The sequence below is a fragment of the Microcebus murinus genome, chromosome 2 (genome assembly GCF_040939455.1).
Source record: "Microcebus murinus isolate Inina chromosome 2, M.murinus_Inina_mat1.0, whole genome shotgun sequence".
Lineage (NCBI taxonomy): Eukaryota > Metazoa > Chordata > Mammalia > Primates > Cheirogaleidae > Microcebus > Microcebus murinus.
In genome coordinates this window covers 119940238-120999296 of record NC_134105.1, presented here as the reverse complement: position 1 = coordinate 120999296, position 1059059 = coordinate 119940238, and the positions used below count along the sequence as shown (strand labels likewise).

The 1059059-nt window shown below is 38.4% G+C and overlaps 7 protein-coding genes, 2 non-coding genes and 4 pseudogenes across 24 annotated transcripts in view; 5 read left to right on the top strand and 8 right to left on the bottom strand.

Annotated features, from left to right (window-relative positions):
• The first annotated feature begins 77003 nt into the window (after nt 1–77003).
• Nucleotides 77004–112062, top strand: KIAA0040 (KIAA0040 ortholog). 4 transcript variants are annotated; one of them, XM_012765056.3, is made up of 3 exons: nt 77004–77229; nt 92345–92417; nt 108589–112062. In XM_012765056.3, the coding sequence occupies exon 3, from the start codon at nt 108721–108723 to the stop codon at nt 109009–109011; it is 291 nt and encodes a 96-aa protein (XP_012620510.1). In that variant the 5' UTR covers nt 77004–77229; nt 92345–92417; nt 108589–108720; the 3' UTR covers nt 109012–112062. The 4 variants fall into 4 exon arrangements, with proteins under 4 accessions (XP_012620510.1, XP_012620512.1, XP_012620511.1 ...); XM_012765057.3 differs by lacking the exon at nt 77004–77229 and adding an exon at nt 77274–77428; XM_012765058.3 differs by lacking the exon at nt 92345–92417.
• Nucleotides 112063–121841: 9779 nt separating this feature from the next.
• Nucleotides 121842–183277, bottom strand: TNN (tenascin N). Its single transcript, XM_012765061.3, has 18 exons — nt 182850–183277; nt 181105–181479; nt 180379–180642; nt 176992–177177; nt 175395–175484; nt 167587–167850; nt 163513–163779; nt 158540–158803; nt 148838–149101; nt 145523–145786; nt 144631–144894; nt 142295–142425; nt 141286–141418; nt 140383–140534; nt 133105–133201; nt 132118–132285; nt 124299–124462; nt 121842–122014 (listed from the first exon to the last, which is right to left on the bottom strand). The coding sequence occupies exons 1-18, from the start codon at nt 183256–183258 to the stop codon at nt 121874–121876; spliced, it is 3897 nt and encodes a 1298-aa protein (XP_012620515.1). The 5' UTR covers nt 183259–183277; the 3' UTR covers nt 121842–121873.
• Nucleotides 183278–229459: 46182 nt separating this feature from the next.
• Nucleotides 229460–231420, bottom strand: LOC105871638 (charged multivesicular body protein 5 pseudogene; annotated as a pseudogene).
• A 4255-nt stretch (nt 231421–235675) lies between these two features.
• Nucleotides 235676–242473, top strand: MRPS14 (mitochondrial ribosomal protein S14). The gene is made up of 3 exons (XM_012765065.3): nt 235676–235829; nt 239122–239280; nt 242119–242473. The coding sequence occupies exons 1-3, from the start codon at nt 235785–235787 to the stop codon at nt 242299–242301; spliced, it is 387 nt and encodes a 128-aa protein (XP_012620519.1). The 5' UTR covers nt 235676–235784; the 3' UTR covers nt 242302–242473.
• A 1740-nt stretch (nt 242474–244213) lies between these two features.
• On the bottom strand, nt 244214–257723 carry CACYBP (calcyclin binding protein). 2 transcript variants are annotated; one of them, XM_012765083.3, is made up of 6 exons: nt 257482–257723; nt 252604–252823; nt 249862–249958; nt 249476–249575; nt 247653–247750; nt 244214–246404 (listed from the first exon to the last, which is right to left on the bottom strand). In XM_012765083.3, the coding sequence occupies exons 2-6, from the start codon at nt 252794–252796 to the stop codon at nt 246248–246250; spliced, it is 645 nt and encodes a 214-aa protein (XP_012620537.1). In that variant the 5' UTR covers nt 252797–252823; nt 257482–257723; the 3' UTR covers nt 244214–246247. The 2 variants fall into 2 exon arrangements, with proteins under 2 accessions (XP_012620537.1, XP_012620535.1); XM_012765081.2 differs by lacking the exon at nt 257482–257723 and adding an exon at nt 257014–257302.
• A 4870-nt stretch (nt 257724–262593) lies between these two features.
• LOC142869774 (U6 spliceosomal RNA) lies at nt 262594–262701 on the bottom strand. Its single transcript, XR_012918338.1, has one exon. It is a non-coding gene; the product is annotated as a U6 spliceosomal RNA (small nuclear RNA).
• Nucleotides 262702–264453: 1752 nt separating this feature from the next.
• RABGAP1L (RAB GTPase activating protein 1 like) lies at nt 264454–954371 on the bottom strand. Of its 12 annotated transcripts, XM_076000395.1 has the most exons (28): nt 954216–954371; nt 906597–906641; nt 905606–905676; nt 893287–893457; nt 890994–891186; nt 873810–874020; nt 870564–870738; nt 855835–855992; nt 853975–854085; nt 834150–834216; nt 829423–829525; nt 826515–826681; nt 801561–801702; nt 749859–749952; nt 728738–728888; nt 540073–540186; nt 510784–510858; nt 499329–499454; nt 497610–497753; nt 460350–460391; nt 409154–409282; nt 301326–301418; nt 290533–290643; nt 282534–282638; nt 279795–279878; nt 275959–276030; nt 271406–271603; nt 264454–270402 (listed from the first exon to the last, which is right to left on the bottom strand). In XM_076000395.1, exons 4-28 carry the CDS (start codon nt 893422–893424, stop codon nt 270250–270252), a joined length of 3156 nt encoding a protein of 1051 aa, XP_075856510.1. In that variant the 5' UTR covers nt 893425–893457; nt 905606–905676; nt 906597–906641; nt 954216–954371; the 3' UTR covers nt 264454–270249. The 12 variants fall into 12 exon arrangements, with proteins under 12 accessions (XP_075856510.1, XP_012620520.1, XP_075856511.1 ...); XM_012765066.3 differs by lacking the exon at nt 906597–906641; XM_012765067.3 differs by lacking the exons at nt 264454–270402; nt 271406–271603; nt 275959–276030; ... (2 more) ...; nt 290533–290643; nt 906597–906641 and adding an exon at nt 300856–301144.
• LOC142861147 (cytochrome c, somatic pseudogene) lies at nt 286885–288446 on the top strand (annotated as a pseudogene).
• Nucleotides 654412–654962, bottom strand: LOC142869599 (cytochrome c, somatic pseudogene; annotated as a pseudogene).
• Nucleotides 655056–663305, bottom strand: LOC105871642 (dnaJ homolog subfamily A member 1 pseudogene; annotated as a pseudogene).
• On the bottom strand, nt 675429–728731 carry GPR52 (G protein-coupled receptor 52). The gene has a single exon (XM_076000397.1). The coding sequence runs from the start codon at nt 690320–690322 to the stop codon at nt 689237–689239; it is 1086 nt and encodes a 361-aa protein (XP_075856512.1). The 5' UTR covers nt 690323–728731; the 3' UTR covers nt 675429–689236.
• A 77657-nt stretch (nt 954372–1032028) lies between the features above and the next one.
• Nucleotides 1032029–1032191, top strand: LOC142869623 (U1 spliceosomal RNA). Its single transcript, XR_012918218.1, has one exon. It is a non-coding gene; the product is annotated as a U1 spliceosomal RNA (small nuclear RNA).
• Nucleotides 1032192–1056686: 24495 nt separating this feature from the next.
• Nucleotides 1056687–1059059, top strand: part of LOC142876318 (uncharacterized) — a 30324-nt gene continuing 27951 nt past the window's right edge. Inside the window, exon 1 of the mRNA XM_076010455.1 lies at nt 1056687–1056725. Coding sequence (XP_075866570.1) covers nt 1056687–1056725 — 39 coding nt within the window. The remainder of the gene's footprint in view (nt 1056726–1059059) is intronic.

Below are 1059059 nucleotides of genomic sequence, written 5' to 3'. Positions count from 1 at the left end.
CGTTTCTATTTTCTTCCTAAATTTACATTTAGAAACAACATTTAGTAACCTCTGAATTTAGACAAAATTATTCTTTTCTTTAATGAATAATATATTTTATGCCTTTCTTATAACTTTTCTCATTGAAAACATATCTTACTTTTGGGGGATACTTTGTATACAGAATTATATACTAATTAGAATTTTTAACTCTTTTAATCTTAATTTCTAGTGAAAACCTAGGTAGCAAGAAATTTTGACTGTCTGCCACATATCAGTATTTTATCTTATTTGAAAATGACTTAGACATGTAATGAGTATCTATCATTTAATTTAATATATCATTTAGACTTTAAATTACATGAAAAGTTCATTTATAAACATTTATGACATTTATATTTACCTAATTTAAACAATTTACATAGATTATTTATAAAACTGAGATATTGGATATTACTTATGAAAACTGAGATTAGATATCAGTGATCATTTCAAGTTATTTCCCTGTTGCTAATGGGAAAAGACCTAAACTCTGTAAAATAATTTACAGAGGTTTATTCTGAGCTGAATGTGTGTGACTAGCTGGCAGCACATGGCCTCAACAGGTCCTGAGAAAATGTGCCTGCGGTAGCCAGGTTACATTTATACATTCATGGAGACAGGAATTACACACAGGACCCTAAGCCAGTAGAGAGCACATATTGGTTTGGCCTGAAAAGGCTGTGCATCTCACAGCAAGGGCTTATGGGTTACAGGTGGGTTTAAATATTCTTTGATTTGTAAGAAGAGATGATGCTTTGTCTAAAGGCTTGGTTGGAATACTTTAACTTAAGATAAGGATGTCTGTTGATCAGAGACAAGTCACAGGACATGATCCATGTGGTTTAAGCTTTGTCTTACATAGCCTTAGACCTGTTAATGAGTTATAAAGGATATCTCCAAGAAAGGGGAGGAGGTGGGAAGTATGTTTGACCTCCCTTCTCATGGCCAGAAATTCATCTTTAGGGTATTTTTGGAGCTTAAGATTTTATTTTAGTTCACACTGTTTTTATAGCCTGTGAATATCAAGTGTTCACCTAAGAGTGAACATTAAAGTTAAATATGTGGGGATTTTGCTGATAACTCAGAGGATACAGCTGTTTTCATTAAACCAACAATATTAAATTAGTCTTATCTATCAAAGAGTTACACAAACAAAATCATTCTATTTTTAGGCCAGGTTTATAGTTTTATAATCTTTGTGTCAAACCTTGACACTTTAAAACATCTAGCAGTGACAAATATAATCCTGTCTGACCAGTAAAACCAGGCAAAAATGTATGCTGAGAATTCTGAAGACACTTTTATTTTTATCAACAAATTTAAAATTAGCTTATTTATCAAAGATTTACTTAAGGCACATGAACTAAAAACATTTGGGTTAGTTGCTATATTTTAATAAAATACTTTTTTCTTTTAAATTTATTAATCAGAGCCTTCATATATTTTGGTAGAAAAATACTACATACACACAACATAAAACATATAAACAACACAAATACAGAGACAGAAGCAGATTTCCTACCTTTGATTTTGAAATTTGAGTCATAAGACAGAAAAACATAGTAAGACAAACTCACCAGTTTATAAAAGGACAGTTGTATCCAAATTACATTTTTGACGAAATAGGTCCTCTTTACATGTCTAAATTTTATTTGTCTCAATAAGTAATATTATGAGGACTATGGACCAAAATTTTGGGTAAAGCAGTTTCCATTGTACCTTGATTTTTGATTTTTAAAAACCTCTTTATATCTTTTTTTTCCAGTTTCAAATGAGTTTAGAGTTAAATATTCAAATGTTTACATTTTAGCTAGGACTGGCTGAATTGTATGAGAAAAACAAAATCTCCTAATGGCCTTCAATCAGTAACAAATCTATATTTTGTTTGCTGGTAGTTTGCTTGACTAGTCAATGCGGGCGAGGAAGCATTTTTTAAAAGCTATTTGCAATTTTGTTTTTTGGGCTTTTGTTGTTCAGTGCTTTTTGTTTGCTTGCTTGCTTTTTCTTCTCCCTAAGTGGAAGATTAAGCAATCTTAATGCTGGACAGAGATACCTTGTATTATTGCTCTGAGCTCAAGATTTTGACCTATTTGATCTGAGATCCTAACTTTTATAAACATGTTTTTAGTTCTTCTTCTTTTAGAATATCAATCCTTCAGTTAACTGTTCCATCACCCAATGAAATTGTTAGGGACACTTAAATTTACATTTCCAAAAGATGTCTAGGTTGTTGGTTGCCATGGAGTTGTTGTAATTTGCAAAGCCATTAATTTGAAAGCCCTTTAAGACTTTTTAAAAAATCTCATTTAAAAGGCCATAAGCAGTGAGACTGTCACAGCACCAGCAGAAAAAGCGGCAGATTTAAAGTAGGCAGGAAAAATAAATAAAGAGAGAAAACTTAGAAGGCTCTACATATTAACTCTATAGTTGAAGTTCCTAATTCAGCCTTAAGAAAAGGACTTGAGGACTTTGAATAATCTCCATGATGTGCATGAGGAAAAGCCACATAGCCTGCTGGAGTGACAGAAACTTGGCATGCCATAGAATTTTGAGAATCTCACTCCATGTCTTATTAATCTCTCAAGAGCAAAGAAAACCCTCTAAATCCTGTCAAGAAATATGAGGAGTTTGCACCAGTGTTTTAGATGGTGATGACTGTCTTAGTGGCTTTTATTAATAATTAAATCCTGTGACCACCACTTAGATTAAATTTTGCTCTCTAAAGATGTTCAGAAGCCAGCAAGAAAAAAATGGCCAAATAATTTACAGACACACGTAATCAAACTAAAATGAAACCAAAATCAGTGTGTTCACAAAGAATTTAACCCAGGTGTCCAGATTAAACAAAGCAGATTAAATTAGACAGAATGTAAATTCTGTAAAAACAAGAAAGACGCTTGTCTCTATACCAAAAAGGGCTTGCCAAAAAAACAAACAAACAAACAAACAAACAAACAAACAAACAAACAAACAAAAACCAAAAATAACAAACAAAACTTCCATGGTTCCAAGAGGGATACAAAGTCCTTTATTTAAAGTAGCTTTAAAGCCAAACCAAATCCAAACCAAATCCCAGATAAAGGAAAATAGCCTCTACCAAAAACAAGGAGGCTCAGCCTGAGAGAAGACTCACCTGAGCAGAAAGGCCAGCCATGGAAGCAGGGAGCTCAAAGGGCTCCAGTGAATCCTGCACACCAGTTCCCAGAATCTCCAACTCCCTCCAGAAGTGATCATGCTTCAGGCTCCACTTCTGAACACCATTTACATCAACCTAAATAACAAAATTCTTTTAGAGAGGAGAGCCTCTCTAAAAGAAAATTGTATTTATTCAGGAATAAAGCATTGCAATAAGAATGCCCATGCTGGAGTAAACTGTGCGTATTCAGGATGGCAAAGGGAGACAAAGGTCTATCAAGGAACAATGAGGGGGATTCCATAACTGTTTGGAGATCATTATCCTTGGCTGTAAGAATCAATAGCAAGGTTGGCACTATTCCAGGGTTGAATAGGCAGTTGCTGGGCAGATGTCCTCACAGAATTTTTTTTGTGAGGTTGTGATGGTGCTTGTGTAAGGTAGTGGTTTTCACCATCTTTTGTGAGAGTTCTTGTTATCAGTCATTTACGAGTGGGACCCTTCCCTTCATGGCCTTCCCCAGCTCTATTTATCAGATATCAGAGTTTGGTTTTGTTTTTAACACAAGTGACTCCATTTAGAGTCTGACAACCTTCTCAGTGTCTGTCTAAGATAGAATCTTCTGTTATTTTCACTACAAATACTATCATACTTATTTAATTTTAATGTAAAGTTCTCAAAGGTAATCAATAACATTTGAATCCCCTTTCATATTCCTAATGAAAACAAAAAAAATTATACCCAATTTCCTGAGTGGGAATTGAGGCCAAATGGAAGATATTTAATTTTCCATTGGGAAGGGTTTCTAATGGACCATAAGTGGGAAAATACATCCATAATAGACATAATATTTGCCCCCAAACACCCATTCCCTTTTTTCTTGCTAAATTCCCCAATTTCATTCTCATATTTACATATTCTCTTTGCACAGAGTTTCTCAGTCTTGGCACTATTGACATTCTGAGCCAGACAATTCTTTTTTTTTTATTTATATATTTTTTTATTTTTTTGTTAATTGATTTTTTTTATTTTAGCGTATTATGGGGGTACAAGTGTTAAGGTTACTTATATTGCCCATGCCACCCTCCCCTCTCGAGTAAGAGCTTCAAGCATGTCCATCCCCCAAACATTGCACATCTTACTCATTGTGGTTGTATATACCCATCCCCTCCTCCCCCCTCCCCAGCCAGATAATTCTTGATTGGGGGCTGTTGGGATGGGCTGTCCTGCGCATTATGGCGTTGTGGGATATTAAGCATCATCCCCTACCTACTAGATACCGGTGGCACTCCTTTCTCTCCAAGTTGTTACAACCAAAAATGTCCCCTGCAGCCAAAGTTGTTCCCCCTTGAAAATCACTGCTCTAGGGGCAGGGCACAGTTGTTCCGGCCCAGGTTAACAGACAAGATCCCAATCTGGCCCACCGTTAGCAGTTCAGGGGTGAACACATGTCCCAGTTTTGCCCAAGAATATCATAGCAAATGTTTTTTTGTTGGCTTCAAGGAATGAAGCTCTTGCTCCGTCTGCATTGTGTGGTATGTGGACAGAACTCTTAAGCACTAGTGCATCCATTTTCCCTCCATGAAAAACCCGGGGTTAGAATGAAGCTGACACCACACAAGGCTAAACAGAGACACGGAAAGAAACTGGGTCTGATTACATTTTTAAGTTGCTGAATCAAATTGGACCTGGAGTTATGAGTACATCCCCTTTTTTGTTTAAGCCAGATTTAGCTGGGTTTTCTGTTACTTGATACTGTTAAAGAAAAACTTTAGACAAATTAAATTTAACAGAGTTTAACTTAGCAAAGGACAATTTGCAAAGTGGACAACCCTCAAAACGAGTAGAGAGCTTTGCTCCACCACGTGGGTGGGCAGCGTTTATGAACAAAAAACAGAAGTGAGGGTTACAGCTTGGAATGTACCTTATCTGAACATTGCCTGATCAGTTGTCCACCTGTGACTGATGGAAGTTTGGCTGTTGTGATTGGCTGAGACTCAAATATTTGTCCCAAACTTTGTCAGTTTGCACAGTAAGTTAGGTTGCAGATCATTGTGTAAGAACTCAAAGTATAGAGGCATCCTCAGGCCAAATTTAGTTTAATTTAATATTTCTAAAGGCATCTTAACCTATAAAATATGATAAGTAGGTTTATGACATTTAGACCAGGAAAATTTCGACCCAGTCTACAAAACAAAACAAAACAACACAACCCCATTATTAACTTCCAGTTTTGTGGAAAAAAATGAAGAAACATTGAATGAACATAGCCTCTTTTCATCTTTGAGCTCACTGTATCCAACCCCAAAGTCATGTCAGTTATATATTCAAACGGGTTATGTCAAAAGAGCTCCATCATCTAGACCCCATCAAAACATACTGATCTAAAGCTCAGCCAGAATGGTCCTGAGAGATCTTATGACCGAAAAGAAAGATAATGACCACCTGAAGCGTAGGTTTATTATCGACATGTTGTTGACATTGAGAAAATCACCTACCAAGGGCAGCAGTTATCAAACTGAGGTTCACAGATCTTTAGGGGTCTGTGAGACCTTTTCAGGGAACCCACAAATCCAAACTATTTTAACAGTAATATTGAAAAAATATTTCACTGCATTGACATTTGCATTGATGGTAGGCAAAACTACAGAGGCCTTAGCACAAATCAAGGCAATGGCAACAAACTGTACTCAGAGTCATTATATTCATTACTCACAGAAAAAAATAAAAGCTAGTTTCACTTAAGAATGTTCTTGATGAAAAAGTAATTTAATTTTATTACGTCGTGACCCTGAATACATGTCTATTTGGGTCTGTGTGACTAACAGAAAGAATAGCGAGAGCTTCTGCAGCATACCCAAGTACAACAATCATCTTGAGGAACAGAACATGTGTAATTGCTTGAGTCACCAGCTGAACTAGTTGCTTTTTTCATGGAAACAATTTTTACTTGAAAGAACAACCGACAGACAAACCCAAGTCTTTTAGACGTGGGTCTTTGGCAGACATTTCCTTGAAAATCAGCCAAGTGAAACTGTCACTTCAAGGAAAACAATCTTGATAAAATTTGAGCTCTCAAGAGAAAATGAGAATTTTGAAAAACTTGTATCTACCACTGCAGGCTTGACAGCTTCCCAACACTGAGGAACTTTTCTGATGAGACCAGTGGTGATGTTAAAAAATGTAATTTTTTGAAATTGTGTAACAAAATATGTCAAATTGGAAGATCTGCATAACTCATTGAACCATTTTTCTATTAGGTTCCTTGTCACTTTCTTATTGATCTTAAGAGTTATTTTTATATATTCTAGATGGAAAGCATTAGTCAGTTATGCACATTTAAAATATCTTGCTGTACTCTGCTTGTCTTTCCACTGTCTTTATGATGTCCATAATAAAGAGAAGTTTTTATTTCAATGTAGTCAAATTTATATATCTTTTCCTTGATGGCTAGCATTTGTTGGTTTTGTTTTCTGATCCTGACACCAGGATATATTCTCCCATGTTATCGTCAGAAGCTTTGTGGTTTTACCTTTTACTTTTAATCCACCTGGAATTTTTTATTAGTTAGAATTACATGAAATTACCTATATTTGGCTAATTTTGACCTACAAAGTGGCAATTCTATATAGTTCAACACAATATCTGATGTGAGGCCGGGCGCTGTGGCTCACGCCTGTAATCCTAGCTCTTGGGAGGCCGAGGCGGGCGGATTGCTCAAGGTCAGGAGTTCGAAACCAGCCTGAGCAAGAGCGAGACCCGTCTCTACTATAAATAGAAAGAAATTAATTGGCCAACTGATATATATATAAAAAATTAGCCGGGCATGTTGGCACATGCCTGTAGTCCCAGCTACCCGGGAGGCTGAGGCAGAAGGATCACTTGAGCCCAGGAGTTTGAGGTTGCCGTGAGCTAGGCTGACGCCACGGCACTCACTCTAGCCTGGGCAACAAAGCGAGACTCTGTCTCAAAAAAAAAAAAAAAAAAAAAAAAATCTGATGTGAGACAGGGATATATTTTCATTTCTTTCCATATGAATAGGATATTTTCCCACTACTATTATTTAAAGGTCCATCCTAGCCCGTTGATTTGCAAAGCCAACTTTAAAATGTAGAGGTAGTTGTCAATCCCAGCTCAATTACTATGGTTTTATAATAACTTTTGATATCTCTAGAGCAAGACCTTTCATATTGTTCTTTTTCTTCAAGAGAGTTTGGCTACTCTTGACTCTGCATTTCCAAATAAATTCTATAATCAGCTTGTAAAGTTTCACCAAAAACAAACAAAAAAAAAACCTATTGGAATTTTTCTTGGAAATGTGTTAACTCTACATGTCAGTTTGGAAGATTAGCCCTCTTCTCAGTGTTGGATCCTGCAATCGACAACCACAGACTATCTCTCGACTTATTATGGCTTCTTTAATGTCTCTCAATAAAGGGTTATAATTTTCATCTAAGAGGTTTTATACATATTTTATTAGATTCACTGCCAGCTACTTTTGGGGGTCTGTGATTTGATTTTATACCATTTATAAGCTAATAAGTTGGCTTATTATTGTTTTGCGAATGCCGGCAGAAGACATAAGACTTCTACACACATGAAAGCTCTATTACTCGTGGCATGGCAAGTGGCGTGTGCATTGGTTTTCCTCAGACCAGGTCCCACAAAGGAACTCAGGTGGATGCTATACAGAGAGAGTTTGCTTTACAGCTGAGAATCACTGAGCTTGGGAAACCAATTATTCTACTGCAAGCAATAGGCAGGTTTGCTTTTTTCCCATCCTTCAAAATTGTTCACTGCAAAAACAATCCTAAGATATGACCCTATGACCCATGTGAAGAGCTTTCAGGGCCTTGCATTCTTGGCATACCCAGAAAGAAATTTAGGAGTATGAAGGACTCGTGGAAACATATCTCCTAACGGTATTTCACATGATCTTATAAATGATCACTTTTGTAAAAATTTCATTTCCTGTATGCTGATGATGTATAAAAATACAATTGAATTTTGTATATTAATTATCAAGTAAGCTTACTAAACTCATTAATTCTAATCATTTATCCTTGGATTCTATAGAATTTTCTACATACAAAAATAATATTTTGAATGATGAAATGTTTCTTTTATTCTAAAACTTATATTTTTTTCTCCTTTATTTTATTGGTTAAAATTTCCAAAGCAATGTTAAGAGAAGTGCTGAGAGAAAGCACACTTGTCTTATTTTTGTATCAAAGAGAAAGCTTTCAAAGTTTTACCATTATAAATGATGCTTTCTCTTTTCTCCCTCCTTTTGTTTTTGTTTTTGTTTTTTGCTTTTTGTGTTTTTTTGCAGATATCCCTTATTAAATTAAATAATTTCTTTTTACTCCCAGATGGCTCAATGCTTATAAATCATGGATAACATATTTTCTGCCCCTATTAAGATTATTACGTGATTTTCCTCCATTTATCTAGTAATGTTAAAATAAATTTAATTGTCTATATTAAAACTTTTTATTCTTGAGATAAACTCAACTTTGCCATAATGTATTATCATTTTTATGCATTGTTAAACTTGATTAACCTCTCTTTTTACTTAACTTGGCATTTTAGGTATAAAATTCTCTTTAATTCCTGCTTTAGCTTCATCTCACACACTTTGATTTGTAGTATTCCTTATTATCACCCAGCTAAAAATACTCTCTAATTTGCATAAGCATTTCTTCTTTGAACCAAGGATTATTTAGAAGTGTTTTTTAATGCTCACTAAATGATAACTCTTCTACTTATCATTTTATCATCGATTTCTCACTTAATTGAATTGTGCTCAGAAGACCCCTATCTACATTTTTCAGCCTTTTAAAATTTATTCAGGTTGACTTTACGGCTTAGCATATAGCAAATTTTTGTAAAATATTCTGTATATTTTGAACAAAATGCATATGCTACTCTGGTCAAGACAATGATACTTGTCCATTAAGTCAAGTTTTTCCATCCAGTTGTTCAAGTACTCTAATTCTGATTAATAATTTTAGCTGCTTGTTCAATCGATTACCGAGAGAAGAATATTAAAATGATTCATTGTGCTTATGGATTTGTCTATTTCTCCTTAGAGTTCTGTCAATTTTTGCTTGAATATTTAGAAGTCCTATTACTAAGGTATACATAATTTAAAATTATTACATCTTTTGGATGAACTAAAGTTTTTGTTTCTATGTAGTGATCTTTTTTACTTCTAGCAAGGATTTTGGCTTTCTTTATCTTAAAATAATTGCACCAGCTTCCTTTTGGTTAGATTTTGCGTGATATATCTTTTTTCATTCTTTTTCCTTTCACCCTTTCTATATTCTTATATTTTAGATGTTTATTTTATAGGTAGCAGATAGTTGTGTTTTGTTTTACCCAGACCATCTTTCTTCTCTTAACTATAGCACCTATTACCTTTTTTATTAATATACTTTATTTTTTAAAACAGTTTTAGATTTATAGAAAAATCACCAAGGTAGTACAGAGAGTTCCTGTACATCCTACATTCAGCTATTATTAACACTTTACTTTAATATATTATATATTTGTTATAATTGATGAATAGCTGTTGATACGTTATAAGATGATTATTATTATTGTTAACAAAAGTCAGCTTTCTTTAGTTTTTACCTAATATTCCATTCTATGATCACATCCAGGATATATTACATTTGGTGATGATGTCTCCTTAGGCTCCTTTTGGCTGTGATGATTTCTCAGACTTTCCTTACGTTTGATGACCTTGACAGTTTTGATAATTACTGGTCAGATATTCTGTAGAATGTCTCTTGCTTGGGATTTGTCTGATGCTTTTCTCATAGTTAGACCAGGGTAGTTTGTGTTGGGGAGGAATACTGCAGAAATAAAGAGCCATTTTCATCCCATCATGTCAAGGCTACATACTGTCACTGTGATCTATCACTACTGATGTTGACCTCAGTCACTTGGCTGAGACAGTATTTATTAGGTTTCTCTACTACAAAGTTATGCTTTTCTTCCCCCATCCATATGTATTCTTTGAAAGTTGCTATGCAGTCCACTTAAGGAGTAAGAGATTCATATGGCATAGGGCTTGAAAAAAAAGAGAAAAAAAAAATAAAAAAATAAAAAAAAAAAAAAAAAAAAAGGAGTAAGAGAGTTATGCATCACCTCCTTGAGGGCAAAGTATCTACATAAATTACTTGGAATCCTTCTGCAAGGGAGAATTGTCTCTTCTCTTTATTTATTCATTCGTTTACTTACATCTTTACAGAATCATATATTTTATATTATACTTCGGGTTATAACCCAATACTATTTTATTTATTTTCTTGCTCAGATTGCTCCAGTTTGGCTAGTGGGAGACCTTTTTCATTTGGCTCCCTGCACCCCTTTGATCTACCTACATCCTGTGGAGTTTTCTTTTTTTTAATTTGTTTGTGTTTGTTTGAGTACTTTCTTACTTTTTGGCACTACAAGATGTTTCAACCTCATCTTATGTATTTCCTACCCCAGTGTTTGAGTCGGCCATTTCTCCAAGGAACCTGAATTTTTTTTATTGTATATGGTATCATAAACCAAGATCTGGATGCTAGGTGTGTTCATTTTTATTGGGGTGTCATTTCTCTTAAGCCCTGTTAGCTGACAGAACAGAGAGACATGTGTGTGTATACTAGCCCCTATATAACCATTTTAATCTATATTAGGTTAAACATGAGTTCCTACTAATGTCTCTGACTCTAATCCATTACCATATAGATCATTCCAGTCTCCTCCCCAGATTTATTTGTAAATTCCTATTCCAACAGCAAGAAACCCAGCTTCCACTACCTGCCATCCATGTAATTAATGGTCAGATTCCAGTATACATACATAGTACTATCAGAATTGTTAGCCTATCCCTCCATGAGAAGCAATCTTATAAACTAGAGTACAGTGCTTATGTTCAGTTCCTTTTGTCTTTAGTCTTATAGACATCATTCATTTCCAAAGCTACTTAGATATCTCTCCTTCTTTTTCTCTCACTCACTTCAGAGCGATCTTTAAAAATACATTTGTGATTTAGTTAGATTCTATTTTCACAGTTTACGTTCTTTCCTGAGATCCCCCAGACTCCTAAATGATTTTTTCTTAATTTGCATGCAATGAGGTTCACTGTCTGTGTTATAAAGCCTTATAAGTTTTAAGAAAAGCATGAGGCCATGTATCCACTATCATAGTATCATACGGAATAGGTTCACTGCCCTAAAGAAAACCCATGCTTTATTTATTCATTCATCATTTCCTCTCCCTAATCCCTTGGCAACTACTGATCTTTTTACTGTCTCTATAGTATTGCCTTTGCCAGAATTTAATGTAATTGTAGTCAAACAGTATGTAGCCTCTTAAAACTGGCTTCTTTTATTTAGCAACAGGTATTTAAAGTTCCTCCATGTCTTATCATGGCTTCATAGCTCATTTTTTAAATCACTGAATATTCCATTGCATGAAAGTACCAGTTTGCTTATTCATTCACCTATTGAAGGACATCTTGGTTGCTTCCAGTGTGGGGTAATTATGAGTTATATTGTTACAAATATTTGTACAAAGATTTTTGTATAGGCATAAGTTTTCAGCTGAACAGGATGAATATGTAGAAATGTGATTGCTGGGAGATACGGTAAGACCATGTTTAGCTTTGTAAGAAACTAAACTCACAGTGATGTAGGTAGATCAAAGCGGTACAGTGAGCCAACTGAAAGATCTCCCACTAGCCAAACTGGAGCAATCTGGGCAACACAATAAATAATGTATCACTGGGTTATAACCTGAACTACAATATAAAATACATGATTCTCTAAAGGTGGAAGATGCCAAACTCTTCCAAAGTGGCTATACCATTTTGCATTCCCTCTAGCAATGAATGAGAGTTCCTGTTTCTCTGAATCTTAGCCAGCATTTTATATTATTAGCAATAGGTGTGTAGTTTCATTTCACTGTTTTAATCTGCAATTCCCTAGTGGCAAATGATGTTGAGCATCTCTGTATATACTTACTTGCCATCAAGCTTCTTCTATCTTCTTTGGTAATGCATCTGCTCAGATCTTTTGCTGATTTTTTAATTGGCTTATTTCTTATTTTTCAGTTTTAAGTGCTCTTTGTATACTTCCACTTATTCTTTTTACATTTAACGAAATTACTGATATATTTCCACATACATTTTATTTTGTGCTTTCTATTTGTTCCACTTGTTGTGTTTTTATCCCTCTCATTTTTTTCTGTTTTTTGAAATGACTGAGGATCTTTCATCTTCCCATTTTTCTCCTCTACCAGTTTGGAAATCATACACTATTTCTTATTCTTTCAGTGACTATCATAGAAATTACAACATGCATACTAATTTATCAAAGTCTAAATTTAATGACTATGTTACTCTTTGTGTGGACAATACATGAACTTTATAACACTTTAATACTGTGGTCCCCAGCCCGTGGACCATGGACTGGTACCAGTCTGTGGCCTGTTAGGAACTGAGCCACAGCCGCTCCCCATTGCTCACATCACTGCCTGAGCTCCGCCTCCCCGCCTGCCCCCTCCCTCTCCCCGCCCTGCATCTGTGGGAAAATTGTCTTTAGGAACTACTTGGGTAGCAGAGTAGGAGGTAAGTGGTGGGCAAGGGAGCCAAGCTTCATCCGTACTCACAGCTGCTCCCTATCACTCACATCTCCGCATCACCGCCTGAGCTCTGCCACATCCACATCCCCGTCTGTGGAAGAACTGTCTTCCATGTGACCTGTCCCTGGTGCCAAAAAGGTTGGGGATCACCGATTTAATACAATTATCTGCATCCAGACTTACATGCTATTTTAATGGAAGTAGTTTACTTTTATCACTTTTTAGGAAAATTTGAATTGTTCTATATAGTTAATGAATATCTAGTTTTACCTATATATTCACAACTTTTCTCACTCTTTATTCCTTCTTTTATGGTAACCTGGGATTGCATTCCTTTTGCCTGAAGATTATCCCTTAGAATTTCCTTTAGAAAGGATCCTCTGTTAGCAAATTCTCTTGGTTTTGGTTTTCTGAAAATGTTTTTATTTTGCTCCTCTTCTTGAAATATACTTTACCTGGGTGCAAAATTATAGGTTAAAAGGTCTTTCTTTTTCCTCTCTTTCAGAACATTAAGTTCTGATTCTAGTTTTCTATTGTTTCTGTTAAAGAAAATCAGCATTCTCTCTGAGTGTTGTTCCTTTAAAGGAAATCTGTCTTTTCTTTCCCTCTGGTTGTTCTCAAGATTTTTCTGTTGTTAGCATCCTTGAAATTTCATTGCAGTGTGCCTAGATATATATTCATTTTTATTTATTCTTCTTTGGATTTCTGGGAACTTTTGAATCTGTGCGTTTTAGTCTTTAGCAGCTATCAAAAATTCTCATCTATTATCTCTTCATAGATTTTCCCTATCCCAATCCCACCTCTCCTTCTGAATTCTGGTGAAATGTTTATTAGATCTTCACACTCTATTCTCCATGTCTCTGAATAGCTCTTTCTTATTTTCTATTTTTTGTGTCTCTATGCTACATTCTGGATAACTTGTTTGACCTATCTTCTAGTTCACTCATTCTCTCTTCACCTCTATCTAATCTGATGTTAAACCCATCTATTGGGTTTTTAAAATATTTTTACTATAATTTTTATTCCTAGAAATTATATATGGTTCTTCTTCAAATGTGTTTAGTCATTCATTATAATTTTGTGTTCCCTACAGATATTTAAGCTTGTTTTTATTTCTTTAAACATAGTAATCATATTTATTTTGGGTTATGAACTTGATAATTATAATATCTAATTCTAAAGTCTCAATCTAAAGTCTAAATATCTACTATCTAAAGTCTATATACAGTATCCAATAGTCTAGCTAATATCTAAAATCTTTGCAGATCTGTTTCTTCTATCTATGTATTTAGTAAAGTTTAATTGTTAGCTGTTCCTGTTGCCAAACACAGGTTTGGCTACCCACCACCTGAGAACTAAACACAAAGGAAAGGAGGTTTGTTCCAGTGCCAGCAGACTGAGGAGATGGCAGACTATTGTCTCAAAGACCACCTCATCTTTCTCTGCTTACTGACCAACTTATAAAGGAAATGGGTAGAGGGGGTATGTAGCAGAAAGCAAGCTTTGTGCAAGTCATCATGACTTGTTTGTTGGTTATCAACAAATAATATGTTGCCTGGTAGATCTTGTCATCGGCTATCTGCCGTTGGCCTGTTCCAGACTCTTGACCTGTTTTTCCACAAGGTTTCTTTCTAATCTTGTGCCCAGCAGCTGTGTATGCAAGCAGCAGGTTAATTCTAAACTTTTAAGACAGAACAAGCTGAAAGCATACTGTAAGCAAAATGGCTTCCCTTTAGCTAGCCTAGCAATATAGTCTGAATGGCCCTTGGGGTGCACTTACACTCCTTTTCCTTGTGAGAATTCTTTAAGGCCATAGATGAAAGTGGATTTTTCATAGAAGATTGATGCTTGCCTTTACCAGATACTTAGGGCATGGCCATTCTGGGAATACTTTAAAATCTGACTTGAAGTTTTTTGAACTACCAGGTCACATGAACTTGACTAATATATCCAGATGAAGGTCAGTTTGAGAACCTATTGGGGTTCCAGAATTTGAGAACAGGCACTGGACTTTGCTTTGTGTCTCTCTGTCTCTCTCTTTCTCTCCCTCTCCCTCTCTCTCTCTCTCTCCCTCCCTCTCCCTCCCCCCCTCTCTCCCTCTCTCTCTCTCACACACACACCCATACACAGGAACTTGTCCTAAAAAAAGAAGAAAATTGAAGCTCAAGTTCATCAGGTTCAACAACAACCCTCAGGGTAAAAACAGTTTCAGAATTTTGCTTACTTCTCTTGGTTTCTGGCTTCCCTTAGATGTTGGACTGATAAATTCTTGCTACTGTATTTTATCAGTTATTCAATGCTTTTAAGTTTTTTTTTTTAATATGCATTAGCTAGCTTTTTTATTGTTATTGCAAGAAGATTGTTCCAGGTACCTAGCCATTATATTGCTAGAAACAGAGCTATGCATTTCTGAACAAGCAGGTTTATGGCAAGGAGATAATTTAGAGTGAATTCCTACTAACCAGGACAGAGCAGAGATCTGTGGCTTGACAATTTTTTAAAGGGAACATAAAGAAATATGATACCAATTGTTTTTATACACATGTATATACCAAACCAGAAGTTTCAGTCTGATGAGGATTAGAGGTTCAACCTCTGCCTGTGGGGCCCAGCCAAACTAGTTCTTCTCTAAGAAGACAGATTTCATTAATTCAACAAATATTTATAGTACAACTATTCTACATCCTGGGGATATAGCAATGAAAAAACCAAGTCCTTGTCCTCACTGAATATAAATTCAAATGGAGATTCATGTCTGTGCCTTTCTTAGTACGTGTTCTAACCAACAGAGTTATGTAGCACAGTTAGGATATAGCTATCACTGAGTGTCATATTTCCTGGGGCCAACTCAGCAGGTGAAAAAAAATAATACAGTGAAAAAAAATTTTTTCTTCCTTTAAGGGCCAGCGTTCCACAGATGATCCATTAGTTTTCTTCCCTCTGAGTTAAGTTTTCTTAAATCTCTGCCCTGGGCATAATTGGGAGCAACAAGGATACTCTATGTCCATTTGCATAACAAATCCCACTGCAGTTAGTTATGCTTAAGTTTCTTTCTTTGAGGAAAATACGAGTTTTCGTTCTTCCTTTATAGTCTTTGTCAAATCACTGTAAGAGGTCTCACCTTTAAACTGGGGGGAGTGGATGGGAAATTGAATATGCTCTGTAGTGAGTTGCAAATGCCCAAATAAATTAAGTTTATGTCAGGATTGGGAGGTCTTGGCCCTAATGTCAAGCCCTGCTTCTGCCAGAATACACATGAGCAGAGACTAAGTACCAAGATGTGGTCTGCTAGCTCAGGGCAGGGCTTCCTATTTTCTCACTTGCTGGGCAATCTCAGGTTAACACTTAGAGACCCTAGAGACAAAAGAAGAGAAGCTTTGTCCATGCAAAGTCTTGCCCTCAAAGTCTCAGGATACAATACTAGAAAAAGAAAGCAAGGCACAAAATTGCATGTGCTTTGTAATTACCATTATGTAGATTGTCACTTGGATGTGCAAAAAGAGCATAAGGCAGCATTTTGCAGCATGTGTTCCCCAATGTCCTTTGAAATGTTCCCAGAAATAGTGTAGTTGTTTATCCCTTTCTTGAATCTTCTCAAAGGACATTAACATACTAAAGATTTTGAGAAGTTATGTAATGAAGTACAGAAAGCTATGTAATATTATCAGAACATTTCCCAAATTTCTAAAATCATTTTATGATGGAGCTTTTTTCTGTTCATACAACTTCTAGTGTTTGATGAAAACACTTGGGGAGGGTGCCCTTAATGTGGGCATGTTACTGAAAGCTTGACCACTTGTCCATGAGGTCAAATCAGAAGAATGAGGACAAGTAGTTTAGAGAGGAAGGAAAGAGAATTTACTTTGCTGACAAAGGAGGAAATATGGTAGACTTTCTCATCTCAAAATCCCAAATTTCCAGAACATAGGCAGAAATACAGAGCTTTTAAAGGGAGGGTTCTCAGCTTAACTATTCTAATCTTCCCATCTCTGCCAAAGACACAGCCTGTGACCTCAGCCAGTGACCCACCTGGGGGATGGCATCACCTGGGAGTTTTAACAAAAGACTAAACCTGCTTCAGGGATGCTGTCCAGAGTGCAGTTCCCAAAAAGAATGGGGGAAGTTTTGAGACAGAAAAAACTCTTTGCCATTTCCTTTTCTTTAGGACATTCCTTCTGTTACATATTCCCCACTCTCAACATTTCCTTCCATATCTATGGCAGGAGGGGCAACTACTCTGCTACAGGATAAAGCAGAGAAAAGAGGTTTAGAGACCCTGAGACCAGCCATTTTGACCCATACCAGACCCTGCCTACCCTGAACAAGGAAGTCACCAGCAGGTTGCCAGCCCAGGACCACTTGAAGAGGGATGAATCACTAAGCCAGACACCTTACAAATTGTGTGTACTTACCTTTCTGTGACAGCAGTTGGTGATTAACCTTTATGGCCTGACCTCAAAACAAACCTGGTCACATAAGGGGTTTCTGAACATTTAAAAATATTATCATTGCCCCATGAGGTGGTCCCCCTCCTGCTCTGGAAAGATCCCCTACTCTGTCTGTGGAGTAGGATCTATTGTCTGTCTCTCTCTCAATAAACTTTCTGTGGCTAGTTGGCTTGCTCTTGAACTCTTTCCAGCATGAAGCCAAGAACCCACTTGGGAAGTTCAGGGGCCTTTCCTCCCTTTTTGGGGACACTCCATGTCACACCCTGGGGGAAACATAGAGGTGGTTATTTTTATGTTAAAGCAATAGGATTTATGGGTGCCTTATTTGTGGGTGCCTTTCCAAGCATGCTGTAATCTTGTTACAGCAAGTGTCACAGTAGGTGATCCTAAGGACAAACTGAGCGGCACACAGAGAGCCAGGGAATCAAAGTTTATTTGCAGGTGGACTCCAAGGGGCCTCGCCACCAAATTCTAAGCACCATCTACCCGATTTTTCCCACTTTTATTAAGTTGTGGTGGTCTGAGGGGATGTGTCACGAAATAGCTTAATATTATGTTGATGCACCAGGCAATAGGTTTAGTGTTATGGTGACTCCAGGCAATAGACTAGTTGATGGGCCAGGAAACAGGTTAGTATTATGTTGATGTGGGTCTTCCATGAGTGGTGGGGTCTCTGGTACCTGATAAACCAAGTAACAGATGGGGTTTCCCTTATCAATCTAAATGGTTTTGATAATTTTGTTTGATTTTTTACTTTGGTGTCAAAGTTCTTAGTTGCAAGCTGAGTGATTGAGGCAGAAAAGGAATTATTAAAGGATAATTGTGTTGCTCATGGAGGCTCTAGGAAGGCATCAACTTATATGCCACCCATCCACATAAAACACCCAAAATTCTCTCACAGAACTGATTCTGTGAACGCACAGTTGTTTCTTCTACTGGACACAGACTCAACTGATTGTTCTGCTGACAGCACTGATACTGGACACTGGCCCCCAATGCTAGAACTTTTACCACCATGAACTCTGGACACTGGATCTTGCTACCACTAATGCCCTCAACCTCATCAAGGTGGCTTTCTGATTCTTAGCTTCCAAGTTAAAATCCACCCTGGGCCGGGCGCTGTGGCTCATGGCCGGGCGCTGTGGCTCACGCCTGTAATCCTAGCTCTTGGGAGGCCGAGGCGGGCGGATTGCTCAAGGTCAGGAGTTCGAAACCAGCCTGAGCAAGAGCGAGACCCCGTCTCTACTATAAATAGAAAGAAATTAATTGGCCAACTGATATATATATAAAAAATTAGCCGGGCATGGTGGCGCATGCCTGTAGTCCCAGCTACCCGGGAGGCTGAGGCAGAAGGATCACTGGAGCCCAGGAGTTTGAGGTTGCTGTGAGCTAGGCTGACGCCACGGCACTCACTCTAGCCTGGGCAACAAAGCGAGACTCTGTCTCAAAAAAAAAAAAAAAAAAAAAAAAATCCACCCTGGATGAACCTTCTCTCTGCTGAAGTGGAGAATGTCTCAAAGGTAAAAGGGGAGAAGGTTGAGTAGGCACCCAAAAATAATGACAAATGTCCTCTTCCCTCAAATATTTTTATCCCCTCAACTTCCTCATTTCATATTCAATTATACTTTGCTCTCCCATCCCCCTACATATACATTCTATCTCTTCTGTCTAGTACAAATTTTACAGTAATATGAAAAGCTTCAGAAAATAATCCACAAATAGCTGAGGCTCTCAACCAAGCTATAACAGCATGTTATCTAATGAGCCAAACTCACTGAAACCTATGGCACTGCCATTGCTGGTTTGAAAATACCTAGAAATACACTTAACTAAGGAGGTGAAAGATCTCTACAAACAGAACCATGTAACATGGGGAAAAGAAATCATAGACAACACAAACAAATGGAAAATAATATCATGCTCATGGGTTGGTAGAATCAACATTGTTAAAATGTCCATACTAAAAGTGATTTACAGATTCAAGGCAATCCCCATGAAAATGCCAACATCATATTTCACAGATTCAGAAAAAATAATTCTATGCTTTGTTTGGAAGCAGAAAATAGCCCAATTAGCCAATAGTTATCTTTTTTGTTGTTTATTTGCTTAGATTTCTATGAAAATGTCCTTAGTTTTTTCTGTGTACTCACCTGTAATTCAGCTTATTGGAAGCTCTAAGTTTATTGGTGTATTCATAGTCTTCATTGTTGGTATTTCCACTAATTGTGCAACCCCTCTTGGTATATGAAGGATCCTATCAATTTCACTTTCTTGAAGAAACCATCTTAAAGCGTTCTGACTAGCTCCATTCTTAGCTTCCTATTCTCCAATGTGTTAAAAGGTTGTCATCTTGTCAACTCTACTTACCATCATCGTGGGGATTCCACTCACCTCTCTCTGGTGCCAGATCCTTTGTTTCCTGAATTGCATAGTTTTCTCTTTCATAGTTTTAATCCCTCATTTTTATGGATCACATTTGCCAATAGCTTCCTGAAAAGGATGAATTACAGGTAGATTTTAGAAAATTTTTATATTTGAAAATGTCTTTATTTTACCCTAAGTAGGAATTTGGCTGATAGAGTTTTGTTTTTTGTTAAGTTTTATCACCTTCCCTCAAATATTTTGGAGGCAACATCCCATTGTTTTTCATCTTCCATTGTGGATAAGGAGAAGTCTGATGTCATTCTGAATCCTGATCCTTTGTATCACATCTTTTTTCCCTCCTCTCTCTAAAAAATTGTACATTTTCATTTTTCTTCCTATTATTCTGAAATTTCACAGTGATTGGCCTCTGTGTGATTTATATTATTCATTATACAGGACCCTGGTACTCAAGTCCTTCTAAGAAATTTTCTGATTTACTTATTGATACTTTCCTCTTCATTTTATCTGTTCTTTCTTTCTGGAACTCTTTTATTTGGATTTTTGACACATTTAAAAATATTTGCTCTCCTATTTCCTCTGTTTCCATATTCTTTTTATTTAGTTCATTTTTATCTTCCAAAGCTTCCAATGCAATTTGCATTTCTACTTTCACACCTTTAATTTCCAAGAGCTCTCATTTTGGTTTTTGGGTGTTATTTTTATAGCATCATATTCCTGTTTCTTGGATGCAATACTCTCTCTTACCTCTTTAGGGATAATTAATAATAGTTTTTATTCAAGTTTTCTTCTCCCTTTGTAGTCTATATCTCTTCTGAATGCTCATCTGTTTGTTTTTGTCTCTGTCTTTCATGATTGTTGCTTTTCTCAGCTATCACACAATCCTTGATGCTGTAAGAAGCTGATTGGAAGCTCTAAGCCTATGGATGACTTCTGGTCTTCATTGTTGGTATCTCACTGAGCTCCCTAAGGAAGCCCTGATGTCAGTATCTTTCAATCATTTTTCTTGGGTTGGTCATATTTCCACAGAAAGCTTTTCCAATCTCTTTCCTGAGTATAAACATGTGGTTGTTAAAATTCTGAGAGCCTGGTAGGAGATGAAGACTGTCTCAATTTTGATATGTAAACTTTTGCTAACTCACCATATTTCCAATATGGTATCCCCACACTCATCTCTACATGGTATCTAATTTATTACTTTAAGAGACTAACCCTCTCACCAGTCTACTGTCAGAGTGGAACTGACAAGTCATATTCTTGTACAGATGGAGAAATAATTCAGGAGTCTAAGTCTTTCTTTCAAATAATTTAAACCAATCCTCCTGGTTTTATATCCCTCTTTACTCCTAGTTCCAGAGTGTCCATTATCTCTGACTCCTCAGATTGTTGTGGGGGCAATCTCTGCCTCCAATCAGCTTCCTTTTTAGTTTTTCCACTGCTTAATTAAGATTGAAATTACTTTCCCCAGTCTGCTAAATCAATTGCCACTCTTCCATCTATAATCTAGCTTCTAAAAATTTTGTTATTGTTGTATTTTCTCCTGTTCTGTTTGTTCTAATGGTTTATGTCTTTATAAAAACCCTGTCATCATCTCTTTAATAGAGATTTGGCAAGGAGGAAATATAATGCATGTGTTCAATTTTTCTGCTTTAAATAGAAGCCCATTGACCTTTTAATGACATTCCTTGATAGGCTTCCAAACACACTCTACACTTGCACTTCCCCAAATGTACTAGATTATCCTCTCTCTCCCTCTCTCTCTCTCTCACACACACACACACAGACACACACACACACACACACACACTTTTATACGCTATTCTCATTGCTCAGATAGTCCTTCTTACTCCCCACCTCATCCCCATCTCTACCTGAGGAATTCTTGCTCATCTCTCACCAGGAGCTCTCAACTCCACCAAGACACTTCTCAGACTCCCCCCTATGATTCCATAGCTCCTTGGATATCTCCCTATCACAGTACATATATTCCTGTATAATAACTGGTTATTTACTTTTCTATCTTACCCATTTGACAACTTTGAAGACACTTCCTGCTCTCTCACAGGCCTTCTTCCTCCAGAGATGCCTCTGGCAAAAGAAGTCTTTTCACCAAATGGGAAACTAGAGACTATATGAGATGTTCCCCTAAAGCAGTGTTCCAGACCAAGAGAAGACTTCAGCCCAAAACATTTAAAAGGTATTATTATTTCTATCATAACTGTAAAAATCACTTTCCTAGACTGGTCCTCAAAGTTATACCAGACATTAACTGCCTTAAAATTGCATACAGTGCTTTGTTTAGTCAAAGCACTTTAGCATTCATCAATTAATTATAATAAATTACCATCATTAGGTAGCTAATTAAATTTGAAACTGAACTTCCAGAGGAGAAAAACTAATTTGGAAATATCACTTTTGGCAGATGTCTATAGGCCCAGCTCCTTATTTCTTGACCTTCCATTTAAAAAAAATCATAGGTTCTGGGATGGGATTTGGCCCAGCAATGATCCCATGGGTTCCTCCTCTTCATTATACAGTCCCAACCCTGTGCTGGTCCTTTTCAGAGCTTGTACAATAAACAGCCTTGAGTGTGCCCACCCAGGTGTCATATTTATCAAAATCACAATGTTCTTATTTTTAGTTAGAAATAAGAGGCTGTTTCTAACACAAACACACACAAATTTAGCTCTTCTGTCCCTCGCTCTTGCAACAAAAGAGGGAATAAAATGGCTAGAGCTGTAAACAAAGCAAGTATTAAAGTTTTTAGAGGCTGCCTAAGAAGGGGTAGCAATGGACTGAATGTTTGTGGCCCCCTAAAATTCATATGTTAAAATCCTAACCTCCACTGTGATGACATTGGGAGGTGGGGCCTTTTGAGAGGACTAAGTAGAACTCTCAGAAATGAGATTACTTCCCTAACAAAAAGGTCCCCAGAGAGCTCTCTCATTTTTTTCTCATCCTGTGAGGATTTAATGAGAAGACAGTAGTCTGAAACATGGAAGAGGGCTCTCACCAGAACCTAACCATGCAAGCACCCTGGTCTTGGATTTCTCAGCCTCTAGAACTGTGAAAATAAATTTCTACTATTCACAGAAATACAGTGGAGTTAAGCTCCTAGATTTATTTATCTTCCATGTATCAGAGACATGAACTTTCACCTGAAATTTGTGGAGCTCTCCACTTCCCACGGCAAAGGAAAAGGGAGAGATAAGTTACATGGTGTGTGTTGCAGCCCCACATATGCATTGAAATGCTGAAAAAACTCTCATGGAACATTAGTCCCAAACACAGTCTGATTAGCCCCCTTTGGTTATAATGAGATATTGCTTTCATATGCCATTAAGGAACTCCCCCATCCCAAATTGTAACCAGACTGGCGTTTTTCATGTGCTCTTAGGGAAAAGGGAGGTGCAAATGTCCCAGCATGCAGTGATTTTCCTTGAAAGCATTATCACTGCAGATTGCTTATGATGGATCCTGATATAGTGCTTTTATTATTATATATCATATAATATTAATAAATATAATAGCAATAATAATTTTAGGTGTTTTTATATTTTATGTTAGAACTTCTACCTTGTAAAGTTGATATTTTATTATCTCCATTTTTGTAAGGAATTAGGTTCTTGGAGAGAAAATAACTTGTCCAAGTCCAAGTGTCCAAGGTCACAAAGCTAGTTGGTGATACAGTTGAGAATCTAATCCTGGTTGTTTGATACTGGTTATGACAAAATGAATCCAGTCACTCTATATTCACTGGCATGCTTTTGGCTGAAAACAAAAGAAACCCCAAATAAAGGTCTGAAGGAAGAGCAGCGTTGGGTTTGGTTGGTTCGGTGCCTTAGTGACATCATCCAGGGAAAGTCGTTCCCTTTGTCTTCTCTCCTACCCTCATTGTGTCAAACGTCTTCTCCTTATGGTTCTAAGATGTTTCCATTGTTCCAGGCATCAACTGTAGTAGATAAAGTCCAGAAGAAGAAAAGGGACTAACTGTAATGTGTGCCTTTTTAAAAGCAGAAGTAACTTCCTTTTATGTCCGGTCACAATTTCACCAAATGCCCTCAGTGCAACCATCATTTGGCAAGTGATACCATATTGATTAGCATGGATCAATTAAGATTCAGTAGCCTAAGGCTGGGAAAGGGTCCAGCCTCTGCTAAAGAGTGTGATTTCTCAGAGGAAGATCTGTAAAATTTATCAGCAAAGAAGAAAGAGTAAATGCTCTGGGATTGGCACTCCCACCAATATTGGAGACTATTTATTTTCTAAAACATTTTGCTATCAGATAATGAAATAAAGTATCTGGTAATTATACAACCATAATGGATACGAAAAGTTAGTAGAGTATGAGAAAAAAGCCCAAGTCCAATATGCTTAATTATACGTGGTTCTGGGTACTTAACACTGCAGAAGGATGAAGAGACATGAGTTCTAATCCCACCTCCAATCTAACTAACTGGATGATCTCAACCTACTTAATATTGATTTCTTCCTTTTCTAAATTGGATAACAATGCCTGCCTCTATATATCTCACAGAATTTTTTCTTAATATCAAATGGCTTACTAAGTCATTGTTGACATGAAACAGAAGTCAGTGTTCCAATGAATAAATTCAATAGGAAGTTTTCTGGTTTTGAAGGTACTTTGAGTGCTTATCTTGCTGGGTCCTCCCTACCCTCTTCCTTTCCTCCCTAGTTCTCAGACAAACCTGAGACTTGTGTCGCAGATCCTCTACTCTCAGTGCCCAGCCTAAATCAAGGACTAAGATGCCTGTCCTTCAACATCTGAGTGGGTCTTTAGAATGCACCGTAATGTAGACATATGAACCCATTGTCTGTCTTTGCATTTTAGAGAATTTAAGTGATGCGGGAGAGGGTGTCAAGAATCATAGTGACAATATGTCCTTCAAATGAAGCCAGGGACACCCAGAGGGAACTGAAGGAGGGCTAACAGGGCTCTAGCCTCTTTTCTTTGCAATATAAGGGATGTGTCATTAAATGCTTTTATTTTCATAAGATTTCTGAGTATCTTTCTCCATTGCTCTTCCCTCTGGTCACATCCTTTGGACTGAGGTTTATTCCCTGATTTTATCTTGGCTCTGTCTCTCTTACTCACTGAGTCAAACTTCACTGATCCATCCTACTAAGATGGATCCATCCTACTAAGTGCCCACAGTTCTTGATTTTTTTCTTATTTACTACAGTAGTTCTTATAATTGTTTTACCTTCATCCCTACAATACATAAAGATTTTAGCTGATTGCCTTTTGAAAGATTATATTACAAGACCATGCTCAATTAAACAGGAAGAGACATAGAGATCATCTTAGGCTCCTACCACTCAAAGTGTGATCCACAGAGCAGCAGCGCTGGCCTCACCTAAAGCTTGTTAGAAATACCAAATCTCAGGCCAGCCCCAGATCTACTGAACCAGAAGCCACATCTTAACAAAATCTTCAGGTGACTCATATGCATATTAAAGCTTAGGAAGTGCTGATCTAGAGCAGCCACCTCAGTTCACAGAGAATTTAAGTGGCTTCTCTGTGGTCCCACAGCAAATTAGTGACTGAGTCAGACTAGATTCCAAGTCTCCTGATTGCTAAAACTGCACCACCACGCTATCTCTTGAATACCATTGACTCATTTTTATACACATACAGCTTTCATTTCCAAATCAGACAGCAGGCACTGGCATAAAGGTATGCTAGTATTTGGCTTGAAAATTCACTTTTCTTAACTATTACTATGTATTATTTTATAATATAGCTTCATAGTTTTCTGTAGCCTTCTTCTTTTTCATTTCTTGATTTAATTATCTCAAAAGGGCCTGCTCTGATCTTAGCAATAAAATGAGCAAAGCTTGCCTTTACTGTCTTTCTATTCACCTCTTTTTTCCCCACCCACTTTTTAGGACTCCCTAGACTGGTTAACCAACTAGTCACTCTATCTGCTAATATTTTATTTAAAATTGCTATACCTATATATATAAATGAAAATAATCTAAACCTTTCTTTTTATTTTAGTTCTTGGTTAAGATCTTGAGATTAAAATTATGATTCCTCCATAAAATGAATTGGGGAGTTCGATCACTGATTTAAAACCTACGGACCTCCTAAGTGAGGGATTTGGTGGGTCATAGTCTGTGACTCATCTGTATTAACACTTTTACAAGATTATCTTATTTGCAGGATCATGAATACCTAAAATCAAAAGCAGAATAATGTTTTCTTAGACAAAACACGCTGTCGTGCTTGCACCTTTGAGATTTTTAGTACCTCTTGAGCAGACTGGGGCAAGAAAGGGGGGAAGAGGAAATATGCCTCTCAGAACTCCCCCTCCCTCCCCATTGCCCAGATCCTGCTGTGGACAGCCGCATGCAGCTGTAATGCTGCTCCTCTGCCCACTGCCTCCACCCATGGTGCATCCATCAGCATTCTTCCCATTCCTTTCTTCATACACCAAACAGCTAAGAAAACCTAGCCTAGGAGCCCTACAATCCACTGCAGTTCATTCTTGGGATTTTCCATTTGAATCCAGTGTCCTAAAAGTAGGGAAAGAACATTTGGAGCATTCCCAGTCATACTCAGGTCATCTGACAAGGTACGTCTGAGAGCATTTCGGGGTGACTCTGAGGCCCTCCCTGATCTGGAAAGATGTGGTCATGACTTGTGCTTCTATAGCAAATGACAAGAGGAAGAATCAGTCTGCCACATATTAGCAAGTGTTCCTGCTGTCCTTATCTTCACACATTCTCTTTTCCACTTTAGAATTGTTTCTTAACCTCAGGAATAGCCTGCATTCTGAAGTTCCTGGATAACAAAGAAAAACCTATGATTTTATCACTACCACCTCCACCCCTTCAGTTTGCTTTGAGAAGTCTTTGTGCTTGGAAGAAGCTAAGGAATATATAGGAAGTCTGAAGAATCTTAAAACTTATTACTGAAAGACAAATATTCCCTATCCTGATTAACAGATCAAGCAGGCAATTGTGTCTGTGATGTGACCTGAAGACACGAATCAACAAAAGTTCCGCCTGCCCCATACATTTCCCTCTCTCTGACCTGAAATTCTGCCACTAATTTACTGATGGAAGGTTCCTCCTTCTTTTTCTGTGTTTCAGTGGGGAGGAGACATGAGGCAATGCATCTAAATCCACGTATTCCATAGTTTTCCCAGGACTAACCTTGGTCTAAATTTTTCACATATGTTCAAGAGGGTACAAAGGAACCCAGGTGGGCATTTGGGGCCATAGGTGGGTAAATAGTAGAGGGAGAGGAGCAGTCACAGAGAAAGGAACATTTCTAAGCTGGAAAGGACTCCATCCTAATGCAGTGCTCTGCAAAATCCAGAGAGAAGGAAAGTTTGCAGGGGCCATTTCCAGCTCAATTTCCTTCTCTTGGCAAGGGATCTCTTCTCATCCAGCAATGAGAATGAGAGAATAAGGAGGTGCAAAAAGAAAGAAAGTCAGAAAACAACAGTTTATTTATGCATATGTTAGTCTTATACAAATAATCCCAGAATTACAAATTGCTTTTACTATTTCCTCCACATGGAACCAGGGGAAAAAATCTTCCTATATTCCAACACCAGAAGAATGATAAAAACAAAGTAAGGATTACTGTAGAATTGGAGATGTGGGAACAGTGACAAGGTGATCTCAGAGGTATCTGTAGGCACAGTTATTAGTTCACTCTTCAAGCTCTGAGTTGAAGGCACAGAGGGGCCTAATCTACAGTCAAATCCAGGGGCATGAACTTCCTAGAGGATATGTCTATTCATCAACTCATCCATTCAACAAATATTAAGGAATCCCTACCAAGGGCCAGGAAGTCCTACTAATGGCTAACCACTGGCAGCCCAGATATTAATATTAGACTGCTCTCAAATGGCAGAGTCTTGAGACAGAATTTAAACAACGGCATCCTGCTTAAAGAATAGATGGGCAAAGTTGTGTGCATGTGTGTGTGTGTGTGTGTGTGTGTGTGTGTGTGTGCATGTTGAGAAATAATATGGTATGAATAGGGGCAAAAGAAACTTCTTATTGCTGGGAAATAAGTTGTCAGGCAGGAGACCGAGAGATAAACCTGGAGATGCAAGCAGGAATTGTTCAGGAAGAACCTTGTGTGCCCTATTAATGCATGTTCACTTCATCCTGTAAATAAAAACTGGGAAGCTGTGGACAGAAGTCAATCAAGAGTGACGTCTATCAGACTTGATCATGAAGATGCAGCCTTCCACTGGCTGTGTGCAGAATGGGTTGGAGAAGGTAAGTAAGAATGTAGCTAGGGAGGGCACTAAGGAGGCCGACACTGTGGTCAGGAGAGAGGTCCTGGAGGCTGGGACTGGAGGAGGACCTGTGGGGATGAGGAGGCAGGAACAGAACTGAGAGCTGCAGGAAGTAAAACCTACCACATTTAGTAGCAGATTGAATGATGAGAAGGGGAGAAGGGAAATGTTCAGGACAGACCTCCAGTGTCTTACTTAAGTGACTAATACATGGTGGGGCTACTAACCTACTTGAAGAATGCAGGATGGAGGAGGTTTATTGGGGAGATGATGAGTTCAGCTTAGCCATGCTAGGTGGAGGGGGCTGAGTGGCATCCTGGTATTGATTTTTCACAAATCATTCAATAGAAGGATCTGAAGGTCAGGCAAAAGGTCTGAGATTTGGAAGACAGCCCCACCAAGGTGGAGACAATTTAAACCATAAAAGTGGATACGGTGACCTAGAAAGAACAGGTAGAATGAGAAAATATCTGAGCCAATGGCATAACCTTAAGGAAGACCAAAATGTCAGAGGCAAGGAGAGAAAGGAGTATCCATCAACAAGAGACCTAAAAGAAGGGTTATAAAGATAAGGAGAACCAATCTTAAACAGCTCACTGGACATGGTGGTTAAGAAATCATTGGTAACTTTAACTTGAACATTTTACTGGAATGGTGGAGACAGAAGCCAAATTGAGTGACTCAAAAAGAAATGGGAAGTGAAGACGTAGAGATAGAAAGTATAGCCCACTCTAAAAATGTTTGTAAGAAGAGAAAAGAGGGGTTTGTTGAGAACCAGAAAAAGATACAGATTCAAGGGAAGCTTTTGACATTGGAAGCAACTTCAGTAAGTTGACAGACTTAGAGAAGGAGCAGCAAGGATACAGGATGGAGGGGGGATGAAAGATGTAGCAAAGTTCCAGACGAGGCACAGAGCCACAGGATGAAGGGCACAGGGAAAAGGATTGACCTTTAAAAGAGGAGAGTTCCTTCAAGGACTAGAAGAAAAGATTGGTGTAACATTTAGAATGCTTTTGCTTGCAAGCAACAGAAAATTCAACCAAAAGAAGCTTAAACAAGAAAACTTTATTATTTTATATATCAAAAAGCCAAAGAGTTGGATGGTGGTTACAGGTAGGGTTGGCTAATTCAGTGGCTTCACAATGTCATCAAAGACCCAGGTTCTCTCCACGTTTGCACTGGCACCTTCAACACATCAGCTACTCCCAACACAGGCAAAAGCTCCAGGGATAAAGAGCTCTTCTTTGGGCTCCATTCTGTGAGGGAAAAACACTTTCCCAGAGTTCCTCAACTGACTTTCATTCAACAACCAGAATTTCTTCACATGGCTAAGCCAAGTGCACACAATGGAAATGAAGTAGTCATAATTGGGCTGGAATAATTATCACCCATCCACTGGGGCTTAGCAACAGCCTGATCTCCCTGAAGAACATGGCCACCAGATACCTAAAGCACATCAGGGTTCTGTTATCAAGGAATGGGTGGGTGCGGCTGCAACCAATGGATGGGTACGGTAAGCAGACAACAAAAGTGTGGGTCACAGTTGGGGTAAGCATGGAAAATTTTACATCCAGGGGTAGAAATTATGCTTCATTTCTTAATTTTCTTGATTGTCTGCTGAGAGTGAAGGAATAAGGATTGAATTAATAGGTAAGATTTGAAAATTATTGGAGCATTGAATAAATAGGTATGATCTTAAAGCCATTGAAGGAAATGAGAGAAAGCATTGACTAAAGACAAAAGACTGAGAGGTAAAAGTATGGGACAAGCTGAGATGGGAGACCACAAACTTTTCAACATGCCAACCTGTATGACTCTATAATTATTTTTCCAGTATATTCCCCTCCTCAGGTGCATAAACAAGGGCGATAGAGAGTAAAAGATTCTTCAAAGTTAGGTCTTATCAGGTGGTATGATGGAAGCATAGGAGATAGAAACGAATCAACGATGCTCCTACAATAGTGGCTCAGATCTCTGTATAGCGCAAGGGATCTAGATTGTGTACAGAAAAAAACAGAGTCAGAAAGGTGCTAATAAAATGTGATAAAATGGAGTGATCGAGGGACAGGAAGAACATATGAGGTCAAAGTGTATTGGGAGAAATATTGTGAGGACAGGACATTGTGATCAGAGGGTAGGATCCAGGAGTGCTGCCCAGAGGTGGGTTGACAAGGAGAGAAATGAAGGGCATTGGAGTCAATGATGTTCAGGAATTTGGAGACTGGTTTGTTGGATTCATTGTCTCACAGGCATCTCAAAATCATCAGTGAAGGAAGGAAACTAACCAGGACAGAGGCAGATGTCTGTGACCAGGAGGAAGAGAACACAGTATCATTGGGTGGCATGATTTAGAAGGAAAAAGACTTTCTACCTGAAGGTTGAGGCGTGTCAATCTGGAGGTGGAGGCGGGAGTCAGGACAGCAGCTTTCCCCTGCCAGGGTGCTGCGAGGAATGTAGGAGAATGAGCAGCTTCTATTGGTGGAAGCTACAAAGGAAGTTGAGACTTCAAGGAGATCCAGGTTTCAGTTAAGAAAAAGGGGATGAGGAGCCTTCTAAAACCTCCTTGGTGATGTAGAGGAAGGTGTGTTAGCAATTAAAGGGAGACCAGAGGTCCAACATGCCCAAAGAATTCTCAGGTCCTTGGCAGGGTAGATGACTGCCCGACCCAAACTCAGCATGTGTCTTCAGTAAGGGTAAGAGTTTCCCATGTACGGGGAGGATTTCAATGTGACCATGACTTCTGCACCCTATAAAACATTAACAGCATCATTGCTAATGCAAGGGAAAGCTTCTTATGCCAGAGTAAATAAAAAATAAAGGTGTGAGTTTAGAAATGAGACAATGTGGCTCTGAGCAGGAATTGATGTTTCCACTAAGCTGGCTCCAGCTCTCTCACGCTCTTCATCTTCCCCCATTTGCATTTCTGGTTTCTTTTCTCATTATGGTCACTATTTACTTGACAGATGACAGAACCCCAGCCGAGGGTGGAGTACAATTAGCATATAAACAAGATTTTATAAGCGCTGGAACGGGAAGGACTTTAGGAGCTGCTAATCCCTAGAGACTTGACCCCAAAATAATCAAGAGAAAGGGTATGTGGGCAATCCCCAGCCAGCCTTCAAAATGCCCCTGCCCTGCCTTGGGTGACCTAGGGGCCATCACCATTTAACTTGGCTGCAAGCCGCCACCAGATCTTTTTTTTTTTGGCTTTAATACTCTAAATAACAACTTGCAGCAGGTACGTAGTACTTAACTGAAATGTGGTGGAGTGGAAACAGTGAAGACATTAAGACTCACACAAGCCTGGTTCTGAATGCCAGCTGCCACGCCACGTTTTCTTTCCATGGGCAAGTCACTTGAACTCTGGATAGTAATAGCAGAAGTCACCATTTGAGCTAAGTCAGCAATAGGTCAGTCAAGCCCTTTTTGTGCGTAACTGGAATATCACCAGCTCTACCAGCCTCCTGTGGTCAGCCTCCCTCAGTAAAACTGTCTGAGCCCCTATCTCACACAAAATCAGAGGAGGCTAGTCTCTTCCAAAGTGTCTAAGGTGGGCTCGAATGTTCCTCAGATTCCTCCCGTTAGCCCATTTCTTACCTCCTCTCATCTTCCTCCCGCCATGCTGCCCGGCTCCTCTTCCAGCGAAGGCAAACACGCGGCTTCTCCAGAGGCCTCTCCCTGGCACCAGCACAAGCTTTCTCTGAAGCCTTGGTGACAATGGACGCAGTCACAGAAAAGGAACAGACTGAAGGTTCATATCACAATCTCCCAACTCTCCTAGAATTTAAGCCTAACCGCCATGTACTGGAATCTCAGCCTCCCACTCCCAGCTTTCTCTTTCTCTCTTTCCTCTGAGCTCCAGGGCTGGAAAACAGACATGTTCTGTTCCTTTGTCATTCGGGGCACTTCCACGTCCCCTCTGCCTCGCCTCGTGGACTTTGCCTTCAGCACCCCAGAGCACCTTTAGTGTGAGTTTCTACTCTGGGCTGAACGATAGGAAGCTATGAAATGGCAATTGTTCTCGCACATGCCGGGATCACGTTTGCAGCCAGAGATCCCTCTCCTGTTGCTAGTTCTTGTGAGTGGGAAGCAAGGGAGTCGGAAAGCGATTCCTCTGGGACCCCACTCTCCTCATGCAGACACGGCTCGACAGCATTCTAGGATACGTGTTATTATCCTCATGTTACCGATCAGGAAGTTTAAGTTTAGAGGATTGAAATAATTTGCCCAGTGTCACAAAGCTAATAAGCCATAAAGCCAAGATCAGAACTCAGGGCTTGGCCTGCTGCTTCCTCTTAGAACCAGCTGCCGCATAAGCACTCCAAGTGCCCGAGCCCGCCGTGCGCGATGCAGCCGTCACCCGCGTGAGGAGAAGAAAGCCTTTCGCAGAGCGGCGGGAATCAGACGTGTGCGAGATGCCTTCTTGGATCTTCCATTCCAATTTATCCACCAGCTGCATGCAGGTGAGTGAATGACTCCAGCCAGTGTCACATGACACAGAAATATCTGGCCAAACTCTATCCAAATTGCTAACTATGCCTGTTTCAAAACCCAAAAGGTCAGAGGCCTTCAGGAGACTCCCCTAGGGGAGACGGGTCATTCGGAAAGTTTGCCTCCTCACACACAAACTTTCCCGAAGAACCTGCCTAACAAGTGGCCACAAGTGACACAGCCCTCATAGGGCAGAAGGAACACCCAGAGGTAGAGCAGATTCTGGCTGAGAACTGCCGCAAACCGTGGTTTTTGAATCGCAAGAAAGAAAATCTAATTACACTCTGTCTACTCATTTCATTGCTACAGCGTGTGTGTGCACGTGTGTGCACACGTGTGAACCTATGCTCCCTGTCCTCTACTTAGACACTGCTAAGGACTTCAGAAGGTCACCAAGAAATAGCCTGTAACAGAGAGGCTGCTGGCTCCACAGCAAAAATCAGTAAACAAAGCCGTTTTACTTGTGTTCCATCTCCGTAAATGTGAGAACAGCCTCATACATTCGTTCATTCATGTAAAACACAGTGATTAGCGTTTACTGCCTGCCAGGCACTGTTGCAGGCCCGGTGGATTCCACCGCAGAAAGGGCAGACATGGCCCTTTCTCCAGGAACTTCAACTCTAACGCTAGGAAGACAGACAAACATAAGGAAACAAATCAATAGAGTATAAAATTTGGGGGAGTAATAGCATCAATAAGAATTACAAAGAAAACTCCAGTGTGATCTAGGGATGGGGTGGGGGGGTCAGGAAGCAGTGTCTATTTTTCTAGTCCTCTCTGAAAAGTGACTTTTGAGCGGACTTGAATGAATCAGGGAAGTGAACTACGTGGCAAAATGGAGGAGGAACACTCCAGCAAGAGGGAGAAGCAGGCGTGAAGTCCTTGAGGAAGAAACAGGCTCGGGCCATCCTAGGAAGAGCGAGAAGGGCGGGTGGCTGACGTGACGAGGGGGCGAGACTGGAGAGCGGCACGGGGCGGCGTGCCGGAGGGCCTTCATGGCACACTGGCATGTGGACGCTGTCCTGGTGTGTGCTGGAGGCTCTGGAGGGCTTTGAGCATTCGCCGTGGCTGCCGAGGGAAGAACAGACAGGAGGGGGAGTGAGGAAGCAGAGAAACCGGGTCAAGGTTATTGCAGTCGTCCAGGTGAGTGACAACAGTGGCCTGACCTGCGTGGTGAGAAGTGGTAAGACGCAGGATATACTCTGAATGCAGAGCACCTCAGTCACACACGTGTAGTTAGTATTCAGAGTGAGTCCTCAGCTCTGAAATTTGGAAGCCTTTCCATTTGTAAACTGATGACCAGAAGAGCTGGGCAGGGCACTTCCCCAGCGCCTGGGGAGGCGACGCTGGCTTGGGCCCCCAGCTTGCCGCCAAGCGCAAGTAGGCCCGTCGCCGGGACAGGCTCGGGCGGGCAGGCTGGTGGGCTGCACAGGGGAGGCCCAAGTAGGGAGGTGCCAAAGCTGCCTCCTGCTTCTCTGCCTTGGTGGACAACCAGGTAACTCGCCAGTCGGTCGTGCAGCTGACTGGAACAAACACGATCTATCGTGTCTGTCCTCGTTGCCATCTTGGAGGAGATCCTGGTTTTGTAGCATGTTCCTTGGAAAACCATGTCATCAAACTTTTTGTATCCTGACAAATACTCCTTGATATGCAGAGCTGGTTTCTAGGGAAGAGACGGGCCAGTCTGCAAAAGGGATTCAGGATCTTCTGGGAGGGACTAGACTTTTATACCTTTTTCCCCAAGGTTTCAAATCAGGGAAATAAATAGTAGCGGGTTGACCGTATTTGTTGGCAGAAGAAGATTCCAAAGGCCCCAGCAACAAGAAGGGCCTCATCATGGAAGCCCGAGGCTTGTGGGTTTGGGCCAGCTCTGGGCTAGTGTTTGGTCGAGACGGGAGAGCCCCGCAGGGCAGCCAGCAGGAGCGTGGTAGTGCTCTGGGAACAGTGCTCGACAGTGAGCGTGTGACTTAGACACCTGCAACTGTGGAGCCCAAGCGTGGGTCCCTCAGTGGTAGTGACACTGAGGGATTGGTGAATAGTTTTCAGCAGTGATACCAGGTGGCAATGAGGAAAGCCAGCATCATTGGAATGACCCGACTCTGCCTTGTCACCTGCTGTGTCTATGCCCAAGGTCTGGCCCCGGTGAGGGGGCCCCGGTGTTCGGGACAAAGGAAGAAGAAAGAGCCTCTGGTGAGATCCCGGACTTCCTGCAAGTGCTGACAGTGCACACCTAGGGAGTGACTGAGGAAATGAAAAGCACCACCTATGTGGCCGTGGCCGTGTACGCGGCATGGGATCTGGCAGAGCATACACATGGTAAGTAACGTGTGCACTTTACACAGACTGCCTTACAGTCATGAAAATCTGACACCAGCTCTCTTTACTAGTAGGGCAATGAGTATTTTTATTTATCTTTCTAATGGTGTTTTCAAATACTCTCCAAATTTTCTACATGCAATACTTTTTCTAAAACAAAGAGTAAATTCAATATAAAAGAAGAGAACATTTCACTCATATTCCTCACCCTGCCAGACAAAAACACCCCTGTGGGCGACCCCAAGGCCTTGTCACTAATGACGACTTCCACATGCTGCTGTGACTCCTGTGATGGCCACAGGTGGTGAGGCCAAGGCCAGGGAGTGGCCAGAACCTGTGCTCCCCCAGAGGAAATCCTGGCTGGCCCGTCTTCTGAGCAGAAATGAGCCTCCAGCTCAGAGCAGGATGAGTGGGAGGTCCCCCCTGGCCTCCTGCCACCGATCAGGACTCCTCCACAGTCCAGGGGCACCAGCGAGGTGACCACTCGAGGGTGTCAGGCGGCATTTCCCACACAGCCCCTCCAGCCCCACCTCTGTACTTCACAACAGAGTTTCAGTCCAGGTGCCAGGTGGCACACCCACGCGGCAGCACACAGCCCCGCCCTCGTGTGATTTGCATTTCCCAGCCTGTCCTCCTGGGACGCTTCACTGTCACAACATTCGTACCCTGCACCCACGTGGTCAGAGCTCTGCGTGGAAGGCTGAGGGGCACACGAAGATGAAAGCCCCAGCCCTGCCTTCCACGAGCCCCCAGTCCAGAGGCGACCCAGGAGACACAGGAGCGTCTCTGATACAAGGTGGCACCTGCTAAGTGTTAAAATAGAAACGAGCCGATAAACACATGACTGACTTTCTCCCACACCAATTTCTTCTTCTGTCTGCTACCAGGTCCTGCCTTCAAAACTTCCCTCTAATGAGCGCCCTCAGCCCGTTTCCACCACCTTTGCCGTGGCCGGCACTCAGCCTGCTCTCACCAGGACTCTGGCGCCGGCCGCTGACCCAACACGTAGTGTGTGTGTGTGTGTGTGTGTGTGTGTGTGTGTGTGTGTGTGTGTGTGTGTGTGTGTTTGCATGTGCTTCTCTTCTCCTTAAAAACAGTCAGCAGCCCCCCATTACCCTCAAAGGGAATCTTAACTCTTAGCACAGCGTTCAATGCCTTTCTTGATGTAACCAGAAACTGTCTTTCCCAATGCAGCTCTCTTTAGATTTTTCCTTCCTGCATCCTAGCCCCAAGAAACCCCATCCTCTCACAAACACACACACACACACAGACACACACGAAATACTCTAACATGGACAGATTTATCAACACTTCTCAAACACAGCACAGCCTGGAATATCCTTTTCTTTAAACTAAGTTTGTCAAAATTCTATTTACTGTCCAAAGTACAGTTTAAATGTCTCCTTTTCCATAGAGCCTTCTTCAAACTCCAACTCAGAATTTGTCCTATCTTAGACCACACAGCACTTTGCTTATATCTTCTTAAATGCATTCATTATGTTATGCTTTGCCATCCTTAACTTAATTTTAGCTCCCAGAAAAAAAAATGTCACATGCCATTCTCCTTCATGTACCCACAAAACAGGACATTGCACACAGAAGATGCTTGCTACTGGTTGAATCAAGAAGTCGTCCTTATCTTGTTTTCAATACAAAAATATATTTAGGAAACATGATTCAAGCAATGGTCCCCATATGCCAGATGACTGTGAGGTACTAATTGATCTAAGGATTGATAACCTAATATAAATCTTCATAATTTAATTCTGATCAGTGAATTTACTTACACTGATGTCTCTCTCCCTCCCTATCTCTCTCTCTCCCTCTCTCTCTCTGTGCGCACACATACACACACACACACACACACACACACCTCCTATACACTCCATTGGTTCTATTTCCCTGGAAAACGCTGGCTGACACAGCAAGGAACCTCCAACAGGCCAGTAAACTGAGCGACTCCTGCCAGTGTGGAGGCGCGGCCCAGCAGGCGCTGCGCGGGGACAGCACGGCTGTCGGTACAGGAACGCGCTCTCCAAACTCGGAAGTTCGGGCGCGCGGAGGGGCGTGCCCTGGTGTGACTCCACTGGCCCTCCCGCCCCTCACTCACTGGGCTGGTGAGTTAGATGGAGGACCCAGAGTCGCCCGCCCGCCCTGCTCCCTCTAGTTCCCTCCTGCCTTTCTGTGCTCAGTCTTACTGGAAGAACGCCCTGCTGTGCGGGCCGGGGCGGGCCGGCCGCCCAGCTCTGCTCCGTAGCGGCCGTGTGCTGCGCGCCATCGGGGCGTCTCCCCGCCAAGCCTCTGGCAGTAACGAAGGTAACATTCTCCCCAAGGCCTTTGCTGTTTTGTTTCCCGTGGAGAACCCTGGCAGGGAAGAAGCCCAGGCAGTGCCTGTGCCGCGACTGCACAGCTTCTGGAATGTTCCTACCCAAGCTAAGGCGCGGCCCGCAGAGGGCCGGCAACTGCTAGGGACCTGTGGAGCTGAGGCGGTCTCGAGGGCGCCGAGCCCTCCCCCGGCTGTACGCGGGAGGGTTGCTATGCTTGGCTGCACCTCACGGGAGGCTGTGAGGAGCACAAGGACACGCATGCGCACGATTCCGTAAAGCGTGCAGACGGGAGGTGGCGGCGACGCAGCGGGTGTCGGAATGCTGCTGACGTGGATGCCGGACGCCCACCCTGCCCGGCTACACCAGCATTTCTGGGTGTCCTCAGGGGCCGTCTCACACGCGCTCGCTCAGCGTCGGAGCAGCCATCATGTCGCTCCCACAGAGCAAGTCCCAGGACATCCTCCGGCACCCGCCGGCGCAGAGTCATCTAAGGCGAGCCGTGGAGGAGAGCGCCTCCTCCCCTCGGGCGTTGCAACTCAGGACTCCCGAGGCAGAGGCGCCCCTGCCTGGTGTCATGTGCGGGACACAGGAATCCCTTGCAGCTAGTCCTCTCTCTCCTTAGGGCGAGGCCAGCGCTGGGACAGCTCTGCCTGACAGACACTGGCTCATCCCATCACTCCTCCCCTCAGAAGTCTAAGGCCCTGTCATGTGGCTAGGATTGTGGTGCTTGCTTCCGGAGGATGAGAAGGCTTCTAGTAGGTTCCTGAGTCCTTACCTAGTTCACTGGACCAATTTTCCAGGGAAGCCCAGACATGTCTGAATTCCAGTGGTGAACACAGTACACTTGCATCAAAAATAGTGATTGACATGGCCAGGACTCACGTCCCCCTAAGGCGGTTACACTCGTGCCCTCGGAAAAGATGACTCTTCCAATGTCACACCCGTTTCCCAGACAACCCACTTCCAAACCTGACCTTCTCTTCTCTCTGTCTCTCTCTCTCTCTCTCTCTGTCTCTCTCTCTCTCTTTGTCTCTCTCCCCTTCCTTTACTTGTTCAAGAAGAGGTGGTGGGGTGAGAGATGTGGAGAAGGCACAAGCAAAACTCAGCCTGGGGATATTATTTTTCCTCCGTTGCTCAAGCAGACATTGTATTTTATAGTCTGCCAGTTCTCAGAGAAAGCTGAGAGCTTTTGGGTTTTCCCCCGCACTTGTGCACGCTCCTCTGGAAAGAAGGAGAACATTCGAGAGAAGAGCGGTCCCCTCACGGGAAGACCTGCAGCCTTGCCCACAGGCGCTCCAGTCTCTGTGGGGGTGGGGGAGCAGGGAGAGGGGCGTGCTCCTTGCACTGCCCTCGGGACTCTCCCCAGAAAGGAACTCTGCTTCCCACATGGCAGCAGCAATGTCCCTCTAGCTTCTGGCCCCCATTTGGTGGAAAATTCTCTGCACAAAAATCTCATCCTGTCTGCCAGCTTGAGCCAGCTGGTTTCCTTCTCTCTGGGTCGTTCTCTAGGGAGAGGAGGAGGGAAGAGGACCGGGAGGATCAGGGTGCTTGGGACTTGAAAAGGATTGAGAAAGGTTTTGTTCTCTCCCACAAAGGACAGAGCCAGCAGAGCCTAGCAAGTCTCCTTCACAGCCAGCATTGCTGAGGACACGGCCGAGGGATGCTATGAATTGGCACAGGGTGTCCCTCATCTGGGCCGTGAGAGGCCCGGGTGCCTTAACCTCGCCCCTGCTGCTGGACACACGCAGCGAATGGCGCGACTGCAAATGCCTAACGGACAGGCTCTGGAGCGAGCGGGCCCTCACTCTGGGCGGGCGAGTTCAAACCAGGAGACACATCTGCAAGGACACTGTCCAAGGGTGAGCTGGAAGGTGCCCAAGAGAGTTCAAGGGGACCAAGACTAGGAGCCTGTGTTAGTGCTCGGTCTGGTGTTACGCTTTCTCCCAACACCCTTCCCGGCTGTCCTTCTCACTTTGACAGAAACAAAATGTCAAGTATTAATAATAGAAATGAATATTAGTCCACAAGCTTGGTTGTAGAAAAGTCATACTTTACCTTAATCTGACTGTCTGCCCCCTGCCCTCTGGCCTGGTGGGGAATCCAATCCGGTTACGACACAGCCCCCAGCCCTTAGGGCTCTGAAAGGGCCCTGGATGCTCGTGCTGCCCAAGAGTTTGGCAAGGCCCCTCCTGCCTGTGACTGGGCATCGTGCCTGGGGGTCCAACCCTGGGGGGAGAACCCTGGGGGTCTAACCTCTCTGCAACTCTCACACTGTGAGCATGGCGCCTGGGATCCCACCTGCTTCTGAAATCTCACCCCTTGCCCAGAGACATCCTCAGGAAGAGGAGCAGGGGTCTCCACTCTTTGAGGGGCTCTGACTACTGAGAAAAAGTCCTCCCTTCATCTCTCCCCTCAAACGTCCTAGCCTCTCCCTGTCCCCCCTGAGGATACTTAGCATAGTGTCTGCAGTGAGTTGAGGGCAGTGACCCCAACCTGGAAGCTGTCAGGAAAAATAACCCTGCAGACATGAATTATTTGACTAACACAGTATCTTAAAATTTTTAAATAAAGTGCCACATTGTATTGGGAGATGATACATAAAATATTAATTTCTGGCTTTTCTTGAAAAATCAGAAAACATGGAAAAACAGGCCCTGTTGATGTGGTCTGAGCTGTCCATTCAGTCAGCAAATATTTACTGGGCACCTACTGCATTGTAGGTGAGAATCTTCCAGGCCCTGGAGCTATCACAGACAGATGAGTTGGGGGTTTCATGGAGCGTACGTTCCATGTTACGCTGCGCAGGCAGAAGGTGGGAGTGTGTGTGGCTGAAAAGCCTCCTGAAGGAGAAGTAGAACCAGAGGGAAGCGTGAACTTTAGATCACATTCGGAAGACTAGAACTGATCTCCAAACAAAAGGCAAAGCCTTCTTTCAAGAACTTCCTGTGCTGAGTAATCTCAAAGCTTGATATTAATAATGAAGTTCCTGAGAACATTTACGAGAATAACAGCGTGTGCCCCTCTCTGACGTGGCCGCATTGCTCTTCCTGTGGGCTCCACAGGAAGGACGGTCTCCACGTGGACCAGCGCTTGGAGGACCTGACAAATCCCCCGGATACAATACCAAGGGTGAGGCTCCAGAGAGGGACAGGGGAGGTCAGCTCAAGCAAAACCCTGAAAAGACCTGACGTAGAAACGGGGCGGGTCAGGACGACTTTCCAAAGCTCTCACTGTAGTCTATTAGCTCATCCGACAGGCACCGCGCTGGGTGCTTGGGATGCATCAGCGATTCCTGCTTTCCTGGAGCTTACAGTGTAGCAGGCGATGACAGATAATGAATAGTAAAACGTAATTAGCCGACCGGATAATATGGTAGAGGAGACACATGCTTTAGAAAGAAAATGTAGAACACGATGAGGGAGATCAGGAGTATTGAGAAGAGGGCCAGTTGTACTTTTAATAGGGAGGTCAGACAGTGGAGTAAAAACTGAACGAGGTGAGGGAGGAGAACAGTTGAGGCAACAGCTGGGAACAGCCAGTGCAAAGGCCCTGGGGTGGGAGTGTGCCTGGTGTGTTCTATGGACAGCAGAGGCCAGTGCGCCTGGGGCTGTCAGTAGAAACAGCTGGAGTGAAGAACAGGGGCCAAGTCACACAGGGCCCTGTAAGCCATTGTTAGAACTTGCAGTGCACCAACCAGAACAGGAAGCGCTGTGGGCTCCATTATTAGCAGGGACGGTGTATTTTCATGTCTGCATCCTCAACACCTGGCACGTTACCGGCACGCAGTAAATACTTGTTGAACAGATCACTGCAGGTGAAAGGCACTCACATGACAGCCAGTGCGAGCCTCAGCGCTGAGTCATCACAGCCAGCAAGCGGGGACGCCATGGCCCCCTCCCACACCTCCACACTTCCCTCCGGCTTGTCACTTGTCTTACACCTGTCACAGCTCAGGTGTCCTCTCCCACCCTGAAGGGAGACACCACAGGTCTCCAGAGGTCACTTTATATCATATTCATGTAGAAGAGGCTGAGAATGCTGGTCAGTGTGACCAAATGAAATGGGTTGGCCAGACAACTGAACTTCAGGCCCTGCACCCCCAACCCTACATTTCATGGCTCCACATCCGCCTCCCCATCCCTCTGACCCTCCCTCTCCCACAGTCTGTTCAAAGAGCAATAAAGATTTCCCCAGGAAGGGATTCCTGTGCAGAATCAAAGCGAGTACAAGGCACGCCAGTAAGCAAGAGTGAGGGGAGGTACTTACTCTATTTCTGACTGAGATGGTGCAAATCAGCACACCAAATTGGTCCCAGGGCCCAACGTTGTCAGAGAACAATTGAAGGAAGAAGAGGGCTCTCACAGCCCACTCCCCTACCTCCCTCCTACCCCACCACACGGCCTGGCCAGCCCCTGCTCTGTGCCCCACAAAAGTCAGGGCGCTACAGACCTGGGAGAGATAGGGGTGTCAGCTCAGGTCAGGATATTCTTACAGGACCTTCTCTCCCAGAAAAAACTAGAGTGGCACCTCTGGACCCAGGCCTGTCATACCTGAGAACTAGACAGGACTGAGCTGGGAATCTTGTCAGGAAGCTTTGAAATACTTTTCAAATTATTAGGCCCCACCAACATTTTTATGTGACTGGCAGAGCTGCGTTGATCTCTTACCTCCATGCATTTGCTAAAGGCACTTTTGTGTCCTCCCTCAGTCACTCCTTCCTGGAGCAGGTGCCACCTGAGAAGACCAGGAGAAGGCCAGCACCCGCCAGCCCTGCAAGGACTCTGCTGCCCGTGTACCCTGAGTCGAAGGAGAACAAACAACAGGAATGAGCATAAAGGTGCTCTGGAAGGTAAATGCTTCAGACAGATGTTACTCGGAGGTCAGTGGGGGTGACTATGCTCCTTGAAATCTACATCTGTTTGGCTTAAACCTCTGTTTATGTCCTAGGGAAAAACCTAACGCCTGCCTTGAGATTCTTGCAAATTTCAAGGGAATCTGTATTCTCCTCTCACCTCTGACTCCAATTTCCTGGCCTTACTGCCCTCTCTGCTTTCTATAATTCTGCACCTTCTTCACCCAAACCTATCCTTTCTGCTAAAAGCAATCATTTTTACAAGCATTGCACTTTAGCAGAATTTTTATTGATGGTTTGTAGGTCATGAGGAACGGGTTACATTTTCTCACTACACAGCAAACAACCTAACATCTGATACTAGATGTCCCATTTCTTGAACATTCTCTAGGGATTTCTCACTGGCCATGCCTTAATGTGCAACACCGCGGCTCCTCTCTCCTTCTCTCCCCCAGGAATTCTCCCCGCTTCTGGCTTGGAGCATGGCAGTTCTCTCCCTGCTTTGCATATCTCAAGCTCACGCAGGTGTGCAATGGAACCAATATCCTTTGGCTCCTTTAGAAGCATCAGCTTTCAAAGACAGCTGCTTTAAATGGTGATCCTTTTTCTCCATTTCCCCTGTATAACTTTAATTCTAATTCATTAAAAAGCAGAGGAACAGTCTTTCATTTTCACTGTATAAGTTCACTCTCTGATTCGTAGCACCCTCTGTCCTACTGTCCTCTAGGCCTTGGGCCTCCAATTACATTCATGGCTGATAAAATGAACTTCTCTGCCTCAACCTCACCACCCAAATAGCATCGCACACTGTGTTCTGTGAGTGATCCAAGACACTGCTACATCACATTGCTGCAGATGCCTCTGCCACTAAGTAGTCTGACCCAAGGGCCTCAACCAAGGGTAATGGGAACCCTAAGGAAGCTAGGCACAACCGCAGGCTGTCTGTGACACTACTGGAACTGCATGCATCTATGTGCATGTTTCTGAGAAGAGGGTTTATAACATTATTTAATAAGATATTTACATACATCTCCAACCCCCTCTCCACCCCCAAAAAGTCTTTACCACTATCATATAGCCAGTGAATGGGACCTCGCTGAGCTCTGTATCAATATTACAGCCTAAGGTGGTAAAGTAGGCTTAAACCAGGTCAATATTTAATGGGCAATTTGAGAGAAAGAAGAAATCATTATGAAAAGACGTAAATTTTCAAAAACACCCACTAGAGAAGTTGTGAAAAATCAACAGGAGTTAAGAGCAGGGAAAATAAAAATATAGTATCCTTTTTTTTTTAAGAGAGAAAGATTTTTTAAAATGTAATTCAGTAAGTTAATGCCTAACAGCTAATGCTTTTGCTCAGACATTGACAAAGTAATTCTGAAATGGAGATTTTACTCTTATATGTCACATTCTAAGGAGTCTGGTTTTATAATTTTAAAATAACCATAAAAACAGAAATGAATCAGATAAATAGATTTATTGTATGCAACGGAGTAGGACCTAGTTCATATAAAACAATTGCAAGAAATCAACCCTAAGTTAAGGACTGATGGAAGCCTAGAGCCAATTAAAACTAAATGGGAAAGAGATTTAAGTCTGAAAATTGAAGATAAGGGCTGGCAATTTTCCTGTCTTCTAACCAAACACACACAACTGCTACTGTTCTGAGTGACATGATGTATTTTTAATTATCATATTAAGCATTTGACTCTAGTTAAAAAAATAAAATTGACCACAAAAAATTCAGCTCTTTCTCCCATAATTCAGGAGGAGAAATATCCCTCTCTGTCTGCCCACGCAGTTTCTCTACACAGACACACAGTGGTACAGTGCCATTAAAATCATATCATAAATTATAGAGAAAGAACTCTCACCATCTCCTGATCTGTGTTTACTGCATATTAATTCTCAATTGAATGTGGAAATGTTTAGCTTTGCCTCATTTACATTGTTAATAGTCTTACACTAGATTACAAGAAAACAGATGAGAACAAAGGCCCTTAAAATACGGCAAATAGCATAACAGTCTTAGCCAAACTTGTCCAGTGGAAGACAACATTTGCTTTAGGCTCCAGGCAAGAGGGTCTCTGCCCCAGACCCATGTGTTAGAGGGTCTCCCCTTCTCACATCATACCTCACATACACGTATGGTGATCATGTGAATACCTCTGTTACTTGGAGTCTGGTGCTCAGCTCTGATGCAGAGCAACCCCCAATCTCAAACATCCATTCTTGTTTCCAGTACTCCTCAGGCCCCAAGGAACCACTTCACATCTCTTGCCCACGTCCTTGAAACAAGGCAGCTGCATCCATACGCCATGAAAGGTTTGTGTTTTGTCCTGCATTGAACCTTTGGGAGAGTTTAAGCAGCAGAAGCATTTAGGTGTAAGAGAAAAGACAAATTGATTTATCAGATCTTTCTTTTCAACATAAATGCAGCACTTCTTGCATGTCAAATTACTGTTTCCTAATAAGTGCCATATGTCTGTTTTCTTTCTTCTTTCTATGTTCTAATCTAAATTTCTAGAAATATTCACAAATTGTCACAGTAGTTGCAACAGATGCAAGTAGCAGCCAAGGAACATTTTGCAATATTAAACAAATCACATTGCCCTTAAATTTGTATATAGGACTGAAGCATGATACTAATATTTTTATTGGCATCTAGAAGAATCTTAAATACTAAAATTATAAGTAGGTTTATTTTTATAAAAACACTTAAGATATATAAATAATTTTTTTAAAAATTCAGCTTTATACAAAATTTTTATTTAAAACATTTGTATTCAATACTTCTGCCTCCAGGAAGATGGAATAGATATACATAAACATATCTTCTCCTCTTATTAAGTACAACTAAAAACCCTGGAAATTATATATAAAATAAAGATAAGAAGACACTGCAAGGTAGAGAGAAGAAGGCAGTCTGGCTGAAGACTTCAAAACCCAAGGAATTGACAGGAGGGTGAGTTCCCTGGATTTCTTTTTGCCTCCATAAATCCCAGAGTTGGAGCTAAACAACAACAACAACAAAAAAAAAAACCAACAGCAATCCAGAAACACCAATTGGCACAGACCGAAAAAAGCCTCAACAAAATTTTTCTCTCTTTCTAGTCAAAGGACCAGAAAAGGAGAAGCCTAGTAAGAAAAAAAAAAACGTTTTACGCAATAACTACTCTACTCCCACCAAACACCACAGAAGAAAAAAATAACTATGGCCTCACTCCCACTCGTGACAGCAAAGGCCAAGTGGGAGCCTAAATCTCCACCCATGATAGATTGTAATTAGGTGTCCAACACACCTCTGAGGTGGTGTCACAGAAGGTCACGTAGGAAGCCTAGACTTGCATCCCCACTGGCCAGTAACAAGTCCTCCTCCCCCCTCCCACCATGGTGCCAATGGACACCACATTGAAAGCCTGGACTTCCACTCCATCCAGCAATAACAGGGGCCCTTTTCTCTCTCCCCTCAGGTGGTACCAGTGGAGGAATAGTGGAGAGTCCAAACTTTCAGGACTGCCAAGCAATAACAAAGCCACCCTTCCTGCAGAGTCAGTGGAGACCACATGGAGAGCTGGACCTCCAATCTGCATCTGGCAGTGATGAGGAGCAGCCCCCTCAGGTGTTAGTCGACAAAAGAGGACACTAAAGATCCTGGAGTTTTCCCTCCATCTTGCATTGACCAAGTGGTGTCGCTGCTTCCCCTGTCACAGTGGTACCAAAAAATCCAACAAAACAGAAAGTGTAAATCAAATACAGAGTTTCAGAACATGATATGAAAATGTCCAGGTTTCAATTGAAAATCACTCATCATACCAACAATCAGGAAAATCTCAAATTGATTGAAAAAAGACAATCAATAGATGCCAACACTGAGATGAGAGAGATGTTAGAATAGTCTGACAATGATTTTAAAGCAGCCATGATAAAGGAGCTTCAATGAGTGATTATGAATGTGCATGAAACAAATAGAAATATAGAAAGTCTCAGCAAAGGAATGAAAGAGATGAAGAACCAAATTGAAATTAGAAAACCGAAAAATATAATAACCAAGATTTTTTTAAAATTTCAGGAAATGAGCTAAACAGTGATCTATAAGATAGAAGAATAGGAATTATCCAATGTGGACAGCAAAGAGAAAACAGACTAAGAAAAAAAAAACTGAACCCACGGGACTATAACAAAACATCCAACATTCTTGTCAATGGAGTTGGAGAGAAAGAATGTGGAGCTTAAAAAGTTCTCAAAGAAATAATAGCTAAAAAAAACTCCACAAATTTGGCAAGAGACATAAATCCACAGATTAAGAAGGGGGGGGGCGGAGCAAGATGGCAGATGAGAAACACCGCCAGAGTGTCTCTGCAAAAAAGACAGTTTCTAGAAGAAATTAGAAGAAAGAAGCAAGCAGACGAGCATACATCAGACAAGGGTCGGAAGGAGGGGTACCGGAGACTACAGGAGACTCCATGGGAGGAGGTTGTGGAGGAGAACTGGAAGCAGAAACCTCCAGATCAGCCTGGAGACCAGCAGCAAGGGTGGGTGAAGCAGTTAACTTTCTCCTCCCTTGCATTCCAGACTGCTGGGGGGCTCCCCAACGGGGTGGACAGACCTGTGGACACCCGCCCAGAGAAGGCCACCGCCAGTGAGCGGTAAGCCTGTAGTGGACGCACTAGGATCCCAACCCCCTCAGGGCACTTCCATGTGCACAGACCCCAGCCGCGCGACAGGCACCATATTGCTACATTTTCCCCTCCCCGACCCTAACCACAGCTGCTGAGAGAGACAATATAGCCACACACCGGAGGCATCGCCAGGGAATGGGACCTTTCCTTTTGGGGCCCTTCAGCTGACTGAGGGGTACTCAGACAGTGAGCTCCCTACCCGCCAGCCCTCCCAGGTGCTGCTGGCCCAGTGACTCCAGGAGCGCAAGGCAGACCCTGACGCTGAGAGACATTGACCCAGCTTGGGCTCCCATGAGTGAATTAGGACTGGCACTCCTCTCCCTGGTGGGGATCAGGGATTGAATTCCGTGGCCCAGAAGTCAGACCTGCGGACCAGATCCCCTGCACCCAGGTTTCGCACTGCCCGGGACACAGAAGGGATATTCATGAACAGCCTACTGAGGTGTGTGTGCCTTCAGGGGCAGATCAGTGTGCTTGAGCATGAGGGCAACTCTCCTCCCAAGACCGGGCCTTGTGCCCAGCCCAGGTGGCAACCCTGTGCAGGGAACCTCCCGGCCTGCATCAAATCCAGGAGAGGCCCGGTGGCATGAGGTCTGGCCTACTGGCAGAGGCCCAGGAGAAGCCACGGAGTCGAGGAGGGTGGAAAGAAGCAACCCCCACACGCAGACTTTATGACTGAGTGGGGCCATTCCAGCCCCTCCCTGACAGCTTTTCCTGGAAGCAGAAAACAGAACTTTGACCCCTGCTAACAGTATTTGTGGTGCCTGAGGGCAGGTTTACCCAACCCAGCTCTACCCAGACTCAGTCCAAGACCAGCCCTCACCAAGGGAGAGAATAATGCACACCTGGAAGTCCCAGGGCCCCACACACCACCTGAGGCACTAGAGTGCCTCTCCAGAGGAACAAGAGCTGGTTACAGGCCACAAAAAAAAAAAAATAGTGTAGCCTGCTCCTCCAAGCAAGCACCACCTACTGAAAGGGAGGACATTCTGCACACCCTTTTCACGGCACCTACTGATTCATCATACAGGGAGTGGTCAAATCTCACCCACAAACACCACCTACTGACTCTGAGACTAAACAGGGTGTGTCATTACCCAAACGAAAACCTAAACGCAAGAAGCAACAACTGATCCAGATGGGAAGAAATCAGCGAATGAACTCTGGAAATATGAAAACTCAAATGGAAAACACACCCCAAGAGGAATACCAGCCCCTTAGAAATGGACACCAACCAAAATCAGACCACTAAAATGACAGAAGAAGAATTTTGAGTGAGGATCGTAAGAAATTTCAACAAGTTGCAAGAAAAACTGGATAATCAACACAAAGAAAATGCAAAAATGGCCCAGTGACTCCAGGAGCGCAAGGCAGACCCTGACGCTGAGAGACATTGACCCAGCTTGGGCTCCCATGAGTGAATTAGGACTGGCACTCCTCTCCCTGGTGGGGATCAGGGATTGAATTCCGTGGCCCAGAAGTCAGACCTGCGGACCAGATCCCCTGCACCCAGGTTTCGCACTGCCCGGGACACAGAAGGGATATTCATGAACAGCCTTTCCAGGACCTGGAAACAAAAATTCACGAAAGAAATTGAAACAATGAAGAAAAGTCTAACTGAACTGGAAATGAAGAATCAATTCAGGGAACTACAAAACACAGTGGAAAGCCTCAAGAACATGGTAGATCAAACAGAAGAAAGAATTTCAGATATTGAAGATTAACACCTTCCAATCAAATAAATCAGTCACTGAGATAGAGCAGAGAAACAAGAGAAAAGAGCAAAGCCTACAAGAAATATGGGATTATGTGAAGAAACCTAATGTGAGGGTCATAGGGTTACCCCAAGGGGAAGAAGAAAACACTCAAAGGTTGGATAAGTTATTCAAAGATATAATAGAGGAAAATTTCCCAGTCCTTGGTAAAAATCTCAATATACAAGTTTAAGAAGCTCAGAGGATCCCTGGGAGATTCAATGCAAACAGAAGATGTCACGACGTGCAGTCATCAGACTGACCAAAATATTAACTAAAGAGGCCCTTCTATGAGCTGTAAGATGAAAGAAGCAAGTAACATACAAAGGAAAGAAAATCTAAATAACACCAGACTTCTCTACTGAAATTTTACAACCAAGGAGAGACTGGGGCCCCATTCTCACTCTTCTGAAACAGAAAAATACGCAGCCTAGAATCTTGCTGAGGGAATTCACCAAGACAAGACCAGCCCTTCAAGAAGTACTCAAAACAGTGTTACCCACGGATCAGCACAATAAACACTCATGAATGTAAATCTACTCAAAAGATAAAGATAAAAGACCAGAAACCACAATGGCTCGAGAGAGAAAACAAAGCAACAAAGTTCAACCCAACGTAATGAATATAAATCTGCCCCACCTATCAGTTATCTCAATAGATGTGAATGGCTTGAACTCCCCGCTCAAGAGACATAGGCTGGCAGAATGGATAAAAAATACAAGCCAAGTGTCTGCTGCCTTCAGGAAACACATCTAACCTGCAAGGATGCATATAGACTAAAGGTAAAGAGATGGAGAACAATATTTCAAGCCAACGGAAGCCAAAAGAAAGCTGGCACGGCAGTGCTGATTACAGATAACTTAGTTTTTAAATCAACAAAAGTAATAAAAGACAAAGAAGATCATTACATAATGGTGAAGGGTACAGTTAAACAAGAAGACATAACAATTCTAAATATATATGCACCCAACCTTGGTGCACCCAGATTCATAAAGCACACTCTACTTGATCTAAACAAATGGATAAATAACAACACCATAAAAGCATAGACGTTAACACCCCACTGACAGCACAGGACAGATCATCCAAACAAAAAATGAACAAAGAAATAATGGACTTAAGCGGAACTCTAGAACAAATGGGCCTGACTGACATTTACAAGACATTCTACCCCCAAACCACTGAATATACGTTCTACTCATCAGCTCAAGGGTCATTCTCTAAGATTGACCATATCTTAGGACACAAAGCACATCTCAAACAATTTAAAAAAATAGAAATTTTACCATGTATCTCTTCAGACCACAGTGGAATAAAAGTAGAAATCAACCCTAATAAGAACTCTCATTTCTACACAAAGTCACGGAAACTAAACAACCTTCTGCTGAATGACCACTTCATAAATGAGGAAATCAAGATGGAAATCAAAAGATTCTTTGAACTAAATGACAAAGGAGACACAAGTTATCAAAACCTGTGGGACACAGCTAAAGCAGTCCTGAGAGGAAAGTTTATTTCCATAAGTGCCTATATCCAAAAGTCTAAACAATCACAAATAGACAACCTAATGAATCACGTCAAAGAGCTAGAAAAAGAAGAACAGACTGACCCTAAACCCAGCAGAAGAAATGAAATCATCAAGATCAAATCAGAACTAAATGAAATTGACAACAGAGAAACCATAGATTAACTAAACGAAAAGTTGGTTCTTTGAAAACATAAACAAAATTGACATACCTTTGGCTAGACTAATGAAAAGCAGAAAAAAATCTCTAATAAGCTCTATCAGGAACAATAAGGGAGAAATTACAACGGATGCCACAGAGATACAAGATATAATTCATGAATACTACAAAAACCTCTATGCACACAAACTGGAAAATGTGGAGGAAATGGACAATTTCTTAGAAACATACAGCCTCCCTAGGCTCAACCAGAAAGAAATAGAATTCCTGAACAGACCAATATCAAGTACTGAAATTGAAACAGCAATAAAAAACCTTCCTAAAAAGAAAAGTCCTGGACCAGATGGTTTTACACCCAAATTTTACCACACCTACAAGGAAGAACAGGTGCCTGTCCTGCAGAAATTATTCCACAACATTGAGAAGGATGGAATCTTCCCCAACACATTTTATGAAGTGAATATAACCCTGATACCAAAACCAGGAAAGGATGCAACAAAAAAAGAAAACTATAGACCAATATTCCTTATGAATATAGATGCAAAAATCTCAACAAAATCCTAGCCAATCAAATCCAGGTGCTTGCCAAGAAAATAATCTATCACAACCAAGTGGGCTTATCCCAGGGATGCAGGGATGGTTTAACATAAGCAAATCTATAAATGTAATTCACCACATAAGCAGAAGCAAAAACAAAGACCATATGATCCTCTCAATAGACGCAGAGAAAGCATTCAACAAAATTCAACACCCTTTTATGATAAGAACACTCAACAAAATAAGCATAGATGGGGCTTACCTAAAAATGATACATGCCATAAATGACAAACCCACAGCCAATATCATACTGAATGGGGAAAAATTGAAAGCATTCCCACTTAGAACTGGAACAAGGCAAGGTTGCCCACTATCTCCACTTCTGTTCAACATAGTGCTGGAAGTCCTTGCTACAGAAATCAGACAAGAGAGCAGAATTAAGGGTGTCCAAATGGGAGCAGAAGAGATCAAACACTCACTCTTTGCTGATGGCATGACATTATACCTAGAAAACCCCAAGGATTCAACCATGAGACTCCTTGAACTGATAAACGAATTTGGTAAAGTCTCAGGATACAAAATCAATACCCAGAAATCAGAGGCATTCATATACGCCAACAACAGTAAAATTGAGAACCAAATAAAAGACTCAATTGCCTTCAAAATAGCAACAAAGAAAATAAAGTACTTTGGAATATATTTAACTAAGGAGGTAAAAGACCTCTACAGGGAGAACTATGAAACACTGAAGAAGAAAATATCAAGGATGTAAACAGATGGAAGAATATGCCATGCTCATGGGTCGGCAGAATCAACATTGTTAAAATGTCTATACTACCCAAAGTGACCTACAGAGTCAATGCAATCCCTATCAAAATACCATCATCATTTTTCACAGATATAAAAAAAATAATTTTACACTTTGTATGGAATCAGAGAAGACCCCGTATAGCAAAAGCAATCCTAGGCAATAAGAACAAAATAGGAGGTATCAATTTACCAGACTTCAAACTATACTACAAGGCTATAGTCATTAAAACAGCTTTTTACTGGCACAAGAACAGGGACACTGACCAGTGGAACAGAACAGAGAACCCAGATATAAAACCATCCTCATATAGACAACTAATCTTTGACAAAGCAAACAAAAACATACACTAGGGAAAAGAATCCTCATTCAATAAATGGTGCTGGGAAAACTGGATAACCACATGTAGAAGACTGAAACAAGACCCACACCTTTCACCTCTCACAAAAATCAACTCATGCTGGGTAACAAACTTGAACCTTAGGTGTGAAACTATTAGAATTCTAGAGGAAAATGTTGGAAATACTCTTCTAGACATTGGGCTAGGCAAAGAATTGATGAAGAAGACCCCAAAGGCAATCACAGCAGCAACAAAAATAAACAAATGGGACCTGATCAAATTAAAAAGCTTCTGCACAGCCAAAGAAACTGTCAAGAGAGCAAACAGACAACCCACAGAACGGGAGAAAATTTTTGCAAGCTACACATCCGATAAAGGGCTGATAACTAGAATCTATTTAGAACTCAGGAAAATCAGCCACAAAAAATCAAACAACCCATCCAAAAATGGGCAAAGGACATGAACAGAAACTTTTCAAAAGAAGACAGAATAATGGCCAACAAACATATGAAAAAATGCTGAACATCTCTAATCATCAGGGAAATGCAAATCAAAACTAAAATGAGATATCACTTAACTTCAGTGAGAATGGCCTTTATCAAAAATTCCCCAAACAATAAATGTTGTTATGGATGCAGAGTGAGAGGAACACTCCTACACTGCTTGTGGGACTGCTAGTTCAAACTAGTTCAACCTCTGTGGAAAGCAATATGGAGATACCTCAAAGCAATACAAATAGATCTACAATTTGATCCAGCAATTACACTACTGGGCATCTACACAAAAGATCAAAAGTCACTTTATGGAAAAGACACCTGCACTCGAATGTTTATAGCAGCACAATTCACAATTGCAAAGCTGTGGAAACAACCCAAGTGCCCATCAATTCATGAGGGGATTAATAAAATGTGGTGTATATATACCATGGAGTACTACTCAGCTTTAAGAAACAATGGTGATACAGCACCTCTTGTATATTCCTGGATAGAGCTGAAACCCATTCTACTAAGTGAAGTATCTCAAGAATGGAAAAACAAGTACCACATGTACTCACCAGCAAATTGGTATTAACAGATCAACACCTAAGTGGACATATAGGAACAACATTTATCAGGTGTCGGGCCGGTGGGAGGGGGGAGGAGGGCATGGGTATATACAAACACAACGAGTAAGATGTACAACGTTTGGGGGATGGACACACTTGAAGCTCTTACTCTAGGTGGGGGGGACATGGGCAATATACATAACTTTAACACTTGTACCCCCATAATATGCTAAAATTAAAAAAAAAATTTTTAAAGAAGCCAAGCAACTCCTAAACAGGATATACTCAAAGAAATCCATGTCAAATCACATCATAATTAGCCTTTGAAAACTAAAAATAAAGAAAAAAATCTTGAAAGGAGCCCAAAAAAGTGACACCATTTCTATAGGGGGAAAAGAATTAGAATTACAGTGGACATCAAAAGCCATGGAGGCCAGAGGCAGTGTCACAATATTTTTCAAGTGCTTAAAGAAAAAAATTGTCAATCCAGAATCATATCAAACAAAAATATTTTCTAGATATGAAAGGGAAATAAAGATATTCTCAAATGAAGGAACACTAAAACAAATGTCTAAGCTTAGACATGGAATCTTAAAAAATAAAATAAAAAAAAATGTCACTAGAAGACTCATTCTAAAAGAATGGCTAAAGGAAGTTCTCTAAAGATAAAAAAAAAATTCTAAAAGAAGGAAGCTTAGAATGTCAGAAAAGTAGAAAAAATACAATAAGCAAAAATATCGGTAAATACAATAGGCTTTCCTTCTGTTGAATTTCTGAATTACATTTGATGTTTGAAACAAAAATTATAATACTGTCTGATATTCTAAATGTAGAGGAATTATTTAAGACAAGTATATTATAAATGGGGAAGGTAAAAAGATATAAGGGAGCTAGTCTTCTATATTTCACTCAAAGTAGTAAATTGACAACACCAGTAGACCGTGATAAGTTATGTATATTTAATGTGATCAATAGAACAACAACTTTAAAAGCTATACAAAGAGATACACTCAAAAATACTATACATTAATAAAAATGGAATTTTAAAAAATGTTCAAGTAACCCACAGGAAGACAGAAAAAAGAAAAGAGAAAAATGAAAAAACAGAACAGAGAGAAAACAAAAAAGAAAATGAAATACCTCAGTTCTATCAGTAGTTATATTAAACATAAATGGTTAAGATATACCAATTAAAAGACAGACATTGGGAGAATAAATTTAAAAACATGACCCAAATATATTCTGTCTACAGGAAACTCACTTCAAATATAACAATATAGGAAAGTTGAATGTAAAAGGATGGAAAGAGATATATCATGCAAATACTAATCAAAGGGAAGCAGGAGTGACTATATTAATAGCAGATAAAGTAAATTTAAAAGCAAAGAAAATTACCAGACCCAAAAGAGGACATTATATTAATATAATAAGAAAAGAGTTAATTCCTCCAAGAAGATAGAGCAATCTTAAATGCATATGCACTAAACAACACAGCTGCAAAATCTGTCAAACAAAACCCAATAGAACTGAAAGAAGAAATAGGCAAATCCCAAATTATAGTGAGAGACTTCAACACCCCCCCTCAACAATTGTTAGAATAACTAAACAGAAAATTTTCAAGGATATAGAAGAACTCCTCAACACCATCAACCAAGAGAATCCAGTTAACACTAATAGAACAGTCCATCCAACAATAGTAGGATATACATTATTTTCAAGTGCCTACAAACATGTACAATAGTAGACCACGTACTGGGCTATAAAATAAACCTCAACAAATTTTAAAGAACTGAAATCATACAGAGTATGTTTACTAACCACAATGAAGTCAAACTAGAAATTAATAATGGGAAGGCAACAGGAAAATTACTAAACACTTGGAAAGTAAACAATACACTTCTAAATAATCCATGGGTCAAAGAAGTCTGAAGGAAAATTTTCAAAATACACTGAGGCTGGGCGCGGTGGCTCACGCCTGTAATCCTAGCACTCTGAGAGGCCAAGGTGGGTTGATTGTTTGAGCTCAGGAGTTCAAAATTAGCCTGAGCAAGAGTGAGATGCCGTCTCTACTAAAAAAATTAGAAAGAAATTAGCTGGACAAAATATATTGAAAAAATATTAGAAAATATAAAAATACATAGAAAAAAATTAGCCGGGCATGGTGGCACATGCCTGCAGTCCCAGCTACTTGAGAGGCTCAGGCAGAAAGATTGCTTGAACTCAGGAGTCTGAGGTTGCTGTAAGCTAGGCTGACGCCACAGCACTCTGGCTCGGGCAACAGAGTGAGACTCTGTCTCTAAATAAATAAATATACATTGAAATTTTAAAAATTTAAAATATAGTATACCAAAATTTGTGAGATAAAGGTAGAGCAGTGTTGAGAGGAAAATTTGTAACACTGCAAGGATACATTAGAAAAGACAAAAAAATTCTGTGAAAAGGCAAGTTTAAAAAAAAAGAGAAAATGTCTCAAATCAATAGTCTTACACTCAAGACCTAGAAAAATCTGAGTAAAATAAACCTAAAGTAACTGAAGGGAAGAAAATACCAATAATTATAAGCAAAAATCAATGAAATTGAAACAGGAAAAATTAATGAAACATAGAGTTGACTTTTGAAAAGACCGATAAAATTGGCAAAACTCCAACAAGACTGACAACAAAAAAAGGGGAGAAGACTCAAATCACAATATCAGGAATGAAATGGGTGATATTACTACAGCCTCTGCAGACATCAAAAAGATAGAAAATGAATACTATGAACAATTATACACACTTAAATTTGACAAATAGACCCATTCCTCAAGAACACAAAATACCACAACTCACTCAATATTAAATAGATAATTTGAATAGCCCCATAACTATTAAGAAAATAGAATTTGTAGTTTAACCCCCCCCCCCCAGAAATCTGCAGGACTATATCATTTCACTGGAAACTTCTACCAAATGTTTAATGAAGAGTTAATACCAATTCTACACAATCTTTTCCAGGAAGTAGAAGAAGAGGGAACACCTCCCAACTCATTTCATGAAGTTAGTCGTATTACCCTGATATTAAAACCAGATAAAGATCTTTTCAAACTCTATACCTTGGCATAAAAGGCCAATCCTGGTCCAGATCCTTGCCCACCACCTGCACAGACCCCTTCACTGCCGCCCACCTGTACACACCCTTCTCTCTAACTCTTAATCACTTGAAGTTCCTCAATGTGCCTTGCTATTTCATGCCTGTCTGCCAGCTCACCCTGCTCCACAAACACCCCAAAAATATCTTCATATCTTTGAAAACTCAGGTAAACCCACCTCCTCTAGGAGTTCTTACCTGTTCCTCCCCAAGGACCCAGCCCAGAGTGAATACGACATCCCTTTGGATCTGTCCTGTAACTTGTACATCGATCTTGGTACTTAACACTCAGTTGCCTGTGTGTCTTTTCCCCTCTTCTAATCTGTGAGTGCCTTGAGGCCAGTGACTGTATTACCCATCTTTGCATTTCCAGTACTTTGAATAGTGCCTGGCACTTATTAGGTGGTCAATAAACATTTGTGGAATGGTAGAGCATCCAGCTTAAATGATACCTCCAGTCTGTTGATTTCCATGTTCTCCCCTTTTCTCACCCTTCCCCCCTCCATATAATTATTAATTTCTTGCTCTCCTGAAGCCCCTTAACTTTATTCACAGGACTCATATGGAATACATATATCATCTTGCAATCAGCTGTGTGCGTGCTTGCCTAAGAGTTCCTCAAAGGTGGTCAGTCATCAAAGGACTAGAAATTGATTGATGAATGAATAAATGAGTGAATGACCGTGCAATACCTCATATAGTCCACAATGTTGGTTATTGTTTACCTTTTATACATACACACAGAGAAAGAGAGAGAGAAACAGGAGAGAGAGTAGGACAAAAAGACACATAAAAACCATATAACCCACAACAGGGAAGAGCTCTATGTAGCAGGAGCATGAACAAAAAAGAATGACAGCGTGGTTGGAATCATTGTACAGCTTTTGAGGATGGGGTTAGGTTTTAAAAATTGTTCTTTAGGACTGACAGAAGGAGGGAAGGTGTGAAATCTTCACATCGTTTCTGAGTTTAGAGAAGAACCCAGTGTGAGTCCTATTTTTCACATGCAGGGAAAAAAGAGACACAAAGATGTGCCAAAATCCTCAAATGGCACATTTCAGTTTCTCACACAATCCCATTCTTGAGGGATTTACAATCTACTTTCAATTGTAATCATTCCAAACATTTGCCTTTAATACAATTTTGGAAGTTTAATGTAATAAGAAAATAACACATGGGAAAGAATGTGGGCTTTAGTTTTAGATGGGCCTGAGTTCAAGCCCCTGTTTGACCTTCTGTAGTTATAGCAACCTGCCATTTCTGAATCTGTTTCCTTAGCTGTAAAATGTGATGTTAGAGCATCTACCCCAGCTGGGTGTGAGAATTAAATAAGATAATGTATGTAAATTGTGAAGCATAATGCCTGACACATAGTAGGCCAATAAATTATAACTGTTCCTTCCCCTGTCAAAGGCACCAATCTCTGGATTATGACTTTCAAAACACCTTCACATAAAATATTTTTCTCATTTAAAGTGTATTAGAAACCAAAGTTATAACACCAGGAGAATACTTAAGAAAAGAATGATGTGCATAAAAAATGTTATGTTAGACACCCCACAGGGCTCTCAGTAAATACTTGTTGACTGACAAATGCATTGTCGGAGCATAAAATCACATAGATGGAAAAAGATAACAGCATAAAAACGTAATTTGGAATCTGCACAGGATAATGATTATACTTTGATAAGTATTTTATTTTTTGAAAGCAACAGTAAGGGTAACTGGAAATCATTTGGAAAAGAAAATCAAGTTTTCTTTTACAGCCATAAGTTTATATGAACACTTATACACACCGTACATAAAATGCTGGCACCTTACTGGCAAAATTGCTAAACTGGAAGCAAAAGTGTTCCAGGTATGGAAGGAGATGTGTATTCATGACATCTGTGACCACTTTTTCCAAATAACCCAGTAAGCAGGAGACCTAGGCACCATATGCACCCGTATCTAAAGAGCCTGCTAGAACACATCCTAGAAGATCATCATCCTAAAGACAGGCTTTACCTAACAAAGTTTATTTAAGCTTCCAGGTACCATGCTTAACTCTGGGACACCAAGGTGGATGGATCATGATCCTAGTCCTCAGGTAGAGAGATAGACCTGTAAACAAATACTTGAAGATAGAAGATAGTGACTGGCTATATTGAAGATATGTGTGGGGCTCATGGGGCACAAAGAAAGGAGTGGTCTGTTTTACCTGAAGGATTCAGGAAACATTTTTCAGAGGTGGTAACAATTGAGTTGGACTTTAAAAGATAAGAAGCTTGCCATGCCAACAGAACAGGGCAGTCCCTGCAGGAAGAACCCCTTGGACAAAGCTCAAATAATGGGGGGAAATCAAGGAATTATGGGCAGCTCCATAAAAATTGGGACATTGATATGGTTTACATTATGTCTGTGTGTGTGTGTGTGTGTATGTGTGTGTGTATTAGGTTATTAAGCATAAAATGTCCAGTTTCCTTAAGTACTAAGTTTGACAGTTGGTATCTCTGACATTTCACTTTGACACGTCTTGTTTTATTTCTATCATGAAGGTAAATCCTCAGTCTTTCAAATGCAAGTTTTGGCATTATTTTGTGATTATCTTTTTTTTTTAATTTAACAGTTTAATTGAGCAAAGAACCATTTGTGAATTGGGCAGCTCCTTGAACCAGAATAGCTTCAGAAAGGCTGAAGCTGCCACGTGATCAGAGAGGATTTATGGACAGAAATCATGTACAGAAAACAGAAGTGAGACGCCAAAGGAACCAGGTTGGTTACAGCTTGGCATTTGCCTTGTTTGAGCACCTTTTGAGCAGTTGGCCACCTATGAGTGATTGAAGTATGGCTGCTGCAATTGGCTGATGCTTGGCTACTTGTTACAAGAGTACTTACAGTCTCTGTATATATTCAGTTAGGCTATAGTTCACTACGTATGGATAAACAGTTAGGCTAGAGTTAAAATATATAAGGAGGCAGCTTTAGGCTAAACTTAATTTAACACTGATTTAGCCAAGCCATGTGTCTTTCAATTTATCTTTCACATTTTTTAGAGCAATTTTTGTGAAACTATGGATAAGTCAAAAATGCATGTTATTTTCAAATACAAGTTCTGTCTTGGAACTAGTGCAGCACAGACAGCTCGAAATATCAACGAAGTGTTTGGGAAGGATGTGGCTAATGAACTCACAGTACGTCAATGGTTTGAGGAGTACCATTCTGGTGATTTTAATCTTGAAAATGAGCCACATGGGTGACCTGAGACCAAAGTGGATAATGATGAGCTAAAAGCTGTAGTGGAAGTGAATCCATCTCGACCTACATGTGAATTAGCAGCAAGGTTTGATATTACTATTCCAACAAAATAGGACCATTTGAAACAAATCGGCAAGATAAAGTAGCTGGATAGATGGATACCGCATGAATGAAATGAGCATCAGAAGAGAAATTGTCTTGAAGCTTGCCTTTCTTTGTTTTCATGAATAAAGGCAAACCATTTCTACACAGTATTGTTACAGGTGATGAAAAATTGATTCTTTTTATATTATTTCAGAATATTATAGGGTACAAATGTTTTGGTTACATGGATTGCTTTCATACTGCTTGAGTCAAAGTTATAAATGTGCCCATCCCCCAGATAATATAATTGTACCTGGTAGGTATGATTTCACCCCATCCCCTTCTCCCCCTTCCACTTGCTTACTTCCATCTGTGCACATGAGTGCTGATCGGTTAGTTCCAATTTAATAGTGAGTACATGTGGTGTTTGTTTTTCCATTCCTGTAATACTTCATTTAGGAGAATGGTCTCCATTTCCATCCAGATTATTGCAAAAGGTATTAATTCAATTTTTATGGCAAAAGACATGAGTAGAAGCTTTTCAAAAGAAGATAGATTAATGGCCAATAAACGTATAAAAAATGCTCAACATCACTAATCATCAGGGAAATAGAAATGGATTATTTTTGACAATTGCAAGCATTTGGCACAATGGTTAGATAAAGATGAAGTGCCAAAATACAGTCCAAAACCAAATATTCATCAAAAAAAGCTAATGGTGTCTATTTGGTGGTCCAGCACTGGTATTTTCCACTGCAGTTTCATGAAACCTGGTCAATTAAAGGGGAATTATCACAAGAATGGGAAAACACACACCACATGTACTATCAAATTGGTATTAACTGATCAACACCTAAGTGCACATATGGTAATAACATTCATCGAGTGTCATATGGGGGGTGGGGGGAAGGTATGGGTATATTCATACCTAATGGGTGAGGTGCACACTGTCTGGGGAATGGACACGCTTGAAGCTCTGACTTGGGTAGGAAAAGGGCAATATATGTAACCTAAACATTTGTACCTCGTAATATACTGAAATAAAAAAATTACAAAAATTCAATTACAGGGGATGTCTACTGCAACAAATTGGATGAAATGATAAGGATGCTTGCAATTAAGCAGCTGAGATTGATCAATAGAGACAGGCCAATCCTCTTTCAAGATAATGCTCAACCACATGTTGCACAAACAACGCTGCTCAAACTACAGAGGCTAGATTTGGAAACTCTCTTGTCATCTACCATATTTATCAGACTTTGCACCAATTGACTACCACTTCTTCCCGGCTTTGGACCACTTCTTGCAAGCAAATATATTCAATTCTCAACAAGCTGTGGAAAATGTCTTTCGTGATTTCATCGCCACTTGCTCTGCAGTCTTCTTTGCTGCTAACATAAATAAGCTACCTTTAAGATGGCAAAACTGTGTCAATAGTTTAATTGTACTTCTTCTTTTTTGAGATATAACAAACTATACTTTTGGTTCGAAGTTGGACGTTTAACGACCTAATAGTATCTTCCATGTATAGTATAAACATATAGTAATAGACTTGTGCAATTGGCAGCAAATAATTGTTCCCATTTTGTTGATGCATGTCCCATAAACTTTCACTCTGTATTCTGTGATTTGCCTAATTACTCATCGGATTCATCTGATATTTCTGTATTAAACGCCTGAAGTGTAGTCAGTTACAGGTTTTCATAAGGTCCTCAGTCATCCATGCCTTCTCCTCATAGGTTCTTAAACTCTTGTGAGACAGGCCACCCACAGTTACGAAGACCCTGCGGAGGAATGGGTTAGAAGAGGGCTGAAGGACAGATAGACAGACACAACTTCCCAGTGTGGGCATCTCAAAGGCCCAACAAAATCATCCAATATCCTGGAGGAATAAGTATTTTGGAATTGTCAATAATATGATAAAACTATGAGCAGTACATGAGTCAGCTATGTACATTGAGAAACCTAAGACATAGGTTCTTTATGGAATATTTTCCTTCAAGATAAAAACAAAAACAAAGACAATGTATGACAATTTGTGGGGGCCCCACATCACCCGAGGGGGGTGCTACAGATGATCTTACCTGCTGCAGAAATAACCCATGTGCTGCACATGGGCCTGCACTGCAGATGCCACCAAATGATCTCATCACTCAGTGTCTCACTGAACCTGAGAGAAGGGGATGAGTGAGATCGAAGAATGGAGTGAAACTAGTCATTGTGCACTGCGAACTAAGGCTGTTTTGGTGTCACTCTAGACCCTATGATTGGTTAAAATTATCACTTTGAATGTCATCTACTCAATTTCATGTCCCAGACCTGCCACAAAGTGGTTATGTGACCCCTTCCCAAGGTCATGTAGTTTCTGTGGGCTTCTAATTTCTTTTCTGTAAAATGAAAAAAAATTGGCCAGATAACCTCCAAAGTCAGTTCCCATTCTGACAGTTTCTGATTCTTTCCTTACCCTACTTCTAGTTATCCCAAGCCTCTATCGGTTTTAGGAACCATTTAACTTGGACAACAAGAACTCTAACTCCTAATCCCCGTAGACACAAGCAGATTCTTGGCCTAAAGAGCATAACTCATTTGAAGTATCCTGGGGCACAGCTGGCCAGTGTCTTTGCCCGAACCTCGGGCAAATGTATGCTGGATGTGCGGCTGCCGAAACAATGTCTGCTGCCCCAAAGTGGCAACTTGGAGATCAAGATCTCACTCGCACTCTGTGGTTTCATTTCCTGCCCGGAAACAGAGCTCAGTGTTGCAGATGGGGCCCTTGAGATGACAAACTCTACTAAGACGTATTCTGTGTTCAGCATGGTTTCCTCTGTCGGGAGGTAGTTGGTAAACATCACAGAGCCTGTTGTCTTTGTGGGGTCAGGCAGAAAGCACAATTTGAGTAAATGCTACCTTGGATTCCTACTTCTGGATGAAATGAGTATGAAGTACCCCCTGGCATGTGAAGAACACCCTTGTTGTGGTGTTGAGCAGGACTCCCTAGTCGTGGTTTCAGCCTCCGTGGGCCCCTCTGGCTGGGGAGAGAAGAGCCCCCCCAAGTGTTCCAGTCAGTAAGCAGCAGGTGCAAGGAGCACAGCGGCCCTGGGCACCCCTCCAGGAGGACCACAGGGTTGCCCCAGGCCAAGACCCCCCCAGCTCAGCAGCACAGGGGCACTGCCTTCCACCAGGGTGAAGACTGTCTGTGCATTTGCACGGGCATATAGGACAGTGCCTAAAAACACAGATAATAAAGCCAGAGACCTGGACTCAGGTCTGGCCACTTACGACCTCTATCATTTAAGCTTTCCAAGCCTCAGCTTCCTCATCCATAAAATAATGTTAATAGGTAGAACCTAATCCTAAGGCTCATGTGAGGATTAAACAAAGCCATAAGGTACATTCTCTGGAGCACAGTGCTGTGCTGAGCCTCGCCGGAGCCTGAGACAAATGGAAAAACCCGTAAAAATGATCCAGTCTCTATTTAAAAGTTTGATATTTTGTTCATCACGAAATTTTTGTATTAATTTTTATTTTTAAACTATTGCATTAAAATATTACTTATCTTGATTACTGAGAGGATTTTTTACACCCACACAACTACATAGCATAATTTAACAATTATCTAATGTCTTGTATTAGTCATTGTTTCAAGTTCTTATGTCCTGTTTTCCCAATTAATTTGTATACCTATTAAGGGCAAAAATTATGACACATGTCTTTTATCCCTAAAACTGCTGAGTGCATAGGAGGCTCAAGTACATTCTTGTCCAGTGATTGCATATAGCCCGTGGTAGGCAATTTACCACCCTACTATTCTCTAATTGCTGCATGTGTTTGAAGGTTTTGTTTCATCCTTGAGGGCAGGGATGACATCTGGCATTCATTCTGTCCTATGTCAGACATAAAGCTGGGGACACAGAATCAAAGACCTGGCAGAGACCTTTGAGTTCAGTTAATCCCAACTGCTCACTTTACAAATAAACTATCGGATGCTCAAAGAGGTTGCATCATGCAGCCAAGCCAATCAGTGATTGATCTGGGATGAGAATTCAGGTCTCCTGGGCTCTTTTGACTCCAGTATTTTGTTAATTTTCTTTGATCTGTCTGTCCCTTTTGAATATTAAGCACAGGAATTGAGAATGTAGGATAAATTCAATAAATTACATAGACTATTTATTTCTGGAACTTGCGTAATCTTGCTTAAAGCTAGTATAAGAAGTCCTTGCCTGGAAAGGTGTACATGTATTTACTAACTATTCGCATATCCTAACTCAGTGTGACAAATTAGTTCAGAGAATACTGGATTTGGAGTTAGCAGCTCTGACTTCAAGTCCTGGCTTTATTATTTCCTATCTATGTGATTTTAGATGAAATTTAGTTTTTAATTTAATTTTTCTCACCCAAATCACGAACATAATAATGGTATCTACCGTATAGTCATGAAAAATTGCACACACAAAAAAACATATAAAGAATATAGTACACTGCCTCACACATAGTAAATTCTAAATAAATATTATCAATTATCACTATTCTAAAAGGAAGCCCCCAAATTAGATGGGCTATAAGGGCAGATGGATAGATTTATATGCATGTTTCTGTAATACCTACATTTTTGCATTACAGTAGATAAAGATTGGCAATGGAGAACTAAATTATCAGTCAAGCACTTATTATTATGCTGTATCTATTCAATGAAGCCTGATAAATATCTCTTATAAGAGTTATTCTGTGGGATCTTGGTTCCATGTAACCATGTCAGGGACCCCCAGAATCCTAGCTCCTAAAATTTTACAGATTTCCACAAGCACCAGGAGTCCAGGTGAGTAGAATACTTCTTTAAGGGACCTGTCATAGACTCAAGAATACCTAACAGTTCCATTTTTAGTTCTCTTTCAAGAGAAAATAAACTACGTTGGCAAGCATGCCAATCAATAAGCCGGAGCCCGGACAGATAATAAGACACACCATGACTTGGAATATTGCTAGCACAGGCCTGGTGCTGTGAACAATGAGAAACTCAGAGAAACCAATCGCACAGTTGAGTCCACACAGCACCTCACCTGCTTTTATTCTCTTTTGCTCTCCATACGAAGCAAGAGTCCAAGCCCAAACTCAGATGACTCCACAGGAAGATGAGAAGAGGAGGTCTTTGTGAAAAGTATCCTATGTTTTAAGACTTAGAACTAAAGTGGAAGAAAAACCTGGATGCTCCAAACTTCCAAATAGAGACCACGGTTTTTGCATTTTTGCAGCATCTTTATTCTAAAATCTTCAAACCACTTCACCTTGTCTGGCATTAACATCCCAGTGAAGCACCTCACTGAGTCCGTCAATCTTTAAAAAGCACTTAATGTTCAAATCTCTTTAGTAGACAAAGAGGAAAAATTATAAATAAAAACCTCTTTTTCATCCTAAGCCAAACCCTCCATTGGCAATCTGAAAGTTTTCTTAAAATTCAAGGTTTTCCAAAAGCAATGTGGTATCCTAAATTGGATCCTAAAGCATAAAAACAAGAACATTAATGGATAAACTAATAAAATCCCCTAAAAGTCCATAGTTCAGTTAATAGTATTAAGCTAATTTCTTAGTTTTGACAAATGCACCATTGGTTACATTAAATGGCAACATTAGAGAAAGCTGAATGAAAGGCTGACAGGATCTCTGTATTTATTTTTGCAACTTCTCTGTAAATATAAAATTATGCCAGAGTTTATTTAATTATTTATTTTTAAAATAGCAAAAACTAGTAAGCCAAAGTTTCTTTGCTGAAGAGTCTTTATTTGGAGGGTGGGAGGGATGGGGATTATCATTCTCTCTCCTAGCGAAAAGTATATTAAAAGGAGAACCATCTCCAGCTTTTCACTAGAGGTGGAACAAAAGATGGTGGCCAACTGCTTTTCCCATCAAGGCTGGGCAGGCAGAGGGGATTGGAGCTGGGCTCTCCAGGGTGTGAACGGGGCTAAGAAACCTCCCACAAGCGTCATTTCGGGGAGGAAAGGAGACAATGGATGCGCAGTGCAGCACTCGACAGTGTCGGCCGGGCAAGGGCACCACAGGCAGCTCCCGTCAGCCCCCACCGGGGAAGCTCTCAGACACAGTCGCTCGGGGCGAAGGCAACTGCTTCTCCGTCTTGTCACGCGAGGTCCCCTGCATGCCCGGCCTCCGTGGAGCTTCTGGATGGCTTAGTGCCTGGACAGCAAGGGTGGCCTCTGGACCCGCTGCTAGAGGGCGGCTCACACTCGGCCGGGCTCAGCAGGGCCCTGGCAACAGCTCCGTGCTAGCACTGCTTTTTAAAGAACAGCCCCTCTCCTCACTCTGTTGGGGGAGGGAGACCAAAAACCCTACCACATACTGACTGAACTACTTTTCAGTGGAAAGAAAGAAGGGAACGTGAGCCACGAGCTGGGGCGGACCCAGCCCTGCTCCACGCGGTGCGGTGGCACTTCCTTTGCCACACCACACGATGGCTCCTTTCTAGAGCAACCCTTGCTCCCTTTGGCCTGGCCCAGCTTTAAGCATTGATACATCCCTACTGACTCACTGTCTTTTGCTTCAAGGAAACTCTTAAATTAAACCAGCCCTTGTCATTTTGTGGCAGTGTGGAGCCCATCTGTTCTTCCTGGCTTTATCTGGTCTCGTGGATATCTGGCGAAAGTGCCAAGTCTCGACGTCCTACCTCCATAAGGTTGCAAATTTTCTTAAATAATCTTTATTCCAAATATTCTGCTTTTTTGTTCCTAGAAACCATCCACGTGTGCCAGAAATTAAAAAATATTTCAGCATGTAAAGTGTTTTCACCCAGACAGTCTCATCTACCTAAAGATAGCCACACAGTCTGTGCTAGCCCATAGCCTTTCTTTAGAAGTGGCCAAGGTATACACTGGGGTCGTGGGTTCTGTCAAGGACTTTAGTCATGCTTTCTGGCCACTTAACATCTGAACCCGCTTCCTGTGTGTGGGGAGTCCTTCCGCCTGTGAGGAAGAGCTGACCTCCCTCGCTAGGGTTAGCAATGACAGATACTGGGTTCCCCAGCCTCCCTCGCAGCCAGAGGGCAGGCCCTCGCTGGGCTCCACCATTCAAATGCACCCAACCCAGACTTTAAATGAGAGACTAGTGAAACAAAAAAGCAAGAGTCACACAAAATCCACTCTGGCAGTGGGACAACTCCATTCAGCTTGCTCAAGTGCCAGTGGTAGCAGACGCAAGGGCAGTTTCCAGCATCTCCTGGCAGTGCGGCACTAGGAAAAGCTGTAGTATCTGTCCCCAGCAGGCCCAGCACTGGGTCCTCACCAGACAGTTCACCAGCACAATTTGAGTATTGTCTCTGGCTGCATAGCCCCTGGGTCTGCCCCTTGGACCTCTCTGGAAACTCTATGAGCCGGGTCCAGCTTCATAGCTGTGCAACGTGTGCTGTAACACGGGGCCCCGGGTTCAGCAGGGCCCTGTGCTTGGTTTAATGTTCTGCTGTTGCCATCTTGCAATTTTTAAATTTTTTTGGAACAAGAGACCTCACATTTTCATTTTGTTTGGGTCCTGAACATTATGTAGCCAATCCTGCTTTGAGCTAGCTAATAATAATAATAATAATAATAATAATAATAATAGGTCAGGGAGTTCTTAACCTTCTATGTGCATGAGTTGGGCTCATGGCTGGTGCAGCTGGTGGTCTGGTGAAGCCTAGGAAGCCTGAGAAGAATGTTTTTAAAAGCACAAAATAAAATACATAGAAACCAAATTATACTGAAATATAGCTAAAAATCTTAAAAAATAATACAAAAGCAAAAATAAATACTGGTGCATCAGCAAGAGAAATGGAGTTGTCCCCATTGCCAGAGTAGATATTGTGTGACTCTTGCTTTTTTTGTATCACTAGTTTCTGATATAAAGACACATGTGTGCCTTTTTGTATTAATCCATTAAATAAACCTAGTGATTTGTATTTTTGCATTAAATAAGTCTAACTTCCATTACTCAGAAATAGTAATGAACATGAACAATATTAGGAATGTCTGGGACAAGTGAAATATGACTTGAAAATATCTATGATTTCCAAAGATACCTGGTTTGTTGTACACTTTCCCAACTTAAGAAAATGCTAAACTCAGTGAAAGACTATTAAGACAAAAAGGGATCCAGTCACAGAGCCCCTAAACTTTAAGCAAGATAATCCAATTAAGATCCCTGATTTAAATAAATTTCTTTTCTGCTTATATCAGCCAAAGTTGTCATTTTGTGACTTACAACAAAGAACCCTATTGAATACAGGTATCCAACGTGAACCAGGTGCCAGGACCAGCCCTGGGTATTCCATGGTTCTCCACAGAAAACGAGCACATGTGATAGTCTTAGTGGCTCCAGGTGACTCAGAGATGCACCCAACGCAGCCCTGCCCTCAGCTGTTTGGCTCTTAGAGGAGAGAGAAAGTGTTTATGATGGCACTCAAGGATGCTGTCTGGAAAACATGTCACAAACACTACGTGTGTGGTGCGAACTGAGCAAGCAGGATGACCAGCTACTAATAACGGCTCTACACTGTGAGGAGGGAGATGAGACACAGTAGGACAAGCATTACCCCAAAGGCACAACAAGCTAACAGAATGATGAATATTTCCCTTCCTCCATTTCCCAAATCCTAGCCCAGGGTTCCTTATTCTAGCCTAGATCACCTTTGAGGTCTTACAACATGAGTTCTGTTTTATGTATATTTCATAGGAAATGTGATCAAAATACTCCTCCCCAGGTCCTGTTCTCCTGTTCCCCTTCCACTCCTCTTTTTGGGAGAGGGGAGCTCAAGAATCCTTTGGGGCGAAGGAAACATCTATCTTTTGGACACACATGAGAAGCTTGGGTCTAGCAAAAGTAGAAAAGGATCCATTTGCAGATACTTTGAACTTCTTGAAGTTGTTTCATATCCATTACTATACTTGAGTTCTAGGCATATATTTTTATCCCTATTTTATAGATGAGGAAACTGAGGTTCAGAGAAGTTGTGACTTGCTCACGGCCACAAGGCAAGGCAACAAAACTGGAAGAAAAACCCCGGTTTCTTGCCTCTTAGCTCAGGGTCCTTTCCTCCGGTCACACCTCTGCTATGAACACATCATACCACAGGGAAGGCTGCACCTGAAAGGGAAGTACATTCAAGCAGATCATCTAAAAACCAAGAAACACACACCCCAAATTCTGGAGAGCAGGTGTTGGCTAAGAGAGGAGAGTCTCAAAAAAGAAAAGAGATCACTGACTCCTCTGGCCCCTAATGGGGCTGATCAGATCCCTCTACACAGGGTAGAATCCACTTGGCCGGGGGCCAGCCCAGCGTCCACCCGCTTCCTGCCTGGGAGCTACGCTCTCAGGAGCGTAGGACAGCAGGAAAAGGGCTTCATGAACATAAAAATAAACAAACTCTCTATTTTTAGCAGGGCTGCAGCTGTGAGAGCGCCCTGCGTGCCGTGCAGCTGCAGCCTCGGAGGGAGCACGGCAAGGGGGTGGGGTGGGGGCGTAGGGACGGAGGCGCTGTGGCCACATTTTCCATTGCTGAGCTAATTGCCTGAGGCCACAGAAACCAATGTCCAGCCTGGAAGTCCCTGGAGTCTGCAGGTCTGGAAACACTGGAGAGCGTCCGCCAGGAAGCCAGCCCCATGATTGGGCTATTTTCTGGCCATATATAGAAATAAATAATCTTTCACCCACATAGTTTTTAGAGCCACTGAAAACTGTGTTGCCTAGTGACTCCATTGGAGGCGTGGAAGATAAGCTTGTAGATTTTTCCCCCTCTTCCCTTAGGCTCCAGTTGAAACCTGTGCGATGCTCACAGGAAATCAGACCCAGCGTCGTTCAGGCTCACTCTCTGTGCGCGGAATTCCTGATGAGGCTCAGCGTCTGCCCCGCCCATCCCTCGCCGACAGCTGGCGACATCAGGAGCTGGAGGTGGGGAATGACAGGTGTTGCGGTTTCTTCTTTCTGTTTGCCTGGACCAGGATTAGGTTGCGAGAAGGGAGTCCCAGGGCTCCCACAGAGCAGGGGCAGAGAGGTCCTTTCCTATAAATGTCACAGCCGCTGTAGGAAAAGTGTGCACCTGACCTGCTTGCAGAAGTGCCTCTCTAACCTTGCTCCTGCCATACCCTGCGCCCACGTCACATGCGATTCGGTACTTTCCCCACTCGTGACCCGTTTTGCACCTAGTTCCAACTAGACTTTCAGTTCTTCATGAGGGGACAGAACTGCAAACCCCAAAGGAGTACTGAGGAGGGAAAGAGCCCAGTGCTTGGGCACTGACAAGCAGGAAAGTGCACGAGGAAAGGCTCCACGTTCGTCCCTGCTCAGAGAAAGTGCCCGCAGCTGCCCAGACCTGGCCTTGTGGCCTAGGGTCTTCTTTCACTACCAGATGTTGACTGAGCAACTCAATATCTGCTAAACACTGTCCCAACTCACAAGAGCTTAGAATCCAGTGTGGAGAACAGATAAACAGGTAGTCCCATTGTTGAGAGGCAGGTGCTCTGCCGGGTCAGCACAGAGTTCCGTGGAATTCAAAGGACTGGCTTCTTTCTCAGTCTTGGGAAGTCAAGAGGACCTTTTCAAATTAGACAGTGGCTGAGCTGGGACCCAGGCAGGTAGAGGTTGGGTAGGAGCAAGAGTTGGTCCCCAAATGTGCACCATGTAAGAACATTTGAGCTCTTTCAAAGCTCTCAAATAGGCCAGGCATGGTGGCTTACACCTATAATCCTAGCGCTCTGGGATGTTGGAGACTAGCCTGAGCAAGAGCGAGATCACATCTCTCCAAAAAAAATTAGAAAAAATTAGCTAGATGTTATGGCAGGTGCCTGTAGTCCCAGCTACTTGGGAGGCTGAAGCAGGAGGATCACTTGAGCCCAGGAGTTTGAGGTTGCAGTGAGCTATGATGATGCCACTGCACACTACACAGGGTGACAAACGGAGACACTGTCTCAAAAAAAAACCCAAAAAAACTCTTAATAACATAGCACTGCTAAAAGCAACTCAAAGTTAGTTGATTTCTACTGCCCAACATTTACCATATTACCTAATAATAATAATAATACCTAAACAAAGCAATTGCTATTGAATAAGAAAGAGAAGAGAGTATCACAATTTATTTGAATGTGAATTTCCACAGCCAACAATGTAAGCCCTAGACTCCTGGGGATGGACGAGGTCATGCAGACTCCTGAATCCTCTCCAGGCATTGCAATCCCTCGACAGCACTCCACCAGGTGGTCATCCAGCCCCTGCGTGAATTGTTTCAGCGAGAGGGAACTTGTCCCTGATCAAGGCAACTAGTTAGTTTTAAAGGCAAGAGCTAGAGTACACAAGGTCTGTCCAGAAAGTATCCAGCCACTGTTAATGCAACCAGAAAGGTTTGCGCAACATCGACGTAACTTGGCAGCCGGGGAGAGTGGACTGGGATGTGCACGCGTGAACGATGACAACTTCGCTGTACTAGTCAGTGGGGTGCTAGATGCTGTTGAGTGAGCAGTGTATTGTATGGCCATTGCATTCAAAACGATAAGGGAGCAGAGCAATAAATCTGCCTCAAATTTTGTGTTAAGCTTGAACATTCCTCTGCGGAAACTATTCAGATGATTCAAAAGGCCTTCGGGGACCATGCAATGAGTGCAGCACAAATAAAAGTGTGGCACAAATGCTCCAAAGATGGTTGAGAATCTGTTGAAAGTGATCTGTGCTGATCACTTTCATGTTGAAACAGATCCCTGTTCTGGAAGGCCTGCAACAAGCAGAACACCTGAGAATGCTGGGAGAACTGTGTGAGGTCCCAAGGTGCCTACTTTGAAGGGGACTGAGACATCATTTTCCTGTGTACAGTGTTTCTTGTATTTTGTATGTTCTTCATTAAAGATCTCTATTTTTCATATAATGTGGCTGGGTACTTTCCAGACAGACCTCGTATAATGGCTTTTTACCAGGTTGGAGTTCCTGATTTCAGTCTCCTAGTCTCTCCCCATTCTTATAAATCCTACGAAAAGCCACCAGCTTAACTTTCTTTGAGAGTGGCCAGTCCATTATTCAAAATCTGCAGTAACCCCAACTACCTACATACAAATTCTAAACTCCTTCTAAAAGACTAGAATAGCCCATACCAAAATGTTACATTGATTATCTTTGGCCACCGGGATTATGGATGATGTTTTGTTTTAGGTTGTAAATTCCTCAAGAGCCATACCATATATCATATCATAGTGCCTACCTAGCACAGTGCAGAGGTTATGGTAGGTTCTTCATAAATATTTGATAGTAGATGGATGGATGGATGAAATCCCATGGGCTGTAGTTACTAGCTCAGTTAGAGCACAACTCTAAGGCAGTTTCATGTCATCTGATCCTATACTTCTCAAACTGTGATGCACACATGCCTGGAGGTGTGTGAAAACGTGTCAAGTGCATATGAAACCACAAGATATTAAATAATGTCTCCCTAAAGTAGCAATTTAAGGATATTCCAGTGGGAAAAACTGAGAAGCATGTTTGTAGCCATGCTTTCCCAAGGGCAGGGATCCCTTCCAAGGCTGATACCATACTCTGCAGCCCATTAGTCTAGGCTTTGCTTCTAGATACTTTCACCATGAGATGTTCCTGGAATGTGTCATCCATCTCGCATACTGAAAGCAGAGACTGCTGGGATAGAAGTCTACCTTGGTCTGGTTCAGTTATGCAACTTTGACAGACAGCAGCCTCTGCAAGTCCCAGTTACTCCTCAACCTTGCTCGCCAACAAAGGTTGGATCAAACTAACAATACATGTGAAACATCGTTGTACATTGAAAATTTACAGAGCTCCAAGAATTACTACTATTGTTGTTATCATCCCAGAATCAGTTAATTTGATTCTGTCCCACAGACATCTCACACCTGTCCAGGTGATTAAAATGAGCAGTAGTGGAATCTGAATTCACAATGTTCTGGGTTGAAATCCAACTCTAATGTAAGCTTTACCAGACCAGAGTCTTGTTTATTTTGTATATCTAATATTTTGCATGGAACTAGGAACAAATATGTGCTGAATAAATGTGTTTCTAGCTATTTATTAAAATCTCTGCTACTTACTTGATCTTTGACAAATTTTTAAGTTTTCCATATCTCAATTTCTGCATCTATTAGAACTGGTGTAATAACAGTACCTCACAGTGCTGTTAGAAATTTAAGGGCAATATATTTAAGCTGCTTAGCACAGAGCCTGGCACATAGAAAGCAGTAAGTCAACAGTAGCTAAGACAGAGAGAGTCTGAGTGTCTTTCTGCAACTCGATAAATGAGGGCTATCCCATTGTTTCAGGATGTTTTTACAAGCCCTTCCTTTTACCTGTTATGAAAGAGCCAGGCTTGGGAGAGGAAGTTTGTTTGTGGCAACATTGATGTTCTGAGTCACTGAGCTAGTTAAGGAAGCAAATTTCAAAGCCACAGTTGCTATGTGGGCCCTAAGGGCAAGAGGAATGAGCAATTTCAGCCTTCACAAAAACTTGTGCCAGAAAGAATGTGCTGGGCAGGGCAAGCTGGGGTTTCCCAGGAGTCTCTCTGATAAAGTGACAAGAAATGCTCTACCTAGTCCATGCAAATGCTAACGAAACCCATGCAATGAGCTCACTCAATAAATCGATAAGTAAATCCACCCCCAAGAGAAGAGCAGACAAAGGGAACCACAGGGAGAGGCAAAATGAGAGCTCTGTGGGGCTGTCCTCCCTCCCTGAGACCCCTGCGACAAAAATGGGATCCACAGGCCCCTGTTTACCTTTGAACAAACCCGATGGTGAATCCCAACAAAGAGCCCAGAACAGTAGGGCTGGCCTGTTTATAACTGCCATGGATGGTGCTATAAAAATAGCTTTAAAGACACAACTCTGAGGGGCTGGGAGCCAGAGCTGAAATGAAAACTGAGCCCCTTCTCACCCCAGAGGTATAAACAAAAGGCCTTCCCAGCCACCACTCCACCCTCACCCCCATACTGGAAGAGGTGAGGCATGATGCTCTATCTCTAGAACTCACAGGAGCACTAAAGAAAGCACCAGGTGCATGGAGCTGAGGGGGGGGGGTGTGTTGCGGGGAGACATGTGTATTATTAGTGGAGACATGCAAGAGTTTCCCAGAATTCACCCAATGCCAAGATTTGGAGCTATGGTCATCAGAGTAACATGCTTCCAGGCATCCTGGATGCAGCATTGAGGACGTGGGATGCTACATTAAAAAGAGGTCCCAAGAAAAGTATATTGTTACTGCTCTTCTTAGAGGAGCTTTCATAATTAGAGTAATTTATGTCAGAATTAGATAATTTAGGAAAGAAAGTCTGAACAGAAATCTAATTGCAAGAGCTAAATACAATAACTGGTATGAAAGCAGATACTCAAAATCTCTTGAGAAGTCAAAAGCCAAAATAAAGAAGGAATGCATTGTAAATGGGCTGTAAGTCTCAGGCGGAAGGAACAAGGTTTTGCTGCCTTTGTAAGGCAAAAACGAAAGAGAAGGTAGAATTAGGGAGGGTGTGTTGGCCCTGCCCACTGGCTCAAATCCAAGCTTTATGAAGGCCAGGACTCTGTTGTCCACAAAGACCCCCAGGTAGAAACTGTGTAAGAGCACACCCTGAACTCCAGACCACGTGGAGTATCGCTCAGCTTCCTGTAGTTCTCTTTATGGCTCTACCATTCATCCTTCTGGAATCCATTTATGTTGCCAGTTTGTGCCAACTCTGGGAAATAATCCATTCCATAAATTCATTACCTGCTGCATGAAGTAGTATTTCCGCTGACTTGTCCTGAACTTGCCTCGCTTGTGGTTCCAAGGCACTGTTATATTTCAGGATCTGATGAGCAAGTCTGTGCTCATCTTATCCACACCATTTACAGTCTGATCATTTGCTCCTAACATCCTTCTCCTCGTCAGCAGCCCTTCTGTCTGCAGTCAGTTCTTCAGAGCATCCAGCGTGCTGTCCAGGGACTTTCTCTAGCCCTGTTCAATCCTTCTAGAGCCTCACACAGTGTTGCAGGCAAGAATACACCACAGTTTCAGGTAGGAGTAAGATAGTGTTCTTAATTTAATATTTTCCACACCTGAAGAATGTGCCCATTTTTAAGCAGCTCTGTCCTGGGTACAACCACATTATATTAGACATGGCTTCTAGACCCAGGGAGTTTGCAAACTGATGGGAAACTTCTCCAGGTAGCATGGGTGGATGAGTTCTGACCAATACTACAAGTCTACCTGTTGGAAACAGGGCATTACCAAGAAAGAAAAACAAGTGTAGTCAGCCTTATCTTTCAAACAGGCTAAAGTGCAACACTTAGTACCCATTGATTTTCACAATATCTGAGAAGGAGGCAACACCTTTTGTCTGCAACATAGTAATGTGTTGTTAGTGGGGGGTGGTCACTCATAAAAGGGGTTAAAATGTCCAGTCTCAGTTGAAAAATCTGCTTATTTTTGGCTTCTTTTTTAAAAAAATTAGTTGTTAATAGTTTGTTTCATTCTATCTAGTGCCAACTAAGCTCTTGACCACCTTCAAATATCCTTACTGAAAACAAAAAACAAAATAATGAGGATTAAGCAAAATGTAATATCACCAAAGCTGCCTGGGGCCATTCATTAGTTCATAGGAGTTGGGATTTCACTGCCAAGGGAATAAAATAGTAGATGGGTGCTCTAACCTGCTTTTCCATAAGAGATGCATCCTCCACCAAGAGTGAGAACATCCTGGCCAGATGCCCACTCCTCTTCTTCTGCCATAATTGTATCTTCTAGTAGTGTCAATACCTCAACAGACTGCAGCTTTGGCAATCCAAGGTGAGCAAATCCACCATCTTGCCCACTTATAATTATGTCCCTGAGTTGTCTTCCACAGAAGCTATTGCCTTTCAGCACTAGACTTTTCTCTCTACTAGCCGAAATAGCCAGAGATATCACCTTATAAATGAGCTCCTGGTTTTCTTTCTACTGTCTGATAGCCATGTCCATGATGCCCTGAGCTCGAGCTGACTGCCCCAGTTTCTCTCATTTAATTTCTTCCTATTTTCTCTTAAAAGCAACCCTACACACCTGTCACCTTGGCCAGGAAAAATCTGTAATGTTTTCCTAGATTTGCAGGAAAGTATTTCTAAAATCTTCCCCCAATAGGCGTCAAACCCAAGCCTACACATTATCCCCGATCGTGTGGCATTCCTTCGCAGAAGGCGATTTCCTCCTCTACTACAGGACATAGCAGGGACAGGATGGACTGCGGGGTGGAAACACCTGGACTCAAATCTGGGCTCCACCATGTATTCGCAGTGTGACCCTGAGGAAGTTACTTAGCTTTCTCTGAATCTCAGTTTTCTTATCTGTGAAACTAGGATAATACTACATCTTGTAAATGTGCTATGAAAGACTGAATCCTCTACTATGTGTAGAGCTCAGGTGCAAGGCCATTCCCAAATCCTCAGGCCAGCATTTAAGGCCCTACTGTCATCTACCCCAGGCCTGTCTTCCTCAACACCCTGGTACACTCTACACTCTGGCCTTAGGCTCCAGGAGTTTTAGAAGAACCAAATATATGTAGGTAGATGATTATAGGCTCAAAGTTTCATAACAGATTGACCTTTTCCTAGTTTGGCAAACACATCTACCCAGGGAAGGCCCTCATTCTGTATGCTTGCAAGCAGTGGCCTGGGCCCATGTCTAGGCCTCCTCTTACCTAAGACTCTGTAACTTCTTTCAAAGCCCAACCTGTCACTCCTGCCAACCCTACCTGACTACTTCTCAGCTCACCTATTCCTGGGACCCCTCTTCCCCTTCTTGTTCAAATCCAGACTGAGTTCTCTCCCCCTGCATTTCTAGGAAGGAGGTCTTATCTAGTTTTCTTTTGAAAGAAAACATTTTTTTCTCTCTTTCTCTTGCCATTCTTGGCATTTCTGGCTGGAGTGCTGGGGTTTTTGTTTGGCTTTTCAACTCAAGGCCGTGTGGTTTCTCCTGAGTAAACAGAAAGGCTCTCTCCATCCTCAGTTGTAACAGTTGGTTGCACCAGTCATTTCAATGCCCACACGAAGAGGCCAAAGGACACTGCTGCTCAGGCACAGTTGGTGGAGGGCAAGTCCCAGCGCAGTACCTGGCACCTGTGCGCCTGGCAAACACAGTCAAGGAGGCAGACTCTCAGGCCCATGTCATGGAAGGACCTCCCAAGATGACTCTGAGGAGGCCCCCACACGCTCCACAGCCAGGTCCCAGCATCACTCCCTGTGCCCCTCACAGCAACCTTGGGGACACTGCACAGCCCCCTGGCTGGGTCACCAGACCCCGACGTCTGGAGTACCGTGGCCAACGCTGGCGCAGGCCTTCCCACGTCCCAGCGTCCCAGGTGCTCGGAACTAGACCCGAGAATGCCGGGTAAAAGGAGATCCCGAGAGAGCTGAATAAAAGCAGATGGACAACAACCGAAGGCGAGAGGGAAGACCCCCTGAGAACCTTTTAAAGTCAGCTTTCCCCTCCATTTTTGCTTTGACCGCTCCTGTGGGTGCGCAGTTTTCCTCAGCGCCTTCTGTGAGCGGTGTGAAGTGTTTTTGGAGGTGTTGCCTGCACCCCTTGGAGCACTGAGCTCTGACCCTTCCGCTTGTCCAGATGAGCACTGGAGCCTTCACCCCCGCCCGGTGGTCTCCCGCTCCAAGGCCGCCGACGAGGCAGCCCTGGCTGTCTTCCCTTAGGCGGGTGTGCCCTGGCGGCCTCGGCCGGGAACACTGGTGCGTCTGTGAAGGAAACTGGGGCAGCGCACGGGGCGCCGCCGCGTCCTGAAGGCGGCGCGCTCCGCGACGGCGGGGCAAACAAGCGGGGGAGGGGGCGGTGGCGGGAAACGGCAGGGAGGGCGCGTCTGGGGCGTGGGCGCCCACGGCCGAGGGCACCGCGCTCGCCTGGCTCCGGGTGCAAAGCCTGGGCCAGGCCAGGGCGCGGGCAAGGCGGGAGCCCGACTCAGGAAGTTGAGTCTGACTTCGGCCGGACGGAGCGGAGCGGACCTCAAGTATGCGAGGCGGGACGCGGGCGCGCTCGCCTGAGCGGCAGGTACGCGGGGCGGGCGGGCGGGCGGGCGGCGCCGCGGACCGCCACTCCGGCCGGGCTCGGTGGGAGGGCCGGGCTGGAGAAAAGCAGAAGCGGGGAGCCCAGCCCTGGCCCTGTGCCTGGGTCGCGGCAGACCAGGGGCAGCGGAGATTCCCGGGCGGAGGCGCCTGCAGGAAGCCCTCCTGCCTCCTGCGACGGAAAGGTGAGTTTCAAGACGTTGTTTTTGCTGTTTTTTTTTTTTTTAAATACATTTTAAGCCGCCCTCTGTTTGGAAAGGGACGACCCACCACTTTCTTTAGAAGGATAAGACAAGCCCCAGAGAGAACGAGATTGAAAGATGGTTTCTAAATAGCCTCTGCCCCTGCGCAACTTTAGTTCTGGTTTGTTTCCTCCTTGGCGAGCAGGGTTCTCGGCAGGCTTCCATCTGCTTCTGGGCTGAGTCCACACGGGCTCCTCGGGGGTTTGGGTGGAGTTGACAACAGCTGCCGTAGGAGCGGTTTAGAAGGGACAGATGGACTTTCTGTTTACTACTGAGAAAGTCAAATCCTGAGACCCTCTGGAAAGCATCACAGGGCTTGGGTGTTTCTTAATCATTCTAAGCGAAGCCAAATTTTCTAGGGGCTGAGGAACTGGCCAGAACGAAAATATGGGCTGGAGCCAGGGGCGGAGTGGGGACCTGTATGCTATTCTCAGAGTCTCCGGGGAGTGTGCTGTGACACAAATTGCTTCCTAACTTCTTTGACTGTGTAAATGGTCCTCCTCCCAGACCCCATCCCACCCATGGAGGTAGAATGGGAGACACGACAGGGCCTGTTTCCTCAGCATTCTGAAGAGCTTTACCGAAATACATTATGAAATGATAGGGCCAAGTATACTGTAGATCTGTGGTCTCCAACCCCGGGCGTGGACATACCAGGTCCCTGGCCTGCTAGCGACAGGGCCCCAGAGCTTGGCCACACACACCCCCACCCCCGGCCCCGCTGTCTGTGGAAAAATCGTCTTCTGTGAAACCGGTCCCTGGTGCCAAAAAGGATGGGGACCGCTGCTATAGATGTTAGCCAGCATGAATGCCAGTCCTGCTAACCGAAAGGGAAACTGAAGCAGAGATAAGAGCTTGCCCTAATTTAACAGAGAATGCTGGCATGCGGCAGCCAGCATGTGGTGCTCCCTTGCAGAGCCGCTCCACTGATCCTGTTGAATGAGGAAGTGGAGGAAGAGTGTACAGGGGCATCTCGAAGCACCCCCCTTCCAAAGCTGTGGGATTTCATTCACTCAGCTGTAGTGCGTAAGAACCTGAAGCTAGTTTTATTGAACATTCATTCTGAAGTCTTGTTAGATAATGGGAGAGCCTTCAGTTACAAAGAACAGGATTTAAAGATACCATTGATGTGTCTCATTCCTAACCCTTTGACAAATGGTTTGCAAGTTCTGCCTAAAGAATTCTGCAAGAGTCTTACCAACCCTTCAGCTGATGCAGTTCCATCAACCCCTTAGTCTGATGTGTCTTGTCCAGAGCTAGGCTGGGCAGGCAGCTGTACAGGAAAATCTGATCGAGTCTTTTCTTTTGTCTGAAATTCTGCCTCTCCATCCTACCCCAGATACAATTTTAGAAAAGAGACTCATTGCAAAACAAATGTTTCTCTGGCCTCCATACATTGTATTTTGCCTGTGAAATGAAAAAAAGGGATGACTTTTGTCCTTTTCCCTCAAGACTAAACCCAAGAGAACAATGAACACTCAACAAGCTAAGTTACTGATTTCATCAAAGAGGGAAGTACATTCAACAGTTACCGTGCCTACTGTGTGCTGGGCAGTATGCCAGGGCCTTAGAACCCAAAGATCATGAGATGATTTCTGCTTTTGAGGAGCCCCGGTCTGGACTGGATAATTCCTCTCCCAGGAATTATCTGTGGCATCAACACTGCAGAAGTGATGGATGAGCAGAGTCTTGAAAATGACCATGAGTCCCCAGGGAAAGGGTCCTGGGAACAAAGGAAAGAGCACATGAAAGTCAGTGGCAGGTGGGGAAATGGCATGCACTGGGGACTATGCTGCTGCACTAAGTAGGGTGAGCTCCCGCCCTGTAGCAGTGGGAAGCAACTTTTTTTTTTTAAAACATGGGAAGGATCTGGTCAGATTTGTGTTTGGAGAGAGAATTAACGGCCATATGGAGGCTGGCTTGGAGAGATGGGATGCAGAGATAACGAAGGCTTCAACTAAAACGATGGCAGTGGGAACTGAGGAAAGGGAATGGATTTTAGGAAGTGTAACCAGAAGTACCTGGTGAGCAAGTGAATGTGGTAGGGAAGGAATGAGTGGAACAGAGAGTGATGGTGAGGTGTTGAGCAGGGCAGAGTGGGAAGGTACCTATTAGAGCCATTAATGGAAATCTTATCAACTAGAGAAGTAGTGGGCTTGGGAAGCAGATTGTGGGAGAAGGTGGCAGTTAACACTTTGGAAATATTTAAGTTGGGTATTTCCAGATTTCCAGATGGGGATAGATGGTAGGCAGTGGGGTATACAGATCTGGAGCTCGGAGAGGGGGAGCCTGCTATAATTTAACTGTCCCAATCTTGTACATAAGAGCAGTGTTGAAAGCAGCTAAAGAGGCCTGTGATCACACTATCAGTGAGACCACACTGGCATTGAAGAGCCTTGTATTTGTCACTAGTGACCTATGTAGATATCATTTCACATCATATGGTGACTTCCCAGGATGCCTTGCAGGGCAATTCCAAAAATGGTGGCAAGAATTCTGGGTTAATGGCACACAGGTAGTACAGATGCCTCTAACTAAACAAGAGAATCCCCAGGAATCCCTCCCCCATGTGAAAAATGAATGTTTAGTTCAGTTATAAGATCTGCCAAGACTTCTCCAGAACCCATATCTGCATGAGAAATTCCTGCCTTCATAAAAGCAAGAAGGATGACCCGCTCAGACCAATTCCAGACCCTTACAGAGTAGTTCTTTAGGTATGACTGCCAATGCCCAGATCAGGATCATGTGTGTGGAAGAAAAGGAACCTTCAACTTGGAGCTGGAAAGCTTCAATTCCTGGCTTGACCACTTATTAGCTGACCTTGAACACGTCTTCAAGTCTCTCAGCTTCATTTCCCTTATATTTAAAATGGGGATAATTATTAGTCACCAGAGCAATGGTTAGAATCAGAATCAAATTGAAAAAGAAAGTACATTTAATGTGCTACATAAATTGTAAGACTGTAAAAATGTAAGGAGTTTTATTGTTATTACTAATCTTGCCTCTTGAAGCTACCAAAATCAGATGGACTGTGTAGTTGTATGAACTGGGCAACATCTTAGGCCCAGACTTGCAGCTTTTTAATTGTATGAAATATTTTAAGGCAATAATTATAAAAGTCTCCTTCCATCATCTCAATGATATTAATCCATTCTGGCCTTTTCCTCTTATGCTCCTGAACTAAAGTGGCCAGAGCCCAAAGAAGTCGATGCTCCCAACACTTATGCAGGTTGCACCGTGCACTGCACAAGGCCTCCAGGGAGCTCATGGGGCTGAAGCAGCCAGTTTTCCACTTGTCAGGCCATAGACCCACCCCACTTGCAGCTGAGTCCACCTGAAAGGGATTTTTTTTCTAATCCTCATCAAAGTGCTGGTTACACCAGCAGTGGCCTGAATCTGAGCATCACTTCATGGCTTGGATATATGTGTGGTTTTCTTCTGTCCCAAACATGGAAGCCTGACATATTCCCTCCCAGTGAAGCTCGAATTTTATGCCAACATCAAAACTTTCAAGTGAACAGAGTTCTAATAGGGGCTGGCTGTTGATGAAGTAAAGGAAGAAACCACAGATTTAGAGACTTCAAATAGAAAAACACTTTAGAGAGGAGCCAACCCCACCCCCTCCCTTCACAGATGAGCAAACTGAGGTTCAGGGAGGGGAAGGGTGTGCCCAGGTCACATGGCTGGTTAGTGGAGGGACCAGAATCCAAGTTCTGCCTCTCTCTGTCCAGGAATACCCAGCACTATCTAGGGTCACTATCACCTGGGCCTTCTGTAGCCCACACACAAGGACACCGCCAGGCACACAAATGCTGGCAAAGAGGTGAAACAAAAAGATTGCACTTGGAGGCTGCATCTCCCCCCAGTGGCCTGCAGGGCAAAGCAGGAGCAGGTCCTAAAGAGAAGCAGGTAGCTCTCAATCTTAAAGGCAATCTCCATACAACCATCCATCTCTTCTGTTTCCTCAGTTGCAATCCTTACACTTTTCTCAGGAGTTCCCAAAGTCTGCTCAAGAAGGGAAACAGCATCGGGTGCCTTAATCAATTAAAACCCTTTTAGCATTTCCTCAAATTTGTCAGGAAGAGAGTTTTCCCTCAGAGATGAAAATGTGCTGGAGACCAGAGGACAAGTTGGAATCACACATCGAATATCCAAGTGTGACTTACCATTCGATGAGAAAGGCTCCCTGTGAGTACTAGAGGCTTATGCCACCCCAGACAGCAAAAGGAAAATCTACTGCCAGCTCAAGTTTCTGGCTTTTCACCCACATCAGTCTGAGCCATCTGAACAAAGCATCATCTGGGGACATGAGTGGACATTTAGTGGAGATCAGGAAAGGGTAGCTAAGTTCCAAAATGAGCCTCATACGAACACAAGATTCCTTTCTCAGGGGCAACTCCCAAGGGACCATGGCAGTATCCAAACCCAATCCCTGCCCCTGGGAAGAGACTTGCTCCCACGATTATAAAGCAAGCTGCTGCATGGAGTTTGTCGCTAAGAAATAAAACAAAACCTAACCACTGCTGTATTTCGTGGTCAAAATTGAAAGGATTGTGCTTGCAAGCCATTGCGGACTTGTCCTTGTTTGACCATCTATGACTTCCTCTTGATAGGATATTTTTCAGTTGAGTCTCATTCTCCTCAAATACAACCCTAATTTCAAGCTGGATAGGATTAGGGAAAGCTCATCAGCACTTGTTTTCTTTCTTTTTTTTTAGTTTTCCAGGCAAGTCATAAAACAAAATGGGCAGAAGAAAGGGAAAATATATACAGTAATAGCAATAGGAATAGTTGCATGTTACAGTATTTTTAGACTCCAATTGTTCTGAGAGGGAAAAGAATTGTGGGTCACGGGTTCAGAGATGGGTGTGGAGGCTGGGGGTTGGGAGCAGGGAAGGGAGCAGTAGGAACTGGGAAGTCCCATGAGCTTTAGCATTATGGGAATGGAATGGAATGGCACAGTGGACATGCTGTGTATTAACCTAAATGACATGTGACAGTGGCCACCATAAATAAGTAAGAGAAAAGAAAGCTGCCCTCTGAGTCAGGAGCCTTACCTACTCCTTCCCTCACCCAAGTGAGATACTGAGTCTGCATCCTTCTGCTTGAGGTTTCAACTCTCAGATTCTTACCAGCTTCACCGGTTGGACAAAGTGCAGACTTGCAGAAGCCTCTCTGCATGTGGTTGTTATGTACCCAAAGCCCTGGCTTTATAGCCTGGAGCTCCAGACAGCCACTTCTACATGCTGGCCTGATGCCACCCAGGTGCTAACACTGGGTCAGATTGGCCTTCCCAGTGATTAGGAACCCAGAGTAAACTACTGTCCATCCCACCTTTCTTGTCTCCCACGAATTTTCAGTGTGCGTGCCAGGCTCTCAGTAACCATTTATTAAATTGTGGTGCTAAGGATTTGAGCCACACAAAGAGGACAGCCACTGCTGCCCCCACTCACCAGGCTGCTTCATGAGCATATCACAACATGTCTTGGTTATTCAGCATTATCTGGGGAGAAATATCGAAGCCAAAAAAGAATACATCACTCTTAAGGCCACCCCTGCAGACTGAGCCCATCTGTCAAGGCCCTTTCTTATAAGTGACTGATGGCTCCAGCCTCCCTTCTCTCTCTCAACCTTCCATTCCTGACTTGAAACTTCCCTCCTGCCCAAGGTGCGTGATCTGCCGGGTAGCAGTTGCACAGCGGTGGCCTAGATAAAAGCCTCCAGGCTCATCACAGGGATGACCCACACTATCCCATAATGAAACCTCCACTGGGAAAGGGGAGCACGCTTGTATACCACACCCCCTAGATGCGACTTGCTCAGGGCTCTCCTAGTTTCCAAATTAGGAACTCAGATCCTGGCCTCCAAGACACTTGGACCAAAGCCTTCACTGGTTTAGGAAAAACGCACTGCTTTGCCAGGTGCTGGGAATACTTGCTGATTTCCAACGACTGTGCTCTTCTCAGTTGTGCATGAGGACATTATTGACCCCTGTGAGGATAGAGCTAGATTTGGGATATTTTTAATAGATGGACGGCACAGCTCTCCAAAGCTGGCCTTGGAAAGAATCCCTCATTTCCAGACAAAGGCACTACAGTCCCCACACTGTCTGGGACAAGGAAAGAGACACAGTCACAGAACATATGCCGCAAGGGGAAGAAGGTCAGATGCTCCTGACTGACATTTTCCGGGAATAAGATTTTAGTGGTTTATAAAATATTATTTTTTCAAGGTGGGGCCTGAGGGTAAGGGAAAAAATACTTAAGCCACTGAGTATTTGAGTATTCATTCACTCAATATTGGAGTGAATAAATAAATGCACAATAAAAAGATCATTGATGACATTCTCAAGTAATAATTAGAACTATACCATTTTTTCCATGTGCCATCTCTTAGTTTTCAAGAAATTTTGCATCATCTCCTCCTGCATTGTTTTATTGAGGTAATTTCCACACTACATAAAATTAATCATTTTAAATGGAATAGTTCAGCGGCATTTAGCACATTCAGAATATTGTGCAACCACTACCTCTATCTAGTTTCAAAACATTTTCATCACCCCAAAATAAAATCCTGTACCTATTAAGCAGTTTCTCCCTATTGCTCTTTCTTTCCAGCTGCTGGCAGCCACCAATCTGCATTCTGCCTCAGTAGATTTACTTATTCTAGATATTTCATATCAGTGGAATCATACAATATGTGACCTTTTGTGACTGGCTTTTTTCACTTAGCATAATGTTTTCAAGATTCATCTATGCTGTGATGTGTATTGATATTTCATTCCTTTTTATGGCTGAATAATATTCCATCTTATGTATTGACCACAATTTGTTTATCCATTCATTTGTCAATGGACACGTGAGTTATTTCCACCTTATGGCTATTGTGAATGGTGCTGCTACCATAAAGGATCTGTTTGAATACCTGTTTGCAATCCTTCTGGGTATATATATATACCTAGGAATAGAACTGCTGAATCACATAGTCATTTTATGTTTAACTGCGAAACTACTTTCCCTTTCCCCACATTTTTACCAACATATTTATAAGTTCATTTTCCTTTCTTGAGGATAATATGCATACTAAGTGGCATGCTTTTCCATGCCTGATGTCTTATTTGATGCCTTTGGTTTTGTGCTTTAATGAGAAATGTTAAATCCTGCCTCTCATTATTCTAGAGATACAGAATTATTTGGATGCTTGAGATAGAAAATGTTTGGGGTAAACTAAAAACCCTTTTGGTGTAACTGAGTAGGAAGCAACAACTAACAACAGCAACGTTTATGGGTGTGCCAAGCATAGCATGAAGCACTTTACCTGTTTCCTCTTATTTAACCCTCCTGACAACTCAGTGAAATAGGTACTACTATTTGGTTGAGTATCCCTTATCCAAAATGCTCGGGTCCAGAGTGTTTTAGATTTTGGACTTTTTGGATTTTAGAATACGTGCCTTATGCTGGACCCACTGGTTCAGCATCCACAATTCAAAAAATCCAATGAACATTTCTTTTGAGCATGATACTGGCACTCAAAAAGTTTAGATTTTGAAGTATTTCAGATTTTGGATTAGGGATACTTGACCTGTATTACCCCTATTTTGCAGATGAGGATGCTGAGGTCTCAGCCAGGAGCTAAGTACTCTTCCTCTGGCTCCTACAAAGGAACTCTGCAGCGGCCACCAAGAATGAGTAAGGGGCTGTGGTCTATTTTGGCAGAAAGTTAGGTAAAGAGGCAGTTACAACACAGGGTAATAAATGCTATGTCAGGTGCCATGACAGGAACCCAGAGGCAGAGCACTGGGCCAGCCCTAGGCAACAGACTTCCCAGAGCAGATGAAACCTAAGTGTGTTGTTTTCCTAATAACTCTTTGGGACCCTCTGTAAGGTTTGACCCTCCTGGGCACTGGTTGGCACCACCATTCCGTCATTGCATTCCCAGGGCTCAGTATCTAGTACATAGTTGCTGCTCATTAAACGCAGGTTAATAAACACGGGCACTTCTGTAGTGGGAACTGCCAGCCCAGTTGCATTGTGACAGGACTCCAATGCCTGGGACCTATGTTTCAACTCACAGGCTTTCTCAAAACAGGTGTGGCTGGGGGTTAGGGAAGGAGACGGGAAGAGGCCTGCCATGGCTCCGGCTGTCCTCTCCGTCTCTGAGCAGGCTCTGTGTGCCTGAGAAGATGGCGCAGGAAGGGTAGGGAGAGGGACAGGAGGTCTTCCAGTGGCCTTGTGTGAGGTCTGCCTGTGCCAAGGGGAGGAGACGCCCATGGGATCCTAATGAAGAAATGAACTGACAAACTTCTCTCCAAAACCAGAATTTCTCCATTTCATCTCAAGGTTTATTGTTGTTTCAAAGACTCCCAGCCCGTGGCCGTACAGCACCTGAGGCGAGTCACCGCAGCCGGCAGGCACAGCAGCGGAGACTGGTCATTCTCGCTCCTCTGGCCCAGGGACTGTTGGCGGGTTCTGGGTGTATCACTTACCTCTGGCCAGTCCCCTGCAGCTCCTCTTTGCGAAGGAGAGTTGTGAAACCTCCCTAGGAGGCCCAGCAGCCTTGCTTTAGATAGCAGAAGCTGCCCTGACATGACTGGCTGCATATTTTTCCATGCACAGAGGTGTTTAAGGGAGTTCTTGGACACTTCTGTATGTGCCTCACACTCTGCTAGAGGCTGTGGGGAATTGTTAAAACAGAAAACAAAAAGCAGGCACAGACTCCTCCCTCAGGGCCCCGCCACTCAGGAGCCTGCAGCGCTGGGCTGTGCCCCTGCCCCTCTCGCTTAGAGCTGGGGGAAACAGCCTCCCCCAGGGATCCGTCTGTCCTGGCCCTCCGATCGCTAGTGCCGCCATCTCTTCACCCGCCGCCCAGGCTCGGGGCTGTGCCATTCTGGAATCCCCGTGCCTGCTTGTCTCTGCCTGGCTGGCTCCCCTGACGGTTGGCCACCTCACCTGAGCCCTAGGCCGCTCTTTGGGCTGCAGCTCCTACTGTGAGAGCCCCACCCACTGCAAGGCCTTCCTGTCTGCCCAGGCCCCGTGCAGGCCTCCCCTGCTCTGCCCCCATCTTCTGGCCCTGCAGAGGCCTCTGGAAAGCTGTACAGGGATGAGGGTGGGCGGTGCCAGCGCTGAGTGTGGGCGCGCCGGCACTGTGGAGACGACACAGGCCTCACAGAGACACTCTTCACTCCGGTTCTTTTGCATCCCTCACGACCATAACCAGTCGCGCAGTTAGTTAATCAGCCGGCATTCATTGCGCATCTAGTATGTGCCAAGGCTGAACCAGACCCTGGCGACACCCAGAGGAGAAAGCTCTCAAACAGTGCAATGTCCGGCGGGCAAGCTGGCGTGAGCAGCATCTGTACCAGCGGCAAACAGTGACCGCTCGCCCACTGTCAAGGAGGCGAGGTGGTAGAGAAGGAAAGAGACTTTCAGTTATGTTGGTGTCTGCCTAACACGCCCCTAGGCTACCAGATTCTGTTTCTCACCTGCATTGGGTGGGGGCCGTACACCGGTCAGTCTTGGCTGCAGTTTTACAGACAATAGCATCCCTCACTGGCTGTGAAATAAGGAAATAGTGAAAGATGTCTTTCCGCCATGCACACAGCAGTTGTCAGAGTGGTCCCTTTGTGCACCTGAGCTCCTCACAATTGGGCCACAGCAGGGATCGTGGGCTCAAGTGCCTGCAGGGCACCTGACAGGCACAGCTAATACTCCCTGGACATTCAGTGTGTGCCAGGCACCGTGTACCCACAATATGCAGGTTATCTAGCTCATCTGATTCCCACAGCATTCCCATGACAGAGGGTCTATTCTTATCCCTGTTATAATTGAGGAAACTGAGGCACAGAGAGGTAAAGGGACTTCCCACATTGAGACAGCTAGTGAGTGAGCCAGGCTTCTACCCAGGTGGTCCATCTGGAGCAGCGACAGGTGGCAGGCAAACAAGGGTCAGGAGGGCGCCTGTGCAGGCTGCGGGCCGCAGGTCGAAGTGTCCACTCGCTGGGGCAGTGGCCTCGCGGGCTTCCAGTGCAAATAGTGATCCCTGGGTGGACCGAGGCTCACCATTCTTCGGGAAGAAGCTCATGTGGCTTCCATAGATCTTGTGCTAAATGTCGGCAGTGCTGCCTGGGAGCAGGCTGGGAGTGTGCGTGTGTGAGAGACAGAGAGAGGGGGGTGCTGGTGGTGGGAGGGATCCCTTTGAACTTGAGCCAAGTACGACCAGCTTTGGTTACCTGTGACACCAGACTTGCAATCAAGATTGTCACCAAATGCAAGGGTACACTGTACAAAGAGGTGAAGTGTGGTTGGGGGAGGCAGAAAACGTCACTCTGCTTTCCTTAACACAGCAATCTGCCTCTGTGTTTTAACGTGAAAACCACCCACTGAAGGTCCTTGGGCCCAGTGTGTCATCAGTCTCCCCCACCCCCAGCTCTCTCCCTGGACATTCAAGTCATAACGCGCCATGAGATGTGGAGGGAGAGAAAATGTCCCGGTGGCAGCCCTCTTCCTGGGGCAGAACCGTGAGGACTCCCGCCATGTGTCTGTGCTGCTCCCCGGACTGCCACGGCAGAGAGGAGAGGGGGCGGGAGGAGCAGCTGTTTGAGTGTGGCCACCCTGATATTGGAACCTCGGAAGCCTCCGGAGCCGGGCCGGAACGTGGGCCCCCTTGACTGGATTCTTTCTCTGGGCCCATTGTGCTTTCTTGAGCATTCTGGAATCCCCTTTCTTTCCCACCCTCGCTGCCTTTAAATGTCCTATTCACCCTGCAGGTGCCAACTCAAATCCCTCCTCGAAGCCTCCCGTTGATTCACACTGGGATTAACAGATCCCTACTTATTGCTCCCAGGACCTTGTCTTTGACTTTCCCTTGAGTCATGTCATATGGTACCCTTCCTGTGCTCACCCATTTTCCCCCAAAAATAAATTCCTTGACTTTATTCCTAAAGTCTCTATCTTTAGTTTGAGTTTGAATCTCTTACCCAGATAGCTGGTAGGCTTTAAGAGAAGTTCTTCATGTACATAGTATGAATTGAATTGAATTATCTGCTGCTACACTGCAGAGAATGGGAATGGCCATTCTTGGCTTCCTCAACCTCAATGGTATCAACAACCCAAAATCAGTGAAGGAAGAACAAAACCAGCAAAGGAAGTTCCTCCCTCTGGGAACAAACAGGGAGGTGTTTTTGCAGTACCGATAATCACAGTGAGGTAGTGAGACGCTGAGTACCTCCCCCCCACCCACACACACACACCTGCTACTCAGTTGACTTAGTGGCCAGAAATTGCCAAATGGAATGATATCAACTCAAGAACACCAAAAAGTCAGGAGCATAACCAACCAGAGCTTTCCGATTACCTGAGGGTGGTCTCACTTCCAAGCAACATGTACATATGGCACCCAAGAGAGCACGGCTTGCTGTCCACTTGAGGCCGCCGATCTTTAGAAGTCAAGTCTCACCTGCTCTCATGTCTGCTGCCTGGTACTGACAGCCTCACTGGAGAGTTAAAGGGAGCCAGTCGCCAAGAGAGAGCTGCAGAATGTGCCTACTCGGAATGCCCGAGAATGCCTGGCATTCCAGCACACTCCCAGGCTGACAGAGTTCTCCAAACACAGAATATTGAAATTCCAATTGGAAGATTATTTTGGTTCCTGCATATCTTCTTATAACTGACCACAATGCTCTAGAAACCAGCGTGGCAGAGTGAAAGGAGCCCTTGATATTTAGAGGTAGAAGAATTGTCACATCATTGTTTCTTAGCTGTAAAAGCTAACACAAGTCATTTAATTTCAGTGAGGCTCATAGTTTCCTCATGTATAAAAATGTTCATTCATTACTTCAACAAATATTTCCCAAGGGCAAAATATGTCCCAGATATCGGGGATGCAGTGCTGGGAATAGATTCTGTCTAGCAGGGAAGAAAGATGGCTACAGAAACAATTACCCTGACGCAGATTATGGGCAGTGGTGACAGTGGAGGTACAGTGAAGGGCACAGGCAGGGGCTCTAACCCTTAATGAGGTCAAGGAAGGTTTCCCAAAGGGAGCAGTGTTTCAGCTGAGACTTAGGATGGGCAGAGGCCGGAGATTCGGTGACGGCAGATGAGGGCAGGGCTGGGAGACAGCTGTGGGTTCCAGGGGGAGAAGCTTGTGTGAGGCCCCAGAGCCAGACGGGAGCCACATGTCTCAGAGTCTGAGAAATGGGAGGCTTTGCAAACTGTGAAAGGGATGGGTTGCCATTGCTCGCTCCTTTTTTGTGCTGCCTTTTAGGAGCTAAGGTAGTGCAGAGAGCATCACACTGGGAAACTGGAAAACTAGAACCCTGTCTGTTCTTGGTCACTGACCAGATTTACGATTTTGAACAAATTTGCAATGAATTTTTGCTCTTTAGATTATTCATCTGTGAAACAGGACAAGAAATCCCTCCTCTGTTCACATTACAGTGGATTGAAGGAAGAAATGTTTGCAAGAGTCTTTAAAAAATTAAAATGGGTTATAAGTGTAGGGTCTTGATAGGGCTTTCCCTGATCATAAACAACCCAGTCTCAATCCAGTGCCAGCTCGAAGACTGGAGAAGTGGTTGCATCCGTGTTTTTATCTCCCACCCCCCATTCCCAAGGGATCAGGAGATAAATAGTCATTTCTTTCTGATCAGTTGGTGTTATTTCATTTCAGTTCATAATCAGATTTTGTCTGAGGGAGAACGGATGCTATTAATAAACATTTTTTAAAATTGTAATGTCTGTGATTGCCCTGCCTGACTGGTTAGGGCAGATTGCCAGCGAGCCCAGCGGTGGGGGCTCAATCCTGCACGATCCCAAACTCTGGCAAGGGCGACTTCGATTGCACTTGTGGTCAGGGAACAGAATGTGGCCACCGAAACCGTGATGCTGTCAAGGCTCCTCTGCTCCCAATTTTTGGGGCCCCTCTGAGGTCCGTTGCACCAAATCTATGATAGGCCTTCAAAGCTCTCTGTAATCTCACCAGCCTTGCCCGTGCCACCTCATTTCCCACTCCTCCTCAGAAGCCCTCTTCCCTGCCACCCCCGTCCAAAACTCTGTGTGTGCTGGCCTGTGTGTCTCGCTGCAGCTCTCCCAGCCTGTCAGCTCACCCGTGTCCCTCTTCCCCACCCTCATGGGACACCGTGCAGCACCGGGCCGGCACAGCCTCCACCACCTCCAGGCCGCCTGTTGGTCCCCCTCCTTCCCATCAGTGCACACGGTTGGGCGCTTTCTGATGTTTAGTTTAGCATTTAATTACTACCGTGTTTCCCCAAAAATAAGACAGGGTCTTACATTTATTTTTCCTCAGGAAGACACTCTAGGGCTTATTTTCAGGGGATGTTATTTTTTTTAAGTACGGCACAACAATCTACATTTATTCAAATATAGTTAAGCCGTCTTCTTCTGGAACATCATCATAACTCTCCAAACCCCAAATTCCATCCTGAATTTCTTGCGACTCTATTTCCTTTAGAACCATCGGCCCCGATCTCTCATGTCGAGCAGTAGAGCTCTCATGGGGCAGATGAGAAGGGCTGCTCGTCTTCTTTACCACTCTGTGAGGAAATGCATGGGTTGTGCAGATGCGCTGTGTAGCCACGCCTGTCACTAGGTCTTATTTTCAGGGTAGGGCTTCTATTGCGCAAATGCTTAGAAATCCTGCGAGGGCTTATTTTATGGTTAGGGCTTATTTTCGGGAAAACATGGTATTATTATCTGTTAAATTAAACCTTGCAGGGCATTTTCAGTTTACAAAGAACTCTCATATATATTATTGTTTGACTTTCACAACCACACTGGATGGTGAGTGCAGTCGACGTTATTATGATTTTCCCATCTTAGAGACAAGGGTCTAAGGCTTATGAAGTTCCATGACGCGCCCTACCACCTGGCCAAGCAGAGCGGGACTGACAGTGTTCTAAGTTTCATGAAGAAACTCTCAGACTAGCAGCCAGTTCATACGCTTCTTCTTTTCCTGCTCAGCACCATGTCAGTCACATAGCAGATACTTCGCTTACACTTTCTGAAATGAAATTCATATTCAACTACAGGGAAAATAGTTCCAATGGCATATTTTACTGATGCAAATAATTGTTATTAGCATTATTGGCCTCTTCATGTATGAACAACAGTATGCTTGCAGCTTTATTTTTATTATAGCAACTCAGCAAACAACCTAAGGGGGGCCTCACGCACATTGCATACAAAGCTCCCCAACCCCAGGGCCTCATCAGAGGGCGGCCACAAACGCAGGTTCCGCTCCCTGTGCTGGGGAGCAGCACGACCCCACTGCCTCCCGGCCACGGATGGAACGTGCCTGTCAGAACTTGCTCAGCAGGGTGGACGTGCCCGGCCAGTGCTGGGACATCTGGGGTCATGTGTGCACACGGAGATCCAGGCCCCCCGGCAGCAGCCAGCAGGTGAGCCTCAGCCCCCCACATGGCCGGGTGCAAGAGCTGCCCTGACAGGGCGCCCGCCGGGCTGGGGCGGAGACAGGAAGACCTTCCAGCATTGGAGCAAATTTCCCAGGAATTTCAGGCCGCTTTGACCACCTGGGGGCACTGAGAAGTGATTTTTTTTTATCACACTCCTACATCTGTCTGGAATAATACCAAGTATGGCTGTAAATATTTGTGCAGCCCTCACAGCGCAGGCGCACATTCACCGCGTTATCCGCTGCGCTATCCGCTGCGATCCGAGGCCCAGTTGTCCGTTTGCTCGCTCGAGGAGGTGAGTGCGTATGATCAAACATCCAGAACGGCACCCAAGGACTGAGAGAAAAGCTAGTCTCCCTTCTGGCGCTGCACCCAATTTCCCTTTAAAGAGGCAACATGTGCTGTTGTTTTCTTGTGTATTCTTCTAGATTTTTGCCCATTTTGGAGATGAAGAAGCTGGGGCTCCAGGCAGCTGAGTGACTTTCCCAGGGACACACACAAGTAAGTCGTACCTGCGTCTCACCACGGGCTGTAAGTGTCCCACACCGCCCTTTAGCCAAGACATAGGCTCGTAGGAAAACTTACAAGATAAAAACAAATAAAAGCCGATAAAAACCAAAGCCAGAGCAGGAGGCTGGAGCAGCTGCCTACGCCTGGCAGGCACTAGGAGGACTTCCTCCTCTGGCAGCCCCACGCCCACCACCCTCCCTCCCCCTGACGAGCAGGGGCAGCGCCCAGTGTTCAGGCCGTTCTGCCCTGTCAGAGCATTCCCACCCGATGTCCCATGCCCTCCAGACCCTGAGACCCTGGCGGTTGATCTGATAAAAAGTGCATTCTGGACTGCGAAGGGCCGATAACGTCCAAAGCCTGGTGTGCAGCCTGCGGTCAGCCCAGCCCCGAGGCCACGCCACAGAGAGCCCAGAGACAGGGCTGAGGTCCCTGGCCTCCCCGCCATCCCACCCACCCCCTAGTGGCCCGACTGCTTTCCAGAAGGTGTCCCATAAAGCCAAAAGCCTGCTCTAGGCGTGGAGTAGAGGTGGTGGATGGGAAGCAATAAAGGGGTGGGGCCGCGGGAGCCGTGTGTGTGTGTGTGTGTGTGGGGGGGGGGTGTCTATGGGACACCCTGCAATCCAGCTTAAGCAGTTTCTTCCATCCACACTCCCAAATCACTTACTCGCAGTGCCCTTTGGGAAGGGCATTTCAAGGCTGGAGAGGGAGGTGTTCGGGCACACCGAGGGGACTAGGGAAGGGGTGAAGCCAGTGGAGCCGCAGTCTATTTGCAAGAGGCAACTCGAGCTGGATGTGACGAGCCTAAGAAATGTCATCTGTATCCAAGGAAGTAGGTGCTGGAAAAAAAAAAATAAGTGCTCCTTACCTGGCACTGAATGGGTGCTCGATAAATATTGTAGTTCACTCATGTATGTCCTCTGTATTCTTCAACTGTTGTTTATCCAACTTAAAAAATGTTAGGAATGAAGATGTAAATCCCTATAGAGAGGCAGAGAAGTTCATCCTTTGGCAACATGAACTTCTCTGCATAGCCCACCCTCTGGGACCAAGACTGCAGCCCAAAGTCTGGCAAATCTGAAATATATACCACACGGAACATTCCACAGAAGTGAATTACTATTGGAATGAGAATATTTCTGCTCACTCCCTCTATGATTTTATCCTTGTATTTAAAGCTTTAATATTGCAATAAGGTAGCTTTTGGCTTTTAATTGCCCTGAACTTTTGCTAACATTAAATGAAGGGAGGAAATGGAAAGTAAAATAGAAACGTATCTGTATTACTTGTGAGTTGCATAATTGTGTATTTTTGCCACTCCATTAGTTTTCAGCTATTCCAGCCTGTAAACCTCTCCCCCATCACCACTGAGAAATAAGTCAGTCATTCTGTTATTGCTACGAAGTTTGCAGAACTCAATGTTCTCTTCTCTAGCATTAAAGAGAATTATGCAACTTTTAATTTGAGGTCTATTTTTTAATTACCACCTGTGTGGGAGACCTAAATCACATAAGCATTTGGTTGTTCTCTTGCTTTTTCAAAAAACACTTTTCACCTCCAAGAGGATATGACGTTTAGAGACTTAAGCATCAGTTATTGGAGCCAGCAGAGCTTTCCCGTTATTTGTGGAAGAGAAGAGGCACCGCCCCACCCAGCCACTCCTAACTCACGGGTGACCTCAGAGCCTTGGCTCTCACTTTCCAAAAATAAAACTTTACCTAGACGCTCTACCACACCCAGAAAAATTGGCTCCAAAATCTTTCACCAAACAGTTTCAAAGAGTGAAAGTGAGAGCTGCCTAAGCAACGCATTTCACTGTAACCATGGCTACAGGTTTTATTAGCGCTAATACCAGGATATGGTCAGATCGGATATATATAGACGACAAACAAAAGTGTGAGTGGTGTCAGAGTGTTCATCCATGAATTCTCCACATTGGAAATGTAGCTCCTAATAATTGCCATGCATAAAAGCCCAGGGGAAAGGGAGGGGAGGGCCAGGAGGGCGCAGGGCTGCATCAGTAAGAGAAGCTTGATGTTCTAATTTTAGCTTTAACTCAGCTTTTTAATATAATCCCCTAAAAATCCCACTACCTTGCATCAAAATTGCAATTTTCCCTCTTTCGCATTTCTCGTCTGTTCTTCATAACTATCTTAAGACGTATCCAGGATGGGTAATAACCTCATTTCTCAGAAAGCTTGACTGACTTTGCCCAAGGTCAAAGGCATGGTGGACAACTGAACTGGATGAGGACTGGGTCCTCTGACTCCTGGCTTAATGTTCTTCCTACTCTGCCCCCATGCCAGCCTTTCGTATTGTGCCCAGGGATATTTTGATACATACCAATTCCTCTTGCCAATATCCTTCATCCTTATCGTTTGTCTGATTAGCCACAGATCAAGATCAGTCAATCAAACTGTAGGTCACAGCTGCTAAGGTGCCTTTTGTCCTCACTTATATCTTCCAAGCCCCTGCATGCTTCTCCCCTCCTTAGGTTACAGCACTGAGAATAGGTGATGTAGTCCCTACTCCTGAAGGGGTTTGTAATCCAGAGGCTGCAAACTTAAAATGCCTCCAGGGACCAGGTGGGTGAACAAGACTGGGGGAAACGGGCAGGCTGCGGCTGGGGTAGGGGATGGGGGCAATGGAGAGAGCACAGACCCTTTTAAAGTTCCAGCAGATTGTGGATAGGCAGAAAAATAATAAAAACTGAAGGTGCCTGTGGGTGGGCTGTAGCTCCAGGACTGCCAGTGAGCGCTGTGCCTACTCAAAGAAGTTATCCTTCGGGCCCCCAGACCCACTGCCCTGTACCATGTTGCGTTGCATTTCTCTTCTGACATGTTTGCTTCTGTTAAAATGTGAGCTCCTCAAGGTCACAGAGACATCTCAATCGAGAGTGTATCCATGGAATGTGGCGGACATGGCAAGCTTTCAGAGGCTGATGGATGAATGACTGGGTGAACATTATCTGAGACGGAAGCCCTGAGCCCCCTGCGAGTGGTGGCCGTATAGCAGAGTGGTCACAGCAGGCCCTTTGCACTCAGACAGGACTAGACTCAAACCTCTCCCTGCACTTTAGTGGCTTCATGGCCTCGGGAAAATTACTTAATCTCTGCTTTCCTCGTTTCCTCGTCTGTGTAATGGGAATACAAAGTCCTAGCTGTTGAGTTGTTGAATGAGATCACGTCTATAAAGCCTTGATTACACACAGAGTTGCGCACTTAGTGAGAACTCAACAAACGGTGGCTTTTTGATTCAACAGCTCGTTCACTATTCCTGAAAAAGTGATAAGACATTTTGCCAACCGTCTGTTTTGCGGCGTTGGCCTCCTAAAATATCAAAGTCAAAAGAGGCCAGCCAAAGGAAAACAAGTGTGCATTCTAGCTGAATTGAAGAGGAGAAAATTGATAGTGAGGGACACTAGACTCCCCTGAGAAGCTGGGTCTGGAGGTCAGGAGAGCTGAAAGAGGAAGAAGCAGCTGGAAATAAACAGAAATAAAGTTAGTGAAAGAGCAGGGGAGAGGAAAATTGTCTGCCCTGATTCCCTAGAGTTGGTTAACTCAGTCTTTAAGCCAATTCAATGAAAAACTGATCAAACTCCAATGAGGACAAAATAATTATTTAATAGGTGGATGTTTTTACCTCTCACACAACTGAATAGTATAATAACAAATGCAGTGCTTCACAGCTGTCAAGGAATGTTCAAGGCACCCCTGGTTTGTGGCATACTTAAGCCACATGCTCCACACACATCATCTCATTTACTCTGCCCAGCGACGCATTCATTCATTCATCCATTCAGCAGACACGGCCAGCCCGCTCTCTACCAGGCACTGTTCCAGATACTGAGAGTAAAATGACGTAGCACAGTGGATAAAATGCCTAACCCTTTCAGGAAGATGCTAATATGTCTGTTTACAGAAGAGGAAACTGAACTCCAAGCGCTTAAGTGAATGTTCCACAGACTCCACACCAGGGGTCCTCAAACATTTTAAACAGGGGGCCAGTTCACTGTCCCTCAGACCGTGGGGGGGCCGTTAGAGAGTGTGGCGGCGCACATTCCACACTTGCGCACTGTGGGCCGGGACGAGTCGGCTGCTAAGCAGGATGGGCAGCGGCGGCAAAAACACCGGGCGGGCCAGATAAATGTCCTCGATGGGCCGCATGTGGCCCTTGGGCCGTAGTTTGAGGACACCTGCTCCACACCATGTTGGTTGGAGTGGGGCCAATTTTTTAAAGCGATTTGTGCTTTAAAGAGCAAAAATTCTTGACTACAGGTTTTCTAGTTTGTGAGAAGAAAAACCATAAGCCCTCAATGATCTGAGGGAGGTAAACTGAGGAAGGTGACTTGCCAACAGGCTGGAGATATTGTATTCGATCATGTTAGTACAGTTAGAATTTTCAGGGAATCAGAGAGACGTAATGTCTCATAGTTAATCCTAAAGTAAGCTGAAAAGGACGAATTATTCTCAGTGCATGGCCTGGGCCCTTTGGAGACAATGTAATTAGGGATGAGAAGAGAAAAAAGGATGGAAAGAGGGAAAGGGAAAGAGTAAAAGAGAATAAAGGAACTAGAGATTCCAGGCCTTCCAGAATAGAAAAATCCAAGAAAGTCCAAATGAAACCTTCTTAAATTATTTTCATTGTTCTTAAATCATTCTCTAATTATTTCCCTGGTATCATCCTTGAGAAGAGAGGGCATGGCTTCATTTCCTAGCATGTTTTAATTAATACTTGATTGATTGGACGATTGACTCATTTGAACCCGAAGTGAAATGGAGCTTTTTAATTTTCTTTTCTGCTGAACCTGAAATAGCACATATAGTGATTAGGAAAGGATCCTTTGTTATCAGGAAGTCCCAGCTACAATGGGCTCTTTGTAACTGAGCAAAGGGAAGGTAGGCGATTATTTAGGAGCTGATAAAACACCCCCCCACCACTCCCTGCTGCTTTCAGTGATACGGGATTTTCTTGATCATTATTTTCTCCTCCAGTGAGTTTCATGGCTGGAGGGCCTGGCTGCACAGCGCACTACCTGGGGGTGATCGTCACCCCAGTCCAGCCACACATGTGCCTGATGGTCACTCTCCTGTGCCCTTCAGTGCTTCTTCCCGTTCTCCCCAGTGACCTGGATTGGCTGATTGACGATTAGTCAAGATCTCATTTGTTTTTTCAGAACTTCTGAAGTAACTTCATTCATTCATTCAGCTATGTGCCAGACTCTAGACCTCCAAACAGAATAAGACAGGCAAGGGCCCTTTTCTTGTATAGCCCTGGAGGTTATAGTCCAGTGGAGGGAGACAGGCAATAAATGTGGAAACCACTGTGACAATGAGAAACCTTAGAGTGGGGAGAATCACCAAGGCCATGGCCGGGCTGGCGGGGGTTGGACCACGTTAGATGACTGTACTCAGTTAGGAAAGGCCTCTTGCTGAAGTAACGTGAGGAAATTTGAATGGAAACACATTTGAGCTGAGCCCTAATGTTATGAGATAGTCATGCTAAGATCTCAGAACAAATGTACCAGGCAAACGGGCGAACCAGGTCCTCAGCGAGCGGGCAGTGCTGACAGGTGTGGCCAGGGCTCAGTGAGTGAGAGAGGAAAGGGCAAGGTCAGAGACGGGGCAGGCCCAGATGATGGCAGGACTTGTGGGATACGGTCAGCGTGGGTTTCACGCTGCGGGGATGGGACGTCACGGGTGTAGACAGGGCATGGGGTAACACTGCGGTTTGTGAGGGGAGAGCACGCCAGCGCCAGCGAGCGGTCAACCCAGGGGGACTGTTTGGGGAAGCTGCGCCGTAACCCCGGTGAGAGACAGCGGCGCCCATGGCCCAGCCATGGAAATGAGGACGGCACGGACTGGGGGCGTTTGGAGCCGGAGCCGGTAGGACCAGCTGGCGGGGCGGGGTGTGAAGGGAAGGGGGGGCAGGGTGCAGGGTCTGCGTAGTGCGCGTGTTAACGCAAGTCACTCATTGGTCAGCGTGTGTTAGCGCCTGCCGTGTGGCGGGCACAAAGCCGGCCTTTCGGTCACGCGGAGGAGTGAGACCCGCTGCAGCTCAGGGCTTGAAGCGAGCGTGAGAAACATCAACAAGGACAAGAGAGGGTTTGAGATGTGCATAGCCCCTGTACTCTTCTCTATTCTTTTGATTTTTCAAGGGAAACAAATAATTCTGTTGCGCTGAGATCAGGGCTATGGCGGGTAAATGCCTCTCCGGTGGCTCAGAAGAGAAAGGGACGGGAGCTGAGAGTCCCGGGGGCCTCGCAGAGGAGGCTTGAAGGACAAGGACTTCCTGGTGACAGAGGGAGGGAGGACGGTGAGACATGCCGGGCGAGGAAAGGGCACGTGCGAGGGCAGGGCCGTGGGGAGAGCAGGGACGCGTGGGGGGCTGAGGGCAGTGCGGCAGTGGGGGACAGGCTGGGACAGGTCACAAGCGGCGTGTCCTCCTTGCGACGGAGCTGGGACCCTCAGCCCCTTAGGGCCAAGCAGGGGTGGGTGACACATGTGGATGTAAGAAAGATGACTCGTAGGAAGGAAAAACTAGAGACCCTCTCAAGGGGGGGGACAAGTCCGATAACGGTGGGGGTGAAGAGGAAGGCGCCTCTGCCCTCTGCGTCTGTGGACCCTTTCTCTGCCTTCCCGCCCCGCCCTCCGCTCCCGCAGGGCCACAGCGCCCTGCCCTACCCCTGCTTTGCGTCAGTGCCCACGGGGTCCAGCCGCACCGCGGCCGTGTCTCGCACGTGCCCTGCTCGTCCCCCTTCCCCGTGCTGTTACTGCCACCTAAAAGCCCTGCCCTTCGCACTGCGTGCGCCTGGACACTCGTCCCCTCGGATCTCAATCCAGACTCGCCCTGCAGAGGCCATTCCACTGCTCTCCGCACAGCACGGACAGCACACCTGGCTCTGTGTGTCTGCGCACTTGTCTGTCACGTAGGGAGCGAGCAGCTTTGCCACGCCTGTCTTGCTCGTCACCGCAGTGCCCGCCCGGGCACGGCACGCCCGGAGCCCACGGGCGCACTGGCGAAGGAGAGAGGGAAGGCAGAGGGGTGGAGCGGGCGGTGGGGTGGGGAGGGAAGGGGGCTGCGTCCCGCTGCACCCAATGGGGCTCCCTGGGCAGGGGGCGAGCGAGCTGTACCTAGCCCTGATGATTCGGCTCCTGAGGGAGGCCTGTCCCTACTCTGATTATGGAATGGTCGGTCGGGAAAGAGTGATGAATGAAATAAGTCAGTCTCCTTACTTACAGGAAAACTAGAGAAAGGAGGGAAGATGCCTTTTAAGGGAGACCTACAGACTCAAGTCACGACCCCAGAACTGTCCCAAGTTAGGCAAAGGCAAACACAATCATCATCAGCTGAGGAGGCAGGTGTTTTACTTTGGCCGGCCTATTTGTCTGGGGTCAAATAATCAGGACTCACTCCTACTGCCGAGTGGGGCCTGGGGCGCCCTCCCCCTGCTGACTCGTTAATCCTCACAGCGCCCCACTACTGTCAGCTCCGTCTTACAAATGAGAAAACTGAGGCCTAGAGAGAGAGGTTAACCTGCCCCATGTGACACAGCTAGTGAGTGGCATAGCCCAAATTCGGACCCAGGATATTGGTCCCAGAGCCACTGCTGCAAAGCACTGAGGCAACCCCGCTCCAGGGCCAAAGCTGCTCTAGAGGAGGCTGTTCAACTCGGCGCACGCTTGTTCTAATCAAATTGTCATCGTGATTACATATGCAGTGGTTATAATCATCACCAACATTAGCTTTTTTGTCCCTTTTATTTGCTAGTCCGGATAGTCCAACAACTACAGCAAAAGAAAAAAGAATCCCCCAGTCTCAGTGGCTTCCGTCAACAAAAGTTTACTGCCAACTCGTTTCCCTGTGGTCACAGGGGGCTCGGCTCCGCACAGTCATTCAGAACTCGGGCCAGCTCTGCTAGCCCCAGGGCTCTCGGAGTCCTCCCTGGGGTCCTTTGCCAGCCAGTGGGAAGGGGAGAGAGAACACGAGGGCCCAGGGGGAGACTTCAGGAGCCAGGTTCCCTCGGCCCGAACTCAGTCACAGGGCCTCACAGAGACACGGTCTGAGGAGTGTGATCTGGCCTGTGGCCAGGACGAGGGTGTAGGGGACACCTCACAAAGCGCGACCTCAGTGCCTGTTTCTAAGGAGTTCCTAGGGAGGCCTGGCGGGAGGGGAGCGGTGCGTCAGGGGACACTGGCTCTGGCCCTGGCTCCACCGGGTGCCGGTGAGCTGGTCTCCAGCTAGATGCGGCCTCTTCAGGCCCCAGAGTCCTCATCAGCAAAGTCAGATAATCCAGCCAGAGGGCCCATCTCAGCATCCTGCTGATCCAGAGAGTCCACGTGATAAAGCATCATTTTATTCTTTTTAATAATTCTGATGCCTTAATCGTTTCTATATTGATGCTCTATTTGTGCTTTTGTTCAAAATTGCAACCATAATTATAACATCAATTCTGAGGGAAAATACTATCTGTTTTCCTTTAATACGCGATATCTAGTTACACATCATATATGCATACGCTAGGGGAAAAAAAGAACCTCCAACTTTGTATTAGGACTAGTTATTTGAAGCAATTAATTAAATTGGGAACAACATAGAGACCTACTTCATAATGCCTCGAGCCAGATTTAAGTAATAAACGTAATGTTCTACAAGCAGATTGTTTGCTATGACTTGGCAATTTTTGTACAAAACAGCACTCACATCTATTAGCGGGCATCTGAGCGCGCCAGGTTAGCGAGGTGAGAACCGTCAAGAAAATATACGTCCAGAGCAGCCCAGTTAATAACCACCACCGCGCTGCACTCCCCGCTTCCTGCGCGTGCCGTGTCAGCGTGACCACGGGGACTTGCACGGGAGGGTTGAGAGCGGGCGAGGTCTGCAGAGAAAGCGTGGAGAGGCCGGGGCTGAATAAGACGCTGTAACCCAGGAGAGATGGCGGGAGTCAGGTAGAGGCCGATGGGATTCCTGGTTTGGACAAAAAGAAAAGAAGACGTGTATATATACATCCCGGACTCAGAGACCTCAGGGGAGACTCGGGCTGACAGAAGGACAGTGGAGCTCCCCCAGGGACACCTCCTCTTGTCCCTCTGCCTGAGGGCTCTCCCGGCCACGTCCCCTGCAGGACACGTGAGCAGGCCACGTCCCGCCTTCCTCCTCCAGCAGCCCCTCCGCCCGCCCTGTCCTCCCCCACAACTGTGTCTCCTCCTCCTCCCCTGCCCCCCGCCTGTCCCTCGCCCCTCAGCGAGACGCGCATCGATTATCGCCTCTCAGCTTGAAACCCGCGCCGTCACAGCACGCCCCGGCCTCAGCTCACCTGCACCCACCCAGCCGCGCTGTCCTCTCAGGTCATTTCAGGGACAGCAATGGGTCCCGTTGTTCAGCTGATAAAAAGCACAACAAACGTGTTATTTCCCTGTTTCCAGACTTTGGGGGGCACTTGATCGTGTATTAGCAGTTGACCTGATCGCCTTACATTTAAAGACACTTCACCTGAAAAGGTCCCTGAGGGTCGAGGAAAAGCCTGTCAAGCATATCCCTTGGATAAGTGCATCCTGTGTTTCAAGACTTCTCGACATCCTGAACACGAGTTTGCTGTTTTCCTAGTTCAGATCTTAGCTCCGTCATCCCCCGTGGGAGCCTGGCCTCCCCGTGACCCCTTTCGCAGCATCGCGGGTTTCTTGTCCACAGCCCTTCGCACACCTGTGCGGTGACGAGTGGCGGCACGGCTCTCTGGAGAATGTCTGCTTCCCGCACTGGGCATGGAGCAGTGAAAGCGCGGGGCTCTGCGCTGCCTGTCCCGGATACCCAGGGGCAGCGGGTGCTCGGTGAGTAGTCACCGCACGATGACAGAGCAGACTCTTGTCCTGGTCGTCATCACCTTTAATCACTTTTCTCTGCCCCTCTCCAGGCAGAATCGCCCCTCTCCTTCTGCCATGCTGGCCCCGTCTCCCATTACACGGAACTTGACCCCAGGACGCACGCCCACTGCACTGCTGCTATTTCTGTTTCCCCTCCTTGCCAGGTTGGGAGGTGACCAGGGTCCGAATGCACGGGGCTGGGTACGTAGTGGGTGTCCAGTGAACGTTTACTACATTGGCTTGTGCCCCCCAGGAAAGCAGTCTGGCCCAGATGCTGCTCTCCCCACCGCTCCGGGCCGTGATTCTTTCCCTCATTCGACACAGGGTTCCTGCACTCCTAGACGAAGGTCATCTGCTCAACTTGCTCATACAATAGTTCTCAGACGTGACAATTGTGCAGAAGCATGTGCGTTGTTTGTTACAAACATAAATTCCTAGACCCGCCCTAGACCTACTGAATCAGGGTCTCCAGGAGTAGGGCCCAGGAATCTGTGCCTCTAAGTGACTCCCTAAGCAGTGCTTCCTGCCAGCAGCCCATCTGCTGTCACCTGGGACCCCTGGGTAGAGGAGACAAAGCAAGCACAGTGCAGAACGCCCAATGCAGTCATGTGAGAAACGGCCCATGGGGAGGTCTCTGCCCCAACTTGCAATTATAAGAAAGCCCCACACACGTACCCAGGAGTTGGCAGCTGCAGCAGAGGAATCTCTTAGGATCCTGGTAGAGGATGAACCGCCCACCTCACCCCACCCTCCACAAGAAGGCCGACGATTTGCACCATCTGGAGCTCGCTCTGGAGTTGGTTTCAGGGATGTTAACTGGGTGCCATCGTGACCCTTACTGTTAACGTTTCCAGAAGGCATTTACTATCTGATAGACACTAGAGCTTACAGGTATTATTTCACCTAATAAACAGGAAAAATGAGAGGCAAAGTAGAATGGCCTGTCTTCTCTGGGAGCATGGAAGGAACACCAGTCCCAAGGCCAGCCCTGGACACAAGCCTGGAGCAGCTTTTGGCTCTGAGATTGGATCAGTCCTTCCTGTGGAATGACCCACCCGGTACACTGCCAGGAGTCCCCAAGCCTGTGAGGGAGGCTGGGGCCTGCAGATGGCTAATTGCTCTCCTCAGGCCTCACCTGTGAGCACACAAATCCTCCAGACACTGTCAGATGTTTCCCGAGTGACCCTTTTGCATCCTCTGGCTGGTTGCCAGCTCTAGAATTACAGTCACAGACCTGCAGAGCAGCCACCAGCAGGGGCATTACTTGTGAAGCCCTTTTCGTGTGAATGGGTGGGGGCCTGTGGTTCTTTGGCAAGGAAGATTGGGCTTGGAGGTGAGGGATGGGGAGGAATAGCTCAAGGCTAGAATTAGTCCATTGTTATTTGGAGATGACGCTATTGTATCCATTGTGCGTGTATAGTATTTTACAGTATACCAAATGCATTAAGTTATTGAGCCCTTTAAATGCTCACAACAGCATTATGAAGGAAGCTTATTTAGCTTCATTTTGTAGCTGAGGTTGGGAACTCGCCAAGGTCAGGTGGGTCGACCCAGTGCTCAAACCCAGGTCATCTGGCTCCAGATCACTGTTTCCCATCAACACCTCATACATGAGCAGATAGAAGCTTATGGCAAAAGAATGAATGAATGACTCTCTCTCCTCAGCTAGATACTACAAATCGTATACAGATAAATAATACTTGGTTTCAGCCGGGCACAGTGGCTCACACCTGTAATCCTAGCACTCTGGGAGCCTGAGGCAGGAGGATCACTTGAGCTCAGGAGTTCGAGACCAGCCTGAGCAAGAGTGAGAGCCTGTCTTTACTAAAATTAGAAAAATTAGCTGGGCATGGTGGCGCATGCCTGTAGTCCCAGCTATTGAGGAGGCTGAGGCAGGAAGATCACTCTGCCCAGGAGTTTGAGGTTGCTGTGAGCCATGCAGACAGCACTGCACTCTAGCCCTGGCAACAGGGCAAGACTCTGTCTCAAATAATATTAATAATATTTGGTTTCAAAGAAATTAAAAGTAACTTTCCTCCTCTTCTCTCTCCACATACCCACCCCCACAATCACAATCAAACAAATGAGGTTGGTTGGCACCTATTGTTGGTTTTACAAGAATAGATGAATTACTTTTCAAACAGTGTCAGCAATATGAAAGCCAACAAAAGGAAAGGGTCTCCCAGAGTGCATTCCAAGGGCCCCGAGTGTGGCTTCTTTTGCAAAACATTCCATGGAAGCTCTAACTTTTTAATTCATACCACCAAGGAGATATTTGATTGTTTTCTGGAAATGCTAATAATGCAAGGCTCATAAATACTAATGAAACACTATAGATTAGCAGAGCTCAGCAAGTAACCTGGGGCCTAGAAAAGAATTCTTAGATTAAAAAATATAAAGAATACCTTTTAATCGAATTTTTCCCCAGACCAGGTTCCCAAATGTTAATGAATATTCTCTTTGGCTGTATGTAGAGCAGACTCAAATAAGTACCTTCAGGAATCCAGAAGTGAATTATTGACTTAGCTTTAGCTTGAAAAGAAAATTTATTCAAAGGCCATTTTAGGTTCCATGGGATGGACAAGTTTAAGACAAAGGTTGGGAGGGGTAGGTGGGCCTGGGATGTTGAGATAAACACATAATTCAAATGCATGCTTTTATTTCAGCCAAGTAAGCAATCTAAGCTGGAATGTGCTTATTATATTTGTCTTTTATGACTTGATCCTTCAATAATAATAACTCCCCTGGAATGGACCAGGCTCCACAATGTCAGAAACCATCTCCTTGTCATTCATTACTGTATTCTCAGCACCTAGCAGTGCATGCAACATGTTAGGTGCTCAGTGAATGTTTGATAAATGGATGAAGAGCTTCCTTAGAACATTTTCCAGAGCTTCTCTCATCTTGTTACCTTTTCCTGGAGGACAGCTCTGACCGCAGCTTTCTCCTGCTGTAAAGTCCCCAAATAGGCACAAGCCCCGTGATGTGTCCGAGTGCACATGAGCTTCCTACCTGGCCACGCCCGCTTCTCCAGCTTTCCTTCCCACCCTCCCCTTTCCCATGTGAGCCCCAGGCTCACCGGAAGCCTCTCTGTTCTCTTGCTCCTATTGTTCTAGAAGTTTTTCGGGATGTTGAACCACCCTTTTCACCCACGTCTCTCTGTCAAAATCCTACTTATCTTCAAGGTCCTCCTCAAGTGGCTCCACCTACATGAAATCTGCCCTAATACTCTCCAAGGGCTCGACCTCCTTCCTCTGTCTCCCAGGAGGGTCCCCGATGCCCTTCTGCCCCCCGCAGGGACCAGCACGACCCCGGGCACAGAAGCATTTGTGAATGACTGTGGCGGTGTCGTCCAATGTGAGTCAGGAAAGCTAAGTGTAGGCTCAAATTGGAGAAAAGCACCTGGAGTCTTCCCACAACAGAGCAGCAAGATCCCTCTAAACAGGCCAAAAATGCCGGCCACGCAGGCGGAGGCGAAAGCAAAGGCCATGGCAAAGGGAGCAGGAAAATCCAGAAGCAAGACGCGTGGTGTGACAGCAGCAAGGCTGGGGCTCCTGGCAGCCAGGGGCTGCTTTTCTCCACAGAGAGCCTGGTGGCTTGATGGCATGTGGGCAGGTCCACGCCATGGGATGTTCCAGACCCTCACGGGGCTTGCCCAGAGCCTCCAGCGAGGCGCAGGACTTCTCAGAGCACTTTTCTTTGTGGTGCGTTAAATTCAGGCATCCATATGCTTTCAGTAAACCTGCACTGAGGCAGGACTTGATTTTCATTTTATGTATCTTCATGCATTTCAGAAGTATCTAACGATGGGAAGTAAATCTCTTTGCGGTCTTTTCTGCAATAGACTAGGATAAGCATTTAAGCCAGTCTGGGGAATGGCCAAGTATTGTAACATTCCGTAAGTCCTGGGCTGCTTGCCAAAATGGGTTAATTCCACACAAAGGAATGGGAGGCCACAGAGCAGTGCATATAAACAGCTCACCCCGTGGGGACCTAGAGCCAGAGTCCCCAGAATGAGCAAGGCCAGCCCGTCCACTCACCTTGTGACCTGTGCCTCCGTCTCTTCAGCAGTAGGATGGGGGAATAACACTACCTGCTTGCTAAGGCTGTAATGAAGATTAAATGCGCTAATAGGTGTAAAGTGCCTGTACAGTGCCTGGCATACAAGAAGTGCTTAATAAAAGTTAGATCAAATTATTTTTTTTTCTTTTTTCTTTCTCTTTTTTTTTTTTTCTTTTTTTTTTAAGACAGAGTCTCGCTTTGCTGCCCAGGCTAGAGTGAGTGCCGTGGCGTCAGCCTAGCTCACAGCAACCTCAAACTGCTGGGCTCAAGCGATCCTCCTGCCTCAGCCTCCCAAGTAGCTGGGTCTACAGGCATGTGCCACCATGCCCAGCTAATTTTTTCTATATATATTAGTTGGCCAATTAATTTTCTTTCTATTTATAGTAGAGATGGGGTCTCTCTCTTGCTCAGGCTGGTTTCAAACTCCTGACCTCAAGCAATCTGTCTGCTTCGGCCTCCCAGAGTGCTAGGATTACATAGATAAAATTATTGTTGTCATCTTAGAGCATGACTTCAGGCTCGATGGGCCAAATGGCACAGCAGTAGGTGCCAATTTATACAATTGCAAAAACTGTATAAACAATGTCATGAAGGGGTGGGGCCACATGCCAGCAGACTGAGACCGAGGCCAGCTGGGGCTTGGATGGGCACATGGGCACTGGGAACACAGGACATTGATAGGACATGTTATCCAGGGAATTAGACCTCCAGGGACAACCCTTGGGATACCATGTGTAACACGGCACCCAGGAGGCCCTACATGTATGCTCCAGGGCAGGGCAACAGAATGAAGCCTGAGCCAGCCTTGAATTCTGGGCCCAGGCCCTGCCCCCAGGGCTGCTCTCCATAGACATAGCACCATCTTGTCCTCACTTACAAGATAAAATTCATGTAAAGGTGAGTTAAAATGTATCAAGTGAAATACAAATATAAAGGGACATCATTGTCATCCTTAGTTCCTCCACTTGCCTGGCAGCCTTGGGAAAGTGCTGGACCCGTTGTCCAGAGGTCTGGGTGTTCATGGCAGCTCTGGGTGGCTTCAGATGTCACCTTGCCACTGTGGACCTCAGAGTCTTCATCGTCAAGTGAGAGAGTTGGTCAGGGTGGTCTGTAAAGTGTCCACCCTGAAAATCAGTGACTCCTTGATCTTTGGGTTTGGGGTAATGTCTTACACCAAGAGGTCTCTTAAATTTCTTCGAATCGTGCCTGTCCTTGAAGTCTTGTTCAGACACGAACACCTGCAATTCCAGAACTGAGGAGAGCCTCTAAGACCTCACACTTGAGCGCCAAGCCCTGCGCCACGCGTGGAGAGGTGGAGGGTGACAAAGGAAGAGGGCCGCTCTGCACAGGCAGCCGCACAGCCCCGCTGTACGCCACGCTCGGGACGGGAGCAGGAGGCACCCGGGAGCCCCACCCCGGTTTCCAGGCGCGTCACCAAGCAGCCTGCAAGGGCCTTTCCCACGGAGAAGAAAGGGAGCAGGCAGGGAAGGAGACTCGGGAGTATCCGCTTGCGGGATGGAAGGCAGACACGAGGTGATGAGGGAGAGGAAGGCAGAAAGTGGAGAACCAGCAAATGGGGCCCCCTGGTCCCCCCAGCCTCCTCCTCCCAGGAGGAGAGGACCCGCAGGCACAGGAGTGGGATGTAAGGAGGGAGAAGGCGTGGAGCAGGGAGGGGGCAGGAGGGACGGGAAGGACGCGTGCGGGAGTGAGCCAGCATGAGGACTGATGCGCGACCGGAGGAGACCCACGTCCTACGACAGGCAGCACCACGCAGGCATTTCGTCTTGAGCTTAAGCTTTAACAGGCTTTGAAAATGCTAAGAGAAGGTCACATACAGAACTCCCTGCGGGGAGTGTGTGTTCAACACCTGTCAGGTGGGCTGCAGGGCACAAAAGATTGAGAACCGCTGTTGTTGGGGGGCCAGGCAGCCAGCCCTGACCAGAACACTGAACGCACACATTGATTCACTTGTCCAACAACTGAGGCGCACCTCCTACGTGCCACCCCTGATAGAACTAGTTATTTTTATATCCTAAGTCCAATATAATGTGTGTACATAGCAAGAATTTGTTGATGCTTATTGACTAAGCACATGCATTTATCTTGTTTATTGAGTCTCAATATAATTTTAGTGAACTCTGGAAATCTCCAATTCCTTCCCCTTTACTAAGCCTATGCTGCTATTAAAAATGTAGACCATTCCCACTGCATTTCTTTTGAATTGTCTCTTTCAATCTCTTCAGGTGCCATTGGTGGCATGCCCAAGCCCAAAGCCGGAAGAAGAATAAATTACAAGCAGTCGAGCCTGCATCCTTGTGAGCCCAGGACTTGCTGGTGAGCTGAGAGGGTTCCCTGGCTGCATCCAGCCGAGCGCCATGGAGAGAATCAGCGCCTTCTTCATTGCTATCTGGGATACCATCTCGACCAAACACCAAGAGGGCTTATTCAACACCATCTGCCTGGGGGTCCTCCTGGGGCTGCCACTATTGGTGATTGTCACCCTCGTCTTCATCTGCTGCCACTGCTGCTGGAGCCGGCGGGGCAAGAGCGGCCAACAGCCAGAGCGAAACAAGAGGAAGAAGAAGAAGAAGGGTGAAGAAGACCTCTGGATCTCTGCTCAGCCCAAGCTTCTCCAGCTGGAGAAGAGGCCATCACTGCCCGTCTAGTTAGGCAGAGTGTCCCCTCGCTGGGGCTAAGCCTCTTGCAACCACACACAGACTAAGAAGCAGGAATCCCTGAAATGACACTCATGTGCACAGAGTAACTACTCAACCAAGGAACAAACCTCAGACTCCAAGTCCCGGCTTAGGGCACTCCCAGGGAGCACGTGGACGATCCGTGGGCACTGTCTGGGTAGCTGCGTGTCCCATAGCGGTGCTCTCACCACAGACCCGGCACCTTCCACCTAGCTCCAGCACAGCCATGTGCAAAAGCACAGAGAACATGTATCCAGACATCATAGGGCTCCCAAGTGTGCACGCCACTCACACCACACACACACACACACACACAAATTCAGGCAACAGGTACACGGGCAAGTACATTCTGTTCATCAAATGGTCATTGGATGTGTACTTTGTGCGAGGAAGTATATTATCTACAGTTGCAAAAAATATCTCATGGGAAGGCCTGGCCAGATTCAAGCATATGTAGTACAAGTATATAACCAGACGAGGCCTTACGCACTGCCTATTCCTTACACCACTCAGGTTAGAGGTGTGTCCTTTCCTGTGTCTGTCTCTACATACCCTTTTACTGGAAATGCTCGCAACTGGATATTCCAGCAACCGAGTACATCCCCCACCCTGTGTATGTTGATACGGACACGCCAAGTTCCCGTGCTTCTGACCCCTCACCTGTGCTGAAACATTTAAAGTGTGATGGATCAAAATTGATTGAAAGCTCTTTTCTCATAACTCACGACAAGGTCCTCATGACCACTGATAGGTGTTTGATGTGGCCCAAGACCTCTTTTTGAGATGCTACCCCCAAAACCACTCAGCAAGATGCCCTTCTCCAAGCAAAAACAAACAGCTTTCGGTAGTGGCTGCTAGAAAGCTATGGAAACCCGCTCATTCGCGTCAGTGTACTGCAGTGTTGTACCTGCGCACTGTGTGCTACAGATGGAAAGGACAAGGAGAGGCTCACCTGAGCCGCTGTCTCCCGTGTACCCTATGTAACCGGAGGTTTCTGGCAGGGAAGGATTGCGACAATCACCGCACAGTCTCACAGAAGGCACGCTGGGAACGATTTCGCAGGACCGCAATAGGTGCATGGTATGTTGCAGAAGGGATGCAGAAGTAACAGAGCTTAAATGAAAATAGGATGAAACTATAGCCAGGTTTATTGACACTTATCTTGAAGCTCAGGCAAGTGCCTTGCACACAGTAGGTACTCATAACTGTCTGTGGTCGCCCTGGATATGCGGTGATATTAAGGGTAAACTCAAACCTCACCAGCTCTCCTCAAGTGACCTTCTCTTCTAAGTAAGCTTGCTGACTGCGGAGTGGTTGAGATTAAGTTGAATGCTGCCAGCGCGTACAGGAAGAACCAATGGTCAAGGTGACACGCGTGCCCTCGGCACCTGCGGACGCAAAGACTAGATCCGCAGTGAGTTGGGAAAAGCTTCCCCCACCTGGGCTGAGGGTGGGAGGCAGAGTGAATCCACTTGTAGGATGCACTGGTTGGTATTTTGATTGTATTGTGACCATATTACAGAGATGGACAATTCTCAACTTGGGATCAGGCTGTGCTGTAAGAGTTCATTTGCAAATCTACTGGGAAGTTCTCCTGAAATATTTCCCCAGGGAAGCTGTTCTAAACAGTGGCAAAATCACTGTCTAATTAATGATGTAGCTAAACTATTATATTTATAGTAGTGAGAACCAAAGTTTTATAAGATTGTTTTAATGGAAAAATGTAGTTTATTTGCTCACTTGGGCTCACCTGGTACTCACCTGCCCTCCAGGTGTACTCCAGGCCTGTGGAGGGTGGGCATCTAGTGGTGACTCCCGTGCCAGGGTTGTCTGACAGGTGACCCTGGGATTCATAGTTCAGACCCCCACACATTTTAGAGCCAGTCATTATCACCCTATGCGGCCATAAACTGCCTGGGCACTCAGCACCCCTACTCATAACCCCTTTAATTTTCTGATTCTCTGTTCCCTTGTCATGTGGAGAGCTTGTCATGGAGCCTCTGGCTGTCCCCTTCACATCACACAATGACTAGGTGCCCACCATTTCTCCCGCTGCCCACCAGGACGAGCTACCCTTCCTGTCTCCACCTCTGAGTCCCCCTAAACTGGACGACATGGGGAAACGTGGAGGCTGACATCAGCTGTCATCTCAGCGACAGAGTGTCAGATGTGATCTAGGAGAGTGGACCACCAGGATCAGGGACCAGACAAGTAACATGGTTTCCATGGCAACTGGTCGTTCCTTTGAATTAAGACAGCAGTCAGTCATCGTTGCCACCGCAAGGCCCCGTCTCCAGGCACAGCGCCCGCTGCCTCCTCACGCGGACTTGCACAAACACCCAGAGACTCACTTCTCAGTTGCTCCCAGGGCCTAGGACCCAGAAGACCCCAACCCTGAATGGGGCCTGCCTGTCCCCCACCCCAGCCTCCCCTGATGACCTTTACCCGAGTACCTAGAACAGTGCCAGGTACACAGCAGGCCGTCAAATCTCTGTTGGTTGAAGGGATCCCAAGGCAATTGCTGGTGTCCACGCTCTTGTCCCCACTTTATTCTCGTCTTTCTCTCCATGTTCTATGCTTCTCTTACTCCCTCTCCTCCCCGGCCCACAGTGCTTGACTCTTTACTCTTCTCCATTCTCACTCCTTCCCAGCTCCTGTCCCAGAACTGCCACTGGCAGCCAGTGGGACCTCAGGGCTGGAGCCTGCTTCACTCATCTGGGGAGGTTTCTCTTCAAGAAGAGGCTTCCTAGACCAGCACAGGCTCGGGGGGAGGCCCCAGGCCCGGACTTCAGAGCACGTACGCCGGACTGGCCGACGCTCAGAGGAGGTCTCCCCGTGCCCAGCGGGGCCACAGTCTTCATTCCGGAGTGGGGGGGGGGGGAATGTAGGGAAAGGGCTGTCACCTCTTCAAGACTATAAATGGTCCAAGCTGTATAGTATTTGTCAATATTTTTTCTTTTGTAAAATCCAAACACACACAAAAGAAAAACTTATTTAAATAAAAAACTTTGAAAATTAAAAGCCATGCCGATGCCTTACTTGCTGGAGTCAGTTACTTTCTTAACATGAGGGCATGCACGACCCTCGCTCAGACGTGGCTCAGGAGGGGTGGGCGCAGGGACTGCGGGCACGCAGAGGCCCAGCCCTCCGCGGCACGTCCTTCCCGCTGGTGGAGTCGCGGGTCAGAGGACCAGGAATGTGGCTGTCTCGCCCGTGTTGGTAAGAGGCCACCTCGGAGGCTGATGTCCCCCAGAGGTGCCAGCTGCAGAAGGGCACACCGGTGTTCCTCGGCACCACAGAGGACTTTCCCTCCAGTGCAGCCGAGCGAAGTCGATGTCATCTAAAGGAAGAGGGAAACAGCAAAAACCTAAGAAAAAACAGGCCTCTGGGGTAAACAGAGTTGGGAAAGGAGGGATCAGAAATCCCTATAGCAGCCACTCGGGGTGGAGACGCGTGTGCGTCTGTGTGCGCGCAGGAAAGCGTGCCTCCTGTCCCAGCTGGCCAGGGCGCCCCCTTGGTTAGGACTTGAATCCAGGCCCTCCTGACTCCTCTCTCGATGACGCTAGCTTGCCATTGAAGCAGAAACCATCTAGAGCAGGGCCGTTGGGTGGAACCAGGAATGGTGGAGACGTTCTGCAGCTACCCTGTGCAGTTCGGTCCCATTAGCCACATACGGCTACTTAAAATTCTTTAAAATCAAACAAAATTAGAGGTCCACTAGCTCGGTCATGCCAGCCATGTCTCAAGTGCTCCAAGGCCACGTGGGGCCGGTGGCTGCATCCTGGACAGCACGGTCTGTCAGCTTGTGGAGGGAGAGGTCAAACGCATCGGCAAAACCCCGGCCGACTGCACTCCGAGGAGGGCCTGGGGCGGAGAGTCTGTAGCACAGGCTCACCCCCGCCTTGTCTCCCCTAAGGCGGTCACCACACAGGAATCGCCACACACTCACGACTAGAGACAACTCGCTGTCCATCCAGGACATTCCAGAACTTTCCAGTGCAGAGGAGGAAGTGTTGCCCAGAAGCCCCGGTCGGGGAGGCGGGGCAGCGGCTGCTGCACTCCTGCGGGGTTGCCGGCTCCAAGAGCCTCCTGCCTGGCTCAGCCCTGGCCGTGGGTGTGAACGCGGATTTGGGCAGGCCGTCATTCCATCGGCATTCTTAATTCACCGGAGCACTCTGTGCTGGCCCCTTGCCCTCTGACCTTAGTATTATCCCCAAATTCAGGGTCACAGGATTACAAGCATGAAAAAAGAATCCCTTCAAGCAGCTTTCTGTCTCTACTGGGTTTAAGGAGATGTTTTCAAACACTCCTGTGGGCAGAGCCGTACGGTACACTTCATTCAGGAATGGCCACGCACATGCCCACCCAGCGCCTTGGGGCTACTTATTTCACTCACATTCTCGACTGTTTATTATGTGCCAAGCACACTAGGTGCCAGAGATGCCAAGTTGCCCTGGAGGGCTCAGCCTGGCTGGTAGAACAGACAAGCAAATAGACCATCACGATTCCCTTAGAGGGAGGCTCCCAGGCTGGCTTCCAGACAGGCCGGGAGAGATCACCCAGGAGCTGTCTAGAGATTTGCACAGGGAGAAACAAGGAAGGAAGGCACCATTTGCACATCCACAAGGTGCAAGGGTGCCCTGGAGTAGTGACACCCGGTACAGCCGGGTGAGGACCATTCAGAAACCATCAGACTCTCTGGGGCCACAGTGGGCTGGGACTCAGGACGAGGGTTGTCCCGATCCTGATGTTAACTCCAGCTCTCGCTAGTTAAGTGATTTGGGCCATGACTGAATCTCTCCGTAAAGACTCGCCTATGAAGTGCAGCTAGTGAGAGTGCCGGCCTCACAGGAACGAGAGGAGTAAATGCGGCGCTGTATAGAGCCTGGCTCAGAAGCGCCTTAGAGCTGTTAGTTGCTATTAAGGGTGGAAGGAAATCACGAGGGAGCTGTGTCCTGGGAGGCAAAGAAGAAGAAACTTTCAAGAAGAAAGCAGCAGTCCATAGAGCAAGTGATGCAGACAGGTCAAATGAGATGGAGAATGAAAATAATTTGCATTTTCTATTCCTGTTGCTGTAATGTGTTCCCTAATTTCACCGCACACTGCATTATCTGCAGGATTACTGATACTCCACCAATTAAGATCTTCCAATTTGCAGCATGCAACAGGCAAGGTTGCTTAATTACTTGTCTCACCTATACCCTCAACCAAGCCATCCTGGTATGATGGTGCCAACTGGTGGCCAAATCAGGAAAGAATCTAAGGCAACACATTTTCCACTATACAACAATGTCTCACTTAGAACTGTGGTTCCCAACCCCTAGGCTATGGACCACAGTCCATGGCCATCTCCCCCCAACCTTCTGCAGAAAAATTATCTTCCATGAAACTTAGGAACCAGGCTACACAGCAGGAGGTGAACGGCGGAGAGTGAGCGAAGCCTCACCTGTATTTGTAGCCGCTCCCCATTGCTCACATCATACCCTGGGCCCCGCCTCCCCACCCCGCCTTCCCTTCCCTTCCCTTCCCTGTCCACCCTGGAAAAATTGTCTTCCATGAAACCAGTCCCTGGGGCCAAAAAGGTTGGGAACCTCTGCCTTAGAACATCAGTCCAACTAGTTCACTTGTTCTCAAACTGAATGTGCAAAAGAGGCACTGGGTTTTATGTGACATTCACAAATCTGTCAAGGTCTGGAATGCCACATTCATTCCATATATGGGGCATTTCCATAATCCTAAGTCTTAATTGTTGTTACAAACATATTTTTGGTGAAATGTTCTGTATTTAGCATCATTGCCTATGGTAAAGCTTCCCGAACCACCGAGTCTCCCCGTCACGGCAAGTCACACCCTACTGTGACTGCATGCTCCTCGTACCCCCAGGACCCCACCCCCATTCCTCCCCCACTAGAATTAGCCTTCATGAGGCTAGAATTATAACTGAACTATTCTCTGCTATATCTTCTAATATCTACCATGAAGGCTGGCACATACCATATGCTAAATAAATGTGTTGATTGGAAAAAATAATCACTGGGTGTTTCTTATAAATTCAGGTTCCCAGTCCCTGCCTGCCCTTCTGGCTGATTATTAAGTCGGGGTGATGCCAGACAACCTGCTCTAGTGTGAGGCATTCTAGGTAAATGCAGGTGGTCCCTGAACCACACCTTGAGAGACATTATCTAGATACTCAGAACAACAAAAGAAACCATATGGTCAAATAAGTTTGCAAAACTCTGTGTACTATAACGTCCCCACTTCACCCCTTGAGCCCCTCAATGCATGTGTCACATTAAAGGTTCTAACAGGTACTACAATAAAGAAATTTACTTAACTCCACTTAACTCGGAGTTTTCCCAAATTTATTTGAGCATAAGTCCTCTTTCTCTTTTAGCACATCTGGAGGAAGGGGAGCGAGTTGGGAGCGTGCCGTGGAAGGTGAGCGCACACGCCGCCGGCATGACCTGCCCCTCCCCGCCCCTCCCCGCCCCTGCCTGCGGCTAATCACATCCTCTCCAGGGAAACCCTCTCTGAACTGCACACAGAGTCTCCTTGACCTTCACTGACCTTGCTTTCTCACTCTTCCTTTTCTCTTGCTTCCATTTGTGATCCATAATAATCCCGTTGGTGGATATTCACAGCAAATACATTTTGACCTGGCTAGAGATACATCTCTATGGAGGAAAAAGAAAGGAAAAAAGAGAAAGTTTTGAATGAAACTATAAAGACTAGGGATCCAAGCCCAGTATCTTACCATTCCAGAGTGCCTTATAATACATAAAGAGCACTTTCATTATCACATTTGATTCCCACTTTATAAAAGAAGAAAATGAGGCCCAGAGAAAGTAAGACAACTTACCCAAATATGGAATGGAAACCAAAGTCTTCAGACTCCTGTTTCAGTGCTCCTTCTGTCCACCGGGCTTGGTGGCCCAGGCTGACCTGCTGATTTTGCCTCCTCAGAGATGGCTGAACATGTAGGAGCACCTCCTTTGAGTCCAAAACTTACTGAATACAGTCAAGGGTCTGCCCATAAGCCTTCACATGCCCAAACGTCTCCTTCAGATGTTCGGCAGCGAGCGCCATCTGCCTCCTTATCCTTCTCTAACCAAACCTAATGTTCCTAATTCACCAAAATAAAGAACTGCTTCTGCTCCATTTTGTTTCCTTCTTTTATTTAAATTATCATCTTGCAATACTGTTTTCTACTTTTGTCATGGGAAGTCTACTGAAATTCATATGAATAAACAGGGTTTTATGGTATGGACTAACCTGAGAACATTTTTGTCTTTTTCTTTTCTTTCTTTCTTTCTTTTTTTTTGAGACAGCATCTTGCTCTGTTACCCAGGCTAGAATGCTGTGACATCATCATAGCTCACTGCAACCTCAAACCTCTGGGCTCAAGCGATCCTCTTGCCTTAGCCTTCCAAGCAGCTGGGACTACAGGCATGCGCCACCATGCCCGGCTAATTTTTCTATTTTTGTAGAGGCGGGGTCTCATTCTTGCTCAGGCTGGTCTCAAACTTCTGGTCTCAAACGATCCTCCTGCTTTATCCTCTGTCCTAGGATTACAGGCATGAGCCATCGTGCCAGCCCTAGCTTCCCTATATAACATGGGAATTGGAACTTGAAGCATTGCCCCCACAGAAACAAGAAGAAATTGGGGAAGTGAATTCACTTACAGATTAGGAACTGGGTGGCAACCCCCCAGGGGCACCCTGTCACTTTCCATCAGCGTGGCCACGTCTGCCCACTTCCCTCACCACCAGGGCTGGGGAGGGTCCAGCTCTCACGGGCAGTCTGTTCAAGGTGGCTCCCAGGTATTTTTTGTGCATTAATCCAGCAACGGCACTACCAGAGCAACCACCAGCGCAGGCTGGATGCTGAGCTGGACTTCAGTGGCTGACTCTGCAGACAATATTGCCCAAGAAAGAAGGAAAGCGGGGACCTGTTCACCCAGGATTCCCCTTTGGGGTAGAGAATAGGCGCTGGAGTGAGAGGCTCCGGATGGGACAACACTGCCACCTCCTGGCCAGGCCGAGGGCAGCGCGCCTCTCGCACGGGGCTCTGGGCTGAAACCTACTGATGAGCTCATCCCTGCCAGGAGCCCCCTCCTGCTGCTCCCCACCGCCCTGGCCAAGGGCTTAGGTAATGACTTGGAAATTTCTTCAGCTGAGGACCTTTTCCAGCAACTGACTAAATTTCTCCAAGAGCCCTCGCTGTCTACACTTGTTTTTCCTTCCGCCATGCCATCCAGTCCTTTGCATCTCTCCCCGTCCACAGCTCTTTCCACACGGCACGCCTGGCTCCCTCCTGCCCGGATCACAACTCCTTGAGTCATTCTCTCTCTTCCTTCCTTACTCCCTCAGCGTTTTCTGGCGTTAACAACCCTTGACTCCCCAAGAATTCAAAGCCAAACACAGAGCTGTCATCCTCATCTGAGAGCCACCGTCCAGAAGCCCAGCTCTCGCTCTGCCACGCAGGGGCGTCTGCCCCGCACTGCCTGCCCCCAGACCGCCCGTTCTCCCTCTGTGCCCTCCTCCCCTTCCCACCATCTCTGCCGCCGGCCGAGAAAGCCATGACCTCTTGCTCGAACTACTCCATTAGACCTTAATTCGTCTGGGCATCTCCATCCTTTCCCCAGAACTTCCCTTCACACCCCCCCATTCTCTGTCCTGCCACCGGATCGATATTTCCCACGTGCCAGCCCGGCCTTGTCTCTCCCAGGTTTGAACCCTCTGAGCGCTGCCCCTGTCCAAACGCTCTCGCCTGCGCAGGGCCCCCGCACGTGAGAGACCCTGGGCAGCTCTAGAAAGCTGATGCACAGGACTCGCCTGAGTGGTGCCGAAGCAGAGACTGTGACAGGGACGTGAGCGTTGGCACACGTAAGGGCTCCCCACGGACCCCGACGGGCCGGTGAGAGCTGAGGACCTCAGCGCGGCCATGGCAGAGGGAATCCTGCCCACCGCTCCAGCGCGGCCCCACCAGCTCTCCTCACCCACTAAGAAACCACATCGCCTCCCTCAGACACGCCACGCTGCGGGCCTCCCAACCCTGCCACCAGTGTCCTTGCCACAGGTGCCCTGCCCCCCTCAGGCCTCTGGTCTCTCCCCTGGCGACTCACCCTTGCTGGCATCACGCCCCCGTGAGACTTTCTCTCTCCGGCACCCCGGCAGGATTCACCCCCCAGCCCCTGCTCACCATGCTCAGTCCATGCCGGTCAACCCTCCCCGCGCCTGCACCCACGGGCGTGGTCTGCTTCAGCGGCTGCCCCTCCGCCACCGAGGGCTGCTCAAGGGCAGCTCAAGGGCAGCAGTTGTGTTTGTTCCCCACTGCCGGCTCGTGTCCCGCGTGGCGTGGCCAATGCTCTGAAACTTTGCCAAGTGCTGGTGAGACTTCTGTCTTCGCTCCTGCCCCAGTGCCTGGCTTATAGTCTGTACCTTCCATGAGAGCTTTCGCTAGCTTTAGTTTGTCCTAAAGGGCAGTAATTATTCCTGTAAGCTTCAAAACCTTGAAGGCTCATAACCTGCTCTATGAAAAGTGTTTGACCCTCTCTGAAAAGAAACCCATTCCATGGGCCCATATTCAGCTACCAGAGCAGAAGCTGCCAGGGCTGGTCACGTTAAAATGAGATTAGGCACGGAAGTTTAGGGTTGGAATGTTTTCCTCAGTCAGACAAAGACCCTTTGAAAATGAGCTTCCCCTGATTTCCTTCCCTGTCCCCAGCAGAACCTTTGAAGGGTCAACTGAGGTTTTCTCTGCCCCCCCCCCCAGCACCATGAGTCCTACAGGCAGAAGAATATAATAAACTCCAGTTTTCCAAAAGTCCTCTTCTTGGCCAGTGGTGGAGAAACCCTGGGGTCAGGGAACGCAGGAGTGTGTACTTTGTCATCTGCTGCCATCACAGACTGGTGGTACCCTACGCCACAGCTACTCAAAGAGTGGTCACCAGGCCAGCACAGCCCCCGCCGGGCCTACACCTACTGAACCAGAATGTCTGGGGAGGGGACCCAGCAAGCTGTGTGTTAGTAGGACAGGTAGCAAGCATGTGCCACGCTGAGAAGCACCTCCACCTTCCACCATCCCTGGCTCTGAATCAGATCCACTTTGCAAAGGAGGCATTTTCCTAAAGGGCCTGGACCACTGGTAGAGCCCAAGGCTTCAGAATCACAAAGGTGAGTGCTCCACATGCCCACGAGGCACGGAGCGCAGAAGGGAGCTCCAGGAAAGGACTTAGAACTGGGAAGCTGTGCAGGTGGACCTTTAAACACTTCAGCACGAGCGTCCACTACAGTCGACAGCCACAGATGAGCGCGCACAGCGACTTTAGCTGACAGCCAAGATACGAAGGCACAGAGCCGAGCGTCGACTTTAGCCGACAGCTGTGATATGACTTTTCTAATTTTTCATTTATCAAAATAAAATTGTGAACATTTAAAAATAACGTAATGAAAACATGTATGTATATATTACCTATCCTGATTTACATTACAAGTAAAGCTGCCTGTAAAGTAAAACAAGCTTCCAGTGCTTTCAAGCTTTCCTCATCACACGAGAGCAAAACAGATTCGCACAGCATGGAGGGACGTCGTCAATGCACAGCACAGACTATCGTGAGGACTGTGAGTGCGGCTGTGGGCAAGGTTTCCCGGCCGATGAGCGCCGGACCGAAGTGGTTAAGATAGACAAGGGAGGTAGCTCAGGCCCAGGCCCTGCCAAAGCTGGATCGAGACTGGAAGAAACCTGGCAGGTTTCTGTCAACTTCTCATGACAGAAGGCTTCACAGTCCACTACCATTCACCTCCTCATCTCTTAATCCTACTTTTTCTTCTATGGCACTTATCACTTCTTAAAATTATACATTTATTTGTGGTTTATTGTCAGTCTGCACCAATAGAATAAAAGCACAAAGGCAGGAATATTATGTTTTGTTCACTTGTATGACACAAATGCGTAGAATAGTACTTGGTAGTAAGAGGGCTTAAGCTATACTTGCTGAATGAATGAACCACAGCACACGAACTCTACTGGTACAAGGACCGTGTCTGCCTCACTCATAGCTACGAGCTCACCTCTTGCTCACCTGTTTCCTCAGCACCCGGCACACTGTCTGATACAAAGGAGACACTTAATAAATTCTTGTTGAATCAACGAACGACATGCAAGCACATTTTAAATGATCAGCACCAACACTCAAGCTGTACTGCACTCAGAACGCCCCTTGTCAGAGCGAGCAGTTACCATGACACTGCTCGGTGTGTCTGTCTGGGGAGGGGGAGGGATGGGGGGCGAGAGAGGGGGATACTGAAAACCCTAACAGGGGTCCTCAATCTACGGCTCGCCGAGGACATTTATCCGGCCTGCCAGGTATTTTTGCCGCCGCTGCCCGTCCTGCTTAGCAGCCGACTCGCCCTGGGGCCCACAGTGCTCATGTGTGGAATGTGCGCCCCACCCTCCAACGGCCTTCCCACGGTCTGAGCAACAGTGGACTGGCCCCCTGTTTAAAAGGTTTGAGGATCCCTGCCCTAAGAGCTGACAAAAATGGTTTCAGGAGTATGGCTTGGCATTCACCCAGAGGCTGAAACCTGGAGCAACTTAGGCAATGAGCTTTTAGGGCCTTTGCCTGCCTTCCCACTCACTTCTCCTGCATTCCAAATATCATTATTTGCCATCACGCAAGTAAGAGACCACAGCCAACCAAATTCCATCACAATGCACAAATTGTACCTTCACTGGCACTTAGGTTAAATTTAGAATTCAAGTGCACTTATGTGGGGAAAATAACACAAGGCAATTTTTTTAAATCATGTGGTTTATTGGTTTTTTCCTTGACTAGGAATTTATGTTATTTCAATGGTCACTGCCTTCACTACAAAAAGCCTTCCAAAATGATAGGAAATAAGCAAGAAGGACCTGACCTTGCCAAGTGTCCAATCAAACCGTGAGCCTCACAGTGCCAAGCAGCCTCAGACACCCAGGAGCCTGGCAGTGTGGGGAGCCGGGGCAGGAGACTGAGGCCTGACAGGCATGGGAAAGGGGTCACAAGAGGGCCTTGGGGAGGTACCAACCATCAAGAGAGTCAAATTAGTTAAAGTTGAAATGAGTGAGAATTTATTCACAACATATGCAGATCTATGAAAGTGATTATGCAAATGGCTGGAAAGAGGGCACTTAAAAATAGCAGTGAAATGGGAGCTTGGGTTTCTAGCATGCTGGATCCTCATCAGAACTTAGCTAACTGTGAATCTATCTTGGCCCCTTTGTATTCTCCGTATTCTTCCTAACACCAGCGATTTGAGAGAGCGGGAATTCACACTTCTTTTCCTCAAAACCCGGTGGGAAGGGGAGGTGACACATGGCAGGTTGCCTCAGCCCCACCCCTGGGTAATCGGAACCCCTGGTGGTGCTTCTTCCTAGAGAGAAGATCTGGACTCGCAGAGCTTCAAATGTCTGTATGTGTGCATGAACATGTCAATTTCTAGAAATTTACAATCGGTAAAGTGCTGGATTAATTCATTTTTTTGCCCTACTCCAGCATATCTGTTACTGAAGACAGGCTAGAAACCCCTGCGGTCCCAATGCCGTCTTTCCCTCACGTCCTGTGCAGCTACTATTTTGTTGGTGTTCAGGGGCAAACACGCGGGTGACAGGAAGGAAGCCCTGCGACTGGGAGCTGGGAGACTGATGTGTTCTGTGGGCTGGCCCTCGTCCTCAGCAGCTGGAGCTCTGAGCACTGCACCTTCCGGTCCCCAGGCCCCACGCCCGCCCACCCCAAGCTTGCGCAGCCCCAGCCCGGCTGGTCGCGTCCCCCAGCGATCGCTCAAATGGGCCATCAGAATGTCCTCGTCTTTCCTCCCAGCGTCCGCTTCTTTCTGCCCAGGACAGGCTCTCTGCCGTAGCCGTGAGGGCGGATTTTCAACTCCACATAAGGAATGGAAAACTCGTGTCCTTTCCATGGCTCCCAGTTCACCCCCTACAAACACGCAGAAAAGCCACATCAAGAGGAGATAGGGTGGGTTGTGGTACAGAAGAATCCTTGTTCACCAGTGAAACCACTCCCTCCCTGCTTGGGGGTGGGGAGAGAGGGAGAGAGAGGAAAGGAGAGGAGAAAGGAGAGGAGAAGAAAGGTGAGGAGGAGAGAGGGAGGGAGAGAGAGAGAAAGGAGAGAGAGAGAGAGAGAGGAGAGAAAAGAGAGAGAAAGATGAGAGAGAAAGAGAGAGACAGGAGAGAAAAGAGAAAGAAGAGAGGGAGGGAGAGAGGTGCCTTGGCTACCATAAGGGGGAGGTGGGGTGGGGGAGCACACGCCCTCTGCTGGACAGGTGGGGTGAGACAGGCGGGGACGTGGAGCCTCTGGGGGGGGTGATGGGTGGAAGCCAGGAGGTGGGCGGGGCCAGAGCTGTGGCAGAGATGACATGGGGTCAACCTGGCCAGCAATGAACAAATTATCTTCGCTCACTCTTTTCCTTTCCAAAAAATTAAAGGCAAAAATAAACATATTAATTGGCCAATTGTGTAAAATCATTTTCAATTTAGACTGTTTAGATATTAGCTCTGGGGTAACAAATAGCCTGCTGAAAACTAAATTTCATTTTATGTCTTTTGACTGGTGAGCGCAATAATATTTAATTCACTTAATAACCTTGCAACCTGGCCAATAAAGAGCCCAAGTGACCAATTTTATGTATTTTAATTTGTGAGGTAAATAATAAACAAGAAGCTAAATGCCTTGCAGACTGTGAAAAGCACATTAACCAGATGAATGTCTTTTATTAGCAAATATGGGATGGTTTAGGGCATGCTGGCTGCTCATTTCAAATATTTGATCTCCTATCACTGGCTTCCCTTCGGCCCACAAGCTGCCACCGTGATTCATGGGCCCACCCTACTTGGCTTCCCCGGGGGCGAATTTCTTCTTCCGCTTGAAAAATCACAGAAGGATTGGGAGTCCTCGCAGCCCAGTCAAGGCCAAAGTAATCAAAATGTACCTGGACTTCAGACATGCTAGTATTTATAGTAACACTGGCACAAGGCGAGTTCTGCGGAGAGGTGGCTTCCTGAAGGCTTAGGATCAGGGCGTGGGAGGGGAAATTAAAAACCCAGGATGGGGACGCCAAGGGGCTTTGGAGGGAAGAGGATTAATGGTGAGGAGAAGCAAAGCTGCAGTTTTCAAGGAGCTGTGAGGGAGCAGGCTGGAGGGGCCTGTAGCTGGCAGAGCCAGGACAATATACGGCGGCCGAGGAGGGTCGGGAAACCGCAGGTAGGAAAGTTTCAGAAGAAGGGAGGGGAGAGGAGCCTGCTGGACTCCCAGCCGGTGTGCACACCCCTCCAGTGGGAGGCGGGGCTGCCACAGTGCTCTGGGCAGGTGCTGGGTAAAAGGGACCCAAGGATGAGTCTGACCTAAGGCAAAAAAGACTTTGTTTTCCTGGTGATCAAAGAACTTGAAAGAAACAGCTCTGCTTCAGCTAGGACAACTAGAAAGGACTGGGAAGTGTCTGTTATGAACTGAATGTTGTGTCTCCCCAAAATTCCTATGGTGAACCCTAGCCCCCAGCGTGATGGTATTTAGTGTTGGGGCCTTTGGGAGGTAGTGAGGTTTCCATGAGGTCATGAGGGCGGGGCTCCATGAAGGGCTGAGTGCCCTTATAAGAAGAGGAAGAGACCAGAGCTCCTCTCTCTACCATGTGAGGATACAGTCAGAGACAGCCATCTGTAGCCAGGCAGAGAGTCGCCGTCAAGAACCGAACTTGTCAGCACCCTGATCTCAGACTTCCCAGCCTCCAGAACTGTGAGAAATAAATGTCTGTCATTTAAGCCCTCCAGTCTGTGGCATTTTGTCACAGCAGCCCGAGCTGACAGTGTCCATGTGTGAACCAGTAAAATGAGATCCCATATCATCTGCTTATACACGGCAATGGCAGCCGAGAGTCCCGCCACCTGTCCCTGAGTGTGCGGCACAGGTGGGAGTGCAGAGCAGGCAGCCACCTGTCCCTGAGTGTGCGGCACAGGTGGGAGTGCAGAGCAGGCAGCCACCTGTCCCTGAGTGTGCGGCACAGGTGGGAGTGCAGAGCAGGCAGGGGCCACAGCCAAGGGGCAGGAGGGACGTGACCTCAAGGCCATGGAGCCTGGAGGAGAAGCTCTACTGCCCAGACCAGAAGCCTGGGGAGGAGAGGGGCTGCCAGACTGGCCTGGAAGGTGTCCTTTTGGAAGCTGAATGTGGGCAGAGCCTGGCACAGAAAAGATGTTCACCTGTCACCTACCTCACTGTGCTTGGTCTCCCCATATCTGCCGTTGGGGTTGGCTAGGTGGCAGTTCTTGTACCACCAGCCACCGTGATGCGTCAGGGCACAGTTGCTGAGTGCAATATCATTGTCTCTGTCAAAAGTTGTAAATTTCCATCCATTGTGGTAAGTAAGAGCATCCCCTGCAGGAGAGAAGAAAAAGGAAGGGAGAACCCAAGTCTAGCCACTGAGGGTGATCAAAGGGACCCGGCAAAAAACTCTCTAGGCGTGAAAACAGCAAGGATCCAGTCAGTTGTGTGCCACAGGTAGTCACTGCTCTCTCGAAATGGCCAGCATGAGGATGTGGCAGAGGCGGTGGGTTCTCTTTCCTGGCCTGCTGCCCAAGCTTCAGGTCTGTCCCCCCAACCATCTCAAGAGCATTTTCACTTGGAAGGCCCACAGTCACGTCAAACATCCAAAACCAAACATGTCAACTCTCCCCATAGTCCCTGACATTCCTCGCATGAAGAAACCACTCTCTGTCCTGCCCGCCTCTGCCACAGGTCAACCCTCCACCCTGCCACCCGGACCTGAACCCCCGAGCCCTAGGCCCTTCTCCCAGCCGCCTGGCCCCTAGACAGCCACTGTCATCATCTCAGACCCGACGCCCTGCTGCCGCCACACGGGGTGAGCCGCTCACCCTCGCTTTGCAGGCCTGTAACTGGCTGTACCTGACACACAGTCTCACGTCCCAGTGTCCCCACCAGGCACCCTCTGCTGTGATCAGTCCTGCTCCCATGGGTTTCTCTCTGCCCTTCATCGGTCCAAACCCCTGCTCCTGAGAAGATTCTTCTTACGGATCCTCCAACCCACCCTCCTGACTCACACTCTCACACACACACACACACACACACACACACACACACACCCTTGAACTTCTAGAGCCCTTCTAGGCACAATGGACAATGTAGTGCCTCATTGCATCCTGTCTGGAAATCTGCTTTATTTCACTCATATTTCTCCTATTTCCCTATCGTATTTGTCATCCTTGTATAAGCTTACCTCCTTTTTCAGCTCATAAAAGGCAATAAGGACCCGTATCAGTCACTAGCTTAATCAAGTTCCGTCCTTGCAACAACGATCCTTACATTTATCTAATCTCTGCGTTTACCGATCATCTTCACGCGTATGTTCTCGCTCGACTCTCCCGGCAAGCCTGAGAGGTGGGCAGGGCACCTCTTAACCACAGGGAAACAAACTCACAAAGGTTAGACTCAAAGGACTTGTTAAGGCCCCATAGTCCACAAGTGGCAGAGCTGGGACTCAAATCTCCACCCTTAGGGTCTAAGTCCAGTGTCCTGAGGCACCACTCCACCGGGCTTGCTTATTTCAATTAGGGGCTTTGATCATGCTGGCATGAATGAGCCTCTACAGCCGTGGTTCTCCAAGTGGGTCCCCAACCAGCAGCATCCACATTCTAACAAGCCTGGGAACTTGTTAGACATGAACATTGCCAGGCCCCACCCAGACCCACAGAACCAGAAAACTACAGGTGGGACCCAGCAATCCATGCTTCGACAAGCCCTTCAGGTGGTCCTTGTGCAGGCTAAAGCGTGAGAACCTCTGGCCTGCAGCTTCATTCACTTATTATCGATAAGCGCGTGCTAGGCTCGGGAATGCAAACTGGGGAGGTCCTTGCTCCCAAAGACTTAGCTGGGGTGGGTGAGGCAGGCGAACAAAGAGCTGGTAACACGCTGTGTAAAGGGAACGTCCCAATCTGCCCCTCTGACTCTGAGCCCCCACACCGCGGCTCCCTCACACCCCACCCAGCAAAGGCGGGAGGGGTGGGCGCAGGGCCCCTCCCAGGCCAACGCGCAGGACCACTCTGCCCAGTGGTTTTCTCGGCTCAAGAAAGGGACGCTGTCACTTTGGTCATGTACATTTCCTCCCCCCTTCAGATTTCTTACAGAAAATTAACTACAGCTTGAGACAACACACGATGTTTCCTCCATGACATTCTGTGAACGAGCACACCTCACCTCACCTGTACAGAAAGTTCCAGAACTGTTTGCTAAGAATCTGTGCAGAGGCTTCCTTAAAGATATGTTTGTGATTATCTAAATTTGGGCACTGGGACAAACATGTGAAAAAATGCTCAACATCTCTAATCATCAGGGAAATGCAAATCAAAACTGCAATGAGATATCACTTATCTCCAGTGAGAATGGCCTTTATCAAAAAGTCCCCAAACAATAAATGCTGACGTGGTTGCGGAGAGATAGGAACAGTCCTACACTGCTGGTGGGACTGCAAACTGGTTCTGCCTCTGTGGAAAGCAATATGGAGATACCTTAAAGCGATACAAGTAGACCTACCATTTGATCCAGCAATCCCACTACTGGGCATCTACACAAAAGACCAAATGACACTCTACAAAAGGGACACCTGCACTCGAATATTTATAGCAGCACAGTTCACAACTGCAAAGCTGTGGAAACAACACAGGTGCCCATCAATACATGAGTGGATTAATAAAATGTGGTATATGTATACCATGGAGTACTACTCAGCTCTAAGAAAGAATGGTGATATAACACCTCTTGTATATTCCTGGTTAGAGCTGGAACCCATTCTACTAAGTGATGTATCCCAAGAATGGAAAAACAAGCACCACATGTACTCACCAGCAAATTGGTATTAACGGATCAACACTTAAGTGGACATATAGGAATAACATATATCAGGTGTCGGGCAGGGGGGCGGGGGGAGGAGGGGCACGGCAATATACGTAACCTTAACATTTGTACCCCCATAATACGCTGAATATAAATAAATAAATAAATAAAATAAACTTGGGCCCTGTGATAAAGAAAGGTGTAGCAAACTTTGCCCCAAAGGTGGGAGCTTGTTTCTCAGTAGATTTTCTGCCTTCTGTAAGCGGAAGCCACCCTAAGTTCAGAGTGTACACAGTGAGAGCAGGGGCTGGAGAGGTTGGCAGCAGGCCCATAAAAGGTCTGAACCCAAGCTCAGGGTGGGTTCAAGCTACCCATCATCCTTCTGATCAAAATGTCACCCTGAGGCCCACTCTCCTCCTCCAGCAATCCATGGGACAGGAAAGCTGACCCAGGTGGCTGTGCTACCTTGGACAAGGAGAAGCCATTGCCATCACATCCCCTGTAAGCCACGCACAGATACAGGACCATGTGTCCGGGCCTTGCATGTCTTTTATTTGGGATCAGAAGTGGGCAAATGAGACAGTGATCTGTGCTCTTTCTAGCTTTCCCTTTTGCCCATGTACCCATTAACTTTTTCAAGTGCCAACATTTAAAATTCCACTTCAGAACAAGTAAGACACTGGCATTTGGGTAGAATAATTCTTCAGTGTGGATATTTGGCATCCCTGGCCCCAGCCCACCAAATGCTCAGAGTCCCCTACTCACATTTCCAAGTGCTCCCAGAGGGTGGACCCATGCTGGGTTGGGCACCACTAAGTCCCACACACATGGGACTTGAAATCACCTGTCAACAATTGGTCAGCCCATAGAAGTCTTTCTGCACCATTCTAACATCTAGTTCTTTCTGTTTTCTTTATAATCTCTGAATAGATAAATAGCATCTTGAAGGTAGAGCTTATAAGACAGCCTCCCTGCCCCACTCCAAGACTCAGAATCAGACACTAAACATACACACCATTACCTTGCTGGTGTTGCTTCATGAAAGAACGACTTTTCCAACATGACTTTAGTGGAAGTCAAAGTTCAGAGCCCACCTGGACAGCCTGAGTGGGGGACAAGCCTTGAGCTGCACATTTCTACAAGGCTGCACACCTGTCAGTTCCAACCAGAACTATAATGAAGTTAGAAGCTGGGCAGAGCCGGCTCGCACACGAGGTATCAAAATGTTCACCTTCCACCACTTGAATCGCTGTGTCCTCTAAACAGCACCTCATCATTTAGGACATGAGTAGCCAGAAGCTTCCTAAATTTTAAAACACTCCTCACGGATGAATCAGCATATATAAGGAAAGCTGAAACTCCACTGACCCCACCATTGTAATTCAGAATTTAAAAGTGGGAATGATAGTACACGTGGGAAGACCAGACTGCTGCCTAAGTGCTGTGTGAAAGTCTGCTATTAAAAAATGCGTCCTATTAAAAAACACATCCTCCACTGGCTGGCACTGTTGGCCTGAACAACCATAGAACAGGAATTAGCCCCTAATCACAGTTAAAATGCAAATAGGGTACCTGGGAGGGGAATCACATTAATTCACGAATATGTTGACTCCCTTTCACTCACTTTCCCATTAGCATCAGTTCATTACTGGATCATTTTAAGACAGACTTCAGAAAGGCCAATTTAACGGGGAGGAAAGGGGAACGTGCAGCCTGGGAAGATGGGCCTCGGTGAGGTCCCCAAGCAGGCGGCCAGTGAGGGCGCTGGGCTTCAGGTACAGATGTGGGCACCGGGGCCAGAGGGAAACACCCAGCTTCATACCCTGTCCCGGGAGGGCCCCAGGAACGGAGCCCGTGAAGACTGACGTGCTTAGCCTGCAAAAGAAAGGCTGAGACTAACTGGTGTTGCAAACCAAAGGGATGACCAGGCAGGCTCCAGGAGGACCGAGACCAGAGCAGGAGGCCCGCGGGCCGAAGGGAGACTAGAATGTGCATGCCACTGCACCAGGGCGAGCCAGCCTGCAGTGAGCTGCCAGGCGCGCAGTCTGATCTGATTTAAAGGCGAGGCAGGGGGTGGGCAAGAGGTGGGCAGTGTGCTTAGTCCTACAAAACAGCATGTTTAAGTCTCCCCTCATTCTGTTAATATCCTTATAATTGCACGAATGTCCATCTTCATTTCCCAATTGTATTTTTTTCTATGCTTGGCTTTCATGTTTTGTACAGACATGCACCACATAAAGACATCCCAGTCGACATGTGACCACATAAACGTGGTGGTCCCGTAAGATTATAATGGAGCTGAAAACTCCCGGTCACCTAGTGACGTCATAGCCATCCTCACGTCCTAGCGCAAGGCATCCCCACGTGTCTGGGTGATGCGGTGTAGAGAAACCCACTGAGCGGCCAGCCAGAATTATGTATAGTAAATATTACCGATAATGATAGTAAATGATTATGCTACTTATTTATGTACATAATACTATACTTTTTATCATTATTTTAGAGTGTGCTCCTTCTAGTTATTAAAAAAAAAAAGTTTCCCTGGTCACCGAGTAGCTAAAAGGAAAATATGAAAAATAAATTTTAAAAAGAGTTAATTGTAGAACAGCCTTCAGAAAATGTTCCAGAAGAAGGGATTGTTGCCACAGGAGATGACAGCTCGTGTGTGTTACTGCTCCGAAGACCTTCCGGTGGGACGAGGTGTGGAGGAGGAAGACAGTGACATTGATGATCCTGACCCTGTGTAGGCCTAGGCTAAAGTGCGTGCTTGTGTCTTAGTTTTCACAAAAAAAGTTTACAAAGTAAAAAAATAAATAAATAATTTTTAAATAGTAAAAAGCTTATAGAATAAGTATATAAAGAAATTATTTTTGTGCAGCTATACAATGTGTTTGTGTTTTATGCTAAGTGTTACTACAAAAGAGTCAAAAAGTTAAAGATAATTTAAAAGTTTATAAAACGAAAATTTTACAGTAAGCTAAAGCTAATTTATTATTGCAGAAAGAATTATTTTTTATAAATTTAGTATAACCTACGTGCACAGTGTTCATAGTCTGGAGCGGCGTGCGGTAGTGTCCGAGGCCTTCACATCCACTCCCCGCCACCCACTGACTCTCCCAGAGCAGCTTCCAGTCCTGCGAGCTGCATTCATGGTAAGTGTCCTAAACAGGGTACCATTTTATCTTTTATACTGTATTTTTAATGTGCCTCTTCTATATTTGATATGTTTAGATATACAAATAACATTGTGTTACATTTCCCAGTATCCGGTACAGCGCCATGCGGTGCAGGCTTACAGCCAAGGAGCAATAATAGGCTGAACCACAAAGCCTAGGTGTGCGGTGAGCTCTCCCGTCTAGACTGCGTAAGTACACTCTAAGATGTTCACACAAAGACCATTTCTCAGCATGTGTCCGTGCCATTAGGTGACGCATGACTGAGTGGATAGAGTGCAGCTGTTTCCCGCCCATGGAGACCCAGGACCACTGAAGGAAGAAGCGACAATGCCCAAAGCAGTGCAGGCTCTTCTAGCTGCAATGCCTTTTCTCAAGGATCATATTTTCCCTGAAATAATTATTTGCACACTTTTCCCCACCCAACCACTACTCAGAATCCTTGAATAGTTTTCTGGCATCTGTAGCCCAAACTCCTCACACTCTGGTAGGTGCCCACACCTCCCTTTTGTCTCCTCCCATGTCGCCATGTCACCAAACTCACCCCTTCCCTGACTCCTGTGGAAATGACTTGAGTCTCAGGGGCTACTCTTTAAATTATTAAAAATAAGATTACATATATAGAAAAGTTCTGCTGGTGATTTCATTTTTTGAACTCGCCTTCTCTGTGCCAGGTTCCATGCTAGGCACTGGGAAACAAGAACAAATGTAAAATTCGTGGGATTTTTTAAAAACTGAAATTACAAGATCTCAAAGAAATTGCATTAGCAGTTGGCCCCTTCAGATCAAGCCCCCAGACATTCAGAGGTCCCGTTCACAGTCTTCTGCCACCAGGGTCCTTGAGTGGACAGTTTGAAGCAGTGCTGAAGGCTTCAAGAGTGCACCTCGCTTCTTGCTGCTCAGCCTTGCTCACACCTGCACTCCTGCAGGCCTGGAGAGCCCCTCCCCCGCCACCTGAGTCCCATCCTCCTTGCAGATCCAACTCCAGCTCCCAGCTTCAGGGCGCCTTTCAGCCGCTTGGATGATGTCAGAGCACCCACCTGCTCCACACTCCTGTGGTTCCTTACGTGCCTTACCACTCAGCTCACTTTCTGCAGAAGCTACCTTACATCTTTATGCATCCATCTGCGTGCGAGTCTAAGTACATCTTATAGAGTCAGCTGATTTGGTGGGTGACGCATTTTGACGTGGTTATACCAAAGTTAAAAACATACAAAAGTCAAACAGATTTACTTGTTAGGGTTTAAAAACCATAAATACAGGTTTTAAAATATTCAGTATTAAAATAATAACCTCACTCCCCCTCTTAAATAAAATGTTTGCTGCTATAATTCCACTATTTCAGTCACGTTGCTTAATTTTGTTCCTTTCCTCACAAATGAACACACTATCCACTGGCTTAAGTCCTACGAGCAGCTAACGGAGGCTAAAGAGTCCCTGGCTTCCCGCTGGACCCGGCATCTCCGCGTTGTCACAGTCGTGCCAGTCAAGGAGACCGGACTTATGGTTTGAATCAGCACTTCCATCGTCTGTCTTTACAGCACAGTACTACAAAACGCTTATGTGATCTCTCCCTCTCTCTCTCCTTCCCTCTCCCACTCTCTCTCTCTCACACACACACACACACACACACACACACACACACGCACGCACACGCACACACAGCTGTGCAGACAAAGATGACAGCCACACTGCTACAGCCAAACGAAGGACTGACAGGAACCATGAAATTGCTCAGAATGTGGATTCATCAGTCGATGTACGACAGCCTGAACTGGGGGAGTACAAGAAAAGGTTTTTCTTGGGGGAAGGACTGGATAGAAGTATATAAAAGTTCCAATTTCCCTTTGTTCAGCCCAGCACCCTGCAAGGAGCAGGCCCTCCATTGTCAGCGGGGCAGTTCACCCCTGCAGAACAATCTTCCACCCCCCAGGGCCACTGCAAACCCAACCCTCAGACGACAGACAGCGAGTGTTTCCTTTCCTGGCAGTAGGGAAGCGTTTTTCTCACCTGCTGTGCCTCTGTATTTCCCAACTGTCAGCTTATACCGCTCCTTGCTGGAGGCCACCTGGAAGAGGTCGTAGGTGGCGTAGGCAGAGTCATTGGCGGTCTGTAAGTCCACTCTCACCTCGTACCGGGTAGGAGTGCCCGTGGTGAGGTTGTGCAGCTTGTCAAGCCCTAGAAATAATCAATGGCATTTCAAAAACTGATCAACCCTGTGTGCATGACACAAGTCACCTGAGCCGCTCCCTTCCCTGCTAATACGGAGCCTTCCCAACGCCTTCTCTTTGGGGTGACTAGCTTGCTCATCCTGTTGCTCCTGAGGACTGTGTGGAAACCACGTCCTGCAGAGGGAGCAGTGAGGAGGGCGGCAAATGCTGACCGGCTCTGCCTCTGTGGGTCCATCTCTCTGAACAGAAGCACATCTACTGAGCACCCGTTTGTCTCACTAAGTAGAGGAGCAGGGCAACCACTGGCTCTAAGATCTCCGAAGAGATTCTGTACTGAGAAAACCACAAATGTCATCTACTCTATTAGACACTGAGTATCCAGATTATGATTTTTTAATTCTTCATTTCTCAATAGAAGCTTTTGGCCATTTCACTCTCTGTGAACATCTGCTCCAGAAGCAAGCAGAGGGAAAGGGGAAAAACAATGCCCACAGTGCCGGGCAGGATTTGAGAGACTACCAGAATGGCCTCCCAGTTATAGCCTAGAATCCCAATCAATCAACTATTTTTCTTCTACTGGGGTTTCTGAGGAATTTCAGGCTGTGGGCAGATCCTGTAGAGCTTAGAGACACATCAAACCCCCTCTGACAGTCCTACCTTGGGGCTAGTCCCGAGCATGAGGCTTGCCCACCAGGCCCCTGCTGGGCAGGCTCAGTGTCCCTGTCTCGGGCCTCTCCCTGTGTGTGGTGAGCTCCCTTAAGCTGCCTGCCCCACTTGTCAAGGGGGAAGTCACAACCCAGCCCCCCTGGATTCTCAGAGACCATACCAAGCCAGAACTCCTTCATGGGGTCTCCAAAGCCTTCCACGTAGCTCCGCCAGCGCTTGAAGAAATCCAGCTGCCCGGTGTTCCGCCTCTGGAAGACCTGAGAAGGGAGACGGGGGCTTGCTTCACTCTGACACATCAAACACGCGTAACTGAGCGGCAGGGGAGCAATGCTTGCATTTCCCAAGGTGGTCCCAACGACAAGAGGGGTTCAGGAGCCTGCACATGCGCTGACTTGCTCCAGCTAGCACACCTTTCTTGCTAAAGATCATAGAAATGATCTTTATTTATATACCAGTAGATTCACTACATTGGTTCTACTATATTAATAAGCATTCTTCAGGTATACAGCTGTATGCTAAGTACTGAAACGTGTACAACAAAAGCAGAGAAGGTTCTGGTCCCCAAGAAATTTCAATTCTTTCGGTGCCCCAGGAAGCTGGGAGCTGCAGGCTGAGCAGGAGGGTCAGGCAGCAGGACGAGAAGCCAATGCTGGGGTTGCCGGGGGCTGAGGAAGGGATGGGAAGGGAGGCTGGAAAGGCAGCAGGGGTCAGTCCTGGTGGGGCTTGAACAGGAACTATGTCGGCCCATCATCAGAGCGATGGAAATTGTTGAAGGGTTTAAGCAGGAAGTGAGGTCTTAATCAGATTCCTCTCGCTGCAGTGTAGAGAACGGACCAGCTGGAAGAGAGTGGAAGTGGGACTAGAACGACAGGCGACCACTGCAGGGGACAGGTGGGAGGGGACGGGAGCTGGGACTGGCGGCTACCCTGAGGATGGACAGAAGTGGTAGGAGGTCAAGTTACAGACGTGGCGATAGAACGTGGAACTGAAAGAGGAAGAAGTGGAGGGTGACTCTCATGGTTTGGGCTTGCAGATGACTATTCTCTCAGCTATTCACCAAGACGGGCGGTTCTGAGTGAGGACGCGTCTTATGAGCGCATCAGGGGCTCATCTGAGACATGCTCAGTGCGACTTATTTCTGAGGCATCCTCATGAACAAAGATGCCACATGAGCAGTTGACATAGGCGGGAGTTCTAAAGAGAGGGCTCAGCTAGACCTGGGGCGGGAGTGTGTCTGAGACAATGCTAGGTTCACCGAGTCCCAGCTCACGCTCCTCTTCCCAGGATCACAGGAAGATGTCCTTTTCCAGCTTCCCCTGCATTCCAGTTGGAGCCATATAACTGTTTCTAGCCAAAAGGCTGTATGTGTGAGCACGGGAGAGTGGGTAGGGCTCTCCATGCTCTCTTTCCCATCGCCAGGTGCCTCGGTGAGGGTCACGTGCTGACGCGGCAGAGCCACAAGATAGAAACAACCTGAATCCCTGCGTCATCACTTATAAGTGGCTGCAAAACTACAACGACATTGCACATGTGAGATGAAAGCTTCACTTGTTGAATCACTGGATTCTGGGGTTGTTTTGTTACTGCAGCATAGCCCGTCCTGTCCTAACTCACACAGAGAGCCACTGGGCCTAGCAAGTAACATGAAGTCCTGGAAAGGATTCCACCACCTGGGAAGGAAATAAGAGCTGAAAAGAGAAAATGGCCCAGAATCAAGCTGTGAGGACCTCCAGTCTATGACACATCAGGAAGGATGAGTTCATTAAGGAGAGAGAAAGAACAACTCATGTAGAAAGAAAACTAGAAAAATGTGGAAACACAAAAGCTACAAAGAGAAAGGTGTGGTCCGTAGTGTCAGATACTGATGTGAGGTCAAAGAATTTGAGGCCAAAACTGTCCCTCCAATTTAGTGGCGCAGAAATCCCTGGTGACTTTGCAGAGTCTGTGCTAGTGAGAGACAAGGAAGGAGCCAAACCAGCATGGGCTGCAGGGGGATGAGAAGTGAGAAGACGGAGGCGAGAGGTGGGTACTATTTCACAAGAGCATGGGCTGCTTCCTTTTTAAAAATTCCTCATTTGGAGAAGGAAGGCAGTTCCAGTCAGAGTAAATTGGATTCTTTTATATGAAGTAAACCTGAAAAGAATCGAAAAGCTGCACACACCTGTGCCCACTATTGGAACTGATAATGTGCATAATTCCGCCTGACCTTGGGAGCCGAGCTCACGCCATCCTGGCCAACCTCAGAAACGATCCCCGCGGAGCAAAGGCTGGAACTGCAGCTTTCTCGCTGCCTGTTCCCTTTGTACTCATTCAAATGCAGAAGCCCCAACACAAAATCTAATCTCCTTCCTTCCAGACAGACTTCACAGCATGTGCCTTGAAGTCAAACACATTATCTTGAATTTGGTAAGGTAAACCACCTGATATTTGTGCCTTCTTTATATTTTTCTCTGGAAAGAAACAAGGAGGGAGGAGAGACCAGGTTCCCCTGTGACAATGCTGAAAGCTCCACCTGGGAGCTCACACATAACTCCTTCCAAAGCACAAGCCATGTTTGCTGGCCCAGGAGGCGGGCTCAGACCACGCCTACCTCCTGGCAGGGGTTAGCGAGGGAGTCACTTCTATCTCAACCCTGGGCCGGCTCACTGTAAAACAGGAATGGAAATGGGAAAGAAGAGTCTGTCTCAAGAGCTGCTGGGAGGACTAAATGAAATGGTACGTGCAAAAATGTTCTACAAATGGAAAAGGGCTGCGGAACAGAATTTGGGACTGATTGTGACAATGACACACTGCATTAACACTGTTCACTGCCCCCCTGCGCTCAAGTGTGCATCTTCGAAAGATACCCTATTGCTTTCTTGGCTTCCTTCATTTTTCTTCACTCATTTATTCACTTACATAACAATCATTTAGTGCTGTGGTCCCAACCCGACTGCAGACGGGATATGGTCTGTGGCCTCGTAGGAACCAGGCTGCACAGCAGGAGCTGAGCAGCGGGCAAGTGTGCGAAGCGTCATCTGTATTTGCAGCCGCTCCCCATCGGCAAGCTGTGCGTGCGAGGGATCTAGGCTGCGCGCTCCTTATGAGAATCTAAGGCCTGACGATGTGAGGTGGAGCTGAGGCAGCTGGGGAGCGGCTGCAAGTACAGATGATCATTAGCAGAGAGGTCTGACTGCACAATAAACACAATGTGCATGAATCATCCCGAAACCACGCCCGCCCCTCCCCACCCCGTCTGTGGAAAACTGTCTTCCATGAAACCAGTCCCTGGGCCAAGATGGTCGGGACCGCTGACTCGGTGCATGTTTGTGGAGTGCTGGCCCTGGGGCGAGTATTTGTGATACCATTTTACTTAGTGGCTGATGCAAGGATAACACACAAATCTTATCTGTCAGTCAGAAAGTTTGATAATACCATCACTACCGAGCCTTTTTCTCAAACAGCATTTCTTAAGACCCTCGGGACTTGTTAATTTCCTAGCAAGGTGCTGTAAGGCTGGTGGCGGCCCCCTCCCTTCCCTAGATCAAAAAAGAAAAGGCTCATGAGACCAGACCCACCAAGGACCTGCCAAGGACGACTGCCCCGCTGAAAACTACCACACCTGGCTAAGAAAGTTTTGGCTCCTGGATTCTGCAAATACCACCAGCCCCTCCTATTTCTCAATGACCACCAAAGGTCGCCCCAGCTCTTCCCACCAAAAGTCCCTAGCCCGCCCAAACGGTATAAAAGGCCTCACCCCCTTCAAATGGAGGTGACTCCTGGGCCCCCCCTCTCTTGGGGCCCCAGAACCTCATCCGGGAGCACTAACTAAAGCCAGGTTGTTTGGCCCCACTCTTTCTCTCTCTCTGTCTTTTCTTTTTGCTGCCGCAGAAAAACCTTACAGGTGCCTGTTGCAAGCCCTGCCCTCGGACTCTTCCTATGTCTTGGACAGTGGAATCCTAGCACAGATGTGGCACCAATGTTTGGTCCACACCTGTCATGTCAAAGCACATTCCCACCGCAAGGTCAGGCTCAAATCCAATCCTGAACAGACACACTACAAAGGCATTTGGTCTCTTATCTCCAGTCAATAAACACAGTGCCCAAGCTTGATAGGAGTGTTCCAACTGATTTTTTTTTTTTAAATAATGCTTCAGCTTGGCCAGGGAAGCTTCAAAACATGACTCTGGTGCTGTTTGCATCCCTGTGTAGACCCAGCTCTACACTTGCTAACCATGTCCTTGGGCAAGTCAGTTACCCTTGACAAGCCTAAACTAAACTGTTAGATCAAAATGTTAATAGCCCCTCCATCACGGGCTTAAATTAAGGCTTCAGCAAGATCGTTAATCATAGTAAATCATAAAGTATTTAAGCCAGAGTCTGGCATATACAGATATAATAAGTTATTATTATCTCTCAATAAATGTTGGTTTACATTTCATTATATCAGCTTCCAAATGAACTTACCCACAGGGATCATTTATACATTTTGATCAGGCAGCTTTAACTGACTCACTCAGAATCTAGTCCATTGCCATTCTATGAGATGAAAACACCCTATAAGGAACTATTTGGGAATAACAAAATTCTCTCCCAGATCATCCTTCAGGGAAAAAAAAAACCACCTCTTTATATCTGGTTCTACACTACAGAGTTGTCATTGCATTCTAGAAGTTAGTTGATGTCCTGAATGACTAAGTCAGGAGGGAAAGGCCAGAATTGCATTTAAATGCCTGTGGGGAGAGCCTCTAATGCAGTCCTTAAGACTTCCAAGTTTGAAAACAAGGATGGAAATATTTGAGACAGTTAAGCTTTTGCTGATGTTCTTTCCAGCCTCCCACCAGCACAGAGTTTACCTCAGGGCAGAGCTCTTCTGGCCTAGTCATCAAATTGAGTTCCTGCTGCCTGGGATGGAGAGGAATTACCTTAAAAGGGTTTTAAAAGCACAATAAAAAGCAGCAATGTGCTATAGGTCGTTCTTCAGGGGCAAAAGTCTCTAGAACTTAAAAAAACATGAAACCTGTCAGTAAAATATTTGTTGGAGAAGTTTCCAGGACTCCACGTGCTTTCCGGAGCATGGCGGCTTTAGGAGAACCCTATAGGGTCTCGGCTCATACATTCCCTCCAGGAGTCTGGGTCAGAAAACAGGACTTGGGGTGGGGTGGCAGGCTGATGCGGATTAGGATGCAGAGTGGTTTTACTACTTCTGGAACTGACCTCTGTGTGTGAGTAAGGGACAATTGCAGGGCAAGCTCCCTGTGGGCAGGGATTTCAGTCTGTTTGCCTCCCTGCTGGATCCTGAATACATGCAACAGTACCTGACACATAGTAGGCAGCCAATAGCTGTTTCTACAGTAAATCATGGATATTCCCAGGCCGACAGACTGACAGATCTTTTTCTAAAGGTTGCTTAGACAAAGGACTCCTTCTCTACCCCTATGCAAGCTTGGCTTTCAAAAAGCCACACTAGATGGTTCAAGCATCCTGCCAATAGTCAATTACAGGCACAAAGGCAGGAAATTGGGCTGTAGGCCTGGAGGGGCAGAATGCTTAGAGTTACAAAGGTGCTGCTGAAAAGCAGCAGGAACCACCCTATGGGTCTGGTCATGTGGAAGACCTCCCATGCTACATTCTGTTCTGCTATTTTTATAAATCAATCAGGAATTTCCCACAGCCAATCCAATTACTGCCTTTCAGCTGTCAGATGCTGCTGTGCAGATAATAAGTTTTCTTCATTGCGGCTCATCAGATGGTATCATTTTATTCATGGCTGCTCAAGTGTGTTTGGTTTCCCAGGCCCCTGAGCAAATGTGTAAATGAATCCAGTTTGAGCACTATGAGATCAGGCTTTCTCTTTGCCACAGTGAGCTGCGGAAACGGCAGGTTGCACGCTGGTTTTGGGCAGTGAGAGCCTTTATCAGTTCGGGCACAGGGAGAGGCAGGGTGGAGGGATGGAAGGATCAGATTGCAAGCCTCGAGCACAGCTCATCATATAATTGGATCGGGCTGATTCAATCAAAGAAGATGCCATGTGGTTTAAGCTGACAATGACCCAAGAGAATAAAACCCCTACACAGAAGAGGGATGATTAGAACATTGTCCAAATTTCCCTCTTTCAGGCAGCTTTAGTCTTTCAAAGCAAAGTCCCAAAGGCCTTGTTTCTGTACCATGGACCCAGGGTACAGAACCTGGGCAAGAGACTCTAATTCAGACGACTGAACCCCCCAAAGAGGCTGTGCATCTGCATGTGGGGTGACCTGAGATGACCCACTGGCAAGACCAATGGGTTAGGAGGCTGGGGTCCCAGCTTTGTCACTAACTTATGTGACTTAGCCAAGCAAGGCACTTCCATCTGTTGGCCTCACTTTTCCCATCTGTAAAACAGGAAAAATAATCCTCTGTCACTCTAAAGCTATTGTGTGAGCATAATATTTATGAAAGTGCTTCGAAGAGGGTTAAATATAAGTACTAATAATACATATAGATAGGGTATTATCAGATGATGATAAACCCACAAGCCTTCATAGTCATCAGCCTTAGTTTAACCAAGTTTATGTAAACTAAAAATAAAATCCTAACCCCCATCATCCCTGCCCCACTGACTGAACAAATCCTTCTTGGCCAAGAAGACCCCAGATAAACCTTAAAACTGAGTTCCTGGCCATGACAAGATGGAAGGTTGGACATGCCTCATTATACCCCCTCCATTTGGAGTTTAGACACAACAATTGATCAGCATTACTATTAAAATAGAGATCATAAGACTGACAGAACAGACTCTCTGTGGCAATAAGATACCAAATTATAATATGACCTAAGGCCATGCCAGGCAAGGGGTAAGTGACCTTACAAGTCACTCTGACACAGTACATAATGGCTTGCTCTTGCAACCTGACTCTGGCATAACGTCACACGATGATTAGCAGACTTCCTTATCTTAATTTAAATGTTCCTTTCTGCTAATTCCAAGCTTGTAGACAAAGCTTTGTTACTTTAACCAATTGCAAAATTAAAAATCTCTAAATCTACCTGTGACTTGCAATCCCCTGCTTTAAGGTAACCTGCCTTTTTTGTCCAAACCAATATATACCTTCCATGTAATGATTTATATCTTTACCTATAACTCTTGCCTCCCTGAAATGTATCAAGACAAACTGTAATCCCACCACCTTGGGATCACTTACTCAAGGCTTCTTGGTTTGTTTTCCTTGGGCCATAGTCACTCATACTGACTCAGAATAAACCTCTTCAAATTATTTTGTAGAGTTTGGTTTTTCCACTAACACCTATTCTAAGGACAGGTGTTAAGTACAGGCCCTCTCCTTACAGTGAGCTGGGATCCCTCTAAACACAGCTGTAAGCCACAGAAGCCCCTCTCTTCCATGGATGAAGAAGAAATAGAGCCCCCAAACACCCAGCAGCAGCTGTGACCAGCTCCCCAGGGCCCTGCGTGACTCACAATCCAGCCGCCTCCATCTGTGTCCATGTCACAGTACACCTGCAGCGGCTGGCTGGTGTCCCCGTGCAGGTAGATGGTGTACAAGCCACTGGCAGTGTTGCTGTTCTGCTGAACCTGACTGCAGTCCGCAGGGTGTGGAAATCGGGCACCAACTGGGAGCCAAGCAGACGGACAGCGTCATTAGGAGAAGGGCAGGAAGAAGGAAGGTGAGGCTTCTTCCCTTTTTAAAACAATTTATCTTGTTTGGAAATTATTTTATAACCTCCTACTATTTTGTTTTTTCCAATGCTTCACTCACATCTTGTTCTTCTCACTCATTCTGTTCTCATCAAACTCTCCAAATGTACCAGAAATAAGGTCAAGTTCACATCCCTTCCTCCCCCAACCCAACCCCCCCCCCACTGGGTATATAACGCTCCATTTCGCTTTTCTCTTTAGTCTCCCCACCCTGGGGCGGGTTTCCTTTGCACCCACAGCCCCTTCTCCATTTTCCCAGGCCAAGAGAAATCCCTAACTCTGTATGCGCTTGGTCATCCCTGGACACCTTTCCTGGCCTCTCGACACCTGTCCTCTATGGCTGCAGTCCCTAAGCCCCAGGCTATGAACTGGTATGGTCCATGCCCTGTTAGGAACTGAGCCTCATCACCACCTGAGGTCCACAAGCCCACCCTGCGAGATCCATGGAGAAATCAACTTCCATGAAACTTAGGAACTGGACCACACAGCCGGAGGTGAGTGGTGGGTGAGCTGCGGGCTGGTGAGCCAAGATTCATCTGTATGTGCTGCTGCTCACGTCACTGCCTGAGCACCGCCTTCCCTTCCCCTTCCGTGGAAAAACTATCTTCCATGAAACCGGTTCCTGGTGCCAAAAAGATTGGGGACCACTGCTCTATTCCATGTTACCTGTGGAGAGGGCGGTGGACACACTCCTGCTCCGGCGATCACCCTTGAAAGCAACCAAGGACACAGGGTAGGTGACGCCCTGCTCAAGGCCTTGCAACTCAAACCTCTGGTGGTCCCGTCCCAGCTGCACCTCCTGCCCAATGAAGGAGACAGTAGTGAACAGCCAGTTACTCATGCTCACCCCCAGCACCCCAGGTGCCAGTATCATTCCCTGTGCTAGTGACAGAAGCTCTCTGAGGACACAGTGCTCCGCCTTTCCGAAGGCAGCGTGGCAGTGCAGGGGCCTAGCGGGCCCAGCCGCCCGGGAGGGCTACGCCAGGGAGACCGCACTGCTGGAGCGCTGCCGCTCCCAGAAGCCCGGCCGCGTTTCCTGCGGCTCCAGGTTCCCACTGGGGCTCTGGCTGCAGCCACCACGGGCAGCAAAAGGCTGGCAACGCTAAAGAGACGTTAACGGAAGAGGGAAGCTGGCCGTGATATCTGTGAGACACGGAGACGGCTGGTGTGTCAATGAACTTCCTTCTGAAGCCGTCTTACTTCCCCCAGGAGCAGGGGCTTTCCTAGTAGGGTGTCGTAAGTATTGATTAAGATAACGAACACATTAAAATGCCCTTCCTTTCCCCCTCCTCCCTTCTTTCTTCCTTGCTAAGGAGAGGGAATAATAATTTTTAACTGTGACAAGTTTTGAAACTTTGCTGGCTTTCAGATTCTGAGGAGGAAATATAGCCCTTGAAATGAGGGCCAATCGATTCATCAATAAATATTTATTGAGCGCCTCCCCTGTGCTAAGCACTGCCCTAAGCACTTTAGATACAATGAAAGTGAAGTAGACAAACACTTCCTGCCCCGTGGAGCACAGTCTACTTGGAGGACCAACAGTCAGCAAAATAAGCTGGGGCGGACGTGCGGCCAGCACGGATGAACACGCCGGCAGCAGCCAGGCTGACCGGCCCAAGGCAGCTCCTGGCGGAGGCTGCGAGGAGCAGGCGCCAGGAGCAAAGGCGGTGCGCACCTTAGCCGCGCCGTCCGGGAACTGGTAGGTCAGAACGTAGCCATCGATCTGAGCAGAGGGGGGTGTCCAGGTCAAGCCCCCACCAGACTGCGTCACAGCAGACACACGGAGGTTCCTGGGAGGGTCGATTTCTGAATGTAAAAAGTCGGGTAATTACCGTCATTATTACAATACACAACTGAGGCAGGATAACTTTCGAGAAATCAATTTGTATTTTCTCCCGACACGCCCTCCCACTTCAAGCGGGCGGCAGGCTCTGTTCTTCCTTGCCACGCAGCCTTTCTGACCGTGGCTTCTAGAAGCACAGCCCCATCGAGGACAAGAGGAACAGGGCACTGGGTGGGTCCCAGGGTGGGGACCTGGGCCCCACCTCCCGGCAGATTCCCAGAGAGTGGCGGACAGGAGCGGACTAGATCGGCAGATGGACTCTGGGCTGGCAGCCTCAGAGTGGCGTGGAGATATGAGAGGGCGGCAGAGTTGAAGGGGCCTGCCACGAGACCAGGTGACCCAGCAAACCCCTGCCTGCAAGGTCAGCGGAAATGCCTGCCATCGGGAACCCACCCAATTCAGCCCTGAGGAAGGAGCAGACCCTTCATTTACTGAGATTTCCGACCAACAAGCAGAATGGGGGCTTACGGTGGAAATTAAGTTGGTATAGAAATATTAATATAAAGTTATAGTTCTTACATAGCTAAGTGTGTGGCCTTAGATACAAAACCAGTACAGAAAGGAGTGGGAGCAGGTGGGGAAGACTGTGCTTGTATAAAGGGGTGGGGAGAGAAGGAGAAAGAGACAGAGACAGAGAGACAGCGAGAGAAGGGAGGGAGGGAGGACGGAAAAGAAAAGCCATGCAGGAAAAGCAGGGGCTGTTCTTCTGTGCACTTCCCCACCCAAACACCAGAGGGCATGCGTGGGCATGCGTGTGTGCCCTGCAGAGCAGGAAAACCACAGCTCAGCAAAAACCCAAGTCAATATCGTTAATAACTGGTCAGACGGCTCATTTTTTTTAACCAAATAAGATATGAATGGAAATTTCCATTTTGAAAAAAAAATAACATAGAAGGTTATTTTAATTTAGAAGTTCCCAAGAAGATGTCTCCAGGCTATTTTCTACCCAGTAGCAATTCAGCTGAGAACTGAATTGCAGTATTTTAATAGAAGTCACAGACAGCTGTTGTTTTGAATTAGGATGTTTTGACAAATTTTGAGTTTCTGTAATATCAGCTTGGTTTGATTTTCTAAAGCATGGCATCTGGCACAGATTTTAGTCTCTCTATCACATGGAAAAACTGAATTTCCTGCTTTCATAATGAAAACAAAACTGTAACTATTTAAATATCTCTAGCTTCTGCCACCTCTTTGACTGCCCAGCCCTCCCCTGGTTGTGGACCTGAGATGTCTGTCTTGGTTATTTTCACATTTCTATGAAGTAAGTAGAAAGATGATAAACTCATCTTAGCTGTCTTAAAAAATGGGAAAAGCAAATCTAAGAGAAAATGAAGAAGGAAGAGGGGAAGAAAGGAACAAGGGAGAGAGGAAGAGAGGAAGGAGGGCGGGAGGGAGGGAAAGACTGGTTATGGGGCCTTTGGGAGCGTCACTGGGCACTAGGGATGAGGAAAAGCCGTGTGTGTGTGTGTGTGTGTGTGTGTGTGTGTGTGTGTGTTTTACAAAACCTTTAATTTCAAAATTTTTACAATAAACATATATTACTTTTTGAATTAAAAATGCTAATTTTCACTAATAAAAAGCATAAAGAAATTCAAGGCACCTCTAACTCCTGTGGCCACACTGGGTGCCCTGGACCAGGGACAGGACAGACGGCCCTTGCCCACGCAGCCCGAAGCCACCCATGGACCTCAGGGTGGGCACAGGGCCATTTCCCAGGTCCCTCTGAGGGCTGGCCTCCAGGACGCTCCACCGTGGAACGGGGCCACCACACACACACAACGCCAGTAGGCCCCGCACCTTAGTCCACAACTGGAGACGGAACGAAGGAAGAAGCTGCACCACCACCCCGCCCTGGAGGATGGGGATGGAGGAGGCGCCTGCCTCTCTCTGAGCTGACACCCACTCATTTCCCGACAGCAGGGTCGGGGCCTGAGAGCCGGGCTGGTGGCGGGGCACCTCTGCACCTCCGTCACACCACTTTCTCCACGTTTGTTCGTCTTTTCCGAACTGCCATGCTGGCATACTGCCTCAAAAAGGTAAAAGTCAACCAGCCTGGAGACTGTCTCAGGGGCGGCACCTGCCCTCTCTGCTCCCCGCCCTCCCCACTCGTGAGGAAGACCCTCTCCCGGCGAGCGTGAAAGGTTCCCTGTCCAGGTCCCTCTCAGTACCTGTCCAGGCCGTGGTGTCGGCCTTTCTGCTCTCCCGGGCCCCCTTCTGGGCCCACACGGACACCGTGTACTCCACGCCCGGCCTCAGCCCCGTCAGGACGGCGCTGCTCTGCTCCTTGCCCACCGGCACCTCCTGGGCCTCTCCATCCACAGAGGTGTAGCGCACCACGTACCTGTCGATGGCGGCCTGCACCGGCTCCCAGGAGACGGTGGCCGTACTCTCTGTCACCCGGTCAGTCACCAGGTTTTTGGGGCTGTCAATGTCTGGAAGGGAAACGTGTGGAAAAGCCTCAGCCCTGAAGCCACACGAGACGCATCCACCACCCCGCCATCGTGACCTCCATTTCCCAGAGCTCCTTCAGTGCCAGGCAACGCCGTGCCCACCCTGCGTCTCTGGTGGGAGCTGAGGGAGAAAGCAACCCCTGGCTCTCAGTTTCAAAGGACAAATCGTTATAAGCTTTGCATTCTTTCTTGGCTTTCAGCTCCGTGAAATATGAGAGGGCCAGTGTCTTCTTAGCAGCATATGGCACATCAAGACCACCAGTTAAACAGCTGCCATGATGTTCAGGGCACCTAATTTATCATTTTATCAAGGGCTACTTCACTGGTGTTTACTCTAAAAGTATTATCACAAGCATTGCCACGACCAGACCTTACACAAATCTTTGCTGAGTCTGCCAGAAACATTGCTACTCCACAACTTGACTTCTCCCTTCCAGGGGCCAAGTGGTTTCAGGAACAGCTCCTCACGGTCAGGGAGAACTCAGTCTTCTTTCATCTCTAAGACTTCTAATCACAAAGTCTCACAGCTAGGGCCACATCTTTTGGTACCAAGCACACTGAAATCCACTAGCTCAAACTCAATTCCTATTGACCATCTCTCTTTTGTTACCTGTCGGGGCCGTGGTGTCGGCCTTCTTGCTCTCCCGGGCCCCCTTCTGGGCCCACACGGACACCGTGTACTCCACGCCCGGCCTCAGCCCCGTCAGGACGGCTCTGCTCTGCTCCTTGCCCACCGGCACCTCCTTGGCCTCTCCGTCCACAGAGGTGTAGCGCACCACGTACCTGTCGATGGCGGCCTGCACCGGCTCCCAGGAGACGGTGGCTGTACTCTCTGTCACCCGGTCAGTCACCAGGTTTTTGGGGCCGTCAATGTCTTTTTTAAAAGATTAAGAGAAAGCTAAACTTTAGAACCCAGGAAGGGCATCCTACCCCCATGTCCAAGAGCTCCCCACTCGTTATCATTAATGACAGTAGAAATCCACTTAAATGAGGAGTCAAAGGCTCCCAGGTTCCATTTTCTGGGGAAGCAAACCACTGGATATTAAAACTGGAAGGAATAAAAAAAAAAACTGGAAGGAATCAGATCTTCTCTAAGTTTACCCATATGGAAATGTTCTGCCCTTGTAGTTCTCCCCAAAATAACAATACAAGTCTCCTGGAGCCACAAGATAAGCCACCAAAACTGCTGTTGGAATAACCTCTTTTAAGATCTCCACAGTATCTGGTTATTTTGTTTCACAGAATTCAAGAGCTGGGAAGTCCTATCTTCCAACCTCTTGACGCATATAAGGGGAGGATAGCGGAGGCCCAGAGAAATGAAGAGTCCCACCCGCATTTCTGCTGAGTTCTTGTGTTAAAACTAAGAGTAGACCCTTTCTGCTCTGATTTCGAGCCCTTTCACCTTCTCAAGAACTTCGGCCCTTTCATCCATCCTCTCCCTCCTGCATCATCAGTCTCTTCTCTACCCCCAGTCCCAGCACACGAGCAGGCTCTAGGCTCTCCCGTCCCTCCCACATCATTCCATTTCTCTACTTCCCTGAACTGACAGACTGTCTCAAGAGAAATGTCTGCATACCTTAACTTCACTCCTCAAATCAGTCACGTTTGGCACCTTTCTATGCCACACCACTAAATCTGCTAGTCTAGGTCACTAACAACTTCCATGTTACCATGACTAACAGACACTAACTAACAGACACAACTTTCGAGTAGCATTTGGCAGAGCTGATCCACTCGCCCCTTCTTGAAGCGCTCTCAGCTCTTGGCTTCCATGACTTCACACTTCCCCAATTTTCCTCCTAACCCGAGCTCCTCCTCCTCAGTCCTTTGTAAGCATCGTTGAAATGTTAGAGCATCCAAATCCCCTCTTTTCCTCTCTCTACATTTCTCTCTAGGTGCTCTCACTCAGGTCCATGGTTTTAAACATCAATTGGATGCTCACTGCTCCACAATGTGTGTCAATTCTGAGCCACTGACTGTTTCTACCATACCTGCCCTGTCTCTTCATGTCCACCGCAGTGCCTGGCCTGCATCAGACACTCACTAAATATTGGTGGAATCAATAAATAAACCACGCAATTAACCAGGGAATCTCACAAGTATCTCAACTTAAATATTTAAAAATCTTAATGTTCCTTCCCCAACTTATTATCTGTCATCTTTTTCCAAAAATGGTACCACAATCTTGCATGTTGCTCAAATCAGAAACAAGTCATACTTGATTCCTCTTTTCTTCTTATCCCACATCTCAACTACCAACAAGTGCTGTCATTTGTACTTCAAAAGAGACTCCCAGACATTCCCTCTTCTCGAACCCCTCTGCCTTCACACTTGTCCAGACCATCACCATCTCACACCCAGACTTTTCTAGGAGCTTCTTTATTAATCTTCTCACTGCTACACTTGTCATCTCCTCCATCTGCTCTCCTCACTGTGGCCTGGAAAATGTTTTTATTAAACTAACACCGCATCACATCACTCTTCTACTAATAAACACAACACACTTGGTCTATCAGGCACCGTGTGGTTCTGCGCGATCTGCCTGCTCCTCTTGCCACACCTCAGGCCCTGCTCTCTCACCCTCCATGGCCAACAGCACCAGCCTCTTCCACTCTTCCACCAGCTCAGGAGCTGTTCCGGCTGAAATCCATCTCACAGACTCTTCCCTTTCCCAGGAATGGCCGCTTTCCCCAATACCCATTCTCCCCTTCTTCTACAAGCACACTGTCCAATAGACCTCTCTGCCATGATGGAAATAGTCTATAATCTGCACTGTCCAATACTGTAGCCATTAGTCACATGTGGCTACTGGCCATTTGAAAGGTGGCTAATCCAAATGAGAAAATAATTTTTTTATTTTTATTATTTTAATTAATTAAAATTTAAATAGCTACATGTAGCTAACAGCTACTGTGTTGGCCAGGACAGTGTACCAGAAGTTAAAGCTGGGCACACGGCCATCCACTAAAGACTTCAATTCCCAGCCTCCTTTGAGCGAGCTGTGGCAGTGGAACGTGAGAAGACGGATGTGTGTGCAGCATTCCAATTGCGTCCTGCCTCTCGCCATGCCCTCCCCACCGGCTGGAGTGCGGTCGGGCTGGAGATCATGTAAAGGCAGGCAACTTCCTGGGGATGCCTGAGCAAAAACACAGAAGGAGCCAGCATGGCCCAGCCTGGGAAGCTACCACTGCAGCCCTGGACATGTCCTCAGCCATTCCACAGAGACGAATACCCTCCTTTAGTGTTTAGGCAACTACTATTGGGTGTTTCTGTCCATATGTACCCCATTACTCCTCACTCGTCCCATCTACGAAACACTCCTACCCGTTATTCTCTCTACCTACCCCATGTTCATCTCCTTCATAGAACTTATCATAATTTACTGTTAGAAATTTGCCTTCTCGTTTACTGTCCGTCTTTCCCACTAGACCTCAAGAGAGTAGAGATCATATTTGTTTTGTTCACCACCATATTCTCAGGCCTGGCACTTAGATGATGCTCATTAAAAGCTAGCTGCCTGTTGAAATGAACACAGGACTCCAGCTGCCCAGGTTGATACTTGTTCCTTTATACTGCACAGCATCTATTAAGTCAAACCTACACACCTTGCCACAAAACAGTTTTTGAAATAGTGGTTTTAGAAATTTTATATTGGTTTTACATGATTTCCTATAATTTTCTATAGCTGAGAGACACAATTGTTCAAAAAAATTAGCTTTGGAAAGTTTTAAGATATTCATGGGACTACTCAGTACTAGGTCCATTACTATGCTTTTTGCTTTCTTTAAATGAATGAGTTTTTTACAGCAAATTCTCCCAAAACAGTCCACAGTCCCTAAGATTACAAACCCCAAACACAGCTGTATCATCATTTAGCAGCAACAGGTCAACCTGCATTAATTACCCAAGTCTGCCCTCTTGTTACCTGTCTCGGCTGTGGTGTCGGCCTTTCTGCTCTCCCGGGCCCCCTTCTGGGCCCACACGGACACCGTGTACTCCGCGCCCGGCCTCAGCCCCGTCAGGACGGCGCTGCTCTGCTCCTTGCCCACCGGCACCTCCTGGGCCTCTCCGTCCACAGAGGTGTAGCGCACCACGTACCTGTCGATGGCGGCCTGCACCGGCTCCCAGGAGACGGTGGCCGTACTCTCTGTCACCCGGTCAGTCACCAGGTTTTTGGGGCTGTCAATGTCTGGAAGGAAAAATGCTGATCAATACACACTATTGGGGGAACAGAAAATGGCGGAGTAGGGGTGCCATCCTGGCTCTCTGCTCCCAGAGCAAATAGTGAAGAAAGCGGATAGCCACACTCCAGCCATCTACACTTCCACGAGACCAGCTTTGCCAGCCTGCAGACACTCAACAGGAAATAAGACCATCTACAGCCTAAAGCAAAGGTGAACCGACCATTCTTCCGCAAAACTCGGGGATTCGGAGGCACACATCAGGGAGGGAGCGAGGCGCGGCTTAAGCCGCTGCAGGCGGGCAGTGGCGCCAGCCTCTAACCGGCGCTGAGAAACACCCCTTCCTACACCGAGCTCCACTCCCACGTAGGCCGGGAGGTGCCTGAAGTTGGTGAGAAGTGGCAGCGCGGGATTAAGCTGTGTGGAGAAGAGACTAGAGCAGGGAACGCGCTGAGTTCCCAGAGCACACAGCGGCCGCGGTTTAAGGCGGGGGAGGGTCCGCGCGCAGCAGCCAGCCGCTCTCCGCGCAGCAGGAACCAGAGCCCACTCGGGCATTTCCCTGCCGAACACTCCCAGGTCAAGAGTAAGGGGAGTTTACACAGCAGGAGGCTTTGACTTTGGATTTGGAGGAGGTTTGGGATAGCACTGAGAGGTCAGAGTGCACAAAGTTAGACTCCTTGATCCATTAGGACCCCCCTCCCTCTGCCCCTCCGGCACCACCGCTCCGCCCCTGCATTCCGGCGCTGACTCGGCATTCCAGCGCGGACTTGCGCTCGGGGTTTGGAGAGGCTGCGCAGAGACAGCGCCGGTACGCGCCGCTGCTCCACCAATTTGATATTGGACCATCACTTGCTGCACAAGCGGCACTGACTCTGTGCTCAGAGAGTGGACCCTGCCTGGATGGGGCAGAGCTACAGGGGAGATTGATTGCCCTTGGCGAATTTAAGGCAGAGAAAGGGTGCCTTCCACACTCTCCTGCGACCCGGTGCCCCGCCCTGGGCTCCAAAGTCTCTGCCCCAGCCTTGGGGGCGGAGCTGAGATAGAAACTGTTCTCATTCCTGCCGCTTATCTCCACCTGGGTAATTCAAGAGACAAAAGGCAGGGACAGGTGGGTCCCATTGACTGCCTGCCAGCTTTTGGTCAGTCTCACCCTGCACAGGTCTCCTGCGCGCTGCGCCCAGAGTGTGGAGCGCTGGGCCTTGCAAGAGGCAGCCGTCAGTGGCTATAAGGCAGAGATATTTTACGGACCCCCATATCCGGGGATTTGGGGCTAGGCCTTTGGCTCCAAAGTTTGTATCCCCGCCTTGGGGGTGGAGCCGAGATAGAAACTGCTCCCGTTCCTGCCGCTTATCTCCACCTGTGGAATTAAAGAGACAGAACAAGGGGCCTGGTGGGTCTGGCTTCAGGACAATCTCTCACTGCACAGGTCTCCTGCGCTCTGTGTCCAGAGTGCAGAACCTGCCCGGCAGGAGACACCCACGAAGGAAGTTACCCTTAGCTGCTATAAGGCAGAGCGTCTTTACATCTACCACCGTCCTGTTTCTTGTGGTTGAGCCTTGGCTCTAAAGTTTCTGTCCCTGCCTTGGGGGCAAAGCTGAGATAGGAACTGTTCCCATTCCTACCGCTTATCTCCACCTGTGCAATTAAAGAGACAGAAGACGGGGTTCCCTGGGTTTGGCTACGGGCCTGCCGGCTTCAGGCCAATCTCTGTCTGCACAGGTCTTCTGTGCTCGGTGTCCAGGCCCTGGAGTTTGCCTGGGCAGAGCCGAGCCTTGTAGGAAGCAGGCTTCAGCGAATACAAGACAGAGAGACGTTACTACCCACACACTCTGGTGACCTGGAGCTGGGCCTTCGGCTCCAAAGTCTCTAGCCCCACCTTGGGGGTGGAGCTGAGAGAGGAACTGCGCCAGTTCCTGCCATCTATTCCCACCTGTGTAATTAAGGAGACCAGCAGGAGGGGTAGGGTAATTAGCTGTTTCCCCTCCTCTACATCTCGGACTGCTGGATCCCCAGCGGGTTGAGAGACCTGCAGACACCACCCCAGCGAAGGCTGCTGACAGAGAGCAACTCCACCTACTGGCTCAGAAAATAAATAAGACGTGTGAATACCCAAACGAAAACCTAAAGGAAAGAAACAACAACTGAGCAAAATGGGAAGAAATCAGCGAAGGAACTCCGGAAACATGAAGAAACAAACGGAAAACACACCCCCAAAGAGGAGCACCAGCCCCTTAGAAACAGACAACAACCAAAACCTGGCAACTAAAATGACAGAAGAGGAATTTCGAATGTGGATCATAAGAACACTCACTGACCTGCAACAACAACTCAATAACCAACACCAAGAAAACAGAAAAAGCCTCCAGGAAATGGAACAAAGGTACAACAAAGAGATTGACACAGTGAAGAAATCTTTAACCGAAGTCCTGGAGATGAAGAATCAACTCAGGGAACTACAAAATACTGTGGAGAGTCTCAAGAACAGGGTGGATCAAGCAGAAGAAAGAATCTCAGAGCTTGAAGATAACACCTTCCAATTAAATAAATCAGTCACAGAAATACAGCAGAGAAACAAGAGAAAAGAGCAAAGTCTACAAGAGCTGTGGGATTATGTGAAAAAACCTAACGTGAGGGTCATAGGGTTGGCCGAAGGGGAGGAAGACAACACTCAGGGGCTGGACAAGCTTTTTGAAGATATAATAGAGGAAAATTCTTCAGTAATTTTGATTGAAAAGTTAGCCATCATTCTTATTATCGTTCCTTTGAAGATAATGTGTCTTTTCCCTATGATTGCTTTTAAGGTTTTTTTTCTTAATCATTACCTTTCAGCAGTTTGGCCATGATGTACCTAAGTATGGTTTTCTGTCCTCTAATTTTGCTTAGGGTTTGCTGGGATACTTGCACCTCTGGGTTGATGTCCTTGATTAGTTTGGAAAATTTTCAGCCATTCTTTTTTTTTTTTTTGAGACAGAGTCTCGCTTTGTTGCCCAGGCTAGAGTGAGTGCCATGGCGTCAGCCTAGCTCACAGCAACCTCAATCTCCTGGGCTCAAGTGATCCTCCTGCCTCAGCCTCCCGAGTAGCTGGTACTATAGGCATGTGCCACCATGCCCGGCTAATTTTTTCTATGTATTTTTAGTTGGCCAATTAATTTCTTTCTATTTATAGTAGAGACGGGGTCTCGCTCTTGCTCAGGCTGGTTTCGAACTCCTGACCTCGAGTAATCTGCCCGCCTCGGCCTCCCAGAGTGTTAGCCAGTCTTAAAATATTGCTTCTGCCCTATTCTTTCTCTTCTGTTCTCCAATTACATGTATGTTAGACCTTTTGACTGTATCTCACCAATCTCCATATGCTCTGTTCAGTTTGAATATTTTCCATTGAGCTCACTATCTTACTGTGTTCAATCTGCTGTTAAACACACCCAATGAGATCTTAATTTTAGATATTAAAAAATATTTTTAATCTTAAAAAAAAAAAAAAATAGAGGAAAATTTCCCAGGCCTTGCTCAAAATCTCGATATACAAGTTCAAGAAGCCCAGAGGACCCCTGGGAGATTCAATGCAAACAGGAGGACGTCTCGTCATGCAGTCATCAGACTGACCAAAGTATCAACTAAAGAGGCCCTTCTAAAAGCTGTAAGACAAAAGAAGCAAGTAACATATAAAGGAAAGCCAATTCGAATAACATCAGACTTCTCTAATGAGACTTTACAAGCAAGGAGAGACTGGGGCCCCATTCTCACTCTTCTGAAACAAAACAATGCCCAGCCTAGAATCCTATTCCCTGCAAAACTAAGCTTCATATATGAAGGAGAAATAAAGACATTCCCAGACAAGCAAAGCCTCAGAGAATTCACCAAGACAAGACCAGCCCTACAAGAAGTTCTCAAAACAGTGCTACACACCGAACACCATAATAGAAACTCACGAATATAAAAAAAAAAAACAAACAAACAACAACAAAAAAACCAACACCCAATGATTAAAGGCCAGATATCTCTATGGCTCAACAGAGAAATCAAAGCATCAACATCCAACCCAAGAGAATGAACAGTAATTTACCTTACCTATCAGTTCTCTCAATAAATGTGAATGGCTTAAATTCTCCACTCAAGAGACATAGGCTGGCTGAATGGATAAGAAAATACAGGCCAAGTATATGCTGTCTTCAGGAAACACATCTAACCTGCAAGGATGCATATAGACTAAAAGTAAAAGGGTGGAGATCAGTATTCCAGGCAAGTGGAAGCCAAAAGAAGGCTGGTGTGGCTGTTCTAATTTCAGACGATTTAGTTTTTAAACCAACAAAAGTAGTGAAAGACAAAGAGGGTCATTACATAATGGTGAAGGGCACAGTTCAACAAGAAGAGATAACAATTTTAAATATTTATGCACCCAACTTAGGTGCACCCAGTTTCATAAAGCAAACCTTACTAGATCTAAGCAAATGGATTAATACCAACTCCATAATCACTGGAGATTTCAATACCCCACTGACGGCTCAAGACAGATCCTCCAAACAGAAAATTAATAAAGAAATAATGGACTTAAACAAAACTCTAGAACAATTGGGTCTGACTGACATCTACAGGACATTCTACCCCAAATCCACTGAATACACGTTCTTCTCATCAGCTCACGGGACATTCTCTAAGATTGACCATATCCTAGGACACAAAGTAAATCTCAAGAAATTTAAAAAAATAGAAATCATACCATGTATCTTCTCAGATCACAATGGAATAAACCTAGAAATCAACCCTAACAGAAACTCACATTTCTACACAAAAACGTGGAAATTAAACAACCTCCTACTAAATGATTACTTCGTAAATGAAGAAATCAAGACGGAAATAAAAAACTTCTATGAAGAAAACGACAATGGAGAGACAAGTTATCAACTCCTCTGGGACACAGCTAAAGCTGTTCTGAGAGGAAAGTTTATCTCCATAAATGCCTATAATCAAAAGTCAAAAAGATCACAAATAGACAATCTAATGAAACGACTCAAAGAGCTGGAAAAAGAAGAACAGACCAGCCCCAAACCCAGCAGAAGGAGTGAAATCAACAAGATCAAATCAGAACTAAATGAAATTGAAAACAGGAAAGCTATTCAGGAGATTAACAAAACAAAAAGTTGGTTCTTTGAAAAAATAAACAAAATTGACACACCACTGGCTAAGCTAACGAAAAGCAGAAAAGAGAAATCTCTAATAAGCTCCATCAGGAATAAAAATGGAGATATCACAACCGATCCCAAAGAGATACAAGATATAATTTATGAGTACTACAAAGATATTTATTCACACAAACTGGAAAATGTGGAGGAAATGGACAAATTTCTAGAAACACACAGCCTCCCTAGGCTCAACCAGGAAGAAATAGATTCCCTGAACAGACCAATCTCAACAGCTGAAATAGAAACAGCAATTAAAAATCTCCCTAAAAAGAAAAGTCCCGGTCCAGATGGCTTCACACCCGAATTTTACCACACTTACAAAGAAGAACTAATACCTATCTTGCAGAAACTATTCCACAACATCGAGAAGAATGGAAACCTCCCTGACACCTTTTATGAAGCGAATATTACTCTGATACCAAAACCAGGAAAGAATCCAACAAAAAAAGAAAACTACAGACCAATATCCCTAATGAATATAGATGCAAAAATTTTCAACAAAATCTTAGCTAACCGAATCCAGACGCTTATCAAAAAAATAATCCATCATGACCAAGTGGGCTTCATCCCAGGAATGCAGGGATGGTTCAACATACGCAAATCTATAAATGCAATTCACCACATAAACAGAAGCAAAAACAAAGACCACATGATTCTCTCAATAGATGCAGAAAAAGCTTTTGACAAAATTCAACACCCTTTCATGATACGAACACTCAAGAAAATAGGCATAGAAGGGACATATCTAAAAATGATACAAGCCATTTATGACAGACCCATAGCTAACATCATACTGAATGGGGAAAAACTGAAAGCATTCCCACTTAGAACCGGAACCAGACAAGGCTGCCCACTATCTCCACTTCTATTCAACATAGTACTGGAAGTCCTGGCTACAGCAATCAGACAGGAAAGTGGAATTAAAGGTATCCAAATAGGGGCAGAAGAGATCAAACTTTCACTGTTTGCTGATGATATGATATTATATCTAGAAAACCCCAAAGATTCAACCAGGAAACTTCTGGAACTGATCAATGAATTTAGCAAAGTCTCAGGATACAAAATCAATACACAGAAATCAGAGGCATTCGTATATGCCAACAACAATCAAATCGAAAACCAAATTAAAGACTCAATACCCTTCACAATAGCAACAAAGAAATTAAAGTACCTAGGAATATACTTAACCAAGGACGTAAAAGACCTCTACAGGGAGAACTATGAAACACTGAGGAAGGAAATAGCAGAGGATGTAAACAGATGGAAATCCATTCCATGCTCGTGGATCGGCAGACTCAACATCATTAAAATGTCTATACTACCCAAACTGATCTACAGATTCAATGCAATACCTATTAAAATCCCATCAGCATTCTTCACAGATATAGAAAAAATAATTTTACGCTTTGTATGGAACCAAAGAAGACCCCGAATATCAAGAGCAATTCTAGGCAACAAAAACAAATTGGGAGGCATTAATATGCCAGATATCAAACTATACTACAAAGCTGTAGTAATTAAAACAATCTGGTATTGGCACAAAAATAGGATTATTGACCAGTGGAACAGATGTGAGAATCCGGATATAAAACCATCCTCATATAGCCATCTAATCTTTGACAAAGTAGACAAAAACATACGCTGGGGAAAAGAATCCCTTTTCAATAAATGGTGCTGGGAAAACTGGATAGCCACTTGTAGAAGGTTAAAACAGGACCCACACCTTTCACCTCTCACAAAAATCAACTCACGCTGGATAACAGACTTAAATCTCAGGTATGAAACCATTAGAATTCTAGAGGAAAATGTTGGAAACACTCTCCTAGACATCGGCCTAGGCAAAGAGTTTATGAAGAAATCCCCAAAGGCAATCAAAGCAGCAACAAAAATAAATAGATGGGACATGATGAAACTACAAAGCTTCTGCACAGCCAAAGAAACAGTCATGAAGGTAGGCAGACAACCTACAGAATGGGAGAAAATTTTTGCATCCTATGTATCCGATAAAGGACTGATAACTAGAATATACTTAGAACTCACGAAAATCAGCAAGAAAAAATCAAATAACCCTATTAAAAAGTGGGCAAAGGACATGAACAGAAACTTTTCTAAAGAAGACAGAAGAATGGCCAACAAACATATGAAAAAATGCTCACCATCCCTAATCATCAGGGAAATGCAAATCAAAACTACAATGAGATATCACTTAACTCCAGTGAGAATGGCCTTTATCAAAAAGTCTCCAAATAACAAATGCTGGCGTGGTTGTGGAGAGAGAGGAACACTCCTACACTGCTGGTGGGACTGCAAACTAGTTCAACCTCTGTGGAAAGCAATATGGAGATACCTTAAAGCGATACAAGTGAATATACCATTTGATCCAGCAATCCCATTGCTGGGCATCTACCCAAATGATCCAGTGACACTCTACAAAAAAGACACCTGCACTCGAATGTTTATAGCAGCACAATTCATAATTGCAAGGCTGTGGAAACAGCCCAAGTGCCCATCAATCCAAGAATGGATTAATAAAATGTGGTATATGTATACCATGGAGTACTATTCAGCTCTAAGAAACAACGGTGATATAGCACATCTTATATTTTCCTGGTTAGAGCTGGAACCCATACTACTAAGTGAAGTATCCCAAGAATGGAAAAACAAGCACCAGATATATTCTCCAGCAAACTGGTATTAACTGAGTAGCACCTAAGTGGACACACAGGTGCTACAGTAATAGGGTATTGGGGAGGTGGGAGGGGGGAGGGGGACGGGTATATACATGCATAATGAGTGAGATGTGCACCATCTGGGGGATGGTCATGCTGGAGACTCAGACTTTTGGGGGGAGGGGGGGAAATGGGCATTTATTGAAACCTTGACATCTGTACCCCCATAGTATGCCAAAATAAAAAATAAATAAAAAAAAAAAAAGGGAAAAAAAAATACACACTATTAACAGGCTTCAGAGTGCAGTAACTGGTGGCCATTTTGCTCGGGATGAAACCTTTTCACGTTTTGTGTGCTTTCCATTCCATATGCTCTAATTTTGGTTTTAGCTGTTTCATGGACATACTTCTTCTCTTCCCAGATATACTTGGCCTCTCAAGTAGAAAGAACAATATACCAGAATCTAAAAATCTGAGCTATTACCTCTACAACAAATCTCTTTATTCACTTAATAAGGGTATATCGAGCCCTTGTTTCATGCAAGGCATGTTCTAGGCAGTGTGCAGGATTCAGAGTTGAAGAAGACACAGTCTCTGCTCAAAAGAAACTAACAATTTTGTACCTAGCATCATAAAGACCTCCATTTTATACTAGAAGATTCTAAAAGCCAGAGCCAAATGTAAGGTCCTGGAGGAAGAGGGCTACATCCTATTCTCCTCTGTGTTCCCAGTGCCTAGTAGAGGGCAGAGGACATGGAAAGTGCTCAGTGCACATGTTACACAAATCAGCAAAAAGTAAAACCTTGTTTCAATAGTCTTTGGCATATCATATATTCACTTGTCATGCTGGTTTGTTTGCTGGTTAAATCACCGCATAAAATACGGTCATATATCTCCTTCATATAATAAGAATATAACACAGAAGTTATTCTTATCCTCCAAAACTCTAGCCCACAGACACTCGGCCATTCCATAGAAAGGAATATATTCCTTTCTTGTTTGAGCACCTGATATTAATATTTGGGTGTTTCTGTCAATGTATATCCTAGTACTCATTCCATCTGTGAAACATCCCTATCCTGTTATTCCCTCTACCCACACCATGTTCATCTTCTTCACAGAATTTCTCATAATTTATAGTCATAAATTTGTTTTATACTTACAACATGATTGAATTGTAGCAAAGCAAACCACAGACATCTCCTTGCTATGGCAGATGTGAATTCTACATAATTAAAGTCAAATTTTCAACATGCTACTATTAATATTAATAATATTTGATTTTCATTTTCTGTTCCCACTCATGAACTCACCAAAGACCCTCAATACTGTCTACAGCAAAAGACCCACACAATCGGAAGAGGAGCTAACGAGCCTGACCATGCAATCACAGAGTGGAGACTGCCATGTGGACCTGACTTGTAAGGAAACCAGTTAAAGGGAAGCAAGGGACTGTGTGTGGAGTCTGCTATGAAGGGATACCATCTGGCTCCTCCATAAATCACTGGTTTCTGCCAACGTCAGAGAAGGAAAATAGAACTTGACCACCATAGGCTTAACATGACAGGTCTTAGGTTTTGAAAGAACAATGCTACATTACCTGTCGGGGCCTTGGTGTCGGCCTTCTTGCTCTCCTGGGACCCCTTCTGGGCCCACACGTATACCATGTACTCCACACCTGGCCTCAGGCCCGTCAGGACGGCGCTGCTCTGCTCCTTCCCCACTGGAACCTCCTTGGCCTCTCCGTCCACAGAGGTGTAGCGCACCACGTACCTGTCGATGGCCGCCTGCACCGGCTCCCAGGAGACAGTGGCTGTATTCTCTGTTACCCGATCAGTCACCAGGTTTTTGGGGCTGTCAATGTCTGAAAGGAAAATGCTGATCAATAAACACTATTAACAGGCACCAAAGAGTGAGATCTTATGGCCATTTTGCTTGTAGTGAGGCAGTTTCCTGTTCTTATGGTTTTCCCACAGAATACATTGGTTTTCAGTTATTTCATGGATATAGACCTTGTCTCCACAGACGGATTATTGGATCTTCAAGGAGGCAGGACTGGAAGTGGAATGAATACTACACCCAGAGTCAAAAGAGCTGGGGTCTAGTCCCAGCCCACAGAAGTAAAGCAGAGGGAAAGGACAGCAGACTTGATCAAGCAGAAGAAAAAAAATCTCTGAATTTGAAGATAGGTCATTTGACATTACTCAGAGGGGGAAAAAAAGAATTAAAAAATGTGAAGAAGTCTACAAAAGGTGTGGAACACCAAAAAGCAAATAAATATTCATATTATAGGAGTTCCAGGAAAAGAAGAGATGTAAGATGGCATAGAAAACTTATTTAGTGAAATATTAACTGAAAACATCCAAACACTGGGCAGAGATATGAACATCTAGACCAGGAAGCTCAAAAGACAATAGATTCAACTCAAAAAAGTTCTTCCTAAGGCACATTATAGTCCAATTATCAAAAGTCAAAGAGAATTATAAAAACAGCAAGGAAAAAGTATCAAATCACATATAAGGGAAATTCCATTATACCAATAGCAGAAAACTTTCTCAGCAGAAACCTTACAGGCCAGGAGAAAAGGGCTACTATATTCAAAGTACTAAAAGAAAAAAATTGCCAGATAAGAATACTAAACTGAGCAAAGCTATTCTTCAGAAATGAATGAAAAAATTAAGTTTTTCCCAGACAACCAAAAGCTGAGGGAACTCATCACCACTAGAATAGCCTTACAAGAAATGCTCAAGGTAATCCTGCATCTGGAAGCAAAACAAAAATAATAACCATTATGAGAATATGTAAAAAATATAAAACTCACTGGTAGAGCAGATACACAAAGGAAAAAGAGAAAAGAATCAAACCTCATCACTACAGAAAACCACTAAAATTCAATAATAAACAATAAGAGAAACAATTAACAAAATAACAGAAGTCAGTCCTCACCAATGAGCCCAATCTATCGATTGAATGTAAACAGATTAAATTCCCACTTAAAAGACTTAGACTGACTGAATGAATGTTTTTAAAAATGACCCTACTATATGCTGCCCACAAGAAACTTCATCTTTAAAGACACATATTGACTGAAAGTGAAGGGGTGAAAAAAGATATTCCATGCAAACAGAAACCAAAAGCAAGCTAAAGTAACTATACTAATATCAGATAAAACAGACTTTAAGTCCAAAACTATAAAAAGAGACAAAGAAGATTGTTATATAATGACAAAGGGATTGATTCAGGAAAAGGATATAACAAGTATAATATATGTGCACCCAACACCAGAGCACCCAGATATATAAAATAAGTATTATTATATCTAAAGCGAAAGATAGACTCCAGTACAATAACAGTTGAGAATATCAATACCACACTCTCAGCACTGGACCAATAATCTAGACAGAAAATCAACAAATAAACATTGGATATAAACTGCACAATAGACCAAATGGATCTAACAGATATTTATAAAACATTTCATTCAACGGCTGCAGAATACATTCTCTTCATCAGCACATGGAACATTCTTAGATAGACCACATGTTAGGATACAAAACAAGTCTCAACGAATTTAACAGAACTGCAATCATATTAAGTATCTTTTCTGATCACAATGAAATAAAACTAAAAATCTATACAAAGAGGAACATCTAAAACTGTACAAATACATGGAAATTAAACAATATGCTCCTGTACAATCAATGGGTCAATAAAGAAATTAAGAAGAAAATTAAACAATTTTGAAACAAATTAAAATAGAAACAAAACTTACCAAAACCTCTGGGATACAGAAAAAGGACAGTTGTTGGGGGATTTGGGGCTTTTTGTGTGTTTTTACTCTAAGAGACAAGGTCTTACTCTGTTGCCCAGGCTGGAGGGCAATGGTGAAATCATAGCTCACTGCAGCCTTGAACTCTCAGGCTCAAGCTATCCTCCTACCTCCATATCCCAGGTATCTAGGACTACAGGCATGTGCCACCACCACACCCACTTATTTTTTTTTTATTTATTGCAGAGACAGGGTCTCATTATGTTGTCCAGACTGGTCTCAAACTCCTGGTCTCAAGTGATCCTTCTGCCTTGGCCTCCCAAAGTGCTGGGCTTACAGGCATGAGCCACTGCGGCCAGTCAAGAGGGAAGTTTACAGCAATAAATACCTACCTCAAAAAGTAGAAAGATTTCAAATAAACAATCTAACAATGCACTTCAAGTAACTAGAAAAGCAAAAAGAAAGCAAATCCAAAATTAGTAGAAAGAAAGAAATAATCAAGATCAGAGCAGAAATAAACAAAATTGGAACTTAAAAAAAATACAAAGATCAATGAAATTAAAAGTTGTTTTTTGAAATGATAAACAAAATTGACAAACCATTAGACAAACCAAGAAAAAAAGAGAAAAAAAAACCAAATAAAGCAAATGAGAAAAATGACATTACAATGGAAATCACAGAAATACAAAGGATTATTAGAGACTAATACAAACAACTATATGCCAACAAATTGGAAAACCTAATGGAAATGGATGAATTACTAAACACATACAACCTACCAAGACTGAACCAAGAAGAAATAGAAAATGTGAATAGACCAATTACAAGTGACTACATCAAATCATTAATAAAAGTCTCCCATCAAAGGAAAGCCCAGGACCTGGTGGTTTCACCGGTGAATTCTACCAAACATTTAAAGAAAAACCAGTACCAATTCTTCTCAAACTCTTCCAGAATATTGAAGAGGCAGGAATTCTTCCAAACTCATTCTATCAGGCCAGCATCACCCTGGTACCAAAACCAGACAGAGGCACAATAAAAAAAAGAAAACTACAGGCCAATATCTCTGATGAGCATAGATGCAAAAATCCTCAACAAAATACTTGCAAACCAAATCCAACAGCACATTAAAATGATCATTCGCCACGATTAAGTGGAGTTTATCCCAGGGATACAAGGATAGTTCAACATGTACAAATCAATAAATATAATGTATCACACCAACAGAATGAAGGACATAAACCATACAATCATCTCACAGATGCAGAAAAAGCATTTGATAAAATTCAACATCCTTTCATGATAAAAAAAACCCTCAAAAACTAGGTATAGGAGTGTACCTCAACACAGTAAAGGCCATATATGACAAATCCACAGCTAACATAATACTGAATGGGAAAAAACTGAAAGCTTTTCCACTGGAAACTGGAACAATACAAGGATGCCTACTCTCACCACTTTTATTCAACATAGTACTAGAAGCCCTGGCCAGATAAATTAGGTAAGAGAAAGAGATAAAGGGCATCCAAATTGGAAAAGAGGAAGGCAGATTGTCCCTGTTTGCAGACAACATGATCTTATATATAGAAAACCCTAAGAGCTCCATCAAAAAACTCTTAGAACTGATAAACAAATTCAGTAAAGTTGCAGGATACAAAATTAACATACAAAAATCAGCAGCATTGCTACCCACCAACACAGAACTTGAAGAAAAAGAAAGCAAGAAAGAAATCCTATTTATAATAGCTACATAAAAAAATAAAATATCTAGGATTAAATTTAACCAAGGAGCTGAAAGATCTCTACAAGGAAAACTATAAAACATGGATCCAGTTGAATGGATCAAAGATATGTGCAAAGTTCACAGAGGGGGCCCACCTGGGGTTATATTAGGAGCTATCCAAGAGGATCCCCTACAGGGGCAAGGTGATCCTACCAGAGAGGCATTGGAACAGAGAAGAACCTTCTGATGTATGGACAGAGGAAAGAGGGTAAGAGACCCGTAGGAGGCAGGCATTTGCCATAGCATACTGTGGTGAGAGACACCCCTCTGCCAATGGAAGAGGACCACAAAAGTCCTTCATAACAGAGTCAGCTTTGACACTTGCAGCCATGACGGGCCCAAACACCTGTGACTGCTACAGTCGAGCGAGATCTTCCATGACCCCTGGCCCCTCCTCCTCTTGGTCTCTCCCTGCAGTCCCAAACATAGATGGGTCCGACACTGCAGGGAGCAAGCTGGAATGACAGTGCTGGAAGCCCAAGGACGGAGAGAGAAGAGAAGCAGAGCTGGTCCCCTGCCCCAGCAGGCAGCCCGCAAGTGACCCAAGCTGAAAGACAGAAGTTTAACTATAAATGAAGTGTGCAGGACTATACAGAAACGGGCATTTTAATTACGAAAATGATATATTGGGGACGGGGACTAAAAGTGACTAGAAACAAAAACAAGCACAGAAAGGGTTTAAACAGGTGAGAAGTTAAAAAAAAAAAAGTGTTTATTAACCCTGGCAAGGTGAAGCAAGGTGAAGCATTTAATGTGTCAATAACAAAGCATGTGCATAGACAGAGGAAGGACAAAGGACTATAGCAGTAACCACCAATCTTTAAAGGCCAAAGTTTGGAGACCAAAATCTGAGATACGCATTTTAAGAGAAGCCAGTAAAAGGCAGTGAGGGGTACACAAGTTATTATGGGAAATACCAGCCTGCCCTTCCATGAAGCCTCCCTTTATGCCAAGGTCAGAGAAGGAAAAACCAGCATAGACGGACCATGAGCACAGCAGGTGATAAGGTACGCTCCGTTACCTGTCGGGGCCGTGGTGTCGGCCTTCTTGCTCTCCCGGGCCCCCTTCTCGGCCCACACGGACACCGTGTACTCCGCGCCCGGCCTCAGCCCCGTCAGGACGGCGCTGCTCTGCTCCTTGCCCACCGGCATCTGTCTGATCTCTTGGTCGTCGGCAGAGGTGTAGCGCACCACGTACCTGTCGATGGCGGCCTGCACCGGCTCCCAGGAGACGGTGGCCGTACTCTCTGTCACCCGGTCAGTCACCAGGTTTGTTGGGCTGTCGATTTCTTTAAGAGAGAAATGAAAGCAGAATGTAGCCTTTACCATGCTGTTCCTGAAAAACCAGCACATACACAGCCAAAACGGTGATCTCAACAAACTTCAGAGTCTGTTATATGTCAATGATTGAGAATAACTAAAAGGTTGCATTAAACAAGGGGTCTGAAATTCAAAGAATGAGCTTGTAATATTTAATGAGAAGTAGAGTTTTCAGACAAAGCCAACACATCGACTCTATAAACTTTTCCCACAAGTTGCTTTGGGATAAAAAGACTCAGTCTTCACATTCAAATTTCTCCTTTACCCTGGATTTATTATAACACATTCTTCCAGTTCCTGACTCCTTGTAAGTGAAAACAATTACACTTAATAAATCTCTGTATCTGCTCTTATATGTTCTTTGGGAAGAAAAATATCCCGGAAGTAGAAGCTGCCAGTTCTTTTCATGTAAAACATTCTATCTGTGGCCAAGGAACCAGCAGATGTCTTAATCAATGGTATCTGAGCTCTGAGTTAATAAAACTAATCCTACATGTAGACTCTGTCTGGGTTTCTATGTGATTAAACTGGGTTAGAACCTGGGCTTCACGGTTTTCTGGTTGCTAACCATGGACAAGCAAGTAATTTAAGTCTTCATCTCCTCGCCCCTCCGATGAAGGAGATTAGTACCTTCCTCATAAGTTACGGTGAATAGTAAATGAGATATTGCATAGTAAATGCTTAAATATGCATTGTTATCACTAATGGCATTTAAGGTATGAAACACGTTCACATGCCACTCTTTTCAAAATGTCGACCCTAGAGTCAAAAATCCAGGCAATCGGGAATATGGTCGGCATGCCTTCATTATCCTGTCTCAAAACCTCCTCAAAAGGCTGCATTTTCTGTGACAAAACCCGTATTTCAGAACTGCACACGACCACTCGCCAAGTGGCAGGCCAGCCGGCTGGGAGGAACGCACAGCCACGTGCAATGACCCGCCTTATGGGCACAGGGCTCAGCACGCACCTCGACATCTGACACGTGAGGGCGAACGACTCAGCATGGGACTCTGCGCTGCGCCACTCTGCCCCACTCGCACAGACCCCCACCGCCAAACCATTGGCGACCACCTACCCTGTCACGTCCTTGCACCGCGGGCCTCTGCGTATGCCACCTCCACTGTGAACTCCCACCTGTCCCTCCAGGCTCTGTCCAGGTGTCACCCCCTCCCACAGCCTGCACGCCCCCTCCTGCCCGGTCTGTGGCAGGTATCTATCAGGTCATGCAGCTCTAGGGACATCTGCTGCTCTAGAACAGCGGTCCCCCACCTTTTTGGCACCAGGGACCGTTTGCATGGAAGACAACTTTTCCACAGACAGGGTGGGGGGATGGTTTCGGGATGATTCAAGTGCATTGCATTTATTGTGCGCTTGATTTCTATTACTATTACACTCTGATACATAATGAAATAGTTCCACAACTCGCCATAGGTTGGGGACCCCTGCTCTAGAACGTAACTCAACATACTTCCTCGTGTTTGCTTGTCTTCTCTACCCGAGGACTGTGAACGCTCGCCACTCAGGCGCGACCCACGTCCTCCATGTTTGCCGCCCAGAGCCCAGCCCCGCCTGCAGCAATGCCACCCCTGGAGGCTCCCGAGCTGGGGACTCGCGCCTCCCCCACCTGAGAGAAGGGAAGGTTCTTCTCTGTCCGCTTCCATGGACTCACATGCTCTTTCTTTTAGCAACACTCAAAATCCCAGTAAACAGACAGTCATGTGTGCTGTGAACCAGGAGGTGCAAACTATAGTCCATGGGCCAAATCTGACCCACTGCCTGCGGACTTTTATCAAAAACAGTTTTACTGGAACCCAGGGTTGCCGGCGCGTGTACGTGTTATCCTCCGTGGCTGTCTGCACTCCTGGGTGGCAGAGTTGAGTAGCTGCAACACAGACCACCTGGCCCCCAAAGCCAAAAATATTTACTGTCTGGCCCTTTATAGAAAGTTCACGGTGCTGACTTTAAACACATTTAGATCTCACTGTCCTTACTGTCAACTTCTTCCCTCCTCCCCTGGAAGAGAGGTCAGCTCTCTGAGGCCCACCTGGATTTACAGGCTGTGCACCATGAAATACTTCAAGGGCCAAATGCTAACTAACATTCTAGGAAATCATCATTGCTATCACTATGTAGCATTCACTACGTGTCAGGCATTTTGTATGCATTAGCTCATGTAACCTTCCCGATAATCCTGTGATGGAGACACTCAGATGCCTCATTTTACAGATAAGGAACTGAGAGGCCAGTGGCAGTGGCTCACACCTACAATCCCAGCACTTTGGGAGGCCAAAGCAGGAGGATCACTTGAGGCCAGGGGTTTGAGACCAGCTTGGGCAACATAGCAAGACCCTGTCCCTACAGAAAATTAAAAAATTAGCCCATGTGGTAGCATGTGCCTATAGTCCCAGCTACTCAGGAGGCTGAGGCAGGAGGATTGCCTGAGCCCAGGAGTTTGAGGCTTCAGTGAGCTACGACTGCACCACTGCCAAATTCAGAGAGGGAGGAAGGAAGGAAGGAAGGGAGGAAGGAAGGGAGGGAGGGAGGAAGGGGGGAAGGGAGGGAAGGGAGGGAAGGGAGGGAAGGGAGGGAAGGGAGGGAAGGGAAGGAAGGGAAGGAAGGAAGGAAAGGAAGGAAGGAAAGGAAGGAAAGGAAGGAAGGAAGGAAGGAAGGGAGGGAGGGAGGGAGGGAGGGAGGGAGGGAGGGAGGGAAGGAAGGAAAGGAAGGAAGGGAAGGAAGGGAAGGAAAGGAAGGAAAGGAAGGAAAGGAAGGAAAGGGAGGAAAGGGAGGGAGGGAGGGAGGGAAGGAAGGAAGGAAAGGAAGGAAAGGAAGGAAAGGAAGGAAGGAAGGAAGGAAGGAAGGAAGGAAGGAAGGAAGGAAGGAAGGAAGGAAGGAAGGAAGGGAAGGAAGGGAAGGAAGGAAGGAAGAGAGAAGAAAATAAAAGGAAACTGAGGAAGAGAGATGAAGTAACTTGCCCAAGGCCACTCAGAGAATAAAGAGCAGAGCTGGGATTAAAACCTGGACAGTCAAGTTTCCAAAACCACATTCCTAACTACCCAACTGCTTCTCTGAGAGTCTCTACACTCCGTGACTGTTCAGAACAGAGCCCAAGCGGTAAATGGATCCTTTTCCTCTGATGTCCTGCCAAGTGTTTTGGAACCTAAGTGGGCTGCAGGATCAGAATGCTCTGAATTCTGGGATGCACCAAAGGATTTACGCAGAAAAATGGGCAGCCTACATCCCAGTACAGACCCAGGACCCCTGTGGGCATGAGCTGAGTGGAATGACTGGGTGAAGTATGGAGACCTCACTGTTTCTGAAAAACTTAAAGGCAGAGCTGGGACATTTGGTAAATGTTGACTCAGGATGCAAACCATTTCCACGGTCTGAAAGAGAGCTTCAGATTATATGCAAAGTGCTTGTACAGCCACTGCAAACTGAGATAAGCATTCAAATTCACTGTCAGCCCAACGTTTTGAGTTTTCACATCTAAAAAATGAAGATTAGAAGTGTTACTCTACTCCAACAGAGTTTGCATATGGAATTCCTACCCAAATAAGTATGACCATCTGTATCAAATACAAAGGCTGGTTTCTTTTGTTTGAAGTTAAAAAGGAAAAGATTCATAATTATGAAATTCAAAATTGCTTTTGTAACCTTCCCCACCACTCCTGCAAACAAAATAGCTGACACCAGGTGAGCAATGACCTCCTGCTTCAAAAATCAGCCTTCTCCCTGCCATGAGGAAGCCTGGCTATGCTCCTATTCTGCCGTTACCTGTGAGGGCCTTGGTGTCAGCCTTCTTGCTCCCCTGGTTGCCCCTCTCGGCCCACACGTAGACTTCGTACGCCTCCCCGGGCTTCAGGCCCGTCAGGATGGCGCTGCGCTGGTCCTTGTGCACTGCCGTCTCCTTGCTCTCCCCGTCAGCGGAGGTGTAGCGCACCACGTACTTGTCTATGGCAGCCTGCGCCGGCTCCCAGGAGACAGTAGCCGTGTCTTCTGTCACCCGATCAGTGACCACATTGGTTGGACCATCAATTTCTTCATAAGAAGACATGAGGAAGAAAAATCAGAGAAACCATTTGGCTGGTCAAGGTCATAGATGCGACCTAGTTCAGTGGTCTATACGATGCAAGAGGGTCCCTCCACCATCTGTGACAGTAGACAACTGGCCTCTGCTTGGACCCCAAACCGAGAAACACCTTCCTGATGGACGAACAATCCATTCCACTCACAGACCACTGAACCATCAGAGAGAAAACACCTTCAAGTGTAGGGACTTGAACTGTAACTCCTTCAACTGTGTCTACCCCAGGTGGACATACAGAATCCATCTAATTCCACTTGCACAAGACCACTCAGCAAGTATTCAAGAAGAGCTATCATTCTCCTTCCTAACTCTCTTCAAATCAAACAATACCACCTCTCCTATCCATTCCTTCCAAATTATAGTTTCTAGACCTGACACCTATATCTAGACATCATCCTCTCTTTCTCTTCTCAAATAAAAATCCTCAAAACTCAGTTCATTCATTCAACAATTCATTGACTGTCCATATGTGCCGAGGAACGTGAGGACACTCAGGAGTCATCAGTGAGCAACATCGTCAGAAATCCCTGCCCCTGTGGAGTTTAGATTCAAAAAGGACACCCAGAGCAACATGCCAGCCACGTCCTGGACACCGTGCTGAGCCCACGGCCTTAGAAAATACCTAATTTTTTCACATATGTCCCTGCTAACCCACAGCCGCATCACCCACTTTTTTGCATGTCAAATACATTTTCTGGACCCAACATTTATTCTTGTTACATTTTATCTTATAGATTCCATGTATAATTTAGTCTTTCATCCAACATGCCCACTTTTCTTTCCAGCCTCTTATCATTTGGGAACTGAATAAGCGAGCCATCTGGGCACATCCATGACGGTCGCTGACAAAGACGACGCACAGAACGGAGCTGAGACACGCCAGGAGAACCTCCCTGCCTGCAGATTCGTGCCCTGCTGGTGACGACACCCAGACAGCTTCTTGCTCTCAGACGCCCACGCACTTCTCCTTCCCTTCCACGCTGCGCTGGTTCTCTCGGCTGAAGGCTCTCCAGAGAGAAGTTACAACTTCACATATTCTCACTTTTCAAAAAAATACTTTGTAGAGATGGAGGTCTCGCTATGTCACCAGGCTGGTCTCAAACTCCTGGCCTCAATCTATCCTCCTGCCTCAGCCTCCCAAAGTGCTGGGATAACAGGAGTGAGCCATCGCGTCCAGCCAACCTCATTTTTTAACTCCAGCTACAATGCACCTTTCTCAAGCACAACAGCAGCGTTTCATTTGTGTGCAAGGAAATGAAATATATTCATTCCGTCACTAGAGACAGTGCAAGTTTCATTTAGTAAATCAACTGCCATTTATCGAGTACATGCTAAATTCCACATACTTTTCATGTATTACTTTATCAAATCTTATAGTAACAACACAAGGCATTTATCAGATTTCCCGTGTACTAGTTTAGGAAACGAATGATGGCTACCATTTTTAGAGCACTAACTACTTGCGAGACCCAGAGAGGTTAGATAACTTGCCCAAGATCACTCAGTTCATAAACGGTCATCACTGACTCATTCCACAAACATTCGCTGAGTACCTTCTTGGAGCTGGGGATTCTGCAGGGCCATGGGTTGAATAGTAGGGCCAACATTTGAATCCATTCCTATCTAACAAAGACTACACATTTCCACTTTATAGCCTAAGGCACTATCATCCACCTTTTCTTTTGAAATAGCTTATAAATAAAATCAAGTGTGATCTGAAAGGTTGCTGTCATGTGAAGTCCAGCAGCAGTAATAGTTTAGAGCTTCTGGAGACAACTAGAGAAAGAAAACGGTCTTGTTCTCTTGCCTGTGGGAGATGAGCACCTGGCACACCTCACTGGCAGGGGTCGGGGAATGGGGGTGGGCGACCAGGATGCAGACACCCACGTCCTGGCCCCAAGGACATGTCAAGGACCTCTGCAGGCTCAAGCAGGCTCTGAGAGAATGTTCAGGAGAAAGAGTGCACAACAACAGAGAGGAATTCCTTCGTGGCCTATTGCTCCTTTCAAAGTGAGACATAATTCTGCACGCCACAGGCAAGGGATAGCGAGAGCACTCCAAAGGCTGGAGAAATTAGTGATAAACTAGGAATGGAAGAGATAGGATGCGGGAAGAAGAGGGCAAGGACACCCTAACATTTCTGTTTGTAAAGTCCCTGGCCCTCACCATCTGCAAAGCAGCACACATCCACACAGCCCCAGCCCCCAGGGTGCCTCCCTCGCTCTTCCCTGCCCCAGGTCAGCGCTTGCTACTGCTGCTTCCGGAACCGCAGCACAGGCCTGGCCCACCTGTGTGCTGAGGGCTCTGTCACACCCACATGGGCAAGGGAGGAAACAGCAAGCAGCTCTGGAGCTCCCTTTTCCCCTAACAGCCCCAGAACCATCAAGGGACAGAGAACAACAAGGAAAAGGCATCTGACTGTGAGCAGTGGGCAGGTAAAACATACCACGCCAGAGTTACAGGAGATCTGGACATTAAGCCCAGAGAGGAGACGTGACTTCTGCAAGCTCAAGGGCAGTAGGGGCTGGGCCAGCCTAGAACTCAGGCTCTCTGCCCTCTCCCTCCCGCCTTCTCCACTCCCTAACCACAACAACTTAAACGAGAAGGGGGCTCCTCACAGAGCTGTTCTTCTTGACAATTCTCAGGATGGGAATCTGATGCTGAGATACAGGAATGGGAGGAAGGTCTCAGAGATGAGACTCCACAAAGGCCAGATAGCTGGGAGAGGCCAGCTCCGCAGGACTTAAACCTCCCTCTCCGCCAGTAAAATACACAGGGATCATTAGCAGTTTTTCCACGCAATGAAGCCTTGCAGTAGCTGCAGTAGCTGGCCAAGTCAAAGATGAGTCACAGCTGTAGCCGCAACTGCAAACAGGCTCTGCCTCGCCCAGCCCCAACCTCCTTTCCTTGTCAGGCAGCAACTTCCCACCTGCTAGACACTAGCAGCCCTGGTGTGACCTCTCCTAGGGCCGTTCAAGGTCGGAGAGATTTAAGGCAAAATTTGTAAGGCTTGATAAGTGGCACTTTGAGCACGCATGTTAGTTAGAATAAAGGTGAGCCCCACTTCAAAGACATCTAATTTGCAAAGACTGAACACAGTATACAGAAGAGGTTAGTTAGGAGCTCTGTTTGCATCAGGAAAGTTTATTCAGCTTTATAACAAGATTCACCACAGGGTTGGATAGGGAATGGCTGTTCTTAGTCTAGGCTGTAACACAGCCTCATTGACACCCCAGCACATGGCCACAGGCACTAGGAACCAGTCTCTCTATTCACAGCGACCACCTGTGAATTACCCAGTTGGTGTAGTAGAAAATGGTGCAGCCAGGTTATAAAATCCATGAGATATGAGCTTAGGGGCAGAGATAGGGGACAGGGCTATGTTACGGATTTGAAGGTTGGTTCATAGACAAGGTTCCTTTGGACTACAGTACCTACGCATTGCATGACCTTGCTCTCATGAGCCACCTCTCCTGCCTTTCCATTGTGGCAACAGAATTATTCAAAAGGCCCCATTTGTAGAGCGTGTGTTCTGAGAGATCAAGCCCTCTTCCTACTGTCCTCTAGTTTTGCTTTTGGAAAGGTTATCAATGTTAATCTCAAGCAAACCTAAGTGCACATGCCAGCTCAGCTATTTACTAGTTCACCTGGAGTCTCCTAAATGTTGTAGGTTTCATCTATCAAATGGGAATAACAATGCTTGCAACACTATCATAAGGAGCAGAGATAATATTTATAAAGCCTCACAGTATACAGAAGCCCACTAGAAGACAGTGGCTACTCGGATGATAGAGACCATTATTGCTCTTCAGCCACTGGCGGTGTGAGAGACAGGAGTTCTGAATGTTGACCGAAGCTCAGCTTGGGACACGGAGTGTGGGAAGGGACATTTTAGGAGGCTAAGCCATTTCAAAGGAACATTGTGTTTGGGTATCAGCAAAAAGTGAAAAAGATAAGAAGAGAAGCAGATCTGCTATTTCATCATAGTACAGTCTAATGGGAAAAGTTCTGAGAAAATGGTTGACAAGTGAATATGCCAGGCTGCTGCGCCTGGGCGCTTGTGAAATTAAAACAAAGCAAGCGTGCTCTGTTTTATACCCACCACGGGGAGGCATGAATTGTAGAAGTTATTAAAAGAATATCGTAATCATGAAAAAGAATGAGAGAGGACTTTAAATTCATTCAGCCCAAACCTTCGTCTTACAGATACAAAACCTGAGGACAGAAGAATGGCGTCACCTCTCAGTCAGTGGCCGCTGAGCTGAGACGTGAAGAGTGGCTGCAAGCGGGGGAGGGTAGGTGGCGAAGTTCGGGGACATCACCCCTGAACACAGCAGCCTGGCTGTGCTCGCTGCCCTGGAAGCTGGCCCACTTCTGAAGGCTGGCCTTTCTGGAGGCGCCCCAGCACACTTGGAGTGTGTTAACAGGGTGAGGAATTTCAGTCAGCTCTTTCCCTTCCGTGGTATTGGTTCCACCAGGTGACTTCTTAAATGGAAAATACCTGAACTGTGTCATTTCCCCCCTGCACATGCTTATGCTGTTGTTAAGATCCACTGTCTTTTTCCATCTTGTGGGATGCAAACCGTTTGGAGAAAATAGAGATTCTTTTATTCCCTTAATTTAATTAACAGTCTAGCCAGGTTTCAGAGTATTTCCTGACGTTAGAAATTACAGTGTCTTTTCCTTTTTTATGGTGGTAAGACATATGACACAAATTTATTTGCAATCCAATAAAATATTCCATCCTGCTTTTAGGATATAATTGACAATAAAAACACTACTTGAACAGTAACGTTCTAGTTGGGATAATATATTTGAAAGGTTAACTAGCAAATCAAGGCCATGTGTGATTAAATGCTCTAGGAACTCAGAGGCAAAGATGGCTGACATTTAATGTGGTCATAGAAGGTGCCAGTGGAGACGTTAAGTTTTAACCCAGCCTGGGAGGACGAGTGGTGTTATTGCTGAATTGCTGTGAACCCCTGCAGGACAGGGACCATGGCTTATCATCCTTGGAAGTTCCTAAAGGGACCACATCTCTTTTGCCCAACTGTACCCTGCAATAAATGTTTGTTGAATTGAATTAATTGGTAGCTAAAGATAATAGCAGACGGCTTTCTAGGCTAAGGTAACAACATAAATCCACAGTGCAGAGAGAAAGCTCCTGTGTTAGGAAACCCCAAGAACAGTCTGGCTACAGGAAGTAGTGAGAATATCAGTGGCCCAGGTTGGACAGGCCCACTGAGGGCAAGATAAAAGGATTATACCCTATCCTAGCAATCAGAAGTCACAGAAATTTTTTTAGTCAGGGAGTAAACAGTATGAAATTAGCAGAAATAATGAATAAGAAGGATAGGCGATGTGATATTGTGATTTATAATAAGAAACATATTTGGTCTTGGTCACCTGGATTCCTGGCACATGGCTCCTAAAACTCTTGGAATCTTTAAAGCGGTGAATGTCTTCTTGTATGCTACTGAGAGGACTGATGGCTGGGGGCTCCTGGAAAGTCTCAGGATGAGAGGGTGGTTGCAAGAGAAGCCAACCATGTAATAAGAGGAACTTTCAGCCCTACCCTTGCCCCTACCCCCTTCCCCCTACTGGGGAGGGAAAAGGTGCTAAAGGTTGAGTTAATCACCAGTGGCCAATGATGTAATCAATCATACCGACATGATGAGGCCTCCATGAAAACCCAAAAGGACAGGATTCAGAGAGCATCCAGGTTGCTGAACACAAGGAGGTTCCTGGAGGGTGGCTTATCCAGAGAGAGCATGGAAGCTCCGTGCCCCCTCCCACGTACCTTGCCCTATGCATCTCTTGCATCTGGTATTCACCTGGATCCTTTGTAATGTTATTTATAATAAATGGGTAAACGTAAGTAAAGTGTTTCTCTGCATCTGTGAACCTCTCGAGCAAATTAACAGAACCTGAGAGGGGTTCTTAGGAACCCCTGATTGACAGCCAGAAGTCAGAAGCCCAGGTCACAGCAGGGGATTGCTATTGGCACTGGGAGTGGGGGCAATCTTGTGAGACTAGGCCTGTATCTGATACTGTCTCCAGGTAGATAGTGTCAGAATTGAACTGGATGACAGGACACCCAGTTGGTGTCTGATGAAGAATTGATTGGTGTGTGGGGAAATCCACTTCCAGAGGTGGAGTGCTCTGTGTTGTGTTGACTGTGTAAGAGAAGAAAAGTATTGATCTCTTGCAGGAAAGTAAAAATGGGAAACACTTTAGCTTTGTAGCTAAGCCCAAAGGCTTCGACTTGGACATCCTGGGTTCAAACCCCAACTCTGTCGTTTCCTGGATAGTCAATCTTGAGCTCAACTTCTCCAAGCCTCAGTTTTCTTACATATGGCCTAAAAATAATAATAGTACCTACTTCATAGGATTGCTGTGAGAACTAAACGAGATAATTCATGAAAAGTGTTTAGTGAGTATAATGCCTGGCACACAGATAGCTCTCAATTCACAACTACAGAGAAAGCCACCGAAGCAAGGAAAAACTTGTTTTCAACCTACCAAACATTTCATTAGTGCACTATTTAGCCAGGCTGCACAGTTTATGTAGTCTAGTTTGTAAATTAAGTTGTATCTTGTCCTTTGTAATTGTCCAGCCATAACTCTTTCATACTATAGGTAGGCAATCTGTTAAGCAGCTAAAACAGGGATTTCAATTCTCGAACCACCTCACCCCTTATTCTCACCACCCCAACACGATACTTCCAGGACTGAATTGGAAAGAACCAAAGAACTTTTCAAGAAAGACTAAAAATTCAACCTAGCCCCTTCTTTGCTGGCTTCACCAGTGGTGTTACATCCAAGAATACAGGTTCCTAACTTAAAGAAACGCAGAAGCTCAGAGCTGTTGTGGGGGGCTCACAATTCAGACATTGTTTAAAAACCAAAAGTTACATAGGGTATCTTATGTGTGTGCCTACAATGTGCTCAAATTCTGTTCTGATTAATAAATTACAAATTCATTGTCAAATGTTACTGATTTATAATGTTTGACCATCCTATATTTTCTCAATATGCAGGTGTTAAACATACCACTGTTGCCACGTGGGGGTCCTTAATACCTTTTGACATCCCAAAACAGACTGTCTGAGTGTGGTCATCAGGAAAAAATATAGGTGTGGTGAGAATAAAATTATACATCACCTGTCTTTACGTAATACAGAGCTGTGTGCCTAGGTCCAAAACAGTAAGAGCCTTAAAAATAACGCAGTGATTGAAGCTATTAAAATAACCAGCAAGGTGTCAGCGATGGTCTTTTGCTTCGATCCCAAGATGCTGGGGAAGATTTTCAAGGGCAAGAAAAAATTTGAAATAGGAAACGGTTTTTTCCCCCTCCCCTGCCCCTTTAGTACATAAAGGGATAGAATCCTCTACATGCAAATCCCAGAATTTTCATCCAGAGAGGAGTCGGCCAAGACAAATATCAGACTGTGACCATGATTAAACGTTTATAGTGCCTCCAAGCAGCTCTCACCTGTCCTGCCATTCAGGAGAATCGGCTTTCCCTCCAGCTCCCCTCGCATGGGGACAACTGTGATCTTGTACTCCGTCCCGGGCTGCAGACCTGGAACCAAGCAGCCAGGCTGGGTGTGAGCGCAGGCTCCAGGCACCCCGCCCCCAGCCAGCGCCTCCCACGGTTTCTCCTCTGAGGGGTGAGGGGTGTGAGCGCAGCCCACAGCACAGCGGAAGGTGAGGCCCCACTTAGGGCCCATCGGCTGGGGTGGGGGAGGGGTTGGAGCAGAGGTGATGATGACGATGGTGCTCCCGTTCTTTGCTGGGCCACCTAGCAGTTAAGTCCCAATTTTATTTATTGCTCCAAATGTTTTCCTCATTGTAATAATTAGCCTGGATTTTATGTATTTATTTATTTATTTTGAGACAGAGTCTCGCTTTGTTGCCCAGGCTAGAGTGAGTGCTGTGGCGTCAGCCTAGCTCACAGCAACCTCAAACTCCTGGGCTCAAGCGATCCTGCTGCCTCAGCCTCCCGAGTAGCTGGGACTACAGGGACATGCCACCGTGCCTGCCAAATTTTTTTTCCTATATATTTTTAGTTGTCCAGCTAATTTCTTTCCATTTTTAGTAGAGACGGGGTCTCGCTCTTGCTCAAGCTGGTCTCGAAATCCTGAGCTCAAGCAATCCTCCCGTCTCGGCCTTCCAGAGTGCTAGGATTACAGGTATGAGCCACCTCACCTGGCCAAGCCTGGATTTCTTTCCTTTTTTTTTTTTTTTTTTAAGTTATTTCTCTGTAGAAGCAATATGAACGATTGTTCCCATTGCACAGATATTCAGACTCCGGTGGCAGAATGCAAGCAAAGAGCAGCACATGTGAGGCACACAGCCTCACTCTCCACTCCACAACATCGAGAACCCCAAATGTTCTCCCAGGACGGAATTCAGGGGGTAGACCACACAACTCGGCCCCAGAGGAGAATTTACCCTGAAACTAATAAGACTCAGGGCCCTTCAGTTTCCTGAGCCCCTTCTAAGGCCCCATGCCTGCTTGGCTATTCACGATTAGATATTTTTCTTTAAAAGAGCCCCGGAAACTGTATGAACTCCAAGCATTGTAAAACTCGATCCGTCCTGCAGCCCTCTGTCCTCAGCAGCTGTGTGAGCTCCAGCTCTGGGCGGCCTCAGCTGAGGCAGTAGGACGGGCAGCCCTGCCCCGGCCTCCTGACACAACCCTTCCGTGCATCGCGCTCGACAAACCGATCTCAAAGTCCCTCCCCCTCCCACACCCACACACGCAAGTTCCTCCAAACGGAAAGTCTGTACCCCATCAAGACCACCTGAGACAGAGACGGGCCTTCAAGGGGGTTAGCTGACTTGGAGAACGTCTCAGAAGTGTAATCTGCTAACAAGGGCCCTGGGCTTCAGCTCTGACGCCCCAGCAGAGTGTGCAGGCCTCCAGGGTGGGCTCATGAATGGGAGTTTCAGGGGTCAGGGGTGAAAGGTGATTCCTAAGGCCCCAGGACCCTCTGTGTACACTTAGGCAGGGCAGAGCTGATAGCTTTTGAACACACTGTCCCCATCCACAGCAAACATCTCACATCCTCAGTGTTGGCTCTTACCGGTGATGTCATATCGGCTCTTTGGGTCACTGCTCTTGGGCACAATGACCTCAGCCACCTCCTGCCCTGTCATGGGGCCATACTGCAGCTTGTAGTAGTCCACCTCGGTTGAGGGGTTCTCCCACTCCACATCAAGGGAGTTCTCTGTCTCGTCTGTCACCCAAGCAGTGCCAAGCACAGCAAGATCTAGGGCGGGGGCAGGGAGGCAAGAGAAAGCAGTGAAGAGCAGAAGCCCCGAAGGCCTGTGACAGGCCACTGGCTACCAGGTCAGCTCCCTTTCTTGACACATTGAGAGCTGGCTCAGCGCAGGTGTCTTAGAGCTACCAACGTGAGTCTGTACGGAGGGCAGACTGTCTTCCGAGAAGGCCTCGCTCGCCCTCTCATCAGGCGCCCCGAGGCCCTCCTTGTCCCGCGCTGACTTTGCTCAAGCCCAAGCTGTACCTCTCAGGCGGCCGCCCAAGCCACTCAGCCCAGGTCTCAGACTGCTCTGGACTGAATGCCCATCCTCGGCCGCAGAGGCCCTGCCCTCAAGATGACCTCAGGATGAGAAGTGCAGGTTCCATGCAAAGTTAAGGAAAATGCACTGCAAATTTTCTAGAGTATGACACTGATGATATAATATAACCAGATAGGGGGGAGGGGGGCGGATATATACATATATAATGAGTGAGATGTGTACCATCTGGGGGATGGTCATGCTGGAGACTCAGACTTATGGGGGGATGGGGGAATGGGCATTTATTGAAACCTTAAAATCTGTACCCCCATAATATGCTGAAATTAAAAAAAAAATACAACCAGCTCCTTCCTCCATCTCCCAACTTACAGCCCCTGCCTCTCAAACTCCCCTCTAAGCATGAACCCTAGGCAAACTATAAAGTAGATGAATTTGAATGTGGTCCCTCTCAGTATCCTTCCTGCACCTTCTACCACATTTTAGCACTTCCAGCAGGTACCTGGCATTCTCCTGCTGCCCAGTCTACCTGCCCGTGAAGGAGGAGAGTTGCTGCACACATTTATTCATAGTAACATATTAGCAGCTTAGTGGTGACTACAAAGGAATGGACCACTGCATATGGCTCTAAGGGGAGAGCCTTTTCTAAGGGGGGTGGGAGGGTTGAGGTCTTCTGGGAACACTGAATTCCAACAGCCAGGCCCCAGGCTGACGGAGCCTGGCTTGTAAGTTTGTAACAGGGGAGACAAGTGCCCCGATTCTCAGCCTTGCCCCCTTCCTCGGTCACAACCCCACCTGCTCCTCCTCGGAGGTCTTTCCCCCCAGGCCCCGGACCCCTTGTCAGGATGAGGACAGAGAATTTGTGTGTCAGGCAGGGTGTGCACTCAGTGACCTCGAGCCCCCTGGCTCTGACCGCCCTTGGCTCGCTCTGCTGCAGACACAGCGGCTGCCGGGGCTGTCCTCTGAAGCAGGTCCCCTCGCCCACTGGCTTCCATCTGCCAGCCTCCGGGTTCTGTTCCTAGATTTCCTCCAGAGACGGAATCCCCTGAGGGACAGGTCAACAGGTGAGTAATGGAAGTGACTCCAGGTCATAGAAGGGGTCCTGCAAGGCTTTGGAGAATTGGACGGATGCACAAATGAAAAAGCGGGGACATGATGAAAATGTTCACGATTATGATGGGGATAAGTGTCTCTCTCATCTGAGGCTCCCCCGAGGAGCACGTAAGATTGGGTTTAACTTGAATCAGATCAGACAGGAAGACAAACTTCCCACTTGCCGGGTTGCACAAGTCCTGAGAGCAGGACGCATGGGGGTTGCTATAACTTTCAGAACAGACGCCTCCGTCGCTCGCTGGGAGGCTCTGGGCGCCATCCTGGCCGGACTGCTCCTCCTTTACCAAGCACAGCTGTAGCTGCCTCTGCTCTGCCCTCTCCCAGACTAGAGTCACTAAGATCGCCACCCACAGAATCCCCCCACTTCTTGCCAGCATCCAATCCAAAGCACATCCTTGCTCCTTAAACCTTCCCCCAATCACCTAACACAGGCCCAAATTCTATAACCAGGCCTTCCGAACACCCTCTTCCTGAGACGCCCCTCCGGCTCCCCATGGTGTGCAGCCTCCATGCTAAAACAACTGAGAAGCTGAAGGTGTTCAACTACAGAGTGGTCTGTTCCTAGGCGTCACTGGCTGGAGGGCATTGTCAAAGGCCATCACAAACTGTGCCCTTGGGACGCCAACTCTCATCCCTTTCCAACACTGACCCAGCCCTAGCCCCACCCTATTCCCACCACCAAAAAGGACAGGCAGCCTGACGTTTCTGCAAAGACAACTGCATGCCGAAGTCCCATCCATCTGGATGTCCCTGGATCCTTCCCCAGGAGTTTAGGGCAGGATGGAGGCAGTGCGTTTTTATCAGCACCTAAAACAGTGTCTGGTACGTGGTAGGCTCAGTACAAATGTATTGGGGTGAAGGAATGAATCAGAGTCACTCACCCAACAGCTTTCTCCAAATCCTTCAGGATCTAAGCTCTTTAAGAACTTTCATGAAGAAACAAGAATTTCTAAAGAATAAGCAGTGTGCTTATCCCTTCCAAACATTTTGGCGGCATTGGGTAGTACCAGAGACTCCGTTCCCCCAGATCCAGCCTCCACCACCCTCCACCCCACTCTTCATGGCAGGTTATGACTCCTATGAACGAGTCAGCCAGGTGCCCTGGCCCTCTGGCTTCTGCGTTCCCAGCAGATCAGAGCACAGAGAGAGAGTTTGGGCAACTGATCTTCACTCCCTCCCTGTGGGGACACAGTGGACTGCCTGCATCCCCCTACTAAAGTCACCCCCTCAGGCAGCCCTTTCGTGCAGCCCCCTCTGAATCCAAGTGCCATCGTCTATGCCTTGCCCCTCCAGGCTGGGGTGTATCCCCATTGCCGCTGGTCCACTGTTTCACCACCCAAACCCCACCCACACCTTTGTAAACAACCTCTGCTTTACACTTTCTACAGTTATGCCATGCGTGGCTGTCTTTCCTGCTGGGAAGAATCTAACCAACCCAGGTGGCTCCAGCAGCCTCACCCATGCCAACCTGAGCTCGCTGAATGGCCTCGGAGGCTCAGTGCGGGGCTGGGGGGCCGGAGTACCCTTTGGCTGCTGGTGTCAGGGTGCAGACCTTACTAATCTCAGGGACAGAGAGGACTCGTTGGGCCCCAATCCAGCAGGTTGCCACCCCTGGCTTGGAGGACCCAGTAATCACGAAGCAGGGATAGGGCAGGGAGAACCGGGACTCTTCCTCGGAACTAGGACCGCAGCAGCTCTGGTTTTCAAACCCCAAATCAGGGCAATGGCCTGACCAGTCGAGGGTGTTTGTGGGGACAATGGGAGAAAACATTTAACATGGGGCCTCTTGAGGGAAACCTGGGCATCTGGCTACTCCTCACCTGTAGTGGCCAGCAGATGTTGTGGGCTGCTGGAAACTTCTTTCTTCACGTTGCGCAGGGTGACTATGTACTTGGTTCCAGGCAGCAAACCGGGGATCTCGTAGCTGTGCTGCTCCTTGGGCACTTGGACCTGCTTCCCGGAGAGCTCCTTCCCCAGGGGGTAGTAGCTGAGCAGGTAGTGGTCCACCTCACTGGAGGGCTCCCAGCTCACCAGCAGGGACTCCTCTGTGCTCCGGAGCAGCTGCAGGCCCTGCGGGGCCACCACTGCAGGCAGAACAGGGACGGGGTGGAGCGGGTGAGGAGGGAGGGAGGCTGGAGTCCTCGCCAAGGGCCTGCACCGAGCTGACGGCTTAACACCATGACCGCGAGAGGGATGCAGGTCAGCGTGGGGCACCATTCGCCATCGCCCGGAAGCGATTATGTGGTGGGGAGTTAACACACACACAGCACACACACACACACACACACACACACACACACACACACAGAGCCATTAGAACACAAACCAGTGGTCCCCAAAGTTCTGTCACCCGGAAACGTGTTAGAAATGCAAATTCCTGGGCCCCACCCCAGAACCTTAAACTCTGGGGGAGGGCCCAGCAATCTGTGTTCACCAAGTCCTCCAGGGGGTCCGGTGTAGGCCAAAGAAACAGGACCCCCCCCCCACCCCATAGGGCCACGTGAATTGCGGTAAATGCTCAGGAGGAGGAGTGAGGGCGCGCTCACCCTGGGCGCAGTCCAGGCCCGTGAAGCCGTCCTCGCAGTAGCACTCGCCCGTGTCGCAGAAGCCGTGGCCGCTGCAGTCGCCGGGGCAGCGCCGCTCGCTGCAGTCCTCCGCCGTGAAGTCCTCGTGGCACTGGCAGGCGCCGCGCACGCACACGCCGTGCCCGCTGCAGTTCTCGGGGCAGGCGCGGTGGCCGCAGTCGGCGCCCGCGAAGGGCGCGTCGCACTCGCAGCGCCCGTCCACGCAGCGCCCGTGGCCGCTGCACGCGCCGGGGCAGGCGGGCTGCTCGCAGGCGGCGCCCTCCCAGCCCTGCTCGCAGCGGCAGCCGCAGGTCTCGGGGGAGAAGGTCCCGTGGCCGCCGCAGCGGCCGCTCAGACCTGGGAGGCAGAGGGAAAGGGGCTGGGTGGAGGGGCCGTGGGGGGGGGTCGCCTTCCTTGGAGCCCCTGGCCGCGGCTGGCGGGCTCTGGGTCTGGCGTGGCTCTTTCTCAGGAGGATGGCCCGCTCCACAAGGGAGACAGGCCCTTCCAGCCAGACCCCTGACGCGCAGAGTCTGCACGCTTTTCTCCTCTCTCTAGCTGGAAAGCTGCACGAACCACCCGCCTTCCCTCCTCCTTCCCAGGTGAATGCCCCTGGTTCCTTCCCGTCTGCCTGCTGGTCATTTTTTGGTGCCTTTCCATGAAGGGGCCTTAAATGTCCCAGCCCTGACAGTGTCAGCTGGGGGCCAGGGCGGCAGGTTGAGTGTCTTAGCCTGGGGGACGCGCCTGGACCCAGCAAGGCTGCGACCTCCTACGATGAGCCTAACTGAAGCCTGGAAAAGAGAAACTGCAGAAGCTAACAATTAGCCCAGTCTCAAGTACGGGCATGAGAGGTGAGAGAAGGGGGTTCCCAGGCCCCTCTCTGGCCCTGCAGCAAGAGGCAGCCCGAGGGCAGTCCAGCCAGAGCCACCGCTTCTCTGGCCCCAGCTCCTGCCTCTTGTTTCCTAAAAGCACGTGCAAGGTGGAAGCCCCTCAGAGGCGATTCCATGCTACGTAGTAATGGCAGCGTCCCTGGTGCCTAGTTCCGTGTCTGGCCTATAGGAGATGCTCCTAACTTAGCAATTCCTTTAGGCACAAAAACCTATGTCAAAGTACTGTTCGTTATTATTGGATCAGCCTGGGCAGTTTGTGTTTTAAAAGGTCGGGGGAAAGGCAGGGAACTCTCATTATTTATAAAATTAAATAGTAGTACTCTATTACTAATAAAAATAATTACAATTTGCTAAATATCTTCTACTGGCCAGGAATCTTCTATATCACATCTCTAGCTCTCAGAAGTGTACTAGTTGATAGAACTATCCTCATTGGACAGTTGAGGAAACATAAGGGTAATTGCCCCAAGTCCCACAGCTAAAAGGTGGTAGAACCGAGATTTGAACCCAGTTCTGTCTAGCTCCAAGGCCCTCTCTCTCTCCTCCACATCCCATTGCTTCCCCTTTGAGTAGAGATTGGATGCACAGGTAAGACAGCCCCTGGAAGCATTTGTCCAGGAGTCTAGACTCTCTTCAAAAGCCACTAGTCCCTCCCTGATCAAGCTTCCAAATACCCTGTGGAGCTACTACCAATGAATAATTGAGTAAATAGCAGGGTTGTGGCCCCCTAGGAAAACCCATAGTGGGAGGTGGCAACACACCAGATTCATAGAGTGCTCATGAGGCTGGTGGAACACCTCATCAAATGTTTGTTGAATGAATCCCAGGTGGTGAGCTCACCGGCAGCTCCTTGGCAGCAGCGCTGGGCACTGCACTGTTCCCTCATCTCTGCCATCTCTTCCTCCAGCTTCTTCACCCGAGCCAGGAGGTCCTGGACACTGCCTGCCAGCTCACAGTCCTTCTGCGGTGTCTGAAGGCGGATGTTGTGCCTGAAGATGAGGTTCTGTTCCTCCCCAGCTTGCCCCAGGGCCAAGGCGGACGCCCCGTCGTCGCTGAGGGGCTGAGGGTCGGCCTCCACCTGGACCAGGGCAGACTTGGGCACGTCGATCTTGTAGGTGTGGCTGACGGTGACCTGTTGCTCCTTGTTGCTGCAGCCGAGAGGCTCCAGAGTGGCTGGGGCTGAGGCCACGAGGAGCACGGAGCCAGCCAGGAGCCCCAAGGGGAAGCAGAACATCCCTTGAAGACCCATTCTTGGAAAGACAGGGAGAAGCCCCTCCAGGAAGCCTGTACCCAGAAAAACATGCAAAAGAATACCATGGAGATTTGTGGAGGGAAATTGGCCTTTTTAACAGATCCTAAGAGGCCACAGGAAGCTGAGAAGCAGCAGAAAGAATTCATCCTGCATCTCCTGAGTATCCAAAGTAAACTCTTCTCTGTTCCTTCCTCACACATTGCCTCCCGTCTTTGCTCACACTGCTCATGGGGCATGAGACGCCCTGCTCTTCTCTTCTAACTCCAGGTCACATACACTTTAACAATAATAAGGATAACCTCTCTCTTGTATTGAGGGCCTACTCTGCACAAGGCTTTGATCCCCTTCATCCCTAATCTTTACAATAACCCTAATATTATGCTTCTTCTTAACAATATGAACCATAATGGCTGCACACAGAGCACTTGCTATGTGACAGGCACTATTCTCAGTGTTGCGAATTTATTAACTCATCCCATTCTCACAACAATCCTTTGTGGAATAAACTATCATTAACTCCCATTTTATAGATAGGGAAACTAAGGCATCACTACCCTAAATGTCTTACCCAGAGGCACTCAGCTAAGAGTGGCAGGATTTGAACCTAGACAGCGTGACTTCAGAGTCCAGGCGTGTCATGACCAGCCATGCTGCTTTGCACAGGTGAAGAGCAGAGGCTCGAGAGGTTGAACGGGTTGCCCTGAGTCCCGCAGCCAGGAAGGGTAGAGCGTGTGCTCAGACCCAAGTCTACTACTCCGGTACAGAGTCCTGCTCACAACCCCCACTCACAAACCAGCAAAATGGAAGTTCTAATAAGATGCCTTCTCTGCAAAGTCTTTTCTCCTGTCCCCCTTCTCCCCAGCTGGAATCTAGCCTGGTTTCTGCTAAGTATTCAGAGAAATGTACAGGTCCCTCTCTGTTGCTCTCTTGGCGATTCCCTCCGTGTCACAGTTACTCTTGAACACACCTGTCTGCCCACTGGCTGTGAGTCTCTTCAGGACAGAGCCCTGGGTAGAGGCACCTTGGGGCCCCCTGAGGCAGGAGATAGTCAGACCCATGCTAAGGGGTTTGGTCACTGTTTCTCAAATCCATCTGTGCACGGGGGCCTGGTTTGTCAGTCAGGCCAGGCCACCCAGGCTGGGGCAGGTAGTTAGGTTTTGCCTCCTCTGCCACCAGGAGGAGGCGTGGCCGTCAGTGAGCAGAACACCCCCCTCCCAGCGCCCTCCCCGCGCCCCAGCCCCATGGGTGGCACCAGCAAGCCGAGGCAAGGCAGACCACAAGAGACCTGGTTTCCACCTCGCATTTGCTCACAGGAACCTCAGTCACAAGGACACATCCCGGCTGGTCTTGCAGAGCAGCAGTTATCTAGGGATCGATCTGCCTCTGCCCACGGGCTCTGTCACCAACTCCGGATTGTCATTACTCGTGCCAGAGTCAGAGGAAGCGAGGAAGCCTCGTCCTTTCCCGGTCTGGGTCCTACTCAAGGCGACCAGGGTGTGGTGGGAAGACAAGCCGGGCAGGCTGGGACGCGCAGCCTTGGGAGGACACCTTGCCCGAGCTTCCGCCCCCTCACCTGTGCAGGAGACGGGATGCCGGAGCCGACGCCCGCATCCCTGCCCGATGTGACGGCACTGAGCGCCAAGCCCAGAACTTAACAAGTTGCTCTTCCTGTCACCCCTTTGCCCGCCCACTCCCTCTAGGCTCTTCCTGTCGTCGGAAGCACGTGTTACTGACGATGATGATGACAGCTCATCCTTTCTGAGCACTCACTGCATCTTGCACCCTGGACTCCACACCGAGCAGGTGTCATGGAATGGTCAGGGGACGTTTCTTGTCCTAGGCTTTGGACAGTAGGTTACAAGTGCTCACACATTTCAAAGACAGCTGAGCTACTAGCGGTTTGGGGAGTTGGGGTGGGGTCAGGGTGAATACGGGGTTGTGGGCAAAGAGACCCGTACACGGCTCTGACCCAGAGGAGTTCGGGGTGGGGGCTTGGCTGCAGCAGGCTGCTCGGCAGAGAGCAGGGAGGCCACCGTGGGAGAGGCCTGTGCCCAAGACGCTGGTGGTGCCAAGTTTGAAGCCACAGAAATGAAGCCTGTGAGAGCCACCAAGAGGGCAGCTGCAGGCCGGGGCCAAGGTGCAGGCGCACAGCTCAGCCAAAGTGTGCCATGCCAGGGGCCAGTGACAGGCAGAGGTGCCAGGCAGGTAGAAACGGGAATCTCTGAAGAACACACAAAAAGTTCCCACAAAGGAGGATGGACCAGCGAGGGAGCGTTTGCCATAACAAGGGCATCCAGCGCCAGAGGGAACTCCACCAGCCCTGGCAGAACACGAGCACCCTTGCCCTTCTTTTCTGACCCCTGCCCACCCTCAGCAGCAGCCTGCTGACGCCAGGAGCAGCCGTGCCAGTCGGGGAGAAGTGGCGGAAGGAAAGCGCCTGGCCGCCCGCCGGCCCCTCCCTCCCGCGTGCCTGCGGCTTCCAGCAAGATGGGGCCTGGTGAGAAACTGAGTGAAATGGATCTGCCTTCACAAAAGTGCGTCTCTTCTAAGACCAAAAGTGACTTGGAAAGCTCTGGAATCTGCTTGAGATTTTTGTCAGAGGATGGGGCAAGTGGGAGAGCCAGGAGAGTGAGTCAGAAAACAGGTGTAGGATAAAAATAAGGATTTCCACAATTGCCTCTCTCAAATGCTCAGCCCAGTGATGAAATGGCCCACACATATTCTCCGCTTGATCCCCAGATGGGAACTGAGGCTCAGAGGCCCAGAGCACCCTGCGCTGATTATGCACCCAGTGGGCACAGGGCCACAGATTCAAACCCAGGTGCTCAATGTTGTACTTCTGCCATCCCCGGTAACAACACATACCAATCTCTAAAGCACCTACTGTGTGTGTGGGAGCACAGGAGTTTTTGCTGTCCAAAACCTCCTTCCCAGACAGCAAAAGCACTAAAAATGCAGACTTCTCTGCCCATTCCTACCATAATACCCCCCACCCCCCACCCCCAGCCCGTGACTCACTGTTCTCTAAGACATAAATGGAGTGCAGATGGTTTTCTGAAGAAGTTCTGAACAAATGCAAAAAAACCACGGACCCTTGCCATGAACCACAGCAAGGCTGCCCAAATCCCAGTTCTGCAGTGTTTGTTTTTGAAGCCTGGAATCTGAGAAGCCCCGGGAGCCCCTGGAGGAGCCCTCGGTGCCGCCCGTCCTTCTGGGTTCTAACAACATGCCCTTGCTAATTATCGCCACTCAGATCCCACCAGTTGCGCTCAGACTTTCCTGGGCAGGGTAATTGCTCAAAAGAAGATGAGAGCAGGGGAATCCTCACCCTAACACTCTGTCAAGTGTAATGAGCAAGAGGAGCCCGCTGGCTCTCCAACACGTGGCAGGAGAGACTCCCTGTTTAACAGCATCAGGAAGGGATGACTCATCAGCTCTTCCAGCACGCGGCAGACCACAGGCTGGGCTCCACGTGGTGCGGAGGGGCAGGGAGGGCACCAATTCCACCAGAAGATGCAGGATGCCACGTTTCCGAATGGGGATTATTCATCGAGGGGCAGTTTCCCAGGGAAAGGAGGGTAAATGCTGTAGGAATGTATGAAGTGAAGGGCATTTACATATAGGAAATGTGTGTGCAGGAAACCAGGTGTCCCTAAGAATCACTGTCTTGTTGAGGCTGATCCTGTCTTTAATTCTGACTGCAGAGGGGCGTTGGGTAGCATGGGAAAGTGGGGGGCAGAGGCACACTAAGACTCAGGGACAAATGCTGCCTCGTACTGCTTTTATGAGAAAGGTCTTTGGGGGGCATACTGCTGACCGTGAGCTGGATGGACGGTCCCCCGGGCTTGCCTTCAGAGAGACACTGCTATTGCAGGACTCTACCTTTGTGCTCTCTTCTCTCTTGGTAACTGTGGCTTTAATTTTTAGCCAAATATTGACAGCTGCCAAATCCATATGTATGTTCCTAGCCCAGACATGTCTGTAAGCTCAGAGACGGCAGCCACCGTCCTGTGTCGGTCCCCTCTGTATCCCCAGCCTCACAGCACAGTCCTGCAAAAGTAATGTTTTGTGACATAAGTCATAATAACCACTGGATTTTGTGTGTGTGTTTATTAGATAATGGGCATTGTGCCATACACTTATGAAAATGCATCTCATCTAATCCTCAAAATCTTGGTAATCAATTGATGTCATTCTGTGTTACAGGTGCTCAGAGAGGTTAAGTAAGTTCCCCAGATTATACAGCTAATAAGCAGCTAAGTTGGCATCACATACCAGGTCTGTCCACTACCCATGTTTATATTCTTCATCTCTCTGCTATATGTCCTTTATATGAGGAAAAAGCACCAAATGTCCTCTTTCCTGCCATATACTTTTGAGAGAGTTTCTTCTGAAAATAAAGGAAACCTAAGGCATAGTGGGCGCTCAGTTAAACACTGACAAATCAATAACTAAACCCTGCGCCTGCACTTCCTCTGAGCAGTGCCACAGATGATCCCTTTAAAAGACGAATTGTGTGATAACTAGAATATACTTAGAACTCACGAAAATCAGCAAGAAAAAATCAAATAACCCTATTAAAAAGTGGGCAAAGGACTTGAACAGAAACTTTTCTAAAGAAGACAGAAGAATGGCCAACAACATATGAAAAAATGCTCAACGTCCCTAATCATCAGGGAAATGCAAATCAAAACCACAATGAGATATCACTTAACCCCAGTGAGAATGGTCTTTATCAAAAAGTCTCCAAACAATAAATGCTGGCGTGGATGGGGAGAGAGGGGAACACTCCTACACTGCTGGTGGGACTGCAAACTAGTTCAACCTCTGTGGAAAGCAATATGGAGATACCTTAAAGCGATACAAGTGAATATACCCTTTGATCCAGCAATCCCATTGCTGGGCATCTACCCAAAAGATCCAATGACACTCTACAAAAAAGACACCTGCACTCGAATGTTTATAGCAGCACGATTCATAATTGCAAGGCTGTGGAAACAGCCCAAGTGCCCATCAATCCAAGAATGGATTAATAAAATGTGGTATATGTATACCATGGAGTACTATTCAGCTCTAAGAAACAACGGTGATATAGCACATCTTATATTTCCCTGGTTAGAGCTGGAACCCATACTACTAAGTGAAGTTTCCCAAGAATGGAAAAACAAGCACCACATATACTCACCAGCAAATTGGTATTAACTGAACAGCACCTAAGTGGACACATAGGTACTACAGTAATAGGGTATTGGGCAGGTGGGAGGGGGGCGAGGGGCGGGTATATACATACATAATGAGTGAGATGTGCACCATCTGGGGGATGGTCATGCTGGAGACTTAGACTTGTGGGGGGAGGGGAGTAAATGGGCATTTATTGAAACCTTAAAATCTGTACCCCCGTAATATGCCGAAATAAGAATAAAAAGACAAATTGTGTTTCCCCCACAGGGAGCTTAAGTCCCAGTCATTTCTCATGAGAAGCTGGAGAATTCTCTTCCTAAGAAACACCAAAGTGCACAAAGACTCTGTCTATAAGGGCAGCTGTTGGCCAGGCCTTGACCAGGGGAGAAGGACAAACCCTGAATCCGCATGGTCCTGTCCAACCCTAAGGCTGGATGGTCTCTGTGTCACCTCATTTTTTTCCAAAGACAGACACACACCCAGCGTCAGGGAAAAATACTATCACTTATACCAAAAGGAGCATTAGCCAATTTCTAGCCACTATTACAGCTCTTTCTACCTAAATTCAGGGTTTTCTCTGGTTCCCTCATTACCTCATCCTGCCTTTACAGTTAACCACAAGCAAATTAAAGCACTGCTTTGGGTTTTAGACAAAGTATTATCATGGATTTCCAGTGGAGTCACTTAAGAAGGTACTCTTCCCCAAATGACAGGGTGGACATAATTGAACCATGAAGGGAAAAGAGGGAGGTAGCAGCTGGGAATGCATCAATGTCACAAATGTCACTGGCAAACTCCTCTCTCCTTCCTTAACATCGTAGGCATATTTCGCTAGTGATCCACAACCTGAGCCTTGGGTGACTCTGGGGTCTTCTGACCCACATACGTGGTCCAGGAGAGAAAGTTCTCAGGTGGCTGAGGAATCTACACTAGCTCAGCTCATCTTGGCCTGGAGACCTTAGACAACCAGTCTCACCTCTGTGTCTCTGTCTCTCTGTCTCTCTCTCTCCCTCTCTCTCTCTCTCTCTCTCTCTCTCTCTCTCTCTCTCTCTCTCTCAGTATGGAGGAACCTACGACATACAAGGCAGGTCTGCTTTTCCTAGGTCAAGCTCCACTTGAACCAAGTACATATGAACATTTTTATTTTAGTCTCTGTGGCATTGAACTCTGCAGAGTCATTTCATTTAGGATATGAGACAGCAGGGTATGGATAAGAATGAAAATTTGATTTTATGTGATAAGGCTTAGTAGGTTCACATTCCCGGCATCAATCTGTCCCCCTGCTCTCCTAGTTTGGTGGGATATTCCCAGTGAGTGCCTGGGGAGTCCTCAGAGACGACTCCCACACCGCTGAGAAATAACTTTTCCTGGAACATCAAGTCTGCCCACCCAGCATGGGTTAGAAAAGATAAAGGATGCTGTCCTGACCCCACCACAGGGCTCAATCACTTTTTCAGGGGTGGCTACAGCCTTGTTTTCTTTTGTTTTGTCAACTAAATCTTAATCTGCTTTGCAAAGGCTCAGACGGGTGATGAAATGGTGGCTAGCTACCAGTTTCCATGCATTTATTATGTGCCAGGCTCTGTACAAAGCACTTTAAAAGCTCTTCCTGATCACCAGGAAAGATGTTCACTTTCCTGCAGAAATAACTTCCTCTAGCTTTCATGGGCCCAGGCTCGTGCTCAACAAGAAGAAAAAATAGACACAGGGTGTAAATTCAGGGACCCTCCTCCTCCATGCCCAACCAAACACTGAGGCCCCATGACTAGTTACTGCTCTATGTACAATTATCCCTATTCCCCGTGGGCAGGAGAGGCATCTGATGAAAACTCCGCTCCAGCTGAATGATGATGAAGAGAGGCACAAAATGAAAAGTCGCAATTCCTTTCTTTAGTTTAAAGTGTGGCTTCCTCCCCAAACAATAAATGTTGGCGTGGATGCGGAGAGAGAGGAACACTCCTACACTGCTGGTGGGGCTGCAAACTAGTCCAGCCTCTGTGGAAAGCAATATGGAGATACTTTAAAGTGATACAAGTAGATCTACCATTGGATACAGCAATCCCACTACTGGGCATCTACCCAAAAGATCAAATGACACTCTACAAAAAAGACAACTGAACTCGAATGTTTATAGCAGCACAATTCACAATTGCACAGTTGTGGAAACAACCCAAGTGCCCATCAGTACACGAGGGGATTAATAAAATGTGGTATATGCATACCATGGAGTACTATTCAGCTTTAAGAAAGAATGGTTGTAATCCTAGCACTCTGGGAGGCCGAGGCGGGCCGATTGCTTGAGGTCAGGAGTTCGAAACCGGCCTGAGCAAGAGCCAGACCCCGTCTCTACTATAAATAGAAAAATTAATTGGCCAACTAATACACATAGAAAAAATTAGCTGGGCATGGTGGCACGTGCCTGTAGTCCCAGCTACTCGGGAGACTGAGGCAGCAGGATTGCTTAAGCCCAGGAGTTTGAGGTTGCTGTGAGCTAGGCTGATGCCACGGCACTCACTCTAGCCTGGACAACAAAGCGAGACTCTGTCTCAAAAAAAAAAAAAAAAGAAAAGAAAAAAAAGGATGGTGATATAGCACCTCTTGTATATTCCTGGATAGAGCTGGAACCCATTCTACTAAGTGAAGTATCTCAAGAATGGAAAAACCAGCACCACATGTACTCACCAGCAAATTGGTATTAATGGATCAACACTTAAGTGGACATACAGGAGTAACATCTATCGGGTGTTGGGCGGGTGGGAGGGGGAGGAGGGGATGGGTATATACAAACACAATGAGTGAGATGTGCAACATTTGGGGGATGGTCACGCTTGAAGCTCTGACTCGAGGGGGGCATGGGCAATATACATAACCTTAACATTTGTACCCCTATGATATGCTGAAATAAAAAAATCAATAAATAAAGTGTGGCTTTTCACATATCCAAATAACTTTTAAGTCCCAGCCTCTGTCAAGAAGAGGCTTTGCTAATTTCCAAGGATTTGCACTGTCCCCCACACTCGCTGGGCACACATCAGAGGGAGCTTGGTGGCAGTGAGTGCACTGTGGTGGAGCCAGGCGAAGCCCTGCCCATCTCAGGACGGGGCCTGAGACCCCGGCATCGGCAGCTCGCGGACTGGGGCTCCGGATGCTGCTACGGAACCTAAGCCCTGATCTCATGTCTCTATCCAGACCCAGAGGAGCCAAGGCTCTGGAATGAGCGGTGCTAGACAAGAGTTTCCACTGTGCCTGGGCACCGTTTCCTCAGGCATCTCCTCAGGAACGGAGCTCAGTCTACCCTCCATTTCAAACCGCAGAACGCTGCTGGAATGGAAAACCAGAAGCCACAAGATGATCTGGAATGGTCTGTTCTATTTTCTCTCCTTCAGGAGTCAGCTGCAGCCCACAACCTTGGGGACGTAGCAGGGTTCGAACTTGTATAATAGAATGTCAGGTATTTTTTTCCCTCCTCTCTGGGAAAAGTGATACCCATGCAGATATTCTGCTATTTCTTCCTGTATCTGACACTGCACCTTAATTCTGAGCCTGCAACAGGTGCCCAGACCCCGAAGGCTCCGATTGCTTCCCTGCAGATCCTATGCTCTGCCAGCTGCCAGTGGATAGACCTGGCTGAGCAGGTACCACCTGATGCGTTGGTGGCACCCTGGCTTTTCCGACAACCCAGTGGGCTTTGGGAACTGTGGCTAACCTGTGTCCAGATGTGGGTAGTTTATTTTTATGTTGAGACTTGTTCTTTGGTTAATGCTTATATAAGCAACTCAAGTTTTGTGCTTTTAAGTAAAACTCTGCCTGTTCTCACTCATTCTTTCCTCCTTCCTCCAGATCTCTGCCAGCCACAAAAATTAATCAATAAATAAAAAGTAAGACCTCCAAAAACTGGTTTAACCATATCATTTCTTGAGATGTTTCAAAATGTTTCCTTTGAGATATTGTGAGGGTAATAATATGGGGCTTTGAAGAAAAGAAGTTTTCCTCTTATGGATAATAATGAAAACCTTTGCACAATCAAATGTTTGGGTAAACTTCAAAGCTGTTCAAGTGTGTTTGCAAACATCAATTTAATTGATTCAAACAAAAGCCAAAAAAAGAAAGTTATAATAGTTTCCTGACCACAACTAAAAAGGTTCTGTTTTAGGATTTAAAAGAACAGTGAGATATAACAGATAAAAAAATTACCAACAAAAGGAAAAAAAGCCTTTGACATCGTAAAGAAGTCAACAAATAAAAAAAGATGAACAAGACATGCTAGACTTAAAGGCAACATTTCATATAGAAATGCGTTACTCCAAGTAGAAACTGCTACAGCGCAGACTGCTGTAGTCCGCGGCCAGGTAACAAGGCAACCAACTTGGCCCTGGCAGGGAACAGCAGAGTATGATACTAAGGACTCAGGACGCAATCCTGGGAAATATTCCTAACTCCTTAGTAGCATATTAATTACACTACCTGGATTTGGGGGCTCGGGAACTGAGGCATGTGAACCTCACTTTGAGCCCACCCCCGCCTGGCCACCTTCCTTCCTCTCAGAAACAAAGCCCGGGCACCTGCGTTCTTACCTGGGGGCTGCTGGGCTGGGCTCCAACACTGCCGCCTCCTGCGAGCCTGGCCCTCCGTGCTGCAGACCTCGGTGCCGGTCGGCCCTTTCTTCTTTTCTCTCGCTGGCTTCCCTCCCTGGGTTTAAATCCTGTCTAGGCCAGAGGAGGAGCAAAGGGGGACTCGGGGTGTTTTCCTCCCTTCCTGGCACGGACTCCATTAAGAGATAATGAGCAATTCGTTCTCTTATTCTAAGTAGGAAAGAAAAATATATACATTTCCCCTTTCTTTTTTTTCTTTGATTACACAGCAGCTAAAAATACTGGAGGCTTTTCCCATTTAAGTGGATCCAGAATAAGGATATTAAGGGAGTTTGCAAGTCTTCTGGCCAGGAGCTTGGTCTCAGAGTTCCAAAGTGCATTTATAAAGTTTCTTTCTCCTTTTCCTGTTTCAGGTGTTTGGGGACTTATTGCCTACAGCTTTTAAAATGGGGGAGGGGGAGGCGGTAAATCCAGAGCGAATGGAATTGGCGCGCACTGTATGGGGGAAGGGCACTCTTGGAGCCCTGGCTTGGGCGAGGCAAATGCATTACATGTAACCGAAATGTTCCTACCCCCATGATATCCTGAATTTAAAAAGTTTAAAAATAATAAAAGCCTTTAGCACAGAAAGAAATGAGCAGAGACCCTCAGGAACAGCACCTCCTGAGACCCCACGCCTGTCAGCGGCAGGGCTCTAAGGTGGGCTGTGAGTGACAACAGCTGACCCAGGGTACTCAATCCGACAGCCCACTCCTCCCCTTCCCAGACGCCTCCTACACACCAGCCCCATAACCAGGAAAGGACAGCAGTGCCACTTGGGGTCACCCTTCCTCTTTTGCCATCAAGTGGACAGACCTTTATCCTTTCCGTGCACCAGAGCCGTTGCAACAGGTCACGGCCGACACCTGCTGCCCTTCCTTCCCCTCCATCCCTCTCCTGTCCTGCGGGAAGTGGACTCTGAAGATCCACAACATAAGGGAAGGAGCCCGTATGTTATGAGTTCACCTATGTCCACATCAAATCTTGTCGGAGGGAAAAGAGAAGGAAGAGAATAGGAAAGATGGAGGATCAAAGAGCTGCCCCAAGAAATTTGAGGGTGGGCCCAGATCAGATTTCCTGTACCTGGAGCTTGTGTCTGCTACTTGCAAATGACTTTTGACCTTCTTTGTGGCTCAGTTTACTCATTTCTAAAATAGGAGCAATGTATTACGGTTATCATGAAGATTAAATGAGTTGATACACGTAAAGACTTGGGACTAGTCCTAAGGACACAATGAGGACTCAATAAATATTAGCTGCTATTGTGATTATCATTTTTTTATTCTTCTTATATATCCCACTAAATAGTCTATGATAATTTCCACCTAAGTCCAGATGGGGTCATAGTTTTTTGCCTTTCTTCACTTATAACCACAAAGAGTTCTGTTATCCTCTGTAGAGCCAGCTATACACAGAGGTAACTAGAGTAGTAGGAATTAGGGTCACCAGAAAGCCCCCCAGCCCCCAAACATCCTTCTCCCTTGGACCTTTTTTGTCTGCTTCTTAAATAGGAAAATCTGCCCTGCGGCTCCTAGGCCTCTGCTGCCCCCTCAGGTTGCTCTCCTATTCCTAATTTCCTTTCACCAATTCTCCCCAAATGAGGGGTCTTCACCAGCTCTCTCCATGACCCCATCTTCCACGCCCTCAACGGGTAGAGCTAACCCAGTGCAACAAGCTCCCAAGAAGCCCCCTTCCTCCAGCCTCTCCTTCTTCCAGCCTGTGTGAATCAGGTGCGGGACACGGAGCTGGAACAAATGAACACACCCCCGCCCAATGCAGTAGCTTAATGAGAGGATGATTTTGCTAGAATAACAGCAGAAGGTGGTTCAGGGATGGTAGGGTGGTGCTACCATCCACCACACGTGGCCACCATTCTCTAGGGTCATCTCTCCGACAACAGGAATGGCAAAAGGATGAAGGCAGAAGGACATGCATGCTCATTCCTTTAAAACACAAAATCAAAAGCTTTTTATTTTAGAATAATTTCAGACTTGCAGAAAAATTACAAAAACATTACCAAGAATTCCTGTATACCCCTTACCCATGTTCTCCAAATGTTAATATTTTACCATATTTGCTTTATCATTCATTCTCTCTATATATTTTTCCCCTAAAACATTTGAGAACAAGTTAACAACATGATTTACCTTTTTACCCCTTTATCACTAAATAACTTCAGTTTGTAGTATTTCCCCAAAACAAGGGCATACTCTTCCTTAACCTCAATACAATAAAAGTCAGGAATTAATATTGACATAATGCTATTGTCTAACTTACAGACTATATTCAAATTCCATTGATTGCCTTTCTAATGTCTTTTATGGTAATAGAAAAAAACGTCCTTACCCAGAATCCCATCCAGGAAAATTCATTGCCTGCAGTTGTCCTGTCTTCAGAGTCTCCTTAACCTGGAACAGTTCTTCAGTCTTTATCTTCGGTGACCTTAGCATTTTCGAAGAGTGAAGGGCAGCTATTTTGCAGAATGTCCTAGGTTGCATGTGCCTGGTGTTTCTTGAGTAGGCTGAGGGTATATATCTTTGGCAGGAATGCCGCAGAGGTAGTGCGTCCTCCGCACGTCCCATCAGCAGGCACCGACAGCAGTCTGTCCTGACCGTGGTGACGATACCTGGGAGCACTTGGTTAAGGTGATCTCTGCCAGGCCTCTCCATGGTAAATGTTGCCCCCTTTTGTTTAATAAGTATTTTGTGGGAAGATGTTTTTAAACCACGTAAATATCCTGCTTCTTTTTACAGTTTCGCCCACTAGTTTTAACACCCATTGTTGACCCTTGCCTGCAACAGTTACTATAATATTATGGTGGCTGTCAAATGGCGACTTTGCTAATTCTTTCTTTTTATGTTTATTAGATGGAATTTACTGTGAAGAAGAGCTTTTCCTCCCTCACCGTCATTTTATGAATTGTTTTATTTATCTATATTCAAATTGACTCACATTCTTTCTTTATTCTATAGGTTATATTCCTTTGCTATCACTATTTATTTTCTTGCTCAAAGTGCCCCAGAGTTGGCCTGGGGAGCCCTTCAGGCTGGTTCCCAGGTGCTTTTAACATGCCCCAGTGTTCTTTGAGCATTGCCTTACCTTCTGGCACCAAAGGCTCATTTTGCACTTCTGCCCCATCTGGAGAACCAGCCATTGCTCCAGGGAGCTCTGTTTCTTTTTTATTTGATTTTATTTTACTTTTACCCATTCCCTCCTCACTCCTCCCACCCTCCTGCCACCCGATAAATGTTACTCCTGTATGTCCACTTAGGTGTTGATCAGTTAATACCAATTTGCTGGTGAGTACATGTGGTGCTTGTTTTTCCATTCTCGAGATACTTCACTTAGTAGAATGGGTTCCAGCTGTATCCAGGAATATACAAGAGGTGCTATATCACCATTGTTTCTTAAAGCTGAGTAGTATTCCATTGTATACATATACCACATTTTATTAATCCACTCATGAATTGATGGGCACTTGGGTTGTTTCCACAGCTTTGCAATTGTGAATTGTGCTGCTATAAACATTCGAGTGCAGGTGTCTTTTTCATAACGTGACTTTTGATCTTTTGTGTAGATGCCCAGTAGTGGAATTGCTGGATCAAATGGTAGATCTACTTGTATCGCTTTGAGGTATCTCCATATTGCTTTCCACAGAGGTTGAACTAGTTTGCAGTCCCACCAGCAGTGTAGGAGTGTTCCTCTCTCTCTGCATCCACGCCAACATTTGTTGTTTGGGGACTTTTTGATAAAGGCCATTCTCACTGGAGTTAAGTGATATCTCATTGTAGTTTTGATTTGCATTTCCCTGATGATTAGAGATGTTGAACATTTTTTCATATGTTTGTTGGCCATTATTCTGTCTTCTTTTGGGAAGTTTCTGTTCATGTCCTTTGCCCATTTTTTGATAGGATTGTTTGATTTTTTCTGGCTGATTTTCCTGAGTTCTAAATAGATTCTAGTTATCAGCCCTTTATCAGATGTGTAGCTTGCAAAAATTTTCTCCCATTCTGTGGGTTGTCTGTTTGCTCTCTTGACAGTTTCTTTGGCTTTGCAGAAGCTTTTTAATTTGATCAGGTCCCATTTGTTTATTTTTGTTGCTGTTGTGATTGCTTTTGGGGTCTTCTTCATAAATTCTTTGCCTAGGCCAATGTCTAGAAGAGTATTTCCAACATTTTCCTCTAAAATTCTAATAGTTTCACACCTAAGGTTCAAGTCTGTTACCCAGCGTGAGTTGATTTTTGTGAGAGGTGAAAGGTGTGGGTCTTGTTTCAGTCTTCTACATGTGGCTATCCAGTTTTCCCAGCACCATTTATTGAATAAGGATTCTTTTCCCCAGTGTATGTTTTTGTCTGCTTTGTCGAAGATTAGTTGTCTATATGAGGATGGTTTTATATCTGGGTTCTCTGTTCTGTTCCACTGGTCAATAGCCCAGTTCTTGTGCCAGTAAAAAGCTGTTTTAATGACTATAGCCTTATAGTATAGTTTGAAGTCTGGCAAATTGATACCTCCTATTTTTTTATTGCCTAGGATTGCTTTTGCTATACGGGGTCTTCTCTGATTCCATACAAAGCCTAAAATTATTTTTGCTATATCTGTGAAAAATGATGATGGTATTTTGATAGGGATTGCATTGACTCTGTAGGTCACTTTGGGTAGTATAGACATTTTAACAATGTTGATTCTGCCGACCCATGAGCATGGCATATTCTTCCATCTGTTTACGTCCTTGATATTTTCTTCTTCAGTGTTTCATAGTTCTCCCTGTAGAGGTCTTTTACCTCCTTAGTTAAATATATTCCAAAGTACTTTATTTTCTTTGTTGCTATTTTGAAGGCAATTGAGTCTTTTATTTGGTTCTCAATTTTACTGTTGTTGGCATATATGAATGCCTCTGATTTCTGGGTATTGATTTTGTATCCTGAGACTTTACCAAATTCGTTTATCAGTTCAAGGAGTCTCATGGTTGAATCCTTGGGGTTTTCTAGGTATAATGTCATGTCATCAGCAAAGAGTGAGTGTTTGATCTCTTCTGCTCCCATTTGGACACCCTTAATTCTGCTCTCTTGTCTGATTTCTGTAGCGAGGACTTCCAGCACTATGTTGAACAGAAGTGGAGATAGTGGGCAACCTTGTCTTGTTCCAGTTCTAAGTGGGAATGCTTTCAATTTTTCCCCATTCAGTATGATATTGGCTGTGGGTTTGTCATATATGGCTTGTATCATTTTTAGGCAAGCCCCGTCTATGCCTATTTTGTTGAGTGTTCTCATCATAAAAGGGTGTTGAATTTTGTCAAATGCTTTCTCTGCATCTATTTAGAGGATCATATGGTCTTTGTTTTTGTTTCTGTTTATATGGTGAATTACGTTTATAGATTTGCAAATGTTGAACCATCCTTGCATCCCTGGGATGAAGCCCACTTGGTTGTGATGAATTATTTTCTTGACAAGCACCTGGATTTGATTGGCTAGGATTTTGTTGAGAATTTTTGCATCTATATTCATAAGGGATATTGGTCTGTAGTTTTATTTTTTTTGTTGCATCCTTTCCTGGTTTTGGTATCAGGGTTATTTTCGCTTCATAGCATGTGTTGGGGAGGATTCCATCCTTCTCGATGTTGTGGAATAATTTCTGCAGGATAGGCACCAGTTCTTCTTTATAGGTGTGGTAAAATTTGGGTGTGAAACCATCTGGTCCAGGACTTTTCTTTTTAGGAAGGTTTTTTTATTGCTGTTCCAATTTCAGTACTTGATATTGGTCTGTTCAGGAGTTCTATTTCTTCCTGATTGAGCCTAGGGAGGCTGTGTGTTTCTAATAAATTGTCCATTTCCTCCACATTTTCCAGTTTGTGTGCATAGAGGTTTTTGTAGTATTCATAAATTATATATTGTATCTCCATGGCATCTGTTGTAATTTCTCCTTTATTGTTCCTGATGGAGCTTATTAGAGATTTTTCTTTTCTGATTTTCATTAGTCTAGCCAATGGTGTGTCAATTTTGTTTATTTTTTCAAAGAACCAACTTTTTGTTTTATTAATCTTCTGTATACTTTCCCTGTTGTCAATTTCATTTAGTTCTGATTTGATCTTAATGATTTCATTTCTTCTGCTGGGTTTGGTGTTGGTCTGTTCTTCTTTTTCTAGCTCTTTGAGATGATTCATTAGGTTGTCTATTTGTGATCTTTTCGACTTTTGGATATAGGCATTTATGGAAATAAACTTTCTTCTCAGGACTGCTTTAGCTGTGTCCCACAGGTTTTAGTAACTTGTGTCACCTTTGTCATTTAGTTCAAAGAATCTTTTGATTTCCATCTTGATTTCCTCGTTTATGAAGTGATCATTCAGCAGAAGGTTGTTTGGTTTCCATGACTTTGTGTAGAAATGAGGACTCCTGTTAGGATCAATTTCTACGTTTATTCCATTGTGGTCTGAAAAGATACATGGTATAATTTCTATTTTTTAAAATTGTTTGAGATGTGCTTTGTGTCCTAGGATATGGTCAATCTTAGATAATGACCCATGAGTTGATGAGAAGAACGTATATTCAGTGGTTTTGGGGTAGAATGTCCTGTAAATGTCAGTCAGGCCCATTTGTTCTAGGGTTCTGTTTACGTCCATTATTTCTTTGTTAATTTTCTGTTTGGAGGATCTGTCCTGTGCTGTCAGTGGGGTGTTAAAGTCTCCAACTATTATAGTGTTGTTGTTTATCCATTTGTTTAGATCCAGTAGAGTTTGATTTATGAATCTGGGTGCACCAAGGTTGGGTGCATATATGTTTAGAATTGTTATGTCTTCTGGTTGAACTGTACCCTTCACCATTATATAGTGACATTCTTTGTCTTTTATTACTTTTGTTGATTTAAAAACTAAGTTATCTGTAATCAACACCACCACACCAGCTTTCTTTTGAATTCCATTTGCTTGAAATATTGTTCTCCACCCCTTTACCTTTAGTCTAATTGCATCCTTGCAGGTTAGATGTGTTTCCTGAAGGCAGCAGATACTTGGCTTGTGTTTCTCTTATCCATTCGACCAACCTATGTCTCTTGAGTGGGGAGTTCAAGCCATTCACATTTATTGAGATAACTGATAGGTGGGACAAATTCCTGTTCATTATGTTGAGTTGAACTTTGTTGCTTTGTTTTCTCTCTTGAGCCATGTGGTGTCTGGGCTTTGATCTTTAGCTTTGAGTAGATTTACATTCGTGAGTGTTTATTGTGCTAATCTGTGGGTAACACTGTTTTGAGTACTTCTTGAAGGGCTAGTGTTGTCTTAGTGAATTCCCTCAGTCTTTGCTTATCTGAGAATGTCTTGATTTCTCCTTCATATATGAAGCTTAGTTTTGCAGGGAATAAGATTCTAGGCTGGGCATTGTTCTGTTTCAGAAGAGTGAGAATGGGGCCCCAGTCTCTCCTTGCTTGTAAAGTCTCAGTAGAGAAGCCTGGTGTTATTCAAATTGACTTTTCCTTGTATGTTACTTGCTTCTTTCATCTTACAGCTCTTAGAAGGGCCTCTTTAGTTGATATTTTGGTCATTCTGGTGACTCCATGTCATGACATCTTCCTGTTAGCATTGAATCTCCCAGGGGTCCTCTGAGCTTCTTGAACTTGTATATCGAGATTTTTAGCAAGGCCTGGGAAATTTTCCTCTATGATATCTTCAAATAGCTTGTCCAACCCTTGAGTGTTTTCTTCTTTGCCTCCTGGTAACCCTATGACCCTCACGTTAGGTTTCTTCACATAATCCCACATGTCTTGTAGGCTTTGCTCTTTTTTCTTGTTTCTCTGCCCTATCTCTGTGACTGATTTATTTAATTGGAAGGTGTTATCTTCAATCTCTGAGATTCTTTCTTCTGTTTGATCTACCCTGTTCTTGAGGCTTTCCACTGTATTTTATAGTTCCCTAAATTGATTCTTCATTTCCAGGAGTTCAGTTAAACTTTTCTTCATTGTATCGATTTCTTTAGTGAACTTTTGTTCAAGGTCCTGGAGGCTTTTTGTGGTTTCTTTGTGTTGGTTATCGAGTTGTTCTTGTAGGTCATTGAATGTTCTTATGATCCACGTTTGAAATTCCTTTTCTGTCATTTTGGTTGCCTGATTTTTGTTGGTGTCTGTTTCTAAGGGGCTGGTGCTCCTCTTTGGGGGTGTGGTTTCTGTTTGGTTCTTCATATTTCCGGAGTTCCTTCGTTGATTTCTTCTCATGTTAATCAGTTGTTGCTTCTTTCGTTTAGGTTTTCATTTGGGTATTCACTCATGTCCTTTAGTTTCTGAGCCGTTAGGTGGTGTCTGTGGGTGAGATTCGACCACTCCCTGTATGATGAGTCAGTAGGTGCTGTGAAAAGGGTGTGCAGGATGTCCTCCCTGTCAGTAGGTGGCACTTGCTTGGAGGAACTGGCTATGCTCTTGTTTTTGTGTCCTGTGACCAGCTCTTTTTCCTCTAGAGAGGCACTCTAGTGTCTCAGGTAGTGGGTGGGGCCCTGGGACGTCCAGGTGTGTCCTTTTCTCCCCCTCGGTGAGGGCTGGTCTGGGAGAGAGTCTGGGCAGAGCTGGGTGGGGTAAGCCTGCCCTCAGACACCACCAATGCCATTAGCAGGAGTCAAAGTTCTGTTCTTTGCTTCCTGAAGAAGCTGTCAGGGAGGGGCTGGAATGGCCCCGCTCAGTCAGAGAGTCTGCGTGTGGGGTGGGGCTGTCTGAGACCTGCAGTCTGGAGTGGGCCTCACTTCATTCTACCCTCTCCAACTCCGCAGCAACTCCTGGGCCTCTGCCAGCAGGCCAGACCTCATGCCACCAGGCCTCCCTTGGCTCTGATGTGGTGGGGAGGTTCCCTGTGCAAGATCTCCACCTGGGCTGGGCACACAGCCTCCCTTTGAGAGGAAGGTTGCCCTCAAGTACACTGATCTGCCCCTGAAGGCACACACACCTCAGTAGGCTGTTCACAAATATCCCTTCTGTGTCCTGGGCAATGCGAGACCTGGGTGCACGGGATCTGGTCTGCAGGTCTGACCTCTGGGCCCCAGAGTTCAAACTATATCCCCACTAGGGAGAGGAGTGCCAGTCCCAATTCACCCACAGTGAGCCCAAGCTGGGTCTATGTCTCTCAGCCTTGGGGTCTGCCCTGTTCTCCTGGAATCACCGTGCTAGCAGCACCTGGGAGGGCTGGCAGGTAGGGAGCTCACCATCTGAGTTCCCCTCAGTCAGCTGTAGGGCCCCAAATGGAAAGGTCCCATTCCCTGGAGGTGCCTCCGACTAGTGTCTATATTGTCTCTCTCCGCAGCTGCAGAGAGGGTGGGGGAGGGGAGAATGAGACAATATGGTGTCTGCTGTGCAGCTGGGGTCTTTGCACAGGGAAGTGCCCTGTGGGAGTTGGGAGGGTGGTGCTGCCTCCGCTACAGACTTACCGCTCACTGGCGGCGGCCATCTCTGGGCTGGTGTCCACAGGTCCCTCCACCCACTGGGGAGCCCCCCAGCAGTCCGAGATGCAGGGGAGGGGAAATTTAATCGCTCCACCTACCCTTCCCGCTGATCTCCAGGCTGCTCTGGAAGTCTCAGCTTCCAGTTCTCCTCCACAACCTCCTCCCGTGGAGTCTCCCGTGGTCTCAGGTACCTCTCCTTCTGACCGTCGTCCATTGTGTGCTCGTCTTCTTGCTTCTTTCTTCTAATTTCTGCTAGAATCTGTCTTTTCTGCAGAGGCACTCTGTCTGGCGGTGTTTCTCATCCGCCATCTTGATTCCCCACTCCCCCCCCCCCATTTCTTTATGTTGGAGAATAATGCACATTTTGGATAAGGGTACATACAGCCTAGAAGAGGCATAAATTGCTTCTTCTGCATCCCGATGGCCAAAATTTGTCACATGTTCACACACAGCTGCCAGAGAGGCCGGCGCATCTCTCAGAGGTGGTCCTGTGCCCAGCGAAAGCTCGGGAGCTCCGTGAGGAAAGAAAGGAAGAGAGAGGGGCGCTGGCGGGTGGCAGGAAGTCTGCCACGGAGCTCACCCATACACACCGGCAAATGTCCTCCCGGAATCATAAAATCTAATCAGGTCGCTCCCCTGCCCAAACCCTCCAGAAACTATCATGATTTATAGAATTCGGCTTCTGAAGTTCTCCGTACTTCCCCATCACACACCTTCTTGTGCACCCTGCATCCGAACTCTTCCCTGCTAGGACAGATGCAGACCCCGCCCAGACCCTGGTAAACAGGGTGCCCCTCCCTGCCGGTGTTGTGCCCCCACTTCTTGAAGTCAATCCCTTCTCCATTTCCACGAGGTCTTCTCAGATTTCCCTACTATGATCGTCTGAAGCAAAGTGAATTTTTTACTGTTTTAACTGCTGACAAAGTTTCTTTTAGAGAGGTAAGTCGCTTTGTTCAGGAAAATACTTAGGCTCCTAAGGATGGGTTTGCAATAAAACAAATAAACCCAAAAAATAAAGTAAAATAAGCTCAACTGCTCTGCATGAAATGAACAGGAACTGGCTGAGCGAAAACAGAAAGACTGTGGAGGGGGTGAGGCCACGGCCTGGGGAGGAGTAAGGCCAGTGAGATAGTCCTCAGAAATGAAACTACATTTAAGAACGAGAATATCTCAGCAGATACTTTGTGGCCAAAAAAATAAAAAAAAAATAAAAAAAATAAAAAAAAAAAAGAACGAGAATATCTATTCGATATTACATTGTTTGCATGGCTTTATGTAAACCCCCCTTCATGGTCCCAAACCTTAAGTTGAGTCTTTCACCCCCACAAATACTTTTTCAACTTGTTTGAAGGAGGAAAATAAACCAATTGAAAGGAGAGAGCTCACACACCTAGGTCAGCACAGCACGAAGAGAAGGGGATGGCTGTTAAGATGTTAGACGGCGCGGTAGAGTCTGAAGGAAGCAAGAGCCGGGAGCAGCCGGACTGTGGGGGTGAGCCCCTTCTCCCGGCAGGACGGAGTTCACAGCAGCTGCTGCTGGTCGCGGAGAGGGGCAGCGCTTTGCAGTTCCCACAGGCTGTGGGAGCAAGGTTGGAACCAATCGTACTTACCTCTCCAAGAAAGGTAACCTCACTGACACCAGAGCTTTGGGATTTCTTCTCAGAATCCCTCATTCGGGGAGTTGCAGTGTGGGTGGCTGTTAGATGTGTCCATGCAGAGGCTCCTTCACGTCAACAAGAGCTCATGGAGAATGAGGACTATGTTTATTTCCCACACTACCTATGGTATTGCAAAGTATATGGTAAGTTCCCTGAAATTCCATCATGACAGATTTCTTCCTCAAGATGCCCAAGGACAAGGCAAATTCCTTGGACCTGAACCATGGTGGCAGGCACTGTTTTGTCTGCCTCTCCCAAAGCCTTGTCCTTACTCTTGCCCAAGAGAACCCCAATTTTTTTTACTTACATTATTTTAATTTGGTATTTGTATAAATTTGTGGGGTGCAAGTGTAATATTGTTGCACTGATATATTGTATAGTGGTGAAGTCAGGACTTCTAGCATATCCATTGCTGGAATAACATACATTGTACCCATTAAGTAATTTCTCAGCATCCACCCAACCTGCCACACCCCCCACCTTCCCTAGTCTCCACTGTCTATCATTCTACACTCTACTACCATGTGCACACATCACTTAGCTCCTGCTTGTAACCGAAAGCAGGCAATATTTGTCTCTCTGTGGCTGAGTTGTTTCACTTAAGGTAACAGCCTCTGGTTCCATCAAGGTTGCTGCAAAAGACATGGTGTCATTCTTTTCTACAGCTGAATAGTATTTCATTGTGTATATACACCACATTGTCTTTATCCATTTGTCCATTGATGAGCACTTAGGTTGATTCCACCAACCAGGGGAATGTCATCACCCTTGCCAGCAACTAATTTATGTAAGAACATGCAATAAATCTGGGGTCAGAGAGACATAAAGGAGAGGATACTGGCAAGGATTCAAGGAAAGATCTCTTCACTAAAAAAAAAAAAGAAGAAGAAGAAGAAGAAGAAGAAGAAGAAAGAAGAAGAAGAAAGAAGAAAGAAGGAAGAAGGAAGAAGGAAGAAGGAAGAAGGAAGAAGGAAGAAGAAGAAGAAGAAGAAATGGATAATGTTACCTCTGCACACAACATCTGAAACTGTGGCCTTACGACACTATAGCCAACCATAAGGGGTGCTAGCCAAAGACCAAGAAAACACACCAAGGGTGGCAGAACAGACAACAGAAGGAATCCGGGTTTTTGATGATGTTGCTAAGCTGCTGAATTAACTACCTCTCAAGTATTCCTATTTGAGAACTCTCTTGAAAGAAAGCAGTTTATTCCTTAGAGCTGCAAGCATTCTAAGGGATTCAACATTGATCAGCTAATTTCTCAGTAGCAAAGCACTTTATTGGCATGCCGCTGAGAACATGGAGAGAGCTGTGTAGGAAACTCCAGGACGAAATGGAGAGCCACAGTCAGTGGCAGGCCTTGGCTTGGAGACATGGAACTCAGGTCCAAAGCTTTCTGTTCTTTAGCTACACTCTGTGGTCTTCAGATTGTGAGTCCATGATAGATTCTTTGCAGTTTCCCCTCTCAAGAAGTTGAGTCTATTTCCCCCTGCTTGAAGTTGGACTAGGTTTGTGATTTCCTTTCCCCAGTAGAATGTGACTAAGTGATACTGTCATTCTGAGCTTGGGGCTCAAGTGACCTTGCAGCTTCTGCTCTGTCCCTCTTGGAATGCAGTGCCTCTGAAGCCTGAACGCAAAAGGAGAGGGAGGCCCGGACAGCTAGGAGGGCCCAGACAGATGAGTGGGCCCAGATAGAGCCAGGTGAGCTGTCCCTGCTCAGCCCAGACCAAACTGCCAACTGCAGAATTGTGAGTACACAAATGGTTGTTTTAAGTGACTATATTTTGGGAAAGTTTGCTATGCAACAATGAAAAAATGATACAACAGTCTTTATATAAACTAGGAAAATAAATAGTTTAACATGAAACTAATTTCAACTCATTATCTTATCCAAATAGTATAACCCATTCCAGAACAACCTGGAAAAAAGTCACTGGTTCAAATGGTGGTTCAACCAACACGTTATTATATCATCTTCTTCTGTTTAAGAAAAATGCAGGAAAAAGCATTCCGACTGCAGTCATCGCTAATTGTATTTGTCCTAAGAAATCATCAAAGACCCAGTAGACTAACGTGCTGGCTCTGAGGAAGGCTGAATCATTTGCATCTGGTTGGGAGACCTAGAGCTGGTCTCAGCTTTTTTTGGTCTGTTTGAGCTGGTTGGAAGATATGTCTCAGTGTCTTGAATTAGGATTCTGCTGAATCTATAGGAACCGACACCAAACCTGAACAGACCTCTGCTGTCAAGACCTCGTCCCTCTCTCTGCTATAGATTATATATATTCTGTGCCCATAGGATCATCTTCCCCTTATTTCTCTTGTAGTAGCTTCTGAATTCAAGTCTCTAATAGCGCATGCAGAGATGTGCCATCTCTGACTTTAGATGTGCAAGTACCTGTAACAACAGACGGCAGAATATGGGATTCAGCACAGAGGAAGGTTTATTACTCCCTCCAAGGCAATGAAAGGCCTTGATTCTCCTCCTGTCAATATTTTCTTCTCTTGGGTCAATATTTTTTGATATCTATCTCAGTAGAAGTCAATTTCTTCTTATTAATCTCTTTTGGCAATAACAGATGCTACGAGCCAGTGATCTGAAATGTGTGGGATCGGAGGGCTGGATTTACAGCTGGGGGCTTGGAACCTTGTAGGGGTGACAGTTTGGTTCTTAGGAGGCTCTTCATGCATCACTTGCCCATTGGTTACTATTTTTTTCCTACAAATGTATGCATACATGGAGAGAGGTACATATCTGTGAACATACATAAAAAATTAAGCAATTAAGATGATATTACATAGAGAATCTTTCTGCTTTTTGCTCTTTACTCAGTAAATTTTTTTCTCCATTGTCCTACATACACTTTCAAGGACATGCTTTTTAATGTTGCATAGTATCTAGCGCATGTCTCTAACATATGGGAGAAGGGATTGGTTGCAGAAAGACACAGGAATTTAGGGGAGTAATGGGAATGTTCTGTATCTTGATGTGATGCTTGCCACAGGTCTGTATGTGTTTGTCAAAACTCATTGCACTATACACCTTAAAAAGGGTAGATTTTAATATATACAAATTATACTGCAATAAACTCGACTTAAGAAAAAAAAAAACTTGCTAACGGATCACCACATAATCTGACCCAGGGTTGCCCAGGTCTTGGTCTACTCTAATTCTCTCAGTCTAGGCAGCACATAGCAATCACCTGGGAGGTTTTAATAAAAGGAGTTGGCAGTGTCAGGGGGAGGAGAACCAGAGATTATGATTTAATTGGCCATGGATCAGGCCTAAGAACCGTATTTTCTAACAGCTCTTATAGTTGTTCTAAAATGTGCAAGTATACAGCCAGCACTGAGAACCACTGAGCTACACAGTAAGTCATTTAGACCAAGGAGGTGGGAGGAGATAAAATGGGATATGTAAAATTCATAAGCATAAAATAGTTGTATAAATGCAAACTAAATATTTATTAGCCCACTGATTTTCTTTGTCCTATTTCCCTCAAAGCCCTGAGTTAGTCAAATAAATATTTTTTATTGAAATATAATTTGCATGCCATAAATTCATCCTTTTAAAGTGTATGATTTAGTGGTTCTTAGCATATTCACAAGGTTGTATAGCCATCACCATTATCTAATTTGGTAACATTTTCATCAACCCACAAAGCAACCCCACACCTATTACCAGTCGCTTCCCGTTTCCCCTGCCCCTGCCCATGACAACTACTAATCTGCTTTCTGTGTCTATGGATTTTCCTAATCTGGACATTTCATATAAATGAAATCGTACAATATGAGGTCTTTTGTGCCTGGTTTCTTTCACCTAGCATAATGTCTTCAAGGTTTGTCCATGTTATCGCATGTATCAATACTTCACTCCTTTTCATGGTTGAATAATATTTCATCATATAGCTATGCACGTTTTGTTTATCCATTTATCAGTTGATAGAAACCACTTTGGCTATTATAAATAATGCTGCTATGAACATTTGTGTCCAAATTTTTGTGTAGATGTATGTTTTCATCTTGGGTATTTATCTAGGAGTCAAATTAATTGCTAGAACATACGGTAACTCTATCTTTTGCTTTGTAGGGAACTGCCAAACAGTTTTCCAAAGTGCTTGCACCATTTTACATTGCCACCAGCAATGTATAAAGATTCCAATTTTTTTCATGTTGCTACCAACACTTGTTACTGTTTGTCATTTTTATTATAGTTATCTTAGTGGATCTGAAGTGGTATCTTCTGGTTTTTATTTTCATTTCTCTAATGATTAATGACATTGAACATCTTTTCATGTGCTTATTGGACATTTGTGTATCTTTGGAGAAATGTCAATTCAAATCCTTTGCCCATTTTTTAATTGAGCTGTTTTTTTATTTTAGAGTTGTAAGAGTTCTTTGCATATTCTGGACTTTATATATATTATATATATAATATACATATTATATATATATTTGCTAACATTTTTCATCCATTCTTTGGATTGTCTTTTCACTTTCTTGATAGTGTCCTTTGAAGGACAAAAATTTTTAATTTTGATGTGGTCCAATTTTTTTTTCTTTTGTTGCTTGTACTTTATGTGTCATATATAAGAAACCATTGATTAATCTAAGGGCACAAGATCTGCAAGCTTTTTATAGTTTTTGCTCTTACATTTAGTCACTGATCAATTTTGAATTAATATTTGCATATGATGTGAAGTAAGAGTTCAAGTCCTTTCTTTTGCATGTGGATATCCAGTTGTTGGAAAGACTATCTGTTGCAACATTTGTTGGAAAGACTATTATTTCCCCATGGAATTCTCTTGGCACTCTTATTGAAAATCACAATCACATGCATTTTTTTTTAAATATTTACCTCTTGCTTATCTGAAGGAAACCTTTACATATTCTGTAAGTTGATAAGTCAAATTGCGCATGTCTACATACCAGTGGGTCTGGTGCCTAATAGACATTCCAGGTTCCCACTAGGTCCTTAAATACTTTTTGATAAATTGATCTTCAGCTTAATCAATTTAGTACACCTAGCATAATTTACTTCTGATCAAGGTATTAGTGTGGCTCAGGTGGATTGTTCTGGTCAGCCAAAAGGACAAAACTGACTTTACAAGGTGACAGTCTTAGAATCAGAATAGTGGAAGAACCCTCAGAGGCAGCTGCTCATCGAGCAGGGCCACGTTTTGTCTGGGTGTTCACCACTCCCCCGGGAGATTCATGTTAAATCCTGATTTATTCTAAGTCAATTATAGTAACTCCAGTCCCCCGACATGGTTTGATTTAGAAAAGGATGTTTGACCCAATTCCATCAAACAGGGTTTCTGGAAAATGTTCCCGTATGGGAAGAGTTGTTCCTTCTCTGTCCAGTGGCAGCTGTCGAATGTGACAGCCACCTGACAACCATGAGGGGAGCCAATGGGACAAAGGACAACACAATAGAAATATGGGGGGAATCTGGGCCCCTAATGACATTTTTAACCCCTAAATTAATCAATCCTGCTGCTCCCTACCAAGGAATTTCTCATTATCTGAGATCCTTTATTTCTTCATTATTTGAGCAAATGGGGCCAGGGTGTTTTGTTTCTTGTACTCAAATCATTCTAACCAATACAGACCTCCTGACTTTTTACAGAAAATTGCTCTTCAGATCACAAAACTTCAAAGGGATTGTACCACTGAACACAGTTACTCGGGGATTTGAAATTCTCCGAGTAGACTTTCCAAACTTAGTCTTAGATAAAGCTGCCCTGAGATCTGCAGAGAGACCCGCCTGCCTGCCTGGCGGAGGAGGACGGGAAAGCACTGCAGGCAAGTGGAAATCCGTTAGCAGCAGTGGGCCAGTCACTGGCTTTTTCAGGGAGGACACTTCGTCTCTATCGTTTTCCTAAAAAAGGAACAGAGCTTTGGTGTTAATGTGCTTAATATATTCTTATCCTCTAAAAGTGTTTGGCTGTCAAGGAGTGCTTTTACACTCCACGTGGACTGTCAAGGAGTGCTTTTACACTCCACGTGGAATGATGAAATCTCCACGTTTCTGGATTGAGAGGGGGACTGAAGAGGCCGTGGGTGCAGCAGTCTCCTCGCTGACAGAGGTCATTCCCATGTGGCTGAGACCTCCAGCTGGGGCTCACCATCCTGTTAGGAAGGAAATCCAGCGGTGATGTAGTTTGGATATTGTCCCTTCCAAATCTCAAGTTGAAATTTAATTATTTTAAAACATACTTTTGGCATTTATTTATTAGTACATTTTTTATTTATTTTTTAACTTTTATTTATCTATTTATTTATTTTTAGAGACAGGATCTTACTCTGTTGCCCGGGCTGGAGTGCAGTGGTATGATCATAGCTCACTGCAGCCTTGAACTCCTGGGCTCAAGTGATCCTCTCAACTCAGCTTCCTGCGTAGCTGGGACTACAGGCGCACACCACCACATTCCGCTAATTTTTTCCTTTGGTTGGAACAGGGTGTAGCTATATTGCTCAGGCTGGTCTCAAGCTCCTGGCCTCAAGTAATCCTCCCACCTCAGCCTCCCTGGGTGTGGGATTCCGAGTGTGAGCCTCATGTTGGAGGTAGGGCCTGGTGGGAGGTGTTTCCTCGTGAAGACTTTGTTCCCCTCAGTGATGAGTGAGTTCTTGCTTTATCAGCTCACAGGAGATCTGGTCGTTAAAAGACCCTGGCGCCTCCCCAGCCCCCCACCCCACCACCACCCCCCCCCCCGCCCAGCTCCCTCTCATTTCACATGGTGATGTGAAATGCCTGTTGCCCCTTCACCTTCTACCATGAGTAAACATTCCTGAGGCCCTCAGCAGAAGCAGATGTTGGCACCATACTTCTTGCACAGCCTGTGGAACCACGAGTCAAATACACTCTTTTCTTTGTAGATTACCAAGCCTCATGTAGTCCTTCATAGCAACACACAATGGACCAAGAAAAGCAGTCTGCTGAATCCAGACTGCGTGGGCTTCCAGAAGCTGACGATGAGCATCCCTTCCCAACTCCACATTCAGTGATGTCTCACTGGTAGCTTAAAAACCATCCATTGTGGGAGTATCTATGCTGTGGAAATCAGCAAATGGCTTTCCTCCTGCAGAGCCGGCTGTTAGATTACCAGCACAGCCCTGGAAACCCCCTCTAAGTCAGTTCTGGGAATTAGAGGCTCTTTGGCACAGCCACGGTATCATAACACTGCCCAGACTTCATAGGTATAAATCAAAGAGACGAAATACCACACTGCCCCTTCCTGAAGATGACTAACTGCTAAAAAATGATAGGAAAATCCAATCATTTTCCTTCCCCACTGAGTCGTGACCTCCCATCACAAATTTTCCTCTGAGGGCCATGCTGCTCAGGCTTTTTTTAAAAGCACAACTTTGATTCCCCCTAATAGCCTAACTGCCAAAATTTGGGTTTTAGTTTTTAGTTTTTTAATTGTTGTTTTCTCAAAGGGTAGGATTACAGCAAGGCTGCCGTGTGTGCAATTGTTCCATTCCATGCAAGACGAAAGCCACAGGCAGTGACGGGGTCTTGCTGTGGAACTGCTGAGGTCACCCATTTGAGGCCATCTGTGGTCCCTGAGAGATGAGTGTATGGGTGGCTCCCTGAGTGACTGAGAGACAGGCTCCCGCAGGGCATCTCTGCACCTGCACCCCTCTGCCTGCCTCCCCACCTCCCCCACCCCTTCTCCCACATGCACCCCAGCCCAGCTCCACCAGCTCCTCTTTCTCCACCCTCTTGCCAAGTACAGGTCTGGGAAATGTTGCAAAGTGAGCAAAATTCATCGTCAACACAATGGCATTAGCCTAAAGACAGGCTTTTTTTAAAATTATGAAATATTTTAGTTATACAAAAATATAGAGAGAAGTATTATAAACATTGTTGTATCTTATAAGCTGGGTAGGGACCCAGGTTAGGAAATAAAACATTATAAGCACTGTTAAAGTTCCTGCGTATGCCCCTCTGATCATATTTCCCCTTCCTCCAAAAGAGAAGCACTTTCCTGAAATTGAGATTATTTTCCCAATACATATCTTTATATTTTTACTACATATATCTATACGTAAGCTTAAGAGTATGCAGACTTGGTTTTGCATGCTTTTAAGCTTTATGTAAACAATATCATTGTATGTCTCTTGCTGCAACTTGCTATATTTCTATCAATAGTGTCTTTATCCATATTTGTACTCTTTTTTTATTGCTGCATAACAAACTGCCACAAATGTAGTGGCTTAAAACAATACCCATTGTCATCTCACGTGGGCCAGACGTTGAGGTGTGGCGTACCTGGGCCCTCTGCTCAGGGTCTCACAGGCTGCCAGCGAGGTGCTGGCTGGGCTGCGTTCTCATCTGCAGAAGATGGCTGGGGAGGACTTCACTTCCAAGCTCATTCAGATTTTTAGCATAATTCATTTCCTCGAATTTGTCTGGCTGAGGGTCTCAGCTCCTGGAAGTCCCCCACTGTTTCCTGCCATGTGGCCCTCTTCCTAGGCAGCTCCTGTCACCCTAGTGCTTGCCTTTTCAAGGCCATGAGAAGAGCCTCTTACTCTAGTCTGCTAAAATGAAATCTCATACCTCTGGTAAGACTTATCCCATCACCTTTGTCACAGTCCATTGATGAGAACCACGTTACAAGTTCTGCCTACACCCAAGGGGAGCGGATTGCACAAAGATGTGCACACCAGTAGCTGGGAATTATTGGGATCTGTCCGTCTGCCTAGGGTCTGTCTGCCACGGTGTTGATAGGTGTTACTCTAGCCCATTCATTTCTCCTGCCATGTACTAAGCACGGGGGAGCCAGGACACAAACGGGCAGCCGGCCATCCACAAGCCAAGGAGAGAGGCTTCAGACAAAACCGGCCCTGCTGACTGATGCCTTGACCTTGGACTTCCACTCTCCAAAACTGTGAGAAAATACATTTCTGTTGTTTAGGGCACGCAATCTGTGGCAGCTCTTGCAAACTAGCGCAGGAAACATTGACATAATATTGAGTTTTCCTATCTGCAAACATGTGCTCTCTCTCCATTTATTTATTGTTATTTATTATCTTCTACTGACAAAGATTTATAATGTTTTTTGTAGGGATCTTATGTATCTTTTATTAGATTTATTTTAAGGTACCTTATATTTTTGTTTTTATTCTCTTATTAATTCCAATAAATTTTTGGTAGATTTTCATAAGTTTCTCTATAAAAATGATATAATTTGAAAAATGACACTTTGATTTCCTTCTTTTCTATTCTTATGTTTTTTGACAAAATTGAATAGAAGCACTCAAAGCTGGTGTCCTTGCTTTGATCTTGATCTTCAAGGGTATGCTTCTAAAGTTTCAAGGTCATATGTTTTTCTGAAGGACTTTTGCCCCCTGGCCACCGACCAGCAGGTGCTTAGTAAGTCCGCCCCCATCATCGCCTGTCTCCGACCCCTTGCTCTCCTTGCCCTCCACTACCCTCCGTCTGCTCTCAGCTCCACGTCTTGAAAATAAAGCACATCAATGTGCTAGTTCACACTAAGATGATGATGACTGATCACTGACCAAATGACATATTCACATTTGGGGGGAAAGTCTAGACTCACCACCGTGACTGCTGGGGCCCAAGCAGCAACGTCTCAGATCACAACCGTAATGGAAAACACCCACAGGCCCCTCAGCAGCTCCTCTTAGAAACATCAGTGCTTCCGTGGCACTTGCTCTCTGGGTCTCCAGATCAAGCCAGCTCACAGGGAACAAGAGAAATGCCGAAGGATGGGGAATTAACCTCTCCCCTTCTTTTGATCAAGCTACCCAGAGTCACACCTCAGTCCCACTGCTGATGGCCTTGGGCAAGGTTCTTCTCTTCTCTTGCCTCAGTGGTCCGACCATCAGATGGGATCACAGCAGCACCTTCCCATGGGTGCTGTGCGAATTAAATGGATCATTAATGTATAAATAACTCACTTGGAACAGTGTCTGGAGCTTGTAAGCCACTGATAAACATTAGCTAAGTCCACCGGATGGTCACCTTTGCACTGTCCTTCAGTTACTCAGCAGATTTTACATTTCTTTTTCCTTAAAATCTCAAGATGTGGCATTTAAATGTCACGTTACCCCACCCTGTGTCCTGGCACAGAATATCTCTCTATATAAAAGTTCATTCAACCTCAACTGTCAGCAGTCATATTACTACTCGCCTTGGCTCTTTTCCCTAGTATTTAGGCTCGACGCCACGAGCCTCCAGACCAGCTTGCCACAACTAATGGAGCACTGAGCAAGAAGCAAGCAATCTGGAAAGGACCAAGCTGAACCTGACCGTAGTCCATGAGGCTAAAGATGCCGGCGTGCTGGCGGAGCCCCTGGTAAGGCCTGGTCTGCAGCCCCTTCTTCTAGAAATTCTAGCGTTACGCTAGGGGCTCGCTAGGCCTCATGACCTTGGAGACATTTATGCCAGGGGCACAGGAGTGAGGGTGGGAATGGGGAATGACCAGCCTCACGTCTTTTCAGTGAGACCCATCAAGCACTGACATTGCGAGGCCATAGTCTCTGGGCGGACAGAGAGTGTCATCCCAACGCCTAGCACCGCGCCTGGCACCAAGGCACTTAGCAAAGGGACACGAGTTTGTGATAATCTTCCCCTGTGTCAGGCCCCATCAAGGGCTAATGCAGCAACAGATGGTTAATAAATATCCGTGCATTCGTCAAGTAGTAATTGCTTGTGCTACAAAATTGGTGCTAACAGCCTCAGTGAGCTGAGTCACTGACAGGTATTCACCTGTCTTGTAATACTCTTCTGTCACATTTGTATACATGCACACATCCTCAATAAACCACTGTAGAGAAGAAAGTTAAATTGCTAGAAAAATACAGCTGTGTCCACTACGATAGATGTTTTGCCTACAGCAATGAAAGATTGTGTGTTACCGTCTTTCTCGGCAGCAGCAGGTAAGTACTGAGGAAGGAAGCCAGGCCAGGCACTATGCCAGGTGAGAAGGTAACAAGAGGCACAGGCACAGCCCTCGCCCATGGGAAGGTTCAGTGAGGCTTCAGAAAAAGAAGTGCTAACACAGAAGGAGAGAGGAAGGGACAAGGTGCAAAGATCAGAGCTCGGGTTTGCCTCTAACTTTAGAAAATCTAGAGCTTCCAGAACTGCAGGAAACCACCACTGATGATCCCAACTGCCTATGGCACCAAAGCAGGAAATTGTTAGAGGAACACACGGCCACACATGTGCCTCCACAACCAGAGGGGCAATGAAACACTTCTGCCTCTCTTTCTCGCTGCAAATCTCAGGTGAATGCCTCTCATTGGTGGGATCTAATTGGGATCAGTGCCAGCAAGGGGTTCTGGAATTGAGACTCTGTGGTTTTCAACCCCTGCGATGAAGGTGGAGTGTGGAAGAGATGGCATAATGACATCAACAGGCATTTAAGCACAATAGACTTGTAAGTATAAATACCAAAAAAGCACCATTCTAAGGCAGCTGATCTTTGATGAGGACATGAGGAGGACAAGAGGACAGTCTGTGCTTAAAGAAAATGTGATCATGAGAGCTGGAGCCTTTGAAGAAAGCTTTGGGTATAGTCAGAACCTAAGACGAGGCTTTGTCAAACCGGTAAGGAAAAAGAGGAAGAGCACATGGAGGCGAGACTCATGCATTCATTCTCTCACTCACTCCTGCACTTAGCCCTCCATTCAGCAAACATTTATCACTAGGTGTTGGGCTAGGCACTTGGGCTCCTAGATAGTGAGAAGCCACAAGAGCTTTTATGAAAAGAAACACTAGTATGAGACTCATAATGTAGCGTGATCATGTTGGGCATGCATACATGTATCTTGGAGGTCTCTGAAAGGACATGCACCTTGGTGTTAACCGTGCGTCTCTCTGGACTGTGAGATTGTTAGTAAATGCTTTTTTCTTTTCTGTATCTTTTATAAAATTCATTTATTGAAGTCTTAACCCAGAATGTGACTGTAGTTGGAGATAAGGTCTTCAGTGAGCCAAAATGAGGTCAGTAGAGGGGCTCTAACCCAATATGACTGGTGTCCTTACAAGGAGAGATTAGAACACACACACACACACACACACACACACACACACACACACACACATACACACACGAGAGACCGTGTGAAAATATGAGGAAAAGGTGGCCATCTACAAGCAAGGAGAGAGGACTCAGAAGAAATCAACCCTACTGGCACCTTTATCTTAGACTTCTAACTTCCAGAACTATAAAAAAATAATTTTGTGTTATGTAAGCCCTCCAGTCTGTGGTATTTTGTTATGGCAGTTATATAGCAAACCAATATACTTCCTTCCACCCCCAAAGTAAAATACTTAAGCACAAATATAACAACATATACAGAAACTGCATGCTGAAAGTTACAAAATACTGATGAAAGAAATTTTAAAAGACCTAAAGAAATGGAAACAGACCATATTTGTGGATTTCCAAATATCCTAAAATGATTGTGCATTACTTTTTACCAGAAAGAAAAGTTTTAAGTGAAAAGAGAGAAAGATCAAACTTTTAAAACAGCATGGAGGAAGTTCCTCACATATTTTGTCATCTGATGATTCCTCTGAGTAGAATACCCTACCTCACCCTCACCTTCTCCTTCACCTGGTTGCCTCCTATTTATTCCTCAGCCTTCAGTTGAAACTTTCCTTCACTGATAACCCTTTCTTGACCCCGAGGGCTAGGTGTGGTCTCCATGTTTTATGCTCCCAGCCCCTGAGGTTCTCCCACCACTTGCCATACTTACGAGTATGGAATGTCTATCTTTCCCACCAGAACATAAGCCCACGAGGGCAGGCATCATATCTGCCTTGTCTGCAGATGTTTCCCAAGCACACTGGTCACTCCATATATATGGTTGGAATGAATCAATCATGGTTTTAAAGGAAGCAAGTCTGGAGACAATACACCAGTAGGAAGGCAGTTATGGTGGTCTGGACAAGGCAGGGAGAGAGGGTCTAAACTGAAGACGGGACAGTGCAGTGGAGGTGAGGGAACAGCTGTGAAGTTATGGGACGGAATCTGCAGAACCCAGTGACTACTTGGGTACACTGAACAAGAAGCAGAGGTCTGGGGAGTATTTCAGAGGTAGAACTGATAGGATTTGCTGATGGATTAGATGCAGGAATGGTGCAAACGGAGATAGCAAGGAGGCTTCATGCACTTTGTCTTGGGAAGCTGGATGTATCATGCTAAAACTTCCTGAGATGGGGAAGGCAATTGTTAGGGGAGGGATTACGGGTTCTAATTTTGGATGAGAAGTAAGGAGTGGGGAAGGGAGAAATGCAGGGTGAATCCCAGATTTTGGCTTGTGGATCATTCTCTTAGGCTAGAAATATAGAAAATGAACCAAGCTTAAGGAGAAACATAAATGCAGTTTTGGACAAGTTGATTCGAAATGCCCACTGAGATATACAATGAGATTATAGGGGTCTAGAATTCAGAAGAGATTTCTGATGGAGATAAAGATATAGACGTGGTGGTGGTAGTGAAGCCATCAGGGTAAATAAAAACATGTATAAAATGCGAAGAGCATAAAAGGACCAATATCGAAACTTTTGGGAAACCAGTATTTATGGCGGAAGAGGTGCCCTAAAAAATAATTGAGAATGAATTGTCGGGAGGGAAAGAATATCGGGAAATTATATGAAACCAGAAGCACCATTGTGATCAAAGCAAGAGTTTAAAGAAGTGAGAAGTACTTTGGAATAATGAGTAGGAGCCAGATTTTGCAGATCCTTAATGCCAGGGAAAGAGCTGACTCTCTACCCAGCACCTTGGTGCTTAGCGGTGCTGATAAGTGAAGGTGTGTTATTGTAGCCAAGCCTCCCTGCCCTGCAGGGGAACTCAGAAACAGTGTGGGCCAAGGGGCCAGAATCCGAGATTTGGAGGCAGGAAGTAGAGCATGACCTTTTAAGAATGTATTCCTCATCAAAAATTATGTCATCTAAATCAAATCACCACTGACTTGAATAAGCTGGAGAGTAAAACCAAGAATTTCAAGAGTTATCATTATTTTTGCTTGGTATAACTAGCCCCTTGGCAATGACAAAGGACAAAAAATATCCCCCAGGAATCCTGCTGGTCTAGCCAAGTTCAAAACCAACCGCAGCTCATCCAACAGCCTTACGATGAGCCTCTGTCACAGAGTTCTGGCGCCACATGACACATGGAGTTTTTCGTTTATGTTCCAGAAGAAGCCATCAGACCAGGGAAGAAAATCCTCTGTCTACCTTTCCATTACAATGTTCCACAAGAAGGAGAAGTTGGCCTGAGGCAAGGGGAAAGCAGACATCATGACTCTTTTAAACTTTGGCAGCGTCACCTTCTACCATGCCACTGTGATTTCGGGAAAGACTTAAAGTTAAGCTTCAGAAACAATTACAAATGAAGGATCTGGCTAAACATAACCACAGAGGGAGGCAGAGATGAGTTGGATCTTTGCAGAAGGCATCAGGGTGCACGGCAGGTCCATGAACCTGAGTGGGGGAGGAGCACCTTTTGGTGGACGGCACGTATTAGGGAGCGTGCGTGTCAAAGGAGGATGTGTGGATTGGAAAGTTGAACAGTGATTTAGACTGACAGGAAGATGGTTGGTAACTGGCAGCATGTCTGGGAACATCTGCATGAGATCGAGCTTGGCATAAACACTTTGCAGACACACATTGTGCGGTTACTTTTCGAAAGGTTCCAGCCACTGACAGAAGCCAGAAGCTGCAGAGACTCAACTGAGGGGTGAGCAGGAGAGGTCTGCTGCCCCCGGGGAATGGCTCACCCTGAGAACTCTGTGCTCAGGAGTCTGGTGGGGAGACCAGGGAAGAAATAGTAACATAAACACAGTTGTTTGTGAACTTCTTTGATCAAAGCTTGGCAAGCCCCCTTCCAACCCCCCAATTTCACTCCATGCTGGGTTACTCTTCTCATTGGAAGGTGGGTGAACAGGCAGAGAAGACTTCTGAAGACAGAGACCACCTCCAAGGGATGCCAAAGCCAGATCCCAAGTAGCTGATGTCCTGGAGCACAAGAAGCCTGTGGTTGAGCCCTCTAAGCTTTCTCAAGGTGCCCCACGTTGGAGAAAACAGGTCCTTCCTTTGTCTTGGCTTGGTGGTGAGGCCCAATGTGTCCAGTCAGATCAAAGAGGCAAAACCACCAGAAGGAAGTTCAAAAGTGAACAGGTACCAAGAAGGGTCAAAGACAACAATTAGTCCTAGGAGTGAGGTCCAAGGCTAAGGGTATGACATCAAAGCCAGTGGAAAAGGAGGAAGAGCCGCACCAAAGAGACAACCTCTGCCAGCTCCGTCCACTCCTGCCCTGTCCAGCAAACACACTGCGGGGTGCTGCAAAAGCCGAGAAGACACGATTCCTAAGCTTGTGGAGCTCACAGTTTTCTAGACAGCAGGCGGTTCCAAAGCCTGTTACTATGACGGGTGTTGGAGGTGAGCTCAGATGCTAGGCGTGAACAAGGAGCAGCCGTAACTCTGCCCGGCGTCCCCAGGGAAAGCCTCCTCGAGAAGAGGGGCATAGGCGCTCTGCGGGCAGAAGCCATGCTGTGTGTGCGCACACTCACGCACACGCACACGTGTGTATCGCACACACCCCTGCAGACCCTGTACGATATTTTGCATATGGCGGATACGCGATAAAGGCTTTTGAGTGAATACAAGAATTCATTGCTTTTCCTTCGTGTATCTCTTTGACCACTCCTCTGCTTTCTTCCTAAATCTTACTCCTTCTTCTTCTTTTCTTTTGCTGGAAATGCTCAGAGAGTTTCATTTTGGAGTAAGATCCAGTAAACTGGGTGTCAGTCAGGTATGGAAATTGACACTTTGTGACATGAGGCAACATGGAGGACAGGGTGCTTGTGCCGACAGTTAGAAGGGGAATCGTTGCCGTTTTAACCATCATAGAGCGTTCACTGGACACTCACTGCGGGCCAGGTGCTGTTTTACGTGATTCAGGTATAAAATGTGCGAAATCCCTTAACCCCCACAGTACGCAGTGAGCTGGGGGGCACCACAGATGAGACCAGACGCGCGGGGGCGCATGCAGCTCGCTCAAGGCCAGGGTGGTGGAGCCAGCAGTCTGGCTCCTACGCCTCCCCCTCAGGACTGAACACTAAAGGCAAGAGCGTCTCGAATCTAAACCCTAGTGTCTAGACCAGAGGCTGCTAATTATTTAATAACCTTTTTAAGCTACATAATGTCCACCAGTTCATTTTTCTCACCTGCTCTGTTTCCTGTAGGGGTTGGCAGGTCCTAAATTCAAAGAGCTTTATAGATGGTCACTTTTGCCCAGGCTTTTATTATAGTGGCAACAAATGTATGCCATAAAAAGCAAGATAATGTTAGAACCACTGAACTCATCATTTTCTCCATCAGACTGCAGGAACAAGTCAAGGTCCCACTGCGTTCTGGCCATAGGCCGCCAGGAGGAGGATAAAAGACCACAAGGGCAGGACTGGCTCTCTCGGCCTCATGCACGTGCTCTGCTTTGGTCTCACCCTCTGAAAAATGGAGCTGATGACCTTTGGGCCTCATCAGAGCACTGCAAGATTGACAGACCCATGTGTGTATCTGGGAAGTGTGGATCTTCTCAGAGGAAATGACGATTACCAAGACTTATTGGTTCAAATGATATCATTAACAATGACTAGTGTCAACACTCTTTGATTCTTTCACAGTGTTAAAATCAACATTAATTGAAATCCAACCCATTACAATAGAGGGGTAGAGGATAACTAAATGAAGCAAAAAGGAAAAGAAGAACCCTGTAAAAGGCCTGCGTGGTCACTATGGACAGCCACCCAGACAGAAGTATGCAGCAGCCAAGTGTCCCTGTGTGTGGCCTGTTCTCTCATCCTCATTACATCAACTTTTCCTACGGAGTCACCATCCCCTTCATTACTGAAGCGCTCCTCTGCTGCCGTTAACAGAAGCAGACCCCCGTGGGTACTAAGGCATGCGGCGGAGGCTTTGTACAGAATCTCAGCTCAGACCAGAGCAGGAGTCACAGGCTGATGTCAGACCCCAAGGGCAGACTTCAAATGTATGAGAAGACGAGTCTAATTTCTACTTTGCTGATGACCACAGGTTGTAAGATTATATCAAATAGAACATGAACTCCATTCTTTCTGCAAATATTTATTGAGTTTGTATACTATGTGCTAGGGATTGTTCTATGAGCTGGGGATACAGACTTGAACAAAATAGAATAGACTCATCATCATCATCATCATCATCATCATCCACTCCCCTTCAGAGTTCACATTTCTAGAGGGAAAGATAGATTGGTACTTGCTGTAGCAGAAGGGAGTCAACATTAAGGAAGCATTGACCTGTAGTTCTTTGAAAGAAGTAAATGAATTCATGATAGTTGGTATTATTCATGAATCTTTATGCCCATTTAAGGAATATACACTAGATTTCTCAATGCTGTACAGGATACTAAGGAGTGTTAAGAAGACATGACCCTGCAGCTTATATCCTATGGAGATGGAGCAATTTGGGTTGCTACTATTGTACTTTTTTTCCTGTCCTCTCATCCTTATGTAGGATAGAGACACCAACGGTGCTAGTTCATTATGATTTACATCCAAGGAAGAGAAAAACAAAACCCCAAATTGAAGCCTGAAAGCAGATGTCCAACAAGTGGAACCCAATCCGGTAACTGGATTACCTGATCGAAAGGGGTTTACTGAGTGCTGAATGCCTGCTGTGTGCCCAAGGCTTGTGCTGGGTACTGTGATAAACCCCAGGAAGCGTTGTGACACCAATTCCAGCCTCAGACAAGACAAGAAACAATCAGTGAATAACACAGGGAGATTATATTAGCTCTTTATGACAGCACAATGCAAAGGATAAAAAAATACACCTAGAAATACAATTTTAATCTCCTTTTCTAAAGTAAATCAGGACAAAATACAAATGTACCTGGTTTGACTGACAGCTGGTACACTCAGCAGGAGATCAGACATATCCCGGAACATTTTCTTACCCTAACGTAAGGTAGCCTGGGGCCTGGAGACAAGGTGGAATTTTATGATCTCTTTGGGTGTTTTAGATAAGGCCCTGGGAGAAAACTACTGCGAGGGTGTCTTTAGCAGACATGCAATGTGAACAGCGTGCTCTTCTCCCCTGGCTCCTCCAGGCCCCAGTGTGGACGCCAGACTTAATGACATCCACGCACTTCTGCTCTGGGGCTGCTGGGTGGCCTGCAGGATCACACGGACCACAAATCTTCTCCAGAAAAGGGGACAATCTGCCTTGTACTGGCATCATCAGGACTTGCCCTGTGGCTTGGCAGAGGTTTTCTACCCTTGAATCCCATTAACTTATGGCTGTTTGATATTTTTGTCCCCATGGCTACTAAAAGCAATGCATTTGAGCTAAATTGCTAATATTTTGCCTTTTTATCAGATGAGTGTGGAATTTAGAAAAGCCAGGAAGAAGAGAAAGAAAAAAAAGAACAAGGAGAAATGATATGAAAGAAAGAAAAAAAACCTGTTTTCCTATCAACAGTTTATTCCCCCCAGTGACACTCTATTAAGAACATTGCAAAAGAAAATGGGTGTGACCTTTTCCCTAAAACCACACAAAACATTTTGTTTCAGCCTGGGCCACAGGCGACTGGAGGAGAGTGCCTTGAAGCACACTGAGTGGGATCCTAACCTCAGAATAAGTGTAGACTTCCCTCTGGTGAGGGTGGGGAGGCACCCACATCTGTCTGTGCAGCTGCCAGCACCAGGGTCAGCTTCGCCGTCCAGAAGACCGTAGTCCTGGGCACCAAGGCAGCAAGGAAACTGAGTGCTGCGGCCCTCCTGGAACTTCACGGGGACACGAGGTCTGCAATCCTCAAAGGCCAGCTAGCCCTGGGGGTCCTTGTCTCTCCAGGTGGTAGGCAAGGCTCTTGGAATGGAAGATCCCAGAGTGGCCAATCTGCTTGGCTTTCGGGCCAGCTGTTGAGTGTGCTTTGTAAACATCACCGTCGTCACCATGACCCTAGGTTTGTTGGGAGCTGGCTCCGTGCAGGGCGGCCTGCCTGGTCCCAGAAACACAGGGGCCGAGCCTCACTCTGTCCTCTGGACTCTGCTTTCTTACTAGAGGGACAAGATTTATCTTTTATGGTTGTGTTTTTTAAAACATTATTTCATTTTTTAAATTGGCATATGAGTGTTGTATATATTTATGAGGTATGTAGTGATGTGTCAAGATATATATTGTGTAGTGATCGGATCAGTGTAACTAGCATATCCATCAACTCACACTTTCATCATTTCTTTGTGTTGACTATGTTTTTAGAAAGACTCATGGAAGCCCCTCCCTCTCCCCATTATCCTTTGAGCATACTCTTGTTCCTCTCCTTCTCCAGTAGAGACAAAAGGTCACCCCCATCATCATCCTAAGTGTGGTCTTTGCCATGCCTGGGAAAATAGAGGCAAAAGGGCACTTTGTTCTCAAGTACTCAGCCAGCAGCTTGTGCCCATAGAGGCTGCACTTGAGGGCAAGGTCCTTGAGCAGTGAAAAGAGAATTTGGGCCAATCCAGGCCTTTCCCACGCAGAATGGAAATGTCTGGTTAGGACATGGTCAAAGGTAAGAGCCTGAACCACCTAAATCCAATTTATGAGCACCTACTACACACTAGACACTCTGCTGGGAACTGGGATATTAAGTTGAGAGCAACATATTTCCTCAAGGAACTTTCAAATAAGTTGAGGAAATTAATACAAATACAATAATAAAAGAGTTGAATGTGAACATATCAATCCTTCCTTCCTGACTTTGACTTCCCTTTACTTCTATAAGAAGTTCTAATAAATATGTACTTACCTTTGTACATCTCTTTAGAAATGCAGAAAGCCCAAGTCTTGTGCACACAAATTATAAGTCGCTTCCAAAGGGGTTAATTAGGAAAAGAGTTGAGACTAGAAGGAGGTAAAGCAGATGGCATAAGAAGTAGAGACGCTTGCACTGAAGTCTTGATAAAGTTACAGTGGACGAGTGTAGTGGGGCCAATAGTATCTGCTCAACATTCACGTCCACTCACAAGCTCAGAATGTGACCTTACTTGAAAATAGGGTCTTTGCAGATGCAGATCAGGTAGAGATGGACATGAGATCATACTGGATTAGGATGGGCCCTGAATCCAAACGAAAATGTTCTAATCAGAGACAGAAAAGAACACAGAGTCACAGACACGAGAGAAGGCCAGGTAAAAACAGAAGCAGAGACTGGGTGCTGCTGCCGCAAGCCAAGGAGCCCCAGGAGTCACCGGAGGCTGGACAAGGATGCGGCAAGGAAGGCCTCTCCCCTGGAGCCCTCAGAGGGAGGGTGGCACTGCTGATGTCTTGACTTCGCACTTCCGGCCTCCAGAACTGTGAGACAATAAATTTCTGTTGCTTTAAGCCACTAAGTTTGTGACAATTTAGTCTGGCAGCCATAGGAAACTGATATAACAAAGAAAAGTAAACCAGACCCTTCCAACTGGAGTCAGCCTGAGAAGATAGAGGTGGCTGAGACTAGAACGAGGAAAGGACAGCACGTGCTTCTGCACAGGAAACCAAGGCCACGACTGGGATCATAAACCTTGGGAGCTGGGCTACGAATTACCTGCTGAGCTGTGCCTCACTGGTTAAATAAAATTATCCTAAACCATTTCTAACTCAAGCACCAACGTACTTGACATCTCTGAATCATGGCAGGATTATAAAAAAGTAATGCGGCAGTGAGCCAGGGAGCCCAACCCTGCAAAGCTTGTGGGCTGGCTGTCAGGCCCACGCGCCCCACAACACCAGTCGCTCACTCTGCCCTCCGCCCCACAGGCCGCACGAGACAGGGGGGAAATTAACCATGCCAAGTCCTCAAATCAAGGAGACATTGAATGTGTGCATAGAAAATGAGACAGAGAAAAAGAAAACTTTTTTGCATGCATATTATCTGCAACAACTCAAAACAAATAAGCAAGCATCTCCTCAAAACTGCAGGGAAGAAAATTTAACACCTTTTTTTTTTGAAGTCAGGGAAAGGAAGTGGAAATTGAGTGCCATATCCACTACTACTAATTTAAAATGTGCAAAATGTCAATTGCATTGTCTTTATTTAGACATCAGCCTTCAGGATTAATGTAGAAATGAAAAGACTTTTTCATACACTTATCCCCACTCACAACCTTATTTTTCCACAAGATCTCAAGCCCTGCAAAAACAAATTTTCCTTTTTGCTTACCAAAACCCCAGAAGTGATTCTAGCCTCGTGAAAAAAAAGAGAAAAGAAAAAGTATATTCAGTTTCCTAAACTGGGGCAGACTAGCTAAAAACATTTACATGCATTGTGTTGACGTGTGACACATTCTGTACCACTACCTCCCCTCATCTTGTCACCTGCTCCTCACCCCCTTGATTGACAGAAACTGGCATGTGCCTGGTGTTCAGTTAAGCATTCACTGAACTAAACTGAATGGAATGGAAAGGCTGGCAGAAGGAAAGGCCTCAGGAGGAAGTGCCCCTGAAGGGGAAACCCGAGGGATGGATGAGCCAGTGTGGCCACGGGGTGCAGGGGCAGCGGCGGGAGTAACGGAGCTGCAGGGATCCACTGTGATCATAATGTCATGTTAAGGGGTTTGGACCTGATTTTGCAGGTGATAGGGAGCTACCAAAAGGGGGTAGTTGTAGTGTCTTAGAGAATTCACTCTGGCAGCAGAAAGGGGTGAATGTTGGTGGGGGCTCGGGTTAAGTAAAAAAATGGGGGGCAAGAAGAGCAGGCAGGGATCCAGTGAGTGTCAGTGCAGACGGGAGGTGGCGAGGGCCTGCCCCGGGGGAACAGGAGTAGGAATGGGGACACCAAGGAGAGAGATGGAAGTAGAATCAACAGGATTTGGTGATCTGTTGGGTGGAATGTTTTTTATCTGAGCCTCAGTTTACCCCTACCACCTGCAAAAGCAGATTCCAAGACAGAGACTTATGTGCAAGCAGTTTATTTGGGAGGAAGAGAGAGGCATCAGGTAAGTGGAACAAGAAAGAATGAAAAAGAAATACAAGGGTACCACTGAGTTACTACAAAGTCAGCCACTGCTGCAGGTGACTGGTGCTTGAGATCTCTCTCAGGCCCTCTGAGGAGCCACGGGAAATGTGTCCTCCATAGGTTTTCTCCCCCATTGGTTCAGGGAGCCCCACAGGTGTCAATTCCCCCGACTTGGTAGCCCGCGCACGTGCAAGGGCTGAGCAGGCTCTTGGCTCCTTGCGTGTCCGCATCAACATCAGGGAGCCCAGGGCAACAAAGGAGAGTAAACCAAGGCCTGATGTCAACCCAAGGCATGTCTTACTGCAGTTGAACTAAAACTGGTAGCAGCCCGCTTGGAGCTAGTAAGTCAAAGGTAGAGGGTTCTGGTGGAATGGGCACATATCAAGAAGTGAAATAGGCTGGGCGCTGTGGCTCACGCCTGTAATCCTAGCTCTCTGGGAGGCCGAGGCGGGCGGATTGCTCAAGGTCAGGAGTTCAAAACCAGCCTGAGCAAGAGCGAGACCCCGTCTCTACTATAAATAGAAAGAAATTAATTGGCCAACTGATATATATATAAAAAAATTAGCCGGGCATGGTGGCGCATGCCTGTAGTCCCAGCTACTCGGGAGGCTGAGGCAGGAGGATCGCTTGAGCCCAGGAGTTTGAGGTTGCTGTGAGCTAGGCTGATGCCACGGCACTCACTCTAGCCTGGAAAACAAAGCGAGACTCTGTCTCAAAAAAAAAAAAAAAAAAAAAAAAAAAAAGAAGTGAAATAAAAGCAACCAAGTTAGTTTTTATGCAATATTTCCACTGTTCTGATAAGAACAAGATGCACAGGCATGTACAAGTTACAAAATAAAAATTGTGTCATTTCAATGATTCTGCATGTGCATTAAATGTTCCTTCCTACATTTGCATTGTGAACTAGCATTATACACTATGAGTGGTAAAATTCATGGTAATGATTTAAAATTAAATTTAATGATTTTGTTTTTCTTTACTTAGAACAATGTTAAGTAGCAAGTAAAAAGAACCTGTGGCCAGCCGAGAGTCTGGAAATAAAGGGAAAAGCTTCATATTTATTACCTTTAACATCACCTCTTTTCTGCTTTTCTAACAAGGGGTCCTACGTTTTCATTTTCTCTAGGACCTACAAATCTCAAACTCAAGTCCCACTTGATGATGGACAAAGTGACATTTTATTTGTAGGACAGCTGTGTGTGTGTGTGTGTGTGTGTGTCCATCAGTTTGCATGGCAGGTGTTGTGTGGGAACAGCAAGAGGATGGCGGGTGTTGGAACTCAGATGTCACATTACTGCCATCTTGTGTCCAATACAGTGTACAGCACACAGCTCCAGGGGGAGGCCCACAGGTGTGTGGCTGCTTCCAGAAGTGCTAAGACTCCACACCCTAAGGCCAAAATGGCACACCGACAGGATGCCCCTGGGCTGGAGCTATCTAATGGAGGCAGAGGTGCGATGAGAACAGAGGTTTCACCCGCCGCTCACACACACCACTGCAGAGTGGTTGAAGCTGAAATGCATGTGTGCATGCATGTCTGTGTGGGGGTCCCTGTGCCTTTCTCTCCCCTTCCACAGGTTCTCTTCCTTCATTCCCACCCTCCTCCTCTTTGTAGGACCCTCTCATAAACCAAGAAGTCTGGTTTTTTTATGAGTCAGACCACATCCAGCTCTCCTGTGGAAGACCTGGCCGTCACGCGTGGTCCTTCTTGGAGAACAACGTCACTGGGAAGCACCGAGAGGTAGATGGGGAGGGTGTGCAGGTCCAAGGATGCCGGTGACTCACATGGGCCAGACTCTGGGGACAAACACACACCAATAAATATTCTTACTATGTGACTGCAGGGCTCCGCCAAGTTAGTTCTGTTACTTACCAGCTACAAAATAACAAAAAGGAATCATGAATTAATCCTCCCCCAAAACAGAGAAGTTAAGGAAATGATCAGTCCTGCATTAGGTATGGATTAGACACCAAGGGGCCAACAATTTACCTGATGGCAGACACAGAAGCCAGAGAAATGAGACAAAGGGGAGAGGGAGCGACTTGGTACTAAATATGAACGAGGCAAGCACACCGAGTTCTTTACTTCTTGCTGCTTTAATCAGGGTTCCGGCTGCACCCATCCCCAAGGACAAGCAGGGGGTATTGATGGGGACCAAGAATGACCCCTTCCTTCATGCCCCTTAAAAAACACATTTTTCAAACATTTTGTGTGAAGTAATAAATGGACTTCAACATATTTTTCAGTCTAAAAGTAATACATATAAATTAATGGGGAAAAGGGAAAAATTTAAAGACCATAAAAATAACCCGTAATCTCCTCACTCATCTTCACTCTTAGTATTTGAGTGTGTTTCTTTCTAATCTTTTTTCTATTTATCTACCTAATCTATACCTATACCTGTATCTATAAATACATTAAGTATATATTTTAAAAAGGGGAACCCCTCAGATTAAAACATATTATTTCTTGGCCGGGCGCTGTGGCTCACGCCTGTAATCCTAGCTCTTGGGAGGCCGAGGCGGGCGGATTGCTCAAGGTCAGGAGTTCAAAACCAGCCTGAGCAAGAGTGAGACCCCGTCTCTACTATAAAATAGAAAGAAATTAATTGGCCAACTGATATATATATAAAAAAATTAGCCGGGCATGGTGGCGCATGCCTGTAGTCCCAGCTACTCGGGAGGCTGAGGCAGGAGGATCGCTTGAGCCCAGGAGTTTGAGGTTGCTGTGAGGTAGGCTGACGCCACGGCACTCACTCTAGCCTGGACAACAAAGTGAGACTCTGTCTCAAAAAAAAAAAAAAACATATTATTTCTTAATTCATTTAACTCTCTTCTTACTGTTGGACTTTTTTCTTTGTTCTTGTTGTAAATAATTCCACGGTAAATGTCCTTATATATAAATTTTAGACATTTTGAGTATTTCCTTAGAATAGATTCCTTAAAGTAGCATAACTGGGTCAATAGTTATAAACTTTGAAAAGATGCTTGCCAAATTGCTTTGTAGACAAGTTATGCTAAGTTATATTCCTACCACTAGGGCATAAAATTAGTCATTTCCCCACACCTATGACAACACTAAATTTTTGTTAAACCTTTTCTAATTTGCTAGCATAAATTGATCTCATTGTTTTAACTTGCATTCTCTTGGAAAGTAGTGAGGTTGAACACTTTTTTTTTTTCTTTTTGAGACAGTGTCTTGCTTTGTTGCCCAGGTTAGAGTGAGTGCCGTGGCATCAGCCTAGCTCACAGCAACCTCAAACTCCTGGGCTCAAGCAATCCTGCTGCCTCAGCCTCCCAAGTAGCTCAGACTACAGGCATGTGCCACCATGCCCGGCTAATTTTTTCTACATATATTAGTTGGCCAATTAATTTCTTTCTATTTATAGTAGAGATGGGGTCTGGCTCTTGCTCAGGCTGGTTTCGAACTCCTGACCTCCAGCAATCTGCCCGCCTTGGCCTCCTAGAGTGCTAGGATTACAGGCATAAGCCACCGCGCCCGGCCTGAACACTTTTAATGTTATTAGACATTCAGAGAATTGTCTACTGGGATTTAAATGCTTAAAAATATTTTCATCTATATTTTCTTTTTTTTAAGGTTTTGTTAGTAGTTAGCTTTTTTTTTCCTTTGGAAAAGTATTTATTGAGTATAAATAAATGTTCTATACATTAAATATCAAGAAATATTCATTATTGATTATAAGTCAGGCTGTAATACTGAGGGAACCATAGAATCAAAATATCTACTCATGATACAGCAGTGATAATTCCATTCCAATATTGGACACAGTAATGATTTGCTCACAAGACACAACAAAATTCATCAGAAAAAGGCTATCACTTTAACCAACCTATAATACCACAATAGAAAATGGTTTTGAATCAGAGTATGAACAGCCCTGATAATTTCATTTTCCTTTTATGAATTTATCAGGTCATTTTGATACTGTAGCATTTTGATACTGTAGTACACTGTCACAGATTTTAAAGATTCCCATTTCCTTGGTTTTATTTCAAGTGATTATTAATGAATGAAAATGAGTCATACAAAGCCGAAGATACATTTAAGTAGTTAGTATTTTGTAAGAGAAAAAGGAATCAAAGTTTAGTACAAAGAAAGCATCTCCCAAGTGATGAGTCTCCTACTGGGGGGGCGTGTGGGGGAAAGAGCAACGTAATTGACCTTTCCTTCAAAGGAAAGAAACCTAAATCTGTTATGGCAAATTTGGAATGATAAAATATTTCCCAGTCCCATCATGTATGCTTGTTTTGTACGATGTACTTGAGTGATGTAAGTCTATGAAGCAGGGGTCTGTGGCAACCCAAATTCATCCACCAGAACTCCATCCTTGTTTTTTGTGTCAGCGGGAACACCTTCTGGAATTGCAGGTGCAGATGCTGCTTCATCCAAGTAGGAACTATCTTCACCAGCCAGGAGCTCATCGCCCAACGCATCCAGCTCTGCTTCTAGGTCATGTTCGTCTAATGCTGGGGTGCCGTAACTGCGACTCTGTGCTTCTTGGATTTCGTTTGCATCTCCCATCATATCCTCTAGCTGGTTTTGTAAATCCTCAATCTGGTCTATTTTCACCTGCTTGTGTGCCTTTTTCATTTCGTTTACTCCCAGTTTCATAGCATCAACCATGGTCTTGGTGTTCTTCAATGGCTGGACGGTGTGATTGGCTTGTCCCATGCTGAAAGACCGCTGGGCGCGGCTGGCCCGCTGCTGCTCATGCATCTGCCTTTGCTTTAAACCCCGCAAGGCTCTCTGCTTGGCCGTGTTCTTTGCAGGGCCCTCTCTCGTCTTCTTGATCTGATCCTTATACTTCACTAGCTCAGCATCCAATCGAGAAATCTTCTTGTCAGTGGATTCTGCCTGGCTGTCCACTGTGCCAACGCAGTCTGGGCGGTGGAGTCTTGGGTTTCGCTTTCCCGAAGAATTGGTTCATCTTGGGCGGCCATGAAGAAACCCAAACACTGGAGCAAAACCAGACCGTACTTAGCTTTTTAATTTATCTAACATTTATTTTAATATACAGTAACAAATGAAAGCATAATTTTAAAAGTTCTCTCAAATCTTTACCCAGTTGTTCCAATACCACTTGCTCAATGATTTTAATGCTTCATTTAATATATAACCAAATTCTAATTATACTGGGTTTTCTTTCTGGCCTATGTATTCTAGTTTATTTACCTGTCTGTTGGTTTTGGTGCCAGTACCACACTAGCTCAATCACAATGGCTCTAAAATATACAGTATATTAATATCTGGCAGGGCAAGACTATTCATTAACTCTCTTTTTTAAAAAATTTCATAGCCTACCTCCCTCCTATCTACTTATTCTTTTATATGTATTTTAGAATTATTTCATTAAGAAAAATCCCATTGGAATACTGATTGAAGTGGCACAAAATCTATACATTAATGATACATTTTATAAATCTATACATTAAGGATACATTTTATAAGTTAGGATTCCGTGACAACAGTCAGGCCTTTATCCTTGAGCCAACACTTCTTCAGAGTACAACATGGAGTGAAGATTAAGAGCACAGGCCTTGGGGAAATTTAGGACAAAACATGAAGCTTAAGCATCTTGTATTAATAGATAGCCTGTGTAAGTTGGGATAAGATTCACAAAAGGGAATTTATGAAGGAATTTTATATGTGACCAAGTTGGTTATAATTAAAAAGGAAATTTTTTTGTTAAAATAATAAAGATTTCTTAAAATATTAATTTGTTCTTAGTGAAATTATATGACATATTAATTTTAATTCTATAACCTGTTTCCTTTTTTAATTAAAAAAATTATCCAGTGGTTCACGACTGTAATTCTAGCACTCTGGGAGGCTGAGGTGGGCAGATAGCTCGAGGTCAGGAGTTTGAAACCAGCCTGACCAAAAGCGAGACCCTGTCTCTACTATAAAATAGAAAGAAATTAATTGGCCAACTAATATATATAGAAAACATTAGCCGGGCATGGCGGCGCATGCCTGTAGTCTCAGCTACTTGGGAGGCTGAGGCAGGATTGCTTGAGCCCAGGAGTTTGAGGTTGCTGTGAGCTAGGCTGACGCCACGGCACTCACTCTAGCCTGGGCAACAAAGTGAGATTCCGTCTCAAAAAATATAAATTCTCCAGAAAAAAAATAAAGAGCATAGGCCTTTGACCAGCACTAATGCAATGAGTTTGGCAAGTTTCCTAACCTCTCTGTGTCTCAATTTCATCATCTATACAATCATTCTTATTATTTTATTAGATCTATAATCAATATGGCTACTAGAACTGTCTCTCACAATCAAATTTCAAAATATTTAACTCACATTTTACTCTGTCCACCCAAAAAGTACGTTAAAGCCTCCAAATGAAAGAATATAAGGAAAAAGCAAAGGGAACATAACAGGCACTGGGAGATCTTTCCACCTGTATCTAAATCTATAATCCCTAATTGAATATAAATATCCGAAGAACAAGGATTTTTTTCCAGTTCCCCCACCTCCCACATAGTTACACACTGGTACACAATGGGCACTTAAATATCTGTTGAATGGTTAAATGAATGAATGATGATAATTCTCCTGATTCTAATATTCCAGGACAGCAAGGCCAAAAGTCTTCCCCAAAGGCTGTCAAATGGCCAAGGAAAATTTCAGACTCCTTGGGAGAACTCCAGGTAAAGTGAATCTTCTTTAGGCCCTGCTAAGCTTCCCTACACACTAAGGGAGGAGGGTGCATTGAGGGAGAAATCTTAGGCTGTTATAGAAAACCAACACAGTTAATTAGAAAGAGATTCCTGTCTCACTCACACTGTTAAATTGCTTTGATCTCTTCATAAAGTGAAAAACAGCCGAATAAGATATTAATGCTGTATAAGGTATTTGTATACCCATGTCCAGAGCAGCATTATTCACAACCACCAAAAGGTAGAAGCAGAGCAAGTGTCCATCCACAGATGAATAGAGAAACAAAATGTAGTATAGCCATACGGTGGAATATTATCCAGCCACAAAAAAGAACGAATACTGAACACATGCTGCAGTATGAATGAATCAAAGCCAGACACAAAAGGACAAATACTGTGTGATTCCAATTATATGAGCTACCTAGAGGAGTCAAATTCACAGGGACAGAAAGTAGAATATTGATTGCCAGGGGATGAGGAGAAGAGGGAATGGACAGTTATTGTTTAATAGTACAGAGTTTCAGTTTAAGATAAAAAATTTCTGGAGATGGATGGTGGTGATGATTGTACAACAATGTTAACATAATGTCTATGAACTGAACACTTAAAATGTCTAAGATAGTAAATTCTATGTTATGCTATGTGTAGTGTACCACAATTTTTTAAATTAAATTTTCTCCTAATACTGTTTAAAGAGGTGTTCAGAAGTTTCTAGATAGTTGAACACGTGGAGGTTCCTGGAGAGTGGTGCGCCAAGAAAGGACATGGAAGCTCCACACCCCTTCCCACATACCTTGCCCTATGCATCTCTTCCAACTGGCTGTTCATCTGTGTCCTTTATAACATCCAATAAACCAGTAAAGAGCCGGCAGGGCTGCACCAGCATGAACTCCCCATTGCCAGAAGAGCTCTGGCAATGCCTCTTTGTCCTAGGCTGCCTCTTTGTCCAGTAGTGCTTTGCTGCCTCTGATGGGGCAAACACACAGGTCGGCCTGGGCTCCAATGTCTTAAGCCTGAGTCCTTCCAGCCACTTCCCAGGGAGATATAGTTGAAGTCCTGTACCTGCTTTAGAGGTATATAATTCTCCTAACTAGTCTTCCTATGGGATTGTAGAGGTGGATTTCTGGCTCCATTCCCTGTCATACCAATAATATAGAACAAAAACACAACCTACAAAGAGAGAGAGACAGAGAGAGAGAGGGAGACATGCTTTCAGAACTAGGTTCTAAAGAAAGGAGGCAAAAGGCCACAGAGCATAGAGCTGGCTCACCCATTTCATTAGCTGATTACCGACAATGGCCCTTGATTGTGGGGAGGGAGAGAAGGGTATCACATGGGCTTGAGTTAGAAATGCATGTCTGCCTGATGCTGGTCTAGGAATTTTCTAACATTATCATTACAGAGTGAGGTTTTGTTGTATTTTCCTGCCAGCTGGCCTCAGGCAGACCCTCCCCAGTCCATTACACATGTTCCAATAATCTTGAACCTCTAAGGCAGGGGTCCCTAACCTATGGTGAGCTGTATAATATTTCATTATATATTACAGTGTAATAACAATAGAAATAAAGTGCACAATAAATGTGATGCACTTAAATCATCCCCAAACCATCCCCTGCTCCCTGGTCTGTGGAAAAATTGTCCTCCATGAAAATGGTCCATGGTGCTAAAAAGGTTGGGGACTGCTGTTAAAGAAAGGAGCCTGGGCCAGGCAAGGTCGTTCACGCCTGTAATCCTAGCACTCTGGGAGGCCGAAGCGGGAGGATTGCTCAAGGTCAGGAGTTCAAAACCAGCCTGAGCAAGAGCAAGACCCCGTCTCTACTAAAAATAGAAAGAAATTCCAACTAAAAATATATAGAAAAAATTAGCTGGGCATGGTGGTGCATGCCTGTAGTCACAGCTACTGGGGAGGCTGAGGCAGGATTGCTTAAGCCCAGGAGTTTGAGGTTGCTGTGAGCTAGGCTGACACCATGGCACTCTAGCCCTGGCAACAGAGTGAGACTGTCTTAAAAAAAAAAGAAAAAGAAAGGAGACTGCATTCAGCTCTCCTTCCTCCCAGAAGGCTCCTGTGTAACAACACAGATGTAAACTGCACTTGAGTATGTCCTCACTCTATCCACCAGTATATCTAAGATACAGGTACTTGCCAGGCTAATACATATTCCTTGATACTCTTCTACCAGCATTGCAGGTGGCTGGTACTTGCCTTACATCCATAAAAGAAAAGGGGGTCTCTCAAAGGGTCCATTGCAGAGGAAAGACAGCTGCTGTGAAAATAACCTGAAAAGTTAGTCTCCCATACTCCAGACTGAAAGCAGCGGTTTTAAATGGCAATTCCCCCCTCCCCAACAAGGCAAACAAAATGTTAAGGCCCTATTCACCTAAAACACCAATGCAGACATATATAAAAAAAATAGACATATAGACTATCGTTGCCATCATCATCACCACCACCACCACCACCACCGTCATAGCGGAAAGAAGAGCTCTGCGCGCTCTGCAGGAGGTGATGACAGACACGAAGGTGTCAGTAATAATCCCGTTTCCGGCAAGCAGCGCCCTCAACTGAGCGGAGGATGCGGGAGGAGAAGCACGTTGAGCGGGACGGAGAAGGACGCGAGCGTACAGGAATCGGTGCTGATGAACTGGTAGGTGGGGCGAAAGGAAAGGACGAGGGTAGGACCAAGGTAGTTTAAGAAAATGTGTAAAAATGACGGGAGTAGGGCACCTAACGACCAGCGTCCCGTAAGCACTCAGTACCAACACCTACTCCCCCACTTTGTAATTTTGCCCAAATTCTGTGGGATATCGCGAGAGCTCACATCCCGTAACTAACCCCTCCTTCCTGCGTGCGGCCCACCCGCACGCTGCCCCGCCCCCAGGGGCCAGGCCCCGCCCCTTCCGTGTTTCAGGACTGGGCTTGTTAATAAAGTTGCAGCGGTTTGGCGCTTGCGGCGGACAAGATGGCGGCCTCCATGCTGGGCTCGCTGCTGCGGACGCTCCGGCAGGTCAGGCCCGCGCGATGGTTCCCGCCCTTATCCCTCACCCTGGAGCCTGTAACCCGCGGGTTCCCACGGCTCCTCCTCGGGCTTGCCTCAGGGGAGCTGTGAGCTGCTGGTGTACATTTGGTTTTCGCGAGCATGTAACTGGCATTGAAAGATGCGAGACTGACTCCGGTTTATAGGGTATTCAGTTTAAGTAGAGAGGAGACGGTCCGAGCACTGGGCCTCAGAGCACTGGGCCTCAGAAACTGCGTCGATAAGAGAGGAGAACCTCGCAAAGGAGACTGGAAGGGCCTGTCAGCGAGTGCTCTTCTGATTCCTTCTAATTTTATAGTTAAGGAGAACGTGAAGTCATCAGCTGAGTGTGAGGATGTGGGAGCAGGTGTCATGGTTTTAAGGAAAGGGAGACCATGTAAAATAGTTGGGAATGGACAGGAAAAAATAGTTGAGAGAATTGGAGTAAGTACAGAGAAGTGAGAGATGGCCAGGAAGTTGAGAGTGTATTCAAGAGAACATTGTATTCATGGACCATGAAATTCAGGCTGGATGTGAGGGAAAGACAGGAAATCAAAAGCTGAGAGACAGTAAAAAGATGGTAGGATCAATGGATTGAAAGTCCCAGAGGAGTTGTCATTGAGGAATTAGAAGGAGCAAGCTGGAAAGAAGTGATAGAGAATAAGGTACACAAAACTGAGATAATAGAGGGGTTGCATTTATTGGTAATGAAAGACCTAGGGCATGTAAGTGAATAAAGAAGAGTGGAGAACAAAAATCATTTTAAAAGGGGAGTTCAGAGATCAGAGTGATCAGGGTATGATTTCATGTATATTGAAATCACCAGGAATTAAGACGGAAGAATATTGGAGACAGTGACTGTGAGCCATGATCCAAAATCATGGAAAAATGAAAGGGCCGTGGTAGACGGCTGCAACAATGAGAGGTGGCAGGAGGTAAGCCCAATGGCATGAGAGCCAAAGCCCAGGGGGTTTCAAGAAGGAAGGAGGTCCAGAAGCTGCAATGAAGAGCAAGGAGAACACCTATCTACCCTACCTCCACACCCAATCCTGGAGAAAAGAGCTACAGGGGAAGCTGTCAGGAGGGATTCAAGATTAGACCAAAAGGTGAAGGAGATGTTAAATTCAGGATTTAGAAGATTTTGATGATGATAGGCCATGAATTGAGAGGGCCCAGTGGAAAAGTTTTAGGAGGTGAAGAGGGATAAGAAATGGGGGCAGGATAGGGTGTGTACAGAGCAGAAAAGAATGCAGTCTTAATAAAGCACTGTTATAAGCTGATAATGAAATACAGTAGAAATGTAGGCAAAGGAGATGAAAACATTCATAGAAGAAATAATACAGACCAATACATATTTTATTTTAAAAGTATATTACTTTTATAGTCATAAAAACAGGTGTTCAAAATAGAATGAAAGATTATTTTAAAAAATAAATAGAAACCTTTAAGGAGACAGTAAAGAAGGTGATTAGGCATAGTTTGAAAAAGAATTCAAAGAATAAATGTTTAATCTTGTTTTATAAATCCCCTTTTTCATAGGTGAAAGCAAACTTCACATGGCCCCTCACATGAATTGTTTCTTCCAGTCAGAATGATTTCTCCCTGGTCTTAAGAATATATTTTGCACTTTTCTGTGTTTTGTTTGGACAAACTGTATCTTCTCTTCCCTCTCCTGCCCCCCAGCTGTATCAAAAGTCTGTCAATCTTTCAAAGCTTTGCTTAAGCCTCCCTTCCCATAATTATTTCCAGCCATGGTTACCACAGTATTAACCGGACTCAGTCATATGCCAAATCAATATTTAAATTCTATCTGCTTCTCTTTTTTCTAAAAGGTGATTGTGAAATCATTATATTTCCCCATAGGATTTTTGTTTAGTAATGTGAGCATAGAAGGCGCTCAGTTTATCTTTTGTTAATAGATTGAAAAAATGTTGACTTTCTATTTAGTATTCTTATTTTCTGTTTTATATTCTGCTATTCGTATATTTCTTCTATAAACATCAGTTATAGGAAGCTATCGTTAATTTTGCATATCTGTAACTTAATTAGCATATAATATTTCCTCTGGTTTGAGGGAGACTTAAATTTCAAGTGATCTATATCCCTTTGCCTGTGTTGTCTGTCAAAACTATTACTATCACCATAAAAATGTATGACAATAAACAATGTACTATCTTATTACTGGACAACTAATGCTAAGAAATATTAGGTCAGTGATAATTTCAAAGTACTCTTTGACTCAGCAATTGTGCTTCCAAGAATGTATCTTGCAGATATATAATAATTTATATAAGACATTATTTGTTGCAGCATTGTTGTAATGATAGTGAGGTTTAGTCTAGCTGTCCACCAGTTGGTTGTACATTATGATGCTTCCAAACAGTGGAATATTATGCAATCTAAGGAAAATGAAGAAACTTCTTTCATACGTATATAGAAAGATCTCTGAAAGATATTGTTAGGTGAGAAAAATGGGAATGAAATGTGAGAGGCAGATTGTATACATGTATCTGTATAGATAAAACTCTCTGGAAGGATATACAAGAACTAGTAACAGTGGATGCTTATGGGTTTGAGGGTGTCACTGGGCAGGTGAAGAATGAGATGGGCCGGGCGCGGTGGCTCACGCCTGTAATCCTAGCACTCTGGGAGGCTGAGGCGGGCGGATTGCTCGAGGTCAGGAGTTCGAAACTAGCCTGAGCAAGAGCGAGACCCCGTCTCTACTATAAAGAGAAAGAAATTAATTGGCCAACTAATATATATATAAAAATTAGCCGGGCATGGTGGCACATGCCTGTAGTCCCAGCTACTCGGGAGGCTGAGGCAGGAGGATTGCTTGAGCCCAGGAGTTTGAGGTTGCTGTGAGCTAGGCTGACGCCACGGCACTCACTCTAGCCTGGGCAACAAGCGAGACTCTGTCTCAAAAAAAAAAAAAAAAAGAATGAGATGGGAGGAAACTTTTCACTGTATGACCTTTTATACTTTTTTATTTTTGAACCATGTGACTGTTGGCCTGAGTAAAGGTCAAACAGAATTATATTAGAAATTTCTGGAAATCTTTCACCATTCAACACATGCTATTGGTATTATGTTTGACTTAATGTATATCTATAACAGTTATTTATTCTGAATTAGGAAGCCTATTTTAAATTGCTAAAGTGATCCAAAACAGCTTTAAAGAAAATACTAGGTCATAAATAGTGACCAAAAGAGGATTGCAGAGTTTGGGACCCTCACAGAGCCTGGGCCTGACTGTCCATTACATGTTCCTTGTCTCTTTTAGATGGTTCCTTCATCAGCTTCAGGCCAAGTTCGAGGTTACTATGTAGACTGGAGAATGTTGCGTGATGTGAAGAGACGAAAAATGGCCTATGAATATGCAGATCAGAGGCTACGTATCAATTCACTCCGGAAGAATACAGTCTTGCCAAAAATTCTTCAGGTTAGCTAATTAAGATGAGTCCTTCTACTACAAGATCATTGACTCGCATCAGATCACTGTTGATGTTTGTTGTGAATTAGTATAATATAATTTCTAGAGAATGAGATACTTTAAGTCAATATAAACAAATAGCCTTGAAACTGATTTTGATAAATTTCAGATTAAAGACAACTATTCACTCCTAACTAGCCTTTCAACCATTTTGTTATGTCATCCTTAAAAGTTCTGGTGAATGGTGACCACACAGAAATTGGGCAATTATTTTCACCTAAAGTCTCTCTCCCACTTCATCTCAATCTTTCAACTCTCAAGGCATTGGGAGGCATTGCTGACTGAGGGAGCCATGTGCCTTGCATGTGGCCTCTTTCTTACCCAGGCCTATTGCTAGGTAGCCTGTCTTCCTGAACTCCCTCAACCACCTCTGTGTGCTGAGGTACCTTTCCATTTAGGCTTACTTTCTTGTCATGCTCTTCAAGTTGAATAAGATGATGTCAACCCTGCCTGGCTTCCTGAAGCATAAGGTCCTGCACTGAAGTGGTGACACACAATATCTACAAGAGGCTTGTCAGAGAGGATAAATCAAACTCAAGGCCACTCAACTTATCAAGAGCTCAGATTTTTAAAAAACAGTATTTATAGAAGTTGGCAGAATGATTTACATCCTATTTATTACAATGGATTCTTTTAAGTCTTCTCTTGATTCAGCTAGATAAGCAGAAAACTGAGGGCCCTGGACCACTCTGTTATGGCTTTTACTGGGACGGCATGAAGCTATCTGCCTCCACGTAGGGAGTAATAGGTGGCCTCTCAGAAACTCAGCTCACGACATTGTTGATCACAGGAGCAGAGAGTAGAATGGTTGTTACCAGGAGCTGGGAGGACTGGGGAGATTTTGGTCAAAGGGCATAAACTTTTAGTTATAAGATGAATAAATTCTGAAGCTCTAATTACAACATGGTGGCTGTGGTCAATATTACTGCATTGTATACTGGAAATTTGTTAAGAGAGTAGATCTGAAGTGTTCTTTGTTTTTATCATACACTGGTAATTATGTGAGGTGAGGGATGTTAATTAGCTTGATTGTGGTAATCATGTCACAGTGTATATGTACATTGAATGTGACACTGTACACCTTAAAATATACAACTTTTATTTGTCAATTATACCTCAAAAAAAGGTGGGAGCAGGGTGTTATTGAGTACATTATTTATGAAGACCTCCTCAGTAGCTGTGCAGAGACTGAATCATGGAAACTGACCATGGCTCTCTGTTGCCTGCCACATGGCTCACAAGTCAAATTTTATGTCCCACTTGTAACAAACTTGCAGACTTTCACAGCATGCACTTTTGTGTCCTGAGGCTTTTAACTTTTCTACTCTCATTTCTCTTTGCCGCAATTTCCTCCTTTGCAAACTGCCCTAAATCTTTTTGGGAATGAGTAGAGATGTGTATAAATAAATAAACTGTGGCCATTCTTTAAGGTCTGCCTCCATGAAACTGCTTCAATCTTCCAGCCCAGTCATTTTTTCTCTCCATTTCCTTCTACAGCACTTATTGTCTACAACTCATTGACTTAATCATGCTGATTTATATAATGCTCTAAGTATTACATAATGGCAATACATGCATAAGCTTTTAGTTTACATTACTGTAGTGGCTTTCATGTGTATTCTCTCATTTAATTTGTATCCTTTTAATGTGTTAGAGTAATTACTTCGCTTCCTTCACAGGCTATCACAGGGTCAATCATACTTGTCAGCACACTTGTCAGGTTAAAGTGAATATTACAAACACACATCTTAACTCACACAGTTAAAGCACATGCATGAATGAATCTCAACCGACAAAACCTTAGCCCAAGCTACTGCTATACTCCTTGCTTTTCTCCCCTCTATTCCTGTGCCCTTGCCAGATTCATTCTTTACGTTGCAAATGAATTTTTAAAATGGCAATTTCATCTGATCACTCCCCCTTCTCTAGCAATCAGAAGCTAATTTACCATACACTTATAGGGTTTGTGTGAACCTGCTCTTCCTTCCTCTCCAGTCTATCTCAGGCCACATTTCCTCGTACTTGACAGGTAGCCCAGAGATTTCAAACTTTTGTGATTCAAAAATTGTACGAGGAGGCAACAGAAGTACATTCACATGTTTCCAGATGACTTAAGAAAGAATGTATGTAGCAGCACTCTTCACAGTAGCTCAAACTGGAAACTACCCACATAGCCATCAGTTATGGAATGGATAAATGAATTACAGTATACTCATGCAATGAAAATTGCCAGCAGTGAGAATGAGCAGCTTAACACGTGCAACAATATGGGTGAATCTCACTATATATTGTTAAATGAAAGAAGCCAAACAGAAATGAATAAATAGAATACATACTCTATGGTTACATTTTATATACAGTTCACAACAGGAAAAACTCATCCCTGGTGTTAGTAATTAGGTGAGCTGTAGGCAGAGCATTAGTGACTGGAAGGAGACACAGGTAGGGCCATGGGTGCTGATAACTTCCCTTTCGTAATCTCATGCTGGTTACACAGGTATGTTCTGTTGTGAAAATTTATTGAGCTTTATCCTTACGGTTTGTGGAGTCTTATGACTGTGTTAAGTTTCAATATTTAAAAATCATATTGGGAGGATGTCAGACATTTCTGGCAGCTTTCCGGTGTGTTTCTACTTAGAAGTTAAGGTTCAGTACTGTGTCCAGGGTTCTTTGGTTAAACTCTGGCTCCATTGATGAATCTAGCCCTTTGTTTTCCTCTAAGCATTGACTTAAGCATCTAGAATAAATAAATGCATGTGATCTATATGATAATGTGATCTCCCTTAGGAAGTGGCCGATGAAGAAATTGCTGCCCTTCCACGGGATAGCTGTCCCGTTAGAATCAGAAACCGATGTGTTATGACATCCCGTCCCCGTGGTGTGAAGCGGCGCTGGAGGCTCAGTCGTATCGTCTTCCGTCATTTAGCCGACCATGGGCAACTTTCTGGGGTCCAGCGAGCAATATGGTAAATCTGCTCTGCAACCTACTGAACTTGCAGGGAAGCCAGTTCTGCAAGAAGAGACTTTTCTAACAGACAAAACCCTCGTCTTTATAGGGGCCTAGTATAGTTGTCTAGTCTACCTGATGCTGTCTATAGTTGAATTGCTTCTAAATTTTAAATAAAGAAATGTGGATGTTTCATTCTCTCAGTGAATTATCCTTTTTATTGGATTTAACAGATTAAATATACTGTTCCTACACATGGTGCAAAGAATAGAATAATAAAAAATATTTTCTGTGAAAATATTGTCTGAATGCCTTTCTTTTCCTTCACATTTAATCTTTTAGTAACATGTAAGGGTTTCTGGGAGTTCTTGAGTTTTTTTGAGATAGTCTTGCTCTGTCACCAGGCTAGAATACAGTGGTATCATCATAGCTCACTACAACCTCCAATTCCTGGGCATCCTCCCACCTCAGCCTCCTGAGTAGCTGAGACTACAGGTGTATACCATGTCGCTGGCTAATTTTCTTTTTGTAGAGATGGGATCTCACTGTATTGCTCAAGTTGGTTTTGAACTCCTATCCTCCAGTGATCCTCCTGCCTTGGCTTCCCGAAGTATTACGAAGTATTACAGGAGTAAGCCACACCTAGCCAGTTTCTGCATTTTTAACCATTTCAGTACCAGCATCGACTATAATCATCGACAGCCACAGATGAACTGGCACATCGACTTTAGCCGACAGCCATGATATGAGTTTTCTAATTTTCCATTTATCAAAATAAAATTGTGAACATTTAAAAATAACGTAATGAAAACATATATGTTACCTATCCTGATTTACATGACAAGTAAAGCTGCCTGTAAAGTAAAACAAGCTTTCAGTGCTTTCAAGCTTTCCTCATCACACAAGAGCAAAGCGGATTTGTTGTCAATGCACAGCACAAACTATCGTGCTATGAATGCTGACTCTGAGTGCTGGCTGTGGGCAAGGTTTCGTGGCCTGTGAGCGCCCTACCGAAGTGGTTAATGGTGCTTAGGTTGACGACTGGGTTCATGTAGGGTCAGCCTGGTCCCTGCATTTAAAAAGTTCACCATTGATTACCCTGTCACCTAATGGTTTTCACATTTCATTGATGATTGTTACCCTGATCTATTTCATTAAGGGTTTCAATGGTGATTTTCTAATTCCGTTAATTTTTTTCTGTATTAGCTGGATTTTTCTGCCAAGAATATTCCCTTATCTATAGTTTCCTGAAATAAACTGTCCTTCAAGGCAAGATAAATGCATGATTCTTATAAATTTTCAGAGTAAATGTGTAGGTGCTCTAGCCAGTGGAATGGATTAACGTTTTTCACTATCATTATGAACTTACAGGGTTTTTTATATATTTAAGGTTTCAATCCACTCATCATTCTTTTTGATGTTCAAATTGTCTCATCCATTCCTTAAGTTGGCTCTTGTATTGTTGACTTCGTACAGGATTATTCTATACTTCCTTGCTTTCTAGCATAAGATAACTGAAGCTTATCTTGTACATTTCCTGCCTCAATTTTTCCAAGGGTTCCTGTTCCTATTAGGACATGGTGTATAGAGACCACACTGAGCACTTAGGGGTGCTCATTGCTAGTGAATTGTTGTTGCATTTAGGTCCTTTTGGTGGGCCTTGCTAGGAAGTATTTTTGTAAAGATTATTTTGTAAAAATAATGGTGAGTTTATATTGGTTTTATAGTTTTATGTAAACATCCTAGCTCCTAATGACATCAGCCTATTTACCTTTTTCATAAAATATATAAAAAGCTTAAATATACTACTACATACTAAGACAATGTTAAGTTTTGCTGTCAAATTTTAGAGTTTTTACTCACTTTTTCAATCATGTTAAATTTTAGATGGTTCTAGAGTCAAAACTGTAGAAAAAGGTACACTCACAGTACAGCTTTCATACCCTATTGGTAACAATTTTTATTAGTCTGAGGTTTACTCTTCCAGTGTCTTTTAAAAATATAAACAAATATGTACATGTATTCACATTTCATACCCCTTCTTACACACACAAAGGTAGTATGTATACCATAAATAATGTTCTATATTTACTTAGCTTTTCCTCTTATTCTATCCTGGTGATCATACTATATCACTACACAGAAGCCATCTGCATTACTTTTTGTTACTAAGTATTCCCTCCTTGGATGTATCATAATCTATTCCCCAATAAATAGACATTTGGGTGCTTCTAATCTTTTGCATTTATCATTCCAAATTTTTGCCAGTATATCCTTTAAGCCTAGAAGAATTGAGTCAGGGGAATAAATGCATATGTAATTCTGATGTTACCAAATACTCTTTCATGAATATTAACCAGTTTATTTTTATTCCATTCCCATGTATATATGTCCTTTTCCTCCTTAGATTCAACATAATCAGTATTCTAAACTGGAGTTTTTCCAGGAAAAGGTAAGCAGTGTGGTTTTTTTTAGTATTTCTTATCTGAACAAGGTAACCATCTTTACTTATGTTAAAGATTATTTACATTTATTTTTCTATGAAGTATTTGTTCATAAATGTTGGAATCCTCAATGTGTCATTTGATTTTGGTTATGGTGGGGTTTTTCTTGCCATGTAAGCATTTATTTTTATGTATTTAAAAATTATTAATATGTAGTTTTACTTATAGGTTTTAAGTCACATAATGTAGTTTTCTCCTACTCTTAGGTTATAATGGAATCTCACTTGTGTCTTCTAGTACTTGTATCCTTTCATTTTTACAGTCACATCTTCAGTCTGTTTGGAATATACCTATATGGTTATTTTTAGTTATCTTAAAATCATTAAAAACCCATCTTTTGTATTCTAAAACTTTCATATGCTTTGTGTCTTTCTACTATTCAGTTCCATTGGTCTGTTTATTTATGTGCCAACACTACAATTATAGAGGTATTATACTGGATTTCAGTATTTACTAACAGCTATATATAGGCTGTTTCTGTATTTTAACTTTAAATCCTACTACTTTTTCCAAATTCTCTTATTAATTGTAGCAGTTTTGGTTGATCCTTTTGGATTTTTCCTTGTGTCTAATTGCTTTCTCTTATCTAAAGACATTGGCTTATACCTCTAGTACAATGTAGTAATGCAGATTGTAGGCACCTTGCTCTGGCTCCTGATTTCAAGGGGAATAAACAATTCCCACTAAAAACCTGACTTTTCTGACATAATGCTGGATAGACAGTGAAACTATTCCATTGAAGAAAATTTTAACTTTATTGAACATAGGAATAAGGAATAGATGGACTTTCATATTAATTACTTTTTGCTTTATGTTTATTACTTTTGTAAACTATCTGATCTATGGCAAGACTTACTAACTGGTACTATACAAAGATGTTTATGCTTGTCAAGTTTAGATTTTGTTTCTATTCTATATTCATAAACAAATATATTTAAATCTACATAGAAATATTTATGATTGGATTATTAGTGCATGGCATATGCATTGCTTAAGCCAGTAACATGGGATTAGCTATTCTACAGTAACCTTCAGGTACAGATTTGTATTGTATGCAAAAATTCAGGTTTTACTCTTACTTATTCTTACATTGGTGGGAGCTGATGTCAGTAACAAAGACAAACAAATACTTTTATTTTCTACCTCTTAGCTTAACAAAAATACACACAATGTAGCATTTTCATCAGGCAAGACTTGCTTTTTACATTTCACATGTGAATGCAATATAACCCTTTCTTGAACAAAATGACCAAGGTACTAATGAAACCATCTTTGCAGGAAATGTTTAATAAGCATATTTTATTTAAATAAATCCTCCAGTAAGAAATGGAGAATTCCTTGCCTTTACTTAGAAGGCTAGGTAAATAGTCAAATCTGTCAAATTTATATGTGTAGCTCACCAGCATTCCCTTACTGGAAACATCAGTTATTTCCACATCACAGTTCCCAAAAGGACTTTAAAGTCTCAAAATTCTGTGTCTCCTTTGGCTTGCTTCTCTCTTGATTCCACCCAGGCTTTATTAATGGTTCGCTTCATATCATCATCTCCATCTTCATAAATTTTCTTTAGAACATTCATCAATCCCTCACTAGGATCTGTTTCAGTGTCATAGGAGGGCTTTCTGTTAAAAAGAAAACACAAAATAAACAAGAAATGAAAGTATGGAATGATACAATTCAGGTTTTAACACTGGTAGGAAGTAGAGAGATAGAGAAAGAAGGATAGTGTATCTAAAAATCTTCACAATCAAAATAGCATGCACAAAGCCACCTTAATGAAAACAGTACAAACCCACCAAACATCCACACAATTGGTAATTAAAGACTGGTCACATCAAAACATTACGGGGTTGGGACTATGGGATTTCCAGTGATCCTTAGCAGGTAAAATAAGTATTTACTTTTCTGACTTAATTTTTTAAAACATGTGTCCTCATAATGTGGAAAAAATACTTTTATTGAAGGAAAAAACAAACATATATCACATGTGGATACATACTGAAGCTCACACATTTTTTATTAGAAAAGCCCTCCTCTTAAGCCTGAGACACATGGATCTGGGCCTGCTGGTGAGAACACTGTGTTTAATTAATGTGGCCAGTACCTCTAGTTCAATGAATGTCCAAACTGGGCCAGTTAACAATTAGGTTTAATTAATTCATCCAATTCATTTAATAAATGCCAGATTCTGTACTGGGCACTGAGGATACAATAAGACAGGGTCCTATACTCATGTAATTCACTCTAGATTTAAAATCAATTCCTGACATAGTCTAATATACCTAACTCTAGCTAACCACAGCCCAAATGCATACTGGCTATCAGAGGGGAAGAGTGAGAGAAATGTGGACAGCTCACTGACATAATGCAGTACACTACCACTGCAGGAGAAAATTTAAAGCAGAGGACAACTGACCTAGGATGGAAGTATATTTGTATATACATTTTTTAAAGCAGTTATTATTAAGAAGGATAAAAATATTCTATGTTTTTCAGTCTAAACCAGTGACAGTGATGCTACATGTTCAGAACATCCGAGGAATTAAACATACATGGGTATGTGGGTCTCCCTGAACTACTGAAATAGAATTTCTGGGAATGGGCACAGTATCTGTACCCAGAGTTAAGAACCTTTACTCTAAAGAGCCAACCACAACAAAGATCTTAAAAAGCAACTTGGATACATGCCCTCTTCAGGTAGATTCTGATAGTTAAAAGCAGGTATATAAGACAATCATCTTAGTGGACATCAGAGGAAAATGGTCAAACCAGACTATACAGCTCTACTATCCATAAAGACAAACTATTAAAAACCTATAATCCCAGGAAAGAATACATTAAAATTCTTAAAGAAATGAAAGTAGACGCACTCTTTTTCTTTGCATTCTTTTTCAACCTGAGTTAGGTAGTCCCATCGTGTGTTTTCTGCTTTTTTTCTACATAAGATAAGAACTGTATCAGTCTTGACCTGGAAGAAAAGCAGGAAAACAGGTTACAAGTTAGAGCACATGGAGATAAGCATGACTATTTACAAGACAATTATTTATTCAATTAATGAAGTGCCAAGTATATAGAAGACTTATCCTAGGTGCTAGTAATACTTTTATGAATAGGCCAGAATCTGAACACTCATGGAGAAAGACTGTACATAAGTAGAACTTGAATACCTTCAAATACTAATAAATGCTATCAAGACAAAGAAAGTGTCAATGGGGCATGGAAGCAGAAACTTCATTAGAAAGTGTCTCTGAGGCAAAATATGAGCTGAAGCCTAAGATCCAGGAGAACTTTCTAAGCAGATGGCACAGCAAGGAGAATGGCTCCAAGATGGAATGATCTTGATTTGAAGAAAAAGAGGAGTGATGGATGATAGTTTTTGGAGGAGAGAGTAATATAGTAAAAGGGGTGCAAGGGCAGGCAGGAAACCAATCATGTAAGGCAGTACAGAACAAGGGAAGGTGTATGAAAGGTGAGAAAATACAATTCTGTCAACAGTGATGAGTATAATTCCTTGGAATCTTCTGAGTATTCCTTCAACTATGTGATCAGCGGATGAAGAAAGATGCAGTAAGGCTAATCAATAAATTACATTTCAGTATCACCTTCAAGCTGCTACATAACTATAAACCAACGGCAGCACAGCATCTCTATATGCCTGATGCATTAAACCTCATTTATTCAAATTAGGTAGAAAAGAGGGATTTCTGAATTAGTGAGAAATATGAAAAGTAGTTTTTTAAAAAGCAGTTTCATTATTTTTATGTCTTCTACAAACTCCAACTAGGCCAAGTGCTTAAGACTTCCTTTTATATATCAGTATCTTACATATTGTGCTACCATTATTTAAGCACCTTACATGTATCATTTCATTTCAATGTATCATTTCAACTTTGTGAATAAATTATTATGACTATTGCATAAATGGCAACACTGAGGCATGGAGTGATTAAGCAAGCTGGCAAAGGTCACAATGAGTAAGTGGTATAGCTGGCATTAAAACTCAAAGTCTTGGCCAGGCGTGATGGCTCACGCCTGTAATCCTAGCACTCTGGGAGGCCGAGGCGGGCAGATTGCTCTGAGGTCAGGAGTTCAAAACCAGCTTGAGCGAGACCCCGTCTCTACTAAAAATAGAAAGAAATTAATTGGCCAACTAAAAATATATATACAAAAAATTAGCTGGGCATGGTGGTGCATGCCTGTAGTCCCAGCTACCTGGGAGGGTGAGGCAGTAGGATCACTTGAGCCCAGGAGTTTGAGGTTGTTGTGAGCTAGGCTGACGCCACGGCACTCACTCTAGCCAGGGCAACAAAGTGAGACTCTGTCTCAAAAAAAAAAAAAAAAAAACCCTCAAAGTCTTAAGAATATCGCATTAAAATCACAAGGGAAATAATCTATTCTTATAAAATAGTTGGCTAACTTTATAGAAAGGGTCAGACAGTAAATATGATAGGTCTCATGAGCCACATGGTCTGTTACAGCTACTTAACTCTGCTACTGTAGCACAACAGCAGCCACAAACATCACATAAACAAACATGGCAATATTCCAATAAAACATTATTTACAAAAGAGGCGGCAGGCCATAGCAGGTCCCTATCAGAGGATAAATTAATTCTAGTTCACCTCAATTTAAAATCAACCAGGTTCAATTTCATGAAGTTTCACAATATTATGACAAAAAAAACCACACTCACTTTTTTTGAACTGCCTTCCACAGAGATGGGTTTCAAGAGATTGTTCACAATCATGGAGTAACTTTTCCCATTCAGATTCTTTACCAAAAGATCAAATGACCTACAAAACAATAGTGAGTACGTTATCTTTCTGGTTCTATGAAGGGTACTCTATAGTTCTTGTGGAAAAAAAAAAAAAAAAAAAAACCCACCAGCTTTACTTCAGGGTGTGCATTTGGCCATACCAGATGATTTTAATACTCACCTCTTTAAAGTAAATGTAAAAGATAATTAATTTTAAATTTAAGCAGAATTTTAGAATGTAAACTTAAAGAAACTGCAAAGAAAAGAGTACCATAAGCAATCTCTTAACGATCACTGTCTTTCCTATTATAATGGGAACTCACCTCTCTGTGAAATGCACCTGCACATTTTCAGTGGGAACTTGGTGAACTCCGGTTAAGGTAATGTAGATTTTCACAAACTTATCTGACTGATCCCATCCTAGCAACAAGAAAAACAAGATGGGGCACAAGTCAGTCTCTGAAACTATCTTTAGAACAGCAAATGCACATGGCTCTTAATAAAACTCAGTAAAAAAAAATGAGAAACCAATGATAGAAACATAAAAAAATAAAAAGAAATTTTCTAGACTGAGAAACTGAGCCTCAAAGCCCTTTGCATAACCCCAAATCGGGCATCTAACAAGAGGTACAACTTAGATTCAAGTCTAGGTTTCTCAACACACAGCCCATGCTCTTATTCCTTAGAATAAAAATATGATTATTAAATACGTTCTTTAAGATTAACTCATTTAGCCTTTTTGTGGAAATAATTTTTGCCTACACCTAAATACTGGTAGTTCTCCACTAAGCTGGATAGCTAAACATCAGTATTATCTAATTTTATAATCATTTCTACTTCTGTAATCAGTCTAACAAATGCAATCCTAGCTTCCTCAATTCCTTTCCAGAAGGGGGAATATAAATTCAAAAGATCTAATTCTTCATCCAAACCAGTAATTTGACTAACTTACCACCGTCTATAAAATGCCATTTCAGTATATATTATCACTATACAATAGTCTCTAACCTAGAGGAACTCTGCCAACCACATAAAAACCATTTTATGTTTATCAATAATGTATATACACACACATATCCCTGACTGTTCCTCACTTAGTCTTATAGAATAGAAATGTAGTGTTAATCAAAAAAGATGAGCTAGAGGTTTCTATAGAACTTTATCTACTTTCTTCCCATTCATTCAATCCATCCTCCAACTGACAAGTTTCTCTCTGAACAAAGATCTATGTTCCTGGTTAAAATGCCATAATTCTAGACATCTTAAGACCAGTTTCCTACAGTCAACTGAGTATATACAGTGCATCTCCTACAGTACTATATAGTACATTTATTACTTTTTTTTAAGAGATGGATTCTTGCTATGTTGCCCAGGCTGGTCTCAAACTCCTGTTTCAAGTAATCCTCCTACTTCAGCCTCCCAAGGAACTGGGATTACGGGCACAAGCAATTGCCTCCAGTTTACAGTACATTTTGTAAGCATGACATACACATTGCTTTTCACTGTGACAATACTCAAAACACATCATGCCTTTCAAGTCTCTATTCAAGTCCTTTGCTCATGCTGTTCCCTTCCTTTTCCACTTGCTGAACATACTACTTAGCCTTCAAACTCAAACTTAAAATCTTCTAATTCTGCCGGGCGCGGTGGCTCAAGCCTGTAATCCTAGCACTCTGGGAGGCCGAGGCGGGCGGATTGCTCGAGGTCAGGAGTTCGAAACCAGCCTGAGCAAGAGCAAGACCCGTCTCTACTATAAATAGAAAGAAATTAATTGGCCAAATAATATATATATAAAATTAGCTGGGGGCCGGACGCTGTGGCTCACGCCTGTAATCCTAGCTCTTGGGAGGCCGAGGCGGGCGGATTGCTCAAGGTCAGGAGTTCAAAACCAGCCTGAGCAAGAGCGAGACCCCGTCTCTACTATAAACAGAAAGAAATTAATTAGCCAACTGATATATATATATAAAAAATTAGCCGGGCATAGTGGCACATGCCTGTAGTCCCAGCTACTCGGGAGGCTGAGGCAGAAGGATCACTCGAGCCCAGGAGTTTGAGGTTGCTGTGAGCTAGGCTGACGCCACGGCACTCACTCTAGCCTGGACAACAAAGTGAGACTCTGTCTCAAAAAAAAAAAAAAAAAATTAGCTGGGCATGGTGGTCCATGCCTGTAGTCCCAGCTACTCAGGAGGCTGAGGCAGAAGGATTGCTTGAGCCCAGGAGTTTGAGGTTGCTGTGAGCTAGGCTGACGCCACGGCACTCACTCTAGCCTGGGCAACAAGCGAGACTCTGTCTCAAAAAAAAAAAAAAAAAAAAATCTTCTAATTCTCTGAGTGTTCCTCACTTCTAGAATTATTTCTTCAGGGTTCTTCCTTTGATACTTTATAAATCTTGGTTCAGTTAAGCAAATATTTACCAAGTACATATTATGTGCTACATACTGTGAGCACAAAGAAAAATAAGACTGTCCCTGTCCTCCTGAGAGGTCATCACTCAGATTCAAGTTGCAGTGCTTCCAAAAGTAAAAAGTTTACATTCTGCTGAGGGAAAATGGTATTACTATGTTGTTATGGTATTAATTGTATGTCTGTGTCCCAACCACACAATGAGCAGAAACTGGGTCTAAGTCCTTGTTCTGTATCTATTAAAACAAGCCCAACCACAATAGTGGCATAGGTGGAGCTCAAAATTATTTCTTGAATTTTTTAAATGGATTCTTTTCCTGTTAATTTTGGTGGTGGTTTGGCAGAGTGTAACATAAACGTGACTGAACAACACAGCTGTGTTCCACATATACTGGATGTATTTCAGAATAGGGTTTTTCCTTGTTGCTACTCATCATCTTCATACTAAGTCATCTTACTCTCTTGTTAATAGCTTCTACAACATATCCTTTCCTTCTTATCTCTTAAAAAATAAAGCACTTTGTTAAATAAAAACCAGGAGTCCTCTTCCAAGCCACCCAAAACACACAATGAAAACTATTTTAAAAATTAGTTTCTCAGTGAATCACTACTGAGGAATAGGATGCTCAGAGGCAGAAGTGGACAAAAGGGTGCAAGTCATACCGTAATTACTGATTTTCACTGTATATCCCGTTGTAATGGGAGCAACCACAGCAGCTGGCTTTTCATTGTCAAGATGTTCTGCTTTCCTCTGTGATTTCTGTTGCATCTTGTTCTTGATTTCTGTTTCAATCTTGGTCTTTTCAGCTGTAAGGGCATCACGTACTCTTTTCCTACTGGCTTTTTCAAGCAACATCTTTACCTCTTCTAGATCTTTCTGTAACTGTGTTAAAATAAAAGGTAAGTTAGCTGTATGATAAATAAGGCAATGGTTTGATATTGTACTTATTAATTTTAATTTATTGCAATAAAAGCTAAGAATTATGAGGTTTATCTAAATTTTCTAGGCCTGAGTTGCTACTTGAATCCTCTCCTCCAGCCTGTTGAATTGTAAGTAACTCAAGCTTCCTCTTTTAAAAAGAAAACTTAATCTTTAACTAACAATAGGTAATCAAGCCTAATCCAGTTTTGTAGACTGTTACACAGCTTTGTTTTCAGGACATTTTATTGACAAGAAATTTTTATGATTTATAAAGTAGAACATAGAAATTTTTTTTAAAGAAATTCATGTATTTCTTTATAACACCCAGTCCTACTATCATTAGATGTTAGAAATTTTTAGAATATTAAAACAAAAGAGATGAGAACACATGCTGACCATGGTAAACTTTACTGAGGTAAGGAATGCTCTCCTTTCTGTGAGTGATTAGTCCTCACTCATCTTTCTACCACACAGAAAAAGTCTAAATTCTTATGATAAAAGTTTTTTTTTATAAATTCTGTTTTTAAGAAAAAGTCTTGTTCCAAAGTTGGGTCCAGCTTACAGTCAGAAGTCTATGACTTTGTTGCACAGAAGGGAAAACCTAGACAAAAGATCCAAAACAAAATACTTTCTTGGAAACTAATGTGAAGAGCCACCCTGTTTCTTGTTTTCTTCTCATGCCAGTACATCACCTACCAAAGTCTTCTACCTTCTACAAATGGAGCTAGCATTTTATGAACTTTAAGGGTTAAAGACACTTAGAAAATTAATAGGCTTTTTAATCCCCCCCCCCAATTATCCTCTGACATACTGCAAATAATCTAAGATCTTAGGCTGGGCGCAGTGGCTCACGCCTGTAATCCTAGCACTCTGGGAGGCCGAGGCAGGCGGATTGCTCGAGGTCAGGAGTTCGAAACCAGCCTGAGCAAGAGCGAGACCCCGTCTCTACTATAAAATAGAAACAAATTAATTGGCCAACTAAAAATATATAGAAAAAATTAGCCGGGCATGGTGGCACATGCCTGTAGTCCCAGCTACTCAGGAGGCTGAGGCAGCAGGATTGCTTGAGCCCAGGAGTTTGAGGTTGCTGTGAGCTAGGCTGACGCCATGGCACTCACTCTAGCCTGGGCAACAAAGCGAGACTCTGTCTCAAAAAAAAATAAAAAATAAAAAAAAATCTAAGATCTTTCCAAGCTGATTCATTTTTCTTACAATGACTTTACATTCTGGCTAGACAACTAGCAACTTGACCAGAAAAACCTTACATTATAGCCTGAGATTATATAAAAAGCTCAAAATAAAAATGATTAAGTGCTTAATAACTCAGTATAATATCAGAAGTCCAAGAGTTTAAAAAAGCCTTTGTTTCCTAATAGTCTTATAAAATGCAAAAACAGAACTAATGCTTTTCTTTTACCCCCAAGTCTTTTATTATCTCATTTAACTCAGAGGTCTTAGTTTTACCTATCTATAACAGATAACATGGTATAAAAAGTTCAACTGTGCCCAGCCTCCTGTCCACACTCCATCCTCCCAAGAAAAGCTCATTACTAGGACAAGAAAATTTTTTTAAAATGCAAACTCATCTTTTGAGCATAGAACCAAGATGTTTTAGTTCAAAGTAATCTTTTTATTACAATGGTTTCAAAAAAAAATCACATTGATTCTAATACCAATAAAAATACTAATAAAAATACTGAAAAGTAAAATGAGTTTTTTCTACATGGAGTATGGATTTGGCTAACAAAAACAAACAGAAACACACCAAGTCTAAACAAAAGGTTTTGCTTTTTAACTGGAATAGGAATCCTTTTTTCTAGCAAATTCAGAAAAGAACTGAGAATTAAGCAAGGGATTCCCATACTGGCTGAATTCCCAGGCCCTCTATAGTGCCAGTTTGAGCTCAAAAGTACTGTTTTGTAAGGTATCCACTGAAGCAACTTACAACAAGCCCCTTTTAGGCAGTTCCTCAGTTGTTATTTGCAGACTTGAAACCAGCAAAGGTGATCCTTTTGGTGCTTTTTCTGCACACTTACTTTAAGATGTCCCAGATACAGCAGTTTCTATCTATCTATCTATCTTGTAATTTTCCTTGCAGCCTTAGCATGCATTTGTTTTCCATATGCAAAATAGTATCTCCCTTTCATCCTAGTTTATCTTATAATCTGTTTCCATATTCTTCACTTGGAGACATTAAAATCAAAGTGCCGCAAAAATGGGCAAAGGAGTTGAACAGACATTTCTCCAAAGATATACAAATGGCCATCAAGTATGTGAAAAGATGCTCAACATCTTTAGTCATTAAGGAAAGGCATATCAAATCCACAAGATACCACTTCACACCACTAGAATGGTATCATAAAAACAAAAACACCCCATGCGAAAAACTGGAACCTTCATACATCTCTTGTGGGAATATAAAATGGTAAAACCACTTTCTAAACAGTCTAGTTTCTCAAAGAGTTATAGTTACCATATGACCGAACAATTCCACTCCTAGGGATATTATCTCAGAATTAAAAACACATCCATACAAAAATGTGTACACAAGTATTCACAGCAGCATAATAGTGAAGTGGAAACAACTCAAATGTCCATCAATTGATGAAAGGCTGAACAAAATGCTACATATCCACATAATGTAATATTATTCAGCCATAAAAACCTTGTGTACTGATACATGCTACACCATGGATGAACTGGAATGCATGCTAAGGAGCCAAAAACCAAAGGCCATACATAAGTTTGAGTCCATTTATATGAAATGCCCAGAATAGGCAAATCCACAGAAAGAGAAAGTAATCAGTGACTGTTTGGGGAGGGGGAGGGGTTAAGGAAGGGAGGAATGGGGAGCAATTGTTTAAAAGATACTTAATGGCTTTCTTTTTGGGGTGCTGAAAATGTTCTGAAAGGAGACAGTAGTGACAGTTGCATAATACACTAAAAACCACTTAGTTGTACACTTTAAAATGGTTAAAAAGATGAATTTTATCTCAAGCAAAAAAAAAAAAAAAAAAAATGAAGTGCCCCTAAATGCCTATTTCTAAGTACCCAAATTGAGAAAGTTCCTTACTTTGAACAGAATATAACACTGAGCTAGCCCTATGTGTGACTGTAAAGCCACCTCAGAGTTCTCACGGTACATGGTACCCAAGGCTTATCTTAAACTTGTGGCAAAATACCCAGATTAATACTTAAAACATACAAACTTCATTTTTCTTTATTTAAAGCAGATTTGACTTAAAGACACATTTGAGATTTCCCAGTACTTGTTCTTTGTATTGAAGGGAAAATTACCTGGAAGCAAATCTAGTTAATAGATACCCAACACCTTACTGTGAGTAACAGTAGCTCGTCTTTATAGCCTACTGAGGGCCAGGTAAAGAGCAATGTTATTACTTACATTTTGTAACTTAGCAAACTAAGTCTCCAAAAAAGTTAATTCCCACATTCAGTTAATTCTCACAGAGATTTTTTAAAAGGTCAGTTTCCTACCATTAGTTACAACTAACTTTCCAATTATTTATTTAAAAAAAAAAAAAGGCATATAGCAGATTGCTGCTTGCCAAGTACTGGTTTAAACACTTAGAAATAATACTTATTCTTTTAACAATCCTATTAAATGGATACTACTGTGACAGAGAAGCAAAATAACTTGCCCTAAGTAACACAGCTACTCATGTGTACGGGAGATATGACTAAGAGAAAGTGCTGGGACCAAAGACCTCTCACCTTCCAGCTGCCCTCTGCCTTGAAATGACACCGAGTTTTTGCAACCAGCTTTAATTTAATGACGCGCCCTGTCCTAGAGCTAGTAAAACGGGAGCGGAAAAGCCCGAGGAAACGTGGAGGAGACCCGCTCTCACACATCCACCGCCGGCAGCACCTGCACTCAGCAATCACGACACACCCCTGCCGCTCGCCGCGCCGCGGCCGGCCGGCGGGCACAGGGCGGCGCAGGTGAGGGGCGAGGCCGAGAGGAAGCGCGGGGACCCGGCAGCGCGGGGACCGCGAGCCGCAGGCGGCCCCAGGGGAGTGCGCGGGATCGGCTCGCCGAGGGCGGCTCGGCACGCACACGGGGCGGCGGAGCGAGCGCCCGGCGACGCAGCTCCGGCAGGGGCGGGTGGGGAGCACGAGGCCGGACCCCTTACCTCTTCCAGAGCTGAAGCCATGGTCGGGCCGGGGCCGGCCGAGGGCCAAGCTGCAGCCACGCAGGGGAGGGAACAGGAAATGCGCACCGAGCGCGCTCACCCGAGGGCAGGCCCCACGGCAAGAGTCGCAAAGCCCGCAGCCCGTGCGCACACCCGGCGCGGGGCGCGATCACCGCCCGCCCTCCGCACGCGGTGGCTCTAGAACCTTCGCTAGGCTGCTACCGCCGCCGCCGCCCACCGGGAGTCCCGCCCGCCGCGTTCAGCCCCGCCCCATCGAGCCTTGCCCCGCCCACCCGCCGAGCCTCCTAGCGACGCCAAACTCTCGCGAGCGAACCAGTATTTCGAGAAGAGCAACACCTCTTCCTCCCGCCCCGACAAGTGTATGTATTATACTTTAACCGCGCTGGCTCAGGGTGCGCGGTTGCAACTCGGAACGGCTGCCTTAACCCAGCCCCGGAAGTAACGTACCGGTCTTTGGAGTCCTAGTCGGAAGTTGGCTAGAGAGTCGTTTGCTTCCGTCCTCTCTAGGACACCATACCAGCCAGGCAGCCATCTTGTCTAGGCTAGTGATCCTGCGCGAGAGAAAGGCAAAACGGTGGGGAGATGGAGCAACCTAGTTATGGTGAAATGGGAAAGAATGAACGCGTTAAGCGTGGACGTTTCCTGAAGAGAATAGTTTGACTTTCAGTGAGCTTTGTCGCACTGGAGACGTCACGGCGGTCTAGCATCTCCGACGTGGTGGCGTCATCACGGGCCGCGGTAGGAGGTGGGGCTGCTTTGGGCACGTGACCGGGCCCGAGGCTCACCCCGGGGTTACGGCAGCTAACAAAAGGCCGCCTTGCTGTGTGAGCGACCTCGGTCCCGCCTTTCCCTGTGGGACTCTTGAAACACCCTTTCCTGGTGCCTTCGACCTTTTCAGACCGTTCCAACAGTCTGATTCTCAACTGGGTTTGCATTCGTGAGCCTGTTGACCGTCGAAGGAAATACAAAATTTTCTTGCGGCAATGTTCCTTCCTGGTTCTAGCCTACCCAATTCAGCAAGACCCCGGAAAAACCCACTTGTCAGATTATTTTAGTCTCTGGCGTCATCAAGATGCCTACCAACACAGTTTAAATTATAACCCCTGAGAAGTCAGATAGCCCCCACTTCGCTTTATAGATCGCCCAAAGTAGCAATTAGAACATGCAAGTCAGAGAAGGAAAAAGCTGTTAGAAAAATGGGTGCTGACCATTATCGTAGTAAAGAATCAGAAGTGTGGTTACCGAAACGAAGCATGCATGAGTTTCATAAAAGATAGCGTTGAAGGAAAGAAGCCAGATAAATAAAAGTTCATATCGTTTGGTTCCTTTTAAATGAAGTCTAAAACCAGCAAAACTAGCCTACAATGTCAAAAATGAGAATAGTCGTTCCTTGGATGGGGAGCACAATGACAGAAATGAACCACCAGGGGGCTATTGAGGTCCAAGTTATGTTCCTTTTCTTGATTTGAATACTGGTTAGATAGGTGGGTTCACTTTAGAAATTTGAGCCATAAATTTGTATTTGTGTGCGTAGTTTCTTTTTGTAGGTCATACTCAAGGTCCTAAGAGAATTGTCCAGGGTGATAAAAATGTTACACTGATATATACAATTGTAAAAGTTCATGAAATGAACTCCTAAGAGCGGTGTATTTTATTGTATGTTAATTATACCTCAGTTTTATAAAAGTGTCCGACCATTGTTTAATAAAAACAAATATCCTATTGCATTGGATGAAAGCTTGACCTAATACAGTAAATGGTCATCTCCTTTTCTTAATAGCTCAGGCCAAAGAGTCATGCTTGAGTCTTCAATCTCAGGCCCTGTATCCTATCTTATGGCATGTCTTGCTGGCCTAATTTTCAAAATATGTTGAGAGTCAAACCACTTCTCACAACCTTAACTACTACCACCTGATGGGTTTCAGGACATGCTATCCCAAAATATGGCACCTTGGCATGTTGAAAACTTAACACTGAAGGAATTTGAGAAACGGCATGTGCAGGAATGGCTCTCTGACTCTCCTTCAACCTTCTCCCCTGAAGCAGGGCATAAGACCCTCATGTGAGAGGTGCTCTCCTTATACCTGGAGGAAAGGAGCATCCTTATTTCTGAAAACACAGGGACAAAAAAGGAATATGAACATCAGGCCTGCTAAGTCTCCCTAAATTTTTTGCCCTATCAAAATTTCCCACAACTCTACATTCTTCACCAAACCTACTATAAAAAACACTTAAGGTTTAACTGTTTCTTTGGGTCTTCATTTCCTTATGAAGGTTCCCCTTGTCATGCAAAACTTATATTACATAAGTTTGTATGCTTTTCTCTTGTTAGTCTGTATTTTGTTACAGGGGCCCCAGCCAATAAACTTAAGATGCATGGGAGGAAAAGTTATTTTTCCTAGCCTACACACCCAACTAAAGCTGAATGTTTAGCTTCCTAACTGGTTGCTCTGTTTCCTCACTGTGCCTTTATAGTTAGTTTTCCACAGAGCAGCCAGACAAATCTTTTCAAATCATTATATCCCTTTGCTTAAAAACCTCTAACAGCTTCCTATTGGGCTTAAAGTGCAAACTCCTTACTGTGAACTTTAAAGTTTTGCATGATCTTATCTCACCTTTATGAGCTTCCTGTCTTATTTCACAGAACTCATCTCCCACCCACTACTCTTCCCTCTCCCATTTCCCTGGTTTATTAACACTAGCATTTTGTTATTCCTTGAACCCACTGGGTTTGCTCTCACTTTCAAGTCTGTACTCTGTGCGTTCTCTCTGCTCAGAATGCTCTTCCTCTAGATCATCACAGATCATTTTTTCACTGTCTTTAGGTCTTTCAAAAGTAACACTAGGGAGGCTTGTCTGGACTGTTAGTTTTCAGTTGAAGAACAATCAGTAGGAGGTAAATAGGTAGATATTTATAGCAAGGAATTGGCTTCCACAATTGTGGAAATTGGTTCAGCAAGTGCAAAATCTGTAGGCCAGGCAGGCTGTGCCCCCTGAGAACAGACTGAAGCTTTCATCATAGGAAGTCAAAGAGGGAAGAACACAGGCCTGGTGAAACTCCATTCTTCTCAGGAAAACCAGCCTCAGCCCTGCCTTTAAGGCCTTTCAGCTGATTCAATCAGGCACTCCCAGGTTATCCAGGATAACCTTCCTTATTCAAAGTGAACTAATTAAGGGTTTAATTGCCTATGCAAAATATGTTCACAGCAACACTTGACTGAATAACTTGGTAGTAGGCTACCCAAGTTTCACATCAAAACCATTAGACCAACCATTCTACCAGTTTCACTCTTACTGGCCTTACCATTTCTCTCCACTCTCTTACCCTGTTGTTCTTTATACTTATTACCACCTGACATTTGTTAGTCTTTTTCCTATTTTAGCAGTCATTCTCAATGAGGGGCAAATTTGGGTATTTTGCTGTCTCTTGTCCTCATATATTTGCCTTTTTTGGTTGTCACTACTGGGAAAATACTGTTGGCATTTAGTGGGTAGAAGCTGGGAACACTACTAAACATCCTACTACATCCTACATAGATTACCCCAAGGAAAAAAAATCAGCAATGCTGAGATTGAGAAACTCTGCACTAGAGCTTAATTTAAGGATCTCTTTGTTCACCTTATTTCTAGCACTTAGAATAGAGACCAATACAGTAGACAATATTGCTTTAATGAATTTACTAGACCTGGTAATCTATTTTTAATACACGTCCAAATGATTAACAAGGAAGTTTGGGAAGTAATCCCTAGATATTGAGAAAAGGCTTCAGATTCTTGATTTCAAATAGTTTCTACTACTTATTAGCTGTGACTTGGGGCTTGTTATTTAAACTCTCAGAGGCCTCTATTTTCTATGTTTAAATGGGGACTAGAATATCTAGTAACATTGTTTGGGAATTAAATTCAGGACACTCACGTAAAACTGTTTAGCATAGTCCCTAAAAATAGTAAGCAGTCTATAAATATTAGCTCTGATTTTATTAGCCACCTACATCCATGACCACACCTTAGACCTTATTGTGTCATAGAGCTGCCCCTCTCTAAAATCTGAACCCTTAAAAGCCTATGTTCTGAAGGCAGGTTTCTCGGGTTTTTTCCCAGCATTCCTACTTCCTAATTGAGACTCTAACCCTTCTGCTTTCCTTTCCTTTAAACAAGGCTGGTGATTATCTCCAGTCTCTCCTTTCTTTCCTTTTTGCCGGCATCTAACTCAAATCTCCCATCCTTGAGAGTCAACAAAACAAAATCAATTTGGTGTCTACTTGCATCCTATAACTGTCCTTACAAATAACATGTAGAAGCAAAACCAACTCCTTGCCCTGCTGCCATTCTGAGTAATTGGTACATTTGGATCCCCAAATCAGGAAAAACAGAAAACTTTGCATCCTGAGATAAACCAAAAATGATGACATTACTACCACCACACAAACACACACACACTCACTGTCTCTTTGGGATTATCCTGTCTAGTTGTAGTTACACGTATAAATGAAACTTTGAGCCTGAGACTTTCCCATAAAATTAGATTCCCTAAAATCAATCAAAAACACTTTAACTTTTGCAATGCTCATGTTTGAAAACGTGTTAGTTAATATGACAGTGTGAGACTTGTTTTTTTCTACCATGAAGAAACTAATTCTAGACTCTATAAACTTGGAAGTTGTGTTTTTCCTTTAAATATTTAGTGTAATTTCTTTCTGGTGAGCCAGTTCTTCTAAAGCAGGGGTCCTCAAACTTTTTAAACAGGGGGCCAGTTCACTGTCCCTCAGACCGTTGAGTGTGCACTGTGGGCCTGGGACGAGTCAGCTGCTAAGCAGAACAGGCAGCAAGTGGCAAAAACACCTGGAGGACGAGATAAATGTGCTAGGCCGTAGTTTGAGGACGCCTGTTCTAATGCATGGATTTCATTGTAAATTTTCCTTCCAAGTAAACTTTTAAAAGACACTCATACAAATATAAAATGAGCATGTGTGTGACAAATATTTTATTCAACTTATTAATGAGGGAACTAGTAATATATTAAAATTACTTCAAAGTGTATTTGAGTGGCTGGGTTTATAGGCAATTTAGCAATGGAATGTTACTTTAAGGTTACAAGGTTGGATACTAACTGGTTAATGTCCCACAGGGTAATAAACTATAACCTTTGGTGTATCTGTTCTGCTGGAAAGAAAATAGTGATTTGTATTCCTCCTGGACAAAAGCTGTAAATTAATGTGCAGATTAAGTGTAGGGACCTTTAATCAATAGTAAATGGTGAGATGTACAAAGTGCAATACCGTAGTCCTTGGTTGGACATAGAAAGGACTTAGTACTCATCTTTTTGCTTTGTTTCCAAGTTTTGGAGAATTTTCCTTTCAAAATAAAGTTCTCTTAGTTATCCTATTGCAGTCAGCTTTCCTTCCTCCCCCACTTACTGCTCATGTCAAGACCACTCATGACCTCCTGACTGCCAAATTCAATGGATATTTTCTGAATAATTTTTTTTCCTTTTGCTTTTACTCCCACTGTTTCCATTGAGCTAGTCAGCAAATAGGGGAAGGACCTTCCAGGGAGTACACAAGATATGGAATGTTCATGAATTTGAGTGTTGTCCTGGCACAGGGGGCCACACCAATCTTCTCTATATCATTTCGATTTTAGTGTATGTGCTGTCAAAGTGAGCACTTCTGAATAATTTTGACTATTTTACTTTTTATGTAAAATTTCTCTTTGTTTAAAATACCACATGGGACAAAAAAGAAATGTCAGTGGTTCTGGGTTAGGGCCACAAGTTGTAATTTTACAATCTCTGATCAGTATTTTTTGATGATGAATTCTAATAGCAGGTGACCAATCTTTTGGCTTTCACTTAGGTTCCGTGGATTTCTAGAACAAAATGCAAAGGCAAATTAGACATCTTTGGAATTCTAATCCCAAATGCACAAAGCCTCCACTTTCAGGAGAGCCTCTGGAGTTCTATTTGAATTATATAATATCACCCACCTTGCTGTATCGTGAAGGACTAGTCACCTGACCCAGGATTAGCCAATCAGATTTTTGTAAGAATGTGGAATTGGGACACTGAGATGCTAGTCCATCTCTCCTGGTAATTTGGAGAGGACATGTAAACTTGGTAGTTGTATACTTAAGAGCAGAGAAAGCTTGTTTTCAGAGATAGGAGAATGAAGCAGATAGCATCACTTGGAAGGGCAAACAGGAGTGAATATAAGAACAGTTGTTTGAGGTCCTGGTGACATTCCAATCCCTTGTCCCAGTGCCTCTTCAGACCCAACTATTTGGCCTTTGGGATCCATGATATAGATATCCCTATTTCCTTTTAATTAATTGACTTTTAAAATTATTAAGCTGGCTTTCAAGGGTTTCCATGATTTGCAACCAAGGAACCTCAATAGAGAGGAAAATAGGATAGTTGTACTCAATAGTGCCCCCAACCTTTTTTGGCACTAGGCTCCAGTTTCATGGAAGACCATTTTTCCACAGATGGGGGTGGGGTGGGGGCAGGAGGCAGAGCTCCGGCTTCGTGGAAATAAGCTTGGCTTGACCACTGCTTGCTTCCAGCTGTGCGGGCCTGGGTTCCTAAGTTTCATGGAAGTTTTTTTCCAGGAAAGGGGGTTCAGGTGGCCCCCAGATTTGCAGCCCAGTCCCTAACAGACCATGGACCAGGACTGGGTTTGGGGACCTCAGTACAGGATATCATTTTGCAAGGTATATTCTGTAAATGTTTTGTTTTAAAGTTGACTGGAATGTAGTGTCAGGTAAGAAGTGTTACATAAACACTGGGTTCTGTTATGGTCGGAGTGCGAGAAAAGACCACCTTAGAAACTGAATTGGATCAAATTTTGAGTCTTTATTGGCCAGGACTACTTCTGCCCTGCAGAGTGGCAGGCATAGAAAGTAGTGATGAGCTAGGAAAAAACGGCCCCTTTTAAAGGCAAGAACTGTATTTTTAAAAAATTATCTAATTGCTCAAGCACAGTCATAGAAGCTAAAGTCTAGCCAAGATACATTCTTATCTTGTTTTAGCAGGATTGGGGAGGGGTTGGGAACTTTTCATAGCCTTGAGGTGGGTTTTGTAGGAGTCACTAGCCACAGCTAAAATTTTAACTCTGAAGCAGTATGATTACAATGGGTGCCTCAGTATTTCAGGGCATTTTGACTCTGGGCTAGCTATTATTTCATCTTGTGGACAGCTGTGTGTAAGGCACGACCCCCCCCCCTTATTTTCTAAGCTTAAGCATTCTAGCAGAAATGAGATGGCAGGCTCAGAGTAGGCTGAAAGTTTTCCACTCCCCTAAGCAAGCAAGCACAATACAGAAGCTAATGGCTGGTTATTGGCTGCCTATGGTCCCTAGGCCCTAACAGGTTCAAATGAATCAGAATAAAGCCAACTAGAAAAAAAAATCAGAAAGACATATATGGACTTGAGAACAAATGTTTATTACTGTTTCATGGGGCCAAAGGGGCAACACAAAGCATTGAAAACATCACTGGCTCACAAAAACAGTCACCTTGTTACATTCTTGGTTACATTTGTTTATTTCACAAGGCTTCATTCACACATGAAAACAAGATACTAATCCAGTTCAAATTCATAACGATTATAAAAGTAAACATTTGTTGGGACAATGTACAATAAATTGCACTTTTTTAACAAGCAATACATTTACATTTATAGAGTATACTATACATAATACATGGAGTTATGGAAACATCTGATTGGTCAGAGTAATTGAGGAAGAGGTTGATCACTACATTTTTTTTTTGTAGTCAATTAGCACTGTTTAGACTAATCAAGTACTTTATTCTAGAACCTGTTTTCATTAGAGATGTAATGAGCAAAATCATAGAATTCATAAAAATAGTACAGAATTTCTACTACTTCCTCGGCAAGGAAAAGGTAGGAGTTGGAAAGAAAGGAAATGGGGCTGACTGAGAAACTTTTTCCCTCATTTGAACTAAGGATCCATGCATTATGCAAAGTACCAAAAATAGAGAAACTGATGCAAAAGGCTATTGGGACATCTTGGATTCTGGGACCATCTCCAGCTTTATTCTTGTGCTTTCATGACACCAGAGTCTTTTGATGCATTTATATTCTCACAAATCAGGTTTTATATTTTATTCCATATGTAATATATAGTTATTAAAAGTTACAATGTAATGGAAAAGATTTTACAAGTTAACTAATTGCCAATGAAAAAGGAAAGTAACTTAAAATGTTATTTTTCTACTAAATGATTCTTTTAGATTAAGCTTTTCAGAATATCGCTAATGATAAACCAGAGATGGGGGTAGGGAGAATGGGATACATTGTTGAAGATGTTTTTATAGCAGGTAGCAAATTCATTTGGAGATGAGCTTGACATGTAGTCTTTTAGATGGGAACTGAGAGAGGAATGTCAGACAGCTGACTAGTCACTAAAAGCTCGTAAACATCCACTTTTCTCATTACGACTCAAGATCAGCATCTCATATTGAGGTGCAGCCCACATTGAAGTCCTCATTTGGGTACATTTTGAAAGATAAGGAAGTTGCTAAGGTAAAGGGTCTTGCCTGTATTATATAGAAGCCACTGTGGGAGAGGAAGAATGTTTTGGGACAATTCTACCTCAATGTGACCATCACCATGTTTTCCAGAAAGAATTGTATTATGTATCTGGTGGTAGGAAACACAGACCACAGAGCTGTTGTCTGGCCTTCCAGCTTTGATCACCATGTCTTGAAATCTCAATGTATATTTGGTTGCATGGTACCTGGGTAAACAAAAGAGGCAGGGATACTCTATATAAAATTCCACCAAGCACGCACGCACGCATGCACACACACCCCAACAGTGTTCAAATCATACAACCAAATTTGTTCATTCTCTCATTTACTTGTAATTAAAGCAAGAGACTCAGAGCTATTTTAAGAGTGTTGTTAAGGGCAAGTTATACAATAGAATCATCTTGCTAAGTAATTTAAAAGTGTTCAGCCTGCCCTGTAATCCTAGCCCTCTGGGAGGCCAAGGCGGGAGGACTGCTTGAGCTCAGGAGTTCAAGATCAGCTTGAGCAAGAGCGAGACCACATCTATACTAAAAATAGAAAAAATTAGCTTGTAGTCCTAGCTATTCAGGAGGCTGAGGCAGGAGGATCACTTGAGCCCAGGAGTTTGAGACTGCAGTGAGCTAGGCTGACACCATGGCACTCTAGCCCAGGTGACAGAGTGAGACACTGCCTCAAAAAAGAAAGTGTTATTTCCCAGAAGATAAAACAAACAAGGTATTTAATTTTTTTTTTTTTTTTTTTCTGAGACAGAGGCTCTTTGTCGCCTGGGCTAGAATGAATGCTGTGGTATCAGCTTAGCTCACAGCAACTTCAAACTCCTAGGCTCAAGTGATCCTCCTGCCTCAGTCTCCCCAGTAGCTGGGACTACAGGCCTGAGCTACCATGCACGGCTAATCTTTTTGTTTGTTTGTTTTCTATTTTTATTTGACTAATTTTTTTTTCTATTTTTAGTAGAGATAGGGTCTCTCTTTTGCTCAGGCTGGTCTGGAACTCCTGAGCTCAAGCAATCGTCCCACCTTGGCCTCCCAGAGTGCTAGTATTACAGGTGTGAGCCATCACGCCTGACCAAGGTATTTAATTTTTAAAAAGTTCTTTTTTTCCCCCTTAAAGGCCCATAAAAATCAGACAAACACATTAGTATCTGATGCACAGGGTTGGTGGAATAGTTAGTAGTAGACTGATTTCAGCTGAAGGAAAAGAAGCTCAATCCCTTACATTAGTTACATGTAATTCTCATCCTAGGTAACTAACTCTTTTAAAGGTCTCTTTATTTCCTCTGCCCAAATCTCTGTATTCTCTGAGATTTCTCACTTCAGCTAGGAAATGAAGACACTAGTTATTAAATGAAAAATATTTTAAGAAAATAGAGTAGGGGTTGGAGAAAAATACATACTAATATATAGCAGAAAAAGATTGGAAAAAAAATTTTTAAATGAAACAAGATAAATACTATTAAATATCCTAACATCAGTGCAAAGGTTGCTTTTATACTTTACCAGGGAAATTTAAGAAAGCCAATGAAGTAGAAATTACTAATTCAATAGCTGGGAGGGGAGAAGAGAGATATTGGTTGTATGGAAAGACATGGCGTTCCTATTAGTGTTTCCGATGGGCACTCATACACAGAACATTAGGTAACAATTTATTTTCATTAAATTATATGCAACTAAATATAACCAAATTGTGACATGGCGCAGGATGTGGGAAGCTAGCAAACACATGCACTGCAAAATTCAGCTTGGTTTCTTTCAGCTTTAAAGAACGTGTTAAACAAGATTCTCAAGATATAAAAGCTAATGAACTGAATTGTCAAGTTGAATTTCATTCACTTAATTTATTCTATAGACTTTAAGGAAAAGATAAATGATCACTTTTCAGATATAGCAAATATTGGATTTTTAGAGATATATTTTATACAGACTACATTCTAGGAACAGATGAAAAACAGTAGAATGTTTGAAAATTTCCTGGATATTTGGCTGGTTGATCTCTAAATGAAATTCAAGAGAAGAGTTATAATTCTCAAATATATCTTAAAATAAGTGAATGTAAAACTAGTAGAGATGCATGCATCTTCAAACAATAGACAGTAAATGACACATTGTTTGGAATATTGGTGTTACAACATATTGTATGAACAATCATATCACATACTAAATTTTGAATTTTCTTTCTTTTCACTCTTTCACTATTGATACTAACTAAAGGCATTGCAGTGAGGGACAGTTTAGATTTATGGTACCAAAGACATACCGAAGTATGATATGAGACTGGAGAAGAAAAAAAAAAATCTATGTTTTACCCTCATAATCTTTTGAAAGAGTTAAAAGAAAACCCAAAGACAACTCTGGGAGGCTGAGGTGGGCAGATCGCTCAAGGTCAGGAGTTTGAAACCAGCCTGAGCGAGACCCCGTCTCTACCAAAAATAGAAGTTAAAAAAAAAAAACAAAAAAACCCAAAGACAGATTTACCAAACTTCTGGAATGTATGCACCAGGTGATTTTGTTCAAAGAAAAAAAGGAAAGGGACTATGGAATTGAACCAGGTCTACAGATAAGAAATTGACCTAGAGGCATTCTATTTCTCCCTCACCTACAATTTAAGGAAAATTATACACTTTAGGCATTCTGTGGAATGTACTTATTTCTGGAAGTTAAAGCAAGCTCTGTACAGAACTATGAAATTCACAAAAGAGCATCTTTAATTTAGCTTGGCCATTTGATAAGGCAACTTGTACAGAGCTTCTTAGAATCAAAGCATCAAGTACCGGTAAAGCTAACAGACTATACTAAATGATTTATAGAAACAAGTGCCAAGATAAAATTTTCTAGCCATTATATTTTACAAAAACAAAAATAGCTTATCACAACCATCATGTGGAGAATGTTAAAGTCAACCTAGACACTTGGAATTCTGGGTTATTTTTCCTTTGGTAAAAAGAAAATAAATGTTATGATGAAAGCCGTCAGAACAAAAGAAAAAGATTTCCGCAAGAAAAGTATTATTTCATGAGTGTAACAGCTACCAACCGCGTAAGTTTTATGGGTTGTAGATATCTAAACACATGGAGATGAAGGGGGTTTCACTTTTTAGAACTTAAAGATTATTTAGAGGAAAGGATCCACCATGAGCAAGTTGGTGCACCCTCCTGGGGCTGTGAAGGCTCTCGTGGGATTCTTACTTCTAAGAGTGCGTTACTTTTAATTGCAATGTATGGCACAAATGAGATTCACTCTGGCACCACAGAGTTTAAGATCCTTTGCAAACAATATGTTCAACAATGAAGCCAAGGATGAATATCAATAAATGTAATTGTACATACCTGACCATAGTTTGGTTGATGTGAAAAGATCAGAGGCCTCCAAAATAGCTTAGGAAATAGGAAAATTGCTTTTGCTCTTACCGAAGAATTTCCTGCAAGAACTATTGATCTAAGCATGTTAAATGTAATTGAAATATATTTCCACCAATTTTTAAACAGTAGCTTTTTACCTTTCTGTGAGACAAGTATTTCTATAAAGGTTTTATATTCAATCAAAATGTTACAAATGCATTTGTATCTCTTTATCTATAGGTACCAATGCCACATCTTTAGGGAGCTACAGAAATCAAGAAAAGTTGCCCAACATTAAACTAAGATTATGTGAAGCTGACTTCTATTTCCCATTTCAATAGCATGGCCTTTAACAAAGTTACAGCATATTAGTGTTTCCTTGGCAAGTACATGTCAACATTAAAGGAAATACTCTGTCTCTGGTTCTGTACTCCACGCTGAGCACAACGGCTGAAGGTAGACCTTTCTAGGCTTCTCTGGTGAAGGTCCCCTAAGTCTGCAGGTTGCAATATCCACCTCTAACTTTACACTTGCCAGAAGTCACATCTGTGTTCATATTTAGGCATACTTAGGAACATGCAAGTCCCAGATGGAGTTCTTAAAAGGATCTGTTAGAATATCAGAGCCCAAATGATTTTATCCTGCATTTATCAAAACCTCAGTTCCACTTAGTGTATATTCTTAATAGCCCATCTGCTACACAGTTCTTGGTACTTCATTCCCAGATGTACCCAACAGAAAAGGAAAATAAACCAGTTATCTTTAGGTACTGTTCAATCCCTGGTCTGTTCTTCAGACAGGATTATAGCTACCTTGGGAATCACTTTCAGGTGGAAACCCGACAGTGGTCATGACTGGCCCCACAGTGTGCTTTATCTAAATAAATCCTGAAAAATTAAGAGGTTTAGGTTTCAATTTTTGTGTGTGTGTGTGTGTGTGTGACAAAGATATTCCCATCACTTCAATCTTGGAATAAGAGATGTCTCCATTTTTATGTACGATAAAAATAATTATGAATAATTAGTTCTAAATAAAAAGCATTTAGTTTTGAATTACTTATTTCCAACGAAACATCAGGCATTTAATAATACTATGATGGATCTGAACATGGCCTTCCATGAAGAAGCTGGAAAATAGGTATTCAACATAAAGCTGGCCAGTTTAAACAACATCCCTTTGAAAAATGTCATACAAGAAACAGTGAGAGCTACTGAAGATTCTGGCTTGCTTTCTGGCCTCCTTGACTTTCCTTCAAAGGGACACCAAGAAGAATCCTCCTAGGTTTCCGCTGCTTTGATCATTGTGCTCTTGGTGCTCAGGTGAGGCTGGAGCTATGTGCTCTCCTTGGGTGGCTGGGTGGCCTGTGGTGGCTGGAGGGGCTGGGTGCCTGTGGCTGTTTTAATAGAGTTCAGGGTTTTGCTAAACCAAGAGTTTTTTGCAGCTTGGATTTCATTCATAAGAGCTCCTCTCTGATGTTCAAGTTCCTAATTAAAGAAAGAAAATCATCTGAGTTATATAAATGTTTTCTCTCTGCCAAAAAATATTAGAATACAGATTTTTGGAATCCCCGGGTCTATGTAGCCAGTTTTCCTCCCACAAAACCCAAGAAAGATTTAATGGGCTTCTTAATGCAAGGAAAAAGGTTAGAGCCAAGAGTTACCACTAAAAACTGGAATCTGTGCTTTCTCTGGACAGTGAAATGAAACCTTTATTCTTTTCTTCCCCCCTGCAATTTAAGTCCAAATTTAGGTTTAGGTTGTAACCTGAGAGAACATGTTTAAAACCACAAATACATGTAAACAAATGGAGGGACTGCGTTTTTAATGATAACATAAGCTTGAATGAGTTCCAGTTCCAAAGACAAGGACTTTGCCCCTGAGAACGCACAAGGTCCAGAGCAGATACAGGGCGGAGGATCGTGGGTGCGATGGAGGTTGGTGCCGTGGCGGGACACGGCCATGGGCCAGGATCACTGGTGAAAACGAAATGGAGGAGAGTCCATCACAAGCCAAGACATTTTTCTAATTGCGTTATCCTCCAGCATGGAGAGAGATAATGGGGAAAGGCATTTGGCAAAATCAGCAAAAGATAAAAAGAAGCTCCAAAGTAAAGAACGGGGGTCAGCCAATGTTCAACTGTCAGGGTGGGGACAGGGTTTGGCTTTTCATTTTCAGGATTACCAAAGTGAACAAATTCAATGAGAATGGACTCCAGTGAAAAACCTCACGGTAAATGAAAAAAGATTATGCCTAAGTTTTCACAATATATAATTTTAATTATTAAAATTTCATTTAAAATTATGTATTTGTTTATATCAGTGTTGAAAATACATGATGGAAAAAGTGATTATGCAGGCACATTAGTGGATAGATAATGTATTCATCATGCATCTTATGATTCTCACCTACATAGTTATATTCCAAACTACTGGAGTCCATCCTAGACCACTGTTTATTTTTCTTGATGTTCTCTTAGCAAATCACCAACCTGGATTTTACACTTGGCTTCCACCAGCTGCAGTTTGGTTTGTGCCAGTTCCAGTTCCATCTCCCTCAGCTGCTTCTTAAGCGAGTCCTTCTCATCGTCCGTTTCAATTCCCTGGTCCTCTCTGCTTATGGCTGCTAGTTTCACAGTGCCCTCCTTGCTGAAAATGTCACTGCAGTGTTTGCATGCCATCATTTTACCCTAAAATGTCCAAAAGAGATAACCAACATCAAACTGTGGTTCATAAGCTAAATAACTTCCTGAAACAATATATGCTTTCTTTTTAAGATACTGCTTATTGTCATAAAATAATTATTTTTCTTGTGTTGTAATCAAAATGGTTACAGACAGCCTAAAACCCAACTAGCTAAGACAGGTGCTCCTTTTCCCTTAAGGTATCTATAGAAGTACCCTAGGAATAGGAAGTATTATGGCATCCCATTGAAATTTGCTCTAGAAATTTTGTGCTATCATTACTCTCACTAGATGCTGAGCCCTGTGCCATATGCTTTACTTGCTGTATTTCATTTAATCCTAGAGCAACTGCATAAGTAAGCACTATTATCATCCCCAGTTTATAAATGAAGAAACTCAGAGATTAAGGAACTTGACTATGGTAGACTAAGGAAGGTCATCATAACTAACCTAAATCTACCCTTGCAACAAAGTTCATGTCCTGTTGTTCAGTTTTAAGCAATGATGATCATTACTGATTAATAAAAGTAACTCTACCACATGCTGAGATTGCCAATCAAGCACACAGCACTGAACAATAGCAACTCTTGCTATTGTAGCAACAATAGCAACTCAAAGACAATAGTGTTGTTTTCTTAATATCTTCAAAAGTAATTTGCTAGAGATAAAAGATATTACACACAATTTCTATTTTGCTGTCCTACTGTTACGAGCTCAGTGTGTCCATAACCATAACCATATGCTCTCTTCACATGCATCTAGAGCAGCTCTCCACCACGCTTTGTGTCACTGTGCATGTCTCCACCATCTAGGTCTGAAGACCTTGGTGTCATCTTCTCATTAGCTCCTCCTTCATCCCATGTCCAGCTGATCATTAACTTCTTCCTCTGACATGTCCAAACTCTTCCCATGTCGGCCTGAATCCCTAAGAGTCACCTCAGTCCACATCGGCTTCTTTCTTATCCCATCCATGATCCACTCTTCATATTTCTGCTGGATTCATATTCATTAGATACTTTAGAAATATCTTGTCACTCTCTTACTTAAGAACTTATGTGAATAACTACCCCCGTATAGGCACACTGTAAACGTTTGTTCAATATTTATTGTTGACTAAATAAAATATTAAGTAGCTTAAATAATCAAAAGTTTACCAAGGGGGGGGTGGGCAATTTTATTAGGTGGAACCCTGTGAAGGAATAGACTGATCTCACAGGAGGGGTGACATTTCAGCAGAGAACGAGACTGTATGCCAGACCTGACACCATTTCAGAGAATGTCAAGGAATTAAAATGGCTCAAGCAGAAAGTAAGTGATGAACAGTGAGAGGAGGTAATTAGTGAGGTGAGAGTTCTCTGTGTCCAGGTCATCAACATCCTTAAATACCATGCTACTAAATCCTGATTTTATCCTACAGAAGATTTATTCTTTCACTCCACCAAGCCTTGTGCTGCGTGTCGACAGAACCATGAGCTGCGTGGAGCTGGCTGCGGTCCGGCCTCTGTGCTGACACGTGTGGAAACGGCTGCTCCCGCCCAACACCCGCCTCTCCTCCTCCCTTAGTCACAGAACCCTGATTTCACTAGAGCTGGCAATGTGCCTAGGTAAAAAGTGACATTTCCCAGATTCCCTTAAAGCTAGGTATGGTCATGAATTAAGTTCCTATATGTAAGCAGAAATGTGGTGTGGAACTTCTAAGAAGGCTGCTTAGAAAGAGCTAGAATGAGGCCCTTAAACCTTTGCATCTCCTTAGGGCCTAAAATCCTGCCATGGAGTGTGGTGTGTATTAATGGAAACTCCCATTGAGGTTTGGTTTTTAGGTGACCTTTGAGGATGGAAGTCCATGCTGAGGACGTGAGTCACTGATGATTGATGAGCTTGGGTCACTGATGACACCAAGTATCTACCTGTCTAGTCCTAGACTGTTTTTACATGAAAAAATCAACACTTTTTGTGTTTAAACCATTTGGAGTTTCCTATATGTGCCAAATCAAATTCTAAACTGATACACAGAGTAATATCATCTAATTTATATCTAGGGATGCTCATTCTGATTAGAGAGTAGAGGATGAACTGGAGGGTGATAGTGACAGAGGAAGGTAGTTAGAGAAGACTGGAAAATCCAAAAGCTGTCACATCAAACCAAATGAGATGAAGAGCAGCAGCACTGGAGAAAGGGGAGGTAGTATACTCTCCATAATGTCCATAGGAGTATGGACATTAGAGTTGACTCCTTGGGTTCAAAGCCTGCTTCTACCAGCTGTGTAACCTTGACCAAATGAATGACCTGTTTGGGGCCTCATCATCAATAAAAAAAAAGATACAATAGTGTCTATTTTCTAGGATAGTTGTAGGGTTAAATGGAAAATATAAAGCCTTAGGACAGTGCATGTAGTAAGTGTTTAGTAAATGTTGGTTGTTGTTCTTGATTCTGGCTAAAATAAGTTTATAGTCCTCTTCCTGAACATCATGGCCTTTCAAGAGGTAGTTCTATCTATTTATCCAATATTTTCCTCTGTTCTTTAATACATATTCTAATTATATCAGTCTCCATAATGAGACTCTGAAATGCTCATTCCTGGATCTGGGTCTTCACATACATTGTTTCTTTAAGAATGTCCTTTTAAAATCCTTCTAACTAAATTTTACCCATCCTGCTTTAGTCCAATCTCCTCCATAAAGCCTTCTTTGGTCTGTAGCTCTTGATTTTACTTTCTCTATAACTCTGATTGTCATTGTGAGCCAACTTAGCACTCTGGAACTGCTTCCTAAATGGTTCATGTACATATGTATGAAACTTGTCCTACAGGGAAATTTTAAGATCTTTTTCATGTGTAATTTCTATAACAGGATGGCAGTCTAATAGCGGTGTACACAGTAGATGCCCAATAAAACCTTTATTAAGTGATTGATATAAATCCTTATTTCATTTTTATTTCCATAAAGATTTCAGTTCAGGATAGTTAACTCTTTTATGCCAAAAGACTTTATCAGCTAAATCCTGGTCAGTGTGCCTATAATGTCCAATGAGTGATAAATGCTATCTAGAAAGAAGTACGAAGGTAGACCAGAGGGGGGAGATATAAACCTGAAATTTGAGCAGGTTCGGAGAGGACACCACCAACTATATACTCTCCAATAATTTCAGATTAATGTTTCTAGAATAAAGAAAAAACACTTTTTGAATACAAGGTCTTATATGTCAGGTACTATTCTAAACACTATATATGCATTATTTTAACCTTCAAAATAATCCAATGAGACAGGTAATGTTATCTTTGTTTTACAGAAGATAAAGCTTAGAAAGGTTAAATAAGTTTTCAAAATTAAGTTAAATTATAAGCTAAATTGCTTACAACACATTTATTTACTAGTACGAAACCCAAATATATTTGAATAGGATGATTTCCAGTTGCTGTAGCACTGGTCTCAAGGGTTGACTGTGCCAACATTTCTTCTTCAAAATGCCAATCCAGCTGGGCACAGTGGCTCATGCCTATAATCCTAGCACTCTGGGAGGCCATGGTAGGAGAGTCGCTTGAGCTCAGGAGTTTGAGACCAGCCTCAGCAAGAGCAAGACCCTGTTGCTACAAAAAATAGAAAAATTAGCTGGGCGTTGTGCCACATGCCTGTAGTTCTAGCTACTCGGGAGTCTGAGGCAGGAGGATTGCTTAAGCCTAGGAGTTTGAGGTTGCTGTGAGCTACAATGATAATGCCACTAGCCAGGGCCACAGAGCGAGACTCTGACTAAAAAAAAAAAAGAACACCAATCCATTTGGTTTACCGTTGTTTCCATAGAATAAGCAATCACTTTTTTCAAATAGAGCGTCAATATAATGAAACCACCAGGGGCAGCATATAAATAAATGCTACAGATTTTCTTTAAAATCAAACCTCTAAAAAATTTGGTGGAAGAATTAGTCACTCAACATGTGTTTTTCCAGCCCAGTTCTATATTGCCACAGGATTTACTGTTACACAGAGTGATGAGATGATCCCACTGCGCCCAAGCTGAAGCCATACCAGTTCAGGCACGGTCAGGTGGGGGCTGCTGAGGGCTCTCGGGTTCACACCAGCCAGCAAAACTACGTGGCTCATCCGAAGTTCCGTGGCTCAGGAACTCTGTGACAGTGCTCAAATCCTACCTCTTTTGCTGCTATCTGCCTCTGACAGCCCACCTGATGTATGGGGGCATAATAACCTTTCAGCTGGCAGGGAAGACGGTCACACCCGGGTCAGAAAAGAAGTATTAGTATTCCACCAAATTCCTAAGTCCTTTAGGTGATGGTGGTGGGAGTCCCTTCAGCACGCGCAAGGCCGTGCGTCTTTGGAGGACGTGTCGAGAGCTGCTCCCCTCTTACCTTTACGGCTTCCAGCTCCTCCTTGCTGGCGGCTTGCTGCTTCTCCAGCCTGGTACTTAGCTGGGAACAGATCTAAGGGAAAGAGGTTTTTTTACTAGAAAACAGAACAACTCTTGCAGCATGTGCACATAATTATTTATCAACTCATACATTACTCTAGCATCTCTGATCCTAGAAGAATCTCGCAAATGAACAGCACTACCAATGCCAGTCGTTTCTGAAATGAGCAGCAGAACGCCTGAGAGTTCCCTGTGTAAAGCACAACTCTATCTTAATTAGTAGAAACATACATGGGGTAGATTTGGTTTCTTTCTGTCACTAGCCTTCCATGACTGGTTCCAGTGAATTCCTGGCCTCAGTTTGGGATCGGTCTATAGAATGAATCTTCACTGAATATCTACTTTGTACAAGGTACTATGCTGGAAATCTGATCAAAAGGGTTCTGAACTGGAAACATCTGTCTATAGCCACAGAAAGAGTGTCTGTTTTCAATCACAAACTGTTCCTTAAGAAATGACTGAGTGAATAAAACAAAGTTAAAATGACCAGAAAATAATAGACTAACATTCTTATTAAGTGGTTTGGCAATATAGCATAGAAATTAAAAGTTTGGGTACTAGAGTCAAATGTGAGTTTAATGCTAGTCCAACTTTATACTTTGGAGACTCTGTCTCTAAAAAAAAGGGAAAGATCACCCTGATAGGTTTTGCAACAAATAAATCCTTTTAAATAAACCAAAACATTCTGAAATATAGCCAACAATAGCCAATTCCAATGCTAGTCCAAGTTACTTTATAGCTTTGTGACCTTGAGCAAATTTATTAATCATTCTAAGACTCAGTTTCCTCAGTATTCATAAATACTGTACTGAAAAAAAATGTATATAAAGAGTTTAGTATAGTAACTGGCCAATAGTAAGTACTCATTAAATAAAATCCATTATTATTATTATGATTCTGAAATAAGATGCTACCAAGTATTGGAAACAGGTAGAAATAAATGCTTCAAAAGAAAAAAATATGTTTAAATAAATATTGGATGTTAAAACTGAAATAAGAATCTTTTATTTACATTTTACAAAAATGAATGAAAATCAGTTAGGGGATGTCAAATTTTTAAGTACCATTTGGGCTAAAAACATACATTGTCTACCTCTGTTATCAAAACAGACATTTTAGAAAATCCCAGCCTACTCAAAAATAGCTCTGGAGACCAGGGCTTGCTTTTCGAGGGTGGTTTCCAGTTTCTCCAGATCCAAACCTCAGGAACAGTTAGTAGGACTGGACCGATGTAAGAAAGAAGAGATCAGGCCAGGCACCATGGCTCAAGCCTGTGGGGGGAGGCCAAGGCGGGAGGATCACTTGAGCTCAGGAGTTTGAGACCAGCCTGAGCAAGAGTGAGATCCCGTCTCTACTAAAAATAGAAAAAATTAGCAGGGCATGGCAGTGCACGCCTGTAGTCCCAGGTACTTGGGAGGCTGAGACAGGAGGATCACTTGAGCCCAGGAGTTTGAGATTGCAGCAAGCTATGATGACACCGCCGTACTCTCGCTGGGGTGACAGAGCAAGACTCTGTCTCCAAAAAAAAAGGAAAGATCACCCTGATAGGTTTTGCAAACAATAAATCCTTTTAAATAAACCAAAACATTCTGAAATATAGCCAACAATAGCCAATTCCAAATACAGAATACATTTAGATTATGTTTCATATCCAAATTATCTTCAAACAGATGGGTGTATTGCCTTTTACGTTGCTTGAAGTGCTTGCCAGATAATATTCAAGAATGGTCCCAAGAATTACTGTTTAAAGAGTACTGCACATGGTGGCCATCCATGGCATAACGTGGCTATGAGAAAAAAGCATTTGCAATGATGGCAAGTTCCACTGCACATGGTTTTCAATGTTCCTTGTATTGGTTAATGTCTAACCATCCCTTCTTCTAGTTATCAGATTCAAAATCTCAGGATCAGCTTCAATGTTTTCCCTTGTTTAACAACAAAAAAAATGACTATCTTTTTCTATTTTTTTTTTTTCCTGAGTAGCTGGGGTTTACAGGTGCATGCCACTGTACCTGGCAAATAAATGACTATCTTCTGGGTCTCCTTCTTCCTCATTTTCATTATTACTTATTCAGGCACCTGTTTCTTCTCACGTGGACTCTGGTATTAGCCTCTTAACTGATCGATGTCCTTACCTGTGGATCTCTCCACTTGGTTCCACATTTTTCACTGGGACAGATTAGTGCCAACAATATTTCCCTGATTATGCCACTTTCATGTTCAAAAAATCCTACTATCAAAATAAAACCCAAACTCCTCAGTCCAGCCCTGAAGACCTTCCTTGATCTGATCCCCAACGTATGTTTGCTTCTCTTCTGTCCTTGAATCTCTTACTAAATAACATTTCTTTTCTGTTCACTAATCTACCTCCATGCCTTTGCACATGCTGTTCCCTCCTTCCACTGCTTCCATCCTCTCCTCAGTTTCCACATAGCCAAGTGTCACCCAGCCTTTGAGGCACAGTCCAAATAATCCCTTTTCCAGGAAAGGTTTCTCCATTTCCCACACCTAATAAGTTCCCTTTCCTCTTATACATACGTTATCATCTCCCCATTACAAGATAAGCTTCTGGGGGAAAGAACTGAACTAATTTATCTTTCTGTCTGCCAAAACATTAAGCCTCACAGGTTAACAGGCATTAAATAGACATATGCTGATTGTCAACGAAGGGTAAGATAGCTCTGAGGTCTTAGTTCTACACAATCTTTCAGCAATATCATGACTCCTCGTAGAAGGGTGTTCATAATCTATTAAGTGAATTAAAGCTACTTCCAAAGAATAGGATGAATAATACAATCATCCTATTTATATATTTTAAAAATTTATTTATGTAGCATTAATTTATACAGCAACAATGCATACTCAACATATTACAATGATTTTCTCTAGTTATCAGGATTAAGGGAGAGTTGTTTTCTTTGTGCTTTTCTGCTGTATTCTAATTTTCCACAAGGACATAAATTTCATTTACAAGAAAGCAGTAAGTATCAGACGTCTAAGTCCTAGGTGAGGTAGAAGACTCCAGGGAAATCCTAGGGTCAGAAGATGGCATATGGTGTCTTAATTAATTCTGGAAACCTGGAACTTGAACAGTCCACTCAGGGCCTCTCAGATATGAGAGGAACCCTTGTCCTGTCCAGCCAACAGGAGGAACAGGAAGATACCACTGGAGCTGGAATGAGGGCTTTCTGAAACTACTCTGGTAATGGGGCCAGAAACATCCTCGGGAGAGTGAGCTCCCTGTTAAAAGAGCATTTTAAGGTTCACAGCAGAAAGCTTTCTGCTGGCGCTGGCCTGCAGTGGGTAAGGCCACATAGCCATGCGGGAAAAAGAAGGCCCCCACTCTGTACTGTGACAGCAAAGGACACACTGACCCCTAGCTCTTGCCATTTAATACTATCACTAAACCTTGCAAAGAGGCAAATGTTACTAGTGTGATTTACTGGAAATTAGCTTCTGAGTAAAACAGAGACAGGATCTCAATGGCAATCATAAGGTTTCCTATTCCACTAAATCGACCAAACATTGTAAACAACCAATAGATTTGTTTTGGTCAGTTAGACCTCCCAAGTTATCAGCAAGTACGCAACAGACAGCAAGTATCCAACCACTGTCTGTCTCAAAAGAGAGAGTGAGCCACTAACTTTAATCTGGAAAACTGTTCTGAAAACTCTAGAAACAAAAATGTTTTTTCTCCCCTAAAGATAGACAACAACAAAAAGTTACTTTTATAGCAAAAAACTGTAACTAGCACTGTGTGCCACAGTGATACCTTACCTGTTTATACTCAGCAATGATGGCCGTAGTCTTCTTGATTTCATATTCTGCCTTCTCGAGCTGTTTTCTGAAGACTTCTTTTAGCTAGAAAGAGAGAAACATTAGAATTCAGCCAAAATTAATAAATTTTCACAAACGTCTATATTTAAGACTTCCTGATTCATAGTCAATGACAATGGTAACTACAATGGTAGTTCATTCATAGTCAATGACAATGGTAAATTATCAAGATATAGTTATCAAACTGTAGTTATCAAGATGTAATTATCAAACTACATCTTGATAATTTGAAAAACCCAACCATCTCCAGAGATGCAGAAATCTTACTTTCTTTTTGGTAAAGTATAAGATATGTGAGCAAATGTGTCATAAAATTGCTTATGTTTGCTACTGCTAAACATGTTGCTAAATAAGTATCCATTTGGATGTTATCTTTATCCTTGTAAGAGTCTAAAACAAAACTTCAAGGCAACACTGAATGCTAAATTTGTTACTCTTGATGCTATATTATAAATTACAAAAAAAGGCGTTTTAGGCCTTCCTGTTCATAGTCCTCCACTGTTACTGCTGGTACCTCTCTGATGGTAGGAACAAGAGGCTTTGGGGACTGGAGTCAAAAAAGATGGAGGAAGATGAGAGCTCTTGAGAAGGAGATTCAGGGATGAAAGAAACAGTGACTTTAGAAGCTGAAGTGACATACAACACAAGTACTTGTTACCATCCCTGAAAAGCTAAATTATGAATGTATACTTAAAACCACAGTTATTTTTGTAGCCCACAGCTCTGGAATTCTAGGTCCAGGGCAAGGTTAAGGTGATGAAAAAGCTCAGGTGCTACCAGATAAAAAGAAAAAAAAATTCAATTCTGCCTTCTGTTTGGGACAAATAAATAAACAAATAACAACTCTGCTTAATCTTTAAGCACATCATCAGAATAAAGAGATGCACTTTGTACCACAGCATCCCAAATTACTAATGGAGTAACAGTCTGTACTTTTAATTTACAAATTATTGCAATTTATAATTAGACTCTTTAGCATTAGAAAATTTCTGAATTTCTTGATATCTGCTAGATTCTAAAATTCTAAAAGCAATTTGTAGGTTATACTGATTCACACTTTTGTTTACATTAATCTCTATTCCTTATCTGACATAATTTAAGGACTTAAAAAATAACTTCCCTGTGATAAGGCCCCATTGACTTTAGGACAAACTTAGATAGCTGAGAGGCTTTGAGCAAGTACCACTAAATTTCTCTAAACCATAGTCTCCTCATCTGAAAACAAGAATAATCTGCATCTCACAAAAGCACTGTAATGACTAAAACAGGTGACACACACACACACACACACACACACACGCACACACACGGGCGTGGGGGTAGGGTAGGGAGTGCAAAGCGTCTTGCTTGTTCTTGCCATACACTAGGTGGCACGCAAATGTCACCTTCCTTCGCATTTTAGGTATCAGTTATCCAAGGACCAGCATACATCTATGGAACCCTGGGGCAGGTAGAACATGGGTTAAATTCATTCACCAAAAACTTCATTCTTCACCTAAGGTACTAAAGTGGCCCATAGAAGGCAGGAGGCAAAGAAAAAAACAAAACCGATCAAGAAGCCTAATAATCTATGAACTGAGTAATCAGGCCCTCAAAAAATTTGAGTAGGTGAAAAAAAAAATGCCAAAAGACTCATTTCATCAGATTCCAAGGGGGGGATTTACTCATGGAACACTTTTTACAAATCCCGGAAGGTGCTCAATAACACATTCCTCCACGTGTAACTTTACTGGAGCATTTTTTCTGCTTGCGCGGATGTGGGTCTCAGAAATCCTCTATGCTCTGCTTTATATTTAGTATTACTGATGTCTCAGAATGAGACTCATTAAACTAAGTTAATCATGATTTCAGAAGTTGTCTCACTTTATAAGTTAGTTATATTAGTTAAGTTCGACAAGTTCTTGGCCGTGGACTTCAACTGTGTGAGAGGAAAATGGCACCCGTCATCTAGTGTGTTTCTCGCGGGCAGGCCCCACAGGAGGGGACATCGGCGACGTGGCCGTCCTTCCCTAGTGGGGACGCAGCCCCACGCCCTAGGGGAGAGGCCGGCCCTGCCCCGCACTCCTTCAATGGTGGCGTCTTCTGCTTATTAGCCTCACCGCTCACAGGAAGAGTGTGGGCTGCTAATTTCTAGGCTGGTTCCCAAAGGGTTTCTTTATATTCCCCCAGGAAATAGGTTTAACAGCTTTGCCAGGAATGCCAAAGCTCCTCAGGCAGGAATCAGGCAACTGAAGCGTGACTGGCTGAGGTGGAGGCTGTGTGGCAACTCCCAGCAGAGATCTCTGTGGGCTTCCAGCTCCACAGTGCTCATAAGCCGCTTCAGAGAAGTCAGCTGTCTTGGAGATACGGCATGAAATCTGCAGATTCGTCTAAGCTCTTGGATCATAATTTCAAGTTACTAAACTTAGAGAAAACTCAACACTCCTGCTAAACATCTCAGCAAAGGCAAATTCCTAAAAGCTGTTCAAGGGTAGAAACACTGCTTCCTCTTCTTACACCCTTCAAAAGAAATGTCAAAAATGTCAAACAAAAATGTTGAGTAGGTAGACTCAACAACTTACATTTACTGGTTCAACATCACCCTTGATTTAAAATGTTTAATTTTACTTCGTTTTTATACTATTAATCAACTCCCCACCAATGAACCCCTGCAGGGAAAAGCCCGTGTATGCCCTTTACCTGGGCAGTCTCCTCCTCTTGCTTCCTCTTCTCTTCTTCAGTCTCCACCAGCCTCTGCTTGGTCAAAAGGAGCTCCTTATTCAGCACGTCTGCCTTGTCTTCTGCCTGCAAATGAGCGTCATCAGAGTCATAAAAAAGGTGAAGAAATTTCTTCAAACCCAATCTCCAGTTATTCCTCCTCCTCCTGGCTCACCTGGGCGGTGGCGGTGGGGTTGCTGCTTCCACTGAATGCCAGATATGTGCCAGGCACTTGGCACGCATTATTGCTAATCTTCACAACAACGATAATTTTACAGATAACGGCAGTTAGGCTTGGAAGACCAAATACACAGTCTGGGGTCACACATCTAATATCAGAGTCATGACACGAATTCAAATTTGAATAACATCAAAACCCACGCTCTTTCCAATGCTTCTTATTCATGTTTAGCTGTCGCAACAGCATTCACTCTGTGCACATAGGGCTGGTGAGGGGCTGGGGCCTCACAGAGAACCTTCTAACTAGTGGTGCATGGAGGTGGACTCAGAGAGGAGGAGCGGATGGGCTGATCCCTGGACAGCACTTAGGTGAGAAATTCAAGGGCACGTTGAGGTAAACTGGCCCACAGGCCACTCACATGTCAATGAGTTCAGTAAGGAGAAATTACGCCTCAAACCCTGTTATAGAGAGAGCCATAAGGAAAACTGAAATATGGACCAGGAATCCAGGAAGAAAAGACCATATTTCTAGAATGGCCTAGAAGAACTCAGAGAGAGAGAGCACTCTGGTTCTAACTTGGACACTGAGCCAAAGTTAACTATGAAAGCGCTGTGAGTATATTTCACTTGGCTAATGTTGTGACTTCACTCTCTGAGACTCTTACCTCGTCCTTTAGGCCTCAGCTCCAGGCTCACATCGCAGTGAAGCCTGCCCTGAGCCCTGCTCCACTCTCCCCATCTAAATCACTTCCCCGTCTGAATCTCCCATGTCTCCCTTGGTGGCACTGTACTGACATATTGCATGTGTGATTCATTGTCTTACTCCCTAGACTTTACGCTCCAGGAGGTTCTGAGGAACCACGTCTCTTTTGTTCCTCTCTAGATCCCAGCACCATGCCCAGTGTCTAGTACAGAGCAGGTGTTCGTAAGCATTTGGTTAATGAACGTACGTGGCTTAGTCGCTGTAGAAGCAGACTGAGGAGTGGAGGTAGCAGAGGGCCACGGGATGATCAGCAGAGAAAGCCCACATGCAGAGGAGAGGCACTTATTTGAAGAAGCTATCCCTGGCTGACAGCAGCAAAACTTCATTCAAGTAATGGTGGAAACTGGCCAGGTGGCCTTCTGTCTGTCTTCTGCCATGTCTCCCACATGTCCGGATGGTCAGACCAGCACAGTCTGCGAGCCACTGCAGAGAAGCTGCATTCCAGCTGCTCTGTTCTCACCATCTTCTAGCTCCTGATGGCCCATAGCCCAATGGTTAGAGCCCTGTTTGCAGATCATTTTGAACTACTGGATAGCCAAGGTGAAAAAGCCCCTTAAAAGTCCTTAAGACTCTAAAATTTGTACTGATGCATAAGATTTTAGGGGAGAAAATCTACACAGCAATGTTTTCATAAATGGCAAGGTATAAAATATCTTGCAATTTATGATTTATTAAATATATTATGATGAATTAAATATATTATAGAGCCTCAAACCTTCCAATTGTGGAGCTGCAAGCCAGATGACTGAGACTGCTGTCCACAAAGCAAGGAGACCCTCCCCAGAGTCTCTGACACATGTTCATAGAGTGGCATTTCACGTGCAGCTGGACTGATCATTTCAACATTCTTAAAAAATCTAACCAAATCTATCTCCCTGTAACTGTAGTCCACTGATTTAAGTTCTACCCCAGAATGTCTGAGCTCTGCTAATAAAGAAGACTGCAACTAAACCTCCTCCTACAGTAACCCCAGCAATATCCACTTTGTGAAGAGAATAATCCTTTCATAATATATACCATGACACTCTGAAATAAACACTTTCAAAGTTTGGTCTTTTGAAAACAGAATTATCTAAAATGTTTACCTTTTGTAAACTTTTAAATAGTCAGTGCTATCCTGACCTTCAGTAACAAGCTTCTTGAGTCCTACAGCATATCTAGCTGTTTCACAGTTTTGAAAACCTCTTTGTAAGAAAAGGAGAAAAAACACTTTCCTGAGGATTTTTTTTTTGAGACAGAGTCTCTCTCTGTCGCCTGGGCTAGAATGCCGTGGCGTCAGCCTAGCTCACAGCAACCTCCAACTCCTGGGCTCAAGGGATCCACCTGCCTCAACCTACCAAGTGGCTAGGACTACAGGCATGAGCCACCACGCCTGGTTAATTTTACTATTTTTAGTAGAGATGGGGTCTTGCTCTTGCTTAGGCTGGTCTCAAACTCCTGAGCTCAAGTGATCTTCCTGTCTCGGCTTCCAGAGTGCTCGGATTACAGGTGTGTGCCTAGCCACCCTGAGGAAAATTTTAAAAATACCTAAATATCTATGCTTATGCTGAGAAGACCTATTTTTTTATTTGTACATTTTTTGCTGGACAGTCTTCATTAGGTCAAGATAAGGCAACTCCGCTCATTTTTACTGTCATCATGTGCAACATGTGCAGCAGTTCTGGAGGGTCCTATCTGGGAACCTCTAGCTTTCCTGGAAACTTCATCCAAAGTTTCTCCTGTATGTTAAATTGTGAAGTAGGAGCAATTCTGTTCATCAAAATGGGACCAGATCTGAAATAACTTGACTCTCCCTCTACAAATGGTTTTCTGGATCTTTCTTTGAAAAGCCAAGCACACTATACCTCACTTAGGTAGAAATTATTTTGAATGTTAAATGAACATAACACCAAACAGATGGATATTCAAACTCTATCTTTGAATTCATGTTATAAAACCTTTACCATAATATGCTAAGAAGACTGAGTGGAACATTGTCATTATTAAATCTTCTAATCATTTACCAACATCTTATAATGTCCTATTGATAATGAAAGTTCTAATTGCAATCTAAGGCTCCTATAACCTATATTGAGAGAAATAAGCATTGCAATGTGTGATTTAATCATGAATCAACTGATAACTAGATCAAAAGACTTGGCTGTAACATCAGGAATGACGATCTTTCAGAAATGATTTCTGAAAAACTAGCCAAGCCTGTTGTTCAACTGAAAACAAAACAAAATAATTCGCCACTTATAACATGTAGCTTCTGGTCTAACAGAACTTGCTATGTTTAGAGGAAACCTCAACCTGTGATCTTCGGCGGGAAAGTACTAATTATATCTCTTCCTTTTTGTTTCTTAAGAACAGGGAAGGACAGGAAGGGCCTGAAAACAGGTGTCAACAGAAGTAAAACAGAGTTGTATCTTTTTTCATTTCTAATTCTTGAGAAGTCTTCGCGTAAGGAGTCTGAGAGAGTGAGTTCTCGGGAGAGAAAGCTCTGTCACAGAGGAAATCTAAAGAGCCTTTGGTGCCCAGGAAGCCTGAAGCCTGCACTAAAGTGACAATGGTAAGGAACGATTTCTAAAAGTACCTAATTAGTATTTGTTTACTTATGTATCATCTCAAATAAAATCTGCTTTCATGTTTGCTTAAGATTTGCCAAAATTTTGCTATCTTATTTAAGAGATCTGATTTTGATAAACTGGGAATGGAAAAGTAGTGGGCAAATTGGCAAAGGCAGGCAAAGCCCATACTTCCGCTGTCAGGCCAATGCCTTCCTTGAGGACCAGAGCAGGGGCAGGACACCTAACCTGCAGGGACGGGTCCCTGATAGGCAAATAAACCCCCTGAAGCAGAAACTGCAAAATGAGAAGCTAGGAGGAGATATGCATGAAATAGCAGTTTTTATTCTTTCACCTAGATAATTAGCTCCAAAATGCAGAGTCCAAGTCTTTCTTAGTTTTTTTTTTTTTTTTTTTTTGAGACAGAGTCTCGCTTTGTTGCCCGGGCTAGAGTGAGTGCCGTGGCGTCAGCCTAGCTCACAGCAACCTCAAACTCCTGGGCTCGAGCGATCCTTCTGCCTCAGCCTCCCAGGTAGCTGGGACTACAGGCATGTGCCACCATGCCCGGCTAATTTTTTTATATATATATATCAGTTGGCCAATTAATTTCTTTCTATTTATAGTAGAGACGGGGTCTCGCTCAGGCTGGTTTTGAACTCCTGACCTCGAGCAATCCGCCCGCCTCGGCCTCCCAAGAGCTAGGATTACAGGCGTGAGCCACAGCGCCCGGTCAGTTTTTTTTTTTTTTTAAAGAGAAGGAAAGAGAGGTATAGGAGGAGGAAAGAAGGCAGAGAAGGAATGAAGGAATGATGGAATCTTCTTCAGGGACTGATCTAGTACCCACATGAAGTACCTAGGTACTCAATAATCAATTATTACAGGGGTTCCCATAATAGCAGTTATTCCAGGCTGATTCACAAAAAGAATTCTCTTGGTTGTGAAATAATTTTTAAAATAATATTTTTTCTGATAATTAAAGATATGTATATTATTTATTATATTCATATATGTAATATGCATATTATAATCTACTTTTCTGATTATTAAAAGTTATAATGCTCATTTTAAGGCCTTTCTACAAACTGGAAAAAATATATATAAAGATGAATATAGGCCGGGCATGGTGGCTCATGCCTGTAATCCTAGCACCCTGGGAGGCCAAGGTGGGTGGATTGCTCGAGGTCAGGAGTTCAAAACCAGCCTGAGCAAGAGCAAGACCCCGTCTCTGCTATAAATAGAAAAAAATTAATTGGCCAACTAATATATATAGAAAAAATTAGCCGGGCATGGTGGCGCATGCCTGTAGTCCCAGCTACTTGGGAGGCTGAGGCAGGAGGATTGCCTGAGCCCAGGAGTTTGAGGTTCCTGTGAGCTAGGCTGACGTCATGGCACTCACGCTAGCCTGGGCAACAAAGCGAGACTCTGTCTCAAAAAAACCCCACAAACAAACAAAAAAAAAAACAAAAAAAAAGATGAATATAAAAATTAGATTTAATCTTACTATCCGGACATAGTGACATTTTAATGTATTTCCTTGTGGGCTTTTGCCTTATGTAGGTATAGTCTGGACCATGACCCATTGCCAGCCAACAGCCCTTGCAATTTAGATGCCAACATTATAAATGTTTACTGTTTACAGATAAATTTATAGTTTTTTAAAAATACTATATCATTACCTCCCCATTGTTTTAAAAAGTTATTCCAAAAAGATATTTATAGACATACCATCATTCTCCCCTACTAGTGGACATATACATTATTTCTATTTTTATTCTTATAAGTAACACTGCAGTAAACAACTCTGTATATACATTTTTTTTTACCAAATCTCTATATTTTGGAGATAGCTTTCCAAGTCAAGAGCACATAGAGAGAGTGGGACATCCATCTTCCACCCAGGAAATTTCATACCAATAGCAACCAAAGAGAGGATTAAATGTAGGTGATGTTGAGAAAGGTAGATGATTTTTGTTCAGAAGTATGGCCAGTGCCACAGCTTGGAAAAGGGAGACAAGCACGAGGCTGGGCCAAGTCTCCACGTTCTCTTGGGGAAAAGACAGGTCAGGCTGCGGGATTCCCTTACACAGATACCAACAAGGACAAAGGCATCGCCTGGGGAGAGGGTACACGCATGGAGTATTTGGAGAATCCAAGAATTACATCCCTGGAACAAAAATGATCTTCGCCAGCATAAAGAAAAAGGCAGAAAGAGCAGACTTGATAGGTTATCTCAAAAAAAGCTACTAATGAGTAATGAGTGGCCACTGCCTTATTTATTACAAAACAGAACTGTCTCATGGCTTTTTTATGTGTATCATAATGTGATTGATCTCATACACCAGAATTCAGATCATGAATGAGTGACAGAATATTTTTGTTGGACAGTCCTGATTTATAATAACTAAGACTGGCTTGTGGTTAAATGAATATGATCAGTTTTTTGAACTTTGATAGTAATTCTAATATCTTTGTAAATGCTACCACACTATTTTATTTTCTCCCTCTAAAGATACGATTGGACTTGATTAGTAATGTTCAACTTTTCCCAAAGATGGTAAATTGCCATCTCAAAACCTACTGAAGATTGGCTTTATGTTCAGATTTATATAACTGGTTATGTAAATACATTTAAATACTAGGGAAATCCTTTTACTACCTCAGAACCAAGCAGCACTCACGGGTGTTTTAATTTGTGTGCATTAGTCTGTTAAAGGTGAGGGCTGGAGATAAGGTAGCAATGTCTACTTTATATTTTTGGTCTTAACTATGCCATTCTAATTCCCTATATCTATTAATACTAAAATGCTGCCTTTTATTTACTGGAAGGCATTTTAGTGTAGTTTATATGTAATATCAAATAAAGAATATTTAACACTTCTCACAAAAAAGAGTATATATGTGTCAGTTTCCTCATTTATAAAATGAGAGATTAAAATAATACCTGCTTCCTAGAGTCATTAAGGAAATTAAATGAGATAATGCTTATATATTGCTATATTTAATGCTTGGTACAGCCAGCTCCAGGAAACTATTAATGGATAAATGATTCAAAATGGCAGGATTAAGTGCGAGTTTTGGAAAGCTAATATGTAACCAAACTTTCATTGTAGTGCTGACTTACCACAATAGTTGTGTTAACACAAAAACATGGCAGGGGTGGTCAGGCTGAGTCTGGCCCTGCTTGAGTGGGGATCCCTCTATCTTCTTTGGTTCTGACTCTCTTAGGCTCATGTTTCTCACACCACTTCTAACAGTCTCCAATTGGACTGGCTGAGTGGAGTTTATGGTTAAAAGGGCCACGATTTAAAAATAAAACTAAAATAAAATTATTCATTTTCTCGGCTGTTTTTTCTACCTTCTATATCCTTTGTCCCAAGCAACACAGTTTGGGTTTTTCTCCAAACTCCATTTAGTGCTGACTCCTCTGTTTCCTCCTCTCCCTGTTGGTAATATCTTCCTAAACAATGGTCTTATCTCACATCTTACTGTGGTTAAAAATTTGAGCTGCAAAATTAATTGTTTATATGGGAAAAAGGAGTGTGGCAGGGACCACTTTCTGGCATCCTTCAATTTTAAACATTTAAGCAGATTTCTATTATTAATGGATTTGTATTTTAAGTACTGTCAATGCAGAGTTACACCGCAGGTAATGACTCTTTTTTACAGGCTCAACAGCCCGAGTCTAAATTTTTCTGACCCTGTACCATCTGTCAGGAATATTTACTCTTTAGAAGTCAGAAAATAGAGTGGCAATTTTTAAATCTGCACAAGACTGCTTCCCTACTGCCAATGATCTATGAAAATGCCAGCAACAGAAAACAGGAGGTCCTAAGACTGTCAGCACTGGTGGAAAGAACAAGAGAAGTTAAACATTTAAGGTCTTACTAGCAACAGCTAACATTTATGAACACATACTACTGAAGCGCTTTACTTTATTTAATCCTTATATCATCCCTATGAGGCAGACACGTTTTTCTTCCTATAGACAGGTTGGGAACTGCCCAGAGTCTCATGGTTCACAAGTGGTAGTGCCAGGATTCACACCTAGGCAGTCTGGCTCTTAGCCACTATGATGCCTGCCAATCCAACCTCCCATCCCACTCTTAAGATAAGTGCCTCATATAACACTTCATGTTTATTACAGACAAGAATTCTTACTGGAACAAAAAGCAAGGTGCCCACTAATGTTAGAGTGGAATTAGTACTCGTGTACTCTCGGTGACTGATATTCTCAAGTAATTATGCTGGTAGCCCTTGGTTTAGGAAAAGCACTGACAAATCAAGTCACACATGCTATGTGAGAAGGACCCAAGCCGCTCTCAAAGACTTGCATTTCCCGCTGTCTCCAATCAGCCTAAGCAACCCCCTCCCACCTGCCACCTGCCCATTTATCAGTCGAGCAAGCCTGGGGGCCCATGGTGGGAGCACTGGGTCTTTGCCCTTGAGGAAGTCTGTCTCAGTCTTATTCCTGCCTAGTGAAAGACAGCTTTACCTGATCCAGGTCATTCCGTAGAGCAATTTTGCTGGTTACTAGTTCATGGGCGAGGTCATCGTTCTCTTGTTCCAGCCTCATGCTGGCCTCCTGTAATCTTCGGTTCTCCCTCTGCAAAAAGAGAGCAACAGCCAGAGGTGGGCATTAATGCCTGGACAAACCAGCAGAAACTGACGGAACTGGTGAGGAAAAACAAGCAACAACAAAGTGAACTTTCAAAGGTATAAAAGGAGAAGGCGCAGTGGCACAGCAAGGCAGGACTGCTGTCTGGGAAACAACAGTGAGTTGAGCGAGCGGTGCAGATGCAGTACTCTACCCTGCGAAACTCACAGCTGTCCCTTAAAGCTCCAGATGGAACGTCATTGTAAAAAATGTGCCGCAGAGAGCAAAATTTTCAAACATACCCCCAATCCTGTTAGGTTTTTATATAGACCTAGAACACAGACACAAGCAACTCTTTGTTTGAAACATGCATAGCAGTCCCACCCTTGACCTCAAGAGAAATCACAAGACACAGTAGGAATGGAATGGGGAAAAACTATTAGACATTTCAAGATCAGGGTTCAAATTAATTGAGTATATTATATTTAAGAGTACTAAATTAAAAATCAAGATACATGGGTTTGTGACTTTGCTATCAACTGACATTTTTATTCTTTGCCTTCCTGCACACCTATTTTTGTGTTAGTGAGAGCAAGAGTCCTTATGATAAGGTCTCTAAATATTTGTTTTGGTTTTTTAAAACTTCAGATTAGAACATTCTGAATAGAATAAATTACTGAGCTATTTTTCCCCCATTGAACTCCCTTGCAAAAATCTGAAACAATGTTACATAATTGAAGTACCAAGTCATTAATCCTTATGAAGCAAGGTCTCCCCTTAACTAGCCATGATGAACTTGGTATGTTCACATCTATTTTTAGAATAACAATTTTGTGTCTTCCATTCCCAAATATCAAAAGCTCTTTCTTTGCTACTGTTAGCAGTTACAGGAGATTCAAAAGAGAGCTGACAGGAAAGGCTTCAATGTGATGAGACCTTCCTGTTTTCGGATTTACACTCCTAACAGTCTTTTCTGCAAGGGTGGCAAAAACTCAGACAAAGCAGTGACACAAAACCAGAAGACAAATACATGTTTTGGGAGATAGTGTATCATAGCATACTTGGGAAGGTGAGGTTAATTTCATCTTCTATAGAATAAGCTGGTGTTATATACAAAGAAGAGAACCTAATCTCTTTCCTTCTTTTTTTTTTTTTTAAATAAAGGCTAAGAAGCGGATGGTAAGGGAGAAGTCTGAGACTTTCCTGGAGGCAGAGGATCCATAAACAGGGAAGCCCATGAGAATCGCTGAAGGATGAACCTGCACTTTGATTACAACCAGCTACCAGGGCCCACTTCTGTCTTTTCTTTTGGAAAGAATAGATTGGGATAGTTGAGGAATGTCAAAACAGTCTTGAAAAAGATATCTGCTAAAAAAGATTAAAAACAAACTTAAATACTTTTAAATAAATTCATGATAGAATTTCACTCAGTGCTAAAATATTAGATAAAAATATCTAACAACAGAGGAAATACTTATATCATCTTGAAGAAAAAAATAACTGGAAAATCCCATTTTTGTAACAATATAAACAACAGATATTAACTGTGGTTAGTAGATTATTTTTGTTGTCCTTATCCTTTTAAAAATGTTTTCAAGTTTTCTACAGTGAACATGTATTTATAATAGTTTTTTAATGGTTTTTTTTTTAAGTAATTTGAAATTTCAATTCCGCTGGAAGGATAAAATGCCAAAATAAGAAAATTTTTAAAGCCCACTCCTGTTAGAAGGTCATATTCTACATGAAACCATACAGTCTTTTCCTTTGTGACCAAGATATAATGTACCCCCTGAGTGCTGCCTTGCCAGGAACCTTTTCCTCGGATATTCCTGGAAAGGTAGTTCCTACTTGTAGGGCAACTTGTACTCATCAAATTCTGTCTGTTCCCTCAGTCACAGAAGTTCTACTCTCCCACAGAAGTGCAATAAATGTGGAGGCTAAAAAATATATTTTTAAAAAGCATGGACACTTCTGCAGTTGAAATAACACAATTTCTAGCATGTGCTAGAGAGTTAGTCTTTATTTCTGATACAACTATTACTCCCGTTTGTGGAAACAACTTAAATACTTGTAGAAAACTTAGATTTTAAAAAAATGAGAAACTTTTTCAATAAATTTCCTCCTAGCCAGGAAAGAGCAACAATACCCAGCACAATTTCAACACACCGTATTTCACAACACAGACTACTTAGGCAGGGGAGAGATTTTTCTCATTTCTTGATAAACCCCTTTAAGAGACTAAGATAAGACTACTTCACTACCTATTCCTGAGTTAAGTATCCTGTTTCTACTCAAATTGTACTTGTAGAACTCTGAAGTACAAAAAGTTCCCTCAACTATTATTTACATTACATTAATTTGGCACAAGTGAAAAAGCTGTAGCTACCAGTTTTTCAGGTTATAGTTATATGCTTAGAATTGCATTTAAAAAAAACCCTCCAGGTAAAGTCATAGGATGTTTGTGGAAAAGTACTTTGTTCAAGTATTTTAAAAATACCAGGTAGCTACTTCACTATTGATTAGAGATGAAAGTCTGATGGATCATATGATATGTAAGAAAGAAGTGGAGCTCAGCTGAAATTCTGACTGGTAACTTCTCATTACGATAACTAGCGACTTGAACCCTCCTTGTACACACACATCTAAAGGAGCAGCAGTAGGGGCAGGCTGGGGAAAGATCTGGGAGACATGAGTGTCTGAGGGTCCCTACAAAGCAAAATGGCCTACAGGGCACACCGACTGGCTTCTGCTTTAGCAAGCAGCTTTCAACTCAGTGTCTGCAAAGCAAGCAGCACAGCGGGCAGTGTCGGACTGCTGCTCCGCACTCACAGACAAGTGGGGAAGCAAGCTACGGCCAAAAATGCAGTATCGTCCTCCAAAGTATGAAGCTGGCGTGGCGGCAGGGTGTCCTCCCAAGTTCTCCAGGGCCACTGAGTGCCACGCTGACACATTGCTACTGAGATGGAGATTTTCGACAGAGAAGAACTTGCCCACACTTACACTGAGGGTTAAACACATTACATTACTTTAGCTGTCTTTTCCAGCCCTTCCCAAGGAGCCAAAGCTATTTTCAGTCTCGACTAGCCAAGAAAAAGTTTGCCTTTACACTAGAATGGAGAAGAGAGTTTAGTTGTTGACAGACTTGGGAAAGGCAGTAACCTGGCTTGATTCATTCTGAAATGTTGACAAGGGCTGCCCACGGGAGGCTGACTTAAAGTCAGCCCCGATAACCTCCGTCAGCCCAGAGACATTCACATGCTGTGGTTTGTACAAGCAGATGTGCAGAGCGCTCAGAGCCTGTGAACAAGACAGGCAAATTGCTTCCCTCTTGCCTTTCAGCAAAGATCACAGGAGATACTGCTTACATAACCCTTAAAACTCACATTGCACTGTCTGAAACACACTCCATCTCACACAACTGACACCACTTGAACAAAAAGCAGACAACTGTCCTAATTAGTTCCCTCCCCTCGTGCACAGAGGATGTACAGCCAGAAAGTTTGGTTAGTAACTTTTGGGAGGAGGATACTGCATTTTTCAAAGAGACAGACGCTTGTGTTACAGACACACATAGATGAAAAACTTACCTCCTCAAAAGTCATAGACCAACTACTGTTTTCAATCATAGGTACAAAGACAATTGAAAAAAAAAAAAGAATATCCAATGAAATCGAACACCTACGAATACAACTATGAAATGGCAATAACAAAAACAGACACTTGTTAATGCTCTGTGCCTTTTCCTTAGAGTGTCAATACTCTAAGTTCTCTCTGTGACTGCAAACATTCAGTAGAAGAAAGTAACTCAGGAAGACTCATACACTAAAACTCCTCCCTCGCCACACTGCTATTTGCAGTTTGCATGAATGATGCAAATGCTGCATGTGGAACTACTAGCAACTACAGTGTGAGTTGTTGATACTATGTTATTAAAGCTGGGAGGAAGGAACTTCCTTATAAGACAAAGTCAGAAACCTTGCAAAATAGTTCATCTTCCGACAAAAGAATGAAATTGCTGGGCAGAGGAATGCAAAAACAAAAAAAAACTTATCCCAGATCTCATTTGTATCTTGGCGCTGAAGTCTGGGTGAAGCAGTTCAAGGGATGGTGAACGTCATTTATTCCAAGATGACAAACCAGACAGATGTGAACTGGCGATCAAAAGAAAATAAACTAAGCTTTAAAGGAAAAAATGATGAGAGGGAGTTGGTTTTATAAACCCTAGTTCAATATTTTGGGTGTGGTGTATGCTGCTATGATGAATTCTTGGCATATGTTTTTAAAGACATTTAAGGGTCACTAGAAAATGTTTTTCTAAAACATTTTCCAGTGCAATTTGATTAGTAACAACACACTCAGCTCTCACATGCTTTCTTTTTGATACTTCTTTTAAAAGAGTTGATAATCACCATATTCAAATTTTTAGCTGGCAGGTTTTTGACATACAAAGACAAATGCCTACAGATGAAATGTTTAAATGACTATATAGTCCATAAATGAAGATTTCAGAAAGAAAATCTGGATATTTGAAACTGTTTTATACTTCTCTTCTTTACCTTTCACATCCAATCTTATCTTTCTGGTGGAACTTTAAAAAATTTTAAATGTCAGACTAAAAACAAAATCTTGTCAGTAATAAATGACAGTTGACAAACCATACTGAATTTCTTTTAGCATTTAAAAAATAATCTTAGATTATAATGTAGCACAGGGGTCAGCAAACTTTTAACATAAATAGCCAGTAGTAAATATATTAGGTCTCATGGTCTGTGTTGAAATTTCTCAACTATGCCAGCATCATGCAAAAGCAGCCACATACAGTAAGTAAACAAATAGGTATGGCTATGTTCCAATAAAACTTTATTTATAAAACTTGGCAGCGAGCCAGATTTAGCCCACAGGCCATGGTTTGCAGATCCCTATTCTATTCTAGTACACAAATCAATTTTTTTTTTTTTGAGACAGAGTCTCACTTTGTTGCCCAGGCTAGAGTGAGTGCGGTGGCGTCAGCCTGGCTCACAGCAACCTCAATCTCTGGGGCTCAGCGATCCTATTGCCTCAGCCTCCCGAGTAGCTGGGACTACAGGCATGCGCCACCATGCCCGGCTAATTTTTTGTATATATATTTTTAGTTGGTCAATTAATTTCTTTCTATTTTTGGTAGAGACGGGGTCTCGCTCAGGCTGGTTTTGAACTCCTGACCTTGAGCAATCCGCCCGCCTCGGCCTCCCAAAGTGCTAGGATTACAAGCGTGAGCCACCACGCCCAGCCACAAATCAAATTTTTAAAACAGCAAATAGGGCCAGGCATAGTGGCTCACACCTATAATCCTAGCACTCTGGAAGGCCAAGGTGGGAGGATTGCTTTAGCTCAGGAGTTTGAGACCGACCTAAGCAAGAGTGAGATCCCATCTTTATTAAAAATAGAAAAACTAGCTAGGTGTGGTGGTGCATGCCTGTAGTCTCAGCTACTCAGGAGGCTGAGGCAGGAGCACTTGAGCCCAGAAATTTGAAGTTGTAGTGAGCTATGATGACGCCACTGCACTTTAGCTTGGGCCACAGAGTAAGACTCTTGTCTCCAGAAAAAAAAAAAAAAAAAACCACAAAAAAACGCAAATGGGTATTAACGTCATATAATTTTCTCAGTAATACTTTCTAAGAAAGAAAACTTTCTAAAAATTAAAGAATGTTTTTGGGTAATTCTGAAGATCATCAATAAATATATTTAACACACTTCTCCCAAGTGCTAAGGTATAATGAAATCAGCAGAACAGCACTGTAAGAGACTACCATTCCTTTTTAGCTACATTGCTTGAGAAGCCTCCAAAGGGCTTAGGTTTGCATCCTCACCACCCTACAACAGTGAATTTACTGGGTTATCCAAGCTCAAAATATTGGCAAACTTCTGAAGTTGATCGTCAAGTTGTCACAGGCATATAGAAACCATCCTCTTGTCTATTGCTATACATTGACACGTTAGTCCATAACATAACATTTCCAAAACCAACAACAGTTTCTGTGATGTGGAAAAAATAATGGTTGAAAAATATTTCTCAAAGGTGGATTCACTTATCTTGACTTCCCTGAATAAGGAAGGGCCCAACAATGAAAAAAGAAGTCCTTCCTCCCTTTTTTACAGGTAAGAAATTTAGTATAATTTAAACTTCTTCATTTGTCAAGTTAAAAAAAAATGTGATAATCAATCTAAATCATCCTTACATTAGATATGTAAGGATGGCAAAAAAGTACAATTAAGCTTTACTTCAAATATTCTGTTTGTACTATTTTTACTATGTGTAATTAAATAGCTCAATTTTAAATTACACGTAGTGACAATTGCTCTACAACAATTAATATGTGCAAAAAAACTTTGTGTAAACTTAAGAGGAATCATTTTCTCTTTCAATTACATTTTGATAAAAAAATTTACTATAAAAAATTTACTATGTGTAACTAACCTAAAGAAAGAAGTTAAACCTTCTAAATTTAATTATGCTGAACATGGATAAAACAGTTCAATTATAAATTATGTATTTATAATACCATCTGTGTCCCAAACCCAAGAGAATTTAAACATTCCAGATTCTTTCTAGTATTTTCCCATGCAGAACAAGTAACCTTTATTGTGCTTTGGGAGATTCACTGAATTTAATTAATTAGCTGTGTTTTTTAAGGCTTAGCCCACATTTGTGCAAGCAGTTCTTTAATTAAATAAGAAAAGACAGACTCCAAAGGTACACTAAGGCTGCAGTTCTCTAAAAAGTACCACCAATTGATTACATTACTAGAAAACTAACTTCTCCCACAATGGAAATGATTCATTTCCTTAAGTGAGAAAACATTATTTTAATTTCTGAAATTGTTAATTGCTTATTAGTTACTAATTTTTAGAATATACTAAAACAGCTACACATATTGATGAATGTGTATATTCTGAAGACCTGTATAAAATGAAAATGTACTCGATGTATTTCTACAACCAAATCTTTATCATTTGAAATCAATCGATAAATTTACAGACCAAAATATCAGAGTAAACAAATAACATTACACAAATTTGGCCAGATCCAAGTTAAGAGGGATGATAAAAATGAAATTTAAAATAAATTTCTATATTCTCCTTCCAATTAAGTTTCCTTTCTGTCTCTTTGAATCTAGTCATGAAGATAAACAGAAGGAATACACTAAAGGCTATAAGCTGTAATTATAGGGTTCCCCGAATTTCAAATACAAACTGATGCTAAGACTAGGTAGCATAGATAGTGTGTATATATGTATTACCTATTTATATATGTATATGTCTGTGTCTATACATACAACATATATTCTATCTGGAAATTAATAGGCATCAGTAAAAAAAGAATGTACTACCCACTTGTGTTGGCTTTTCCCCTATAAACCAATGACCAATAATCATTAATTGACTCCAATTCAACAGGAAGGTCTCCCTCCTATAAGTACAGCTTCTGCACAGGTACTACTGGTGTGACTTGGGGTTCATGAAAGGAAGAAGGTGGGCTAGCTGACAATCCATTTGGAACATTTGATTTTGCTTGGAGTTTTGGGGTTTTTTTGAGAAGTAATTCACATACTATAAAATTCATGTTTTTAAAATGTACAATTCAATGATTTTTAGTATATTCACAAAGTTGCATGATCATCACTGCTACTGAATTCAAGACATTTCCATGATGCTTAGGGTTTTAAAATTTAAATTTATGCCAACACTATATCATCTCTTTCTTTGTAGTTGAGATTTAAGTGTTGGATAAAGGTGTGTACAGTGGTATAACTTGAGAATGTAGATACTTGCATATGCCATAAAAATAGACACAACATACATGTTTAGATAGACGGACCGAGAAACATGACTGCTGAGAGGTGCCTCTGCATTGTGGGATCTTTAACCCCTTCTCTAGCTGCCCTGCAATATCCATTTATGTATCTCACTATGTCCAAGACAATAGCTTTGCTCTAAAATATTTATTAATAGAATATCTTATTTTATGACATTTAAAAAATAAATTCGCATAATCTTCCTAACCCTCTTGCCAGATGGCAAGCTAGCAGGTAGACATGGCTTTTCAAGCAGTGTTAATTCTAATATTCAGGAGAGGTTGTTACTGAACAAGTGCAAGTTCTCAATGCCCTCAAAGATCTTCCCAACTCATTCTTATGAGTTTTCATTAACAGGGTTGCTAGTCTAAGACCTATGAATTATAACGCGTTCATTCCCAGGATAGATATCTTATTCTTCATGGGATTAAATTTGGAAGATGCTAAAAGGTATTTTCTAAGATACTTTGCAACTTTAATTAATTATAATTAGCTTATTTGTTATTTATTTTTTTATTTTTGCAAAAGAGCTTTACAAGGAAGATATTTATAATTAGCTTCTTAAACTACATATTGATCATCTAAAGAATTCATTCTGTTTCTGGATACTCTCAAATAAAAAAAAATAAAAAAAATAAAGAATTCAGTCTTTTAATGGTTGGAAACTGTATTGTTAATTGACACATTGAAAATGTAATTACAGTTTGTGGACATAAATTTGCCAAGTATATCACCAGGACAAATGCCTAAACATTATTAAAATGGTATAGAAAAAAAGGGGTTAGAGATATTAGTTAATGTATTAGAGATATTACAACAGTCCAAAAGAAATATCTATAGAAGGTATCTGATATGTGCAATTAGGAAGCCACAGCACTTGAACTTAAAAGTAATATCTGCTTTCAAAACAGAAACAAAGTTTAAATCCACTTTGATCCCTCAATAAAAACTATACACATTGACAGTCTTACATGTTATAATGTTATAAGTACTTAAAAAATAATATACTTCATACTATTTATACATACCTGTTTTGAAACAAAAAGGATTTCATTCCCAGCCTGCTCTTCTATTTTAAAGCACTCTCCAAAGATTTTATTCATAATGATGGTGGCAATAAGAAAATTAGAATGATACAAGCAGTAGAAGGGCTTCATTCTAAATGCTTAATAATATTTATTTTATAATTACTACCTTCAAACCTTTTTAAAGCAGCATGCTATATGACTTATATTAAAATTGGTTTTATTGAGGGGACAGTAGAGTTGGGAATTAGCTTCAAACCTTATCTTTTAACACTGTGTCTGTTAATAATTACCTACTATAGCAGTATGTGGGATTTTATCAGTTCTTCAGACAGTTCTATAAACAAGGGGAGACCACTGGGTAGCAACAGTTGGGAGAAATATGAGGCTGATCAGTGAAGACCTGGAGAACAGACCCATATAAAGTGATATTATTCTAGTAAAACTTGAGTACTTCATAGTAGTAGGCTTCATAAAACTAACACCAACCAAAACTAAGAACACCAAAGGTTGTTTGGTGTTCAAACAACCACTTTGAACACCAAAGTGTGCTAGGTACTTAACATACAACACCCCTCATCCACACAACAATCTGCCAAGGAATCATGTACAGTACACATTTTATAGATGAGGAAAGATGTTCAATAACCAGCCCAAGATGCTGAACAGTGGCATAGGCATTAAAATGCCCAATTTGGATTCCAAATCTTGTGCTCTTAAAAAAAAAAAAAAAAAAGCAGGATTTGAACTCAGGTCTGTCTGACTACAAAATCCACATCATCCTTCTACCATGTCCCTCGGTACACATCCTATGCCATTCAGTTCAGCAACAGAGACAAGATGTACTGTGCGACTGTGCTACCCAAGGCCACTCTCTGACCACATAAAGGCAACTCTAGTTACAAAAGTGGAAGTCATCCCACTGTGGGTGACTTAATTAATAATGCCACCACAGTACTTTTCTTGGCAGAACATTTTAGCATTGGTGCTCAGTGCTGAAAATGCAATATTCTTTTATTTTAGTGAACTGATGTGGAGAGTGAGGGAACTATTATGCATCTGTATGAATCTATAAAATTAAAACATGTTGAAGAGAGACAATAATATTTCATCTGAAAAAATAAGTTGGATATCCTCATATCCCAACACTGCATCTAGGAACAGTGTTGCTAATCACTGTTGAAGAAAGAGATCTATCATCGTAAGTGGTCTAATTTTAAAAAAATACCACAATTAACTAATATATGAAACTGAAATTATTTTGATTCTGAAACTGTGTACTATAAGTCAAATGTCACTGTTATTCATATATTTATTTGTGGAAATAAATGTGGCAACAAACACCATTACTATGCTCCATATACCTTTGTGGTTTTTATTTTTCCTTCCAAGTGAGTTTGTATTTTTAACATTTGCTACAGACAGAGGTAAGTTTGAAACATCCTTGCGCCAGTCTTGAAATAGTTCACCTTCTAAAAGTCTTTGTGGATGTGACCATGAACAGCTAAAACAGTACTTTGCCAATTTTCTTTTTTTTCCTCATTTTTGAAAGTAGAAAGCCACTTTCTTTCTTTTCCCCTCTTTCTCTCAGCTTCTTATGAAGATTCCCCGTATAAATGCAACAGCTGGAGTTACCTACAAATATACAAACTGAAAGAAAAGAAATATTATGGGTTGGCTACTTGGGAGTCTCCTGAAATAAAAACACACCTGGACAGTTAGAATGATCTGAGAGTATCTAAATCAATCAAAGAGAAACACAGGGAATCGAACTCGTCACAACTGCTGCTTTAGGTACATTGCTCTGATAGGCACCGAGTATTTCCCATACCTTGTATCTATCCATTGGGTCTTCCTGCTGTAGCTGACTCTCTCGCATTGTCTGATATTCTTTCTCATATTTCTTCAGCTTCTTGGTTGGTACCTGCAGGGATCAGAGGAAAGGCATGTTAGACAAAGATATCATTTAGGAAAAAAAAAAGAAGGCTGATGTGTTTTGCAATTAAGTATCTGGCATTCTAAGGGAGCATGCCCAACTCAAAGTTAGGAGGAAAATCTAGATTCTAGAGCCAGGGTTGGCAAGCTTTTCCTATAAAGGTCCAGATGGAATATATTTTAGGCTTTTGGGGCTATAGGTCACAACCATTCAACTCTGCTGTCATTGCATAAAAGTTGCCATGGCTGATACAAAAATGAATGAGTATGGCTGTGTTCCAACAAAACCTTACTTACAAAACAGGCCATAATCTGTCCACCTCTGTTCTACAATACTGATGACGCCATAACCTTTTCTTGTGAATGTATTTAGTAGAGTTATTAATTTTAACTATCTTTCTTTAAATATAATTCACTCATAGCAAATTATTTTATAGAAATAAGAAATTGAGCAGCTAGAAATACTTAAAAAGTGGAATATACCAAAAAGAAAGAAGATTCTAAAGCTAGACACTGAAAACTCAAAGAAATATTGGATTATTGTGCTTTATGTAATAATAGAAAATCATCTAAACAACTCATCTATTTCTTGCTAAAATTATGTCATCCTCAAAAGACAGTTTACTCTTTTCTGAAAAAAGACTAGAATCCTACAGAGCCTTAGAATGCTAACAATAAACAAATAAGCATAGCACAGTATAAAGGCTCTCAGTAAACATGTATGTAACTAACGTCTCTTAGCTAGGTGCAGTGGTGTGCACCTGTAGTTCCAGCTACTTCAGGAAGCCAAGGTGGGTGGGGAGGATCACTTAAGCCCAGGAACAGAGATTGTAGTGTGCTATGGTCATGCCTGTGAATAGCCAGTACACTGCAGCCTGGGAAACACAGCAGGACCCTGCCTTCAAAAAGAAAAATAAACAACCTTTGTTAGCCTCAGTTTCTTCATTTGCAAAATGGCAGGTAAACACAAATTTCTACCTCATATTGGTGTCAGGAGAATTAAGTATAGGTAAAGTATCTAAAACAATGCCTTGTACATGGAAATTAAAAAAAAATTTAATAAGTATTCAATCAAAATGAAGGTATTATAACCTATTCAGTTCCATATTACAGGTTAAATCTACTTTCAGCCTTTCCACAATCAGAATCATATTAATTCCCTTAAACAGCAAAAATTTTTCCATAATGTTTAGGTCCTAAAATAAGCGACTTGAAATCAAGGATAAGTTTTTTGTTTGTTTGTTTTAAGATTACAAACACGCTATTTTGCCAACTTCCTGAGGACTTGGGAAAGGCAGGGGTGAAGTGCTGCCCTCAGCACCTACCCTGATACCTACCGAAGTATTTGGCCCATACCAGCCCCTCAGCAGAATGTTTCCTACTGAGTTCAAAGTATGGTATTTAGAAAACATGTACGTGTGTGAGAGAGAGCAAAAGGAAATGGAAAGCGGCCAGCATGAATATAAAATTATCTTACAGTTTTCTGGGATGAGGACAGTTTTGATTCTATGGAATCTAGCCAGAGAATTTGTTAAATAAAAACCAAAGACCACAGGTGTCATTCCTCATCTTATTCTAATTACTTGGTTTTTCTCATCCAGGAGCACTATGAAGTACTAAAATTATCTGCTTCTGAGCGCAATTGGGAAGTTTCAGAAACTCGATCCAACCTGGTAGATGGTGCAAAACCGTTTGATAACCACAGTACGAGAATATTCATCTGGCTGACTGGGGAATGTCTCCCCTATTAAACAAGGAGTGAGGACATTTCCCAAGGTGTAAATGAATTGCAAAGCCACTGTTGAATGTTGTCATGCGAAACACTAACCCTTTATTACTGAACTCCAGAGACCCTCAGCGGTATACTGTGACCAACTAGAGCACAATAGAAAGGAAAGCACCACCTGCCAACTACGCCCGGCCTCACAGATCACTAGATAAACAAGGGAAATACACACCATCATGTGCTAAGGAGACAACCACATCATTTTTCTATGCCTTGACAGTGGCCTCAAGTTCCTCTAGTATTCTTTTCTCTATATGCATTAATCATATACTCAGAAAACCAAAAATAGACTCTCAAGATGAAGTTGCAAATCACTAGCACTGAAATAGCTCTGGATCTACAGAAAACAGGGAAATCTCAGGGTTTTAAGCAGTGGCAAGGTATCTCAAGTGTCTCCCCAGGAGCAGGAGCAGGGGTTAGGGGAGGAGCAGATAAAGGCATTATGAAAGCCTATGCAGCAGCCACTCACCCACCAGATCACGAGTATTTCAGTATTTTTGTAACTGGAATACCATACCAGGCTGAATATCACTCTTGTGTGGAACCGTATTTTCTACACGGTTCTAAAATGGATCCATTCACCAGTTACTGAATTACATATTGCAAGCTTATTCCTAGAGAATTCTTCTAAAACATATTTTTAAAATTCAAACTACTACCACCAATTTATTTTACATGTAAAAGTGTCCTTTTAAAAGTCAATCTTGCTACTTATGTTAAGAGGTTTATATTTCAAAGTGAATTTTTTTTTAAAAAAATGCATTAAACACTCTCAATAAGCTAATCTTTTCCCATCTGGCTGAAGATTCTAGGATGTTTGGCTTCATCTTGTTCAGGGAAACAGAGCAGGCTCCCAGAACAATATGTTGCTAGGAAACCTTCCAAGCTTATTTATCTTGTGCTGTGGGGTGATACTGAGCATCCACCTGTGACTGGCACAGTGCAAACGTGGGGGAAAGGGTGGAGGAGGAAGAGACAGGAGAGCTGCTATGAAACTCTTGTTATTTATGAGGTAATCAAAGAAAATATACTTTCAGTTTTAAAAACTATATTTCAGGACAAAATTGATTTTATTTTAGATAATACTGAAGGTTGAAATTTTTTTATTGGAGAAAGGAATAAAAACCTCTTCACTATGTAGTTTTCATTAAAAGAGCAAAAAGTCATTAAGAATTATCAGAATTGAAACAACCTATAAGTGCGCACTTGAAGAAAGTGTCAAGAATCATCAGTTCTTTTACATGTCTACCTAATTTAGGGGTCCTATTACACCAGCAGTCCACCCCCTGGCCTTTCTAGCACTTTCTACTTTGCTCAGTTTAGGAAATGTTCTCAAAGAATCCATAATTGTTTGATGAGTGCCAGTGATAATGAGCATTCACCACTCAAATGATATTTATCAAAAACAACCAAACAAATAGAAAAAGAAAAAGAAAAGGATACCCAATCATGATAAGACAGTCCCTAACAAGTATGACAGCAATCATTTAAATAATCGGCTAAGGCTTGGCATTTTGTACTTGACAACTACATTTAGGGAAGGCAGCATTTAAGACAGAGCCAGTGTTTTTACCTTTTGAATTGTTTACGATGTTTATAGATATTTCACACTGTGTTTGCCCCTGACATTTAAGTTCCCAACATAAATATCTATTTGCACAGAATTAGCAAACTGGAGCTGGAGGGACCTTCGGACACTGCCTGTCTGGTGCAGTCCCTTTCTTCAGGATGAAGGCACTAAAGCACTGTGGTGGAGCCCTGGAAGGAGCCAGGTAGCTGCAGCAGAGCCAACTGGAGTCTGGCTGGGGCTATGGGCTCTCTGGCCTGCACTCCACCCTTTCCTGGCACTGGGCCAGGTAAAGTGGTTCCCAAACTATAGTCATTTGAATACCACTTTCATTATTTTTGCCACAGCCACAGACATTTTACTTACTATTTTTTCTTTAAATCAGCTATTTTTTTAAATGTACATTGATTTTACAAGGAAACAATCATTTGGAAGCAGGAGTCAATACAGACAATTGGGGCAGGCAGAATAATGGCTTCCCAAAAATGTCTGCATTCTACTCCCCAGAACATGTGAATATATTACCTTTCATGGTAAAATGGATTTTGCAAATATGATTAAGGTTAAAGACCTCAGATTGGAGGATTATTTTAGATTATCTGGATGGGCTCAGTGAAATCATGAGTCATTAAAAGAGGAGAACTCTTTAGGACTTCACTCAGAGGGAGAGGTAACTACTGCAGAAAAGTCAAAGAAATTCGACATTGCTGGCTTTGAAGATGGAGGCAGACAGAGGTCCATGAGTAAAGGGATGTGGGCAGCTTCTAGGGGCTGGAAGAGACTGGGAAATGGGTTCTCTCCAAGAATTTCCAGAAAGGAAGCCCCGCGAATACTTTCATTTCAGCCCAGTGAGACTCATACAAGAATTCTAACCTACACAACTGTAAAATAATAAATTTATGTTCTTTTAAGCCACTAAGTTTGTAAGTTATTTGTTATGGTAGCAATAAGAAATGAAAACAACATAATATATAAATAAGTTCAATTAATTAAGCTACAAAATGTTTACAAACAAAATTCAGTTGAAAGTCTTAACACTTCTGCGGAAAGCAAGATAAAAATTCCCATGCCCTTTATTTTATAACCAACTTTATTTTACAACCAAATTATGTCAATATAAAATAAACTGTAAACTGTTAAACCTTATGCTATAAGTACCAGAATACCAAACTAGACAGCAGAAATCAAACGTTAAAAACATTCCTCCAGCCAATAAGTAGATTCACTTGGTCCTTTTCTGCTTTCTTTCTCTTATCATGGCAACTGGCTGTGGTATTTGTTAAGCTGTACCCAGTGGCTGCCAAGGATCGGCGCAATGTCCACTGATATTTTCTATTATGTTTTATTGTATTCCATTTTTTAAATGTCTCTTCAGGACCCTCTAAACTGATTTCCGGACCAGAACTTTGATGGACACCACACTAAATCAAAAGGGCTTTCTCATCTACTCCCCTGATGACAATACCCAGCGGGGTGTAATTCTAAATCACTGGGGAAACTTTATTAACTCCACTCCTCATCACCAATACTCTTACCTGCCATTTGCTGATGACAGTGGGTCGTATTCAGGTGTTATCAGGAAATACAAAGAAAAGAGTCTAACAAGTTTGAGGCAAAGGGGAGTGGTAGGGGAACGGTGAGGGAGTGTTATGCAGTGACCTTTAATAACAGGAAAAGAGGGAGCACAGTAATTACTCATTTGTCTTACTCTTTCTCAATGTTAGTCATGCTGGCCTCCCTCGGGGATATGGGAGGGGAAGACTGAAAAGGATACACCCAACTTTCTTCACTCCCCATGCTCTCTCTCTTCTATAGGTCATTAAATATGAAATGTCTGATTTTGAATCAAAAGTGTGGTTTATTATATCTCAAACAAGAACCAGTACAATTAATCAAAGTATGTGCCTAGTATGTGCCTAGTATGTGCCTATCAACACAGTTTTGCCATTTTAACAGTAGCTTGTTTCTGCCAGCAGTGAAGAAGCCTGGAGAACAAGTGGGGATGAAATCACAAAAGGTGTTTTCTAAAGCTTGTCGAGAATTGAATATTTTTCCTTGTAAGAAGTGGTCCGAATCCTGGAAGAAGTCAGTCAGTGCAAGGCTTGGTGAATATGGTAGATGATAGAGAGTTTCCAAGTCCAGCATCTGTAGTTTTAGCAGCGTTGTTTGTGAAACGTGTGGTTGAGTGTTGTCTTCCAAGAGGATTGACCCTTCTCTACTGGCCAATCTCGGCTGTTTAACCACAAGCATCCTCATCATTTCATCCACCTGGTTGTAACAGACATCTGCTGTAATTGATTGACTGGGTTTCATGTAGTTGTAGTGGATGATACCAGCGCTGGACCACCAACAGACACCATTAGCTTTTTTGATGAATATTCAGGTTTGGAGTGTGTTTCAGCACTTCATCTTTATCCAACCATAGTGCTGAATGCTTGCGATTGTCAAAAAGAAGGTCACATGTAACAATACTGTGTAGAAATGGTTTGCCTTTATATCGTGATGATAAAGGCAAGCTTCGAGATGATTTCTCTTCTGATGCTCGTCTAATTCACGTAGAACCAATCTACCCAGCTTCTTTTACCTTGCCAATTTGTTTCACCTAGTCCAATATTGTTAGAATAGTAATGTCAAATCTCGCTGCTAATTCCCATGTAGGTTGAGATGGATTCACTTCAAATACAGCTTTCATCTCATCATTATCCACCTTGGTCTCAGGTTGCCCACATGGCTCATTTTCAAGATTAAAATCACCAGAGTGGAACACCAATGTATCCAAGTGCTGTGTGTTCAGTAGCCACTTCATTCCCAAGCACTTCATTGATATTTCAGGCTGTCTGTGCTACACTGGTTCCACAATGGAACTCATATTCAAAAATAACACAAATGTTTGACTTATGCATGGTTTCACAAAAATTGCTCTAAAAAAATCTGAAAAGATAATCACAAGCCAAACCATGCATTTCAAAGACTGAGGTTGTACCTTCACAATAAAAATAAAACAAGAAGTGCCAAAGTGAAATGTCAGAGATATCAACTGTCAAATTTAGTATAATACTTAAGGAGATTGGACATTTCATACTTAATAAGCTAATAATTTAAAGTGTATCTTTTTTATTTTTATATGTGACTGATAGATTGAATATGTTATTTTTGTTGCATATTAATTAATTTTAGATGAATTTGGTTAGGTTTCCTGATTATCAAATGGGACCTTTGTACATTTAGGAGCTCAAGTGCTTTTCAACACCACTTTAGATAGTAGGTAATAATTAATGGGATAACAAATCTCTTAAGTAACAAATTTGGAACACATCTACTTTATTAACTTAAGGAAACTTACACACAGAAGACAGACAAATGATATAGCAGAATACAAATATGAATATTTTTCAACATGTTCTATGCTCATAATGTATATGGCATGATCTTCGGCATATCCTGATTTTATAGATTAGTATATCAATTTTACGAAAAGTTGTTTTTTAATTTAAGTAGAGAAAAGAACCTAGCCACTACCAGTGTTTCTCAAGGTAAGGTACTACTGGCAGTTTTGGTGGAATGGTTTTTGGTTGTATTGACTCCATTTCCCATTTCTGAGCCCCTACATCCCTGGCCTCCATTTATCATTTCACTGTCAGTAGTACCCTCCTGTCACTGTGACAAATAGGATGCCCACATACCATTCCAAACCAGGGGCAGATATCCAGGGCTGGGAGGTTTGAGGGATAGAAGCTTGAGAAGATGTGGTATTTGTACTGAGAACCACTGAGCTGAACTATCAGTGAAGACAAAGGGGGAAGCTTGGACCAGCAAGCAAGGTTTTTAGCACTGCACTGTTCTGATGTCCACTTCTCTCTGCTCTGTTATTGACCAGCAGTAATTGGCATTAAGAAAGGTATGGAGTCAGGTGTGATGGCTCTAACTTGTTATCCTAGCACTTTGGGAGGCTGAGGCAAGAGGATCATTTAAAGCCAGGAATTTGAGGTTGCTGTGAGCTATGACAACACCACTGTACTCTTCTAGCCTGGGTGACAGAGCAAGACCTTGTCTCAAAAAATAAAAAGAGAAAAGAAAGTTATGGAATTCCTTCATGTCAAAAATTTTTCTAATAGTTTTAAATCAATAACTTAGAAAAAATCTATATTTAATCCTCCCAACAACTCTGCCAGGTAATTATTATTTTACAAAGAAGGAAATAAGGAAACCGAGGAGAGGTGACATATCCAAGATCATACAGCTGGCAAACAGAGTCAGAGATAGCATCCAGTGGCCTCCAGAGCCTGCCCCGAAGGAGTGGGGACAAGGAACATACGTATCTCTTGTTGCAACTCTAACATACTTCCGAGACTTAGACATCAAATTACTAAGTGTTCTTTTCCGGAACTCACAGTAACATACAGTCCATGGCGCTGCGCTTGTTTTCATCTGACATGTCCAGCTTTCCCAGTTACTCACCGTTAATGGTGCACACACCTGTGACAGGTTCCTAGACTCGCTCATGAGTAATTGTATGATGTGAGCCACTTTCCAACATTCATGGCTCACTACACAATGTAGTGTGCTCGTCAAGGTGCCTATGAGAGCTTCTGAAATACTGATTTCTATTTTCTTTACCATGTTCTAATATAAGCTGTTTGGCGCCAATGCTGTAGCAACTTTAGGAAGCTCTTGAATTTTATAGAATCTCTTTATCTGTTCATTTCTAATTCATCATCTCCAGTTCTATAAATCTAATCCTATATACTATTTTTGTGGAATTCATGGCACTTCCGCTTTAGAGTTCTCCTGTTAATAAATAATATCTGGAGGTAGAGGAATTTCTGAACTATCTGTGTGTTGATAACTCCCAAATTTATAGTTTCCAGCTTGGAACTTCTCTGGAACTCAACACACATATCCAACTGCCAACTTCATGTTATCATTTGGATGGTTCACATTTGAGACACTTTAAACTTGGACTAATGCATCACATCTCACCCCAAATTTGTTCTTCCATTGTTCATCTCCCATCCAGAAGTTCAAGTCAGAAACACAGAAGTCACCTCTTACCTTTTCCCCACCAATGCTCATGCAATCAATCACTGATTTTGTACAGTATGCCTCCAAAGTATCTACCTTTTCTTCTGAACTTCATTAGCAATGCTCTAATCAAGCCATACCCACCCCTCATCAGAACCACCACAGTAACCTCCAAACTGGGCTCCCCGGGTCCATGTTTGCTCTATCCAAATCTTTTTGGCCACTGGGCAGCCAAAATAATATTTTTCAGGATGTAAATCTGATGTCATTCCCCTTCCTAAAAGTTTTCATATTTTCCCATTGCATTCAGGATAAAGAAAGAAATATCTGACATTGCTCTGTTGCTCCTATAGAATCTGGTCTCTGCGTCTCTCTGTCCCCCTTGCTCTCCATGCTCACATTTTGCAAGTGTGGTTAACCTACCCCAGGGAGGGCGTAAAATGATCCAAATAGGTACAAAATACAAAATGTGATTAGAATTTCTTGTTCTATTTCTTTTTTTAACCTCATCTTTTAAAAGTATCTATATTTGTGCATATTTTATTATAGTGCAATACATAGTTTATTAAAAAATGAATATACAGACATTGGCATATGGGTTCAAATGACTTCCACTGACAAGGGTGCACAATTAAGAGTTTAGAGACAACCAGTCTCTGCTCCAGCCACACTGGACTCCCATAGTTCCTTTACCACATTGTGCTCTGCCCCGCCTCAGAGTTCTGCCAGGATGTTTCCAGCACATTCACCCCAAGGTTCTTATTCAGAAGGTCTGAGGTGTGGTCAGGCACCTCTATTTTTACAAAGCTCCTCAGGCAATTCTGATACACTGCGCATTTGAAAACCACTGCATTAAATCACTGAGTGCTAGAAAGGGAGGAGTAAGAGACAGGCTAGAGAGGCTTTTATGAATTGGCCTGAGAACACAACCACCAGTTCCTAAGGGAATATGCATTCTGAGTTTCAAACAACAAATTTATAAATAAACTTCAGGAGAGCATAAATTTGTAAGATCAGGAAGGACTATTTTTAATGTTCTAAAATATCTCAAGACTCTATTTATATAAACAGTTTGGATATAAGGACAAAAGCAAGTTTTAAAGAAGGGAAAAACCATACTTTTCAAGAAACTATTATTTGGGCAGCACAGTTTCTGATACTGTAGATAGGGTGGTTTAGGAGTTAAACAGGCTTGCTCTGCCAAATACTAGCTATTTAATTTTATAAACAATTCACTTAAACCTCTTACTCAGAACTTCAATTTTTTATGTTCTGTAATGGGATGACACAAACAACTACTATGACCGCCTCCTTTTGTTGAGCGCATAAGGCATGTTACAGCACCGGCCTGAGCACTTAACACATTCTACATTACTTGAGCCTCACAAAGATGAACTGGGTGTTACTATACCCATGTTATAAATTGAGTAAACTGAGAAAGACTAAGTAACATGCACAGGCACCATAATAATGACAGACCCCACAGGCATTTTCAACACCAGAGCTGCAGCCTTAACGGCAGCATGTTTCCTGCCCACCAGCCGCACGCGCTGCCTGACGTCTAGCCACACGCAGAGCGCTCGGCCCTGCTGCAGCTGAGCTCGTCCACTCTAGGATGGGGTGCTGATATTTCAACACCTGGCTTGGAGATAATGAACCCAAGTTACCTGCCACATTACCTGGCATAAAGTAAGAGCTCAAAAACAAACAAACAAAAATATGAACACTTTCACCCTGATCTTTCTGGGCAAGCTAGAAAAAAAAAAGAGATGGTCTAATAGACCCTTGGGTGGCTGAATCAGGAATTTAACTCTGAGAGAAGCTTGCTTAAAATTCCATAAAGTTTTAAGAGGGAGCAGATTGAAATGATATGTTTTCCTCCTTGTGTAGCCTTCTGAAAAAAGAGCACTGAGAGCAGAAACCACCCAGGAGATTTACAGCTTAAAGCAAATCACCTAAGGCATTGGACTCAGTCAGTGCCCAGGAGGAACGTTGTTTGAGGCCTGTCTGTATCTTCATGGAAGGCACCTTTCTTCCCTGTGTATTTTTCCCATACTTCTTTCTTTCTTTCTGTTCTCACTGCATCCTGTACTGATTTGTAGAAATAATGCTGGGTTCTTTTCTTCACCCACATGGAACAGTTGCTGCTGGATCATAATAATTTCTTCTGTTGGTTTTTAAATCTATTTTTCTCAGATTCTTTGCACTTGAAGGAGAGAGGAAAGACATTTAGCCTGTTTTTCCTTTAAGCAATAAAATTCTTCTCTGATTAAATTGGTTATTCTCAATTAGGGGCTAAATTATGGAAATTCTGATACTTCTTCTCTTTGTAAAAATTAAGAAGCAATAATATCTTAAGTTTGCATACCATGTTGGATGTTTTTATTTCTTTTGAGGGAAGCACTCAAAATTCACTGTAAATATCAAATAGAATTCTATTTCTAAATAAGTTTTTTGTTAGAAATATATCACAAAAAAATTTTAGTATTTCGTTTGGAGAGTAATAGAATGACTACCAAGTGCTAAAAGTTAAGATTGTAAAATGATAGGTAATACATTAAATCTGGCTACATGTTGAATGGTATTGGTTTGATTCCAGGGAGTAGATTAACCAGATATAGTTCCAAAATTGGGCCACAGAAAGCTGATACAGCTATGCATTCAGAGTGAGTTAATTAAGCTTATTAAAACTAGACAAAGAGAAAGGAGAGAAAGAATGATTGGGGAGCCAAGTAGGACTCTGTCCTCTATTATTACCAAATGCTACATTCATTTTAACTGTGCTGGCCTTTCCACCACAGAGTGCTAAGAAACCTGAAGCAGTACTTCTATGTCAGTTGCCATTGGCAATTAGATCAAAAGAAAATATACAGATATTTCTTGCTAAAAATATTCACAGTACGTAGAAGGCTATAGACATTTATGCTATAAAAAATTTAATTTGAGACAAATGTATAAGATAATTTGAGTAACTATATGTTTAAAGAGATTCAACTTTACTATACCTGAGTATCAGAAAAGGATAAACAGTAGAAAAGAAAGAAATGGGGAAGCTTTACTGTATTAATCTACCTTTAAAGGCAGTAAGTAAAATGGATTAAAAGTCATCACCAGCAGTATTAAACTGCATGATGACTACACTGCCATTTTTATACATAAACTTTTTAACTTTGGAAGAAAAACTTATCTCTACAACTTCACATTTGTAAAAAATCATCTAGTCACTCACTCAGTCAACAAGTATTTATTGAGTATTTTCATGCGGCAGGCATGCCCATCTCAGAACAAATGCACAGTCTGCCCGCTCAAGGAACTTACAGTCTGGTGGGGAGAAAGTCTTCAAAGAAACAATCATACAGTAGAGTATACTTTGAAGTTAGGTGACGTGATGCCTCCAGATTTGTTCCTTTTACTTAAGACTGCTTTGGCTATTTGGGCTCTTTTAGAGTTCCAAATGAAGCTTAGGATTATTTTTTCAAGATCTGTGAAATTCATTGCTGGTATTTTGATGGGGATTGTGTTGAATCTGTAAATCACTTTGGGCAGAATAGACCAATCCATGAACAGGGAATGTTTTCCCATTTGTGCCATCGATTTCTTTCATCAGTGTTTTATATTTCTACTTGTAGAGAGCTACCATTGGATCCAGCATTCCCAGTGCTGTGTATTTACCCAAAGGAAATTAAATCACTTTATTAAAAAGACACCTGCACTTGAATGTTTATCGCACCACAATTCACAATTGCAAAACTGTGGAATCAACACAAATGCCCTTCAATTTGTGAGTGGATAAAAAAATGTGGTATATGTGTGTGTATATGTATACACACACCACGGAGTACTACTTAGCCATAAAAAGGAATGAAATAATGTCATTTGTAGCAATGTGGAGGCAACTAGAGACCATTATCCTAAGTGAAGTATCTCAGGAATGGAAAAACACCACATGTTCTCACTAATAAGTGGGAGCTAATATATGGATATACATGGGCCCAAAGTGATATCAAGGACATGAGAAACCAATAAGTGGGGAGGGTGGGAGGGAGGGTGTGGGATAAAAACTTACCTACTACTGGGTACAATGAGCACTACTCTGATGATGGGCACACCAAAAGCCGAGACGTAAGCATTATATAAGATATCCTTGTAACAAAAACACTTGTACCCCCTTAATTTACATTTTAAAATAAAAAAATTTTAAAAAGAAATAATCACACAGGCTAAACAAATACTGTACTTATTAAGTAAGTTAAGTGCTCTGGGAGAAGTAAAGATGGAGGGATAATAACACGGCTCTAATTCTGCCCGCTTCCCTGGGGGATGATAATGAAACTGAGCCCGAAGAGTAAGTGAGCCAGTGAGGAGTGGGAGAAAGAGTGTTCCAGGCACAGAAAACAAAGAGCACAGGTTGTGGAAGGACAAGACAGGCCGCACAATTTGCAGGCTCAGTGTCAAATAAAAATCGAGGGCCCTTGTTCAAAAACTAAGAACTTCGAGAGCGTGATGGAGCATTCGGCCAAGCACGAGGGCCTGTGTGTCTGCATGGGGTGCACACCCCAAAACTGGCTGTGGAAAAGCAGGGCACACGTGTGTGGGAATGAAGGCCAGCTGCTGGACCAGTGAGGGCAGGAATTGCTTGCTGAGGCTGAAGAGGCATGAGAGGGGCACAGGACCTAGTCCGAGGTGCGGGGCCTCCAGGGATCAACCTTACAGAGGTTCACAGTTCCCCCAAATAGTTACCAGAGAGCTACTGTGCAAACAGGGCTGTTATGTAATCATTCTGCTGAGTGCTGAGAGGAAGACAAAGACGACAGTCTCTGCTTTTAAGGAGCTTACAAATAATTCCACCACTGAGGGTAGAATGTGTGCATTCCACAAGAAAGGTACAAGCACCAATTTGTGGGGGCTTCAAGGCATGAAAATTACTCACTTGGGATAGGGAACCGTAAGACACTCAGAAGGACTGCGAGCTCACTGAAATTGGCATTCTTCTGTCTTTAGAACAATGATGTGACCATATCACTGCAGGAATAACAAACACACCCAGCTAAATGTGCCAGGCATCTGCTTTACGCAAATTAATTCATTTTAGTCTTACATCTCTGAGGTAGGTGCTATTGTTATCATCTTCATTTTATGGAGAAGGAAAGAGGCACAGAAATGTTAAAGAACTTGCCCAAAGTCACACAGCTGGCAAGGTGGGGTTTAATCTGAATCCAGGCAGTCTGGGCTCTGAACTATAATACTATACTGCCACTTTACTAACATTAAGCATTTTATTTTGCTTTGTTTTTTACATTTATGTGTTAATTGTGCCTCTTTTATTTTTTCTCCTGGTCTTCTATTGCCACTTTAACCTTTTTATCTACTCAATTAGTTATATACACTGTTTTGAACTGGCTAGGAGATATGCAATAAGAAAAATAATTGTCCTTAAGATTTGTCCTTTATCATCTAGAGCCAGAGTTGGCAGGACAGCACCATGGAACACATTTACGAATGCATTTCTGAAAGAAGCCACAGACAACAACACTTTCTTCTGTCATTGATGACAGTCCCGGTGTGTCCTTGTACTGCTTATACCAGAGCTCACGCAGTTACGGACAATTACTACTGAGCCCTGAGAACCGTGAACACTGAATTAACATAACTCTGGGAGCACACACATTGGCTCCCAGTGTCCCCATGACCCAGTGCTGGATCTGCTCCTTTGGGAATTGGGAAGTTCATGCATGAGCTCACTGATTAAATAAGTGCCTACTATGTGCAAGGTGCTATGCTATGTGCCACGTGGGATACAAAGTTAGTTACAATGCTATCCTTTCATCAAGAAACTTACAATAGACTTATTTTTATTTTTTATTCTAGAGTATTATGGGGGTATACAAATGTTTAGGTTACATGAATTGTTTTTGTGCCATTTGAGTCAAAGTTATAAATGTGGCCGGGCGCGGTGGCTCACGCCTATAATCCTAGCTCTCTGGGAGGCCGAGACGGGCGGATTGCTCAAGGTCAGGAGTTCGAAACCAGCCTGAGCAAGAGCGAGACCTCGTCTCTACTATAAATAGAAAGAAATTAATTGGCCAACTAATATATATAGAAAAAATTAGCCGGGCATGGTGGCGCATGCCTGTAGTCCCAGCTACTCGGGGACTGAGGCTGAGGCAGGAGGATCGCTTGAGCCCAGGAGTTTGAGGTTGCTGTGAGCTAGGCTGACGCCACGACACTCACTCTAGCCTGGGCAACAAGTGAGACTCTGTCTCAAAAAAAAAAACAAAAAAAAAAAACAAAGTTATAAATGTGCCCATCACCAAGACAGTGTGCATCATACCCATTAGGTGTGAATTTACCCATCCCTTCCTCCCCGCTCCTACAATAGATTTTAAATTTTATTAATGCCATAACAGAAATATAAATCTTATTCTATAATGGTTTGGAGGAAAATGATTTCACAAATCCATCAGGAAATTTAGGACAGACCTTAATGAGGAGCTACCATGTAAAATTGTCCTGGAAGGGAGGTTTTGCTATTGATCATTCAAAAGTGTCAGGATTTTTTTTCCCCCCTGAGGAAGGAGTAGATATCAGTAGTCTCCAAAGATTGGAGACAGGCATGGACATAGGGTTCTCCACTACAATCCTATAAGGCAGGAAGCATCTTCTGAAGGTGGTAGCCAATAGGCCCAAACAGAGTACTCCGCCTCAGGTATCATTCTGCAGGTGTTAGGCTGCCTGGCCTGTCAGAATCTTCCATGCAATTTATGTGGGGTCAGGGGAGCCCACACAGCATTTCTAGCCAATCCAATTTAAAATTATTTCTGACATCCTTTATGCTAATTTGAAACCCTTCTGGTGTAGATTTAAATATAAATAGGTTAAATTTATAGTAGTTACCTCCTTATTAGGATCTTTCCAATGCCAACCCCTACACTGTATTTTCCCCTATCAGTGTGTTTCAAATGTTATTCACTCATGTCCAAGGTGTAGACTACCGCACACATTGTGCAGGCTGGAGTATTTTCATGCAACTTACAGATAGTATCATGGTAGAGTAGGACTATGAGAGGTACAAGGAAAGGCAAGATGTTCCAGATGGAGGGAACAACTCATTATTGCTTATTTCTTTCCTTATTCCTGAAAGAAACATCTGTAAGCAAAGGAATGGGGCTGAAAAAGATGGGGTCACTAAACGTGCTAAGCCGTTATGTTTGCCTGGGTGAGGAGACAGATGACCTGGCATAAGGCACCAGCAGAGCAGGCTGGAAAGAACACACTGAAGCCGGATCAAGATGATCTAGGCTGCTGCCAATTGATGAAAGCATGAACCTATTTTGGTAACTGCTAGTTCAGTGACCGTATTTTCTGAAATAAAAATCAGGCAGATGGTCTTAACAGATGTTTGCATCCATTCTGGATATCGGCAGCAATTTGGAATATGAAAGAACCTAAAATACTAAAAGTTTTTGAATTGTTTTGGTAGCTTATAGGGCTAATGAGGCAGGATATTTGACATCAGAATTGTCTTTTAAAAGGAAGTCTTATCAGAGTATTGATAAGTCACTGAGGTTTTAAAATAGGGCAGTAAAAAGATCAAAACTGTGCTTTTCAGAATGTTAATCTGGAAATGGTGTATATGCTAAACTAGAAAGGAGGATAAAGAAAAAAGAGAACGGTAGTAATTGAAAGAACATTTAGGAAGTTAAAAAAATAGATCAGGAGAAGAAAAGGTCTTTGTGAAGAAGGCAGCAGCGGACATGGAAAGGAAGGAACCAAAAAAATAGAGGTCTTTAAAGCAAGTCTTTGCTGGTCAGTTAAACTAAGAGATCTCTCTCCCTGCCTTGAACTTGACATGAATTATTCTATACTACTCATTTAATAATCACATTTGACTATGATGAGCTTTTCCTGGGGTAGGAATTGTCCTAACTCCACTGGGATGCTTTAAGGCAAAAAATTTTGCTTTACTTAAACTTGGTACCTACTTCAACTTAACATATTTAGTAAAATACTGAATACTTAGTAGATGTCTAAAGCAGATTCAGTTAAGTATGTTCCTACTGTCTCATCATTCAAATGGAATCTAATTAGTTAGAATGCTGAAATTAAAGAAACATATGAAGACTATACCCATATATTTTCCTTGAGTACGAGTATTATAGAAGATATGTGATGACATAGGGCTGATAAGTAGAAAGACATAGGAGTCCACTTAGGATATTTTTGTTACCTAACTGAGAAAATTGTGATAACCAATTAAAATTTGCAGTTTTCCCTGATATGTTTGACAGAGCCAATAATTACCTCTGTTCTGTGGGGCAATTTCTAAAATAATGCATAAGAATGAAACTAGTTGAGAAGACATTTTATGCTAAACAGTTGGAGTATTCCCTAAATCAAAATTCATTTCTTTAATCCTGGAGGGAACACACATAAGAGGAAAGTAAAAACACCACGCATGCTAAATTCTTAACACATAAAGAACAGATATATACCTAATAATCAGTAAGAGTATGTTCAAGAGAATTCTCATTTTGGAAAAAGGTAATTATCAAAATGACTTTCTAAAAATTGAAAATATTGAATCACTGTTTTTGTGGAGAGCATCAAATGAGAATATATTTGAAGTTAAGTTTGGCCTGTGTGCCTCTCTAAGGTTCATCTACTGCAATTTACATGTGAACGACTGCCCTTCAAAGTTTGGGGGGGCATTTATGTTCCCATTTCTAAGAAATCTGTGGGAGGCATGAAAAATAAGGCATTGGGAAATATGCATTGCAACTCTCACTTCCCTTCCACCCACCGGCCTCCTCATCTATATGGGAACAGGAGCTGAAAGATCTCCGGCAGTTGGAAGTAAAAGCTCACTTATAGATTGCAGCTGTTTGAATCTCAGCTGAGAGCTGCAAATGACAGTTTATAGCAGCTGTTAAAATTTTTAAATGATGTTTTCTCTAATAAATTCCCCACTGTAATAATTTACAAGGAGGAAACTGACTATAAAACTAGTAAGAGGAAGAACACTCAAAGGGATCTTTCTGTTGCTGTCTTTCGTAATCCCAATATCACTGATCATTTTAAAAAGAATGACTGTGATAGGAAATCAAGAGTACACTCATCAACTCTGATGTCACCACTTCCCCCAAATGGTGGATGTGGAAAAAGTACTAAGGAACTAATTAAACTGAGGATGGATGGAGAAAGGGAGAGGAGGAAGAATCTCATTTAATATTTAAATGCTAGTTATATTTTATTGCAAAACACTATGTGAAAATTGTCAGATACACCCAGAGTTGGAACACTGAGCCTATCTAGATTCAAGTCGTGGCAGAGAATTCTGTGCACATGCAGCATTGCTATCCAAATCACCTTGATTCCTGAGTTCGAGTAGAGTAGTGAGGTATACCTGTATTTCTTCAGCTACTGTAATCTAAAAGGGCAGACCAGACTTGCTAAAGATTACCCACTTCCCCTCTATAGGCAATTAGAATACACATATAGAATTATTAAATGGAAATCTGTGTTATAAGCTTTTAGCTTAAGAAGAAAGAGCCTCATCAATAAATTAAAATGAATGCCATCAGATAAAACATGCAAAGGTTGAGAAAGAAAAAAAAATTCTTTTTGTCTTGTATGTCCATAACACAATTTTATTTCTGAGGTACACTTGACTGTTTTTGGAAAGGTTGTTATCCACCATAACTTGGCTTCTACTCACACATGCCTTGGGCAAATACAAAACCTGAACATTTTCTACTATAATTCAACAGAATGGTGTCAACAGCATTAGCTAAAAGGGTAAGAAGGAAGTGTTCCAGTACACCCTTGGGGCCTAAGTGGGCTTCTAATCTCACCACAATCTCAGGTGACATTTTCAAGACAAGAAGATGAGAACAAACTATGGAGACTACCATGTTAGGTCTATACTGCTGATTCAAGTAAAGTCTGAGTCTGAGACTGTTTATTTCAAGAAGCACATATTGAGAACTTACTTATCACCTAGCACCAGGTACTGTAGTACCAACATCTATGACAGAGTTTCTAATTGCCAGGTATCTATTTTTTTCAAATGAAATATTGCTATTTTAAAGCTAGTCTTATAAAAAAAATATGGGAGCTCTCTTTATCCTCACTACCCCATACATTTTGATGTACATGAAGGTTGTCCTAAGACTTTTTTACTTATAGCGTAACACATTACTTCATTTCACAGACTTTATAAATATGAGTGGGTATATATTTATGTATCAGTTATTTTAGAAAAAGTCAAAGACTATACCAGATAGTCTCAAAACTATTAATCACATGAACTTAGAAAAAAGGGAACCCAAAAACATTTACAAAAAAATTTGTGGAAAAATAATAAAAGCCTTCCTTGAGAACAAAAAAAGTAAAAAATCATAAATATCAATCACATTTTAAGAAAGGAATCTTTAATTTAAAGGAAACTTTAAATTGAAAGTATTTTTAGGCCGGGCATGGTGGCTCACGCCTGTAATCCTAGCACTCTGGGAGGCCGAGGCAGGCAGATTGCTCGAGGTCAGGAGTTCGAAACCAGCCTGAGCAAGAGTGAGACCCCCGTCTCTACTATAAATAGAAAGAAAACTAATTGGCCAACTAATATATATAGAAAAAATTAACCGGGCATGGTGGCACATGCCTGTAGTCCCAGCTATTCGGGAGGCTGAGGCAGTAGGATTGCTTGAGCCAAGGAGTCTGAGGTTGCTGTGAGCTAGGCTGACACCACGGCACTCACTCTAGCCTGGGCAACAAAGCGAGACTCTGTCTCAAAAAAAAAAAAAAAGTATTTTTAAATTCAGGTGCTATGTCATAATTATCCATTTTTGCTGATAGAAAAGCTAAAGGATACAGAATATATCTGGCCCCGGAATATAAACATAGAACATATTCCTGGCTAATCCAGTTGAGATGAAGTTGCAATCGTGAATTTGATTCTGCTCTGTTCTCTGTTGTAAATAACAGATTTTTTGCTTGTTTTCATGCCACTCATGAAAAAGAGATAAGATTTTCTTATTGTCAAATTGTTTTCCATAGAACCTCTTATTCACCTGAAATGTAAATCTCCGTGTCTGTAGAGAAGTCAAATTTGTGACGCATATTTTTGATACTGCAGAAAACACAGCCAGTATTAGTTTATTAACTGTTCATTCTTACATAAGACATAAACTTAAGATAAATAAAAACTATACAACTTCCATTGCTTTGATATTGATGTGATCATCGCTGATACTAGTTTAACTATTTCTATTGGGCTTTAATAAAGAAGTTTCTAAACCAAAAATGCAAAGCTAAGTTTAATTCTCCCACAATTCCTTGAGCTTTCCCTAGAGGATTGGGCTTTCTCCATGGATGGTGGGTTGAACTGAATAGATATTATAGTCATGATCTATAATGAGAGGCCTTCATTTCTAGGATGGATCCCAAACCCTAAAAAACGTCCCAAGGCCTTGACAACCAGGGAGTCTTCATTAGGCCAGAGATAACCTAAATGCAGGATACTAAACTGAGACACTCTCTCTCCCTAGGACAGTGGGTCTCCAACAGTAGTGGGTGTCAGAATCGTCTGGGTTCCACCCCCAGAGTTTCTAGTTCAGCAAGTCTCAGCTGGAGCCTACGAATCCGCATCTCTAAGAAGTCCCGGGAAGCTGATGTCTGGGTCTAGGCACCACACTTGGAGAACCACTGCTCTAGTTTTCCTCCCTGCAGGGTAAATCCGTGAGTACTCTTCAGTCATCCAATTTTCTTTCGTATGCAAACCCATGCAAACAGTGCGCTGTGCCTAGAGTGGGAATATTGGGCTCAAGTGAGGTTCTATTCAGTTCAACCCCCAGCCATGGAAAGCCCAATCCTCTAGGGAAGATCAAGGAATTGTGGAAGAATTAAACTTTGCTTTGTCTTTTCAGTTTAGAAACATTTTTAGTAAAGCCTAACAGAACCATGCAAAGGGATGGAAGGCCCTGTATCATGTGTCAGAGCCCAAGAAGGATGAGGAGGGTGTTTATGCAGAGTGGCAGGTGGCATGGGCGAGTTGGACCTCAAGCAGAATGAGGAAGGCATCCATGGGAGGGTACAATCTGGCATGAAGGGTTAGAAATAATTAGAAGTTTGGCTAGGAATTGTATATTTACATAATTTCAAAGTACTTCCCCACAAAATTCTTCTTAGTCATAAAGGGGAATACAGCAACTTTATATGTAGAACCTTGAAGGAATCACCTCCTTCAAGGAATTAAGTGAGTATCACTAGTAACAAGACAAATTAAAATTATGCTACATCTGACAGAATGGATGTGATGGGAGAAATACAGCATCACCTCTATAATTTTCTGCCCCAAGATTCATACCCTAAATCTAATTATGGGGAACCACTAGACAAACTCAAATTGAGGGACATTCTACTAAATTAGCTTGTAATCTTGAAAAGTATCAGTATTATGAAAGTCACAGAAAGACTGAGAAAGTGTTACAGACTAAATGTGGCAAAAAAGACAGTTGAACACAGTACCTGGCTCAGAATTCTTGGGCGTTGGGCAGATGGGAGTGCGGAGGAGGGGATGGGCATATACGTACATAATGAGTGCAATGCCCACCTTCTGAGGGATGGATATGCTTAAAGCTCTGACTCTGGGGGCGGGGGGAAGGCAACACATGTAACCTAAACATTTGTACCCCCATAATACTCTGAAATTTAAAAAAATTCTGTTAAATAACACAATAAATATCCCTCTTTGGAAACTTTAAAGAAAAGGACTGACTTTCTAGAGTGGTTTTGATAGAATCCTACACAGAGAAGGAAAAGTACCAGATGATTCCTCTGCGTCCTTCCTAGTTTACCAATTCTACCCTCTTTATTATCTAACTGCTTATCCGTCATTCAGACCTCCCAGAATAGCAGAGTTTTGAACAAGTATTGCTCAGCACTTCACTAGACAGGTAAAAAACCATATATCAAAAACACACGGTCAGTCTAAAGAAACTTTAATTTAAATCCTATCTTTGAAAGCAAGTCTCAAAAATCTACACTTAGACATAAAATGGAAGGCAAACAATGTCTTCAACCAGAGAGGCCAGCAGGCACAATCTTTCACATGGTATTTCTGCCACTTGACTGTAGGTTCAAACAGGAAGCAATAAAAGGCAATACATTTAAATGTTTTTTAAGTTAAATATTAATGAAGGCTTCTAGTATAAAATAGAAATCATCTTTTTGCTTCTTACAGTGCCTAGGAGACTAATGGAAAGTCGTAAAATAAATGTTCATATAAAGTACCATCAGTTTATAAAACCTGACATGGCTATAGTTTACTAGTTAATCAGCATCTTTAACACCTTTAGGCAAAGAGCAAAATAGAGCTACACATGCTGTATATAGATATAAAAATTCCCTGCCCTTCCTCCTCCCCTCATAAATACTCCAATTGGTTGAGATGACTAATTCTGGTTTAGGATAGCCTTGTAAAACACATGACAATAACTGTCTCTTCCCTAACTAATCTCTTTTTTAAAAACCCTGTAAGTCTTTCCAGGGCCAAAGCAAGCTTTGATTTGGCTCAAGAGTACTGGGTTCCATTAAGCTTGAAAAGCTTCACAAAGAAAATTCCTGAAAGAGGATCAGTGGAAAAAAAGCAGTACCTGTTAGAAGTCATAAGGAATGACTTCTCTTATTCAAAGCATTCAAAGCTAGGCTTTGAACTAAAGTATTAGAATATAAATTTCCCCATTAGCAGCAGGGATTCTGAATTTTATTCTTAAAATATAATGCAAAACACAATCCCATCAGCTTTCCCTTTTAGAAGAAATGGGAAATGTTTATCACATAGAAAAATACCAACTTTCGCTGGATACATATATCTATTCTCACCACTCAGAGCCTGGACTGAAAGAGGTAAAAGCATATTGTGAAATACCCTGAGAATAAATGAAATTATGCATTAAGAGCAACAAATCTGCTTACTTTGTTACTCTGCTTTAGAAGAGGTGACAATGATGGAATGATTTTTAAATTTTTCTGGTTATAACCAAAACAAAAAACCCCACTAAACTTGGGGGTAAAAAACCAAACTGTTCCCTACTTGATAAGCTGGAACCTGATAAATTCCTTTACTTGTATTTTGGTTGTTTCATATTCATTTGAATTTTTTTTAAATGTACCCCCTATTGGATTATTTTTAATTTCAGTGGGTACTCAATAAATATTAAGAGTGAATATATGAATAAGTTTAAAGGAAATAAATTTCCAAAAAAGGGGGGGAAATAGAAAACATTTTTGTATAAAGAGAGAGGAAAAATGGCAATAAATTTGGAAAATATTGTAGGTCAGAGAATCTATTTCAGTCAATCATTTGACAATCATTACAATAATTTCTGGAGTTCTTGAAGGCTTCCTCCCTGCAAATGCTTATGGTAGATAATTAACAGTCACAGCTAAAATTAACAGTCACAGTTAAATCTTTATAGCCTTTTTCCTTATTTTATTATTATATTGTTTTCCTTGGGAATAATCCCTTTCTGTTTTGTATTAGTTGTTGCCTATCTGCTTGTTCTTTTGTTCATCCATCTTCCCCCTATACATGAACTGAATACCTATACTGTGCAGGGGATACAATGAGTAACTAGGCACTACCTTCAAGATACTAGGTACAAGTCTAGTAGAAGATATAAATGCACTATAAAGACTACAAATTGTCAAAAGACTGAAGTCTGTATGGAGTAGAATGGGGCACAAAGATGGTCAATGGTCCACTCCATCTGGGAGTTAGGACATGTATTACAGAGGTAGATAAAGGCTGGGCCTGGAGAATGAGTAACTGCTAGACAGCTGGACAAAGGGAGCACCCTAAGCAGGGCCTTAAGCAGCGACTGATGTGTAGGGAATCGGTGGGAAGTGAGATGCAACAAGAAGGGCCTTACAGGACATGGTAACGAACTCAGACTACCCAATGTTATGAATGAGGGAATCACTGAAGGATTTTAATCAAAGTAATTTCATGCTCTGTCAGGAATATGGAGAATGACTGGGCAACCAGGAAAGAATAGAGAGGTGAGGACAATATTAAGAATGACAGGATCTGAGGCCGGGCGCTGTGGCTCACGCCTGTAATCCTAGCTCTTGGGAGGCCGAGGCGGGCGGATTGCTCAAGGTCAGGAGTTCAAAACCAGCCTGAGCGAGACCCCGTCTCTACTATAAATAGAAAGGAATTAATTGGCCAACTGATATATATATAAAAAATAAGCTGGGCATGGTGGCGCATGCCTGTAGTCCCAGCTACCCGGGAGGCTGAGGCAGAAGGATCACTCGAGCCCAGGAGATTGAGGTTGCTGTGAACTAGGCTGACGCCACGGCACTCACTCTAGCCCGGGCAACAAAGTGAGACTCTGTCTCAAAAAAAAAAAAAAAAAAAAAAAAAAAAAAAAAAAAAAAAAAAAGAATGACAGGATCTGGTCACTGAGCAGGGGTGGGCAAGACTTCTAAATCTTTGTTTATATCAAATATACTCAAGCAATTAACATTATGATGTAATTTGACTATGTATCAATTATCCAGACAGGTCTTTGAGTTCTTGTTCATTGAGAAAGGTCTGGAATCTTTTTTATTTAGACATGGGGTCTGGCTCTGTTGTTCAGGCTGGAGTACTGTGGTATGATCATAGCTTATTGTAGCCTCCTGAGTAGATGGGACCACAGGTGTGTGCTACCATGCCTAATTAATTTTTTAATATTTTGTAAAGATGGGGTCTAGCTATGTTGCCCAGACTGGTCTCGAACTCCTGGCCTCAAGCAATCCTCCCACCTCAGCCTCCCAAGTGCTACCATTATAGGTGTAAGCCATAGCGCCTGGCTGGGTCTAGACTTTGAATTATGCAGAGTTCAAGACTGTGAAAATTGTGGCAAGGTACCATATACTTAAAATAAAAGCAACTATTTAAAACCTTTCATTGCTTTTGAAAAATAGTAATCACTCAATAAAGCCTCCATGTACACTTTATATATCTTTATCACCCAACACACATTGACTTAACATCTACTATAGTTTATACAAATTATCAGTCTTAAGGTTGATTTCCGTTGTTTTCAGTATCCAAATACCCAACAGGTAACGGTAATGGTGACTAGCATTTACTGAACCTTTCCTATGTGCTGTGTACTGTTATAAACATGTAATGGCTTCATCTTATTTAATTCTTACGACTCTGTAGGTATACTTTAATTAGCCACATTTTACAGGACAGGAAACTGAAGTACGCGACAAGGTTAATGGCACGGGAAGGATGTGAACCCAGACAGAGCCCCCGCTTGTAGCCACTACCCTGAATTTCTTTGCCAGAAAATAAAAAGGGTTTGCATATTTGAAATGTGAATAATACGTATAAGTTCCAGTTTTAGAAAAAATGTTGTCATATGCTCTTTCAGAGAGGGGGGACGATGGATATCTTACAAAATGATCAAATTCAGAAACATTTCTCTTCTGATACATGAATAGGTCATGTTCTTAAGCTCTCTGGTAAGAAAATAGTGCTGGGAGAGAGAGTCGCTGCCTAAACAACACGTGAGGGAAAGAAACGGTAGTTTTAAAAATCGAAAGGCAGCTCTCGAGTCCTCACTAACAAGATGCCAAAGGAAAGAAGGAATAACGGTCGTGCCAGAAAGGGCTGTGGCCACAGGCAGCCTATTTGCTGCATGAACTACATCCAGTGTGTGCCCACGGACAAGGCCATCTTCAGAAGTTCATCACATGAAGCATAGTAGAGGCCACAGCTGTCAGGGATATTTCTGAAGTGAGAGTTGACGCCCAGGTGCTTCCCAAGATGTAAGTGGAACTGCACTAACGTGTAAGTTGTGCCACTCACAGCAAGGCAGTCTGGAATCGTTCTCGTGAAACTGGAAAGCACTGAACACTCACCCAGGTAGAGCTGTGGGTGCTGCCCCAGGACCACTGCCAACCCACGTAAGGAGCGAAGAAACACTACCCTCCGGAGAAAATAAAAGAGTACATTATACTGTAAAAAAAAAACTGAAAGGCAGAGTGGATGTATCAAAACAGTACTCCTCATATTGATTTCAATAGTGTTTCAATAATGGTGTTTAACCATTTCGGTCCGGCGCTCGCTGGCTGCGCCGCCTCGCCCACAGCGCGCCCACAGCCCGACGGCGGTCTGCCTGCGCGTCGACGACGCACCGTCTTGCTCTCGTGTGATGAGGATGAGGAAAGCTTGAAAGCACTGACAGCTTGTTTTACTTTACAGGCTGCTTTACTTGTCATGCAAATCAGAATAGGTAACACATACATATATGTTTTCATTACATTATTTTTAAATGTTCACAATTTTATTTTGATAAATGAAAAATTAGAAAAGTCAAGTTTTGTTATTAATGCTAAAGTTGATGCTTGGCTGTGCGCGTTCATATCGCGGCTGTCGGCTACAGTCGCTGTGCGTGTTCATGTGTGGCTGTCAACTATAGCCCACGGGCTGTGCACGTTCATCTGTGGCTGTCGACTATAGGTGACACTTGTACTGAAGTGGTTACAGGGACCCAAAATATCTAAATTTGGAAATCACAATTTAGTTGAATATGTATTTAGTACCTACCTACAAAGGCAGTCATTAAATTTTACTAACCAGAGAGGATTCAAAAAGATGCATCTTTAGGAAGTTCATTGAAGTGACAAGATATATATATCACAAGACAAAAAATTTGCACATGTCAGACTATAATAAAGTAATAAATATATGGTTCAGGGAGTAAAAGTTATGTTGTGACGAAGTTTAATTTCCAGCATATTTAAACAGTTCTTAGCAGCTGTATAAAACCAGAGATTTTCATGTTGATTTCTGGATTACTTTGAAACAACCTTAATTAAACCTTGACCTTTGAGGAAATAATCTCCTTAAAGATAATTAATGCTCACATCTCAAAAGAAGGAAGAACTCTAATTTTATCCTATAGGAAAGAATATATCTAAGAGGACATATTTTTACCTTGAAGAATTGTACAGCTTTATTATATGCCTCAGTGTGTGATATCGTAAGAATTTGTAAATCCATAAAAAACAAACGTATCTGTGGATATCTTTGCCAGGGAGAGGATAATCTGAAGGACGGCACTAAATCAGACAGATTAAAACAGATAACACACATTAGTAAAGTGTTATCAGTGACTGTATTAGTTTGCTAGGGCCACCATAACAAAGTATGACACACCCTGTGGCTTAAACGACAGGAATCTATTTCCTTACAGTTCTGTAGGTATGAAGTTCAAGGTCAAGGTATTGAATGACATGGTTATATCTTCTGAGGCCTCTCTTCTTGGCTTGTATAATAGATGGCCATCTTCTCCCTATGTCTTTACCTGGTCTTTCCTTTGAGCATATCTGTGTCCATATTTCTTCTTCTTATAAAGACACCAGTCATATGGGATTAAGACTCCCCTAATGACCTCCTGTAACCATAACTGACTCTTTAAAGACCCTATCTCTAAATACAGTCACATTTTGAGGTACTGAAGGTAAAGACTTCAACATATAAATCTGGGCAATGGGGGAACAATTCAACCCGTAACAGTAGGTAAGCCACACACAGACTTTGGAGTTAGATCTGTTTTAAGTCACAGTTCAGCTACTTAACAGCATTATGACCTGGACAAGCTGTTTAACCTCCCTAAGCCTTGGTTTCTGCAAAAGGTTGCTGTGAAGAATAATTGAGATAATCAATAAGAGAGCTATGGCACAGTGTCTAGTATAGAGTATACACTATACACTCAATATGTGCCAGTTTTAGAGTCATGGTAACTGCAAACAAGCTTTATAACTCTACTTACTTGATACTTAATGCTTTTCATGAATTAGGTTTTAAAAATGATTAATTTTTTATTCCACTAAAATATTTTCTGTTATCTCATAAGATAAAAACTTTCTCTTGGAGAACACCAGCTCCTGGAGCTCTTAGCTGCCATGCAAGACACTCAGGGCACCATGCTGTGAGGAAGCCCAAGTCATATGGAGAAGCCAAAGATGTTTCAGTTAATAGTCCCAGCTGAGACTTGTCTTTGCGTCATCTCACTCAGGTGCCTGACATAAGAGTAAAGAACTTCCAGATGATTTTGGCCTGGCCCCCAGTCTTTCAAGTCAACTCCAGCTGTTTGAATCTCTCCAGATAAATCCCCACACATTGTGGAACAGAGATAGGCCATACCCACTATGCTCTGTCTGAATTCTTGATTTACAGAATTTGTGAGCGTAACTGCCATTGTTTTATGAGTCTGTGTTTTGGAGTGGTTTGCAATAAATACTCTAAAACTATAGATTATAGACAATTGGAGCTATAGAACCATAGAAATATACAGATTATAGATAGTACATTACAAAATATATTACATATATATAATAGATAAATACAGCTACAAAATCATAGAAACAAAGGAGACTATAGAAAGTACATAATCAACCTCTTTATTTTAAAGTTGAGGAAACTAAGGCCAACCCACAGTTGCCTCATGAGTGACAGATCTGGGACATGCACTTAAAGTCTCTTCACTTGTGGTCCTGAGATTTTTCCAAAACACAATTATTTCATAATACACTTCTAAACTATGAAGCCTTCTTATTATTATTCAAACTGTGATATTTCACAATGGAAACACTCTGCTTTCTGTTCAACATAACTGTATTTCTGGATACACTTTACCCTAGCATCCCTGGCACATGACAGGCACTCAATAGATGTTTTTTGAAGTGAAGAATTACTAAGTCAAGACAGCTCAAAAAAGCTGTAAATGATGTAGCTGGGATCTGTAGTGGTTATGTTTGGAAAACAGAAATGGCATTTTCAGTTTTGAAATTAAATTTGTAAGTCATAACACCATGATTGTTCCCCCTACTATCAATTATTAAATTCTGGAAATCTCACTGAGGACAATCTTTGCAATCCCCACAACAGTGCCTGAAATGTAAGTGCTCAATGTTTTTCCTCTGATGTATACATAAATATAACTGTTTATCAATACATATTTATATTAATAAATATAACTAAACATAATGCTAATATAATTGGAGCATAACTTCCTGATTGCCTCTAACTATGCATTTTCCCTGATATAAAATGAATGTCTGTGTGTTTCCCAACCCCCAATTGAGATGTTGAAGCCCTAATCACCAATGTGATGGTATTTGGAAATGAGGCCTTTAGGAAGTAACTGGGTTTAGATGAGGTCATGAGGGTGGAGCCCCTATGATTGCTAGTGTCCTTAGAAGAGGAGGAAGAGAGACCAGAACCCTCCCTCTGCCATGTGAGAACACGATGAGACGGCAACCACCTGCAAGGCAGGAATGGAGTCATCACCAGGAACTGAATCTGCTGGTATCCTGATCTTGGACCTCCCAGCCTCCAGAACTGTGAGAAGTAAATTTTCATTGTTTAAGCCATCCCAGTATATGGTGTTTTGTTGCAGCAGTCCAAGTTGACTAAGACACTCTGCTCGTTCTTTAGTAATGTAAGTTGTAGCTGGGAACATGGCCTTCAGCTAAAGATTATGCTTTCAAGGCTTCTTTGCATCTAGGTATGGCCAGTGACAGGTTTTCACCAATGGAATGAGAATTAGTATGTAAAAAACTTCCTTCAAAGGAAGAGGCACGCTCTCCCTTTTCCACTTTTTCCCTTTCCTCCAACTGGAATATGGGCCTAGAAAATGTCGTGGTGAGCCTGTTTGACCCTGGAGGTGGGGGCAACGCATCTGAAGATGGCAGAGCAACAAGACGGGAGTTGTCCGAGTTCCTGCCCTCAGGCAGCCACCACATCAAACTTGGATGGTGTGCACTCAAACTGATACTGACAGAGAAAAATGAAGAGCTCTTTGGTTTAAGCTGCTGTCGGCTTACGTTTCTTTATTAACCAGTTGTATTTTAATACAACAAATACTTCAATTTTGTGACTATAATTTTTCTCCCCAGTATTGGCCTTTTTGCTCTCTGAACTGACATGCTTCTTAATCTTCTATTTATTTATCTGGCCTTTGTGAATATAAAACCTTGTTCTGCTCCTGAATCATTCTCTCCAGTGATACTGAAGTGTTATGAGATCATTTCAGGTCCCTTCATTGACAGGACTGGAGACAAAGCAAGAAGGTAAGTTCAGAAATACTACTGAAAGTCATGAGAGTTCTTTATATCGTCTACATATGGTCCAGAAAGTCTTAAAAAATCTAGCCAGGCAAGGATAGACATATAGATCAATAAAACAGATTTGAGAGTTCAGAAATAAACCCCGTATTTATGGTCAATTGATTTTTAACGAAGTTGCCAAGGAAATTCACTAGGAGAAAAAAATAGTCTCTTCAACAAATAGTGCCGGGACATTTGGCTATCCCTATTTAAAATATGTATGTAGACTTTTATCTCACACGGTACAAAAAAAACAAAAAGCAAAATGTATCACAGATCTAAATGTAAGAGCTAAAACTATATAATGTTCAGAGGAAAACATAAGAGAAAATTTTTGTGACCTTGGATTAGGCAAAGATTTCTTAAATAGGACAATGAATGCATAATCTATAAAAGAAAACAACTGGTAAATTAAAAGCTTTGTCTCTTTAAAACATACCACAAATAAAAAGAAAAACCACAGATACTGTGTTTCCCCAAAAATAAGACAGGGTCTTATATTTATTTTTCCTCAAGAAGGCACCCTAGGACTTATTTTCAGGGGATGTTATTTTCCCTTCAAAGCCTCAGATTGCAGCACGCACAGGATGACCGGGAGCTGACGGGGGAGCCGACCTTGTTGGTGGGGCTGCCCGCACCTTTCTGGTCACCTCCAGGATAGTAGCTGTCACAATTGGGCAGATGAGAAGGGCTGCTCGTCTTCTTTACCGCTCCACAACGAAATGCATGGGTTGTGCAGATGCGCTGAGTAGCCACGCTCGTCACTAGGTTTTATTTTCGGGGTAGGGTTTATATTGTGCAAATGTTTAGAAATCCTGCTAGGGCTTATTTTATGGGTAGGTCTTACTTTCGGGGAAACATGGTAGGAATAAAATATTTATAAATCATATATCTGATAAAGGACTATAGCCAGAATATATAAAGAACATTCATAATTCCATAGGAAGACAACCCAATTTAAAAATGGGCACAAGCTTTGAACAGATATTTTATCAAAAAAAAATACAAATGGCTAGTAAATACATTAAAAGGTGCTCATCATCATTAGAAGTGTAAACAAAAACCTCAAGTAAAATACTATTACAAACCCACTAGAATGTTTATAATGAAAAAGACTGGCATCAAGTATTATTGAGGATATGGAGAAATTGGAATCCTTATACATTGCTGGTAGGCATGTAAAATGTTATAGCCACTTTGGAAAAAATAGTTTGGCAGTTTCTTAGAAGTTAAACATAAACTTACTCTACGACTCAGCAATATCACTCCTAGGCATCAAACCAAGGGAAATGAAAACATATGTTCACATAAAAACTTATGTGGGAATGTTCATAGGAGCATTATTTGTGGTAGCCAAAAGCTGGGAGCAAGCAAAACATCCATCAACTAGTAAACAGATAAACAATATGTGAGCTATCCATACAATGAACTTTGCAGCAAAACAAACTAGTAATAGCAAAGATGAACTTCAAAATCATTATGTTCAGTGAAAGAAGTCAGGTACAAGACTACACATTGTATGATTCCATTTATATTCCTCGAGAAGGCAAATCTACAGCAGATTAAGGGTGACTAGGTCTGGGGGTGGCATGGGGACTGGCTGCAAATGAGCATGAGGGAGCTTTTCTGTGGTGAAGGAAATGTTCTAAAACTAGATGTGATGAATGATGCACAACTCCGTAAGTTTACTAAATCTCAAATAGCAAATAGGTGAATTTTATGGTATATAATTATACCTTAATATAGCTATTGAAAAAAAGTTAAAAAAATTTAGCCAGAATCTTTCTGCAGATAATGAGGAAGATAAAAGAGAGTATCATCTATTAATATAAAGCTTCACCAGCTCTTTCCAGCCCTATTCTAAATCGGTGCCTATAGACTCACGTGCATTCATTTAGAGGTATTATTGTGGCAGAGACTACTAAAGTTGTACCCCAACATCTATTCTCTGCTTCTTCCTTTAGTAATAATCCTTCCTGAGCGCCAACTGGGCTCATGGCTGGTTATCCATCTAAAGACTATCTTTTCCAGCCATCCGTGCAGCTTGGTGTGGCCATATCATTAAGTCTGGCTATAAGCAAAGGTGATACATGCCATTTCATACTTGTGCCCCTAGAAGGGAAGGGGTGTGTCCCCCCCTTCTTCCTCCCTATTGTCAGGGAAACTGCAGGAGCTCAGCAACTCCTTGAATCCATAGATGGAAGCAGCTGTGAGGAGGGCAGAGGTGCTTCTGGCCTTGGCCTTCTCAGTCCTAGACTATACGTGAGGAAAACCACTGGATTTTAGGACAATATAATCACATTTTAGAAAATAAAAAATGGAGTTCATCCCTCAACATTTGTCAATTGTAAAGTATCTTAGGCAGCAACTATCTTTATGAACTGTTTGCAGACCAGCAATAAGAATGTTCTTATCTAATTATAGAAAAAATTTATGCAACAACTTCTGTTAGTTTTCAATATTTAAGATCTGTTGTAGATAAATATGCTGGGAAATCTATCCTGGACACTAGTATGTATCTAAAGTCTACGTATTTATAAAGAATGTGCCATAAAGTTATTGAGTCTTTGTATCTTTTGGGTGGTAAGGCCTATTTTCTAAAACAATGAGTTGCCAGTCATTTTCACTTCATACAAACACTGGCATTAAAACAGCACTAAGTAAAAATATGTCCTTTTTCTTTTCTTATAGTTACTCCGATGAAACTTTAAGATAGTGATATAGTAGGAAAAACCCTTTGCAAACAGCTCATTTATAGAGAGAAGCTAGGTATTTACTTACTTGCCACCCAATTTAAAACAGAACCATGGTAGGTAATCAACCAGATGAGCCACAAGTCAGAAGGCAATGCCCTTTTCTTCACTGTAGAAGTTACAGGGTTAAGCCTTAGAAGAAAGTTTCCATAAAGTAAGGGTTTGCTAAACATATTTACCTTATCAGGAAGATTGTATCTCAAAAAAGGTATGTTGTTCTTCTGGCAAGACAAGAGAACTGCCTGTTCTAACTGACAGCCCACAGGGACTAGCTTCTATCTTTAGAAATACAAGGTTTAGTGCTGCTACCTTATTTACAAGGCGATCATATGCAAATCAAAACCTATGGGAAAAACAATCTAAATCCTTACAGTTATATTGCTTTATATATCTCTTACAAATAAGCATGTAGAGAGTGAACTATGCCGGACACCGCTACTTAGACCCAGGAGTACAGTCTGTGGCATGTATAATAAAGGGACAAAAGCTTGCACACAGTGCTGAGCAATAACTAAACTTTGCATACTGGTGCTGTTTGATGAGGGGTATACCAGATGAGGATGCAAATGAAGGCAATCAGAACCGATGCCATTTAAATGGCACATATTTCAATTGTTTTCAATATTTTCTAGGTTAAAAAATCTAAAACATACAGACTATGTATATCTGAAATAAGTTCTATTGTTAAATGGATCCATTTCTGACAATCTAGAAGAGACTAGAATTCAGTTATTTTCAACTAATTGGTATGCCTCGTCTCTTAAATTGACATAAATTTTCCATATGAAATAAACTTAGCTAATTAGACACAGCTGGCACTGTCTCAGATCGTTTGTGCCCTATTCATCCACACTCGGTTATATTTGCTTTTAAGTCATAAGACATTTCTAGATGTGGGTGTATTCTTTTCTGAAAATACTGGAACTTCTTGAGGTCGAAGACCATGTATTTGGCTTTTCTAAAAATCTCTTGCAATAAGGCATGATAGATCCTGGCCACTTATAAGTAGATAGTTCCAGCTTACACAAAAATGAAACAAGAATCCAATTATTTGGGCATATCTTTGGGTTACTTTTACAGGACAATGGATGTGTGCTCATCTTGCCTGGTCCCTTTTGTATGACAAATTTGAGAGGCTACTGGCAGGGAAAAGTAGTAAAATCTACAGAACAGAACACAATTATCTGTCTCATTTGGATATGGAGCACATGGCTTGTATCTCGTTAAAACCTGCCAGCCATGGACAGTGCCTTCAACCAATCTTTTATGTTTTTGATGTTATCTAAAACAATGAGTTCAAAAAATCATACATGCTTACCCAACTCAATATATACCTTCAATTTTCAAAGGTAAAAATCAAATCTTACCAATTTACTGGCTTGACCTACAAAGCAAAAACAGGGCTGCCAAGAGCAGGAGCTACTGTGAATGGGAGTGCCAGAAACACTGCAACAAAAGGAAGTTTCCAAACTGAGCAGGGCTTTTTGTATTACATTGAGCCTAGTCAGCACATCACAGAAGCTGCAGGGGGAAACTAGGATATCTGGAATAAAACAGGTCCTGGTCTGAGAGTAGGTAAAAAAGACCCCTGTCTCCACAGTCATCTTTATCTCCATTTACACCAGGCGTCCTCAAACTGCGGACTGCAGGCCACATGTGGCCCGCCAAGGACATTTATCTGGCCCGGGTGTCTTTGCTACCGCTGCCTGTCCTGTTTAGCAGCCGATTAGTCCCTGGCCCACAGTGCGCATGTGTGGAATGTGCGCCGCACTCTCCAAAGGCCCTCCAACGGTCTGAGGGACAGTGAACTGGCCCCCTGTTTACAAAGTTTGAGGACCCCTGATTTACACCATCAAGGCAGGCACAGCCCCACACCTGGAAGCAGTAAGCACCTCTTGGTGCTCAATCACGTATATCCAGCAGCTTAGAAGAACCATAGAATTGTCAAGGGAGCTTTGATTTTTATAATAATAATGATTCAATTACATAACAAGAGTATTTGAATGGGATATTTTCAACATCTTGACATCTAATATGAAAGATCATGTCATTCATTAGTAAGTAGATTAGTAAGTAGATAAAATGTTCATAAAATTTATCACCAGTATTGTAACAGGTTTTATGCTCTAATGAAAAATTCCCCCTAAATGTTTATAGGTGAATGGCACCCTATTTCACAGAAAAATAAAGCTTAGTAAAGGTAACAAAATTATTCAACTCACACAAATTTGTATCCAATTTAGCTATTATATTATTTCTGTACATACTCAACAGTTTATCCTCATTATTAAATTATATAAAGGCTTGCTTTCTTAAAAAAATAACTGAGACCTCCTGAGAATTAAAAACTTTTATACAAAAACATTATCAAGAAAGTGAACGGGGGGAAAGGGCATTTATTGAAACCTTAAAATCTGTACCCCCATAATATGCCGAAATAAAAAAATAATAATAAAAAAATAAAAATAAAAAGTAAAAAAAAAAAAAAAAAGAAAGAAAGTGAAAAGACAACCTACAGAAAGTGAAAAGACAACCCAAAGAATGGGAAAAAAATGTTTGTTAAGTCATAAAGCTGATAAGGATTTGCTATCCAGAATATATAAAACACACATATTAGACAACAGCAAAAAGACAATCCAATTAAAAAATGGGCAAAGAATCTGAGTAGACATTTCCCCAAAGATAATATACAGATAGCTAACAAACGCATGAGAAGATACTCATCATCCTTAGTCATTAAGAAAATGCAAATCTGAACTATAATGAGATGCCACTTCACACCTACTAGAATGGCTGGAACCAAAAAATGGAAAATAAGTGTTGGTGAAGAATTGAGAAATTAGATTCTTAGTACATTGCTGGTGGGAATATAAAATGGTTGAGCCTCTGTGGGAACAGTATGGCAGTTCCTCAGTTAGTTAAATATAGAGTTACCACATAAGTGAGCAATTCTATTCGTAGGTATATGCCAAAGAACTGAAAACAGGGACTTGCACAGATGGGCCCCAACTTACAACTGGTCAACTTACAATTTTTGACTTTATGATGGTATAGAACTATTTTGGTTTGAACGTTCAGTATTCAATAAATTGCATGAGATATTCAACACTTTATTATAAAATCGGCTTTGTGTTTGATTATTTTGCCCAACTGTAGGCCAATGTGATGTTCTGAGCACATTTAAGGTAGGTTAGGCTAAAAGCTATAATATTTGGTAGGTTGGTGTATTAAATGCATTTAAAAGGCCGGGTGTGGTGTCTCATGCCTGTAATCCTAGCACTCTGGGAGGCTGAGGTGCGTGGACTGTTTGAGCTCAGGAGTTCAAGATCAGCCTGAGCAAGAGCAAGACCAAATCTCTACTAAAAATAGTATGAAATTAGCTGGACAACTAAAAATATATAGAAAAATTAGTTGGGCATGGTGGTGCATGCCTATAGTCCCAGCTACTCAGGAGCCTACGTCCCTCCTATCTACTTATTCTTTTATATGTATTTTAGAATTATTTCGTTAAGAAAAATCCCAGTGGAATACTGATTGAAGTGGCACAAAATCTATACATTAATGATACATTTTATAAGTAAGGATTCTGTGACAACAGTCAGGCCTTTATCCTTGAACTAACACTTCTTCAGAGTACATATGGAGTGAGGATTAAGAGCACAGGCCTTGGGGAAATTTAGGACAAAACACAAAGCTTAAGCATGTTGTATTAATAGTCTGTGTAGGCCGGGCGCTGTGGCTCACGCCTGTAATCCTAGCTCTTGGGAGGCCGAGGCGGGCGGATTGCTCAAGGTCAGGAGTTCGAAACCAGCCTGAGCAAGAGCGAGACCCCCGTCTCTACTATAAATAGAAAGAAATTAATTGGCCAACTGATATATATATAAAAAATTAGCCGGGCATGGTGGCGCATGCCTGTAGTCCCAGCTACTCGGGAGGCTGAGGCAGGAGGATCACTCGAGCCCAGGAGTTTGAGGTTGCTGTGAGCTAGGCTGACGCCACGGCACTCACTCTAGCCTGGGCAACAAAGCGAGACTCTGTCTCAAAAAAAAAAAAAAAAAAAATAGTCTGTGTAAGTTGGGATAAGATTCACAAAAGAAAATTTATAAAGGAATTTTGTGATCAAGTTGTGATCAAGTTGGTTATAATTAAAAAGGAAATTCTTTTGTTAAAGTTTTCTTTTTTTTTTTTTTTTTTTTTTTTGAGACAGAGTCTCGCTTGTTGCCCAGGCTAGAGTGAGTGCCGTGGTGTCAGCCTAGCTCACAGCAACCTCAAACTCCTGGGCTCAAGCAATCCTGCTGCCTCAGCCTCCCGAGTAGCTGGGACTACAGGCATGCACCACCATGCCCGGCTAATTTTATATATATATCAGTTGGCCAATTAATTTCTTTCTATTTATAGTAGAGACGGGGTCTCGCTCTTGCTCAGGCTGGTTTCGAACTCCTGACCTCGAGCAATCCGCCCGCCTCAGCCTCCCAGAGTGCTAGGATTACAGGCGTGAGCCACCGCGCCCAGCTTGTTAAAGTTTTCTTAAAATATTAATTTGCTCTTAGTGAAATTATATAACATGTTAATTTTAATTCTATAACTTGTTTACTTTTTTAATTAAAAAAAATTCTCCGGAAAAAAAATAAAGAGCATAGGCCTTGGACCAGCACTAATGCAATGAGCTTGGCAAGTTACCTAATCTCTCTGTGCCTGAATTTCATCATTTATATAATCACTCTTACTATTTTATTAGATCTATAATCAATATGGCTACTAGAACTGTTTCTCACAATCAGATTTCAAAATATTTAACTCACATTTTACTCTGTCCACCCAAAAAGTATGTTAAATCCTCCAAATGGAAGAATATAAGGAAAAGGCAAAGGTAACATAACAGGCACTGGGAGATCTTTCCACCTGTATCTAAATCTATTATCCCCATTTGAATATAAGCATCCGAAGAACAAGGATTTTTTTCCAGTGCCCCCACCTCCCACATAGTTACACACTGGTACACAATGGGCACTTAAATATCTGTTGAATGATTAAATAAATGAATGATGATAGTTCTCCTGATTCTAATATTCCAGGACAGCAAGGCCAACAGCCTTCCCCACAGGCTGTCAAATGGCCAGGGAAAATTCCAGACTCCTTGGGAGAACTCCAGGTAAAGCGAATCTTTAGGCCCTGCTAAGCTTCCCTACACACTAAGGGAGGAGAGTGCATTGGGAGAGAAATCTTAGGCTGTTATACAAAACCAACAAAGTTAATTAGAAAGAGATTCCTGCCTCATCCACACTATTAAATTGCTTTGATCTCTTCATAAAGTGAAAAACAGCCTAATAAGATATTAATGCTATATAAGGTATTTGTATACCCATGTCCAGAGCAGCATTATTCACAACCACCAAAAAGTAGAAGCAGAGCAAGTGTCCATCCACAGATGAATAGAGAAACAAAATGTAGTATAGCCATATGATGGAATATTATTCAGCCACAAAAAAGAATGAATACTGGCCGGGCGTGGTGGCTCATGCCTGTAATCCTAGCACTCTGGGAGGCCAAGGCAGGCAGATCATTTGAGCTCAGGAGTTCAAGACCAGCTTGAGCAAGAGCGAGACTGTGTCTCTACTAAAAAAATAGAAAGAAATTAGCTGGACAACTAAAAATATATAGAAAAAATTAGTGGGGCACATGCCTGTAGTCCCAGCTACTTAGGAGGCTGAGGCAGCAGGATCGTTTGAGCCCAAGAGTTTGAGGATGCTGTGAGCTAGGCTGACGCCACAGCACTCTAGCCTGGGCAACAGAGTGAGACTCAAAAAAAAAAATAAAAAATAAAATAAATAAATAAATAAACGCATTTAAAACAATTTTAAAAATTTTTTTGTAGCAATGGGGTTCTCATTGTGTTGCCTAGGCTGGTCTTCAACTCCTAGGCTCAAGCAATCCTCCCACCTTGGTTTCCCAAAGTGCTGGGATTACAGGCATAAGCCGCTCCACCTGGCCTATTTAATATATTTTCTATTTAAGATATTTTCAACTTATGATGCATTTATTAGAATGGAACCCCATCATAAGTCAAGGAGTGTACACTCATGTTAACTGCAGCATTATTCACAATAGCCAAAAGGTAGAAACCACTCACATGTCCAACAACATAAAAATGTATAAACAAAATGTGGTATATACATAAAAAGGGATGTATTCAGCCATGTAAAAGAATGAAATATTGATACATGCTATACCACAGATGAACCCTGAAAACATTATATGAAGTGAAATAAGCCAGACACACAAGTATTCAAGTATACAAGTACACATTGTATACTTCCAATTATACGAAATACCTAGGATAGGCAAGGCAAATTCATGGAGGCAGAAAGTATATTAGAGGTTTCCAGGGACTGGGGAAAGAATGAGGAGAAAAATGGTTAATGGGTACAATTTCTATCTTGAGATGTGTGAGAAATAGTGATGATATTTGCCTAACACTGTGAATATGATTAATGCCACTGAATTGCACACTTAAAAATGGTGAAAAAGGCAAATTTTGTTAGACATATTTTGTCACCAAAAAAAACCCATAACAAGGTACCACTTCATATCCACTAAAATAACAATAATTAAAAAATGTAAAGTAGTAAGTATTGGCAAAGATGTAGAGAAATTGGAACCTTAGTCTATTTCTGGCAGGAATGTAAAAATGGTTCAGCCACTATAAAAGCAGTATGACAATTCCTACAGTCTGAATGTTTATGTCCCTCCAAAATTCACGTGTTATGTGTTGAAATCTAATCCCCATTGTGATGGTATTAAGAAATGGGGGTCTATGGAAGGAAATTAGGTCATGAATGGGTTAGTTCCTTTATAAGAGACTCCACAGAGCTGAGCTCCCCTTTCCACCATCTGAGGATGCAGAAAGAGGCAACATTTTTGAAGCAGAGTAAGCTCTCACCAGATACCAAATCTCCTAGTGCCTTAATCTTGGACTTCCCAGCTTCCAGAACTGTGAGCAACAAATTTCTGCTGTTTACAAATTATCCAGTCTCTAGTAATTTGTTATGGCAGCCTAAAGGGACTAAGATAACAGTACCTCAAAAAGTTAAACATAGAATTACCACACAATCCTGCAGTTTCACTCCTAGGTGTATATCCAAAATAATAGAAAACAGGCATTCATAAAAGCACATGTACATGCACATTCATAACAGCTCTATTCACGACAGCCAAGAGGCAAATCAATAGATGAATGAGCAAACAAATGGTAGTATATACATACAATGAAATATTATTTAGCAATGAAGGAATGAAGTAGTGCTACATACTACAAGTTACAACACGGATGAATGTGAAAATATTATGCTACATGAAATAAGCTGATCACAAAAGGGCACATATTGTATAATTTCTGTCTTTGTTTTGTGCTGCTATAACAGAATACCATAGACTGGGTAATTTATAATGAACAAAAATTTATTAGCTCATAAATCAAAATTGAGGGGCCCACATCTGGTGAGGGCCTTCTTGCTATGTCATTCCATGGAGGGAGGAAGGAGGGAGGGAGGAGGAGAGAGAAGGGGGGAGAGAGAGAAAGAGGGAGAGAGAGAGAAAGAGAAAATGAGAATGAGCGAGCAAGAGAGAAGAAAAGGGGCCAAACTCATCCTTTCATAGGAACCCATTCGTGTAGTATGGAATCTATTCCCCCAATAACAGTGTTACTCCATTCATGACAGTGGAGCCTCATGACCTGAACATCTCTCATTAGGCCCTACCTCCCAACACTGTTGTACTAGGAATTAAGTTTCTAACACATGATTTTTGGGAGATACATATAAACCACAGCAATTTCATTTATGTGAAAAATCAAGAATAGATAAATCCATAGAGACAGAATATGGATTGGTAGCTCTAGGAGTTAGGGGAAATGGGAAAGGAGGAAAAGGACATGGGGAGAAACTCCTTAATGGGTAAGGGTTTTACCTTGGAGTGATGGAAATGTTTGGAACCAGACAGAGGTAGTGGTTGTACAACACTGTGACTGTACTGTCACTGAATTGTTCGCTTTAAAACAGTTAATTTTTAAATTTTATTTATTTAAACAATTTTTTTTTTTTTTAGAGATAGGGTTGCATTCTCTCACCCAAGTTTTTCAGTGCAGTGATGCCATCATAGCTCACTGTGGCCTCAAACTCCTGGGCTCAAGTGATCCTCCTGCCTCAGCCTTTTGAGTAGCTGGGACTACAGGTGTGTACCACTCTGCCTAGCTAATGTTTAAAAATTTTTTGTAGAGAAGAGGTCTCACTGTGTTACCCAGGCTGGTCTCAAGCTCCTGGCCTCTGCCTCCTGCTGCCTCAGTTTCCTAAAGTGCTGGTATTATAGGTTTGAGCTACTGTGCTGGGCCTAAAATAGTTGATTTTATGTTATGTGAATTTCACCTCAATAAATTATTAGGAAAAGAAAATCTTTGCAAGGACCTAAGAACTGAAAATACTAAAGACTACATAAAGAAAAGTTAAAAACCAGGAATAGTAAAATAGTAATTATAATTCACTGTTTTGAGGTTCAAAATTCTAATTATGTAGAGTTCTAGACTAACAAAAAATAATGGCTTTGGCTTGTTTTTCTATCATAAGATATCCTTCACAGAAAAATTAACAATCCAAACTCTCTGAAATATCCTATCAATAGCAGTATCAGTCAACAAAGGGGTGAAATACACATTGCTTCTCAACTTGATATGAATTTTTTTTTTTTGAGACAGTCTCGCTTTGTTGCCCAGGCTAGAGTGAGCGCCGTGGCGTCAGCCTAGCTCACAGCAACCTCAAACTCCTGGGCTCAAGCCATCCTCCTGCCTCAGCCTCCCGAGTAGCTGGGACTACAGGCATACGCCACCATGCCCAGCTAATTTTTTCTATATATATTAGTTGGCCAATTAATTTATTTGTATTTATAGTAGAGACGGGGTCTCACTCTTGCTCAAACTGGTTTTGAACCATGACCTTGAGTGATCCGCCCACCTCGGCCTCCCAGAGTGCTGGGATTACAGGCATGAGCCACCGCCCCTGGCCTGATATGGAATTTTAATAACTTTACCTTTATCATCCATACAAACTGTGACTGAGTTAAACCATCAGCCACTTCACTTGCTGCCACATCCTATCTTAGAGCTTTCTAAAAAGTATGCCACATACTTGATCCAAACTGCTTAGCTTTTTATTATTCAAACCTTTTATCACGATAAACTTTAAATTACTTCCTACAAGCAACAGTTTAATAGTTGCCTCCCAAGCTAACTCCATGATTATTCTCCACCAAATCCAACAGTCTATATCCAAAAGTGCCTGTTTTCAAGATTCCAGACACCTCTTTCAAGATCATTTTAGTCCAAAGGCTTTAAATTGTAGGAATTTTTAAAAATCCATTTGTTATCCACCTACATCCAGTACTATATGGCTTTATATGATAATAGCACTAATTCATTTGCTCAGAATTCTCTCTCCCCATCTCCTATATGAACATTTTCATTTCCCGGTTGTACTGCCATGCATCTCAAAGGCCATCATCAAATACTCAAATCATAGAATTTGCAGAAGGTCTGTGTCACAGAAAAATACATATCTGATATTGAGTTTATCATTATATACTCAGACATATATTCTATTCATAATCTCAGTATAAAAGCTTATGAATTTCACTAGATGCACATTCCATAAATCCGGAGTTTTAAAGAGACAACCTCAACTGCAGAATGATACTGTGTATCTGAGTGCTGAAGCTTCAGGTATAGGCAAATGTACTCTAAAGAATACTTACGCTTACTGTACATGCAAGTCTCTGAGAATTCTAGGAAGTTTCCGAAACTCTCCAGAAGAAAGAATTGCTCTGTGGCCTCTATACCTGTACAGGCATCCTCGAACTACGGCCCGAGGGCCACCTACGGGCCGCCTAGCACATTTATCCAGCGCTCTGGGTGTTTTTGCCACCACTGCCTGTCCTGCTTAGCAGCCGACTCATCCCAGGCCCACAGTGTGCACTCTCCAATGGTCTGAGGGACAGTGAACTGGCCCCCTGTTTAAAAAGTTTGAGGACCCCTCATCTAATATATGAGGATTTATTTTAGAGGATGAATATAATGAGGAAATACCGTAGCTGCTAGAGTCATAGGTTGTAATTTGTAATATAAATTCCAGCTTTGTTAATTAATTCTGAAGTCTTAAGCAGTTTCCTTTACGTCTCATACCCTTAGTTTCCTCATCTTTTTGATGAGCATGTACCTTTCACCTCAGGAGGTGGTGAGAATTAAATAGGAGAATGTAAGTTCTTAGCACTTTGGGACAAAGTAGGCACTAATCAAATAAATGTTAGTCCTCTTTTTCCATTTTCTCTTGTATTACATTAGTTGTTTCCACCTCCCATTCTCCTTAACTTGAAGGCAGGTTTGGATTTTATTTATTTATTTATTTTTTTCTTTTCCAAAATTTTATTTTGAAGATTTTAAAACACAGAAAAGCCAAAAGAGTAACACAATAAACACTAACGTGTCCTCCACCTAGAACCAACAATGATTAACGTTTTCTACCTTTATTTTATTTGCTTTATCTCTCTCTTTACATATATATGCAAGTGTTTGTGTGTGCATATACACACATGAACACACACTTAGTTTTAGTTATGCAATTCAAAAGTAAATTACAGGCATTAATAGATATCATCTCTACAACTTCAGCAAATATTTCTTACAAAGAACAGTTCTCTCACATCCTTTCAACACTATTTTTACAACCAAGAAAATAGGCAAGAATTCTTTGTATCATCTAATTTCTGTCCCATATCCAAAGTTCCCTAAAAGTCCTCAAAATGTTTTTTTTAGAGCTGTGCCTATCATTGTCCAACATCACTCTACTCCAGCATCCAATGAGGATTCATGTATTGCCTTTCTCTTTGTCTCTCTCTCTTTTAATTTAGAAGAATCCCCCACATTTTTAAGTAATACTTGCCTTTTGAAAAGATCACTTAGTTTTCTTTTAGAACGTTCCATGTATATAGGTCTGTTCTCCAATGGTGCTCTTAATTTTTCTTTTTTTTTTTTTTTACTTTTATTTTATCATATTATGGGGGTACAAATATTGTTAGGGTTACATATATTGCTCCTGCCATCCCTCCCCTTGCCCCCCGCCTTACCAAAACAGATTTTATTTCTTTTCTAGCCATACCATCTGGCATATGTAAATTAAATGAACATAAATTGAAATATTTATTTTTATGTTTTAAGAAAGTTTCCTCTGTCTCAAGGTTTTATTCCTTGTTTTATAGTCCTAAAATGCCCTTTACTAACTTTGTTGGCACAAGTTTACACCTGGTTCTTACATGCATACCCTATATTGGTTCTAATTTACACCTGGTTCTTACATGCATACCCTATATTGTATATTTACAATTTTATATTTATATATTTTAATATCACTTTATTTATATATATATATATTTTTTTTTTTTTTTTGAGACAGAGTCTGGCTTTGCTGTCCAGGCTAGAGTGAGTGCCATGGCGTCAGTCTAGCTCACAGCAACCTCAGTCTCCTGGGCTCAAGCAATCCTGCTGCCTCAGCCTCCCGAGTAGCTGGGACTACACGCATGCGCCACCATGCCAGGCTAATTTTTTCTATATATATTATTTGGCCAATTAATTTCTTTCTCTTTATAGTAGAGACGGGGGTCTCGCTCTTGCTCAGGCTGCTTTCGAACTCCTGACCTCGAGCAATCCGCCCACCTCGACCTCCCAGAGTGCTAGGATTATAGGTGTGAGCCACCGCACTGGGCCCACTTTATATTTTAATATCACTAATACTGATAATTTTCCTTGGTGGAGGCAGATCAATGCTTTTAAAAGTTCCAACTTCTCGGCCGGGCGCTGTGGCTCACGCCTGTAATCCTAGCTCTTGGGAGGCCGAGGCGGGCGGATTGCTCAAGGTCAGGAGTTCAAAACCAGCCTGAGCAAGAGTGAGACCCCGTCTCTACTATAAATAGAAAGAAATTAATTGGCCAACTGATATATATATAAAAAAAAAATTAGCCGGGCATGGTGGCGCATGCCTGTAGTCCCAGCTACTCGGGAGGCTGAGGCAGGAGAATCACTTGAGCCCAGGAGATTGAGGTTGCTGTGAGCCAGGCTGACGCCACGGCACTCACTCTAGCCTGGACAACAAAGCGAGACTCTGTCTCAAAAAAAAAAAAAAAAAAGTTCCAACTTCTCTTTCTTTCCGTGCATTCATCTTTTCCTTATATTTTTGTCCAGCTCTTTCTGCTTATTTATAACATACTTTTTTTTTTTTTTAGAGATAAGGTCTTGTTCTGTCACCTCGGATACAGTACAGAGAATGGCATCATCATAGCTCACAGCAACCTCAAACTCCTGGGCTCAAGTGATCCTCCTACCTCAGCCTTCCAAGTAGCGGGACTATAGGCACACGCCACCATGCCCTACTAATTTTTCTATTTTTTGCAGAGGTGAGTTTTTTTCTATTGCCCAGGTTCATCTTGAACTCCTAAGGTCAAGTGATTCTTCCGCCTTGGTTTCCCAAAGTGTTAGGATGTCTGTGAGCTGCTGCGCCCAGCCAATATAACAGACTTTAGTCAATGCATTCTTTTGGTTAAGAAATTAAGATGGCCAGGTAGAAATGGGTGTTTTTTTTAGCACAATTAACTATTTATTTTAATTACATAATGGTTAAGAACTTTTATAATCTCACAGAAGCAGATATGTGTAGTGAACTTCCAATATACAGAATCCAACTTCTCCCATTCTCATAAACACTCTTCTCCCTCCTGTTCTCAACATTTTAATTTGAACAATTTCAAACATACAGAAAAAGTTAAAGAACTTTACATTGAACATCCATGTACCTACCCACCACTCAGATTTTACTTTTAACATTTTAATGTATTTGCTTTATTATATATCTGTCCTCTATCCATCTATCCACTTTTAACTAATGCATTTCAAAGTGGCAGACATTAGTACACTTCCTTCTAAGTACAAACATATATATACATACATATGTACATATACATATATATATGAAATTAGAGATTTCTCATTGTTTTTTGTATTTTTGGAATAAAATTTACACACAATGAAATGCATAAACACTTACCAAGATGTAGAACACATACATCTTCTATTCAGTCCTTTTTGGACTGGCTCTTAGCAGGCCTGGCTCCCCCTACCCCCACCCCCAGTTACTTCCATTAGAGAAGCTGAAGGGTTGATACAGGTAGAGTCAGATAGTGATCTAACTACCAATCAGATACTCACTTCCTGAATTTTGAATGTTAAGCACATGATGCAGAATACCTGTGATACTGTGACATGCTAAGAAATACATATTTTGGTCTTTATCCTTGCCAGAGTCCTTAAAACCCTTATAATACCTAAGTGATAAGAATGAAAGGAGCATCATTCATTTAATTACTGTTTCTCCAAAACTAAGATCTACCCATAAAATAAGCTCTAGCAGGATTTCTAAGCATTTGTGCAATATAAGCCCTACCCCGAAAATAAGACCTAGTGATGGGCGTGGCTATGCAGCGTATCTGCACAACCCATGCATTTCGTTGTCATGGAGTGGTAAAGAAGACGAGCAGCCCTTCTCAGCTGCCCAATGAGAGCTCTATTGCTCAACATGAAAGACTGGGGCCAATGGTTCTAAAGGAAATAGAGTCGCAAAAAATTCAGGATAGAATTAGGGGTTTGGAGAATTGTAATGATGTTCCAGAAGAAGATGACTTAACTGTATTTGAATAAATGTAGATTGTTGTACCGTATTTTTAAAAAATAACACATCCCCTGAAAATAAGCCTAGGGTGTCTTCTTGAGGAAAAATAAATTTAAGACCCTGTCTTATTTTCAGGGAAACATGGTAGTTGTTAGCACCCATTTCCTGAAATAGCTCCAGAACATAAAGCCAGTGTAAGAGTGTCTTTTGTTATTCATAACAAGCCCCTTTGAATCACTCCTGGTTTACCTTACCCAAGGTGACTTGAAAAGCTCCTAAGGAAGGGGAGCTGGTTGCTAGGAGACCCAGACATGAGATTAGAGGGTTGAAACTTTCACCACCACCCTCCTCACCTCTGAGGAGGAGGGGAATTAGAGATTGATTTAGTCATCAGTGGCCAATGATTTGACCAATCGTGCCTACATAACGAAGCCTCCATAAAAACCTAGAAGGATGGGGTTCAGGGAACTTTCCAGTTGGTGAACATGTGGAGGTGCTGGGAGACTGGCATGTCCAGAGAAGTCATGGAAGCTCCATGCCCCTTCCCCATACCTTGCCCAATGTATCTCTTCCATCTGGCAGTTCCCGAGTTGCATGTTTTTATAATAAATCACTAAAATGTAAGTAAATGTCTCCCTGAGTTCTGTGAGCTTTTCTAGCAAATTATTGAGCCTGAAGAGGTGGTTGTGGGTACCCTTGATTTATAGCTGGTTGATCAGAAGTACAAGTCACAACCTGGGACTTGCAACAGGCATCTGATGTGGGAAACAGTCTTACGAGGATTGAGCTCTTAACTTGTGGAGTCTACCCTAATTCTCCGCTACTTTCAGAATTAAATTGTAGGACACCCCGTTGGTGTCTACAGAGAATTGGTTGTAGGTGGGGGGAAACCCCACACATCTGGCTGGCATCAGAAGTATCTGGAGTAGTAGTAGAGAGGCAGAAAAAAAAGTTTTCCTTTAGCTGATCTCGAGAAAAAAAAAACACAGTAGTTTTTCCTATATACTGCCCAAACAATGTTTGGTGATTCACTGATGTTACAACAAACAGCAGGGCTCACACAAGATTCCCTTTGATATCTGATCTCCAGAACTTGCCTCTCAACCAAGCATACTCCTCAGAACTCTTACTGAGTCTGGAAGCTCCAAACAGCTTTCTAGCAAATTCCCTTTTTTCCATCTAATTGCTAGCGTGCTTATCTTCTGCACACAATCAAGAAAACCCAACTGGTTTACTGATATTAAATTATTTAAATACCTCTTCATTAACAATGAGAAGTTGTCTTAGAATCTAAAGACATTAGAGATTTGGAACACTAAAGTAGACCAAATGGAAGTACACATCACATGCAGTTTAAATTTACACTGTGTTATTTTTACTCTGTGACACACCAAGGAAGCAGTTAAATACTTCAAATATCTCGTCAAAGTTGAGACACCTAACAGCTTAAATGGCTTTTCATTTTCAAATAGGTATTATTCTTGAAATCAATTATGTGTTCATCAATATATGTAATGAATGAAGATTCCAATATAAACTCTTAATTATAGAGTCAAAGTTCATATAATTTAACTTTCTATCTGATGATTGGGTTTCCTCAGTAATACCCCTAAGTTACTAGATAGTGCTTGAACATATGTAGTAATTCATTGGAACACCTACAGGCATTCAGAGGAATTCACTAAATTTCTGGTAGACAATTCTAATTGCTAGTTTTGTTTTGCCAAATATTGAGTTGAAATCTGTATCTCTAGTAGCTTCCACTCATTAACCACAATTCTGCCTTCTGGTCCAACTTCTACACAATTGTCCTTCAGGAATCTGAAGATTATTACTAGACCCCCAATATTTTCCACTCCCAGTAAGCACTCCCTCTTCTGATGGGATTTCTTCTTTATTAGCCTGAATCCTCCACTCTAGCTATATTCCAAGTGTTTCAAGTACCACGGCATCTGTGATTATGATTTCTTTCTTGTTCATTTTCTACATTAAACAAATCTTCCACAATACATTTATATTACCCTTATGATGACAAAATGATTTTTTTTCAAAAAACACATCATAGAAATTATCAGAGTACCTTCGCTAAAATGATGACTAAAATACGTCTCACGACAAAATTTATATTCAAATCTGAAAGGAAGAGTAAAAGAGCAGAGTCAGAGCAGTGCGGATGGGAATACTCCTACTGCTTTCGGGACACGATGCCATAAGGATGCTTACATGCACATTACAGATCTTGCATCTGAAAGGGCTAATACAAGTACTTTACTCTAAAGGTGAGAAAATTTAGAACTAGAAAGATGTAATTGCCCAAGTTAAAATCATTACTCTAGTGTTTTTGACAAAGCCATAAAATTAATGACTTCCCTGCTTAAAATCTTTTAAACAGTTTTCCATTGCCCTTTGCATAAAGCTCAATTTCCTTGTCACGGCCAGTAGGGCTCTCCATGATCTGGCTCCTTCTGTCTTCTCTAGCCTGATTTCAAGATGTTCCCCTGCTCCCCTCACCCTGCACCCTATGTCCCATTTCTTCAGCTGACTAAATCCTACTCATTCCTCACCTCTTCCCCGACTCCTAACTTACACTAGTTCTCCCTATGTTCCCATAGCGCCTAGGACCCCTCATTTAGATGAAGTTTCACTATATGCTCCCAGAAGGCTCAACACTCCTCTCTTTGCAAAACTCATACCCCATTTTAGGTATGTGTTTAACACCTATCTTGCCTGCTAAACTGTAAGTCCTGGGAAGGCAGGCACTGCATTTACCTTGCTCTTTAGTCTTAGCACTTACACGTTACTGGGTCCAAAGTAAATAATAAATATTACATTTTTAAAAGGCTTAAGTTAGCTTATAATTGCTAAAAAGAGCTTGTTCTTGCTATAGAACAAGAGTTCCTTTTCTATGTATAAAGCACAAAGCCAAACAGGAAACTTTTGAAATTCAGACAAACATGATTACTTTACTATTCAAATAACTTAAAGTAAATAAAAATCTGATAACAGTGCCAATCATTGTTAAAGCAATCATTCATTTCAAGATCCATGCTTCAAAAATTGAAGAAACTAGAATTGACATCTAACTTAATTTGACATCTAACTTAATCAACTTCCTGAGGAATTGCTGAAGTATAGAAAAGTTCAGATTCTGATAATCAAAGGGAGATAGAATCAAAGGAATATTGAATATACTATCTAATCAGTGAGTACAAAGCACAAATGTGCATTTTGAATGAGGATTAAGAGCACAGCCCTAGAGCCAGAGAGACTGTGTTCAAATCCTAACTTTACTACTTCCCAGCACTGTGACCTTGAATATGTTTCTTAATCTGTGCTTTAGTTCTACCATCTGTAAAATTAACCTAAAAATCTATACCCACCTCATAGAGTTGTTGGGGGGATTAAATGAGTTAATACACAGTATGTGTTATTCTTTTTATTCTGTATATATATTAGTGCTATTAGGATGAAACCCAGGCGATCACACTGCAGGGTTTGTGGACTCTGCCCTTTATGTTTCTTATTATGTCAATTCTCTTCCATCTCAATTCATGAGCATATTAATTTTCTTTCCCTACTCCAACTCTCCTAATATGAAGTCAGTACAGAATCAAGAAATGAAATAATTTTTTCCCTTTAAAGTGGTACCAAACATACTAACAGGCAAATATGTTTCACTGTTATATGGGAAAGTCTCTGAAAGCAGAGCAAGACTAAACATCTACGCAAGCAGACGGGCCATGGAGACACTTAGAACAAGGTGGGTCTGTACAATGCCAGCAACGCTGTTGTCCCACAGTCATCGTCACACTTATCCTGGCACTGCTGGGCCCGGGCTCCTGAGTCCAGAAGCATGCTGAAACCTACCGCTGTGGTCTAAATAGATCAGAGTTGAGTAAAATTTTTTTATATGAATTCATAATGATTTCATATAACGTTCAAACATGTTCAATATATGAAAAACCACCACCTGGAGTAAAGGACCAGAGTAGGCTGAATGTCTTCATTTCACCCCAGATAGAATTATTACTTTTGTCTTAAGTTGTTTTTATTTCTGTTTTCCTCTTAAAGATTATTTAGGGGGAAGAAACAAGTGACATTTCGTAGTAGGATGCTAATATCAGATTTGTATAGTCTTTAAATATTTTCAATACTGTATACTTAAATCCACAGAGAGTTTAGCAATTTCTATTATTTCCCCTTACTAGAAACTTAACAGAATGGAAACTCTTCATTCATTTCTTCTATTTACTTATTTGACCAATTTTAGTAGAATATCTACCATATTTTGACCTGATAAGAGTTGAGAAATAGCCCTTATCTATTGGCAGGTGTCTGTTAACAAGCAACCTGGGGCTAGTCTCAATGACCCCATCTTACATCAAACGTAGTGCTCCAAGCTCCAATTCTATCAATAATCAATTATTCTATCAATAATTCTATCAATGTATGAGCACCTGTCCTAAAGTAATAGGTGAAAGTCTTTCCTAGGAGAAAAATGACCTTGGCAGCTCAGCTAATTCAGCCATGCCCTCTTAGCTAGATTAAATATATTTGATCTTTTCCAGCCTTCTTTCATCTTCCTCTTTACACCCTTTCCATTACCAGAAAAGCTGGCCGTTGAAAACATTTACTTCTTACATAACAATCTTGAGCACCAAGTTACACCTTGTTTATCAAATCTTTGAAGAGTTCAAGTCAAAGACAAACTGGACTACCCACTTCCAGATGCCATTAACACTTTACATGGCAGACGCATTTTCTGTCTCCTTAAGAAGGAAGCTGAGCAGCCTACACTGGAGAGAGAAAGCAATTTGCACTTTCAGACAGTAGCAATAAAAATGGTCTTTTTACATGAAGTAATCAAATTAATGTAAGTTTGACTGTTAGGATGGAGAGCACTGTAGCACTTTTGGTTAATTTTTAACTATTCAGAGGAATTATCCTGATTCCAGCATTTATCGCATATTGTGTAGTTTTAACATTGCTGGCAGATACAGAATCCCAAATAATCAAATTGTGGTCATAATCTATCTGCTTGGAGTACTTTGACAGCTCACTAAATGCACCTGGGACTTCCCTCCACCAATCCTCCCATGAACCATCCTTCCATTATAATTCTCAGGATGTAATAATGTAGCAAAAACTAATTTGAAGGTAACTTAATGTACTTTTCTACAGTAGGACACATGTGCTAAAACAGAACATTAGTGACCTGGAGATATTTTTAACTTCTGTATTCAAAGAACACCCAGGAAAGGATTTGCCACAAACTGTTCCAACAAGCTCCACAAGTGGAAGACTTGGCCATTAATAATATTAGGATTATTCCAGAAGAGGACTTTTGAGTATAAACAAGGGAGTCCAATTTTCTGAAACTTATCCTTCCAGGCATTCTGTGTGGCTGACAATTGTTGAGATCCTGGTTAGGAAGTAACTCTAGTGAAGTGTTACAAAGAGGAAAAGTAGCACATGTGATTTGGATCTATCTAAAAAGATTTGCAGTAAGGCGGCCCTTAAAAAAAATGAAGCATTTCTTTAATTCTTTAAAAGATTTCCATATATTTAAAAGAATACATTGTTATATTCTTTATATTAAAAGAATTATATTATTATATTAAGAGAATATATTGTATAGCTCTATGTTAACAATTACGCTATGACTTATGTAGGTATATGTTATCAGTTTGGGTTTTTTCTTTCTTACTACAAAGAATCACAAGAATCTCTTAACAAGTGGTTGTCTTTGGAAACCACTTGGTCTGTATTTTCTAACTTATCTAATACATATATTGATTTTCTTTTATTGTTATATGGACAACAGGAATTATTTGGATAGAGAGATTACCTCCGAGTAGTAAATTTATCGGTAAATAAAATGTTTTATTTCTGTGTTTTGGTTTTTATTTTTATGTATTTTCCAAATTTTCTACAATCAACATATTAGTCCTTAACCAGGGAAAAAACATTAAAATGCGAGAACAGGGAATAGACCTTTTTGGCAAGATTCACTTTAAATAAATAGATAAAAGGCTATTCTTTTTGTAAAATGCATTAATCAATCTTATTACATCATTTCCCTAATCAAAACCTTCATCTATAGAATTAAAAATATCAGTTAGTATTACACACAGAAGCTTTCATGATCAACACCCACTGTATCACTACCTTCCTGGTCCTCCCCCAGGCCCCCAATTTTAGCCAGATGGAACAAATTAAAATTCTTCTCATGCTACCTCTCTCTCTCCTGTGTGCCTCTTAAAGTGTTATTCCTTCTGTCTGGAACATCTTTCCCTCCCCCTGACAACCTGACAAATTGCTATTTTTTCTTTAGAATTTTGCCTAAAAGTTTCCACCTTTAAATAAGCCCAGATATGCATTGCTGGTGAGTATATTAACTGACACAACCTTTAAGGAAAGTAATTTGGCCTTATGTATCAAAATTATGAATGCATGTATTCTTCAACTCAGTAATTCCACTTCTAGGAATTTAATCTACAGATATACGCAAACACTTCTGTGAAATTATGATATACAAGATAACTCACTGCAGCATTGTAGCAGCAAAATATTGGAAGACAACCTACCACATATTGGTAGTGTTAAACATATTAAAGAAATCCATACAGTGAAATACTATGTAGCTTTCAAATGAACAAAGACATCCTTCGTGAACTGACGTGAAGAAATCTCCAATATGTATAAGTTAGAAAAGAAAAGTACAGAACATAAAATGAGGCAGCAAAAGTTCTGTAGAAAAAAGGAAGAATCTATACAAATTTGCTTACACGTATAAAAATATTTCGCAAAGGACACCTTTTAAAAACCTAGTAACACTGCTGGGACAACAGGAATGGATGGGAAACTACACTGGATACCATTTCACATTTGTTGAAATTTTGAAACCATGTGAATGTATTACTTATTTAAAAAGTAAAATTGTAAAGCTATAAAAATCAAAATACCTGTATTAAAAAAAGTGTCCACATCTTTATGAAAATACCTCTAATTCTAATACCCTCTTCCCTCATTCCTTTATTCATTCATTAGAATTTTACTGACCGCTGACACTACGTGCCAGGTACTATGGTAGGTAAAAGGGAGAAATAAAAACAACCTACAAGGAAAACGAACTTTAGAATACAACTCAGAAAAGCAGACAGAATATCCCATTTCAGGGAGTGCCCAGGGTGGAGGGTATGACAGGAGCACAAGGAGAGGCGACACCTATGCATTTCTGACAGCGCTCACGTCACTGGCTTACACTGTTTCAGTGGCTGTTTCCAATACTACATTGTCATCTCTATGAAGGTTTCTCAAAACTTAACAAAATGCCATGCATGTAGGAGGTATGCATGTTACGTGAACCACTGAATAAATTAAGGCATAACAGAAATAACCACTGCATTATTCTTTTAACAGTCAAGAGCTAATTAAGTACCCAGGTAACTAACCTGATTCCACAATCTGTTTTATAAGAATTTAGTATATAGGTCTAAGGATAAGAAGATTTAGAGACAACTTTCCATATCTTATGTGTACACATACTTATGAATGTATTTACCACAAAACATAATGCAGACCTTATTATACCTATGTGGTACTTCATTTCTCCCCAGTACTATTCACTAAATATGTACAGACTATGCACCACAATGTTGGGCTGCAGATACAATGGTAAACAAAAACAGGCATAGCTCTGCTCTCATGACGGTTACAGGTTAGTGAGAGATTAATCGAATAATCATATAAGGTTCACAAGTATTTTTCTATATGGTCAAGAAGAAGAGAGAAATTGGAAGGCATGGTCAAGATATCTCCTAGCCAGCTGTAAGGAAAGAAAGGTATCTAAAACTTCTGTACCTGGGATAATATAAAAGAAAGGTTATGTGAGGGGATTGTGAAGAGCTTAGGTGGAAAAAAATATTTTTTTTCCTGAACCTCTAATTTATCAGTTCCTTCAATTGTAAATGTAGGCAAAAAGCCACTGTATTATTTCTGATGTTGTCACCAACAGATATTATACATATTTTCATTCACATTTTAAGTATTGCATATATATCAAAAAATTGGTTTATATTTATTATTTTGGAGTTATAGTTATATTTGCTACCATATCTTATTCAATATGTTAATAAAGGAGAACATATTAATATATCACAAACCTGATTTTTATCTATTTTTATATTTCAATATAATTGGTTTCCTTTGTAATCTTATATATTTTATTTTATGCATTTTAAAATGTTTTCTGATAAGAGGTCCATTGACTTAACCAGACTGCCAAAGAAATCCATGATCCCCCCATCAATTTTTGCAAATCCTGGGCTATAAAGATGGTTCAAGGCTGGGATAACAAGGTTGGCACATCCTAGAATTTCATTGGCAAGAGATTTCTGTTTTTAATTACCTTTGGAAGGGATGGGAAAGAGGAGTGCCAATTAATTTCAAAGTTTCAAGTAAAATGAAAAGGGTAATTGAGTGTTTGGTAAGTCTGAATTTCCAATCATATTTTATTGCATTTTTCATTGAGTATGTGTCATTTTCTGATGACAAATTTGTAGATATACCGTTTTGGTGAATATTAGCTTTGTGTGCTATTGAGAGACAGAAATGTTTATATGTTTTATATAGCTAATCTAACCATGATGACCACATGAAGGGCCAATTATATAAGCAGATGATTGTTTAGCAAATATTCACTTTCCCTTCCCCCAACCTCTATGGTGGAGTATACTTTCCTGCTCCACTATGTTGGAAGTGGCCTTTTGATTTGCTTTGGTCAATGGAACACAGACAAAAAAATCAAAGTGTGCTAGATCCAAGCCTAGGCATTCAAGAGGTATCAAATGTTTCCACTGATCCCTCTAGGAACTTCCAAACTCTGCCACAAGAACATGCCCCGGGTAGCCTGCTAATCAGAGAAGAATCAAAGGTGTGGAGCTGATCTAACTAAATCTGTGGCCTGGACTTAAATTCAGCTATGCTCAACTATGTCCTGTCTTGCCAAGACCAGCCAAACCCTAGTCACCCAAAGACTCATAGGGAAAGATAAATGTTTATTCTTTATGCATCACTGGGATTTATGGTTGTTTGCTATGCAGCAATATCTAATAAAGAAAATATGATACAAGTACTCTTTAAAACTTTGCCAGACCGACTAATGTTCTCCATTCCCTCTACAAAGAAATTTGATACCCTGAGCATGCTGAACTCTTGTGGCTACTAGACTGTTAAATGGTTAAAAGGAGTTAATTGGGCCAGGATGGTGGCTCATGCCTGTAATCCCGGCACTTTGGGAGGTCAAGCCTAGGCAGGAGGATCACTTGAGGCCAGGAGTTAGAGGCTGCAGTGAGCTATGATCGTGCCACTGCACTCCAGCCAGGGGGACAGACTGAGACCCTGTCTCTTAAAAAAAAAAAAAAAAAGTATTAATTGCATTTGTTCCCAAACCTATGTTCATAATAAAATGAATGTAAAAAGAAACTAAATTACTGCTTTTATAAAAACTAAGGTGAATGGCTTAGAAAGACTTGACAAAGATGAGTGGTTAAATACAAGTCATTGTCACATTAAATGGTGGCAATGATATTAAGAAAAATGTAAAAAACAGTTATAAAAATCTCTATAAGTTTTGCAATTAGGTTGCTTCACAAGTTTATTAATTTATTGCCCCTCTTAAGGAAACTGAAATTAGAAAGCATATGGATTTCAGAATTCCTATGTAAAGAAAGGGAATTAAAGGCTCCATGACAAAATAAAGAATAATTTATGTTTTATATTAAAATAAATATTTAAGTTAGCATGTACCACTTTTTATGCTGCTTCTCCTGAAGCAAATATTTTTTTTTTTTTTTTTTTTTTTTTTTTTTTTTGAGACAGAGTCTCGCTTTGTTGCCCAGGCTAGAGTGAGTGCCATGGCGTCAGCCTAGCTCACAGCAACCTCAATCTCCTGGCTCAAGCAATCCTCCTGCCTCAGCCTCCCAAGTAGCTGGGACTACAGGCATTCGCCACCATGCCCGGCTAATTTTTTGTATATATATATTAGTTGGCCAATTAATTTCTTTCTATTTATAGTAGAGACGGGGTCTCGCTCTTGCTCAGGCTGGTTTCGAACTCCTGACCTCGAGCAATCCGCCCGCCTCGGCCTCCCAGAGAGCTAGAAATATTTCTATTAATCAACCAACTACAGTCCTAACTCTGTCAGATAAGAAGGCTTCTATAATATTCCAGTCTGCTAGAAATCCTACTGTGGGCATAACAATCATCAGGGCTACAATGTTTTGTTTATTTATTTATTTATTGCTGCAAATCCTGCTTATAAACCAGCTTGAAGTCCTTGCATTGAGTTTGAGTACTACAATTTGATTTCATATTGAGCTTGAGCACTGTGGTGAGTTTTGATATAACACTGGTTTCTTTAATCATCATTTTAAATTTCTGTAAAAATTTGATCCATTAGATTTTTTAAAAAACATTATATAAGGAATAAAATTTCAACTACTTCATCTGACTCACAGAGGCCTCCATCACATCCTGGCTTGGAACTTCTTCCCCAGCCTCACCGTGCCAGTCTGCCCTTGCTCACAGTGCTCCGACCACACGGACTCCTGGGTTTGCTAACACATGAAGCTCTTTACCACTCCAGGACCTCTAAGAGGTTCCCTCTGCCTGAGATACTTTTTTGCCTAATTTTCCTGTGGATATCATTCAGATCTTCAATGACACCAGTGAGGCCTTCACTGACTACCCAGCATAAAACCTCCAGTTAATCAGTTTTGATTACATCACTCCATTTTAAGTCTCTCAATGGCACTTATCACTAGCTAACATTTGTGTCTTACCTCTCTTAAGTACAGTATAAGATTCACAGTAGTTACCATGTCTTTTTTGTTCATACCTAGATTCCCAGTACCAACAATACAATATAGCACGAAACAGAAAAATGAATATTTTTGATTATTAAAATGAATACAAATGGGTGGCTAAAACAAAACAAAAAACCTAGAGTAACATTTTCAACCATTGTGGACAAGCTATGATTATATAAAACAGTGAAATAAAAATCAATGTATGTTTCATGACAACTGTTCCTATAACACTTTCTGTAAAAAGATATTTTGCACTGACTTACAAATCAACCCCGTCTCTAGTATCAAGTGAAAGATTATTTGTCAACATCTGAAATAACATTAAATGCAGAAAATCTATAATTAGAATAGAAGCTGGTTTAATAATTTCATAATTTATAGCAAAATAACGTAAATAAAGTCTTGCTACAAGTTAATCTCTTTTTATTTCAATATCTTTGAAGAGGTAGGACCAGTTTGGAATAATAACTAATATACATATATCTTTTTCTATGTTCTAGGTATTCTTTTTTTTTTTTTTGAGACAAAGTCTTGCTTTGTTGCCCAGGCTAGAGTGAGTGCCATGGTGTCAGCCTAGCTCCTCAAACTCCTGGGCTCAAGCAATCCTTTTGCCTCAGCCTCCTGAGTAGCTGGGACTACAGGCATGCGCCGCCATGCCCGGCTAATTTTTTCTACATATATTAGTTGGCCAATTAATTTCTTTCTATTTATAGTGGAGACGGGGTCTCTTGCTCAGAGCTGGTTTCAAACTCCTGACCTCAAGCAATCCCCCCCACCCCTTCAGCCTCCCAGAGTGCTGGGATTACAGGCGTGAGCCACCTCGTCTGGCCATGTTCTAGGTATTCTTAAGTGCTTTACATATATTAACTGATTTAATTTTCTCGACAATCCTATGGTGCTAATAACATGATTTCACTTTTACAGATGAAATCTGTAAAAATGAAGCTCAGAGGGGTTAAGTAACCTGCCAAAGCCACAGAGCTAATAAGGGGTGAGGTGGGATTGGACTTAGACAGTTTGGCTCCAGTTTGTGTGCAGGGGCTCTGATTTATAGTATTTCAGCTCACCTAACACTATGTAATCAGATTCTTGCCAAAGGAATCTAGAACAGTGATTCAGGGATAGCAACTTAACTCTCTCTGCATATGGCAGAACTATAAATCTGGATGCTATGTGGCAGCAAAATTCTGCCATGGGATTAAAAAAGCCAAGAACTCTGAGACAGAGAGATATAAATAAAGTAGAAGTAAAGAGAGGAGTTATGCAGGCGTGGCGCCTCATGCCTATAATCCCAGGGCTTTGGAAGGATCACCTGAGGCCAGGAATTTGAGACCTGCCTGGACAACATAGTGAGACATATCTCTACAAAAACACAAAATAAATTAGGTGGGTGTGGTGGTGTGTGCCTGTAGGCCCAGCTACTTGGGAGGCTGAGGCAGGAGGATCCCTTGAGTCTAGGAGTTTGAGGCTGCAGTGAGCTCTGATCATGCTACTGCAGTCCAGCCTGGGTGACAGAGTAAGATGAAAGGTGGGGGGAGGAAGGAGAGAGAGAGAGAAGGAAGGAGGGAGGGAGGGAGAGAGAGGGAGAGAGGGAGAAGAAGAGGGAGGGAGGGAGAGAGAGAAAAAAAAAGAGGGAGGGAGGGAGGGAGAGGAAGGGGGGGAGAGAAAGAGGGAGGGAGGGAAAGATTAATTAGTTGGCAAGAAAGAGGGAGAACGCCTGCCAGCTCTGCCACCTAGCTGAACTGCCCTTGCATTTAAAGGAACAGATTCTGGTGCCAAACCGACAAAACCTCTTTCTTATTTAAGATAGCACAAGATTTTATTACTTGCAACCATAAGAACTCATCAGAAATGATAAACCAAATAAGAAAAGATTTTGCTCCTTGGACTAAACCAAAATTGATAAAACAGTGCCAAGATGTGCATATGCTAAATCACAATGAGAATAAAATATATTCAGATAACGTTTTTTAAAAATATGGATGAATCTTAATTGGTTTTATTATATTTTATCCTAATATTTCAATTTTACATCCAGTGAAGATTTAGAAATAACTGTATTGATTTTATTGCTTTCCCCATCTCTGACATATGGAATTGCTCTGAATTTTTTTTTAATTTGGGCGTGCTTGATAAAATCTCTTTGCCAACCCAATAAGGAGGAAGTAATTACAGAATGCTTACCCTCATCTTCCATTTACAGACAAGAAAAACTGTAGCACCCAGAAAGAGCTCCCTTCCTTTGCTGGCACAGTGCTGCTATTTTGGTATCTGTCAGTTAAGAACATCTACCCAGTGCCAATATAGTGCAGCCATGTGCTAGTCTGGTTAAACAGCTTTTGTTAAAGGACAGTGTTCCAACCGCTGGACAATCAATTCTTTTACAGTGATACCTGAATTTCTAGATGTGGAACATAGTAAAGCCAGAGTGCGTCATATCTTTTCTCCATTGTATTCTTGATATCTAACTTTCCCATTCCCAAAGATTGACACCACAACAATCTTTCCAATTTTACATGATGGGAAATTTGCAGTAATTTGAAACTTTTATCATTTATTTTTCTCATATAGGTCAGTTGCTGCTTCTTCCTAAATTAGTATTAGTATACCTATGCATTGCAAGAATTAACCAACATGTATGAACTAATTTATTTATTCATGTTGCCACTATCAAGTGTCTTAGTCCAGACATTAGTGAAACTTTTTAACCTGCATTGCTCTAATGATCTTTTTTTTTCCCCTGTGGGCAATGTGTCCCCTGTCAATCCACTTCTGCCAGATTACTGCTCAGCAATCAATCCCACCTACTCAGCTGGTGGTTTATTCCATACACACTCCCTTCTACTGCTTTGACGTTGCCTTCTCACCCTCCTGAGTTCAAACCTAAGATCTTTGGCACTATGGCACTATCTTTGGGGCAGAAGGTTTCAGGTTTCTTGTAGGACTGATATCCTGATAGTGATTCCCTACTCAAGCAAAGTAATTCTCCAGGGTCACCCAACCAGTCCATTTTCTCCTCCTGTCCAAGCCCCTCCTTCTACATCCCTATGGTGCCTTATCCTCTCAGCCCACTCTTTCCTTTAGGCCTTCTCCAGTTGTTATAGCCCTTCCCTTAGTAGGAGACAATCAGTAAGAGCTCTCGTTATGCTAAATACTTAACAAGTGTTCTCGTTTAATCCTCTCAGCAATACAGTGAGGTCGTACTGTTATGTCTCTCATTTTTCAGAGGAGAAAACTAAACCTTAGGGGAATTAAGTAATTTACTGCTTAAGTAGGAGATCTAAAACTTGAACTTGGCCGGGCGCTGTGGCTCACGCCTGTAATCCTAGCTCTCTGGGAGGCCGAGGCGGGCGGATTGCTCAAGGTCAGGAGTTCAAAACCAGCCTGAGCAAGAGCGAGACCCCGTCTCTACTATAAATAGAAAGAAATTAATTGGCCAACTAATATATATAGAAAAAATTAGCCGGGCATGGTGGCACATGCCTGTAGTCCCAGCTACTTGGGAGGCTGAGACAGAAGGATCGCTCGAGCCCAGGAGTTTGAGGTTGCTGTGAGCTAGGCTGACGCCACGGCACTCACTCTAGCCTGGGCAACAAAGCGAGACTCTGTCTCAAAAAAAAAAAAATAAAAAATAAAAAAAAAATAAAACTTGAACTAAGACCTGTGTAACTTTTTTTTGAAACAGGGTCTTGCTCTGTCCCCTGGGCTAGAGTACAGTAGCGTCAGCCTAGCTCACAGCAACCTCAGACTCGGGCTCAAGAGATCCTCCAGCCACAGCCTCCCAAGTAGCTGGGACTACAGAATTCGACACCACGACGGACAAATTTTTCTATTTTTTTTTTTGTAGAGAAGGGATCTCGCTCTTGCTCAGGCTGGTCTTTACTCCTGACCTCAAGCAATCCGTCCCGCCTCCGCTTCCCAAAGTGCTAGGATTACAGAGCCAGGCCAGGACTGTGTAACTTTAAAGCCAACCAAATAGTTTTAACCTCTCAGCCTCTGCACTAGCTGTTGCCCTTCTCAGCAAGGTTCTACCCTCTTTATCTGGCTGGCAAGCACCTGGTGAGCCTTCAAAGCCTAACAAATGTTCCAATCCCCTTTTGGAGGCTTCTTCCACATTGTTCAATTAATGGTAATTACCCTTCACTGCATTTTACTCTATGATAACAAATAGCATCCCCATAAGTATTTATTTTGCTTCTGTAGCTTACTGCAGCAGTCCCCAACCTTTTTGGCACCAGGGACCAGATTCATGCAAGACTATTTTCCATGGACAAGGTGGTGGGGGGAAGTGGAGCCCAGGCGGTGATGCGAGCCATGGGGAGTGGCTGAAAATAAAGATGAAGCTTCTTCACTCACACTCACTGCCTCCTGTGCAGCCCTCAGGTTCCTAAGTTTCATGGAAGACAGTTTTTCAACAGGGAAGGGGGCATAAGTGGGGGTGGCGGAGCTCTGCGGCCCAGTCCACAGACGGGTACCAGGCTGCAGGCTTACTGGACTGTGAGGTCTTTGAAGGAAGGGACATTCTATTTACACTCAGCACATTAGAACAACCCCAAAAATGTTTGCAATGTTACATATTGGCCCCTACTGACATACATCTGAAGGCAACGTTCCCTTCATAGCTACTTCACAGATAGCTACTTACAGACTAGAAAGTTGAAATAATTCAGAATATAGATTGGCATTTAACCTGAAACATTTAAGCTTGCCAGAGTATGCATTTGTTATTAAGACTGTTCACTGTTGACACATTAGATCATGCATTTTGAATCTAAATACATATTCAAAGCCTCCTTTGGAACTCAAATATAACAGGCGTGATCTTTTCCCTTTATTTATTATCAGTCACGTATAAAAATAACTGAAAATGGCAGAGGTGGTAGAGAGAAATGTTGGCCTTTCTACTCAGAGACAGAAGGCCCTGACAGGAAAGTTCTAGAGATTTCAATCCCACTGTTGTTTTTATTTCTTGTATGAGCACCTTGAGCTGAATTTAAAGATGCTTTTGTATGTGTTTGTGTTGGGGGAGAGGGGTGATGGTAAAATTTTGCCTCCAAATATAAGCCAGTTCATTTTAGCCAATGAACAAATAAAGAAAAGGTAATCTGTTGGATTTAAGGGGAGGCAGCAATGTTGTGTCCATTAAGGCACCTTTCTAAATGTTTCTGGAGTCATTTTGACTACAGTTGATTTTCACCCCATATGCCAATTTATTCATATTAAGTTCCAACAGTAGCAATTCTAGGCTTTTATTTAGCTTACCTTAGTAAATACAATATTGGTCTAGGTAATTTCTTATTGTGCATGTGGATGATATAGAAGACATGAGAATTTATTCTTAGCTTCCTTAACCTTTTTCCTTATCTGTTTATGTAAAGGGTTCTGTGCTTTTCTTGCATCATCATTCATTTTTAAGGGATCAATAGGACGTAACCATATTTTTCACAGTGTGGATTGCGAGATTTCTGAAATCAATTTAGTGCCTCAAAAACAATTAAAACTTTTTTTTTTTTGAGACAGAGTCTCACTTTGTTGCCCAGGCTAGAGTCAGTGCCGTGGCGTCAGCCTGGCTCACAGCAACCTCAAACTCCTGGGCTCAAGCAATCCTGCTGCCTCAGCCTCCCGAGTAGCTGGGACTACAGGCATGCGTCATCATGCCTGGCTAATTTTTTCTATATATATTAGTTGGCCAATTAATTTCTTTCTATTTATAGTAGAGACAGGGTCTCGCTCTTGCTCAGACTGGTTTTGAACTCATGACCCCAAGCAATCCGCCTGCCTCGGCCTCCCAGAGTGCTAGGATTACAAACATGAGCCACCGTGCCCACCCAACAATTAAAACTTTTAAGCAATTAAAACGGGGAAAAAAAAAAAAAACTCTGAATACACCACATGTAGCAACAGTAGGTACTATTTAGTCAGATTATCTTTCAGTCTTGTGGGTATAACAGTTTACAATGTATTTTTTACTACATGTGTCCATCAAAAATGTTAGAAAGATACAGGACCACTTATTAATAAGAAAATTCAGTATCCACACCTGGGAACCTCTACACTTAGCACAATTTTTACCATTCAAGGAATCAAAACACCTTCCATCATGAAACAAAGTCCAATTACAGAAGGATATTTAATTAATTCTGTACTAAGCTTCTAAATACCCTCATAATAGCCAAACTAAACCTAAAGAGGATTTTATGAGTTAGTAAGAGTGTCATTTGCTTCATAGTGTAGTAATAAATCAGATTGAGAAGCAATTTATTTTGTTCTGTAGAATGAGTATTGCATACGACTTAAAGGGTTCATCTTAGACAAAATAAAAAATTCAATGTTAATTCAATATGGAATCAAAAGCAAATGATGAATATTTTATCTTAGTACAATTTTAGGATTTTTCCAGATGAATCAAAACCAAATATTATCTCCAAAAGACTATTTTAAATTTCAAATCTGTTAAAGAAAAATAAATATCTTCAGAAAGTTGTCTAATTTCTGGCCAGGCATGGTGGCTCATGCCTGTAATCCTAGTACTCTGGGAGACTGAGGCAGGAGGATTACTTGAGCTCAGGAGTTTGAGATCAGCCTGAGCAAGAGTGAGACCCTGTCTCTACTGAAAACAGAAAAATCAGCTGGGTGTCATGGTGCGCACCTGTAGTCCCAGCTACTTCAGAGATCACTTGAGCCAAGGAGTTTGAGGTTGCAATAAGCAATGATAACACCACTGCACTCTACCCAGGTCACAGAGTGAGACTCTGTCTTAAAAAATAATAATAATAAAGAAAGTTGTGTAATTTAACACCCCAAGTCTATATTATTTAAAAGTTTAAAAGACACACAATGCAAGAATTTGTGTGTCTATCATACCCCCAAGGCTTTCCATATTAGTGACCAAATTCTTTTTTTTTTTTTGAGTCTCACTGTTGCCTGGACTACAGTGCCATGGTGTCAGCCTAGCTCACAGCAACCTCAAACTCCTGGGCTCAAGCAATCCTCCTGCCTCAGCCTCCTGAGAAGCTAAACTAAAGCTGCGTACTACCACGCCTGGGTAATTTTTTCTATTTTTAGTAGAGATAGAGTCTCCCTCTTGCTCAGGCTGATTTTGAGCTCCTGACCTCAAGCAATCCTTCCGCCTCGGCCTCCCAGAGTGCTAGGATAGTGACCAAATTCTGGATCAAATAAGCTACAGGGTTGGGAGTAGCAGTTCCCGTTGGGGAAGCTGGGGTTGCCTCATGGCACGATATATACCAACATATATATACAACTTACAAATGGAGGACTGTTTCCTAGTAGGAACATTAGCATTCACTTATTCATTTTTTTCTCTCTCCCTGTTTCTTACATGTACCCACACACACAAGCACAATGCCCTACACTTGCTGAGTACAGGATATACCCTATGACTCAGGAGGCTGCCTCCCTCTTCAGCCTCCTCTGTCTTCTGCACTCTCTCACTTCAAATCTGTTTTTGTTTCTTTTCTTGTTTGGCCTGGAAAACTCCTAAACTTTTTGAAGATTCACCTCAGACTCCTTCAGAGGATCTTGACAGGACCATCAAAAAGAAGTAAAATAGAATTCTGAATTCTTTGGATAAGTTTTCATGGTGAAATACTGTGAAATTATAAACATTATCTACAACTATGGATTATCTATCCTATCCTGACTCAGTGTATATATACCGTATATTGTGGTTAACTAGAAGTTGGCATAATACATAATGCATATAATTATAAAAATAGAAATTATGTATATTCAATAAGAAAAGCATGCAATATTTCTGTGTTAACATATTATGGTTTTGTATTGGTTCTGCTTTTGCTTTTTTTTGGTTCACCTGATTCTTTTAAACTGCATCCATAAAACATCTACAAAAGTGGAGAGAATATAATGAATTCCTATGTACTTAACACCCAGTTTTAACAATTGTCAACACACAGTCATATGATTTCATTCGTATCACCAATCCTACTGGATTATTTTGAATCTCTGTAGACATTTCATCTATAAATCTTCAATATGTATCTCTAAATCACCATTTAAAGAATATCATTGCCCCCCAAAATTAAATAATTCTCTTAGTATCATTAAATATCTAATTAGTGGCTAAATTTCCCCCAATTATTTCATAGATTTTTTTTTATAGTTTGTTCAGATCAACGTCTAAACAAGATTGACACATTGCATCTGGTTTATATAACCCTTAAGTGTTTTTAGATCAATGTATGGGTTTCTCTTTTATTTTTTTCTTGCAATTTATTATTTGAGAAAATTGTCATATTTTTGAGGTACTGGTGCCTTAAAACAGAGAAGTAGGGTTTCATATTAGAAGGTTTAACTGTTATGATATGTTCTTTCATTCTGTTATTTGTGATGAGTTCTATTAAATATAATGAACAGGAGTCTACAACAACTATAGTTTAAAAAGTTTGTTCAAAAGGTATGGATCACTGATATATTAAATTCAATAGCCATTATAATGATGACATCAAAGAGAAGAAACAACATACCCTAGCAAGAACCTCACTGTTCTATTATGCCAGGACATGTACAATAAGACTCATGGTAAATAAAAAATTTTTACAAATATTAAATCCAAAATAAAATTGTACTATGTTGTTTTTGTAATAGTTTTTCTTAGTAATAATTTAAGACCCTGAAATTTATCTAATTTTTAGGTAGCTCAATTCTCAACACTGATATTATGGCCCACTGGTAGAAATGTTCCACTTCAAAGAGAATGAATTGTATGTGTGTGATTGAAGGTAGCCCTTACCTAATCGTATACATATATATATATGTAAGCAAACACTAGGGACAAAGTGATATTTGGCACTATAAAATTCCTCTCAACCTCATCACACATGAAAGCATTAGCCCAACACTTTAAATGTACTACTGATGTGTAAGAGTGTTTAATTATGTAAATAAATTGTTGAAAACTTGTAGACTTTGCTGCAGCCTGTAACACAAAGCCAACAGCGATACTTCTATTTCAGCTCCCAAGAAGTTGTGCCTCAATTGCTACAGAGCATAGCTACCGTGTTAGAAAAGACAACGCAGCCCCAGAGTAGTGTGCACGGCACCACCTACCATAGACCTGGGCTTGCTGATGGCCACCAGACTGGAGAGGAAGTCTTCATCGTGCAGCTGGCTGAAAACATGGGCGTCATAGGCTACCGTAATGGAGATTTCTTCCATCATCCTGCCAGCTGGCCTTTCCACAGCAGCAGCTGCTGCCCCAGCTCCAGACCAGACTATCCAAGGAAAAATCCTGCTGCAGCTCAGTGCCAATGCACACACCCACCTGAGTTCGAGGGGGTGGAGTGTCAAACATCCAGAAAGAAAAAGAGGAAAAAAACAAAACTAAACAAAACCCCAGCTGCTATCACAGGCTTGTCTAGCAATTCACCCCCAGTAGGAAACTAAAGGAGGTTTCTTATCTATGCAGGAGTATATGCTACAAACACCTTCTGCATTCTTAACACGGAAGCTGGAAAATTCAGTTTTTGGAAATCTTTAAACTTCAAAAAAAGAAATAAGAAAAAGTTTCCTAACTAGAAATATCCTATAGCAAAAACCAAAACAAAACAAAAAATTGATTCTTGGTAATTAAAAATTTTTGTAATAGTTCATCTTCTTACTTCGGTATTATTTATGTGAAGATTTTTCTTGAACAAGTAGATTTTCTTAATGTTCTTATTGCTTATTTTTTCATAGTCTTATGAATTAAACAGACGACAACCATTTTAATTTCTCAGAATTTATAGAATTCTTGGTGCAGTTAATTATCTCCTGAAGTATGAAAAAAAAGATTCTTTTTTCCCTCTGAGTATTTCTGTTAAAAAAAGGACCAAAATATAAAAATGAAACACGGACAGCAATATCAATTAATAATTATTTCCCCTTCTTCCACTAAAAAAGTATTTTAAGCAGAACTTAGTTTTCTGTTGTTACTCAGAAAACAACACAAGGGTCTCATTTATAAACTGTTTTTCTCCCATAGATAAAAGTTCGCTTCACTGTTTATTTTTAAGGTTAGAGGTTTCTTTTAATTACCCAAATAAGCAGATAGCCACGAACTGTTGGTGCCTTAGCCACCAGAAGTGATTTTTTTTTTTAAAGTACAGTTGAAGACCATAAAGGAACCTCCGTGTTTCCAGATGAAAAGTTTGAAAGCTGACCATAATTATCATTACAAAGTTGTCTAAATTACCAGGAAATATACACTAATTTCATGGAAAAAGTATTAAGCAAATAAAAATGTGTGGAAGAAGATAAAGCTTGTTTAAAAGTTGTTTTTCTAATATTCCCAATTAGCCTAATATTTTCCTTGCTTTTTATAGATCATGACACTGCAGTACTATGAGAAATATTATTTGTTAGATAGAAATCAATTTGGCAATATTTATCTAAAATTAAAAGAAATAAAGCAACTGGTTGGAATGTTTAGTCCTCATTACCAGTAGCAGGATTATGTTGTCTACATTTGTTTGCTTTTCAGAAAACAAAACTCAGAATGAGACCTACAGTGTCTATTTTCCCATGTTTTCCAAAAGTATTTTCATCTAGATTAACATGGTTACTTAAATAGTACACTGTTCCATTTAAATGTAATTAGGAGAGTTTTGCAACTTCTATAGCATTCTAGATTAAAAGCACGCAAACAAAAAAGGGGGGAAACACCTTATTGCTAGGAAACAAGCAAGTCTAATAGGCTTATTTAAACAAAAAATGCAATATTTTAAATAAATCCTCAAGATTAAAACAGCTTCAAACTGTGTATGACCCTTGTTGGAGCCAGTAAAGCATTTTTACTTCATTTTTTTCTACAATGCAGCTTTGTCTTTTAAGCGCTATTTTTGTTAAAACATTTTTCTTGTATTTATCCTCATGCTGACTAACCAGGTAAAAATTAAATGATAATTGGGAGACAAGGCATTATAAGGCATCTAGGCAGTTCATACCTTTTAAGTTCCTTTTTATCTTTTCAGAAGGACTTTAAAGGATACTGTGAACCTCTTCATGCATTCACTAGCACCGGAAGATTTCAGATTTGTCCTGCAGCACCATTTTCTAGATGTTAAAGCAATTCCTCTCGCTTTCATATTTTTCTTTGCTACAGTGACTCAGTGCTTCCCCACACTGATATCTGAATAAGGTGCACTGACAAAGACACCTGTTGTGGAAGGTAAAGAAACTACTTCCCACAATGCCTTACTCCCTGCTGGCAACCACCCAGGGGCAAACAAGAATTATGACCGCATTTGAGCAGTTGCCTGTGCACCCTGACAAAGCACATTCAGTATAACCACAGGTAATCTTCTGGGTTAAGAAGAACACTTATAACTCAGGAGAAAAGTACGGGGAAAACAGTATCAAATAGCACCTAGAGGTGCTGTGTATTAAACTCATAAAATATTTAAGAGATCAGACTACAAGAGTGCAAAAACATTTTTGGAAACATAATGAAAGGCTGTAAAAAAGTCTTAATTTTGTATAAACAAGCTAACACCTTCAAATAATTCAGTTCTTTTAGAATTCTACATGAGTTCTTAAATATTTTCAAAAGCTTCTGATTTATTACCTTCAAAAGATTGTTCTAATTCCTCAAAGTGACTAGAATTACTAATAACATTTCATTTCTAAATCCAAGAGATACTCTATCATAGCCACAATGTAGATTTTCTTGGGCAAGGACCTTCTAAGTTTGATTTGCAACCTTTATTTTTGTTACGCTTAAAATGTTTCTTAAAATTTACTTCAAAATCTGGGACAGAAAAAATATTCAAGTTTTTTTTTTCTTATATAATTAAATGTACTATACTTGTGGTTCCAACAAAGAGTATGCTCTTTGAAAACTGATGATCTATTATAAAAATTGCGGCTGACTTTTTCTCTTAAGATATTTTCTCCAGTCTCAGAAATAACAGCTACCCCAATACCTCCCAAACTTCAGGAGCCACTGCACACAGTCACATTCACATACAGTTCTTAGGTCCCAAGCAAGACACCTTTCTTACCCTTACCTTACACCCGAGTCCCCTAGCCCCAGCAGACCACTGATCTTCCAGGATTGTTTACACCTGAGTTTTTACTTGACACCATGCAATTGCACTTAAAACAAATAGGCAGGGGAGTGAAGAATTACCTGAGATCACGGGGTGTGGTGTGGACAACACCATTTGCAGCTAAAATTTACCAGGAGAGAGAGCACCGTGTATCAAACAGCAGAAACTGAAGGCATTCCTAGTAATCAAATGGATGGTCCCCAGTTCAAGCAGGAACTAGCTAGCTGTCTGTCCCAGGGCAACTGGTTTAACTTCCCTAGGTTTCAGTTTCCTTGTGGTCATGTAAATTGAGAGGGACAGAATAGATCACTAGTTTTTACACCTGTGTAGAAAGAGTCAAAAGCAATGTGTCCTATTTCCTTCTTCTAATAGTTTTATTAGGGGATTGGAAGATAGAAATATCTTTTTAATCCATATCAGAATAAAAAGCAAAGGCTAACATTAACCCTAGATATTAAGAAAGTTCCCCCAGGATTGATATAATGTGTTTCAACAAATGTAGTCTACTTAGTACCCTAGTTTGATTTTTCTAATATCAACTCTTTTGCCTAAAATAGAGAATTCAATGACAGTAATTGTATTTTTTATTACTAATAGTTACATTAGTCCTTCAATTCAGAGACCAAACTGGCTATAAAATAATTTTCAAGAGCCTTTCCAGATCTTATAAGAAATTTTAATGAATAAAATGTCTTCAATGGTTTTTAAATGCTGCTTTAAGATTTTACACTGCAAGAGTATCCCGTTCCAGTGGCTGATTATGTCTCAACAGTCATCCTTCTAGGACTATACTTTTTTTAATAAAAGCATACCTGGGTCGTACTAAGTAAGCATGGAGTCAAATACACCATTCCCTGGCCTTCAGAGGACATCTGTTCTCAAGTGTCAAATTTTGAAACAGCCAAAACAAAAATCTAGAAAGAAAACATGTGTATATTTTTCTATTCTGTGTTATTCCCAAATGTAGCAAAGTATTCTCATTATGGGAATAGTATTTTGTTATCTAGTCAAAGCAATAAATATACTACTAAAATGATCCTACCTCATAAAAAATTATCTCAACTCAGGACAGAGGCTGTAAAGACCCTTTTCCCATGTCTCACATTTTACTTGTTTCGTTAAGGATCTCCCAGATCACAAAATGTTTATAGTGTTCACATAGAAATAAAGAACTATAAGAAAGACAAAGCCAGGCACACTGGCTCAGGCCAGTAATCCTAGCACTCTGGGGGGCTGAAGTGGGAGGATCACTTGAGCTCAGGAGTTCCAGACCAGCCTGAGCAAGAGCAAGACCCGTCTCCACTAAAAATAGTAAAAATCAGCTGGGCATGGTGACGCATGCCTGTAGTCTCAGCTACTCGGGAGGCTGAGGCAGGAGGATTGCTTGAGCCTAGGAGTTTGAGATTGCTGTGAGCTAGGTTAATGCCATGGTACTCTAGCCCAGGCAATAAAACGAGACTCTGTCTCAAAAAAAAAAAAAAAAAAAGGAAAGACAAAATTCTGTAAGTACTTTCTCAATCACAGAAAACCAATATTCCAAGCAGGCTTCTATTTATACTTAGGAGTACACATTAAAAAAAACCCTGTGCCCTCAGTAGGGGAAGAAAAGATAAAATGTGAATGAGAAACCATAGAAGTATCAACAGAAGAAAGCTTTTCAGAATATTTTGGATCTCAGGATAGTCTAGTGACACCTCCTGAGTTTTCACAATGGGAAAAGAACAAGTAAAAGATAAATAAGCTTGCCCTCTTTAAAATCATGCAAAGGTAAATAAAGAACACCATTATTCTTGTATTGAATTCTAGCCATTCAGCTCATTATCTTTTCTATCTCTCCTAGCAATTGCTAGGAAAATTCAAAACCTCAGAAAACACAGATTCTTAAAAAAAGAAAAGAAAAGAAAAAAAAAAAAACCCCAGCCTTAAACTAAAAAAAGAAAAACCAGTGGGACATAAATACTTGCTTAGCAGGTATACTCAGTATCTTACTGCCTCATTTGCATCTCACTGCAAAGAATGAGGGTGAGGTAGATTCCAAGTAAAGAAAGAATAGCTGCAACTCTTTAACAATTCAGCTTTTTACCTCATTTGTAACTAAAATCCACAACCAACACATTCACATTAAACTTTACCTAACCAAATATAAGTATTCCAAGTGCCTGTAAGCATTCACTGATATTTGCTATCACTCAAAAGGAAGACAGTTTTAGCTATATCTGAAAATGTAAGGCTTCACCTTGTCTCATTTTGAGCAGAGTGTACAACTGAATTCCAATTACAAATAACTAGACTTTATTTCTAAAGCATTCGAATAATTATTTTAAAAATTTTACTAACAGTGAAATCAAGCCATTCCACATGATGTATTATATTCATTTTTTCACAAGATCAGAAGGTAGGTTTGGGGAACAGCAATAGGGTTTTGTTCAAGTGGTCATTTGTCTCACATTCTGATAACTCCCTTTCCAATGGGCCCTCCTGCATTACGTTATATATATAAAGTCAGCTTGCAGCTGTGGATGTGGCTGAAATCCTGCAGCGAAAACTTGATACATGAGATGGCACGTGAATTACATCTTAATTTTTAAAAAAGCAACCCAACATTACTAAATGCTTATAATGTACATAAGAGCACTGTAATATAGCAATATATATAATATAGTTATAATGATAATACTAAAAATTTTATGATGATATAATAATAGCAGCTAATATTTAGTAAGTACTCACTATGTCTAAGACGCAAAATCTCATTTAATCCTCACAGTAAGTCAATAGCTAGGTAGTATAATTATCCCTATTTTATAGATGCCGGTAACTAAAGTATGGAGAAGTTTAGTGATTTGACTCAATTCTAACAGCTAAAAATAGAGCTTATAGGATTGAAGAATCATGTGTGTGGCTCTAACATGCATGCCCTTCATCACTATAGGATGATAAGGAAAGTAAGCGAACATATACCAGAATCAGCCATGTGCAAGAAAGACTATTGCTTCTCAAACACTAATGTCTCCTTCACACACACACACACACACAGGTTACAAAATATAAAACAGACTGTCATGTAATACAGTAAGAAATGACATAGGATTGTAACAGAACGAAATCCCTCTACACAGAGGGAAGCCTTCATGAAAAAGATGGATTGGATTTTGATAGCCAAAGTGAAATATTTTTTTACAGGGAAGATGAAATTAGCCTGGCCAGAATGGTGAATTGATGCTGGACACGGATGGAGAGGTTTCAAAGTCAGATTTGAATTGGCCTGTGGTAAGTTTAAAATGTCAGGCCAATAAATTAGGCCAAGAGCAGGCATTGAAGACTAGAGGGGGATAAGGGTCCCTGCCTTTTAAGCCTCCATTTTTGTCATCAGAGGAAAGAAGTGTAGTGTGATATAATGATTAACACATGGGCTTCAGAGTTTAGAAAAACCTGGTTTGATACTTGGCTCTGCTACTCTCTGGCTAGGTGACTGTCTTAGCCCATTTGGGCTGCTACGGAACAAAATACCATAGGCTAGGTGACTTATAAACAACAGAAATATATTTCTTATAGTTCTGGGCTGGGAAGCTCAAGATCAAGGCACCTGCAGATTTGGTGTCTGTTCGTCCTGCTTCTATATCCTCACATAGTGAAAGGAGGAAGAGATCTCTCTTGAGTCTCTTTTATAAGGGCACTAATCCCATTCAATAGGGTTCCACCCTCATGACCTAATTGATGCCCAAAGACACCACCCTCCGAATACCATCAGACTGAGGTCAGGATTTCAACACATGGATTTTGGAGAGATATAAATATATTCAGTCTATAGCAGTGACCATCAGAAAATTACATAAGCTCTCTCACCAGAAAATGAGAAAATAATAACAGTGCAGATATTATGAGGAATAATAAGATAGTAGACGTAAAAGCCCATAGTACGGTACTGGCTCTGGAATGCATTTGATTAATGTTAATTGCTGTTATTATAAATATTAATAAAAATGATGTCCAGAAGGGCAAGATTATCTGCCAAAAACTGAAAAGAAGATGGAATTGTAACCTTTAGAAATAAGGTGGGGTGAGGGATGTTCTCAGTATAGGATAACATCACAATGCCTCCACTTGTTTTTTCTATTTCCTTTCTGTTCAATTAATAAAAATCCAAGGTGTCACAAAACTTCATTCCTCTACCAGTTTTCCCTACGCAACTAAATCCTTCTGAATGTTGCTTTATTTGGGAACAATTTGGTCATTTACATGAGTCTTTCGGTCAGAATGACTGAAATAGGTTAGGTGAAAGCTTGGTAATGGGGGGGGGCACAATCTCCTACAGCTTGCTGCCCTCTCCAGTTTCCTGACTACAATGCAAACAGAATTTAATCAATTAACCTCTTATTAAATCAAGCAACTGTGACAAGAACAGAGAACAAAGAGAGCATTTGTTGTATAATGATATTCATCTGTTGTAACCTGAACAACCAAACACCATTACTATGGATTATCATGTGGAAATAAATAATCCTTCTTCATAATTTGTACTATAATAAGGTTTTCCACTGTTCATTTGTATCTTAGAGTCAAAAGAAATATCCTGTGCAATGGTTTAGAGTAGCAGCTTATCCTGAAGCTTAGGACTGACCAATAAACCTGTAATCCACTTCACTGCAAAGGTACCAACTGAGTTTGCATTAGGGGAGCATGGGGAAGGAGGGCAGAAGTAAAACATATTTAACCCTACTGTACTGGGGAGGAGCTATAACTACATTATCTCTTTTAGTTCTTGCATAATACTATGCCACTGGTTTGATTATCCCCATTTGACAAAAGACGATACCTGCCTTAAGAGTTTAAATAATTTAAGGACATACTACTAGTAAATCATAGCTATGATAAACCCAAAATATGTGATTATAAAGGTTTTTTTTTTTCCACCTGCATCAAGTTCATCATAAGATGAATGTAAGAGAGAAGGAGATTCAATTCATTTTTGAATAGCTCACATGGAAATCCTGAAATAGAAGTTTTTGAATTTCCAAAGCTGGAACTCTGTATTTCTTTTCTCTTAGTATTTTGCTCTTAATATTATATCATTATATATTGAAAATATGAGCTGAAAACTTATATTGCATCTAAAAGTGTTTATATTGCATTTCCAAATACAAAGACAAAGAATATTGAAGGCAAATATCAATTTCTCCTCCAGTTACTGAGGAGTGCCATACAATTTGCTACAACAGAAAATATGTGGATTAAAGCAGCATTCTTTTTTTTTTTTTTTTTTTTTTTGAGACAGAGTCTCACTTTGTTGTCCAGGCTAGAGTGAGTGCCGTGGCGTCACCCTAGCTCACAGCAACCTCAAACTCCTGGGCTCGAGTGATCCTCCTGCCTCAGCCTCCCGAGTAGCTGGGACTACAGGCATGCGCCACTATGCCCGGCTAATTTTTTTTATATATATATATCAGTTGGCCAATCAATTTCTTTCTATTTATAGTAGAGACGGGGTCTCGCTCTTGCTCAGGCTGGTTTTGAACTCCTGACCTTGAGCAATCCACCCGCCTCGGCCTCCCAAGAGCTAGGATTACAGGCGTGAGCCACCGCGCCCGGCAAAAGCAGCATTCTTTGAATGACCTGTCAGTGGTGGCATCCATGATGTTAAAAACTGACTTTATATTTGTTTTAAGGGTAATAGTAAATTGCTTAATTGGCGAATAATAAAATAATTTAAAAGTCTTCATAATTTTTAAACAGTGGCCATAGTGTATTTGAATTTCATTCATTTGGATGACAGTTTTCTTTTATGTTAACTCTAATATATTCTGTATTTCTATATTTAGATACATAGATGGGAGAAGAATGGAGAAAAAGGAAGACAATGTATGTTATGGTTAAAGTTTAAACTCTTTGAACATATTGGCATATCTATCTCTCTGTCTCCCTCCCCTTCCACTTTCTCTCTCTCTTTCTCTCAAACACATATCTCTTAAGAGATTATTTTTTGTCCTGAACTATTTGGCACATATTACATTTATATCAGATAACTTTACTAAGTATATATCTTTAAACTTAACTTCAGTTATCCTAAATTGTTCTCTTTTTACTATGGTTGACATTATAAATGAGATATGAACATGGTGTATAATGTCTTCCAGATTGTAGTTTATAAATTAGCCCTGTATTAGCCAATTGTAGATGAACTGTTCTGTTATTGCTGCTACAAATAATTCAATATTGCTTTAAAAAACCTTTATTTTGTGCTAGGGTAACATCTTACTAAAGGTATTCCATTAAGAAAAAAAAACCTCTGATATGTATAGAGGATAATTAACCATGGTGCAAAATAATATCTCAGGAGTTCTTTTCTTCTGAAAGAAAATAAGCCATAAAATGCCCCAAAGCCTCTCTGCAAGACAGAATTCCAAAGCAGCCATTTTGTAAAGGAGCTTCATTGTAAAACAAAAGTTCTCTTTGAAACCCAGTGTCACTTTAATGCAGACTTCCTTAGCTCTGTTAATAAAAGTTGCCTGTGTTCTTTTTGTTCATTTTTTTTTTTTTTGTACAAGTGATCTTTAACTTTCCGATATCACAGATTACAAAGGGAGCAGTAAGCAAAGTTGCTGGTGTTTTGTTTTTACCTTAGGGCACTTGAACAGAAGCCAAGTGAAGAAAATAAGTCTGAGATTTGGATAACAGTAAAGTTCGGTATGTTGTAATGGGAAGACTTAAACCTCAGACAAGTGAGCACACAATTGCTAAGTGGAGTCTGATAGGCCATTGCAATATGACAGCACCCAAGCCTTAGAACACCTGACTCAGCTCAGGTGACTCTTCTGAGATACCTCTGGGGCAAATGACCAAAAATGAAATCATTATATGTAGGTAATATCAACCACTTCAATTTAATCTCTAAGTAATTCCCTCTCCTAAACACCTTAATATATTTTCTCTAAAAAATTAGCATAGTATTAAAAAGCAATATTATAGAATTCTGTATCCAATGAATTGGAAAACATTTCTTTACTCAGCATATATCACTGATAGGGAATTCTGTTAGCAAATAGGAACTAAATAACGAACACAGCAATGCTACTAAGAGGTTAAAGGGAGAAAAGAGAAGTTTATGATAAACATTTTTTTTTTGCTACAAACAACCCACATATAAATTAGTTATAAAAATGCAGAAATCAGAAGAAATAAAAAGTGAAACAACTTCCTCTTTGTTTTGATGGTCAATACACAAATATGTACATTTAAAATAAATAAGTCCTTCAGGCCTTTACTAAGTATAGGCCTATTAGTTATTTAGGTAGTTGCTAAGCAACATTCTCTTGTTTAGGGCTAACGTGCATGAAATTAGGAGGTTTTCAGGAAAAGATAAATTGAATGAAAAATTAGGGAACAGCAGAAAGGAAAAAGCATTAACTTGCTAATGAGGCTGTAAACAAAGTTTAGTGACTTTCAACAATAGTGGTTAAGCATTTCCTTTTCTACTAGCACCAAATGAGATGATACTTTAGCACATTAATATTTTAATTTCATTGAAATACTGACCATTACACTCACTTTTACACTCAAAAGCTTAACTGTCTAATTGGGATATCATCAGATCGGGATAATTGGGGTATCTTGATATGATATCCTAATTACTACTTCTAACAGTGATCTCCACAGTTCTCTTTCTTTAGGACCCTGTGTCTTTAACAGGTGTAGAAAACAAGATCCATAGAAGTGGAATGCTTACTTTAAGATTCTATGAAATCACAGGTGGAATTTAGGCTCATATCATGTAAGAGCTGTACAGGCCCTGTAGAGTCCTCTAACTCAACTGCTTATAAGTTAAAGGCCCCACATCACAGAGCTGTTCAGTGGCAAAATTAAGATGTAAATCAGTCCTCTTCTTGACTCTTAAGCAAAGGCCCTAACGAAAGCTAAAAGCCTGCCTTGCCTTTGGCCTATGTCTATGATACCTAGTCTTCCACAGAGCACATCTAAACTCTTGGAGCTAACTAAGGTGGAAAGAATCTTTCTCCAGTGCCTTTTAGACTGGAGAAGCTGTAGGCTTAAATGGGGCTATCAGAGTGGTCCATGTGGCTGCCCTGGTTTAGCCTTGCTATAGACTCCCGGAAAAAGGCCAGAAATGGATTGGTCTTTACTACTGGAACATATGACTTAGGCTCAACAGTAATTTGACTCCCCACACTTAATATAAAATAAAGCTTCCTTCCAAATATGATTTTAGGTAATCTATTCTCTTTATTGAGGATATCACAAGGAAAATATACCTTAAAAAGGACTGGCATAAGAAAGGAAGAGAGAATATTAAGAAAAAATTTTCTTTTAAAGGCATTTATGTTGGGTCTATTATAGTCACAATTTTTAGAAGGGAAAAAATTTTATTTCAAGTTCACGGTGGAATCTATAAATCTATCATTCATTTCCTGGTTGCTTAGGCCCTTAACGGTCTAATCTATTTCCTGAGCTGAAACTAGCTAATGGAAAAATATTTAGAATAGTAATTATCCACTAAGATGGGAATTTGGCATCTATTCACCCAAAACATATTCTTGCTGATAATTTCCTTCAGTAATTTATGTGGTTTCAAAAGGAATAATCTAATCTTACTTTTTATAATGAAATCTCTTTTCTTAGCAAAACATGATAAGGCTTGCCCTCTCCTACTGGTTTATTAATGAGGCTACCCCTCCATGATATGCTTTGGCCTCAGCACATAGGTAACATGATGTTTGGAAGTGTTTTATCTGCTTTCCTGCCAAGCAATTCATTCATAAAATCAATGAACAAAAAATAAAAATAAGATATGAGGTCAATGTCATTACCATGACCAAACTGAGGTATTTAAGTGATAGAAATCTGTTAAATAAGCTTATGCCACCTACATGCAATACTACCCCAAGCTTCAGAGGCCCAAGTTAGTGAGCGCAAACTACAATGTGCCGACTGAGGCTGAATTTACCATGCGCAGCCCACAATATGACATTTGCTATACTTCTCAAAGTCTCATTCCCACGGGTTTGTTTCTCTTTGTGCACTGCACATCATTACCGACCATCAGAATACCTCTGACACATCTGTTATGACGTGGGGGGTTCAGACAGAAAACTATATTTAGCCTAGCAGAAGCATTATTCAGGAGATAAACATGCTAGAGGAAAACTCTAAATGCAGGAGAGAGCTAAGGATGGCTTTGGGTGATCTATAACACTCCTCTCTTTCCTTTAGCAAAGTTTGTCAAGAGGTATGTCTGAAAATAGTCCGCGAGAGCTAGATTTGGCCTTTGGAGCAAAGCTAGCCTTTGAGTGGAGAGACCTAGGAGGGTAGCTCTCAAGAAACTCGCTTCACACAGCTCACTCACAAGTTACGCATAATTCTGAAATCTGAGCCCACCAGATTTAAATTTCTTTTAAAACATTATTGTGAAGTATGCTTTTTACAAAGTTAATCTCTTCGTAAGATCTAGTTTGACTAGATAAAGAGATTACTGGACTTCAAGAAAACCAGCTTGTCTTCCTTCAGGCAGCATTCTTATCCTATTATGCAAGTTATTACCTTTTCATAACTGTTTTGACACAGAGCATTAATATAATTTTTACTATAACTGCCTCAATCCACTACAGAATTAGCAATAATACAGTTGCACTCCTTTTAGAAACATCTCATTAAAAACAAAATAGAGAAAAATATTTAATTTCCATTTCCTAAAGAAAAATAACATTTCTAAAATGACCAATATTATCATTATGAATCTTGATTATCAAAGCAAAATAGAAACTTTTTGTCTGCCATGCACATTCCTGCACAGTCATTAAAATCAGTTGTTTAAATTTTCCTTCATGGGTTTTACATTTATTATAGATAAATCTTTTCATAACACAATGTACATGAGGTGGAAACATTTCCTGACCTCAGCAGGCTTAGGACAAGCCCCTGCAGTCATCCAAAAAAAGGAAACTGGACCATGTAATTTACTAGCAAAAAGAAAAAGCATCAATACTCAGTATCAGAGATTCATGTATTTTATTGCTATGAAGTTGGCCCCCTGACACATTTGTTTTGTACTTTTCTACTCAGATTTAACGTTATGGAAAACACAGAAACAATTCCCCATACTCTTGAAACTTCCTACTCTTCAGTGGCCTTAACAGGTATGTTTCTTCTTCTTCTTCTTTTATTTTTTTTAATTTTTTGAGACAGGGTCTCACTCTGTCACCCAGGCTGGAGTGCAGTGCCATCATCATAGCTCACTGAAACCTCAAACTCCTGGGCTCAAGCAATCTTCCTACCTCAGCCTCCTGAATAGCTGGGAGTACAGGCACACGCCACTACACCTGGCCAATTTTTTTATATTTTGTAGAGACGAGGTGTCACCATTGCCCAGGCTGGTCTCAAACTCCTGACCCCAAGTGATCCTCCTGCCTTGGCCTCCCAAAGTGCTATATAATCACAGGCATGAGCCACTGTGCGTAGCCTTGTTTCTTCTTTGTAATTTTCAGAGTTAACGTTTCCAGGTAGAAATTTATAAAAGTACAATCAATTAAATAAAAAGAAAACAATTACTTCCCCTACTATTAAACTAAAATAATTAATTGAAAGGTAAGTTGCAGCGTATGGCAACTTAAAAGGTAAATTGTCTTTATTCAGTCTTGTATAAAACTACCAATGGAACAAAATTGGGTTAACTCAAGTAAAACCCTAGAAAAACTAGTCAAACACTTCTAGTGTCATTACTACATTAGCATAATCTGAAATTTCTCTAATGACAATTTAAAATATCAGTCATATAAGCCCATGAATTTTTAGAATGGTAGGAGTTAATTTCCTAAACTATCCAAAAAAAAAAAAAATCCCAACTTCTTCATTGAAAACAAAGCTTGTTTTAAAACAGACATGTGAAAAGGGAAAAATGAGACAAGTATAAAAAATGTATTCTCTTCACTAAAATAATAAAATTGGACTGCTAAACAACTGGAGAAAGTAATGAAAATAAAGCAGAGTACGTTTTAATGACAGCCCAGTGGAGATGATGCAGCCTGACGGGACAGTGGCTCCGTGCCAGGGGCTCCAAAGCTGCTCTGGCACCATCCCTCCACACTCAGACTGAGGGACATGGCCCTCATCTCTACGTCCTCTTAAAGCCCCACATGCACGGAAGTTTTAAAATGAAACTTCGCTCTATTAGTTTCTGTTACTGTATAACAAATTATCATAAACTTAGCAACTAAAAACAACCACCATTTATCATTTCACAACTCTACAGTCAGGAGTCCCAAGTGGGCTCTGCTCAGGGTATCATAAGGCAGAAATCAAGATGCCTGCTGGGCTGGGCTCTTATCTGGAAGCTCTGGGGAAGAATTTACTTTGCAGCTCTTTCAAGTTGTTGGCAGAAGTTAGCTCCTTGAGGTTGTAGGAACTTGGCCAGTTTCCTTGCTCGCTTCAGCGGGGAGCTGCCTCAGCTCCTCAAGGCCGCCTGCCCTCTTTCTCCTGGGGTTCCCTCCATTTCCAAAGCCACACTTGCACATTGAGCCCTTCTCATACTTCCAATCTCTTTGACTTTCCCTGCTGCCATCATCCAAAGAAATCTCTCTGCTTTTAAGGCTCATATTTGATCAGGCCCACTCTGGTAATCCAGCATCGAATCTCCCTATTTTAAGGTCAACTGTGCCATATAACATGATACAATCACAAAAGTGATAGCTCATCATATTCACCAGTTCAGTGGGACATCTGGTGGGGAGGGGCATTTAAGAAATTATACCTATCACCTTTACTAAAAATTTAAGGTAAATGAAACAAAACAACAAAAGCCAAATGTTGTGAACTTGTCCAAATGTAAAGCAAAGATACTTTAAATCCTTCATACTTGGATAAGTAGCATATGCAAACGGTACAAAACACAAAATATAAAAGATAAATCATAAAAAGTAAGACTTCTTTCTAATACTGTCCCTCATTCTGAGTTCTGTTTCCTAGAAATAACAACTGTTTACTAGTTCCTTATGTCTCTTTCAAGAAGCATCCATCCACATTTATTAAAGCATATATATTTGGGAGGAGTAGATTTATCTGTTCCTGAAAGGTGTGGTAGAAGTTCCCTATTAAATCACCCAGGCCTCAGGCTTTTAGGAAAGAAGTGGACAGAAGTTATTCTGTGATAAATAGTTTAGATTTTCTAATTATCTGAAGTTAGTACTGATCATTTCTCTTTTCCTAGAAAATCATCCCATTTCTTCCCGGATCTCAAATTAATTTGCATAGAATTGAGCTAAATATTTTCTTATAATTCTCTTATTCTTTTCTATAAGTTGCCCATTATTTCTCAATTTATCTTCTCTTCTCTACCTGCTTTTCAATTTTATAAGTTGATATAGACATATCAATTTAATTATATATTTTTTTTAAAAAGAATCAACTCTTTTATTATTCTGATTGATTTTCTTTTTCTAATTTATTAACATTTATCTTTATTCCCTTCTTTTATCTTTTAGGTTTTTTTAATTAATCATTTTTCTAACTTTTTTTTTTTTTTGAGACAGTCTTGCTTTGTTGCCCAGGCTAGAGTGCCATGGCATCAGCCTAGCTCAAAGCAAACTCAAACTCCTGGGCTCAAGCAATCCTTCTGCGTCAGCATCCAGAGTAGCTGGGACTACAGGCATGCGCCCCCATGCCCGGCTATTTTTTTCTATATATATTAGTTGGCCAATTAGTTTCTTTCTATTTATAGTAGAGACAGGGTCTCGCTCTTGCTCAGGCTGGTTTCGAACTCCTGACCTCAAGTAAGCCACCTACCTCGGCCTCCAGAGTGCTAGGATTACAGGGGTGAGCTACTGCACCCGGCCCATTTTTCTAACTTTTTGAGTTAAATATTTAATTCAGTTCATTCTTTCTTCATTCAGACAGGTACTTCTTTTTTTTTGAGACAGAGTCTCACTCTGTTGCCCGGACTAGAGTGCCATGACATTAACCTAGCTCACAGCAACCTCAAACTCGTGGGCTCAAGCGATCCTCCTGTCTCAGCCTCCCAGGTAGCTGGGACTACAGGCATGTGCCACCATGCCTGGCTAATTTTATATATATGTATATATATAGTTGTTTTTTGGTTGTCCAGCTAATTTCTCTATTTTTTTAGTAGAGATGGGGTCTCGCTCTTATTCAGGCTGGTCTTGAACTCCTGAAGTCAAACAATCCACCTGCCTCAGCCTCCCAGAGTGCTAGGATTACAGGTGTGAGCCATCACGCCCAGCCCATAAGTTCTTATACGTAGTGTTTTCATTATGCTTTCTTTCTAGATTGCCTATAACTTGTTTGGTTAAGTCTATAGATTGTTTATAGACTTATTTAAGCAGAAATTTTAAAATGGCCAAATGATACAAATTTTTTTTCTAATTCTTTTCTTAAGTTCTATTAATAATTTTATTGCAATGGGATCAGAGATGCTATATGTATTCATTTTTCCTTTTGGAATTCATTGAAATTTCTTTTTTGTCTATTTTTGTGAATATCGTATTTGACATTTAAAAAGGTCTGTTAAGCCAGGCATGGTGGCTCATACTTGTAATCCTAGCACTCTGGGAGGCTGAGGCGGGAGGATAGCTTGAGCTCAGGAGTTTGAGACCAACCTGAGCAAGCATGAGACCCACTCTCTACTAAAAGTAGAAAAATTAGCCAGGTGTCATGGTACACACCTGTAGTCGCAGCTACTTGAGAGGCTGAGGCATGAGGATCACTGGAGCCCAGAAGTTGGAGGTTGCCGTGAGCTGGGATGATGCCACTGCACTCTAGCCAGGGTGACAGAGTGAGACTCTGTCTCATTAAAAAAGAAAAAGGAAATCCCTCTCTTCACTCCCCTACCCTTCCACATTAATTTAAAAAGTAAATAAATACAAAATAAAAAGCTCTATTCTTAGTTTTCAGGATACGTAGTCTGACAATTACCAACTATTTACTTTATTCATTATATTTATTTGGATTTTCTCTTTCTTATTTTGATCTCTTATAAACTAAGACAGATGAATTCATATTTCTTATCACTTTTATGTAAGTATTTTCCTTCTTATTTCCTGTAGTTTTTGCTTTATGGATGATAATGCTATAGTGTGCTTTGAATCATCTCTTATTGTCCTACTTAAAGCTTTTCCTCTAAATTCAGTCTTGTCTGATATTAAAGATACAATGTTTACTTTTTCCTTGTGTTTTCCCATGTTTTCAATCTTCCCTGTGCCAGGCTACACTGAGAGCATTATTCTGCTTCTTCTTTCTATCTCACTGGGGCCAAGGAAGCTCCTGCTGCCAGTCCACAACACCATCCCATCAGTCTCAACTGGGCATTGCTGGCTTTGCCCCTCAGAAAGTTCTGCCACCTTTGTCTGAGATTGGCAGCTGTGGGCATCTTTAATTGCCATTTATCTTTTCTTCATCACATTTCTACTTTGGGATTGCACATGTCTCCTACTTTCTTCATGTTTCTTTTTTGTTCTCCTAATACAGTTGGATGATTTGTAAGGGAGATGAAAAATAATGCTGTGATCTTTGCTGTCATTAAAATTAGAATCTAAAATTTATTTTTTGCCAACTCTCCTCCACTACCCCATTCCCTGCTTCATGCTCTCTGGCCAAGACTATGCTGTACTGTGCTTTGCAGATGTTCTAGGTAACAGTAGGTTCTGGTCCTCAGTCCCCTAAATGAGAAAGGGAGTTTCTTATCTGGTTCCTTGAAATTCTTCCCATGATTTCTTGGCTGTTCTACACTATCTCTGCCTCTCTTAGAAGTTTCTGGAAATTCTACTCTAGTCACTGACTCATATCTCTCTCTTCAGTTCAGTTTAAAATACGGGGTGTCCCAAAAGTCTCCATACAAAGGAAAATTATGTAAAATTTTGTAATGCATATTTTGAAAGTAAAGTTACATTAAGCTACGATTTCCCATTTTCCCTATGTATGGAAAGTTTTGGGACACCCTGTATTTTTACCAGCCAATTCAAAGCTGCTACTAAACTTTTTAAGAGAAAACCATAGCTTGGCCAAATTATGTCTCAGTGTTTCACCTATGATGTACAAAGCTCTCTCCTGGGCACTGGTGAGGCATACCAAAATGAGTGCTTCAGGAACTCATAAATCTAGTAGGAGATAAAGAAGAAATATTATTCTGAAGCTTTTTTGCTAAATGTACATTTCCTTGTAGTCTCTCAAAGCCAAGTTGTGTTACTCACGTTAGCCATCTTTATCTGGGCTCTCCCTATATCACATCACCTTTCTTAAACAATTAGAAGTATATATACTGCTTTTTCCTGCTCAAAGTCAATACCTTTAATTGGATGCACAAAACTGCTATGTTCATCAGTCCTTGCTTCAGTCACAGAGCCGAAATAATAAAAGCTGCACTCATAGAACAGTTGTGTAAATTAGGATCCTTTGGCAAAAAAGAATAGAGGCTCACTCGAGTTATCTCAAGTACCTGTGTGTGGATGTGTGGATGAGAGAGGGGTAACAGTGCATACGGGCGGAGGTACTGTAAGGTTTCACAAGAAAATAAAGGACAAAGGTATGCCATGTGGCTAGGCTTAATGGGAGCTCATGGAAAGCAGCTTAACCAGGCCTCATGAGAAAGCACAGGAACATAGATGGAGAATTTCACGTTGTAATTTCAAGTTGTCCAGGATCAGATAAGTAATGACGTGGTTAGTTCCTTATCCCCTTGGCAGCAACAATTTGTCGACCATCCTCTTCCCCTACAGATATAAACTCAAATCTTTGTATCCACCCCCACCGACACCCAAATACTTTAAAAATTTCATGATTTAGCTCCTACTTACTCATGGCTCTTGCTTACTCATGGCTTCTGCTGACTCATGTCACCTTTGTCTGCCTTTTTTATGATTAAGCATTTGACTTCTGTTCCCATCAAATAGTTTTCTTTACCTCACATTAAAAATCTCCTAAGAGAGAACATCTGATCAGTCCACTATGTCACCATCATCAGTTAGATAAAATACTTGTATCAGGTCATTAAATGGGTCAGCCTCCAAACAGCTTGACTACTTTAGGTAAAATGTGCAGAGACATGGTCAAGATGGTAAGGTAAAGCAATATAGAACATGGTCACCTATGTGTATCTGCCTAGAGCTGATGTCCTTAGCAAGAGGCTATAGGTAGGACCCCTTAGAAAGGGACTCTGGGTATACAGGTAGTCCTAGATTTGGCCTAATACAGTCGTTAAGCCTTCTTCTGTTCTGATGACCAATATTATGCATTTTACCCCAGGTTGTCTATGGTTACCAAGAAACATTAGTCAAGTGAAATAGATTTGCTTGTTTTACTTAATTTCAAGTGTTTCTTTTATACTTAAATGCAATCACTGACAAGATAAATGTCCATATGCTATACCATACTACCAAAGGCATGAGAATTTAGCCTAGCCAGCTAGAAATTCTTGGAAAGAGTTATATCAAATAGCTTCTCTTGCTAGTTTTCCAGAAGGTTAAAATGATTAATAATATATAAAGGGACTATCCATCCTCTAGGGTCAGACACTAGTATGCCTAGAAGAAATTAGAGCTTATTTATGATAATTACATTTCTGCAACCTAAGACCACACAGACAAAAGCCTTTTTATTTCACATATGACAATTCTAAACTGAATTTAGGTTTGCTCATCACAATCCCTATGAGAACAGGTTTTATTATCATCTTGTAGAATAGGAAAGAAAATAATTCCAGAAGCCAAAAATGCCATCATTTTAGATTAGAGGAACACTAGATTCAGAGAATAAACTCCCATTGCTTTAGGATTTCCACTAGGACCATGTGCCACTGGAACTGAAGGGGAGGCAATTCTCACAGGGCCAGAATGTACTCCCTTAACGTTCCTGCAGAGCCATGTGTTCCACCTGTCCCTGTGAGATTTGCCTAATTCTTGCAAAATTATAACTCTGCCAGTCATAAGAATAATCTGATAACATTTGTAGAGTACACAAATTGAAGATATATTCATCAAACAGAAGGGATATAAATTTAGGTAAGCTCCTCATGTAACAAACATTATCATGGTGAGAAGTTTTTCATAAAACTATTTTCAGTTGCCAGACAATGACCTGTATCTTATGGACACATTAGTGATGTGGTTAAAAAGAAATTTCCTATAGTGAATAATCCAGAAAATGTGCACTCTGCAAGGAGCACTCTTCTTATTAGTCAGACACATAACTGCTTTCAGCGTTCATTCGGTTTCCATCCAAGGAGTTACACTTACAATACCAATTTGCCAGGAACCGTGCTGGGTATTTAGCGTATGGGACTAAATTTACCTCATATCCTCCCTCAAGAGAAGGAGCCATGCAGGTCCAACAACACTAAATGACTGACAAGTTAATACAGTAAGAAAGCAATGTAAGAGTACGTCTGAGTGGCTAATCCACTGGCCAAAGATTTAAAGGGGATGTTCTGATTTCAGTGTGTCCTATTAGAGATACACACATCCTCTAACATATTTTGCATCTCTCTCAAAAGTGTTTACCATGAGACATTCTATGACATCTGCTATTAGATGTATAAAGGACGAAAAGATATTTCTCAGTTTTTATTTATGATTACTTTGGTATTCCAGTGTGTAAATTTGATTATTAAATTAGGCAAGAAGGGAGAGATGATCGAGGTTGTCAGGTTGTCAACAACTCTGTTTTGCAATGAGGGTGCTATTAGCAGGTAGAAAGAAGTGGCTACAGGAGGCAAAATATTTTAAATGAATTATTGGGTCAGACAGAGGGAAACAGGGTTATTTTATATGGAGAATAGAAAGCAATTATATCTGTCACCTTCTCACTCATAGCTCAAGCATCTCAACTTCCCTCATTCCCTGTACAAATCTCCCAACAACCTAATCTACCCAATTGCCTGGTCATGTATGACAGAAATATAAATAGAAAAAAAAAGAGAGAAAATAAATGAATGAGAATAAAATTATGTTCATTAAAAAAATAAACATCTTTCGATGTGAGGATTGCTGCTGAAGCAGTGAAATCACAGAATTTTCGTGATTTAAAACAACAGGAGTTTATTTTTTGTTCCTGCAAAGTTCAACTGGCAGGACAGTGAGGAGGGGGATTCTGAACTAGGTAGTCAGTCAGGAAGTCTGACTGATGGTGATTCTGTCATCTTCAACATGTAGCTTCCAAGGTCATTTTGGGTGCCAATATTCAGTTGGCACAAGGAGTAGCATGAAGCTATATGAGAGATTTTTTTTTTTTTGTTCGCAGACAGACCAAGGAAGAAATATACCATCACTTTTATTCTCATTCCTCTGCCCGGACTTAGTCGCATGCCTACACTTAACTGCAGGGGAGGCTGGGAAATACAGTCCAGCTACATCAGCAGACAGAAAGGAAAATAGGTTTGGTGAATAATTATCCAATCTCTGCCACAGTTTTTCTCAGAATATTGCGCTTTATCTGCAAATTCACCCAGCTTTTGTGTCCTAGGAATATGAATTTAAATAAATGGTATATTCATTATGATGAAATTCTACTGCTTAATAAATTGGCCTCCCAGTGAAATTTACTATAATTTGGATTACCTATAAAACATATATTTTCATTGTCATTATACCCTGGCTTGTTCAATTGTGAGTTCAACTACACAAAAATATTATAAAACCTCTCTAGTTGTATTATATCAAATAGTGGTACTATCTCCATTTGTATTTCCAGTCAAACTTAATAATTCTAAAATTCAGTATATCTAAAACTGAACTCTTGGGTCTTGCCCCCTCCATAGCCCCTCCTGACTTCCTCAGCTCAGAAAAAGACTTCCTGGATAACTAGCTGCTCAGAGCAGATGCTTAGGAATAACCTTTTAGATCGTACTTGCTCTCAAGTGTCCCATCCAATTTACCAGATTAGATATACTTCTCTTTCAAAATCTATTTTGAATCATTAATTTCTTCTAATTCCCCCTGGTCCAAGCCAAATCTCTCACCGGGATTACTGCTGCAGTTTCCTCTCTACCTCTACCTTTAGAGTGGCTCTTACTTTTATATTCTCTCAATCTATTCTTTCTCACAGAATTCAGATAATGTTTTGAAAACCCTTCAAAAGGTATTTAGGATAAAATCCAAAATCCTAACCAAGGCCTGTGAGGCCCTGTGGGAATCTGGTCCCACCTTTAGCTCCACCCTCACTTTCCAGCACTTGCTTTGCCCTGTCTATAACAGCCATTTAGTTTCTTGAAAAGGGTCAAATTAATGCCTGACTGAGGGCCTTGCAATATAGTATTTCCTATCCAGAGGGTTCTATAGCTTCCTTCTACCATGAAATATATTTTCATATAAAAATGATAGATATGACTTCCACTCATTCAAGCACTAAGACAAAGCAAGACAGTCATCCCAACTGTATCTCTGTGGGAAGAAGAGGGGTATGAAGGGGACGGTTTTATTCCCCTAGTTCTCCTATTGACGGAGAAGCCATTTCGAGGCCCTGGCTTTGTCTTTTGTCTCCTGCACAAGGCCTATTAAAGCCCATGGTCTAGCCCACCAGGGATTGGCAAATGCTCAGAGAACAAAACACAGGTGTAGAATTTACTTACATCTCAGGATTCAGGTTTTCCCATAATTTCCGGCTTTTAAAGATTTTCCTTGTTTTCCTAACTCAACCACACATTAAAAACATATTTAATCATATTTTATCCAGAACTTATACCGACATCTCATCCACTATTTTATCAGAAATAAAAGTCCCTGTATAGCATACTTAACTACTCCCCTTCATCGGGCTAGCTATTATACTATCGCTCTTTTAGGACCTCAATTAAAAATGTCACTCTCTCAAAAAAATTTTCCTTGATCCTCATTCCCCAATTTAAGTTAGCTTCCTACTATTTTCTCTCTTGTGAAAACCTACTCTTTCCTTTTATCACCTTTATCACAACTTGAAATTAAACATTATCTTGTGTGATCTGTCTCTTTCACTGTCCTGTAAGCTTGAGAAGGGCAGGGATCTTTGCTGTTGTGGTCACTGCTGAACAGAATGTTTACTGCAGTGCTAGCACATAGGCAGACAAGGAATTCTAGATACTTATTAAATAAAAGAATGAACGATGTGATTTAATATGATCATACTGTATTAGAGTAGTTTTAAATCCTGTAAATGACTGATAAATACTGGCAACATTAAACAACTTTTAAATTTTGATTGCCTTCAAAAACTATGCAGTATAATATAAAATTAATACAAAAAATAGTGAGCAAACAGGGGTAGTAAAGCACAGCCTCTAGAACCAGACTGTCTGGATTCAAAATTGGGCTCTGTTACTGATCAGCCAAGTAGCCTTTGTTAGGGACTTAAAGAGTCTGTGCCTTTTTTCTGATCTATAAAACTGAGTCAATAAATGTACTTCCTTATGGTGTTATTTCTGATAATTAAATGATAAACATGCCAGGCATCCAAGGAAGCAGAATATAATTTCTATGGTAGTTGCTATCATTACAAAATTAATGCTAGCAATGCAGTGCCTTCAAATAAAAATGGCAAATTATATAGAATCATACAGGAAAAGTATGCAGGAGTAGCAAGCCATAGGAAGGGACGTAGGGTTACAGATGTGCCAGCACGAGGCAGGAACGCAGAGACACGCAGGAGGAAGGCAGGGAGCAGGCTGCATGGGTGCCCGCGTCCACACACGGACCGGACGGACGCAGAGGTCAGGGGAGAAGGGGCTGCTGGAGGGAGCCTGAGCTGGGCCTATGATCTCCTTTGCAACATGCTCCTAGCACTTAGTTCATCTGATCCATCACCAACTCTGCGGGGAATGACCTCTTTGGATCTGTTTTTGGACTCAGTTCATGTAGAGTATTTGGGAAAATCAGCCAAGAAGGCAAGATTAAGTTGTGCACCTTTTGACAGCAGCAAGTATCTCTGGGCATTAAAGTGAAGTTCTGTCTAACTCAGCAGTTTTCCTGACAAACACAGTGCTCTACTCATGGATCTTATTCTTTAAAAGACAAAATACTAGATCTTTCCAATTTTCTTTTATCTTCCTTCTTTATTCAACTGCATTTTTCCCCAATACTGAGAATATATTACATAATCTCCTTTCCTGTGCCCACTCCCACTCGCCACTCTCCTATCCCAGGTCCTAGACTACATAGGTCGAATTATTTGATAAGGAACAAAGTTGTACCCTTTTACCTAAATATAAAACTAGTTTTTTTTAGTCACCCTGTGACCATCTACCTATAGACCCCCTGAAAAATTTATATTAAGATGAATTTAAATATATTACCCATAAAAAATCTAAACTTACATCTGTTGGGCTAAAATGATTAAAGCTAAACCCTGAGATGAATTAAAATAAGACCTGATTAACTAGGTCCAATAAAAGAACTAGGGCCAATGAAAGAGTCCAACTACAGCACTGAATAGTTAGGTTGGTTATCATGTAGAAAGCTATCATTTGGTTCAATATTTTCAACTAGTCAGTGTCAAAGAAAGAATATCAGGTTGTCCTTTCTTTAAAACAAGGTGAATTCATCCTCAGAAAAAAACCGTGGAATATTTATCTTGAAAAATCAATTATAATATTCAAACATAACTTCCTATTAAAATTGAAATATGTGAATTTAAAGATCAACTGCTGCTCTGTTTTGGCTAAGAAAGTGGGTATTTTGGGAGATTCAGATTACTTTCTAAATCTTTGATTGCAATATTCTCTTGTGCTATTTTCTTAAGAAGGTGTTGGCCGGGTGCAGTGGCTCACACCTGTAATCCTAGCACTCTGGGAGGCCGAGGCAAGCGGATTGCTCAAGATCAGGAGTTCAAAACCAGCCTGAGCAAGAGCAAGACCCCGTCTCTACTAAAAATACAAAGAAATTAATTGGCCAACTAACATATATATAGAAAAAATTACCTGGGCATGGTGGCATATACCTGTAGTCCCAGCCACTCGAGAGGCTGAGGCAGGAGGATTGCTTGAGCCCAGAAGTTTGAGGTTGCTGTGAGCTAGGCTGACGCCATGGCACTCACTCTAGCCTGGGCAACAAAGCGAGACTCTGTCTCAAAAAAAAAAAGGTGTTCATGTTCAAAGGCAAATGTATTCTTTTCTTTCTCATTGATTTACGCTGTCTAAGCCATTCTTTTTAGAGCCAAAATTGTTCAGTAGATTGTACACAGTGTAACTGAAACAGACCAAAATCTAGTGAAAATAAAATTCGATAAACACTTAATTGGGAATTTTCCTCAAATCCCCTATAAGTTTTTAATAACCATGAGGTAGAAAACTTTAAAAATTTTGAGCCTCCTCTGAACTCTGGGCACCCAATTTTCTATATATGATAAAATCAGTATCATAGGCTAGCTGTTCTTTGTAATTAGAGTACCTCTACTCAAGTTTTATTAACAATTCATAAGTATTTATTGCTTCTGCTATCAGGGAACCTAAATTGATGCCAGATACACTCATTCACTTGTTTTGTGAAGTGTTTTTGGTTTTGTTTTATTTGAAAAGTAACAGCTCATGGCTAAAAATTCAAATTGTATAAAAGGATATTATTAAATAGTATTAGTAAATAAATTTTATTAATGGGCAAGGAAGTCTCCCTTCTACACAAGACTTTTAGCCCTCTCATCAGAAACGAAGTTAATGTTTTCTTTATGTACTGAAACACAAAATTCCCATGCATGTTTATGGTAGATTGTTACAGGAATGGCTTCCAATCCATCAGACCACCTGGTACCCATTTCTGTCACGTAGTGTTTGAAACAGCTTGGTGAATGTGCACTGGTGAAGCCAGGACATACCTACCATAAGAAGAATCACCTAGCCTACTCACAGAATGGTAAGAATTATTAATGTTGTTTTAAACCAGTAAGTTTTGGGATGGTTTGTTACATAGCAATACAGAACTGATACATTGTGCAAGGATAAATATGCAGATATACTCATCATATTCCTTAAATTTAATTTATGAAGAAATATAACTGATAATTATGAAATGCATAAAGAAAATTTTATATCAAAATATAAAATGTTATTAATACTTCATACATAAAAAAGGAACTGAGATCTGTCATTTGAGACATATATCAGCAGTCTTTTGGTTACAAACTCTGTTAATGTGATATTCTACTCTGTTTTAAAGTCTGTCACATATAAAACTTTAGCCTTAATTCTTTAAATCAGTCATTTTACTTTGAACATAAACAACTAAGAAGTTTATATAAATGAGACTTGAAAATACTTTGAGTATTCTAAAATCACTGAATAATGATCCAAAAAAAATCTAAGAGAGATAAAGAAGGGCATCTGATTACCCAGAGCTTCAAGGAAGAAAATTATCTTTCTATCAAAGTCTTAAAGGTCAATAAAGATGGAAAATTCACAAATACATATGTCATAATCCCTGTAAACTACACAGTATGATAGACACCATTCTTAAAAGCAGAAATCAGACCAATTTCACTTATTATTTGATTTTTATAGGAAGAAACCTTCAATATCATTCAGTGTAACACATGAGGATTTTTCTGTTTATTTCCAGAAATATTTTTGGGGAGAATTTAAAACCCAACATTCTTCATCTTTTATTAACAGGATTTGTTAACTGAATAAATATAAATAAATAGTAGATGAACTGTTTTGATCCATCTACTGCGCTAGGTGTTGGATCAGGTACAGGCATCTAGAGAGGAGCAAGGTACAGCCAACACCCTTGAGGAACTGATAATGAGAGAACTTACCCAGGATAACTATAGTAAGTATAGTAAGAACAGTTAACATTTTTTGTATGTTAACTATGCACTGCATTACATTCAGTTTCTTATCTATATATCCTATTTAATCCTCACAGCAATCCTATTTCATAGATAATATTATCTCCATTTTACAGAAAAGATAACTGAGGTACGGTAAGTAGAAGTAACTTCCAGAGATCACACAGCTAATTATTTAATGACAGAGAAGTCAAGATTTGAACTCTAACAACATGGCTTCCGAAAGCCAAGTTCTTAATTTCAACAGTGGTGGTCTAGTACAGGAATTGCTAGAATCAGAATAAATAACAGTGTAGGTTCCCAGATGTCACAATGTCAGACCTGGGTCCTAAAGGTCAATGGGAGTTTGCTTGGCTGCATGGCTACAACGAGGAATGAATAATAAGTTAGCCAGTGCCTCACACGCATGCTCAGTTTAATTTTTACAACACCCCTGTGCAGTAGGCATTAGCCTCGTTTCATGATGAGGAAAGTCATACTCAAGGAGATTTTTTTTTATTTATTTATTTTGAGACAGAGTCTCGCTTTGTTGCCCAGGCTAGAGTGAGTGCCATGGCGTCAGCCTAGCTCACAGCAACCTCCAACTCCTGGGCTCAAGAATCCTCCTGCCTCAGCCTCCCGAGTGGCTGGGACTATAGGCATGCGCCACCATGCCCGGCTAATTTTTTCTATATATGTTAGTTGGCCAATTAATTTCTTTGTATTTATAGCAGAGACGGGGTCTCGCTCTTGCTCAGGCTGGTTTTGAACTCCTGACCTTGAGCAATCCGCCTGCCTCCCAGAGAGCTAGGATTACAGGCGTGAGCCACCGCGCCCGGCCTTCAAGGAGATTAAGTAACCTTCTCAGGATCATTCAGTCAGTAAGAACCAGAGCTGGAATTCAAACCTAGACTTGTCTGCTTCCAAAGTCTCCGCCTTTTCCAGGGGAAAGCGTTCCGGGCAGAAGAAATAGGCTTTGACAAGGGCATGGCTTATTGGTGTAAAAGAAGGGGAAATGTGTCACACTGAGGCGTGTGGGATTCATCTTGCAGGTAACAGGGAGCAGCAGTGTTCTCTGCGCCCACGAGTGATGAGGCTGGTTTTCCAGGCAGACAACTCAGGTGGTGGCGTGTAGAGGAAACTAGAGATGACAGAAACTAAAGCCAGAGAGACCAGTTACCAGGCAGTTACAGTCCAGACAAGTAATGTGCTCCAAGAAAATCCTACTATGTCAGATAATCTTCAAAATTTTTCCTTTGCAGGAAAAATGCCATCTGGCATTTTGAAACAATGGCCATCCTAAAACATGGTAAAATATTTTAGGATAAAAGTTTTTATGTAAATGATTTTACAAAATAAACTAAGTCCCTGTGTCCTATTAGTATTCAAATTATGTCATTGCTTAAAATATTCTTTTTATTATTTAATATAATAGCATATAGACTTTTTTCTACCACGGGACATTGTACAAAGATATAACTTATTTACTTGTGTAATTCACTGCCTCTCATTTAGGAAAAGAGGGGAATGAGGAAGGATGTAGTTTGTATAAGACATGATACAATATAAAGGCAGGACTGTAAGAAAGTTAATGTAACAAGACCGTACTAGAACAGGGTATATAAGGTAAATTAGAACTTTTAACAAGCTAACATACATGCCAGAGGAAATTCCTTGCCAACCAAGTGGGCTGATGGAAGTAGAGGGTGGAACTATAAAAAAAATAGAATCTTTTAGATCATCCGAGAGTTGGGAGAAAGTAGGAGAGCTTGAGTGTGCTGACAAAAATAGGAAAGTGTCATGTGTAATAAGATGCTGGAGGTACAGCTTGGAGCTGCTCAGCCAGATTCATGTTCAGAAGAGAATGTCTTTAGAAAAATCGAGAAGAAATTTGCACTCAGTTGGCTATGAGAACAACACTGTTATGGGCTGATTTGTGTCCCCCCACTACCAAAATTCATATGTTGAAGTCCTAACCCCCAGTACCTCAGAAGTAACTGTATTTGGAGATAAAGCATTTAGAGAAATAATTAAATTAAAAATGGAGTCCTTAGGGTGGGCCCTCATCCAGTACGTCTGGTGACCTTATAAAAAGGCATTAGAACTGGCTCAGTGTCTGTGCCTATAGTCCCAACTGCTAGGGGAGGCTGAGGCAGGCAGATCGCTTGAGCCCAGGAGTTGAAGGCCGTAGTGTGTTCTGATCACACCTGTGTGATCTATTGCTGCGCACGCCAGCCTGGGCAGGGCAACAGAGTGAGACCCTGTCTCTTAAAAAAAAAGAAAAAAAAGAGAGAGAGAGATTAGGACACACACAGAGGAATGACTATGTGAGGACACAACAAGAAGGTGGCCATCTGCAAGCCAAGGAGAGAGGCCTCAGGAGAAACCAACCCCGTCAACATCTTGATCTCGGACTTCTAGGCTCCAGCCCTGAGAGAAAGTAAACTTCTGTTGTTTGCCTCCCAGTCTATGGCATTTATTTTGTAACGGCGGCCCTAGCAAACTAATACAAATACAAAAAAACAAAAGTATGGCTTCTTCAGGAACCAACTGTGAGAGAAACTTCAGCTTAAACTTTTCAGGACAAAGTAGTAAGCATTAATAGGAAATACAGTGACCCAAAGGGTAAGGGATAATAGGGGATAATGCAGTGACCAGAAAGAGAATGAAACAGACTAGAAACACTGATAAAGTCCCCAAACCTAAACTGTGTATCAGAACACAAGTTTAACCACCTCTTCATATGCTTTGTACTCACTCCAAAGTTCCTTCATATTATAATCATCAAATAAGCAAAAATAAAAATGAGTATTTCCTTTTTTTTTTTTTTTTTTTTTTTTTTTTGAGACAGCATCTCACTCTGTTGCCTGGGCTAGAGTGCTGTGGTGTCAGCCTACCTCACAGCAACCTCAAACTCCTGGGCTCAAGCCATCCTTCTGCCTCAGCCTCCTGAGTAGCTGCGACTATAGGCATGTGCCACCATGCCCCGGCTCATTTTTTGTATATATTTTTAGTTGGCCAATTAATTTCTTTCTGTTTTTAGTAGAGATGGGGTCTTGCTCTTACTCAGGCTGGTCTCAAACTCCTGACCTCAAGCAATCCACCTGCCTTGCCTCCCAGAATGCTAGGATTACAGGCATGAGCCACAGCGCCCAGCCAAAAAATGAGTATTTCCTTTTTTAATTTTTTCATTTTTTTAATGCAGGTTGGAGTGAGGTTCGATTTCCTTTTTTTTTTTTCTTTGAGACAAAGTCTTACTCTGTTGCCCTGGGTAGAGTGCTGTGGCATCATCATAGCTCATTGCAACCTCAAACTCCTGGGCTCAAATGATCCTCCTATCTCAGCCTCCCAAGTAGCTGCGACTACAGGAGTGTACCAGGAAGCCCAGCTAATTTTTCTATTTTTAGTAGAGATGGGGTCTCACTCTTGCTCATGCTGGTCTCTCCTGAGCTCAAGCAATCTTCCTGTGTTGGCTTCCCAAAGTGCTAAAATTTCAGGAGTGAGCCACGGTGCCCAGCCCGAAACTGAGTATTTGAAAGAGACTATGTGAACTATAGAGTAATGATTTGATTAGGAAGTTCCCCAGGCAGAGAAAAGAGAAAAAGCAAAAGACTAGACATTTCAGAGAAAAGAAATAGCTCCCTTCTTCCACGAGGGCAGTAACAGAGTGTCCCCAACCCAGAAGACTTGGCAATGAAAAAGATTGCATGTTTAATCACAACTATTAACTATAGCAAGGAATATAATTTTCTCCTCTGCAATTTGTTTGCCTTTAAGTAGAGCTTCAGAAAATCTGACAAACAGTTGAAGACATGTGAACACACTTAAAATTTCTGACTATCTTTTTTGGGTTGCTGTGTTCCTTTATCTGTTGCTTCTACCATTTAAAAAAAAATCTGCAGGAGTGATGGGGAGAAAGAAGAAATAAATAATTTCTCCAGAGTATTAATTAGACTTAGTTATTTGCCTACTAAATGCTAAATGGATCTAAGAGTTGGAGAAATGAGAACATAAATAATAATTCAGTAAATATAATGTAATTATACTTTATATTCCCCAGAGTGGAGAAACAGTTGTGGTTTAAGTGTTGGAAAGACCAAACACGAGGATCCAATGGCCCAACCTAACCCAATCAAAATACCTAGAACATTTACATTAGTTAATTTTTACTGATGCATAATAATTGTACATATTTATTGGGTACATGTGATATTTTGACAAATACAATATGTAATTGATTAAATCAGGGTATGTAGGCTATCTATTGCCTCTAATATTTATCATTTCTTTGTGATGGAAACATTTCAAATATTCTCTTCTAGCTATTTTGAAATACACAATTGTTAACTATAGCCACCCCACTGTACTATTGAACACTAGAACTTATTCATTCTAACTGTATGTTTGTACCCATTAACTAATCTCTTTTCATTTAAATTTACTCTATTGCTATCTAAAAAAGTAAAATTAAATTTCAGTGAGCAGCAATATGGACACAGAGGAACACTTTACCTATTTTCCTCTCTGAATCAGATCTCCAAACACAAACAATGAAGCACACATTAAATATAATTTTAATATGAATCCAAATAGTAAAAAACTAAAAATAAAAAAAAAAACTCAAAGAAATGTGGATACCATTGTAACTTGTGGGAAAATTATTGATTACTGTTGTTCCCAACAGGAGAGAAAAGTTCCAATTTTATTCACTAACACTGACAAATGCAAATCATAACTGCTATATGAAAGGTAATTGGCAAAACACCTCAAAAGGTACAAGAAATATAAAAGCTCCCATTTATAAGCCTAACCATTAGTCATACGAAGCCTTTACAAGAGTACTGGTAGTGAATTAGGTGCAGGGGAAAAAAGAATAAAATTTTTGAAGAGAGAGAAACTACTTGGTGAGACAGCAATTTTGGTGTTCTTTTTTGTTGCTAATTATAAGTGGAAAGCACAGAGTTCCAATTTTGGAATGTATAGAAAGGCTTAATGCTTTATTCCTATGGTTTACTATTCTTTTGCTAATAAAAGAGATGCCTTAAATAAATTAATTTTTTATCTGCTTATCTTAATTTTCTTTGGATTAGGAAAATTTAATGACTTATATGTTTATGGTACAATACCCAGTTCACCCATCAAGTTAATTTTAAAATGTCTATATGACTTTCTTTTTAATGAACTGACAGAAAATGACTGGCAGAAGTAGGAATAGGGTAGAAATAAAATGGCAGAAGCAAATAAAGGAGACAAATGCATTCTAGTCAATTAGGAACAGCAATAAAAACTGAGTTTTGTAAATGTGGAAGGTGCCTGATGACTGGGCATTTGGAGCAATGGCCTGTTTCCTCCACCAATTATCAACTGTTTTAGAGTATGTCCAATATTTACATCTTCCCTGCTGATTGGGAAAAACCTGAAACAATATCCCGAATCTGAGATGAACTGAGGATTATGAATGTTAATAGAAGCCTCAAAGAAAAAAAAGAGGAAAATGCTTTGATATAGAAACTACTTCATTATCAACTGTTTATCAAATCTCTGTATCCTACAATGTAATAAACTTTCTCCAGCAGAAGATCATGATACTTTAAACCAAATTTCCCAATGGTGGTTGTCAACATACATATGTCTTCACAGGAAAGGAACATGAGATGTGGTTTCATCAAAAATGAACCTTTTCAATGGTGTACATAAAAGCACATCTTCTAGATTTATGGAATTGACAAAAGCTTCTGTGGAGCCTCTCTGCTAATTCAAAGAAAGCCTCTATTTCAGAGAGCACATTCTTCTTTATATACAGAAAAACCAGCCAGCAATAAATAGCAAACACCATGAAGAAATTAGAGGTAAATTGCTTTTAATATAAATGTTTTTTTATAGTTTTCCTCTAGTGTGAAAGTTATTGTCAAATCAATTCAAATCCATGGTTATAAATATGGAGGATTTAACGGGAAAAATATTAAATACTAGATAAAGGAATCTCCCACTATCCCATTAAAAACATGATTTGTGAGGAGCACGATCAAACTGTATTCATCCACTCCAGGACAGTGGAAAATTGTCCAGCACAGGATACAGGTAATTGAGCTAGAGCAGAGCTTAGAATTTTCTGAGGCAAGTAGTATCCATAGTAACATCTTGTCAGCAGTAACTACCTCTCCCCAGCATGGAGCAGGAAGACAATTTGGTATGTGAGAGGAAGATACCATCTTGGGATTCTGCTTTTCACCACTAGGGGCCCTCTTCTTACCCCCTCATCTCACTGTCTCTGCCATCTTTGTTTATTCCTCCTATAATGCATTTCAAACCTTTCATCATGGGATCAGAGTAAAATGGTAGTGATAGAGGCATTGCTAATAGGACAAAGAGAAGCAAATCATAGGAACTGGCCATGAATACCAAAATAGCAATTGCCATGGTTTTGCCGCCACTAATTAACCTGAGCTGATAACTGGAAAAAAAATTTTTTTTGAGACAGAGTTTCACTCTGTTGCCCAGGCTAGAGTGAGTGCCATGGCGTCAACCTAGCTACAGCAACCTCAAACTCCTGGGCTCAAGCAATCCTCCTGCCTCAGCCTCCCAAGTAGCTGGGACTACAGGCATGTACCACCATGCTCAGCTGATTTTTTCTATGTATATTAGTTGGCCAATTAATTTCTTTCTATTTATAGTAGAGATGGGGTCTCGCTCTTGCTCAGGCTGGTTTCGAACTCCTGACCTCGAGCAATCCGCCCGCTTCGGCCTCCCAGAGTGCTAGGATTACAGGCATGAGCCACCGTGCCTGGCCATAACTGAAAATTTTGAGTACAGGTTAGTATTACCTTCTAACATCAGAAAGCTGTCTTTATAAGAATTTGTGAAGAAAGATGCTTTTCTCTTGGGTAACCACTAACCCAAGAAATCTCCTTGTCCACTTTTCTTACTGTTCATGGAATTCAACAATTCTTTGTTCACTGCCTTCAACCTCTTTTCTTGCAGTCTCTCAGTCCCCACCTGTTTTCACTTTCTTTTCTACTAGTTAGACTCCATTTTTCATGTCAACCACTCAGCTGCTACTAGCCTCATCTTCCTGATCCTGTGGCATGCTGTAGTCAGCAGCAACCAGAAGTGACTGTTTATCTTCAGAAACTGTGGGAAGTAGTCGTCAAGTCATTGGTAGCTTGAAATTCGGCCGTGGTGGGAGTATGTGTACCATGGAAATTGGCAAAAGCTACAAATTAGAGATGCTTCTTTCTCTCCTCCCTCTTATCCCCAGACCAGGACATAGTTTACAATAGTTTACAACATTGCCCTGGCCCCACTCCCTTCCTTTGCCTCATGCGAGCAAACTTCAACTAGGGTTAAAATAACTGTCTGCTTTCTTCACATATACATTTGGACTGCTGAATGTTTCTAGAGAAACTCATGAAACATTGCAGAATTTTGCTACTATGAATTCACGGTTTCCAGCAATATAGCTCAGCTGTCATTTGTGGTTTTCTTTTGTTCATTACAATGTTTATCTAAAAGCTTTTCCATGTTTTCAAACCTCTCACTTCACTATATGCCCTTCGTTCTAGATCGTGCTTACTGGAAATAATAGAAAACTTCAAAAGGAATATCCTCAATTTTCTCCTCACCAAACTATACATTCACCTTTATCCACATCCATCCCTTTCTTATTTCCTCCTACTATGATGAAAGAAAGGTCCATTTTTTTCAGGTTAATCCCTTACCCTCCCAGGAGGCCTCTCTCTGTTGATATATTCCCCTTTTTTAATTTAATGGTTAAATTTCTCTTTCTGTGGGCCTTTCCTTCTTCCTGCCAGACAGAATGGTCTGGTCCCTAAATATCAACCCTCATCACTCTCTGAACTATAGCCACATTGGCCTTCTCATAGTTTCTAAAACTTACTATACTCTCTGTGCACATGCTGTTCCTTGAGTCTGGAATGCCTTGTAATTTTACTTCAAGAAAGCTTTCCCTAAATAACTGAGTGAAACTCAGGTTCCTTTGCTGTTTGCTCTCATATATCCTTATTATATCCCTTCTGAGCATTTACCTCACTTTGAAAATAAGTATATATTATTAAAGTGATTACCTAATTAACATCATCTTCACAACACTATAAATTCCAAGAGTTCAACCTCATATTCCCTGTGTCTAACACAGTGCTTAGCATATAGTAAGTGTTCAATGAAGAAATTAAGAGTTGAGATTTGAGAATAAAAAATTTGAGATCTTTTAGCATTTAAAGACTCACTTTTCCCATTCTCCAAAAATCCATCTTAGCCTCCTGTCCTCTTATCTTTCTCTCTTGCATTGATACTCACTCTCTTTGGCTCGCCGGACATCTCCTCCATTTCCCAGCCTGTCCCCATACTAATCTTCTTAAAAAAACTGTTTCTGTTTCATCTTCCTTCTCCATTTACTCATCTACTATATATATTTTGAATCATTGGCTTTTATATTTCATCAATTCCTTGAAACTATTCTCACTAAGGCCATCAACGACCTCTTGATCATTAAATGTTGCACAATGGCCACTTTCCATTCCTCAGTAGCTTACAAGACCCCTAGGCACCAGTGACACTTGTTCAACTCTTTACTCTTGAAAACCAACACTTTTCCCCCTAGTGTTTACACTTCACACTCTTTTGAGTTTCCTCCTGCCTTCTTAGTTTCACCACTTTCTATACCCTAGCCCATATTTTATATGTTAATGTATCTATCCTCATCCCTTCTCTCTGCTCACTTTCTACACTCTATGAGAATTCACCTGTTCCCATGGTTTCAATGCTGATGAATCCAAAATGTCTACTTTTAGCTCAGCTATCACTTCAATATCTATTGGCCTATTAGATATTTCTATTTACTTGGATATGAGTCTACAGATATGTATCACAAACTTAACATATTTAAAACTTAACTATCAACTTCCATCCTTGTAATTTATTCTCCTTTATTTCCTTTCCCCATGTGATTACTATAAAGTTGCCTAAGCAAGAATCCTGAGTGTCATCACTGACTCTCTTCCTCTGTCCTAATGTTCACATTTAATCACTAAAATTTGTTAATATTATCTCCTGAATATTTCTGGAATCCATCCATATAACTTCAGCCTATAACAAATACTTTGATCACTTCTCACCTAGACTACTGCAACAGACCCTGAACCTTCCTAAAACACAAATCGGATCATTTGTCTCCTATTTAAAACACCTCAGTGCCACTCAGGAAAAAATGCAAATTGCTTACCATGGTTTATAAGGCTCTGCACAAGCTGCCTGGCCCCTGCTGACCTCTCTAGTCCTTTCCATGTCCACTCTCCTCACTCCTCCTGTCTTGCATTCTGCTTTCCAGCCATGACCCACATTTATGTCTCGGACAACTCCATATTTCTTGCTTATGGGCTTCTGTATATTCTCTGCATGAAACATCCTTCCCCTGCATCCATACACTCCTTATCTCTTGATAATCCTTCAGGCCTCATTTTAGCTCACACTCCTTCTGAGAAGTCCTCTTGCATAGTTCCTGGCACACAAGAGGCACTCAGTAAATGATCTTTCTTTCCTAATTCTCTTCTTTTAGGTTTATGTCTGACTTTGCAGTTTTAATTTTGTTCAAATTATTTTAATAATAAAATACAAATGTCATAGGCTAATTTATATCTTAAAATACTCTCATGAAGATCTCCTAGAATATTTAAGATGATGTGCTTATGAACTTTGCTACTAATGAAGTCCATAATAAATATGGCACTTGCAAGATTACTTCAAATGAAAATCAACCAAAAAAAGAGACTTATTCCCCAGTCTTCGGAGAATAATTCTCAGGAAAATTTTACATGGCCATAGAACTAAGGTACATATAATTTCTATATTATAGATGTTTCATTCTTTATCTTTTTATTTTTATCAGAGCAATGTCAGCTAAATGAATTCCATTATGTTTGAAGGACTTAAACTTTTAATATTTCATCATCCACATACATAGCATCTATTTGAACTGCAAAGAGGCATAGAATATTGAATTAAATCATATACAACATCTAATACCTGACAGTTTTTGACCAACAAGAATGGTAATTTCATCAATTCAACCTAATATAATATAAATGGTATTGAATAAAAATATGTAGAAAAACAAATAATCAGATAAAAATTATAAGATTGTAGTTGAATATATATAGGTACCTCATTCAAAACTTCTAATGTTCGATAGAAATATTAATTTGCCTAGCAAGTCTAAGATTGTCCCACAGTACAGAAGCTAACTTTTCTTGAGTCACTGGATTCCCTTTAAGAATTCAATGAAAGCTATATATTGTCCTACCAGAAAAAACAAAATGCTCATATGTTCATATGAAGAAATTCAAATTTCTGGTGATTCAGAGTCCCTGAAGCCAAAATCCAAATTTAAGAAGGTCTGTAATAGCAACAGTTTTAACTATAAGGCAAAAATCAAATAATAATATTCAATAAAAACTGACTCCTTGGGAAAGTGCAAGATATTGATATTAGGCACTTTAAGCATCTTTTATTTAGGTTTTGATCTTAATATTAAGTAACCAAACGATTATTCAAAGTAAAAGTCTGACGGGTCAACATATTTTCTGATTTTAGATGGTTGAAACCATAGGAACAGGAGGATATCAGAATAACTTAAAACTACATTAGGGCTGGGCATGGTGGCTCACCCCTGTAATCCCTGCACTTTGGAAAGAGTAGGTGGGAGGCTCACTTGAGGACAGGAGTTCAAGACCAGCCTGGACAAAACAGGGATATTCTGTCTCTACAGAAAATAAAAATATGAGCTGGGTGTGGTGGCTCACACCTATAGTCCCAGCTACTCAGAAGGCTGAGGCAGGAGGATTGCTTGAGCCCAGGAATTCTAGGTTACAGTGAGCTACGATCAGGCCACTGCACTCTAGCCTAGACAACAGAGCCAGACCCTGTCTCTAAAATAAATACATAAGTAAATAAAATCTTAAAATTCTATTAGTTAAATAGGCAGTTTAAGAACTATCAAAAAATGTTCCTGATATTTAATGTCAAACGAGTTTTAGAAGAATATAATTATTTATCCAATAATGTGCTTTACTAATAAATCTTGTTGGTACACTCACAGAAATAAACCCCATATAGAGCTAAAACATTATTTTTTACCGGATATTGCTGCATCTATTTTAAAACCAGTCAGTTCACTGAAATCACTGGTCATAGTTCCTTGAAATTAGAAGAAAGGGATTCATTTTGGTGAGTAATTAAATGCAAACAGGTCTATTCAAAGAAGGTATAATTCTATAAAAATATGCACTTTGACAACTTGAAATTAATTAAAAAATTTTTTTAAACTTTATTACTTTTGACAGAAATTCTATCCTTAATCTTAAATAGGCTGTGGATAAGAAATTATGAGATTAACTTTTTTGCCTATTCCCTGCCTGTAGTCACCGCTGTCCATGAATGCTTTGTCTAACACATAGCCTCAGTCCACAAGTCCATCACCTCCTAAAATTTCTAACCGCCCACATATCCCACCGTGATGATGGCATCATGACTCGCATGCTCACCACACGCACACCTGCCTCGTTCATCGTGACACCTCCTTGTCCACGGCCTCTCACTGGCTGCAGCAGATCAGAATGGGGAGGAGGCAGTAGGAACAGAGGGAGAGGCCTTAGTGGTTTTCAAAACTGTAAGCCATTACGAAATCAATTTAGAGGGTTGTGATCGGCTTTTTGGTTTGGAGATTTTCTTGGGGTGACGGTAATGTTTAAAATGAAGTAGAATACAACACAGTAGAACAGAAAGCATCACAGTGCCTCATACATCGTAAGGATAAGTATTTCTTCAGATATGTATGTATGCATGTATGGTTAGGGTCTTGATATAAAAGCAATTTTAAAACATAGTTTTAAAACTCATTTTAAAAGTAATTTTAAACCTTTGGGTTGGAGACCTACATTCTAGTTCTAGCACAATCCCTGCCTACCATATACTTACGTCTTTCTTCTCTCAGTTTCACCTTCCATCCACCTCACAGTCATTCACTCCACAATCATATGTTATAAATTAAAATGGTGTCCTGTGCATACTATTCTAAATATTTAAGGAAAAGTCACCTTCCTTAGATAATGCAACCCCCCCAATACCTACTAGAACTTTTAAAAATTATTAAATTATTAAAAATTTTTAGGCTCGGCATGGTGGCAAGCACCTCTGGTCCTAGCTACCAGGAGGCTGATGTGAGAGGATCACTCAAGCCCAGGAGTCTGAGACAACAGTAAGCTATAATCGTGCCACTGCACTCCAGCCTGGGAGACAGGCTGTCTCTAAAAAAATAAAATAAAATAAAATAAAAATTTTAATTATTTAAACTTTTTTTTTTTTTTTTGGAGACAGAGTCTCACTTTGTTGCCCAGGCTGGAGTGAGTGCCATGGCGTCAGCCTGGCTCACAGCAACCTCAATCTCCGGGGCTCGGCGATCCTACTGCCTCAGCCTCCCGAGTAGCTGGGACTACAGGCATACGCCACCACGCCGGCTAATTTTTTGTATATATATTTTTAGTTGGTCAATTGATTTATTTCTATTTTTTGGTAGAGACAGGGTCTCGCTCAGGCTGATTTCGAACTCCTGACCTTGAGCAATCCGCCCACCTCGGCCTCCCAAAGTGCTAGGATTACAGGCGTGAGCCACCACGCCCGGCTATTTAAACTTTTTAAAAGCTTTTTAAAAATATTCATATCTACTTGTTCATGCTCAAAAAAAATTATTCAGGTTGCACAAAGTGCTTTCTTTCTAGGAACAGTCCACTCAGATCATATTTTGAACTTGTTTTCTAACATTTTATGTTTTTGTGTCTGTCAGATCCCATGTTTCTGGATTGACAATTATTAGCTACCTCCACATCCTCTGAGGAAATTCATATATTATATAGGGAAAAAATATTTCCCTATATAGTTCATATTTTGGGATAGTTTTCCTGGGTTTTTGTCCTCAATAACTTGCCACTGCTATTAGAATTCCCTTGAAAACATTTAACTTTCTACTTTATCTACACCTCTTAATTCTCTACTCTTTTATTATCAGAAATGCATACTTTATTTTAAAGGATTCCTATAGCATTGATCCAGTTTACAATACTTTTTGGTATCTCTGGAACAATCAGCTGGCTGAAGCCTACCTTTCAAACTCACCACCCACAAAATTCAATCAAAGGCACCATGCCCATTGGAATATATTTTCAAAGTATACAAACAAATGTAGGCTTCTTAAGTGTAGGTGTCTTTTAAAGAGTTTGCATTTCAGGATTAAGACTTCAGAGGTTCGTCTTTCTTAATGACCTTTGGAAAATAATCTCTTTGAATCCAAAGTTCACTTGAAAGACAATATAATTTCTTCTGCTTCATTTGCTTTTAACATAGAACTGTAGTTCTTTACATTTATAACTTAATTTAAAATAGGTTAAAATTCAAAACAATAGTGTTGCACAAAAAAAGTGTTACAGTGGGTATGATGCCTAAAAGAAGTTTGTGTCAAAGTACATTTTAAGTAATGAGCTTAGTGAGTTGATGACTACTCTTATCTTCTAGATGCTCAGTTCAAAACCTGTGCAGTCATCTTGACTACTCTTTTATTCTCACATTCACATTTAACACATTTATTGGTTCTCTTTCAAAATGTACCCAGGTTCCAAATACCACCTCCATCTCTACTCTTATCATCCTGGTTAGATCTATCATCATCTTTCAACAGGATTACTGCAAAATCTCCTGTCTGATCTTCCTACTTCTCTTACCTTCATATGGTCTGTTCTTAACAAAATAGCCATCATGATCCTCTAAAATCCTCAGACAGATTATATCACTCCTCCACTCAAAATCTGGCAAGGGCTCTCCACTTCACTCTAAACAAAGCCTAAGTCTTTACAATGGCCTACATTTTCTGTAGGCTCTTTGTGAACCCTCTAACTTCCTCTCCTGTTACTCTCATTTCATTCACTTCATTCCAGCTGCAATTGTCTTCTTGCTGTTCCTCAAACCCACCAGGCATGAGCCAGCCTCAGGGCCTTTGAACTGGCTATTGCCCCATCTGAAATCCTTTTCCCCCAGAAATCTCCATGACTGACCCCTCCTCTCCTTCATCTTTTCAATGAAGTCTGCCCTATCTATTAACAATCACAACCTTCCCTCACCCTACCAATTCAATCTCTTTTATCTTTCCCTACTTTTTCTTTTTTCACAGCTATTTATCACCTTCTAACATATTAAGTAAATTACTTATTATGTTAATTATTTATTGTCTATTTCCTTCTGCAAGAATGTAAGGTCCATAAGACCTGGGATCTTTCTCTGTTTAGGAAAAAAAATTATATTTATGTTATGGTTAGGTAAAAAGATCACCTATTCCAGCTATGTAAGAATTAACATCAGTAAATTGGTTTCAAATCTTTTAAAAGTGTGCTCTCTCACCTTAATACCATAACTTTCTGGAGTTTTCAATTTCAAATTAACTTATAAAATTTGTTTAGTTTTATCAGACATATGACATGGACCAATGCATCCACAGACATCTGGCAGGTGTGGGATGGGAATGGGCAGATCGAGACCCAAACTGTCCAAGTCCCTTAGACAAATGAAAGCATCGACTGAATAGGCTCTTCTTGCTTTGTCCTAAATAATCTTAAAACAGATGGCAAAAGCTAAATACTAAGTCTGCTGCCATGGAAACCACTATCACAGTAACCCACTCTAGAGCCCCACCTACAAGATAAATGTTTGTCTTCCTATTGTTACAATCTGAACCTGCCAACTTTCACTTTCAGTAGGCTAGAAGGTACAGCTACTATACACTAGCCTGACACAAAAGTCTGGGAGAGACTAGTTCATACACAACATTACCTTAAACACATTCAAACCCTACAACATATAGAAAAGGAGTTTTACATAATTTGCTATGTTATTCTGCATTCAAATTCCATCTTTATTATATATAAATGTATGAATCTTACTTTAATATTGCAAGCCTGCTCCATCAGTCTTCTTGCATTTTCCTCTGCCCTGTATCTCTTTGGAAGCTGAACTCTGAAGAACTTTAAAGCACCTTCAAAATCAGCCTGCAGAAGATCTTCCTTTGAGGTCTGCAAAGTAATCACCAAGATCATCATTACATTTTAACCTGAATTCAGGACAAATACATTACAAAAATAATTTCTATTTTTCTGAATACACTTTTATAGCTAGGAACTAAGTGAGTTCCAAAAATTCCTAGAAGATATTTCTGATATTTCAATATTTAGAAGATATTGCTATTAGCTGAAATAAATCACAGAAGCAATCTAAGAGTTAATTAACACACTATATTTAATTTATATTGCCTGAAAATTATAATGGTGGATCCTGGCAAAGCTTACCAAGTTATATCTTTGGGAAAGAACAAGGCCAATAAAGGGAAAAAAATGAACTCTGGGACTAATCTGTGACTTTAGCTTGGTGAGCATTTTAAGGATATTATTACAAAGCTGGCTGAAGACATAGACAATGCAATCAAAGCACATCAGAATTACACAATAAATACCTAATGGGAAGATGGCTTTTCAACTAATGATAGCAGCAGCTCAAGCAAGAAAAATAAGAAATTGATCCTACTCCTTAAAGAATGCTATGAAAAAGTAAATGAAACAAATCACTTAACTACTGACTTCTTATGAAAACTATTGTTTGCAGAATTTACTTCTTTAAAAAATAAAAACCACTTGGAAATAAATACATCTGTGCATAGAAAAAAGATTGAAAAGAAACAAAACAAAACGTTTATCTGGATAGTGAGAATATAGGTTATTTTTTCTTTATATTTTGTTCTAGTTTCTGTAGTAACACTTTTGTAATAAAACAATGAAAATTTTAACAAACAACTATAAATATCCTTTAGCAAACACTTTGATACATACATATTGTAGATTTGGATAAATGGGTACACAGAGCCAAAAAGAAATCAGATGTTTCAGAGTCCATACTTGTCAAAAACTTCAGTAATTAAAAAAAAAATAGTCCCCAGATATCACAGAACTATATGCTAACTCAAAATGTTCTTTATTTCAATTCAAATGTATGGGTGATTAGCCTTAAAGACTGCATTGAAAAAGTCTATAGGACGCCAGAGAAATTCCTGCTCACAACAGGGCCTGAGTTCTTATCATCACTGCCCTGGTCCAAGTCATTGTCATCTCTCACTGAGCCACTGCGCTATCCCCCCAACTGTTCGCCCTGTTTCTGCTCTTGCTCTCCAAAATCTACTGTTCTTGCAGCCAGATGACACTCTTTCAGATCTTGCCACTCTTCTGTGAAAGTTCTCCAATGGTTCCCACCGTGCTCAGAATAAAATCCACAAGCTTCACCAGTGCCCACAGGGCCTCTCGTGATACTAGGTCTCTGCCTTCCTCTTCAACCTCATCTTAAACTTTTTATCCTTATTCTCAACCTCCAGGCACACAGGCTTGCTTTCTGTTTTTTTTGTCCATACCAAATTCATTCCCAACTGAAGGCAACTGTCTGCACTGTTTCCTCTACCTGGATATTCTTTTCCCAGATCTTCACAAGGATAGCAACTTCTGTGATCTAGGTTTTAGCTCAATAGGATCTGAATGAGGCCTTCTCTGAGTATTTAAATTCTTCCCCTCATCCGATGCCCCACTAAATCACTTTCCAGTTTTATCTGTTCTCCTCTGCCCCTCCCTGTCTGTCTTGTTCCCTGCCACATCCACAGCAACAACACCACCACCCAGAAAGATAGGAGACCCTCAATTAAAATTTGTTACAGAATGAATGAATGAAATCTACTTTCATCACTCTTTTGCTAAAGATACCATTTTTCTTCCCTTCTCTGCTGCTCTTTAAATAGAAACATGTAAAAGAAATAAATACATTAATTAACATACCAGGCAGTTTCACAAGAGTTTAGTAGGCTGGCCCCAGCTTTAGGTCTGCAAACTAGTAATCAGAAAACAGAGCTAAGCTAACAGTGGCAGTGAAAAAACAAAAACTCCAGTACAGTACATCTCATATTTATTTCCTCTCTCATAAGTACTTTGATATGATGGCAATAAGTGATACGAAGAGTTTAGCATGCTATCAACTACTCACCTTAACTTAGTTGGAAAAGGTAGTTACTGGAAAAAATTCTGGACTGGAAGAGAGCTTCTCTAACTAAAATATCAACTGCTGAATTACTGGGAAAGCATCCAGCTACCAGTCACACCCTCGTCTTCCTTTTTAATATGTGATACCAGTTCTGACAACTAGCTCCCTGGTAATGGTTTGGGTAATTCAAGAGAGGTTGCTTACAGAGTTAGTATGGAAATAGGATTAGCCTGTTTTTCACTACTCAAAGGCCTTTGAGGGCATCTCTTCTAGTTTCAGTGCCATTAACTTCTAGTTATCTGGAAACAGATGCCCCCCAAATGGTGGGGGGCAAACCCTTGCCTATAGGCAGTAGCATAGTTACCTGATTTCCTAATACTGCCCAAGGCCTGGTTTCAAGTCTAGCCTTTTAGCTCATACAAAAGCAGAAATTGTGATCAAAGATGAGGAATCCTACATTCTCACACACTGGACCTCTGGGGTCAGGCAGGAATGGCTATGTAGGCAGAGATGCTGTTTGGAAGAGGCTATAGTCTCAGGGGAGGTACAGCAAGGGGCTCCCCAGCAGGGTGGGGCTGATATCCAACTCAGGTTGAGTCTCTGGACACCAGAAGCCAGAGTACTCTGTGGCTGTCCTGGGTGCTGACGCTCTAGATCACATGGCTGGCCCAACTCTTCCTGGGCTTACCTGAGTTGGGCCAGCCATGTGAGCTAGAGCATCAGCACCCAGGACAGCCACAGAGTGCTCCGGCTTCAATCTCAAATATTTTAGAATGAAGTAAGTGAAGGTATTTTATGAATCATTTTTCAAACTCTGAAAGAAATATAAGGGATGACAGTTTGGTAAACTGTCTCTGTGTTGCTCAAATATGCTCAGACACTGATATTCTAGTGGCTAAAAGCAGTATCCTGTTATCACTGACATTTTTAATTCCATAAATCAGGCAGTCTAAGTTGGAAGAACTTACATTCTTCTTATGGAATTTAATACAGCTAATTTCATTATGAATAAAATGCCAGTATGCAAAAACTCATGAACAAAAACACTGCTTGCCAGTATTCTAGAAGCAACTTGCAGTCTTACTTTGATTATGATGGGCTTTTTCCTACAATTTCCTATCTTTAAGAGACTTCCATAATCATTAGTATAACCTCAAATGCCTTTGTAATGCCATACTAGATTTTAAGTTTATAGGGATAACTCTCCATTTTCTGACAACTGTATCTAAGCAGTTTTTCCTTCTATCATGGAGGGATAGACACTTCCTGTTTTGCAAAGATTTAGGTGTCTCAATAAGAACTTAGTTGTGTGGTTTTTTTGAAATAATACTTTCTTTTTTGATCATAATTTGTATATGTCTGTGTGTGTATGTCTATGTGGCTGGGTCATAGGTTGGGTAATATATTTTTTTCTGATTACATATTCATGGCTCAAAAGAAAAAAAAATATATTTTTTAAAAAGACTAACATAAGGTCTCACCATCCATAGGTGATAAATGTAATTAACATTTTGTTACATTACTTACAGTCCTTTTTTCTCATCCTCACACACACACTTTACATGTATTTAACAAAATCTGAATCATATTTTACATATTATTTTGTTAAATATATATGTTTCACAACTATTGAATATTAATGTAATATTAGTCCAAAATGTAAGTAGCAGTGCTTTCTATGAAAATAAAACATGGCTTCAACCAGGGCTCCAGAACCAGTTCTAACACATACTAATTATTAATGAGCTGGCTATGGAGATAACTTAATTCATGGTTATAATTAAGTTTATAATTGTATAAATATTCATCCTTTACCCTGACAATGAAGACAGGCTTAACACATGACCCTGTGATGATCAGATCCCTAAAAATGTACCCCTAAAAAGCAGACTAACACTTCAAGAACCAAATCACGTACCCAAAAGAGGTTGTGCTGGCTTCTGGTTTATCATTATACCTCTGTGCTCCTTACATAGAATCCCATCAGGCTAGAAATATCGATTTAAAATGGAAAGGCTGTTCTTCAGCTGGGAAATTCTTAGAGTGTTTCTATTTTGCCTTCTAAACAATAGTGAGGGAAGAGTAAAATAATGAAAATGCAACTACTTTCCTGACATTATATGGTAAATAATGTCAGCCAGAAGATAATATAAAAAAGAAACAGGCAATTTAAATAAGCAAAGACATATTTTTCTTCCCTTGTAAAATAAAGGAAAGAACTCTACCAGCGTTTTTTTTTTTTTTTTTTTTTTTTGAGATAGAGTCTCGCTTTGTTGCCCAGGTTAGAGTGCCGTGGCATCAGCCTAGCTCACAGCAACCTCAAACTCCTGGGCTCAAGCAATCCTTCTGCCTCAGCCTCCTGAGTAGCTGGGACTACAGGCATGAGCCACCATGCCCAGCTAATTTTTTCTATGTGTATTAGTTGGCCGGCTGATTTTTTCTATATTTATTAGTTGGCCAATTAACTTCTTTCTATTCATAGTAGAGACGGAGTCTCGCTCTTCTTCAGGCTGGTTTCGAACTCCTGACCTCAAGCAATCTCGGCCTCCCAGAGTGCTAGGATTATAGGCGTGAGCCACAGAGGCCGGCCTCTACCAGCTTTTAAATAAGAACTATTATAACACCTAGAAATTAGTGGCTTTACTATCATCCACTTTTTGCTTCCTAAATTTTCTAACAATTTCTTTTAATGATGATGATATAAAACATATTTACCAAGTACATCTTCAAAGTTGACATTACTTCTTTCATTTGAATAGGATTATATAAAAAGATTAAAGACATTTAAACAAATCTTACTCCTATTTCCTTTCAATTACATAGGAAGAAATATCCAGAGGGAAAGGTAAGGAGGATGTTAATGTAAAAGTATCATTTGCACTTAGCTCAGGAAAATGAATTAAGCAAACTGCCTGGCACACAATAGACATCAACATAAATTGCTCCATGAATTTATAAAGGGTCCACTTCAAGCATACCCAGTATTATAAAGTCAAAATTTACACAATGCAAATTAGGGAATAGATTTAGGACTTATCTTGACATAAAAATTGAGTTTTAGAGTTTGGAGGGCATAAGAAGTACACATGTACACATGGCAACTTCCTTATTTGGGTTTTGGTTTTCTGTGGGATTTTTTTTTTTTTTTTTTTTTTTTGAGACAGGGTCTCACTGTGTCACCCAGCCTAGAGAGTACAGTGATGCAATTACACTCACTGCAGCCTCAAACTCCTGAGCTTGAATGATTCTTCTGCCTTAGCCTCTCAAGTAGCTGGGACTAGAGGGCATGTGGCACCACACCTGGCTAATATTTTTTTCATTCTTTTAAAGAGATAAGGTCTTGCTATTTTGTCCCAGCTAGTCTCAAACTCCTGGCCTCAAGTGATCCTCCCACTTCAGCCTCCTGAGTTGCTGAGATTACAGGCATGAGTCATGGCACCTGGCTCTGTATTGGGGTTTCTAATTTCTTTTAAAAGTTATATTCTTTCTTTAATGAGCCATCCTTGCAGCTCTTGGCAATGGAGGTAAAAATGGGAGACATATTCTCTCCTTTGCTCTTTCATCCCTGCTTAAAATTAATGGTTTAACAAAGTCCACAAATTTAAAAACAAATAAAATAGTATACAACTTGACAACATAGGAAATTTGATCAATAGGAAACATTAAAATGGCTACTAAAGGGACAGGTAGATAATTCACTTACATATATCAACTCTCCTTGGCGTGAGGGTCCTTTGAATTCACTGTGGAAAGTACTCAGAGTATCAGTACTGAAACTATAGCTAACACTAATTCTAATATATAATGATATGATAATAACTTCTCATGTCACGGAATGGATATGAAAAAAATCCATGGAATGACAAAAAGAAAAACATCCAAAGAGGAGAGAAGAAATTTTGAACATGAGCACAGAAAAAGTTTTTCTTTCTCCAAATTTCACACACTGAGAGTATGGACTCTGACCATGTGCCATTGCTGACACCATTTTGAATGTGTTTTTCCCACTGAAAAATGCAGTGCAATCATGTATCACATTTTAAAGTGTTGTTTTTTGTTTTTTTTAAAAAAAGCAGGATGAGTAGCAACAGTTCCAACGACTGAGTGTTAGCTCCAGATGCTTCTATTCCAAACTTCTCACTATTCTTGGATGATAAATCTTTCTTTATGGACCTCTAATAGGCAGCAAATTCTAGATTTGATTCTTTTGGAGGATTATTTGAAAAAAAAAATCTAAGCATGGTATTGTTTCTTACCTTCACTATTTTTGTCCTAAATGGCTTCCTTTAGATTATGGTATCTAACAAGATTTCTATTCAGCTAAAAAATATTTTTAGGCTGAGTATAGGCTCAATTCTATAACCCTAGCACTTCCGGAGGCTGAAGCGGGAAGATCGATTGACCCTAGGAGTTTGAGGTTGCAAGGAGCTATGAGGATACCACTGCACTCTAGCCTGGGCAACAGAGCAAGACTATGTCTCAATCTCAGCAACAACAAAAAATATTTCTGGGGGTCTGAGAATCATTTTGAAGCACAGCCTTTAGAAAGAGGAAACACTACTTAGCTAGTGCCTAGCATATCTCCTGCTTAGTATTTTAATTTCACTAAAGACAAGTGTTTGGTGAATCTGCACCTAGAACTTATGCCCTGTGGGTCGGGCGTGGTGTCTCACACCTGTAATCCCAGCTCTCTGGGAGGCCAAGGCGGGCAGATTGCTCTTGGTCAGGAGTTCGAAACCACCTCTGAGCAAGAGCGAGACCCTGTCTCCAATAAAAATAGAAAGAAATTAGCTGGACAACTAAAAATATAGAAAAAATTGGGCTGGGCATGGTGGCACATGTCTGTAGTCCCAGCTACTCGGGAGGCTGAGGCAGGAGGATTGCTTGAGCTCAGGAGTTTGAGGTTGCTGTGAGCGAGGCTGACGCCATGGCACTCACTCTAACCTGGGCAACAAAGCGAGACTCTGTCTCAAAAAAAAAAAAAAAAAAGAACTTATGTCCTATGGTAATAACTAAAATGAAGTACTTGTACCTGATTTATTACAGGGAAATTGTCCTTTACTGGGTGTACCTTTGAAGGGCAATAAGCAAAATTTCCAAATGTGCATATTCTATTCAATCAGTGGCCTCTTTCCAACTAGGAGTTATAGAAGTCTAGTGTTCTAGTAGTTTGGTGGTCCCTCTGTGAATCAGGGAATGATAAATAAATTTTACAGTCCAAATGGACAATACTCTCTTGGCAAATCTTCATTTATTTGATTTTTTTTTTTTTTAAACTTTTCTTACAATGAAAAAAATTTCCGGGGTCTTTAAAATAAGGTATTTGCATGTCTTTAACCTTTAAGCATTCATGTTTAAAACATGGCTAAAAAGACACAGAGACCCATTTTAAATTTCAGCACTTGCCCTCTTGATTAGAAAAGAAAACACTGCACTACTGAGGGTGGCAGGATTCCTCTTAGGATCATCACCCTGTGCAGATTAGCCATCGATCCTGACTCATTAGCCAATCCAATAACACACAGCTGAACAACTGTCCTTCCCCCTGGTACACATGCCAAACTAGGAGCAGTAACTCACTGGATAGCAGATCCCAATTTATAGACATATTGCTAATTAAAGGTTTGTGTTTTCCCAAAATGTAGAGTACCCTGGTTCTACCAATAATCTTTCAAGTGCAACTGTGTGTAACAAAGCCAGAGATTTCCAAATGGGCCCACAGAAACTCGGCATATGCTTTCCACATGTAATGCAAGTGGTGCCAGCACCTAGGGTCTGAATGTGAGAGCTCAAAACAACCAAAGATATGCACTGCCTCAGATACCTAATTTGGCAACCAAACAGACTCTGTACAATTGCAACTACAGATATATATGACCTCCCAAAGATCTCAAGTCTGTGAACCCAACTAACTCCCTGTGAATTTTATTGCTGACTAATTTTTTAAAACTAGAGGCAGTTTAAATTCATCTCTAATGCAGAGTTGAGTATTAGAGATATTGCTAGTTATCAATTTTGTTTTCCTTCAAAACATTAAAAATATAAATGCCAAATGAGGTAAGGTAGTATTGAATTACTGGAGATACCAGTAGAAGCCCTTAAGTCCACAAAGTTGAGTAGTCTTTAAGATACAGAACTATATTAGACCAAGCTAATATTCTTCAGAGATGTAGAGAATTGGCTGAAATGTATTTTAGCACTTCATAGTGTCAAAACTGAAACAAAATACTTCCTATTTGAAAAGAAAAATTCCTTTCTAATAGAATCATGAATCTTTAGTTTTCTCCTTTATTAAGAAAAAAATGTGTTCAGGGAAACAATGACCTCACCTGGGCACTAAAACATAGGCATTGAGCTCTTTTTATTTTTGCCTTAAATGACAAAGGAACTATATTTATCAAAAATAACCTCATATAATCACTTGATAGTCATTGCTTCTAACTTTGTTTTGCAATGATAAACAGACTTTCTTCAGGATGAGAAATTCCTTATGTACGTGGCTACCTAACATGTCTGCTATGATTACACAGAAGAGATTATTTTGCATGTAAATACATACATGAATACTGAACTAGTAATTGTAAAGATAACTATACTGGAGGGAGATATGTGAGAGAAAAGAGTAAAATTCAGCCAAGTAAATATTGTATGGAAAGACTTGAATATGAAAGAACCATCATGAGGAAAACAGTCTGAAATGGTATTAAACTCCATTCTATAAAACAGACAAAGCTAAATTATTCTTGTTCAATTACCAAATAATGGTATATGATTACTGTAGACCAATTACATTATAGAATAGTTGCTAGGTATAGTTTTCAAGCCACTAAAGACAAACTCTGCAACAGTGATTGTGGGTATTTAATTTTAACCCTTGGCAGGAAATGAAGAAGGGTGATTTTTCTCTTATTCAGGAAATCAGATAACAAGCAAGTCAGACTTCCCAGATTCACAGCACAGACCTATCGGCTTTAAGCTGTTTCACAGATACACAGAGCAATCATTCCAGGAGAGAAATTTTCCATTTCCTACCAGAAGATTTTTAGGTGGTAAAATCCCGACCAAAAAACAAAACAAAACAAAACAGAACAGAACAATCAAATTGGCAATCAAACGGAGAGGTTGGAAAGGAAACCACACTTAGTCTAGAAGTGGCTATGTCTGTTGTAAAATTTAACCCTTTTGAGACATAAACAACAGAATGCCTCCATCAAGCACTTGGATATTCTGCTTTATTGCTGAGTCTAGCCAGCCAGAAAACCATTTTTTGCTGTCACAGAGATAATGCCACTAATGTGACCCTGGGCTCTGAGAAAAGAGCCATGATCTCCTGTAGCCAATTAAGGAGTGGCGTGGATCAGGCTCCAAACGAGCTGCACAGCAGTGGCCCCTCAGCACTTCCTTCTCAGCAGAATGGGGAGAAGGAAAAGAAAACCGGAGACCACAAGCCTCTTCCAGAGATACAGGAATTTTCACAGAGGGTAGCAGATTCCCTACAAATGAAGTTCAATAAAAAACAGTCTCACCGCCAGAAGCCGAGGCACAAACAGACGATGCCCCATTCCCAGAAGTTCCAGCACTCGACACGCATACTCATTCACCAGCTTGCTCCTCTCGTCGTGCATGTCCTGGGACTTTTTGACAGGAGGTGTGAGCTTAGCAGCTGGGGCTGGGCAGGGCACCCCTTCTTCCATGAGCAGTAAGTAGGTATCCAGAATGAGAAAGATGGATCTCTTATCCACAATTTTAAAAACTGCAATGGGAAGGGAGCCAGGCTTCGGTCTCCCCGGGAGGACGCACAAGCCAGTCTGTGGTGGGAATTGTCAGCTAATGTCTCCACAGGAAAAACATTTTGGCTATATTATCCACTGTGCAAGAGGCCCAAAGTAGACTGAGAAATGAAAATGAAATCAAATACTTATCTAAATAAAAAACAGCAAAAGCAGTCAAATGCAAGAAAATGGCCAAGAGTGATGCAGGAAGAGTTCAGATACATGTGTGAAAACGGACACGCTGCTTGGAAGGGTCTAGCATGTGAGAGTGCATGAGTGTGTGTAGGTGTGTGAGCGAGAGTGTGTGTCTGTGCGAGCAGACAGCAGCAGCAGTAGCCAGGAAGCCGGGGCAGTTGTGAAGCTGCAAGGAGAAAAGGATGAGCTCATTGCAATCCTTGATTCGTGACAAGCAGCGCTGCTGCTGCTGCTGCTGCTGCTGCTGCTGCTGCCTCTCGCTGTGAATCAGTAATGAAGGGGTAGGCAGGGAAGGGGAGGGAAGAGGAGGAGGTAGGTGAATGAGCATGCAGAGCGTGTCTCAGGGGAGAATGCTGTAATAAGAAGCCAATGGCGAGCCATTGGACAGATGCGCTTCCCCCTCCCAGTCCACCTTCAATCAGTGTTAGTCTGACAGCTTATGCTGTTGAATCCTAAACCCACAGACAGATAGATGAACTAGCTTCTCCTGACATGTGAGGCTCACAGAAAAAATCAGCCAGCCAGCCATCTAAAAGGCTGACCTTTATTCACTCTTGCTTTCTAATAACAAGAACAGATTTTAACGTGTATTTAAAGCAGGATGCTCCAATCTTTGTTAGATTACCGAAATCTCCACAGAAGATAGGTATTAGAGTAAAATGATAGAGTATGGACAGAAAAGCCAAGGACCGTGCATCCAAGAAATGACACACCCTCAAGTTGAAGTGTTTATGCAATAATAATGACTTTTTGCAATCCCAGGATGTGCACAAGCATTTCTGCAAGCTAGAAAGCCTGGCCACAATTAAAAGGAAGATTTTTATAAACACACACAATATGACAAAACATAAAACCTACAACATGATGTTGAGAGTATACATTTAAAGAACTAGTAAAGTTGAGATTCTCAAAGCAAAAATAACTTTATTGGCCGGGCGCTGTGGCTCACGCCTGTAATCCTAGCTCTTGGGAGGCCGAGGCGGGCGGATTGCTCAAGGTCAGGAGTTCAAAACCAGCCTGAGCAAGAGCGAGACCCCGTCTCTACTATAAATAGAAAGAAATTAATTGGCCAACTGATATATATATAAAAAAATTAGCCGGGCATGGTGGCGCATGCCTGTAGTCCCAGCTACTCGGGAGGCTGAGGCAGAAGGATCACTCAAGCCCAGGAGATTGAGGTTGCTGTGAGCTAGGCTGACGCCACGGCACTCACTCTAGCCTGGACAACAAAGTGAGACTCTGTCTCAAAAAAAAAAAAAAAAAAAATTAAAAAAAAAATAACTTTATTCCATTTACTTTGATAATCAGTTAACAAAACATTGTTCTGATAATCTCTGATCAAATTAATCTTTCCCTAGTAATAATATAACTAAGAATTATCCATAGTTTAAAATTTTATAATATAATCTCAGTGCTAAAGTGTTATATTCATTTCTTTGATGTGAAAAATCAGTTGTAGCCAAACGAAGGCAAAAAAACAAGATCACCTCTAGGGACAGTCGCCTAATTTTATCCTAACAATTAACTAGTTAGGATTTACAAATAACTAGTTAATTACCCTAATAATTAGTCCATATTTAGCATTTTGATTCTGTAGTTGTGTGTTTGATCTCTTAAGAACCAGGCCAGTTTCTCCATACAAGGTATGGCACGGTACAGGGAGAAACAGTGCTAAAGGGAGAGCAAGTTTTTTCTAAGTCTTAGTTTTCTACTCTAATAAGTTATAAATCTGCAAGTAACCAAATAGAAACATATTTATTTTTGAACCCATCCAAATATAGACCAAAAAAAAGAAAGAAACATATGTATTGACATATCTCTGTAGTCATAATTAAATAGATTAATTATGAAACTGGGGTTGAAGAAAAAGAAATAGAAAGGGGAATATTGCTTCCCTTAGCAAAATATTGTTTGGTTTCTTTTCCAGACTTTCAGAAAAACAAAACTTAAAAAAAATTAATCATTTAGGTCTGGGCACATGGCTTATATCAAAGTAATCCCAATACTTTGGGAGGCTGCGGAGGGAGGATTGCTTGAGGCCAGGATTTCAAGATCATCCTGGACAACATAGTGAGACTCTATCTCTACAAAAAATAAAAAAAATTAGCCAGGCATGGGTGTTCGAGCCATTATTCCCAGCTACTCAGGAGCTGAGGTGGGAGAATCCTTTGACCCTAGGAGTTGGAGATTACAGGGAGCTATCACCACACCACTGCACTCCAGACTGAGCGACACAAGACCCTGTCTCAAAAAAAATTTTAAACATGTAAAGTATTATTTACAAGGTGTCTTAAATGAGATATTTCTATAATGCTGTCAAGACTTTTATTTCTTCCAAAAACAACTTCTTAAAAAATTATACAAAATACAGTCAGGCACTGTGATGCATGTCCATAGTCCCAAATACTCAGGAGGCTGAGGCGGGAGGATCAGCTAAGGCCAGGAGTTCAAGGCTGTAGTGTGTTGTGCTCACACCTGTGAATAGCTTCTGCATTGCAGCCTGGGTATGACATAGTGAGACCCTGTGTCTAAAAAATCTATGCAAAGTAAAGATTTTAAGCCAGGTGTGGCGGTTCATGCCTGTAATTCCAGCATGTTGGGAGGTCGAGGATTGCTTGAGGCCAGGAGTTCAAGACAAGCCTAGGCAACACAGCGACAAGAACATGTATCTACAAAAAAAAAAAAAAAAAAATCCAGGTGTGGAGGTGCACACATGTAGTCCTAGCTATTCAGGAGGCTGAGGCAGGAGGATCCACTTTGCTTGAGTGCAGGAGTTCAAGACTGCAGTGAGCTATGATCGTGCCACTGCATTCTAGATTGGGTGATAGAGCAAGACCCTGTCTCTATAAGTCAATCCATCAAAATAAAGATTTTATGGTAAAATGATTAAAAGCATTAGAATATTACATACATATATAATATTCAGGTCCCTAAGATTTTGGAGGACACATTTGATGGGCTGCCTAGGGTGAGGATAGGTCCAGCTGGAAGAGGGAGACTATAAGGAAGAGGCTTCTCTCTCACACACACAGAACAGCTCCATTTTTACCTTCCTTACATACTGATGTTCTGCATCAGATTTCAGTTGAGAAGACTGTGCTACTGTGATGTAAGCGTGAATAGCACTGCCACGGACACTTCGCATTTAAGAACAAGGGAGCATTCTGACTTGCAGAGGAAGTTAAGAACTTAGTTACTCTTTAGCTTAAAGGATTTTTTTTTTTTGGTTGACTTTTCAAATGGTAGGGAAGATGTTTCTATCTAACTAACTTGGTCTCAGAACACTAGCAGAAGCATTTATCTTTTCTTACATAAACCAGAAAAAAAGAACTTTTTGCCCAAAAGGATTCTGGTAAAATAAATAAAACTAATCAAATGATTTGGAAATTGTATGATTTGGCTCTGATGCTCCAAAAAAAAAATTAAAATTATATATACTACGTATTAAGTGCAATAATTAAAATATGATATCTTAATGAGGAAATAAAGTCACACTTCAAATATTTAGGTACATTTGACACAATGCTATGTGAAAGGCACTGCCATAGGTGGTAGAGCATTTCCATTTCCCCAATCTTTCCATCATGCTTCCCTTCAAAAATCCATCATCTTTGCTGTCAAATTTCTGTGATTCTTCAGCCATGGTTCTTTTTTCAGGTTATCCTTTCAGAATAGGATGTTGATCAATATCAAGTAAAACAATTCTTTGAGAACATCCTTCAGTGATATGGAAGATTGGATTCTATGAATTTTTGAAGTCCTAGAAGAGTCTCAGTGAGCCTTTCTTCCTCTTCCTCCCCAAACTCCAAATAATTTATTTATTGCTGTTGAGATTCAGCAATAAATCAAGGAACACTTGAGAAAAAAATTTTCGAGTTACAAAGTAGTCCAAAAAGTGGAATAATAATTTTAAAAACTCTTATGAGCCGGGCACCATGGTACATTTCTGTAATCCCAGTGACTTGGGAGATTGAGGCAGGAGGATCTCTTGAGGCCAGGAGTTTGAGACCAGCCCGGGCAACACAGCAAGAAAAAATTTTAAAAATTAGCTGGGTGTGGTGGTGCTTGCCTGTAGTCCCAGTGAACTTGGGAGGCTGAGGCAGGAGGACTGCCTGAGCCTAGGACTTTGAGGCTGCAGTGAGCTATGATTATGCCACTGTACTCCAGCCTGGGTGACAGAGTGAGACCACATCTCTAAAAACAAACAAACAAACAAACAAAAACTCCTTCGAATTAACCAGTTAGTAATACATATTTCTCAAATTTCCTTTGTATGAATAACTTATGGGGTGGAAAAGCTTTTCCCCTTTATCCTCCTAGGTTCTCTGCCTGGGGCCCCACAAATAAGTCTGACAACAGACAGGCTAACAAGACAAAAATAAACATAAGTTTATTAACACATGCAATGTGCATACATATGGGAGAAACTCAGTAATGACTAACTCAAAGGGATGGTTAGAACTTAGGGCTTATATAACATCTTAATAAAGAACAATAATTTTGCAGAAAAGTGACACGACAACAGGAAAAGACTTTGAGCTTCTAGGGCAACAAATAGTATGAATGCAAATAAATGGGGAAACTAAAGGTAGATAAGTTGGTGAGTAGTTAGTGAGTTTTATTTGTGTAGATTCTATGTGTAGACCAGGGGCAGGGAACCTCCAGTGTTGAGGCCACAGGTGGCCTTCTATGTCCTTAAGTGTGGCCTTTTGACTGAATCCAAATTTTACAGAACAAATGCTTTTATTTTTATTAATACATTTCTGGTTTTTTTTATGTTTTTATTTTTTAAATGAACGTATTTAAAAAACCAAAGAATAAAGTAAGTTTCAGTCGAATAATCCTCCCAGATTGACTGGCACAATTAGAACATTAGTAAGCCACAAGGGCTAAATTGACAGCTGCTATGATATATCCTCATTATTTGGTTCTAACTTCCCTCACTTGACTGGCACCACTACTGCATGAGGCTGGTTGGTGAGAGTTTATGGGGACTGAGTATGCCAGTCTGTCATCAGCTTTTGACACCGTGGCACTGTGTTTCTGTTTTAAGTGGAATTTGGGAATAGTTGCACAGCTTGACAGTATTTTTTAATTCTGTCTGCTTAACAGCCCATCATGTCAAAGAAGAACAAAAGAACACTAAAGGAAGAAAACATTTTTTGATGAGGATTGGAAATTGCATTATTACCTTGTTTCTGCTAAGGATATGATGATTAGCTTGCCTTGTGATACCAGAATTGAAACATTGAAGAAATTCAATGCTTATCAGTGTTACAACACTTATAAGAGGCCAGGCGCGGAGGCTCACACCTATGATCCTAGCACCCTGGGAGGCTGAGGCGGGAGGATTGCTTGAGGTCAGGAGTTCGAAACCAGCCTGAGCAAGAGTGAGACCCCATCTCTACTATAAATAGAAAGAAATTAATTGGCCAACTAATATATATAGAAACAATTAGCTGAGCATGGTGGTGGATGCCTGTAGTCCCAGCTACTTGGGAGGCTGAGGCAGGAAGATTGCTTGAGCCCAGGAGTTTGAGGTTGCTGTGAGCTAGGCTGATGCCATGGCACTCACTCTAGCCTGGGCAACAAAGCGAGACTGTGTCTCAAAACACACACACACACACACACACACACACACACACACACACAAAATAACACTCATAAGAACCAAAAATATTTTAAATTAGAGGCAGAAGTATGAAAGGTTGTACTACAGAAATTAAAAGATGAAAAGCAAAAGAAAGACAATTCTTTCAGGCAGCAATAAGACCTGAAGGAACTTATAAAGTAGCTTATATACTTGGGGGAAAAGGGAAGCCATTCAGTGATGTAGAAATTGTGAAAGAATGCATTGTCAAAGTTGTAGGAGGCTTAGACTCCAATACCATTTCAAAGTACAAACAACTGCCTCTTTCAAGGAGAACCATAACTGATCAGCAGCATGAATTAGCCATCAACTTAACAGAACAACTTCATGCAGCACTTCAAAAGGAAAATATATATTATTCAACCACTTTTCATGAATCAACTGATACTACTGACTCAGGACAGATTTTATACTTCATTTGGGTCATAACAGAAATTTTCTTTGCTACAAAGAGTTACTTGCTTTGGGCACTCTTTCGAACAGACAACAGGGAATAGATGGGTTCAACAACTTTCACAATAAATGTCATGAAGTTGGACTGCATTTGGTAAATTTAGTGACTGAATGTACAGATGTTGCACCTTCCATGACAGGAAAACATGAAGGGTTTATCGCACAGATAAAAAAAGCATTAACAGATCCAGATGCTCTCATTTCTTTTCATTGTATCTTGCATCAGCAAAATCTCTGTGCTAAGGCTACTATTTTAAGTGCCACTTTGCAACAAGTAATAAGTATTGTTAACTATATTTGTGCAAATGAAACACAGCATCATCAGTTTGATAACATGCTAAAGTTGAACAATAAGGTATTTAGTGTAGTTTTGCCATATCATTCTAAAGTGTGTTGGCTATCACAGGACAGGTATTAGCCAAAATTTTATCTGAGAACAGATAATTAAATTTTATGAAGAACAGAATCAACAATGTGAATTATTGAAAGAAGATTGCTATAGAAACACAGCATTTCTGCATAATATCATGTCAAATCAAAATAACTTCAATATATCTTTGCAAGGTAAAATTAAGTCTATATATGATATGTGGCAAAAAAAATCCAAGCATTTCAGAAAAAATGAAAACACTTCTTCTTCAAAAGGAAATTTCACATCAACATTTTCTCCAGTTAGCAAAAGTCATTGATGAGCAGGATGATATATGTATGAATCACTTGAAGAATATGCAGCTGTTATAGACCTATTTATTGGAAAATACAATGAAAGGTTCACTGATTTTGAGAATCATGACATCACACTCGAATTAGCATTTCAGCCTCACCTAGTTGATGTCACCAAGGCACCTAAAGAACTACAGATGGAATTGATTGAGTTCTCCGTAGGTGACACTTTAAAGTCATTGTTTGATGCTAAGAAAGATCTAATTGAAATACGGATAAATGCGGCAGAATAACCAAGCCTTCAGCAACATGCCTAAAGAATGTTTTCTTGCTTTTCAACCACTTATTGCGGCGAATCTACATTCTCCTACCTAATCCAAATCAAGACACCATTAAGGTCTCAAATGACTGATACCCAGCTAGAGGATCAACTGAAACTGTGTACTTCCGTGCTGCAACCAAATATTCAAATGCTTTCCAACAAAAGGCAGACATGCAAAGTCAAAGTTAGTTAACTTTAAAATTAACAAATAGTTTTCACTTTTTGAGATTAAGCACATAGTAGTGAGATTTTTACAAAATAATGTACATTTTAAAATATATCTAATTGAAGTTTCTTGAATGTGGCTTTATTTGATTATATCTAAATTAATGGGGCCTTCCAACATGAAAAGGTTCCCCACTGTGGTGTAGATTCTTCCTTGGTGCCATCTCATCTCCAGTGAGAAGGTTGTTATTACTTGCTGGTAAGGAAAGTGGGTGTGAGGGGAGGCACTTTCACAAGGGGAATTTATGTTTGACTTCCAGGCAGATGGAAGGATAACAGAGAGCTCATCCTATGTCTGCTTTTTCTTAATTGCCTTTAGCTCAAAATAATCCTTATGCCAGAATGGTATAATTTGGAGTGGCATACAATAAACCTTTTCACACTCAATGAGAGAGAGAGTAAAGGAGAGGGCCAAGCCGGTCCCAAAGCTAAGGGATAATGACTAGAAGTGTCATTCTCTGGAGTGCTGGAGGCAGGTGGTCAGTGGGGCAGTCCTAAGAAGAGCCTTGCACTTGAGATTGCTCTTCCTGAGCCACTCTGATGTGTCATGGTTGTCAGACATCTTTAAGACTTATATAGATTTCCATTGTAAAATGAGAAGCATACTTGACTTAATTCAGGGACCTATCATTAAGAACAGAGTATAACAAAACATGCTAGGTAGTTACTTAAGTAGTTACAAAGATGAAAAAGGAAACACTTTCTGACCTGTAGGAGGTTAAAATCAGGGAGGTGTCCAAATATAAACATAAAGCAGGGTGTGATGGATACTATAAAAGACAGGACATAGTATGCTTTGAAGTAAGCTTATCTTTGTTGTCCACAGTAGATGTAGACAGAAGTTGTGGTGGGATTGGCCTGGATCCAAATCCAAGAATAATGAGAATTAAATATTTCTCTAAAAGCAAAACAGGGTATTGTTTATTACATCATCTTTTAGTCACATTTACTAGCTGTATGACATGGGTAAGTTAATACTCTGAGCCTCTATAAAATGGCAACATCACCTACCTAGCAAAGTTGTTCTGAAAATTTAATAAGTTAATGCATATGAAGGAATCTCTCATAGTGCCTAGCACATGGTAGGTGCTCCATAACTAGTAGTTTGGTTTTTTAAAATTATTTCCAGGAAGCTATGTAGAAGAGGATAAAACATATAAAATGCATTGTGTTCATCTGGGTTAGAATTTAGAAAGACATAACACTTCTCCAAAGTTTGTAAGAAAAAAAAAAAAAAGAATTTAGAAAGACAAAAAAAACCTCTGGATATATTAGTATAACAACAGAAAGAGGGCTAAACAATGATAAAAGTATTTATGCCAGATCACCTGCCTCTTCAGTTCACTTTTAAGATACAGACATTAATATTAGGTTATTAAGTATGAAGTGTCCGATTTCCTGAAGTACTAAGTTTGACAGTATTGACATTTCACTTTGATACTTCCTGTTTTATTTTTATTATCAAGGTACATCCTCAGTCTTTCAAACACGTTTGGCTTGTGATTATCCATCAAATTTTTTAGAGCAATTTTTGTGAAACCATGGGTAAGTAAAAAATTTGTGCTATTTTTGAATATGAGTTCCATCGCGGAACTAATGCAGTGCAGATAGCTCAAAGTATCAACAAAGTGTTTGAGAAGCATGTGGCTAATGAACACACACACAGTATGTCAATGGTTTGAGCAGTTCCATTCTGGTGATTTTAATCTTGAAAATGAGTCACTTGGGCAACCTGAGACCAAGGTGGATAATGATGCACTGAAAGCTGTAGTAGAAGTAAATCCACCTCAACCTATACATGAATTAGCAGCAAGGATTGACGTTACTATTCTGACAATATTGGACCATTTGAAACAAATCACTAAGGTAAAGAAGCTGGACAGATGGGTTCTGCATGAATTAAACAAGCATCAGCAGGAAAATCTTTTTGAAGTTTGCCTTTCTTTGCTGTCACAATATAAAGGTAAACCATTTCTATACCATATTGTTATGTGTGATGAAAAATTGATTCTTTTTGACAGATGCGAACACTTGGCACAATGGCTGGATGAAGATGAAGTGCTGAAACATAGTCTAAAACTGAATATTCATCAAAAAAAGCTCATGGTGTCTGTTTGGTGGTCCAATGCTGGTATTATCTACCACAACTTCATGAAACCTGGTCAATCAATTACAGTGATGTCTACTGTAACCAACAGGACAAAAGGATGCTTGCCATTAAACAGCTGAGACTGATCAATAGACTGATCAACCCTCTTATAAGACAGTGCTTGACCATATATTGCACAAACAAGGCTGCTCAATCTACAGAAGCTGGAATTGGAAACTCTCCATCATCCATCATATTCACCAGACCTTGCACCAATTGACTACCACTTCTTCCAGGCTTTGAACGACTTCTTGCAAGTAAAAATGTTTAATTTTCAACGAGCTGTGGAAAATGCTTTTCGTGATTTCATTGCCACTTACTCTCCAGGCTTCTTTGCTGCTGGCATACATAAGCTACTATTAAGATGGCAAAACTGTGTTGACAGGTTAGATGCATACTTTGATTAACTGTACTGCTTCTTGTTTGAGGTACAATAAACTACACTTTAATTCAAAATTGGACATTTCATATTTAATGACCTAATAGCAAGTAGCAAAGCATCCATGCTCTTCTTTACTAGGAGAGGTAAAACTGCAAACACTTAATTCTCTTGTTATTCCTACAAGACTTCTTTTTAAAAGATAAACCCTCAATAATCTGGCAAGTTCCTAACACCCGACAAACAGGTCAAATAAAGATAACACAGTGAGTAGTAGTATTGGTATCTTGGTCCTATAAAATCCTGCACATCTAATACTATTTCTACCATTCAAGTCTTCATTCTGCTGAACACTGTACTATATGCTTCTGTTTGTAGAAAGATGTATTAGATGCTGCTTCTAAGTTTATAGAGTATTCAAGCTACTTGAAGAAAGGCTAAAATGAAATGTAATGAGACTGAGCTTACAAGTTATATCACAGGGAAATGAGTCTCATTATTTTATAGTTGGAACTCATATCAAAAAATTAAGAGTACAAAGTAAAAGATACTATATAATTATCTAACACTGTGGTTGAGATCATAAGTCTATAGGAATTCAAAGCAAAAAAAGATTCCTGCAATATATTGCACATTTACCTAGTTTTTCAGGAATGTTCTAACCTGTTGTAAGACTTAAGGTATAACTATGGAAGATTTTTGTGTTTTTTTTTTTTATACAGAAGAAAGAACTTTCCCCTACCAAAAGCAATGTCATAACATTGTTAACAGCTTTGACAGCATCACTAATATGTTCTTACCTATCCTTGTGATCAGATTCTAGTGTAATTCCTTCATTAATACAAGAAATATCTTCTCTAGCCTCTCTATAGCCTATAGTGAGTCGGTTGATCTACCTCAGTTACACATTCTATAACAACACAGAATAAGTCTATTTCTTTTTTTCCATGTGACATTAATTAAAATATTTGAAGAGTTCTTTAATTTTATTTTCTTCAAGCTAATTGTTCCTGCTGCTAACTGGGTCTCCTAACAGCTATTTTCTGGACCATTCTAGACTCTACAATCCTGCCTGTTGCTCCAAGGACACAGCTGTTTGGACAATGTCTCTCACAGTGCTGCCCACATTGAAAAGGATACTCCAGATATAATTATAGAATCATAAAATAGTGGATTCTTGTTAGACCCTAGAAAACATTAAGGTCTAACATGTTTATCCTATTGATGAAAAGACTCAGGCAGCAGATAAGTAACCACTCATGATCATAAAACTTGTCAGAGGCTGAGCCAGGAAGCCAAGATCTCAGAGCATAGATGCATGGCAGGGAACCTAGCATTTCCTGCACTGTACTTTGCTATCTTTCAATTAATGTAGCCCATAAAGAAACTATCTCATTAGGAAGACTATGCTTCACCATTTTATTCTACATGGAATTGGTCTGAAGCCTGAGCCTGCCATCTGCCATGAAAGAATCTAAGATTCTTAGATTTTAGTTGAGAGGGGCTATCCAAAAGTTGGTCTTGAGAATAGTGACTTCTAAACACATATTTATGATAATAAAGCACATCTGCCTTCTCAGTTTTTAACTGATAGGCATTCTCTTTTTCAATTAAACAGTTCAGGAAGCTACACCCCTGACAGCTCAGCCACAGTGTCTATATACGAGCTGCTTTCTTGAAGCCGTGTTAGTGACACAGGCTTGAAAATGGAATGCTATCTCAGTTCTTTCATCCTCTTCCCTGGGCAGTGTGTATAAAGCTCTTATTTATTTTCAAGCTTAAGCAGAAGGCATAAACATATGTTAGCAGAAGGCTGTTTTTTAATTTTAAATTGATCAGATAAAATTATGACATGTAGAATCTAGACTATTCTTTGATTCTCTCAAGCTAGCCCAGCACTTTGTTTTTTATCTTTATGTATGTGTATTGTCATTGTTGTTAAAAATAATGAGGTGCTGTACACATCTTGAAAAGTGTGAATTGCCTCTGCTTTCTTCCTATGGTCCATGTCCAATACTCTATTAAATTTGCAATCTCTGCCCTCTTCATGTTACATAGAATGTTAGGTATAGTTTAACAGCTGTCACTGTGAAAAATAATATTTTCAGTAGAGGAGTTATATGGGTCAACTTATGTATTAGCAAAATAATTTGTTTCTACAAAATGACTATATCAAGACAGGGACATTCATTTTTTTAAATGGACAAGTCCCTGTTCTGAAACAAAGGTGGTAATAGATTGTACTGTCTCTTCTACCCCACTCCCCCCTTACACTCTCACACTCTCTCTCTCATGGCTTCAAATGGATTCGGTAGAATTTCAGAGGTGGCAGCATGGTAAAAGCGGAGGTGATATTTCCTCAACTTTTACTGGAGGTGATCTGTTCCCTCTCCACCTCCCTTGTGAGCTCAGCACTTGTCCACACTCAGTATGGCCACAGGTGTCTCACACAATGACAACCAGTGAACAAGCGCATATGGGTCTTCCCTGCTTGATGGGCTTCTTTACTTATCACACGCTCATATTTGTTCCAGGCAAGGCTTAACACAGCAACCTGCACATCATAGTCTCTTGATAAATATATAAATGCCTAAAATTATGAGCCTTTATTCACTATTTTAAAAGCCATGAACTATATGCCAAGCTCTTAGCATGCGTTATTGCATTTAATCTTAACAGCCAACTCTGACCATTTTACATAGGAGACACCTGAGCTTAGAAAATCCAAGTGACTTGCCCAAGGTCATGTAATTAGTGATGGAGTTCAGGACATGCTACCCTAAAATACAGCATCTTGGCACACTGAATATTTTAAACTGAAGGAATCTGAAAAATGTCATGAAAGATGCTCCCCTGCCCTAGTCCCCTGAAGCAGGTTTTAAGACCCTCACGTAAGAGATGCACTCATCATACCTAGAAACCTGGAGGAAAGGAGCATCCCTATCTCTGAAGACCAGGGATGCTGGCAGGAATCTGAATACACAGGCCTTGCTAAATATGCCCCCAGTTTCCTACCCTTAGCTCATACTCTCTGTCCTGTAACATTTTTCCATGACTCTTCATTATTTGCCAAGCCTTGTATAAAATCGCTCGGGTTTAAGCATTTCTTTGGGTGTCCACTTCCTTATGAAGGTTACCGTGTCATATAAAACTCATATTAAATAAATTTGTACGTTTTTCTCTTGTTAATCTGTCTTTTGTTATAGAGGCCCCAGACAAGCATTTAGAAGGATAGAAGGAAAGAGATTTTTTTTCCTCCCCGACATTACTAATCACAACTATTCTTTTTGGATAACTACACATCTGAAATTTAAGTGTTTTAAATCTAATTTGAGTAATTTAAAATAATGAAGAAAGAAAGTAATTCCAGAAGGTAATCAAGTTAGTCTAGTGGAAACAACAGGATTTACAGGGGTACATAACTATGAACATATTGAGGGACTACATCAAGTTCCAAAAGAAATGGACAAAAAGAAAAAGAAAACAAAGGAAAAACTTAGGCTAAAAGAGCAGCATCTGTACCTCGGTGATTGTATAAATGTCCTTTTTGTTATCAGGCAATCCAATCACAGGATCAGCCCTCTCTCCAGAACTCCCAAACTATTCCTCTACCTCCTTACGGAATGTATGCAGCCTCACATGCAACACGGAGCCTCTGTCTCACACACAGCTTACCAGACGTCTACTCTGTCTGTAGAAGGCTCCCCTCGCTCCCGCCTTCTCCACTATGCCTAGGGTTTACCATAGCACGCCTATCCCAGGTCGCAACTCCCCTGCTATTCCCAAATAAAAGCCTGCGCTTTGTAGAGTCGGTCTCTCTGTCCCTCGTTAAGGTTGACAGCCTCATGTATTTTCCTTCTTTCTGTCTTGAAAACCTAGCAGAGGGCAATCACTCAACACACGCTGGCTACGTCACAAATGTTTGCTGAAATACTTCAGCATTCAAAATGGATAAAATATTATTATCCATGGGAGGGACAAATAAGCATTTCTTCAATTACAGTTGTTGGTACTTTAATATTTAATATTCCCAAGCCTCTTAAAATGCTCTTCCCTCTTTCTAGAATGTTCCCTTCCATCATTTTCCTTTAAAAATTTTAATAATCCTTCAAATGTTGTCATAGAAAGAACACAAACTGAGATGTCAGGGACAACTGGGTTTAAACCACAAATTTGGTGTCCAGTAGTTATATGACTTCAGGAAAGTTAATTAACCTGAGTCTTCTTTTCATTAAGAAAATGGGGTTAATAGTAATCTTATGAAGCTGCTACTGTGATTAACGTCTATGACATTCTTAGCTTGGTAAACTGGAATGACAGTGAAGGAATTAATACCCCACTGACTATTACTTTAATCTGAAAATACCTGGACAGCTAGCAGCTACAGAAACAAACATTACCTCCTGGAAATGCAGCTGCCTTTGACCACCTTCCAGGGAATCCCCAAATTGGGAAAAGACTGACCCTTCGCAGGAAGGGGGAATTCAGCTGTCTATTAGCATCAAAAAGCCCAACAGAACCTTCCATACTTTCCCACTGACGCCCTAAACTCTCCTCTTAGCTTTTGTTAAACTGATACATAAACCTTTATTTCTGGCTCTTCAGTGAGTTATTCATTTTCGGCAACTTCTGCCTGTGTGCACATAATAAACCTGGTCTTTGTTCCAGTTAATATGTCTACTGTCAGTTAATTGGCAAGCCCCCAATCAGACCAATTCAGATGGTAGAGGAAAAGACTTCCCCCCAAGATCAGTAAAGATATTAACTGATGGGCAATAGTAAAGGGAAAGTACTGGGGACAGGAAAGGATGGATGAGGAATGGAGTAAAGAAGGAATATACAGCAATCTGCTGGAGATGTTCTATAGGCCACGGGCAGTATGAATCTGGAGCACAGGGATGGGTTTAGAAATCACAGATGGGCACATTGACAAAGATTCTTTGCTTGGCCAAACTTTATTCAGCCTTCTGAACTTTCTGCTAGGCCCAGCTGTGCACTTCCTTGTAAAATCAAGTTTTAGCAAAGAAACCTGCTAAGTCAGTTTAGCAAAACTCCTGCTCCCCTCCATCCCTGATATCTGACTATCCTTGATATCTGATCAGGTTCCTCATCCTCTTCCATCCCTCAGGTGGTGCCTGGTCACCCTGGCCCTGTACCTCTGGTATTTCTTCTCAGTAATTTCCCATCCAATGACACTGCTCCCCAGCTATAAATTCCCACTTGCCCATGCTGTACTTGGAACTGAGTCTGTGATCTGAGAGAGTGAAACAGATGCCCCTGTATCAATTAACATGAACCTTAAGGTTAAGGTAACAAAAGTTATCTATGAGTCAAGGGCTCAGGGCCTGGCTGGCATGGCAAATTTCTAAGTTCCTATGACTACAAAAAAGACCACACTCTTGCTGAACTCCCTAACAATAGGAGCTATCAGAACACTCTGATTTACAACCGGACCACTACAATTCTGATTGGACAGAGGATCAGCCTTATATTCTCTTCTGATATGTAAATACAGACCTTAAGCCAAAAACTGCCTTTGTGCCCTATAATTCATCATTTTGTTTTTTGTTTTTTGTTTTGACAGAGTCTCACTCTGTTGCCTGGGCTAGAGTGCCATGGCATCTGCCTAGCTCACAGCAACCTCACATTCCCGGGCTCAAGTGATCCTTCTGCCTCAGCCTCACGAGTAGCTGGGACTATAGTCATGCGCCACCATGCTCGGCTAATTTTTTTTCTGTATATATTTAGTTGTCCAATTAATTTATTTCTATTTTTAGTAGAGACGGGGTCTCACTCTTGCTCAGGCTGGTTTCAAACTCCTGACCTTGAGCGATCCTCCTGCCTCTGTCTCCCAGAGTGCTAGGATTACAAGTGTGAGCCACCGCGCCCGGCCTCATCTTTTGACATAAACCAAATTCCACCTCATTTTAATGCTACCCCCCAAAGTAAACATGGAATGTATGTTACAGACATGTTTACTGATTGCACATGGACTCGGCTCACCTCATTAATATGTATAGCTCTTCCCATAAACCTGCTGAATATATGACTCTGTTATGTATTACAGATTCCAGGTGCATAAAATCCCAACCTGCCCCTTCCCCCCTCAAAGACAGAACACCTTCTATACACACCTGAGACTATCTCTTTCCAGTTTGCAAATTTATATTGCCAATAAATCTCTCCTTTCTACTATTTAGCCAACCTGGTTTTCTTTTGGTTGACAACCCCAATCTCTCTCCCCCACTGCCAGACCCTGTTGCAGTGATCCCTATACCTACTGTGATTGTTCTGAATAAAGTTGTCTTTACCATGCTTTAACAAGTATCACTGATAATTTTTTCTTTAACAGAATGAAAGATGGGAATGAATTATTTCATGTAGGGAAAATATTAATCATAAAGTAGTATGTCTTAATATTCTTCTTCACTATGCAAGGTGTAATTTGATGATTATTTATGTAATTACATTGTTAGTGAAATAATCTGCCCCATTGAATAGTAAGTTTCTTAACAGTAGTATAGGAGACCAGAATATGCCGACCTAAAATATGCCTTTTTGGCATAAGTATTATTTTGAGATATAACAGATACTGTTTTCAGAAGCTCTGAAAACAGAGGTGCAGTTACCTTTTTGTAGGGGAATTTAAATCTACAAAGGAAATCTCCATTTGTAAGGGTGTCTTTCTTCTGTACTCGGAAGAGAAGGATGCTAAATCACAAGAGACTCATCAATGGAGAAGAGGCAATTTAAGTCTACATAACAAATCTTACTCTTGTTTACTGTGTCTTTTCTGGTCAACTCCCCATAACTGCCCCTCCAAACGCCCTTCTTTCTTTGTTTCAGCTGAAGGTGATATTTAACACATTGACTGCCACACTAGAAAATTTTTTTTTTCCTTGGGGCCACAGTGTTTTATTACAAAAATAGAATAAAAACTCTGAAAATAAAATGATCCTTTATAATTTAATGAAAAATTTGTTATTTTTTATTGTTTTTTGTGCATGAATTATACACAACTTGAAAAATAGTTCGTATGACTTCCAAGCTGAAGAGAGGTGTGAGTTACATATGCTTCACAAGGCCTCAGGCTCAAAACTAAGGTGAGTTAAATACAACTCACATGGCAGTTTATGTGTTAAGCCTGAATGTTAAGCTGCCTTTTGGGATTTACTCATTTCTATGGGTACCCCTCATATATATATGTTAACAAACTGTTTTTTTTTTCTCTTGCTAATCTGTCTTTTGTTACACGGGATCCCACCTAAGAACTCTGAAATGGTAGAGAGAAAATTAATTTTTCCTCCTCTGCAGCAGGCATTGCATTCACTTCACTCCCCAGTATTTTCCTAGCACTTAGCACAATAACTACATGTAGAAGGGGCTCAGAAATTATTTACTAAGTTGATGAATGAGTGAATCTCATATGATATTCACCAATGAGCTTTCTAATAATTTGCTTTCAATTTGATGACCAAAATAAATAGGAAAGTGAGAATACAAAGGAAAGGGTGTTGAAGTGGGAGTTGAAGGGTGTCCTGGGCTAGACCTGTGTGTCCACTTCCCAATCTATTTTCATGCCTATAATAGGTTGCATTAAAATCATGGCTTAAATAAAGGATTTGCTCATGTTTTGCAAAATTAGTTTGCCCTATGTCTACAACATCCTTGATTTCTCACTTTGATTGAACCTTCCAAATAAGATGACTCAGGGATTGGGCATAAGGGCCTGCCAGGCCCCCAAGCATGGACATAAAGGACAAGTCTTAAGTCCCTTCAAGGGAAATCCCATGCATCTATCTAGCCTTGAAAAGTACACAAGAAGACAACTGTATCCCAAACAAGTTAGAGTCACAAGGTGCTGTGGTTCTTTATAGAAACTAAAAGATTTTAATAACACATTAACCTATACTCTTGAGCTGTTTTTCAGAAACCCAGGACCCCACCAGATGGAAAATGCCAATCACTACCATATAGATGTCAGATAAGGGAGAACTGAGGACCACCTCTGATCACTGTTTTTTGTTCTAAATTTCTTCCTGAGGGGCCTGCAAAGAGTCATGCCCACAGGCCAAGCCTTCACATTCCTTTCCACTGATCCCAAGTTCATAGACAAGGCCTTGCTTCCTTAACCAACTGCTAATCAAAGCATTTCTGGATCCATGACCCGTAAGCCCCTGCTTCAAGATATCCTGTCTTTCTGGGCCAAACCAATATATAACCTTCATGTAGTGATTTATGATTTTGCCTGTAACTTCCACTTTCCTGAAATGTGCCCCTGCCCTTACAAATCCTTGCTTGTAAGCCATCAGAGAGTTCAGATCTTAAGTGTTAGCTACCTGTTCTCCTTGCTTGGTGCCATGCAATAAATGCCCTTCTTTCTCTCACTGCGAATTTCAGTGTTAGTGTCTAGCTGTGCTGCACTGGGTGAGCTGACCCCAGTTTGGTTTGGTAACACAAATTCAATCCTCTACAAGTCTTTCTGCTTCATATTCAAAATGTATTTTGAATCTGTCCTATGTTTTCATCTCTAGTGTCACTACCTTGGCCCAAGCTACCAACATTTCCTGTTGGCCTACTGAAATAACATCTCAAGTACATTCCATGCTTCCAGTTGAAGCATGGAATGTACTTTTCAATCTCTGTTCCATGTACCAGAATTCCTTAATCAAAATGATGTCTTAAAAACCATAAATCAGATAAAATTTATTCCTGCTTCAAACTTATAATGGCTTCCCATTGTACCCAAATGCAGATACTGTACCATTGCCTGTATGTCTCTACTGATCTGGTCGCTGCCTAGCTTCTAACCACATTTACTTCCTCTCTACATCTCACTTACTCACTCACTATGCTCCAGCCACAGTGGCCTTCCTTCTGTTTGAACATATGAAACTTTTCCCATCTCAGGGCTTTTGCTTTGCTGTTGCTCTGATCTTCATATGGCTAGGTCTACTGAATCATTCAACTCCAAAGTCATTTTGCTAACAGAAGCCTTCTCTTACCATCCTCTTACAGTAACACAGGAGATTCCCTTGTATTATTTCCTTCATGACATTTATCGCTACTTGCAATTGTTTTCGTATGTATCATTTCTCTATGCAAGCAGAAAATATCAGGGCAGGTTCACAGTGGAAAGTAGAAAGAGCTTTAAAAAACCTTTATTGAGAAGGGTATTAGAGGAAAACAAACACAAAATAAGATTCTTGTCTCAGCTTCTTCCATTCATTCACTCATTTTTGCTTTAAAAGATTATAATTTTACAGGGCTTTGAATTTCTCTTTCCTTTAGCAAGCAAGAGTCAACTAAAGTGACCCCTTGACATTTATGGATTTAATATTTATCGCTTCTGCTCTCTCCAAGGGACCACACAGAGCCACAATACAGGAACCTGTGGGTTTGCTGAGGAATGAGCTGAGTTATTCCCATGCAGCAGATTTGAGTAACCTTTATCCTTCTCAGTTACTGTATGTTCTTATGGTGATGTACTTATGTTATCTTAATTTCATAAATGAAGAAACTCGGTAAAAGAAAATCATAGTGGTATTTAAAAATTAGGAAATTTAAGAGCGTCTTAAATATATCCTGTTTGAATGTCAAGCTGTTCTTTTGCTCCTGAACCCATGTTTATACACACTAAAGAAACAGGCCACAGTCCAACTAAATTGGTCTGTCTGGTTAACTGCAGTGATTCCTTAAGAATGCCATGATTAATACCTAATGTATGCTTCCCAAAAGGCTGTTACTGATCTATAACCATCATGAAGACTAGCCACAGAAAAATGCAGAGACTGTTTTACACATGCAAGTAGCTGAGTCACTGTGGTGTTTGGTACAGAGGAGAGAAGCTTCTATATTTAAAAATAAAGATATCATAAATTGGTATTTAAAGTGTTCCTGCAAGCTTTGGATAATACATGCTATAAAACTGCCAACTACTTTAGAAAGGAGAAGGAAATTAACAACACAAAACAACTAGAAACAACTCTTAAACCAAGTAGGCATAGAGTGGAATAAATGAGCTCAGGGCAAAGGATAAAAAAAAATATTCAATTCTCAATGTATATACCATAAGCCCAGAACTATGCTCAGTGCTCGGTAGAATACACATTTTGTCCTCTACCCTCAAGTGTATTATAGACTTTACGTTGAAGACAAAACCCACAGATTGGGATGATTGGGGTCCACATGATGATGTGTAATCATGTGCCCAGTAGGTACATTTCAGGCCGGTTGGTACACCTGAGGCCAGATTATGATGAAAATGGAATTCTAGAAGGATGGGCTTACACTACAACTGGTGAGTGATGCTTATGAAGATACTTTTTTAGAAAGATTAATCTGGTAGCAGAAGGCTACTCAGGATAGCTTAGGAGAGGAAAACACTGAAGGTAGACAAATCAGAAAGCTCTTGCAGTAAATCACATGTGAGAGCCAGGACTGGTGGAGTTGCCACAGAAATAGAGCCACGCTTGAATCTGAGAAGTATCTCAAAGGAAAAACATTTATCCATTGTTTCTGTGTAAGCTTCCAAAGTACATGTGGCTTATTATGTACTCTTTTGTGTAACTTACTGCTACAAAACTGCTGGAGAGAAAAATTCTTTACCAAGTCAGGAAATGGCACTCTGGGAGAATGTCCCTTGATAAATGAACACAGTAGCTCTCTTGAAGTTCCTGACTTTAAGGCACAAAGTTGATTAAAGGATCACTTGGTTTGGTCACTTTCTCTACAAGACTAATTATCAATGAAGTTCAAACCATAATACACGAACGCTGAACCATGTGGAAGCTGATCTGGTATCACTATTTAATTGCTTAGGGATACCCTGGTTATCACTAAATGAGCCATAAATGAGAGAGATAAGGTCTAGTAAACTGCCTTCTCTACAAAGAACACTTTTTAGTAGCTTTTTCCTTAAAATTCAAAAGAGAACATGATAAATAAGTTTTTGAGAGAGAGAGAGAGAGAAGGAGAGAGGGAGAGGGAGAGAGAGGGAGAGAGAGAGAGAGAGAGAGAGAGAGAGAGAGAGAGAGAGAGAGAGAGAGAGAAATGAACCATAATAATGACTCTTAGCATCATCATCCCACACATCCAATTCTTCCCAAGTCTCCCTAACAGTGCCTGTTCAGTTGCCTGTCTCTCTACCCCTACTCTTGCAGCCTTGGCTAAGGAAGCCTTCATTACTTCTTCCCTGAGGTATTCAAACAGCCTCCTAACTAGTCTCCCTATTTATGACCAGTCTCTTTACATTTCACCCTGCCTTTCTTGCTGTCTCCAAAATTATCTTCCTAAAACATAATATCATGTGATTGTTTGAAGGTATCTTAGGGCCCATGGGTTTGAAGGTTAGCACATACCCTAGCCACAAGACACACCCTTCATAGAAGCTAGATCTATCCCACCTTTCCGATCACATCTGTCACCTTGACCCCTCATGCCCAATATTCTCATGGAACTTCCCCCAAATACTGCTTTTTATAATGCTTTTGTTATTTACATATACTGTTCTGCCTAAAACAACATTCCTTGTTTTCTCTAATTTTTCAAGATTCCAATGTCACACATCACTGTCTCTTTCAAGTCATCCCTGTCATCACTTCCCTCCTCAGCCTTTGCATCCTGTCTCATTATGACCCTATGATAACAACTCTTCTATAGTAATTACTTGTACACCTGTCTATCTCCCCTACTCCTCAGTGAACCTGAGATTGAGATTAATCACAACATACTCATTTTTGCATTTCTAATGCCCAAGAGCTTTTAGTCGTTCTGGCACAAGTCATTTAAATAAATATTAAGTAAATGAATGAATGAGCGAGTGATGCTCAAATGAAGAAATGCACTATAAATAAAATTAAGATATGAATTTAAGTTTTTAAAAGACATGTTTTAAACTAGGGGATGGGTAGTATATATCTCTTTTATTTAATGTCTAAATTAGTAAGAAGAAAGGTCAAAATGAAAGCAAGTGTAATGTTTATAGGTTTCTAAAAGAAATCATTGTAAAACAGCATAAAAGTTATTAGAAAAGAAATAAAACTCAATGTTATTTAGCAATATGCGCACTACCATTTAATGTTTCTTCAGAAACAGCGAATTTGATTTGGGGAGTGTGTCGGCTCTAATCATCAAACAGGCCTTGTTGTCTGGAAGTGAATCAACGGACAGGCACACATACTGTGCAGGATAGAGACAGTAAGAGTCCAGAACTTACCATTTTAGTTTATATTTTAATGTATAAAATATAATGGGGAGAAGAGTGTCAAATAAAACAATATTTTCGGAAATAAAGTATAGGTGTTGATGGAAGTAACTTATTTGGCTGTAACTAGTAAATATTGAAAAATCCAATCATTACAGTTCCCAAAGGTTTTCAAACAATGCCAACAAACCTCCAACTAATGTTAACATGAAACATACCTTTTAGAAAATATCTGATTGACAAGTTTATTTGCTTAAAAGGACAGATGCTCAGAATTTACTAATAACAGGACTGAAATGAAACTCAAGAAAATGACACAGAAATTACTGTGGCAAAGGGAAGATTCTTCCATATGTCTTCTCTATAAGCTATTACATTTAGAGAAGATAAAGACTACAAGTAAATGAGTAAGATGCTCATAATGGAGTTAGCTAGGCTAGATAAAAAAATTAATCAAATAATTAAGTTTGAATTTCTATTTATTTTACATTTATTTCTTTCCTATCAGTGATAATCAGGTTATAATGCTCTGATCATGGGATGCTCTAGTATTTAAGTGAAAGTTTAAAAATCTAGCCAAAATTGAAGAATTATTACTAAAAGTCTAATACATAAGTATTCTCATGTATGTAAGATAATGGAGCCCAGTGGCAGCTGTCCCCACTGTAAGACTTATGGTCTTTGCATAACTGGGGAGAAGCAGTGCAGATTACAGACATGACAGAATGCGCACTTGAAAACACTATACCCAAAAGCTCCTACAGGGCCAAAGTGGTCCTATTCTTAAAGGAGATATTTTTAGTATTGAAAAGATATTTAAATACTAAGAAAAAAGTCTTATAGATTTACCCACATAGGTACCATTTGTAGTGCTCTGCAATCCTTTTGTATAGAGCAGACTCATATTTCCATCAAGTATCATTTTCCTTCTGACTTGAAGACTTCCTTTAACATTTTCAGTAATTCAGATCTACTAGTGATGAAATCTTTTAGCATTCATATGTCTATAAAAGCATTTCATCGTAGTTTTTGAAAGACATTTTGGGTTTTTTTGGATCAGCACTTTTTATAAGTTGTTCCACTGTCTTATCACTTGTATTGTTTCTAGGAAGAAATCTGCTGTCATACTTATCTTTGCTCCTTTGTATATATTATCTGGTTTTCTGGGGGTGGGGGTGGTGAGAGATGCCCTTAATATTTTGTCTTTATCATTGGTTTTGAGAAATTTGATCTTCATATGACTTGATCTAGTTTTCTTCATGTTTTTTTTTTGCTTGGAATGCACTGAACTTCTTGATCTGTGGGTTTACAGTTTTCATCAAATTTGGAAAAACATCAGCCATTATTTCTTCAAATATTTTTGTCTCCACTCCCTCTTCTCTCTAGCATGTTCCCAAATTACACATCCATTAGGCCTTTTGAGACACTAGTACTGAATTTGAGAACTCTGCTGTAGAACAATAGGATGAAAGGAGTGCAGGTCTGTGAGTGATCTCATGGCACTGAGCTGGACCACATGCTATCTCGACATACTGACACATAAAGAGAAAAAAAAATTATTTCTTATACAAGCCTCTGTATTTTGGGATCTATTTAATATGGCAGTTTAGCTTATATTCTAATACAGAAATTGGTACCCATAAATGATGTGCTGCCAAAATAAAAACTTAAAACTTAAAATATGTTTCTTGGCCTTATGGTAGAGTAAAAGACAAGGTAAAAAAACAAATATAGCTGGCTGGAAAACTATGATACCTTTTGTTTTTGTGGCATGTCACAATATTTGGTTAAATTGTTACCTTTGATAACTTGAAAGGAAGACCATGTGCCTATGATACCTGTCACTCCAAAGAAAGTGTTTGGAAAGTGAGTGGTCTACAATCTAAACTGATTAAGTAGAGTGATTTGAGGCCTTGGGGTTATCCAACTACTTGTCCTCAAACAGAAGGATTAAAATTCTGTATTTCCCACAAGTGTCTCTCATCAAGACTTATCAGCAAAAACACAGAGTCAGCCAAGAGGCAAAGATCAAATTAATAGTATTGCCTTCTCACCAAAGTTTGTGGTTTTATCTGGCCTCAGAGTAACCACCATTAAAATGGGGGAAGATGGGATAGACCACTCAAAATAAACAAACAAATAAAACAAGAGACTTAAGAGGTATGTTTAGAAGAAATCTTTGGATTTGTCTACACAGAAGAAATTGACTGGAAGCAAAAAGACCAAAAGCCTACATAACTACTGAGAAAACTATTTCCCAAAAGAAATCAAAAGTCTGCCCTACAAAAAAGTCTATATGTGTTTGATCACTAAAACAATTCTCAGACTTCCAAATCTCCACAAGTAGCGAGTTTTAAAAGTTGTGCTACCCTTTAGGAGAGTATATTCTCTAACACCAACTTTAGATATGGCTGTGGAGGACAATGGATAATGGTGCAGTTCCTAAGGTCAGAGCCACATGGGCTAACCAAGAAACCTTCTCCGCTGCTACAGCAGGAATCTTGGAAATTCCTATGGACTGCTGCCTGTGACAAGTTTCCCATTCTTCCTTCTTCTGAATGGCAGCTCTTATTGCAGTTATTAATATATTTTTTCCTACCATATCTATACTCTGGATAGGAAATGAGCAGATAACTTTGAGCGACCATCCAGGCCTAAAAGACTGAAAAACAGGAAAATGTGTCATCCAGGTATATATATATATATATATATATATATATATATATATATATATAACTTTGAGCAGATGAAGTACCTGAAGTACCATGGAATGTCTGCCTTGGGAGGGAGGGAGTGTCTGTGTGTGAGAATAAAAATGATCACAGGTAACAAGTGGCCAGTAGGTAAACCATGACAGACTGCTAACTGTTCTCTAAAACGTTTTCTCTTCCTTTCATAGGTATACAAATTTTAACAGGGCACATGGCTACTGAGTTACAGACAATATTTCCTAGTTCCTTTCAGCTAAGTATGGCCATGGACAAAATTTTTGTCAATGGAATGTGAATAAAAGTGGTATATGCATACATAATGAGTGAGATGTGCACCATCTGGGGGATGGTCATGCTGGAAACTCAGACTTGTGGGGGGAGAGGGGGATGGGCATTTATTGAAACCTTAAAATCTGTACCCCCATAATATGCCGGAAAAAAAAAGTGGTATATGCAACTTTCTCACTGTTTGCTTAAAAGGAAATTGCTTTCCCTCCACTTTTGCTTGAAATTTTCCTCTTCCTCTGAATTGAAATATGGATGTGGCATTGATCTAACTTTAACCATGTAGAAGAGGACACATCCTAGGGGATAATAGAACAAAGACACATAGAACCCAAGTCCCTGAGTGAACTCATGAAGTTGAGCTACCTGCCTTTTTGGTCCATTCCTCTTCTCTCTGGACTGGTATCCGTGAGAGAAATAAATCATTTTATTTAAACCATTGTATTTTTTATGGTTTCTCTTTTATGTACTCTTTCTCTTTTTAAATAGAAATAAAAATCTTATCAGTCAAGGTAACATATGCCAAAAGTAAATGATTTTGTTCTAAATTCATTTAGCTTTACTCAAACTAAATTATCTTAGTCAAAGAAAAGCAACAAAGGAGAAAGAATTGCAAGTCTATAAGGGTTTTAGTTATTGTATTTCCAGCAAAAAGAGCATATTTCAGCCTTTTCTCTACCTACATAAACCAAATAGCAAATAAATTTGTATATGCTTCAGAGTTCCTCTAATTGGTTATATTATTGTGATAATATCAATCTATTCCCACAGTGAGTTATCAAACTATCAACACTTTAATGAACAAAATTAGTCTATTTCATGCTAAAAAGTAACACAGTAACCCTTACAGATAAAAAGTATCATAAAAACATATTGAGCAGTGACATCCCCTGACAAAAGTCTCCCAATAATATCTCCCTGTGATCAGCTCGCACACAGTGATTGGTCAGAGAGAAATGGAGTTTGACTACAACATTAAACAGCATCCAGGAATGACTTCATATATCTGACAGACTAAGAAAGAAAAGTAGATAGGAAGAACTCAGGAATCAAATATTATTCTAGCCAGTAAAGAGCAGAAAACATTTTTATGATCATTTTTGACAGTGAGTTTGTTTTCACTAGCTCAGATTCAATTATTTGTTGCTATAGCACTGGCTCTCAGTTGCTCTGGCTCTGCTTCTGTCCTGTTCAACCAGTGACATCTTTTAATTGGGATAACTATCTCTGAACATGTAGCTTTCAAACAACTTGGATTTAAAAAAAAAAAAACACCTGTCTTTTCACTCATAGTACAATATCAACATGGATTTGTGAAATGGAGACTGATTTCATTGTAATTTAAGAGTCTCCTATTATCCAATGTAAAAAGGCATGGGATTTTAAGTGAGAGCTCCTGGGTTGGAATACTAAGAGGAACGATAATCTCTTCTTCACAGTGTTACTATAAGGTCTAACACACACCCACACACCGTAGCTTAGAAGTTAAGAGCACTGGCTCTGCAGTAAGACAGGCCCAGCTGTGATTCTGGTGTGTCATCTACCTAACTGAATGCCTTCAGCCAAGTTTGTAAATTTTCTAAGCCTTTATTTCCCAATCTGTAAAATGAAAATATTGAATCATACCAGGGAGTCAATACAGTATTAACAGTAATAGGATTAAATTGTTAAAAATAGTAATCTAGTATTAACAGTTAATAGGCCTATGGTTAAAATTAGGGGTCATACATTATGCTAACTAAAATAGCCAGATTCAGAAGGACCACAATATATGATTCCACTTATATGAGGTACCTAGAGTAGTCAAATTCATAGAGACAGAAAGCAGAATGGTGGTTGCCAGGGGCTGAGAGGAGGAGGGAATGGGGAGTTTCAGTTTTGCAAGATGAAAAACTGCAGATGGATGGTGGTGCTGGTGGCAAAACAATGTGAATGTACTTAATACCACTAAACTGTACACTTAGAAATAGTTAAAATGGTAAATTCTATGTTATATATATTTTAATACAATAAAAAAATTAAAGGTCAAGAAAATCAGCTTAAAAGGCCAAGAAAATCACCTTAAAAGCATAGCACCAGGTACATTTTAAATGCTCAATAAACAGTAAGTGTATTACTATTAATTTTATTTATTAAACATTTTAAAATGCATTTGAGAGCTCATCATTAACTGTAAATGATACACAATTATATAGTTGATGATAGGAGTTGTCATATTTTTTACATAGATCCAACATAATACTTGGGTATCTGGCTATAGCCGATAGAATGACCATAGTACAGAGGTGTGAGCACTAGACACCTACTGCCACATATATACTAGCACTTCACTAATTTAGAACAAATGGGTTTGTTCACATTCAAGCATAGTTCTAAAAGGGTTTTTATATTGAACTGAAAACAACTTGATGGTATTATATTTAGTATAATAAATGAAATACTCTTTTGCTCCTAATTTTGTTTATTATATTGTTCTACAAACTCTTTTTTTATAAGAGAGATAAAGATAATTCATTCACTAACAGATGTGCTAATTATAAGATGATTCTTACCTATTCATTAAAGGACTGACAGGGCTGTATAAGGCATATCTACATATAAATACACACACATACATATATACACATATAGCACAGATTGACACAATTAGCATGACTGAAATTTAGAGCCTTGGAAACCATATTTCCTTATCTCTTATTTTACAAATGAAGATATTAAGTGTTAATAGGATAGATAACTTGATTAAAATCCCATAGTAAATTAAAATGTAATGGAATATAACAAAAACCTTTCAGAACCTCATCCTGTGCATCACCCACAAACGTACCATAGCAAAGGACTTGCCTCAGCCGTTCTTCCTCATTCTTCTTGTGCATGCTGTTCACTCTCATGCCCTAGTCTCAGTTTAGCTGCCACCTTTGGATAATCTTCCCTAGTTCCCCCAGAATGAATTTGAGATCCTGCCTTTGGGCTCCCAACGCGCTCTTCTGAAACCCAGGATCAATCACACTGAATTATAATTGTCTTTTTGTCTGCCTCCTCTATTAGACTCATAACAACTGAGGACACAGAATGTCATCCCTGTATCCCCCCCCACATAACCCAGGGCCTGTCAATAGTGAATGCCTGTTGAAAAATGAACTATCCAGCCATCCCAGGCTTCTCCAAAGGGAGGCAGGAAAGATGGGATTAAGAACATAGATGGGAAGTTAGCCTTGGAATGAAGCACAACATACCTTTAGTAAAGGTAAGAGCAAAGCAAAGGAAGATAAAGATGGAGAGAGATTTTTAAGTAAAAAGGATGAAAGCTTGAATGAGTACTTATTTTGCTTACAAAAATAGGACAAGGATACTGGATTTTATTCTTATCTCTGTCAAGTGACATCATAGAGGATATGTTAAGTTCAAATTAATTACTGATCACTTAGAGCCTAAGAACATGAAGTGTTTATTCAATTGTCCTCCTTTCCTGGCATTTTGGATTGTCTTATGAGAAATAAATAAAGAGAAACTGCTTCAACAATTTAAGGTATTATATAGTACATGCATGGTACTGTCATGATATACATTTTTTTCTGATATAGATCCGTATTTCATAAAGTGCATTATTTCTGAAACTTCTTTTTTTAGAGACAGGGCTTGTTCCGTTGCCCAGGCTGGAGTGTAGTGGCGTGATCATAGCTCACTGCAGCCTCAAAGTCCTGGGTTCAAATGAAACTCCTGCCTCAGCCTCCTGAGTAGCTAGGACTACAGACAACTGTCACCATGCCCAGATAATTAAAAAAAGTTATCTGTAGAGTCAAGGGTCTCACTATGTTGCCCAGGCTAATCTCAAACTCCTGGCCTCAGGTGATCTTCCTGTATTGGCCTCCCCAAATGCTGGGATTATAAGCCTGGGCCTCTATGCCCAGCCTATTTCTGAATCTTTAAAACTTTAAAAGTCCTTAAGTATCTCACAGTAGTTAGAAGCCCAGTATTTGTGTTTGTTGGTTTGTTTTAGTATTTACTAGATAGCATCTTAAAATTAACCTGTCATCATGCTGAAAACAGAGAAAAATTAAAAACAAACAAAACAGTAAAATAACAAATGATATTGGAAGAGGAAATCAAAATAAAGGAATACTAATGTCACAGAATTCAAAATGCTGCACTTTTATTAACATATTCCATTTCCATATCAAGGAGTGGTGTTTTACTGCCACCAACAGGACAATAGGCATTCCTTCATGGAAGTTACAAAACAAATCAAATGTGCAAAAATCACTGCAAATCCAAAAGAATGTTTATGAATTGTTTCTTTTTCTTTTCCCTGGTCTTTAGACTTCTAATTTTGTAACCTGAATGTTAACTGCAGAAACTACATTCCTAACTTCAGTCCTTCCTTATGTCACTAGCTTCAGGAACAGAAACAAGAACTTTTAACCCAAGTTGGTGCATCAAAGACTAGGCAGAACTGAAATCCATTTTCCAGTTTCAAGGTGTTTTGGTCTTCACTTCTCCTCTAACCCTACAAGGCAGGGGTCCTCAAACTTTTTAAACAAGGGGCCAGTTCACTGTCCTCAGACTGTTAGAGAGTGTGCACTGTGGGCCTGGGACTAGTCGGCTGCTAAGCAGGACGGGCAGTGGCGGCCAAAACACCGGAAGCCAGGATAAATGTGCTAAGCGGCCCACATGTGGCCCACGGGCGATAGTTTGAGGATGCCTGCTATAAGGTATTCAAATAAGGCCCGTAGGGAGAGTAGCAGGTAGAGCCTCTTGAGTAGGAATTGGTCTTTCTTTCCCATGCTAGCAGAAAGAGAAGGGGGAATTGAACTTTGAAAGATCAAAGAAATACTTACCTAACCAACATGGTGCTAAATAATAACTGGATTTTTTTTTAACCTCTAAGTAGAACCAGACTATAATAACAAGTTTTTTTTACTCTCTTAAACATATAGGTCTTAATTCTGGAATGTTTTTTGTTTCTCTATTTCTCTTCTGCCATTTGAGGATACTATCAGTGGATGAGTTATGCCTAATAAATTAAGTTCTATGGTTCAAGTGACACTCAGCAATCCAATAGGAATTAGCTGAATCGTAATGCACACTCCAACCCAAATGCCTCTTTTATTTTCCTTTTCAAGAAGCTCCCTAATACTCCTCAGGAAACTACCAATAATTATCACAGGCCTCACTGAGCACCTGCTACAATCCTAAAAATGAGCATAGAGATGCAGGTGCACTGAGATAAAACAGACAAATTGGCAACTGCTAACAGTGGAAACAAGGACTATCTGTTTTCTTAGTGTGACTGTGAATGCTTGCTCTAACTGCAGAGGTGTTTTCTCTTCCTCCCCTCTTCATTCCCTTACCACATTGTTTGGATAATTTAATTCTGAACGTGTGATCACAATGTACTAGATGCTTAGCTGCACGGTGGGATGACCTGAGGAGTTTTTAAAAACACTGATGCTTGGGTCCCACTTAGATATTCAAACTAAACTAGCTTGGGATACAATTCAGGCGTAATAAAATTTCAAAAGCTGATTCTAATATACAGTCAAGGCTGAGACTCCCCTATCTAGGTAACACATGAGTATTCCTATCTTTTGATTGTGGATCTGCCTGCATCGGAGTCTGGGGGAAGAGGGGGAGGCATTCAGGAATATTTATTTTAAACAAAGTCCTTGAGATTTAGATGATTCTTAAGTATGTGAATGGTTAAGAATCACTTTGAATTCTATTGCTCTAGGGACTTACAATATTATGACATAACTAAAATAAATAGGGACAGTCTCATTTTGTAGGCTAATAGGCAGATTTTCTTTGGAGGAAGACGGAAGTGAGAGGAAGATACCCGCTACTGTGCACTAAGAGGACTGTCAGATACTACTTTAAACAGCTTAAAGGGTCTATGTCTCTACTGGTATATCCTTGTCATAAAACACAGTGCCTGGCTCCTAATTGACGCTAAAAGGTCATTTGCTGAATGAACAAAGGAATGAATGCTAATCTGCAATGCATTTCATGCATGAGGAGAGTTTTGAGTAGGGAAAGTAGATGAGTTAGTGGATAGCAAGTGGAAGCTGACAAAATGGAAAGGTTATTAAAGGTCCTAAAAAGGAATGGTCGGAGGTTATTTTAGTAGTGGAAGGGGCACTGAACAAGTAAGCAGAAGAAGCAGGATGGGGCATGCAGCATGGCTTATGGGAGAGCTTTTGGCCCAGGGCTGGCACAGTCGCTGGAATGTTTGGATAGCAGCCAAAATGACAAATTCTATTTCTCCCATGGAATTCCAGACAGATTCCTGGAAGAAAGATTCAGAGACACAGAAACCAGGTCTGCAGTAGCAACCTCCTGATATGATGAAAGGTGAAGTAAGGAAAGTTTAACTGCAAGTTTAGACATAATACCCTGCCTCATACCATGTATAAAAATTAACTGAAAATACATCAAAGACTTAAGTATAAGAGTTACCATTATAAAACCCTTGGAAGGAAGAATTTTTGTGACCTTGGATTAGGAAATAGTTCCTTAGATATAATACCAAAAGTACAAACAACAACAGAAAAAAATAAGCTGGACTTTATCAAAATTAAAGTGTTTCAAAGGACATAATTAAGAAAATGAAAAAACCCACAGAATGAGAGAAAATATCTGGAATATATAAAGAACTGTTGGCTGGGCACTGTGACTCATGCCTATAATCCTAGGACTCTGGGAGGCCAAGGTGGGAGGATTGCTTGAGCTCAGGTGTTTAAGACCAGCCTGAGCAAGAGTGAGACCCCCATCTCTACTAAAAACAGAAAAATTACCCAGGGATCATGGCATGCCTGTAGTCCCAGCTACTTGGGAGGCTGAAGCAAGAAGATCTCTTAAACCCAGGACTTTGGGATTATATTGAGCTATGATGACACCACTATACTCTACCCAAGGCAACAGCAAGACTCTGTCTCAAAAAATAAAAAAAACAAAAAAAACAAAAAAACCTGTTACAACACAACAATAAAAATACAGGCAATACAAGTAACCCAATTAAAAAGTGGGCAAAGGATATGAATAGCCACTTTTCCAAAGAATATATACAAATGGCCAAAACAAGCGCATCAAAAAATGTTTAACATTATTAGATATCAGGGAAATGCAAATCAAAACCACAAGATGCTGATTCATGCCCACCAGGGTTTCTATAATAATAAAAAAAACGGTAAACAATGGCAAGTGTTAGCAAGGGTGTGGAGGAATCAGAACCTTCATGATTTTAATCATCATTTACCCAGCTGAAATGGGAGGAATTCCTGCCCTAGAGTTTTGGAGATGGTTAAACACACCTAACACTGGACAGATGACATTAACAGCAGATTATTAGTCACATATATTCACAGTCCCAAGGGATGGAAGCATCATGCAGCAGTTATATTCACAAACAGAATAAACAATCAGGGGCTGCAGGAGGCGGGCTTGGTAGTATCAAGAGAGTGGGATACTCCCTGGTTCCCAGAAGAGGATGTGACTAGCTTGTTTGAATAATAATGCAGGCTGGCAGGGAACTGAAACCTGCTACTCAGGGATAAGAAAGAACAGTGCTGCCGGTGTGGTGGTGCGTGCCTGTAGCCCCAGCAACTCTAAAGGCTGAGTGAGGCAAGAAGATCACTTGGGTCCAGGAGTTAGAGCCTGTAGTGCACTATGATTGCACTTGCACTCCATCCTGGGCAACACAGCAAGGCCTTGTCTCTGAAGAAAAAACAGTGTTCATCCTTTTGATAAGGACGGTTGCTCGGCTAGTGAACCTTACCTGTAGGAGCAAGGCGAGGAGAGGGCCTTGCAGTTAGGCCATCTGAGGCCTTTCTGGTTTCCCACAGATGTCAAGGCAGCACATAACACTCAGCTTTAACTTTAGGCCTCACACCATACTTACACATTGCCAGTGGGAATGTAACGGTGCAGCTGCTAGGGAAAACAGCTTGGCGGTTCCTCAAAAAGTTAAACACAGGCCGGGCGCGGTGGCTCACGCCTGTAATCCTAGCACTCTGGGAGGCCGAGGCGGGCGGATTGCTCAAGGTCAGGAGTTCAAAACCAGCCTGAGCGAGACCCCGTCTCTACCATAAAAATAGAAAGAAATTAATTGGCCAACTAATATATATAATATAAAATCAGCCGGGCATGGTGGCTCGTGCCTGTAGTCCCAGCTACTCGGGAGGCTGAGGCAGGAGGATTGCTTGAGCCCAGGAGTCTGAGGTTGCTGTGAGCGAGGCTGATGCCACGGCACTCACTCTAGCCTGGGCAAGAAAGCGAGACTCTGTCTCAAAAAAAAAAAAAAAAAAAAAAAAAAAAAAAAAAGTTAAACACAGAATTGCCTTATGATCCAGCAATTCTGCTCCTAGGTACATACCCAAGAAAATTAAAACATATGTTCACAAAAAAGCTTTTAAACAAATGTTCATAGCAACATTAATCATAACAGTCAAAAAATAGAAACAACCCAAATGTTCATCAACTGATGGATGGATAAATAAAATGTGGTATATCTATACAATAGAGTATTATCTACAATACAAAGGAATGAAAAACTGATACATGCTACAACATTGATAAACTTTGAAAACATTATGCTAAGTGAAAGAAGCCACTCACAAAGGGCCACTTACCATATGATCCCATCTATATGAAATGTTCAGAATAGGTAAGTCCACAGAGACAGAAGGTAGATTAGGAGTTATCAGGTTGTGATAGAATGGGGAAATGGGAAATGAATACTAGGGTTATAAGGATTCTCTTTGGGGTCGGGAAAATGTTCTAGAATTACAAAATAGTGATAGGTGTGCAAATTTGTGACTATACTAAAAACCACTGAATTGTATACTTTCAAAGGGTAAATTTTATGGTATATATATATATTATAGGTCAATAATAAAAATAAAATAAGTAAAACACTGGTAACTAGAGCAATTAATTTCAAAGGCTTTAAAAAGCAAAGAAGACCTGGGTTGAAAATAAGCTGCCGTCCTGGCAGAATTCTTATTCCTATACACATATTAGGAAGTGAGGAAGAATAAAGCCTACACTTCTAAATTTGACTGCCAAGTAAAGTCAGTTAGTCAATAAATATTTATGAAGTGCCTACTATGTGCCAGGCACTGCAATACAAAGGCACCACAAGTGGGCATGCCCCACGTAGAGGTTAACTACAGTGAGGAAGACAAAACCAACCAACCCGCCAACCAACCATTTAATCATCTATCAATCCCGGGTGTGCAAAGGGCTGTCAAGCAGCTGTATTAGGGGCCTATGGTTTCACTGCATGACCTAAGTTTGAAGCAGGCACAGAGAGCTCCTCTAAGGTAGTGACTGATGCTGAAGCTGAAGTGGAAACAAGCTTTTTGAAGAGAAGGAGAAAGAGAGTTCCTGACAGAGGGAACCAGCACCTGTGATGGTTCTTAAGTAGAAGAGAGACTGGCATGTCGGGAAAGCATGAAAGTTACGCCTTGACTGAGACAGTGCAGAAGAAAGAGTGAGAAGGCAGAGTGGAGGATGGAAAGGTAAACTGGGCCAGATCATGAAAACCATACTGCGTGGGCTGTATTAAATTGTGAACTTTAACCTAAGAGCAATGGGAGGCCTTTGAAGGGTTTTAAGCAACAGGACAAGTTACTTATCTGACCCCATCTCTCACTGCCCTTCCCTCATGCCCCTGCTCCAGTCTCACTGGCCTCCTTCTGTCCTTCAACTTCCAGTCGCACCCCCAGCACGGAGGCTTCACTGCCTTCCAGACTTTGTCCAAATCTCACCTTCTGGGCGGGGCCTAACCTGACCACCCTAATGAACACTGCGACCTACCCACAACTCCTAGTCCCCTGCTGTACTTTTTCCTTTTTCCTTTTCCCCATAACACTATCACTTCTAATACAGCACATTTACATACCTATTATGCTTATTGTTTATTAACTGGCTCCTGCTAGAGCATGACATAATTTCCACAGAGGCAAGTATCTTTGTCACTTTAGTTTGATTTATTAAAGCACATAGAATAGCATCTATCTCCAAACAGGTGTTCAGTAAATATTGTTGAATAATGAATAATAAAATCTGTTTTAAAAAGACTACTCTGTGGCAATGTGGGACTGGACTTGATAATGGTCAAGAGTAGATGGAGGAAGAGCAGTTACCCACTTTTCTCGGGCCCCCTGCTAACACCAAATCCAAGCCACTATCTTCTCATACCTACCTCCTTTATAAACCTCAACATGATCTAAAATAATCACATTCATTTATGTGTTTAATTATGATCTTTCTTTCATCAGCATGTAAGCTCCATGAAAACAGGGTCTTTCCTTGTTACTACTTTATCTCTAATTCCCAGAGCAGTCCTTGGCATGTAGTAGGTGTTCAATATGGCTGAAGGAGGTCACTGTAATAATCCAGGTTAGAAAATTTGGTAGCCTAACCTACAGAAGTAAGAATAGGAGAAAAGTGGGAAAATTAAAAAAATTCTCAAGAAGTAGAAGAAGATATGGGATACTAAGAAGACAGTTAACCGGCCGGGCGTTAACCGGCCGGGCGCGGTGGCTCACGCCTGTAATCCTAGCACTCTGGGAGGCCGAGGCGGGCGGATTGCTCAAGGTCAGGAGTTCAAAACCAGCCTGAGCAAGAGCAAGACCCTGTCTCTACCATAAATACAAAGAAATTAATTGGCCAACTAATATATATAGAAAAAATGAGCCGGGCATGGTGGCCCATGCCTGTAGTCCCAGCTACTCGGGAGGCTGAGGCAGTAGGATCACTTGAGCCCAGGAGTTTGAGGTTGCTGTGAGCTAGGCTGATGCCACGGCACTCACTCTGGCCTGGGCAGCAAAGCGAGACTCTGTCTCAAAAAAAAAAAAGAAGACAGTTAACGATAACTTTTAGGTTTCTGGTTTGAGCAGGTGGGCAGTGCCTTTACTGAAGTGAAGCTTATTGGAGGAAGAGTACATTGGGGAGGGGGAATTAGTTCAGTTTTGACTTTTTATGTGCCCGTGAAACATCTGTGCAGACACGTTAAGTCTACAGCCAAATATTTGGGTCTGTACTAAATATAAAGATGAGAGTAAATATTTACAGTTGAAGCCAGGGGAGTGAACAGGATCAGCAAGGGAGAAGCAATAAGTAACTTCCTAGAGGTTAGAGCTCTGAAGAACTTCAAGTTAATGGCTAGGAAAAAAGGAGTAAGGAAAGAAAAACAAAAAGTAGTAGAGAGGGAGATAAAAGATAAGCCAGAAGCCAAGGGAAGATTTTTTTTAAAACAAAAGGCCAGTTGCAGTGGCTCATGCCTGGAATCCCAGTATTGGGAGGTTGAGGCAGGAGGATCACTGGAGGCCAGGAGTTCGAGGTTATAGCGATCTATGATTGTGCCACTGCTTTCTAGCTTGGGCGACAGAGCAAGACCCTATCTCAAAAAAAAAAAAAAAAAGAAAGTGTTATGCGTCTATGCTGTTATGCTGTTCTCACAACTGTTGAGGGATTAAGATAAAAATGGAAAGATGTCCATAGGTTTTATTAGTGACTTCATCAAAACAGCTTCAATGGAATGGTAAGGAAAAACATAGTGAAGGTGGATGAAAAGCAAAAAACATCAAAGATGTACTTCAGAACTTTCATACAATATACAAAGCCCCTCTAAGCCAAGAGAAAGCCTGTTCTTCCAAAATTTAGGCATAATCATCTGGCTTCCCTAGAAGAACTGAATGTTCCCAAACACAAGAAATTAACATTGGACTCTTCAAAACAGTCTGAAGAGTTGTGTTTATTTACAGTGAAATGAATTACTATAATAATTGCTTTTAAACTGCTATGTTTTATAACTTTCTTTCTTTTTTTTTTTTTTGAGATAGAGTCTTGCTTTGTTGCCCAGGCTAGAGTGAGTGCCGTGGCATCAGCCTAGCTCACAGCAACCTCAAACTCCTGGGCTCAAGCAATCCTCCTGCCTCAGCCTCCCGAGTAGCTGGGACTACAGGCAGCGCGCCACCATGCCCAGCTAATTTTTTCTATATATATTAGGTGGCCAATTAATTTCTTTCTATTTATAGTAGAGACGGGGTGTCGCTCTTGCTCAGGCTGGTCTTGGACTCCTGACCTCGAGCAATCCGCCCGCCTCAGCCTCCCAGAGTGCTAGGATTACAGGTGTGAGCCACCGCGCCTGGCCTATAACTTGCTTTCAATGTCCATAAAAGTTCCTGTTTAGAAATTCTGGTTTTTGAAGAGTATGGGAGTATATACTCTCTCTGCAGGTAGAGAAGAATTTTGTGATATGTATCAAAAATTAAAATGTGATCACAGTTTGATCTAGTAATTCCATTTCTATAAACTTATCCAAAATATATTAGACAAGTATGCAAAGATGAAAGTTTAAGGATGTTTGTTACAGTTTTGTTTAACAGAAAAGTCTAGAAACAAATGTCCATAAAAATTAAATATAAAATCATTTAAATAAATTATGGTACACAAGAAGATAAAAAATAGTCATTAAAAAGGATAAGGAAGTACTACGTCTAATAATAGCACCTGGATGCACTGTAGTACTTACTGAGTTCTAAGCACTAATTGCATATTAACTCATTAAACCTTAACAAAAATCCTATGAGACAAGTATTACTAATAGCCCCCATTTAAAAAATGGATAACTGCAATTTATTTAAGATCTTTGGAAAAACTGTTGCAGATAGAATTTGAACTTAAGTACTTTGGTTCCAGTGTCCACATGCTTTTAACCACTACATATGTATGTATATAGATAAGTAATGCGCACTTAGATAATCATAGACTAAAGCATGGGGGATAGATTTTATACCAAATTTTCATTATGGTTATCCCTAGGGATGGGATTAAGAGTGGGCTTTTTTTTTTTTTAATCTCTTTAATGTTTATATCCACACATAAGACACAAAATGAACATACAATACTTGGGGAAGGAGGGAGAAAAACATTCTGTCCCTTGCTTTTAATCACAGTCAGAAACCACAGACTACATTTTGATGAAAAAATTTCTTTGCTCACCAGGAAGTGGTTAAGATAAATTCTGACTAATCTAGCACCAATCTATTAAATGTACTATGCTATGACTACTTAATGCTTCAAATAATAAATAAAATAGATTTGGGAGATTATATCTGACCTACCTACTGGACACTAAGTAATTTGATAATGCTACTTAGTGTAGTGAATCATTCTTTTAAAAAGCACAATATCTTTCTAGCTAACTGGTAGGTTATCACTAACCCAAAAGAAGCAGGTCCCATTCAGAAAGCTGGTGTCTTTAAACCAAACTGAGAAACAGAGACATTTATCCCATGCTGTAAAAAAAAAATGATAAATCCAGCTTTGGATCTATAAGCAGACAAAAGACTTTAGGCAATCTTGGGTCTTGGTTTCCTCAAATTATCATCTGGGTGGGGAAAGAATCAGACGTTTTTCTCTGGCTAGCACAATTTACTAGTCTACAAGTAACACCTAGACATTTAATGTTTCGTAATGAGATAACCTATGTTAGCACTTAGCACAGACTAAATGCTCAAGAAACGTTAGTTCTCTTTCTGAGTCCCCTCATCACGACAAATGCTTCTAATACACGACAAATGCTTTTATTTTATTTTATTTTTTTTTTCTTTTGACAGCGAGAACATGTGGATTTTTTTTTTTTTTTTTTTTTTCTCACAAATGCTTTTAATGCTTCTAAAATCCCTCCGTAGCTATACTGAAAATCAGTTAGGCTGGGTTCATAAGCACTTTGAATTTCCCCAGAGTTTTTTATTTTCATATTTTTTTTTTTATTTTTTAGAGATGAGGTCTCCCTATGTTGCCCAGGCTGGAGCACAGTGGCTATTCATAGGCATGATCATGATGCACTGCAGCCTTGAACTCCTGGCTTCAGGCAATCTTCTGGTCTCAGCTTCCTGAGTAGCTGGGACTACAGGTACGTGCTACTGCCCTTGGCTTTTTATTTTGATATGAACAAATATACATTATTTTATCTAGTATACTAGATTAAAGTTGACAGTCACTCATATGTGTTTGGCTGTTCTTTTTTCTAGGTGGGGGCAATCAGATCAGTGAAGTACACTTCAGTTTAGACCTATATATCTATAGGTCTATGTGAGGTCTCTATGTGAGGTCAGCTTCAGAATTCATACAAGGAAGTTAAATACAGCCCACTAGTGGTGAGAAGGCTCTCCTTTTAGCTTCTCTAACGAGTCAAATTCTCCAAGATGACAGAAGGGTGTCCATGGATTACTGGAGAAGATACAAAAAACCTCTCTGCCCAGCAGCCAGAGAATGTCCTCTGCACAGGCCTTATCTGCGTTAACACAGCCAAAATAAATGATAACACAACCAAGCCAACATGGCAGTCAAGAAGATAACTAACCAACATATACAGTATCAAGCTCACACATACTATAAGCCTGATATCCAGAGAGGTGGTCATGGGTTACTCAAAAGATTAACTAAGCATGTGGTGACAGCACCAGTAAAGATGGGTCACAAAAAAACGAGGAAAGGTATTTTGGGAAAGATGTTATATCTAAGAGTTTCTTAAAAAATAGATATGATAGGAAAAATCAGAACTTTGTTGGATTTCCCTTATACTTATTTTATTGTTTAGTATTGCTTTTAGTCTGAACTACATAATACCGTCAATGCTCAGTCATTCTAGAAGTTTTATTCCAGCCTTGTTGAGAGGCCATGTTAGAGACTTTTGGGTTTTGATTTGTTTTAATGAAAGAAAAAAAAATTCTAGAAGTCAAGATTCATGATTTCATTAAAAGACATAAATGAATATGTTTGTATTATTTTATTTAAAGTATTTTCCTAACTTCTAAAATAACTTTAGGATAAGAATTGTTCATATGTAAATACAAAATGATTTAATGAATAAAGTGCATTTTATGAACTTCACAAAAAGCAAATGTTTAACAGAATAAAAGATGAGGAGCAGAAAGACATTTCTTGAGTTACAGAGGACCTATACTATTTAATGCCTTTGTTTAGAATCAAGATATGTTAAATGGTTAAGTATCAAGGCTCTCTTAAGATATAAAGAGGCCCTGCTATGATATCAAGTCATTATCTTTTGAGGGTTTGGGAAGAATGATGGGGTATCCAGGAATACATTATGAGTTACCTTGTGAATAAGAATATTCACAATGATGACAGCTAATATTTACTAGGCAGTTGAATTTTCCAGATACTACATTAAGGACTTTTATGTATCATTTTATTTAATTCTTTTAACAATCCCATAAATTAGTTTCTATTATTATCTCAAAACTCAGACTCTGAGCACTTAATTTGCCTTAAAGTCATACAGTAGGGCTGAAATTAGAACCAAATCTGTCTGAGTCCAGTGTCTGCACTTTTAACCACTGCGTCATGCTGAGGGAAGGGTAAGCCTACATCTCTTTATAAACAAGGAGATTACTGCCTTTAATAACAGAATGTCTTCTTTGACTGAAGGACAAAACCGACTGGGTTATTTTCACCAATTCTGTAGCATATGTCTTGCTGCTACCACACTGTTAAAGCTGTATTGATATGTTGATATAAAACCCAACAAGGTAATTATAACTAAATTCTAAAGTGTCTTATAAATTTCCAGCTAGCAGGGAAAGAGCTGCAAATTGAAATGTAGCAGTTTCCTTTTTAGTCAGTATATTATAGAAGATTTTTAATAATTCAATTATATGTTTAGGTACCTCCAGGGATATTATTAGAGTAAAAAGTGTTTTAAGAAAAAAGCTGGCATCATTTTGACAGAAAACAGGTTTTAACATTATCTCTTATATCATCCAACTCATATGAATAAAAGAGATCTTTTATGTTACTGAAAGAAGTGCCATGATAACAAAATTAAATAGATTATAAGAAAATCAAACTCCAAATAACAACAAACAAGGATGAGAAGAGGGGAGAGGATCAGAGTTTCTCAAGAATTCATCTTTTTTTTGTGTGTTCAAGAACCTAGAATGAGTCAAAAGCTGGAAACTGAATTATTCCAGTCCCAAGGGCAAAGAGGTAAGATAGCTTGGTAACTTAAAATAAAAACTGACTTACCTTTAGGAGAGCCAAGGCTACATGAAAGATTATGTTCAAACCCTGAAACAGAAAAAGAAAGTGAAAATCAATACCGTAACATCTAATACTATTTTATTAAGTATTTTCCCAAGACTTTCATACTTCTTTAATAAAATTCCTAATTATTTTCATCTTCACATACAATAATAAATCATGAGGTTTTTTTAAAAGGTATTTTCCTTCTCTGAGTGGCTTATTGCAAATTTTAGGTGCTATTTATTCAATGTTCACATAGAATTATTATTTTTAAAATAAGTTATTTTCTTTCAATCCATTTCTGGATTATTTGCATGTGTCTAAGGTTTGTGAAATCAAGTTCCTTGCTCAAGCTGGCAGAATGATGCAGACATCTAAAATTATTCATTGAAATTCCCAATCCTAGTCTGGACTTCTGGATGCTACAGTTCAATTGCCAGGGGCAAAACAAAAAAAGACAAATAGTGTCACTGATGAGTGGCACAGATTGTATAGGGAGAGTTGTACCACACTGTATTTCTACTAGTGTTCTTATTTTTTTGTTCTTTGTTTTAGTGCTTATTTCAAGTATTATTTGAACAACTAGAGGTGGTAATCCGGGGGTATCTGCCAGACTTCCTTTTCCTTTTCTTTCCTGAAACCCAGAGCAATATTTCTTTAGGAATAAACAAACTAACCAGCTTCTTAAGAAGCCAAGTTGTAACTGAATTTTGAAATCTGGGTTCAGCCCACTGACTCTAAAGAGATATTGAGCTATTAAATTCAAGAGACAGTGAATCTTGTATAATCAAGATAATAGAATCAGAAATAAGGTTGCCACAAAATGTGCTATTTCCTTGCCATGCAAGTTATCATGCATGAGAAGAAAGATCTTTCAAGTATGAGTTAACATCTCCCATAAATTCAGAGTCTATTTAATGTGCCCTCTCCATTTTGGTCACAGAATCTGCCTTTTGGATATAAAGCTGTGTCAAATGTATTATGCAAAAAGCTTATAATAAACTCATGATTTTCTGTCTCCAAAATTGCTCCAGAAGTAAGGATTAGGCCTAGATACCTAGAGTGCATTCCTGTTACAGTTTGCTAATGTGTCCTTTCACATTCAGATACCAGAAACATGACAAAATGGTGACGGGATGAATGATACACACATAATATTTGGTTGGTTAAAATATAAACTAAATATTTTTGGTTTGGGGTTTACTCAGCTAATTCTTTAAAAAACCAAAAGCAGTTGGAAGTAAGTATAATCAGGCCAAAAAACAAAAATGAATTGACACTGTTCATCACCACACCAAGCAAGGATCCTGGACTGGTTTTGATTACAATTTACCAATTAGAAAAAATAAAAGAAACTATTGTAGGTCAAAAAACTTGAGTTACAATTAAACAAAATTCACTTTCTTACTCTAAATTTGAGTTCTCACCTACTAGCTGCTGCCCACTTGCCACAAAAACGTGCAGGCTAAGATATAAAAGACCTGCTGTCCTGCCCTCACCTTCTGTCCACCCCAATATTACAACTTCTAGTCAGCAGTGAATTCTCACAATCTGAGTGTTTATCAACCACCATTAGGATTAAATCTACCATGTTTCCAGTTCTTGTTATCAGTCACTGTTCAAAATGTAAGCCTCTCTTATCTCTAGTTTTCTGATCCTCATAATGCTCTGGTCCTTTCTCCTAAGCCAGCTTCCTACTCCTCCTCTCCTTCCCAAATTCTTTCATGTTATTCTTTGGAAACTCCATTCCATGTTCAACCAACTCAGATGTATTCTCATCCTCCCTGTCAAACTTTTTCCCCCAACTCTTTACGTTCACAGGAATAGTGAAATCTCATTCACTCTCCTAACCACCTAGACTATGATTCTCATTTTTCAGAATATGAATGTGACTAGCCCAAGGTTATATTAATAGATGTGATTAGTAGCAGGCCAGGACCAGCCCTTAAGCCTCCTGATGTTTAGTCTAGTGACATTTTCATCACACAGTGCTGGTGTAAGATACATACTAGGTGCTTATTTGATGACCAGATGATTAAACCATACTAGCTATACCAAATTTTCCAGGATTGATTTTTCCCCCTATAACCCAACTAGAGAAATTTATGGAATCATCATTAAATTATAGTAAGAAATCTGTTTCTACTGTTATCTCAAAATCAAACTACCAGACAACTGAAGTATATAAAACACAAACAAGAACTTAGAAGTAAAAAAAAGTAAAGATCTCTAAATATCCAAAATAGCTTTCACAAACACTAAAAGAAAACTTTGTTCAACCTTTAAAAAAATTTTTTTAGACAGGGCCTCACTCTGTTGCCCAGAATAGAGTATGGTGGCATCATCATGCTCAGTGCAACCTCAAACTCCTGGGCTCAAGCCATCTTCCTGCCTCAGCCTCCCTAGTAGCTGGGACTATAGGTGCACACCCCCATGTACAGCTAATCTTTCTATTTTTTGTAGAGATGGGGTCTTGCTCTTGCTCAGGCTGGTCTTGAACTCCTTGCCTCAGCAAGCCACCTGTCTTGGCCTCACAGAGTGCTAGGGTTACAGGTGTGAGCCACGGCACCTAGCCTAAATTTTTATTTTATACATACTTCTAATTAGTTTGGTGATATGATTTTAGAATTTATAAATATTAGAAGTAGCAAACTATAAGACAAAGTATGCGCTACATGAAGTTAAGGATAGATAGGCTGTGGAAACAGTTGTCAGAATTAAAATATTATATCTCACAGACCTGGGAGATATATTTTTTAAAAAACCAATAAAATGTATAGCTATCTCAGCCCACTTGGGGGAGCCAACAACCCTCCAATTATCAATAATGATTGATAACATTAGTTAGCAACATTAGTGAATTATGAATTACATCATATTAAAATACTGTGCTTAAGAAGGAAGCAGGCTGGGCGCGGTGGCTCATGCCTGTAATCCTAGCACTCTGGGAGGCCGAGGCGGGCGGATTGCTTGAGGTCAGGAGTTCGAAACCAGCCTGAGCAAAGTTGAGACCCCGTCTCTACTATAAATAGAAAAAAATTAAAAGCCAACTAATATATATAGAAAAAATTATATCTTCCTGTGTCTTAAGAGAAAAAAAAAAAAAAAAAAAGAAAAAATTAGCCGGGCATGCTGGCACATGCCTGTAGTCCCAGCTACTTGGGAGGCTGAGGCAGTAGGATCGCTTGAGCCCAGGAGTTTGAGGTTGCTGTGAGCTAGGCTGACGCCACGGCACTCACTCTAGCCTGGGCAACAAAGCAAGACTCTGTCTCAAAAAAAAAAAAAAAAAAACAAAACCCAAAAAAACAAAAGGAAGCAGAGTGTGTGTTTTAAATAAAAATTAAAAAAAAAAAATTAAAGTTTGGGAAGCTAAAGAAGAAACTTTCAGTTACCTGAAGAATTTATATTTAATATATGTAAATTCTTTAAACAAGTTCACAATAGTAAGGTTTTACTGTACCTGCTTATATCAAGTTCTAGACTTTACTCATAAAAATCAAGACAAGTGAAGACTTCATAAGCCTTAAACTAAAGTCGACTAGAGTGGCCAGACTATGCAAACACATAACATACTTACAGACATCTGAGTTGTTGGAAATCAGGAAAAACTTGTTATTCTATCAAGTTATTTTTTGCACTACAAAATGTTATCCTGATTTCCTAAGAGGACAGTAAAGGAAATAACCTTAGTTGGATATTTTAAAATATTTTTTCTTTTAAATAAGACTTATTTTTATTTAAAAATATAATTAGAGATATCATTAAGTTATAGGACTCTTCCACAGAGCAGATGTTGGTCAGTTTAAAAGAGGGACACTACAAATAGGTTGGTTTCAAAATGATAACATCAATGCCAGCAATGGTCCTCAGCACAGTCTCCTGGCCAACAAGATGCGAATGATAAGAGAACCACTCTTCACTCTTCTAAGCCACCATTACTAAGTCCTTTATTGATACTTTATTTTTTACCTCCTTTTCCACAGTCCAAACTCTGCCTATTTGAGCTGAAATATATTTTTTGAAATGTATTTTTAAAAGCAAAAGATTTCATACATTTTCAAAATATGTCCCCTTTTTAGGAATATGTATTCTCTAGCAATTTATTTGTTATTGAGAGGTAAACAAGTATACCTAGTAGGAGTCAAAGGGCTAAAAAGTTTGGAGAATTATTAACAGTGAAACAAAAACAAGTAATATTCTACGCCCACTTATTCTTTATAGTACAAGGTCTAAGTCCAAGTGCAAAATAATAAATAAGAGCCAGCAACCACAGCATTTTCTATGTGCCAAGATCTGAATTAACTACATTAAAGGCATGGCCTTATTTCATCCCCCAACAACCCTAAATTCTATTTTACACCCAAGGATATTAAGATTTAGAGAAAACAGAGTAAATTCCCTAAATCACACAGCTAGTAAGTGCAGATCTAGGATTTTAAGCTAAATAGCCCAATCTAAAAGTCATACTTTAAACCACTAAGTTAGGGGGGCATGGGCAATATATGTAACCTTAACATTTGTAGCCCCATAATATGCTGAAATAAAAAAAAAATAAAATAAACCACTAAGTTATTAGAAAGGATAGTTCAATGAATAGGTGAATAAATGAATAAATCCCTTATCTAGATATTATTTAATGTGTCCTCTAATTCCCAAAGGATTAAAGTGATTCCTTTCATTTAAAGGCAAGTACATTTTGAGAGCAAAGAGCAGAAAGAGAACCAGTAGGTGACTTCTACCAAAACTAAATTCCATTATTTGTCTCTGTATTGAAAACACTCACAAAAAGTAGGTGACTGCTTGTAGGATACGAGGCAATAGAAACCCAGCTTCCTGTGGAAAGAAAGGGTCACCACTTCCTCCAGTGAGGACAGACCGAGATTAGCCTTGCAAGCATGAAGAAGTGGCTCCTTAACTGATTTGGATATTGCTATTTCAAAATTCAGTCACAGTCTGGCAACATCTTTGCTTTACAGAACACCTACGAGTAATTGCCCCAAATTGAATAATTGCTCCAAAGTACAGATCATGGTGTTCCTGGGTAGGCCAATGATTGAGCACCCACAATCTTGTATAAAATAAAGGCTGACAGTAAAGGACTCACTGAAACGAAGTCACTGAACATTTTGGCTCTGATGAGCAGGCAATCGTGGGTTCAGAGGGAGCTGACAGATTGTGTGAGATGCTGTCAAAAACTATGCTGACAGCACTGAACAAATGATGAAAAGGTAGTGTCAAAAAGTACCAAGTGCGCATCAGCACCTGGGTCCTTATGGATCAAAATAAAAGGGAAATAATGGAAATCCTAACAAGGCATTAACCAAAATTATAAACTATCAAAGCAAAAGTGACCAAAGTAAATGGAGCACACTCACAAAGCTAGAGAAAATGGGGTGCTACCCTGCCTGACCCATACAAAATAGGACACACCATCCCAGGAAGAGGTAGTTACTAAATGAGATAGCATATAAAAAGCATATCAAATGAATTGAGTATTTGGTAAGTATTTGATGAATGCTAGCAATTATTACTAGGTTCATATATTTATTGCCTACTATATCCAGTATTTTTTATATATATATATATATATATTTTTTTTTTCCCTTAAACCTCTCAACAATTCTATAGCATATGTGTTATTGTCACCATTTTAGAGGCAAAGAAACTGAGGCTCAGAGACATACTGTTAGTACATGGTAAAGCCAGAACCCTAACTTAGGTCTGTTAGTCTAAAGCAAATCCATGCTTTTTTCACAAATTCCATCTCAACTGCTAATTCAGTGAAACTTTGGTTAGATATCTGTGATGGATTAAAGGTAGCCACAATTGTTTGACACTCCTCCCATTAAGAGCTGGGTCTCTGTTCCCTGCTACAAATCTGGGCAGATTATGTTATAGCTTTTACAAACAGAATATGGTAGAAATGATGCCATGCCAGTTTCTGGGCCCAAGCCTTAAGAGACTGACAGCTTCCATGTCCCATCTCTTAGAGCACTCACTCTTAGAAGCCAGACACCACATAAGAAGTGTAATTATACCTAGACACCCAGACTCTAAAAATCCAAGCAATAACAAGAGGGCCTGGAGGACCACAGGTCATCAGTAAAGAAGAAAGACTAAGGAGCACCAAGGTGCTGGATATATGAGTGAAGAAGTCAGCTTGGAAGTGAATTAGGTGGTCTACATGATGCCATGTGGATCACAGATGAACCATATAGTAGAACTCTTCCCAAATCCCTGACTTAGGAGATTGTGAGCAAAACAAATAGATGTTTAGTTTAAATTTTTTTTTCATTTTGTAATGATTTCAGATTTAGAAAAAATTTGCAAAATAGTACCAAGAATTCCTGCATGTCCTTCACTCAGTGTCACCAAATGTTAACATCTTATACAACCACAGTACCATGATGGAAAAACCAAGAAATTAGACTAAAAATTCATCAAATGCCTTGCTAATGTCCTTTTTCTGGTCCAGGGTATAATCATACATTGAATTTAACTGTCATGTCTTCTTAGTCTCCTTTCATTTGGGACAGTTTTCAGTCATTATCTTTCATGATCATGACGCTTTTGGGGACCAATGGTCAATTACTTAATAAAATGTCCCTCAATTTGATTTGCCCGATGTTGCCTTATGATTAAATTCAGACTATACATTTTGGGCACAAATACCACAGAAGTGATATTGTGCCCTTCTCAGCGCACCCTATTGGGAGGCTACATGACATCAGTGTGTCTCACTACAAAATCATTGTTTTAAAGCCACTCAGTGTAGCTTGTTATGTGCAAGTTACAAGTAACCAGAACAGAATGCCTTTAGCTTCTCTTGGATAAAATTCCTACTTCTGTGATCTGTAAAGTAATGCATTTTTTCAAAGACAAAAGGTAAAAGTGACAGATAATCAGAAATACTAGTTGCTCTTAAATATATCTTCTATAGCAAAAATATTATAACATATTAGCCAAAAAGGATTTTAACTTATTCTTCTTCTCATATTTTAAGCTCTTTGAAAGTCCAGTCTTTTAGGATAGCTAAATAGTAGAGTTTGATGGAGTAACCAATAAAATGATGTGATATTTGGAGTTTGGGTTTTTGTTTCTGATGTCCACTAGAGGTCAGGAGTGCAACACTGAAAATCAAGAAACAGCTTTAGAAAAATACTTTTTTCATAGGCTCACACAGTAGCCTTATATATAAATTCATGTAAGTAGAGCTGTCTTTTTTTAATTTTTAAATTTTTAACTATTATGAATACATAATAGTTGTATATATCTATGAAGTACATGTATGTATATCCTAAGTGAAGTATCTAAAAAATGGAAAAACAAACACCACATGTACTTGCTATTAAATTGTGATATGCTGCAGATTAGTTTTTATACATTCCATCAGATAATTTGCCAGCACCAAAAAGTGTTGAGTGATCATTCTGAAAGTTGTTGAAAATAGGTTACTTGTGTCAAATTTCACAAATGTCTTTAGTGATTTATGTCTGTAGGCATATGAGTATAAATTTGTGTACAGGTATTATTCTATTTTAATACAATATCTATAACAACTGACCATTTCAAAATCTACAGAAAATACAATGAAATGAGTTCAGCTTAATAAAAATGCAAATAGAAGATTTGAATGTAATAAAATTTTGATAGATTAATGGTGAAAAAGCAGCATATGATGAAAGCTAAGCAAAAAATTTCAAGTCTGCAGGCTAATTTTATAAAATTGGTGATAGAAGAGATTTCAGAGATGACAAGCTATCAATATTATTTTCTTAAAATTTCTATTGAAAATCAATTACAAATGTGTTCCCAAATTTTAACATAAATACATGCTACCTGGTTCCCCAGAAACACTATTCCTTACTAGAGGAACCAATAACATACATACTTTTGAGGTTAGTAATAATTTTTTACTATAATCTGAAAATTTAATTGAACTAAAAATGTTATAGAACACACAGAAATGAGACAAACTCTTAAATGTAGCAAAATATTCTGAAGGGAAACTGATTTTTCTTGAATACTAACAATATTTACAGGTTGTTAAAGTCCTATTCCTATAGCTTTATGATATTCCTATTCAGACAAAAAGTACAGCAATCACAATAATTTAATAGAATATATTTCCTATTTCTATTTATCCATTCATACTTCAGAATGAAATCTATAACCTCTGACCAGTGAGCTATAATAATTATCTACTTTTTCAGAAAGCAAAAAGTAAATAAGCTTCTGGTATATTTTCAATTAAGTACTATAATTTATTTAGAAAACCATCTTCTGTTAATGAGCTATCATGGAACAAAATATCCACGACTTTGGGTATCATGAAGTATTAATATATTTAGTCATTTGATTGTTTCAAGATATAATTTAACTCATTTACAATTATGTTAAACTGTAAAATAGATGAGGGAGGTTATTCCTTTATTAGGAGCTGACCAAGAGAAAGGTATCTATCTAAAGGAGGTCAATTTACCAGACTTCAAACTATACTACAAGGCTATAGTCATTAAAACAGCTTGGCACTGGTACAAGAACAGGGACATTGACTAGTGGAACAGAACAGAGAACCCAGACATAAAACCATCCTCATAGAGCCATCTAATCTTTGAAAAAGCAGACAAAAACATACACTGGGGAAAAGAATCCTTATTCAATAAATGGTGCTGGGAAAACTGAATACCACATGTAGAAGACTGAAACAGGACTGAAACAGGACCCACACCTTTCACCTCTCACAAAAATTAACTCATGTGGGTAAACGACTTAAACCTAAGGTGTGAAACTATTAGAATTCTAGAGGAAAACGTGGAAAATACTCTTCTAGATATTGGCCTAGGCAAAGAATTTATGAAGAAGACCCCAAAGGCAATCACAGCGCATATATATATATATACATATATATATACACATATATATGTATATATATATATGAACTGATCAAATTAAAAAGCTCTGCACAGCCAAAGAAACTGTCAAGAGAGGAAATAGATAACCTACAGAATGGGAAAAAATTTTCACAAGCTACACATCCAATAAAGGGCTGATAACTAGAATTTATTTAGAACTCAAGAAAATCAGCAAGGAAAAATCAAACAACCCCATCAAAAAGTGGGCAAAGGACATGAAAAGAAACTTTTCAAAAGAGAAAGAATAATAGCCAACAAATATATGAAAAAATGCTCAACATCTCTAATCATCAGGGAAATGCAAATCAAAACCACAATGAGATATTACTTATCTCCGGTGAGAATGGACTTTATTAAAAAGTCCCAAAACAATAAATGTTGGCGTGGATGCAGAGAGAGAGGAACACTCCTACATTGCTGGTGGGACTGCAAACTGGTTCAACCTCTGTGGAAAGCAATTTGGAGATACCTTAAAGCGATACAAGTAGATCTATCATTTGATCCGGCAATCCCATTACTGGGCATCCACCCAAAAGAACAAAAGACACTCTATAAAAAAGACACCTGTACTCAAATGTTTATAGCAGCACAATTCACAATTGCAAAGATGTGGAAACAACCCAAGTGCCCCTCAATACATGAGTGGATTATGTATACTATGGAGTACTATTCAACTCTAAGAAACGATGATATAGCAACTCTTGTATTTTCCTGGATAGAACTGGAACCTATTCTACTAAGTGAAGTATCCCAAGAATGGAAAAATAAGCACCACATGTACTCACCAGCAAATTGGTATTAACTGATCAACACCTAAGTGGACATATAGGAGTAACATCAGGCAGATGTGGGGAGGAGGGGACACGCTTGAAGCTCTAACTCTGGGGGGGGAAGGGGTGATAGGCAACACATGTAACCTAAACATTTGTACCCCCATATTATGCTGAAATAAAAAATAAAAACAATAAATCACTCATGCTGAAAGTTCTTTTCCAAGAATCCTTGTCCTCACATCAAGAAATTATACTGGAAATTACAGATCTGCCTGCCATAGTGAGAAGGAGATGTCAAAAGATGGAAGAATGAGTTCAGTTAATTGGTCTGAGATCTACTAAATAACAAAGAAAAACAAAAACAAAACAAAATTAAAAAAAAAAAACAAGTTAAAAGTGAAAGCTATAACAAAGTATAAGAGATCTAATTAGCAAAGAACATTGTAGTAACAGGAATATTGCAGTTGCTACCAAAAATTTTATAAAGTCTCTAGAAGTCCTGTGAAATTCATTCCCACTTAAACATAGTAAATTAAGACTAATATTAAACAATCTGGAAGTTCACTATAGAAATTCATTAATATTATACTTTAAACCAAAAGCCTTTGAGCAGGAATTAGAAGACCCATACCACAGTTCCATTTCTGCCACCAACTGGCTTAGGTAAGAGTCTTAACCTCTCTATGAGTAAGATTACTAAATAATACAATGAGGAGTACTGGTTAAGAATAATAAAGGGACCAAGTGCCCATCAATCCAAGAATGGATTAATAAAATGTGGTATATGTATATCATGGAGTACTATTCAGCTCTAAGAAACAACGGTGATATAGCACATCTTATAATTTCCTGGTTAGAGCTGGAACCCATACTACTAAGTGAAGTTTCCCAAGAATGGAAAAACAAGCACCACATATACTCACCAGCAAACTGGTATTAACTGAGCAGCACCTAAGTGGACACATAGGTACTACAGTAATAGGGTATTGGGCAGGTGGGAGGGGGGAGGGGGGCGGGTATATACATACATAATGAGTGAGATGTGCACCGTCTGGGGGATGGTCATGCTGGAAGCTCAGACTTGTGGGGGGAGTGGGGAATGGGCATTTATTGAAACCTTAAAATCTGTATCCCCATAATAAGCAGGAAAAAAAAAAGAATAATAAAGGGGGTTTGCTAAAAGTTCAGATTCCTAGATCTCACCCTGGAAGAACTGATTCCATAAGTGTAAGATGGGCATGAATATCTATTATATATTTTAATACCTCTCACACCACTGTACAGATTCTAATATTATCTAGCATTAGGAGCCATTGGTTTGTTTCTATGTTTTTTGAGAAGAAAAATATAGAAATATTGGTATAAGTCAAACTGAGGAGGGCCTTATACAACACGTGAGTAGGTTTGGATTTCATTTGTTTATTCCATAGTCACTGTTCTGCCTGCTACGATTCTGCTTCTGCCCCTGCAACTAATACCATTGAAATTGCTGGGGAAAAGTCACCAGTGAAAGGTCTCTCTGATTATTTCCTGAATCTCTTCCTGTTTCTCTAACAGGGACTTTCTCATTCTCCTTACAGCAGGTACCCCATTTCCTTCCCTGACATAGCCAATGACCAGGACAGAAGCTCAGCTCGAGCCAATCACCTCCTTGAAATGTTTCCTGACTTCCAAACCCCTCAAGGAGATTTGCTAATGTCAGCTTATGTTCCCACCACTCCCTGTCCGTACACCTTCTATTAGGGCTATTGCTACATTCATTTCATGTCACTTAGTTGTTTATGCATGTCCATTTTCCCCACAAGACAGGAAACCCTTCAGGGACTATGTGTTACTGCTCTGGATAACCCCAGAGCCAATCCAGAGCTGGGCATATAATAAGTACTTAATGATTTTTAATTAATTTCGAAAATTAATTCAATTGAGTTGACCCTATTATCTAGATAACTGAAAATCAGAAAGCTTTGTATTCAAGGGCGAGCAATCCAGCTTTAAGTTTCTCAATAAAAAGAGAAGGATAAAAGAACAAGACACTGCTCTCCTAAATTAAATGAGCTTTCTTTCTTCCCACTTTTAAAAAAATAAAGGCAGTAACAAAATGTGGTATATGTTTACCAGGAATATTACTCAGCCATAAAAAAACAGTGAACTAATACCTCTTGTATTATGCTGGATGAAACTGGACACCATTCTTCTAAGTAAAACATCACAAGAATGGAAAAACAAACAGCACATGTACTCACCATTAAATTCAAGCTAATTGAAAACTTATGTGCATATACAGAAACAAAACTCATCAGAAATCAAGCAGGTGGGAGTGGGGACAAGAGAATGAGTAAATTCACACCTACCAGGTACAATGCACACCGTCTGGGTGATGGGCACACTTATAACTTTGACTCAAACTGTACAAAAGCAATTCATGTAACCAAAACATTTATACATCTGTAATACTCTGAAATAAAATACAATAATTTGAAAAAATAAAAATAAAGTCTAAACAGACATATAATATGTGATCCAAAGCAATCTAAAGAATTGGCAGGAAAGATAAAAGAATTTTAAACATATAAAATAAGCAAAGATTCTCTGTACTACAAATAATCTATTTTATTGAACAGTATGAACAAAGGTTGATTCATGATCTGTCTCCAGCTCTGGTTGACCCATGATGTAAAGAAAAGTCTTGGTGCTGGGTGTGGTGGCTCACGCCTGTAATCTTTGCACTCTGGGATGCAGAGGCTGGGGACTTGAGCTCGGGACTTCGAGACCAGCCTGAGCAGGAGTGAGACCCCATCTCTACTAAAAACAGAAAGAAATTAGCTGGACAACTAAAAATATAGAGAAAATTAGGCTGGGCGTGGTGGCACATGTCTGTAGTCCCAGCTACTCGGGAGGCTGAGGCAGGAGGATTGCTTGAGCCTAGTAGTTTGAGGTTGCTGAGTTTGAGCTAGGCTGACCCCACAGCACTCTAGCCCAGGCAAGAGAGTGAGACTCTGTCTCAAAAAAATAAAAATAAATAAATAAAAAAGAAGAGAAGTCTTGGCACATGTCCTCAGTTGGAAAGAAAGTAAGGAGTTCTGCAGTCCAATATTCAAGAAGCTGAACATCAAGATACAATACAGCCCATCTCTGATCTTGTTCCCAATTTATAAGAAATAGCATTTGACTTTCTCCTAAGAGCAAGTTTCTATCTCCTAATTGAGTTCTGGTTTGGATTCTAACCTCTGTCTAGTTGTCGTCCTGAGAACCTGCTCAATCCTCCATGCCTGTTGAGGCCAAAGACCTTATTTTATTCTTTCTAGTTCCCTTTCTTTAGAAATAAGGTCCTGCCTCTAAATCCTGTCCCTTTGGCTGAGGCTTTGACAAGCTTCACTGGACCGATCTTCCACTCCACATACCATCTCCGAATAATACTTGATGGTCATCTCCCATCCACTCCTGTGGCTTTAAATATATACAGTACACACTGATGACTCCCAAATTAACATCTTCAGCCTCAGTATCTCCTCTGAACTCCAGACTCATATATTCAACTACCTCAATTCAGATGTCCTTATAGGAATGTGACATGTCTAAATTAAAATTCTTTATTTTCCCCATAAACCCGCTTTTCTTCCAGTCTTTTCCACCTGAGCTAGTGGTAACTGCATTCTTTCAGTTGCTCATGCAAAAAATGTCAGAGTCATCCTTTCTTCTCTCACATCCCACAATCAATCCATCAGCAAATCTTGTAGGTTTGTGAAATATGTCCCAAACTCAACTATTTCTTATCATCCCCACTGCTCCCACCCTAGCTCGAGCCACTATCACTTCCTGACCTGATTAATACAACAGCTTCCTGATCTCCTACTCCTACCAGCCCCCACAGCCTAATCTCCATATAGTAGCCAGAGTGATCATTTTATTTTATTATTTATTTTTATTAGAGACGGGGGTCTCACTAAGTTACCGAGGCTGGAGTGCAGTGGTTCTCACAGGTGCCATCCCATTACTGATCAGCACAGGAATTTTGAACTCCTGTCCTCGAGCAATCCGCCCGCCTTGGCCTCCCAGAGTGCTAGGATTACAGGCGTGAGCCACTGCGCCCGGCCAGCACAGGAATTTTGACCTGCTCTGTTCCCAACCTGAGCCAGTTCATCCCTCCTTAGGCAACCTGATGGTCCCCCACTCCCAGGAGGTCATCATATTGATGACAAATTTAGTGCGCACACCCAATCAGCATAGCACACTTCAGCCCACACTGGGCTCAAGCAATCCTCCTGCCCCAGCCTCCTAATCAGCCAGGACTACATGTGTGCAGCATCACACCTGCAGGGTTGCTCCTTTAAAAGAAACATCAGATAATATCATTTATCTGCCCAATATCCTGCTTCTTAGAAAAACTTAGATATTAAGCTTCATTAGGTCAGAAACTTGGACTGATTTCCCCAGTGTCTAGAATGTCACTTGGAATACAGTGCTAAATAAATAGTTGTCAAATGAACGAATGAAAAGCAAAAGAGGAATGTATGTAGCGCAGGGGTGTCCAAAGGTAGATCAGTCCCACTTGTATAGACTGGGAAAGGCTTCACAAAGCAGTGGGTGCCTGAATGAGGTTTTGAGGAATAAACACAAATTGGTCAAGTTAAAGTGCTGGGAGCAAGGCAGTGCAGATCAATAGATAGCATCTGTAAAGGCAGAGAAGCAGCATGCACATTCAGGAACTGCATGTGGTCTGGGAAGACTGAGCCGAAGAAACCGCTTGTGAGGAATGAAGCCGGAGAGGGAGGCAGGTGCACCGCTGCTTGCTAGCTACCCTCGACCCCTGCAACTTTTCATATCTTGGGCCCGGCTGTTATTAGTTCTAGAGATACCTAGGCAATATAAAAGAAATATCATTTCCCTTAAAGCCTGATCCCCTTCCTGCCTTTAGACCGTTTTGGAGAGGCAGTCGACTGTGGTGGATTTTGGAGCCAGCCTTCCTAGCTCTGAGTCAGCTTTTCATCTCTTCCTAACTGTGTGACTCAGAGCAAGTTATTCCAGCCCTCTCTACCTCAGTTTCCTCATAAACAGCACCCACTCCATAGGGTCGTTGTGAGGATTGAATGAGTTACTACGTGCAAAGCACTTAGCACAGTGTCTGACACACAGTTAGGCACTACATATCCTGACATGCTATTATGTTAAAGTCCCCTGTACTGAGCTTCCCAGAATTTTAATTAGGAATTTCAGTTACTTGAGATTCCAAGGAATCTGCTACACATTTGATAAAGGCTGACCTGCACATTTCTTGTTTAACTTCATCAAGAAATATTCTCTTATTTCTCTATCAATTAAATGATACCAATAACTCAGTCTCAAAACCAAAAACTTGTGTCACTAGAAAATTGATTGGAAGTACAATAGCTAGCACCTTAGGAGAACTAGATCAAAGGATCAACACACTTTAAAAATGGATGGAGTGGAGATTTAGTCTTTGGCATTTATTCCTTAATTGTTAGTTGGGGTTTTAAAAAATGATTTCAGTAAAACAGTTGTTGCACTGATGACGTAGAAAGTTTGACACCGATAGGGTCTCCCAGTCTCTGTCAGCTAGAGCACGCACGCTCACTGAGCGGGACAGGATCTGTGCGGATGCATCCACTCAGGCTTTTGGATGCAAAATCCCAACCACAGGAAACAGATGCTGATAATAAGCAGAGAATTTGAGGAAAATAATCAGGAAGCCAAATATCTCTCTGTTCCAGTGTTTACTAGCTTCATTGTGTGGATCTGCCTCACAACTAACTACTGCTGCTTCTTTTGCTATAGTGCAAATTTACTTTCGTGTTTCTATATCCAAAGAAAATGGAGAACAAATTTTTAGTCAAAAATTTTCATGTCAATGAAGATACTTTTGGAGGTATATATTTGAAGGTTAAATATTCTTAATTCTTTTCATCTGTCCTGATAGGTTCTAATTTTCATTCTTTTGTTCACCTATGAATTCTCTTCAAGACCCTTAATAAATCTAATAAAAATAAAATTAGATAGAATTCTGTAGCATAGGTCCAAAGAGTACAGACTATTATTAAAGAATTACCTTAAAATTATACTCAGGGTATTAACTTTAAGCCCTAATACTAAACTGTGTACACCTGCTTTGAGCTTGAGATCAGTCAAGGTTCTTACAAGTGCCATACTTACGTGTTTTTCTTTTAACTAAAGGGTATTCACTTAAACTACCTGTAAGATACCTTTAAAGTCTAACAATGCATGATTCTTTATTTGAATATAGTAGAAACACTGTTCCCTGATTTTCCTGATTTCCAAATAAGAACGGATTTAATAGGATTATAGAGACACGGCAGTCTTTATGTTCTAGTTCTCAAGGAAATCACAAGAAAGTCACAACATCACTAGGTCAGAGTCTGGAAACCAAGACTTAGTTACAGAATGTACCTAAAGAACCTAGCCTTTTGAGACCAGAATAGTTTCCAGGCATCTTGCCAACTTAAACAGAGAGTGAGACTATTAGTGAGAGTAAAGATGGACAGCCAGGAAAGGTATGGAAAAGAAAAGTCTCAAGTTGGAGTTCTAGGGCATAATATTCTGTTGTTGTTTGGTTGATTTTGCTTTCTAGATTGCCTATTGGGAAAAAAATTTCTCAAAGTGCTGTTACCTATTTTTTGACAGATGTAAAAAGCAAGAGAATTAAAAAATCCTGAAAAAGTTACCAAAATACACTAAGTTCCTTTTTAAGACCTCTTAAACATGACAAGAGCTCATTTCGGAAGAATGTCTAAGTATCCACAGATAACAGTGAAACCTGTCTGCAAAAATTCCCGTGGGCCTCCTGCCCTTGTTGTGTGAGAGCACCGGGATGCACGAGACGAGAGTAACATCCCATTAGTGGCACTTCAACAGGGGTGGGAAGGAAGGGCAATATTGTCCTTCTGCGTAAGATTCAATCTGGAAAAATGTTTCCAAACATTTTTTTTCTAGGCCATAACTTTTATTTTTTAGTCAATCCGTATGTTCCTGGGCATAATTTCTTTTATACCTGTTTCAATTTCCTTTAGGCCCCTGAACTTGGGTAACTGGGCTGCATAACCTCTCAGATGTGAACAACTCTATGGCTATCTGGCTAAAAATAAAGGATTCCTTCTCAGAGAATAATGTGGATAGACACTATATCCTGGAAAACCCAAGCTGGTGCTGGAAATGTGAGTATTCTGGTTTAAATACAATCAGTGTGGGGGCAAATTCAAACATCAAGAGAGGAACATGGTACATTCAACTCCCTAAAAAAAAGTTGTATTTGTGTCAAGCAGTTGCTCTAGAATTTACATTGAGTTGCTAGGGCTAATTTGTTTAGTTTTTCATTTTTAATGCTGTAAAATTTTAAAGACAATCTAAAGAGAAAAGAACTAGGCAACAAATTACAAGTAGAAATAAACATTGTAGTTGAATTTGAATTGGTTTCAATTAAATATTTGTCAGTCACAGTGCTTAGGTAATAAATAATTGGGTCTTTAATATAATTATCTTAAACAATTTCTCCTAACAATGTTGCTGCTGACCAAAATAGTAGAAATAACAAGAGGTTACTGCTGAATAACAAAATTTATTGCTGAGAGTAAAGAATAAGAAATTAGCCAGGAATGTCTTTGGGAGCGAGACTCTAGATTCCTTTCTCTTTACAAAGAAATACAGTTCTGATGATTGGTACAGTTCTGATGAGTGGTACGTGAAAGAGAAAACCAGGATCTTTACTAGTTGGTTTTTGGTTTGTTGCTTCTAAAGCCTTGCTACTGAGTGTGTCTGCGGAGGCAGCATCAGCATCACCTAAGCGTAAATTAGATGTGCAGACTATCGGGGTCCGCACCCCACCCTAGAACCACCAACCAAATCTGAATCAGCATTTAAATAGGATCGCCAGGTGATTCGAACGGATGTTAAAATTTGAGGCCACTTGCTAAAGTTCCTTCTAGCTCAAAAAGCTTATAATCCTATAGCAATCAAAATCTGATTCTTGACAAAGGTGTCTTTGAAATGAGGTAAACAGGAAACTCACAGAACCTGAAAATAACATTTTAGTGAAAGGAAAGGATTGTGCTGGGCATATGACAAGTGAATACAAAATCTTGTGATTTATAATAAGTTCTAGAGAGAAGCAGATTTTAAAAATGATTTTACATTAAAAAAAAAAAAGCAAATAAACCACAGACCACAAAGTTTCAAACAGGTCACATGTCTGCTTTTTTCCATTTCGTGAATTTTACATTTTCATTTTAGACCTATTTCTAGTCTGCCTAGTCAAATATAAAATACTTCCCACAAACAGCAGATGGCACCAAGCATCAGTGAAGGAATGACAAAAAGAAAAATTGGGTTTGGGTAACAGGAAGCTAAAAAAATAATTGTAAAAAGTCAGAAAAATCAAGCTGTCAAAATTCATGTCTTTTAGAAAATGACTCAAAATTTCAAACTAATTTTATAATAGTGACAGATAATTTAAAAGAACTCATTTTGATAATTTAAAAGACCTCATTTGATAATTCACTAAAGATGAAGAACTTACTTTTGATTCCGCCTTGATGAGGAAATAAAAGAGGAAACTAACTTATAAGATTTCTGCTGAAAATAAATTTATAAATAGAGTTTATTAATAAAACTCCTAACATGAAAACCTTGACCCAGAAAACATTTCTAGAAGAATAAAAATTCAAAGGGCAAATTAAAAGGCTAAATTATTAAGCAAACACACAAATCTAATACATAAGTTAAGGACTGTAAAATAATTATTATACCCTCAAAATTGATTTCAAGCAATAATGATAATTCATGGTGTTGTCCACTATAGCTTATGGAGGATTATATTTTTTACCACCCAATCTCATTGCAATTCCTTGCTTTGACTCCAAACACTCCCAGACACTGTCCCAGAATACAATAAAAACCTAGGAGGCACGCTAAATAAAAGCACTATTAGAGTATAAGTGTGCCCTTCTTTCTTTGATCCGGCAAGCCAGAAAGCAAATAGACATTACTTCAGAGGCTATTTCTTTCTTAGAAACATCAGTTACCTGAACTATCTTTTGTCAATGACAGAAAAGAGATTCCATAGATACAATTCCTATAAAAGTTATAAAAGGAAAAATGAAAGGTTAAAAATGAAAATAAAAACTAATGTGAGGTGAAAGATTATATGTTACTGATGCTTCCAATTTGAAAGTCTAAATTCCACTAAATCTCTTTTCCCAAACAAAACTTGTGGAGGAGAATCATGGAAATGGAAATCATATTTCAGGAGTAAACAACAACCACAACTACAAACAAATCTCACCAAAAATTTCCTTGTAGTAATATATTCCTCTTTCTCAACCTTCAAAATATGTAGTATTGTTTTTTGTTTGGGGGAGTGCAGTTTGGACAGTTTTCCACTGTCTGAGACAGGTATTTTTCTTAGGTGAAATACCAGCAATAATACTTAAGAGTTTAACTTGCAGTTAGCTTTGACCTCCAATTGCACATGGTCATTGCTGACACTTTCAACTAACCACCATTAGCCCTCACTCTAGCAGTAGCTCCTGTTCTCACTGTCCTTATCTTGTCTCTTTACCCCCTTAAATGCATTCACAACAGCCACAGTCATCTCTGAAACACTTAAATTAGACCATGCAATTCCATGTTTAATGATCTTCAATGATTTCTCACTGTACTTGGATGAAATCCCATGTTTTTCTCAATTTGGCCACCAAGCTCTGGTATAATTTGGGTCTTACCTATCTCTTGGCCAACTGCTCTCTGTGTTCTAGAAGTTCTGGCTTTCTTTTAGATCCTCCCACCTAAGAGCCTCACACATGCACTTCCCCTACTCATCACCAGGATTTCTCCTACTCATCTCTCAGATCTCAGCTTTAAATGTCACTTACTCAGAGAGACCATTCTTGAAACCTTAATCTAAAATAGATTTCCTTGTTATGAAATCTTGAGGCAACTTGTACTTTCCCTTCATAGCATTTATTATAATCATATATATTTTTTTATATTCATTTATTATCTGTCTGCCCATTAGCCTGTTAGTTCCAGATACAAAGACAATTTCAATTCTATAAACCATGGTATGAGTTAGGACTAGCTCAGTGTTAGCACATATTAGGTGTTCAATATTTATTAAATGAATGAATTAATAAGAAGACATTCCTTTCAGTATCTGTGGTCCCTTAGATGCTGAATTGATGAGATATTAGCTATTTTTCTAGAGACAAAGACAAAGTCTCACTTCAAAACAATTTGGAAGCATATGCTACTCCTTTTTTGGCTTTCTTGGCATCTTTCTAACTGCTATAAGTACTGGTCTGTCTCATATTCATGTCTAGAATTAGACAGTCATCCATTTTTTCACTCCTTTCCATGCCTTTTAAAGTAATTTACTCATGAGTCCTTTTAGATTCCCATATAAACCTTTAATAACCTATCCTTTAAAAATTTAGTTATCCTGCTGACACAATTCAACACATTAATGTATTCTATGAATTCTTTTTTCTTCCCTAAATATAAGACACCACATCAGAGAAATGACTATAAAAGGAAACCTAATCTAAAAATTTTGCATATATTATATAATGTGTTCCCTCCTCCATAATTCTACAAAAATGTAGTACTGTTAGACAATTTGGTGTTATACCACATACTCATTTAAAATGTATACTTAAAGCAAAATGTAAAAGGCACAAGTTCTACAGGACAGACTTAACATAACAACGAGCAATTCACAATGTCAATATTTTTAAATTTTGAGATAGGGTCTCTCTCTGTTTCTCAGGCTAGTCTTGAACTCTTGGGTTCAAGCGATCTTTCTACCTCAGCTTTCCGAGTAGCTGGGATTATAGGTATGCAGCACCATGCCCAGCTTAAGTTTGGGAGACTATTTGCCAGATAATTAATATACACTCAATACATGTGTCAAAAAGACATCACAGAGGACTTCATTCATTCATTATATAAATAGTGACTACTATGGCCCAGCAATAGTGGGACTGCATATTGGACATTCCTTCAGTTTGGATTAGATGCTACTTTTTCTTATGACCTTATCTCCAACATATCACTATTCTCAGTATAATATTAGGGTAAACCATAGGAAGCTGTCAATGTTCAATAATTTCTGACTTATAAAAATGACAAATTCCTTTGGTTCAACATAATACAAGAGTCAATGTTATTTGTATCTGATCACTCCAACCTGCATCCTCTCAAAAATGTCTGTCAGTGCTGTGTCTCCATCATCAAGCACTGTGGCTGGCCTAAAATAGAGCACACTAACCATTGGCCAAGGGCTCAGCCTGGGCAAGCATCTGAAGTTCCATATTGTAGAACAAAGAGTAGAACCCTCCTCCCAGGTTGAGGCTAGCCATTTAACATTTAACATTACTGGCAGAAGTTTGAGATAAAAAGGAGAAGTGAGAAAAACTAGTGACATTCATATTCCCAGATCCTAACCGAACAAAGTATCAATATTTGTCCACAGCATAGTATTGGGCTTACGGAAAACAAAACCATTATAATATACCATTCATACAAGTGCAGAATCTTAAGCTTGCTCATCTATTTTTATTGCTAACGAAAGAAATAGGCTTAGTCAAAGTAAGAGTGACTAGTAAAGAATTTAATGAGTATCAAGCCAGGCTTCTCTTCTTTGAAAAATGTATTTATGAACCATATTTTTAAAACCTTTGAAAATTTAGGAAAATAAACAGTTTTAGATTTTTAAAATAAAATTTTAAGCTTAATATTTATAGAATACTACTGATGATCATCTTATCCCCTCAAGCATAATTACCCTCTTTGGTCAATATATTTTATTTCTATACTGTGTTGCATTATGTCGGCAGGATAACTAGTGATAACTGATGATCATATATTATTTTCTAACTCAGGGAAAGTAAAATTCTGAATAAGCCCCTATATACTTTGTATTGGGAAAATGCAGATCTACCTTCATCCCTATTTGAAAACTGCTAACTCTAAAAGCTTCCATCCTATTCTTCCCCTAAATCTCATGAAATCAAATATCTGCCTATTTTTAATTATAATTTATCCTGCTGTAGCACTGCTGTGAAACAAACCTGATCCAGATACTATTGCTGAGGAAGTTCAGCTGTTAAAATATGTATCTGTTCTCTGTCAACTTGGCTTTGTTGATAGGCCCACGGTAACCTCTGACCAAAACAAAGCCTTGAAACAAATCAACACACCATGGTTTTTACCCCAGGATCAACACTAAAACACAGTAACCACAGAAACATTGCTGTATATTTCCCTTAAGTTTTGTGTTTCTCTGAATTCATTACCTTGGGCTATTATCTTACTTCCTAGAATTTGCCAAAGTAAAAAATTCAAAGAAATGAAAAAAGTGCATTATCTTATGTCTCTCCATCTCACTTTTCTTACTTCTCCAGAGGAAGGATCATGCCTAGGTCATCTGATAACTCTCATAGGAGACAGAAAGTAGTACCCCAGTAACTTTCTGCTACCATTGCTTTTGCTGATTAAAATAATCAAAAACCACATATCATTTAGCCCAGATACATTTCAATGTATAAGTACACATGACTGTTTGATCAGCATTCCTTAAACTTTAGAAAATAAAGAAACCTGGGGATATTTGATAAACATGCAGAGACTTTTAGAGCCACATCTGTGAAGAACCTTGAATCTAAGATGGTCTCTAGAATTTTTATATTTAAGAAGCACTCGCCACTGCCACTACATTATTTTTTTTAATTGAGATAGAATTCAAATACCATAAAATTTGAGCTTTAAAAGTATATGATTCAGTGGTTTTTAATATATTCACAAGGGTGTAACAATCATCACCACTAATTCTAGAACATTGTCTCACCCCTAAAAGAAACCTTGTACCCATAAGCAGTCACTCCCCAATCCCTCCTCCCCCAGTTCCTAGAAACTAATCTACTTTCTATCTCTACGGATTTCTACAAATTTCATATAAATAATATGTGGACTTTAGATCTGGCTTCTTTCACTTAGCGTCATGTTTTCAAGGCTCATCCGTGGTGTAGCATGTGTCAGTACACCATTCCTTTTTATGGCTGAACAATATTCCATTATATTGTTCCATTGCTTATTGACTTATCAGTTGATGAACATGTAGGTTTTTCTTCTTTTTAACTATTATGAATAATGCTGTTATGACCACTCATAAGCAATCTCTTCGTGTGAACATATGTTTTAAGTTCTTCTGGGTACATACATAGGAGCTGAATGGCTGGGTCACATGATAACTCTATGTTTAACTTTCTAAGGAACTTCCAAACTGTCTTCCAAAGTAGCTGTACCATTTTACATTCCCACCAGCAATTATTGAGAGTTCCAATTTCTCTACGTCCTCATCAACACTAGTTTTGTCTACTTTTTTTTTATGACAGCCATGCTAGTGGGTATGGAGAGGTATCTCATTATGGTTTTGCTTTATATTTCTCTGATAGCTAATGATGTTAAGCATCTTTTCAAGTATTTATTGGCCATTTGTATATCTTCTTTGGGCAAATATCTATTAAGATCCTTAAGCTGGATACGGTGGCACAAGCCTATGGTCCCAGCTACGCAGGAGGCTGAGGCCGCAGGATAGCTTGAGGCCAGGAGTTCAAGGCTACAGTGTGCTATGATACCATCTCTGAATAGCTACTGTACTCCAGCCTGAACAACACAGTGAGAAATGTCTCTTAAAAAAAAAGATCCTTTGTCCATTTTTTAACTGGATTACTTAGCTTTAGTGCTGAGTTGTGAGAGTTCCTTATATATTCTAGATACAAGGCCCTTATCAGATATGTGACTTGCAAATGCTTTCTCCCATTCAGATTGTTTTTTCACATTCTTGATAGTGTCCATTGAAACACAAAAGTTTTTAATTTTGAAAAAGTTAAATTTACATATTTTTTCTTTGTTGCTTGTGCCTTAGGCATCATATATAAAAAACCATTGGTTAATCCAAGGTCATAAAGATTTACACTTAGATTTTCTTCAAAGAGTTTTATAGCTTTGGCTCTTACATTTAGGTCTATGATCCATTTTGCATATAGTGAAAGGTAGGGATACAACTTCATTCTTTTTTATGTCAATATCCAGTTATCTCAGCAACATTTGTTGGAAAAACTATTCCTTCCTTATTGAATTGTCTTGGCACCCTTGTTAAAAATCAATTGCCCACAAATGTATGGGTTTATTTCTGAATTCTCAATTCCATTCCATTAATCTATAGAGCCACACCTATACCATCATTACCACACAGTTTTGATTACTATAGCTTTGTATTAATAGTAAGGTTTGAAAGTAATCCCCCACCCCAAAGCATTCTGATGAAAGCTATGAATTATACTTTCGGTAATATCATCTTATGCCTTCAAGCATAATTTTCCTCTTTGGTCAATATGTTTTATTTCTATAACCAACCCCTCTTTTCTTTTTGGGATTGGGCACTTAATGATCTAGGACAGGAGTCCTCAAACTTTTCAAATAGGGGGCCAGTTCACTGTCCCTCAGACCGTTGGAGGGCCGGACTATAGTTTTAAAAAAACTATGAATAAATTCCTATGCACACTGCACATATCTTATTTTGAAGTAAAAAAACAAATGGGCAAAAATACCACATGTAGCCCGCATAGTTTGAGGACATCTGATCTAGGCTCACAGAAGAGAGTCTTTTGTAACATAACTCTAAGCAGAGAAATGAGGTAGAGATTCTTAGGAACAAAGTTATGTGAACAGGTAGTCATCTTGGCAGATAGATCCAAAGCAAGCAGTTTTCTTTCACTGTCTTCTTCAACGTGGTTGGCCTGAAACATCTTTGAGGGTAAAATTAGGTGAAATTGAATAACTGAAACCGAGGCCAAAATCATAAGAAAGGAGAAGACCATAGCACAAAGAAGTAAAAGAAGGTGTCAAAAGATGGAAAGTTTAGAGGGATAGAAAGAGAAAATTTCACAGACAGGTTTCCTGAGATTCCAAGAGAGGGGTGGCTGAGAAATATCGGAGTTACCCTTGAGGACCAGGTGGGACAGATAGCAGCACGCAGAGAAACCTCACCCTGCCCCACCTGATTCCCTTTGCCAGACGAGTTCTGACTGAACTACAACAGGTAACTTGGAACTTGGAGAAAAGAATTACTCTTATACATTCTTCAAGATTCATTGATATGACTGATCAACTCATGGTGAAACTTCCTTTTTCCTTAAGTATTGGGTTGTTTCACTATGCTCTCCTGATATTAAGAAAAATATTCCCATAGAACAAAGAATACTCAAAATTTCCATGTGGTTCTCTACCAGACATAAACAGAAAACAATTGTACCAATTTCTGAAAAAAAATATGACCTGGAACAAGAATTAGATCATACATCTAGATAGGTGAGTAGGCAAAGTAATATCTGGCTCTACAGGTGAACTGTTTTTCCTGAAAATTTAGTGTGTTTCAAGGTTGACTCATACAATCTGAATATATTCAGCACTATTAGTTTTAACCCTTAGTCACTTATTTTAAGCTGTTTATTTTTCAAGTTGAAAGCTTAATAGTTGTTAGATAAAATGTGCTTTGATTCTATTTAATGGGAAAAAAGAGGGCACTTAAACTAGAGGTTTTATTAGTACTACTGGATATCTTTTGTTCTTTTACAAAGAATCATATATTAATAAATGATCTTTTAAATAGATTTTCAAGGTAACAGAGATTTTAAACACTAAGAATGTACTAATTTTTCTCTATATTAAGGATTCTTATGGACAAAATAGACTTTTGCCTATCTGTCAATTAGTATAACAAAGAGATTGAGTCTGAAGTAGTATGTACCTACTTCATTGGGATATTAGGAGAACAACTAGACATGCCTTAAGTAAGAAATAAACTACCAGATGCCTTGAGTGCCTTAAGTAAGAAGCAACTACCAGATTATGATGTGGTCCAAGCTGAAATCCAATAGGTCAATGAGCCAGGGGACCAGCAGGAAATTGTTCTATTCAATTATGGAAAAAATTTTGGCATTATCCCTCAGAAAAGAAGAGCAAAATGGGCTATACTACTAGGACATGGACAAGAGGCAAAATGTCAAGTGGACTTCTAAAAAATAAGAGTTTCTGAAAGCCCCGGTGAGACAACTCAAAAAGTTGGAGACCTGAAGTTCTTATTATGCTTCTTTTTAACCAATGCAATCAGCAACTCTAGTACTGGTAGCTGAATATTTTATGACTAGATATAATTAAGAGGCCATGGATAAATGATGAAAAGGTCAAACTATTGTTTTGTTAAAAAATGCCAAACAGCCAGACACAGTGGCATGTACCTGTAGTCCCAGCTACTTGAGAGGCTGAGGCAGAAGGATTGCTTAAGGCCAGGAGTTTGAGGCTATTGTGCACTATGATCACACCTGTGAATAGCACTCTAGCCTGGGCAACATAGTAAGACCCTATCTCTAAAAAAATTGGTAATAATTTTAAAAATGCCAATGGATGCTGATGATGAAGTACAGTTGGCTTTCTCTATCCACAGGTTCTTCATTTGTGATTCAAACAACTGTGGCAGAAAGTATTTTTTAAAAGTAAAAATAAAAATAACAACAATAAAAAATAATAAAATTAAAAATAATACTGTATAACAGCTTTACAAAGCATTTATAGTGTATCAGGTATTATAAGTAATCTAGAGATGATTTAAAGTACATGGGAGGATGTGCGTAGGTTATATGTAAATACTGCATTTTATATCAGGGACTTGAATATACTTGGATTTTGGTATCCACGGGGTGAGGTGAGGGGGAGGGTGAATGGAGAGGGGTCCTGGCACCAATCCTTTGTGGATACCAAGGGACACCTGTACCTGAAAAGGGCAGCTAGAGAAGAATAACAGGAGCATCAGGAGAAGCAATTTAACATGGAGAAAACCTGCTAGACCATAGAAGGAATATGTGGGATGAAATCAACAGAATCTTGGGCTAAGAGATCCAAACTGACTGATGCTGAGAATTGAGAAGACTTCAACTTTAAAATGACAGTAGATATTGAAGACTTCTTAAAAGAGAGAAAGACCATCTGTTTATTTGCTGTGGAGTTGAAGGACAAGAATGTGAATTTAAAAAAATAAAAACCTATTTTTAAATTGCCCGACCATATGAGGGATGTGAAGGGCTGCGGTCTGTTTGGAGAAGGTAAGAACAAGTGGGACAAGGTATGTAAAGTTTTTAGTACAATGTGTGGCCCAGAAATATCCTCCAACAAAGCCCACTTATATTCTGTCCTCAAATCTCTGAGACTTAAAAAGGGAAGTCTGAAAGTTTGTTAGTTAAAATTGAGTACTTATAAAATAGGATGGTAAAGGCAAGTAACTACTCTCTAACATGTGGTCTCACTTTCAATGTACTTCCAGCTGACACTGTATGTAGAGTTCCTTCTCTGTTGTACACTATAAATAACTTATAAATTACAGGAATGTTAATAATATCTGCAATGGAGGTCTTTCAATAAGTATTAGTTAGAAGATGCTTTCATAATCTAATTTCTAGACAATGGAAAGCATTCAAATATTTTATAGTGTTGCAGATAATCATTAAAATAATTTATATGGGTCAAAGTTATACACTGCCCTTACTCAAAACTCAACCTATAAAAAGTATACCATGAAAATTACTTGGAACACAGCTACCACTTCAACTCTGAGGACCAAATTATAATTGTAAAGATTATACTCTATATTAAAACTATGCTACTCCCACTCTAATTAAATAAATACTGATACTTGGCTAATATATAGCTTGTCTTTGAGATGCATTAGAATTTTATTTAATAAATATTATATTTATCAAATACCTACTTTCAATGCAGTCAACACTGAGAATTTTAGTTTAAACTATATGCACACTAGAAATGTTTCATTGTGCCAGATCTACCATTGACTCTTCTCAGGAATTCTGCCTCCATGCACAGTTCATGTTGAATGGTTACAGGTCATGTGATCATGTGACTCACCCCAATCCTATCCCTTCCACAGCAGACTGGACAAGAGGTAGACAATGAGCCTAAGGTGACCCATATTGTGTCATACTGTGACCCATACTGTGTGACCTATGACTATACAGATTTATTTTAAAATATGTGCAGGACCAATTGAGTTTTCACTCAGGAATTTTATCTAAAAGTCACATAAGGAGATTGCCAAGAGCTATTGGTGTTAGAGTTGAAAGGTCATGTAGACCTTCCTGAGATGTTTTAGGCCCTGTACAAAACAAAGCTACAAAGAAGTAGGTCAGGAAAGAAGGGAGAACATCTGACTCACAGAGAAGGACAGCAAGTAATATAGATGAGTGCCTGGACTTACTTTGGTGCCAGTCCTTGCTGAAGTATACTTGCTCAACTTTTCCTGGATTTCCTCCTATATAATAACGCCCCACTGTTCTTGAACTACTATGTCTGGTTTTCTATTTCTTAAAATATCTTAACTAAAATGACTTATTTTTTTCCTCTTAAAACTCAAGACCAAAGTTATTTTTCAGCCTGTAGGATTTAAATGAAGATGATAAAAATAATTTTGTCCATCTTCATTCCTATATTCCTTCAACAGATATTTCATGTGTGTCTACCATATGTCAAGTTAGATACGAGGTATTCAGCAGCACACAAAAAAGAAACAGCTCTTTCCTTTGGAAATTTATAATCTAGTGGGGGAAACAGGCATTTGAAAAATTATAAAAAGTACTATAAATAAATAACTAAGCACTAACCACAGCGTCTTATGGGAGAAAGTAAAAGGCTATATCTGTTTAAGAATGGGTGATCAGGGAAAGTTTCTTAGAGGAAGTAACATTTAACCTTAGACTGGACGGAATTAGCCAAGTAGAGTAAAGAAGACATTCTAGGCAGAAGGAAAAGAATGTATAAATGTTTTCAACTGGAAAAGATCTAAGTGTTCCAGAAAGTAAAAGAAGGCTAGTGGTGAACTCCAATAGGTAAGAGGAAGATTGACTTCTGGATACCACTGGAGAGAAAGGAAGGGCAAGATTACAGGCCAAGCGAAACGATGTGAGTTTTGTTTAGTGGGAAACAAAGGAGTGACATGACTGATACGCGTTTTATAAAATTCTCTTCGGATGCTATGGAGAATAAGGGGAAAAAGAGACATGTGGACAAGTGGGAAGACCAGTAAGGAGACTACTGAATAAGAGATGATGCTGATTTGGAGAAAGAATAAAATGTTCAAGACCTATTTGGAGGTAGAATTGATAATCTAGTGAGTACAATAATATTTTCTAAATATGTTCAATGATGAATTGTTCAGAGACATATACATATGTGTAAACATACAGACATGCATGAGAAGGATAAATATTTTTTTTTTTTTTTTGAGACAGAGTCTCGCTTTGTTGCCTAGGCTAGAGTGAGTGCCGTGGCGTCAGCCTAGCTCACAGCAACCTCAAACTCCTGGGCTCAAGCAATCCTCCTGCCTCAGCCTCCCGAGTAGCTGGGACTACAGGCATGCGCCACCATGCCCGACTAATTTTTTCTATATATATATATTAGTTGGCCAATTAATTTCTTTCTATTTATAGTAGAGACGGGGTCTCACTCTTGCTCAGGCTGGTTTCGAACTCCTGACCTTGAGCAATCCACCCGCCTCGGCCTCCCAGAGAGCTAGGATTACAGGCGTGAGCCACTGCGCCCGGCCGAGAAGGATAAATATTGAATGCTGAATAATGGTTCCTTTGAGGGAAGCCAATGGGGCATGGTTAGGAAGAGGTATACAAATCTTGTTGGTATTGTTTTATTTCTTGACCAGAGAATTAAGATACATAGGAGCTTGTTGTATATATGCATTAATATTTTTATATGTTTTAAATATTTAATCATACATTTAAAAGAATATTTTTAGTTATTTTACTCAGTCCATGTATACACAGCTTAACTGCTATGAGTTTTTCTGCACCAAAAAAATACTATAAAAGAGCTTAGTTATTCCAATTCATTAGAAACTGAAAGATTTTTATTAGGAAAAAAATCTGTCACACTATAACTTTAAGTCAGTGATCCTTATTCTAAACCAGAGAATTAAACATATAATAATTAAATACAATGGGGGTTATCAAACAGGTCTGATGTACATAAAGTCTTTGTGAGTCTTCAAAGTAATATGGGTCTGTTCTTTTGAAGCAAAATATCCTTATTTAGAAGTATCCTTATTTAAAAGTACTAGGTTTGACATACTTACTCTCTTACTGTTCATCTTTCATAAGTATTCCACTTTCTACTTTTTATTTAAAGGTATCAATATTGACCTTACATGCTCCCCAAAGTGTCAATACCTCCTTCTAGAATAAACATTGCAATATGAGCATCGCCAGAATAAAGCATATAACAATATCATTCTGTAGTCACTTCACAGTATCATTTCTTTCCAAAATGCTCCTGGAGGCATAGAAACTGCAAAACCAGCCAACCTTCTCTCTCATCACCGCATTGAATGAGAACATGTAATCAATAACACTTATCCCAGCTGATCCATCAGCACATCCTGTTGCCTCTACCTTTGAAACTTGTCCAGAATCCGACTGCTTCTCACCACCTCCACTGTCACTATCTTGGTCCAAGCTTGGTCCACTATCTTCCCACCCAGATTACTGCAATTCCTCCTCACTGGTCTCCCACTTCTCTCCATGAATACTCTACAATCTTTTTTTAACAGTGAACCCTGAGTGATTAGGGTAAACTGTGTATCAGTACCTGTCACTCCTATACTCAAAACCATCCAATGCTTTCCAACCAGTCCAGTAAAACCTAAAGTCTTTACAGTTGTCAAAAGGCCCTATTAAGATTGCTGTATTTCTTGTCCTTCTTTTATTTTTCCCCATAGCACTTTTTTGCGGGGGGAGTAGGATGTTTTCTTTTATTTCAGCATATTATGGGGGTACAAATGTTTAGGTTATGTATATTGCCCTTAGCTTCCCCCATAGCACTTTATTAAAATACTCAGATACAAGAAGTCTTTGTGAATGTTCAAAGTAATATGTATCTGTTTCTTTGAAGCAAAATATCATGCTATATATTCTATTTAGTCATTTGCTTCTTGTCTATGTCTTCCACAAGGACAAAAGCTTCATGAGGGCAAGAATTTTATCTGTTTTTTTCTTTACTGTTGTATTGTTCAACTAGAATGGTGCTGGGGATTTGGTTAGATTTAAAGTTATTTAGTTCAATAAATGTGGAATGAATGAAGGAATGTTCCTCTAAAAATTACAAGAAACATAACGGTTCTGCCGTTTTAACTCTAGGTTTCTGCCTCTCTCTGTAATTGCCAAAATTAATGAAAATGCAAGAAAGAGTTGTAAGTCAACCAATTTAACAACCATACAGACCTTTGTAGGTGGAAAAGAGTTCGGGTCCAAAAAATGAGAGTTTAGAGAGTTTTCTGGTTCTGAAAATTTGTATTGATAAGTAAAACTTTAAAGTAGCCTACACAGCCTATTTATTGATTAGTCAAAGTAATTTTTTCTCTACTCTTGTGGCCTATTACTACCGTCAGGGTTTTTAGAAACATTTGTATTTATGGCAGTGTTCTTAATCTTCTTTATATCAGCCTATTCTTTTTTTTTTTTTTTTTCTGAGACAGAGTCTTGCTCTGTCACCCCAGCTAGAGTGCAGTGGCATCATCACAGCTCACTGCAACCTAAACTCCTGGGATCAAGAGATCATGGTTTCTGTCTGAGGTGTCATGTCTCACTTGCTTTCTCTGAGGAAATAACCTACCATGTTGTGAACTGCCCTGTGGAGAGGCTAGAATGGCAAGGAATTGAGAGAGGCTTTGGGCTAACAGAGACGGACTGAAGCTCTCAGTCCAATAGCCCATGAAAAACTGAATCCTGCCATCAACAACATGAGTAAGCTTGGAAGTGAATCTTCTCTTGGTTGAGCCTCCTGACGAAATTGCAGACTTTTCTTTTCTTTTCTTTTTTTTTTTTTTTTTTGAGACAGAGTCTCGCTTGTTGCCCAGGCTAGAGTGAGTGCCGTGGCGTCAGCCTAGCTCACAGCAACCTCAAACTCCTGGGCTCAAGCAATCCTGCTGCCTCAGCCTCCCGAGTAGCTGGGACTACAGGCATGCACCACCATGCCCGGCTAATTATATATATATATTAGTTGGCCAATTAATTTCTTTCTATTTATAGTAGAGACGGGGTCTCGCTCTTGCTCAGGCTGGTTTTGAACTCCTGACCTCGAGCAATCCGCCCGCCTCAGCCTCCCAGAGTGCTAGGATTACAGGCGTGAGCCACCGCGCCCGGCTTCTTTTCTTTATTTCTTTTTTTTTTCTAAGACAGAGACTCACTCTGTCACCTGGGTTAGAGTACAGTGGCATCAGCCTAGCTCACAGCAACCTCAAACTCTTGGGCACAAGCTATCCTCCTGCCTCAGTCTCCTGAGTAGCTGGGACTGCAGGAGTGCACTGCCATACACAGCTACTTTTTCTATTTTTAGTAAAGGCAGGGTCTGGCTTCTGCTCAGGCAAGTCTCAAATCCCTGAGCTCAATCCTACCACCTCGGCCTCCCAGGGTGCTAGGATCACAGGCGTGAGCCACCGTGCCTGGCCTACATTAGCCCATTCTGATGAGTTTCTTTTGTGGGGGAGGAAAAAAGGGGTAAAAAGGGAGAGTATTATATAATGAATCTATTCTTCAGATAAAAACTTCAGAAAACTGCCTTGAAGGGGGATTATACCTGGTGGTATTTGATCAGATAATGCAGTACTGTCACTTTTTCATCATCCTAAGAAGAGAAAAGCAGAAGATACACTCTAATTTAAAGGGTCAATGATTTCCTTAAATTTCATGAAATACCAAGTTACTATATAAAGCTGAATATATTTGGTACTCTAAAAATTGAACTATCTGGGAAAAGTCAACTTCAAACATTGCTGTCAGTTATCCTGTCAAGACTAAAAGAAACACTGGTGTTTTCCTTATGTCTTTTGAAAGAAGGTGAAGGGGAAGTAAAAAACACTCTTGGAGAACTACTTGAATCATTACTGGAAAAGGAAATAGAATGAAGCTTCCATTAAGGTCACTAGCTAAAATTTTGCTTTTAGTAAAGAAGCATCTCAACTAGGGGGGAAAAAGGTGATTAGAAAGCTAGTTCATTGAAGAAATTAAGAAGCAACTAAAAGAGCTATACAGATGGACACAGCAGAGGCAGGGTAATATTATTAACTGAATATTTACTATGTAGTAGGTACAGTAGTAGGCACTTTATATCATAACCTCATTTAGTCCTTGTACTAAATCTGGGAGATTGGTACTAAGACTTACATAGGTCAAGTCATTTGAACAAGGTGGTCCAAGAAAAGTTGACTAAAACTCTAACATCCTAACTTGAATGCCATATTGGCTCTGTGTTGCTTCTTATAAAACTCAGTACTTTTCTGGATTTTCCCATCAGTGCAACTTCTCTGATATAAGCACAAAAGTGATTCTGCTCTTAGCTCCAGCTCTTACTCTCCATCTGTAAGTAACTTCAGAAATCAAGTTAATCACTTCAGTCACCAAATGAGTTCAACTTTGTTGCATATTCATGAACTCTAAATCTGACCCAGTATCTTCTATCTAAAAACAAAAGAAAACAAAAACCTGCCACTGAACACAAGGAAGACCTTTACTGAATAAAAGCAACTCAAAAGGTAATGCTCATATTTCTTTGGAAGGCTGCTGGGTAGATCTACTAAAGCTAAACATCTGCACACCCTAACCCAGCAGTTCTCTTCCTACATGTATACCCACAGATGTGCACACCGATGTTCACTAAAAGACAAATTCAAGAATGTTCATAGCAGTACTATTCACAACAGTCTTAAATCGGAAACAACTCAAACAGCCGTCAACAATAGAGTGTGAGAATGGATAAACTGTAGTATAGTCACACAATGGAACAAACCACGCCCAGATGCAACTGTATGGATAAATTTCACAAACATAATGATGGAGTAAAAAAGTTAGACAAAAAGAGTTCATATTATATGATTCCATTTATATAAAGTTTAAAATCAAATAGATAATCTATGGTGATAAAAAGTCAGGATAGTGATTATTCTTCAGAGGGGTAGTTACTGAAAAGGGGCTTCTGAAATGCAGATAATGTTCTGTTTGTGTTTTTAAATCTGGGTGCTTGTTTCCTTATTATGTTAATTTTTAAAAAAATCATCAAGTTTTACATTAATTTTTGCACATTTTCTTTTGTTCTGTTATAAAAAGTTACTTTTATAAGTGCAATGTTTATTAGCCAGGCATAGTGGCACACACCTGTAGTCCTAGCTACTCAGGAGGCTGAGGCAGGAGGAGCACTTGAGCCCAGGAGTTTGAGGTTGCAGTGAGCTATGATGACACCACTGCACTCTAGCCAGGGCGACAGAGTATGTTTTATTCTTGGTGGGTTAATAGCACAATATTTACACTATGAATGTTAATACTTTTAGCCTTTTTCTTATCTTGCTAAACAGATAAAGGCAGACAATAAGGCATAAGTTTAGTTTTTTAAAATGATCTTCTTTTCAATTATTCACTAAAAGACAATCTATAGAGAGTTTCATTCATCTTAGTATAAGAAAATATATTTTGAATTCTAGTTTCAAATCCTCTTGGCATCCATAGTCCTGGAATTAACCCTGGTCATCGTACATTAAAGTTTAAGCAAACATTTAAAATAAAATTATTAATAACTAGCAGTTGTTTACTCAGGCTGCATTATCAAAGTCTATAAAATTCTTCCCTGTTCTGCTAAATTAACTTCATATTTTTAACCTCAGAATGAATGAAGAAGTCCTTAAAAGTATATAGCTTAGGAAAGTATGGCATGATGTACTCAAACTCAATGTCTTTCATTTCCACTTTGCAATAGGATCTTTAGTAAAATACTTTGCAGACCAATATATTTTTTGGTCAGAATGATAACCTTTGAAAAATCAACATTTTTTCCATCTGAGAATTAAAAAAAAAAAAAGCCTTCGATTTGTAACTCAACAATAATGCATAACCATCAAGATTTAAATTGTTTTTTTAAAAAGAGAAAATATGACAAAAATAAACAACTATGGATGATCTATTTAAGACTGTGTTACCATTTCTGTTCTTAGAATATTTCCATCGCATATGAAAGAATAGCTTTTGATATAAATATTTTGTTAACTACAAGAAGAAAAGGGGCAGAGAAAAAACACAGACAGGTAGGAAGTAAAAGTTTATTCAAAAATTTCCTTTGTAAAATAATCCTTGACAAAGATGAGTTAGTGGAAAGAACAAATATCCCGAAGCACACTACAATACTGTTCCCAATAAAGTTTATTTTGAAAAGCTATTTTACTCTTAAAGGATGTTATAATTTATTTCTCTGGGTATCATGATGCTATGGTTACAACCTACTCCATGTTTTGGAAAGCTGTGCAACATCTTTAAACAGCTATAGAGCAGATTTAAGGGGAGGAAAAGCAACATCTATGATGCTCTTATTAGTTTTAATGAACATTATGATCTTTCAAACACTGTGATTATGAATCACAGTTGACAAGTGATGAGAAAGCTTATAAATTTACTTTTCTTTTCCATAACATAAATGTTGCTCATTTTCTTAGTAACTGATATCAGAAAATCAAGTACCTTCAAGATAACATTTCCTGAGAAATTGTAAATCTAGATTCCTGGAGACCCACAGACAGTGCTCTGATGCCAGGTGTGCCATCATTCAGGCAGAGACAACTTTAGGAGGTCACCATTCCAGTGAACTAAAGAACAGCATCATTACTCTACCAGAAGTGATTGAGAAATCTCATTTAGCTAGTTATGATTAAGCATATTAATTTTATTCCCTTTTCTATAATGAATACTATACAACCAACCTAGTATAAAATTAGATAATCTCTTTCAGCAAAAAAAGTGAAGCAATGACAAAAAATATTTGCAAGCTCATACTATATATTAATATAATACAAAAACTGTTAAAATGCCATACCCCCACTTTCCTGTTTTTATGAAATACCATCACTAAGCTCAGTATGTAATAAATAAAATCCATGACTATTTATTTGTCAAAACTTTTAGTATTAGCTTTTGTGAGTTTGGTTTTTGCTTTCAAAGAGCATCGTACTAAAATTGGGGAATTGGAACTAGTTACCACACCAATTTGAATAATCAGGCAAAGTAGAGTTTTTAGTACATATGACCAAAATATGCTTTGTATATGGTGTGGTCACACCACTGTGACTTTGAATAAGGTTTTTAGCTCCTGATTCTACATTCTTCCTTTTAGTTAAATTTAGAAAGGTACTTTCCAAACTAATTTGGAAGTAAAACGAGTAGGAGAATTAATGTGTTAACAACCAGGTTCTCTAGCTGTTATATTAATATATTCAGGATTCAGGAACTTATTCTGTGAACCCAGCAAGTCACCTCAGCCTTCTTTATCAAAGTGTGTTACAAATGACTAAAAATCTTACATGCTTACAAAGTGCTCACTGGCCTTCAGGTACTATACAACTACTAACTAAAGCCTTTGAAGAGCAAAAGCCCAGCTAAACTTGCATATAATATCATTACTGTTGTAGTAGGCTGAGAAATAACACTATTATGCTTCACATAGCTTATATTAATACATTTTATCTTTTTAAATCCTGTTTTTACACTTAAACTTCCAATTCCTAGTGTGATTAAGATAGACTTTTAAGAAAGAAGAATTTTTACCTAAAAGTATAATAACATGAAACTGTCCAGACTATATTAAGCTTATAATCAAGTACATAAGTTTACACTTTTGATTGCTTCTGCTTTTTAACAGTTATATTTATATATACATTTACGCTACTATTAAAAATACATACTTCTCATCCAGCAACTTTCCTGTTACTGCTAAAACTGTCAAAACATTTTGATGGCAATATAATATGTATGTATGTGTAATATCGCTCATTTCTTTAGAAGAGTAAAGTAAATAAATATAGCCACCTAAGGAACTAAAAACAATAAACAAATATAAACACCTAAGAAATTTTACAAACTAATTTCTGAAATATTTTACTGTCAAAAAATATAATTATGTGACATAATAATTGCTTTAGTTTATCCTTTCTCTCATCATCTGGCAAGAGCCTCAAACATCATACACAGAAATATATCTTATGAATTAAGGAATTAGTTACTGTAAAAATCTCATTTATATTCACTCTTGGAATATAATGGCATTAATATTAAACACCTGATTCTAAATTCATTTATTTAACCTTAAAAGTCCTTTATATTTATAACACATTATTATACAGATATAGGCTTACTGTGAATTTAAATTATGCAAACTTAATCACCTCATTTTACTTTGTAGGAAATACATATGTCTTAATATTTTCATTTCTCACAATAAAATTATAATTAAAATATTCTTTACTAAAAATTAAAATGGAACTTTTTGGTGAGTATTTATGGCTTAATGTAATAGGAAAAAAGAAAATGAAGAAAACTGTAACCACTTTAAGCAGAAACTATTTTCTATTTTGACTTAGGTATGAAAGACAGAAGTCACTCTACCTCACAAAGCAGTAAGTCAATGATGTGGAACACCATGCAGAGTGGGAACTTGGCAGTAAAAAGAGTGAGAAACCACTGGGATGCATACATATGAGCCTCTAGGTTCAGATCACAGAAATGGCTGTGCAGTTCTGGTAGCTGCTCCTAAAATCAAAGTGGAAGATTTAGGAAGTCATTTTGCCACAACTATGATTTATAACAAGCTTTCTATGATCACTTTAACTTTATTCCAGCATTGGTTACATTTTATGTAACAACACAAAAGTGATTGTAGGTGATGGGAATTCGAGATACGACAGATCATTGAGAAAAACAAAAATACATTTGTTATTAACAACTAACAAAGACCATCTCTTGCTCATTTGATTGTTTTTGTTTCTTGGGAAATGCTCATTTTGACAGAACACCTACAAGCTAATGAATATCTTCACTCCAGGGTCAAGTCAAAATATCCACATTCAGAGTTCAACTCTTAACTACCTGGAAAAAAAAATGTGTATTTCTTTGGAAACCAGCTAATATCAACATCTTCTGGGGTCCATGATATTATATTGGTATGTTATTTGAGCAAATGGAAAACCCCAAACATAATCAAATATTTAAAAACCTATCTTAAACATATTAAGAATGGCAAATAAAGAAATTGTGCAAGGGTATAGTGTATAAAATTGCATATCTCCTAACAATGCCATTATGCTAGCTTTATTTTTTCCCCCAACTTCAACAAGCAAATGCCTTTTAAAAGCATGGAAGATGAAGCATAGCATAGCTATTCCCATAATTGAAAGACAAAGACAAAGATATGTAAAACTCCACCTTCATTTTGTTTTCATAAACAGATAACAAAAACAAAAAAAAACCCGCTTCTTACTCTAGATGCTGTCTTTGAAAAACACCAAATGTGCCTATCAGGAACTTTAAATGGGTGTCCAAATAGTCATTCAGTTAACAGAAAAAAGTGCTTAATAGAAAAACGAGGTTGAATTTCTTCATAGTTCCACAAATTTGTTCTTCACTTATCAGGTATATTTACTTGATTCTCAAAGTTCTTAGGAATATTGACCTTTGAAAAAAAATGAACTTTTATAAAGAAGAGGTAAAATGTGAGTAATTCGAACTATTTTGAATTATATATTATATGTAACATATATTATATGTAATTATATATAATGTATGTTATACACTATATATTGAAATTAGAAATTATATGGAGAAAAATTTAAAATATGTCCCTATATTATAGTATTTTAGGGGTTTTTATTCCCTTTCTGTCTTTCCTAAGTGTTCTATGTAGATCCGGATAAGGTTGTGGCACCGATTGTTCTATTAGGCCCAGATAAGGTAGTGGTATGGAGAAAGCTCTCAAGCATTTCAATTTTCATTCTTTAAATATTTTCATTCCTCTACAAATGATACCTGGCAATCTCTTCATTGACTTAACTCCTAACTTCAAAGTCTATTAAAGTTGAATATTTAAAATGAGAGACTATTTTTTAAAAAGTCAAATGGCTAAGTAAATATATTATTATAGTAGATATTAATTAGTAGATATCTACTAATGTAGATATTAGTCAGAAGCCAAATACATTTATATTTATATTTTCTGTTGTATTTTGTTAAATTTTTACATTAATAACTCATGATTATTTACCAACTCTATTAGGCTTTTTATACAGCTCAACAAATCCCTGAGTGATAAAAGCTCCTAATTTTATTTACCTGCATTAGTCTCTCCAACTGATAGAATTTGCAATGAAGATCTTCAAAGTTGTTTTTGTAGAGGTCTCGCAAACCATAGTCATACATGATTTTCACCAAAACACAGAATGCTTGTTCCTCTGGCATCTATAGGAAAATACAGACATATAAAACATGATCAAGTGGCATTTGACCAGAATGTCAGCAAAGTTCCCTCATGCTACTAGTCCTCTGCATCAATAGTTGAAGGCCTGAAGTAAATGATGTCCTTGGAGCCAGGCTCTGGAGAGTAACACAGGTAAAATTTATATTTAAAACTTCTAGTTTCTTCACTTGAGATGAATTGCCTTCTTTTGTTAATTTTAATCATGCTTTTGTCATTCATTCCTTAGGCCATCTTTCAAAAATAGGCAACACAGTCACGTGATTAAGAAATCAAAATAGTATAAAAGGACATAAAGGTAAAAGTCTCCCTCCTTCCTATCCTTATATACAATAGTCCCTGGTTCCTGCCCCCACAACCTCTTTCACATAACCTCACAACTACTCTTAATAATGTCATTATGTATACTGCCAGTGTTTCTCTATGCAAATAACTATATTTCTTATTTTATTTTACCCATTTCTTACATAAAAGATATCATTCCATAAACATAGTTATGCATCTTGGTTTTTTCCTTAACAATATAAGTTGTAAATATTTCTACCACAGTATATAGTTACCTCTTTATTTTTTAAAAATAGCTACAAAGTATCCTATTGTGTAGATGTACTATATTTCGTTTAACCTTGTATTCATCAGTACTTTCCTATTAATGGATACTTGAGATGTTCCTGATTTTTTGTCACTAATAGCTTCAATGAACAACCTTATATATGCATCATTTTTTTCACCTATGCAGGAATGGGGTTGGGGTAGAGGACATTCTCGAAAGAGGGACTGCTGGGCCACAGGATAAATGCATTTTTACTTTTGATAAATAGTCTAACACTATCCTTTCAGAGTCTTCTTGATGTTGCTATTTTTTCTATAAAAAACAGTTTTCAGGAAAATGAGCAATAAAATATAATATATTAACCCTTTCAGAGGTATTTTTATCTGAATAGGAAATAAGAGTCTAAAGTCAAAGGGACAAATCTCTAAATTGTGCTAACAATAAACTGAAAGCATATGGAAAGGGACATATCCAATATTCTAGAATTACACCAAGCAAAAAAAAGCTGTTGTACTTACTCAGTGTCCTAGGATGTAACTATTATGTAAATATCTACTTTAAATATAACTTCCCTGAAAATACACATTTGGCTGATTATAACTTCATGCCTGAATAACTGAATCAAGTAGGGTTCTATTTGTCCACTTAGAAAAGTAATTGTTTAAGTTTGTATATAAATTAGCCACTTCAATTATCTACTTATAAACTATGAGATACCTAAATTAGGTAAATAAAATCTCCTAAAGTTAAATAAGTACACTTCGCTGTTGTCATTTTGATTCTCTAAACATCTGCTTATTTCATTTTTAACTATAAGTTGTTTGAGGACTTTTCAAAGTTTTTGGCCTTTGACCTGAGCTGTTCAAGTCAGCAAATATTTCTAACTTCTATTCAGTTACACTATATGCTTTACTCCTTTAGCAAATGTGTCACTGGTACCTCAAGTAACACTAACTGGTATAGTACATTTATGTCCTATAATACTTCTCTCTTACCACCAAGTTCTAAGTCTATCTTAGTCTCAGATCTCTACTCAAATGGCTATACAAAGGAACTACATGTAAGGTAACCGTAGCCTGTCCTAGTGAAAATAATTCACTTAAGTCCCTTCTTTCTAAGTAAATGACAATTAGTTGAATATTTTACCATCTGGTAATCTTATAAAGGCAAGAAGCCTTTATCTCCTTGAATGTGGTAAAATCATTAAAGCAAATAAAAGGCTTAAATTAAGCCTTTTGGCACTCCTACACTCAGTCACTGATCACATGAGAAACAGACACTGTCCGAGGCTTTGGGGATACGGAGGTAAAGGTATAGTGCCTTCCCAAAGGATGAGTAAACAGGCAACTCTGCTCGAGTCTGACAAGGACACAGAAGTCTCCGGGTAGGGAAAGTTAGGTGTGTGGATGAGAAGGCAGACATCACTACCGCTAGAGAGCACAGAGAGCAATGGCTGGATAAAGAGCAGGATAAGTCATTCAGGATACTGATAGGGCAAAGACAACTGAACACAAATTTCTGCTTGTTTTAGACATGTAGCTTGAAAATCATTTCTCTCCCTGGCTCTACCTTCCTCTCCTCACACACAGGAAATAATATAATTAATAAGAGTTCTCCAAAAACAAAACCATCAAAAAGTTTGAACTTGATCCCTAGAAAATAAAAACTTGTAGATATTATAATAACTAACAATCCCAGCCCATAATCTTTATTTTTATAAAACACATCTATATTTGGGAGAGAGAAGTAGTCTTGGAGTCAGTATCCTCTTTGTCTAGCTTTGGCTCTTTAGCCAAGTTTTAAATTTTCAGTTAGTTTATGTACCACATGGAAACAGCGACTAAACCTATAAAATACCAGTCCAGCTGGGGTAAAATCAATACTATTTGTTAAGACTAAGATCACCTATACTAGGCTGTTATAGGATCTTAGATATTATCTCATCACAAAACTGACTAAAATGAATCCCTGTGAGTATAGAAAAAGACTGCTAATAAGATGAGTGAGAAATTAATGGAAAATATGTACAATCCTGTAGATAATGGAAATGTGACCTTCTCGTTCCAGCTTAAAGATTAATGGGATCTATTTAGCATGTATACTTATGTTTCCCTTGGTGTTTCTTTCTTTAATTAATGTATTCATTATTAGTAGCAACAATCAGGGTAAGCATATAAAATTTAGCAAAAATATCAAAGATTTTAAAAATGAAAGCAAGTACCTAAAAAATGTGTAAAATATGGTTAAACAGCAAATAATGATGACATTTACACTGCAAAGAATAAAGGTAATTCACATAGTGAGTTGTAACAGTATTTTGCTTATGAAGGATAAGACAATACATGTTTTAAGGAAGATATTATACCTCAGTGCAGTGGCAATATCAAGAAGTCAAGGCTGAGCTTAGATTTGTAGTGCTGTGTAACATAAGATGTATGGTAAGAAAACATATTTTGAAAATTTAAAAAATATTCACTTACTAGTGGCTATTAATGACTTCAATGATGGCAGAAAAATTTATTGACAATAATAAATTATTAGCTTTGTTGATACAAATAAACATAATACCAATCATTCCAAACAAGTTGAGTCATAGGAGCCCTGCTGTAGCAATTGCCATGTTTGGCCACTATCCATAACTCCGACAGCACTAGAACACGAAGGCACCAGAGCTGGGAAGTACTTCACAGCAGTGGTGCAGCAGCAGTACTCCATTATATGCTATTTCTATCACACAAATAAAGGAGATGATGTAAATTGTCTAAGAGTATAGATAACAGTAAAAAGTATAATCTTATACTTAAAATTAAAATATTATTTACTAAAATATTATTACTAAAATATTTATTACTTAAATAAATTAAAATATTTATTACTTTATTACTATTAAAATATTTTATTACTATTAAAATATTTATTACTTTTGTTTTTAACATAAGTTACTTAACCATAAGTTTATGTCATTTAATTTTTAACAATGGCTGTGTTCACAATTTTGTGAACAAAATTGGGTCTCCAAGCCGGTAAGACCTGGCTCCAGCACAGCACTGATAGAGATCATAATGAAGAGCTGAGACTGTACTGTAAGCGCGATAAGAAATCACTGAACAGTTCTGACCAGCGGATCTGATTTTATTTTTACTAAAGTCATATGTACTATACAGAAAATTGAGTACAGAATAAGAAGGATTATAAATACAGTCAGCCCTCTGTATCTGTAGGTTCTACATGTGTGGATTCAACCAACCAAGAATGAAAAATATTTGAAAAAGCAGCCCAATAAAATAACAATAAGAAATAATACAAATAAAACAATATAACAACTATCTACACAGCATTTACATTCTTATTAGGTATTATAAGTCATCTAGAAATGATTTAAAGCATAGGAGAGGGTATATATAGGTTATACGCAAATGCTATAGCCATTTTTTATGAGGACTTGAGTTTCCTCAAATTTAGGTATCTGCAAGGCCCTGGAACCAATTCTCCATCAGTCCCCTATACTGAGGAACAATGAGAGGTTGGTTTACTAAGATCAGTTACTTTTCTTTTGTATGAAAGCATAATCTACAAGTACCTTTATTCAACCATTCCCCTAACAAATTTTCCCAGAAATAGATCATGAATACAGAAAAGGTGTTGCAGTGAAAAAATATGATTTTGGAATTAAACCAATAGATGTGAACTCCAGATGAGCTTGCTCTTAGTTACTAGCTGGGTGACCCTGAGCAGTTACCTCTCAATGCCTGAGATGTTTTACTCCTAAAAAGTTAGCAATAAGAATACCTGTGTCATAGGGATGCTGTAAGGATTAAATTAAACATATGTGAGAAACAACATGTGCATATTTTGATGATCAATAAATATTAATTTCCCTTCTCATTCCCTCCGTAAAGACAGAGACTATGTCTTACACATCAACAACTATCATATTGCTTTATACAAAGGTACTAAAAATAATAAATGCATGAGTAAAAATTATGTCCTTTCTATTGTTAAAATGATTTATTAGAACATAAATTCTTAACCACTTTGGTACGAGCATCGTCGACAGCCACAGATGAACACGCAACAAAAATGTAGAAGGAAAGGATTGGTATAAAAGTTGGAAGCAAAGAGAAGCCAAGTGCAACTATATTAGCACTTAATGTCTTGTAATATTATTATAAATGTTAAATATAAGAAATTTTTGTATTATTTATATTTTATATTAGCTATAAAGTTTGTCCCTCAATTGGCATAAAGTAAATCAACCAGCATCCGAGATTCAATACCTGGTTGTACTATTAAACTTCACCAAACTATATGTAGTTCTCCCACTATATAGTATTGTGGTATCTGCCTACTTTAAAAAAATTATAATTATTAAACTTATGGCAATTATTAATGTTTCATTGAAGAAGATAATCTAATTTATCACCAATATGCAATTGGTCTAACGTACAATACAAATAAATAATTGAATAATATATCTTTACATAAAATATTAAGATGTTAGCACATGGTGGGTTTCTAATATTACATATCCATCTTTGCTGTGTATAAGGACTTTATCATGGAATTAGTGTTATTTAATTGGGGAGAAAATGAGATAAACATTAAAATCTTATAATTTAAGATACCAAAATATCATACATGCCTCTGTAAGATACAAAACAAAATACTTATCTGATATGAATAATCTGAGAATCAAGCATGATGTAATCACTGTTTAGTAACAAACGAGAAAGATCTGCCATTTGTACTAATGGAGACAAACCCAGAATGAAGACAGTCTCCAAGCTTGACTGCTTCTCTCAACAATAAACCATTAAAAAACAAGCTGTAAGTACTTTAAAGGTCTTTAAGATACACCTGAAGTAATACACAACAAGATATATTTTAAGTAAAATTATATTTTGATAATTAAAAACAATCCTCACATTTAATATAAAACTAAATGTTCTTGTGAAGGCAATTCTGAATTTTCTCCAATAAAGATGAAAGCTAGGGCCTATTTTGAAGATCAAAAGCTCATGAGTCTTCATTTTTTTAATATACATTAAAAAGCAAATAGAATGAAAACTTCTCATCATTTGTTTATTTTCCCTTTAAGTCAACTAGCTGCTAAAGTATATTTAAATTTAAAGTTTATTTATGAGTATGAAACTCCATCATTGTATAATATGTTAATTTCTTATGCATAATCAATTTAACTTGGTGGGACCAGGGGTCAAAAGAAAATTGGCTAGGCAAATAATTATTAATTTTAGAAATAACAGTAGCAGCTACCATTATTAAACATATTCATTTATGACCTCATTTGATTCTCACAAAAAATCCTGTATGGTAGATATTATTTTTACATTTTAAATATAAGACTAGTGAAGTTCAGAGAACTTAAATGATTTGACAGTAATTATATGTCTATTAAGTAAAGCCTGGATTCAATCTCATAACTACACTCCTTTCATATCAGGTATGAAATAAGTAAGACTCTTTACACTCATAAGGGACTCCAGTACCGATAATAACATTACAAGGATGATAATATTATTTCTATTTTATAAATGAAGAAACTAAAGCTCAGTTTAAGAAACTTGCCCAAGGTCATATAACTTGAAAAGTATTAAACCACAATTCAAATTCATAGTTGTGCTTTTTACTATCCTTTGAAGGAGCTTCTAAAGGGCAGAGAAACGTAAGATAGTAGCTAAACAGGAGGATTAAGAGAGGATTTTTTTTTAAGGTAAAATGTCTTGAGTATATTACAGAACACAGAGAAATGTCGGGAAATGGCTCAGAAGCACTTGATGGAAGAATTATCTCAATAGGAAAATGAATGCTTCCTTCTCTTGAACAATAAGGAAAAGTGATTTGGAAGTTTAAAAGGACTTATTAAAAAGTATACTAAAACTCTTGCAGTAAGTACATTATCCCACAGGAAGAAAAAGAAAGGGAATGGGTTTTTTGCTGTTGTTGTTGTTGTTGTTAATGCAAGAGCTATAGCAAAAGATAGTCTCTTTTCGATAAAGTTATAAAACTGAAAGGATGTGAATCCCAGCCAGCTAGCAGCTACTGTGCCCACTTTAGGGCCTGTCCATATGACTAAGGCAATAACACTCACTAAGAACAGAGATACACACATAGATTGCTGATGACAAAATATGAACTCTGGAATCCAACCATGTCAAAATCATCTCTGTCCTAGATTTCTCAGTTACATGAACCAATAAATTTCCTTTATAATTTAAGCTACTTAGAGTTGGACTTCTACCACATGTAGCAGAAAGAGTCCCTGAATAATATCATGTCACAAATATGTTACTTATGTATACACATATAAAGACATTTGGAAGCCTCTATCTTGTCACCTTGGATTCCGTGGAATCTTTATTTTCAAGAAAACTAGTAAATAGTTCTGCATCTCATTTCTTACTTCCATTGGCTAAATCTTATCAGAAACCTGTCTTTTAGGGGGGCTATATTAAAGGATTTATAATTTTAAAATATTTTTATCCTGAAACACAACACACAGAAAAACGCACAAAAGTTAAATGTATACATTAATGAGTAATCAAATCAATTATAAAATAAAAACAAATTATTACAAAGGACTCATGTAACCACTACTCAGGTTAAGAAAGAGAATACTGTCAATACCCTGAAGGTCACTTTGTGTCTCTTTTCAGTCATAACCCCAAATTTCTCCCCAGAGAAATCACTATCCTGACCTTAACAGTTATCACCTCATTGGTGTTCATATATATAAAAATATATATATATTTATATATATAATTTAATATATAATAATATAAAATAAATATATATATTTTAAAAATATTAGTTATATATATATATATATCACCCTACAAATAGAGTTTCCTTTTGCCTGTTATTAAACCTTATACAAAGTGGAATCATATCAAATGTAACCTTGCACTTTGCTTTTCTTTCTAAATCTTATTTTTATGTGACTCATTCGTATTAATCAATGTAGTATAAAACATTCATTTCATTTCTACTAGCATATTTACTATATGAACATACCACAATTTAGCCATTTTAATGTCTGATTATAATTCAAATATTAGACATTTTAATAGTGGACATGTGAGTTGTTTCAATGTTTTGACTATCATAAACACTTATCCTAGGATAACCCTAATACATGTATATTGGTGAATATCTGCATAAATTTGACTAACGTATATATCTAGGACTGAAACTTCTGGGTATGTACATCTTTATCAGATAAAGCCAAACTGATTTCTAAAGGAGCTGTGCCTAGTCATAGTTTTTTAGAAAATTCAATAGTTTTTTGCTTTTTTTGAGATAGAGTCTTGCTCCATTGCCTAGGCTAAAGTGCCAGGGCATCAGCCTAGCTCACAGCAACCTCAAATTCCTGAGCTCAAGCAATCCTCCTGCCTCAGCCTCCTGAGTAGCACCACCCCGACCGGCTAATTTTTTCTATTTTTAGTAGTTTCCAGCTAGTTATTTCTATTTTTTAGTAGACACATGGTCTCACTCTTGTTCAGGCTGGTCTTGAACTCCTGACCTCAAGCATTCCTCCTGCATTGGCCTCCCAGAATGCTAGGATTACAGGTGTGAGCCACCATGCCTAGCCAAGAAAATTATATAGTTTTAAATATTCTAGATTATTGAAATATAATTCTTTCTGCAGTGGTAAAGCTTCTACACAGGCCAATATTATATATATATATTATATATATATAATAATTTAACTTTAAAAATAAGCATAATTTTCTGAATGTATAAAAAGGTACAAGTTCAATTAAAAAACTTAAAACTACTTGACAATAAATATGATAGAAAAATATATTGTGTTAAAAAATATCTAAAATATTTTATGATTTTAAAAATAAGTGATATATATAAAATAGGGTATTATTTATTAAACCTCCAATTAAATAAAGACTATTATAATGATGATATTAAGAATTATTGCATGGCCGGGCGCAGTGGCTCACACCTGTAATCCTTGCACTCTGGGAGGCCGAGGCAGGCAGATTGCTCGAGGTCAGGAGTTTGAAACCAGCCTGAGTGAGAGCGAGACCCCGTCTCTACTATAAATAGAAATAAATTAATTAACCAACTAATATATAGAGAAAAAATTAGCCGGGCATAGTGGCGCATGCCTGTAGTCCCAGCCACTTAGGAGGCTGAGGCAGTAGGATCGCTTGAGCCCAGGAGTTTGAGGTTGCTGTGAGCTAGGCTGACGCCATGGCACTTACTCTAGCCTGGGCAACAAAGTGAGACTCTGTCTCAAAAAAAAAAAAAGAATTATTGTATATTTAATTTCAAAGGCAGTTGAACATTATTATGGTTGCCAGTAATATGTACTGTAACATTTATTCTCCAACTGTAAATTATATATTTCTAATTTCATAAATGGATATAACAGTATCTACTATGATAAGCAATTAATTCTTCCATTGCTTAAACTACTACACATTACAAAGGTATTGTCAAAACATCAAGAAATTCCCAAGCACAAGGAGAGGCTAATTATTTCTTAAAGCTACTTAGACATGGCAAAACCTAAAAATTCAAAACTTTGCTTTCAAACATACTTTCATTTTTAGTTTTTCTTTCTTCTTAGGCAATGAATATGAAATATAAATGACCGTGGGTGAGGGAAGGACAGCATCCCCAAAAGAAGCAGCCTTTGACAATGATTAATATGGAGCTGCCGAAGGATGTCTGGTAGCAAAAAGAAGCAATAGCTTATGTAACCGATAAAAAATTAGTCAGTAAGACCCTAATAATGTATCTCCCTGGAACCTGAGATAGTGTCTTTGATGAATTGTTTAAGCCAGCCTATATTCTTCTACCTGTTTAAACCATGGAGGCAAAAATATGGTTAAAAAAAATTACAGATAACTTCCGTTATTCGAATTGGTTGATGGATGGGTTCGTCAGTTAATGGAATATGCTGATTAATGAAATTATCACATAGACTGCTAATTAAAAATTAAAATATAATATGTTTTTCATTAACACTATATTGCATATCAGTTAATTTTTCCTTAAGGATTCTGAAAATATTTCTATATTTCAAGTTATCTTTATAAGCCATGGAAACACTGCATAATTCTATCAATATAAAAAGTGTAAAAGACTGGACTAAATTTCTGTCCATCTTGTGACATACTTTAGAGTCTATTTTATTGAATAAGTTAACAAAGGCTGACTTGCCATGTGGTCCTTATAATGTGGTAGAGCAGATGATGTAGAAAAAAATTCTGGGTATTTGGCCTTTCTAGTTATTTGAATCAACCTCTCTCTCTCTGGGAGTGTGAGTATTAAGGGTGTTTCCAAATAATTATGAACTTACAATTAAACTAAACCTCTGTCAAATCTCAGAACATATTTCTCAGAGAGATATTTTTCTCAGTGACTTTATTTTATTTTATTTTTTTCTTCTATCTGTTCTGCCAAAGTGACTCAGTGACTTTAATCAATATATTGTAATATGTTAAATAGGGCTACAGGTAAAAATTGCTAAACTGTGGTATATTCAAAGATTATTTTGTTCAAAACAAAGCTTCACCACCTATGGCTTGAACATTAGCTTCTTATCAAAGTGATTATAAAAGCTTCCTTTAGAGAGATGGCTCAAAACCTTGATGAACACACCCATGTCACTGCTTATGATGTCCAGCCTTTTGAATTAGGCACCTGACTATTCTAGATACTAGCTGAATTTAGTGGCAGAACAAGGGCCCCTGAGAATCTGTGATTATAAAGTGTTCGATCATCAGAGAAAGTCCCAAAAAGATGGGATATGGGGATATCAAAGAAAGAAGTAAAATAAGGAGAAGATAGACGAGATTGTAAACATGACAATGCAACAGAGGAAGAAATCAACCTCAAAGTGAGATAAAGTGAATAATCACAATAGAACCATTGTGTATCACTATTATCATTAGAATCAGGTTATCAAAATAGACCATGAATTTACTATAATTGGTGTTCATTTCCAGAATGCCAAACCCAAATGCAGCAGAGAGGCCCAGCAAGTATAAAACTACAGCATTTTCTTTGGGTTTGGCAAAACTGCCACCCCCTCCAAAAAGTCTAACCTGAAAGTTCTGGCATAGTTGGGTTGGGAATTCTCCTCTCTATTCTTTTACCCTATGGATCACTTTCATGTAGCACACTTTAAGTTCTTTAATGAGCATGTATTATTTCTGTCACCAGAAAAATAAAGACATATAAAAGAGAATAAAAATAGTAAGTATGTGCCTATATAATTTGTGCTCCATCCTGGACTATGAGGTCTTTGAGATCATAAATTATAAATGATTGACCTTTGTAATCCTATTTCCTAGCCCACTACCTGGCAATTGATGCTCAATAAATGTTCTGCTAAATGAAGGTATCTGACAGGAAAGAGAATATAAAAAATAAATCACAGAAATGATAAAAGACTTCCTTGCCATAGTATATTGGGTCATAATGGTCCAGGTCCTGCATTTTGGACAATCACATTGAATTCTTTAACTCTAGAGGGTTTTGGTTAAAAATAACTCCAAACAAGCATTTATTCTCTTCTAGCCAGAAAAATTAGTTCTATTGAGAAACCGTCCTATTCTTCACATCAGATCTCTTACTTTACCACTTAAAGTACATGTTTAAAAAAGATACACTATGTGTAATCTCCATCAGGTAACGGGGAAGTAAGAAGGAAGAACAAAGCCAGTAGAAGATAAACCTGGCAGTACTATGCTATTTATCACGTGGAAAATACTTACATGCAGCAGCAATACAGCAGCAAGGAAAGACTGCCCTTGACAGTACCCAATGTCTTCATCATACACAGAGTAGGCCTAGAGAAAAGATGAAGGGAAGGAAATATTGTAAATATTCACAGATGTTAAGCGTTAGCTCACACCAGCCTGCTGCTTGGCCCTGTCCCTGTGGTGTCCACCACAATTTCATTCATCTTTCAGCTTGAACATGTGGGATCCCCAGAGAGACTGTACATGTTCTAAAGCAGGTCTAGATGTCCCTTCATCCCAGGTTGATCTTAAGAATTTTGAAATAACGAAATTCTCACAGCACCTAAGTTAATTATGGTTTGAGGTCCGGTGTATGAGACCACAAAGGACGAGGAAGAGTTAGAAGGACTGAAGGTTGATGTGGGAGTCCAAACGAACTATAAAGGAGAAATCAGGAAGCTGCTGAGAGTGCAGTGCAGCTCTCTTCTATTCTGACAGACAAATTACCCTCTAGAACCTCCAGAAGTTCTCAAAGACCTTCTAAACTATTCTCATATTTTCCACATGGCTACAGAGTAAAAATGGTTCCTCATTTCTATATGACTAAGATAAACCAGAAATATTTAGCATTGACCTGAGTTTTTTGCAGAATGGCTAAGAGAGAGCCTCATGTTACATAAACGCCTGCTATTATAGATGCTCTGGCTCTTCCACATCTTTTGTTGTTGTTGTTGTTGTTTTTAAATCCCTGTCCTGAAATAATGCAAGCATATTCCACATCTTTAACATCATTCAAAGCAGGCTGGCTGGAATATAGCCAACAAGGCTCACCCATGGGAAATATAGCACTCATTGGGAAGTAACTATCATACCATTCAACTTAACATTCACTTCTTTATCTTCAGACAATTAAGGAAATAAAGTTGTATACTTAATATATACTAAATAGTACTTCAAATATCTGGAATTATAATGTAAAAAAAAGTCATCCTGTATTAGTTTTGAGTAGTTCCAGTAGGCAAAGTGTGCTGATTAAATAGGAAAGAATGGGAGTTAGAAGGCTTTTTCTGTAAAAGTCTAGGTAGAAAATATTCTAGGCTTTAAGCAGGGGTCCTCAAACTTTTTAAATGGGGGGGGGTTTAAAAAAAACTATGAACAAATTCCTATGCACACTGCACATATCTTATTTCGAAGTAAGAAAACAAAGGGGCAAAAACACCCGCATGTGGCCCGTGGGCTATAGTTTGAGGACGCCTGCTTTAAGGGATACTTACAGTATCAGTTGCTTAAAAAAAAAAATCCCTTAAAATGTAAAAACCATTCTTAGATCAAGGGTAGTACAAAAACAGGCTTCATGGGCCATAGTTCATCGATCCCTACTTTAGAATTAAAAAAATAAAATTCAGGTGCTGCTACATTTATTTTTAAAAGATAAATGTCCCAAAGTGTATACTGGAATCCAGGATATGCATCCCATCCCCATCCCATATATCCCATCTATGTGCTGTGCCTCATTTTAGTGAGATTACCATTTAATTTGCTTAATACAATGCATTGTGATTTTGTGAGTACAAAAATTGTCTCTGACCAGAGCAAAGTTTATCGAAATAACCAGAAAGGCTTATCATAGAGTGGGTAAGTGTGGTATAGCTCCCATATGACAAAGTAGTCAGAATGCAGGGTCTAGAACTCTTTTTTTACTTAAAAAATAAACTTTATTGATGTATGGCTTACATTTAGTGAAATTTTCATTGCATAATTCCCTGAGTTAGGGCATTTATGTAACCTCCCTATTACAGAATATTTCCAGCACTCCAGAATGTTCCCTCATGCCTCTTTGCAAACATTTCCACTCTTGGCAACCAGTGATCTTATTTTTATCACAATAAAAATATTGTGATATAAATAAGATTATACAAAATAAGATTATACAAAAATCTTATTTTTGTATTTTTTAAATTTTCTAAGAATGGAATCTTATAATATGTACTCTTTTGTATCTGGCTTCTTTTACTCAGCATAAGTTTTTCTGAGATTCTTCCATGTTGTATGTATCAGTAGTTAATTCTTTTTCATGGCTGAGTAGTATTTTATCATATGAATATACTACAATTTGTTTATTCATTCTCCTGTTTCCAGTTTTTAGCTAGCGTGAATAAAGCTTGTGTGTGATACACACGCACACACACACACACATGCACATACACACAAGGCTTTCTGTGGATTCAGATTTTCATTTTCCTTGAGTAAATACCTAGGATTGGAGGTTCAAGATTTAAATGGTAAGTATATGTTTAACTTATAAGAAATTGCCAAATCATTTTACAAAGTGTTATACAATTATTACACCTCTACCAGCAATGCGTGAAGTACCCATTGTTTCACGTCCTTGTTAATATAATACTTGATACTGTCAGTCTTTTTCCTTCTATTCATTCCTGTGGTTTTGACTTGCATTTCCCTGATGGTTAATAATATAGAACATATTTTCATGTGCTTTTAGGCAATTGGTAATATTCTTTTGTGATTGTTCAATTTCTTGCCCAATTGTGTAGCAGGGTTGTTTGCCTCATTATTGTTGAATCATAGGAGTTCTTCATATATTCTGTTTACAAGTCTGTCTGTCTGACTGTCCAGGATGCTATTACAGAATACCATAGACTGGGTAGCTTATAACTAACAGAAGTTTCTCACGGTTCTGGAGGCTGGAAAGTTCAAGATGAAGGCACCAGCAGATTTAGTGTCTCATGAGGACTATTTCCTGGTTCTCAGAAATGGCATCTTCTCAACATGTCCTCACATGGTGAAAGGGGCAAACAAGCTCCATTGGGCCTCTTTTATAAGGGTACTAATCCTATTCACAAGGGCTCTGTCCTCATTATCTAATCACCTCCCAAAGCCCTCACTGCTTAATATTATCACGTTGGAGGTTAGGATTTCAACACATGAATTTTGAGGGGACATAAATACTCAGACCATCCCAAAGCCCACTGTCAGATATCTGTATTGCAAATATTTTCTCCCTGTCTGTGATTTGCATTTTCATTTTTGAAATCTGTCTTTCAAGCAGCAGATTTAAATTTTTGTGGAATTCAATTTAATAGTTTTTTTCTTTTATAGTTCATATTTGTGTGAACGTGTATTCTATTTTTGGGTCATGAACATTTTTTCCTATGTTTTCTATTAGAAGTCTTTAATTTTTAACATTATAATTAGGTCTGTGATCCACTTTGAAATAAAAAATTTTAAAAAACCAGGTAGTCTATGTCCTTCAGCTTTATGGATTTTCAAAATAGTTTAGACTATTGTAGGCTCCTTTTATTTCTAAGCAAATTTTAGAAACTTTTTAATTTCTTCCAAAAAAATGACTATTGTGATTTTGACTGGGATTGTGGTGAATTTATAAATAAATTTGGAGAATGACATATTCACAATATAGTCTATCAGTCATGACCATAATATATCTCTTTCCATTTATTCAGATCCTCTTAAATTTCTCTTAGTAATACTTTATATTTCTTAGTATAGAGATCTTACATATCTTTTTTAAAATTTTCCCCTAAACATTTTATATTTTCATGCTATTAGAAATGTGGGGTCTTTTGTTTTTTCAGTTTTGGTTTTTTTTTTTTTTTGAGACAGGGTCTGCTCTGTTGCCCAGGCTAGCATGCAGTGGCACGATTATAGCTCACTGCTATAGCTTTAGCTTCCCTGCTTTAGCTTCTCACCACACCCAGCTAATTTTTCTTTTTCGTAGAGATGGGATCTTACTATGTAGCCCAACTTGATTTCGAATTCTTAGCCTCAACCAAACCTCTCACCTTAGACTCCCAGAGTGCTGGGATTATAGGCATGAGTCACTGCACAATGCTAATGTGCTATTTTTAAAATTTCATTTTCCAATTGTTTGTGGTTAGTACATGGAAATGCACTTAGTTTTTATACTGACCTTTATGCTATGTCTTTAATAAATTTACATATTAGTTTTAGCTGCCTTTTAAAATATTCCTTAGGATTTTCTACCTGTATAACCATATTGTCTAAGAATGTTACAGTTTTACTTCTTCTGACCCGTATTCCTTTTTTTCCTTGCTGTCTTGCACTGACTCCAGTATTGCACTTGTACTCCAATACAATGGTGAATCCAAGTGGTGAAAGAGGAGGGACATCTTTATCTTCTTCCAGATCTTAGGAGTCAAACATTCAGTCTTTTACCATTAAGTACAATGTCTGTAGATTTTCCACAGATGTCCTTCATTAGGTTGAGGAAGTTTCTCTCTATTGTTACCTTGCTGAGTACTTTTATTTTGTATGGGTATTGCATTTATAAAATCATTGCAATGACCATTTTATTTTCTCTTTTGTTATGTTAATACAGTAAATTTCACTGATTTTTCAAATGCTGAACCAACCTCGTGTAATGGGTCAAGATGTATTTTCCTTTATTTTGCTGGATTCAATTTGTTGCTCTTATTTTTACTTTATGGAGAGTATTTCATGAGAGAGATCGGTCTGTAACTTTTTTTGGTTATATTTGACATATTTTGGCACAGAGTGACGCTGGCCTAATAAAACAGGTATGTCAGTGTTCTTTCTTACTCTGTTTCTGACAAAATTTTGTGTAACATTGGTATTAATTCTTCCTTAAGTGTTAGAACATAACAACGTCTGAAAACTAGATGATCAAGAAGCAGCCTTTCAGCTATTTAAAACTCTAATCACTTAAGAGTTTTCATTTTTTTTATAAATCATATGTATTGAGGTATAATTTATATACAGTAAAATTTATCCTTTACTCATTATTTTTTTTGAGAAAGACATACTACTGGATTTGTTGATGACAAATACTTCTACAGTCTTTAAATTCTATCCTTGTTAAAAGCTAAATAATGAGGAAGCAAAGTACTTTGTTCCACAGAAATATCTTTACTGAGTTAATATTTGACATTACATATTCAGCCTTTTAGTCTTCAATATATTCAACTCAAGAACCCTGGTCTATGTAAGAATTACCCAATGAGGTAGAACTTATGCATCTATTATATAGGCACAATGAAATCACCGTCTACCATATTATTGCCAATTCCCATGCTAGTATAACCATGTATGCTTGTTGTGCTGGCATAATTATCAATAACATCACCTTAACCTTCAAGTTTCCTAATTAGGATGATAAATAGAGACATCTAATCTATACTAGGATTCGTATAATAAATTCCTCTAATTTTGTGCCTGAAAAATAAAAAAGTGTGCCTTATGTTTTAAAGAAAGCATATGCTAATAAGATAATTAATATTAGATAAATCAGCATTTTATTTTTGCCTTAACTACCAGGAATTAATTATCAAATACATTACTCAACTCTAGAAAACAGCTCATCTCTGATATCTGAACATCCACTCCTCTTGGTCACTATATTTTTATACATTTTACATGACTTTTAATTTTATAAAATCTTTCAGGTCTTTCAGTAAATAGAAGGGCAATCAAAAAATCAAACTCAATCAAAAAGTCATATTATGGTACTATTGTTTGTTCTCGTTTAACCTTTTTCTGCTAATGATGATATTATCATACTCTCTTCTAATTAGAGAAAAATTAGAGCACTAGAATCATTACCTAATGAATCTGAAAGAAGCTTTTCTTCACTATCACAGTTTCCAGAGCTTTGCCTAATTTGAAAAATTGAAAGATCAATCAGTATCCTTTTACTTATTTTTCTTTGATTTATACAGTTATATTTCTGATTGCTTCATTTGTGCTTTATCCAGAGTTCGTGTGTGTGTGTGTGTGTGTGTGTGTGTGTGTGTGTGTGTATGTAGTGGGGGATGGAAGAAGGATACCAGAAGAATACAGAAGAAAAAAGAGGAAGAAATAGGGAAAAAGTTCTAATCCTATCTCTGTTTGTAGTATTTCTGATTATAAGATGGTCTGTCACTTTCTTTTTCATAAACTAGAAAATTTGAGATTTGCTGTTGACAGAACATATCACATAAGCAATAAATATATTCTCAAGGCTTTCTCTTCTCTATGAGAGATGTCTAAAGTTCAGGATTCCTTAAAAATGTGGATCTTCAACAATACTATAAAAGTAAAAATTGATAACAGGAAGAACTTCAAGAAATTCACAAATACATGAAAATTAAACAACAAGCCCCTGAACAACCAATGAGTCATTGAAGAAATCAGAAGGAAAATTTAAAAATTTATTGAGACAAACGAAAACAGAACCACAACATACTCAAACCTATGGAATACAGCAAAAGCAGTTCTAAGAGGGAATTTTATAGCAATAAACACATCAAAAAGAAGAAAGATCTCAAAAAACAACCTAATCTTGGACCTCAGAGAACTAGAAAAACAAAAACAAACTAGCTCCAAATTAGTGGAAGGAAATAACAAAGATCAAAACAGAAATAAATGAAATAGAAACTAGAAAAACAATGGAAAAGATAAACAAAACAAAGAGTTGGTTTTTTGAAAAGATAAACAAAATCAACAAATCTTTAGCTGGGCTACGGAAGACAGAGAGAAGAATAAATTTGGAGATAAAAAAGGAAACAATACACTTGATACTACAGAAAAACAAAGGATTATATGAGACTATTATGAACAATTATTATATATACCAACAAACTGGATAGCCTGGAAGAAATGGGCAAATTCTTGGACATATATAATCTACTAACATTATATTATGAAGAAATAGATCAGTAAGGAGATTGAATCAGTAATAAAAAGTCCCCTATAAAAAAAAATTTAAAAAGCCCAGGACTTGATAGTTTCACAGCTGAATTCTACCAAACATTTAAGGAGCTATCACTAATTTTCTCAAACTCTTCCAAATAATTGAAGAGGAGGGAATACTTCTAAATTCATTTTACAAGACCAGTGTTACCCTGATACCAAAACCAGACAAAGATATACAAAAAAAGAATACACACCAATATCTCTGATGAATATAGATGCAAATATCGTCAACAAAATACTAGCAAACCAGTCAACAAAACTTAAAAAGATCATCCACCACGATCAAGTTGAATTCATCCCAGGGAAGCCAGGATGGTTCGACATATGTAAATCAATAAATGTGATAGATCACATTAGAAGAACGAAGGATAAAAACCATATGGTCATTTCAATACATGCAGAAAAAATATCTGACAAAATTCAACATTCCTTCATTAAAAAAACCCTCAACAAATTATGTAAAGGAATGAACCTCAACATAATAAAGGCCACATACAACAAACCCACAGCTAACATCATAGTGAATGTGGAAAAGTTGAAGCTTGTCCTCTAAGAACCAGAACAAGACAAGGATGGCCACTCTTATTACCTCTATTCAACATAGTACCGGGAGTTTTAGTCTGAGCAATTTGGCAGAAGAAATTTGGCAGATCTGCCTATCACATGATTTTATATTTAGAAAACCCTAAAGACTCTACCAAAAAGTTAAACCAATAAATAAATTTGGGAAAGTTGCAGAATACAAAATCAATATAAAAAATTAGTAGCATTTCTATACACTAACAGCAAACTATCTGAAAAAGAAATCAATAAAATAATCCCACTTACAATAACTACCAAAGAAAAAATGCTTAGAAATAAATTTAACCAAGAAGGTGAAAGATCTCTATATTTAAAAAAAAAACAAAACAAAAAAACACTGAAGAAAAGAATTGAAGAAGACACAAATAAATGGAAAGATATACTGTGTTCATGAATCAGAGAAATCAATATTGTTAAAAGGTCTACTATCCAAAGCAATGTATGGATTCAACGTAATGCTTATCAAAATAACAATGACATTCTTCACAGAAATAGAAAAAAATCCTAAAATTTGTATGGAACCATTAAAGGCTCTGAATAGACAAAGCAATCTTAAGCAAAAAGAGCAAAGCTAGGAGGATAACACTACCTGACTTCAAAATATACCACAAAGTTATAGTTAACTAAAACAGTATGGCACTGGCATAAAAACAGAAATATAGGTCAGTAAAACAAAATAGCCCAGAAATAAATACATGCTTTTACAGCCGACTATTTTGAACAAACATGCCCAAAACATACACTGAGGAAAGGTACCTTACCAGATTTTGTGGAGCTTGAGGGCAGGCTCATCTGACCCAACCCCATCCAGCCTCACTGCCCCAACTACCTCTGCTATGGTGAAGAATAGGAACTCAACTAGAAGTTCCAGGACCCCATCCACCAAGTGAAGGATTCGAGTGCTACTCCTAAGGGACTACAGCTGGTACCAGGTCGCCAAAACAACACGACAGCCTGTCCCTTCCAACAAGTCCCGCCTACTGATAAGTAGGTCAATTTGCACAGCCCTTTAGAGCATTTACTGACTCAATCAGATAGGGTTTGGTTGATCCTCACCCACAAGTACCAACTACTGTCTCAGAATTTAAACTGGGTATGCCAATATAATTCACACTGTTAAGAAGACCACAGGGCTGGGGAAAGAAAAAGGATGTCAAAGACTTCCATCCTCCCTCATCAAAGAGAGAGAGGGAGTCTGCCCACACACAAGGATAAACCGCACAGCAGGAAGTGACATTTACTGTGCAGTCAAACCTCTCTGCTAATGATAATCTGCATTCGCAGCCACTCCGCAGTGCCAGTATCACTGCCTCAGCTCCCCTGCAGATCGTCAGCCATTAGATTCTCATAAGGAGTGCACAACCTAGATCCCTGGCATGGGCAGTTCATAGTAGGGTTTGAGCTCCTACAAGAATCTAATGCCACTGCTGATCTGACAGGCGGCGGAGCTTATGCTGCGAGGCGAGTGATGGGGAGCGGCTGTAAATACAGACGAAGCTTGGCTGCCACTCACCTCCTGCTGTGCGGCCTGGTTCCTAACGAGACACACGTACCCATACCACTCAGTAGCAGTCTGGTGGTTGGGGACCACAGGTATAAAAGGAAAAAAAATGGTGTACCTGTAGATGGCACGTAACAAGAATGAAGCCTGCAGGACTAGAAGTTGCTTGAGGTGAGTCAGTGAGTGGGGAGTGAATGAGAAAGCCTAACACATTACTGCAGACTACTGTACCCTTTATAAACACTATACACTTAGGCTACATTAAACTTATACTTAAAATGTTTTTTCTTCAATGACAAATTCATCTTGGCTTACTGTAACATTTTTACTTTATATACTTTAAAAATTTTTTAAACTTTTTCACTATTTTGTAATAATACCTAATTTAAAACATAAACATATTTTATAGCTGTACAAAAATATTTTCTTTCTTTATGTCCTTGTTCTATAAGCTTTTTTCTACTTAATTTTTTTTTTTTAACTTTTTAAACTGTTTTGTTGAAAACCAAAGCATTAACACACACATTAGCCTAGGCCTACACAGGGTCAGGGTTATCAGTGTCACCATCTTCCACCTCCACATCTTGTCCCTCTGGGTCTTCAGGGGCAACAATACACACAGAGCTGCCATCTCCTATAACAATGCCATCTTCAGGAATACCTCCTGAAGGATCTGCCTGAGGCTGTCTTACAGTTAACTTTTTTTCAAGGGAGGAAGGGGTATACTCTAAAACAATGATCAAAAGCATAGTATAGTAAATACATAAACCAGTAACAAAGTCATCTATTATCAAGTATTATACATAGTATGTGTTATATTTTTATATCACTGGCAGTACAATAGGTTTTTTTTATACTAACTTCACCACAAACACAAAATACATTGCAATACTTAGTTATGACACTAGGCAATAGGAATTTTTCAGCTCCATTATAATCTTATGGGACCACCATAATATATGCAGTGGAGCTCTAGATGAGCCTAAGCAAGAGCAAGACACTATCTCTACAAAAAATGGAAAGATTAGCAGGGCTTGGTGGTGTGCCCTTGTTAGTCCCAGGTACTTGGGAGACAGGGGCAGGAGAATCGCTTCAGTCCTGGAGTCTGAGTTGCAGTCAGCTATGATGACACCACTGTACTCTAGCCCAGGTGACAGAGCGAGACCCTGTCTCAAAAAAAAAAAAAAAAGAATTTTCTTTTCTTTTTTTTGAGACAGGGCCTTGCTCTGTCACCAAGGCTGGAGTGCAGTGGCACAATCACACTGCACTGCAACTTCAAACTCCTGGGCTCAAGTGATCTTGCACCTTTTGAATTCCTGGCCTCATGCGATCTTTCTACCTCAGCCTCCGAAAGTGCTGGGATTATAGACATGAGCCACTATGCCCAGGCTTAAAAGTTTTCTAATAGAGGCTCTAACTATAGACACCTCAAATTCTAGCTCTGCCAGTTACCAGAATTATTTAACTTCTCTATGCTTTGATTTCTTTCACTGAGGCAATAAATTATTTATTGTCTACTACGTGGAAGGCTGGGCCAAGCAGTGAACAAAATGGCCAAAGAAATCTTTGTTTTCATAAAGCTTATTTTCTAGTGGGAAAAGACAGACAATTGACATAATAAATAAATGATCAATATAGTATGTTTGAAGGTAATAAGTGCAACGGTGAAAAATAAAGCAGGGAAAGGGACTAAGGAAATGCTGGGCTAAGAATAGAATCCAATTTTATTTTATTTTGTTTTTTAGACAGAGTCTCACTTTGTTGCCCAGCCTAGAGTGAGTGCCGTGGCAGCAGCCTAGCTCACAGCAACCTCAATCTCCTGGGCTCAAGCAATCCTGCTGCCTCAGCATCCTGAGTAGCTGGGACTACAGGCATGCGCCACCATGCCCGGTTTTTTATATATTAGTTGGCCAATTAATTTCTTTCTATTTATAGTAGAGACGGGGTCTTGCTCTTGCTCAGGTTGGTTTCGAACTCCTGAGCTCAAACGATCCACCCGCCTCAGCCTCCCAGAGAGCTAGGATTACAGGCATGAGCCACCACGCCCGGCCTAGAATCCAATTTCAAATAAAGTGGTTAAGGCCATACTGAGAAAGTAACACTTGAGCTAGGAGTTGGGAGGGTTAAAGAGCAAGCCATGTAGATCTTCAGGAGAAGAATGCTCCAGGCAGAAAGAACAGCCAATGCAAGGGCTCTGAAGTGTAAGCAAGCCTGGCACATACGCCAGGACACAATGCATAACAGAGAGAACAGTTATACATGACATTACAGGCTGGTAAACCATTGTAAGAATTATGGCTTTTACAATAAATGAAACAGAAAGCCACTACAAGTAGAAGACCAGGTAGGAGATGAGTTTAGAGCAGGGTAGCTACAGTGGAGGTGCTGAGAAATGATTAGATGCTGGACATATTTTGACAGTAGAGCCGGTAAGATTTCCTAGTGGATTGGCTGTGTGGTGCTGGCAAGTCAGTTGTGTGCAGCCCGTTGACCTTTCCATGGTTGCAAAAGAGTGTGCCGTGGGCCTGGAACATTTCCTCGTGTGGAGATACGGAGCCTCACGGCTTGTGCTGGGCTTATTGAATTGTTTAGTAATATCTGTCTCTGTTCTGGGCTTGATGTATATCGCTTTGTTTGGTTTAAGTGTGTGTGTCGTATGGCACCCAGCCAACCCCACCTGTGTCCCTGTTCCTGGTGGGGAGGGAACAGGTCCTTTGCTTGCACCACAAGATGGGTACATGTAAATCACCTCCCTGCCTTGGCTGTGGGGCGAGACCCACTGGCTACAATGCTTACTGTGAATACTAATCTTGCTCTGTCTCTTCTATATGTGAGTTAAGTGTTATTCCATCTAGTGCCTGTGTGAGTTGTATCTTTTTGGCAACCCTAATACCTGCAAACCATGCACTGGGTTGCTGTCCTGGGATTGCTGTTCCTGGTGGTAGGCAGCAGGCGCCACCTGCTCAACATGTGGTGTAAGAGAAATAAAGGAACATCAAGGATGATCCAGTGTTTCTGGACTGAGCAACTGAAAGAATAGAGTTAGCTGAGATGGAAAGACTACAGATGGGCAGGTTTTGTAAGAAAGATCACACATTCAGTTTTAAAAAGGCTATGTTTGAGACTTATGTGCACATATAGTAGTAACATTCTTCAGTTGCTGGGCAGGTGCAGGGGAAGGAGGGAATGGGCATATTTATACCTAACAGGTGCGGTGTGTACAATCTGGGGGATGGACATGCTTCAGGCTCTGACTTGGGTGGTGCAAAGGCAACATATGTAAAACATTTGTCATTTGTATCCTGTAACATGCTGAAATAAAAAATAAACTTTAATTTTAAAAAAGGGTATGTTTGAGATATCTGTTAGATAACTAGAAAATAAATCAAGTAGGCAGTTGAATATATAAGCTTATAGTTCAAGGAAGAGGTTGGGGTCAGAGATATAAATTTGGCAGTTATCAATGTATGCATGATATTTAAAGCAATGGGACTACATGAGACTACCAATGCAATAAATGCACACAGAAAAAAAAAAGGCTAAGGACTCAAATTAAGAGGTTAGGAGAAAAAGAAAGAATGAGCAAAAGAGACTTTGAGGAAAAAGAGTGCAGGAGAAGGCAAGTGAAGAAAATACTTAAAGAACAAGGGAGTAATCAACACTATCAGATGTTGCTGATAGGTCAGGAGGAAGAAGACTGAGATTTGGTCATTAGAGGTACAACGTAGAGTAGGAAGCAAGGAATTGGTCCCAGAAAATATAGATAAATCTTTTGAGGATTTTTTTGGTAAAGGGGAACAGCTATCTTTACCTGTAACACAAAGGTGATAATAGTAGCCACCATATAAAGTTGAGGATTAAACGCAATGCCTAGCACACAGTGAAGTGCTGAATAAATGGTAGTAATGACAGGCTGATGTAAAGGGGAATTACTGTGTCCTCCTTTATGGAGCTGCCTGGATGGGGTCTTATTCTCTAGTAAAATTCTTGTGGATTCTTAGATTCATTGCTTTCTTGAGAATGATCGGTTTTCTATAGGTGCCTAAAAAAACCCAATTTGTTTCTCAATGTGTTGCACCTTCTTTTTACTCTGTGAAGCCAGACATACCAATGTAGGCCTAAGATATCTTTGCAAACTCTTACAAGTGAAACTTAGAAAGAGCAGAAAGGGTAATAAAATTCATCTTTAAAAATTCGTTGAGTTTCCTGCTCCCTTCCTGAAGCCGTTAGGCAAATAGGCTTTCACATGGAGGGGTGGCCTGGGGTGGCGTGTCAGACCCTAGCTAGAATGATAATGCCATCCATGTGGGGAAGTATGGAGAATGTGGCCAAGAATGGAGAATCAGTGCATGAGAAGATGAGAGATCCATGCAGGGTGACTTCCTGGCACAGGGTATTAGAACTTGACCATAGTAAGGAGAGCATCTGCACATGAGAGGAATGGCAGCACTAATGGGAGACTGGTTACAGATAGAGCTGTTGTCCCAGTGGATAAATATATTAAGGATAGTGGGAACTAGTTTCTCACTGTCAGAAAAGGGAGTTACAAACACAGGAAGGGAGAACACTAGAATTAATCCTCTGGTCTTGGATTGCAATTAGAAGTATTGCTATGATCTCTAGTTTTCAACACCAACAGTTAATTATAGAAACAAATATGGGCAGTGATGTCAGCAAAAAAGGCAGAACATTTGCTCCTTTATTACAGCAGGAAGTATTGCAAAAATTGTCAAAATCAACTTTTTCAAAGCTCTAGAAATTGGCCAATGGTTTGCAATGGCCTGGGGAGTATTTATTCCAGAAAAATTACTGAATCTTGGTAAGAAGAGGGAATTTTGTGGCATTTTTAACTAGCCTTAGTGCTACCCCCCACCTTCCAGTTTCATGATAACCTTGAAAATTAATAGCCTGCATTTGTAGTGACAACAAGCCGCCTGGCAGCCATAAGAAGGAATAAAATGGGATTAGCAGTCCTGCAAAGCCTCGTTCCCAGAGAATTAGCATGATTAGACCTGTCTGGTGGTTCCCTGGAATGCTCCACTTGCAACGCTCACCCAACATGAGAAAGCTTTTCCCCAGGGGCATCTGTCAAAAACAACATCATCAATAATGGGAAAAATTGAAACTGCATACCACCTAAGAGGAAGAAATAAGAACAGTTTATTTCTTCTATGCTATTTCTGTCAAAGATGTTTAACCTGACTCTAACCATGACAAAACATCAGAAGAACCCAAATTGAGGGACATTCTAAAAAATAGCTGACCTATAATCTTCAAAATGATCAAGGTCAAGAAAGTAAAGCAAAGAGTGAAAACCATTCCAGATCGAAGGAAATTAAAAAGACATGACAGCTAAATGAAATGAGTTGTTCTGAAATGGATCCTGTTTCTATAAAGAACATTTGGACAATTAGTAAAAACCTGAATGACGTCTCAAGCTTAGGTAGTAGTAGCAATATATCAATGTTAATTTACTGATTTACATATTGCATTATTGTTATATAGAAGAATATCCTTTCTTGTGAGGGGCTGTTGAGGCATCCTGTTGGAGAACTGTTCTCAAACAGATTAGGAAAACAAAATTCTGTACTTGCAACTTTTCTGTAAGTTTGAGATTTAAAAACAATAAATAGAAATATGGGGCCAGGTGCTCACACCTACAATCCCAGCACTTTGGAAGGCTGAGGTGGGAGGACTACTTAAGCACAGGAGTTTGGGACCAGCCTAGCCAACATAGCGAGACCGTCTCTACAAAAAAATAAAATTAGAGATCACAGTGCTTTATGATCAGGTTGTTGCATTCCAGCATAGGCAACAGAACAAGACGTCTTAAAAAAAAAGAAAAAAAATATATACACACACATGTATATAAATTTGACAGTATCATTTTGAATAATAAATTGAACTGAATAATAAAATATGTGAGCCTAGAAAAGGTTATTAAGTTTGTCCTATATGCTGGTAAAAAGGAGAGTATCAACATAAGCTCTAAAAATAGACTCACTGATATGAAATAATCTAAACACTAGAGATAATAAATGTAGAAGGCTACATGTACTCACAAATAAATACTCACAAAGCAATTTTCTTACCTAACATAGCTGGCAAAATTCCTAGATGTAAGTTTCCTTTTATATAACACTTTAAAAAAACAAAAGGTCCTTGGCTATAATTTAACTTACATACTCTTTTAGAAAAAGGAAATATAAAACAACTAGACTACCATATCCTTTTAAAAAATTTTAATGTCCCCATTACAATTAAACTGCTACCTGATTATGGTAAATTACTTGGAGTTTTCAGTTTACCTTGTTGTACTTTTGGTTTTTAAAAAAGGGTGTAATAGAAGACACCACTCAGGAACTCCACAAAATAAAGAGAAGCAATAGCCCTGCCCTTAAGGAGCTTAGCCAAAAAAGTTTCTGCAAATAAAAGCACTTCACAGAAGAAGGAAATTGTAGCAATTCAGATCTCTTTTAGAGTTTATATGCATGAAATTTTCATCTAAAATACCTATATTCTAAATACCTCTATTCATCTAAAATACCTATATTGAACTATGGTTAATGTGAATTAAATAAATAAATAAATAACCTATCTTCTGGCCGTGAAAATGCACCTCTCAGATTTCCGACAGCAGGGAATGCAATTGACCGAGGGCTCAGCTAACTGTTACGCTCTGAAATCCTTTCCTGCATTTGCACCAAGGCCACACTTCCCATGGGCTGCTCTACGCAATGACTGAGTACATCAGGACATTAAGTCAGGCCAGCTTCTGAACAAGGGGGGACCTCATAGGGAACCTTGCTGAGGATTCCCCAATCACCTTGTCAAACTTTCCTTAGAAGTACACTACAGTCTAAGGTATTTCCTTTTAACCTTCCTTCCATTCTTCTTCCCTTGGGGTTAGCATTGTGGTCCAATGGCTCTCGTAGCCTCTCCCAGCTCTTTCCCTATTTTCTCTTATAGGCATTTCCCCTAATACGTGTCTTATACATTGAATCCAGTCTTCTTAGACGATCTGAAATAACACAGTCACTTCCATCCAGTTAGTCCACAGCGTTAATTATATCAGCACAGTGTGACTAGTACTACACCTGCCCCTCTGAGACAAAGAAAAAGAAAATGCCAAAGATAGCTTCCTCCCTGAAAGACTGAACACAAAGCTGAAAAGACTTAAATGAAACTAATCAGATATTGTTCAAAATATGATCTGTAATAATAATCAAAACTGCATAGAATATTTTCAAAATAAATTTTGTTGTGTATATTTAAAGTTTACAACATGATTTGGTACACACATAGATAGTAAATGGTTACTATAGAGAAGAAGATTCGCATATCTATGATCTCACATAGTTTCTTTTTTGTGTATAACAAGAGCAGCAAAACTTTACTTATTTTACAAAATACTAATATAATACAGTATTAACTATGGGTGTACATTAGATCTCCAGACTTGTTTTAATCTGTAAATCACTGTGAGCAGAGTGAGTAGACAAGCCTTACAAAGAAGATGGGCAAATAAGATTTGAACTGATGGGAAGGAGGAAGAGGGCAATGCACATTCACATTCTTTCCAGGAGAGAGAGCAGGAAGAGGTCTGGTTAAAGAGGAGGCTTCAAAGTTACACAGATATTGCCAACCATACAACATAACAATTAGTAAATAGGAGATAAATCCCCATAATTCTGTAATGTAAATAATCCACTCCGGAATAAATGAGTTTATTGTCTAGGATAGTTAAGGCATTTGAATCTAGTATAGAAATAGATATCAATTGTGGGGGGAAAAAAGTATAAGTTCAGGAGGCACCATGAATAGCATTTTATTAGAAGGTTCCTTGTGTTTTGTCTTTGCAAATTAGTTTTTTCTTTCTTTTCTCTACTTTAGAAAGTAATTTTACTTTTCTTCTCTTCCTCAAAGAGTAACATTTTCTAAAAAGAGTGACTATAATCAAACCCTTAGGATTCATACCAATCACTTTATTCTAATTTTATCCATTTTTATCATCCCTATAATCTCACCCTTTCTCTCCTGTATCCTAGTAATGATGGCTTCAATTAGCCTTTCAGTTGAAAGACTACAGGCTCCACAGAAACTACAAAGCTATTTCAAGAAAAGCTCTTTTGGAACTAAGAACATGAAGAAATTTTGAAAATCTCTTCAGGTACTCTCTCAAGAGCATTACAAATCACTCATTCTCTTTCCAGGAGTCCAGCTGCACAAACCTGACCTTTTCATTGTTACAGTCTCAGATGAAAAATCCATATTTTAAAATCACATTATATTAATATCTTCTCAGTTGAGCTCTGACTCATAAAGTCTATCCTATTAATACGTATATTAGAGAGAACCCCAAAGAAAAACAACCTCAAAATAATCCTCCCTGTATGACTATAGTGATACTAACAAATATAATAAATGATTTTGAAGTCCTGTAAGAAAAGACTAAGTATGAAGTTAACCCTCAAACATACATACGAGTGAAACTTTTCAACTTTGGAGGTTGCTAAGATTTCCTTATGAGTGTGTTTATATGCATGTGCATACACTTACTGTTCTAAATAGTTGTGAACATAATTGTCCTTGGCAGTAAAGCAGAATGGGACAATTCCTCTAACAGGGATAATGTGAAATAAGCTAAAGACGAAAAAAACTAAAACTCTGGGAGATTAAGATTTATCAGTATGCAAATATGGTACTCTCTCTATCCTAATGTAGACAAGAGGATGTGTGAATATTCCCCTTCTACCCCAGAAAATATAAAACTATTAACCAAAATATTATCTACTGAAAAAGTTTGAGGAAACACTGTGAAAAATTCATCTCTCATATTTCTTCGCTAGAGCTAAGTGCTATCATGTAGAAGGAGAAATTTTGGAAAAATTGTCCTGCAAGAATGCTAACAATAACCAAGCAAAGATTTTAGTGTTCTTCTAGTATCAGGGACAAAAAATTTAAGTGTTCAGCCTGCCACAGAGGAGAGTCTCTAGTAAATACCTCAGGCTTTTAGTTGAGATTCTGGAAGGGCTTCACCTTCTAAGCAAGAATTAGAACAGTCAAAAATGGGTTCAAGGGATTTGCCAGACTCCATCTTCCTACCAGAAAAACACTAAATCTATTCTGGAGAAAAATAATATCATCGAGAGTCTTTATAATTTTTCATGCACAAGGTTTAGCATTCTATTAGAAATGATCCAGCATGAAAGAAAACATGAGAAAATAAATAGAAATCAGGAGACAACAGAAAATAAAAATATATCTATAGGTGATCAGATAGTAGAATTCATCAGACTTAAACCTTAAAATAATTATGATTAATCTGGTTAAGAAAATGGAAGAAAAAGAATTTTACCAGAGAACGCAGGAAGAAATGAAGAGCACGAGAACAAACAGGTGAATCTAAATGAATATGAACTTTTTATAACCAACAAACAAAAAAATAATATTCTTCGTGCATGGGGGTGGTGTTAGTACATGCACAGAATTAAACACCTGACAGTAATAGGACAACAAACAGAAAAGTGATAAATGGATAATGGATAATGATAAATGGATAAAGAGATATATGGTTCTTGCATTTTCCAGGAAATTATCAAAGCTCTAATCTAGGTTGGGTGCTGTTGCTCACACCTGTAATCCTAGCACTTTGGGAGGCCAAGGTGGTAGGATCACTTGAGCCATGCAGTTTGAGAGCATGAGCAAGAGCAAGACCCTGTCTCTACAAAAAAACAGAAAAATTAGCCAGGCTTGGTGGTGCACACCTATGTCCCAGCTCGGGAGGCTGAGGCAGAATGACTACTTTGAGCACAGGAGTCTGAGGTTGCAGTGAGCCATGATGATGCCACTGCACACTAGCCTAGACAACAGTGAGACCCTGCCTCAAAAAAACGTACTAACCTAAAGTGGATTCTAATCAGCCAAGAATGAATGTTATAATAACTAATAGTTATAGACTGAAAATGGGGAAGAATGTAAGAAAAGAGGAAAAAGTAACATATGGGACATATACAGCAGAAAGAGTAGATATTAAGTTTAAAATCAAGTATGTCATGAACTTGGTTAAATATAAATACATTCAATAAAAAAACCAAGATTGTAGAGCTAGTTAAAATAATACAACCTAACTATAATAGTCCTCCTTTACCCATGGTTTCACTTTCCATGGCTTCAGTTACCCACAGTCAACCACATTAATATGAAAATATTAAATGGAAAATTCTAGAAATGAACAATTAGTAAACTTTAAATCACACACCTTTCTGGGCAGTGTAATGAAATTTTCACCATTCTGCTCTGCCCTGCCCAGGACATGAACCTTCCCTTTGTTCAGCATATCCACGCTGTATATGCTACCAACCTTTTAGTCACTTAGTAGCTGTCTCAGTTATCAGATCAACTGTCATGGGATATTAGCGTTTGTGTTCAAGTAATCCTCTTTTTCTTAATAATGGTTCTGATGTATAAGAGTAGTAATACTAGTATTATTGTTATAATTGTTCTATTTTCTATTTAGTTATTGATAATCTTTTATTGTGCCTAATTTATAAATTAAACTTTATCATAGGTGTTTATTCATAGGAAAAACATAGTATATTTGGGGTTTGGTACTATCTATGATTTCAGGCATCCAGTGGAGGTCTTAGAATTTATCCCTGTGGAGAAGGGAGAACTACTGTATAAGATGCTTACAAAAGACATACCTTAAATATAAGGACCCAAAACAATTGAAAGTAAAAGGTTATAAAAAGATATACAATGCAAAATAAAATAAATGTGGCCATACCGATATCCAAGTACATATTAGCAATAAAGAAAGACATTTTATAAAGATAAGCTTAATTCAACATGAAGATGTAACAATACTAAATTTGTATGCACTTAATGATGTTTTACATATGACTCAAAATACATAAAACAAAACTTGACAGAACTAAAAGGAAAAAGAAGTCCAAAATCACACTTAGAAATCATAGCACAACATCATCAATAACTGACAGAACAGACCAAAAAAACCACCAAAACTTAGTGCCTATAAAGAAGGTAAGTGCCTATAAAAATCACCAAATGCAATGGGTTGAAGAAATCACAATGGAAATTAGAAAACATTTTAAACTAAATGGTAATAAAACATGACATATCAAAACTGAGGACATCACAATTAAATACTACTCAGCAATAAAAAACACTACTGAAACACTGAACTACATGGATAAATCTAAAAAAGCATTATGCTATATGAAGGGAGCCTGATGCAAGACAAAATATATGGTATAATCCACTTATATTAAATCTAGAAAACAGAAACTAATCTATAATGACAGAAGAAAAGTGGTTGCCTAGGGTCGGGCATGGGTGGGGAGAGTGGCTGCAAAGGGTTATGAGGAAATTTTTGAAATGATATTATATAAATGTTTGGTATCTTGATTGTGGTGTATTTTGATTGTGACCCAATCAAACATCTGCCAATATTTATCAGACTAAAAAAATGTTCAACATCTCTAATCATCAGGGAAATGCAAATCAAAACCACAATGAGATATCACTTAACTCCAGTGAGAATGGCCTTTATCAAAAAGTCCCCAAACAACAAATGCTGGCGTGGATGCGGAGAGAGAGGAACACTCCTACACTGCTGGTGGGACTGCAAACTAGTCCAACCTCTGTGGAAAGCAATATGGAGATACCTCAAAGCAATACAAGTAGATCTACCATTTGATCCAACAATCCCACTACTGGGCATCTACCCAAAAGATCAAAAGTCACTTTATGAAAAAGACACCTGCACTCAAATGTTTACAGCAGCACAATTCACAATTGCAAAGCTATGGAAACAACCCAAGTGCCCATCAATCCAAGAGAGGATTAATAAAATGTGGTATATGTATACCATAGAGTACTACTCAGCTTTAAGAAACAACGGTGATATAGCACCTCTTGTATATTCCTGGATAGAGCTGGAACCCATACTACTAAGCGAAGTATCTCAAGAATGGAGAAACCAGCACCACATGTGCTCACCAGCAAATTGGTATTAATGGATCAACACCTAAGTGGACATATAGGAGTAACATTTATTGGGTGTCGGGAGGGTGGGAGGGGGGGTGGAGGGGACGGGTATATACAACCACAACGAGCAAGATGTGCAATGTTTGGGGGATGGACATGCTTGAAGCTCTTACTCGAGGGAGGAGGGGGGCATGGGCAATATAAGTAACCTTAACACTTTACCCCCATAATACGCTAAATTAAAAAAAAGTCATTTATCTTCACAAAAGAAAAAAATGGATATATAGTTTATTGTATCTAAATTATATATGAATTCTGTTGATTTTTAAAAGTTAGAGTCTTAACTCATAAAAAAGAGACAAACTTTGTAAAGATTAATCTAAAACAGTATTTAGGAGAAATCTGTAGTCTTTGGTGTATCTACCAGAAGAGGAGGAAGGCTCAAAAAACATTTATTTAAACATCTGTCATTAAAAGCTAAAAAAAACCCCAGCAAATTAAACTCAAAGAAAGCGAAAGAAATGAAATAAAAACAAGAACAGATATAGCAATGAAATAGAAAATAAATATGCAATGGATAAAAGAAATAAAGACAAAGTTGGTTCTTTGAAAATACTAACACAATTGATAAACCAGTAAACTGGGAGTGGTGATGCACACCTGTAGTTCCAGCTACTGGGAAGGGTAAGGCAGGGAATTACTTGAGACCAGGAGTTTGAAGCTGCAGTGCATTATGATCATGCCTACAATTAGCCCTTGCATTCCAGATGGGGCAACACAGTAAGACCCAGTTTCTTAAAAAAAAAAGTGATAAACTACTGATTCAATGGAATCTCAATCAAAATCTTAAAAGTTTTTTTTTTTCCCCTCAAAAACTAACACACTGATTTTAAATTATAGAAATACAAAAGGTCAAGACAGCAAAAACAACTTTAAAGCCAAACAAATTTGGAGGCCTAACACTACCAGATAATAAGACATTTTCTTATTAGCTTATATAAAGCTACTATAATTATAATAGTGTGGTATTTGTACAAAGATACATACATAGCTCCATGGAATACAATGGTTCTGAAACAGGGGGATACATATGTAAATTTGATTTATGACAGAGATGTGCAGCAATACAGCTGGATCAACTAGAGATGGATAAAGGGGAAAAAATGAACCTTGATTTCTGCCTCACACGGACAAAAAATCAATTGTAGATGGATCATAGTCCTCAATATAAAATGTAAAAGCATAAAATTTCTAGATTACATCAGAGAATATTTTCATGACTTTGGGTTAGGCAAATAATTCTTAAACAGGACACAAAAACACTAACCCTAAAAGAAAAGATTAATAAATTGGACCTCCTTAAAATTAATAGCTTCTATCAAAAGATATCATTAAGAGTATAAAAAAGCAAGCCATAGAGCAAATATTTGCAACATATATACCTAAAGAAGGACTGATAGCCACAAAATAATAAAGAAAACTCAATTATAAAAATGAGCAAAAGACAGTTTTGTCATGAAAGAGGATATCCTAATGGCCAATAAGCATGTGAAAAGGTGCTCATCCTCAGTAGTCAAAAGGGAAATGCATATGAAACCACAAGGAGAAACCACTACACATCCACCAAAATGGTTAAAATTTAAAAGTCTACCAAGTGTTGGTGATAATATAAAGCAACTAGAACTCTTACATATCTGTTGGTCAAAATGTAAATGGTAAAATTTCAAAAACCTATTTGGCAATATCTATGGAAGCTGAACATATGCATACCCTTTGACCCAGAAATTCCATTCCTAATATATAACAGAAATGCATACATATGTGCAACAAAACATTATTAATACAAGAGTATATATAGCAGAATTATTCATAATAGCTAAAAACTGAAAACAACCCCAATGCATAACAAGAATAGAATGAATACCATATTGTGGTATATTCATACAGAATATTATGCAGCGATGAAAATAATATACTACTACTACTATATGCAATAACATGGAAGAATCCATAGTCAATATGGATGAATCTCAAAGTCAATGCAATAACATGGATGAACCATAGATCAATCTCATAGTTTCATAGACAAAAGAAACCAGACCCAACAAAGGCCATATTGTGTGAGTCCATTCTTCAAAGTTCATAAAGCGGCAATCTGAATATGTGGGTAAAGAAGATATCAGACTGGTGGTTACCTTTAGCAGAGGTAGTGACTGAGGAAATTTATGTAAGACTCTGGGGCATGAGTAAAATTCTATATCTTTATCTTACATTGTTTACATAGGAGTGTTCACTTGGTAAAAACTCACTGAGTGATAGCCAAATATTTGTGCACTTTACTAGATATGTATATCACATGTTATACTTTAATAAAAGTTTTTTTAATGGTGACAACTAGATCTAAGGTAATCTAAAGAAACTATTCTTTATAAAGATGAAGTCTTTAATTAAAAGATTCTGCCTTCTTACAGTTAGCTACAAGACAAAGTGTGTAAATGTGATATACAACTGCTATGTATTACATTATTAGAAGTTCCTAGAGTCTTATTAAAACCTTTAAAGACCCTAAGCACTAAAGAGATTACTATGCTAACCCCCATATGTAGTTCAAATAATCTTAAAAAAGAAATAAAAATTTACATGCATGCTAAAATTAAAATAACTTTTTTCTAGGATTTCAGATTATAACATTCTGGATGAAATCATTAACAATGAATTCATTTTTCTTTTGTGGTGCCCCTAAGCATGTCTTTGGTCTATCTTCCAAGTAATCTTGCATTAGCTGTTCCAGAAAATAATAATTAAAACATTAACCTTGCCTAGGAGTCTGAGTAACATCAAGTACATTGGTGAAGACCCTACTAATCTATTTATTATTATTATTATTTTTTTAACAAGACATTTGCATGTATAGGGAATATAAAGTCATTTTCTTCTTTGCACTTTAGTATTTAGCTTAACAAAAATATATTTTCTAGCTCTTTGGATTTAATTTATGATAATGATGCTAAGATTCACTTGCTGTTTAAACACTAACACTGAGAAACAGCTGCCCTAACACTGAGAAAAGCCACAAAAAAACATGGACTCTGGAGTGAGATATACCTGCCCTAAAAGGAATATCAGTTTCATAATTTCTTATCTGTGTGATATGGGTAAATGCTTAATCTTCCTGATGTTTGTTAGCCTAAGTATAAGAACAGAGATATAGATTTTACTTCTGGAATAACTGTCAAGACTATAAACACGATGCATGTAAAAGTACCTGGAATAGTCTCTAGTACTTGGGAGCTATTGAATAAATCATAATTTTTCTGTTTTATTCATAAATACATTTATAATAGTATTACAGAAATAGTACAGAATTTTAAGTTCTAAGATCTGGATTCAAGTTAGTCTTTGCCATTTAGCTGCTATGTAATTTGGGCCAATAATTTAATTTCTCTGGGTTTCATCCATAAAATAAGGGAAATTCTACATGCCCTATGGTGTTAACTATGGGGGTCAAATAACATGTACAGAAGTGCTTTGTAAACCACAGGGCTTCGCAAGTTTCTACTATTATTGTTGTCATTATGTTGATCAAAACACTAGAATGGTTCTGGAAATCTTGTAAGACTTAAAAGAATTCATTTTTCCTTAAGGAAGTTAATTTGCTTTGAGAATACATTGCTGTCCTTGAAGACCTGCTGAAACCACTTAATTCACTGCTCATTAAGATGTGCTGGCAAAGTAGGTGGCCCCAGGAGCTCAAAGGATTCCTCAGCAGCCCATGTTTGGAAGGTTGCCATAATTCAAAGCAGCTCACTAGAAACTCAAGGGAGAGGGAGGAGACACAAGGGCTTCCTGAGTACCCCAAGGAGTTGTTCCAAACTAAATCCTTTTGGGTCCATTTGATGCAAGAACACCTATCATTCCATAACAAATAGCCCTCATTCTGAAGCCAACGCAATTCCAAAGACATGAGTAGGAGGACTTCCACAGATTGCTCACAGGTAAATTGGGCTATGCAGAGTAAAGAACACTGGACTATAATTCATTAAAAACCACTGCCATTTAAACTAGAGCTCATTCAGGCACCCAAGGAAGAGGGTTGAATTAAAAGTAGTCAAATAGCTAGAAAATTGAATTGAAAATACTATCAACTAAGTGAAAAATAATTCATCACATAACCACAAATACTCCCTAAGCAATATTATTTATATTGTTTTCTAGGTTTTCAACTAAGTCTAGAAAACAATATAAATAATATATGATATCTCATTTTAAGAGTTAGTGATCATTTGCATTCTTCAAAATTGTGCAGATCACTCATTAATATCAAAATATTACCTGAAATGTTCTAGCTTTTATAATAAATCCAATCTTTTTTGATAAAAATATTTGATAAAACAAGGGTTAAGTTTATTTTTGTCCTCCCACAAACCATTATACTATCAAATTACTAATCCGGATGAACAAAGGCATTGATCTTCCTGTAATATATCTAATCTTTCCAATTAAATTCACAGCAGTATCCTCTTTTTCAGAAAGCAGTTGTTCTAATCAAAAAATTAGAAAAAGCATTATGCACAAATTAAATTGCATACCAAAAGTCACTTCTATCTATACTGTTGTGAATAATATTTTATCTGATTACTATGCCTGACTGGTCTTAGGTCTTATAAAGAGATGCATATCTAAAAGTAAACCACTAACTGGGCATACTGATGTGACAGACTCAAATGCAATAACACAAAGCCAGGTAAAGTCTTCAGGTTAAAGAAGACTCCTTTATAGCTTTGGTATTGACAGACAGGTAATAACTGACACAGGACTTAACTATTAAATTCTTCATTCATCTGTTATATTTAGGGAAAAAAATTTAAATACTTAGAATCATAGCAAATTGGAACTGGAACAATCTTATCATACTCCACACTCTTACTGATGAGGAAATCCAAAAAGTAATTTTCCCAAAGTCTTAGACCTGCTTAGTGGAAGAACCAAAACTAGAACCAGATCTCCTGATGCCCAATCCAACCTATCTATATCAACCTGTCTCCAAACTTAAAACAGATTTTTATATCACATGTAAATTATAAAAGTGCTAAAGACACTTGAGGTGGTAGTATATTTTTCCTCCTTTCAAGAACACTCTTTTAAAATATGTTATTGACCTAACTAATAAGAAAGACAGGGAAGGAAAGAGGGAAGGACCAAAACTTTTCATTTGCAGAAACCTTTCATTTGCATAAAACTATAAATTTGAAAACCTTTTCATTTGCAGAAACTTATGAATTCTACTATTATACTTTCAGCTCAACTTTCCCCATATAAATTTATGACAAAAGAAGAAGCTTTGAACCATTTCCATTTCCTCCTACTCTGAAAAAGATATTAAGAGGCAAAACTGGAATTGACAGGACCATTAAAACATGACAGTAAGTTTTTAACAGTCTTCCCTCTAATCTGACAGTTTAGATCATTTATCATTTCACCAAAGCCACTTTTCAACTTTTCAACTACAGAGTCAGACTGTTATATCCTTGAAACCAGAGTTGACTTCTAAACTTATTGTAACTGAAATTCTCTTAATAATTTCTGCTCAATTTAAGAGCACAGCATATTGTATCTCTACTATAGGCTCCACTGACGAAGAATTGTCAGAAATAAATGAGGAAATATATGTGAAAGCACTCTACAAATATGAAATTATTTTAACACATGGAAGGCACTGTATTTTAATAAAGGTCTATAATTATGTTGTTGATGTGACTAAGAAGCACCATTATTAGTGGTAAATCATTAGATGCATTTTCTTTAAAATCAGGAGCAAAAGAAGGATGTCTCCTATCATTGCTTCATTTTTACTTAACTTCATTTAACACTATACTGGAGGTTGTGGTCAGTGCAGTAAGACAAGAAAAAGAAAAAGAAAAAGAAAAAGAAAAAGAAAAAGAAAAAGAAAAAGAAAAAGAAAAAGAAAAAGGATTGGTAATGAAAAAGCAAAACTGTCCTTATTTAAAGATTACATGACAAAGTGGCTAACATAACATCAAGGTATTATTAATGTTAATTCGGGTCTGTGCAGGATATCCAGAATGGAAACTCAAAGGGATATTGCTGGGTATGAGGTATTATCATAGTTATTATTCTAGAAATAACAATGTTAGGAGTAAACTGTACTCAGTGGCCTTAAAGGTTACAGATAAGCAGCTTTTGGGAATATGGGCAGAGGGGTCATAAAGTAAAAGACTATGGCTCAAATTAGAAATAAATAGGAAAGGAAAGTGAACACAGAATCTTGAGAAGAACATTTAATTCTAAATTTTACATATAAGTATGCTATCCTATTTAGGAGTTATCACCACCACTCAAGGTTTCCTGGCATGAGCACTGGACAGTTAAACAATAGCAGATCAAGAGGAGACGGAATTCATTCAGTCACAAACCAGGTGGTCCACACAGTAGGGGCCCAGCAAATGTTTCCAACTTTTGCTGATACATATCTCTCTGCTCACCTCCATTATCAAAGATTGTTGTGAAATTATTTTTATGTACGTATATTTTAGTACAATATTAAAAGCCTTAATAATTTTTATTTAATATCTTGAATATGATTTCATTTATTTGTTTTCTACATCTGCACAAAATTGTGTAATTGGCTACTTGTCTATAATAAAGTATCTTAGATCTACATTTTATAATATTCTTCTCAGAAAGGGCTTAAAAACTATCTAATCATGTAGTAAAATGTACAGTGATAATCTAAAATAGCTACATGAGCTGTGTAAATGTATTAATGAATATTTTGTAATGAACTCAAGGTTAAATTATTATTTCCAACAGTAAACCAAAGAGTACCAACTATTTAAAGGTGCCAAATGTAACTATTATTTTTGTATTTAGTAATGTTTCAGATAGTTCCCCTTTGAATATTATATAATAAGGCAAATACTATTTTTACTACAATGGAGCAAAATTTTAAGTCAGAAGCTATAAGCATATTAGAACCATCTGCTTTAGTTATATGAAGAAAATATCTAGTATCAATTAGAAAAAAACTAAGGGGAAAATCACTGACTAGCTAAAAATATACTAAATGCTAGGGGAAAAATGTTGTTCCATATGCCATAAGTCAGACCCTTCTAAATAAACTTAGAAACTATATAAATTTTCCTCTTCTTTACATAAGTCAGAATTTATTTAGCTTGCAGAATTTCAAAGTGGCAGCAAAAAATTTTAAATAATTAAACTTTGCCTTTTTCAAGCATGTAACAAATATATTATACATTTTCTTGCATTGTCCAATGGTCTTTGGTACTTTTCAAAGTAGATGATGTATTATTTTCCAGAGGTCAGTATGCTCTCAGATTGTAAGTTACTTATGTATCTCTAGCTCTGAATGATACAGTCATATAACAATAGATTTCTGATCAGTGTATATTTATAATCTTCTAAAATAGTTAGAACAAATAATGTGAGAGAGGGAGAAAGAAAAATAAAAAAGACAGGAGTAAGAAGAGGGCAAAACCACCAACATGCAAGAAGGACTTTAATGAAAGCTGTGTCATTCGCAGAATTAAACACCAAATTTACTTGGCTAGAATATGTAGGCGAGTGCTTTTTATAAGTGCTTGCTTTTTTTAAATAGTAAATATAAAATGAAATAGGTTTGTGAGTATATCTCTGACTACATACTGGCTAATATTTTCTACTCATTAAAAAGGCTAAATTTGATTATTCAAGAACTGGTTATCTAACTTATAAAATAGCCGTGTTTGCCTTTTTCTCAATATTATAATCAGATTTTTGGGTAGTTCATTATTCATTAACAATATCTACTAGAATGGTAGATGGAAGCAATGTGAGTATACCCACCACACTCCATTCTGCATATAAGCTTGAAAAATTAATAGTTATTCTCCTCTGACAGAAACAGAATCTTTCGTATCTAAGCAGAGCACATTTGGTGAAAATCAGGAAACAGGTTGTTTTCTCCCCAAGCCTACTTACTAATAAAGAGGGAGAAGAAAGATCTCAAAATGGGACACAAAAACTGCACAAAGATGTACGATGTGACATAACTCAGAATACATCAACCACATCAGAGAACTTGCCAGTATTCAACAACAGGCCCCACATTGATTCTTACACTTGCCTATTGTCAAAAAAAAAAATCGAGACAAGTGCTATATTATCTTGTCAAAAGGGCATCTGGGACTCCTCTGAGCCTTCACAACACAGCTGGAGAGGCCCTTCTGTTCCTTTCCTGCTAGGAGGAGAGCCACGCTCATGTGGAGGTGGGGAACAAGCAGCCAAAAAGAGTCACCTTCTGGATGCAGTACTGAAGATCTGGTAGTGTATGTGTAAAGCAGAGAACGCAGTATAGTGCAAATAAGAAATAAAGACAGAAAACAATCTAAAAATCTTTAAATGGTTCCTAAAAGATAGCCCCATGATTTAATTTGGAAAAAGTGATATTGTAGCCCTACCTTGCAGATCTTATACAGTGAGTCCTGACCATCTCCTCCAGTATCTTTAAAGTAATCATGTGCAGGAAACGTACGATGAATATCTCGAGTAATAACACTCTCCTGGGCTGAGTCCTAAAAACGAAAAAAACCCAAACTAGTTATTAAATTAAAAAATGTTTTAATTATGAAAAGTAATATATGTACAGTAAACAATTCAAACATCATAAAAAAGGTAAACAGCAACCCCCCCCACTAAAACATTTCTTCTAACCCAGACCCCATAGTCCCATTCCTCAGAGATAAATGCTACCAATAGCTTCTTTTATACCCTTTCACCCATCTATCTATAGATCTATGAGTGTGTATGTATGTGTATGTGTGGGGGTGTAGGAAGGTAGGGACATTGTATACACACCTCTCCATAGACAGAAACTGAAGGAAACTATCTGTTCCTTTTATTTTTTTTTTCCCTGCCCATTATGGTTTGCAGGAATCTTTTACTTAATAGAACAACTTATAGAATGTTCCTAATCAAGACATGCAAATGTAGTTTATTTTCTTTAGCAGCAGCTACTAAAAACTTAGGTACATCTGTATATAGATATATCATAACTTATTTGACATTCTTCCATTAATTACTGCATTTTTAATATTTGTTCTATTTATGTAACAATATCACAAGGAACATTTTTATATATATGTCTTTCAAACATGTTCAAGCTCATGTTCTTTGAGCTTGAATTGCTAGGTCAAAAGATATTTGCACTTTCAATTTGCACTTTCAAGAAGTACTCTCTCTCCAGAGTTGTACCAATACATATTCCAAACAACAGCAGAGTATGTATATCTTCACACCCACCTAATACCACAAACTATTTAATTTTTAAATATGACAATCAGAAAAATAAAAACTCAGACCACAGTCATTTAAAAAGTAAAAATATTATCAACCTTAGCCCCCGTTAGGTCAGTTATACAACTCACCCACTCCACAAAACAAAAAGCTTACAAGCTACTATATTAAGATGACATATGCTTTAAAGATAAACCTAGAGATTTTTTAGACAGATTCAGGAACCAAAAGCTAAAAATTGAGTAAAATGCTAAGCCTTATAAAAATGATTAATCATTCACTTGATTTTATTTTATTCCTGGAAACGTTTATCTGTTTTAATGTCAAGAAAATAAGATGAGACTACTTCTAGCAACCCTGATGGTGAAAATATTTTGTACAATTCAAAGAAACATCCAAGATTACTAACTGTAAATTAAAAGCATTGTTTAATGACTTGTCTCCATAAAGATTTGAACAAATCCCCTCTCTTTCAATCTCAAATCTAGAAAGGAAAAAATGATTAATATATGAGTTACTTTAATGAGTGCTATTTCCCTTTCTCCTTACAGCTGAGAAGGATACAAGAAGGGGGTAGTTGATTGCTCTAACTTAAGCCAGTACCTTCTCTTGCTGTCTTTTTCATTTTAGCTGCTATTTCATGCTGGGTGGTAATTAGATCTTATATCATGTAGAGAAAGAAAGGAAGCAAACTGAAAAGTTCCAAATTTGCTAGCAAACACCAGACATATTATAAATCAATCCAGAGGAAATTCTGATGGCTTACAGGAATGGAATACTAAAACTGAATTAAAATAGACCTTTAAAAAAAAAAGCACCATAACTTAGGTAAAAGGATACTTAACTTTCAAAAACGATACCTAACTTTCCCATAAAAGGAAAGTTTATATTTGTCAAGGTGAATGTAGTTTCTAATGATAAAGACATTTGGGGTAGGATGGGGATACAGAACAAAGTTAAGTTTTAAAGGTAATGTATAAAGAGATACATTATGAAATATTTGTTTTATCTGGTCTGGAGTATAAGTATGAAAATATGGTAACCAGGTAGACCAAAGTTTTCACTGCCCAGCTTTTCTCCAATGGGAAAGTTCTTTTTCTGTATAGTAATAGTTTCCATACATAAACTACTTGAAAGATGACCAGTGAAAACATTACTGCTGCCACTGCTGAACTATTTCAGCGGCAAACATGCCCAGTCACCCACATGGTAACTCTTTCTATACTTATGAGAACCTTAACAGAAAGAAATCACTGGACTATATTTCCCAGAAACTGCTTACACATTGAGCATCATGCTGTGTTTAAATGGTACCAGTAGTTTGATTCAGGGAAACAAAAATTGATCAAAAATTTCCAGGAAGTAAATATGCATAATACTGAGTAATTTTTTTCTATGCTACATGATCTTCCTTGTTTAAGAAATAAAGGAGCAAAATCAAATGAAAACAGAATCACCAACTTTTCCTTATTGCATAACATTTCCCTTCCTAGGATTACTTTTCAATGCTTTGTACATACATGTATGTTCATAGAGTTTGCTTCTTGTTTATTGCTCTCGGTTGGCTAAAGCAATAATTTCTGGAATTTCACTTTATAACTAAGTTATTTTGCTACCTTGTTCACTGATTCCTTTCATATGAGTAAGTGTCAAGAGGTATAATAGATTTTTATAAACCCATTAATAGGAATGAAATTATATACTAGACTAATGAAAATTAAAAGAAATAATTGTGTTTTTGAAATAAAAGCTAAAGTTAATCCACCTCCCAATTACCTATGACAGGTGAGAGCAGAAACAGTACATATTTTAGGATCCGCACATAATCCTCCAAATTCACTCACTCACTCATTCAACAAATATTTGAGTCAGAGTCACCAAATCTAACAGTTTCCAAAAGGAAGCCTAAACAATTTTTCTCTTCAATATTAATTCCTTTCTTTTTAGATTTAACTCCAATTGTAGTGGTCAATCTTTATAAGAAATAAAATGAACAGTGAGGAAGAACAAAAAGAGTCCAAATAATTCTCCATCTAAATATCTGGAGTGAAAGAGTTTCATGTGAAAACATTTTATTTTTATATGGCTAAAAACAGTTTATAGCACGACCAAAACTGATACGAGGTCATTTTCTTTGAAGGCTCCCATAAGCAGTGACTCCCTAAATCCTGCCAACTGTCTCCAGGATGAGAAGAGGGAAGAAATCATTCCTTCCCGGGCAGCTACTTCACCTATATTTAGAATCACAACTTGCCCCACAATTTACTTCTCAGAGATGCATCTCCTATTCTGCTCCTCAGAGTCCAATATGATGTTTTAGTGGCTTTGGAGCCAAATTCATTGATTCCTGCTTTCCTCATTTAATACCTATAGGATCTCAAACAAGTTATTTAATCTTGCTAACCTTTAGTTTCTCATCTGTAAAATAGAATGATAATACCAAATGCATAGTGTTATTTAGAATAAAATAATGTATGAAAGTGCTTAGCACGTTGCCTAGGATAAATTGAATACTTGTTAAATAAATACATATTATTATTAATAATTATTCCACCTTTCCTTAAGAAAATTTCATTACTTAGCTGTTTAAGTTTTTTGGTGTATAAATATTTTAGACAATCTTCTGTATTTGTGCACTCTAAACAATAAATAACTGTTTGGGGAGGTATCATAAACATTATGATTATGAAACAAATTCCCCTAGAGATTTACGGCATGAGGGTATAGTAAAGCATACACATCCTGTTTAATTTCCTATCACACATCTTAGTGTCCCAAATTATCTTTGTTTGTAGCAATCCATTAGCAAAAGAAAAAGTGGATAAAGTACTGTTTCTATCAACTGATACACACTCTGGCCCCAGCTTTGCATATAACCTATACAGTAGAGAAAGATGTATACAGACATAGTCAGAAGAAGTAGAAGAAGGACAAGGTGGAGTAGAAGTTAAATTTTCCAGAGCAGTCATAATTTCAATTACTACTTTAGAATTTAGCTTCTAAGGATTAGAGAAGGATTGCAGTCACGGTTAAGGAAAGGACAAATACCACCATCGAAAGTGCATGCCTCCCTCTGGACCATCAACACCAAAAGGTAACTTACAGGCAAAGTCCTTGAGATCTTCCTTTCTCCTGCCTTAGTCAGGCTGGGCCATGCACAAAGCTGATTCAGACCACAAAGTAGTGACAGGTTTATAACAAAGTCTGAGAAGTTCAGTTTTATATCCTATACCCCACAAACCTGATACTACTACCACACAGAAACTAAATCTCAAGGATTCTCTTTAATTTCTAAACCATTAAGTCATAAGACTAAACTTATCCTCAAAAAAAGACTTCAATCTCTAGTGAATAAAATTAATGGTCCAACAGAGGATATAATTTAGCTTGGTGAAGATCAGTTTAAAACCAATTCTAGGAGGTATGGTAAACAGCTTGATTAACTTTTGATCATTTTAATGTGAGTTCAATTTAGAGGCTATCAAGAGTATTACACAAGCTGTTCTTCCAGTATAACTTATATAGCCTGACATGTTTACAATTCTCTTAATTCCTATTTCAAGAAAATCATCACTGACTTACTTGTTGTGAGAAAGAAACGAATGCAGCACACAAGTGTCAACAAGTATTAGGAAGACAGATTTGGATGACCATAGCCTATTATTTTTTTATGAAACAATTTCTGGGCTGTCAACAGCTAGAAAGGTATTTTAGTGAGGATGAGGAAGACTGTTTTCAAATAGAACCTTAGCAGCAGCACAAGTGTAAAAGTAATATCCTGACAAATGAACACCTTGTCTACATCCTGATTTGCCATATTTTAAAAACAACGATGGCATCTTTTCTTATTAAGCCCTATTGTCAAGTACAAAGCATAAGATGCATTTTTACTTTACATCTACCACAAAATCATTTCAAATTTGCAAGTACCATGCCAATCTGTTATTGTCATTAAAAATGACAATGTAGACCATCCCTAGCTACAATCAGTCAGCAGATAAATGACTCAGAGCTGAACAATTTTTACCTTAGAATGTTCCTTCTATTCTTACTCCACAAGGATACTCCTTTAGTTCTATGTTGGATGGTAAAACATTGCAAAGTGGATTGCTAACATGTCCCTGGAAGCAGATGGGTTTGCAGTGGTGGGTCTGATTTATTTGCCTTGATGTCTGACAAAACTCCAAAGAGGCAGAGATCAAAGGAGAAAATATAAAAGTATATTCTAGTTTCAATCATGCTACTAAAATCATGAACTAGAAACAGTAACACAAAAAGACTGGATCATTATGAGCCTTTGTTCCTTGGATATAGGGGAGAAGTCTTAACGTAAGTAGGATAATACAGAAGCAAAGAAATAAATCTCTACTAAATCATATCGTGAGCAAGCTGCTTTCCAGGCACTGCACACACATGTGCCAAATGCCTCGGAATCAAAGCTTGGCACAAAGGTCAAACATATAAACCATATTCTGTCTTCAAGTAGAAACAAATCTCTTCAGGGAAAGTGACAACAATGAGCATTAAAGGCAGCAGGGAGAAGAAAGAGGAGGAAGTGAATTTATAGACCAAGCAATTTTCATGATGGGTATCTTACTCCTGAAGGAAGTGCTGGGACGGGAGTGGGAGATATTTGAACAGAAGAAAGCATTCCTTTGGGACTAAAAGACAAGGAGGCACTGAAGCCTATGGGCACAGCTTGGGTTTTCCAGAGTTCCTCTGTAGCTTAGGTCAGATGACTCTCTATGTTGAATATCTAGGGTTACTTTTAGACTCCAAATACATCTACCAAATACTCCTATGTCCATATTTGGAGAAGCCTTCATTCCCAGGGTTACTGACAGTTCATTGTTTCAAAATTAAGGTTCAACTGGGGTATCTGACAGTCTTGGAACTCATATCAACGAACAATAATAAGCTCTGCAACTCCTGTTAGGATGAAGCAAAACAGTGGAAATCCATGGTGTTATTTTCCAAAGTTAGAAATATTTCTAACTTTGTATTGTTTATTAAATTCTTAATTATAATTTTTAGCAAAACTTCCCTTTAAACTCTTTTGAAATATATAAAAATATTAATAAGGGAGTTCCATATTTATTACCTACTACATAAAATAATATTCTTTGACTTGTCAAAAAAACTTTAAAGAATGCCTGTGATAAAACCAGGATTTGATAAACATGCCTATTTTAACTTAATTATTACATTTTATAATTTGACTAACATTTACCATGTGTGTACCCAGAAATTGTTTTTATAAGTTAAATAATTTTAGAAAACATTCTACTACTCCCTCAATTACTTCAGATGCTTCTCTTTGAAACTCTTTATGCTCAATTACATTTTCTTAAATTGAATATACACAAAAAATTGAGCTTTCTATTTGCTCTACAGTACAAATTCATTCAAAAGTATTTCTGAGCACTTACTAAGAATCAGGCACTATTCTAGATGTAGAAGATATAACTGTTAGCAAGAAAAAGTCTCTGCCCCTACGGAGCTTATATTCTAGTAGTAAGTGAGAAAGACATTAAACAAACAGGGATATAATGCTGGTTGGATAGTGAAAAGTACTATCGAAAGTAAACAGGATAAAGAAACAGTGAGGAAAGAGCTGATATTGTAGATAGGGTGGTTTTGCCTCTCTGAATGAGTACAATATTTAGAGAAAGAGTATTACAGTCAGAGCAGAAAGCATATGCAAAGGTCCTCAAGTGGGAGCAGAATGGCAATACTTCTCTTGAAATTTTCCAGCATTTTGCTGACTTTCATGTTTATAGATCTCTTCAATAAATTGCAAAAAATGACCCCAATATTTCCCTGAATTAACGTTACCTCAGAAATGTATAAGTATCAATATAATTCACATTATTTTTACAAGATGCTTTAATTCATGTATTTGAATAATATGTTCCTAGTTGCACATGTCTATATGAAAACAATTACCATTCTAGCATTTATTTAACAGTTGTTACATGTAAGATATCATATTAATAATAGGATCAGGGGATCAGGACATAGTCCATAATGTCTCTAAATTGCAAGAGGCTTAAGATCAATCTGTAATGACAAGATATAGGTATAAATGTCAATGGAAAGAAACACATGCTAACAGCCAAATAAATTATATGGGCAATGTTAGCTACAGCAATTCAGTGGAAAAAGTGATTGCACAAGGGTTCAAGTGGTGAAAGTGGCGTTCCACAGGAGATGGGGCCTGGGCTGAGCACTGTAGACAGATGGCCTCAACAAAACCCAAATGTCATGAGCGAATGAAGACATTGACATTGACAGCAAGTGTGGTGTGAGCAGAGACCCCAACACAGGAAAGCTCTTGGCATGCCCAGGAGACATGACTCTGATTGACTGCAGAAGGAAATTCATAAAGGAACGAGTTAGACTCTGTTAATTTAGAAGACTTTTTAAAAACTACCTTTAATGCAGTACATCCAAAGTTAAACATATTATAACCACTATTGACCACTGTTCACTGAGTTCTTGAAAAATCTACACTTGATCAGCGAAATGAAGAATACTATATGAAACGTAGATTACATAATTACCGAAATGATCTTGTAGTTGACTTGCATAAAGGGATAGCTGGAACTTTAAAGGAGAATGAGTACATTCTAGTCTCACTCAGCCATTTAAAAAAGAAAATTGAACAAGAACTGCACACCTAAATAAATTTCAATACTGTATATATTTTTTAAATTCTGTAGGATCAACAAAGCTTGCCTGCCTACCTTCCTGCCTTCCCTCCTCCTCTCCTCCCCTCCCTTCCCCTCCCCTCCTCTGCTCTCTTCTCTTTCCTTTTTTTCCTTCTAGAGATAGGACTCACTGTCTTACTCAGGCCACACTGCAGTGGAGTGATCACACACAGCTCACTATAACTTCAAACTCTTGGACTCAGGTGATTCTCCGGCCTCAGCCTCCTGAGTATCTAGGACTACAGGCATGTACCACCACGCCTAGCTCATTTTTAAATTTTTCTGTAGAGATGGGGTCTTACAATGTTGCTCAGGGTGGTCTCAAACTCCTGGGCTCAAGTGATCCTCCTGCCTTGGCCTCCCAAAGTGCTAGGATTATAAGTGTGAGCCACTGCACCCAGCCAAAGTTATTCTATCATGGAATATGAGTTTTTAAAAAGGCAATTAATTTTTTTAAACAAGTCAGGTTATATAATTACCATTTTGTTCCATTTTATAATAGTACATGTTTCCATTAACATAAGTTTTTAGCCACCTAGGAGTAGAAGATGCAATGATCACAGCACCATTAATAACAAAATAAATAAGAATGGCTAAGAACAGAAGGGTTTGTTCCTGAGAGACTATAATAGTTTTAGTTCTCTATTATAAGGGTTATTTCAATAAATTAAATATCCTAATCCATCTAGTAAGTGTACAGTGGGGCATTTTTTTTTGTTTACAAATTCTGGTTAATATTATAGCTTTCTTTTATGATACTTTCTTCATTTTTCTCAGTTCAAGATGGTTAATTTTTGTTTCTCCTAAAGATTTTGTGATTATACCTCCTCCATAAGTAGAAGAAAATTTTTTTGAGATAGGGTGGATTTGAAACTTGATTAATCCTTTTTGGAATAAAGCCAAATCACAATTAGAAGTCTAAAGATTTTTATTCTACACTCTTTTTTTCCATATGGATTCAGAAATGAGGATTACTATTCTAAGAGTTAGGAGACTAGGTAAATACACATCCTAGCTCTTGGAAACAGTATATTCCTTTTTATTTTCTTTGCTGTTTCTTCATCTGCTTACTTCTTGTCTTGTGTTTTGCTCCCTCTCCATGATTTTTCTGAGTAATCTTATCCATCATATCTGAGTAATCTTATCCATTTGTGACTCCAAATACCATCTGTCTTCTCACTCCTAGATCTTTATTGAAGTAAATTTTGATTATCAGAATCATCTGAGAAGCTATTTCAGAACATATATTCCTATATCCGACCTAGATTTAATCTATCAAAATCTCTATAGTACTTCCAGGCAATCTGTATTTTAACAAGTGTCTACAAAGCCACCAACAAAAATCCACAAACTTACTTGGGAACTACTAGTCTAACAGATCTATCATTCCATATTTAAAATATAAGTCAAAAACTCAATTCAGAATTTCCCACATAATCAATTGTCCTTTTTATTCTCATCTCAGTGGGGTGAACTTCTACTGACATCTCTGAGCTGACACACAAAGAGTTGTTATTGAAGTCTTCTCTTCTTTTTCCCTCCCTTAATCAATTGGCCCTCTGCACTTCCACTCTGTTATTTTCATTAACTGGTATTCATGTCTGAACACCCCCACTTGATGGCCACCTCTAGGTGGACCATGATCAATTCTTATTTATCTTTGTTTCCCTGGTGCCTGAGACTTTAGTAGGCAGTGAGTAAGTGAGTGCTGATAAATCATAATAAGGGAAACAGGTAGATTAACTATCTATTCCTCATGATGGAGAGACTTGAGTTTTATAATTTTTGCTGTGAGTTTTAAATTCACTTCCAACATCATTTAGTTAAAAGTAGTAACAAAAGGAAATAATTTGCAAGAAAACAAAAGATAATGTAAAAGACTCATAAACTGCCAAACCAAAATTTCACAGCAAAATGCATACCAAGATCTTTATTTCTAATATCAAAGATGACATGACAAATAATTTTAGATATCATATAAATGACAGAAAAAACAAAGTGGAGCTCCATCTTAAAACAGAAATTAGAAATCCTCCCACTATTGGATTCATCCAAAATAATCAAAAAGCTGTTTGGGATTTTCTTATTCAGTTTTACTTCCTTTTATATGAAAAAGCAATAAAAAATATAAAGATAATTCAGATGCTGCATTATTTTAAAATCAGTCTTATTACCTTAAAGTGACAAGGATGGATCACATAATTAATGTTTGTAAAACTCTGATAGAAGCAAATTATGTTAAATCTGATGTTTTAGAAATCTCAAATATCTTTCATAGTTTACATGTTAAATTTTTCTCCGTAAAATAGCTTGAAGTTGTAGATTGATCTCAAGGTTAAACAAGAATCAGAAATTTCCTATTCAATGTACCTCCAGATTACGGTATATAATAGGCTCAGGTTTTAGCACCATTCAGAGATAGAAATAGTTTATAATTAAGGTATTTTACACTTTTGAAATGCCCCTCCCCCCCTTCACCAATATATGTATTTGCTTTTGATTTATATGCCATGTTGTTCACAGTTTTTTATGCAGTTTTTTCCTAATAGACTTGAGGAATAAGAGAAACATTTTAAAGCCTGAGTTTCTAATAAAGGGAAAGAAATGCAATTGTTATACATATTAAGAAATTTAAAAGTAATTCCACTTATTCTTCAAGTAGTAAGTTTCCATTTGTTGAAGATACTTAGACTTGATCCAGGGGCTGAAAGAAGGCTTCTTTCTAGGAATTTGGCCCTGCTTTTTTATTTGGTTCTACAAATAAAAGCTCTCTCATTTTTCCAAAATTTTAAGTGGTTGGTAGCAAGTTAGACATACAAAACTATTCTTTTTTTTTTTAATAGGTATTTATTTTTTATTTTTTTGGCATATTATGGGGGTACAGATTTTAAGGTTTCAATAAATGCCCTTTCCCCCCCAAAACTATTCTTACATTGCCAGGTAATTAGGTGTAAGTGTTAAGTAGTTCACAGGAAAATTTTATTCTTTAGATAAATCAACCATTGTTATGTGATCCATCCTTGTCACTTTAAGGTAATAAGACTGATTTTAAAATAATGCAGCATCTGAATTATCTTTATATTTTTTATTGCTTTTTCATATAAAAGGAAGTAAAACTGAATAAGAAAATCCCAAACAGCTTTTTGATTATTTTGGATGAATCCAATAGTGGGAGGATTTCTAATTTCTGTTTTAAGATGGAGCTCCACTTTGTTTTTTCTGTCATTTATATGATATCTAAAAAATATATATTGAACAAATATTTATTGAATAAATGAGTCTATCTATGATAGAAAAAAGAAGAAAATGGTGAACCTAGGCAGAAAGGCAGAGAATAAAGAAAGGGGTTGAGTTGCTGCTTAAGTAGAAGGTGAGTCATGCCTCATACTGAGCCACCAATGAAAACTAGGTTGGGGCAAATTTTCCTTTGCTGGGCACTCACATCTGCCATGTGAAATGCTTTGAGCTGACTCCCTGGGAACAGGGTTTATAAAAACCATCAAAAAGGCAGAATGTTATCTGATGGGACAACTGCCACAGCCAACGCCATAATTCACAACTTTTTCACCCACAAGAAACCAATGGTCTCATTGTTCAAAACCCTACTTTGACAGGGGTTACTTGGAGGTAACTTGGGAGCAAGTCTTCACACCTCAGTTCACAGTGCTAGCTTTCTGACATAAAGGAAAGAAGGATCACAGTAGCCTTTACTCAGATTTATAAGGCACACATTTTGCTTCAATCTATATTCAACTCAGCCTAAGCTGAAATGCTTTATGAAGATGGTGTAGTGCTGCAATTATCTAAGTAGCCACTGAAAACAGCACTCTTCCAAGTTAGAATTTCTTGCCAGTTATGGCTGTGATATTGTGTTCAAGATCATACTGTAAATGATGCAACCCTAAAACCAAACCAGAATGGTGTAAATCAGAAAATCTTTCACAAATGTAGTTAATTTGAGAGTCACAGGGAGAGGAAAAGAGTGGTGGCTGGTTTCGATTGTTTAAACAACAAAGATACAGCATTGTGATCCTGAGTATCAGCCAAGAAGATGCCTCTGCTTTTGCCCCTAGGGGAATGTCTGCAACCCCTGAAAGCTAGGGAGAGGTGGAGACTTGCAGGGTAAGTGGGCAAAAGAGTGGCCTGGCTCTAGCCTCTGAGAGCAGGATTGCAACACCACTGGACCACTGTCCATGGAAAGAATCAAGGAAACTTCAGCAAAGTGAAAGGGGAAAAAGGATGATGGGTGGGGGCAGGCACAACAACATTTCATAAGTAGGAGAATTCTTGTTAGTTTTTTGTTTGTATTTCAAAGAAGGACTTTAGCAGGGCAACTGCTACAAGAATCAGGGCCCTGTGAAGAAAATATATTCAATTCAGTGTGTTCAACTATAATGTGAGCTTTAATTATCTTATAGTTTTATAATTCCGTAAGGGTTAAAAGCAACTGTGTTTTGTCCTAGCTTTAGGGTTGCCAGATAAAACACAGAATGCCCAGTTAACCTGCATGGGATGTAATATTGCATGGGATATACTTATATTAAAAAATTAGCTGTTGATTATCTGAAATTGAAATTTAATGGGACAACCTGTGTTTTATTTGCTCAATCTGGCAGTCCTACCCAGATTACTATAACAATATTGCAATGTGGGAAAAAGCAATTCCCGAGTATTTTCACACATGGTTTTATTGTTGTTTAACAGCTTTTAAATATTTTTGTCTGAAAAGTAACATATTTGATATAAACTAGTTACATTTGACTTTGCAAGCTAGCTGTGTTAAATTTATGTAATAAAAATAAGCAAATACTACTTAAAAGCTACAGATACTCTTATAAATAGAATAAGAAAGATGTGATCTAAACTATAAAAGACTGAGAGGAAAATGAGAACATCTAGATAACGATGGACAGACATCATCATTAGTGAGAATCCCAAGCCTGTCAGGCACAGAAAAGCTGAACTGATGACTTGGAAAGATCAAATTAAGATATAGCAGACTGGTCTAAGGCCCCTGAAGACATGAAAGCAGTGAACAGATAAAGATTCTTCTCAGAGAATAAATCACAAAGATGCTGAGAATGTTTGCTTCAACATTGTCTCTCCTCTGATCAAATGCCAAATAAAGATCAATCAGTTAACATCTGAAAAAATTTTCTGGTCACAGAAGAAAGTAGCTTCAAAATTAGCATAATGACATAAACCTACACTTGAGATTTTAGTACTATGTTGTGCCTTATCAAAGGATAATTTATTTCTCTGGTATTTACATTGCAAATATTGATGAGAAGTAGTATCAGGGCACAACTTGAAAGACTTAGTGGCTTTGGTGGACTAGGGACAAGTGACCTTTATAAACAACTGTCAATTCAAGAAAAATAAAAACTCATGGTTGCATATTAGAACCAAATTGTTTTTTTCATTAAAAAAATTTAATAAAATAAATGTTAAATCCACAACTTGAACATTCTTATTTTTCTGGAGAGTTTTAAATTTTTAATGAAATTTCATAGACTATTCAGCATTATAGTATCTGATTATAAGGGTGTACATTTGAACAAACTATTAGTCTTTCTTTGATTAAATTATAAATTATTGGCCGGGTATGGTGGCTCACGCCTGTAATCCTAGCACTCTGGGAGGCTAAGACGGGAGGATTGCTTGAGCTTAGGAGTTCGAGACCAGCCTGAGCAAGAGAGAGACCCTGTTCCTACTATAAATAGAAAGAAATTAGCCAAACAACTAAAAATAGAAAAAATTAGCCAGGCACAGTGGTGTATACCTGTAGTCCCAGCTACCCAGGAAGCTGAGGCAGAAGGATTGCTTGAGCCCAGGAGTTTGAGGTTACTGTGAGTTAGGATGATGCCACGGCACTCTAGCCCAGGCAAAAAAGTGAAACTCTGTCTCAAAAAAATTATAAATTATTGAATTGAAAGATGTGATTTTTCTTCTCATATTGTATTCTTTCAATTAGAGAATTTTAAAGTGAAAAAAGTTTAAGTAGAAACTTCTTTAATATACTTACATGCACACATACACGTGATAAACCACTTCCTTTGAAACAATTTTCATCAGTAACTTCTATCATTTTGCTGCAACCAAACTACCACAGAAGGTGCATAGCTCCCAAGGCTTGGGAATTGACAACCTGCCATTCCAACCGTCAGAGCTAGATTCATCAAGGGTCTTGTGGTCTTAGGAGATAAACCAAATAGACTAAGTACATGCTTAGGGAATGAACAAAACAGGGGAAGTGAAAAATAAAGAGTAGAATTGTCTTGGAAAATCTTGGTATTTCAAACAAAAAACCACGTAAGTAGTCATGATGGGATAATCCGGAACATTGTTAAACTTTCTTAAACTTGCTTCATGAAGTACACTCAGCAAATCCATTGCCTTTGGGCCCCACCAGCCTGGTACCCCCCCCCCCAATCCAAGACTATCTGTTTTAACCTTCAACTGGGGCAAATCTGATTTATTTTTATGTGCCCTACCTGTCCAGTAAAGCACCAAATGCTCTTTCAAGCTGGGGCAAGGGTGTAAACAGGACTCAGAAGAAAAGAATGGGCAAAATTTAGTCTTCTTTGGGGGAGGGTATCCTAAAATTAGATAATGGGCCATGTTCCAAAACTAGGCTGTGTGGGGTTGCTACAGTATTGATCTAGAATCAATACTATCCCAAAGAAATATAATACAAGCCACAAATGTAAGCCAAATAAGTATTCTAAAATTTTCTTATAGCCACATTAAGTAAAAAGAAATAAGAGAAATTAATCTTATAAACATTTTATTTAACCCATGTATCTGACATATTTTCATCTCAACATGTAATCAATATTAAAAGCTATAAACAAAATATTTTAAATTCTCTTTTACATATTAAATCTTTCAAATCTAGTCTGAAATTTTTTACACTTACTTCCTTTGTTAATTCTGACTTGCTACATTTCAAGTGCTTGATAATATATGTGGCTAGTGGCTACTATATTGGCCAGTATAGGCCCAGATTTTAACACAAAAGCTACATTGTATACCTTCAATCCCTTTGTCACAAACTTTTCTCTCTGCAGGGGGCTAGAAAAAAATTTTTTTGAGTGGAAGAGTAAAAATGGAGAAGATTAGGATGGAAATGAGGTTCTTAAAACCTGTCTCCAAGAGTGTAAGTTTATTGGCCCTATGACTAAACATTACAGAGAAAAACTGCTTATGTTCTTGCTTCTTCCATCTGCCTTCTATGATGCCCAGGTTTCTTATGAAGTGGCCAAGCCCATCACCAAGAATGATCCTTCTTAGCTGTGCTTCCACATGGGATATAAACAAAGATTTATCTTGTTACCCTAGGCTAATAGAGAAACACCGGTAAAAAGCACAAACAGGGGCATGATCGTAAACATTTTCTAAAGACTTTGGCTTCAGAGAACTCCACATATGATTGTGCAGATCTCAATTTTTGCTCCAGGGACTGCCAAAAATTATGGAAGCAATTTAATTTAATCCTGTATTGAGAGGGCAGGGATCTGATTATGTTGACATTGCCTGAGTTCTCCATTTAAGCAGTGAGAGTGCTTAAAGGCTGGGAAATCCAAGTTCAGTTTGGGGCTTTTAAATTGTTCCAGGTCTCTCACACTTCTTCAGGCACAATAAACAAGAGCACTAAAGATGACCCTTCACAATGGAATGCCCTTTTCAGAAAGCATATGGTAGCAAAAAAAAATAAAATAAAATAAAAAAAATTGGGCTTTGAAGCCACCTACATACTATATATTCTCAGACAACTTAGTTAATAGCTCCAAGCTTTATTTCTTCATTCCCCCACTACCTCACCAAAATGGTAAGGATAATTCTAATTTTCAAATATTGTTTTCAGATCAGATATTATCTATATCAATCATAGTACCTGACACATAGTAAGCATTCAACTCATATTATTGATCCTAAAATTCTTTTGCTTTTTCTCTATAGCACAAGGGCATAATTCTAGAATATGGAAGCTGGTCAACTCTAGAGCCTTCTGATGCTACCAGGAAGCCAGGTCATACCCAAAACTTCTAAGACAGTGTCATGGTAAACAGATTGGAAGTTGGCAAATGTATGGCCATCCCTGGAGCTCCTCCCTGAGTTATAGAAAGTTTAAGTCTCCATTGCTGGCTGGGTGTGTGTGGTGGCTCATGCTTGTAATCCAAGCGCTTTGGGAGGCCAAAGACGGAGGATCCTTTGAACCCAGGAGTTCAAGACCAGCCTGGGCAACACAGTGAGATCCTGTGTCTATGAAAATTAAAAAAAAAAATTAGGTGAGCATAATAATTAGGTACACACCTATAGCCCTAGCTACTTGGGAGACTGAAGTGGGAAGATGGCTTGAGCCCTTGAGTTTAAGGTTACAGTGACCTATGATTGCACCACTGTACTCCAACCTGGGTGATGGAATGAGATCCTGTCTCAAAAAAAACAACAAAAAACCCAAACAAACAAAAAACAACAAACAAAACCGCCCCCCCCACATACACAAAAACAAAACACTTCATTACTGAGTATGAATCATTACATGATTATGACCTACTACTTAGCATACTGGGTCATAATCAGAATTAAAAGAATAAAGAAATAGTTAATACTGTAGTGCATCTCATAGGATTATTTCTGATAACTTGCTTCTGTCTGACAGCTAAACATATATATGGAAAGGGTAAAAAGTTTGAATACCACTACTTTAGAACACACTAGAAATTCAAGGAACCCTGAAACTTCTAATTTCCTAGGAGATACAGATGGGCAGGAAAGAAGAGAGCATCTGACTCCCTTGGAAAGGAATTTTGGGGGGAATTATGAGATCTGTCAAAGATGGGCTCTGAAATATGGATGTGAGATAAGGATATCACAATCCTAATGCTGATCAACATGGCTGTCTTCTGTCTAATACACCTCAAAGCACTACAGGACAAAGTACAGCTGGTTAACTAGATGACAGGAAATCTTCAATGAATAAAAGTCATTTTTTCACAATTTCTTCATAAAAGCACTTCAGAAATATAAGAGTTAAAGCTCTGGTGAAAGGAATTTTCCTGACTTTATAAATAGGACCTGATATAAATCCTTTTTGTGTGTGGAGGTAGAGATTTACATAATTTGAGAATCCTAATAATGTGGATAATACAAATGCTATAGTTTGCATTGCTATTTTTGGTTAAGATAAGAAAAATCAACCTGCATTAAAGCACATGTAATTTTTTAAACAATGAAGCACCATGGATTGGAAATGCTTGGATTAAAGAAAAAAGTCCTAGCACTTAAAGCATAAAAGAATTAGGGAAAACAAATCTGCGTTTCATAAAGCTAACTCTATCCTTTCTTTAAAAAAAACCCACCTCTGAACTTACAGATTCTACCCTCAACATTCTACTGAAACTGCTCATAAAGGGTACAGTGACCTCTGAATTTTCAAGCACAAAGCATATTTTTCAGGGCTCATATTGTGTGAAGTAGACAGAGACTTGCTAACCATTCCCTTCTTCTTTTTTTAAAGAGAAGGGGTCTTGCTATGTTGTCCAGCCTGGATTTGAACTCCTGGGCTCAAGCAATCTGCCAGCCTCAGCCTCCCTAGTAGCTGGGCCTATAGACACATGCCACCAAGCCTGACTCCTCTCACTTCTTTGTAGCTTCTCAGTTTCCTTTATTGGCAACTTTTTCTTCTGTAAAATTCTTATGTGTTCTTGCCCCCTTTTTGCTCTTAACCAACACTTTCCTTGTATGATTTTGTACATACGAAGGCCTCAACTTTAAGCCATTCACTAATGATTCTCAAATTTTCTCTCCAGGCTTCAGACGTACATATTAAATTGCCTACTTAGTATCTCCACCTGACTGCCCCACGGATACCTCAAAAACTCAGTGTACTAAAAAAACACCTCATCATCTTTCTCCCAAAGCATTCGTTCCTTTCCATGGCCCTGCCCCACTGTGGTGAATGGCACCACTCTCTATTTAGCCCTGCAAGCCAGACATTTGCGTGTTACCACATATTCATCCTCCTTCCTGACAGTGTCAAATCATTTACAAAAACCTATCTGTTCTTTCTCATTATTATTCCTCATATTTATCACTGTTTCTCCTTTGTTTCTATTGCCCCTACCGCATGGACCTGTGCTTCCTCTCCCAAAAATATTATAATAACTGGGGTTTTTTTGCCTTAAAAATTCACTGAGATATAATTCAAATGCTAAAAAATTCACTAATTTAAAACATGGAATTCAATGGTTTTCACCATATTCACAGAGTTGTGACTTGTGTCACAAGTCTAGGTTTAAAACATTTTCAAATGTTAAAATAAACCTCATACAGTGTGGTCATCACCCTCCAATATTCTCAGAACCCTCTATAAAGTTGCCTATTCTTTTTTTGTTTTTTTGAAGACAGAGTCTCACTCTGTTGCCCGGGTAGAGTGCAGTGGCATCATTATATCTCACAGCAACCTCAAACTCCTGGGCTCAAGTGATCCTCCTGCATCAGCCTCCTGGGTAGCTGGAACTACAACAGGTGTGTGTCACCACACCCAGAAAAGTTTTCTATTTTTTGTAGAGAGGGGATCTCGCTCTTGCTCAGGCTAGTCTCGAACTCCTGACTTCAAGCAGTCCTCCAGCCTCAGCCTTCCACAGTGCTAGGATTACAGGCATGTGCCACCACATTGGTCCAGACAGACAAAAGAAAAAAAGTGTAAACTCTTTTGGACTCCTTTGCCATTCAGTGTCCACCAGGAACTGCCCTGACCCCATTATTCCAGCCTACATGTCATCCAATTTCCAAACTTGCTTCCCATAAATTAACATTAAAAACTCTCTAATCCTATCCAATGTGCCATGCTACATTATAATCACGTCTATGTGCATACATGTTATTTCTTCTGCCTGAAACACATTCTTCCAGCTCACAAGACTGTTTTAAACATTAAATATAACTATGCAAATGTACATGGCATATAGATGGCATAATGTTTGCTAAATATGAAAAAGGACTTAGAAAATGAAATTTGGGAAATCAGGCCTCCATAATTTATCTCTAGAAATTTGAGTGACTTAAATGACTGTGATATATCTGTATTTTTTTCATCTAATAATTAATATAGGAAAACCTCATATATGTATAAAAACTAGGCCGGGTGCAGTGGCTCATGCCTGTAATCCCAATACTCTGGGAGGCCAAGGCAGGTGGATCGTTTGAGCTCAGGAGTTCATGACCAGCTTGAGCAAGAGTGAGACCCCATCTCTACTAAAAAAAATAGAAAGAAATTAGCTGGACAACTAAAAGTATATATATAAAAAAATTAGCCAGGCATGGTGGCACATGCCTGTAGTCTCAGCAACTTGGAAGGCTGAGGCAGTAGGATTGCTTGAGCCCAGGAGTTTGAGGAGTTGCTGTGAGCTAGGCTGACGCCATGGCACTCTAGCCCGAGCAAGAGAGTGAAACTCTGTCTCAAAGAAAAACCAAAAAACAAAAAAAAACACAAACTATATGGCACAAGTAAAACAATTTCAAAGTAATAAGTCTACAGGGAAGTTAACTATCACTAAACCATCTCACTTTTATAAATCCTTCTCGTAAGTTTTTTAAGAAAATCACATTGGTTGTAGTATCCATTTGAAGAAAGTAATAATATAACATAGAAGAATTTATCTCAGAAAATATAATGTCATATCTCTGCAAAAAAAAAAAATCAATTAAAAGGTTGGCTAGATGCAGTGGCTCACGCCTGCGATCCCAGCACTTTGGGAGGCTGAGGGGGTAGGATCACTTGAGGCCAGGAGTTTGAAACCAACATAGGTAATATAAAAAGACCCTGTCTCTACAAAAAATCTTAAGAAAAAATTAGCTGGGCATGGTGGTGTGCACCCATAGTCCCAGCTACTGGAGAAGGTGAGGCAGGAGGATTACTTGAGCCCAGGAATTTTAGGTTACAGTAAGCTATGACTGAGCCACTACTCTCCTGTCTAGGTAACCGAGCAAGACCCTGGAGACTGTGTATCTAAAAAAAATAAAAATAATAATAATAAAGGATCACTAAATTTTCACCTATATATTTTCATTCCATTACACTCACGATCTTTTTTAGATATCACTTTACAATGAGTCGATTTATTCGTATTTTGTTAAAATTAACTTCTTTACCAATGTATTGCCTCAATTTGTGACCTTCTGTGTGGAAGAAAATGAAGGGGTACTTTAAAAGTTATATTGTAAGTAATGAGCTTTATATACACATGAAATATCCTGTGTTGCTTATACTTATTTCTGATTTTTAAAGGATTTCCTAGTTTTACAGTGTTATTTTTTTAACATGCAGTGGACAAAAGAAAATATTCAAACAGGCAAATTACATTGTTTTTAAATTTATTTTATTTTTCATTTTACAACTATATTTCAACATGTAAAACCATGGTGTTCCCACTAGTTAAGCTGTTTCCAATTAGACAATATTTTCTTCAGCATTTAACCAAGTGTTGGCAATTGAAAGAAGAGAATATCAGTGTGAATGGTTAATTAAGATTTCAAAGAAACTGCTGTTCCCTAGAGGGGTGGCTAATTTCTCATTTATAAGCCCATTTATAACTCCAGCTCTGAGAAATAGTCCTAATAAAATTCAGTTAAGTAGGCCTTTGAATGCATACCAGCCATTAACATTTGGGCTGCCTGCTGCTAGCAAAATATTAATATTTGATGCCACGGCATTTTCATTTTATAAATCTGTTTCAGAGTCTTATGAAACAGCTTTCTTTATGTGTTAAACAGATTAGACTCAGGTTGTAATGACTGGTTTTAGAATCACTTCAAAATAGTTTATAGCTGCTAGGAGAGTGCGTATTTTCTGTTTAGATTATTGGCTACATTGTCTCCAATAACTGCAAGAGGATATACTATTTTTAGGACAAAGACAACTTATCATAGTGTCCTCTGCTGAATCCACAGTGGTGTTGGTGGGGGTGACAGTAAACACTTAACATAGCACTTACCAGGCTGCCAGGCACTATTCTAAGCACTTTACATATGTCGATTTTTAAAAATACTTTCAATAACCCTGTGAAATCATGTATTTGAGGACCACAAATGTATGTAAAGCTCTTGCACTGGCAATACTCTTTACCAGTTTGCATTCCTGGAGGTAGTTCTGTTATTTAACAGCTAGACTTTTCTACATAACCTTTACAGATCCATGAGAAGACATGTATCTTCAACATTGATGGTTAGAAATAATTTACATAGTTAATGAATCATAGAATGTTAAATCTGGAGAAGGCTTCAGAGGTCTTCTGGTTTAATCTTAATACAGAGTTATGTGTCGGTTGAGCTGCCAACTTAAATATAAGCAGCATAAACAAATAGGACAAAAAGTTCTAAATACAGTAAACCATTGATAATACTTTGGTGGTCAAATAAAATATCTTTTAAATAAACATTGTAGATAATAAACAAATAAAAAATGCAATTGTTATCCTTGGTTATTAACAATAAAAATACCAGTAATAGATCTCTGTTGCATTTTCTTTTTTTCAACAAAATTATCCCATATATAAAATTCATATATAAGACCCTGCTTAAAATTTCTACATTTCATAACTGACTATTGCTCTTTCAGAGATACAAATTTGGGGATGGAATGAAGTTTCCTTCTAATTTACTTGATCTTATGTCCTGCCTCGCATGAATAGGCAAAATTCAAGACTTCCCATAGTAAAGCCTATGAATAGAGCTTGTAAATAGTTAGAAGGGTCAGAACAAAGACTAAAATTATATAATCACTTTGGAAAACTGGCACTTTTTTAAAAAAAAAGTTGAACAACTATATGGGCATCTGCAACCTACTTTGAAATGCATCAGAATATAACATAGACTGATGGAGGGATGGATAGATATGTGATAAAGGAAATACAGTAAAATATTAACAGAAGAATCTAGATGCTGAATATATCAATGTTCACTAAAAATCCTCTCAACTTTTTGTATGCTTGATAATTCTTGTAATAAAACACCGTGTGAGGGTTAAACATAAGATAGTCCTCTCACAGATATTTATCCAAAAGAAAAATAAACATATATCCACAAAAACTCTGTACACTAACATACATAGCAGCTTTGATCACACTACAAACAACCCAAAAGTCCCTTGTCAGGTCAGTAAATAGACAAATAGTAGTAGTATGCAACCTGGATGAGTTTAAAATATATTATGCTAAGTTAGTGGTTCTCAACTGGGGTGTTTTTGTCCCACAGAGGACAGCTGGCAGTGTCTGAAGACATTTCTGATTGTCACAACTGGGGGAGAAATTGTCCACTGGCATCTAGTGGGCAGGGGTCAGGGATGCTGCTAAGCATTCTACAGTACACAGGACCCCTCCCTCCTCATTTATCCTTCCCAAAATGTCAGTAGGGTTAAGAAACTTTATACTAAGCAAAAGAAGCCAGGAACAAAAGAGTTCACTGTATATCTCCATTTATATAAAGTTCTCAAGCAGGCAAAACTAATCTTGACAGAAACTAATATTGGCAAAACTAATATTGACAGAAATCAGAACAGCAGTAGCTTTAATAGTGGTTGGTTAAGGATGGGATTTTCTTTGGTGGAAAGGGAGTCACAGTCAGGGAAAGACAAAGCCACATAAAGAAAAGGAAAAGAGAGGAGGAAAAAGAGCCAGGAAGAGAGTTAAGGGAGGAGAAGAAAGCGAACTGAAGGAAATAAAACCACTTTACCTTGTTTGTTTTCCAATTTATTAAGAATTTGATTACATATTACTACCTCATCTAATGTCCAAAGCAATCTGATGAGGCACAGAAATAATTAATATGTCTCACTAAAGATGAGGAAGCAAAAACATCCAGAAGGGTTAAATTATAACTCAGTCACATGGCTAGAAAGTGGCAGAACAAGATAGAAACTAGATAAAAGGAAGAATTTGTGCATTTACTCATCAAATATTTGAGCTGTGTTTTAAATCATCATAAGAGTGTAAAAAGAATGTTTCTGTGGGTGAGGAAGAGGGGGTGACAGTGATGAAGAGTAGATAATCCCAGATAGAAGAGGCAGCATGAATAATGGCATGAAAGCATGAAACTGTTAACTGGCACATTTCCCTCCTTAGACAATAATCTCTTTGAGAGCAGGAAATGTGTCTTTTTTCGTCACTTAAATCCCCAGGACCTAGCAAGGAGCACCATAAATACAATGCTGCACAAATGACTGAAAGAAAACGGTAACTAGAAGGGAATGGTGATAAGGACATCAAAGGAAGAGAAAATGTCAAGAAAGAACTTTAACAGTATCAAATGGTAAGCATGTTAAACACAGACACATCTAAATAAGAACTAAAATAACCCTCTTGGATGAAATTATGAGACTGGTGCTGACTCTGGAGGAGGAAAGTGTAATTTCTAGTGCAATGATGGAAGGGAAGAAGCAGACTGTCAACCAGTGTTTTGCAACTTACATCCCTATCTTTACCCTGACTGTGTTAACTAGAAAAGCCTGAAGAGTTGGAAATTATTTTCTACACACAAGAGGAATCAAAGCTAGATTCCTTGGAGGTCTAGAAAAAGGCAAAGGGTCAGGGAGAACGAGCCATGTGTTAAATATATTATCCAGGCAAAAAGTTATCCCATCTGAATAAAAACTTAAAAGAATGATCTAAGAGAGAATCCAGATTCCCTTCCTTGTGCTTAATGAAAGTTTGACTGATTTCTTAGTTCCAAATAATAAAGTCTGAACCTTAGGCTATTTTCATTTTTGTTTATGCTATTTAGATATTAGGAAAATTAAGACACAATCAAAAATTAAATGGCACAACCACCAATCAGTTGTTTGGTAATGATATTTATGAAGAATATTTCAATAGTTAAGAAAACATGACAGATCAATACCTATAATAATAACTACATAATAAGTCTTTTTCTAAGTAACAAAAATACCATGCCATTTTAATATCTCATTGTTCTACTTATGGAAAAACAAAACTGGCACAATTTAAATATGGGCTATATTCTTTGGAATATGGAACTGCTGACATGTCCTTTCTGTTTAAGGCTTCAATCTTCGTATCAATAGGAGAAACAAATTTCTATTTGCTCCATCCAAAAATGGAAAGACTAGTCCTGAGTCCCAAGAAGAATGTGTTAACTTTCATTAAGAACAAGATCAATATGAGCCTTCACACAGAGTCCAATAACAAAATGTAAAAGAGATTTTAAACTCTCTCATCAAAATGATAGCGTGAAAAAACTAGAAAGGATGATGCTTTCTAACAGACTTATTTACCATCTCTCTTTTTCACAAATCAGTATCTATTTTGTACTAGCTATCAGGAAATGTATGATTATTTGCTTGGAGTCAGTTGTTTACTCAGGGCAATGGCCATGAAAAATGGGTTGAATTTGTGGAATTTCTAATTACAGAATAATTGTAAAGAAAAGTAAATTTATTACTTTCAAGTTCTACCCAGTTAGAGAAAGGTTCCCCAACAAGTCCCCCAATAGTGCCATTTCTTATGATTTCTACCCATACATCCCACATATGAGAAATAGGAAGAAAAAAAATCATTATCATTGTGAGGTAAAAATATACTGCAACATATTAAAATAATAGATCAAATCTCTCAGGGATTAGTTTTTTTAAAGAAAGATCCCAATACCTTGAAAAATATCTCACATAAAAATTGGTATTCAGTAATTATTATTTTTTAATCACAAAATACTTTCATACTTCCTAAGAGGAAGGATCCCATTTAACTACATTATAATGATCAAAACCAGAAAACCATCAGCTACTTTTTTTGTTGATTTTTGTTTTTTTGAGATAAACTCTTGCTCAGTTGCCCTGGCTAGCGTGCAGAGGCGTCATCACAGCTCGCTGTAACCTCAAACTCCTGAGCTCATGTGATCTTCCTGCTTCAGCCTCCTGGGTAGCTGTGACTACAGGTGTGTACCACCACATCTGGCTAATTTTTCTATATTTTGTAGAGACAGGGTCTCTCTATTGCTTAGGCTGGTCTCAAACTCCTGAGCTCAGACAATCCTCCTGCCTACGCCTCCCAGAATGTTAGGATTACAGGAGTGAGCCACTGTGCCTGGCCTATCAGATACTCTTAATGGTAACATTTTTTGAAGCAGATTTAATTTCAGATGGCCCTTTGACACTGGAAGATGACACTGGAAGATGACTTTAAAAGTCATGACATATATTAAAATCAATGATTTAAAAAATAACGGCAAATTGAAATGGGTATTGGTTTGGGATTTAAGAGGTTCTGCCTTTTCTGCAGTTAACTAGATATATGACTTTGGTGAAGCTGACTAATCTCTGGATCTCAGTTCACTTAACCACAAAACAAAGAATTGGCTTAATTAATCACCAACAGCTCTCACAGTTCCAACTTGCTATGATTATGTATATGGGCTACTAAAAGAGACAAACTACTGTTTGCTTTTTAACTCAAAGTTGTAAGAACTTTAATGTACTTTTCTGCCTTAAACTTCACTGCCAAGTAAATAATACAGTAAGTTTCAACTGAGTGCATCCATTCTCTTGAGTTCCTAATGTTGGACTGGAGAAATAAAGCCTCTTAAAATCATATGCTTTGAATTCAAGGTATTTAAAAACACAATGTTTAGAGCCTTTAAAGAAAACGTCAAGATATAACGGGAAAACAGGCCAAATGTAATAACATCTAACATTTGTTCCTTAAAGAGCGTACATATGTTATCTCACTTAATCTTTTCAACAGATGGAGAGCTGTTATGTTTCCAATTTTACAAAGGTCAAGCTCCAAGATGGCACTAGCACTGATCTGTCTTTTTCCAAAGCCCGTGTGAGTCTTCTTATTCAACAGTCCATGCCCTGTCTATCACACCCGAGGTTCCCAACCCCTAGCTGCAGACCAGTCCGTGGCCTGTTAGGAACTGGGCTACACAATAGGAGGTGAGCAGCAGGGAACGGGCAAGCAAAAATTCATCTGTATGTATAGCCGCTCCCCATCACTCACATCACCACCTGAGCTCCACCTCCTGTCAGACCAGCAGCAGCATTAGATTCTGCATTACGGTGAGTTGTATAATTATTTAACTATATATTACAATGTAATAATAATAGAAATAAAGCACACAATGAATGTAATGCACCTGAATTATCCCAAAATCATCTGCTCCGCACCGCACTGTCCCCAAAGTCTGTGGAAAAACTATCTTTCATGAAACCAGTCCTTGGTGCCAAAAAGGTTGGGGACCACTGTATTACACCACACTACCTCAAATGCACACGTAAATCACCTAAAGCTCAGTTTAATTTAGCAGGAAATGTTTCTAAAAAATGTTTGATTGTAAACTGTCACAGTCCCATCAGATTAGGAAAGCAGAGCAAAACCTTGTCCAGGATACAACATCAAAATTTCCTATATTTTATTTTATGAGCTATTCCTAAGGATAACTTAAATAATTGAGACTAATTCTGAAAAAAAAAGACAAGTATTTCTTTTTGCAGCTAAAATGGAGCCACCATGTTAAAGCAGTGTAAAAATACAATTTAGAATTCATTTTTTTCCCAGCTCTGAAATTACACAATTCTTAATGAATTTGAAGTTAATCATATTATTTCAAAACTTTATTGCCCCTTTGATATTTTGCACAATTTAAATTTAGACTGTAAAAGCCCTTGTCTGAAGAGCTCTGGTACAGAATGTGACTTAGAAAGACCATATGATCTTAAAATCCTTTAGGAGCATGCATTTATACTGCATGCACGTGTCACTGATTATTAAATATAATATCTTTATCCACCAGTCTCTGAGATATAAAGCTCTGTGTTCATTCAACCTGTCCAGCACAGAGGCAAGATAAACCCTAGTTTATGTGAAAACCAGCCCAGAGCTACCCCCTGCTGACTGTGTAAGTAATGGTGATGACAAGATTGTTTGCTTTAGAAAGTATTTCAAGTTGAGGATTTCTACAAATATATAACACTGGCAACTTCTTATCAGTTCTGCCCAATACTTCAGTATTGCCTGTCAGCAACTGATCAACTGATACAATTCTAACATCTTTTTCTCATTGCTTAAAATAAGAATCATGTTAATATGATAGTTCTATAGCACCCAAAAGCACATTTACCTTCTATCAGTGGTTTTCCAGAATGTACTTCTTTTCGTGGTAATAAATACACAGGTTCTTAGCTTAAAGATAGATGTCATTTTTCCAAAAGCCATTTATATATCACTGTTCTTGATAACTGAACAAACAACCCTTCGACTTCTTTCCTTATGTGGCAGGGTGACTTTTCTCAAGATCAGGAAGATTTATGTGAAGAGAAAAGAAATGCGAGACATCTCGTCTAGCAAGAGGTAGAAGAAGCAGAGTTTTCAAGCTTCTCTGCTTGTTTCATTTTTACTCAAGAAAGCTGAGAAAATATACCACTGGATTCTTGAATCCATTTTTGGACACATGACTAATCTCAATAAATTTGGTTTTCTGAGTTACTACACCAATTAGTTTTTAACAACTCTTCATAAAAACTGGTGGGCATCTATGAGTTGCCAAGGTAAAGAGTACAACAAGGCAGTATACACTATGGTTATAGCAGGCTCCAGAGTCAGAGCACCCATGATCTTTGTAAGTGAGTATTCAGGTTGTAAGAGAAAATAAGAGGACATCCTATGAGGAAGTTTATTTTTCTCTCTAACGTAAATGTCCAAAGGTTGGCACTCCAGGGCTGGTGTGGGGCTTTTGTTCTCCAAGTCCACAGGGACCCAGCTCCTTCCCTGCTTTGCAGCCCTAACCCTCGGGGCCTAAGATGAGCTTGATTGTCATGTGTCTATGACAGGAGAAAGGAGGAACAGAAAAGGGAAGACGGGGCAAAGGGTACAAGCCACCTCTCTCTCTTAAGAAAGCTCTCCCCAATTATCCACAATTCTTTTTTTTTTTTGGCCAAACTTATTCACACTTAATTGCAAGGGAGGTTAGGAAAGGTTGTATTTACTTTGAGTCGTCATATGCCCAGAAGAAAATGTTATTACTACAGAGAAAAAAAGTGAGAGGGGATTGGGATAGCTGTATCACCTTAACCACTTTATGCCCCTGATTTCCCATCTATAAAGCGGAGACAATAATATAATAAAATCTCCCATTGTAAGGTTACTATGAACATAAAATGATAATCAACATAGACGGGTTAGCAAAGTGCCGGGCACATAATAAATACTCAATAAATGTAAACATTTTTCTCCAGGTATTTTCTTTCTCTTACTAATTTCCTTCCAATTATTACAAATTGTGTAAACTGTTTTGTTCCCTTTTGTTTATTCTTTCCCAACCCCCAAATTATCTGCACAGTGTAAACAGATCTATTTCTTCAAATCACTGGTTTCAGTAAGGCCCCTCTTCTTCTTAATGCCCTTGTCAAAACACACACTCATACACACATTCATACATGCAAACTCACACAATCTCACACACATGCACAATTCATTCTCTCTTTTCTTTTTCTCTCAAAGAAAACTTTGGGGACATCCCACTGTCTAAATCCAAGTGCAAATTACCATTTTAAAGGTATGCCATAGCCAGGACAACTCCCCTTTCTTTACCTACCTAATACCTTTACAGAGATATTTCCTACTATGCTCTAATGTGGATAACACTAATGATAACAATAACAAAAATAGTGATCACCAAAAGTATTAAATCAATAGAGTCCATCACTGTTTGGAAGTTTTCTGGCTGCCAGATAACATGCCAAGTCTTTTACATTGAACCCTCTATTTCAATCCTCATAATAATCCTTTAGGGTTATCACCATTATTATCCCCATATTCTAGATTACAACTTAACCTTAGAAAGGTTGCACTCAAAGTCACACAGTGAATACGAGGCAGGGCTGTGATGTGAACACAGGTCTGTTGGACTCCAAAGCTGTATGTTTAACCACTGTGTGCTGCCTGTCTTCCTGTACAAACATGCCATCTGCTTTCCCTCTACATTTACCTGAGTCACCTGAGAGTTCTTTTTCAAATCCTGTGGAGTTTCTAATGTCTGACTCATTTCTGATTTCTTCTATGAAGCCTTTATCAACTAATAATAATAACAGCAAACAGCAAAATAGCATTAAACTGTTATAACACTACAGTGTTGTAAGCCCTACGTATATACTATTAATAACTCATTTAATTCCCACAAAACCCCTATATGTTAGACCGTAAGTATCCCCATTTTATAATGAGGAAAATGAGACCTAGAGAGCTAAGTAATGTGCCCAAGTTCACACAGTTAGTAAATGCTGGAGCCAGGATTCTAAGCCAGGTAGTCGGGATGCAAAGTGCATGTTTTAAACCACAAAACCATACTACTACTCATTCTTCCTGTATCCCTTATGTAAACACTAACTCACAGATACAGCCTTTTATTAGATAACCATTTCGTGTATTAAAATATCAGGCACAAAATAAATGGATAAACAAAATGTGATATACACATACAATGGAATAATATTCAGCCATAAAAAGGAATGGAATTTTGATATATGCTCCAAGATGGATGGACCCTGAAAATGTTATGCTTAGTGAAAAATGGCAGATACAGAAAGAAAAATATTGTACAATTCCATTTATATGAGGTGCCTAGAATATGCAAATTCATGGAGACAAAAAGAAGGATAGAGGTTACCAGGGCCTGAGAAGAACAGGGAAGGAAGAGGTTACTGTTTAATGAGTACACACTTTTTGTTGGGGATGATGATAAAGTTTTGGATGTAGCTACTGATGATGGTTATACAACACTGTGAATGGATTTAATGATATGGAATCATAAAATTATAAATGATTAAAATAATAAATATTATGTTATATTTTACCACAATAAAAAATATCAGATACATTATATTATAGTCATACCTCACAGACTCTTTAAAGGCTGATGAAACTCTTCTGGGACTGAGGGATACTGGAAAATTTTCTACATGGTTGGTTTATAGCAAATGAGAACTACCATTTCTACAAAACACCTAAACAACAAATCTGTAACTATGTCTTGCCTTTCCAACATGATCAATAGTACCTTCAGGGAAAAAGTCTTGCATACACACAAAAAAGACTCTCAATAAAGTCTTATTTAATTAAATTCAATATTCGAAGCCCTACAAAGACATGAATGCAAAGGTAATCTTTGCAATTATTTCAACAGGTATTCAAGGGCAATTCTATATTCTCCATTGTATAAATGGAAGACTATAAGACATAAAGAGGAGAAAAGATGCTGTTGGAATCACTTTGTAATTATGACACTGAAAGCTATGGCTCTCTGCCTAGCATTTGGTAAATTGCTAGATCATGCAGTCTTAAAAAATATCACGAAACATCAACCATGACACTCAGACCACAAGAGACTAAAGCAGAGCAGGGTAAAAAGTGCTCAGCACCAGCAGCTCTGCTTCTCTCCCTTTCTTTTGTACAATATCCAACATGCCCCCCAAATTAAAAGGGGAGTGTTTAAAGAACTAACTTAGACGAGGTAACAAATTATTACCCAGTGGAGTGACCATAACTGAGAAATAAAAAAGTTGGCACTCGTCCTTTAAGGAATTGCCCCTAACTCCTGGCTGACGAAGATATTCTAAAACTTCCTATAGGTGAGACTTCAGCAGACTTTTCTCCATCTCTCACCCCTCAACCTCACCCCCTCTCAGGTTACTGACAAACAACAAAATGGAATCCCTTTTCTTGCTCTCTCTTTGACCTCTACTGGAGAGACACCGGTTAACAACAAAGGAATTACCAAAAGCTTGACCCCAGAGAAAAAAGATGTAATAAAAGGTATCCACCAACTGGATATTTAATAACTAGAAACATTGCTGAGATAAATAATATTTGAATTTTTTGGAATCAATTCTAAAGGGATTTAAGATTCTTAATTAAGAAGGAAGAATTAATTTTAACGTTATGGCATAAGATCCACACTTACCTGTCTGAAAAACAAATTACTGTTTGACATTTATTGAACAACCAAAAAAAGTTAAATCTTTAGATAGACAATGAAAAAGACCCCATTCAAAAGCAGCCAAATCTTCACCACATTTTTCATATAATAAATGGATATGACTAGCTTCCCGAAGGACCACCTAGTCCCACACCTTTTTTTGCAACTGTAGGACCTTTCCTGCCTCACAAAACTGCCTGTGCTCAAGTTCCCCAACACACAGCAATGGGGCATGGGGGAGTGAGCCTTGAGTTTAATTCCTTAAGTTTGTGACTGGTTCTTAAACTGCACTGCAGCATAGCTTCATTTGGTATTATAAATTGAACTTCAGATGTGCTAGGAAAATTCCAAACTATGTCAAGTCCAGACAATGAATACCTTGTAAATATTATGACAATCAACTTAATATTAACATACACAAAGGTATGCAGGGGAGAACAGAAGAGAAAGTAGAAGCAAACATAAGCAAGACAAGTCATAATAGAGGAAGGAAAAAAGTAAATAGTAAAAAAAATTTGAAGGCAATTAGCTGGAAACAAAGAAAGCAGAGAATCCTGAAATGAGGTTAGTGATAATTAAAATCTAGGGAAGCAAAACCCTTATACCAGGAATAGGTGATATAGTACCTCAACCTATAGCTGGGCATATTCATTAAGTGGAGTGAAAGTAGGGAGATGTGGAGAAAAGCCATGTTTTATTACATGTGTTCCAAAAGTCAAAGGTATCTGCTAGGTTAGAAAAAAAATGATTCCAGCCCCAGCTCTTTTATGTTCTGGCTGCCTGAATGTGATGTCAGAAACCCCATTTTATCCACCAAACCTATCTCCTTCTAATAATTCACTCTACTAATCTATTAAACCACTAATCCCTCACTAAATGTGACCTCTCTCCTCAAAGCACACTGCCTATATACTCTAAAAACAAAAAGGTTCTCTGTCCTTTTAAATAGAATCATTAAACTAAAGGTATGGAAAATATTTGATCTTCAAGGGAAAGAAAACTATGGTGCTCAAGAGGAGAAATAACACAGCCTTATAAAATAAATTTCTTGGGGAAAAAAAAAGTTGTATTGGTTTGTGGGAACCAGAAGGCAGCTAATCCTAGAAGGCATGTGTTCAAAGTAGCCCACCTTATTTCAGGTCTACCACTTTTAAAACAATTTTCTCATCTGTAGGATCTAGAAAGTTCTAAACATATTAAATAAGAGGTTTTTAATCCTCTAATTTTACATATATTTAACCTCTCTGAAGTTAATATTCAACCCAGCAAAAAGCTTTCCAAGGCACTTGAGCTGCCAGAAATCTAACCAGAGTCTTTGAATTACATCCATCTCCCCTGCCCAGGGGATCCGAGGTGTTTTGATCAAGCAGGAAATGAGTATAAGAGACCAGACTAGGAGAGTGGTTAAAAATGTTAGACTCGGACACAGCTGGGTTTAAACTCGAGAGGCTGCTTTGCCAGATATGTGACTCTGGCCAACTTACTTGTCTTCTGTATGCTTCACTATCCTCACCTGTAAAATGCTGATAATAGTGGTAGTATCTCCTAGGCTTCCGTGAGGATTAAACAAAGAACACACGCAAAGTACCTGGCAGAGTAGCTGACTCATCTGAAATGGTCAATAAATCTTAACTGCATAAAGAGGAGTTCAATAATTAGTTGCTAGCTGATGGATCATAGTATGTGTGGCAGCTCTAATATAACCAGTATGTTCCAGGGGAAGAAAAAAGTGGGAATAAAAGTTTCCTCATGATACTTATTGGCCTTCTGTTTTTAGTTTCCTAAAAAGGAAAATAAGGAAACAATTGATATAACTGTTAAATATTATATAAGAGATTTAAAAGATCACCGGTAATCATCTTGTGCCTTTACCAAAATGATACTCCATAAATATAAAATGATATTAAAATATGCAATTCTAGGAAGCAAGAGGAAGCTTGCTGGAGTGCCTAAACTCTGATGGACACCCCCTCATTACGACAGGGCACAGCTTTATTGGCACTGGAGTAACCAGGGAGGGTGCTGAAACTGATAAACATTTTGAAAAAGACATAATTTTTTTAGAGGTAATTTGTTTTCTACTACTGGCAAAACCTGGGTGACGTTTTTTGTGTGTGATATAAAACTATTCTCTGACTGGGATTAAATACATAGCCTCGCTAGATGCCAATTAATCAACTCACCCCCATTCATCCATTTCTGTGCAATTAAGCAGACCAGAACAGAACAGGTATATTGTGTACCACTGAGGATGCTGGCATTAGGGGATGAAACAAATTAAGTAAAGTTATATGCCCACGTTTTACTATAAAAACAACTATTATACATTCACATCTTTGTACTGCACTGCTAAGTAATGAATTGTAGAGGCCAAAAATCAATTAAGTTTATTTCTAGAACTTTTCAGTTATCATAGTAATAATTACAGTGCACATTATATGGCAAACACTGTTCTATATGCTTTGTATTATATATGCTGATTTATTTAGTCATCATAGATTGTAATATTATCCTCATTTTACAAATGAGGAAACTGAGGCACAGAGAGGTTAAATGACTTATCCAAGATCACAGAAGAGGTGCGCCAAGATTTGAACCAGAGCAGTCTGGTTCCAAAGTTTTTGCTCTTTTAAATTTTACATTTCTCATTATTTATTTATTTATTTTACATTGTATTAGGTATTATAAGTAAATTGGTCTTTTAATTAATGTGCTATATTATATGTCCATATGGAATCCAGCACAGACATATGCAGAAACTGTTAACTTTAATTTTATACCTAATTTACATACTTGTGAAAATTGAATTTTTTTTCACCAAAACCTTCACATAAAACCAAAGATTAATTTTAAGTGTAAGCACTCATTATAGCTCATGGTTCAGTGCATGGCAAAGAATATTCTGTCAAAATACTTTAAAATACTCTGATATGTCAATAAATATTTTTGGTAAAGGGTCAAATAATAAATATTTTAGGTTTGTGGCCAATTTGATCTCTGAAGGAACTACTTATCTCTAGCGCAAACTAGCCACAGACAATATGTAAACGATAATTTCAAACTTTATTAGAAAGCAAGAGGAAGGCTAGGTTTGACCTGAGGGCCTTAGTTTTTTCCCTCCTGCTCTAAATAAAGATAATATACACACAAATGAGAACTCTACTATGGTGAAATTAGACTAACTGAACTATTAGAAGTAAATTGCTTTAAATAATTTATTTGCTTCTCAACCAGCAGCAATTTTGCCCTGCAGGGTAACATCTGGAGATATTTTTGGGTCTTACTACTAGGGCAATGCTACTGGCATCTAGTGGACAGAACCCAAGGCAGCTGTGACACATCCTACAATGTACAGGACAGCCATCCACAACAGAGAACGATCCAGCCCCAAATGCCTAGGTGCCAAGTTTGAAAAACCTTGGTTTTAAGAAGGTCTTTTCTACCTATCCCTCTTAAAATAGCTTTCCCATTTGATCGTGAAATAACCCTGTAAAGCAGAGAAGGTGGGCGAGTTCATCTCATTTTCTACAGAAGAAAATTAATGTTCAGAGAAGTCAAATGATATATATAAGTTCACAAAGCTATAATTATGTATCAGCTTGAACTCAAACCCAGGTCTTAATTTTTTAAAACCCGCGTTCATCCTTCCATACATCATAGGGTTTTAACACATATTAATGATAACTACACTTTACAAAGGTAATTTAAAGTTACATTTTCAAAATATGAAGTTAAAGACATTAAATTCCATATTTTAGGCCTTGTTGACTTCCCTTAAGATTCAATACTGGAAGGAGGAAAGGAAATATAGAAATGTTCAAAAAATATCCCAGGAAAGAATCATCACAATTAACACATGACTTACAAGTAGGTTTTTCCACTCAATTCTCCACTTACTCATTTAGAGTCACCTACCAGTACCAATATTCTTTTCTATTCACAGTTCTTAAATTCCCTTCTTAACTCATAGGATGGGCACCTGCCAGTTGTATAATTTTGATATGACTGAAAATAAAACTGATATATGGTACTACTGTGCACACTATACTTAGGTACATTTTTCGTGGAGGTAGAGATAAACTTTAGTTTAGTCTGCAGGATCAGAAAACATGGAAGAAAAAAATCCCACAAAACCCCATTGTATTCCCTCCACTGAAATCCAAATGGAAACCACAACTATCAGTCCTGAAACACAGCTTTCATAAAAGGGAACCTTTTCTGAATACAGTTGTCAGCTCCATTCTCACAGTGCCAGAGCCACAAGTGTATGTGGACCTTTGGCAGAATCAAAAACCCATTAGAGCTCTCAGGTTGTACTTTTGGCTCTATCAACCCTAATTTTCATTAAGATGACTTTGTTACAACCAGAACCTGAAAAACTGAGCATTTAGGAAATATATGAAATGGAATAGCTCAAATGAAGTTAATTCTTCTATCCAATTCTCAGAGATCTTTAATCTCAATAGTACAAGAAAACTGGCTTCTATCATCTTTAAATTAGAGATATCTAAACTAAAAAGTAATACTTTAGAGAATATTTTCAGCATATTCCTATATGTTACCAGTTCAGCACAGTTTGTTCTCAGCACAGAGTAAGTTTATTTAGAGATACTCTATCCTGAATTATCAAAGATGTAGATAAGTGCGTTCACAGTGCAATGATCTGAAGTCCCTGTATCTTGCACGCAGTATAAAATAATTTGAATTTTTAATATCTGGAAATCTTTTTTTGATGAAGTAAATGTTCAGTGTGTGTCTATTTTTTGTGTGTCAGTATTTTGTTTTATGGTCTGGTTGAGACATACTGAAGCTGAAATTTTTATTATTGTAGAATACATAAAGTTCTAAGACTTATGTTCATGATAATATAAGCAACAGAAAATACAGTACCTTTTTCAAAAACATATTTACTAAAATGACACTTTCAGAGTATGAAACATATGATAAAAAATATTTATATTTTAGTAAATAGTTAAGTATTATAACAAAAGCATAGTTTGGAAAAGATGACTAGGTGACTCATTCTTAGCATTTTGGGCAGGGTCATTCATTTTAACTTACTCTGACAATAAAACTATACTGGATGGGCTATTTCTTGATGGGTTCTTCCTTTTTTCTCTGCCAACAGAGAGCAAAGTTGCTACCTTCAGATTACTTGCATCATTTTCTCCAAGGGAAACACATCTACATTTGTCTAAAACTCAAGACTCATAATGACTGAGAAATAAAACTAAAGAAAATACTTGCTAAACCATATGTCTGTATATTTGCTGTCTCTTTTGTTTTCTTGTAACCTCGTACAATACCCAAAAGAGTTCACCTCCCAGCATCATGATACCACTAAATTTCATTATCAGGAATAATAATTATAAAGTATTATTTAGCATATTATAGGTAAGAAAGCAGGAGTGTGTTTTAAGAGACATAGTATAGTTAAAAAATGCTCAAGAGTAGCATTTCCAAATGTAACTTGAGAGTTTATTTGGAAACTTGAGAGTTTATTCAGTTTATTCTAACTTTAACCATTAATTAAAGGTCTTCCTTTGTTTAGAAAAATCAGCCAAATCACCTGTGGAGGTCAATGGAATGACATGTCACAGGAAGAATTTTTGTCTCTAATGAATCTTGGCAAACATTGCAAGTGAGGCAAGGTTAAATTGGGTAAAGTGGCAAATTTATTAAGCTATATATATTGGATTCAATAGCAGTAAATATATAAAACAGAATGGGTTTCCCTAGGCTGAGACAGATATCATAGCCTTTATAGAAAAGCAGCAAGGCGGCTGGCATGCAGCTCCAGGGTGACCCATTGTATGAAAAAGGAAGTTAACACAACTAAACTGTGGGAAGATTAACAAAGATTTTGATTTAGACATATTATTGCCTCAAACAGTAGTAAGGATGAATTGCCCTTCCCTTTATCTGATGACTTAAAACACTTTTCCCCTCAATTTTTGGGTAAAACTCTGCAGGGAAAGGAGAATATTTTCCTTATCTCTTTTCCCATGTCAGGGGATGATAAAGAAGTGGCTACAAAAGGCTGCAATATAACTTTTTGCAATGGGGACAGTTAAAATGCAAGGATTAAGCTCGAGTGCTTTTCCTTATGAAGAAGAGTGCTAAGGAGGAAGCACTAGAACTGCTTGCCTTTTGATTGCTCTGGCCCCAAACTGATGTAGTCCACTTGCTTTCTGCAGCTGCATCACCTTCCTCAATCAGAAAGCAGCCAGCCCTCCTAGCAGAGCAGTCCTCCTTTTGCAATGTAAATCCTGAAGGATGTGAAACCTAGCTCCTAAGAATAGCTTCATACTTCTATGGGGATTTAGGCAGGCAGCTCAGTCTCCACAGGCTTAGAATTCTTAGGCAACATCTCCAGCTCACTGAAGCTTGATATAAAGCTAAAGGAACCACTGAGATCCTAGCTTGGGCTGGCTGCGCTCACATATAAGCATGAGAACAGCAGGATGAGATCATTCAGGTACAGCCTCTGATCTAAGTGGAAACTGCTCAGTAGGGTGCTAGCACACAGTTGTATGTCGACTATGATGAAAGTGCAGGTCCCTAAAGTGGTGGAAGTAGAATGAAGGAGCCGAGGTGGAGTCACAGTAGTAAGGAGAAGAATTCCTAGAGGATAGTCTTATGGTATATAGTGGATCACTGATTCAGGCTAGAACTGCTACCTAAGCAAGAAACACACATGGCCATCAAATCAATGGAAGTAATATTTGCATCTAGCAGATAGACACTGTGCCAATCAGCATCAATTGGGGCATCAGCAAGGTGATCAATAATTTCCAAACTGAAGATATTTGACCTGCCATAACTATGAAGAGTTCCCTGGAGAATATCAAGCTTGATCCTGAGGGGAACCTCCGTGCTATACTTGGGGAAATTATGGGCAACTCACAGCATTATCAATCAAGGGCAATGGCAAAGGTGGCTACATGAGCCACTCGGGTTGACCTTTCCAGCCACAGAGATTCACATGCAATTTAGTCCCTTTGCACTAGACATGAATTTGTCAGTTCATGCATGTTATTCAAGAGTGTATACAGATGAGATCAGATCCTTTGCATTAAAGGATGTAACAACCTACAGCTTACTGTTGGCCATAAAGATTCCATGCTGTGCTTGATTTCTGAATGGATGAAGAATTTAGAGATGTGAATCTCTCTCTACAAAAATGCCATTAACTCATTAATACAAATCTCCCTATTCCTCCTTCACACCATCAGTAATGTGCCATAGGTTTGTTCTTGGCTAAATGTACACTCATAAGCTAGCACAAAGCCACCTTAAAAGTTGGGGACTCCACTGTCTATAAATAGTTCCAAATTTCTTGACCCCTCAGTAAAAAGACTTCAAGATCCAGCAAAGAAAAGTAATGTGCAATGTCTACTCCTATTTCAACTGCTTAAATCTGGTCCCAGATTGCACCCTTCTCTTGGCTCTGATTCATCAGATTTCAAGCTTCTGCCACCAAAACAGCCAGTTGATGAGAAGGAAGAATACAGGATGTGGGGAGAGGGAAAGAGGGCCACCTTAATAGCCTCCTAATTGGCCTCCTGCCTTCAGGCATTGCTTTTTGTTATCTCATCCATCCTGGATAACACCAAATGAGTATTTCTAAAACCTTTCATTGTGTGTTTTTATTTTCTATTTTATCAGTATATTCTAATCTTTCTAAAATTGATATATATAAGGAAATTACTTTTAAAAGTCAAAAGAACTCAGTTTTTATTATTTAATTCCCACAATATAGTCCCAAATACACAGCCCTACAAAATTTAGTCCCTAATGCCTTTCTATTCTAACCATTCATTGATCTTCTACAATGAACTTTGCACTCCAAACACACTGATCTATTCACATTCCCCCAAAGAGAATAAGAGAATATTTTCCCATTCCTATAGTTTCACTCTTGTTTCTCTATCACAATGTCGTCTCTAAATCCATCCCTTATCAAAATCATCTTCACCCACATAGATCCCAACACCTTCGATGCTATTTGCATATTTTGCTAACCAAAAGTGATCTTTTTTCTCTCCTCAAAACTCCTCCCCAAATTGAGAGTCAATATTGATAATTTACTGCCATGAATTATTAGTTGTCTCCCTGTATATCCCTATACCATCACTAATCATATTAAACATTAAGGAAAAGGAACATATATTTTTCTTCTTGGCACATAATAGATGTGCAACAAGTGTTTGTTTTACATATAATCAAATCAGAGCTCAATAAATATTTGTTGTTTACAAGATTAAAGGCAGTGATTGCAAAGTCTTTTGCTATAAAGCTAATGAAGACTATTCTATGTATATTATAAAGACATTAGAGAGTGTTTTAAAGCTTAAAGAATGTTGGTATTATTCACGACTAGGTTAAGCAATGATGAATAACATTTGAAATTGAGTATGAAAGATAATTTGTACCTTGGCATACTTGTAATCCTTTTTGAAGGGCTTTAAGTATACAGCATATTCCATTTATTTAATGTGTATATTATTATACTTCAATGCTTAACTCTAAAAAAAGATAATTTCCATTTATACAGAAAATATAATTGTGAAATAATGCTTGCTCTTTTTTTATTTGCTTTAACCAGGACCAAGGGAAGTCTATCAGGATATAATGCAATACCATATGCCAGGTACCCTTTTGCTTATTTTAACTGTTGGAAACCTAATTAAGGAGCAATAAACAATTCCCCGCATGCTGGCCTTGGAAATTCTAAGTGTAAGATAAACCATAACAATGCAAAAAAGTTTATGCAACAATCACTATTCATTATTACCTCAAGAATTTTTAAGCACCGAAAAGCAAATATGACCTACATTATCAACTAAACTGAAAGAGGACTTTCACCTTCTCCCTTTAAAATAGATATGATCTGTGGAAAGGTATGTAAACCCCCCAAGCCCCTAAAACATTTTCTTTTCACAGAAAATTATCTCTTTAGAGGAAAAATGATAATTTTAAACTTCTAGAAATACATTTGCCTGAAAGTGAGAGAAATTATTTAAAACAAATACAAGATGTCTTTTCCAAGAAGGGAACATGACATGGAATTATAGTGTATAAATAAAAAATGAACACTTCATCCTGTGAAACATATTATGTCATATTTTACTTTGAAATAAAAGTACTGTTTTTAAAAAATATACCATAACAAAATTTCAAGCGGCTCATTTATAAATGCCATAGGGGACACAGACATGGTAGATTAACACAAATTGATTTCAGTCTTACAGACACCAGGTTATAAAAAGGAAAATTTAACCTAATTATGAATACATTGCAAGAAACACTTTTACATACCTCATTTAAAAGGGAGGTAAACTTCAAATTAAGTAGGGTCAATACTCTTAAAAATAGAAATTAAAGAAAAGGCACATAGCCTTTTTCAAAAACAGGCAAATGAGAGAAGGCCCAATTTTAAAAATTATAGCAAGAATTTGATCCAATTTGCAAAAGTAATTATATTTGAAAAACACCACTGATACAAATGAAAAGAACAAAACAAAACTATAAAAACATACTGAATTTGCCTATAAATCAATTCCTTTTGAGGCTATAAGGAGGAGTAACTAAAAGAGCATTGGGCAGTTCGTTTCTCTATCAGCCAAGAAGGACATGTTGAGGAGATTGACATCCCAATCAAGGACAGTTAACTATTAACACTATGCTTCCAGTGGTTCAACGAAACCTCCAATGCAGGGCCTTCTGGCCAGGCGCCTGCCATTTCATATTGTTAGAGCATTTGTTGTAACCCTGGGAGTGGCAGCTCTTTATAATTTTGCTGTGGCGGAACCAAGAAAGGAGACATATGCAGATGTCTAAAGAAATTATGACTCCATGAAGATTTTAAGAAGAGGAGGAAGGCTGGTATCTTTCAGAGTACAAAAATTTCTCTTGCTAAACAATTAACAAATATGTGAAAAAATAAAAATTAAAGGAAAAGTTCATGAGAAATAATGGTCTATAGTTTTCTTTTTCTGTATTGTCTGTTTTAGGTTTCAGGGTAATAATACTAACTTCATAAAATGGGTCAGGAAGTACTGTTTCCTCTTTCTTGGAAGAGATTTTGTAAAATTGGGGTTAATTTCTTTTAAACTGTTTGGTAGAATTCTCCAGTGAAATATCTTGACCTGGAGCTTTACTTTTAAAGAGCTTCTAAATTACTAATTCTATTTCTTTAAAGGTTATATAGCTATTCAGATTGTCTATTTCAGTTTGGTTAGTTTTGGTAGTTTGTGGTTTTTCAAGGAATTGATTCATTTCCTCTAAATTATCCATTTATAGGTATAAAGTTGTTTATAGTGTTTCCTTGTTATTTTTTAATGGTGGCAGTATCTGTATTGATATCCCCTATTGCATTACTGAGTTTGGTGATTTTCTCTTTTCATTTTTTTCAGACTTGTCAAAGTTTTATCAATTTCATGATTTTTCTCAAAAAAACGCCAGCTTTTGTTTCATTATTTTCTTTATGGTTTTTATATTTTCAATCTCCTTGATTTCTGTTTTTGTCTTTATTATTTCCTTCTTTCTATTTGCTTTGGGCTTATTTTCTCTCCCTTTTCTAGTTTCCTGAGGTAGAAACTTAGGTTCCTTGAGAAAGGAACTTAAATTATTGATCTGAGGACTTTCTTCATTTTTAATGTAAGCCCTTAACTGCTATAAATTTCCCTGTCACCATTGCTTTAGTTACCTCCCACATATTTTGATATATAATGTTTTCATTTTCATTTGGTTGTACATATTTTTTTATTTCCTTTGAGACTTCCTGCCTAAACTATGGCTTATTTTTTCTCTGCTATCTGTTATTGATTTCTACTTTGAATCCACTGTGGATAGAGAATATACTCTGTATGATTTCAGTTCTTTTAAATCTCTTGAGGTTTGTTTCATGGCCCAGGACATGGTCTACCTTGATGAATGTTCCACTTGTATTCTACTCTTGTTGGGTAGAGTGTTTTATAAATGTCAGTTAGATTCTGTTAGTTGATTTTGTTGTTCAGATCTTTTATATCCTTGCTGATTTTCTATTTAGGGCTTCTATCAGTTGTTAAGAAAGGAGTCCCATGTTCACTTACATTTTAACACGGACTCTACAGCAGTCACATCAGGCGTATTTTGTTCTTTTGTCCACTGAATTTTCAATAACAAATGATGAGCCAGTGTACTAAGCATATAGTAGTAGTCGTGGATTGGCTGACTTTCAGCAGATTACAGATTTGCTGACCTTCAGAAAAACAGTTACTGGACTGAAGCTGTTGTTGACTTGCTGGTTTTCAAAAGCATCACAACTGGAGGAAGGCTGTCACTGACTGGCTAATTTTCACAGCATGTGTACTGAACCAAAGTGATTTCTAATTTCTAATTATTTGTGGCTACTTATTCATGACTTGGGACTTTGTACAAAGAACAAAGGAAAGACATTTAACTACTTTTAATTCTCAGTTTCCCTTTTGGTTTTTGCTCAGATAAATCTCCTGGAGAGACCATAAAGGATTATCAAAATCTACTATATCCATGGAGGTATTATTTTCAACTAGTGTTGCCATTTAAATGATTTAAGTGCCAATTACTGTGGTAGAAAAATAGCTCTAAGTGAAGAATTTTTGTAATTTATTAGAAATGTTAATTACAGGACATTTAATACAACCTAACAAAGTCAATACAGGATGCAGAATAAAATCATTGAATACAGGATAACCTCAAACACTATTTGTGAGGGAATGTGTGTGTCTTAATAAAGATGTTGGACTTCAGACAATAAGAACCATGGATACTTTTTGAAATAGGGGAAAGACACAGTGTTTTAGAAATGGGGAACTGCAGGGCAGTAGCCTAGAGGGGTATAGACTAAAGGAAGGAAATCAATTTAAATATAATAGTAATCTAGAAAAAATATAAAAATCAGGTTCCTTAATTATTTTTTTTAATTTCAAAATATTAAGAGAGTGCAAATGTTTTTGTTACATGGATGCCTTGTATACTGTGTAAGTCAGGACTTTCGGTGTGCTGTCACCAGAGTAATGTTCATTGTACCCAATATGTAAGTTTTTATCCCTTACCCCCTCAACCCACCTCCCTTCTTGGTTTCCAATGTCCTTTATAGCTCTTTGTGCCCATGTGTACCCACTTAAGCAAGTATGGCTCCCACTGATTAGTGAAAACACTTGAGGTTTGGTTTTTCCATTCCTGAGAAACTTCACATAGGATAATGGTCTCCTGTTCCATCCAAGCTGCTGCAAATGACATTATTTCATTCCTTTTCATGGCTCAGTAGTAGTACTCCATTGTGTGTACGTGTGTGTGTGTGTGTGTGTGTGTGTGTGTGTGTGTGTGTGTGTGTGTACACACATTTTCTTTATTCATTTGTGAACTGATGGGTCCTTAGGTTGATTCCACATCTTTGTAATTATAAATTGTACTATGATATACATTCGAGTGCAGGTGTCTTTTTGATAAAATAACTTCTTTTCCTTTGGATAGATACCCACTCGTGGAACTGCTGGATCAAAATGGTGAGTTTACATTTATTTCTTTGAGGAATCTCCTTACTGTTCCATAGAGGTTGTACTAACTTGCAGTCCCACCAACAGGGTATAAGTATTCCTTTCTCTCTGCATCCATGCCAGCATCTGTTGTTTTTTGACTTTTTAATAATTCTGACAGGAGTAAGGTGGTATCTCATTGTAGTTTTAATTTGCATTTCCCCGATGATTAGTGGTATTAAGCATTTTTTCATGTGTTTGTTGGCTATTTGTATATCTTCTTTTGAAAAACATCTGTTAATGTCTTTTGTCCACTTTTTGATGGTTTTTTTTTCTTGCTGAGGTGGCTGAGTTCTTTGTAGATTTTGGATATTAGTCATTTGTTGGATGTATGGTTTATGAATATTTTCTCTCATTCTGTAGGTTGTCTATTGACTCTTGTTATTTCCTTTGATGTGCAGAAACTTTTAAATTTAATTAAGTCCCATTTATTTATTTTTATAGTTGCTGAATTTGCCTTTGGGGGTCTTAGTCATAAACTCTTTGTTTAGGCCAAGGTCCAGAAGTGTTTTTCCTACATTTTCTCTTAGACTTTTTATGGTTTCATGCCTTACATTTAAGTCATTTATCAATCTTGAATTAACTTTTATATATACCAAGAGATAGGGATCCTGTTCCATTGTTCTGCATGTGGCTATCCAATTTTCCCAGCACCATTTCTTGAATAGGGCATCCTTTCCCAAGTGTATGTTTTTGTTTGCTTTCTCAGAGATCAGTTGGTCATAGGCATATGGTTTTATTTCTGAGTTCTCTATTCTATTCCATTGGTTGATGTGTCTATTTTTATACGGGTACCATGCTGTTTTGGTTAGTACAGCCTTGTAGTATAATTTGAAGTCAGGTAATGTGATGCCTTCAGATTTGTTCCTTTGCTTAAGACTGCTCTGGCTATGCAGGCTCATTTTTGGTTCCAAATGAATCTTAGGATTATTTTTGCTAGATCTGTGAAATATGACATTGGTATTTTGATGGGGATTGCAATGAATCTGTAAATCACTTTGGGCACCATGGACATTTTAAAGATGTTGATTCTGCCAATTCATGAGCAAGCGATGTTTTTCCATTTGTTTGGGTCACCTATGATTTCTTTCATCAGTGTTTGTAGTTCTCCTTGCAGAGATTCTTCACTTTCTTGGTTAGTATACTCCTAGAGTATTTTATTTTCTTTGTAGCTACTGTGAATGGTATTGAGTCCTAGATTTGACTCTCAGCTTGACTATTATTAGTATACAGATATGCTACTGATTTGTGTACATTGATTTTGTAACCTGAGACTTTGCTAAATTCATTTATCAATTCTAGGAGTCTTTTGGTGGAGTTTTTAAGGGTTTTCTAGATTAAAAAATCACATCATCAGCAAACAGAGATACTTTGACCTTGTCTTTCCCAATTTAGCTGCCTTTGATTTCCTTCTCTTGTCTGATCACTCTGGCTAGGACTTCCTGTGCTATGTTGAATAGAAGTCATGACACTGGGCACCCTTGTCTTGTTCCTGTTCTTAGGGGCAATGCTTTCAATTTTTCCCCATTCAGTATGATGTCAGCTGTGGGTTTGTCATATATAGCTTTTATAACTATGAAGTATGCTCCTTCCATGCCTAGTTTGTTTAGGGTTTTTATCATAAAAGGGTGCTGGATTTTGTTGAATGTTTTTTCATTCTCAATTCTGTTTTGTAGTGAATCACATTTATCGATGGTAAATTGAACCATCCTTGCATCTCTGGGATGAAATCCACCTGATCATGGTGAATTATTTTTTTCATGTGTTGTTGGATCCAGGTTGCTAGTATTTTATTGAGGATTTTTGCATCTATGTTCATAAGGGCTACTGGTCTGTAATTTTCTTTTATTGTTGTGTCCTTTCCTGGCTTTGATATCAAGGTGATACTGGCTTCATAGATTGAGTTAGTGAGGGAGGATTCCCTCCTTCTCATCGTTATGCAATGATTTCTGTATGATAGGCACCAGTTCTTCTTTGTAGGTCTGGTAGAATTTGGCTGTGAATTCATCTGGTCCTGGGCTTTATCTTGTTGGGAGATTTATTATTATTACTCCTTTAATCTTACTGCTCATTATTGGTCTGTTCGAGAATTCTATTTCTTCCTGATTCAGGCTTGGGAGTTTGTACGTTTCTAGGAATTTATCCATTTCCTCTAGGTTTTCTAGTTTGTGTGCATACAGGTTTTCATATTTAATAGTATTCATGGATGATGATTCACAGTTCTGTGTCATTAGTTGTTATGCATCCTTTTTCATTTCTGATGGAACTTATTTCAGTGCTTTCTTTTCTATTTCTGGTTAATCTGGTTAGTAGTCTATTGTTTTGTTTATCTTTTCAAAGAACCAACTTTTTGTTTCGTTGATCCTTTGTGATATTTTGTTTGTTTGTTTCCATTTCATTTAGTTCTGTTCTGATCTTTGTTATTTTTTTTCATCTGCTGGCTTTGGGTTTGGTTTGTTCTTTTTCTGATTCATTGAGATGGGACATTAGGTTGTTAATTTGTGATCCTTCTGTCATTTTGATGTAGGCATTAAGGCTATGAACTTTACCCTTAGGACTGCTTTTGTTGTATCCCATAGAGTTGGAAAGCTTGAGTCCCTTTAGTCCTTCAGTTTGAGGAATCTTTTGATTTCCATCTTAATTTCATCATTGACCCAAGGACTGTTCAACAGCACATTGTTTAATTTCCATGACTTTGTGTTGATTTGAATGTTTCTCTTGGAATTGATTTGTAGTTGTTTTCCACTATGGTATGAGAAGATATATGGTATGATTTCGATTTTTTTAAATTTGGTGAGACTTGTTTTGTGGCCTAAGATATGATCAATCTTGGAAAATGTCTCATGTGCTAATGAAAGAATGTATATTCTGTAGTTTTTGGATAGAATGTTCTGTAAATGTCTTTTAGGTCCATTTATTATATAGTCCCATCTAAGTCCAGTGTATCTTTATTTATTATCTACTTCCATGATATGTCCAATTCTGTCAGGGGAGTGTTGAAGTCTCCAATAATTAAGATGATGCTGTTTATTTCTTTGCTTAAATCTAGAATAATTTACTTTATAAATCTTGGGGCTCCTGTGTTAGGTGCATGTATATTTAGCATTGTTATAATACATCTTCTTGCTGAATTGGTCACTTACTATTATATAGTGACTATCCTTGTTGTTTTGGGTTGTTGTTTTTTTTTTACCATTGTTGATTTAAAGTCTATTTTATCTGATATGAGAATGGTTATGCCTGCTCGTTTTTTGTTTCTATTTGTGTAATATATTTTTCATCCCTTAACCTTGAGTCTGTGTGAGTCCTTGCCAGTTAGATGGGTTTCTTGGAGAGAGCAAATAATTGGATTGGTATGTTTTTCATACATTCAGCTAGTCTATGTCTTTCAAGTGTGGCATTCAGATTGTTTATGTTCAGTGCTAGTACTGATATGTGGGGTGCTTTTCTGTTCATCATCTCAGATGATATCTTATTGTTTTGTTTTCCCTCTTCTGCTATTGTTTTATAAGAGCCATGAGCATTAATTCGTGTGTGTTTTTACTGGTGGGTATGTATTGTGCTGTTCCATGTATAATGCATTTTTGAACATTTCCAGTAGGGCAGGTCTAGTAGCAACAAATTTCCTTAGTGTTTGCTTGTCTGGAAAAGTCTTTTATTTCTCCATCATTTATGAAACTTAGTTTTGCAGGATACTATTCTTGGCTGGCAGTTGTTCTGTTTAAAAATGGGTCCCCAATCCCTTCTGGCTTTAAGGTCTGCGAAGAAGTCTGATGTTAGCCTGATGAGTTTTCCTTTGTAGGTTAGTTTTTGCTTTCATCTTGCAGCTTGTAGAATTTTCTCCTTCATTTTAAATTTGTCCAGGTTGATGACTGTGTGTTTTAGAGATGTCTTATTTGCTATGAATCTTCCCAGTGTTCGATGACCATCTTGTATCTAGATATCTGAATCTCTGGTGTCACCAGGGATGTTCTCAATAATTCCCTTGAATAGCTTTTCCAAGCTTTTTGATTTTTCTTCTCCTCCCTCCAGAATACCTATAATTTTTATATTGGCTCACTTCACATAGTTCCATATTTCTCTGAGTGACTGTTCACTCTTCTTTATTCTTTTGGAAGCCTTGTGTTCAAGCTTTGAGATTCTTTCATCAGCTTGGTTTGGCCCATTGTTAACATTTTCTGTTGTATTTTGTGACTCCCTAGATGACTCTTTCATTTCTTTAAGTTCTATTATATCCTTTCTTATGTTGTCTATCTCTTTAGTGAACTGCACACTTTTTATATTCATGTCCTGAAAAAAAAATTTTTTTTTTTTTGCTTCTTTGTGTTGGTTTTCAACTTTCTCTTCAGTCTCATTCATCTTATTTGCCTTCCATATTCTGAATTTCTTTTCTGACATTTTGACAATGTCCTCTTGGTTGGGATCCATTGCTCTGGATCTATTGTGATCCTCTGAGGGTACTGCACTAGCTTGTTTTTTCATGTTGCCAGAATTCTTTTGCTGGTTTCTTCTCATCTGAAACCTCTTTTCTTAGCTCACACAGATGGGTTTGAGGTACACTTATTCTCCTTTGCTGGAAACTCTCCTACTTAGTAAGAGAAGAAGAGGCCTATAAATAGTGCTTTTGTGTCCTACTTTGGAGGTCTGACTGGGTGGGAGAGGGGTAGATGAGAGCCTGTAATGCAGATGTTCTCCTGTGTCATCCTATTCCCCTGTGGTTGTCACAGTCCAAGCTGGTGCTGGGGGGATATTTGTACAGAGTAGTGGGTTGGTCCCTAGGCTGCCGTTGGAAGCTCCAGCAGGAGGCTGGGAAAGTCCCTCTGCAGGGAGGCAGGTGGCATGAAGTCTGCTCTACTTGCACCTCCCCATAGCAGTGGCTATGGTAGCTGGGTGAGACTATTCAGGTGGTGGCTCCAGATTACAGGGCTGTGCGCATTTGCTCCTCTCATTTCCAGGGGCAGTGGCAGCACTGGTGAGGCAGGAGGTGGATTCTGATGAGAGACTCTGTGGCAATGTGTAGGGGGCAGTACCACAGCATCTGTGCAGCATGTAGTGCTGTTGCAGTTGCCATTGTGCATGATGTAATATGCCACCTTGCTTGTGGCACACGGGTCCACTGGGGTGAACGTGGCATGGGGCCGCGGCAACTGGGTGGGTCGTGGGAACTTGGCAGCTGGTGGGGTGAGTCATGGGACCTTGGCAGATGCCTGGGCACATTGTAGGATGTTGGAGAGTGCCAGGAAACATCACGGGACTGCAGCCAGTGTCAGGGTGGGTCAAAGGACCTTGGCAGGTACCTGCATGGATCATGGGACCTTGGCTGGCACCCAGGTGTATCAAGGAACCTTGGCTGGCACCTGGTTGGGTCACAAAACCTTGGTGGGCACCTGGGCCCTTGGCAGGTGCCTGGACACGTTGAGGGATCACATCTGTTGGCAGGGTAGGTTGCAGGATGTCTGTGGGTGCAAAAGCATATTACAGTACTGCAGCTGGAAGCAGAGAAGGCCATGAGACATTGCCTGGTGCCTGGGTGTATCACAGGACCTTGGTGGGTGCCTGCACAGGTCATGGGACCTTGGTGGGTACCAGGGACCATAGTGGCGGCACTATCATTATGGTGAGACGGTGGTGGCACATGCTGAGGGCCAGTGGATGTCTGCTCTGCTTGGATCCCTGGGAAGCGATTGGGAGGCAGCTGGTAGAGGGAGGATAGGGGGCTGCATGGCACCAAGTCACAATGCGCATGAAAGTGCCCGCCTTTCCTGTTCCCCATCCAGCCTGGCAGGGGCAATGGGGAGGTAGCTACTATGGACCTAACCCCTCTGCAGACTGGTTACTCAAGGGCTGAGAATGCAGAATGGTGTCTGTTGCAACGACCTGGGCTCAGAAGCTGGCAGGATTCCACTGTGCCCACTCTCTGGTACAATGCTGTTGCACATTCTCCAAGGGGTTCCCTGATCAGTTCAGAGGCCTGCTGTAGTGGGGGAGCCCCCTCACAGCTTGCATTGCAGTGTCCACTGGGGGAGTGTGGAGTCTTGGTGATCTCTCCTCTGACCATTTCCCATGTATGGATGCTTCCCTCAGATACCTTCTGATCTTGCTGAGCGGATCACCCTGCCTCTCTCTCCCCTACCCTAGGTGTCTCCAGTCACTTCTCTAATGATTCATAATGACTCCAAGACAGTCCAAAACCTCTAACTACAACCTTTGATCCTCTCCTTGTGAGTGGCGAGTGCAGGTTGCTTCTAGTCCGCCATCTTGGCTCCCACCAAATATTATTATTATTATTATTGTTATTATTTTTAAAGACAGGGTCTTGCTATGTTGCTCAGGCTGGAGTGCAGTGGTTATTCACAGGCGTGATCACAGCGCACTGCAGCCTGGAACTCCTGCGCCCAAGTGACCCTCCTGCCTTAGCCTCATAAGTTGCTGGGACTACAGGTATGCATCAACACATCTGGCTTTCCTTCTATTATTATAAGCCTATTTCCATAAACTAAGGGGGATGAATGAAAAGATTATAAACTAAAATGGAGCTTGGTCTCCAGCTACCTTTAATATCAAAAGTTTCAGACTGATATAGTGGTCCTATTTAATGGCAAAGGCAATCCCTCTACACTATATATAAGAAAAAAACCCTAAGCTTCTGAAATTATTCTTAGTTTTAGGGATTCAGGAACAACTTAGCTTGGTTTTTCAATAGTTTATTTCTTTGGCTTATTTCATTTCATGAGATTTCAAGAGCTACTACTAAAAGTCTAAGCCTTTCACTTCATTTCTACATACTTCTGAACTTTAGCCTGGAATGGTGTCCCAGTTCATAAAGACTTGAAGTGGCTTTTCTCTTCACCAGAATGCTATGTTTAAAAACATATATAGGACTGCATCTCGATATTTAAAATCCAATCTCCTCCTTTAATGATTTCTTCTTCTATCTTTCAAGTACCTATAGCAACCACTTTCCCTGTCCTCTACAAGCCAAGAAAATTTTGTTGAGTTTCACTTACTATAATTTTCATTATGAAAAAAATGGAAATAGTCAAAATAATATATCACCCTGTATGTATTAAAAAAGACTGCCTCTCCTATCTCCTTTTGAGAACTACTAGTATACTGAAAAAAAAATGTTATTTGTTTAAGAAGCGTGAGGTACAGGTTACCAAGAAATGTTAGCAGAAACTGCTAGCAGAGTACTCTTTGGATTTACTATCATTCTAGAGTTGGATATAACTTATTTTGATATAACCTGATTTGAGGGTAATAGTCTAGTTTCAGGATCAACTTCACTGTTGACACAGTACTCAAGGACAGGGGCTCAGTTATATTGACAAAATGACTAAACATATGCTGTATAACATCTGCCTATACCATTTTGGGTGTCAGTCATTGCATTTTTAAATCTTCATGGGATAAGTATAATAGTAAGAAATTTTTATAGTTACAAGATTTTTAAAAAAATTTATTTTTAAATTTTTAAAAAATTTAAATGAGACTTTACTGAATTCATTTGTCAATTTTAGGAGTCTCTTGGATGAATCCTTGGGGTTTTCTAGATATAATATCATATCATCAGCAAAGAGCAAGAGTTTGATCTCATCTGCCCCTGTTTGGATGATCTTAATACCCCTCTCTTGTCTAATTGCTATAGCAAGGACTTTGAGCACTATATTGAATAGAAGTGGAGATAGTGGGCAACCTTGTCTAGTTCCAGTTCTAAGTGGGAATGGTTTCAATTTTTCCCCATTCAGTATGACATTGGCTATGGGTTTGTCATAAATAGACTTGATAATTTTAAGGTATGAGCCATCTATGCCTATTTTGTTAAGAGTTTTTATCATAAAGGTGTGTTGGACTTTGTCAAATGCGTGTCTCTGCATCTACTGAGAGAATCATATGGTCTTTATTCTTGCTTTTATTTATGAGGCAAATTGCATTTATAGATTTGTGTTATGTTGGACCAGCCTTGCATCCCTGGAATAAAGCCCACCTGGTCATTGTGAATTTTTTTTTTTGATGTGCTGCTGAATTCTATTTGCTAAAATTTTGTTGAGGATTTTTGCATCTATATTCATGAAAGATACTGGTCTATAGTTTTCTTTTTTTGTTGTGTTCTTTCCTGGCTTTGGTATCAAGGTGATATTGGCTTTGTAGAATGAGTTAGGAAAGATACCATCTTTCTCAAAGTTGTGGAATAATATCTGTAGGATAGGTATGAGCTCTTCTTTATATGTCTGGTAAAACTCTGAAGTGTAGCCACCTGGTCCGGGACTTTTCCGTTTTGGGAAGTTTTTAATTGCTGTTCCAATTTCTGAGCTTGAGATTGATCTATTCAGAAATTCTGTTACCTCCTGGGTGAACTTATGGAAGCTGTATGTTTCCAGGAATTTGTCCATTTCCTCCTCATTATGTAGTTTTGGGGCATGTAGGTTTTTATAGTAATCAAAAATAATGTTCTGTATTTCTGTGGTATCTGTTGTGACCTCTCCTTTTTCATTTTTAATTGAGTTTATTAGAGTCCTTTCCCTTTTAATTCTTGTCAATCTAGCAAGGGGGCTGTCAATTTTGTTTATCTTTTTGAAAAACCAGCTTTTGGTTTTGTTGATCTTCCATATAATTCTCTTGTTCTCAATTTCAGTAAGTTCTGCTTTGATCTTAGTTTTTCTTTTCTTCTACTAGGATTGGAAATAGTTTGCTCTTCCTTTTCCCATTCCTTGAGTCTATTTATTAGCTTGTCAATTTCTAAGCTTTCTGTTTTCTGGATGTGAGCATTTATTGCTATTAGTTTTCCTCTCAGGTATGCTGCTGCTGTATCCCACAGGTTTTGATAACTTGTGTCTCCATTATCATTTAGTTCAAAGAAACTCTTGATTTTCCTCTGTATTTCCTCCTTGACCCAATAGTTATTCAACAATAGATTGTGAGAGACATATACAGGGAGAACTATGAAACACTAAGAAATTGTAGAAGATGTAAACAGATGGAAAAATCTACCTTGTTCATGGATTGGTAGAATCAGTATCGTTAAAATGTCCATACTACCTAAAAGTGATCTACAGAATTAATGCAATCCCATCAAAGTACCATCATCATTCTTTACAGATCTAGAAAAAATAATTCTACACTTTATATGGAACCAGAGAAGACCTTGTATAGCCAAAGCCATCTTAAGTAAAAAGAACAAACTGAGAGGTATCAGTCTACCAAACTTTAAGCTGTAGTACAAGGCTATAATAACTAAAATAACATGGTACTGGCACAAAAACAGAGACATAGACCTTTAGAACAGGACTGGGAATCCAGAGATGAAACCATCAGCATATGGTAATCTAATCTTTGAAAAAGCAGACAAAAATATACGCTGGGGAAAAGAATCTATTTTCAATAAATGGTGCTGGGAAAAATGGAGCGCTACATGCAGAAGAATGAAACTGGATCCCCACCTCTCACCTCTCATAAAATTCAATTCAAGATGGATAACAGACTTGAACCTAAAGAATTCTAGAAGGAGATGTTGGGAAGACCCTTTCAGACATCGGCCTAGGCAAATAATTTTTGAAGAAGACCTCAAAGCAATCACCACAGCAACAAAAATAAATAAATGGGACCTGATCAAATTAAAAAGCTTTTGCACAGCCAAGGAAACTATCATTAGAGCAAATAGCCTACAGAATGGAAGAAGATATTTGCTCTCTATACATCCGATAAAGGGCTGATAACAAGACTCTATCTAGAACTTAAAAAAAATCAACAAGAAAAAAAATCAAACAACCCCATCCATAAATAGACAAAGGAAATGAACAGAAACTTTTCTATAGAAGACAAAATAATGGCCAGCAAACACATAAAAAAATGCTCAACATCTCTAATCATTACAGAAATGCATATCAAAACCACATGAGATATCACTTAACCCCAGTGAGATTGGCCTCTATCAAAAACTTCCAAAACAACAAATGCTGGTGAGGATGTGGAGAGACAGGAACACTCTTACATTGCTGGTGGGACTGCAAATTAGTGCAACCTCTGTGGAAACGAATTTGGAGACACCTCAAAGAGCTAAAAATAGAAACACCATTCGATCCAGCAATAGCACTATTAGGCATCTACCCACAGAGCAAAAGACATTCTATAATAAAGACATCTGCACCCAAATGTTTATAGTAGCACAATTCACTATTGCAAGGATGTGGAAACAGCCCAAGTGCCCATCAATTCATGAGTGGATTATTAAAATTTGGTATATGTATACAATGGAATATTACTTAATTATAAGAAATGACAGTGATCTAGCATCTCTTATATTATCCTGGATTGAGCTTGAGCCCATTATCTAAAGTGAGGCATCACAAGATTAGAAGAATAGGCTCCACTTGTACTTGCCATCAAATTGGCACTAACTGATTAACACTGTGGTGCTCACATGGTGGTAATATTCTCCAAGGATTAGGGGGTTTGGAGAGGGGATAAACTCATAACTAAAGGACACAGTAAGCATTGTAGAGGGGAAGGGCATACCCTCACTTGGGTGAGGCAAACACATAAAATGTAACCAAAATGTTTGTACGCTCATAATACCCTGAAATAAAAAAAAATTTAAAAAATTAAATAAAATTTAAATCAATATTATAGTTTTAAATTACTTTGTAACCCAGTTTTTTTGGCACTTATAACTAAGCTTGTAAATATAATAAGTGGAGATACAAGTATACTTTTGGTGTTATTTAAACATATATAGCTAAAATAATAGTAAGTAGTTACTGAATGTTAAACTTAAAAATCAGAAAAGTAGTAAAAAGATATAATCTGAAGCTTTAGTAGTAGTTCAGCTTTCCAACCAGGAAGAATTAGTTAAACAAAATGAGGGGAACTTAGCCAATACTGGAATATTGGAAGACTTGTGACATACAGAAGCCCTCTGCAAATTTATGTAAGGATGAAAAAAGTACATCTGAGAAACAGATGAAAAACTGAGATTTTACTGTTCTGAAACATTTCTATAATTTCGATTCTAAAACTATAATTTCATTTATAAACTTTTATTTGAAAATCATGTTATTATATTTATCTCTAATATAAGCATATAATGTAACATGTCCACATAAAAGCAAATTCAGTTTCTTCATTATTTCTTTTCATAGTCCTAAAAGTTCCAAAATATGGGATTTTTAAAGTAAGGACTATATAGCACTTTAACAGCAGAAACTATCATTTTAAAAATAGATAAATTAAGAAGGTAAACAATTGAATTAATGTTATATAGCAAAGAGTTTAAAATCAGAATCTCAGATTACTTGGCCTCATTCTGTAGATCATGCTTTCTCTTAATTACCTTACCCTGAGAGATTATTCATACAGGTTCTCAAGTGAACATATGCGACATCAACCTGGGACGTGATCCATAAAGTTGCTTCTAAACTGTAATCTCCCACTCACAGAGAGCAGTCCTCATGCCAAGCTGCCGAGAGCACTGATGAATTTAACAGGAATTAATCCTCCTAATACATTGGTATTTTAGGACATACTTGTACAACTAAGGTTCATAAAAGGAACTAAAACAAACACTAAGAAATGAGAACATGGAATCTATGTCAAATGATATCTGGTGACTGGGTGCCATGGAGACCTTCAAAGAACAGAAAGTGCATTTTAAGATCACCTTTGACTATATTATCTTAGTGAGAATAAATTTAATCTCACTAAAAGACAAAATAAATACAATTCTTTTCGAATATAATATAGTAAGTAATGAACTAATGCATCTGAAGTCACTTTGAATACTAATACAATGACTGCACATCCAAACTTTGCAGAGAAATTCTCCATCTCTAAAAGTAAAAATTGAGATTACTTTCAATTTATATACTTTTAAAGTTAGTAAAGCTTCATCGTGTAAGAAATGCTTACTCTTTTCATCACTTCCTTAAGAATAATCAAGTCTATCATTCACTGAGTGCTGGTTTGCTAATTGCCAGCAGGAGAAAGCTACTGATATTATACACTTACCCCCACTCCCATTTGTTACACACAAAGATACATCACTGCTAGCAAGATCTTAGAATGAGGATTTGAATCCAGGCTCGTCTAATTTTAAATCACTATGTCAAAATTCAATTTTAAAAAGTGAACTTAATGAAATGCTTACTGGCTTTTTCTTAATTTAACTGCTTTATCTTAATCCAAAGGATGTGATTTATGAAAAACAAAGAAGTATTCATTTCTATAATCCTTTCTCTACATTTTCTTAAAGCAATTTTAATGGTTCTAACTCCCCCACCTCACCATGACCAAAAGAGGCATCTTTAAAAGAGCTTGCTATGGAAAAGGATTCAGAGCAAAGATGCTATTCCCCCTTATACATGGCACATTACAGAGAAGCAAAGATCTGATAAATTTAGAAAACTGAGTAATATTTAAATTATATCATCAACAAATATCTAAACTTTGTTTATACTAAAACTTCAGCTTTATATAGCCATTCTCCAGAGCAGTGGTCTATGGGGTGTGTGTGTATACATATATATATTTTAGAAAATCTGAATCCCTATCTCAATATATTTATACTTAATAGGTTAGCTATATATACCATTGTCAACCTGTATTTTAAATATTTTTACAAATTAAATAAATATAAACAGATGGTCTAATATGTTCCCTCACCTACTAGGTTATAGTATACTCCTCACTTTGGAGGCCATGGAGCTAAGGATGAAGAATTTTTCCAGCTTATACTTTTTCCAGGATTGCCTCAAGACCCAACTCTAGAGTAGCTTAAAAGGTTTTTTTTTTTTTTTTTTTTTCTAACACTCAGGTGAGCTGATGGAATATGTAGTCTGAGAATCTAAAAGACTTTTTGGGATAACTCTGAAAAGTTTTATTTTCTTTAAATTTACACTTAGGTCCATTCTCCTTTAACTTTATGATGTTTTATCCTTAAGACAGAATGCCTTTCTACTTAAAGCTTTCTACTTTAATGCTAAAATAAATGCCATATAGGTTTGAGGCAGCCTGTGAGAAGAAGAGAAAGGCAGAACATAAGTACAACCAATAGCTAATATTTATTTAATATTACCATACACGAAGCACTATGTTAAGCATTTCATATGTCATATGTCATCCAATTCTCAGAAAACCCAACAGAGATTTGGAAGCAATTAGGTAACTTCTACAAAATTATACAGGTAGCAACAGGAAGAGTGAGAATTAAAACCCAGATCATCTGATGCTAAGTTCTTAACCACTAAGTTTAACTTCCAACCTAACCTGACTATGTATGATTTTTCCATGAAAAGATTATAGTAATAATAACTAACATCTATTTACTCTGTGTTAGTTATTAACTTATTTATTCTTGAAAACTATACTCTAAATGGGAGCTCTTATTCTGATTTATAAATGAGGAAACCAAAGGACTAAAAAGTTAAATAGCTTACCCAAAGTCACATGAAAGGCCAAAAAGTGATTTGAACCTAGCCAGTCTATCTCTAGAGCCCAAACTATCACCCACTAAAGTAACCTGGTTTTCTGTAACAATTTTTGGCTGCTCAAAATTTAGAAGACATATTTACCATGACATACCATCATATTACAAAATGAGATCATAAAATTGCACATACATATGTGGTATTATTGGCTCTGTAGTTCTACATTATTTGGTGTTTAAATAAAATTATCTCTAAATTTTACCCCAAACTTTCACATTTCAGAGGCAAAATTTAGTAAGTCTTCTATAAATTTGACCATTTTCTTTCCAGGGAATTCAAAGTAGTTCTTCAATACATAATTATAATGCAGAATGAAATATCATTACATCTACTTTGTGTGTTAAAAAAACCTGAGCCATAGAAATATTAAATGTCAGAATACAATTCAAAGAGTAAGTGGTAGGGAATATAATACAATGTCCCAATATTAGTGGTATGTTATATTTCAAAGTTAAAGTTCAATTCAGTAAACATTTATGAGATAGAAACTATATAGGATACACAGCAGACAATGTTGGGTTTGGAAAAATGTATAAAAATCATTCTTAAATAGTTTATATTCTGGCAGAAAAGAAAAAGACAGATGTATGAAGAACCATAAGGGAAGGATGAGGTAAGTACTAATAAAAAGTAAAAGAGATTTGCAAAGAAATCAAAAGACAGAAAAATTATTCCCAGGTGAAATAATAGGGGAAAGATTCAAAAGGGTCAGGTATTTGTACTTGACCTTAAAAATAGTTAAAACATTTGCAAGCAAAGGTATAAAGAGAAGTGTGCATTTCAAATGGTAGTACCATCATAAGCAAGGAAATAGCATTCCCAAGGAATAGTTCAGAGATTTTTGCACCACAGCATACATAGAGAGAGCAGTAAAGTCTAAGATTGGAAAGGCAGACTCAAGGCACATTATAGAGGGCATTTTCAGCAAGCTAAGGTGTTGGGAGTTTTCTTCTAAATCAATGAAAACAAAGAAATTACATAATAAAATGTGAGCTTCACGGAAATTGCTCTAGTAACATTTTTAAAAGATTGACTTAGGTAGAGAATAATTAACTGAGTGAGTGTTTATTAAACAATATTGTGCATGTGGTATGTAAAACCACTGGATACTCATAGAAGGTCTTTCTTAAAAGCCAATTTTACTAGATTTGTGGAGTTAAAAACATTACAATGTTTTGTGTTCTTTAAAAGGTGCATCAGAATGACACTTCTCCACAATAACCACAAACAGTATGGAATAATAATAGGAAAAACCCATATGATAACAAATCATCAGGATGGTGCTCTAAAGTAGGACCACCCTACTACCCCTTTCTACTTAGTAACTACTCCCTACCCTTCCTGGCTGTTTGGAGTTCGAAGGTGGAAATGTTTGAGAAGCACTGTATATGGTTTGTAATAATGTAAGTGGGAAGGTCTACAATATAGCAATTACAGAAAAATGGGAAAGGGGAGATGGATGGGATAGATGTTAGAGGTAAGGCAAAGACAGTCAGTCTTTCCTCATCTTTCTGCCAAGACTTTATAAGATCCCACAGAACACTGCACACTGCTAGCTCAACACTTATCACATTATATCATAATTGCCTGGTTTCCTATTTGTGTATAATTCACCTCAACACATACCATGTCAGGGATGGTCTTGGGTTACAGTTGTATCTCTAGCAATCTGCACAGTTTCTGGCATCTAGTAAGTATTTAGCAAATGTTTGTTGACTAAATGATTATAGCAGCAAATAGATGAAATGATAATATCATTTTTCATATTTCCCTTTCACTGAGGGAAAGACTTAATCTGTCCATTCCACTTGAGGATCTCACTACTTTGTTAAGGATTTAATTACAGCAAAAGTGAGAATGTGCTCAGAGCCTATGTGAGGTGCACTGTAGCCAAACTGGGGAATCCCTCAATTCCAAAAATTTCAAAAGGGTGCTCAGCAGTAGCCTGTGGATTGTCCTCATAGTATCTATAAATGCCTCTGTGAACACTACTGAGTTTGGTAGCATGCTGCATTAATGCTGTGTACAGAGCAGCAGCACGTGCACAGAGGTTGGGAGAGTTACCCTGTGTAAAGTAGTGGAAGGACACCAAAGGCAGCCCCTACTATGTTGATGAGACTTGCTCTAGACTTAGCGAGCCAAGAAGTTAATGTTGTTTCATTTGAATGTGAATATAAATTTCACACTTATGTGTTTATGTTAAAATATTTAGTCTAGAGGTATTGGTTTCAAAGTACCTCTCTTAATGAAATAATGGAAAACCACTTATAAACTCAGTATGTCAGTATCTCCAGATAAGCTAATAATGTTCAAAATTCCTCCCTAGGGTCATAATAGTTATATAAAATTATTTTATTTTTAATAAAATCTTTACCAAAACACATAAAAATATACAGTCAAAACTATGCCTCAACAATAAAGGTAGTAAACATTTCAAAATTGAACATTTTAAATGAGATTTAATTAAAATTATAAATAAGATTTGGAGAAAATATGACTTTTCAAGTAAATTTTATCATGACAGATACTGAAAATGAGACAACACTAAGAAAAAACCTTGCTTCTTCCCTTCCTTTCCTACTTTTTTCCTTTCTTGAATAATTAAAAAAGAAAACAAAACTTACTAAGCAGCTACTTTCTGCCTGTGAGGCATAAAAGGGAGCCCAGATCCTACCTACATAGAGTTTAAAGTATCAATAAAGGGAGCAAGCAAAGACATTGACCTACTCTAGGTGCTATGGTCTGGATGTGGTTTGTTTGTCCCCACCAAATCCTATGTTGAAACTTGATCCCCAGTGTGGCAGTGTTGGGAGGTGGGGCCTAGTGGGAGGTGTTTGGGTCATGAGGATGGATTCCTCACAAATGGTTTGGTGCCATTCTTGTGGTAGGGAGACTGGAATGGTTCTCAGGGAAAATTAGCACACCTACAACCACCACGCCTAGTGTGTTGTTATTCAGGGAACAAAAGCTACTCAGGTTTGGTCCCTCTTTGCATGTGCCTGCTTTCCCCTGTGACCTCTGGTATGTTTTGATGCAGCACAAAAGCTCTCACCAGAAGCCAAGCAGATGTTAGCACCATGCTTCCTGTACACCCTGCAGAACTGTGACCTAATAAACCTCTTTTCTTTATAAATTATCCAACCTCAGGAATTCCTTTATAGCAATGCAAAACAAACTACTACACTAGGTGGTACTTTTGATGGATAGTAGAGCAAATAACCAAAGTTACAAGTGACCTGTAAAAATAAACAAATGAAGACTACGTATGTCTGTCCATTCAGTCTACTAGCCTTATTAAGAAAGCTATTTTCAGAAGTTTACTAACTAGACTACTTAATGTGGGCCACTGAAACTATTTCTTTCCCAGCAGACAGTACTTAAAATGAGAAATAACAAAAATAAAAATATTTTCTTTGTATGTCATTGTAAAAACTCAGCATATTAGTACTTTTAAAAGTAAAAAAATGATTCTTTATTTCATGATAGAATATTGAAATTTCTATCAGGAAATAGTACTCAGCAATAAAAAATGTTAGATACATAGTAGTCTTATAATAAAATACTAGGTAATCATTATGTTATCAAAAAATATTTGGTGGCATGGGAAAATGTTCACGATGAAATGTTAAAGTGAAATTAAAAACCAGGTTATGAGCAGAACATAGCACATATAAAACAAACAGGACTGATTAAAAAGAATTGTAACCCTACCTCCTCATGAAAAATGAAGAGCCTTTCCTGTAATTTAGGAAAAATAAACATAAATTTTTGTTTCCTGGGTGAAACCTACAGCTCTTAAACTCTGGTTTTGCATATTTTCATTGTGAACAATCAACACTTCATAGGGAGGAGAATGAAACCTTCCCATTCCATCCACCCACAGCTCCACCCAGAAATGTGAAAATAAACTCAGTACATATATGCTTTCTCTAATATCTGAATTCATATTACCCAAATGAATTTTATTAGCCATCTTCTAATAAAAATAGAGCTGCCATCATTCCTCCTTTTTATTTTCTCTTCTTTTTTTAGTTGCCAATGTTCTGTAAATGGGAACCTTACCTTAAACTAGAGGCCAGTTAAAACGCTGTTTGCCTTCTTGCTCAATGTCTCAGCTTAATATTCAATGGCACATTAGTAATATAATATTAAAATTGCTTGGTCTATATACAGATATACTTTGCAATACTCTCAACCTCCACTGAGAAATACAGAGTATAGAAAAGGCAGAATCAGATTAAGAATACTCCATAAAAGAAGAAAAATTCTAAATTTTCTTTCAGAAGCAGGAGGTATAAGAATTGAATGATGGTATGCAGCATTTCTTAAGCACTTCTTCTAAGACCAGCCGTAGAGGACTGGGGAGATACAGACAAGACTCAGATTCCCCCAGACCTTTTTACTTATACCCACAAATGAGAAAGAGTGGTGTTCTTTAGGAACACTGATTCTTAGTAGTAGTGAATTCAGGGCTACAGTGTCCAATGATTCCCTCAGTAAGACTTTGTCCTCTGAGAGTAAGGTATGTTTCTTTACACCCAGACCAAGTTAAAGAAGGTTAATCATTAGTACTCAAATAGCTCTATGTTTCTCAAATTCTGTTAAGCTACTTTGTACTTGGTTCAACCTCATAATACGAACTGTCATAGCAACTCATTCAACTGCCACCCACATGTAAGTTTATAGTCTATTTTTAATTGAAACTTCATCTAAGTCATAGAAAAACTGGCAAAATATAAAATCTCAGCTGAAAAGACATTTATGAAATTATCTTTATGGTTTGGTGAGGGAAAAAAGAAAGGCAACTCACTATACTTCAAAGAAACCAATGAGACTATTGGCATATTCAGCCAAAAAATCAACTTCAGTTATGGCAAAGTACATTTCAACATCTGCTTATATTCTACAACCTTAAAATTTTGATTTCACAACTATTTTTATCCTATATTACCAAAGAAAATTGTTTTAAAATATAAAATAAACATCCCAATATCTAAATATACCCTTTTCTCTATTAAAAGGAAAAAAAATATTTAAAATGTCTATGGTAAAACAATATTTGGCAGAAATACAGATACTCTACCCTCTTTTGAAAAGAAATGACAATATTCTCTTACTAAATCTTAAAAAGTTTCCTTAAAATGACTATAAACATTTTTTATTTTAACATGATAAATAATCTTTTCCAAAAGATGGTTTTTCTCCTCTATCAATGACTTAGACTATTATCTAAAAGCAACTATCAGCTTGATCTAAAAATTACTATTTGAACTTACTAACCCTATTGAAAATCAATTTTTAAAAGGAACAAAAAAAGCATAATTCTTCTCACATGAAAGAAAAATGCTTATTTTTCTTTTTATTTAATTTATCATTCTCAGTTGTCCTGGAAATGTGCCACAATTTCATAGATGGCACATTTGTCTCTCCCTCTCACTTTCCCGCCTCTCTCTCTCTCTCTCTCTCTCTCTCTCTCTCTCTCTCTCTCTCTCTCCCCTAACCCTCCCTTCCTCTATCTCTCCCTTCTCATCCTTTTTTCTCTCTCTCTCACACACACACAGCTGCAGAAAATTAAAATTATTTTTATATTGGAGGTTTTTATTCTCAAACTGCCCTTTTAAGGCATGTAATATAAACAATGAAAAAGGACTGTACATTAAATTCCCAAAGTGTTTTATTTTCCCCCAGACACTGGAATTAGTCATTTTGAATAAATTCTCCAAGTGCAGATCTTATCAATAATTAAAATACTGATGAAAGGATATTTGCAAAGAGAAAAAATAATGTTATGGTAAAATCCTGAGGTGAAATAAGGACAAGATTTCCCTCAGAAAACACACATCTATGTTATTTTAGCATTTATGAATTCCATTAACATGATGATATCACATTCATTTAACAAATATTCACTGAGTGCCTCTTATATGTAGGCATTGTTCTGTAACACAACAAAATTGAAGAAAAAAACTTTCAAGGTCAAACATTTTAATTCTTATGAAATTATATACATTCAACTTAATTTTAAAATATGCTCCGTTTCTCCATAAAACTCTTGGAGACATTTGAGTTTTCTATTGCAATGAAAAACCGAGAAGCAATTCTAAAACATGATAGCCTGCTGTCAGAGCATTTTTCATAACCACAATGGTTTTTTTTCCCCTCTAGAATTAATCCTTAATCTTTTAAGAATTACATGTTTTATAAAACTAATTATTTTCCTTAAACTATAAAACATGACTTTCAGGAAGGATAAAGGTTTTAGAAATAGAGTTCTGTAAATCTGTAAATATAGAAGATCCGAAATGTTCCCACTAAACTGAACACTTCAGTTTTCCCAAGTGATTCTAAACACCTAAGAGGCAACAAGTGCATCTTCAAGGGTTCTCTCATAATAGTAACTATCCACGCTGAAAACAGACTTTGTCTGGAAAATCAATTACTACCTAATTGGGCATCTTTGCTTGCTGGCTATTATAGAGCTCCTACAGTTTATGTCACAAGCAATCATTGCTGACTGAGTACCTACAATGTGCAGAGCATGAAGTTCTCAGAGATCCTAATAGTCTAGAACTACAGAGTTCTAGGCCTTATGGACCTGAAACTGAGATATGAAGATATGAATCCTAAGATATGAAGAGGAGATTTCCTTTAAAAAATGATTGAGTACATTCCAGAAAAACCTAGAAATTTGTATTAAATGAGGCTGTCATGGAAACTTTGCTTGATTTTATTTAATTTTGATATATATGCAATGGAGGAAAGAGGTAGCGAATATCACATCTCATGAGAAGAAACATAAATAGTAATTTAGGAAATTCGAGGTCTAGTAAGCTAGAATAATACTAACTACAACAGTAAGGGTTGCGCAGAGTGAATACCATGCATTCTCATCAAGAAAGTGACACTGTAAAATCCCAAATGAAAGAAGTAACATCTAAGCATAATTTCATTTAGCACACAGCAATCATATAAGCTAACCCAAACACTCAATCTACTGCAGAACATAAAAGTTATAATCTTCTAAAAACAAGCATTTCATAAAGACATTGTAAAACCTTTGAATCTCATTTTCTTTCACACATACATCCAAGGAGACTAACAAAACTGAATACAACTGAATTCTACAGGCAGAATGAATACCCACTTCTTTGTGTTTGTACGTGTCTACTTCTTTTTAAGTTTTAAATAATTTAATATTTAATGAAATCCTAGAATTCTGGACACTGGAATTAAGCAATGTTTAAATCCAAATGAAAAGAAAAATAAAATCTCTATAGAGAAAAACCAAATTCACCTACATTTAAAACTGCATTACAAATAAAAAGCTCTACTTCCATATGAGTGAAAAACAAACCAACCAACCCCAACACAAAACAAAGAAAGCTAGTAATTACAACCCTCCTTAAAATTGTCTGAGTCTAGCTTAGGATCAAATACCTAATTAGAACACCGGCATCTACGACCAATCCTCTGTTTCTACATTATTACAAAGGTAAGCATTTTGACTTTTCACCTCCAGATTATATTAATGCACATTTCTTTTTCTTAACATGTGTGCTCTTGTTGCATTCTGGTCAGAAGTCTCAAATATAATTCTGATAAGTACTGTAAAGTTATAGAGATAATTTGTGTGTATTATTTATTTTCAGCTTTAACCTCTTTAATTTCATTTTTTAACTTTCATTTTGTTGAGTTCATAGGATCATAATCTAATCTTTCAATCTTCTACTGATACCTACTAGTGGTGAATTATTTCCTTTCATCCCTAAATGACTCCATTAAATCAGAAAAGTTTGTTTTGAAATATTTAAGTAACCAATCCATTCTTGCTTATTTCTGATACCAGATATAGATACACTTAAAAACATAATCATGGCATAAAATTCAGGAGTTAGAACACACTAACACTATTTTCCCCTACAAGGTTAGGGAAAAACTTGGGTTCTAATAAAGGATAAACTGGGTGGGGAATATGGGTATGGAATGATGGTTTACAGAAATAGATGGCTTTTAAAAGTATAAAAGCAGAAAGGAAAAGAATCTTAATTTAGGTAGATTAGCTTAAAAAAAGCATATATATATGTACATACATGTATGTATATTCCACTTGTTATTCATATGTATCTCCATATATAAAAAGTGCATATTACATATAAGGAATATATATGTCACTTGTAAAGAACATACATAAATACATATAATAGAGGTTGAGTAACCCTTATCCAAAATGCTTGGGACCAAAAATATTTTGTATTTTTTAAGATTTGGGAATATTTGCATTATACTTACTGGTTGAGGATCCCTAATCAAAAATCCCAAATGCTCCAATGAGCATTTCCCTTGAGCATCATGTCAGCACTCAAAGCTTCAAAGTTTGAATTTTTGGATTATGGATGCTCAGTATGTAACATATACAATATAAAGAACTTTATCTAATAAAGAGAGGGAGGAAAGATGACCATGGATCAAAAAGGATGTTTTGGTAAGGTGGGGGGGGCATTGGGAGGAATGGCAGGGGCAATATATGTAACCCTAACAATATTTGTACCCCCGTAATATGAAAAAATAAAAAATTAAAAAGGGCAGGCTGAGCCAATGTTCATGTGATAATAGTGCTTTTTGATAGTGAAGGGGCTCTTCTGAACTTTTCCAAAGGTCACCTTATACTACCTTTTGGTTTAGGGTTGATAGATTTAGCAAATTAAAAAACAGGATAACCAAGTAAATTTGAATTTCAAATAAATAATGAATAATTTTTTAGTGTATGTATGTCCCATGCAATATCTGGGACATATGTATACTTAAAAATTATTTGTTGTTTATCTAAAATGTAAATTTAGCTAGGAGTCTTCTATTTTATCAAGTGACTCTATTTTTGATGTGTAATAAGCATTTGCCGTTTATTCAATCTAGTTCCTTCTGAGCAAATGACAACTATAGTATCAGAACTTGAAATTATAAGAGCCAAACTCCAAACAGGCTAATAAAGAAATATAATTTTAAAAAGTACAAATGTCAAATACCTACTTTCCTGGTTGCTAATAGATAGGATAGAGACTTGGATTTAAATCAACAGCTGTCTGAACCAAGTCAGACAGAATTTCCCTAAGCCTAGAATTTCCCTAAGCCTAGAATTTCCCATATTACTGAAAGGTTAAAAAAAAAAAATAAAGCTGCTGTAAGAACCGAAGAAAATGTATGTAAAGCACTTTATACCACTCCTACAATGAGAAATACAGACATTTGATATTACCTGAATATATTCTTACAATTATACAGTATACATCACAGGGAATTCTCAATGAAATTAATTTTTATATTTATATTATAGGCTTTCACTGAATTCCTAAGATCTTATATAGAATGACAAAAATTTTCACAAAACACTAAATAAGAAAAATCACATGCATTAAATAACCATGAAAACAAATTCAGCATCATGCTAAGGGCAATAAGCAAAATCATCCACTTCCACTAAGCAAAATTTCTTTTGGCTTACTGATTTAAGAATTCCATTTTTAAAAATTAAGTTGGTTGTCTTTATCTTTCCAAACCATCAAAGGTTTAGCATTATGATCACTGTACTAGGATTTATTCTTCTATTTTCTTTAATGATCAATTTAGTTAAAATTTACTAATTTGTTTATTATAACAATCTACAACAACAATTACAAATAGGTCAGGCAAATGTTGCTTTCAAGCAGATTACACTCATGGCAATATTTAAGTACTTTGTTCTCAAGTCAGTCCATCAATCAATGGTTAATGCCAAAGCATAATAAACACTTCTACAAACCCACCACCACTCTACTTACATAAACTTTTCACAAAGCTCCAAATTCACTTAAATATAAATATTTTAGTATTGGATCTTCTGTGGATAACAATTTAAATTAGAACTAGTCTACTTAACTTGCTTCTTTGCATTAGTCTAAATGCAGCAAGAAGCTCTCTGTTTTCAGAGAAAAAAAAGAGGTGCGGGGAAAAAATTAAGTAGCATAACAACAGGAAATTAAACAGTTCCATGTTTTGAAAATAAATTCCCCCCCACAAAAAAACATTCATATCAACAAGAAAATGTCAAAAATAAATTCCAGAGACAAAAATAAATTATGCAAAAGAATGGCCAACAAACATATGAAAAAATGCTCAACATCTCTAATCATCAGAGAAATGCAAATCGAAACCACAATGAGATTCCACTTATCTCCAGTGAGAAGGGCCTTTATCAAAAAGTCCCAAAACAATAAATGTTGGCATGAATGTGGAAAGATAGGAACACTCATATACTTCTGGTAGGACTGCAAACTAGTTCAACCTCTGTGGAAAGCAATATGGAGATACCTTAAAGAGATACAAATAAGATCTACCATTTGATCCAGTAATCCCATTACTGGACATCTACCCAAAAGAACAAAAGATATTCTATAAAAAAGACAAGTGTACTTGAATGTTTATAACAGCATAATTCATAATTGCAAAGATGTGGAAACAACCCAAGTGCCCATCAGTACATGAGTGGATTAATAAAATGTAGTATATGTATACCATGGAGTACTACTCAGCTGTAAGAAACAATGGTGATATAGCACCTCTTGTATTTTCTGGATAGAGCTGGAAGCCATTCTACTAAGTGAAGTATCCCAAGAATGGAAAAATAAGCACCACATGTACTCACCAGAAAATTGGTTTCACTGATCAACACCTAAGTGCACATATAGGAATAATATTTATCGGGTGTCGGGCGGATAGGAGGAAAGGAGGAGGGGATGAGTATATACACACCTAATGGGTATGATGAGCACTGTCTGGGGGATGGACATGCTTGAAGCTCTGACTCAGGGGAGAGGGGGGAGCAAGGGCAACATAAGTAACCTAAACATTTGTACCCCCATAATATGCTAAAATTAAAAAAGGAACTAAAATAAATAAATAAATAATGGAGTATTTACATCCTGATTGGATGTGGACATTCCAAGCACCGATTAGATTTTTTAAACATGCTGTTAATTAGCCCTGGGCTAAATAAGATATATTTTATTAATTTACTTGTTAAAAAATTTAAGTACATATTAGGTACAATAAGGCAAAGGAAACCACATACAAAGATTCTTGCAAACTATCTCAGAATAACCACTTGGTAAATGTTAGTTCCATTACCCACCTCTTGCCTGACTCTATTCAACTACTGTGAGAAATTCAAACGTGAATATAACAGGCTCACAAACATCCATAATGGAGAGTTGAATATTGAAAATATTCAAAGAAAACTACAAACCAAGTCCTTTTACTCAAAAGGTAGAGGAAATTATATTCACTTGGAGGTGAAGCATTTAAACTGGGTCTTAAAACCTAAGTAGTATTTTGCTACATGGAGATAGTCACGGGAACGTCAACAATTAAAGCAAGAGCATGAAAGAAGGAAAGCACAGGGATGTTCATAGAGACGAAGAGTCAACACGGGCTAGAGCAGGAGTCTGTAACACTTTTCTGTAATGTGCCAGATAGGAAATACTTTAGTCCTTATGGACTTTCCTGTCTCTGGTGCAAATACTTACTCTGTCCTTACAGCACAAGAGAAGCCTTGCACAAAAGTAAGTGAATAAGTATGGCTGTGCTCCATTAAAACTTTATTTATGGACACTAAAATTTGAATTTCTATTAATTTTCTCATGTCACAAAATATTATTCTTCTTTTGATTTTCCCCACATTTTAACATGCAGAAAACCCCATTCTTAGCTCTCAGACTGTATATAAACAGGCAGAGGATTACATTTGACCTGCATGTGGTAGTTTGCCAACCCATTTGAGATCCCCAATAATCTGTAACAACTAATAGAAGTTCAATTTTTTCAAATTTTGTTATTTTGTCTATCAATGTTCAAACTTTTCATTTCTCTACAACTGAATTTATTTTATTTTAAAAAATAGCAATTCAGAAAATGATATACCTCAGGATTTCAACCACTTTTTAATTATCCTTAATATGACTTTTTACATATCAGTAGACCCACTTTGCCTTGATTTATTAACTTTTAATAATTTTCCACTTTTTTCTTTTTTCCCATTTTTAAATTTTTATATATTCATGGGGTACAAGTGCAATTTTGCTACACTGATATACTGCATTGTGGTGAAGTCAGGGCCTTCAGTGTATACATCACTGAAGCGACACACATCGTACCCACCAAGCAACTTCCCATCATCTACTCTCCTCCTACCTCCCCGCCCCTCCAAGTCTCCACTGTTCATCATTCCACACTCTGCTTCCATCTGTATGCATTATTCAACTCTCACTTATAAGTGAGAACATACAGTATTTGATTTTCTCTGTGTGAGTTATTTCACTTAAGATAATGTCCCCCAGTTTCACCCATGTTGCTGCAAAAAATATGACTTCATTCTTTTTCACGGCCGAATCGTATTTCATTGTGTGTGTGTGGTGTGTGTGTGTGTCCCACTATATCCCATTTTTTTTATCCAGTCCTCCATTGATGAACACTTAGGTTGATTCCATATCTTTGCTACTGTGAACAGCGCTGTGATAAACATACCAGTGCAGGTATCTTTTTTATATATTGGTTTCTTTTCCTTTGGGTAAATATACAGAAGTGAGATTGCAGGGTTGTATGGTAGTTCTATTTTTATTTCTTTGAGAAATCTCTATATGGTTTTCTATAGAGGTTGCACTAATTTACAATCCCACCAACAGTGCATAAGAGTTCCCTTTTGCCCTCATTCTTGTCAACATCTGTTATTTTTTGTCTTTTTAATATAGCCATTTTTACTCTAACTACTCTGAAGTATTTCACTAGGATTCTATTGATAAAATCAAATTGAAGGTTTTTTAAACCTTGACTATTAGGAAAATTGTTACACTGTGTAATAGATCTTATGTACCACTTGCCTTTCACAAATCTTTGCATGAAAAACAAGTCTGTCACTTTAAAAATAAATTTGTTGTAGGAGGTTTCCATTGGGATAATGAAAAAGTTTTGGAACTAGATAGCAATGATTTTTATGTTATATGTATTTTTCTACAAAAGAATAAATTTATAAAGAAAATTTGGGGAATAAAGAAAAAATCAGTTCACTTGCAAGTAATATATTTAATTGATCTTCTCAATAAATATATATGGAGTACCTGCTATAGGTCAGGTATATATTTGAAAAATAAAAATAATTTTTAAAAATCCCACTCATCTTCAAAGCTAAAGAGCTAATCTAATGTACCTTTTATATTTTACTCTTTATCTTATAATAAGAGAATCTAATTTTGAGTTGTAGTAATTAACAATACTGAAAAATATGTAAAAAATATCTATATTATCCACAGATTGCCTAAGTACAACTATTAGCTGTTTGAAAAAACAAAAACAAAATGAAGCAAGGATGTATCTGTTTATAGCAAATGATTCTTTTAGTAAATAAAATACTTATTGCAACACAAAAGTCCTCCCAGGGGAAAAGATGTTAACAGTGATAGTGATAATTTTAATAACAACTGTTAATATTGATTATGTGTTCACCAACGAGCCAGAGGCTGTTCTTTATACTTCACATATAACAATATACACAACAACTCTATGAGGCGGAAGATACTATTCTCATTTTACAGATAAGGAAACTGATACGTGGTGCAGTTAAATAATTTGTCCAAACGTAAGGAGCTAGAAGGAGCCAAAGCTGTGCCAGAAACCTAGGAAGCCTGGCTTCAGAGCTTGAACTCTTAACCACTACTCTGTTTTTTATAATGCAAAAAGCTATATTTAAAGCAGAAGGTGACAGCTTTATAAATGGAGATCCAAACCACTTCAGTTGTCAACTGGGGAAGTTTGCATATAATTTCAAGTACAGAAGGCTTAGTATCTAATCATACTACAAATATTTTATATTATTTAGTGACAAGGCTAATATTTACTAGTCAACAGATGGTTGAAAGCTATCTTAAAAGGATACATGAGTATAATTTTGAAAATTTGAAAATGTGACAAATCAGTGTGATGGATATCTTAAACAGGCATGAGGAGCTAGTGATGAGAAAAAAAGAATACTGTTGCACATTAGAATTTAAACCAGTGATTCTCAAAGTGTGGTTCCCTAGCCAACAACATCAGCCATGAAACCAGCTCTTGGCTTATAACATATATGTTATTTTTCAGGCCAGACTACAGGCAATTACAATGGCTTTACCCAGCAGGCCCCATGGGGAAAGCTGCCCTCCCCACACCAGACTTGGTGGCTCTGCAGTGCCCAGCCAATGCACTGCAGTCTCTGAAGGAAGTTGCAGTCAAGGACTCAGGCCCACCTGGCCTATCATGCTGTGTCACATATTTACACTAGCCCGGCACCTCTGTCCAAGGTCTCTTTATCTAAGACTTTGAGCAAAGGTCTTCTTCAAGTTCCTCTGCTGAGACCTCCTGGGTGGCAGGGGAAGGCAGAGGGGACCTTGAATACACTTTTCCCCACTATTCAGTACTTTTCCACTCCTATGTCTTCCCCTTTCTTTTCCCACGCCCAGCCCAGCCTCAGCCTTTTGTTTAGGGTTCCCTCAACAGTAAGACAAGCCCTCCACATCTATGCTGACCATCAACAAGTGTGTCCTTCCAAGAGGAAAAATGGAAGGGGGTGTCGGTGCTTCCTCCAGTTTTAGCCTCTTGCTAATACTGTAGCATTAAGTGATTAAAGGCTTACATCCATAATTTCTGACTTCTTACTTTAATAGGCTACTTGGCAGCTCAATGCCTTTGCTCTGTACCAGTTCAGCTGAGCTCCTAACAAGCATCATCTGGTAACTAGTGAAAAATGTAAAATCTCAGCCCATATCCCACTTGTATTGAATAAGAAAGTCTGGGGGTGTGGTCCAGCAATCTGTGATTTAACAAGCTCTCTAGGTGATTCTGATCAACACTAAACTTTGAGAACACTGCTTTAGAGAAATCCTCTCCTCTCTTCCAGGTAAATAAATGATTTCTAGTTATGTGTTCAAGCATTTCCTAAAAGTATCTATGAGAGGAATTAGCAACCAAATTCACAGCTCAGAAACTTCTGAAAGAAATAACCTAAGATATGTTTCTGTTCCTTTTATATGTCATACTCCCAAAAGGTTTGCTTTAATCATTAGGATCCCTGTTTTTATTCCTTTTAGCAAATAATACAAAATTTTTATTTTTAAATTTATATCATCATATTTTCACTGATAACATTTCAAAAGAAAAAATTATTTACAGCTATGCCTAAAAGACGTACACAAATTGTCTTAAATGAAACAGATGGACAAAATTTGGTGTCAAATTAAACAGTGGCATTGAATAACTTGAATTTTTCCTGAAAACAAAGAAATATAAATATTCCCCCTTGCAGCTTTCTACCATGGTGTAAGCTTAAACCACCTCGTATCCACCACCCACCCCTTAGTCACCATCTTGGTTATCAGATCAACTGTCACAGAATCACAGTGCTTGTGTTCAAATAACCCGTATTTTACTTAATAATGTCTCCAAAGCACAAGAGTAGTGATGCTGGCATATTGTTATAATTGCTCTATTATTATTATTATTGTCAATATCTTGGTATGCCTAATTGATAAATTAAACTTTATCATAGTTATGTTTCTATAGAAAAAAAGCATAGTATATATTGGGTTTGGTACCACCCATGGTTTCAAGCATCCACTGAGGGTCTTAGAATGTATATCTTATGGATAAGGGTGGGGGTTGGGGGGGATGCTGTAGTTTTTTTAGTTTTGAGTTAAAAAAGCAAATTGCAGACCAGCCTGGGCAACATAGCAAGACCCTGACTCTATAAAAAAAAATACATATTTTTTCAATTAGATGTGCATGGCCACGCATACCTGTAGTCCTAACTACTCAAGAAGCTGAGGCAGGAAGATCACTTGGGCTCAGGAGTGTGAGGTTACAGTGAGCTAAGATTGTACCACTGCACTCCAGACTGGATGACAAAGTGAAACCCTGTCTCAAAAAAAAAAAAAGGCAAACTGTGGAAGAATATATGTAGTTTACCAACACTTATAAAGTTTAAAAACATTCAACTTGCTAAATATCATTTAGTGATATAAGGAGATAACATACACACACATACATGTTGACCTTGAGCAACATGAGGGTTAGGGGTGCTGACCCCATGCACAGTTAAAAATCCATGTATAAGTCTTGACTCCCCTAAAACTTTACTTATAGCCTACTGTTGACCTGAAACCTTACTAGCAATAATTATTACATATGTTGTATGTTATATGTATTATATACTGTATACTTACAATAAAGTAAGCTAGAAAAAAATGTCATTAAGAAAATTATAAGGAAGAGAAACTATATTGTCTATTCATTAAGTGGAAGTGGATCATCATAAAAGTCTTCATCCTCATCATCTTCACATTGAGTGGGCTGAGGAGGAGAAAGAGGAGGGCTTGGTCTTGCTGTCTCAAGGATGGCAGAGGTAAAAGAAAATCTGCATAGTAAGTTGACTTGCATGGTACAAACCTGCATTGTTTGAGGATCAGTTGTATATTGTATACAGATGTATACAGGAATGATAAGCATGAACTTCAAAATAGTGGTTACTTCAGGTGGTGCCAGACAGGAGCACACAGAAGGATTCCATTATATTTGTAATGTTCAATTCTTAAGTTCAGTTGTGGATATATGTGTATTTATCATATTATACTCTATAGTTTATGAGTTTTTAGAAACCTAACAACATGATACAAATGGTATTAAGTAGGCTGGGCTGACTGGCTCATGCCTGTAATCCCAGCACTCTGAGAGGCAAAGGCGGGAGGATCGCTCAAGGTCAGGAGTTCGAAACCAGCCTGAGCAAGACCCCGTCTCTACTAAAAATAGAAAGAAATTAATTGGCCAACTAAAAATATATAGAAAAAATTAACTGGGCATGGTGGCACATGTCTGTAGTCCCAGCTGCTCGGGAGGCTGAGGCAGGAGGATCGCTTGACCCCAGGAGTTTGAGGTTTCTGTGAGTTAGGCTGATGCCACGGCACTCTAGCCTGGGCAACAGAGTGAGACTCTTTCAAAAAAAAAAAATAGAAAATGGTATTAAGTAGCATTTTATTATTTAGTATTTCTCAACTTGCTTTTATCACTCTACATCATGTTTTTGATACTGTATCCTTTTTGCTGCTTTATAGTGTTCCACTGTATGTAATACACTATATGGATGGGACATCTCTATTATTAGAGTTATGTAGTTACATAAGTTATTCATAGCAGAATCATGTAATGTACTTTTGTCTTTATTTTTCCTTTCCTACATGAGCTTCCAACTCCAGAACTCATAGCTGTCTTCTTTCTTTCTTTGCTTAGTTTTCTATGTACCCCAGACTCTTCCCAGTTTTATAAATCTTTTCTCAGTGGATTTAAATACTCTCAATATTCTATCAATTTGATCTTTTAAAAAAAAATCCCCCCAAATCCTTCTGACTTCTGATATAAACTGCTTGCTCAATGGGCCATTTATTCAGCTGTCAAGTTAGAATTTTCCTTTCCCTCATCCAGTGGGTTCCTTTTACCTGTCTCTCTCACAGTAGATTTCCTAATTCCTGTATCTTATGTCCTCTTCTTGTCTTGTTTTCTCTCTTATCTCTGGTGGTGAATGTACTACAGCAGCTTCTTGAGAAAGGGTAAATAAAGCCCTACCTTGCATGCCTAAAAATGTCTCTAATCTATGTTCATAATTGGTAATTTTGCTGGGTATAAAATTCTAGATTGGAAATAATTTTCCCTCAGATATTTGAAGGTGTTGTTCCATTGTCTCCTATCTTCCAGTTGTCTGTTGAAAAGAGTAAAACCTATTTCTTTTTCTCTGGAAGCCTATAGGATCTTTTATTTGTTTCTAGGGTTCCACAATCACTCAATAATGTTTTGGTATCTATTTTCATCCAATATGCTGGATATTTGATGTGCCCTTTCATTTAGAAACTCATGTCCTCCATGCCGCAAAATATTCTTGATGGATTTCCTTTATTTTCTGCCCTCTGTTTTTCCCATTTTTATCTCATTCTGGAACTCTTCTCATTCAAGTGTTATATGTCCTGAACTGATTCTCTATTATTTTTTCCCTTTTTTCTCTATTAATTTAACTGAGTTAATAACACACAGTAAAGTACACAAAACTTACATATCTAACTCCAAGAGTGTTTACATGTGTATACACTTGGGGAACCACCCCCATACCAATACACCTTCCTGTATTATACCCATTCCTAATAGGCAGCCACTGTTATGACCTAGGACCATAGTTTTGTCTGTTCTTGAACTTCATATAAATGGAAGCATGGGTTTCTTTGTGAATGGTTCCTTTACTTGGTAATTGTTTTCACATTCACCCATGTTGTTGTGTATGCCAAATTTATTCTTTTTATTGCTATTAGTTCTCTACATTTATTGTCTATCCTATTTCCTATCTCTCTGTATTTTTGTTTATTTTCTGAGAGATATCCTTGACTTCATTTATAACCCTTTATTCAATTATTTTAAAAAAATTTTTGCTGGTTTTTCCACAACCTGATTTTTATTCCCTGAATGTTCTAGGAACACTAGAAGAATGCATAAAAATTGTGGTTTTGTTCCATTTCCTATTATCTCTCAATATACTAATTTTAGTTAAACCTCCTTTTCTTCCCTATTCCCTACATATTGTATCTGTGTTCTCCAAGTTACTTTTATCTCCTTGTTTTGATCTTTTTTAAAAAAATGTCAAATGCTTTCTTCCAGTCCCTAATGATATATGGTTGGCTGTTCATATTTAAGAGTAGCACCAAAAAGCTAAGTGGAAGGTCAGTAGAATGTATGGGGCTTGTTGACAGTGGTGTTCATTGAAGGATGAGCTGACTGAGCCATTTCCTTGGGAAGCCCCCAAGGATTTGCTGGAGAAAACTCTTCTAGTCTCTTGCCTCAATGATATATGCCTGATTATCAATATGCTAAGAGCTACCCAATGACTGAAGCTTCAACATTCAATACACAAACATTTCATTTACTATCTCTGATTTCAATCTAGTATCCATCTGCTTTTCCACTTTCTACTGTTTTGTGATATCTACAGTCCTGGCACCCTCATTTTACCTCTACAGAATATACCTGTAGTCTCCTGCCAAGTAGGAGAGGCCCAGCTATGCGGTGAGGAGGATGGATCCCAGAAACCAAATGCTGCTTAAATAGACTTTAAAAGAAATTTACCTGTTTATAACCCCATTTTAACCTCTACTTCCAGAAGTCCCTCATGTTTCCAATTTCTAAGTATTATGAGATACTAGTATGTAATTAGGTTTTTGTCATTTCTCCCCACTGCAAACTTACAATTGAACTTTCTCAGGTCTACATTAGTTAGAACTTATCCATCTGCCTTCCAGCTTCTAAATTTTATAGCTTATCTCCTCTCCTATTTTCTTTCCCTTTGTGAGTTTATTTATTTAAAAACTCCTTTACTTTTCTTTTAGAGGGGCTTTGGGAAAGATATGAGCTATCTGCATGTGTTTAATCTGCTATGTCTAACCAGAAGTCCTTATTACTTTTTTGCTATATTTCAAAAAGGAAAATAAAATTCACAAAGCAAGAAATATAATTTCTAAATTTAGATTGTAGCTGCCCCTTTCTAAAGGTAGTTCTCTGCAAGCTTTTTCTATCAAATTACAAGCCACAGAAAAGTAAAAAATTCAAATCAACTATTTATTGCATCTAAATAAAATCAATAAATTCACATGACAGATATTTTACCATAATTTAAAATGAACAGATATTTTATAATAACTTAGAATAGGAATAAATAATCTGCTAAATTCCAATACATCCAATCAAAGTATCTTTCTTTTATTACTGTGATCGAATCAAATTAATTTCTTTATCCAGTAATAGCAAGTTATTTTCTATGGAATATAAATTTTATTAGCCACTATCATAATTCATTGCTATATTTCAGGTTATATATAAAACATCCAAGATCTTTAATAGGGCATTTTAGTTATCAACGCAGTATTTTCTTGAGAATAAAACATTTTTAAACCAGATACATAGTGGATAAGAAAGCCTACATAATTCCCATGCCACTTTAATTTTAAATATTAAGTTTATCTCAATATACTAATTGATATTATAAAATATTTATCAGAGTTTGAAACAATGAAAGTTTTAAAAAACAATATAAATAATCAAATGTGAAGCAGAGTTACTTTGTATTCTTTTTGGTGACAAAGTAAAAACTACTAATAGTTTAAATAATATATTTGATGCCATTAAATAATTAGTTCTTATCATAAACCAATTTTGTTCCTAATAATTAAAATTTGCTCTGCATCAGTTGCTATGGCAGCACAACTTCACTGAACAATAAATTCTTCAAATTCTGCCATGAAGGATACTGTTGGCCAGAGTCTTTATTTTGAGGATAGAGAGCTAAATATATACATTTTCAGTTCATAAATGTTTAATCAATACTTGGAATTGCTTTGCAATCTATAGTAAGTTTTGCTCACAGAGTCCTGGGGACTGAAGCTTTTTATTTGGCTTTCATTTCCTTATCCCTTTAATAAATGAAAACATCCTTGATAAGAACCATTTCAGCAGGACTCACCTCAGGCAGATTGGCTACAACTATAAATAGTAAAATCTGCCATCTGCCTTTCTATTCTTGTGCTGAATGCAGTGCTGGCATTGTGTTCACACTTCACTGGTGCCAGGCCTGATGCTGTATAGCCAGTAACAACAGAAAATAATAGTGCAAGACAGAGATAATGAGGTGAAGAACAGAAATGGTTCTACTATAATTAACTGCTGTTTTGATATTCACCACAATAAAGCATACACAATGGTGCTGAGAGCCTAAAGTCACATTTTGTCTCAGCCTCATAAATGGGTTTGAAATCAAACTGCTGTTAAAGTCCAATGATTTTACATCATCAATGATTAATTAAAATGTAAAGAACCCAAGCAGTTAGTAATATATGTTTGTCACATTAGCAAGAGACTCAAAAGATGTACCATGTATTCTTTATTCTAATGGCATTTAATGAGGCATTTCTTTCTACAATCATGGGTATTTTCCTGCTCTGTTTTGAAGAGATAAGCTTGTTATAACACTTCCACAATCAACAGTGATGAAAAAGTCCTTTTGCTGTACCTGATCATTCCCTGCTCTCTTAGTTCTGAAACCCCGAGCAAATTTTAATTTCATACCCAGCTACCATTATTCCTCTTGGAATCTTTTGAATCCTCAGCTATGGTAAGATACAGACTTTTTTCAGTCTTTCTGTTACATACATCTGATCTACTTTAATAGAGAATGGCTATCAAGGCAATCATTTGTACTTGGGAATTGAAGAGAAACATATAGAAGGCTATTGCCATATCACATATTACTTTATCAGTAATCCCATTATTCCTTTATCAGTACTGAAGCCATCAGCTTTTTTATACAACCAACAGCCAACTCTAGGAGGCACCATTCACTCCGGGAGGAAGTACCATTCATGCAGAACACGTGAACAGTGTCTCTGAGCTGCACAGCATGGCTGTACTAAATGTATATTCAGTGTCCAAGATGAGATGAGTACAGAGTATACTTGGCCCTCCATACCTGCAGGTTCTGCATCTGAGGATCCAACCAAGCAGGCATGAGAAATATTCAGGGAAAGAAAAAAATAAAAAATAACAATATAACAATAAAAATAATACAAATAAAATACACTGTAACAACTGTGTACATGGCATTTACATTGCATTAGATATTATAAGTAATCTAGAGATTATTTAAAGGAAGATATGTGTATTATATACAAATACCATGCCATTTTATATAAGGGACTTGAGCATCCATGGATATTGGTGTCCACAGGGAGACCTGAAACCAATCACTCACAGATACTGGGAAGACCGTATATAGATAGTTCAAAGCTGTGACTGTTGACCCTGGCCACACATCAGAAACACCTGGAGAGTTATTTAAAAATTCTCTTGCCTGGTCTCATGCAGACCAGTTAAATCAGAATCTCAGGTGATCAATATCTCAGGTCCTGGGGGTGCTTTTTTTTGTTTTTTAATATGTATTTTTGTTTGTTTTTAGCTTCTCCAGGTGATTTTAACGCACAACCTGGGTTGAAAACCACTGGTCTAATGAAACCCATATCAGATCCAAAGTCTTTCAAGACAAAAACAAATTATTTAACTTTCTTTATTCATTGATATTACAAAACATCTTCACTAAAACTTTTAACTAGCTCTAACATTTTAAAAAAATCAGTAACATTATTAACTGATAAATGCTAATAACCATCAAATATAAAAATTATGTCAATGCAAAATAACACTCAAAACAATGTCACCTTTGTGAAGGTATAAAATAAAGAGAATTAAGGAATTTCAATGTAATAAATTACACGCTATGAAAAATTCTTCAAGAGTGGAACACACTGCTACATGAGAGAAATAGATTTACTGAGTTGAGTACAATATGAAAGAATCTACTATAATCAAATACATTTATGTTCAATAGCTAGAGCTGACTTTTTACATCATATAAAATAAGGGGTAAGTTTAATAAGTATAGCTCTGAATCTACAATGTATTTCTACGGTATCTATTTCTGTATCTATGGACACAGACTTTTAAAAAACGTCCCTTTCTTGAAGTTGTATCAATAGCTCTCCAGAATTGCAGTGCTATAGAATGTTCACTCCAGATCTATAATGTTTTATCACCTATCTATTCACTTGCCAGGAGAGAATTTCTCACTCTCTTAAAAGATGGAGACTCTTACAAGGATTTTCAAAGATATCAAAATATTGCAAAATATGTTAGTGTTTTTCTCAAATTGCATCCTCAAAACTACTTAACCCAATCCTTTTAAATTTCTCCCTATAAAACAAAATGAAATAAATGTTTCTCAGGAATGCATAACTCAATGGTGTAATAGAAACAATTTTAATAACATATGTTAAAGTTAGATTGCATCCCCATAATATCCCACTAATGATAATAATGTTATACCTTAGTGAACTATTATTCATACCTGTATCTGAGCCCTTCCCCTTAATGGAAATTGCAGGGACTAACCAATAAGTTTCTTTTTGAAATAATTGATTAGCTTCACATTTTAAAAGAATTGTGCACTAACACTTGAATACAGAACTATATTAATATGCACTTTACAGCATCTGTAGTTTAAAAAAATCACTATTCAAATCCCTATATTAAAATCTCAGGTCTGCCACTTATGAAGGTAGTTATTTAATCTTGTGAAGCTTCAGTTTCCTTTTCTATAAAATAATATATATATAGATATATAATACACTTGTTTTGAGGATTAAATGAGAAAATTCATATAGTACTTAATAGTGTTTGGGACACAGTATGCACTCAATAAATATTACTATTATTGACTAAAATTATATATTATGATTGAATCATATTAAACTAGTCTAAATTTGGTCTTAACATTACTAAGTGAAGTATCCCAAGAATGGAAAAACAAGCACCACATATACTCACCAGCAAACTGGTATTAACTGAGTAGCACCTAAGTGGACACATAAGTACTACAGTAATAGGGTATTGGGCAGGTGGGAGGGGGAAGGGGAGCATATACATACATAATGAGTGAGATGCACACCATCTGGGGGATGGTCATGCTGGAAACTCAGACTTGGGGAGGGAAGGACATTTATTGAAACCTTAAAATCTGTACCCCCATAATATCCAGAAATAAAAAAATAAAAAATAAAAAAAATAAAAAATAAAAAAAATAAAATCCAGTGTCTTAAGGATGTTCTTCATATTAATATTAAAAAATATAATGCTTCAGTCTTAGTCGCTTGACTTTCATGATAATCTATAATATATTGTTAATAAGAGTTCTTAATTGTTTTTTGTATTTGAATATTCGCAAGCAATTTTCCAAAACTATTATTACTTTTTTTCAGACTCTTTTATTAGAAGCTTGGTTCCTAATTTAACAAAGATTTAGCAGAGGCCCAATAAATGTCTCTAACTGATACAAATGGCAAAAATCATGCTAGAACCCAAATTAAGACCAAATGCTAGCTGCATATTTCTTTTAAGAATAAGCATAATTTCCAGAGGATACCTTTAACATTATTATCTCTAATAAAAAAAAGACTATTATAGTAAAGTTTATCTGCCAAGTATGTGTTAGTCAACACGCACAAACACTTCAATACGATATACCTAATCATGGTGGGTTACTGCAGATTTAAAAAATACCATCATTATTCTTAAGAAACTTGCAATTCAATGAAAAATATGTAAGTATGGTTACAACAGGAATGTATGTGTATTAAGGTCCATATGTGCAAATTGACCAATTTGCAAATGAAACAAATCAATCTTCCAACTACAGTATAATACTTAAGATCTCTCAAAATCCTTAGATTTATTACCTCAAACTACAGATACACTAGAAAAAGAACTCTTGCCAAGGGAGAACAAGCCCAGTGAGAGGGTTTTCTGGTGAATAAACTGCACGTACACATGTACACACACACACACACACATTATCAAAGCTGGAATAGTTCAAGTGCCTTCTAATTGATTTCAAGATTTTGGTCTAATCTTATTAGAAGAGCAGATAATTTTACTTTCCAAAGGTGGTGGAATTTGGATGAATTTGACTCGTTCTTAACATTTGTCCATTACCCTAAATTATCTGTAATTACAGCAACTACTTCATGAGATTATTTTGAGAAATAAATGAAATAACTCTTGTTGAGTTTATCACAACATCCAGCACTAGCAAGTGCTCATTATTGGTTAGTGGTTCTTCTTCTTTCCCTCAGTATTTAGTAAATAATACACATGAATGCTGGCAGCTTTTACAAATGACTAGTCATAGCCCTGCTAGTCCACAAAGAGCCTTTGTGCACGTTAGGAAAAAACATTCCTCCCCACAGGCTGGCAGGTATAATCCAAAGCAAAGGTGCACATCTAAGAGAGTTGAGTAGCAAACCACCTCCTCAACCAGAATCCCTTGTGCAGGGTATTAGCTTTGATTAGAATACTTTCAGATGCATAGGCCGAAAAACTTCCTGAAAAAAAAAAAGGACTTATAGGCAGAGCTTGAAATGAGGACAGGAACATTAGAAAACAGATAAGAACATTAAGAAATAGATCAAAGAAGTTTATTCGAAGCCAGAGGATGACATGTTAAAGAATAATGTATTTCATAAGCAAGATTGCTTTATTAGAGTAGATTATGAACCAAGATACAAAAGGAAAAAAAGGAAGCATCTTCATGGGGAAGAAAGGTCAATGGGTAAGATCCCGAAGGAACATGGTATACCATGATCTATACATAAACACAGACACACACACACACTCACACCCACATATGATGGGAAATTTAGATGCTATGGACAGAGAGTGAATTGGTGTGAAGGAGTGAACCAGATCCAGTTCCTGGTTATAAGTCTTTATACAATTGGTCTTCTCTACTATACTGCAAAATTTAATAAATACTGGTGGGCCGATTCTCAGAAAGGCACCACCTGTAAACTTGCTTACCAGAGCACTACAATAGCTGGTCTCCACAGGTGAGAAGCCCAGAACCTATGAAAGCAGATGCAGAGGCTCTTTCCAACAAATGCATACTGCACCTGGAAAGCTGCAACTGGTTAGCTGCACAAGTGTCTCTAACAGTAAAAGCCCTACTTAGTCAAATTCACTAAGGATCATAAGCCAAGTTTTCTCTCATTTCTTTCCTCTTTGTTATTTATATTTACCACCCGTGGCACACTCTGGCTCAGTGTTTATCACATACCTGCCTACTCTACCCTCCCTAGTCCACAACACCATTCTCATGGTCCCTTTTAGTGGGCTCTTAGGAACAGTCTCACCTTAACTGAAGTCTGGCTTTCTCTCAACCTTTCCAATGCAAATTATTTCTTGTGCCGTAACCCACTCCTCATCTCTTTTCCAGTTACAGAACACTGTTTCACCAACTTCTCTCCCTTTTCAGGTCGTACCTATAGACTTCTAATAATCTATTTCCATCATCAAAACCTTCCTCTCTGGACTATTTCACCTTTAATTAATGGTTTAAATGTTAGCCTCTGCCCTATTCCTCTTCCTCAAAGGCGACCTTAATGGCCACATTCCTGAACTTCAGTGATCTTCATTTGCGCCCATTTCAACCATCCATCATCACTACTATCCAAATAACTGCAACCTGCTTCATATTCTAGATTCTGAACACTAAAACTCTTAGCTCCCTTTCCTCTATCTGATTCCACCTTCTAGTAAATACTCATCATCATCTCCCATGGATTCATCAAAATTCTTTTGGTTTCTCTTGCTCTTCTATCCAGACCCATTTGCAACCACTTCAAATATGCCAATATTCCTTCTCCTCTGGGAATTCTGCTATACAAAACATGCTAATTTCCAACCTTGGATGTTTTCTAGTCTATTTTCTTTTTTTCTTGTCTTAGTTTATTTACTCTCATCTCCAGGATGCTAAGAAGTCACCAAACCATGCTTCTTGGGCCTAAAATGCATATCTAACTTTAGTAAGGGCTTTGCTAAGTAATCCATGTAGTCTTTTCTTTAGTTCTCACAATCAAATTCACATTTCCCATTTTAAATCTTTTCTACTCCCTTTAACTCCAAACCTCATCACACCACCTCTTTACTGAAAAGCTGAAATTCTCTCAACATCCTACTTCTTCACTTCAAACCTGCCTTAAATCATCATACATTCTCTCTTATTTATTAGCTATTTAGAAATTGTCCTTTCTGTTTTTCAGTGTAAACCCCCTGGCCATGAGTGTCCTCACTTATTACTCTCTACCTTCTACTCTATCAGTTACATGGACAATCTCTTCCATCTCTGATTCCCTACGTAGATTCTTCCCCTGGCAAGCAAACAGACAAACAAACAAAATAACCTCCCTTAACTTAAGTGCCCTTCTCAAGATACCATCTCCTTACCTGTTTCTTTTGTGGTTTCAGCCACAACTGACTGGACCTCCAAAGTGAGGTAAAGGTACCCAGGGGGTATGTGTGATGCATGATCCACTTCAATGTATAAAGACAATATTCAAACTTTTAAATATTTAATCTTTTTATTTATACTTTCGTACATTTTACAACAAGAGTGAAATAGCATACGTATGTGACTCATTAATATACACATGTAGGCTGGGCGCGGTGGCTCATGCCTGTAATCCTAGCACTCTGGGAGGCCGAGGCGGGCGGATTGCTCGAGGTCAGGAGTTCAAAACCAGCCTGAGCAAGACCTCGTTTCTACTAAAAATAGAAATTAATTGGACAACTAAAAATATATATACAAAAAATTAGCCGGGCATGGTGGCACATGCCTGTAGTCCCAGCTACTTGGGAGGCTGAGACAGGAGGATTGCCTGAGCCCAGGAGTTTGAGGTTGCTGTGAGCTAGGCTGATGCCATGGCACTCACTCTAGCCTGGGCAACAAAGTGAGACTCTGTCTCAAAAAAAAAAAAAAATATATATATATATATATATATACACATATATATATACACACATGTATCCGTGCAGCAGGATGTGTATGTGTGTGTATACATATATAAAATAAACTCATAAAAATTGGAGATGTATGCTCAAATATATTTTACTAAAAAGTTAGCCATTCAAAAAGCTTAGACACCAGCCAATTGCAGCTCAGATCTGAGAGGAATGTCTGAAGTCCCTATTGTTACCCAGTCTAAGGTTTAATGCCTCCAATTTCTTATCTGGACATGGGTTTAAAAGAAGAAAGGGAATGCTGCTGAATTTGAACCTCCCTTTTCAAAGAGAAAGAAGAAAGAAAAACAGGTGGAAGAAAAAATCCCACTGGTACACGTAACTGTGAAAAACTAAACATAGAAACCAGGGCTTCTTAGCACTGGAGCACAGCTGTGGTCAGAATGTGTCCTCCCAAAATCTACATGTTGAAACCTAATCACCAATATAATGGTAGTCAGAGATGGAGCTTTGGGGAGGTGATTAGATCATAAGGGCAGAGGCCTCATGAATGGGATTAGTGTCCTTACAAAAAAGACTCTGAAGAGATGCCTTGACCTTTTCACTTTGTACGGACACAGAGAAAAGGTACCATCTAGGAATAAAAAAACAGACCCTCATCAGACACCAAATCTGTCAGTACCCTGATCTTGAACTTCCCAGCCTCCAGAACTATAGAAAATAAATTTCTGTTGTCTATGGTATTTTTGTTCCAGCAGGTGCTGCTGACTAACATAAGCACCACAGGTTGGTACACATGCACATGCTTGCTAGATTGTGATTGAAGAGGGCAACAGGCTCAAACCTTTCAGAGGTTTGCAAGACCCTTTCAGAGGATCCACAAGATCAAAATTATTTTCTTGCTAATACTAAGAAGTTATTTGCCTTTTTCACTCTCTTTCATGAGTATAGAGTTTTTCAGAAGCCACATTACAAGTGATAATGCAACAGAGTGAATGAAGAAGCAGATTTGAGATTATAACTGTTTTACATTAAGCCAGATTATTAAAGAAATTTGCAATCTGTTGGAAATTGATCAAACAATCCCACTATTGGGTATCTGAAGGAAATGAAATCAGTATGTCAGTATATAAAAAAAGATATCTGCACCCTCATATTCATTGCAACATTATCCACAATAATAAAGATATGGAATCAACCTACACTTCTATCAGTGGATGAATGGATAAAGAAAACGTAGTGCATACACACAATGGAATACTACTCAGCCCTTAAAAAGAATGAAATATTGTCATTTGTGATAACATGGATGAACCTGAGGAACATTATGTTAAGTGAAATAAGCTAGTCACAGAAAGACAAATACCTCATGATGTCACTTACATGTAGAGTATAAAAAAGCTGACCTTAAAGAAATAGAGAGTAGAATGGTAATTACCAGGGTTGAGAGGGGAGGAAGGGTTGGGGAGATGTTGGTCAAAGGATACAAAATTTCAGTTAGGAAGAATAAATTCAAGAGATCTACTATATAATATGGTGACTACAGTTAATAAAAATGCATTGAAAATTGTTAAGAGAATAAAAAAACAGATCTGTAAAAAAAACATAATATGTGATTCTTCTCATTAAACTATTTTGATACAGAAAAACAGATATTTTTCATAAAAATGTTACAGTAACATAATGGACTTAATAATGTTATTTTAAATAAAAACATTTTTTAAATTTCTGAGTTTTGGTTTCTAGTATGGAAAATATCAATAGGTAAAACCCACATAAACAAAAACTCTTTAGGAGTCTCAATAATTTTTAAGAGTGTAAAGCAGTCTTGAAACTAAAGTGTTTGAGAACTGCTGCAACAGAAACATAAATTAGATTCTTAGAACCCAGGCTGCAAATCTGGATCCAATCAAAAGCCTGTCAGAAAAGAATTGTGATTAAAAAGAGTGTGGTGTGATTGGAAATGCCTTGAGAAAACAAAAAAGGAAAATCATCTTGATCTAGAAACCAAAGTTAGCTAATGTAAAAGGACCAGGAAAAGCAAAAGTTTGTTAAGGGGGGAGGGGAGGAACAAAAAAACTCTACAGTAAGACTTTCAAGCTCTTGGGACCATAATTTCTGCTTTCATCTTCTCATGCACAGAATTTGACCACTTATGCAACTATTTAACAAATGGTAACTGTCAATGAAATGTTTAAATAAGTGAGTATATTTATTTCATGACAAAAATGAGTAAACTATGAGTTTTAACTTATAGCAAATTATCGTCCTTTATCTCATGGTCTTAACTGCTATATAACTCTTTTTGAAAGAGGAGTCTACTGCTGCTGTTCCACTTCCTTCCCATCTCATCGCCTTACAGGCTAGCTTCTACCCAAAGTCCTTCCCTAACCTTTTAAAGGTGGCAAATGAATCCCACCAACACACAAATCCCTTCACTTGTTTAAACTATAAAACATGCTTCATGATAAAAAAAAATCAAATAGCACCAAAGGGCCTATGATTCCAATGTTATTCATAAGTATCTTCACAGAAGCAACTTTTTAAAAATAACTTTTTATTTTTAATTATTAAGTGTACATAATACTTTTATATCCTTATAGGGTACATACAATGTGAATTAATGAAATCAGGCTAATTGGAGTATCCATCACCTTAGGCATTTAACACTGCTTCATGTTAGGAACATTCCAATTCCACTCTTTTAGTTATTTTAAAGTATACTCTAACTTATTGTTGATTATAGTCACTTTGCCTTGCCATCAAATGTTCATTCTATCTATCCCAGTATATTTTTGTCCCCATTAACTATCACCACATTAGCCCTCCCCCTCCCTGCTACCTGTCCCAGCCTCTGGTAACTATCATTCTACTCTCTGTCTCCATGAGATCAATTCTTTTTAATATTTACCTCCCATATGTGACTGAGAACATGTGAGATTTGTCTTTCTGTGCTTGGCTTACTTCACTTAACATAATATTCTCTAGTTCCATCCATGTTGTTGCAAATAACAGGATTTCTTTCTTTTTTGTGGCTATAGAATATTCCATTGTGTACATGTACCACTATTTCTTTATCCATCCATCCATTGATGGACACTTAGGTAGACAGTGCTATAATAAACAAGGGAGTGCAGATACCATTTCGATATACCTTCACAGCCAGAGGAAATGTTGCCCAAGGATTGTAGCCCTTCTGGCATAACAGCCTTTCAAATTTAGTTCAGGCCCCAGGCTGCTCTTTTTCTGCTGGTGGTAGGGCTTGACGGAACTCAGGCTTCCTCGGGACAGAGGATTTCCCAGTGGCCGGGCTGGTCAATATGCTCCCTCTGTTGGCACAGCCAGAATTCTGCCCTGTGCTGTGTCCCCTGTGCCAGGGCAGCCCTGAGTTTCAATGAAAAGACCCACAATCAGTTCCCTCCCCCTCCCCTGCGCACACAGATCCCTCTGCACTCTGCACGCTGGGGCAGCACTGCGGAGGGGTGGGCGGAGGGTTGCTTACGCAAAGCAAGACTGGGTTTTCTGCCCTCTTCAGTGCTGCGTTCCTTGATATAATGTAAAAAAGCAAGTAGTATGATCGTTCACCTGATTTTTGGTTCTCCTGAAGGTGCTTACTTGTGTGCACAGTTGTTGAATTCCATGTTTGTGCACAGGGATGGAGGCTTCTATTTGGCCATCTTGCCCTAGCCCTTTCCTTTTTTCTAAAGATAATAAAACGACAATGGAGAGACAAGTTATCAACTCCTCTGGGACACAGCTAAAGCAGTTCTGAGAGGAAAGTTTATCTCCATAAATGCCTATAACCAAAAGACAAGAAGATCACAAATAGACAATCTAATGAAATGACTCAAAGAGCTGGAAAAAGAAGAACAGAACAACCCCAAGCCCAGCAGAAGAAGTGAAATCAACAAGATCAAATCAGAACTAAACAAAATTGAAAACAGGGAAGCTATTCAGGAGATTAATAAAACAAAAAGTTGGTTCTTTGAAAAAATAAACAAAATTGACACACCATTGGCTAAGCTAACAAAAAGAAGAAAAGAGAAATCTCTAATAAGCTCCATCAGGAACAAAAAAGGAGATATCACAACTGATCCCAAAGACATACAAGATACAATTTATGAATACTACAAAAATCTTTATGCACACAAACTGGAAAATATGGAGGAAATGGACAAATTTCTAGAAACACACAGCCTCCCTAGGCTCAACCAGGAAGAAATAGATTCCCTGAACAGACCAATCTCAACAGCTGAAATAGAAACAGCAATTAAAAATCTCCCTAAAAAGAAAAGTCCCGGTCCAGATGGCTTCACACCCGAATTTTACCACACTTAGAAAGAAGAACTAGTACCTATCTTGCAGAAACTATTCCACAACATCGAGAAGAACGGAAATCTCCCCGACACCTTTTATGAAGCGAATATTACTCTGATACCAAAACCAGGAAAGGATGCAACAAAAAAAAGAAAACTACAAACCAATATCCCTAATGAATATAGATGCAAAAATTTTCAACAAAATCTTAGCTAACCGAATCCAGACACTTATCAAAAAAATAATCCACCACGACCAAGTGGGCTTCATCCCAGGGATGCAGGGATGGTTCAACACACGTAAATCTATAAATGCAATTCACCACATAAACAGAAGCAAAAACAAAGACTACATGATTCATTTTGACCAGTGGAACAGATGTGAGAATCCTGATATAAAACCATCCTCATATAGCCATCTAATCTTTGACAAAGCAGACAAAAACATACACTGGGGAAAAGAATCCTTCTTTAATAAATGGTGCTGGGAAAACTGGATAGCCACCTGTAGAAGGCTAAAACAGGACCCACACCTTTCACTTCTCACAAAAACCAACTCACGCTGGATAACAGACTTAAACCTAAGGTATGAAACTATTAGAACTCTAGAGGAAAAAGTTGGAAACACTCTCCTAGACATCGGCCTGGGCAAAGAGTTTATGAAGAAGTCCCCAAAGGCAATCACAGCAGCAACAAAAATAAATAAATGGGACATGATCAAACTACAAAGCTTCTGCACAGCCAAAGAAATAGTCATGAAAGTAAACAGACAACCTACAGAATGGGAGAAAATTTTTGCATCCTATGCATCCGATAAGGGACTGATAACTAGAATATACTTAGAACTCACGAAAATCAGGAAGAAAAAATCAAATAAGCCCATTAAAAAGTGGGCAAAGGACTTGAACAGAAACTTTTCTAAAGAAGACAGAAGAATGGCCAACAAACATATGAAAAAATGCTCAACATCTCTAATCATCAGGGAAATGCAAATCAAAACCACAATGAAATATCACTTAACCCCAGTGAGAATGGCCTTTATCAAAAAATCTCCAAACAATAAATGCTGGTGTGGATGCGGAGAGAGAGGAACACTCCTACACTGCTGGTGGGACTGCAAACTAGTTCAACCTCTGTGGAAAGCAATATGGAGATACCTTAAAGCGATACAAGTGAATCTACCCTTTGATCCAGCAATCCCATTACTGGGCATCTACCCAAAAGATCCAATGACACTCTACAAAAAAGACACCTGCACTCGAATGTTTATAGCAGCACAATTCATAATTGCAAGGCTGTGGAAACAGCCCAAGTGTCCATCAATCCAAGAATGGATTAATAAAATGTGGTATATGTATACCATGGAGTACTATTCAGCTCTAAGAAATAATGGTGACATAGCACATCTTATATTTTCCTGGTTAGAGTTGGAACCCATACTATTAAGTGAAGTTTCCCAAGAATGGAAAAACAAGCACCACATATACTCACCAGCAAATTGGTATTAACTGAACAGCACCTAAGTGGTCACATAGGTACTATAGTAATAGGGTATTGGGCTTGTGGGGGGGGGGAGGGGGGCGGGTATATACATACATAATGAGTGAGATGTGTACCATCTGGGGGATGGTCATGATGGAGACTCAGACTTGTGGGGGGGCGTAATGGGCATTTATTGAAACCTTAAAATCTGTACCCCCATAATATGCCGAAATAAAAAAAATAAATAAATAAATACAAAAACAAACAAAAAAAATAATTACCATTATGCCTAAATATGCAAATGTTTATGTCACTATTTCTTGATTTATTCATTTTAGATTTAGCCCATAAAGTTCCTGCTCTCATAACTGAACCTTCATCTTTAAATGGACAGCAGAATTTGCTGTTACCACTTAGTAGTTTTCAAGATCCTTTCCCCTTTTGACTTTCATGATACTATGTGTCATCCCAAAATAAACTACATACTCATACAAGTGTGTACAACTTATTTTATTAGCTTGGCTTTACAATATTTCATATGAATAGTAAATCAAATATATTCTCTTTGTTACATATCTAACAAATATCAGTTATTTGTACTATACATTTATTATTATTATTATTTTAGAGACATGGTCTTGTTCTGTTGCCCAGGCTAGAGTGACTTGAGTGCAGTGGTGTCATCACAGCTTATTGCAACCTCTACCCCTAGGCTCAGGTGATCCTCCTACCTAACTCTCTTGAATAGCTGGGACTATAGGTGTGTACCACCATGCCTCGCTAATTCTTTAAACTTTTTTATAGAGACAAGGTCTCTCTATGTTGCATAGGCTGGTCTTGAACTCCTGGCCTCAAGCAATCCTCCTGCCTCGGACTCCCAAAGTGCTAGGATTACAGATGTAAGCCACTGTGCCTGGCCCTATATTATACATTTTAGATAAATCATTCTATCTAAATAAATAAAATTAATAATTTTAGATAATTTCAGTATATGAGAAATTTCACATTAAGATAGGTAAATTATGAATAAATGTTAAGTTTTTAAAATATCTGCTATAGTAGTCATGTTAGTAATATGGTTTAGTCTATAATAGTAGTAATTAACAATAGCTACTGGGCTCAAAGTTTATTTATTTAACTAGCAAATAATCTACTGAATGCAGACATTATATTTCAAACCAGATAAAAGTAAATAATAATTAAAATTATATTGAAAAAATATTATTGAGGAATGCTATAGAATCAATGTTTTAGAAGTACTTAATAGAAAAAAATAAAGTACTTAATAGATGTTATATGGGTTTTATATGAATGATTAAAATTTAAATAATGGCATAATTTTGTTACAGTAACAACTGTCATAAAGTCTTTCCTTAATGCATATGTATGACCGACCCTCAAGTATGATACTGCCATGACAGGAACTCATTCTCAAGGAGAACTGAGGCTACCAGAAAAGCTTGCCTGCATGGTATTACAGCACTATAGCACTACAGATGGAGACCACAAGCAGGAGCTAAAATATCTGTATGTACATTTGTGTATTTAAAATGTAACTATCCTGAATAACATATATTTTATTAGTACATGTATGTTCTTCATCTCTGAGCAGAACAATCTAACCTAAAGCAATGTCTTCAGCATTCTGGGCTCCAGGAAAAGTGTACATTTAACGCTACTGTCATAGAGGTCCCCCAGTGCACCAAGTGAGCCATACACACCCAGGATACAAAAATTCTGATTTACCCGGCTACCTCATTCTAAATTCTTGGCCTGCTACCCATGTGCAAATTTAAAGATTGGAGAAAGACTGAAGGCTAACAGTGTGGTCATTATGCTCTAAAAACATGTTTTTTTATACATGGCAAGACAGTGAATTTCAGCCATTAGAGCATAACATATAAATTCTAACATGGTCTTATAGCACCAACTTAAGCATTGACTTCTTATGTATACATTTATCCTACTTACATTTCTGTTTTAGAGTAAAATGGGTTAAAACACCTACCACCCTACATTTCAGAAATTATGTGTAGTTGGAAAATAGATAACAAAAACACGTTTGCTGGAAGCCAGTGACTAGAGTAAAAGCCATAAAAGTGGTAATACTACCACTACCACTATCCCTAAGAATAATGTCAGTTATTAGCTATTACCATGAATAGAATACTAAGCCAGAAATGTTGTATCCCAAATGGTCTTAATTTCTCATACGCAAACTAAATATAATAAACTGTTTTTCCTAACTAATTAGAAATAAGATTAGTTTATTGTTCATTAAAAAATCATCTGATTTGAGATGATGGATATGATAATTACCCTAATCTGATCACCATACATTATACATTATACACTATACATTATATATATCAAAACATCATTATGTACCCTATGAATATGTACAATTACTATCTGTCAATTAAAAAAATAAATTAAAAAAAAAGAGAGAACAAAAAAATCATCTAAAACACTTCATAACATGACTAACTATATAAAGAAGTTCCACACTATTAGAAAGCCCACCAGGAGGAAATTTAACCATAGGATTTAACTTGATGGAGAGTGAGAAAATTTAATCAAAGGAAAGAAGCATACTCAGTATACCTATAATTACTACAGTAACCATGAAAAAAAATGAAATTTTAATTTCTCTTAGGTAGAAATTATGGCTTAATTTATTTTAGTTCCGATGTTCTAAATTTTAGCTTTTTAAAGCAAGCATACTTAATTATAAACATTTAGCATCCCATATGAACCTCTTGGACTTTTTTATAACGAAAGAAAATTGCACACTTGTCAGCACCCATGTTTCACTGAAAAGATACATCTCTGCCTAAGTGTTTGGTTGGTAAAGAAGCAGATCCCATCCTTCTTAATCTGTACCCTTATGTACCTTTATTTATTTATTTCAGCATATTATGGGGGTACAAATGTTTAGGTTATGTATATTGCCCTTGTCCCCCACCGCTAGTCAGAGCTTCAAGCGTGTCCATCCCCCAGATGCTGTGCATGGCACTCATTATGTATGTATATACCCCTCCCCCCTCCTCCCTCCCACCTGCCCGATGCCAGGTAAATGTTATTCCTGTATGTCCACTTAGGTGTTGATCAGTGAAAGCAATTTGCTGGTGAGTACATGTGGTGCTTATTTTTCCATTCTTGGGATACTTCACTTAGAATGGGTTCTAGCTCTATTCAGGAAAATACAAGAGGTGTTATATCACCATTGTTTCTTATAGCTGACTAATTTAAATACATATATTTCTTAACTTTAAACTTAAAATCTAAGCTGTCCTTTGACTATCACATTTTTGATAGAACTGAAGCTATGTGGTTGGCTTTTAGTGGTGTTTTAAATATCTACTCAAATAAGAAATGCTTTATCAGAATAGGAATCTGGGGTTCCCCATCTCAGGTCTTGATTCCTTAAGAAATATGACTACTAGTATTGTCTTCGTGATTCTGCCTCTTCTTCTTGCCTAAAGTTTTGGTCATTTATGTAGTAAGAATATGGATGTGGATACAGAACATGGGGGATAGTTTTATTGTGGCTTCACAATTAACCAAATTAGTGTAACCTTGAAAATCAACTAATTAGTGTACTGACTTACTATCTTAGGATAAATGGTCTGTTTAGCTATAACAAGTTTTATAATTAATACATGGCTCTTTTATTAAATTTCTTTGTGACATGCAATCAAAAATATGGTATTGTAAAGTCATGAAGAGATCCTTTATCCATTTAAAGAGTAGTTCTATTAAAATCAGTATGTTTCCTCCTTCACCACATATTTGGGTTGTGAGACACCTGACTTTGGGGTGGGGTACTGTTTGTTTATACTTTCTGCATGATAAAGCAAAGCTAAGAGAAGCCACAAGGAGCTCTTTTCAAAAGGGAACAGATCTCTAAAACCATTATCTGAGTTGCCTTTGCAACTTTTTGTGCTGTCTCAGTCAAAGATCATTCGATTAAAAGGAATAGAATCTGCTTAAGTTAGTGTAAGCAAACAAAATTTACTGAGAAGATATAGGACTCTTACTCAGAACCTAAAGTCAAAAAGGAATAGCTGAGTCACGTTAAAGACATCTTCCAATTCCTTCTCTTACTCATTTACTTATCCATTCATTCAGCAAATATTTACTGAGTAACCTGCTTTGTGGCATATACTGCTTTTAGTTGCTGGGGATAAAACGGTAAACAAAACAGATGAAAAGAAAACCACTGTCCTCATAAAGCTTACATATTAATATGAAAAAGACACAAGATGGACAAGAATGCAACATACTTAAGGGAAAAACAACCATTCCATTTGTAAAAAAAGTTTAAAGACCTAGATTGGGACCAGGCCTTGCAAATGAGGCTGAAAATTCTGGTCTTAGGTTAAGAGGCAGTGAAGGCCCAGTGGAAGTTTTTAAACAAGGTAATAGCATCATGAGGCCAGTTCTTAAGGAAGCAGATACATGAAGATAAGCAGATATACAGTGGGTGGAATGGACTAGGGGAAGAAGCACACACGAAGATCAACAGCAACAATTGTTGTATTCCTAGTGAGAGGCTGTGTGGGTCTGAACCTTAGCAATAGGCAGTGAGGATGGAATAAAGAAGATAAATTTGATGATGCTATATAAATACAATGGACATGATTTTGGTTGGCTACATAAAATTGTGAAAATTATCAAAAGAGACTGATGGTGTTATGAACTGAAAAGTGATGCTATGTGTAGAGGAGGTAAGATGGTTAGAGTAAATAGAGAATGATTCTTGATTTTGAAGTCATTGAGTTTAAGACATCACCACATTTCAAGTATAGAAATCCAGGCCACACTTAGAAATGCAGTTTGGAGTCCAGGAGACTTGAAGACCAGAAATATATGTTTGTGAATCACTGCATAGAGAGTAGTGGTAGAAGTAAAGGATTTCCAAGGCATGGATTAGAGGGGAAAAAAGAAAAGGGCTGAAGACTGCTCACTGAAGGATGCTTATATTTAAGGTCTGGGGGGAAAAGGATAATAAATAATTTGTCAGAAAGTTAAGAAGAGCATAAAAATCCAGCAATCTCAATTCATGTTGCCATAATACATTCTTGTACATTACCTGAGGGGGAGGGAAGAAAGAGGAGAAGGTGGTGTTCAGGGATTATGTATAGAAATATACACAAAATTGAAATAAGACAAAAGAGAGGCAAGACAAATGTTTTTAATTTATAAACTTGTATGTTACTAGACCACATCCATTTCCCTTTTGCAAGGATATAGAATAAGGTATTACAATTTATCTCACTCAGCAGTACCCACTGGGCTAGTTTTGATTACAAAGAGATTTCTAGGCTAGTGTTCATTATTTTGAACTTAAGACATCAAACTTAAAATAAGAAAGGGTACCTGAGCAAAAGGTTTTCATCATTATTCCTCAGGCCTTAATTACCTTACTCCAACACTATCTGAGACTGGCTATTTTTACTCAGAGATCTTGTAGCCAAAGATGCTCTAATTACCCTGCCCTGAATAGACTTTGTTCATCCCTATTTATATAGTGCTCTGAACATTTAAAATTTATCAGTAGTTTTTAAAAGATGCTATAATACATCACTCCAATGTAATTAAACACATAATGCAAATATGCTTTTTTCATTTCTAACAAAATGAACACAACTAAACAGGACTTGCATATTATACAGAAATAATAAAATAGGCATTGTTTGTATATCAGAGTCACCATTCATTAATAATATAATGTGTATAATATCATTATTTCCAGGATGAGAAGAAAATAAGTTTTCAAATAAAAATACATGGCACTTGTTCAGCAAGGACAATCATTTCCATGAGATAGCCTTGGTCTACATGTGTCTCACAGATAAAGTACTATGAATAATTTTTCTGTGGAATGATCCTGTAACAATTTCTGTAGCACTCCCAGGAGAAAACATATCTTTCAAATAGAGATGAATACACAATTGAAAATGACATGCCAATTCATCAAATGTCATCAGATCTTAACCACTTTTTCTCTGGCTGTGGTACCATTTAGCAAGCAAGATGCTTTTGAACAGAACATGGCAGCAATGATTAAATAAATACATACATACATAAGAAAATAACCCTGAAATTCAATAGCAAAGTGAACTGCATAACTATAATGGTTCAGAGAAAGGCTCAAGACTGTGAAACAAAAGTATATATTTACCAAATACATATCTGAGATATATTAAAAGCCCACTGTATGAAACCTGCTTAAAAAGATATTCTCTGTTACAATGGTAGAATTTAGGAAAAATAGTAATAAATAAGTAAGAGGTCTTAGGGCTTGTTTTAAGCAACAAGAAGCTGGAATTGTATGTAGAGAAGATAAGGGTTCCCCTTCCAAGAGTGAAAAACATCAGGGTCTTTATTATAATATCCCTTAGCACAAACCATATGTATATGAAATTAGGAAAAATAAATGCTTCTATTTATTCAAACTATTGTAATACTCATACAAATTTTTTTATTCACTTACAAATTTCAGACTCTTGAAAAGCACCTAAAACATGCTATTTCCTAGGTAGTAAAAATCCATTAATAATAAAGCATGCCTTTACTGGGCACCTACTAAGTACAAGATACTACATTGCATACAAAACTGAATAATCTGTGGTTTCCACATCTAAAAAACTCATGTGAAAAGATGATTCTATTTGGTCAATATGAAATATAGTATATAAAATATACTTAATAGTAAATCAAAATTCAGTAACATTTTTTTAACCTACCATCAAGTTTTAGGGTTTACTGACCTCCAGAAACACTCTCATCTGATCCACTTTGAGCCGACTCATTACTAAAAAATTTTTTTTTCTCCTCTGGTCTTTTTACTATTATCATCACTGAAAGAGTGTACCAAGATAAGACAGTAAATCAATTTTGTTTGGTTTTGGTTTTTTTAGTTTTCTTTCCTTTCTTTCTTTCTTCTTTTTTTTGGAGACAGAGTGCAATGGCATCATCACAGCTTACTGCAACCTCAAACTCCTAGGCTCAAGTGATTCTCCTGCCTCAACTTCCCGACTAGCTGGGATTATAGGCATGCACCACTACACCTGGCTCATTTTTCTATTTTTTGTAGAGACAGGGTCTCACTCTCTCTCAGGCTGGTCTCAAAACTCCTGACCTCAAAGCGATCCTACCGGCCTTGGCCACCCCAAGCGCTAGGATTACAGGCGTGTGCCACCGTGCCCGCCTGGCCCTTCCTTATTTTTTTTTTCTTTAACTTGTTAGCAGCTATGGTAAAAATAAGTTGCTGCACGGCAGTTGTGACTGATATCACTAAAATAAGTGATAGAGATTATCTGTGAGTATCAATTACCTAGTATAGTTGTTCCTTAAAAGCAGATAATAAAAATTGATACTGTAGGTAACAGGGTGTTAGAATAGTGGTCCCCAACCATTTTGGCACCAGGGACTGGTTTCATGAAAGACAATTTTTCCAGGGACAGGGTGGGGGTGGGGAGCGGTAGAGCTATGTGGGCCAGTCCTTAACAGCCCCAGCCTTGGGGTTGGGGACCACAGTGACCACAGTGTTAGAAGGTACCAGTACTTTTGTATGTATATAAAATGATATCTCTGATACTTTCTTTTAAAATACAGTATTCGCTGAATTATGCATATCTTTAGTGATATAATGGAAGCATCAGTATAACATGGCAATACCACATTAACATAACCATAATTCTGACAGCTACCTTTTATTTTCACTATTTACATTTTGAAAAATTTTGAAAATATACATGTATAATACATGTACATGGTTAAAACAGTGCTATACTATTAGGCTTAAATGAAAAGCAGCAGTATTCTGTCCCATCCCTCTGCACTTCTGACTCTTGTTCACCTGATGTAACCATTTTTAATTCTTTTATAATAGCTATCTCTTCTTATATTTCCATATATATTTCTGTAAAAAATTTTTAATTGATGAGTAAAAATATTATATATTTATGGCATGCAACATGATGTTTTGATATATGTATACATTATGGAGTACTAAATCAAGCTATTTAACATATGCATTACCTAACATATTTATCATTTATTCCTAGTGAGAACACAAAATTTACTCTCTTAGCAATTTTCAAGTATACAATATATTGTTATTAACTATGGTCACCATGTTGTACAATAGACCCCTTGAACTTATTCTTCCTATCTAACTTATGTGTCCTTTGACCAATATCTTCCTTAACCCTCCTCTCCCATTTTACTCTGCTTCCAATAGTTCAACATTTTTAGATTCTACACATAAGTGAGATCTCGTGGTATTTGTCTGTCTGTGCCTGGCTTATTTCACTAAACATAATGTTCTCCAGGATCATTCATATTTTTACATAAGACAGATGACAGAATTTCTGTCTTTTTAAAAGCTGAACAGTATTCCATTGGGTATATATACTACATGTTCTTTATCCATTCATCTGTTGATGGACACTTATGTTGATTCCATATCTTGACTTTTGTGAATAATGCTGTGAGAAACATGGGAGTGCAAATATCTCTTCAAAATACTGATTTCATTTCCTTTGAATGTATACCCAGTAATGGTATCACTGGATCACATGGTAGTTCTAGTTTCAATTTTTTGAGGAAGCTCCATGTTGTCTTCTATAATGGCTGTACTAATTTACATACCAATTGTGCGCAAAGGATCCCTTTTCTCCACATACTCACCAACACTTGTTACCTCTTCTCTCTTTGATAATTGCCACCTAAAAAGTGTTAGTTAATATTTCATTGTAGTTTTAATTTGCATTTCCCTGATGATTACTGATGTTGAGCAATTTTTCATATGCTTTTTGATATTTGTCTACCTTCTTTTGAAGAAAATATGTTCATAACTTTTGCCCACTTTTAATGAGGTTTTTTTTTTATTGCTGATTTGTTTGAGTTTTTTGTAGATTATGGATATTAGTCCTTTGTCAGATGCATAGCTTGTAAGTATTTTCTCCCATTCTGTAGGTTGTCTATTTACTCTGTTTATTATTTCTTTTGCTGTGCAGGAACTTTTTTTGTTTAAGTCCTATTTATTCATTTTTGTTGTTGCTGTATATGCTTTTGGGGTCTTAGTCAGAAATTCTTTGTCTAGGCCAATATTCAGAAGAGTGTGTCCTATGTTTTCTTCTTTAGAATTTTTATGATTTTAGGTCTTACATTTAAGTATTTAATCTATCTTGAGTTAATTTTTGTATATGGTGAGAGATAGGGATCTAGTTTCATTCTTCTGCATGTGACCATCCAATTTTCCCAGCACCATTTATTGAATAGGGTGTCCTTTCCCCAGTGTATGTTTTTGTCTGCTTTGTCAAAAATCAGTTGATTGTAGCCATATGGTTTTATTTCTGGGTTCTCTATTCTGTTCCATTGGTCTATGATCTACCTTTTCACCGGTACTCTGCCTTTTTGATTACTATAGCCTTGTAGTGGTATGAAGTCTGATAATATGATGCCTCCAGATTTGTTCTTTTTGCTTAGGATTGCTTTGGCTATTTAGGCTCTCTTTGGGTTCCACATAAAATTAAGGATTATTTTTTCTAGTTCTGTGAAAAATTATGTTGATATTTTAATGGAAATTGTACTGAATCTGTAAATCACTGTGGGTAAGGTGGACAATTTAATGATGTTGATTCTTCCAGTCCACATGTATTAAGCATATTTCCATTTGTTTGCATCATCTATAATTTCTTTCATCAGTGTTTCATAGTTCTCCTTATAGAGATCTTTCACCTCCTTGGTTAAGTATATTAACCAAGGTATTAAGTAATGGTATTGAGTTCTTCATTTGACTCTCAGCTTGACTATTATTAGTATATAGAAAGGCTACTGACTTGTGTACATTGATTTTGTAACCTGAGACTTTGCTGAATTCATTTATCAATTCTAGGAGTTCTTTAGAGGAATCTTTAGGATTTACCACATAAAAGATCATATCATCAGCAAACAAGGATAGTTTGACCTCCTCTTTTCCAATTTGGATGCTTTTTCTTTCTTTCTCTTCCCTGATGGTCTGGCTGGGACTTCCAGTACTATGTTAAATAGAAATGGTGACAATGGGCATTCTTGTCTTGTTCCAGTTCTAAAGGGGAATACTTTCAGCCCCACCCCATTGAGGATAATGTTGGCTTTGGGTTTATCATATATGGCTTTTTATTATTATGAGGTATGTTCCTTCTTTGCCTAGTTTGTTGAGGTTTTTTATCATAAAGTCATGCTAGATGTTATTAAATGCTTTTTCTGTATCTATTGAGATGATCATATGGTTTTGTTTTTAATTCTGTTTATGTGCTGACTCACATTTACTGATTTGCATATGTTGAGCCACCCTTGCATCCCTGGGATGAAATCTACTCAATCATAATTAATTATCTTTTTGATGTGCTATTGGATTCTGTCTGCTAGTATTTTGTTGAGGATTTCTGCATCTATGTTCATGAAGGATACTGGTCTGTAGTTTTCTTTTTTTGTTGTGTCCTTTCCTAGCTTTGGTATCAGGATGATACTGGCTTCATAGAATGAGTATGGGAGAATTCCCTCCTTTCCAATATTATGGAACAGTTTCAGCAGGATAGGTGCCAGTTCTTTGTAGGTCTGGTAGAGTTTGGCTGTGAATCTGCCTGGTCCAGGTCTTTATTCCTTGGGAGATTTTTCATTACTGATCTGTTCAGGATTTCTATTTTTTCCTAATTCAAACTTGGGAGGTTGTGTAGTTCCAAAATTTTTCTATTTCCTCTAGATTTTCTAACTTGTGTAGGTAGAGGTTTTCAAAGTACTCTCAGATGATATTATGTATTAGTACTTCTGTGGTGTCACTTGTAATATCTCCTTTTTCATTCTTATCTGAATACTTTCTCTTCCATTCCTGGGTTAATCTAGCTAGTGGTCTACCAATTTTGTTAATCTTTTCAAAGAGCCAACTTTTCCTTTTATTGATCTTTTGTATTGTTTTTGGTTTTAACTTTGTTTATCTCTGCTCTGATCTTTGTTATTTTTTTTTTTCTTCTGCTAACTTTGGGTTTTGTTTCTTCTTTACTAGTTCCCTGATGTGTGGCATTAAGTTGTTAGTTTTTGTTCTTTCTGTTTTTCTGATGTAGACATTTAGTGCTATCAACTTCCTTCTTAGCATTATTTTCCCTGTATCCCAAGCATTTGGTAACTTGTGTTGCTTTTGCCATTCAATGAAAAAAAATATTTTCATTTCCATCTTGATTTCATCATTGACCCAAGGATCACTCAGCAGGTTGTTTAATTTCCAAGTATTTCTGTAGTTTGGAGAGTTCCTCTTGGAATTGATTTCTAGTTTTATTCCAGTGTGGTCAAAGAAAGTATATGGTATAATTTTGATTTTTTTTAATTTGCTGAGACTTGTTTTTTGGCTTACCATGTGATCTGCCTTGGAAAACATTCCAAGTGCTGACGGTAAGAATGTATATTCTGTAGTTTTTTTGGTAGAATGCTCTGTAAATGTCTGTTAGGTCCATTTGTTCTGTAGTCCTGTTTAAGTCCAGTATCTCTTTGTTGATTTTCTGCCTCAATGATCTGTCTAAGTTCTGTCAGTGGAGTGTTGAAGTCCCCAGCTAATATGATGTTGCTGAATACTTATTTTCTTAAGTCTAGTAGTATTTGTTTCATTAATATAAATCTGGGAGCTCCTGTGTTAGGTGCATATATATTTACGATTGTTAAATCTTCTTGTTAATTCTATCCCTTTATTATTATGCAATGACTATCTTTGTCCTTTTACTATTGTTGATTTTAAGTCTATTTTACCTCATATAAGAATAGCTAGCTACTCCTGCTCAATTTTGGTTTCCATTTGCATGGAACATTTTTTTCCACCCCTTTACCTTGAATCTATGAAAATCTTTATAATATACACAGGTTTCTTTGAGACAACATACAGTTGGGTTGTGGTTTTTCATCCATTCTGCCAATCTATATCTTCTAAGAGGGGGCATTTAGACCATTTACATTCAATGATAATACTAGTATGTGAAATATATACCAGTCATCATGTTGATTGCTACCTAGTTCCTTTGTTTTCTCCCTTGTGTTACAGTTTTATAAAAGTTGTTTTTACTTTCAGCTGTTTTTAAACTAGTATCTATCCCTTTTTCTAACTGTACTTACTATACTCCTCTTTTGTAATACTTATCACACTACTATGATTGTCAATCAGTTTCATTTCACTATGAATATTTATTTGCAGAGTAGAAACTCTGTATTTCTCATTTTGTGCATAGTACTTGGGGCACAACAGGAGATCAAATGAACCAATCATATTAACCGAACCTGTTAACACCTGAATTGAATAGTATGTTGAAGGGCAGGATGTAATAGTACAATGAACAGTGTTCTACTTATCAGGAAACCTGCCACAAGTAATTTATATGAGGTAAATCACTGATCACTACTCTGAACATCATTTTCTTACTTGTAAAATAAGATGTATGAGTTAAATAAAATAAGATGTTTCAGTTAAATGATTCCAAAACTCCCTTCTAGCTCTAAAATTCTATGATTGTATCACTGAAACTCTAAACAGCCCAGAAGTTAGAAAGGTCTAAAATTTATAATATTATAATATATGAACTTAAAAAAGAGTCTCAGAAAAAGAGATTAAATACATAGAGAGAAAGCTATGCAAATGATAAGTAATATATGTTACAAGTTTGATTTTGTTTTTTCACAACAAATAACACTACACCTATTGCCACCTTTACTATTAGCAACAACTACCATTTACTGACCCTCAACATATGCCAGGCACTGTGTTAAACAATTTGTTATATCATTGTCACAATATAGGCAGTTAGGTTTACATACAGATTCTTATATTACATCACTATTCTTTAGCTAAAGATTATATTCTTACTTTCTCAATTACCATATTTCAAAACTTAACAAAAAAATATAAACCAATGAGTTGAAAGCTAAAAAAATTTAAAGGGCTAAATTGTATTATCTTTTTGAAGCACAATTTAGAACTTTAAAAACACAAAACAGAAATATAAAACTAGTTTTTTGCATGTGATAAGAATAATATCTATGAAACTAACAGGATCTTGAAATAAATCAAGCCTGTAAGGTAATTCACTTTCAGGAATTTTATCTTCCCTTTTGGGAGATATTGCAGTAATCACTCTATAGATAAGACCCCTGAAATAGAAATCAGTAAATAAAAGTAATTTGAAGACAGTCGCTGTCAGAGGTACCAATACTGTAACATGTAACTCCCTGACATTAATAGAGATACTCAACAATATATGAAGTAGCTAATCAGTTTTTTCAATTAAGCAAATCAATAGCCAATGTACACAGGGTTCTTTTGTTCAAATGGAAAGGCTGCTGATCTTTTTAAGCAGTATTTGTTGGACTGAGAGAGAGAAAAAAAGAGCAAGGGAATCTGCGAGAAGCTGCCAATGACAAAAGGGCAAAGAGTGGGAGGGGGTCCAGAGCATCAGGAACAGGCTCACAGATCAGGAATCAGTGTACCAAAAAGACTTTGGGTGATAAGAGGAGGAAAATAGAACTCATACAATATGGAAAGACCAGAAAACCAAACAGGATAAAGGGTGAGGAGAGGGATTATGGAAAGACAAAGAATTTACACAAACACAGCAAGGTTATGAAGGAAGGACTAAAAGAAAACATGCAAGGCAATGGTATAAAATATAGCTTCCTTGTTACGAGTATATATATCGATTTCAAATTCCACATGGAAGTTCCTTAACTTCTTTGTGCCAGTTTTCCTCACAAAACATTAGTATGGGCACAGTGCTGCGCACACAATAAGCACTCATTAATGTTAGCTATTATTATACCTGATAAAAGAAGAGACCACAAGTAGGTAATTGAGATATGGTGAATATATGATCGAATATTTTAGTAAAGATAGCTACAGCTAATCAGAAGTTACTATATTTATATTCAAACAGGATTCTATTAAACCTAACAGAAGCAATATGGAAACTTGTGTATGTTGCAATCCATGATTCACTCTTCGGTATACCTTATGTAGTAGAAGTAACCAGAGAGACACTCCCCTGTAGTGTGTGTGTGTGTGTGTGTGTGTGTGTGTGTGTGTGTGTGTGTGTATGTTGAAGGTTGATAAATTTTATATACAATGATTGAGATATGCATAAAATATATAATTTTATTTTTTTCTACAATTTGTGTCATTTTGCTTGTCAAGATCCATTTCCTCTAATAGTAACGGGCATTGGTAGAGTTGGGAGTTGTCAAAAATTTGCCAACTAAAGATAACTCAATCTCCTAGTTAAAGTAGTCTCTTTCACGTAAATAATCATTCAATTACTCACTACTCCTTTCTTCCTGGGGTGGCAACTAGGTACAAAGAGGAGGTTGAATTGTTTCATGGTTGTGGTGGAAAGGAGATAGGTGCTAGTTTACATGCTACAGACCAGGCAATTGGTTGGCTTCATCTGAGATATTTGCATTCAACCTGGTCACTATATGTCCTGTGATGGTGTCCACTAAGACTTAGATAGTCTTCATAGTAACCACCATTGATGATCTTGAATCTTGCCGTAGCCCCTTGTTTTGAGGTCTAGGTACTCCGCAGCCTCCATGCTTTGTTTATAGGCTTTGGCAAGTCTACCAGTACTCTGAGAATTTCCCTACCCCTAGAAGGTCAGATTCCTCAGACAATTCTGCTGCATCAGATTCTCTTCTGAACCTAACTGGTTGTTTTTGGTATCACTATCACTATCATTGCCAACACTTCCCTGTCTTCTACTTTTGAGGTTCAGCCTCTGAAAAGGTATGTAAAGGAATGAAGACACAAACCTATGACTTTTGTTCACAACACTGGAAAGGATTTCTTTTCCTAGCATGGCAAAAATTGCCCTTATATCATCCTGAGTCCTTTCTACACCATAGTTTATAGTGAAATTATGTATACATTTTCAAATTTTGTTTTTAATACAAATTGAGAAATTTCTAGAATTTAAAGAATCCTCATTTCTCTCAGGAAAGAAACCAAGACTTTCATGACTGATTTTGTATAACCCTCCCAAAAAATCTAATTTCAAACTTGGAGTTAAAAATATTAGTCTTGGACCCAGCAATTCTACTCCTGAGAATTTATCCTATTGATAAACTCATAAGAGTACAATTGTCAGGATTATTTACTGTAGCATTATTTGGTAAAGCATAAGATTAGGAACTGAAATATTCACCAATAAAATATCATTACTATAGCTCACAAGAAGAATGAGGTAGTTTTTTTATGTACCAATATGGAACTACATGAAAGATGTTATATGAAGAAACCAAGATGTAATAATACAAGAGTATAAACTATGTATCTTTTGCTTACACAAAACTCAATGGCAGAGGGAAACAGAGGTAGTGGGGTAGGGAAGAGGAGATTCATGTACAATTATATCCTTTTGTACCTTCTGAGTTTTGTTCCTGTATATGTATTTTACATTAATATAATAATGTCAAAATGCATAAGTAAAAATCTCAGATCTGAGCAATGACTCCTATATTTGAAGCTGTGTCAACCCTTATCCTGAAATATATTATGAATGCCAATGAATCAATGAGTAGATGGGGAAACCCTGGACCAATAACAAGGGAACTTGGAACAAAAGTATATTATTTTAATATCCCCAAAGATTACTCATGTCACCATAGAAATTAAAAGTTTCACTCTCTGACATACTTTCACTCCATGAATTTGTGAGAGTGGAAGAAGGTTAACTAAGACAATGATATTTCATGGTATAAGTCTCTCAGGGGGAGGCAGTTTCCACCAAACACTCACAGAGTGAAAAGAGTCCCCGACTAGGGCAAACACTAAAAGCTTTACAACCTCGTTGGAGGATGTCATATGCTTCAGGGAAGTTAGAACTCCTGGGGTCCATTCAACTCTTCTAACAGGAAGATTAGAGGTGGATCGGGTGACAAATGCTAGAAGGTAGGCTATTTCCTTACAAAAGGTATTTTATTTGAACAAATTGAGCCTCCTCAGTAGCTATGTCTTGGCAAAGAGTATCACCTTGACTCACCCAAGTCTCCCCAACTTTGAATTGTTTGTATACACACCAAAACCCTTTCCCATTTTTTCTTAACTATGGAAGAATGGGTGCAGATACCAGGTATCTCCTGTGTCCCCTAGTAACCCAGTTCCAGGGTAAATGAAACCCACAGGGACAAATGGAATTAGAGCAAACATGTATAAGGAGACGAGCAGGAGAAAAGCACTCTAAAATGACATTCCAAAAGACCCATTTTGGCTGCTAGGAATTCTTTCTACTGGCCAGCTTCAAATTTTACATTAATAATGAAAGCAGAGGAAATAAATTAGCTTTATTAATTTTAATCATCTAAATAGAAGAAAAAATAATCTGGTGATTAAGATTCTGAAACCAGATTTTAACAAGCCCAAATTTCCAGAGACTCATTTCATTTCACATGGAAAACCATGAAACATCTTGTAAATTATAACTACTTCATATAAATTATCTCACAGGAAAATTTTTCCCTAATAAAACAACAACAATAATAATAATTCAACTCAGGATGAGAAGAACAGAGTGCCAACGTCTACTAACGGGCTCAGCAGTGCTCATTCTGTAGTGCTTTAAATAGCAGCAAAACAGAATGAATTTCCTCCCCTACCATGTTTCTATCTTACAAGAAATAGCATCTATTGGCCCAAAGGAAAAAATAGTACATCAACACAAAAGCAGCATGGCTGAAGGTAGTTGTGGCTTTATCTGCAGGAGCCCATCAACGGATATAAGCCCACTTAATTCTACATAAACCCTTCCAAATCACCAACAGAGTATTATTTTTTCAAAAGGCAAGAAACAGATCAATGCCATTTTCTCTCAAAAAAAATTATACACAGTCAATGTTCTAAATATATGCTCTCAAAAATACTAAACTCCAATGAAGAAGAGTCACAGAAAAATAAAATTATTTTCTTCAAAGATAATATCTAAGTATAAAATGGCAACTAACAAGAGGTAGTTAAGTTCAAATATAAAGGTGAAACATTAAGTCTTGAGGTTAAATGCCCACTTTGAACTCTTGATAAGCTTCAAATAGTTTACATAAAAATAAAAGTAGATTTTAATATTAAATATTGCATTCTTCCTGTAAAACTGTTAACTTTTATGTTGGGTAGGGTTGGTTATGAATTTCAAAATAGAAGCAAATAAAGAACCTGAAAACAAGTTTATATCTACCTAGCTAGAATGTATTATATTTGACATGTTTGGGATTACTACTAAATTTCAAGAATGTCATCCAATAAATATTTATTAAACACACATTGTGCAAAGCCTAGGAATTCAATCCAAAGGAAAAAAAACATACTCCCTGACCTCATGGAGCTTACAATCTAATGAAAAAGATAAGTAAATGGGTAACAATTCTGCAATGTATTAAAGCTAAGGTGGAAGTACAAGTTGCTATGGGAACACAGCAAATACACAGACTGATTGGAAGAGGGGGTGTGAGTGGTAAAGAAGAAACCCTTCACAAAATGTTAACATTTAAATCCAGACTGGAGGAGGAGCCAAGATGGCTGACCAGAGACAGCCCCTGCCGGACTGTCCCAGCTGGAAGGTAGGATACTGAACTAAGGAGAGCAGAGAAGAGTCCCTGCACGGGTGTGGACCACAAAGAGAGTTGACAAAGACAACTGGGGACCCCAAGGAGGAAAGAAGCTGAGAAAGAAGAAGGTGGAGAGGAGACAATAGTGGCATGGATCAGACCCGGAGAGGCTCAGAGCCCAGCAAAAGAGTAAGGGGCTTCCCACTCCCCAGCTATGTGCCTTTGGTGAACAGCAGGACACCAAACATACTGAAGGCTTTTCCACCTGCCATGAGTCCAAGCACAATGGCTAATTAGGAATAGTGGGAGGTTAACCAGCCAGCCCCAGTAGTTTGGGTGTCCATAGGGGCACCCTATGGTAGAGTGCCAGCTTTCTTACACCTACAACCTTCCTCTGCCACACCTGGAATCCGAGAAAGCAGTTTGAGCTCAGGCCAACTGGGAGCGGTGGCCCCTTGCCCACCCATGGCACCACAAGAGCAGCTTGAATGGAGAGGCCTGAATGGCTGCTTCTCTACTGCGGTTGTGCTGGATACAGGTGGAGCTTGCTAAGCAGAGCGAGGCCTGCTGCAATTTGGGAGTTACCTGCCCACTGGCACCTCATGGGATCGCAGGCCACCAGCTCAGATAGGGGGGCCGATCCAGCACCCTCGGACACAGAGAGGTGCAGGGAGACACAGGGGGAGGTTCAGACCTGATTGGAGTGGTGAGGAAGCCCTCACATACACGACCCACGGAGAGTGCAGTAAGGTGCTGAGGAACGGGTGTCTGCAAGCGCACCCACCCTGAACACAAGAGAACACCATCTTGGACAGGGCTGTGGCATTCAGAGAGAAACAGCCTAGCCCTGGTTCCATAATGACCGAATACCTCAGGCACCCCAGCCCTCCCCCCTCTCACTGCAATAGGGAGTGCAGCCCACGCCAAGAAACATGCAAGTGGTGCCTCTCTCTGGTGGAAGCCTTCCCTGGCCGAGGCCCCTGCAGACAGAGAGGCCCACTACTCTCCCTTTGGAGACTTGTGATGGAACAGGGCTGCACAACGGGGGAACCGCCCACCCACCAGCATTTCTCAGAGATGCAGGCTGGTGGCTCAGACACATGAACGAGGGGTAAGTTAGGAGCTGGGGTCAGGTGATGAGGGAACATACGTGCACTAATCTAACGGGTGAGTGCAGTAGGGCTTCAGTGAGTGGCAATTTGGAAGGGCACTCACCTCTCCTTGCAGAGAAACTGCACTAGTGGAGGAGCCAAAAGAGGCCCAAACCGCAGCCTTAACACTCAACCATTTAGGCCCCTCCTTTGGGAATAGCCTTCGGGGGTTGGAGAGCATATCCTGAACCTCTTCCCAGTGCCCTCCCCTACTGGCTGAAAAAGCAACTGCTGTGCCCTACTGAGGATTTGCAAAGCCTTTTAGGCTCTGACAATCTAGCCATGATCTGCTTTGCTCCTCCCCCAAAATCAGTGGGAACAGAAATCAAGCAATCCCCTGGAAGTTACAGCGTCCCTCCTAAAGGTTGGGGCACTTGTGTGCTCCACCTGTGGGACCAGAGCTTACCATGAGGATAAAAGAACATCTTGGCAGCTGGCTCTTCTACACAAACATCAACCAATGCCAGGGTGAACAACTCTATGGCTCAGCATTAGCGCCTTCCAACACAAGCAAACAAAGCATGGCTGATTTCTACTCCCAAGTCCTACCTGTTATCTCAGACATTAAGCTGGGGGACCTAACACAGTTTACACTGCTGGGAAAAGGTGAAGAGAGAAAGTCAGAGGCAACATGAGAGGTTCATCAAACCTATTCAAACACTCCATAGGCAACTTGGGACCAGCACTCCTTTCCCTGCCACAGTCAGGAATCAATCTTTGGGGACCTGAAGATAGCCCCACAAGCCAGACTTAGTATCCCCAGGTCTCTACCAAAAGGCAAGATGAGGAGAAATCAGTGAAAGAACTCTGGAAATATAAAAAAATCACAGCAAAAAGATACCCATAAAAGAAAACAAAAACTCCTTACCAATAGATACCAACCAAAATGAAGATATTGAAATGACTAATAAAGAATTCAAAATATGGATTATAAGGAAGTTCAATGAAATTCAAGAGAAAATGGAAATCCAAAAAAAGAAACCACAAAAACAATACAGGAAATAAATGAAAAATTAACTAAAGAAACTGAATTATTTAAAAAACCCCTCAAATACAACTTCTAGAAACGAAAAATTTATTCAAGGAAATACAAAACACAGTGGAAAGTTTTTTAAAAAAAGACTAGATCTGGCAGAAGAAAGAATCACAGAGTTTGAAGACAACGCATTTGAATGAAACGAGTCAGTCAAAGATAAGGAACAGAGAAATGAGAGGAAAGAGCAAAGTCTACACAAAATATGGGATTATATAGAGAGGCCTAACATAAAAATCATAGGCATCCCTGAGGGTGAAGAAGAAAAAACATAAGGATTGGGAAACTTATTTGAGGGAATAATTGAGGAAAACCTCCCTGGTCTTGCTAGAAATCTAGATATCCAGGTACAAGAAGCTCAACAGATTCCTGGGACATTGATCCCAAAGAGGTAATCACAACGACAGATAGTCAATTAGCCAAAGATAACACAAAGGAGGAACTGCCACAAGCCATAAGGCAAAAATGTCAGGTAATTTCAAAAGGAAAACCCATCAAGCTAACTACAGAGTTCTCAATGAGAATTTAAAAGCCAGAAGGGACTGGGGCTCCATTCTCAATCTTCTCAAACAGAATAATGGCCAGCCTAGAATTCTGTATCCTACAAAACTAAGTTTCTTATATGAGAAAGAAATAAAGACTTTCTCAGACAAGCAAACACTGAGAGTTTTGTCAAGAGCAGACCTATCCAAGAGGAAGTACACAGATGTGCTTTATACATAGATCAGTACAATAGAAGCCCACACCAGTGTAAAATCACCAAGAAGCTAAAGCTCAGAGCACATATACCAAAATGGCTCAAGAGATAAAACAAAACAATCAGATTCTACCCAACAATATGAACAGAAATCCAGCCCACTTATCAATTATTTGAATAAATGTGAATGGCTTGAATTCCCCACTCAAGAGCCACAGACTGGCTGAATGGATAAGAAAACACAATCCAAGTATCTGCTGTTTCCAGGAAACACATCTAACCCATAGGGACTTATTCAGACTCAAGGTAAATGGATGGATAAAATATCCCATGCAAACAGAAATCAAAAGAAAGCTGGCATAGCCATTATCTTATCAAATATCTTAGAATTCAAATAAACAATAGTAAAGAAAGACGAAGACAATCATTATATAAAGGTAAAGGGAGCAATTCAACAAGAAGACAAAAAAACCCTAAATATTTATGCACCTAACACAGGTGCACTCAGATTTATAAAGCAAACCTTACCAGAGGTAAACAAAATGATAAATAGCAGTATCATAATAGCTGGGGATTCCAACACCACACTGACAGAGCTGGACATATCCTCCAAGCAGAAAATAAATAAAGAAGCACTGGACTTAAATGAGAATCTAGAACAAATGGGCCTAACAGACATTTATAGAACATTCTACTCAAAAACCATGGAATATACATTCCTCTCATCAGGACATGGAACAGTCTCTAAGATCGATCACATCTTAGGCCACAAAACATGTCTCAATAAATTCAAAAAAATAGAAATTATACCATGTATCTTTTCACACCACAGTGTAATAAAATTAGAAATCAACTCCAATAGAAAAATTCAACACAAAGTCATGGAAATTAAACAACCTACTGCTAAATGACTATTAGATCAAGGAAGAAATTAAGATAGAAATCAAATGATTCCTTGAACTAAATGACAAATGGGATACAAGGATGCAGCACAAGCAGTCCTAAGAGGAAAACTCATAGCCTTAAATGCCTACATCAAAAAGACAGAAAGATCACAAATCAACAATCTAATGAATAATCTCAAGGAATCAGAAAACGAAGAGCAAACCAATCTCAAACCTGGCAAAAGAATAGAAATAATTAAGGTCAGAGAGAAATCGACAACAAAGAGTTACACAGAAGATTAATGAACCAAAAGGTTGGATCTGAGAAACAAAAAACAAAATTGATAGACCACTCACCAAATTAACTAGAAATAGAAAAGGACTGAAATAAGCTCAATCAGAAATGAAAAAGGAGAAGTTACAATGATAACACAGAAATACAAAACATCCTCTCTAAAGACTGTAAAAATCTATATACATATAAACTTGAAAATATTGAGGAAATGGAAAAATTTTTGGAAACACACTTCCTCCCAATCCTGAATCAGGAAGAAATAGAACGCCTGAACAGACTAAAAATGAGCAACAAAGTTGAAACAGCAATACACAATCTTCCAACAAAATAAAGTCCTGGACCAGATAGTTCCATAACCAAATTTTATCAGACCTAAAAAGAAGAATTGGTATCCATACTACAGAAATTATTTCATAACATCAAGAAAGAAAGAATCCTCCCCAACTCATTCTACAAAGCCAGTATTACCTTGATACCAAAGTCAGGAAAGGATACAACAAAAAAAGAAAACTACACACCAGTATACCTCATGAATATAGATGCAAAAATTTTCAACAAAACCCTAGCAAACCGAATTCAGCTGCACATCAAAAATGTAATAATAATAATCCACCACGACCAAGTAGGCTTTATCCCAAGGATGCAAGGATGGTTCAAAATATGTAAATCCACAAACATGATCCACCACATAAATGGGATCCACCACATAAATGGAAGCAAAAACAAATGATTTGCATCATCTCAATAGATGCAAAAAAAGCATGTGATAAAATCCAGCACACATTTATGATAAAAACTCTTAACAAAATAGGCATAGATAGAACATACCTCAAAATCATGAAAGCCATATATGTCAAACCCACAGCCAAAATCATACTGAAGGAAAAGTTGAAAACGTTCCCACTTAGAACTGGAACTAAAGACAAGGTTGCATACCGGCCTCTCCTAGGTTTTTGAACATATCACAGAAGAGTTTTACTCCTGGACACATTATTCATTTAAATTAATTTCTAAATACTAAACCTGATTTCTCATTGGCTCCTCTGAGGAAATTGACAACAGCAAGTCCTCTCAAGAGAAACACATGGCTAACCAGCTAAAAGACATTTCCCAGCTTCTCTTATAGCTAATATCGGTCGTGTGCAAATATAAGTCTTAATAATAAAATATAAATCAAAGTATTTTATGATAGTTAAATGGGAAATCATCTTTTTAAAAAGGGTACCCCTAAAGCTGGGCGTGGTGGCTCACACCTGTAATCCTAGCATTCTGGGAGGCCGAGGCGGGAGGATCACTTGAGCTCAGGAGCTCAGGGGTTCAAAGAAAGGGCACCCTTTCCTTTCCTTTTTTCCCCTCTTTCCTCTTGGCAGAAATACAGACTCAATAGCTGGAGTCTGAACTGCTATCCTGAACCACAAGATAGAAACTGTGTTGGCAGGGTGGCCACAAAACAAGAATGTGACTAGTTTCTTTATACAATGGAGCTATTTCAGAAGTCCCATATTTTCTACTTCCAGACTTGATTTCCATGGGAAGAAAATAAACCTCTACCTTTTTTAAAACAATATTATTTAAAGTATTTAGCTTTATATAACTTAACTTAATCCTAATTATTTAATAATACAGTATACATACACTAACAATTCCATACGTTGTATATATACTCTAAGGTCTAGGCTAGTGCTATTCAATAGAATTTTCTGTGATGATGGAAATGTTCTATATTTTTGCTGTCTAATCCAGTAGCCACTAGCCACATGTGACTATTGTGCAACTGAAATGTTTTTTATCATTTAAAACAACTGAAATGTTTTTTATCATTTTAAAATGATAAAATCATTTTATCATTTAAAGAAGGTAGAAGTTTATTTTCTTCCCATGGAAATCAAGTCTGGAAGTAGAAAATCTAGGACTTCTGAAATAGCTCCATTGTATAAAGAAACTAATCACATTCTTGTTTTGTGGCCACCCTGCCAACACAGTTTCTATCTTGTGATAGATTATTAAGTTTTCTTGTGATAGAAAATTAAGTTTTACTTAATTTTAATTAACTTAAATAGCTACATGTGGCCAGTGGCTACTGCATTGACTAGCACAGTTCTGGGCATCAAGGAGCATCAAAATTATAAATGAGTTAATTTAGGATGATATAAAATTCTTCTCTAATTTATTTATAACAATAAAATATAATTCCAATTATTTTCATTTTCATAAGAGATATGCATGAAGTTACATTTTTCTGAGGTAATTTTATTTCAAAAAGTGTACCTCCAACTATACCTGTACAAACTCCGAAAATATTAGTTGTTAATTGTGAAGATGAAAACAAGCTGACAGTGGTCTATAATACAGACTTTGTACTTTGGTACAAAAGTTGCCCTGATTTTCTTTCTTTCTTTCTTTTTTTTTTTTTTAAGTGTTAAATATTCTTTATTTGATATTACACATAAACCACACTAAAATGCTTTTCAATAAATAAAAGGCAGCATTTTAGTAGACATAGGGAAATTGGATTGGCATAGCGAAGACCAAAAATATATAAAGTAAACACAGCTACCTTATCTCCAGCCCTCGCCTTTAACAGGCTAATAAACACAAATTAAAACACCAGTGAGTCTTGCTTGGTTCCAAGACAGTGAAGCGATTTCCCTAGTATTTAAATATATTCACATAACCAGTTATATAAATCTAAATATAAAACCAATCTTCAACAGGTTTTGAAATGGCAATTTACCATTCTTGTGAAAAGTTGAACACTACTAATTAATCCAATCACATCTTCAGAAGGGGGGAAAACAGTGATAGCATTTACTGTATTGGAATTACTATCAGAATTCAAAAAACCGAATTAACCACAAGCCAGTCTTAGTTAAATCAGGACTGTCCAACAAAAATATTCTTGTCACTCTTTCATGATCTGAATTCTGGTGTATGAGACCAATTAAATTATGGTACACATAAAAAAAGTTATGAGATATTTCTGGTTTGTAATAAATAAGGCAGTGGCCAATTATTACTCATTAGTGGCTTTTTTGAGATAAGCTATCAAGTCTGCCCTTTCTCCCTTCTTCTTAATGCCGGCGAAGATCATTTTTGTTCCAGGGATGTACTTCTTGGGATTCTCCAAATACTCCATCAGTGTGTCCTCTCCCCAGGTGATGCCTTTGTTCTTATTGGCGTCTGTGTAAGAGAATCCAGCAGCCTGACCTGTCTTTCTCCCAAAGAGACCATGGAGATTTGGCCCAGTCTTGTGCTTGCCTCCCTTTTCCACAGTGTAGCACTGGGCACACTTATGAACAAAAATCTTCTTGCCTTTCTCAACATCACCCATATTTAATTCTCTCTTTGGTTGCTGAAGACAGGAAGATTCCCAGTCAGAAGCCGGACGTCCCGCTCTCTCTGATTTTCTTTTTAATTAGAAATCCATTACTATTAAAAATGTAACAGGATTTAAATGATTTTTACATTTCTTTTCCATTCTTATGATCTCTTAAGTAAAAGCAGCTAGAGATATTTAAAGAAATATCTAGAAAAGTAAGATGCCTTTTCAATTCATTAACAACTGATCTAATATTCTGGATCATCAAAGCAAAATCCTTACTCAAATTTCAATGAAACTTGTTCTCAACATGCAATGCAAATTGTTTAGGTCTACTTTAAAAATTAATAGAGATTCTTTTTCCTCCTCAATTCTAACTACCTTTGTGTTAAGAGGTGTGAATATTGTGGATTGTGAAGCATAGTTCTTAGGTTATTAATAAACTAGAAAATTCACAACAGAAAGGCACCTCAAAAAGGTCATTTGGTCCAGTATCTTCACCCAATAGAGGATTATATTATATGTTAATTGCCCCATGACATGTTTTTCATCTTCTCCCTTTCTCTTCAGACAGAACTAATCTCTCTGTGATCATAAAGCGTTTTGTGTGCTAGATATCCTTCTCACATAGCATCTTACTACATTTGGTCACGATGCTCTCCAAAACTCTCTCTGACATAGACTTTGAAATTCTCAGGAAATAGAGAGACCTCACAGGAGTACTGCAGTGATGGAACAAAACTAACCAGAGATAGAACAAAGTAACTTGCTCTTGAGGGCAGAGAAGCAGAAAAGGGGTGATGTATTCACAGCTCACTAATCCCATACTTCTATCCAAGGCTGGCCTTGATTGCAGTCTGCTTTAATTCAATTCATCCTGTAATCCATTTTTAGGTACACTACTGTTTGCTTAAAATTTTTGAATTGCAAAATTCTATGCAAATTAGTGAATAAATGAGATAATAAATTTAAGCAGATGATGGATTAATCCTAAATAAAGCTTTTAAATCACTTTGGCTGACATTATACAATTTGCTGAACCAAGTATTCTAAATGCACTCACTGTTTCTGGTAAGATTAACTGCAACCTCTGCATAACCCTTTTGTTTTAAATAATTTACATAGAATCAATTAGGTATTATATAAATACCACCCACATCCTTTAAATAGAGACATGAGTAGATGAGAACCAATTTTAAAGTTATTAAAAGACGTAATTTTTAAAAATTCATTTTGAATGACAAACTTCTAGAATTTAACTTCTGTTTTAAACTACAAAGACAAACATCTCATTAGTTACCTAAATTCCTAATTTTTTTTAAAACATGAGAACCAACTCTGTGTTTTATATGTGGAACAGGCTAGTCTTGTGACAACAGGTAAATATAATAGTAAATAATAATAGATAGAGATGAAGATGTTTCCCAGAGAGAGGGCAAATATCCTGGTCAGAATACCCAAGAGAAGAATCAATACTGACTATCCATTCGACAACATTTAATATACCTACTCATTTGTTACTTCCAAATTATCCAATTAAGACCCCTTAGGGGTTAATTAGGGAGTGAATGAGCTATGTTCTTCACCACTGATACATTACAAGAAATTATGCCCCCTCTGCCTAAGGCACTGCTTCCCCATTAACCAAACACTATTATACATTGGCATTCAAAGCAATCACCTTTCGGCTTTTCACTGTATCCTTGGCTTTAACAAGCTGTCATTCCAAAGGGTTACATGAATTTCCATGGCAATTCCAAACTTCAAAGTACTATTAATATTTCTCAAAGTGTGGTGTTAGTCTACCACTTTTAAAGTGCAGATTCCTGAGTTCCAAAGTCTAAGGAAAACAGACCCTGAGGAGAGGAGCCCCGGCGCGTGCATTTTTAGTAAACATTCTCTCAAGTGATTCTGGTGCACACTAAAGTTTGAGAACCCCTGGCTAAGAACAAGTTAGATCTGTAACACTTGGTAAATGTGTTTTAAGAAGCATTCGACATATAGACGTAACCCATACTTTCTACTCAAGGTATGGTCCCTAAACCAAAAGCAGTGGCATCACAAGGGAGCCTGTTAGAAATGCAGAGTAATAGGCCCATCCCAACCCTGCTGAATCAGAACTTGCATTTTAATAAGATCCCCAGGTGTCTGGTATTTGAATTAAAGCCTGAGACATAATGGGTGAGAGCAGTTACTCTTGGATCCAGGTGTTCCTGGAGTATGATTTTATATCAAACAGCAAAGTATATTAAAAATATTGTGGCAAACACCTGAAATACACTTTATATTAATAGTTAAATAGGCAATTAAAGCCAAGCCCCCTGTTGAAATGCAGAGGGAAGATTCTGAATATCTTTTGAAAATTTAAAAAACATTCATGGTAATATCATTTCCATTCTACTCTCCTAAGCACTGTATTAATGATGGAAGATAGAAATCATTCAAAATATAACTAAGAACAGATAAAAGTTGAAGACATTTCATAAGCAGCAAAAAGAAATTTCAAAGGTAGCAAATAGTTGCATTGGTTCCTAACTTAAGACCCACTTAGGATAGAAATAATAACAAAGACCTTATATTCAGCACATTCTAAAAGTTACATTTTCCCCATGTATGAATGCACTTGAGGTTGGCATATGGTTATGTATTTAATAGAAATACATGCTGAAAAGGATCAAAAAACCAAAATATAGGGAAAAAAATGTTGAGACAGTTCCCTTGAATTTTTTTTAAAACAACATGGGGTACAAATCAATCATAGAGGGGACTAAAGTTCAAAAAGGTACATTAAAACTATACAGGGGAAAATACAAGGTAATATGCATATACTAGATAAATATTATCCTGCTTGACAAAATATTATGCTGTCTCATAAACACTTTATGTGGAAATAATAGTAATAGCTTGCTGTTACTTTCTTAATCACAGAAACATATTAAAGTAGTTATAAAACTTATTACTAGTTAATGACATTATTACCACTCAGCTATGAGAATCCTATCTACATATAAAGCCTATTTATAAAATATATTATGCAGGTTTTCTTTTTTTGTTTGTTTGTAACCAGTATATTAAAAAGACATTCATACATTTCAAGAACTGCTTATATTCTGATACCCAGATTTAAGCATGTGAACACATCAATGAGACTTTTAAATATACAATTAAAGCTATTCATCGTTTGCTATACTACCAACATTGAATTACAGTTACTTTAGTGCATAAGTCAAATGGTTTAAAGTAAGCCTGTAACATACCTACAGAAGACCTTCCTATATTATGCATGCAAATTACCTCTCCATGTAACGGTCTCTTCACTTCTAAATTATCCACTTCTGGAAGTTAATACTCAGGGGGGGTTATCGTGGTCCAAAGAGAAGAGGGAAAAATAACCAAAACTGGTCAAGTTACACATATATGGATATATCATACATGGATGGCACAGAGGGAATGCAATTCTAGAAGTGCAAGCCCTCAAGAAGCAGCATATTATGATAAACCCCTTCTTTTGAAAAGCATCTTTTCTATCACTGATACCACAGGCTAAATTATGTAGTATGCCATCTTCAAGTAACAGCTGAGGCAAAATAAATTCAGAGGCATTACAATGAATCACACCTAATACAAATTAACTATACAGACCAACACATCTCTACAAATTTAAGTTTTCTTTTTCTGATTGCCAGTTAAAAACAGAGTTTTAATTTCGTAGTTTAACAGTGAAGGGTCATAATGAAGCCAATACATACACCTAGCATTTCAGTCTAAGCTTGTCCACGTACATAGCTGAAATCAATTACAAGCTTTAGCCTAACAAATGCTAGGAGAACTTTTTCTTAAAGTAATTTTTACAGGTATTAAACTTCACCTTGCACACTGAAGTCATCATACATACAGGGCAAAGTCAGCTTTTATATTTGTGTTTATTCATTTAACTTTTAAAACACTACTATAGTTGAATATTATAAGAAAAACAATAGCAAGTAGTGAGCGTATTATGATTATAGTCCTTCATTCATTCACTACTGCATATAAAATGTCAGCAGTGAGTCTCATTCACTGGTCTCATTAAGAGGTTTGACAGTGAACACCACCTCTGGGATGATGTTCATCATCCTCATATGCTTTTCCATTGTAATGGTGCCTTCTCTCTTGCTTTGGAACCAAGTCCAAAGTAGAACCAAGTTCTACTTGATCCATTCATCAGTCTCTTCTACTTCTTTCCTCTTGGGTAGGAGTTTTTCCAGCAAAGACAGTTTATCAGGAGAAAGAAAGCCATTTTCAGGAAAATTTACCTTAAATTCAATGATTAGGTGACCCTTTTCATATGGTCTACGATAAATTGGCATGCCTTCATTTAGCACACACTTGATATCTCCATGCTTGACAATTTGACCTGGATGAGAGGTGATGACTATGGTTCAGTTGTCAAGAGTAGATATTGGCTTTTGGAAGCATACACATGAAAAGGTCTTCTCCTCATCTAGTAAAAACAGCATGGTCCTTCTGATCTAACACAATGATAATATCTCCTGGCTCTACTCCTGGTTCTTGGTCTCCTTCACCATGGAATGTTATCTTCTGGCCATCTTTCATGCCTTTGCCAATATGAACTTCTAGAATCTTCTTTTCTTGAACTATCTTCCTTCCATTGCAGTTTTTACATCTATCTTTAGGACTGATCCGTTCCCCATGGCCCTGGCACTCCATGCACACTGATTGAATTTGCTGGACCATTCCAGGTCCTATCTGATGAATCCTTATTTGCATTCCAGTACCTCGGCAATTGGGAAAGCACTCTACTGCTCCTTTCTTACCACCTCGGCCTTCACATTTGTCACAAATCACATTCTTTTGCAGAGCCAGTTTTCTTGTTGCACCATTATATAAATCTTCTAAGGTTACTGAGAGCTGATGTACAACATTTTTACCTCTCCTTTCTCTTTGCATCCTTCCTCTTCCTCCAAAAGAACATATCAAAGATGTCCATGGGGGAGCCAAAACCGCCACCTGCTCCACCTTCTTTAATTGCCTGTTCTCCTCCTTTGTCATATAGTTCCCTTTTCTTTGCATCAGAGAGAACTTCGTAAGCTTGAGAAATCTGTTTAAACTTTTGTCCTTCATTTGGATTCTTATCAGGGTGGTACTTCAAGGCCAGTTTCCTATAAGCCTTTTTCAACTCTTCATGAGTGGCATTGGGTTCGACCCCCAAAACATCATAGTAAGTGGCTTCTTTCACCATTTTCTATAGCCGGTGAGCGGGCTGAGGCCGACATGGAGGAGCGGGAAGGAGCGCGTAGCTGTGTGCAGCTTGGGCAGCGCTGCTCCTCCACCTCTCACCGAGCGTATTATGCAGGTTTTCTATAAATGCTTGATAAAATTTTCTATAAATGCTTGATAAAATCTCTTTGGAGAACTAGTCTCTAAGCACTCATTTAAGCACAAACTGATCTTAAAGCACTTACTGGAAATCTTATTAATGTTTTACATAGAGTCAAGTACAATATAAATGGCAATATTCTGTTGAATAAATATAATTTTACTATTTTCACACATTACATAAGGGTCCCTGTTATATACTACAATATTACCTGACTATTACATCAGTTTTAAACATAAAATATGTCACAGCTATGACAATACTGGCAGAGAAAAAAAATTGCCCAGATATCCAGTTCCTCTCCCTTATCTCAGGACCTTGGGAAATGAGTTTGAAAACAATGCTACAGGAGGCAAATACCAGAAAATCATGTGAAATAGCTATTACCTATTTGTTGACTGAGAGTCAATACTAAACTGAAAACTTCTTCTACTTCCTTTTCTACTTCCTATTCTAGAAATAAGATAAAAATACACTTAGTTCATTGCTCAGAAGTACTAAATGTTAAACAATGATTACTAAATGTTAACTTGGCTACAACCAAGAAAAGAATAACTCCAAGATGCTTAGAAGCACAGTGGAGGTTACTTGTTTATGAACAGCACAATTTTAATTTGCAATGCTATTTGTTCATATCCTTTAATAGTCTGCTGTCACTCAAACATATAAACTAGCTGCAGAGATTTGTGAGAGCTACCTACCCAGTAATAAGTTTTGGTATTTTATCTGGTACACAAATGATACTTTAATAATAATAATCTGGTTGAGATTATATGCATAACTTTTATGTCTCAGCATACCCTGCTCCTGTGACTGCATACTCAAGCAGGACCACCCTTAGGGCCAAGAAAGAGTGGACACCGCCACAGACCCTGTGTTTCAGAGGGCCCTCGCTATCACAAATAACCCAAATTAAATTTATTAAAGAACACATGGCTGCCTTCTGCCACTGAGATCTGGCCCTCAGACTAACTCTAAACATCTACTTTCACAAGTAACATCTTCAAGCCCCAAGGAAATGCTTCTCCACAGCTGTTGCTCTGTGTCCTCAAAAGGGGGTCAGTGTCAGAATATTCTGAAGGACTATGGGTTGTGCTGCTACTAAAGACAGAGAAAGATACTGCTTTGGAGCTTCAGGAACATTTAAGTGATGAAAGCACTTAGGTAAGAGAAAAGACAAATTCATTAAGTTGTCAAATTCTTCCTCTCATATATGAATGCAATAAATCTCCGCTTAACCAACTATCATTTTCCAATAGTGCCAAGCATCTATTTTCTTACTTCATGTTTTAATTTGTGATTGTGGAGGTACTCACAAATTAACATGGTATTTGCAGGAGTTGCACATAGTAAGTAAGAGCATTTTATAGTCTTAAACACTTTTGATTAAGAAAACGAGACAAATAGATGCAAAATCCAACTTCTGTGGCTAGTTAGCTTGGCTAGGGGACAATGCCAATGAAGTCATGGATTTAATTTATGTACAAATTAATTAGTATGCTTTATCCTCTTACTAACCACTGTATTTTAGAATGCCCTTGAATTTAATGAGGGCTAGACATTACAACATGGATGCATCAATAAACACTCATAATTACTTCTGGAAAATTAATTCCAGCATTACCATTTACCTCTCTGATACAAACATATTCACATAGAATGTGCATATGTGAAATCACATTTTCTTAAACTGACTTTTGAGGAACTAGTAAGCAAGAGTGCCTAATTTAAGCCCTGAACTCAAGATCAGTTTGTAGTTGATGATAGAGAAGTGAGATGAATGTAAATCAATATATGAAATGGTAACTACTCTATGAAATGGGGAGATGGGGAGCAAGGGCATTTAGGCAGGTCAAATACAGTAGTGGCCTTGTGCAGATGGCAAAAAAATCAAAGTGGATCATGGCTGAAGAGAGGACTTGATCATAGAGTCAGGACATGATCACTCACACACACACACACACACACACACACACACAAACACACACACGGCACGTTTAGGCTGAAATTTTGATAGCACCAGAGAAAGCTCTGCTATTGTAGACCTGGAATAAGTGGCACTTTTTTTTGTTTCTCTAGGCAGCTCAGTTCTACAGTGTCTGGCTCCCCACCGGGCTTTCCTTGTTTGGCATTGACAATCCTCAATGAAAGCAGCTGAGGCATTTTCCCGGATGTTGTCAGAAACTGGAACTGAGTGTAATTTTGTTTCCTATGAGGATTAGTCTAGTAAGCAACTTTGATGTTCCTGTTTTGTTCCAGTCTAACAGCTTTAGAAAACAGTATACATTTGGTTCTAATTCAAATTGACATAATCAGTGTCTTAAGACTGACTACTTTCTTGATTTAGCAGGACAGAGAGCTTGTGGTAAAGGACTCTTTCTGCAGAGCTTTCAGGATCCAGTCTCTCTTCAGGGAAGAGACATTTCCAGCAAAGTTTCATACAATGATTCTCAAACTTCTGAGTGCAGAGAAATCACCTATAGAGCTGGTCAAAAATTCAAGTTTCAGAGAATCACATCCCAGATATTCTGATTTTGAAGGTTTAGGTAGTTGTTGAGAATCTATAATTCAAATAAGCTCTACCAGTGAATATGATGTAAACTGTCCACAGTTGACACTTCTGAGAAATGTTGGATTAGTGGCTTAAGGGATTAATTCACGTCAAAGAAAAGATCTGATTTATTAGAAAGTAGTAACTTTGTTGCTAGAAAGATACAGACAACAACATGAAACTTTCTAATATTTGATAACCAAAATAATTTCCCTTGTCACCAATATATTCACATACAATTATATATAAACACAAAGATTTGAGCCTAATCTGGGAAAGTAAATCAAACCAACACTTACTTGACATTTAGCAATTTATAAAAGGCTGTTATACAGTTACAGCTATATTTTTCTAATGCTAGATAAGAAGACATGAGCATAAACACAAGCATGTGCTTAGTATAGTTATCTCAAATATGTACATTTTGTTCTTAGCTTTTGTATAAAATATTTTGCTAATAGTGTCTAGAAATTTAGAGGAAAAAAATCATAAAATATTTCTATTCACCCAAAACCCCAAAATGATTATCAATATAATCTACTCAAAAGCAAAAATATTACCATCATTTTTAGTAGAACACTTATATGTGAAGCCAAGAGAACCTTTCCACGAATACTTACTGAACACCTATCTTGTGTGGCATCCTGCTCTAGGTGACAGAAATACAGTGGAGAACATGACAAATTCCCTGCCCCCATGGAACTTTACTCTTCTACCAAGAGGAAATTGAAATGATCTAATATATATATATATGTTAGTGTCCGTTCTTTCTTCTCTGGGTTTTAAAATTTTTTCTTTAGGTACTTTACAGTGATACTCAATATCAGTCTAAGGAACTAGCCATTACTTGAAATTCGCTGTTTGCCATTTACACAAAAATATCTGTCTATTCTGTCACATGGAATCTGTTTAACTTTACCTTATTGAAAATATTCATTTAAACTCTAATTAGATGACTACATTTTATACTATAACACTACTAAGATCACAAAACCAATGTAGAATGTGAATCCAATGTTGAACAATGATCAGATAAATTCTTATAAAAAATGAAGCAGAATTATTTAATATGAAATCAGCCTATTTGTACTTATTTTTTATGTGCAAAACTCCCTTTCAGTATTTTAATACAAGTCACTGGGATCCTTCTATTATAAACTAGGGCACAAGGGTATCTCTTACTTGTGGAAGAATTCTAAAATCTCTATTTGTTCTCCGTTCATCCTTATTTGCATACATCAGGTTTGTGCAACCATTAGATTATAGAAACACAAAAGCAATTTTTAAAATACAATGTGTTGTAAAGAAGAAAACAGATAAAGGCAATAATTAATTTTAAATCTCAAAGTATTCCAGACACAGAAATACTACAATTACCTCCTTATAATATAATCCCACATACATGATTATTACATGGCCAGTAAACAAACACACAGCCAAGAAGGTCTCTTCCAATCATAAGATTTTATGATTTTATAATACTTCTAAAATGCTAAACTTTTCTTATTTAGGGAAATTTGTCAACTTCACTCATGATCTTCATCAATTCTAACTCTGGAAATCTCTTATATAGCAGACCTTTATTAGCTTCCCAGGGATAAATGAAAGAAAAGAATAGTAGTTTCAGTTTAATATACACATCAGTACCAAATAGTAGGAAGAAAAGGAAGGCAGCATATATTAGGTGAAAAGGTCATGGTTTTGGTGTTAGAAAAACCTGGATTCAAATTCTGCAGATTGTGCCACTTAGATGTGTGATGCTCAATTTCCTCACTGGTGAAATTACAAAGTAGTAACTTTGTTGCTAGAAAGATACAGGCAACAACATGAAACTTTCTGATATCAAGTTGCTAACGGGGTTAAATAAAATGTATTATACATAATATATGTAATATGGATATATATTTATAGTACTTATACAGTACCTATGTCATTTAGCAGTTATTTATTAGCTATTTCTACACTGAGTAGAAATAATACTTTTCTTCCTTGCTACAGACAATTTTAGTCTCTGTCTAACAAACATCTGAGAACTATGGCTAAGTAAAATACCCAAACAATTCCCACATTTACTTTCAGCCTCCCATGCCATGTCTCATTTTTAACTAGGCTCAAAGATATACCAAAGTAGTTACTAAAAGATCTAGTAGTATTATTAATCTTTGAGAAATTGCAGACCCCTGAAAAGATAATAAATGACTAGAGAGAAAACAAATTTTAAGCCTTCAATAAGAACATATGGATTTCAGAGATGGTAACTTTGATATTTCATCTAGCAAAATTCTAGACAGATGGCTTCAGAGACTTAAAAAATAAAGATGTTTTTACTGTGTCCATCTCTAAGAATAAATGGCAAAAAACTAGCTGTGTATATATTTGTATGTGTGCACATACATTTAAAAGTATTTTAGATATGGAAAGCCCAAGAAACTATATTTAATTTCTGTAGGCCAACAACAACAAAGACTAAAGCTGCTACTGTTAACATTTAATGGACTCTTTTATATTCTAGGCAATGTGATAGGTGATTTATATTCATTATCTCACAGGCACAATTATTAGGAAATCAAGGGTCAAAGAGGCTAGGTAACATGCCCAGTACTACACAGGTAACAAGAGACAGAATAAAAAATTAAAACTCAAATCGTTTGACTCTGGAATGCAGTCTAAAACACTATGCTTCACTCTCTTTGACAAACATCTCATAAAGTAATTGAAAATAAAAGGGAAAAATGGGAACTAGATATTAACACATTTAGGTAGAGTTGGAGGTAGATGTACAGCAATACTTGAGGCAGGCTAATTAGATAAAGCAAAGCCATGTGTGGTTGTTCGTGCCTGTAATCCCAGCTACTTGGGAAGCTGACGTGGGAGGCCAGGAGTTTGAAGCTAGCCTGGACAACACAGCCAGTCCCCATCTCTTAAAAGAAATGAAAAAATGAGCCAGATGTGGTGGTGCACACCTGTAATTCCAACTACTCAGGAAACTATGGCAGGAGGATCGATTGAGCCCAGGATTTCGAGGCTGAGGGAGCTATGATCATGCCACTACACTCCAGTCTGAGTGACAGTGAGAGTTTTCCTCAAAAAAATTAAATTAATAAAGTGTTTGTAAAATAAAGCAAAATTAATTTATAAGAAAGCTTTTTGCTAAGCTCTACCTAGGTACTCTTCTGTCTACATTATTGCTGACTTGAAAGACAATAGAGAAGGTAAGCTTTCCAAATCTATAACAAGATTCAAAAAGAACACATAAAACTAGAAGAAAGGGCTAAGTAAGGGATAACTGCCAAGCAACTAGGTTCAATAAATTGATTTTCCAAGTTCAGAATAGGTAAGATCTAGCAGATGAATAGTCTATATACAATAGACCTTAAAAAGTTCACTACAACTAAGTGCACCTGGGGCTGAACTACGGAAAGCACACCATCCAGATAGGGCAACTAGTAGTTCCACTGTATGAGCACACTGGGCCACAGAATACCGTGTCTAAATCCAAAAGTAACCCCCAAAGGTCTAAATTTTTGTGTCTTTTTTGAAATTTGTGGCCTCATTGATATGGTATCTCCATCTCACACATAACTAAAGAAGCTCTGATCTCCCTGTGTACATAGAGGACATTAGCAGGTCAGAATTTTGTCATTACAGGGATTTGAAAGGTGCCAAAGGTCATGCATGTGATAGCAGTGGAAGATAATCATGATGATGAGAGATCTGTAAATCAAAGTACATGGAGAATCTAAACAGTGACTTTTACCTTTTTGTGCTCAATAAATATTTCCTAAATGAATGAATGAGCAAAGTGTTGAAGAAATAAAGATATTTAATCTGAGAAGGAAGATGTAATGGTAGTTTTTTTTGATATACCAGGAGATCTATATCAAAAAGGAAGACCTATTTCATGCTTCTCCAGAAATATGGCATAGGATCAAATGGTGGACATTTCAAGGAAGAAGATTTTTGCTCACAATTAGGAAGCATCTTCTAAGTCACAGAGTTGACTAACAATTGAAGAGACTACCCTACTAGTTATGAAAGGACTCTTAGGGTAGGAAGCTGTATCCACAAGTCATCAGTTAACCTAAAGTTCCTATGATTCAAAGCACATATAGAATATAATAAAACTATACATGAAGACTGAAAGAAAAGAAGACGATCTTTCTATGCAAGAAAAGCAAATGATCTGTAACTGAAAGAAGGTGTCTTAAATGACAGTGAAGAAAGAATTGTACAAATTGAATTCTGAATGAAATAGGGAGTAAGGAAAAAGAAAAAGTCTTGATCGTCTTTTTTTAATAAACATTTATTAAATAAACTGGGCTGTATATTGGAAATCTAGGAAGATGTTGGTACCAATGACACAAAGAAAATAAAACAAAAAGATCATCACTTTAAGAAATAATTTGATAATAAATTATCTCCCTGTGTAATTGTTTGTGATTCAATTTTTATGAGAAATCTGGAATCAGAAGGCTGAAGGCAGCTAGGTACATGTGACAGGAGAAAAGGTACAAGGCCAGATTTGGAGGGCTCTGTTTTGGAATACTTGGCAGAAGGATAATAGTTTAATCCCTGAGAGTAGATGCGCTTTCTGTGAAAATATTTAAAGAGAACAATAAATTAGGAATGGAGAGAACATCATAAAACTGTAACTCCATAATGACCATTTTGAAAAGTCATCCATTCATTCATTTGTCCTTGGGCAGAACTGCACATAAATAAAAACCCCAAAATCATTATCTTTCATCTTAAACATCTCAACTCAAAGGCATTCTTGATAATGTCTCTGCCCAATATGTCCTAAATGCTAAAGATATATGTATTAAAATCTTTCTATATTTTAAAGCTAGTTATGAAATACAAATGCTAAAATTTCTCATAGTAAATGCTATCAAATAACCATATTAAATTATACTTTGACTTGCTAAGTGAATAAACAGAGGACTTACAGATTTGTTTCTTGGCCTTTTAAAAATTTATAATTCAATACATAGTATAAGCTTAGAAAATAATACACTCTACTCTGACTAGTCCAAAATATCTATTTGGGTTATATCAAATTAAGTGTTATAAAATAAGCAGTATCTTTTAGCAACAGCTTAAATAAAACATTACAATCCATGAAATTTAAATTATGAAGATTTAATTGGCTTTATTTCCCAAATTGTGGGGGTTTTTTGGCTAATTCTCCCCTCAATGCTGCAAAATCATAAACATGGTTAAAATAATAACAAACATTAGAGGAAAACTAGGTTCTATGAATTTCACAGCATCTTTATAATTTAGTAAATATTTGGCAATTAGTGATCATGACGAAAAAAGAGAGGCAAATGTTAAGCATTCTTAGCAAAGGTATATAACTAAAACTATTGTTTAGAAGAAATTAACACAAGTAGTAAGGTAAAGTGTATTACAAATGAAAAGTATGCTGCTATAAAAATAACAGATCTAATCTCATCAAATAGGCCTTCATTCAAAGTCATTTCTATGAACCTAAAGAGAATTGAATGATGCCTCTGGGTATGTACATAGGAAATTGTACACCACCAATATCCTAAAACATACTATGAAGCATATATTCTAGGAAATATCAACATAAATAATGTATAGAAAAGAGTTAAAATAGCAGGCCTGAGATTGCCTATGCTTAGAACAGCCTGCTTGCAACTTTGGCCGGTAGCTGGCTTCTGGGAACTTGACCAAAAAGCAGTCTCCTACACTGATATTTTTATCCTCCAAAAAGAAAAGGATGGCTCACTGTGCCTAGACTGTGCCTAGACTGTGCAAACAAAATGGGTTATGTTAAATACCTGCTTCACTTTTGGGAATCTGGAATTTTCATAGGTGCTAGGGATACCTGCATGACCCACCCCCAATAAAAACCGTGGGTGCTGAGTCTCTAATGATCTTCACTGGTATACAACACTTCATATGTGTTGTCACAACTCGTTGCTGAAGGAATTGAGCATGTACTGTAGGACTCTACCTGGAGAAGACCCTTAAAAGCTTCTACCTGGTTCCCCTTCCTAATTTTGCTTTATATTCCTTTGCTGTAATAAATCTATCATATAGTTATGACTATATAATAAATCTTATGAGCCTTTAAAACAAATCACCATACCAGGGGGTGGTCTTGAGAACCCCTGACAAAAACAGGGTTTAAGATTGTTTAATTTTTTTAAATCAATTATCTGGATTTAAAAATTAGGATACATTTATCACATTTACAGATGTCAAAAGTTCAATAAACATAATTAAAAATGGAACAAAGTTTCAGAACTGCTGGAACAACTGAGCCAATGCTAACAAGATGAAGTTTAAAGGAGATAAATATAAAATGTAAAATTGTGTTTTAAAAAAGCAAACCATTGTACATATAGGGAGAAGGAACATATAATTAAGCAGGTGTGAAAAAGACATATGGGCTTACTGAAAATAAACTCAATATGTTAAAGGGTAAAATATAACTACCAAAGATATCTAATATATTTCTGGGCGAAATAAATAGCAGAATAGTATATAATCTCACTCTCATTTGTTACTGGTCATGTCACACACAGAAAATTTTATTCAGCTCTGAGCACCACTTAAAGGAGTATATGTTAGAGCACATTCTGGGAAAAGCTGGTGATGAGGTTCAAAACCGTATTTTATAAGAATTGTTCAAGAGTAAGAGAACACTAGATAGAAACAATGAGTTTACCAAGGTATACAGAAGGTTCTTGGGGAAAGCAGAAATTTTAATTTCTCCTATATACCCACAGTGAGAAAAAGTCAGAAAGACATTCATTTCAGATGAATATAAATAAAAATTATCTAAAAACCAGAGCTATCCCAAAGTGTATTCACCCTCCTTTAAGATACATATTCAAGATTAACCTATAAGTCCACAGAGGGTGGATTTTGGGAGGAAAAATTCAATTAAAATGGATAGGTATATTAAATTATAGCTATATTAATCTTTCAACTCCCCTAAAATACTCTTTCCCATAGCTTCCTCACATAGTCAATCACAGAAGGGAAGAGGGGAAAAGAATCTTAAAGCCATCTTCCATCCAACTACACCCTTGACTGAATTGTAGTGAAAAGGACTGCTGGGAAGAGATGCAGGAAATATTGTTAATCCTCACAATTAAATGTAATTCAGATCAATAAATAAATGACTTACTATGTACAGAGCACTCTGCAGTCACATCAACAAATAATTGAATAGTCACTATATATTAATACAAAGCATTCTGAGGAACCAGAAAGATGTAAAGATCTAACAAGAAAAAGTGTGGACTGCAAGCAGGCCTGCTCCTTAGACATCCACACCAGGCGTGACTTCTCCAAAGTGAAAGCCACTCACTTGTTTACCACAGCTCCACCACTGTGGGAACTATACCCATGGCTCTGCAGGTTAGGAAAATCCTAAGTCTCAAAACTAGGCCTGGAGCCCTCAGCCGTTAACACTGAAATCTTGACTCTCCAAGGACACAGGCCTCAAAATTATTTCTTTAGAAAAATATTGAAAGGCCAAAAGAATACAATGCAAAAAATTTTCTAAGCCTTTCTCAAACCCCAGTAGATAGGTGGCTGTGTGGCACACACAAAGTATAATGAGATAGGCAATCCTGAAGACAGCACTAATAACAGAACAGACCTGACAGAATTCAATGTTCTTAAAATAATATGAAGCCTTAAACAACAAAGCAGCAGCACAGAGTAAATGGTGAGCTAATAAAAGTGAGAAAATGGTCTGAGTTTAAAAACTTTTGAAATAAAGAATCTTGAGGCAATTTGATTTAAAAGAGGCTCAGGAGATCATGCTAGTTAATATATCTTCAACTTGAGAGGGGAATTAAGATGGTGAATGAGAAACACCGCCAGACAGAGTGTCTCTGCAGAAAAGACAGATTCTAGCAGAAATTAGAAGAAAGAAGCAAGAAGACAAGCATACATCAGACAAGGGTCGGAAGGAGGAGTATCTGAGACCACAGGAGACTCCACGGGAGGAGGTTGCAGGGGAGAACTGGAAGCTGAGACCTCTGGAGCAGCCTGGAGACTAGCGGGAAGGGTAGGTGGATCAGCCCAGTTTCCCCTCCCCTGCATCCCGGACTGCTGGTGGGCTCCCCAGCGGGTGGAGAGACCTGCGGACACCAGCCCAGAGACGGCCACCACAAGTAAGCGGTAAGCCAGTAGCGGACGTGGCACCAGGCTCCCAAATCCCTTGGGGCACCTCCATGTGCACAGACCCGAGCCGCGTGGCAGGTGCCATATTGCTTCATTCTCCCCTCCCCGACCCTACCTGCGGCTGCCCAGAGAGACAATATAGCCACCAGCCGGAGCCACGTCCAGGGAACGGGACCTTCCCTTTTGGGGCCCTACAGCTGACTAAGGGGACGCAGACTGTGAGCTCCCTACCCACCAGCCCTCCCAGGTGCTGCTGGCACGGTGATCCCAGGAGAACGGGGCAGACCCTGAAGCTGAGAGACATAGACCCAGCTTGGGCTCCCCATGGGTGAATTGGGACAGGAACTCCTCTCCTTGGTGGAGATATAGTTTGAACTCTGGGGCCCAGAACTCTCCCCGTGGGTGAATTGGGACTGGCACTCCTCTCCCTGGTGGGGATATAGTTTGAACTCTGGGGCCCAGAGATCAGACCTGCAGACCAGATCCTGTGCACGAGGTCTCGCATTGCCCGGGGCACAGAAGGGATATTTGTGAACAGCCTACTGAGGTGTGTGTACCTTTGGGGGCAGATTAGCGATCTAGAGGGCAACCCTCCTCCCAAAGGGAGGCCGTGCACCAAGCCCAGGTGACTTTCCTATTCAGGGAACCTCCCTGCCAGCATCACAGTCAGGGGAGGCCTGCTGGCGTGTGGTCTGGCCTGGTGGCAGAGGCCCAGGAGTAGCTGCGGAGTTGGGGACGGTGGAAAGAAGCGAGGCCCGCTCTAGACTACGGGTCTCAGACAGCCCCACCCAACACGCAGACTTTCTGAATGAGCGGGGCCATTCCATCCCCTCCCGGACAGGTTTGCCTGGAAGCAGAGAATAGAACTTTGACCCCTGCTAACAACATTGGTGATGCCTGAAGGCAGGCTTACCCAACCCAGCTCCGCCCAGACTCTCTCCTAGACCAGCCCTCACTGAGTGGCAGAATAGGACACACCTGGAAGTTCCAGGGCCCCACCAACCACCTGAGGCACTAGAGTGCCTCTCTACAGGAATAAGAGCTGATAAGAGGAAACAAAAACAACAGCGTAGACTGTTCCCCCAAGGAAGTGCCACCTACTAACAGGGAGGGCATCCTGCACACTCTTTTCACGGCACCCACTGACTCATTATACAGGGAGTGGTTGAATCTCACCCACAGACACCACATACCGGCTCAGAAACTAAACAAGACATGTGAATACCCAAACAAAAACCTAAAGGAAAGAAACAACAACTGATCGACATGGGAAGAAATCAGCAATGAAAATGCGGATATATGAAGAACCAAACTGAAAACACACGCCCAAAGAGGAGCACCAGCCCCCTAGAAACAGACACCAACGAAAAACAGGCAACCAAAATGACAGAAGAGGAATTTTGAATGTGGATAATAAGAAAATTTAAAGACCTGCAAGAACAACTCAATAACCAACACAAAGGACACACAAAAAGCCTCCAGGACCTTGAACAAAAGTTCACTAAAGAAATCAACACAATGAAGAAAAGTTTAACCGAACTCCTGGAAATGAAGAATCAATTCAGGGAACTATAAAATACAGTGGTAAGTCTCAAGAACAGGGTAGATCAAACAGAAGAAAGAATCTCAGAGATTGAAGATAACATCCTCCAATTAAATAAATCAGTCACAGAGATAGAGCAGAGAAACAAGAGAAAAGAGCAAAGCCTACAAGAGATGTGAGATTATATGAAGGAACCTAATGTGAGGGTCATAGGGTTACAGGAAGGGGAAGAAGGAAACACTCAAGGGTTGGACAAGCTATTTGAACATATAATAGAGGAAAATTTCCCAGGCCTTGTTCAAAATCTCTATATACAAGTTCAAGAAGCTCAGAGGACCCCTGGGAGATTCAATGCAAACAGGAAGACGTCACGACATGCAGTCATCAGACTGACCAAAATATCAACTAAAGAGGCCCTTCTAAGAGCTGTAAGATGAAAGAAGCAAGTAACATACAAGGGAAAGCCAATTCGTATAACACCAGACTTCTCTACTGAGACTTTACAAAAGGATAGACTGGGGCCCCATTCTCACTCATCTGAAAAAAACAATGCCCAGCCTAGAATATTATTCCCTGCAAAACTAAGCTTTGTATATGAAGAAGAAATAAAGACATTCTCAGACAAGCAAAGGCTCAGAGAATTCACCAAGACAAGACCAGCCCTACAAGAAGTACTCAAAACAGTGTTACCCACGGAACACCATAATAAAAACTTACGAATATAAAAACAACCAAAACCCAAAGATTAAAGACCAGATATTACAATGGCTCAAGAGAGAAATCAAAGCAACAAAATCCAACCCAACAGAACAAACAGTAATCTACCTTACCTATCAGTTCTCTCAATAAATGTGAATGGCTTAAACTCTCCACTCAAGAGACATAGGCAGGCTGAATGGATAAGAAAATACAGTTCAAGTATATGCTGTCTTCAGAAAACACATCTAACCTGCAAGGATGCATACAGACTAAAAGTAAAAGGGTGGAAATCAGTATTCCAAACAAATGGAAGCCAAAAGGCGGCTGGCGTGGCAGTTCTAATTTCAGACGATTTAGTTTTTAAACCAACAAAAGTAGTGAAAGACAAAGAGGATCATTACATAATGGTGAAAGGCACAGTTCAACAAGAAGAGAACAATGTTAAATATATATGCACCGAACTTAGGTGCACCCAGATTCATAAAGCAAACCTTACCAGAGCTAAGCAAGTGTATTAATAGCAACTCCATAATCACCAGAGATTTCAACACCCCACTGATGGCACAAGACAGATCCTCCAAACAGAAAATTAATAAAGAAATAATGGACTTAAACAAAACCCTAGAACAATAGGGTGTGACTGACATTTACAGGACATTCTACCCAAAATCCCCTGAATATACATTCTTCTCATCAATTCACAGGACATTCTCTAAGATTGACCATATCCTAGAACACAAAGTAAACCTCAAGAAATTTTAAAAAATAGAAATCATACCATGTATCTTCTCAGATCACAGTGGAATAAAAGTAGAAATCAACCCTAACAGAAACTCACATTTCTACACAAAAACGTGGAAATTAAACAACCTCCTACTAAATGATTACTTCATAAATGAAAAAATCAAGATGGAAATTAAAAAATTCTATGAACAAAATGACAATGGAGAGACAAGTTATCAAATCCTCTGGGACACAGATAAAGCAGTTGTGAGAAGAAAGTTTATCTCCATAAATGCCTATAAACAAAAGTCAAAAAGATCACAAATAGACAATCTAATGAAACGACTCAAAGAGCTGGAAGAAGAACAGACCAACCCCAAACCCAGCAGAAGAAGTGAAATCAACAAGATCAAATCAGAACTAAACGAAATTGAAAAAAGGGAAGCTATTCAGGAGATTAATAAAACAAAAAGTTGGTTCTTTGAAAAAATAAACAAAATTGACACGCCACTGGCTAAGCTAATGAAAAGCAGAAAAGAGAAATCTCTAATATGCTCCATCAGGAACAAAAAGGGAAACATCACAACTGATCCCAAGGAGATACAAGATATAATTTATGAGTACTACAAAAATCTTTATGCACACAAACTGGAAAATGTGGAGGAAATGGACAAATTTCTAGAAACACACAACCACCCTATGCTCACCCAAGAAGAAATAGATTCCCTGAACAGACCAATCTCAAGAGCTGAAATAGAAACAGCAATTAAAAATCTTCCTAAAAAGAAAAGTTCCGGTTCCAGATGGTTTCACACCCGAATTTTACCACACTTAGAAAGAAGAACTAGTACCTATCTTGCAGAAACTATTCCACAACATCGAGAAGAACGGAAACCTCCCCGACACCTTTTATGAAGCGAATATTACTCTGATACCAAAACCAGGAAAGGATGCAACAAAAAAAGAAAACTACAGACCAACATCCCTAATGAATATAGACGCAAAAACTTTCAACAAAATCTTAGTTAACCGAATCCAGACGCTTATCAAAAAAATAATCCATCACAACCAAGTGGGCTTCATCCCAGGGATGCAGGGATGGTTCAACACACGTAAATCTATAAATGCAATTCACCACATAAACAGAAGCAAAATCAAACACCACATGATTCTTTCAATAGATGCAAAAAATGCTTCTGACAAAATTCAATACCTCTTCATGATACGAACACTTAAGAAAATAGGCATAGAAGGAACATACCTAAAACTGATACAAGCCATATATGACAGACCCATAGCCAACATCATACTGAATGGGGAAAAACTGAAAGCATTCCCACTTAGAACTGGAACCAGACAAGGCTGCCCACTATCTCCACTTCTATTCAACATAGTGCTGGAAGTCCTGGCTACAGCAATCAGACAGGAAAATGGAATTAAAGGTATCCAAATAGGGGCAGAAGAGATCAAACTTTCACTGTTTGCTGATGATATGATATTGTATCTAGAAAACCCCAAAGATTCAACCAAGAAACTCCTGGAACTGATAAATGAATTTGGTAAAGTCTAAGGATACAAAATCAATACACAGAAATCAGAGGCATTCATATATGCCAATAACAATCAAATTGAGAACCAAATCAAAAACTCAATTCCCTTCACAATAGCAACAAAGAAATTAAAGTACCTAGGAATATACTTAACCAAGGAGGTAAAAGACCTCTATAGGGAGAACTATGAAACACTGAAGAAGGAAATAGCAGAGGATGTAAACAGATGGAAATCAGTCCATGCTCATGGATCAGCAGACTCAACTTCGTTAAAATGTCTATACTACCCAAACTGATCTACAGATTCAATGCAATACCTATTAAAATCCCATCAGCATTCTTCACAGATATAAAAAAAATAATTTTACACTTCCTATGGAACCAAAGAAGACCCTGAATATCAAAAGCAATTCTAGGCAACAAAAACAAAACGGGAGGTATTAATATGCCAGATATCAAACTATACTACAAAGCTGCAGTAATTAAATCAATCTGGTACTGGCACAAAAATAGGAATATTGACCAGTGGAACAGATGTGAGAATCCTAATATAAAACCATCCTCATATAGCCCTAATCTTTGACAAAGCAGACAAAAACATATGCTGGGGGAAAGAATCCCTTTTCAATAAATGGTGCTGGGAAAACTGGTAGCTACCTGTAAAAGGCTAAAGCAGGACCCACACCTTTCACTTCTCACAAAAACCAACTCACGCTGGATAACAGACTTAAACCTAAGGTATGAAACTATTAGAATTCTAGAGGAAAATGTTGGAAACACTCTCCTAGACATCGGCCTGGGCAAAGAGTTTATGAAGAAGTCCCCAAAGGCAATCACAGCAGCAACAAAAATAAATAAATGGGACATGATCAAACTAAAAAGCTTCTGTACAGCCAAAGAAACAGTCATGAAAGTAAACAGACAGCCTACAGAATGGGAAAAAAATTTTGCATCCTATGCATCCGATAAGGGGCTGATAACTACAATATACTTAGAACTCACGAAAATCAGGAAGAAAAAATCAAATAACCCTATTAAAAAGTGGGCAAAGGACTTGAACAGAAACTTTTCTAAAGAAGACAGAAGAATGCCCAACAGACATATGAAAAAATGCTCAACATCTCTAATCATCAGGGAAATGCAAATCAAAACCATAATGAGATATCACTTAACTCCAGTGAGAATGGCCTTTATCAAAAAGTCTACAAACAATAAATGCTGGTGTGGAGTGGAGAGAGAGGAACCCTCCTACACTGCTGGTGGGACTGCAAACTAGTTCAACCTCTGTGGAAAGGAGTATAGAGATACCTTAAAGCGATACAAGTGAATCTACCATTTGATCCAGCAATCCCATTACTGGGCATCTACCCAAAAGATCCAATGACACTCTACAAAAAAGACACCTACACCCGAATGCTTATAGCAGCACAATTCATAATTGCAAAGCTGTGGAAACAGCCCAAGTGCCCATCAATCCAAGAATGGATTAATAAAATGTGGTATATGTATACCATAGAGTACTATTCAGCTCTAAGAAACAATGGTGATATAGCACATCTTATATTTTCCTGGTTAAAGCTGGAACCCATACCACTAAGTGAAGTAACCCAAGAATGGAAAAACAAGCACCACATATACTCACCAGCAAACTGGTATTAACTGAGCAGCACCTAAGTGGACACATAGGTACTACAGTAATAGGGTATTGGGCAGGTGGGAGGGGGGAGAAGGGCAGGTATATACTGAGTGAGATGTACACCATCTGGGGGATGGTCATGCTGGAAACTCAGACTTCTCGGGGGAGGGGGAAAGGGCATTTATTGAAACCTTAAAATCTGTACCCCCATAATATGCCGAAATAGTAAAATATACATATACATACATATATATATATGTATATCTTCAACTTTTTTAAAAAAAAATTTATTGTAGGGAAGAATAAAAACCACAAAGAACAAATAAATCTCTTATAGGGTGTTGGACGGGATAAAGTAAAAAATCAATTCCCTTAATTTATTTATTATAATAACATAGAATTGTTGCTAACAATTTTGCAGTGAAACACCATAGTTTGATACATTATCAGTGTGACAATAAACTGGCTTACTCCTTTTGGAAAACAAGTTGACAATCTGTATAAATAATCTTAAAATATGTTCATTTTGACTCGGTATTTCTCTTTCTTAAAAATTGTAAAAAAAAAATTAAATATGGATAAAGCTTTCTTTATAAACATGTTTGTATAGAGTAAGCAACAAAATGGAAAAATGTTTAAGAAAAGTCCTAATCCATGAAGGAGAGGAGAATGGAAGAAAGGAAAACCAGCATCAATAGTTGTTATCACACTTAATTATATCTGGGTAAGGAAATATGCATGACTTATTCTCTGTCTTATCATTCTAAACATTCACTAAATTTCCTTCAGGAGCAATATTTCTTTAAAAATTAAAAATAAAAGCAACTAAAATAAATCTTGATTGAGGAGGAAATAGAGGACGTTAGTTATGTGATAAGGAGGAGGATTAGGAGAAGCAGAATTTAGAGCTAAATTTACAGTGATTAGCTATAACTCTTTCTTTTACAGAGTTGTCAGAAATTAAAAGGTGTTGATTATGGAAAGGCAAGTTGCTGGGCATATGTAGAAGTGGAGACAATATCTTACCACTCAATTATCTCTATAAGAATCCTTGAGGTCTTCTCTTAAAACCCTCCAGCCCATTAACTGTTCTGAAAAAGGTAGAAGGACCTAATGATTCTTTGATATCTTTCATTTAAAATCAAATTAATGGAAACATGATCATTTACTATCTTTTTATGTACAGTTTTACATGAAATTATCCTATTCATTTGTTTAGCAACAACATATCACAAACGTCATTAAGGAGCTCACCCAGACAATGTGGGTTCAAATGATGGCTCTACTATCTCAGTGACTGGAACAGTACCTAGGACATAAAAGCAAATGCAGTCAGCCCTCCATATCCGTGGGTTTTGTATCTATTGATTCAACCAACCATGGCTGGAAAATAGTTTTCTTAAAAAAGGAATGGTTGTGTGTACTGAACATGTACAGACTTTTATTTCTTTCATTACCTAAACAATACAGTATCACAACTATTTATGTAGCATTTACATTGTATTAGGTATTACAAATAATCTAGAGATGATTGAAAGTATCCAAGAGGATGTATGTAGGTTATATGCAAATACTACACCATTTTATATAAGGGACTTGAGCATCTGTGCATTTTGATATCCATGGGGTATCCTGGAATGAACCCCCATGAATAATGAGAAACAACTATATAGTGTTTGCTTTTATTCTAATGGAGCAAATGAAGTATATCGTCAAGATAAATTTCAAGATCATGTATTCCTTTTCTCACCCATTTACTAAACTTGAAGAAAACCAAAACTTTCTTATGGATTAGTTTAAAACAACAGTACTGTCCAAGGCATATATCAATAATTAACAAATACCTGGGCTTAACTGAATCACCAAGATTTTTGAAACTGCTTAATTTGGTATAAATATAAATTGTGGCTTACTTGAAATTGCTTTGTATTTTTATCCATTAGTTGACAACATTAAAAACCATACAATTCCTAGTGCTATAATAAACCTTAGCCATGAGTATGACCACATCAATTTATGTCCTAACTGATTACCAACAGCCTACTAATGTCATACATCAATGCAAAATTATAAATTCTCTTAAATCATATACATTTTAGAGTCACAGACAAATAATGGCTCTTATCTAGCTAGATCTTCTGTTCTTTAGTTTTCTGTATTACTATTGATTAAAGTACTACAAAACAGGCCTGCTTATTTATAAGTAAGTCTTTAAAACTATAAGATTATCATTTATTGATGAGAAGTTTAACAAATGCTTCTGATGTTTGAAGATTACACCCAATGTTAATTATTAGTCACTTCATACTTAAAGGTAAAATAATATATGATTACAGTGTATTAACAGTTGAATAAAGAGACTAGAAATTAAGTTTTTATATGCAAAAAACTTTATCCAAATAGGAAAATGATCAAAAAATCAGTATGTAGATTAACTTTATAAGGTAAGAACTCATTAGAAAGAGGAGATCTGGGTTTCATTAGAGAGAAGTATTCAGTTGACAAACCACTAGAATCACAAAGCAAGAATCAATGTCTGGATTTTTACCCATATGCCAGACATTTTCCTGATGTCTAAATGAATTGGATTGAAATCAGTAATCACTCCTTGTTATAAAATCCTTTAGCAACTATAAAAGCACAACATTCTATTGTGAGTACCACATAATGGGCATTATAATGCCTTATATCAGGGGTTGGCAAATTTTTTTTTTGTAGTGGGTAAGAGAGTAAATACTTCAGGCTTTGCAGGACATAAAATCTCCTTCACAACAACTTAATTCCACCATTGTGGCATGAAAGCAGCCATGGGCAATACATAATGGGCATGGCAATGGTCCAATAAAATTTTATTTACAGTAGGCAGTGAACTGTAAATTCTCAACTCCTGTTTTAGCCTATAGTTATCTGTATATATGCCATATATCCCCTAGTAGTCTATATTCTCTTGGGGACTGAAAAATCTGTTTTACTTAGAAATCTCATTATCTTACATAGAATTTGGTACAGTCCCTGACACACAATAAAAACCTAATAAATAAATGCATGAATGAGTGATTCTATTATTTAAAAATATCAGGTTCATATCATATGATTACAGAGAACTTAAAACCGGCCTGTTATAAAAGATTTCATATACTGATAATCGCCCACAATGAGGTGATGAGTATTAGGGAAAACAACTCTAGAAGTAGTGGCCTAGGAAGATGCCTAAATTGGTAGAATGTGTTCTATGTGTAATCCCTTGAGCTACTTCTACCCATGTTAATATTCATGTCCTAATTTCAATGCTTTTAATTTATACGTAAAGTAATAATTTTCCTCTAATCAGATTTAATCCACATAAAGGATATTTTCTTTTTCATATATTGTATCCCAAAGATATTGTGTATTTCTCCCCACAGTTCTTTTGTACTAATTTGAACAATAAACATTTCCTCTCCTTTCACTTTAATAACTTTTCAAATATCCCAAGTTTTCTCTAGAACTATAGCATACAAATATATGGCTAAATATTGAGGTCAACTCATATTTTTAAATACACTGATCCCTATAACTCTTTAACCTATTGCATTGTTTCTAGGACTTTTTTGCAATCCCTCTCTCAAATTCTAGAAATTAGATAAATCTCTCCTCCCACAATTCAATAAATTATTCCTCAATTTAACAGTGTCTGCGACTATTATAGAACCATAATTTATGCCCTGCACATAATACAACCAATAAACATCATCCTGAATTATTGATTTGGAATGCAAAACTATCTAGTTAATTCAGAATAAAATCTGAATTTGGATTTTGCAATATCTTGCAAACTCTTTAAATAAGTAACATAAATTAAGTAGCCATAAAATTGTTGTAGAAATTTTAAATATTTAAGAGAATAAATTTTTCAAGTAACTCAGTGAAATTTATTGATAGTCAGTTGATACACATACTAGAAACTATTTAAGAAAAGGTTTCATTTAAGGATACTTATAAGGCAACCTTGTGTTTACCTAATTTGAATTTCCTTAATATTTTCTCTAACTGTATAAGTTCATTGAAATAAAACTAAATTATATGTTAAAAAGTTTTTATTTAGAACATCACTAATTCAGATTAATCTTTAATTCCCTGAGTGATATTTTATTTATTACACACAAATATATAGAAAGCACTGTAGCCAGAATTATCAAAAGTTTTTCCATCATAATGCTTGAGAAAAATACAATATATGATGACTTCCACAACATTGTAAGTCCATAGCAAAGAAATTTCAGAACATAAAGTGCATGACTATGACATGATTACTTTCTAAAAATAGTTTACATGAAAATAATGTGATTTTGACAATTCCTCATAATTAAGACCATAGTTTTTTTAAATACACAGCAAATACTATTCAATTCAGTCTTGGTATTTCTTAATATATCCAGATGACTGCCCTGTTTTCTAAAGGAAATATAAATTTTTATTATCCTCTATAAACAACAAACTGTTTTAAGAAATATTAAAACACTAATCAGGGCTGATAATAAATCTCATTAAAAATGTCCATAATCTCAAAATTTCACTTTCAATATACAGTTAATTTTTAAATAGTTCTTATTGTTAAAAAATAAGTTAAAAAATAAAATTTCAGTGGAATTTTTCCTATATCAACTAAGTCTTCATTTCCCACTCAACAAAGAAAGATTGGCTCACTCTAACACCAGCCATCCATAAGTACACTATTCATGAACCTTTTACAGGCAATATACTGCTATATGAGACATAGGTAAGTAGTATCCCTGTCTAACTATATGACCTTGTTAGAGTCACTTAAAAAGTTTTATCTCATGAGCACAATGTGCCTGGCCAAAAAAGAAAAAAGAAAGATAAAGAAAAAAAGTTTTATCTCAGAGTTCTGTATGTGAAGTGAGATAATGTTTACTCACAAAAGCTTTTAGAATACACTTAATTCATAACGTCAAGGGCATTATACATCTTTAAAGGCATTTTAAGCTTTTTCAAATTTCAATTTGCAGTTTTTTACAATAATTTCTTAACCCTCACACTTGATGAGAGAAGCAGGAACCTGTCTCCATTTTCCTCATGGTAACGCGAGACACTTGAATATATCTCATATTACTATTCCAAAATTGAGATTTTAATTTAATCCCACCCAAGAACGTTACTTTAAACCTTAATATGTTTTCTTTAAAAATGTGTACCTCTAACTATGGTAAAAGTAATTAAACACCTTACAACAACTGCAAATTGAGAACAGGGCTCCTCCCATCTTTGTAGCTTGGGTACAAGTAAAAGCATTACAACACACACACACACACATTTATTTGCCCCCATGCTACCACTGGATGTCCTGGACTTCAAAATCAATAAAAGTAAATCAAGATAAAGTCCTCTAATAAATTTTAATAGTTTGTTCAATTATAAGTGTTGAATCACATTCAAAAACAGAGAAAGGAGGGCTGACAGAGGAAGTTGATGACTGAAATAAGAAGCCATCACAAGACCCATTTAGTAACACTGCCCTGTAAATATGAACTTTCTCTCTTTCTTTTTTTTTTGGAGACAGAGTCTTACTCTGTTGTCTGGGCTACAGTGCCATGGCATCAGCCTAGCTCACAGCAACCTCAAACTCCTGGGCTCAAGTGATCCTCCTGCCTCAGCCTCCTGAGTAGCTGGGACTACCAGCGCACGACACCATACCTGGCTAATTTTTCCATTTTTAGTAGAGATGGGGTCTTGCTCTTCCTCAGGCTGGTCTTGAACTCCTGAGCTCAAGCAATCCTCCCACCTCTACCTCCTAGAGTGCTAAGGTTACAGGCGTGAGCCACCACACCTGGCCTAAATGTGAATTTTCAAAATATACTTTTCCAGATTTATTCCCAAATAAATACACCTAAAAAATCAAGTAAAGTTTTACAATCTTGGACATGTCATAAGTTTTAAAAATATTGCCTTGGGGCAACTTAGTTTATTATACAAAACTAATTTGGGGTATATCAAGTTTTTCTTCAAAATCTATTCTAAGAGAGCAAAAACTTGAGTGCATATATATTTGCACTATTACAATATAAATTACATTTTAAAATCTAATCTATAGCAAGAAGAACATTTCACAAAAACAAAATATAAATTATACTGAAGTTGTTTCTTACATACAAGATACTATGCTCTATTTTGAAATTGATAACTTCAAACAATTCTAAAAACAGCATTTTGAATCATCTTTCTTTGCCAAAATAATAGATGTAAGAAAAATCCAAATATAATTTAGCTTTTTATATTAAAACTAGGATTTTCAGGAATTTTTTTTACCTGATCCTTTCCAAATTCTCTTTTAATCCTTTCCAAATCTATCATTTACAATATCGATCTTACCAATTTAGCATTTTTAATTTAAAAATTCCTTTTAAAAAGTACGTGCAATAACTGTGAAGAGGCTATTACAATAAAATGCATCAACTAGTAATACTTATTTTAAACCTCAAACTCTATTAGGAACATAAGTAAATGTCTCAAAATTATATTTTTTATAGAGTATAAACATGAACACTTCTTTGTGTCAGGCATAAACTCAGACAAAGGTATTGTTCATCTCTTGCTATACTGTGCATTTCATTTGAAAATAAATTTTGAATTTAAAAAAAACAGGCTATTCAACTTTTTACTGTATTTTTTCGTGCCTCATAATTAAAATAATGCTATCACCTTGAATTTATAAAGTATATTTGAGCATATTTAACTGGCATCAATCTTATTTATACTTGTTTAAGCAGAAAACATAAAATAAAACTGGAGTCAAATTTCTTAATGATAGACATTTCTCTTACTCTTGTATAAAGTATTATTTTTGGCAGTTTAGAATTTTAGCAAATATTTCCATTCGATGAATTCTAGCATTATGCACTACATTTCTTGATAGTTATCATCTAAAAATTTGAGAATTATAGAATCTCAAAAACTAACTTGGCTCCACTTACTGTATCAGTGGAGTACTGATATCACGTACGCCTTGCATATTAAGTGAAAGTACACTGATATCACGTATGCCTTGCATATTAAATATTTATCAGACATAAAAGCCTCCTGATGAATTTATTACTGTGATTTTCTTCACCTTTGTAGGCAATCATATATAAAAACAGAACAAAAGTTACCATAAAACAGTTTTAAACATGGTCATTGGAGATGGGGCACTGAAAGCAGAATCCTGCCAATCTGGGATATGTGAGTAACACACCAGCTGGAGCCAATTTCCCAATGCAGGACCATCCTTTTGTTGTTTAAAGATGTGAAAAGTACTGTAAGGTGCCAACCAGGGTGCATTTAAAAATCCTACAGTGAATGAGATCCATTTCAGTTTTACCAAGTAACATTTCAAACCATTCGCGTTAAGACAAAAACAAGTCAAGAACATCTAATAATGTGGGAAGGTCATCAAGTTTCTCTGAGAAATCTACCTGAAATAACAACTATTACTGAAGTCAGACAACTCTATAAATACTATCTTTATAAGATGGTACTGGAACATTATTAGATAGTGTTACTTGTAGTATCAACATAGGCTGTTTTGTGAAATGTCAAAACATTTTTTAAAATATTCAGCATTCTTCTTAATAAAACATTAACATTCTTTTTCTGATTATGAAAGAAACAAATGCTAACTGCAAAAAAAAAACCCTTAAACAGTAGTAACAAAACAATTCTATTACATCACCTTTAATAATTTAAAAGACAATCACTTTTACTGTTAAAAGTAAGTTCTATATATTTTAAATTATAGAGTAAAACTAGCACTGAATCAATCTTTCATAAGAAACATTAAAAAGGGAATTTTTCTTTTCTAGCCATTTTGTTTTCCTCATGATCTATATATTTGGTTATAGAATATGGCATTTTCTACATATCTTTCTTAATCCTAAAATAAAGCTTTGTTCAGAGAAAAAACCCATCTGTAGGAACCTACATATTAGAATATAGCATAGACTCACTAACACATGCTCCTGTGCACCAAAATGGCCCTATTTGCACATAGGTGATGTTATGCTCAGAATGTTATACGAGCAGATTCCCCACATTTTAATCTTTTTTATCTGCTTATTACTTAATTGTACCTTTTTCCCATCTAAGATTAGCTTCCAGGGTGGGGAGGGACAGAGTAAAGTCCTTTAAGGCAACAACTTCATTTATTTTTAAACTCACGTAATTAATGGTATCTGTAGAGCAAATCAGCTTATTAATCAATCTTTCTTTTATATAATAAATAGTATATGATAAAATAACTCAAATTCCATTTTAATAAATGAGGAAAATTAAAATGCAAAGACTAATAGCAAGACATGGACAATCCTTTCCTAGTATTGCCACCCTAGTGAGAAAAATATGTCTAGACATATTTTTAATTTAATATAATCAAGCAAGGAGGTAGGTTAATCTCAGAATAATCCCCGACTGTCTCATCTCAACATCTTTTGGTTAGATATCTTTAATCTCAAATGATGTCTTCATGAATAATTATTCCTGGGAAATGAGCTTTCAGAAATTATGAAACTTTTCTATATTTAAAATATCTGAGTTTAACTCAAAATTTAAGTTTAAACAGATTTGGGAGAAAAATATGCTATCTTAGGAAAACCTAATGTGCAATAAATTAATTCTATTTGAAGTGGGATTAGTGACCTTTAAACTGTGATGGTAACAAAATGATACCCACCACAAAGATAATAAAACAACTACCACAACATTCTGACCGCTTTCTATATATCAGGAGCTGTGCTGGGCACTTAGACTACAAAATCTCATTTAGTGATCAAATCTAGCTGAACAGGGAGGTACAAGTCTCTGGCTTTTTTTTGTCAATGCCAAAATTAAGGTTTTGAAACATTCAGTATCTTACATAAGGCCAAGCAGCTTATGAGGGCCTGGATTACAGCCCAGGTTTCATACATTAGTAAATGAAAAGACTTCCAATACTCTATAACTTTAGAAACAACTACAGAAATAATAGAATGCTAAAGTATAATAAAAGCATAGAGCACTATTTTATTTTTTGGCTATAATTTATAACAAAACTGGATAATTACCATGGGACTATGATGGGAATGATAGTTATGCTTCCTTTTCTTAAAACACATTAACCTAAAAAAGACAGAGTAGTTTTGAAATAGGTTTTACCTTATTATATATAAACACATTAAAAACCGTCAAAAGGAAGTTAAGGGGCTTGCCTTGGAGATGCACATGAACCACTGTGGTAAATGGAGAACCTAATCCCAGCACTTGCCTCGTTCAACCTATGATAAAGCCTTTCCTTCCTACTCTTCCCCTTCAGAAACAAATTTTTTTCAAAAAGAAATTCATAGAGATTTGAAAAAGCGATTCAAAGAAAACAACAAAAATTAACAAAAGTAATATCAAGAGTTTCAGTTTGATTATAGTCTAAACTGGTAGTTTGAGCTTATCAGATGCTGTTTTAATAAAAGAAACATAAGACCAAAGAAAAAGATATCATAAGAAAAGAATTGAAGTGAAAGACTCAGGGCAAGAAAAGAGAAATAAAACTCAGAGAAATTTTTGTAGGGAAAATGTACAAAGGCACAAAGGGCTGACGGCTTATGCAGAGAAAACAGTGCAGCGTACAGGTGAAGTGTACAGGTTTTGGCTCAAGGCCAACTGGTTGTGCAGGAACCTCTGCCACTGACTAGTTGAGTGACTCTGAATAAATGACTTTAGTTTCTTCGTCTCTGCAGTGGGAACATTAACACAACTATCTCAAAAGGTTGCAGTGAGATTAAATGTTATAACACATGTAAAACTTAACCCTGAGCCTGGCACATAATTATGAGGAAAAGCCAGAAGAGGAAAATCCAATAGTATGGCCTCAGGATTTCTGTACACAGGATCTACTGGGTCTTTTCTAACTACACTTACACCCTAAACTAAAGAAATCAAAATCTGATTCCCAAATAATATGTACAATGTTGAAGGTTTTTTTTATGACACCTGAAAAATTAGCAATAGTATGTTTCCTTAAACTTCATGTTTTTCTGAACTGGTCTGAATTTAAAAGGCACACTTCAACTCATCAAAGATGTCACTGTCAAGCAAACAGGGAACAAGAATAAATATAAACTCAAGTTATAGAGCGTAATTCCCAAACAAGTAAACTCTTGTTCTAAGGAAGTGTTTCATTAAACTGAAGCAAAGTCTGATTTTGATATGCAGAATACTATTTTATTCTTTATTTTAAATCTTTTGTACATGTTTAAAAATATACAGGGGTTCAGAACAACCTCAATAAAATTACAGTATTTCTATTAAAGGACTTCTGAAGTCAAACCACCAGTGTGCAAACGTGGTTGGTTGGCTTCTAATTGAAGAGTTATAGGCACATTTCATTAAATGCATTTCATAAAACAAATAAATCAAAAATGCTGAGAAGAAAAATACTCAGTAGTTTGATATAAATTTTAAAATATCTTTCAGGCAAGAAACTTATGGTAAAAAAGTAAGATTTAGCTGTTTTACTGCTCATACCTGTTTCACTACTAATTCCCCAATACCACTTTGCTATGTCTAAACCCCTGACAATTTATTATACAATCTCATTTAACACACTAAAAAATAAGTTAATCTCTGCATCTGAAAACAGATCATTACAAAATAAATACTGACAGCTCTTACCTGTATTTGATAAAGTATATTATATTCTCAGCAGCACTAAAAATGCAGCTTCGTCTAGTATAAATAAATATCTAAATAACAACTACACAAAAGTATTTTTCTCTTAAAATAAGTTTTTGTATATACTTCTTCCAATGTTGACAACTTAAATAACAACAATCTATATATTCTGCTAAGAAAACATTAGGCACAGATCACATAATATAATTTACATTTTCTTTGCAGTAATAAATATGGTATGTGCAAACGCATATCACACAAATGACTAGTGGACACAGCAGTAAGCTATTGTAGACTTAACACAGAAAGATTAATGTTTTACTGTTGGTTTTTTTAAAAACAGGACATTCCAAGTAGCATTAAGATTGATACCTCACTGCTGGGTGAGTACTCTTCATCTGCACTAAAATTACTCATGGGTTTTCTTAAAGAAAAACAAAGCTTTACTGTAGCAAAAAAAAAAATCACTTTTAGGCACATGAACTAATTTAAAAGGAACCAGATAAAAATGTTTCCAAAAACCATTAAAAATATTTAACAGACTACCAAGATTGCTTTGTTGAAAAGAATAAATTATTTAACATTATAGTTGCTTTATACAGTAGATTCTTTCATTATCTAAGATACTTCTGAAGGTACCAAAGGATGCAGATTGAGAAAAAGAAAGAAGAAGAAAAAAAAAAGGAATAGCAAGCTGTTTGGAAAAGGGGAAAAAGCAAATGTCATTTTACCCAGAGAAACAAAAATACTGTTTCTATTTGTTTGTAGCAGGTAATTTGTGCTACAGAGAAGATTATTAAAACACAAGCAAAGGGGCTGTTTGGCAAGTAATAAAATACAATGTTTACTACACATCCTCCATGAAGAGATTACTTATGGATGGCAGATTAGTGTGTTTAAAAGTACACTTTGATGCAAAAGATTATTCTTTAACACATATATAATATGTAGCAACTTTCTATAAAGGGCAATTTATATAAGTAATAACCTCTAAAAACACAAAGAGTGAGCAAAACAGAGACAAAACAAAAGACAAAGAGGCAGAGAGAGTCAGACAGAGAGACAGAGAGATGCCAAGGGGCTTGCTCATGTCCTACAAAAGATTTGAGATACTATTTTTCATCCTCATTGCTTAATTTTTCCTATTACTACAAAATTATACTCACATACTATAATTATCTCATGAAATAACCCTCTATACATCCTTTCCTTCAGTTTCTTCCACGAAAAAGGAAAAAGAAAAGAAACCTGTAGTCTCATTTTTCACTTCATAGTCAACTATTCAAGTAAATATTTCTATGGTGGCAAATTTCCAGATGAATCAAGACTATGATCCAAAACTACTGTCAGATTTCATTTGATTTACTATGTAGTCATCTTCAAATGGAGCAGGAATTAGCCCGTTTCCTAGGTTTGGGGTCTCGTGCTTCCTGATCCTTCACACACATGCAAGATGTGCACATCGTCTCGGACAATCTTCGGAGGCCTAGCCGGAAAACACTGTTGGAGAGGCTGTATATTACACAGTTACAAAAACTATTACTTATAGCAAGCCAGGTTGTTAGGAAGGACAGTGTCGGATTGTCCAAGACACGGGAGCTTTCTAGAAGAAAGTATATGATGTAAGGAAGCCACAGCATGTAAAATACACTGGTTATCCTAAACAAAACCATGGCGTAGCGACGGTCAGGGCTGTGTCCAGTCTCTCTAGAGGCATCTACTTCATGGCTGGGGAATCGAGCCCTTCGGTCATTTATCTCTTTGGTGTGCTGCCGGCAAATTTTGAAAATGTGGAAATAAGTGAAGCAGACAACAAAGGCAGCAGGAGCATAAAGTAAACAAACAATAAAGCCAGTAAAATAGGCACTGGTGAGCCAAGAGGTGGCACACCATTCAAAAATGTCACCATGGTAACCAGGTTTCCCCCAGCCAAAAAAAGAAGGCAAGAAAATAAGGCAGGAGTAGATCCAGATCAAAATAATGCAAATTCTCAGGCGACAAGGGGTGACCAGTTGATTGTAGGAAAGAGGCTTGGTTATAGCAAGGTAGCGATCCACACTGATGCAAGCAAGACATGCCATGGAAACACTTTTTAGAACTGAGATGATATATCCAAAAACCTGGCAAGTCAGTGACTCGTGGACACCTGTGGAGTAGTGGAGAAGTGAGAGAGTAGGAACCAAGCAGCTAACTCCAACGAAAAGGTCAGCATATGCCATCGTCTGAATAAAATAGCTGGTAGTATAATGATGTAAGAGTGGAGCACAATGAAAGACAAAGATAACTGTTAAATTCCCAGCAATGATTAGAAATGTCAGCAAGACAATAACAACTGTCTCGAAGATGCAGACATCCACTGCACTGTAGTAGCCAAATCCAAGTGGGCAGGAGTGACGCTCGGACACATTCAAAATGCCACTGCTCATGTTCAGGATCCTCCATTCAGTCCACCTGGATTCATTCATGGCTTGGAATTAAAGAAACCTGCAGTCTTGGCTACAGCAAGCAGGTGCCCTGCCCAGCATCTATTAAACGCTGCACATGAGTGCTTCAGAACCTGCTTCGGTAGACAGTATTAGTGCTTCTGTCACAGCTGCGAGTCCCAGAGTGCTCAAGTCTCTTCATCAACCTCAGTGCAGCAGTGACACACCTCAGCTTTGGGGGGGAAGGGAGAGAGGTAAGCTAGAAAGGAGGTGAAAAGAGGTCACTGATTAGCTTCCTTTGGTGCTCTCAACGAAGTTTTTGCAGACACAAGGCACTTCTAGAAAAAATGGATTTATTATCTTGCACTAAGAAAAATTAAATCTGTAAAAAGAAAAAAATCAATTGCCAAGGGAAGAAAAGCTTCTGTGGGGCATTTGTTCTCCTGAGAGAGGTAGTTTCTTAGGGATCAACTAGAAAGAGTAAGAAAAGGAAAAGTCTTAAACTGTCTCAGGCTTTCTGTTTCATCTATGATGAAAAATGCATTCATATTTTAGAATTTAGGTAAGATCTCAGATTTGCTTGAAAAACTAAGAGAAAGTTCATTGTGGCAAAGACTGTCTTTGGGCTCAGTTCAGGGTATAATGCTAGTGGTTCAACTTTATGATCTATTTCTCTCTCATTTTTTTTAAATCTAAGAGAAACAACTCTACCAGCTTATATGAAAAGACTCGTCTCTTTATGGGCACAAAGGAGCAGAATAGGGGTAACAAACAGACTCCTGATTGCCCTATGACTCTCATGAGAAAAAAGTATTTTTCCAATAGGGAAGATAACATACAATGAATTAATGGATTGGCACCTGATAAAATATGGTAAACGTCTGCAGTTTTAATTCTGCATTCATTTTAAACTAGAAGAAAACAGTTTTAGCCCACTACAGTTACTTGTGCTACTAACAGCAATGTAAATTTTACTTCTTCCTTTTTAAAATGAAAAGAAATATTTTTTACTATTAATTTGGCATCCATAACTGAAAATAACTTTCATTATTTGACATGCCATCTTCCTTACAATGAAGCATAATAAAATATATAACTTAAGGTTATTTCTCATCTTTGCAACCATACTCATATCTCACAAATACACATAAATATATATGCAATTTAGAAAACAATAAAAACTTTACACTCTGAGCTTATTTGACTAGAAATGCTGCCATTATTTATTACTTTGGTATTTCTAGTAGGCTTCATATTCTATTTGTTATACCTTTTCTATTTTCAATAGATGATTAACACATTAAATCATTACTTCAACCAAATTTTCTAAAAATGGAAATTTACCTTATTTATTATATTTGCAGTTATGTAGCAGCTGCATGTTAAGAAAATGCCTCTTCTATTTCTATATTCTATTTTGAGCAGGTGCTCAATTAATACATGGGGCATTAGGTAGGCTGCAAGATAGTCTTGTTTTAAAATACCTCTAAAGCATCAAGATGAGTTCAAACCTAGAGTTTGAAATACCGAAAGGCTGGCAGGATAGAATCCATCCAAAAGGCTTCCAAGGTCATTCTGATATCAGGTTAACATTTGCCAAAGTCTTTTTTAAAGCAAAGGCATTTCAGAGAGTCTCTTGTGAGTCTTTTTTATAATACCTTTTGAAGAAATAACATTCACTAGTAACAAAAACATTTCCTCCAGGAACAATGCAGCAGCTTAATAGAAAGCATTCTTCTGAAAGTTATTTTCTCCTGCACCACCAAGTCAGGCAAGTCCTTCTTCTTTTATAATAGCCATAGGATACTTCTCCTTGTACATTTCTACTTTCACTTATCACAAAATAGTTCTCTTGTTACAGGAATAAGGTAATGCTTCTCACCTACATTCACTCTTATCAGCTGCTAGGCTGGGCTGCTTGATTCAGAAGTCCGATTTACTGTGTGAAGCAGTTACAAGGATGCTGTCAGTATATTCTTCACAATCTCTCAGCATCAATGCTTCCACCTGAGCCCGAGCCCTGCTCCTCCTCCTCATCCTGGGCTGATGCAGAAGAACTCACCATCAGAAAGGTGACTCGGTCCTCCTGCCCCAATCAACAGCACAGCCAATGGCTACTGCAGCTGAAACTGTCACTAGGTAACAGTTGCCAGGCACATGCAGGCTTATAGACTTACTCGGCAAGCTCCGATCAAGATTGACAAAAGAAGACAATGGAACTGACCGATCCCTATAATATATTAATGGCATTTATGAACTTCTAGAGGTAATCTCCTTATAGCATTTGTAAGGATGATTTCCTAGGAACAGGACAGGAAAAAACAAACAAAAAAACCTGGCATACACCTTTAAACCCTGTAGAGAAACTACCACAAGGTACTATGACTCTAAAAACTCAGCAGTAATCTAATGCTCACTGGCAGAAAAAACTTATTAATTATTAAAAATCAGCCAAGTTTTCATGAACTCAAGAGATATGACTACTATTTTTCTCTCTAAAATATATAGTTATATTTTGATGAATATAAGTTAAAAGTCATTTACTAATCTCTCTAATCCCTGACACACCCCCACAAAATTGCTGAGTTTGATATATTTAACTGTACAAACAAAGCACAAGAACTAATACCACTATACTAAAATCTATTTAAGGTCAAATATGATCTTAGAAAAGTATAGGCATCAGAATAAATAGAAAGATTGCTTAGTCCACTTTTTAACCTAATATTAAAAAAGGGTCTAAGGGGCAAGGAAATTTGGCATTAAGTGCTTGAGCTACACATACCCAATTAGAAGAAAGCAAATTAAACTCAAATATATTATGGATATTAAAAACATTTGTCTATTTTGACTTACTACACAGAAACTTTCACTATTTTAAGGATATTTTTAATGGGGTCAGCACTTTTCTTTAATGTGACATAACTAATTTATAAATTATTGCAGAATTAAAATAAATCAGGGAAATTAAGATAGAAATGGAAGACAACTAATATTTGTTGAGCATGTTCTATGTGCCAAGCATTGTGCTATGAGCTTCATATATTTTTTTCTCTACAAAATCCTTAAAACTTTACGAAGTAGGTATCATCATTATCACTTTCTAAATTAATTAAGTGGGTACCAGAGAAGGTATGTATAACTTACCTACAAACTGGGACTGAAGCAGGTCAAAATTATCATTATTAACTCTATATTAATAAACTCCACCCTCTCTTTTCTACTTATGGCTGCCAGTAAGAAAATGCCTTAGAAGAATTCTCTCAGATTTCATAAAAATGATTTCTATCATAACGAATATCCTTTCTGAACACAATGGAATAAAACTAAAATTCAGTAACAAAAGGGACTTTAGAAACTGTACAAATACATGGAAATTAGGCAATATGCTCCTGAATGACCAGTGGGTCAATGAAAAAATTAAGAGAGAAATTTAAAAAGTTCTTGAAACAAATGAAAATGGAAACACAACATCCAAAACCTATGAGATACAACAAAAGCAATACTAACACAAAAGTTTATAGCAATAAATGCTTTAAAAAAAAAAGTAGAAGGACTTCAAATAAACAACCTAATGATCTACTTCAAAGAATTAAAAAAGAACACACCAAACCCAAAGTTAGTAGAAGGAAAGAAAGAATAAAGAGCAGAAATAAATAAAATTAAGACTAAAATAAATACAAAAGATCAACAAAACAGAAAGTTGCTTTTTGGAAAAGAAACAAAATTGACAAACTAGCTAGATCAAAAAAAAAAAAAAAAAAAAAAGGAGAGAGAAGACCCAAATAAAATCAGAGAGAAAAAAGGAGACATTAAAACTAATACCATACAAATACAAGGGATCATTAGAGACAATTATGAATAACTATATACCAACAAATTGGAAAACCTAAAGAAATGAATAAATTCCCAGGGATACTTATCACCTACCAAGATTCAACCATGAAGAAACAGACAACGCGAAACAGATCAGTAACAAGAGATTGAAACAGTAACAAAGAGTCTCCCATCAAAGAAAAGCCCAGAACCTGAAGGCTTCACGCCCAAATTCTACCAAACATTTAAATAACTAATGCCAATTCTAACTCAAACTATTCCAAAAAATTGAAGAGGATGGAATATTTCCAAACTCATTCTAAGAGGCCAGCACTACCCTGATACCAAAACCAGACATGGAAAGAATGAAAAAAGAAACCTACAAGCCAATATCCTTGAAGAACATAAACACAAAAATCCTTAATAAAGCATGCGCAAACTAAATTCAACAACATATTAAAAAGATCATTTACCATGGTCAAGTGAAATTAATCCTAGAGATGTAAGAATAGGTCACCATATGCAAATCAACAAATGTAATACATCACATTAACAGAACGGACAAAAACCAAATGATCTTTTCAATATATAATGAAAAACCATTCAACAAAATTCAACATTCCCTCATGATAAAAACGCTCAACAAACTGAGTATAGAAAAAACATCTCAAAACATTAAAGGTCATATATGACAAACCCACAGCTAATATACTGCATAGGGAAAAACTGAAAGTCTTTCCTCTAACATCTGGAACACTATAAAGATGACCACCTTCACCACTATTATTCAACATAGTACTGGAAGTCTTGGCCAGAGTAATTAAACAAGAGAAAGAAACAAAGGGCATCCGAATTGGAAAGGAAAAATGTCAAATCATCCTTGTTTGCAGATGACGTGATATTTTGAAAAACATAAAGACTCCAGCAAAAAATCTTTAGAACGGATAAACAAATTCAGTAAAGTTGCAGGATACAACAGTAACATACAATAATCAGTAGCATTTCTATACGTCAACAGCAAATAATCTAAAAGAAATCAAGAAAGCAATCCCATTTATAATAGCTATAAAGAATATAAAATACCTAGGAATAAATATAACCAAAGAAGTAAAAAATCTATATAAGGAAAACTATAAAACACTGATGAAAAACTGAAGATGACACAGACAAAAAAAAAATAATGGGAAGATATGTCATGTTGATGGATTGGAAGAATATTGTTAAAATGATAATAATATTGTCAAAATGATAACACTACCCAAAGTGATTTAATACAATCCCTAACAAAACACCAATGACATTCTTCACAGACATAGAAAAAACAATCCTAAAATTTGTATGGAACCACAAAAGATCCTGAAAAGCTAAATCAATCTTAAGTAGAAAGAACAAAGCTAAAGGCATCCTACCACCTGACTCAAAATATATTGCAAAGCTATAGTAACTAAAACAGCATGGCACTGGTATAAAAACAGACACATAGACTGAATGGAACAGAACAGAGAAGCCAGAAATAAATCTATGCATTTACAGCCAACTCATTTGCAACTAAGGTGCCAAGAACATACATTAAGGAAAGAACAATGATACTGGGAAAACTGGATATCCATAAGCAGAAGAATAAAACTAAACTTCTCTCATCATATACAAAAAATCAAATCAAAATGGATTAAAAACTTAAATGTAAAACCTGAAACTATAAAACTACTAAAAGAAAACACCAAGAATACTTCAGACATTGGTCTGGGCAAGGATTTTTTGAGTCAAGACCTCAAAATCACAGGCTACAAAAGCAAAAACAGACAAATGGGATTATATCAAACTAAGAAACTTCTTCACAGCAAAGGAAACAATTAACAGAATGAAGATACAACCTAGAGAACAGGAGAAAATATTTGCAAACTATCCATCCAACAAGGGATTAGTAACCAGAATATATAAGTAACTCAATAGCAAAAAAAACCCCATATAATCCAATTAAAAAGTAAGAAATATTTGAATAGACATTTCTCAAAAGATGACAAATTGCCAACATGTATATGAAAAAATGCTCAACATCATTAATCATCAGGGAAATGCAAATTTAAAAACACAATGAAATACCACTTCACCCTAGTTAAAATGCTTATTGTCAAAAAGAAAATAACAGATGCTGTCAAGGATGTGGAGAAAAGGGAACTCTTACACAATGTTAGTGGGAATGTAAATTAGTACAGCAACTATGGAAAACAGTATGGAGGTTCCTCAAAAAACTAAAATTAGAACTACCATATGATCCACCAATCTCACTGCTGGATATATATCCAAAAGAAAGGAAATCAGTGTATCAAAGAGATATTGTACTCTCATGTTTATTGCAGTACTATTCAAAACAGCCAAGATATGGAATCAACCTATATGTCTATCAACAGATGAATGGATAAGAAAAATTTGTATATATACCCACACACAGTGGAATATTATTCAGCTATAAAAAAGAATAAAATCATTGGATTGAACTGGAGGACATTATGTTAAGTGAAATAAGGCAGGCACAGAAATAGAAATATCGCATGTTCTCACTCATATGTGGGAACTAAAAAGATTAATTTCCTAGAGCTAGTGAGTAAAATGGTGGTTACTAGAGGCTCAGAAGGGTAGTGGAAGAAGGAAATGAAGAGAGGTTGGTTAATGTGTACAAAAATATAGTTAGATAGAAGAAATAAGTCCTAGTGTTCAATAACACAGTAGGGCAACTGCAGTTAATAAGAACTTAACTATGGTTTTCAAAATAGCTAAAAGAGAAGATTTAGAATGTTCCTAACACATGAAAATGATAAATGTTTGAGGTGACGGATATCCCAATTTTCCTGATTTGATTATTATATATTATATGTATGTATCAAAGTATCACATGTACCCCACAAATATATATAACTATCACATATCAATTAAAAATGATTTCTGAAGAATAGAAAGCCTTTCTACCACATTGAACTGCCTTTTAGGAAGACTATGTTATTGCCAAAGTCTTTGGGGATTTAGGTGAAATATAGAATGGTAAGTGTATTTCTCATTATCAGAAATATTTATAAGACAAGTTAGAATAATCTTAGAATGAATACCATGTTAGGTTTGAAAAGTCAATAATGCAAAAAGGCAAGAAAGTCCTGTTTTCAATAGAGCATTTTGACTTTTAAAGATAACTAAAACCATTAAAATCAAACAAGATCAGATATAACATTTTGTAGTACAATAACAATAAATATTCAAAATAAAATTACAGTTGAGGCCGGGCGCTGTGGCTCACGCCTGTAATCCTAGCTCTTGGGAGGCCGAGGCGGGCGGATTGCTCAAGGTCAGGAGTTCAAAACCAGCCTGAGCAAGAGCGAGACCCCGTCTCTACTATAAATAGAAAGAAATTAATTGGCCAACTGATATATATATAAAAAATTAGCTGGGCATGGTGGCGCATGCCTGTAGTCCCAGCTACTCGGGAGGCTGAGGCAGGAGGATCACTCGTGCCCAGGAGTTTGAGGTTGCTGTGAGCTAGGCTGACGCCACGGCACTCACTCTAGCCTGGGCAACAAAGCGAGACTCTGTCTCAAAAAAAAAAAAAAAAAAAAAATTACAGTTGATAAATATTCATGAACATAGATCCCACATTCCGTATAAAGAAAAGTTAAATAGTACACTTTACTACAAAGTCACTGAAAAAGTATAGCCTTTACAACATTTTCAAAACAGTTTGAATCATAATATTTCTAAAATTAGGGAAATGGCAAAAAATCTCATTTAGAGAAATTCAAATACTAGATCGCTTTAGTTTGACATAGTTATTTCCAAAAAATAATCACTGGAAAGGACTTGAATCTAGAAATACTGTAAATAGTCCATAATTGCACATGTTTCCAAAAGTATATGATAATATGACACAGGGAGTTTAAGTAGCAGTGTCTTTGACCCAGTAAGCCGCCTTCTTTGCTTCCACCAACTTAAAAAAAAAAAAAAGCTTTAGTAGCTTTAATAGGTAATTTGATTTTTCTTTTTAGCAAATGACTCTACCAGCCTCCAACTTTTCTTCTTTTCCATCTTTTTCCTAGATCTGATTACAATAGGAATCAACTTATAATGTGAAGCTCTAATGACAAATGAGTACTAATATATTTACATAGTTTATTACATAAAGCATTATATTATGTTCTTATATTAGGCATAATTCTCTTCATTTTAGGGGTGATTAGGTGTTTTATTATTGCCATTTTACAAGCATTATCAACTACCTCCTCCTCTCAACTGATGAATGACAATCAGAAAATATCTAAGAGGAATCATTATTTGAGATTACTTCACAATTACTTCTAACAGCCCAAACTGTAAAACTTTATTAGATGATACATCACAAGCATATTATTTTTTATTTATATATTAGATATATTTTACATTTTCTTTATATTTATCAATATTTCATTATTAAACAGCTAGCCAATGCAAACAACTACTCAATAGAACCCAAACAGCAAAGCAAAAGAGAGCCATTAGCTATCAAGGGCAAATAGGATAAACAGTAGGCAATGACCATCAAAGAGAACTGCATACACAACGTAGTATCATAAAAGTCAACAAATAGAAGTTAAAGTTGTTGTCTTTTAATGTATTTTTAAAGGTACCAAAAGGTGAATGCATGCAGAATTTATCTATTTCCTCAACTACTCCTCTAATCTGTTAACTTTTCTTCATCTCCACTGTCATTACCCTAGACAAAAGCTAGCATCATCTTGTGCTTGGATTACTTCAGTGGATTCCAGTCTGGTCTTCCTCAATTATTTGTAGCCTCTCTTCAATCCATTATCCACAAAACAGGATTATTATTTCTGAAATGCAAACCAGATCACATCACTCCCCTGTTTAAAATACTTCAGTGGTTTTACACTGCCCTTAGGATAAGGTCCTAATAGATCTATAAAATCTGGTCTCCATATATTTATCCAGTGAAAGATTGAATGCTTTCTCTCCAAGATTGAGAACAAGGCAAGGATGTCTGCTCTCACCACTTCTTTGTGCATTATAGTAGATAGAGGTCCCAGACAGTACAATAGGAAAAAAAAAGAAATAAAGGCCATATAAGAAAAGATGTATACATAAGTATACATAAGTACCAAAAAATCTTTCCAAGGGCCCATTATAACTGAGTAAACTTTTTCACAATATATGGTCAATATATATAAATCAGTGTGTTTTATATACTTATAACAAATGATAGGAAACAAAATTTAAAAACAATAAACAAACCATTTACAATAGCCTTAGGAAGAAAACAGGGATAAACTACCCTGAAAACTATAAAATATCATTGAGAAAAATTAAAAGGTCCTAAATAAATGGAGAGAAATATTATCTTTAAGGAACAGAAGATTCCATTTTAAAAATGTCAGTTTTCCCCAAATTGACCTACATATTGATTATTAAACCAATTAAAACTGAAGCAGGTATTTTTGTACAATCCATAAGCTGTTAATTCTATAATATATATATAAACACAAAGGATCCAGAATAGCTAAAACAATCTTGGGAAAGAAAATAAAAAACAAAAAATAAAGGTAGAAGACTGGCACAACCTGATTTCAAGACTTACTATAAAGCCACAGCAGTCAAGACTGGCATAAGGATAGACGAAAAGATCAGTGAAAACAATAGAGTACAAAAATAAACCCATACCTATATGGTCAACTGAATTTCAATTAAAAAGTCTGAAACAAGTCAGGTGAAAGGAAAATATTTTCAGTAAATGGTACTAGAAAAATGTGAATATCCATCTGGGACAAAAAATGAATTTAGACCACCACTTCCTCATACCATCATAAAAATTTAGTTGAGATGGATCATAGATCTAAACAACAACAACAAAAAAACTGAAACCACAAATATATAGCTTCCAAAAGAAAACATTCTAGAAGAAGAAAGAAGATCTTCATGATATAAGAATAGATGAAGATTACTTAGAATACCAGAAGTAATAACTATAAAAGAAAAATTTAATAAATTAGACTTAAAATTAAAAATCTGCTTATCAATAGACATCATTAAGAAAATCAGTTGGTAAACCAGAAGACAGGAAGAAAACATTAGCAAAACATATATCTAACAAAGGACTTGTATCCAAAATATATAACTGACTCCACAATTTGTTAATAAAAATATAAACAACCCAATTAAAAATGAGAAAAAAACTAAAATGACACTTCACAAAGGAAGATATACAAATTGCCATTAAGAAAATGAAGGAGTGCTCAGCATTAATAGTCATCAGGAAAAGGCAAAGTAAACCCACAATGAGATATCAATATATACCCATTAGAACGAGTAAAACTAACAAGACTGACAATACAAGTGTTGGTAAGGATATAGAACAATTGAAACCTTCATATGCTGGTGGTATAAAATGCCTCAACTTTGAAAACTGTCACAAATAATTTGGGAGTTTCTTATAACATTAAACAAATTTACCCTATCTCCCATTCAATTCCATCCAGTAGAAAGAAAAACATATGTCCACAAAAGACTTGCATAAAAATGTTTATAACAATATAAAATGTTAAAATATGTATAAAAATTAAATGGCTAAAAACTATAAACAACCCATACGTTCATCAACAGGGGAATAAATAAATTTTGATTTGTCTATACAATGGAATACCGCAATAAAAAGGAACAAAAGTAATAATACACACAATACGGATGAATCCTGAAACTAAAGAAGCCATACATTAAAGAGTACACACTGTGTGCTTTTATATGAAGCTCTGAAAGAAGAACAACTAATTTTTGCTGAAAGAAATCAAAATAGTAGTTGCTTCAGGTGGTGTGTGGGTGCATGCATGTCAAGAATTGACTGAGAATAGGTATAAGGGAACTTACAAAGATTAGGGAAACATTCTATATCTTAATAGGTAGGTTACACACATGCATACATGTTAAAACTCACCAAAATGTAACATTTAAGACCTATGTAAGTTATAGCTAAGAAAATGATAAAGCTGTGCATGTGCATATACCAAGTGTTCCATTTCTGTGTAAAACCACCAAATGAAAGCCCTGAAATACCTGAGTGAATTGTAAGGCATTGCTAGGAAATTATATATTAATAGTATATTGATATTTAAAAGGAAAATACCAGAACCCTGTAAAGCAATGTGCTACCAAGAACGAGGGCTACTGAAATGTCTAAAAGAACACTGGTGGACAGAATAAGTACATCTAGCCTCTTACTTTCACACTCAATCAGTATATCTGACTCATGGCTCAGTGTTTGTACTCACAGACACAACAGCCCAGATGCAACTGAGACACTAAGTGAGAAAAGACTTATTAAATGCCAGTTATATAACAATGAGACTGCCCTAGCTAGCTGAGATCTAAAACAATTGGCCAAGTAAGCAAAACTTTTGAGAAATTCCCTTACATTTGCTCAATCACAAAAGGAAATGGAGAAAGAAAATACTAATTTACTATATTTACCTCATTCTTAGTGGGAGAAACTCTCAAACATAAAATATGTGTTTAAAACTAAATTAATTGGTCAAAATAGTATATAGAGCAATAAAATAAAATAACGCAGAGCACGATCTTTCTTTCCATAATTTCCCCTAGGCATGTTGTTAACTTTAATAAACATTTATTAAGTTTGAAGAGTAGGAGAGACTGTGACTTAGAGGAAAGAGTATAGGCTTAGAATAAGACAGATCTGGGTTGGTACAATGGCTACACCATTCATTAACTATGAGGCCTTGAATATGTCATTCTCTCCACGTGTCTCAGCTTCCATCTGTAAAATGGAGATAATAGTACCTACCTTTGAAAGTTAGTTATGAAAATTAGGAATTAAAAATAAAGCATGTAAGGCACATAGTAGCCATTCATTCAAAGCTTACCAATATTAAGATAAGCATATTATTTTATTATCAGTAAAGTTTTTGTTTAAACATTTTTCCTTAAGAAACTAAAACTACATGTAACCTGCTAAGATTAGGAAATTAATAACAATATTTTCTCTTTTCTATCGAATTGCCACCTCCCTCAACATTTCTTTTTTAAAAAGTATATTCTTGGCCGGGCGCGGTGGCTCATGCCTGTAATCCTAGCACTTTGGGAGGCTGAGGCGGGCGGATCGCTCAAGGTCAGCAGTTCGAAACCAGCCTGAGCGAGACCCCGTCTCTACCAAAAATAGAAAGAAATTAATTGACCAACTAAAAATATATATAGAAAAAATTAGCCAGGCATGGTGGCGCATGCCTGTAGTCCCAGCTACTCGGGAGGCTGAGGCAGTAGGATCGCTGAGCCCAGGAGATTGAGGTTGCTGTGAGCCAGGCTGACGCCACGGCACTCACTCTAGCCTGGGCAATAAAGTGAGACTCTGTCTCAAAAAAAAAAAAAAAAAAAAAAAGTATATTCTTAAAAGACAATTATCTAAACCTGATCATGCATTTTAGGAAAATCCTGTGATTAGCAACAAAGTAACATAAAAATTACCAAACCTTAGTACATAAAAACCTTACTTACATGGATCCTACATTTCCCAGATAACTGAGGGGCTTTGCTTTTTAAAATTGATTTTTAAAATTTTTTTAAATTTTTAACAATTTTTAAAATTTTGCTTTACTCTATCAAATTTCATATTTAAATTGCTCTCAGATGTATTCTTTACTCCTCTGCCTTCTTTTTTTTTTATTTCAGCATATTACGGGGGTACAAATGTTAAGGTTACGTATATTGCCCTTGCCCCCATCAAGTCAGAGTTTCAAGCTGCTCATCTCACTCATTCTGTTTCCTCTGCCTTCTCAAATCAAGAATTCTGAAAATTATTTAATATTTGCCTGGTAGGGTAGAATCATCACGTTAATATCAGAACACTGTCTTCTAATACAATCATGCCTTTATGGCTATGGGGTTCAATATACATGTATATACATACATACATATATATATATATATAGACAGAGAGACTTGTTTAATTTTCAAAAGTGACCAGGCACCTAAAAAATAATATGCAGATCCCTATTATTTTATTACTCTATTTTCACAGCAAACATAGCAGTTTTCCCTCCTTCCCCTCCTAATTTTCTATATTTAATTTTCTGGAGGCTTAAATACCATAAGCTAAGCTTATAAGAATTTTTTTCTCAAATAAATAAAAGTATTGCTCTGTGAATAAAGTGCCATAGCTCAGGCCTAAGTTGTCAGTTATTTCTAGATAAGTGAGGTGGTAACTTTTAGTATGGCAATAGATATAATAATGCACTGCAAAATAACACAGGAAAAAAGGAAATTCCAAGCTTTCTTACATCTCCCATGGCTAAGAACTATCTATCAATCATGATCCTTTCCTACTCTATGGAATAACAAATCTGGAAATTAAATTGCTTAATAAAACTTTTATAACAATAAAATCCCATCAAAAATTAGTATTAACTCACAGAAAGGGTGCAAAACAGCTATTTCACTCCAGTTTTTGTACAGTAAAAACAAAGAGAGAAAAGTTGAATCTTAAAACATTCCCTGCAAAAGTCTATTAAAATTGTATGAAAAAGGAAGAGCACAATCCCATTTTAAATAAAAGGTTCACAATATAGGAACGAAATGTTGATTCAAATTCATTTTTAATTGAAAGAAATTTTTCCCTTATAAAAGAAAATTGCTATTTTTTAAGATATCTTATTGTTATGGCAACTGAAGTACTAAAAATAATAAAGAAATATCAAAGTTGTTATAGCAACTAGAATTTTAAAAAGCCATGAAGTGTAGAATGATCAAACCTTTACTTGGCTTGGAATGCAACATCTATGACTCAGTTTTGAAAAGAAAACTTGAAATACTCATACTGTTGTCTCTGAGTTATCTCTGTAGTCCAAGTTAAAAAATAAAAAACAAAAACTTCAGCCTAAGAGTTGAAGTATTTATATCACTTATATCCTTCAACATTCTATGAATGAATGAACATATTCAACAATGTGGCTTTGACAACCCTACTGTTACTGACCGCCGTGAGCAGTGGAAATGTTGATCACTTAATAAATGTCTTTTAAATTGAATTCAACTATTCACTTTGTGTGAAATTTAGATTTTCTGCTCTTTTAACTTGTTTCTTACTTCCAGTCTTCGACTGCTCTGCCCTAGAATACACTAAAAATAGAAAAGATCTACTTACTGCCAAAGTGTTGTGCCCAGAGTCATCCAATTAGAGTTCAATTAAATTAAAAATTTACAGAAGGCGTAGTGCATGCCAGGTATTATTTGAGGTTCTGGGACCCTGTTCTCTTAGAGGAAAAAATTCATGAACATTCTATACGCAATAGTAAGGCCTTTGAAGAATTTAAACTGAAAAGTAACGTGAATTAATATTTTTTGCAGAGATGGCTGGCCTTATTATAGAGAAATAAAAATTTTAGGTTCATGTGTTTTGTGTCAGAAAATAAAGAAAAGTCTTTACTTTAATATGTTCCTTGCTAATAATTAATGAGCAAGATTCGTTGACAAATGTAGTAATATTTGTTGCTAACACAACATATTTCTCCAGCATTCATGGACTAAAGAGAATTGGCTAGCAATAAACCCCTATGTACAACTCTCTTCATACCTTTCTGCTTTATGTATACCTTTTATCTCTCTCCATTTTAGTTTTTTCTTCCCCCTAAAACCACTAGTTTATCCTTCAAGTCAGTAGAGATGACTGGAGAAGCTCAGATGGCTTGGTAGGAAAGAGTGTCATGATTTTCCACAGACCTAGAAAGGGAGAGTTGTAGCACTTATTGGTTAGGTAAAGCCTCCTGTTAATACACACTACAGATTCCAATAACTCTATCGAAATAGAATGCCTTCAGAAACATAAACTTCCTTTCCTCAGCTACCTTATCAGGTAAAGAAGATGACTACTGGTGAGCATTATTATTTTGGTCCTAGCCTAGCATAATTTATTGCCTTTTATTAAAATAAATAACCATTACAGGCCGGGTGCGGTGGCTCACACCTGTAATCCTAGCACTCTGGGAGGCCGAGGCGGGCAGATTGCTCAAGGTCAGGAGTTTGAAACCAGCCTGAGCAAGAGCGAGACCACGTCTCTACTATAAATAGAAAGAAATTAATTGAACAACTAATGTATATAGAAAAAATTAGCCAGGCATGGTGGCACATGCCTATAGTGGCACATGCCTGTAGTCCCAGCTACTCGGAGGCTGAGCCAGGAGGATTGCTTGAGCCCAGGAGTTTGAGGTTGCTGTGAGCTAGGCTGACGCCATGGCACTCACTCTAGCCTGGGCAACAAAGCAAGACTCTGTCTCAAAAATAAATAAATAAATAAATAACCATTACTGTTCTTTAGATGAATGATTCGCAATACCTTGCTTTATTCTTGCTTTAATTCATGGTTATTAGATACAACAAAACCTTATTTGTCCTAATTTTTATAAAAAAGAATTACAAGCACTCAAAAAACACCAGGAAAAGAACCTAATACAATTTCACATAGTTGTAATAAGTGCTTATGTACTTCAAAATAAAAGTGAATTATTCAATAATTAAATTGATCATTATATTTAACTATATAATAATTTATGTCCAGGTAGTACCTGTACAACTAATTTTATAAGTTGTTGGACTTCTACTTTTTATGCTACATATATACAGTGTCTATGCACCGGTGTATACATTTTATAATATTCCTCAAAATGGAGTCCAAGGAATCTTTGAGGGTGTTATCTTTAATTGTCAAAAAAAAAATTCTTTAAGTTTTAAAACTTTTCAAACTTTATTTCCATAACAATCTAAAAAGCTTTCCTAGAAGTACATTCTGATAATCTGGCTGCTATCTCATAATAAAGTATTGCTATGTAATATTTGTGCCAATATTTGTTGAAGTATTCACATCATGTTAGAGTTAAGTAGTTCTTAATTTGTTGCAGGCTAAGAAAATAGAACATAAAGAGATTTAATATGTAAATGATGTATGTAGCAAGTGAAGGTCATATCATCTACCACCACCCACACAAGTCATCTGAAGGCACGTGGCCTCACAAGCATGCTAAGCTCAAACAAAGAAAAAAAATCTATATTGTAGCTAACAGTATCGTGGTCACACTGTAGCAGCAATTTAGTTTCTGGAAGATAACCTAATCTACAACCTTAAGTTAATATGGTAAATACACATTTTATTGATTTTATAGTTTGCTTCTCTTAGATTTCTTATGGTTATAAGAGCTAAAAGTATAAACAATTTAATGTTATATCTTCACATATTTAGATAACATTGAAGTAACACATATAATCAACACTGGTAGAAAGAGGATCTTTGAGAACATTTTTTCTCCATGCAATGGTTTGGCATATTATTCAAAGTTGAAACTCTGACATATATAGTTGATATTCTTAAAATGTCTATTAATAATGATGATTAAGCACTCTAGACAATACAAGTCAAAGGGAAGACAAAGCTACAGAACACTATTTAACTAAGTTGATATGAAACTAACTTAATTGTTTAGTCTACAGTGCCCATTAAGCTTATGGAAAATATCCAACTACAAATCATTAAGAACAGATAGAAAAAGAGTTAGAATATAGTTAATAATAATAAGATGCTCATTTAAACAAACCTCCTATTACATGAAAACACTAAAGACATGTCTTGATTGTTACTCCTTCTACAAACCTCCCCCATACCCTATTTTCACCAGTACACTGCACCCACTGCTAGCTCCTAAACCTAGACAATTATCTTATTTATCTTTGCATCATTCATGGAGCCTAACACACAGTGCTTCAGTCATAGAGACTCAGTACATGTTTGGTGAAAGGACAATGTTTCTGTTGACCCAGCACTCTTCCTCCAAAGATCTCATATTATTTTATAAACAGACATTACTGACCTTATAAATATGTTGTATGGCTTACTCAAGATTATATTGTATTAAATAAATGATGGAAGATGAAATGTCAACAGAAAGGAACAAAATGCAAACCTTCTAACCCTCAAAGTATGTATTAACCAGAATATCAGTAAGAACCTGTTGCAGCAGCCTAAAATAATTTACTAGGCAATTTAATTCACCAACCACAAAGGTTTGAATGTGTTTAATCACCTTCTTCACTAGACTATGAGCTCCTCTGAGAGTATTTTTCATTACTGTTATCCTAAGTGGCAAGCACAGTGGCTGGCATAAAGTGCAAGGTAATGATATTTGCTAGATAAACCAGGTTGACAGATTTGTGTTCCTTTCCTGCTGAATATCAACAAAAGATTATTTTATAAAGCAGGAGCCCAATCTAGAATAAACATCAGGATTCTCCTAATGTATCAGAAACTGGAGTAGCTTAAAACTCACCCAGAATATAAAGCTTTTTAAAAGAAAGCTAAAAATATTATACTTTCTCATTATTCTTAGATCATGTTATAGAAGAAGGAAGAAAATGAGAAATCAAACGAATTGACTTACATCTATCAGTACACCAGGTAGTTTCAAAGTTAAGTGGCTAACAGGATTAGGTAGCATAAGGAACAACTCAGAATATTGAACCTTTGACAGAAACCACTTTTAAGAGATAGAAATTGAGAAAGGAAAGAATAAATTTATTATGGTGTTTTCAAGTCATCCCTAAAAGAGGAATGAATGTTTCTAAACTGGCAGAAGCCTAGTTATAAAAAAAAAAAAAAAAAATCTCTACTGAAAAGGATTTGGGATCAAAGAAGAAAATGTAATTAAAATTAACTGTGAGATTAAAGTAGGGATCAGCAATCATCTTGGGTAATTTGGGGGCCACTAAGCAGCAAAATGCAATAATGTTTAGAAACTCTTGGGTTTGGGGACAAAATTTTAAATAAAATGAATGTCCACACATACATAAACACATATACACATATTCACAGAGGTTAAATGTTCCTATTAATCTAACATTAACATCCTGCAATGCGAGCTTCAAACCAGCAATGCTCTAGATTTTTTCAGTGACAACCATAACACAACCTAAAGCTTGATAAGTCTGGCTCTGCAACATGAACTCATATTATAAACCATTATAATTGTCTGATCTTCCCATTGACTTTCTTTTACTTATCTCTACTTTTAGCTGCTGAAATAACCAGGTACATAAGCAGCATAAAATAGAAAAATGACTTATAGCAATATAGTTATTGAAATATTAAAGCTTTTTTGAATAAACATAACTTGTTCAAAGAAAAATATGCCTCGGGTTAAAAGTAGATTTTCAAAGCATTTAAATGTCTAATAAGATGCTAGAATTAATTGGGTATTTAAAAATAAGAACATAACATCAAGTAATTTATAATCAACATTTACACTAGGAAGAAAGTGCTTAGAAAATTTTATTCAATACCCAATATTTGGAAGTTGCTTATAAGATAACAATAAGATAAATCAACTTCTTGATTTATCTTTTCTTCTTCTATCATATATCAAGTATTTCCAGGGCTGTGCCTTTTGAATAATATCAAGTCCTTGGGGTCTTAATTCTCTAGTATTTCAGCAGTCATCACAGGGCAAAGGCATGTATTAAGATGTATTTATGACTGGTCTATGTATTTGCGGCTTATGCCTATAGTCCCAGCTACTCAAGAGGCTGAGGCAGGAGAATTGCTTGAGCCCAGGAGTTCGAGGCTATAGTGAGCTCTGACTGGGCCACTGCAATCCAGAGTGGGCAACAGAGCAAGACCCTTCCTCTAGAATGAATGAATGAATGAATGAATGGGATGTATTTGTAATAGAAAAGTTTTAGAAAATTTTAGGAAACCATTTATCTAATACATATATTATGTTTTAATACTTGCAAATTTGATTTCATTAATTGTTTAAACGCTTACATATGCAAATATTATCTGGCTGCCAAAAGATGGCTGCAGAAATGTGAGGAATTCTAGTTATAGTAATGGGTTGGAATGACATTTTCCTTAATAACTCCTTTTATAAATGTACCGCCCAAGCTGAATGTCATTATGGGACTATTTATAATTTAAAGCTTTCTGTCAAGATGATTTTATGCCCTGACATGGCACTGAGTAGGCTGGAAACAGCTGTATCCCCTGAAGGAAAATTAAATTATTGGTGTTATTCAAGAGCAAATGTATTAAATAGGCAGTATTTCCTACAGAACTTTATGAGAATGATGATGGCTACTGATTGAGAATCCAAGTTTGTGAAGACTCCTAAATACATTTGCTATAAATATTCTTCATCTTAGCAAAATACTACTGGAAATGAGAGAAGAAAGTTCTAGTCCACTTATTCATTGGATGACAGGGAGTCTAAGCTCAACTTCTCCCAGTTTTAAATGCCTGTCTGTCTCATTTATAAAATGAGATGCTTACCATATGAAGCATTCAATAATATGATAAGGCACCTTTTTGAAGGTCTTGAGAGCTCTAACATTTTTACATTCATAAAGGTGCCTATGAAGAGGTGTGAATATTATAAATGTGGGCTGGGATACAAAGACTGTAGACATAATAGTTTCAAAAAACTACTGATAAAGAATAACATATAGTGTCTGTTGGTTATACAGGGCAAATTCCATTTATAGCAAATGCCATAACAAATTCCAATGAAAAAGTCAGCATGACAAAAAGAATTCCAATGTTCAGGCTTCTGACCTACACATTACAAATAATAGTCACTATATAACGATGTTCCATCCCAACTAAAACCAACAACAAAAAAATGTAGAAAATTCTATTATTTGTGTGTTCTGACTTACAAGGATGATTTAATCATTGTGTTTTAAATGTTTAGATAATCTTATTGTTGGCTTATTTTACTTTCATAAAAACTTGAATTCCAATTGTATATTACAATTTTATATCCATAATAATGCCATAAAGTATTAATCATGAGCACAAATGGAATGAAAGTAAATTTGTGCCATGAATGATGCCATATACAAGTAAATGAAATGTGTTAAAGACTGGAATTTATTCCTCTTTATACTTCACAGTAGTAATAAGACACTATAGAAACTGTGATTTCAAGGTGATTACTGCACTATATGCAGTTAAAATTACTCAGCACTTTTTTCTAACACCTTTTCATTTTCTATAAAGAAAACAAAAAAGCCAACTGCTGCCCAACTTTGATTTAAAATACAGCTATTGTTAGAGGCTCTACATTAAAGTTTCAAAAGTATATGATGGAAATGTATCTAAAAACCAGTGTAATATACATTTTTAGAATATTATCAAGAAGCATTTAATAACTAAAGAAATCTACAAATGACTTAGATTTAAGGGAAGAAAAAAGGTCTGCATTTCACTAATTTTAAATGCTATGTTGGGAATGGAAAAGTAGCAGGACTTAAAGCTATTAGCCAATGTCTCTACTTATCCTAAAGGCACAAACTCTGAGAATAAGAAAGGTTAGTATTTTCACACCATAGTAAGTCTTGTTCTAAGCCAACCTATCTACAGCAGCAATTTTATAACTCTTTGGTAGTGTGTCAGAAAATAGGAGCTATATCTTATATTATAGGTAGACTATAAAAAACATAGGTGCATTTTCAAATTCATCATTCAGTAACTTTTTCTTGAAAGCCTATTGTATGCTATGCTTTCCTTGTGAAATCCTTTGGTCTTGCTCAAATATACTCTTTTCTTATAAACTGTGGTGGTTTTTTTTCCTTTAGAACCAAGGGGGCTTACTTCTCTGATCATTTGCCTTTGGCCTACATATCCCAAAATAAGTTTTCTTCTGTTTCTAAAAAGAGCGAAAGTTTGGTACAAAACAGATATATCAATCAAAAGCAAAATGAACATTCAATCTACTTTCTGTACTCAAATTACCTACAGAAGGTGTTCCAAAATTAGGTTTGAGAGCTTGGGAGAAGACAGAATATAGCTTTCACAAAACAGCACTCTATACCGGAAAAGGAGAAAAGGAGGGCGGGAGAAAGGGAAGTAGGAAAGAGCAAACAAAGAAAGAAACCTTCAAAAACATCTATAAGGGTTATATGGAAAATTTATTCAATATAAATATTTATAACATATTTTCATCCCAAAGCATGTTACTTAGCATTTAAATAGCCCTTTTGGCCCACAAGTCTTTTGAACTTTTTTATTCATTGATTCATAATTCAAAGTACAGGTACCTGGCACTTTGGAAATATTATGTGTTTCGAGACTGAGAAAAAGCTGTGTTACCCATAGTACATTCTCCAGAAGAGAATAAAGAAAAAAAAGTCCAAAAGACATCAGGAGGTGCCAAAAGATGTATTTATATTCATTATTTCTTGATTCAATAATGTGCTTCCTACAACATGAAATGCAGGATGAGTGCTTCCTACAACATGAGATGCAGTGTAAAGACTCTATGGAAAAATACTGTTGAGAAAATGATATATGTATATGGCATAGAGCCATATGCATCTATATGCAAAAGAAGATAGTACAGCATAGAAGAATGGACATAGAATTTATTGTCAGAAATTTAGGCTATAGCTTCAGATCCTGCAATTATTCTTATGTAACCCACACAAACAAGTTTTTGTACCTTTAGATTTTTCATCTGAAAAAAGGGTAATACACCAATTATACTGCTTATCTCAGATGGTTAGTTGAAAGATTAAATGAGGTATTTATAAAACATTTTGGGAAAAATTATAGTGTGTGCTAAAAATGTCACTATTTTTACCAATAACAGTGAAGGAAAAATTTCTTAAAGCAAATTTAAGATTATTTCATATAATATTGCTTGGGCCTCTATTTGCACATCAAAAAGGAGGTAATATTATTACTTGCCTAACTCATAGGACTTTTATAAGGATAAAATTAGAAAGTGTATGGAAATAACTTTATAAACCATGAAGGGCCATGAAATATAAATGAGTATTCTCATTATTATACATTTTCTTTGCTTAAAAACTTTTTTTGGAAGTTGGTCAAAAGTTTAAAAAAGACTGCTTAAATTTTGATAATCGTTACTAATCAAGCACAGATAACCTAGACACAAGACAATGCTCACCCAATAAGCATAGAAGATATTCTGGATTGTTTTATTTACAATATACAAGTTTCCAAACTGGAAGAAACCACAGAATCAGTGCAAAATGAAAATAAAAGGCTCACTAACCATTAAGAATTTCAAGACAGCAGTAGCAGAACATTTAACCATGCACAAGACTCTTCTAAGTGTGGGGCCCTATGCAACTGCATAGGTCATATGCCCATGAAGCCAACCCTATAATAATGATGTACAAATCAGGAAGCACGGAGCCCAGCAGGCAGTGGATCAACATCTTCAACATGCTGAAAGCAACAAACTGTCAACCCAGTAATCTATATCCAGTGAAAATACCCTTCAAGAATAAAGGCAAAATAAAGACTTTTCAAATAAAGAAAAACTAAGAGAAGTTGTCACCAACAGACTTGAACCATAAGAAACGCTAAAAAAAATTATTTCCACCTCAAGGGAAATGATAGCAGAGAGAAACTAGATCTTCAGGAATGAATGATGAGCACTGAAAACAGTAAAAATAACCTGGATTTAGTTTTTTATCCTAAATACATCGGTGAAACATTTTAAAATGAGTTCTCTGGTTGTACTATGGAGAACTGGCCATAGGAAAGGGGTTCATGTGAAATAATGGAAGTGTGAAGACCATTTAGAAAGCTATTGTTGCCTAGGAAAAAGATGTACCTAAGACTAGCAGCAGCAAAGAAGATGGTGGAAGCCTGTGTTTGAATCCCAGTAGTAACATAAAACCTATGCTCTTTCTAGATATATGAGATAACACTTACACATGAAGAAAAATTCGAAATATTTTGTCAGTTTGTGATACCAGCTAAAATTGAAGCTTATCTTAATCTTCATCCTGCCCTGCAACATGTCCCTAGAAACATGTTCACATCATCATATGCTTTTATAAAATTTGCATACATACCCCAAAAAAGGTTCTTTTCCTTAAAGAGCTCCTCCCTCCAAAATATACAAGCTTCAGGCCCCACAAATCCTGAATTCACATTGAATACTCAAACAAAACTAAGAGGCATAAAAGGCATATTGGGAATGAAAGCAAAAGCTAGTTTATAAATCCTCTTGAGCATTTAGAATACTACTAGAGATGTCTTGAATGATGAGTGTAATTTAAAAAGAACTCCTACAAATTAAATTAATAACATTTCAAACTAATGTTCTCTAAATCAACAATCTAGATTGTTAACATTCATATCATTATGTCTACACCAGTGATCAACTACGTCATAAATAATATCTAAACTCTTTTTTTCCCTTGGGAGCGATTTCTAAAAGGTAATGCAAATAAAGAGGCTGTTTGAGTTAATGCATTCAGTCTGTGTCACTTCATTTCCACAGAAAGGCACTGGCCAGGTTTTCCTAGAGGGCTGTTTGTCACAATCTTTCTGGCTATATCTTCACCCATTAAAAAAAAAGACCCTCCAATAACCTTAAACTCTATGTTAAGCTACTATCTTCATGATAGACTATTTTAAATTAATATGATTGGCTTTTTCACTAAATCCCTCTTCTCTAAATATAACCTATCAGAAGAAATGGGAAATAAGACTTAAATTTGTGGGAAGTAAAATGTATTATGGTTACAAATGTGATAGGTTGAGTTGTGTACAAATGAAGATTCATGGAAGTAAAATTTAATTCTTGTTTTGTGGGCTCAAATGGAAAATCTAAAAGCCTTTATACATTGTGAGAGTTAAAGAAGTGTGAATCAAAAATGAAAATAGACAGCCAAAACCCAAGAGAGAAAAAGCATTCAGAAGAATTACCTTCTACTTCTTTGATTCTCTGACTTCCCTTCCTACTTTTACATCAAGTAAAAGCCAAGTATCAGATGATTTAGGTGTTACATAAAGCATAAGAAAAGACAACTTAAACCTTCTAAGGCAACTATCTTTAACCCACCCCATTTTTTGTAATAATTAAAAAAAATTACAGGAATATTTTAGAGTGTAGAGTCTAGTACCTAGATCCTTGCTTCAAAGTATGGTCCATAAACTAGCAGTAGTGTTGACATCATCTGACAGCTTGTTCAAAATGAGAATTCCAACTTTCTACCCCAGACCTTCTGATATGCATTTTATTACAACAAGATCCATAGGTTTGAATGCACATTAAATTTTGAGAAGAGCTGTCTTACGTAATGTTTCTGACAAATAAGAGGCAATAGTGAAATTAAAATTAAATGTAAACAAACCAAGAATAGTTTATCAAGAACTAAATATTTTAACAACTAAATCAAGACTTAAAGAAAGAGATGGAATTGGTACTATAGATTGTATTCTAAGTTTAAACACTTTAAGTTTTAAACTTAAGCAAAAACTCTAAGTTTAAACACACAGGATCAAAATGACATAATGTTGCCATATAGTTTTGCTGTCACATTTTCATGTGACTAAGGACTTAAAGGCTCCTTGGAGTACCCCGAAGAATCATGGAATCCTTAAAGAACCCTTAAGGATACCAAGGTAAGGCACAGGTTTCCCTCATTTTTCAAGGATTTTTCACTTGCTGCAGGTATTCTTAGAGAACATCTCTATCTCCAGAATAAAAAGAGATACTCATGATTTAATTACATTTTCTCAAAGTATTGATGTGCCACTCAAGGACACTTATATTCAAGAATTATCCAGTGATTTAAAACACCACTGAACCTGGTCCAAATTGGATAGAATTTAGCAACAAGAGACTCTCTCCTCTCGTATGGCAATAAAATCATTCTATGTAGAGTTCCATAAACAGTATCAGTAGAAATAATACCTACTACCTTGCTGACACTGAACATTACATGTTACCTTAGAAAAGTAGGTGATTTAAGTGTCAAATTTGGACTGGTTCAGCATCATTTTGGAGTGATGCACAGCTTTCATCCATTGCCACATGTACACCAACAAGAATAGGTACTAAGCATTGGTGACCAACACAAACAAAAAGCAAAACAAGTTCCACATCTGTGCTGTCACACCTCAGCATTTGAAAGGTCACCTTTGGAAAGCCAGCAAGTTACACTTAGTATTTAGTCTCTGGAGGTACTATTTATTGATAGAAATTGATACACTTGCAATTTTATAAAAATATAAAGAAGAAATATTCTCTGTGGCTTTATGCTCCAAGTAATGTTCAGTGGAAAACATTAATGAGTTAAAAATTAGAGCTAAATTATCAGTAACTCCAGTTTCTACTTCCAGTTCTGACACACATCTTCCATTTACCTTGGGCTGAATACTTAAATTTTTAGACTTCTATGTTAACTGTAACACTACTATTTGAAATCAATATAATCTATAGATGAGCCACAAAAGTTAATAAGTGCTTCTAAATCAATTCTTAAAACTAATGTGTTAAATAAACACACAATACTTCAAATAAGGTATTTGAGTAACTAAAAATAAAATTTGAGTAACTAAGTTATGTGAACTAACACAAATCCATATACTCAAAGTTCAAAGGAAACTCTAAACAAAAATAAGCCCAGAGATATAAAACTTTAATAGAAGCTATGGCTCTAGGCTTTAACACTGTTCTTGATCAAGATATTATCTTGTTTTCATTAGATGCATCACATATAAAATAGGTTAGTGGCATGTTTTGGTTAATAACTTTCTGTCCTTTGTTTAAACAAACAAGTATAATAGAATTGTACTTACCTATTAAAAAGCAATTACCAAAAAAAAAAAAAAAGAAAGGAAAAAAAAGCATTACCCCATCATTCACAGGACTGTTTGCCCTGGCTTAGTGTACCATGAAGTTTGTAAACATTAAATTGTGTTGTAGCAGCAATCATTTGTATAAGATCTACCATTTTGAACTACAACTAATTTGAAATAATAGCACAGAATAAATTGATCTCCATACGGCCAAAATTCAAATCGGTTTCATATAAATATGTTCGGAGTATTCTATGTGTCAGTGAGTGGAGATGGAAGCATGGCAAGGACACAAGGAAGAGAATTTATTATATAATTCCAACCCTTACTGAGGGTAGCTTTCTATGAATAGTCTTACCTCTCTAATTCATCCAACTACTTACCCATTTTAGAAACTGATAAACCTCTGTATTTGTATTAGGACAAATATCAAAAGATAAGAGGTAAAATTAACTAAAGCAACACTAAAGAACAATTACAAAATTCTCATTAATAGTTCATAATCACTTACCATTTGGTAAATTAAGAAATACCTGATATGCTTAATATAATAATCATCATACAAACACAAACTAGCCTGGGAAACAACACATACAACACATATGTAATGCACATACTCTTGTGAAATTAAGATACTCTCATTTATATAGTAATTCTTTAAGACTTTGATTAAGTCAAATAAACTGTTAAGCTAACAGAAAAGTCAATACAATTTAAGTAAATGAATTCACTAATAGTTGTTAGATCTTTTATTTTGATCCTGCATGAAAAACATATTTATATACATATTTCACATGCATACTCAAATGTTATCTAATAGCATTATTTCTAAGTAGCATGGCTTGCTACAGGATGTAAAAAAACATGGTAAGATTAAAAGTTAAAAAGCCTTACAGACTGGCCAAAATATTCTAACTCCAGAATTATTGCTTTTTCATAAATTTATATCCAAAAAGTCCATTAAATATCAAAGTTTACCACTACAAAATAAGGTCTGCTAAAAATCCTTAAATCCTCTTTCAATTGGGACATACGCAGTTAAAGAATGTTGCTAGAAGCTGGAGTGCAAGTAGCCAGGTCTGCAGTTTCTTTCTGTAAAATAGCCTGAGCAGGCAGCTGATGAGCAGTTTCCTTTTTAATTAGAGTTGTTTCCTGATTAATTAGTCCCAGAACACTTAATGCAAGACTACACTGTGCCACTGGGACGAACAATAATTTTCTTCATGGTAATAGCTAAGCATCATCTTTTCCCTAGGATTAAGCTCAATCTATTGCTGTTTAAATGGGAAAGGGTCTTTTCAGGGTAGAAGTCAGTTGGAAAAACTATAGCTCAATAGCAAGATATATATCATCAGCCCCAAGAGAAAAATGGAACATGTAAATTATCCAGGGAAATTTCTTCAATCTTTAATTTAAGTTTCTGGTATAGTTTACTCAGAAAATCTTGATTTTAAACAGTACGTAATAAAGATCAATTACCCTTTTGAATGCAAGATCCCATTTTTAGGACTGAATGAGACAAAAATTTTGTATATACCCAAATCAGGCCTGCAAATACTTGAACTATGAAACCCTTCAAAGTAAAGAAGATCCAAGGACTCTGGAAAGTAAGAAAGCTACAGTGACTTTGATTAAAGAATCTCTAAAGAAATGGAACCTCACTCAGGAAATCTAAATACCAACTAGACAGATGGGTAGAAAAATTCAGATAAGCTTTCAATCCAAAATTGCTGTTCTATTTTTTCACAAAAGAACTGAAGATTTAAAGAGTCAAATGAAAATTGCTCCTTTTCACATCATTTTTGCAGGTATCAAGGTAAAAGCTTCATGATGCTGTCTTCAAAAATTAGTCATCTATTAAAAGATTAAGCAGTTTTCATAAACATGTCAGAGATCAGCTTCTCAAAGGGTAAAAGTGATTGAATTATCCTGACATTAGTAACAGATAAAGCTCACTCTTAGGGAAAAAATTATGCATACCCATGATATTCCAACCCAGGAATAAAAAAGTTCTGGGAAACTTTTACCTAGTCTATTCATCATTCATTAGGAATAAAAATGTTTATAATATAAAAAATTAAAGTCTATTGTGCACTTAATAGAAGCACTACTGCTAAAATAAATTGTGAATCTAGAACAAATCAAGATTTAATAAAGAGGAAAAAAAAACTAGGGAATTCTAATGAATTCTATGGTATAATTATCCCTTTAAAATTGCAACATATTGAATTGATTATAATAATTAGTTTGAATCAATCTATTGAATAAAGTTAAATATTAATTAAATCAAAAGCCAGTTTATGGAATAAAGCTTTAAGGTTTAAAAAAAATTACAGTCCCAATAATATCCCCCTCATGGTATTAATATGGAATCCTTTTATGGAAGCTCAAGAAATTTCACAGAGGAACTGAATTTTTCCAAAGCCTACGTAAGTTTAAATTTTCTCAGCTGTCTTTGGTTTTTCTTTTTTTTTTTTTTTCCTATTTGATGGAAAAAGGAAATAGAAATTAGGAAATTAGTTTGCAAGAGGGATACACCACAGGTCATATTTTGGAGTATGAATTTGTGTGTATATATTAAGAATTACATATCTATTCCATAAGTAATAAGTAAAATGAAGTAATTATAGTGAGAAAATGAATAAATTAAAAAGACAAATTTTCAATGACTAGTTTTGCATCCCTAGGAACTACACATTAAATGTGATGAAAAATGTGAGATTTCAATTAATCAGCTCTGGCTTATAATTTGAAGTGTTCTTTATAATCAAAATCCAGAACTTATCATCAAATTCTTCAATTACAATGCCAAAGCCAATTAACCTCTCTTTTTTAAATCTTGGAGCACTGACCTATAGAGTCTAATTCATTTAGTTATTTGACACCTATATATTAATATTTATTAAGAGCTAGTATCAGACTCTAGGGATACAAAGTACAATAAAATGACATAGTTGCTCTATGATGACACAGCCTATCTTGTCAGTTTAAAAATCAACTAAAAGGCATGCAATTAAAAAGCAGCCTAATCTGAGAAACTCACAAGGAACATGAAATCCTGCAAACATAAAACAACAAATAATGAAAACTACTTTTCACAACTACAGTTAACCCTTGAACAATATGGGTTTGAACTGCATGGGTCCACTCATACACAGATTTTTTTCAATAAATATACTGAAAATTTTTTGAAGATCTGTGACATTTGAAAAAACTTGCAGATAAACAACATAGTCTAGAAATATTGAAAAAATTAAGAAAAAGTCAGGTATGTCATGAATGCATAAAATATATGTTGATACTAGTCTGTTTAATCATTTACTACCACAAAATATACACAAATCTATTACAAAAAGTTAAAATTTATCAAAACTTAAGCATACAAACACAGATCATACATGGCGCCATTCACAGTTGAAAGGAATGTTAAACAAATGTAAAGATGCAGTATTAAATCACAATGGCATCAAATTAACTGTAGTAACTACTATACCACTGTAATAATTTCATAGCCACCTCAAGTGAACTCAAGTGTTGCATCCATTTAAAATGCCCTATGATGCTAATCATCTCCATGTGAGTAGTTTGTCTCTCCACTAAATTGCACATGGTAGTAAAAAGTGACTTCTTACAATCCTCACATATTTTTCATCATGTTTAGTGCAATACTGTGAACCTTGAATAACATGTGATGCATACAAAGTGCCACTAATGATGCTGAAAATGCTCCCAAGAAGCAGAGAAAAGTCATGAAATTACAATAAAAGATGAATACCTTGATATGTACCATAGATTGAGGTCTGCAGCTGCAACTGCCCACCATTTCAAGATAAATGAATCCAGTGTAAGAACCATTGTAAAGAAAGAAAAAAATTCATGAAGAATTTCATATAGAAAATTTTTCTATATGAAAAATTCATATAGACAGTTAAGAAAGAGAGGCAGGTAACAAAGAGAATGGAAGATATAATGAAGGGACTAAGAAAAATAAACTGCAAAAAGACACAAAAAAAGAAAGAGAAGACACTGAGAAAGGTATTCATGAAGCAATCAAGTAAGAAGCTGCCAAATGGAACTGTTACCAAACATGAGCAGAAATGTGTAATATGTTGGGGCAAGAAGAAGAAGAAGGTAGATTTTTTGGTACCTGCCTCATAGGTATCTGCTGCTTATCGCTTTTTCACCTTGACACTAATCAATGGTAAACACATCTAAACATAAATTTGAATGGAAAAGTAAATCAAAGCCAAAGAAAAAGTACTAGAAAAAACTTACCACACCATATTATCTAATAAAATATAAATGTGTTCTAAAATAAAAATGTGCTAAAGCTCAAAAAAATAAAAAATGTGCTAAGCTCAATAAACTTATTATGAAATTGGGAAACAAAAGTATAATTCCAGGCTCTTGAAAATTTGTACAATTTAAGAAAAATATTATTGCTTTCCTCCCCTCCTTAATTTTATAGCTATAAATATAGCTATAGCTATAAAACAGTACCGATTTTGTTATGCCACGGAATCATCTATGCTCTTATTCCTACTCTAATTCCATAATATGAAAATGAAGGTAACAATACAAAATTATCATTTCCTCAATTTACCTCAAAACTATTAAATATGTTTAAAGAATAGCAAATATCATATTTGTTACTAGTATCAGAACACATCATTTAAGTTCATGAAAACAATTAAATATGATTTTAATTTTTACACAATTGTCAGTGTTGGGGAGTTGAAAGGAAAATGATTAGTTCTTGGATTCACATAAAATCATAGTTTTCACACATGTAGATAACACTATAGATATGATAGAAAATGAAAGACCTTAGGGGATCAGGAGAAAGAAAATTTGATAAAAAATTATCCTATAAAAAATAATAACAAGCAAAGGTATAATTATGTATGAAAAGGGGGGAAAAGTATATTTTCTTAAAGAATCTCTTTCATTCATTCTTAGTTTCCTTTAATAAAGACCTTCCAGTATCTCATGTTCAAGGTATTTACAGAACAACACAATGAGTGCTCATTATTCTCCTCGTCCACTTTAATTTTTTGGTTAGTAAATTTTAAAGAACTATAAATTTCTGAGGAAATTTTTGTAAATTTTATAGCTATATCAGTAATGCACTGGTACAAAAGCCTATGGTTTTAAAATACCAATGCTACACACCCAGCTGGAATAACCTCATTCTATCAAAAAGCTCATGCCTACAACGAGACAAGGTGATGACAGAGAACAGAGCAGCCATGTAATTAAGAAACGTCCTGACTCTCAATGAAATCTAGTGTTGAGTGTTATCTGACTGACAAACTACACTAAGTTTTTAAAAAGTAAACCAAACATTTACCTGGCCAAATGACATATTGAGTTTAATTTCGTTGTGAAAACTTATCAAATAAAAAACTATATAACTGATACCATAATTTAACTTTTCAATTAAATATTTACTAAATATTCAATCATAAGAAAAATACTAATTTAAACATTTCCTCTTCAGAATTTCCAGTATTATAATTGTAATGCATTCCACTAAACTATAGTAAAAATGTTTCATTAGCTATTTTATTAAAAGCCGTCTGCTACAATAATTTACTAGATAACAGAGAAAAGACAGGTTTTACTCTGAGTGGTAGCAATAATCTGACAGGAATAAACACAGTGAAGCTTTATCTGTCCATACAATGCTCAAGAAAGCAAAGAACTTGCAGAATCTTAAAACAGGCCATCCAAAAAGGATTTCTGACAGCAACTACCAAGTAATATTCGCAACTATTGCCCTTTTTGCTCTCTTATATAGGTTTTAGCAAATAATTTCTGTAGTGAATAAAATTGTGCTTCTGCTTTACAAGTGTATCCTTTTTTACTTTATCCAATCAATGATTTTTTTCAGTTAACTGATTTTAAAAATTAATATTCATTACCATCCTAGCATAATATCTGGTACACAATAGGTACTTAAACATTTATTGAATAGACACTGTAATACAATTGTTTAAATTTCCATTACATCAACCCTAGAAGACCAATATTCTCTTGTGGTATCATTTTGATATGATGCATATTTTCTGAGGGTTTCCTGATACATATTTGTTCTAACAGGAACAAACTTATATTAAGTCATTCCTCTTTAACAAAGAAATAAGCATTGCTGCATGAATAGCAGATGTAGGTGGCCGTTGGGATGAGACTTGGGGAGGGGAGAAGCACACCAATTTCATTCTCAAAGTCTCCTTGGATAACTCAAGATAATTCCTTAATGGCAGCTGAATTGTCACATAAGTCACTCCTTATAATGCATCCCATCCCTTATCCTACTCAGATATATTCTTCAAGTCCCAACTCAGACATCCTGTCCTCTGTGAAGTCTTCCCTGGCTCATCCAAGCAGAGTTATCACTACCTATTCTGCATCCCTCACACTTTATTAAGGCACTTATAACTTTTATCATAATATACACTTGATCTACCCATGCATAGGCCTGGCTTTCCATAGACTGCACTCCTCAAGGGTATGAACCCTTTTTGTCTACACAGTCCAAGAAACCATAGAGCATCTGGCCCATAAATGATAACCAATCAAGAATTACTGAATGAATGAGTGAATTAATAAGTGAATGAGATTAAAACCTGCTTTGCAGTCTTTATTATATCAGTCTTTAGGAGTGGTTTTTAGAGACTATCATTTGACTTTATGATATACTTGAATTTGCATATCACTAAAATAATAATTCATATAATCACTATAAAGTCAGGTTTTAGAATTCAAATACTCCATAATATTCACCAATCAAAAAGAAAACAAAACCCAGAAAAATACAAATCTGACACTTCATACTTCAGTTTCATCAGCTATTATTCATATCATGTGCCCTTGTAAAAATTATGTGACTAGAACTTGTCTACCACACTTACTAAAGTAGAAACATATACTGATACCAATACCCATTATTTCTATTATGATTACTATTACTATGGTTCATGATATAATAGGATATTGATAAAGATAGCGGAAGCTAATCTTGAGTGGTTCCTCTATGCCAAACACTTCATCATTCTATTTAATGAATATAACAACCCCAGTAAGATACTGTTTGTGAATGCATGTGTAAACTCATGAGTAACAGCATCTGTAGATCTGTCATTGTTTTATATTGTGTAAATTACTTTTGTTGTGGCTGTTTCTCAAGATGAAATTTTTATTGTGCTAATGAATTTCATCAGAAATGTGTATAATGGATCTGCTGGCAGTAGTAGTATTTTGTTTTAGGATGTTGTGACTTAGGAAAAATAATACAGATGTCTACCCCCTTTTGTAGCTTTGACCATTTGAATTAGATTTCAAATAAAATCTGAACAGAAAACTAAAAAAAAAAAAAAGATAGTACTATTATGCCTGCTTTACAAATGATGAAACTGAGGCTTAGAAAGTTGAGACAATGCTCCAAAATCATAAATTAACACATGGAAGAGGTGAGACTCAAATTCAGGTCTATCAAACACTAGATCTTAAATCTTTTAAGAAGAAATGACTACAGTGTGCTATAATCACACCTATGAATAGCCACTGCACTCCACTTGGCAACGTAGCAAGACCTCGTCTCTAAAAAAATAAAAAATATATATAAATGGTATATTCACATACACATACTTGTATAAATACACATATGCACACTCTTGGAAGAGAAGATTCATTTTGAGAAAAAAGAAGAATTCAAGTGGTAGGGCAAAATGGCTCATAATGACGCTATTTCTGAAAGCTTATCAATTAAAAGTTTGTTTTCAATTTTAACAAAGTATAGAGTATGAATGTTATAAATAGGATACTTATACTTCTACAAAAGAGTATAAAACTATAATATTTTCTACATTATATAAGTAATCAGCAGTCTTGATAGGTAAGCTACAACACATGTTATGTAATTACTGAAATCAAATGTACATTTCTGTTATGCTACATAAAACTCAAAAGCCCTAACACACACACAATCTCCACCATGTCAAATAGCTCAAATATGTGAAAATGTGAAAGTGGGTTTCCATGGGTCCTGAAGCCAGAAAATTAAGATTGAATTCTCATTTCAGAAGCTCTAAATTCTGTTTACTTGTATCTATAGGAGTAACAGGGTCATCATAATCCTTCTATCATCCTTTCAGATCACCACAAAAATTATGAAGAATGCTAGTTTAATAGGAATAACAAGAAATCTCAATGAGAAGCAATAAAGGACTTAAGATTTCAGAAATATGTGGTCTAAGTCAGCAGCAGTAGTGTCTTAAGCCTCAGTGGTTTAAATCATGCAGTAGCAGACAATGGTTGAAGGGCCAAGTCTACTTTAAAATAAACAATGGAAAGATTCATCTTAAAAGAGATGTCTTAAAGTTAGGTGCTTTAGAACTTTTCTATTACTGATCGACTTGGAAAGTTCATACAGTTTTCCTGACAGAAACAGAATAGTTTCTAAATTAAACATTTTCATTTATATACAAAGAATAATATGAAGTATAGAAAAGAGATAGTACTGCTTTTATTTCTCCAATTTGTTCTTTATTACTCTAATGATCAGGAAAATACAGAGAAAAAAGTTTTCCTTATAAGGGATCTTTTAAAAGACAAAAAGTAGGAATGACCTATCGCTTCCATTTCAGTTTTAAGAGTGCCCTACTTCATAGGTTCAAATATTAACTCTATTATTTAGCAACTATGTGCCTCAGGCTCTCTGCATGTTCTATTTTCTTGATAGTAAAAATGGGAATCTTAGTAAGAAGTTGTGAGGCTTATATGAAGAGGGCATATGAAAGCACAGGACATACATAATGTCCACCACATAATCCCATTAATCCCTTCAGCAAGTGTCTGTCTAGCATCTGCTAGAGGACAGTCCTAGTGGACAGTACTAAGGTTATAGCAGTGAGCAAAACTCAGATACCATCCTTGCTCACGCAGACGGTACAGTTTGGAGTGCCCCCATGAGTCATTCTCAACTTCCCACATCCCCTGACCATGCAGAACCTTTCACAACTCTGTTTCTTTATATACAGCATTGTCTCAGCCTAAACACATGCTCCTGTTCTTTGCTCTTAGGCATGACTGGCTGATCCAGTCTCTGTGCTGCTTGTGACTTTGCTTATACTTGTGCCATAGCACTTAACCATGTTCTCACCATTTCTCTGCTTTCTGACTGCCTCCCCCACTGGACGGCAAACTTATATCTCTAGTGCTTAACATGGTTGTGACACAAAGGACACACTCTTTGATAAATTAAAGAATGGATTAGTGGTACAAGTAGATAACAGTGTGTTATACAAATCTTGTTTTCTTTCTTTCCTCCCATTTCTCAGATGAATGTCCTGAAACCTGCACAGAACTCAAGAGCCCATAGTAATCTCCATATTTCCTATAGTATTTCTCTCTGTGTCACTTATTTCACATTTAAGCATGTACTGCTTTATAATTTTCCTTATTCCATATCACAAGTGAGTGCTTACCATCTATTAGGCATACACAGAGAGCTTTACATGAATTATCATATTGAATTCTCACAACAAACCTGGAGCACACATAATATTATAGCCATTTTACAAAAGAGGAAATTGAGACTGAGGATAGTTAAGGAGCTTGCCCAAGGTCCCAAGCTAGTAAGTAGCAGAGTTTGAGAACTGAACCAGGGTCTCCCTCCACAGTGAGCACCGGCATTTCCACCTAAAGTGGAGCTGCCACTTTTAGCAAGGCAAGTTGTGCCTGAAATCTCCTTCTGACACTGACAGTAGATTCAACATAATTCTCATAGATTTAAACCTAACAGCTCTTCTTACTGGTCCTGCTTGGTCTTTGGCTCTAAATTGAGGTTTTTGGTTGGTCTACAGCTCCTGACCTATTCATTTTCACTTGAATCTAATCCACAGTTCTTCATCCTTTGATCCCTATAGTCATTTCCTACCAGTCAAAAAGACATGTAGAGCTTTATTTTCTATAGTCATAAGACTATAGAATAAGGTTGTTCCACACTGTAATCCCAGCCCCCTTCTCTGTTCAATATTCTTCTCTAGCCTTGACCGACTATGATTCAGGGTGACTCAATCTATATACCCCACTACCACTGCAAAACTCTCTAGGTCAGCAAATTCTTAGGGGCTCCTACTTACCCCTGGCAGAAACAACAGAGGCTAGCTCACCAGGAACTGCTGCCCAATTTAACCCACTATGTATAGCTCTCCCCAGTGAGAAGGATGGATTTCTTGCAAAAAATACATTGCTTCATACTTTACCAGCTTTATCCAGGATCTAACATAGTATAAAGCTATAATTTATGGAAAGGAAAAAAAGAATAAATAAATGACTACACAAGTAAGTCAACAGATGACCTTATGTCCCTCTTGGGTTGGACAAAAACAAATTTTATTGATCATCTACATTAATATGCCAGGCCCTATGCTAGGCACAGGTTATCCCACAAAGAGCAAAACAGTTGTGATCTTTGCTCCCCTGGACTCCAGAGTCTGTTGGGGAAATAGATATTAATCAATTACAAACACACACTGATACCTCCCTCCTCTGAAGCAATGGCTGACATAGTGGTATAACGAAGTCACAAAATCAAATATATTTGAGGGCCAAACAAGTATTATAATAAAATGTATAAAAGAGAATAAGTAATAGATTAGTAAGCCCATAGCAAAACAGAAAGTATTAATACAAGTTTGAGCCAGAGGTGTACTATTCTTTGATGTTCTGATGGCTACACAAGGCTTATTTGTAGGGTGTATCCAGCCTGTTGTTTAGTTGTATGTTTGATACCCCAGAAAAGAATGCTTCCAAATGTGATTTTTGGCTTTAACTTTTAAACTAGCACATGCCTACTACAGAATTAAATGATAGGCTATTTTTTCCACAGAAGCCAAATCACAAGTAAGATTTCTGTAACTACTTCATATTCCTTTTTCCCTGTGTAATCTGAGGTCTCTGGTAGGGTTTTTATAAAGCAACTCTGTCTATTCAAGCTGAACCATTTTATTAACCTTGAAATATTCACTTAATATTCACTTGAAATATTCACTTAATAGGACAGAAAAAATTAACTGGACCAAAAGAAAAGGCTAACAGCTGCTGAACCACAATCAAAAAGTGCCAAATACACAAATATCCACAAACCAAGTAGAAGTGCATCATTTTTTCAGTCCCACCCATCAATTATTTTGTTGAAATTCGGTTAGGAAATTAGCAAATTTCTCTAGGTATTCTTTTGTTGTTGTTGTTGTTGTTAAACAGGATCTTGCTATGTTGCCCAGGCTGGAGTACAGTGTTATTCACAGGTACAATATAGCCTTGAATTCCTGGCCTCAAGCAATCCTCCCCCCCAGGCCTCCCAAGTAGCTGTGGGACTATAGGCATGCACCACCACGCCCAGCTTCTAGGTATTTTCATGACTAAATCAGAAGGTGTTGTGTTTTTATATTTTTAACAATCAGTTCCAAATTCTCTACAACTATTTGAACAAATTTTAAACATATTTAAAATTTCTGATTCCAGGTTTTTGTATGAGAAGATGTAAGAGTTTTTATAGTAACATATGTATGTAGTTTTCAGTGACAAAATCACATAGTGAGGTTTAAATTGCCAAATGTTTCAAAATGTCCTTTATAACACAAGTTTATTTCCAAACATAGTTGCTTTGTCATTCATTATTATAACATTAATTCTTCCTTAAAGGAACACATTAAACGTTCACTTAAAAAAATAAGTTGGCATGCAGCATCCTGTGACAGCAGACTTTTTAAACCACTCATCCATTTTATGAAGGTTAAATTAAAACCAGATAACTTGTAAATTCACTTTATCTAGCACATGCAAACTGCAAGAAAATTGTAATATTTTGGAAGTACATAGCTAAGTGTGGGCTGCACAGTTGTTCCACTCCAAGGTGTGTAAGTTCTATTCTTTCCTGAGGCCATTCTTATACCACGTGGAACAAGTGGCCATTAGCTAAGGACCTATGAGGCCTCAGTATCATGGCACAGCATATATTAGTATACCTTAACAGCCTTTTGTGTTTGTATTTAAAAAGATACAAATGGAACTTGAGACATTTTCCCCACACACCTATGAATCATATCGCATATCTCACTAATAATGGTAGAGACCATTAGTCTTAAAAAAAGTAAAAGTTTGGTTTTTTTATAAAAATCTGAATTTAACAGTGACTGAATATACTAGGCACTCTGAAAATATTTGTAGAAGGGAATGAGTCAAAGAAGGAAAGAAAGGAAGAAGGAATCACAGGGGATAAAAAGTTTTAAAAGTCAGAATAATCTGAGGAACAAAGCCTTGATTATCAAAAATCTCATTTATGAACAGAAATCTTTTTAAAAATTAAAATGTTACTATTATTTAAAAATGCATGACTTACAGTAGATTAAGAAATTGGGAGGTGAAACCTAAGAGGAGACTGTAGGATCAAGCCCAACACTTACTTATCTTTACTTATGTTCTAAAACCAGCTTTTTGGACATAATCAAAGGAATGTATAGCAGAACCAAGAGCTCCTGACACAATAAGGATTTGGGCAACAATCCACATCATTTAAATGTGAGGTGACATAGCACAGAAGACCTTTTAATTTCATTATAATTTTATTTAAAAATTATACTAGAGTAACTGTGTATGAGTATAACAATATAAATTGTACGCAATAAAAAAAGGTTAATTAAGAAGTCAGACAAGACTTAAAATATGAATATATTCTAATTTGGTAAATAGTTATTATAAAATCACTTAAAGGGAAAAATGAAAGCCAAGGTATAACATGTTCATAGATGACTACATGCACTCTTTACCACTATCTAGCATGTGTTCAAGATGAAAGGCAGAAGTATTGACAGCATAAGACCAATATATTTTTAAAAGAAGTTCAAAGCATTATGGCTTATGGGAACTATGAAAAACAGGATTTATTTAATATGTTGTCCCTTTAAAATAATACCAAAAGAGCTTCCTACCTTTGTGATAAGAATTCGGTATCTATCCAGCATTGCCTGGTTGTCATGGCAGCCTGCTAATAACTGCCATACCTCTGCCCTCAATGCTTCAGGGACGCCATTCTTCACCAGCGTGGATAGCCCTTTTGGTCGTGCACCAAGGTTATTGTGCCTGTAAAAACAAGAAAATAAACCATTCAGACTCCCTTTACCACTCCTGAACTGCTGCTGCAGTGAAAACGGTATTTGTTAGTTTACATGAAAGCATAGCCTGGGTTGAGAGAAAAATGGTGGGAGTATGAAACGACAGTAGTGCATAAGCTCAGTGATGCCTTTGACTTTTTTTCTTGATCTCATCTTCTTTACTAGTAAGCCATGTTATTCCACCACCAGGCAAAGTATTTTCTTCCTGTTCTTTACTTTAATCATACTATGAACTTATTAATAATAGTTAATGTGTTAGTTATAAATAGGCAACACAGCAACACATTAAAAGAACCAACCAAATCCCCTGAAATCAATGTATGGCAAGTTGGATAATGATGTATGTGGCAGGGAATGGTGTTCAGGAATAGGTACTGAAATGAATCATAGGCCTATCACACCTTGACTATACCCCCTTCTCTGATGTCAGGCTGATTGGGCCAAGTGACAAAAGCAGGCTCGACAGCATAGGAGGCATGACATACATATACTTCAGTTTTGTGCAGCAGCCACATCCTGACCCAAAAGTCCCCTGGGAAGCCCTATCTCTTGATGGCCTTAGAGTTCTCTGTTCCAGCATAAACTTAAATATCAAGGATCTTCCAGATTGAAATGATCTAATATAGGTTCTATAGTAAGAAGAGTTCATTACTGTTTGCACTCCTGGATTCGTCTCCCGGACTTATTACAACTGTAAACCCCTAAAGGAAACAACTAACCCTTTCCTACAATAATCAGAAACTATATAATTCCACCTTGCTAGGGGAGCAAGATATACTTATCAGCCTTACCCATTCCCAGGGGTGTTTAGAATAGGCACAAAGGCAAACATCTTTTGTCCTAATATCAATGATCACATAGTAGGTATGCTACAATGCCATCTGAACAGAAACTGAATTGCACTTCTCAAACTTGTGAATGTAATTCCATTCCTCACCTTTGTCTTGGGATCTAGCTTAAACCTGGAGTTATGGTCTATGCCTTGTTGCTCAGACTTTATCTCTATTTGAATTTGCTGCTCGCTTTTGATCTCTTAGAACTGACCCTGTTGCAACCATCTGGTCTCCAAATCTTGGCAATGTAATCTAGTTCGACCTAACACCCTAGGCTCTGTTTTCAAGTTTAAACCTTAAAAGTACAGAATGTACATGTCTATTTTCTAAAATTGGCCTCCTACCTACTTCTTTAGATTATGCATATTCCTCTACCTCCAGCCCAGACCCTTGTTTGGGCGTATTTCAAAGGAATATATTTCCTTTGAAAATATATTCCATTCTTTCCCCATAATGTCATATCTGGCTATCTTCAAAAAAAAACTATAACATCCATAACTCAAACAAGTTCAAGTAAATTCATCTCATTAATATTATTAACAAACTATCAGATTTATACCCATTCTCCTTTCTTGCAGCTTCTTCTAGCTAAACTTTTGTATTGTTGGGTTAGAGAACCTAAGCTGATAATACTGATGGACTTGAGGCAAAATAAAGTAGAAAAGGTAGAGTTTATACGATTGAACATGCTACCATACCATTAAAGAACATAGTTAATGCTGTTAAGTGACAAAAGTAGGTTTCAAAATAGTATCCAAGTGTTATTTTAAATACATACTATTTTGAAATTTGCTTTTAAACATGCAAAGAAAAAGAATACAGAAGAATATATTCCAAAATATCTGTGTAATAGAATTAAGAGGGAAAATTCCCTTTTATTTTCCTACGCTGTCAGAAACATTTACAGTGATCTTAAATACTTTCATAGGCCGGGTGCGGTGGCTCACGCCTGTAATCCTAGCACTCTAGGAGGCCAAGGATCACTCAAGGTCAGGAGTTCGAAACCAGCCTGAGCAAGAGCGAGACCCTGTCTCTACTAAAAATAGAAACAAATTAATTGGCCAACTAAAAATATATAGAAAAAATTAGCCAGGCATGGTGGCGCATGGCTGTAGTCCCAGCTACTCAGGAGGCTGAGGCAGGAGGATCGCTTGAGCCCAGGAGTTTGAGGTTGCTGTGAGCTAGGCTGATACCATGGCACTCTACCCGGGCAACAGAGTGAGACTCTGTCTCAAAAAAAAAAAAAAACTTTTATAAATATAAGACACAAAAAAGTCATTTCAATTGTTTAAATTTCTCTTATGGATTTAAATTCTAATATAATTTTAGTTAATTTGGAAAAACACCATAATTACATTAGATAAAATGTGTCAAGTAGAAGGAGAATATTAATTATTCTTGAGAAGACTGACACCTGAGTAAACTATTTGATGCCTGGAACTTCATTCCAACTGCCTCTTATTCATTATCCAATTGAGTTTGAGATTGCCAAAGAATATTATGCCACAAGGGAGCCAGGATCAGGCATAAAAGGAACTTTTTGTAATTTAATGTTTGGCTCTGATACACTTTTAAATAGGAAAAACATACATGGCTTAAGGGTAGCTAAATTCCTATACTTTTAATGTATAAAACTGAGTTAATTAAATGTAAAATACTCTGAATTATGAATCCCACAATGTACAATATATAAGGAAAACCCAAAGTAATTGAAGTATATGCTACATGTCATATAGAGATCAATAAGTCATCACTGTATATCTATACCTATTAAAACACCAATAAATTAATCAGAACTCCATGTAAAAGAAACCTGTATTCAACCCCATATAACTCTCTATCATACTCTTACTGCACACATCAAAATTCTCAAGAGTTGTATAATCACTATCACTTACTATCTTTGTTTCTTCCTGTTCCACTCATTCCTCAATTCTCTTCCATATGGCTTCTGTAACTCTCCTTGAAAAGTGTTCACGTAAGTGATTTATGACCTCTCTCCAAGCCACTAGATTCAAGGGACATTTTTAATCCTTTCACTGTTGACCACTCTGTTTCCCTTGGCTTCAGGGATAAAGTTTTACCTAGTTATACCCCTTTACAAACTCCATCATTGATTTTTTTTCCCCTCTATTAACCTCTTAAATGTTCAGAGTTCTCTCTCTCCACTCTTGCCCTCAGTAATCCAACTTTTTCACTCTCTTGTCTGTAGGCAGGATCAACTATGCATATGTATTTTGAGCTCCAGAGGCTCAGAGGCACTTCAAAATCAACATGTCCACGTCTGAACTCATATTCTTCTCCCTAAACCTGGTTGTTTTCCAGAGTATTCCATCCCACTGATTGTTACCACAGTCGATCCAAACTAGAAACCTAGGAGTTATTCTTGACATTAGCATCATCCATTACTAATTCATCACCAAGTCGAATGGATCTTATTTTCCCAATTTCTCCTAAGGCCATGCCCTTCTCTCTATACCAACTGCCACCAGTTTTATCCACCCTAGACCTCTGCAACAGCCTCCTAATATCCACTCATTCTATTACAACATATTTTAACATTGCAGGCAGAATGAAGAGAACAAACAGCTTGATTAAATATTCTGTTGGCTCAAATTATTTTGTAGAATGACTTAAATAATATTTTAAAGTTGGAATATCTATTTCCACACACACATACATGCATAAATATACACACTCCTTAAGGTTAATAGCCAACAGTCCCCAACATTTTCCCATAATGTAATTCTACTCAATTGACATTCAGCTTCTAGCTGACTCTCAGCCACTTGTTTGCCTAGGCATAATAAAAATGTCTTTTCTCGGGGGGCGGAGCAAGATGGCGGACGAATAACACCACCAGACAGAGGGTCTCTGCAAAAAAGACAGATTCTAGCAGAAACTAGAGGAAAGAAGCAAGAAGACAAGCATACAGCGGACAAGGGCCGGAAGGAGGGGTACCTGAGACCCCGGGAGACTCCACAGGAGGAGGCTGCGGAGGAGAACTGGAGGCTGAGACCACCGGAGCAGCCCGGAGACCAGCGGCAAGGGTAGGTGGATCTGCTGTTTCCCCTCCCCTGCATTCGCGACTGCTGGTGGGCTCCCCAGCGGGTGGAGAGACCTGGGGACACCAGCCCAGAGACCGCCGCCAAAATATCAACTAAAGAGGCCCTTCTAAGAGCTGTAAGATGAAAGAAGCAAGTAACATACAAGGGAAAGCCAATTCGAATAACATCGGACTTGTCTAATGAGACTTTACAAGCAAGGAGAGACTGGGGCCCCATTCTCACTCTTTTGAAACAAAACAATGCCCAGCCTAGAATATTATTCCCTGCAAAACTAAGCTTCGTATATGAAGGAGAAATAAAAACATTCTCAGACAAGCAAAGGCTCAGAGAATTCACCAAGACAAGACCAGCCCTACAAGAAGTACTTAAAACAGCGTTATGCACGGAACATCATAAAAATAACCCACGAATATAAAAACAACCAAAACCCAAAGATATTAAAGGCCAGATATTACAATGGCTCAAGACAGAAATCATAGCAACAACATCCAACCCAACAGAATGATCAGTAATCTACCTTACCTATCAGTTCTCTCAATAAATGTGAATGGCTTAAACTCTCCACTCAAGAGACATAGGCTGGCTGAATGGATAAGAAAATACAGGCCAAGTATATGCTGTCTTCAGGAAACACATCTAACCTGCAAGGATGCATATAGACTAAAAATAAAAGGGTGGAGATCAATATTCCAAGCAAATAGAAGCCAAAAGAAGGCTGGTGTGGCAGTTCTAATTTCAGACGATTTAGTTTTTAAACCAACAAAAGTAGTAAAAGACAAAGAGGGTCATTATATAATGGTGAAGGGCACAGTCCAACAAGAAGAGATAACAATTTTAAATATATATGCACCAAACTTAGGTGCACCCAGATTCATAAAGCAAACCTTACTGGAGCTAAGCAAATGGATTAATAGCAACTCCATAATCGCCGGAGATTTCAACACCCCACTGACGGCACGAGACAGATCCTCCAAACAGAAAATTAATAAAGAAATATTGGACTTAAACAAAACTCTAGAACGATTGGGTCTGACAGACATCTACAGAACATTCTACCCAAAATCCACTGAATATACGTTCTTCTCATCAGCTCACGGGACATTCTCTAAGATTGACCATATCCTAGGACACAAAGAAAATCTCAAGAAATTTAAAAAAATAGAAATCATACCATGTACCTTCTCAGATCACAGTGGAATAAAACTAGAAATCAACCCTAACAGAAACTCACATTTCTACACAAAAACGTGGAAATTAAACAACCTCCTACTAAATGATTACTTCATAAATGAAGAAATCAAGACAGAAATAAAAAACTTCTATGAAGAAAACGACGATGGAGAGACAAGTTATCAACTCCTCTGGGACACAGCTAAAGCAGTTCTGAGAGGAAAGTTTATCTCCATAAATGCCTATAACCAAAAGACAAGAAGATCACAAATAGACAATCTAATGAAACGACTCAAAGAGCTGGAAAAAGAAGAACAGACCAACCCCAAACCCAGCAGAAGAAGTGAAATCAACAAGATCAAATCAGAACTAAACGAAATTGAAAACAGGAAAGCTATTCAGGAGATTAATAAAACAAAAAGTTGGTTCTTTGAAAAAATAAACAAAATTGACACACCATTGGCTAAGCTAACGAAAAGCAGAAAAGAGAAATCTCTAATAAGCTCCATCAGGAATAAAAAAGGAGCTATCACAACTGATCCCAAAGAGATACAAGATACAATTTATGAATACTACAAAAATCTTTATGCACACAAACTAGAAAATGTGGAGGAAATAGACAAATTTCTAGAAACACACAGCCTCCCTAGGCTCAACCAGCAAGAAATAGATTCCCTGAACAGACCAATCTCAACAGCTGAAATAGAAACAGCAATTAAAAATCTCCCTAAAAAGAAAAGTCCCGGTCCAGATGGCTTCACACCCGAATTTTACCATACTTACAAAGAAGAACTAGTACCTATCTTGCAGAAACTATTCCACAACATCGAGAAGAACGGAAACCTCCCCGACACCTTTTATGAAGCGAATATTACTCTGATACCAAAACCAGGAAAGGATGCAACAAAAAAAGAAAACTACAGACCAATATCCCTAATGAATATAGATGCAAAAATTTTCAACAAAATCTTAGCTAACCGAATCCAGACACTTATCAAAAAAATAATCCACCACGACCAAGTGGGCTTCATCCCAGGGATGCAGGGATGGTTCAACACACGTAAATCTATAAATGCAATTCACCACATAAACAGAAGCAAAAACAAAGACCACATGATTCTTTCAATAGATGCAGAAAAAGCTTTTGACAAAATTCAACACCCTTTCATGATACGAACACTTAAGAAAACAGGCATAGAAGGGACATACCTAAAAATGATACAAGCCATATATGACAGACCCATAGCCAACATCATACTGAATGGGGAAAGATTGAAATCATTCCCACTTAGAACTGGAACCAGACAAGGATGCCCACTATCTCCACTTCTGTTCAACATAGTGCTGGAAGTCTTGGCTACAGCAATCAGACAGGAAAATGGAATCAAAGGTATCCAAATAGGGGCAGAAGAGATCAAACTTTCACTGTTTGCTGATGATATGATATTGTATCTAGAAAACCCCAAGGATTCAACCAAGAAACTCCTGGAACTGATCAATGAATTTAGTCAAGTCTCAGGATACAAAATCAATACACAGAAATCAGAGGCATTCATATACGCCAACAACAATCTAATTGAGAACCAAATCAAAGACTCAATTCCCTTCACAATAGCAACAAAGAAATTAAAGTACCTAGGAATATATTTAACCAAAGAGGTAAAAGACCTCTACAGGGAGAACTATGAAACCCTGAGGAAGGAAATAGCAGAGGATGTAAACAGATCAAATCCATACCATGCTCGTGGATCGGCAGACTCAATATCATCAAAATGTCTATACTACCCAAACTGATCTACAGATTCAATGCAATACCTATTAAAATCCCATCAGCATTCTTCACAGATATAGAAAAAATAATTTTACGCTTCGTATGGAACCAAAGAAGACCCCGAATATCAAGAGCAATTCTAGGCAACAAAAACAAAATGGGAGGCATTAATATGCCAGATATCAAACTATACTACAAAGCTGTAGTAATTAAAACAATATGGTATTGGCACAAAAACAGGAATATTGACCAGTGGAACAGATGTGAGAATCCTGATATAAAACCATCCTCATATAGCCATCTCATCTTTGACAAAGCAGACAAAAACATACGCTGGGGAAAAGAATCTCTCTTCAATAAAAGGTGCTGGGAAAACTGGATAGCCACCTGTAGAAGGCTAAAACAGGACCCACACCTTTCACCTCTCACAAAAACCAACTCACGCTGGATAACAGACTTAAACCTAAGATATGAAACTATTAGAACTCTAGAGGAAAAAGTTGGAAACACTCTCCTAGACATCGGCCTGGGCAAAGAGTTTATGAAGAAGTCCCCAAAGGCAATCACAGCAGCAACAAAAATAAATAAATGGGACATGATCAAGCTACAAAGCTTCTGCACAGCCAAAGAAATAGTCATGAAAGTAAACAGACAACCTACAGAATGGGAGAAAATTTTTGCATCCTATGCATCCGATAAGGGACTGATAACTAGAATATACTTAGAACTCACGAAAATTAGGAAGAAAAAATCAAATAACCCCATTAAAAAGTGGGCAAAAGACTTGAACAGAAATTTTTCTAAAGAAGACAGAAGAATGGCCAACAAACATATGAAGAAATGCTCAACATCTCTAATCATCAGGGAAATGCAAATCAAAACCACAATGAGATATCACTTAACCCCAGTGAGAATGGCCTTTATCAAAAAATCTCCAAACAATAAATGCTGGCGTGGTTGCGGAGAGAGAGGAACACTCCTACACTGCTGGTGGGACTGCAAACTAGTTCAACCTCTGTGGAAAGCAATATGGAGATATCTTAAAGCGATACAACTGAATCTACCATTTGATCCAGCAATCCCATTGCTGGGCATCTACCCAAATGATCCAGTGACACTCTACAAAAAAGACACCTGCACTCGAATGTTTATAGCAGCACAATTCATAATTGCAAGGCTGTGGAAACAGCCCAAGTGCCCATCAATCCAAGAATGGATTAATAAAATGTGGTATATGTATACCATGGAGTACTATTCAGCTCTAAGAAACAATGGTGATATAGCACATCTTATATTTTCCTGGTTAGAGCTGGAACCCATACTACTAAGTGAAGTATCCCGAGAATGGAAAAACAAGCACCAGATATATTCTCCAGCAAACTGGTATTAACTGACTAGCACCTAAGTGGACACATAGGTACTGCAGTAATAGGGTATTGGGCAGGTGGGAGGGGGGAGGGGGGAGGGGGGTGGGTATATACATACATAATGAGTGAGATGTGCACCATCTGGGGGATGGTCATGATGGAGACTCAGACTTTTGGGGGGAGGGGGGAAATGGGCATTTATTGAAACCTTAAAATCTGTACCCCCATAATATGCCAAAATAAAAAAAAAAATGTCTTTTCTCCTCTCTTTAAAACCTAGGCACTATTCTATTTACCTTTACACACTGACATTTAAAAAGAAGTGGGTAACTCATAACACTGCTTTAACAGCCTTAATCTTATTGGTTATCTTGGTAACAGTATAGAAATTATACTATATATGGCACCCTATCACTCAAGAAATACTAATAAATATTAAGCCAAATGCTGCTGATATACATTTATGACCAGGGAACACTTAAATAAATAAAAATCAATTTATAAAAATAATCATTGTTTTCAACATTTCTGATAAAAATATAACTACATATGGTTACTGCTTTGACACATTAATTGTAGCTATCAGGAACTTGAAAATAGGCATCTAGTTATGACACATGCTGAATTCTGCCCTAGAAATAAGACAGATACCTAATATACTTATTTAAAAGTCAACATAAACCAAATATATATCAATCATACAGTAATTATTTAGTTTTTAATGCATGAATATAAACTCCACAGGGGTAAGAATTTTTGCCTTCTTTACTTATATCTCCCAAGTACTTAAAACAGTGTGCTGCACATAGAAAGTATTCAATACATTTTGATAAATGAATATATTTATGAAATGAAACATGTCAATTACTAAAGCTAAACAACAACAAAAAAAGAATGCTTCTTTAGAAGCAAATATTCTCATTGATTTTAATAGGATCAAAAACTGTCATGTGCTCATCTAGTTAATTTCCCTTGCCTTCAAAAAAGATTTTCTTTAAACTAGGCATATAAGAACTCTATTTTTAAAGTTGTCCACTGGAGGAGAGAATTCTAAAAGGATGGTGTCAATTTTAACAAAAACAGCTGAGAATAAAGAGATGAGAAGAAAAGTCAGTGATTGTGACCACTAAGAAGTCACCAGTGGAATTAGGGCAATTTCAACAAAAGAGAGGTAGAAGTAGGTGGCTATTAGATATGAAAACATGAGTGAAAACGTTTTCTCAGAAAAGGGAAGAGCTACAACTGAAATTAAAAGATGGAGTGGCATCAAGAAGAGTGCAGATTTCTCCATCCCCAATAATGAGAAGTTATATAACCTAACTAAACTAGATATGCAGAAGTTATACAATCTTCATTAAGAAAAGTTTCAAGGAAAGGAATAGGTTAAAGGTCATTATGAAGATAATGAGTACATATTTTTGTCTTGATGTGCTTGTGTTTTTGCTGGGTTTTTCCCATGTTTAAAAAAAAATGGACCACTAATGTGAAAAAATGGGGAGCTATGTATGTTCATGCTTGGTGATTTTAATCTTCCAAGTTTCCTCTGAGCTTAGATTTTATTTTGTTTTCCTCACAGTTTGTTGATGCTCAACTAAATTGAAAAAACACTGATTAAGAATATATCTAGTCCCAGCAGGGTGTGGTGGCTCACGCCTGTAATCCTAGCACTCTGGGAGGCCAAGGCGGGCGGATTGCTTGAGGTTAGGAGTTCGTAACCAGCCTGAGCAAGAGCAAGACCCCGTCTCTACTATAAATACAAAGAAATTAATTGGCCAACTAATATATAGAGAAAAAATTAGCTGGGCATGGTGGCACATGCCTGTAGTCCCAGCTACTCAGGAGGCTGAGGCAGCAGGATTGCTTTAGCCCAAGAGTTTGAGCTAGGCTGACGTCATGGCACTCACTCAAGCCTGGGCAACAAAGCAAGACTGTGTCTCAAAAAGAAAAAAAAAAAAAAAAAAAAGAATATATCCAGCCTGGCCAATGGCTCACTCCTGTAATCCCAGCACTTTGGGAAGCTGAAGTGGGAGGATTTCCTGAGGTCAGGAACTCGAGATCAGCCTGAGGAACAAAGCAAGACCCCATCTCCACAAAAAATAAACAAATTAGCCAGGTATAGTGGCTTATGCCTAACCAGCTACTCTGTAGGCAGAGGGAGGCAGATCACTTAAGCCCAGGAGTTCAAGGCTGCAGTGAGCTATGATCATGCCACTGCACTCCAGCCTGTGTAACAGAAGTGAGTCCCTGTCTCAATCAATCAATCAATCAATCAATAATACATCTTCCCACTCTGATGACAAGTAACACACAGCCATGAAGAAAACAATCAAAATTTACTGTAATAAAAGAGAATGAATAATTTGAGGGTTATTCTATTTGGTAAAATAAATCAGTACCTAAGTTTTTTCCTCAGATGTTCACTTAATTTTTTTGGTTAGAAAATCTTCCTGTTAAAAAAGTTGACTTTTATGCCTAAGTGTTCACAGTTAGCACTACCTTTTTTCTAGTCTTTAAAATTTTCCAACAGTTTCCCACACATTTTCAAAACCAAAGGCAGTTATCCAGAAATTATTTTGTCCAATTCCTTAAATTTCTTAAATAATATTTAAATCATCATCACCATTCTGAATATATTCAACATGTGAAAGCAATCCTGCTCCCACTTTTAGTTGGTTTTTACAAGTTCTGCCATCACAAATGTTTTCTTTTGCTCTCTCTCAACCTCTCTCTTCCTTTAGTTAACTTGCTTTGTTCATGTAGTTATTTCTTCAATACATCTTAACTCCAATCTCTTATAAAGACCTTCATTATTGAACTTTTTGTATAGTCTGTTCTTAGTTATCTTTTCCATATTATCTTTATTTTTTCTAATGATTTCAAATTAGTCTTAAATATCTTTCCTTACATTTTTCTCAGAGTAGATTTAAGTATGTGAATTCTGATTTTATATATAAAGATTTTGCTTCTTTTATAGCCTGATCTAGCTGTTTAACAATAAGGTCAAAATACTTTCAAAAATATTTTATTTAAAATTTAATTGAGAATACAGACTGCCTCCTACTTAAAAAAAAAAAAAAAAAATTCCCAAAGCACAAAGTGTAGGGCTCTACATAATATCTACATAATAGGTGCTTTACTTAAATCAATCTCAAAAATATCTTTATATAAATGCCTACCTACTGCCTACCTAAATGCCTCCTGATACTTAGAAAATTTATAAATCTAAAGACTAATGTTTAAAAAGGAAATTCTGAGAGTAATTAAAATTTTTTGACAATCCTTGTATAAAAAATACAAACTTCTCTAGATTAGATAAATGTTACCCTTTTCATATCAATTGTCATGACACAACTGTAATGATGACCTAAATAAAAGAAAAGATTTTAACTGTAAAGAATCCAGCAAATTTTCTAAAGTTCTAAAAATCAATTACCTTAATTCTTAATAGTTCCCTTAGGCTCATGTAATGAATTTCTTGAAATCCATTGATTAAAATATTATTATTTAGAAAGATAATATTTTATATCTGAATAAAATGTACACTGAATTTTTACCTCAGGAACCCTGTCAACTCTACCTCAGAAGTCTTTCTCTATTTGGAGCTTCCTCTCCATATATAAGTCCCATGAGTTTGGTATAGAAGATCTCATGAACCCATATGATTATCTACCAACTAGTTTGTGTTAATCAGTTTTCTTCCTACTCCAAAATTACCTTCCTAAAAAACAAAAATAAAAAAAAATCACTAGAAAGTTCAGCCTAAAAATATTTATTGGGTACTGTCTTTATGTTGATAATTACTGAAGTTGGGTGGTGGGCACATGAGGCTTCATTGTATTATTCTTTCTACTTTTGCGTACATTTGAATTTTCTGTAATGCTTACAGAAGCATTTACTGATGCCTCCATAACATCAACCTTGAGAGTAGGAACTATCTTTTGTCTTTCAATGAGCAGTGTTTATTAAAGTCCTAAGAGAGTGTAGATGATTAAAATTTTAAAAATTGGCTGAATGAATCAAGTGATTTATCATTTAACAGGAAAAAAAAAACACCCAAAATGGTCAAGAAATCTGAAACAGCCTCTGTGTTTCAATTACTTGGTTAAATTATCTGTTGTGAATATTCATTCCCACCCACTTTGTTTACAAACCTCAAAGGTAGGAACCGTCATTAACTATCTGTTATAGCCTAAGATGATGTTTCATAAATGTATATTAAACCAAACAATAAACCTTGCATTTTATAAACAGAATGAAGATCTCTATTTGGCCATTTATTTAGTCATCAAAATATTTTATTTTCCTCTCCACTATGCTAAACCATGACCAGAAGATCCAAGCACTCCTTGGGTAAGAGTATCAATTTTCCCAGTCTATTCACTCTCTGAGAACTTCTACATGTACCCATAAAAACTAATCCAGCAACCTACATATATTTATGTAAATGTCAGCCTGCCCATATGGTTAAAAAAGATCTGGCTCTTGAGCCAGAGAATGTCTAGATTGAAATACTGGCTCTGTCATTTCCTTGCTATATGATCATAGGCAAATTACTTATGGGCTGCAGGACTGTGAGCAAGTTACCTATTTGCTATGTATTTTTATTTGTTGTGTATTTTTATATAGCTGTGCCTCAGTTTTATCACCTCTAAAATGAAGATAACATTAGTACCTACCTCAGAGGGTTGTTGTAATGACTAAATGAACACGTGGAGCATGCTTAGAATAGCACCTGGCACATAGTACGTTCCCTTAAATGTCATTTATTACCTTTGTAGCCATGCCTCACCTCTCCTCCTGTTACAATAAGCTATGTTGCTAAGTGCAACCCCTCCATTAGTCAACAAATCCATATCATCTTGCCTATTCATCAACTCCCCCTACAACTGTGTCCTCTTCCTCTGGCATTATCAAATTTTCTTTCTCTACTAGGTCCTTTCTAGCAAAATACAAGCATCCCATATGGCCCTTGTTAATTTTTAATACAACCCTCTCAACCCATATCCAATATGTAATGTGCCCCCATTTCTTGTCATTCCTTTATAGCAAAATTACTCTTAAGAACTAGCTATACCTGCTGATTTCCCTTCCTCTTAGACATGGTCCAAATGGGCTTTCATTCCCCTGTCCACTGAACTGTTCTCAAAGTCATCAGTGACATCCAAATTGCTGAACACAATGGAATTCTCACATATAATCTGACTTGACTATCAGTATTTAATCACCCCCTCCTCGATAGACTTGGTTCACTTGATTTCTATCATATTTCTCCTCTTACCTCATTGATTGTGCTTTCTTGGACAGCTCTGTGTGATCCTCCTCAGATTTCCAACCCCCAAACACTGGAGTGGCCAAGGGCTCAGTTTCTGGATGACTCCTCTGTCTATACTCACTCTCTAAGTAATCTCACCCATTCCATTCTAACAGCTTTAAAACCCATCTATACACTGATGGCTCCCAAACTCATATTTCTTTCCTTATCTTTCCTTTGAACTCAATGTAATGTGTAAATGACTAAAGGACATGTTAACTTGGGTGTGTAAAAGACATCTTAACATCTCCAAAATCTTGATTTTTATCCACCGAATCTGCTCTTCCTTCCCTATCTTTCATATCTGAGTAAATGGCAAGTCTTCTAGTAGCCCAAGCCAAAAACTTTGACATCAGTGGTCAGTTACTTCTTTTTCTCAGGCCACACAGTAAAAATAAGCAAATTCTATCAGTTCTCTCTCAAAGTATACCAAGAACCTGACCGCATGTCACATTTTGCTATGAGCCTGGTGCACGATACCATCATCTAGCCTCTGGATTATTTGTAATAGCACTCTAAGTATTCTGTCTGCTTCCATCTTTCCTCCCTTATAACTTATTTTTCATTTAGCATCCAGAATGATGCTTTTTAAATGTTTAAGTCAAAACACCTCATTGTGACATGACACAACCAAAACACAAAGTAGTCAACTAACTTGCCCAGGGTCCAAAGAGAGCCATATATAAGAGAAATGAATCTACTTACAATCTAACACAGAATCTAACAACTTATACTTATTAAAAAATTACATAAGACAAAAATAATCAACTATCAAAATGTAGATCTATAAAATGTTCATAGAATTGAACAGACAAAAATCTGTAATGGCTGGAAACATTTCATTTATAAATACAGTCAATAAATATATATTGAACACCTACTATATTCAGGTACTATACCAGATGTCTGCAAAACAATAGTAGCTTTAAAAAGGTCATATGCATTTGACATAACTTTGAAGAATAGAAAAATTAAGCTAAGACAATGTTTCCCACAATACTACAAATCAAAATAAAGAGACAGAAATGAGTATGCAAGGGATAATGAAGGAGCTGCTAAGAGGAGAAAAAGACACACTTCAAATAGAAAATCAATGCATAAGACATAAATTTCATTCTTTCCCTTTTTTTTTTCTTTCTTTTCTTTTTTTGTTTTAAATTGAGTAGTAGCATTCTGTGCTTCAGCAACTACAACGCCCAAGTAATACTCTGGGGTTTTGGGGGCTTTTTGTTTGTTTGTGTTTTAGGGGTTGCCATTTATTTAGGGAATACTTTATGTAGACTAAAATCATATTTTTAGCATATAGTTCTGTGAGTTTTGACAAATGCATATAGGGTGTGACCATCACCAGAACCAAAATACAGTACAGTTCTATACCTCCCTGCCCCTGCAAAAAAATCCCCTATGTCCTCTTGTAGTCAATATTACCGCAACACCCCCAGTCCTTGGCAATCACTGATATGATTTCCATCATGATAGTTTTGGCCTTTCTAGAATTCCCTGTAAGTGAAATAATACAGTATTAAGCTGCTTGAACTTGGCATATTTCACTTAACATAATGTATTTCAGGTCTATCATGTTGTTGCGTGTATTGGCAATTCACTCTTTTCATGGCTGAGTAGTGTTCCATTGAATGGATATACCACAGTTAGTTGACCTATTTACTGTTGAGAAGGACCTCTGGGTTGTTTTCAGTTTGGGGCAATTATGAACAAAGCTGTCATAAACATTCATGTATAGGTTTTATTCACTTGGGTAAATACAGAGGAGTGGAATTGGAATTGCTGGGAGGTATGACAAGTATATTATACTTTATAAGAAAATACCATACTGTTTTCCAAAATGGCTGCACCATTTTGCATTTCTACCTATAACACATGAGAGCTGCAGTTGCTATGCTATATTTCCAATTTCCACACATCCTTACTAACACTTATTATCTGTCATTTTGATTATAGCCATCCTAGTGGGTATGAAGTGGTATGTCACCATAATTTTTATTTGATCTCCCTGATGGCTAGTAATATTTTAACCAGCATCTTTTAATGCACTGGTTCACAATTTGTATATCTTATTTGGAAAATATTTATTTAGATAGTGTGGCTCTATTTCTAAACTCTTTCTAGTCTGTGCCATTGATCTATGTGTCTATCCTTGCATCAATTTTCTCTTGATTACTGTACAGTAACCCCTGAAATCAGGTAGTATATCTTTCAACTTTGTTCTTCACTTTCAAAACTGTTTGGCTATTCTAGCTACTTTGTTTTACTATATAAATTTTAGAATCAGCTAGTTGACTGCTACAAAAAAATTCTGCTGGAATTTTTATTGAAACTGTACTAATTCTATAGATTAGCTTGAGAAGAATAGAGATATTAACAATATTGAGTCTTTCATTTCACGAGCATAGTATACATATCTATGTAGTTAGGTCTTTTTCATTTCTTTTGTTATTGTTTTCTAGTGTTTCAAAGTACAGATTTAACATATAGCTTGTTAGATTTCTACCTAAGTATTTCCTTTTTTCCCAGAACTTTTGTTTTCAAATTTCTATTTCCAATTTTTCACTGCTAATATATAGAAATAAGACTGACATGCACATATTGACTTTGTATCTTTCAACCTTGTAAAATTCATTTATTAGTTCTAGGAGGATTTTTGTTTGTTTTGTAGATTCCTTGGGATTTTCTACACAAACATTTCTCCATAAATAGAGACAGTTTTATACTTCACTTTCCAATTTTGTTTATATTTTATTTCTTTGTCTTACCTACTGTACTAGCTAGGACCTCCAGGACCAAGCTGAGTTGGAGTGGTGAGAATAGACATTCCTGCCTTACTTTCAAAGTTAAGTCTTTCACTCTTAAATTAGATGATAGTAACAGGTTTTTCCCAAGTGCCTTATATCAGGTTGAGAAAGCTCCCCTGTATTCCTAGCTTGCTGAGAATTTTTATCATGAACGAATGCTGAATTTTGTCAGAGGCATTTTCTGCATCCATTGAGATAATTATGTGGCTTTTCTTCTTTAGCCTGATGATATGGTAGATAACACTGACTTATTTTCAAATGCTGAACTAGCCTTGCACTTCCAGAACAAACCCCACATACTCATGCTATATTATCCTTTTATATATAGTTGCATTTAATATGCTAGTATTTTGAAAATTTTTGAGTCTATATTCATAAGAGACACTGGTCTGAAGTTTTCTTTATTATAATGTTTTTATCTGGCTTTGATATCAGCATTAGCTAGTATCATAGAATTAGTTGGAAAGAAAGTTTGTGTAAAATTTATTTCTTTTTTAAATGTTTGGTAGAATTTGCCAATTAAGCCTCAGGTTTTCTCTGTTGAAAAGTTTTTAACTATGAATTCAATTTTGTTAAAATATACAGAACTATTCAGGTTATTTATTTCATTTTGAGTGGGCTTTAGCAATTTCTATCTTTCAAGGAATTTATCCATTTCACTAAGCGTCTAAATTTATAGGCAGTGAGTTCTTTATTATATTCTTTTATTATCCTTTTAATGTCTGTAGTAATCTGTAGTGATATAGTCTCTTTGGTTCTTATAACTTGTGTCTTCTCTCTCCTTGTTTAGTTGATCAGTCTAGTTAGATGTTTATTAAATTTATTAACCTTTATAAAAAAATCAGCATCAGTTTGATATTTTCCATTGTCTTTCTCAATTTCACTTATTTCTGTTCTCATATTATAATTTCCTCACTTCTGCTTGCTTTGAGTTTAATTTACTCTTTTTTTCTGATATCTTAAGATAGAAGCTTGAAGCTTAGTGATTTGAGACTTGTTTTCCAATATGACATAAATTTTTAATATATTGAAAGAAGGGCATTCAAGGGCAAAAAAATCATAAGATTGTTTTCTAAATTAAATTTTGTTTTAATTAGAGTTTTAGAATATTAACTGCTATGTATAAAATGTCATGAAAAAATAATTTAAAATAATAAAAACCTTCCTTGATTGAAAAAAAAGACGATGTCTGTCTCTACTCCCCTTCTCAACCCTTCTCACCTTTCCATTTCTCCCAATGAGCATGTGGACTTGCTAACTAAATTTTATCTAAGAATCAAGACAGGGTGTTGTTTGTACATATTCCCTTAAATGGAACAGCCCAGATTGTTAGTGTAAATTCTTCAGTATTGGTGATAAAATCACAAAGCATAAAAGAACATAATAAAAATTCAGACATTTTCATAATCCACAGGTGAGGAAAAACAAATACCAAAAACCTCTGCAAAAGATATTCCATTCCTTAGAGACAGAGAAAAAGTGCATGCATGAGCAAGCTCATGAAAGCTTCACTTGAAAAATGGAACACAAAATGGTTAAATGACTTATCCAAGCTACATATCAAATTAGCACTATAAATGGACTCTAATCCAGTTTTGAATTTTAGCATAATGTATTTTTCCCACTAAATCACACTCCCTTTCCATAGGTCTTATCAAACTGAAATTCTTTTGACACTGAGAGTAAATCATAGACAAGAAGAAACTTTTTACCCAATGAAAATTAGTTTCCACAATACATGTATAGAATATCTTAAAGCTTCATTAGTGATTAATTTAAATTCAGGTATAAGGTATTCATTTTAAGTGTTGCTATGTTTCACTATATTAGAAAGAAAGAATGTGCTGGCCCAGTAAAAAGTAAGCACCCAATTCTCGGTAGTAACAGATTCAATTAGAAGGGAGCCCTTGTTTTCTGAAGTAGCTAACATGGAAGAGTTTGCTCCTGTTCTTGACCAGAGAATCAGGGGAAAAGAAATCCTGGCCACAGAGGTAAGCTGCTGCAAGACACATGTTGCTTATGTCTATAAGGGCTGAGGTCCATATAAATTCCTTAGCCTTCCCCTAGCAAATAATTTAAAGGAGAGAGGGAAAAAACACAGAACAGTAAAAGCCAAGCTGTAGCATCAAAGCAAATGCTACCTTTATATCCACTGCTATCCATCATATCCACATGGTTGGACCATGAAAGTATGTCTTCAGACATAAAATGAAGGAGATTAGGAGGACAAGCTGTTGATAACCAGGTTTTTTTTTCTTGATTTGCCAGTACCCCTAATAAATAAATCTATCTAAAAAGCTTGGATGTTAAGAATTTATCAACTAGCCCAGAAAAACGGGTGAATGAGAATTAGGACCAGCTTTTTCCCTGTAATTATTTACCTACTCTCCTCTGTTACAAGCCCTGCCTTCTGTATTCTATGCAATGATGCAAGGACTAAGAATCCACAAACTATTAATACATATCCAAACTCCCTTGCCAGCTGGCTTCCACATTAGATTCTGCCAGAGAATAACAGTCCCGTGCAATTGGAAGGGAGAAAAAAGAAAGAAGGTGTTGAATTACCAGCACTAGCTATACCACAATTCCAGAGAAATACCAATACCAGCCAGGCCTTCTAAGCAGTACCAGCACCAATCAAATAGTTCTCCCCCACCAGCTCAGACGTGTGAAAGTCTCTTCAGAAGTGAAGAGCTAACCAGTGTCCCCACCGCTGACAGTTCCTTCTAAACCTTAGCTGTTCTGAGTATCCTCAGAAGTCTAAGCAACCAGGTATGCAGCTCTCTTCAGAAGTACCTGCACCAGTTCCTCAAACCTCCTCTGAGTTCCTAGATTCTGACAACAATACTTCTTCCATTTTATTTCTATAGCCCTAAAGGTAATAGCTGTTTCCTACTACTTTGGTTACTTCAGTGTTCCCTTTCTGCTCTCTCTCAGCCTTCTAACACACTGTAAACCAATTATCTGCATTAAAACCCTTCTGTTTGAAAAGCCTAGCACGGTTTCTGTTTTCCAGCCTAGACCTAGATTATGACTGAAACAATCCTCCTTCTTACCTCCTACCCTTCCTCATCTCCCACGAAATTCTCCTAACAAACTCAGGACCATCTTTAACAAAAAAACAAGATAGGAAAAGAAAAAAACATTCATCTTAGAGGGGAACAGTAACCCTAAATGGAACAAACAAAAACATATGAGATAAATTTATATTTTGGTGAACAATGCTTACAAATATAGCATAGGGTAAAATTGTAAAAGATTTTTGAAATGGACAAAAGAGATTACTTAACATCATTTCAATGGAATGCTGGAGCATCTGAGTATTATCTGATAACACACGAGTGTGTGCCTTTACAAGTCTCTGACTAAGTTAGTTTGCAGCTCTCAACACATAGAAGACAATGGCAAGGCAAATGTTTCCTGTACATAGCTATGCAAATGATTCCTATTAAGTGGTATAAATGAACTGTCAGGTAAAGGATATAAATCTCTACATCGAATCCTCATTTTGATTGGCTGTAATATCTTACTGGTTCTCCATTAATTAATGAGTTAAATAAATTCTCTGAGATATTTTCATTTTATATGTATGTGTGTAAGAACAAATAAAATGAAATTGTCTTTGTTTAATAAAGGAGACATAGCTGGCCCTCCCTTTCTCTTAATGTTGTCTCCTTAGAAACACAAGCCCAACACTTTGGTTAAAATTTGATAAACCTACTCTCTAGATTTTACAATGAGAACTCATGAGCCTTCCAACACTTGGAATTGGAAATACACACTTCCTAAATTATAATTTAAGAATCTCCTAGGATGTATACAGAAGACTATCACAAGAAGCATCCATTCATCTCTCAAAAAGATGAAAGAAGTTTTAATTATTCTTTCTTCTACTTAAATTCTGCCCAATCTCTGTTGGACTACCCACATGCATGTAATATGACATACACACTCTATAAATCATGCTTTCCATGTCTATACTAGTATGGAGGAGTTTTTTTGTTGGCAAGATTTTTTTTATTTCACCAACATATGATAGTCATGATTACCTTTATTAAAAATTTATTTATCATAAATATAAACAGGATATTTAGTATAATAAATATAAACAGAGTAACTTTTATTGTAATTCCACATACAACAACCCAAAATGTAAAGTAATAGGTTTAGTCAGAAAGAATAAAATAAGCTGAGTTAGTTTACAATCTGTGGTAAAATCAGTAATTCTAAACTGTACAGACCTTTTTAGTGCTAACAGACTTGGTGAAGAAAAAAAATGTAACCCTTTAACAATAAATATTTAAATGTGTTGACAATGTAGCACAAAAGTGACTACCCTGAACAATGTTATGTCTAAGTGAAATAATAAGACAAATATATTTTCCAAAATAAAAGTTAAATAAGACCATATGGGGGGGAAGACCTAGCCAAACATAAAATGTATCTATGAATTATATTTTAATCTTTATGTTTTTAAAGTACGTTAAGATATTAATATTAAGATAGATGTTAATATTAATCCAAAATCCATTTTAATACATAGATTTTAATTAATAAAAAATCAACAATGTAAATATAAAATTTTCCATAAGAAAAATAAAATTTTACCATCTTCCTAGCAATTCTCCCCAAGAATATAGGATCTTCTCAGGACAATCCTTAGAAACATCACCTGTTCCACTTGAGAGTTCATTATCACTCTCTGCAGACACAAAAACAAAACCAAAAAACATTATATTATGTATTATAATAGATATCTATATACTATAAAACAAGAAACATGACTGTGTATAATAAAATAAACAATACTTCTCCTTGTATTACTACACCCATTGCAAAAAATAACAGTAAAACTTCATTAATGTAATTTTTCTTCAGTGCCTAGATCACTATTTTCAAAGCAAACTTTTTATGAAAATTTTCATCCACAGATTACAGACCATGATATTGGAAATACCTAAAAATAAAAAGCTTTATCTAAAGACAGTAACATTTTAAAGCCAATGGAAACACAATTGAAATTCCTGTATGGTGTTCTACTCACCAGATCAGTATTCTCAAATACTCTTATTTTATTAATGAGACCAAAAAGTATGAAAATTAAGGGTGAAACATATAAATCAACACATAACACTGAGAAACATATATATTATGATACAAACACACAATCAGAAATATAAAAGAAATTCTTTAGGCTTTTAAAGACATATTCTTTAAAAAAGAGATTTCCAACTACAAGAAAATTGAAACTGGCCTTTTAAAGTGGCAACTTCACAAAAATCCCAAATGTAAAGTAATAGTTTTCTAAAGAATAAGTTGATTTACAGTTTACAATCAGTGGTAAAAATGACTAATTCTAAACTCTATAAACCTTTTAAAAGCAGGAATAGAAGTAGAGGAAAAAATGTAATAGACACAATTTATCTACATTATAAAAAGGCCTTTGACACAGTACTACATAAGAAAAGTTTGAAGAAGTACTTTCTGAATAAAATAAGCTAGTTAAAAATATATCTTGCAGATAAAAAATACCAAGGTTTTATCAATGCTGTTACAATAGGGACTGGCATTAAGTAGCTCCCACAGGGATCTGTGTTAAGGGCAGTATTATTTAACACACTACAAAATCCAATGATCCAAGTAAAAACTAATTCATATCTACAGATATATACAACACCAAAAACATTAATGTAATAAATAAAAGTTATTATGCCAGGTTAAAAGATTTGGACATAGCCATATGAAAAGATTTGATCACATATTTAGTAAAATACAACTAAAACATGTACACATACACAAATTCTTTTGTTTTTTATTTCAGGAAATTATGAGAGTACAAACGTTTTCGTTACATTTTTTATCTTTGCCTCTCCCTAGCAAGTGTTAGAGGCATGCCCTTCCCCTCTCCAAATGCTCACCGCGTCCCTCATCTATGAGTCAATTATAAGAAACCACAGTGATATAGCACTGCTTATATTTTCCTGGATTGAGCTTGAGCCCATTATCCGAAGTGAGGTGACACAAGATCGGAAGAATGGGCTCCACATGTACTCGCCATCAAATTAGTATTGACTGATTAACAATTTGGTGCTCACATGGTGGTAATGTTCTCTAGGGATTGGGGGGTGGGGGTAGACGCACAGACAAATTCTTCATCATCTTTAGAGCAATACCAGATAAATAAGAATTATAAGAAACATTTTACTCAAAAATTGAACACCATTCTGGAAACTGAAATGAATGCAAAGAGGATACATGCTAGCATAAATGCTCTGGAAATACCTCAGATAAGCAACCCTGTGAAGTCTGTAACAAGTTCATCATGAAAATAATGGAAATGAGATTTTTTTTAAGTTAAAACAAATAAAGCATTACTAAGTATCGGAGGAATAATATAAACAGAAACAACTGAATAATGTAAACAGAAACAACTGAAGCTTTAGTATTACAATATCCTAAGAAACTATGCCATGTAAACAACTATCCATTATAACTCATAATTTTTAATCTAAACTGAGGCACTTAGGAAAGTAAAAAGGGACTATTGAAAATTACACTAGAAAACAGGTTAAACTTAGATTATCTCAGGCAAAAAGGGATTGATAGTTACCCTACTTATAAAATGGTACCAAGTATAATATACATATTTATAATATAAATTGGTATTCAAATAAGCAGGATCCAAGATGGTCCCACCTAATACTCTACTCTGTTTCACAGTGCACAACAATATGCCACGGTTCCAAAGTGTTTGATGAAACTGTATATACTAAATTGGAAACCAAAATCTAGGAGCACAGTGAAAAGGAAAAAGAGAAAAGGAAATAAACATTCATGGACATCATAAATCTTGATTATTATAAAAATCAGAAAGCAGGACAGACACAGTGGCTCATGCCTTTGTTCCTAGCACTTTGGGAGGCCAAGGCAGGAGTATTACTTGAGATCAGGAGTTTAAGACCAGCCTGAGAAACACATTATCATATCATAACACAGCAAGACCCCATCTCCACAAAATATATTTTTAAAAAATTAGTCATGTGTGGTGGCACATGTGTGTAGTCCCAGCCACTCAGGAAGGAGGATTGCTTGAGCCCAGGAGTTTGAGGTTGCAGTGAGCTGTGATGATGCCACTGCACTCTATTCTGGGCAGCACAGCAAGACCTTGTCTCAAAAATAATTAATTAATATTAGAAAATAATCCTGATATCAAAATTCTTTCAGATTCTTATTACTCTTGGTGGAAAAGAAATTTCTAAGCATGAAAACAAAACCAAGATGCCATCACAAAGGTTATGAAATCTGACTATAAATTACAAAGTCTATAAAGTAAGCTATAGAGTAAGAATGTGTGTATGCATAAACAAGCTAAAAACTTTTCTAACATTTGACAAAATGCTACTTTTACCAATATACCACAAACTTACTAATTAATAAAATAAAGAATAATCCACTAAATAATTGGGCCAAGGATATGAACGTAGTACAGAGCACAATATATAATCTATAACCAGCCAATAAGGATATTAAAGACAGTCATTAATAATTTTTAAATATAAATTAATCACTTCTCGGCATTTCAGCTAAGATCAAGTATAAATGTAAATTAAAACAATGAAACATTTATTAATTAGACTGACAACATAAGAGCAATCTTTTTGAATTTATTAAGATTCTAAATTAATATGTCATTTGATCTAGCAATTCCACTTCTAGAAATTTATCCTTCAGAAACACATACTCCAAAGAGATATATGTAAGAGGATTCTCATTATATCACTGCTTGTAGTCATTAGAAACCTAACTATCAGGAATCCATCAAAAGAAGTTATATTAACTGAACTGTAGTATATTCAAAGATTATTCAAGAGAATACTATCAAGTAGTTTAAAGAATAAGATAAATATGTATTTGATAACATGAAAACCATAAAAAATGCACTACTTTGTGAAGAAAAGAAACAAAAGAATAGTTTTTAAGTTTGGTTGTATTTTATTAAATAGCATTACTCATAAGATTACACAAATCTTTTTAAAAAGCTGTAAGAAAACATACCAAACTACTAATAACAGTTATATTTCAGTACCTAATAGTATCTTATCAGATAGAAAGCACTAAATAAATGTTTAGAAACACATCTTTTACTTCTGAGTTTTACATTTCTAAAATATTCTAATCTTTTAAGTATGCATAATGATAATAAGCATGGGAAAAGAATTTTTATCTTTTGAATAATCCCTATTGCTATTAGAAACAAAAACCTGTTTTATTATTATAAAACCCTACTAATGAGCCATGAAATCATCACTGATAACAATGTATTATCTTTCCAGCAATCTTCCGAGTTATTTTCCACCACACACAAAAAAAAGAATATCAAGAACTTAGAAAACCTAGGTTAGCAAGGAGAAACAGAAAAAGGGAAGAAAATGAGCACAGTTTGAAGCAAAACCTGTCTGATGAACAAGTAAGGAAGAGATGACAGCAAATCCGGGGCCAAATATTTAGATGGAAAAATAGGACTTAGCCAGAAAGGATAAGAATCCCAGACTTTTATCAAATGTCTTCCTTTTTAAATCTATATTTCAGGGACAGTTCTAAGTTTTACATGTATTAACTCATTTAAGCTTCTAAACAACCTAATGGATAGTCACTCCATAGAGGGTTAGACTCCTCTAATATGCTTAACTTCAGTTCCTTTGCCCACTTTAAAAATTGAGAATATTGAGGCATACAGAGGTTAAATAACTTGCCCAAAGTTACTCTGCTAATAAGTAATGGAGGGATAGAAGTCAACCTTGGTTTGAATCCGGAGGCAAATACTACCTCTCCTTATAATTTTTCATACCATATTTTTTAGAGGTGGCTATACTTGGCATTTAGCAGATATTGCTCTGTGTGTCAAGTGCCAATATTTAGTAAAAGTTGGGAGCCAGAGCCAAAAACAGAAAAGTGAAGCACATTTAAAGCAACATGCCAAAGAAACACTAAACTGGGGGCAACAGATTTAATCAAGAGGCTTCAAGGGTGTAATTCCCCTTGATGCTCAGGAACAGCAAAAATGAAATTAATATACCAGTGACCTCAAGAGCGTGACTCAGATCTATCTTCTTTGCTGCAGAAACCAATAAGCATGAGTATTTTAAATACTTAGTGGCCAACCTGCTAGAGAGAAAGAATGGGACTGAAAAAAAGTAAATTAAAGTTCCTACTGTATTTAACTAAGAAAAAAATAACAATGAAAAAGACATTGGAGACCAAAGTAAAGTTAAAAAAAAACACACACACACACACACAATAGTAAGAATGTGGTAACCAAAACAAGACAAAGAGAAGCAAAAATGTAAAAAGGTAACTGAAGGTTTTGAAAAAGCAACTGTATCCCATTCTACAAAGAACAATTAGAAGAGGACAAATAGCCTTCTATCCAAGCCAAAGAGATTTGGCTAAATCCCACTTTTCCCTCATATTCTGGATTAGGGATTACCCTTTTCTGGCTGGGTTAAATGTCCGCCTCTAGGCCTGTTCCATCATAGCACTTATTGCATCATATTATAATTGTCTATTTTCTTCTGCATCTTCTCCCATTAGACTGAGTTTCTTGACAATGGGGACTAACTTTTATTTCTATATTCCATGTGCTAGATTAGTACTTGGCCATAAAAGTGTTAAAAATTTCCTAAATGAGTGAGGGGAGAAGAAGAGAGAAAATCCATTACAATTAGAAAAAATGTTTGCCTTCTAAATTAGTGACCGTTAGTACATAGGCATTTGTGTGCAAACACAGGTAAAAGGGATCCAGGTTCATTCAGTCATTCATAATGCATGGATCCTGCAGCCAAACCACCTGGATTTGAAACCCAGCTCCACTACTTACTAGCTCTGATCCTGGCCAAGGCACTTAACCTCTCTGTGCTTCGGCTGCCTATATCTATTAATAAAATGGGGGAAATAACAGTACCTATCTTAGAGAGTAGTTGTAAGAAGTAAATTACTAAAAATATATATATATATTCCAGTGTCTAGCAAAAGGAAACAACTATATAAATGCTAGCTATCATAAGCTATTTTTATTCAACAAAATCAATGCCTATTATGTAGAATACTAGGGTAGACGCTGGAGTGCGGGGATTGAGGAATGAATGAGAGATGGAGACATTAAATGTAGATTTTTCTTTATCCAAACTCATGAAATATGGGGAGGTAATAAAAGATAGGGTAATATAGCTAAAGAGAGCTGCAGAGTCAATTCAAGCATTACACTTCCTTTATCAACTCCCATTCCCTGAAAAATTGGTCAGTCCTTCCTTTTTTGTTCCTATATAGATTTCTACCATAATACCTAAAAGACTTTCATAAAAACATGTTTGTTTTCATTATTTATCCATGTATTTAATATCTACAATATTCATGTTTTTACATGTCTTTTTCCCTCTCCTAGAATCCAGGCTCTTTGAGTGCTAGGACTATGTCTTATTTGTCTTAATATAGTAGCTTTTAGTACATAACACCCAAATGTGAAATAAATAGAAAAATTTCTTTGTTATTGCTTTATTTTTAGAATATATTCATAAGCTTAGGGCAATGGAAAGAAAACACATGAGAGAGAAAGATGAGGAATCAGATCAATTCACTAAAGACATGTAAGTGCCCAGGTTTGGGGATGGTGACTAATCAGGAGGACATATCATCTTTTGACTATGTACGGGACTTTGGGAAGGTATAAAGATGTTAAGAAAGGGAATTAAGGGAATTTGTAGCTAATAGTCTCAACTTCCTCTATGAAGTTTAACATTAGAAGCAGCCTATGCTAAATTTAAGGAGTAGAATTTAGTGAAGACTCCTCTAATATGCTTAACTTCAGTTCCTTTTCATGAACGTTTTCCTCATCTATTTCAGTTTCCCTGTAGTTTACCCCCTTCGAAAAGCAGAACTATACAGAGCACTCCAGATGGCATCAGACCCACACAGTAGGACAACTACTTTCTTCAACCTAAATACGTGTGAAATGGAAATAATAGTCTCAATCACATAGTGTTGTAGAAATAAAGTGAAAATATATATGAAGGACTAAACATAGTGTCTGGTACATGGTAGTACTCCAGTGTTAGGTACCATGTTTATTATTGTTGTTACTGAGTCCTCAGTTTTCTGTCTATCACTTCAAAGTAACCAGAAAAGGCATTCTAGGTTTGTTTTCTCTCTTATTATCCACTGATTTTTTAACATGAAAAAAGTAGTAGCCACTTGCACAATACCAAAATAAGATACAATAGATGTATATTTTTAGATCAAACAAAATAACTATGCATGATACTTCAATCAAAATAATTTTAGGACTCTTTCTCTTAACTTTGGCCACTCTCTGCTTGGAAAAAAAATTTCATTTCTACTAGCAATGTTTTTCATCCTAATCATAAAAGGAAAAACTCAGAACTAGTATTAATTAACATTATAAAATGAATATACATATACACAATTCTTTTTCTTTTTCAAATAAAGTTAAAAATAAATCACAAAATTAGGGGTAAATATGCACAAACTCTCTTTTCCTTCTTTTCTTTTTTTAACCGAAGAATTACTCATAAAATAGAAAGCTTCCAAGTAAACACAGATAAAATGTGACTGTTGAGGGTTCTCAAAGATTTTTCTCTAAATCTTACTCTTTTTAGTAAACAGATGCTTGATGAAAACAATACGGGCAGCTACAGGTTCTTATAAACTCTCCTCTAACCACATTGTATGTGGGGGGACCCAAAACATTATTAATCATGCAAAACCTATACAAACACAGGTCTGCAAATGTAATGATAATACCTACCAACTTAGAATATTATAAATGTCATTTGTTTTGATTATTTCCTGGTAAATAATGTCATTTTGGACAGCAAAACCTAAAACCACACATATATGACCTTAAATATAATGTCTTATTTCTCACATAACAGAGGTAGAATACTAGTTCTTCATGGAAGCCAATATGCAAATGTACATACTTCCTGAAATGTTATAACATTTCCTACTGTCAAAAGAACGGTGATTTATTAAAGAGAGAAGATTCAAGGTAGAGAAGACCACAACTTTCTTTCCCAACTAAATCATTATCACTCCCACTCTGAATCTAATTACAGGTTTCTAATTAGTAATCCCTGTAGTTGCTAAGTACCGAGTTTCCCGGAAAATAAGACCTATCCATAAAATAAGCCCTAGCAGGATTTCAAAGCATTTGTGCAATATAAGCCCTACCCCGAAAATAAGACCTAGTGATGGAAGACAAACAGCCCTTCTCATCTGCCCCATCGTGACAGCTACTGTCCCAGAGGTGACCGGAAAGGTGCGGGCAGCGCCACCAACAAGGTCAGCTCCCTTTGTCAGGTCCCGGCCATCCTGTGTGTGCTGCAAGCTGAGGCTTTGAAGGGAAAATAACACATCCCCTGAAAATAAGCCCTAGGGTGTCTTCTTGAGGAAAATAAATATAAGACCCTATCTTATTTTCAGGGAAACATGGTATAAGTGATTTTAAAAAAAATGTATCATTAATCATTGAAACCTGTCAATAATACTCAAAAGAGCTTGGGCAGCCAAAACACCTTACCTGAAGGACAATTGACTGCTTTCTTAATTATGAGGCTAGTATTTGCTATCATTAAAAAACTGAGAAAGGTTCACTTGAGTTTATTATCTATGACTCTTTTTTCAAAGTAAATTAAGGGGTGATGAAGAAAAAAAATGCCTGACAGATTATAAAGAAAGAACATATATTAATATAAATAGCTACAGGAAGGATTATTTTTAAACATATCATTCAAGGAATAACTTTTTTGAAGGCAGCCAATCAATTAGAAGAAAAAGTTAAGTAAGGGTTGGAGGTAATTAGAAGCAAAGTGGTGCAAGAGAAGAAATAACCCATCAGGATAACTCAAATTTAACTAATAGATAGAAAAGGAGCTTGCTAACACCTGTCATGTTAGATGTTAGAGTCTTTCACTAACTGAGCAGATCACTGCCTTCAACCAAGTATGCAACTGTAAAAGGGAAAATACAAAGCAATTAGAAAGGGGAAATGCTCATAATATTAGCCAAAGCAGCACATAAAATCAGGCAGTCAAGAAAGTAACAGTGAGACAAGGCTCATATCCACATTCAGATTTTTGTATCAGACCCTCCCCACAGTCTACTACGTACTGCTGAATAAAAACCAAGTTGAGTTACTGAGAAAATTAGGTAACTAGACATCGTAAAGACAGAGTAACTATCCATCCATATGTATGCATGGAAATGTGGACAGGGAAAGTAGACAGGGAAAGCAGGAGGGAGGCAGAAAGAGAGAGAGATGGATAAATGTTTCCAATTTATACATCCAGAGATGGGAGTGAAGGGAAACGTAAAATCTGGAGGAAATGTGTTCTATTAAGAGAAAGCTTATTAACTGTTGAAGACATCACTGAGTATAAAGCAAAAAGGGGGAAATAAGCAGAAACAGCCAAAAGAGATTGGGTTAATCTTTAATGTTGACCAGCTCTTACATATAAGGACTTTAAAATTCAAAACTGAACAGTAAAAATTGTGAAAGCAATAGAAAATAATGGAATTGGGAGTAAAATTTAAGATTTGGGAATAAAATCGCCATTTTGATGGGCCTGCTAAGCATCCTCTACATAGCCCTATGAAAGCACATCTTCTGTAATGGCCTGGACACTGCCTGCCTTTCTTTCTAGACCAAGCTACTGCTTAAGAGATTGTGTTCTAGACATCACTGTGTTCCCTACTCTGCCAAAATACTTGGCAATTGGTAAGTGCTCAATAAACATTTGATGAATAAAATAAAAAACTGAACATCTTCAGAACCTATTTATCAATTATCTACTAGACATTTCCACTTGGATATCTAATAAGATTTCAAAACAAAACTCTTAATTTTTCTTCCCATTCTTATACTTGTCTCATTTCCTCTCATTTTCATAAATTACAGCACTATTTATCCAGTTGTTCAAACTAAAAATCTATAAGTTATTCTTGAAAGTTTTCACCCCCACCATCTACATTTAATTACCAAACTGTACTGACTCCACCTTCAAAACATACCCCAATCTACACATTTTTCTCCCTCTCCAAAGCACAACCACAGTACAAGCCTCCAACATCTGTCAGAGACTACTGTGGAGTCTCCCAAATGGTCTCCCTGCTTCCAGCCCTACTCCACCAAAATCCATTCTCTCTCTCTCTCTCTCTCTCTCTCTCTCTATATATATATATATATATATATATATATATATATATATGGCTGGAGTGATGTTTTAAAACCATGAATCAAATCATTGTGCCTCCCCTTAAAACATTTTAAAGCCTAACAATACACTTGAAAAAAAAACCCCAAAAACTCCTCACTGTGGATGACAGAAACTTATATGATGTCCCCTGTCCATGCCTATCTTGTTCTACTCACTTGCTTTTCGTTCTACGCTTCAGTCATCTGTCCTCCTTTTTTTTCTTCACACAAAGCACAGTTTTATCTTTGAGCCTTTGCACTAACTTTTCCCTCTCCTGAAATGTTCTTCACTATCTTCCAATGGCTGGCTTCCTCCTGTCACTTTAAATACCAATGTCTCAGAGAAATATTCTGCTGAACATTCAGTCTAAAATAACTACCCAGACACTCTACCAATCAACCAATTTTAATTATCTGAATGGAATATAAATTCTTGATATTTTTCACATCTATTTATTATTTGTCATCTCTCTCTCAGAAGCAGGGAGAATTTACCTATTTTAGATCACTCCCTAGGATCAATAATTTGATAAGCAGACACAGTATTCAGCACATATCCACATTCACAGCTAATATTTATTACAGTAAAAGGATACAAAACAAAATTGGCAAAGAGACAGATCCAAGAGGCAAAGTCCACAAGAAACCAGGCATAAGCCTCCAAGAATCCTCTCCCAGCAGGGTCACAAAGGACATACTTAGTTCTTCCAACATCAAATTGTGACAACACATGTGAAATGCTGTCTGCCAGGAAAGCTCATCAGAGAATCAGTGCCGGAGGTTTTTATTGGGGCTGGTCACATAAGTACCCACTACCTAGCATGTACCAAAATTTCAGATTCCAAGAAGAAAAGCTGGTGCTCAGCGTAAACCATACTGTTAGTACCAACAGTTTAAATGCAGTGAGCAATTCTTACCAGTTAGGGAATGGTGGGAACCCTCCCAAAATCTAAGTTCCCCAATACAAGCCAAGGATCAACTTTGCAAGCAGGCTTCTCTAAGGATATCAGTCCGAAGCCTACTATGTTAACTCTTTTCCGCATGCTTATTCACTTCTGTATCACCTATTCTAATTTCCATTAACAGATCTGAAAAAACAAAAATCTGTTGTTCTTCTCTGAATCTAACATTTCAGAGATTTTCATTCATTAAACAAACATTTACTTAACATCTGCCATATACTATGCAATGGGAATTCAGAAAAGAATAAAATATCATCTGCCCCTTAAGAACTCACACTACAGAAGGTGAGAAAGATGAATAAACAATGACCATGTTAATAATACAGTATTTTAAGAATTATTGTAATGGTATACTCCAAGAACTATTAGAACAAGATGGTGGAAAAATTAACTTTTAAGGAAAAAATAAGGGAGAAGGAATGGCCTATGTTAGCTAAAAGTGGCCAACGAGGATGCTGAAGAGGTAACACTGGAGCCTTGAGCTGAGATCTAAATGATGAGGAAAGGGCGGTTTGCAGAAGTTCTGATGAAAGCACCTTCCAAAGAGAAATAACACATACACTGGTGCAGAGAAGATCCATTTGAGGGAAAGCACTAAGTACCTAGCATATAGTAGACATTCGATAGATAATAGTTATTATTATATTATGTTTTCTTTATGTGTTAAGGAACTAATAATTTAAAAGATTAGATACATGAAACACACATCACGAGCAATTTCATATCTTATTTATATAATATGTACCCTATCCATTTACAAAAAGGATTTGAGGCAAAAGTTAAAAATAGGCACAAGTAAATAAAGCCAAACATCAATTAATACATTATTCATTCATCGAAAAGTTACACACACAAATCTCACTAATAAAAAGTTAAAAATAATTTCACTGGGAGAGATATCTTTTTCTAAACTATATGAGCAATTGATCTCCTAAGTCTTTCTACAAAACACCCAGAATAACATAATAAATCACATCCTTGAAGACACTTTTATACCTATAGAGATATTTCTTACACCAAACCTTTAATTAAAACAGAGAACACAACACTGGTATGGCATCAAAAGCCCTCTGTTACCCAGTCTCAGCATTCTCTCTAATCTCATCTGTCATTCTCCACCTTTAGATGTATTTAGCTGCACACATAATGGTATGTCCCATGATTCAAAGTTTCCCTCTGCCTGGAGGCCTCCTCTATTATGGCACCCACATATTTCTAGCTAAATAATATGCCTAAGTCAAGACTAAGCACAAAGGTATAACTTCCAAAAAAACTGTTCCTGAATTTCCAGGCCTAAGTTCCTTTTATCAGCTCACATGGTACCCTATTTGTATCTTATTACTGCCCTTAGAATATTTTGTGAAAATTATCTACTTATGGCTGTTTCTATAAGAGTCGTGTCTTATAGTTTATTAAACTATAAGTTTTTTAAACTTACCCCATGAATATGTATAATTATTTGGCAATTAAAAAGTATAAATAAATAAAAATAAATTAAAGTTTATTAAACTTTTGCAAGTTTGATTAAACCTACTGAATAAAATACTTGAGTTATATATGGCTTCCTAGTTATCCTAACTAGCCCAAAAATCACACTTGAAAAACCTAGAAGAATAAATCATTTTTCCTTCAGAGCAGCGGTCCCCAACCTTTTTGGCATCGGGGACCAGTTTCATGAAAAACAGGTTTTTCCATGGGATGGTGGTGGGTAGGGTTTCGGGATGATTCAAGTGTATTATATTTATTGTGCACTTTATTTCTATCATTATTACACTGCCACTTGTTACTCACTGACAGGGTTTTTTTTTTTTTTTTTTTGAGACAGAGTCTCACTTTGTTGCCCAGGCTAGAGTGAGTGCCATGGCGTCAGCCTGGCTCACAGCAACCTCAATCTCCTGGGCTCAGCGATCCTACTGCCTCAGCCTCCCGAGTAGCTGGGACTACAGGCATGCGCCACCATGCCCGGCTAATTTTTTGTATATATATTTTTAGTTGGTCAATTTCTTTCTATTTTTGGTAGAGACGGGGTCTCGCTCAGGCTGGTTTCGAACTCCTGACCTTGAGCGATCCACCCGCCTTGGCCTCCCAAAGTGCTAGGATTACAGGCGTGAGCCACCGCGCCCGGCCACTGACAGGGTTTTGATATGAGTCTGCAAGCAAGTGATTTATTACGGTCTTTGTGATACACAATGGGAGTCTGCTTTCCTCAGGTCCCCCCTGAAATGGGAGCAATGCCTAAGGAGGAAAGAAGAGATTCAAGCAAGGTCTAAGCCTGAAAAACTAAGAAAAAGTTTTAGCAAGAAAAATATTCACAAACTATGTGACCTTGGGCAAGTTGCTTAACCTAAGTAATCTTTAATTTTCTGGCCTGAAAAATTGATAAAAATGCCACCTTATAGAGCTGGTATGAGAAGTGGACAATTTACAAAGTTATACATTTCATATGTATTTTCCATTATTATTAACTATAAAGTGGAATTAACTGCTTTGTGAATCAGTCACTCAATCTGTTTCCACAGTGATCAGTCTACTCATGAGATATTAAGGGAATTCGACTTCAGGAGAGGCCAAACAGTAGATGACTCTAAGATCTGTTCCAATTCAAAGGTTCACTGAAAATATGCAGCTGTATCACTATCACCATGATGTGTGAATGATCACACCAAGGTCATTATTTAGTCTGAATCCTAATCACTAAGTTGGCAGCAAGAGAGGGCAAGATGGCCCTGGAAGCATTCCTAGACCTTCTACTTCTACCTAAGGGCATCAGAGGCCAGAAGAGGGCTCACTTCACGAGATATCAAATGCTGACAGTAATCTCACGTAGGTGTAAATGCTCACTATCTAGTTAACTCCTATTCTTGCTATTATCATCACAGAGAGCATTCTCTAGGGATCACCACAAAATTCAGATTTAAATACTATATGCTTTTAGCACCCTATATACCTTAATACTTCTGACAAACCATAGGGTCTCCAGCTTTCACTAGAGATCATTCTCCAGAACATTTAAATTCCTTAGGTCAGTTGAAACATGATTAAAATGTCTTACTCTAACACAAATATATTTTTATTTGATTTATTGCCTCCACATCAAGTAAAGCTGGTGCCAGTCAAGGACGAAGCAGGCCTACGTGACCAGCAGCCACTGTGCTGGCAGAGTAGGCACTCAATAAACATCTGGGAGAAAGGAAGAAACTTCTAGGGGTAAGCAAAAGTACTCTCCTCCCCTCAAACAGGACAAATTACTTCTGGATTTCCTAGTTGCTTTCATCTGTAAACCCACAGTGTGCTGAGATCCCAAAACAATACAGACTACTTCACAGATAAAAATCCAAAAGGCTAGGGTATGAGGGGATAGAAGGAATAATTTTCCATGGCTCTTCTCCTACACTACAACAAAAATAATGCTCACTTTCCTTTCCTGGCCTCCCTTTAGACTAGCATGCAGGCAGATTAATAAATCCAATCAGTTTTTTAATGTCTATAGTGGTGTTCCCAAATTAAATTTCTGACAGAAAGAGCAGTTTAGCAGTCATACAGGTTACAAAAATCAAATGTATTAGCCCAAGAGACATACAAAACCTGCTCAACCTCACTTGTAAAAAGGGAAATATAAACAAAAAGAGATGCTATTTATCGTGAATCAGAGTAGTAAAGACTGAAAATACCTACTGTTGATGAAGGTATGAGGAAAAGAGTGATCAGATACACTATTGGAAGGGGTATAAAATTATGATATTCCTGTAGAGAAATTTGGTAGCACCAATCAAAAATCAGATTGTGCACACCACAGCAATTTCATTTCCAGTTATCTGTGTTTATGTTTCAGAGTATACATATAAGCACAACATTAAAACACAGAATATACATAGGGAAAACTATCCTTTACAATACTATTTGTATATTTGTTATAGCAAAAAAGAAAAATGGAAACTGCTTATAGAACCTTGAAAAGAGAAATGGAGAAATAAAGTGTGCTATATCCATGCCACAGGATACTACGCAATTAAAAAGAATAAGAAAGAGTTTAATGTAGAACAATCATAATTGATTGTTCAGTGAGAAAAAGAAGTTGCCAAACAGGATATACAGAATGTTCTTTTTGTAAAATAATAAACAGTCAAAAAAAATATTTTTAAAATTAGAATCGGGGATTAGGGGAGAGGGATAACACATTTTACATTTGTTGATTTAAACTTTTTAAAACATAAAAAAGAGAAAGAAAATTCCATATATTTTTGTTTGTTTTCTAAGTAACACAAAGCTGTTTATCTTCTCAAATCATAAATCAGTGACTAGCTTTATAAAGATAATTTTTATAGTTCTGTTAATTTATTTAAATGTCTCAAAGATTTGATTAAGTACATGATTTTCTCAGTCAAAAAACTAAGATTAGCTCAGAGAACCACTGTATTGATTCATGTAGTTTGAAAAAATGAAATGACAAACACATCAACAATATTTGTTATGGAAAAACAGAACATGCTATTGTAAGTTGATCTCAGAGAAAACCCACTTTAGGTTTTTCTATTACATTTGGTTCATCATTTGGCAACAATAACAATTATTTTAAGAACTCTAGCCTATTTCTCACCAATTCTATCTCTTTAACAGGCTTCCATTTAAAATGTTACTGATAACATATTAAATTGTAGCCATTGTGAATAAATATCAATCTTATCTCCCTCTTTTGGCATGCTAGATCTAGCCAACCTTTTAAAACACCTGCTTTACTGAACCACCTAGGAAAATATAATTATACATAAAAATGTTAATAGAAAGATGAAAAAATAAAATCAAATTTCTATGAAAAACTGTGTAGCATTTACCCAGTTGCACTGACCCTTTGAGTACAAAGTTTAATTATCCATGACTTAGAGGTTGGCTGTACTATCAACAAAGACATTTATAAGATTAGATTAAGCCTTCCAATCTTCAGAAAGGTACCAGCATATCACTTTTTATAGAATATAATTATTTTGCATGTATACATGTAAGATTTCTGTCCATTTGAAATACATTTCATAAAATAAAACAAAAATGCTCATGTCATGAGATAATTACTTTCCTTGAAAAAGAAAAACAATCAAGAATGAATTTTATATATCAACTTAAAACTATAGAAATCAAAGATTTCCCCCTAATTCCCAATTATCCTATGAATTAAATTAATTAGGAGGAAGGGATTATAATGAAAACTGGAAAAAGCCCGTTTCAGTCAAACTTCAGGGTTTTTAAATAAAACATCTTTGTATGTCATATGAACTCTGAATAATGTCAATAAGAAACATGAGTAAGTGGTCAAGTTTTCATCCAAACTTGATGTAGCACCAGCCCTGATGCTACAATCAACAATTTGTATAACCAAATTTTATTACATTCAGCCTTCCTCTTACCCAATCTCCATCCTATTCTATAATGTCCACAGAAAGTATTGATAAGGAAATGACAAAGCCAGCATTGCGACAATGTCTCTAAGATAAATTATAAATTAATTTTAAGCTCCATCTTTCAAGAAATAGTTTGAGACATAAAGCAAGGCAAAGAAGCATCATATTAGCTGGCATTCAGAATTTGAGGGTCGGGAAGTGACACATTTATCACACTGAAGTTAGAAAAATGATGGACATCGGCATGCATATTGTCATAACATGAAAATAGCACTAATTAAGAACAAACCAGAGATAACTTTCCACAGGGTGCTGGCTAATTTAAAATTAATTTCCTAACTTCAGAAATGAGTATTTCAAACAAAATAGAAATAGAGAAAGAGAAACCCATTCACTTAATTCTTGGCAATGTGTCTTTACATTAATAATGTTTCAGATAATGGAACAGGTATATCTAGAAAGTACTAAATTAACTAAAGTTGACACCAACGTGTAAATAAAAATACCAAAGAAAAAAAAAAAGAACACCAAGAAAAACCAAACATACAAAAGTTTAAAAAACAAATAGAAGTATTTAAAAATAAACACTTATTTAATTAGCTCTTTTCTAAAAGTATACAATAAAAAGGTCACAATTCACATTTATTATGTTCACAATCTTACACTTACTGTAAAGTTAAAACTTACACTTTATGCAATATTTTTACATATAAAAATCTTTTGGATAAAATTGCCTTCAAAGTTGATCTTCTTACCAAAGATTCTGTACAGTATTAACAGTGCAGATCAAGTTTTCCTGAACTAGCTTATAAATAATAAATAGTTTTATAATCTTAAAATATACTTTTTCTATCCAGTTGACAGTCTGAACCACACATTTGCAAATTGACAAAACAACCAATTGTAGTCTTGACAAATTGTTTAGGCTCACTTAAATAAACAAATGAGAAAACTGGGTGCCTGCCATCACACCTAGAAGATGAAACACAAATTTTAGCATGCTTTTCTTTTTCTCTTGGTACTTCTCGTATTTCCTTTCAAATACATTTTCCATTAAGAACAAACTCAATCTATGAAATTTGAGTTGTTGCACTTAAAGTTGTTTCAAAATGCAAAAAAAAATCTTTAATGTTAGTTTTTAGATATTTTGTTCTAAAAATACACTAAAACTTTATTATCACACTATCCATAGTAAAAAGCTTCATAAGAACAGTTTTTTTTGGAGCACTAATACAAGGACAATTTATTATGTAACAAAAGTAACATTAACTATAAAGTGGCCCCAAGTTATATATACACAAAAGAAAGTACAATAATAACAGCGCACTCCACAGATTTTCAGGAATTACATTAAATATACTTAAAGCTATTCACAAATATTCTATGACTATTGGGGTCAGCCAACTATTCTGTAAAGAGCCAAATAGTAAATATTTTTGGCTCTATAGCATGCTTTTTTTCTTTATTTTTCTTTATTTTCCTTAGAGGACAAGTATTGGTTGTTGTTTATTACAACCTTTTAAAAATGTAAAAACCATTCTTAGGAATCACAGCCAACCCCAGGTCCCTTTCAGAGCAGCTATTCATTTTTACATGCTTCCAACATATCAAAGATGAAAGAATTTTAAGTGCCCAAAGGAACAATTAATTTCATTAAAAGTGAAAGTATGCATATAACAAACATAAAATACCAGATTATATATTAATATTTTATAATTTAAATATAACAGAAACGATTCCTACACATATTAAACACATTAGAATCAGATTTCAATCCACCAAATTCAAGAATCTTATCACTTAAAACAAAGAAAGCACTAGACTCCAGTGAATTTTCTATCAGTTAAAAACAGGATAATAAACTCTTTAGACACAAAAATATTGCTCCAGGAATTAATTAAAATATATTCTTTGTCAAACTAAAAGGTCAATTACTCATTAAAACTGCATGAGGAATTTTACTGGTAAAAGACATACAACCTGGAAACCTGAAAATTTTATGTACTTTCTTTAAATACTATAGATTTTCACTCTTTAGAAGCTGTTGTATTTTTTAAATACATATATATATATATTACTACATGATTGAGCATAGAATGAGATTAGACCTTAACAGACTATACTTATAAATTTAACATTGCTAATTTATATTTTAGATTTTTAAATAAAACACAAGTCACAGGGGAGGAAATTAATATTAAACACTTGAGTTCAGTAGATATGGGACCAAATCATATTCAAGCATCCAGTGGTTAGATCAGTTGTTTTTTGCTACACCACTGGTTATCTGTAAGGGAAAAGAGCCCAAATGACACTCTTAATCAGTCTCACAACATTGAGGATCTAAACCACATGTTTGGCACTTAATTATATCTGCGTCAAATGCCACATACACTGTGATATTTCATAGTATTTCTTAACTTCTATACTGATGAAATTGTTTATTTCTACCTAAAATTTAAACAACCTTAAAGGAACTTTTTGTCAATCACTGAAGTGTACAAGTGCTAAAAATATAGATGGTACACAAATATTTGTTAAATGAAATTAATTATTATACAAATATGCCCCCTTCCAGGGCAAGCTAACCTAGCACTGAGGCCTTGAATACAGCAATTAAAGACAGGTATGATTCAGTTACCTTTTCCTGTCTATTATAATATTTCCCTAAAATTGATCATTTTCTCTTTCCCGGGCCAGTATCCTATTTCAGGTATTTAATTTTTCAAATTAGACTTATATAACATAGGTTCTTCTTTGTTGTTAACTGCATTTTACATAGCTTACATCCATCTTAATCTTCCTAACTCAAATCTTGGCTTATGCCATGCCCTAGCTCAAATCCCTCAAATTATTCTCTGGTGCTTTACACATTTAACGTCTACACACTGATCAATGTTTCCACTGAGGCTCTCCATGGCCTGTTCTCAACCTGCCTCTCCAAACTCATACTCTATCTCCTAGCCCTACTTCAAATTCTGCTTGCATTTGTACTGCTTGTTTTCACAAATGGCAAATTGTTACCATTTCTACTTTCTCCTTTTCCCTGAGATCTCCTGCTGGTCTTAAAGAAGCAAGCTACCATGATTTCTAAAGCAGCAAAGAAATGAATTCTGCCCAAATCATGTCAGTTTGAAGGGGATCCCAAGCCTCAAAAGAAACTACAGCCCTGGCAAAAACTTTGATTGCAGTCACATGAGACCCTGAACAGAGGACTAAACTATCTCCACACCCTTGACCCACGGGAACTGTGAGAAAATAAATGTGTGATGATTTAAGATGCTAGATATTTTTGGTAACTTGTTATGCAGCAATAGAAAACAAATACACTCTCTCCCTCCACTTTTTCTCAAATACTCTTCCTCATTAAATATAAATTTTATTTATATTTTAATTTGTTGAAATAGATAATGTAAAAATGCTAGGATGAAATAATATTTCAAAGTCTTTTCTTCCTTCCCTTTTCTTTCTCTCTCCCCCCTACCTCTCCCTTGACCTCTACCAAATTCACATACACACACAAATTTATAAACGTAGAAAGTATCTGATTGGTAAATAAATAGTACCTAACATGCCAAGATTATTTTATTGAAACATATTTCCTCATCCATAAAATGGATATAATAATTGTACCTACCTTATAGGGTTGACATGAGGATTAAACAAGCTAATATTGGATGGACAATTTAAACTCTTTCTACTCAAAGTGTAGTGTAACCAAAAACTGGCATTAGGGGGCAGTTTTTTTTGTTGTTGTTGTTTTTTAAGAAAAGCAGACTGGGGGCAAGATGGCTGGCCTCTCACTAGCTGCCAGAGCCTCTCAAGAAGAAGAACAAGTTTTAGATGAAAGACAAAAAACGACCAGACAGAGATTTGGTGTGGATCTGAGGGAAGGGTGCCAGAATCTTCAGGAGACTCCATGGGAAGAAGTAGTGGAGCAGTACAGGAAAAAGCAAGGTATTGGCAGAGATCAACCCACGAGCGGCTTGGGTCCAGTGAGAAGGGTAGGTAGAGCAGTTTGTTTCTCCCTCCCTTGCATATCTGACAGAATCTTGACAAGCAAACCCTGAGGGAATTTCTCAAGACCAGATCTGCCCTGCAGGAAGTACTCAGATACAATAGAAGGCCCCCAGTGTAAAATCACCCAAAAACTTATGCTCAGAGCTCATATAAAAGAGTGACTCAAGAGGTAAAATGAAACAATAAGGTTCCACCCAACAAGATGAAGAGAAATGCATCTTATCAATTCTTTCAATAAACGCGAATGGTTTGAATTCTTCACTAAAGAGACATAGGCTGGCTGAATGGATAAGAAAATACAACCTAAGTATCTGCTGTCTCCAGGATACATCTAACCCAAAAGGACTCATTCAGACTCAAGGTGAAGGGATGGAAAAAAATATTCCATGCAAATGGAAACCAAAAGAAAGCAGGTGTAGCCATTCTAATTTCAGATAACACAGACTTCAAATCAATAACAGTAAAGAAAGACAAAGACGGTAATTAGATAACCATAAAGGGAACAATTCATCAAAAAGACATAACAATCCTTAATAGTTATGCACCTAGCACAGATGCAACTGGATTCATAAAAGCAAATTCTACCAGACCTAAACAAAGTGATAAAGAGCAACATCTTAATAGCCAGGGACTTTAAAACCTCACTGAAATAACTGGATAGATCCTCCAAGAAGAAAATAAATAAACACTGGACTTATAAAGGATTCTAGAGCAAATGGGCCTATCAGACATTTGCAGAACATTCTACCCCAAAACTACTGAATATATATTCTTCTCATCAGCACAAGGAACACTCTTTAAGAACAATCACATCTTAGACCACAAAACATGTCTCAATAAATTCAAAAAAATTAGAAATTATACCATGTATCATCTCAGACTATGCTGGAATAAAATTAAAAATCAACTTGAACAAAAACACTCAATTCTACACAAATTCACGGATATGAAACAACCTACTGCTAAACGATTACTGGGTCAAGGAGGAAATTAAGGTGGAAATCAAAATATTTCTTGAACTAAATGACAAAGAGAATATAAGTCAAAAAAAAAAAATCTATGGGATTCAGCAAAAGCAGTCCTAAGGGGAAAATTCATAGCTTTAAATGCCTATATCAAAAAGACAGAAAGATCCCTGATCAACAATATAATGAATTCTCTTAAGGAACTAGAAAAGGAAGAGCAAACCAATCCAAAACTCAGCAGAAGAAAAGAAATAATGAAGGTCAGCACAGAAATAAATGAAAATGAAAACAAAAATATAATACGGAAGATTAATGAAACAAAAAGAAGATTCTTTGCAAAGATAAACAAAATTGATAGATCTCTCACTACATTAACCAGAAACAGAAAAGAAAAGAAACAAATGAGCTCAATCAGAAATGAAAAAGAAGGCTGGCCATGGTGGCTCACAGTTGTAATCCTAGCACTTTGGGAGGCCAAGACGGGAGGATTGCTTGAGCTCAGGAGTTTGAGACCAGCCTGAGCAAGAGCGAGATCCCCATCTCCACTAAAAATCAAAAGAAATTAGCCAAACAACTAAAAATAGAAAAAATTAGCCAGTCATGGTGGCACATGCCTGTATTCCCAGCTACTCAGGAGGCTGAGGCAGGAGAATCGCTTGACCCCAGGAGTTTGAGGTTGCTGTGAGCTAGCCTGATGCCAGGGCACTCTAGCCCAGGCAACAAAGCAAGATGAAAGAAAAAAGGAAAGGAAAAGGAAAGGAAAGAGGAAAAAAGAAAGGAAAGAGGAAAAAGGAGAGGAAAGGAAAAGGAAAAGGAAAAGTAAAGGAGGGAAGGAGGGGGGAGGAGAGGGGAGGAGAGGAAGGGAGGGGAGGGGAGGAGAGAGGAGGGGAGAGGAGGGGAGAGGAGGGGAGAGGAGGGGAGAGGAGGGGAGAGGAGGGGAGAGGAAAGGAAAAAGGAAAGGAAAGGAAAGGAAAAAGGAAAAGGAAAGGAATAAGATATTACAACTGATACCAAAGAAATTCAAAATATCATCTGTGAATACTATAAAAATCTCTATACACACAAACTCAAAAAAGATGAGGAAGTGACCAAATTCCTGGAAACACACAATCTCCCAATGCTCAATCACAAAGAAACAGAACTTCTGAACAGACAAATTATGAGCAACTAAATTGAAGCAGAAATTTAAAAAATCTTCCAACAAAAAGAGTCCCAGACCAGATAGTCTCACACTCAAATTTTGAGACCTACAAAGAACTGGTACCCATTATGCAGAAATTATTTCACAACTTCAAAAGGAAGGAATCCCCCAATACATTCTATGAAGCCAGTATCAACTTGATACCAAAGCCAAAAAAAGACACAACAAAAAAAGAAAACTATAGATCAATACCTCTTTGGAATATCAATGCAAAAAGTTTCAATAAAATTCTAGCAAACCAAATTCAGCAGCACATCAAAAAAGTAATCCCCCACAACCAAGTGAGCTTCATCCCAGGGATGCAATGATGATTCAACATACATAAATCCATAAATGTGATTCACCACATAAATAGAAGCAAAAACAAAGATCATATGATCCTCTTAATAAATGGTCAAAAAGCACTTGACAAAATTAAGCACTCTTTTATAATAAAAACTCTTAACAAAATAGGCATAGATAGAACATACCTCAAAATTATAAAATCTATAGACAACAAACCCACAGCCAACATCATACTGAATGGGGAAAAGTTGAAAGCACTCCATTTAGAACTGGAACAAGTCCATTTAGAACTGGAACAAGACAAGAATGCCCACTGTCACCACTTCTATTCAACATAATGCTTGAAGTTCTATTCAGAGCAATCAGCCAAGAGAAGGAATTTAAGGGATTCCAAATGGGGAATGAGGAGGTCAAACTATTGCTCTGGACTAACAATAAGATCTAATACCTAGTAAATCCCAAAGATTCTGCAAAGAGACTCCTGGAATTGATAAATAAATTCAGCAAAGTTTCAGGCTACAAAATCAATGTACACAAATCAATAGCATTTCTATACACCAAAAACACTCAAGTTGAGAATCAAATCAAAGACTCAATACTTTTCATAATAGCTACAAAGAAAATAAAATATCTAGGAATATATTCAATCAAGGAGGTGAAAGATCTCTATAGGCCGGGTGGGGTGGCTCACACCTGTAATCCTAGCTCTCTGGGAGGCCGAGGCGGGCGGATTGCTCGAGGTCAGGAGTTCAACCAGCCTGAGCAAGAGCGAGACCCCGTCTCTACTATAAATAGAAAGAAATTAATTGGCCAACTAATATATATATATACAAAAAATTAGCCGGGCATGGTGGCGAATGCCTGTAGTCCCAGCTACTTGGGAGGCTGAGGCAGGAGGATTGCTTGAGCCAGGAGTTTGAGGTTGCTGTGAGCTAGACTGATGCCACGGCACTCACTCTAGCCTGGGCAATAAAGACTTAAACCTAAGATAAGAAACCATAAGAATTCTAGAAGAAAATGTTGGAAAACTCTTCTTGATACCAGCCTAGGCAAAGAATTTACAAAGAGGACCCCAAGGGCAATCACAGCAGCAACAGAAATAAATAAGTGGGACTTGATTAAATTAAAAAGCTTCTGCACAGCCAAGGAAACAATGAAAAGAGCAAATAGACAACCTACAGAATGGGAGAAAATATTCGCATGCTATATAAAGGGCTAATAACTAGAATCTACAAAGAACTGAAGAAAATCAGCAAGAAAATATCAAACAATCCCATTAAAACGTGGGCAAAAGACAGAAACAGAAGCTTTCCAAAAGAAGATAAAGTCCAATAAACATATGAAAAAATGCTCAAGATCATTAACTATCAAAGAAGTGCAAATCAAAACCACAATGACATATCACCTAACCCCGATGAGAATGGCTTTTATCAAAAAGTCCCAAAACAATAGATGCTGGTGTGTATGTGGAGAGAAGGGAACACTTATACTTTGGTGGGACTGTAAACTAGTATAACCTCTGTGGAAAACAGTATAGAGCTACCTCAAGCAGTAAAAGTAGACCTACCAATTGATCCCGCAATCCCACTAACTGGGTATTTACCAAAAGTAAAAAGGTCATTTTATCAAAAAGACACAGGCACTAGAATGTTTACAGCAGTACAATTCACAATCCCAAAAATGTGGACTCAACCCAAGTGCCCATCATTATATGACTAGACTAATAAAATGTGGTATATGTATACTATGTAGTACTACCCAACTATAAAAAAAAAGGTAAACTAATAACTTTTGTAGCAAACTGGCTAGAACTAGAAACTGTTCTCCAAGCAAAGTATTGCAAGAATGGAAAAGCAAACACATGTACTCACTATTAAATCTGAACTACTCGATCAACACCCATGTGCATGGATGGTAGTAAAACTCAACGAAAACCAAGTATATGGGCAGAGGGGAGGAGGAGACAAGTAAATTCATACCTAACAGGTACAATGCATGCTACCTTGGCGATGGGCACACTTATAACTTTGACTCAAACTGCATAAAAGCAAAACATGTAATCAAAACGTTTATACCCCCGTAACATTCTAAAATAAAATAAATTTTTAAATTAAAAATAAATTAAAAAATAAGAATTAGAAAGCTGCACCGATGGACTTAACTTTCTGCTAAGATTCCTTGCATTCAAACGATACCTTTTAACACATTTCTTTTTTGAACATCATTTGAAAAATATGCAAAGACACCCTAATTCATTTTATTTTATATCTTTCCCAGAAAATTAAGAGCAATTTTAGTCATTTTAACTCTGTATCCCTTTTTAGTTAAATTATAGGCTAAGGCAAGACAATTTAGAATGACTTGAACTTCCACTTTTGCTTTGACAGGCAAATTGTTGAAAATAATTAAATAAAAGAATACTCCAATTCCCCCTAGCAGGAAAACATTTCTATGCCACCTCCAGTTCTAACTTTTGATGTCTGCGTTGACAGAAATGTCAATTACAGAACTAATAATAAAGTGTATTGAAAATGTATGAAATGCCTGATCTATAAAAGAAAAGAAACTATTACTTCCTACTCTGTGATTTCTGTAGCTTTTTAAATGTAGGTGATGGCTAATAGATTTTCAAAAGACAAGGTGATATCTCAAACAGTGAAAAAAATTTAAGAACAGAAGTGAAAAAAATTTAGAGAAAAACAGAAATTTGATAATTTGATGCCTTGCTCCAATTCAGACCATATATGAGAGTGAGAAATTGCAAATTTTATGTTTTTCACATTTCAAATGCAATTCCAGAAAAGTTATGCTTTTCTAGTCTTTCTCAGTATTGAAAAATATTAAGATATTATAAAAAAATATTCATTTATTATTATTCAGTTCCTCATTTATTATTATTCATACTATTTACTGAGTAAGTAATACCTCATGGAGAGGAAAGACTGGAAAGAGGGGAAGGAGAGAACAATGTGGCTATCAAGGGGAAAAAAAGAGTCCAGGCAGAGAGAAGATCAAGTGCAATAGCCCAGAGGCAGGAGTGCATCTGGTATGTATGAAGAATACCAAAAGGACAAGCGTGTAATTTATAAGGCTGAGAGTGACAGAAAATGAGGTCAGAAAGGTGAAAATCAGACAGCAAAATTATTATGGCCTCATGAACCATGGTAAGGAACATTGCTAAGTGAAATGAGAAGCTACCAAAGGATTTTAAGAGGAGGAAAAATATGATCTGACAAATTTCAAAAGGATGACTATGGTTGGTATATGGAACACAAACTACAGGGGAGGGGACAAGGGTAGACAGCAGGAGACCAATTTGGAAGTAACACAATAATCCAGTACAAAAATGATAGGGCCAGACAGATGGAGGTTGGCTTATGGATTCTTAGATTTGGAGCCTAGGAGCTACCACTTGCTGACAAGTGACTTGGTTGTGGGCGAATCAGGCTTAGTCATTACTCCACCTAGAACACATGTTCTCTTCATACAATAGAAAAGAAAGAAGCAAAACCATTTAGGAGACAGAATTCTGGAAACCTGTCTCCATCATAGACACTCAAGCCCTCATGCACAACATGGATGTTGACTAGCGAGGGCCCTCTCTGGTTTCTCCTGAGTATGTGCAAAAACTTGCCCATACAGACAGCCTTCCAGGCCGCCACCAATATGTAGCATCTTATAAAGGCCCATTAATTTCTCAGATCACCTTGTTAAAATCCTGGCACACATGAGTCCTTACCAAACCAGATATAACCTCAGGCTACCTGCACCACTGAGCTTCCTATTCTTTTGATACAGAAATTACTACTATTTCTAACAACGCTATGGAAATGTAAGGTTTTTCTATGCATGCTCTGCTCCAAATCAAGTGAGCCACTTCCAGCAGTGAAAGCAAAGCTGCTAGTTTTTACAGCTTGCCCCACCCTAATAAAACTACATGACAAAAAGTCAGTGGTAAGAATGAGCAAAATGAGAGCACCACCAACTACACTGCTCTTACACTTGGTTCAGTAGTTTTTCTTAAATAAATCTCAATTTGTTGTATACTTTACTTTTGGTCAATTTCCAAAGTCCTGAAAATGGCTATTTTTGACAAGTTTACCCACTTCTGTTAATATCATTACTTTGTAATAAGTGGACTTGCTGAGCTCCCCATTCAGCCAGTCTGCATTAATTCACATCATTTTACTTATATATTTTTATTGATACATAAAAATTATACATTTTTATGGAGTACAGTGTGATGTTTCAATATATGTGTACACTGTGTAAGGATCAATTCACAGTAATTGTCACATATCCATCACCTTAAATATTTATCATTTCTTTGTTGTGAGATCATTCAAAATCTTTTCTTCTATTTGAAAAATAAATGCTTTATTGTTAGCTATGGTCACCCTACTGTGCAATAGAGTAGCATAACTTATTCCCCCTATCCCAACTATAACATTGTATACATTGACCAACCTCTTCCCATCACCCTCTCCCCCAGCCTCCCCAACCTATGCTAACCACTTTCTATTCTCAACTTCTATGAGGTCAACATTTCATAGTTTCCACATATGAGGAAGATCATGCAGTATTTGTCTCTGCCTGGCTTGTTTCATTTAACATGATGTCCTCTAATCAGCTCTTTCACTTCCTTGGTTAAATTTATTCCTAGGCAGGTTCTTTCCTCCTCTCCTCTCCTTCCCTCTCCCTCTCCCTCTCCTCTCCTTCCCTCTCCCTCTCCTCTCCTCCCCTCTCCTCTCCCCTCTCCTCTCCTCTCCCTCTTTTCTCCCTCTTTTCTCTCTCTTTTCTCTCTCTTTTCTCTCTCTTTTCTCTCTCTCTCTCTCTCTCTCTCTCTCTCTCTCTCTCTCTCTCTCTCTCTCTCTCTCTCTCTCTCTCCCTGCCCTCCCTTCCTTTTTTAATTATTGGTAATGGGATTGCTTTCTTGATTATTTTTCAAATAGTTCACTATTGTGGTTATAGACATGCCACTTTGGGTTTTTTTGCACATTGATTTTGGATTCTGCAACTTTACTGAATTTGCTTATTAGTTCTAACAGTTTTTGGTGGAATCTTTAGGGTTTTCTATATATATTATCATGACATCTGCAAACAGGGACACTTTGACTTCTTCCTTTCCAATCTGAGATTCTTTTCTTTCTCTTCCTGAACTGCTCTGGCTAGAATTTCCAGTACCATGTTGAATAGCAGTGGTGAAAGTGGGCATCCTTATCTTGTTTCAGCAATTGGAAGAAAAGTTTCCAACTTTCCTCCATTCAGTATGATGTTAGCTGTTGGTTTATCATATATGGCCTTCATTTATGTTGAAGTATGTTCCTTCTAAACCTCATTTGTCAAGTTTTATCATGAAGAACTGTTGAATTTTACCAAATGCTTTCTCTGCATCTATTGAAATTATCACCATGATTTTATCCATCATTCTGTTAATGTGATGTGTAATATTTATTCATTTGCCTATGTTAAACCATCCTCGAATTCCACTTGGTCACAGTGAATGATCTTTTTAATGTGCTTCAGAATTCTGATTTCTACTAATAGTATTTTGTATCTATATTTGTCAGGGCTATTGGCTATAGTTTTCCCTTTTTGTTGTGTCCTTGTTTTCTCTTTTTGTTGTGTCCAGCATTTAGTATCAGGATAACACTGGCCTTGTAGAGTAAGTTTGAAAGATTTCCCTCCTTTTTAATTTACTGCAATCGTTGTGAAGCATTGGTATTAATTCTTCTTTAAATGTTTTGTAGAATTCGGCAGTGAAGGCTTCGGGTCCTAGACTTTTTTTTGATGGGAGAATTTTTGTTACTGTTTCAATCTCACTCATTAGTGGTCTGTTCAGATTTTCTATTTCTTCTTGATTCTTTCTTGGTAGATTTTGTCTAAGAATTAATCCGTTTCTTCTAGGTTTCCCAATTTGTTATCATATAATGGCACACAATACTTTCTTATGAGCCATTGTATTTCTGTGGTATCAGTTGTAATATCTCCTTTCTCATCTCTGATCTTATTTGAGTCATCTTTGTTTTTTCTTAATCTGGCTAGAGGTTTGTCAATTTTCTCTTTTCAAAAAACCAATTTTTGTCCAATTGATTTTTTATTTGTTTTTTAATATCAATTATATTTGTGCTCTAATTTTTACTATTTATTTCCTTCTCCCAATTTTGGGTTTACTTTGTTCTTGTTTTTCTAGTTCGTTGAGATGTTTATTTGGGTGGTTTATTTGAGAGCTTTTTCTTTTTTGATGTAGATATTTATTTCTGGAAATTTCCTTCCAAGGACTGCTTTTACTGTATTCCATTAGTTTTGGTATGTTGTGTTTCCATTTTCATTTGTCTCAAGAAATTTTCAAACTTCCTTTTTAATGTTTTCATGGACCCACTGGTTGTTTAGGTGCATGTTGTTGGATTTACATGTATTTCTACAGTTTTCAAAGTTCCTCCCATTGATTTCTAGTTTTATTCTATTATAGTCATACAAGATACTTGATCTCATTTCAGTTTTTTTGAATTTGTTGAGACTTGTTTTGTGGCCTAACATATGATCTATCCTAGACAATGTTCCATGTGCAGTTGAGAATTCTGTAGCTGTTGGATAGAATGTTCTGCAAATGGCTGTTAGGTCTATTTGGTCTAGAGTGCATTTTAAATCCAATGTTTCTTTGTTGATTTTGTCTAGATGATCTGTCCTTTGTTGAAAGTGGGGTGTTAAAGTCCCTACTATTATTGTATTGCTGTCTATCTTCCCCTCTAGATCTAGCAATGTTTGCTTTATATACTTAGGTGCTCTGATTTTAGGTACAAGTATATTTACAATTGTTATATCTTCTTTTGGATTGACCCTTTTATCATTATATAAACGCTTTGTCTCTTTTTATATTTTTTTTGCTTGAAGTCTATTTATCTTATATAAATATGGCTCCTCCTGCTTTCTTTTGGCTTCCATTTGCATGGAATATCTTTTTCCATCTGTCACTTTTAATCTGTGTGCTCTTATGGGTGAAGTGAGTCTCTTTTTTTTTTTTTTTTTTTGACATATTATGGGGGTACAGATTTTAAGGTTTCAATAAATGCCCATTTCCTCCCCTCCCCCCAAAAGTCTGAGTCTCCATCATGACCATCCCCCAGATGGTGCACATCTCACTCATTATGTATGTATATACCCACCACCCTCCCCCCTCCCACCTGCCCAATACCCTATTACTGTAGTACCTATGTGTCCACTTAGGTGCCGCTCAGTTAATACCAGTTTGCTGGAGAATATATCTGGTGCTTGTTTTTCCATTCTTGGGATATTTCACTTAGTAGTATGGGTTCCAGCTCTAACCAGGAAAATATAAGATGTGCTATATCACCATTGTTTCTTAGAGCTGAATAGTACTCCATGGTATACATATACCACATTTTATTAATCCATTCTTGGATTGATGGGCACTTGGGCTGTTTCCACAGCCTTGCAATTATGAATTGTGCTGCTATAAACATTCGAGTGCAGGTGTCTTTTTTGTAGAGTATCATTGGATCATTTGGGTAGATGCCCAGCAATGGGATTGCTGGATCAAATGGTAGATTCACTTGTATCGCTTTAAGGTATCTCCATACTCCTTTCCACAGAGGTTGAACTAGTTTGCAGTCCCACCAGCAGTGTAGGAGTGTTCCTCTCTCTCCGCAACCACGCCAGCATTTATTGTTTGGAGATTTTTTGATAAAGGCCATTCTCACTGGGGTTAAGTGATATCTCATTGTGGTTTTGATTTGCATTTCCCTGATGATTAGAGATGTTGAGCATTTTTTCATATGTTTGTTGGCCATGCTTCTGTCTTCTTTAGAAAAATTTCTGTTCAAGTCCTTTGCCCACTTTTTAATGGGGTTATTTGATTTTTTCTTCCTAATTTTCGTGAGTTCTAAGTATATTCTAGTTATCAGTCCCTTATCGGATGCATAGGATGAAAAATTTTCTCCCACTCTGTAGGTTGTCTGTTTACTTTCGTGACTATTTCTTTGGCTGTGCAGAAGCTTTGTAGTTTGATCATGTCCCATTTATTTATTTTTGTTGCTGCTGTCATTGCCTTTGGGGACTTCTTCATAAACTCTTTGCCCAGGCCAATGTCTAGGAGAGTGTTTCCAACTTTTTCCTCTAGAGTTCTAATAGTTTCATACCTTAGGTTTAAGTCTGTTATCCAGCGTGAGTTGGTTTTTGTGAGAGGTGAAAGGTGTCGGTCCTGTTTTAGCCTTCTACAGGTGGCTATCCAGTTTTCCCAGCACCATTTATTGAAGAGGGATTCTTTTCCCCAGTGTATGTTTTTGTCTGCTTTGTCAAAGATTAGATGGCTATATGAGGATGGTTTTATATCAGGATTCTCACATCTGTTCCACGGTTCAATATTCCTATTTTTGTGCCAATACCATATTGTTTTAATTACTACAGCTTTGTAGTATAGTTTGATATCTGGCATATTAATGCCTCCCATTTTGTTTTTGTTGCCTAGAATTGCTCTTGATATTCGGGGTCTTCTTTGGTTCCATACGAAGCGTGAAATTATTTTTTCTATATCTGTGAAGAATGCTGATGGGATTTTAATAGGTATTGCATTGAATCTGTAGATCAGTTTGGGTAGTATAGACATTTTGATGATATTGAGTCTGATGATCCACGAGCATGGTATGGATTTGATCTGTTTACATCCTCTGCTATTTCCTTCCTCAGGGTTTCATAGTTCTCCCTGTAGAGGTCTTTTACGTCCTTGGTTAAGTATATTCCTAGGTACTTTAATTTCTTTGTTGCTATTGTGAAGGGAATTGAGTCTTTGATTTGGTTCTCAATTAGATAGTTGTTGGCATATATGAATGCCTCTGATTTCTGTGTATTGATTTTGTATCCTGAGACTTTACTAAATTCATTAATCAGTTCCAGGAGTTTCTTGGTTGAATCCTTGGGGTTTTCTAGATACAATATCATATCATCAGCAAACAGTGAAAGTTTGATCTCTTCTGCCCCTATTTGGATACCTTTGATTCCATTTTCCTGTCTGATTGCTGTAGACAAGACTTCCAGTACTATGTTGAACAGAAGTGGAGATAGTGGGCAGCCTTGTCTGGTTCCAGTTCTAAGTGGGAATGATTTCAATTTTTCCCCATTCAGTATGATGTTGGCTATGGGTCTGTCATATATGGCTGGTATCATTTTTAGGTATGTCCCTTCTATGCCTATTTTCTTAAGTGTTCGTATCATGAAAGGGTGTTGAATTTTATCAAAAGCTTTTTCTGCATCTATTGAAAGAATCATGTGGTCTTTGTTTTTGCTTCTGTTTATGTGGTGAATTGCATTTATAGATTTACGTGTGTTGAACCATCCCTGCATCCCTGGGATGAAGCCCACTTGGTCGTGGTGGATTATTTTTTTGATAAGTGTCTGGATTCCGTTAGCTAAGATTTTGTTGAAAATTTTTGCATCTATATTCATTAGGGATATTGGTCTGTAGTTTTCTTTTTTTGTTGCATCCTTTCCTGGTTTTGGTATCAGAGTAATATTCGCTTCATAAAAGGTGTCGGGGAGGTTTCTGTTCTTCTCGATGTTGTGGAATAGTTTCTGCAAGATAGGTACTAATTCTTCTTTGTACGTATGGTAAAATTCGGGTGTGAAGCCATCTGGACCGGGACTTTTCTTTTTAGGGAGATTTTTAATTGCTGTTTCTATTTCAGCTGTTGAGATTGGTCTGTTCAGGGAATCTATTTCTTGCTGGTTGAGCCTAGGGAGGCTGTGTGTTTCTAGAAATTTGTCTATTTCCTCCACATTTTCTAGTTTGTGTGCATAAAGATTTTTGTAGTATTCATAAATTGTATCTTGTATCTCTTTGGGATCAGTTGTGATAGCTCCTTTTTTATTCCTGATGGAGCTTATTAGAGATTTCTCTTTTCTGCTTTTCGTTAGCTTAGCCAATGGTGTGTCAATTTTGTTTATTTTTTCAAAGAACCAACTTTTTGTTTTATTAATCTCCTGAATAGCTTTCCTGTTTTCAATTTCGTTTAGTTCTGATTTGATCTTGTTGATTTCACTTCTTCTGCTGGGTTTGGGGTTGGTCTGTTCTTCTTTTTCCAGCTCTTTGAGTCGTTTCATTAGATTGTCTATTTGTGATCTTCTTGTCTTTTGGTTATAGGCATTTATGGAGATAAACTTTCCTCTCAGAACTGCTTTAGCTGTGTCCCAGAGGAGTTGATAACTTGTCTCTCCATCGTCGTTTTCTTCATAGAAGTTTTTTATTTCTGTCTTGATTTCTTCATTTACGAAGTAATCATTTAGTAGGAGGTTGTTTAATTTCCACGTTTTTGTATAGAAATGTGAGTTTCTGTTAGAGTTGATTTCTACTTTTATTCCACTGTGATCTGAGAAGGTACATGGTATGATTTCTATTTTTTTTAATTTCTTGAGATTTTCTTTGTGTCCTAGGATATGGTCAATCTTAGAGAATGTCCCGTGAGCTGATGAGAAGAACGTATATTCAGTGGATTTTGGGTAGAATGTTCTGTAGATGTCTGTCAGACCCAATTGTTCTAGAGTTTTGTTTAAGTCCATTATTTCTTTATTAATTTTCTGTTTGGAGGATCTGTCTTGTGCCGTCAGTGGGGTGTTGAAATCTCCGGCGATTATGGAGTTGCTATTAATCCATTTGCTTAGCTCCAGTAAGGTTTGCTTTATGAATCTGGGTGCACCTAAGTTGGGTGCATATATATTTAAAATTGTTATCTCTTCTTGTTGGACTGTGCCCTTCACCACTATATAATGACCCTCTTTGTCTTTTACTACTTTTGTTGGTTTAAAAACTAAATCATCTGAAATTAGAACTGCCACACCAGCCTTCTTTTGGCTTCTATTTGCTTGGAATATTGATCTCCACCCTTTTATTTTTAGTCTATATGCATCCTTGCAGGTTAGATGTGTTTCCTGAAGACAGCATATACTTGGCCTGTATTTTCTTATCCATTCAGCCAGCCTATGTCTCTTGAGTGGAGAGTTTAAGCCATTCACATTTATTGAGAGAACTGATAGGTAAGGTAGATTACTGATCATTCTGTTGGGTTGGATGTTGTTGCTATGATTTCTGTCTTGAGCCATTGTAATATCTGGCCTTTAATATCTTTGGGTTTGGTTGTTTTTATATTCGTGGGTTATTATTATGATGTTCCGTGCGTAACGCTGTTTTAAGTACTTCTTGTAGGGCTGGTCTTGTCTTGGTGAATTCTCTGAGCCTTTGCTTGTCTTAGAATGTTTTTATTTCTCCTTCATATATGAAGCTTAGTTTTGCAGGGAATAATATTCTAGGCTGGGCATTGTTTTATTTCAAAAGAGTGAGAATGGGGCCCCAGTCTCTCCTTGCTTGTAAAGTCTCATTAGACAAGTCTGATGTTATTCGAATTGGCTTTCCCTTGTATGTTACTTGCTTCTTTCATCTTACAGCTCTTAGAAGGGCCTTTTTAGTTGAAACTTTGGTCAGTCTGATGACTGCATGTCGTGACGTCTTCCTATTTGCGTTGAATCTCCCAGGGGTCCTCTGAGCTTCTTGAACTTGTATATCAAGATTTTGAGCAAGGCCTGGGAAATTTTCCTCTATTATATCTTCAAACAGCTTGTCCAACCCTTGAGTGTTGTCTTCTTCCCCTTCTTGTAACCCTATGACCCTCACATTAGGTTTCTTCACATAATCCCACAGCTCTTATAGGCTTTGCTCTTTTCTCTTGTTTCTCTGCTCTATTTCTGTGACTGATTTATTTAATTGGAGAGTGTTATCTTCAAGCTCTGAGATTCTTTCCTCTGTTTGATCTACCCTGTTCTTGAGACTTTCCACTGTATTTTGTAGTTCCTTGAATTGGTTCTTCATTTCCAGGAGTTCGGTTACACCTTTCTTCATTGTGTCTATTTCTTTTCCCATATCCTGGAGACTTTTTGTGGTTTCTTTGTGTTGGTTATTGAGTTGTTGTTGCAACTGGGTGAGTGTTCTTATGATCCACATACGAAATTCCTCTTCTGTCATATTGGTTGCCTGATTTTGGTTGGTGTCCGTTTCTAGGGGGCTGGTGCTCCTCTTTGGGGGTGTGTTTTCCGTTTGGTTCTTCATATTTCCTGAGTTCTTTCGCTGATTTCTTCCCATGTCGATCAGTTGTTGTTTCTTTCCTTAAGTTATTATTTGGGTATTCACACACCTTGTTTAGTTTCTGAGGTGTTAAGGTGGTGTCTGTGGGTGAAATTGGACCACTCCCTGTATATTGAGTCAGTGGGTGCCGTGGAAAGGCTGTGCAAGATGCCGTCCCTGTCAGTAGGTGGCGTTTGCTTGGAGGAACAGGCTATACTGATGATTTTGTGTCCTGTTAACAGCTCTTGTTCTGGGCGGAGCTGGGTTGGGTAAGCCTGGCCTCAGGCCGTTAGCAGGGGTCAAAGTTCTGTTCTCTGCTTCCAGTGAAAGCTGTCAGGGCGGGGCTGGAATGGTCCTGCTCAGCCAGAAAGTCTGTGTGTGGGGGTGGGGCTGTCTGAGACCTCCAGTCTGGAGCGGGCCTCGCTTCTTTCCACCCTCCCCAACTCCGCAGCTACTCCTGGGCCTCTGCCAGCAGGCCAGACCACAAGCCACCAGGCCTCCCTGGACTGTGATGCCGGCGGGGAGGTTCCCTGCACAGGAACGCCACCTGGGTTGGGCGCACGGCCTCCTCCTGGGAGGAGGGTTGCCCTCTAGGACGCCGATCCGCCCCTGGAGGCACACACACCTCAGTAGGCTGTTCACGTATAAGCCTTCTGTGCCCCGGGCAATGCTAGCCCTCGGTGCAGGGGATCTGGTCTGCAGGTCGGACCTCTGGGTCCCAGAGTTCAAACTGTATCCCCACCAGGGAGAGGATTTCTGGTCCCAATTCACCCATAGGGAGCCCAAGCTGGGTCTATGTCTCTCAGCCTCTGAGTCGGCACCGTTCTCCTGGGAACACGGTGCCAGCAGCACCTGGGAGGGCGGGTGGGTAGGGAGCTCACAGTCTGAGTTCCCTTGAGTCAGGTGTAGGGTCCCAAACGGGAAGGTCCCGTTCCCTGGAGGTGCCTCCGGCTGGTGGCTGTATTGTCTCTCTGGGCAGCCGTGAGTAGGGTCGGCGGAGGGGAGGAGGAGGCAATATGGAGCCTGCCGCGCGGCTGGGGTCTGTGCACACGGAGGTGCCCGGAGGAAGTTGGGAACCTGGTGCCATGTCTGCTACAGGCTCACCGCTGGCTGGCGGCGGCGGTCTCTGGGCTGGTGTCCGCAGGTCTCTCCACCCGCTGGGGAGCCCACCAGCAGTCCCCAATGCAGGGGAGGGGAAACAGCAAATCCACTTACCCTTGCCGCTGGTCTCCGGGCTGCTCCGGTGGTCTCAGCCTCCAGTTCTCCTCCGCAGCCTCCTCCCGTGGAGTCTCCCGGGGTCTCAGGTACCCCTCCTTCCGGCCCTTGTCCGCTGTATGCTCGTCTTCTTGCTTCTTTCCTCTAATTTCTGCTAGAATCTGTCTTTTCTGCAGTGACACTCTGTCCGGCGGTGTTATTCGTCCGCCATCTTGCTCCGCCCCCCGTCATTGTCTTTCTGAAGTGAGTCTCTTGTAGGTAACATAGAGTTTGATCTTATGGGTTTTTTTTTTTTTTATCCATTCAGACATTCCATGTCTTTTAACTGGAGAATTTAATCCATTTACATTCAAAGTAATTATTATTATCTATGGACTTGGTGCTGCCATATTATTATTTGTTTTCTACTTGTTTGGTAGAACTACTGTTCCTTTCTTCTTCTCTTACTGTTTTCCTTTGTGGTTAAGAGATTTTCTCTATCACTATGTTTTGATTTCTTGCTTTCTATGTTTAGCGTTTCTATTAAAGGTTTTGCTGTGTAGTTATCATGAAGCTCACAAAGAATATCTTATAGTTTTAACAGTTCATTTAAACTGATAACAACTTAAGTTTCATCACAAAAAATGGGGAGGAAGCACTACTATTTAACTCTATTACCCTCCTAAATTTTGTGGTTTTGATGCCATAATTTATATATTTTTATTTTTGAAATTTTATAGAGACAGAGTCTTGCTATGTTGCCCAGGAGGCCTCAAGTGATTCTCCCACCTTGGCCTCCCAAAGTGCTGCGATTATAGGCATGAGCCACCACACCAGGCCTACTTATATCTTTTTATATTGCTTATCCCTTAATAAATTATTATAGTTATTATTTTTGTTTTGTCTGTTAACCTTCCTGGTAAGGATATAAGTTGTTTATGGCTCACAATTACCATGTTAAAGTATTCTTAATTAGTCTGTATATTTCCTTTTTCTGTGGGTTTTATACATTTAGATGTTTTCATATTATACATTTGAATCCTTTTCTTTCCGTTTTAAGAACTCTTTTTGTAGGGCAGGCTTGGTTGCAGTGAATTCCCTCAGCTTTTGTTTGTCTAGGAATGTCTTCAATTCTTTCATTTCTGAAGGATATATTTCCTGGGTATAGTATATTTTGTTGGCAGGGTTCCCCTACCCCTTCAGTACTTTAAATGTATCAAAGCACTCTCTCTTGGCCTGTAAGGTTTCTGCTAAGAAGTCTGCTGCCAGGCATACTGAATCTCCCTTATGTATTGTTTGCTTATTTTCTCTTGATGCTTTCAGGATCTTCTCTTTGTCATTGACCTTTCAGAGTTTGATTATAATATGTTTTGGGCTTATTTAGGTTGAAGCTGATAATCAATTGTTGCCTTCCTATAGATGGATATATGTATCTTTTTCCAGGTTTGAAAAGTCTTTTGCTATTATTTCCTTAAATAAGCTTTCTACCCCTTTTAAGTGCTCTAGTCCCTCTTGAATACCAATGATGCATAGATTTGCTCTTTTGATGTTATCTCATAGATCCTGTAAATTTTCCTCATTCCTTCTCATTCTTTTTTTTTTCTTCTTATTTTTCTCCTCTGACTGTATATTTTCAAATAATCTGTCTTTGAGCTCACTGATTCTTTCTTCTGCTTGATCAATTCTGCTGGTGATGTTCTCTATAGCAATTTTCATTTTGTTTATTGTACTTTTCAGCTCCAGGATTTCTGTTTGGTTTTCTTTTATTATTGAAATTTATCTACTGGATTTCTCTGATCAATTTCTGAATTGTTTCTGAGTTTTAATGAAGTTCACTGAGTTTTCTTAATAAACCTATTTTGAATTCTTTATCTGCCAGATCATTCATCTACATGTTTTTAGGATCAGATGCTAACACCTTGTTTTTGTCTATTTGATAAGGCTACCTTGCCTAGATTATACTTACTTTTTTCAGACATGCATCTCTGTCTACACATTGACAAATTCGGTATTTATTCCAGTTTTCACCGTCTACACTTGCTTGTGATCAATTTCAATGGGGGGGGGGGCTTGTTTAGAAATTTTGAGCTGACTGTTATATTCCATCTCAGCACTAAAGGGTGACCCAAGCCCAGGTTAGATGTGAGTCTCACAATGCTTTGGCCACTGAAGTAATGACCGGATGGAAGGGACCTGTGGGAGATCAATGGAGGGCCCAAGGGAAGTATAGGGGAGCCAGTCAGGCCCTCAAGTCAGGAGGATATGTGGAATGTGCTTCTTGCAGTGTAGTGCCCATAAACAGACTCTCCTCTGGTAGGAATCAAGAGCCCCTACAAAGTTCGACATACTGGCTGCTGCTAACCCACCCTTCCTTCTTTTTGTTCCTAGCTAGCCTCAGATGGTCCAGCTCCATCGGTACTCACAGTATTCCCCATGGTCCAGTGAAGGAGTGAGTCTCCCACAAAGAGACCCAAAGTAATGGGGAAGCTATTCTGTATACCTCTAGCTCACTTTTTCCACTGTAGAAAACATGATTACAGGAGGACTTTCCACATGTGGTACTGAAATGGCTTAGAGGGACAGGCATCACAGTCACAAAGAACGAATCCCCTTACCATCCAACTTAAGTTTTACTCATGTTTGCAGTCCAAAGGGGCTTCACAGCCTCACTGATATGTTCAGGTTCCCTTACCTCTTGTGAAGGTAATATCATGTGTGCTATGTTGCTCAATGTTGCTCAAATTGATATTTTTGCAGGGGTACTATCATTGGAGAGATTTACTCCACCATCTTGCTCAATCTCTTAAATGCAATTTAAATGTAATTTGAATAACGTATTACAAAATGTCATAGAAAACATTTTGGAAAAATTTCTACATATAGAAACTGCTACTATGCTAAAATTATTGTTTTCTTTTGACTATTAACATGTCTTTGTTGAAAAGCTTACTCAGGTGGACTTAAGTGGAAAAAAACCTTCAAAGTTGAATAAATAGCATTTGCGGAGACACAGAAGTATGTCAGGAAACTGTATGGTTAAGTGTTGAGTGGGTGAACTTCTCTCTATTTTTAGTTCTTGCTTTCCAAAGAAGTTCACATCTCTTACACACTAAAATTGCCCTTTCTTGGCCAGAAATAATTAGCATTTTTAGTCTAAATTATTTCATCTTCTTATCAAGTTTCTTGAAGAAATAATTTAAACACTATTCTCTCCTTTCTCACCTCTAGCCCATCCTCAATCTACATGATGAGGGTTCTTTCCCAGCTTTATTAAAATCACCTTTCTGGGGGTTCAGTGACTTCCCAAAGTAACCAAATCCAATGAACAAGTTTTGGTCCTTATCTAATTGAATCTCCCTGTTTCAATTGACAACACTGCAGATCACTTCCTCCTTAAGAATCTCCACTCTTTGTACTATCACTACACTGTCTTGGCTTTTCTTACATTGTCATCACTTTTCTGCAAATCCTTTAGCTGTGGCTTTCTCTTCCTGGACCTACCTCTTAAAAGTTAGGGTTCTCCTCACATCTATTTTTAACCCACCTCTCACACATTTTCCCCTAAGGTAATTTCAGCCATTCTCATTGCTTTGTACTGATGACTCTCAAGCTTTTATCTCTAGCTATAAAACTTTTCTCACAGTTTAAGATTATTTCTAATAACTGAAAAATAGTTCCACTTTAATGTTCCACAGTAAACTCAAACTCATGTTTAACACTGAATATTACTCCCACCTGAAAAACCCACTCTTCCTCCTCCTGTATTCACTATCTCATTTGTTTACACCAAGATCATCCAATTCCCTAAGCTAGAAACTATGATATAACATTTATTACTCCACCCTTCTCTTCTGCCACCCATGTCATCCAAATCATTTATAAGCCTTACTGATTTTTTTTTCCTCAGTTGCTTTGTTGGTTTTTGTTGAGACAGAGTCTCACTCTGCCACCCTGGGTAGAGTGCAGTGGTGTCATTGTAAGTCACTGCAACCCCCAACTCCTGGGCTCAAGCAATCCTTCTGCCTCAGCCTCCCAGGCAGCTGGGACTACAGACACCTGTCACAATGCCCAGCTGGTTTTTTGAGGTTTTTTTCCTTTCTTTTTGGTAGAGATGGGGTCTCACTCTTGCTCAGGCTAGTCTCGAACTCCTCAGCTCAAGCAATCCTTCTGCCTAGGCCACCAGAGAGCTAGGATTACAAGCATGAGCCATCACACCCAGCCACCTTACTGATTTTATCTTCAAAATATTTCAAATCTATCTCTTCTGCCCCTCATTTCTTACATCTCAAGGTAGCCACTTCAGTGCAACTGTAACAAGACAACTCTGGTCAAAATGGCTATGTCAAAAATGAACCGTGAGCCCAATTTAGCTCTCTTCTAAGACCAAAGAAATGCTGGCTTTTCATTGATTTATCTACATGATTTTAAAATTCTGGCAGTTGACATATCTGGATATTTTCCAGATTAATATAAACCAAAACTGTGGGGTCATTTGGCTTGCCATTTATTTATAAATTTATCGGCTTTCTAGTAATGTTGCCTTTCCTAAGTAAATGTTTCTTACATTTAAAGAGCATTTATACACAACCTTCAAATCTCATTACACCTAATATAATCATCACAGAATCATAAAATACCTTTCCAGGCCTTGAATGACATTGAGTAATCTATTACTCAAAATGCATGGGGAATTAACTAAAGATATGCTTGTTGTCTAACAATCTTTGGAAGAGAATATTTTGATTTCCAGTAGATTTTTCTACAACTGTACCTTTATGGAATTATGTTTGCCTTCTGTCTGACATAATTTAAATATTCTATACCTAAAGTTCCTGGACAATGCACTAGTTTATCTACATGCTTGAAATCACTCTCTAAAAATGCTTCCAAATGTGATGAAAGATCCCTAAAGAAAATGCTGTTTGGAATGAAGAGTTTCATGTTCTATTTTCATATTATATTCCATTATATCCTTCTACCCAAAGTCTGCAATTTTACACAGTTTCAGGATATCTAGAATATGAACATTATTCAGAATATATAAGATCTAGAATATCTTATTTGTAAAGGAAATATTGAAAATATTACCTTTTAAGCAATTAAGAGTTATATTAATCCAGAGGTTTAAAGGAGAGTATCTATCTTCATTTTGTGTATCAAGAAAAATCACAGGCTTTAGGGTGAGAACGACATAGATTTGAATGTTGTATATTATATTTATTAGCCCTATGACCTTGAATAATTTATTGAAGTTTTTTTAGTCTTTTTCTTCATATGTAATATGCAGATGATAATAGTATTTCTCAGGGTTAATATGAATAAAATATGAAACTAGATATATTAAATATTCTGTATTATATGCTAGAAAACTAATACTTAATACCTGTTAGTTAACATTCTTGAAATTTAGTAGAAGTGAGGAATGTTTTTTACTAAATTAGAGCAAAGGACAGAATTATGTGCTACTAAATTGCATAATGTGTTATTATTGAATAATACCTGCTATTCTATTAATTCTGTTCTCTTTCAATTCTAGTTCCATGTATTTTTTATTTTTAAAGAGAATGGCATTTTTTATATGACATTACCTAAAATCTTAAGTTCAAATAACTTTCAGCATATGCTTGTTACACCTATTTCTTCTTTCTGAGCACAGGGCTCAATTACATTCCCCAATAGCCACTGCAGTTCTTCTTTAGCATGAAAGAATGTGCACAGATTCTAGCTCTGGCCCAAAAATCTTTTGCATGAGGTCTCTGCTCTTTTCCCATTCATGTCATCTGGGATAGAGGTGACTTTCAACAATGTTCTTGGAAGTCTTGTATAGAATACTGTGGAATCATACAATGGAAATATGAGTGAACTCTGTGGCCAACAGAATACTGTGGAAGTGATGATGTATAATTGATCCCAAGGCTAGGAAATGTAAGGCACTGCAGCTTCCACCTTGGTCTCTTAGACTGCTCTCTCTGGAAACACTTAGGGACACCCAATCAACATCTATGGTAAAACTATGTGGACAGGAACTAATGTTTCTTGTCAAAAACCAGTATTATTTTGGCAGCTGTATGAGCAAGTCCTTTGAGCTTCTTAAAACTTTAAGTCCTGCTCAGTCAAGTTTTCAGATGACTACCTGCCCAGACAATCTCTGACCCTTCATGAGAAACTCTTAGCCAGAATTTCCTAGGTAAGTCACTCCTTAATTCTGCACCCCCCAAAAATAAGAGAAAATAAATGCTTTTTGTTGTTTAAGCCAAAAAAAACCCCACAAATTCTACCTGCAATTATATATAAAAACTTATAGCAGCACAATTCATAATTGCAAGGCTGTTGAAACAGCCCAAGTGCCCATCAATCTAAGAATGGATTAATAAAATATGGTATATGTATACCATGGAGTACTAGTCAGCTCTAAGAAACAACAGTGATACAGCACATCTTATATTTTCCTGGTTAGAGCTGGACCCCATACTATTAAGTGAAGTTTCCCAAGAATGGAAAAACAAGCACCACATATACTCACCAGCAAATTGGTATTAACTGAACAGCACCTAAGTGTTCACATAGGTACTACAGTAATAGGGTATTGGGCAGGTGGGAGGGGGAAGGGGGGTGGGTATATACATACATAATGAGTGAGATGTGCACCATCTAGGGGATGGTCATGATGGAGACTCAGACTTGTGGGGGGAGGGGGGAAATGGGCATTTATTGAAACCTTAAAATCTGTACCCTCATAATATGCCGAAATAAATAAAATAAAATAAAATAAAAACTTAAATATATTATAGATCTAAATGTAAGACCTTACTACAAAACTTGTAGAAGAAAAAAGAAAAAAAATGTTTGTGACATTGAGTTAGGCAAGGATTAGACAAATACAAAAAGCACAAATCATACAGAAAAAAAATATTGACAAATTTTTTTTGGACTTCATAAAGATTAAACTTTTCCTCTTCCAAAGACATTGTTCAGAAAATGAAAATGCAAACCACAAAATATAAGAAACATTTGCAAGATACATCTGATAATAGACTTTTATTCATAATACATTAAAAAAAAACTCTTATAAATCGGTAAAACAAATAACCCAGTTTAAAAATGACCAGCATATTTGACTAGATACTTGACCGAGAAGATATGTAAATGGAACAAAAACACATAAAAAGATTCATAACATTTGTCTTTAGGGAAATGCAAACTAATACCACAATATACCATAACACATCAATTAGAATAACTAAAATTTTCAAAACTGGCAATGTCAAATGTTGATAAGGGTATAGAGCAACTGACAAATATGTTGCTGACAGGGATGTAAAACAGTATCACTACTTTCAAAAGTAGCTTGGTGGTTTCATATAAAGTTAAACATATACTTACATAAGACCCAGCTAGTCCACTCCTAAAGTTAAATGAAAGCATATATGTGTCAAAGAATGTAACCAAATATATACGGCAGCATTATTATAATAGTCAATGGCTAGAAACAACCCCAAAGTCCATTAACTGGTGACCAAACAAATCCAACATATCTGTGACCAAACAAATTCCAACATATCTATACAAGAGATTACTACTCAGCAATAAAAAGGAACCAACTACTGACACAACATAGATAAATCTCAAAAGCATTATGCTACGTGAAGAAACCAGATACAAACAACTATGTACTAAATGACTCCATTTATATGAAAGTTTAGAAAAGGCAAACTATGATGACAGAAAAGAGATCAGTGCTTGCCAGGAACCACAAATGAGAAAGGATAAACTATAAAATAATAAGAAAGAAGTTTTTAGTGGTGATGAACATTTTTTATATCATAATTGTGATGGTGGTTATACAGATATATACATTTTTCAAAACTTGAACTAAATACTCAAAATAGGTTTATTCTCTTGTATGTAAATTTTGCCTTCATAAAGTTTATTTTTAGTTGTACTGTATCAAAACACATCAAAATTGCTGGATAAAAATCAGTCAAGTGCCCTATTTTGAAGACTGAGAACGCTGAAAGAAGAGATTACATTGGTAGCCCAGAAATTGGAGCAAAATAGACAAATACTTAGAGTAATCCAAGACTTTTGTTTACAGATGAAACTACTGGAAAGGCACAAGAAAGTAGACAGTCCTACTAGATAACCACAGAGAAACATTCAAAAATCAATTAATATACTCTAGCACATCCACAGCTAAAGAAGAAAATCATATGATCATACCAATAAAAGCATTAAACAAAATCCAATACTCATTCATGATAAAAACTCTAAAAAGTAGAAATAAAGAACTTCCTCAACTTAATACAGAACATCTACAAAAAACCCACAACTAACAACATACTTAATGGTAAGAAACTAGATGCTTTTTCCCCAACGATCAGGAAGAGAGCAAGAATGTCCCCTTTCACCACTCCTATTCAACATTATACTGGAACACCCAACAAATGCAGTAAGACACGTAGAAAATAAAATAAGAGGTATACAGGTTGATAAGGAATAAATAAAACTTTTTATTCTCAGGAGACATGACAGTATATGTGGAAAATTCCAAAGAACTGAACAAAAAACAAAAAAACGCATATCACTACTGGCATTAAATGTAAATAGTCTTAATGCTCCCCTTACAAGATACACATTGGCTAACTGGATGAAAAAACACAAACAAATCATTTGTTGTCTCCAAGAAACCCATCTAACTAGCAAGGACTCTCACAGACTCAAGGTAAAGGGATGGAATAAAACATTCCATGCAAATTGAAACCAAAAGCAAGCATGAGTAGCTATTCTCAAATAAGATAAAATAGACTTTAAGTCAACAATGGTTTAAAAAGACAAAGATGGTCATTATATGCTTATAAAGGGAGCAACTCAGCAAGAAGATATAACATTCTTAAATGAATATGCAAGTAACACAGGTGCTCCCAGATTCATAAAATAAATTCTACTAGATCTAAGCAAAGAAATAAATAACAGCATTATAACAGCCATGGACTTCAACTGACAGAAATGGACAGATCATCTAGGCAGAAAATCAACAAAGAAACACTGGACTTAATCAAGATTTTAGAACAAATAGACCTAACACACATTTATAGAACATTCTACCCCAAAACCACAGAATACATATATTTCTCATCAGCTTACAGACATCTTCAAAGATAGGTCATATGTTAGGCCACAAAACAAATCTCAGCAAATTCAATAATATTAAAATCATATCATGTATTTTCTCAGACCACAGTGGAATAAAACTAGAAATCAATTCCAAGAGGAACTCTCAAATCTACACAAAGTCATGAAAATTAAACAATCTGCTACTGAACTATCCTTGAGTCAGTGACAAAATTATGATGGAAATAAAAAGATTTTCTGAACTAAATGAAAAAGAGGATACAATACTCCAAAATCTCTAGGATGCAGAAAAAAACAGTGCTGAGGGAGAAGTTCATGGTCTTAAATGCTTACATGAAAAAGACAGAAAAATCGCAAATTAACAACCTAAAGAAGAAAAAACCCAACCCAAAGCTACCAGTAGAAAATGAAATAACAAAGCTCAAAGCAGAACTAAACAAAATAGAAAACAAAGCAAACAAAAAAATATAAAGGATCAATGAAACAAAAAGCTGGGTCTTTAAAAAAAATAAACAAAATCAATAGAGCACTAGGTAAATTAACCAAAAGTAGAAGAGAAAGGTCTCAAATAAGCTCACAGGAATGAAAAAGAAAACATAACAACTGATACCACAGAAACACAAAATATCATACATGACTACTATGAAAACCTCTACATACACGAACTAGAAAATCTAGGGAATAGATAAATTTTTGGAAACAAAAAAAACCTCCCAAGCCTGAATCAGGAAGAAACAGAAATCCTGAATAGACCAATAACAAGCAGCAAGATTGAAACAGTAATAAAAAAATCTCCCAACAAAAGAAGCCCGAGACCAGACGAATTCACATCTGCATTCTATCAGATCTACAAAGAACAGGCACCCAATCTACTGAAACTGTTCTATAATGTCAAGAAGGAGGGAATCCTCCCTAACTCATTCTATGAAGCCAGAATCACCTTGATACCAAAGCCAGGAAAGGATACAACAAAAAAAGAAAACTACAGACTAAACCCTCATGGACACACATGGAAAAATCATCAACAAAATACTAGAAAACTGAATCAAATAGCACATCAAAAAGATAATTCACCATGATTAAGTGGGTTTCATCCCAGGAATGCAAACATGGCTCAACATATGCAAATCAATCAATGTGATTCACCACATAAACAGAATTAAAAACAAAAGCCATATAATGATCTGAATAGATGCAGAAAAAGCATTCAATGACATCCATCACCCATTTATGATAAAAACTTCAACAAACTAGACATGAAAGGAACATACCTCAAAATAATAAAAGCTATATATGCTAAACCCACAACCAATATCATCCTGAATGGGGCAGAGTTGAAAGCATTCCCCCTAAGAACTGGAACAAGACTAGAATGCACACTATCACCACTTCCATTCAACATAATGTTAGAAGTCCCAGCCAGACCCATCAGGCAAGAAAAAGAAATAAAGGGCATCCAAATCAGAAAAGAGGAGGTCAAACTATCCTTGTTTGCTGATGATATAATCTTATATGTAGAAAATCCTAAAGGTTCTTCTAAAGGACTCCTAGAATTGATACATGAATTCAGCAAAATCTTAGGTTACAAAATCAATGAACACAAATCAGAGCATTTCTATACACCAATGACAGTTAAGCCAAGAGTCAAATGAACTGAACACCATTACTTACCTATGTTAACCAAGGAGGTGAAAAATCTCTACCAGGAGAACTGCAAAACACTGACAGAAGAAATCACACGTGACACAAACAGATGGAAAAACTTCTCATGTTCATGAATTGAAAGAATCAACATTGTTAAAATGTCCATGCCACCCGAAGTGATTTACAGATTCAATGCAATTGCCATGAAAATACTAACATTACTTTCACAAAACTAGATAAAACAATCCTTAATTTCACATGGAATCAAAAAAGAGCCCAAAGTGCCAATTCAATCCTAACCCAAAAGAAGGAGATATCACACTATCTGATCTCAAATTATACTATGAGGTTATAGTAATCAAAACTGCACAGTACTGGTACAAAGGTTGATCACAGACCAACAGAATAGTATAGAAACCCCAGAATTAAAACTATATAACTACAAACAACTGATTTTTGACAAAGCAGACAAAAAAACACACATTAGAGAAAGGACACCCTATTCAATAAATGATGCTGGGAAAACTGGATAGCCAAATGCAGAAGAATGAAACAGGACCCCTATCTCTCACCATACACAAAAAATAACTCAAGATGGATTACAGACTTAAATGTAAGACCTAAAAGCATAAAAATTCCATAAGAAAATATAGCACAAACTCTTCTAGACATCAGCCTAGGCAAAGAATTTATGACTAAGACCCAAATGGCAAATTCAGTAACAACAAAAACAAATAAATGGAACTTAATTAAATTAATAAGTTTCTGCACCACAAGGGAAAAAAATTAACAGAAAGACAGACAACCTACAGAATGAGAGAAAAGATTTGCAAACTATGCATCTGACAAAGGACTAATATTCAGAATCTACAAAGAACTCAAACAAATCAGCAAGGAAAAAAAAAATCCTCATTAAAAGTGGGCAAAAGATATGAACAGATATTTTTCAAAAAAAGATAGACCAATGGCCAAAAAGCATATGAAAAACTGCTCAACATCAGTAATCATCAGGGAAATGCAAATTAAAACCACAATGAGATACCACCTTATCCCTATAGAATGGCCATTTTTTTTAAGACAGAGTCTCGCTCTGTTACCCCAGGTAGTATGCAGTGGAGCTATCATAGCTCACTGCAACCTCAAACTACTGAGCTTAAGCAATCTACCTGCCTCAGCCTCCCAAGTAGCTGCAACTACAAGTGGGTACCATGACATCTGGCTAATTTTTCTATTTTTATAGACACACAAGGTCTTGTTCTTGCTCAGGCTGGTCTAGAACTCTTGAGCTCAAGTGATCCTCCCACCTTGGCATCCCAGAGTGCTAGGATTACAGGCATGAGCCACCTCACCCAGCCAAGAATGGCCATTATTAGTAAGTCAACAAACAGTAGATGTTGGCACAGATGTGGTGAAAAAGGAACATTTATACACTGTTGTATAAGTAATGTAAATTAGTACAACCTCTGTGGAAAACAGTGTGGAGATTTCTCAAAGATTTAAAAACAGACCTACCATTTGATCCAGCAATCCCATTCCTGGGTATCTACCCAAAGGAAAAGAAGTCATTATATCAAAAAGATACCTGCACCCAAATGTTTATCACAGCACAATTCACAACTGCAAAGATATAGGATCAACCTATATGCCCATCATCAATGAGTGGATAAAAAAATATGTGTGTATTCATACACACACACACACACACACACACATATACATATGAACCACTACTTAGCCATAAGAAGGAATAAAATAAGTTGTCTTTTGCAGCAACTCTGATGGAACTGAAAAACATTATCCTAAGCAAAATATCCCAGGATGGAAAAACAAACACCAAATGTTCTTACTCATAAGTGGGAGCTAAATGATAGGTAAACACAGTCATAGAGTGATGTAAAGGACAATGGAAACTAACAAGGGCGGAAGGTGTAAGGGAGGTGAGTGATAAAAATGTACCTATTAAGTACCTATTAAGTATAATGTACTTATGTATTAAGTATAATGTACATAAGATAAAATTGAAAGGTTTTGCCCTAAGATCCAGAACAAGAAAAGGATGTCTACCCCTCCACTACTATTCAACAGAAAGACTGAAAAGCACTGGAAGTCCTCATTACAGCAATTAGGCATGAGAAAGAAATTAAAGGCATCCAAATTGGAAAGGAAGAACTTAAATTGTCCCTGTTTGCATACAACATGACCTTATATACCCTAAAGACTCCTCAAAAAAAAAAAAAAAAAAAAAACCACTAGAACTAACGAACAAATTTAGTAAAATTGCAGGATACAAAATCAACACACAAAAATAGGCAGTGTTTCTGTACACTAATGGCAAACTATCTGAAAAAGAAATCAAGAAAAAAAAACATGTATGATAGCTAAAAGAAAATTGAAAACTTAAGAATAAATTTAATCAAGGAGAGGAAAGATCTCTACAATGAAAACTATAAAATAATGATGAAAGAAATTAAAGAAGACACAAATAAATGTAAAGATATCCTGTTTTCATGGACTGGAAGAATATTATTAAAATGTCCACAGTACTACCGAAAGCAATCTACAAATCCAATGGAATCTCTATTAAAATAACAATGACATTCTTCACAGAAATATAAAAAACAATCCTAAAACTCACATGGAATCACAAAAAAACTCAAATAGCCAAAGCAATCCTGAGCAAAAAGAACAAAGCTAAAGGCATCACACTACCTGACTTCAAAACATACTACAAAGCTATACTAATCAAAAAAGCATGGGACTGGCATAAAAGCAGACATATAAACCAATATGAAATAGAATAAAGAGCTCAGCAATAAATCTACACACTTACAGCCAACTGATTTTCAACAAATGTGACAAAAACACCCAATGGAGTAAGGACTATAAAATAGTGGTGGGAAAACTGGATATCAACACCTGCAGAAGAATGAAATGAGACCCTTATCTCACCCACTATATACAAAAATAAAAACAAAACAGATTAAAGACTTAAATGTAAGACCTGCAACTATTAAACTACTAGATGAAAACATGAAGTAAAGTTCCAGTACATTGGTCTGGGCAATGATTTTTTTGGATATGACCCCAAAAGCAAAAATAGACAAATGGGATTGCAACAAAATAAAAAGCTTCTGCACAGTAAAGGAAACAATCAACTGAGTAAAAGATAACCCATGGAATGGGAATAAATATTTGCAAGCTGAACACCTGATAAGGGTTTAATATCCAATATGTATAAGGATCTCACAAAACTTAATAGCAAAACCAACAACAAATAACCTAATTAAAAATATGCAAAAGACCCAAAAGGACAATTCTCAAAAGAATTACAAATGGCCAACAGGTATATGAAAAGATGCTCAGCATCACTAATCATGGGGGTAATGCAAATCAAAACCACAATAAGAATCACTGTACCCCAGTTAGAATGGCTATTATCAAAAAGACAAATAATAAATGCTGTTGAGGATGTGGAGAAAGGGGAACTCATATACTGTTGGTGGAAATGTGAATTAGTATAGCTATTATGGAAAACATTAGGGAGGTTCCTCAAAAAATTAAAACTGGGACTGCTATATAATCCAGCAATCCTACTACTGAGTATATCCAAAGGAAATGAAATAAGTATGTAAAAAAAATCTGAACTCTCATGTTAATCGCAGCTATTCACAATAGCCAAGGTATGGAATCAATCTAAATACCCATCAACAGATGAACGGATAAAAAAATGTGGTAAACCTACATAATTAAATATTATTCAGCCATAAAAGGGAATGAAATACTGATGCATGTTATACCATCTATCAGTGTGAGAAAACTCCAAAAACACTATGGTAAGTGATAGAAGTCAGACACAAAAGGTCACATTGTGTATGATTCCATACATATAAATTATCCAGAATAGGTAAATCTATAGGGACAAAAAGCAGATTAGTGGTTGCCAGAGGCTAGGGAAAGGAAGGGACAGGGAGTGACAGCTTAATGGGTATGGTGTTCCTCTTGGGTGATGAATGTTTTCAAACACAATAGGGATGATGGTTGCCAAAACTGTGAATGTGTAAATGCAACTGAATTGTACACTTTTAAATGGTTACTTTATGTTACATGACTTTTACCTTAGTTTTAAAAAGTGAGTTGCTTATGTGTTTTACTTGCTTGGCTCATTTGACAGAATAATGTCATAACAAGTACAAATGTTAAAAAGAGATAGCCTGGGTTCAGATCTCAGCTTTGTCACTTCTATATGAGTTACCTTAAGCCAGTGATTTGCTGTCTATGTCTCAGTTTCTCATCCCTAAAGCCAAGTAAGAGTATTCATAGGATTATAAGAATTAAATAAGTTAACACATTTGAAACACTTAGAATGATTTTAGTATATAGTAAGTGTTTAATAAATATTAATTTAAAATAACTATTATTTTTGTGGCAATAAAAGAAGGAAATGGTTTCATACAGAGGAAGACTGAGAATTCTAAGAAACTTTTATCAAAAATGGTATAAATTCAGAAATCTACTATTGATAAACCATACCCTAGAAGCAGATAATACAAGAGCTTCAAGTAAAAATCTACCATTTAACTCAACTTTCTATATAAAGAGAACTGAGCATAGAGCCAAATGATATGTGACTCTTGTGAGGTTGGTTACCATCTTTCAGCAGCCCTTAATAGTAAACAAAGCAGATATGCTAAGTCAAAAAATGAGTGGCAAGGGGTACAGCAACAACAAAAAACAAATCAGAACTAAATAAAGTCCAATGAGAATACATAACATATCGCTGAAATTCTAAAAACACTTGAGAGAATGTGAAATTTTTCATTAAACACTTCAAAAATACTTGAAATAAAATAGGAAATAAAAACAGCAAAATGATGCTGTCAAAGTTAAAAAGTTGCATAAGGCACACTGAGGACTATGCAACCAAGGAACAAAATGAATCAAAGTTTCTTTTGCATCTAGTCTCTAGCAGAATCTAGCCTAAGAGTGGCAGAAATTAGGAATAACCACCACCCCTCCCCACTCCTGCATACATGCACACACACACACACACACACACTTGAAGATTATAAGTAAAGTAGCCATATAAATAGAGGAAACTGAGTAAGTTCTAATTCTTACCTTCTTCTGCTTCATCCTCCTGGGGTGACATTGGACCCCCTCCACCAGTAGGAGTGACTGGTTCCTCCTTGTCTGACTCTCGCTGCAGACTCACCACCTCATATATTGCATCTCCACCACTGGTATGGTCCTTTCCCTCAGACTAAAAAGATATAACAATATTTTAAATATTAGATATTTGAAGGAAACATTGAAAGATAATATTTCAATGGCTCATTCAAAAGAGCTGAAATGAAAAGAAACATGGTATTTTGATCTACAGTATGTCTGAGGTTGAAAAAACTTTTACAGTGCAATGTTCTAAACATGATATTCTAAATGTAAATTACTCTTGTATTATTTTAACCAATACAATGAAACCTACTAACCATTTTGGGAAAATTCAGTTTCTTTTTACCAAAAAAACCTAAGACACCTCAGATTCCAGGATAGACAGATAAGTAAATGATGCCAGATTCTTAAAATTGACCACCTCATACTTAGGTAAAGAAATATCAGCTATACCCATAAAGTTTTTATCTTATGAACAGTCTGCAGTCTAAACAGCCACTTTCTTTTAGGAGGGAAATTTATGGCAACTGTCAATTAAACACCCTAGCATGGAATACAAAGTCCTGGATAAATTGGTGTCTGCCTCTCTCTCTAGCTCATCTCACACACATAGTTTGTTGCTACATCCCAGCCACTCTGGCCTTGTTTCAGCTCCTTGAAGCCTTTAAACTCTTTCCCAACTCAAGGCCTTAGGACATCATTTTCTCTCTGCCAATATAGGTTTTCTCCTACCCTTTGCTATTTTCCAGCCATACTGGATCTATACCTCAAATGTTATTTCTACAAAGAGGTTTTCCAGACCCTCCTCAAGACCCTCCTCAATATAAACTAAGTTTCCCATCAAAATACCCTGTCCTTTCCCGTCACTATATTTACCATAATGTAATTAAACATTTGTTTTTATATTTATTTGTTGAATATTTGTCTCATCCATAACAGCAAGGAAAGTGATGATTTCAAACAGAAATTATATTGTACCTTATACACAGTAGATATTCAATAAATATATGTGGGATGAATGCCTAGACTAATGGTAAAAGATATGGATTTTGAAATCAAATAGACTTGGGTTTGAACTTAAAGTTTCACTACTAATAAGATGTATGATAGTGGACAAATTATGTAACTTTGCTGAGCCACAATATCTGTATTATTAATAATAAAATGGAATAACACTTCCTTCAAATTCTTAAGATTAAATATAATAATACTTCTGGCATTCACCCAAGTGCTTATAATAATTTTTTTCTTAATTATTATATTTACAGCAAAATACTAGGTTCTAAAAGACACGAAATAAGAATACAGACATATATAAAGACATAATTATCTCTAAAATCTACCTGTACTATAATCCAATCAAGTTATTAAAATATAACTATTTTATTCACTGTTTTCAAGAAATTAATTCTGAGCCATATGCAAACTTTAAGTGCATTTTCAAAATCACTTCAAATTATGAAAACTAAAATTGATCAGTGCATTAAAATATAGAGAAAAAAGAAGACCGCACTTAGAAGTTAAGTGGTTATGTTTAAACCAACCAAAATTTTATTGCATTTCTACTATATTCAAGAAACAGAGACCTCAATCCATAGAACCACTGAAAGAATATAAAGAGATACAACAAAAATGAAATACTAATAAAATGTTCAAATAATCCACAAGAAGACAGGAAAGGGGGAAACAGAGGAATGAAAAGCAGAAAACAAAAAAAAAAAATAAAAGCAGAAAACAAGCAAAAAACAAATAATAAAATGGTCAACAATTGAAATATATGAATAATTATATTCAATATAATTGACATATACATACCAATTAAAAGACAGATTGTCAGATTATATTAAAAACAAGGCATAACTACATTCTGCCTAACAAAAACATCCACTTATAATAATACAGGCAGGTTAAAAGCAAAATGAGGGAAAAAGATATACCATGAAAACACTAATCAAAAGAAAGCTGAAGAGACTTTATTAATATAAGACAAAGTAGACTACCAAGCAAGAAAAAAAATCACCAGGGATAAAGGACATTACACAAAGCTAAAAGGATCAATTTAACAAGAACATACAAGAATCTTATAACTGTATGTACTTAACAACATGGTCTCAAATACAGGAAGCAAAAACAGATAGAAATGAAGGAAATAGACAAGTCCACATTTATAATTGGAGACTTCAACATTCCTCTTGCAGTCATCAATAAAAAAATTTTACAAAAATTCAGCAAGGTTTAGAAGAATGGAACATCATCAAATAGACAGTTATATTTATATATCACCCCACCAAAAACAGCAGAATCATATTTTTTTAAAATGCACATGGAATATTTATCCAGAAAAACCATTTCCTGGATTATAAAACAAACTGTAAGAAATTTTAAAATATTGAGGCTAGTCCAAAGGTAGCGAGTTATCTCACTTGACTGTTCACAATCAGTTACAGATTGAACTCCTAGATCTACTACTTTCCCCCCTTCACACTACTGCATTTGACTTGTTTTTAAAAAAAAGAAACAAATTTTTAAAAATTGAAATCATATAAAATATGTTCAGTAACCATAATATAATTAAACTGGGAATCAACAAGAGAAATGTATCTTAAAAATCCCCAAATATTTCAAAATAAAATAACACACTTCTAAACAATCCATGGATAAAATATTCCTCCAAAGAAGAATGTTTGAAATAGAAAATATTTTAAACAAAAATAAAAATATAACAAATCAAAATTAGTGGAATACATCTAAAGAGTGTACATAGAGAGAGTTAGAGCTATAAATGCTTATATTATAATACAAAGGCAGCATCTAAAAATACTAATCTCATCTTCTACCTTAGGAAATTAGGAAAAGAATGCAAAATAACCTAAAACAAGTAGAAGAAAAGAAATAAAATAACAGCAGAGATAAATTAAACTGGAGAAAGAAAAATTTAAAAACCAACAAAACCAAAAGGTAGTTCTTCAACATCAATAAATCGATAAACCTCCATGTAAACTAGCATGGAAAAAAATATAGAAAACACAAATTACCAACATCAGGAATGAAAGAGTAAATATCACTAGAGACTCCAGAGACACAGAGATCAAAAGGAAACAAAGAAACACTGCCAACAGCTCAATGCATATTAATTGGACCACTCACATACTTTGATCACACATAGAAACTAATTATTGTGCCAAGCAATAGGATTTCAAATACTGTATTTTGTAATTCAAAAAACTTTTAATTTCTAATATTCACATATTTTTAGATAAATGAAATTAGATTTTGGATTAAATAGAACAATTCCTTCAAAGCCACTAAATACCCATACTTATCCAAGAGGAAACAGATAACCTGAAAAGTCTTATATCTACTAAACAAATTGAATTTGTGGTTAAAATCCTTCTGAAAATAAAAACTTAAGGCCAGATGGTTTCAATGACAAATCCTACCAAATATATAAAGAAGAAATAACACTAATGCTATAAAAAAATCTTTTAGGAAATTAAAGAGAATACTTCCCAACACATTGTACAAGACCACTATTTTCCTGATACAAAATCTAAAGAAGTTATTACAAGAAAAAAAAAAAACATAAACCAATATCTCTTATAAACACAGACAAAAATCCTCAACCAAATATTAGCAAATCAAATCCAGCTATTTATATATATGTAAGTCAACTTCAAATCAAATACATTGCAAATCATATATATATATATATATATAAAAATACACATATATATATAAACACATCACAACCAATGTAATATGTGTAAAACACATTACAACCATTGGGGTTTATCTGGGGAATGCAAAGCTGTTTCAAACTTGGAAAACTCAATCAGCATAATTCACCATATTAATAGATAAAAGAAGAGAGGAGACGAAGGATAAAGAGAAGCCCGTTAATGGGTACAAAAACAGATAGGAGGAATAAGTTCTAATATTTGATAGCACAGTAGGGAAATGATAGTTAACAATAATTTAATGTATATTTCAAAACTGCTAAAAGAATTATAATGTTTCCAACACAAAGAAAAGATAAATGTTTGAGGTGACTGATAACCCAGTTACCTTTATTTGATCATTACACATTGCATACATGTATCAAAATATAACATGTACCCCCAAAATATGTACAACTATTATGTATCAATTAAAATTTTTTTAAAAAAAGAAAGACCATATGACCATATCAATTGATGCAGACAATATATCTGAGAAAATTCAGCATTTGTTCATAGTAAAAACTTTCAGTAAACTAGGAATACAAGGGAGCTTCCTCAATCTTTTTTTCGTACCTTCCCCTATCTTTTTTTCATAGATAAAAAGTATCTATGAAAAAATACTTTATGGTAAAAGACTCAACACTTTTCTTCTGAAAAGAATACAAGGGAGCTTCTTCCTTCTTTCTTCAATCTGATAAAAAGCATCTATGAAAAATACTTTATGGTAAAAGACAGAATGCTTTCCTCCTGAGATGGAGAACAAAGCAAGAATGTCACCACTTCTATTGAACATCCTATCCAAGTCCTGGCCAGTAAATTAAGACAAGAAAAAGAAAGAAAAGGTATATAGATTGGGCATAAAATAGTCTCATTAACAAACAATATAATTGTCTTTTTCAGGAGTTGACAAATTTTTTTATAAAGGCCCAGATAGGAAATATTTTAGGCTTTGTAAGCCATATGGTCTCAGTCACAACTACTCAACTCTTGCCGTAGTACAAAAGTGTTACAATAGAGGTAAAATATTTATCTGTACTTAGTGTCTTACACAAGCAAAATCTGCACTACTTTGACCACACATAGAACCTAACTATTATACCTAGCAACTGGATTTCAAATACAGTATTTTTTAATGCAAAAAACACTTTTTATTTCCAATATTCACATATTTTTAGATAAGTAAAAATATCAATCTGGTTCATATTAGAATTCTTTAAATCTTAGCAACATGTAAATACATAATAGAGTTTGACTAAGTTACATTGCAAACATTCATCACACCTATGCAAATAAACTCTAAAACCTTTTTCAATATGATATACTATTAATATCATCAAATACAATACATAATATGCTGTTATCTCTATAAATCATCTGAAGCCATTCTTCTAAATACTGGCTATAAATGAGGATAAATGAATAAACCATATCTGGGGCTTTTTTTTTTTTTTTTTTTTGAGACAGAGTCTCGCTTTGTTGCCCAGGCTAGAGTGAGTGCCGTGGCGTCAGCCTAGCTCACAGCAACCTCAAACTCCTGGGCTCGAGTGATCCTTCTGCCTCAGCCTCCCGGGTAGCTGGGACTACAGGCATGCGCCACCATGCCCGGCTAATTTTTTATATATATATCAGTTGGCCAATTAATTTGTTTCTATTTATAGTAGAGACGGGGTCTCGCTCTTGCTCAGGCTGGTTTTGAACTCCTGACCTTGAGCAATCCGCCCGCCTCGGCCTCCCAAGAGCTAGGATTACAGGCGTGAGCCACAGCGCCCGGCCTTGGGGGTTTTTATATTAATATTTTAAACACTAAAGTTTCTGTTACAATCTTTAGGGTATAATACAGGAATCTGGATTTTTCAAAGGGTCACAAAAAACACTCAACAAAGAAAAGCCCAGGACCAGACGAATTCACAGCCAAATTCTACCCGATATACAAAAAAGAATTAATACCAATCCTACTGAAACTGTTCCAAAAAATTGAGGAGAAGGAAATTCTAACTTATTCTACAAGGCCAGTATCACTCTGATACCAAAACCAGACCAGGACACACAAAAAAGAAAAATATAGACTAAAATATCTAATGAACACAGACACAAAAATCCTCAATAAAATACTAGCAAAACAAATCCATCAGCACTTCAAAAAGATAACAGACTATGACCAAGTAGGTTTTATTCCAGGGATATAAGGATGGTTCAACATATGCAAATCAATAAATGTGATCTATCATATAAACAAAATTAAGGATAAAAACCATACGATTGTCTCAGTAGATTCAGAAAAATCATTTGATAAACTTCAGCATCCCTTCATGATAAAACCTTCAACAAACTTGGCATAGAAAGAATATACTTTTACAAAGTCCATTTACAAAAAACCCATAGCCAACATCCTACTGAATGGGGAAAAGTTAAAAGCATTCCCTCAAAGAACCAGAACAAGACAAGCATGCACACTTTCACCACTCCTATTCAACATAGTACTGAAAGTCCTAACCAGAGCAACCAGGCAAGAGAAAGAAATAAAAGGCATCCAAATTGTAAAAAAAGAAGTCAAATTATCCTTGTTCGCTGAGATAACGATCTTATTACTTGAAAATCCTAAAGATTCCACCAAGAAACTCTTAGATTTGATAAGTGAATTCAGTAAAGTTTTAGAATAAAAAATCAACATAGAGAAAACAGCAGCATTTCTATATAATGATAATGATCTAGCTGAGAATCACATAAGGTAATCTCATTTACAGTAGCAACAAAAAAATAAAATAAAATATCTAGGAATATATTAACCAAGGAGGTGAAAGATCTTTACAAGGAAAACTACAAAACACTAATGAAAGAAACTGTAGATGACACAAACAAATGGAAAAATATTCCATGCTGTGGATCGAAGTATTGTCAAAATGACCATACTGCTGAAAGCAATCTTCAGGTTTAGTGCAATATCTATCAAAATTCCAATGTCATTTTTCACAGAATTACAAAAACAATCCTAAAATTGATATAGAACCAAAAAAGGGCCTGATTAGCCAAAGCAAAAGAACATATTAAGCAAAAGAACAAAGCTAGAGGTATCACGTTACCTAACTTCAAATTATTCTACAAGGCTATAGTAACCAAAACAGTATGATATTGGTATAACAATAGACACATAGATCAATGGAATAGAACCACATACTTACAGCCAACTGATCTTTGACAAAGTCAACAAGAACATACACTGGGGAAAGGATACCCTTTATAATAAATGGTGCTGTGAGAACTGGATTGCCATATGCAGAAGAATAAAACTAGACCCCTATCTCTTACAAAATACAAAAATCAACTCAAGATGGATTAAACACTTAAATGTAGGACCTGCAGCTATAAAAATACTAGAAGAAAACCTAGGTAAAACTCTTTTGGACATTGATTTATGCAAAGAATTGATGAGTAAGGCCTAAAAAGCACAAGCAACAAAACTAAAAATAGACAAATGGCACTTAATTAAACTACGAAACTTCTGTACAACAGAAGAGTGAATCAATAGAGTGAACAGACAATCTACAGAATGGAAGTAAATATTTTCAAATTATGTATCCAACGTGAGATTAATATTAAGAATCTACAAGGAATCCAAACAATTCAACAAATAATCCCATTAAAAACTGAGCAAAGGGCATGAAAAGATAGTTTTCAAAAGAAGACATACAAATGACCAACAGGCATATGAAAAAATGCTCAACATCACTAATGATCAGAGAAATGCAAATTAAAACCACAATAAGATATCATCTTACATCAGATTATCACAGCACTACTCACAATAGCAAAGATAAGGAACCCTCAACCAAGGACTGGATAATGAAAATGTGGTATGTATACACAATGGAATACTATTCAGCCATAAAAAGAATGAAATCCTATCTCTTGCAGCAACATGGATGGAACTTAACTGAGTTAAGTGAACAACTCAGTCACAGAAAGACAAATATCACATGCTCTCACTTATAAGTGGGAGCTAAATAACATGGACATAAAATATAGAATGATAGACAAATGGAGACTCAGAAGGGTGAGAGAATGGGTACAGGGTACATGAAGAGGAATTACTTCATAAGTACAATATACATTATTTGAGTGACAGATGCCCTAAAAGGCCCAACTTCATCACTATGCAATCTATCCATGTAGCAAAATAACACTTGTACCCCATAAATTTATACAAATTTTTTAAAATCAAATTAAGTTAAAAATAGTCACAAGTGATTATGATATCAAGCTAAATTGAGAACCAATGCCTACAAGACCTCTAGTTTTTAACAAAAATGTACATAGAAACCATGTAATAGAATCAGATATTCTCACCAAGCTGCAAATGTATACAATCAAGTGGGGACAAAACAAACAAACAAAAAAACATTTCCAAGCAGCTCTATTTTCCTCTGCACAGGTGAGAGTAAAGAAAGCCAATGTTAATCACAAGTGCTACATTAGCCAAAACTATTGCCTTCCACAGATTTTTATCTCTCCACAAGCTTGTAAGTACTTCACGGCCTTGTTAATTTTCATCTTTCTGCAATTAGAGCAGTTATTATTCAGTTACTCTTGATTATTTACTGAATAATTAGACTTTGATTTAAACAGGTTTAAATCAACATGCACCTTCAAAAGGGAATTTTCCCCTTATACTTTTAAACTCTTAATAGTTAATAAAAAATTTTGTCTCCAACTTAAAGGAATGTCAAAGCATCCAAAAGCAAAGAAGAGATTTGGAGGAGAGGGCAAGAATACATTTGATGTTTTAACAATAAACTCATGGTTAGCACAGTACCCAAAACAGTGTATAGGGCACTGTGGCAGAAAAAAGGTATAAAAACAGACAACTAACTACATTGAAAATAGCCTTTATCAAAAAGTCTCTAAACAATAATTGCTGGCGTGGATGCGGAGAGAGAGGAACACTCCTACACTGCTGGTGGGACTGCAAACTAGTTCAACCTCTGTGGAAAGTAATATGGAGATACCTTAAAGCGATACAAGTGGATCTAACATTTGATCCAGCAATCCCATTACTGGGCATCTACCCAAAAGATCCAATGACACTCTACAAAAAAGACACCTGCACTAGAATGTTTATAGCAGCACAATTCATAATTGCAAGGCTGTGGAAACAGCCCAAGTGCCCATCAATCCAAGAATGGATTAATAAAATGTGGTATATGTATACCATGGAGTACTATTCAGCTCTAAGAAACAACAGTGATACAGCACATCTTATATTTTCCTGGTTAGAGCTGGACCCCATACTACCAAGTGAAGTATCCCAAGAATGGAAAAACAAGCACCACATATACTCACCAGCAAACTGGTATTAACTGAGTAGCACCTAAGTGGACACATAGGTACTACAGTAATAGAGTATTGGGCAGGTGGGAAGGGAGAGGGGGGGCGGGTATATACATACATAATGAGTGAGATGTGCACCATCTGGGGGATGGTCACGCTGGAAACTCAGACTTGTGGGGGGAAGGGGAGAAAGGGCATTTTTCGAAACCTTAAAATTTATACCCCCATAATATACTGGAAAAAAAAAAACAAAAACAGACAACTACTTCTACCTCCAGCCTGACTCATGTTCTTCTGGAGAAGACTGGAAAACTGGCTCACTTTCCTGTAGTGAAGGTAAAGTCACAGGATCTAAGAACAGATAAGATCTGGAGCCTTCTTACAGGCAAGCCTCCTCACTCTAAACTATCCCTTGCCTAAAAACAAAACACAGAAAATGGTATTTGGAGAAAAGATTTATTAAGAGAAAAGCTTTCCTCACCCTTAACGTATCACCTACAGTCTCAATTCTGTCTCTTTAGGATTATGACTCCTCTCAAGTAATTCAAATTCTCTCTCTCTTCTCTTGTTTCTTGAAACTTCTCTCTTTTCTGAATCCAAATCCTATTCCAAGCTGGACACAAAAGCCAGAAAGTGCTATAGAAGTGTTACTATTTGTGTGTGTGTGTGTGTGTGTGTGTGTGTGTGTGTGTGTGTGTGTGTGTGTGTACACGCGTTAGTTGATGTAACACTGTAAGGCAGGTTCCTGTGGTACAATAGACAAGTAACATTCAGGAATAACTAAGAAGCAAAGGTGGCTTCCGCATCCTATTCTAGGGCTATTCTGGAAATCTTAGTGCACAAATAATTACAATGGTAATAATAATAAGGACAGCAAGTATTCAATCCTGACAACCCAAGCCTATCTGCATTTTAGGATTTTTGCATTAGCTGTTCCTTTGAAAGGTTTTTTTCTAGACCTTCATATGGTGGGTTCCTTCTTGTCATTCAGATTTCAGACATTAAAGGTCACTTCCTCAGGGAGGCCTTCCTTGACCGCCTAAAGTATCTACCCACTCATCATATCACTCTCTGTGATATGACGGTATTATATCCCTCCCTGCTATTTTGCCATCTGTTTGCCTGTCTTTCCTCCCCACATAACCTGCTTAAGGTAGAAAGTGTAGGCTCCATGAAGCAAGGATCTTGTCTATGGCATTCATTTCTTTATCCCCTAATGTCTACAAAAGCAATTTGTCACAGAGTGACTCTTAAATGTTACTGAATGAATAACTGAATGAGTAAATGAGCAAACAACTCTGTGGGGTAGCTATTATCATCTCCATTTTACACAAGACAAAGCTGAAGCTCACAGACACAACTACCAAATGGCAGAATGGGGATCTAGCCTCACACCTAATGTCAGAATCAAATTAGCAATATTATGGCTTACCTTCCAGTGTCACCATATAGTTTATAAAGTGATAACACAGTCATTATCTTATATGCTAGACAGATATTCTGCTCTCAATTTCTGCAGGTCTCCCTGAAAATGACTCACATATTTCCTCAAAACAACTTCTTTTAAATACCTCCTTGTGTCATTCTACTGTGGTGACCTGTCCCTTTTCTAAAGCACCATAGCATTGTGTGTATTCTTTTCATTTAGTATTTATCAGACACTTCCTTGTATGTTGGGAATTTTTATAAATTTCCTTCTTAATATGACATGACACAGAGATCCTTTGGAGGGAAGGGTTATATTTTAAACATCACACCCTCATTGTGGCCAGTGCCATATCACAGATACTAGAAATAAGGTTGTACTTTTTGAATTAACTTGACTGTAAAAGTCACGGAATTATTTACCCTGATACCCTTTTATTGGCCAGGTGTGGTGGCTCACGCCTGTAATCCTAGCACTCTGGGAGGCCGAGGCAGGAAGATGAAGATCGTTTGAGCTCAGGAATTCAAGAACTGCCTGAGCAAGAGCAAGACCCATTTCTACTAAAACAATAGAAAGAAATTAGCTGGACAACTAAAAATATATAGAAAAAATTAGCCAGGTATGGTGGCACATGCCTGTAGTCCCAGCTACTCAGGAGGCTGAGGACTGCAGAAGGATTGCTTGAGCCCAGGAGTTTGAAATTGTTGTGAACTAGGCTGACACCATGGCACTCTAGCTACTCATGGTATCTAGCCATGGTGGGCAACAGAGTGAGACTCTGTCTCAAAAAAAAAAAAAAAAAAGAAACCCTTTTATTAATATGTAGCTCACTAATTCCAATGTCATGGAATTTTAGAGATGAAAAAAGCTTCCGTAATACTATTAACCAACACTCATTTTATAATATGAAATCTAAGGATTAGAGAGAGAAAGTGACTCCTACTAGTACTTACTTTTTATTATCTATTGAGAACCAGCCTTATCTGACATACTTATTTTATATACAAATTCAAAACACTTATTTCATGTACTAAATCCAAAATATACTTACTACATGTATAAATGAGAATAGATGATTCTTTTTCAATCAAATGTGAAATTCAGTATGTCTTTTCAGGATGGATGTTTCAACAAGTAAACACTAAATAAGTAACTTAATTAATTTTTTGTTGGAGTTAAATATTCTCCATAATAAGCAGCAATAATTTTTCAAAAAATTTGCTTATCTTCAGATGTGCTAATAGAAATTATTTAAAATTAGTAATTCTACAATGTATGTTTTCTATCTCAAGAAATGTCAATATGCATTAAAATATGCTATGCTGGTTTCCTAAACTAATCTCATATAAATAAAATTATTTATTTTTCCTAAACTAATCTCATATAAATAAATTTAAGGTTATCTTTAAACTGAATATTACATAAGCATTTCTTCCTTCATAATAATATTTTTTTCTATAATTACCTAAAATTGTTCATTGTAGTTTATCACCTATCCTCAAATAAGCAAGAATTCAAGAACCAACTCCTACATGTTTTCACTTGCTGCTGACTCAGCTGACCCCTTAAGAACTAAACTCTATTTTACAATAACTTCATCTAGTCATCTGCTCTTATTTTTCCTGACACTCTTTATTCTCACAGATGCCTAATTATGAAATAAAAGATCACTGAGTTCACTGACATGTTGTATTTTCCAAGCTCCTATCTCTAAATGTATCCAATCCTTCAATCTCTAAAATACCTTTGTTGTCATCAATTTTTACTACATTTTGGCACCAGCACAAAGTAGAAAATATCTTCATGAAAAACACCGCATTTTATGAAGAAAAAACAGATTTCAAAACGTTGAACAAGTATTATAAGAGTAATACTATAGTTTTAAAAGCAAGAATATTCTCTGGACCTTAAGAAAGTTCATCTGACTATTAAATAAGCAAAATTTCATCATTAAATAGAAATTATGTTGCTCCTTCCCTTACCATGCCCAAATAGATGTCTCACACCCATATAAGTGGTAATAAGCCTACTGTTCTTATTTGTTAAAGTTTGAACACGCTAAAAGAACAAAAGTCTTTAGATAAGCAGGTTATGCCTCACTTATAGGCCACTTGTAGTGCTTTCTTAAACTCCACAAAAGAAAAACAATGGAGAAAAGTGCTCATGTTTAATGAGGGGATCAATGAAGCGATCTCTAATCACTATGCTTGCTATCTTTGCTTTACTTAAAAAATCGCATGTTACTTTTTAAATACATTGCAAAAGAGTATATGTAACTATGGAGTCTCTCATTTCTGGTTTACAACTTCAAATTTTTGAATACTAATTTTTCAGAATCAATCCTATTCATTCACCTAACAGTTACATGAGTTTTTGATGAACCACCTATAATAAACCACCTATTCTCACTTTCCTGCCTGAAGGACATACTGCTATATTCAGTATATTTTCTTTGATGTAGGCTCATGATAAGATCTGATGGAGTTTAGGACATGCTACCCCAAAATATGGCACCGTGGCATTTAAGAAAACAGCAGACATATGAAGTCACTCTCACTTTCCCCTTGCCTCTTTTCCCTTGACACAAGCCATATAACTTAAGCCAACCGTCCTCAGAAGTAGGCCATAAAGCTTTCATTACAGAGGTACCTTTCCTATATCTAGAAGAAAGCAATACCCCTAGCCTCAAAGCCACAGTGATGCCATGAAAAATATGAACAGACCTTGCTAAGTTGCCCCAAGTTTATTACCATTAGATTATACCCCCTTTTGTTCAATTATACTTCTACCTGACTGTCAACACTTCTTCAAACCCAAGCATAAAAATATAGTTTTCCCTGTTTCTTTGGGTCTTCATTTATTATATGAAGGCTCCTATGTCATCTACAACTTATATTAAATAAATTTGTATATTTTTCTCATGTTAATATGCCTTTTGTTACAGTAGTCTTAGCCATGAACCTAGGGATAGTGAGAAAAGAAATCTTTTCTCCCCTACAACCCGCTTTAGTACAATATAGTGCAAAATTAAAAATAAGTGGTAGCACATAAATGTTCCTAGCTTCTAGTTATTACTGGCTATATTACCAGCAGAATATAGAATTATTCTACAATTTTAAAAATTATGCAAAGTGAAACAAAGCAAAACAAAAACACTATTACAAAGGTTGTATTCCAATCAATTTCCTATCGAAGAATCCTGCCACCCAACACCTTATGGATGATGAGATACATGGCATTTCCAGTAATAGAAAACTGAAGAAATAATAGTTCATTAAATCATCTCCTTAACAATTTATTAGAGTAGCAATAGCTGTTATCACTACAAAGGTATGAGTACTTCCAATTTGAATTATATTTTGGGGTAATAATTATATTTAAGCCTGTCATTTAAAAAATCACTCTGAACTGACAGGGTAATAAGCACATTAAGTTTGGAACAACAGAACTTTCAAAATTATCTTTTGTTTTTCCTATTTTGAAAGTCACTCAATAAATAAAAGAAGAAAATATTGTAATCCATGATTTCTTAATTACAACAGATCTGCAGAAATAAATTGGTGAACTTTTAAAATATCTACTATGCCATTCCTATAATTGTTAGTAACAACAGGTTCCTGACACTTGACTCCATATTTTAATGGAGTACTCATTCAGTAGTATCACTAGCAGAAGAGTTTGGCTTCCAAACTAACAAAAAGTACAAAGAGGAAGTAAGTTATCTCAAAAGTGTAATATTATATAAGATAAAGTAAAAGGTATCCTATTACTCTGGGGCCTGGGGGGGAGGAGGGTCCCACTCCATCCTAAATCAACTGCAATCTGACTTCTATCCCACTACTCTGAAATTTTCCAAATCTTAGAGTTAAGATCATCGTCTCTTATGTACCAATCAAATCCCTAATTAATCTCCCTGAAGTCACTGATCCTGCAGGCATTCTCTTCTGCTATAAACTATTTCCTCTCTAGCCTTTCCTGACCTCATGTCCTTGTGAAGCTTATCCTTCTACATTTACTTGGCTCAATCCTCCTCCTGTACCAATCTTTTAAATGTCTGCATTTCCCAGGGCTACAACCTTAGTCTTCACTCTACATTCAACATTTGGGCTCTGGTTATTTCATCTACTACTATTCACCATGCTAAAGCATTGACCACTTTTAAAAGCTTTATTCCCCAAACTTAGGATACAAATATCCAACTGCCTACTAAACATCTCTACCTTGGAGTCTCACAGGAATGTTAAATTCAACTTACCCAAAACTCCACTATCTTTCATCACCTCAAAACTTTTCTTCCTGGAACTCTATCATAATGAAGAGGATCAACACCCAGTTGACCACCTGAAAATAATCTTGGCAGTCTTGTTTTCCCTCAACCCCACCTGAAATCAAACACCAAATCTTTTTTTATCTTTACTTCCCTAACACCTCTCAAATTCATCTTTTCCACCATCCCCACTACCACTGCTTTTCTACAAGCCATCCTCACTTCTTATCTTGGCCACAAGAGCCTTCTACTTTATATTTATTGCCTCCAGTGTCAACATCCTTCTCACTGCTGTCACAGTGACCTTTCCTAATTATAACTCTAGTGTTATTCAAATGTTGAAAGCTTTAGCTCCCCACCTGAGGATAAAGTCTCTAAATTCCTGAGCATGGTAATTACCTACCTACTCAGAGAATTAACCACTGTGCCCTCTGATGTTTCAACAGTATCTGATTTCCTACAAATCCTGAACATACCAATGTGCATCAGAGCTTTACGGGTTTATTCAACTATGGCTTCTAACTGAAATGTCCTTCTCCATCTTGCCACACTTCAAAAGCCTGACCTTACCACCAGAATTATTTATTCATTCATTCATTTATGTTAGTCTGAAGATATAAAGGACTCTGCCCAAAAAGAATGCAGACTAGACAGAAGACAAGTAGGCAGTCAATTAATATTAATAAAAATAATGATCTTAGACTCTAAGACTTGGACAATTTCACAGTAGTGGGACAGAAGTCAGAATGCAGTTGATTTAAGATTGAATGGGAGCCCTCTCCCCCCCAACCCCTCAGGGCAACTGGGGACAAATCCAAAGTATTAGGATACCTTTTATTTTATAATAATAGCTAACATTTATTGACTGTTTACCAGGTGACAAGCACTGTTCTAAGGGCCTTCCATGAATTAACATTTATTCATCATGAAAACCCTTTGAGCTGGCATAATTATAATCCCCACTTCAGACATGAATACTTTGCCTAACAAGATACAGCTGGGAAAGATACAGCTGGTTAAGCTACGTACAAACCCAAAAAGTCTGACTTAAACCCAATGTGATAAGGGTGAGTAGGGAGTACTGATTTTGCACTATGTATATACTTCTATTATTGCATATATCATCTAGTATTGTAATATTTTACCACTATATTCTTTACTCTTTAAGGAGAGAGAATATATATTATTTATTCATATGCCCTCAACACCTAGTGTAATGCCTATCACATTATAAGTATTCAATAAATATTTAATAACTAAACTAAGCACTGAAAATCATTTCTACAATGAATACTGACATTTCAGCAAAACTATAAAATAAGTGATACAGGACTTTGTCCTTCGCCCACAATATAGTGACACTTCACTTCAAGCAGGAATGCCTTCTCGATTCCTTTACCCTGACCCCTAAGAAAACCTAGCCAAAGGAAGAAAATTTTATAAAAGTCATTAACAATGAGGATAATATAACTAGTAAAAGTTATTACGGTCTATTTCCTAGGGATTTTGACATTTTAACAGGTAGCAGAGCTTTAAGCTAATGGAATCAGAATCCAATAGGAAAATACCAGATGTTCATTAATTTAGAAAGACTTTTAGAGCAGAAATCTTTTTGGCAGACAGTTTTCAAATAAGTCCATATAAGCAGGGTGCTCCTCCTAGATCAGCATCATACATCACTGAATTTTAGCAGCTAAGAGTCTGTTTTCTTAGGTGAGTAAGAGTAGGTACACTGCCAATATTTCCAATGTTGAAAGTCCTTAGGTTTTCTTTATAAACTCTTCATATAATGTGTAACTAATTTAAATAGTGATGTCCACAGTCGAAAATGGTGCAAGTAAAGAAAAGACAAGTTGAAGCAATACATTAATATTACACAAATAACTAGTACTCATAAAAAAAGCTTTCAGAAAAAAAATTCCCAATTTTAGTATTAGACTAACATAATTTCCCATTTCCCATAAACATTTTACAAGGGTAAGGTTGAGCAGCTTAGGTTCAATTCCTGGTTCCCCATCTAATTACTACCCCATGCCTAAAGTGCTTATGTGGAAAATTGGGATAATAATGGTACTTACACCTCAATAAAGTTGTACTGATGATTACATAAATTAATCCCTATAAAGTGCTTAGACTAAAAGTAGTAGTGGCTATGACCACTATTGCTTATAGTAATAATCATAGAAGTCATTGTTAATCCACTACATAAAGATTACAGAAATATTATAAAGCTTAACATATTTGACATTTATAGGATATTCCACACAATAATTGCAGAATACACATTCCTTACAAATACTTTTGGAATGTTCACCAAGATAGACCATATGCTGAGACATAAAATAAGTCTAAACAATTTAAAAGGATTCAAATCATACAGAGTATATACTGTGACCAAAATAAAGTGAAATCAGAAGTCAAAAGCAAAAAAATAACTGAAAAACCTGCAAATATTGGGAAATCAAATATGATTCTAAACAACCCATAGGACACAAAAGAAATCACAAGACAAATTAGAAAATATTTCAAATACAATGAAAATGAACACAGAATATTATCAAGATTTATGGTAAAGCAGTGGTTAGAAGGCAGGTTATAACATTAGAAATGTAAAAAGATATTAGGGAAAAAAACAGTACAAAAATGAATGATCTAATTTTCACATGAGGAAGTTAGAAAAACATGTAAAACCCAAAGCAGGAAAAAATGTAAAATAACAAAGGGAATAAACAGAAAAGAAACAAGGAAATCAATGAACCCAAACCTGGTTCTTTAGTGGGGGAAAAAGGTCAATAAAGTTAATAGACTTCTACCAGTCTGATCAAAAAAACAAGAAAGAACATATAAGCTACCACTATCAGGAATAAAAGAAGATCCCACAGATCCTTAAGACATTAAAAAGAAAATAAGGCAAAATTTTGAGCAATAAATTAAAATAAATTTTAAAATTCCTTGAAAGACACTAATCACCAACTCAAGAAATAAAGAAAGATAGAATAATTCAATATCTATTAAAGAAATTAGGCTGAGCCTGGTGGCTCACGCCTGTAATCATAGCACTCTGGGAGGACGAGGCGGGTGGATTGCTTGAGGTCAGGAGTTCAAAACCGCCTGAGCAAGTGCAAGACCCCATCTCTACTATAAATACAAAGAAATTAATTGGCCAACTAATATATATATATATATATATTAGTATATATAAAAAGCCAGGCATGGTGGTGCATGCCTGTAGTCCCAGCTACTTGGGAGGCTGAGGCAGGAGGATTGCTTGAGCCCAGGAGTTTGAGGTTGCTGAGCTAGGCTGACACCACGACACTCACTCGAGCCTGGGCAACAAAGCAAGACCCTGTCTCAAAAAAAAAAAAAGAAAGAAAGAATTTAAATTCATAATTAAAAGGCTTTCCACAAAGTAATCTATAGGCCCTAGATGGCTTCCTTGGTGAATTCTATCCAACTTAAGGAAGAAATAATACAAATCTTATAAAAATTATTCCAGAAAATTGAGAAACAGTTTTCAATTTATTTTTTGAAGACCTTAAACTAATACTAATACCCAGCCAGTGATCTGCTTTACCACAGAGCCTAGCCAGCAGCTCCATGCACCCTTAGAGACCCCAACAGCAAGCCTCACTTGCCCACACTACCAACTGGCCCATCCAGAACCCCAAGCTGTGCAGACTAGTAAAGTTCTTTTCCTGATGAAGTAAATGTGTAAAGGCTGGAAGAGGTGACCACCTCCTCAATTGTGTAGACACTAATGCAAGGACATGAAGATCAAAAAAATCAAGAAAACATGATACCATGAAAGCACTGACTGACAAAGAATTCAGAATTTGTCCTCTTAAAGTTCAGTAAACTACCAAAAAAAAAAAAAAAAAGACAACTACACTAATTAGGAAAACAATAAATGAAGAAAATGAGTCAATAAAGGAATGAAACCATTTAACACATCCTAAAGTTCAAGAATACAATGGCAATTAAAAAATTCAATAGCGGTTTCAACAGTAGACTTGGTCAAGCAGAAGAAGAAAATAAGCAAACTCAAAGATAAGTAGTTTAAAATTAACCAGTTAGAGAAGCAAAAAGAGAAAAAAATGAAAATAAGTGAAGAAAGTGTGCAGGATTTCTGGAACACCATTGCCTCAAATAATACATGCATTACAGAAATATCAGAAGAAGAAACAGATAAAAAGACAGAAAAATCTATTTAAAGAAATAATGGCTGAAAACTTCCCAAATTTGGAGAAAGAAATGGACACCTAGATTCAAGAACTCCAAAGTTCCCAAATACGCTGAACCTGAAAAGGTCTACATCAAGACACAGTATAAATAAATAATCAAAAGTCAAAGATAAATTTATGAAAACATCAATAGAAAAGCACCTTGTCACAAACAAAGGAATCCCCATAACACCATAAGTGGATTTCTCAGTAGACACTTTGCAGGCCAGGATACAGTGGGCTGATGTAGTCAATATATGGAAAAAAAAACAAATTTGCCAACCAAGAATACTATCCCTGACAAAGCTATCCTTTAGAAATGAAGAAGAGATAAAGACTTTCCCCAACAAAAGCTGAAGAAGTTCAACACTAGACCTGCCTTATAAGAAATGCTAACAGGAGTTCTTCAAACTAAAATCAAAGGACATAAACTAACAATCTAAAAATATATGAATGTATAGAACTCACTAGCAAAGGTAAATATACAGTCAAAATCAGAATTCGCTCTCTTTTTATTTTTTTAGAGCCAAAGCTTCACTCTTGCATTCAGGCTAGAGTGCAGTGGCTTCATCATTTCTCACTGCAATCCTGAACAACTGGGATAAAGCAATCTTGCTACCTTAGCCTCTGGGACTACAGGTGTGCACCACCACACCCAGCTAATTTTTTTTCATTTTTTGTAGAGATGGGCCCTCGCTATGTTGCCCAGGTTGGCCTTCAACTCCTGGCCTCAAGTCCCATCCTAGAATTCTCCAATATATTGTTATAGTGGTAAATACATCACTTTTAACTGTAGTGTAAAAGTTTAAAAACATACTAAAATAGGTGCTGGGTGCAGTGGCTCATTCCTATAATCCTAGCACTCTGGGTAGCAAAGGCATGAGGACTGCTTGAGCTCAGCAGTTTGAGACCAGTCTGAGCAAGAGCAAAACCTCATCTCTACAAAAAATAGAAAAATTAGCCAGGCATGGTGGTGTGTGCCTGTAGTTCTAGCTACTCGGGAGACTGAGGCAGAAGGATTGCTTAAACCCAGGAGTTTGAGGTCACAGTGAGCTATGATGATACCACTGTACTATAGCCAGGGTGACAGTAAGACTCTGTCCCCCCAAAAATAATTATAAAAATAACTATAGCTATGATAAATTGTGAATGGGTATATAATATAAAAAAGATGTAAACTGTAACATCAATAACATCAAAAATATGAAGAGGGAGTAAAAATATAGTGTTTTTATATGCCATTACGGTTATTATCAGCTTAAAATAAGATATAATAATTATACGATATTTTATGTAAGCCTCATGGGAAGTGAAAAGCAAATACCTGTAATAGATATACAAAAAATTAATAGATCCCTTTATGTTGTAGAAATATTTTTTAAAAAAGATTAATAGAAAGGAATGAAAGCATACCACAACAAAAAGTCATCAAATTATAAAGACAACAGAAGAGAAATAAAGGAACAAAAGAACTAAAAAAAACAGCAAAAATCATTAATAAAATGACAATAACAAGTCCTTATCTACCAATAATTACTTTAAATACAAATAGATTAAACTATCCAATCAAAAGATACAGAGTGGCTGAATGAATACAAAAATAAGAGCCAACAATACACTACCTACAACAGACTCATTTTAGCTTTATGGACCCATGTAGGGGGAAGGAAAAGAGATAGAAAAAGATAATTTTATGCAAATGGTAACCTAAACAGAACAGCAGTGGCATATATGAATCAGACAAACTAGACTTTAAGTCAAAAACTGTCATAAGAGACAAAGAAGATCATTATATAATGACAGAAGGATCAATTCATCAACAAGATATAACTGTAAATATTTATGCACCTGAGATCACCTGGATATATAAACCAATTATTAAGAGAACTGAAATAAGAAATAAAGGGCAATACAATAAAAGAGGGCACTTTAATACCATGCTCTGAAGAACTGATAGATCATGCAGATAGAAAATCAGCAAAGAAATAGCAGATTTGAACAACACTACAGACCAAATGGACCTAACAGACACATAAAGAACATTCTGTCCAACAAGAGCAAAATACATTCTTCACACACACACACACACACACACACACACACACACACACACACGGAAATGCTTTAGAATAAATCATATATTAAGACACAAAATAGTCTTAACAATTTCAAGAAGATTACATTTGTATCAAGTGTCTTTTCTGACTACAATACTATAAAACTAAAAATCAATAAAGTAGGAAACTTAGAAAAATTCAGAGATATAAACTAAAGAACATACTCCTGAGCAATCAATGGGTCAAAAGGGAAATAAAAATATATCTGAGAAAAACTAAAACAGAAACATAACACACCAAAACTTATGGAATACAGAAAAAGCATTTCTAAGAGGAAAGTTTATAATGTTAAATGCCTACATTATGAAAAAAGAAAGCTCCAAGAAACCTAACTTTACATCCCAAGGAACTAGAAAAAAAAAGCAAAACCTAAACCCAAAATTATCAGAAGGAAAAAATAATAAAGACTGGAGTAGAAATAAATGAAGTAGAGAATATAAAAACAACAGAAAAGATAAAAATCTTAAGAGTTGGTTTTTTGAAGAGATAAAATTGACAAACTGTTAGCTAGACTAAGAAAAAAAGAGAAAGTACTCAAATAAAATCATAAATGAAAGAGGAGACATTACAACTGATACCACAGAAATACAATGGATCATAAGAGACTATTATGAACAATTATCTGCCAAAAAATTGGTTAACATGGAAGACAAGGATAAATTCCTACAAACAAGCTACTAAGACTCAATTATGAAGAAACAGAAAATCTGAACAGAGCAACAAAGAATAAGAAGACTGAATTAGTAATAAAGTCTCCTAACAAAGGCCAGGACCTGATAGCTTCACTGTTGAATTCCACCAAACATTTAAAGAAGAATCAATGCAATCCCTATCAAAATCCCAATGGCATTTTTCACAGACATAGTAAAGGCAATCCTAAAATTCATATGGAACTCAATAGCCAAAGAAATCTTAAAAAAGAAGAACAAAGCTGTTTGGCAGTTTCTACTTACCATACCACACAGCACTTCCATTTCTAAGTATCTACTCAAAAGAAATGAAAACTTATATCCACACAGAGATACATACACAGCAGCTTTAACCATACTCGCTGAAAAGTGAAAAAACTCAAATTTTCAACAAATGAATGAACAAATTATAGCATGTCCATACAAAGTAATAACATTCAACAATAAACTGAATGTCCAACTGATATACAACATGGATGCCTTACATGAAAGAAGGCTTTACACAATAGAAGTGTAGGATTCCAGTTGCTGTATATGAAACTCTAGAGAAAAAAAAAAAACTAATCAATAATGGCAGAAAGCAGATCAGCTGTTGCCTGAGGTTGAGAATGGGGAAGATTGGCTGGGATAGGCAACTTTCAAAACTGATGGAAATATTGCATATCTTAATTTTAGTGGTTCTTCAAAACTCATCAAAATGTACAACTAAAGTGAGTACATTTTATTGTGTGCTACCTATACCTCAATAAAGTTGATTTATAAAAGAATCCTTAACATGGACTGCAAAGTCTCACCAGATCAGGAACCTGGCCTCTGTTCATCAACTATTGTGCTCCCTAGTCTTTAGCTCTCGGGGCATTTACACTTGCTGTTTCCTACTTTCACCTAATTAATTCTACTCCTCTGTTAGGCTCAGGTCAAATGCCTTTCTCCAGATAATTTTCCCAAACTCTCCAGTTTCAGTCCCCTTGTTAAATGTTCTCCTTGCTCCCGATAAGCAGAAATAAATGAAATGAAAACGCCATTTTGCTCTGAGTGAAAACCAATCAGGAACAAATTACACTTTCATACACTCCCACTGCCCACAGATAAAAGTCCTGCTATATTTGAGAACAAGAAAACTTCCAAGAAAAAATAATTTGGAATAGGAAATCCCATCTTAGCTTGGTGTTGCCCTCAGGAGTCTGGTCTAATCCCATATGGGCACAGGTCTAATTCAGGGTTCATTCCATAAATCCAATGGTCTCAGAATGAAAGAAATAGCTGTAGGTGTCTAAAGTCGAAATCACCCAGAACTGAAATTAACTTATTCTCCCTTAAATCCTTTAAAGTAGTAAAGACCTGGACCTAGATTTTCAAACATAACTTTTAATTACACTAAATGTTCACCTAAATTCCTTCTACCAGTGTTGTCTAGTCTAAACCAACATCCCCAGATTACCATCAATGACCACAAACCAAGCCAGTCTTGGAATTGCAGGAAGAAGCTAGTCTGGCCTTACAGCAGCACAGTCTGGTTTAAGGTAACTAGTTGTAGTCTCAGCTCTCACAATAATCACTCATATGAATTTTCACAATTCACTTCTCTAGATTTCAATGTTTTCATTTTAATTATTTCTACTCAAGGTAGGTATGTCTTCATATGTGGACAAGTCAATAATCTATTTTCCATTGCTTTCAACACTTTTTCTTTAATATAGATTTTGGCACTACAGTTAGAAACCATCTTCTTCATACATAATTAAGATTCATTTAAATCAATCTCACATTTAATAGAGTTGATTATTACACGTGAATCTAATTTAATCTTTTTAATTCATATGAAGTGGTCTCATGTAGCATTTTTAATGTGTTATTACTAAGAAAATTCTCCTGGTACTTACCACCCAAAGTCATCAACATTAGTAAGTCTAAAAATATGAAAATAACATGTAATAATAAACAACTACTCTATATTTTATATATGTAATATCAAATAGATTTTTATATATTTTATATTTATATATAAAGAAGGGAGAATAGCTCCTTTTATTCACTATTATGCAATTCTGAATAATCTTTTGGCTCAAAATGAAGAATCCCTTGATAGTCATAACAACTCAGCTACCAAAAAACAAAAGAAAGGACAGAAGAATGGGGAAGGAGGGAGAGGGAAAAAAATCTCATAACAAAATATTAAAAGATGCTCAAGAGACTGAAGTTTTGAATATTGCTATCTTCATTAGAAGATGTTGCAAAAACAGTCCACACAGTAATAAAAGCTGAGTCAAACCACAGCTATAATAATTTTACGAAAGATGAAAACCACAATCATTTCAAAGTATCTAGTATATGAAGCCTAACTGAGCTATGATGAGTTTTTTAATATGAAAATAGATAAGTGGTTTCTATATTTGTTCACTGTGCTAGTGCTTGCTTTTACCTCATTACCGTTCACATACTATGGCGTATGAAGCAGCTAGAATTTTAAAACTTGACAGAGTGGGAGTACTAACAAAAACAGCATATAAAGGATTTCCATAATAGAGCATTTTACCCTGCTTTTTAAAAACCGACACTATTAGAATTCAAATTATTTTTCACTGTTACCTTCTGCCTTTACTACAAAACAAAAATTTTATATTTTATCTACTAATTGCCTCATTTAAAGATGTCACAAACCCCTAATTTTGTTTATTTAATATTAAAATAATTTTGTAACCTTACTGATGAGTCAAACAAGATGTACGTATAATGTAGCTTATCTAATATTAGAGGCAGAAATAACTATGGAAATTAGGTATTCCTTGGAAATTGTTTTACTGTAACTATATAAGCATATGATATTTCTGTGCTCTGTCTTTTTGGTTTCAAGTAATTGTACATAAAAGGCAAAGTTGTTTTATATGCAGAATCAATATTTCTGTTAAGTATGTTCACACTTAACAGATTTCTAGGGAAAACGTACATAATTGTTACACTAGTTGGGTTTTTTAGCTTATATTACCTAGAAGTGGATTTCTCAAACACTGTCTTGGTTGACTTAGAGTATTATTTAATTTTCTGAGAAAATTCATTGCTACTTCTCGAATTATCTGGGCATTCAAAAAGAAAGATAGAAAAATACGTGTTACTGTATGAAAAGAACAAAAAGTTCCTACCTGTTTCAACCTCATGAAGAAAGTCTCTGTGAAAGTCTTCCTGCTGAAGTACCAGAATCGCTCATTTGCAGGGTACACACGAACTACTGTCTCCAGGAGAAAGCGGACAGGCTCCACCACCTCCGTGACTACCATATCCACTGCCACAGTCATGTATACTCGCTTATCTGTAGTAGAAATTTTCTGGGTTTTATTCCAGCTTTATTACTCTTTGATTATTTAGAAAACAAAGTTTCCTTACTTATGAAAGAATTAAGGTTCTTTACAATCGTATTACCATCTATAATTATTTTTAAATGTTCTATTATCACTTTGATTAAATAAGTAACCAAGTATTTTAGGCACTAATTATCCTATCTTAATCAAATGTGCAAATTTGACAAATTTCTTTTTTCATTCCCCAAATCAGATCCTTGACATAAAAATAAATAAAATAAAATGTTATTCAAAACTATCAGATTTTCCAGAGAACCTCTGGAAAACACGGAGATTTGTCCTTGTATAAAAAAACCCAGAAATTATTAGGTTTGTTGGATGAGTTGCATGGGAAGAACTATCAAATCAGAAGAGAAGCACAGCCTTCTCTGTGTTAAACTTGTATATAGGTAATATGTTATTGCTATAAATATTTCCATGTTGTACCCTTTTAAGGGCAGTCCCTGGAAATTTGTCAGTACCCTCATCATTTGTAATATATATTAACCTTCAGGAAAATAATTAATCAAAGTGCCAAAGAAATAGTTCTGTGTAGTTTTCATATATACTTATATATGTTATATATATGTATTAATATATGTTACATATGATTTTTATACATATATAAAATCAGAGTCCTGAAAAGTGCTTTTAGACAACAATAGTACAGTGTTATCAGTCAAAATTCTAGTTATTATTTAAACCGTCTACTTCATTTAATTTGAATCTAGAATCTTTAAGGCCAGTGTCTACTGATTTTTCTTCAGTCCTCTATGATGGGTCGAAACCTGGATTTCATTTTATTTTATTTATGCTGCTTAATATTCATTGGGTTTTTTTTAACCTATAGCCTGGTCATTTCATATCATTTTATAATTTCTTAATTGCTTCTTAAATATTTTAAAAATATATTTCATTCACAATTAAAGGAAAGTCCAAATAACCAAGCCCATCATTAGAAAAAAAGAACCTTCAATAGTGGTTTTCTCACAAATATTATACATTTATACTCAACTACACTTCTATTAATATTATCAAATTCAACAAAAAAATTATTGCATTCTTAGTAAATACAAGTATACACCTGCCAATCAAAGAGAATCTAAGGCTCTCTATACTTGTATCTGACCTAGAAGACCTTAAAGTCCAGAGAACTATAGAGGGGTAAGAGAGAATAACAGAAGACTGAATATAAAAATCAACTGGATCTTAGTACAGCAGAAAGATCCAAGACATTTCATCTCTCAGGGCCTAAATTTCACCCATAAAAACCAAACTTTATTTGATTCATGATTTCTCTAAGTAAAATGTAATTTCAAGGGTACCATTTGGACATTTTAAAAATCAGGGCAACATTTTTGTGTGGTAGATGAAAGGACTTTAAGTTTAAAACACATTATATTTTGGGTCAGAATATTATTAAACTTTATTTTAATCGAACAAATAAATTATAAATGAATTTTCTTTTATTTGAGGACCAAATGTATATTTTAAAATGCATAATGAAATTAAACTATGTGTTATATTAAAAACAGATAAAAACTACTTTTATAACTTCATAATTGAAATTTCTATCTCTTACTCTTAAAAATTACCAACAGGCTTATTTTTCTCATTTTTGTGTTTTCTTTCTGAATGATTATAAGAAAGAAGGTTACAGGCTGGTATTTACAAACATGTCTCCAGAAATAACAAACTGTGGGTGTAAAAATTATTTTTTTGCTAATATATGAAAAGCTAAATTTTATATAATTTGTTTTCCTCTTTTTAGCCCTCATTTTTAGACAGCTTGATGTGTGATCAAATGTATGCAATTTACAGAAGTAGTGAATACTCTTTTTAAGGAAATTAGAGAAAAATTATCATTTAAATGTTTTTCATTAACATATTATATTACCATTCAGTATTCACTAATGATGCCTATAATTTAGCAAAAAGTCTACTGTGGGTGTAAACTAAATAATATTAAAACTGAAGATAAAACAAACTAATCCATGATATTCTACACATAAATCATTGTTTGACTGACAGTAAAGCATTTAGGGTAAGAATATAACTCAACAAGTAAAATTTTAAATTTAGTTTAAAGGCAGACAATAGAGAGGCACAAAAACATAGGCAATTAAGAGATATCTGGATAAAGAATAAAAAATGGAAAAATGACAAATATGACTATTTAACATTTGTAAATTCTATCCAATGCTAGACATTTTAAATAAAACAAAAACATAAAAAACCAGGAAAAAAATATTTGCCACAAATTAAATCTTTAATATATATTACTAAAATCCCAAAGGTCAAAAGATTGGAACCAATAATTAATAAATGAAAAATATAAGAAATCTATAATGTTAAAAATAGTTAATAATCAAAGATATGCAAAACTCCAGAAATTGTTTCCTTTCATCATTATTTTTCATATTCCTCCATCATTCCCCCCAGCTAAAACAATTCTATGGTGATATATGAAAAACAAAGCCTAAATGCTTTCTACATAATCTAATTAAATTAATTTACATATCTTTTATAGGGATTCTTTTGAATAGTGGGGGTTTTCTCACAGTAGCATAAAGTATAAAAAGGAACCTCTAATTCTAAATAAAAAGAATATCTTCATTTTAAATAAATGCCAAAATGTTTTTAAAACATGACAACATTGTTCATAATGTAAAATTTAAAGCAAATAAAAAGGTATTTTTTACAGAAAAGTCACCTTTTGGGGTTTCCTCATTAAGTGCCAGAAATATCGGTGCATTGGGGTTCCACATGCCAGTGATAACATAAGCTCTCCCATCATAGCTCTTGCCCATGGATTCCTATAAAAGTTCAAACAGGAATCACTGATAATAGATATATCAAGACTACTGCCACTTTAAATTATATCTTACTTTAAGCAATCTAATTTATTAAAATTTAGATTAGCAATCAAACAAGGCCTTTATTTTCATTGTAAATTTTTTTACCCTACAAAAGCATTTCTTTAAATATTAAATTCTCTTTAAATATTAAATTCTCCTACAGCTTTCTTCAAACACAGTTTCTGTTTAAGGATATGTACCTCTTAGGTAAAAGGAAGCATGCCTATGAGCCTAAATGATGCTAAATCACAAAACATAACATTGCTATGAAGTTATATTTAACTTGATCTTATGCTGGTTGTCAAAATCTCATATACTTACACATATAAGGATATACATTCTTTCTATTAAAACCATAATACAGAATTAACTGAAGACAGTTAAACTGAATTAATAGCTAATCCTGGGGGGAAAGTTAATATTTTTCTTCTAATGGTCTAATTTTTAATATATTCTTAAAATATTAATTTACTTTATAGCAATTAATACCTCCAAATTAATATTTTATATTATCTATGACAGATATTTGTATACTTTCTTATAATCATAAGTTAATATTAAACTAATTTTGGCTTATGAGCAATATCCAAGTATATTAACTCTCTCCCTCACTTACTCCCTCCTTCTCTCTTTCTTCTTCATGACCTCCGTTCTTTAAGACTTTTACCAAGACAGTTCTTGACTCTCACAAAAAAAGCTAGCAACTCCTACAGCAAAAGCAAGGTCACATGGGTTGGATATATATGTACAGGGACACAAGGAGTAGACTGTCCCATGGAAGAACAGCACGCAAGAATACAAGTATGTGCATATGCGAAAGAATGGTATCTACAGTATTTCAATTTTCTATACCAAGTTCCTTATATTATGAATAAAGAGTACTAAAAGGGTCAGATTAAAACAAAAGCTTTTCTTTTTTTTTTATTATTACCCCCTCACAGATCCCCCTCTGAACCCCTATAAAATTATATCAGTCATTTGGTAATCACTGTGCATATTTTTCTAATATATTAGTAATATTTCACTAATCAGATTATATAGCTTGAGTGCAGGGACCCTTCATTCCAGAGATGAAGTATACTTAAGGCCATTTGTAAAAAAAATCCACTTAGCACCCCTAACACACTCATGTGTTCAAGGTCTCTCTCTCTCTCTCTCTCTCTCTCTCTCTCTCTCTCACACACACACACACACACACACACACACACACTCCCATCCATTCCCCCAACTCCAACCCCTAACTAGGCCCTTGATCAGAACAGGAATTGAATTCTGACCCAAAAGAACCCAATCCATTTCTGGACTAGAACTTTTGCTTGAGTCCAAAAAAAGATGTGCTAGACCAAACCAAATCTCTTTCAATTAACAAATAAAACCAAAGACAGTGGGCACTCAGCAGTGGAAGCCAAAAGGTTTTAATGAGAATGGCCATCATAGGCCACATAGAAGACAAAGTTATAATACAACAAATTATGAAGTAGGAAAAAATATATAAAGAACAGCAGAATATTTGGAAACTGCTAAGTGGTAAGAAAGAAATGGAGAAAATAAACATTAAAAAACCTTAAAAATTATAAATCATGCAGACAAAAAACCAAGGCAGATACTGGGAGGCAAGAAGGAAAGAAGGGATAAGCAGAGGGAGTGGGATCAGAGATGAAAGGGCAAAGGAAGTGGGGAGGAAATAAGGAGAAGAGAAAAAGAGAGGTTATCACAGATGAACCGTTTAATGAAACTTTTACTGTCACTTTTTTACACATACATACACATTACAAGTGTACTGGATGACAACATAAAATGTATTTTTTTCTTAGTTTTTGTTTTGTTTTGATCCACTGCTAAGAATCATAAATAAAATGTATTTTTAACTGGGGGTCCAGCAACTGGTCTAGTGTTAATAAATGGCTACTTGTAAAGATCCACAAACTTTCTGAGCCATCTTTAGATTTTAAATTGTGTTACAGTTCCAAGAAACCTGCCACTATTGGGTTTTCTGCTTTTCTTGGTATCTTGCTGTTAGGCTTTTCATAGATATCAATAACTATGGGTCAAAAATTCTCATTTCCCTATTCCTACAAGTATCTTGACTAAAAATACTTTTCTTATTGGAAGAAAATGGAGTCTCTGTTACTTGTACCCCTCCAAAAAACTAATTTTGTTTATATATGCTTTTATTTATACACACACAAAGTCATGTGTTGCTTAATGATAGGGATACATTCTGAGAAACGCCTCCTTAGGCGATTTCATCATTGTACGAATATCCTGGACTATACTTACACACACCTAAATGGGATAGCCTACAATTGGCTATATGGTATAGCCTATTGCTTGCAGACTACAAACCTGTATAGAATGTTGCTGTACTGAATATTGTAGGCAACTGTAACAAAATGGAAAGTATCTGTATATCTAAACATAGAAAAGGTACAGTAAAAATACAGTATTATAATCTTAGGGGCCCACTGTCATATAGACAAGCTATCTTAGACCAATATGTCATTGTACAGTGCATGACTGTAATATATATAAGTATGCATATATATTAATGGTAAATATGACTTTCATTGTCTGAAGATCTTATATTAAACTAAATTTATAGATTTATTAAATTAGAAAAACGTCAAGTCACCCTGCTATTAGAAATATTCACAGGGAAGGAAAATCTATGTTGCTTAAAAATTGTTCAAAACAAATAGAAAAGTCTCACAAATTCTGAAGTTAAGTTAAATGTAATTGTATATTTTTTCAAAATTAGTCAGAATATATAAGAAGGTGACATTTGTTTACAGTGTTCATATGGTATTTGGGTGTGTCATAGGAGGAGGAGAAGTATTAACATCTTGCTCTAGAAGGCAGAAGTAAGAATAATCAGATAAAGTTACAAGAAATATGATTTCAGGTGATTATCAAAAAATAATTTTGTAATAACCAGAACTTTCCCTTAGACTTTAACATAAGGTAACAAGTTCCTTTAATTAGATGTAGTCTAGCTGAGGCTCAATGACCACATATTAGAGATATCATGAAGATTAACAGCACTGGGTAATGACAAATCACAATTATCTGTTAATAATTACAAACATAAATCCTCCCATTTGCCCACCTATTTGCTGTGCAGGTAAGCCCCTTCTCTGTCCAGAAGCATGAATGCTCTTTGTTTTTGATATGGACTCAAAGGTGGAGGACTGCTCTGCAACTTAGACAGACATGAAGAAGAGATCCCAGAATTTCACACTAGGTCTATAATCCCATAATCTGAATTTAGATTTTTATGGACAATCCTCTGCCAGTAATTCGCCTTAATCTTTTAAATTCTGAAAGACCATGATTAACTAGGATCTAGGATCTTAAAAGCTTTTAAAAACTCAATGCTCCTAAACTACTTCTTCATGGAATTTTCAAAGTTCCAAAATGCTATGGCTTGCCTTTAGTAAAAACCACATTCAGTACTGATAAGTGGTGAAGACGGATGGAAGAGAGATGGATCGATAGCTAATTTATGTTTCCACATTCAATGCAACTGGCTGTCTTTATCTGACGTAACCAGGCAGTACTTCCTTTATATTTCCGTGGCTCATTTTACCACCAGAGAGAGCACTTAATCCATTGCCATGGTTACATACTTAAAAGGTATGTTTCCATCACAAGATTATGAAGCTACACATGGTAAGAGATATATATTTTATTCACTTCTATAACCCCAGCACTTCACACAACACTTGGCATACAAATAGATGCCCAAAAACCTGAATAACCAATCCATTACTGCTAGGAAATCAATGTTGCTATTACCATGAAATAATTCAAAGGAAAAGTTGATATGATTAGTGATATTTAACTGACATTTGCATAACACAGCTGAAAGGAAAAAAACATAGTACTTATTATTAATAAATATAAAAATCCCAATTCACTAAGGAACTTTATGCTTATTTCCTTAAAGTTATTGCCTACGTTTCTAAATCATAAAGTAAATGTTTTCATTAACTGCAAGACTAGAAAGTATTTCTATTTAAAAGTTAAGATGGCTTACTACTTTTATACAAATACCAACTCGTCAATATATATTAACCTTTAAAGGCATTCCTTAAATAAATACCACTCCCACAGTAAATATATTTTGCTAAGAACAAGTAATCAAGCTCAGAAAGGGAAATGCTTTAAAGAAAACAAAAGCATCCATCACAATACTCAAATTAACAGCAGTGCATTAAAATAAATGAAAGGCACCATACTCACACTGGAGATGCTTGTTATAATAAAGTACTTATTATTTGGGGCTCAAAGAAAAGACATCTCCCTAAGAAGCCAGACATCTCCGTAAGAAGATGAATAGATGGACATTGTCGTAACACTATCTTTTTATATGCTTTCAACTTGCATCTGACTGTTCTGGTAGAAATTTTCCTAAATTCCTCCCTCACAAGTAACTTTAAGTTTAGGTTCCCAAGTTTAATTACTATTGTACATACGAATGAAACAATTTTGACAATATGACAAAATTTTTAAATAGAAAATACTTTTAAATATAAAATAACTATCATCTAAACTTGGTTAAGGTGCTTAAGATTATCATTACCATATCCAGTAAATGCATGTCACTGTTCTTCACGTTTCGACCTGGGCTTAATAACATTCCAAAACATCTGAAAATATTGGGGGAAAAAAAAGGAGAAATAAGGTATCAAGAATATATAGAAGCCCAGTGAGCAAAAAGCCTTTTTATAATAACTACACAATCTGAGCTGTGTACTTACGAAGAACTTTAGTTTTTTTCCTAAGAACACCAGAAATAAGAATTCATGGAGATACATAATAAAATCACATGGAAATAAGTTATCTAAATTCCTAGATCTTTATATTACATGTAGAAGATTACCAATGGTCAGAATCCGCCATATAAATGGCCACAAATTGTTGATTGAAAGAAAATAATGTAGTGATACATGAATTAATTTCCAGGGAGAAAAGAGATTTTATTTGCCTTAGAGTTATTCCAAACACATAGGTCAAGATCAATTTACACAGCTAAGTCAAAAAGAAGGTTTTTAAAAATAAGACGACACTGTGCTCTCTCTGCATCAAACCAGATTAACAGAAAGTAAACTATTACTCTGAGCCTCAACAGTCTTGTTAACTGAGTAACATGTTAATACTATATTCTCAGTTTAAGTTAAATACTATATTCAGATATATACGATATCAGTTTAATACTATATTCTCAGTTTAATACTATATTCTCAGTTGAAGTTATATAAATTTTATTACCAAATGTGTACCATATTAGTGAAGATATTATCCAACATCCATTAATATGCTATTAATTATTTACGTTGCTCTGTGCTTTCCACTGCTAGAGAAGCTTTAGGAATACTATGGACACCTCCACTTTATTTGCAAAGGATTTTCATAAGCTCTAAAATTCAGCTATATCTAAGATTTTTAAATTTGTTAAGCTATTATTAATTCCACTTTACAGCTAAGCAAAATAAAGTACAGAGAAGTTAAGCAATTTACTCAAATTCATATCGCTATTAATTAGGTCTTGTAACTCAAGAGGCAATGCAATCTATCTACAGTGTTCCTCTGCCAACACATACCCACACTTAGAAGACTGTTTTTATTGTAGCTTCTCAAAATTTAGAGATATGCTATGGGGCACCTTATAGAAGGGGAAAAGAATGTAACTGAATTAAACATAAGAGTTTTAAAATTTCAAATAGTGACAGCTGACCAGTCAACACTTAATCTGATCTTTATTGTTTCCAAAGGTCTACTTTCCTAGTAGCATGGCTTTTTCTTACATGAACAAGGTAAGTGATTGGTCCTGTCCAAATACAAGCTTAGTAAGTAAAACAGAAATAATTATACTCTAACGTTCATAATTTCAATATGATTACTATACAAAGTGTCTCTCTCCTATGAACTCCTATAATAAACACTATCTGTGCAAATAAATGATAATTAATCATGCACTTCACTGCACTATTTCTTCTGCTACTGGCTTAAATTCTTGCTAAGCAAGAATAAAAAATTTAATTCTTTTTCAGATATAAAATTTGGTTTCTCTAACTAAAAAGCCAGGTCAATGAGGCCAGATTTGTCTCACATGTCTCTACAAACTTTGCTTCAGCTTGTATTTCTCACGGGTTTATAACAATTTTCTATGTTATAGGTTTTTCTTAAGTTACAAAACTATTATATGCTCATTGTAATAAGTCAATAAATACTGAAGTATATAAGGCAAAAAATAATTTCTCCCTTTTCTCTCAGCCCCCTTAGGAACCAATGGTAACAGTCTGGAATATATCCTCTCTACCTTTCTTTTTTTTGAGACAGAGTCTCTCTCTGTTGCCCAGGCTAGAGTGCTGTGGTGTCAGCCTAGCTCACAGCAGCCTCAAACTCCTGGGTTCAAGTGATCCTTCTGCCTCACCCTCCCAAGTAGCTGGGACTACAGGCATGCGCCACCATGCCCATCTAATTTTTGTTATATATTTTTAGTTGGCCAATTAATTTCTTTTTATTTTTTTATTTTTTTTAGTAGAGACGGGGTCTCGCTCTTGCTCAGGCTGGTCTCAAACTCCTGACCTCAAACGATCCTCCCACCTCGGCCTCCCAAAGTGCTAGGATTACAGGCGTGAGTCACCACGCCCAGCCAGGATCTACCTTTCTTTTTGCTCTTTCTGAAAATTTAAAGTTTGTACTGTTTTGTTTCTCAAGCACTTCCAGATAAATGGTAAAATGAATAAAATTTTATATTTTCTTAGCATAATATTCCTATATTAAACTCTACTGAAAAAGGAGCCTTAGAGGTTTGGATATTCCTTAAGCGGCAATACTTATCACCTTATTTTTGAACTTTGATGTACTGTTCTTTTCCTGACTTATAAATAAAAACTCTGCCATGAACCTCAGCAGTGTGACCTTAGAAACTCACCTAAGCCCCTTGGGCCTCTGCTTCCTCTTCTAGGCAGAGGAAGCAGAGTCCTCTCTAACAAGAGAGGTATAATATATGAACTTTAAGAGTTCTTCTAGCACTAAAATTACATAATTTTTTCTATCAAACTGTATTAGTCATTTCCAAAATTATACTTCATTAAAGCACATCAGGATTCCTACAGAGACCAGCAATATCTATTAGAAATAATGTGTCAGAAATTAGATAGATGTTATTACTAACACAAATACCTAATGTAATATTAAATGTTTCATTGGGGAGTTCAAAGTATTCAACCTTCTCTCATTAACTCTATAAATAAAGGAGAAAACAAACTGCTATCTCACCCATTTTCTCAAGGAGTTCACAGTCTAGTCAGGGAGGATAATAAGTAAACAGGCAATTACAACCTGATAAGGTCAGTTCTATGATACCTATAAGTACAGAATGTTAACAAAGCAGAGCAGAGACACACCCAACATTATTTATTATATAGCAAATAACTGACCTGACCCAAAATGTTAAATCAAACCTCCTGAGAATGACATATTATCATATTAATAATCATAATAGAAGCTACTGTTTATTAACTATCTTAACTATAAGCCAGACAGTACTACATTATTGCATTTACATTTCAAAACAATTCTCATATAACAATGATAAAACCAATTTCAGAAAGTAGAAGTGATTTGACCAAAGTGGCACAGCTATTAAGTTATAAGGGTGAGATTCAAGCTCAAGTCTATCACTACAACACTGTATAGTCTTTTACATTATAGCCTGCCACCTCCCTAGGCTATCAGCAAAAAAGACTATAAATTCCCTGTGTGACCCTGGGCAAGTCACAAACTTCAAAATCTCACTATCCACATTTCTGAAATACAAACACCTGTTACATGTTCATTATGTTAATGTAAAGTAGAAATGAAAAAACTCATAGTGAAAGTGTACTGTAAGCTATAAAGTAGTTGCCAATTATAAATTACTATTATAATTTCCATTCTCATTAAGAACAGAAAGCTCTGCCTTCCATAGTATACTTAGTATTTACTAACAGTAGAGCTTTAAGCAGCTTTTAACACCAAGTTAGATTTGTAACATCAAAACCTTAGCATTTCTAGTATTGCTTTAGACTTAACTTCCGGGAAAAAATGAGAAAAACAGATGTTATGTTAATGTCCTACAATAGGAAACTTTAACTTTTCTTTTTTACCTTTGACTTTAGTCCATGAAAGCTTTAGGAATTCCAAATATCTCCACAAAGACTACAGATAAAAATGGAAGGGAGGGAGGATCTGACCAATCATTAGTTAAAGAACACTGTCTCCTGCAGTTCTAAACTTTTTTTATTAAAAATGAGAACGTGATGACATAATAGAAGGGGGCAAACAGAACTGCAAATAAGAAAATCTATAATTCAACTGCAGTTTTTCAGAACAATATGTAAAACACTAAGTAATTTTATAAAAATTGGAATCCCAGTCAGTCTTACCCTAAAGAAGCTAAAACAAAAAGATAGTTGGGAAAATCTCCTATTATGAGAGTCATTGAGATTGTTTTTCCCTTATCAAAGGAATCAAGCAGAGAAAGATATACAGGCATTCCTCACTATGTGCGGTAATGTGGAATCATAAAAATAACCATACAAGCTAAAACTGTGCAAAGCGATCACATAAATCAATGGGAATACTTATAACTTTTCCGTGACCTTTAAATTTTTTCATTAAAACTTAAAAAACTCTCTTATTATCAGTTATAAATGTATAGGAAAATATAAAAAAGTAAAACTATTATTTTTTAGTACTTAGAAACATTAAAAATTAGAGCACTTTATTTGAAAAAACATATCAAGAATAGTTTGAACAGTGCTTGCTGCCTTCTCATATAATCTACAATATGAAGTACCTTTTTTATGTCTTGGCAAACCATCATATTCCTTTTTAAGTTTGGATCACCAATATTTTATCCTTTGTATTTTCAATGTTGTGAGATATCTCCAAGAGTTCCTTTAATGTGAAGCTTTTGCCAGAGTCATTTCCTCTGGGACATTCATACTTTTCATCACAACCACTCTCCTTATTTATGCTGACTTCATCTTACCTACGCTCTTCTGGCTGCATTATCTAGAGTTCACTAATAGTGGCAGGGTCAACACTCCCACAGTCACCTCCTTCTTCTACATCTCCATGTGTAGCCTATTCAAATCCTGCAAAGTTACTTCCACAATGAAGTTAAAGTTCTGCCATACTACAAGCATAATATTCGTTGTTGTTGCCTGCCATGGTGCTTGAATGTTTTCAGTTGCATGCTTCATGTTTATGTTTCTTCCAAAATTAAGCTAAAAAAATTGCATGATCACCAGTCTCCCTGTAATTATTAATACTATTTCTTTTCAATGTGCAACTAAGTTCAATACTTTGGCTTGAATGCCAGCAAAACCGATGGGAGTTTTTTTTATTACAGTCTTCAATCTAAAGTAGAAGTAAATTCTCCATTTCAACCATAAGTGGCTTTCTGTTCCTAGTGAAACTTAAACTAAAACAAGTTGGAATGATTTTATCATGTTTTTTTTAATTCATTAGACTTTTTCAATACTGTTCGTATCACAGCTTTGTGCAAGCCTACTGTCATCCTGTCTTCATTCTGCTGTCGTTATTTTCACATCTTCCAAAATCACATGCAATTTCACTTTCAGCATTTATCACTTTTCATTTCTCTGCTATACTTTTATCATTGTTAGCCAATTTCCTGTATTATCCATTTTTTTTAAATGTCACATGGATTTACCACTGAGACAAGGAGATGACACAACCACGTACACGTACTTTGCTGTTTGTGAATGAACTGAATAACAAATGCACTGTGACAGATCCCCAACAGATATTGAAAGTAAAATGATTTATTGGCCACTAATCATGTATTTATGTAGTAACTTGTACACTGAAGAGCTAACAACAAAGTTTGTACTTTATGCAATTACAGTTAATAGACTATGGTAACAGAAATTTGAACCATGTGGTTGTGAGAATGGTATTACTTAACTAAAACATACTAACAGAAATTCATGTATATCGTGACTGTGCAAAGACTGCCTGTATATATATATATACACAGATTGTAAACAAATCTGCCAAACATTTTGCCTTCCCACAGTAGCAGGTAACTCTGATTCTGCAGGCTACTTATTCCTGATTATCATTCACAAAGCACCAATAGACTCAGTAAAAATCATGATTGTGGTGGTAGTAATAGTACCATCAACAGTAAAATGGCAAGTACTTATTCTGTGTCAAGGACTATTCCAAATACTTCCCAGTTACTAGCTAATCTTCCCAACAATCTTAAGTTTTGTTGTTGTTGTTGTTGTTGTTTTGTTTTGCTTTATGAGACACAATCTCACTCTTGCCACCCAGGCCAGAATGCAGTGGCATCGTCATAGCTCACTACAACCTCTAACTCCTGGGCTCAAGCAATCCTCCTGCCTCAGTCTCTCAAGTAGCAGGGCCTCCAGGCATGTGCCATCACGCCTGGCTAATTTTTTCTATTTTTGATAGAGAGGGAGTCTCATTCTTACTCAGTCTGGTCTAGAACTCCTAAGCTCAAACTATTCACCTGCCTCAGCCTACCAGAGTGCTAGGATTACAGGCATGAACCACCTCACCCAGCTAAGAAGTATTATTCACAATTTATAAATTGGAAACTGAAGCACAGAGTAGTTAAATAACTTTCATGGTCACTGTAGAGCCAAACCCAAATGAGGAAACGCCATAGTTGTTGATCTTAAAAATTTCATTTTACTAACCTCAGTGTAATCAGTAATGAGAAGGAGTCTCTCCATTAGGATTTATACTTATCAGCAAAAGAGATCAAAAAACTGGTTACTCCCTTCTTTTCATTCATCAAGTAGGAAATTTTATTTGTTCTGCAAAGATTTCCTAGTACACTAGGACAAATTACTAGGAAAAAAATAATTTAAATAGATGCTTAGGATTACCTTAGATCTGCTACCAGTATAGAAAATTAACCTACAGGAAGGCTATAAAAGAAGAGTTAATATTTTTAGGTCAACATTTTTTAAAATTATCAATCAATATACTTCAAAAACATGCAACTATTTCCATATCATCCTTTGGTAATGTTCCCAATTAATTCCACATTAATAAAGGGTCAAAATTTGAAATGAGGAACCATAACTCAAATATGAGTACTTTTACTAATTCTCTTCAAGTACAAAATAACTTAGCTATAGTCAGATAAAAAAAATACAATATTAAAAATTATAACAATAAATTTCAAAATCTAACCTGGTTTAATCACTGCTAAAAACATTTAAAATCAATTATTTTGCTTTTCCATTCAATAATAATAAAACAACAAATTTGGAGAGTGATACATTATTGGGGTGTTTGTATATACAAGGTATATGCATCAAAATAATGTAAAACTACAAGTATTTTTACAGTTGAATATATTTATAAACAATTCAAGAACATCAAAAAGCATAAAGAAAAGTAAAATTTTCTCCTCTATAGCTACAGCTGGTTAACAAGGGTCCATTTTCTCCTTCACAAAGGTAAGTAAAATTGAGATACGGTTGAACCAAATATCAGCAAATAATATTAATTCAATTTTATGAGAAAATTTACAGCAAAAACAATTTCACAAACTTTTTGATAAAATAAGAATACTAGTGATTTCACCTGAGCTCCTTTTTCTTTTTCTTTCATTTGTCATTTCACTTCTTTTATTTTTCTTCTAATTATCTTTTCTTTTATCTATAGTCTATATTTTCTTCTCTATTCATACATACATATATATAGATATAATCCCTTTTCTGTAGAGTTTTATCTTCCTTTGTATAGTTGAAATAGAACTAATATGATTTAATGAAGAATTAGATGTGCAGTAAAAGAGAAGGGAGTCAAAGATGATTCTAAGTTTTTTAACCTGACTAATTGGAAGATTCAAATTACAAATGAATAAGACTGTGAGATTTTACAGAAGGAACAAGTTTGGGACTTGAATTTTTTGTTTGATCTCTAAACATATTAACTTTGAGAGGCCAAATGAAGATCTGAAGTTGTTGGATAAATAAGTCTGGAAACCTCAGGTCAGAGATAAAAATTTTGATGCCATCCATTTACAGACATATTTAAAGTCTGTAACCTAAGGAGCAAGTGTGATAGAAGAAAGACAGTAAAATAATGTTTTTGAGAAGGCAAAATAGAATAAAATCTAGTATACAAGTAGAAATCCGGCCTTAAAAGCATGGGCATTTCATCCAAAGAAATAAAAAAGGCAGAATATATGAGTACAGATGAGATAAATTGGCAGACAAGGAGATGAGACGATCTAAAGTTCTACTCTTACTACTTCTATAGTCTTAAGTAAGAAAAGGTCATTGGATGACAGTAAACATGGTGAAAGTTTAAAAACAAGCTATTAAATAGTCTAGGAGAGAAATGGAACAACCTGTCTAGTAAAATGAAAGAGGATTTCTGGCAACACTGAGGCCCGCCTGAGGTAATGGACATGAATCTGAAGTAAAGACTATCAGCATGATTACATGTTTTTTGGTGTCTTTTTCCCCAGCTGCATTTAGCTACAAGTGTTGGTGCAAAGGAGCTAAAAGTTGGAATTGACTAGAGTTGAGAATACAACAGGAGAATAGGAAGATGGGAGAGAAAGCAAGAGAGTTGTAGGAGTATATACAAAGGAATCACCTATAAAGACAGATAATGGAATCTAAGCTCAGAAAATCTAAGCTAGGAAAGAAGTAAAAATATGGGTAAGTAGGTGAAAGACAGTAAAAATATGGTAGAACCATATATTATTAGTCTCAGTGGAATAAAAAAATTAATGAAATTGAGAAAATAGTAGTGAATTAGATAAGAGGTGGTAAACATAAAATGGGATACTTGAAATTGAGATTATAAAGAGAGTGCCGTTTTTGGTAATGGCAATTTCCAGGGTATGACCATGAAAGTAGGTAGTTGAGATAGAAAGGAGTTGTTTAGAAAAATCACCTACATATATATTTAAATTGCCAGAAATTAAGATAAGCATGATATTAAAGAGGGTGATAGTGAACCAGGAGCTAAAATCTTCAAAGAATCATGGGAATCCCAAGGATTTACGGATAACTGCAAGGAGAGGTCAGCAGATAGTAAAATCTGATAACATGAACTTCAAGGCTGGGAGTTTTTAAGGAATAATAAAAAATAAAAAAAAAATAACAATCTGGAAGAAGAAAGAACAATCAAGAAGAATGCTTACACATCTTCAGGCCAGAGGTACAAGGAGTGGGAGAGAGAGAACAGCTGTCATTTGAAAGGGCTGTAAAAGAAACAGTGGACTCAGGCAAAAGCCAGGTTTTATAAAGTGAAGATAATATACAAAAATAAGGTTGAAGATAAAAATAACTGTGCTGATGATGGACTATGAGTTCTAGAGTACAGAATGGTATGATTTAGGAAGTTGGGCAGCAGGGAAAGATGGGAGTCAGATCGGGGGACATATACAGTCATGTGGGGATGAGGCTCTGAGTACTGATGGAAAACTTGAGAGTCATGGACTTCCTACAAGGCCTGAGGAAAACAGGCAAAACAGAATAGATTTGCTCAATGAGGCTGGATGTTGGGGGTAGAAGGAAGGATCTTGGCAGGAGCATGCAGAGATCTAGAGTACCCTGCTTTACTCCAGTTTTGGCCAACCAAGGTGCCCAAGTCAAAGAAGGAGAAGTATTATCAGAGGAATGTGGAGTTCTGGGTACCCTCTTACTATCATTGAGGAGGGAGAAGGAAGAGAGAAGAATATATGAGTGCGAATAAGGTTTTACTTGAAGTGCATCAGGAAAAGAAAGATGACTTTTGGGTCCCAAAGACGCTCTCAGTTGATGTGCTTGCAAAACAGTAAATCCAAATATATATTTATTATGCATTATCTCATAACCTCAACTCACAAATTTTACTGCTCCTCTGAAGAAAAGATCCAAAAGAGCTATCCTATACCTCATAAATAGGCCTCCAATTAGGCAAATACTTCCTGAAATAACAAGCCTACACCTACACACATCCATACACGTATATCAAGAAGGGAAATAGTGACTTTAAACATGATTCCTGGATGAAAAATTAGTAACAACAAAATGCCCTTGTGTTGAGGATTCCAAGACCACCTCAGGTTCTATGATTTTCTGGGAGGACTCACAGGATTCAGCATATAGTTCTACTTATGATTTATCATAGTAAACTCATACAAAGCAAATTCAGCAAAGGAAAAAGGCACAAGGGGTGAAATCTAGAGAAAACCAGGCACAAGCTTCCAAAACCCTTCTCCCAGTGGAGTCCCAGAGTATATACTTAATTCCTGTAGCAATGAGTTGTGACAACATGTATGAAATGTTGTCTACTATGGAAGCTCAAAGAGACTCAGTGTCCAAAGTTTTTACTAGGGGCTGGCCACACAAGCACACTCTGCCTAGCATCTATCAAAATTCCATACTCCCGGCAGGAAAGCAGATGTTCAGCATAAACCTCAACACTTGTGCAAACAGTTTAGGCACAGTGAGTCACTGCTGTCAGTTCTGGGAACGTTAGAAACCCTCTCAAATTACAAGTTTCCATGTGACAGTCAAGAGCCAACCTTACAAGCAGAACCACAGAAATAGCAATTTGAGGCCTGCTATCTTAAATCTTTTCTACACAGCTTTATCTCGGTGTTTATATTTTAAGCAAAGAAAGTTTTAATATAAAACTATATCATCTGTGTGTAAAATAATATAGATTCCTAGAAGCTCAATTTCACATAAAACAGTTGAATCAAGCCATATATAGCTTAGATATGTTATTAAAAGAATAACAGTTTCCTATAGTAGAGTGGAATAATGAAATAATTCACCTAAACACATAAACCTTAAAGAAAACTTGTGAATAAAAATTAAATAACAGAAGAATAAAAAGGATGAGTAAATTTATTAAAATATATTGAAAATAGAAAAAAATCAAAGTAATATTTAAAGCACAAATATAAAATTTCTTCTAAGTGATTGATGCTAGGTCTAGGGCACACAGTGTCTATGACAGGAGAACTTTTGGAGGGCCTCACTGAACCAGAACCAAGGTGTGAGCTCATGGAAGGACTGTGTGCACAGCTGGGTTGAACCAAACCGCAAAAGAACACCGGAAGTCCCCCGACCTCTCAGCAAGAGCAAGAAACAATTGCAGCACATCAGAAACTGGAAGAGAAGCCCCTTCTTCCTGCAGTGTCCCTCAAGCACCCTCTACTGGCACAATTTATTAGTGTGCTTGCTGCAAAGATGAAATGTTTGAAGCTTAATTAATCAGATCAGGTAAGAGGGTAGATATGGAGTCAAGGGGCAATAAACCGATAACTGGCATAAGATATGGATATAATTTCCCATCTCTTCTAGTTACTTAACAGCCAGGTTACAAATCCAAAGTTCTTAAACCAATAAATTAAAAACTTATTATTACAGTACAAAAGTATACTGTGATTAACGAAAAGATTCAAAAAGAGCTCCAATAGAGGGCTGAAGATTATAGCAATGTCAATTTCCTAGTTGTGATATTACACTATAGCTATGTAAGAAGTTACTATTGGGGGAAACTGGGGAAGCATACATGGAACCTCCCTATACTATTATTGTAATTTCCTGTGAATCTATAATTATTTTAAACTGAAAAGTTTTTTTTTTAAATGAGCTCTAACACCTAGAATCAATTAACTTACAAAAACACATTACAAAAAAGAATGTATGTTTTCATTGCTCATATAAAAAAAAAGTATTTCTGAGCTGGGCGTGGTGGCTCACGCCTGTAATCCTAGCACTCTGGGAGTAGAGGAGGGAGTATTGCTTGAGCTCGGGAGTTCAAGACCAGCCTGAGCAAGAATGAGACACCATCTCTACTATAAACAGAAAGAAATTATCCAAAAACTAAAAATAGAAAAAAATTAGCTGGGCACAGTGGCACGTGTCTGTAGTCCCAGCTACCCAGGAGGCTGAGGCAGGAGGATCACTTGAGCCCAGGAGTTTGAGGTTGCTGTGAGCTAAGCAGACTCCACGGCACTCTAGCCCAGGCAACAGAGTGAGACTCTGTCTCAAAAAAAAAAAAAAAAAATTACATAAAAAAAGGTATCTGTCACTCACTCATGCTTATGGAGTATGGTTCTTATCAATTCAGTTTTTTGTTATATGGTTTTTGAAGCAAGCCAGCAAGCACAAATTAAAAACTGAAGCAAAATCTGCTATTGAAACAGACATTATCACTAAATTACTCTGCAGATGATCAAACTACATGGGTCTTAAACCTATTGCTCTATATGGTCTCACATGAGCACTGCCTTTAATGAATGGTATATTATATCTTTGCTAATGTATATGTAATGCTTGTATCCCCCAAAATGAGGGTGAGATAAAAATGACTCACGGAAATCCTTCTTTTCTAACAGTGTTGGCCCATGTTACTCAGAACAAACTGAGTTATGTGTTTACAACAAATCTAATCATTGTATTCCACTTGCTGTGTCACTTCATTCTGGTTAGCACAGCAGGTATGAGGGAAGACCCCTAGGAACAGAGTTATATGACAGACATAAAACCCTGAAGCCAAAAATGTCTCCCAATCACCCGTCCACAAGGCCTGAAATTACCATCATTAGAGCCTCTTCTTGTTACGGAATTATAAAGAGGTCCATTTTCTAAATGTATATGGTATTATTTGTCCTGAATCATTTTATTATGAAATAAGAAGTAATACTTGGCAAAAATCGACTAGTCAAAAAACTAATATGGTAAAAACTGAAAATTTTCCCCTTCCCTTTCTCGCTTTTTGGGTATCAAGCATAATCATCTATTAAAGTATCGAAGTGGATACAAGGTAATAGTGCTACTAACAGTATGTGTTAAACATCAGATAAGGCTTTAAAAATACATATCAATGCAATAGTGTGCAAGAAAATCTTTTTCAATATTTCTACATGTGTGACATCAAAACCCAGCTGGTCAGGGACAGAATGATCAGCATTTCTGTCAGGGGAACATAGGAAGAGCTTGACCTGAACAGATCTGTGCACACTTTTAACATTTCATCTGGAGCCCCTCAATAAGTAGGTTTAGGCCTCACACATTTCAGATTATAACCATCCTGCTTTCTCCTCTCAGTTGTTATCCTGGCCTTCTCTTCTACAAATTAATCAGCTTTTCTCCCAGGACACGGTGGGTTTGAAATTCCTGAGCAATCACTTAAATACTCCAACATCTGTATGTTCTCACCTTCCACTCTGCTGAAAAGGCGCCAAAGAATACCAATTCATTGTCTTCTGGTTTAATTAATTTTAAACCTGGTATATAATGAATATTTAATTGGGTTCAGTCTTTAAGAGTACACACTCAGGAATTAGATGGCCTTGGTTTAAATAATAGCTCTACCAGTTTCTGGTCACATGACCAAAGTTATTATACTTAACCTCAATAAATCTCTTTTTCACCATCTGCAAAAATGAGGTAATAGTAACAGTACCTTCCTCATGTGTTGGTAAAACAATTAAATTGTCCAATGGCCATTGAACAGTGTTTATTAAATGTTGGCCATTATTGTTATTGTTTTCTCTCTTATGTCTAGCTCTTAAATAAAGTTTAATTAATAAGTAACATCCAACATGGGTAACTAAGAAAGAGAGAAAGAATATTAGAAGTTGCCAAGACATGAGAACAGTTTTTACATATTCTCTAAAAAATGCAAGATTTTATCAGGTGCAGTGTTCAGTTATTCATTCCATATTACAATAAATTTAGCCAACGTTCTAACTATATAAAATTTTATATGCTTTTTATTTATTTAGCCAAGTTTTTTAAAAGAAGCCACTAGAGTAAGAGCATATATTCTAATATTAGATGTATTTGGTTTAAAATTAATTGTATGACCTTGGGCAAGTTATGTAACCTCTGTGCCTCAGTTTCCTTAACTGTAAAGTGAAGATATTACCTATACCTCATAAATACCACCTAGAACAGTGCCCAGCATAGAGAAAGTGCTAAATAAGGATTAAATTGTTAAGTATACTCTCCAGCAAACTGGTATTAACTGAGCAGCACCTAAGTGGTCACATAGGTACTACAGTAATAGGGTATTGGGCAGGTGGGAGGGGGAAGGGGAGCGGGTATATACATACATAATGAGTGAGATGTGCACCATCTGGGGGATGGTCATGCTGGAAACTCACACTTGTGGGGGTAGGGGGCAAAGGGCATTTATTGAAACCTTAAAATCTATACCCCCATAACATGCCGAAATAAAAAAAAAATACATTGTTAAGTATAAAGCTCTGTGTTCCAAGCACTGTGCTAAATGCTGAAGATTCTGGTTTAAACAACATAGTACTTGCTTTCAAAGGGGTTGAGACAGACAATTGCAGCATAATTTGTCAAACAGGTACATATGAGGAATCTCTGAAACACTAGATGCAGAGAAATGGTTTCTTCCATAATAAAAATATTTTTCCAAAACAGTATATGATAATAGCATTGTATATGGGTGATAGGTATATCAGGGCTCAATATATTATTCTTTCCACTTTTGTGTATGTTGGAAATTTTATATGATAAAAGCTTTTAAAAATGATAAATTTTGTTTTCTCCGTCATAAATGAGCAAAAATTATATAATTTGAAGGGTTTTCTTACACCAATGTCTTTATACTACAAATTAACTGTGTCAGCAGTAGTATTAAAGATTCAGAAATATTAAGAATTCTTTTGATAAGATTGCCACCTACTGGACTGCCTTAAATTTCACCATTTACAGTTGGTGATTTAAAACACGTTAAATACCACACTTAACCCAATAAAAGGCAAAGCTTTATTTTTCCAAAATAAAAGATTCCGAGGACTCACAAAATCCTCCATATCATAGATAATTCTGTCTGTTATGCTGAACACCACATTGTTTGGGGAAGACTCATTATCCTGAAGAAATGTTAGTCAATTCCTATTTGGATGTTTATAGAGGTCACCGGACAGAATGAGTGAAAAGGAAGCAAAGATATTTAACATGGATTCAGTAATTATTATTGGATATATAGAACCCATAGTTGCAAGTATTAGATACTATCATCAACAAGATAGTTATATTAAAATAAAATAAATATAATTTAGCCATTCCACAATGAATACATATCTCAAGATATGTTGTACACCAGCAGTCCCCCTTTTTGGCACCACAGACAAGTTTCATGGAAGACAATTTTTCCACGGACTGCGGGGAGGGATGGTTTCAGGATGGCTTCAGGATGATTCCAGCACATTACATTTACTGTGCAGTCAAACCTCTCTGCTAATAATATTCTGTATTTGCAGCCGCTCATCAGCACTGGCATCACTGCCTCAGCTTCACCAGAGATCAGGCAGTAGACTCTCATAAGAAGGACACAACCTAGATCCCAAGCATGTGCTGTTTATAATAGGGTTTGGGCTCCTGTGAGAATCTAACGCTACTGCTGATCAGACAGGAGGCAGAGCTTATGCGGTGATGCCAGCGATGGGAAGCAGCCGTAAGTACAGATAAAGCTTTGCTGTACATTGCCTGACTCAGCTCCTGCTGGAGTAGCCTCCAACCACAGGCCACCAACCACAGCCTGGGGGTTGGGCAGCACAGTTGTATACAATAAATATCTACAACTTTTTTCAATTAAAAAAAATCAAAGAAAAGCAATATAGAAAGTCATTATGTATTATCATTTTTCTTTCTTAGAGTCCAGTGGCTTTTATTAGTTTTATCTCCTATGCCATGAATTCATAAGGAATAGGTTGCAGCAATTCAAGTCCTTTCCTTTGCTTCTCACAAGTGTGCTATGCCTATTACACCATGAATTCATAGGGAACAGGTCCCAGCACCTCAGGCTCCTTTCCATTGCTTCTCACAAAGTGTGAGAAACCTATTACGCTATGATTTCATAGGGAATAGGTTCCAGCAGCTCTGGCTCCTTTCCATTGGGTCTCACAAAGGGTGCTTCTCTGGGTGGAGCAGGCTGGAACTTCAGTTGAACCCAGGTACCTTACTCTTTGGCTTCCTTCTTTTTCTGATCATTTTCCTTTACACGTTTCAGGAAGATATCTCGGCTCTTAGAATGCATAATGTGCTAAATACTTTAATCCTCTTGGCAAGAATCTTGCCCTTAGCTTGTTTGTTTACAACAATTCCAATAGCATGCTGGGTAACACTGTAGATTCTTTCGGTTTTGCCATGGTAACATTTTTGGGGTGTGCCTTTTTGAACAGTATCCATTCCCTTGATGTCTACAATATCATTTTTCTTGTAGATTTGCGTGTATGTGGCCAAAGGAACAACTCCATGTTTTCTAAAAGGTCTGGAGAACATGTATCAGGTGCTTCTCCTTTTTCCCTTTGTGTTCATCATTTTGGCAAATTACCGGAAGATGGTAGCTCCAGCCGAAAGGAAGGTCTAAAAACAATTTTCCTAATGTATACAAATGTGTACTTGTGTCTTTGCTAAAATTTCTAAGGATAGTAATGTATACTAATTGAAAAATTACTCTGGAAAAATGCCTTCTAATTACTCAGAAAGTAGCTTAAGTGATGATGAAGACACTGATAGTAAATATTATTGGAGTCTAGATAAAAATGTTTTATGAATATAAGAGAGGGGAAAAAAGTAACATTTGTTAAGATATTATTTTGTGTAATATATTTAAAATGTATGTGTAAATGTTTAACCATCATGTTAGCAATTAAAATATTTATAATTAGACATTGAACTATTTTACCTAAACTTGTCAAGGTTTTTATATTCAAGTTGATCAAACTTGAATCTTTTCATTGAGAAAAGGAAGGATTGCCTTATATTCAGGCATAGTTTAGGCATAATATACCATTTAATAATAAAACTCTAAGATTTTTAAATAATATTTATTATTAATTATATTTATAATATTTATTATTAATAACATTTATAAAGACACATGGTTTGAGGGGGCTCTAACTGGCTAACTCTGGGGCAATCTGAACACCAAAATAATTAAGTACTATCATGAGTTATAAAGTAACTGGGAGGAAAAAGAAATTCAGAAGTCTTTACCAATAATAAGTATATAAATAAATGGAAGAGAAGGGAAAGCTCTGGCTTATATCAGAATGCCAAGGACTGACTGGTAAATGTAGAGAGAGTGCAGGAGTTAGGAAACTATCATTTTTGCAATTACCACAGTAAAGACTGGATCAGATAAGAATCATGAATGAATTTTAAATCAAGGAGGAAATTTTGATGAGGAGCAGGATATATTTTCCTGGTCTTATCATGTCTCCTCACAAGACTGCTTACTAGTCGTAAGACAGGAAAAAAAGTAATTATACAGTGAAGAAATCAGGCATCTCGACTAAGTAATCAAAATTAACATCATCAGAGAGAAACAGATGGTTATCAAGCAACCTCCAAATGTGTGATACCTTGTGAAGGACATAGCACCCATACAGCAATGTACAATCTGAAGCTAATCACAAGGAAATACTTAAAATAAAAACCCCAAATGAACAATAGTTTATTTAAAAGCGGAGAAAGGGATGTATTCTTCAAAAATGCCCATGTCTTATGAGACAAGAAAAGGTTGTGGAAATGTTCCAGATTAAAGAAGGCTAAAGACATATGGCATTAAATGTGATATCTGATCCTAGAGTGAACTGGGGGGTTGAGGGGTGGAAGGATATTATTGCATAGATTGACAAAACTGGAAAACAAAACAGTAGGTTAGATAAAAAGTACTGCATGAATGCTAAATTCACTGAAGTCAGTAAGTACACTGTGGTTATGTAAGAGACAATCCTACTCTTAGGAAATACACACTAAAGTATTTAGGGGTAAAGGGTCGTGATGTATATAACTTACTCTTAAATTATTCAGAAAAACAATTTTTTGTGTATACAGGGAGAGGGTGAAGAAGAAGAAGGGGGAGAGGAGATGGCGGGGGAGAGAGAAAGGGAGGGAGGGAGAGAGAGAGAGAGAGAGAAAGAAAGAGAGAGAGAGAATATGAATGCAAAACAAATGGAGTAAAATGTTACCAATAAATGAATTTGAGAAAACAGTGTACAGTTCTCTGTACTAATTTTATTTTTTAAACTCTTCCGTAAGTTTCAAATTACTTCCAAATAAAGAGTTTAAAACATTGCTATATCTAATGTTAACCCCCCCCAAAAAAATTAAAAGGTTGCTATATGTAAAATATAATCAAATTCTTTTAGAACTATAATATTTTAAAATCTAATCTTATTCTTTTAGAACTGTAATATTCAACATCAAAAGTATCTTTTCAAGTATTTTTTAGTAATTTTAAGATTCACCATTAGTTTTTACACCACTAAGAAAAAAAAGTGACAATTAAAAGATGCTATCAGTTATAAAACATACCAAAATTTCAGAGACGTTGAATATAAAAACATATGCATCCTAAAATTGATTAAATATAGTTTTATATATGGCCAAGCTTTGCAAACAATTAAAAATACATGCATGCATCACTTTGCCAAAATACTGAATGGAACTTTTTCTGTTATCTGAATACTGGCAGGATATAATAAATGGGAACAAAGTGAAGCTAAAGAAAGCTACAGATAATTGGGGGCCAGGAACCTCCTAGATTTAGAAGGGACAGAGGTGGCCATGGTGCCAACCAGCACCTCAATTGCTCCCCACCCTCATCGCCCAGTCTAGAGAATGTGGAGGGGAGAGAGAGGGGATAGTCACAGTATACAAAAGTCTTGCAGAAGAGGCTTTTCTTTCTCTTCATCATCACCAATTTCGCCCAGTCCTTGAAGCCAAGTGAACAGGCACTTGTATTTCTAGTTTTTGCTCCTACAAACAATGCTGTACAATAAATGTCCTTAGATAATGTTGAAACTAAGAAAACAGTACGCCAAAAGGAAGGCCTCAGAAGCAAAAATTTTTCTCTGAGCTTCTGTAGTCCTCCTGTTTCTCAGTCCCATTCTCCCCTGAGGCTAGTCATAGAAACTAAAATCTCTCTTCCCTAAGGCACTTCATAAAACCCAGAACCTCTTTTCCCAAAGCCAGCCATAAAACCTAAAATCATTCTGTGTAAAAACTGGCCATAAAGAAATTATTTGACCTACCTTGTTTGACTGTGGGTCATAAAACACCCTCCCCCCATTCCTGCCAGGGTCCTGTCCCACACCCAGAAGGAAGGAATGCACTGTCAGGCCAAAAAGAATCTAAAAAACATGCCTTGATGAGTATCCCCACACAATCTATTAACATTAGATCATACCCTATTTGTCCAATCACATTTATACATGGTTGCCCATACCTTATTGAACCTAAACATAAAAGTGGACAATTTCCCTGTGTCTTCATTCTGAAGGCTCCTGTGTATACACATTAAATAAATTTGTATGCCTTTTCACCTATTGATCAATCTGCCTCATGTCAATGATTTTTCAGTGAACCTTTAGGGAGCCAAAGGCCTTGGTCCCTACAGCAATGATACTTTTATTTCTAATAGCATAGATTCCCTAGAATAAAACTGATGTTTCCAATTATTTTATTTTTATAGATTTTCCCAAACTGGTTTTCAAAAAGGGTGTACACATACTTAACATTTCCATTAATAATATAAGACTACCCTGTTCCCATATCTCCACCATTACCACATACTTTTTGCAATCTGATATCTTAAGGTTACTTCAATTTGCATTTCCCTATCTATTTGTGAATCAGGACATTTTTACATACATTTGCTAGCCATCTGAATTGCTTTCCTGTGATTTGTCTATTCATACCTTTGCCTGTTGTTCTCCTTCATTTTTTTCTGCCAATTGTTAAGAAATGTATGTATATTATAGACATTAACCTTTCATCTGTCATCTACATTACAAATATTTTTCCAGAATTATCAATTCTTATTACTTTGTTTATAGTATCTTTTGTCCCTACAAGTTCTTTTGTTTTGTTTTCTGAATAGCTTTCCTGTGAACTGGCACACACACATGGTGTGCATTTTTATATTTATATATTTAAAAGATATGCATCTACCTTTTAAAGCTTTTGAAATTCCAGTAGTTAAGCAGAAAAATAATCAAAAGTGAATGAAAAGTTAAGGTATTGATGCTATATGTAAATAAGGAACAGCAGGAAAAATGGATGCGAACAAACGGGGTTGAAGCAATGATTATGGAAAAAATAAAGCCATTTCATGTTTATTTCCCCCATTAACTGAGATTTTTGGTACACCAGTTACATCTAACTTGGAGAAAAAATTATTATATTATTTTGATCCTCATTTTTAATTAGAAAAACTAAAGTATAGTGAAAAGCCACAGGGAGTAATACAACTGGGATTCAATAGTGTATCTCTTAAAACACAGTAACAATGTCAATATATTGCAGTAATACACTGGTAGCATTTAGAAGCAAGTTGCTTACCTTTCAATGGCTAATTCTTTGTTAGAAAGTTGCTGCACTGTAATCACAATCTTTTTCTCTATTCCTTGCTTTAATTTGAAATAAAATTTATCTCTATCCTTAGGCACAGGACTGAAATATCAAAGAGAACACAAATTACCAACACAATAATCCAATAAATGATGAAATAACCTATTCCAAGGTTAGAACAAAACAACAAAGTATTTAAACAACAACACTCTTATTCTTAAGATGTACTAAACTAACCTTGCCATAGGTAGCAAACTATAAATTTCATAGTCAGCAAAACAGAGTTGCTATTAATTTTTAAATGGGATTTATAAGAACCTTATTTTTATCTCCTAACCAAGGTTAAAACCAAGATCTTAAAATTGACATGATATGGTGCTGGGTGCGATGGCTCACACCTGTAATCCCAGTGATGCAGAACAATTGCTTTAGAACAGGAGTTTGAAACCCAGTTTAGTGACAGGGACCCTGTCTCAAAAAAAAAAGAGACTCATCTCTTAAAAAAATGAAAGAAAAATTAGCTGGGCATGGTGGCATGTGCCTATAATCCTAGCTACGTGGTACGTTGAAGTAGGAGAATCATTTGAGCCCACTAGTTCAGGATGCATTCCAGCCTGGGGGACAGAGTAAGACCCTCATTTCTGAAAAAATAACATAAAAAAAAATTAAAAGACATGATATAATTTCAAATTTTAGTTTTTAAAACAAATTAAAAATTAAATGAGCTTATTTAATCTTTTTTAAAACTGTCACATTTCTGGATTAGCTGGTTGGGTGGTCATGAGGGCCTATAACACAGTAGAACCCAAGACAAAGAAAGCAAAAAAAGCTTACTTTCATCAGATACCTAGAATTTGGGATAACCATGACATATCCAAGTAAATATAAATAAAAGATGGACAATGAGATATAGATCAGGGGCAAATTCTAGCCTAGGCCAAACTAACTATTATCATGAATTCATTAAAACAATAATGTTTAGAGTATGGATTATCTTGTCTAAAAAGCAAAAATAACCTGAGTAACTTATTTGACCTCAGACTCAATTTTTTTTTTTTTTTTGAGACAGAGTCTTGCTTTGTTGTCTAGGCTAGAGTGAGTGCCATGGCGTCAGCCTAGCTCACAGCAACCTCAAACTCCTGGGCTCGAGCGATCCTTCTGCCTCAGCCTCCCAAGTAGCTGGGACTACAGGCATGCGCCGCCATGCCCGGCTAATTTTATATATATATATCAGTTGGCCAATTAATTTCTTTCTATTTATAGTAGAGACGGGGTCTCGCTCTTGCTCAGGCTGGTTTTGAACTCCTGACCTTGAGCAATCCGCCCGCCTCGGCCTCCCAAGAGCTAGGATTACAGGCGTGAGCCACCGCGCCCGGCTCAGACTCAATTTTTTTATAGTTAACTAAATTATGGTCAAATCATATATTTCCAGTGACCATTAAAAATAATTTTCAGAACATTTTAACGAAAAAATTATTTCAAGTAGAAAAAAATGTATATATACAATTGTGTAAAAATTCCCCTGAAAATAAACAAAGGGAATAAAGGAAGTGTTAAAAGTGATTGCAAAAAAAAAAAAAAAAAAAAAATGATTACAACTTGTAAGATTATAGCTTTTTATTCTACTTTTATTTTTTACTAAATATTCTATAATAAATATAAGTATTTTTTGAATCATTAAGAAAATCATTTAAATATCAGAAAAGCATGAGAACAGTGAAACATATTCATTCACTAGAGTGAAATATTTATCAGCTTAAAGCCAATACTGTATAGTTTCTAGAAACTTTATATTAGTCAATATTGTATTTCAGGCACAATGCTAATTTTTATTCTTTCCAAATAGCTCACCTAAAATTTCCTTTTCCATCATCTTCTTTTACCTCCAAGGAGACACTGAAGGTAAACACATCACTGTCGGGAGTAGGAATAATAGAGTCTTTAACATCAGATACTTGTCTGGAAGAACGTTTGAATGCTGTACAGAAACTATATAAAATTCTGCTTACCTAAAAGAATAAAAATGGAAATACCATTAGGCAAAGATTTCAACTGTATTCTGATATCCTTCTCTCCTAATTCTTAAATCTACACTCACCTTTCCATGACCACATTTTCTTTGGCCGATAAAGTATACATAGCCTGAGCACCTATCAGTTATTTAGATATTACATGACAAAATTTTCATCATTCATGCATTAATGGGTGGGTAAACAACTGTATATGGTAAATATAGACCATCCTAACTCTAATTACAGCCTAAAGACTCTCATCAAATCTAAGAAAGAAAATATTGCTAAAGTATCCATGAAAAGTAAATTAATTACACACAATTTTTAACTTTGGAATCAATAATAGGGTATCATGTCACCTCACATAAACTTGAGTTCAAATATGAGGTGTGTCTTCTAACTTACTTAGATAAAGTTCAAGAGTAAGTATAAACACTAGAGACCAGAAGAGAACTATGATTTAGGAGCTGCAACTAGGATCTGGGCATCCTTAGAATGAAGAAAGACAAGAAGACAAGGACCACCCAGTACAGACAACAAACAATTTGATGTCCTTAATTCAGAACCTCTCCCATTATAAAAACACAGCAGAGGTGTGGCTACAAACTAACACTGTCAGTGTCAGAGGGAATGAATTTCATTATTATAGAAAATTTTCTTTGAAGACATTCTCAGATAACATTTAATGAAAAGACAACATTTCCTCCAAAGAAACTGCCTTTCTAGCTAGTTATGCTTGGGTATTATTTAGAATGATTTTTCTTTTTAATTGACAAATAATAATTATACATATTCATGGGATACATAGTGATGGTTTGATACATATAATATATAGTGATCAGAGAATTAGCAAATCTATCATGTCAAACATTTATCACTTCTTTGTGTTAGGAATGTTCAATATCCTGTCTTCTAGCTATTTGAAACTCTAAAATATATTATCAACTATTCTACAGTGGTATTCCACTTATCTATATAATTTTGTTCCTTTAACAAATCTTTCCCTAAGGAAAATTTTATTCCATAGAGCAAAGAGTATTTTATTATTATGTAAATTTCCCCCAACCCCCTAATACAGACAGCCAGAATCTCTCCTGTGCCAGATACAAAAAATGAGTTATTCTTCTCTTAGGGAACTTAATAGATGTTATTTATCACTATCAACAATGATTCTTCACATTTATATAGATTTTTAGTTTATAAACTCTATTTATATATATTACTTCATTTGATCCTCCAAAATAACCTTATAAAGCAGGCCTAACAGGTTTTTGCAATGCCTTTTACAAATGAGTATATACAGTGGGGTTCAAAAACTTTCCTAAAATCATTTAGCTATGAAGTGACAGAGCTAACACTAGAATTCTGAGTTGAGGGTTTTTTAAGGAGATTGTCTCCTGAAATTGTTTTGACTAGTTCCTTGCTATCAATAACTTCCTTTCAAATAGTAAAGAAAGAAGAGAATCAAACACAATGAATTTATGTGTGTGTGCCTGGCTAGAGTATTCATAATGAGGAATGGCACTAAGAAAGGATTTCTTTCACTAAGAAAGGATTCTTTTCTTTTACTTAAAAAATAAAAGAGTCATCTTTCAAATTCTTGCTTTGCTTCTCTCAACTCTGGCATTTAAAATGCTAATAAAGATGTTGAACTAATTTAAGTTCACAAAATAAGCTATATTTGTGTATATACATTTATCGCCTTCAAAATATACTATGAAATATTGTAATGAATGGATCCTAAGATAATTACTAAAATGATGCTGCATCTAAATCTTCCCAGTGAACATTCACAAACAAGGTTTTAGCCAAAGTCTTTAATTCCTCTTTTCACTTACCTTAGCTTCCAAGGGCTCAAGACTGAGCCATAGAATAAAGCAAATACCGGTTTTAGCAATAAGACTACATGGTGACATGATTTGCAGAGCTTCCAGAGCTTGGAAGTAGTATAAAAAGTGGTAAATAATTACTCAGTGTTGTAGTAGTATAAAAAGTGGTAAATAATTCCCAGAATGAATGCTTAAATGATCCCATCTATTCCATTAGTATTAGACCACTCTAGTAACTAAAAATATGTATGTATGGCTTGTATTCTTCCCCTAATGTGGAGAAGCACTCTAAATCTCACACTTTTCCAAAAGTTATTCTTTTTCTTGATTCCAAAAGTAGTAGCAGACCATCTCAAACTGGTGAGCTTGAAACACAAAAAATTCTCCAAATCCCTCAGCCTACCACCCATGGGCTGAACAACAAAAACAAGGTGAATTGTGAAGGGTTAAACAAAAGTCTTATTTTCAATACCTCACATTGGGAAGTACAAATAAAGAGATTGCTCTGAATATTAACAAATCCTTCACTTTAGATAAAGTGAATTCAAATTGTCCATTGAACTATATTAGTCTAGGAATATAATATTTGTAACTTACTTCAAACAAGAGCATTCTCTTCAACAGAATTTGTTAAAGTGTGGGGTCTTTCCTCATTTTTTCTATTTTTGTTTTTATTTATATGTTCTGCCACCTTTTCTTGTATGCACAGTCTATCACATTCAAAAACAAGAGGTCCTCAAACTTCCAAAAGCCACACTTATATCAATCAATCACCCTAAACTGCCCTCCAAAAGCAAAATTAATAGTTTAAGTGATTAATACTTTTAACTGTATAGGAATTCTGCCAGCCATCCTAAAGTTCAACTTCTATAGTAGTACCATATTTGTTTTGCAATGTTCATTTTAAAGCATTTTAACATGTTATCCCATTATAATTTTATATAAACGAGTAAAAGCAAAAGCAACAAAGGACTAATATTAATAACAAATGAAGGCCTCAAATCTTACACAATTAAGATAATGATAAATTCATTCATTCAACAAATACGTTGTGAGCACTTTCAGGGTACTAAGTATTATTCTAAGTGATAGAAATACAGCAGAGAACATGCAGCTTAGATTCCAGCAAATGTAAACTGAATGTCCTGGGGTGGATGACAGGGAATCATTATGTATGTCACAAGAAAAAAGGTTTAGCCTCAGCTAGATACTTATTGGACTTAGCTCAGTAATTTAAGTGTTAACAGAGGAAAACAGAATCAAAGAACATGCTAGAAATATGCCACTGAAGATTATACCTACATAGTCAAGTATAAATAGAGACTTAAGATACTTTTAGATGTTTGGGACTTCCCCACTTCCTAACCTCAAGTAAAATGTAAAGTCCATTGTCTACTTTTTATACATTCAATTTCAGTATATTTGTAAGAAAGCATTATGTGTGAAAATCAGGGAACACCTGTATAATTTTATATACATTAGTAGAGTCAAATCCCACCATATTAATTATTTTTCCCCCTGTCTCATCTCTTCTCACTCTTTCATATCCTTTGTTTCAGAGATATCAGCAAGCTTGTCGCATCAGAAGGCCACACAAAAAAAGTCAAAGACCTTGGCAAATTCTAAAGTACAGCACAATGCTTCAGGAATTTTCTTTTCTTTTTTTTTTTTTTTTTGAGACAGAGTCTCACTCTGTTGCCCAGGCGAGAGTGCCGTGGTGTCAGCCTAGCTCACAGCAACCTCAAACTCCTGGGCTCAAGCAATCCGCCTGCCTCAGCCTCCCGGGTAGCTGGGACTACAGGCATGAGCCACCATGCCCCAACTAATTTTTTCTGTTTTTAGTTGTCTGGCTAATTTCTTCCTATTTTTTAAGTTTGATCTCAAACTCCTGACCTCAAGCGATCCTCCCGCCTCGGCCTCCCAGAGTGCTAGGGTTACAGGCATGAGCCACTGCGCCCGGCCCCAGTGTCTTTTCTTATATGGTTCTGTTATACTGTGATAGTTCATTATGATTCCTAATGTCACTGCCCGAGGGATAGGACCTAACTGTAATTCTCTGACAGTCAAACCAATGGAATCTATGATCTACTATCATCCCAACAAGCACTGTGACCAACACTTTGCCTGTAGACTGTTCACAGGGACAAACGTGTCAGGGCAAATGGACAACTATCTATCTACCCCAGTGTTCCCCACTGAGTTTTGCAAGTTACAGTCTCCAGTTACAAACATAAAGATAATCGTCCCTAACAGTATTATAGCCACCTTTCAAAGCAGGATTTTGGATTTTGGAGGCCAAAGAGGGCCAGCTGCTCACTTTGCAGCTCTGCATGGACACTGGCTCTGATCCAGTGAGCAGACAGTGGGAGGGATGCTCAGACTGCATACCCTCTTTCAGATGGGTGTGTCTGTCTGTATCACAAAGCAGAGTATGGATAGGCCACCAATTGTGTTTCTGAATCCAACTCCTATAGCCTCATCAATTAGAGTAATTCCTTCAGGCAATGAGCAGCCTATCACTTTTTTTTTTTTTGGAGATAGTCTTCCTCTGTCGCCCTAGGTAGTCATCGTAGCTCACTGCAACCTCAAACTCCTAGGCTCAAGGGATTCTCTTGCCTGTCTCCTGAGGGACTACAGGTATGCCCCACAAAGCCTGGCTCATTTGCTATTTTTAGTCAAGATGGAGTCTCGCTCTTGTTTAGGCTGGTCTCAAACTCCTGCGCTCAAGCAATCCTCCCACCTTGGCCTCCCAGAGTGCTGGGATTACAGGTGTGAGCCACCATGCCTGGCTGCCTGTCATTCTTTATGCTCTTCATCGGTATGAATTTTCTCGTTTTTCTTTATCTTTTTACATATTTTAGGCAGTAGTTGAGAAAGGCCAAGTCAGGGGCTGCTAGCCAAATATCATTTAAAACTAGAAATGCTCCATTGATTTTTATTGTGATTGCATCAGCCTGCTCTCATTCTTTAGCTCTGACTGCGGGGGTTTCTCAGGGTGCAGTCTTTGGCTAGCTGCTCAATCTGCACTCTCCTGCAGGGGACTAACCTACTCTTACACATGACACCTGATGACTCGCAAACTGCTGTCTCTAGTCTTGTCTTCTCACCTGAATTGTGATCCTTTATTTTCCAACTAAAAGACATTTTTACTTGTCTATCCCATGAATTCTTATATCCTTGGTGGATGTATTCCTACTTTAATTATTAAAACTACTAAATTAGCAAGGACCAAAGTCATGGGGACAGGAAATAAACATCTAGCGCAATGGCCATGAGGTAAAACTTCTGGAGGCACAGCTCCGTTTACATTTCTTTGGTTCTTGGATAAGAGAAAGTGCACCATATATTATTCAAAGGTTCAGAGCATTTGCCTCATCTTGTAGGACCACACCCCAGCTTCACACCCCAAATAGCACAACCCCGCAGGTGGCAATGTAACCAAGTTTTCTATAGCCATCTCACAGGTGCTTGCCACCACGCCCAGCAAATTTTTTCTATTTTTAGTAGAGATGAGGTCTCACTCTTGCTCAGGCAGGTCTTGAACTCCTGAGCTCAAGCTATCCTCCAGCCTCGGCTTCCCAGAGTACTAGGATTACAGGCATGAGCCACCGTACCCGGCCAGGAATTTTCTTTTTTTTTTTTTTGAGACAGAGTCTCACTTTATTGCCCAGGCTAGAGTGAGTGCCGTGGCGTCAGTCTAGCTCACAGCAACCTCAAACTGCTGGCTCAAGCAATCCTCCTGCCTCAGCCTCCCAAGTAGCTGGGACTACAGGCATTCGCCACCATGCCCGGCTAATTTTTTGTATATATGTATTAGTTGGCCAATTAACTTCTCTCTATCTATAGTAGAGACGGGGTCTCGCTCTTGCTGGTTTCGAACTCCTGACCTCGAGCAATCCGCCCGCCTCGGCCTCCCAGAGAGCTAGGACTACAGGCGTGAGCCACCGCGCCCGGCGGAATTTTCTTTTTTAAAAGGTTAAGTATATAGGGCTGAGTCAGAGTTGTAAAGAATGATAGAAAAAAATCAGATTCCACCTTTCTCTCTTTGGGAGAAAGGACACAACAGTACATTAACTTCATTAACAGCAATCAAACTGCATTTAATACTGACCATATCTTATAATTTGCTATTTCTACTAAAAAGGTTACAATCATTTGTGGATTTTAGATTCTGCAAATAAGCTGAAATGGTAATCTAAGGAATGGTAAAGTAAACCTCGAAACAAGGATTATCAATATCTATAAGTTCTTGGAACAAAATGGATAACCAATTTCAACTGTCATCCCTCAGTATCCAAAAGGGATTGGTTCCAGGACCCCCAATTAATACCAAAGCCCATGGATGCTCAAGTTTCTTATAAAAAATGGTGTAGTATGCATACAACCCACGCACGTCCTCCCATATACTTTAAATCCAGAACCTATAAGAGCTTCCACAGGAAGAAGTTGCAGAGCAGAACCCATAGATACAGAGAGCTTACTATACATCAAGGAAAGAAAATTAAAAACATGACAATCACTTCAATATATATAACACTATTACAACACACACACACACACACACACACACACATATAAATAATCTTGAATGGGCATTTTATTTATAGAAAGCAAGCATTTATTGATAAATAATACAGTACAATTTTTCCCCAGATGGTAGTACCTATATAAAGTACTAATTAAACACAAAACTGTATATCTGTGTGGGTTTCTTGTTGTTGTTTTTGAAGAGGTATGCAGGGCGGCACTGAAATAGAGATACACCCCAATCTTAACTCTGGTAGAATTTTGAGCACTTTTTATTTTCTTCTTTATTTAAGTATTTTCCAAATTCTCAAATATGTATTACATGTTAAAAGTTCAAATTATGCCATTCAGTAACAAAGGTAGTTAGTTAAATATCACAGCTAGTTTCTCCAACAGAAAGCCTTTTCATTAATATTGGTGAAAGACAACTCATTCTTCAAGAAATATCATATACCAAAAAATATTTCACTTAAGAAATAAATGTAGAAAAATCATTCTATGAAAGGCACCAAGAAAGGTAGGTGTTAAAATTTTTAAAATAACTTGCTCAAATATATTACTCATGGGAAGGAGCTACAATAAGATGCATATCATCCAAGAAACTTTTTTAAATGTATAAATATCAATTTATTTAAGGAAAATACTAACCAGATGACTTCTGAATTATCTTCCAAAATAAGGCTAACATACCAACTAAATAAATATCTATTTAAAAATAATATTATCTTTTCCTCAGATCAGAGCTATCAGCAAAATAAACAAATTAATTGAATTAAATTAAATAATATTCTCCCATGCAAAGAATGAGTACTAAGGGGTGCTAGGACTGTAAGCTTCCTGCTCACCAGCCCTCCCTGATGCTGCCTGCCCAGCTGCTCCATTTGAGCAGGGCACACCCTGAAGCGGAGGGACATCAAACCTGCTTGAGCACCCCATGGGCAACTCAGGCTCAGTACAATTCTCCCTGGCATGGTCGGGGACTGATTTTCAGGGACCCAGGGACTGACCCGCAGGCCAGATTCCATACCCCCAATACTCAATCATGCTGCTCAGGGGCACAGAAGGGAGATTTGTGAACTAATTTCAGGAGGCAAGGGAACCCATGTGGGCAGAACTGAAAAGAGAACACAGTGTGGGTCCCAGCCACAGTGCAGCTGAGAAGCAACCCTCTCCCCACAGGACGGCCATACTCTCAGAATAGGGCAGGATCCTGGACAGGGAAGCTCCCAGCCTGCAGTGCCATCATGGGGGAGCTCAGCTAGTCTGAAGTCCTGCCTGTTGGCAAATGGCAGGGGGAGAGGCCACAAACCAACAATCTAACGACATGTCTCAAGAAACTAGAAAAGGAAGAGGAAACCAAACACAATCCCAGCAGAAGAAAAGAAATAACTAAGGTCAAAGCAGAACTAAATGAAATGAAAAACAAAAAAATACACAGGATCAATAAAGCAAAAAGTTGGTTCTTTGAAAAGATAAAAAAAAAAAAATTGATAGACCTATTGCTAGATTAGCCAGGAATAGAAGAGAAAGGATTCGAATAAGCTCAATCAGAAAGGAAAAAGGAGATATTACAATTGATACCACAGAAATACAAAATGTCATCTGTGAATACTATGAAAATCTCTATGCACATAAACATGAAAACATAGAGGAAATGAACAAATTCCTGGAATCACACAACCTCCTAAGACTCAATCAGGAAGAAACAGAATTCCTGAACAGACTAACAAAGAGCAACAAGATTGAAGCAGTAATAAATAAAAGTCCCAGACCAGATGGCAAAAATACCAGATACCAGATACTGCAGAAATTATTCCTTAACATCAAGAAGGAGGGAATCCTCCTGAACTCAATCTATAAAGGCAATATCACCTTGATACTAAAGCCAAGAAAGGACACAACAAAAAAAGAAAACTACAGATCAATATCCCTTATGAATATAGATGCAAAAATCCTCAGTAAAATACTAGCAAATCACATTCAACAGCACATCAAAAAAATAATCCACATTACCACATGGGCTTCATCCCAGGGATGCAAGGATGGTTCAACATATATATAAAGCAATAAATGTAATTTACCACATAAACAGAAGCAAAAACAAAGACTATATGATCATCTCAATAGATGTAGAGAAAGCATTCAACAAAATTGAGCACCAATTCACGAAAAAAAAAAAAAAAAACTCAACAAACTAGGCATACAAGGAACATATCTCAAAATTATAAAAGTCATGTATGACAAACCCACAGCCAACATCATACTGAATGGGGAAAACTTGAAAGCATTCCCACTAAGAACTGGAACAAGACAAGGGTGCCCACTATTACCACTTCTATTCAACATAGTGCTGGAAGTCCTAGCCAGAGCAAGCAGGCAAGAGAAAGAAATAAAGCATATCCAAATCAGGCAGGGAAGGTCAAACTATCACTTTTTCCTGACAACATGATCTTATATCTAGAAAACCTCAAAGATTCCACTGAGAGATTCCTGGAATTGATAAATAAATTCAGCAAAGTCTCAGGCTACAAAATCAATGTCTACAAATCAGTAACATTCCTATACAACAACAACATTTAAGCTGAAAGTCAAATAAAAGACTCAATACCATTCACAATAGCCACAAAGAAAATAAAATACCTAGGAATATAATTAAACAAGGAGATGAAAATTCTCTACGAAGAAAACTACAAAATACCAAGGAAAAGAATTGCAGATGACACAACTGGAAAAACATATTGTGTTCATGGACCAGTAGAATCAACACTGTTAAAATGTTCATACTCCCCCCAAAGTAATTTACAGATTCAATGCAATCTCCATCAAAACACCAACACTGCATTTCACAGACCTAGAAAAAATAATGCTATACTTCGTTTAGAACCAGAAAAGAGCCCCAAAAGCCAAACCAATTGTAAGCAAAAAGAACAAATCTGGAGGCATCCTATTATCAGACTTCAAACTAACTATACTACAAAGCTACAGTAACCAAAACAGCATGGTACTGGCACAAAAACAGAGACACAGACCAATGGAACAGAACAGAGAACCCAGATATAAAACCATCCATATACAGCCAACTGATCTTTGACAAAGCAGGTAACCATATGCATGGGGGAAAAGAAGCCCTATTCAATAAATGGTGCTGGGAAAATTGGATAGCCACATGCAGAAGAATGAACCAGGATCCATATATCTCTCGCCACTCACAAAAATTAATTCAAGGTAGATAAAAGACTTAAATCTAAGGCGTGAAACCATAAGAATGCTAGAAGAAAATGTTATAAAAACTCTTCTAGATATCAGTCTAGGCAAAGATTTTATGAAGAAGATGCCAATGGCAATCATAGCAACAATAAAAATAAATAAATGGGACTTAAATAAAAAAGCTTCTACACAGCTAAGGAAATAATCAACAGAGCAAATAGACAACCTATAGAATAGGAAAAAATATTCAGAAGTTATACAATAATAAAGGGCTAATAACCAGAATCTACAAAAAATTCAAGCAAATCAACCAGAAAAAAAAAACAACCCCATTAAAAAGTGGGCAAGATATGAACAGAAGTTTTTCAAAAGAAGATGGACAAACGGCCAATAAACATATCAAAAAATGCTCAACACCACTAATCATCAGGGAAATCCAAATTAAAACCACAATGAGATATCACCTTATCCCTGTTAGAATGGCTTTCATCAAAAAGTTCAAAAACAACAGATGCTAACATGGATGCAAAGAGAAAAGAATGCTTCTGTACTGTTGGTAGGACTGCATATTATAATAATCTCTATGGAAAACAGTATGGAGATTCCTCAAAGAACTAGAAGTAGACTTACCATTGGATCTAGCAATCCCACTACTGGGTACTTACCCAAAAGAAAAAAAGTCATTTTATCAAAAAGACACCTGCATGCAAATATTTATTATAGTATAATTCACAATTGCAAAGATGTGGCATCAACCCAAGTGCTCATCAATTAACGAGTGGATTAACAAAATGTGGTATATGTATACTATAGAATACCACTCAACCATAAAAAGGATGAATTAAGGCCTTTTGCATCAATTTGGATGGAACTGGAGACCATTATCCTAAGTAAAGTATCTAAGGAATGGAAAAACAAATACTACATGTACTCGCTATTAAATGGGAACTAACCAATGACTACAGATGTGCACAGAGGGAAGTAAAACTCAGTGGTAATCAAGCAGGGGGGAGGGGAAAGACAGGGGTGGGCAAAAACCTACCTAATGGGATAATGAACATTATCAGGGTGATGGATCTTCTTATAACCCTGACTCAAGCATAACAAAAACAATCCATGTAACCAAAAACATTTGTACCCCTATAATATTTTGAAATAACAAAAAAAAGGAAAACAAAAAAGATAAAAGATCATCCCAATGATATTCTTGATATTTATCATGAAATACCTCTGAATGCCCTTAACATCAGATGATAAAAACTGGACTTTTAAAATACAACACTGAAAGTTGCTAGTATTCATAAGTAGGTTAAAACATACAAATAAAATCATCAACATCTGCTTTAAAGAAAATGGTCACAGTGGCTAATACAATTAAATCTTAAGGGAAGTCAACTAGGATTTTAAAAGTATCTTTAAAAAGTTTAGTATAATATATCCATAAAGATGCAACAAAAATAGGTGCCTCCTTGGCTTTTTTCACTATCTCTTCTGATATTTCCCTTAGTCTGCAATTGTTCAGCAGAAACCTAGCACATCAGTCTACCTGTATAAAGATCAATGACATCAAGATACTTCTGGCTAGACTGCCAACTCTTTTGCCACAGATTATCAAGATCTACTCCAGCAGTGTCCTTCAGAAGCATATCCAGTGTAAGAAGTGAAACGCATCACAGGAGTCCAAGAGAGCCATCATCCTCATGGGTTTCCCTTCTACTACTGTTGGTGCCTGCCACTTGAGAGGTCTACAGCAAAATAAGAGTATTACAGTGATGGCTGGTAGTGGTAGCATGCTGCTACTCCTGCTTGAAAAGACATCTTGCCTTTAACTGACAAACCTCTTCAGATCTCATCCAGAGACTCTGCAAAAAAAAAAGTGAAAACGAGTAAATCAGTGGCATTGCTGCATAGTATACACTTAAGCGATAAGAATGTCTGTCACTTGGTTCCTGAGCTATCTGCGCCATTTGTTTGTGCCCATCAACAGGGACCCAAACACTAAGGACTAACATTGTCCCTTCACCACAGAACAAGAAACTTCTGGGAACCAGATAACCAAATGACCAGTCAATGTAACTAAAAGGCTTCAGATTAATTAGAAGTGTAATTATTTTGTGAGGGAAGAGGAAGATTGTTGGACAGCTTCTATAAAAGACTCAGGTAAAATACAAAGGCAGCTGGAATGCAAGCTACCTGAGCAATAAGTGCCTTTATAAAACATAATTGAAAGACAAAAATACACATTTGCTTTGTTATAATATTTAAGCAACAGGAAAGTTGTTACTGAAAACTGTATGGCTATTCAGACTCAGAGACTTCAATTTGAAACTCAGCACTACAATCCATTCTCTTAGCCTCAGGATAAAAAAAAAAGGGTAACCATATAATGTATCATCTAAGCCAGAACACTTTTGAGAATAAAAAGGAGGGTATTAGTAATAACTTGAACAACAGATATAAAGTAGGACTGCTCCAAGAAAAGGAAAATGTAAGATCACTTATCTAAATAAATACTATCTAGTCATGGAATGTCATAAGTATTAAGTAAATGATTAGCACAGTGCCCGGCATAAGCTCTCTATTTATACTGGGTTATTCTTCATTTAGAAATGATGTCTCATAAGATTTAATGACCACTGTCATGTATTTTTCCTTCAGATAATGTATTTTACCACTAATGCCCCACAATGTAACACTTTCAAAATATACTGTAAAAAATTAAACAATACATAGAAAGCACTTTCTCACAAAGTACAATATAACAAATATGCGCCCTAGAAATATAATACTATTTAATACTATATCCAAAATAGGCCAAGAATTTCCCAGATTTTTCTACTTCTTACCCACTATAGAAGCTCTCAAATAAAACAAACATTTTCCCCACCCATAAGTGGATGCTATAATCCAAAAAGAGAGTTTCATACCATCAGTTATGGAAACTGCTTGCAGCAAGGTCCCTTTCAATTCCTTCTGCAGCAGCGTTTCTAGCTCTTCAAGAATCACGTTCTTCAGTTCTTCAAAGCTCACTCCCTTGTTGTTGTCAATGATCCAGAGACCACACAGGTGTGTTAACTGATAGCTGCCAACATGAAATGCCAGGACTCTACCATATGCTTCCCCACCTCTGTAGTGGAGTTTGTAAGGATCACAAATACCTCCCCTCATTCACAAACACACACATATTCTTTCAACATATTTATATTCACTGCCTGCTATATGCTAGGCACACTACTAACACACTTGTACTCATTCACTCTACTAATTATCACATCTTTTTGAGCAAGAAGTCAGTATATATATACATTTATGAGTGGTGAAATAGATTAAGCCCTACCTAAAAAAAACAACACAAAACTTGAACTTCTTACACAAGGCATGGGTTCTCAGAGAGTATTTCTACAGTTACAATCTAAATTATGGGTGTCTGTGCAGTTTCCTTTTGGTGTAAAACAAATCGATCAACAGGGTATAAGAACTGACATACTCATCATGCTTAATATCAAACTCACAGAAATCTACATTTCTATGAATCCCCATTTTGTGGCCAGAAATAAACTCTCAAAACTCCTAATTAATACAATGGTCTATTCATTTATCCTGGTAAATAGAGACTAGACTAACTGCTGCTTTTAGTATTTTTTCTGCTGACAATTTATAATTCCAAAAGTGAACACACCTGAGACCTTACCATCCAAACCCATTTATTTATTAATGCTTTTGAAATGTACTAAAGTTCTAATAGTACAACTTATTGTTAATTTGGGGAGAAGTCATTAGATATAGAAAAGAAGGATATGTTCCCATGTATTTAATAGTCATTTGATTTTGAAATATTTTTACTGTCTAAAAATAAATCACCAGTTAATAATTGCTAAGAAGTCAATCTTCCATTTGATCCAGCAATCCCATTGCTGGGCATCTACCCAAAAGATCCAATGACACTCTACAAAAAAGACACTTGCACTCGAATGTTTATAGCAACACAATTCATAATTGCAAGGCTGTTGAAACAGCCCAAGTGCCCATCAATCCAAGAGAGGATTAATAAAATGTGGTATATGTATACCATGGAGTACTATTCAGCTCTAAGAAACAATGGTGATATAGCACATCTTATATTTTCCTGGTTAGAGCTGGAACCCATACTACTAAGTGAAGTATCCCAAGAATGGAAAAACAAGCACCACATATATTCACCAGCAAACTGGTATTAACTGAGTAGTACCTAAGTGGACACATAGGTACTACAGTAATAGGGTATTGGGCAGGGGGAAGGGGGGAGGGGGGCAGGTATATATATACATAATGAGTGAGATGTGCACCATCTGGGGGATGGTCATGCTGGAAACTCAGACTTGTGGGGGGAGGGGAGGAAAGGGCATTTATTGAAACCTTAAAATCTGTACCCCATAATATGCCGAAATAAAAAATAATAATAATAATAATTGCTAAGAAGAACTTACTGCCATCTTCAAATAACTAAAAGTTGATATCCCTGCTCTATGTAAGCAAAGTCTAGCCTCTGAGTGAATGCATATAATAATCACCAGTGAAAATCACACAGATCTATGAAACAACTTAGTGCAATATCTACATGAAAGCAATATGCAAGTGTCAAGTCCAACAGAGAAGGAGGTATTGTTATAGTCTCCTTCTAAAATCACATGAACTAATCTACTGGGACAAAATAATAATAGAGGTGCAAAAATATTCCTCCTTTCTGAGCATAAGCAATTTACTACCATGGTAGGGTAAGAAAACAGCTCATCCAGTGATATTTTTCTATGACACATGCTAAGCTATCTACAATATCATTTTAGTGCATACACATATCAGACTTAACTTTCCATATTTAGTTCTATGCCATAAAAAATATACTACCTTTGTCTTTAGAAATATACTCCAAATTTATGTAATGTGGTTATATGACATTGAGATTAGAGCTCAAAAATATTACCTTAATTCATCTCTATAGCAAATTGCTATATTATATCATACTTACTGCCTCTTTAATTTCACAGGAGAAAACATGTATCTGAAATTCTTCTGAACCATGGGAACTCTCTGTAAATGCAAAGCAATTGCTCTCTGTTGTCCCATCATGTCCACGTGCACAGAATAACACCTTATAGATTGGAAAAGATGCTATCTCCACATTGCTGGATTGGTCTATGATTCTGCAGAACAGTAATGAAAAATTAGATAAAATATTAACTATCAAATAACAAAGACAAATAGTTTTACTATGCCAAGATATGACATATAAACATAACTATCTTAAAATCACAAAGATAAACTGGTACTAATAATGCAAGAGAACAAATTATCTTCATATTCCCGCAAATCTCAAAACATACACACACATAAATTCTTTACCTTCTTCTAACAATTTCTTCATTCTTGTGTTTCCCATGATCCAACTCATTTACTCCAAAGCTAAGTATACATTATCTGGTAAAATCTCTATCATCCATCTTTAAGATCTAGTCCTTTTTCTATTACAGCAAACCAATGCCAGTACAGAATAGCACAAATCATCCCTTGGAAAGTCTACTTCTATTCAGAGCAGCATCTCTGACTTCATCTAAGCTCCAAATCATTGTTCAACTGAGGTCTCTTTTACCCCAGAAAAGGTCAGGGTGATTCCAAATGTGGATTCAACAACAGAACTTAAGAGCTGAAAGGAGTTTGTAGAATTGAGAAGCAAATAATTCTCTGACTTTCCCTATACAAATCCCAAGTCCTAGATTGATGCAAACATTCAAGATCTCAAACTGAGAAACTGATGGGTGGGAGGACAACTATTAGGTAGACAGCAAGTGATTCTGGGTCTCCTAGGGACGAAAGTGGGTGCAATTGCCTTGGTGCAACTGCTCTACCTTGGAATCAGGACAAGGGTGAGCCCCAGGCCCCCTTCTTAGTCCTTCCCCAGCTTGATCCAGTTACTGTCATACGTGGGGGAAAAGGGAACACTCTAGAAACCTGCCAATCGTAACTTAGCACACCAGCTGCAAAAGAATGCAGAGGACTCTCTAATCCATGGGCCAAGTCACATAGATACCACAGAGTCCGGAAAGTGACCTAGAACACCCTGCATACATAGTAAGACTCAGGTCATGCAACTCCCAACTGTCCAAAGTGGTTCCATGGTGACCTCTGAACCATGAGGGAGGTTCAATCTGGGCACTATAATACAGGATGCAGACCATAACCAGTCCCTTTGGCCTCTTCCTTTTGCTCTCCCTTTGCTGCCACAGTGGGTCCAGTCGTCATCTGTGGTATACATAGCATGCTCTGTAAACCGTATCTCACCCTTGCTTTATAATCCTGTCTTTCTCTCCTCAATAAACTATACCTCATGCCAGCCTCACTTTGGTACGCCTGGTCATTTTTGACCATGCACACCCTAAGAACTGACATTTCAAACTGAGAACTGACACAACCACCAGGAATAAAGAGGCAAGTCAAAATACTAAGTCTCTCCCAAGGCATATTTGGCAAATGGAAACTAAATAGACAACACTAAAAGATACTTTGACATTTTTAGGAGATAACATAAACAATATATTAGTAAAGCCCTTTCCTGAAAAACTCAAAGCTTTTTTACCAAAACTTTGTAAATTTATATTGCTATAAAATTATTTTGGTACTTACAACTTTGCTAAAGTTTCCCCATATTCTAAACTTTAATTAATAAGGCAAATCAGAAAGGGTTTTAAAAACAAAAAACAAACAAAAAAAAAAACACTTTGAGGGAATATTACAAGTTCAGGATGCATTCAACCTAATTTCTTTCACCAGGTCCACTTATTTGTTCACTCAGCAAACATTTACCAAAATCTTTCAGTGAACCAGTTACTCCCCTAGGCACTAAAGTTACATTAGGGACAAATACAAGGAACCTGTTCCCATGAAGCTTATAATCTAGTCAGGAAGATAAACAATAAACTAATAAGCAAATAAATGTAAAGATAACATAATATTGAATCAAAGAAAAAAGGTATAAAGAAAAAAAAGGCTCAGTATGAGGACAGAGAGGGATAGTTACATGATAGGATCAAGGAAAGTTTCCCATGATAAAATGTTTCTTGACGTAAAATGAGAGAGAAATGAAAAAGCCATTGTAAAATCAGGAAAAAAAAATTTAGGTTTAGCAAAGAGAATATGCAAAGGCCCCAAGGCAGGAATCCTGACTGATAAGCCCTTTGAGAAAAAACAAAGAGGCTAGTATGACTGGAATGTAGTGAATGAAGAGAGGGAGCGGGTATACTGGTACCAATAATGCAAGATAACATTAATTTCATATTCTTGAAAATCTTCAACACACACACAAATCCTCCATCTTCTTTTGATGAGGGGGGAAGGAGATGGGAGGAGGAAGGAAAAGGAAAGAAAGGAAAGAAGAAGAGGGGAGGGGAGGGGAGGGGAGCATCTCCATGAATGGGATTAGTATGCTTATAAAAGGGACCCCAAAGAATGTTCTCAGTCCCTTCCACCATGTAAGGACACGTAAAACAGGAAGCAGACCATCATCAGACACCAGATATGTTGGAGTTTTGATCTAGGAATTTCCAGCCACCAAAACTATGAGAAATAAGTTTCTGTTGTTTATAAACCACGCAGTCTATGACAGTTTGTTATAGCAGCACAAACAGGCTAAGACAGGAGGGAAGGAAGGAGGAAGAGGAGAAGAAGACCAAGTGGGAGCACTTGGTCATCAGTGGCCAGGCATGATAAGGATTTTTAATATAACCACAAATATGATTGGAGGCTACTGGAAGGCTAGGTATAGGAGAATAACATTATCTGATTTACATTTAAAGAAATGCAAGGTTAAGATGGCATCATATATTATTCCTAATTAAGCATAAAAGAGAAAGCCATTTTGCTTTTCAGTCTGATGTAAATAGCTTAAAATCTAGGACCCACTCCTAGATAGTGGTTTTTTGAACCACTATTACATGATAAACTGAAGGCAGGTTTTTACGCTCCTTCAGAATAGAGAAACACAAATTACAAGTATTTTTAGAGTTTTATTTCCATTTATAATATTCTATGCATAATTTTGCAAATGCCCCTTTCAAATAGTAGAGACAATCTAAGCCTAAATATAACATTTATTAATACTTTGCATGTCTACAGGGCATAAGTGAATTCACAATAAGCTCCACACCTGATTTATGATATAACATCCTCATCACTACCCAAAAGACTTAATACAAGTCTAAAGAAAAACATTGGAGCTCACCTCACAGAACCTTCTGGAACATTTGGCACATACAAAGTAACAGGAAATGGGTACTGACTGGAAGATTTCATGGTTGCCATTGCCCGTAAGGCCTCCACTTCATTACGTGGAGAAGAAACCTTCATACATCCTAAGTAGGTCAGTTTGTTAAATAAAACACTATCTTCCTCAGGTAGTCCACTTGGAGAAGATGGTCTCGGTGTAGAAATTTCTGAAGAAAAAAAGAAAAGAAACACTCAAAATTCAATGCAAAACTCCACAGTATAATTTTATCAAATGTCCAAAAACAAATGAAATATTTCAAATAAAATTTAGGTCTCTCTGTAGTTTCACTTCTACTACTGTTAATCCTAAATCTTAATTCAGAGTTCTGGAAGTGGCCATTTGGTACTTTCAAATCTCCCAAAATATTAACTTACTTACCTATAAATTCTTCAGAGGAAAGAAAAAAAATTTTAAGCTTTATATTTTTAAAATATCAAAAATATGGTGCTGGCCGGGCGCTGTGGCTCACGCCTGTAATCCTAGCTCTTGGGAGGCAGAGGCGGGCGGATTGCTCAAGGTCAGGAGTTCAAAACCAGCCTGAGCAAGAGTGAGACCCCGTCTCTACTATAAATAGAAAGAAATTAATTGGCCAACTGATATATATATAAAAAAATTAGCCGGGCATGGTGGCGCATGCCTGTAGTCCCAGCTACTCGGGAGGCTGAGGCAGGAGGATCGCTTGAGCCCAGGAGTTTGAGGCTGCTGTGAGCTAGGCTGACGCCACGGCACTCACTCTAGCCTGGGCAACAAAGTGAGACTCTGTCTCAAAAAAAAAAAAAAAAAAAAAAAAATATGGTGCTAAACTGATACAGAGTAAGGAGAAAAAACTAAAGACAGTGTGATACAGCCTAAAAGTAATAAGGATTAGATAAAAGTAAAATGCGTTAAAAGTTTATCTTGACTATAAAGATCCTTCACAGCACCACATTCACTAAATAGCCCAACTTCCTAAGCAAAAATAAACATGTTAAAATGTTATATCTCATATCAATAACAACAAAAGTCAAGCTCCTTATTTTACTCCTCCTGGCCTGTTGACTTTCATGAACTATGTAAGTGCACCAATGGAATTTTTTCCCTCAAAATAATGATTTTTCATGGAATGATTCTATGATTGCTTTGCCCAATTCCATCCTCTACCCCCCAATAATGAATTTCTAAAAAAAAAAAAAAAAGTTCACTTTAATTCTAAGCACAAAATGCAGCAAAGGCCCAATTGTGGTTAGAGAATATCATTTGCATCTATCAGGTAGTATAACATTCTCCCTTTCTGTCCTCACTAAAATCCACACATTTATCTCCAACTCCTCCTGTCTGTTACCCACATCCATGTTGCACAAAATTGACCATACCTATCTTACTCGAACTAGATCCCTGCAGCATGTTCAAATTCTCATTACCAGGATTTCTCTTATAGGATTTTAATAAATATTTCAAAAAAGTCATTTCATACCTCTCAACTCCAGCTTTTAAATGTCATACTAAAATATGCAACCTCACCGCTGACTTTTTTGCTGAGAAACTAAAGCCATGCAAAATGAACTTTCATCTACTATGTTCTTCAATGAATGAAACATGTTTTTCTCCCTTTTGAATCAGTTCAATATACTATATTTCAAAAGGGATAAATAAAAAACTCTAAATACATTTAACATGTTTAAATTATTTGTTTTGTATTATATTGTTATATGCATATATGTTATTAGGTACTTTTGTTATTTAGCAAGCATTTATTTAACAAAAATTATTCACAAGTTCCTATGGTAAAACCATGCTTCAGTGATTGACTAGCATGGGTAGATTAAGTAGTTCAAGTGGTCTAATATATGTGTAATTGGAGTTCTAAAAAAGAGAAAAGAGGAAGCAAGAAAAAAAGCTGTCAGAAGAACTAAATATTTTAAAAATCTGTGTAACCCAATATTCATAAGTCTATATAGACCCCAAATATAAAACAGTGCAGAAATGACATATGATAAAATTGGCAGACAAGGCCTTTACAATAGCTGTTATAAATATGATCAAGGATTTAAAAAATAAAAAACATCTAACAAAAAAAGAAAAATGAAAGACATAAGAAAAGAACTAAAAGAAATTCTAGAATTGAAAAATACAAGATCTGAAGTGTTCCCAGATAGATATAATAACAGATTTTAAATTGCAGAAGAAAAGAAGAATGTTAAAGGAAGTTCCTTAGGATAAAGGAAAAAATGATACTCGAGGCCACTGAAGAGCATCAAAAGTTATACATATATGAAAAAGACTTTTTCCTTGCTTTTGAATTTCTAAATTATATAACAGACTATTTAAAGCAAAAAAAAACCTCAGTATTTTGTATTATAGAATTTGTAACATATGTATAAGCAAAATGAATGACAGCAGGAGCAAAAAGTCTACAAAGGAACAAATAGAAGATTCTTATAATATACACAGTGTTATAATATTATTAGAAAGTATATGTGTTAAAGATTTGGGTTATAAATTCCAGAGACAACCACTATAATAATGAAACAAAATTACATAGCTAACACGCCAATAATGGAGATGAAATGGAACATTAAAAAATACTCAATCCAAAAGAAGGAAGAGTGGAGAAAAGAAACAAAAACCAGAAGTGACAGAGAAAACAAACAGCAAGAGGGCAGGTACAATTAGATCCAAATATATTAAAAATTAAATGAAAAGTAAATGGTCCATTTCCTCCTCATTATGTAGTTTTTGGACATATAGGTTTTTATACTAATCAAAAATAATGTTTTGTATTTCCATGGTGTCTATTGTGACCTCTCCTTTTTCATTTCTAATTGAGTTTATTAGAGTCCTTTCCCTCTGAATTCTTATCAATCTAGCAAGAGGGCTATCAATTTTGTTTATCTTTTCAAAAAACCAGCTTTTGGTTTTGTTGATCTTCTGTATAGTTCTTTTGTTCTCAATTTCATTTAGTTCTCCTTTAATCTTAGTTATTCCTCTTCTTCTACTAGGTTTGGAATTGATTTGCTCTTCCTTTTCCAATTCCTTCAGACTGTTTATTAGATTGTTGATTTTTTAGCTTTCTGTTTTTTGAATGTGAGCGTTTAATGCTATTAATTTTCCTCTCAGGTATGCTTTCGCTGTATCTCACAGGTTTTGATAAATTGTGTCTCCATTATCATTTAGTTCAAAGAAACTCTTGATTTCCCTGTGTATTTCCTCCTTGACCCAATAGTTATTCAACAATAGATTGTTCAGTTTCCATGACTTTGTGAGATGGTAAGTATTTCTCTTGGAACTGAACTCTAATTTTATACCACTATAATCAGAAAAGATACAAATTCCTGGAAACATAGAACCTCCCTAAGTTCACCCAGGAGGTAATAGAATTCCTGAACAGACCAATCTCAAGCACAGAAATTGAAGCAACAATTAAAAACCTTTCAAAAAGGAAAAGTCCTGGACCAAACAGCTACACTTCAGAGTTTTACCAAACATACAAAGAACTCATATCTATACTATACAAATTATTCCACAACATTGAAAAAGATGGTATCCTTCCTAACTCAATCTAAGAAGCCAATATTACCTTGATATCAAAGCCAGGAAAGGACACAACAAAAAAAGAAAACTACAGACCAACGTCCCTCATGAATATAGATGCAAAAATCCTCAACAAAATTTTAGCAAATCGAATTCAGCAGTATATAAAAAAAAATAATAATTCACCATGACAAGGTGGGCTTTACACCAGGGATGCAAGGCTGGTTCAACATATGCAAATCTATAAATGCAATTTGTCTCATAAATAAAAGCAAGAACAAAGACCATATGATTCTCTCAATGGATGTGGAAAAAGCATTTGACAAAGTCTAGCACACCTTTATGATAAAAATTCTTAACAAAATAGGCATAGATGGGTCATACCTTAAAATTATCAAGTCCATTTATGATAAACCCATGGCCAATATCATAATGAATGGGGAAAAATTGAAACTATTCCCACTTAAAACCAGAACCAGACAAAGTTGCCCACCATCTCCACTTCTATTCAACATAGTGCTGGAAATCCTTGCTATAGCAATTAGACAAGAGAAGGGAGGAATTAAGAGAATCCAAATGGAGGCAGATGAGATCAAACTTTCACTCTTTGTCAATGATATGATATTATATCTAAAAAACCCCAAGGATTCAACCAAGAGACTCCTGGAATTGATAAATGAATTCAGTAAAGTCTTAGGATACAAAAATCAATAAACACAAATCAGAGGCATTCATATACGCCAATAACAGGCCGAAATTCAAATCAAAAACACAACACCTTTTACAATAGTCTCAAAGAAAATTAAATATCTAGGAATATATTTAACGAAAGATGTGAGAGACATATACAGGGAGAACTACAAAACATTAAGAAAAGATATTGTAGAAGATGTAAACAGATGGAAAAATCTACCTTTCTCATGGATTGGTAGAATCAACATCAAAATGTCCATACTACCTAAAGTGATCTACAGAATTAATGCAATCCCATCAAAGTACCATCATCATTCTTTACAAATCTAGGAAAAATAATTCTACACTTTGTATGGAACCAGAGAAGACCTTGTATAGCCAAAACAATCTCAAGTAAAAAGAACAAACTGGGAGGTATCAGTCTACCAGACTTCAAGCTGTACTATAAAGTTAGAGTAACTATAACAGCATAGTAACTAAAACAGCATAGTATTGGCACAGGAATAGAGATATGGAGGAATAGAGATATGGACCTTTGGAACAGGACTGAGAACCCAGATATAAAATCATCCTCATATTGTCATCTAATCTTTGACAAAGCAGACAAAAATATACACTGGGGAAAAGAATCTCTTTTCAATAAATGGTGGTGGGAAAACTGGATAGCTACATGCAGAAGACTGAAACTGGATCCCCACCTCTCGCCACTTACAAAACTCAATTCAAAATGGATAATAGATTAAACCTAAGGCATGAAACCTTAAGAATCCTAGAAGAAGATGTTGGGAAGACCCTTTCAGACATTGGCCTAGGCAAAGAAGTTTTGAAGAAGAACCCCCCAAAGCAATCACAAAATCAATCCTAGGCAATAAAAACAAAATAGGAGGACTTCAAACTATACTACAAGGATATAGTCATTAAAACAGCATGGTACTGGCACAAGAACAGGGACACTGACCAGACAGAGAACCCAGATATAAAACCATCCTCATATAGTCAACTAATCTTCGACAAAGCAGACAAAAACATACACTGGGGAAAAGAATCCTTATTCAATAAATGGTGCTGGGAAAACTGGATAGCCACATGTAGAAGACTGAAACAAGACCCACACCTTTCACCTCGCACAAAAATCAACTCATGCTGGGTAACAGACTTGAACCTTAGGTGTGAAACTATTAGAATTCTAGAGGAAAATGTTGGAAATACTCTGCTAGACATTGGCCTAGGCAAAGAATTGATGAAGATGACCCCAAAGGCAATCACAACAGCAATAAAAATAAACAAATGGGACCTGATCAAATTAAAAAGCTTCTGCACAGCCAAAGAAACTGTTAAGAGAGCAAACAGACAACCCACAGAATGGGAGAAAATTTTTGCAAGCTACACATCTGATAAAGGGCTGATAACTAGAATCTATTTAGAACTCAGGAAAATGAGCAAGAAAAAAATCAAACAACCCTATCAAAAAATGGGCAAAGGACATGAACAGAAACTTCTCACAAGAAGACAGAATAATGGCCAACAAATATATGAAAAAATGTTCAACATCTCTAATCATCAGGGAAATGCAAATCAAAACTGCAATGAGATATCACTTATCTACAGTAAGAATGGCCTTTATCAAAAAGTCCCCAAACAACAAATGTTGCCGTGGATGCGGAGAGAGAGGAACACTCCTACACTGCTGGTGGGACTGCAAACTAGTTCAACCTCTGTGGAAAGCAATATGGAGATACCTCAAAGCGATACAAGTAGATCTACCATTTGATCCAGCAATTCCACTACTGGGCATCTACACAAAAGATCAAAAGTCACTTTATGAAAAAGACACCTGCACTCAAATGTTTATAGCAGCACAATTCACAATTGCAAAGCTGTGGAAACAACCCAAGTGCCCATCAATTCAAGAGTGGATTAATAAAATGTGGTATATGTGTACCATGGAATACTACTCAGTTTTAAGAAACAACGGTGATATAGCACCTCTTGTATATTCCTGGATACAGCTGGAACCCATTCTACTTAAGTGAAGTATCTCAAGAATGGAAAAACCAGCACCACATGCACTCACCAGCAAATTGGTATTAATGGATCAACACCTAAGTGGACATATAGGAGTAACATTTATCGGGTGTTGGAAGGGTGGGAGGGGGGGCGGAGGGGATGGGTATATACAACCACAACGAGTAAGATGTGCCACATTTGGGGGCTGGACATGCTCTTACTCGAGGGGGGAGGGGGGCATGGGCAATATATGTAACCTTAACACTTGTACCCCCATAATATGCTAAAATAAAAAAAAAGAAAAGAAACAAACTTTAAATATATAGGCACAAATAGGTTAAAAGTTTAAAACTAGAAAAACATATACTATACAAATACTAATCATAACAAAACTATATTAGTATCAGAAAAACCAAACTTCTGAACAAGGAATATTAACAAGCGGAAAAGGGACATTTCACAATGATAAAATGGTTAATTCGTTAAGAAAACCTGATAATTCTAAGTGACTATTCCCTTAATACCAGACCTTCAAAATACCTGAAGCAAAAACTAACAGAACTAACTAGTCAAGTTAAAGTAAAAAGTCTGTTATAGTTTATCTCTCTCATAAATTAATACTTATATGAAGGCAACTACCTAAAAGCTCTTTTTTAAAAGTAAATAATAACAGGCAAGTTGGAGAAGGAAGTCAAAACTTCAAGAACCTATGTTACATTGTTTTCTATTTTTTTCATCTTTATCTCTCTGCTTTGACCTAAGGGTGGCCCAAGTTGCAAAACTGTGCAGTAAGCAACAAAACTGTGAGAGAAATCAATCTCTCTGGCCAAAGGATAAAAAAATAAGTCTGCAAACCAGAGAATGTTTGGGGAATCATGACTTTTGTTTTTCTTTCCCACTTCTATCACAAGGCCATCCTTAGTCACAGAACAGCCTGCAATGGTGGTAGTGGTGATGTGGCTGTAAGTATCTAAAATGTGGAGGGAAAAACCCAGTCGCGATGGCTAAAATACCCCCCCAAGCAAAGAGGCCCCTATGGTCCAAAAACAGAAAATAAAAAAAATTTTTTCCTCTAGAAAAAGCGAGAAAGAAGGAAAATAAAATCTTCATTATTTTTTTCTCTCTTTTCTCTTGCCGCTTTGTCCTAGAGTTGGCTCCAGCTATGCAATTCTGCACAACAGCACAAAGGAGAAAAATTCTAAGAGAGAAACCTGTCTTTCTATCAGGGAAAGAAGGACAACGAACCCAAGGAAGCCAGAATATGGGGAAATCCCAGAGAGGAGAAAGTTGAAGAAGATAATCCCCTAATTCTCACATGAACTAATACAATTTGTGGGCTCACTGCCATGCTATACATGTGTGGACCCAACTGAAGAAATATAGCAAAAGTTTTGAGAATGGAATTGACTGTAGAATCAGAAAACAAGACAGAACTTGCAGTCTCGACAAAACCAGGTTTATTGTCTGCTAAAATAAAACAAAATCAACATTTTTCAGAGGATTTTAACTAGAAACAGAGTATCAAAACATAAGTTTCAAAAAGTATGGAGAATAAGCCAATTACTCAACAAACAAAAAAGCATAAAAGGGTGATCAATTTTTAAAGAAAAAAGATAATCAACAAATTCTAGAATAAGTTAGTTTAGTAAGGTCACAGGATTCAAGGTCAATACACACAAAAAATATATTTCTATATACTATAATAAACAATTGGAAATCTAAATTTAAAAAAAAATACCATTTAAAAGAACACCAAAAGTATATATCTAGGTATAAATATATGTGCAGGCAGGATCCATATGCAGAAAACTGCAAATCAATGACAAAAGTAATCTAAGATGACTTAAAAATATGAAGAGATATATTGTGTTCACAGGATTAGATGGCTCAATATTATTAAGATGTCATTTCTCCCCAAATTTATCTAACAATCTCAACCATAATCCCAGAAGAAATGTATGATATCAACAAACTTATTTTATAATTTTTACGAAAAAGCAAAAAAAAAGGGAATAGCCAAAATCATTTTGATAAAAAGCGTCTACTCAGCACAGGAAACAATCAAAAGAAGTGAAGAGACAACCCACAAAATGGGAGAAAATATTTGCAAACTGCCTGAAAAGGGATTAATAACCAGATATATAGGGGGCTCTCAAACAACTCAACAGGAAACAAATCAAATCATCTAATTTAAAAAATGGCAAAACGAAGACACATTTCTCGAAAGACAATATACAAATGGCCAACACGTACATGAAAAAATGCTAACATCACTAATCATCAGAGAAATGCAAATCAAAACTATAATGAGATATCATCTCACCCCACTTAAAATGGCTTTTATCCAAAAGACAAGCAATAACAAATGCTGGTAATGATGTGGAGAAAGGGTACTCTCATACACTGTTGGTAAGAATGTAAATTAGCACACCTACTATGGAGAACAGTATGGAGGTTTCTCAAAAAATAAAAAATAGAATCACCATATGATCTAACAATTCCACTGCTGGGCATATATTCAAAAGAAAGGAAATGAAGGCCATGCACGGTGGCTCCCACCTATAATCCTAGACCTTTGGGAGGCTGAAACAGGAGGATCACTTGAAGCTAGGAATTCAAGACCAGCCTGGGCAACATGGCGAGACGCTGTCTCTACAAAAAAAAATTTTTTTTTTTTTTTTTTGAGACAGAGTCTCACTTTGTTGCCCAGGCTAGAGTGCTGTGGCATCAGCCTAGCTCACAGCAACCTCAAACTCTTGGGCTCAAACGATCCTTCTGACTCAGCCTCCCGAGTAGCTGGGACTACAGGCATGCGCCACCAGGCCCGGCTAATTTTTCTATATATTTTTAGTTGGCCAACTACTTTCTATTTTTTTTAGTAGAGACGGGGTCTTGCTTTTGCTCAGGCTGGTCTCAAACTCCTGACCTCAAGTGATCCTCGTGCCTCGGCCTCCCAGAGTGCTGGGATTACAGGCGTGAGCCACCATACCCAGCCAACATTATTATTTTTAATTAGCTAGGTGTGGTGACACATGCCTGTAGTCCCAGCCACATGGGAGGCTGAGTTGGGAGGATTGCTTAAGGCCAGGAGTTCAAGGTTACTGTGAGCTATGAACATGCTACTACACTCCAGTGTGGGTGACAGAGTAAGACTCTATCTCAAAAAATAAATAAATAAATAAATAGAAGTAAATCAGTATATCAAAGAGATACCTGCACTCCCATTTTTACTGAAGTGCTATTCACAATAGCCAAGATATGGAATCAATCCATTTGTCCAGCAATGCACAATAGAATACTACTAAGCTATAAAAAAGAATGAAATCCTGTCATTTGCAACAACATGTGTGCAACTGGAGGATGTTACATTAAGTGAAATAAGCCAGGTACTTTACTTACATTAAGTGAAATAAGATAAGTATTGTATGTTTTCACTCATATGTGGGAGCTAAAAATTAAAAAAAAAATAATGGAGATACAAAGTATAATGATAAATACCAGAGGTTGGGTTGGGAAGGGTAGCAGGAAGGCAGGGATCAAATGCAACTGATTAATGGGTACCAAAATACAGTTTCATAGAATGGATAAAATCTAGTACTAGGTAGCACAACAGGGTGGCTATAGTTAACACTAATTTATTGTATATTGCATATTTATTATATATTTTTAAATAACTAAAAGAATGGAATTGGAATAATCCTAAGAAATAATAAATGCTAGTGGTGATAGACAGCCCAATTACCCTGATTTGATCATTATATATTCTATGTCTATATCAAAATATCGTATATACTAAATATATACAACTATTAATAATAAAATAAATAATCATTTAAAATAATCATAAAAATTAAGATTTTTTAAAAGTAAAAAATAAAATTTTTTCAAAATTTAAAAAATAATTTTGAAAAGAAACAAAGAGGATACACACTCCTTGATTTTAAGATTCATTATAAAGCTACAGTAATCAAGACAGCATGGTATTGACAAAAATAGGCATATAGAGCAATGAAATAAAAAAGGTCCAGAAATAGCCCAACATATATATGATCAATAGATTTTTAACAAAGATATAAAGGACATTCAATGGAGAAAGAATTGTTTTTTCAACAAATAAACAATGAAACAATGAACACCCATATTTTAAAAAAACACTGACTCATACCTCCTATTAAAAAAGGCAACACAAAATAGATCATAGCTCCAAATGTAAAACATAAATCTATAAAACTTTTCAAACAAAACATGAGAAAACCTTTTAACCTTTCTGAATATTTCTTAGATATGACACCAAAAGCATAATCCATAATAGAAATAACTGATACACTGAATTTAATCAAAATTAGGAACTTCTTCTGTTGAAAGACATTGTTAAGAGAATGAAAAGACAAGCCACAGACTAGGAGAAAATATTTTCAAATCACCTATTTAATAATGGACTTTTAAACAGAATATACAAAGAACTCAAAATTCAATAACAGGAAAACTAATCTAATATATAACTGGGCAAAAAATTTTGAAAAGTTACTTCACCAGAAAAGACATGTTGATGGCAAATAGCATGTGGGAAAATGATCAACATTATTAGTCATTAGGGAAATGGAAATTATAACAATGATATACCATTACACACCTGCTAAAATACCTAAAACTTAAAAATTGTGACCATACCAAATGTGGGCAAGGATATGGAACAAGTAAAACTCTCACACACTGCTAGTGGCAATGTAATGGTACAACCACTTTGGAAAGCAGTGTGGCAGTTCCTTAAAAAGTTAAATGTACACCTACCATGTGACACAGCCATCCCACTCCTAGGTATTCATCTAAGAGAAATTAAAGCATATGTCCATACAAAGACCTACTTACAAACAGCAACTTTATTTGTTGTAGCCCAAAACTGGAAACAACCCAAACAGACCTCAACAAGATATATCCATACAACAGAATGTTACTCAGCAATTTTTTTTAAAATGAACTTTTGATTTTTTTCAAAAAAATCAGCCCCCAGCCCCATACCCATTTCAAGTAGATGTATCATAATTATTGGGCCTGGACTTAAGATTTTATGTGACTTTATTTTTGGGTTCAAAGTTTCTAATACTACTGATAATGATGATGATGATAAATGTTTTCTTAGGTAGATACTTTGTGCCAAGCATTTTACAAAACTTTATATGAATGATGTCATTTGATCCTCCAACATACCTATAATATAAATTCTATTTTTATCTCTACTCTATTTTTTTGTTTGTTTGTTTGTTTTTGTTTTTGAGACAGAGTCTCACTCTGCTGCCTGGGCTAGAGTGCAGTGGCATCAGCCTAGCTCACAGCAACCTCAAACTCCTGAGCTCAAGCGATCCTCCCACTTCAGCCTGCCAGAGTGCTAGGATTACAGGCATGAGCCACTGCCACCTGGCTGAGTCTTGTTTTTTTAATCCATTCAGCCATTCTATGCCTTTTGATAGATAATTTAATCCATTTACATTCAAAGTAATTTTTTTTCTTTTTTTGAGACAGAGTCTCACTCTATTGCCCCAGTCAGAGTGCTGTGGCATCAGCCTAGCTCACAGCAACCTCAAACTCCTGGGCTCAAGCCATCCTTCTGCCTCAGCCTCCCAAGTAGCTGGGACTACAGGCATGTGCCACCATGCCCGGCTAATTTTTTCTATATATTTTTAGTTGGCCAATTACTTGCTTTCTATTTTTAGTAGAGACAGGGTCTCACTCTTGCTCAGGCTGGTTTCAAACTCCTGACCTTGAGCGATCCACCAGCCTCGGCTTCCCAGAAAGCTAGGATTACAGGCGTGAGCCACCACACCCGGCCTTTATCTTTACTCTATAGATGAAGAATTGAGTCTTAGAAAGATTAAAAAACTTGTCCAAGGTCGTGTAGCCAGAGAAGGTAGAGCTGGGGTTCAAACTGAGGTCTGAACTCCAGATACCATATCTTAACCTCTATGAAGGTCTGGAAAACATGAATGAATAGCAAAGAATAGTTCTTATTCTGTTCTTAATTATAAGCTTATTAGCTTTTCAAGAGAAAGAACTGTCCTATCCTCTTGTTATCCCCAACATGTATTAATAATGTCTAAAAAGACTGGATAAACTATATATATAAAATTAATCACTAAATATATAAACATTTTTAGGGCTAGTCTTTTCAGCAACCCATGATGGAAAGTACATGTCACCCCAGGCACCATTTATACTCTATCCCATTCACAACTAAATATATCATAACTGTAATTTTCATGTAGACAAACCTCACTGGTAACTTTTGGATTATGACTAGTGAAAATCCTGAGTTAAGAAGGCAAATACCAAAAATATTTTTAGCAAGGCCAGACTTTTAGATCTGGTAAAATCACACAACAATGTAATGGATTCAATTCTACCTAAATAAATATAAATTCAGTCTTATTCAAATCATACTTCTTTCATTCTCTCACTCATTTTCCTATAGAAAGATGAAAAAGTATAACACAGGAAGGGAAGACTCATCTCTGCATCCAAACAATATTTTAGCTCATCATGAGCTCATCATGAAATGGAAGACCCATCTCTGTATCCAAACAATATTTTAGCACATAGCACTAAACCAGCATAGATTTCCTATTAGACTGGAATCCAAATGGCCAGGATACAAGATCAGCAAACAACAAAAACAAAGTTATCAAAATGTTTAAACAAAAGCTCTCATCTATCCAGTATTAATTATAACTGGTAAACAACATACTGTATATCGAATGATCAGTTTAGACCACTTGCCTATATGTTTTCCAGACTGTCCCTTGCCACTGAAGTTAGTTGACATTTTTAAACAAACAGTGCTATTAGCAAAAACTGTATTGACTGCAACTATAAAAAGGCAGAAGAGAAATGTCCTTTTATTGAAAATGAAAATTATATCACCAGAAAAATACAAAAAACTTACTTTTAAAGCAAAGGAAATTCTTTTTACCCACTGAGAATTCAGTGAAAAATACCTTTTTTTTTTCTTTTTAAGAACTAGACCAGAACTGAGCTTAGTTCTGTCACCCAGGCTGGAGTACAGTGGCATGAGATTATAGCTCACTGCAGCCTTGAAGTCTTGAACTCCTGGGCTTAAGCAATTCTCCTGCCTCAGTCCCCCACACCCAGTTACTGGAACTACAGGCGTGAGCCACCCGCCTGGCCAAAAGATACATTTCAAAAAATGTTTTTAGTGTAATGGGTGTCAAGAATATTAAAAGGTACACAATACACAGTGCCTATGGATACGCTCAGAAATAGGAATCATATTATTCCAACAACTCATAATTTACATTAGAAAACAGAAGGTATTCCTTTTGTCAATTAATATATTAACAAAAAAAACTCAATTATTAATGTATGAATGTTGATAACAATATGCTTTGAGTTTTAAAGGAGGGGTTTGCTTTATCTTTGATTTTTTTAAGAAATTCAAAGATAAAGCAAAGCACAATGAATAATCAAATCTCCCATGTACCCTTAAGCAAGAACTAATAAAAATTGATACTTTATAATTGTTTCTAATCTTATACTTCTAATAAAAATATATAATAAAATACATGTGCATGTATGTGTATGGCTTAAATATTCTTAAACTTAAATCTAGCCTGTCTTTGTTGCAAACACCAAAGCAGAGGGTAGTCCTAGAGACACTCAACACACACACACTGATACATTGCAAATATCTTCTCCTACCCTGTCATTTGTTCTTTAACCATATTTCTTATAGTATCATTCTCATTCAGAAGATTTAAATTTTAAATATTAAAAAGTAACTATCTTTTCCTTTTCTCGTTTAGCTTTTCCTACTGTGATACCCTGATAACCACAAAAATATTCTCCAAAGTTTTCTTCTTACAGGCTTATTTTTCACATTTAAATATTTGATTCACTAAGAATAATTTTTGTATATTAATCAGGTACCTAATTTTATTTTATTTCATTCAAAGAAGCAATTGCCCTAACACCATTTATTGATTATCCATCATTTCCCCATTGATTTGTGAAGCTAATTCTGTCATATACCAAATTCACTTACATATATAGATCTGTTTCTGGTATTCTGTTCTAATAATTCACTACTATCACAACCCAATATTATATTTGTTTTATCACTGTAACTTTGTAGTATATCTTAATATCTGGTGTTCTTCTTAAAAATTATCTTAGCTATCCATGTACCTCTACTTATCTATATTTTGGAATTAGATTATAAAAATAATTGAAAATTTGGAATTGCCACTCAAGTTATAGACCAATTTGGAGATAAACAACATCTTTTCAAATTTGAATGCTCCCTTCATGAATCAATATGGCAACTCTCCCCATTCATTCTGGTGTTCGTTTCCAATAACATTTTATAATTTTCTTTATTAAAGTTTTGAATAAATTCTTGTTTCTTCTTTGATATCTATTATGTCTGTTGATATTGTGAATAAAGTCTTTATTTTTTTGTTATTGCTCCTAACCTTCCTGAAAGCCTTTACATCTAACAGTTTGTCCACTGACTTTCTTTTTTACAAATTGTGACGATTTTTTCTCTTCATTTCAAATCATCAAACTTCATTTCTTTTTCCTATCGTCTAGCTGTACCTAAACAAAGTCTATCTTGAATGAAAATTTGCCAGGTTGACTTCTTATTAACCCCTGTTCGGGAAATACCTCTAAGATTTCTATTTTATCTACTACTACCATAAATCCTGCCCTTAGGCAGATTCACATAGCATTCCTGTGTACCCCTGAGGGATCCACTTCAATTGTCCTGCCCATTCCTTCTCTATGGTATATATCCCCCTGGGTCTGGGGGACAATGGCACTGGGATCTACCATCTCCTCTTGTCTGGCAAGGTAAGTCCCTATTAAATGTTTTTTTCTGGCCAGGGCCAGTGGCTCATGCCTGCAATCCCAGCACATTTGGAGGCCAAGACAGGAGGATTACTTGAGGCCAGGAGTTTGAGACCAGCCTGCATAACACAACGAAATCCATCTCTACAAAAAAATAAAAAATTAGCCAGGCCTGGGGGCATGCATCTGTAGTCCCAGCTACGCAGAAGGCTGAGGCGAGGACTGCTTGAAGCCAGGAGTTCAAGGCTGTAGTGAGTTATGATCATGCCACTGCACCTCAGCCTGGGTGACAGAGAGAGACCTTATCTCTAAAAACAAAATTTAAAATTTAAAAAAATGTGGTTTTTTTCCCCGAGAAACTGGATTTGTCAGCCTCTTTCTTCCTCTTAGCTCTCTCAGACTTTGGGGGTAGCTTTACATAGATCAGCTCTCCTCGGAATTCTTGCATTGACTGGATTCTCCGGTATAATGCCAGAGAGCTATCGTGACAGTTATCATGTCCTGTTTCTGTTTAGATGCATCTTAATGGTAATGCATTTAAAATTTTGGGATAAAATATAAGATTTTGATAGATATCATTTATCTGGTTAAGAAAGTTTTGTTCTATTCTCAGTTTGCCAAAATCTTTGTACATGCATATACATAAAAGAGATCTCAATTTTTATCTAATGCTTGTTCTATATATAAAATATATATGTATAATATAGATATAGATATCTATATATAATATACTGATATATTTTGTTTCTTTTCACCACTTTATGTGGTAAATCATATTGACGGATTTTTCTAATGCTCATACTCATACTGATAAATTACAATGATAGATTTACCTCATCAGGGTAAGCATTGTAATTACATTCCCTATATTCCATCATAGCCCCATTGTGTAGCAATCTGGCCTATACTTACCCTGTACCAAGATTCAGAAATAGACCGTGAATTCCCTAAACCATGGGATTATTAGGATAAGCCCACCCCCTCTGTCAGAATGACTTACTGAGAAATCTGAATGTAACCCAGGCCTACACCTATAAGTTCACGTCATTTCACGGACTACTAGAAAATGGTTCAGTTGGTCCAATCAGAGTGAAACTCAGAACTTTTGTTCAGTCAGTAAAAGAATGAAGCCTTTCTGTCTGACACCAGGCATGAACAGATCACCCTGAATTACCCACCAATTTCTGCTGGTAGTCACTTTGTAACCATGTGGAAAGCCAGCTAAGAAGAAAGGTGACACAGAGAATAGCAGAGCTCAGTAGTTTACAAAAAGTATCATCAGATCCCAGATCAAACTATACCTCTTGTATTTAAGTCAGCTGAAGTTGTAATTAGTTTTGATTATTTCTCTTACAGCCAAAAGCATCTTGACTCATAAACTGGTATTTAACCCTTTGCACTCGCTTTTTTCTCGATTCCTTTATTCTACTCGGGATTTAATTTTTTAAATACCCCAGATTTTACAAAGCCCAACAGAATAAAAAACTAGAATTTATTTTCATACAAACTTATTTATTTGGATTTTTTTATATTTCAAATGATTGACATTCAAAGAGTAATTTTAATCTCTATAATTTTTGCTAACCGTGTCAAGTCACACTCGACATCCAAGTGCAAAGGGTTAAGAGTACAAATTCTACCCGCTCATGGATATATTTATTATTTAATACACTGATGGAGTAGATATGCTATTTTATTTAGAATTTTTACCAATTATAATTTTAAATAAGTATAGTCAAACTGAATAAAAAGGCACATCTTATGAAAGACTATGTCCACTACAGTATTCTCTGATGCCTAAGCATTTATCCATTTGTTCAATGAATATTTCTTGATGATCTATCATGTGCCAAGTACTGGGGGTAAAATGAGAACCCAGACATAGTCCCTATTCCCAAAGAGCATTGAGACCTAATTTTACAGGCAGAAACATAAGAACGAAAGTGGGAACTCTCAACCAGAAGTGAAAGCCTGAATAAAGCTAATAGGATTTTTTTAATTTTCATCTTAAAATTTTCACTATCACTTTATCCCATTTCTCTTATAGTTCCTAAGAGTTTAATACAGTACCTGTATTAGATGGATCCAAAATTAACTGAAGAGATGGCTTATTTGTTTGGCTGGCTGTAACATCTCCAAATGAATTCTCTGAAATCTCACTGGAACTATGACAGTCAAAAAGAAGACTGCTTTGCCCTTTCTCGGAATCTCTCAAAATCTCTTCCATGGCTTTTTCCAGTTGTTCATCACCATTGGAAACTATCTATAGACAAAGCAAGACAATTGTGTTTCAATCTTATTATGGTTCTAAAGCTTAATTTTATGAAAATATTTCATTTCCAGAAGAAATTAAAACAATTTAAATGTAAATATAGTTCTTAAATAGTAAGAATTTGTACAGTTATATCTAATTTCACATAGGTATAATACACTAAAATCCTGAATTATAAAACCAACAAAATTAGAGGAGGATTATTAGTTTCATAAAAGTAGTCTGTATAAAATATTTCAGGCAGTTTTCTTTTTTTTTTTTTTTTGAGACAGAGTCTCACTTTGTTGCCAAGGCTAGAGTGAGTGCCATGGCATCAGCCTATCTCACAGCAACCTCAAACTCCTGGGTTCAAGCGATCCTTCTCAGGCCTCAGCCTCCTGAGTAGCTGGGACTACAGGCATGCGCCACCATGCCCGGCTAATTTTTTCTATATACTTTTAGTTGTCCAGCTAATTTATTTCTCTCTATTTTTTAGTAGAGACAGGGTCTCGCTCTTGCTCAGTCTGGTTTCGAATTCCTGACCTTGAGCAATCTGCCCACCTCGGCCTCCCAGAGTGCTAGGATTACAGGCGTGAGCCACCGTGCCTGGCCATATTTCAGGCAGTTTTCAACAATATTTGATAGAAGTTCCTATTTGCAGAGATTTCCTTTTTTTTTTACTTTTTACTTTTTAGGAAAACATCTTAACATTCAGATAACCTTAATTATGTGTTTTAAATGGAAAAAAAATGGATAAGTAAATAGGGTCTATTGTGAATATCACCTAAAAGGTAAAGGTCATATTTCGGCCGGACGAGGTGGCTAACGCCTATAATCCTAGCACTCTGGGAGGCTGAGGCAGGTGGATTGCTCGAGGTCAGGAATTCGAAACCAGCCTGAGCAAGAGGGAGACCCCGTCTCTACTATAAATAGAAAGAAATTAATTGGCCAACTAATATATATAGAAAAAATTAGCCGGGCATGGTGGCGCATGCCTGTAGTCCCAGCTACTCGGGAGGCTGAGGCAGTAGTATTGCTTGAGCCCAGGAGTTTGAGGTTGCTGTGAGCTAGGCTGGCACCACGGCACTCACTCTAGCCTGGGCAACAAAGTGAGACTCTGTCTCAAAAAAAAAAAAGGTCATATTTCATGTTATTAGAGCATAAAAATAATTTTGGTTTCTTTACAAATTGCTAGCTGCCAAGGAGCATTGCTAATTTCCTTAAATTTAAGTTGACTCATCTTCTTAAAAGGAGGTGAGACACAAAGCCAAAGTAAATAAATGGTGTCTTAAAGTCAACAATGTTAAAAGTACAAATATCTAAAACTAAAGTCATTAATAATTTAAATAAAATTATAAAATCATATATTCTCAATATAATATAGGTATTTAATAATCTCATTTTTACAATATATTTTATTAGACTGATAAACTAATACACCTTTGATGAAAAATAAAATGTAGCATTTTCGACTAATTTTTCTATTCCTATTTCTAGAGGATAGTTATACAATTCTCATGTATACATACCTGGGTTTGCTCATTTTCTCTTCTCTGATTTAGGAAAGGCAACACAAAAGTGAAAAAGAAAAAGGACTATATCCAAATAAAAATTCTACTGCTAAAAATATCAGACATATGCTTTGAAAATATTCAGAGAAGTCAACTTTTAAATCACATACCAGAATGTTACCAACTGATTAAAACATAATAACCAGTCCTTGATGTAACAAGTACCTAATATGAAGCAAAATAATTATTCATATAATTAACTTCTAAAACCCAGCAGTAAGAGAAAAATAGCCAGATACATTAACGTAAGATTTAACTGGCCAGTCTAGGTTACCAAATAATTATCCCTTCTCTTCTTTTTTCTCTTCTATTCTTTTCTCCTAAAATTACAAATTAAAAGGTAAATAACCAAAAGCAAAAATCTTTAAAAACACACAAACAAAATAATTAGGCTCTGGATAAATCAAACATTAATTTTATTCTCAAAGTCAGTATTTTAAAAAACCTTTGGGTTTTACTCATCTCCTGAGATACATTTTAAATGGTTTTAAAAACAGTAATTAAAAATAGTACCATACATATGTAGAAAAGAAAGCAATACCTTCAGTTGAGGTTTTTCTTCATCTTTTGTAGAAGTATCATCTGCATGCTGAGGAACCAAAACAAATTCTTCGCTGTTCAGTGTACCCACAGAATCAGATGACCCACTAACCTTCTGTAATGAAGCTCTGACCTCCATTTCAGTTCTGCAAACTTCTCTTTCCACATCCACCTGGCAAAACCATAGTGATAGAAAAAAAAAAACCTATTGATTAAAAGCATGAACTAATTAAAAAACATAAGCTAACAAAGCTTTTAAAATGGTTCGTGTAAAGAAGAATCCTGCTGGCAAGATAATTATCTCAAAATTAAGGAGGCTACCTTCTTGGACTGGGCCACATGATGGAAATGTACTCTCTCCACCCTGCATTTCCAGAGTGAAAGAACCATATTGTTCCCTAAAAAACAACACTAACCAGCCCATATCTCAACTAAACATATTTACCACTGTTTATTTGATTCTCTCTATCTCTTAACAATACTGTTTTTGTTCATTTTAATAGAGGAAATAATGATACTAGAAATACCTACAAATGCACATATACAAACAAAAATACATTCCTCAATATTACTTTATTAATTAAATCTAAATGATTCAAAAAAACTTATCTTCTCAAGACCAAGTATTGTACCTTAAAATATTTTTTCTGGATCACTGAAGGTGACTAATATAGAATTCAATATCCTAAGACATGCATCTTTCTTTTCCAGACATATTACCACTTATCAGCACCAAAAAAAACCAAAAAGTTTCACACTGTATGTGTAAAAAACAATATATTAAAAAAAAAAACTTTCACATTGCATTCATGTAACAAACAATATTTCAATAATCAAATACAGTATAATTCTCCTTTCTGGACAGATATCTACATTATACCATACAAACAACACTATGATTTCCAGAAGTTCATGTATTCACATAACTAATTTTAACTGAAGATATACACTACAGAGCAGACACTAACTACTCAGCCCTGGAATTACAGGAGTGAATAAAGCAGACAGGCAGCCGGCTCTCTTAGAGCTTACATACTAGTAAAAAAACAAGCAAACAAGAAAGTAAGCAAATAAGTTAATTCCAAATCACTCTAAAGGCTATGATAAAAATAAACAGTTAATCTGACAAAGAGTAACTGTAGGGTATATAGGGACAACTTTCAGTAAAGTGGTAGGAAAGAACTCTGAGAGGGAACTATTTGAGCTAAAACCTAAAAGACAAGAAGAACCATATATTAAATAATCTGCTCGGTATCCAAGACAGGCAGGACAAATAGGCTGGGGTTAAGAACCACAGGACCTCAGAAACATGGTAGTCTATTGATCCATGCCTAAATGCTCAGAAATGGTATTCTTTCTAATTAGGTTACTTTTTTCACGGTTGCATTTAAATATGGCTGCAGCCGGGCGCGGTGGCTCACGCCTGTAATCCTAGCTCTTGGGAGGCTGAGGCGGGCGGATTGCTCAAGGTCAGGAGTTCAAAACCAGCCTGAGCAAGAGCGAGACCCCGTCTCTACTATAAATAGAAAGAAATTAATTGGCCAACTGATATATATATAAAAAATTAGCCAGGCATGGTGGCGCATGCCTGTAGTCCCAGCTACTCGGGAGGCTGAGGCAGAAGGATGGCTCGAGCCCAGGAGTTTGAGGTTGCTGTGAGCTAGGCTGACGCCATGGCACTCACTCTAGCCTGGGCAACAAAGTGAGACTCTGTCTCAAAAAAAAAAAATAAATAAAAATAAATAAATAAATAAATATGGCTGCAATATTCCATTTTGCCATTAGGTGACACTAACACCATTACTCTTGGCAAAAAAAAATTTACTTCCAGTTTCAAGTTCCATTTTAAAAAAATGAATTACTTTCCAACTTTATAAAAAAAATCAAAATGTCTAAGAATACCAAAGAATAATTATACTCCTAGGCTAGTGCAATTAGCTAGCCATAATTTATTTCCATTATACATGTTAATATCCTTTCTTTTTAAAACCCTTCAAACACATTCATCTGTCCTCTAAAGGTTTTTCTGACTTTGCATAGTATGTTCCTGAAAATGCAGTATGTGTTATTATACAAGCCACATCTTTACTCTTCTAGGCTTCACCATGGATCCTTGATTGTCCAGATACCACATATACCAGATATCTTTCTGTGATCAGTCTTTCTCCAAATCTTTCTCAGATTGCTGCTCCTCCACCTGACATCTAAATGGTGGAAATTCCCTGAGTTCAAGTCCTGAGCCCTTTCACTTGTCACATACTCTAAGTAATATTAATAACTTTCATTTTCATGAGTTGAAATAACAGTCTCCCAAATTTGTATCCCCACTGAAATATCTCCTCTAAATTCCTGACTTGAAATCTAAATCTCTACTTGATATTTTCACATGGAAGTCTTATCGATACCTTGAATGGGATGGGACCAAAATGGAATTCCTAATGTTTCCTCCAAACTTGTTTCTAGTCCAAATTTCCCATTACCGTAAATAACACCACCTTCTACTAATCCAGATAGTATCCCTGATTCATCTCTACGTTTTCACTCCTCACATCACCAAGTCATGTCATCCCCATTTCCAAAACAAACGCCACATCTATCCATTTTCCTTCATGTCTACGACTACCACCCTATTCTAAGCAATGCTCTTTTATCTACTACAAAAGCCTCATAACCCATTTCATACCTCCAGTCTCCTCCCCTCAATCTATGTTACCCCTTCACGAAGCTGCCAAAGAAATTTTTTGGAAAATAAATTAGATTACATTGAAACTCCAGACTAAAACCTTTTCACTACAATTCAAGTAAAATGCAAACTCTGCCAGGACTTACAAGGCCAAATAAACCCTTGTCCCTGCCACTTCCTCATTATAGCTCTTTAATCACAGCAAGTTCTAAGATAAGCAAAAACCAAGGAAATTCATTAGAGCAGACCTGTCCTGAAAGAAAGGTTAAAAGTGGTTCTTCAGACACAAGGAAAATTATACAGGTCAAAAACATGGATTTAGGCCGGGCGCGGTGGCTCACGCCTGTAATCCTAGCACTCTGGGAGGCCGAGGCGGGCGGATTGCTCAAGGTCAGGAGTTCAAAACCAACCTGAGCGAGACCCCGTCTCTACCATAAAAATAGAAAGAAATTAATTGGCCAACTAATATATATATATATAAAAATCAGCCGGGCATGGTGGCTTGTGCCTGTAGTCCCAGCTACTCGGGAGGCTGAGGCAGGAGGATCACTTGAGCCCAGGAGTTTGAGGTTGCTGTGAGCTAGGCTGACGCCACGGCACTCACTCTAGCCTAGGCAAGAAAGCGAGACTCTGTCTCAAAAAAAAAAAAAAAAAAAAAAAAAAACACATGGATTTATATAATAAAAGGAAGAATAACAATGTAGTAGATGATTATAGCATGTGGATAAAGGAAATGAATGACAGCAATGGAAAAAGGAAAAGAAGGGTGAAGGGAAATATCCTATTATAAGGTACTTAATACTACGCATACATGGGTTATATGTAGTATAACATTATTTGAAAATGAACTTAGATTAGTTAAAAATATATATTATAAACTCTAAAACAATCACTAAAATCTTTTTTAAAGTACAATTGACATGGTAAGTGAAGAGCTACAATGAAATAATATAAAATGCTTAATTAAAACCAGGGAACACAGAAAAAGAAAGAAAAAAGGAAAGAGTAAATGCAACAAGCAGGTACAAATATGATACATCTTAATTCAAGTATATCAATAATCACTTTAAATGTGAATAGTCTAAAAACACCAACTAAAAGACAGAAATTGTCATGGTAGTTTAAAAAAACAAGATCCAACTATATGCTATGTGTAAGAAATGCACTCTAAATATAGAGGCTTAGAAAGATCAAAATAAAAGGATGGAAAAAGATATGTCATGCTAGCATTAATCAAAAGGAATCTGGAAGAGCAGAAACACTGCTCTCACCCAATCCTCCTCATTTAGGGTAAACCTAGGCAATACCACCAAAATACCAGCTTACCACTCTTTTCTCATGGACTCTGACACCAAACTCATTGACAACAAGGTACTATTCCTATCAGAAGTCAGTTCAAGGAACATGACCCTAGAAAGACGTAAGACAGAGATTAGAAGTGAAGCTTTCTATTACTTCAAGGCCAATGCCTTCTTCAGTAATTATGCTTACCATTAAATAAACATCCTTTTTAAAAATCTAACATCTATAAAGTAAGATTTCTTAGAAGCCTTAGGAAACTAGAACAAAGAGAGCAAATGAAAGGAAATAAAAAATATAACAGAAATAAGTGATACTGAAAAGAGGAAAGTAATACAGAAAAATAAAGTCAAAACCAAAAGCTGGTTCTTTGAAAAGATCAATAAAATTGCTAAACCTCTAGCCAGACTAAACAAAAAAAAAAAAGAGAGAGAGAGAGAGAAGACAAATTACCAACATCAGAAATGAAAGAAAGGGTCATCACTACCAATCCCCTGAACATTAAAAGGATAATAAAGGCATAGTATCAATAACTCTATACCCACAAATTTATTAACTCAGATGAAACTGGGGCAACTTCTGGGCTCCCCCCTCTCTTGGAGCCCCAGAACCTCGTCCACAAAGAAAAAAAAAAAGATGAAACTGACCAGTTCCTTCAAATAAACAAAGTGCCAAAATTCATACCAGAAGACACAGACAACCTGAATAGACCTATATTTTTAAAGAAACTGAATCAACAATAATGAAAAACCTGTCCAAAACAGAATGCACCAAACAAAGATAACTTCATTGGTGAATTCCACCAAACATTTAAAGAAAAAAATATCAATTCTCCATAAATGGAAGCAGAGAGAACACTTCTAACTCATTCTGTGAAGCCAGCATTACCCTAATACCAAAACCAGATTACAAGAAAACTAGAAACCAATATCTCTAATGACATAGACAGAAAAATCCTCAATAAAAGATTAGAAAAACCATATCCAAAAATGTATAAAAAGAATTACATACCAAGTATGCAAGACCAGCTCAATATTCTAACCAATGTAATCAAACATTTATATCAATAGGCTAAAGAAAAATCATGATCAAGTCAATTGATGGAGAAAATGTATTTGATAAACTACAACACCCTTTCATGATAAAAACTCTCAGTGAACTAGCAATTGAGAGAAACTTCCTCAACTTAATAAAGAAAAATCTATAAAAACCATAAGCTAACATCATTGTTAACTGTGAGAGACTGGACACTTTCCCCATAAGATTAGTAAAACAAGGCAAGGATGCCCTCTCTCACCACTTTAACTTAATATCAGAAGAAATAAAAGGTATACAAATTGGAAAGGAAGAAATCAATCTGTCTGTATTCACAGATTACATGATTGTCGATGTAGAAAACCCAAAAAGAATCTACCAAAAAAACCCCTCCTAGAAAGTTGCAAAGGCCAGGCACGGTGGCTCACACCTGTAATCCTAGCACTCTAGGAGGCTGGGGCGGGAGGATTGCTTGAGCTCAGGAATTCAAGACCAGCCTGAGCAACAGCAAGATCCTGTCTCTACTAAAAATAGAAGAATTAATGAGACATCATGGCACATGCCTTATAGTCCCAGCTACTCGGGAGGCAGAGGCAGGAGGACCACCTGAGCCCAGGAGTTTGAGGTTGCTGTGAGCTAGGCTAATACCAAGGCACTCTACTCAGGGCAACAGAGTGATATTCTGTCTCCAAAAAAAAAACAACTCACAGGATACAAAGTCAATAAACAAAAGTCAATGTCTTTCCTATAAACAATGACACAATTGGAATTTGAAATTTAAAAAAGTAATATACCATTCACAGTAACAGGAGAAAAATGAAATAATTAGGTATAACTCTAACAAAACATATATAGGATCTATAATTGGAAATGTACAAAACACTGAGGAAAGAAATTAAAGTAGATCTAAATAAATGAGGAGATATTCAATGTTCATGGATTGAAAAACTAAATATTATTAAAATGTCAATTCTTCCCAAATTGAGTATTTTGATTCAAAAAATAACTTGCTGAGACTGACTGAGCAACTTACTGAGCAGTCAACTATAAACCAGACCACTGACCTATCTATACTAGGACAGGGACAAGTCTATTTTTATTTTATTCACCAACGTACCCCAAGGACAATACCTATATACAGTATGGGCTCAATAAGAATCTAATAACCAAGTAAATTATTTGGGACATAGCAGAATAGACTCCTACACTTCAGGCAGGAAGTTGAACTGAATTAATTCTAAGGTCACTTATTCTTAAGATTCTTATTCTACATAATTTGTAGAAGAATCCAGTCAGCTCCTGACCTACATTCCAACAAGTTAATTCAAAATATAATTTTACAAAGTCTACCAATGTGCTACAGCAAAATATTATCTTTGGCTTTATGTATGGCAAGCTATTATTTCAGATCAAAAGAAATAGCAGTTGGAAAGTTCTCAGAGGTCTCTTAAACAATATGGAGCTCACTGTTCTGTGCACTCAAGACTAATAAATACATCCATTTCAACCCAGCATGTACAACACAGCAGTACACAAAAGCAAAAGTACCGTGTTTCCCTGAAAATAAGAAAGGGTCTTATATTTATTTTTCCTTAAGAAGACACCTTAGGGCTTACTTTCAGGGGATGTGTTATTTTCCCCTCAAAGCCTCAGCTTGCAGCACACACAGGATGGCCAGGACCTGACAGGGGGAGTCAACCTTGTTGGTGGGGCTGCCCGCACCTTTCCAGTCACCTCTGAGATAGAAGCTGTCACTATGAGGCAGATGAGAAGGGCTACTTATCTTCTTCACCGTTCAGGGACGAAATGCATGGGCTGTGCAGATACGCGGCGTAGCCACGCCCATCACTAGGTTTTGTTTTCAGGGTAGGGCTTATATTGCGCAAATGCTTAGAAATCCTGCTAGGGCTTATTTTATGGGAAGGTCTTATTTTCCTGGAAACACGGTACCTTAAAAAGTATTTAATTAAGAGGCTGTCCTGTTACAAGCAAAAACCAGAATATAAAATCTGACAAAGGATTTTTATCTTTTCAGGTACAAAAAAAAAAAAAAACTGGGCCGAGCGTGGTGGCTCACGCCTGTAATCTTAACACTCTGGGAGGCCGAGGCAGGCTGAGCTCAGAAGTTCAAGACCAGTCTGAGCAAGAGCAAGACCCCATCTCTACTAAAAATAGAAAAAATTAGCCAGGCAACTAAAAACAGAAACAAAAAATTAGCCAGGCGTGGTGGCGTGTGCCTGTACTCACAGCTACTCAGGCAGCTAAGGCAGGAGGATCACTTGAGCCCAGGAGTTTGAGGTTGCTGTGAGCTAGGCTGGTGCCATGGCACTCCAGCCTGGGCAACAGAGCAACAGAGTGAGACTCTATCTTTAAAAAAAAATTGGAAACTATAGTTTAGGCATAAACATTTTCATTTTCAGAGAATTTTAAAGGTATATGGGAATAAGGGTCAGAAAACTTAACAGTGTTATTGAAAATCAGGAGGGGGGTTCTTCTATCCCTTCCCTTTTCCATGCTCTGAACTCAAAGGAATTCAATAAATATTTGGATCAATCGAACCACTTAACCACATACTTATTCCCCACATCTATAGCAATTCTACCAAGTGAAACAGCTTTTAATTCTTACTCTAATGCCATATTCTTGTTAAATGAGCAATGATAATACCTAAATTAACACCTCACTTGGATGCCTAAAACTACAGCTCTCACATACACTTGAAACAGTACAACATTCAGCAATGTCTACCGAGATGCTATTTTCTTCTCAAAATAACCGAACACATTCAAAAGTACAAAATTGTAGTACACATGATCTAATTTCCTTCTGTGCCAAATGTGTTTAGCCTGCTTCTTGCTTTTAGATTATGTGTTTGCACCTATTCATTTTCAAGTGGCTCTTGAACTAAAATAGAAACCCAAAAATGTAAGTGTGAGTCAAAATTTAATAGGCTGGGAGAACTATTAGGCATGAAAATTAGAATGACTGTAGTAGACCCTTTATAAAAATGGAAAAAGAAATATTCTTAATGTACAATAAGAAAATGGGCATAAATAATATAGAACAATATCACTCAAAATTCTTCTATGCTTTGAAGAACTGAGCCAGTCCAGGAAATGACTACCATGACCTCTGTTCATGAAACTATACATTCACTATTCTAGTTCGCAGACAAGAGCCAAACCAATATATATGAATGTATGCAAGTATGTCTCTGGCCCTGAAAAAGGCACAAAGTAACTTTATTAATTCACATCACTTTAGCAGATACCTATTTTTATTTGTCCAGCAATAATCACCAAATCTTTTTTTCTGGGACTAAGCCTTCCCTCTACTCAAACTACATGGCTATTACAGAAACCTCAACCCCACAGCCAAACAGATCCAAAGGTGGACACCAAATCTAAGCTAGATCAATTAACCCAGCAGTCCTCAACCTTTTTGGCACCAGGGTCTAGTTTCATGGAAAACAATTTTTCCACCAGAGGTGGGAGTGGGGCTAGGGGAGTGGAACTCAGATGGTAATGTGAGTGAGAGCTGGGGCACAGCTGTAAGTACAGATGAAGCCTGCTGCTCCCCTCTGGCTGTGCAGCCCAGTTCCTAAGTTTCATGGAAGACCATTTTCCACAGATGAGGGGATGAAAGGGCAGGGTAACTCAGACGATGATGCACAGCTTGGTTCCCAATAGGCCTTGGCAGCCAGGGGGTTGGTTACTGCAGAATTAACCCAATTCCTAAGATTTGTAGACTAGTGACTTGTCATGTTTTTCCTCAGGGAAGAATGCCAGTGTGCAATAAGAGAGAAAAGCAAATCCTAGACACAGACAAGAGAGAGTCTTAACCAAATCCTATTCCTTTGTTTGAGTCATTCCTGAGGCCTAACTCTACCTGTTCCTATCCTCGGTCTTGATAAATCCACTATTATTTTAATTCCATGAAATATCCCTTTCAATAAATTATTTTTGCACAAGCTAGTTTAAATTGTGTTTCCGTCACATGAAGCTTAATAAGTCCTAATATAATTAGATGCTAACAAAAGAATATAAAGGATATACCTAAGCAGGCTGCAGATGGCAGTATGGTTTCTTATGGCAGGGATGAGAACAGAAATCTAGGTGAACGAAGAAGAGAGAATTTGAAAAGTTGGCAGTAATTTCCCAGATAAATAGTATAATGAGTGGGATGAAGGAAAGTAAAAATAAATAAAGACTAATTTGAAATAACTACAGGGGGGGAAAAAGATAATACAAGTAGTGCTTACAGTCAAAGGATTGTTTAAAAAGCAATAGAAGAATGTTTTGTAACCAAAATTGGAAGCCATATAGGACAAAAGAGAAATTTGAAATGATAGGCACATTATGATTATTGCTATGTAATAGTCCTATATCATAAAAATACAATGTAATACAGGAAAAACTTTTTATATAAAAATGAGTTACTTGGACGAGATTTATAGGTGACTGTGGTAATCATATTACTGTTAATCAGCTTTCCACTCTTTCCTTGCTACAAAATTATACATTTATGCCCTTTGCCATGTGACTTTGTAATACCTCCCTCTAGAGCAAGTTGAGCATATTTCCCTGCCCCAGTAAATTTGGGCTTAGTCATGTAATTTGCTTTTGACAATGGAATATCAGTAAGCACAACTTGAGCAAGACTTTAAATGTGCTTGAGTGACTTGGCTTGATCTCTTGAGCTTCTGCCACCAATCACAAGATGAACATGCCCCAGGCTACCAATGGATCCAAAACACAACATGTGAAAAACACCTGAATTCAGTCGACAGCCTGAAGGAAAGTCCACCTCACAGACCCACAGAACCACGAGTTAAAAAAAAAAAGTTTGTTGTTGTAAGTCATCAAACCTTTTAGTATTATTACACAGCATTATCATAGCAATAGCTAATTCAGTGATCTACTTTTAAATTTCTTTAGCATTTCTATATCATTTTTAGATTAAATAAAGATCAGAAAAAGCTAACATTACAACTAGCAAATCAATCTCTGAAGCAGATATTGACACATTTACAACCTAACATTTCTTCATTTACAACCTAACAAATCCAGCGGTTTCTATAATTGCTTATTTTCCACTTAACTAAAAATGTACATCAACAGGCTACCATTCTAACACTAAAATTCAACTCTAGGTATACCCAGTTGTATAATTTTGACCCATGTATTATACTAGAGTTTAGAGAAGCCTATTAAGCAATACCTAATAGGCAATAATATAAATGAAAAATATTTCAAAAATGAATATTCTCAAAATTTTTAATGAGGACTAACTTTGACTCTAGATTCTTCTCTTGGTTTTTCTTCTATAATTACATGTGCATCCTACTCAAGAGTCAAGGTTGATAAAACAATACACTTTATGTAGCCATTTGTTGCCTGGAAAACCAAGGATTGTCAGCTATACAATTCAAAGTTCCATAAACTTGGCTTAAGACTGAAGATCAGCTTTGTGCTCAACAGGCAGAGGCATATGATCAAAGGGAAAAAAAATCCTTCACATGACATAGACAGTAAAGAGCTCACATAAACTGTAGCACCCCCCCGACTGTTATTAAAAAAAACATTGTTTTTAAAAGCCTTATAATTTTTGGATCACCATCTAATTCAAGCGTCCTCAAACTACAGCCCGCGGGCCACATGCAGGTGTTTTTGCCCATTTGTTTTTTTACTTCAAACTAAGATATGTGCAGTGTGCACAGGAATTTGTTCATAGATTTTTTTAAACTATAGTCTGGCCCTCCAACGGTCTGAGGGACAGTGAACTGGCCCCCTGTTTAAAAAGTTTGAGGATCTAGTTCTTGCAAAAGGCAGTGTAGTATAGTATTAAGTTGTGTCATTATACACAATGCACATAAAACAGTCAAAAATCTTGAATTCTTTCAGGTCCAGTGTGTCCATGGGAAAGGCATTTCATCTCTATGAACAACACACTGGTTTCTTTATCTGAAAAATAACAGGTTGGGCTAATTGATCTCTAAAACCTCTTAGGTTTTAGAATTCTACAAATTCTACAAATCAATTTGTTATGTTCAGTATATATCTGTATATGAAGAAGAAATATAATATGGGCAAAGAAGGTAAGGCACAGAGAAATTAATTTCCTTAAAAAGTTACAGAATCAGAAGCAGAATCTCTAAGTCCTCAATTGAGAAATATATTCACTAGCATATTTCCATTCTAAGGACTGGTAAATTATTACACTATAATAACATTTTGATTCCAGTGGACTATCTTTTCTGCCATTGCATACTGCACTCTGTAAAAGTATACTTAAGTATTACACCAAGCAGAAATAAGAAGGTAAGGGAGTGAATGTTTACCATGCATATCCTACATAACTGGCATTAAGTTAATAGAGAAATTACCCAATTTGTTGGTTCTAACATGGACAGACTCAAGGTAGGAACCATAAATTCATAAACCTGGCAACCAAACATGGTTTCTGAAGCTAAGGAAAAGACTAAGATTTCCCTATTATCCTCTTCAACTATTTGATTCAAACAAGATCAGCAGTCAGGGAGCCTCGGCCATTGCCCAAGAAGATATAATATAATACCAACACAGCTAAGGAAGAAAAGCAAAATGATTTTTTAAATTATCTCATTTTCTTTGCCCATCAAAACCTACTAGCGAAGGTCTGACTTAAGTCATTGAAGCACAGAGCCTTCTGGGTTTCCTAGAACATTGTGTATTTACTCAGATATAACTGACTTAATACCTTGTAGCTTATCAGAAGAAGATATTGAAATTCAACACACTCACAGGCTTCTTGGCATATGGTGTATATTTGTGTGTGTATGTGTGTATGCATTTATATCTGCCTAGTCTACAGAATCAGTGAAAATGTGAAAACTCAGAGATCCATATAAAAGTTAAAATTCATGAAAACACCTCAAATTAACTAGATTTCAAGAAAAGGCATTTTTCTTTGATTTGATAACAGTTTACAACAAAAAATAGAGGGTTTACCTTTGAGACTACTTCCTAATATTTTCAATAAAATGATTCAGCAGGATGTTTATGAGGAAAAGTTATAAAATATGGGGGGAAACGTTTTAAAATCCTAATAAAAGGATTTTCAAACTCTGCTGCACAAGTCACGGCTGACTTAGACATGATAATCAATGACCAATTAGAACATAAAAAAATAAAAACACCCAGAAGTATCCTGCTACTTTCTTTCCTCTTAGCAAAATGAGATTTTCCCAGGTTTAATTACATAGTTTTAAAAATAACTGAAAGAAAACATATGGGAGGGAAAGACTATAAAGAAATGTACCTACCAAATGATGGTGGGTGGGTTTCTTCTTTTCTGGGTTTCCCAAATTTTCAGCAATGTGATTCTCTTACTTTCCTAATGAAAAGAAGTAAATTCATTACATTAAATAAATGAATTGTTCAGTGATTTAAAAAAATACTCAGAAGAACGATCTCAAGAAGTTAATATTTAGGAAATATTATGACATGCCTAAAATTGTATATGTACTTTCTATGAAATTATATAATGTCATATGTTTACAAAAGCAAAGGGAGAGCAAGTCTTGCTGAATTGAAACTATAAACTAAAAACTGAGTCACTGTTCACATACACAGACCCCTTACATCTATAGTCAGCAAATTTCTTTGGCTCTACTTTCAAATCACATCCAGCAATCACCCATTTCTACCCCCTCCACTTCCATTACTCAGTCCCAGCCTCTATCATCTCTTACCTACATTATTTTAAAAGCCTCCTAACTAGTCTTTCTATTTCTTTTCTTGCTCCCCTATGGTTTATTTTCAACAAAGCAGCCAGAGTGATCCTTTTAATTGAGATCCTGTCATTCCTCTGATCAAAATCCTCCAACAGCTCCCCCATTACACTCAGAAAAAAAACCAAATGACCTTCAAAGGCATTACATGCCTGGTACTAAAGGTTAGTAAGTATAAAATGTCCAATTTCCTTAAGTACTAAGTGTGACAGTTGATATCTCTGACATTTCACTTTGACACTTCTTGTTTTATTTTTATTGTGTAGGTACATCCTCAGACTTGAGCCGAACGCATGTGTTGGCTTGTGATTATCTTTCAAATATTTTTTTAGCATATACTTATATGTATATGCTCCAAATTCACCAAAATAAAAAGAATTAAAAAGCAAAGTAATAATATCATGGAAAGTAAGTTTAACAAAAAAACAAAAACAAAAAACCACAAGCATACATTCCCTTCAGCATCTAAATGGCAAGTAAGAGTAAGAGGCCAGTCAAAAATCAAATAAACTAAAATAGGTACCTGAGATGTCTTTATGATTATCTTTATGTGGCAGATATGTGGCACCTAAATAAAAGAAATAATTGATGAAAGAATAAAACACATGTCACAACTAAAGAACAGTTTCTATAAACTACCATAAATAACAATGGGAGCAAATTAAAACAGAAATTAATGACCAAAGTGAACACTTCCTTTTGAGTCACAAAAAAAAAAAAAAAAGACACGTAAAAGAATGACCCTGGTGGTTGCTACTGAGAAGACAAGAAAAGAAACTTGTCCAAACAAGCAAATCCACAGTGAACATAGATTTGGATGACAAGAACAGAAGGGGGACACATTGAAACGACTTTTCATTTTTTCTCAAGGTAAAAGGCATTCTATTTTATTCTATAAAAGTCCTTTATATAAATGCAAAATACAATCAAAAGAGACAAAAGAATATGGCTAAAATTTTACGGACTAAATAACATTGCAGCATAATTCTTAAAAGTACAAGGATTAATTTGAGTAGAAAATAAATATAATAGGAAATAAATGCTACCTTAATTCCAGAAAGACCAAGTAAACAAAAAATAAAAAAGGCATAGAAAATTTAAATCTTAGAAGTACTAAGGTACTACAGACAAGATATAACAAAATTTGTATCTTCAGAACATAATAACTTATACCATCGCTAGAAGCACTTTGAACAATCTCCCCAGTTGATTAAATCTACTCTAGTAAAATATTATCCTATGGATTTATGTTAAAAAAAAACTGTGAGCCACCAACCTAACTAATCCATAGATTAAAAAAAATTAACACACACTCAGCTAAGTAGAGATAATAATCTAATGGACTAAGTATAAAACGTATAAAATTTTCCTATCAGGAACAGAAACTGTTATTCCTTTGTCTATTTATTCTGCTAATTTGCCAAAGAGTATGTGTTTCACATTCTAGGAATACCAGATTGTTAGCTACCACCTGCGTAAGAACTTTTATAAAGACATCTCAGGTACCTATTTTAGTTTATTTGATTTTTGACTGGCCTCTTACTCTTACTTGCCATAAAAATCTCAAATCTTAATGAAAACAATCCATTTATAACTACTTTAATTAACACTTATATTTCTCTTCAGATAAATACCTGCATTTAAAACTATAAATCTCATATTTGTTTCTTATGAAGAATCACTAGAGTAAATCTAAAAGTATTTTTACAAAATCATTCTAAGAACAGATATTACTTCTTTATGGGTTTTTCAATTTTCCCTCAACCAGCTTCACTGTTATTTTCCCTGAAGCAATGTACCCAAGCCATTTTATGAGGAAGGGGAGACCAGAACCATCAACATAAATTTTAGACTCATGGAAACCCAGAATAAACTTTGCTGCATTTAAGTTAAGATTTGTAAGAGACAATTTAGAAATATTAAATTGGCTTTCACCATCCTGGAGGAATATACTAATAAGGAATTAATGAAGAGAACAAATCTTTTAAAAGAGAATGCTTTGGAATTGAGGAACAATGTATGAATAAAATTCCCTCCACTAAGATATATGACTCAAGAAGCCAAGAAAGGATGCAATAAAAAAAAGAAAACTACAGACCAATATCTCTTATGCATATAGATGCAAAAATCCTCAATAAAATACTAGCAAACTGAATCCAACAGGACATCAAAAGGATAATTCACCACAATCAAATGGGTATTATCCCAGGGATGCAAAGATGGTTCAACATATGCAAATCAATAAATATGCTTCACCATGCAAACAGAATTAAATCTAAACCATGTAATCATCTCAGTAGATGCAGAAAAAGCATTTGATAAAATCCAGCATCCCTTCATGATAAAAAAAAACCTCAAAAACTTGGCATAGAAGGAACATACCTCAAAATAATAAAAGCCATATATGACAAATCCACAACCAACATCATACTGAATAGGGAAAAGTTTAAAGCATTTCTCCTGTGAACTGGAACAAAACAAGGATGCCCACTTTCATCACTTCTACTCAGCATAGTACTGGACGTGCTGGCCAGAACAATCGGACAAAAGAAAGAAATAAAGGGCAATCAAATTGGAAAAGAGGAAGTTGAATTATCTCTGTTTGCCAATATGATCTATATCTAGAAAACCCTAAGGACTCCTCCAAAAGGCTCCTTGATTTGATACATGAATTCAGCAAAGTCTCGGGTTATAAAATCAATGTAGAAGAATCAATAGCATTTCTATACACCAACAACCAATTTGAAAACCAAATCAAGACCTCAATCCCATTTACAATAGCTATACAAAACAATGACAACAACAACAAACTAGGAATAAATTTAACCAAGGAGGTGAAAGATATCTCCAAGGAGAACTACGTAATACAAATCACTGATGAAAGAAATCATAGACCAAAAAAAAATGGAAAAACATCTCATGCTCATGGATTGGAAGAATCAATGTTGTAAAAATGACCATACTGCCCAAAGCAATCTACATATTCAATACAATTCTTATCAAAGTACCAACATCACTTTTTACAGAATTAGAAAAAACAATCTAAAATTCATATGGAACCAAAAAGATCCCAAATAGCCAAAGCAATACAAAGTAAAAAGAACAGAGCTAGAGGCATCACATTGCCTGACTTCAAATTATACTACAAGGCTATAATAACCAAAATAGCATGGGACTGGCATATATAATAAAAATAGACACATAGATCAATGGAACAGAATAGAAAACCCAAAAATAAAGCCACATACTTACACCCAACTGATCTTTGACAAAGTTGACAAGAACAAAAACTGGGGAAAGGACACCTTTTCAGTAAATGGTGCTGGGAAAATTGGAGTTGGCAAGCTTTTTCTGTAAAGAATCAAACTTACAGCCATATGCAGAAGAACAAAACTGGATCCCTACCTCTCACCATATACAAAAATTAACTCAAGATAGATTAAAGACTTAAATATAAGATCTAAAACAATGAAAATCCTAAAAGAAAACCTATGAAAAACTCTTTTGGACATTGACTGGTCTAGGCAAAAAATTTATGACTAAGACCCAAAAGCAAATGCAATAAAAACAAAAACAGATAAATAGGACTTAAACTACAAAGCTTCTGTACAGCAAAAGAAATAATGGACACGCTTGAATCTCTGGCACATCGGGGGATTGAGGGGGGAAGGGGCAATATTGTAACCCTAACAATATTTGTACCCCTATAATATGATGAAATAAAAAATAAAAATAAAAAATATTTTAAAAAATAAAAAAAAGTAAGTCAGGAAAAAAAAAGAAATAATGAGAGTAAATAGAAAACCTACAGAATGGGGGAAAATATGAGTAACTATGTTTCCGTCAAAGGACTGATATCCAGAATCTACAATAAACTCAAACAACTCAGAAAGACAAAAAACAACCCCTTAAACAGTGGGCAGATGACATGAACAGCCAATTTTCAAAAGAATATATATACAGATGGCCACCTTACATATGAAAAAATGCTCAATGTCACTAATCATCAGGAAAATGCAAATTAAAACCACAATAATATACCATCTTACTCCAATTAGAATGGACATTAAAAAGCCCAAAAATAATAGATGTTAGAAGAGATGCAATAAAAAGGGAACATTTATACACCGTTGGTGGAAATGTAAATTAGTACAACCTCTATAGAGATCAGTATAGAGACTTCTCAAAGAACTAAAAGTAGATCTGCCATTTGATCCTGCAATCCCACTACTGGGTATCTATCTGGAAGAAAATAAATCATTATATCAAAAAGATACTTATACTTGTATATTTACTTCAGTAAAATTCACCATTGTAGATATGGAATCAACCAAAGTGCCAACTGATGAGTAGATTAAGAAAATGTGATACACACACACACACACACACACACACACACAGACACACACACGCGCGCCATGGAGTACTCTCAGAGATTAGAAAGAGCAAAATAATGCCTTTTGCAGCAACTTGGATGGAACTGGAGGTCACTGTCCTAAACTAAGTGAAGTAACTCAGGAACAGAAAACATATGTGCTGCATGTTCTCACTTACAGAGCTAAAATATGGCTACACAAGGGAATACAGAATAGTATAATAGACACTGAAGACTCAAAAGGGGGGAGGATGGGAGTGGTGAGGGATGAAAAATTACTTACAGGGTACAATGTACTCTACTCAGGTGAAGGGTACACCAAAATCCCACATTCTTACCACTATACTATATATACATATAATTCAAATTGTATCCCCTAAATCTATTAAAATTTAATTTAAAAAAAGATATATGACTCAAGACCCTATTATTAAAGTAGGTAAAATAACTTAAAATTCACTCCTAATATACCCCATAATTTTTATGTCCCATAGTGTTAAGTGTTTATACTGAAAGGCATTAAATTTTTTTAACTTTCCTTGCTAATATGAATTTTAAAATATTATATTTATATCATTAATTATCCAGTATAGTGCAATGTACCCTGTTGATCAGAATATTTCATTTCCTATTTATTACAGATAATTACATTTTAGAAAGACTTATTTTCATGTAACCTCACCAATCATCTTAAATCAAAATACTATCCCATATTCCAAAGAGTTTAAAAATTCACTTGTTCTAAATTTGTTCTCAGTAAGTCAAGTCCCTGAATTTAGGGATTATTTATTGTATGTCTTTTCCACTCTAAAAGCCAAAGTTAATATCATAATGTGCAAAGTCACTGTGGGACTAGTTTAGTACAGAAAATACCTCCATAATGAACTAGACAATATTATGCTTATTATCTCATCAAACTCTTTTTTTTACTTTATTTATTTATTTATTTTGAGGCAGAGTCACACTCTGTTGCCCCGGCTTGGAGTGCCGTGGCGTCAGCCTAGCTCACAGCAACCTCAAACTCCTGGGCTCAAGCAATCCTTCTGCCTTAGCCTCCCGAGCAGCTGGGACTACAGGCATGTGCCATCATGCCCAGCTAATTTTTTCTATGTATTTTTAGTTGGCCAATTGATTTCTTTCTGTTTTTTAGTAGAGACGGGGTCTTACTCTTGCTCAGGCTGGTTTCGAACTCCTAACCTAGAGCGATCCACCTGCCTCGGCATCTCAGAGTGCTAGGATTACAGGCGTGAGCACTGTGCCCGGCCTAAATGAACTCTTAAATGGCCTTTGTCTGTATGTTATAAACAATATCTAAACCATATATACTATGGATTTGAACATTTTGATCATTATAGCATGAACATCTAAAAATCAAGAAAAGCAGCAATTATTTGCCAAAAACTATTCAATCATTTTAGAGCCTCCAAATATACTCAACATCTTAGAACAGTGGTTGGTTCTAAGTCATAATAAGTATCTGCATGTCAGAAAAAGGTTTTCAGCTAATTGTAATAAACATACTCAACCACTTTAAATATGCCCATCCTAGAGGAACGCAATGGAATCTCCTTATCTAATTTAATTTATATAACATTCATTCAACCAATAATTATTGGGTATATATTCTGTGATAGGGACCATAGACTCTGAAAGCAGTCATATAAAATGGGGCTCTGTTGTCTCCAGGAAAAGGTGCCAGTCACATGCTCAGAACTCCAAGAATATGTATGTACTATAACACAGACCACAATCGAGTTTTTAAAAGCAAGAAATCAGCTGTATTCTGTTATGTTTAACAAATGGGCAATCAAGTAGTATGTCAATAAGAAGGGTTACCTGTGAATGAGCAAAATTAAAAAGGGAACAAATTATATGGTTTTTCAAAATATATTAAGGGGAACCTTGCAGAATTCTTTCAACAAGAGGCATCAAAGCACATCTTCCACTGACCATTATGGGTGACACAGGGCCATGTATCAGTTTGGAACTAAACCTACACGTACTTGTAAGAGTTCAAGCCCTTCAGTATATTGATGAGAGACCATTAAAGCCTAACTTTTAGGCCCTCAACCACTGGAATCACACACACACCCCTGAGTTTAATCATGGCTACACCATTTATGAGCTCTATGACCTTAAGTGAGTAAATATCTAAATTCCAACTTCATTACATTTAAAACAGGAGGTACAGGCCGGGCGCGGTGGCTCACGCCTGTAATCCTAGCACTTTGGGAGGCCGAGGCAAGCGGATTGCTCAAGGTCAGGAGTTCGAAACCAGCCTGAGCGAGACCCCGTCTCTACCAAAAATAGAAATAAATTAATTGACCAACTAAAAATATATATACAAAAAATTAGCCGGGCATGGTGGCGCATGCCTGTAGTCCCAGCTACTCGGGAGGCTGAGGCAGTAGGATCGCTGAGCCCCGGAGATTGAGGTTGCTGTGAGCCAGGCTGACGCCACGGCACTCACTCTAGCCTGGGCAACAAAGTGAGACTCTGTCTCAAAAAAAAAAAAAAAAAAAAAAAAACAGGAGGTACAATGGAGTGCTGCTCAGTTTAAAAATAAATAAATAAATAAATAAATAAATAAATAAATAAATAAATAAATAAATAAATAAAACAGGAGGAATAATATCTACCTTGGAGTTGTTAGAAAAGATTAAAAGATATAATGCATATAAAGCACTTGGCACAGTGCCTGGCACATTAAAAAAAAGGATGAATAAATGTTAGTGATTATTATTTGTTATTCTTTTCTAGAATATTATGAATCCTGGATCAGTTATTGCTGGGGCTTCAAGAAATATCACCTCCCTTCACTTAACACATTGACTGCCACACTAGAAAAATTTTTTTTTCCTTGGGGCCACGGTGTTTTATTACAAAAATAGAATAAAAACTTTGAAAACAAAATGATCCTTTCCAATTTAATGAAAACTTTGCTGCTATGTTTTATTGTTTTCTGTGCATGAGTTATATGCAACTTGAAAAATAGTTCACTTCCCAAGATTAAGAGAGAAGAGTTACATATATTTCGTGAGCCCTAGGCTCAAAACTAGCGTGAGTTAAATACAACTAACAGGGCAGTTAATATGTTAAATCAAAGATTTGGTCTAGGCTGTGCGCAGTGGCTCACGCCTGTTATCCTAGCACTCTGAGAGGCAGAGGCAGGAGGTTCACTTGAGCTCAGGAGTTCAAGACCAGACTGAACAAAAGGGAGACCCTATCTCTACAAAAAAAAAAAAAAAGGGGGGGGGGGGAGAGAAATAAGCCAGGTGTGGGTGTGCACAACTGTAGTCCCAGTTACTTGGGAGGCTGAGACGGAGTATGCGTGAGCCCAGGTGTTTGAGGTTGCAGTGAGCTATAATGCACCACTGCACTCCAGCTGAGGTGACAGAACAAGACTCTGTCTCCAAAAAAGAGACTCACAACTATCTTTGTTACAATACATCTCAAATTCTACTTCATACTAAAACCAAAACTGGACAAGCAGAGACCTTCCACTATAAAAATAAGCAGGAAAAAATTTCACACCCAAAAAAATACCATAAGTCAAATTACAGACACTAGCCTGAACAATGAAAGTAAATTTTTTTCCAAAATGAATTTACTATAAAATACAGGAAACCAAGTTTATAAATTTTCTAATTGATGTTTTCAGGACAATTTAAGAGAGGATTACAAACATGAAACTTGAGCAGGACTTATGAAGAGAGAACAATCTAAGATTAGGAGAAATTGCAGAGACAAAATAACATGATTACCAAATGAAAACCACAGCACTTCTGGCCAGTGGATTAGATACTTCAGTAGATCAAATTGAGAGAAGATCTAAAAACGCAAAAAATTTTCCCAGAAATAATAAAAGCATTAAGAAATATAATATATTTCTAAGGGGGGGAAATGGGCATTTATTGAAACCTTAAAATCTGTACCCCCATAATATGCCAAAATAAAAAATATATTTCTTAATATAATATTGCTTAATATAAGCAATATATATAATGTTTAATATAAGCATTAAGAAATATAAATGCTAAGAGAAAAGAAATATGATCGGATCCAAAAGAGATAATCTAAATAAACAATAATTCCACAAGAAGAAAACACCAAGAACTGAAGTGAGAACAATAATATAGAAGGCTATTATGATAAAGAATTCCTATACCAAATATTAATAATATTCTTAGCACTTTACATATAAACGCTTTTAATTCTACCCTCAAATAAGTCTATTATTATACCTATTTCACAGATGAGTGAATTGAGGCACAGAAAAGTTAAGAATCTTGCCCAAAGTCATTAGTATCGTAGCAGGAATTGGAAATCAAGCAATCTGGCTCCTCAGTTTGTGGTCTTAACCACTATACTATGTCTCTCAAAAAGATATTAGAAGGAAATTTTTCTAAACCAAAGGAAAATCTGAATCTGAACATGTATAGATTTTTAAGCATTAAGGAAAAATTAATTAAAATATGCCAACATCTAGATATAGCCTAGTAAAAATATTTTTTTAAGTCCTGTAGTAAAATAAGGAGTAAAAAAGAATTATTTAATTATTTACAAAGAGGAAAAGAGGGAATTGGGTGGGAAGGGCCAAGGAGAATCAAGTTAATCTTAAACTTAACCCATTCCTCTGAAAAACTAAAAGCCAGATTATAATAGATCATTTAACTTTCCCAGGGAGAAACAGAAAGACCAAAACCTGAGAACCCCAAATCTATACATGTACATGACCATGCCCTTCTCAACTAGACAAGAACTCAGAAATTATTAACAGATCACTCATATGATATACTCTTCCTGAAAATAATTACCCAAATATACATCCCAGGTTATCATGAGAAGAGCCAAAATTTAAAAACAAATACTCAGGCACAGGGAAGTTAACTTTAAAGAACTAAGAATGAACAATAAAATCAATTACACAGCACTAAGTTGAAATCACAGTAGTGATTCAATATAAAAACTTTCTTAAAAACCTGATTTTAGAAACTAGAAAAAATAACTTGGGCCAAACAAGAGAATATCAACAAAAATCCTAAAGAGAAAAAAAAATAGGTATATATTTATATGCATTAACTTTCTCATCTTCACCATTAACACATTAACTGCCATGTGTGTCATATTAATAATACCGAACTCATGCTAGTTTTGAGCCCAGGGCCTCATTAAGCATATGTAACTCACACATCTCTTTATCTTGAGCCATGTGAACTATTTTTCAAGTTGTATATAACTCACACAGAGAAAACAATTTTAAAAAAGCAAATTTTTCATTAAATTAGAAAGGATCATTTTGTTTTTGAAGTTTTTATTCCATTTTCATGATAAAACACTATGGCCCCAAGGAAAAATTGTTTTTCTCTAGTGTGGCAGTCAATGTGTTAAAATATAGTTGATCCTTATTATTTACAGGTTCCACTTTTAGTAAGTTTCCCACTCACTAAAACTTATTTGGAACCTCGAAAATCAGTATTTGCATCACTCTTCAAGTCATTTGGGGACATGCAGAGTGGCAAAATACTATAGTCACCTGACACATTCTCAGCTGAAGTCAAACAAGGCTATCATCTGCCTTCATGTTCAGAAGCAGAAGAGGATTCACGCCTCATTTTTTGCCTTAGGAAATAAGGATAACAAACAGCATTTAGCTATGTGTTAGAAAGACAATTGGAGAATTTCTTAGAGAATTTCAGAAGAATTTTTAGTGATAACTGGAGAATTTGGTTTTTTCCTTCTGAAAAAAGGAATTCAGATAAAAACTCAAGTATTTTATATCAAAATTACCACTTTTAAATTAAATTTTACAAATGGGAAATTGTTTCTAAGAAAATCAACACAGAAACTATAGTAGTTAACTTTACATCTGAATTTCACCTTTTTTAAATATCAGCAAATTACTTTTCTCCTACTAGTTAAAGCCCCTCCTAGCACCTTAAATTTATTTACATATGTTATGTAAGTAATTTGTGCATAATATGCTAAATAATATCAGCCTTTCATAATAGCCATGGCACACAACTTTAATATTAATAACATCTGATGTTGATGGTAAATCAGTGAAGATAAAAGTTTAAAAAATATTAAATAAAAGGATGAGAACTTTCACAACTTGTTACAATCTTGTCAAAATACATCAATTTTCTATAAGCCAAAAACATATTTCAATTTGTTCTATCAAGAGAATGAAAGTAAGCTTGATGCAGACAACTTAGGAAATTCAGCAAAGCCACATATTTGCATAGCTTTCTTCATGTACACTTTTAAAATTAAATCAGTAAATAATAACTGCTCCAAGAAAAGCTCCAGAATACTTTCCCCAAAGAACAATCTAGTACCAGAAATCCTAGCCCTGTTACAACTTCTGGTATCAAGCAGACTGAAGGCAACTAAACATATACACCATAAAGGGACTACCCTGTTACATGTATTCAAATCTTAAAGAAGTACCTTTGGGTTTCCATTAATGCATTTGAGTAAATGAATGTACAACAGCAAGAGGCCAGTCAACAAATATTTACTAAACCATAATTATGTGCAAGGTATCCCATATAGAGTTTAAGTCAGGTCAGCACTTTTTGTATGTTTTGCTATACCCTGATAGTAAAGATTCTTTTTTTTTTCCTCACAGTATCAATATACTGGCTCAAGTTAAAATTAAAGCTCCTAATTCACTGTAGGTAATCATGTATATCAAAACATCATGTTGTACACTTGAAATATATACAATTTTAAAAGCTCCTATGTCAAATGACATGTAAGATACCTAAGAGAAACAGGTGTTCACTAGTCCTGTTGTGCCATACACCTTCCCCCAAAATACATCAAGAACATTTTTGAGATTTCATTCTGACAGGAAAATCAAAACCTATTCCTGACATTCTGTGTAATGTTCATATACATGGTCAAGTCTGTTAAGTAAGGGCACATCAGCATGAAGGCCATTGTAGCCTTTTGTTTTCATGAAATGAGTAGGTCAAAGAAGCAATATTAGTTTGAGGAAACATGTTTTCTATCTTTAACAGCACAATTTGGGGATGTAACAACATATACTATGTGTTTAATGTGGCAGTTGTAATTTTTAAAGATTTAAACATTCAAAGTCTAATTCACTGAGAATAAGTTACTACCCACAAGTAACAGTTATTTTATTACTACTATTTACCAAATGCCTACTAAACCAACCCATACTGGGCATTGTAGTTATCTTTTCATTTAAGTTCACAATAATCACTGAAATAATTATATTCTCATCTTACAAATGAAAGGATATAATCAAAAGATTCAATAATCTGTTCTAATTAATATAGCTAATTAAATATGGAGTCCTGATTTGAAACAACCAAATCAATTTCACTTTCTAGTGGTCTGTCTTCTATAATGATGACTGCCCACTGGTCAGATGCCCATTATCAACCCCAATGGTGATCAGGGGAGGGATTCAGTTAAATGGTTTAAAACATGCCTACCTAGTTTCCTGTCCAAAGTGTCCATCTAAAGGGACTGTGGCAATGACAGGGGTCATGATTCATTGCACTTAAAAACCTATTTCTCTGTTCTCCATTTTTATGTGGGGGCTTTCACTTCTTACTAGGAGGAGTACAATACTAGAATACTCACCACATTTTCCAACCCAACTTTACCAGTAATAAAACTCAATACTTTTTGATTCACATTTGGCTTCTTGTTTCTCTTCTTAGTTAATAACTTAGAGAAGTACAGAAGTGACTTAATTAGACTCTCTTGAAGCTCCACCTGACATGACATGTGCAGCACAGTTAGAGAAATATACAGGGTTTGATATCCAACAGGTGTAGTTAATGAAGCACTAACAACATAAAGAGAACCATGGGGAGGATTAATATTATCATTCACAAAATAAAGCTGTAACAGAAATTTTCCATGTTTAAATATAAAATATCAGAGATAATCTAACTTTGAACATGTACTTACTTGAATCTATGAAATCTTCATACCATTTGGTCTACTCTAACCACTTTGAAAAAACTATATCTATGCCACCTGCTTTTGTTGCTGCACAGAAAGCAGTCTATCAGTGTACTCAGTCCTACATTCTAATCCCAATTTTTATATCCTGGTCCATCCTTTATTAATGTAGGAGTCTTTCTATAGCTTTGATTATTCTGAGGAGCAAAATCTGATTATTTCCCTGTGTACTGACTGCTCCTGTCTCAGCAGGTGTCTGCTGTTCCAGTAACTTCTCTGGTTATGCCCCAAGCATCTTTCAGCATTATTCTCTGTTCACTCACCAATAAAAACCAGCAGGGCAGTAAGCAGGCCGATCACGGCATATCAAGCAGTTATAAGACCAGGAGTAAAGCCAAGAAGCAACAGGAGTGTGGGAGGGAAGAAGGAAGCAGGCAATCAATATTTAATGAGCAGCTACTATACCATCTCCCAACAAAGTATGGGTACTCATTATTAGCTCAATTTATAAGGGCAGCAGACTCAAATTAAGTAATTTTCCCCAAGGCTACACTACAGATAAGAGAGGAAAAAGAATGCAATGTTCTATGATCTGACTGACTAATCTGTGTTTTCTCAAACTGCTGACATATATCCCCAGGCATAAACTGAAACATACTGGAGAGACACTAAGAAAAAGAAGGTGGATGGCAAACCTGGTATGTACTGTCAGCTCTCTTCATTCATCCCAATTTTCCAAAATTAATAAACAAGCAGGACCTGTTTTTTTTTTGTTTTTCTTCTTCTGGTTGTAATTTAAAAGTTTCTATATTTATATAAACAGTATACAATGAAATACAAAATTCACATGAATTTTTAAGATAAAACACAGAGGGGGGAGCGAGGGGGCAGGAGCAATATTTGTAACCCTAACAATATTTGTACCTCCATAATATGATGAAATAAAAAAAAAAGATAAAACACAGAACGTGAGAAGTTTTCAAGTTATACTAAGGTACATCCATATTTCATTTTATTGCATTTCACTTTATGCTTTGCAGATTTTTTAAGTTGAAGGTTTGTGGCAACCTTGTGACAAGGAAGTCTATCAGTGCCACTTTTCCAATACCGTGTGCTCACCTTGTGTCTTTGTGTCATGTTTAGGTAATTCCTACAATATTTCAACTTTTTCATTATTAACATACCTGCTATGGTGATGTGTGATTAGTGCATTGATGTTACTATTGTAATTGTTTGGGGGCGCCACAAACCGTGCCCATATAAGATGGCAAATTTCACTGACAAATGTGTGTGCTGCGCTGACCAGCTATCTCACTCTCTTTGAGCCTCCCTATTCCTAAAACAAACAATATTGAAATTAGGCCAATTAATAATCCTACAATAGCCTCTAAGTGTTCAAAATGAAGAGGAGAGTCATATGTCTCTTTAAATCAACAGCTAGAAATGGTTAAGCTTAGCAAGAAAGGCTGTCAAAAGCTGAGACAGGCCAAAAGCTAGGCCTCCTGTGCCAAACAGTTAGTCAAGTTGTGAATGCAAAAGAAAAGTTCTTCAAGAAAATGAAAAGTGCTACTATAGTGAAGACACAAATGATGAGAAAGCTACACAGCCTTACTGCTGACACGGAGAAAATTTTAGTGGTCTGGATAGAAGATCAAACCAGCCACAACATTCTCTTAAGACAAAGTCTAATCCTGAGCAAGGCCCTAACTCTCTTTAATTCTATGAGGGATTAGAAAGGTGAGAAAGCTGCAGAAGAAAAGTTTGAAGCTAGCAGTGTTTGCTTCATGAGGTTTGTCTTAGTCCATTTTCTGGTGCTTATAACAGAATAGCTGAAACTAGGTATTTATAAAGAAAAATAATTTATTTCTTACAATTATGGAGGCTGAGAAGTCCAAGGTCAATAAGCAGCATTTGGTGAGAACCTTCTTACAGGTGGAAACTCTCTGCAGTATCCCAAGGCAGAGCAGGGCATCACATGGCAAGAGGGCTGAATGTGCTAGCTCTGGTCTCTCTTTCTCTTCTTACCAGTCCCACTCTCTGATAACCCATGAATCCATTAAATCACTAATCCATGAATGAATTAATACATGACCCAATCACCTCTTAAACACCACAGTTCTTAATATAGTCACACTGGGAATTAACTTTCAACATGAGTTTTTGAGGGAACAAATGATTAAATCATAAGCAAGGTTTAAAGAAAGAAGTCATCTCCATAACACATAAGTGCAAAGTAAAGCAGTAAGTGCTGATATAGAAGTGCAGCAAATTATCCAGAAAAACCTAGCTAAGATAATGATGAAGGTGACATCATTAAACAACATATTTTCAATGTACATGAAACAGTCTTATATTGGAAGAAGATGTCACCTGGGACTTTCACAGCTAGAGAGAAGCCAATACCTGGCTTCAAAGCTTCAAAGGACAGGCAGTCTCTGTTGATAGGGGCTAATGCTGCTGGTAACTTTAAGTTGAAGCCAATGCTCATTTGCCCTTCTGAAAATCCTAGAGCCCTTAAGAATTATGCTAAATCTACATCACTTGTGCTCTATAAATGGAACAACAAAGACTGGATGACATGTTTTAAGTCCACTCTTGAGATATGCTGCTGAGGAAAAATGATCCTTTCAAAGTATTGCTGTTTATTGACAATGCACCTAGTCACCCAAGATCTCTGATGGAGATGTACAAGGAGATGAATGTTGTTTTCATGCCTGCTAACAATATCTATACTCTAGCCCATGGATCAATAAGTAATTTCAATTTTCAAGTCTTATTTAAGAAATATATTTTATAAGGCTGTAACTGCCATAGATCCCGATTCCTCTACGGATATGGGCAACGTCAACTAAAAACCTCCTGGAAAGCATTCACCATTCTAAATGCCATTAAGAACATTCATGATTCATGGGAGGAGGTCAAAATATCAACATAAATGGGAATTTGAAAGAAGTTGATTCCGATCCTCATGGATGCCTTTGTGAGGTTCAATAGTTCAGTAGAGAAAGTCACTACAGATGTGGTGGAAATAGCAGGACAATGAGAATTAGAAGTGGAGCCTGAAGATGTGATTGAATTGCTGCAATCTCATGATAAAACTTAAACAGATGAGGAGTTGTTTCTTATGGACAAAGAAAGTGGTTTCTTGCGATGAAGTCTATTCCTGGTGAAAATGCTGTGAACACTACTGAAATGACAACAAAGATTTAAAATATTCCATAAACTTAGTTGATAAAGCAATGGCAGGATTTGAGGAATGACTTGAAGCTTCTATTGAAAGAAGTTCTGTGGGTAAAATGATATCAAACAGCATCACATGCTACAGAGAAATATTTAGTGAAAGAAGAGTCAAAATCCATTTGGCAAACTTCATTGTTGTCTTATTTTAGTGCATTGCCACAGCCACCCCAACTCTCAGGAACCACCGCCCTGATCAATTAGCAGCCATCAACATCTAGACAAGACCTTCTACCCACAAAAAGATTTAAGACTTGCTGAAAGTTCAGATGATCCTTAGCATTTTTTAGCAATAAAACTGGGTATTTTTTTTTTGAGACAGTGTCTTGCTTTGTCACTCAGGCCACAGTGCAGTGACATCATCATAGCTCACTGCAACTTCAAACTCCTGTGCTCACCTGTCTCCAGCCTCCCAAGTAGCTGGGACTACAGGCATGCACCACCATGCCCGGCTAATTTTTCTATTTTTTATAGAGATGTGGTCTCATTCTTACTCAGGCTGGTCTCGAACTCAAGCTATCCTCCCACCTGAACCTCTGAAAGTGCCACAATTATAGGCATGAGCCACTGTGCCTGGCCAATAAAGTATTTTTTAATTAAGGCGTAAGGTTGTTTTTTAGATATAATGCTACTGCTCACTTAAGAGACTACTATATAGCATAAACATAATTTTTATTCACACTGGGAAACTAAATAATTCACATGACTCACTTTATTACAGACATTGTCTTTATTGCAATGATCTGGAACCAAACCCAAAATATCTTCCAACTATGCCTATACATTCTGAACTCCCAAAGGGTACTCTTATTCTTCCCTGCCTTAGGGGTTCTTTAAGAAGCACTATTTTACACAAACTGGGGGGAAGGGGCTAAAAACCCCAACAATTAGATATGTCTGGATTAACAAATCTGGAAACTTTCTCTCTCCCAAAAAGAGCCAATCACTCCCTCTACAGTGCTTATACAATGCTTTACATAATTTACATTCCTACTCTAACATTTATCATATCACATAATTATTTATATGTATCTCATCAACTGCAATTATTTCCTCTAAGACAGCAACCATGCTTTATTCATCTTTGTAGTCCCAGCTCCCCAGAAAGTATAAGGAACACAATACACCATTTGACACTCGATGAATGAATGGGTTAAACTTATACATTTCATTGACCAATAATTTCTCTCTAGGAAGACTGTTTCAGCACAGATAATTTTAGAAGACTTGAATTACATTAGACAACCCATACAAATACCAAATCCAAAACCACTTTATAGCTAATGGTATTTGAAAAGCTAATTTCCTCATTCATAGTCAAAAAATCACATGCCACAGACTTAATATAAACACTAATGAACTTACTGCATATAGCGCTTTATATAAAGTATAAAAAAATCAGAGAATTTCTGATCATGCAAAAACAAAAGTGCAATTAAACAGGAAAACCTTTATAAATGATGCATTCTATTCTGTTTATCCCAGCACACCTTATTAAAGGCAAGAGATCTTAAGACATGACAAATCAGAATTATATTAATATTAGTTTAGCTTTAATTACTTATGCTCCATTTCTAATTCTATACTTTAAGCCTGTTTGGTTCTCCAGAGAGCAAGTATCATTACATTATATAAAGTCAAAAGGAAAACTCTAATTACTTTAGGAAAAAAATTCTACAATTATTAATAATAGTGCCTATAACCTTCCTAGCTTTTCAGAATTTCCCACAAGATGACGAGAATTCTCAAGACAATGTCAATGAAAAATAAATGACTCTTTTTTAAAGAATAAGCAACAATTTCCCCCATGTTTTAGAAAAGTTTCTATTTATGTTAGTATAAAATGTGCAAGTTCTCTTCAATGTTAGCACTTGAAAACTTTTTAAATGCCCCATATTTTATTCAATGCATGCTTCGATGTACACATTCCCATTTTAAGAAGTACTACAGGCTACCAATAAGGTGACTAAGTAGCATTTATCAATTAATGCTCCCCACAATGCCTGATACATTATGTACAAATAATAAACATTTGAGTCTACAAATATCTAAGCCTCATACTATATATCAGACACTGCTCTAAACAGGCTATTTATTATACTATGGTAAACTCAACATATATGGCCCTTGCCTTCATGGAGCTTTCAGATTTATCAAAAAAGCAGACATTCAATCAATAAACCCACAAATACACACTTACCAAAATGTGGCAAGTAGAATGAAGGAAAAGAACAGTTTGATATTAGTGGACTTGGGGGGAGATTGGGATTGTCCTACTTTATAATGGAATATTATCTAATATTAAGGAAGCCTCTCTAAGAACAGAACATTTGAGACAAGACCTCAAAAGATCTGAGCCAGCCAAATATTTAAAGAAAAGGATCATTCCAGGTTACAGCATGTGGAAAAGCCCTAAGGCAAGATTCAGAAATTGAAAAGCCAGTATAATTTGATCACAGAAAACCAGAGGAGAGCAGATTTTGAAGAAACAGTGTTGTACCACATTTAAGGATTTACGGTTGTATTTTAAGTGCACTGAAAATTTTAAAATAAAGCATTATAGGTGAGGTATATATAAGAAAGACCAAGATATAGAATGCCAAGAGGACTTGCCCCAACGTCAAAAGCTTGGTAAATAAAATGTTTAAGGTGTATATATACATATTATGTTTTCATGATTCCCTACTTGAAACTTTTTCAATGAACCTATCATTGACTAGACATGATCACATTTTCCTCCCTTTCCCTTTACATGTCCTTATTTGCACAGGTACAACTGAGCAGTAGAATGATCAAATACAAAGGAGAATGAAAGTACACGGATAATTACAAATTGGGAAATCAGCCCCTGAATAACTGAGCTGACTAGTTTTTCTACAAGTTGCTGTCGAAGGGGAGCAGGCATCTGTGCAGAAGATAAAGACATTCTGAACTATTTACATTTTAACCACATGCATTATTTTTATAATCAAAACACTAGCTTTACTCATTACATTTATCCCTAGAAAGCAGTTTAACGTAACCTCTTGCCAAAACAGTGCCAAATCTTTCCGAAATTATTTCCATTTAATTTTTAATAAAAATGAAAAAGTGACTATTAGCTATTACTTTGTGAGATTAACCATCCTTGTATCTACACCATCTACCTGAAATTCAGCTATATAGAACACTTCTTTGAGAGTTTCTACTTACAATATTCTATCTGGTAAATGTCTTTCTTCATTCAATGAAACATCTTTCATCTCTACCAAAATAAGTTTGAGCATTAGTGTTCAATAAAGACTGGAAGCCAACATTTAAAACTCTGTTCGAATTAAAAGAAAAATTTAAGCAAAATTTAAACAATGATTCAATGATCCATTTGTAAAAATCTGTCCCAAGGAAATACTTGCCAATATATGAAAATACAATTGCAACGGCACACTTTTTACATGTTGGCCTTGCTTTCAGGGCGTGGGAGGTGCAATCTATTCTTTGCTGTCACAACACAAAGGCGACCCATTTCTACACCATATTGTTACATGTGATAAAAAATGGATTCTTTTTTACAATTACAAGAGGTCGGCACAAGGGTTGGGTAAAGATGAAGTACCAAAAGACAGTCCAAAACCAAATATTCAGCCAAAAAAGCTAATGGTATCTGTTTGGTGGTCCAGTGCTGGTATTATCCACTACACCTTCATGAAACCTGGTCAGTCGATTACAGCCAATGTCTACTGCAACCAACTGCATGAAATAACGAGGATGCTTGCAATTAAGCAGCCAAGATTGGCCAATAGAGACAGGCGAACCCTCTTGCAAGACAACGCTCAACCACAGGTCGCACAAACAATGCTGCTCAAACTATGAGGCTGGACTTGGAAACTCTCTGTCCTCCACCACATTCACCAGCCCTTACATCAAACTGACTACCACTTCTTCCAGGCTTTGGACCACTTCTTGCAAGGAAAAATATTCAATTATCAACAAGTTGTGGAAAACATCTTTCATGATTTCATCACCACTTTCAAGGCTTCTTCATTGCTTACATAAACAAGCTACCATTAAGATAGCAAAACTGTGTCAGTAGTTTAGGTGCATATTTTGATTAATTGTACTGCTTCTTGTTTGAGATATAATAAACTAAACTTCTGATGCAAAATCAGACATTTCATATTTAATGACCTAATACATGCCTAATAGGGAAGCAGTTCGGTAAGTTATTTAGTGTTATGCTATCATAGAAAATGCACTGAAAATTTATACTTAGTATACAAAATATAGTAAGTCCATTATAAGCTTGTTTTTTACAAAATATGTATGTTTATTAAACAATATATAATGAGAAGTAGAATTTCACTTTTTACTTGTACTCTTCTTTAAATGTGTTAACTATTATCCCATATAACCCAGATATTAAAGGCAGAAAATTTCAAGAAATAATTATTTGAACATATAATTTTATATTTCTTTAAATAAAACAAAAAATCATTTTAATTATAAATAAAACATTCTAAAAATAAAATTTTAAATTTTCTTCAATGTACTGTAGCTATGTAATTCACGAGGCAAGCTGCCTACAATTTTTCTATCTCAACTGGTATACTTATTTACTTGCTGAACAATCTCTAACCAGTAGATTTTGAAGTTGGATCTAAAAGATTATAAGGCATCTCCAGGTCTCCCCATATTTCCCAGATACTGTCATCAGAAACAAGAGGAGGACAGAGAGCACTGACAAATCCCTCCCAGATTCCTCCTATCCCTAGAAACATACTTCGGTAGAATCTATAAACCCAAAGAGGTCAAGAATCATTGCCCTACATAGCAAACAAGTTGAGCAGGGAAAGGCTGCCACCACAACGCCACCCTAAACCTGAGTGACCTGTGAGATCAGCTCCCACCCCACTTAGAATCTGCTTAAATAAAGTATGCATTTCCAGCATACACATGCCAAGATTAAAAGCTAATTACCTTTGGCTACCCAAATTTAAGAAGTAAATAAAGAAAAGTAAGTCTTAGTCTGGCAATCTGAGCTACCATCCTTACATCCTAAGAAAGAATACAAGACTATAGAGTTTCCCAAAACTTCTCTATTAGGAGAGGCCCTAAGCAAGAAGAGCTGCTTGAAGACTTCTTTTTTTTTTTAATATGGAACATCTCAGGGCACTCTGCTAAGCCCCAATCAGTCTGGAATATTTTACAAGTCCTCTGGAAGAGAATTTCCTAAATTTAGAAGTGTTTTCATTTTTTTCAGTTTTAATTGATAAGAAAAATATTGACATATTTCAGTTTGGACATTTTAAATTTAAGTGAAAAAAAAAAAAGACTCCATTGTCATTTCATATGTGCCAAGGTCCTCAATAAAGCAATTCTTAAAAAAATAAAATATTTATACTAATATCTAAGTACATAGTATATATTTAATATAGTATGCAGTATACAGGTTGAGTAGCCCTAATCTAAACATCCAAAACATAAAACTTTTGGAGCATCAACATGATTCTCAAAGGAAATGCTCATTGGAGTATTTTGGATTTTGGATTTGCATATTAAAGATGCTCAATCAGTAAGTACATAATACAGACATTCCAAAACCCCAAAAAATCCAAAATACTCTGGTCCCAAGATGTAATAAATATATGTGATTAATTTACATATATATTAAATATTTTACTAATATATAAACACTAAGCTTTATTATAACTTTTCACAGGGTTAAAACAACTTCCTTTAATGCTACACTCTAAATAGTCTCTCTATTCAGTTTTTTTAAAAACACCAGTTAATTTAGTTGTAAAACACATGTTACTTCCAAATTAAAATCATGTTTACACAGGCAAAATCTTCCACACAGCCCAGTTTTTCCATCTCTTGAGAGTGTCAAGAATATATCAGAAGAGGCTTTGGTAAAAGCAAAACAGCTAATTTCCTAAATGGTATGAGTTTTAAGGATACTGAGAAGATACTGATATTTAAATATTTCAGATAAAAACAAATGAACGACTTCATTATCAAGCATTGGTGAGGATATGGACAATTGGAACTCTCCTAAATTGCTGTAGAAATATAAATCAGAATAACCCCTTTGGAATTGTGTTTGATAGTATCTACTAAACACACTGGTAGTTTAAAAAATTGTCCACAAATTTTCTGATACACCTCCCTTCTAAAAGTGGAGTGTAATGTCCCTCCCCCTGAATGTGGGTTGGTTTAGTCACCCACATCTAACAAACAAAAAGCAGAGAAGGCGATGGCATAACTTTGGAGACCAGGTTTTAAAAGGCACTGTGGCTTCCTCCTTCCTTTCTCTTTAGATGACTTGCTTTAGGTTAAGCCAGCTACCAAGCCAAATGCTATTCAAGCAGCATTAGGCAGAGGTCCTTATAGTTAAGAACTGAGGCTTCTTGCCAACAAGCTTGCTTGCCAGTCTAACTTGCCAGCCACCTGAGTGAGCTATCTCTGAAGTGGATCCTCCAACCCAGTCAAGCCTTCAGATGACTGAAGCACTGGCCAACAACTTGACTGCAACCCCTTGAGAGATCCTGAGACATAACCACCCAGCAAAGCCACTTCTGGATTCCCAACTCACAGAACTGTGAGAAAATAAATATTTATTTGGTTTAAGTCACTAGTGGGGGGGGGGGGGACAATTTGTTATGCAGCTATAGATAACTAATACACATACTGTATGATCTAGCACTTCCACTCCCAGGTATATAGTCAGCAGAAATGAATATATGCATTCATCAAATGACATGTACAAAAATATCCATATCAGTACTAACTGTAATTGCCCAAAACTGAAAATAACCCAAATGTCCACCATTAACAGAATGAATAAACTTGGTATATTCATACAGTGACATATAAGACAGCAATGAGAACAAACTATAACTATTACAATATTGATAAATTTCTCAATGATGAATGAAAGAAGCCAGGTAGAAAAGAGGAAATACCAAATAATTCCATTCATATAAAGTTCAAAACAAGGGCTAAAAGTCAGGATAGTTATCTCTGGGGGAAGTAGTGACTGAAAGGCAATATAGAAAGGCTTCTGAGGTGCTAAAAACATTCTATTTCTCCATCTAAAGTGCTAGATACACAGTTGTGTTCACCTCATGGAAATTTATTGAGCTGTAAACTTATGATGGGTCCACTTTTAAATACACATTATACTTCTGTTAGAAATTTAGTTTACAAATACAAACATTTTATATACTCACAAAAAGAATATTAGGTAAGAAAAGTTACCACAAGACTTCAGGGTTTATTGTTAATTTGGAACATCTCAGGCTAATCTGCTCAGCCCTAACCTACTATTAACTGATTAATGTAGAAGTTTTTTTAGAGGGAATACAGTAAAGAACAGAGACTGACCATAAGTACATCAAATGAGTACATGACTGGCAATGAGTATATGAGTAATATTATTAACTATGTATTAATATTTATTATTTACTATAGATCAGGCCCTATTCTAAGCCCTTTACATGTATCAACTCATTTAATCATCACATATTTTAACTCATTTTTACCAAAAAGGAACTTGAGGCACAGAGATATTATGTAATTTTCACAAAGTCACATAGCTATTAAATGATGGAGCCAGAATTCTAACACAATCAGTCTAATTCCAAAGGACCCAGTTTTAATCACTAAGATACAGTCTGTCACATTACCTCTGTGAGGGAGGAAAAAGCATCAAAAATAATAGCATAATAAGAAAACAAACAACCTTATTAAAAAATGGCCAAAATACCTGAACAGACACCTAACCAAAGATGACATACACATGTCAAATAAACATATAAAAAGATATTCAACACCACATCATTAGAAAACTGCAAATTAAAACGATAATGAGATACTACTACATACCTATTAGAATGGCTAAAATCCAGAATACTGACAACACCAAACACTAGCAAGGATGTGGAGCAACAGATATATTCATCCGCCACTGGTGGGAATGCAAAATGGTACAGCCAGTTTCAAAGACAATTTGGTGGTTTCTTACAAAACTAAATAGTCTCTTACCGTATCATCCCACAATCACACTCCTTGATATTTACTCAAATGAGTTGAAAACATGTCCATACAAAAATGTAAACATGGATGTTTATAGCAGTTTTATTCAAAACTGCCAAAACTTGGAACAACCAAGATGTCCCTCTGTAGGTGAACAGATAAACTGTGGTACATCAAACAACAGAATATTATTCAGCACTAAAAAGAAATGAGCTGGGCCAGGCGTGGTGGCTCACACCAGTAATCCTAGCACTTTGGGAGGGTCGCTTGAGCCCAGGAGTTTGAGGCCACAGTGAGATATGATAGTGCCACTGCACTCTAGCCTGAGCAAGACAGCACCGCCTTATCTAAAGGGAAGGAGAACAGAAAGAAAAAGGAAAAAGAAGAAAAGGGAGGGAGATGGAAAAGGGACGGGCAGGGAAGGGGATAGGAAGTGGGTGGGAAGAGGATGGGAAGGGCAAGAGAAGGGGAAGAGAAGGAAGGAAAGGGAAGGAGAGGAAAAAGCTACCAAGCCATGAAACATGGATGAACATTAAATTCATATTACTAAGGGAAAGAAGCCAATCTGAAAATACTATATACTGTATGGTTCCAACTATATGACAAAAGGCAAAACTATGGAGACAAAAAAAAAAATCAATGGTTGCCAGGGTTTAGGGTGAAGGGAGGGATAAATAGGCCAAACACAGGATTTTTTGAGTAGTGAAATTATTCTGTATGATAATGGTAGACACATATCATTAACGTTGTCAAAACCCACAGAATGTACAATACCAACAGTGAACTCTAATGTAAATTATAGACTTTGGCTGAAGAAATGATGTACTAAGTAGGTTCATCAGTTGAAAAAATATATCATTCTGATGTAAAGATGTTGCTGGTGGGGGAGGCTGTGCGTGCTGTATAGGAACAGGAAATATGTGGGAATTCTGTACTTTCTGTTCCATTTTGCTGTGAACCTAAAACTGCTGTAAAAAAATAAACTCTATTTTAAAAAAACATTTAATAAATAAAAATAATGGCATCACGGGGTTAAAAGCAAGAAGATAAAAGGAGGCTGCTCATAATGCCTTGAAAGCCTTGTTGCCACTTTCTTCCCAAGGTTTGCTGATATTTGAAATGAATGAACATTCATGGTCCTTTCTGGCCAAGTATCTTTATGAATTTGAAATTCCTGAGAACGCCATGTTGAGGGCAGGATTATCTGTTACTGCAGTATCAAAAGGTTCAAATTCACCAACTGAACATTACCAATCTAACAACGGTTTTCCATACAACTTTGGTATTCTTGCTGTCCCCACCAAATTTTGATTCTCATGACAAATATTTTTTTCCATGTGCCTTCTGTCATTATCAGGCTTCTATATTATCCTTCTTTATAAGAAGAATTCCATTTATAATTAGATTCTATTCTCTTCCTTTTCACATCTTTCCTTTTGGCATTTTATAGGTGGCAAGACTGAGGATGCCACCAAACCAAAGAAAAAAAGAAGATAACACACCACTGGTATGAACTGAATGCCTGTGTTCCCCAAAATTTCATATGCTGAAATCCTATCCCCTATGTGATAGTTTTAGGAGGTGGGGTCTTTGGGAGGTAACTAAGATTTGATGAGATAATGAGGATAGAGCCCTCAGGAATGGGTTTAGTGTCCTTGTAAGAGTCCAGAAAAAGTTTGCTTCCTCTTTCTGACACGTGAGGACACAAAGGGAAGGGAAGGGGGCCCTTACCAGATACCGAATCTGCTGGTATGTAATCTTGGACTTCTTAATCTCCAGAATTGTTAGAAATAAATTTCTGTTATTTAAATAGCACCAAACCTATGACATTTTGGTACAGCAGCCCAAACTAAGACAACCATCTATCACTTAAGGCAAATTCCAACAAGTTGCTGCAGGGACAATTAGCAGGTTCTGCCACATTCATCTTTGTATCCTCACCATAATGACTGATACATACATGGCACGTGCTCAAAATAGGTATTTCATGATTTCTTAAATAAATTCAACTGAAAAATCAAAGATTTATGAAGTACCTCCTATATCAGTTCAAATCGTTTTAAGATTCCTTCAAAAACTAATACCATTTCTCTATATAATCTTGTTTTCTTAATATTTGAGGGATAATTTAATGTGCTCCATGAAAGTACAACTCCAAATGCCTGAGTTTAAATTCCAATTCCACCACTCACCAAGTATATGATCTCAAGTAACATAATTTTTCTCATCTATGAAATGCTAATAATAATACCAACCCTCTAAGGCTATTTGAGCATTAAATGAATAAATACATGTAATATACTTTAATCAGTAACTGGAACATAGAAAGCACTCAATAAATAGCCAGATATTAATACTTTCCAGCATTTCTGGCCAGCTACTTGTCCCATGGCCTTTATATTATCCTTGAGACTTTATCTAAGAAATAGCCCAGATCCTAGTCTAAGGTGGTCATTTTTCTTTTGCTCTACTTCTTGAATTCATGGTAATTACTCAATATTTTGATCTGAAGACTATGTAATTTTCCCTAACTTTGTTTATATTAAAAATTTACCCTATATAGTAAAAGCCTTTCTATTTCCCCTTGTTTATCTAATGCCTACAAATCTAACTTCAAATACCACCTCCCCCACAAAATCTGCATTATTTCATCAATCCTAAATAGTATATATTGGAACAAACTTTCAAATACCTACACTCTCAGATATTTTTCCCTAGAGGAATGAAGGTTAAAGGTAAAATAAGTGGCTCTTTGCATGACAAGTTATAACTTTAGTATCCACTGATTTCTCCTTCTGTAAAATTTTCCAGCATGGCAATGGGACAAACCAGGAAAGCAGAAGACCCTTTAACAAACTGTCTGTCCAGGATCCAGACAAAAGAAAAAGTGATTGCAGATGCCACTGATACTCTGAAAAAAGTTTTCAGGATCTTTCCTTTTTCATCTTTAGAAAGCATTTTGCTTAATGCCTTTTGGCATCTTGACTATTCCACTTTCTTTCAAATTTTATTAAGACTAGTGCCATACAGAAACAGATAAAGTATTCAACTCAACAGAACTCAGTGGAATATTATGCAAATATTAAAACTAAAATAGAAAAAATGATACAGCAACATGGGAAATGCTAATGACACAGCAAGAAAATATGCAAATCATATCTACAACTTTCTATGTGAAGTACATAGATTTTACAGGAGATACAAAGATGAACACAATAATATATGTCTTTTAGGGGCTCATAGTCTAATAGGAAAGAGACAATAAAATAATTATCATAACTCAGTATTCTTCTGCACAATGCTATGGAAGTACAGAGTCGCACAACTCTAAAACACATGCACATAAAGAAAAGGCTTTAGAAGAATATACATCAAGATGTTCACAGAAGCTATTGCTGGTTTTCAATAATAAATAAAAGATAATGTCTACCAGTGGCGAAAAAAAACTTCTTAAGAAACTTTATAGGCTGGGCGCGGTGGCTCACGCCCATAATCCTAGCACTCTGGGAGGCTGAGGCGGGAGGATCACTTGAGATCAGGAGTTCGAGACCAGCCTAAGCATGAGCGAGACCTGGTCTCTACTAAAAAATAGAAAGAAATTAGCTGGAAAACTAAAAAGATATAGAAATAATTAGCCGGGTATGGTGGCACGTGCCTATAGTCCCAGCTACTTGGGAGGCTGAGGCAGAAGGATCACTTGAACCCAAGAGTCTGAGGTTGCTGTGAGCTAGGCTGACACCATGGCACTCTAGCCTGGGCAGCAGAGCAAGACTCTATCTCAAAAAAATAAAAAGAAACTTTATATAGCCATACTTTAAAAAGAAACATGAAAAAAATCAAAATATTTGATATATTTGTTAGGGGACATATGTTTGGCTGTTCTATTTTTTTAAATCCCACACTGTTGTAGAGTTGTTTATGGGGGGAAAATAAACCTCTTAAATGCTACCAAAGATTCATTCAAATGGGGAGAGAGGATGGGGAAGGGGGAGCAAGACCTTCAGGAGCTCAACTGAAGGAATATTCAGACACAGAATTATATCCTAACTCCAGTAGCTTAAAAAAACTGCTCATTGTTTAAGCTGTAATTATGATTTATAGGTCTAACCTCATTTCATCTTTAGACTAAAATCTACAGCTGGCCCACTTCCCCTGAGAGCCAGTGTTTAATAAACCTTTATAGTCAGGAAGCTGTTCTTTATCTCTAACCAAAGTATTTTATTGCAATCTCAATATCCTTTTCTAGGAAAGAGGAGGGGACAGACATGAATTGCTTGTACTTCAAAATTTTTTACAAGCTTGAAGACTACTATTAAGGTCATTTATTAAAACTCTCTCTTAGCCTGGCGAGGTGGCTCACGCCTGTAATCCTAGCACTCTGGGAGGCCAAGGCGGGCGGACTGTTCGAGGTCAGGAGTTCAAAACCAGCCTAAGCAAGAGTGAGATCTCATCTCTACTATAAATAAAAAAGAAGAAATTAATTGGCCAATTAATATATAGAGAAAAAAAAATCAGCTGGGCATAGTGGTGCATGCCTGTAGTCCCAGCTACTCAGGAGGCTGAGGCAGTAGGATCGCTTGAGCCCAGGAGTTTGAGGTTGCTGTGAGCTAGGCTGACGCCACAGCACTCACTCTAGCCTGGGCAACAAAGCGAGATTCTGCCTCCAAAAAAAACTCTCTCTTTACCACCAGAAAGAGAAATTCTACTAATTCTTGTAATTTACTTAGAGAGCCTATACTTCATATCTCCTTAATGTATATTTCATTTTCTTTTCTCTGAATCTTCTGAGTTTCTTCCTATAATAGCCCTGAAACTATACAGCTAAAATGAATTCTTTAATATGGACCTAATTAGTGTTAAGTAAAATAAATGATTACTCGTCAGCCCATGGTAGATGTAATTATATTAACTTACCCCAGTATTAATTCAGCCCAAATTTGCATTTTTGCATGATCTGTATTACTCACTCAACCATCTGCATCATAACTTGGACTACCTGACCACTGTCACTGCCAAATCTCTATAGGTAGTATTTGTTCTATCCTGAAATTTATTACCATTTACATTTCTCCCTCATATATGCTCAACTTTTTATTTAAACATACCTTCTTAGAGAGGGAGCATAGTATAGTGGTGGTCAAGAGTCACAAAGACACAAGGTAGCAATCACTCTGATACATATGAAATAATCATTCCCACACACTTCCCTTCTGTTACAGTTTGTCTAGGTTATCACCCTCACTGCTATGTGTTCAGGAATGGTAACCTCACACACACATACTCTCTCTTCACAGCCCAGCTAGTAATGGTTACAGTTCCTCAATATCCACAGGGGAATGGTTCCAGGATCCCCCCCAAAACACCAAATCTGCAGATGCTCAAGGTCCCTCACATAAAATGGCTTAGTATTGGCATATAACCTATGCATATCTTCCCATATACTTTAAGTCATCTCTGGATTACTTATAATACCTAATACAATATAAATGCTATGTAAATAGTTGTTATGCCATATTTCTTATTTGCATCATTTGTTATTGTTGTATAGTTATTTTTTATTGTTTTTTTCCAAATAATTTTTATCTGCAGTTGGTTTAACCTGAGGATGTAGAACCCACAGATACGAAAGGCCACTATGTATCAACCTTGCCAGTGATGCCTTTAAGATACACAATGATCCAATTCTGGCCAACGCAACCTAAAAAGAAGTCCACTGGGGAACTTCTAGAAAATATTTTCCTCCTTTAATAGAGATGCTGCTCTTTTGTGCCCGACATCATAGTGTCTACACACAATACTAGAATTGCTGTAGCTTTCCTGAATAATGAGGGGAGAAGTGGACATACTGAGGATGACAGGTCAAAACAATAGAAAGCATGTGAGAACTTGATTATGTTTCTGAGCTGCTGAATTAACCAACCTGCCACTGCTCTCCTATTGTTAATGTGAGATAATGAAAGCCTGTTGTAGGTTAAACTACTGTTCTGGAGTTACCTGCAGTGAAAAACCACCTAATAGATAAGGGTTTACATCTCAGTTCTGCCACTTATTAAACCATGTCATATACAACAGAGGTCCCAAATCTTTTTGGCACCAGGGACCAGTTTCATGGAAGATAATTTTTCCATGGACTGGGGTGGGGGTGAGAGGAGGCAGAGCTTCGGCAGTGATGCCAGTGATGGGGAGTGGCTTTAAATACAGATGAAGTTTCCCCTGCCAGTCAGACGCTCACCTCCTGCTGTGTGCCTCTCCACCCCTGCCAAGTTTCACAGACAACAATTTTTCCACACATGTGGAGGGAAGGGTGCAGAGCTCTGTGGCCCAGTCCCCTAAAATCTTGGACGATGGCCCAAGGATTAAGGTGGGGACCACAGATGTGGAAAAAGTTACTCAAGTTCCTTGTATCCTCTGTTTTCTCATCTGTAAAGTAAGTATAAGAAAAGTACCTGTTCCAAAAGGTTGATTTTAAATGAAATAACGCAATTAAAGCAAAATAAGTGCTTTTATTATTTAATATTAAATTAAATTATCAGAACTAAACACACAACACCCTAAATACAAGTAAGCCAAATTTTAAAACACAAGAAGAAATATGGGACTGCAAACTAGTTCAACCTCTGTGGAAAGCAATATGGAGATTCCTTAGAGCAATACAAGTGGATCTACCATTTGATCCAGAAATCCCATTACTGGGCATCAAGCTAAAAGAACAAAAGACACTCTATAAAAAAGACAACTGCACTCGAATGTTTATAGCAGCACAATTCACAATTGCAAAGAAGTGAAAACAACCGAAGTGCCCATCAATACATGAGTGGATTAATAAAATGTGGTATATGTATACCATGGAGTACTACTCAGCTTTACAAAACAACAATGATATAGCACCTCTCGTGGATTGAGCTGGAACCCATTCCATTAAGTGAAGTATCCCAAGAATGGAAAAACAAGCACCACATGTACTCACCAGCAAATTGGTATTAACTGATCAGCACCTAAGTGGACATACAGGAATAACATTTATCGGGTGTTGGGCAGGTAGGGGGGCAGAGGATGTGTATATACATACACAATGAATGCGATGCGCACCATCTGGGGGGTGGACACACTTGAAGCTCTGACTTGAGGGGGGAGGGGGAACAAGGGCAATATACATAACCTTAACATTTGTACCCACATAATATGCTGAAAAAAATAAATTAAAAAGAATTTAAAAGCAAAGAAGAAATATATGTTATTCAAGGGCCAAGGGGTACTATTTTCAAAACAGAAATAAAAATAATAGTACAACTTCAAGCAAAGATTATTAGGGCTTTCAAATTTTGGTTAATGGAAAAAACAGCAAGTTTCCAACTGTCATAATTATAAGCATCACTATCATTGTCAAGTACTAATGAAAGATCTCAAGAGCATATGAAGCAGCAGTAAGGGGCACTAAGAAATGACAGTGAGGTCACATAACTTGTCCAAGGTTACATCAGTAGAGTCAGGATTGAAACCAGGTCTGTCTGGCTCTAGAGCCAATAACTATTCTCTGCTGCCTCTAAATCCTGTGTTTGTGTGTGTTTGTGTGTGTTCACTAAACCATTGTGCTGTTTATAGATCTGAGTTAGAAGCTGTTCTTATACAGGATCAGTACCTTGAAATTAGCAACTAATATAATTGATACAAAGGCATCCCTTATGGAAATCTCAAACTAACTCTTCATCCCTTTTAGGAAAAAAGTTTCTAAGACTACGTATTATAAAATGTGTTTCAATAAAGTTATTCAAAAATAAAATATTTGTTCCAGCACACTCCTGACATCTCCAAGGAATATATTCTGAGACCTTAACAAATATCCAAATTCTTGACTACCATGAACATATTATTTTCTCCATAAAACGCATATTTAAGATTTTAAAAAGTAACAAATTCTAGGCTCTTACAAGGATTGCTCTATACCAGCTATTCACAAAGTATGGTCCACGGACTCCTGGCAGTCCCCAACACCCTTTCAGAGAGTCCACAGCTCAAAGCTATCTTCCTAATAATTCTAATACATCTGCCCTTTTTGCTACACTAATATGATGATGAAAAGCAATGGTAAGTGAGATTGCTAATGCCTTAAAACAAATGAAGCAGCAGCACCAAAGTATACTTACTGGTAGTCACGTATTCTTCACCACCACCAGAGAGAGAGAGTTTTGCTTAACATTGTCTTTAATGAAACAATAAAATATTAATTTTATTAAGTCTCAACCTTTGAGTACACATCTTTTAATATTCTATGTGACAAAACAGGAAGTACACAAAGCATTTCTGCTGAACACCAAAGTAACATAGTTTTTAGAAGAAAATTCACTTCTGTAATTATTGAGTTCCAAGTTGAAGTAACTACTTTCTCGACAGAATACCATTTTTACTTAAAAGAACAACCACCGTAATAAGGAATGGGTTATTTGAAAGATAGTTTCTCAAAATCAAACAAAGTATGGCTGTAACTTCAAAGAAAATAACCAACAGTATTTGTTGCCAATGATAAAATTAGAGCTTTCAAGCAAATATCAGCATAACAGCTTCCCACCAAAGACTTTTCTGATGAGATCTATATCATTATTAACAAATGTGACTTCTTTATATCGTATAATGAAATGTGTCAACATTGCAAAAAGCAGCATAACTCAGTGAACCAATGCCTTCCAAATGACCAATGGGTAAAAACATGCACAGGTAAAAGATCCATTCAAAATGCAATACGGACCAAAGGATTTTAAACATAACAGGTTACAAAAAGTTCATCAGCATGATGTCAGATTCCACATGGCAACTAACCATTAATAAGCTACCAATTGTAGCATTTTGGTGTGATATCAAAGAAAAACATCAACATTATCTTAAAAGGCTATTAAAATACACCTCCCTTTGCAAACCACCCATGAGGCCAGCTTCTCTTTGCATACTTCAACCAAACAGCATACTACAATAGTGTGAATGCAGCAGCAAGTATGTTATTTTGTCTGTCTTCTCCTAAACCAGACATTACAGATGTGTGTAAAATGTAAAACAACTCTGTCTTCTCACTAAATTATTTTGGTTTGGAAACAGTTGCCTTTTATTAAAAATAAGTTATTTATGTTAAATGCAATGGGTTTATTATTATTTATATGAATAAATAAGCATGTTATCGGTTTTAATCTCTAACAGAGTAAGCATCCCCATATTTAACATCTTACCTTTGGTTATCCTGTTCCTTTTACTTGAAGCATCCTTTCTCCCCCCATGTAGCCACATCCAGAGGCTGCCAATCCTCCAAAACTCAGCTCAACAGCTACCTTTTTCATCATCTCCTACCTCTGCTCCTGCAAATGATTTCCTCCTATTTGATTTGCCAATGCACTTTATCTGCACTTTATCTTTCAAGATTAACATCGCTACATAATTTATCTTCCTTGAGGGCAGACTATTCATCTCTGTATCTCCATCTCAACACACAGTGGGCACAGAATGAACACTTGTAAAATTAATAGTTATAAAATTTGACAATTATTAACAAACTATATCCCAAAGAACAAGAAAGAAGAATATAAAATGACTTTTTATCTGGTAGATAAATGTAATTGCAGATTTGAAGGGGACCTTAGAAGCCTCCAGGTCCAACTTCTGATCTAAATTATCCCTCCGAAGTGTTTCTCTCAATCAGAATTCTTTATTAAAAAGAAAAGCAAACTATACGTACCTAAGTATAAAAGAAAGTTTTTAAAAAGATGTCTCCAGAAAAGCAAAGAACCAGAATTATAATCCATACAGCCAAGAACATGCCCAAAAGCATGCCTCAACTTCCCAGAGATGTCACCATTGTTGTTCTACTGTTGCTGCTGGGCACAGATGCCATCGCATGCACCACCCACCCCATCAGCAGTCCAGACACCACACTTAGAACCATTGCTTCTGCTGCTTCTGAAACTAAATGAGATTGTAACTACTGCTACCACCCATCATCAGAATGGATTTTGTGCAGTTCCATCTTCTTTATATTACTAACTTCCAATCCAAAATTAGAGGAAGAAATATTTTACTGACAGAACCAAGGTATGTACTCATGCCCTAGATGAAAATGGGGCTAGGAATAATAAAGCATTTACCATTTTTAGCTTCCCCCATGAAAAGGAGGATCTGCCTCATAAATTGGTAGGATTTTCCAAATACAGAAAAAGGGATCAAATGATGGAAAGCAAACAAACAACAACAACAAAAAAACAAGTATTCACTATTCATAACAACCTTTACTGATGGCATTCAAGCAACCACATTACCCCAAATAACAATTACCAAAACCATATAGTAATTAGAATCAAAGTAGCATCCCACAGATTACTTAGTGGCTACCACAAGAAAAGTAAACTTTTTAAGAGAAGTATCAGATTTTGTCACCACTTTACCCAGTTGTCAATTAGCCTCACTGAGAGTAGGACAGCTGGATATGTGCCTCCAAAGTGTTTCTCTCAGTCAGAATTCTTTATTAAAAAGAAAAGCAAACTATATGTGCCTAAGTATATGATGCAAATGATGATATAATGCATAATGATATACACAGCAACAACTATGAAGTATTTGTTCCCCAAATGTTTTAATTTAAACAAACCTTTTGATCTAGCTTTCAGCTTTCAGGAAATACAAGGTAATAAATCAGACAAATTCAAAATCTGGAACATTTTAAAGGTGGCAGCATTTGGACGTGACTAGTATCCAAATAGTCATGAAAAGAAAAAGAAAAAAAACATTGGGAGAGGTGTTGTAGATTATAATAAAATGGATATTCATTTACACACACTGTAAATGCAATTGCATAGTCCTTGATTAGATCCCGGTTTGAACAAACCAGCAGTAAAACACATTGTTTTGAACTAAACTATGTTTCCTGCTCCCAAAATTCACATGTTTAAACTCTTAACCTCAGAACGTAACTAACGTATGTGGAGAAGGGGCCTTTACATATATGATTAAGTTAAAAGGAAGCCATCAGCATGGACCCTATTCCTTATAAGACAAGGAAATTTGGACACACAGATGCCAGGGATGCTTGCACACAGAGGAAAGACCATGTGAAAACAGAGTAGGAACATAGCCATCTGCAAGCCCAGGAGAGAGGCCTCAGAAGAAACCAAACCTGCCTACACCTTGATCCAACCCAAATCAACAAGGTCAGAAAGCATCAAGTCCAGGAAAAGAAATTTTCAATCTTTTCCATCGCTTTTAAACCCCTTAGCAATACACTTCACTGACGTTATCTTCAAGATATTTATATACCGCCATCAACAATTACAAGCTTGACAAGGACTGGAGAAGTTTTTCAGACTGATAATCTAATTTGGGGACTAAATAATTTTCTGCCATCCACCTTAAAGACTATGTTACTATATACTATAATATTAATAGTATTCATTTCAAGAGATTTTCATTCAATAAGGTTAATGAGAGATAGATAGATCCACTTCAGCTCTAACACAGTTTATGCATTCACTAAACAAGTGTTACTGAAATTCTACTAAGTGTCAAACACAACCGGAAAGAAAGGAAGGAGGAAACATTTATGAGAATTTAACAACATGCCAGGAATTTCACTATGTCTCCTCTACATTCATTAACTTATGCAAGATAAATAACCCTGTACAGTAAGTACAAGTTGAGTATCCCTTAGCCAAAATGCTTGGGACCAGAAGTGTTCTGAAGTTCTGATTTTTTTTAGATTTTAGAACATCTGCATTATACTTACTGGTTGAGTATCCCTAATCTGAAAATCCCAAATGATCCAATGAGCATTTCCTTTGAGCATCATGTTGGTGCTCAGAAAGTTTTGGATTTGGGATTTGGGGCCGGGCATGGTGGCTCACGCCTGTAATCCTAGCACTCTGGGAGGCCAAGGAGGGAGAATCACTCAAGGTCAGGAGTTCGAGACCAGCCTGACCAAGAGTGAGACCCCATCTCTACTAAAAATAGAAATGATCTGGACAACTAAAAATATATAGAGAGAAAAATTATCCAGGCATAGTGGCACACGCCTGTAGTCCCAGCAAGGCAGGAGGATCACTTGAGCCCAGGAGTTTGAGGTTGCTGTGAGCTAGGCTGATGTCACGCCACTCTAGGCTGGGCAACAGAGTGACACTCTGTCTCAATCAATCAATCAATTAATCAATGAAAGTTTTGGATTTTAGAGTATTTTGGATTTTGAATGTTCAGATTACTTCACCAGAGCCAAGATTCAAACCTAGGGTAGACCAATTTCAGAGCCCTAAACAAAATAATTTTTGCTCTCAAAAGGTCTATAGTCTAATGCAGAAACAGAGAAGTTACAATAAAATGTGATTAGTATCACAAAAGGGGGAAAATAATAATGCTCTGAAAGCACATAAGAGAGATTTCTGAGTCCACAGTATCAGGAAAGTCTTTCAAGATAAACCTATACCAAGACCACAACTACATGCCATCCAAAAGAGAAAGATGACCTGGTTCATGTTCTCTAAAAATTCTTGGTATCCAAATGGTCAAGAACCATAACTCTGGTATCTTATATAAGCAAATAACTTCTAGCCACAGATACACAACAAATACCATGCTGAACTATGTCTAGTACTCCATAAAATCTGCAGGTCCATATGTGTCCTATATATCTAAGGTTATTCAAAGCCTTCTGGAAATCAATCACAATAAATAAACAGTTTGATAGCTAAGTTTACCCTCTGGTTTTCATCCTATTTCATACAGAAAAATCTTTCTAATATAAATTATTTAATGCCTTCATAAATGTACTATGATGGTTAATTTTTCAACTTGACTGGATTAGGGGATACTCAGATAGCTGGTAAAGCATTATTTCTGGGTATGTCTATGGGAGTTTCTGGAAGAGACTGGCATTTAAATCAACAGACTAAGGAAGATCCACCCTCACCCAGTGCAGGTGGGTACCATCCAATAAAACAAAAAAGCAGAAGAAAGTTGAATTCCTTCCCTTTTGGAGCTAAGACACTCATCTTCTCCTGCCCTTAGACATCAGAACTCCAGGTTCTCCAGCCTTCAGACTCCAGGACTTGCATCAGCAACCTCCCAAAGGTTGTCAGCCTTTGGCCTCAGACTGAGAATTACACTGTTGTCTTCCCTGGTTCTCAGGCCTTCAAACTTGAACTGAGCCACACTACCTACCAGCTTCCCTGGTTCTCCAGTTTGTAGATGGCCTATCCTGAGACTTCTTAGTTTCCATAATCATGTGTGCCAACTCCCATAATAGATCTATATCTGTATCTATCCACCTATCTATCTATCTATCGGTTCTGTTTCTCTGGAAAATCCTGAATAACACATATACTATATAGGCCATATATTTAACTTTTTCTTGGTAAGAGAGAACATGACAAACTTTCATTATTATTCTTAGTATTACAAATACAACTAATACCCTTAAAGCTAATTAGGTTGTGCAAGGATGTTTTCCTTATACTATTTATGACTTACTTGGCTTTTTTAATATATTAAAAATATGTAATTTTTTTCCAATTTCTTTATTGCTATCACATTGTAGCAATCTCACTGTACTGCTATCAGTATGTGTGTTTATGGCAACTACATACTTATGTTCAACCTAAGTGCAACTGACATTTAAAGAATGATGTTTGTTGAAATGGATTAAAGAACTGAACATAAAGACCTAAAATCACAAAACTCATAGAAGAAAACGTATGGGAAAAGCTCCTTGATATTGGCCTTGGCAATGATGTTGGTGGATATTACACCAAAAGCTCAGGCAACAAAGCAAAAATAAACAAGGTCAACTACATCAAGCTAACAGGCTTCTGCACTGCAAAAGAAACAATCAACAAAATGAAAAGGTAGTCTATGGATTGGGAGAAAATACTTGCAAACTAAATATCTGATAAGGGGTTAATATCCAAAATATATAAGGAACACATACAACTCAACAGCAAAAGTAATCATAATAATCCAATGAAAAAATGGCCAAAGGATCTAAACAGATACTTTTCCAAAGATATACAAATGGCCAAGAGGTATATAAAAAGGCACTCAACATCACTAATCATCTGGGAAACGCAAGTCAAAACCACAATGAGATATCACCTCACACCTGTTAGAATGGCTATTATCAAAAAGACAAGAGATGACAAGTGTTGGCAAAGGGTGGAGAAAAGAAAACCCTTGTACACTGTTATTACAAATGTTAATTGGTACAGACATTATGGAAAATGGTGTAGAAACATTACACCATTACACACATTACAGACATTTCCATAATGTACAGACATTATGGAAAATGGTCCTTAAAAAATTAAAACTGGTACTGCCATATGACCCAGTAATCCCTTTGCTATGGAAGGGGTTACCCAAAGGAAATGAAATCAGGATCTTTAGAGATAGCTGCATTCACATGTTCATTGCAGCATTATTCCAATAGCCTTGGTATATAAACAACCTAAATGTCTATCAACATATGAATGGATAAAGAAGCTGTGGGTGTGTGTACATATTAAAATATATTTATATATATAATATACACACAGAAAGATATATTGTTCAGCCTTAAAAAAAAGAGATACTGCCATTTACAAAAATGTGTATGAACCTCGAGGATGTTATGTTGCTAAATAAGCCAGAGAAAGAAAAATGCTACATGATCTCACATGTAGGATCTTTAAAAAAAAAAAGTCTTAAAAAAAAAAAAAAGTTGAATACATAAAAACAGAGAGTAGAACCGTGGTCACTGAGAAGGAGGAGAAGGAAATGAGAAGCAGGTCAAAGGGTACAGACTTACAGTTATGTAAGATAAATAAGTCTATAGATCTAGTCGACACCATGAGGATTATAATTAATAATATTGTATAGTATGCTGAAAATTTGCTAAAACAGTAGATTTTAGATGCTCCCACCAAACACATCAAAAAAAGATAACTATGGAAGATGATAAATAGGTCAATTTGCTTGATGGCAGTAATCATTCCACTGTGTATACATATATTAAAATAGCATAATATACACCTTGAATATGTACTTTTAGAAAAGAAAAAAAAGAACAGTGATTGTTGATAATCTAGGCTAAAATAATAAAACTATTTTGGGCATATCTAGCTAGTATGAGGATATTATTATAGAAGAAAAATCCCAGGCCGGGCGCGGTGGCTCACGCCTGTAATCCTAGCACTCTGGGAGGCCGAGGCGGGCGGATTGCTCTAGGTCAGGAGTTCAAACCCAGCCTGAGCAAGAGCGAGACCCCGTCTCTACTATAAATAGAAAGAAATTAATTGGTCAACTAATGTATATAGAAAAAATTAGCCGGGCATGGTGGCACATGCCTGTAGTCCCAGCTACTCGGTAGGTTGAAACAGAAGGATTGCTTGAGCCCAGGAGTTTGAGGTTGCTGTGAGCTAGGCTGATGCCATAGCACTCACTCTAGCCTGGGCAACAAAGCAAGACTCTGTCTCAAAAAAAAAAAAAGAAAAGAAAGAAAAATCCCACATAACAAAGTCTCACAGATTATTGATATTGAAAGGATCTTACAGGCACCTGTTATTTACATATATTTCTCTTCATTGCAGAAAGAATTCAGGCTGCCAGAGATCATCCAATCTACTTTTTAGTCCACACACTCCTAGATTTCTGCCTTCCTCTTCCTGTCACTCAAAGATCCTCTGAACCTACACAAAATATGTCTTCTACTTTCCAAATAATAGCCTTTCAAATATTCATTTTTTCCAACTTATTTTATGGCATTAATGATTAATATATGTGCAAGATTTCAAAGATTTTTCTTTGTGTATTACATATTACCCAATAAAATGAATACATCAGAGACATTTAAGTGTATTCTTTTATAAATTTTATCTTTTTTGATTCTCATAACCACCTACAAAATAGGCAAGGCAAGTATCATCCCATTCAAATATCATGTCCATTTAGGAGAAAGAGATACCTGCCTCTTATGAGCTATGTGATCTTAAGCTAGTTACTGAACTTCTCTAAGACTGATTCCTCATCTTCAAATTTGGAATGACATTATACTACCTCCTACCTCATATGTTTATGGTGAAGATTAGCTAGATAATATATGTTATCTTATGTAATATCTACCCCATATAAACACACAATGTTAGCTCATTATTATTATATAAAAGGTGAGGGGACTGCCCAAATCACTTATTTTCTCAATCTCACAGCAGCATCCTGTGTTTTACCTATTCTGTCTCCCACAAAACCAAAAATGTTTATAGTTGCCTAACAACTGTTTTTCTTTTTTCCACCCTTGGGCAACCAGTAGAAATTTCTAAAGTTACTACTATCATCTCTTCTAAGTGAAATTCTCAAAAGTTGAAAATTGCTAAAGCTTTTCTTTAGAAAAGTAAATTCTCAATAGAACGTAATGAAGTTAGCATGCAACACAATGAAATTTATACTCAAAATGGGAAATGTCAGATTAATTGATAAACAAACTGGTTTCTCTAACCTACTATTATATTATCTCTTAAAAATTTTATCTGATATTTTCAAATGGTAAAGATAGCTAATTTATGGTTTGGGATATCAACTACAACAGGGGAAACCTGTTTCATCAATCAAAACTATTGACAATGTTGACAAGAAACATAAAATGCATATAAGAATTAAAAAAAAAAAATAAAGGCCTAGACTTAGTGAAAAATTAAGTTGCATACCTCATACAAAAAAATTTTGTATGTTCATTAGTGCTGGCAAAAAGGTGGTCCTAGGATTTAAAAAATAATGATAATATCTAATTTAATTTTCCCATTAACTTTGCCAGGAAGCTTAGGCTAGTGTTAAATTCTAGAATATTGAGAAGAAAATAAAACAGACACTAGAAAAAAGACATTAAATGAAGTACCAATCAGTACCAACTTGATAATACAATTTGGTAATAGAAAACTGCACAGAAAGTCTGAGACAACAGCAAATCAAAACATTAGTCCAAACATGACCATTGACACATGGCAAATATGAGACAAAGATTTAAAATGTAAGAATACAGCTCATGAGAGAAAAACATTATTAGGAAAATGCAATAATAAATGAATGAAGTCTAGTAGCAAATAGCTGATAAATAACAAAATTACTCTGAAACAATCTCAGAAACCCTACAGTCTGCCAGTGTAAGTATAAGCTCCCTTCATTGGTTAATTTTTCACTAGAGTAGGAGTGTTATCTATTCAAAGTGTTAGACCAAGATAAATTGACTATAGAGAAATAAACTATTCAAAGAAGTACCTAATAACCATTCTTACAACTATTTGCATTTATATAATGCTCTTAGTTAAGCAGTGGGCCTCAAAATGACAACTACAACAAGCACAGAATAAACACTCCATGCAGTTGATCAAAAACTAGTGATAAATGTCTCTTAAATCTTCAAAACTGAAAACCATAGGTCTATTTTTTCTAAAAATAGACTTTGTTATTTGCATCCCCTGTAGTATAAGTCTGATTTTAAAATTCGTATAATTTTGTTTATGGCTGATAATGAGGGCAGAATATGGGTATATATGTGGAGTAAGGGAGAGGCTGAGAAATTCTTCACTGGTATGTGAATGAATTCTATACTTGCCTTTTAAAATGTGCTCTTTTTCTAGAAAGGAAAACCCCTTTGGGTTTACACTACTTTCATATTTGTGAAAACTTCACATGGTAGTCTTCAAAGAGCCAGACCACTTGTTTTCAGTCATTTGCCAGGTGGGCTGAACTTTCACCACAAAATTAATGACTAATGGTATGTATGTATATATTCACATACACACACACACACATCTGTGTGTGTATACCTTTAGAAATGATTACACTGTTTAAATTAAAGGCACTAACATTGCTCTTCCTACCACAAAAAAATGGTAGTAAAAAATTTGGGAAGATTCTATAATAATAACCTCAATTTGTGGAACTAAACATGACTCAAAAAGAAGGGGAAAAAAACAAAAAAACCTTTGCTGACATGATTGGCTACATCATTCAACTAGTGTAAGCCATCTGGGCCATGCTACATCTGAAATCTCATCATGCTGTTTGGGGTGTGTTACCTTGTGGACCAATTCATGTAAAAGTGCTAAAACCTTTTAAAATGTCAGGACAACATAGTTTACATATCTGAAGCTTAAATAAATGAATATATAACAGCATGGCAATGACAAAATTCACATTTATTTTAGAACCAAGGCTCATCCCAAAAATTATTTGTCAACCATCTAGAAGTAGCCCAGCCTTTTACCAACCAAGTGGTTATTTACTATAGCAACTTCATTACCAACATTTCCAAAATTTTCCATACACTTCAGTGATGAGCTATTAAACAGTCTCTGTATGTGTTGTTACCTGGGCAACACTCTAAGAAGGTTTTTACCTTTACAGGGGGGGGGAGGTCAACTTTACATCATTTTAATTAGAAGCAGTGAGTGTGAAATGATCAGCAAACAGAAAAACTTGAAAACTGCCACCACTGCTTCAATTTGATTAATAGACACAACTTACTATCATTTATCCTCATTTCTAGCCACCTAATTCCCCTGTGGAACAAGGAAAGCTCCAACCAGGACTTCAAAGCAACTCCCTTGCTAAAATCCAAGGGAGTTCTTGGAGTAAAAAAAAAAAAAAAAAAAATCTATCAATCCCTCACAACTGGATTTGGTACGAAATACCCTGCTTTGTTGCCCTAAATTCTGAAAGCCACTCCACTTGGCTGTGGATCTATATAAACTATCTTTCTGCCTAAACTAGACCTGCCTCTGAAAATTAAGATCCAGTCATTTAGAAATTACATTTTAGAAGGCCCTTTGAAAAGACTTTCAAAACTGCTTCCTCTTCTGCTACATCCAATTTAATGCTATCTGGCAAAGAAACAACACTGTATCTCTTTACACACGCGCGCGCGCGCACACACACACACACACACACACAAATTTTCCTTTCCAACAGTTTTAGGATTGGTAGACTCAAGGTTATTTCTCTAATACTAATAATTTCTCCCTTCAGCTTTTACCCTAAGGGTACTTAAGTGTTCTCTGGGTCATATTTTAATCAGGAGCACAGCATATAAAGCTTGTTTAATGTTAAGAAGTACTAGATGACTCCACAGTCAAAAATGAAAGATAAGCTGAAAAGCAGAGAGGAAAACTGGCATTCTAGGCTCTTAACCATCTGGTGCTAACTTACTCTTTCTTGCCTAGCTATTTCATTATTCATTTTCCCCTATCTATGCCTCTATACCTCTGATCACACTGGCTCCTAGTCCCTGGAGACTAAAAAGGCCTTTCTCTCCATACTAATTGTCCTATTTCCACATGTCCAAATCCTACCGTTCTTCAAAGCATAATTCAAACGTGACCTCTTATCTTTACAACTAACAGTAAACTCTTGCTCTTCTCTAAACTCTTACATTACCTTTATCTCTTTACCACCCATTACTTTCAGCCTTTCATTATCTTTGTTTCCATATTTAATCCCCTACCTAAGCATAAAGTCCTCAGGGTCAAGGTCCATGCCTTATTCATCTCTATTCAAAGTATTTTACCACAATGCTTTGCACATATTCAGCACTCAAACTGAATTAAATGAATGGCTAGGGTTAGGAAAGAAGAGAAAGCTATGGGAAACAACTCTAGATGAGGAATCCAGAGCCCTGGCTTTGCTAATGACTAGTGATATGACCTTAGAATTCAGGCTTTTAGTATGTTCATCTGGAAAGTTAGGAGGGTGGGCTAGAGCAATTTGTTTTTTTAAGCACATGCTATTATCTATTAGCTGGACATAAATTAATTTGGGGGTTGAAACCCAGTATTTTTTTTAATGAAATTAAAATAATAGAATATATTAAAGTGTATTACAAGCAATGGTATGCTTATAAATGTTTAACAATTAGCTATGGAGGTTTGGAGAGGGATGAATGTACCATTTGCTGATTTCCCTAGTATAAATACTCCCACTGTGACCAATTTCAAGCTATCAACATCATGTCACTGAACATCTGTAAAGCTAGAAGGGAAGAGATATGCACAATTGCTCTCACAAGCCTTTATGAGCCAACTCAGCATGGCCCTGAAAAGATAAGTATTCTTTAACCAAACCTTCCTTTCAACTTTATGTGTATGTAGCATGCTGAATCAAGATATAAAATTTATTTCTGTGGGTCACAGTTAAAATAGTTTAATAAATGTTCAGCTGAATAATTCCCTAGTCTCTTCCATATAAACTACATAATTCAATAAATCTCAATCTTGGTTACATATTTAGTCTCTTCACCACAATTTCTCTTCACCACAAATACTCTTCAAAAATGAGAGTAACAGGGTGGCACAGTGGTTCATGCCTATAATCCCAGCACTTTGGGAAGCCAAGGTAGGAGGATCACTTGAAGCCAGGAGTTTGAGACCAGCCTGGGCAACATAGCAAGACCCTATATCTACAAAAATTTTTAAAAATTAGTGAGGCATGGCCGGGCATGGTGGCTCACGCCTGTAATCCTAGCACTCTGGATTACAGAGTGCTGAGACGGGTGGATTACTCGAGGTCAGGAGTTCGAAACTAGCCTGAGCAAGAGCGAAACCCTGTCTCTACTATAAATAGAAAGAAATTAATTGGCCAACTAATATATATAGAAAAATCAGCCGGGCATGGTGGCGCATGCCTGTAGTCCCAGCTACTCGGGAGGCTGAGGCAGTAGGATCACTTGAGCCTAGGAGTTTGAGGTTGCTGTGAGCTAGGCTGACGCCATGGCACTCACTCTAGCCTGGGCAACAAAGTGAGACCCTGTCTCAAAAAAAAAAAAAAAAAAAATTAGCGAGGCATGGTAACATGCGCCTAAAGTCCAAGCTACTCTGGAGGCTGAGGCAAGAGGATCACTTGAGCCCAGGAGTTCAAGGTTGCACTGTGCTATGATTGCACCACTGTACTCCAGCCTGGGCAACAGGGTGAGACCCTGGTTGGGGGGAAGTAATAGATGTCTGTTGATATCACCAGAAGGCAAATTATAAGGAGTACAAATCTGGTTTAAGGAATAGCACCAAAGGCCAAGGTTCTCAGCCTTTGTTCAGCCACACACACTTGAAGGATACAACATACTCCTTCTAGTAACAATGGCTACCTTAAAAAAGGGGAAAAATAGGGGGAGAGAAAACTTATAGTATGAAAAAAAAATCCAGGTAATTCTGGTATTTGTGCCCATGCCCCCATCCTACTGAAAATCAAGGTACAGAGAAAAACCAGAGCAATAAAAAGTAAATTTCCATGCCTGATGTTTCCCAAATTCCTCAGCACAAGCTTGCATCCCTCAACGAGACCTCCATTACTAAGAATCCCTTACTAGAACTAAATTTTTGCTGTGGACTATGGACATGCTGAATTTAGAATAGACAAGGAGAAAAATAACACCACAAACTGTTGTTAGACTTGATATTCTGGGAAAATCAGGCTTTTATTGAAAAAAAACTTTCTTATTTTCTTACTTCTTATTCAAGCTTACTAAACTGGATGAGAAGTTTCCCGAATATATTTTTGGCTGTACTATGTCTATCACAACACAGCCTGTAACCAGATTTTTCATGAGTATTTATACTGAATTGCATTTTCTATTTTTAAGGCTATTTAAAAAACAAGACAGCTCAGAATTTCAAGTACACTAATAATCTTAGCCCAAATCTAACTCTAAATCAACTGATATATGCCTAAAAGTTTCCCAGGAAAATCCCCAAAAATTACACCAAAAAACACCAAAAGATGACAAAAAAAAGAGTCAACATGAGCATAAACTTGCTATACTCAAACAATTACAGTGTCTTATCTGTTGAATAACAGCAATATGGTAAGTAAATGAAGTATACAAAGGAGAATGTTGAGATGCAAGTTTTGCTTAATTCAGTAACTCTTCCTCATTATGGTCCACTGATGTTCACATCCTTACTCCCAATTCAAATACCGACTATAAAGTCAAAATTATTCCCCATTCTGAAAAGTCAGGAGTAAACCAATGTCTTTGTCTATAATCTCAATATCAAAATTCTCCTTAAAAAACTATGTTTTACCATAACTCATGCTCAAGTCTGTACTTTCTGCCTCCCATTTGTCATGACAAATGCTCATTAGACCATCTCCATAAGAAATCCCCGAGCTGTCTTTGAAATACCAACAGCTAGAATAGCGTTGGGCTACTTGTCATCGTGAAAACACATGGCTGACCCCATTTACATAAAGCAAGAGTTACAATCATATAGCAATATATTAAAACTTGTGACATATAAGCAAAAAAGTTCTGGACCTGGGGATTCTACAGGCTATAGTATGGACTTCATTCTCCAAACACCCTCTATCCAGTCATAATCATCCTCACACCACTTGAAGACAACAGTAGGCTGGAAGCAGTCCCAGTTTTATACCCCCAAAACAAAACATTTTTACTCCTTAGCTACTACTATCTTCAAAGTCAATGTCTTGAAGCCTGGCTATCTCCCACATATACTATTTTTTCTGGGCACAACAGAATTCTCTCTTTTGACTACTCCAAAATAATGGATAAAAGGATAATAATGGATAAAAAGACTTTCAGCTTTACTGCTAAATCACCTGGGAGTTCAAATAAATATACAGTAACTGAGCAATTTCAAGTTTGGGTTAAGGCAAAGAAAAAAAATTTTAAGTACAGTTTTTAGAAGTCACAAGTTTAGAACTGGTAAACATGAAAACTGATAAACATGAAAACTCTTGTTTTATATGCCTAATAAAATTGTGTCTTTCAAAGAAAGACTGTTATAAGTACTAAGTAAAAAATTATCTAAATCATGAAACAATTATCAAAAAAACAAAAAATTTTCAGAACATCATAACTATAACAAACATTCCCATCAAATTATTCAGGTCAAAAAAAAAAAAACTTCACACATTTACAGTATGGAATATATACACCTTTTTAGGCTGGTTTGTATATTCTCTAAATGTCCCAACAGTACAGAGACTTACTATCGTGTTTCCAGATTTCAAGAGTACAGTGTAGACTATATAATATGTTCACATATAAACTCTGCCCTACTTCATCTACTTCTCCCCAGATGATTTAATAATATATAATATCAAAGCATATCTTGATTATAGACACCAATGTAACTCAAAGTCTTGGCTCACCCCCCCCCAAGCAGGAGACCATTTAATACAATTTGATGATAATGTATATATTAAGTTCATATTGTCAGTTTCATAAGGGACGCTCTACTGAGATAATGAATCACAGGCCAGTTTTCCAGTGCTAACAGCTTGTGAACCAATATTTTCCATGGACAAACTCCACTTCCAATTTGACCACAAGCAAACTTCATGTCCGTATCCTCTGACATCCTAACTAGTAGATATTCTACAGAAGTGCATAAGATGCCAAATATAAGCATTACTGTGAGAAAAGTCAGGTTTTCATAAAACCGTATTTTCAGAATTTTAACAAGCAAGTACTTACCTCCCATCACGCATGAAAAAAGTTAAATGTATTTAAAAATCTCTAAGCTTTCCAATGCCAAAAACGCAAGCCTTGAAAAAGGTTTCTAAACTGCCCTTAAATCTGTCAAGCAAGCAAAAGTTCTTCTTACCATTAGTGTAATGAGGTTGGCAATTCAGTTCACTGACATGAAACCATCAACTCCGCAAGTGACCACCTAAATTTTAGTACACTTTCTAAGTTAACCCTATCTGAAAAGTCCAAGGAGAATACACAAGCACCTGGGCACACTGTCCTAGGGTCAGAAATGAACTCTTGTCAGTACAGCCCCTTGCACTCGGCCACCTCCAGCTGGCCCGTGGGCCCTTTCCACATGCTGACGCACTGCCCAACCCTGCACCGTTGGCGACCAGTGCAAAGTACTAGCCCAGTCTCAGAAACTTTGACTCGGTAGTTACCGGGACACTGAGCACCCACAACCTGGGGGCGGGGGGAGGAGTGGAGGTGTTCGTCATGGCCCAGGCGGTCAACTTTGACTTTGACGCGAGGCATTCACTGCAGGTAGAGATCTGCCCAGGACGAAGCCCATCCCAGACTGCAAAACCACAAGCATCAACAGCAGGAGCCAAGCAAAGTGCTCGTCGGAGGAAGGGGAAGGGCGCGCGAGAGACTCGGTCACGAACAGGCGCTCGCGTGTGGGTTAATGCCCTAACCACACGCCCCCCGGACGCAGGGCTGCCGAGACGCCAAGCCGACAGCAGCCACCGCGCAGCGGCCAGCGGCAGCGGCGGAGGCGGCAGCAATGTCAGGAGGGCACAGCTGGAGGCGGCGGCCGCCCGAGCCACCCCTCCGCCCCCAGGTGAGGGCGCCGACCCCGCCCGCCCCGGCCGCGGGAGCGGCCACCGAGGAGAGCCGCGGCGTCCGTGAGGCGGCCGACAGTCCCGAACCCGCTGTGCGCCGCTCCCGATCCTCCCGCATCCCCGTCCCGGGCCGGGGCCCCACCTCAGCCCTCCCAGGCTCAGCCCCAGCGCCGACACCTCCGGGCCACCCCGGCCCGCGGCTCCGGGCCGCCGGGCCGCCCTCGGGACCCTAGGAGGCCGCCCTCGCCTCACCTCCTCACGTCTCCGCAGGCGCTGCCGGAACTACTCCTGAGGCGCCAGCTCCCCACCCGCCGCCCCGCGCTTCGAGGCCGGGCCGGTCCCGTTCACTCCGCCGCCGCCGGGGCCCGGGGAGGGCGGAGGGAGCCGAGAGGGGAGGGGAGAGGGACGGCCCGGCAGGAAGAGGCGAGGGAGGGGGCGGGCCGAGGGGGAGGCGAGTCGAGAGCGCGCGCGTCCAGGCCCCTCGGCGCGGCGTGCGCGCTCCTGAGGGCAGAGACGCCTTCTCTGCCCAGCGGCGGCGGCGGCGGCGCAAAAAAAGCGCGTGCACGTCGGCTCCGGGCCGCGGTTGGGCGCGGGCGGGGAGTGAGGACGCGGCGGAACCCGGGCTGTGGGAGCAGGCCGCCCCGGCGGGCGAGCTCGCGGCCCCCGGGGACCTCCGCGCCGGGGAAGGGGACGGCGCCCGCACGCCGGCCCGAGCGAGGCGAATCTGCCGAGCGGTTACTGAGTTCTAAGATAACTCTGGATTGGGAAGATTATTTATTTTCTTGCTCATAAATCTGGTTTTCATATTTTCATTCTTAATGCTCAGTAATCTTCAGGAAGTCACCTTAAAGAGTACGAAGTTTGCCGCCAGTTACTCTTTTCTGTTCTTCTTTCAAGGTGTCTGTGTGATTCCGAAGCGCTCCCGTGTTAATTCGTTCTGTGAGACTCGGGCTTTGAAGGGGGAAACAGGCGAGGAATGGACAGGAAAGTGCTAAGCCCTGTTGTGTATTTATATGAAGAAAATGTGCCCTCATTTTCACCTTTTTATCTTATGGGGTCATAGACTTTGGGAGTATAAACTAAATAGAGTTAAAATCATCCAACTCTTTTCGCTGCAAATCTTGTATTGATCCTTGTTTAAACTGTGGATATTCGTCTTGGATCCTGCAACCAGAAATGACCTGTGAATTTTCTTAATCTCCTTAGCACTTAGTGTCCGCAGGTTTGGGGCACCTCATATACTCAAGCTTATCTTTGTTAACCTGTGCAGTATTTTATCCCCCTCGAGTATCCTTGAGCACCTGCTTCATTCATTTGTATCTCTTCCACAATGCACCGTGCCTGAATCATAGGAAGTACTCAATAAATGTGATTGCATGAATAAGTGAATATAGTGCAGCAAGAGTTACCTGTATGTCCAATGTTTGAACTCTAGAATGGCTTATTTAGTTTAAAATTCTCCATTCTATTCCACTTCAATTCCCCTGCCCTCGTTTCCCCACCCATATCCAAAAGCTACTCTGAGAAATGTGACATTTGTCCAAAGGGCCTTTCCTCCCAAGTTCCTTTTTTCACCTTTCCTTAAATGTTAATGTGTAGGTATATCGAGAGTGTTGCCACTATCTATTTTGTTTCCTCTACCTGCTGGGCTGCTTCCCAGAAGGTCCTTTTTTTAACATCCATATCCCAAGAGCCTACCTAGCCTTGGGCCCAACAATAAATACTGAAAGTTTTGGTGATATCTAATAAAGTTAGAATTAGAATAACACAAATCATCTGTTGATCTCTGATATATACAAGATTTTAATAAATATGCCAACAAGTAAGTACTGAGCTTCTACTAAATAAAGTGCTATTAAAGTTATACTGGGCACCATGAGGAAGTCAACAAATGAAAAGTTAAAATTTCTGACTTCTTATGTATTCTAACTAGAGTGAAGCTTTTTGACAAAAAGGGCAATGCTGAAGTAAGTATGGGCATTCAATAAGAAACTTAGCCAAAAAAGAAAAGAAAAAAATTTTGAATGATGAACCCAAAACAGGTTTTATGTTCCCCAAATTCAGTTCTGTATGTCTTTGAAAGCAGTAATAGTGGCCACCATTAGCCATTGCTAGCTAATTTTTCTAATTAAAGGGGAACATGACATCTAAATCACTATGGTAGGATCAATCCATGTGCCAACTTGCTACAAAGAAAAGAAAAACCCTGCCCAAGGCCACATGTCACACCTCTAATCACCAGGAGTCATTCTGTAATACTGAACTTTTGCTCACAGTAGAACCTAGATAAAAGTCATAAGAGAACCTAGATAAGAGGCAAGTCACAAGAGAACCTAGATAAGAGACAAATCACAAGAGAACCTAGATAAGAGCCAATGAAGGTGATTTGGTGCAAACTCATCCTCACCACCAGGAAAACAATTCTAAACACATGCCAAAGAATTAATAACAAAGCATTCTTCATATAATGTGTGCTGCTCTCTTCTCTCTCCACTGTGGCTGCATTTACACTAAGCATATCCTGGCAGCCATGAAAGGACTGACGCTCTCACTTTGAGAGAAGGTGCTATAAAATATTCTAGCATGATTCATAGCATGACAGAAACTGGTGGCCCAGGTCCAAATCTAACCTACAAATATGTTTTGTTTGGCCTGTATGATGCTTAGAAAAAAGATTAGCCAAAGTTAAAAAACAGAATATTTCATATGCATTCTGGGCTTCTCTTTAAAAAGTGGAAGATTTGGTATCAGTAGGTTTACATTATCACATGGCAACCATCAGCTACAGGTTATGCATTCTTTCTTTTGCCAGTCTCTGCATTCCATATTGTACCTTATAGTCTTGTTTCCCTTACTTAGGTCTGCAACTCCCAGTTTACAATAGAATATCAAAAAACTGGAACCATGTTAAACATTGAACGATAATGGAAGAGTTTAAACTGTGGTATTTAACGGTGTAGAATATCACACTGCTTTTATAATGGACACTCTATCGGTTGATTCCCCAGTATACATTTCTATCCCTCTGCAATTATGAGGCAGTCAAGTATTCGATTAGGCCCATCTCTAGGTGTGGGCACTGCCTGATGCGCAATAATCAGCCTAATCCCATTCCTACTTGACCTATTCATTCGTGGGCACTGACGTAAGTCTAAATTGGCTCCAATCATATGGAAAGCCAAGCCTTGTGTTTGCTGGAAAATGAAAAATGTTCTGTTTCTTACTCTAGTGTGATGGATAGATGTGAGTCCTATAATTACTACAGCCACTTTGCTAGTGAAGGAAGCCAGCTGATCATGAAGCTGACACATAAGGGAAGAGCTCAAACCCAGCTTGAAACCTACCCTTCCTCTGGATTTAGTAACTTGTCTGAGCCAATAAATTTTCTTAGATGTTTAAGAAAGTTTGAGTTTGCCTTTTATTACTTGCAGCAAAAGCTAAATTTTTCCCTGCATGGTACAGAAGAAGGAGCTATAGTTGCATTATATGACTTTTCCAAGAATACATTTCCAATAAGATGTGGAGGTACCTATTTGGCAAGATTTTAGAGGGCCTTGAAAGGATCTTGACCACCCCCAAAAATCCTTACCTGACTAGGTTATCTGATGCCTGAGAACCCATCATTACACTTTTTTTTTACTTTGACTTAAATCCTGTGCCCTATGTAAGTCACCTTTGCCTGAGACACGCACTTCATGATCAATAAAATCCAGAATGTGGGAGACTTTGCAGGGCAAACTACCAAGTTCCTTCAACAAATAAATTGCATAAATATAATTGGAAGGAGAATCTATTGAACTTCCTTGAATGTTGATTTTGTTCTTTTTAACAGCTTCATGAGATATAATTGACATATAATAAACATACATATTTTTAAAACTGTACAATAAATTTGACAAGTTTTGACACGTATGCACCTGTGAAACCATTACCACAGTCAAGATAGCGAATGTATCCATCACCCCAAAAAGTTTTCTTGTGCCCCTTTTTTATTCCTCCTTCCTACTCTGCCTCATGTCACTCATCTGCAGGCAACCACTGATCTGCTGTCACTATATTAATAGTTGCATTTTCCAGAGTTTTCTATAAATGAAATCATGCAGTATATATTCTTTTTTGTGTTGCTTTTTTCACTCAGCATAATTATTTTGAGATTTATCCATGTCACATGTCAATACTCTATTCTATTCCTTTTTAGTTTTGAGTCTCACAGCATGTTCCCCAGTACCCATGTGATCCAACAGTCTTCAGCATGTACTTGCCTTCAGCTCCCTCCAATTCTGTTTTTCTGTTTTCTCTTATCTAAAATCTGGGGATTTCCCCTTCTTGCTTTCAAGCTTGGTGAAATATATTTTCTCAATTTTTAAAGTTAATAACTTTAATAATTACTTAATTCAACATATTTAATAGTTAATAATTCTGCATTTTTATATTTTTTGAAAGGTAAGGAGTCTTCCTTGTCAGCCTCATTTGCTGTATTGATCTGAGTTGTATTAATTTTTTTAACAATGTAAAGGAACTCTGTGAAAAGGAACTTTATTTTTTAACAATGTAAAGAAACCACTCAAAGAGAGAGCTGTCTCTGTGTAGAAGTGATATCAGTCATTTTAGAAGAGTTCTTCCCTTCCCGAAGCTTTTCCTACACCAAAAACAGTCTTTCCAAACACAATTTTGGCAGTAAACCCCAAATTCCCTTGAAGTATTTGCCACAGGCATAGTAAATTCTAGGTTTTGGATATATAAGAAACGTTCCTTAAATACATATGTTTTGCAGAAAAGCAACTTTCAAAAATTACAAATATACTTTCATGGTAAAGGGAGGATAATTACCACTTTCCTCTTCTGAACCAAGAGTAATCCATGCCCTCTCTCTCCACCACACCCTCTCCCTCCCTTCAAGACACTTTTTTAGTCCCTGTTCCCTTTGCCACGTAAAAATAAGCTGCAAATTTGAAAAACTATTTAGGTCTAAGTTCTATGAGAGTCTATCTAACGTAAAGGGTAAATGAGAGATATTCAATGACAAATGCTGTTGCTTTGGAATATGTTAAAAGATTCCTGGCTGGCCCTCTGGGAGGCCAAGGCGGGAGGATCACTTGAGGTCAGGAGCTCAAGACCAACCTGAGCAAGAGTGAGACCTCATCTCTACTAAAAATAGAAAAAATTATCTGGGCAACTAAAAACAGAAACAAAAAATTAGCCAGGCATGGTGGTGCATGCCTGTAGTCCCAGCTACTCAGGAGGTTGAGGCAGGAGGATCACTTGAGCCCAGGAGTTTGAGGTTGCTGTGACCTAGGCTGATGCCACAGCACTCTAGCCCAGGCAACGGAGTGAGAATGTCGAACACACACACACACACACACACACACACATACACAAAACAGTATCTGGTACATACTTTTTAACTGTACCTATAATACTGTCTTACATTTTAAACTTTTCATGACTATCTTTCTCCACTAGACCCTGAACTTTTTAAAGTCAAAAATCATATCATTTTTACCCTAGTACCTAGGCATTCCGTGTTTATTGTATGAATGATAGAATGAATGGATGTGCTCACAAATTTATGTTAGAAATTACTGAGATGCTTCTCTTCGCAGTGAAACAGAGACTTTAAATGATGCTACAAATGACTTGAGTTTCCTGATAACTGACTATGAATTAGTCTTTTTGGTTACAAATGACAGAAATGTCCTTTACATAGAGAAAGCAAGCATTTAAAGAAAATTAAATCTACAGTATAATTAAGGATCTTTACCAGTAATTTTCACTTATTAGTAATCAGTGTTAGATATAATTATTTTTTTGAAGAAATATATTTGTCTCTATGCCAGAGACTTCTTTATTTTTTCCTTTGTTTTTTTTTCTTTTTTTTTCTTTTTTGATTCATTCCATATTTTATTTATGCCAGAGACTTCTAACTGCTTGCCTCAACATCCATTTTCTCCTTCTACCTTAGTAACAGAATGCCAAATTTATTCAAGATTAAAATGTACACAGATAAAATGAGAAATAACTGGGAAATTTTCTTCAAAGAGAGGAACTGAGGTTTTTTTTCTACTTTTCTTCTCTCTTACTGTCTGGAACATAGATGTGATGGTTGAATCCAACACCCAGTCTTAAACCAGAGGACAGGGGCCACCCTCGGAATGACAGAGTAAAGAACTACAAGGGATTTAGGTCTCTGATTACTTTGTAGAGCCTCTATCCCACCTGAAATGCCAACTTCCAAGCTTCTTCTACAGAGAATGAAACATTGTATATTTATTGTTATTTATTATTTTTTATTTTACTCACTGCAACTGAACTTAATTCTAACCACTATTCTTACCCTTAACCTTTATCTTACGTTCATATTCCTTCTTAGCTGATTCACATAATTTTAGAATAGAGAGTTAAAATAGTTTCATAATGATATAATTCCTTTAAAATCAAAATTCTTTCATTTAGATCCATCATATCTAGAAAGATAGCTGATAAAGGACGTTTGGGTAAGAGTTTTAGCAATTATTTTGTCTTAATAACCATGTCTAAAAGGTTTCTTTAATTTCATTTTGGTTTGATATCTTGTTGCTGAAAATACACTGCATTTTTCCTTGTCTTAAGAAGACTGAATTTTTTTCTTTCAAATGTTTAATTTATTTCTTTCATAAAGTTTAAATAGTCTACATTTCATTTATTTCAGGATTTTAGTGTAGTGATTGGTGAGTAAAACTAATACAGGAATTGTAAAATTTTTGTAAAATTTTTTTTGCAAAATTGTAAAATTTTTTGTTTTACAATTTTGGGCTTGTAATGCTGTTTTCCTACTAAGAATGTAACTCGCAAGTTCTAAAAGGTTTCCACCATCTGTACAGTGGAAAATCTGTGTATTCATTACATTGAACTAGTGTGACTTGTGAAATATATTCAAAACATAACTGTCCTCTTGAAATTAACTCAGTGGGGTTATTATTTCCCCCTGCCACCTAGATGAAAATTCTAGCAAGTCTCATGGCTTTTCTGCTTACTCGTAGAAAATATAAAGTCTTACATTTTAAAAATCACAGAAGTCAGCCTCAATTTGATATTTCAAAAGGAAAGTTACAGAGAAAAGAAATTTCTTTTCAGCTTCTTCTTTCTTTCCTATTTATGTTCTCCCCTACTCAGTGGCTGCTATTTGGTGACTCTCTGGGATGGAGTGAGGAAGGGAATAGGGAAGGAAGGGAATAGGGAAAAGGGAGCAGAAAGGTGTTTATTGAGTAGAGCTGTAGTGAGATGGCTTTGTACAACCTGAGACTAACAGAAGTTTAAAGCTGACTGTTTCTTTTGTGAGCACTTTTGTGAGTTCCTCAGATATTCATGCTCAGTCTACAACTCTTCCACCTTCTGTGATACAGACCATATATTCTATTCCTCTTGCTGTCACTTCTCCCTTAGCCTCAGATTTGTTTAGAAATCTATACCATATAGTTCTTCCTATCAGATCCCAATTGACATCTCAGGCAGTTCTCTTGGGCAGGTGTCAAAAAGAGCTCCAGACTAGCTCTTTATCCCCTGTGTACCCCACATCTGGTACATGGGAAGCAATGTACATCTTTTGCCTTGACAAACTCTGAGGGAGCTGGCTGGTCCCACAGAAAAGAGGCTGCCAGACATTCTCTTTCAGGCCCTCTAGATTTTCTTGGGGACAGTCAGACATCAGTCCCTTTGTGCCCATCCTTCCCACTATAGTTCTCTGAACAATTCTGTAAGAAGCCCCACTCGATAGGCCTGAGGTGAAGGGGCAGACACCCTCCCCTCCTTCACGCAGTGGGAGGGGCACAGGATGTACAACGTGGCTTTCTCTAAAGAACACCTCTTCCCAAATGCTCTCACAGTTTCTGTTGTCTGACCTTTGTGGTTTTTAAGAACCACCTGACAAGGGGAAACTTTTTTTCAAATTTCTGCTTTCTGGTCTGGTACTTTACTGTGAAATATCACACCTATTGCATTGGAGTGCCTAGGCCAAAATTTTCTATGCAAACTTCCATTATGTCGGTTGCAGCTTCAGGATTCAAATAGCCAAGCTTCTCAGAGACACGTTTGACCAAGTGAAGATCAGCACAATTTTCCAATAAATTATGTTTTTAAAATATTAACCCTTTATTAGAACAACAGGAATACAAACTGATCATAATAATCACAAAATAGTCATTAATATACAAAGTAAAATTTAGTGTTTTTCCCTCTGATCAGCAAATTTTATCAATAGTTTCTTTTAATTCCTACATACTCTTCCCCACTCCACCATGAAGTCCTTCAGACCTAAGGAACCCTCCTCTAACAAACCGTGAATTCTTCATCTCATCATAAAACAATCTTTCAGTATATATGACTGACTGCCCTCTTTACAATCAAATACCACTTTAAAAATCAAATGCCCTTCTAGATATATATATAGCCACATCATTTTGTGGAAAAATTCCAGTGACTATTTTACACTGCCTGCTACTGAGTTAAATTTCTACATATTTTAACTTTCTTTTCCCCAAAGACTTTCCTTTCATTCTAAGTGGATAAGCAGAAAGAAGAAAAGGGAAATGTAGGCATAGAATGAACTTGCCTCCCTGGCATGCTTCCCTTCTTACTCCCCACGCCCCCAACCATCAGAAAAAGAAACAACAACCTTTACCTACCCCCCAAAATTCTGCCTTTTGAGGAATATTACTTCAGAGTCCTCTCCTTCCCTCTTGGTCAGAGCTTACCACATAATTTTCATCTGGTCATACTGGTTTAATAGTAGCCATTTCCATTCATTCTTTACATAAATATTTACTGAGTACTTCTTGGGTGAAAGGTACTGTTTTAAGTCCCAGGGATACAACAATAAACATAACAGAAAAAAGTCCCTCGTGGATACTTGTGGAAAACAGCAGCAGTAAACAAATAAATAAATAGACATTATAACACAATATCAGGTGGTGATATATGCAATGAAGAAAAATAAAACAACGTAAAGGAACAGAAAGTGCCATTTAAAGTACAAGGCCTCTCTGAGGAAGTATGTCTGAGCAGAAATTCTAACGAGGTGATGATTGGTTAGTATAAGTGGCCTGAGATTACAGAGTCCTTGGTGCACTCTAAGAATAGCAGAGAAGGCAGTATGATTGAGGCCAGAGATTAAAGTATAATAAAAGTGGTAGGAAATGAGTTTGGGGGAAGAGCTAATGGCCAAGATGATAAAGGGCCTAGTAGACCATGGAAAGAGTTTGGATTTTGTTCTTAGTTGATGGAAAGGAGTAATGAGATCAGTTCTATGCTTTAAAAAGATCATTCTGCCTCAAGTGTTGAGAGTTAACTACAGGAAAGCAAAAGTAGAGGCAAAGAGACCAGTTAGAAAGCTCGTTTGGAAGACCAGATAAAAGATGATGGTAGCTTGAAATAGAGTGGTAGTGCCAGAGGTGGAAAGAAGTAATTGGATTCTGGGTGTACTTTGAAGACAGAAACAACAGGATTCACTGATGACCTAAGAATTAAAGAGGAGTTCAGGATTTTAAGAGTTTTGGCTAAGAACTAGGTAAATGGTGAGAACACTGGGAAAGGCGTAAATGGAGTTGAGGGACAGATACATAATCTAAAGTCCAGTTTGACACGTTTTAAGTTTGACAAGGATTAGACATCCAAGTGAAGATTTTTGACTAGAAAGTTATATACATGATCTTGGATTCAGGTCCAAGCTAGAGGGAGAAATTTGAGACTCCTTAGCATATAGTTTTCTTTCTTTTCTCTTTTTAACAATCTCAAAAATTACAGGGAGTTTGCAAGTATAGCACAAACAACTTTTTCCCCTACTCATTTGAGAATAATGACCAAGGTTAACCCAATAATGATTATAACCCAATAATGATTATAACCCAATAATGACACAATGAGAATGCTGACTCAATGCCCTATTATTCCCTGATACTTTAGTGTGTTTTTCTTACAAATAAGGACATTTTCCTGCAGAAACACAATAAACCCATCAAAATCCAGAAATTAAGACTGCTCTATTACTACCATCTAACCCTCAGACCTTATTCAAATCATAATGTCCTTTATATCAAAAAGATTCAGTTTAGAATCATAATCATATGCTGCCTTTACCTATTATGTCGCTTTAGTCTCCTTCACTTAGGAAGAGTTCCTTAGTCTTTCTTTCATTTTCCTGACCTTATCACTTTTGAAGATCACAGGCCAGTTATTTTGAAGTATATCCTTCAATTTGTATTTCTTTGATGTTTCATCATGATTAGTTTCAGATTACGCTAAAGAGATATGGGGAAAACCAGGAGAGAGAGGTTTCTTGGAAGCCAATGTAGAATGTGTTCCAAGAAGATCAACTGTATTGAATACTGCTAGGAAGTCAAGCATGATGAAGACTGAGAATTCAGCATTGGGTTTAGTGGTTTGGAGGACAATGGTATACTTGATGAGAGTATTACCAGTGGAATAGTGAAGGCAAAAAGCCTTATTAGAGTGGTTTCAAAATAGAATGAGAGATGATGACAAGAGGACAAAAAATAATTCCTTTGAAGTTTTCCGAAAAAAGCAGTAAAGAAATGGGGCTGTGCCTAAAGTCTGATATGAGATCAAGAGAGAGTTTCTTTTATTAAATAAGAGATATTAAAATATATTTTTATTTTGGTGTTCTGATCCTACAGAAAGGGAAAAATTGATACAGGAAAGAGATGGGATAATTTTAGGAGCAAAAGGGGATAGGACCCAGACTACAGGAGGAGGGGTTAGACTCAGACCAAAACAGGAACATTTCAGCCTTCATAATAGCAAGGAAGGTAAGATGCAGGCAAATGAGTAGAATTAGTGGTGAGAGGCTGTGAACATTCTCTTCTAGTTGCTTGTTTTTCCTCAGTGAAATTAAAAGCAAAGTCATCAGCTGAGAGGGAGGAGAAAGGAAGAGACTTGAGGGGAACAGCTCATCTGAAGAGCAGAAGGATCAAAAGACTAGGGAATTGTGAAGAATTGCTGGGCAACACTGAGAACCCACTTGAGGCTCGAGGTTATAATTTTCAAGTGAGTCCAGTTAGCATGATAATTTGTTTTTCTCCAGTTGATTAGGTGCAGGCACTGAGTAGGTGGGAAGGTGCTTTTCACCAGGCTTGGGATTTTGCCAAGCAAGTACTGAAAGAGAGAAGGGCGAGTATGTTGAGCATGTGAACTCTGTGATTGCTCACAGTACAAACCATCTCATAAAAGATTTTATGAAATATTAACATATAATGTTTCAAATATATTTTAATAAAAAATTAATTATAAAGTAGTCTCATTGTAATGATACATGTACCTGTATATATTTCTTAAAAATATATATAAATATTATCTTCTTCACTGTAATTGCCAATCAAATTTGGAGATAATATTGTTTGTGTCTAAGAATTACTAAATAAATTCAGGAGTCAATTTTATTATCATCATCAATATTGTCGCTATACATCTATGGACTGTATAACAAATGGCTACTGTCCCTTATCTTTAAATTCAATGCAATTTAAGAAATACTGGGCTAAATTTTTCCTTTTACACCAAGGGGACAATTAACTTAAGTGTTTCAACCTGCCTCACTCTATTTTGGCTTGAGTCACCAATAGCTTCACTATTAGTTCAGTAATTTTATTATTTCAGTCCAGATAGTATGACTAAATCAGTAAGTGAACACATTAATACTGACTGCGTGAGACTAACTATGTGTGGCTCCACTTTTGACATCCACATGTTCCTTAGGCCTTAATCCCTTTTAAAACTGGGTGGACTAAGGCCTTCATGTGTTCATTCATTCACTCTCAATTACTTGAACAACTGGCATATGTTGGCTCAGTGGAGGAATATAAAAATATAAAAATTAATGTGGTAAACTTTCTACTCTCAAGAGATTTTCTCAACAGCAGGCCAGATGAGATGTGCACATAAATAATTCTATAAAGCAGTATGCGATGTGTGTTATAGTGTTGATACAGATTGATACAGAGCAATTGCTCATTCCAAGTGGAATGAACAAAGAATACATTTAGGAAGACATGGCATTTGAACTGGGACTTAAAGGATGGGAGAATTTTGAAAGATAGAGAACAGACTAAGAAAGCATTCTAGGCAGAAGGAACAACATGGACAAAGTCATTGGAGGTAAGGAGGAAAAAGTGAGTGGAAAGAGTAACATGTTTTAGAAATCATTTGACGGAAAGAACAAAAACGTACTCGATCAAGCTTAGATAAAATAGGATTTAAGGCCGGGCGCGGTGGCTCACGCCTGTAATCCTAGCTCTCTGGGAGGCCGAGGCGGGCGGATCGTTTGAATTCAGGAGTTCGAAACCAACCTGAGCAAGAGCGAGACCCCGTCTCTACTATAAATAGAAAGAAATTAATTGGCCAACTAATATATATACAAAAAAATTAGCCGGGCATGGTGGCGCATGCCTGTAGTCCCAGCTACTCGGGAGGCTGAGGCAGGAGGATCGCTTGAGCCCAGGAGTTTGAGGTTGCTGTGAGCTAGGCTGACGCCACGGCACTCACTCTAGCCTGGGCAACAAAGTGAGACTCTGTCTCAAAAAAAAAAAAAAAAAAAAATAGGATTTAAAAAAATAAGAATTTCTCACAGATTAAAGGATGAGAAGGAAGTATATCTGGGCTCCAAAAGTATGTGGAATCAGGAAATGGAAAGTTAAGAACCAAGGTTTATCTTTCCTTCTTTCTGGAGACAATTATCTCTCATTTCTGCTTTTCACTATTTCTTTTCTCTCTCTCTCTACCCTGGTGTATCAGTTTGGGTCCTCCAAGAAGTAAACACCAACATGTGCACATTGGAGAAAAAACCACTTTAGCCCCTAGCCTTAGTTCCCAACAACTTATCAGAGTCTCTGTGATCCATTTCTAACTTTCTGGAAGAGAGAACTTGATTGACCCTGTTTTTCTCAAATACTTCTACTTGGTCCAATTAGCTATTTCTAGGACGTATGAGGTAATGTGGTACTAACATGGAAACTAGTCCCATTCCACAGGAGGGGCTAAGGATAATATGCAGTTTGTTAAGAAGTAAGGTAGGCAGAGGGTTTATAAAAGAGTATCTCTATTTTAAAAAATACTCAAGTTGGAATAAGAAAGCCTGGGTCTGAATCTCAGATCTGACATGCATTACCTTGTCAGATCTGAGATTCATGCTTACACTCTCACAGTATGTTTTGCTTCATCTGTAAAGCGCTGTTAGTGATAGTTTACAGGGCTATTACAAGAATTAAGCAATATAATAAATATGAAAACTCCTTGAAAATTATAAAGTTGTATATACAGACAAATGATTAAGGAAAGAGCAAATAGTCAAGATTTGATAAATCAGATTTGAGTGGGTTTTTTTTTTAACACATTGACTGCCACACTAGAAAAAAAATTTTTTTCCTTGGGGCCACAGTATTTTATTACGAAAATAGAATAAAAACTTCAAAAACAAAACTATCGTTTCTAATTTAATGAAAAACAAATTTATTGACTTTTATTCACTTAATCCACATTTTTAGAATTAATTTGTCAATATTAATTGTAACAATAAGAATATCAACAAGTAAGATTTTCATGAACCAACTGCAGGGTTTTGCCCAGGTTTTGCTTCACAAGGCTCAAAACTAATGTGAGTTAAATACAACTCATGTGGCAATTAATGTATTAAATAATGCATGACAGATTAGAGTGAAGAACATGAAGTCAGAGAGATTTGACAGGAAGCTATACAAATAGTCAGTGACAGTATGGTACCAGCTCATAGCAGGGGTAAGAGACAGTTGTGGTCATAGCACAATAATGATAGTACTATAATAATAGTATTAGAAGAGAAAAATATTAGAAGGAGTATAGTAGTAGAATTAGATGAGGAAGTAGATGTGAAAATAATTTTGAAACTTTCTGCAACATGAGCTATCCCATACAAATTCATTCCTCTTTTGGGTAATTCTCCAGACACTTAATAAATCTGTGAAAAAGGGAGGAGACAATACTTCATTCAAGATAACTTTCTAGGGCCGGGCGCGGTGGCTCACGCCTGTAATCCTAGCTCTCTGGGAGGCCGAGGCGGGCGGATTGCTCAAGGTCAGGAGTTCAAAACCAGCCTGAGCGAGACCCCGTCTCTACCATAAAAATAGAAAGAAATTAATTGGCCAACTAATATATATATATATAAAAAAATCAGCCGGGCATGGTGGCTCATGCCTGTAGTCCCAGCTACTTGGGAGGCTGAGACAGAAGGATCGCTTGAGCCCAGGAGTCTGAGGTTGCTGTGAACTAGGCTGACGCCACGGCACTCACTCTAGCCTAGGCAACAAAGTGAGACTCTGTCTCAAAAAAAAAAAAAAAAAAAAAAAAAAAGATAACTTTCTAGGGTGGGGCATGGTGGTTCACACCTGTAATCCTAGCACTCTGGGAGGCAGGCTTGAGGTCAGAAGTTCAAGACCAGCTCTGAGTGAGAGCAAGACCCCATCTCTACCAAAAATAGAAACAATTAGCAGGACATGGTTGCGCATGCCTGTAGTCCCAGCTGCTCCGATGGCTGACACAGGAGGATGGCTTGAACCCAGGAGTCCGAGGTTACAGAGTGAGCCAGACTCTGTCTCAAAAAAAGAAGAATACCTTTCTAGAAAAAGAATTGGGTTCATTGCATATGCACCTCTTCTCAAGGAAAAAAGACAGAAAAATGTTAAATGTCAAAATAGTACTTTAGAAACAGAATCAGCCTCTAGGGAAAGGGGGAATTGTTTGTGAGAAGTACAGTAAACGGCCAGGTATATTTTTAACTGGCACCAAAAGACTGCCTTGCCCAACAATGTATTCTCCATTAGTCATGCTGTGGTAGCCAATGTTTATTGCTTTGAATTTTAAAACACTGAAGATTTCTCTTAAATATATACATGTTATTTTGGAATAATTCAGCAAGGAAAATGAGCTTGTTATAGATGCCAGTAGAGGAGCCTACTAGTAGAAAGAGGTGTTTAAGGGCACAAAGCTTGTTGAAAATATCACCTTAAAACTAATCAGTTTATCATATTATTTTTCTTGTCACCTAGAATGACCAGAAGGAAAAGAAATTTAGGACAGGGGGATCTTGCTGAAAAGGCAGGGGACCATGAATGATCTCAAACTTGCATTGACAACTTTTGGGAATTGTGCTGTCACAACTCATCTCCCACTCTTCACTCCTGATTGCTATGTGTAATATGAGGCAGAACATTGGGAAACACCCCAGGAAAATTGCTCTCTAAATTTTAGATTCTTCTTAAAAAGCGGAGGGAACTAGAAAGGTGGAGTTGTCATACACTGAAAAGGGGAAAATTTTAGGAAGAGATCGTTTCAGGTGGAAAAGAGGCAGAATCCAGAGTTAAATTTTGGATATGTAAAGTTTTAGATACCTACTAAATATTCAAATAGAGATATCAAATAGGCAGTTAAATACATGAAGTTGGATTTATGAATGGAGTTCAGGAGAGAGGTCTGAGCCAGAGATATAAAATTGTGGTTGCCAGTAGCAGGAGAAGTATTTAAAGCCATGAAACTGAATGAGATCACCAAAGGAGGAAATGGAGATGGAGACAAGGGCCAAGAACAGAGCCCTCAATCACTTCAACAGTTAGAGGCTGAGGAGATGAGGATAAACTCTCAAAGGAGACTGAGGATGAGTGGCTGATGAAGTAGACGGGAAACCAGTAAAGTGTGCTGTACAGGAGCCAAATGAGGAGAGAGTCTCAAACAGAAAGGAGTAATCAGCTGGTATTCAGTGGTAAACAAGGAAAGAAGTGAGAATTTAATATCAATCTTGAATTTCATGGAAATGAAGATAACAAAGATTTTTTTGTTTGTATGTTTGTTTGCTTTTAAAATCACAGCTATAGAGGTGATGATTTTACTACCTTTAAGGTAAATATATGGGCCGGCCGTGGTGGCTCACATCTGTAAACCAGCACTTTGGAAGGCCAAGGCAGGAGGATCACTTGAGCCCAGGAATTTGAGATCAGCCTGGGTAATATAGTGAGACCCCATTTCCACAAAAAATTTTTTTAAATTAGCCAGACATGGTGGCATGCACCTGTATTCCCAGCTACTTGGGAGGCTGAGGTAGGAGGATCACTTGAGCCCAAGGGTTTGAGGTTGCTGTGAGCTATATGATCACACCACTGCACTCCAGTCTGGGTGACAGAGCAAGCCCCTGTCACACACACACACACAAAGATATATGGTACTATCTTTAGGAATATTATAATGAGATTATTCATTGAAATTACTATAACTCCCAAAATAATCACGTTTATTGAGTTCCTTTTATGAAGAAGATCTTGTGCATGCTGGTTATTATGGAAACAAAGAGAAATAAGATATTGGCTCTATTTTTAAAAAATCATTGGTATCATATTCTGAATACATACTATGTGCCTGGAATTGTGCTAGGCACTTAACAAATAGTACCTCATTTAATACTAAAGGCAACCCTATGTTGTTGTTGTCGTTTTGAGGGGCTGTTTTTAGAGACAGGGTCTTGATCTGTCACACAGGTTGGAATGCAATAATGTGATTGTAGCTCATAGCTCACTGCAACCTCAAACTCCTGTTCTCAAGCAATCCTCCTGCCCTAGTCTCCCAACTAGCTGGGATTACAAGCGCCACCACACCTGGCTGACTTTTTATTTTTATTTTGTAGAGACAGGGTCTCCCTATGTTGCTGCCCAGGCTGGTCTCAAACTTTTGGCCTCAAGAGGTCCTCCTGCCTTGGCCTCCCAAAGTGCTAGGGTTACAGGTGTGAGGCACTACATCTAGCCAATTTTTATAATCCTTTTAAAGATGAGGAAACTGACATACTGACAGGTTAAATAACTTAATTGTGTCATTTGATTACTAGTAATTAGAGGAGGAACCAGGTATGTGTATGTGTGTATGAGAGAGAGACTTAAAATAACCATTTATTTAACTCAGTGGTTTTATGGGTTAGTAATTTGGCCTGGACTTAGTTGGGCAGCTCTTCTGATCTCAGCTGGATTCATTCATGTGTCTGCAGTCAATTTCCAGGACCTAAGAGGGTCTGCTTTTAGCTGTTAGCAAAAGTTAGATGAGGGGATGGGGATGACTATGCCGTATGTCCCTCATGCTCCATCAGGCTAGCCCCAGCTTCTTCACACGCACTGGCAGGTTTCAAAGAGTGGAAGTATGCAAGGTCGCTGAAGAGCTGGACACAGAACTGGCACACAATATTACTTCTGCCACTTTGTGTGGTCAAAGCAAATCACAAAGCCCATATTTAAGGTATGGGAAAATTAACCAATAAATATGCCCAGAACATCTTGCACTTGGTGGGTGCTCAGTAAATGCTATTGAACAAATGATAAGACTTTCAATCGTAATCAATACAGACTCCATTCAGTGCAACCAATTGACAAATTTTATCCCTCCTCTGCTGGGAGCCAGAAGCCTCAAACCATCCATTCCTATCCTTTGTTTCAGAACAGCAAATAAGGGACACAGGAGGGGGAGCAAGAGGCAGCCACAGTGAAGGTCACAGTGAAGGAGCTCGGCTGGCCTCCCTGTAAAAGCTCCTCCAAAGAGATCCTGAGCGTTGTCAGGAGCCAGGGCCACGTACCTGGCCCAAGCCTGCTCACCTGAATGGGAAGCTATGTGCCCTTTGCTATAGGTAGAGAAAGATTTCTAGGTCTTTTTCAGGACATGAGACAGCCTCTTTTGACTCTTTTTCCCCAAAATTTAACAGCTTCATTAACATATAAATGATGTAGAATAAATTGCACATTTTTAAAGTGTGCTATTTGATACCTCTTAACATATTATGTATATATATCTGTGAAGCTATTACCACAACTAAAATAATAAACATATCTATCACCCCAAATTGTCTCATGCTCCTTTATACTCTTTCCCTCCTGCTATCCTTGTCTACCCCTACCCCAGGAAACCACTGGTTTGTTTTCTGTCACTATAGTTTGCACTTTCTAGAATTTTACTTAAATAAAATCACATACTTTTTTGTCTAGTTTCTTTCACTCAGCATAATTATTTTGAGATTCATCCAAGTTGTGTGTATCAGTACTTTTTCCTCTTTTTGCTCAGTAATATTCCATTGTATGGCTATTCTGCAATTTACTGTTGTCCCTCAGTGTAAGGGCTGGGGGAGCATTGGTTCCAGGACTCCTGCATACCAAGCTGCGAGCATACTCCAGTCTGCAGAACCCCTGTATAGGAAAAGTCAGCCCTGCGTTTACCAGGGTTTGCATCCCTCGAATATAGCATTTTCAACTCACCTTTGGTTGAAAATTTTCACATATAAGTACACTTGGGAAGTTCAAGCCTATGTTTTTCAAGGGTCAACTGTATTTATTCATGCACCTATTGATGGACTTTTTGAGCTGCAGTAGGCAAGTTTTTAAAACCAGTTTTCTTAGACTTGAATGTCCATGATTTTATTTACCATGTAATATACTGTGTAATGGACTGAATTGTGCCCCCCACCCCAAATTCATATGTTGAATCCCCAATCCCTCCTGTATTTGGAGATAGGGCCTTTAAGGAGGTAACTGAGCTTAAATGAGGTCATAAGGGTGGGTCCCTAATCTGATAGTGCTGGTGTCTTTACAACAAGAAAAGGAGACACTAGAGTGAGTGCACGCTCGTGCACTCTCTCTGTCTCTGACTCTGTCTCTCTCTGTCTCTGTCTCTCTCTCTCTCTCCACAGAAAAAAGACCATATGAAGGCAGACACAGTGAGAAGGCAGCCATCTGCAAGCCAGGAAGAGAGGCCTTGTCAGAAATCAACCCTGCTGACACATTGATCTTAGACTTCCAGCCTCCAGAACTGTGAGAAAATAAATGTCTGCGGTTTGAGTAACGCAGTCTGCAGTATTTCCTTATGGCAGCCCTGGCAGACTCATACACACCTCAGCTGAAAAAATTAATGACATCTCAAATTCAACAGGTGTGAAATAAACCCAGGTTCTTCCCCACCAAAGTTGGTCCTCTGTTAGCATGCTTGATCTCTCTGAATGACACCACTATTTAACCTGTTGTGGAAGCCCAAAACCGTAATGCTGTTCTTGACATTTTCCTTTCTCACGTGTTCTCCTATTTTTCAGCTCATCTCTCAGTTCTATCAATTCACTTCTTGACCATTCCTTGAACCCAGACATTTCTCTTTTCCTCCACTACCATCTCTGCTTCAAGTTACCATTCTTTCTTGCCTGCACTATAGTCATAGTGTCCTAACCGATCTTTCCTCATCCATTCTTGCTCCATTATAATTCATTCTCCACGTGATAGCCAGGGTGTTCTACTCAAAACTAAAAAACTAGATATCAACCTTCTACCAAGAAGAGTTCCCAATGCTCTTAGAATTAAGATCAAATTCTGCAAGTCTCTCTATAACCTGAGCCCTGCCTCTGTCTCCAACCTCAGTTTCACTAGGTCTCTCCCTCATTCTCTGTACTTCAGCCACACTGGCTTTTGTATTCCCTAAATATGCCTCCTACTAGCCACAGCGCTTTTGAACATGCTATTTCTTCTTTCTGGACTCTCACTATTCTTCTGGTTGACTCTACCTTGATCTTCATTTCACCAGAGAAACTTTCTGGAACCTCTCTGCCTGAGGCAACCTATTATGGACCTACAATTACAATAGTAACTTTACATTTGTTTGGTGATTCTGCTTCCCCAATGCCTAAAACAAATACGAATATGACAGGAATCATCCTAAAAGGCAGAAATCTTCTAGAGAGGTTCATGGATACCCTGAAACTATCTAAAACTCTTTGTACATTGGCTAGCGATATCTTTTCCTGAAGAGAAGGGCTACAGTTTATATCACATTTTCACCCATTTGGAGAAAATTAGGCTCAGCAATTGGTCCATTTTCTTATTTCTGGTTAGCCTGAAGCTCCTATTTAAAAGCAGAATAGAAGATGGGAGAGATGCATAAAAGACCTCATGTTGTTCTGCATTATAATGTATAGCTCTTACTCCACTGTACACCAGGGTTGTGTTTTATAGAATAGTTAAGAAAACATTTCTTTTCCTCCTTATGGATACTGTTCTGAAAATTGATGTTTGTCCTTGGGAAATCAGTGTGTATATATGTGCCTGATCAAATAATTATTGTGTAATTAAGTATGAAATGTCCGGTTTCCTGAAGTACTGAGTTTCACAGTTGATATCTCTGACATTTCATTTTGACGCTTATTTTTATTGTGAAGGTACATCCTCAGTCTTTCAAACGCACATTTTGGTTTGTGAGTATCTTTCTTTTTTTTTATGGGGGTACAAGTTTTAAGGTTACATATATTGCCCATGCCCTCCCTCCTCCCTCGAGTAAGAGCTTCAAGCGTGTCCATCCCCCAAATGTTGCACATCTTACTTGTTTGGTTGTATATACCCCTCCCCTCCTCTCCCACCACTCTCCCGACACCCGATAAATGTTACTCCTGTATGTCCACTTAGGTGTTGATCGGTTAATACCAATTTGCTGGTGAGTACATGTGGTGCTGGTTTTTCCATTCTTGAGATACTTCACTTAGTAGAATGGGCTCCAGCTCTATCCAGGAATATACAAGAGGTGCTATATCACCATTGTTTCTTAAAGCTGAGTAGTATTCCATGGTATACATATACCACATTTTAGTAATCCAATCATGAATTGATGGGCTCATTTTTTTTTTTAGAGCAATTTTTGTGAAACCCTTTGTAAGTCAAAAATTCATGTTATTCTCAAACATGAGTTCTGTCACGGAACCAATGCAGTGCAGACAGCTTGAAATATCAAGGAAGTGTTTGGGAAGGATATGGCTAATGAATGCACAGTATATCATTGGTTGGAAAGTTCCATTCTTGTGATTTTAATCTTTCTTTCTTTCTTTTTTTTTTTTTTTTTGTTTTTTTTAGGCTTACTGTATAGAGTTAATATTCTTGTGATTTTAATCTTGAAAATGAACTGCGTAGGTGACCTGAGACCAAGATGGATAATGATGAGCTGAAAGCTGTAGTGGAAGCGAATCCATCTCAACCTGCACATGAATTGGCAGCAAGATTTGGTGTTACTATTCCAATAATATTGGACCATTTCAAACAAATAGACAAGGTAAAGAAGCCGGATAGATGGGTCCTGCATGAATTAAATAAGCGTCAGAAGAGAAATCATCTCGAACCTTGCCTTTCTTTGCCGTCACTACATAAAGGCTAACCATTTCTACACCGTATTGCTACATGTGATGAAAAATGGATTCTTTTTGACAATCACAAGCATCCGGCAAAATGGCTGGATAAACTGGAAGTGCTGGAACATAGCCCAAAACCAAATATTCATCCCCAAAAAGTAATGGTGTCTATTTGCTGGCCCAGTGCTGGCATTTTCCACTACAGCTTCATGAAACCTGGTCGATCGATTACAGCAGATGTCTACTGCAACCAACCGGACAAAATGATGAGGACGCTTGCGATTAGGCAGCTGAGATTGGTCAACAAAGACAGGCTTATCCTCTTGAAGACAATGCTCTACCACATGTCACACAAACAACGCTGCTCAAACTACAGAGGCTGGACGTTGAAACACTCTGTCATCCACCGTATTCACCCGACCTTGCACCAACTAACTACTACTTCTTCCAGACTTTGGACCACTTCTTTCAAGGAAAAACATTCAATTCTCAACAAGCCCAGAAGTTTGAGGTTGCTGCGAGCTATGCTAACGCCATAGTACTTGCCTGGGCAACAGAGTAAGACTCTGTCTCAAAAAAAAAATTCTCAACAAGCTATGGAAAATGCCTTTTGCAATTTCATTGCCACTTACTCTCCAGGCTTCTTCGCTGCTGGCATAAACAAGGTATCATTAAGATGGCAAAACTGCGTCAATAGTTTAGGCTCATACTTTGATTAATTCTAGTGTTTCTTGTTTGAGATATAATGAACTACACTTTTGATTCGAAATTGGACATTTCATATTTAATGACCTAATATCTCCTAGATTCTTAGAATACCAAAGTTCCCCTCTAGACTCTACACCAGAGGTCCTCAAACTACTGCCCGCGCAGGCCACATGTGGCCCGCCGAGGACATTTATCCCGCCCACCAGCTGTTTTTGTCGAGGCTGCCTGTCCTGCTTAGCAACCCACTCGTCCGGGGCTCACAGTGCACATGTGTGGAATGTGGGCCCCACTCTCCAACGGCCCTCCAACGGTCTGAGGGACAGTGAACTGGCCCCCTGTTTATAAAGTTTGAGGACCCCTGCTCTACGCTATGTAACTGGACGTAGAGTGGAAAGCCCACTTGAAAGCCCCATCCCTTCTCTGTGGCATTACTCTAGACTGGAGCATGCAAGGCAGCGAAATTTGCTGCTTAAGACACTCAGATCTATAGACTACCAGGAAGAGGATGGAGATGTAGACAACAGTCTATGACTCAAACCAATAGCAGCAGAAAAACGAAGAGTATCCTCTGAGTGGGCAGAGAATGCCTTCCTGAGCAGCAGAGTGCAGGTGGGCAAACCCGTAACAGATGTGGAGCAACCCCTTTCACCTTCACTTTTCTGAAATATACCAAGGAAGGCAATCCTAATGGATGAGAGTAGCATCGAAGTGGGGAAGGCTGTGAAGGAATGCTTCCCAGGGGAGAAGACATCTGAGCTGCATTTTGGATTAATAAAAATTTTTCTATAAATTGTCTAGCAAAACCAATAGAAATCTTGATGAGCCGAATTCAGGGAACTGAAGCATAGGTAAGTATATTTCCCCAAAGAAAATATGAAGCATATGGCCTGGCATCTGATTTGGCAACAGGACAGAATATGAGAAATTGGGACTCTGCAAAAATATAGAGAGCATATGGTCACTCGGAGCACGGGGTGTAGCCTGGGAGAAGGTTCTAAGGTGTGAGAGGAATGAGCCAAGGAAAGGATGACAGAGTACACTGAGATTAAGAAAATGTCTAATGACATCAATATTGATTGTAGAGAGTTAAAAATAGAGCTAAGATATGGAAGCCAACAACAACCCCTGAAGAGATTCTCTCTTCTCTCTGGTGTGATTGATATTAACAGCCTCCAGCAACGCCTAGTCGGTAGGATTTAGAAGTGGGTGATGATGGATTTTGAACTAATATCAGACATGAGGGTTAGCAAAAAACAACAAATACTGCTGCAGAGATAATGATTACACTTCCTGTAAACTCTCACCTTATGACAAATGGGAGCATCATAACTATTCTATTTAATAGTTTATGAGTTCTTTGAATAGAAGAAAAAGTCAAAAGATGTATTTTTTTTCTTTTTAAAGGGGAGATAATATTTTTAACCTAAACAGAAACCTGATTGATTAGATTTTATTTTGGTACTACTTGCTTGATTCCTTCCTATTACACAGTATAAATTCCCAAGCATCCATATTTAAAATACGTAGTTCAATCTGAGTATGGTGCTTCTTGGGATAAAAGAAAACAAATTTTGAAAATCTGAGGAATTCTTTAAAAAGGCATAAAATAGTGAAAATTAGCCAGAAAGCTATTTCAGAGAGGAAATAATTTATAAAAACCAATAGCTGGGCAATGATGACAAACCTCCAAATTCTTGGAGGGGGTGATAATTTCTTTCAGAATTTGGATTTGCTTCTCTACATTTCAAGACAGAATTAAGTGGTTAATCTCAAATATCCACATTAAAGAAAAATAGGCACCTGATAGGAGAGATAATTCACAAAAAAAGAAATACAAGGGCAAGAGATATATTAAAATGTTTACTTTACTTGTAATCAATAAAACAATGAGCTATCTTTTTGTCTAACAAATTAATAGAGATTAAAAAGAGTAGCAATATTCAGTGTGATTGAGGGTAGAAGTAGACAGTCTCATAGATGACTGGCAGGAGTATAAAAGGCACAATGTTTCTGGGTGGCAATTTGTAAAAATATAAGAAAAACCTAAAAAATTAGTATACCTCGGTGCAAAAATTCTAATTATGATATTTGTTTTGGGGAAATAATCAGAAAAATGTTCAAGGATAAATTTTAGCAGTATTGTTTATAAAAGCTAAAAATGTCCAGCAAAACTCAATGATGACATGTTATGCTCCTTCTATACATTGTAAAAGTGTGCAATCATTTAAAATTATATCTATCTAGAAAGAAATTCACAAAATAAAGTGGGTTCTGAAATAGTATGTATAGTTTGACCCCAAATTTTTAAAAGTTCGATAGCTATAGACATAAATGTTTACAGGAACGAATACCAAAATGTTATCAGTGGCAGAATTATGGATGCTTGTTTCTATTTGTCTTCTTGTATTTTCTGGTATTCTTTAATAAAGATGTTTATTTATGTAATAACATTTTTTTTTTTTTGAGACAGAGTCTCACTCTGTTGCCCAGGCTAGAGTACCATGGCATCAACCTAGCTCACAGCAACCTCAAACTCCTGGGCTCAAGCGATCCTCTTGCCTCAGCCTCCCGAGTAGCTGGGACTACAGGCATGAGCCACCATGCCCCAGCTAATTTTTTCTATATATTTTAGTTGGACAATTAATTTTCTTTCTATTTTTAGTAGAGACGGGGTCTCGCTCCTGCTTAGGCTGGTTTCGAACTCCTGATCTTGAACGATCCGCCCGCCTCCGCCTCCCAGAGTGCTAGGATTACAGGCGTGAGCCACCGTGCCCGGCCTGTAATAACATTTTAATAACCATTTTATGAGCAGAATTATTTTCATTGAAGATTTCTTCTCCAGAGGATGAAAAATCAAAGTGCAGGAATATGAGAATATTAGGAAGGTAAAGCTGGATGAGATGTTGATGTTTTCAGGAGGACGCACAACTCTCAGGAAAAACCATGAAGAACTTTCACATATGCTCCAAAGATAGATAGTTAAATGGGTTTTTTAGGTCACTGCTTCATTCTATTTCCTTGACTTTAAAAATTTTTCATCTTCAGAAATAAGCATTCATAAATTTGGGGGTTATGGAATGGGGAAAATCAAAGATTTTTTGTCAACAATTTTACTTTTAAGTGATTTTGAATCCTGTCAATGTTTGTCCATTATTAGGGGAAAATGGTTCACGATAGTCTCAATCATCAGAAATATCTTGGATTTCAAAAATATAATAAGAACAATCATTATTAATATTTTTTCAGAACCTTTCAAAATGCTAAAAGGTACACTAACATCAAAGAGTGTCTATAGTAACTATTGATATATGAGCTGAATTAAGCCAATATGATTCATAGAGTCATCAGTGAAGCACAGATTTCCACACTGCTCACACACAAAGATGTCTGTTTCAGTCAACATTTTTAGTAGGAATAATAGAGACCAACTCTTCCTGATTTAAGCTGAACAGTACTTGATTGAAAGGATACTGTCTTAGTTGTTTGGGCTGCTGTAACAAAATTTCATAGATTGGGTAACTCACAAACAACAGACATTTATTTCTCACAGTTTTGGAGCCTGGGAATTCCAAGATCAAGAGACCAGTAGATTTGGTGCCTGGTAAAGGCCCATTACTTGGGTCATGGACAGCACCTTCTCACTGTGTCCTTACGTGGTAGAAGAGGCAAGGCCTCACTCTGGGACCTCGTTTACAAGGACACTAATTCTACTCATGATGGCTCTGCCCTTATGACCCAATCCCTGCTAAAGGCCCCACCTCCTAACACCATCACATTGGTGATTAGATTTCAACATAAGAGTTTCAGGGGACAGGAACATTCAGACCATAGCATATTTTGAGTTATACTTCCATAATTTTTTTTTTAAAGGTTATTGGGTAGCTAACAGGCTTAAAACTCAGTAGAAGGGATAAACCACCCACAGAACTGACATGACGAGGAAGCTGGCTAGTGTTACCACTGTCCTGGTTTCCCTGGGACTGAGTTGACGAAGTGCTTTCCAGGCATTCAGAGCCTTCCATGCTACAACGTGAAAAGTGCTGTGCGAAGTATGACTGACAAAGTCGTCATTCTTCAGCTGGCACCACAGACATCAAGCACTAGACAAAACGATTTGGCCATTTCTACACTGAGAACTCAAGCTTGCAGTAACCTCAACTGCCACTAGGAAGGAGGGAGGGAGAGAGGGATCAGGAGAGAGGGAGGGAGGAACTGTTAACTTGTCTCTTCAGCCTTGAGTCAAAAATCCAGCACAGATGTCTGGCTGAAAAGCCCAGGTCACATGCCTGCACCCTCACTGCAGGGGAGGAAGAGAAAATGAGTATACGACATCTTCTGCTTCCATTATGGGAAACGGTCTTCACTTGCCACCAAGATTTACGTTGTAGAAATATTCTAAATGTAGGGAAGCATTTCAGGTGGCCCAAATAATGACCAGTCTCTATTACAGTATCCAAATTATTTTTAATTCTCTAATATTATTTATTTATTTAAGAACACTGAGACAACCATTTATCTGGTAAATACAGGTATTTCAAAATAATTTTTAAAAGTCAGATAACAGAATGTTACTATAGTATTATAATTATTTGGCCACATAATGGTTTATGACTGTTGTACAATGCAACTCTATGATGAAAACAATCCTGTTCTTAGTTTGTAAATATTAATTATTCTGACCTTTGTTCATCATAAAGAATTGCTCCATTTCTATTATTTACCCAGGAAAAAAATTTCTGTCTTTTGTTTTTAATAAGTCTTGAGAAGAAGAATTGTTATACAAAGACTATGGTGTTTGCCAAGAAGAAATGGATTTTAATGGAAACCTTTTATCTAGCACAAACTTTAAGAAGAACAGTAATGGACAATGTGTTCTGCACAACTCTTTAGCCTTCACTCTTATATTTATTGTGGTCAAGTGATTTCAACAAAGGATTTCAAGTCAGGGACTGTGTATATTTTTCTTAGCTGTTCATTTCTCTTATGGAGTGACCTTGAACAAACCCATTAGTATTTTTCTTGTGTCTTCATATACTGAACTATAAAATGGGAATGCCTATAATTAATCAAAGATATGATTTATACTGATAGATGTTTAAAAGAACAAAACACTGGAACAAGAATTCTTGTTCTGCCCTTCGCAATGTTCTTTTGAGGCCTTGGCCATGTCACTTAAATTCCCATGTCTCAGTTTCCACAATCTATAAATGGTAATAATAACTGTACTATCTATCTCAAATTATGTATGCGAAAGCATTTTTAAAAGTATAAAACAGTAAATGCAAAGTGTTGTTATTGAATTGTATCTTTCAGCATTTAAGGCTAAAAATGTAAAATGCTTCTTTTGGTTTTGTCTACAAAATATGTCTCTGAAAATCAATTGAAAATTGTAGAAGCTAGTAGAGAAGTCATTTTAAGTTTGTATATGGCATTTATCTTCTTAGCATTTTATCTTCTGTATGGCAGATTTTTAAATGGTATTATTAATACAATTTTCTTGTACTTACTGTTTGTAGGACTCCATTCTTTCAAAAGTTTTATGAATCCCTTAAGTTTTATGATCCCTTAAGTTCTGAGGATGCTCTTCTGAAGTTTATAATTATATTTTATTTTATTTTTTATGGATATATCATAGTATATATTTTGGGGGTACATGTGATATTTTAGTACATGTATACAATGAGTAATGATCAAAGTTACAATTCTTGTCATCTGGCTATTTTGAAATATACAAAAAATTATTGTTAGCCATTTCCCTACTGTACTATCAGATACTAGGACTTATTTCTTCTGACTTTATTTTTGTACCCTTTAAACAACTTTTCTTCATCTCCTTCCCTCTCCCTCCTTTCCCAGCCTCTAGTAACTACCAGTACTCCCTATTGAGGTGTTTTTTTAAAAATCTAAGATGTCAAAAATGAGATTCCATACAGGAGACAACCATTAATACAGCAAATAGAAAGTAGTAGACTTGTTCCACTTGAAATAATTACTCCCTCTTAGAGACATATAATATAAACTCCATTTATAACAAAAGGGAAAAAATGGAGAGGAGGAGAATGTGTTGAAAGAGATTTACTTGACAAATATACCATATCCACTTGTGAAATTACCAAGTGCCTAGGAATTAGAAAAGTACTCAAATAGCCTCTATGAAGAGGCTCCTTTGTTTCTTTGATCTCTGGCCCTTTGAATGGTGTCTGGATAATCTCATATTAACTCTCTGGAGCTGTAAATTTATAGATTAAAAACTGCTGAGGCAGGACAGCTATGTGATTAATCAAGACACCAGAAATACAAGCAGGCAGGCAAGATGCTTATTCTGGCAGCTCCATAATTTGGGTTCTTCAGTAGGAAAAAATATCTCAAGCCTGCTCCTTTACAAAAGTTTTTCCTATTTCTCAACTTTCACTGTCTAAATCTAAATAGAATTCCTTCCTATTTTTAGTTGACTTTCAACAAGTGAAAGCTGAATTTACACACCAGTTTTTTTCTTCTATCCATCAACACTTTAGTTGAAGACAAACTACACTGCCTCTTAATGTCAAGTGGGATAAACCCTTGTGACTTTTTCCTCACACTACTCTGAGTGTATTTTTCACAGAAGTTTGGCTTAGGGCAAATGATCTGAAGAGGTGGTGCTGACTGACTCCCTGGGTGACCTTGGCAATCTCTCAGATTCTCTTCCTAGAGAATGTAGTATACTTAATAAATATAGTTATTAAAGAACTATATGTAATATAGTTCATTAAAAACTATGTGATCTTTTATTGTTCTCAAATTATAGGGCAAAAAACAAACAAACAAACAAAAACTACGTGATCTGTCTTGCCCAAAATAAGCACTCAAAAAAAAAAAATATTGGTTTGTCTTAGTCGATTTATGCTGCTATAACAGAATACCACAGACTGTGTAATTTATACGCAATAGAAATTTATTTTTTCTCACCGTCCTGGAGGCTGGTAAGTCCAAGATCAAGGCACTGGCAGGTTCATTGTCTGGTGAGGGTCCTGCCTGTGCTTCCAAGATGGTGCTATGAATGCCGCAACCCCTGGAGGGGAGGAACACTGTGTCCTCACGTGGTGGAAAAGCAGACGGGCAGAAGGGACTAGCTGCCTCTGTCAAGCCCTTTTACAAGATCACTCAATCCTACTCACGAGGGAGGAACCTTAATGGCTCAGTCACTTCTCGAAGATCCACCTCCCAACACCACCACAGTGGCAACATCTGAATTTTGGAGGGCACACATTCAAACCACAGCATGGGTGATTTCTTGGTTGGGAGGTGGAGCCTAGATTCACAGCACTGAATAGAGCAGATCTTATTTGTAAAAGTGAAATATTCCACTCATGGCTTTTTATACATTTAATAAGGCCAAAAAGGAATTTGACGTAGTTCTTCTTGAGACTTATACATGCAGAACTCTACACATTAATACAGATACAATGCAGATGATGCTACACTGTGTCCTGAAGAAACTATAAAGATGTATAAGAAATAATACCTCACATCAAGGATCTCACAGACTAGTAATGACTTGCAACTTCTGACACATTTTAAAGGATTCCATGCAAAGAACAAGAGTCCTTGCCATATACAAGGCATGGTAAACAAAATAACAACTATTGCAGTGTCCTAAATAATACCTCTGAAAATATTTTTAAAGCAGCAAGAGAAAAGCTATAAAATACATTATTGGAACAGTTGAGGAAATTTGAATATAGGCTATATATTATATAAGTGTTAATTATCCTAAGTGATAATTGCATTGTGGTTACATATGTTATATGTCATAGCTGAAGCAGTTAAATTATTTAGGGGTGAAGTATCATGATATCTGCAACTTATCTTCAAATGAAATCAGAAAAAAGTGTGGTATGTGTGGGTAAATAGTACAACTGAAAGACAAATAAAGTAAATGTAACAAAATATTAACAATTAATGAAACTAGGTGAAAGGTATGTGGATATTAATTGTATTTGTTGTTAAAATTTCTATCAGTTTGAAAATTTTCAAAAAAAAGTTGGAAGGGAAGGAGAAAGAAAAATCTCTATCAAGTGTTTAATGTATTTCAGGCACTGTTTTAGCATTAAAACACAATAAATGCCTACTTTCTTGACAGGTAGAGGGATCAGACAATAAACAAAATAAATAAAACAAATAGTATGATTGTAAGTGTCATGGAGAGACACAGAGAAAGGGAATAGAGAACATTGAGGGAGAGACGTTTGCAATTTTAAATAGGGTTCTTGGGTGAGGCCTCACTAAGAAAGTGCCATTTTAGATTTCAGTTTCGTGAGCAAAAAAAAAATAAAAAACAAAAAACAAAAAGAAAGTGCCATTTGTGCAAAGACCTTGAGGAAATAAGGTATAAAATACAGGGCTATCTGGGGGTAGGGTTGGGGTGAGGGGGAACATTCCAAGTTGAGGGAATGGCATGTGCAAGCGCCCTCACGTGGGGACAAGTTTGGCACATCCCAGAGCCCTAAGGACACCAGTGGAGCTGAAGAGGAGTGAAGACCTTGGCTTCTGCTCTGAATGATATAAGAGTCATTGGAATGTTTTAAGTAGAGAGTGACCCGACTAGACTTATTCTTCAAAGGAAAACTCGGGATGCAGTGCAGGGAACAGATTGTTGGTGGGCAAGAGCAGATGCAGGGAGCTCAGCTAACAGGCTATTGCAATAATCCAAGAGATTATGGTGTTTTGATCCAGGGTGGCAGTGGTAGTGTTAAGTGATCAGATTTTGGGTTAATTTTGAAACTAGCGTCAACAGGATTTGCTGATGAATTAGACGTATGGTGTGAGAGAAAGAAGGAAGTCGATACTGGCTCCAAGATTTTTGGTCTAAAGCAACTGGAAAATTGAAGCCGTGATCAATTCATAAATGGAAGATTGCAGGAGGAACAGGCTTAGGGGATTGATCTGGGCTCAGTGTTTAGCCAAGGTAAGCCAAAAGCTAGGCCCCTTGCTCCAAATACCCATGTTGTGAATGACAGGAAATGTTCTTGAAAGAAATTAAAAGTACTACTCTAGTGAACACACAAATGATAAGAAAGCACTAACAGCCTTATTGCTGATATGGAGAAAGTTTTGGTGATCTGGATAGAAAACAGCATGTTTTCCATGTAGATGTAACAGCCTTTTATTGGAAGAAGATAGCTTTCATAGCTAGAGAGAAGTCAACGCCTGGCTTCAACGCTGCAAAGGACAGGCAGATTCTCTTGTTAGGAGCTAATGCAGCTGGTGACTTTCAGTTGAAGCCAGTGCTCATTTATCATTCTGAAAATCCCATGGCCTTTAAGAATTATGCTAAATTTACTCTACTTGTGCTTTACAAATGGAACAACAAAGCCTAGATGACAGCATATCTGTTTAAAGCATAGTTTACTGAATAGTTTTAAATCCTCTGTTGACAGCTACTTCTCAGGAAAGGAGACTCCTTTCAAAATATTATTGTTCATTAATAATACACCTAGTCACCCAAGATCTCTGATGGAGATGTACGTGGAGATGAATGTTGTTTTCATGCCTGCTAACAATCTCCATTCTCTAGCCCATGGATCAAGAAGTAATTTCAACTTTCAAGTCTTAATATTTACAAAATACATTTTATGAGGCTATGGCTGCCATAGATTAGCAATTCCTCTGATGGAGCTGGGCAAAGTCAATTGAAAACTTTCTGGAAAGGATTCACCATTCTATCTAATAGTCGCCACTAAGAACATTGGTGATTCATGGAGGGGAAGTCAAAGTAGGACTTTGGATGAAATTGATTTCAACCCTCCTGGATGATTCCAAGGGGGTCTAAGAGTTCAGAGGAGAAAGTAACTGCAGATGTGGTAGAAATAACAAGAGAATGAGAATTAGAAGTGGAGCCTGAAGATGTGACTGAATTGTTGAAATCTCATGATAAAACTTGAACAGATAAGGAGTTGCTTCTTATGAATGAGCAAAGAAGGTAGTTTCTTGAGATGGAATCTACTCATGGTGAAGATGCTGTGGACATTGTTGAAATGAAAGGACTTAGAATATTACTTAAAACTTAGTTGATATAGCAGCAGCAGAGGTTTAGAGGATTGACTCCAATTTTGAAAGAAGTTCTACTGTGGGTGAATAAAATGCTATCAAATAGCATCCACATCCTACAGAGAAATTTTTTTTTACAAGCCTGAGGAAGGTTCAACATAGAAAAATGTTTTGTGAAAGACTCAAATTGATTCAGCAAACTATGTTGTCTTATTTTAATAAGTTGCCACACCACCCCAACTTTCAGCAACCACCACCCTGATCAGTCAGCAGCCATCAACATTGAGGCAAGACCTCCCACCAGCAAAAAGATTCAGACTTGCTGAAGGCTCAGATGATCATTAGCATTTTTAGCAATAAAGTATTTTTAAATCAAGATATATACATTGTTTTTTAGATATGATGCTATGGCACACTAGCAATGGACTACAGTATAGTGTAAATATAACTTTTATATGCACTGGGAAACCAAAAAAATTGTATGACTTACTTTATTGTGATATTTGCTTTATTGCAAATGATCTGGACCTGAACCCACACTATATCCGAGGTATGTCTATATACCATCACAAAGTGGAAACAATATAAACAGGACTCGAAGCAAACAGGTCCAAATTCACAAGAAAGTCACTCATGCAGATGCCTCACGCTCCTTTTCTGATTTCATTGCCACATCTCCCACATCCCACTCCTGGGGAGCTCCTTATAATCACTTGCCTTGGGAGAAAAAAAAACTAACTAAGTTTATGGAAAGCTCTGTGCAATATTGGTAGCTCTGGCCTTAAATGGACTTCTGTGACATTCAGCTCCATTTAAGTAAACCCTGAAGGACAATGGGAAAGAGATGTCCTCCCTGTGGGAGAACCGTCAAGACTATATAACTCCTTGGTAGCATGCTCCTTACAACTGAAACATCCTACATGATATGCATTTTCCATATGGCATTGCCTCAAACAAATGAATTTTGTGAGAGAATATTCTGACATCCCTTGGATTTGTAGGTCTTATCTTGCACCCCCTCAGCCACTTGGTGCTGATCTTATAGGACAGTGAGATGGCTATTGAAAACTTGGTTACATTGCCACCTGCGGGGTTGTGCTATTTGGGGTGTGAAGCTGGGGTGTGGTCCTACAAGATGAGGCAAATGCTCTGAACCTTTGAATAATATATGGTGCACTTTCTCTTATCCAAGAACCAAAGAAATGTAAACGGAGCTGTGCCTCCAGAAGTTTTACCTCATGGCCATTGCGCGGGATGTTTATTTCCTGTCCCCATGACTTTGGTCCTTGCTAATTTAGTAGTTTTTATAATTAAGGTAGGAATACATCCACCAAGGATATAAGAATTCATGGGATAGACAAGTAAAAATGTCTTTTAGTTGGAAAATAAAGGATCACAATTCAGGTGAGAAGACAAGACTAGAGACAGCAGTTTGCGAGTCATCAGGTGTCATGTGTAAGAGTAGGTTAGTCCCCTGCAGGAGAGTGCAGATTGAGCAGCTAGCCAAAGACTGCACCCTGAGAAACCCCCGCAGTCAGAGCTAAAGAATGAGAGCAGGCTGATGCAATCACAATAAAAATCAATGGGGCATTTCTAGTTTTAAATGATATTTGGCTAGCAGCCCCTGACTTGGCCTCTCTCAACTACTGCCTAAAATAGTAAAAAGATAAAGAAAAACGAGAAAATTCATACTGATGAAGAGCATAAAGAATGACAGGCAGCCAGGCATGGTGGCTCACACCTGTAATCCCAGCACTCTGGGAGGTCAAGGTGGGAGGATTGCTTGAGCTCAGGAGTTTGAGACCAGCCTGAACAAGAGCGAGGAGACTCCATCTTGACTAAAAATAGCAAATGAGCCGGGCTTTGTGGGGCATACCTGTAGTCCCTCAGGAGACTGAGGCAAGAGGATCGCTTGAGCCTAGGAGTTTGAGGTCGCAGTGAGCTATGATGACTACCTAGGGCAACAGAGGAAGACTATCTAAAAAAAAAAAAAAAAAAAAAAAAAAGTGATAGGCTGCTCATTGCCTGAAGGAATTACTCTAATTGATGAGGCTATAGAAGTTGGATTCAGAAACACAATTGGTGGCCTATCCATACTCTGTTTTGTGATACAGACAGACCCACCCATCTGAAAGAGGGTATGCAGTCTGAGCATCCCTCCCACTGTCTGCTCACTGGATCAGAGCCAGTGTCCATGCAGAGCTGCAAAGTGAGCAGCTGGCCCTCTTTGGCCTCCAAAATCCAAAATCCTGCTTTGAAAGGTGGTTATAATACTGTTAGGGACGATTATCTTTATGTTTGTAACTGGAGACTGTTACTTCCAAAACTCAGTGGGGAACACTGGGGTAGATAAGATAGTTGTCCATTTGCCCTGACACGTTTGTCCCTGTGAACAGTCTACAGGCAAAGTGTTGGTCACAGTGCTTGCTGGGATGATAGTAGATCATGGATTCCATTGGTTTGACTGTCAGAGAATTACAGTTAGGTCCTATCCCTCGGGCAGTGACATTAGGAATCATAATGAACTATCACAGTATAACAGAACCATATAAGAAAAGACACTGGGGCCGGGCGCAGTGGCTCATGCCTGTAACCCTAGCACTCTGGGAGGCCGAGGCGGGAGGATCGCTTGAGGTCAGGAGTTTGAGATCAATCTTAAAAAATAGGAAGAAATTAGCCAGACGACTAAAAACAGAAAAAATTAGCTGGGCGTGGTAGCATGTGCCTGTAGTCCCAGCTACTCCGAAGGCTGAGGCAGGAGGATCACTTGAGCCCGGGTGTTTGAGGTTGCTATGAGCTATAATGTGCCACTGCACTCCAGCCTGGGTGACAGAGTGAGACCCTGTCAAGAAAGAAAGAAAGAAAGAAAGAAAGAAAGAAAGAGAGAGAGAGAGAGAGAGAGAGAGAGAGAGAGAGAGAGAGAGAGAGAGAGAGGGAGGGAGGGAGGGAGGGAGGGAGGGAGGGAGGGAGGGAGGGAGGGAGGGAGGGAGGGAGGGAGGGAGGGGGGGGGAGGGAGGGAGGGAGGGAGGGAGGGAGGGAGGAAGGAAGGAAGGAAGGAAGGAAGGAAGGAAGGAAGGAAGGAAGGAAGGAAGGAAGGAAGGAAGGACACGACGACACTGGGAGTTACTGTGATATGGGCATATCAATCTAGTCTCTCGTTAGAGATCTGAGAGTGGAGCCAAAGGAAATCCATATTTTCTATCTGGTTGCCTATTGGATATACCAGATATAGATGAGAATATAAAAAAGGAAAAAACTGTCCAGATTGACCTAAGGTCTTATAATCCCCTCCACATTAAGCACTATGAAAAGCTATCATATGTTTGTGTGTTTTATTTCCTCAGGCTAACATTTCCAGAACCTACTAGCTGAGGTCAGTCTTGCCTGACAGCCTCTGAAAAAGATCCAGTTCCTGAGTTCATCTTCTCCCACAGATTTTAAGTTTCAGATTATTGTTTGCTTCTCAAGGTTGTTTGGCAAGGCTTTCAGACTCCAACTCCCCTTTGTTCCCTATCCCACGGCTGGTGGCCAGCCTTGCTTACTTGCTGGAGTACAGTGGCACGATCATAGCTCACTGCAAACTCAAAAGTCCTGGCCTCCAGTGATCCTCCCACATCAACCTCCCAAAGTGCTGGGATTACAGGTGTGAGCCACCATGCCAGCCAGAAAGTGATTCTCTAAGGAAACCTCTTTTAGAAAATTGATATTCTGGCTGAGCAAAAGTAAGGCCCCGTTTCTACAAAAAAAAAAAAAAATTGGCTGGGCGTGGTGGTATGTGCCTGTGGTCCCAGTAGTAGGAGGGACTGAAGCAGGAGGATCTCTTGAGCCCAGGAGTTTAAGGTTGCAGTGAGCTATGATGACACCACTGCACTCTATCCAGAGCAACAGAGCAAGACCGTGTCTCCAAAAAAAAAAAAAAAAAAAATCAAGAAGTTATGGACTGCATGAAATAGAGGCAAAAGGATAAAAGAAGAGAAAATGAGATAGAACCCAAACCAAGAATTATGAGTATGTTTAAGGAATAATCTAGAAGAATTTGGACAGAAGTAATAGTAAATCAATGACAAATTGAATGAAAATGTCTAGAACTAAAAGAGGATCTGAAAATAAAGAAAAATGTGGCACAAAATAAATGGGGAAAGACCCACATCTAAACATATCCCGGGAAGAGGGGAATGGATAACAAGGTTTTTATAAGCATTCAGACAGACTAGAATAGGTTAATTATAAATGACTAAAAATCAGGCAGTCCTCATTTAGAGATTTAGAGCTTCCACTGTAACAGATTTAACAAAGTTTGGACGCGTAAAATTTGAAATCCAAGCCATCGTTTAAATTGTCAACTTAAAAATCACAAATTTGTAAATTTAGAATGGAGAGCTTTATTCCGTACAGAGGGCTACAACCTGCAAGGTGGCATTCCCAACAGGCGGGGAAGCTTAGCCTCCAGCAGAGACCAAAGGCAGGTATTAATGCTTCAAGGAAAGGGAGGGGGGAACAAGAATTGATGCTGAATGGGTTAACCAAGTACACATATTCAACAGGTTATAGGGAGATCTATGACTATTCGTGAAAGGGGTCCTAACACATGTGTGTTGAATAAACTTGCATGTTACATACAACCTATGTACACTTTGGAGTGGACACTTAATATTTAAATATATTAAGGTTAGGCCTTATATGTCAAAAGATAAAGCAGGATCACAGAAGTGCTCAGTGTGCGGGCTCTGTAAACCAGCCACACCCAATCTATGGTCAGTGGTCTTCTTATAGGGAGAAAATTAGTGAAATCAGTCTCTTGTCCAGTCAAAACTGCAGTTATGGCTCGTGAACAAGGGGTTCAGTTACTCATCGTCTGGCTGTGGATGAGCGGTAATTGTTTTAATATTGCCTACCACAAGGCCAGTGCTTATTTAGCTGCAAGAGAAAAAGGAAAACCTTGCAGCAGTTAGAACATAGTTTGTTCTTTAAGTGTAGGAGTGTGTGACTTAACCCTTGCTTGGTGGGGCTTTAGGTTCTGTTAATGATTTGGTATCTTATTGCCACAAAGAGTCCATTCTGTCAGTCTTATGATCTCTATTTTAACATTAGTGCTGGTCAGTTGCTGTGACTAAGCTTCAAAAGGGAGGAAGTATAATGAGGCATATTGATCTCCCAGCTTGTCATGGCCGGGAACTCAGTTTTTAAGGTTTCTCTGAGGTCCCTTGGCAAAGAGGGAGTCTGTTCAGTGGTAGGAGGGCTGAGGATTTTATTTTTAGTTCTCAAAATGTGAAACAAGTGTGAACCAATGTGTTTATGTGTGATGGCAAGAGAAAACATGAGAAGCTTCAGAATAAAAATACCACTCATGTTCTCTTGTTTAAAAAATTGTGAATATAGCCAGGCATGGCAGTGCATGCCTGTAGTCCCATCTACTCGGGACTTGCAGGCTAAGGTGGGAGGATCTTTTGAACCCAGGGGTTCAAAGCCAGCCTGGGCAGCATAGTGAGATCCTGTCTTTAAAATAATTTTTAAAAATAAAAAATAAATATTGAATACATATTGAACTAAACTAAGAAAGAAACCAGAATAAGAGTTTCAAATGAGGAAGTTGTGCTATAAAATATGGACAGTAGACATTAAAGCCCATTAAACATTATCCATCATTCAATGAACAGACATATTTACTAAGTCTTTACTATGTGGTAAGTATTAGAATTGCAACAGCGAACAAGACTAGTGTCCTAGCGATAGAGGGAAATAAATATTCAACAGGTAATTACAATCAAGTGTGTGCTATGAAGTATGTAGTAGTAGCAACTGGCCTACTATATACTTGGGGGTCAAAGAGCACTGCCCAGAAGAAGTGAAATTTTAGCTGCACTCTAAAAGATTACTAGGAATTAGCCAGGCAAACAAGAGAAGGAGAGAGAATATTCTAGACATAGTGAAGATCTCTTATAGGCCTCAGAAGCAAGAGAGAACATTTGAAAACTAGAAGCATCTTCAGCATGCCTAAAGCTTTGAGGTCAGGCTAGCAAGGTAGTCAGGGGCCAGATCATGACTGTCAGTCATGCTAAGGGGTTTGGTTTTTTTATCATAAAGATAAGCCAAGGGATATTATGGAAGAGTTGATCAGGAAAAAGATGATCAGATTTGAATTTCAGAAAATATTTTTTAATGTAGGTAATGGATTAGACTATAGTAGATAAGTGAATGATTTCAAAAGACATTTACAAGAAAAGGTAGACAATAGAATCAACAGGATATGGTGAATGATTGGATAGTGCAGGTGAGGGAGGAAGAGTTGAGAGTTACTACTAAGTTTCTAGCCAGGGCTAATATGTGGATAATGGTGCTATTACTGAAAGGGGAGATATTGGAGGAGGACCAAGTTTTTGGAAGCATTCAGTTTGGGACATTTTGAGTTTGAGGAACCTAGGAGTCATTCAAGTGGTGATTCAAGTAGGCATCACCACTAGGTATATGAACCTGAAGCTAAAGGAAAAGATCTGTCCCAATGTATATATTTTGGAGTTAAAAACAATTGACAAAAAGATCAGCCCAAGAATATTCATAGCAGCTTTATTCATAGTAGCCAAAAACTGAAAACAATCCAAATGTTTAACAAAATAATGAATATACACGTTGTGGTACATTCATACTATGGAATACTGCTCCACAGTAACAAATAATGAACTATCGATGCACACAATAAAACAGATGATTTCAAAAACATTATATTGAGGAAAAGAAGCCAGCACAGACTACCACATATTTTATTACTGCATTTATGTGAAGGTAAAACCAATCTATATTAATAAAAATGAGATAAGTTGTTGCCTGGGATTGCTGGGTGGTGGGGTATGGGGAGGAGAAGAATGAGGGGATTGAATGGAAAGGGACTGGAGGATTGTTGCTGTGTTGGTGGAAATGTTCTGGGTTTGTCTTGACCAGGGTGTTTGTTACACTGGAGGGCATTTATCTTATCTAGAGATCCTCCTTTGACCTGACATCCTCCTCCAACTTCCACTCCATTTCTCTACTGTTGCTGAAACAAAATCGTTCATAAGTGGTGCCTGTATTCTCTGTCTGCACGTTCTTTCCATGTCCTCTCTTAAACATACCCCAGTCTGGATTTTTCCCCCTCAGTCAACTCAAACTGCCTGTTGAGATCACCAATAACATTCAAGTGGCCAAATCCAGGGTTAATTCTCAGTCCATTGATTTCTCTTTTCTCCTTGAAACACATTTTTCACTCTTTTCCAGGAATCACAGTTTTTTCTCTTACCTCACTGGCCATGCTTCCTTTGCTGGTTCATCTTCCTCAACCTGATCTCTAAACACCGGGTTTGGCCCTGGTAGCTTTTTCCGTTCCTGTCTATATTCACTCTCTTGATGGTCATCTCTAATCACATGGCATAAATATAATCTATATGCTGACAATATCTAAATTGTAAAAAATTCTGTCTTCTCAGGAACTACATCAAGAACCCCATTAAACCTCCAAGCTCACAACAATAATTCCCAGTATAGCTCAGAGGGAAAAATGCAAGGTCTACTGAAGGAGAGAAAATACCATATACGCAGAAAATGCAGCAGTTGAAGGACAACTTATATTGTCAGAAATTTGGGAACATGTTGACAGTATATTCTAAACGTGTTAGTCCAAGAAGAAAAAATATAAGGTTGGATCTGGCTAAATTTATTAATATCAATATGGATATTTAATATGTTTAAGTCCCTGAGAGTGACTCCAACAGTTTTCTTGGTTCGTTAGTGGGCCTAGATTCAATGGTGGCCTATAGTGAATGAAATTAAGATACCCAAACTTCTTTGGTAGCCTATAGGAATTAAACTTAAGGCTTAAGGAAATGAGAGAGGATATGCTCAGCCACATACCAACCATATCACTTGGGGGCCTGGAGGGCACTCCCTTCAACAAGCCATTAATAAACTAATAAATAAATAGAAAAAAATTAATCAGTTAATAAATGCCTTGATGATGGGAGTGCCAGTATGCTTGAAAAGCTCTGTGCTGGCTGCCCTCTGTAGGTTGACAATGCTGACAGGAAATATTGCCATGAATTTGGAAATCTCTGATTTCAATAGAGAAATAGGATCCTGGTGTGGAGGAAATGGCAGCATTTAATTATTAGAGGCAAGATAGATGCAATTAGCACATTAAGCTGCAGAGAGGAACTGTCAATCAAGTGTTTTAACACAAGAGATTTGTGGAAGTAATTAATAATTAAAACATCCCTGGGAATGAAATAGATGGGCAGCCTATAAAATATTTAATTTAGAAAAAATCTAGGTCTTTAGAGAATGCAATTTATGTAATCATTTAAAAGTATTCATTTACAAACATTTGGTAAACTTGGCATATTATGTGCAATATTAAGAGTTTTAAGATTTAACTTTTTATTTCTGCATATTATGGGGGTACAAATGTTTAGGTCTTACCCCACCCCAAGTCAGAGCTTCAAGTGTATCCATTCCCCAGATAGTGCTCATTGCACCCATTAAGTGCGTATATACCTATCCCCTCCTCCCTCCCTCCCATCTGCCCAACACCTGATGAATGATATTCTCATATGTCCACTTAGATGTTGATCAGTTACTACCAATTTGCTGGTGAGTACATGTTGTACATCTTTCCATTCTTGGGATACTTCACTTAGTAGAATGGATTCCATCTCTATCCAGAAAAATACAAGAGGTGCTATATCACCATGTTTCTTATATACTCCATGGTATACATATACCACATTTTATTAATCCACTAGTATTGATGGGCACTTGGGTTGTTTCCACATCTTTGCAATTGTGAATTGTGCTGCTATAAACATTGGAGTGCAAATGTCTTTTTTATAGAATGTCTTTTGTTGTTTTGGGTAAATGTCCAGTAATGGGGTTGCTGGATCAAATGGTAGATCTACTTGTGTCTCTTTAAGGCATCTCCATATTACTTTCCACAGAGGTTGCACTAGTTTGCAGTCCCACCAGCAATGTAGGAGTGTTCCTATCTCTCCGCATCCATGCCAACATTTATTGTTTCGGGACTTTTTGATGAAGGCCATTCTCACTAGAGATAAGTGATATTTCACTGTGGTTTTGATTTGCATTTCCCTGATGATTAGAGATGTTGAGCAGTTTTTCATATGTTTGCTGGCTATTATTCTATCTTCTTTTGACATGTTTCTGTTCATGTCCTTTGCTCACTTTTTGATAGGGTTGTTTGATTTTTTCTTCCTGATTTTCGTGAGTTCTAAGTATATTCTAGTTATCAGTCCCTTATCGGATGCATAGGATGCAAACATTTTCTCCCATTCTGTAGGTTGTCTGTTTGCTCTCGTGACAGTTTCTTTGGCTGTGCAGCTTTTTAATTTGATCAGTTCTCATTTATTTATTTTTGTTGTTGCTGTGATTACCTTTGGGGTCTTCTTCATAAATTCTTTGCCTAGGCCAATGTCTATAAGAGTTTTTCCAAAATTTTCTTCTAAAATTCTAATGGTTTCATGCCTTAGGTTTAAGTCTGTTACCCACCGTGAGTTAATTTTGTGAGAGGTAAAAGGTGTCAAAGTTGTGGATCGTATTTCAGTCTTCTTCAAGTGGCTATCCAGTTTTCCCAGCACCATTTATTGAATAAGGATTCTTTACCCCATTGTGTGTTTTGTCTGCTTTATCAAAGATTAGATGGCTATATGAGCATGATTTTATATCTGGGTTCTGAGTTCTGTTCCACTGGTCAATGTCCCTGTTCTTGTGCCAATCACAAGCTGTTTTAGTTTTATAGCCTTGTAGTATAGCTTCATGTCTGGTAAATTAATGCCTCCCAATTTGTTCTTTTTACTTAAGATTGCTTTTCCTATACAGGGTCTTCTCTGGTTCCATACGAAGCGTAAGATTATTTTTTCTATATCTGTGAAAGATGATGTTGGTATTGTAATAGGGATTGCATTGAATCTGTAGATCACTTTGGGTAGTACAGACATTTTAACAATGTTGATTCTGCTGACCCATGAGCATGGTATGGTTTTCCAACTCTTTATGTCCTCTGGTATTTTCTTCCTCAGTGTTTCATAGTTCTCCCTGTAGAGGTCTTTTACCTCCTTAGTTAAATATATTCCTACATACTTTATTTTCTTTGTTGCTATTGTGAAGGGTATTGAGTCTTTGATTTGGTTCTCAGTTTGACTGTTAAAGGAGTGTATGAATGCCTCTGATTTCTGTGTATTTCTTTTGTATCCTGAGACTTTACTGAATTCATTTATCAGTTCCAGGAGTCATTGAGTTTTCTTACAGTTCATGTTTGAAATTCTTCTTCTATCATTTTAGTGTTCTGAATTTGGTTAATGTCCATTGCTGGAGAGCTGGTGTTCCTCTTTGGGGGTATGCTTTCTATTTGATTCTTCGTACTTCCAGAGTTCTTTCACTGACTCCTTCCCATCTGGATCAGCCATTGCTTCCCACCTTTCACTTTTCGTTTAGGAAGTAACAGGTCCTGTGTCGCCTCTGTTCCAGTAGATGCTACAGGAGTAAGGCAGATCACAGCTGCTGCCTACCAGCCTTAATGTGTGCACTTCTATGGTTGCTTGATCTGCCGCTAGGGGGAGCCGCTAATATGTTGTTCAGGGTTCTCCTACCACAGCGGGGAGGCTGCTCCTGATGGGAGGGGTTATTTGGGGAGCCTGTCTTGGCCTCCTGCCAGGATTTTTATTCCCTGACCACGGATCTCACTGTTGGCAGCTGACCTGAGGCGGAAATCCAGCCCCAGAGTTATGATCCTACTGGGTGATCTAAACCGGTCTGACGAGCAAAGTCACTGGGCTGTCAACTATTGATCTGTGCCAAGGCCCCAGGATTGGGTGCAGCCTACCACTGTCAGTGAGAAAGACGCTGGCTAGGGGGAGAGGGTGGTGGCCCAGTCTGCCCAGCGCCCCCGCGCCTGTAAGCCCCGCAGGCATGAGCCTCCCACAACTAGGGAAGTGTTCAGAGTTCGCCCATCAAAACGCCCGGCTAGTTGAGCATAGGTCGTGCAAGGGTGGGGCTTGCTGTGAGAGACCCCAGGCTGGGGGAAGGGAGATGCCCAACATCACACTGCAGCAGCTGGGTTGTGGCCCCCGAAAATGGTGACCACTTACCCACAGAGCACTAGCACTGGGGACAACTATTCAGGAGTTGGCAGGTGCCAGATCGGGGAGCTGGGTCATCAGGCTGCCCCGCTGTCTCTTTTATGTCATCCTTCCACAATCTCATGCCTGCCCAGCAGAAGCTCTCGCTCTTACTGGCCCACCCCGAGTGGGGCTGCTCGCCGCAGCAGTTTTCAGGTTGGAGTGCCCTACTTCGTGATGACCTCCCTTGATCTGGCCCCGCTGAGAGCCAGAGGCAGGTTTCCCGTCTCCTAACTCCCCCCAGCGGTAGCTCAGACAGCCCCTCCCCGCCCAGTGCAGTCCTGGCACGGGGCTCCAGGGGGTTCCGGATGCTTCCCGCTACTGCCCCCTCTCCGCAGAGCCCCGCGTCTCCCGCGCGATTTTGCACTGACCTCAGGCCGGTGCCTGTGTAAGTGGGCGTGGAGGTCAGTGGGGAAGCGAGACAGTCTCCTGCGGGTCGGATCCCACTGCGCGCTGGCCAGGCGGCCACAGCCGTCCCACGCTCTACCGTCTACTGTTCGTCTCCCACTCTCCAGATTTCTCGATCCTATCTCCCGTTCTCCTTCTGTTTTCCTGTTTTGTGTGTCCCTCGCTGATTCTCTGCTGATCGACGCGCAGTTCTTGTGGGGGATGACCCACTCACGTGTGACAGGCCGAGATCCGCGCCTCTTTCTCTGGGAGCGGGAATCCAGGAGGTTACTTCTACTCCACTATTTTTGTCTCCGACCTCTAAATTTTTAATTTGTACCATAAAATATTTTTAAATACTTGAAGATGATCAGTATATAAGATCTTTAAAAATCAGGACATCCAACAAGCCATGATTCTTGGAAAAAAGAGGAAAAAAAAGTAAAAAAATTAAAAAGTATAAAAAAAATCAGAACACAAACCAGTATGTACAATATGATTCATAATCTGTTAAATATATATTCAATATGTAGGTGACACTGGGGATACTAATTTTAAAAATACATAATAATAATAATAGTAAAATGTAAGACAATAATGGCATTAAGGCAGGGAATGGGGAAAGCAAAGTATTCTATTGCAGCTTTCTTACATTGAATTAAAGGTAGGCTGTGATAATTTAAAATATATATTATAAACTCTAAATCAACCTAAAAACATAATATTTGTAGTTAATAAATTAATAAAGGAGATAAAATAGAATAATAAAAACCCAACACAGGGCAAAAAAAAAAAAGAGAGAGAGAGAAAATGAAGCAAAGAGTAGGAGAGAAATAGAAAAGAAATAGCAACATGGTAGATTTAAAATGAAACAGCTGTTTGCCCTCCTACAAAGGGCGTGTTAGAAAGAAACTGCAGCCCGAGCGAAGGCAATTAGCCATCGGGAAGAGCTTCCCAGCAGCCAGGAGCGGGAGGCTGTGGAGCTGCTGTCAGATCCGCATCGGGATGGCGGACGAGAAACACCGTCAGACTCCACAGGAAGAGGTTGCAGAGAAGAATTGGAAGCAGAGACCTCCGGAGCAGCCTGGAGACCAGCGGCACGGGTAGGTAGAGAGATTAACTCTCCCCTCCCTTGCATCTCCGACTGCTGGTGGGCACCGCAGGGGGTGGAAAGACATGCGGACACCAGCCCAGAGACGGCTACCACCAGCGAGTGGTAAGCCTGTAGCCCACACGGCACCAGGCTCCCAACTCCTGTGGGGAACTTCCCTGTGCACAGACCCGAGCCACTGGCTGGCACCACATTGCCTCCTTCTCCGCTCCCCCAACCCTATCAGGGCAGCTGAGAGAGACAGTATAACCACCAGCCAAAGGCACCTCCAGGGAATGGGAGCTTCCCTTTTGGGGCCCTACAGCTGACTGAGGGGAACTCAGACTGTGAGCTCCCTACCTGCCAGCTGTCCCAGGTGCTGCTGGCACGGTGATCCCAGGACAACGGGGCAGACCCTGAGGCTGAGAGACATAGACCCAGCTTGGGCTCCCCGTGGGTGAATTGGGACTGGCACTCCTCTCCCTGGTGGGGATATAGTTTGAACTCTGGGACCCAGAGGTCAGACCTGCAGACCAGATCCCGTGCACCCAGGTCTCGCATTACATGTGGCACAGAAGGGATATACACGAACAGCCTACTGAGGTGTGTGTGCCTTCAGGGGCAGATCAACATCCTAGAGGGCAACCCTCCTCCCAAAGGGAGGCTGTGTGCCCAGCCCAGGTGGCGTTCCTGTGCAGGGAACCTCCTGGCTGGCATCACAGCCAGGGGAGGCCTGGAGGCCTGAGGTCTAGCCTGCTGGCAGAGGCCCAGGAGTAGCCCCGGAGTTGGGGAGGGTGGAAAAAAGCGAGGCCTGCTCCAGACTGCAGCTCTCAGACGGCCCCACCCCCACATGCAGATATTCTGATTGAGCGGGGCCATACCAGCCCCTCCCTGACAGCATTTTCCAGAAGCAGAGAACAGAACTTTGACCCCTGCTAACTGCATTTGTGGTGCCTGAGGGCAGGCTTACCCAACCCAGCTCCACCCAGCTCTCTCCCAGACCAGCCCTCAATGAGAGGGAGAAAAGGACACACCTGGAAGTCCCAGAGCCCCACCCACCACCTGAGGCACTAGAGTGCCTCTCTAGAGGAACAAGAGCTGATAACAGGACACAAAAACAACAGCAAAGCCTGTTCCTCTAAGCAAGCGCCACCTACTGACAAGGTGGACATCCTGCACACCCTTTTCACAGCACCTACTGACTCATTATACAGGGAGTGGTCGAATCTCACCCACAGACATAACCTACCAGATCAGAAACTAAACAAGGCGTGTGAATACCCAAACGAAAATCTAAAGGAAAGAAGCAACAACTGATAGACATGGGAAGAAATCAGCGAAGGAACTCTGGAAATATGAAGAACCAAACAGAAACTACACCCCCAAAGAGGAGCACCAGCCCCTTAGAAACGGACACCAACCAAAATGAGGCAACCAAAATGACAGAAGAGGAATTCCGAATGTGGATCATAATAAAATTCAATGACCTGCAAGAACGACTCCATAACCAACACAAAGAAACCACAAAAATCCTCCAGGACCTGTAACAAAAGTTCACTAAAGAAATCAATACAATGAAGAAAAGTTTAACCGAACTCCTGGAAATGAAGAATCAATTCAGAGAACTACAAAATTCAGTGGAAAGCCTCAAGAACAGGGTAGATCAAACAGAAGAAAGAATCTCAAAGATTGAAGATAACACCTTCCAATTAAATAAATCAGTCACAGAGATAGAGCAGAGAAACGAGAGAAAAGAGCAAAGCCTACAAGAGGTGTGGGATTATGTGAAGAAATCTAATGTGAGGGTCATAGGGTTGCCAGAAGGGAAGAAGACAACACTCAAGGGTTGGACAAGCTATTTGAAGATATAATACAGGAAAATTTCCCAGGCCTAGCTAAAAATCTTGATATACAAGTTCAAGAAGCTGAGAGGACCCCTGGGAGATTCAATGCAAACAGGAAGATGTCACGACATGCAGTCATCAGACTGACCAAAATATCAACTAAAGAGGCCCTTCTAAGAGCTATAAGATGAAAGAAGCAAGTAACATACAAGAGAAAGCCAATTTGAATAACACCAGACTTCTCTACTGAGCCTTTACAAGCAAGGAGAGCCTGGGGCCCCTTTCTCACTCTTCTAAAACAAAACAATGCCCAGTCTAGAATCTTATTCCCTGCAAAACTAAGTTTTGTATATGAAGGAGAAATCAAGACATTCTCAGATAAGCAAAGACTGAGAGAATTCACCAAGACAAGACCACCCCTTCAAGAAGTACTTGAAACAGCGTTACCCACAGATCAGCACAATAAACACTCACGAATGTAAATCTACTCAAAGCTAAAGATCAAAGCCCAGACACTACAATGCCTCAAGAGAGAAAACAAAGCAAAAAGGTCAACCCAACATAATGAACAGAAATCTGCCCCACCTATCAGATATCTCAATAATGTGAATGGCTTGAACTCCCCACTCAAGAGACATAGGCTGGCCGAATGTATAAAAAAACACAAGCCAAGTATCTGCTGCCTTCAGGGAACACATCTAACCTGCAAGAATGCAATTAGACTAAAGGGGCAGAGAATGATATTTCAAGCAAATGGAAGCCAAAAGAAAGCTGGCATGGTGGTGCTGATTACAGATAACTTAGTCTTTAAATCAACAAAAGTAATAAAAGACAAAGACAGTCACTATATAATGGTGAAGGGTACAGTTCAACAAGAAGACATAACAATTCTAAATATATACTCACCCAACCTTGGTGCATGCAGATTCATAAATAAAACTCAACTTGACCTAAACAAATGGATAAACAACAATGCCATAATAGTTGGAGACTTTAACACCCCACTGACAGCACAGGACAGATCCTCCATACAGAAAATCAACAAAGAAATAATGGACTTAAACAGAACCCTAGAACAAATGGGCCTGACTGACATCTACAGGACATTCTACCCCAAAACCACTGAATATACATTCTTCTCATCAGCTCATGGGTCACTCTCTAAGATTGACTATATCCTAGGACACAAAGCACATCTCAAACAATTTTTAAAAATAGAAATTATACCATGTATCTTTTCAGACCACAATGGAATAAATGTAGAAATCAATCCTAACAGGAGTCCTCATTTCTACACAAAGACATGGAAACTAAACAACCTTCTTCTGAATGATCACTTCATAAACGAGGAAATCAAGATGGAAATCAAAAGATTCTTTGAACTTAATGACAAAGGTGACGCAAGTTACCAAAACCTGTGGGACACAGTTAAAGCAGTCCTGAGAGGAAAGTTTATTTCCATAAATGCCTATATCCAAAAGTTGAAAAGATCACAAATAAACAACCTAATGAATCATCTCAAAGAGCTGGAAAAAGAACAGACTGACCCCAAACTCACCAGAAGAAGTGAAATCATTAAGACCAAATCAGAACTAAAAGAAATTGACAACAGGGAAACTATATGGAAGATTAATAAAACAAAAAGTTGGTTCTTTGAAAAAATAAACAAAATTGACACACCATTGGCTAGACTAATGAAAATCAGAAAAGAAAAATCTCTAATAAGCTCCATCAGGAACAATAAAGGAGAAATTGCAAATGATGCCACGGAGATACAAGATATTATATAAATGAATACTACAAAAACCTCTATGCACACAAACTGGAAAATGTGGAGGAAATGGAAAATTTCTTAGAAATACACAGCCTCCCTAGGTTCAACCAGGATGAAATAGAATTCCTGAACAGACCAATATCAAGTACTGAAATTGAAACAGCAATAAAAAACCTTCCTAAAAAGAAAAGTCCTGGACCAGATGGTTTCACACCCGAATTTTACTACACCTACAAAAAAGAACTGGTGCCTATCCTGCAGAAATTATTCCACAACATCGAGAAGAATGGATTTCTCCCCAACACATTTTATGAAGTGAACATAACCCTGATACCAAAACCAGGAAAGGATGCAACAAAAAAAGAAAACTACAGACCAATATCCCTTATGAATATAGATGCAAAAATTCTCAACAAAATCCTGGCCAATTGAATCCAGGTGCTTGTCAAGAAAATAATTCATCACAACCAAGTGGGCTTAATCCCAGGGATGCAGGGATGGTTCAATATACGCAAATCTATAAATGTAATTCACCATATAAACAGAAGCAAAAACAAAGACCATATGATCCTCTCAATAGATGCAGAGAAAGCATTTGACAAAATTCAACACCCTTTTATGATAAGAACACTCAACAAAATAGGCATAGACAGGGCTTACCTAAAAATGATACAAGCCATATACAACAAACCCACAGCAAATATCATACTGAATGGGGAAAAATTGAAAGCATTCCCACTTAGAACTGGAACAAGACAAGATTGCCCACTATCTCCACTTCTGTTCAACATAGTGCTGGAGGTCCTCGCTACAGCAATCAGACAAGAGAGCAGAATTAAGGGCGTCCAAATGGGAGCAGAAGAGATCAAACTCTCACTCTTTGCTGATGACATGATATTATACCTAGAAAACCCCAAGGATTCAACCAAGAGACTCCTTGATCTGATAAATGAATTTGGTAAAGTCTCAGGATATAAAATCAATACACAGAAATCAGAGGCATTCATATACACCAACAACAGTAAAAGTGAGAACCAATTCAAAGACTCAATTCCCTTCAAAATAGTAAAAAAGAAAATAAAGTACCTTGGAATATATTTTACTAAGGAGGTAAAAGACCTCTACGGGGAGAACCATGAAACACTGAAGAAGGAAATAGCAGAGGACGTAAACAGATAGAAGAATATACCATGCTCATGGGTCAGCAGAATCAACATTGTTAAAATGTCTATACTACCCAAAGTGACCTACAGATTCAACACAACCCCTATCAAAATACCATCATCATTTTTCACAGATATAGAAAAAATAATTTTACGCTTCATATGGAACCAGAGAAGACCCCATATAGCAAAATCGATCCTAAGCAATAAAAACAAAATAGGAGCTATCAATTTACCAGACTTCAAACTATACTACAAGGCTAGTCATTAAAACAGCTTTTTACTGGCACAAGAACAGGGACATTGACCAGTGGAACAGAACAGAGAACCCAGATATAAAACCATCCTCATATAGCTAACTAATCTTCAACAAAGCAGACAAAAACATACACTGGGGAAAAGAATCCTTATTCAATAAATGGTGCTGGGAAAACTGGATAGCCACATGTAGAAGACTGAAACAAGACCCACACCTTTCACCTCTCACAAAAATCAACTCATGCTGGGTAACATACTTGAACCTTAGGTGTGAAACTATTAGAATTCTAGAGGAAAATGTTAGAAATACTCTGCTAGACATTGGCCTAGGCAAAGAATTTATGAAGAAGACCAAAGGCAATCAAAACAGCAACAAAAATAAACAAATGGGACCTAATGAAATTAAAAAGCTTCTGCACAGCCAAAGAAACTGTCAAGAGAACAAACAGATAACCCACAGAATGGGAGAAAAATTTTGCAAGCTACACATCTGATAAAGGGCTGATAACTAGAACCTATTTAGAACTCAGGAAAATGAGCAAGAAAAAAATCAAACAACCCTATCAAAATATGGGCAAAGGACATGAACAGAAACTTCTCACAAGAAGACAGAATAATGGCCAACAAGCATATGAAAAAATGTTCAACATCTCTAATCATCAGGGAAATGCAAATCAAAACCACAATGAGATATCACTTAACTCCAGTAAGAATGGCCTTTATCTAAAAGTCCCCAAACAACAAATGCTGTCATGGATGCGGAGAGAGAGGAACACTCCTATACTGCTGGTGGGTCTGCAAACATCTGTGGAAAGCAATACAAGTGGTTCTACCATTTGTATCATTTTGAGGTATCTCTATGGAGATACCTCAAGGCAATACAAGTGTTCTACCATTTGATCCAGCAATTCCACTACTGGGCATCTACCCAAAAGCTCAAAAGTCACTTTATGAAAAAGACACCTGCACTCAAATGTTTATAGCAGCACAATTCACAATTGAAAGCTGTGGAAACAACCCAAGTGCCCATCAATTCATGAGTGGATTAATAAAATATGGTATATGTATACCATGGAGTACTACTCAGCTTTAAGAAACAACGGTGATGTAGCACCTCTTGTATATTCCTGGATAAAGCTGGAAAGTAAGCAAAGTATCTCAAGAATGGAAAAACCAGCACCACATGTACTCACCAGCAAATTGGTATTAACGGATCAACACCTAAGTGGACATATAGGAGTAACATTTATCAGGTGTCGTGAGGGTGAGGGGGGGAGGAAGAGGCGGGTGTATACAACCACAACAAGTAAGATGTGCAACGTTTGGGGGATGGACATGCTTGAAGCTCTTACTCAAGGGGGGAGGGGAGCATGGGCAATATAAGTAACCTTAACACTTGTACCCCCATAATACACTAAAATAAAATAAAAAATAAAATAAAATAAAATGAAACATAATAATCACATTAAATATGAATGGTCTAAACATCCCCATTAAAACACAAAGAAGAATAAAATTCAACCATATGCTATCTACAAAAAATCCACTTTAAATATAAAAATACGAACAGATTAAAAGTAAAAGAATAGAAAAATGTATACTATGCTTACACTAATCAAATGCTGGAATAGCTATAAACAAAGTATATTTCAGAGTAAAAAGGAGTATCAGAGATAAAGAAGGTCATTATGTCATGATAAAGTAGTTGATTCATGACAAGGAAATAATTAACTTGAATGTTTATGGACCTAATAATAAATTTTCAAAATACAAGCAGCAAAATTCATAGAACTGCAAGAATAGACACAATTCTTAATGATAGTCAGAATCTTTCAATATATGATAGAACAAGTAAACAGAAAATCAGCAAAGATACAGACTTGAACAACCCTATCAAATAACTTGACATAATTGGCATTTATAAAATACTCTACTCAGTGACAGCAGAATACACATTCTTTCAACTACACATGGAACATTTACTAAGACATCATATTTTGAGCCAAAAAACAAGTTTAATAAATTTAAAGGATTCAAATCATACGAAGTATGTTCTTTGGCCAAAAGGAAATTAAATTAAAAATCAAAACCAGAAAGATCTGGAAACCCCCCCAAAAATAGCTGTAAATGAAATAACATTCTTTTTTTTTTTTTTTTTTTTTTTTTTTTGAGACAGAGTCTCACTTTGTTGCCCAGGCTAGAGTGAGTGCCGTGGCGTCAGCCTAGCTCACAGCAACCTCAAACTCCTGGGCTCAAGCAATCCTCCTGCCTCAGCCTCCCAAGTAGCTGGGACTACAGGCATGTGCCACCATGCCCGGCTTTTTTTTTTTTTCTATATGTATTAGTTGGCCAATTAATTTCTTTCTATTTATAGTAGAGACGGAGTCTCGCTCTTGCTCAGGCTGGTTTCAAACTCCTGACCTCGAGCAATCCACCCGCCTCGGCCTCCCAGAGAGAACATTCTTTTTTATATTTCAAAATATTAAGGGGTACAAATGTTTTTGTGGCATCGATACACTGTAGAATGCTGAAGTCAGGGCTTTCAGTATGTCCACCACCAGGACAGTGTTCACTGTACCTGACAGGTAAGTTTTTAGCCCTCATCTCCTTCCCAGCCTCCCCCCTTCTTAGTTTCCAATATCCTTTACATCTTTTTGTGTCCATGTGTACTCATCATTTAGCTCCCACTTATTTCTGAAAACATGTGGTGACTTCACTTAGGATAATGGTCTCCAGTTCTATCCAAATTGCTGCAAATGACATTTCATTTCTTTTTAAAGCTAAGTAATACTCCATAGCATACCTATACCACATTTTGTTAAGCCACGAATTGGGGTGGGGGGCACTTGGGTCACTTCCACATCCTTGCAATTGTGAACTGTGCTGCAATAAACATTCAAGTGCAAGTGTCTTTTGGTAAAATTATTTCTTTTCCTTTGAGTAGACACTCAGTAGTGGGATTGCTGGATCGAATGGTAGCTCTACTTTTAGCTCTTTGAGGAATCTCCATACTGTTTTCCATAGAGGATGTACTAATTTGCAGTCCCACCAACAGTGTATGTGTTCTTTTTTCTCTGTATCCACACCAGCATCTGTTGCTTTTTGATTTTTCATTAATGGCAATTCCAAGAGGGGTAAGGTGATATCTCACTGTGGTTTTAATGTGCATCTCCCTGATGATTAGTGATATTGAGCATTTTTTCATATGTTTCTTGGCCATTTGTCCATCTTATTCTGAAAAACTTCTGTTCATAGTTTTTGCCCAGTTTTTGATGGGGTTGTTTTTTTTCTTGCTGTTTTGTTTGAGTTCTTTATAGAGTCTAGATATTGGCCCTTTCTCAAATGTATAGTTTGTGAATATTTTTTTCTCATTCTGTAGGTTGACTGTTTACTCTGTTGATTATTTTCTTTGCTATGCAGAAGCTTTTTAATCTAATTAAGTCCCATTTATTTATTTTTGTTGTTGCTGTATTTGCCTTTGGGGTCTTAGTCATAAATTCCTTGCCTAGGCCTATGTTTAGAAGAGTTTGTTCTACATTTTCTTCTAGAATTTTTATGTTTTTGTGTCTTACATTTAAGTCTTTAATCCACCTTGAGTTAATTTTTGTATATCGTGAGAGTTAGGGATCTTGTTTCATTCTTCTGCATGCGGCTATCCAAGTTTCCCAGCACCATTTATTGAATAGGGTATCCTTTCCTCAGTGTATGTTTTTGTCTGCTTTTTGAAGATCAGTTGGATGTAGATATGTGGTTTTATTTTGGGGTTCTCTATTCTATTCCATTGGTCCATGTCTCTCTTTTTATTCTAGTACCATGTTGTTTTGGTTACCACAGACTTGTAGTATAATTTGAAGTGAGATAAATGTAATGTCTCCAGATTTGTTCTTTTTGCTTAAGATTTCTTTGATGATTTGGGCTTCTTTTTTTGTTCCAAATGAAGCTTAGGATTATTTTTTCTAGATCTGTGAAACAAGATACTGGTATTTTGATGGGAATTGTCTTGAATCTGTAAATCACTGTGGCAAAATGGACATTATAACAATGTTGATTCTACCAATCCATAAACATGGGATGTTTTTCCATTTGTTTGTGCCATCTGCAATTTCTTTCATCAGTTTTTTTGTAGTTCTCCTTGGAGAGATCTTTCACCTCCTTGGTTAAATATATTCTTAGGTATTTTATTTTCTTTATAGTTATTGTAAATGGTATTGAGTCCTTGATTTCACTCTCAGTTTCACTGTTATTAGTTTATAGAAATGCTACTGACTTGTGTACATTGATTTTCTAAACTGAGACACTACTCAATTCATTTATCATTAGGAGTCTTTTGGTGGAGTCTTTAGGGTTTTCTAGATACAGAATCACATTGTTGGCAAATAGGGATAGTTTCACCTCCTCTTTCCTGATTTGGTGCACTTTATTTTTTTCTCTTGCCTGATTGCTCTGGCTAGGACTTCCAGCACTATGTTGAATAGAAGTGGTGAAAGTGGGCACACTTATCTTGTTACAGTTCTTAGGGGGGATGCTTTCAACTTTTCCCCATTCAGTATGATGTTGGCTGTGGGTTTGTCATATATGGCTTTTATAATTTTTAGGTATGTTCCTTCTATGCCTAGTTTGTTTAGGGTTTTTTATCATGAAAGGGTGCTGGATTTTATCAAATACTTTTTCTGCATAAAATGAGATAATCATGTGGTCTTTGGTTTTGCTTCTCTATGTGTTGAATCACATTTATTGATTTGTGTATGTTAAACCATCCTTGCATCCCTGGAATGAAACTCACTTGATCATGGTGAATTAACATTTTCATGTACTGTTGAATTCAGTTTGCTAGTATCTTTTTTTTTTTTTTTCACTATATACGACCTAAAGAAGTTTGCTAGTATCTTATTGAAGATTTTTGCATCAGTGTTCATAAGGGATATTATTCTGGAGTTTTCTTTTTTTGTTGTGTCCTTTCGAATCTTTAGTATCAAGGTGATACTGGCTTCATAAAATGAGTAATATTCCTTTTCAACATTATGGAATAATTTCTATCAGTTCTTCTTTGTAGATCTCATAGAATTAGGCTGTGAATTCATCTGGCCTGGTGCTCTTTTTGTTGGGAGGTTTTTCTTTTTACTATCCCAATCTCACTGCTTATTACTGGTCTATTCAGGATTTCTATTTCTTCCTGATACAGGCTTTGGGAGCTTGTGTGTTTCCAGTAATTTACCCATTTCCTCTAGGTTTTCTAGTTCCTGTGCCTAGAGGTTCCCATAGTATTCACAGATAATATTTTGTATTTTTGTAGTATCAATTGTAAGGTCTCATTATCCATATCTGATTGAGGTTATTTGAGTTCTTTCTCTTCTATTTCTGGTTATTCTAGTTTGTGGTCTATTGATTTTGCTTACCTTTTCAAATAACCAACTTTGTTTCATTGATCCTTTGTATTGGTTTTTTGGTTTCCATTTTGTATAGTCCTGCTCTGAGTTTAGTGTAATAACACACTTTTAAACAATGCATAGAACTAAATAAGAAATAATAAAGAGAATTAGAAAACAATTTGAGTTGAATTAATATAAAATTACAACATGTTAAAATTTGTGGGATGCAGCTAAAAAAGCAGTATTCAGAGAAATTTATTGCAATATATTATGCCTATATTAGAAAAGAAAAATAAAATCAATGATATCAGATTCTACCTCAGTAAACTAGAAATGAAAATAGCAAATGAAATCCAAAGTAAGCAGAAAAAGAAAAAATTAAAGACCATAATTAAACTGAAAGCAGAAAATCAATAAATGAAAACAATGTAAGCAAAAGCTGTTACTTTGAGATCAGTCAAATTGATAATTTCTAGCCAGACTGATCAGTAAAAGGAAAGAAGGAACTGTAGTGTATATTCTTGATATTAGAAAAACAGAAGGAAGGAAAGAAGAAAGGGAGGGATGGAGGGAGGAAAGAAAGAAGGAAGGTAATAAGGAAAGAAAGAAAGAATTGAAAGAGACAAATAGAAAGGATATAAATTACCGATGTCAGGAATGAAATAGGTGATATCACTATAAATTCTACAGGTATTAAAAGCAAAACTAGGGAAAATTATGAACCATGTCATGCCAATAAATCCAAAAATTTAGATGAAATAGATAAATTCATTGAGAGACATAAGCTACCTAAGAATGCATAAAAGAAACAGAATCCCAAACAGCACTATTTCTATTAAAGAAATTTGACTTATAGTTAAAAGTATTCTTATTAAAATAAAACTACTCCAGGGCCATATGAATTCCTATGTACCTCCTATGCACTCTTTGTTAGGAAGTTGCTAGAGGGTGTATGTCACCGAAAGGAGAGAATGAACTAGATGGCACAATCGAAGTAGGTAATTGAAGATTCTAATAAAGGGATTATTTACAGAAGGCTGGAATATTTGTGGTGTTTAGGGAAAACAATAAGGAGTAAGTAGTATAGCCTTCTGGGCCTAGTAACACCCTAAAGGAGCAAGGGGTGAGAGCATTTACTAGAGCCCAGAGACAAACACTGTATGGAGAGGGTTATCTGACAGGAGTTATGGCCTGAGATAAAAGGAGGGAATCAGGGAAATAAATACCCAATCTTTACTTTTCTCCCACCCTCAGATCTACTGCTATCCCTCCCATTGGCCAAACCCAACCGAAGGCCAAAGAAAACCCTTTATATCAACCTCTTAGGAAAGGCATGTAGCAGAATGCAGATGGGAAGAGAGGGGCTAGAGGGAGGGGCAAATGGAATATATCCAGTACAGAGGGGGATATAGGATCCAGGAAATGAGATCCACTAAAGCACCAAGGCAAAATGATTTCTCAACCTGAAGATGAAGAAAAGTCCTGGATGACTACGATGTAGGGGAATCCAGGTTGGAACAAGACATTGGAGAATGACAGGATGAATATCATAAAATTTAAGAACAGAAAGAAAGTAAAAGAGAAATCAGTTGATTTCCTGATATGTTTAATGTTCTGAAAGGATACTCACAATTCTTCCTAAGAATTGGGAAAATAATTTGCCATAGATGTATAGCAAAGTAAGCAAAGGAGACAATTATTAACTGAGGGAAAATACAAAGTAGTACCAGAAAGAAAAGGCAGCTGTCTTCATACTTAGTTTAACTATGAGTAATATGTATATAAATGTCTTTAAAATCACAGAGTATTCATCTAACGATATGGAAAGATGAGGGGATGGGAAATGGAGAAATATAAATACATATGTGCCCATGAGTGTGGAGGTGGTAAATAGTTATTTCTAAATGTTATTTAGAAAGTAGTGTAAATACCAGAGGAACCACTTATGGTGATGGTTAATTTTATGGGTCAACTTGACTGGGCCATGTGGTACCCAGATATTTGGCTAAACATAATTTCCGGGTGTGCCTGTGAGGGTGTTTCTAGAAAAGATTGGCATTTGAATTGGTGGACTCCTAAAATAATTGGCCCTCCCCAATATGGGCATCATCCAATCCACTGAGGGCCTGAACAGAGCAAAAAGGTGGAGGAAGTTTGAATTAATTCTGCCTGACTGCTTGAGATAGAACATAATCTCCTCCTACCCTCAGCACTCCTGGTTCTCAGGCCTCAGACTCTGACTGGAATCCACACCATCACCGGCTCTCCTGGGTCTCCAGGTTGCAGGCAGCAGACAGTGGGACTTGGCTTTCATATTCACATGAGCCAATACCTTAGAATAAATCTCTTCCTATATCTATATCTATGAAGATATCTAAAGTATCTTCTTGGATATATAGACATAGATATATTCTATAGAAGATAAATATATATATACTTTTAGATATACAGATATCTGTACACCTTCTCATATATATAGATATATTCTACTGAAATGATATATATAGCTTAGATATATATATATATGTATCTTCTTAGATATATAGACATAGATATATCTACTGGAAATTAGTCAGAGCTCTCTAGAGAAACAGAACATGAATGTATATATTCTGTTTCTCTGGAGAACCCTGACTAATTCACCAGCTAAAAGCCTTGAAACAGTGATTCCTGGGGAATGAGGGAGGGGGTAGTTTGTGGGGAGGGCTGGGACCAGGGGCTGCGTTTTTCATCACAAGTCTCATAGAACTTTTCGGCTTTTTAAAGTATGGACATTCATTAGTGTGGTAAAAATTTAAATTAAATAAAAAACACAACAAACTGAAGATGCTTCTTTTGTTAAAATTAACTTAAAATGTGGCCAACACCTTTAAAGTAGTATAGTGAAATAAACAACAAGACCTTGTTTGTTCCTGTCTGGTTCCAGTTCCATGATTTCCAAGTTTCTTCTTTTCTATGTTCCAGGTTTCTCACATTTTATTAAATACAGATTATTTTGCTAACTTCATAGGGAAGGAGGAAGAACTAATAAAAAATGATTGATAAGCATAAAGAGGGCTGAAAAGATGAGGAATCTAGAGCAGGTCATTTTGGCTGAAAACTGCTAGTATGTGAGATATGAAAAAGAATGATACAATGTAGGGATTTTCTTCAGAAATCTCCTTCCTGGAGACAGATTTTTTATTAAACAAATACATTCTGCAAATGCTGTGAAGTCTAGCAACAACCAGAGTGGCCCTTCAAAGTATTTTATTGGCTTGTGAATTCAGTATTCAAGACAAAACCTGCTTAAGGTAAAATATAACAAAAACAATAATAAAAGCTAATAATAATTGAGCAGTTGCTACGTAACGCGCATTGTGCTGAACCCTTTATTCACATTACATTATTTAAATCCTCACGACGATCTTCCTAGTTAGGCTGGACTATTTTCCCATTCTACAGATAAAAATCACCTTTTAAAGGATGAGTAATTTGATTAAAGAAGTGGCAGAGCCTGAATTTAAACTCAGATTTGTTACCCGAAAGTTCCAGTGCATTTTGAGTAAAACCAAAAATAATAATCTGGGGGCTGAGGGTGGAGAAAGGTTAGAAATCACTATGGCTGCCAAGTCTTAAGACAGACAGGGGCCTAGGAGTAGAAGAGAAAACTACAGAAAACCAATTGAAACTACTAAAGAGTACTACTACTTGACAGAAGAATGCCACAGTAGATTGTCGCATGAGCACTACTTGAATAAACTGAAGTATGTAAATCGATTCACCAAACATTTATTGAATGACCTGAGTTGGTCACTGAGTTAGGTATTAGTAATGTAAATTCTTAGTTTTTATACAATAATGTAATATACTTAGAAAAGAGGAGTTTGATGAAGAAGTGCAGAATTGGGGCCTTTTGCTATCCTGATACTTAATATCATTATTCAGTTTCTTAGAAGAAATTAATTCCTCTAGTATTAATTTGTTAAACTATGACTATTTCAGCAGAGGGCACTAGGTAACCAAGATAGTTTTGAACTTTAGGTGGCAAAATAGTTAAGAAAGCATCTTCCTGAACTGCATAGTCATGATTTTAAAAAGCATGTCAAATGTTTCAAAACTGGATAAGCCATGAACCAAAGAAAAGGGGTTTGAAATAGGAAAACTGGCAAGACCACTCAGGTCAATATTCTAGGTGCTTACACAATTAGAAATTATTTTTTGAGTGATTTTGTTTATAAAATGATTTCCATTACTTATTAGCAAGCCTCTATTAGGGCCAACAGGAAATGTCAGTTTAGCACCTAGTACTTAACAGGGATGGCTTAGGGCAGTGGAATAAGTCCTGGGCCAGAAGCCAAAAATCTAGTTTGAGAGCACATCCCACTCTCCCCCCATGCCATTTACTAATTATGTGACCTGGGGCAAATTACTTAATCTCAGTTGCCACACCTCTAATATAATGAAAATTTCTCCCCTGCTTATGAATATGAGATGTGCTGCAAAATGTTCTAAATACATAAGGTATTATTAACGTATAAAAGGTCAAGCTGTTAGAAAAAGAAATTCCAAGCACAAAATGCAATCTTACATAAGCCTTTTAATTCCAGGCCTGTAATGATTGGCTTTGGAATCTTCTGGCATTGGTACATATATCTTGTTAGTCCAAATGGAGATAAAAAGCAGAAACTTGTAGTCATAATTTCCAGCCCCTCAGGATTTTACAAGTCCCTTTTCCACATTGAAGAAGAAATACAAATTAATTTATAAATATTTGCTAAAAGATCTTTTTGTCATGTGATCATCTACTGTCCTCAAACTCCCATGAGTTTGCATAGAGAAATTTCCCAGTTTTTAGCATCTAGCTGCTATGCTTTTCATTTTCTTAGACACCCTCACACACACAGTGTTTGCATGCCTGATTAGTAGTATGGTCACTCATCATCACTTCCAAGTTGCCTTTATGAGTAATGTTTCCATAAACATATTAATAGGGTATGATTATATTCTATTTATGTGTGGGAAAACTAAAGAACAAAAAGATCAAATGACTTGCTTAAAATGATATAGCATCAACCATGGCAGTTTGCTTTCTAATAATCATAGAACCACTGAAAACTATGGGAACCACATAGAACTACAGGAAAATTAGCATTCCATCTTATTACTCTTTTGTTTATTAAATCAAAGGTGTCTTGAACAGTTACTACATGCCGGGCCCTATGGGAGGTGCTAGAGATAGATTGGGGGGGGGGGAGAAAGACAACTCAGTCGCTACACACGCATGGAGCTTATACCGGGGTGGGAGTGGGGTGAGGGGACAGACCAAAAAAGTGAGGAGAAAAGTAAAATAGTTGTGAACATTTTGAAAGGGAAATAAACAAGAGGTTAAAATAGTAAAGAACAGAGGAAAATTCTCTTGGAGAAGGTGTTCAGGAAAAGTCAGGCCAAGAAACGATGCTGACATTTCAGCTGAAAGCTCTGAAGAAAGGCATCGTTTGGGGGGCTGCAGCTTTCCTGCAGAAGCAATTAACAGCAGGTGCAAAGATCCTGAGGCACTGAAAGAAAAGAAAAGCAGATACTCTGAGCATGTGAGCAAGGGGAGAGTAATTTGATAATAGGGTTGAAGAGTTAAGTTGGGATCAGGTTATCCTGGGTTTTGCAGGGCGGGGTAAGAGTTTGTATTTCATTCTAAGTACAAAGTCACTGAAAGATTTTAAGCAGGGAAATGGCACCATTGGATTTGTGTTTCAAGCAGATTGTTTTTGCTACTGTGAGAAGAATAGATAGGACAGGAACAAGAATGGCAACAGGGAGATAAAATGGGAGTCTGACACAACAGCCCCTGAGATAGATGACAGTGAACTCAACAAGGCTGGTAATGGAGATGAAAAGTTGTTCATTAATTTGAGATGTGTTTTAAGACGTGTCATATTCTACTGGTTATTAGTAGTGTTTCTATGCGTAATATACATTGGAAAAAATTCAGGATATAACCTTTTCATTTGACAGGGTGAGATCTTTTAACTTTCTTTCAATGAATTCAGAGCTCTTATCAAGCACTTTAATCAATTCACTATATATTAAATTGAACACTTTCAGAGTGTATAGTAACAAAATTTGAGAGAAATCCCTCTTCCTTAAAATGCTTACCAGTTTGGAAATAAAAATCTTCCTAAATAAAACAATTAGAAAATAACCTATTGTTTAACATAGTGCTAAATTGTACAGGGCAAAGAATAAGCCCGCCAAAAGAACAGAGATTTAAAAACATAATTTGGACCATCAAGGAATCCTTTACAGTTTCAAAATTGGAGATTCTTTCTGGGCTTTTAAGGATAGATAAGGTTTAGGCAAACCAACAAATTCAGGCACAGAAAGTATTTGAGCAAGATCATTGTGGCAGATAATCTTGGGGGTTTCTGCTCAACTCAACATAATGCCCCTCTTTTCTCTCAAAACTGACCCTCCCTCCACAAGAGTGAGCACCTGGGAGCCATGTTTTTCTACATGATTCCTTCTCTTGTGGCAAGATCGATTAGACTGCACTGGATATTGGACTCAAACCAAGTCAGGCCAATCAAATTTTCTATCTCATCTAATCACCTCAGGGAAATTCAAATTAAAACCAAAATGAGATACCACCTTACCCTGTCAGAATGCCCATTATTAAAGAGTCAAAAAACAATAGATGTTGGCACAGATGCAGTGAAAAGGAGACACGTATACACTATTGGTAGGAATGTAAATTAGTACAACCTCTATAGAGGACAGTGTGGAGATTCCTCAAAAAACTAAAAATAGATCTACCATTCAATCATGCAATCCCACTACTGGGTATTTCCCCAGAGGAAAAGAAGTCATGCTATCAAAAAGACATCTGCACTCAAATGTTTATCACAGCACAATTCACAATTGCAAAGATATGCAATCAACATACGTGTCCATCAACTGATGAGTGGATAAAGAAAATGTTACACACACACACACACACACACACACACACACCATGGAGTACTATTCAGCCATAAAAAGGAATGAAATAATGTCTACTGCAGCAACTGGCTACCAGAACTGGAGACCATTATCCTAAGTGAAGTATCTCACTTAGATACTTCTCACTCATGAATGGAAAAACAAATACCACATGGTCTCACTTAAAAATGGGAGCTAAAAGATGGGTATATATTTTCACACAAAGTGGAATAATGAACATCAGAAACTAAGAAGGGAGGAGGATGGAAGGGAGTGAGGGATCAAAAACTACTTAATGAGGACAACATGCACTATTTGAGCAACAGGTACACTAAAATCCCTGATTTCACAACTATAAAATTCATCCATGTATCAATAACAACAAATTCTATCTCAGGAATTTGAGATTGGGATTCAAAATAGGCTGGAACCGTAACACATAAAATCAGGAGCCATAGATGGGCAGACCAGTGGGGAAAGCCAATCTGCAAAGAGATTTCTTGATTCTAAAACCTACTAGGCTAGAGTCTCCCACTGTATTCTTGTCCTTGAATTCTGTGATAAGACACCATATCCTTAAAATAATTTCCCTTTTTGCTTAAATCACCTTGAGTTAGTTGGTGTTACTTACAACTAATAAACCTTATTCAAGCCCAGTACAGGCATGAAAATAAGAATGAGCACGATGAAGAAACAGGACTGACTGTAGCAGAAGATTATTTTATACACAGAACATTGAGTAAGGAAGAAAAACTATAAGGCCAGGCAGCTTCTTTATCAAGCATACCTTAGTGGAGGGCAATAAACAGCATACCAGAAGAGCAATGACACCTCATAAATACTGATACCATAGAGTCTTCCAACAAAGAATGTAAATGATAATGGCAGACAGGAAAGGGAGTCATAAGTCAGGGACTCATACCTTCAGGTGGAAGTGTTAATTTCTGGAGATTAATTTGGCTATATCTAGCAAGATTCTTAAAATAGATATAGTACTTTAAACAAACAAGGATTTCTCAAGTCCTTCATATGTATTAGGGACATGTCTAGGTACTGGAAATAAAGTACTAAAGAAGAAAGGTCAATTGTTTGCCCTGTGGAACTTACATCCTTGGAGAGGTGGAAGAGGAAGAAGAAATAATAAATAATAAGTTAATTATAACATGGTCCATAGTTTCTAGTAATTTAACAAAGTACATAATTAGAGGTACACAGATGTAGGCACAAGGTTGTTGACATATTGCAATGTTATTTACAATATCAAAAATTGGAAATAACCTAAATGTTCAATAATAAGAAATTTATTACATAAATTATAGTGCATCCAAATAATGGAGTATTGTGCTACAATTCAAAATATTTTTATACAGTAATAGCTAATGTTCATTTATTGCTTACTATGTATAAGGTATTGCTATAAGCGTCTTATATATAGTAACTCATTTAATAAACATAAAAATCCTGGAGTAAGTATTTCATTATCATCTCCATCGTAAAAGTAAGGGAGCTATGACACAGAGAGATTAAGGCTCACACAAAATCATACAGCTAATAAGTGGGAGAGATGAGATTTGAACCCAGAGATGAGTTTGAATTTAAAAGCTGTGCTCTTAACTCTACCATCTCCTGAAAAACATCCCAGTATGGCAAAATGCCCATAATGTAATTTTAAGTGAAAAAATGCAAGATATTGATCTAATTTCTTGTGTAATTTCTTAAAATTAAATTATGTATATATTTTACCCAAAAAAAAGATTAGAAGGAGAAATTCCAAAATATTAATACATTATTTCCCTGAATGGTAGGATTACAAGTTTTAATTTTCTTATCAGTTTTATATTTCCAATATTATTTTGTACTTAAAGTGGATTACTTAGTAAAGGGAGTAAAATCTGTGCTGTGGCTTAAAGAATGAAGAGAAATTAAGTAAGAATTAGGACAAAAGTAAATGTGAGAAGGTCTCAGGTTTGCTACTATAATCTCTATAGTAAGTCAGAAAGCAGGGGAAAATCTAACTTGTAGAAGCTGCATCTTCCAAGATATTTTTTAAAAAGACATTTGATGACTGACATTTAGAGCATTTGTAATTTTTTCAAAATGAAACTGAGACCATGAGAAAGAAGTTGACATGTTCACAGAAATTAACTTGGAGCTGAAAAGAGGAAAAAAAATTCTTCTGACACACCGGCCACTTGTCTACATTGCTAATATTGAGAAAAGGTTTTCTAGCATTAAAAACGAATTTTTGGCAGAGTCTTTTTGTTAAAGAAAGCATTAAGATTCTCAGATCGAATTGCAGAATGAATAAGGGTGACTAGACATCTTTTCATTTGTATTGTCAACCATTTCTAAAATACCTCATGCTAATATGTAGATGAATCAAATTATTTAAGAATTGTTAACGCCTGTTATCCTGGAAGTCTCTGACAATAATCTGGCAATGGTTCAGAAAAGGAAGTACTAATAGAAAAAGTATTATCTTAACATCTTTATTTTTGACACATTTTTTATTCTCTGTAGGAGTTACTTGACACAGGAAGACAGTGAGCCATTATATTTCTCTTTCCCTGTTATATTTCCAATCACATAATGCACTTTTCTGAAAGACGTCTCTAAAACCAAATGAATAAAATTGAAAACATCTTTCCAGGAGGCCCTAAAGTAAAAGAATCAGTAAAGATATGTCATGGAAAAATTAATGTGATCTTTGTAATTCCTCTCTGTTCTGACATTTATTCAGGAGATATTTGTTAAAAGCTCAGAAGGACAGGACTCTATGATGGAAAACTCCATTGTATAGACAAAAATCGTGGCTCTCAGTTTGTTCCCAGTAAGAAGATAAGTAAACAACTATATACAATTCAAGGCAGGTATGATTAAAGTGCTACAAGTGATATAAACCATATTTTAAACAATTACAAAGGTGGGAAGCATTACTTCTAGGCCAGTTAATTGAACTTAGCTATGAAGAATGGTAGAAACTAAACAGACAAAGAAAAGAGGCAGAATACATTCTAAGTATTCTACCAGGTGGGTGGAGGTAGAAAACCACAGCGTGCATTAATGTTGGTGCTTCAACATAAAGGATTTTGAATTCCAGACACACTACAGGAATATACACCCTCAGTTCTTATACCCTATTCAGCTCCAAGAAGCTGAAAACTAGGTCAACAACCTCCAGGCAGGAGATTTGAAAGACTTGTCACAAACATCTGAGTTGTCCAAGAGAAAAGACCAGAAAATATCAGCATTGGGGTGTTCCTTAATATAGTGGCTAAAGCAGCTCCCTCTACAGGAAATTTCACAGTAGACAAGCCTTACTCATGGGCTCAGAGCTTCCAATCAGCTTTTTAATGGTTTGAAACCGATGAGCAAAGATCACAATTATCTGAAGAAAGCCTCTAACAAATATGTGAAAGTAATTTGGAGGAAATGACTATGTGGAGAGAATACTCCAAAAAGAAAACACTCGTTAAATACCCTCAGGGAAAAAAGAAAAAATATTGCCTGCGTAAAACGAAAACATGATGCCATACAAAATGAACGTTTATGATGCAAACAAAACAAAATCCCCAAAACAGCTCTTGTATATTAATGCTTTACGAACCTAAATGAAAAATTCCATATCTGAAAGATTACATTGAGAAAAAGTAAGTAGAACTGAAAGCAGAGATGGAAAATGGGTGGGGGACAGAGGTGAGGTTTTAGAGGAATAATGCAGATGGACCAACATCCAAATAATTACTGTTCCAGAAAGCAAGAATAGAGAAAATGAAAGGAGAAAAAATCAATAAAAATATTCAAATTGAAGGATGTGAGTTTCCATACTGAAATGGCTTATATGGTGTACGGCACAACAGCATTAAAATAGACTCATACAAAGGCATATCATGAAATTTCAGAAACCTGAGGACAATGGAAAATGTTATAAGCTTCCAGAGGCAAAAATATGGCATATAATATAATCCAAATTAGAATAATTTTTAGACTTCTGTGGTAGGCAGAATAAGATGGCTTGTAAGGCTCCCCACCCTGTAAGTACCCTGTACAATCTGTGGTACTATGAATGTGATTTCACTACCAGAGTTAGGTTATGTTACCATGGCACAGTTGACTTTAAGAAAGACTTGACCTGATCAGCCTTATGAGGGGCTGACAGGATGCTTCCTGGCAAAGAAGCTTCTCAATTGCTGGTTCTGAAGATGAGGTGGGGCATAGGGCAAGGAATGTCCCTGGCTTACAACCCAAAAGAAAATGGTGATCTTAGTCCTATAACCACAAAGAACTGAATCCTGCCAACACCCTGAATGAGCTTTGAAGCAAATTTTTTTCCCAGAGTCTCCAGACTTAATCCAGATACCACCTTTATTTTAGCCCTATGATACCCTAAACAGAGAAGTCATGCTGTGCTCAGATTTCTGCCCTACAGACTGTAAGCTAATAAATGGGTACTGTTTTAAAGTGATAAGTGTGTGGTGATTTGTTAACAGCAATAGAAAACTAATACATCTTCTCAGTAGCAACAGTGGAAGCTAGACAACAATGGAAGCACTCTCAAAATTCTGAAGAAAATGTATTTCTAACCTAAAATTGTAACATATACCTAACCACACTACTAATTAGCCATGGCAATAAATTAAGGACATTTTCAGACATACAAGGTCTCAAAAAACTTTACTTTCCACGTACTCTACTAGTGTGTGTTTCACCAAAATTAGGAGAAAAATATAAAACAAGAAAGAGAAATATGTTATATACAGGAAGAGATGTGAGAAGAATCCCTAAGATGTTAGAGAAGGGAGATCTCGGGATGACACATACCAGACAAACTAATCCCCAGTGGAGCTGGTTAGAATGTTCTGGAGAGGTTTTCCCATGAAGACTAAATTGCTAGAATACCTAATATTTCTGAAGGAATGGAGACTCAAATAGTTGGCAGATAGCTAGGGGCTGAATTACTGGTAAGTATATAGAAAACTAACCATACCGCAACAGCATCAAAAGGATGGTTATTAACCACTTCCGTACAAGCGCCAACCATAGTCGCCAGCCACAGATGAACATGCACAGCCCAGCGGTGAGTACAGTCGCCAGCCACAGATGAACATGCACAGCCCAGCGGTGAGTACAGTCGACAGCCACAGATTAACGTGCACAGCGACTTTAGCCAACAGCCGTGATATGACTTTTCTAATTTTTCATTTATCAAAATAAAATTGTGAACATTTAAAAATAACGTAATGAAAACATGTATGCATATGTTACCTATTCTGATTTACATTACAAGTAAAGCTGCCTGTAAAGTAAAACAAGCTTTCAGTGCTTTCAAGCTTTCCTCATCACACAAGAGCAAAACGGACTCGTCAATGCGCAGCGCAGACCGCCATGCGGCTGTGGGCGCGGCTGTGGGCGAGGTTCCCCGGCTGGTGAGTGCCGGACCGAAGCGGTTAATTCTAGTGGAAACAAAAAGTTGTGCAAGAATGGTTGTCATAGTTTATTACTTGGCTTAGTTGTTAATAGTTTTTATGTATTTGTAATAAAACACTATCTATTGATACTTTCAACATTATGATATAACTCTAATTAGAGTCTAAGCAAATGGGAAGTCTACAGATACATTATAGGAACTGGGAGATGAAAGGTAAATTCTCATTTACCACAACAGGATGTCAATAAAACCTGAATCTCAAAAATGAAAAAGTAAAGCCGGGCGCTGTGGCTCACGCCTGTAATCCTAGCACTCTGGGAGGCTGAGGCGGGCGGATTGCTCGAGGTCAGGAGTTCGAAACCAGCCTGAGCAAGAGCGAGACCCCGTCTCTACTATAAATAGAAAGAAATTAATTGGCCAACTGATATGTATAGAAAATTAGCCGGGCATGGTGGCACATGCCTGTAGTCCCAGCTACTCGGGAGGCTGAGGCAGCAGGATTGCTTGAGCCCAGGAGTTTGAGGTTGCTGTGAGCTAGGCTGACGCCACGGCACTCACTCTAGCCTGGGCAACAAGTGAGACTCTGTCTCAAAAAAAAAAAAAAAAAATGAAAAAGTAGAAAGACAGTATGTGTACAGATCTAGGAAACCAAATGAATTAATTAAAGAGCTAAAAAGTGTTGCCTCCAAGGTGAAGAAATGGGTGAGACGGGCTGGGGACTACTGGTTTTAGTTTGAAACCATTTGTTTCTTTAGAGGCTTATGTATCTATGACGAAAATAAACGCCAAAAAAAGAGGGGAGTAGTGAAGGGGTCCCTACAATTTAATCAGATCCAAATGGCTTTCTTGGGAGGAAAATGACAACCCTCTGATCATAATAAAGTTTTTTCATGTTAGTATCCACTTTAAAAGGAAAAGAGGGTTTTATTTTCTGCCCTAAACAATAGAGCATTGTTGCAAATCTTTGAGCAGAAGAGATTCATTCCGTATTGCAAGTGGACAGAAAGAAGTAGATTGAAGCTATCTGTTGGAAATAGACTCAAAGGTATTTGGTGACTGATTGCTAGAGGGATGGGGGCAGATAACAGAGGCATGAGGAAGGAGAGAAGATTAAAGGACAGTTCCATGGTTTCTGCTTCAGAGTACTTGGGGGGATGGTGTTACTCCTTTCTGAAATGAGAGATGTAGAAGAGGAATAGAATTGGAAACACAGAAAAGAATGCAAATTATATCTGAGACATGATCAAATAAAGTATTATGGGACATTCAGGCAGTGAAGACAGGTATAGAGGACAAGCGTTTATAAGAGATTTAACCTGGAAAAAAAGAATCAGCAATGTAACAACATGAACAAGATGATGGGGGAGGAGCAGGAGAATCCTTCCCTAGGGACAGGCCTGCTTTGATAAACCTATTCAGAGAGACTAGACCTCAAAAGTCTATGGGGGCCGGCCATGGTGGCTCACACCTGTAATCCTAGCACTCTGGGAGGCCAAGGCGGGAGGATCGCTCAAGGTCAGGAGTTTGAAACCAGCCTGAGCAAGAGCGAGACCCCATCTCTACTAAAAGTGGAAAGAAATTATCTGGACAACTAAAAATATATAGAAAAAATTAGCTGGGCATAGTGGTGCATGTCTCTAGTTCCAGCTACTCAGGAGGCTGAGGCAGAAGGATTGCTTGAGCCCAGGAATTTGAGGTTGCTATGAGCTAGGCTGACACCAGGGTACTGTAGCCCAGGCAACAGAGTGAGACTCTGTCTAAAAAAAAAAGCCTATGGGAAGATTGACAATTCTAACTTAGAGAAATGGAAAAGCACTAAAGAGGAAGGTGTGTGAAGGATTAGGAGAGAATGAGAGACCCTGTGGCTGGTAGCATTTGGGGGCAGGGAAAAAGTTGTTCCACTGGGAATTTAAAGTCATTTGTTGTGTGATGTGCCTTGTAACTCTTCACCTTTTTCTTTCCATAAAACCTTTAGTAAAAATCAGCTTTCCTTCTCAGTATTTTGTGGAGCAGATTTGGAGTGGGTATGGGGGGAGATGTGAAAAAAGAGACATTGTGTCTCAAGTCGTTTACAAGGAGAAGCCATACATGATCCATGGAAGGATGGCTGCTTGACTACAGGTATCATCAGTATAATGTTGGGGAAACATTTGCAAATGTCTCTGGTGAAGACTAAAACAGAGCAGTACCCCCAAAAATCACTGTGACAGGAGTTCATCACAATCCTGAAAGACACAATCCCGAACGCCATGATCCCAAATGTTGAAATCCTGAAAGAGCAAAATCCTGAACATATAATTCTGTAAAAATAATTTAAAAAATTTTTAAAGATATTTATTTAAATTTTAAAAGAGGGTTTATTTGGGAAACAAAATCATGATAGAATGCTTCATAGTCCACTTTATGCAATAAAATAGGCAATAATACAACATACATATTTTGGTAAGCATAAACAGATATACTAACAAAAATCACAAGGGCATAACAGTTAGGAGCAGACGAACTGTATTCATAAAGCAATAGCTTTATATACTTTAGTAATCAGAAATGCTGTAACAGACAACCTAAATCTTTTGATGAGATTGGTCAAAAACCTTGATGGGTCGCCACCACATATGCAGTCACCCAAAGTGCGGAGATCTTGAGAAATTTTATCTTTCATAAATGCAGATGTACAAAAAGGACGTCTTTCCATTTGTTGAGAAAGTTTCAACATTTTTACATGCACACACAATGCTTACACACAAAGCCAATCTTATAATAATGTGCTTTGTGGAGGCAAATTTGGAGAAAATGCATAAAATGAATTAGAACTCTCCAAAAGTCTTTACACAATTTATACCTCCTGTACTGGAAATGATATGAAATACATAGCATAGCAAGTTGTAAAAAATAATGCTGACAATTTAAAATAGTGAGTAGAAAAACAAAAGAAAAAAAAACACTTAAAAGAAAATCAACATATGAAAAAGCATATTACAAGAAGAGATTATGGACAATGGCACAGAGGTAGTCCATAAGAGCTGGCTGACTTTCACAATCAGTAATTACATTTTGAAGTCTTATATTGTGATGAATAACTGCTTTTTTTTCTTTTAGGACATGGATGTCCTCAGAGGATAAGTTCAGATTCATTTTCTGTGTAGCTCTTTCTGTTTTTGAAATTCTTCTATGATTCCATATACATGGACATGAGCATTCCCTATTAAAATTTCCCATCTTCTGTGCCATGCTTCTGTGCTGCTTTGGGCACAGAAATCCATTTTGAATGCATTCACATACAGACCACAAATTCAGCATAAACGATACTAGTGATCTAACAGCAACACTGTCAAGGGTTTTCTTATCCTACCATATGCACAATTATTTTCAAACCAGTCGGTAATTTCACTGGCTTCTTCAGGCAAATGCAGCTTTAATTTATTAAAAGCCCCTGGAAAGTCATCAGCGGGAAGGAATGCCAAAGCAGGCAAATGACTCATTTTTAACCTGAAGTTTTCATTGTTGCCTTATTACATGGCCAATCTCCTCATGAATTTTTCGCCGAATGCATTGGGCTAAATGAAAAAAACAAACTTTACTGCTAACACTTTGAAATTCCCTTCTAGAAACCTTGATTACACCTAATTCCAAATCTGTCATTATGGTTTGAAGATTCAATTGAAATCCATTTTCTTCTGCAAAGTCCACCAAATTTTCAAATAAAGGTTTAAAAAGTGCTTCACTTTTTCCAGTCATTAACATGTAAATAAGCAGATAAGTTCTAGAAGTTTTGGATCCAACAGGGGCATGAATTCTATGTAGTTCATAAAAAACAATGGGGACAGTTTTGAAAGCACCATTCATTAGCCAAAGAGAAGCATGCACTAGTTTTTTTCTATGCTAGATTTAGTGGTAAATACAAGAAGTCTATCTTCTTCAACAAATTCCTAATGAAGAATAGTTCACCATTTAATGTGTTTTGTAACACTTGGAAGAACCTCAACATCAGCAAGTGGCTTTGGTTCAGAAGGTCCCTGAGGTAGGTGGATTTTTTTTTACCCTCTGAGAAAAGGCAGTTTCTGAAGGTAAACATGGTGCAGCATATGAAGGGGCAGAATACACAATTGGATGATTTGGCGGGGGAGATTTCTTGTATTTTTCACCTGCATTTTCACTTCTTCTAAGCTCTTCAAAACACTCACTGCACTTATATTTGGAGAATGGTTGTGGTCTATAAATGTGGAGGTATATGCCGTCCATTTGATAGCCTGATTATTGCTCAGCAGTTGTGATTAAGCTATTCTCTGCTTTCACAGTGTCAACAACAATTAGCTTTTAAACTTTTATCTTTCACCATTAGGTAGCCTCATACACTGAACTTACCACAGCCTTTCTTCAAGGGAACAATTTCACAGATCTCTTCCATTGTGTTGTAAGGAACACAGTAAAAAAGAATGATATTTGGCTTCCCCAATACCAAATCTTTATTAGTTAGGGTTCTCCTGAGAGGCAGAACCAATAGGATATGTGTTTAGATATATGAAAGGGGACTTATTAGGGTAATTGGCTCACATAATTATGGTGCCTCAGAAGTCCCATGACAGGCCATCTGCAAGCTAGAGACCCTGGGATGTCAGTAGCATAGCTCAGTCCAAGTCTGAAGGCCTCAGAATCAGGGAAGCTAATGGTGTAACTCTCAGTCTGAAGCCAAAAGCTTCAGGACCCAGGGTGCTGCTGCTGTAAGTCCTGGAGTCCAAAGACCCACAAGCCTGGAATTCTGATGTCCAAGGCAGCAGAAGAAAAGTCTGTCCCAGCTGTCAGAGAGAGACCAATTTGCCTTCTGTATTTGTTCTTTCTGGGCCCCTGGTCGATAGGATGGTGCCCACCAACACTGAGGGCAGTTTCTTCACCTATTCCACTCCGACTCACACACTAATCTCCTCTGGAAACACTCTCACAGACATACTCAAGATAGCATTTTATCAGATTTTTAGGTGTTCCTTGATCCAGTCAAAATGACACCTAAAAGTAAGTCCACAAGTCCACTCCTTGTCAACTTGGCATCCATACACATCTCCTTAAACCATACCTAATTTCTAAATATAACAAGGTAATAGTTCCACCTAATGTGATACAACTATGTTATGATTGTGATTTTCAGGATATTAGATGTTAGGGATTTTAGACCTTAGCGATTTTGATCTTTAGAGACTTCAACATTCAGTATTGTATCCTTCAGGATTATGATCCAAACCCCTTGAAATTATATTATACATTAATTTGTTTGTTGTCTGTCCACCTCATTCTAAGGTCAGCTCCATGAGAATAGGAATTTTTTCTTCTTCAATACTTTAATATTGTACCTGTCATGTAATAGGTACTCAATAAGTATTTCTTATCAAATGAATCAATTCCTATCTTGTTTCTACTTTTTGTCAAAAATGATCTTTGGATTAAAATAAGTAGGAAAAAGCTGGTTGAGATAGAATTCAAGTCCAAGGAAGGGTTTTCTAAGGAATGATAATTGCTATCATTTATTTGAGTGCCAAGTAGGTACCAGAAACTATGCTAAGCAATTCACCTACCTTATTTAATGTAATCTTTAAAGCAACTATTATGAACCCCCGTTTTGTAGATAAAGAAGCTAAGTTCCGAAAAGTTGGGGAACTTTCCCAATCTGGTCAATATTCAAATCAAAGTTCAAACCCAGGTCTCAGAGTCTGTGTCCTTAAACACTCTGTGATTTGACTTCATGAAATTAAAACAATATTTCTGCACCATATTTAAATTTCCTGGAACCAAACCAAATTATCTACTAGGATCCCAAAATATTGAACTGATTTTTGTTAATTTTTAAGAAATTAGGAAAAAATGGGCTAGGTATTAGAAAGCTGGTGATGGATATGTGTATTTATTATCTTTAAGAAGGATGAACTGTATAATAGGACCACAAAACTATGTAATTTAAGTTGTACTATGTATGTAACAACTTTGGAATTTGAAATACTTTTAGACTAGGCATTTCAGCTTGTACACCACCTACCACTTCCTGTTGTCTTCTCCTAGCCATTTTATGTATTTTGATTTCCTGCCTGCCCCCCAAAGAAACTACAATATGTAACCCCTAAAAACCACAGAAGCCTGTTCCAGGAGAAATTTGAGGGCACACACAATGTTTAGGATTACTTTGAAAAGAAGTAGTAATTGATCATTAAGAGCCAGCAGAGGTTATAGACTCATAAGACTAAATTCATTTTCTAAAACAAAGCTATTACATGTATATTGATTCTAAATGACAAGGAGGTGCTGGCGGCAAAAAAAAATGTGTAGATTTGTTTTAATCCTACATATCTTAGAGGCAAGTAAACCAGAAACTGGAAAGAATGTTTGCCCCGGGAAGGGAATGGGAAGGCTGGAGGACAGAGGAGGAAGGAAGACAGATTTTTCATTGCCTATCCTAGAGTACCTTGTGAATTTTATAGCCCTAAGATTTCACAGCTGATGGAGCCCTTATAGACACAAGGCAGGAACCACTGAGCATATGGAACAGAATGCAGCCAAATGAACCTAACTTTCAAAAAAGTGTACTGATGATTCTCTGAGATGATGATGCTAAAACCATCTCCCCAACCTTATTATAACACAGAAAAACCAACTGCCTTTGTTCTCAATTACCACATGATGCTGGATTCAGCTGCCTTGTTGGAAGTGAAGCTCAGTTGTTCCCAACACATGACTCAGTGGCTAGTTGGCTTCACAATGTATCTTGTCACGTTGAACCCAATTAACTCACTACCTAACAAAAACTTACTCCTCCCTCTTTTAAAATTTTGATTATTTGACTAATGTTTTTCGGTTTCCCAACAACAATGGAAAACAGATTTTTAGGCTATAAAGCTCCTCTCTCTTCCTTTACCTTCTGCTTACCACAAACTTGAAGCCCAAGAAAACAGAATTAAAGTTTCAAATCATTATTTCCCTTAGCTTTTGTCTTGAATGACTTTGAAATGTCTTTCCTTAGAAAATATTGAACTCAAAACTTTTAGCAATAACAAAAGGTATCAAAATATTTTACTAAATATCTCTACCTTTTCCAAGAAATAAAATGTAATTATTAGTGATAACATACATAAACCCTAAGTTAGAGGAGGGGAGAATAAGAGAGGTAGAATAGGCTGGAGATGGAAACATTTCAGATCATACTCTATTTTTCTCAATTTTTTTAAAGCATTGCGAATACTTTTGTTGACAATAATTTGTTGACAATTTTAGAAAATGAAGTATAGAGGGCCGGGTGCGGTGGCTCACGCCTGTAATCCTAGCACTCTGGGAGGCCGAGGCGGGAGGATTGCTCAAGGTCAGGAGTTCAAAACCAGCCTGAGCGAGACCCCGTCTCTACCATAAAAATAGAAAGAAATTAATTGGCCAACTAATATATATAATATAAAAATCAGCCGGGCATGGTGGCTCGTGCCTGTAGTCCCAGCTACTCGGGAGGCTGAGGCAGGAGGATCGCTTGAGCCCAGGAGTTTGAGGTTGCTGTGAGCTAGGCTGACGCCACGGCACTCACTCTAGCCTGGGCAAGAAAGCGAGACTCTGTCTCAAAAAAAAAAAAAAAAAAAGAAAATGAAGTATAGATAGTACCACATATTAATTCTATAAATATTGTAATTATGTACTAATAAAAGTTTGTTCTCTTAGCCAAGCATGGTGTGTGCCTGTGCCTGTAGTCCCAGCTACCCAGGAGGTTGAGGCAGAAGGATCACTTGAGCCCAGGAGTTTTAGGTCACAGTGAGCTATGGTGATGCCACAGCACTTTAGCCAAGGCAACAGAGCAAGACCTTGTCTCAAAAAATAAAAAATTAAAAGTTTGTTCTTTATATGTTAGTATAGCTAAGTCACTATTTTATTCTTCCTCCCTAAATAGAGTAGTGAGAATTTTTGACTATTCATTTTCTTTGCTCTGTTAACTGACATTGAAATACATGTGAGTGTATTGTTTCTCCTAGAAATTACAGTCTTTAAGCTTTCCCCAATTTATTACTGTAAACCTAGACATAACTATTTTGGCTTCATATTTAAAACCTAAGAGAATTGCTTACCAAAGAAAATATGCCCACATGCAAAGATAACATGGAATAAAATAGTCTAATTCCTAGAAAGTTTATCCCATTCATTTTGTTTCTTGGAGGCTAATTATTTAGTTTATGGACTAAACAGGCCTTTCGTTCCTTTTCATTCCGATTATAGTTGCACTTCTGCATTGAATTGTGTGTTTTCTCCTCCCCATAGGTGTCTAGGAGACATAAAAGAAAGAACCAATATTTCAGCTCATGAACCCTCAAGAAGATACTTCGTGTGGTACTATTAATACTTTATGTAGTGGTCTGCTACCCTAACTTCTGGGTGTATGGATTGCTGGCACACAGTTGCAAAAGTCTGAAAAATGCCACCTGCTGAAAAGAGGCACTTCGCTGAAGTCCTGTCCCCAGAAGGTCATGTCCTTTCCTGGGGATAGTTCTGATCCAGCAACTGGTCAACGTGAGGGTAAAAAGTTCTGGCCTCTTGCCTCAAGGTGGGACAACTCTGAAGACACTCCCAGTTCCAGACATTCTGTGGGGTAATCTGAGGCCGCTGATGTGATGGTGTCACAGGTCAACTTCTCCCTCTGCCCTTACCCTGCCCTTACTCTCTTAGAGGTGTTGTCCCTATAACAGAGTAACTCGCCAGTAAACCTTTCTTGCACAAATCTCTAACCAGAAGTCTGCTTCTGGGGAAGACAGACAAATGGATTGATCCCCCCACCACCATACCACCTCTTCCAGCAGAAGGGAATTGATTTATAGTGATATGTCTGTGCTATTTTCCTCTAATTTGCCAGTCTTGTTTTTTGTTCCTTTTAAGTTCCTGCAGTGGCATGCTTCAGAACCCCATTAAGACAGAGGGTCCTAACAGTAGCAGTAAAGTGAAAGCTGAATTATTTCTTGCCTATTTTATAGCTACCCAAAATAACATTCTTGACTTCCTCTGTGAGTTAGAGGAAAAGATAAAGTCCATGAAATTAATTAAGGCTAATTGATCTCCATGGAGATCAAACTCATGACCTCGGCATTATTTTGCCATGCTCTGCTCAACTGAGTTAATAGGCTCAGACAGAAAGTTAATTATAAAAAGTGAAATTTAAAGACTATTTCTAGAAATCTTACTATGCCTGTTAGTAAAAATCATCAAGAGTAATCTAAAGATTGTATATTTGAAAGGTTTTCCATTTCTCTAGCAGATGCTGGATGAAGATAGCAGATTGACCACATGAAATTATCACCTCTTCTACCTAAAACCCCACTAAAATTAAAAAAGAACTTAAACTTGCTCAAGACTGACATCAGTGAAAGGTCTGATACCTGGAGCTCAACCCCCCCCCACCTCCAAGAAAGGACCAGGGCAATGAATAAACAGCTGAGATTTGCCTGGACTGTCAAAGAGCAAGTGTAGAGCGCAGCAGGCGAGTGAGGATGCACCTGCAGTGACTGCAAGTCCAGAAGGGCAGCACGGAGGCACCTGGCCCCTACAGTCTCATCTCCCCCACACAGATTGAGTCAGCCTGGAGACAGGAGCGTAAAGGTAAGCAGAGGATCACCACCAACCTCCACTGCCACCTCAAACATCTACCATCCATACTACAGGAGAATCCCACAGTTCTCCCAATCCCTGAGCCCCATTCGGAGAGCTGCCAGGACTTCGTGGCAGCTGCATTACCAAGATTAGGAGCACAAGGTGTGCTCTCATGCTGCACTCACCCCTGTGAGCCAAGCTGCTGCAGCAAGGCCCCATCCTGGACCAGAGCCACCTCCGGAGGAGGCCAGTGGCCACTGCACCTTTCCGGCACTGGAGCTCCCACCCAGTCATCATAAATGAAGTAAACAGAACAGAGGGACCCCAAGATAAACACAGGAAGAAGAAACTCCTTTTAAAACTCTGAATCTTTCAGAGAAGTAAGAAATTATATGATAACCATTTTTATTTTTATTTTTTTATTTTATTTTTTTCAGAGCTGGTGCAGGTACATAACCATTTTTAAATTAAAACAGAATGCCATAAAAAAAACCCAGAGAACACAAAAGATATCATAGAAATTAAAAATGCAATAGCCAAAATAACAGTATAATTAAAAGAATTCAAAGAGAAAGTTAATGAAATTCCCCAGAAAGCAGAGAGGGGTAAAAAATAGGAAACAAAAGAGACATAGAGGATCAATCCAGAAAAGCCAACATCCAAGTTGTAAGTTTCTGAAAAGTAAACTGAGTAAATAGAGAGGAGTAAAACAATATTGAAATCATACCAGAAAATTGCTCAGACCTAAATGTCAATAGTCTATAAATTGAAATATCCCGTATACCCTGAACAATGACTGAAAAAACAAATAAACAAAAATTCACACAAAGTTGTGTCATTGTGAAATTTTAGATAAAGAAGATTCCAAAAACTTCCAGAGAAGAAAAATGAATCATATTCAAAAGAGCATGAAAGGGAATGCATCACAATTCTGTTATCAATACTGGGTGCTAGAAGATAATGAAGCAATGCTTTCAGAATTCTGAGGGGAAAATGCCTTTCAAACCTGAAGATAAATTAAAGACATTGTCATGTTTTCAAAGACTCAGAAAATTTATTTTCCATCCAGCTTTCTCTGGATTTTATTAAGAATATACTCCAACAAAAAAGAGTTATATATGCTTACCTGGCTGGGAAGACACCATGATCACAAAGGTGGTTTTCCCAGGACAAGGCTTATCCATTGCACTCCAGATGTGCTGACCCCTGAGATTTCCCCAAATGTGGAAGCTCCATTGCATAATTTGTGCTAGTGGGGGACTGTGTTCACGCTCTCCTCAAAAAATAAAATAAAATAAAAAAAAAACAAAAAAAAAAGAGTTACAGAGCAAGGCAAAGACCCATCAAATCCAGGAAAGAGTGCAATGCAGCACTGAAGAAGCAGGCCCAGAGAGCAATCAATATAGACTGAAATAAAAGCAGTTTCCACATATTGAGTCTCTGGGAAATGAGAAAACGAATTACTTTTCTGTTATATAATGAGCATTTGGGGAGAAACTAGTGAAAAGTGGGTTATGACGATAATTAAACAGTTGTAGCAACTTGCTATGGTCTGAATGTGTCCCCCTTAAAATTCATGTAGAAACTTAATTTCCAATGCAACAGTGTTAAGAAGGGGGGATTTAGGAGGGGATTAGGTCATAAGAGCGCCTCCCTCAGGAATGTGTTAAAGCCTTTATAAAAGAGGCTTCACAGAGTTTGGCCCTTTTTGCTCTTCTGCTTTCTTTCCACCCTGTGAGAACCCAGCTAGAAGGCCCTCACCAGATGCTGAATGCTGGTGACTTGATCTTGGACTTCCCAGCCTCCAAAACTGTGAGAGATAAATTTATATTGTTAATCACCCAGTCTGAAAAATGTTGTTACAGTGGCACAAATAGGCTAAGATACAACTTAAAACTGTTTTTAAAAATAGTTCAAGAGTTGCAGAAAGAAGAAATATAATTATAGCACTGTTTGGAGCACTGCAGTGAACAATATTTACATAGACATAAACCCAAGTGATTAACTAAAAATTATATATACTAGAACTAAGGGGGAGTGGGTAGAGGGATTGTAAAAGGGTTTAATCCACCAGATTGCAAGTTCTACAAAGTCAAGGATTTGTCTGTTTTATTGCCTCTGGCACCCCCAGCCCATAGAACAGGATCTGGCATATGGTAGGTGCTCAACCAATATTTGTTGAATAAATAAACCCTTTCTACTATGCCAGGAAGGCAATAGATGATGCCTATCTAAAAGTGAGAAATCAAGAAGCAGCTTTATAAAGATATCACCGAGAATGTGGACCTAAATGCATAAAGAAACAGGTAAAATGGTCAAAAAAAAAAGTGATTATTTCTGAGACAACCGATAATTTAGAGCGGTGGGGCAAGAAACTACTGTTTGTCTTTACAACTTATTCAGTGCTATTTTACTTTTTAAAATTATGTGTACTTTGATTTTTTTTAATGAAGGAAAATAGATAAAAGTTTAAGATGAAACAAATTTTCTCCACTTTTTAAAAAGAAAGTACTGAGCAATAGAAGCTGAAGACAAAATGATTATGGGTCCTTTACTAAGAAAAATATGTCAAACAAAATCCCACTTGCTTTTTTGGCACCTTGGCAATCAATTTGTTAGAAAACATAAGGATGACTGAGCCTATAATATTTGAATTATAATACACTGCACTGTGATAGCAAGTGCTTATAATGGATTTAGGAAATGCATTAGTGGTGATTTATTTTGCACAACTTCTGATTTATGAGAGTAGGCAAAGTTAAATTATGCTTTACTACATAATTATGGCTATTTTAAATTATTGTATTTTGCTGAGCAAATGATCTATTTATTCATTTGGTCATGTTAAGAAATCTAGGTTTTTTTAAAATGGAGCAAATACAAGATATACTTGATTAATTTACTTGCCTTAGTTTTGGTGCTAAAGCTTTAACAATTTTTATGTGTTCCTTTCCCCCACCCTAAATTGGGTGTTTATCACTTTCTTTTTCCTGCTAACATTATTAACACATTCTTTTTAGATTCAGCTCTAGTGGGTCCTTTGACCATAGTTTGTAAAACAAAGCATGGACTTTGGAATCAGGTAATGTTAGGTTCCTATTAGTTGCCAATTCTGTTGTTTATTAGCTTTGTGAATGTGAGCCAGTTACCTAAACTTCTCCAAGCCTCAGTTTCCTCATCTTTAAAATAAGGACACTAATACTTACTATATAGTAGGATGGTTGAAAAAAGTAAATAAGAGGTTAGAATGTAGGGTAAATGCCTAGTAAAGTGTCTGGCATATGACTTAATAAATGGCAGGTAATATTATTACTTAGGTTTTAGACATTTTGTTTGGTTTTGTGACATATTTTTCTCATCTTCCCATAAGTTTACCTTATGACATTTGTATGTATTCTTATTTTACAAACTCAATTAAAATGAATTAAAATTTGGCTTTCAGGATTCCATGAGTCTCTTTGAGGTTAATGGTGTTATTTCCAAACCAAGGGACTGGGAATTTCTGCAAAGTGTTCACTGCATGGTGATATGTGAGTAAAGAAACTAATTGTTAGAGGTAAGTGATGGACACCTGGGATCTTCATTATGGCATTCTATCTGCTTTGTATATATTTGAAAATTTCTATACTAAAAAGCTAGAATAAATATGAGTTTGCAATAAAGAAAAAGGCTGTTAAATCAGTTTCCCTGAGCAAAGCATGTTTGGTATATATTCTTGATTGTTTAGTGACTCAACGTAGAAAAGGCCATTTTCTTGTAAACATTTTCCTTTGTAAATTTTATTTCTGTTTTTGTTTTCATTAAAGAGAGCAGCCTGAAAAACAATAATGAAGATTTAATCTCTCTTCAGCTAAATAGGCCTTGGCCTGCTACACACCCGAATGAGGGAAACTCCAGGGAAATATAGATAAGAAGCAAAGTGTTGATGAGTCAGCCTGTAGCACACTTTCTCTGCATTGATTCTAAATCAAAGCTTCAGTTAATAACTAGGTCTGTTTTGCTGCTGAACTACTTGTCTTGGGAGTGACTGTAAGATTGATGGCGTAGCTATTAATAGACTCCAACACCTCCTTCATTTTATGGTGGGGTTTGTTGCAAAAGTCCAAATGTTGCTTGTGGAAACCTAGGTAAGTCATTATTTTCTTACTGAAACTCCATTGGTGGTTTTAGTTAAATAAAAAATGATGCCTACTTTCCTGATCTAAACTATTTGACCGGGTTGTTGATACATCAAGTTGTGCCAAGCCTCGTCTTCTCCACTAAGGCTGTGTTATGCTGGTCCTTCAGGTGATTCATCTACTATAGACACGTAAAAATTATAGTTCACATGGTTGCTGTAAGAGTTAATTAATGTTTGCTGTGTACTTTATGATCCTCAGATGAAAGGCACTAAGGAAGTGCAGTGTGTCTACATAAAATAATAACACCAGTATATATTATAAAGAATGTTGGAATCTTTCTGAATGAAGTGTAGAGTATTAACTTCAATTTATCTTTGTTAGTGTTTGCAGAAGAGTCAATATTTAGAGGAATATAATGAAACTCAAGATAGTTTCAAGTGTACATGTAACTGAAAAAAAAAAGGTAGTATCCAATAATTCTATTGTAGAATAAGGAAGCCTTTTGCTTCGGGACACCTAAATATCAAAAAGAAAGAATTGAAAAGAAAAAAAATATATGCTCAATATTCAAAGAAGGCAGCCTAAAAACAGTAATGAAGACTCTTGATTCTTGAGATTCTTTCCCCATTGAGATAAACATTCATTAACTGGCCCAAAAGAGTTTATCAGAAATATTCGACCTGATTTTACTCCTCATACTTTTACATGTGGGTGGGAGAAGACAGTTTAAAGAAAGAGAAGGAAGAAGAGAAAATTGGGTAAACATAAACACCAGTGGGCACAGGAGAAACCCAAGAGATATTTTGAATCCATCCTTCTATTTCACTCCTCCTAATAAATAATGCAGACCTAATAATATTTGTTTCCAAGTATTAGCTCTTCCTATCCATTCCCCTCTGCCTCTCTCCAGTTAAGTCCCTCAGCATGTCAGAAACGGATTACCATAGTGGCCCCCTGGATGTCCTCCCTAACACACTGTCCCTCTGTGTACCAAACTTGTCTTATCTACATTCCCTCCCTGCCTCTGAAGGTCTGCTGTTAAGAGGCCTCACTGCATCTATCCTGCAATGACTCTCTCTTCAATTGTGTTGTTCTCCTTGGAAGTACACCCCTTGGCATGATCTTTATACCACTGGGACGTCCTATCTTTCCCCCCTACCAATATAAATTTAACCCATTCTTAAGGTTTCTAATCAATGACCTATACCAGCTCTAAGTAATCTTTATCTTTTCTGATCCTTTTGGCTTCTGGGAACCTAGAGTTTGTATTACAAACTTTGATGTTTGTTGTTCTTAGTTACCTACATAATGAGGCTGCAACCTCCTTGAGGGCAAGGACTGTTCTTTATACCTATTTTGTGTCTCACAGACTGAAGCCACCTACAGAGCTTCATCAATGTGGGTAAGAGTTTTCTTTTCTAATATCCAGAGAGCTACTGAGACAAATGCTGGACATGTCCATCCAGCCCTGAAATGTTGATAAAGAATTAAGTCTGAGAACAAGGGCCATCAGGTTGTGTCCTCTGGGATAGGAGAAGGAATATTTAATTAGTCATGCCCAAAGCCTACAGGAAATACAGGTTGAGTCTCCCTTATCCAAACTGCTTGGGAGCAGAAGTGTTTCAGGTTTCAGATTTTCTTGCAGTTTAGAATATTTGCATATACATAATGAGATATTTTGGGAATGAGATCCAAGTCTAAACACAAAATTTATTTATGTTTCATACATACCTTATACACACAGCCCCAAGGTAATTTTATACAATATTTTTAAGATGCATAAAACAAAGTTTGTGTACACTGGACTATCAGAAAACAAAGGTGTCACTATCTCAGTTACCCACGTGTACAATCTGTGGCTGTATGACATCACCATCATTCCAGACTCTGAATTTATATGCTGTCAACAGCAATAATTTTCTTATGCTTATTTACACATAAGTAAATTCACACAGAAGTGGGAGGGTCTTTTTTCCTTTGAGGACCCTGAATAAACTGTGTTACATATCTGTGTTTTGAATACAACCCATTACATGAGGTCAGGTGTGGAATTTTCCACTTGTGGCATCATGTTGGCACTCAAAAAGTTTCAGATTATGGAGCCCTTCATGTCTTAGATTTGTGGATTGGGGGTGCTCACCCTGTATTGCCTCTCAAATTTTCTACTTCCCTTGCTACAATTTCACTCTCACTAATAAACTCCATGGTTTTCTAGGTTCCCTGATAGCAGAAAGAGTGAGTCCCAGATAGAGTGTAAGAGTTTCTAGACACTGGAAAGGAATATGCCTCATGACATTTGGCTGTTACATCAGTGTCCTGTGAGTTTGTTTAGTGTGACTTGCCTTTAAGACATTCATCATCTCTGGGGGGAGGAGGGGTAATTGATAAAATCTTACTTCTGAATCTCAAAAGCTGAGGAGCAGTCACCAGGCAATGGTGATCTTGCCAAGCATTCTGCCAAGGAGAGCCTGCCAGGGCAGTCAGCCCTTAAGCCGTACTTCCACTCAGCACCCCCAAACTGGTACACACTTCCACTTTTCAAACTGTCTGGCCTGACTGGGGCTACATCAGAGAAGCCATAGAGTGCAATGGTTGGGAGAACAGACTTTAGAGCTGGCAGTTTGAGTCATGACTCCATTATTCATTGTCACCTTGGGCAAGCAGCCAGCCCTTCTATGCCAGTTTCCTCATACGAAATAGCATGCGAACTGTACCTGTCTCACAGAGATGTCATGAGGAGCTGATATGTGTGAAATGACTCGGACAGTGCCCAGCATGTAAGTGCTCAATAAATAACAATTAGGCAAAAAGCAAGTTCGAGGTAGGACTATGATAAAACTGGTTTGGCCCATTTTGGTAAATGTCGCATTTTGGTAAAATACGAGGAATAACTTGTAGAACTTGTTGAAATTTTGTGAATATTTGTTGCTTCCCCATTTTGTCAATTTCTTTTGACTACAAATTTGGTTCCCCACAGCAATTAGCAGTGATTGCTTAAAAAGAAGAAGGGCCTCTGGGTTTTTTTTTTTCTGAGGTCATTAAGGAGGGTTAGAGAAGGACGAGGAGAGAGTTTGTCAGACAGTCTTGGGAGGAGAGTCATAGACAGCGTGGTGGTAACTGTGAAGGACAAAGGAACACAGGACAAACTGCACACACCTGAGGGGATAAAGAGATGTCAGAGGTGTTTCTGGACCTTAAGAAATGTTTCCTGATTTCCATATGAACAAAAGCTTCTGACTTAACCAAATGTTGCCCCAATGCTTACTCTCAGTCTACAGTCTCCAATGCTTCAGTAGACAAAGTTGTTTATAATATTATACAAGTAAGCTCTTGATTAATGCCCAAGAATGTGCTTTTTTGTGGACTTTTTCCTAGGGTACTGAAATACACTGTATCCAATATATTCTTTGGGTGATTTAGAATACTGATGAATTTTTTTAAAAATTCACTCCAACCTTCAACAAATGTTTCTTAGTCTTCAACATCTTATGAAGGTTCAAACTGAATTGATCTTTTGGGTTGATTCCAAAATCTCCACTGAGTATACTTGAAAATATGTTTTTGCATACCCAACAATATTGGGTGATTTCTCCTCCTACCCTCTGGCAGCACAGGTGAAGAGTCCAGAGATTCTCAGCTCTACCACTGTTTTGATGAGTGATCTCTGAGCAAGCAACTTAATTGCTCTTTCCTACATTTTCATTTGTAAAATGGAAATAATAATAATAATAATGCCAATATATAAGACTGTTGTAAGAATTTACATGTTAGTATATTTAGAACAATGTGTGACACATAGTAAGCACTAAAAATTAGTTGCTATTGTTACTTTTATTGTTATTTATTGAATTGTCTAAAAATGATTTTCATTAACACCTTACTTACAAGGCAAAGTGTGGTGAGCATATGATTTAAGAAGGCACCATAGTATATGGCAATAAGCGTAGATTTAGCATAGCAGAATGGAAGTTTCATGTGATCTTGCTGGAGTTATTAATCAAGGTCCCCATTTCTCCAACTACAGAGATGGGCACATGACACAGGCTGGGTTGATCCTTCCTTTCCTGGACTTCTCTGCTTGTGCTGAGGATGGAGGTGGGAGTGGGAAAAAGCCTCGCTTGCTTTTGCATTATGAACTATAAGGATGTAGGCTTGGGACTACCCACCATATCATTCCTCCCTGTTCTGCTAGAAGGAAATGATGCCATCAAAGAGTGGCAAATAGTCCCCAAGAGATGCAGAAAGAACTGAACTAATCTCTCCCTGCCTAAATAATCCAAGATAGTTACATAAGCTGATACACTCACTCTTTTACAAAAACTAATTTGAGTTGGGCTTCTACACACACACACACACACACACACACACACACACACACACACACACACAGAGTCCTGGACTTTTCAGCATTATTTTAATTTCAAACATTCCATTTTATTGTTCCCACAAGTAATACTACTATAATAATGACAGCTACCACATCTACCAATTTTTATGTGCCAGGCACTGTTTTAAGCATTTTGTATGTTGTAACAGCAACCTTATTAAGTAGATATTATCATTGTCATTGCTTTACAAATGAGGAAAGTGAGAAAGATATTAGCTAATTTGTGCAAGACCACATAGATAGCAAGTGGAAATGGGATTTGAATCAAGGTGATCTGAATCCAGAGTCCATGCTTTCTGTACCTACCCATCTGTCAAATGGTCACTGATTATAGATGTTGGTAGGAATTATACTCTTCACAATGCACACTAAGAAGATAGAAAGTGACCCATACAATACATGTGTACACATTTGATGGCAAGAAAGAGGGAATGACAAATAGGGCTATTATAGTCCTTTATCTACTAAACAGAAAGCATGTCAGAAAATTACAGTAATCAAAGATTCTCCAATTTAGGTTAGTGCCTTAGATATTATTCTCCCAAATTCCATTTGCTCCCTATGTTCTTTAACCCTTTTTCAACTTTAGAGAAGAGTATTGGGACAATTTTCATTCATCTCTGGGATTCTTGAAACATAGTCCCCATTTGATAACTCTAGTCTATCTCAGTTTTTATTCTGGATCCTGTTGCATTCTTGCTTAATTGCCACTCCCTCCTCATTTTGAAATGGTCCTGGAAAAAGTTATCAATGGTCTTGCCATGTCCATTGGTCTCGCCTTAGCAAATATATTACTTGAAAGATACTTCTGTGTTTTTCTTTTTATACTGTATACCTAGCCTTCCTTGAAACCATCTCCCTGGTGTATAGGCCATCACCCCTCCTCTTTCCCTTCTTACATTCTGAGTATTTTTAAAAATCTCTTTGCAACATCCTTTTCCTTTTTACCATTAAGTGTTGACATTCCCATTCAACTTTCCAAATTCATGCCAAAGTTATTTCTTACAGACAGCCTTTGTCTCTGTCACCCACTTCCATAGAGTTCATCTGGTCTATATTTGTACTTTGCCCGTACCTTTGTTATCCTTCTTGTGCTGTGCTGTTATTTATTTGCTACTTATATCTCTCATCCTGTGGGCTGAAAATTCCTTGGGGGCAAAGGATGATGCGTTATTCATCTCTGTATCCCTAGTGTTTAGCAAATTTTTGCCAGACAGTAGTTTCCCAATAAGTGTTTCTGAATGAAGGAATAGGTTTATCTGGTTTCTAGTTGTGGAATATCTACCTATTCTGACTCAATTTGATCTTTCCTCTGTAAAACAGGAGAACCATTATCACAAAAGATGCCCAGAAATGTAAATTTCCCATGGAAGGGGAAGGACATTGGATACCCAAGAATGAATATCTGATACCTAGTATATCTGGACATGTCTATTTTCCTACTAAATAAATCACTGGTGGTTTGTGTGTTTATAGGGAATTACAGAACACAAAAATCAAAACAGCTAACTCTTACACCTTTGGCAAGTTATTTAGCTAATCTGAAGCTTGAATGTCTTTTTTTTTTTTTAGACAGGGTCCTGCTCTGTTGTCTGGACATCATTGCAGTGACATCATTGTAGAGACAGGATCTTGATATATTGCTCAGGCTGGTCTCAAATTCCTGGCCTCAATTGATCCTCCCACCTTCGCCTCTCAAAGTGCTAGGATTATAACGTGAGCCACCATACATGACTACCAGGGACATTTTTAAAAAGAACATAAAGACAAATCTTAGTCTCAAACCTCACTCATCCAGGAAAACAGGAAATGGCAAGATAACTGAATAACTGGATCACATGGGAATCATTGGTATCTGAGAACAGCTGAACTGGATGGAGACTATACTGTAGTTTCTGAGCTGGAAGTTTCTTTAGTGTTTAAATAAAGCATCCCTTCTACTGCACTGGAGTTTGAGACCAACCTGAGAAAGAGCAAGACTCCAATCTCTACAAAATCTAGAAAAATTAGCTAGGCATGGTGGCGTACAACTGTAGTCCCAGCTTCTCAGGAGGCTGAGGCAGGAGGATTGCTTGAACCCAGGAGCTGGAGGTTGCAGTAAACTATCACAATGCCACTGCACTCTAGCCAGGGTGACAGAGTGAGACTCTGTCTCAAGAAAAAAAGTGCTTGGTAGTATTATTATCAGTGATAGAATTCAAAGCTTTAAACTGTAAAAAGAAAAAATGAGACAATTTTAGGCTGTCACCAGCACGATGAGAGATGATCAGGATGGGAAGACGGGTCCTTCAGTTCAAACTAGCAATAATCTGTATGTGTCACTGGCCAAGATAATGTCTATATCAGCAGGATCCCATCAGGCTTGTAGAAGCCACTCTAAGTATTTAAAACAGACAAAATTTGAGGCAGGGAATTGATTACATAGGTGTTAGAAGGGTCAACCCAGAGATTATCCACTAACAACACTAGGCTAAAGGGACACAGGGAGGAAGGAGTGTTAAAGGAGCCCAGGGGGCTGGGCGTGGTGGCTCACGCCTGTAATCCTAGCACTTTGGGAGGCTGAGGCGGGCGGATTGCTCAAGGTCAGGAGTTCGAAATCAGCCTGAGCAAGAGCGAGACCCCGTCTCTACCAAAAATAGAAATAAATTAATTGACCAACTAAAAATATATATAGAAAAAATTAGCCGGGCATGGTGGCGCATGCCTGTAGTCCCAGCTACTCAGGAGGCTGAGGCAGTAGGATCGCTGAGCCCCAGAGATTGAGGTTGCTGTGAGCCAGGCTGACGCCACGGCACTCACTCTAGCCTGGGCAACAAAGTGAGACTCTGTCTCAAAAAAAAAAAAAAAAAAAAAAGGAGCCCAGGGACTAGGGTTACCTGGCGGAAACCTGCCCAGCAGCAGCTGGAGCCATGAAGGAAATAGCAGGTGCTCAAGAATGCCACCTAAAGCCAGAGGTAGAGAGTTGGTGAGAAGTAACCTGGCTTCTTTTTCCTCTCATTCTCTAAATTCCTCCCATTAGCCAAACACATCAGGAAGCCAGCTGACCAGGGAGGTTAGTCTGCTCTGTGATGCCAACATCAGGGAAGGCAAAAATGGATCTGAGGGCAGATGGGCTCAGGACCAGTTCTGTATCTTATAATTAAATGAGTCATATAGGTTATTGCTATCATTTTTTTAAAAACCATAAACATTCAAGCTTCAGATTTGCTAAATTTACTTGAGAATGGCCAAAAGAGTCAGCCTCACTATAACATAGACTGAGTAAATTGGAATCAGCAGAAATGGCTTTTACTCTCAGCTCTGCTATTTACTCTGTTTTATAATATTTGGAATGAGTTACTTAACCTTTCCAAACCTCTGTGTCTTATTCTGTAAACTGGCAATAATAATAATATCCATCTTCCAGTATTGTGAAGATTCGATATAATGAACATAAAGCTTTTAGCACAATGTCTAGACATGGGGATGGCTTTATTGTTATGATGATGGTGGTGACGGTGCTTGTCTCATACCATGTCTCATCACTGCTTCTTCATTAGCCTGTTTTAGTAGGTTTTTCCAAGCTGATTCAAAATATAGGCATCACTAGATCTCTGAGTAATTTCATCAATATCAAGGTTATCTGAGGTTTAAAAGTCTGAATTGGACAAAGAAATAATAAATGTTTGTGATGATGGACATGGTAATTACCCTGATCTGATCACTATATGATATACGTATCAAGACACCACTACATACCCCATAAATATGTACAATTAGGCCAGGCATGGTGGCTCCCGCCTGTAATCCCAGCACTTTGGGAGGCCAAGGCAGGAAGATGGCTTGAGGCCAGGAGTTCAAGATCAGCCTGGGCAACATAGTGAGACCCTGTGTCTACAAGAAGTTTTAAACATTAGCTGGGCATGGTGGTGAGTACCTGTAATCTCAGCTACTCCAGAGGCTAAGGCAAGAGTATTACCTGAACTCAGGAGTTCAAGGTTACAGTGAGCTGTGATGGCGCCACTGTACTGTAGCACCTGGGCAACAGAGTGAGACCCTGTCTCTAAAATAATTTAAAAAGTACAATTATTATATGTCAATTTAAAAAGTCTGAACTGGTAAAATGCCATGAAGTTTTCTGCAGCTCATCAAAAAAATTATGAGGTACCTGGTATACAAAATGCTTAGCTGTGTCCACTGTGACAGTCGTAACCACAGTATGGATTATTTAAGAAAGTACAAAGGGTAAGTAGTTAAGGGACTAGATCTTTGAAATTGCAAATATATTTGAGTAGACCAAGCAGGCATTCTTAGGGGAATTATATAACTATGATTTTGAACAGGTGATTCATCCAGTAATAGAAAGTCAGTAGATAGTCTAATAGGAACAATTTTGGTGATTTAGCCAAATTTTTGAAAAGCACTCTCACTACACTCTCACTAGTTTTTTTTTTTTTCCTTTCTTTTTTTTTTTTTTTTTGTCATTATCTGGAATGTTGGGATTCAAAATATTGTGGACTTTTGGGTTGTTTTGTTTTTTAGTTAAATATCCTTGTACTTTATTAGTAAATTTTCTGAGAGAGAGGGGAAGATGGGGTGATTTTGTCTCTCTAGTCCGAGGTTGCTATGACTTTTTAAAAGATTTTAATTCATTAAATTTTAAAAATTGTGCAATATGTAATGTACATAAAAGAATGAATGAAAGGCCGGGCGCTGTGGCTCACGCCTGTAATCCTAGCTCTTGGGAGGCCGAGGCGGGCGGATTGCTCAAGGTCAGGAGTTCAAAACCAGCCTGAGCAAGAGCGAGACCCCGTCTCTACTATAAACAGAAAGAAATTAATTGGCCAACTGATATATATATATAAAAAATTAGCCGGGCATGGTGGCACATGCCTGTAGTCCCACTCGGGAGGCTGAGGCAGAAGGATCACTCGAGCCCAGGAGTTTGAGGTTGCTGTGAGCTAGGCTGACGCCATGGCACTCACTCTAGCCTGGACAACAAAGTGAGACTCTGTCTCAAAAAAAAAAAAAAAAAAGAATGAATGAAAATATGCAGTTAAAGAATAATGATAAAATGAACATGTGTATCTTCATTATACAGGCCAAGAAACAAAATATTTCTACTTAGTAACCCCCTTATTACCCTCAAAGTGAACACTATCTTGAAGTTTTGATTAATTATTCTAGTTTTTCTTTATATGTTTGACCACTTGTGCATATATCCTTAAATGACATTAATTGTCAATGTTTTTAAAATTTATGTGGAATCCTAGGGATTACATTCTTCTACAACTTGCCCTTTTTTGTTGTTTGTTTGTTTGTTTGTTTTTTGTTTTTTTTTGAGACAGAGTCTTGCTTGTTGACCAGGCTAGAGTGAGTGCCGTGGCGTCAGCCTAGCTCACAGTAACCTCAACTCCTGGGATCAAGCAATCCTTCTGCCTCAGCCTCCCGAGTAGCTTGGGACTACAGGCATGCGCCACAATGCCCGGCTAATTTTCTATATATATTAGTTGGCCAATTAATTTCTTTCTATTTATAGTAGAGACGGGGTCTCGCTCTTGCTCAGGGTGGTTTCGAACTCCTGACCTCGAGCAATCCGCCCGCCTCAGCCTCCCAGAGTGCTAGGATTACAGGCGTGAGCCACCGCGCCCGGCAACTTGCCCTTTTTGACCAGCATTATGTTTGTGAGATTTATTCATGTTATTGTGCATAGCTGTAGCTCATTTTTGCATTTATATTCACAAGTAAAATTGGCCTAAAATGTTCTTTTATTGTCCTTATCAGGTTTGGAAATCAAGATTATAGCTTTCTTCTAAAATTAGCTGACCATCTTTTGTTCTTCCTCTAGTTTCTGGAAAACCTTCTATAAAACAAGAATGAATTGTTCCTTAAAAGTTTGACAAACTCATCCATAAAATCATCTGTACCTGTTTTTTTGTTTTTGTTTTTGTGTGTGTGTGTGAGAGAGGAGGTCTTACTACTATTTTAATTTCTTTAATCTTACATCTGTTCAAGTTCTCCATTTCTTCTGTCAGTTTTGAAATTTTATATATATTTAGAAATTTTTGGATTTAATCTATATTTTCAAATTTATTACATATAGCTGTTTTTTCACTGACTTGGAAGCTCTCAAATGTCTTCAATATTTTAAAAATATTTCAAGCAGCTTTTTGAGTTGTTCTCAAAAAAGAAAAAGGATTGGTTTGCATTCCCTGGTCCATCAGTATCAGAAACAGACTTTTGATTCTCTTTTGAATCTGCCCACTCTTTATTCAGCCTTAAAGCTTTATTTACTCCTAGAGACACTAAAGTTACTTATTGATTTTCTGTGTCAGATAATTTCAACAGCTGAAAATTCTATGGATCTGATTCTGCCATGATGGCCCATTGTGACTTATTACCTTGAATGATTATTTCTTATTGACATCATCATTATCATTATTTGTATTGTCATTCTTCCTATTATTTTACTGTGAGTTATGCTTTTTCCTGGAACTTTCTATGGAAATTATTAAGGTCTGGGATGAAGGTGGGGTCTTCCCGAAAAGATTTGCGTTTACTTTTGACAGGTGACCAGGGTGTACTAGTCAGAAGACACTTAAAGGGAAATGACTGAATTAAGATTTTTTTGGCCTACCTAAGAAGTGTGAATTCAAACTATAAACCAGCAAGAGTACTGTCTCATGGTAATGAATTCTCAGAGGAAATTTTTTCACTCTCCAGTCAGCACCAAGGTTTAAAACAGGTAATTTTTGCAGTCCTAGGAAGGAAATAGGCAGTCATGTTTAGTTCTCCCTAATATTGAGGATATAACTCTTTGGGTCCTGCCTTTATGAGTGAAAAAATCTCATGTTACACTTTATATCTTGAATCTTCTTTTGTCTTTTCTGCCCCTAGCCCTCCAAGGCCATGAAAACTGAGTTTACAAATTCAGCAAATGTCCTCAAGGAGAAAGTTCTCAGAGCTTCTCTTAATCTCAGGGTTCCTGCATTTATACAGAGTATGGCATGAATATTCCTCACTTTCTTGCCAGTTTATATATACATAACAAGAAATTTTTTAAAAAAATATTTTAACTAGCATTTTGTACTGTGTTTATATTTTTAAAAAGGATCATATCAGCTGCTTTTCTATATTAGTATGATGAGCACTTATCTACTTAATGAATAGGCATCTGCAGTCATTATTTATTCATTCATTCAATAAATATTTCTTGAGGCCTACTATCCATGAGACATTCTTTTAGGCTCTAAAGATACAACAATGAATAGACACAGTTTCTACATGTATATAACTTAAATTCTAGGGAAGAAGAAATATTAAACAAAGTATTACACAATTAACTATGTAGTTACAAACTCTTATTATAAGGAAAAATCAGAAAGTATTCTGAGAGTCTGAGAGAAGCACTTAATTTAGACTGAGAAGTCAAGGAAGGCCTCTCTGAAGAAGTGACATTTAAAATGAAACTAAAGGATGAACAGGAGGGGAAGAACTTTAGTCAGAAAGAATAGCATATATGAAGGCTCTGAGACAAAAGGGAACACATCATGTTTAGAAATGAAATAAGACAAGGAAGGCTGAAGTAGAGAGCAAAGGGGAAAATACTAAGGCATGAGGTGAGAGACAGATTGGGGCCGGATCATGTATGGCCTTGTATGCTGTCTTCGTTGGCTTAGGCTGCCATAACAAAATACCATAGACTGGTGGCTTAAAAAACAGAAATTTATTTTCTCACAGTTTAGAGGCCGGAAGTTCAAGATCAGAGTGGCAGCACATTCAGGTCCTGGTGAGGGCTCTCTTCGTGACCTGCACAGATCAACCTTCTCGCTATGTCTTTACATGGTAGAAAGGAAACTCTGGTGTCTCTTCCTTTTCGTATAGGGACACCAATCCTATCAGATCAGGGCTCCATTCTTACTACCTCATTTAACCTTAATCATTTCCTTAAAGGCCCCATCTTTAATGTAGTCACATGAAGAGTTAGGGCTTCAACATAAGAATTTGGGGGCAGGAGACACAATTCAATCCATAGCATATGCCATGGAATTTAATTTCATTTTAAGTGTTATTAGACGCCATTGGAGAGTTTTGTGCAAGGGGATGACATAATCGGTTTATATTTTGAAAGAATCAGTGAAAAAAAAAAGAATCAGTGTGATGTTTTTTATGGAGGACAGAAGGAGATCAGTTAGGAAGCTATTGTAATCGACAAGAAAATATGGCAACTGGGACTTCTTTGGTACCCCCTTGGTGTCAGTTGTGAGGAAAGAGATATTGATATACATTTAGAAATTGTCACTGACAGCATTTAATGAGTGTTGGATGTGAAAAGAAAACCAAGGTATCAAGGAGATACTTGGTCTATGGCATGAGCACAGGAGTTAAGTAGAGGCACAATTTACTGAGGTGAGAAACACTAGAGTTGCAGGTTTGGAGCAGGAAGAAGACAAACATAAGCCCATTTTGGAATGCTGAATTTGAGGTGCCCACAAGGCATCTAAGTGAGATGTCAAGTAAGATATACATGGGTCAAGAGCTCAGAAAATAGGTCTGGGATAAAGATATAAATATGGGCATCAACAGCTGATACTTGAAGTCATGGGAGTGGATGAGATTGGACAGGCAGAGAAAGCAGAATAAAGAAGAAAAGAAAGCCTAAAACTGAGCTTTGAAGAACATCATTTCCTCCCAAAATTTTATTTAAAAAATTTTAAAACACAAAGAATCACATGGTGAACACCATATACCAACCACCAATATTCTATAATTAACATTTTACTATGTTTGCTTTCCTGTATCTATTCATCTATCCATCTACAGAGCCATCTTATTTATTGATGAATTTCAAAGTAAAATATTAGTGCATTTCACCTTTAAACACTTCAGCATGCATATGAAGTAGAGTTCAATATTCATCTACAGTTTTTTAATTGAATGTTACGAAGAGTAAATTGTGCTAATCCTAAGTGTACTATTTGCTTTTTTAGTTTTTTGTTTTTGAGACAGGGTCTCACTCTGTCACCCTAAGTATCATCATAACTCACTGCAACATCAAATTCCTGAGCTCAAGTGGATCCTCCTGCCTCTGCCTCTTGAGTAGCTGGAACTACAGGCACACACCACCATGCCTGGCTAATTTTTCTATTTTTTGTAGAGATGAGGTGTCACTCTTGGTGAGCCTGGTCTTGAACTTCTGGCCTCCAGCAATCATCCTGCCTTGGACTTCCAAAGTGCTAGGATTATAGGCGTGAGCCATTGCACCCAGCCACTATTTGACGAGTTTCAACACATGCATACTTGCCTGTTTAATGCAAACTCCTATCAATATGTAGGAAAATTCTCCAGAAATTCCCCTCAAGTCTCTTCCCAGACACTCTTTACCCTCAGCCCCAGAGGCAACCATAGTTCTGATATTTTCCCACCAAAGATTGCCTGTCTAGAACTCCATGTTAATGGAATCATGCAGTATATATTCTTCTTGTGTATAAGGCTGCTTTCACTCAGCATAATGTTTTTGAGATTCATCCATGTTGTTTCAGTTATCAATAGTTTGTTTCTTTTTATAAATGAATAGAATTTTATTAATGAATAGAATTTTATTATATGGCTATACCATGATTGTTTAGCCTTTCTCCTGCTGATGGATACCTAGGCTGTTTCTATTAGTAGTTTGGGACTATCATGAATGAAAACTGCTGTGAACATTTTTTTATAAACCTTTGTAGACACATTTTCATTTCTCTTGGATAAATATCTAGAAGTAGAATTGTTCATAAGGTCATAAGGTTGGTAGATGTTTTGTTTTTCTGTCATAGAATCTTTATTTTGCCATTTGTATAATAGCAAGAGGAGCCATTGCATGCATCATCCTGATCTGAACTCCTATCCATTATGTTTACATAAATATTCTTCAATGATTATTTATATTTTTAAAAATATCCAAAATTCCTGCATCTTAACCTAACCGGAAGAGCAAAATGGTGTTTACAGATGTGCAAGCTCTCCCCCCAATGAAACTTATTTCTGGATTAAATATATCTGGCTTCTTTTGCCTTTTGGGTAGCCAAATTCAATGTACAATCTGCAAAAAATCCTCAAGGAATCAAGAAGTTCCCTTGCGCAGACAGAATTTTGCAATTCTTCTATAATATTATTTTGTAAAATTGTGGTAAAAAACACGTAACATAAATATAACTATTCTTTTTTTTTTTTTTTTTTTGAGACAGGGTCTCACTTTGTTGCCCAGGCTAGAGTGAGTGCCGTGGCGTCAGCCTAGCTCACAGCAACCTCAAACTCCTGGGCTCAAGCGATCCTCCTGCCTCAGCCTCCTAAGTAGCTGGGACTACAGGCATGCACCACCATGCCCGGCTAATTTTTTGTATATATATTTTTAGTTGGTCAATTAATTTCTTTCTATTTTTAGTAGAGACGGGGTCTTGCTCAGGCTGGTTTCGAACTCCCAACCTCGAGCAATCCGCCCGCCTCGGCCTCCCAGAGAGCTAGGATTACAGGCGTGAGCCACCATGCCCGGCAAATATAACTATTCTTAACCATAAATATCTTAACCATTTTAAGTGCACAGTTCAGTAGTATTAACTATATTTATATTGTGCAATAAATCTCTAGAACTATCTTACAAAACTGAAATTCTATACCCATGAAATGGCAATTCCCCATTTCCCCCTCCCCCCAATCCCTGTAACCACAGTTCTACTTTCTGTTTCTATGAGTTTGACTACTTTAGATACCTAATATAAGTGGAATCATAAAGTATTTGTCTTTTTTGTGACAGCTTATTTCACTTAGCATAATATCCTCAGGGGTCATCTATGTGGTAGCATGTGACACAATTTTCTTCCTTTTTAAGGCTAAATAATAATAGTCCATTATATGTCTATACCACATTTTGCTTATTCATACATCCCACAGTGGACATTCGGGTTGTTTCCACCTCTTGGATATTGTGAATAATGCTGCAGTGAACATAGATGTGCAACTATCTCTTCACAACAATGCTTTCAACTCTATTGGATATATACCCACAGGTGGGATTGCTGGATCATAGATGCTTCATTTTTATAAGAAACTGCTAAACCTCTTCTCAAAGCATTTCACACTCCCACTAACAACATGTGAGAAAACTAGTTGCTCCATGTCCTTGCAAATTTGCATGTGGTCAGTCTTAGAACATCAACATTTAAATATCTAATAAATGAGGTGGCTCTATTAAAGGAGACTGAGAAGTAATGGACTGAGAGACAGAAGAAAAACCAGGAGTGATTTCACAAGTCAGAAGAAGAGATGGTTTCAGGAAAGAGGGACTGATAAAGCTCTTCCCATGTACCTATGCTTGCCTCCAGTACATTTTCCACTCTATAATTACAGAGTAATTTCTTCAACAAACAAATCTCATGTCCTCCTCAGCATTTCAGACACATTGCTCTTAAAATAGGGAATAGGTGGCATGGTGGCTTATGCCTGTAATCCCAGAACTTTGTGAGGCTGAGGCCAGAGGATTGCTAGAGGCCAGGAGTTCAAGACTAGCCTGAGCAACATAGGGAGACCTCATAAGAGAAAATTTGAGCTGGGCATGGTGGCTGACGCCTATAATTCTAGCACTGTGGGAAGCCGAGGCAGTAGGATTATTTGAGTTTAGGAGTTGGAGACCTACACAAGAGTGAAACCCTACCTCTACTAAAAATAGAAAAATTAGCCAGGCATGGTGGTGCACGCCTACAATCCCAGCTTACTGGGAAGGCTGAGGCAGGAATATCACTTGAGCCCTGGAGTTTAAGGTTTCAGTGAGCTGTGATGATGCCACTGCACTCTAGCCCAGGTGACAGAATGAGTTAAATATGAATTTCAAATATACATGGAAATTTTTTCAGTTTATGTTCCATGCAATATTTGGAATATACTAAATTTTTTTTTATTTCCACATATTATGGGGGGGGGGGAGGTTGTTTAGGTTACATATATTACCCTTGCCCCACCCAAGTCAGAGCTTCAAATGTATCCAATCCCCCAGACAGTGCACATCACACCCATTAAGTGTGTATATACCCATCCCCTCCTCCCTGATCCCATCTGCCACACGCCCAATGAATGTTATTACTATATATGCCCTTAAGTGTTGTTCTTCACTTAATACCAAGTTGATGGTGAATACATGTGGTACTTGTTTATCCATTCTTGGGATACATCACTTAGTAGAAAGGGTTCCAGCTCTATCCAGGAAAATACAAGAGGTGCTATATCACCATTGTTTTTTGTGGCTGAGTAGAACTCCATAGTATGCATATACCACATTTTATTAATCCACTCATATGGATTAATGGGCACATTGATGAGCACTTGGGTTGTTTCCACATCTTTGCAGTTATGCTGCTATGAACATTCTAGTGCAGATGTCTTTTTTTATAGAATGTCTTTTGTTCTTTTGGGTAGATGCCCAATAATAGGATTGCTGGATCGAATGGTAGATCTACTTATATCTCTTTAAGGTATCTCCATATTCCTTTCCACAGAGGTTGAACTAGTTTGCAGTCCCACCAGTACTGTATGAGTGTTCCTGTCTCTCCACATCCACGCCAACATTTATCGTTTGGGGACTTTGATAAAGGTCATTACTACTGGAGATAAGTGATATCTCATTGTGGTTTTGATTTGGATTTCCCTGATGATTAGAGATGTTGAGTATTTTTCCATGTTTCTTGGCCATTATTCTGTCTTCTTTTGAAAAGTTTCTGTTCATGTCCTTTGCTCACTTTTTGATAGAGTTGTTTGATTTTTTTATTGCTGATTTTCCTGAGTTCTATATAGATTGTAGTTATTAGCCCTTTATTGGATGTGTAACATGCAAATATTTTCTCCCATTCTGTAGGTTGTCTGTTTGCTTTCATGATGGTTTCCTTGTCTGTGCAGAAGCTTTTTAATTGGATCAGGTCCCATTTATTTATTTTTGTTGCTGCCGTGATTGCTTTTTGGGTCTTCTTCATAAATTCTTTGCCTAGGCCAATGTCTATAAGAGTTTTTCCAACATTTTCTTCTAGAACTCTTATAGTTTCAAGCCTTAGGTTTAATTCTATTATCCACCATGAGTTGATTTTTGTGAGAGGTGAAAGGTGAGGATCCTGTTTCAGTCTTCTACATGTGGCTATCCAGTTTTCCCAGCACCATTTATTGAATAAGGATTCTTCTCTCCAGTGTATGTTTTTGTCTGCTTGTGAAAGATTAGATAGCTATATGAGGATGGTTTTATGCCTGGGTTCTCCGTTCTGTTCCATTAGTCTATGTCTCCATTCTTGTACCAGTTCCATGCTATTTCAGTTACTATAGTCTTGTAGTATAGCTTGAAGTCTAGTAAATTGATGCTTCCCAATTTGTTCTTTTTGCTTAAAATTGCTTTTGCTATATGTGATCTTCTCTGTTTCCATACAAAACATAGAATTATTTTTTCTGTATCTGAGAAAAATGATGTTAGTACTTTAATAGGGATTGCATTGAATCTGTAGATCACTTTGGGTAGTATAGACATTGTAATAATGTTGATTCTGCTGACCCATGGGCATGACATGGTTTTCCACCTGTTTATGTCCTCTGCTATTTCCTTCCTCAGTGTTTCATAGTTCTCCCTGTAGAGGTCTTTTACCTCCTTAGTTAAATATATTCCTAGGTACTTTATTTTCTTTGTTGCTATTGTGAAGGTTATTGAATCTTTGATTTGGCTCTCACTTTGACTGTTCTTGGCATATAGGAATGCTACTGATTTCTGTACATAGATTTTGTAACCTGAGACTTTGCTGAATTTGTTTATCAATTCCAGTAGTCTCATGGCAGAATCTTTGGGGTTTTCTAGATATAACATCATATGGTCAGCAAAGAGCAATAGTTTGACCTCTTCTTTCCCCATTTGGATGTCCTTGATTTGCTTCTCTTGTCTGATTGCTCTGGCTAGAACTTCCAGCACTATGTTGAATAGAAGTGGTGATAGAGGACAACCTTTTCTGGTTCCCATTCTAAGTGGGAATGCTTGCAATTTTTCCCCATTCAGTATGATGTCGGCTGTGGGTTTGTTATATATGGCTTGTATCATTTTTAGGTAAGTGCCGTCTGTGCCTATTTTGTTAAGCATTCTTATCATAAAAGAGTGTTGAATTTTGTCAAATGCTTTTCCTGCATCTATTGAAAGGATTATATGCTGTTTGTTTTTGCTTCTATTTATGTGATGAATTACATTTAAAGATTTGGGTATGTTGAAACATCCCTGGATCTCTGAGACAAAGCCCACTTGGTCATTATGGATTATTTTTTTGATAAGCATCTGAATTCATTTTGCTAGGATTTTGTTGAGAATTTTTGCATCTGTTTTCATAAGGGATGTTGGTTCTGTAGTTTTCTTTTCTTGTTGCATCCTTTCCTGGTTTTGGTATCAGGGTGATGTTGGCTTCATAAAATGTTGGGGAAGATTCCTTCCTTCTCGATATTGTGGCACAGTTTCTGCAGGATAGGCACCAGTTCTTCTTTGTAGGTCTGGTAAAATTTGGGCATGAAACCATCTGGTGTGGGATTTTTCTTTTTAGGAAGATATTTTGTTGCTGTTTCAATTTCGATACTTGATATTAGTCTGTTCAGGAATTCTGTTTCTTCCTGATTTAGCCTAGGGGGGCTGTGCGCTTCTAAGAATTTATCCAATTCCTCCACATTTTCCAGTTTTTGTGCAGAGAGGTTTTTATAGTATTCATAGATGATATTTTTTATTTCCGTGGCATCAGTTGTAATTTCTCTGTTTTTATTCCTGATGGAGTTTATTAGAGTTCTTTCTTTTCTCCTTCTTGTTAAGCTAGCCAGAAGTGTACATATTTTTTTATTGTTTCAAAGAACCAACTTTTTGTATTATTAATCTTCTGTATAGCTTTTTTATTATCAATTTCATTTAGTTCTGCTCTGATCTTTGTTATTTCTTTTCTTCTCCTGGGTTGGCAATTGGTTTGCTCATCATTTTCCAGTTCTTCAAGATGATTCATTAGATTGTTTATTTGTGATCTTTCTGTCTTTTGGATGTAGGCATTTATGGATATAAATTTTCCTCTCAGGATGGCTTTAGCTGTGTCTAACAAATTTTGATAACTTTTGTCTCCTTTGTCATTTAGTTCAAAGAATCCTTTGAGTTCCATCTTGATTTCCTCCTTAATGAAATAATCGTTCAGCAGAAGGTAGTTTAGTTTCCATGACTTTGTGTAGAGATGAGAATTTCTTTTGGAGTTGATTTCTAATTTTATTTCACTGTGGTCTGAGAAGATGCATGGTATAATTTCTATTTTTAAAAATGTTTTGATACATGCTTTGTGGCCCAGGATATGGTCAACATTAGAGAATGTCCTATGAGCTGATGAGAAGAATGTATATTCAGTGGTTTGGGGGTAGGATGTCCTGTAAATATCAGTCAGGCCCATTTGTTCTAGAGTTCTATTTAAGTTCATTGTTTCTTTGTTAATTTTCTGTTTGGGGGATCTGTCCTGTCTGTCAGAGGAGTGTTGAGTCTCTATTATAGTGTTGCTATTTATCATTTTGTTTAGATCAAGTAGGATTTGCTTTATGAATCTCAGTGCACCTGAGTTAGGTGCATAAATATTTAGAATTGTTATGTCTTCTTGTTAAATTGTACCCTTCACCATTATATTGTGATCCTCTTTCTCCTTCCTTACTTTTGTTGATTTGAAGACTAAGTTATCTGAAATCATAACCACCATGCCAGCTTTATTTTGGCTTCTGTTTGATTGAAATATTGATTCAGATGGGTTTTCCTTTGTAGGTTACCTGCTTCTTTCATCTTATAGCTCATAGAAGGACCTCTTTAGTGGTTATTTTGGTCAGTCTGATAACTATGTGTAATGATGTCTTCCTGTTGCGATGAATCTCCCAGGAGTCCTTTGAGCTTCTTGTACCTAGATATATCTAGATTTTTAGCAAGGCCTGGGAAATTCTCCTCTATTATATCCTCAAATAGCTTATCCAACTCTTATATATTTTCTTCTTCACCCTCAGGAATACCTATGGTTCTCATGTTATGCCTCTTCACATAATCCAACATTTTTTTGTAGGCTTTGCTCTTTTCTCTCATTTCTCTTGTCTATCTTTGTGACTGACTCATTTAATTGAAAGGTGTTATCTTCAATCCCTGAGATTCTTTCTTCTGTTTGATCTACCCTATTCTGGAGGCTTTCCACTGTGTTTTGTAATTCCTTGAATAAATTCTTCATTTCCAGGAGTTTGGTTTGATTTTTATTTAATATTTCAATTTCTTTAGTGAATTTTTCTTCAAAGTTCTGGATTTTTTTGTAGTTTCTTTTTTTGGTTATCCATTTTTTCTTGCATGTCACTGAGTTTTCTTATAATTCATGTTCGAATTCTTCTGTCATTTTAGTGTTCTGAATTTGGTTAATGTCCATTGCTAGAGAGCTGGTGCTCCTCTTTGGGGGTGTGCTTTCCACTTGATTCTTCATACTTCCAGAGTTCTTTCACTGAGTCTTTCCCATCTGGATCAGCTGTTACTTCTTACCTTTAGATTTTCCTTTGGATAATGACATGCCTTGGTTAGTCTCCAAGCCAATAGGTGGTATTTGTGGGTGAGATTCAACCACACCCTTTATAATGAATCAGCAGATGCAGTAAAATGGTGTGCAGAATGACCTGTCAGTAGGTGGCACTTCCTGGGATTAGCATGTTGCAGTGTTGTTTTGGGGTCCTGTAACCAGCTCTTGTTCCTCTGGAGAGGCACTCTAGTGCCTCAGGTGGTGGGTGGTGCCATTGGATTTCCAGGTGTGTCCTTATTCTCCACCTCAGTGGGGATAGGTGGGGGAGTGAGTCTGGGTGGGGTGGGGTTGGGTAAGCCTGCCCTCAAACTCCACAAATGCTGTTAGCAGGGGTCAAAGTTCTGTTCTCTGCTTCTGGGCAAAGATGCCAGGGAAGGGCTGAATGGCCCCACTCAGCAGAAAACTCTGCATGTGGGGGTGAGGCTGTCTGAGATCTGCAGTCTGGAGCAGGCTACTCCTTTCCACCCTCCCCTATTCTGGAGTTTCTCCCAGGCCTCTGCAAGCAGGCAGGACCTCAAGCCAGCAGAACTCCCCTGACTATGATGCCAGCCAGAGGTTCCCTGCCCAGGATCACAGCCTGGGCTGGACACATGAATTTCCCATGGGAGGGGGTTGCCCCTCAAGCACGCTGATCTGCCCCTGAAGGCACACACACCTCAGTAGGCTCATTCACAAATATCCCTTCTGTGCAATGCGTTTGAGACCTGGGTACACGGGATCTGGTCTGCAGGTTTGATCCCTGGGCCCTGGAGATCAATCCCGAACCCTGCCAGGGAGAAGAGTGCTGGTCTCAATTCACCCATGGGGTGCCCAAGCTGGATCAATATCTCTCCGCCCTGGGATTTGCTCCATTCTCCTGGAGTCACCAGGCCAGCAGCACCTGGGAGGGCTGGCAGGTAGGGAGCTCACAATCTGAGTACCCCTCAGTCTGCTGTAGGTCCCCAAAAGGATAGGTTCTGTTTCCTACAGATGCTTCCGAGTGGTGGCTAAATTGTGTCTCTCGGCAGCTGCAGGTAGAGAAGGGAAAGAGGAGAATAAAGCAATATGGCGCCTGCTCATTGCGTTGGGTCTGTGGGCTGAGAGGTGCCCTGAGGGAGCTTGGAGCCAGGTGCCCTTTCTGCTAAAGGTTCAATGCTCACTGGCAGTGTCCATCTCTGGGCTGGTGTTGGCAGGTCTCTCTGCTCTGGAGCCCACCCGCAGTCTGAGATGCAAGGGAGGAGAAATTTAACTGCTCCACCTACCCTTGTCACTGGTCTCCAAGCCTCTCAAGGGCCTTTCTCCTTCCAGTTCTCCTCTGGAACTTCTTCCCATGGAGTCTCCTGTAGTTTCAGGCACCCTTCCTTCCAGCCTTCATCTGATCTATGTTTGCCTGATTTTTTTTTTTTTTCGTTTTCTTCTAAAATCTATCTTTCTTGCAGAGACACTCTGGCTGGCGGTTTTTCTCATCCACCATCTTGCCCCTTAAGGATATACTTATGCTAAATTATTATAGTTTATCTGAAATATGAATTTTAGATATATATTTGAAATGTAAATTAATTTGACATCCTATATAATATTTGCAAAACTTATCTTAAAGTTCAAAATTTCTACTTTGGCTTCCAAGGTCTACCTGCCTACTTCTACAGCATGTCTTTGGTAGGCTTCCTCTGAATTTCTGTGTTTTTTCTAGCCAAACTTGGTTTTTGTTAGTTCCTTGAACACACCACGCCTCTTCCTGCTTTAGAGATATTACACATGCTATCCTCTACCTGAAACATTTTGCCCCTGTGTTTGCCTAGGTACTTCCTACTTATTCTTTGGCTTCAGTTTAAATATTACTTTCTTGAGGAACCTTCTCTGTTCATCTCAGACTAGGTTGGTTCTCATTGTTAAACATCCCATGCACTTTGGCCTTCAGGACATTTAACAGACTTGTGGTTATTTAATTATTTATAATTATCCTATCTTCCATGCTAACCTGTAACTCCTGAGGAAGAGACCCTGTCTGTCTTGTTCACTGCTATATCAACATAGCACAGAGTTTGTGGTGTTACATGGCACATAACACATTATCAAATATTTGTTATAACTGTGATAAAGTGAATGCAAGTTAACTTTGTGCTGTGACTTTTATATCATCACTTAAGAACATCTATGGTTCAATTAGATGTTGCAGAAACAAGGTTAAAAATCTCTGCAGAAAAGAACTATAAATGAACATTTCAATTGTGATAGTTAAAATATTTTTGTAAAAATTTTTAAAAGAATGCTTTTCCATGTAATTTTGGCAAGGAAGGCTTTGATTTCCCCAGATGAAATGTTTGATTAGAAAAATTCTTCTTAGCAAAAGGAATTCAAGAAAAAAAAATACTTTGCATTTGTAATAATTTTTAGCTAAGAAAGAGATTCATATGGAGACTTCCCTTGGGAAATTTGTGCAATATTGGTTTTTATTTTTTATTTTATTTTATTTTTTTTAAGACTAGTCAAGTGCAGTAGTGAGGAGGGGGGAAAGTAGCAGAACAAGGAGTTCAATCTGTAACTGATTGTGAATGATTAAGTGAAATAACTCACTACCTTCGGACCAGCCTAGTTTTAAAAGTAGACACTAAACATTTTCAGCAGATGAGTAAAAAATTCAAACCAAAAACTTGAGAGGAGTGTTTATTTTGGGGGAATAATGAATAAGTGAGTTAACAGAATGAAACATGTAATTTAGGGTACATTCACTTCAGTCTAAATGAAATGGATATAGATGTACCATTAAGTTTTGAGACTCTGATGACCAGAGTCATAAAAATCAGGGCACAGAGAAAGAAAAAACATGGATAATTTCTTTAAATTGAGTAAAGGGTGACTATATGAGAAATGAAAAAATTGAATATTTCTACAACCCTTGATTTCTGCACTCTTCCCTTTATATGTTAAATTTTATTCTCCCAGTGGCTAACTGAAGCAGAAAGGGAATTTACTGGAAGAAATTTGAGTAGCTCAGTTTTGAAGGTCAGGAGTTGAAGGAACCTAAATAGCCAGAACCACAGCTAAAGTCAGCCTTGGCATGGCCTGGTAAGGATACCACTAC

Bases quoted from the DNA above. Each gene is read 5' to 3' on its own strand.
- KIAA0040 (XM_012765058.3), top strand. From the start codon at position 108,721: ATGGAGAGAATCAGCGCCTTCTTCATTGCTATCTGGGATACCATCTCG.
- TNN (XM_012765061.3), bottom strand. From the start codon at position 183,258: ATGGGTCTTCAAGGGATGTTCTGCTTCCCCTTGGGGCTCCTGGCTGGC. The intron at 181,480-182,849 runs GTGAGCTCACCA...TCTGCCTCCCAG, and splicing joins CTGCTGCCAAGGAGCTGCCG to GTCTGAGCGGCCGCTGCGGC. The intron at 167,851-175,394 runs GTGAGAGCTGCT...CTTCTTATGAAG, and splicing joins TCTCCTGAATGGCAGGACAG to AAATTGATGGTCCAACCAAT.
- MRPS14 (XM_012765065.3), top strand. From the start codon at position 235,785: ATGGCGGCCTCCATGCTGGGCTCGCTGCTGCGGACGCTCCGGCAG. The intron at 235,830-239,121 runs GTCAGGCCCGCG...TGTCTCTTTTAG, and splicing joins TGCTGCGGACGCTCCGGCAG to ATGGTTCCTTCATCAGCTTC. The intron at 239,281-242,118 runs GTTAGCTAATTA...GATCTCCCTTAG, and splicing joins TCTTGCCAAAAATTCTTCAG to GAAGTGGCCGATGAAGAAAT.
- CACYBP (XM_012765081.2), bottom strand. From the start codon at position 257,034: ATGGCTTCAGCTCTGGAAGAG. The intron at 249,576-249,861 runs GTGAGTTCCCAT...ATTGTTTTGTAG, and splicing joins CAGGTGCATTTCACAGAGAG to GTCATTTGATCTTTTGGTAA. The intron at 246,405-247,652 runs GTGCGTCTACTT...TCTTTTTAACAG, and splicing joins AAAGAATGCAAAGAAAAAGA to AAAGCCCTCCTATGACACTG.
- GPR52 (XM_076000397.1), bottom strand. From the start codon at position 690,322: ATGAATGAATCCAGGTGGACTGAATGGAGGATCCTGAACATGAGCAGT.
- RABGAP1L (XM_076000395.1), bottom strand. From the start codon at position 893,424: ATGGAGGTCAGAGCTTCATTACAGAAGGTTAGTGGGTCATCTGATTCT. The intron at 870,739-873,809 runs GTGAGCTCCAAT...ACTGTTCTGCAG, and splicing joins GTTCCAGAAGGTTCTGTGAG to AATCATAGACCAATCCAGCA. The intron at 271,604-275,958 runs GTAAGAGGGGAG...TGGACATTTTAG, and splicing joins AGGAGCTGGAAGCCGTAAAG to GGTAAAATGATGGCATGCAA.